This window comes from Hyla sarda, chromosome 5, assembly GCF_029499605.1.
Source record: "Hyla sarda isolate aHylSar1 chromosome 5, aHylSar1.hap1, whole genome shotgun sequence".
Classification (NCBI taxonomy): domain Eukaryota; kingdom Metazoa; phylum Chordata; class Amphibia; order Anura; family Hylidae; genus Hyla; species Hyla sarda.
The window spans coordinates 345,022,371-345,993,326 of record NC_079193.1 but is presented as its reverse complement, the minus strand read 5'-3'; the positions used below and the strand labels follow the sequence as shown (position 1 = coordinate 345,993,326).

The window sequence follows — 970,956 nt, the reverse complement described above, 5'->3', positions numbered from 1 at the left end:
ATATATATATATATATATATTTATAGTCATATGTACAGACAATGCACAGAACACTGTACATGTGACTAGACCAGTGGTCTCCAAACTGTGGCCATCCAGATGGCTGTCCAGGCATGCTGGGTGTTTTGCAACATCTGGAGGGCCACAGTTTGGAGACCACTGGACAAGACCCTTAGGGTCAGTTCACACGTCATTTTTTGCAGCAGAAGTAAATGGGCAGCAAAATAAGGATGTGTTAACTGACCCTAAAAGGAACCTGGGAGTGGGGAGCTGCCAAGTAGAATCTGCTCTTAGGCTATGTTCACACAATGGAATTTCCGTGCGGAATCCCGCACAGAGATTCCGTAGCTTCAGAGTCCCATTGATATCAATGGATTTCTGCTGCACTGTGCTTACATCAGAATTTCCGCAGCAGATGTTCCTGCTGCGGATTTTCCCATTCTGGAGTCCAAAGAAAGAATAGACGTGTGTATTCTTTCTGTGGAGTCTTAGCCCTGGCATGTTCTGCTGTCAGGTGAACGTCTGCACAACATTCGCCCGTGTGAACATAGCCCTAATTTGCCAGACATGATCAGCTGCTACAGGAAATATGCGCAGAAGCTTCTCCAAGCAACAACCCTTTCTCTAAGGCAGTGTTTTCCAAGCAGGGTCCCTCCAGCTGGTGCAAAACTACAACTCCCAGCATGCTGGAAGTTGTAGATTTGCAACAGCTGGAAGCACCATGCTTGAAAAAAACACTGCTCTAAAGCTTGCTGGGCTGGTGAGACTCCTGAGGCCAATCTGTTATGATGGGTAAATATAAGCTGTTGAATGATAAAATCTGCAAATGTTACCTAGACCGATCACGCATCACATGTCACACTCCAGGCTTATCCAGAGCTGCATTAAGGATTCTGCTGGAATATGTCAACACCAGGACTGACAGCTCAGCAGGGGTCCTATAATGTCATGTCCTTGTGCACTACATGAGATACATTAGAAGATGTTCTTTCCTATAGCAGATGAATGTGCCCTCTAAACACTGCATCTCCCACAATGCACCACAGAGGATCATGCTCCTATCAGGCACTAAATCCCAAGGAGGCTGCAGTAAGGCAATCTGAGGGAAACCATACCGAACGCAGATTTGGATGTGACCGGAGGAGGACATACAACATAAAGCAGTATTTTCCATCCAAGGTGCCTCCAGCTGTTGCAAAACTACAACATACCCGGACAGCAACTAATGTAACGTGTCAGCAGAATCCTTAACTCTGAGACACATGAGGGACAGCGAGATTCTAGGCATAGTTTACCCAAAACAGATGGAAGCTGTCCAAAAAGTCACCACCTTTATTTCAGGAAACACCCAATGACCCAGATATATCTATATAATGATGCCTGTAAACAAGTCAATCATTTGCATATTTAATTATATTCCAATATATAAAAAAAAGAATAAATAAATAATTTATATAATTATGTATATCACACACACACAAACTCAGAAACATGAGCAGGTGTCTGTATAAACTATAATATATAAATTATATATAATAAATAAATATATACACACACACACACACACACACACACACACACACATATACATACACACATACGTGTGTGTGTGTGTGTGTGTGTATCTATTATATACACGTTGAACTAATCCGGCGGGCACTAGGACCACTCAGAAATGCACTGTCTCAGACCACAACGCATTTCCTAGTGGAACCCGACAAAGATAAGACAAGTCTATTCTTTCTGCGGACACCGGAATAGGGATTTCTGCGGCAGATGTTTCTGCAGAAATTCTGCCATGTGCACAGTGCAGCAGAATCCCATTGAAATTGTTAGGACTTTGCTACTGTAAAATGTCCGTGCAGAAGATTCATGCTGTGTGAACATACCCTTACACTGACAACCACTGACTTGAATGTTCCCTGTGGTGTTGCTGCAGGGAAATGAAACACTTAGGGTCCCATAGAAGTCTAGGGGCTTTAATTTGTGGCAGAATTCCACAATCAGATATTCCGCTGTATGAATAGACCCTTACTGACAGGTTAATCCCCAAAGATTACAGGGGATGGGACCCTTTCTGATCATTTTATTAACCCCTTCCCTACCCATGACGTACATGTATGTCATGGGTCGGGAAGGGGTTAATAAACCGGGAAATGTCAGCTGCCGGTCATTAGGGGGACCCGACCCGCGGACATGATAGGGGCCCGCGGGTCGGGTCCTCGTAATGACCGGCAGCTGACATCTCCCGGTAATGACTGACATCTGAGATTGCTCAATACAGATCATGGCATTTAAACATTAAATGCCACTATTCCCTGGTGTCTAGTGATCCCACAGCCGTGATGTAATCGTGGGGGGCTATGGGTTTCTAGGGAAGCCCGAGGCCTTACTGTGTCCTCGGCATCTTCCCTGGCTCTGAGATTGCTTAGGGCTCCCTTAGGCAGCCCTTAGCAATCAAGCACAGATTTCATAGATCAATGTAATGCAATAGCATTATATTGACCTGTGTAAGCCATCTGATGATGGCTTATGATAGGCCCCTGGGGTGGCGGCAAAAAGTGTGTAAATGTAAAAAAAAAAAATTCTAATAAAAAATCTACTCCACCTCCATTACCCCCCTTTTTTTTATAAAACACTGTACAAAAAAAAATTTGGCATTGCCACGTGCGTAATTGTCCAAACTATTAAATTATGTTTCTGATCCTGCACGATGAACGGAGTAAATTTTTTTAAAAATTCCAAACGCCAAAATTGCTGATTTTTGGTTACATTGCATCCTCCAAAAAATGTAATAAGAAGTGATCAAAAAGCCAGAACTAAGTGGTACCATTAAAAACTACAGCTCATGGCGCAAAAAAAAATTGAAAACAAACAAACAGCTCCGTAGTGGAAGAATAAAAAAGTTATAGGGTGAGAATTTTTATTTTTTATTTTTTTTTTTAACCATACAACAAAACTAAAATTATTCAAGTCATACTGACCCATACAATTAAGATGGAATGTCAAATTAACCATATTTTTTAAGTTTGTGCAACTCCATATTTTTCTTCAAATTTGCCCTACACATTAAAAAATGTTCAGGCTCTGTAATACATTGTATGATAAAAAAAAAAAAAAAAATTATATCAATGAAAAGTACAACTCGTCGCCACGCAGAAAATAAGCCCTAATACAACTTTGTCAGTAGAAAAAAAAAAAAAAAAGTTATGGGTCTTAGAAGGTAGGGAGGAAAAAAATGTGAGCCAGAAAATAAAATTAGCTGGGTCATGAAAGGGTTAAAAGGGGTTATTCAGGAATAGAAAAACAGGCCTAATTTCTTCCAAAAATGGCACCACCCCTGTCTTTAGGTTGTGTGTTTTATTACAACCTGGCTCCATTCAAGTCAATGGAAATGAGCTGCAATACTACACGAATCTGAGGACAAGAGTGGCACTAATTTTTTTATTTATTTTTTGTAGAAATTTGCTGTTTTTTTCTAATCCTAAACAACCCCTTTAATCCCAATAAGCAGACATTTTCCAAGGTTGGGTAAACCTTATGTATTCCCAATTATTGTACATTATACAAGAGTAATGACATTCATCATGAATTACTACCTTAGAACTTCTTCCGCCTGCCAGGAAGCATCTTCTTCCTCCTCCCATGCATTTGAGTTTTCTTGCCAGGTTTCTAAATCGCCCAATTCTGCCTAGAAATGCATAGGAACGTTAAACAAATCTTTGGATCACACTCGTACAGAGCTCAGGGTTTCAGACTTATCCCCTTAATGATATATGGCTATCATTTTTACGGCAGCCATTTTGGCGGCAACTTATGACGAGCACAAGTTTTGTTTTTTCAAGTGAAAAGCGGCGCTTCACAATATTTAGATTATATTGCTGTATCCAGATGACTGAGCTGCTAGGAAAAACCTCAGACATGAAAACATCAGATCCCAGTAATAGTGGCAACATCCAATGTAACAGAGGGAGGGGGCTCCTTCTCCAGCCTATTAGCACACTGCAACACGATCAAGGGGGACCGATGGATGTTTCCCTCGTCTGCAATGAGCATAAAAGGTGCAAATACAGTGAAGGAGTTTAAAAGGAGATGTCCGGTGTGGACATCTACTTTAAACATGCATTTAAACATGCCTCCCCCATCCCCGGTTGTATAATTACCTGTTGCCGGGGTCGGGTCTGCGCTGCTTCAGGCCTCCGGTGTGCGTCCCCTGCGTCGTTGCTATGCGCTGCGAGACGCAATGACGTCACTCGTCATTGCGCCGCGCCGTGCATAGCAACGACGCAGGGGACGCACACCGGAGGCCTGAAGCAACGCGGACCCAACCCCGGCAACAGGTAATTATACAACCGGGGATGGGGGAGGCAACGGGGCAGCGGCGCCGGCAATGGGTGCCGCTACCCCTTCTCTCCCGCTGGCTATCGGCACCGCTGCCCCATTGCCGGCGCTGCTTCTCTCCCCCTGGCTATCGGCACCGGCAATGGGGCACCGGCACCGATAGTCAGGGGGAGAGAACGGGCAGCGGCGCAGATAGCCAAGTGGAAGAGAAGCGGCAGCAGCAGGGCTCTAGACCCCAGGAAAGGCAGGGGGAGAGAAGCGGGCAGCGACGGCATCTCTCCCCCTGCCTTTCCTGGGGGCTTCTGCGGGGTCAGAAACAGTGTATCGGGGTATATGCATGCACACACACGCACCCTCATTTTACCAAGTATATTTGGGTAAAAAACTTTTTTACCCAAATATCCTTGGTAAAATGAGGGTGCGTGTTATAGGCCGGTGCGTGGTATACCCTGAGTAAAAATGGGTGGACACAGGAAGAGGGGTAAAAAAAAATAAAAATAAAAAACAGACAAACGCTAAATATAAAAATAAATAGTTTTTACAAAAAGTAAAAAATGCAGTGGCAGATTTTCCTAGCATTTTTTTGGGGCCAAAAAAACGTTAGCAAAAAACCTAGGGGAAACCTAGCTTTACACTTTTGTGGTGCCAGCAAAGCTACACAACAGAAAATGTGAGCCAGGCCTCGGACCAGTGTTTCCCAACCAGGATGCCACCAGCTGTTGTAAAACAGTCTTTGGCTGTCCGGGCATGCTGGGAGTTGTAGTTCTGCAACAGCTGGGGGCACACTGGTTGGAAAACACTGCCTCAGACATTGCCAGAAACACTAGGGAATAGTAGTCTGATGTATAACTATGTAATACCAATCTTCTCATCAAATACTCACAGACTGAACAAAAGAAATATCCTGTGTAGCTGCCAGTCTGCTGGAAAATCCTAGGCTCCCATCTGGGACTGTATAATTGATTGGCTCTCTCTTCTTAACAATGATCTGGAAACAAAAGCACAGCAGAGAAAAGATCAAAAACTGCAGCTTTGCGGAAAGCGATGAAAGACAGAACGTAGCAAAAGTGTCCATTATTTCTGCGCACACAGCCGTCCGATACACGTTTACAGTGATCCAAGTCATTACTAAGTATACAGTGCCATCTGCTGGCAAAATAAAGAAACTGCACAATATAGACAGCCCACCTCTACCCTGGAGTTGGCAAAAGATTTCTCTTTTCCTGTGTGTGGTACTGCCACCCAGTTCCACTGAAATTAATAGAGCAGCATTAAACCAGACAGTTTTTTTGGGAAGAAAGCTATGTTTTCCCAAGTCTGGATACCCCCTTAACCCCCTAAGGGTATGTTCACATGGCCAAATTCCAGAGAGGAAAAATTCAGTTCAGAAAGTCTGTTACAGCAGAGTCCCATTATTTTCAATGGGAATCTGCTGCACCGTAAATATGGCAGAATGTTTCCGCCGCGGAAAGTCTGATTCCGCTCAGTTTTTGTCGAAAGAGTGAACACCTCTTTTTGGACACTCTTCCACTCATTCCATCCGAACGGTTCTAGCGTGGGTGGAAAAAGGAGTTTTTTTTGTACTCACAGTAAAATAATTCTTGTAGCCTTCATTGGAGGACACCTTACTGATGGGTATATGCTCTCCACTAGGAGGCGCATCCCCCCTCCATGTAGATGGACTAGGACGCCAAGGTAAGGGACCGTCTTTTGCAGAGACTGAACCTACAGTCCATACAGAGACAAGAAAAAGGTCGACTAGGAAGCCAGCTGGGCCAGAACCATCCCAGAAGGAAGTAGGAAATCAACCCCAAGGAACACAGAACAAGACAGAGGGCTAGGAAAAAGGGCACAAGAGAACCCCATCCAGAGTTGATGGAAATATACCAGGGAGAGCAGTGTACCCCTGAGCAGAATGTGAACACAGGAGGTGGAGACCAGAAAAACACTGGAAAAAAAGACAGAAGCCTGCTTTAGAGAGGTCTGGAGCATAAGAGCGATGAGCTGAACATCTGGAGACCCAAAACCCCTGTCCCAGGGGCCTGCCGCAAGCACCCAGAAGGCGAAATTAGCTCAACTGGTGTAATCCGGATGACCCGAACGCCCCCCATCTCAGGAGTACATAGACCCCGAATGAGGAGACAGAAAGCAATAACAGCCAAAAAAGGAACAGAAGGCCCTGAAAAAGGGGCATCCCGGAACGCCAGAGCGACAGACATGGAAACTGGAGGTTCGCGAGTGACCTGGAAAAACAAACACCTGAAGGGTAAGGAAACCCAACGGCCGCCAAATACTCCAGGTGACAAACCTCCACGTCGAGACAAGAAGAAGTGCGGTACAGAAAGACCGCCCCACAAATTTAATCGCGGAGAAGTCTGGGCAGGATCGCTACCCATTCTCGAGACCTCAACCATCACTAAGGCCCAAAGAACCAGGAGGGTCAACCCAAAAGAGAAGGCCCGCCACAGCAGTGCCCATTCCAAGGTGACTAACCAGAGTTGGACCCCAGAGGTTTGATAAAGACCAGAGCATTCTGAAGCAAAGTCCCATCAGGACAGAAACAGGGAAAAAACAGAAGGGAACCCAGCAGAGGCTCCTAGGTACAGGGCACAGGAAGGTCACTCTAGAAGACTGTGGTGTCCGTGTCGCACAACCGACACTGTCAAGTGTCCAACACAGCAACCAACAGCGTTGAGAGGAACACATTAGGGTGAAACCCTGGACCAGATGGGTGCCAACTGAGCCATCCTAGACGTGTCTAAGGTAACAGAGCAGACACCTGAGCCACCCTGCACAAGAAACCAGGAAAATACCTGAAAGCAGAGGGGGGGCTGAACAGACTGTCACCCTGACAGGCCCCCTGCCAGAACAGGGGGGCTCAACCGTTGCAGGTCTTTAGAACAAGATCACAGGAAGGCCCGAGGCACACCACACCGAACAGAAGGGAGGGTGGGCTCTACACGTGCAGAGGATCTTGGCATACGTAGGGACACAGACAATTACTTCACGATAGTAGTGGGGTACCAAACTGCAGACACGAAGGAAACAGACATCCAAAAGTCCGGCAGACTGACAGACTCCGCACCCAATGGTGTGTCACAACCATGCACCTAGCAGACCAATGTGGCACTCTTAGAAATAGGGGAACAGAGTGCAGCTGTAGCCATAAAAAGCCATGGAACCTGCAGGAGACGCCCAAACCCCAGCGCCTAAAAGGTGCCACACACCAGGACTGCTGTCGCAGATGCAAGAAATGCAGGATGCATGTGGGGCAGGAAACATGCAGACACAGAAGAGGTCCCATGAACACACAAGCACACTTTGTGGAACCTTTACATGGAAGGAGTCACCGGACTGTAGCGGGAGCGGCAGGAATGGGGGAGGTGAAATGGTGGATTAGAAAGCCCTTGGAAAAGGGACAGGCGGCAGAGAAAACCATGCAGACCACTGTCTGGCTTACTGGTATGGGTCCATGTAGACAACAGGGCACTCCAGCAGTCACCTTGCACTAGTAGTGGGGTACCCAAATCCAGCCGTGGATGCGGCAGTTGTGAGATGAGTGACAGGCGACACTACTGTCTGGCCTAATGAGAGCAGGTCAATCCATGGCCACGCAGGGACACTTCCACAGAGACCTCGCATTGGACGTGGGGATCCGGGACAGCAGCCGCGGATGTGGCAGCCTGTGGAGGAGGGAATAATGTATGTACACGTCAAGAACACCTGCGGACATGGCAAACATGTTATTACAACCGGTGGTAGAGGAAAAACAGTCCTGACTGTAACCCCGGTATCTTTCAAGGGATCGTGAAATCCCTGACAATGACCCGCCATAGCGACTCACATGTCTCTGACAGAGTGAGTACCCTGGCGAGAGCAGGTGTGCAAGAGGCATACCTCAATTGACTCAATGCAATGTGTCATATCAGGTCCCGTACAGGGTGATGCAGACAAGAGAGGCCCCCGTACACAGTCCCAGAAAAAAAAAGCTTAGCAAATATTTTTGGTGCACTGTACCCGAAGATCCTGCCATATCGGGTCAATTCATGGGGCGAAGCAAGCTTCGAAATAGACCCCCGTTCTCAAAAACCCATTTAAAATATGGTCCCCAGATAGGGGACGTATCAGAGATTAAATTTATAACAACAGATACTACACTTGATCTTAGCCAAAAGGCAGAGAAGCGATAGATAGTAAAGGTTAAAGGGATACTCATGAGATTTTTATTTTTATTTTTTAAATCAACTGGTGCCAGAAAGTTAAACAGATTTGTAAATTACTTCTACTAAAAAATCTTAATCCTTCCAGTACTTTTTACAGGCTATATACTACAGAGGAAATGCTTTACTTTTGAAATTTCTCTGATGTCATGACCACAGTGCTCTCTGCTGACCTCTGCTGTCCATTTTAGGAACTGTCCTGAGCAGCATATCTTTGCTATGGGGATTTTCTCCTGCTCTGTACAGTTCCTAAAATGGATAGCAGAGGTCAGCAGAGAGCACTGTGGTCATGACATCAGTGAAATCTAAGTAAAGAATTTCCTCTGTAGTATACAGCTCCTAAAAAGTACTGGAAGGATTAAGATTTTTTAATAAAAGTAATTTACAAAACTGTTTAACTTTCTGGCACCAGTTGATTTAAAAAAATTAAATAAAAAAAATCTCGGGAGTATCCCTTTAACCTTTACTATCTATCGCTTCTCTGCCTTTTGGCTAAGATCAAGTGTAGTATCTGTTCTTATAAATTTAATCTCTTAATCTTAATCTCTTAGCTTTTGGCTAAGATACACTTGAGGTTAGCCAAAAGGCAGAGAAGCGATAGATAGTAAAAGTTAAAGGGGTACTCCCGTGGAAATTGTTTTATTTTTTTTTTTAATTAACTGGTGCGAGAAAGTTAAACAGATTTGTAAATTATCCACAATATGTAGAAACATAAATGAATGTCCGGCACAGCACTAGCAAGCAACAGGGTATGTGATGGTGTAGTTGGATCCGTGCGTCAGGAATGCAATGAGATCACTGGAGGTGCATGACGGTGTGCAGGTAAGGAAAGGCACAAATCGCTATACAGTACAATGAAAGCAGTAGAAGAGAACCGCACTCCCCCGTCAATCGTGCACCGATGCTTTATTGCAAAAGAACCATGGACATGAACACAATACAGCAGGATACCGGCAGGAACGCCAGGACACACAAACACGTGTAGTTACAGCTGTTTCACGGGACTCAGCCCGCTTCGTCAGACTCCCTTCGTATGACTAAGCGGGCTGAGTCCCGTGAAACAGCTGTAACTACACGTGTGTGTCCTGGCGTTCCTAACTGTATCCTGCTGTATTGTGTTCATGCCCATGGTTCTTTTGCAATAAAGCATCGGTGCACGATTGATGGGTGAGTGCGGTTCTCTTCTACTGCAGATTTGTAAATTCCTTCTATTAAAAAAAAATCTTAATCCTTCCAGTACTTTTTAGGGGCTATATACTACAGAGGAAATTCTTTACTTTTTAGATTTTACTGATATCATGAGCACAGTGCTCTCTGCTGTCCATTTTAGAAACTGTACAGAGCAGGAGAAAATCCCCATAGCAAAGATATGCTGCTCAGGACAGTTCCTAAAATGGATAGCAGAGGTCAGCAGAGAGCACTGTGGTCATGACATCAGAGAAATTTCAAAAGTAAAGCATTTCCTCTGCAGTATATAGCCCTTAAAAAGTACTTGAAGGATTAAGATTTTTTAGTAGAAGTAATTTACAAATCTGTTTAACTTTCTGGCACCAGTTGATTTAAAAAAAAAAAAAAAATTTTCCACGGGAGTACCCCTTTGACCCGTACAGGACCTAGGACGTATGGATACGCCTTCTGTACCTGGATCTTAAGGACCCGTGGGAATTTCGGTCCCCGCCGGGAGGGGACCGGACTGGGGTGACTGCTGATATCGATCAGCAGGCACCCCGTGCAAATGCCATGGGGGGGGGGGGGGGGGGGGGTCATACGATCACCGCCCATCCCCCACCCCCCCCCTGTCGGCGATCAGCGCAAATCGCAAGTGAATTCACACTTGCGATTTGTGCCGATGGCGGGTCATACGGGTCTATGGTGACCCGGAATATAAGGGGGAATCACGGTTGTCCATGACACCCACGATCCCCCTGAAAGGATAGGAGTGAGGTGGCAGGGGTGCCACCCCTCCTATCCCTGCTATTCGTGACCACCAATAGCAGATCAGGGGCGGAGGGGGGGTTACTTTCGTTTTCCCCGTTCTGCCCGCCCACAATAGGCCGGGAAGAACGGGGAACCGACGGGGAACGAACGCCGAAGATCCACTTACCCGTGGGTGGAGGCTGCAGTGAAAGGTGTGGGCAACAATGTCGTGTGGCAGAAGAGGAAGGCTCCCTGGATCCAACGGAAGCCGGTAAGTTGCCTAGCAGCATCTAGAGGGCTACAGTCTGAGACCACTATAGTGGTCTCTAGACTGAAGCCCTCCAGATGTTGCGAAACTACAACTCCCAGCATGCCCAGACAGCTGTTTGGGCATGCTGGGATTTGCAGTTTTGTAACAGCTGGAGGTCTACAGTTTAGAGACCACTGCACAGTGATCTCTACACTGCCCTCCAGATGTTTCAAAACTACAACTCCTAGCATGCCCACACAGCAGTTTGCTGTCTGTGCATGCTGGGATTTTTAGTTTTGCAACATCTGTAGGTCCACAGTTTGGAGCTCACAGTGCAGTGGTCTCTAACTATGGCCCTCCAGATGTTGCAAAACTGCAAATCCCAGCATGCCGAAACAGCTGTCTCGGCATGCTGGGAGTTTTAGTTGCATACCTCTAGCTGTTGCATAACTACATCTCCCAGCATGCCCTTTGGTGATCAGTACATGCTGGGAGTTGTAGTTTTGCAACAGCTATAGGCACACTGGTTGGAAAATACTGAGTTAGGTAACAGAACCTAACTGAAGGTTTTCCAACCAGTGTGCCTCCAGCTTTTGCAAAACTACAACTCCCAGCATGCACGGTCTGTCAGTACATGCTGGGAGTTGTAGTTTTGAAACAGCTGGAGGTTTGACCCCCATGTGAACGTACAGGGTACATTCACACGGGCAGGTTTACAGTAAGTTTCCTGCTTCAAGTATGAGCTGCGGCAAATTTTTCGCCGCAGCACAAATTTCTAGCGGGAAGCTCACTGTAAACCTGCACCAGAGCGAATGTACCCTAAAAACACTACACAAGACACATAATAAAGGGTTAAACACTACATAAACACCCCCTTACACTGCCCCCCCCCCCCCCCAATAAAAATGAAAAATGTATTGTACAGCAGTGTTTCTAAAATGGAGCCTCCAGCTGTTGCAAAACAACAACTCCCAGCTTTTCCGGAGAGCCACTGACAGTCCGGGCATGCTGGGAGTTTAGGAATCACTGGTGTAGAATACCCCTATGTCCACCCCTATGCAATCCCTAATTTAGTCCTCAAATGCGCATGGCGCTCTCGCACTTCAGAGCCCTGTCGTATTTCAAGGAAACAGTTTAGGGCCACATATGGGGTATCGCCGTACTTGGGAGAAATTGCACTACAAATTTTTGGGGGGGCTTTTTCTCCTTTTACCCCTTATGAAAAGGAAAAGTTGGGGGCTACACCAGCCTGTTAAAAAAAAATATATATATATATTTACACTAACACTGACATACTGGTGTTGCCCCATACTTTTTATTTTCACAAGTGTTAAAAGGAAAAAAGGACCCCCAAAATTTGTAACGCAATTTCTCTTGAGTATGGAAATACCCCATATGTGGGCGTAAAATGCTCTGCGGACGCATAACAAGGCTCAGGAGTGAGAGCGCACTATGTACATTTGAGGCCTAAATTGGCGATTTGCACAGGGGTGGCTGATTTTACAGCGATTCTTACATAAACGCAAAAAAATACCCACATGTGACCCCATTTTGGAAACTACACCCCTCACGGAACGTAACAAGGGGTATAGTGCGCCTTAACACCCCACAGGTGTTTGACAAATTTTCCTTAAAGTTGGAAGGGAAAAATGGAAAAAAAAAATATTTTCTTCACTAAAATGCTGGTGTTACCCTACATTTTTCATTTTCACAAGGAAAAAATAGTTAAAAAGACCCCCAAAATTTGCAACCCCATTTCTTCTGAGTAAAAACATACCCCATATGTGGATGTAAAGTGCTCTATGGGTGCACTACAATGCTCAGAAGAGAAGGAGTGCCATTGGGATTTTGAAGAGAAAATTTGTCCAAAATTGAAGGCCACGTGTGTTTACAAAGCCCCCATAGCGCCAGAACAATGGACCCCCCACATGTGACCCCATTTTGGAAACTACACCCCTCACGTAATGTAATAAGGGGTACAGTGAGAATTTACCCCCCCCCCCCCCCCCAGGTGTCTGACAGATTTTTGGAACAGTGGTCCGTGAAAATGAAAAATTTAATTTTCCATTTGCACAGCCCACTGTTCCAAAGATCTGTCAAACGCCAGTGGGGTGTAAATACTCACTGCACCACTTATTAAATTCTGTGAGGGGTGTAGTTTCCAAAATGGGGTCACATGTCGGGGGGTCCACTGTTCTGGCACCACGGGGGGCTTTGTAAACGCACATGGCCCCCGACTTCTATTCCAACCAAATTCTGTCTTCAAAAGCTCAATGGCGCTCCTCCTCTTCTGAGCATTGTAGTTCGCCAGCAGAGCACTTGACATCCACACATTGGGTATTTCCATACTCGGAAGAAATGTGGTTACAAATTTTGGGGGTCATTTTTTCCTATTACCCTTGTAAAAATAAAAAATTTGGGGGAAAACCAGCATTTTAGTGAAAACATTTTTTCTTCATTTACACATCCAACTTTAGCAAAAAGTCATCAAAACACCTGTGAGGTGTTAAGGCTCACTGCACCCCTTGTTACGTGCCTTGACGGGTGTAGTTTTCAAAATAGTATGCCATGTGTTTTTTTTTTTTTTGCTGTTCTGGCACCATAGGGGCTTCCTAAATGCGACATGCCCGACAAAAACCATTTCAGAAAAACTCACTCTCCAAAATCCCACCGTCGCTCCTTCCCTTCTGAGCCCTCTACTGCACCCACAGAACACTTGACATACACATATGAGGTATTTTCTTACTCGAGAGAAATTGGGTTACACATTTTAGGAAGATTTCTCTCCTTTTATCCCTTGTAAAAATTCAAAAACTGGGTCTACAAGAACATGCGAGTGTAAAAAAAATGAAGATTTTGAATTTTCTCCATTAATTTGCTGCCATTCCTGTGAAACACCTAAAGGGTTAAACCTTTTGAATGTCATTTTGGATACTTTGAGGGGTGAAGTTTTTATAATGGGGTCATTTGTGGGGTATGTCTAATAAGAAGGACCTTCAAAACAGAACTGGTCCCTGAAAAATTTCGATTTTGAAAATTTTGTGAAAAATTGGAAAATTGCTGCTATACTTTGAAGCCCTCTGATTTCTTCCAAAAGTAAAAACATGTCAACTTTATGATGCCAACATAAAGTAGACATATTGTATATGTGAATCAATATATATTTGGAATATTCAATTTTCCTTATAAAGCAGAGAGCTTCAAAGTAAAAAAAAATGCAAAATTTTCAATTTTTTCATAAAATTTGGGAATTTTTCCCCAAGAAACTATGCAAGTATCGACAAAATTTTACCACTAACAAAGTAGAATATGTCACGAAAAAACAAATCTCGGAATCAGAATGAAAGGTAAAAGCATCCCAGAGTTATTAATGCTTAAAGTGAAAGTGGTCAGATGTGCAAAAAATGGCCGGGTCCTACAGTGAAAATTGGCTGGGTCCTTAAGGGGTTAAGGCTGTAATTTTGTCCCCCCAGAGGTCAGAAGGGTGAATGGAAAATAAGGCACAATTTAATTCTAGGCCACAAGAGGGCACCAAACATGACTAAATGTCGAGAGACCAGCAGACTATTTTTATTTTTTTATTTACACACACACACAGTAAGGAAGCGTGGGGAACAAGGCGCCTGGCGCTGAATCTGTCCTTACAATCCTCGAAGGTGGAACGGGCTAGGAAGCCCCCACCATGTCCCTCATGCAGGGACACTAGGACACAATCTGCAGCCTCGGAGCGGCGAAGGTACAGAGCAGCGCGTTTTGAAGCACCTGCCAAAGTGTGGCACAGCTCCGAGGCCAGGGAACAACAGCGGCAAACGGAGCCGCTCCGAGAACTGAGCGCTGCCGACCCCCACAATGAAGGAGGGGTGGAGGTAGACGCAGCTGGAGGCACTCATCATAAGATCTGGGGGTAAGCACCTGCTGACTACAGGAATGATCCGTGGGATGCCCAAACCTGGAGAGGAGGCGCTTCCTTGCCTCCTGGTCCACACGCTCTTAAGGGGAGAAGGGCACAGCCACGTGCATCCATCGCCCCCTGAAAAATGGAGAGTAGGCACATCCCGGTCTCCTGTGGCGTGCTGGCTCGGGAAGAAGAAGAGCGGCCATGTGCCACCAGAGCCCTTGACTCCTGCCAGCTAAGCCCCCAACACGCTGTCAACCCCTGCAGTGGGGAAAACATAGCTGGAGGAAAGGTGAGCTGGAAAAGAACGTCTGTGTATGGAGCCGCTGCAAGAGGCCGGCAGTTGTCCTCCACAGGACATAGTATGTCGACACACCACCCTCCCATGACACCCAGAGGGAGCCCTGCAATAAAGCACAGAGTCCCTTTTTAAAGAGGGGAGGTTACATACTCCCCTGCGGACGCCATCTTCTATACACCCCTCAGGAGTCTTCAACCAGCTTATGGTCACGCTGCATCATACCAGGCTAAGAGAGGGGCGAGCAGGAGCAGTGGGGGACCCGGACCCAGGGTACAACCTCCAGGCGCTGGCATTTGGTGAGACAGGATTAACAGTAAATACTCTATGTCTGTGCCCCTTCATCGCATATGGGGGAACAGGTAGGGGCATGCTCCTGAACAAGCCCTTACTAGAAAATAATAAAGACTCTGGGGAGCTCCCAGACCTGTGTCTTGCCTCCTATTGACACTAGCTAAAACTGATTACCTCACGTCCAGTGGGCGGGTATATCCTGCCAGGGAGGAGCCAACTTTTTCCTAGTGTCAGCGCCTTCTAGTGGCAAGAGCATATACCCATCAGTAAGGTGTCCCCCAATGAAGAGCAACCGAGAAATGCTATTTACCGAATGTCTGCCTGTGTTTTGTCGGCAGACATTCTGCTAATTCTTTGTCATATGAACAGACCAGACAGTATTGCCTGAGCATAGCTTGGGGCTGAGTGACTAGTATTAGCAGTTTCTCCTTTCAGCTCTGGCTGGTAGGCGATTAAACCATAATATAAACTCCTCTGCCTCTTTTCTGTGCAGTTACCCTTCCCCTCTGTCCTGGTGAATTATCCTCAGAATAGGTATTTTTTTTTCTTCTCTCATCATCTACTACAGATGTCAGGATAACTGACCTGTAGTTACTAGCTTTTCTGCTATCCATCTTGAGGATGGGTGCAACTTTGGACATTCTCCAATCAGGAAAAATGATTTTTTTTTTTTTTTTTGGGGGGGGGGGGGGGGGATTTACAGATTGCAGCTCTTTGTAAGTGTGGTATTCTGGGGAACTAAAAAGTTATCTTCTATCATGTGCTAAAATGAAGGGAAAATAAAGAACATACTTGCTTAACCTGCTTTCTTGGGGATCCACCAGTGAAGTCTTCTTGTCCCCATGCTGAATGCTCTGGTGGCTACTTCTGAGATCGGACTTATTCAGCAAGGATGGCCTGCTCAGTTAATATTCACTGCCAGAATAAGGGGCTGGAACACTCACTGGGGGATCCCCGAGGGAGCTGGATATGTAAGTATATGTGGGTTGTTATTTTTTGTCACTGCAGCCCAAGCACAGTTGATCATTTTTACTTTTACACTTCCTTTCTAAAAACCAGCGTACCCTGCCTTAACGTTTCGCTAGACCCCCTAGCTTTGTCAAAAGGACATCAACAGGATGTCCTTTTGACAAAGCTAGGGGGTCTAGCGAAACGTTAAGGCGGGGTACGCAGGTTTTTAGACAGGAAGTGTGGGCAATATAGTCTCAGCAGTAAACTGCATATGCCGATAACTGGATGTGAATAGGCATCAGGAGCTGAGACTTATACAACAGCGCCACCTAGTGGGCTGGAAACAAGTGTCTCACCAAACAACCTGACAATTTTAATACTGTTGTGTTTGTAATAAAAATGAAACATCCAAATCCCTTTTAAATGAAATAATAAAAAGTTATATTTTAGGTGGGTCTTCAGTTTAGGGTATTATTCCCAGGAGGGGCGACCCTCCAATAAGGGGATTGATTTTGAAGTCATTAACCCTGAGACCCACTGGGACACCTTTTGATTTAATGCTGAAGCTTCAGCTGTATTTATACCACCACAAATAATGCAGACTGTACACCCAATAGGAGACAGGAATCTATTTGAGATATGCCAGGCTCTGTACAGTGCTGCAGAATATGTAGGCGCTACATGAATTAATGAATGATGGCTGTTCTGATATATTCGTACATATAGATCATGTCAGTACATCTATCCGCTGCTTTTGCAGTATTCACTATGGTATTTGCCTGTTGCTTCAAACAAGTAAAATGAGTAAATGTGGGTGAGTTATGGAGGTTACCTTGAAGAAACTATTGGACTGTGGTGGAGGCAGCAGGTCACCTCACACCCTACTCCACTGTTTCACAACCAGGGTGCCTCAAGTTGTTGCAAAACTACAACTCCCAGCATGCCCGGACAGCCTTCGGCTGTCCAGGCATACTAGGAGTTGTAGTTTTGCAGCAGCTGGAGGCACCCTGGTTGGGAAACACTGCCCCACTCAATAGATCACACTGTGGTGCATGCACTGACCTTCTGTGTCTTCCTAATGGTCGGCGTCATGTCTTTAAAGAAGTCGAGTTCATCTTGCTCCACAGAATTCCCATTTCCACCTTCAACCTTCACACTCGTGGGGACCTCATCATCCCAAGAACTCCACTCCTCCACCTAGATAACAATCACGAGGATTAGCAAGTGCCGGGTCCATATTTAGAACCAACAAACATACTCCGCAATATTCAAGGTTCTGGTCATACCAAAGAATAGTTTTAAAAGAATTAAAGGGGTTATCCAGGAAAAAAAAAAAAGTTTTATATATCAACTGTCTCCAGAAAGTTAAAGATTTGTAAACTACTTCTATTAAAAAATAATCTTAATTATTTCAGTACTTATGAGCTGCTGAAGTTGAGTTGTTCTTTTCTAAGTGCTCTCTGATGACACCTGTCTTGGGAACTGACCAGAGTAGAAGCAAATCCCCATAGCAAACCTCTTCTACTCTGTGCAGTTCCCAAGACAGACAGATGTGTCAGCAGAGAGCACTTTTGCCAGACAGAAAAGAACAACTCAACTTCAGCGGCTCATAATTATTGGAAGGATTAAGATATTAAGATTTTTTTTTAATAGAAGTAATTTACCAATCTGCTTAACTTTCTGGAGCCAGTTGATTATATAAAGTTTTTTCCTGGAATACCCCTTTAGCACATACCATATTATTCTATGGGGAAGGGATAAAACTTGAGTGGTCCACTATAAGTCAGTGAAGGGGGGGGGGGGAAACTCTTATGGATCCTATAGAACTGCGTGCTTCTAGCTGTTGCAAAACTACAACGCCCAGCATGCTAGGACAACTAAAGGCTATCTGGGCATGCTAGGAGATTTAGTTTTGCATCAGCTGATGGTACACTGGCTGGGAAACCCTGTTCTATAGCAAAAGCAGCCATGACTCCAGGGTAAACAGATCTTCCACTATAGAGTGGATGGTTATAACCTGTTGGGTTACCCAGCTGTTGCAATTGTGATGTAAGAGACTTTATTTTGTATTCTATTAGCATGATGTGCCTGACGTGCCGGTCAGGGTACCATATTCTCCTTATTCTCGGTTTTATTTTGTCTTTTATTCTGTTGCTTATGCACATCACAATAAACTCCGTTAAAAAAAAAAAAAATTGGGAAACGATAAAGTTCTATTTGTGCCATTTGGGTGGTAGAAATAAGCTGGCATTGACAAAAGGTGTATTTTTTGTTTTTAATAAAAAGAATAAATAAAGTTCTGCCCCCTAGTGGTTGTAGCAGTCAGGAAGATTATTTTTAGGAATAAACGGGTCATCGTAGCCCGAATATGTGTTATCAGGAAACAATAGGCATGCATTGTCACTCCTATAACTCGCCGTGGTTAAAAGGTTTGTACAATCATAGGTACAAGAAAAAAATAAACTTTATACAGGAGAAGTGTCAGATCGCTGTGCGTACGACTGCTGGGATTCCCTGCAATGAGACATTAATTCCATGTCTACTGGATAAGAGTTAAAGGGGTACTCCACCCCAAGACATCTTATCCGCTATCCAAAAGGATAGGGGGATAAGATGTCTGATCGCGGGGGTCCTGCTACTGAGGACCCCTGAAATCTCTCCAGCAGCACCCACCTGTCATCACCTGATGATTAACATTGCAGAGGCCGGAGGATCGTGATGTCATGGCCCCGCCCCCTTGTGATATCACGCCCCGCCCCTTCAATGCAAGTCTATGGGAGGAGGAGTGACTGCCGCTACGCCCCCTCACATAGACTTGCATTGAGGGGACGGGGCATGACGTCAGGAGGGGGCGGAAGCGTGATGTCACGATACTCCGGCCCCTGCATAGTTAATCATCAGGCACGGAGCGATCTTCGCTCCGTGCAGCTGACGACAAGTGGATGCTGCAGGAGAGATTGAGGGGGTCCCCAGCGGCGCGACCCCCACGATCCAAAATCTTATTCCCTATTCTTTGGATAGGAAATAAGATGTCTAGGGATGGAGCACCCTTTAAGTGTTAAAACAGGAGTACCCCTTTAAAAGACATGTACATGGGAAATGGTGACTGACCTGCTTAGGAACAGAGGAATAATCTACAGTTGTTGGTAAAGTGATCTGGTCACCGCTTAACTTTCTACCACGTCCGGATCTGTAAAAGGATGAAGGAGGGAAAAAAACAAAGTGGTTATATATGCAGGTAACTAAACATGTTCATCAATTGATAAGTTCTGCCATCAAAAAATACGTATAAAAAAAAAGGACTGCACATCAGTTCATGCTATGTACGTTGTATTCCTGAACCCCACACCCCCAGTGCTCACATGATTTATGTATCTACCTGTACACACCAGTGCATGCTTTCATGACAGTGTAACCAGTTATGTGCCTAACACAGTGCTACCCAACCAGGGTGCCTCCTGCTGTTGCAAAACTACAAGTTCCAGCATGCCCGGACAGCCGTTGGCTGTCCGGGCATGGGACTTGTAGTTTAGCAACAGCTGGAGGCACCCTGGTTGGGAAACACTGGCTGAAAACATTGGCACTCTTATTACCAGGAGAAGCTGCAGGTGGCAGAACATTTCTCTTGTGTCTTCCACTGGAGAAGTTGCTCAGTGCAGATTTACATAAAACAAGAGCGACCATATACATGACCGGGCTGCAAAGCAGGAGCAGCTCTAAACAATGGATCTTTGTTTAAAGGTAAAAAAAAAAAAAAAAAAAAAAAAAAAAATTATGTTTACAAGTAGGACACCGCACAGTTCATATGCCCCATTAGGATATCCGGTCAAAGGAATGTCCTACTGCGACACCCCCTGTAAAGGGTTACTGTCACTATAATAAAAGACATCTAGTCCATCAAATTGTAGGCGACAGACTCCACAGACTTATAATGGAGCCTGTCAAATGCAATGTGACGGACTGAGGAAAGAACCAGGGAGTGAAGCGTGCTACTGAGATCTATGAGGGTGTCAGCACAGAGACACTGACCAATCAAAACTAAGGAAGTTTATTAATCTATAATATAAATTTTAATCTATCAAAAGGTAAAGGTGTCCAAGGTCACAATACTCTGGCCCCTGCATCATTAATCATCAGGCACGGAGCGATCTTCTAACTCCCTTTTGGACCTCTGGTATCCTCTTCAATACCAAGAATAAAAGTGGGACAGCTCCAATTTTCTTGTTCACAAACAGCAAAAATATCTTTTAAAAGGGGTACTCTGGTGGAAAACTTTTTTCTTTTTTTTTTAATCAACTGGTGCCAGAAAGTTAAGCAGATTTATAAATTACTTCTAGTAAAAAAATCTTTACCCTTCCAGTACTTATTAGCGGCTGTATGCTACAGAGGAAATTCTTTTCTCTTTTAAATTTTTTTTTTTTATCTTATCCACAGTGCTCTCTGCTGACACCTGATGCCAGTACCAGGAACTGCCCAGAGCAGGAGAAAGGTGTCAGCAGAGAGTACTGCGGACAAGACAAAAAATTTCAAAAAGAAAAGAATTTCCTCTGTAGCATACAGCCGCTAATAAGTACTTGAAGGATTAAGATTTTTAAATAGGAGTCATTTACAAATCTGTTTAACTTCCCGGCACCAGTTTAAAAAAAAAAAAGAAAAAAAAAAAAAAAAAAAAAGAAGTTTTTCACCGGAGTACCCCTTTAACGACAATGGACGTAAATGTACGTCATGGTGACGTGGTACTTTACGCACCATGACGTACATTTACACGCCGACATGATCGCGAGCACCGGAGCGGTGCTCGCGTCATGCCCGGCAGGTCCCAGCTGCTATCAGCAGACAGGGACCCGCCGTAATGGCGGATGTCCGCGATCGCGCGGATGTCCACCATTAACCCCTCCGATGCCGTGATCAACATAGATTGCGGCATTGCAGTACTTTGCACGGATGATCGGATCGCCCGCAGCGCTGCCGTGGGGATCCAATCATCCAGCATGGCGGCCGGAGGTCCCCTCACCTTGCTCCGGCCATCTCCCAGGTCTTCTGCTCTGGTCTGAGATCGAGCAGAAGATGACCAATAATACTGAGCAGTGCTATGTCCTATACATAGCACTGCACAGTATTAGCAATCAACTGATTGCAATGAATAATCCCCTATGGGGACATAAAAAGTGTAAAAAAAAAAAAAGAAAAGTAAAAAAAAAATGTCAAAGTAAAAAAATGAAAAATCCCCTCCCCCAATAAAAAAGTTAAAAAAAAATAAATCAGTTTTTCCCACTTTACCCCCAAAAAAGCATAAAAAATTAATTAACACACATATTTGGTATCGCCGCGTGCGTAAAAGCAGTGCTGTGGAGTCGGAGAGTCTGAGGAAATTTTGGGTATCTGGAGTCGGAGTCGGCAAACAATGCACCGACTACGACTAAATTTTGATTGGAATTTAAAAAAGCAAGTTTAAATGTCCCAATTCACAAAAAGTTATAATTAATGACTTCTCTACTGTAAGAATAAAGACCAATGAATGCAGTGCCTCACGTAACCACAAAACGAACACGTTAAGTGACCGTGAAGAAGCATGCTTTTCATGTGCTTCCCTATATGGCACACAACGCACAATTAGGAGCGCAATACTTCTACTTTCCATAGTGTTGTGTTCTGCTGTTACAGGGAACCCATGGGTAACCTGGCCTCTTACTGATAAGGGATTAAGGAAATATGTTTTTTGCAGGACTAGAGACACTTGTATAAGTGAAGGGAATGGAGGGTCAATAGTTAAAGACTGAAGCTGTAAACCATTGGAAAAACTGCTGCCATTCAGCTAAGGCTATAAAAACTTGTAAACTCCGATTGATAGCTTAAACTTTAAACATGACTATGGGATTCTACTAGGGAAATCATGTTTTATAATAAATGCCCCTTTCTGGATCCTCCCACTGCCCTATCTTCAGCAGCAGATCAGCAGCTTATGCCCAACTACCTCTCTCTGCTAGAAGAGCTTAGAAGAACTTGGTGGAACAGCTTCTTGGATTCAAATGTAAGTGTTTAGATTTATTTTAAAACCTGCATGCCTGTGTAATGAAGAATTGTGTGTCTTGAAGGGTTCTTTGTCCTGATCAGCTGATGAAAGTGCCGAGTCAGCAGAGCTGCCAGCACAGACACTGATTGGTTGATGGGAGGGTGTGTGCAGTCTCTGTGTGTCTGCTACTATCCAGCCACTTTATTAATAATATTAATTTAAAAAAATTAAAAAAAATGTTTTCATTGTCTTTTGCTTTAACTGTTCAATACAGTAGACTGTTGGCTTCCCAGCCAGTAGTCCTGAGGTAATGACAGGTATGTTGCCTTTCTTTCCTTCAAGGAAGGTCTAAAATACATTCACATATTAATACAGAGGAGTCAGAAGTACAAAAAACTGAGGAGTCGGAACATTTATCTACCGACTTCACAGCCCTGCGTAAAAGTCTGAACCATTAAAATATATTGTTAATCATCCCATACGGTGAAGGGCGTAAACGTAAAAAATAAAAAAATAAAAAGTCCAAAATTGCTGCTTTTGTCACATTTTATTCAAAAAAAAAATAATATTAATAAAAGTAAAAGCTAAACAAGAGTGATACTGATAAAAAACTACAGATCATGGCGCAAAAAATGAGCCCTCATATCGCCCCATATACAGAAAAATTATAGGTAGTTATAGAAAAATTTAAGTTATAGGTAGTCAAAATAGGGCAATTTCAAACATACTAATTTTGTTAAAATGGTTTGAGATTTTTTTTTAAGCGGTGCAATTATAGAAAAGAATATAATCATGCATATCATTTGAATCTTATTGACCCACAGAATAAAGAAAACATGTCATTTTTACCGGAAAGTGTACAGCGTGAAAACAAAACCTGCCAAAATTTGCTAAATTGCGGTTTTCTTTTCAATTTTCCCTCAAATAATATTTGTTTGGTTGCGCTGTACATTTTATAGTAAAAGTAGTAATGTCATTACAAAGTACAATTGGTGACGCAAAAAACAAGCCCTCATATGGGTCTGTGGATGGAAATATAAGAGAGTTATGATTTTTAGAAGGCGAGGAGGGAAAAACGAAAATGCAAAAATAAAATTGGTCTGTTCCTTAAGGGGTTAATGGTCTATTCACAAGTTAAGTATTCTGCACAGATTTCATGCGCATGATTTTCAACTGCAGATTTCTATGTTAACTGAACACAGCTTGAAATCCTGCGCATCAAATCTGCGCAGAATACTATACATGCAAATAGACCCTAAAAGGGGTATTCTAGGGCTGGGCGGTATACAGATTCATACCGAATACCGAAATTTTTGGGCTGCACGATATGAATTTTTCCCATACCGCAATACCGGTTGGGCCCCTCCCCCTTGGGAATGTATTATCAGCGCAGCGCTGCGCTGTCCCCATCGGGGGACTAATTTGTTACCCGCCAGCTCCCCCCCCACCACCACCAAATCATGTTACCCGCCAGCGCTGTTCTGTTCCCCCCCCACCAAATCACGTTACCCGCCAGCGCTGTTCTGCCCCCCCCCCCCCCCAATTAATTATCAGCCCAGCGGGGTACTACTCACATATGTCACCCGCAAGCACTGCCCTCCTCCTCTTTGTTGGGGGCCGCCGGCGATGGAACTCACTGTACGCCAGTGATCTCCAACCTGCGGACCTCCAGATGTTCCAAAACTACAACTCCCAGCATGCCCGCAACAGCTGGTGGTCCACAGGTTTGAGACCACTGCTGTACGCTGTATCCCTATGCCCGGGCTGCAAAAGATAAAGAAAATAAACTTTATCTCGCCTACGTCGGCCACACACTGGGGACGGGAACGTCGGACAGCTGTCAGCCTATCACTGGCCGCAGCGATGTCCCGCCCCGGCCAGTCATAGGCTGAGCCCACTGTCATGTAAGGAGCTCTGGCCAGCTTCTTACCTGACAGTGCGTTTAACCTATCACTGGCCAGGGCGGGACATCGCTCTGGCTGGTGATAGGCTGACGGCTGTCAGACGTTCCCGTCCCCAGCGTGTGGTCGACGTAGGTAAGTTTAAGTTTATTTTCTTTATCTTTTGCAGCCACGGGCATAGGGATACAGCAGTGGTCTCAAACCTGCAGACCTCCAGCTGTTGCAAAACTACAACTCCCAGAATGCCCGGACAGCCGTTGGCTGTCCGGGCATGCTGGGAGTTGTAATTTTGGAAAATCTGGGAGGTCCGCAGGTTGGAGATCACTGGAGTACAGTATAGAGTCCCATCACCGGCGGCCCCCAACAAAGAGGAGGAGGGCAGTGCTTGCGGGTGACATATGTGAGTAGTACCCTGCTGGGCTGATAATTGGGGGGGGGGGGGGTGGGGGGAGCAGAACAGCACTGGCGGGTAACATGATTTGGTGGTGGGGTGGAGCGAAAGAAATACCGTTATATACCGTGGAACATAAAAAGTTACAAAAATACCGTGATACACATATTTGGTCAAACCACCCAGCTCTAGGGTTTTCAATGAAGAAATGTTTTTCTCATGTCAACTGGCTCCAGAAAGTAAATCAGATTTGTAAATTACTTCTATAAAAAAAAAATTAAAAAAAATAAAAAAATTTACTTAATCCTACCAGTACTTATCAGCTGCTGAAGTTGAGTTATTTTCTGTCTGACCACAGTGCTCTCTGCTGACACCTCTGTCCATCTCAGGAACTGTCCAGGGTAGCAGCAAATCCCCATAGCAAACCTCTCTTGCTCTGGACAGTTCCTGAGACAGACATAGGTGTCAGCAGGGAGCACTGTGGTTATACATAAAAGAACTCAACTTCAGCAGCTGATAAGTACTGGTAGGATTAATATATATTTTTTTTTTATAGAAGTAATTTACAAATCTGTAACTTTCTGGAGCCAGCAAAGAAAAAAGAAACTTTTTTCCATGGAATACCCCTTTAAAACAAAAGGCTTTTAGGGGGTTAGCCAGGTAAATAAAATAAAAACACTTTTCTTCCAGAAACAGCACCACACCTGCGCATAGTTCACTTGTGGTATTGCAGCTTGCTGCCACTGAAATGAATGGGGCCGCGTTGAGGACAGATGTGGTGCTGTTTATAGAAGAAAGCCACTATGTTAGAATTATAAATTCTGTCCACAGTATATTAGGAAGTAGATTAAACTCTCTTCAAAACTAATACATAGAAAAGGTCTTTTTTACGTTATACCTGCATATTAATCTCTTGAAGAAGGTGAGAAGGGAAGCAAGGCAAGTGCAAATCTTAAAGAGGCGGAACTGTGTGACAGCCATCCCGAGAGCTCTTCACCTAAAAAAGTCAAACACACACAATGTAAGATTATAGACACAATGGGGGAGACGCATCAAAACCTGTGGAGAGGCAACGTTACCCAGTGTCCCAAGCAACCAATCAGATCGCTTCTTTCATTCTTAACAAGGCCTGTGAAAAAAGAAAGAAGCGATCTGATTGGTTGCTATGGGCAACTGGTCAACTATGCCTCTCCACAGGTCTTGATAAATCTCCCCCAATATCCATACATCTTAGTACAAGGGTCGTCCATAAACAGCAATTCCTAGAAAGGGGACATTAATTTACTTGTGGAAATGCAATATGTTGGGACAGATCTCCTCAGTAGAGGTGGCTGAAGAGGTAATCGCTGCTCGTCCTCAACCAGTCGGGGCCTGAACACTCAAACTCCAACCAAATTGTCCAAAATCACCAATATCGTCCAACCTTCACTTAGGGGGGAGATTTATCAAAACCTGTGCAGAGTAAAACTTGCCCAGTTGCCCATAGCAACCAATCAGATCGCTTCTTTCATTTTTCACAGGCCTTCATAAAAATGAAAGAAGCAAGCTGATTGGTTGCTATGGGCAACTGGGCAAGTTTTCCTCTGCACAGGTTTTGATAAATCTCCCCCTTAATGTTTAAAAAGGGATATTCTGGTGGAAATTTTTCTCAATTTATTTATTTATTTATTTATTTTTTAAATCAACTGGTGCCAGAAAGTTAAGCAGATTAGTAAATTACTTCTATTAAAAAATCTTAATTCATCCAGTACTTAGCTGCTGTATAAGGGTGGGTTCACACTTCGTTTTGTCCCATACGGGAGCGCATACGGCAGGAGGGAGCTAAAAGCTTGCGCTCCCGTATGTAACCGTATGCGCTCCCGTATGCCATTCACTTCAATGAGCCGACCGGAGTGAAACGTTCGGTCCGGTCGGCTCATTTTTGCGCCGTATGCGCTTTTACAACCGGACCTAAAACCGTGGTTGACCACGGTTTTAGGTCCGGTTGTAAAAGCGCATACGGCGCAAAAATGAGCCGACCGGACCGAACGTTTCACTCCGGTCGGCTCATTGAAGTGAATGGCATACGGGAGCGCATACGGTCACATACGGGAGCGCGAGGTTTTAGCTCCCTCCTGCCGTATGCGCTCCCGTATGGGACAAAACGTAGTGTGAACCCAGCCTAATACAGAGGAAGCACTTCTTTTTGAATCTCCTTTCTGCTTGACCACAGTGCTCTTTGCTGACACCTCTGTCCATTTTAGGGACTGTCCAGAGCAGGATAGGTTTGCGATGGGGATTTGCTCCTACTCTGGACAGTTCCCGACATGGACAGAGGTGTCAGCAGAGAGCACTGTGGTCAGACAAAGGAAATTCAAAAAGAAAATAACTTCCTGTGGATCATACAGCAGCTGAAAAGTACTGGAAGGATTAAAACATTTTTTAATAGAAGTAATTTACAAATCTGTTTAACTTTCTGGCACCAGTTGATTTAAAAAAAAAAAAAAAGTTTTCCAGTGGAGTACACCTTTAAAGGAACACTTTGCCGACCAGCACCTAACTCAGGAATTCATCAGACCAGTGTTTCCCAAGAAGGGTGCCTCCAGCTGTTACAAAACTACAACTCCCAGCATGCCCGGACAGCCAACAGCATGCTGGGAGTTGTAGTTTTGCAACAGTTGGAGGCACCCTGCTTGGGAAAAAATGACATATGCAAAGGGCTGACTTCAGAAACTTGGTATTAAAGGGGTACTCCGGCGGAAAACATTTAAATCAACTGGTGCCAGAAAGTTAAACAGATTTGTAAATTACTCCTATCTCTACCCTTCCAGTAGTTTTTAGCAGCTGTATGCTACAGAGCAAATTCTTTTCTTTTTTAATTTCTTTTTTGTCTTGTCCACAGTGCTCTCTGCTGACACCTGATGCCCATATCAAGAACTGTCCAGAGCAGGAGAAAATCCCCAATGCAAACCTATACTGTTCTGGACAGTTCCTGATATGGGCATCAGGTGTCAGCAGAGAGCACTGTGGACAAGACAAAAAAGAAATTCAAAAAGAAAAGAATTTCCTCTATAGTATACAGCTGCTAAAAAGTAATGGAAGGGTAAAGATTTTTTTTAATAGAAGTCATTTACAAGTGTTTTCCACCGGAGTACCCCTTTAAGGAATTGCACAAAATTTCCCACAAGCAATAAGGGTTCTGCAACTGATTGTAATATAATATCTGCTCATCTAGGGGTCAGCAATGTGAAGCATTGTTCATGTCATCCCTCCCCCACACATACACATAGAATAGAGCATTTTGTCCAGTGTGACCTTCCAGGCGCCCTCAGGCCTTCACCAAAGACAGCACCCACAGGACTAACAATACTCATCCTATTCCTTTACCCTATGGTCATGGGGTGTTCGCTCAACCATGTCCTCCTACAGGTAATCAGAACACACTTTTGGTCAAAGATCTATAAAGTGCTTTGTTGTGGGGGTATCCCCTATCCCCACCTGAATGTCCAAATATGATGCACCATTGAGTTTTGCTTATAAATGCAACTTTATCTTGCAAAACATACATTACTTCAGTGATAAGTAGAGCAAACTTACAGTAAATTCGATTCGTCACGAACTTCTCGGCTCAGCAGTTGATGACTTTTCCTGCGTAAATTAGTTCAGCTTTCAGGTGCTCCGGTGGGTTGGAAAAGGTGGATACATTCCTAGGAAAGAGTCTCCTAGGACTGTATCCACCTTTTCCAGCCCACCGGAGCACCGGAAAGCTGAACTAATTTATGCAGGAAAAGTTATCAACTGCCGAGCCGAGAAGTTTGCGACGAATCGAATTTACCATAAGTTCGCTCATCTCTAGTGATAAGATACCAATTCTTGTGAAAAGACAAAAAAAAAAAAAAAAAGCTTATTAATTCATTAGCGGCAATTTTCATAGTTCCAATATGATTGCACAACTGGGTTACCGAAGAGCCAGATAAACTTATTTGCACTTTGCAAATGCAATTATATTCATATTGGGACTATGAAAATTGCACCAATAAGCTATTGAACTTGTTTAAAAGGGTACTCCGGTGAAAAACTTTTTTTTTAATCAACTGGTGTCAGAAAGTTAAACAGATTTGTAAATTACTGCTATTAAAAAAATCTTTATCCTTCCAGTACTTTTTAGCAGCTGTATATTATTGCAGAGAAAGTGCTTTTGTTTTTGGATTTCTTTTTTTTTCTGTCCACAGTGCTCTCTGCTGACACATCTGTCTGTATCAGGAACTGTCCAGAGCAGAATAGGTTTGCTATGGAAATTTGCTCCTGTTCTGGACAGTTCCTGATATGGACAGGTGTCAGCAGAGAGCACTGAACAGAAAAAAAAAAAATAAGAAATCCAAAAAGAAAATTTCTCTTTCTCTGTATTACATAGCAGCTAATAAGTACTGGATGGATAAAGCTGTTTTAATAGCAGTACCGTATTTTTCGTCCTATAGGACGCACCGGCGTATAAGACGCACCCAATTTATAGGTGCAAAATCTAAAAAATAACGATTTTGAACCCAATAGTGGTCTTCAACCTGCGGACCTCCAGATGTTGCAAAACTACAACTCCCAGCATGCCCCGACAGCCGTTGGCTGTCCGGGCATGCTGGGAGTTGTAGTTTTGCAACATCTGGAGGTCCGCAGATTGAAGACCACTGCATAGGAGGTAATACTCACGTGTCCCCACAGCTCTGGACCCGTCACCGCTGCCCTGGATGTCGCTCCATCGCTGTCGCCGTGTCACCATCGCTCCCGAACATCTCTGCTGCCGGCCGGGTATCCTCGCTCTCCGTCGCCGCCATCACGTCGTTACGCACGCCGACACACATACGCGACGACATGATGACGAGGAAGGAGAGCGCCGGCCATACAGGGGATCCCTGTACGGAGAAGACACCGAGGAGGCAGGTAAGGTCCCTCCCGGTGTCCTGTAAGCACTAACCCGGCTATTCAGTCGGGCTGTTCGGGACCGCCGCGGTGAAATCGCGGCGGTCCCGAACAGCCCGACTGAACAGCCAGGTTAGTGTCACCTTCCCTTCAGACGCGGCGGTCAGCTTTGATCGCCGTGTCTGAAGGGTTAATACAGGGCATCACCGCTATTGGTGATGTCCTGTATTAGCCGCGGGTCCCAGCCGTTGATGGCCGCAGGGACCGCCGCGATAGGGGTGTATTCGCCGCGTAAGACGCACCGACTTTTTCCCCCTTAGTTTTGGGGAGGAAAAAGTGCGTCTTATACGGCGAAAAATACGGTAATTTACAAATATGTTTAAATTTATGGTCCCAGTTGATTAAATTAAAAAAAGGGTTTCCACCAGAGTACCCCTTTAAATCTCTTTGCACAAGAATTGGGTGTTTATCACTGATGTGATGTATGTTTTGCATGAAAATACAAAATACAAGATAAACTTGGATTTATAGGCAAAACTCAGTGGTGCCACCTATTATTGTCTATTGTTGCTCCTACAGGTTACCTACCTATGAGCTGCGGCTCCTTTAAGCTTCATTCAAAGGTCTGAGCAGATCGTAGATACCGGCTCACTGCGTCACTGGAAACACAAGAAAACATCATAAATACAAGAAGAAAACGGCCTGGTCTTAGGAGCAAAAATCTTCATTATTTTTTAAATACTTTATTACTTATCAGACCTCACAAGACGTCCAGGTGGGTAAGAATTTAAAAGGATAGGGAATAAGATGTGATTGCGGGGGGTCCGGTCGCTGGTACTAGACCGGAATGCTGGCTTTGGTGATGTCATGCCACGCCCCCTCCATTCATGTCTAATAAATATATTTTTTTATTATTTATTTATAATAATTTTAAAATGAAAAAAAAATTATTATATATATAAAATTTAATTTTTTTTTGGTTCAGAACGCCGGGGTACTGGCCTGGAGACAAACATCTTATCCCATATTCTTAGGATAGATGTCTAGGGACAGAGTACCCCTTTAAGTAAATTGTTGTAAGGTTGTATCTAAGTGGTATAAATCCCTGCATAAAATCTTTTTATACAACCCCACTAAGAGCGAGTTCACACTACAGAATATCAACGCAAAATGTCCTGTGCTAAATTCCACCTTAATTAGACTTCCATTGATTTTTATGGGTTTTCCGTTACTTATGAGGATCCGAACACCGGCAGAAATGAATGTTAATTCTTCTGGTGGAATGTGTAAGGAAAATAACATTAAGTCACTCTGCTAAACCACATGGAAAAATAAACATTTCTGCTCCATTTTCTCATGGCAAAGAAGGGGGATTTCAGTGGGGAGAATTATGCGAAATTCTCGTTTAATGCCGTAATACATGTAAGTGTAAACATACCCCAACTAAGACACCTATCAGAGTCCTGGAAGAACGTGGCGCCTTAATCCATACCTGGTTGTCTTGTTCTCTTCTACTTTGTGAGTTTTACTACTTTTAGATCTGTAATTCTGTATCCAAAACAAAATATCCCCCCCCCAAAGCCACGTTACCAGCTTGTTTCCAAACTGGGGCCACCAGCGATCTTCAGAAGTGGCTGGATGTGCATAAACTCAATTCATTCTCTATAGGAGCTGCTGAAGGCAAAGGTTGTACTCTACTGTATTCAGCAGCTCCACAGAACAGTGTTTATCACCCAGGGTGCCTCCAGCTGTTGCAAAACTAAATTCCCAGCATGCACGGACAGCCAAAGGCCTGTTAGGAGTGGTTTTGCATCTGGAGACACCCTGGGTGGTAAACAATGAAACAGATAATGAATGGGATGGCAGTGCACATATGTAATGCTCCATTCATAAAAGATAAATATATTTATAATTATTATAAATAAAAAATAAAAAAAACACACACAAAATATTATATATATATATATATATATATATGTGTGTTTTATTTTCTTAATTTATAATTATAAATTAATATATATATTTTTTTCAATTTATAATTATTATAAATGAAAAAAATATTATATAACTAAAAATACATTTTCCGGTTTATTTTCAACTTTATTTGCCAAAGGCTGCAATAGGCAAGTATCAAGCAAAAACAGTTATGAACACGCACTTGCCTATTGCAGCCTTTGACAAATTAAGTTCAAAATAAACCCCAAAAAAATTATATATATATATATATATATATATATATATATATTTTTTTTTTTACTACAATTTTTTTAAATAATATTCATTTTAAATATATTTTTATATCTAGATTCTTCTTTAATATGACTAATGCATATTAAAAAAAATATGAACCTATATTTCAAAACAAAAACTATTTCAAAAGATATAAAAAAATATTTTTTAATTTATAAAAAAAAATACTATATATATATATATATATATATATATATATATATATATATATATATCTCTATATCTATCTCTCCCATAGCAACCAGTTAGCTTTTATAATATTTTAAAAGGCCTACAAAAAAAAAATCTGATTGGTTGCTATGGGTAACGGCAGTACTGTTGCACTGCACAGGTTTTGATAAATCCCCCATGTATAGGGCCTAAGGACTGAATGTCACAACCTGCAATCCTCCAGCTGTTGCAAAACTACAACTCTCAGCAAGCCCAAACAGCTAACAGCTGTCCAGGCATGCTGGGAGTTGTAGTGTTGTTACCGCTATAGACACGCTCGTTGGGAAACACTGACCTTAAAGGGGTCAAGTGCTATAAATAAGACTGGAGAAAAGGTTGCCTATAGGAAGCAGATGACAGCACTACAGATCCCAGCATTGCACCTGCAGGACTACAGATCCCAGCACACCAAGATGAATAGTGACTTCAATGCGGCCAGTACTACAGCTTTTCCAGGAACGGATAAACATGACAACCAGCTGTCAGTGTTTCCAAACCAGGGTGCCTCCAGCTGTTGCAAAACTACAACTCCCAGCATGGCCGGACAGCCAAAGGCTGTCCGGCCATGCTGGGAGTTGTAGTTTTGCAACAACTGCAGGCACCCTGGTTGCAGAACACTGTTACATCATGTAAAGCTGTGTTCCCCATGCATGCTGGGAGTTGTAGTTTTTCAAGAGCAGTGGAGCCACATTATTGGGGGGATACTACTGCATAGAATCCCTACAGATGACCTGGACTCCCCATTACAGCACCATCTCCCCCTTACAATAAGAACTCCCCACATTACCCACAATGCACCTGGACTGGACGGACTCCCAGGTCAGCGTGCGCCCGGCCCCGGGTGTGGAGCGCCCATCAGGCTGCAGCATGCGAGGCGAGGTCCCAGCATACACGGGCAAGGAAAGCAAGCACTCCTCTTCCTCCACTCTGCAGAGAGGCTGCCCGGGATGACGGCGACGTAGCACGCGTCCTAAACGTCATCACGCTGCTGCGAGCTGACGTCACGTGATTAAAGGTACGGCAGCGGCGCGCTCTGGGACTTGTAGGAAAGTCGAATGTCTAGAAACTACATTTCCCAGCATTCCCGTGTACCGCCTGTATGTGACGTGTTATTAGGAGCAGTGCAGGATCCCCGGGGGCTGTTTATTGAATTAACCCTTCATGGACACAGACAGTTTTCATTTTTGTGTTTACATTTTTTTCCTCCTCGCTTTCCAAGAGACATAACTCATTTATTTCTCCGTCCACAGACCCATATGAGGGCTTGTTTTTTGCGCGACCAGTTGTACTTTGTGATGACACCTTTAACCCAGCCATTTTACACTTTAGGACCCGGCCATTTTTTGCACTTCTGACCACTGTCACTTTAAACATTAATAACTCTGGGATGCTTTTACTTATCATTCTGATTCCGAGATCGTTTTTCCGTGACATATTCTACTTTAACATAGTGGTAAAATTTTGTGGTAACTTGCATCCTTTCTTGGTGAAAAATCCCAAAATTTGATGAAAATTTTGCATTTTTCTAACATTGAAGCTCTCTGCTTGTAAGGAAAATGGATATTCAAAATTCAATTTTTTTAATTCACATATACAATATGTCTACTTTATGTTTGCATCATAAAATTGACGTGTTTTTACTTTGGGAAGACACCAGAGGGCTTCAAAGTTCAGCAGCAATTTTCGAATTTTTCACAAAATTTTCAAACTCACAATTTTTCAGGGACCAGTTCAGGTTTGAAGTGGATTTGAAGGGTCTTCATCTTAGAAATACCCCACAAATGACCCCATTATAAAAACTACACCCCCCAAAGTATTCAAAATGACATTCAGTCAGTGTTTTAACTCTTTAGGTGTTTCACAGGAATAGCAGCAAAGTGAAGGAGAAAATTCACAATCTTCATTTTTTACACTTGCATGTTCTTGTAGACCCAATTTTTTAATTTTTGCAAGGGGTAAAAGGAGAAAATGTATACTTATGTCTGTAGCCCAATTTCTCTCGAGTAAGCACATACCTCATATGTCTATGTAAAGTGTTCGGCGGGCGCAGTAGAGGGCTCAGAAGCGAAGGAGCGACAAGGGGATTTTGGAGAGTACGTTTTTCTGAAATGGTTTTTTGGGGGCATGTTGCATTTAGGAAGCCCCTATGGTACCAGAACAGCAAAACAAAAAATCACATGCATACCATTTTGGAAACTAGACCCCTTGAGGAATGTAACAAGGAATAAAGTGAGCCTTAATACCCCACAGGTGTTTCACGACTTTTGCATATGTAAAAAATAAAAATAAAAATCACTAAAATGTGTGTTTCCCCCCAAATTTCACATTTTTACTAGGGTTAATAGCAGAAAATACCCCCCAAAATTTGTAACCCCATCTCTTCTGAGTATGGAGGTACCCCATTATTTGACCTGAAGAGCACTACGGGCGAACTACAATGCTCAGAAGAGAAGGAGTCATATTTGGCTTTTTGAGAGCAAATTTTGCTCGGGGGCATGTCGCATTTAGAAAGCCCCTATGGTGCCAGGACAGCAAAATAACCCCCACATAGCATACCATTTTGGAAACTAGACCCCTTGAGGAACGTAACAAGGGGTACAGTGAGCATTTACCCCCCACTGGTGTCTGTCAGATCTTTGGAACAGTGGGCTGTACGAAATTTTTAATTTGCACAGCCCACTGTTCCAAAGATCTGTCAGACACCAGTGGGGTGTAAATTCTCACTGCACCCCTCATTACATTCCGTGAGGGGTGTAGTTTCCGAAATGGGGTCACATGTGTTTTTTTTTTTTTTGCGTTTGTCAAAACCGCTGTAACAATCAGCCACCCCTGTGCAAATCACCTCAAATGTACATGGTGCACTCTCCCTTCTGGGCCTTGTTGTGCGCCCCCAGAGCACTTTGCACCCACATATGGGGTATCTCCGTAGTCGGGAGAAATTGCATTACAAATTTTGGGGGGCTTTTTTCCCTTTTACCTCTTGTCAAAATGAAAAGTATAGGGCAACACCAGCATGTTAGTGTAAAAAAATGTTTTACACCAACATGCTGGTGTAGACCCCAACTTTACCTTTTCATAAGGGGTTAAAGGAGAAAAAGCCCCCCAAAATTTGTTAGGCTTTTTCTCCCAAGTACGGCGATACCCCATATGTGACCCTAAACTGTTGCCTTGAAATATGACAGGGCTCCAAAGTGATAGCGCCATGCGCATTTGAGGCCTGAATTAGGGATTTGCACAGGGGTGGACATAGGGGTATTCTACGCCAGTGATTCCAAAACAGGGTGCCTCCAGCTGTTGCAAAACTCCCAGCATGCTTGGACAGTCAACGGCTGTCCGGCAATACTGGGAGTTGTTGTTTTGCAACAGCTGGAGGCTCCATTTTGGAAACAGTGGCGTACCAGACGTTTTTTATCGGGGAGGGGGGCTGTGTAGGGGTATGTGTATATGTAGTGTTTTTTACTTTTTATTTTGTGTTAGTGTAGTGTAGTGTTTTTAGGGTACAGTCACACGGACGGGGGATTACAGCGAGTTTCCCGCTGCGAGTTTGAGCTGCTGCGCAAAATTTGCTGCATCGCAAACTTGCAGCCTGATACTCACTGTAAGCCCCCTGCCCATGTGAATGCACCCTGTACATTCACAGGGGGGGGACCTCCAGCTGTTGCAAAACTACAACTCCCAGCATGCACAGTCTATCAGTACATGCTGGTAGTTATAGTTTTGCAACAGCTGGAGGCACACGGGTTGGGAAACACTGAGTTAGGAAACAGACAATGTTTCCCAACCAGTGTGCCTCCAGTTGTTGCAAAACCACAACTCCCAAACATTCTCAGGCATGCTGGGAGTAGTAGTTCGGCAACATCTTTAGAGCCAGATGTTGCCGAACTACAACTCCCAGCATGCTTGGAGTTGTAGTTTTGCAACATCTGGAGGACTACAGTTTGCAGACCACTAATACAGTGGTTCCCAATCTGTGCCCTTCCAGATGTTGCAAAACTACAACTCCCAGTATTCCAAAACTGTCCAGGCATGCTGGGAGTTGTAGTTCTGCAACATCTGAAGGGCCAGATGTTACAGAACTACAACTCCCAGCATGCCTGGACAGTAAGGGCATGCTGAGGATGTGTAGTTTTGCAACATCTGGAAGGGCACAGTGGTCCCAAAACTGTGGACCTCCAGATGTTGCAAAACTGCAACTCCCAGCATGCCCAGACGCCAAGGGCTGTCTGGGCATGCTGGGAGTTGTAGTATACAGGGTCCCATTACAGCAATGCATGTCTCTTTACGGCGACGTGCATTGCTGTAAAGGGCCCAACAGCGGCTGAAGAGGAACTCACCTGTCGCCGCCGCCGCCGTCTTCATAGCCGGGATCCGGGTCTTCAGGGACGAGGTAAGTACCGGGGCCGGGCCCCAGCACTCCCCCGTCCCCCGCCGCGTCCTCCGGTCTTCCTCCCGTCCTCTCCGGACTTCCAGGGGCCGGGCAGGGCGGGGGGAAGTAACCTCGGCGTTTGCCCTGGATGCCTGCAGAAGCATTTCAGCAGGCATCCGGTTCCGATCTCTGCCCGTTGCGCGGCAGAGACCGGAAAACGCCAGGACGTACGGGGACGTCCTGGGTCCTTAAAGTTTAAAATTTACGAGGAAACAAATATATATATATATATATATATATATATATATATATATATATATATATTATACAGTGGGAAACAAATTATGCAACTATTAGGGTTTTTTGTTGTTACGCTGTGCACTTTTCGGTAATATTTTCTTTATTCTGTGGTTCAATACGATTAAGGGATTAATTAACAATATATTTTTATAATTTGGACATTTCTGCACGTGGCGATACCACATATGTTTATTTTTATTTTTATTTACACTGCTTTTTTTTATTTTTATGGGAAAAGGGGGGTGATTCAAACTTTTATTAGTGAAGGGGTTAAATGATCTTCATTGATTTTTTTTTCACTTTTTTTTTGCAATGTTAAAGCTCCCATAGGGACCTATAACACTGCACACACTGATTTTTTACATTGAATCAATGGTTTCTCATAGGAAACCATTGATCAATGATTCTGCCGCTTGACTGCTCATGCCTGGATCTCAGGCACTGAGCAGTCATTCGGCAATTGGACACCAGGAGGCAGGTAGGGACCCTCCTCGTGTCTTACAGCTGTTCGGGATGCCACAATTTCACCGCGGCGGTCCTGAACAGCCTCCTGAGCTAACGGCAATGTTTTACTTTCACTTAAGACGCGGCATTCAACTTTGCGGCGTTCAACTGATCGCTGTGCCGCATGCTATTAGCCACGGGTCCCAGCCATTGCAAGGTGCCGGGCCCGACCCGCTATGGCCCCACGTTATAGAACAGGAGCAGACTCAGGACGTACAGGTACGCCCTGAGTCCTTAAGGGGTTAAGGACCAAGGACTTCCTGTACGCCCATGGTAAATTTCGGTCCCTGCCACGCGGGGATAGATATCAGCAGTCACCCCGTGCAAATGCCCAGGGGGGTCCTGAGACCCCCCCCCTCCCCCCATGTCGGCGATCAACGCAAATTTCCGGGGAATTCACACCGGCGATTTGCGGTGATTCTGGATCATACGGGTCTCCGGTGACCCGGAAAATAAGGGGTATTGGGGTTGTTAATTTTTCATTTGCACAGCCCACTGTTCCAAAGATTTTTTTTTACGCTGTACAATTTACAGTAAAAATGGCATGTTTTCTTGCGTCAATAGAATTAAAGGGGTACTCCGGTGGAAAACTTTTTTTTTTAAATGAACTGATGCCAGAAAGTTAAACAGATTTGTATATTTCTTCTATTAAAAAAAAATTATGTTTGAATTTCTTTTTTGTCTTGTCCACAGTGCTCTCTGCTGACACCTCTGTCCGTGTCAGGAACTGTCCAGAGCAGCATAGGTTTGCTATGGGGAGTTTCTCCTGCTCTGGACAGTTCCTGATACAGGCATCAGGTGTCAGCAGAGAGCACTGTGGACAAGACAAAAATAAATTCAAAAAGAAAAGAATTTCCTCTGTAACATACAGCTGCTAAAAAGTACTGGAAGGGTAAAGATTGTTTAATAGAAGTCATTTACAAATCTGTTTAACTTTTTGGCACCAGTTGATTTAAAAAAAAAAATGTTTTCCACCGGAGTACCCCTTTAAAATTATTTCCATGATTATATACTTTGCTATTATTGTACTACTTTTAAAAAATCTCAAACTTTTTTCACCTATTTTGACCACATATAACTTTCTCATTTTTCCGTATACGGGGCTGTATGAGGTCTCTCACACCTTCCTTTTATGCTCTTTAGTGTGCATGAGCTTGTATTGCTGCATCTTGCATCTTTCAAGATGCTATATCCACCCCATCTATCTCTAATATTTCCACTGATTTGCTGTCATGTATAGAGAGTTACTGTCTAAAAGGCTATCGCCTGCCTCCCCAACATTTTGCCAGTGAACTGGCTTTGTCAAGGATTCACCAGGCTAATGGATATTTGACCATATGCTCGTTTATTTAAAGCTTTTTACTATGATGTCACTTCCGGTTCTGTTTTCCGCCGTCGCTGTGAATTCAACCAATCTGTGATTAAGGCGTCATGATTCTCTATGGTCACGTGAGTAAATACTATCACATGACTATCAATCATGTGGTCTCGCACTTGTTCCTGTTTCAGTCATGTGAGCACCTTGTTTTCTCGCGATATGGGTCTTGTGTCTTTACATAGTTACATAGTTAGTACGGTCGAAAAAAGACATATGTCCATCAAGTTCAACCAGGGAATTAAGGGGTAGGGGTGTGGCGCGATATTGGGGAAGGGATGGGATTTTATATTTCTTCATAAGCATTAATGTTATTTTGTTCCATGAATGTATCTAATCCTGTTTTAAAGCTGTTAATTGTTCCTGCTGTGACCAGTTCCTGAGGTAGACCGTTCCATAAATTCACAGTCCTCACGGTAAAGTCTTTATCCTCTTACTAATTGCTTCTGCGCATGTCTTGGGACTTAGACGTCCTGGTCTCTTCTCCTGCACCATGTGCATGCTCCGGGACTTAGACTCATTGCGGAATTTAGGTTATCTGTATTTCCACAATGGGTATTAATCCATAACGTCTTTACCGATGCAATCTGTCAGAATCTTCTTCTAGAGGCCAGAGTTCCTGTTGGTTTTAGTATGCTTCCTATTTATGCTGTTTGTAATTGATTATTATTTGCTACCAGTATCTTGTTTGTTATTCATTAATTATTGCCAGTGTCTTATCTGTTGTTCCATTCCAAGTTCCCTAGGGTCCTTTTATTGTCTAGAATTACTTTATTCTTGTTCTTAGTTCTTCTGTTTCCACGTTTTGACTATTTTTATTATTTTTTATATTTTTAATTGGGATTTATTGTCATGATGTGAAGCTAGACCCCTAGACAAGACAGAAATCATGTGGTGTTTGTCTTCCAGGAGGGTGGGTGCTAGTCTCAGTGAGGGCTTTGCACAGAAACAAGGTGGATCTGATAATGACGTCTTTCTCTCACTCCCTGCATGTAAGTGACAGCTGAAAGAGGGAAACTGCTCTATATAGATAATGAATGATATTTAGACCAATAAACAGGTTGGTGAGAGGGAAAGGATGGGCTATGGTTTTAGCAAACTCTTCCTTTGTACCATTCCATACTATGAACACGTCATCGAGGTATCGATGCAACAACTTGCTATGTCAAGTATAGGGATTTCTAGACATAAAAATAAATTAGCAAGAAAGATATAAAGATAGCAAGAAAAACATTAACATAAGTGCATTATATAGGTGTGTCCATGGCCATTGCGTGTAGCTGCCTCTACTATTGGCCTTTGTAGCGTAAAGTGTTGTTGGTCAAAATGAAACAGAGAGCTTCCATCACAAATCCTACAAAATAGGAGATTTTCTTGAGAAAGAGACAAATTGACCAACGGCCTGTACACCCACATCATGAGGGATACGTGTATACAGTGAAAAGTGTCCTGTCACACTAAATCTTTCATAGCGGAATAAGTGTCCTAATGAACGATGGAATATCAGGAAGTAATGGGGAATACCATCTTATTCCACCTCAGTCACTGATCCAATCCACTCAACCATCAGCCGATGGGGGGTAGATTTTTAGTAATATAGACCAGTTTGCAGGTTTGGGATTTTAAGGAATTTTTGGGATTTGCTGGTTTGGGATTTTGAAGCGTGAAGCATTACAACATGGCTCTTTTCACAGGATAGAGAATAAGTGTCTGATCCAAGGGAGGGGGGACAATCAGCCACCCCACCCAAAAAAAATAAACTCATGCACAGTGCCCTGGCTCTCCTTGTGCATGGTACAGCCCCCCCCCCCCCCCCCCACCAACCTCCATGCATTTCTATGTGAGAGGTGAAAATACAGCGGTCCAGGTTTTAGTTTTATTTATTTTTTGGCACACTCGTCATTTCTAGTACTTCAAAACCATCTGGTTTCCCCCAACATAGTGCTGCATCCATACATGTTGTTACTCTAACTACTGGGTCATGTGATCACCAGCCTGACCCACAGAAAACCACAGTCCCTAATGTGTTGGAGGAAGTGGTTAGTCCTGGGTCAGCTGACTTCCTGTGAACTACTGAATGACATCATCACCTATCAGATCCCCTCTGGCTGATCACAGACACCCCCCTAACCAGCTCTATCTATGTACTGCTGCTGCTATCTCTATGGGGTCAGGAAATATAGTAGTTATACACCTCCTCTGAGGCTGTGTTCACACATTGAGTTATTGCCTTGTTTTTTTTCTGTGTTTTATTTTAAAAATGGTGGAAAAAATGTTGCTATTTTACCTCAATTGTGCTAATCACAGCAAAATACAGTAAAAATGTGTGAACATTGCAGTACAAATTCAGCTGGTGAACACAGCCCAAATCACTATCTCCCAATGGCCATATTCCTCTAAAGAAAATCTTAGAATAAGAAAACGCATTAAAACTGCACATGTGGTCTGACCTCAATACACGTATGACTCAGTTCACCTAGGTGAACATCAGCACCAGCAGCCTAGTAAGATGAGACTTCTCCCTGTCTCTCTGCAGAGAGGATGCATGGAAAATGTATTTAGAAAAATTATTTGAGTTATAGGATAGAATCAGTTCACCATGCCTGCCTCATCAGCTAAAATAGGTAAGATGTCTGGGGGTGGGTATTTGATGTTTTCTCTCACTCCAAGGTGATTGCAAGTGTATGATGAAACTTTATGCTCTTATATTGTACTTTTACTCCATGATTCAGTATATCTGCAGGTATTACAGGGGTCACCCAGAGGATTACACCCACACTGTGCTGCAAAAGTCAGGAAACACTGCCATCTTCTGGTCATTTCTTAGTAGTGCCCTTCCATAGAAAAGCATTAAAGGGGTTATCCAGGAAAAAACTTTATATATATATATATATATATATATATATATATATATATATATACTGGCTCCAGAAAGTTAAACAGATTTGTAAATTACTTCTATTTAAAAATCTTAATCCTTTCAGTACTTATGAGCTTCTGAAGTTAAGGTTTTTCTTTTCTGTCTAAGTGCTCTCTGATGACACGTGTCCCGGGAACCGCCCAGTTTAGAAGCAAATCCCCATAGCAAACTCTTCGAAGCTGGGCGGTTCCCATGACACGTGTCATCAGAGAGCACTTAGACAGAAAAGAACAACCTTAACTTCAGAAGCTCATAAGTACTGAAAGGATCAAGATTTTTTAATAGAAATTATTTACAAATCTGTTTAACTTTCTGGAGCCAGTTGATATAAAAAAAAAGTTTTTTCCTGGATAACCCCTTTAAGAACATTCTTTAAGTATGCTTATTATAACTCTTTTTTGTGTGTGTGTGGGGGGGGGGGGGATATAACAACCTAGCAACAGCAGTGGGTCCTGATTGGGGCTTTTCTGTAGGTGTGGTCCTAATTTAGGGGCGGGGCCTCTCTAAGGTAAAACTCCGCCCACTCATGGCTTTTCCTCAAAATTTTGCAGGCAGCTTCAGATCCAGATGTGCTTCAGGTACAGCAGCAAATGGTTCTTACCACAGATTTACCAAGGATTCTTACCACAAAATTGCACCAAATCTTTCCCCAATCTACTACAAGTAGTTAGTAAGTCAGTAGGAATGTATATTTATTGTCAGTTCTTCATATCCTGGGAGAATTGTATTTCTGGTCGCACACCAGTCTTAGAATTACGGAGAGAGATTTCCTGTGGTTGGAACTTCTCATCCGACTAAGATATTTTATATCCTGGTTATTATTCACCTTTATCCGTGTTATCAGATATATTATGGGGGAGATTTATCAAAACCTGTCCAGAGGAAAAGTTGCTGAGTTGCCCATAGCAACCAATCAGATCGCTTCTTTCCTTTTTCAGAGGCCTTTTTAAAAATTAAAGAAGCAATCTGATTGGTTGCTATGGGCAACTCTCCCCCCACTGTGTATACTGGACGGCTCTTACTGCTGTTCACTGACTGTAGTGTTCAAATGAATATATAGACCAGGATTCTTTCCTTCCCTCAGGGGTGTATGTGTGTATATATATATATATATATATATATATATATATATATATATATATATATATTCAGTATATATACTGTACTTGCTACATCATTATTTCTGCCTCCTTTCCATATAGATGAATGACCTGTGAGGTGACTATAGTAGAGACCCTGCAGCTCTCATGGTTGCTGGTAAGGACCGCATAATATGTGGTAACGATTAAAGGGGTTCTCCGGTGCTTAGAAATCTTATCCTTGATCCAAAGGATAGGGGATAAGATGCCTGGTCGCGGGAGCCCCGCAGCTGGGGACCACCGTGATCATGCACGCGGCACACCATTTGTAATGAGTCCCCGAAGCGTGTTCGCTCCGGGTCTGATTACGGTCGACCGCTAGCTATCACGCCCCCTCCCGTAGGCTTGCATTGAGGGGCGGAGCGTGACGTCACACGGGGGCGGGGGCGTGACGTCACACGCCGCCGGCCCTGCGGTCGACCGTAATCAGACCCGGAGCGAACACGCTCCGGGGACTGATTACAAACGGGGTGCCACGTGCATGATCACGTGGGTCCCCAGCTGCGGGACTCCCACGATCAGGCATCTTATCCCCTATCCTTTGGATAGGGGAGAAGATGTGTAAGCACCGGAGTACCCCTTTAATCATTATAATCAATAAAAATTGATAGCAACAATTTCCATTATCGATTTGTCAGTCATTATGGGGCGTGGCCTAACAACCAATAGTATAGCTACTACCACTACCTCTTTTGGGGGTAACCCCTTGAGGACAAAGCCCATTTTGACCTTAACCCCTTGAGGAGGGGGCCATTTTTCATTTTTGCACTTTTGTTTTTTCCGTCTCCCCTTCTAAAAATCATAACGCTTTAAATTTTCCAACTACAGACCCATTTGAAGGCTTGTTTTTTTGCACCACCAATTTTGCTTTGTAATGACATCAATAATTTCACCACAAAATCTATGGTGAAAAAAATTGGAAATTTTGGGGGCTTATGATTCTACGCAGAACACTTTTTGGTAAAAATTACACTTTTTTTTAAATTCTGTAGGTCCATGTGATTAAAATGATACCCAATTTATATAGGTTTGATTTTGTTTTACTTTTGTAAAAAAATTATAACTTTTTGCATGAGCAATCGATCGCTGATTACACTGATCTTTGCCATGTCAATGCACGGCAATGATCTGTGTATGAGATCGGTATGTGCAGTGAAATAGCCACCAAGGGAGGCTATAACACTGTAAAAAAAAAGTGTAAAAAAAAGTTACTAAAGACCATTAACACATTTTTATTCCCTAATAAAAATAAGTAATCACCCCCCTTTTCCCATTTAAAAAAAAAAAACTGTGTAAATAAAAATAAACGTATGTGGTATTGCCGCATGCGGAAATGTCCGAACTATAAAAATATATCGTTAATTAAACTGCACGGTCCATGGCGTATGCGCCCAAAAAATTCCAAAGTCCAGAATAGCGTATTTTTGGTCACTTTTTACATCATGAAAAAATGAATAACAAGCGATAAAAAAGTCTGATCAATATAAAATGGTACCGATAAAAACTTCAGATCACGGCGCAAAAAATGAGCCCTCATACCGGCCTGTACGCAGAAAAATAAAAAAGTTATAGGGGTTAGAAGATGAGAATTTTAAACATGTAAATTTTCCTGCATGTAGTTATGATTTTTTTTTTAAGTAATACAAAATCAAACCTATATAAGTAGGGGATCATTTTAACCGGATGGACCTACAGAATAAAGAGAAGATGTCATTTTTACTGAAAAATGCACTGCGTAGAAAAATGGCAGTTTTTCTTAAATTTTGTCGCACAATGGCCCTCATTTACTATTGCAAAACCGACTTGTTTTGTCGGGTTGTGCGCTAGATTCTGTCTGCGCCAGAATTTGCGCCAGAAGTGAAAAAACCCCGACTAACTCTCCATTTTGCTAAGAAAACCCACAAAGGGGTGTGGTCACCGGGAACAGGGGCGTGTTCCCAACATTTTCACAAAAAAGCAACATATTTACTAAGGTTTCCACAGAAAATGTGGTGGATTTCAGATGAGGAAAACCGGACAGATCAGAACATGTGTAAAAAAAGCAAAATGTAGGGAAAGTGGAAAATGTAGGGAAACCTTAGTAAATACCGTGGAAAATAAATTGTAGGGAATTAAAACCCACAAAGAAACCTACACAACACTCTTAGTAAATGTAAATAAGGGCCAATGAATTTTTTTTCTGCTTTGCCGTGGATATTTTGGTAAAATGACTAATGTCACTGCAAAGTAGAATTGGTGGCTCCAAAAAATAAGCCATAATATGGTATTTTAGGTGCAAAATTTAAAGTGTTATGATTTTTAGAATGTGATGAGGAAAATATGAAAATGCAAAAACAGAAAAACCCTGTGTCCTTAAGGGGTTAATATGGAAGGGGTTATCCACCCCACTGGACCACCAGGGACTATTTAAAGGTCTCTTTAGACGCTGATCTAAGGTGGTCCCTTTAGATGACAATATAAAGGGTTAACAGCCAGGGGTCGGCCCCAGCTACAGGAATCAGCTACAGGAGGGCCAGCCAGTATAGTCTCGTCCTTAGATGGCAACCAGTTAAGGACCAGAGCATTTTTTGCAAATCTGACCACTGTCATTTTATGCATTAATAACTCTGGGATGCTTTTACTTATTAATTTGATTCCAAGATAGTTTTTTGGTGACATATTCTACTTTATGTTAGTGGTAAATTCTCGTCAATACTTAGCATTTTTCTAACTTTGAAACTTTATGCTTGTAAGGAAAATGGACATGACAAATAAATGATATATTGACTCACATATAAAATATGTCTACATTATGTTTGCATCATAAAGTTGACATGTTTTTACTTTTTGAAGACATCAGAGGGCTTCAAAGTTTAGCAGCAATTTTCCAATTTTTCACAAAAATTTCTATATCTTAATTTTTCAGGGACCAGTCCAGTTTTGTCTTTTTGTTTGAAATCTGCCATAATGTACCCCATTATGAAAACTGCACCCGCAAAGTATTCAAAATGACATTTTGAAAGTTTGTTAACCCTTTAGGTGTTTCACAGGAATTGCTGCATTTCTGAGGAGAAAATTCTAAATATCCATTTTTTTATACTAACTGTAGCCCCATTTTTTTTTCATTTTTACAAGGGGTAAATGGAGAAAAATCCCCCTAAAATTTGTAACCTAATTTCTCTCGAGTAAGGGAATACCTCATTTGTGGACGTAAAGTGCTCTGTTGGTGCACTAGAGGGCTCAGAAGGGAAGGAGTGACAATGAGCTTTTGGAGAGCAATTTTTTCTTAAATGGTTTTTGGTGGTCATGTCGCATTTAGGAAGCCCCCATGGTGCCAGAACAGCAAAAAAAAAAAAAACCAAAAAAAAAAAACACATGGCATACTATTTGGGAAACTTCACCCCTCACGGAATGTAACAAGGGGTACAGTGAGTCTTAACACCTCACAGGTGTTTGATGAATATTTGCTAAAAGTGGGACTTGAAAATGAAAAATTAGATTTTTTTTTCACTAAAATGCTGGTGTTACGCCAAATTTTTCATTTTCATTTTCACAAGGGGTGATAGGAGAAAAAGCCCCCCCCCCAAAGTTTGTAGCACCAAAGTTTGTACCCCATATGTGGATGTAAAGTGTTCTGAGGGCGCACTACTGGGCTCAGAAGAGAAGGAGCATCATTAGGCTTTTGGAGAGAAAAATTTGGTTGGAATGGAAGTTGGGGGCCATGTGCATTTTAAAAGCACCCCATTCTGCCAGAACAGTGGAGCCCCCCACATGTGACCCCATTTCGGAACTACACCCCTCATGGAATGCAATAAGGGGTGGGTGCATTGATTTACACCCCACTGGTGTTTGACAGATCTTTGAAACAGTGGGCTGTGCAAATGAAAAATAAAATTTTTCATTTTCACGGACCACTGTTCAAAAAATCTATCATGCTCGCTGCACCCTAAATGCTCGCTGCACCCTATGTTACATTCCGTGACGGGTGTAGTTTCCAGAATGGGGTCACATGTAGGGGATACACTGTTTTGGCAACATTGGGGCCATGAACGATTTCAGCAGGCATCCCATTCCGTTCACCGCCCGGTTACCGGCGGGGAACAGAACGCAGAGGGCGTACAGGTAATGGGAATGATTCTTTTATTATTATTATCATTATTTTTTATTGTTTTTAATCCAAATCAAGATATTATTTCCCTAACCAGACTACTGGTTGACCCATCAATACCCTCTTTAGGTCATGTTCACACATTTGCACAACCTGGCAGGCGCAAGGACAGCTCTGAAATGCGCCATCTTATAAACTGCAATAGATTTCCGAGTACCTTCCACAAAAGAAATAGACAGGGCTATTCTTTCTGCGGACGCCAGAATCATCTGCCGTGGAAATTCCACCATGTTCACAGTGCAGCAGAATCCCAATGAAATCAAGAGGACTCTGCTGCAGCGGAATGTCCATGCAGAATATTCCTGTGGAATTCCGCACGGATATTCCACCGTGTGAACATACCCTTATGTGGTGTTAGCCAGGAAGGGCACCTTGCATTTATTTTATTTCCAATTGCTAGATAAGAAAACTATTTAGATTATTGCATTTTCCTTTTTATTCATAAAAAGGATTCATAACAAATATAGGGTCATCACTCTCCTTATTCACAGGACAGGATTTTAGGAGCTCCTATACTAGAACATCCCTAAGGTAATATACAAACTTTGCTATGTTCCCTAATGGATAGGGGCTGACTTTTCCTGTTGACTCTCAGAAATGCATATATGGAGCATTGCAATGTTACCAGTTCTCTTTTTATTGGGTCTACAATGTTATCCTGGGAGACTAGACATTTCAAAATGCCGGTTTTTGTTTACATTGTTGGATGTTAAAAATCACGGTTTAATTGGCCTGATATCAGGCTGTGTTCACACACTGTGGCTAGATAGCAGTACAGCAGCTTATTAGTGCATGCGCTTTTTCCGCAACCAAATTTACAAAAATTGCTGTAAAAATGACGCATTTTACCACAATTTGCATAATCTTGGTAAAACACACAATTTTACTGTGATTTCGGTACTTCGCTGCAAGAACGCATGCGGTAATTAGTTATGGTGCTGCTAATTAGCAACAATGTGTAAACACAGCATTAGAGAAGGCTCAGTCAGTGTTATTTTCCTTCATGCTTATTCATTTTACCATTGTATAATATTCAGAACTACATAATTGGTTCTGGAAAAATAGATGGTAACCAGCCTTGGTATAGGAGACAGTATTACAATACACTTGGAGCTGTTCAGAACTGACTAAAGTGCATTTACCAAGTGTTCGACAAAAAACATGTCTGGCATTAAAACAGATAGCAAGGAGTTTATAATTTCCTTTCTCATCTACTATACTATAAGCAGATTTATATCTTCATTGTGTGTCACCACATTGAAGAATATTCGGAAATTTGATGCTATGTAATGTATAAGACTCAAAATATGGTTTTGCTGACAATGCAATGCTGACAAGGAGTTCTCTACAGTTTCTTACCAATAGAGAAACGGATGGGACCAACCAGGACGGGCGCCCACTCTCCAAAAGCCTCATGGTGTGTCACTATGGTATGAACACTCTTGCTTATCGAGCGGTGTATTTTCTCTGTGTCACTTTAAAGTAGTTAAAGTATATTTTTACTGTATTAGTACAAAAGAGCTAATTTTTTACATACCAACTAAGGAGCTTTATTTTGGGGCACTGTGATAGTTTTGTGATGCAGTAAATTTCCCTGCAGTCCCGTGTAAACTTCTTAATATACTGTAATACCATGTGAGTTCTACTGCATCTGATATTCTTACCTCTTATACATGTACCTTTATATGTATGACATGTCATTTGAAATTGAAGAACAATTATAACATAAGTCGTTCTTTTTATGCATAGAAATTAGAAAATTTATTGCTGCAAATTTTCAAAAATGATACAGAATGATTCCACGGCACAATCCTCCAGGGGCCTATCAACATTCCTTAGGAGATTAAAATATATTCTTTATGATTTTGTTTTTTAAAGAGAGAGATTACATGAGAGCACACAGCAAACATTACAAGTATACAGTTAAAGAGTCCAACGTTGACCATAAAATCCAGTCATCAGGAAATGTTCTTATCTGTAGAAAGATGCAAAATAATATTTCAGATATTTGTCTATGGTTGCTACACCACCAGGATGTCTAAGGACCATGTATAACAGGAGGAGCAATGATATAGGTGATCTGGGATGGAGAAAGGGAGGCTGAAGCTTCTATGAGTACTTGCCCTCACACCTCCCCTCCCCCCACCTCCGATGCTACCCTTGAAAGGGGTTGTACAAGAGTACAAAACATGGAAGCAGCATCACACATGTCCAAGGGCTGTGCCTAGTATAGCAGCTAAAAAGAGCTTGCATACACAACAAATGTGTAATATAAAAATATAGATTCACCTTTAACCTGAAAAACGTAAACATTTGCATTAAAGGAAAAATGTCAGCCTGTTCACCCATGCTAAACCCAATAGACTAGGTTATAGTGCGGGTGCACAGAATTCCCAAGGGCTCACTTACTTATTTTTGTCAACTGGCGGCCTAGATATCTTGTCCTGAAGTTCTGGGCTTTCTAATGAGAATACGCGCACTGAATGTCATCAGGACGTAAGAGCTGGGGAAAATATAGCGGCGCATGCGCTCTTCAGACAGAGCACTGTGATCACGTGATGTGGGACTCCACATCACTAGGACGTAGAGTTGAATCCAATTCATATGCATAGTGGAGGGGCGGGTTTACTACGGGAGCGAGAGGTGGCCAGCCAGCGGGGGAGACTCCTTCAGTGCGCATATTCTCATTAGAAATCCCGCAACTTCATAACAAGATATCTCGGCGACCAGTTTAATAAGTAAGTGACCCCTAGTTTGTATCCTGTTCCCAGTGTATTGGGTTTAGTGTGGGTGAAAAGGCTGACAGTTTTTTTTCCTTTAAAAGGTTAATCTAAAAAATTATTTTTATCTTTAAAAGTGCTCAGGGTGGGATTGTGTATTGTGATGAAAGCAGGAAGTGCAGAGCAGCAAAGTGTGGGGCATCAGCAGGTAAGCAGGTACATTTAAAAAATTTTTTTTTTGTTTATCCTACTCTTAACATGATTTAAAGGGGTACTCCACCCCTAGACATGTTATCCCCTTATCCAATCTCTGGGCCGGCACTGCGACGTTCATGATCACGGACATCATGACGCACCCCCTCAAATTAAGTCTAAGGGAAGGGGTGTGACGCATAGTACACAGCCGTCACGCCCCCTCCCATAGACATGAATGGAGGGGGCATGATGTGACACGTCCCAGGCTTCTGTGTTCATGAATAATGCAGCTCTGGCCTGGAGATCGCTGGGGGGGTCCCAGCGGCCGGACCCCTCACGATCAAACATGTTATCCCTGTTTTTCAATTTTTTCACTTTTGTTTTTTCCTCCTTACCTTTAAAAAATAATAACCCTTTCAATTTTGCACCTAAAAATCCATATGATGGCTTATTTTTTGCATCACCAATTCTACTTTGTAATGGCATCAGTCATTTTACCCCAAAATCTACTGCGAAATGGAAAAAAATCATTGTGTGACAATATTGATGAAAAAACGCAATTTTGTAAATTTTGGGTGCTTCCGTTTCTACGCAGTACATTCTTCTGTAAAAATGACACCTTATCTTTATTCTGTAGGTCCATATGATTAAAATGATACCCAACTTATATCGGTTGGATATTGTCGTACTTCTGGAAAAAATCATAACTACATGCAGGAAAATTTATACGTTTAAAATTGTCATCTTCTGACCCCTATAACTTTTAAATTTTTCGGCATATGGGGCGATATGAGGGCTAATTTTTTGCGCTGTGATCCGAAGTTTTTATTGGTACCATTTTTGTATTGATTGGACTTTTTGATCTCTTTTTATTTATTTTTTCATGATTTAAATAGTTACCAAAAATACGCTATTTTGGACTTTGGACTTTTTTTGCGTGTAAGCCATTGACCTTGCGGTTTAATTAACAATATATTTTTATAATTCGGAGATTTCCACAATCGGCAACACCACATAGTTTATTTTTATTTACACTGTTTTTTTTTAACCCCTTAACGACCATGGACGTAAATGTATGTCCTGGTTTGGCGTCCTGTGTATGACCGCGAGCATCGGAACGGTGCTCGCGTCATACATGGCAGGTTCCGGCTGCTAGTAGCAGTCGCCAGTAATGGCCGACATCCGTGATCGTACGGATGTCCGCCATTAACCCCTCAGATGCCGTGATCAATACAGATCACGGCATCTGCGGCAGTGTGGTACTTTGAATGGATGATCGGATCGCCTGCAGCACTGCCGCGGCAATCCGATCATCCAGCATGGTGGCCGGAGGTCCCCTCACCTGGCTCCGGCTGTCTCCCGGGGTCTTCTGCTCTGGTCTGAGATCGAGTGTCCTATACATAGCACTGAAAAGTATTAGCAATGAAAGGATTGCTATAGAAAGCCCCCTATTCGGACATAAAAAGTGTAAAATTAAAGTTGAAAAATGTAAAAATAAAAAGTAAAAAAAAAGTGAAAAATCCCCTCCCCCAATAAAATGAAAATTGTCCGTTTTTCCCATTTTACCCCCAAAAAGCGTAATTTTTTTAATAAACCTATTTGGTATCGCCGCGTGCGTAAATGTCTGTACTTTCAAAATATAATGTTAATGATCCCGTACGGTGAATGGCGTAAACGTAAAAAATTTAAAAAGTCCAAGAATGCAGCTTTTTTTTTTACACATTTTATAAAAAATTAATTTAATAAAAATTATCTAAAAGTTTTATATATGCAAATGTGGTATCGATAAAAAGTACAGATGACGGCGCAAAAAATTAGCCCTCATACCGCTCTATATATGGAAAAATGAAAAAGTTATAGGTGGTCAAAATAGGGTGATTTTAGATTACTGATTTGTTACAAAAAGTTCTAGATTTTTTTAAGCGATACAAAAATATAAAAGTATCTAGCCATGGGTATCATTTTAATCGTATTGACCCACAGAATAAAGAACACATGTCATTTGTACCGTAAAGTGTATAGTGTGAAAACAAAACCCTCCAAAATGCGCAAAATTGTGGTTTTCATTTAAATTTCCACCCTAAAAAATAGTTTTTGGGGTTCGCCATACATTTTATGGTAAAATGAGAGGTTTCATTGCAAAGTACAATTGGTCACGGAAAAAAACAAGTCCTTATATGGGTCTGTAGATGGAAATATAAAGGAGTTATGGATTTTAGAAGGCGAGGAGGGAAAAACGAAAACACTAAAATAAAATTGGCCTGGTCCTTAAAGGGGTACTCCACCCCTAGACTTCTTATCCCCTATCCAAAGGATAGGGGATAAGATGTCAGAATGCCGCGGTCCCGCTGCTGGGGATCCCCGAGATCCCCGCTGCGGCACTGCGCTATCATTACAGCACAGAGCGAGTTTGCTCTGCACGTAATGACGGGCAATACAGGGGCTGGAGCATCGTGACATCACGGCCCCGCCCCTCGTGATGTCACGGCCCGCCCCTTTCAATACAAGTCTATGGGAGGGGGCGTGGCAGTTGTCATGCCCCCTGCCATAGACTTGCATTAAGGGGACGGGCCGTGATGTCACGATGGGGCGAAGCCATGATGTCACGCTGCTCCATCCCCTGTATCGCCCATCATTACGCACAGAGCAAACTCGCTCTGTGCTGTAATGATAGCGCAGTGCCGCAGCGGGGATCCCGGGGATCCCCAGCAGTGGGACCGCGGCGATCTGACATCTTATCCACTATCCTTTCGATAGGGGAAAAGATGTCTAGGGGCGTAGTACCCCTTTAAGGTGAAAATGGGCTTGGTCCTTAAGGGGTTAATGGGAAAAGAGGGGTGATTCAAATTTATGTTAGGGAAGGGGTTTAATGATCTTTATTCACTTTTTCTTCACTTTTTTTTTTTGCAATGTTATAGCTTCCATAGGGGGCTATAACACTGCACTAACTGATCTTTTACATTGATCAATGGTTTCTCATAGGAAACCATTGATCAATGATTGTGCCTCTTGACTGCTCATGCCTGTATCTCAGGCACTGAGCAGTCATTCGGCGATCGGACAACAGGAGGCAAGGTAAGGGACCCTTCTGACCCAGTGTGATCAGTACCACGTGCTATTAGCCACGGGTCCCGGCCGTGGCCCCACGTTATAGAACGGGAGTGGACTCAGGCCATACAGGTACGCCCGCAGTAGTTAAGGGGTTAAATAAAGAAGTAACTTTACGAACAACTCCTTTATCATTGGTTATTAGCGTGCATAATTTCATGTAGAGAATCAGCATAAGTCCCATCAATATCCCTTCAGGACCTTCAAGCAAAGCAATGCTACTGGAGCTTCTTACCTTGAAGCCTTTGGGCCACAAAGTTTCAGTGGGCCCACTGTCTACCCAACCTCTTGAAAAAAGATAGAACATAAAGTTTCCTAGAATGCCATGGACCCCACAAACCCTGTGTACCAGCTGTATAGGTTTGCCTGGTAGTGATTCTAGCTTTGGACCATATTGTGCTTCTGGCTTCTTTTAAAGAGGACCTATGACCAACTCCCCAAAAAATAATACATTTTGTGATTGAGAATTGAGATACTGTTATTAAATAACTTAGGGTGCCCTGATTTTCTTTCTTTTTTCACTTTCTTGATACACTCTTCCTCCCTGAGATATAAGGGTTTGAAATTTGTCTGACAATTTAGGGAATCTGTCAGATGGGTGTGGACTTAATTTTAATATTGGGAGGTGAGGGTGGGAATATACAATTAGGGGTGTGTGGATCTTTTACATTGTAGGGCGTATATGTCTAATACACACCAACGACTGTATAATCCCGCCCATCACCTGATTAAGTTAACATTAAGTTCACACCCATCTGACTTATTCCCTGAATTGTCAGACAAATTATAAACCCTCATATCTTGGGAATGGAAGGGCGCATCCGTAAACTGTGAAAAGGTGTGAGACCAGGACATCGTAAGCTATAAAATGATAGGGATCTCATTTTTTGGGTTGACCAAAGGTCCTCTTTAAGTTGCAAAAAATAACACTTTGTCATTAGATGGATGTTAATTAATATGGTCAATAATACAATTCTCACAATGACTGATGTTTAACTTTAATGGATGTCTGAAAATTGCCCCGTAAAGTTGGGTGACAGGGCATTTTAAATGTTTTGTAGGGGACACATTTGTTGTTACCCACCTATTTTTTCAACTATTAGGCAATATCCTTTCTAAACACAATGTATTTACTGACAGTTATCTTTAGTCTTCCTTTCATACATTAATTATTATTAAGCTGTTTACAAATATAGGCATTAAAGATTAAATCTCACCTCTGTGCCAGTCTTTACCACATATCCATTAATAGATTCACAGTCATCAAGGTGACAAACAAGGTTAACAATGACTGCAATGGACTGTATACGTTGATTGTAGCAATTGAAGTGGTTCCGGGAGTGGTGGTGGATGTAGTGGTGGGAGAGGTGGTGGATGTAGTGGTGGGAGAGGTGGTGGATGTAGTGGTGGGAGAGGTGGTGGATGTAGTGGTGGGAGAGGTGGTGGATGTAGTGGTGGGAGAGGTGGTGGATGTAGTGGTAGGAGTATTGCTGGAAGTTGTAATCGATGTGTCGCTGGGAGCAGTGGTGGATGTGTTGCTGGATGTTGTGGGAGTAGCACTGGGAGAAGTTCCCACTTTGGCATCAAATGACCTTGTCTGTATATTGACATTATTTAGCACAAATTCTAGCTTATATCCATTTCCTGAAATAACAAAACAACATTATTCCTTTTTTTCTTTCAATTTTAGCTATTAATGCCCCACAAAGTAATGCAACATCACATCTTTGCTTCCCCTATTGATAACATTATCTAACACGTCTCAATGGCCTGTCTCTGTAGCACCCATGGGGGTGGGGAGTCTGGTGGGTTTGGCTTTTTATTTAGGCAGTCTGATCTGGGATCTTATTTACATTATTTAGGTGGTCTGATTTACTTATGGGGTTTGGTTTGAGTTTAATTTATTTGAGGGGGTCTAGTATGGAGACTAATTTATAAAAAGGGTCATCACGCCCCCTCCCACAAACATGAAGATAGGTGGTGTGACGTGATGTCATGAGGGGACGTGGCATGATGTCACGTCTCCAGTCCCAGAAACACAGAGGTTTCCGAGACTGGAGCAGCAGCTCCGCATAGAATGCAGGTGCTGCATGGAGATCGCAGGGGGTCCCAGCGGTGGGCCCCCTGCAATCAGACATCTTATCCTCTATCCTTTAGATGGGGGATAAGATGTCTTTGTCCGGAATACCCCTTTAAAGGAGTACTCCGGTAAATAACTATATTTTTCATATCAACTGGCTCCAGAAAGTTAAACAGATTTGTAAATGACTTCTATTACAAAAACTTAATCCTTCCAGTACTTATCAGCTGCTGTATACTACAGAGGAAGATGAGTTGTTCTTTTCTGTCTGTCCACAGTGCTCTCTGCTGACACCTCTGTCCATGTCAGGAACTGTCCAGAGTAGGAGAAAATTCCCATAGTAAATCTCTCCTTCTCCGGCTAGTTCCTGACATAGACAGAGGTGTCAGCAGAGAGCTAAGTTCAGATAAGTACTGGAAAGATAAAGATTTTTTTTAATAGAAGTAATTTACAAATCTGTTCAACTTTCTGGCACCAGTTGATTTGAGAAAATATTTTTTCACTGGAGTACCCCTTTAACATTCTCTGACATGCCTTAAAGAAGTTGTACACAGTAGGGATCGACCGATTATTGGTATGGCCGATATTATCGGCTGATAATCACGATTTTGGGCATTATCAGTATCGGTAATTACCTTGCCGATAATGCCCCGCCTCCCGCACCGCGACCAAGCGCAAAAGCCATTGCAGTGCATTGATTAAAAGCGCCCGCTTTAAATCAATGATCTGCAGTGGTGTCGCGGGGAGATAAATAGCCGATAACTTATACCGGAATATCGGTATAAGTTATAGGCTATCGCCCCTAACCTCCACCGATTATCGGTATCGGCCCTAAAAAAACGATATCGGTCGATCCCTAGTACACAGTAAAAAAAACTCCCCAGAAGTTGCTGTAATCCCCCAGGTTAACTTGTCTTAATGGGATTTAGTCTGTACCTGGCACTTCAAGAACAAGGTCAGTGTAGTTAGCCCAACAGCTGTCAAAGGGAATGGTGACATTTCCTTCCAGTCCATTGCTCACAGTGGTGCCGTTGGAGTATTTCAGGGTTGCTGTTAGTGTCATTGAACTTGCGCTTACAGAGACACAGTTCTCCTAGAAAACAGAGTGACGAAATACAGGCAAATCAGCAAGAAAGAGAACATGCGTCATGCATGTATTCCATATGTGGATAACCAATATTCAACATTATTACTGTCTCTATGCCTGTAGGGAATTGATGCCATCTAAACATACTATTTTCATAACTCCATTATTGACTAATTTGTATTATGGACACATTTTTTTTGAATCTGTATTACTTCTAAAACCCTTGGCCTGACCACAGGTTTGATGGTTGTACTTATATACGGCATCACCAATATGGTTTGATAAATCTACTTTGCTTTAATAGGTTACTAAGAGGTTTTTAATAGGTTGCTTTGTGAAAGAAATAGAGTACTGTATATACTCGAGTATAAGCCGAGTTTTTCAGCACGATTTTTCGTGCTGAAAACACCCCCCCCCGGCTTATACTCGAGTGAACTCTCCGCCCTCAGTGGTCTTCAACCTGCGGACCTCCAGATGTTCCAAAACTACAACTCCCAGCAAGCCCGGACAACCATCGGCTGTCCGGGCATGCTGGGAGTCGCAGTTTTGAAACATCTGGAGGTCCGCAGGTTGAAGACCACTGCAGCCTTCGCCATCATCCAGACCCCCCCCCCTTTAGTTTTGTACTCACCTCCGCTCGGCGGGACCTTAGGGTGAGCTGGTCCGGGCCATCTGTGCTGCAGGACCGTCCAGTGGGGAGGGATAGTCGTTCCGGGCTGTCCATCTTCACCGGGGGGCCTATTCTCCGCGCTTTGTTCGCGGCCCCGGAATAGTGACGTTGTCTTGACGACGACGCACAGGGACGTTCATGAGCAACATCCCTGTGCGTCGTCGTCAAGGCATCGTCTCTATTCCGGGCCCAAAGCGCGGAGAAGAGGCCCCCCCCCCCCTGGTGAAGATGGACAGCCCGGAATGACTATCCCTCCCCACCGGACGGTCCCTGCAGCACAGATGGCCCGGACCAGCTCACCCTAACGTCCTGCCGAGCGGAGGTGAGTACAAAACTAAAGGGGGGGGTCTGGATGATGTCGAAGGCCGCAGTGGTCTTCAACCTGTGGACCTCCAGATGTTTCAAAACTACAACTCCCAGCATGCCAGGACAGCCGATGGCTGTCCGGGCATGCTGGGAGTTGTAGTTTTGGAACATCTGGAGGTCCGCAGGTTGAAGACCACTGTTAAATCAGACATTGACAAGCAGTGATGATGAAGGGGGGGGGGTGGGCTGGTGACAGGTGGTGATGATGAAGGGGGGGTGGGATGATGACAAGGGGATGATGACAGGTGGTGATGATGAAGGGGGGGTGTGGAATGATGACAGGTGGTGATGATGAAGGGGAAGGGATGATGACAGGGGGGATGATGACAGGGGGATGATGACAGGCGGTGATGATGAAGGGGGGAATGATGACGGGGGGGATGATGACAGGGGGATGATGACAGGCGGTGATGAAGGGGGATGTGTGGGATGATGACAGGGTAATGATGACAGGCGGTAATGATGAAGGTGGGGTGTGGGATGATGACAGGGTAATGATGACAGATGATGATGATGAAGGGGGGGGGGTGGGATGATGACAGGGTAATGATGACAGGCGGTGATGATGAAGGGGAATGTGGGATGATGACAGGGGGATGATGACAGGGTAGTGATGAAGGGGGGATGATGACAGGCGGTGATGATGAAGGGGGGATGATGACAGGGTGATGATGATGAGGGTGTTAATGACGGGGGTCTGGATGATGACAGGGGGGATGATGTATTTCCCACCCTAGGCTTACAGTCGAGTCAATAACTTTTCCTGGGTTTTTGGGGTGAAATTAGGGGCCTCGGCTTATATTCAGGTCGGCTTAGAACCGTTTAACCCCACGGCTCCTGACAGTTAAATAATCCTGTTTAATCCTTACCGTATATACTTGAGTATGACAGCTCTCACTCTGTTTTGTTTTGCCTTGGGCTATGCCCAGCTGTCTGGACTGGTCAGCTGATCTTGATGTGAGCACCTGGTCTGGGCCTATTTAAGCTGGCAGTCTACTTCCAATCGCTGCCTGCTATAGAACTCAGTTTGTACTCCTAGCTAGCTTTCTTCTTTTTCTGTAATATCTGGCATTTTTACCCTTTGGCTCCGCTCTCTGACTCTCTGGTATTAGTAATTTTGTACTCTGACAGCTCCTGGCTTTTGACGCGGATAGTGGACTTGGACTTATTGTGTGAGTGTGTTAATTTTGCTTTGTTAGTCTGTCTGTTTCCTACTGTTCCTTGACCTGAGTCTGTATTATTGTATTTTATTATTTTGACTATTATGTCCCTCACTTGTCTAGGGAGGGACTGTCACCGTGGTTACAGACCTGTCACCTAGGGCAGGTACGTAAGTAGGTGGGGATAGGAGAGTGGGCGAGAATAGTCCCTGCCCATACGTGACATTAACAGCCCCATTAACGAAAGGAGGTCTATCTTTCCCCAATATAAGCCTTTAATTTCTTTTATCACAAGGTAGAAAAACATATGTCATTTTAATTGTTGGATTGAAAAACAAGGTGCAATATTCTATTATTTTTGAGGTATTGGAATCTGGCTGCTTAACAACAACAGACTGGAAGCTATTCCCATCCGCAGAGTTATACATGAACAGTTGGAAATGGTTGAAGAGGCTCCAGAATGCTAATTTCTTACATGATTTTGCACTATTATGGGGTAATGTCAACCTTTGCAAAATCAACAAATTATATAGCTTCAACAAATTGAATAATGCGAGTATTAAAAAGTTTCTGATGTGGTTATTTCTGTCAGTATTAAAGACTAATTATGCAGTGATTTAATCTTTCCAATACAGCTTGGTAGGAGTATATACTGTCATCTCATACTATAAGTAAATGAATGAATTCATTATTCTGTAAAAGGTGCTGTAAAGAAAAAAGAATTGTTTTATATATTTATTAAATTGATGGATTATTTTCAAGGTGGTTTGGAATTTAAATGTAGCAGGGTATGGATGAAGGAGCTAGCACAATGGAAAAATATTTTTTGCAAGTATTAAATCTGGGTAAAGAAATATGTTGCAGAATAATTTTTTTAAATTAACAGATAATCTAGGATTGTTATCTACGATATACAACAGAGTTATTTTCTGTGTCCTAGATATGGAGTTGAAGGATCAGGGTTTTTACATATGTGTTGGTCTTCAAACTTATTACAACCTTTTTGAAGGGAGATCTGTAAGAAAATCTAAATAAAGGGTGTGCCATCCCTTATTCTCCAATTATCACTATTCTTAAAGGGGTACTCCACCCCTAGACATCTTATCCCCTATCTCACCTGCAGCACTCCCGTTCCTCAGCTGCATGGAGCGAGGATCGCTCCGTGGCTGATGATGGCCGATACAGGGGACGGAGTATTGTGACATCACGGCTCCGCCCCCTCATGATGTCACGCCCAATCCCCTCAATATAAGCCTATGGGAGGGGGCCTGACAGCCGCCCTGTCCCCTTCCATAGACTTGCATTGAGGGGGCGGGGCCTGACATCACAATATTCCGTGCAGCTGAGGAACGGGGGTGCTGCAGGAGAGATTGTGGGGTCCTTAGCAGCAGGACCCCAGCAATCAGACATCTCCGGGTCCCGTGTCCGCAGGGGGCCCCTGTCACATTCGGGACATCCCTGTGTCCCGAAAAATCTTTTCATGACACAAAGATGTTACCTCTCTGCGGCCCTACGTTAACTTTAAAAATGCAGGGGCCGCCGGGAGGTAGCGCATGCAAGGACGTCACTGATGTCCCGTGCGTGCGCCCATGGTAACAGCAGAGAGGAGCGGAGCAGAGAGGAGGACGTGAGTGCATGGCAAATATCCAGCACGTCATCTTCGGTGGAGGAACACTGAAGTGGGGCAATAAACAGGCATACAGCCTTCAGCCATACACTGTATATGGCTGAAGGCTGTATGTCTGTGGAGGGAACTGTACTGTACCTAATGCGGGGAACTGTACAGCACCTAATGTGGGGGAACTGCACTGCACCTAATGTGGGGGAACTATACTGTACCTAATGTGGGGGAACTATACTGCACCTTATGTGGGGGAACTATACTGCACCTAATGTGCGGAGAACTATACTGCACCTAATGTGGGGAACTGTACTGCACCTAATGTGGGGAACTGTACTGCACCCAATGTGGGGGAACTATACTGCACCTAATGTGGGGGAACTGTATTGCACCTAATGTGGGGGAACTACAACCTAATGTGGGGGAACTATTCTGCCAACCTAATGTGGGGGAACTATACTGCACCTAATGTGGGGGAACTGTCGGGAGGGGGGGGGGGGGGCATCATAATGAAGTGCTCAGTCTTCCAGGCAGCCTTAATCTGGCACCACTCAAGGTATGGCCACTGGGTCCTGGGCCAGGCACGGGGCAAATAATCACTCTGATGCAAGGTTACGGAACAACGGCAGCTTTACTGAGGTAGACAGGTGTTATAGTCTTTACAGCTCAGTTAGGCCCAAGGGGATGACCAGTGACTTAAGTAGACTTGCGACCTCGCTCGGACTTGTAGTGGACTTGGACTATATTATGCATACCCATGCTAACTTTAGCAGACTTGACTGACTGGACTATGACTGACTAGACTTCACCCCTGTGGTTGCTTACCAGGCATTGACATTCAACTGAAGGGGCACTTGGGTATTGAAGCGTGGCTGCATGGTTAGGCCTATGTCTCCCTTAGGACACCAGACACTCTCAGGTCTTGACTGTACTGCTCCTCAGCTTAGAATGAACTCCTCTCTGAACTAGCTCCTCCCAAAAATATAGGGGATCAATTTAGAGGACTCCCATGGGTCACCCACAAGTCACTTGGTCACTGACACCTTCCCTGGTTACATAGGACTTGGTAACAACATTTAAAGGCATATGAACATTGGAAAGACAAATCAATAAATAACATAAGACACTGTTAACCACTTAAGGTACATAGCATGGAGGTGGACCCAGGGGACACTGAAATAGAGTCCGCCAAACAGGACAGAAAGGGTACAGGAAAGCAACTCCATACTGGGCCACCACAATGTCAAGGGGTGGAGTACCCCTTTAATGATGATTATGCTCTCTATGTAGCGTGAAGAATAAGAAGAGTTGTAATCTCTTGAATCTCTTTTTTTCATGCTAGATTATTAAATTTAAGAACATGGACGTCCTCAAACAACTATTACATGTGTATGAATAGCTAAACAGTGACATATTTGAAACATATATATGTCTTACAGTACTTACTTCAGAGTCTACAGCCATTACAGATGGCTGCTGGGAAAGCAAGTCTCCGGGAAGTCCAGCCACAGGTTGTTGGATGACTTTGAGCGCAGATACAGCAGCCAAATAACTTCCAGTAGATGCCTTAGTTCCATTAACAGGCTCAGCTGCCACCTGGGAGATATAACCTTTGTCAGTGTCTTGGGTTAGTTTTGTGGTTTATTGCAAATAATTTTGGAACTGCTTTGTACTCATTTCATCAATTCAGGATGATTAGCCGGTTATGGGTTGCTTCCCTGAGTCCTTCAGGGTTCACTTGTATGTGTGTGTGTACATATAGTAAAGCTGCCATGATTGTATGTGTGTGTGTATATATAGTAAAGCTGCCATGATTGTATAGTTATGTTATCATAATTTACTAATACACATGTAATATGCTTCATACAGTCATTGGCAAAATATTTTTCCTCCAAATAGAAATATTGAATTTCTACAAAACTCTGCATACAGTTGTGTCTCAGGAAGCATGTAAATGACTACAGGGGTGGTCTGATTACACACTGGATCTTACCACAGGAGTTCTTTAAAGTGCCTTAGCCAAAATTCCATAAAAAGGCACTCAGATGCTACTTTGGGTAGTGTACATCATGATGAGAAATTGTTTACTGCTAAACATGCCTATATTTACACAGTTGAAGACATTTTGCCCATTTGACAGACTTTAAAGTGTGGGGGGGGAGGGGGGAGGCATCCGTTTAACAAAATGTCTCTCACTTTAACCAAGCTTTTAGGAGGAGTTGGGAAGGTTTCGGGATTCAATGATGGTTGGGTTTGAGTATGGAGGCCTCTGGGAAGCCATCACATGCAGAAGTTGGTTACCACTAATAGTAATATGAGGGACACTAATAGCTCAGCTATATGTGCAGGAACTCCTTCGGCTACATGTGTAGCCTCTCATGGCTGGCAGAACTTCCAGGAATGTGTCCACCAAATAAACACTTCCTTGGCTGACCGTTAGTGTTGACTGACTATTGCATGCGATGGCTCCCCAGTTCATTTCACCAGCAGTTGAGGCAGTGTGTCCCCAGATATATCGCCAATCAAGCATTTTTGGGTTAGGGAGCCAACTTAGGAAAATTAAGCTTAGAATCTACAGGTCCAGCTGCAACATCTGTAGCATGTGGAACCTGTATGCCTCCATGCCCAACCATATCTCATCTTGTATCAAGGCTACAGGCAGCCCAATAGAGTCCCTTCTTTGGATGTACAGTTTTCTCCAAGAATCTTATTCTTTCACTCTTAGGGTATGCTCACATGAGCGGACCCACAGCGTATTTTACGTTGCGAATCTGCCGCAGAAGGACCACTGCATGGTGGCTTTACATGTGCCTACTCGGAACGGCAATACCCGCTATGAGCAGACACACTGCGATGTGCGAGTCCGCCTAGGTCATGGAGCAGGGGGAGTGGCTGCGATGTGTGTGAGTACACGGCGCATGTACGACGACTCGCACATCGCTTCAGTGTGTCTGCTCTTATCAGCGTAATGACGCTATGAGCAGGCACATGTAAAGCCACCACGCAGCGGTCCTTTAGCGGCGGATCCGCAGCGTAAAATACGCTGTGGGTCAGCTCGTGTGAACGTACCCTTATACTGTAAACACTTACATACATCATAATTACATTTACATATATTAAGTCATTTTTTATTCCAACAACTTCTTCTTGGTGTGCTATTGTTTTTTTTTTTTTTTTTGTAGTCAATTTTTATGTTTAAGAGCAGGAATTATTTGATAATAGAATAGCAGCAGGGAGTAAGTACCTGACTCCAGGCAGGATCACTAGGAGATGGGACTGGATCAGAAACAGACAGTGATGACACCGTGACATTCAACTGAGAGCTGAGGCTTCCATTAATTGCAGAAGATGCCAGGTCTTGGCTTATAGTCTGGAAATCTGTGTATGTCAGTGGATCTAAATGAGAAGACCAGAAAATGTTTTACTGAAAAAGTGTCATAAATTACAGGATAAACTTCAAGAGCAGAAAGAAGTAGAATATAAAATGAGCTTAGATGGATCTCTGATTGTTAATATTGATGTCTTTACTAAGAATAAGCTATCAATATCAGATAGGTGGTGGTCTTACTCCCAGCACCACCACTGATCACATGATTGGATGAAGGCCTAGGACCTAAGTCTACTTACACTCAATCTAGCCACTCCCCCCTGTGGCTTTGTGGGACTGGGCATAATTTGCAGGCCAGACCGATGCACAAAAAGGGTAGATAAAATGGGTGGGGGTTAAAATGTGGGTGTGTCTTTGTGAGATGGGGTCGGGTTTGCAAGCCGGACACCTTCACGAGGAGATGCAGAGAGGAGCTTGTGGAATAAGGTACTGGTAGTCCCATATACTTGCATGGGACTTGAAACAAAAGGGTTAATGTATGTTAGGGTAAATTTAACTATCATATCTTTTTATTTGACATATAAGTAATATGTGTACCAGGTATTATTGAACTATCTATAGCCGTACGGAAGTTATGTGGGAACATACATTTGCCATTGATTTGCATGGGACTTTAAACAAAAACCCTGACCCTCACAAATGGGGGTAATTAAGGGTTAAATTAACTATCCTATATTTAAGTGTGTATAAGTTACATGTGACCAAGTATTATCGAAATATCTCCAGCGGTTTGGAAGTTATGCAGTAACATATATTTCCCATAGACTTGTATGGGACTTTAAACAAAAACCCCGCCCCTGGCAAATGGGGGTGAGTAAAGGTTAAATTATCTATCCTATGTTTGTTGTTGACATATTAGTAACATGTTTGCCAAGTTTCACGTTAATATCTTTAGCCGTTTGGACGTGATCCTGGAACATAAATAGATTTTAAAAAATGGCATTAAACTACAACTTATTCTGAAAAAAATAAAATAAAATAAGCCCTCAGACAGCTCTGTTAATGACAAATAAAAATGTTATGATTCCTAGAATACAAGGTGGAAAAAAAACTGTGAAAAATAATTAAATAATCTAGCCTCTCCTTCTATATTACATATGTTGTCTATATTGCAACCAGCACTGTGGTCAGACAGAAAGGAAAAACTAAACTTCCTCTGTAGTATACAGTAGCTGAAAAGTATGGAAGGATTAAGATTTTTAACCCCTTAAGGACACATGACGTACTGGAATGTCATGTGTCCACTCCCGATCTATAACGCGGGGCCACGGCTAATAGCGCGCGGCATCCCTATTAAAAGTTTGAATCACCCCCCTTTTCCCATTAAAAAACAAAACACAGTGTAAATAAAAATAAACATATATGGTATTGCCGCGTGCGGAAATGTCCGAATTATAAAAATATATTGTTAATTAAACTGCACGGTCAATGGCGTGCGCGCAAAAAAATTCCAAAGTCCAAAATAGTGCATTTTTGGTCATTTTTTATATTATGAAAAAATGAATAAAAAGCGATCAATAAGTTCTATCAATGCAAAAATGGTACCGTTAAAAACTTCAGATCACGGTGCAAAAAATGAGCCCTCATACCGCCCCATAAACGGAAAATAAAAAAGTTATAGGGGTCAGAAGATGACAATTTTAAACGTATACATTTTCCTGCATGAAGTTATGATTTTTTCCAGAAGTACGACAAAATCAAACCTACACAAGTAGGGTATCATTTTAACCGTATGGACCTACAGAATAAATATCAGGTGTCATTTTTACCGAAAAATGTACTACGTAGAAACGGAAGCCCCCAAAAGTTACAAAATGGCGTTTTTTTTTCAATTTTGTCGCACAATGATTTTTTTTCCGTTTCACCGTAGATTTTTGGGCACAATGACTGACGTCATTACAAAGTAGAATTGGTGGCGCAAAAAATAAGCCATAATATGGATTTTTAGGTGCAAAATTGAAAGAGTTATGATTTTTTAAAGGCAGATTTTTTAAAGGCAAGGAGCAAAAAAGGAAAATAGAAAACGGAAAAAACCCCGGTCCTTAAGGGGTTAAATAGAAGTAATTTATAAATTTGTTTATTTTTCTGGCACTAGTTTATTTTAAAAAAAAATTCCCACTGGAGTACCCCTTTTATATTTAGGTGTAGCATTCCTATAAGAAATAATGTAACCCCAGTTCTTAACTTTTGAAGATCTTCAAATCTGGTATGCATTTGTTCACACATAAATGAAAATATAACTCATAAAAGTCACTCAATAGGAGTATTCTTAAGAACATAAGGCATGTCACAGATACATACAACAATTACAAGAGATTATTACAGCATTATTACTGAATGTTCTAAGCATGTGACAGAAAAAAGCGTGTTTCAGGAAGCCTTTATCTTACCTGTTGCATTAGAAGAAGAAGAGTTGGTTTGTTGGACTGGTGGGTCAGAAATCTCTACTGATACAGATATTCCTCCCGTGGCCCTCTTTCTGCGGCTGGAACCCTCCCTAATTATCTTTGTAATACGAATTTTGCTTGCTGGGATCTTCAAGAAAATTGCAAGGTTCTGGACAAGATTTGCACCATAAAACTGATCCTCAGTCATTGCCGGCATCTTGAATGAAATAACAATGAGAGGAGATGTGCGTATTTCAACTGGAGTGGATCCTCTGACCAGGATGTACAGCATGTTATAGTCTTTGTCAAAGTAGTTTTCTCCCACAATCGTTGAGCCGAGCTTCGGCATGTATTGTCCTATCAGAAGAAGTGACAACATTTACAAAATCAGCTAAGTAATGTATTTGTAATAAGAGAGGTTTTAGACATATATGCAACTGGCAATCACAGGGTTAATTTCTTGATTATGAAGAATAAATTTATCGAAATAGCTAGGAAGGTTTATTGTAGCCTGGATGTACTGGACTATGGATTATAGCAGTAGCCAGAGATTAAAGGAGAACTCCAGCAAGAATGAACAGGATAGGTGATCACTGGGGGGGTCCGACCGCTGGGAGCCCCACTATCTCTGAAACAGGACCAGTTTCTCAGTGAGGAGCACGTGCTGCAGATGGCACATGGCTCCATTCATTTCTATGGGAGGGCCAAAAAGACCCGAGTACAGCACAGGACATCATCAGCGCTCCCATAGAAATTAATGGAGCATGTGCTGTCTACCGGTAGATGAAACACTCTCCTCTCTAAAAGATCGCAGCAGTCAGACCCCCCTGCGATCAGTTACTTGTCCTCTATCCTGTGAATAAGGGATGAGTACATTTTTGTTGGCGTTTCCCTTTTAGACTTGTCACTTAGAGAAGACACCTAAGCTTTGTCTCTGCTACTTGAAACAATGGGAAAATGGACATTTCCTAATTCAAACATTCAGACTGGGCTTTGCCTAGCATACATGTGTTTTCAGTAGGGAGAAGAGCAAAATCTGTTGTCAGCAGCTTCCATGAGAACAAAGGCTGCGACATATAAGAAGTTCTCTGATTTCAGTAAAAATTGACGGATGATTAATGACCAAATCTAATCAATCATCCAATCTGTCTATCCATCTCATATCTATCTATGTATCTATTAACAATGCATATAGAGAGTTTTCAGACCACCAGATTCTGCACTCAATAAATCAAAAAGAGAATTAAAACAAAAAAGATTTCTAGAAATGTTAGCAAATTTATTAAAAAAGAAAAACTAAAATTTGGTATGAACATACTGTTAATACTCAGATCCTATGAAATGACAAGTGAACTTTATCTTTTAAGGGCTTATATTTCACTTGATTATCTTTATAATGTTAATTCACCTTGACTGGAGTGACTCAAGGTAAATTCAGTTGACTGGACATAATATGGAAAGACACAGCCCTGTCTATATAAGGTCTCACAACAGACAGTGCATATTAAGACCTGTCTGTAGAGCTTAGAGACAAGATTGTGTGGAGGAGAAGGTCTGGACAACAGTACAGAGCAATTCTGCTGTACTAAAAGTTCCCAAGAGCACAGTGTTCTCCATAAGTTTTAAATGGAAGAAGTATGGAACAAACAGGACTCTTTGTAGGCTTAACCACCCCACCAAACTACATAATGGGGGAGAAATGACTCTGTCAGAGAGATGACCAAGAACCCAATGGTCACCCTGGCTGAGCTCCAAAGATCCTGGATGTAGATGGGAAAAACTTCCACAAGGTCAATCAACACTGCAGCTCTCCCCAATCTGGACTTGGCTAAGCGGCCTCTCCTTGAAAAAAAATAAAATAAAAACAACATAAAAGCTTGCCTAGAGTTTGCAAAAAAGCCCATAAAGAACTCTCGGACTGTGAGAAACAAGTTTCTTTGGCCTGATGAAACCAAGATTTAAGTTTTTGGCCTTAATTCTGAACATCATGTCTGGTGGAAACCAGGCACTGCTCATCACCTGCCCAATACCATCCCGTTTGGACAGGGAGACTGGTCAAGATTGAGGGAAAGCTAAATGGAGCAAAATATCTAATATAAGTGAGTTCACCCCTCATATTTTTGTAAATATTTTATCATATATTTACATGTGACAAAACTGAAGAAATTACCCTCTGTTACAATGTAAAGTAGTGAGTGCACGGCCTGTATAACATATAATGTTGTGTCCACTCAAAATTACATTACACACAGCGATTTATGTTGTCACATGAAAAGATATAAAATATTTACAAAATGTCAGGAGTGGACTCATTTATGTGGGATACTGAACATAGATATTCTTAAAGGGGTTCTCCGGTGCTTACACATCTTATCCCCTATCCAAAGGATAGGGGATAAGATGCTTGATCGCGGGAGTCCCGCAGCTGGGGACACCCGTGATCATGCACGTGGCACCCCGTTTGTAATCAGTCCCCGGGTCTGATTACGGGCGACTACAGGGCCGGCGGCGTGTGACGTCACGCCTCCGCCCCCGTGTGACGTCACGCTCCGCCCCTCAATGCAAGCCTACGGGAGAGGGCGTGATAGCCTCTCCCATAGGCTTGCATTGAGGGGCGGAGCGTGACGTCACGGGGGCGGAGGCGTGACGTCACACGCCACTGGCCCTGTAGTCGCACATAATCAGACCCGGAGCGAACACGCTCCGGGGACTGATTACAAACGGGGTGCCGCATGCATGATCACGGGCGTCTCCAGCTGCGGGACTCCCGCGATCAGGCATCTTGTCCCCTATCCTTTGGATAGGGGATAAGATGTGTAGGCACCAGAGAACCCCTTTAATAAAAAAAACCTTATCCAGACTGCTCTTGTCTTTAGACTGGGCTGAAGGTTCACTTCCATCAAGACAATGACCCCAAGCGTACAGCCAAGACACCACAAGAGTGGCTTGAAGACAACTCTTTGAATGTCCAGCAAGAGCCCTAACTTGAACCCAATGAAACATCTTTAAAGATGCCTAAGAATGGCTTTCATCAATGTTCCCATTACAGCCTGACATAGCTTGAGAGCATCTACAGAAAAAAATGGCCAAAAATCCCCAAATCCAGATGTGCAAACCTTGTGGCTTCATAACCAAGAAGACTGGAGGCTGTAATCACTTCCAACGGTGCCTCAGCTAAGTCCTGAGTAAAAGGTTCTGAATACTGTCACTGCAAGAGTTTAGTTTTTTCTTTTAAACAAATTAGAAAAGATTTCTAACATTCTGTTTTCACTTTGTGATTAAGGGGTATTAAGTGCAGAACTATGGGGGAAAACTTGAATCATCTTTTTATTTTGGCACAAGTCATCAACATAGTCAAAAAATGCATTGACTTACCCTGATAAGTAGGTTCCTGCAAGGTATAGTCTGATCCCTTCCATTGTATGTTTGTTGGACTTACATAGACATTATTAACATAGACATCCAATCGTTGAGGATTTGAATAGTAGATTCCCACGATGACAGACTGCAATAAAAGAAATTATGGGATGCTATGGGACAGAATGAAGCCAAGCCCCCCCCCCCCCCACAAAAAAAATAGAGCAATGAATACTCCCATCATATGCTTTCATGTAGAGGTCCTAGCTTATTTAATTGCTGTTTGCAATGGATTTGTATTATGCACGTGTCTTACAATTTTTTTTTTTCACTAAGACAACTGCCTTCCAAATGCCGTATTTAAACATTTGGAAATAGACGGGGGTCACCTGTTGATTTGAAAAAAAATGTTTCCCTCTGAAATACTCCTTTAATATTATATTTTGTTACAGGAAAAATGTTTGGCTGACCACAATCTGTAGATTTTCTTTTTATGAGACAATTCCTTTAATATGATAAGGGATCATCCAGAAAATACTGTATATTAAAATGTTATGCTGTATTAATCTTCCTTCTGGTTGGTTCAGTATCTTACTTTTGTGTTGTCTGTGTTAAGTAGTTTTAGCCGGAGTTTCTGGGGGCTCGTGCTGGTAAAAAAAGCTTGATATGACTTGTTTGTAGCCACTACAGCGTGAAACAAGGAGACTCTCTTCTGACAGGTGTATCCGGAACACCAGCCATGGTCTTGGGGTCCTTAAGTTAAAAATCAGAAGAGTTTGATGAAACCATCAAAATTAATACAGTGAGGATATATATGAATAGACATAGTTTATCACACATACCGTTGATAAGGTCAAGATAGCCATCCGACAATATAGCCACGGGTGAGAGGCGTCGTGTCTCAGTGTCAGGATCAAGACTCTCAATAACAAGCATCTCATAATTCAGGCCGCTGCATTTGTAGCTCTCCCAGGTCGGCATGTATACACATGTGTTATCCCTGATAACACCTGAAACAAGCAAAAACACATTACTAAAAGGAAGAACAAAATGAGGAGTTAAATGTGAAGATGTACATATTTCAAGTCTATAAATTAGCTAAATGTAGTCAATCAAGACAGTTTATGTAACTATGCTCTTGGGGACTGATTTTCAGAAATCCTTGAATAAGCCTCAAGAATGTCCCTTAAAAACGCCTCAAGAAAGTCCATTGGTACCCAGTTAGTTAAGTAAGAAGTCTTTCTGAGGACATTGCCAGAAAAAGTCTATTAAAGTTCTTCAGAGGTGGTGGTCGTCTTAATTTTAACCCCTTAAGGACCGAGCGTTTTTCTGTTTTTGCACTTTTGTTTTTTTCCTCCTTACCTTTTAAAAATCATAACCCTTTCAATTTTGCACCAAAAAATCCATATGATGAAACCAAATCTATGTTGAAACCAAAAATAATAATAATAATAATAATTGTGTGACAAAATTGAAGAAAAAATAAAATTTTGCTACTTTATGGGGCTTCCGTTTCTATGCAGTAAATTTTTCGGTAAAACTGACACCTTCTCTTTATGCTGTAGGTCCATACGATTAAAATGATACCCTACTGATATAGGTTTGATTTTGTCTTACTTCTGGAAAAAATCATAACTACATGCACGAAAATTAAAACGTTTAAAATTGTCATCTTCTGACCCCTATAACTTTTTTATTTTTTGTGTACTGGGCGGTATGAGGGCTAATTTTTTTGCAATGTGATCTAAAGTTTTTAGCGCTACCAGTTTTGTATTGATCAGACTTTTTGATCACTTTTTATTCATTTTTTCATGATATAAAAAGTGAGCACATTTTTTTGCGCGTACGCCATTGACCGTGCGGTTTAATTAATGATATATTTTTGTAGTTCAGATATTTACGCATGTGGCAATACCACATATGTTTATTTTTATTATGGTTACATATTTTTAGTGATCATTAAGGTTATGTCTGGCGTAGTTAAAGGGGTATTCCAGGCAAAACCTTTTTTTATACATACTTCAGAAGCTAAAAACTATTGGAAGGATTAAGATTTTTTAATAGAAGTAATTTAAAAATCTGTTTAACTTTCCGGAGCCAGTTGATATATAAAAAAAGTTTTGGCCTGGAATACCCCTTTAAGATATTATGTTACTGACTGGAAGCTTTCCCAGATGTGAGCTGAACAAAAGTTGTATGATTGGGGATCAGACATAAATGAACTTTTTGGTATAAGATTCCTTTTGAAGCATGCATTCACTCAATCCATTCTAAAAAAGAACATGCACTTTTCCAGAAAAAGAATAGAACAAAATGTGAAAGGAAAGGTGAGTATATGAGTTCCCCTTGTTAAGTGGCCAAAAACGACCCATGCAGGAGTCAGTTCAATGTGGTAGGTGTTGTATTAGTATGGGCAAATAACAAAAAAAGAAATAATTTCCTAAACAGTTGTATTAAGGGACATCCTTTGTCTCTTTCCCTTCTAAACTAAAGAGCAAAAATTGTAATTAAGAATACAATTGTCATTTGACTTTAGGTAGAGTGAGAATACATTAAACAAATTGAGCAACCAAAGAAAAGGGCAATTTTATTGCAGACAGGAGGCTCGTAGCAAAGTGCTGGGCTCTAAGGGCCATTTGTTTATTGGGCAACACCAATACGGCCATGTCCTCAGAGCGGCGTCGGTCGATCCTGATGAGACTGGATTCCCAGCTAACTCATCTTGCAACGGACGAGCCTGGTCCGTCTGCTGAGGGTCTCCTCTTTGGGGAGTCCTTTATGAAGAATATCAAAAATTTGTTGGACTTTTTTTTGAGTCTAGACAAGGCTCAATCCTCCCTTAAAAAGTCTATGCAAGGGAAGGTTTTTGGCAAGGCCGGGAGAGGAAAGGGTCGCTCCGCCGGCAGGGTTCTTATTATAGACCCTACTCTAGAGGGCCAGTGCACTATGCCTCTAACAGGACCCAGTTCCAGCAAGTGGTGGCCCCTCCGACAACTACCCCTTTCTTCCCAGCACGAGGGAGACCCTGGAGAGCCCGAGGGGGTCCACGTGGATTTCCTTGCTCAAAGGATACAGGTGAGCCCAGTTTGTCCTCAACTAGGGAACATTCCATTGGGGGGCAGGTCACAATATTTTACCCACGCTTGGTCCAAGATTACATCGGACGCGTGGGTGCTGCAAGTGGTCTCAGGCTATCAGATAGATTTTCTGATGGGTTATCAACACCAAGGTCGCCCCCTGAATCCTTGTATGCAGCAATACTCCGTGAATCATGACGAATGGAGGGAACGCATACAGAGTCCCTCGCGGCCAACACTGAAGGAAGGTGTCCGTCGCCAATGCCTCCGGATCCGGACGTCAACTGAAATACTGTGGCAACCGCCGATTGAGCCGGGACGCAAACAAGTCCATCCGAAGAGGACCCCACAATGACTGCAACTCGTTGAAAACGGACGAATGAAGTGTCCAGTCGCTGGAATCCATCAGGTAACGAGAATTACAATCTGCAATCGAATTGGAGATCCCTGGAAGATATTCTGCCTTCAGAATCACATTCTTTTGAAGGCAGAAATGTTCGTCAACAACTCTGACCTCGTGCTCCCCAAGCGGTTGATATATTGCACCGCCGAGATGCTGTCCATGCGAAGCATGATGCAACAGTTTGTCCTGTGATAGGCGAAACTCTTGAGGGCAAATAATTTCGCCAGAAGCTCCAGACAATTGATATGTAACCAAGCCTCCTCCGGGGACCATTTTACTCCCGTGTAGGCAGATCCGCAACGGACTCCCCAGAAAAGCAAGCTGGTGTCTGATTCTATAATCAGATCCGGTTTGGAATTAAAAATGGTCTTCCCATTCCAATCCCGAGCATGACGTGACCACCATTGAAGCTCCTGATTGGCTTCCTGGGACAGCGGAACCTTGTCCGAATACAGCAGTCCCTGCGTCAAATGTCTGGTTTTTCAGACGTTGCAAAGCTCTGTAATGCAACGGGGCAGGAAATATTTATTGAATGGATGCGGCTAGCAATCCCACCACTCGAGCAATCGCTCTCAACGAGACCAACGTTTGCGAAGCAGAGCTCAGATCTCCTTCCGCAAGAGTGACAACTTCTTGATCGGGAGACTCAACGTAGCCGAGCAGGTGTTCACAAGGAACCCCAAAAACTCCATCTCCCTTGATGGCTCCATGACCGACTTCTTCTCGATGGAAGAGACAGGGTCCAACTGAGATGTTGCAACACCAGAGGACAAGAGTGCGCCACGATAAGTATATCTTCTAGATACATGATAAGGCGCATCCCTCGACCCCGTAACGCGGCCATCTTCGGTTTCAGTAACTCGGTGAAACACCAAGGGGCGGAGGAATGGCCAAATGGGAGGCACGTGAACTCCCAATTCTGGCCATTCCAGACAAACTGGAGGACCTGATGACAGGATGGATGCACCAGAACCATGGGGTATGCATCCTTTAGGTCTATCTTGACCAGCCAATCATCTGGAAGAAGAAGGTCTCTGAGCAGATGGATGCCTTCTATCTTGAAGTGGCGATAAACCACAAAGTCGTTGAGATCTCTCAAATTTATGACCGGTCTGTGACCACCGTCTTTCTTCTGTACCAGGAAAAGGTTGCTTACAAACCCTCTTTTCTCCATAGGGAAAAATCGATTATGCGTGGACTCACTGATTGAACAGGGGTCATCAGAAAATCTATCTGATAGCTTGAGACCACTTGCAGCACCCACGCGTCCAATGTATTCTTGGACCAAGCATGGGTAAAATATTGTGACCTGCCCCCCAACGGAATTTTCCCCAGTTGAAGACAAACAGGGCTCACTTGTACCATTTGAGTGAGAAAATCCACATGGACCCCCTCGAGCTCTCCAGGGTCTCCCTCGTGCTGAAAAGAAGGGGTAGTTGTCGGAGGGGCCACCACTTGCTGGAACTGGGTCCTGTCAGAGGCATAGTGCAATGGCCCTCTAGAGTAGGGTCTATAATAAGAACCCCGCCGGCGGAGCAACCCTTTCCTCTCCCGGCCTTGCCAAAAACCTTCCCTTGCATAGACATTTTAAGGGAGGATTGAGCCTTGTCTAGACTCGAAAAGAGTCCAACAAATTTGTTGATATTCTTCATGAAGGACTCCCCAAAGAGGAGACTCTCAGCAGATGGACCAGGCTCGTCCGTCGCAAGATGAGTTAGCTGGGAATCCAGTCTCATCAGGATCGACCGACGCCGCTCTGAGGACACGGCTGTATTGGCGTTGCCCAATAAACAAACGGTCCTTAGAGCCCAGCACTTTGATACTCGCCTCCTGTCTTTATAAAATCTATATTTTCCATCACTATATTAGGAAAATCCTCAATTTTACGCCATATTGTGATTTAAATTGAATGTGTCACCTACATTTTTTTCCTGATTAGAACTAGATAATAAAACATGTTTTGTTTTTCAAATCTGATTTCTGATTGTAATTTTTTTATTTAATTGTTTTGTGAACAATTATGGGGACAGCCATCTTGCCTAAGCCGTTTTTACCATCATTTAGACATATGCTGTACAGCAAGCCCCATGGACCAAAAACAACAAAGGACAAGACCTGTCCCATTTACATGAATTTCAGATAGCACTTAAACCATACCTGTCATAGTGCAAGCGAAAAAATAAATAAATAAATAAAGTGATATGTTACTCAGTACCTAATCCTGATTATGTCCACATCATTATGTGTCTAGGACCTATATATCCCTAACAAATAGCATTTATATGTTGCTCACATGCTTTGTGTTCTTGCCTTATGGAGGGGCCATCTCTCTCCTTCACTGTGAACGACTCATCTGCTCTGAGTCTTGGAGCAGCCTGGCAGTCTGCAAATCACTGCATTCTGTAACCTTTTCTTCTCTGGGCAGTCTGCAAATCACTGCACAGTAGTTTTTATGCATACATTTTATATCTGTTCCTAGTAAAGCTGAATGCAAATCAACATAGCTGTCACTATGTGTGTCATTCAGCTTTTACAGACTCCTGAATGTCTGATAAGCTTCTTTGTAATTCAGGAGTCAGAGAAAGCTTTGGCTGTTCAATCATGCTGGGAGTTGTAGTTTTGCATTGCAACAGGTGGAGCTGCATTGTTTGTAAAGCACTTTGTTAGAGCAGTATTGCCTTTAGCTGTTGCAAAACTATAACTCCCAGCATGCCCACACATACTTTGTAGTTTTGCAAGAGCTGGAGGCACACAGCTGGAGAACACACTGCTCTAAAACAGAGTTTTACAAAGATTTTAGTTTAGGAACAAACTAGGCTGTAGTGGTGCAATGGTGATCTCCTATACTGGATACCAACACACTTTACGGCTGGTATCCATTATGCTGCAAAATACAGAGTAGTCTGTTTGCATAAAGACAGATGACCCCTAGTGGCGTCTATTTTTGATTTTTTAGTAAAATTTAAATTTTTTAAAATAAATGTATATTTAAAAAAGTAATCTTATCAGTAGTGCTACAAATTATAAAAAGTTTTTCATAATGACAGTGCCTCTTTAACATTCTTTGTGACCTTTTCAGAGGTAATTCTACAGGGTGGGATGTTAAGCTCTACTGTAAATGAAGCTAGATCCAGTGTTATCTATATATTGGTGTCACCTTTCACTTTCAAAGTACAAGCCCACTCGCCATGTGAAGGCCACCTAGTCGGAGTGGGTGCCTAACCCAACACCATGCTGACAGGGGGAGCTACCCAGTGGCCAGGCAGCCCCACTGCTGCTCGACCAAGCCCCTGGCTTTGGGCCACCCCACCCCACAGACAAAGCATCGCAGAAACAATGGCCGCCACAGAGAACCACACCAGTGTGAAACCTACCATGTGCTCCCTACCAGAGGGCTGGAAGAATTTTAGACTTATGCAGTCTCCTGCTAATTAAAAATGCCTGGGCCGAATGGGTGGAGTGGAGTGCTGGCCACAGAAGAAGGAAGAGACTACAAATGTACAACACAAATAGAGAAACATAGCCGCACATCGACCATTTGTATTTTAATCTACTTGCTTCTCAGCATAATTAAAAAAGCTAACAGGTTGTCAGTATACATTGTGATCAAAAAATATAAGCCCACTCGCCACGTCAAGGCCACCTAGTCAGTGTGAGTCCCTAACCTAACACTGGCGTAGCACCAGGCGGCGTCCACTGCCTCCGAGACACCATGCCCACAGGGGGAATGACCCAGTGGCCGGGCAGCCCCACTGCTGCCCGACCAAGCCCCTGGCTTTGGACCACACCACCCCACAGACAAAGCATCACAGAAAAAATGACTGCCACAGAGAACCACACTAGTGTGAAACCTACCATGTGCTCCCTTCAATTGTAGTCTGTCCCCTCTTTTATAGCCAGCACTCTGCTCCACCCATTCGGCCCAGGAGTTTTTAATTAACAGGAGACTGCCTATGGGTTTCCTCCTAGCATTCTCCTAGTCCTCTGGCAGGGAGCACTTGATAGGTATTCACATTGATGTGGTTGCACTGCGGCGGTCATTGTTACTGTGATCCTTTGTCTGTGGGGTGGTGTGGCCCGGAGCCAGGGGCTTGGTCGTGCAGCAGTGGGGCTGCCTGGCCACTGGGTAGCTCCCCCTGTCAGCATGGTGTTGCGGTGGTGGTGGCCGCCGCCCGGCACTACGCCAATGTTGGGTTAGGCACCCACTCTAAATAGGTGGCCTTGACGTGGCGAGTGGGCTTGTACTTTTTGATCAAAATGTATACTATCAACCTGTCAAAATAAAAATTGTGGATGTGCGGCTGTGTTTCTTTTAATCTATTTTTGTTTTACACACATATATATATATATATATATATATATATATATATTAGCAAAAACAGCGCCAAAAATTCTTACAAAATATGTTTAACATAAAAACTTGATTTAATCAAGAGGTAATTTTTTTTGTGACACATTCCCTTTAAAAAAACAAATTGATATTTGAGTTATACAATTTGAAGGGACAGCGGAGGATTTCCATACCCAAATACTTTATTTAATGGGTATGCCAATGCAGGGGAAAATGATGTGTCCATATGGGGCAAGCAGGACCTAGCTAGAGGCGTGCCCCCATTTATGTTAATTTAAAAAACCTACCATTTCCTTCAATCTCAGAAAGCAGGGGGCCCCTGGTACGTTGTGGTCTTGTTTAGAATAATAAAGTTTGTCGCCAAGAGCCATGCGCTTAACCTCAGTAGACCCACAATATATGTCTTGAAACCCCTTCTAATCCTGAAGTTATCTCAGCAAAGGGACAGCCCTATCGGGTCCCTTTGCCCATAGTTAGGGCTCGGAGAGTGCGTTAGTCTGGTTGAGCTTTGTGTTTATAGAAGCTGGAGAAAAGCATTGCCAAAGACCCTATCTCAAGGAAGTATTAAAGAAACACTATGTCAAATGCTTTCTCAATGTCAGCTGCTGTGCAGACCCTAAGAGTGGAGTGGCAACCTTTAGTGAAACCAAATTGGGAAGCCAGTAATAGAGAAGGCAAGCAAGTCAAAATTTTATCTGCCAATATCTTTGTTAAGATCATATAGTCCAAATTTAATTGGGATATTGGCCAGTAGGCAGACACACAGTTGTAATGCTTTTTAGGCTTGAGTGGGACCACTGTGTATATAGGAAGCAGGCTCAGCTCCTGATTATTTAAATGCATACTTTCTTTTTATTGTGTTTAATGTATGAACAGTATGCAGTAAGCTCCTAAACTGTCTCTCATAGTGGGTGTAGGCAGTCAGAATTTCACCCTCCAACTCTATGTAATGACATTATATATATATATATATATATATATATCTCCACAAAATGATAGCATATGTGCAAAAATAGACTGAATGTAGTCACTTGAAGACAACATATAGTCCATTAAATTGAGCACGACTCAAGCCTAACTTGAATTTACATAACTTTTTTTTTTGCAGGGAACCAGCCGGGTCTCTAGTGCCTCCCACACTAGACATTATAGATTGAGAGAACAGAGTTCTGATGCTGTTCTTCTATGCTCCAAGAAATGACCCTATTCTCAAAACAAAACAAATCAAATTTAATTGGTGCTCAATGATTGGTAACTAGTTACCGTACATGGGAGTATATGCAACCACCTTTAGTCTTACTGGCCACATCCTCTTCCCTCCCAGACTGGCTTGATTGACACCCAGTGCAGGGACCAAGAGCATGAACTTGTGTTCACACAAATTATTTTTATCAGCAATGGTATAAGATTTCCCTGTGTATTATTCAGCCCAGATATAGGAGGAGGGTATAACTGCTTGTAAAAGGTTAATCTGTAAGAGGACATAGCTGCTGGTAAAGTTTTCATCTGGGTTTCTCACTATGACATGCACAGCAAGCTAAAACCACACCACACAGGGGAAAACTATGACAGTTTACATCTGTTTCTGTTCATATCCTTATTTTCCTCCATAATACCCCAGAATCCTTCTAACCATGCTTCTAACATCAGCTAGCAGAGCAGCCTGATCTACCCTGGGTTTACACTCAGAACAAAAACAGTCTCCATCCCTCACAGTGGCCTCTAAGAAGTCTCTAAGAGTTGTGAAAAATAGTGAGATCTCACTGCTGTCCATGGAGAGATGACTTCAGCTAACGCCAGTCTCCATTTACAGGAGGGCCAGAGCTGTTATCACATAATTGGAGGGAATGGTTAAATTCTCCTAACTATGTATATTAGAGAGGTTTTATATTTTAGTCTCCTATATACAATGGTCCTCTGGACCATTCCTCAATAGCTAATTTTTGGGGTGCCGACACCTGGCATCCCTGTCGATCAGCTATTCTCAGAACTGCAGCACCCAGATGTGCACAGTGTATGGACATGTGTCACGATTCGGCTTACAGGTTGTGGATCCACTGTGTCAGCGAGGGATTGGCGTGGACCGTGCTGGTGGACCGGTTCTAAGAGGCTACTGGTGTTCACCAGAGCCCGCCGCAAAGCGGGATGGTCTTGCTGCGGCAGTAGCAACCAGGGCGTATCCACTAGCAACGGCTCAACCTCGCTGACTGCTGAGAAGGCGTGGGACAGAAGGACTAGGCAGAGGCAAGGTCAGACGTAGCAGAAGGTCGGGGCAGGCAGCAAGGTTCGTAGTCAATATGGATAGCAGGAGATCAGGTAACACTGGCTTGGACAACACTAAACGCTTTCACTGGCACAAGGCAACAAGATCCGGCAAGGGAGTGCAGGGGAAGCGATGTGCTATAGCCAGGGAGCAGGTGGAAGCTAATCAGGCTAATTGGGCCAGGCACCAATCATTGGTGCACTGGCCCTTTAAGTCTCAGAGAGCTGGCGCGCGCGCGCGCCCTAGAGAGCGGAGCCGTGCGCGCCATCACATGACAGCCGGGGACCGGGACGGGTAAGTGACTTGGGATACGATTCCCGAGCGGGCGCGTCCCGCTATGCGAATCGCATCACCGCCGGCAATGTCAGTGCAGCGCTCCCGGTCAGCGGGTCTGACCGGGGCGCTGCAGGGAGAGAGACGCCGTGAGCGCTCCGGGGAGGAGCAGGGACCCGGAGCGCTCGGCGTAACAACATGGAAGCATCGGTTCTGTAACATTGTATTGTGGCCATGCCATGTTACTGCAGCCCAGCTCCTAGTCTCTGCAGTGGGAGCTGAGCTGCAGTCACATGGCACGACTATGACACAATGTATGGAACTGAAGCTTCATTAATCAAATTTTCCTAGAAAACCTCTTTAATTGCTTGGTACAATTACTTGAGGGTACCTACCTTTATATGGTGCCAAATGTGAAACAGGGATTCGACTTCCATTTAACGCAGTCAGCATGACTTTAGGAATCCTGTAGTCTCCAAGACCGTACCTCGTGTCTCCATTCCACTGGTATTCTGACTGTGGGACTACAGCCCCAATGTTCCCAAGGAAAGAACCGTCAAGGTCTTTCAACAGTGTCTTCCTTTTAGCATCGCAGGTCATATCCACACAGTCGGATGGATTGGCCTTCCTGTTGTGACAAGGCAATAAAAAATAATAATAGTGAAAATAATAGTGACATATCTGCTTTAGACATAAACCTTTTATAGTAATTCACACATTTCCGTGTACTGGGTCTGCTAACCTATGGCAACTAAAATTCTGTTGACCACCATTTGAAAGGGTCTACATGTCATAGAGGCATCATGTGGTTGGTATGGGGCTCCGATGACTCTTGGTTTGCGGGCAGCACGAAGTGGAAGAAGCCTGTACATGACTCATTTTATATTTTTGTGAAGATACTTTTTTTCAGCTTGAAAGGGTGTAGATAATTGTCTCAAGAAACACAGAAAGGCAACAGAGGCTGGAAGAAACGCCAAGCCTTTCTGCCCATAGTGGTAAAATCTAGCATAAAAATAGGTGGCTCTTTATGATCTTTGCAATAGGATCTCTTTCCTCCCTGTACACCACTGACCATCTGTGTAACTTAGTATATAGTAGTAAACACAGAAAGGATTATCTCTTGAACATTAGACTGTCATTACATGATAACCAGGGTTGTTTAAGTGCCTCTTAACCAGACAGCAAGAAAATTATGGGGGAGATTTATCAAAACCGGTCCAGAGGAAAAGTAGCTGAGTTGCCCATAGCAACCAATCAGATCGCTTCTTTCATTTTTGAAGAGGCCTCTGAGAAGTGAAAGAAGCAAGCTGATTGGTTGCTAGGGGCAACTCAGCAACTTTTCCTTTGCACAGGTTTTGATAAATCTCCCCCTATAGGTTATAAATGTCAGAACCTATAGGGTTAAAAGGTTCTGACAGGTTCTTTGTTTGTTTTGTTGCCGGGTTATGCATAGCTGTCTGGCTGGTCAGCTGACCGCTTGATGTGAACACCTGTGGGTTGCCTATTTAACCCAGCAGTTGGCTCTCAGTCAGCACCTGTGAAATAGTCTTTTCAGCTTCAATAACTAACTTGTTTCCCTGTATCTCCTGTATACCCGGCATCTTTGACCTCTGGCTTTGGCGAGGTTAGTTGACTCTGGACTATTGTGTGTGTGTGTGTTTAGTTATATTTTGTTAGTCTGCCTGTATTCCCTCTGATCCCGGACTTTTCATTGAAATTTATTGTTTTGACTATTACGCCCCTCACGTATTCAGGAAGGGACTGTCTTTGTGGTTACGGACCTGTTGTTTAGGGCAGGTACGTAAGTAGGCAGGAATAGGGGAGCGGGCGAGATTAGAGTGCACTCCTTCCCTGTCCATAAGTGACAATAAATTATCTGTGTGCAGAGAGGGGTACAAGGAGAGATATTTGGGTATATTTATCACTTTAGTACAAATACTTACGACACATCTGCCCGATGGACAAAGACTGTCTGATTCTCCGAACTGTCCAACACTGTTATTCTGGAGACATGCACTGGATGCTGCAAATCTTCATTTTCTGGGTTAGTTATGAACATTACATTGGATTGTCCAGAACACACAGGTTTGTAACCCACAAATGTTGTATCTTAAAGTGAAGCAATAATTCCAATATTTTATTTCAGTAATACAGATAAACTACAAATCTCTATACAGTATACAATAATAACTTACCTTCTACAGTCATGAGGCCACTGATCGCATTGTAGTTTGTTATTCCTGCATTTGAGTGTCCAGGTGCCAAGTTATGGCCAGAGGCAAATGTGGGCCAGCAAATGCCACTTCTACCACCTTTATAAGGGGGGGAGGGGGGAGGGATTACATTGGGGGGGATAGAAAACATAACTTAGGTGACTAAAGGCATTGAGAAAAATCACAAGCATCTAAATATGATATTGAGTTCATAGAGCATTTGACCTCTTCACAATTGAAGGTTCTCTGTATGGCAATCAGACACATAAACAGGAAAAGCAGAATAAAATTAGAATGTTTTCTGTGGATCAGTTTTAGGGTGCATTCACATCACGTTTTCTTAATACGGTCACCGTATCCGGCAGTGAAATGTCAAAACCGTCCGCTATCGTATCCCTTCCGGCCCACATCTCATTTATTTGAATGAGCTGACCTGAGTCAGATAATAACTCTGATTTGCTCATTTTTGCACTGTATCCGGTTTTGTAGCCGGACTGAAAACCGTTATATGCCACGTTCCAACATATGCCTCATTCCTAAGGACAGACATGGACTGTAGCAGCAAAAATGCAGTTCTAGTGTCATTGCAGTCCAAGGGAACAGTGAGCAAAAAAGTTCAAAAACTGTGTCACTGAGCAGAGGAAAACATTGTGCCTGTTCAGATGAATTTAGATATAAGTTGTATAATGCCAGCAAGTAGCATGAATTGATGAAACTTTCCTGTAGCGACCAGTGCCAGGCCACTGCTGCCAAGGCAATTAAAATAATGGAAGGCATCATATATTTGTAATAACCATATGGGTGTAGTCAGTGTGGAGAAGCAGGGCTTATGGGATAACCTGGCATTAGTCTTATATCAATGGAAAAAAACATACATCAGGCATGTTCTATTTTTACAATTATTTGCTGCTATTTCATCTCATGCAGAAAATAACGGCATCCATCAAATACAGTATTTATACAGAAAAACAGAACACCCAAAGTGCATACAAAACAGTCAGAAAGGCTTTGCTGTAGCTTAGTCTTTCTGTTGTATTATGGACACTTTGGGTGTTTTTGTTCTTCTGTATGACGTCTGTATTTAATGGATGGTGTTATTTACCACATGAGACTCAGTCTTGGTGTATTACTTAACCCCTTAAGGACTCAGGATTTTTCAGTTTTTGCACTTTCGTTTTTTCCTCCTTATCTTTTAAAAATCATAACCCTTTCAATTTTCCACCTAAAAATCCATATTATGGCTTATTTTTTGTGTCGCCAATTCTACTTTGCAGTGACATTAGTCATTTTACCCAAAAATGCACGGTGAAACTGAAAAAAAAAAAAACATTGTGCGACAAAATCAAAGAAAAAACGCCATTTTGTAACTTTTGGGGGCTTCCGTTTCTAGGCAGTGCATATTTCGGTAAAAATTACACCTTATCATTATTCTGTAGGTCCATACGGTTAAAATGATACCCTACTTATATAGGTTTGATTTTGTCACACTTCTGGAAAAAATCATAACTACATGCAGGAAAATGTATACGTTTAAAAATGTCATCTTCTGACCCCTATAACTTTTTTATTTTTCCATGTACAGGGTGGTATGAGGACTCATTTTTTTTGCGCCGTGATCTGAAGTTTTTATCGGTATGATTTTTGTTTTGATCGGACTTTTTGATCACTTTTTATTCATTTTTTAATGGTATAAAAGTGACCAAAAATTTTTTGGCGCGTACGCCATTGACCGTGCGGTTTAATTAATGATATATTTTTATAGTTTGGACATTTACGCACGCGGCGATACCACATATGTTTATTTTTATTTTTTTTACACTGTTTTATTTTTTTTATGGGAAAAGGGGGGTGATTCAAACTTTTATTAGGGAAGGGGTTAAATGACCTTTATTAACACTTTTTTTTTACATTTTTTTTACAGTGTTATAGCTCCCATAGGGACCTATAACACTGCACACACTGATCTCTCATCCTGATCACAGGCGCCTGTGAACACGCCTGTGATCAGTGTTATCGGCGCTTGACTGCTCCTGCCTGGATCTCAGGCACGGAGCAGTCATTCGCCGATCGGACACAGAGGAGGCAGGTAAGGGCCCTCCCGGTGTCCTGTAAGCTGTTCGGGACGCCATGATTTCACTGCGGCGGTCCCGAACAGCCCGACTGAGCAGCCGGGTCACTTTCACTTTCACTTTAGAAGCGGCGGTCAAAGCTTTGAACGCCGCTTCTAAAGGGTTAATCCCGCACATCACCGCGATCGGCGATGTGTGGTATTAGCCACGGGTCCCGGCCGTTGATGAGCGCCGGGACCGACGCGATATGATGCGGGATCGCGGCCCAATCTCGCTTCATATCGTGGGAGCCGGCGCAGGATGTAAATATACGTCCTGCGTCGTTAAAGGGGTACTCCCGAGGAAAAAAATTATTATTTTTTTTTTTAATCAACTGGTGCCAGAAAGTTAAACAGATTTGTAAATTACTTCTGTTAAAAAATCTTAATCCTTCCAGTACTTATTAACTGCTGAATACTACAGAGGAAATTGTTTTCCTTTTGGAACACAGAGCTCTCTACTGACATCTCTGTCCATTTTAGGAACTGTCCAGAGCAGAATATGTTTGCTATGGGGATTCTCTCCTACTCTGGACAGTTCTTAAAGTGGACAGAGATGTCAGCAGAGCTCTGTGTTCCAAAAAGAAAACAATTTCCTCTGTAGTATTCAGCAGCTAATAAGTACAATAAGTACAATACAATACAAATCTGTTTAACTTTCTGGCACCAGTTGATTAAAAAAAAAAAAAAAAAGTTTTCCACGGGAGTACCCCTTGCAGTGCAGTCATCTGCTTGCAAATCATCTGTTTTCTTCAATATGTTAATCCTTATGCCGATAGCATTTCACTGTGTGAATCAAGCATTTATACGGCACTGTTATACTTCAGCCTGTATCCAAGTGGCAATTGAAATCACATTGCTGGCAGCAGTGGCGTAGCTATAGAGGTCGCAGAGGTCACCATGGTGACCAGGCCCCCTTGCTATATTTGCATGATGACTGGCTGTAGCCATTATTTCTAAGGGGTCAGCGCTGCTGCCAGACATTCCCATCCAGCAGCAGCAGGGACCAGATAAGGGCAGGGCAAGGACAGCACGGTGCATAATACCCTAACTGTCCACCCCTGCCTTGCCTTGTTTTTCTTTTCCTAAAAAGTGGCCCTGGCAGCTCTGCTCCCCACAAGGCCCCTTTCTGTGGTGGCACTGAAGGGGGCCGCAGTCTCTCTCAGTCCGGTCCCCCGGCCCCAAGTAAAGTCAGCCGGGGCAGGGACACTGCCGCTTTAAGAGCAGCAGACTCCGCAAGCACACACCTGACGTCACGGTCCCTACCCCAGCTGCGCAGGAGGAGGAAGACATCCCGCCGCCGCCTAGAGCTGCTGCATCCTCCCCGCAAGGTGAGGAGGTGGACAGGAGCTGAAGACAATCATGCAGGGTCAGAGGTGAGAGTGGCTGAGCCAGGGGTGGCGGCTGGAGTGTTTGCTGGCTAGAAAAGGAGGAGGAAGGAAGACGGAGGGGGGGGGGGGGGTTGTAAAAGGAATATGGAGGAGGACAGGGGAGGGGGTTGTAAAAGGAACATAGAGGGGGACAGAGAGAGAGGGGATTTGTAAAAGGAATATGGAGGAGGACAGAGGGAGGGGGGTTAGAAAAGTAACATTGAGCAGGACAGGGGGGTTGTAAAAGGAACATGGAGGGTGAAAGAGGAGGGGGGGTTGTGAAAGGAATATGGAGAAGGAAAAGGGGGGTTGTTAAAGGAATATGGAGGAGGACAGAGGGAGACTGCGTACATTCTGCTGGCGGAATTCTGCTGTGGAAATCCGCTTGCAGCAGAGTTCTATTGTTTTCAATGGGATTCTGTTGCTCTGTGCATACTGTGGAGTCACTGCAGCAGAATTCTGCCGACGGAAATCTGCCCAAAGAATGAACATGTTTATTCTGCCAGATTGCATTGCTGTTTAAGAGACGGTGCACATCCAGTGGTCCTAATGCTGATACTTTGGTGGCGCCTGCTGCAAGTGGACATTCTGCTGACTAAATGTCTGCAGTGCGGACAAGCCCTCATGGGTCTAAAGTAGAGAAAAGATGGGTCTGGGGGGACTTAGAAGGTCATTTTCAGGGTCATGATGTCTGCCGAGGTATATTTAGGGGGCACATTTTGAGGTGGCAGGGTTGTATTTAGGAGGCACAATGTGTGGCAGGGTTATATTTAGGGGGCACAGTGTTTGTTAGGGTTATATTTAGGGGTGCAGTGTGTGGCAGTGTTATAATGATTATTGTTGTCATACAGAGAAAGAGGATCTGCTGACAAAGTGAGGACCCACTAATTTCCTGACATCAGACTTGGCAGAGGAAGATGTAGCAGGAAGAAGTCCTGGCTTCTGGACCAGATGAAGAAGAAAAGGAAAGGAAACAAAGAAGATGTCACCTGTGAGTCAAATCATTGTTTAGTTTGTCTGTTTCCCATCATTGTTGTAGTCACTTACAAGATTTGCTGGGATTATTGGTCAAACTATACCCCAATCTGCGGCTCTCCAGCTGTTACAAAACTACAACTCCCATTAATGTCTGAAGCTCTCCAGGCATGATGGGAGTTGTAGCTTTGCAACAGCTGAAAAGCCACTTGAACCAAGGTGATTTTACATTATGCAGACCATTTTATTTTGTTGGGGGTCCCACTGCTGGGACCCCCACCCAAAAGACATGGGCTGCATAGTCTAATATGCCAGAGCCTATTTTTGGTCCCAGTCCTGCCCTGCTTGCCACATTAAATTAGTGGAGAGGAGGAGAGGCAGGGCACACACGAGCCCCATCCAGGAACCCCTGCCCTTCCTCCTCTAGTGTGTTGTGTGCCGGCTGGTAGCAATGTGCACTCAGTGTTTTGCATCTAATTGTCCGTGCCACCAAAATTAGCATTTTTCTGTATCAAGTGTAAAGCAAGAGTTTCTACGTTATCTTTATACTTCATCAAGTCCTTTTCAGGCATCCATCCTAAGAAATTGGCAATCTTTGGGTAATTTTTTACATTTTACAAAGCAGGAACTGTGTATGTGTTTCATAACAACATGTTTGGTGTACTAATCTATAATTAATTCTGTGAAACTACTAATGCTATCTTGGTCTTACAAGAGCTCTGAATCAAATTGCACCTGAAATGAAATTTGTACAATTTGCCCATCCCTATTGTTCATAAATCACCATTATTCTCCAAGTGTATTGTGACACATAAGCAACTATAAGTTTCCTGATATTCTCTGTTCTCTGAGCAGGCATTACCTGTCAGAGGTCTGGCACTGCGGTGCTGAGCAGTAAGCATGACATTGGGATCAGTTTTTGTCAGGACATCACTGCAGTCAAAGTCTGGACTAGATCCCACCAGCAACGATCTCTAAAAAATCCAAAAGCATAGCAAGTGTATACGGTTACTTCCACTTTATGATACCTTTTTTTGTGTAAATCACGATATAATAATAATAATTTGATTTATATAGCACCAACAGATTCCGCAGCACTTTACAATTTTGGGGTACAAATAAAGACAAGTATCAGACATAATATTACACACTAACTATTCTAACAGGAGGAGTGAGGGCCCTGCTTGCGAGAGGGTACAGACTACGAGGAATGGGGTTGAGATAGAAGGCATAAAGTGCTTTTATTGATACAAGGGTCCGGACATATTTCATAAATAGGAAAGGTTACATACAGGAGAGTGAACCAGTCACAAGCCACTAAACCTAATATAAACTTATCTTTTTTCCTGCACACAGATTTCCGAATCCGTATACAAAAATAAATGTAATTGAGACTATGGTGCCAATTCCCTTCAGAGATCATAGTACAATGCATTAGGAAATTTTTCAGACCCTTTCACTTTTTCACATTTTTTTATGTTGTGTTCTGCTAAACTTACAAAAAAAAAAAAAAAATTCCCCATCATTCTGCCACCTCATAATGAGAATTTGAGAGAATACATTTTTAGAATTTTTTTATTTTTGCATTTTTTCTTTCTTCCTCCACGCCTTCTAATAGCCATAATGCCTAATGACCCATGTGAGGGCTTGTTTTTTTGCTCAACATCACTCATTTTGCCACATAATCTACTTTGGAAAAAAAGATTTTTCGCAATGGGTTTGTTGGATTTTCCTGACGCACACATGTTACAGACACTATGTGCCAAAATAACTTGGAATAACCTGACAAAAACTACTCGGTTGTAGCTTAGTAAATGAAGCCCATTATATTCATTCTGTAGGTCCGATTACAATGATACAATGATCACAATTTATGTACGTTTTGTGTGCGGTTTTTACTACCTTTTTTTACACTTTTTGTATGAACATAAGTATTCCTAAAAGTATGTACATTTTTTGTGTTGTGATCTGTTTTTATTAGTACCATTTTTGTTTTAATAGGACTTTTTGATCACTTAACTTTTCTTCTGGTATATGAAGTGACCAAAAATCAGCAGTTAAAATTTATTTTTTATTTTAACGTTTACACCATTGACTGTGCGGTCCTATTGCGGTAATATTTTAATAGTTTTTGAGATTTTCACATGTCTATGTTTTTTTGTTTACAATTTTTTTTATTTCAACAATGGAAGGGTGGGGGGGGGGGTGATTCAAACTTTTATAAGTGAAGGGGATTTTTCACATTTATTAACATTTTTTTGGACATTTTATTTACCATTTTTTTTAGTCCCTATCGAGGCCTATTACATGCAATATTTTAATTTCAAAAACTGAACAATGATGTGCCATAGCACATCATTGATAAGTGTTATCAGTGCTCCATTACTACAGGCTGCTGAGTCTGCCTGCTCTCTGCTGATTAGACTGAACCGAGGCAACCATGTTTTACCAGAAAGCTAATTTCGGGACTTTTTGATGCCACAATCAACTTTTATTGTGGCGTCTTAATGCTTAACCCCTTAAGCCCTTTTTCACCTTAAGGACTCGGCCGTATTTTGCAATTCTGACCACTGTCACTTTAAACATTAATAACTCTGGAATGCTTTTACTTATCATTCTGATTCCAAGAGTGTTTATTCGTGACATATTCTACTTTAACATAGTGGTAAATTTTTGAGGGAAATTGCATCCTTTCTTGGTGAAAAATCCCCAAATTTGATGAAAAAAATGAAATTTTCAAACTCCCTATTTTTCAGGGACCAGTTCAGTTTTGAAGTGGATTTGAAGGGTCTTCATATTAGAAATACCCCACAAATGACCCCATTATAAAAACTGCCTATGGTGCCAGAACAGCAAAAAAAAAAAAAAAAACACATGGCATACCATTTTGGAAACTAGACCCCTCGGGGAACGTAACAAGGAGTAATTTGAACCTTAATACCACACAGGTGTTTCACGACTTTTGCATATGTAAAAAAAAAAAAAAATTTTACCTAAAATGCTTGGTTTCCCAAAAATATTACATTTTTAAAAAGGGTAATAGCAGAAAATACCCCCCAAAATTTGTAACACAATTTCTCCCGAGTACGGCGATTCCCCATATTTGACCCTAAACTGTTGCCTTGAAGTACGACAGGGCTCCGAAGCGAAAGAGCGCCATGCGCATTTGAGGCCTAAATTAGGGACTTGCATAGGGGTGGACATAGGGGTATTCTACGCCAGTGATTCCCAAACAGGGTGCCTCCAGCTGTTATAAAACTCCCAGCATGCTTGAACAGTCAGTGGCTGTCTGGCAATACTGGTAGTAGTTGTTTTGCAACAGCTGGAGGCTCCGTTTTGGAAACAGTGGCGTACCAGACGTTTTTCATTTTTATTGGGGAGGGGAGGGTGCGGTGTAGAGGTATGTGTATATGTAGTGTTTTTTACTTTTTATTTTATTTTGTGTTAGTGTAGTGTATTTAGCGTACAGTCACACGGGCGGGGGTTCACAGTAGTTTCTCGCTGGCAGTTTGAGCTGCGGCAGAAAATTTGCCGCAGCTCAAACTTGCAGCCGGATACTTACTGCAAACCTCCGCCCATGTGAGTGTACCCTGTAAATTCACATTGGGGGGGGGAGAAACATCCAGCGGTTGCAAAACTACAACTCCCAGCATGTACGGTCTATCAGTGCATGCTGGGAGTTGTAGTTTTGCAACAGCTGGAGACATACTGGTTGTGAAACACCGAGCTTGGTAACAAACTCAGTGAGGGAGATTTATCAAATGATTTAGACTGTTTTTTCCTTTCTAAATTTGTCAGACATAAAGTCGCAGTCTAAATATGTGCGACTTTTCTGCGACTTTTGCTCTAGAGGATTTTTAGAACATGATGGGGGACATTTACTAATCTAGTCTATTCTGGGTATGCTTATAGACCAGCGTATGTGGTAGTCTCCTGTCTATTGTGCTCCTAATTTATCAAAGGTCTCACAGCCCTTGATAAATTCTGTGCTCAGACTTCAGGGTCTACAGCTTAAACTGCATTTAGACCTGCTCCAACATGGTCTGACATTTCAGCGTATTTTGGGCAGATGCGCCTTGTCGCACAAAAGTCGCACATGATAAATTCAGCACAAATGCATTTTCCAATGCATTTCTGTCTAAAATAGACTTGCATGCATCATGTTCTAAAAATATTCTAGAGCAAAAGTTGCAGAAAAGTCGCACATATTTAGACTGCGACTTTCTGTGCTACAAATTTAGACAGGAAAAAACAGTCTAAATCCTTTGATAAATCTCCCCCGATGCATGCTAGTCTATTTTAGACAGAAATGCATTGGAAAATGCATTGGTGCTGAATTTATCAAGTGCGACTTTTGTGCGACAAGTCGCATCTGCCCAGAATACGCTGAAATGTCAGACCATGTTGGAGCAGGTCTAAATGCAGTTTAAGCTGTAGACCCTGAAGTCTGAGCACAGAATTTATTAAGGGCTGTGAGACCTTTGATAAATTAGGAGCACAATAGACAGGAGACTACCACATACGCTGGTCTATAAGCATACCCAGAATAGACTAGATTAGTAAATCTCCCCCAGTGTTTTGCAACCAGTGTGCCTTCAGATGTTGCAAAACTACAACTCCCAGCATGCACTGATAGACCGTACATGCTGGGAGTTGTAGTTATGCAACAGCTGGAGGCATACTACTTTGGCTGGAGATGCTGGGGATTGTAGTTATGCAACAGCTGGAGACACACTGGTTTGCTACTTAACGCAGTGTTTCACAACCAGTGTGCCTTCAGCTGTTGCAAAACTACAACTCTCAGCAGTCACCGACAGCCAACGGGCATGCTGGGAGTTGTAGTTATGCAACCAGCAGATGCACCACTACAACTTCCAGCATGCACTTTAGCTGATTGTGCAAGCTGGGAGTTGTAGTTATGCAACAGCTGAAGGTACACTTTTCCATAGAAAGAATGTGCCTCCAGCTGTTGCATAACTACAGCTCCCAGCATAGACAGAAAAGTATATCCTGCCCGAAAAAACAAGGTCCCAAAGGAGGTCATTTTTTATAACACAAATAAATGGCAGATGTATACTTGTACAGTTACTTACCGAGATCTGGACTGTTTTGTTAGATGTCTGGTGAGTGACTGATGGGGGTGTATATATTATAGTAAATATACCCATTCCATTGTCTGCTAGAAACACATTGGAGATATGCACTGAGGATTTGGTCTGTAAAGGAAAGATGCGTGAGACTTAACAAATGTAGTAAGACATGAAATGGGGAAATGCACCACAGAAGCATCTTCGCACATGTCACAGTAACATGTGAAATCAGGCAGCCATCCTCTGGGCTCCATTATAATTACCCACCAATGGCAACTTCTCACTATGACATAAGATGCCCTCAAAAAACACACAAAAGCTAATATCTTCACACATTACCTGGACGTAGATGCCATAATCCCAGCATTTCCATAGATTGAATCCTTTTATTAGTGTACAGTCGGGGAGCCCGTCTTGATTCATATAGATACCATATAACCCGCCATAGGCTTCATTGTTAAACCACTGCTGACTGGGATTAGTGACATCTGTAAGACAACAGTTTTGCATTATATTTTAGGTTGTACCAGTACGTCTCTTGGTTAGTGAGCTTATATTTCATATTGCCGCCTTTCACTGGCATCAGCACTTGTTCTATGCCACAGACCGAAAGGCCTGTAGCATCTTCCGAGTTTTGTTCTCTGAAGTGGTGGCTAAGATTTGAAATATTTACTGCATTGTTGTTGATGTCCATGAGATGACACCATAACCAGAACTGGTTTGCAAAGAGTTACTGGTATGACCCACCTATTGGACATTACAAATATTACTCGTGGCTCTTTTCCATCGTGGTGTTGTGTTTCACAAGTTTGTGCAACTGTTGCCCCATTTTTGTAAATAGCTTGTGGGATGCTGTATGTGAACATGCTACCAGATCATGTCAATGTCACTGGGCAGCAGTCAGGGGAGATTCTAAACATAAAGTCCACACAGGACCCAACATTGATGTGGTGAATCATTGTGCCAGAGTGCTAGTAAGGGGACCAATAAAAGTGTTCCATGGGAACATGTCAGGAGTTTCCTTCTGCCCAAAGCAAGGGCAGCACGAAGTAGAGATAGGCTCCCTTATTTCAGCAAACTATGATTTACTGTGAAACAATGCCCTGCCGCGCCTGGCTTATAAATCTCTTCCTATTTATGTTCAGCTACAGATTCCCTTTAAATTGAAGAGTTTTCCACCAGTAAGGCCATGTTCATATGGCAAAATGTCAGTGCGAATATGTTCCGCATGAATATTCCGCATGAACATTCCACAGCAGCAAAGTCCCATTGATTTTAAAGGGATTCTGCTGCGGTGTTCACATGGCAGTAATTTTGCACCAGATGTTTCTGGCGTGGAAAATTAGATCCCAGCATCTGCAGAAAGAATAGTTGAGTCTGTCTGTATGTAAGAAGTGGTATGAAAGTCAGTGTGAACCATGCCATAGTGTGTGATGATTCTGAGGAGGTGGAATCATTGTGGGTAGAATTACAAAAGGAGGGAAATACTGAAAAAAATTGTATTTGGTGTAATCTACAGACCCCCTAATATCACTGAAGAGATAGAAGGTCGTCTGTATAAACAAATAGAGAGGGTCGCCCGGGCAGGTAGAGTGGTAATAATGGGAGATTTTAACTATCCAGATATAGATTGGGGTCGGGGTCTGGCTAAAACTACAAAGGGGAGAAAATTCCTAAATTTATTGCAGGATAATTTTATGGGCCAGTTTGTGGAGGACCCAACAAGAAGTGATGCCTTGTTGGATCTGATCATTTCCATCAACGCAGAGCTGGTTGGTAATGTAACTGTGAGGGAAAACCTTGGTAATAGCGACCACAATATAGTAACTTTTGACTTAAAATGTAGAAAACAAAGACAGGCGGGGAAGGCAAAAACATATAACTTTAAAAAGGCAAACTTCCCTGGGCTGAGATCTGCACTACAGGACATAGACTGGGGGGAGGTGTTCTCAAATACTGATACAGAAGGTAAATGGAACATCTTTAAATCAACTCTAAATAACTATACAGCTAAATATATACCAAAGGGGAACAAATATAAACGATTAAAACTAAATCCTACATGGCTGACAAATGAGGTTAAAAGAGCAATAAACAACAAAAAAATAGCCTTCAAAAAATACAAATCTGATGGGTCAGCTGTAACGTTTAAACAGTACAAAGAGCTTAATAAAATCTGTAAAAATGTAATAAAAACAGCAAAAATTATAAATGAGAGACAGGTGGCCAAAGAAAGCAAAACTAATCCTAAATATTTTTTTAGATATATAAATGCAAAAAAAACAAGGACAGAGCATGTAGGACCCCTTAATAATGATAATGGGGAGGTTGTCATGGGCAATCAAGAGAAGGCGGAGCTACTGAATGGGTTCTTTAGTTCTGTATACACTATGGAAAAAGGAGCTGACATTGGCCAGGTAAGTGCTGGTAACACATCATATAATGTACTGAACTGGCTTAATGTAGAGATGGTACAAGGTAAGTTAAGTAAAGTAAATGTAAGCAAATCTCCAGGGCCGGATGGACTACACCCAAGAGTTCTTAGAGAGGTAAGTTCAGTAATATCTGTACCCCTGTTCATGATATTTAGAGATTCTCTGGTGTCTGGTATTGTGCCAAGGGACTGGCGCAAGGCGAATGTGGTGCCAATCTTCAAGAAGGGCTCTAGGTCTTCGCCAGGCAATTATAGACCGGTAAGTTTAACGTGCATTGTGGGTAAATTGTTTGAAGGACTTATAAGGGATTACATACAGGAATACATAGGGGATAATAGTATTATAAGTGATAACCAGCATGGGTTTACTAAGGATAGAAGTTGTCAAACCAATCTAATTTGCTTTTATAAAGAAGTAAGTAGAAGCCTTGACAGAGGAATGGCTGTGGATATAGTGTTTCTGGATTTTGCTAAAGCGTTTGATACTGTCCCTCATAGACGTCTGACAGGTAAGTTAAGGTCTTTGGGTTTGGAAACTTTAGTTTGTAACTGGATTGAACAGCTCATGGATCGTACCCAGAGAGTGGTGGTCAATAATTCGTACTCTGATTGGTCCCCGGTAATTAGTGGTGTACCCCGCTGTTGTTTAATTTATTAATCAATGATATAGAGGATGGTATTAACAGCTCTGTTTCTATCTTTTCAGATGACACCAATCTTTGTAGCACGGTACAGTCTATAGAGGATGTGTATAGGTTACAAGATGACTTGGATAGACTAAGTGTCTGGGCATCCACTTGGCAAATGAGGTTCAATGTGGATAAATGTAAAGTTATGCATCTGGGTACTAATAACCTGCATGCGTCGTATGTCTTAGGGGGGATTAAACTGGCAGAGTCACTGGTAGAGAAGGTAGGAGACGAGAGGGGAGAAAAATGTGCAGGGGGTGCACCCTGAGAGAAATGTATTCACTGATGTGCACCCTCCACCACACCAACAGTGATATACCGACCTTGGAGGGGCCGCACTGGGACCTGTGCAGCCCTAGTGTTGGATGAGCTGCTGCTCTCCCACCGGCATCGAGCTCCTAAATAAGGAGCCGATATGCAATGTGAGGAGAAAGGGTGGAAAAAAGCCGGTACAGTGGAGGCGCTGCTCGAGTGGTGAAATTACTGAGAAACTCAGGCGGTGCAGGATAACGATTTGTATTGAAAGTAATTGGGAACTGGTCTGTCTGACAGACCAGCAGCGGTGCAGACGCCAGACAGGATCATTTTTCAGCTCTCCCACATTGAACATCATAGGAATATGGAAATTGTTAAGTGGACCTGAGGAAGGCATCAGCAGATGCCGAAACGCGTTGTCCCAATTACTTTCAATAAAAATCGTTATCCTGCACCGCCTGAGTTTCTCAGTAATTTCACCACTCGAGCAGCGCCTCCACTGTACCGGCTTTTTTCCACCCTTTCTCCTCACACTGGTAGAGAAGGATCTGGGTGTACTTGTAGATCACAGACTACAGAATAGCATGCAATGTCAGGCTGCTGCTTCCAAAGCCAGCAGGATATTGTCATGTATAAAAAGAGGTATGGACTCAAGGGACAGGGACATAATACTCCCCCTTTATAAAGCATTGTACCAGGCCTCACCTGGAACATGCTGTTCAGTTTTGGTCGCCTGTCCATAAAAGGGACACTGTGGAGCTGGAAAGGGTGCAGAGACGTGCGACTAAACTAATATGGGGCATGGAACATTTTAGCTACGAGGAACGATTAAAGGAGTTACAATTGTTTAGTCTTGAGAAGAGACATTTAAGGGGGGATATGATAAACGTATATTAGTATATTAATGGCCCATACAAAAAAATATGGAGAAAAACTGTTCCAGGTTAAACCCCCACAAAGGACAAGGGGGCACTCCCTCTGTCTGGAGAAGAAAAGGTTTAGTCTAAAGGGGCGACACACCTTCTTTACCATAAGAACTGTGAATTTATGGAACAGTCTACCTCAGGAACTGGTCACAGCAGGAACAATTAATAGCTTTAAAACAGGGTTAGATACATTCATGGAACAAAATAACATTAATGCTTATGCAGAATTATAAAACTACATCACTTCCCCTTATCCCCTTACACCCTTCCCTTAAATTACCTGATTGAACTTGATGGACGTATGTCTTTTTTTCAACCATACTAACTATGTAACTATGTCTATTCTTTCTGCTGAGTATGCAAGGAAATGCATTGCCGTCTATGAGATGGCAATTTTCCGAGAGGTCCTAGTCCGAGAGGTCCGGCATGTCCTTCCTTTGCTCCGCTGTCAGTGGAATTTCTGCACAGAGATTTTCCGTGCAGGCATTTCACCATGTGAGCTTAGCTTTAGGCTTTTTAATTGAATTCCCATTTAAGTAAATGGGATGAGCTGTTATACCAGATACAGCTGCTACAGAGTGCCTGGTAGGAAGAGAAGATGTCACTGCGCTCGCACAAGCAGAGGTCTCAATCAGCTGATCTTTGGGGTCAATTGGTCTGATATTGATTGCCTATCCTAAGGATAGGCCATTAAAAAGAAATGCCTCCAGAAACCTCTTTAATAATCTCTTACCCCCTTTATATGAATCTTGTATTTCAGTATAGATTTTCTTAATTGTGAATTTTGAACCCTCTCTATTCTGTGATATCTTACAAATATAAAAAATGGGGGGGAAAAATGTTTTTGGAAAAATTACACAATATATGATTCGTAGTAGTCCTTTAGTTTCTATATTACTGTATTATTTTATGTCCCTTTTACTCACTTTGGCAAGATTCTCCATTAATACGATATCCAGCTCTTTCAAACCCAGCAACCACATTATTCTGGAGAACAATGTCAGTTCCTTCATTGATCTTAAAACAAAAAAGCACAATTAATTTTCTCTATTAAAGATATTTAGGTGTAGAAATTGTATATAATTATAACCACAGCTATGGTTAGAATTTAGCACGTCACATACAATTGGGACTAGCTATGTGCAGCCACCAAAAGAAGGAGCCAAGAAGACAAAAAGTATCCAGCTATAGGCTCTAGTAGTTGCTGCAGGCAGCCAAAATGTTGTCTTCTTAAATGAGCACCATCATTTTAAACACGTTTCCTTTAATTGATAACTAACCTGGTTCTTAACATATTTGTAAATTGCTTCATGACTTCTTACCTATTAACATCAGGTTGTTTCATTTTTGCACTTTATTTTTTTTTCACCTCACCTTCTAAAAATCATAACCCTTTAAATTTTCCACCTACAGGCCCATATGAGGGCTTGTTTTTTGTGGTACCAATTTTACTTTATAATAACAACAATATTTTCACCACAAAATCTACAGCGAAACCCCAACAAAATATGTGTGGGGCAAAATTGACAAAAAAACTCTTTTACAATTTTTGGGGGCTTCGGATTCTAAGCAGAGCACTTTTTGGTAAAAATGACACCTTATCTTTATTCTGTAGGTCCATACAATTGAAATGATACCCAGCTTATTTAGGTTTTATTTTGTTTTGCTTTTAAAATATTATAACTTTTTGTACAAAAATGTTTAAAAATGTTCTCTTCCGACTCCTATAAGTTTTTTATTTTCCCATCTACGGGGATATGTGAGGGCTAATATTTTGCGCCATGATCTCTAGTTTTTTTTTTCTGTATTTTGGTTTTGATGGGACTTTTTGATTGCTTTTTATAAAAAATTTTAAGAGTATACAAAGCGCCCAAAAATATGCAATTTTGGACTTTGATTGGACTACTATTGACCATGTGGTTTAATTAACATTATACTTTTATAGCATAGCTAAAAAAGGAGAAACAGAGGCACAGTTCAACTAGTAGGAATGATTAGTCCAACACCTGGAAAAATGGTTCCATGTGGCACAGCTCTAGTAAAATAAGGTTGGGTGGTGCTAGTAGTGCACGGATCACTAGGAAACAAGAAAAAATACAGTACTAAAAAGAGGAATGAATCCTGCACTCACCGCATCCACCACTGCAAAGACGGGGGCTTCATGGAGGGGAAAGACGTTGACGGGGGCTCAGAGGCAAGGACCAGTGGTTTCGTGCTCATTAGCACAAAACCACCGGTCGTTGCCTCTGAGCCCCCATCAATGTCTTTCCCCTCAATGAAGCCTCCGTCTTTGCAGTGGTGGACGCGGTGAGTGCGGGATTCATTCGTCTTTTTAGTTCTGTATTATATTTTTATAGTTTGGACATTTACGCATGTGGCGGTACCACATATGTTTATGTTCATTTTAGTTTAAATTTTTTTTTTTTTAAATAGGAAAAGGGGGTTATTAAAAATTTTATTAGGGAAGGGGTTAAATCACATTTATTAACCTTTTTTTTAACACTATTTATAGTCACCATAGGGGACCATTACATGCAATCTTCAGATTGCATACACATTTGCCACAGCATAGCATTGATCAGTGTTATCGGAGCTCAAATGCTCTAGGCTGCTGAGGCTTCCTGGCCTCGAGCCACCGATTGGAGGGCAAGGAGGCAGGTAAGGGCCCTCCCACCATCCCCTCAGCTGATCGGGACACTGCATTTCACTGCAGTGGTCCCGATCAGCTCTGCTGAGTTGTAGGAATGTTTTTATTTGGAATGAGGAATGATTGCAGCATCTAAGGGGTTAATGTCGAATATCACCATGATCTGCAATGGGTCCCCTGGCTGTTGTTGGTTATTGTGTTAACCCCTCATGTTCTTGACGTGTATCCCGACTTTGTACCGTTCTGTTTATTATTTTGACTCTGACGCCCCAGCACATTAGCGCAGTGTATAGACCACTTCAAAGTTGTGATTCACCACTAGGGTGTCTGTGCAAGTAGGCAGGAAAAGTGGCTTTAGGAAAAGTAAGGGCACACTTCTTCCCTGTCCTATGTGATCATGACAATCTGTGAGCAAGTCTTGATGATCCACACTGTTCATCAAAGGTCAGTCAAGGCTTTCTTCTCATCTCTGACCACACATAAAGCTCAGTCCAGCTGGTTTTTGTGTAAATAGCAGTGCCTCCTCCCCACTCTGTTTTCCCTGAGTAATGTACAGGGCTAGAAGCCAAGCCCTGTAAATCCATCAAGGCAGGGAGGAGGTTTACTGCTTTGGCTTGGCACTGCCTCTATGACTTTTTCACTGTGAAAGAAAAGTGTGTCATCACTCTCAACAAAAGTAAAGTTATTTTTATTTAACCATGCCCTAAGTGCTGGTATCTGCCTGCTCCATATCTCGTATTGCGCAGACAGATTCCCTATCATACAACTAGATGATAATAGCTGGAGAAATGCTTTTTTACTTTGTTTAAATCCAATCTAGTAAAGTAAAACACTAACCTCTATTCCCCCATGCCACAGCAGATTGTTTGCTTCCATGCGGCCCTGGTATGTTCCAGGCCAAATGGCAAGAGCAACAAGATTTCCCCTTATGTTTACACGTTCTCCCAACACTCTTATTCCTACAAAATAAGATACAATTTACTTTACAGTCAGCATTAAAAAGACAAAACAGTGGTCTTGAAACAATCATAGCCATAGGAATTCATTAGAGAATGATATAAAATTCTAAAGGTTTATAACCCTTTCTCCATAAGTGCTATTAGTCCCTTCAATGAGCCCACAGTGGCTAGATACATAGGCTCCCTCTCGGACATGCCCCAATACATAGCTGCCATGATATACTACATTTCATCTTGAAACAGCCAATGGAGGAGAAATATATGGTGTGCTTGCTGCAAAATCCAGGAACCCCTAAGGCTGTTCTAGATGCCTCGCATTCTAAGAGATATATCATTTTTTTTTATTTTCAGTCGACATAGCCATAAGGGGTTTGGCTTGTGATTTTTAAAAGCAACTTTTTGAGCTACTTGCACTGTGAAGTATAAAATAACTTTGAGGAATGGTTTGGAGAGTGACGAGCTTGAAACCTTCTGCAATTCTGCCTTTTTTATTTTTATTGGGGGTGGGGGGTTGTAAGGTTATTTATAGTAGTCATGTGAGTGGTTGTTCATCTGTATTTTGCACATGTGCGGCCTCCTCTTATATAGCATTGTGGCTGATCTACATCATAATGGGAATAGGTGTCTAACCTGCCCTTGTATCAGTAATCAGTAAGTGTGGCCTTTTTTGTGTCCTTTTTTAAAATGATTTTTGTCCCATTTTTCTGTGATTTTTTTTTTTCTATAATGTTAGTTTAGGGACTCGCAAGAGACTGAGGACCCTTGACGTGGGTTGCGAGCTTGCATATTTTGGCCCAAATATTAACTAATACCTAATGTGTATTGGCCTAGTACTGCTGGGGAGCCCAGGGTATCAGTGTGTTGTGGGGAGCACATAAAAGATGCTGGGCAGCCTGCCTGATCGAATAGTATGGGCGTCACTAATAGGTTGTAAGCCAGCATGGTGCACTACACGCTATCATGTAACTTGCACCCTATGTATGCCTTATCTGAATGCAACTATAATACTAAGCAACTACTCCCCTCATTAAAATAGATGTGTGAGTGGTTGTTCATCAGTATTTTGCACCCGTGCAACCTCCCCTTATATAGCTTTTTGGCTGATCTGCATCACAATGGGCATATGAGTCTAACCTGCCCTTGTATCAGTAAGTGTGGCCTATTTTTTTGTGATTTTTTAAGTGATTTTTTCCCCCCAATTTTAGGCCATTTACTGTGCAACATAAATGTAATGTTAAAGGAATTTAGTGTCATTCATAATATAGTGTCTGTACCTGTGTGTGACAGCTGTCTTGCAATTCTTATGTGATTTTTGCCCCAATATTTATTTTTAACAGTATACAAAATTACCCAGGTCTTGAGTTTTCCCAGGTTGCAGTGTGTCGAGACATGACCTCACTAGTCAGTTGTGCAAAGGGAGCCTGTCCTGCTTCAATGGGTGAAGCGACTGCTGGGTGGGAGAGAGATCCTTTTGCAACAGCTGTAGGCAGCCTGATTAGAAAACACTGATATTTTGAATGGATGCAGCTCATTTGTGCTGCAATGGGTGGGGTGGCTGATGTGTGAGAGGGAGGAATGTAACTTCACACTTACAAGCACTAGGGGATGTGTAGTTTAAGAGACCCAACTCCATCAGGAAATACCCAGCCTGGCAGGTATGTACTCAAATCACCTGGTGGATAACCCTTTAAAGGTCCTGCATCAGCTTTGATATTAGGTGGTGAGAACTTGTAAAGGACTCTCTTACATAGTCACTGCTTAACAATGGTCATGAAAAAAGGGTGGGAAAGGAAAATTATTCTCCTGGTTGGCATTACCCAGTGTCATAAGGGAGCCCCATTTTGATGCATGCTATGTGGTCCTTTTTTCTTTATGTATACAGTACCGCTATGCATATGGTTTACCTTCTCCTACAGTGAAGTAAATAACATTGTCATCAATGTCGAGTCCATTCGTGTAAAACACACCGATAGCTGGGGAAAATCCATTGTGGAAGGCACATCCTCTAACATAGGATTCGTTTGTTGAAATCTTTAAATGACAAAATATATATTAGCTAGTTACAAGCTCTTAGTATGCTTTCAGATATAGTTTTAGGTAAGTTTGTTACTCCTTTTGGTGGATCAGCATTATTCAGCAGGGGGCGACTGTGAGCACAGCAAAAGGTTAGATAATAAAATAGAAGAAATTAAATATAAGTTCATGATAACTTACTTCTCCAAGATTAAGGAAAGCCAATGAGTACCGTGGGTCTGTGGGATCTCCATAACCTTCCTGCCCAGTGTAGGAAAATTCCACATTTTCAATTCTTGCACTGCCTTAAAAATATCACAATTCAATGCTTAGAAGGGATTGCTTTTAAAGTTGAGGAACCTTATTTGGTATGACATTTAAATCAAATTTTACAAACAAATTTGGATTCATTATAATCTGAACTAATCAAGATTTGTTTTGGATTTGTATCCTCTCTGCTCCTGTACAGTGTGACCTAGAGGTATGCATCAGATGGTCCCCTCAGTACACTTGGCTTGTACTGTACAGGTGCAGGAACTCTTGGTTTGACAGGAGTCCCTGCTCTTGTACTCAAAGTACATGGGCAATCACAGAGCACACATTCCTGGTTTGACCTGGCTTGTCCTGACTCTGTTTGCTTTGTCTGATTTTGTGCTATGCTCCTCTCTAGGTTTCAACTTTTTGGCTTGTTTAACCCCTTTTTGCTGATTTTATACTTAGTCTGCCAGTTTATCACTGACCCAGCCTAGCGGACTATCCTAACGCCCCTTCACTATGTCTATACACAAAGTCCTGGATCAGAGCACCAAAACTGGTATTCTGGTATTTGAATTAAGGCTGTTGTTTATTCAAATTCCCAAAGTAGTGCAAGCAGTAGATCAGCGTAGGGACTGTTGCCCAGTTGAGGCCACCATTTAGGATGGAGCGTACAGATAGGTAAGAACAGTGAGGGGGTGATTATTAGTGTGTACTCTCCCCTACTGCTGGGTGTAATAGATTCGGACCTGAAACAATTCTCAGGAATTTTGCTCATTTCTAGTTGCTTGAGATATGTATGGCCCTACAGTGTTTTGTAGTACAAAAATAGTGGAGGGAAAGTGATGACAACAATAAATCTATAGTTTCCAATGGGGTCAGTTGTGTTTCTTGTGGCATTAGTTGTTCTGCCAGATATCTCCCTGATCTAAATAGAAAAACATGTAATATTACAAAAAAAATTGCATTGATAAAATTTATAATACCTCGATATTCTGCTAAGTCTGTAAATGTGCTGACAAGAACTCGAGCTCCAAATGATTCACTGTACCAACCAGGGTAGTCCTCTCCAACGATCTTAATATTCCTAGTAAGTAAAGCAACATCAGCTGCCAGAGTGTAATTTAGGGTCCTGTCTGGAACTTGATAGGTGTTAGCTGGAATAATAATACAATTAGAAATATCAAAAATATACATAAATAACAAATAATGGCCCATATTCATCAATCAGCCTGAACCCCTAATTTTCAGTTTTTTCCTATAACAACTAATCACAGCTCAACTTTCACTTTACAAGAGCTTTTTAACATATGAAAGCTGAGCTGTGATTGGTTCTTGTGGGAAAAACCTGACAATAAGTATTTCAGGCTGATTGATAAATATGGGCAAATGTGTTTACTTTTTAAATCAATATTTACATTAGATACTACAGTGGTTCCTAAAGTTACAATAATAATTGATTCCAGGACGACCATTGCATGTTGAAACCATTGTATGTTGAGACCATAACTCAATGGAAACCTAGTAATTGATTCCGAAGCCACCAAAATGTCATCCAAAAATAGGAAAATGTGGGGATAAAACAAAAATAAGTATATAGCTAATATAGATAAAGCAAATCCTTATATATAAAAGTAAGAAAGAACTGCTGAAAGCTGCAAATTACTGTCTATATAGAGTACAGGAGCTTCTGTACAGTACACACAGTGTCCTAAAAAAGTAAAATGGAGCCGCCCTTACCTGGCGTCCAATGGAGCAGCTAGCCCTAGCACAGGTAAAGAGTAGTACAGAACATGTAATACCTCCCTGTACTGTAGCGGGCGCTATCAGTCAGGCAGTTAGTGCATATGCTTCAGTAATACAGGGGTTTTACCAATGTCCATTCTGACTGGTCAGTTCTTCCGCCCATTGACACGTTTTGCAGATCTGGACTGTCCGTAGCATTGTATGTTGAGTCTGGTTTTAAGTTACAATGGTCCAGAAAAGACCATTGTATGTTGAAACTATTGTATGTTGAGGCCATTGTAAGTTGAGGGATCACTGTATATATATATATATATTGTCACGATGCCGGCTGGCAGGTGGTGGATCCTCTGTGCCAGAGAGGGATTGGCGTGGACCGTGCTAGAGGATCGGTTCTAAGTCACTACTGGTTTTCACCAGAGCCCGCCGCAAAGCGGGATGGTCTTGCTGCGGCGGTAGTGACCAGGTCGTATCCCCTAGCAACGGCTCAACCTCTCTGGCTGCTGAAGATAGGCGCGGTACAAGGGAGTAGACAGAAGCAAGGTCGGACGTAGCAGAAGGTCGGGGCAGGCAGCAAGGATCGTAGTCAGGGGCAACGGCAGAAGGTCTGGAATCACAGGCAAGGAACACACAAGGAACGCTTTCACTGGCACTAGGGCAACAAGATCCGGCGAGGGAGTGAAGGGGAAGTGAGGTGATATAGGGAAGTGCACAGGTGTAAACACTAATTGGAACCACTGCACCAATCAGCGGTGCAGTGGCCCTTTAAATCGCAAAGACCCGGCGCGCGCGCGCCCTAGGGAGCGGGGCCGCGCGCGCCGGGACAGAACTGACGGGGAGCGAGTCAGGTACGGGAGCCGGGGTGCGCATCGCGAGCGGGCGCTACCCGCATCGCGAATCGCATCCCGGCCGGAGGTGGTAACGCAGCGCCCCGGGTCCGTGGAACCGACCGGGGCGCTGCAGTGAGGGAAGTGTAGCGAGCGCTCCGGGGAGGAGCGGGGACCCGGAGCGCTCGGCGTAACAGTACCCCCCCCCTTGGGTCTCCCCCTCTTCTTGGGGCCTGAGAACCTGAGGATCAGACTTTTGTCCAGGATATTGTCCTCAGGTTCCCAGGACCTCTCTTCTGGACCACAACCCTCCCAATCCACTAAAAAAAAAGTTTTTCCTCTGACTTTTTTAGAAGCCAAGATCTCTTTGACAGAGAAGATGTCCGAGGAGCCGGAAACAGGAGTGGGAGGAACAGATTTAGGAGAAAAACGGTTGAGGATGAGAGGTTTAAGAAGAGAGACGTGAAAGGCATTAGGGATACGAAGAGAAGGAGGAAGAAGAAGTTTGTAAGAGACAGGATTAATTTGACACAAAACTTTAAAAGGACCAAGATAGCGTGGTCCCAACTTATAGCTCGGGACACGGAAACGGACATATTTAGCGGAGAGCCATACCTTGTCTCCAGGGGAAAAAATGGGAGGAGCTCTTCTTTTCTTATCTGCGAATCTCTTCATGCGAGAAGAAGCCTGTAAGAGAGAATTTTGGGTCTCTTTCCATATGGTGGAAAGATCACGAGAAATTTCATCCACAGCGGGCAGACCAGAGGGCAAGGGGGTAGGGAGGGGGGGAAGAGGGTGACGGCCGTACACCACGAAAAACGGAGATTTGGAGGAAGATTCAGAGATTCTGAAATTATACGAGAATTCGGCCCAAGGTAGAAGATCTGCCCAGTCATCCTGGCGGGAGGAAACAAAATGTCGTAAATAGTCACCCAAGATCTGGTTAATTCTCTCTACTTGTCCATTGGATTGAGGATGGTATGCAGAAGAAAAATTTAATTTAATCTTGAGTTGTTTACAGAGAGCCCTCCAGAATTTAGACACAAATTGGACGCCTCTATCCGAGACGATCTGTGTAGGCAACCCGTGAAGACGAAAAATGTGTACAAAAAATTGTTTAGCCAACTGAGGCGCTGAAGGAAGACCAGGAAGAGGGATGAAATGTGCCATTTTGGAGAATCGATCAACGACCACCCAAATAACAGTGTTGCCATGGGATGGGGGTAAGTCAGTAATAAAATCCATACCAATCAGAGACCAAGGTTGTTCGGGGACAGGTAGAGGATGAAGAAAACCAGCGGGCTTCTGGCGAGGAGTCTTATCCCGGGCACAGATAGTGCAGGCTCGCACAAAGTCCACCACATCAGTCTCTAGAGTCGGCCACCAATAGAAGCGAGAGATGAGTTGCACAGATTTCTTAATGCCCGCATGACCTGCGAGATGGGAGGAGTGACCCCATTTGAGGATCCCAAGGCGTTGGCGTGGAGAAACAAAGGTCTTTCCTGGAGGAGTTTGCCTGATGGAGGCTGGAGAAGTGGAAATCAGGCAGTCAGGAGGAATGATGTGTTGAGGAGGGAGTTCAATTTCAGAGGCATCTGAGGAACGAGAGAGAGCATCGGCCCTAATGTTCTTATCAGCAGGCCGAAAGTGAATTTCAAAATTAAATCGGGCAAAGAACAGAGACCACCTGGCCTGACGAGGATTCAGCCGTTGGGCAGACTGGAGGTAGGAGAGGTTCTTGTGATCGGTGTAAATAATAACTGGAAATCTTGATCCCTCCAGCAGATGCCTCCATTCCTCAAGTGCTAATTTAATGGCTAGAAGCTCTCGATCCCCGATGGAGTAGTTCCTCTCCGCCGGAGAGAAGGTCCTGGAAAAAAAACCACAAGTAACAGCATGCCCGGAAGAGTTTTTTTGTAGAAGGACAGCTCCAGCTCCCACTGAGGAGGCATCAACCTCCAATAGGAAGGGTTTAGATGGGTCAGGTCTGGAGAGCACGGGAGCCGAAGAAAAGGCAGACTTGAGTCGTTTAAAGGCGTCTTCCGCTTGAGGAGGCCAAGACTTGGGATCGGCATTTTTTTTTGTTAAAGCCACAATAGGAGCCACAATGGTAGAAAAATGTGGAATAAATTGCCTGTAATAATTGGCGAACCCCAAAAAACGTTGGATGGCACGGAGTCCGGAGGGGCGTGGCCAATCTAAGACGGCAGAGAGTTTATCTGGGTCCATTTGTAGTCCCTGGCCAGAGACCAAGTATCCTAGAAAAGGAAGAGATTGGCATTCAAACAGACATTTCTCTATTTTGGCATAGAGTTGATTATCACGAAGTCTCTGAAGAACCATACGGACATGCTGGCGGTGTTCTTCAAGATTGGCAGAAAAAATCAGGATATCGTCCAGATATACAACAACACAGGAGTATAGGAGATCACGAAAAATTTCATTAACAAAGTCTTGGAAGACGGCAGGGGCGTTGCATAGACCAAAGGGCATGACCAGATACTCAAAGTGTCCATCTCTGGTGTTAAATGCCGTTTTCCATTCATCCCCCTCTCTGATGCGGATGAGATTATAAGCACCTCTTAAGTCCAGTTTGGTAAAAATATGGGCACCTTGGAGACGATCAAAGAGTTCAGAGATGAGGGGTAGGGGGTAGCGGTTCTTAACCGTGATTTTATTAAGACCGCGGTAGTCAATGCAAGGACGTAGAGAGCCATCTTTTTTGGACACAAAGAAAAATCCGGCTCCGGCAGGAGAGGAGGATTTACGGATAAAGCCCTTTTTTAAATTTTCTTGGACGTATTCAGACATGGCAAGAGTCTCTGGGACGGACAGAGGATAGATTCTGCCCCGGGGTGGAGTAGTGCCCGGGAGGAGGTCAATGGGACAATCATAAGGCCTGTGAGGAGGTAGAGTCTCAGCTTGTTTTTTGCAAAAAACGTCCGCAAAGTCCATATAGGCCTTAGGGAGACCGGTTACATGAGGAAGCACAGGGACACGGCAAGGTTTACTGGGAACCGGTTTTAAGCAGTCCTTGGAACAAGAGGGCCCCCAACTCTTGATCTCCCCAGTGGACCAATCCAGGATTGGGGAATGGAGTTGAAGCCAGGGAAGTCCAAGAAGGATTTCAGAAGTGCAATTGGGGAGGACCAACAGTTCAATCCTCTCGTGATGAGATCCGATGCGCATTAGAAGGGGCTCCGTGCGGAAACGTATAGTACAGTCCAATCTTTCATTGTTTACACAATTGATGTAGAGGGGTCTGGCGAGACTGGTCACCGGGATGTTGAACCTGTTGACGAGAGAGGCCAAGATAAAATTTCCTGCAGATCCAGAGTCCAAGAAGGCCACAGCAGAGAAGGAGAAGGCAGAGGCAGACATCCGCACAGGCACAGTAAGACGTGGAGAAGCAGAGTAGACATCAAGGACTGTCTCACCTTTGTGCGGAGTCAGCGGACGTCTTTCCAGGCGGGGAGGACGGATAGGACAATCCTTCAGGAAGTGTTCGGTACTAGCACAGTACAGGCAGAGATTCTCCATGCGGCGTCGTGTCCTCTCTTGGGGTGTCAGGCGAGACCGGTCGACCTGCATAGCCTCCACGGCGGGAGGCACAGGAACAGGTTGCAGGGGACCAGAGGAGAGAGGAGCCGGGGAGAAGAAACGCCTCGTGCGAACAGAGTCCATATCCTGGCGGAGCTCCTGACGCCGTTCGGAAAAACGCATGTCAATGCGAGTGGCAAGATGGATGAGTTCATGTAGGTTAGCAGGGATTTCTCGTGCGGCCAGAACATCTTTAATGTTGCTGGATAGGCCTTTTTTAAAGGTCGCGCAGAGTGCCTCATTATTCCAGGATAATTCTGAAGCAAGGGTACGGAACTGTACGGCATACTCGCCAACGGAAGAATTACCCTGGACCAGGTTCAACAGGGCAGTCTCAGCAGAAGAGGCTCGGGCAGGTTCCTCAAAGACACTTCGAATTTCCGAGAAGAAGGAGTGTACAGAGGCAGTGACGGGGTCATTGCGGTCCCAGAGCGGTGTGGCCCAAGCCAGGGCTTTTCCAGACAGCAGGCTGACTACGAAAGCCACCTTAGACCTTTCAGTGGGGAACTGGTCCGACATCATCTCCAAGTGTAATGAACATTGGGAAAGAAAGCCACGGCAAAACTTAGAGTCCCCATCAAATTTATCCGGCAAGGATAGTCGTATTCCAGAAGCGGCCACTCGCTGCGGAGGAGGTACAGGAGCTGGCGGAGGAGATGATTGCTGGAGCTGTGGTAGTAACTGTTGTAGCATAACAGTCAGTTGAGACAGCTGTTGGCCTTGTTGCGCAATCTGTTGTGACTGCTGGGCGACCACCGTGGTGAGGTCAGCGACAACTGGCAGAGGAACTTCAGCGGGATCCATGGCCGGATCTACTGTCACGATGCCGGCTGGCAGGTGGTGGATCCTCTGTGCCAGAGAGGGATTGGCGTGGACCGTGCTAGAGGATCGGTTCTAAGTCACTACTGGTTTTCACCAGAGCCCGCCGCAAAGCGGGATGGTCTTGCTGCGGCGGTAGTGACCAGGTCGTATCCCCTAGCAACGGCTCAACCTCTCTGGCTGCTGAAGATAGGCGCGGTACAAGGGAGTAGACAGAAGCAAGGTCGGACGTAGCAGAAGGTCGGGGCAGGCAGCAAGGATCGTAGTCAGGGGCAACGGCAGAAGGTCTGGAATCACAGGCAAGGAACACACAAGGAACGCTTTCACTGGCACTAGGGCAACAAGATCCGGCGAGGGAGTGAAGGGGAAGTGAGGTGATATAGGGAAGTGCACAGGTGTAAACACTAATTGGAACCACTGCACCAATCAGCGGTGCAGTGGCCCTTTAAATCGCAAAGACCCGGCGCGCGCGCGCCCTAGGGAGCGGGGCCGCGCGCGCCGGGACAGAACTGACGGGGAGCGAGTCAGGTACGGGAGCCGGGGTGCGCATCGCGAGCGGGCGCTACCCGCATCGCGAATCGCATCCCGGCCGGAGGTGGTAACGCAGCGCCCCGGGTCCGTGGAACCGACCGGGGCGCTGCAGTGAGGGAAGTGTAGCGAGCGCTCCGGGGAGGAGCGGGGACCCGGAGCGCTCGGCGTAACATATATATATATATATATATATATATATATATATATAGGGATGAGCGAATCGAATCTGACAAATCTGAATTTGTTAAAAATTTCAGGAAAAATTCAATTTGCAACGAATGTGCATATCGCAGCGATTCAATCGTGCAAATAGCTTCATTAAACTCCATTTAGTGCGATCCAGGCTCCAGGGCATCTAAAATGGCGGATCCACATGTGAAGACATGGGGCAAGGAATCCTGGGAAGACGGTAGGCAGGATGACCCATAATCACATGCAGCATGCAGCATGCAGCCTATCAGCAGCCAGCCACCCCTGTGATGTCACAGCCCTATATAATCAGCAGCCATCTTGCAACCAGTCACTTCAGCCTTTTATTGCAGAGAGAGAGAGAGAGGGACAGAGAGCAGTGTGTGTTGCACAGAAAAGCATTTTTACAGCAGTGATTAACCTCCCAGTCACATCAGCGTTCTATTGCACAGAGGGACAGAGAGCAGTGTGTTGCACAGAAAAGCTTTTTTACAACAGCGATTCATCTCAAGACCAAATCCAGCCTAGAAGTACTGATAGGGAAGGGAGTTAGAATGAGAGAGAGTGCAATTTTGAGTGTAGTACACAGTGACTGTGTGCTGCAGCACTGGTGTGTACAACAAATAAAAAGCTAATAGTAGCCAGCCAGTTAGGGTGAGCAGAGCACTAAAAGCATATTGTCCTCTATTAAGTGTAACCTGTGCGTACATCTTAGTGGTGTACTATTTTGTTCCTGTTAAAGTCTTAAGGGCCTAGATACTGTGAAAGCACAGGCAAAAGTACACACCTGCTGGTGTTGTAGACAAATACTGTTTTAAGCGTACTGGAGCGCATTGTCCTCCCCACATAATTGCATACCACATGTGTACATCTAAGTGATGTACTATTTTGTTTCTGTTAAACTCTTAAGTGCCTAGATACTGTGAAAGGCCAGCCAAAAGTACACACCTGCTGGTGTTGGAGACAGATACTGTTTTAAGTGTAGTGGAGCATATTGTACTTCCTTCATATACGCACTAAGTGTGTCAGGCAGAGAAGTACCAGGATGTGCACAGAGGAGTGGCAGAGGCCTAAATCTATCAGGCAGACTAGGGGCAATTGGTATTAGGAGCGAGTGGCCTGAGCTCCCAGTATCAGCTAGTGGTCGTGTTTCGACCAGCAATCTATCTGCCATCATCGATTAGTTAACACGGTCAACCACTTCATCACAAGTGACATCTAACACCCCCAGTCAACAGTCGGTGGGTTCCTCAGACACAACACTCAGTTGGCATGGCCCGGGAGCAGTCCCATTCCTCCCATTGCCTTTGTCCTATGCTGTGGGTTCAGCTTCACTATTTCGTAAGGACGATCTACTAGAAAACAGTCAGCAGCTACTGTCCAGCCAAGAAGGGGAGGAGACATCCGCCGCTTCCTCTGTTAGGCGGGCACGTAGTGATGAGGAGAGTGGCGTGGGAGGTGGTGTTGCAAGCATTCAGGCTCCTGAAGCAGACACTTTTGAGGAACCTGAGGAGAACATCAGTGACGTGCAGGCACAGCTCGATGATGATGAAGCCAATCGCACTTGGGAGCCGGGTACAGGAGAGGCTTCATCATCATAATCATCAGGAGAAGAGGGTTGTAGGTTGCCTGTGAGGCAGCAGCTGAGCCAGCAAGGTGGTAGCATGGTTAGCAGTCGGCATGGTGGCAGAAGTGGAAAATCTGGAGCCAAACATGCCTGGGATAGACCACCTGCTTCGGGGCAGCCTATCTTCCCGTGAGGTAGTGGAACAGGGGTTCATGGAGTCAAAGGTAGTAGTAGTCAATCAGTGTTGACTGTTGGTGGGAAAGTCAGCTACTCGGAGGTGTGGCAGTTTTTCATCAAGCGTCCGGAGTATGTTAACCTGGCCACATGCAAGATGTGTCGGCAGAAAATGAAGCATGGCCAGGGTCCCAATGTTAGCACTACGGCCCGGCTTCAACATATGCAGCATCACCATAAAGCGGCCTGGGGGAACCGCTCCCTCTTTCAGCCAGCCAAAGCTCCACCACCTCAGCTGAAGGGTGCTGTGTGTCATACCCATCTTCTGTCGCTCAAGAGGCTCCTGCTCCTCCTACTTCGAGTTAGTCGTTCCGCCAGCAATCCATCGGCGAAGCCATGTCCAAGACATAACAGTATGACGAGTTCTCCTTGCAGTTACTATGGCCCTCACAGCACTAAACACCCGCTCTGATGGCCCACTACTGGCCAGGCAGGACAGCTTTTCCAGGGCAAACTCTGCTAGTTGCGGCCACAAGTCAAGTTTGGCTGCCCAGAAGTCTAGCGGATCTTCAAGGTGTGTTGTCATGGTCATGTCAAGATATGCCACCACCTGCTGGTTCAGGTCCTGCTCCAGGTCTACCTGCTGCTGATGAGTTGTTTCACTGCTCCTGCCACCCCACATCTCCCCAGCAGCCATGGCAGTGGAAGGTGAGCGCAGAGGGCCCCCCGAGTCAGACCCGCGAGAGGACGGACGATGGGCATCGGCCAACTGACTTCGTAGGATGTCTCTGAAGTAGGTCAGTTTGTCCTCCCTTTCAGTGGGTATAAAAAAGCCCCCAATATTGTGCCGGTAGCGAGGGTCCAAAAAGGTGAAGACCCAGAAGTCATCCCGCTGCCGAATGGTGACAATTCGGCGATCACTACACAAGCAAGTGAGCATGCATTTTGCCATTTGTGCAAGTGACTTGGAGGGACTCCCTGCCTACATCTCCACTGCATACTGCCATGGTGTGTCTGGGTCCTCTATCTCACCTTCCTCATAACCCTCTAGCTCCCCTGGCTTCTCCTGCTCCTCCTCTCCTGTCAGATGACTAGAAAAGCTGCCCATCTCATGAAACCTAAACTGTGCTCCACTGTGCCCCTCCCCCTCCTGCTCCAGTTAAGCCCCCATAAGGCCCATGTGATCGCGAGATGTAGTCGCCACGTCTCCAGTGCCCTGACCAGCCATCATTTCCAAAATGTTGTAGTAAATTAAGCAGTGGAATGACGTTCCTCCCGTAATCCTGGCGACTGACTAATAATGAGGCTTCCTCATAGGGCCTGAGCAAACAGCAGGTGTCACGTATGAGCTGCCACTGGCTCACATTGAAGTTACACAGGGGAGTCCCCCTATCCACTTGGATAATCAAGATATCAGTGATGGCTTTTCTCTGTTCGTATAGTTGGTCCAACATATGGAGGGTGGCATTCCAATGCGCGGAAATGTCCCAAATCAGACTATGTTCGGGGATACCGTTCTGACGCTGCAGCTCAAAGAGGGTGTAATTTGCGGTTTACAAGTGGCTGAAGTGCATGCAAAGATTCCTTCCCATTGTTAGGATGTCTTGCAGATGGGGAAAACACTTCAGGAATTGCTTGACAACCAGATTGAACACGTGTGCCATGCAGAGCTCATGGCTCAGGCTTCCTTGTCACAGCGCAGACAAGACGTTCTTACCCTTGTCAGTCACCATGGTTCCCATTTCCAGTTTTCGTGGAGTAAGCCATGATTCAATTTCTTGATGAATGACTTTTAGAAGTTCCTCCTTTGTGTGAGTCCGTTCACCAAGGCAAACCATGTTAAGAACAGTGTGAAACCGCCATGCCCTGCACACATGGTATGCTGGAGGGGTACTGAGACCTGTCCGTGCAGTGGAGGCTGAGGACACGGTGTAGGATGAAGAGGTGGAGTCACACACTATCACAGGACCAAAGGCAAGTGTGTGGAGGTGGAAGCGGTGTGACCTGTCCAAGTTGCTGTTGTATCTGTGCAGAAACCACATTCACCCAGTGGGCTGTAAAGGACGTGTATTGTCCATGACTGTAGTTACAGCTTTACACATCTGCGCTGCCGTGCACTTTGGTACACACCGACAAGCTAAAGGACTGGCCCACCTTCTGTTCCACAAAATTGTGCAGGGCTGGTACTGTCTTCTTAGCAAAGAAATGACGGCTTGGGACTCTCCACCTCGGCTCCGCACAAGCCATCAGTTCTCTGAAAGGTGCAAAGTCCACCACTTGAAAAGGGAGGAACTGCAGCACCAGCAACTTGGACAGGAGCACATTCAGCTTCTGCACCGTTGGATAAGTAGGCGCATACATTTGTCTCTTGGACATGACTTCGCCGATGGATTGCTGGCGGAGTGACTAACTTTAAGTAGGAGGAGCAGGAGCATCTGGAGTGACAGAAGATGGGTATGACACACAGCTCCCTTCGGCTTAGGTGGTGGAGCCTTGGCTGGCTGAAACAGGGAGCGGCGTGCCACTGGGTGATGCAGCAGGCTGGACTAACACATTGGAGCCACGGTTCCCCCAGGCCGCTTTATGGTGATGCTGCATATGTTGACACAGGGCCGTGGTGCCAACATTGGGACCCTGGCCATGCTTCACCTTAAACCGACATATCTCCGGATGCTTGATGAAAAACTGCCACACCGCTGAGTAGCTGATTTTCCCACCAACAGTCCACACTGATTGACTGCTACTGCCGCCAACTCCAGGAAACCTTGTTCCACTACCTCCCGGGAAGGTAGGCTGTCGCGAAGCAGGTGGTCTACGCCAGGCCACGTTTGGCTCCAGACTTTCCACATCTGCCACCATGCTGACTGTTAACCATGCTACCACCTTGCTGGCTCAGCTGCTGCTTCACGGCTGCTGCTTCATGATGATGAAGCCCCTTCTGCACCCGGCTCCCAAGTGCAATCGGCTTCATCATCATCATCATCAAGTTGTCTGCATGTGACTGATGTTCCTCAACAGTGTCTGCTTCAGGAGCCTGAATGCTCGCAACACCACCTCTCGCAACACCACCTCCCATGCCACTCTCCTCATCACTACTTGCCCACCTAGCGGAGGAAGCGGCGGATGTCTCCCCCACTTCTTGGCTGGGCAGTAGCTGCTGACTATCCTCTATTAAATCGTTCTCACTAAATAGTGGAGCTAAACCCACAGCATAAGATACTTTTGTGGGGGAGGGAACAGCATAGAACTAAGGCAATGGGAGGACAGGGACTGCTCCCGGGCCATGCCAACTGAGGGTTGTGTCTGAGGAACCCACCAATTGTTGACTGGGAGTGTCAGATGTCACTTGTGATGAAGTGGATGACTGTGTTAACCAATCGATGACGGCAGATGGGTTGCTGGTCAAGACACGACCGCTAGCTGATACTGGGAGCTCAGGCCTTTCACTGCGACTGCTGATGCCACTCGCCCCTAGTCTGCTGCTACCTCTGCCTGATGAATTTAGGCCTCTGCCACTCCTCTGTGCACATCCTGGCACTTCTCTGCCTGACATACTTAGTGTGAATATGAGGGGAGTACAATACACTCCACTATGCTTAAAACAGTATTTGGCTGGCCTTTCACAGTAACTAGGCCCTAAAGACTTTAAAGGGAACAAAAGGGTACACCACTTAGATGTCCGTACGTGGTATGCACTTATTAGAGGAGTACAATGCGCTCCACTACCCTTAAAACAGTATTTGTGTACAACACCAGCAGGTGTGAGACTTTAAGAGAAACAAAATGGTACACCACTTAAATGTATGTATGTGGTATGCACTTATGAGGGGAGCACAATGCACTCCAGTATGCTTAAAACAGTATTTGTTTACAACACCAGCAGGTGTGAACTTTTGGCTGGCCTTTTACAGTAACTAGTCCCTTGATACTTAAACAGAAACAAAATGGTACACCACTTAGATGTACGCTTAATAGAGGACAATACGCTTTTAGTGCTCTGCTCACCCTAACTGGCTGGCTACTATTAGCTTTTTAGTTGTCCAGTGCTACAGTACACAGTCGCTGTTTGAAACACCCACAATTGCACTCTCTCAATCTCTCTCCCTTCCCTATCAGTGCTTCTAGGCTGGATTTGTGCTTGAGGTGAATCACTGCTGTAATACACCCACAATTGCACTCTCTCAATCTATCTCCCTTCTCTATCAGTGCCTCTAGGCTGGATTTGGGCTTGAGGTGAATTGCTTTTTCTCTCTGCAAAGGAACACTGAAGTGACTGGCTTCAAGATGGCTGCGGATTATATAGGGCTGTGACACAGGGGTGGCTGGCTGCTGATAGGCTGAATGCTGCATGTGATTCAGGGTCATCCCGCCTACCCGCCTTGCCACCTTCAGAGTTCCTTGCTCCATGTCTTAACATGTGGATCTGCCATTTTAGATGCCCTGGAGCCTGGACCACACTGAATGGAGTTTAATGAAGAGATTTGTGCGATATTTGAATTTCATTGCGAAGCAAATTTCTCGGGAAATTCATAACTAATTCGGATTCGTCAGATTCGATTCACTCATCCCTAATCTTAATATGTTTTTATCATTTAATGTTTATTTCATGTCATTTTTTTGTATCAATAAAATATATTTCTTGACCCGTTAACGCATTTGTTTCTTTGCTGTTTCTGATAGTTTAGCGTTGGGTCACCTTTGACCTTTGGGGATTTCTTCTGTATATGATGGTTTAATAAATCTGTCAACTTTTTTTCTAGTACATCAACAAGCTCTTTTAATACCTTTTGGTTGAATCCTATGTAGTCAAAATAGTTTGGTGGCACAGTGGATCTACACCTGTTGGTGCCTCACAAAAACTTATTTTAGCTCTACACTGAAGGTTGGTGCCCCTGATCAGGTGCACATAACACAATACTTTGAATGACTGTACTGTGAAAGCTTTAGTCCCCAGTGAGATGCTGACTAAACTGATTGGTAGTTCCGAGCCTACTGGAACTCAGCTGCAAAGCTCGTCCTTAAAGGGGTGTGGCTTAAGGTTTAAATAGTAAGGTCCTTGTTGAGGATGAAGGTCCTTGTTGGGGAGTTAACCACACTTTTTCATCTGCCTACCACTGTCTTATTTCTGATGTCAGTGCCCAGTTACAGTATTATTAATGATTATAAGGAGTGACCCCCGAAGGAAACCATAGAGTGCTGAACATAGGATGATGATCTAGAGATTTATTCTGATTTGGAATAGAGAAGGTAATATCCTCTTAATGTGAAGCAGCTTGCTTTTGCATCATAGGAGATTTACTGTAGGGACCCCCCATTACACTATAAGTGGATGGTCCAACCAGAATACATTTATATAACGTAACAAATACTGTTTATTATGTCACCTACCAGAGTGGTTGAAGCTGAGGGATACATTTAAAGTGAGGGTCATCTGGTCATCAGAAACATTAGTGATTTTCCTGATTTCCGTCTGCCAGGGATTATAACTGGTTGTAGTGATCAAAATTTCTTCTCCCACCTTGTAAAGGAGATTTGGTGACATTAAAACAATAGTTAGCAGTTACTGTCATTTTCCTACATAAGATTCCTCTACAAAGGGGAATCCCATACAAATGTACCGGTGGGACCCCATACTAAGGGTCTAATTGGAAAAGCTGATTAAAACTTATAATATTCAAAATATTGTTTTATAATTCTGTTTCTTATAAGATTGAACAATATAAATCATATCTGACTTGATATACAACCTTTAAAAGGGTACGATGACCATAGCAACCTGTGGTGTCCCAGTGTTGGAGTCCGTCCTGTCAGGTAAACATTGCTTCAGGTGCCTGCAATAGGCCCTACTGCTCTGGTCATGCTGTGATATTCATTGTAATATTTGTTCTGTTAATTTATATTGTGTTGCACTGTACCTTTTAAGGAATGTTCAGGATATCTGTAAGGAGGCATGATGCAGAGTACCCATGTGACCCTAGTTGCCCAATGGGAGGTCCCCCTAGCTAGGCCACATATAGTGTAGGGGGAGGAGCTATTCAGTCTAGTTTTGTGTAGAGTTAGTAGTTGCTGTGTGCAGAGCTCAATGTGAGCTGCAGTGTGGAAAATTGACAATAGGAGTGTGAGGTGGATCTAAGGGAAGCCTAAAACAAATCTTCAAGCAAGCAACCACGCCATTCTGCAAGTGTTCCCCGCCCAGGAGAATTCCAAAATTCCTAATTGCAAGCATAATACCCAGTGAGGCAACGGGCCAAACAGAGATAATTCATACCCTGGCGGTGTAGCATAATTGGACACTATCAGAACCCTAGTCAGCATGGGAGGTATTAAGTCTAAAGTCCCACTCACAATACTACAAGTCACAGAAAGTCTACAGAGCTCCGTAGAGTGTCACTGCATCTCCTCCACTCTAATCTGCGCTTTAAGGATAGTAACATCTACTCCTGCCTCAGTAAAGACAGTTATCTGTAACCTGGTATTGGTGTATTTCTTATCCTGTCCCTAGCCTAGGAGAAGCTGTCCTATCATTGGATTGTATAGGTTAATGCTGCCCTAGCATCATGATCATTCCCATACATCCCGCACACAGTACCCCCAAATTGGGTGCCACAAACCGGTCTAATCCCAACTATTATATTCAGTAGTTGTGTAACATTTTACACTTGCCTTTGTCTCTGCTTTTCTGCTCCCCAGGGTGGACCAATAATGGTTAAACTCACCTTCCAGTCTACTGGCTGTGAGACTGTGATGAACTGTGATCCCGTTAATGCTGTTTTTGCCAGCTTCGTTCTATAAATAGAGCGAGGAAGTCCATGTAGGTCCAGCTGACCAAACACTCCTACACAGAGAAGACAAGGAAATGGATGCTTACATTTATCCTGCATGTGTTGCCTTTAAACATGTAAAATATTATATATACTGGAAAGTACCTAAAACCTTTGAGCCTGGGATTGGTCCATTTGGCAAAACAAACTCTGGGGTTGAATGATTTCCTCTTAGTACAATCTGTAATTCTCCTTGGAATGGGTCCGCCTCTGTTCCTCCTATCAATCTTCCACCCTTTTCATATTAAACAAACAAGTAAAGTAGAAATCAATCTATTTTCAAAAATAAAAATTTGACCAAGTATTGTGATCCTCACCTGGATATAAATGTATATAGCACTTAGTACAGTTGTTTTGAATGTGGGTACAGACCAGGCTGTAGAATTATCTGTAAGATTTCTCATCTCCAAAGTGCCATAAATAGTAAGTTTATTCAGGGATGGGATTTCTACATCAGCTATAACCCGTTTACCTGGAATAAAACGAGGTTTAGTGATAAAAAAAAATTAAATTCAGCATCAATTCCTTACGATTAACCCACTTTGCACCAGATGTCCCCAGATATCTTTCAACAAGAGATTAGTATTATTTTTAGGTTTATGACTAGATATTCTAAGCTACAATCTTCATAAAGCACTAGAATTCAAGTATCTACTGTGTTATTTCTCAACCAGGGTTTCTCAGCACAGTGCTCTCTGCTGACGTTATTATAATAGTAATAATAATAAGTCTTTATTTATTTATTTATTGTTGTCGTTAGTGGGATTTTAACCCAAGGCCCCAGCACTTTGAATTGAACTTTGATTTGAACCCAAGGCCGCAGCAGTGCTAACCACTAAGCCACCATGCTACCCTTCCCATACATCTGCTATGCACGGTTGTTAAAATGGACAGCAGAGAGCACTGTGCTCGTGATGTCATCAGTGTTCAAAAAGAAAGGAATTTCCTCTGTAGCATTCAGCAGCTAATAAGTACTGGAAGGATTAAGATTTTTTTATAGAAGTAATTTACAAATATGTTTAACTTTCTGCCACCAGTTGATTTAAAAGAAAAAAGGTTTTCACCGGAGTACCCCTTTAAACATTGTTTGTACTTTCCATTTATATAAATGTTCTAATTGCATAAACCAGAATTTTAGATAAGCGATTTACAAAAAAAATCCGTAGTGGAGGCAGTAATTTCATTCTGAAAAGCCCACTTCTTACAGCACTCAGCTATCTCAGACTCAAAGATTTTGAATCAAGCAGCAAGCCCACCCAGTGCCCACTCCATTAAAAACTCCTCCTTATTGTGGTCATGCAGTGAGGAGAAAAAGAGGATGTGGGACCAAAATTTTTATTATTGTGGGTTACCAAGTGATGGGACCTCCAGTTAGCACACACATAGGAGGGAATTTATTAGTCTTCTACACCTGTGTTGTGGAATAAAAAAGTTGCAGATTTTTGCGCAAGCCCTATTTTACACAAAAAGTTGCCTCTTTTTTCAACTTTACGCCATGTTTGCCAAGTAGACAAAGCTTAGCAGAAAGTGGGTGGGGCTTTACTGAAAGCTGAAATCTACACCAGCTCTCCTTTAAAGAAATGTCTACAGTGTCAAGCTGGGATAGCACACCAAGGCAAATTTGTTCAAACAAAGGATTCAAGGCACATAGATCCAATCTTAATAAACAGCTAATCACTACTTATTGCTTAATGGCAATCTGTCAGCTATAGGTCATGCACAGAGCTCAAGTGTCAATGTGACTGTGCTGAGCTACAGAATCACAGAATCCCTACCTCCTCGCTCCCCACTCCTCTCTGCCTTGATTGAAGTAGAGGGCTTATCTTCCAGCATTGACTCGTGAACGTCAATCAGTCAAGACAAGGAGGACTGGAGAAGGGAGGAGTTGTGCATCCTGCGGCTCAGAACAGCCCTTTGACACTTGAGGTCTAAGCATGTTGACAGATTCCTTTCATAGATAACATAAGACAAATAAAAAAAAAAAGCAATAAAGTATACAAATAATGTTAAAAAAAGACACATTCTTACCTGCTGGGATCACAACATTGGATCCTTCTTTTGGGACAGCATAATTGTTTTCTGGTGATGATTCCCAGAAGGAACGATCTGACCATAAACTAGAAAAATAAGATGAATAATATAATTAAGTACACAATATTAGTTTGATCATCAAGGTTATGTTTACAAACTACACATCTTACTTTCTTGAAAGTCTTCTAGTTGACCACAAATGAAAATATAGAAAGGAGTAGGTTCAATAACATAGCAAAATGAGGGCATCCTGGAGCTGGTTCATTGATCTTTTTTTTTATTTAAAGAGGGACCGCCATGGGGATAAAATTTACCCTGTATTTTGCAAACCTATACCTAGGGCTTTTTAACCATATTTCAGGAAAAATAGTCTAATCTTCTAAAAAAATATTTAATAAAGTTTAAATATTGGTTTATTTTTTAAGTATTGGGCCTTCTTTTATTTGTTTAGAAAAAGATTTTTATGGTCTACCTAGTCTGCCCTTATTTTTCATTGTTATTTTTTATAATAAGATAGATATATATTTATCCAAGGCAAGTTCACATTCACATACTGAGAATTTACCAACTGCATATGCTAAACGTTTGGTTAAAGCATTTACACAGTTACAAAAATATTTTCTGACATTGCCCTGACTAACCTTAAATTGGGCCCTCTTTTTTTTTTATGTGAAGCTGCTTAATAAATCCGATCATCCCTCTGTCTGCGTCTTACTCTGAATAAATAGGCCTTTGCTCAGCATTAATGGTGTATTAAGGAAATTAATTAATGTGTATAAATTGGAATCTGCATCAAAAATATGTGGGCCAGATTTTTCAGATGACATAAAAACCAGTGTAAACAGTTTTCTTTATTTATCCAGCTGTTTATTTAGGGAGTAGCAAATAAACATACCATATAGTGCAACTAGGTGTTCCTGTTCCTCCGCCGCCACTTATAAAGAAAGAAAATGATAGTTATTAGCTTTCTTATGTCTGAAATTGGTTATCTTTAAATTATTAAAAACATGATAAGATTATTAGAAATAAAAATTCTTCCAGATGTGCAGAAAATATGTTTAAAGTGTACCTGTCAATAACAAAAGCTTTTTATATAATATAGATTATACTATATGTATATTTGTAATACACATTGATTAAAAATTTGGTATAATATTGGTTGATAAAATGCTGTCCCTGCAGCTATTGCATGTGTATCTTAATGAGAAGTCCAAATACAGAAAGTGAGGGTGGACAATCAGGGCTCTGTTCAGGCTTCTGGCCTGTCAATTATTCTGATGTGTGAGCTGGGAACATGTCATAGAGCCTCACTGCACAAAGCCCTGCTTGTCCTCAGTGTACAGAGCCCTGCTTGTCCTCATTGTACAGAACCCTGTTTGTCCTCAGTGTTCAGAGCCCTGCTTGTCCTCAGTGTACAGAGCCCTGCTTCTCCTCAGTGTACAGAGCCCGGCTTGTTCTCACTGTACAGAGCCCTGCTTGTTCTCACTGTACAGAGCCCTGCTTGTTCTCACTGTACAGAGCCCTGCTTTTTCTCACTGTACAGAGCCCTGCTTGTCCTCAGATTACAGAGCCCTGCTTGTCCTCAGTGTACAGATCACTGCTTGTCCTCACTGTACAGAGCCCTGCTTGTCCTCAGTTTACAGAGCACTGCTTGTCCTCAGTGTACAGAGCCCTGCTTGTCCTCAGTGTACAGAGCACTGCTTGTTCTCAGTGTACAGAACTCCGCTTGCTCTCAGTGTACAGAATCCCACTTGTCCGCAGTGTACATAGCCCTGCTTTTCCTTAGTGTACAGAGCCCTGCTTGTCCTCAGTGTACAGAGCCCTGCTTGTCCTCAGTGTACAGAGCCCTGCTATGTCCTCAGTGTACAGAGCCCTGCTTGTCCTCAGTGTACAGAGCCCTGCTTGTCCTCACTGTACAGAGCCCTGATTGTCCTGTCCGCACTTCCTGTATTTGGTCTCCTCACAGAGACACACAGACAATAGCTGTAGGGACAAAAATATAAAAAAAAATTAACCATATTAAAAATATTTGAAATATACATATAATGATATTATCTTCATGAAATAAAAAGTTTAAACGCTGTCCAGACATTCTGTAAGAATCAATTACAACAAAAAAAGTGCATAATGGTGGGTAGTGAATGTCCACTCCTTATAATTTACCTACGGAGGACATACACAATGACCTTACATAAGAGAAATAATAAACATTGCTCTAGAAGAGTGGCTGGTTACTCTAAACATTTTGTTTAATGACACTTTGCAGGAGCCCATCTCAGAAGCCCATAGTGTTATCAGTAACCCAGGAGAACAAATCAGGATGAAGAAGGGGACGAGATGTTATTTCTGGTAAAGTCTCAAATCTTGACCAACTTTGTTTGCTACTTCCCTCTAATTAAACATAGAAATAATAGAAATATGGAATGACTGCTCCCCCCTACGTTGTTTTTTTTGTATTCTTTTCTATGGTGCTTGTTTATGTCACCATACTAGCAAAAGAAATGTCTGGAGCTTCCTGAACAAAGCTGACTTGTGGACTTCGTTCCTAAACTGCTTCCTTTTTCCCATTTTTACTAATGTGGAAGTCCCATTGATGCCCCAGTCTTGTTTATAATACACACAAATAAGGAGGATGAGGGTCATAATCTCTATAGCAGTCACCTATCTATGAGGTATGTACATCATTGCTCAATCATGTTACTAAATAACTTAATTTTAAAGACTCCCTCAGGATTTGTAAAGCACAACCTCCAGATATTTTCTGACAAATAGAGAATTACAAATGGTGATCTACAAGTTACCTTAGAGTATTGGTGACTGGAGCTTGAGTTACAGGAGGTGCAATACAGCTCTTAAAATAGCATTGGTAGACCTTAAAGTTTACATTGGTGTTTGACATAGCTGTGTCCAGCATCCCAGCCACAGAACGCCTCAGAACTCTGTGTTTTCCAGAGACTAGGAGCAAAAAAATAATGTGAATAAGAATTCTATAAATACATCAATGTTCAATGCTTATAACAACTATTTTTACCAGGACTTGACGTCTTTTTTTTTTTTTTTTAAAGAAACATTCAAGAATTTTTTCTATGCTTATATAGCACAGCATAGGGTAGCATTAGAGAATAATGTAACATTTCTGGTGTATCCCTTTATTGCTCCATCTTGATTTACAAAACCGCAATGTAATGCAGCCTACATCTCCCATGAATCCTCTGGTTTTGGGTGGGAAGTTTCATCTTCTCTCCTGGTCATCTCATTAGGCTGCTAGTGCTGAAGATCACCCAGGTCAACTCATTAGACATAAGTGGATTGGGGACAGTTCACACTATGTGGTTCTTATGCATTTTTTTTTATTACTTAAAGTGAATTTTAGAGAAGCGTTAATTTTATGTAAATTTATTTTATGTAAATTTGTCCTAACAGCAGCACAAGTAGGGTGTTTCTGTCCCTGTGAAGCTGGCAGGATGGTGGAATTTTTAATTCCGCCCAAGTAATTAAAGTTAATTACTCCCCCTATATAAGAACTCCTCCCAAAGGCCATGTTGCTTAAAGGGGTACTCCGCTGCCCTGCTTCTGAAGCTCCGCTCCCCAGCATCCGGAAGTTTGTTGTTCCGAACACTGCGTGTGGGCTTCTGCCCCTCATGACATCACCCCCGCCCCCTCAATGAAAGTTTAGGGGTGGCAGGCGTGACGTCACGAGGGGCGGCCTTGAACACAGAAGCCTGCACGCAGCATTCAGAACAATAAACTTCTGGACACTGGGTAGCGGAGCTTTCGAAGCAGGGCAGCGGAGTACCCCTTTAAATAACAAGAGAAAATTCATAAATAAGGGCAGGATATTTGTGTACTGCTGTTAGGACTAAGGGAAAACAGATTTACATAAAAATGTACGCTTCCCTGTCGTCCTAACCAGCAGCACAAGACTTAGCAGGTAACAAACACAAATAGGGAGGGACTAAGGAAAAGTGGCACTTAGGATGGATTGCCCAAAGGGCAACTCTATCGAACGTTTGGCATTAAGCCTGTAATGATAAATAAATGTATTATGCATGCTTCAGGAGGCAGCAGCGCAGATTTGTTTCAAAGGAACAGCTTTTCTCTCAGCAAAAGAGGTAGCTACTGCCCGGGTAGAATGAGCAGTGACAAAAGAAGGAAGAGTTAACTTCTGGGCTACAAAAGTCTCCCAGATTGCCTCTTTGACCAATCTGCTCAGAGAGGGTTTTGAGGCTTTAAGACCTTTGTTCTTCCCTCAAAAACATACTAGAAAGTTCTCGGAACTTCTGAGTTCTCCAGTTTGTGAGATGTAAATTCTGAGGACTCTTGAAAGGCATGATTTGCGACTTCCTCGGTAAAGGATGGATTAGGACACAAAACTTATAGAGAAATGGCCTGATTGGCCTTGGGAACAAAGGTAGGTAAAAGAGTGTATAAGGCTCAAAAGCCAAAAGAGCCTGAAGCTCGCCAATCCTTTTGGCTGAGGTTATGACCAATAAAAAGATGACTTTAAGGGATAAATACCTAAAGTCGACTTCTTCCAAAGGTTCAAAGGGTAATATATAAACGAGAAAAAACAACAGGAGGTGCGCCCCTAGTGAGGACCGTTTGAAAATGATAAAGGGTTAACGTAAAGATGGGTTCTTACCCATGGGTGTTGCGCTCAGAGCACAACACCTACAGTAGCGTCTATGTGTAGAAAATCAAGGGAAACCGCTGCCACGAGGAACAACCCGGTGTGACGTCCATCAGTCCGATAAGTAGCAATGGAGATAAATACGTGGATAAGTTCCTCTCAAGAAGGCGCTGGTACCCGGGGATGGAGATAAACTTCTTTATTGGCAACGCGTTTCGATCCCGAACCGGGATGTTTGCCTGACGAAGATCCCGGTTCGGGATCGAAACGCGTTGCCAATAAAGAAGTTTATCTCCATCCCCGGGTACCAGCGCCTTCTTGAGAGGAACTTATCCACATATTTATCTCCAAAGGTTCAAAGGGGGGAGAGCACAACCCCTTAAGAACAGTAGATAAGTCCCATTGAGGAATAGGTTTGAGAACAGTAGGCTTAAGTCTTTCAGCTCCTTTCAGGAACCTTCTGATTAGGGGTTCTTGAAACAAAGATCTGCCTAAAGAGGCAGAAAGTGCTGAAACTTGCACTTTTAAAGTGGATGGCCTAAGACCGTTGTCAAGGCCATCCTGAAGGAATTGAAGTAATGCAGAAAGAGGAGGATCTGAGGCTACTACCTCTTTCTTAGCACACCATTGAAGGAAAATTTGATTTATCCTGGAATAAGCTTTGTTGGTTGACTCTGCTCTAGAGTGTGCAATAGTTCTCAAGACATCCGAAGAAAGGCCACTACCTAGTAGGGTCCAGTCAATCTCCAGGCTGTCAGATTGAGATTCCTCAGATCTAGGCAGGAGCCTGTGCTTGGTATCATGGAAAGTGGAGGGAATACGCAGGAAACTGCATAAGGGTTTCCTCTTACCATTCTCTCAGCCCTCTGGCAGTGAGCACATGGTAGGTTTCATACTGGTGTGGTTCTCTGTGGCGGCCGTTGTTTCTGTGATGCTTTGTCTGTTGGGTGGAGTGGCCCAGAGCCAGGTGCTTTGTCGGGCAGTAGTGGGGCTGCCTGGCCACTGAGTTGCTCCCCCCGTGTGGCATGGGGTCTTGGAGGCAGTGGTCACCGCTGGGGGCTACGCCAGTGTTAGGTTAGGGACCCACTCTAACGAGGTGGCCTTGACGTGGCGAGTGGGCTTGTACTTTTTGATCAAACAAAGTTTTTGAAATTATGCTGAGAAGCAAATAGATCAAATTATAAATGGTGGATGTGCGGCTGTCTTTCTATTTTTGTGTTGCACAATACGTAGGCCAGCCTGAACCTCCATGGAATGGACAGAGTGTCTATTGCCACAGGATTGTCCTCTTTGTAAAGAGAGCAAAACCTGCTCACCTTGGTGCTCTAACGAGTTGCCATGAGATCTATCTCTGGCACACCCCACCATAGAGTTATCTTCCTGAAGATGTCTTTATTCAGGGACCATTCTCCTTGGACTGGAAGGCTGCAACTTAGACGGTCTGCAACTATGTTGAGATCTCCCTTGATATGGACTGCTGAAAGGTGGGTTGGTTGGTCTCTGTCCAAGAGAGAATTAATCCACTGTCGTGTTGTCTGACCGAACTCTTATCACTTTCCCTAGAATAAGGGGCACAAAGTGGTAGAGAGCTAGACAAACTGCTCTCAGCTCTTTCAAGTTGGAAGAGAGAAGTCTCTCCTGAGCAGGAGAGTACCCTGAACAGGATTCTCATCTAGATGGGCTCCCCAGCCTAGAAGGGATGTGTCCGTGGTCAAAGTGATCCAACGAGGTTGAATCAAGGACTTCCCATCTGCCAGATTCGACCACCATCTGAGAGATGCACGGACTTCGGCAGACAGAGTGCACTTTTTCTCCAACCCTCTAGGGTTGCGATTCCAGACAGCCAAGACTTGATCTTGAAGCGGTCAGAGATGCCAAAGGGCCCAAGGAACTGCCTCTGCAGATGCTGACATATGACCCAACATCTTCATCAGGGTTCAGATGAATATCCTCCAAGTAACCATCAAAAACTCGGTGGCTCTTATGACCCGATCTCTTCTCTCTGGAGTCAGAGACAAAGTCATCTGAGAGGAGTTGACTACAAAGCCCAGGAACTTCCTGGAGGGGGAAGGGATGATTTCAGACTTGTCCCAATTTATAATCCAGCCCAGATGCTGGAGAAAATCTAGAGCCAGATGAAGATGAGTCTGTAGAACATCTAGAGTAGTGGATTCTAAAAAACTGTTGTCTAGATAAGGAATGATCTCTAGACCTTTTAGTCTGAGAGCAGCAACCACCGGAGCCACAAACTTTGTAAAGGTGTGGGGAGCGGAAGTGATGCCGAAGGGCAAAACAGCAAACTTAAGAGGCTCTAACATACCTTTTATGGTGACAGCAACCCTTAAGAATTTCCTGTGAGCAGGATGAATAGACACATGAAGGTAAGCATCCTTCAAGTCGATGGTGACCATTAGATCTTGAGGGTTCAGGATGATGATAACTGAACGAATGGTTTACATTCTGAACAGTTTTTTCTTTATAAAACGGTTTAAGAAACGGGCGTTAGTGATCATGCGCCAATCTCCTGATGGTTTAGGTACTAGGAAAATTAGGGAGTAAACTCCTGACCCCCTCTGAAGGAGGGGAACCACTTCTAGCGCATGTTTTTCTAAATATTGGAGAACAGAGTTCTCCAGAATGGACTGGTTTGGCTGAGGTAGTAACTTGGTCAAAACAAACTTCCTTGGAGGAGGGGAAATAAAATCTATTTTGTACCCTAACTTGACTACATCTAGAACCCAAGGATCCTGGATTTCTTGCATCCAGGTATTTAGAAATAAACTTAAACGACCTCCTACTGGAGAGGAAGGTAGTGGACAGACTTTCCACCTGAGAACGTAGAAGGGAAGGGGGAGGGAAAACATAGGTGGGAATTAGAGGAGAGTCATAGGTCAGATTTGCGGTCTTTATCGCGACCGCGTCCACCACCATGCTTTCGATTAGATTGGCGCTTCTGAGACCTATAATGGCCTTGGTATCTACCTCCCTTTCCTCTACTTCTTCCGTGAAAAGTCTGCACAGGCAAGCACTTGCCTTTTTTGTCAGCAAAACATTTCATAATGCTGTCTAACTCAGAACCGAAGAGCCGACCAGGCTCAAAAGGAAGCCCGCAAAAGTTGAACTTAGAAGAGCTATCCGCCATCCAGGGACATAACCATAATGGACATCTACTTGCAGAAGCAAGGCCCATACATTTTGCAGCTAGTTTGAGATGCTGTTGGGACGCCTCATAGAGGAAGTCCAAACTAAGAAGAAAAGTCTTGAAGGAGTCCAGAATCTCTTCTCTGGGGACATTCCCTTCAATGTCCAACTGTATGCGGATAACCCGATCCTTTGCAAACTCAGTGACTTCAGAGGATGCTACAGCAACATTAGCAGAGGCAGAAGCTGCCAAATAATTGTGTCTCAGCAAGGAGTCCATCTTCCTTTCCAGGGGATCCTGAAGATTACTGCTGTCATCAGCAGGAACCAAAACCCTCTTTGATAATTTAGTGACCACCATATCGACCTTAGGAGGTGAGAGCCAGGACTCCAATTCATTCTCAGGAAGTGTATACATTAGTTTAAATCTTCTGGTAAAAACAGGAGGTTTATCAGGGTGTTTCCATTCAGAAACCATCAATTTTTTAACAGAGTCATCCACTTTGAAATTCCAGGGCCCTCTAGAAGTGGATGTTGAGGCTTCCCCCTGGTCAACATGCTGATCGCGTGATCGGATGGAACAAAGCAATTGTTGTGTTTTGTCTACATGAAAAAGAGATGGAAGAACTACATCTTCAACGGACTGCTCAGACCGAACATTCACTGACATGACAGAATCCTCGGGCATGGAGGCAGGACTAGAAGAAATTCTAGGTCTTTTAACGGAAAGAGCGCTCTGGACATTAGGTTCAGCCGGATTAGGAGGTGGCCGGCACCCAGGACACCTATTAAATTCATAGGAATCTGGAAGGGGGTGTTCTACACAACAAATAAGTAAGTGTAAAACACAGAAAAACACAATGCGGTCAGAACGCATGCTGAGCTGCACCAGTGTCTACCTAAAGAGAGACTAAATTATTTCTAAGAGTCGGGGAATGTGCTCTCGAATCACTCATAGTGCAAGAAAAAGTGCAAACGTGTTACACTAAAAAAAGTGCACAAAGGATGCGGTCTATTGCAAGTCCTTCTCCGACAGGAGAGAGGCAACCGAACAAACCTTACCCTTTGCTTCTGGACCAAAAGGTACCTGGGAGGTTCCAGGTTCAATGTCTATTTTCGCCCAAGCTACTAAGGGACCACAAATGCTCACAGCATCCCCCTTGGCATTAGCCAAGGTATCTGCCCACAGAGCCAATAGCGGTCGGTATCGTGCCCATGCAGGAGTACCCAGGGTTTTTGCAGGGGGGTGCGGAACCTAATAGCCACACAAACCTCCCCTAGACCGCTAGGAGGGACACCCAGAAGGGCTACCACATCCTAACAATCCTGTGGACACACAACTCTCAAAAAGTGACACAGTGACAGAAAATAAATAAGTGAATGTGTGCAGATATACTCCACCGACATCCGGCCGGAACTATAAAAATTTCTCTGATCCTAGCAAGAAGGCCTGGAGAATCAAAAGGTGAGTGTCCCAAGGTGAAGAGTTCATGGTGCCAGTGCTTCCACTCAGTGAGCCAATACTCCCAGGGAGTACTCCCCGAGGCACTAACGTACCTAGGCTCTAGACCCTCTCAGCCTCATGGCGAGACCAGGAGGGAAACTGGTCACATTGGGGCAACCGTCAAGCTGATTCCTCAGAACCAGCCCCGAAACGTCCTGGTACACCTGTCCCCTCCATGCAGCACCCATCCCTACCTGCTCCACATCGGTGTTGACCGGACAACCGGCATGAAACTGATAAGAACAGACACTATACTTGATCTTAGCCAAAAGGCCAAGAGAGACTAAATGCACCAGCAGCAGGAAAAATACAGAATCTCTATACTCTAGCACCCCAGGCAGCAAGAGACCGGCTGCAGAGAGGGGCTGCTTTAAATAGGGAAGCGGGCGCAAAATCTTAAATAAGGCCTCGCCTCGGAAATGACCTGCTACTGGAGCAACACAGAACAGAAATAACTATCTTTATAAAAATAATCCAGCATAGGTCCTCCCCGTGCAGGGAGGAAAGATCAGAAAACAAATAATAAGAATGATGTACTTCCAGTCCCGCAAAGCTCTGGCGTGCCGAACAAACAAGCGGCAGGAGACCCGAGGAGGGAACACTGACCCTCCACAGAAAACGCGCCAAGAAGACAGCACAAGAGACCATCATACAAGGTGATAACTACAAGAAAAATAAAAAATTTATATATATATATATAATATATATATATATATATATATATTCCGTGCAGGCTCAAAAAAGTAAGAGCCTGCGCCGTCCTGCTGTCCAGCACAGGACAGGAAAAAAGCAACGTGGCCTTTGGGAGAAGGCCTTATATAAGGGGAGTAATTAACATTAATTACTCTTGTGGAATTAAAACTTTCACCATCCTGCCAGCTTCACAGGGGCAGAAACACCCCAGTTGTGCTGCTGGTTAGGATGTCAGGGAAATAGTGATTTGCCCTATAATTACAATTGAGATGTTTTATGGAGATTTGGCATTTTTGGGTTGTGTTCACACATAGAATTTTGACTAAATTTTACATTATAGGCTGTGTTTACACGTGTTGTTTATTGCATGCGGTTTTGCAGCAAATGACCAAAATTGCTGTTAAAATGGTGTGTTTATCGTGATTATTCAAATTATGTAAATCACAGTTAAATGTACCTTTTTACTGTGAATTCGGTCATTCACAGAAAAAAATGCATGCAATCATTAGCTGTGGTACTGCTTATAAACTGCAACTTGTGAAAACATGGCCGGTACAGTGGAACTGCAAATGGCTCATTAAATCAGATATGAATGATCCAACCCGTTTTCTTGGATAACTGCGGTAATTCAAGAGTTAATTGTAAGAACTTGACAGGTTAAACATCCCTGAGAGTGTTTGGTTATCTGGTTGCTGTGGCTACACCTAGCTCTGGACTGGTCAGCTGACCTTGTTAGTTCACCTGTTTGTTGCATACAGTATATAATCCTGCACTCTGCTTTCAAGCCTTGCCTGTGAAAGAGCTCGCTCAAGTAACTAGCGTTTATTATCTGTATTCATGATCTTAACTTTCTAGTTTGGCTTCCTGACTCTTCTCTGTATTTGCAACTTTGCACCTTTGACAACTCCTGGTATTTACTCGGCTAGTGGACATTGACTCATTGGCCCAGATTTTTTAAACTGTGTGAGAGAAAGTGGAGGGATTTTCCCATAGCATCCAATCACAGCTCCGCTTTCACTTAACCAGAGCTCATTAGCTGAGCTGTGATTGGTTGCTGTGGGAAAATCACTCCATTTTTCTCTCACACAGTTTGATAAATCTGGGCCACTGTGTGTGTATTTTAGATATTATTTCTGTTAGTCTATGTGCTCCCTTACTGTATCCTGACCTGTGTCTGTATTGTAGTTTATTTTGTTAACAGTGACTTCCATCATATACCTAGGGAGGGACTGTCACCGTGGTTGTTGATCCGCTCTTTAGGGCAAATAGGCAGGGATGGAGGGAGTGGGTGAGATCAGCACTGCACTGCTTCCCTGCCTATATGTGACACTAAGACATGCCGATGAGCGCTGACCTCCAGAAACATGTGCATTTATTAGACCAAAATGTGTGAACAAAGCCTTTCCTGTTTGCAGTGATTTTCCAAAATCATCAAAAGAATTAAAAATGTTTACCATAATTTGCACAATTGTGGTACACTCACAATTTTTTCCCATGATTTGGGGAAAACCACAGCAAAAACAGAAAAAAACAGCAAGAAAATCAATATACTGTATGAACATAGCCTTAGGGGAGGTGTATAACTGCTATATATCCTGATCCCATAGAGATAGCAGATGGAGCTTGAAGGGGTGAAGAGGGGTCTGGGAGCTAGAAGGAGTCTGACCTCCTGTTGTTACCATTAGATACTGGAAGATTTGGAGAGTCAGGAATGTGAGGATGGAGCAAACCTGAGCTAAAGCCTCTGTCATCTGTGGACCCTATATAAATGGCATAATCCTTGAGGATCTTAGATCATGGCCCTGCATTACACAGACAACTCCTTCATTTAGATGGGTGCTGTGTAGTAATTACTTCTCTCTGTGGCTACAGGGAAATTAAAATCATAGGGTATGTTTACACTACAAAATCTTTGTCTGAAGATATTCCAGTCTAGATTTCATCTGTAATGGGTGCTGATGAAGTCCAGGAACAATATGACTGCATGAACATGCACCGTCACTATTGATGGCAATGCAATCCTTGCAGATTTCTGCCAAAATAATGAACGTGTTTATTCAGCTGAGTCAGGAATTAGAATTTCCAAAATTCCGCAGTGTGCATTATGCAGCAGAATCCCATTGAAATTTTATAGTGTAAACATACCTTGACTGACAGATTTCCCTACAGATCCGCATTGTCGGTAAACCCTTCTAACTAGGAGTGGGTTACCCAAAACAGAGAACCACTTTAAGCGGAGCGTGTATCAAATGAGACCAATTTAACATTAACCCCTAGAGGACACGTGGCATACATGTACGCTGCGGTGCGGACTTAGCCACAGCAACATACATGTAGGCAGCCAGATTCAGCGATAACAGCGTCGCCCAACACGGTGATTCTAACCAGCCGGCTGCTGGCTTCTCAACACTGATGAAGGTATCTGAAGTATTGCAGTGGTGTTAAGACACTCATCGTACCATCCATGGTGCAATCACGGAGGGTCCAATGTGTTAAGATGGCCGGCGGAGCTCCACTCACCTGCTTTGGCTCCTGCAGTCTTCTACTAGCAGACCAGAAAAGTAGATCACAGATAACACTGGTCAGTGCTATGCATATGCATAGGACAGTTAAGTATTTTACCAAACGAAATGTAAAAAATAAATAAATCAACATATTTGGTATACGCACATGCGTAAATAACCAAACCATTAAAATAAAATGTTAATGATCCTATATGGTGAATGGCATAACTGTGTAAAGGAAAAAGTCAAAAAGTTATGCTTTTTGTCACATCACAGAAAAAATTAAATAAAAAGTGATCACAAAGTCACATATATGCAAACATGGTAACAATAAAAACTACAGATCACAGCACAAAAATTATCCCTCATACACCCCCATATACTGAAAAATGAGAACATTATAGGTGGTCAGAATAGAGTGATTTTGCTAAAACAAAGTTTGAGGATTTTTTTTAAGGCAGTACAATAATAGAAAAGCATGTAAATATGGGAATTATTATAATCGTATTGACTCACAGAATAAAGAAAACATGTCATTTTTACTATAAAATGTACAGCGTAAAAAAGAAACTCAAGAAAACCACAATTTTGCAACTTTTAATCAATTTCTAACATGAATATTTTTTTTTTTTTTTATTGTGCCATACATTTGATGGTAAAATTAAAGGTGTCATTACAAAGTGCAACTGTTCGCACAAAAAACAAGCCCTTATATGGGTCTGTGGATGGAAAACTAAAGTAATGCCTCTTAGAAGGTGAGGAGGAAAAAAAACGAAAATGCAAAAATGAAGTGTCCATAAAGCGTTACTGTCATTAGTAAGAAAAAAAAATGCTTAAATCAGTGTAGTAATGTATAGGTGTGGGCTGGATGCAGCTCACTTATTATAATTCTGAGGTTACTGAGATGGACTCCCACACCCCAGGAGTGTATAGACAAAGTGAGAAAACAAAATATATCTCAGTCCTCTAGGTTATATAAGTGAAATTAGTGAAGAAAGATAAGTGTAAAAAAAAACTAAATTATATATATATATATATATATATATATATATATATATAAATAAATATTAAAAATATGTGATATTAAGAACTAGGTATACAGGTAATGGTATTGGAAAATAGTAAGTAATTTGAATAATTTTCTATGCAAATAAGTAACCTAAATGGATACAATATCAATGCATTTATTAAGATATTGGTGAACTAGGCGGTGTAGTCACAGGGCCCTTGTGACAACCAATACATATATTAATTTGTATAAAATACAATCATAAAACAATAAGAATATATAAAATGCTGCTTGTATATATCTTATTTGTTCAGAATAAGCTGGGATCTAGAATATAACCAGCCTCGGAACGGTAACTGCCTTTTGTGTGATACAGCTTGATCAGTACTTTTTAGGGCAACTGGGATTTGTAGTCTCTGTGGGTAAATTCTTTAGGAAATATCCATATATAGCATATACCCACTTAATATAATCATTGGTGGTATAGTAGATAACAAATGTGGGTAGTGACTGTTATTGCCGGTATTTGTAGGGCATGCTGGGATTTATAGTCCCCACAAGTGAGATCATTGATGGTATAGTGGATAACAACCAAAAAATAGCAACAGTTAATGCCCGTTGTGCACCACTGGCAGGCTTCTCTGTTATCTGCAGAACAAATAGACTGATAATCCGAAGGTAGAAAACAAGATAATCAGAAGGTAGAAAACGCCCCCTCTCATAGACTTGCATTGAGGGGGCGGGGCTATGATGTCACGAGCTCCCGACACCGGCTCCAGCGTTCAGAAGAGTTTGTTTCAAATGCTGAGCAGCAGAGTACTCCTTTAATATCACATATTTTTTATTATATATATATATATATATATATATATATAAAGACAAAGAATAAGTCAGCCAGCACTTTAGTTGATACCAAACTATTATATGGACCTGGCCTACAGGTGCACGCTACTAGGCTAGATATACAGCATTTGACCGCCGGCGGAGACAAATTTGCGAGCTAAGTGCCTCACTATTTCATAGTTTCACATTTGCATCTATTACACCATAGCTGTATAGCTCTCCATGTTTTAACTGCATATTCATGTTACACCTATATCTTTGTGCTGGCAGTGTGCTGCTGCATTCTTCTGTTGCTGTATACATATATATATATATATATATATATATATATATTTTTTTTTTTTTTTACACTTATCTTTCTCCACTAATTTCACTTATATAAACCTAGAGGACTGAGATATCTTTTGTTTTCTCACAGTGTAGTAATGTGCCCTAAGACCTGTAGGCATAATAACATGCATGTGTTAATATGTAAAATACCTTTTGATCTATGTATTACTGTGATGAGTCTTTCTAAATTCCTCTGGGAGCCTGGGGGTGTTTCACCTGGGGCATGATGAGCTCCTTCAGCCCTCCCTACTCTCCTCCCCCTCCCTTGTCCCTTGCACAAATATTTTTACATTTGCAAAATTTTCTACCTAAATGCATGCTCTATATAACTCTAATGCAGCCATGTGAAACTACTGTATATGGTGCAAGGAAAAACCTGCATTTTGTGACAAAATTTGATTTTTACATTTTCACAGCTTTGAAACCAAAATGCTTGCTTTTTATAACCCTAAAGCAGCCATGTGGAAACTAAATGGTTTAAATACAAAAGAAATAAGTTCCTAAAATGACCAAAGAGAAACCATTTTGCATATAAACAATAGTTTAGCACCTTGTATTGCTTGTCACTGTGCATGGAAATGCTCCTCTTAAAGACTGCAGGCTTTCTGCATCTTGTCTGTGCTCTGAGGAACATAATGGAGATAACCACACCTCCCTCCCCCTCCCCACAGACTAAAGGACTATAAAGGCTGGATTTTCAGTGTTCGTCTGCAAAAGTAAATAGACAGAGACCCCCTAGTGGCCATTTTTTTTAAACCCTTTTTTCACATCTTTAGCAATCACATTTTTTTTATGAAGTATTTTAGGAAAATGCTATGTTTTTAAGGAAGTATTAAATGGAAAAACATTGTTTCTAATGAAAGTAACGCTTTATGGCCAAAATGGGGTACTTCGGAGAAAATCTAATGTTTTTAATTTAACTGGTGTCAGAAAGTTTAAATTATTTGTAAACTACTTCTATTTAAAAATCTATGGTTATTTGCTCCTGCTTTGGACAGTTCCTCATACAGCCAGAAGTGGCAGTAAAAGAGCACTGTGGTCAGATGGAAAATATCTACACAACTTTCTCTGTAGCTGATAAGTACTGGATGGATTAAGATTTTTAAAAAGAAGTAATTTACAAATCTGTTTAATTTTCTGGCACAAGTTGATTTAAAAACATTTGTTTTCCATTGTAATACCCCTTTATTAAAAAAAAGACAGTACTAATTTTTAGATGCCCTCTGCTCTATAGCCAGACAAATTTAATGAGTAATACTGATTAACAGTACCACGTAAATGCACATACCTAGATAAGTCACTGTAGTTGTGTTAGCAGCAAAGTACCAGTCTCCATTGCTGTTATTGCTCCAGCTCAATGGCTGTTTAGATCCATTGCGAATATCAATTATTTGGAACATGTCAGCCTCCTGAGTAAGCTTATGGGATATCAGCACGTAGTCCTCACTCTATATATAATACAATCACATGACAAGTTATTGAAGATCTTACGTACAAAGGTATCCAACTGCAAAAATATGTTTTCATTGACTCCTTTAATGCTCCTTTACGCCCTCTTAACGTGAATTCAAGTTGCATAAATTGTGCAGGAATTGTGTTGTTTTTTTGTTTTTGTTTTTTTTAGCAAATATCACCATTTATGCACAAAAATAGTACGACTTTAGAGCATTAATGCCCCCCAAAATGTCTTGAATTTACCTTAAATCCATAGAAGGTAGATGAGTAGGTGATGTCTGTGATGAAATCAACATTGCTGAAATACCAGTTGTAGGAATTTGCATTGGGTAACAAGGCCATCCATCCACTTGGGTGTGTCAAACGTTTTGTAAGGTAAGGTACAATGCTGGAGCCTAAAATCAAAATTTACATTATTTTTAGAGACTGCAATAGAAGACAGATTTTATGTAGGGAGGAATTTATCAGTACACTAATGCAGTTTTTTTTGTACATTTGTCGCAAATGTTTGTGCAAACAGAAATTTCTGCAAAAATATTGGTAAATGTATTATTGATTTATTTATTTATTTTTTGCAAAATTTCTTAGGATGAAGTCAAATGTGCTTTGACTTATGCAGTGGTAGCTGACTTATTTAGTTTTGCGCAATTCTGCAAATTTTTGTGTAATTTCACTCTAGTTAGTTCACCCTTTGAAATTTACCTAGATCTAACCTCTTCCTGCTATATGACGTGAATGTATGTATACATAGCTGAAAGGTATTAAAGGGGTACTCCGGTGCTTAGACATCTTATCCCCTATCCAAAGGATAGGGGATAAGATGCCTGATCGCGGGAGTCCCGCCGCTGGGGACCCCCAAAATCATGCACGTGGCACCCCGTTTGTAATCAGTCCCCGGAGCATGTTTGCTCCGGGACTGATTACCGGCGATTACAGGGTGGGCGGCGTGTGACGTCACGCCCCCGCCCCGTGTGATGTCACGCTCCGCCCCTCAATGCAAGCCTACGGGAGGGGGCATGACAGCTATCACGCCCCCTCCCGTAGGCTTGCATTGAGGGGCGAAGCGTGACATCACACGGGGGTGGGGGCGTGACATCACACGCCGCCCGCCCTGTAGTCACCGGTAATCAGTCCCAGAGAGAACACGCTCCGGGGACTGATTACAAACGGGGTGCCGCGTGCAAGATCACGGGGGTCCCTTTGGATAGGGGATAAGATGTCTAAGCACCGGAGTACCCCTTTAAACACTCATTGATGGGTATACCCATAACAGTATGTTCATAGGCTCCAAAGCCGAGCCCATATAATCACAGTAGAGGCCGGCTGTCATAAACCACAGAGCACCCTCCACTACTGTCAGGAGCGGAGTTCTAATCCTGTAGGATTGGAGCAACCGACCGACTATGAAGTTCACTCATCTCCTTGGCACGCTTCACAAATCAGGAGCAGGCGGCTAAGCTATTTAGGTGGCTAAGCTATTTAGCTTTTAATGAAGAATGTGCACCTTTTTGATACATTTGAAGGAAGTGCATATGATGTATGCAAAGACAAATGGTGGGAAAAATTATTTGACTCACACAGACAATGATAAATTCCCCCATATGTGCTATGAAAAATGTTCAATTTACTGCAGAACAAACTAAGCCATAATTTTCATGACAAATATTCAATATTATTGTTAAATTCTTACCTAAGCAATATTATTGTCTAAGTCTGTGTTGCAAATCAGGGTTCACTGGCATATCTATAAAGGGTTCGGGGGTAACAGTCACTCCTGTGCCCTTGTACCTTAAAGGGGTTATCCAGGGATAGAAAAATAGAGCTATTTTTGGAATAACAGCACCACACCATTGCACATGGTATCTGGAAGCCCTCTTACAAAATGTGTATTGGGGCCTAAGAGCTACAAATTAGGCCTCTGTCAGGGTTCGATTGAACTTTGGGGTACCTATAAACATAGTCAGGGGTTACCAAGATAAGAGCAACAGCAAGTCACATCAGCTACAGTAGTAATGGGGTAGCTGTAGGTGTATCAGGGAAACATTTATGTCAGGGATTCCTGCATAATAAAAAATAATGGGAACTACTTGTCTACGCAAAATTTCTTTAAACATTTTTTGACACTTTCATCCCAGCACTTTCCTATTTTATTAAAAGGTGTTATGTGGCTTAGACAGTCCATATCCATAACACCTTTTAGATCAAATGAAGAGGTAAGTTAACTGCTCAGGACCTCCTCTATGAGCCACTATGCAGAACAGCTCTCCCTCTGGGAGTTGGCCATACGCATTAAGTTATCTCTCCTGATGTCCTCATACATATGAATGTAAAATAAAGAGTGTAATTAAAATACACAAATTGTTCTGAAAAAAATAAGCCTTCATTCAGCTCGCTCAATGGAAAAATTGGGAACAATAAACTAAATCAATAACATACCAAAAGAATTAGAAATATTGACATCCTTTCCATAAAGTGTATAAGGAGATGGGTTATTAAAAGCCAATCTGTGGAAACTGATGGAGGAATTACAGATGTATCCAGGGAAGCCAACACTCCAGTCACTGCCTTGGCTGCACTGGGAAGGATCAAGTAGCCCACTTTTTGGTACCACCTTTGCTCCTATGTTTCCTGTATGAAAAACAAATCATTTTTGTTGTTTGCTTTTTATCATAAATTGAACGAAAAAAAAGATAATAACAAAGGTTTGGTAATATGATATGATGGGATGTATAATACATGTACATAATACGTATGAGAGAATGTATAAAAATATAACCAAGGGGGGTAACAATTGGCTGCTATTCAAATGCATTGTATCCAGGTCAAATGGTATTTATCTATTTACCTGTTAGTGTCCCGTCTGTATCAATTAGAACAACTTCATGTTCCCATCTAAATCCTGCCTTGTTGGGGGAGTTGAAGTATTGTATTCCATTAAATTTTGCACTCCAGCCTCCACATCTGTCAGTACACAACCCAGCAATAGATGTAACAGCAATGGCTGCACAGTTTGGTCGGTCGAAATTTATGAACTTTACAGATGAAACAGTGAGTCCTTCATCAAATGGGAGGGTAATGCCTCGAGCAGTGCAGAAGTTAGGGCCAAGTCCTAGTTCATCCAGGTGTCCCACAATTATAGCACTTTTGAGGACAGCTCCATAGGTCTCTCCCCATCCACCAACATAACTTGAAACAACTCTTTTGGTTTCTATGCCAGAGTCCTCATTATTGATCATGAAGAAGTTATGGAACTGGATAGCACCTCCATTTACCCATTCTGCTCCTTTCTGACAATTCCAAGTGGTCAAAGATCTGAAAATAGCCGGGGATGGTGTATAATAATAATAGCAAGATTGACTCTGATCTGTCATGGCCATTGGGAAGTAATTTTGAAAAATCCAAATTCCAAACCATCCCTGAGAATGAACAGTGTTATTGTAGAACTCTCCCAATGGCACTTTGTACTGGCAAATATTAGGGTCATAGGAAGGTCCATCTGGGTTATCATGCATCCTGTACCAAAAGCCAAAGTGTGTTCCACCGGCAGCGGCATTATGCCTTATTGTATTATTTGGATTGGTAACCCAAAACGCTGCTGGGGTAACGTCATCATTGAGCAAGCTGGTACTTTGCCGCACAAATACAGCCAAGTTGTGTTGGAGTATATTTCCATGCTCAATGCCATCTTCAATAAAGAACGCCCCTCCCATGATATCATAGATGACGTTCTTTTCTACAAGCAGGTTGTGAGTGTTGTGAATGGTCACTGCTCTGTTGTAAGTTTGATGAATCCCACAACCTCGTACATAGGATTTATACTGGACGTCACCCATTAAATGCCAATGTATTGGATACCGGCCTAACCTGAAAGCTTGTCCTGCATGGAAAACCTACAAAACAAATATGTGCGATAATGTTTCAGTTATTTGTGCTTTAGTTATGAAATCCTCATTAGTCCTGGATGCTCCAATGCTTTAACTTTAAGGGGTAAAAAATTGGTATGCTAGCAGTTCTAGGTTCATGGTCAAGTACAATAGCTTTACAAGACTCTAGGCAAATCTGCTGCATGCTAGGTACGTGTATTTTAGTAAGATGTGCTGTTTTCTTGCAAAGTCAAAGAGGTAAAATGCAATAAAAAAAAAGTAGGTACATAAAAAAGCTGGGATGAAATGAGCAATATGTGTAGACATAGAAAAGTTGACCTCAGAGAAAAGACCAAACTGGGCCTCTATTATGTTATTGTGTTTTTATCCCTCAGAACAGGATAGCCTGTTTGTTTCCACCTTAACTCCCTTAACTTTCCCAATGTGCAGTGTCTCTTTAGAGAGTCGTCCTGCACAGGTTCCCAGCATTTAATGGCTGGGTACATACTCCATGCTTTTGGATACCATAAGGCTATGTTCATACCTGGATACCTTGTGTGGTAATAAATCTCTGTCCATATCAATGTCTAAATATTTGCATACTGTGTATAATTGACCTTATTAAAGGAAAACTTTTTTTTTAAAATCAACTGGTGCCAGAAAGTTAATCAGATTTGTAAATGACTTCAATAAAAAAATCTTAATCCTTCCAGCACTTATTAGCTGCTGAATACTACAGAGGAAATGGTTTTCTTTTTGGAACACAGAGCTCTCTGCTGACATCATGACCACAGTGCTCTCTGTTGACATCTCTGTTCATTTTAAGAACTGTCCAGAGCATGAGAAAATCCCCATAGCAAACATATGCTGCTCTGGACAGTTCCTAAAATGGACAGAGATGTCAGCAGAGAGCACTGTGGTCATGATGTCAGCAGAGAGCTCTGTGTTCCAAAAAGAAAACCATTTCCTCTATAGTATTCAGCAGCTAATAAGTACTGGAAGGATTAAGTTTTTTAACAGAAGTAATTTACAAATCTGTTTAAAATTTTCTGGCACCAGTTCTCCACGGGAGTATCCCTTTAAAGCCCTTTAAAGAAATGTAGGATAATATGTTAATGTAGGTGGTTCCTAAAGTTAAGGACTTATTTGGCCACTATGTTTAACCGTACACCTACCTCCACATATTCTATTCTTCCAATGGACTGAAGTCTATCTGGTTGTGGAGCATGAAACATTATACATCCCCCAAATTGATCACTTCCTACTTCTTCACCAAATCTTCCCTGGAAACACGTCTGTGTGGCAAATTCACCTAGTGCAACAAGAAAACATGACCATATGTTAAATTAATAACATGATAAATCAGTGCTTATAATAGAAAAGGCTTTTAATGTCTTCAACATGGTAAACTACAATACTTGGAAACCCATCACCTGAAATGGTCTCAGAGAGGAAAGATTAACGATTGTTTCATCTAGATTATCAATCCAAGGCCTGCCAGTCATGTACTGTAGACCATGGATGGAGCTTTACAACTTTATTTAGTAAATTCCATAAATATTCCACTAACAAATGCAAATGTTACTTGTGGTGAAATATACTTCCAAGGAATCTAGGCCAATTAATAAAAAAAATAAAAAAAAGGTTTTGATTCAATGACAAGTGTACCTGTCGGAAAAAGAGGGCTTACCCTACCTGCCATAATAATCACTGCAGTTTTTTTCTGTTTCCAGGTTGGGTGTGGTTTTACAACTTGGTTCCATTCACTTCAATGGAACTGAGCTGCAGAACCATACCCAACCTGGAGACAGACAGGAAGCCGTTTTAGAAAGAAATTACCTCTGTTTTTCTATTCCTGGATAACCCCTTTAACGAGGCAGTTTTCCCTGTTTTACCATGTGTTACTCTGTGCAATGCTGCTCATTCCTTTGCCATCAAGCTTAGAGGAGGGGGTGTTGCATTAACAGGGAGGATGTGCCTTCATACGCTGTGCTGTAAGCCCCACCTCTCTTTCTAGGCTCTTCCTACTGTTTCTATATTTCTATGTATGTTTATCCAGTGTGCTAAAAAATCTGTGCATGTCAGCGTAGAGCTTGTGGCTGACAATATAGGATATAAATTTTATTAAAATGCTATGATTTTTAATGACATTATATCACAAGCATTAATATTTGGCAGAACTAAACACGTTTTGCGTCATGATAGTGCCCATTTAAGTCTATCTAACTACTAGTGTTGAGCTTGAATATTCGTAACGCTAATTTTTATCGCGAATATCGGCACTTTGCGATTTCGCAAACATTTCGAATATAGTGCTATATATTCGTAATGATGAATATTGGTTTTTTATGTGTTTTTTTTCCACATGCAAATTCTTATGCAAATTTTCCATGCAAATTTTCGCGTAGAAAAAAAGTGAATGAACATAGCGAATATGTGAATTTCATGAACATAGGAATATTCGTCAATATATTCGCGAAATATTGTGAATTCGAATATGGCCCCTGCCGCTCATCACTATTAACTACATAAACTACATAAAAGTCTGTTACAGGAAAAAACAACATAGCTGGATGGTCTGTTGCACAATAGACACCAAGGGGTCCCAACGGATCCCATTAACTTTGACCTGCACTATTTTTTCTCTGCTCAACTCCCATCATCTGAACATACCCACTGAACTGATCTCCACTAAATAGGGCTCATCACCAATGTGGACCCAGCTTAACAGAGCAGAAGTTGCTAAAGAATAAGCAGTACAATATTATCCTCAATAACATTTATTTCATAAGCTACAAGGAGATGACCAAATGGGCTTTTTGAATATACACCATAAAGTCACATGGTAAACTGCATCAGATGAATGTCATACATGGAGCGCCTGTATGTTGTAATAGAACAAACTATAACATTACCTGTATCAAATCCATCAGGGCAGGCTGGTATTGTGTCGCTCCATTCCACATTGGTGGACCCTCGGACAAGGATGTTTCTCGTAAGCAGACCTACTTCTGCCCTGGCCTCAAAAACAGTGCCATCTGGTAGAGTGACTGAGATCCCCAAATGTTTGTACAGTAATGGCTCAGTTAGGGTGATATTTGTGCCGTCTGCAGATACAGACTGTATAGTCCGCTTCTCATTCTGACTTTGACTTTGTCTGTCAAAGGATAGTAAAATGAATCCTAGTTAAACTATGTACAGAGAATACTGTAACATTTAAAAAGGTTTATACAATTTGAAAATAACAAGACAGGTAACACAAGATCACTCTATGGACTACGGGTGATTAGAACAGGCCACACCCTCTTCTCTCCTCCCTCTCTATGCAGAGTGATTTCTGTATGTGTTGCAGAGCATGCTCACATCCTATAGTCTGAAGTTAGTATACTGTATAGTTATAATCTCTAAAACAATAAGGAAATATATCCCTGCCTGCCCTGTCTTCTCTCCCTGCCCCTGCACTGTTTGATGAACCTGCCTTCCGTACTATGTTGGCTGGAACATATATATACTCACATACATACACACATCCATTGAGTTAATAAATATAAATATATATATATATATATATATATATATAGTGATGACTCGCTCTTGCAGATAGGTGCGGTTGCAGTATAGAGGCAAGGAATCAGTACTTTTCAAATCAAGGTTCTGTTCACACTTGGCACAGCAAACAGTCTTTAAATGCAGAACAAAGGAAAACATAACAAACGTCCACCTGTATTCCTTAGGTGTTTGTTCACACCTGAGTCCATGCCATGCGGCATCAAGCAAGTCTTTTCCAGGCCTCCAGGCAAATGCAAACGCAGGGAAGAACTCCACATACAGCTCTCTCTGGCAGTTTGAGCTGCAACTAGCAAATCCCCCTCAGCTGGTGAAACAGTCTGCCTTTAAGGCCAACAAAAGAAGGCCTGGATTGTGGGGAATGGCCCCCACCAAGCACTTGACCATTCCCAATATGAGCCATACCTTCCAGCCATACTACGGCCACAGTGTCAGACTGCATCGCAGTACAAACACTGAATGCTTTTTCACCTTCTCACAATATATATAAGTGGGCAGCTGAAATGTCGCTATGCCGCCAGGCTAATAAATCCTACACTTTTTGCATTGGAATCTGGAGTGCCGCAATTTTTTCTTTGCTGTGTATCCTTTGACCCGTTACCTGGGACAACGAATTGCTGGCACCCACCATCATTTTTCCTTTTTTGGGTTGTGCTGCTCCCCATCTACTTTGGCTTTTTTTCTTTGCTATATATATATATATATATATATATATATATATATATATATATACATATTTTTATATATATATATATATATATATATATATATATGACTGTTGTAGGTTCACAGAGTTCACAGCTCAGCTATATTTAGCAATTAGAGAAAAATTATTTATTACACAATAGCAGTGTGCAGCCTAGGGCCAGTGGATGGTGACAGTAGAAGTCGTGGTACTTTTTGTCATGTTTTCTCACAATGGCTGGAGTGGGACCACTCCATTCACAGCAGTGGATTAAAAGAGGTGCACTAGTAATGAAAGCCTCTGTCTCTGTATGGTTGATAAGGTGCACTGACATAAACAGTCACAGGTTAAACACACTAATGTGAACAGTTCTTTTCTTTGATAAATTTGGCTGTAGAAAATCTGCACAGAGTTTTGTAAGAGCATGTAGTAGTGCAATGGTGTATGGTATATGTTCTCTAGCCATAGTGCAGGCAATTGTGTGTAGGGTATATTAAAGGGGTACTCCGGTGAAAACCTTTTTTCTTTTAAATCAACTGGTGGCAGAAAGTTAAACATATTTGTAAATTACTTCTATTAAAAAATCTTAATCCTTCCTGTACATATTAGCTGCTCAATACTACAGAGGAACTTCTTTTCTTTTTGGAATGCTCTCTGATGACCTCACGAGCACATGTCTCTCTGCTGATGTTATTATAATAATAATATAATATAATATATAATAATAACACTTTATTTATTGTTGTCCTTAGTGGGATTTGAACCCAAGTCCCCAGAACTGCAAGGCAGCAGTGCTAACCACTGAGCCACCATGCTGCACTTAGCATACATCTCCTATGCATGGTTGCTAAAATGGACAGAGATGTCAGCAGAGAGCACTGTGCTCGTGATGTCATTAGTGTTCCAAAAAGAAAGGAATTTCCTCTGTAGCATTCAGCAGCTAATAAGTACTGGAAGGATTAAGATTTTTTAATAGAAGTAATTTACAAATATGTTTAACTTTCTGCCATCAGTTGATTTAAAAGAAAAAAGGTTTTCACCAGAGTACCCCTTTAAGAACATAAATTAGGTACCAGAATATTTTACACTGCAAACAACACAATGTAACTCCAAGTCAATCACACTTCCGTTAAATCACACTGTCCACTCAGGAAGCAACACTGATTGTCAATTTCACATGCTGTTGTGCAAATGGAACAGACAACAGGTGGGAATTATAGTCAATTGGCAAGACACCCCCAATAAAGGAGTGGTTCTGCAGGTGGTGACCACAGACCACTTCTCAGTTCCTATGCTTCCTGGCTGATCTTTTGGTCACTTTTGAATGCTGGCGGTGCTTTCACTCTAGTGGTAGCATGAGATGGAGTCTACAACCCACACAAGTGGCTCAGGTAGTGCAGCTCATCCAGGATGGCACATCAATGCGAGCCGTGGCAAGAAGGTTTGCTATGTCTGTCAGCGTAGTGTCCAGAGCATGGAGGCGCTACCAGGAGGCAGGCCAGTACATCAGGAGACGTGGAGGAGGCATAGGAGGGCAGCAACACAGCAGCAGGACCGCTACCTCCGCCTTTGTGCAAGAAGGAGCAGGAAGAGCACTGCCAAGGCCCTGCAAAATGACCTCCAGCAGACTACAAATATGCATGTGTCCTCTTAAACGGTCAGAAACAGACTTCATGAGGGCCCGACATCCACAGGTGGGTGTTGTGCTTACAGCCCAAAACCGTGCAGGACGTTTGCCAAGATTGGCAAATTCGACACTGGTGCCCTGTGCTCTTCACAGATGAAAGCAGGTTCACACTGAGCACATGTGACAGATGTTACAGAGTCTGGAGACGCCGTGGAGAAAGTTCTGCTGCCTGCAACATCCTCCAGCATGACTGGTTTGGCGGTGGGTCAGTAATGGTGTGGGGTGTCATTTCTTTTGGGGGGGGCGCACAGCCCTCCATGTGCTTGCCAGATGTAGCCTGACTGCCATTAGGTACCGAGATGAGATCCTCAGACCCCTTGAAAGACCATATGCTGGTGTAGTTAGCCCTGGTTTCCTACTAATACAAGACAATGCTAGACCTCATATGGCTGGAGTGTGTCAGCAGTTCCTGCAAGAGGAAGGCATTGATGCTATGGACTGGCCCGCCTGTTCCCCAGACCTGAATCTAATTGAGCACATCTGGGACATCATATCTCGCTCCATCCACCAACACCACGTAGCACCACAGACTGTCCAGGAGTTAGCGGATGCTTTAGTCCAGGTCTGGGAGGACATCCCTCAGGAGACGAAAAAAGAAGATACAGAAGCCAGCACTCACCATTCAGGGGTCACTTTATTGCAGGATACGGTGCATCAATAAAACATCAGTGGGAGACCCTCTTCACCCTGCCCGCTGATGTTTTTTTGATGCACATTATCCTGCAATATAGTGACCCCTGAATGGTGAATGCTGACTTCTGTATCTTCTTCTTTTCGTTATTACATGAATGCCTAATAGCACTGTGCACCACCGCTATCAGGGGAGGTACTCTGAAGCAAAGCTACCTATCCAGGTGATACTGAAGTCTGATTACTAGTAGTGGAGGTGCCGGTGCTTGATTTTCTGATACCACATATGGACTTCCTCTTGTTCTCTATACACCTGAGCACCCACTAGAGAAGTCTGTTCATCAATATACACCATGGATATGGATCCCAATACAGCCAACAATGCTTCGGAATCTACACTCCAAGCGGGCAGGGCAGAGGCAGGGATTATTTCCTCTCATGTAACACGATGGAGCCGTTATCAGTTCTTGGCGTGAGAGCGCTAGAGCAAAAAATAATTTCTCTAGCAGATAAAGAGTGTCACCTCTTCTGGACAATCAACTCCCTCCAGGCATATGAGAGCAGTGCCAGAACACCTAGAGGCCTCTGAGTCTACAAATTTCCATCCCAATTCACGGATGATGTTGAATTTATGAACGAATGGCAGCAAGCCCACCAAGAACATGCCACAAAACTAACCAATATAGTGCTCAGAAAAAAATCAAAGATTATAATATCATAACAGCAGATCTATGTCGTACCAAAATAGAATATCGCACCAGAGTGAGTGAAAGTACGGCTACTGCATTTTTCAAAAAGCTTGAAAAGAAAATGACAGTGACTCAAGCTGAAATTAAAGAAAAGAGAAAAATTTGTCTGTGATGAAGCTGACTATGATTCCAATCAAATCTTCACGTGGAACACCAAAAATCCTCCATTGAGAAAAAATCGTAGAGGCCAAATGCATAAAAGATGGACAATTAATGCACGTAGATCATCCTTTGATCGGTGGACAACTGACTCCGACACAACGTAATCCGATGAATCCACACAACATACGATGTCTACCACTACCCCTAACACCTCCGGTCCTGTCCCTTTAAGAGAAAGACCCGGAGAGGTTGAGGAAAGTTAAGAAGGAACCGTGACAATCAAGAGAAAAGGTGTATCATGGAAGGACTAACCACATCATTTGAGTCATCTTCAGAAGTGAATGTTCCCCCTCACAAGATGGACTGCAACAATGTCATTAACATCATGGACATTCCTCTATCTACCGATTGCATTTCTCTCCTGTCTAAAGGGCTCAATTTCGGACTGTGTGAGGATTTTGACTTCACACAGTTTGAAATTGATATGTACAAAGCCACCAGAAAAATGTATTTACATAAAATCTTTAGCAACATAGGAAAATCAATGTCACATGATTTACCAAAAAAAGGTGAAATTCTGGCTATTATAGGCCCGTTAGGTTTTTCTCCAGTTAGTACACTTGATTCTTCAGACAGAGAGTGTCTGGACACATTATGCAGCCTGGCCAAGGTGGAGCCCAGTAATTCTGGCAACAGTGAAATAGAGGCTCTCCCATTTAAAGGTGGCAATCCGTCCAGATACTCTCCTCCAATCCCAGCAGGTTCCCCTCTAGATTTATTTAGTAGGGCTGCCCGTCAAGATGTAAAAGCATTACTATACCATAAACCAAACAGCAATCTAACAGCTGGTGAAGAGAGAGCTCTTAAGTGTTCATCTAGAGCTGACCTCCCAATATCGAGAGCCGACAAGGGCGGCAGTACGGTCATGATGACTGAAAAATATTATCTTGAAGAAACCGAGTGTCTATTAGGAGACAAAGCCACTTACGAACCCCTCTCCTCTAACCCATGTTCTAAAACTATAGCAGCATCACGTACTTTCTTAAGGTCTCAGGTAGAAAAGGGTATCATTTCAAAACACACTGCTGAAAAATTGCTACTAAATGTCCAAAATATGCCAGATGGTATTTTCTACCTAAAGTCCGTAAGTTGCAGAGACAACCCCCTGGTCGCCCAATTGTTGCGGGGATTGGCCCTGCGACCGAGGCATTATCACAATATCTGGAGTGGCTGCTAAAACCATTACTCAAAGAAACCCCTACATACATAAGAGACACCTTTAGACAATTATCATTGGCAGGAAGGATTTCAGTTAGCTTCTATAGATGTGGAGAGCCTGTACACCCGCATCCCTTGTGATGCGGGTGTACAGGCTATACAAGAAATACTCCATGAAACTGAAAAAACACCTGAGTTTATTTATTTTATTGTCAACGCTTTGCTTTTCATGTTGTCACATAACGAGTTCATGAACAGGGTGGTATAGGCAGGTGACCGGGACCGTGATGGGGACCTCGGTCTCCTGTACCTATGCCAACCTGTTCCTGTCCATCTTTAAACATCATTATATCTTTAGTGAAAATAATCCATTCACAAAACAAATTATTTTTGCGCTTTGTGAACGATGTGTTGGTCGTGTGGGACGGTCCTCAATCGACTTTCGATAATTTTGTGCAATATTTAAACAATTGCAATATGGAAAATATGCTGTTCACAAGTGTCTTTGGTGGGAACGAACTCGATTTTCTTGATGTCAAATTAAAAATCGAAAACGATACCCTTGTTACTATGGGTTACCGCAAATCTATAGCGCGTAACTCACTCCTGCATTACAAGAGCTACCACCCAACTCAAATGAGGAACAGTATACCTAATTCTCAATTCCTCCGATTAAAAAGAATAAACAGCAATCCAGATATATACAGAATACAAGCCAATGAACTCAAACAGTGTTTCATTGAACGACAGTATCCATTGTCAGTTATTGAAGAAAGTCTGGAAAGAGTTAATAAAATTAATAGACTTGACTTACTTAAAACAAAATCAAGAGTCAGCTCCATTCAAAAATGTTTTACCTTCTCTTTTAACAATTCTGACTATAATCACGAAGTAGAAAGAGCTATACGTAAAAACTGATATATGCTAGAATCTGATGATGATCTAAAAAGTACAGCATCCCTAAAACCTCTTATCACTAACAAAAAGAATATCACTCTAGGAGACAAATTGAAAAAATCCAAGAATGTTAATAACAACAATAATAATAAAAAAATAAAAATAATTGGCTAACTAAATACTCCCCAAGAGGTAACTATAAATGTGGAAACTGTTCATTCTGTCCCTATAAAAATTGAAAGTAGACAAATTAATCTCTTGTCGTACACCTTTTCTTGTGTATTGTCTAACATGCCCTTGTGGTAAATATTATGTGGGCAAAACCATAAAACCACTCCATGTTCGGATCCGCGAGCATTTTCGCTCGATCCGAACTGGACATGGCACTCCTAGGTTAATATCCCACATAAAAGAATCCCACAACAACGATCCTACCTGTTTAAAATTTGCAGCCTTGAATCGAGTATATCCTCCTATCTCAGGAGGAGACAGAGGTAACATACTTATGCAGAAAGAAGCTCGTTGGATCGCTAAGCTAGATGCCACCGGGAATCTTGGCTTAAATGATAGCAACAAATTGCTCCCATTTGTATTTTAAAAAATAAAATATGGTTTATAATCTTTGTTGAAGTTATTCATGAGCAGAATGACTTACCAATTTTGGAATTCTATGCCTCAAGTTAACGGATTCCATTTGTTTATATGTTTCTATGACAACCACTTTGGCGTGCTCCGCGCACGTAAATACCTGTGCGTGCGTCCATGCCAATGTATCGGCTAGTGGAAGCGCAGGTGACGCGCAAAACTGTGCTGTCACCGAGACCCCGACCCTCTTCACCCTGCCCACTGATGTTTTATTGATGCACTGTATCCTGCAATGAAGTGACCCCTGAGTGCTGGCTTCTGTATCTTTTTCTTTTCGTTTTTACATGAATGCCTAATAGTACTGTGCACCACCGTTATCAGGGGAGGTGCTCTGAAGCAAAGCTACCTATCCAGATGATACTGAAGTCTGATTACTAGTAGTGGAGGTGCCGGTGTTTGATTTTCTTATACCACATATCCCTCAGGAGACCATCCGCCACCTCATCAGGAGCATGCCCAGGTATTGTAGAGAGGTCATACGGGCACGAGGAGGCCACACACACTACTGAGCCTCATTTTAAGCCTGTAGTGTGGTTTTCCACTTTGATTTTGAGTGTGACTCCATATCCAGACCTCCATGGGTTGATAAATTCATTTCCATTGATAATTTTTGTGTGATTTTGTTGTCAGCACATTCATCTATGTAAAGACGAAAGTATTTCATATGACTAGTTCATTCATTCAGATCTAGGACGTGTTATCTTAGTGTTCCCTTTATTTTTTTTAAGCAGTGTATATTTTATAAAATTATAACCTATAATGGCATTTTTCATAATACAGTGTAGTGAGATTCTGGGATATATACCTGCCACCTGTTGATGCGATCACAATTTCATCTCCAGCATTCCAAGTCACACTTTGCTGTAGAATTAGGCTTAAGCTCCCTGACTCTGCTGTCTGAGCAAGTCTGGTCCATGTGACAGGCACAGGAATGCCTAGAAAAGAGAAGAACATATGCTTGTCTCAGAATTCCTAGTACCACAGACCTAACAACTTATTGTGTTCCTGAGTTAGAAACTGCATTATACAGCATTCATTAGTCCGCTGCTATGAAAAAGAGATGAAACATATGTTGAGGGAGACATCTAAGCTGGGCCAATGCAGGGGGAAATTACTGTAAAGTTTTTGGCGTGAAGACCAAATTTTCCAAATTGCAAATCATCAGAGCAATATCTAGGATGACACTCAGCTAGTAAGGAGTGCACAAAGCTATAAAGCCTGTGGAATTATGAATGCAGCTCTTTACTAATATACAGGCTGTAACTATGGATCTTTACAAAATGATAAAAATGTTCATAAAAGTTACTTAATCTATTGTGTAGATGCAGTCGGTATGTAGAACTCATAGCTTTATCTGGTTACTTTAGTTCGTAGACAGATACTTCTAATAATGTTTTTAATCTTTTACAATCATCTGTGTTTGGGGTAGTGTGTCCTATGTCACATTACTTCTACAGTACCTAGTATAATGATATTATCTCCCAGAATGGAGATACTTTGCACCAAGAACTGAATCAGCAGGGAGCTGAAGGTAGATGTGAGCTCAGAGCTGAGACAGCAGAATACTGAATGAAGAGTTGGATCAGAATGGACTACTTTAGCAGTAATCATAAAAGGGATTTTGTATAACCTTTTCTCATGCATGTTATATTTATATTTACCATGAAGATCCAGGATCCCTTGCCTCACTGCTAACGTCTTAGCCCCATACAATGGTAATTCTGGAGAACGCAAATGGCCATGAAGAGTAATTATTGCTTTGTGCTGGAATGGAGCTTCCTCAGTTCCAATCTAAAAGTAGATGAAAAACTATGACATATAGAAATACAGCTGATTAATTCATTTAAATAATCTCGTAAAAGGGGACTCATTAACTAAGAGTGTTGGGTTTTTACTAGTGTGAAATGCTGTTTCAGACTTGTAGGATTCCACCCTATTTACGATGGGGACTCACATTTATGCCCTAACATTTATGCCCAAATTTGGCCCTCGTTTACAGTGTTTGGTTTTTACTAGCGTGAAATGTTGTTTCGGACTTGCAGGATTCCTCTCTATTGACTAGGGGGACTCACAGATTTACAAGGCGAGAACATTTTCCGACCAGCTTTTTTTACATGGAAATTTCCAGCCATTAATTCACAGGATTTTCTGTGAATTCAATAGTAAATTGGTTGGGTTGTGAAACCAAGCCCCCTTTTCAGGCCGACCACACTCCCTTTTCAGGCTGATCACTCCCTCTTTTAGGCTTTTCACAATGCAATGTCGGGTTTGTCAGATTTTTGGGCGCACACTGCTGCATACATGTCACAGACACTAGGTGCCAAAATAACTTGGAAAAACCTGATAAAAACTAGTCAGTTTTAGCTTAGTTAATGTAAGGGCCAATATATTTTATCAGCCATTTGTTTCCATAACAAATCATAGGATTTGAGTACCTGCAGAGTTCCTCCATCTGTAATGAGGATGTTCTCCGACTGCAGCTCTATATCTGCTTCATCAAAAACCAGGGTTCCTCCTGTTCAAAAGAAGAAAGGACTATGTTTATCCCTTCTCTACCATACTTTTTTGACTTTTTTGTATAAATGATCCAAACCTAGTAGTACATAAATAGACCCAGTTGTATACACCTGACTCAAAACTGCTTGTGCTCTCATAATCAAAAACTATATGCCAGAGGCTGTTCACCTTGGAGACCTGCTGCGGATGTGGGTACGGCCCGGCGCAAGATTTACACCATCTCCGCCGGATTTTCAAGGGCCAGCGAGAGCTCACCGGACGCCGCCGGAACCGCAACACTTTCCAAGGCTCGGGCCCCTCTCTCGGGCGAACCCATTCCAGGGCGCCCTGCCATTCACATACCTATGTTACTGGTTCTGCTCAAGCATTCTCTTGGATATTAATGAGATGTTCATGGTGATTATGTGTTAGGTGACTGCAAAAGCAAATTGCTGGCCACTTTGGTGCTGTTCCATCTACAGTGATGTCTCCAACATGACCCCTGCTTGGCAGTGGTGATCATCTAGGGCAGGGGTCTCAAACTCAAATTATCTGGGGGCCACTGGAGGTAGCAGCTGGGTGAGGCTGGGCCAAATGTGCCCCTCACATATAATGCCCCCATAATGCACCCCTCACATATAATGCACCCATCATGCGCCCCTCATCATCCACCAGCAACACCTCCCACCAGCAGTAGCAAGCCCCATTGTCCACCAGCAACACCCCCCCATTCCCCCTACCACCCTGTGGTAATAGCATGAGCTAACGGATGATGGGGGTGCTTCTGCTGGGGGGGGGGGGAGCATTAGGTAGGCAGCAATTTTCCCACATTAGGAAGGTAGCAGTTTCCCCACATTAGGTAGCATTGTTTTTCCCACATTAGGTAGCTGTAGCACAGATTCCCCACATTAGGTAGCGTAGCACAGATTTCCCACATTAGGTAGCCGTAGCACATAATCCCCACATTAGGTAGCCTTAGCACAGTTTCCCCACATTAGGTAGCACAGCACAGTTTCCCGACATTCGGTAGCGCAGCACAGTTCCCCACATTAGGTAGCCTTAGCACAGATTCCCCACATTAGGTAGCCTTAGAACAGATTCCCCACATTAGGTAGCCGTAGCACAGATTCCCCACCTAGGCTGCGCTACTTACATCTGCCTGAGGGGACTTCCTGGCAGGGGTTGTGCGCTATAAGTGACGTCATCGCACACGCTGCGCAAGACGTCGGCATCCCTGCGCGGTCCTTGCAATGATGTCACTCACCACGCGCACCTCCGCAAGGAAGTCCCTGCAGGCAGATGTAAGTAGCAGTTTAATGACGGGGCAAGACTGGTTACCCCGTCATATGTGCACCAGGTCCCATGTAGCAGTGTTTGCAAAAGTATGTGAAGTCTTCCGGCATTTAGCCCTGCTTGCCCGAAGCAGGGCTAAATGCCTGAAGACATCACCTGCCCCGGACTGCATGTCCCGGGCATCGGGCGATTCAAATTCCAGATTCCGGGTGCGGGGTGCAAAGTTTTGTTCCGGGAGTTTGAAACCCCTGATCTAGGGTATTGTCACAAAGAATGTTACTATAGCATGCATAGAGAAGCATCAGGAGCAGCAGATGTTCACCAGACCGGGGACTAGTGTAGAACTGGTAATGTTTTAAAAAAACATAGTCAAATGAGTTTCTAATTTGAATGGTCCCTTTTTGTTACCATAGTCCCTAAACAATAAACTATTACAACAAATTAACCCCGAGAGGTTAAGAAAAAAGACCTCTATATTGCATGTGTCACACTAATAGTAAAACTTTACTTTTATTTAACCAAATAAAAATAAAGTATAAAAGGGGAAACAGACGTATTAAAAGCACAAGCTTTGCTGTCAGTTGTCTCCTTGATAAAGCCACTAAAGTGGCGAAACATGTCGGGGTGTGACAGCACTGTATTTTAATCAGCAATTCCACTTTAGTCTATGTGTACTAACAGCTAATTAATAAGGTCCGGGCTGAACAACTCACGCCTGCGCTGCACAGCAGGTGTGAGGTGTTGAGTGGTGTAACACCCTTGATATATACTGCATTACCAAATACTGATTAAATGTCACATATATAAGTGGCTATATGGAAGGATGATCATGTACCTCCATTCTGGGTACTAATCAGTCCCCCCAGAATTCACAAGAATAACCATCCACTTCTAAACTTGAGAAAGGAGTTTTTTCTTTTGAGCCCGAGTGGGCTAATTCACCAGTAGAGGATGACCGATATAGGACCTAGGCACAATCACATATATCTATGACCACAGTGGAATTGTGCTTTTAATACTTCTGTTTCCTCACTTATACTTTATTTTTATTATTATTTGGTTAAATAAAAGTAAAGTTTTACTATTAGTTTACTACACATGCAATATAGAGGTCTTTTTTCTTAACCCCTCTGGGTTAATTTGTTGTAGTTCTTGATTACCTCTGCATATGCCATTTGGGCCCAAAGTTAGTAGTTGTGGTTAAACAATTAACTAATCACATGTTTTCCTGGGGGCCCCCAGAACTTAATTAGCTCTATCAGGGGACAGTCCGTGTAATGTATGAACATGCCAGGTCCTCCAAAGGAAGTCATTCTTTGTAGTCACTCTCTGTTTTGATTTGAGATCCATTTAAAGAGGTATTCCGGGCAAAAACATATTATCCCCTATCGAAAGGATAAGGGATAAGATGTCTGATCATAGAATGCGGGCTGCTGCATGGAGATCACGGGGGTCCCAGCGGTCAGACATCTTATTATCCTTTTGATAGGGGATAAGATGTTTTTGTCCGGAATTCCCTTTAATGCTGTGTTTGAATAGGGTTCTCCAGGATTAGAAAACCAGAGCTATTTTTGTTTCCAAAAACAGCTCCACACAATCAGATTTTGTGTGGTATTGGCTTCATTCACTTCAATGGAATGGAGCTGTAATACCACATGCAACCTGTGGACAGGGGTGGTGTTGTATTTAAAATAAATCAGCTCTGTTTTAGATAACCCCTAAGGACCAGGCCGTTTTACACCTTAAGGACCAGAGCGCTTTTTGCAAATCTGACCACTGTCACTTTAAACATTAATAACTCTGGAATGCTTTTAGTTATCATTCTGATTCCGAGAATGTTTTTTCATGACATATTCTAATTTAACTTAGTGGTAAAATTTTATGGTAACTTGCTTCCTTTCTTGGTGAAAAATCCCCAAATTTGATGAAAAAAACGAAAATTTTGCATTTTTCTAACTTTGAAGCTCTCTGCTTGTAAGGAAAATGGATATTCAAAATAAAAAAAATTTTGGTTCACATATACAATATGTCTACTTTATGTTTGCATCATAAAATTTAAGAGTTTTTACTTTTGGAAGACACCAGAGGGCTTCAAAGTTCAGCAGCAATTTTGAAATTTTTCACAAAATTTTCAAACTCACTATTTTTCAGGGACCAGATCAGGTTTGAAGTGGATTTGAAGGGTCTTCATATTAGAAATGCCCCACAAATTACCCCATTATAAAAACTCAACCCCCCCCCCCCAAAGTATTCAAAATGACATTCAGTAAGTGTTTTAACCCTTTAGGTGTTTCACAGGAATAGCAGCAAAGTGAAGGAGAAAATTCAAAATCTTCATTTTTTACACTCGCATGTTCTTGTAGACCCAATTTTTGAATTTTTGCAAAAGGTAAAAAGGAGAACATTTTTACTTGTATTTGAAACCCAATTTCTCTCGAGTAAGCACATACCTCATATGTCTATGTAAAGTGTTCGGCGGGCGCAGTAGAGAGCTCAGAAGGGAAGGAGCGACAAATGGTATTTGGGGGGCATGTCACCTTTAGGAAGCCCCTATGGTGCCAGGACAGCAAAAAAAAAAACACATGGCATACCATTTTGGAAACTAGACCCCTCGGGGAACGTAACAAGGGGTAAAGTGAACCTTAATACCCCACAGGTGATTCACGACTTTTGCATATGTAAAAAAAAAAAAATAATTTTACCTAAAATGCTTGGTTTCCCAAAATTTTTACATTTTTTAAAAGGGTAATAGCAGAAAATACCCCCAAAAATTTGAAGTCAAATTTCTCCCGATTCAGAAAACACCCCATATGGGGGTGAAAATTGCTCTGCTGGCGCACTACAGGTCTCAGAAGAGAAGGAGTCACATTTGGCTTTTTGAAAGCAAATTTTGCTCTGGGGGCATGCCGCATTTAGGAAGCCCCTATGGTGCCAGAACAGCAAAAAAAAAAAACACATGGCATACCATTTTGGAAACTAGACCCCTCGGGGAACGTAACAAGGGGTAAAGTGAACCTTAATACCCTACAGGTGTTTCACGACTTTTGCATATGTAAAAAAAATTTTTTTTTTTTTACCTAAAATGCTTGGTTTCCCAAAATGTTTACATTTTTAAAAAGGGTAATAGAAGAAAATATCCCTCTAAATTTGAAGCCCAATTTCTCCTGATTCAGAAAACACCACATATGGGGGTGAAAAGGGCTCTGCTTGCGCTCTACAGGTCTCAGAAGAGAAGGAGTAACACTTGGCTTTTTTAAAGCAAATTTTGCTCTGGGGGCATGCCGCATTTAGGAAGCCCCTATGGTGCCAGAACAGCAAAAAAAAAACAAAAAACACATGGCATACCATTTTGGAAACTAGACCCCTCGGGGAACGTAACAAGGGGTAATGTGAACCTTTATACCCCACAGGTGTTTCACGACTTTTGCATATGTAAAAAACCTAAAATGCTTGTTTTCCCAAATATTTTACATTTTAAAAAAGGGTAATAGCAGAAAATACCCCCCAAAATTTGTAACACAATTTCTCCCGAGTATGGCGATACCCCATATGTGGCCCTAAACTGTTGCCTTGAAATACGACAGGGCTCCAAAGTGAGAGCGCCATGCGCATTTGAGGCCTAAATTAGGGACTTGCATAGGGGTGGACATAGGGGTATTCTACACCAGTGATTCCCAAACAGGGTGCCTCCAGCTGTTGTAAAACTCCCAGCATGCCTAGACAGTCAGTGGCTATCTGGCAATACTGGGAGTAGTTGTTTTGCAACAGCTGGAGGCTCCGTTTTGGAAACAGTGGCGTACCAGACGTTTTTCATTTTTATTGGGGAGGGGGGCTGTGTAGGGGTATGTGTAGTGTTTTTTACTCTTTATTTTATTTTTTGTTAGTGTAGTGTAGTGTTTTTAGGGTACAGTCGCACGGGCGGGGGTTCACAGTAGTTTCTCGCTGGCAGTTTGAGCTGCGGCAGAAAATTTGCCGCAGCTCAAAATTGCAGCCGGATACTTACTGTAAACCTCCGCCCATGTGAGTGTACCCTGTACATTCACATTGGGGGGGAGAAACATCCAGCTGTTGCAAAACTACAACTCCCAGCATGTACGGTCTATCAGTGCATTCTGGGAGTTGTAGTTTTGCAACAGCTGGAGGCACACTGGTTGTGAAACACCGAGTTTGGTAATAAACTCTATGTTTTGCAACCAGTGTGCCTTCAGCTGTTGCAAAAGCTACAACCCCCAGCATGTACGGACAGCGGAAGGGCATGCTTGGTCTTGTAGTTATGCAACATCTGGAGGCATACTACTTTGGCTGGGGATGCTGGGGATTGTAGTTATGCAATAGCTGGAGACACACTGGTTTGCTACTTAACTCAGTGTGCCTTCAGCTGTTGCAAAACTACAACTCTCAGCAGTCACCGACAGCCAACGGGCATGCTGGGAGTTGTAGTTATGCAACCAGCAGATGCACCACTACAACTCCCAGCATGCACTTTAGCTGATTGTGCAAGCTGGGAGTTGTAGTTATACAACAGCTGAAGGTACACTTTTCCATAGAAAGAATGTGCCTCCAGCTGTTGCAAAACTATAAGTCCCAGCATGCCCATAAGGGAATGCTGGGAGTTGTGGTGGTCTGCCTCCTGCTGTTGCATAACTACAGCTCCTAGCATGCCCTTTTTGCATGCTGGGAGCTGTTGCTAAGCAACAGCCGGAGGCTGTCACTCACCTCCTGCTGCTGCTCCAGGACACAGGTCAGTTCCTCGCCGCCACCGCCGCTGCTCCTGGGGCCCTGATCCCAACATTGACGCCGGAGATCGGGGTCTCCAGCTCCCGGGGTCTTCTTCCCGCACCCGCTCACGTCCTCCGGAAGAGGGGCGGAGTGGGTTGCGGGAGTGACACCCGCAGCAGGTGCCCTGATTGGTCGGCCGTTAAACCGTCCAACGAATCAGGGCGATCGTGAGGTGGCACCAGTGCCACCTCACCCCTGCTGGCTATGGCTCTGACAGCCCTGATCAGCCAGCAATTCCGTGTCACCGTGTCACTGGAGACCCGATTGACCCGGAATCACAGCAGATCACTGGACTGAATTGTCCAGCGATCTGCGGCCATCGCCGACATGGGGGGGCATAATGACCCCCCTGGGCAATATGCCGCGATGCCTGCTGAACGATTTCAGCAGGCATCGGGCACCGGCTCCCCTCCGGCTAGCGGCTGGGGGCCGGGAATGGACAGGACGTACTCTTACGTCCTCAGTCCTTAAGGACTCGGAAACGGGGGCATAGGAGTACGTCCATTGTCCTTAATAGTGTCCAATTTACATAGTCATACTTCCAAAAAAAGAAAAATGCTGTTTCAGTTCTAGCCTAGGACCTAAATGCTCAATGAGTATTCTATAATTTTAATGCAGAATATGGAATATTGTCATATTACCTTGAATTAGCAACATCTTCAATACTGGTGTACTAACATCCAGCAATATTGTCTGCCCTGCTGTGATAACCGCCATGGACCCCTCATCTGGTGGAGATTCTCCTCCCCAGGTGTATTTAGAAGACCAGACATCGATGTAGAAAAAGTCTGCATTGTCCTAAAATTATAAAAATAATAATATAGTAATATGGCATATTCTATGCATAGCTCCTTGTTAGCCCTTTGTTTCTTCTATGTAACTCTTAGCTGAACTTTTGGATTTTTACGTACAAAAAGAGGTGCAATTATAACATTTTGGGTTTATTGACCTGGTTTAGAAGGTTAATGCTGGATCATACACCCACTCAGACTGGTTATAACATGTCATCTTTATTCATTATGGCCTAGATTTATCAATCTGTCCAAGACAAAATCTGCCTGATTTTGCTCATAACATAATCACAGGTTGCTGTGGGCAAAATCACTTCAGTTTTTGTCTCAGAAAGATTGATAAATCTGGGCCTATATTTCTAATCTCGTGTCTTACCATTTTAGCAATTCCTTGGCCGTCAATGTGTACTCTGACTTTGGTTCTTTGTGAAGGAGACTGTGCATTGGTTATGCATACAATGCTTGTGCTGTTAGCTGATTGGACATCACATATGGCCTGTGCTACGGTGACAGTGATCGCGGTGATGTTGGTGCTATAAAGAAGAAAAAACAGGGTGAAAAATCATTTACTCCGATGGGGGAAAAAAAAATTTAATCAATTGGTGCCAGAAAGTTAAACAGATTTGTAAACTTCTATTAAAAAATCTTAATCCTTCCAGTACTTCTTAGCGTCTGTATACTACAGAGGAAGTCCTTTTCTTTTTGGATTTCTTTTCTGTCACGAACACATGGTTCTCTGCTGACACATCTGTCCATTTTAGGAACTGTCCAGAGCAGGAGAAAATTTCTGGCACCAGTTGATTTAAAAAAAAGTTTTCTACCGTAGTACCCCTTTAATCCTTCCAGTACTTATCAGTTGCTGTATACTACAGAGTAAGTTGTGTAGATCTTTCCAGTCTGACCACAGTGCTCTCTGCTGACACCTCTGTCCGTGTCAGGAACTGTCCAGAGCAGGAGAGGTTTGCTATAGGGATTTGCTTCTAATCTAGAAAGTTCCTGACATGGACAGAGGTGTCAGCAGGGAGCACTGTGGTCAGACTGGAAAGAACTACACAACTTCCTCTGTAGCATACAGCAGCTGATAAGTACTGGAAGGATTAAGATTTATTAATGGAAGTAATTTACAAATCTGTATAACTTTCTGGAGCCAGTTGATATGAAAACAATTGTTTTCTACTGGAGTACCCAGGTCTTAGACAAGAGCATGGGTATGCCAGATTGTGGGTCCAGGGCAGCAGCTTTGATTTAGTCTCAGCTGTTGATTGCTATGGAGTCTCAAGGTAAGTGCATTACAGCAAGACCATACAAGTTATCATGTAATATGAAATCCATTGTAATTAAACTCCTAAAAAGGGGCCAATCTGTATTAGCTGCACATGTACAAACAGCAAAAATTATAAGTTTAGCTAAAGCAGACAATGCCATTCATTCTGCATTTAATGCTTTTGATCTGAAATGAAAAAAATGGCCTCTATATCTAAGGCAGGTCCCTAAAGGTTAAAGTTATAAACCAGTATTATCATCATACCTAACCAGAAGATTCGGCCCATGGCTCATACCTGAACTGGGATCCAGTGATTGTGAGTCTGGTTCCACCAGCAGTGCCTCCTCTCTTGGGGGTGACGTCATATATAACAGGGGTTAATGCGGAGGAGTATGTAAAGGAGTCATTAATCTGAACCGAGTAATCTCCATTCGCCACCATGACGTTACAGCTTTGGGAAAAGGTATTAGTATCTGATGGAAGACATGATGTAAATGGTTAGGGTAAGCCAAGGTTCATCACACCAATATGCTATGCCATAAATGTCTATTACTTGGAGGTTCCTTTTCTGGGACCTTCACCTATCTGGAAAGAACAGGGGTTCCATGACTCCTATCTGCTAATTCAAATCAGTCACAAAAATTAGTGTGAGGTGTCTTGATGCTGTCTCCATTAAAGGAGATTGTCACGATTCGGCTTCCAGGTAGTGGATCCTCTGTGTCAGCGAGGGAATGGCGTGGACCGTGCTAGTGGACCGGTTCTAAGAGGCTACTGGTGTTCACCAGAGCCCGCCGCAAAGCGGGATGGTCTTGCTGTGGCAGTAGCAACCAGGTCGTATCCACTAGCAACGGCTCAACCTCGCTGACTGCTGAGAAGGCGTGGAACAGAAGGACTAGGCAGAGGCAAGGTCAGACGTAGGTCGGGGGCAGGCGGCAAGGTTCGTAGTCAAGATGAATAGCAAGGGTTCAGGTAACACAGGCTTTGGACACACTAAACGCTTTCACTGGCACAAGGCAACAAGATCCGGCAAGGGAGTGCAGGGGCAGTGAGCAGATATAGTCTGGGAGCAGGTGGGAGCCAATTAAGCTAATTGGGCCAGGCACCAATCATTGGTGCACTGGCCCTTTAAGTCTCAGAGAGGTGGCGCGCGCGCGCCCTAGAGAGCGGAGCCGCGCGCGCCAGCACATGACAGCAGGGGACCGGGACGGGTAAGTTACCTGGGATGCGATTCGCGAGCGGGCGCGTCCCGCTGTGCGAATCGCATCCCCGACGGCCATGACAGTGCAGCGCTCCCGGTCAGCGGGACTGACCGGGGCGCTGCGGGGAGAGAGACGCCGTGAGCGCTCCGGGGAGGAGCGGGGACCCGGAGCGCTAGGCGTAACAGTACCCCCCCCCTTAGGTCTCCCCTTTTCTTTGTCCGGTAACTGCCTCCCCTGGGATGAGGACACCGGGAAAGAATGGAGGGTTTCCTCAACGGCAGGCAGTACAGCAGGAGTGGGAATGGGGAGGGAGGGCAGAGGGCGAAGCCTGGCACGGGGCAGTGTGACACCAGGACGGGGGCCATGAGGAGGCACTGAGGCTTGCCTGACGGGACTGGGAGGGGGGGAGAGGCACTTCCTATGGCAGGCAGAGTCCCAGTTCTTGATCTCCCCGGTGGTCCAATCAAGGGTGGGAGAATGAAGCCGGAGCCATGGCAGACCGAGGAGGACCTCAGAGGTACAGTTGGGAAGGACGAATAACTCAATCCTTTCGTGGTGGGGTCCAATACACATCAGGAGGGGTTCTGTGCGGTAACGCACGGTGCAATCCAATCTGACTCCGTTGACCGCGGAAATGTAGAGCGGCTTGACGAGACGGGTCACCGGGATGCGGAATTTATTCACAAACGACTCCAAAATAAAATTCCCAGAGGCACCAGAGTCCAAGCAGGCCATGGCTGAGAGGGAGGAGTTGGCTGAAGGAGAAATCCGCACGGGCACCGTGAGACGTGGAGAAGCAGACTTAGAACCAAGAGACGCCACACCCACGTGAGCTGGGTGCGTGCGTGCGTGTCCCAGACGTGGAGGACGGATAGGGCAATCCACCAAGAAATGCTCGGTACTGGCACAGTACAGACAGAGATTTTCTTCCCTACGGCGATTCCTCTCTTCCTGGGTCAGGCGAGACCGATCCACTTGCATGGCCTCCTCGGCGGGAGGCCCAGGCGTAGACTGCAAAGGATGCTGTGGGAGAGGTGCCCAGAGATCTAAGTCTTTTTCCTGGCGGAGCTCTTGGTGTCGCTCAGAAAAACGCATGTCAATGCGGGTAGCCAAATGGATGAGTTCTTGGAGGTTGGCAGGAATCTCTCGTGCGGCCAGCACATCCTTGATGCGACTGGATAGGCCTTTTTTAAAGGTCGCGCAGAGAGCCTCGTTATTCCATGATAACTCGGAAGCAAGAGTACGAAATTGGATGGCGTACTCGCCCACTGAAGAATTACCCTGGACCAGGTTCAACAGGGCAGTCTCGGCAGAAGAAGCTCGGGCTGGCTCCTCGAAGACACTCCGGACTTCAGCGAAGAAGGCCTGGACTGTGGCTGTGGCAGGATCATTGCGGTCCCAGAGCGGTGTGGCCCAAGACAAGGCCTTTCCTGAAAGAAGGCTTACTACGAACGCCACCTTAGACCGTTCTGTAGGAAACAAGTCCGACAACATCTCCATATGCAGGGAACACTGAGACAAAAATCCACGGCAGAGTTTAGAGTCCCCATCAAATTTGTCCGGCAGGGACAAGCGGAGGCTAGGAGCGGCCACTCGCTGCGGAGGAGGTGCAGGAGCTGGCGGAGGAGATGGTTGCTGCTGTAGCAGAGGCAGAAGTTGCTGTAACATGGCGGTCAACTGCGACAGCTGCTGTCCTTGTTGGGCAATCTGCTGCGATTGCTGAGCGACCACCGTGGGAAGGTCAGCGAGACTTGGCAGCGGCACCTCAGCGGGATCCATGGCCGGATCTACTGTCACGATTCGGCTTCCAGGTAGTGGATCCTCTGTGTCAGCGAGGGAATGGCGTGGACCGTGCTAGTGGACCGGTTCTAAGAGGCTACTGGTGTTCACCAGAGCCCGCCGCAAAGCGGGATGGTCTTGCTGCGGCAGTAGCAACCAGGTCGTATCCACTAGCAACGGCTCAACCTCGCTGACTGCTGAGAAGGCGTGGAACAGAAGGACTAGGCAGAGGCAAGGTCAGACGTAGCAGAAGGTCGGGGGCAGGCGGCAAGGTTCGTAGTCAAGATGGATAGCAAGGGTTCAGGTAACACAGGCTTTGGACACACTAAACGCTTTCACTGGCACAAGGCAACAAGATCCGGCAAGGGAGTGCAGGGGCAGTGAGCAGATATAGTCTGGGAGCAGGTGGGAGCCAATTAAGCTAATTGGGCCAGGCACCAATCATTGGTGCACTGGCCCTTTAAGTCTCAGAGAGCTGGCGCGCGCACGCCCTAGAGAGCAGAGCCGCGCGCGCCAGCACATGACAGCAGGGGACCGGGACGGGTAAGTGACCTGGGATGCGATTCGCGAGCGGGCGCGTCCCGCTGTGCAAATCGCATCCCCGACGGCCATGACAGTGCAGCGCTCCCGGTCAGCGGGACTGACCGGGGCGCTGCAGGGAGAGAGACGCCGTGAGCGCTCCGGGGAGGAGCGGGGACCCGGAGCGCTAGGCGTAACAGAGATATGTCATACAAAAAAATGGATCCCCTATCTGCAGGAGGGGAGAGCCGGGGTTCAGTAGAGGATCGGGGATACGTTTTTTAATGAGACTTCTACTTTAAAGCTAATAGAAGTTATGAAAAGATATGACCCCCATTTATCAGCAACTTATGGCATATCCTGTGGCAGAAAGTATCTAAATGGGAATACTTCTTTGAGTGACATCAGTTTTCAATTATATAAGAAGGCTGCAGTATATTCAGTGCACTTATATCTTAGCATTGGCCAGAGATTCTCTCAAAAGGATTAATATAAAAGTGCTAGTAAAAGTATTACACACTGCATATTATCCCCTTTTCCCATGGTGTATGCTGCACGGTGTGATGTCCAGGTTGAATACCATCCGCAGGACTGTTGAGCATAGTACATGTAAGTTCTATCCACTTCATACTGCATCTTTTAACCTCTGATGAGTACAGTTAAATTAATTTCTGTATATTTTATTAATAATAACATTAATAACTTTATATTATTATTTATTATGTTACTTTATATTTTAAATTAGATTCACTTCTTCTTAGGTAGTAAATATTAAGAATATATTGATCTCAATATAGCAGCTCCCTTACCATTTCTGGGCACTTCACAATACAGAAAACTTGTATCTGATCTCTGTTGGATCACTTTGCATTCAGAGTTGCACACAAACACCTTGGATTGCTGACTATCAAATCCGGAGCCAGAGATTGTAAGAGTTAATCCTCCACCAAAACTGCCTGCATAGGATCAAGTAGAAATGATGATCATTGAATAAGTAAAGCATTTATTCTAGGACAGTTTGGTAACAATCAAAATGTTTTTTCCCTCAGATGAACTACTACAAATCTACACTGCTCAAAAAAATAAAGGGAACACTAAGATAACACATCCTAGATCTGAATTAATGAATTAATCGTATGAAATACTTTTGTCTTTATATAGTTGAATGTTCTGACAACAAAATCACACACAAATTATCAATGGAAATCAAATTTATCAACCCATATGGAGTCACACTCAAAATCAAAGTGGAAAACCGCACTACAGGCTGATCCAACTTTGATGTAATGTCCTTAAAACAAGTCAAAATGAGGCTCAGTAGTGTGTGTGACCTCCACGTGCCCGTATGACCTCCGTACAATGCCTGGGCATGCTCCTGATGAGGTGGGGGATGGTCTCCTGAGGGATGTCATCCCAGACCTGGACTAAAGCATCCGCCAACTCCTAAACAGTCTTTGGTGCAACGTGGCGTTGGTGGATGGAGCGAGACATGGTGTCCCAGATGTGCTCAATCGGGTTCAGGTCTGGGGAACTGGCGGGCCAGTCCATAGCATCAATGCCTTCCTCTTGCAGGAACTGCTGACACACTCCAGTCACATGAGGTCTAGCATTGTCTTGCATTAGGAGGAACCCAGGGCCAACCGCACCAGCATATGGTCTCACAAGGGGTCTGAGGATCTCATCTCGGTACCTAATGGCAGTCAGGCTACTTCTGACAAGCACATGGAGGGCTGTACGGCTCCCAAAGAAATGCCACCCCACATCATTACTGACCCACTGCCAAACCGGTCATGCTGGAGGATGTTGCAGGCAGCAGAATTTTCTCCATGGCGTCTCCAGACTCTGTCATGTCTGTCACAGGTGCTCAGTGTGAACCTGCTTTAATCTGTGAAGAGCACAGGACTCCAGTGGCGAATTTGCCAATCTTGGTGTTCTCTGGCAAATGCCAAACGTCCTGCACGGTGTTGGGCTGTAAGCACAACCCCCACCTGTGGACGTTGGGCCCTCATACCACCCTCATGGAGTCTGTTTCTGACAGTCTGAGTTGACACATGCACATTTGTAGCCTGCTGGAGGTCATTTTACAGGGCTCTGGCAGTGCTCCTCCTGCTCCTCCTTGTACAAAGGCAGAGGTAGCGGACCTGCTGCTGGGTTGTTGCCCTCCTATGGCCTCCTCCATGTCTCCTGATGTACTGGCCTGTCTCCTGGCAGCGCCTCCATGTTCTGGACGCTATGCTGACAGACACAGCAAACATTGTTTTTTTGAGCAGATATTTAAAGTATTCCCTTTATTGTTTTTTGAGCAGTGTGTGTATATATACATATATACACACATATAGTCACATCCAAAAAGGCTGCACACCTGCGTAAAAGATGCCTGGGTGCCTGCTGTGTCCAGTCCAGCTCAGGACCCCCAGCGATAGAAAAATTCAAAAGACATATATATGTACATATTTGCCATTCAGGAGGCTAGAGAAGCTGAGTAATGTTCCCTGCAGTAGACATCATGGTGGCATAGTGACTGTCACCAGCTTTAGAAAAATAAGACTCACCTTCATTTGGAGACACCCCAGTCATACTAAGTTCATAGGTAAACCTTGCACTGGATCTTGCCAACCCCTTCTCATTTTGCAATGTTACAGGGAATGTGCCGCCCCAGTATTGTCCTGTAGTGCAGTTCAGCTCGCTGTCAGACACTAATGTGACAGAGCAGGTTGCATTGCCAATGGTCACTGTCAATTTAGAGGCATCCAAACCAAAACTAGAACCCGTCAATGTGATTGTAGTTCCTGGTATTCCTGAGGAACAAAATAAAGAACAAGATACATGAAGACGTGTAAATCCAGCATTCCTGGTTATCAGGTGCTCATTTGAGAATAACAGATTATAAGTTTTTTTTTTATTTTTTTTTATAGAATTTGGGTTTAGCTTGCCTTTAAGTAAGTATTTAGGCTCGAACATTGGTTTATTTTTGGACCTTAGGTAAAAAATGTGGTACTGAATCATCTTTTAATAAACCTTGATCATAGTTGAAGCTCCATTTGTATCATACAAATCTACAAATTCCAAAAATATTATACATATAAAGTAGTGTTTAACGATGAAATTCTGTCTGCCAATAGCAACAATAGGGGTAGCATGGGAGACTTTTGTATTTTGTTTTGTTTTAAGTTGTTTGTATAAATATTGTGCACTAAGCTCCTTAATGTTATCTAGAAAAACCTTTGACATGCCAGAAGTCAAAAGTTTTTACTGATCTCTAGACACTGCAAGGACGCCATGCTCTTTACATCCCTGCTGACCTTTACCCAGCTGCACTGGACAGGCTCCAAAGTTTATATTGGAGTCTGTCTAGTGCAGGTGGATGCCATGGAGTAAAGCATGCTAAAGCGTGTTATTCACATAGATATTTAGAGATCAGTTGGGATTTGAACACTTAGCTCCCGAGTGATCAAAACTGAAGGTCCAGTGACCAAAACCGAAGATACAGAAATCTTGTTAAAAGGTGGACGTGTTTTATCCCTCCAGGAAACATGAAATGTCAGAAGACAGAGAAAGATACATTGAAAAATTGTGAAACATCCAATAAAAAGACGGCAAGTTACTTGTTACGCAGGTACCAACACCTTGGCCCACTAGAGGCAATGTGGAGAAAACAGGATTTTTTGATGTTCTAGATTTCCTTTGGCAAAAAGTTTTGCAAACAGTTACATCCATAAACAGTGGGGAAAAAAACACCTGATGCAATATGGAATAAAAAGAAAAAAGCATACCACATTATCTTTACAACTTACAATTGGCTCTAAATTGACCAATCATACTAGAAAGTTCAATGTATGGCTGACATGCAACACAAAAAATCTGTGCAATATTTCAAATTTAAGAATGGATTAGAAAAAAAAAAGTCCTTTCTTTATTATATAATCCCTTAAGCTACATGAACTGCATAAAAAACCTGAACAATTGAACACATCTTAAATCTCCTGTTTTAGCCAACAGTTTTCATATTAAAGCTGGCTCTATTCATACAATTTTAGTTAATATATGGTCAGTATTTTGGTTAGTATTCTTATCCAATACCAGGAGTGGGTCCAAAACAGAAAAAAAGGAGCAAATCTTTCTACATAAAGTTTTTCTCTGTGTCGGTGTCACTCCTGGTTATGGCTAAAAATAATGACCAAATCCTTATAGAAATGCTATGTATGGACATAGCCGTAGGCTAGGGCTACATGATGACTTTTAGTGTGCTACATGTGTTGGAGCCAAGGATCTCATTGTCGCTCTGCCAGCATTACATCAAATGAAAGTGAATATAGCATGTAAATTGCCGTAACCATGATCAACAACCAACAAAAATTCATTCAGGATGGATTTTCAGTCATAGCAGCTTGCAGTTTGCAATGCATTGACATCTCTTTCATTAGCTGCTAAGTAACCTATGTTGCAACCTAGTTGCTGTGTAGCCCAAGCCTTAGACTGATACCAATTAAGGCTGGGTTCATGTAGAGTTAATGTACATTGCAGCTATATTTTGGCATCCCATAAAAAAAAAAAAAAAAAGAAGCAAACATATACTGTGGTGCACCGCATTGGGTCCATTCACTTCATTGGCCTGAATATAGTCAGCTAGTGCCAAAAAGCCGAACTCTTCATGCTCCTACAGGGTTGTTTTTCTGCACACAATTGCACTGTAGACCAAAACATTTAGTACAGCAAAATAACATGCAGTAGGTGGTTATACCCATACAATATTCAAAGTCTGACAATATGCCATTTTGTAAAAAAAAAAAAAAAATCCTACCTCTATTCGGAAGAACTGAAGTTACAGCTGGGGTTTCGGACTCTGAGTAGGAGAAGGTGAGCGATGGGTAAGAAGCAGATGGTACACTGATGATCACGGCAGCAGATTCGGCATTGGTGCTGGAAGGAGTAATGCACCGGATACTATAAGAGGTTACTGCGGTAACCTGACATGGTGCACCACCAACCTGCACAGTGGTGTTGGAAGGATGAAATCCATTTCCTTGTATAAGCAGAAGAGTTCCACCTAACACACTTCCAGAAGGTGTCAAGAGAGTGGCTTCAGCAGGACTATTCACAGTGAAAGCCCCAGTAGCCAAGCCTTTACTTCTCACAATAACTTTGACAATATAGTTTCCGGCAGAAATGGGGTCTATGTTGCACGTTATATCTGTGTCATTGACATCTACTACATCTAATTCTATGTCCCCGACATAAACAGTTACATCATTAGCAATGTCCCCAAAGCGAAGTCCATTGATGTAGAATGTGGTGGAGTTTCGGACTACAGTGGGAGAAACGCTGGATACTTCTGGTGTGAGTGCACTAGAATAGGTGAAGCTGCAGGATTGCAGGCACTGAGTGGTGATTCCCTTCACATTTACCCCAACAGCAACGCTGTGTGAATAACTAGGTTGAGTATCACATATAATATCTGTGTAATTTACAGATACAATGTCACAACCTAACCCAGACACAGTGATGCTGCTATTTATAGTCCCAAAGGCGGACCCGTGTATGGTAAGTCTGGTAGATCCTGTAACTGATCCATTGACTGGTGAGATAAAGTCAATATGGGGTAGCAAAACAAATCGCCTGTCCATCTCATTTCCTAATGTATTGATGGCATTGCCCAGGTTGTTTTCTGTAAGTGACACCAATTCTGCAACTCCAATATCCATTGAGTCCTGAGGATCCACCTTACATGTTATTAAATTCTTGTCAGCAGAAGACACAACGCAAGGATAGGCGCCAACTGAAACCTAAGATAAAAGACACTGTAAGAAAAAGTATATTTGCAAATGGAGAACCTAAAAAAGACTTTCAAGTTAACTGGCTTTAAGAATATCACATTATGTGGAAGATGTATCAAAACTGGTGTCAAAAATGCTGAAAATCTGATTCAATATTTTTTTAGAGGCCCTTTAGAAAATGAAAGGAGCAAAGCAAAAACATGATTGTTTACAATGTAAACTACTCCACTTTACTTTGCACCAGTTCATTTCCCCTCATGTATAAACATTACACACATAGGAGGTATAGGCATATGAAGGTATATTATTGCCCAGATACAACGGGTGCCATATTATGGCTCCATACAGCTTGCAATAAGAATATCATACATTCCTTATATGAATATATTACATGTGATAATGCACTGCAATCTCATGTGCACTTCTTTTTATACATTATTTTTTATTATGACATGTCATGTATCGCAGTCATTCACTGTTATAACATGGTGATACAGCTGACAGATAAGGCTGTATACCTGGTTGGCACAAGTAATGTTACTGAATCCGGTTCCCCTGATGGTTATTGCATCGTGGATTGTTCCAGAGTTTGGTGTAATGCTGGTTATAACTGGAGAATAACATCCTGAGTATCTAAACCATATAGACGTGTTACTGGGAGGCGAGGAGGTGGATTGTGGGCACTCCGGATCAGGTGTGATGCAGTCGCCTGGATGTGTGATGGTAAATAGACCTGTAGAAACAGTGTGACAACAAATGTGTAAGAATAAGTGACGTTCCTGGATAGCAGCTATAGTAAATTAGTATTCAATAACCAGTGGCATACATAGAAGGGGATGAAATCACTTTTCATACCCTGCATGACACCATCACGCTGCTTGCTACCGGAAGTTCTGGTGCTAAATTTCCATTTTCATGACTTGAGTGTTTGCAAACATTGCAGCACCCATTATGATCACAGATCCCTTTGCAGCTTCTCACCGCCTACTGAAACTTAGATGAGAGGCCAATGCTTACCATTTCACCAGGTGTACCACTATCTTTAGCTTCTCACTAATCGGTAAATTGAGGGATATGTAGTTTTTAACCATTCACTGTGGTGTAGCATCAAAATAAAAAATAGTGCACTGGATGACATGTTGGTCTATTAAATAATTCTATATAGTGTTCTGTTGACTTTCCCATCTCTTTATTGGCCATTATTCTGCACTGGGCCCTCGGACATACAGTAGTTTGTGTCACAGGCTATCTAAAAGAAAAAAGAAAAATACCGGGAGCTGTTCTGGATACCCTCAAGATAAGGAATTCCTCAAACATCAAAGTTATGGTTCTTCTTCTTTTTGTCCTTCAACAACACATTACAGGGACTTATATTCCCTTACTCAGGTTACAGACAAGGACAGTTTGAACCTGAGGAAGGGCATATAAGTCCCTGAAACGTGTTGTTAAAGGACAAAACAGAACATTAGAAGAACCATTTCTTATCCTGAGGGTATCCAGCACAGGGACCAGGAATTTTTGCTCTTGGTGATATCCAGTGATCTTCTCCATGCCGACAAGCGAGTGGGATCTGACGTGCGTACCTCTTGAGGCGGCAGCTCCCTCTATTGGACTATACAAGGACCATTTGTTCGTAAAGGCTCTTACAGGTGTTGTGGTCTTATACAACCCTAAAAGTGGAGCATCTTTCGTCTGCTATGAGTAGGCTAACTTCATTATACAGTGTCAACCTATGAGGTGCTTAGTTTATACTAAGTTTGGTCTGGGATCTAAACTTTGTTGTTGCCTGAAATAAAGGAGGTCTAGGACATGACATTTATTTATTGCCTCATCTGGGGTCGGAATATATTAAGGAGCTCTGATATTAATAAGGGGATTTGATCTGGGGCAAATATTGATAAAGGGGTCTAATATTAATGAATATATACAGGGGGATATACAGGGGGATCCAAATGTGGGATCCAAAAATTAATTAAGTAATCTGGTCTAGGGTCTAGTCTGGCATTTAATATTAATATAAAGGTATTGTCTTGGGCAACATATTAATATACAGGATATATTAATATACAGGATTAATATACTTAGCCATACCCTTTATATAGGCCACACACCTCAAAAGGCTGCTCTATTTGTTCACTGTGATTCATTGCTCAAGTTTCACCTTCTGAAGGGCCCTCCAGTTGGGCACCCTCTTTCTAGAGACCCCATAGCAGATGCATGGGCTGCCTTTATTGTACTTACACCTTATTAACAACACACCAGTGATAGCATGTCATTAGGACAAATGTCAGCTCTTACCTATATTAGGCTTAGCTCATAGTTAGTGTTAGGCCAGTATCACACGGCTGTAATACAATCCCATTTTAGAGGCTGTATTTCACCCATAACCCATGGAGATCTGTACATTGGAGAGCTGTAAAATATTTGGTTGTTTTAGCTATAATACAGATGTTTAGACATTTTAAACTGACCTGCAGAAGGAGAGGGGGTCATTTACCTGGGTAGAACAGGGAGGTTTGACATTTTATCACAATCTGGGATTCAAGTATATTTTCCTATCTTTATCTGTGACCAAACAGCCTTTACAAAGCCTGACTACCACATTGGACCAATGGCAATACCCACAGACCCTCAATCGAATGCAGGTCTGAATAAATGTATGCGCCAGGCCTGCAAAAGGAAAACTCTCTCAGTCCACCCCTGACTATGGCACACTTGTCAGATTTACAGTCTAGACCAGATTATTTTGTATTACAATGTCTATATATAGTGTAGTATATTTACTTACCAGAAGCATAGGTGGCCTCCATGCCTCCAATAGACACATTCACTGGGCTGTACTGGTCACTGATGGGGATTACAGTGATCACTCCTTGCATAAGTATTGTCTGTCCATCATCAACATAGCCGCTGCTGAAGTAATAAATACCCGGTAATGTGAACTGATATTGAAAGACACCTGTAAGATATAAAACATGAATGTTATCACTATCATTCTACTACTGTATAAAGCATTGTAATGTTTTCAGGAAAAGCATTGAAAAATATGAAAATGCCCAATCTCCACCTAACCAAGACCTAAAACACACAGCTCCAAGACTTACCACAATATACAACACAGGGGTACAATAAATAAAGAACCCAATAGTCCCAGAAAATCATCTTCTAATTGTCTATTAGATTGTATGTAAGCGACTGAGCAAATGAATTTCTTAGATGACAATCACTAGTGGATATGGGAGGGTGCTCTACGGAGAGCTGAGGGCCATTATAGAGTTTTTGTATGGGGGCTCTTTGGTCTTTGTGGTCGTCCCTGCCCGACAATCAGCTAATATCTGTAAGGAGAGAGTCAATTGGATCATATTTTTCCACTGTGGATTTGGTCGCAACGAATCTGACAGAAGATCCACAAGTGTTACATGTGGATATTGATGCAGATTTACACATGGTGAAATCCACATCAAGTCTGCAGCAAATCAGCATCAAAACACATATAAGCCTCTTTTCATGCAGCATTTTCCTATGACCACTTGTCATAAGAGAAGAGAGAACCTTGTGATGTATGCATTTACTGGATATATACATATCTATTAGAGATGAGCAAATTTACAGTAAATTTGATTTGTCACGAACTTCTCGGCTCGGCAGTTGATAACTTATCCTGCATAAATTAGTTCAGCTTTCAGGTGCTCCGGTGGGCTGGAAAAGGTGGATACAGTCCTAGGAAAGAGTCTCATAGGACTGTATCCACCTTTTCCAGCCCACGGGAGCACCGGAAAGCTGAACTAATTTAAGCAGGATAATTCATCAACTGCCGAGTCGAGAAGTTCGTGACGAATCGAATTTACTGTAAATTCGCTCATCTCTAATATCTATATATATAAAACTCAACGTGTGTGTGTATGTATGTATGTATGTTCCACAATAATGTCCAAACGGCTAAAGATATTAACATGAAACTTGGCACACATGTTACTTATGCGTCAATAACAAACATAGGATAGGGGATTTAACCCTTGCATACCCCCTTTTGCCAGGGTCAGGGTTTTTCTTTAAAGTCCCATACAAGTCTATGGGAAATATATGTTACTGCATAACTTTTCATAGGTTACCATTGGGAAAAAAAATATGCAGTAGGGATGTGAAAAATTGTAGGGAACAAAATGTATATTTTTATAACAATTTTTTTTATTTTTCAATCAGCGAACAATTTATGTAAGCGGGCAGGGACATAAAAATGTAGCTGGCAATATAAAAAATGGATAAAGGGGCCATGTAATAAAAATATGTTGTTTTTTTTATTATTGACTTTGTAACAATTTTTATTAAGTGTATTTTAAGAATTTGAATTATAAAATGCGATTTTATATTAAAGGAGATATGCAGTAAAAAAACAAACTTCTTTACCTGTTCCCGGGCTGCAAAAAGAATAAAAAAACAAAAACTTTAACTCACTTTCCTACGTTCCCCCGATGCGGAGAGATCGGGTCCCGTTCCTCTGGTGCTGCAGGTCTTCTGGCTTCTTTAAGCTTGGAACGTCACAGAGCTAAAGAAGCCAGAAGATCTGCAGCACTGGAGGAATGGGACCCGATATCTCCGCAACAGGGGAACGTAGGAATGTGAGTTAAAGTTAGTTTTTTTTTTCTTTTTGCTGTCATGGCACAGGGAAGACTACATTTTGTTTGTTAATTTGTTTTCCCTTAGTCTCCTCAGCAACACAATATGGGGTGTCTCTGCCCCTGTTAGCTAAATAAATGAAATAAAACAAAAAACAAAAAAGGTACATAGGCACCTCCCCTATTGCCTGTAAATACTCCCCACACACAGAGTACACTGAGTAAATTAACAGTAGGTAAAAAATAAAAGGTAAGTATAAGGAAGGGAAGCTTGTGCTGCTGAGGAGACAAAGGGAAAACAAATTAACAAACACAATTTAGTCTTCCCTGTCATCCCTCAGCAGCAAAATATGGGGATTTAGCAAATATAACCCCTAGGGAGGGCTCTCCTGCCGTGCAGAATTTAACACGGTCTTGGCTAATAGAGTCTCGCTAGACAAAAAAGAATCAACTCTGTAATGCTTTAAAAAAAGTTAAAGGAGTACTGCAGGTTGCAGATTGACAGATATGCTCTAGAGGAAAAGAATTGCGTTCGGCCCAAGAAGTTGAAACGGATCTTGTGGAGTGTGCTCTAGAAAAATCAGGAGCAACAAGTCCTTTAGAGGAGTAGCACAGATTAATGCACTCACAGATCCAAAGAGAATTCATAGGTTTTGAGGTCTTGAGACCCTTCTTCGGTCCATAATGAAGAATTAGAAGATTTTCAATATTCCAAAATGGTTTGGTTCTCTCAAGATAGATTTTTAGACATCTCACCAAATCTAGATTAGACAGCATCTTGTCTTCTACGTCAGATTCCGGAGAGTATTGTGGAAGGGAGATGACCTGGTTAATATATGTAAAGGAAACAACTTTAGGTAAACAAGATGGGAGTAACCTTAAGGGAACCTTTCCAGGCAAAAAAGTGGTATAAGGTTCTGCAGAAGCTAGAGCTTGAAGCTCGTTCACTCTCTTAGCCGTGGTGACTGCTAGTTACAAGACTAATTTGAGAGTGAGGAATTTTAAGTCCACTTCTAGCAAAGGCTCAAAAGGTTGGAGACAAAGCTGATGAAGAACCAACACCTAATCCCGAGAAGAAGGAGGTTTAATAACTCTAGGACGGATTCTGGAAATCCCCTTGATAAATGATCTGACAACCGGCTCCTGAGTAAGGCGCATGTGAAGGACTGCTCACAAAGTTTATAGAGTAAAGAGAAAGACCTTTGTCAAAACCGTCCTGTAGAAATTCCAGGATTTATGGAACAGAAGATGAAAAAGGGTTGATCTTCTTAGCAGAACACCAATTAAGAAAAAATCTTCTTATTCTGGCATAAGTCTTATTGGTCGCCTCACTCAGAAAGAGAAAGCGTTTCCAATAAATGGTCTGAAAACCCTTTGGCTTTCATTAAGGACCTATCAAGCTCCATGCTGTTAAATTGAATGCTTTGAGGTTGTAGCAGAGCTGCATGCCCTGAGACACCAGGTTCTGCTTGGGGGGGAAGTCTCCAAAAAGTTCCCTTGCTCATTAAAATGAGCTGGGAGAACCAGACTCTCTTGGGCCAAAATGGAATGATTGCTATTACAGAGGCCTGGTCCTGTCTGATCATCATCAATACCCTGGGTATCATGTAAGTTGTCGGAAAGATGTATGCTAGGTTGAAGTTCCATGTCACTGTCAGGGCATCCACTAGAATCTTCACCCGGATAAAGGGAACAGAACTTGTCCAGTTTGTGATTGGCTCTTGTGGCCATCAGATCCATCTCTGGAAGACCCCAGAGATCCACAAGTTGAAGAAAAATTTCCTGATTCAGAGCCCATTCTCCCGGAACTGTAAGATCTCTGCTCCTGCAGTCTGCTATGAAATTCTGTGTTCCCTTTATGTGGACAGCAGATAACCTGGGTATCCTAGGTTCTGCCCAACGAAAAATCCTTGCCACTTCCTGAAGAAGTGTATTTGATCTTGTTCCTCCATGTTTGTTTAGGTAATTAACTGATGCCATATTGTTTGATCTCACCTTGACAGCCTTCCCAATGAGAGGAGGGGTGAAATGGAGGAGCACATAGAAGTTTGCTCTTAGTTCTTTGACATTGGAGAAAAGTAGTAGTTCGTCTTGACTCCACCCCCCAGAAACCTTCCTTCATTAAAAAATCCAAGTCCTATTTAGCTTACAGGAGCGGAGACACCCCATACTGTGCTGCTGAGGGACGACAGGGAAAGAAGTTTGTTTTTACTGCATATCTCCTTTAACTACTGTGTTACTTTATTAACTACATGTCCGAAAATATTTCAGTACTACCACTATTTCCAGCATGGGAGTCTGTTCCATGCTGGGAACTGTAGTTCCTGAACTAAAGGACAGATTGCAACGGGTCTCTGTTGCGATCCGGATTTAAAATCCAGAGAAGCGGGTGGCACTCTGCAGCGCTCCGCAATCTCTGCTCTGAACTCACATCACTGATTCACATTTGGCACTAAGAGTTGTGATTGGCCGGCACGATCTGGCCAATCACCGCTCTGTGCGGAAAATATGAATCATTGATGTGAAGTTTTATTTACATCTCTGGCCGACCGGAGTAAAGAGCGGGGATGGGGAGTGCTGCAGCTCCTCCCGCATCTCAGGAATATCAGGAATATAAGTACCGATCACTCATAAGACCTGGGGCGATCTGTCCCTTACTGCAGGTACTACTTCTCCCAACATAAAGCACACTCTGTTCCATGCTAGGAGTAGTAGTAGGAACAAAATAGTGTGCGGACATATAGTTTTAAAAAACATATAACACTGTACACTGATTTTACATTAAATCGATAAAAAGCTTATATATATATATTATTAAATATATATATATTATTAAATACATTAATAGAAGAATACTTTCTAATTTAAAAATCACATGGACCCCATAGCCATTTTTAATATTGTCGGGTGCATTTTTCCATCCCTGCCTGCTCACATAAATGGTTCCCTGTACGAAAAATTGAAAAAGAATTTATTCTAAAAAATATATAAAATTTGTTCGCTACAATTTTTCCATATTGTATCTTTTTTATGGTTTAAAGTTGATCAGTGAAATAAACTTATCCCCTATCCACAGGATAGCGGGGGTCGCGGGGGTCTGACCTCTGAGACCCCCTGCGATCTCCTGTACCGTGCCCCGGCATTGCCGTGCTGTGCATCAGCTAATGCACATGTCGTCAAACACGCCCCCCCATACAGCTCTATGGGAGAGGCAGGGGTGCAAGAACGCTGCATCCCCGCCTCTCCCATAGAGATCCATGGAGGGGGCGTGTCGGCCAGCATGTGGGGTCATACTGTGGCAGAGCCAGGGTCCCCTGCAGGAGATCGCAGGGCATTCCAGCGTTTGGATAGGGGATACGTTTATTTCATTGCAGATTTCCTTAAATGGTAACCTACGAAATTTAATTTAAAAAAAGCCAACACCATCCAATTTTTAGATTTCTAAAATCAAAAAAAGAAAAAGAAATGCTCGCAAAAACGCCAATTTTTCCCCCCGAAAAAATGCCACGTCTCAACATGAGTTTGTTTTTGAAAATAACCCACTGAGCCCAAAATAGCAGAAAAATGCCAAAAGGATTAAAAAAAACGTGAAACTGAAAAACACCAGGTGGATATGGCATTTTGAAGTTCCCTATTGACTTGCAGCTAACGCTGTGTCGCAGAATGGGCATTTTTTCCGGCTTTTTGTCCAGTCATTGCTCTTTCTTCTTTTAACATATTCAGCTCTAGTCTCTATGAAACAGAAGTGGGGCTACACATCGCAAAATCAGGTACATGTAGGTGGTGATTTGGGAAGACTTCCCGCATCTCCACATACAAGTACCTGATAAGTTTAAACTGTCACAGCACTGTGACAGTTTATTGAGTTTGGCTGTGCTGCACAGCCGAGCATCCCTGAAGCTGGCCAGGGACCAATCGCAGCAGTCCCTGGCCGGCGATCGCTGCTATTAGTGATAGCAGTGATAGTGAGGGGTTCTCCTCCTCCAGGAGAAAGGGTCCAAGGAGGCTGCCCGATCCTGAGTTTTCCCTGTAGATGCTGCGGTCACTGTGACCACAGCATCTATTAGGGTTACAGAGGAAGAGAGCTCCCTCTGTTACCGATCGGTGCCCTGCAAAGGGAAAGCGCCAATGGTTGCCATGGCAACCGGAGGCCTGACAATGGCCTCTATTTTCATGACAACAGGAGCAGATCAGCCTTTACCTAAGGTAGATGCTGATCTGCTTGTTCTATTCCTGCCAGTGTAAAACTGACAGACATAGGCATAATTCAATGGAGTACAGATGTGTGCTCCATTGAATTATGTGTATAATAGTAAAAGAAAGTAGTGTCAAAAAATGTGTAAAAATATAAATAAAAATATGTGAAAAAAAGAAAAAAGATGTGAAAAAAGTGTCCAAAAATTTGAAAAAAGGTGAAAAATATAAAAAATAATAAAATGTATTATATATGTGTGTATATATATATATATATATATATATATACACTGTATTTATATATTATACACCCAAAAACAGTCTCCCCAAAAACGTTAATATGTCCCACAAAAAACGAGTCCCCACACAATTGCTTCAGTGAAAAAATAAAAAAGTTATGGCTCACTGAATACGGCGATGTACAAACATGATTTTTTTCTACAAAAATAGTTTTTATGCTATAAATATACTAAAATATAAAAAAGTATATAACTTTGGTATCCCCATAATCGTATCAATCTGCAGAGTAAAGTTAAGATGTCATTTATACTGCATGATGACCTAAAAAAAATAAAAATAGATTTTCTATAAAAATAGATTTTTGCACCCTAAGGCCTCTGAAATTTTATATGATGCCAGCAAAATATCCTGTACTAAAAGGAGGCCACAAAATCCACACAGCACGCCTTCATGTCTGAGACCTGTGTGTAAGTCTGACGAAGCGGGCTGAGTCTCGTGAAACAGCTGTAACTACACGTGTGTGTGCCCTTGGCGTTTCTGCCGGTGTCCTGCTTCTTGCGTTCATGTTCATAGTCTTCACGGAATAAAGTCTTGGTGCACAAGCTTAGGGGTGAGTGTGGTTTTCTTCTACTGTTCTAATTTACAAATCTGTTTAACTTTCTGACACCAGTTGATTTAAAAAAAAAAAAGTTTTCCAATGGAATACTCCTTTAACTTAAAATGGATAACAATGATTTGCCTAATCATATGACATGTCCATTGACACCCACTTTTGCATGAGCTTTCACAGTATTAACCCTCACCCCCGCTCACTATTATAACACTAATAAATGAGGTACTGACCTGAGGGTACACGAGCCCCACTGTTGAAGGAAATTCCATCATAGGTAGAGTTGGCAGGATCTGACACGGAGAACACTCTGTATCCAATACCCGTAATAAAAGGCAGGACTTGCCAGCTCCAAACCACAGTGTCTCCTGTAGATATCACCAGGCTTGATGGAGACCAGGCATAACCAAGGCCACGCACTAAATAAAGAAAAAATTATATATGAAAACTGTATGATAGATATATAATAGTATCATATCAAGCAAGTGAGAGAGGTATGACATTTTCCTTATAAATTTAGCAGTTTCCGCTAACAACCAATTCTGACCGAGGTGGCAACTGCTTTTCTTTTTCTTTTTATTAATAAATATTCCACATGTATATATGATATTTTTCAAGAGCAACAAAGTAAATTTCGTGCAGCAACTGTGAAAACCACACACTTATGGTAGCAGGTTTCACATTTTATAAAAGTCTGCACTAATGATAAATTCCCTCTGAAGACTTTTTGTCCGGAGTTTTTTCATTCTAGGGAATTTATCATTTGTTGTTGTTTTTTTCCTCTCACTTATCCTTTTTAGCTCGCATTCTTCCCTTATGTCAATGCACTAATGATGAGTTTGGCACATTTTTTACTTTACTATTTCAACCTCACCTGTCGACTGGAGTGAGTTTGCAAAAAAAAAATTCTACTTTTTATTTTTTTTTAAGTGTCAGATTATAAATTGATAAACTGACTCCAATATCCAAAACCTGAGAGCAAGATGTCAAAATACAGACACATAGACAGGATTCAATGCTACATCGAGGCATGCATCAAAATGGTATAATATACGCCAGCAAAGCAATGGCAAAAGAAAGACAGACGTGTCTAATATACCAAGCAAGATGCATTTATATATACAGCGTGCTCCATAAATTTGTGGCAGTTTATGTCTCTCCGGTCTAGATGTATTCTTTAGGACAGTAATAAGAAATCCTTCACATTGCAATGGAACTTACTTTGTATTTATGGTTCAACTTATTAGCTGAACTGCTACATGGGAGGGAGCCTATTAAGCGAGGATGCATTTCAATAGCAGGCATAACCCACAAGGGTGGTGCTGTTTCTGCTGGTTCACTAGTGGTGGTGGTCCAAAGTAACTAACAGACCCTTGCCAGATGTATGGTTTATTGGGGAGATTTGTCAAGCTGTCGTATAATAAAATTCCCTTTGTTGCCCTTGGCAACCAATCAGAGCTCAGCTCTCTTTCATTTATCAACCGGCATGCTTTAGCAAAATTTTGTGTGCCGTGTGTGCCTTGCTCAATTGATAAATTTTGCACTCCAACCATTGCATCTGCTAGAATAGAATATTGTACTCACCTGAATCTACACCGTGATTTGTTACCGTATAGACTGTACCAGGTCTTTGGATCACACAGATCAACTCATTGACTGAACTGACAGAGACACCACATGGGAGGGAGCCTAGAATATAATAAACATACAAATATAATACATCTATAAATTGTGAAGCATTCATTTAACCCCAACATAATATTGGAAGCAATGCTGCTAATCTGGTCAGGCTGGCAATCCAAAATTCTGAGGTGACCCTGATGGGAACTGTAATGGGGTGAACCAGCAGCATAACTGTAGAGATTGTAGAGGTAGTAAGTGCAGTTGGGTCCAGATGTCTGAAGGTTCCCAAAGGCCTATCTTCCCCATAAGACAACATACTAGGTTGGGGCCCCATGCTACAGACTTTGCACTGAGGCCTAGGAGCCTCACATTACGCTAACATTATTTGTCACCCAATTTTTTACATGAACAGATATAATAAAATGCATCTGTCGCTTTTGTAACACAAATGTAGAATAAAAATACCTTGGTTCCAGCACTCCACCCATTCTGCCCTGACCCCTTTATTTAGTAGGTGACTGCATGTGCTCCCAACCTGTTCTCCCACATTGTAAGGTGAACTTGGTAATTTATTCACACTTTTGTGGAGCTCTGCTACGGCCATTGCTGCTGTGGCACTGTGTCTTTAGGGTGGCATGGCCCAGAGCCAGGGGCTAGGTCTTGCAGTGGTGGGGCTGCCAAACACAGCGTGTTTTGGTGGTGGTGGCTGTTGCTCAGCAATACGCCATTTTAAGTTAGTACCCTGCTCTGACTGAGACTTGCTATGAAAGAGAGGAGCTGCAAGAGAGTTGGAAATCTGATATATCTGCTGTGTGTCTGCCTCCAGGAGTAGGGGCGGATTGGACACAGGTGTATAAATTGTAGCTTGGGACTCATTCTGAGCTTGCTCTGACTGAGACGTGCTTTGAAAGAGAGGAGCTGCAAGAGAGTTGGAAATCTGAGAGTTTGAAAGCAGGAGTTTGAGATCGCTGTGAGTGTTACTTTGTTTACACTGTAGAGAGTTTAACTCAGAAGGTCTACTGAGAATTCATTTGTAATATTTACTGTCTGTTTTTTGCTGTAAATCTGTTAAATCGATATAACTAGATGGCCTCCATGTTGGAAAATGCAGTCCAATGTAAATCCTGTTCAATGTATGCAATCCTTGAACAACAGTTTGAGGGTGCATATTGTTTTGCGAGATGTGTGCTAATTGTTCGTTTAGAAGCCCAGATCCTGGATCTAGAGGAGCGACTGGCAACAATGAGAAGCAGTGACAACATGGAGAGGAGTTTCCTGCTCACTGAGCAAGTACTCTCTGGGTTAGAGGTGGGGGAGGATAGTGGGACAGAGATGCAGGGCAGTCAGGCAGCTAGCTGGGTTACAGTTAGAAAACGGGTTAGAGGGAAAAGTGTCAGGGATGCTAGTCCTGAACTGGCACACCCCAACAAGTTTGCCCGGTTTGGCAGATGAGGTAGATATCATTTTAGAGCTAGCAGTACTGCAACAAGATACTACTTCTGACCGCCAGGTGGGTGTGTGCTCCAGTAAGGAGGGAGGGAGGAGTGCAGGGCAGGCCAGACAGGTACTGGTAGTGGGGGACTCAAATATTAGGGGGACAGACAGGGCAATCTGTCACAAAGACCGGGATCGTTGAACAGTGTGTTGTCGAGTTCTGCACATTGCGGATCGGGTTGACAGGTTGGCTGGTGGGGCTGGAGAGGAACCAGCAGTCATGGTACATATTGGCACCAATGACAAAGTAAGAGGTTGGTGGAGTGTCCTTAAAAATGATTTAAGGGACTTAGGCCGCAAGCTTAAGGCAAAGACCTCCAAGGTAGTATTTTCTGAAATATTACCTGTACCACGAGCCACACCAGGGAGGCAGCGGGAGATCAGGGAGGTAAACAAGTGGCTCAGAAGCTGGTGTAGGAAGGAGGGATTTGGGTTCATGGAGAACTGGGCCCACTTCGCTGTCGGTTACCGGCTCTACCATAGGGACGGGCTGCACCTCAATGGGGAGAGTGCAGCTGTGCTTGGGGAGAAGATGGCTAGAAGGGTGGAGGAGTGTTTAAACTAGGGACTAGGGAGGATGGAACCTACAACATAGAGGGGGAAGATAGTGTAGATAGAGAGGGTGGACTAAGTAATATATCTGGGGGTGGAGCAGAGAGAGGGGTTAGAATAGTTAATAGGGATAGGCTTCATAGGAAGAAAAAACATATACCATTGAATTGCATGATGACTAATGCCAGAAGTCTGACAGATAAAAGTGATGAACTGGAGTGGTTGATGTCTGAGGAGAATTATGACATAGTGGGTATAGCAGAGACTTGGTTGAACGATAGATGTGACTAGGCGATCAACATACAGGGTTATAGTCTATTCAGGAAGGATCAGACAAAACGGAAAGGGGAAGGAGTTTGTCTGTATGTGCATTTGAGTCTGAAGGCCACACTACGGGAGGATATAGGGCAGGGAAACGATAATATGGAGTCATTATGGGTAGAAATATATGCAGATAAAAATCAAAAAATCCTGATAGGGGTTTGTTATAAGACACCAAACATAATGGAAGAGGCAGAAGATAAATTACTGAGGCAAATAAACAAGACAGCAAATCAAAATGACGTGATAATAATGGGGGACTTTAACTATCCTGATATAAATTGGGAGACTGAGACCTGTGAATCTCATAAAGGAAACAGGCTTCTGACTATAGCTAAAGACAATTATCTGTCCCAAATGGTGCAGGGCCTGACAAGAGGGGACGCCCTACTAGACTTAATATTAACCAACGTACCTGACAGAGTAACTAATGTGCAAGTAGAAAGATACCTAGGAAATAGTGACCATAATATAATACATTATAACTTGTTCTTCAATAAGGGAATCTCTCGAGGGGCCACAAAAACAATGAATTTCAGGAAGGCAAAGTTCGATCAACTCAGAGAAGCCCTTAACAATATATAATGGGATAATGTCCTCAAAAACAAGAATACTAACACTAAATGGGAGACTTAAAAATATCTTACATTTTCACTGCAAGATGTACAATGTACAATACCAAGAAAGATTATCAGAATTAGGGTTATTTAGTTTGGAAAAAAGAAGGCTTAGGGGGAGACCTAATAACTATGTATAAATATATCAGGGGACAGTACAGAGATCTCTCCCATGATCTATTTATACCCAGGACTGTATCTATAACAAGGGGGCATCCTCTACGTTTAGAAGAAAGAAGGTTTCTACACCAGCACAGATGGGGGTTCTTTACTGTAAGAGCAGTGATATTGTGGAATTCTCTGCCTGAGGAAGTGGTAATGGTGATCTCTGTAAAAGAGTTCAAAAGAGGTCTGGATGCATTTTTGGAGAGTAATAACATTACAGGTATGGATTCTAGAGCTATAGGGACAGAACATTGATCCAAGGATTTATTCTGATGCCATATTTGGAGTCGGGAAGGAATTTTTACCTTTAGTATGAGGGTTTTTGCCTTCCTCTGGATCAACTCAGTAGGGACTCATTAGGGATATAGGTTGAACTTGATGGACTTTGGTCTTTTTTCAACCTTATGAACTATGTTACTATGTTACTTGACACAGGCGGCCATCAAAGGGTTAGTGAACCTGTATGCTTTAAGTTCAAAATGTGAACTTACTACCTGTTAGATTTTGTAATTGAGAAGCAATAGATAAATGTACATGTGGATGTACAGCCATATCTTCTTTCTTATACTTGAGTTAACATCAAGACCTCAACTGATCGCTAAAATGATCAGCTGTGCGCTCCTCTCCATGCTCTCCTGTGTGCACGATAGACACTGTCCCATAGACTTACATTGAATGGTGGTTCATGTGGCACAGAGATGGGAGAAAACACATTTAGCAAGTACTTCTCTCATCTCGTTCTAGAGATTCTAGAGAGGCTAACTGCCTCCAGGAATGATAACTTCATAACATACCTATTTGTACTTTATTTTCACTTGGGACAACACTGAACCCAGATCCAGCCAGTGTGACTCTAGAACCTCCATATAGGGATCCATACTGTGGGACAATACTGTTCACTTCCAGAATATATTCAACTGATGCATCATTGCTCATGCTGCAACAAAACAGAGACAGAATCTTCGAGTTATGCTACCTAATTTTACCAAGATTTATTTGCGGCATGTTGCCCAGGGGAAAATAAAAATCATGCATTTTTATGGATAGTTTAAGAGCTGTGTGTATTATTGCTATGTTTAATTAGTTGGCCTTTAGAGAGTCTGATTGGCTATAGAGCTGCACTTTATATCTCTCTATAGTGCATACAATAATAATGAGGTAGTTTTGCATGGACATAGCACTTGTTCACTAATGTGTATTGACGTGCTCTTTTTCTAGGACATTGGGGGATACCTATTAGAGTCTGTGCCAGGTGCAGATTGGCAAAAGGTTGCTCATTTTTGCACATCCCAGTTTGAAGCAAAGGGAGTATGGTCCCATGCAAAGGGGATTTCCCCCAAAACTTGATATCAATCTGTTTAGCTACTTCTGAGCCCTTTTACTATTCTGTATTCTACAAGTGTCCTTCAAGTTGAAATTAAGAATAATTATAATGATCCTCAATAATCATCAAGAGTCCACAACAAATTATTCATGAGAGAGATGAACTTGACAGAGAAACATAAACTACTGTCTTGAACAACTGCCGCATATAACACAAATACCATAACTACCTGGATATTGCAAATCCCCCGTTTCCGACTTTCACAAGGATATTGTACTTCCCAGGAGGAAGTGCAGGCAGAAGACACATTATTTTAGTTGGAGTCCACTCCAAGAGATGACATGGTTTATTCCCAAGAGACACAGCATTGTCCACTGACTCATTCTGGAAGTCAGAGCCTGAAATAGTCAGGGTTATATTACCCAAAACACTACTGGTACTTGGGTTGATTTCAGTGATGGATGGTGCCAAGAAAGTCGTAAAACTGAAGCCATTATGTAAGGTTTTATTGAATCCTTCCGTGAAAACAGTGACATCGACAAAGCCTTCTGCTCCCTGTAAAAAAAAAAAAAAAAATACCATTGGGGAGATTTATCAAAACCTATTAAAAAAAAAGTTGCTGAGTTGCCTATAGCAACCAATCAGATAGCTTATTTCATTTTTTAGAGGCCTTTTTAAAGATGAAAGAAGCGATCTGATTGGTTGCTAAGGGCAACTCAGCAACTTTTCCTCTGGACAGGTTTTGATAAATCTCCATATAATCACTATCAAGCAGACAGCGGGTGTTAAACACCTGTGGGTGGCTCCCTTGTGTCTAGCTAGAGGTTCCGTCCTCCCCACCTGTATATACCAATTCACATGTAAAAAACCACACATTCACAAAGATTGCATTATATGTCCACTTTTATCCAAAACTTATTCACTTCATACAAAAGTATAGAATACAGGACATGGAACCATATATTCACCGGGTGTAAAGATCTTCAAGATACCATTTTAGGCATAGCATCTCTAGAACATATGAATCCCCTCCTGGGGCAGTCTATTCCTGGCAGTCCTGGATCGCCTTCCTTAGGGCCAAGATGAAGCGCTCGAAGGCATGCGAGCAACAGTCGGGCTGTTTCAGGAGTTGCCTCCCCTTCTCAACCTAACTTCCGTCCACCCACCACCAAATTACATACAGACATGATCTTGCAAGATCTTCCTATCTGCAACATTAATATCAAATAAAAACATACTTAAATTAGTATAAATGTATAAAGTACAATGCACTGTCCCAGATAGTATATACGTTCTATAGAAAAACATTAAAATGGCAGTTTTCATTAATGCCATTTGGTGCTAGCGCTCCTTGCCATCGATTCCAATATACCTCTTGTCACGATTCGGCTCACAGGTAGTGGATCCTCTGTGTCAGCGAGGGATTGGCGTGGACCGTGCTGGTGGACCGGTTCTAAGAGGCTACTGGTGTTCACCAGAGCCCGCCGCAAAGCGGGATGGTCTTGCTGCGGCAGTAGCAACCAGGTCGTATCCACTAGCAACGGCTCAACCTCGCTGACTGCTAAGAAGGCGTGGGACAGAAGGACTAGGCAGAGGCAAGGTCAGACGTAGCAGAAGGTCGGGGCAGGCGGCAAGGTTCGTAGTCAAGATGGATAGCAGGAGTTCAGGTAACACAGGCTTTGGACAACACTAAACGCTTTCACTGGCACAAGGCAACAAGATCCGGCAAGGGAGTGCAGGGGAGGTGATCAGATATAGCCAGGGAGCAGGTGGAAGCCAATTAAGCTAATTGGGCCAGGCACCAATCATTGGTGCACTGGCCCTTTAAGTCTCAGAGAGCTGGCGCGCGCGCGCCCTAGAGAGCGGAGCCGCGCGCGCCAGCACATGACAGGAGGGGCCCGGGACGAGTAAGTGACCTGGGATGCGATTCACGAGCGGGCGCGTCCCGCTGTGCGAATCGCATCCCCGACGGCCATGTCAGTGCAGCGCTCCCGGTCAGCGGGACTGACCGGGGCGCTGCAGGGAGAAAGACGCCGTGAGCGCTCCGGGGAGGAGCGGGGACCCGGAGCGCTAGGCGTAACGGTACCCCCCCCTTAGGTCTCCCCCTTTTTTTGTCCGACAACTGCTTTACCTGGGATGAGGACACCGGGAGTGAATGGAGGGTTTCCTCAAAGGCAGGCAGTATAGCAGGAGTGGGAATGGGGAGGGAGGGCAGAGGGTGAAGCTTGGCACGGGGCAGGGTGACACAAGGACGGGGGCCATGAGGAGGCACTGAGGCTTGCCTGACGGGACTGGGAGGGGGGGAGAGGCATCTCTTGTGGCAAGCAGAGTCCCAGTTCTTGATCTCCCCGGTGGTCCAGTCAAGGGTGGGAGAATGAAGCTGGAGCCATGGCAGACCGAGGAGGACCTCAGAGGTGCAGTTGGGGAGGACGAAAAATTCAATCCTTTCATGGTGGGGTCCAGTGCACATCAAGAGGGGTTCTGTGCGGTAACGCACGGTGCAATCCAATCTGACTCCGTTGACCGCGGAAATGTAGAGCGGCTTGACGAGACGGGTCACCAGGATGCGGAATTTATTCACAAAAGAATCCAGAATAAAATTCCCAGAGGCACCAGAGTCCAAGCAGGCCACGGCTGAGAGGGAGGAGTTGGCTGAAGAAGAAATCCGCACGGGCACCGTGAGACGTGGAGAAGCAGACTTTGAACCAAGAGACGCCACACCCACGTGAGCTGGGTGCGTGCGTGCGTTTCCCAGACGTGGAGGACGAATAGGGCAATCCACCAAGAAATGCTCGGTACTGGCACAGTACAGACAAAGATTTTCTTCCCTACGGCGATTCCTCTCTTCCTGGGTCAGGCGAGACCGATCCACTTGCATGGCCTCCTCGGCGGGAGGCCCAGGCGTAGATTGCAGCGGATACTGTGGGAGAGGTGCCCAGAGATCTAAGTCTTTTTCCTGGCGGAGCTCTTGATGTCTCTCAGAAAAACGCATGTCAATGCGGGTGGCCAAATGGATAAGTTCTTGCAGGTTGGCAGGAATCTCTCGTGCGGCCAGCACATCCTTGATGCGACTGGATAGGCCTTTTTTAAAGGTCGCGCAGAGAGCCTCGTTATTCCATGATAATTCGGAAGCAAGAGTACGAAATTGGATGGCGTACTCGCCCACTGAAGAATTACCCTGGACCAGGTTCAGCAGTGCAGTCTCGGCAGAAGAAGCTCGGGCTAGCTCCTCGAAGACACTACGGACCTCAGCGAAGAAGGACTGGACTGTGGCTGTGGCAGCATCATTGCGGTCCCAGAGCGGTGTGGCCCAAGACAAGGCCTTTCCTGAAAGAAGGCTCACTACGAACGCCACCTTAGACCGTTCTGTAGGAAACAAGTCCGACAACATCTCCATATGCAGGGAACACTGAGATAAAAATCCACGGCAGAGTCTAGAGTCCCCATCAAATTTGTCCGGCAGGGACAAGCGGAGGCTAGGAGCGGCCACTCGCTGCGGAGGAGGTGCAGGAGCTGGCGGAGGAGATGGTTGCTGCTGTAGCAGAGGCAGAAGTTGCTGTAACGTGGCGGTCAACTGCGACAGCTGCTGTCCTTGTTGGGCAATTTGCTGCGATTGCTGAGCGACCACCGTGGTAAGGTCAGCGAGACTTGGCAGCGGCACCTCAGCGGGATCCATGGCCGGATCTACTGTCACGATTCGGCTCACAGGTAGTGGATCCTCTGTGTCAGCGAGGGATTGGCGTGGACCGTGCTGGTGGACCGGTTCTAAGAGGCTACTGGTGTTCACCAGAGCCCGCCGCAAAGCGGGATGGTCTTGCTGCGGCAGTAGCAACCAGGTCGTATCCACTAGCAACGGCTCAACCTCGCTGACTGCTGAGAAGGCGTGGGACAGAAGGACTAGGCAGAGGCAAGGTCAAACGTAGCAGAAGGTCGGGGCAGGCGGCAAGGTTCGTAGTCAAGATGAATAGCAGGAGTTCAGGTAACACAGGCTTTGGACAACACTAAACGCTTTCACTGGCACAAGGCAACAAGATCCGGCAAGGGAGTGCAGGGGAGGTGATCAGATATAGCCAGGGAGCAGGTGGAAGCCAATTAAGCTAATTGGGCCAGGCACCAATCATTGGTGCACTGGCCCTTTAAGTCTCAGAGAGCTGGCGCGTGCGCGCCCTAGAGAGCGGAGCCGCGCGCGCCAGCACATGACAGGAGGGGCCCGGGACGGGTAAGTGACCTGGGATGCGATTCGCGAGCGGGCGCGTCCCGCTGTGCGAATCGCATCCCCGACGGCCATGTCAGTGCAGCGCTCCCGGTCAGCGGGACTGACCGGGGCGCTGCAGGGAGAGAGACGCCGTGAGCGCTCCGGGGAGGAGCGGGGACCCGGAGCGCTAGGCGTAACACCTCTCTCTGATATAGTTTCCTTTTAACCTGTTCTTTCCCATTTCCTTGCACTTCTTCCAAGATCATCCACCTCAATTCACATACCTGATGTATTTTTTCTATAAAATGTCTTGCTAGACTTGTTTCCCCATATTTATCACTCTGTTCTTCCCTTTTACCTCCTTCTATCTTCTTTTTAAAGTTCCTAATAGAGCTCTTATGTTCATTTAGTCTAACACGTACGGGTCTCGATGTCTGGCCTATATAGACCATCCCACATTTGAATATATAGATAACCTGTTTGGACTCACAGGTATAGTATCCTCTTGTATTCCTTTTCATACGATGCATTATCGCATCTCCCTTTATTATACCAATTTTGACAAGCCCTACACGGGAATGTACATTTTTTTTCTGGTTTTTAGAAATCTGTGTTTGGATTCCTTTTTTCAGCAATATCTGAACAAACCAAATAGTTCGCTATTAAACCTGGGTCTCTGTTTACATAGGCTACCATACTTTGCTTTTAAAACACTCCTTCTTTATTAATTTAGAGTGACCATCATATGTGGATAAAAAAAGGGAAGCTTCTCTCTTTTTATTTTTTTTCTCTTAACTGTTCTCTAGGTATCTGATCTACTATTTTTCCGACCTCCACCAGTTCAGCCCTCTCATGGCCTCGTTAAACAAACTTATCTAAGATTTTTTCAAAATTTTTAGTGTATTCCTCTTCTATACCGCAGATTCTTTTTTCCCTTATTAATTGTCCCTTGGGGATCCCATTGAACACCTGTGGAGCATGCCCACTTTTCTTATGTAGCATATTATTTCTATCATTCTCTTTAGTATGCAGTGTGGTTTCAAATTTACCTCCCTTAATGCATACTTCAATATCAAGATAATGTATATGACTGGGGCTAGATTCACATGTAAACTCTATAAATGGATGACAACTATTCAGATATTCAAGATATTCCATCAGTTCTATTTGTGTCCCTGTCCAAAGGACGAAGACGTCATCCACATATCTTAGTCACTTTTTTTTTTTACATGGAAACATATTGTGTGTTGGAACATATTTCTCTTCAATCTTATTCATGAAAATGTTAGCTAAACTGGGGGCCACAGGGGTCCCCATTGAAGTCCCCTGTTGCTGTAAATAAAATTCTTCCCCAAAACCAAAATAGTTTTTGTATAATATTAGTTTCAACAGACTCATTAAGAATCCTATTTGTGCATTATCCAAAGATACATCTTTATTCAATTCCTCTCTGATAGCTGACATACCTTCCTATGTAGGAATTTTCATATACAGGCTTTTGGATAATGCACAAATAGGATTCTTGATGAGTCTGTTGGAACTAATATTATACAAAAACTATTTTTGTTTTGGGGAAGAATTTTATTTACAGCAACAGTGGACATTTTCATGAATAAGTTTCTACACACTCATTAAGTTTCACGTAAAAAAGTGGCTAAGATATATGGATGACGTCTTCGTCCTTTGGACGGGGACAAAAAAGAACTGATGGAATATCTTGAATATCTGAATAGTTGTCATCCACTTATAGAGTTCACATGTGAATCTAGCCCCAGTCATATACATTATCTTGATGTTGAAGTATACATAAAGGGAGGTAAATTTGAAACTACACTGTACACTAAAGAGAGTGTTAGAAATAGTCTGTTACATAAGAAAAGCGGGAATGCTCCACAGGTGTTCAAAGGGATCCACAAGGGACAATTAATAAGGGAAAAAAGAATCTGCAGTACAGAAGAGGAATACACTAAAAATAAAGAAAAAATCACAGGTAATTTTCTTCAACGAGGTGATGAGAGGGCGGGACTGGTGTAGGTCGGAAAAATTGTAGATCAGATACCTAGAGAACAGATAAGAGAAAAAAGAAGGATGTAAAAAATAAAAAGAGAGAAGCTTCCCTTTTTTTATCCACATATGACGGTCACTCTAAATTAATAAGGAAGGCTGTAATAAATATTGGAGTGTTTTAAAAGCAGACAAAATGTATGGTAGCCTATTTAAACAGAGACCCAGGTTAATTTGTGAGAAAAATAAATCGATAGCGAACTATTTGGTTCATTCGGATATTGCTGAAAAAAAGGAATCCAAACAGAGATTTCTAAAAACCTGAAAAAAAGGTACATTCCTGTGGCTTGTCAAAATTGCAGTGGTAGAAAGGGAGATGCGGTTACGCATCCTATGAAAAAGAATACGTTTCCAATAAGAGGATACTATACCTGTGAGTCCAAACATGTTATCTATATGTTAAAATGTCCTTGTGGGATGGTCTATATAGGCCAGGCATCAAGACCCATACGTGTTAGACTAAATGAACATTATAGTTCTATTTTGAGCTTAAAAAAAGAAGATAGAAGGAGGTAAAAGTGAAGAACAGAGTGAAAAATATGGGGAAACGAGTCTAGCAAGACATTTTATAGAAAGGACACATCAGGTATGTGAATTGAGGTGGATGATCTTGGAAGAAGTGGAAGGAAATGGGAAAGAACAGGTTAAAAGTAAACTATATCAGAGAGAGGTATATTGGTTAATAAAAGCTGCAAGTTTAATGTTTTTCTATAGAACGTATATACTATCTGGGTCAGTGCATTGTACTTTATAAATTTATACTAATTTAAGTCTGTTTTTATATGCTTTTAATGTTGCAGATAGGAAGATCTCCTGAGATCATGTCTGTATGTAATTAGGTGGTGGGTGCACGGAGGTTAGGTTGAGAAACGTCCCGACTGTTGCTCGCATGCCTTCGAGTGCTTCATCTTGGCCCTAAGGAAGGCGATCCAGGACTGCCAGGAATAGACTGCCCCAGGAGGGGATTCATATGTTCTAAAAGACGCTGTGCCTATAATGGTATCTTGAAGATCTTTACACAGGGTGAATATATGGTTCCATGTCCTGTATTCTATACTTTTGAACAAAGTGAATAATTTTTGGATGAAATTAGACATATAATGCAATCCTTGTGAATGTGTCGTTTTTCTACATGAGAATTTGATAAATCTTCCCCAATGTTCCAATTTTTCTCATTTAAATAGCTCTATCAAGGCCACATTTTAACATTCATATTCCTATTATAATACCTATACCATCATGGTTCTTCTGAACAGAACCTACTGTAGGATTCAATGGTGATTTAAAGAGATTGCAGGAGGCTGGATTTACACTTTAGTTGCAGGTTGTGTCAATAACAATGGACAACATAGAGCAGAATTCTGCACTATTTTGTCCAGTACAATGCTGGACATTGTATCGGAAACCCAAAAGACCCTATTAGTCATTAAGGTTTGCTGGGCACCGTTGTGTCCAGCAAGCAACAAATCTGCTGGTATTGTTTTTTTCATTTTTCTGCTCCAATAATAAATTAAAACAACAACAATAAAAACTGTACAGATCTGAACCTGGCCATCTCAGGGCAACCCCGATCCATATACTATATAAAGGACAAATGGACATCATAGAGGGAGTCCCTTGCTTGGGACCTTTCTCTATAAGCCATTAGGTCCCAAAAAAACTTTAGAAAAATTGTTACTGCAACCCCTATCCCCTCTTCACAACAGTAAGAACCCCCCTTGATCTCCAGAATGAGGCTCTGGTGTTGGAGTCACCACTCTATTCATAACAAAGACTCAGAGCCCCTTTCTGGAGAACATGTTTGGTCCCAGCAGTTAGACCTCTATCATTTGACACATTACCTATCCTCTGGATAGTGGATAACTAATTTTAACTTGGAATATTCCTTTAAATAAGACTTTAGTAAACTGGACAAAGGACATCCAGACCTTTTTTTCATTTATATATTATTTGTAATTAGGGGACAAATTATAACTTAACCCCTTAAGGACGCAGGACGTAAATGTACGTCCTGGTGAGGTGGTACTTAACGCACCAGGACGTACATTTACGTCCTAAGCATAACCGCGGGCATCGGAGCGATGCCCGTGTCATGCGCGGCTGATCCCGGCTGCTGATCGCAGCCAGGGACCCGCCGGCAATGGCTGACGCCCGCGATCTCGCGGGCGTCCGCCATTAACCCCTCAGGTGCCGGGATCAATACAGATCCCGGCATCTGCGGGAGTTCGCGATTAAAATGAACGATCGGATCGCCCGCAGCGCTGCTGCGGGGATCCGATCATTCATAACGCCGCACGGAGGTCCCCTCACCTTCCTCCATGCGGCTCCCGGCGTCTCCTGCTCTGGTCTGTGATCGAGCAGACCAGAGCAGGAGATGACCGATGACACTGATCTGTTCTATGTCCTATACATAGAACAGATCAGTATTAGCAATCATGGTATTGCTATGAATAGTCCCCTATGGGGACTATTCAAGTGTAAAAAAAAATGTAAAAGTAAAAGTAAAAGTAAAAAAAAAGTGAAACATCCCCTCCCCCAATAAAAAAGTAAAACGTCCGTTTTTTCCTATTTTACCCCCAAAAAGCGTAAAAAACATTTTTTATAGACATATTTGGTATCGCCGCGTGCGTAAATGTCCGAACTATTAAAATAAAATGTTAATGATCCCGTACGGTGAACGGCGTGAACGAAAAAAAATTTTAAAAGTCCAAAATTCCTACTTTTTTAATACATTTTATTTAAAAAAAATTATAAAAAATGTATTAAAAGTTTTTTATATGCAAATGTGGTATCAAAAAAAGTACAGATCATGGCGCAAAAAATGAGCCCCCATACCACCGCTTATACGGAAAAATAAAAAAGTTATAGGTCATCAAAATAAAGGGATTATAAACGTACTAATTTGGTTAAAAAGTTTGTGATTTTTTTTAAGCGCAACAATAATATAAAAGTATATAATAATGGGTATCATTTTAATCGTATTGACCCTCAGAATAAAGAACACACGTCATTTTTACCATAAATTGTACGGCGTGAAAACGAAACCTTCCAAAATTAGCAAAATTGCGTTTTTCGTTTTAATTTCCCCACAAAAATAGTGTTTTTTGGTTGCGCCATACATTTTATGATATAATGAGTGATGTCATTACAAAGGACAACTGGTCGCGCAAAAAACAAGCCCTCATACTAGTCTGTGGATGAAAATATAAAAGAGTTATGATTTTTAGAAGGCGAGGAGGAAAAAATGAAAACGTAAAAATTAAATTGTCTGAGTCCTTAAGGCCAAAATGGGCTGAGTCCTTAAGGGGTTAAAGGGCAAAAAAGAACAAAATGTCACCTATAAATAACAACATAAATCCATATCACTGACTTACCGCAGAGGTGAGGCAGTTGATCATACTCAGATTGGCAAAGACCACAGTGCATTTTCTGCCACCAAGTTCTACCATTGAGTTGTTACTAAATCCAGAGCCATAAATTGTTACTAATGTGCCACCTAAAAAGAAATTATGTTTTCAATAATCTGCCATACTTTATAGTAAAATAACTATATACATCTCTCCTCACCACTGTATCTAACATCCATAGTTTTTTATATTTCATTTACAATGAGAAATACATAATTTTTCCACCACCTAGTAGCAGTAACACTTGAATTATGTTTGTGACGTCACAGGTACTCCATGTACCTCTGTATGATACCATATTACAGACATATTCTTTCCAAGAGATGTGACCCCAGAGATTTGGATGATTTTCACTGTAAATAAACACAAGGATGTGTTGATACTGGCATTTAATGCAATGTCTTGCGTGTGGAAAACACACCCTTTTGGGAAACATGCTAATCTCACTTCTTTTATAACTAAAGCTCCCAATATGGCTCCCAATAAGTCAATATGAGCTTCAGGACTGGCCCTCCCAAATGCTGCCTGTGGTTTACAGAGAGCTGCATGAAATCGCTTCACACAGGCACATCTTCTGAATAGAAAAATCCATAACTTGGGGGAATAACTGGTCATTAGGGATAGACTAGCTGGCGCCAGGAGTTCGCAATCTGCCAACCTTAAGAACTCCTCAAAACCAGAGACGTCTAGATGTTAAAAGATCATCTTAAATACCTGAAGAGCTTCCAGAAGATGGTATAATTGAAGAGACAATAGTCTGGTAGGTATAAGTCAAGTTTCCTCCAAGCGATACTGCAAATCCAAGCCCAGCAATGTACACAGAGATCGGGAATGTTCCAGCACTTGCTTTTGGAACCTGACATTGTATCTTATTATCTATATGTAAAACACAAGATGAGCCACACTGAACAAATAAGAGATATGATGTATGATACATGCAAGTTGAATGTCCCCCACAATATCTCAATCAAACATCCCTTTAATAAAAGGAAGGCATCCTGTTGATCAGTGGATTGTTATGGATCAAGCTTTTAAAACATCAGAAACATCAAAAACATCAACAGTAGAGGACAGCCACATACAGTGGCCTCTACAGGACAAATCTAGTATTACATTTTGTCCATACAAATAAGTTGGTGACCATGTAATACAATGCAGGTCTAGATCTACCAGAGCTGCCGCTGCTCTTCTTTAGGAATCCCCAGTTATGATACATGAATGACCTGAGGTAACATATGCGTATGGACCGTATGCCCTGAGGGGATGCTTTAAGGTAATTCCTAGAGTTGATTAAAATTTTACTTTATTCTGTGTCGTTTAACTTACCAGTCATGTCAAGAATGGTGCAAGTGAGGTCTCCAACTGTCACATAGGTTGTGTCATGGCTGCCACTGTTAGAAAATCCAGTTCCATTTATTATCAACAATTCATTTTCTCCACTGATATCTAAAAGACAATAATTGTTATTAACATAGTACTCTGCATGAAATGGAGGCATGGTGTGGCATCAAGAGGGGGCATAGCACAATGTCACATCTCCAGTCCCAGAAATAAAGAGGTTTCCGAGACTGGAGATGCAGCCCCGCATAGAATGTAGGTATTGTCAAAAATCTCAGAGGAGTCAGACACCTTATCCCCTATCCTTTGGATAGTCTTTTGCCGGATAACCTCTTTAACCCCTTAAGGACTCAGGGTTTTTCCGTTTTTGCACATTCGTTTTTTCCTCCTTATCTTTTAAAAATCATAACCCTTTCAATTTTCCACCTAAAAATCCATATTATGGCTTATTTTTTGCGTCGCCAATTCTACTTTGCAGTGACATTAGTCATTTTACCCAAAAATGCACGGCGAAACGGGGAAAAAAATCATTGTGCGACAAAATCGAAAAAAAAACGCCATTTTGTAACTTTTGGGGGCTTCCGTTTCTACGCAGTGCATATTTCGGTAAAAAATTACACCTTATTATTATTCTGTAGGTCCATACGGTTAAAATGATACCCTACTTATATAGGTTTGATTTTGTTGCACTTCTGGAAAAAATCATAACTACATGCAGGAAAATTTATACGTTTAAAAATGTCATCTTCTGACCCCTATAACTTTTTTATTTTTCCACGTACGGGGTGGTATGAGGACTCATTTTTTGCGATGTGATCTGAAGTTTTTATCGCTATGATTTTTGTTTTGATCGGACTTTTTGATCACTTTTTATTCATTTTTTAATGTTATAAAAAGTGACCAAAATACGCTTTTTTGGACTTTGGATTTTTTTTGCGCATACGCCATTGACCGTACGGCTTAATTAATTATATATTTTTATAGTTCGGACATTTACACACGCGGCGATACCACATATGTTTATTTATTAAATTTTTTACACTGTTTTATTTTTTTTATGGGAAAAGGGGGGTGATTCAAACTTTTATTAGGGAAGGGGTTAAATGACCTTTATTAACACTTTTTTTTTACTTTTTTTTTGCAGTGTTATAGGTCCCATAGGGACCTATAACACTGCACACACTGATCTCTCATCCTGATCACAGGCGTGTATTAACACGCCTGTGATCAGCATTATCGGCGCTTGACTGCTCCTGCCTGGATCTCAGACACGGAGCAGTCATTCGTCGATCGGACACTGAGGAGGCAGGTAAGAGCCCTCCCGGTGTCCGATCAGCTGTTCGGGACGCCGCGATTTCACCGCGGCGGTCCCGAACAGCCCGACTGAGCAGCCGGGATACTTTCAGTTTCACTTTAGAAGCGGCGGTCAGCTTTGACTGCCGCTTCTAAAGGGTTAATACCGCACATCGCCGCGATCGGCGATGTGTGGTATTAGCCGCGGGTTCCGGCCGTTGATTAGCGCCGGGACCGACGCGATATGATGCGGGATCACGGCGCGATCCCGCTTCATATCGCGGGAGCCGGCGCAGGACGTAAATATACGTCCTGCGTCGTTAAGGGGTTAAAAGGAAAATATTAGACATGTGCAATTCGGTTCGGCACGAATGTCCAATTTACCGAATGTTACCGTTTTCGGGCATTCGGACCGATTCGAATGCACGAAAACATATTTTGAACATTCCCGAATAGCCACGATAATACGAATAGCAAAATAACGAATGAATTCGTTATTTACCGAATGATGCGGTAAATAACAAATGCATTCATTATCCGTAAACGAACGTAAAGAATTCATTCTAATAACAAAAAAATTATAAAAAAGATTCAGTAGTGATGGGAAAAATTGTATCTAACGAAATGTATCTTTTTATTATGAAATGTTTATTAATTTTTAAACAGGGATCAATTTATGTGAGCGGGTAAAGCAGTAAAAATGCAGCTGACAATAATAAAAATGTATTGTGTGCGTGTTTTTCACATTTTCTTTTTTACATTTTTTAGGTAGTACTACTACTCCCAGCATGGAACACACTGCTCCATGATGGGAGTAGTAGTTACCTGTACTAATTGACAGATCGCCGGGGTCCCTTGCGATCCTCTTGTATAACGTATAGATGCAGCGGCAGTTCTTCTATGGTCCCCTGCACTCACGTATATATACAACTATTCATATTTCCCGCAGAGCTGTGATTGGCCAGATGGTTCCAGCCAATCACAGCTCTCTGTGAGAAATAGGAATATGTGCATATATACGGCCGTGCAGGGGACCATAGGAGAGCGTCCGCCGCATCCATACATTATACAGGAGCATCACAGCGGGTGTCAGGAGTGATACCCGCAGTGATCTTTCCTTAACTACAAGTACTACTACTCCCAACATGGAGTACACTCTGCTCCATGCTGGGAGCTGTAGTACCTGCATTCATAGACAGATTGCAGCGGTTGTCAGAAGTTACACTCGCTGCAATATGTCTATTAATGCAGGTACTACAGCTCGCAGCATGGAGCAGAGTGTGCTCCATGTTGGGAATATTAGTACCTGCAGTAAGGGACAGATCCCAGCGGATGTCACTCCTCCTGACACCCGCTGCGATCGTCCTGATGTGAATGTCGGGATCAGCTGTTCTCAGGGCTACAGAGCCAGAGAACAGCTAATGCTGAGCCGTAGGTTTAAATCATATATCTACTGCCCAGCAAGAACTTACAGTGAGCCTGCAATGTGTATACAGTATACACATTGCTGGCTCACTTAACCCCTTGCTGAGCTGGGCGCTATGCGCAAGCCCAGCAAGGAAAGAGTTAACTTACACTGCTGGACAGTGTAGGTTAACCCTTTGTGCGGTATACACTATATACAGCTATCTATAGATAGCTGTATATAGTGTATACAGAAGACGAAGTCCGCTTACTTCCCTCGAGCAGGTCCGTGTAGCTCCACCCCCTAGTGATGACGTCATTAGGGGGTGGAGCTACAGAAGGGAACAAGGCTAGTTAATCTGAAGCTCTGTTCACTTTGCCTGTTTTGTATAATGTGAACAGACCCTTCTGGCAGTGTCTACCCAGACAGGGAGACTCCAGCTGTTGCTAAACTACAACTCCCAGGGCTTAGCGCTAGCCCCAAAAACAGCTAGCACTAACCCCCAATTATTACCCCGGTACCCACCGCCACAGGGGTGCCAGGAAGAGCCAGTACAAACAGGCCCGGAGCATCAAAAATGGTGCTCCTGGGCCTAGGCGGTAACTGAGAAGTTGTAGTTTAGCAACAGATGGAGTCTCCCTGTCTGGGTAGACACTGTCAGAAGGGTCTGTTCACATTATACAAAACGGACAATGTGAACAGAGCTTCAGATTAACTAGCCTAGTTCCCTTCTGTAGCTCCGCCCCTAATAAAGTCATCACTAGGGGGCGGAGCTACACGGACCTGCCCGATACTCTAGGGAAGTAAGCGTACTTCGTCTTCTGTATACACTATATACAGCTATCTATAGATAGCTGTATATAGTTATACCGCCCAAAGGGTTAACGTACACTGTCCAGCAGTGTAAGTTAACTCTTTCCTTGCTGGGTTGCGCATAGCGCCCAGCTCAGCAAGGGGTTAAGTGAGCCAGCAATGTGTATACTGTATACACATTGCTGGCTCACTGTAAGTTCTTGCTGGGCAGTAGATATACGATGTATACCTACGGCTAAGCGTCAGCTGTTCTCCCGGCTCTGTAGCCCTGAGAACATCTGATCCCGACATTCACATAAGGACGATCGCAGCTGGTGTCAGGAGGAGTGACATCCGCTGGGATCTGTCCCTTACTGCAGGTACTACTACTCCCAACATGGAGTACACTCTGCTCCATGCTGGGAGCTGTAGTACCTGCATAAATAGACATATCGCAGCAAGTGTAACTTCTGACACCCGCTGCGATCTGTCTATTAATGCAGGTACTACAGCTCCCAGCATGGAGCAGAGTGTACTCCATGTTGGGAGTGGTAGTACTTGTAGTAAAGGAAAGATCACTGCAGGTATCACTCCTGACACCCGCTGTGATGCTCCTGTATAATGTATGAATGCAGCGGCCACTCTCCTATGGTCCCCTGCACGGCCGTATATATACACATATTCCTATTTCTCACAGAGAGCTGTGATTGGCTGGAACCATCTGGCCAATCACAGCTCTGCGGGAAATATGAATATGTGTATATATACGTGAGTGCAGGGGACCATAGAAGAGCGGCCGCCGCATCTATACATTATACAAGAGGATCGCAAGGGACCCCGGCGATCTGTCAATTAGTACAGGTAACTACTACTCCCATCATGGTACAATGTGTTCCATGCTGGGAGTAGTAGTACTACCTAAAAAAAAAAAAATTTAGTGAAAAACACGCACACACTACATTTTTTATATTGTCGGCCACATTTTTAGTGCTTTACCCGCTCACATAAATTGATCCCTGTTTAAAAATTAATAAACATTTCATAATAAAAAAGATACATTTCGTTAGATACAATTTTTTCCATCACTACTGTATCTTTTTTATGGTACCCTACGAAATTTTAATGTAAAAGGTATCTCCATAATTTTTTAGGATCGCTAAAGTCCAAAAAAGAATAAAAAGATTTACCGAATATACCCGAATGCCGAATGTATCCGAAAAATCAAAACCGAAAATATTACCAACCCTCAAATGTTGACCACTCTATCCCACTCACCAATCTCTATGCCCAGACACAGACACAGACACAGACATCGCTACTCAGACTATTTGTAATCAAACATACAAGGCACGATCTCCATGCAGACATCTATAAGCGCTACAGACTATTTGCCACACTGAATATATATTGAATGTCTATTTTATTTTATTTCATTGTATGAATATTTTATACATTCACTACCTTGCTTATCGTGGTGAGTACGATGTAAGGGCCCGACAAAGGACACCACAAGCACTATCATTGTAATAATAAATTGTTTTAAATAAATTCACTGGATCTACATCATTGTTTTCATATATTTTATATACATAGAAACATAGAATGTGTTGGCAGATTATTCGGCAGACTAGATGCCCAATAATCTGCTGACACATTCTATGTTTCTATGTATATAAAATATATATGAAAAATCTGAATCCTATCAATAGGCCCAGGCCCTTTCTTATATGAAGGATAGCCTTATGCTTATCCCATGCATGCTTAAACTCCTTCACTGTATTTGCAGCTACCACTTCTGCAGGAAGGCTATTCCATGCATCCACTACTCTCTAAGTAAAGTAATACTTTCTCATATTACTGCAGAAACCTTTGCCCCTCTATTTTAAAACTATGTCCTCTTCTTGTAGTTTTTCTTCTTTTAAATATCTTCTCCTCCTTTACCGTGTTGATTCTCTTTATGTATTTAAAAGTCTATAGACCCATTTAATGGTCATAATCAAGCCCAGACTTGAGGAAAGTGTACCCCCACTTTATAAATTATCATTATGATTATAGCAAAATATTTGATGCCTTTTTACCTGTATTAATAGAATATATGGTTGGAGTTTGTTTTGCATCCCAGGTGTAGTCACAGTTTCCAGAACACTTTGAAGGAATCCCATTTATGTAGACTTCAACCTTTAACGTATAAAGCAAATTATGTTATTAAAGGAGTACTCTGGTGCAGACTACTCCTGCTCCATCCTGCCCGGGCTGCAAAAAAAAATGAAAATAAACCATCACTCACGTTCCTGGGTTCCCGCGGAGCGCCACTACAGCTGATAGGTCCTCCGGTCCATCTTCTTCATACTTCCGTGTGAACAAAGCGTCACATGGCGCTCAGCCTATCGCTGGCCGCTACAATGTTCTGCCTCATCCCATAATAGGCTGAGCGCCATGTGATGCTTCGTTCACACGGAAGTATGAAGAAGATGGACCGGAGGACCGATCAGCTGTAGTGGCGCTCCGCGGGAACCCAGGAACGTGAGTGATGGTTTCTTTTCTTTTTTTTTTTTGCAGCCCGGGCAGGACAGAGCAGGAGTAGTCTGCACCAAAGTGCTTCTTTAAGTTGTCTTATTTATATAGCTGCAATAATTAGTACACCTACACATTAAACCCACAGAAGATTTAAGGCATCCAAGTTATGGCAGCTTTCATTGTTCTTAGAAGACTATGTACACGATTTTTTTGGTGTATAATTTTTGCTTATTCATCCAGAAGTTCGATAGGAAGTTCTGGCTTAGAATCTCCTTTCTAGTTAATTCCAAAGGTGTTAGATGGGGTCAGATTTGGCGCCACCTAGAGGCATGGTAAGCACCGGCCTAGAATGCGCCTAGAGGCCCCGGACACCCCCAGCAAGTGCAATTTTAAACTTTCTGAACGCCTTTAAGACTCTCACAAGTCTTGTGGCTCTGTCCTGTCACATCAGGCAGCGCTTCCTGGGCGTGCAGCATCTGTATGATACGATAAGATAAGGATAAGAGCTGCGAGGAGAGGAGCGCATGATGCGGAGGTGATATGGGGGCAATGTGAGGTGCTTCTTATATGGATGTTAATGTAAGGGGAAACAAAGTGGGCATTATTACTGTATGGAGCAGTAACAAGACGTCACCTATGAGTTTCTACATGTAACTGTAATCACCCATACTTTCTGCAGAGCCCGTGTAGAGCTAGGCCCTCTATGTGTGGATATTAATCTCTGTAGAGTAACTTTTATTCAGTATCAGTATAGTGCAAAAAAGGGGTGCAACCAAGGTCTGGGGGACCAAAAGAGCAGAGCCAAGGTGATGGCAAAATAAAGCATTGCCGAAGGTGGCAAAATTCCTTGCACCGGCACTAGATTAGGTTTAGGTTAGTGCTCTGTACAGCCTGTCAAGTTCATCCACACCAAACTCACCCAACTATGCCTTTATGGATCTTTCTCTGTGCATTGGGGCACAGTTATGCCGGAGTAAAAAAGGGCTGAACCCAAACTTTTCTCACAAAAGCAGAAGCATTCGATTATCTAAAGAGTCTTGGTATGGTGAAGTATTAATGCATTCATCTAGACCGTTAGATGTCATGGTCTTGTCATGGTTGGGTTCACAATGATCATGATGGCTGAATCTTCTACACTAGGATAATAGTGGTAGTAGTCTCCTGAGGCACTGTCTGTGTATATATGTTCCCTGGTTAATGGTTGTTGGGGTATCCTTGATGGTAACGTACTGGGACAAAAAGGTAACTTTGAAGATAACACCTCACCATTTTTACTGATATACCATCTTTATATTTTATAAATTTCAGTGATTTAATTAATAATGTATATTTCCCATACCTGTGGCTTTTTGTTTAGTGTCCTCATAAAATCCCCAAGCAGACGCTGACGAAATAGTCCTCCGTTGGTTACTTTTACTGCATAAATTTCTGCTTGATCTCCAGTTACCTTGGAATTATTTATCTGAATAAGACATAAGGCTTAGACTAAGGTATGGATTTTTTAAAATAATCTTTGTTGTAGCATTATTATTTGTAATCAATGTGTATTTCTGTTATATTTATCAAAAGAGTACTAACTGCAAAAAACTTCCTCCTCACAAACCTCACTCTGGCTGTAGGGAAACTAGCCTCAGCAGGAGCCCTCCCCCACTGCTATATGTGCAATAGGACATAGGGTGCACTAAGGTATAAGAGGCTTAAAGGGGTACTCTGGTGGAAAACATTTTTTTTTTATCAACTGGTGGCAGAAAGTTAAACAGATTTGTAAATCACTTCTATTTAAAAATATTAATCCTTCCAGTACTCATCCGCTCCTTTATACTAGAGAGGGCGTTCATGTATTTTTGAATTTCCTTTCTGCCTGACCGCAGTGCTCTCTGCTGACACCTCTGTCCCTTTTAGGAACTGTCCAGAGCAGGAGAGGTTTGCTATGTGGATTTGTTCCTGCTCTGGACAGTTCCTGACATGGACAGAGGTGTCAGCAGAGAGCACTGTGGTCAGACAGAAAGGAAATTCTAAATGAAAAAAAATTCCTGTGGAGCATACAGCAGCTGAAAAGTACGAGAAGGATTAAGATTTTTAAATAGAAGTAATTTACAAATCTATATAACTTTCTGGCACCAGTTGAATTTAAAAAAATGTTTTGCACTGGAGTACCCCTTTAATTCTCTCAACACAGTCTGTAGATACTACACAATTATCCACTGATCAACACTCACTTACCTTTAAATACACGAATAAGAAGAAAGGAATGAAGCAGCAATCACCCAAAAGATTCTTCCACATATGTATATTTTATTTCTTTCTTTAAATATGATGGGAGACAGTAACTGAATGTAAAATCCTAGCGGGGAGCAAGAGACGCAACTCTCGAGTGCGGGGGCATACCACTGCATGACGATTAGTTTCACGTCATCCAGTGGTACACCCTCGCACTGGAAAGCTGCGTCTGTGGAAGAATCTTTTGGGTGAGTGCAGCTTCATTCTGTTCTTCCTCTTATTGTATTTACCTTTTGGACTGCATACTTTAGTGAATGCTGGCACCACCTTCCACACATAGGAGTAACAGGAGTACACAAATCCAGCTTTAATTGTTTGAATAGGTCTTGTGTGTACCCCAGGTGCAGTGCTTGTTTACTGCTGTCTTCTATACTAGTTAGTGTTGTACTCACTCACCTTTGTCTTCTCTAAATGACTGGTAACAAAGACAATAAGGTTATAGTATTCTGCTTACTTGATATAGTCAAATAATGATAAAAAGTATCAAATCAGGCCTTTGTAACGGAAGGATAGGTTTATTTGAATATGCACAGCACTGAAGATAAAGATCCCTCATCCCCCTAAAATAGATGTAGCAGAGCTGTATTTGTCATTTTACTTACACAGGGTTGCATTGTCATTATGGCTTCATTTTAACAACTGTACAATAGCCGCAATATCCAGACCTCTCATGGTGAAACTGAATTAGAGTTAGTTCACTATTTGGAATTAATAATGTAGCAGGCAAGATTTTAGCTGGAGGGTTCTGGCAAGTATAGTGTGCCCGAGGAGCTAAGTTACAGTGGGGGTAGCAGCAAGCCACTTTGCCTTGGCCAGGTACATACATATTTGGAGAGGCAAACTAAATATTACTGCTATAGCTTATCTATCCAGGCACTGCCATATATGAATAGATATAGCAGTAGTGAAGAAAAAGCCCGGGGTTCCTCTGGCGCTATCCGCAGCAATGACAGGACTTCAGTGAATTGTAATATCCAATACACTTAATTTGCCCAAATCCAGACGCGTTTCGGGACCCAGTCCGTTTTTCAATGATACAAATGGCTTACAAAACATTGGTACAATCTGTGTTATATAGACTACTGAAAAAAATCCTGATTGACAGGATGCCTCGTGTGATCAGCGTTCCTGACTCAGGGAGCACATCCCTATGACGTAAGCAATCCTGTATCCCATTGGATTAAAAAGAACAAAATAGCTAAAGTATAAAATTATTTAAAAAACTTTTTTGTTTGTTATAAAAGGTTGTTAATAAAAGTAAAATAAAATAAATGTGTATTGATAACACTTTTGGTCCTTTTCATTACGGCAATGCTTCCTTTATGTTGTCTCCTATGTTCTCTTTCATACTACAATAGGGTGAGAAGTATATTTAGTTTTCTATTGTCATGTCCGCTCCTACATCAATAAATACTCCTTTCATCAATGTTTCTTTATTTGTTTGTTTTTTACTTTCTTACTCCAATGCATTACCAGTGCGCTTGCGTTTCTGTCTGCTGTTATTCCTATGACAGTTCGTACTGGCCATGCGCAGGTGCACCGGCCATGGGACTCTGACAGTACTTCTTGGTGCTCCTTATTGTCAGCATGATCGTAAGTTTTTCTCTACACATTTTTCTTGTTGATTCTTCTAATATACGAAATCGCAGGCATCTATACTTCTTGGTTGTTCTTCTCGGTATTAACTACTTTTTGTTCACAGAATGTATAAGAGATCGTAGCCCCAGTAAACCCGATGTTTCCCAATTATATTAGGAATTTGGATACAGCATTTTTCTGATGTAAATTTGCTTCCTATTGTTTTTATACTTCGGCTGCGGTTATCTTTATTAACTGGGTAGATTATTCTGTTTCCAGTCGTTAATTAATAAAGATAACCGCAGCCGAAGTATAAAAACAATAGGAAGCAAATTTACATCAGAAAAATGCTGTATCCAAATTCCTAATATAATTGGGAAACATCGGGTTTACTGCGGCTACGATCTCTTATACATTCTGTGAACAAAAAGTAGTTAATACCGAGAAGAACAACCAAGAAGTATAGATGCCTGCGATTTTGTATATTATAAGAATCGACAAGAAAAATGCGTAGAGAAAAACTTATGATCATGCTGACGATAAGGAGCACCAAGAAGTACTGTCAGAGTCCCATGGCCGGTGCGCCTGCGCAAGGCCAGTACGAACTGTCATAGGAATAACAGCAGACAGAAACGCAAGCGCACTGGTAATGTATTGGAGTAAGAAAGTAACAACAAACAAATAAAGAAACATTGATGAAAGGAGTATTTATTGATGTAGGAGCGGACACGACAATAGAAAACTAAATATACTTCTCACCCTATTGTAGTATGAAAGAGAACATAGGAGACAACATAAAGGAAGCATCGCCGTAATGAAAAGGACCAAAAGTGTTATCAATACACATTTATTTTATTTTACTTTTATTAACAACCTTTTATAACAAACAAAAAAGTTTTTTTTAAATAATTTTATACTTTAGCTATTTTGTTCTTTTTAATCCAATGGGATACAGGATTGCTTACGTCATAGGGATGCGCTCCCTGAGTCAGGAACGCCGATCACACGAGGCGTCCTGTCAATCAGGATTAAGACACATACTAGTAGTAGTCTATATAACACAGATTGTACCAATGTTTTGTAAGCCATTTGTATAATTGAAAAAGGGACTGGGTCCCGAAACGCGTCTGATTTTGGCAAATTAAGTGTATTGCATATTACAATTCACTGAAGTCCTGTCATTGCTGTGGATAGCGCCAGAGGAACCGGGTTTTTTCTTCACTACTGCTATATCTTGTTCGCATTGGACCATCCAGGATCCGATTCCGGGAGGCAGCACCGCAAACATCACACAAGACGATTCATAGTGGTTGTGGCTGTGACACAACCCCAAAAGGTGAGCAGAATACCTCACCGCATTTTCCCGATTTTGATCACCAATCTATTGTCTATACGTACTGTCCCATGGGAGGCTCTGCCTGTTTGTTTATCTTGTAGCCATATATGAATAGATGACACACTTGTATACCTAGTACCAAAGGAGAAACAAAACCACTCTAAAGACCGTAAAGTAAAGATAAAAACTTCTGTTAAACTTCATTTTATTAGTTTAACATACAGTACATAAAATTACTGTTACTGTTACTTATACTATATGTACTGCTATTTAATCTGCACACTACCCCTAATATATGGTGTAGTTGTGAGTATATAGGCTGATGGTTTGGTGCAATACCATTTACTATATGAGAGTTTCTCCTGCTTTATGTAGATACGCCGATCCATGATCCTAGCCACTTCTTTATTGTACTTTCATTCATGCACTTGCTCTTTTTTTCGTCTTTTATGCATGTTATACAGGGCTCATTATTTGCTTGTCCGTAAAGTACTATCCCCTTCCCCAGTTCCCACATCTTTTTTCTATGCCCATTACTGTATGTGTAATTTTATGTACTGTATGTTAAACTAATATAATGAAGTGACTTTATCTTTACCTTATGGTCTTTATAGTGGTTTTGTTTCTCCTTTGGTACTTTATTGTTCTATACCACTAGACCTTTTTTGTATATACATGAGTACACATTTAGCTTCTTACTTCTTGGAAAGGTGAAACTTTTATACCTGTAGCAGTGGCTGGTATCCTGCAGCTGTTAAGAACTTTATTTGCCATGTGTATCCTCTGCAGTCTCCATATCTAAAAGGTATGGAAACTTGGCCCAGTTCTGGAATACCCTCTAATGCGTATTTCAGATCAGCGGCTGAGATGTCTATAGGGAGATCTGTAGATCAAGCAAAGAAGGAAATTATTGACTGACAGGTTATAGAAATCATAGTTCAAAAATGTTTTCGTCATTTATCAAAGCCAGCTTTAAGGGTGTGCACCAGATACATTAATTCCCCTCCTGAAGGGTTGTCGTCACAATAAGCCTGGTATTTGAGGCTATTGATCACCACAAATCTTATTGATAATAACTTAACAATATTATAATGACATGGAATTCTACTGCTGCTCCCAGGCTTTCATATTGTAAACCAATGTTAGGCAAGGTATGGTGGTTTGCAATTAGTTAGTATGTGACACAGCTCATAATGGCACCATACAGAATATATTAATTAGGTGTCCATACTCTAAAGCAGGGGTTCTCAACTTGTGGTATGCGTACCCCTAGGGGTACACCACGGGTTGTGCTGGGGTATGATGATGCGCTGATAAATACCGGCCATGCATTGGCCAGTATTTGTCAGCGCAGAGTGGGGAATGGCCGCGGCAGCTTTCTGTAAAGTACCACGGCCGCAGCCCCGGCCACGGCTACTTTACGGGAGCTGTGTAGTTGCCAGGCAGACGTGAGATGTCCCCTGCGGAGGTGCCGCACAGTGCAGGAGGACCTCACGCATCAGTTCAACCGGGAACGGACTCCGAGAACGGGATGCGCTGTTTACCCGAACAGGCCGGGTAATGTTAAAAATAAATAAAACTAAGGGGGAGATTTATCAAAAACTGTGCAGAGGAAAATTGTCCAGTTGCCCATAGCAACCAATCAGATCTCTTTCATTTTTCAGAGGTCTCTTTAAACATAAAAGAAACAAGCTGATTGGTTGCTATGGGCAACTGGGCAAAGTCTTGATAAATCTCTCCCTAAGTGTATGGGAGGGAGGGAGGGATGTTATTGTATGTATTTATGTATGTGTGTATATATATATATATATATATATATATATATATATATATATAAATATAATTTTATGATTTAGTTTGTCCACGGGTACTCTTTGCGTGTAAGTTCCGCACGAGGGTTACCCGCGGACATACTCTCACCATTTGGGGGTACAGTTGCGAAAAAGGTTGAGAACCACTGCTCTAAGGTGATTATTATTAGGCACTGTATGGTATGGTTGTATGTCCACTGCATGACAGTATTCTATATATATAGGAAGGACCACCAAAAGAAGGCACTGCATTGTGCAAAGTTCCATGTAGGGCTGGCTCTATCAGCTTATTACTTAAAGGGGTACCCTGGATAGCAAAAAAATATGAACATTTTGTCATCCTCATGGACAGACCAGAGACGGAGATCATGCCCCTTTTAGAAGTCATACTGACAAGTCATGCCCCCTTTCTAACATCCATCTAAGTCACCCCTTCTATCATAGCTCATCAGTAGTGTTGAGCGTGAATATTCAAAAATGTTACCGCAAATATCGGCAATTCACGATTTCGAGAATATTTCGAATATAGCGCTATATATTCATAATGAGGAATATTCGTTGTTTTTTTTTCTTAACTGTACACATCACAACAATGATGTGCACTGCTTCCAGCTTGTGGTCCAAGACTCCAAAGAATGCTCCAATATTATTTACTGTGTGAGTTGTTGATGCAGATATGCAAATATTCTGGAATATTGACACTTTCAGAGAACACTGACCCCTCCCTTCATTTAGTAGTGTAGGGTATAGTGTTAGTTAGTTAAAGGAACATATCTCCGGACCGAAGTTACGTATTGTAGTCAGTGACCCTTATCGATCTCCTGTTTACCCACACTATAGCCCACTGTATTGTGTTTAGAGTGGGTGAACAGGATGACTGTTTTCCTTTAAAAGGGTGTGCAGGAGGAAAGAGCTGAGAGAAAATGGAGCCATGGGCAGAGGAGAAATGTGCATGGGGAAGCTGTAAATGGTTCCAGAAACAAGACAGGGGGTTATGTAAATATAATCCACAACATGGGAATATGTGTTTTTAGGGTCCCCAGAAAACCTCTGTGACTACAGACCTTATAGAGTACCTGTCACCAAATAAACTGTTCTCAAGTACCTCAGGCTATGTTCTCCAACTACTCCTAGCATCCTAGCACCCCTTCTGCCCTTAAAAACTATTTCAGAGCTTTAAAAAGCTCTGTATCATACCTTTCCCAGCAGGTATGACATCACTGAAGCTTGCTGGGGGACTACTTCCGCCCTCACAACCTTGCAGCACTGAGATAAATAGAAGACCTCAGGCTCTGTGAATGTTTAAGTCCGTGCAGATTTCAGCGAGTGGAGCTTTCACTTTCTGTGCAGCTGTCAATCAAGCTCAGTGCAGTGAGAAGCACTTCCTGAGTCCGGTCTCCTACCAGGCCGGGAAGAGACCGAACTCACTGTATTAATTATGGCAGGGAACAGAACAGAGCCACCTAGTGTCCGTTTTCTATATTACATTTTGAACATTGACTTTATGTTGATAATTTTTAAAGCATGTGAATGGGAAAGTGTCTGCTAATTACACAAGGAACACTATATTAAAAGTTTTATTTGGTGACAGGTACTCTTTTAAGGTGATGTCCTAACAGGACTTTTCATTTATAACATCCCTATGTATCAGAAATAGTGGAACAGGGGATTATTAATTATGGTGCTCAGCCCTAAAGCTGTGAAAAATGCTTTGAAAAATTGGTCTCACTATGGGCAAGTCACACTAGAAGTAAGATGAGATATCACCATACTTTTTATTTGTCTTCTGTAAGCTTGAACACTGAATGTTCCTCCAACTGGAGCTGATGCTGTCTGGGTACGATTTATTTGGATCAGTGCATTTTGTGTTGCAGTAGGTATTGAATAAATTGCTGAGTTTGCATTGTTGAGAATGTTCTATGAAAACAAAACATAAAGATATAAGCAATAGCATTAATGAGAATTGGCACCAGATAGTTACCAGCAGTCAAACCATTCGGGCGAAGGCACGGAATCAGGTTTCCTTTCAGTTGCATTGTGGTTTGGTACTGTATCACGTCACTTTTAGGAAAAGCTACAAGGAAAAGGTGGCACGAGAGAGCTGCTTTGCATATCCTTTCTTTCCCAGTGGAGCATTAATTGCCTTTAAGTGTTCTCACATTGTTATGACGCTCTCCTCAATAAGAAAGCTTACCCCATTGGACCTATACCTACAGGCCTCTCACTAGCCAAGCTTGCACCCTGCTTTATACTGACAAGGAGCAATCACCCCTAAACAGCTGTCTACAGGTTTTCTCCCCCATTCCCAGTAAGTTTTTAAAGGGGTACACCGGTGGAAAACATTTTTTTTTTTTAATTAACTGGTGGCACAATGGTAAACAGATTTGTCAATTGTTCTTTATTTAAAAATCTTTATCCTTCCTGTACTTAACAGCTGCTGTATGCTCCACAGGAAGTTGTATTTCATTCTGGAGTTCTTTTCCGTCTGACCACAGTGTTCTCTACTGACACCTCTGTCCATATCAGGAACTGTCCAGGGCAGGAGAGGTTTGCTATGGGGATTTGTTCCTACTCTGGACAGTTCCTGACACAGACAGAGGTGTCAGCAGAGAGCACTGTGGCCAGAGAGAAAATAAATTAAAAAAGAAAAGAGTTTCCTGTGAAGCATACAGCAACAGATAAGTACTAGAAGGATGAAGATTTTTAAATGGAAGTCATTTACAAATCTGTTTAATTTGGTGGCATCATTTGATAAAAAAAAAAACATTGTTTCCCACTGGAGTACCCCTTTAAAACTCCTGGTTGGAGAGAAACACTGACTTTAAGGGAAAACTACCTGTTGTAATACTCTATTATAAGCTTGAAGAGGATTTCTATCCAGGACTGCTGCTCAGGAACTATTCCATCAGGGACCGTCCGTACACCGAGGAGACAGAAGATTAACACCCCATTCCTTCTTACTCTTTCTTGTGTGTTTTTTCACTCAATAAAGATTTTGCCCTGTGATTCCCCCCCGTATGCCCTTCTTTCCTAACTCCCTTCTTCTTTTACGGTCTTCTATACTTTGTTGTTTCATATTGTACATACTGACCCTCATTTACCTAAGAGTGTTGGGTTTTACTAGTGTGAAATGTACAATAGTAAATAGGTCAGGTTGTGAAACCACGCCCCTTTTACACCCATTTACTGACTGTCCACACCCCTGTCCCAATCGTTCACGCCCCCTTTTCAGCTTTTCACAATGCAATGTCGAGGTTGTCAGATTATCCTGCGCACACTGGCGGCGACATGTCACAGACACTATGCACCAAAATAACTAAGATTAACCCGACAAAATCTGTATTACCTTAGTAAATGAAGGCCACTGTTGTTTAAAAAAAAAATTATGATAATTTGATGTTCGTGAAAACCCTCATACAAAGACATGTGCATAGATGGCAGTATAGAGGCAGACAGAGACCCTGTTGCTCTTGATCACAGAGTCCTAGACACTCTATATGCTCCGGTATGATGCCTACAGAGCTGTAATATGGTAGTGCACACGAGCACAAAAGCTGCATGTAGACAAAGCTGCAATTTACTACAGAACAGCTAAGTGTATATCCTGCAGGGGTATTGATCAATGCAAGCAAAGATGAAAATTGTCACGATTCGGCTTCCAGGTAGTGGATCCTGTGTGTCAGTGAGGGATTGGCGTGGACCGTGCTAGTGGACCGGTTCTAAGAGGCTACTGGTGTTCACCAGAGCCCGCCGCAAAGCAGGATGGTCTTGCTGCGGCAGTAGCAACCAGGTCGTATCCACTAGCAACGGCTCTACCTCGCTGACTGCTGAGAAGGCGTGGGACAGAAGGACTAGGCAGAGGCAAGGTCAGACGTAGCAGAAGGTCGGGGGCAGGCGGCAAGGTTCGTAGTCAAGATGGATAGCAAGGGTTCAGGTAACACAGGCTTTGGAGACACTAAACGCTTTCACTGGCACAAGGCAACAAGATCCGGCAGGGGAGTGCAGGGGCAGTGATCAGATAAAGTCTGGGAGCAGGTGGGAGCCAATTAAGCTAATTGGGCCAGGCACCAATCATTGGTGCACTGGCCCTTTAAGTCTCAGAGAGCTGGCACGCGCGCGCCCTAGAGAGCGGAGCCGCGCGCGCCAGCACATGACAGCAGGGGACCGGGACGGGTAAGTGACCTGGGATGCGATTCGCGAGCGGGCGCGTCCCGCTGTGCGAATCGCATCCCCGACGGCCATGACAGTGCAGCGCTCCCGGTCAGCGGGACCCGGAGAGCGCTGCGGGGAGAGAGACGCCGTGAGCGCTCCGGGGAGGAGCGGGGACCCGGAGCGCTAGGCGTAACAAAAATGCTGCGTTCACCTAAGTAAACCCAGCCCCCTCAAACATCTGATCTTCAGGGGTGCCGGAAGTTGGCCCCTCCAGCCAACTATTAATATTCTCATCTCAAAAAAACCCTTAAAGGGGTACTCCGACCATAATACATCTTATCCCCTATCCAAATGATAAGGGGTGAGATGTCTGGTCGTGGGGGTCCTTCCACTGGGGACCCGTGCAATCTGTCATTGTGCACCCACTGGAGGCTCCAAATGTGTAGTGTGACGACCACGGGGCCAGATTATCGTAATGTCACGACTTTGCCCCCGTGTGATGTCACGCCCCGCCCCCTCGATGCAAGTCTATGGTCGTCACACAGGGGCGGAGTCGTGATGTCACAATACTCCGGCCCTGTGGTCGTCAAACTACACATTTGGAGCCTCCAGCGCTGCATAGAGCTCACAAAGGTGGGTGCGCAATGACAGATTGCGGGAGTCCCCTGCGACCAGACATCTTATGCCCTATCCTTTGGAAAGGGGATAAGATGTATTAGCGCCAGAGAGCCACACTAACGCATCTGCAGCATATATCATGCTGTGGATGCACCAAAGGGAGTCACAGAGGGACTGCAGAGCATGATCCCAGCTACTACTGGGTAACTCTGTACATCCGCTCATAGTGGCACATTTAAGTGGAAAATCCGCCACTATGAGCGGACACACAGAGCTACAGAGCTGCAGCCGGGAGATTGTTCTGCAGTCCCTCTTGTGACTGCAGCGCATCTGCATCATATTTTATGCTGTGACCCTGCCCTCAAGCTATAAATTAGGTTGTAACTAAGAGGTTAAATATTCAACTTCTACACTGAGATAAGATTACTTGATATTACAGACCTGAAGCCTGAGGCTGAATTACTGACAAATTCTGTTAATAACATATTCCATTCTACTCTATGTAAGGTGCAGTGTTGTCATGGAGGCTGTGTGTATCCAAATCACTATATGCGTTAATGTCTACATGTATATACACCAATATAACTACGGTACTCAAGGCAAGTAATAGTGGATATTGTTATATTTAATGATGTAGATGTAAATTCTGCACCTAATAGGAATCAGGTGTGATGTGTTCGTCCTCATATCTTTACATCATTTTACTAAAGAAACAGTGGTAGGGTTTTATATAATATCCCTTATGCTCCTCGCAGCACAAAAACATCATACACATCCCATTACCTACCTCTACAAATGCAGCAGCAAAAAGTGGAAAATTGTACCCACAGTTATATGGGGTTATAGTAATGGTATACTGGCTTTTAGAGGCGACCACTGAATTGCTCACACTGACATCCTGGATGAAGACTCCATTTTCCGACAAAGCAGGTCTCCTCCTATTTACTACAATATATAACAGTGACAGACAATGGTCATACAAGGAAAGAAAAACAATTGTTATATTAATTGTTATAATAACTTGGTTTATAAACAACTATGTAATCAGCAATAGACCACAAAATACATAAAACAACTGCACTGAAAAGCTAAGTGCTATAGATTGAACAATTATTGGTAATGATTAACATTATGGGGGGGGGGGGGTTCCAGATTGTACAATCTATTGAGGGCCACAACAATGAGCTGGTTGGGGAGAGAAGCTAGCAGTTTTGAGTCTCATTACACTACACAGAAAAAAATATTAGGAATTGGTAATATCCTTTTTGACTCAATTGTCTTTTAAATGGGTTGTCTGACGAAAGGTACAACCTGTGTATAGTGTCACAAAAGAATTCTAAAGCAACCTGCTAATATAATGTGATTTGCTCTATCCTTGCTCCCCCTTCCCTCCTGTCTGCTCAGGGCAAGAGCAGTGATGTGAAGGGGAGGGGGAGATCATATTACTGCTCATTAGATGTTTTACTTATTTAGATAAGACAACAGAAAGCCATTCTCAGTCACAGTGGTTTCCTTCAGAACAGGCTCACCACTGTCTTATGTAATGAGTCATAAATCTAATGAGCGAAAAGGGTTTCCCTGTCGAATGCGATGGCTCCCTAGATCCTCACATCAGCAGTTGCGGTACTATGTCACGTCACAGCAAAGGCAGGATTGAAGTGCCACAAGGCCTCCATACTTCCTGTATCTCAAACAGAAACTGGGTTTGTCACTAAAGATATAACGGTTCCAGTCTGTAGTACTACATATTTCTTGTGTGGACCACTGTAAACCAAGGTAGAGGTGGTTTAGAGTAAATGTCAGGCCATAAAATGGACGCTATGACATCACATTTCCTTCTGCTAAGTGCCTGGAAATGGTCCCGGTAGAGACAAGGGGGTGTACTGAAGGTGCCACCTGTGTCTAAATGGTGGTAAAAAAAACTGATAGTTTCTCATGCTTATTGGAGGGTCAAACAATCCCCTCCACCAGTAGTCTGTCCGGGCCATGCAGAGCCTGTTCGTTGTGTATGGGTGACCTCACATAAAAAGTGCTCCCAATACCTCCTAACAGCTTTGTCAAAATGGTCTAGATGTTGGGTAGTAAATTAAAATGACCATTCTGCTTCTATCAGTCCTTTGATGCGTCCATACTCAAAGGCTGTCAACCATGCAAAATGTCTTCAAGTATGTTTTACAGCAATGTTTACCAGTCAACGATCTCTTACAAAGAGGTACACTAACCAAAAGTAGCTTCTGAGAGCCTTCTTACAGGGCAGTTGAGGAAGCACTTTTACTCTCTCATGTCACAAGACCCAGTGTTTAATCAGGCCATACCTGCAATAATTTATATATCTTCCTGATACATAACTGCATGTCGAGTTTTGCAGCAATCCAACCTTTCTATCTGAGTGCCTTTTTTGTCATTGAGTGTACCAATCCATATTTATTTCAACTATTTGCACATCTTAAAACAAGAGTAAAATCTAAATTAACAACATCTACCTATCTCATACCTAGTCATGAAACTGATATACCCATGCTTGCAACTCTACAACTAGAACTTCCCCCTTTGATCTCAGATATCATTAAAAATATGCAGAAATATTCCAAACATTGTAATATCCCCGCCATTAATTAACTTCAGTTGCACATTACTGTTCTATTTGGTTTTTGTTTTCTAAAATAGTTTATTTATAAATAGTTTATTATTATTTTTATCATTATTTATAGAGATGAGCGAATTATTAAAAATTTTAATCGACCGATTCGCCGAATCTTCTAAAAAAATGTGGTTTGGTCCGAATTTATTCACGGCGAATCTCTATTAAAAATGGCTATTTCTGGCCTACAGAGAGCCTAAATAGGGGTGTAGAACACTTTGCCTTGCTGTAACACGCATAGGGTGTGTGGTGGGTTAGTGAAATAATACTGTTATTCAGTATAACATGCAGATTACAGGCATCAATATTAGAATCTCTGTCGCAGAGCATCACAATGACAGAGCCTGGTGGTGGCATCAGTATGAGGAGACCATATAGTGGCTGAATGACACAGCGTGGAGGGGGTGGCAGCATGAGGAGACCATATAGTTGCTGAATGACACAGCGTGGAGGGGGCGGCAGCATGAGGAGACCATATAGTGGCTAAATGACCCAGCCTGGAGGTGGCAACAGCCTGACGAGACCATAGGCCCTCACAATTGAAAATATTAAATATATTTTATAACATTTAAATTGAAGATTTCAAATAGATGAATATAAAAAGTGTTATTTAATGTGCCAACAGCATGAGGAGACCACAAGGCGGTACACTGACACAGCCTGGAGGGGGCGGAAGCATGAGGAGACCATATAGTGGCTGAACGACACAGCCTGGAGGTGGCAACAGCCTGATGAGACTATAGGGCCTCACAATTGAAAATATTAAAGATATTTTATAACATTTAAATTGAAGATTTCAAATAGATGAATATAAAAAGTTTTATTTAATGTGCCAGCAGCATGAGGAGACCACATGGCGGTACAGTGACACAGCCTGGAGGGGGCGGAAGCATGAGGAGACCATATAGCGGCTGAATGACACAGCTTGGCTTTGCCCTGATATTGGATGCCCCTCTATCACATGTTTATGCAGTGATGGGACAAACCCTGTAAGCAATACAATTTCCCTCAGGGTAGATTATAGCAGTCATGATTTCACTTTTACAGTGACTCACCATTGGTATCATCTACAGTTTGTGTCTGCCCGATGTACAGGACGTCTATATACAAATCTTGGCTTGGCATTAGGTTAATATTCAGCACATTGAAATTTCTGCCCGAGTATTTGGTTTTCACAAGTTCCAGCAAATCTATACAGGTATATGTCCAGCTGAAAAATAAGAGATGTTACACTGTATATAGAACAGTACTAAGGATACATCAATATGGTGTTTCATAGTGAATCATGGACGATTGTGATAAGGGAGTCTGTTTCATTCTGCCTCTGATTGCCGTGATCTGCTTTGCTATGCAATGGTCTAGGTGGGGTCCGACTGCTGAGACCCCCACCAATCACTAGAATGAAGGGATAGATGTGCTCGCCTGTGTCCCTTAGTTTCTGCTTGGCTATGGACTGAGTGAAAGTCTCAAAACTTTTTGAACAGAAACTTAGCAATGAGGAAATGTGGAAAAAAAACAATGGAGATGGTGTTGCTAAAGAAAATTGTCCAGGAAATTATTAAATTGTAATGTTTTTTTTTTTTTTTTTTTATAAGAAATTTGCAATCTGAAGAAGGGATTTTATACTACCAAATGCGCTATTGCTTGTATGTCCTCAGGCTGTGTGTGGTATTACAAGTTAGCTCCATTCACTTCAATGGAGCCTTAAATGGGTACTCCGGCGGAAAACCTTTTTTTTGTGAACTGGTGCCAGAAAGTTAAACAGATTTGTAAATTACTTATTTTAAAAAATCTTAATCCTTTCAGTACTTTTTAGCAACTGTTTGCTACAGAGGAAAAATTTTATTTATTTATTTTTTATTTTTTGTGTTGTCCACAGTGCTCTCTGCTGACACCTGATGCCTGTATCAGGAACTGTCCAGAGCAGGAGAAAATCCCCATAGCAAACCTATGCTGCTCTGGACAGTTCCTGACACGGACAGAGGTGTCAGCAGAGAGCACTGTGGACAACACAAAAAAGAAATTCATAAAGTAAAGAATTTTCTCTGTAGCATACAGCTGCTAAAAAGTACTAAAAGGATTAAGATTTTTTAATAGAAGTAATTTACAAATCTGTTTAACTTTCTGGCACCAGTTCATAAAAAAATAAAAGTTTTCCACCTGAGTACCCCTTTAATACCACACACAACTTGAGGACTGTGGTGGTGCTGTTTTTTGAAAAAAATCAGCTCTATTTTTCTAATTCAGGATAATCCCTTTAACCCCTTAAGGACCAGCGCAAATAAACCTGTATGCCCCTGAAAGACCAGGCCTGTTTTTTCAAATCGGGATGTCTGTCTTTATTAGAGAATAACTCTGGTAACGTTTTGCCAATCACGATAATTCTGACATAGTTTTTTTGTCACAAGTTGTCCTTCATGTACATACTAAAAGTAAGCCGATATCATTTGTATTTTTTTTTTTACAATGCAAAAAATCTTGACATTTTTAAAAAAAAAATTGATTTTTTGCTATTTTAACACTAATAGGTTGGATATATTTATACATACTGATCAAATAGTTTATGAAACTTATACTTTTGGATGTCTACTTTATTTTGACAGCATTTTTTTGTTTTTAATTAACATTTTAAATTAATTAGAAACCTAACAATTTAGCTTGAAATGCTATGTAAGGTTTGCAGAAGTTTGAAGGTAGTAGAACATAGGAACACCACCCCCCCAAATGACCCCATTTTAAAAACTAGACCCCTCAAGGTTTGCTAGGGGGTTCAATGAGTATTTTAACACCATAGTTTTTGGGCAGGAATTATTACAATGTCAGTGTTAAAAATTTGAAATTAGCATTTTTTCACAAATGCATCATTTGTGGGGCATATTATTTGTACATCACTTCTGATATTGCAAGAAATGTACCCTATATTTTATTAAGCTGCTCGGCCCGTGTTTGGAAATACCAACCTGCTTAGGCCATATTGGTTCCTTGGCGGCGTGGTAGGACCCAGAAGGAGAGGAGTGCCATTTGGCTTTCAGGGCATCATCATATGAATAGTCCCCATTCATACTGCGTTTCTGCAGTATAGGTGTCTGTTGTCATGTCAAAAAAGGGATGCCAATGTATACTGTAGCAGTCTCATTCAGAAATAAATGGAGCTGCTACAGTATACGTCAGCATCACTCTTTTTGACATGATACCTCTAACACTGTGGAAACGCAGAATGAACGGGACGCAGTGTAGGGTCACATAGAGCGCATCTGCAGCATATTTCACACTGCAGATGCCTCCCAGCAGTCACAAGGGCAAGATCACTGCTATGGCTGGGTAGCTCAGTGTGTCCGCTCATGACTGCCGACAGAAAATCCGCCGCTATTAGTGGACACACAAAGCAACCAAGCCGCAGCATGGAGCTCATTAATGTGACTGTTGGCGGGCATCTGCAGCATGTAATATGCTGCGGATGTGCGCCGTGTTATACCACACATTATACATTTTTAATTATATGTATTTAATTAAATTTTTTTTAATTATTTTTTTTAAACTTTTTTTAACTTTTTTTTTTACACTTTTTTTATTTTTTTACACTTTTTTTTATACTTATTGTTTTTATACACTTTTATTTATTTTATATTTTATTCACTTTTTTAATGCTTTGGAATACTTAGTATTCCAAAGCATTGCAGATATATGCTGCCTGCTAGTTTTACACTAGCAGGCAGCATATCAGGACGTGCCTCTGGCACGTACTGGCAAGCAATATCCAGGGCAGACCTGGGGGTCCTAGTAAAGACCTCCAGCTGCCCAGATAAGCAGCAGCACCCCGCGATCGTTGCGGGGTGCTACAGGAGAGAGACAGAGGGAGCCCCCTCCTTCTGTCAAAACTCCTTACAGCTCGCGGTCGCTTCCGACCGCGGCTGTAAGGGTTAAACTGCCGGGACCAAAGTTTTCTTCGGTCCCGGCAGTGCGGCAGGTTCCTGCCCACCGGGGATTACACACAGCACCCCGCAATCGCGCTGCGGGGTGCTGCAGGGGGGACAGAGGGAGCTCCCTCCCTCTGTCATAACACTTACAGCCCGCGGTCACTTCCGACCGCGGCTGTAAGGGTTAAACTGCGGCAGGGTCCCGGCTGTGTGTTACAGCCGAGTCCCTACCACGATCTCGTGGGTGCACTGGGCAGCACCCACGAGAACCATGGACGAGTATACACGTCCTGGTGCCGGAACGTTCATCCTGCTTGGACGTGTATACACTTCCATGGTCGTTAAGGGGTTAAGGTTCATTTTAAGGGAAGGAGAAAACTGCTTAGAGCACACTTCGGGGGATATTTATCAAAGCATGCACAGGGGATATTGGAGCATAAAAATAAAGACACTATCTGATTTGTTGCTATGAACAACTGGTCAACTTTTACTCTACACAGGTTTTGATAAATATCCCTCTTTTATATCTTCTTTTTATTTTTTATTTTTACTTAAAACAATAAATCATACAAGAAGAAAATCATACCTGTTTCCCTGAGCAAAGTCATAGCTAAAATTATCACTTATGCTTAAGGTGGTCTTTGGTTTTTTGTTGTCTTCATATTGAAAATCCAGATTGATTGCTTTTGAGAGATATCCTTTGTAGGCAAAGCAAAGCTAAAAAGAACACAAAATCAAATATACAAGAGAAAGATCTAGCTGTGCAAAATGATAAATCATCTACTAGCAATAGAGAGAACCCTTTGGTAATCTGACCATTTATGGTTAATTTTCACCTTTTAACATAATGTTATCATGTTGTCAGACCCTTTCATTGAAATTATGGGGTGAAAGAATGGGGGTGAAATAATAAAAGAAGCCATACTCCGCCTCAGCAATTCACTGGCACTTCCATTACTTTATGAGTGCCCAGCTGGTCTATTCTTCCTGGTTTCTCTCAATGTTGATATCTGACCACTGCAGCAAGTCAGTAGCTGCAATAGTGATTGGCTGCGGTAGTCAAATGTCTTTGTTGAGAGGAACAACCCGGGAAGCATTGGAACGGGAGCAATGGGGAATCTGTAGGGTGTGTGACTTTCTCATGATGTGATTTCCCATTCTGAGACATTTAAAAAAAAAAAAACTTCTTAAAGGGGTACTCCAATGGAAAACTTATTTTTTGATCATCTGGTGCCAGAAAGTTAAACAGATTTGTTAATTACTTCTATTAAAAAAAATCTTAATCCTTCCAGTACTTTTTAGGGGCTTTATACTACAGAGGAAATACTTTACTTTTCAGATTTCTCTGATATCATGACCACAGTGCTCTCTGCTGACCTCTGCTGTCCATTTTAGGAACTGTCCAGAGCAGGAGAAAATCCCCATAGCAAACATGTGCTGCTCTGGACAGTTCCTAAAATGGACAGCAGAGGTCAGAAGAGAGAACTGTGGTAATGACATCAGAAAAATCTAAAAAGTAAAGCATTTCTTCTGTGGTTTATAGCCCCTAAAAAGTACTGTAAGGATTAAGATTTTTTTTAATAGCAGTAATTTACAAATCTGTTTAACTTTCTGGCACCAGTTGATTTAAAAAAAAAAAAAAAGTTTTCCACAGGAGTACCCCTTTAAAGAGTTGTCCATTGGTATTAATCAAAAAAGGATACTCTCTTTTACCCACAACTGCCATTCCAATGGTGCCCGTGTCCCTGCTCATTAGCACTTCCTGATCCTCTCTTGACACACCAAATGACTTGACTCAGCCAGTCTTGTGTCATAGCAGTGACCCACTGATTGGCTACAAAGATATTTCTTGCACATCTTCTTGATCCTCATCTAGAGACGGGGATCAGGAAATGGTGAGCAGTGGGGACATGGGAACCATTGAAAGCAATGATGAGAGATTGGGTAGGTAAGTATTGCTTTTTATTATTAGGCAAGTCTAAAAAAAATAAACTGTCTATCACCGCAGGATAAGTTATCAACTGTGGAGGTACAATTCTCAGCACCCCTGCCATTTAGTTGTGGTGCCCCAGTACTGGATGGTGCTGCCCCGTACCTTTCCTGCCCTGTTAGGCAGTGTCCCTCAGTGTCCCCAGGGCCCCCTATAGTTGTTTCCCCATTTGTATATATGGTGTATATTAAAAGATGTGTTATGCCTTTAATAAAATGTACCATGTGATTGTTGCCCAGGAGGTACCAGTGACCAACTGACCCAAAAGGTGACCTATGGGCTCCCTGCTAGTCTCCCCGATATAAGCCCTGGGTGGAGCTAGCTTCTCTCTCTTGCTTCCTGCTGAGGTCCAGTCAAGTCGTGCCTAGATGTGTGTCCAGAGTAGTGGAGACCTCAAGTCAGGTCCTGCAGCCACAAGTCAAGTGCAGGTAAGATAAAGTCACCGTCCTGTCAGTCACAAGTCAGTCAAGTCAAGTCATCTGTCCACCCAGCATGGCCTGCACTAAATTCTCCATCCAACTACAAGGCCCAGCAAGCCGGCGATGTCTCTGTGTCACTGGTCACCTCCTTGGGCCCCAGCTGTACTGCATAGACTGTAACAACTGTCTACCCTCAGTAAAGCTACCATTATCTGTAACTTGGCATCAGTGTCTTCTTTGCCCCTGTGCCTAGCCCAGGATCCAGCGGTATTCCTTCAGGTGGTTAAGGCTGAACCATGCCCTGGTGTCACTAACACAAGGGGTTAATATCATCTTCCCCTAGGGTAACAAAATCTGCCCTGCACCTCACACCACGCCATACCACATAGTCCTTTAAAGAAGCCCCAACGGCTGAATGGGACCATGCCGCAATACTTTGTACAACAACTGCATATAGTATGGTGTTTGCAAGTACACTGAAGAGGCTGCAGCAATCAGAGTTGAATACACCAGTTGATAAATGAGTTGAATGTATAAACACTAGGCAGTAAGCTGCAGGCAGAAACATATTTATTATTTAATTATAGAACTTGTACTTGAAGAGAAAAAAAAAAGAACTGATCGAACTAAATAGGAAAATGCTGGTAACTATTGCTAAACACAATCTCTTAAAAGGGGTACTTTGGGGGAAATCAACGTATTCTCTATCCTCAGGATAGGGAATAAGTATCTGATGGCGGGGGGTCTGACCATTGGGATCCCCTGCGATCTCCTGTACAGGGCCCAGCAACTCGTCCCTCTAGAGACAGTTGGATAAGCAGGCCATCATTTGCTGGCAGGGCCAGACTGGCCTACCGGAATACCAGTAGGCTGATTTCTGGAGCCTAAAATATGTGTCTAGTAGTGTTGAGCACGAATATTCAAAATGCTAATTTTTACAGCGAATATGGGCACTTCGTGATTTAACGAATATTTAGAATATAGCGATATATACATAATGAAGAATATTCGTGTTTTTAATGCAAATCTATGAGAATTTATGCGAATATTTAAGTTAATTTTTATGCGAATATCGGCACTTCCAGACTAGACACTGATCGATCCCTTCTTTTAGGTGAGATATAATCGCGCATGCACACTATGCAAATTTCATTCCAAATTTTCGCATGAAAAAAAAGCGAAGGAACATAGCGAATATGTGAATTCCGCTTACATAGGGCGAATATTCATCCATATATTCGCAAAATATCGCTAATTCGAATATGGACCCTGCCACTCATCACTAGTGTCTGGCAGATTTTGCAGCGACAAGTCTTGGCCAGAAAAAATCTTCATGATGTCCAGGACAGATGGAGAAGAAAAGTAAAAGTGAATGTCTCTGATCAAAGAAGACATCACCTGTGATTTACTTGGAGAAGACGTCACCTTTGATTCTCTGGATGTAACTGTAAGCACTTATATGGTCTGCACTGCCTGTGTAATATTGGTGTCTACCTGTATATGGGCACTACTGTATGTGGTGATCTTGGTCTTTGCATAGTGGATTTAAATCAGTAGCAGTATGGGTGTATTAGTCATTCTGTGGTGGTAGTGGTCATGGTGTGGTGGTATTAATTGTCCCTTACATACTGGCATTATTGATGATATTTGTCTCTGTATACAGGATTTGATCAGTAACAGTATGATGGTAATATGTATGGTGATAAAATTCCTTCTTGTATACTGGTATTATTTGTAATATTGCTCAGTACACAGGATTTGGTCAGTAACAGTATGCTGGTAATATGTATGGTGATAATATTCCTACTTGTACACTGATATTATTGGCAATATTAATCTCAGTATACAGAATTTGGTCAGTAGCAGTATGATAGTAATATGTATGGTGATAATATTCATCCTTATTATACTAGGTGTCTCAACATACAGAATTGCCACAAACAATGTTTCAGCTCCTTCATATAACCTTTTTAAAGCATTGCTACCATTCTAACCCATCCCCCCAAAAATCAGACACTTATCCCCTATCCCTGGAGTACCTCTTTACTATTCTATTATATATAGAGACAGCAAGATTCACCCCAAATATCTGAAATCCACATATTTTGGAGCAAGAAATTCACCCTTAATAATATTTGTTCATACTGGACCAACTAAAATAAATGTGAAATAAACCAGAGAAACACAATCCTACCTGGCTATATATAGACAGTGAGATATAACCATACGTTGATGAAGTTCCTGGCTTCAGTTCATTATAATAATAGAGTGCGTTTGGATTCTTCAAGGAATATCGTCCACAGAATGCTTCAGTCTCACTGGTCACAGTGCCCCTGACAGACTGTTGAGAGAATGAATAGGTATTGGGCGAGAGATGTAAAGACTAGAGCAGGGGTCAATAAGCTCCAAGTGTTTTTTTTTTTTTTTTAAAGAACAGGTTTTGTGTATATGGCAACTATATACACAGTGACTCCATGTCCTGTAGGCTTATATAAATATAATGACACATTTAATCATGACACCGGAATATCCCTTTAATGAACATCCGAAAGAAATGTTTTTGGTCCCCTTGCTACCTTGAGAATGGAATAAAAAGGATCAAAATGTTACCGCAAAATCACCAATATGGCCACAAAAAAATTAATTGCCTATATAAATTTGGTATTGCCAAAACTCTACTGACTTGCAAAGTAAAGTTCACGCATCCCTATGAGAGTATTTCAGCACATTATATAATACACCAAATGGTCCCATTTAAAAATTCAGATAAAAAAAAAAAAAGAAATGTAATTGATGTGGCTCTTGTAAGGTGTGGAAAATTTTTTGAAAGTTGTTGTGGCTAGTATTGCAGATAAAGGGGTTGTCTCATTACATGAAGGGTATCTGCTCCTCAGAACATTTAATATAGTGCATTATGGTAAATACGGGAGTCATCATAGAAAGCAGAACAAAGAAGGGGAAAAATTGGTCATTTACATTGTTATCCCACTTCTTAGTGAAAAAGAGAAATATAAAAAAAAATAGATTTTATCATACCCACTCGGTGAAATCTGTTTCATAATTCCTGAAATACTTGACCGATAAACTTTCCTTCTGTTTAGCTAATGCATCCGCACACTGTGAGCTTAGGATTTCGAGCAAAGCGTTTTTCATCTAGAAGAAATAGATTTTAATAGTTGAGTAACAAGCAAAATGTTTTTTCACATAAGAAAAGTGCTCTATGTCTGTGGCATAAATTGGCATAGCATTAGAGAAGCATGGTGAAGTATACTGTGGCGTAGCTGCAACGAGTCCACTCACCTAATGGACCAAATTGACTAATGACTATGCTTTTTTACACTGAAATATGTTCTTTTTTATAATATCTTCCTATTTTCTAATTGCAATTTTTCATGTTTGTATATTATAATGGGGAAAGGCATCTTACATGATCTGTTTTTAATGGCATTTAGAGATCTGCGTTACAGAGAGAAATCCCCATGGACATAGACACAATAGACTTGAGCTTTCCAATTAATATTAAAGGGAAAGGTTTCTGGGCATGCTCTGTGATCTTTTCAGATGTCATTCCACATGGAGGGGAGGATGAGCTATAGGCATCATATTTTGTGCTCTCTATCTACTGGTGTCACCTTTCATAGTAATACTATAAAAATCACTTTTCAGAAGCTTCATCATCGCACACAAAACAGGAATCCTCATCTTAAAGGGATTTTTACATCACCATTTACTGTATTTTATACTGTATATAATGCAAAAGTAAGCAATTTTGCCTCCTTTTTTTCATCGTGGCTATCCTCTGTTGCAACTTTTTGATTGAAAATACCTTTATTAGCAATCGAATGTCATTACACATACATGTGATGTATTGCAACCCAGTGAAGGTCCATCCTCTGTTGCATCTGTTTATAGCTCACTGCCTAGGATACTGGCCATTGCTCTGCTTTTGAAGCAAATGGCTGGGCTGCTGACGTCCACTGCATAGCAGCAAGGGCCAGGTGGTTAGGACCTCGGGACTGTGTTCCCTTGCCTGGCCATCTTCGGCACGTGAGAGGCGGCTCACAGACATCTCTATGGCTTGTGTACTGTACTTGGAGCCATCTGTGATGCGTTTGTCAAACACAGAAGCTATAGGAGGAGGAGAGCGCACACACAAGAAAGCTCCCTGCATCACTCTAACACTATCTGTAAATGGGCTGTGCAATTTGAATGTTCCGCTCCACTGCCCAGACCAGGAAGTTCAGGAGGGAGCAATGCAGGTAGCTCAAATAACAAAGTGGGATAATTATTTTAATATAAGACCTAGTTGGCCACACTTTTCAGGATCGTTTCACTATATAGATAGTAAAATAGAAAATTAGAAAAAAAACACCCAAAATTCCTAAAACAATATGTTTAACATAAAAAAAAAACTTAAAAGGGTTATCCAGGAATAGTAGAACAGAGCTAATTTCTTTCAAAAACTGTTTCCCATCTGTCTCCAGGTTGGGTGTGGTTCTGCAGATCGGTTCCATCGAAGTGAATGGAGCCAAGTTGTAAAACCACACCCAACCTGGAGACAGACATGGAGCTGCTTTTGAAAGAAATAAGCTCTGTTTTTCTAGTCCTGGATAACCCGTTAATGGGTCCTTTTTTGATGACACATTTCCTTTAAGGCTATGTTCACACTTCATAAAAATGCATCCCTATTTTATTCACAGACTTATTATTTTTTTCATAGCCTTTTCTTTTTTCTTTTTTTTTTTTTGCTGTAATTGGCAAAAAAAAGGGGTGTAAAAGAAAAATCTGGTGAAAAAGCATATATTTTTTTCAGTGTGAACAAACCCTAATTGTGCATACAGATTAGAATATTACAGAAGTCAAATCCCCAAATTAGGCTTTGTGGAAATGAGTGCGGGATAAGACCAGAGCCCTGGTGTTTTGCAATAATGCAAACATGCAATATTCTGCCAAAACATATCAAGATTAGAAACTAGAAATTAGTATCCCTAATGTAGCAGAGCAGTCCCATGTTCAGTCGTCTGATCTAGCGTCACATGGTCCCAAAAAGTCTTGTCTGAGGGCTTATGGGTCTGCAGCATGTAATAAATGGAGGCAACATCAACTTCTAAAAAGTCAAAAAACAACTGCCCACAGGCATAGACCTAAAATATGTACTGTGAATGCTAGAAAAGAACATTACAGAGCCATCATGTCCAAGGTAATCTACTGTAGAGGGGTAAAACCCATTGACTACATCCAATCACATCTGTTTTGTAACTGACCTCTTCAGAAGTTGCGTTTCTTGGCAGAGCTGGGGAATATACATTATCCCAAACTAAGGTGAAGGTCTTCATGTCAGGAACACCTTTAGTTATCTCTTCAATATCCACCGTCAAGTAACTTTCCTCCAAAATTTCATAGGAAAGAAGTTGGAAATCACCTAAGGGTCAATATTATTATTATTGTTGTTGTTATTATTGTTATATAGTATGTATTGCACTAATGATCATATAATAAATAAATAAAACAAAGCAACATATGTAGTATATGATAATTGACTTACAGAAAATAAATGGTGGAGGGGCTCACTGCATGCTAGCTTATTATTGGGTAGAATAAAGGCTAAATAAATCCCTACGCAGGGGTGTGCACACATAGGCTTTAACCCCTTAGGGTGCGTTCACACGCTATTACTAGCAGCTGGTTTCACTACCATTGATTTGAATGGGTCCACAGACAGTCAGCAATAGTGTCAGATTTGCGGACTCTCCGCGGACCCATTTAAAGCAATGGTAGCGTAACTCGCAGAGGGTTTCCAACAGCAGGAAACTCGCTGCTAGCTACTAGCGTGTGAACAAACCCTTAAGGGGGTTTTTCAGTTTTTGTATTTTCGGTTTTTCCTCCTTCCCTTTAAAAATCATAACCCTTTCAATTTTCCACCTAAAAATCCATATTATGGCTTATTTTTTGAGCAACCAATTCTACTTTGCAGTGACATCAGTCATTTTACCCAAAAATCCAAGGGGAAACAGAAAAAAAAATTGTGCGACAAAATTGAAGAAAAACGCCATTTTGTAACTTTTGGGGGCTTCCGTTTCTAAATGTCCTCTTCTGACCCCTATAACTTTTTCATTTTTCCACTTATGGGGATTATGAGGGCTCATTTTTTGCACGGTGATCTGAAGTTTTTACTTTATTTTTGTTTTGATCACTTTGTATAAATTTTTTTATGGTATAAAAAGTGACCAAAAATATTCTATTTTGTACTTTCAAATTTTTTTACGTGTATGCCATTGACCATGTGGTTTAATTAACAATATATTTTTTATAGTTTGGACATTTACGCACGCGGCAATACCACATATGTTTATATTTATTTTTATTTACATAGTTTTTTGGGGGGAAAATGGGGGTGATTCTGACTCTTATTAGGGAAGGAGTTAAATCCCATTTATTAACACTTTTTTTCACTTTTTTTTGTGCAAGGGTATAGGGGGCTATAACATTGCACACACTGATTTCCTACACTGATCACTGCCATGCATTAACCTGGCATTGATCATTGTTATCACCACTCAACTGCTCCTACCTGGATCTCCGGGACGGAGCAGTCATTTGGAGATCAGAGGCAGATAAGGATCCTCCTGGTGTCCTGCAAGCTGTTCGGGATGCCGCAATTTCACCGCGGCGGTCCCGAACAGCCCGACTAAGCTGTCGGGATGCTTTTGGTTTCACTTTGATCGCCGCGTCTGAAGGGTTAATACTGGGCATCACCGCGATTGGTGATGTCCGGTATTAGCCACGGGTCTCGGTCGTTGATGGCCACCGGGACTGACCCAATATGAGGCGGGGTCACTGGAGACGGTGTAGGACGTAAATATACTTCCTGCGTAGCTAAGGAGTTAGAGGGGGCTTGAGCCTCGGGGGACAAAAAGAACATTTGTTTTTCAGAAAGTATTACGCAACTGAAAGAATTTTCATGCAATCTTACCAACTGTAAAACATATTGTCCATTTTTTATTTAAAAAAAACTGCTGGAAAAAGATGAATTACGGCAATAAAAAATCATGCGTGTGTGTACTTATAAATACTTATAGAGGCATTTTACAGCCCAAAGAGGGCATAAGTACATTGAGTCAACATAGCCTAAGGGTGTGTTTATGTGTTCAGGTTTTTAATTATAATTATTGAACACAAAGTCGGGAACAGATTATAAATGAAAGACATGTATAAAGGAAAAATAGAGACTTCTCCCCTTTGGAAATCTGTTCCTGGCTTTGTATTCATTATTTAAAATAAAAAATAAAAAACCCGTTCCTCCAGGGAGCACCTAGATGTAAGCTGAATCACCATAGGCTCCACCATGTATAAAGCTAACCTCTTTGTGAATGACCTTTTATTGACCATTACTGGTCCACTTACATCTCTACCAAATTTGGTTCATCTATTGACAGAATTTTTAAGGTGTTTGGATTGCGAATAAACATGGCCAAATCTGAGACACTGTTCTGCAACACCCCAGATTCAGTCCAATGCTTTATAGCCCTTAAATTTGGATTTAATCTCTCCTCTACCTGGGCATCAAGTTGACTACACATCTTCCTTCGCTTTACAGAGCTAATTATATCTTGCTCTACCTCTCAATTAGGGCAGACCTGTGAGATGGAATCTACCACATTTCTCGTGGATCGACAGAGTGAATTTGATCCAGATGGTGATGCTCCCTTGTTTTCTTTATTTGTTCAGAGCACTCTGTATCCTGGTAGTTAATAAAGAGCTATTATGCATTACCATTAAAGAGTGGGCCGTTTATAGGTGCTGCATTTCCTTAAATATTATTATGCAGCCTACGTGTCGCAACTTGCTATGGTGACAGGTAATGCATCCAGGTGGGTAGGCCTAGAGGCTGAACTTGTATATCTGTAAGACTCACGGCAGTAGGCTATAGCAGGGTAGTAGGGGTAGTAGTGGATCTGCTGGGCCTGTGTGTTAGATGACGTGGGCCGTGCCAGGGAGTGGAGTCTAAGTTGCTGCTGGTTTTCACCAGAGTCCACCAAAGTGGGATGGATTTGCTGCAGCAGGCGGCACCCAGGTCACTACTTCAGGCACGACTCGACCACACAGGCGGCTAAGGAGATTCGAGGCACAGGAGGGATACGGCAACTCGTGGTCTGGATAGCAGAAGGTCAGGGCAGGTGGCACAGGTGCAAAGTCAGGAACGTAGCAGGAAGTCAATAGGCAGGTGTCACAGGATCAAGGTCAGGTCACGGAACAATGGGGTCAGGAACATGGCAAGGCAAGACTGCAAACTCTTTCACTAGGGCACTAAGGCAAACAAAGATCCGTCAGGGGTTAGTGGAAGGTACTGATACTTATAGGATAGGCGCAGGTGTGGATAATAATTACGGGTGCACTGGCCCTTTAAATCTTAGAGCTCCGGAGCGCACGAACCCTAGGAGGCTGGGGCACGCATGCCAGGGCTGAGAGAGGACTGGAGGGACAACAGAGAGCAGAGGTGAGTGACAGGCTGGGATTTGCATGTGGGCGCATCCCGCGATGCAAATCCCAACACCGCCGCCTGAGGAAGAGAGAGGAGGAAATCGCTCATGGCCAGCGTGTCTGGCTGGAGCGCAGAACAGTACAATATCCTTATTTCCTCTCTGCTCTTATGTGGTCTCCCTGCCCGTTAACTTCCCTCTCTCGTACTTTCTTAAGCACGGGTGACTTTATATTCTCTTTCCTTGTAAAGGTTAGCAAGTTCACTTTAATCCGGACTTCTTACTGTGTTTGGATCCCAATGTGTTTGGTGGATAGATAACAAGTTTACCAAGCTACAAGACTTTCTTAGTAGGAAAAAGTTGATGATGCTGGATGCCTTTCGCTTGGGGTGTGCTCTCCCTGGTAAGGAATCCTTTAGAGCCCATAAAGTTTTTTCTTATTGTATGTATGTCCCAAGTGCCCAGAGGTACTAAGGTGTCTACAACTTCTATTTGAGGTATTTGCTGTATACACTCCAGTTGACTCAGGCCTATTTTTTTTTTCTGGTACCATAAATTCACCTCCTAAAGACAAAAATGAATGTATATGTGTATGGAGGCATGGGAGACGTCCATCAATCTCTTATCCATGCTCAGTGAAGAGAATGTTGTACAGTGGTCAGTAAAGGTATTTGGCATATTTCTTTAGTTGAGACATCTATTAGGATTCTGCATAGAGTATATTTGGTTCCAACCCAATTCCTGCCATTTACAATCTAGAATCTCTACTCTGTTTTAGAGGATGCAATCAAGGGGGCACCATGAACCATATTTGGTGGTTTTGCCTAATAGCAGCAACTTTTTGGATGCAAGTCCTCGAGACTAAAAGCAATCACAAATGTTATAGGGATACTCCAGTGGAAAAAAATGTTTCGAAATTACCTGTTACCAGAAAGTTCAACAGATTTATAACTTACTTTTATTTAAAAATCTTAATCCTTCCAGTATTTATCAGCTGCTGTATACTCCAAATGCAGTTGTCTAGTTTTTCCAGTCTGACCACAGTGCTCTCTGCTGACACCTCTGTCCGTGTCCAGAGCAGGATAGGTTTGCTATAGGTATTTGCTCCTGCTCTGGCCAGTTCCTGACATGGACAGAGGTGTCAGCAGAGAGCACTGCTGTGGTCAGACTGAAAACAACTACACCATTTTCTCTATAGTATACAGCAGCTGATAAGTACTGGGACGCTTGAGATTTTTAAATAGAAGTTACATACAAATCTGTTTATTTTCTGGCACTAGTTGATTTGAAAATATTTGTTTTCCACTGGAGTACCCCTTTAAGATTTATAAGACTCCAACGTACTGTTTACTGGATCATAAACCTGTGAAAATGCCTAATCGGACTTTCCGTTTAACCCAATGTGTCTTATTAGCAGCCCATATCCATGTGACGACACAGTTGAAATCTGCTGCTTTTCTCAGATTTTAGTTAAAGTTGTAGACCGTGTAAAAATCCTATGTTGAACGAGAAACTGTCAGCCATCTGTAATGATACAGTGGACCACAATAAAGAGGTTATCCAAGAATAAATACGTTATTTTTATATATATCAACTGGCTCCAGAGGGTTAAACAGATTTGTAAATTACTTCTATTAAAAAATCTTAATTCTTTCAGTACTTATGAGCTGCTGAAGTTGAGTTGTTCTTTTCTGTCTAAGTGCTCTCTGATGACACCTGTCTCGGGAACTGTCCAGAGTAGAAGCAAATCCCCATAGCAAACCTCTTCTACTCTGTGCAGTTCCCGAGACAAGCAGAGATGTCAGCAGAGAGCACTGGTGTCAGATAGAAAAGAACAACTCAACTTCAGCAGCTGATAATTATTGGAAGGATTAATGTTTTTTAATAGATCTGTTTAACTTTCTGGAGCCAGTTGATATAAAAAAAAAAAAGTTTTTTTATGGAATACCCCTTTAATAAGGTTTGGGAGCCTTGGATATCCTTATATTGATTTCTACTACTATTGTTTATGTCCTCCTGACTGAATAATGTGGGAGTCAGCCATTGCCTTGCTTGCACAGTTCCTGAATTAGTGCATTTACTTTCCTTTGCAACATTACATGATGTGCTTTTGTAATATATCCATATTGTTTTCTATGGTTGCTCTATAGTGCTTTACTTTAACATTTTTCTACGATCTTTGACTATTAAAATGGCTAAAATGCTCCGATTCTAATTCTGACTAGTTCTGATACATATCATGTATAGTGTCTCTTGATCAGTGACCTAAATGGGCATCAGATGACGGCACAGATCTGATGGGTAACTGGCTCAAATTAATCCAGAGGTTCACCTATTTTTTTTTTTTCCCATTTTAAAATACTTTATCTTCTATTTGATCACATTTGCCATGTTATAGAATTCCTGCTGTCTTTACTCACCTCTTTGTGAATTGAAGGTCACATTATAGACATTTTCTGTATCCGTAGATGCCTGTTGAACACTGACTGTATCTGGCTTTATAGACCATAAGTTATTTAATGCTGCTTCAATGTCCAGAGCGGTCACATCAGCGGAAAGTAGATCTACCAATGGGAAAAATGGAAAAATACTTACTTTGCAGATCTAAAAAAATGATGAGACAGACAGACAGACAGTAGATAGATAGATAATATAGATAGATAGATAGATAGATAGATATGAAATAGATAGATGTGATATAGATAGATAGATAGATACGGTAGTGTAGGGTCCGTCCCAAAATGAGGTCACCTTACCGTGGTGGGACGGTCCAAGCTATTTGGCCGCCAAATTTGCAAGCTAAGTACCTCACTGTTTCATAATTTCATATTTTCATTTATTGCATTACAGCTGTATAGCTTTTCATGTTTTATCTATGTACTCATGTTTTATCTATATCTTTGTGCTAGCAGTGTGCTGCTGTATTCTCCTGTTGCTGCTAGATAGATAGATAGATAGATAGATAGATAGATAGATAGATAGATAGATAGATAGATACAATTGCCTGGAAAATAATTTGTTGTATATTATCCTTCTTATATAAATTTTACCTGTTCTTTCATTGCCATAGATGAGTCTGTAATATATGGCAGGACATGGAGGAATACAGTCTTTGGTAACAGTGATTTGCTGAACCTCCTGTATTGCTTGTTGGGCTGTGTTCCAGTTCTGCAGAGTTATAACCTTAGAGAAGAACAATGAACTTGAGTTCATTAAAACTGTATCCTATAATGTATATGGAACCAAATCCAGGAGAAGAAAATGTCTATAATACAGGATACTATATAAGCACAAAATACCTGTGTTTCTAGGTTTCTTGCACTCCGTGTCTGTATATTCTGTACTTCATTCACTGCGTCAGCTGTCTGCTGTTCTATGTATGAACTCTTCCGACTGTATAAACCAACATCAGCTGGCAATCCCCAGTATTGTTGAAAATATGCTTCAAAGTAACACCTGGAAATAGGCAGAGAAGTCATTTTCCTAGATCTCCATTGAACAGGTCAATAAATAATTTAGGCTGCATTTTACAGAGTTTGTATTGATATATGTTATAATCCTTTACATATCTTTTACAACTATTTTTTGGTTATGGTTAATTTTTAACCAGATTTTTTGGGCTACACCAAAAGCTAAAGCCCACAAAAAACTACTTTTATTATTATATGCACCCCAAAACATGGCCATATTTAAAGGGCCCAAATACAAGTTAGATAAGTATGTTTAAAATTGTCATCTTCTGACCCCTATAACGTTTTTTATTTTTCCATGTATGGGGCTATATGAGGGCTTATTTTTTGGGCCGTGGTCTGTAGTTTTTATCGCTACCATTTTTGTTTTGATGGAACTTTTTTGATTTCTTTTTATTAATATTTTTAAGGTATATGAAGTGACCAAAAATTCACGATTTTGGACTTTGGTATTTTTTTATGTGTACGCCATCGAACGTGCGGTTTAGCTAACCTTATATTTTAATAGTTCGGGCATTCACGCATGCGGCGGTACCACATGATTTTTTTTATTACATTATTTTATTTAAAAAATAGGAAAAGGGGGGGTGATTTACATTTTTATTAGGGGGGGCTTATTCACATGGATGGAGCAGTAGATCGCCGATCAGACGATGACGAGGCAGGTGAGGACCCTCTCATCGTCCAGTAAGCTGATCAGGACATCGCGATTCTGTCGCGATAGTCCCGATCAGCTCCGCTGAGCTGCCGGGATAGTTTCACTTTCAGTTTAGACGCCGCAATCAACTTTGATCGTGGCATCTAAAGGGTTAATGCCGGGCATCGGCCCGATCGGCGGTGCCCGGCATTAGCCAAGGGTCCTGGCTACCTGTAGCAACCGGGACCCACAGGGTTTAACCAGTTCTCCACTTGTGAGAACGGTTTCAACCCCATTAGCGGGATCAGGGCATACATGTACTGCTTCAGTCCTTAAGAACTCAGGAACGGGGGCATACCCATACGCCCTGCATCCTTGAGGGGTTAATGTCTTCCTTTGTTTTCAATGGAAAAAACTTCTCCACATGTGTTTTTGAAACACGTTTTTGAAACGCACCTTCTGCCACTGTATTTCACTTGATCGTGACAGATTTATTTTCCTAGTAAGGTCTGTCAAGGGAGCTACTATGGTAGCAAAATTTCGTATTAACCTAAGGCAACCTAAGGCAATTCCCCAAAAAAGCTCTCACTTGTTTCTTAGTTAAGGGCTCTGGACAATTTTAGATGGCTTCTACTTTTTTTTGCTTGGGGTTTGATTACACCTCCTCCTATTACATGCCTCCTCAAAACCTAAAGCAAACTTCTTAGGGTTTGCTGATAAAGGGGTACTCCGGTGATTTTTTTTTTTAATCAACCTGTGCCAGAACGTTAAAAAGATTTGTAAATAACTTCTATTTAAAAATCTTAACCCTTCCAGTACTTATCAGCTGCTGTATGCTCCACAGGAAGTTATTTTCTTTTTGAATTTCCTTTCTGTCTGACCACAGTAGTGCTCTCTGCTGACACCACTGTCCATGTCAGGAATTGTCCAGAGTAGGAGAAAATTCCCATAGCAAACCTATCCTGCTCTAGACAGTTCCTGAGACAGACAGTCGTGTCAATAGAGAGCACTGTGGTCAGGCAGATAGGAAATGAATGCTTCCTCTGGCGCATAGAGCAGCTGATAAGTACTGTAAGGATTAAGATTTTTAAATAGAAGTAATTAACAGATCTGTTTAATGTTCTGGCACCAGTAATTAAAAAAAATAATTTCACCAGAGTACCCCTTTAACCTTTCTTCCCTGAGAGAATCTAGTACTGCTTGTAGGTGACTTTCCTAGTCATCAAAGAAAACCGCTGACAATATCATGCTTTATTACTGAGGTACGCTTTAAGCAACTCTGAGAACACTTCAGTATTTCTTAGAACAAACCCTCTTGCTTTTGAGCCTTGCATAGGGTGTCTGATATACTCACTTTTGGAGTATTATTACAAGGGGTGCTTACCACTGACACAGGCTTTTCACCCTTACTAGAGGTGCCCACTAAAGGGGTACTCTGCTACTATACATCTTATCCCCTATCCACAGGATTGAGGATAAGTGTCTAATCGTGGGAGGTCTTCCGGCCGCTGGGACCCCCCGTAATCTCCTAGTCTTGTGTTATTGGCAATTGCTATAGCAGCAGATATGGTAATAATCCCTAGCATAAAGATATTTGTGACACAATTGTAGGAAGCTAAGCCATCTGATTCTATCTCACAGTGGCTCAATACACAATACCACATGGGCATGTGTTCTGTCTCTGTTTCTTGAATCATCATATTATAACTTGCTTGTGGCCACTGTAACTATGGGAGTGGCGTATTACTGTACCTATGGGAGTGGCGTATTACTGTACCTATGGGAGTGGCTTATTACTATATGCATGGGAGTGGCTTATTACTATATGCATGGGAGTGGCTTATTACTATATGCATGGGAGTGGCTTTGTAAACCCTCCCTTTGTTGTTCTCTAGACAAATAAATCACACTCATCCTGAGCTGGGGGAAGGAGTCACTTGTGGGATGAAGACATTTTGTGTGTATTTCTTCAAGTATTGCAAATCTGCTTATCTCAGGGGCGGACATCAGCCCCTAACTATTATTACTTGTGGCCTGACAGCAACAATCCTGTCCTGCATAAGAGTAATATGCTCTATTACACTTTTATAGGGTGTGTGCTCCTGCTCCCAGGTCTTCTTAACAATGTCCAGGATTCACCGTAGATGTCTTCTATGCATCATCTCAAATGGACAAAACCCTGTGTAGGATTGCGGTATTTGACATATTGGATACATTCAATAAGGTAAAAAACAAACCTAATCCTCCTCATCCATGTTAACCACTCTTTTTAACATGTCCTATAATGTCTTATTAAACCTTTTAATGGGCCATTGGTTTTTGGGTGACACACAGATATACACAGATGTTTAATTTTCAAGTCCTTTACATCTCTTCAATGACCTTAGACATAAAAGGAGTTTCCTGATCTGTAAGGTCCCCTGCATGTGGGAGACGTTAAAAAGAGAAGAGGCTTTCCCCCAAAAAAGGCCTCTGTGCCATAATCTAACTCCTCCAGTATATACTGATGTCTCCTTACAGACTATAGGGCCAACCAAATCCATTAACACACTCTCACAAAGGTAACTTCTAAAATGGGCAATGGTATTAAAGTACTCCTGAAGTATGACACAGAAGCAGTTAGTTGACTCTCTGAACATGATTCTCAGTCCCTCTCTGCTCTTCAGTATGAATCCCTGGCCAGTTACTCTGCAGGATACACATTCTTGTCTTTTCACTCCATAGGGATCTACCTAGCACATACTTGTGAGTCAGATCTAAGTCCACTCAGCGAGCAGCTTGTGGCACCCCAAAGCTGTTATTCCATGGACTTTTAATATAACACAATATTAGATTAAAAAAAAACATTGCAATGTACCAGCCTAAAATTACATAGTAAAATGCTGAAGTTGTAAGAAAATATTTTTGTTCTTAGCCAGAAAATGTAATCAAATAATCTGACTTACGGCTTGCCCGCCTGAAGGTAAAAAGTCTTTGACTGTTGAGATGAATACGAGCTATAACTATATGTGCTGTAGCTATAAGCAATCTGCACCTGTTAGAGGAAAATGAGAGAAAACAAGTGACAAGGTGGTCTCTGTTCACAGTGGTGTTATCCATTCTGTCAGTGTTTATAGTGTTTTTGATTTTGAGAAGAATGGTGTGGTCTGCAGAGCTAATTCCACCAGTGAGAAACTGCAGAACCCTACTGAAACCTGATTGACCCCCATTATCAGTCAAAGGGATCCATCAGGATTTGATAAGATCTGTCTTGTAATTGATCTGTCATATTAGCAATTTGTCTATGAATTTGTGGACGTATTTAAAAAAAAAAGTATGCCTGATAAAACACTACATGAACATAGCCTTATCTTAGGCTCTTCAAGGATTATACATCCATTTAAAGAGAAGCTACATCCAGTAGGGGCAGTGTAGAGCAATTTGTTTGTTATTTTTATTTTTTTATTTTTTACCATGGAGCATTCCTTGGTTTTAAGACTCCATTAACCAGTTTAGGGGTCTCCTCAAGACACAGTACCCCTTTGTCCCACATCAAGGGCTTCTCGCCTTATCAGCCAATACCTTGCTCTGTCCTGATGAGGGGCAATAACCCTGAAATAGCTGTGTTCAGGTGGATAAGGCTGGGTTCACATATGTCCGGCGTCTGGCGTAGTTTCCCTACTGCATGCAGCGGAGGGAAACTGATGCTAGAACTGATCCCATTCATTTGAATGGGAGAGTTCACAATCATCCAGCAGGATGGTTGGACACGCTGGACGGCACCGCACAGGGGAACACAGCTTCTACAGAAACAATGGACGTTGGATGCCATATAACTGATAACTACTGATGAACGTTGTCATCAGTTCTAGCATCAGTTCCGTTGAGATCAAGGTTGAGTTCACCTATGACGGATGCTGAACATATGTAAACCCAGCCCAACTATCCTTTTTGGGACAGATTCTGACTTGACATATACAGTAATAACCAATCATGTTTGAAGCCTCTGTAAGGGTTGAACATTGATTTGATGTAGAGGGTGGAGGGCATCAAGTTCTCCCCCTGAGGGACAGCTACTCTGGCCATCAAAAATACCAATTTCCCCATTTAATCTATTATTGGCCTTAAGTTGTCATAAATATTTTGTATAAATGTCAACAACACAAAATCTGTAAAAATTTTGAAGTGTCAACTTTCATATTTTTTTGGCTAAACCTTAGACAAGTAGTTTGGCTTGGTAAACAGTTTTTCCTGCTTCCAGCAGAATCTGACAATTGTGTTATGTATATTTGTGTTTCTATCAGCCAATATATAAATCCAGTAGGTCAAGGACCAGTTTTAGGCGAGGAGGTACACTGGACATTCCCAAGGCCCCCATTTTCTAGAGGGGGTACTGAGAGTAAGAACCCTAGTAGCAAGATAAAACCAAATAGTAGTATTAATCACAGTATGATGGTATTGTTTAGGATTTAACTTGCTCTATTGAGGGGTATTTATATTGCCAAGGACCATTTTCTATATAGACAGCCTTGGGTAAGTCCTTCATTGACTTCCTGGACATATACAGGTGAAAATCGATAAATTTTAATATCATGCAAAAGTTCATTTCTTTCAATGATGCAATATAAAAGGTGAAACTAATACATGAGAGAGACTCATTACATGCAAAGTAAGATCAAGCCATGATTTGTTATAATTATGATTATTATGGCTTACAGCTAATGAAAACCCCAAATCCCCAATATATAATATGATTTGGGGAGCCATGTCATCTGCTGGTGTTGGTTCACTGTGCTTCATTATGTCCAGGGTCAACGCATCTGTCTACCAGGAGATTTTGGAGCACTTTATGCTTCCTTCCACAGATGAGTTGCAGTACTGAAATAAATGACCTTTTGCACGATATTCTAAATTTTCGAGTTTCACCTGTGCAAGCAGATATATTGTCCCCATTACCTTTCCTGAAGGATCACCAGACTCATTGAAGTACAGAGCAGAATTAAATCCTTTTATATAGAAATTGTAATAATCTGTTTCCGAAGGCACAAAGAATCCACTGAATCGAGTGACAAAGATGTTGGTCTCCGAAGGCCAAGATTTGGATGTACCATCATTCCAAGAAAAACCGGCATATCCAGTGGAGTTTTCATTCAATTTTAGTGCATCAGTTAGTGATATGCTGACATTCCATCGCTCTACCTTCAGTCCTCGGCTTCCTAAAAGTAAAGCATAAGAATTAAAGGAGTTGTCTAATTTACATAAAGCATTTTCATATGACCTATTAGGAAATTATAAATTAATAGAGGTGACACTCTGTTAAGGATCTTCATCCTCTGACTAGGATAATAGTTCAAAATGGAGGACCCCTGTAAAGGAAATGTGTCAGCTGTATTTTTTGTCAAGAGTTCCCTTTCTTGGAGCTGATGGTACTTGCAAAACTTATAAAATTGCTTTTTTATTTTAAGCCAAGTATCAATGAGGGGGGCTTGAGCCTGACATGTTTCCCCACTTTTCCTCACCTTCTAGCACTTACTTGATTGATATAAAGAGATCTGTATATAAGTCAAAGAGGGGCTGAAGGATGCTGGCAGCGAGCACACTCTTGCTCTCTCCCCTGCTGCTGGTGGTACCGGTGATCGCATCGTGGGACGTGCCCGCATGTGAATGCTGGGCCGTCATTTACCCCCTATGGCGCACACGCCAACTCTTTCAGATTTGTGCTTGTCTGCTCCTGAATCTTTTTAGTCCCAGATTATTCTTGACCCCCTGCCGGATCATTGTGCCCTTGTGCGTTGGAGAAAGCGTTAACTGAACTGTGTCTTGTCTTACCGTGTACCAGTTTTGCCTGCCTCATTCCCTGATCATGCTTCCTTGCCACCTGCCCTCTGACCTCCTTGCTACGTATTCTGACCTTCTGCCTGTCCCAGACTACAAGTTCATCTCATCCTCTCTGTGCCACGCATCACCTCGGCTACCTTAGTGGACTAGTCGTATCAGGGGTAGCGTCCTGAGAGCCACCTGTCGCAGCAAGTCCATCCCGCTTTGCGGCAGGCTCTGGTGAAAATGAGCGGCTCCATGAACTCCGTTCCCAGGTACGGCTCAAGCCATCATCCCCACAAGGTACAGTGGATCCACATCTCCAGTCGTTACATTGTGTCAGGCTGTGACACTTAAGCAGCTGGACTCCATCTCCTTGACACTTGGCTTTGAAATAAAAAGTTGATTTTATAGGTTTGCAAACCACCATCAGGTCTAGAAAAGGTGCAGTTTGCTTTAATACTCTAAAAGCTATTTGATAGGCCTTGCTAAATGCCCCGATACCAGAGGCCTCTAGGAGGAGCCGGAAACTTATCTACCACATCTTCTTTGCAGCCAAAATTGCTATAGCCACGAGCTGGAAAAACTAATTCGATTCCCCTTCATTTGGTCAGATCCAAACTGAATTGGATTATGGCTAATGGCAAATAGACTAGTATTCTTATGGATAATCAAAAAGCTTTTCACGCTACTTTGCTGCCATGGATGGAGTATCTAGGCAACTCCCCTTAGATGCAACTCCTTACTTCCCTATTTATTACCTCCATACAGAGGTAGGGATTAGAGATGAGCAAAGTTTCCCCCAAAAAAAATTTTTCAGTCCGAATTTATTCGTAGTGAATTGATATTAAAAACAGCAATTTTTGGCATACAGAGAGCCTCAATAGGAACGTAGAACACTTTGCCTTGCTGTAACATGCATATAGTGTGTGCTGGGTTAGTGAAATAATACTGTTATTCAGTATAACATGCAGATCAGAGGCGTCGCTATCAAAATCACTTTCGCAGAGCAGCACAATGACAGAGCCTGGAGGTGGCATCAGTATGAGGAGACCATATAGTGGCTGAATGACACAGCGTGGAGGTAGCAGCAGCATGAGGAGAACATATAGTGGCTGAATGACACAGCCTGGAGTTGGCGGCAGCATGAGGAGAGCATATAGTGTCTGAATTACACAGCGTGGAGGTGGCAGCAGCATGAGGAGAACATATAGTGGCTGAATGACACAGCCTGGATTTGGCGGCAGCATGAGGAGACCACATAGTGGCTGAATGACACAGCCTGAAGTTGATGGCAGCATATAGTGGCTGAATGACACAGCCTGGAGTTTGCAGCAGCATGAGGAGAACATATAGTGGCTGAATGACACAGCCTGCAGGTGGCAGAAGCATGAGGAGACCACATAGTGGCTGAATGACACAGCCTGAATTTGGTGGCAGCATATAGTGGCTGAATGACACAGCCTGGAGGTGGCGGAAGCATGAGGAGACCATATAGTGGCTGAATGACACAGCCTGGAGTTGGCGGCAGCATGAGGAGACCACATAGTGGCTGAATGACACAGCCTGGAGTTGGCGCAGCATATAGTGGCTGAATGACACAGCCTGGAGTTTGCGGCAGCATGAGGTGAACATATAGTGGCTGAATGACACAGCCTGGAGGTGGCAGCAACATGTGGAGAACATATGGTAGCAGTATGAGACAGCTTGGAGCTAGCATCAGCATGAGGAGAACATATGGTGGCAGTATGAGACAGCTTGGAGCTGGCATCAGCATGAGGAGAACATATGGTGGCAGAATGAGACAGCCTGGAGCTGGCATCAGCATGAGGAGAACACATGGTGTCAGAATGAGACAGCCTGGAGGTGGCAGCATCAGGAGTCCTGAAAGTGACCCGGTGACATAGTGGTGCAGTGGGTGGCAATACCAGTACCCGGTGACGAAGTTGAGTGAAAAAAAGAAGAACTTGGCATCAGATGTGTGGCATCAGGCGGGTGGCAGGATCAAAATAGTAGCTGAGGCAGGTAGGCAGAAGAAAATGGTCTCTTTTGTAAAAGTGTTAGTGTGAACAAGTATTGAGGATATGCATTACGTAAAATTTTACTTTTAATAATAAGCTTAGGATAAAATATATGGATCCACATTTTTTTTTAAATCAAACAAAAGGAAAGGTGTGCAAAAAACACCATGTGCCACCTACACCACCAAATATTGATGTGATGCAAAGACCTCGAAAAGGTGGAAGGGAACAACGTATGGTCCAATGTAACCAGTGGGGGTATAAACTTCCCCTGAATGGCCTACTCTCGCATTATTAATTCCCTTCTTAGCAAGTGTTACTTGCCCTAAAAAGGGTGTCCCCTCACATGAACCCCTCCCTATTTCCACCTACAAACACTGCCATTTCCCAAGGTTTTTAGGTGGAAATAGTGATTGGTTCCTGTGTGGGGCTGCCCTTTTTAAGACAAGTAAGTCTTTCCTCAAAAAGGTGGAAGGGAACTACGTATTGTCCATTAAAGCAGGTGGGGGTAAAAACTTCCCCTGTAAGGCCCTACTCTCGCCCTATTAATTCTTTTCTTGGCAAGTGTTACTCACAATAAAAAAGGTGGCCCCACACAGGAAACTCTCTCTATTTCCACCTAAAAACCCTGGGAAATGGCAGTGTTTGTAGGCGGAAATAGAGAGAGGTTCCTGTGTGGGGCCGCCCTTTGTAGGGCAAGTAACACTTGCCAAGAAGGGAATTAATAATGCGAGAGTAGGGCCTTACAGAGGAAGTTTTTACCTCAACCAGTTACAATGGACCATACGTTGTTCCCTTCCACCTTTTATTGGTCTTTGCATCACATCAATACTTGGTGGTGTAGGTTGCACATGGTGTTTTTTGCACACCTTTCCCTTTGTTTGATTTTAAAAAAAAAATGTGTGTCCATATATTTTATACTAAGAATATTATTAAAAGTTAAGTTTTACGTAATGCATATCCTCAATACTTATTTGTGGTCTGATGCTGAGGAATGTCTGTAACATGCACGTGTAAGTAAACATGGCTGGTACTGTGAAACTGGCATCAGATGTGTGGCATCAGGTGGGTGGCAGGATCAGAATAGTAGCTGAGGCAGGTAGGCAGAAGAAACCAGTCTCTTTGACAAAGTATTATTTACAAGGGAGAATTGGGGCTCAGGGTAAAGGATGTATGGACACAACTGACTTGTTAAATTAAATGTTCTTATTTATTAAATTATCAAATGATAAAAAATCTATTTATTTCAATTATAAAACGTGGTAAGTACCGTGACCCACAGGGTAAATAATACTATTTATTTCACCTTGGGTATGGGTGTTACTGTTGGGTAGCCCGGGTTGCTATTGGTTACGGTCTGAACATAGAGCCACTCCAAGTCCTTCTTTCTCTTTGACAAAGTGTTGGTGTGGCACCATTGATAATCTACTCTGATGCATCAGGCATTGGTGGGTGGACATCTTTGCTGATCCATGCCTGATTCATCTTCACAAAGGTCAGTCTCTCCACATTTTTCGTGGACAGACGAGTTCTTCTTGGGGTTACTATGGCCCCCGCCGCACTAAACACCCACTCTGATGGCACACTACAGACCAGGCAGGACAGCTTTTCCAGGGCAAACTCTGCTAGTTGCAGCCACAAATCAAGTTTGACTGCCCAGAAGTCCAGCGGATCTTCAAGGTGTGTTGGCATGGTCATGTCAAGGTATGCTATCACCTGCTGGTTCAGTTCTTGCTCCAGTTCAACCTGCTGCTGATGAGTTGCTTCACTATGTGGGTGAAGAATGGTACTCATCAGCGACTGTAGACTCAGGCTGCTGCTGATGGAGCTGGTACTGCTCCTGCCACCCCACCTCTATCCAGTAGCCATGGCAGTAGAACGTGAGCACAGAGGGCACCCCAAGTCAGACCTGCGAGAGGATGGATGATGACGCAGATAGGCATCGGCCAACTGACTAAGTAGGATGTCTCTGTAGTAGGTCAGTTTGCCCTCCCTCTCAGTGGGTGTAAAAAAGTTCCCAATTTTGTGCTGGTACAGAGGGATAAGGTGGAGACCCAGAAGTCATCCCGCTGTCGAATGGGGACAATTCGGCTGTCACTACGCAAGCAAGGGAGCATGCATCGTGCCATTTGTGCAAGTGACTCGGAGGGACTCCCTGCCTCCATCTCCACTGCATACTGCCACTGTGTGTCTGGGTCCTTTGTCTCGCTTTGGATAATCAAGAAATCGGTGATGGCTTTTCTCTGTTCATATAGTCGGTCCAACTTATGGAAGGTGGAATTCCAACGTGTGGAAACGTTGCAAATCAGACTATGTTGGGGGATCTCGTTCTGACGCTGCAGCTCAAGGAGGGTGTGCTTTGCGGTGTACGAGTGGCTGAAGTACATGCAAAGTTTCCTTCCCATTGTCAGGATGTCTTGCAGAAGGGGGAACACTTCAGGAACCGCTTGACAACCAGATTGAACATGTGTGCCATGCAGGGTGCATGTCTCAGGCTTCCTTGTCGCAGCGCAGACAAGATATTCTTCCCGTTGTCAGTCACCATGGTTACCATTTCCAGTTTTCGTGGAGTAAGCCATGATTGGATTTCTTGATGAATGACTTTTAGCAGTTCCTCCCCTATGTGACTCCGTTCGCCAATGCAAGCCATGTGAAGAACAGCGTGACACTGCCGTGCCCTGCACACATGGTATGCTGGAGGGGCACTGAGACTTGTCCGTGCAGTGGAGGCTGAGGACACGGTGGAGGATGAGGAGGCGGAGTTGCACACGGACCAACGGCCTGAGAGCGTGGAGGCAGAAGTGGCGTGATCTGTCCAAGTTGCTGTTGTGGCTGCGCAGGAACCAACCACAAGAAGAACCCCCTGGGTGGGTTAGGGATCCCACTAATATATATCACACAAACCCGGGGCCTAAGCCCAGAGCACAAATCCCTATAGGGTGAACCCCCAAAAAATAAAATATAACTTTTATTGTATTATCATATAAAATGATGACAAGTGATTAAAACCCCAAATTTCACAGTTCCAGATAAGTAATGAGTTCTGGGATTACCCCAGTAGTTTCCTGTCTTATGGGTCTGCAGTACCCAAACAAATGGAATCTGTTTTCTTCCATTTGTTTGGGTACTGCAGACCCATAAGACAGGAAACTACTGGGGTAATCCCAGAACTCATTACTTATCTGGAACTGTGAAATTTGGGGTTTTAATCACTTGTCATCATTTTATATGATAATACAATAAAAGTTATATTTTATTTTTGGGGGGTTCACCCTATAGGGATTTGTGCTCTGGGCTTAGGCCACGGGTTTGTGTGATATATGCGCAGGAACCACATTCACCCAGTGGGCCATAAAGGACATGTATTGTCCCTGACCGTAGTTAAAGCTCCACACGTAGGCACTGCCATGCACTTTGGTACACACCAATAGGCTCAAGGACTTCTTTTCAACAAAATTGTGCAGGGCTGGTACTGCCTTCTTCATAAAGAAATGACTGCTTGGGACTCTCCAAGCCATCAGTTCTCTTAAAGGTGCAGAGTCCACTACTTGAAAAGGGAGGTACTGCAGCACCAGCAACTTGGACAGGAGCCATTCAGCTTCTGCGCGTTGGATGAGTGGGCGCATACTGTTGTCTCTTGGACATGGCTTCGCCGATGGATTGCTGGCGAAATGACTGACTCGAAGTAGGAGGAGCAGGAGCATCTGAAGCGACAGAAGATGGGTATGACTCACAGCTCTCTTCGGCTGAGGAGATGGAGCCGTGGCTGGCTGAAACAGGGAGCAGCGTGCCACTGGGTGATGTAGCAGGCTGGACCACCACATTGGAGCCATGGTTCTCCCCGTCCGCTTTATGGTGATGATGCATATGTTGACGCAGGGCCGTGGTGCCAACATTGGGACCCTGGCCATGCTTCACCTTCTGCCGACACATCTTGCATGCGGCCAGGTTAACATCCTCCGAATGCTTGATGAAATACTGCCACACCGCCGAGTAACTGATTTTCCCACCAACAGTCCACACTGATTGACTGATACTGCCACCGACTCCAGGAACCCCGTCCCACTACCTCCTGGGAAGGTAGGCTGCCACAAAGCAGGTGGTCTACCCCGGGCACGTTTGGCTCCAGACTTTCCACTTCAGCCACCATGCTGACTGCCAACCATGCTACCACCTTGCTGGCTCAGCTGCTGCCTCACGGTCAACCTGCAACCCTCTTCTCCTGATGATGATAAAGCCCCTTCTGCACCCAGCTCCCAAGTGCGATCGGCATCATCATCATCGAGTTGTGTCTGCACGTCACTAATGTCCTCCTCAGGTTCCTCGAAAGTGTCTGCTTCAGGAGCCTGAACGCTCGCAACACCACCTCCCATGCCACTCTCCTAATCACTACTTGCCCGCCTAGCAGAAGAAGCAGCAGATGTCTCCTCCGCTTCTTGGCTGGGCAGTAGCAGCATAGGACAGAGGCAATGGGAGGACAGGTACTGCTCCCAGGCCATGCCAACTAAGGGTTGTGTCTGAGGAATCCACCGACTGTTGACTGGGGGTGTCAGATGTCACTTGTGATGAAGTGGATGACTGTGTTATCCAATCAATGGGTTGCTGGTCGAGACACGACCGCTAGCTGATACCAGTAGCTCAGGCCTTTCGCTGCAACTCCTGCTGCCACTCGCCACTAGTCTGCTGCGACCTCGGCCTGATGAATGTAAGCCTCTGCCACTCCTCTGTGCATGTCCTGGCACTTCTCTGCCTGACATACTTAGTGCGTATATGAGGGGAGTACAATACACTCCACTACGCTTAAAACAGTATTTGTCTACAACACCAGCAGTTGTGTACTTTTGGCTGGCCTTTCACACTATCTAGGCCCTTAAGACTTTAACAGTAACAAAATGGTACACCACTTAGATATACATATGTGGTATGGACTTATGAGGGGAGGACAATGCGCTCCAATACGCTTAAAACAGTATCACCAGCAGGTGTCTACTTTTGGCTGGCCTTTCACAGAGTTTAGGTCCTTAAGACTTTAACAGGAACAAAATAGTAGGGATTGGGAGGTGAATCGCTGCTGTAAAAATGCTTTTCTGTGCAACACACAGCGCTGTCTGTTCCTTCTCTCTCTGCAATAAAAGGCTGAAGTGACTGGCCGCATGATGGCTGCCAATTATATAGGGCGGTGACATCACAGGGGTGGCTGGCTGCTCATAGGCTGCGTGCTGCATGTGATTCAGGGTCATCCCGCCTACCCGCCTTTCCAGGATTCTTTGCCCCATGTCCTCATATGTGGATCCGCCATTTTAGATGCCCTGGAGCCTGGAACGCACTAAGTGAAGTTAATGAAGCGATTCATGCCATCGATATGCAGCGATATTTGCACTCGTGAATCAAATTTTTCATGAAATTCATAATGAATTTGGATTCATCAGATTAGATTTGTTCATCCCTAGTAGGGAATACCACTAACTCCCCTCTTCCCTCCCCCAAGTCTGTATGTCTAGTCTGTTAGTCTGTTCCCCCCCGTGTCTGTCTTTGTCTTCTTTCCTCCAGGATTCCAGGAGTTTTATTTTGAATGATTCATTTATTATACTTATCGGTTGCTCACCTCTGTTATTTTATACCACTTGATAAACTGGCCTTGCTCAAGTAGCCTACTGGCCACCCTCCCCTGGATCATACTGCCAGCACATACAAAGGTAACCAACGCCTTTTTTCAAGCTGGCTGCTGCTGAACCTTGATCCTCCACTCAAGTTGCCCTCAGTTCCAACTACTCTTAATGCAATTGATCAGTCCAGTACCTGAATGTATGTGTTTTGTTTACTCTGTTGTTTCCAAACTTTAATAAAATCTTTGAAAGAGAAAAGCTATTTGACCGTTTCTGCAGCTCTTGGAAGCAAATGGAGCTACAGATTCTATTTAAATTAACTTTTCCTAGAAGAAACTTTGATAGCTTATTAATGTCTCACCCCATTCCTTTCAGGCTTTCTAGTTCCTCCGGCCTGTTTGCAGTAGCTGGAGGTGGTCAGAAAAGCAGAAAGCAGCCAAAGCAGGGAAGTTAAGCAATTTTGTTTAACTCCTATTGAATTTAATGGACAGTTTTAGTCTCAGGCTGGGTAATAAATCTGGGCCACTGTAACATTTTTATGACCATCCAATATTTCAGAACATCTGACAATTCAGCACCTATCAGTGCTGAACATATGGAATATGACTATGTATACTTTTTAAATTGTATTTACCTGGGAAAAGCGAAGGCAGAACAGGCGGCTTTGGTGGACTCCTACAAGTTATTTTTGCATCTGTTAATCTAAGAATTTGACATTCTTTTCCTGTGACACAAAGAAAATAAACATGAGCATAAGCAATATCCATTCAATGTATGCATGTAGAATAAAAAATAGGGCAATCTGGTACATAATAATAATTAAAACTATTTAATTGAATCAAAACTTTTCCATGTGTCTACATCTCTTATGCAGGCATGTGAGTCTCCATGATTACATACTACAAATAACCCTGTGTAGTCGGATCCTGTAGTCACACTTATTTTGTGGGAGATGGAACCTGGTTGCTTTGAGCAACTGCTCCAATTTTTCTTTCACACGTTTCAATAAATCTTCTCCCTTGAGTGCATAAATTTGGTATAAAGACATATAGGACAGATGGAAATGTTTACTACTACTACAGGATCAGAGTATGTTTGTAGTCTGTTACCATGAAGACACATTGGCCTTCACAGGAGCTGTAGAATAGAAAACAAAACATTTTATCAAGACCAGTTTCAAATAAGCTGCACTTTTCATTTCAGATCCTAAGGAACGATAAAAAATTAGCTGAGAAGGTGGACACATGCTTTCATTTATTTTCTATTCTCCCTTGCACACCAGTTTATGCTTCTCTGTAAAGTTTACGAAAAATCATCTATTACTACCTGGAAACTGACAACAAGCAGGATTGCTGCTGTTTATGGAAGTATTCCAAAAATATCATAATAATCCAGAAATAATAAAGTTACAATAAAGAAACAAAACTCTCTCACCTCCTACAAGGACTTTGGCTGGAGCATTTGTTTTATCAAAATACCGTCCAGATATTGTGATTATTGTACCTCCTTGTATACCTCCAGACGAGGGGAAGATCCCTGTAATCTCTAGAAAAGTAACCACAATAGGCAATATAGTGAATTTAATGTCATCAGATTATCAGAGATGTAAGGACGTGTTCAAATCTTGTTTTTATCATACTTTTGGTTCGCAGGACAGGAATGCCCCCAGTGTTATTTTGGTAGACATTTGGATGGTAAATGTTGGCATACTTTTTTGTCACGGTATTAAGAACCATAGTTCTATATGAAAAAAACATATGGGGGGAATTTATCATAACTGACAACTCTTAATCATAAAAATAATTTACTTATAAAGAGCCAATATAATCCTCAACATTTTACAATTTTGAAGGTACAAAAAAGGACACATATCAGATGTTACAATGTTGCCATGTTTTATAAATAGCGTAGGTTACATAAAAGTGGTTGAAGCAGTCATCAGTCGTTCTCTGAATGCAAAAAGCATAAGGGGACACTGCTGAATAATAGTGGAGGAACATATAAGCAAATGTTATAAGCCTGCTGTAAGACATATGTCTTTAGGGCACATTTAAAACTAAGTTGGGTATAAGTTTGAAGGTTTAGGGCATTGCATTCCAGAGAACTGGTGCAACATAAGTAAAGTCTTGGAGAAGGGAGTGAGAGGTTGGGATTATAGAAGATGTTAGTTTTAGATCATCGGCAGAGCCGAGAGCACGTGCAGGGTGGTAGACAGAGATGAGAGAGGAGATGTAGGGAGGGGAAGCACTGTGGAGAGCTTTGTGGATTTGTGGGAGGATTTTGTATGGTCTCCTGGACTGATTGAGTAACCAGTGTAGGGACTGTAACAGGGGGTGGGGGGGGGTGGGGCATTGGTATGATGACTGGAGAGGAAGATGAGTCTGGCTGCTGCATTTAGGATGGGCTGGAGAGGGGAGAGTTTAGAGAAGTGAAGGGAATTATAGACCTGTTAGTTTAACCTCCATTGTATGTAAATTGTTTGAGGGTTTTCAAAGAGATGCTATTTTGGAGTATTTTGATAAAAATAAATGTATGACTCCATATCAGCATGGCTTTATGAGGGATCGGTCCTGTCAAACTAACCTGATCAGCTTTTATGAGGAGGTGAGCTCCAGACTGGACCAGGGGCAATCGCTGGATGTCATATATCTGGATTTTTCCAAAGCATTTGATACGGTGCCACAAAAGATTGGTACATAAAATGAGAAGAATGGGGCTGGGGGATAATGTGTGTAAGTGGGTAAGTAACTGGCTCAGTTATAGGAAATAGTGTTGAGCGGCATAAGCCATATTCGAATTTGCGATATTTCGCTAATATATGGACGAATATTCGTCATATATTCGCTAAATTTGCATATTCGTAATATTCGCAGTATATTTTCGCATATGCGAAAATTTGCATATGCGAAAATCTGAATATACAAAAATTTGAATATACAAAAATCATAACGACATGCAGGAAAATGTATACGTTAAAAATTTTCATCTTCTGTCCCCTATAACTTTTTTAGTTTTCCGTGTATGGGGCGGTATGAGGGCTCATTTTTTGCACCGTGATCTGAAGCTTTTAGCGGTACCATTTTTGTATTGATCAGACTTTTTGATCGATTTTTATTCATTTTTCATGATACAAAAAGTGACCAAAAATATGCTATTTTGGACTTTACATGTACGCCATTGACCGTATGGTTTAATAAACAATAAATTTTTATAATTCGGACATTTCTGCACGCGGCAATACCACATATGTTCATTTTTATTTACACAGTTTTTTTTTTTTTATGGGAAGAGGGGAGTTATTCAAACTTTTATTAGGGAAGGGGTTAAATTATCTTAACTTTTTTTTTCACTTTTTTTTGCAGTGTTATAGCCCCCTCTAGTGGCTATAATACTGCACTAACTGATCTTTTACATTGATCAATGGTATCTCATTGGATAACATTCAGTGCCGCACGCTATTAGCCACAAGTTCTGCCCACTGTTAGAGGCAGGGCCCGACCTGCTATGATGCGGGGCCACGCCCGGCCACTTGAGTCCTTAAGTGGTTAATGACCTGGGTTAAATAGTAAAGTAGCAATGTTTGCAGATGATACTAAACTCTGTAAAGTGGCCAACACAGTAGAGGACTGTGCACTGTTACAAATGGATCTGGATAGGTTGGAGGTTTGAGCTGGGAAATGGCACATGAGGTTCAACACTGATAAATGTAATGTAAGGTCATGCACATGGGGAGGAAACATCCGGGCTGGGATTTTGTATTAAATGGGAGAACACTTGGGACGACTGACATGGAAAAGGACTGTATAGTCTTAGTTAATAGTAAATTTTGCTGTAATGGCCAGTGTCGGGCATCTGCTGCTAAGGCAAATAAAATCATGGGGTGCATCAATAGGGGCATAGATGCCCACGACAAGGAAATATTTCTACCGCTGTACAAATCACTAGTCAGACCACACATAGAATACTGTGTACAGTACTGGGCACCAGTGTACATAAAGATATAGAGGAGCTGGAGAGGGTTCAAAGACGGGCAAACAGGGTAATACGGGGAATGGGAGGACTACAGTACTCAGAAAGATTATCAAAATTAGGGTTATTTAGTTTAGAAAAAAGAAGGCTTAGGGGCGACCTAATAACTATGTATAAATATATCAGGGGACAGTACAGAGATATCTCCCATGATCTATTTATACCCAGGACTGTATCTATAACAAGGGGGCATCCTCTACGTCTAGAGTAAAGAAGGTTTCTACACCAGCACAGACATGGGTTCTTTACTGTAAGAGCAGTGAGACTATGGAACTCTCTGCCGGAGGAGGTGGTCATGGTGAACTCTGTTCAAAAGGGGTATGGATGCATTTTTGGAGAATAATAACATCGCTGGTTATGTATACTAGATTTATAGGGACAGAACATTGATCCAGGGATTTATTCTGATGCCATATTTGGAGTCGGGAAGGAATTTTTACCTCTTGTATGAGGGTTTTTTGCCTTCCTTTGGATCAACTCAGTAGGGACTCATTAGGGATATAGGTTGAACTTTGTGGACTCTGGTCTTTTTTCACCCTTATGAACTAGATTACTATGTTACTATGAAGGCCGATTAGTAAGGAGTTACAATAATCAAGGTGAAAATGAATCAGTGCAACAACCACAGTTTTAGCTTTTTCAACAATAAAAGCACGGATTCTGACCAAATTGATAAAGGAATTGAATATAGGGAGCGAATGACAGATCAGAGTCTAGCATGACTCCAAGACAGTGCGCTTGCTGCTCAAGAGTTATAGTAGTACCACATGCTGATATGGAAATGTCAGGTTTAGGTAGATTAGTCAATGGAGCTAATACAAGAAGTTCTATTTTTAGAAACATTTTGTTTCAGATAAAGAGAGGACATGAAATTTGAGACAACAGAGAGACAATCACTGGTATTTTGTAGGAGTGCCGGGGTGATATCACAGGAATAGGTATAGAGCTCCACTGATAAGACAAATAAAGCAGCACTAACCACTTCTGATTTCTTCAAGACTTATTTGCTACAGACAGCGTTAAACAAAACAAGCACATACATCTGTTTCACTTTTAGGGCTTCTGTAGTGAATAAAGCTTAAAAAAAACAGTAGTGAGTGCTGCCTTATTTGTCCTATTGGTGGAGTACTTGTAATATGGATTACTTGTAAGTGCTCTTTGAGGGCAAGCACCATCAGAGCAAGAAAGCTACTGTCAGGATTCGGACTGGTATGCAGCGAGGACACTGATGTCAGTGGGGTGATGGCGTGGGCCGTACCAGGGGAACGGAATCTAAGGGGTTACTGGTTTTCACCAGAGCCCGCCGCAAAGCGGGATGGGCTTGCAGCGGCAGGTAACCCCCAGGTCGTTCCACCCGATAGCGACTCACCCCCAGCTGACAGCTGAGACAGGCGCGGTACACAGGGACAAGGCAAGAGCAAGTTCGGACGTAGCAGAAGGTCAGGGCAGGCAGCAAGAGTCGTAGTCAGGGGCAACAGCAGAAGGTCTGGGTACACAGGCTTGGGAAAACACTAAAGGCTTTCACAGAGCACAAGGCAACAAGATCCGGCAAGGACAGGAAGGGGAAGTGGGTTTATATATACATAGCACAGGTGCAGGTACTGATTGGGCCAGGCACCAATTAATGGTGCACTGGCCCTTTAAATTTCAGAGAGCCGGCGCGCGTGCGCCCTAGAGAGCGGGGCCGCACGCCGGGACTGAACAGCCAGGAGACGGGGCAGGTGAGACCAGTGCAGCGCGGATCGCATCCCCGCCGGTGACACCAGTGCAGCGCTCCCGGTCAGCGTGTCTGACCGGGGCGCTGCACAGAGACGAACGCTGCGAGCGCTCCGGGGAGGAGCAGGGACCCGGAGCACTGGGCGTAACAGCTACTTAGTGGCTGCATCCTATAGTCTAAAGGTGAAGAGCACCCATTAATAGTGATGTCGCGAACATAAAATTTTCGGTTCGCGAACGGCGAACGCGAACTCCCGCAAAAGTTTGCGAAGCGGCGAACCAGGCGAACCGCCATTGATTGCAATGGGCAGGCGAATTTTAAAACCCACAGGGACTCTTTATGGCCACAAAAGTGATTTAAAAGTTGTTTCAAGGGGACTAACACCTGGACTGTGGCGTGCCGGAGGGGGATCCATGGCAAAACTCCCATGGAAAATTACATAGTTGATGCAGAGTCTGGTTTTAATCCATAAAGGGCATAAATCACCTAACATTCCTTAATTCTTTGGAATAACGTGCTTTTGCCCCCTTTAGGCAGCACATAGTTAGATCCCCCCTTTAGGCATCACATAGTTAGATCCCCCCTTTAGGCAGCACATAGATTCCCCCATGTTAGGCAGCACATAGTTAGAGCTCCCCTTTAGGCAGCACATAAGATTCCCCCAAATTAGGCAGCACATAGTTAGTTCCCCCCTTTAGGAAGCACATAGATTCCCCCATGTTAGGCAGCACATAGTTAGAGGCCCCCTTTAGGCAGCACATAAGATTCCCCCAAATTAGGCAGCACATAGTTAGATCCCCCCTTTAGGAAGCACATAGATTCCCCCATGTTAGGCAGCACATAGTTAGAGCTCACCTTCAGGCAGCACATAAGATTCCCCGATATTAGGCAGCACATAGTTAGAGCCCCCTTGAGGCAGCACATAAGATTCCCCCATGTTAGGCAGCACATAGTTAGAGCTCCCCTTTAGGCAGCACATAAGATTCCCCCATATTAGGCAGCACATAGTTAGAGCCCCCCTTGAGGCAGCACATAGTGGGATTTGAACCAAAGGCCCCAGTGCTGCAAGACACAAGGACTGATATTTCAGCCCTAAAAAAACTGTAGGAGTTAGTTGCTAGAAGGAACTTAAGTTTTATGCTCGAGTACCCCTTTTAACCAGTGGTTCCCGTCCCAACCAGGGTGCCTCCAGCTGTTGCAAGACACAAGGACTGATATTTGATCCCTAAAAAGGGCTTTTTAAGGTGCTGTCCTTAAAGCAAATGTTAGCCTAGTGCTTTAGTGCTAGACCCTGAATACAACACCTAGCAGCAACCTAGCTATCGCTTTCCCTATACAACAGGAGCAGCTTCACTTTCCCTCCTATCTCTGACCCTGCAGAACGATGAATGAGGTTAAAATGGCCTCCGTGCAGAAGGTAGGAGGGTCTGGAAGGGAGGGACTGCTGCTGATTGGGTGAAATGTGTCTGCTGACTCTGACTCACAGGGTCAAAGTTGACCGCAATGTTAAAGTATAAGGCGCGAATCGAACTTCACATATGTTCGCGACATCTCTACCCATTAATGGTAGTTTTCTCTTGCTATTCTTAGAGGTATAGAGGTGTGTTATCAGTGTAGAGCTAGTTCTGGAAATCAAATCTGCTAACAGTTTGTCAAATATGGGCTGTCCAAAAGAAAAAAAAGAGGAGAGGACCTAGGAATGAGCCCTGGGGAACCATAACAAGAAGGGGGAGAGGAGGAGAAGTAGAGCCAGCAATGAACACAGAAAGAGCAGTTAGATACCTTAAAGGGGTACTCTTGTAACTGGTGGAGAAAGTTAAACAGATTTGTAAATTATTGCTATTAAAAAAATCCTAATCCTTTCAGTACTTATCCACTGCTCTGTGCTACAGAGGAAGTTGAGTAGTTCTTTTCAGTCTGACCACAGTGCTCTCTGCTGAAACCTCTGTCCATTTCAGGAACTGTCCAGAGCAGGATAGGTTTGCAATGGGGATTTCCTCCAACTCTAAACAGTTCCTGACATGGACAGAGGTTTCAGCAGAGAGCACTGTGGTCAGACTGAAAAGAACAACTCAACTTCCTCTGGAGCATACAGCAGCTGATAAGTACTGGAAGGATCAAGATTTTTAAATAGAAGTAATTTATAAATCTGCTTAACTTTCTGGAACCAGTTGATTTAAAAAAAATAGTTTCCACCGGATCGTAGAATAATGAGAAGGGTTGGTGATCTAGAGTGTCAAAGGGTACAGAGATATTCAGAAGAATAAATAAATTCATTACCTGCATACGTCTGGTACATGGCAAGTTTATTCACAGAAGAAACAAAATATGTGGACACGCCTGGTAAACTCCTGAAACAAAGGAAGACCCGATAGTTACAATTTTATTGCAAGACAAGAGATTCCTATTATGATGCATATCTTTCTTTACTAGCTCAAAACAGCAGCAAAAGAGCAAAACAGAAGAAAAACTTTTCAGGTGTTAACAAGTATGCAGTTAGGTACAGATCCTCCAATCAGCATGCAGCAGAGGTGATATAAGGAGTTTATGTCTCCTTATTTGTGTAGCCATATTAGTCCAGTGATGCAGATGGAAATCAAAAAATGTTGCAGTATCTGTAATACCTTTTTTATTCGTTTTAATTGTACTAACAGAATTTTGTAGAGACAAGCTTTCAGGATTCCTCCCTTTATCAATTGATAAAGGGAGGAATCCCGAGAGCTTGTCTCTACAAAATTCTGTTAGTCCAATAAAAAAGGTATTACAATATACTGCAACATTTTTTGATTTGCATATATATGTGTGTGTGTTTGTGTATTTATAGTTTTCTCCCCTATTGTTTCCTCCCTCTATTGGTTTTTCTCCTCACTGCTTGTATTCACATACTTTTTCTATAGTTTTTGTCTCCTTTCTTTTTTCCTTCCATAGCTTTTCCGCGCTCCCTGGTCTTTCTGTCTCTGCTGTATCTTGTCCTCTCGTCAGGTCTGGTGAGACTTCCTCCCTCATGATATGAAAGACCATATTAGGAGTTTAATTGATAAGTCTGTGGCTAAATCGGTTCAATCTGCTGTTCAACTGGCAATGGGTGCCATGCAAGAATCTATTAGTAAATCTGTGGTAATGGCCATTGCTCAGGCTTCTTCCAAAAATGTAAAAAAAAAAAACATCCCTCTACCCTGTCCAACGTGTTCTGGTCGATGGCTAAAGGCCTCAAACAATCGGGAAAATGTTCCCAAAAAAGACACTTTTGCTTAACTGATACCTGTACCCCAAAGAGGGTGGCCATGTCTAATGAGGAGCAGGTCATTATAATTGATACACCTTTTAAAGGCAACTTAACTAAAGGTGTTCATGACGTGCACCACAGACCCTCGAGAAAAAAATTAAACGGGATATTAAAGCTTCAAATAGGCTTAAACCAGATTCATACAACACCTCCTCCAGTCAGGATTCCTCAGAGGAATCCAAAACTCATGCTTTCACAGACTCTGAATATGAGGATGTTTCAGACCTAGAGGAGGATACCCAAATGGTTACCGACAAGTTGGAGACGGTCATCCTTGACAGCAAGAGTAAACTTTTCTTAGATCCTTAACACATTAAGCACCCACTCTCAGAGGAATGGATTCCCCATCCTCAGATCTCAAAATTCTTATGTGCCTGGCTCAGGAAGCCGATGGATAAATTGGCTAGGAACAATCTTAAAGCTGAATACCCTAGACCAACTTTTCCAAACAAGGCATCTCAAACCCCAGAAATAGATCCAATCCTGGTGAAATACCTAAAAAAATCTGGGAAAAATCCCAAAAAGGGCATTGACAGATCATTCAAATTTCAAATACCAATCGATCCAGTTCATCAACCATATCTTCAATTTTTATGGACAAGTAAAAAATGACAGTTCACAAGTCTTCCGTTTGGACTATCCTCAGCTCCATGGCGTTTTACAAAACTGCTAAAACCAGTGGTAGCTACTCTTCGAAGTCGTGGGGTTCGTCTAATAATCTATCTAGATGATATACTCATCATGGCTCAGACTTCCTTCTCTAATTCAGTTCCACACACAATAGACTCTGTCTTTACTTACGGATCTGAGATTCTTGATAAATCTCAAGAAATCCATAATAACCCCTTCAAAAGAGATTGAATTACTGGGTTTTATGATAAACACCCATTTTCCATATTCCCTAAGTCTTCCACCCAGGAAATCGAAATTGATCCGGAAAGATATTTGGATGGTACTAAATAAACAATTATTAGCTCTAAGAACCATTGCATGTATTGTAGATCTTTTATCTGCCTCAATCCCAGCAATCTTCACGGCCCCTCTCCATTACAGGGCCCTTCAACGTCTCAAGGCTCAACATCTGAGAGACTGCCTTGGGGAATTCAGACGAAACAGCCCTAACTCCAGACACCAGAGAAGAACTACTATAGTGGTTTTACCACATTCAAGAATGGAACAGGAAAGTTATCTGCTTCATATGTACACTGCTCAAAAAAATAAAGGGAACACTTAAACAACACAATATTGCTCCAAGCCAATCACATTTATGTAAAATCACACTGTCCACTCCGGAAGCAACACTGGTTGATAATCAATTTCACATGCTGGTGTGCAGATGGAACAGACAACAGGTGGAAATTATAGGCAATTAGCAGGACACCGCCAATAAATGAGTGGTTCTGCAGGTGGTGACCATAGACCACTTCTCAGTTCCTATGCTTCCGGGCTGATGTTTTGGTCACTTTTGAATGCTGGTGGCGCTTTCACTCTAGTGGTAGCATGAGACAGAGTCTACAACCAAGTGGCTCAGGTTGTGCAGCTCATCCAGGATGGCACATCAATGCGAGCTGTGGCAAGAAGATTTGCTGTGTCTGTCAGCGCAGTGTCACGAGCATGGAGGCGCTACCAGGAGACAGGTCAGTACATTAGGAGACGGGGCGGAGGCCGTAGGAGGGCAATAACCCAGTAGCAGGACCACTACTTCCGCCTTTGTGCAAGGAGGAGCAGGAGGACCACTGCCAGAGCCCTGCAAAATGACCTCCAGCAGGCCACAAATGTGCATGTGTCCACTCAAACGGTCAGAAACAGACTCCATGAGGGTGGTATGAGGGTCCGACGTCCACAGGTAGGGGTTGAGCTTACAGCCCAACACCGTGCAGGTTTGGCACTTGCCAGAGAACACCAAGATTGGCAAATTCGCCACTGGTGCCCTGTGCTCTTGATAGATGAAAGCAGGTTCACACTGAGCATATGTGACAGACGTGACAGAGTCTGGAGACGCCGGGGAGAACGTTCTGCTGCCTGCAAAATCCTCCAGCATGACCAGTTCGGCGGTGGGTCAGTAATGATATGGCATTTCTTTTGGGGGCCACACAGCCCTCCATGTGCTTGCCAGTGGTAGCCTGACTGCCATTAGGTGCTGAGATGAGATCCTCAGACCCCTTGTGAGACCATATGCTTGTACGGTTGGCCCTGGGTTCCTCCTAATGCAAGACAATGCTAGACCTCATGTGGCTGGAGTGTGTCAGCAGTTCCTGCAAGAGGAAGGCATTGATGCTATGGACTGGCCCGCCCATTCCCAAGACCTGAATCCGATTGAGCACATCTGGGACATCATGTCTCGCTCCATCCACCAATGCCACGTTGCACCACAGACTGTCCAGGAGTTGGCGGAGGCTTTAGTCCAGGTCTGAGAGGACATCCCTCAGGAGACCATCCGCCACCTTATCAGGAGCATGCCCGGGCATTGAACGGAGGTCATACGGGCACGTGGAGGCCACACACTACTGAGCCTCATTTTGACTTGTTTTAAGGACATTACATCAAAGTTGGATCAGCCTGTCGTGGGGTTTTCCCACTTTGACTTTGAGTGTGACTCCATATCCAGACCTTCATGGGTTGATAAATTTGATATCCATTGATCATTTTTGTGTGATTTTGTTGTCAGCACATTCAACTATGTAAAGACGAAAGTATTTCATATGATTAGTTCATTCATTCAGATCTAGGATGTGTTATCTTTGTGTTCCCTTTATTTTTTTTTGAGCAGTGTATATATATTTTTGCTTTACCCTTATCCAGTTTTATGCTTAAGCTTTAAACTGGAATTGTAATAGGAGTCTCTTGTCTTAAAATAAAATTTTGGATTTTCCTAGCTTTTAGTGACAGAAAATATGGATTCTATTAAAGACAAGAGGCGAGTATTATCCCATTCTAGTACTCAACTCTAAAATTGGCTTTGTCTCCTCTTTTCTCTCTGCAGTCTGAAAGAACTTCTCATTGGAAAGTTCCTCCATACTATTGTTCTACTTACCGTTCTTCCATATTCCAAGTCTGACTTTGCTATCATCTTCAAGTCAACTCACACCAAAGAAAGAGGGCTTTGAAGAGACATACACTCCTTATATCCCCTCTGCTGCACGCTGATTAGAGGATCTGTACCTAAAAAGTTTTTTTTTGGCTTTCTGTTAACTCTTTTGCTGTTGTTTTGAGCTTGTAAAGAAAGATGTGCATTATAATGCTCGCCTCTTGTCTTTAATTAAATCCATATTTTCCATCACTAAAAGCTAGGAAAATCCAAAATTGTATGCAACATTGTTTAGCATAATAAAGATGACTTTCATAAGGACTTCTGGATCCAGTTGTTTAAAATATAAGTACATGGTGAGGCCCAAGATAGAGAAGTTGCACATATTAACCGGGTTTCAGGTCATGCTATGCTCCCCCCCTCCCCCCCCTCTGGCCCTGTACTAGGCATTAAACCTATACTAGTGCTGCCTGACGAATCCCTGGCACACTTATCTGTCCACTTTTACTAGTCTTGCATTTTTCCTTAAGCAATCACATTTCTTATTTGAACTCAGTCTGATACCAGGGGTACTACAAGCCTAGGTGGCTTTGTGAGGCACAAAGTAAAATGGTTTATTCTCCTGCCCAAATTGAAAATGAGAAAGTGAAGATATGCAAGGTCGAACATGCAGATGCACGTGGGCCCAGTAGATATAGGGGGCACTACCTCCTTAAAAGCAGCTTTTAGTGTCTATTAGACTGCATGAAGGGGCTGTCCGAATGAGTGATATTACTGGTGGATTAAAAAAGAAGTATAAGATGGCCCAGTAATGAGATGTTGGAGAGCATGACTATTTTGCTTACTATTTATTCATCCAGACACGTACTTACCTTCCAAAATAACTGTCAAGGATGAAACTGATATTGAGATGTCCTATGGGAAAAGAAGCAATACAATAAATAAGGCACATCCTGTCAAAATATAACTTGATGTTTCCTTTAGCTCCCGAAATAATCCTTATCCTCCGCCACTGTAGTGCCACCAGCAGAACTGCAGCAGCAGGGGATCACATATGGATTCTTTTATATTTGAAAGCACCTGGAGCTTTTAAAAAAAAAAAAAAAAAAACTTTTACCCCCCAAAAATCTCTTTAAGCTGGCCATACACCTTTACATTTTTAAAGCAGTCATTCATGTATTTAGAATAAAGATAGAGGTGGGGCAAATAATCAAAGGATCAGGCAGTTGAAATCCAGTATGCCTGATCCCTTTTCTCCTCCAACATCCCCTGTCGGGGGTAGAGTCAGGAGACCACGTACACATCAGTATATAACAGTTTCTGATAAAATTGTGTGTTTATATTAGGAGCATCACTTTTTCTGGCCATTTTATGACTTGTTTATGTCATTTTTCACCAGTTTTCCCTCTTCAGACTGCATCTCTAATCTTCACTTTTCCCTGAGCTAGTGGGTAAAGACCAACTGCTATGATGTCTCTCATACGCTGCACACCCACAAAAGAGGGATCCTGCCCCATCTATATCACACCTGCAAAAACAGCATGTAGGATAATACTGAACAGTACTGATCAGTGTAAGCTGTGAATCCAGCACTGAGGTGACATATAACACCACAGGTGTCGCCACAAGTATGGACAGACAGCTGTCTTTGATTCTTCAGAGAGGAGGCAGTGATTTCTTTTTTACTGCCCCTGACTTCCCAATCACTGAATACACAGTGTTTAACCACTTGGGGACGCAGGGCACATGGGTACGCCCCTGTTCCCAAGTCCTTAAGGACTCAGGGCGTAAACTGCAGACCACGGCGCAAAAAATTAGCCCTCCTGCATCCCTGTATGCATAAGAATAAAAAAGTTATAGGGGGTCAGAAAATGACAATTTTAAAAATACTAATTTTGGTGCATGTAGTTAAAAAAAAATTTAAGTAGTAAAATAAAATAAAACCTACATAAATTTGGTATCCTTGTAACCAAGCAACAAACAAGCCCTTATATGGGTCTGTAGGTGCAAAATTGAATGCATAATGATTTTTAAAGGGGAGGAGAAAAAATGAAAGTTAAAAAAACGAAAATAGTTTTGAGTCCTTAAGTGTTAATATGCACCATGTATACAGTTCTGGGTGTTGCCATAATGCTTCTCCTGTGGCAGTAATATGATCCAGTGTATCTGCTAAGCTGCTAGGTCCTAACAGACAAAGGAGTATATTTTCTCTATATTTTCCCTGCATTTCTCTAAGGAGTGTATTTCCCGTGTAACTGGAGATAATATTCCAGTCTCAGTTACAACAAAATCAGAAATAAATAAAAAATAAAAATAAATGTACTGTTACAATATATGATATTTCATGATATTATGGAGGGTATGATTTGTAAAATAAAAAAATTAATAAAAAAACAAACCTTAAAAGAATGTAAATAAAATACTGTGCTAAAAATACTGACCAAAATACTAAATAAAATACTGTGTGGTAACCCAACCTAATCGCCCGAACCACTGCTCCACCCCTATATATAGTTTATTTATAAAATTACCAGAACAAAAACAAGAAAAAGTATTTTACCTATACTTTGTGTTTAAAAAAACTGAAAAATACATTTTTTTTAAAAATTACTGTCACGATGCCGGCTGGCAGGTGGTGGATCCTCTGTGCCAGAGAGGGATTGGCGTGGACCGTGCTAGAGGATCGGTTCTAAGTCACTACTGGTTTTCACCAGAGCCCGCCGCAAAGCGGGATGGTCTTGCTGCGGCGGTAGTGACCAGGTCGTATCCCCTAGCAACGGCTCAACCTCTCTGGCTGCTGAAGATAGGCGCGGTACAAGGGAGTAGACAGAAGCAAGGTCGGACGTAGCAGAAGGTCGGGGCAGGCAGCAAGGATCGTAGTCAGGGGCAACGGCAGAAGGTCTGGAATCACAGGCAAGGAACACACAAGGAACGCTTTCACTGGCACTAGGGCAACAAGATCCGGCGAGGGAGTGAAGGGGAAGTGAGGTGATATAGGGAAGTGCACAGGTGTAAACACTAATTGGAACCACTGCACCAATCAGCGGTGCAGTGGCCCTTTAAATCGCAAAGACCCGGCGCGCGCGCGCCCTAGGGAGCGGGGCCGCGCGCGCCGGGACAGAACTGACGGGGAGCGAGTCAGGTACGGGAGCCGGGGTGCGCATCGCGAGCGGGCGCTACCCGCATCGCGAATCGCATCCCGGCCGGAGGTGGTAACGCAGCGCCCCGGGTCCGTGGAACCGACCGGGGCGCTGCAGTGAGGGAAGTGTAGCGAGCGCTCCGGGGAGGAGCGGGGACCCGGAGCGCTCGGCGTAACAGTACCCCCCCCCTTGGGTCTCCCCCTCTTCTTGGGGCCTGAGAACCTGAGGATCAGACTTTTGTCCAGGATATTGTCCTCAGGTTCCCAGGACCTCTCTTCTGGACCACAACCCTCCCAATCCACTAAAAAAAAAGTTTTTCCTCTGACTTTTTTAGAGGCCAAGATTTCTTTGACAGAGAAGATGTCCGAGGAGCCGGAAACAGGAGTGGGAGGAACAGATTTAGGAGAAAAACGGTTGAGGATGAGAGGTTTAAGAAGAGAGACGTGAAAGGCATTAGGGATACGAAGAGAAGGAGGAAGAAGAAGTTTGTAAGAGACAGGATTAATTTGAGACAAAACTTTAAAAGGACCAAGATAGCGTGGTCCCAACTTATAGCTCGGGACACGGAAACGGACATATTTAGCGGAGAGCCATACCTTGTCTCCAGGGGAAAAAATGGGAGGAGCTCTTCTTTTCTTATCTGCGAATCTCTTCATGCGAGAAGAAGCCTGTAAGAGAGAATTTTGGGTCTCTTTCCATATGGTGGAAAGATCACGAGAAATTTCATCCACAGCGGGCAGACCAGAGGGCAAGGGGGTAGGGAGGGGGGGAAGAGGGTGACGGCCGTACACCACGAAAAACGGAGATTTGGAGGAAGATTCAGAGATTCTGAAATTATACGAGAATTCGGCCCAAGGTAGAAGATCTGCCCAGTCATCCTGGCGGGAGGAAACAAAATGTCGTAAATAGTCACCCAAGATCTGGTTAATTCTCTCTACTTGTCCATTGGATTGAGGATGGTATGCAGAAGAAAAATTTAATTTAATCTTGAGTTGTTTACAGAGAGCCCTCCAGAATTTAGACACAAATTGGACGCCTCTATCCGAGACGATCTGTGTAGGCAACCCGTGAAGACGAAAAATGTGTACAAAAAATTGTTTAGCCAACTGAGGCGCTGAAGGAAGACCAGGAAGAGGGATGAAATGTGCCATTTTGGAGAATCGATCAACGACCACCCAAATAACAGTGTTGCCATGGGATGGGGGTAAGTCAGTAATAAAATCCATACCAATCAGAGACCAAGGTTGTTCGGGGACAGGTAGAGGATGAAGAAAACCAGCGGGCTTCTGGCGAGGAGTCTTATCCCGGGCACAGATAGTGCAGGCTCGCACAAAGTCCACCACATCAGTCTCTAGAGTCGGCCACCAATAGAAGCGAGAGATGAGTTGCACAGATTTCTTAATGCCCGCATGACCTGCGAGATGGGAGGAGTGACCCCATTTGAGGATCCCAAGGCGTTGGCGTGGAGAAACAAAGGTCTTTCCTGGAGGAGTTTGTCTGATGGAGGCTGGAGAAGTGGAAATCAGGCAGTCAGGAGGAATGATGTGTTGAGGAGAGAGTTCAATTTCAGAGGCATCTGAGGAACGAGAGAGAGCATCGGCCCTAATGTTCTTATCAGCAGGCCGAAAGTGAATTTCAAAATTAAATCGGGCAAAGAACAGAGACCACCTGGCCTGACGAGGATTCAGCCGTTGGGCAGACTGGAGGTAGGAGAGGTTCTTGTGATCGGTGTAAATAATAACTGGAAATCTTGATCCCTCCAGCAGATGCCTCCATTCCTCAAGTGCTAATTTAATGGCTAGAAGCTCTCGATCCCCGATGGAGTAGTTCCTCTCCGCCGGAGAGAAGGTCCTGGAAAAAAAACCACAAGTAACAGCATGCCCGGAAGAGTTTTTTTGTAGAAGGACAGCTCCAGCTCCCACTGAGGAGGCATCAACCTCCAATAGGAAGGGTTTAGATGGGTCAGGTCTGGAGAGCACGGGAGCCGAAGAAAAGGCAGACTTGAGTCGTTTAAAGGCGTCTTCCGCTTGAGGAGGCCAAGACTTGGGATCGGCATTTTTTTTTGTTAAAGCCACAATAGGAGCCACAATGGTAGAAAAATGTGGAATAAATTGCCTGTAATAATTGGCGAACCCCAAAAAACGTTGGATGGCACGGAGTCCGGAGGGGCGTGGCCAATCTAAGACGGCAGAGAGTTTATCTGGGTCCATTTGTAGTCCCTGGCCAGAGACCAAGTATCCTAGAAAAGGAAGAGATTGGCATTCAAACAGACATTTCTCTATTTTGGCATAGAGTTGATTATCACGAAGTCTCTGAAGAACCATACGGACATGCTGGCGGTGTTCTTCAAGATTGGCAGAAAAAATCAGGATATCGTCCAGATATACAACAACACAGGAGTATAGGAGATCACGAAAAATTTCATTAACAAAGTCTTGGAAGACGGCAGGGGCGTTGCATAGACCAAAGGGCATGACCAGATACTCAAAGTGTCCATCTCTGGTGTTAAATGCCGTTTTCCATTCATCCCCCTCTCTGATGCGGATGAGATTATAAGCACCTCTTAAGTCCAGTTTGGTAAAAATATGGGCACCTTGGAGACGATCAAAGAGTTCAGAGATGAGGGGTAGGGGGTAGCGGTTCTTAACCGTGATTTTATTAAGACCGCGGTAGTCAATGCAAGGACGTAGAGAGCCATCTTTTTTGGACACAAAGAAAAATCCGGCTCCGGCAGGAGAGGAGGATTTACGGATAAAGCCCTTTTTTAAATTTTCTTGGACGTATTCAGACATGGCAAGAGTCTCTGGGACGGACAGAGGATAGATTCTGCCCCGGGGTGGAGTAGTGCCCGGGAGGAGGTCAATGGGACAATCATAAGGCCTGTGAGGAGGTAGAGTCTCAGCTTGTTTTTTGCAAAAAACGTCCGCAAAGTCCATATAGGCCTTAGGGAGACCGGTTACATGAGGAAGCACAGGGACACGGCAAGGTTTACTGGGAACCGGTTTTAAGCAGTCCTTGGAACAAGAGGGCCCCCAACTCTTGATCTCCCCAGTGGACCAATCCAGGATTGGGGAATGGAGTTGAAGCCAGGGAAGTCCAAGAAGGATTTCAGAAGTGCAATTGGGGAGGACCAACAGTTCAATCCTCTCGTGATGAGATCCGATGCGCATTAGAAGGGGCTCCGTGCGGAAACGTATAGTACAGTCCAATCTTTCATTGTTTACACAATTGATGTAGAGGGGTCTGGCGAGACTGGTCACCGGGATGTTGAACCTGTTGACGAGAGAGGCCAAGATAAAATTTCCTGCAGATCCAGAGTCCAAGAAGGCCACAGCAGAGAAGGAGAAGGCAGAGGCAGACATCCGCACAGGCACAGTAAGACGTGGAGAAGCAGAGTAGACATCAAGGACTGTCTCACCTTTGTGCGGAGTCAGCGGACGTCTTTCCAGGCGGGGAGGACGGATAGGACAATCCTTCAGGAAGTGTTCGGTACTAGCACAGTACAGGCAGAGATTCTCCATGCGGCGTCGTGTCCTCTCTTGGGGTGTCAGGCGAGACCGGTCGACCTGCATAGCCTCCACGGCGGGAGGCACAGGAACAGGTTGCAGGGGACCAGAGGAGAGAGGAGCCGGGGAGAAGAAACGCCTCGTGCGAACAGAGTCCATATCCTGGCGGAGCTCCTGACGCCGTTCGGAAAAACGCATGTCAATGCGAGTGGCAAGATGGATGAGTTCATGTAGGTTAGCAGGGATTTCTCGTGCGGCCAGAACATCTTTAATGTTGCTGGATAGGCCTTTTTTAAAGGTCGCGCAGAGTGCCTCATTATTCCAGGATAATTCTGAAGCAAGGGTACGGAACTGTACGGCATACTCGCCAACGGAAGAATTACCCTGGACCAGGTTCAACAGGGCAGTCTCAGCAGAAGAGGCTCGGGCAGGTTCCTCAAAGACACTTCGAATTTCCGAGAAGAAGGAGTGTACAGAGGCAGTGACGGGGTCATTGCGGTCCCAGAGCGGTGTGGCCCAAGCCAGGGCTTTTCCAGACAGCAGGCTGACTACGAAAGCCACCTTAGACCTTTCAGTGGGGAACTGGTCCGACATCATCTCCAAGTGTAATGAACATTGGGAAAGAAAGCCACGGCAAAACTTAGAGTCCCCATCAAATTTATCCGGCAAGGATAGTCGTATTCCAGAAGCGGCCACTCGCTGCGGAGGAGGTACAGGAGCTGGCGGAGGAGATGATTGCTGGAGCTGTGGTAGTAACTGTTGTAGCATAACAGTCAGTTGAGACAGCTGTTGGCCTTGTTGCGCAATCTGTTGTGACTGCTGGGCGACCACCGTGGTGAGGTCAGCGACAACTGGCAGAGGAACTTCAGCGGGATCCATGGCCGGATCTACTGTCACGATGCCGGCTGGCAGGTGGTGGATCCTCTGTGCCAGAGAGGGATTGGCGTGGACCGTGCTAGAGGATCGGTTCTAAGTCACTACTGGTTTTCACCAGAGCCCGCCGCAAAGCGGGATGGTCTTGCTGCGGCGGTAGTGACCAGGTCGTATCCCCTAGCAACGGCTCAACCTCTCTGGCTGCTGAAGATAGGCGCGGTACAAGGGAGTAGACAGAAGCAAGGTCGGACGTAGCAGAAGGTCGGGGCAGGCAGCAAGGATCGTAGTCAGGGGCAACGGCAGAAGGTCTGGAATCACAGGCAAGGAACACACAAGGAACGCTTTCACTGGCACTAGGGCAACAAGATCCGGCGAGGGAGTGAAGGGGAAGTGAGGTGATATAGGGAAGTGCACAGGTGTAAACACTAATTGGAACCACTGCACCAATCAGCGGTGCAGTGGCCCTTTAAATCGCAAAGACCCGGCGCGCGCGCGCCCTAGGGAGCGGGGCCGCGCGCGCCGGGACAGAACTGACGGGGAGCGAGTCAGGTACGGGAGCCGGGGTGCGCATCGCGAGCGGGCGCTACCCGCATCGCGAATCGCATCCCGGCCGGAGGTGGTAACGCAGCGCCCCGGGTCCGTGGAACCGACCGGGGCGCTGCAGTGAGGGAAGTGTAGCGAGCGCTCCGGGGAGGAGCGGGGACCCGGAGCGCTCGGCGTAACAATTACTTTTTTAGTCTAATGGTGCGTTCACACGGAGTAATTCAAGAGGAATTTACTTGAGTAATTCATCTTGAATTCTCCGCTCCAAATTAATGCACATCCCCTCTGCCCATTGACTTTAATGTTTTTTCCGCTGTCCTGTTCACACTGCGGAAATTCTGCTAGCGGATTTCCGACTCTGAAGAGCATGTTCATTCTACAAGCGGAATCCGCTAGCACAAATCAACAGAAGTCAATGGTAAAAAAAAATTCCGCCCGACATTGTTTTCGCGTGGAATTCACGCGCAATTTGTGCGGAGTTCGTGCGGAATTTGCGCAGAAATGGCTGAAAAACCCTTCACTTCTTTCTCCCCCATTTCTGCACGCAATTCCGCATGCAATTCCATGCAAATTATGCGCAAATTGCGCACAAATTGCCCGCGAATTTTGCGCAAAAATAAAATTATTTTTTCCGCCCGTAAATTTTTTGCCGTGAATTACTCTTGATTTATTCCGTGTGAACGCACCCCAATAGTACAAAATTTGTCATCATTTACATATTAAAATTTACAGTAACCAGGAGGATTCACAGGGTAATATTGGGGCCCTGTGTTTTTCGTCAGACCAATGAACATAATGATCCAGTACCGCAAGAAAAAAAAATCAGGCTCTACATTGATCAAATATAAATGTCCAGCTTACCGATATATGTCCCGGTATTGTGGCAGATCATGTGACCATAACTACTGTATTCATAGTCTAGCGCCAACCCATACCTATGAATAGATACAAAAGATTTTTATGTATGCAGCTAGTGTCCTTTAGTGTCTACACAAATAATAAATAGAACATAATAAGTAGAAATAGTAAAGTGTAAATTAGCAAATCACTGAATTATTTCTAGATTTTAAATCAGTACTGTGTTCATACAAGATAGTGTGTTAAACACAACTTACAATTTATCCGAATTAGGTACGAGCAGGTTACATGGCATTCCTCCAGCATAAGCCCTGTGAAATGTAACAGAAAATCATTATAAAAAGAATCAAATATGCATTGTGCATTTTATGGAGTTATTGATCTACATTTGTTTCCTAAGGTTTTCCAAGAACAAATTCATAATAGTGACTAAAGATCTGCTCCTCACTTTCTCCAAGAGCTGCTGTGGTGTGCTATGGTGCCAAAAAGAAAGTATTCACAGATCCTTCTTGTTTTGTTGAGAAAAACCTTATCTGAAAGAATATACCCTTACATTTTCTTCAAAAGTGTCCTTGTCATTGGGGAAAAAAAAAAAACTTTTGACATGTCGTAGGGACAAGTTTTGATTGGTCGTGGCCTTCCACCGAGGAGAATGAGCAGGGATAAGACCGTAGCAGTGCACTATAATCCCCAGCTTTCAGTGATCTTTGTCTTGCCGCTCCATTATGAGTCTATGGGTAACGAGACAAAGTTCTCTGAGAGCCGAGGATTAAAGCACACTGCCACGCTCTTCTCCCTGCTCGGTCTCCTGCACTGAAACCCCAAATAATCAAAACTTGTCCCTATGACATTTCAAAAGTTTTTTTTAAAGTGATAGTGCCCATTTAAATCCTTCTCCTAAACTGGTACCTTTAAATAACACTGGCTGGGTTCACACATATATGGCAATCACATTCTTTGATCATGTGCAACCACTCCAGAGGGCAACTATGCTGCATGGTCCATTATGCTGTGCCCCATTTTAGCCCGGGGACGCTAATGGCATGCCGGATGTAACAGATCTTGTTTATTGCTTCATGTGTTCCCATTCAAAATGACTCCAGATCTCCTGTCCTGAAAAATTGTATTGCCACCAATGTCATTCACCTATTTTGTAAGTCTAATGAAGAATAATTGGAATTGGGAGTTGAAGTTTTGAAACAGCTGGAAAGCAACAAGTAAGAGACTAGAGTTGAGCAAATGTACAATAAGGCTTTGTTCACATAATGGAATTTCTGTGTGGAATCCTGCAATAGAATTCTGCATGGACATTCCACAGCAGCAGAGTCCCATTGATATCAATGGGATTCTGCTGCGCTGTGCAGATATGTCTGCTGCGAAAATCTAGATTATGGAGTCCGGCAGAAAGAATAGGCATGTCTATTCTTTCTGCGTAGTCGGCACTGAAATACATTGCTGTCTATAAGACAAGCAGAACATGCTGGCGCTCTGCTGTTGGGGCAATGATCGCACAGAAATATTTCATCCAGACATTGTCCATGTGAACATAGCCTTAGAGTCACTGAACTCAAATCTAATAATTCAACCATTGATTCATTTAGTCTTGTAAAAGTTGTTCTTCTTTCCCAATGTTCCGGTTCCCTGGAGAGACCTAGAAGGAGACTCTGGGCAGTCTTTTTCCATACTTCTCTGGGAATTGAAACAAATTAATGGTCATTAGATTAATGAAACAAATTAATGGTCATTAGATTAATGAAACAAATTAATGGTCATTAGATTAATGAAACAAATTAATGGTCATTGGTCATTCAGTAGATTTAGGTGTAGTGAATCTTTCTGCAGATTCTCTTAATTCTGTAACAGACAATTGTTATATTTACAATTTGCATTATTATTTTGCATTCTAAATCTTTAATATCCAGGTTGCTCAGAGGTAATATTGCTCAATGCACATTATTGTTGCAAATCTTGTGAAAGCAGTAAAGGATTTACCTGAGGACCCTGGCATTATATCCATTAGAACTTGGCGCAGAATTACTGCCATAGACATCAGTGAGAATCCTGCCTGTGATTGTGATCAGAGAACCTGAAAAATCAAACCATTAATATGCATAGATATTGAGGATCTACTCAATAAGTTGTAAGAAAATTGCATTTTAATTAATGGAATCTTGTCAAAACTGCAGCTTCGTTTACCCTTCATTGATGGGGTTGTCTCTTTTTTTTTTGCACTTTTGTTTTTGTTTTTTCCACGTCTTCTAAAAGCCATAACACTTAAAATACACCTACAGACCCATATAAGAGCTTATTTTTTGCACTACCAATTATACTTTGCAATGACAATCAAAATAGAAAACAAGTGGCACCGCTACCCAAATGACAATATCCACAATAGGTAAGAGGCTTTCAATAAATGTCTCCCGTTATAGTTGAACAAAACCAGGTGGTGCTCACGCAAAGACAATCAGTCCCTGAGGGCTTGAAAAAGCACAAGCTCGGCGCAAAACATTGTCACCCCGCATCTCCAAAGTCTCCCCTGCCTCGTAACATCTGCCACCTGCCAGTGTCATCCCGGAGCATTGTAGGTCACCAAGACTTAGGTCTTCATAATCAAGCTGCAAGTACTTCCCAATGGGTGCTCCATTTTTGTACTCTTTATCGTTATTGCTATTCTTTGTAATGACATCACTCATTTTATCACCAAATCAACATTTTTTTTGAAGCAAAAAAAAGCCATTTTGCAACTTTTGGGGGCTTTTGTTTCTAAATGTTATCTAAATACTGTAGGTCCACAAAATTAACAACTTTATAGAGGTTTTGTGTTATTACGTTTAAAAAATTATAACTTTTTGTACAAAAAATGAGTATGCTTAAAATTGTCCTATTCTGACCCCTATAACTCTTTGATTTTTCCATATAATGGGATGTATGAGGACTCATTTTTTGCATCATCATGTTTTTTTTATCAGTACCATGTTTGTTTTGATAGGACTTTTTGATCGCTTTTTATTCATGTTTTTCTGATATACGAAGTGACCAAAAATCTGCATTTTGGACTTTGGTATTTTTTAAGTGTACGTCATTGACTGTGTCGTTTAATTACCATGACATTTTAACATTTTAGGCATTTACGTATATCTTAATGATTACATTTTTTTACATAATTTTATACAGGTACGCCTGATGTTCTTAAAGTGTTAAAAAACATATTTCAACATAATCTAATTCTAATTATAGGTTGGCATTCCCCATATAGGTGCTTCATTTATTAGCCAGAACTGTGATGAACTGTGTAATGCTTGATTTAAACTGTGGTGGCGCTGCAGAGGATTTGAACATTTTGGGATGAGTTTATTATCCTTGTATGCCAGTTTTCTGCCCAGTGTATTTATCAAATCTTATGCCAGTAATTGGCATACGCATTTATGACATTTAGTCCTTGTTATTACACTTTTTTATGACATTCCAAACATATGCTGATTTATCAAAAACAGGAATGAATCCTAAATGATTAAAATATTCTAATATATAACCATGTGAAAATCAGAAAGACAAAAACATTTTTTTGCCATAGATACCTGGAGGTCCAGACAACGGTGTTATACTGTTAATCTGTGGAGTGGACCACTGTAGTATCTGAAATTAGATGAGATCATATTAACCTTCTTTATCATTTAAAGGGACACTTCACTACTACTAAATGTATCCCCTATTTGTCAACTGGACATCCCTTAAAAGAGTTAAAAGCTAAATAGAATTGAGGGCTAGTGCTCTGCCATTAATGGCATGTATGTAAATAAAATGAAGAAAACCGTAATAACAAACTGTGTTACATACCTGTATCCCACATATCCACACCCACCACCAGTACTGGGAGTAATCACCACAGTGGTTTTTTAACTCCACAGGAACACCATCAACGCTCACTCTCACTGTGTATTGATCTTCTGGCATGGGTCTGAAACACAGATTTTGTTTTCCTTATTTTTAATTCCATGACCTTGCCTATAAATATGGAACAACTGCAAATAAAAAGCCCTTTAGTGAAAATTAAAACATTTACCGTTCTCGTTTCTGTCAGGTATAGTGCAGACATACATATATCTACACAGAAGTAGTGCAGCCCAAGGCTTAGGGCCTGTCACAAGTGATCATAGAGCAGCATGGATGTAAAACATAGAAAATGTCTTTCACATTCTATTGACTAAATTATGTGATGTCTACTGTTCAGCTCAGGTGGATTTTGTCTGTGTGTGTTTTGTATGGTAACTGAAAAAGATTTGTCTTAAATTTAATGCCATATCATATTAGGGTTGGATACAACCCTAGTAAATTTGGCTTAAATCGATCAAGCAGAAGGGGATGACTGCCCTTCCTATTTTATAGATAGTACATTATCAGTATGTCTAAAATGCAGTTTAAAGGTGCTCCAGCATTTTACTTCTTATCCCATATCCGGACAATAAGGGTTAAGCTTCTTATCACAGGGGGTCCCACCGCTAAGACCCCCCGTGATCTTCACACGGTGCACTCGGTTCTCTTCGTACTTGGAGCAAGGTTGACATGCCCCCTTCAGATATTTCTATGGGAGAGCCACATGAGTACAGTGTTTGTGTATCTCCACCACTTACATAGGGGATGCATGGAGGGATGGAGGGAACTTGTCCACCCCCCCCCACTCGTCCATGCGAAGAGCTGCGGCGCTGTGCTGCGGGGCCCCAGCAGTCAGACACTGTGCAATCTGGTGCTTATTCATTATGTTAGGGTATAGTAAGTAAAATGCTGGAGTATCACTTAAAAGGGAAACTGACTTCAGGATCACCTGCACAAACCTTAATAAACAGGTATAGTGTGGGTAGTCTGCTTTTAAATGCTCTATACCGGGTTCTGATCCATTCAGGCAGTCCTGAGATATTTTTCCCATTGCTGGTATGTTAATGTTAGCTCTGTGCAATGGAGGCGGGCTCCCGCGCTTTCAGCAAGCTGTTTCCAGTTCCCTTAGTCAGCTGCCCCCTAACATGGACCACTCTTGCGGTAGCCATCTGGTGTCCCCCTGCAGCTGAAGTCCATCTTCCTCATTCTCAAGGGGAAAGGGTGAAAACCAGGGAAATACTTAACTTCTGTTCCTAAGTTCTGTCCAAAGTCAACACCTGTTGAGGTGTGGAGCGGGTCCACACCTGTTGGGACGTTACCGAATGGATGGGTCTCTATTGGACCTATTACTGCTCAAGCTACTACTCAATTTCTGCTTATCTTGGCTTGGGTGGTGACAATCCATAAGTTTTAAAGACTAATACTACCTTATATGGTAGTGGATATCGGATAAGAAGAATTTGCTGCTGGATGCACACATCATTCTTTCAAGAGCACACAGACTACGAAACTTAAAGGGGTACTCCAGTGGAAAACTTTTTTTTTTTTTAATCATCTGGTGCCAGAAAGTTAAACACATTTGTAAATTACTTCTATTAAAAAATTGTAATCCTTCCAGTACTTACTAGCTTCTGAATACTACAGAGGAAATTATTTTCATTTTGGAACACAGAGCTCTCTGCTGACATCATGACCACAGTGCTCTCTGCTGACATCTCAGAATTTCCTCTGTAGTATTCATCAGCTAATAAGTACTAGAAGGATTAAGATTTTTTAATAGAAGTAATTTACAAATCTGTTTAACTTTCTGGCACCATTTGATTAAAAAAAAAAAAAAAAAAAAGGTTTCCACTGGAGTACCCTTTAAAGGGGTGTTCCACTGGAAAACCTTTTCTTTTAAATCAATTGGTGCCAGAAAGTTAAGATTTGTAAATTACTTCTATTAAAAAATCTTAATTCTTCCAGTACTTATCAGCTGCTCTATACTACAGAGGAAGTTCTTTTCTTTTTGAATTTTTTTCCAGTCTGACCACTTTGCTCTCTGCTGACATCTCTGTCCATGTCAGGAACTGTCCAGAGCAGCATATGTTTGCTATGGGGATTTTCTTATACTCTGGACAGTTCTTAAAAGGAACAGCAAAGGTCAACAGAGAGCACCGTGGTTGTGATGTCAGCAGAGAGTTCTGTGTTCCAAAAAGAAAAGAACTTCCTCTGTAGTATTCAGCAGCTAATAAATACTAGAAGGTTTGCTATGTGGATTTGCTCCTACTCTGGACAGTTCCTAAAATGGACAGAGGTGTCAGCAGATAGCACTGTGGTCAGACAGAAAGGAAATTAAAAAAGAAAATAACTTCCTTTTGAGCATACAGCAGCTGATAAGTACTGGAAGGATTAAGATTTTTAAATAGAAGTAATTTACAAATCTGTTTAACTTTCTGGCACCAATTGATTTAAAAAAAAATGTTTACCAGTGGAGTACACCTTTAACCCCTTAACGACAATTGACGTAAATGTACATCATGGTGCAGCGGTACTTAACGCACCATGAATTACATTTATACTTCGTCATGACCACGAGCACTGGGCATAAGATGACTAGGGGCGGAGTACCCCTTTAAGGTCAAAATTAGCGAGATCCTTAAGGGGTTAATATTTACCCTGGATTTTAAAAGATTACAACCACTATTGAAGATGAACTTTTAAAACTATGGATAAAAGAAGAGTAGAGTCCTTATTATTTGCAATGTGAAAGGTCAAGCTAATACGAATTTATGTGAAATAAAATGTTATCTTGTTTTGATAAAATAAAGACAACTGGAAATAAGTTAATATATTATTTTTATTACGAAGACTGTATCATTGGTTATCATTCATAGGTTTAGATTAGACTGTTAAATAATCGTGCACCTTTTGCTTTATACATTAAAGGGGTTATCCATCATAAGGTGATTTTAGTACGTACCTGGCAGACAGTAATGGACATGATTAGGAAGGATCTGCACTTGTCTTGGGGCTAAATGGCTATGTTGTGAGATTACCATAACTCTGTGGCTAGCTTTTTGTGAGCTGGTATTTCCTGTTTGAGTTTTCTTCTTTGCCTATAAATCGCATAATTCCATTTTCCTCCCTCCCATCAGCCACCCCACCCATTGAACATAAATGAGCTGCATCCATTCAAAAGACCTGTGGTTTCCAATCAGGGTGCCTACAGCTGTTGCATTAGTTGCAGATTGATCTCTCTCCCAAGAAAGCGATCGCTCCACCCATTGAAGCAGACAGCTGACTAGTGAGTTAGGTCTCAGCCACATTGCATCCTGGGAAAAATCTGAGACAACAGTCATTTTGTATGCTGTTAAAAATAAATATTGGGGTGAAAATCACATAAGAATTGTGAGAAAACCGTCACACACACAGGTGCAGACACTATATTGTGAACTACACTAACTTTACTGCACCTGTAGCATAGTAAAATAAAAAAAAATCCTGGAATACCCCTTTAAGTATTTGAATGGAGTTAGGTCTACTGCTCACAGAACTACTTGCATGTATTACAGATCTTTTTTTTATTTATTCCCATATAATGTGCTATACAATGACATGATGTGGCATTATGTAATGCATGGCAATTTTTAGCTAATTTTAATCGTACCAAATACTGCTGGACTAGTAACAAGCTATTGTAGATCCCTAAGTCAAGCCCTCAAGTATTATATTATATTTTATAGAACGTTACCCATATTGTGTTTGTAGGGTAGGATAGATGATTGAAAGGAAAATCTGCAAAGAAGGATTCCTTTTAAAGGGGAACGCCACACAAAATACTACTTGAATTAACCCTTTAAGGACTCCGCGTTTTTCCTTTTTTGCACTTTCGTTTTTTTCCTCCTCACCTTATAAAATTTATAAAACTTTCAGTTTTCCACCAACAGACCTATAAAAGGGCTTGTTTTAGTGGCTACCAATTTTACTTTGTATTGACATCAGTCATTTCACCACAAAACCTATGGCGAAACCATAAAATATAAAAAAAAAAATACGCCATTTTGTAATTTTTAGCGGCTTCCGTTTCTTCTCAGTGCTCTTTTGGTTAAAATTTACACCTTATATTTATTCTGTAGGTCCATACGTGCACCTGGCTGGAGAAGCTCCGTGAGCAACACAGTGGAGGGGTGAGCTGGATACAAAACTTTCCTTTATTCTTAAGTTGGGTGGACTGTGTCTGTATCCCCAAGTAACATTACAAGTGACCATAGTGTCATTAGAAACATTCTTACAGTATTTCTGCTACCAAAGCTACTCAAGAGAATTATGTCCAAATCTCATGCATACAGCCTAAGCACTGTAAACTTCTCTCTATTGTGTGCTGTAAGCAGTTTGTGTTGTGTTAGCACAAAGGATTTTCAGGTGAGAACCATTCCTGTTTTCAAGTTTACCCTTGTCTCTGGATCAAATTCTGTGATCATACCAATCTCGGTATACAACACACCATAGTGTGCCCGGGGGTTAAAGGGGTACGGCTAGGACTACACAAATTTATGATTGTGGACCTGAAGATGGCGCCAGCGAGCGCCGAAACGCGTTGTCCTGTTTTTTACTTCTTGACTTCTTTTTTCAATAAAAGTTAGTCCTGCATAAGTGCTGGCTCATACCGTTTCTTGCAGTAGCACTCTCAAAATACCCCCCCCCATTTTTACTCCTCCTACTTTGCATTCTTGTTCGTCCCCCTCAGGAAGACAGAATGATAAGGGGTGAGAGCAGTAGACTATCGCCATTCCTTCTCACCACCATTGTGTACAATCGACTCAAGGTCAGTACGCCACCTTGGATGTTGGTGGTGGGTATTTTCATTTTCACTTTTCCAAAAAATACCACACAGGGAGCGCCCCGTTGTTTTTTCTCCTCCTTTCCACCCAACAACACATGCATATCTGCTCAAATATGTAGCTGGGCAAGTCTTTCTGGAGAAAATATGCATTTGGCTACCCTAGCTCTTTATCTAAATAACCTGAATAGTTGCCAACCATCTCAGGAATAAGGAGGGAGGGTCTACTGCAGAGGGATGGAGATTATGGGGGATTTGGGACTTTCTCTTTTTGACTTGTTTCTAGGTATTTTAGGTGGTCCCAGGGGTGGCACTTAATGTCCCAGTATTATGCTTGCAACTATGTAACCTAGTCAATGTGTAGCCTATTGGTTGTCTACTGTCCTCAGCCACCGAAGCACATTGTCTGCCAGTGAACCTTCTCTCACCACCTTTACACGTACAACCCCATCAAATGAATTTTATTATTTTTAAAAGTAAAAATACCACTAAATACCACTAAAGAGATCCAGATATCACTTCCATCCTACCGGCAAAGTACCTGGTATAGCAGGTGATCTGTGTGGAGTGACTGGCATCTTTCTCCACATCACAAGGAAATGAACGGGTCGATGAAACAAGCTGGACGCTGTTCCCCCGATTTGTGTTTCCATCTCCATAGTTGAACTGATTGGCTGCTGCAAAGCCTAAAAAGTGAAGGAAGGTAAAAAACAAAAGGTAACTAAAGGAAATGGTACATATATCAATCTACATTTTGATATAATCGTGTCAATGTGGTGAGTGCTTGCACAGCTTGTTTTATAAGATTTTGTAGTATGTGAAAAACCTATCAATGTGCTTTGGGACCTCAAAGTGGGAGTCCACTGTCACTGAAGATTAGGAAAAACTCTTGGCTATTAGGTAGGGCACTTTATATGGATCTGTCAAACCCAGAGAGGAATAAAGCCAAGTGTACTTTCTTTGGCTTTATCGCCCCAATGTGCATGCAGCTGAAGCTGCTGGAGACCAGGCTGGAAGTCTTCTCCATAGAAATAAATGTTAAACAAATGTGAGATTGTAGAAATAGGCAGACTTCATATAGATAACTTTGGGACACTGAACAATAACTACATAAAGACATGCCGTGGTTTAATGTCACAAAACATAGTAAAAGGTTCCCTTTAGTGGTTAGTATGGTTGGTATAGTGTACCCACCTCGACCTTTGATTGTGAGTCTTGTTGCTCCGTTCATACTGCCATAATTTGGCATAACCTGGGAGACTATGACTTGTCCATCTGTTAAAAAAAAAAAGTCAACAATGTGTATACAGATTTAGGGTGTTTAAAGGGGTACTACCGTGGAAAACTTTTCCAGATTTAAACAGATTTGTAAATCACTTATATTAAAAAATCTTAATCCTTCCAGTACTTTTTAGGGCTGTATACTAAAGAGAAATCCAAAAAGAAATGCATTTCCTGTGATGTCCTGACCACAGTGCTCTCTGCTGACCTCTGCTGTCCATTTTAGGAACTGTCCAGAAAAGCATATGTTTGCTATGGGGATTTTCTCCAGTTCCTAAAATGGACAGCAGAGGTCAGCAGAGAGCACTGTGGTCAGAACATCACAGGAAATGGATTTCTTTTTGGATTTCTCTTTAGTATACAGCCCCTAAAAAGTACTGGAAGGATTAAGATTTTTTAATAGAAGTGATTTACAAATCTGTTTAACTTTTTGGCACCAGTTGATTTAAAAAAAAAAAGTTTTCCACGGTAGTACCCCTTTAAATATGGTTTAACTTGTAAATTACTTCTATTAAAAAAGTCTTAATCCTGTCACTACTTATGAGCTGCTGAAGTTGAGTTTTTCTTTTCTGTCCAAGTGCTCTCTGATGACACCTGACTCGGAGACTGTGCACAGTAGAAGCAAATCCCCATAGCAAACCTCTTCTACTCTGTGCAGTTCCCGAGACAAGCAGAGATGTCAGCAGAGAGCACTGTTGCCAGACAGGAAAGAACAACTCAACTTCAGCAGCTGATAATTATTGAAAGGATTAAGATTTTTTAATAGAAGTAATTTACAAATCTGTTTAAACTTTCTGGAGCCAGTTGATATTAAAAAAAAAAAAATTTCCTGAAATACCGCTCTAACTTTTTTTTTTTTCTGAAGATTTTTCAGCATATTAGTTTTTGCCCCAAACGCTGCAGCACAAAATCTAAGGGCGCATTCGCACTACAGAATGTTCACCGGAGAAATTCTGGGCAGACATTTCATACCCATTGATGGCAATGCACATCCGAGCAAATTCTGCCAAAAGACTGAACATGGTAATTGGAGTCAGGAAAGTCAGCAGTGTGTGTGATACAGTTAAATTCCTTTTAAAACAATAGGAGGCTGCTGCAACAGAATTTCCAAAATGAATTTCTTAGTTTGGAAATTCTGTGGTGTGAATGCACTCTTATTGTATGAATTTTGATGTAAATAGTAAATATGTTGCTGATTTTCTGGCAGCAAAATCTGCAAAATGTGTATGTGAATTTTGACTCCCTTGTTAAATAAAGAATTTTTGCTGTAAACTGCAATGTTTCAAACGTAGTGTTGCAGTGGCTATTCCACACCAAATAAGTTCGGATTTGCTGCAATATTTGCTGCTATGGATTTGTGGTTGGATATGCTAATATTTTTTTTTTTGTTTATAAAGCAAAAATCTGCAGAGCCTGAGGATTTATTGCAGATTTTGATATCCCCATTAAAGTCTAAGGGGTAAATCATGAATTAATCTGCAGCAGATACAATGCAACAATTGGCATGCTGTACTTTAAAATTTTGGATCGCAGGTCAGGTCCTGCACCAGATTTATTCTACAGCACTGTGTCTGTAAATGCATAACAATCTGCAGCGTATAACCACTGTATCATTATTGGATATGATTGTATATGCCTTCTGTTTTTCCCCTTTTCCCTTTTTTTCCATTCTGTTTATAGTGTTGCTCACGAATATTCGCAATTCGAATATTCGTCACGAATATCGCATATTCGCGAATTCACGAATATTACGAATTTCGCGATTAAAATTCGCTATTATGAATATTCGTCTTTTTTTCAAACTGTTTTAAAAACTGAGCTCATAGTAGGGATCTCCTTCAACTGATAATGCAATGCTTGTATCATTTCATTAAAGACCCAGGGATGAGACTGTGAGGCGAACGGTTTATGCATGCGAATATTCGCAATACGAATGTTCGCATTGCGAATATTCGCAATACGAATATTCGCAATGTGAATATTCGTGGAAATTCCACCCTACCTATGCCTGTGAGCCAATGAGAGTTCTGCAAGCACAGTTGTCAGAGCTTAGCAACGTCCCTAGCAAACATCCCTCGCATGATGTTATAGCGAGCAGGCGCAGACGAGCGAAATTTCACTATTAATTTCACATTTGCAATAGCGAAATTTTGCAATTCAAAAAAACGTCATGAATATAACGAATATTCGAATTTCACGAATATGGGACGAAAATTCGTCCTCATATTCGCTAAATATCGCGAGTTCGAATATGACATCCGCTGCTTATCACTATTCCTGTACCCCTTCTTTGCTTATTATAATAAAACTTTAAATATAAAAAAAAAATCTGCAGTAAAGAGACCATGTGTGACCGTACCCCTAATCATTAAAGGGGTCATCCACCATAAGGTAATTTTAGAATGCACCTGCCAGACAGTAATGGACATGCTTTGGAAGACATGTTTGTCTTGGGGCTAAATGGCTATGTTGTGAGATTACCATAACTTGTGGCTAGCTTTTTGTAAAATGGCTATTTCCTGTTGGAGTTTGTTCCCTTAAACTACAAGACCAGTGTATTCTGGCCAAGGTGCTGTTGCAAAACTACAATTCACAGCACAATGATCTCTTTCCCATTCCATGGTCGTTCCACCCATTGAAGCAGACAGGCTCCCTCTGATCACCTGACTAATGATGTTATGTCTCAGGCCACACTGCAACCTGGGAAAACCTGAGACAACACTCATTTTGTATGCTGTTAAAAATAAACATTGGGGCAAAAATCATAGAATAATTGTGAGGCCACCATTAAAAACACAGGTACAGACACTAAATTATGAACTACTATAACTTTACAGCCCCTGTTATATAGTCAAATAAAAATAAAAAAATCCTGGAATACTACCCCTTTAATATACTGTGTATTGCATACGATACAATTTTGGATTGTGGTAGTAAACTAAATATCCACAGAAAACTTACGCACACATATGGAGGACATAAAATGTTCATGCAAATGTTGCCCTAGTTAGATATCACCCCAGGACCCTAGTACTGCAAGGCAGCAATGTTAACCACAGGAATGTAATAAAAGTAGGAGGTAAGAAGAAGGGCAGCCAAGTGTGCATGTTTATTTCCTGCAGGAATATTAAAACCAATCAGTCCATCCCATCCCGATTGTCATACTTATGAAATTTCCATTGCATCCTCTGAGAAATTCTCAAAAAGCATGAGTAGCTTTGCACAATGGAGTCATCTCAGCTTTTCAAAAATAGCATCCTAAATCTTATACATTTATATGTATAACATAAATGTATTGGAAGTTTGGTAAAATTACTTACATGTGATAGGAATGGAGACACAGAGAAGGAGAATTACTGCCAGAAACATGGTATCCAGAGTTGGTGCCTGCCACCAGCCGGGGCTGCAGGAAAACGAAAGGATACATGGCCCCATTATTACACTATGCATAGGCTACATAGATATTCAGTAATAACTTCAATATACTGCATTCTATTAGATACACAGTCAATAATGGAAAAAAGATTGCCAGTCATCTTTTGTCTGCGTGTAAAGCTGACATCTACATACAGTATGTGTTCACAGCAACCATCTGCTCTTTTTATGTGGCACACACCTGTCTTACTGACCTGTCAGATAGATGTCACCTAGTCTGTCTCCTCTGGGCCCACTACTCAGGTTTAACTGTACAATTTATTGCACTGAAAAATACTGTCAATGCACTTTTATGCTTTCTTGTGCCCTAAAAATGAACTTGTTTGTGCAGTAGGATGCTGAGCGGATCACATGTCTTCTTCAGCCAATCAGGTCAGATCTAAGGAAATTAAGTTGCAACACTAAACTGTTCCAGAGTGACAGCACCCTTCACAGGGTCCAGCTGACCAGACCTTGTACTGTCCACTTTAAGTTCAGGTAAGTTAAGTTCCAAAAGAATAGCAGGCGTTAGAAAGTCTCGGGCAACTCCGGCCCAAATAGGTCCAGTCTGGCAGTAAGCCCTGATACAGGATTCCTAAGAGGAGAGCAGAGTCTGTGTTTGTCAGCTTCTAAGTCAAGCTACTCAGTCAAGTTCCAAATCCTGATCAGTCTAAAACATAACTATCTTAGCAAGAAAGAAGCTAGTTAGTCAGCAAGGACTACATGTCCCATAGTGCCTAGAAGCAACTCTGATCCCTGAAACATTATCCGGCGGACTTTGCACTAACTGTTGAACTGTTCCTGTATATTTAGCAAGTTCCTGAGTAAAATTGAGTAGTTCCCTGCATCTGTGGTCCCTATTACCCCAGCACTTGGCCCAGGAAGCTACTACCTTTCGAGGGTAGTGGTCAACACAACTCTGGCGTCACAAACTTTATTCCAGTTACAGCACCCCACCAGTATTACATACATGTCACCACTCCAGTTAGTCACCACATTTACACTGCAGTTAATTTTAGTGGTACAGAGGAGCAACCAACCATCAGCTTAAGTGATGCTTTCAGGGCAGGATTAAACTGAGGAAAGAAGAGGATTGATCCAGCTTTCAGGTAAAATCTCCAGCTTTATTGAAGTCTTTTAAAAGCAGAATTCACTCCATGGTGCAGAGAAACAAGGTTCTCTGGATGCGTTTTGAGCGGATCACCGATCTTTATCAGAGACTCCAGGGCTCACACCTCATCTCCCTTAAATAGGGTAAGGGGAAGAGGAGTAGTATATGTATCATATGTTTACAAGTGTGGATTAAAAAGCAATAAAGAGCAACACAACAACTTAAACATGGATCTGTACTCAAACGCATGCAATGTGAACAAGACCATATTTGTATGGGTGAGGCATAATAGCAGAGTTCATATAGGCTGAACCCTCACCGTCATTTTGATCTGTTTACATATGCATTCACAGGAAACACAAAAAGACAAGCTGATAATGTAACAAAATATATACCTGAATGGACAGTAATAAAATAAAACAATGAAACAGCATATAGCAGTCTAGTGTTACATGCGTTACACTAGATATATTTACTCATAGTGTATCAGCAATTCTTGTCTGATGTTAAGACCTGCAGGGGCACATGTGTCTAGCATAAATTGCCAATATGCCTCCCTATTCTGGAGATTTTTATGCAAGTCATCCCCTCTTTTACTTGGACTCACTTGTTCAATAGCATATGTCTTGAAAAAACTTTTTGAACCGTTATGTTTTTCAATAAAATGCAGAGAGGCGTCTGACTTAGAACGAGTGGTGTTTCTGTCTATGTCATAGAGATGCTCCAGGATGCGTGTTTTCATTTTCCTTTTTGTACATCCTATGTATTTTAAATTGCAACTAGTGCACTCTATGACATATACAACGTTTGTGCTGCAGCAATTAAGATACTTCTTAATAGGAAATTCCCTAGTATTTGTGGTATTTTGGAAACTCTTGGTCACATGAACATATTGACATGTCTTGCAAATGTTTTTACCGCAACGATAAAAACCGCTATGATGTAACCAGATACTCGTGGAATGGTTGGCCAGCATGCTGGGAGAAAGTTGGTCTGCTAGTGTAGGGGCTTGTTTCGAAACCATGAAGCATCTACCCACCAGTAACTGTGATAATGTGGGATCTTCTTTCAAAATATGAAGATATTTGTATATAATATTTTTGGCTTTCTTGAAAGAAAGAGAATACGTAAGAGCCAATATTGGTCTTTGTTGAACAGACATGTCATTGTTTTTTTGCCTAGTTGTATTAGATAGTAATGACTTACGGTCTTTATGTGATACTATTTTCTCTGCTCTGTCAATGACCTTGTTTGTGTAACCCCTATTCTTTAGCCTGTTTATTGATCCCTGTTTGTGCTGTTGATATATAACTTCTCTACTACTGTTTCTTTTAAGACTTGTAAGTTCACCTACTGGGATGGCTTTAATTGTGTGGATCAGGTGAATACTAGTGTCTCTCAACAATGTGTTACCAGATGATGGTTTTCTGCATGTGGCAGTCTGAAAAGTAACATAACGGTTCAAAATGTGTCCAAGTAAAAGAGGGGGTGACTTGCATAAAAATCTCCAGAATAGGGAGGCATATTGACAATTAATGCTAGACTCATGTGCCCCTGCAGGTCTTAACATCAGACAAGAATTGCTGATACACTGTGAGTAAATATATCTAGTGTAACACATGTAACATTAGACTGCTATATGCTGTTTTATTGCTTTATTGTATTACTGTCCATTCAGATATATACACTGCTCAAAAAAATGAAGGGAACACTAAGATAACACATCCTAGAACTGAATGAATAAACAAATCAAAATAAATACTTTCGTCTTTACATGTGCTGACAACAAAATCACACAAAAATTGTCAATGGAAATCAAATTTATCAACCCATGGAGGTCTGGAGATGGAGTCACACTCAAAATAAAAGTGGAAAACCACACTACAGGCTGATCCAACTTTATTTAATGTCCTTAAAGGGGTACTCCGCCCCTAGACATCTTATCCCCTATCCAAAGGATAGAGGATAAGATGTTAGATCGCCGCAGTCCCGCTGCTGGGGACCCCGGGGATCGCTGCTGCAGCACCCGGCTATCATTACTGCATAGAGCGAGAACGCTCTGCAGGTAATGACGGGCAATACATGGGCCGGAGCATCGTTACATCACGGCTCCGCCCCTCGTGATGTCACGTCCCGCCCTGTCAATACAAGTCTATGGGAGGGGGCGTGGCGGTCGTCACGCCCCCTGCCATAGACTTGCATTAAGGGGACGGGCCGTGATGTCATGAGGGGCGGAGCCATGACGTCACGCTGCTATGGCCCCTGTATCGCCCGTCATTACGCACAGAGCGAACTCGCTCTGTGCAGTAATGATAGCCGGGTGCCGCAGCGGCGATCCCCGGGGTCCCCAGCAGCGGGACCGCGGCGATCTAACATCTTATTGCCTATCCTTTGGATAGGGGATAAGATGCCAGGGGCGGAGTACCCCTTTAAAGCAAGTCAAAATGAGGCTCAGTAGTGTGAGTGGCCTCCATGTGCCCGTATGACCTCCATACAATGCCTGGGCATGCTCCTGATGAGGTGGTGGATGGTCTCCTGAGGGATGTCCTCCCAGATCTGGACTAAAGCATCTGCCAACTTCTGGACAGTCTGTGGTGCAACGTGGCATTGGTGGATGGAGCGAGACATGATGTCCCAGATGCGCTCAGTCGGATTCAGGTCTGGGGAACGGGCGGGCCAGTCCATAGCATCCTTGCCTTCCTCTTGCAGGAACTGCTGACACACTCCAGCCACATGAGGTTTGGTGCTGTCTTGCATTAGGAGGAACCCAGGGCCAACCGCACCAGCATATGGTCTCACAAGGGGTCTGAGGATCTCATCTCGGTACCTAAGGGCAGTCAGGCTACCTCTGGCAAGCACATGGAGGGCTGTGCGGCCTCCCTCAAAGAAATGCCACCCCTCACCATTACTGACCCACCGCAAAGCCGGTCATGCTGGAGGATGTTGCAGGCAACAGAACGTTCTCCATGGCATCTCCAGACTCTGTCACGTCTGTCACATGTGCTCAGTGCGAACCTGCTTTCATCTGTGAAGAGCACAGGGCGCCAGTGGTGAATTTGCCAATCTTGGCGTTCTCTGGCAAATGGCAAACATCCTGCATGGTGTTTGGCTGTAAGCACAACCCCCACCTGTGGACGTCGGGCCCTCATACCACCCTCATGGAGTCTGTTTCTGATCGTCATTTTGCAGGTCTCTGGCAGTGCTCCTGCTTCTCCTCCTTGCAAAAAGTGGAGATAGCGGTCCTGCTGCTGGGTTGTTGCCCTCCTACGGCCTCCTCCACGTCTCCTGATGTACTGGCCTGTCTCCTGGTAGCGCCTCCATGCTCTGGACACTACGCTGACAGACACAGCAAACCTTCTTGCAGCAGCTCACATTGATTTGCCATCCTGGATGAGCTGCACTACCTGAGCAACTTGTGTGGGTTGTAGACTCTGTCTCATGCTACCACTAGAGTGAAAACACCGCCAGCATTCCAAAGTGACCAAAACATCAGCCAGGAAGCATAGGAACTGAGAAGTGGTCTGTGGTCACCACCTGAAGAACCACTCTTTTATTATAGTACAGAGGAGTCCTATCAGACAGGAGAGAGCACAGATGAGTTCTATCAGACAGGAGAGAGCACAGAGGAGTCCTATCAGACAGGAGAGAGCACAGTAGAGTGCTTTCAGACAGGAGAGAGTACAGAAGAGTACTATGAGACAGGAGAGAGCACAGAAGAGTGCTATCAGACAGCAGAGAGTACAGAGGAGTACTATCAGACAGTCAAGAGCACAGAGGAGTGCTATCAGACAGGAGAGAGCACAGAGAAGTACTATCAGACAGGAGAGAGTACAGAGGAGTACTATCAGACAGGAGAGAGCACAGAGGAGTCCTATCAGACAGGAGAGAGCACAGAGGAGTGCTGTCAGACAGGCAAGAGCACAAAGAAGTGCTATCAGACAGGAGAGAGCACAGAGGAGTGCTATCAGGCAGGAGAGAGCACAGAAGAGTACTATCAGACAGGAGAGAGCACAGAGGAGTCCTATCATACAGGAGAGAGCACAGATGAGTGCTATCAGACAGGAGAGAGCACAGAGGAGTGCTATCAGGCAGGAGAGAGCACAGAGGAGTACTATCAGACAGGAGAGAGCACAGAGGAGTACTATCAGACAGGAGAGAGCACAGAAGAGTACTATCAGACAGGAGAGAGCACAGAAGAGTGCTATCAGACAGGAGAGAGTGCAGAGGAGTACTATCAGACAGGAGAGAGCACAGAGGAGTACTATCAGACAAGAGAGAGCACAGAGGAGTACTATCAGACAGGAGAGAGCACAAAGGAGTGCTATTAGACAGGAGAGAGCACAGAGGAGTGCTATCAGACAGGAGAGAGCACAGAAGAGAGCTATCAGACAGAAGAGAGTACAGAGGAGTCCTATCAGACAGGAGAGTACAGAGGAGTCCTATCAGACAGGAGAGAGCACATAGGAGTCCTATCAGACAGGAGAGAGTACAGAGGAGTTTTATCAGACAGTAGAGAGCACAGAGGAGTCCTATCAGACAGGAGAGAGCACAGAGGAGTGCTATCAGACATGAGAGAGCACAGAGGAGTACTATCAGACAGGAGAGAGCACAGAGGAGTACTATCAGACAGGAGAGAGCACAGAGGAGTACTATCAGACAGGAGAGAGCACAGAGAAGTGCTATCAGACAGGAGAGAGCACAGAGGAGTGCTATAGACAGAAGAGAGCACAGAGGAGCACTATCAGACATGAGAGAGCACAGAGGAGTGCTATCAGACAGGAGAAAGCACAGAGGAGTGCTATAGACAGGAGAGAGCACATAGGAGCACTATCAGACATGAGAGAGCACAGAGGAGTGCTATCAGACAGGAGAGAGCACAGAGCAGTTCTAGCCCACCCTCACTTACTGGACTTTGTCCATGCCAGTACTTCAGCTTGGACAAAGCCATGATTTTATAAGCCATGATTTTATAAGCCATGATTTCTATAAAAAGGAAATAACATTTTCCTATGAAGTATATTAGAAAAGTTAAAGTGCTGCCAAGATGTACAACATATACATTGTTTTTTTTAGAATCTGACAGTGCCCATTTGAGCTTGGTGTTTGTACTATTTTAAGGTTTGCTAGACATTAAAATATGTGTTGAAAGTGCTGAAACTGTGTTTCTACATTGCACACACACACACACACACACATATATTCCTGGTAGAAATCCATGCAAACATGGAGAGGACATACTGTACATACTTCTTGCAGATGGTGTCCTTTGATGGATTCTAAACCAAGACCCAAAGCTGCAGGGAAACATTGCCAACCACTGAGCCACCATGCTGCCCATTTTGTAACACTTGTATTTATAATATTTACATTGTTAAAAAAAAAAAAGCTGCACACAGATTTCTCTAGCCAAAGATGGTTGGGTTTCTGTAAATTCACCTTGTTAGTACAATGCTAATTGAATATATTAACCCAAGGCAGCCAGCAGTGTTCACATCCCGATGTAAAATGTAATGAATTCCCTGGTATGCTGTAAACTACTTTAAAGTATATCTGTAATATCTGTAATTTATAAAAACTTTTGACATGTCACAGATACATCATTAGTACAAGCCAGGAGAAAAGCTTGGTAGTACGATTAACTTTCTGGCTCTCGGTGATCTCCACTTTGTCACCTCATTATAAGGAGATCTCTGGGAGCTGGGGAGTGAAGCACACACTTCTTCTTGCTAGTTCTCCTGATCAATGGGGATTTCAGCACAGACCGATTAACCCCTTAAAGACCCGGGGTTTTTCCGTTTTTGCATTTTCTTTTTTTCCTCCTTACCTTTAAAAAATCATAACTCTTTCAATTTTGCACCTAAAAATCCATATGGCGGCTTATTTTTTTTTGCACCACCAATTCTAATTTGTAATGACATCAGTCATTTTACCCAAAAATCTACGGTGAAATGGAAAAAAAAATCATTGTGAGACAAAATTGAAAAAAAAAATATGCCATTTTGTAATTTTTGGGGGCTTCCGTTTCTACACAGTAAATTTTTCGGTGAAAATGACACCTTCTCTTTATTCTGTAGGTCCATACGATTAAAATGATATCCTACTTATATAGGTTTGATTTTGTTGTACTTATGGAAAAAATCATAACTATATTTAGGAAAATTTCTACGTTTAAAATTGTCATCTTCTGACCCCTATAACTTTTTTATTTTTCCGCATATGGGGCGGTATAAGGGCTAATTTTTTGCGCCGTGATCTGAAGTTTTTAGCGGTATCATTGATAGGACTTATTGATCATCTTTTTATTCACTTTTTCATGATATAAAAAATAACAAAAAATAAGCTATTTTGGACTTTGGAATTTTTTTGCGCGTACGCCATTGACCGTGTGGTTTTATTAATGATATATTTTTTATAATTTGGACATTTACACATGCGAAAATACCACATATGTTTATTTTTATTTACACAGTTTTTTTTTTTATGGGAAAAGGGGGGTGATTCAAACTTATTAGGGAAGGGGTTAAATGATCTTTATTCACTTTCTTTTCCCTTTTTTTTGTTGCAATGTTATAGCTCCCATAGGGGTACTATGCAGTACGCCCCTTCTCGCCTACTTGGCTAACTCGGTGCAGACCCAGCAAAATGTTGCTCCAAAATACACTGCTCAAAAAAATTAAAGGGAACACTAACATAACACATCCTAGATCTGAATGAATGAACTAATTGTATGAAATACTTCCGTCTTTACATAGCTGAATGTACTGACAACAAAATCACACAAAAATTATCAAAGGAAATCAAATTTATCAACCCATGGAGGTCTGGATATGGAGTCACACTCAAAATCAAAGTGGAAAACCACACTACAGGCTGATCCAACTTTGATGTAATGTCTGACACACTTCAGCCACAAGAGGTCTAGCATTGTCTTGCATTAGGAGGAACTCAGGGCTAACCGCACCAACATTTGGTCTCACATGGGGTCTGAGGATCTCATTTCGGTACCTAATGGCAGTCAGGCTACCTCTGGCAAGCACATGGAGGGCTGTGCTTCCCCCCAAAGAAATGCCACCCCACACCATTACTGACCCACTGCCAAACCGGTCATGCTGGAGGATGTTGTAGGCAGCAGAACGTTCTCCACAGCGTCTCCAGACTTTGTCACGTCTGTCAGATGTGCTCATTGTGAGCCTGCTTTCATCTGTGAAGAGCACAGGGCGCCAGTGGCGAATTTGGCAATCGTGGTGTTCTCTGGCAAATGCCAAAGGTCCGGCACAGTGTTGGGCTGTAAGCACAACCCCCACCTGTGGACGTCGGGCCCTCATACCACCCTCAAGGAGTCTGTTTCTGACCATTTGAGTGGACACATGCACATTTGTAGCCGGCTGGAGGTCATTTTGCAGGGCTCTGGCAGTGCTCCTCCTTGCACAAAGGCGGAGGTAATGGTCCTGCTGCTGGTTTGTTGTCCTCCTCCTCCACGTCTCCTGATGTACTGGCCTGTCTCCTGGAAGTGCCTCCATGCTCTGGACACTACGCTGACAGACACAGCAAACCTTCATGCTACAGCTCGCATTGATGTGCCATCCTGGATGAGCTGCACTACCTGAGCCACTTGTGTGAGTTGTAGACTCCGTCTCATGCTACCACTAGAGTGAAAGCACCAACAACATTCAAAAGTGACCAAAACATCAGCCAGGAAGCATAGGAACTGAGAAGTGGTCTGTGGTCACCACCTGCAGAACCACTCTGATATCACAGAAGTGTGATTGACTTGGAGTTACATTGTGTTGTTTAAGTGTTCCCTTTAGTTTTTTTGAGCAGTATATATAAATATATATATATATATATATATATATATATATATATATTTAAGTTGGAATATACACTATTGCTTACATGGTGTTTTGGCTGCATTTTTCAGCATGTAAACACATGTATTATACATTTATTTCACAGCATAATATGGAACCAGAGGAAAATTTATGTGGGGAAAATATTAAATTTAGATTTCAATTTAATTTAAATTTAAAAAGGAATTGGAGTATGTGCAGCTCACAATATAAATTAGTCGAGGCTAAATGGAAAGTATTTTCACCCAAAAAATACCAGTACAAAATAATATATAAGGAAAAAAAGGGGGGTACCAGATGCCTCTAGACTAATACCATAAAATGGTACATGATGATGAAATTACAGAAAAATAAAGTCGGACTGTGCTTCACTTTAACCCCTTAAGGACCGGGGTTTTTTCCGTTTTTGCATTTTCGTTTTTTGCTCTTTGCCTTTAAAAAATCATAACTCTTTCAAATTTGCACCTAAAAATCCATATGATGGCTTATTTTTTGCGCCACCAATGCTACTTTGTAATGACATCAGTCATTTTGCCCAAAAATCTACGGTGAAGCAGGAAAAAAAAATCATTGTGCGACAAAATTGAAAAAAAAAAACGCTGTTTTGTAACTTTTGGGGGCTTCCGTTTCTACGTAGTACATTTTTTGGTAAAAATGACACCTGATATTTATTCTGTAGGTCCATAAAATTAAAATGATACCCTACTTATATAGATTTGATTTTGTCGGACTTCTGGAAAAAATCATAACTACATACAGGAAAATTAATATGTTTAAAATTGTCATTTTCTGACCCCTATAACTTTTTTATTTTTCCATGTATGGGGGGGTATGAGGGCTCATTTTTTGTGCCGTGATCTGAAGTTTTTAACGGTACTATGTTTACATTGATAGGACTTATTGATCGCTTTTTATTTATTTTTAAATGATATAAAAAGTGACCAAAAATGCACTATTTTGGACTTTCGAATTTTTTTGCGCGCACGCCATTGACCGAGCGGTTTAATTAATGATATATTTTTATAATTCGGACATTTCTGCACGCGGTGATACCATATATGTTTATTTTTATTTTTATTTACACTGTGTTTTTTTTTTTTTATTGGAAAAGGGGGGTGATTCAAACTTTTAATAGGGGAGGAGTTAAATGATCTTTATTCACTTTTTTTTTCACTTTTTTTTTTGCAGTGTTATAGGTCCCATAGGGACCTATAACACTGCACACACTGATCTTCTATGTTGATCACTGGTTTCTCATAAGAAACCAGTGATCAATGATTCTGCCGCATGACTGCTCATGCCTGGATCTCAGGCACTGAGCAGTCATTCGGCGATCGGACAGCGAGGAGGCAGGAAGGGGCCCTCCCGCTGTCCTGTCAGCTGTTCGGGATGCCGCGATTAGCCGCGGCTATCCCGAACAGCCCGACTGAGCTAGACGGGAACTTTCACTTTTAGGCGCGCGGCTCAGCTCTGAGCGCGCGGCTAAAGGGTTAATAGCGCGCGGCGCCGCGATCGGCGCTGCACGCTATTAGAGGCGGGTCCCGGCTTCACTATGACGCAGGGCCCGCCGTGATATGACGCGGGGTTACTGTGTAACCCCGCGTTATATCGGAAGAGCAGGACCAAGGACGTACCGGTACGTCCTTGGTCCTTAAGGGGTTAAATGATGTACAAATTTAATATAAAATATTACAAATGAGACATAAAATAAATGATGCAAATCTAATACATAAATGCCTCCTACCACAGGGCCCTTGTGGGGAGGTATGGTATTGAAATACAAAAAATATTTAAAAAAAAAAATTTTAAATGGCATGTACATTGTATTCTACCGCTATCCCAATATTGTGGAAACCGACATAATATACTTTTATAAGGTACACTCCGTTCTCATATGGTTTAGAACAGTTCACAAAGTGGTATAATTACCAACTCCTAAAGGTGATTTTTTGGCTGGACGTCCGAGAGATAGGTGTTGTAGAGGCTGTGTCCAGCACTAGCATGCGCTTACGGTAACACCTATCTCTCGGACGTCCAGCCAAAAAATCACCTTCAGGAGTTGGTAATTATACCACTTTGTGAACTGTTCTAAACCATATGAGAACGGAGTGTACCTTATAAAAGTATATTATGTCGGTTTGCACAATATTGGGATAGCGGTAGAATACAATGTACATGCCATTTTTTAAAACATTTTTTTTAATATTCTTTGTATTTCAATACCATACCTCCCCACAAGGGCCCTGTGGTAGGAGGCGTTTATGTATTAGATTTGCATCATTTATTTTATGTCTCATTTGTAATATTTTATATTAAATTTGTACATCATTTAAAGTGAAGCACAGTCCGACTTTATTTTTCTGTAATTTCATCATCATGTACCATTTTATGGTATTAGTCTAGAGGCATCTGGTACCCCCCTTTTTTTCCTTAATTTAAATTTAGTTCTAAACTCATATTACACTATTACTTTTAAACAGACTGGTTATTACATTTATCACTATTGGTACTTGAAAGATGAGATTCATACACATTGTATTTAGATTATATGGGTATTTGTCTTCTATCAATCTACAGTATCTATCTATCTATCTATCTATCTATCTATCTATCTATCATTATTTCACAATCAACGATATCTATCTATCATTTCTTATCTATCTACAGTATCTATCATTACTTATCTAACTGCAATCATTATAATCCTATGTGATTAATCAGATTTCTTTTATATTTAATTAGTTATTTGTATTTACTTACCTGGCTCTGAACGTATGTCACAAATCAGACTTGGAGGTTTTTGGAGATGCCAGGTTTATGTTTTGCTCTGCTAACAGACTGCTTTACTTTGCCGTGTTCCTATCTCTATTTATATTGTATCTCCCTATGGCAACTGGTTGACACAATGGCCGCTTTACATGAACATCAATGACAGTGACCACTTCATAATACTTTTAGGAATTTATCGTTGTCATCATGTGACTGACATATATATGTTGACATTCTTTTCATAAACTAACAATTAACTGGTAAGTTTTCTCAGTAGACAATGCACAATAAAAAATAACTTCCTTAAAGGGGTTTTCCGGGGGAAAATTTACTGATGATCTATCCTCTGGATACTTTATCAATATCAGATCAGTGGCCTGCCGAAAATCAGCACTTTCACTGATTAAATGTTTACCAGATTAATGTGCCTACAGACACAGAGGACTGAGCCAGAAACATATATTGTGAACTGGCCATCCTTTAGTGTCTGCCTCCTGCTCTCACTGTGTATGCCGGCTCTGTGATGCGGGCAAACTGCTGATCGGCAGGAAGCTGGGTAACAGTAACTCACCAATATGGTATTAATGACCTATCCTGAGGAGAGGTCATTAATACATTTTGCCTGGAAATCCCCTTTAATATTGAAGCGTTGTACCTTGAAGAAGCCAAAATACGTCCATTGCATAACACTGTGCTATTAAAGGAGTTGCCTGGTAAAAAAGAACTTATTTCCTATCCAAGGATAGGAGATAAGTTATAGATTGCGCGGGGTCAGAGCATTGGGCCCCTTGCTATCTCGGCTGGACGGGGGGGCGTGCAATACCCGCACGGAGCACCGGCCGACACGCCCCTCCATATACCCCTTAGACATACATGGAGGGGGTGTGCCAGCCGCGGCTTCCTGCGGGGTACAAACTTCAGCTTCCAGCAAACTGCCGGGGCCCCGTGCAGGAGATCGCAGGGGGTCCCAGCGCTTGGACCCCCCCTGCGATCTATAACTCATCCCCTATCCTTGGATAGGGGGATAAGTTGTTTTTTTAACACAAAACTCCTTTAATAGCACAGTGTTATACAGCACTGCACGGGCATTTAAGAATAAGCAGCCCATTTTTTTGGTGGGGTCCGACTGCTGAGACCCCCACCGATCACCTCAGTTGAAGTGGTTCTCCAGCTGTTGGAAAGCTAAAACTCCTATCATGTCTGGAGAGCCTCAGGCATTATGGGAGTTGTAGTTTTGTAACAGCTGGAGAGCATTGGACACATTGGACACAGTTTTACCCATCATCACTGCAGAACTTCCAAGTGACTACAGCTCTGATGGGACAGTCAGGAGAACCCACAATGATGTCAGTGACCTGAGTGACGTCTTCTGACTTGAGTGATATCTTCTCTGTTATCTTTTCTTCTTCATCTGGTCCAGAGACCAGGTCTTCCTCCCGCCCCATCTTCTCTGCAGAGTCTGACATCCAGACATCATTGGCTCCTCACATTGTCAGCAGATCCTCATCCTCTGCATGAAGAAAGTAATCATTATAACCTTGCCAGAAAGTGTACCCTAAATAAAATACTGCCCCACACTGCACCCTGAATATAATACTGCTAAACACTGTACCCACTAAATATAATCCTGCCACACAATGTACCCTGAATACAGCTATACACTATACCCACTGAATATAATCCTGCCACACACTGTATCCACTGAATATACTACTGCCACACACTGTATCCTGAATATAATACTGCCCCACACTGTACCCTTAATATAATCCTGGCACACACTATACCCACTAAATATAATCCTGCCACTCACTGTACCTTGAATGTAATACTGCTATACACTGTACTCACTAAATATAATCCTGCTACACACTATACCCACTAAATATAATACTGCTATACACTGTACCCACTAAATATAATCCTGCCCCACACTGTACCCTGAATATAATACTGCTATACACTGTACCCACTAAATATAATCCTGTCCCACACTATACCCACTAAATATAATACTGCTCTACATTGTACCCACTAAATATAATCCTGCACCACACTGTACCCTGAATGTAATACTGCTATACACTGTACCCACTAAATATAATCCTGCCCCACACTGTATTCACTGAATATAATCCTGCCACACACTGTACCGAATATAAAACTGCCACACATGCATAAACATCATATATACATATACACCCCCTCTTATCCTCTGTGTCCTCATCACCCCCATAACCCCCGCCAAACCTCTCCTCATCACTACTATAACCCCCCCGCACCTCTCCTCATCACTCCCATAACACCCCCCTACACCTCTCATCACCCCCATAACCCCCCCTGCACCTCTCATCACGCCCCCTGCGCCTCTCATCACCCCGCTAACACGCCCCTATACCTCTCATCACCCCCCCTGCACCTCTCATCACCCCTATAACACCCCCCTACACCTCTCATCACCCCCATAACACCCCCTGCACTTCTCATCACCCCCATAACACCCCCCTGCACCTCTCATCCCCCCATAACAACACCCCCTGCACCTCTCATCAATCCCATAACACCCCCTGTACCCATCTTCAACCCCATTACACATCTGCACCTCTCATCACCCCCATAACACCCCCTGCACCTCTCATCCCCCCATAACACCCCCCTGCACCTCTCATCAATCCCATAACACCCCCTGTACCTCTCATCAACCCCATTACACACCTGCACCTCTCATCACCCCCATAACACCCCCTGCACCTCTCATCAACCCCATAACACGCCCTGTACCTCTCATCACCCCATAACACCCCCTGTACCTCTGATCACCCCCATAACACCCCCTACACCTCTCATCACCCCCATAACCCCCCTGCACCTCTCATCACCCCCATAACACCCCCCTACACCTCTCATCACCCCCATAACCCCCCCTGCACCTCTCATCACCCCCATAACACCCCCTACACCTCTCATCACCCCCATAACACCCCCCTGCACCTCTCATCACCCCCCTACACCTCTCATCACCCCCATAACACCCCCCTGCACCTCTCATCACCCCCATAACACCCCCTACACCTCTCATCACCCCCATAACACCCCTCCTGCACCTCTCATCACCCACCCTGCACTGCACCTCTCATCACCCCCCTCCACCTCTCATCACCCACCCCCCTGCACCTCTCATCACCCCCTGAACCTCTAATCACCCCCCCTGCACCTCTCATGACCACCCCCCTGCACCTCTCATCACACACACATATACACACCCTTGCACCTCTCATCACCTCCACCCCAAGCACCTCTCCCCCTGCACCTCTCATCACCATTGCAAACCCCCCCGCCCCCGCAAGTTCACCTACCCTGCTGGCTGCCGGGGATCGGTGCAGCGGAGGCTGCTGCTGCTCCTGTGCACGGTGCGGATCATCTGGACTGGAGATCGCGCAGGGACAGGTCAGGTGACTGGAGTAGACGTGCGTGCCTTCGCGGGTCACGTCGACTCCCATCAGCCCCTGGCCTGTCCGGCCCTGCCATCACTCTTAAGGGGCTCGCGCCCCTAGAAAGAGCGGGCCATGGTCCTGCGGGCCCCCCGAACTATGAGGCCCGGTCATCGTCCTGGGGGCCCCTAGCGGTCAGTGAGTGACAGTCGCAGTCACTCACTGACAAGCCAAAAGAAGAAAAAAAAAGGTCCAGGGCCGGCCGGGCCCCCTGAATCTCTGGGCCCCATACAGGTGTATGGGTTGTACCCCCTGATGGCGGCCCTGACCTGTCATCAACAAAACCTTTTTATATAATGTAGATAATACCATTATATATATTTGTAAAATAAATTGGTTAAAAAATATGTATATTTTTGTCCATGCAGCTATTGCCTGTGTGTCTCTATGAGGAGTCCAAATACAGGAAGTGAGGATGGAAAAGCAGGGTTCTGTGAACTGAGGACAAGCAGGGCTCTGTGCAGTGAGGCTCTGTGACATGTTATGAGCTCATACATGAGGATGATTGACAAGCCAGGAGCCTGTACAAAGCCCTGCTTGTCCCGCCCTTACTTCCTGTATTTTGATTCTTCACAGAGACACACATGCAATAGCTGCAGAGACAGCATTTTTTTCACCCAAAATATATACATTTTTTTAACCAATGTATATTACACATATACATATAATGTTTTTATCTGAATTACATAAAAAGTTTTTGTTGACGACAGGTACACTTTAACCCCTTAAGGACGCAGGACGTAAATGTACGTCCTGGTGAAGTGGTACTTAACGCACCAGGACTTACATTTACGTCCTAAGCATAACCGCGGGCATCGGAGCGATGCCCGTGTCATGCGCGGCTGATCCCGGCTGCTGATCGCAGCCAGGGACCCGCCGGCAATGGCCGACGCCCGCGATCTCGCGGGCGTCCGCCATTAACCCCTCAGGTGCCGGGATCAATACAGATCCCGGCATCTGCGGCAGTTCGCGATTAAAATGAACGATCGGATCGCTCGCAGCGCTGCTGCGGGGATCCGATCATTCATAACGCCGCACGGAGGTCCCCTCTCCTTCCTCCGTGCGGCTCCCGGCGTCTCCTGCTCTGGTCTGTGATCGAGCAGACCAGAGCAGGAGATGACCGATAATACTGATCTGTTCTATGTCCTATACATAGAACAGATCAGTATTAGCAATCATGGTATTGCTATGAATAGTCCCCTATGGGGACTATTCAAGTGTAAAAAAAAATTTAAAAAAAATGTAAAAGTAAAAGTAAAAAAAAAGTGAAAAATCCCCTCCCCCAATAAAAAAGTAAAACGTCCGTTTTTTCCTATTTTACCCCCAAAAAGCGTAAAAAACATTTTTTATAGACATATTTGGTATAGCCGCGTGCGTAAATGTCCGAACTATTAAAATAAAATGTTAATGATCCCGTACGGTGAACGGCGTGAACGAAAAAAAATTTAAAAAGTCCAAAATTCCTACTTTTTTAATACATTTTATTAAAAAAAAAATTATAAAAAATGTATTAAAAGTTTTTTATATACAAATGTGGTATCAAAAAAAAGTACAGATCATGGCGCAAAAAATGAGCCCCCATCCCGCCGCTTATACGGAAAAATAAAAAAGTTATAGGTCATCAAAATAAAGGGATTATAAACGTACTAATTTGGTTAAAAAGTTTGTGATTTTTTTTAAGCGCAACAATAATATAAAAGTATGTAATAATGGGTATCATTTTAATCGTATTGACCCTCAGAATAAAGAACACATGTCATTTTTACCATAAATTGTACGGCGTGAAAACAAAACCTTCCAAAATTAGCAAAATTGCGTTTTTCGTTTTAATTTCCCCACAAAAATAGTGTTTTTTGGTTGCGCCATACATTTTATGATATAATGAGTGATGTCATTACAAAGGACAACTGGTCGTGCAAAAAACAAGCCCTCATACTAGTCTGTGGATGAAAATATAAAAGAGTTATGATTTTTAGAAGGCGAGGAGGAAAAAATGAAAACGTAAAAATTAAATTGTCTGAGTCCTTAAGGCCAAAATGGGCTGAGTCCTTAAGGGGTTAAGACACATGTTCAGTCATGCCCAATTGTCCTGCTTCTGCTCCATTGCCTGGGATAGGAGGAGGTACCAAGTCTTTAGTTAGTTCTGGCTCTGACCACAGAAAAGTGAGCACATATGCTCTGCAGCTTTTTCACCTCTTGAGGTAGTTTGCACAAGTAAGCCTCAAGTGAGGCACAAGACAAGTTTTCTGCCTAGTGAGTCCTACTACCAGGGTAAAAGAAAGTAGTAGCATTTGGTAGAAACAAATTATGTGGGCCCAATTACAACAAAGAGCTGGGAACCATATTACCTCCTGTTCTGATCCAGCTAGAAACTGAAGGTTCTGAGAAATTCATTTTGGATATGTCAACAGTATCATGTCACATAAAGTAAGTGAAAAAGGATTCTGCACATTCACCATGGACCAACCTTAGTGAAGACCCTTGACAGTCCACCAGATAAATAGGACACAAGCTGCAACACCAAAGCAGAACAAGTACTAGTGCAACTCAAGCAAATAATCGTGTAGGAGAGTAACAAAGAAATCCGGCACAGCTGCTTCTGGTACCCAGGTTGGATTATCAGTTAGTGTAATATGGAAGTAGTAAAATGCTGAATAATAGCAGACTAGCGGTGCTCAGCCATATATTGTGAGGGATGTGACATCATGGCCACGACACTCATGATGTCATGCCACGCCCCCTCAATGCAAGTCTATGGACTTGCATTGAGGGGTGGGGCATCATGAGGGGTGTGGTCATCACTTCACGCCCCCCCCAGCCCACACCCAGCATTCGGAACAAAATTTTTAAGAACCCCTTTAAAGCATACTTAGTGAATTAAAAACTATTTTTGGCATGTTGCTCAGACTTTGTTGATCGCATTCGGTCTAGCTTCTGAGACCTGCAAAGATTGCAAGACATAAAGCTGGGGAAGCGGGCAGAATTGCACACCCCTCACTGGCCAGCCGGCAGATCCAACCTGAATAGCTCCTCACTTCTACTTTCTCCTTTTTGGAGCTGAAACATGATGCCTCAGGAGTCTCAGCATGGGCTGAATACGATGGGTAAAATCTCCAAAACTCTGCACAATGCCATGGATATAGAAAATATCTTTTATAAGTCATACAAAACAGTAACAGGTGTCTTTTATAAAACAGTCTGACAACAATATCTAGCAAGAAGGAAAACATTAAAGAGACATGTATCACGGCATTAATAAATAGTGTGCTACTACAATGTACCCTAAGCTCATATTAGATGGTTCCAACTAAAATCAGTAGACTGTGCTTGATCATACAGGTTAAGGCTGCTTTCACACTATAAAGTTCTTCCGTTTTAAAGAGCCAATATAATGTTCCTTTATGAAAACCCTTAAAAATGGCCGTTAAACAGCCATTACAAAATCCCATACGGCTATTACAAAATCCCATTAAAGTCTATGGGATTTTTACATTATCCGTTTTAACCCATCATAGCCGTTATTAATAACGAATGTTATTTGTGACAGGAAAACAAGCTGTACATGCACTATTTTTCTCCCGTCACAAAATAACGTCTGATATTAATATCGGACTATGACAGGTTAAAACAGATAATGTAAAAATTGCATAGACTTTAATGGGATTTTGTAATGGTCGTATGGGATTTTGTATCGGCTGTTTAATGGCCGTTTTTAAGGTTTCATAATTAAACATTATAATGGCTCTTTAAAACGGAACAACTTCATAGTGTGAAGGCAGCCTAAGTTATAAAACAAAAGTATTCACACAAGCCCTTGGGGAGTATACTGTATATGCATACTATAAATGCCATTGTATTAGAGTCTCAGTTGAATTAAAAGTTACTATGGTAAAAAGAGCTCAAGGGAGAAATTGGCGGACGTGGAGGAATATGCAAATATATGCTGATGGAATCTTGACTGTGAGCCAAAATGGGTCCTGCAAATGATGGTAATAAAAGCAAATGAACAACAGAATTTCAAGACTGAAGTATTGTAATTTCTGTTGAATCTCAATTCTATTTACAGGTTACTGATACAACTATGGGCTGTAATGTAATATCAGTTCTAAAAATATTGCTCATGAATCATTTGGAGGAAGATCGTGATAGGCACCAGTTGTCTTTATGGAGATTTGGTGGGTGCAGGGAGACTTACAAGCAATGTTCCCTAGAAATAAGAATGCAAATTGACTCTTCTATAAAGTCGTCATGTAGTAAAGAGATGGCTCACGGTCTAGATATCAACGAGTTAGATCGAGCTAACTAATAGTACACCTGTATCCAAGGTGAAAAAAATAATTGAATAAAGAAAAGAAAAACTAGTGCTCAAGAAATAAGGGGCAAATAACATAAATTAATACACAAATTTTTTACAAGGTAACAGCATAACTCGTATACAACAGCTGGGCTCTTGCTGGTGGGAAAACTGAGTAGATAAAAATAGCTGATAAAAATAGAAATAGTATAAAATATTATATCAAAATGAACCATAAGGAATTAGATAAAGTAAAAAATGAAGCCTGTGTGCAAATAAATGTAGCTGTGCAAATGTGCATAAACAGCCATTACTGTGAAGACTGTTTAGGCATATTTGCACAGGAACATATATTTGCACACAAGCTTATATGCAATTCATTTTTTACCATTTTTTACCATTTTTTTTTATCTAATTCCTTGTGGTTAATTTTAATATAATGTTTTATGCTATTTCTATTTTTATCAGCTATTTGTATCTACTCAGTTTTCCCACCAGCAAGAGCCCTGCTGGTGTATATGAGTTATGCTGTTATTGAATCTTTTAACACATTTTGGGAGAGATTTATCAAAGGATTTAGACTGTTTTTTCCTGTCTTAATTTGTCGCACAGAAAGTCGCAGTCTAAATATATGCGACTTTTCTGCGACTTTTGCTGTAGAGGATTTTTAGAACATGATGCATGCAAGTCTATTTTAGACGGAAATGCATTGGAAAATGCATTGGTGCTGAATTTATCAAGTGCGACTTTTGTGCGACAAGTCGCATCTGCCCAAAATACGCTGAAATGTCAGACCATGTTGGAGCAGGTCTAAATGCAGTTTAAGCTGTAGACCCTGAAGTCTGAGCACAGGATTTATCAAGGGCTGTGAGGCCTTTGATAAATTAGGAGCACAGTAGACAGGAGACTACCACATACGCTGGTCTATAAGCATACCCAGAATAGACTAGATTAGTAAATGTCCCCTTTGTGGACTAATTTATGTGATTTTCCCCTCATTATTTAGATCTTGAGCACTAGTTTTTCTTTTCTTCTATAAAGTGACTGACAGGTTGCTGGGCTGCTGAGCCACGCTTACATTTTAGATGTCACCTTTCCCAGATCTTAAACATAGATCCCAATACAAAAATACCCACAGGACTTATGTTACAGCAAAATAATAAGAACAATCAGACAAGGTAAATTGCAGACAGAAAAGTCTGTAATTACTCAACAGTAATTCTGTTTTGCGGGCTAAGAGGAACTCTGCCCATAGGGACATAAACCTGGAGAATAAAAGTAAGTGCTCTCCACTCCCGCCTTGGTTAATTTCCAAGATTAGAAGAGCCTTCCTTACTGATTAGCACATACAAATTTAATGCATACATGCATATATTATGTAAGAAGGCTGCCCCCCCCCCCCCCCGACCCTGCATACTAGGATCTCCTCATGTGGTCGTATAGTTGTTTTATGTACACGCTCCTATAATTTGTGCTATGCAGACGGTCATGTAGTTGTTCTGTGCACTCGCTCCTATAGTTTATTCTACACATACAGTTATATAGTTGTTCCGTGCACACGCTCCTATTGTTTATTCTACGCATAAGGTTATATAGTTGTTCAGTGCACACACTCCTATAGTTTATTCTATGCATACAGTTATATAGTTGTTCTGTGCACACGCTCCTATAGTTTATTCTACGCATACAGTTATATAGTTGTTCTGTGCACATGCTCCTATAATTTATCCCACGCACACAATCAAATAGTTGTTCTGTGCACACGTTCCTATAAATTATTCTATGCATAAAGTCATATAGTTAGTCTGTGCACACGCTCCTACAATTTATTTTATGCATATGGTCATATAGTTGTTCCCTGCACACGCTCCTATAATTTATTCCACGCATAGGATCATATAGTTATTCTGTGCACACACTCCTATAATTTATTCTACGCATACGGTCATATAGTTGTTTTATGCACGCTCCTATAATTTGTGCTATGCAGTCGGTCATATAGTTGTTCTGTGCACACGCTCCTATAATTTGTTCTCTGCATGCGGTCATATTCTGTGTATATGCTCTTAATTTATTTTGGGTTTCGACATGGCCCTCCTGCTGATAGGGGGGCGTGTCATGTGTTTATCGCTGCTTGTGCACTTGTAGCATTTGTTTCCACACACATGTGCATGATTTGTTCGGTACATATGTGCATGAAGTTTTTCTGGGCATACGTGCATATAGTTTGTTCTGGGCGTTCGCGCATATAGTTTGTTTGTATTTTCTCACATTCTAGCGTTCTAGGTGTATGCGTTTGTGCTGTGCACACATTCATAGTTCATTTGTGCATACTCACATATAGTTCAGGTCCGGAGTACTTCAGTGCATACTCTCTTATGGTTTATCCTGCACATATGTTCATCCAGTTGGTTTGGTGCAGATGCTCAGTTTGTTAGTCGCCATATAGTTTATGCATATAGTGCATATGCTCATAACTTGTTCTGGGCATTCGGCCATATAGTTTGTTCTCCGCATATAGTTAATTCATGCATGTGTGCATATAGTTTGTTCTGTGTATATGCTCACAGTTGTTCTGGACATACACTCCAGATAGTTCGTCCCTTGCATAAGCGCATGTAATTGGTTCTGTGCATAAGCTCACATAATTATTAGGTGCATATGCTCATATAGTTTGTACATATGAGTAAAGATGAGCGAATCGAAGTTGATGAACCCAAATTCGTTACGAATTTCATGAAAAATTTGATTCGCAACGAATGCGAATATCGCCGCGATTCGATCATGCAAATCGCTTCATTAAACTTCATTTTACAGAGTTTCAGGCTATTGGAGACCTAAAATGGCGCATCTACGTGTGAGTACATGGGGCAGGGGATTATGGGAGGGAGGGAAACAGCGGAGGGAATGAAGGTAGGCGGGATGACCCTGAATCACATGTGAGATGCAGCCTATCAGCATTCATTGACCCCTGTGATGTCAAAGCCCTATATAATCGGCAGCCATCTTTCCTCTCTTCATTTCGTCTATGCACTCAGAGGTAGAGAGAACGGGACTGCGTGTGTCTGACTAGCTTATACCACAGCATTACACTGCAACTGCTGGTCACATCAGCATTGGGGAAAGACAGGAGTGCAGAGTGCTTTGCTGTTAACGCTGAGAAGGATCATTGATATGCTAAACCTCCTATTCACGTTATTGAGCATTGCAGCAGAGAGGGGCAGATAGCTATTAGCTGCCTCATACAGATCAACAAGCTGCCTGAATTTTATCACCCATCTTACCCCCTCATTTTTCAGCGAAATTCAGTATTTTTTTAGCTCCACAAATCATCTGCTGCTCAGAATTGTGTGACAGAGTGCAATTTAGGGTTTAATCCCTGTATTTTTTTTATTGTGGTGCTGCACTGTTGGGTCCTGCTGCTGTTCACAAATACGTTCTTTTTCAGCGGACTGTAGTGCATTTGTCTGCCCTCATACGTGCATAACACGCGCCTACATAAAAGCAGTCTACTATTTTGTATCTGTAACAAGACTAGGTACAGGGAAAGTCCTGACTAAAAGTAATCACCTGCTGGTGTTTTAAAAAAAAATACTTATTTTTTCTGCGTATAGTTGCGCATATTATTTCCCTCATCAGTGCATACCGCATAGGTACATCCAAGTATTGTACCATTTTTTACCTGTTAATCTGTCATTGTGCTACATACTGTCAAAGTCCAAACAATAGTATTCACCGGCTGGTGTTTTACAAAAATACAGAGTTTTTTCTGTGTATAGTTGCGCATATTACTGCCCTCATCAGTGCATACTGCATAGGTACATCCAAGTATTGTACCATTTAGTACCTGTTAAGCTGTCAAAGTACTCCATACTGTCAAAGTCCAAACAATAGTATTCACCAGTTGGTGTTTTACAAAAATACAGAGTTTTTTCTGCATATAGTTGCGCATATTACTGCCCTCATCAGTGCATACCGCATACATACATCCAAGTAGTGTACCATCTTGCACCTGTTAATCTGTAAAGGGCCTACATACTGTAAAAGGACAGCCATAAGTAATCACCTGCTGCTGTTCTAGACAAATACTGCTTAACCCCTTAAGGACCCAGCCATTTTACACCTTAAGACCCAGCCATTTTTTGCACATCTAACCACTGTTACTTTAAACATTAATAACTCTGGGATGCTTTTAGTTATCATTCTGATTCCGAGACTGTTTTTTCGTGACATATTCTACTTTAACATAGTGGTAAAATTTTGTGGTAACTTGCATCCTTTCTTGGTAAAAAATCCCAAAATTTGATGAAAAATTTGAAAATGTTGGATTTTTCTAACTTTGAAGCTCTCTGCTTGTAAGGAAAATGGATATTCCAAATATTTTTTTTTATTCACATATACAATATGTCCACTTTATGTTTGCATCATAAAATTGACGTGTTTTGACTTTTGGAAGACACCAGAGGGCTTCAAAGTTCAGCAGCAATTTTCAAATTTTTCACAAAATTTCCAAACTCACAATTTTTCAGGGACCAGTTCAGGTTTGAAGTGGATTTGAAGGGTCTTCATCTTAGAAATACCCCACAAATGACCCCATTATAAAAAATGCAGCCCCCAAAGTATTCAAAATGACATTCAGTCAGTGTTTTAACCCTTTAGGTGTTTCACAGGAATAGCAGCAAAGTGAAGGAGAAAATTCACAATCTTCATTTTTTACACTCGCATGTTCTTGTAGACCCAATTTTTTAATTTTTACAAGGGGTAAAAGAAGAAAATGTATAATTATATTTGTAGCCCAATTTCTCTCGAGTAAGCACATACCTCATATGTTTATGTAAAGTGTTCGGCGGGCGCAGTAGAGGGCTCAGAAGCGAAGGAGCGACAAGGGGATTTTGAAAAGTAAGTTTTTCTGAAATGGTTTTTGGGGGGCATGTTGCATTTAGGAAGCCCCTATGGTGCCAGAACAGCAAAAAAAATCCACATGGCATACCATTTTGGAAACTAGAACCCTTGAGGAATGTAACAAGGAATAAAGTGAGCCTTAATATCCCACAGGTGTTTCACGACTTTTGCATATGTAAAAAAATTTAATAAAAATGTCACGTAAATGTGTGTTTCCCCCCAAATTTCACATTTTTGCAAGGGTTAATAGCATAAAATACCCCGCAAAATTTGTAACCCCATCTCCTCTGAGTATGGAGGTACCCTGAGTATGGAGGTACCCCCAAGTTGACCTGAAGTGCACTACGGGCGAACTACAATGCTCAGAAGAGAAGGAGTCATATTTGGCTTTTTGAGAGCAAATTTTGCTCGGGGGGCATGTAACATTTAGGAAGCCCCTATGGTGACAGGACAGCAAAATAACCCCCACATGGCATACTATTTTGGAAAATAAACCCCTTGAGGAACGTATCAAGGGGTAAAGGGAGAATTTACCCCCCACTGGTGTCTGTCAGATCTTTGGAACAGTGGGCTGTACAAAATTTTTAATTTGCACAGCCCACTGTTCCAAAGATCTGTCAGACACCAGTGGGGTGTAAATTCTCACTGCACCCCTCATTACATTCCGTGAGGGGTGTAGTTTCCGAAATGGGGTCACATGTGTTTTTTTTTTTTGCTTTTGTCAAAACTGCTGTAACAATCAGCCACCCCTGTGCAAATCACCTCAAATGTACATGGTGCACTCTCCCTTCTGGGCCTTGTTGTGCGCCCCCAGAGCACTTTACGCCCACATATGGGGTATCTACGTAGTCGGGAGAAATTGCATTACAAATTTTGGGGGGCTTTTTTCCCCTTATACCTCTTGTCAAAATGAAAAGTATAGAGCAACACCAGCATGTTAGTGTAATTTTTTTTTATTTTTTTACACTAACATGCTGGGGTAGACCCCAACTTAATCTTTTCATAAGGGGTGAAAGGAGAAAAAGCCCCCCAAAATTTGTTAGGCAATTTCTCTTGAGTACGGTGATACCCCATATGTGGCCCTAAACTGTTGCCTTGAAATACGACGGAGCTCCGAAGTGAGAGCGCCATGCGCATTTGAGACCTGAATTAGGGATTTGCATAGGGGTGGACATAGGGGTATTCTACGCCAGTGATTCCCAAACAGGGTGCCTCCAGCTGTTGCAAAACTCCCAGCATGCTTGGACAGTCAACGGCTGTCCGGCAATACTGGGAGTTGTTGTTTTGCAACCGCTGGAGGCTCCATTATGGAAACAGTGGCGTACCAGACGTTTTTCATTTTTATTGGGGAGGGGAGGGGGGCTGTGTAGGGGTATGTGTATATGTAGTGTTTTTTACTTTTTATTTTATTTTGTGTTCGTGTAGTGTAGTGTTTTTATGGTACAGTCACATGGGCGGGGAATTACAGCGAGTTTCCCACTGCGAGTTTGAGCTGCCGCGCAAAATTTGCTGCATCGCAAACTTGCAGCCTGATACTCACTGTAAGCCCCCTGCCCATGTGAATGTACCCTGTACATTCACAGGGGGGGGGGGGAGAACCTCCAGCTGTTGCAAAACTACAACTCCCAGCATGCACAGTCTATCAGTGCGTGCAGGTAGTTATAGTTTTGCAACAGCTGGAGGCACACGGGTTGGGAAACACTGAGTTAGGAAACAGACAATGTTCCCCAACCAGTGTGCCTCCAGTTGTTGCAAAACCACAACTCCCAAACATTCTCAGGCATGCTGGAAGTAGTAGTTCGGCAACATCTTTAGAGCCAGATGTTGCCGAAATACAACTCCCAGCATGCTTGGAGTTGTAGTTTTGCAACATCTGGAGGACCACAGTTTGCAGACCACTAATACAGTGGTTCCCAATCTGTGCCCTTCCAGATGTTGCAAAACTACAACTCCCAGTATGCCAAAACTGTCAAGGCATGCTGGGAGTTGTAGTTCTGCAACATCTGAAGGGCCAGATGTTACAGAACTACAACTCCCAGCATGCCTGGACAGTAAGGGCATGCTGATGATGTGTAGTTTTGCAACATCTGGAAGGGCACAGTGGTCTCCAAACTGTGGACCTCCAGATGCTGCAAAACTGCAACTCCCAGCATGCCCAGATGCCAAGGGCTGTCTGGGCATGCTGGGACTTGTAGTATACATGGTCCCATTACAGCAATACATGTCGCTTTCTGGCGACGTGCATTGCTGTAAAGGGCCCGACCACGGCTGAAGAGGAACTCACCTGTCGCCGCCGTCTTCATCGCCGGGATCCGGGTCTTCAGGGACGAGGTAAGTACCGGGGCCAGGCCCCAACACTCCCCCGTCCCCCGCTGCGTCATCCGGTCTTCCTCCCGTCCTCTCCGGACTTCCAGGGGCCGGGGAGGGCAGGAGGAAGTAACCACCCCCCCTGCGATTGGTTGGTTAGCTAACCGACGGATGGCAGGGGATAGGAGGAGGTGGCAGGCTGGCAACCTCACTCCTAGCCTCCAGCATGGTCCTGGCTGTCTGTGACAACCAGGATCATACAAAATTACCAGGCGGTCGGGTCCCAGAGACCCGATCAGCCCGGTATCGCCGCAAATCGCAGGGGTGATTTCCCTCGCGATTTGCGGTGATCGCCGACATGGGGGGGCAGACATGGCCCCCCTCGGCGTTTGCCCTGGTTGCCTGCTGAAGCATTTCAGTAGGCATCCGCTTCCGATCTTTGCCCAGGACGCGGCAAAGACCAAAGAAACACCAGGACGTACTAGTACGTCCTGGGTCCTTAAAGCCCAGGGTGCCAGGACGTTCTAGTACGTCCTGGGTCCTTAAGGGGTTAAAGAGTAGTGTAGCGTATTGTAATACCATCATAAACGCACAAAGTATGTCAGGCAGAGAAGTGCCAGGACGTGCACAGAGGAGTTGCAGAGGCCTAAATATTTCAGGCAGAGTTGGCAGCAGACTTGGGATGAGTGGCAGCAGGAGTTGCAGCGAGAGGCCTGAGATCCAGTTATCAGTCAGCGGTCGTGTCTCGACCAGCAACCCATCTGCCATCGTCGATTGGTTAACACGCTCATCCACATCATCACAAGTGACATCTGACACCCCCAGTCAACAGTCGGTGGGTTCCTCAGACACAACCCTCAGTTGGCATGGCCCGGGAGCAGTCCCTGTCCTCCCATTGCCTTTGTCCTATGCTGTTCCCTCTCCTAAAGAAGTATCTTATGCTGTGGGTTCAGCTCCACTATTTACTGAGGACGATCTAATAGAGGACAGTCAGCAGCTACTGGACAGCCAAGTAGGGGAGGAGACATGGGCCGCTTGCTCCGCTAGGCGGCCAAGTAGCGATGCGGAGAGTGACGTGGGAGGGGGTGTTGCAAGGGTTCAGGGTCCTGAAGCAGACACTGTTGGGGAACCTGAGGAGGACATCAGTGACGTGCACACAACTGTTGATGATGATGAAGCCGATCGCAATTGGGAGCCGAGTGCAGAAGGGGCTTCATCATCATCAGGAGAAGAGAGTTGCAGGTTGCCCTTGAGGAAGCAAGGCAGTAGCACGGTTGGCAGTCAGCGTGGTGGCAGAAGTGGAAATTCAGTAGCCAAACGTGCCCGGGTGAGACCACCTGCTTCGCGGCAGCCTGCCTTTCCGGGTGGTAGTGGAACAGGGGTTTCTGGAGACGGCACCAGTAGCAGTCAATTAGTGCGGACTGCGGGTGGGAAAATCAGCTACTCGGCGGTGTGGAAAATTTTCATAAGGCATCCGTAGGAGGTTCATGTAGCCACATGCAAGATCTGTCGGCAGAAGGTGAAGCGTGGCCAGGTCCCAATGTCGGCACCACGGCCCTGCGTCAACACATGCTTTGCCACTATAAAGCGGTCTGGGAGAACGGTGGCTCCGATGTAGTGGTCCAGCCTGCTGCATCATCCAGTGGCCATCCGCTCCCTCCTTCATCCAGCCAAGGCTCCACCACCTCAGCAGAAGGGAGCTGTGTGTCAAACCCTCCTGTCGCTCCTGCTTCTCCCACTTTTAGTCAGCCATTCCGCCAACAATCCATCGGCGAAGCCATGTCCAAGGGACAACAGTATGTGCCCACTCATCCAACGGCACAGAAGTTGAATGTGCTCCTGTCCAAGTTGCTGGTGTTGCAGTCCCTCCCTTTTCAAGTGGTGGACTCTGCACCTTTCAGAGAATTGATGGCTTGTGCCAAGCCGAGGGGGAGAGTCCCAAGCCGTCATTTCTTTGCGAAGAAGGCAGTACCCGCCCTGCATAAGTTTGTACAAGAGAAGGTGGGCCAGTCCTTGAGACTGTCGGTGTGTTCAAAAGTGCACGGCAGCGCCGACGTGTGGAGCTGTAACTATGGGCAGGGACAATACTTGTCTTTTACGGCCCACTGGGTAAATGTGGTTCCTGCACAGCCACAACAGCAACTTGGAAAGGTCACACGCTTCCTCCTCCACGCTCTCGCTCTCAGGCAGTTGGTCCTGTTACAGTGTGCGACGCCGCCTCCTCATTCTCCACCATGTCCTCGGCCTCCACTGCACGTCCAAATCTTGGTGGCTCTTCATTGTACCATGTGTGTAGGGCAGGGCGGTGTCAAGCTGTTCTTCACATGGTTTGCCTTGGCGAACAGAGTCACACAGGGGAGGATCTGCTAAAGTTCATTCGTAAAGAAATCTGAGTATGGCTTACTCCATGAAATCTGGAAATGGGAACCATGGTGGCCAACAACGGGAAGAACATCGTGTCCGCGCTGCGACAAGGAAGTGTGAAACATGCGCCCTGCATGGCATACGTGTTGAATCTGGTTGTCAAGCACTTTCTCAAGTCTACACCCCATTTGCAAAACATCCTGAAAATGGCAAGGAAACTGTGCATGCACTTCAGCCACACGTACACCGCCAAGCACACCTTCCTTGAGCTGCAGCGTCAGAACAATATCCCACAACATAGTCTTATTTGTGACGTTGCAACACGTTGGAATTCCACCCTCCATATGTTGGACAAACTATACAAACAAAAAAAAGCCATCACTGATTTCTTGATGATCAAAGCAGATAGGACTACTCACCTGTGTAACTTCAATGTGAACCAGTGGCAGCTCATACGTGACACCTGCCATCTGCTGAGGCCCTTTGAGGAAGCCACATTATTTGTAAGTCGCCTGGATTACGCCATGAACAACGTAATTTCACTCCTATATTTCCTACAACAAATGATTGAAACCATGGCTGGTCACGGCAATGGAGACGTTACGCCTACATCTCAAGTCTACATGAGCCCTGTGGGGGCTGAACTGGAGGAGGAGGATGATGAGGGGCAGAGCGGAGCACAGTTTAGGTTTCTAGTCATCAGACAGGAGAGGAGGAGCAGGAGCAGCCAGAGGAGCTGGAGGGTTATGAGGAAGGTGAGACAGAGGACCCAGACACACCATGGCAGTATGCAGTGGAGATGGAGGCAGGTAGTCCCTCCGAGACACTGGCGCAAATGGCACAATGCATGCTCAGTTGCTTGCGTAGTGACCCCCGAATTGTCAAAATTTGTCAGTGGGATGACTTCTGGATCTCCACCTTATTAGACCCTCACTACCGTCCCAGAATGGGGGCCTTTTTTACACCCACTGAGAGGGAGGACAAACTTACCTACTACAGAGAGATTCTGCGTAGTCAGTTGGCCACATGGTCCATCCACTTGCAGGTCTGACTCGTGGGGCCCTCTGCGCTCACCTTCCACTGCCATGGCTGCTGGGGAGGGGAGGGGTGGCAGGAGCAGTACCAGCTCAATCAGCAGCAGCCTGAGTCTACAGTGGCTGATGAGTAGCTTTATTCTGCCGCATAGTGAAGCAACTCATCAGCAGCAGGTAGACATGGAGCAGGACCTGAACCAGCAGGTGGTGGCATCTTGACATGGCCATATCAACAACCATTGAAGATCCGCTGGACTTCTGGGCAGCCAAACTTGATTTATGGCCGCAACCAGCAGAGTTTGCCCTGGAAAAGCTGTCCTGCCCGACCAGTAGTATGCCATCAGAGCGGGTGTTTAGTGCGGCCTGGGCCATAGTCACCCCAAGGCGAACTCGTCTGTCCACTAAAAATGTGGAGAGACTGACGTTTGTCAAGATGAATCAGGAATGGATCAGCCAGGATTTCCAGCCACCAATGCCAGATGCCTCAGAGTAGATTGACCATGCTGCTACACCAACATATCAACAATTATGGTTGGGTTATCAATTAAGGTTATGAAACCCTCTTTGGTACTGCAATTGCCTGCTCCAGGCTCATCCTGTGTCTTTCAGGAACTACTTGTCTCCCTGATGCTTCTGGCCTTGGGCCTTTAATTTTTGGATGTTTAGCAGTAGCTAAATATATGCTTAATGCAAATGTCAACATTGATCTTTAAATGTAAGGGGTTATTAAACCCTCTTAGGTACTGCGAATGCCTGCTCCTGACTCATCCTGTGTCTTTCAGGAACTACTTGCCTCCCTGATGCCTCATGCCTTGGGCCTTTAATTTTTGGATGTTTAACAGTAGCTAAATACATGCTTAATGCAAATTTCAACATTGATCTTTAAATGTAATGGGTTATGAAACCCTCTTGGGTACTGCGAATGACTGCTCCTGACTCATTCTGTATCTTTCAGGAACTACTTGCCTCCCTGATGCCTCAGGCCTTGGGCCTTTAATTTTTGGAAGTTTAGCAGTAGCTAAATACATGCTTGATGCAAATTTCAACATTGATCTTTAAATGTAAGGGGTTATGAAACCCTCTTGGGTACTGCGAATGACTGCTCCTGACTCCTTCTGTGTCTTTCAGGAACTACTTGCCTCCCTGATGCCTCGGGCCTTGGGCCTTTAATTTTTGGATGTTTAGCAGTTGCTAAATATATGCTTAATGCAAATTTCAACATTGATATTTAAATGGGAGGGGTTATGAAACCCTCTTGGGTACAGCGAATGCCTGCTCCTTACTCATCCTGTGTCTTTCAGGAACTACTTGCCTCCCTGATGCCTCGGGCCTTGGGCCTTTAATTTTTGGAAGTTTAGCAGTAGCTAAATACATGCTTAATGCAAATTTCAACATTGATCTTTATAAGTAAGGGGTTATGAAACCCTCTTGGGTACTGCGAATGACTGCTCCTCACTCATTCTGTGTCTTTCAGGAACTACTTGCCTCCCTGATGCCTCGGGCCTTGGGCCTTTAATTTTTGGAAGTTTAGCAGTTGCTAAATATATGCTTAATGCAAATTTCAACATTGATATTTAAATGTAAGGGTTATGAAACCCTCTTGGGTACAGTGAATGCCTGCTCCTGACTCATCCTGTGTCTTTCAGGAACTTCTTGCCTCACCGATGCTTCTGGCCTTGGGCCTTTAATTTTTGGAAGTTTAGCAGTAGCTAAATACATGCTTAATGCAAATTTCAACATTGATCTTTATAAGTAAGGGGTTATGAAACCCTCTTGGGTACTGCGAATGACTGCTCCTGACTCATTCTGTTTCTTTCAGGAACTACTTGCCTCCCTGATGCCTCGGGCCTTGGGCCTTTAATTTTTGGATGTTTAGCAGTTGCTAAATATATGCTTAATGCAAATTTCAACATTGATCTTTAAATGTCAGGGGTTATGAAACCCTCTTGGGTACTGCGAATGACTGCTCCTGACTCATTCTGTTTCTTTCAGGAACTACTTGCCTCCCTGATGCCTCGGGCCTTGGGCCTTTAATTTTTGGATGTTTAGCAGTTGCTAAATATATGCTTAATGCAAATTTCAACATTGATCTTTAAATGTCAGGGGTTATGAAACCCTCTTGGGTACAGCGAATGCCTGCTCCTGGCTCATCCTGTGTCTTTCAAGAACTTCTTGCCTCACTGATGTTTCTGGCCTTGGGCCTTTAATTTTTGGAAGTTTAGCAGTAGCTAATACATGCTTAATGCAAATTTCAACAATGATCTTTAAATTCTCGGCGCTCTGCTAGGGCCTTCTCCTACCCCATCGGGGACGATCCGAGGACCTCACTAAACCATCCAATCGGTAGTAGAGACATGCGGTGTGTACAAAGGGCAGGGACTTATGACCCGCACTTAGTTGGGATTCTTCTTTCCTGGCAAATAATTGCAATCCCTGATCCCTATCACGAACAGGGTTCAGGGGGTTACCCGAACCTGTTGGTGAAAGATAGACACATGCTGGTCCGTTCAGTGTAGCGCTCGTGCTGCCTCTGATATCTGAGGGCATAACACACCTGTTATTGCTCGATCTCGCGATTGATCGTGCAATGTAAGGGGTTATGAAAGCCTCTTGGGTACTGCTGATGCCTACTCCTGACTGCTCCTGTGTCTTTCAGGAACTACTTGACCTCATGATGCTTCTGGGCTTGGGCCTTTAATTTTAGTATTTTTGAAATACATACATACATACTTAATTTAAATTTCAACATTTATGGTGCAATGTATGGGGTTATTAAACACTCTTGGGTAGTGTTTTTTTCAAATTTTCTGATAATTATCACATTAATAAGCTTGAATTTTCCAGAATAATAACCATTACACCATTGAACGCTTGCTGTGTGTGATTTTTTTATTAAAATTTTCAAAAAAAATACGGAGAGGGATGAACTCTGCTTCTTTATTTCACAAAACATTATTTTAGAGAAGAATGTCTTTTGGTGGTCCTCCGTCCTGCATTATAGAGTCTTCTGGACTCTTGGATGTATGCTTGTTCTTAAACAAAGGTATAAAAACCATAAATGGCCGGTCAGGGCTATGGAGACGTTGCGCCTACATCTTACGGCCACATGAGCCCAGTGGGTGCTTGTGAGATTAGGTCCTTTGTACCCACACGGCGGGGTCCGGGACACACATTTTGATTAAAATTTCAATTAAAAAAAATCAGACATTTCAATGGTCTCCTCATGTTGTAGCCAACTCCAGGCTGCCTCATTCAGGTAATATATAGAGATCACCCCCTGTCCTAAAATTTCGTCAAAAATTTTCGTCAAAAATGTTTGTCTTTTTTATTAGGGATTGTGAAGCTTTGGTGTGTACTCATGCATCAGCCAACTCCAGGCTGTGTCATTCAGGCAATATATGGTTTACAGATGCCGCTGCTGGGCCTGGGTCTGGGAATTTCATATTTTCTCATAGGTAGCACCCGCTATCCAAAACTCTTCTTCATAAATTTTTACAATTGTTGTGTTTTTTTGGGGGGATTGAGAAGTCCTGCTGTGTACTTGTGTATCAGCCAACTCAAGGCTGTGTTATTCAGGCAATAAATGGTTTACTAATGCCGCTGCGGGGCCTGCGTCTGGGAATTTCAAATTTTCTCATAGGTAGCACCCGCTATCCAAAATCTTTTTCAAAAATTTCTAAAATTGTGGTGTTTTTTGGGGGGATTGTGAAGCCCTGTTGTGTACTCGTGCATCAGCCAACTCAAGGCTGTGTCATTCAGGCAATAAATGGTTTACTGATGCCGCTGCGGGGCCTTGGTCTGGGAATTTCAAATTTTCTCATAGGTAACACCCGCTATCCAAAATCTTTTTCAAAAATTTCTAAAATTGTGTTTTTTTTTGGGGGGGGGGGGGGGATTGTGAAGCCCTGCTGTGTACTCGTGCATCAGCCAACTCCAGGCTGTGTCATTCAGACAATATATGGTTTACTGATGTTGCTGTGGGGGCTTGTTGGATTTGGTCCTTCGTAACCACACGCTGGAGTCCGGGCCACTCAAAGTTTGTTTTAAATTTCAAGTCAAAAAATGATGGCGCTGCTGGGCCTGGGTCTGGGAATTTCAAATTTTCTCATAGGTAGCACCCGCTATCCAAAATCTTTTTCTAAAATTTCTAAAATTGTGGTGTTTTTTTTTTTTTTTTGGGGGGGGGGGGGGATTGTGAAGCCCTGCTGTGTACTCGTGCATCAGCCAACTCCAGGCTGTATCATTCAGGCAATATATGGTTTACTGATGCCGCTGCGGGGCCTGGGTCTGGGATTTACAAATTTTCTCATAGGTAGTACCCGCTATCCAAAATCTTTTTTAAACATTTCTAAAATTGTGGTGTTTTTTTGGGGGGGGATTGTGAAGCCCTGCTGTGTACTCGTGCATCAGCCAACTCCAGGCTGTGTCATTCAGGCAATATATGGTTTACTGATGCCGCTGTGGGGCCTGGGTCTGGGAATTTCCCATTTTCTCATAGGTAGCACACGCTATCCAAAATCTTTAAAAAAAAATGTCTAACATTGTGGTGTTTTTTGGGGGGGATTGTGAAGCCCTGCTATGTACTCGTGTATCAGCCAACTCCAGCCTGTGTCATTCAGGCAATATATGGTTTACTGATGCCGCTGCTGGGCCTGGATCTGGGAAATTCAAATTTTCTCATAGGTAGCACCCGCTATCCAAAATCTTTGGTTTACATTTCTTAATGCATCTTTTAATCTTAGGGATTGTTTAGGCCTAGTGCCTACTCATGCTGCTGGCAACTCCGGGCTGTGCCATTCATCCACTATATGGAAATGAAGAAAAAAATTTTGGACGAGATCGGCGCCTTCTTGGATTGGATCGTGAAGAATAAGGAACAAAAACTAGCCCAGGTGTGTACCAAAAAGGCTGCTTTTATTCGGAGTGCAACTTGAAAGTTTCGAACCCAGGCCGGGTTCTTCGTCAGGCAATTGTATTACAAACATATGTGGCGTCATTTAAATATACAGTGCAGCTGACCGCTACCGGGTCAAGGGGTCACGGTCAGCTGGAGGTGATGACTTAAAATTAGTATACAACAATAAAACTTACATAAAATTACCATAATAATGAAAGTAAAAGTAAAAGAGGCAAAACATAGCTAAAAGTATTCAGGTATGAATAAAAGGTGTAGTGTTGGGAACTACTGTGTTTAATATCGGGTTACCTGTGTGCTGTTGGATCGGGTGGATATCACAAGTGTTACGCCGAGCGCTCCGGGTCCCTGCTCCTCCCTGGAGCGCTCGCGACGTTCTCCTCTCTGCAGCGACCCGGTCAGACCCGCTGACCGGGACCGCTGCACTGACATTCACGATGGGGATGAGATTCGCATAGCGGGACGCGCCCGCTCGCGAATCGCATCCCAAGCCACTTACCCGTCTTGGTCCCCGGCTGTCATGTTCTGGCGCGCGCGGCTCCGGTCTCTAGGGCGCGCGCGCCAGCTCTCTAAGATTTAAAGGGCCAGTGCACCAGTGATTGGTGCCTGGCCCAATCAGTCTAATTAGCTTCCACCTGCTCCCTGTCCATATAACCTCACTTCCCCTTCCCTTTCTTGCCGGATCTTGTTGCCTTGTGCCAGAGAAAGCATTTAGTGTTGTCCAAAGCCTGTGTTTCCAGACCTTCTGCTATTGCTATTGACGACGAACCTTGCCGCCTGCCCCGACCTTCTGCTACGTCTGACCTTGCCTCTGCCTAGTCTTTCTGTCCCACGCCTTCTCAGCAGTCAGCGAGGTTGAGCCGTTGCCGGTGGATACGACCTGGTTGCTACCGCCGCAGCAAGACCATCCCGCTTTGCGGCGGGCTCTGGTGAAAGCCAGTAGCAACCTAGAACCGGTCCACCGACACGGTCCACGCCAATCCCTCGCTGCACAGGGATCCACATCCAGCTAGCCGAATCCTAACAGTAGATCCGGCCATGGATCCCACTGAGGTGCCGCTGCCAAGTCTCGCTGACCTACCAACGGTGGTCGCCCAGCAATTGCAGCAAATTGCACAACAAGGACAGCAGCTGTCGCAGTTGACCGCCATGTTACAGCAACTTCTGCCAACTCCTCCTTCTCAGCCGTGGCCTTCTTGGACTCTGGTTCTTCTGGAAATTTTATTCTGGCCTCTTTGGTGAATAGATTCTGCATCCCGGTGACCCGTCTCGTCAAGCCGCTCTACATTTCTTCGGTCAACGGAGTGAAGTTGGACTGCACTGTGCGTTACCACACAGAGCCCTTGCTTATGAGCATTGGACTGCATCACGAGAAAATTGAATTTTTCGTCCTGCCCAACTGCACCTCTGAAGTCCTCCTCGGTCTGCCATGGCTCCAGCATCATTCTCCCACCCTTGACTGGACCACCGGGGAGATCAAGAATTGGGGTCCTGCTTGCCGCAAGAAATGCCTCATGTCTGCTCCCAGTCCCGTCTGTCGGGCCTCAGTGTCTCCTCCTGTGCCTGGTCTCGCCAAGGCCTATCAGGACTGTGCTGTGCCTCCTCATAGCCCCCGTCCTGGTGACACTCTGGCCTGTGACATGCTTCACCCTCTGCCCCCCCTCCCCATTCCCATTCCTTCTGAACTACCTGCCGCTGGTGTAGCTACCCAGGACTTCTTTTTGTTCCAGAAGGAGGCTCAAGAGGCGTCCCCTATGTTCTCGTCTCTTTTGAAGGGACAAGGAGACAAAAAGACGGGGGAGACCTAAGGGGGGGGGGGGGTACTGTTACGCCGAGCGCTCCGGGTCCCGGCTCCTCCCCGAAGCGCTTGCGGCGTTCTCCTCTCTGCAGCGCCCCAGTCAGACCCGCTGACCGGGAGCGCTGCACTGACATTCACGATGGGGATGCGATTCGCATAGCGGGACGCACCCGCTCGCGAATCGCATCCCAAGCCGCTTACCCGTCCCGGTCCCCGGCTGTCATGTTCTGACGCGCGCGGCTCCGCTCTCTAGGGCGCGCGCCCGCCAGCGATCTAAGATTTAAAGGGCCAGTGCACCAGTGATTGGTGCCTGGCCCAATCAGTCTAATTAGCTTCCACCTGCTCCCTGTCCATATAACCTCACTTCCCCTTCCCTTCCTTGCCGGATCTTGTTGCCTTGTGCCAGAGAAAGCGTTTAGTGTTGTCCAAAGCCTGTGTTTCCAGACCTTCTGCTATTGCTATTGACTACGAACCTTGCCGCCTGCCCCGACCTTCTGCTACATCTGATCTTGCCTCTGCCTAGTCCTTCTGTCCCACGCCTTCTCAGCAGTCAGCGAGGTTGAGCCGTTGCCGGTGGATGCGACCTGGTTGCTACCGCCGCAGCAAGACCATCCAGCTTTGCGGCGGGCTCTGGTGAAAACCAGTAGCAACCTAGAACCGGTCCACCGACATGGTCCACGCCAATCCCTCGCTGACACAGAGGATCCACATCCAGCTAGCCGAATCCTAACAACAAGTTGATCCAGGTGTATATCATTAGCCCGTAGTTTAGCTTAATTAAGGAATACAATAGTGCATGTGTAACTTATCTGAGTCGTATGATTGCACATTAGGAGATGGATCACAAGGTTAAACAGTTCTGCGCATTCCAGATTTACCATACTTCAGCTTCAGTGTTTTGTTCTTTGATATGCATAGTAAATCGGGTACTTTTGAATTATGGTTAACATGAAGATTAGTATTTTCTGGGTGTCCCGAAGATTTTTGGCAGCGCTGGAGACTCATGAATTTGGTCCCGTTCTGGTCTGCAAATATCAATAATGCAGGTGATTCGATTGCCACTGAAGGCGGATAGCATCTCTAGTTACTGTAGGATATTTGGTTATTTCTTTGCTTATAGGTACTTTTGGTAACTATATGATATTTTAAGCAGGATTTTAGAATAGTATACATAATATAATATACTTACATTTTCCTCCAGTAACTGTATGATATTTTAAGCTGGATTTTAGAATAGTGTACTTAATATAATTTACCATGTGTCCCATTGCGTTTCACATTTCCTTTGAAAAGCATCTTAGAACCAGTGTATATTTTTCTTTATACGGGGATGTCGGTCTGTTTTGCTGATGATATGGTGTTTCACTTTCGTTTGGTACCTATATGGCATCTCATGCCCGGTGGGGACCTTCTATTTTTGTAGGGATACTGGTATGGGGTGCAAGTGAGCAGAATTGTAATTGGTCCTTAAGGGTTAGATAATGCCTGAGGAGCGCTGGAGACCCTCAGTTATCATCCCACTTTAGGGATAAAAACCTCTGGGTAGTAGATTTTGGCTGGGATATCATCTCAATGGCAATGGTCAGGTTAGGGAGAGGTAAAATGGGGTTTAGTCAGACTGAGAGGGCCAAAGTCATATTTATAAATTATTATTAATAACTAGGTAATAATGTAAATAATTATGAAATTTAGATAAGATCTGCAGTTAGATAATGGTTTCTACAATCTCATTAAGACCACGTGGGGAAACTGTCTCAAGCTTGTACATCCAATACACCTCACGTTTTTTGAGTAGCTCAAACCGGTTTGTGTATGTTTCTGGAATAGTATCAATGGGAGTTACTCTGATAGGTTCAATTATTAGCGGGGTGAAATATGGAGCAATGTCGGGAGAGGCCATGTAGTTGGAATTTATTCTTTATATTTTGTCTGTGTTTATTGATTTTGCAGTGGAGGGGTTGGATTGTTCTGCCTACATACTGCAGGCCACAACTGCAATCTATGAGATAGATGATGTACGATGACTGACAGGTGAGTCTGTGTTTCAGTTTGGTATTTTTCTTTTGTTGAGTTGGACATGATTTCCTTAATGTTGTGCTTTATTTCTCTGCAGCATTTGCACCTCTTAAAGCCGCATCTGAAGCTCCCAGCAGGTAAGATATCTTTGTTTTTTTTTTCTTCATGCTGGCGGATCTGTCTGGGGGCCAGGAGATTTTTAAGGGTAGAAGCTCTATGGAAAGTGATCCGTGGCTGGTTAGGAATTTTTCCTTTCAGGTGGATATCATTCATTAGGATATGCCAGTTCTTTTTGAGTACTGCCCGGATTTTGCCGGCAGAATCGCTAAAAGTGGTGATGAAGTTTGTCTTCTGCATTTTTATATGTTTTTCCAATCCTTCTTCTTCTGATGGATTTGGCTGAAACCAGACAGTTCTCTTGAGATTTGTTGCAGACTTTTCTGAACGCTTGTTGAATGATGGGTTTAGGGTATTTCTTTTCCTTGAATCGGTTTTCCAGTATTTAGAAAAACATACATTCATTCAAGAAGCTAAAATACTGGAAAACCGATTCAAGGAAAAGAAATACCCTAAACCCATCATTCAACAAGCGTTCAGAAAAGTCTGCAACAAATCTCAAGAGAACTGTCTGGTTTCAGCCAAATCCATCAGCAAAGAAGGATTGGAAAAACATATAGAAATGCAGAAGACAAACTTCATCACCACATTTAGCGATTCTGCCGGCAAAATCCGGGAAGTACTCAAAAAGAACTGGCATATCCTCAGGAATGATATCCACCTGAAAGGAAAAATTCCTAACCAGCCACGGATCACTTTCTGTAGAGCTCCTACCCTTAAAAATCTCCTGGTTCCCAGCCAGATCCACCAGCATAAAGAAAAAAAAAAGATATCTTACCTGCTGGGAGCTTCAGATGCGGCCATAAGAGGTGCAAATGCTGCAGAGAAATAAAGCACAACCTTAAGGAAATCATGTCCAACTCAACGAAAGAAAAATGCCACCTGAAACACAGACTCACCTGTCAGTCATCGTACATCATCTATCTCATAGATTGCAGTTGTAGCCTGCAGTATGTAGGCAGAACAATCCAACCCCTCTACTGCAGAATAAATAAACACAGACAAAATATAAAGAATAAATTCCAACTACATGGCCTCTCCCGACATTGCTCCATATTTCACCCCGCTAATCTTGAACCTATCAGAGTTTATCCCATTGATACTATTCCAGAAACATACACAAATCGGTTTGAGCTACTCAAAAAACGTGAGGTGTATTGGATGTACAAGCTTGAGACAGTTTCCCCACGTGGTCTTAATGAGATTGTAGAAACCATTATCTAACTGCAGATCTTATCTAAATTTCATAATTATTTACATTATTACCTAGTAATTAATAATAATTTATATATATATGACTTTGGCCCTCTCAGTCTGACTAAACCCCATTTTACCTCTCCCTAACCTGACCATTGTCGTTGAGATGATATCCCAGCCAAAATCTACTACCCAGAGGTTTTTTTCCCCAAAGTGGGATGATAACCGAGGGTCTCCAGCGCTCCTCAGGCATTATCTAACCCTTAAGGACCAATTACAATTCTGCTCACTTGCACCCCATACCGGCATCCCTACAAAAATAGAAGGTCCCCACTGGGCATAAGTTGCCATATAGGTACCAAACGAAAGTGAAAAACCATATAATCAGCAAAACAGACCGACATCCCCGTATATAGAAAAATATACACCGGTTCTAAGATGCTTTTCAAAGGAAATGTGAAACGCAATGGGATACATGGTATATTATATTAAGTGCACTATTCTAAAATCCAGCTTAAAATATCATACAGTTACTGGATGAAGATTTAAGTATATTATATTATGTGTACTATTCTAAAATCCAGCTTAAAATATCATATAGTCACCAAAAGTACCTATAAGCAAAGAAATAACCAAATATCCTGCTGTAGCCAGTAACTAGAGATGCTATCCGCCTTCAGTGGCAATCGAGTCACCTGTATTATTGATATTTGCAGACCAGAGCGGGACCAAATTCATGAGTCTCCAGCGCTGCCAAAAATCTTTGGGCCACCCAGAGAATACTAATCTTCATGTTAACCATAATTCAAAAGGACCCGATTTACTATGCATATCAAAGAACAAAACAATGTAGCAGAAGTATGGTAAATCTGGAATGCGCAGAACTGTTTAACTTTGTGATCCATCTCCTTATGTGCAATCATACGACTCAGATAAGTTACACATGCACTATTGTATTCCAAGCAAAAACTTATTTTTATATATCAAAGTTAAACAGATTTGTAAATTACTTCTATTAAAAAATCTTAATCCTTCCAATAGTTATTAGCTTCTGAATTTTTCTGTCTAACTGCTCAATGATGATGTCACATCCCGGGAGCTGTGCATGATGGGAAAATATCCCCATAGGAGCTGCACAGCTCCTGGGACCTGAGTCATCAGAAAGCAGTTAGACAGAAAACAGCAACTCAACTTCAGAAGCTAATAACTATTGGAAGGATTAAGATTTTTTAATAGAAGTAATTTACAAATCTGTTTAACTTTCCGGAGCCAGTTGATATGTATAAAAAAAGTTTTTGCCTGGAATACCCCTTTAACCTTGCGATCCATCTCCTAATGTGCAATCATACGACTCAGATAAGTTACACATGCACTATTGTATTCCTTAATTAAGCTAACCTACGCGCTAATGATACACACCTGGATCCAATTGTGATATCCACCCGATCCAACAGCACACAGGAAACCCAATATCAAACACAGTAGTTCCCAACACTACACCTTTTATTCATACCTGAATACTTTTAGCTATGTTTTGCCTCTTTTACTTTTACTTTCATAATTATGGTAATTTTATGTAAGTTTTATTGTTGTATACTAATTTTAAGTTGTCACTTCCAGCTGACCGTGACCCCTTGACCCGGTAGCGGTCAGCTGCACTGGATATTTAAATGGGCGCCTCATGTGTTTGAAATACAATTGCCTGACGAAGAACCCGGCCCGGGCTCGAAACTTTTAAGTTGCACTCCAAATAAAAGCAGCCTTTTTGGTACACACCTGGGCTAGTTTTTGTTCCTTATTCTCCACGATCCAATCCAAGAATGCGCCGATCTCGTCCAAATTTTTTTCTTCATTATCCATTCACGATTAACCAGACCTGTCAGTCACGGTGAAGGATGCAGTGGCAGCCACTTGTTTACCAGCACCGACAGCACCGCTCGGAGTACAGCCACGTGTGAGCTTACATGCACATCGAGGTATTGTGCCCTCAGCACAACGTGACACGGTAAGATGCATTAACCTGCACTTGCTCATATATTTTCCAATAGTATTTCACTAGGAGCGCGCCTCTCTCTTTTCTTTTCCTTTAGTAAATTCATCCACTATATGCTGCCAACACCTCCACGCTGTGTCATTCAGCCCCTATATGGTCTCCCCATGCTGCCAACATGTCCACACTGTGTCATTCAGCCACTATATGGTGTCTTCATGCTGCCAACACCTCCACGCTGTGCCATTCAGCCACTATATGGTCTCCTCATGCTGCCAACACCTCCACGCTGTGTCATTCAGCCACTATATGGTGTCCTCATGCTGCCAACACCTCCACGCTGTGCCATTCAGCCACTAAATGGTCTCCTCATGCTGCCAACACCTCCACCCTGTCATTCAGTCACTATAAGGTCTCCTCATGCTGCCAACACCTCCACGCTGTGTCATTCAGTCACTATATGGTCTCCTGACACTGATGCCACCACCAGGCTCTGTCATTGTGCTGTTGTGCAGCAGTGATTCTAAAAGTGACGCCAGTAATCTGCATGTTATTCTGAATAACAGTATTATTTCACTAACCCAGCACACTCCATATGCGTTTTAGAACACAGCAAAGTGTTCTATACCCCTATAGAGGCTGTATGTAGGCTAGAAATAGCCTTTTTTAATATAGATTCGCCGCAAAAACATTTGGATAGAAACAAACTTTTTCGGAAAATTCGGCAAATCGGCCGAATCGAATTTTTGAAAAGTTTGCTCATCTCTACTCACTGTAAACCCAACCGTGTGAATGTATTCTAAAAACACCACACTACACTTCATTACACCTACACAAAATAAAAAGTAAAACACTCTGCGGCTCAAGGCTCAGGAGTGAGAGGGCACTATGTAAATTTGAGGTCTAAATTGATGATTTGCACAGAGGTGTCTAATTTTACAGTGGCTCTGACATAAGCGCAAAACAATAAATACCAACATCTGACACCATTTTGGAAACTCCACCCCTCACGGAATGTAACAAGGGGTATAGTGAGCCTTAACACCCCACAGGTAATTGAAGAATTTTCATAAAAGTTGGATGTGAAAATGAAAAAAAAACTATTTTTTTCCCCTTGAATGCTGGTGTTACCCTACATTTTTCATTTTAACAAGGGAGAATAGTAAAAAGGCCCCCTTAAATTTGTAACCCCATTTCTTCTGAGTAAGAACATACCCCATATGTGCATGTAAATTGCTCTGCTGGCGCACTACAATGCTCAGAAGAGGAGTGCCATTGGGATTTTGGAGAGAGAATGTGTCCGAAATTAAAGGCCATGTGTGTTTACAAAGCCCCCATAGTGCCAGAACAGTGGACCCCCCCACATGTGACCCCATTTTGGAAACTACACCCCTCATGTAATGTAATAAGGGGTGCAGTGAGCATTTACACCCCACAGGTGTCTCACAGATTTTTGGAACAGTGGTCCATGAAAATGAAAATTAAATTCTTCATTTGCACAGCCCACTGTTCCAAAGATCTGTCAAACGCCAGTGGGGTGTAAATACTCACTGTACCCCTTATTAAATTCTAGAATCTAGTATAGGAAAAATAGAGCAGAGCTTCCTCTAAGGACAGTATGTCTGTATATTATGCACAGATAAATTAGATGCACACCACGCGGATGTGTACTAACCTGAGGGGGTTGTGTACCAGACACAACCACCATGCAGCGTAGTTCAGTAATTATGACGGAGCTGCCTCCCGGGAGTTCGGCTGGGATCACCCCCTGCCGACTTGTGGACGTCTGTGGAGCTGTAGAAAAGGTCCGGGATCATCGGCGCGTACCGTACAAGGATGACAGGAGCGTATTGCAAAGTTCCTTTATTGCCTAATACACTTAAACGCGTTTCGAGGCTTCTTGCCTCTTTTTCAATAAGACATAGGCTTCATAACATGTATGTTATGTGACAAGCTTTTAAAAGGGAAAAACCCGCAAAATTCTCGGGTTCCTCCTTGCCCACCTGTGAGGTGCACACACTTGTGACGTGGCCTGCATAGTCACCAGGTTACTATTCATTCATGCATTTGTAGTGTAAACATCCTGTGTATGTGGTGTAAACACCACACGTTGGGCGTCTTTTTTAATAAGATTGGTGAATGAAACAAATGTATGTATATTATATAAAATGGCAATCAAATGAATGTATATGCGTATATGAAAGAATTAAAAAGTGGTAGTAAAAAAATGATGCACAAATAAAAAAATATAAATGTATTTTATTAGGAAGGAGCAAGATTAAAAACACTATTCTATTGTGTATTTTGTACATTTAGACAGAGATAGGAGTAGCAGCGCGTTGTAAACACTGTTACTAATGATAAAAGTGTTGTGTCTGTCTTATTAAAAATAGGGTATCGTGAATGGGGGTGTAGTAGTGTTTACGATATTGTGTTCACACCCCCTGTTACACCGAGGCTCTGTATTAGTTTCAGCGACGTATCGGAGTTAGGATATAAGGTGGATATATATCCGACAGATTGTTGCTATATTTTGAAGGGGTTTGTTTGGGTCATGAATGCATGATGTAAGGGAATGTTAATAGCGCCCGGTGTGATATCCATTTAGTCATAGAAAGTGACTGTATGATGTCGGGGTAATACCGGTGTTCTTTCGTTCGGGGGAATATATAGATGACCAGGTTTCTCAAATGGAAATGAGTACCGTATAAGTGTATATATATATATATATATATATATATATATATATATATATATATATATAACTCTCCCTATGCGTATCATACATGTATGTGTATTTTTATTTATTTTTTATATATATATATATGTTTAGGAGAGGGGTTGAGAATAAATTGGGGGGGAGGGTCCTGAATGGTACTGGAGTGGCACTAATAAAGATGTGGGAAAAAAACCTGCAAACTATGTGTAAACATGAATCATGCCTCCAGTACATTTACTAGCAATCAGACAGGTGAGTCTTTTCCTATAAAATCCCACATGGACTGTGGGTCCACTTACATAATTTATCTGATTGAATGCACCTGTCAGTTGCAATATATCGGCCGGACATCCCAACCACTTAGAAGCCGTTTCAATGGGCATAGGTACAATGTTAGCAACAAATTTTTAAAACACAGTATCTCTAGACATGCGATGGAATCACATGGAAGCAATTTTACAGAATTTAAAGTCACCGCATTAGAACAAATCCCAGAGGATACAGAAGATCGTTTTAGAAACTTATGCAAGAGGGAGTCTTACTGGATTTATAGGTTAAATACTCTCCACCCTCTTGGACTTAATGAATGCCTGGAAGGTGTATAGGACGTTCAAAATCTGACAATTTTGACACAGATGCGATGATTAGTGCCACTCCAGTACCATTCAGGACCCCCCCCTCCTTATTCTCAACCCCTCTCCTAAACATATATATATATATATATATATATATATATATATATATATATATATATAAAAATACACATACATGTATGATACGCATAGGGAGAGTTATATATATATATATATATATATATATATATATATATATACACTTATAAGGTACTCACTTCAATTTAAGAAACCTGGTCATCTATATATTCCCCCGAACGAAAGAACACCGGTATTACCCCGACATCATACAGTAATTTTCTATGACTAAATGGATATCACACCGGGCGCTATTAACATTCCCTTACATTATGCATTCATGACCCAAACAAACCCCTTCAAAATATAGCAACAATCTGTCGGATATATATCCACCTTATATCCTAACTCCGATACGTCGCTGAAACTAATCCAGAGCCTCGGTGTAACAGGGGGTGTGAACACAATATCGTGAACACTACTACACCCCCAGTCACGATACCCTATTTTTAATAAGACAGACACAACACTTTTATCATTAGTAACAGTGTTTACAACGCGCTGCTACTCCTATCTCTGTCTAAATGTACAAAATACACAATAGAATAGTGTTTTTAATCTAGCTCCTTCCTAATAATATACATTTATATTTTTTTATTTGTGCATCATTTTTTTACTACCACTTTTTAATTCTTTCATATACGCATATACATTCATTTGATTGCCATTTTATATAATATACATACATTTGTTTCATTCACCGATCTTATTAAAAAAAACGCCCAACGTGTGGTGTTTACACCACATACACAGGATGTTTACACTACAAATGCATGAATGAATAGTAACCTGGTGACTATGCAGGCCACGTCACAAGTGTGTGTACGTCACTGGTGGGCGGGGAGGAACCCGAGTGTCACGATTCGGCTGGCAGAAGGTGGATCCTCTGTGCCAGAGAGGGATAGGCGTGGACCGTGCTAGTGGACCGGTTCTAAGTCACTACTGGTGTTCACCAGAGACCGCCGCAAAGCGGGATGGTCTTGCTGCGGCGGTAGTGACCAGGTCGTATCCACTAGCAACGGCTCAACCTCTCTGACTGCTGAAGATAGGCACGGTACAAGGGAGTAGACAGGAGCAAGGTCGGACGTAGCAGAAGGTCGGGGCAGGCAGCAAGGATCGTAGTCAATATGGCAATAGCAGTAGGTCAAGTACACAGTAAGGACAAACACAGTAAACGCTTTCTCAAGGCTCTAAGGCAACAAGATCCGGCAGGGGAGTGCAGGGGCAGAGATCAGATATAGTCTGGGAGCAGGTGGAAGCCAATTAAGCTAATTGGGCCAGGAGGGGACCCGGAGCGCTAGGCGTAACAGTACCCCCCCCCCCTTAGGTCTTCCCTTCTCTTTGTCCGGTAACTGCCTCCCCTGGGATGAGGACACCGGGAAAGAATGGAGGGATTCCTCAACGGCAGGCAGTACAGCAGGAGTGGGAATGGGGAGGGAGGGCAGAGGGCGAGGCCTGGCACGGGGCAGTGTGACACCAGGACGGGGGCCATGAGGAGGCACCGAGGCTTGCCTGACTGGACTGGGAGGGGGGGAGAGGCACTTCTTATGGCAGGCAGAGTCCATAAAGACCTTAGGGAGACCGGATACAGGAGGAACCACAGGGTCACGGCAGGGAGTACTGGGAACCGGTTTAAGGCAGTCCTTGAAACAAGAGGTACCCCAGCTCTTGATCTCCCCTGTGGACCAATCCAGGGTTGGGGAATGGTGTTGAAGCCAGGGTAGTCCAAGGAGAATTTCGGAAGTGCAATTGGAGAGGACCAAAAACTCAATTTTTTCGTGATGAGGTCCGATGCACATTAGGAGGGGCTCCGCGCGGTAACGCACGGTGCAATCCAACCTGACTCCGTTGACCGCGGAAATGTAGAGTGGCTTGACGAGACGGGTCACCGGGATGCGGAATTTATTCACCAAGGACTCCCGAATAAAATTCCCAGAGGCACCAGAGTCCAGGCAGGCCACGGCTGAGAGGGAGGAGTTGGCTGAAGGAGAAATCCGCACGGGCACCGTGAGACGTGGAGAAGCCGACTTTGAATCAAGAGACGCCACACCCACGAGAGCTGGGTGCGAGCGCGCGTTTCCCAGACGTGGAGGACGGATAGGGCAATCCACCAAGAAATGTTCGGTACTGGCACAGTACAGACAAAGATTTTCTTCCCTACGGCGATTCCTCTCCTCCTGGGTCAGGCGAGACCGATCCACTTGCATGGCCTCCTCGGCGGGAGGCCTAGGCGTAGATTGCAACGGAGACTGTGGGAGAGGTGCCCAGAGATCTAAGTCTTTTTCCTGGCGGAGCTCTTGATGTCTCTCAGAAAAACGCATGTCAATGCGAGTGGCTAGATGAATGAGTTCATGCAGGTTAGCAGGAATTTCTCGTGCGGCCAGAACATCTTTAATGTTGCTGGATAGGCCTTTTTTAAAGGTCGCGCAGAGGGCCTCATTATTCCAGGATAGTTCAGAAGCAAGAGTACGGAATTGTATGGCGTACTCGCCAACGGAAGAATTACCCTGGACCAGGTTCAGCAGGGCAGTCTCAGCAGAAGAGGCTCGGGCAGGTTCCTCAAAGACACTTCGAATTTCCGAGAAGAAGGAGTGTACAGAGGCAGTGACGGGGTCATCGCGGTCCCAGAGCGGTGTGGCCCATGACAGGGCTTTTCCAGACAGAAGGCTGACTACGAAAGCCACCTTAGACCTTTCAGTAGGAAACTGGTCCGACATCATCTCCAAGTGCAGGGAACATTGCGAAAGAAAGCCACGGCAAAACTTAGAGTCCCCATCAAATTTGTCCGGCAGGGACAAGCGGAGGCTAGGAGTGGCCACTCGCTGCGGAAGGGGTGCAGGAGCTGGCGGAGGAGATGGTTGCTGCTGTAGCAGAGGCAGAAGTTGCGACTGAAGTTGCTGCACCATGGTGGACACTTCCGACAGCTGGTGGGTTAGATGGGCGATCTGTCGGGATTGCTGGGCGACCACCGTGGTGAGATCAGAGATAGCTGGCAGGGGAACCTCAGCGGGATCCATGGCCGGATCTACTGTCACGATTCGGCTGGCAGAAGGTGGATCCTCTGTGCCAGAGAGGGATAGGCGTGGACCGTGCTAGTGGACCGGTTCTAAGTCACTACTGGTGTTCACCAGAGCCCGCCGCAAAGCGGGATGGTCTTGCTGCGGCGGTAGTGACCAGGTCGTATCCACTAGCAACGGCTCAACCTCTCTGACTGCTGAAGATAGGCGCGGTACAAGGGAGTAGACAGGAGCAAGGTCGGACGTAGCAGAAGGTCGAGGCAGGCAGCAAGGATCGTAGTCAATATGGCAATAGCAGGAGGTCAAGTACACAGTAAGGACAAACACAGTAAACGCTTTCTCAAGGCTCTAAGGCAACAAGATCCGGCAGGGGAGTGCAGGGGCAGAGATCAGATATAGTCTGGGAGCAGGTGGAAGCCAATTAAGCTAATTGGGCCAGGCACCAATCATTGGTGCACTGGCCCTTTAAGTCTCAGGGAGCTGGCGCGCGCGCGCCCTAGAGAGCGGAGCCGCGCGCGCCAGCACATGACAGCAGGGGACCGGAACGGGTAAGTGACCTGGGATTAGATTCGCGAGCGGGCGCGTCCCGCTGTGCGAATCGCATCCCCGACGGCCATGACAGTGCAGCGCTCCCGGTCAGCGGGACCGACCGGGGCGCTGCGGAGAGAGAGACGCCGTAAGCGCTCCGGGGAGGAGCGGGGACCCGGAGCGCTAGGCGTAACACCGAGAATTTTGCGGGTTTTTCCCTTTTAAAAGCTTGTCACATAGGATACATGTTATGAAGCCTATGTCTTATTGAAAAAGAGGCAAGAAGCCTCGAAACGCATTTAAGTGAATTAGGCAATAAAGGAACTTTGCAATACGCTCCTGTCATCCTTGTACAGTACGCGCCGATGATCCCGGACCTTTTCTACAGCTCCTTATTAAATTCTGTGAGGGGTATAGTTTCCAAAATGGGGTCACATGTGGGGGTCCACTGCTCTGGCACCAAAGGGCTTTGTAAACGCACATGGCCCCCGACTTCTATTCCAACCAAATTCTCTCACCAAACGCTCAATGGCGCTCCTTCTCAACTGAGCATTGTAGTTCGCCCGCAGAACACTTTACGGGGTATTTATGGGTATTTCCATACTCAGAAGAAATGGGGTTACACATTTTGGAAGGCTTTTTCTCCAATTACCCCTTGTGAAAATAAAAAATTTGGGGTAACATCAGCATTTTAGTGAAAAAAATCTAATTTTTCACTTTCCTGTCCAACTTTAGCAGAAATTTGTCAAACACCTGTGGGCTCTTAAGGCTCACTGTACACCTTTTTGCATTCCTTGAGGGGTGTAGTCTCCAAAATAGTATGCCATGTGGGTTTTTTGCTGTTCTGGCACCATATTGGCTTCCTAAATGCGACATGCCCCCAAAAAACCATTTCAGCTCAAGCTTTCTCTTCTGAGCATTGTAGTGCACCAGCAGTGCACTTGACGTCCACACATGGGGTATTTCCATACTCAGAAGAGATGGAGTTACAAATTTTGGGTGGCATTTTCTCCTATAACCCCTTGCAAAAATGTAAAATTGTGGAGAAAACCAGCATTTTAGTGAAAAAAAAAGGTCATTTACACATCCGACTTTAACGAAAAGTCGTCAAACATCTGTGGGGTGTTAAGGCTCACTGGACCCCTTGTTACGTACCTTGAGGGCTGTAGTTTCAAAAATAGTAGGCAATGTGTATTTATTTATTTATTTATTTTTTGCTGTTCTGGCACCATAGGGGCTTCCTAAATGTGACATGCCCCCCAAAAACCATATCAGGAAAACTTACTCTCCTTAATCCCATTGTCGCTCCTTCCCTTCTGAGCCTTGTAGTGCACCCATAGAGCACTTGACATCCACCTATGAGGTATTTCCTTACTCGAGAGAAATTGAGTTACAAATTTTGGGGGGTCTTTTTCTCCTTTTACCCCTTGAAACATTTTGAAAATTGGGTCTACAAGAACATGAGAGTGTAAAAAATAAAGATTTTGAATTTTCTCCCTCACTTTGCTGCTATTCATATGAAACACCTAAAGGGTTAACAAACTATCTGAATGTCATTTTGAATACTTTGGTGGTTGCAGTTTTTATAATAGGGTCATTTATGGGGTATTTCTAATATGAAGACCCCTCAAATCCACTTGAAAACTGAACTGGTCCCAGAAAAATTCTGATTTAGAAAATTTTGTGAAAAATTTGAAAATTGCTGCTGAACTTTGAAGCCCTCTGATGTCTCCCAAAAGTAAAAACATGTCAACTTTATGCTGCAAATATAAAGTAGACATATTGTATATGTGAATCAATATATAATTTATTTGAAATATCCATTTTCCTTATAAGCAGAGAGTTTCAAAGTTAGAAAAATGCAAAATTTTCATGACATTTTGTGATTTTTCACCAAGAAAGGATGCAAGTAATGACGAAAATTTACCACTTTGTTAAAGTAGAATATGTCATAAAAAAAACTTTCTCGGAATCAGAATAATCGGCAAAAGCATCCCAGAGTTATTAATACATAAAGTGATAGTGGTCAGAATTGCAAAAAAGGGCTGCATCCTTAAGGTGAAAAAGGGCTCAGTCCTTAAAGGGGTACTCCGCCCCTAGACATCTTATCCCCTATCCAAAGGGACCCCCGGGATTGCCGCTGCGGCACCCCGCTGTCATTACTGCACAGAGCGAGTTCGCTCTGTGCGTAATGACGGTCAATACAGGGGAAAGAGCAACGTGACGGCATGGCTCAGCCCCTCGTGACATCACGGGCCGCCCCCTTAACCCCTTAAGGACCAAGGACGTACAGGTACGTCCTTGGTCCTGCTCCCGTGATATAACGCGGGGTAACACAGTAACCCCGCATCATATCACGGCGGGCCCGGCGTCATAGTGAAGCCGGGACCCACCGCTAATAGCGCGCAGGGCCGATCGCGGCGCCGCGCGCTATTAACCCTTTAGCCACGCGCTCAGAGCTGAGCCACGCGGCCAAAAGTGAAAGTAAAAATTGCGGCATCCCGAACAGCTTACAGGACAGCGGGAGGGTCCCTAACTGCCTCCTCGCTGTCCGATCGCCGAATGACTGCTCAGTGCCTGAGATCCAGGCATGAGCAGTCAAGCGGCAGAATCATCGATCACTGGTTTCCTATGAGAAACCAGTGATTAATGATAAAGATCAGTGTGTGCAGTGTTATAGGTCCCAATGGGAGTTATAACACTGCAAAAAAAAAGGGGAAAAAAAGTGAATGAATATCATTTAACCCCTCCCCTATTAAAAGTTTGAATCACTCCCCTTTTCCCATAAAAAAAAAAAAAAACACAGTGTAAATAAAAAAAAAAATATATGGTATCACCGTGTGCGGAAATGTCCGAATTATAAAAATATATCATTAATTAAACCGCTCGGTCAATGGCGTACGCGCAAAAAAATTCCAAAGTCCAAAATAGTGCATTTATGGTCACTTTTTATATCATTTAAAAATGAATAAAAAGCAATCAATCAATGCAAAAATGGTACCGTTAAAAACTTCAGATAAGGGCCCAAAAAATTAGCCCTCATACCGCCCCATAAACGGAAAAATAAAAAAGTTATAGGGGTCAGAAGATGACAATTTTAAACGTATTAATTTTCCTGCATGTAGTTATGATTTTTTTCAGAAGTACGACAAAATCAAACCTATATAAGTAGGGTATCATTTTAATCGTATGGACCTAGAGAATAAAGATAAGGTGTCATTTTTACCGAAAAATGTACTACATAGAAACGGAAGTCCCCAAAAGTTACAAAACGGCGTTTTCTTTTCAATTTTGTCGCACAATGATTTTTTTTCCGTTTCACCGTAGATTTTTGGGCAAAATGACTGACGTAATTACAAATTAGAATTGTTGGCGCAAAAAATAAGCCATAATATGGATTTTTAGGTGCAAAATTGAAAGAGTTAGGATTTTTTAAAGGCAAGGAGCAAAAACGAAAATGCAAAAACTGTAAAAACCCCGGTCCTTAAGGGGTTAATACAAGTCTATGGCAGGGGCGTGATGACCGCCACGCCCCCTCCCATAGACTCATATTGAGGGGGCGGGCCGCGACGTCACAAGGGGCGGGGCCATGACGTAATGATGCTCCGGCCCCTGTACTGCCCCTCATTACGTGCAGAGCGAACTCGCTCTGTGCAGTAATGACAGCGGGGTGCCGCAGCAGCAATTCCGGGTGTCCCCAGCAGTGGGACCGCAGTGATCTGACATCTTATCCCCTATCCTTTGGATAGGGGATAAGATGTCTAGGGGGAGTACCCCTTTAAGGGGTTAAACTGAAGATTTTGGGTAGCTAGTGCTTCCATAACAAGCAGACTCAGCAGCATCAGTAAACCATATATTTGTTGAATGACATGGCCTGGAGTTGGCTGAAGCATGAGGAGACCATATAGTGTCTGAATGGCACAGCCTGGAGTTGGCAGCAACATGACGAGACCATTGAAATTTATGATTTCTAAATTTAAATTTAAGCTTTTTAAATTGATATTATGGATTTTGTAAGTGAAATTTCACTACTCTGCCTGACAAACGTATTTGTGTATATGAGGGGAGTACAATATGCTTCACTTTGCTTAAAACAGTATTTGTCTAGAACACTACACTGTACTATTGGCTATCCTTTCACAGTATATAGACCCTTGACAGATTAACTGGTACAAAATAGTACACTACTTAGATGTAGGTATGTGGTATGCACTAATAAGAGCAGAAAAATGTGCTACAGTACACTTAAAAATCCTTATTTCTACCTGTGCCCCAGACTACAAGATTCCTTTATAATCAGAAATTGTCAGAATACCTCCTGACATTCAAAATAATACAATGATACATATGTTCTCTGAAGAAAATGGCAAAGCCTGGACTTGGCGGCAGATGAGGTGACAATAGGGCCTCACAATCTCTAAAAATAAAAGATGAATTTTGAAATTTCAATTGAAGATGTTTGGTACCTAGTGCTATCATAAACTTATATAGGCAATGTCCTAGGCCCAGCAGCATCACTAAACCATGTAGTTGCTGAATGGCTAGGACAGTAGCAGGCAGCAGCATGAGTATATAAGAGGGATTCACAACCCCTAACAAAAAGGTGAATGTTGAAATCTCTATTGAAGATGCATGTTAGCTAGTGCTACCATCCAAAAATGTAAGGCCCAAGCCCAGCAGCATCACTAAACCATGTAGTTGCAGAATGACACAGGCAGGAGCAGTCAGCAGCAGGAATAAACTAGAGGGTTTCATAACCCCCTAAGATTGAATGATCAATGTTGAAATTTCTATTAAGCATATATGTAATCTAGTGCTAACATCCAAAAATTTAAGGCCCAAGCCCAGCAGCATCAGTAAGCCAAGTAGTTCCTGAAACACACAGTCAGGAGCAGGCATCAGCAGTACACAAGAGGGTTTCATAACCCCTTACATTGAAAGATCAATGTTGAAATCTCAATTAAGCATGTATGCAAGCTAATGCTAACAACCAAAAATGTAACCCCTTAAGGACTCAGCGTTATTCCGTTTTTGCATTTTCATTTTTTCCTCATCACCTTCTAAAAATCATAACGCTTATAATTTTGCACATAAAATTCCATATGGTGGCTTATTTTTTGCGCCACCAATTTTACTTTGCAGTGACATTAGTAATTTTACCAAAAAATCCACGGCAAAACGGAAAAAAAATTCATTGTGAGACAAAATTTTAGAAAAAATTTCATTTTGTAACTTTTGGGGGCTTCCGTTTCTACGCGGTGCATTTTTTGGTAAAATTGACACCTTATATTTATTCTAGGTCCATACGGTTAAAATGATCCCCTACTAATATAGGTTTGATTTTGTCGTAACTACATGCAGGAAAAAGTATACGTTTAAAATTGTCATCTTCTGACCCCTATAACTTTTACATTTTTCTGCATACGGGCCGGTATGAAGGCTCATTTTTTGCGCCGTGTTCTGAAGTTTTTACCGGTACCATTTTTGCATTGATCAGACTTTTTGATCGCTTTTCATTCATTTTTTATGATATAAGAAGTGACCAAAAATACGCTATGTTGGAATTTGGATTTTTTTTGCGCGTACGCCATTGACCGTGCAGTTTAATTAACGATATATTTTTATAGTTTGGACATTTACGCACGCGGCGATACCATATATGTTTATTTTTATTTACATTGTTTTTTTATGGGAAAAGTGAAGTGATTCAAACTTTTATTACGGAAGGGGTTAAATGACCTTTGTTAACTTTTTTTTTTTCACTTTTTTTTTTGAAGTGCTATAGCTCCCATAGGGACCTATAACATTGCACACACTGATCTTTTACCCTGATTTCTGCAAAGCCATAGCTTTGCATGGCTTAGCGAGACAGGGGCTCAGTTGCTCAAGCCTGTAGCTCAGGCTTGGAGCAATCAAACGCCGATCGGACGCGACGTAGCAAGGTAAGGGGGTCTCCGCTCGCGTCCTAGCTGATCGGGACATCGCGATTTTATTGCAATGTCATGATCAGCCCAACTGAGCTTCTGGGAAGCATTTAATTTCACTTTCAGGGGTTAATAGTACGCTGCACAACGATCGGTGGAATGCGGGGTCACAGCGTGACCCCGTTTTAAACACCAAGACCGGGTTCAGGGCGTACAGGTACGACCCGAGTCCTTTAGAGTTTAAGGACCAAGCCCAGCAGCATACATAAGCCAAGTAGTTCCTTAAAGACACAGTCAGGCGCAGGCAGCAGCAGTTCTTAGAGGGTTTCATAACCCCTAAGATTGAAAGATCAATGTTGAAATCTCTATTGAAGAGGTATGTTACCTAGTGCTATCATCAAAGAATTTAAGCCGAAGCCCAGCAGCATCCCTAAGCAAAGTAGTTCCTGAAACACACAGCCTGGAGCAGGCATCAGCATGAGTTTAATAGAGGGCTTCACAACCCCTAACATTAAAATGTTAATGTTGAAATCTGTATAGAAGATGTATGTTAGCTAGTGCTAACATCAAAACATTTTAGGCACAGGCCCAGCAGCATCACTAAACCATATAGTTGCTGAAACACACAGCCTGGATCAGGCAGCAGCAGAAGTACACAAGAGGGCTTAATAACCACTAACATTAAAAGGTGAATATTGAAATCTGTATAGAAGATGCATGTTAGCTAGTGCTAACATCAAAAATATTTAGGCATAGGCCCAGCAGCATCAGTAAGCCAAGTAGTTCCTGAAACACACAGCCTGGATCAGGCAGCAGGATGTGTACATAAGAGGGATCCACAACCCCTAAAATTTAAAGATCAATTTTGAAATCTCTATTAAAGAGTAGCTCCCACCATCCTATTTTTTTTCTCTGTCCCTGCCTATTGCCAATCTATCCCTAACCCCCTCCTTGCTTTTAATTTTTATTTTTACTATATTAAAAATGCCTTTTGTCTGCCTGGCAGTGTGCTCACTACCAGGCAGACTTCCCCAGCAGGCACCACATCACTGATGCCTGCTGGGGGGGGGGGGACTTCCGCCCTTAGTTCATCTACACAGGGTGCCTCCAGCTGTTTCACCACTTCAACTCCCAGCTTGCCCTGACATCTATTGGCTGTCAGGACATGCTGGGAATTGTAGTATTGAAACAGCTGGAGGCACCCTGTGTAGATAAACTATTAATTAGTTACATGCGGCGCTAGCCCGTCCCCTCCGTCTCCCTCCCCCCGCGTCATACCCCGTTCCCTCAATCACAACCCCACCCCCACCCCGCATACCCCGTTCCTTCCATCACAACCCACCTCCTGCATACCCCGTTCCCTCATCACACTTACTGCAGAGTCCGGCAGCGGGCGTGCAGGGACAGCGGCAGCGACGAGGCGGCGGCGGCTAAGTGCGGGAGGAGTGGCCTCCCAGCCAGTGGCCGTGGAGCCAATGCGCTCGCTCCCTGCCTGTCTGATTGACAGGCAGGGAGCGAGCGCAGGCTGAATGAAAAAGGACCGATGCCCGACCGCATCAGTCCTTTTTCAGGCGTGACGTCACGCCAGGCTGCAGCCGGTCACTAGGAGGGAGACCCCTAGTGGCCGGTTTTCAAATGTAAATTAAAGCATTTTAATTAAAAAAATAATAATAAAAGTATATTAGAGATATGTTGTAGTACATAAGTACTACAACATATCAAAAAATAAAGTTGGTGACAGTGCCCATTTAAGCATGTATGTTTGCAAGTGCTAACATAAAAGAAATTGTAGGTAATATCCAAGACAGTACCAGCAGCATCAGAAAACAATATATTGGCTGAATGACACAGCCTGGAGGTGGGGAAAGCATGAGGAGCCCATTTAGTGTCTGAATGGTCCAGCCTGGAGGTGACCAAAGCATAAGGAGACCATATAGTGGCTGAGTGGCACAGCCTGGAGTCGGCAGAAGCATAAGGAGACAAAATAATGACTTAATGAAACAGCCTTGAGGTGGCAGCAGCAGCATCAGGAGTCCTGAAAGTGACAGATTGGTGCGTGGGTGGCAATAACAGTACCCGGTGATGAAGGTGGCTGGAATGTTTGTAAATGGGGAGCAGTGCCTTAAATCTTTTTGGCACTCTCCATTTTTGTGAAGTGTTGGTGTAGCACCATGGTCAATCTACTCTGATGTATTTGGCATTGGTCGGTGGAAATCCTGGCTGATCCATGTCTGATTCATCTTCCCAAAGGTCAGTCTCTCCACATTTTTTGTGGACAGACGAGTTCTCCTTGGGGTGACTATGGCCCCCACCTCACTAAAGGCCCACTCTGATGGCACACTACTGGCTGGGCAGTACAGCTTTTCCAGGGCAAACTCTGCTAGTTGCGGCCATAAATCAAGTTTGGCTGCCCAGAAGTCCAGCGGTTCTTCAAGGTTTGTTGGCATGGCCATGCCAAGGTATGCCACCACCTGCAGGTTCAGGTCCTGCACCATGTCTACCTGCGGCTGATAAGTTGCTTCACTATGCGGGTGAAGAAAGGTACCCATCAGCAAATGTAGACTCAGGCTGCTGCTAAGGATGCTGGTACTGCTTCTGCCAGCCCACCCTTCCCCAGAAGCCATGGAAGTGGAAGGTGAGCACAGAGGGCCCCCCGAGTAAGACCTGCGAGTGGATGGACGATGGCGCCGATAGGCATCGGCCAACTGACTACGTAGGATCTCTCTGTAGTAGGTCATTTTGTCCTTCCTCTCAGTGAGTGTAAAAATGGCCCCCATTGTAGCAAGGGTCCAATAAGGTGGAGGGCCAGAAGTCATCCCGCTGCCGAATGTTGACAATTCGGAGGTCCCTACGCAAGCAGCTGAGCATGCATCATGCCATTTGTGCAAGTGACTCGGAGGGACTCCCTGCCTTCATCTCCCCTGTATACTGCCACAGTGTGTCTCGGTCCTCTATCTCGCCTTCCTCATAACCCTTTAGCTCCTCTAGTTGATAATGCTCCTCCTCTCCTGTCAGATGACTAGAAGCACCACCCATCTCATGAAACCTAAACTGTGCTCCACTGTGGACCTCATCCTCCTCCTCCAGTTCAGCCCCCACCAGGCTCATGTGGCCTTGAGATGTAGGGGCAACATCTCCATTGCCCTAACCAGCCATAGTTTCCAACACTTGTTGTAGGAAATGAAGCAGTGAAAAAGCGTTGTTCATCCTGCAATAATTGCTACTTACTAATAATGTGGCTTCTTCACAGGGCCTGAGCAAACGGCAGGAGTCAAGTATGAGCTGCCACTGGTTCCCATTGAAGTTACACAGGAGAGTACCCCTATCTGCTTGGATCATCAAGAAACAGATGATGGCTTTTCTCTGTTCATACAGTTGGTCCAAAATTTGGAGGGTGTAATTCAAACGTTTGGCAAAATCACAAATCAGACTATGTTGTGGGAGACTGTTCTGACGCTGCAGCTCAAGAAGGGTGTGCTTTGCGGTGTACGAGTGGCTGAAGTGCATGCAAACTTTCCTTCCCATTGTTAGGATGTTTTTCAAATGGGGAAAACTTCAGGAACTGCTTCACAAGCAGATTGAACAGGTGTGCAATGCCGGACGCATAACTCAGCCTTCCCAGTCGCAGCGCATGCAAGATGTTCTTCACGTTTTCAGTCACCATGGTTCCCATTTCCACAGCTATGGCCCCCCTATTTACATATATTGTCCTCTTGGAAAACCCACAATTTGAGACATCAACATGACCTTTCCAAACAGTCCTACATTCATACTGCTCGAAAACACCAAAAAACCTTATGACCTGCACCTAAAAATTCTAAATTTTATGGCAAGACAAGACGCTTCGTATTATGCTATTTAACTTCTTTACTGAAACTCAGCAGCCAATAAGTATTGTAAGTATTAACAGAAAAAATACTTTTTTATAATATAACAAAGGGTATGTGAACATGCAACCTAGGGTGCAACCTAGTATGAGGTCCCGTGCCATCAGCCAATCATACTGCATCACAGATAATAAAGGTGACCAACACACAGGTATCTCCCTTCTTCTTTGCTGCTCAGCAGAGTGACTAGATAAGTATAATTTTCTCTCACAGAATTTACTCATTTAATGGTCATTTATTTATTCTCATTAATTAACTATTAATAAATTGTCCTTTCCTCTATTATTCACACCTTTATCCCCTACATTTACCCCTTCTGTATAAAAATTTTTTTATATATACTTTCACTACGGTTCTTTATCCCTTCATTCAGCATATTCTGCTCATTATTCCCGGTTCTATTCGGTTATTCCGGTATCCGTTACCTCTCCGTACCCCTCTTATCCCTCACCTTGTTCCTGTCTCTCTCTTCAGCGCCATAATCGCCATTGTCGCAACCCGCGCGCTCCTATACTTCTCCGGCGCTTGCACAAGTCTCGCGAGACTTGCTGACAGAGAGGTCGTCCTCTGTCTAGCGTCCTCGGGATTTCGTCATTCTCCTCTGAGTGACGGAACCCGAAGGACGCATATTTCTCCTCACAAATCTCCTCTTCACAAAAGTTCATTCATGTATCCTTTTCTTTTAAAAAATAATAATTTACATCATTTCTTAGCTTATACTGCCACCCAGTGGCTGTTTTCGGTATATATTTCTTCATTTATTTCACTTCAGTGAATTCTTTTCATATATCTTTAATTAATTATTTTGTAATTAACTTAATTATTTGTATATAAGTATTATTCCTTAATTTTATTCCTTCAGATACCCTTTTGTGTCCCTATCTACTTATTATTTCAGAATGTCTGAGGAAAATAAAAATGTATCCACTGAAAATGTCCTTTCAGAAAATTTGCAATCTCTGGTGGACGCTTCTATTGCCAAGTCCATTAATACAGCGGTACAATCCGCAGTCTCTGCCCTGCAGGGCTCTATTGATAAATCAGTATCTCTGGCCATAGCCCGCTCTAATTCAACCAATGTGGGTTCTTTACCTCCCCTAACTCCTTCGGACCAATTCTGGTCCCCAGAAGAGTCAGTGTCCCAATTGGCTAAGGGACTTAAGGGGCCAGGTAAGGCAAAGTCCAAGAGACGCCATTCTAATGACGGCCCTTACTCCTCTAAACAAAATAAAAATACCTCAGGAGTACGCCAAGATTCATTACATTCTCAAGCTATAGAATCTACTCATTATTCTAACTCTAGTGGTTCTAAACCACAAGATTTACCCTCAACCCGTGAGGAAGCGCAATCCAGTAAGGTTAAGAAATCAGGCTTCAGGGCCAAACCAAACTCCTTCAGGGTATCCTCCTCCGATGAGTCGGCTGACTCGGACATTGAGGAGATACTATATGTTACGGAGGACAGTGATCCCAATCATGACGACCCTGGCAGCCAGGAAGAAACTAAGTTAACTGAGTCGGGTGACGCATATTTTGACCCAGCATTGATATGTCATTCACGTTCTGGGGAATGGCTTCCAAAAGCAAAGGTAGCCGAATTTATTTCATTGTGGGCCAATAAACCACTTGACAAACCGTCACGTAATAAATTAAAGGCAGAATGTCCCAGACCAACTCTGCCAAATAATGCCTCTCATACCCCGGAATTAGATCCACTCATTGCTAAATTTCTTTTTAAAACGGGTAACAACCCAAAAAAGGGAGTGGATAGAAGTTTCAAGTCCTGTCAGGACAAGTTAATGGACCTATTGGGTCCTCTGACAAAAATTCTAAATTTGGCAGAAGAGGCATCTACTTCTGATACAACGGTGGATCCCGAAACCCTTAAAGGGTGGGCCCAAAGGGCCATATGTATTTTTGGGAATGCTAACGCTTCCCTCTCCAACGAGCGTAAGCGCTCCATCCTATTAAAAATAGATCCCCAACTAACCAATTTGGCCACGGTACAACCACCAAATCCTACCAAAGGCATGCTCTTTGGTGATAATTTTATTAAAGAGCTAAATAAATATGTCGGCCTATTCTCATCCCTGAATAAGGCCCAAGTATCATTGAAAAAAGTTTTTCCCAACGGGTTTTTGGGAAGGCCGGAAGAGGTCGGGCCGCTTTTCCGGCCGTTCCTCCCAAAATCAATATCACAGAGGCTCCTACTCCCATACATCACAATCCTCAGGCCACTCCTCCGCCCCCCCTCCCCCCTTCTTTCCATACAGGGGCAGACCATGGAGGGCCAGAGGTCACAGAGGAATCCCTCGTTCAAGACCTCCCACAGGTAAGCCTACCTCAGTCTTCTTCCCAAAATAATCCGCTGGGGGGAAGACTCCTGTATTTTTCCCACAATTGGACTACGATTACGTCCGACTCCTGGATCCTAAACACGGTCCAGGGCTATCAAATACAATTTGTCCCTCCACCAATACAAACCTACTTACCACATCCGATTCACTTCTCTCAAACAGACAAAACTCTTATAGATCAAGAAATCAGAGAATTATTTGCCAAACAGGCAATTATTCCGGTTCCATTCCAATCACCAGGTTTTATCAGCAATCTTTTTCTGGTGAAAAAGAAAGATGGAGGTCACAGACCTGTGATCAACTTGAAACTCTTGAACAATCTAGTTATCTATCGCCACTTCAAAATGGAGGGCATACATCTACTAAGAGACATCCTATTGCAACAGGATTGGCTTGTAAAAATAGACTTAAAAGAGGCATATCTCACTGTTCCAATTCATCCTTCCTTTCAGATGTTCCTACAATTTCTTTGGGAAAACCAAAAATGGCAGTTTACTTGGCTTCCTTTCGGCCTATCATCAGCTCCTTGGTGCTTTACAAAACTACTGAAACCAGTAGTAGCTTCTCTCAGAAGTCGAGGAGTTCGTCTTATCATCTATCTAGACGACATTCTCCTTATGGCCCAATCAAAAGAGTTACTTTTGCTCCACTTGAACTGGACCCTATCTCTTCTTATTCATCTAGGTTTTCTGATAAACTACAAGAAATCAATCCTAGTCCCTTCTCAGAACCTAGAGTTTTTAGGCTTCATGATCAACACTCAGTTGACCACTCTAAGTCTTCCTTCAAGGAGATTAAAAACCATTTGGAAGGAGATCAAACAAATTCTCCTCAAAGATATAATTTCTTTGCGAACGATTGCTCGGATTGTAGGCCTCTTGTCAGCCTCAATTCAGACCATTTTCCCGGCTCCCCTTCACTACAGGGCTCTTCAACGTTTAAAGATTCGTCATTTAAGGGAAGGTCTCGGTTACTCCGACGAAAATCCCCTATCTCCAGAAGCCAGAGAAGAACTCCTCTGGTGGCTCACTCACATAGAGTCCTGGAATGGAAAAGCAATTTTCCATCCGAATCCGGACATCATTATAGAATCCGATGCGAGTCTTTCCGGATGGGGAGCTCGCTGCGGTTCTCTCTCCACTGGAGGGAAATGGTCCCAGACGGAATCTCAACTACACATAAATTGCCTGGAACTTCTAGCGGGATTTTTTGCTTTGAAGAGTTTTGCAAAAAATTCCTCCCATTGTTGTATCCTCCTTCGTATGGACAACATTTCTGCTGTCCAATACATCAACCACCTGGGAGGTACGAATTCCAAAATTCTTGCAGACTTTGCCAAAGATTTTTGGCATTTCTGTTTGGACAAAAACATCATTCTGAAAGCAGAATACTTACCAGGGATTTCCAATGCAGTAGCGGATTGGTATTCATGCTATCTCCCTGACTCCAGCGATTGGAAACTTCTTATTCCGATCTTTCAATCAATCAATTCTTTATGGGGTCCTCTTCACATAGATCTCTTTGCTTCCCGTTTGAATACCCAGTTACCTCTGTTTTTCAGTTGGCGTCCAGACCCAGAAGCTCTAGGGGTGGACGCCTTCCTGAAATCCTGGCCTCAGAAAACCCTGTATGCTTTTCCTCCATTCAATCTAATTCCACGAGTTCTCTTTCAAACCTCGATCCAGAAAGCCACGCTAGTTCTTGTAACGCCACTCTGGCCAACTCAATCGTGGTTTCCCCAAGTCTTACACCTGCTCATAGACCTTCCCCGTCTCCTTCCTTCCTCTCACAATCTCCTCTTGGATCCTCAAGGGAACTACCACCCTCTGATTTTAGCAGGCCATCTACCTCTGGTGGCTTGGATGATTTCGGGTCGCCAAGATCTGACTTCCAGTTTTCAAAATCAACTCAAGACATCCTTTCAGATGCATGGGCCCCGGGTACCAAGTCAGCTTACGGATCAGCCTGGAGACTTTGGTCTCATTGGTGCGATCAACGACACTTGGATCCCTTACGAACATCTATATCCCATATCTTAAATTTTCTTATCAGAATCATTTGATGCTGGTAAAGCCTACAGAACAATTAATCTCTATCGCTCAGCAATCTCCTCTAAACACCTTCCTATAGATTCCATCCCTGTGGGTAGACACCCTTTAGTTTGCCAACTTCTAAAAGGTATATGTTTTCGTAGGCCTCCTCTTCCTAAATATAATTGTACTTGGAATGTAACAGTTGTGCTTGATATGTTTATTTCCTGGGATGATAATGATAATTTATCATTAAAATTCCTATCCTTTAAACTCACTACCCTTTTATGCCTCATCTACGTCAAAAGGGTTTCTGATGTTAAATCATTAGATATATCTCGCAGACAGTTTACACCTCAAGGTGTTGTTTTTTCGGTATATCGGCGTACTAAAACAAATCTCCATTCTGTTTTTTACCTTTTGTGTTGTACATTGTCTTCATCCTTATGAATCCCGAACTGAATCTCTTCGGAGTCCATCTTCCTCCCAAATATTAATCTCCTTTTGTAAACCTCACGCTCCAGTCTCCTCCCCCACTCTTGCTAGATGGGTTAAACAAACCATGCACCTTGCTGGTATTGACATTTCCAAATTTACAGCTCATTCTACCAGAAGTGCAGTCTCCACCAAACTTTTCCAATCCGGCGCTTCTCTTTCACACTTATTGAAAGCGGCCAATTGGTCCTCTGATTCTACTTTCAAAACCTTTTACTTTAGACCTGAATCTCATGTTTCTATGTTATTATTGGGATAAGATTCATTTTTTATTACTTTTATGTTTATTTCGATTAAGCTTTGAACTAGCATAATATGAAGCGTCTTGTCTTGCCAGAAAATTGGGAATTTTCCTATCCTAAGTGACGGAAAATTGGGATTTTATTAAAGACAAGACGCGAGTATTATCCCTCCCTAAACCCATCCCTATAACATGTCCTATATCTCTAATCTTCCAACAGCTCCACAATAGGATCCAATCACCGTTGGACATCAACTTTGACGTCATCTCATGGGACCTACATTCATTTGACTTCCATTTCTCCCTGCATTATCTTCGTGATCAACTTCCTGTACCTTCCATCACCTTGATGATTGCTGCAAAGAAGAAGGGAGATACCTGTGTGTTGGTCACCTTTATTATCTGTGATGCAGTATGATTGGCTGATGGCACGGGACCTCATACTAGGTTGCAGACTAGGTTGCATGTTCACATAACCTTTGTTATATTATAAAAAAGTCTTTTTTCTGTTAATACTTACAATACTTATTGGCTGCTGAGTTTCAGTAAAGAAGTTAAATAGCATAATACTCGCGTCTTGTCTTTAATAAAATCCCAATTTTCCGTCACTTAGGATAGGAAAATTCCCAATTATAAAGATGGCAGCATAAGAGAAAATTACACATTTAGAACCCAAAAACTCATTCCAGTTTTTCAGTTCAAAATACAGGCCTACCTCCTCCCCTTTAGCCTGCCTGTCCACCTCCAAAAATATAATTTTTACCAATTATACACTCCTCCTTTGCTTTGGAATGAGCAAAGAGTAAAGTTGCCATATGCTGCCATTCTTTCATCTATTCGTTCTCCTACATCTACTTTCCCAAACCATACTAAACTCATAGGGGGAGATTTATCAAAACCTTTCCAGAGTAAAAGCTGCCCAGTTGCCCATAATAACCAATCAGCTCGCTTCTTTCATTTTTAACAAGGCCTCTGCAAAATAAAGGAAGCAATCTGATTGGTTGCTATGGGCAACTGGGCAACTTTTCTTTTGTACAGGTTTTGATAAATCTCCCCCATACTGTTCTCAAGTCGCCAAGTTATCGGATTACCTGGCCCAAAAATTTTGGATTATAAAAGGGTAGCAACATAAGGGAAAATTACATATTTTGAACCCAAAAACCCATGAGTATTTCAGATTCAAAACACAGGCCTCCTCCTCCCCTTCAGCCTTCCTGTCCATCTCCAAAATTGGCTTTTTTTAAAACCAATTTTACACTACTCCTTTGCTTTGAAAAAAGCAAACAGTATAGTTTCCATATGCTGCCATCCTTTCATCTATTCGTCCATCTACACTTATACCATACTACACTCATACTGTTCTCAAGTCGCCAAGTTATCGGACTACCTGGCCCAAAATTTGTGGATTATAAAAGGGTAGAGGCATAAGGGAAAATTACACATTTTGAACCCAAAAACCCATGAGTATTTCAGATTCTAAATGCAGGCCTCCTCCTCCTCTTCAGCCTTCCTGTCCATCTCCAAAATTGGCTTTTTTAACCAATTTTACACTACTTCTTTGCTTTGAAAAGAGAAAACAGTACAGTTTGCGTATGCTGCCATCCTTTCATCCATTCGTCCTTCTACACCTATACCATACTACACTCATACTGTTCTCAAGTCGCCAAGTTATCAGATTACCTGGCCCAAAATTTGATTTGTGGATTATAAAAGGGTAGAGGCATAAGGAAACATTGCACATTTTGAACCCAAAAACCCATGAGGGTTTTCAGGTTCAAAATGTAGGCCTCCTCCTCCCCTCCAGCTTTCCTGTCCATCTCCAAAATTGTCCTTTTTACCAATTTTACACTCCTCTTTTGCTATGAAATAAGCAAATAGTAAGGTGCAAGTATGCTGCCATCCTTTCATATATTTGTCGTCCTTCACCTATTTTCCCAATTCAAACCATCCTACATGCATACATGTCTGATGTGGCTAAATAGTTCTACTAAATTAAGAGAACAATGGAGGTTCAATTGCTAGTAGAGTGTCTCAGATAATGCCCTTATGTAAAGGCACTTCTTAATAAATGGACATGGAAGGCAAAGCTCTATCCTACATAGCATTCAATTTTACAATGACATAAAATGATGACAGAGGGACATAAGCATTTTTAGAAGATAGTGGGTATAAATGGTTTGCCTTTACTTACTCTTGAAAACCAGGCACAGTATGCAAGTGAGGTTTGTGATGCATCTGGTAAAAGCCCAACTATTCAAACCGCTATAACAAAACTGATATGCCCAGTCCATTGTGGAAAAATTGTGCTCCAAGGGCTCAATCATGCACACACTAGACAGAGGCGGGTAAGAAATCTTATACATAAACTATCAAATACAATAATAACTTAATTGCTTGTGCTAAAGTATCTTACAGCTACCCAATTGCCTAAACACGATGAGGGAGATTAATCAAAAAATGTGTCGAGGAAAGGTTGCCCAGTTCCCCATAGCAACCAATCACATCCCTTGTTATATTTTTGACAAGTCCTTTGCAAAATTAAATAAGCTATCTGATTGGTTGCTATGGACAACTAGGCAACTTTTCCTCTCAACAGGTTTTGATAAATCTTCCCTCTTCACTTCTAGAGATTTTCCTTAAAATAGCTTTTCCTGTATAGCTATGCCCCCCTATTTACTTATATTGTCCTCTTGGAAAACCCACAATTTGAGACATCAACATGACCTTTCCAAACAGTCCTACATTCATACTGCTCGAAAATCGGCAGAAAAACTGATGACCTGAACCTAAAATTCTGAATTATAAAGATGGCAGCATAAGAGAAAATTACACATTTAGAACCAAAAAACCCATTCCAGTTTTTCAGCTCAAAATACAGGCCTACCTCCTCCCCTTTAGCCTGCCTGTCCACCTCCAAAAATAGCCCTTTTTTTTTTTACCAATTATACACTCCTCCTTTGCTTTGAAATAAGCAAAGAGTAAAGTTGCCATATGCTGCCATTCTTTCATCTATTCGTTCTTCTACATCTATTTGCCCAAACCATACTAAACTCATAGGGGGAGATTTATCAAAACCTGTCCAGAGAAGGGGGCGGAGCTAGCCACGAGCTGAGGAAGACACACGGATGCAGAGCTCCTGAGGCAAAGCCTCTCTACCAGCTATTTTGTAGTTGAAGGAATCCCCTAAAATTCCCACAAATACTTCTGAGGGGTTCCTGATGACCCCGGGATCCACTACATACCTTGGCCGCCTGTTTGGAACCGGATTTGCCCAGATACGGCCTGTGCAGCTGGACGGCCGGGGACCACCAGCGCCATCTTGCTGCCTGTGCACGGCGAGCCGAGAGGAGGAACCACCATAGTGCTTGCGGCGGGCAGAGTGAAGGCGACACCCGCAGTGAGTACTGACCGGCTCCCCCGGGCTGAGACAGGTCTGCCTGTGGTCCCCCCTTGCCGGGGAGGATTGCGTGACCATACTGCGGGAGTGAGCAGCGGATACCTGTAAAGCGGACGGGTGCGGGAGACCCGCCGCCACCATCTTGCGGTCCTGATCTCCCCCTCTTGAAAGAGTCCTGCAGTGAGTGGGGATCGCCCCGGGCCACCCAAGAATAAGAGACTCGGACTTGCCTTGGTCAGCCGACTGGTGCTGTGCCCGGCGGGTGCTTCTCGGCCCCTGCTTCATATCAGACTTCCCCTTGCTCCTCGCTGGTCTGGCGCAGTGCGGCTCCGGCACGTGTGCATGGTGGGAGTACAGTCCCGGTCTGGCTCTCTGTTGCAGTCGACGGGTGGGAGCTTGCCACGCAGCGCTCCAGGCGTAACAGCAGGAGTCCTGGGCATTGCAGCGGAGCATAAGAGTACCTAGGGCACGGTGCAGGGGCAGATAGGTGCAGTGGCCCCCCCCCCTTTGCTCGCTTCCCTGGGCTGCCCTGTGGCCATTGCTAGCTTGTCTGTCTGTTGCTGTGGGGCTGCTGGGGCACTGCATGGGGTGCTTGTGAAGTGGAGAGATCCGGCTGTGTGGCCAGCATCTGCCTGTGCCCTCTGAGTGTGGCAATTGAAACTGCCCTTCTGTTGTACACCATGCCACCAATATATATCACCTCCAGAGGACGTGACTCCTATACAAAGAGAGACCTCCCATAGTGTCTCCACACAAAGAGGTTGCTGAAGGAGAAGTGCCAAGGACTGCTCCCAATAAAACCTAAATTCTCTCATTCTCCACTCTATCTACACATCCACGGACACTGAGCAAATTCATATACTGTGTTTCACAAGTTGCTTCATTGAGAACTAGTCTTCCTATACAGTAGCCCTCTGCTACCATCTAGTGACCAACCAGTGGTACTACATCTCTCATGCCTTGAGAAGTATAAAGGATCAAGTTGACTCTGCTTCTGTTCAATTGCTAGCCTCCCCACCCCTGGTGTACCAGCAGCCAATAGCTGGTGTAACACACAACTCTCCCCCTCACAAGCCAAGTGGGGACTGATGCCATGAAATAACATGCCTTAATATTTGTACTGTTAAGCTCTCCATACCCAGCTCTCCATACAACAAAAAAGGCAGTATTGACACTTTTATGAAAAGATCCAAATCTTCTGACTCAAGAAAATCTATTGAAATTGCTTCCATGCAGGGAAAATACTCGACGCCTAAGGCACGCAAAGAACCTACTGTGGAGCGCGAAAGCGACTCTGAAGAACTGGTCTTGAATAATTTTTTACCCGTGTCAGGCACATTTATGGACAGACTTCTCAGGAACGCCCTAGAACCAGTCACTAAGAAGATTCAAGATCTAAAATCAGACATTAGACAAATTGGTAGCAGAGTGGAACAGTTGGAAACTGCGCACACACAAGTAGTGGCCTATACAGTAGCCTTTACCTCAGCTATGGGCTCCTGCCAAAACCACTTAAATAAAGTCATTGACTGGCTTGAGGACCAAAACAACCGGAGTAGAAGAAACAATTTGCGAATTAAAGGACTCCCAGAGGTGGTACTACCAGAATCGCTGAATGCCACATTGAAACTTATTTTCATACGCATTTTAGGTGAGGCATACCCCCTAGAGATCCAAATAGAGAGGGCTCACAGATCTCTTCGGCAAAACCCAGAGCTCAAGACCCGCCTCGCGATGTGATATGCCGCTTGTTAAACTCCACGGTGCGCGATGATATTCTACGGAAAGCAAGAACATGCCAAGACCTGAGATTGCCGTCTTCCAAGATCTTGCTAGGATAACTATTTCAAAAAGAGGAACGCTGCGCACACTGACAACATACTTACGCTTAAAGAACATTCTATACAGATGGCTCTTTCCCTTTGGAATTTCCTTCGCTGTGGAGGGCAAGAGGTTCATAATCAGGAATAGGCAGGACTTGACACCGGCCCTGGAGGCCCTGGACCGAACCGACATGGATATTCCAGATTGGTCCGCTGTTACTGACCTTACTGAGCTTCCTACTATAACACCTCCTACTCCGTGGGAGGGTGTTGGATCCCAAAAGTCCCAAAAGAAGAAAAAGAGCCACAAGATGACACCTAAACGTATTGACATGGACTCTGTCTGAATCATCTTTGCTGTTTCCATATCAGACTTCTACATGTCAGGATTGATACATTTCCTTGCCCACGTAGTTAACTTATCTGTGAATGCTAGACATGGACGGGCGCAGTAGCCCAAATGCCCTCAGCGGGCAGGAACTTGATCCAATATATCCCAATTAACCTCTAGTGTGGGTTCTAATACCTATTGTGACCCAGCTATAGATCTTAGTCACTAGTAGAGATGAGCGAATCGAAGTTGACGAACCCGAATTCGTTACGTATTTCATGAAAAATTTGATTCGCAACGAATATGAATATCGCCGCGATTCTATCGCACAAATCGCTTCATTAAACTCCATTTTACAGCGTTCCAGGCTATTGGAGACCTAAGATGGCGGATCCACATGTGAGTACATGGGGCAGGGGATTATGGGAGGGCGGGAAACAGCGGCAGGAATGAACGTAGGCGGGCTGACCCTGAACCACATGTGAGATGCAGCCTATCAGTGTTCACTGACCCCTGTGATGTCACAGCCCCTATATAATTGGCGGCCATCTTGCCTCTCTTCATTTCATCTATGCACTCAGATGGAGAGGATGGGACTGCGTGTGTGTGAATAGCTCATACCACAGCGTTACACTGCAACTGCTAGTCACATCAGCATTAGGGAAAGACAGGAGTGCAGAGTGCTGTGCTGTTACTCTGAGAAGGATCATTGATAGCTAAACCTCCTATTCACGTTATTGAGCATTGCAGAAGAGAGGGACAGATAGCTGTCAGCTGCCTCATACAGATCTCCAAGCTGCCTGAATTTTCTGAAGCATCTTATCACCTAATTTTTCAGCCCAATTGAGTTTTTTTTGCTCCACAAATCTTCTGCTGCTCAGAATTGTGTGACAAAGTGCAATTTAGGGTTTAATCCCTGGATTTCTTTTTTTTGTGGTGCTGCACTGTTGGGTCCTGCTGCTGTTCAGAAATAAGTCATATTAGTGTGGACTTTAGTGCCTTTTTACAATTTTTCACCTGTTACTCTGTCTCTGTGCTAAAGTAAGTGTAATACCACACGTTATACACCTGCCGGTGTATTAAAGAAAAAAAAGTTTTTCCTGCGTACAAATACGCTTTTTCAGTGGCCTTATCATTGCAAAGGGCCTACATACAAACAAATAGCGTACCATATACCACCTTTTTTTCTGTCTCTGTGCTAAATTCAGTGTTATACCACACGTTATACACCTGCCGGTGTATTAAATTAAAAAAAAGGTTTTCCTGCGTACAAATACGCTTAACAGTGGCCTTATCATTGCAAAGGGCCTGAATACAAGCAAATAGCGTACCATATACTACCTTTTTTTCTGTCTCTGTGCTAAATTAAGTGTTATACCACACGTTATACACCTGCCGGTGTATTAAAGAAAAAAAAGGTTTTCCTGCGTACAAATACGCTTTTTCAGTGGCCTTATCATTTCAAAGGGCTTACATACAAGCAAATAGTGTACCATATACTACCTTTTTTTCTGTCTCTGTGCTAAATTCAGTGTTATACCACACGTTATACACCTGCCGTGTATTAAAGAAAAAAAAAAAGTTTTTCCTGTGTACAAATACCCTTAACAGTGCGCTCATCATTGCAAAGGGCATACATAGAACCAAGTAGTGTACTATTTACTACCTGTCATTCTGTCTCTGTGCTAAATTCAGTGCTATTCCATACATTAGTATACACCTGCTGGCAGGGGCGGATCCAGAGTCGAGTCTCGGGAGGGGCACTATTAGAGTATTTTGTGTTGGCGGACAGAAAACAAGATGTTGCTCACGGAACTTGCAATATTATTAAATGTATCATACAGTCCTAACCTTGTTTAAGACTCTTAGGCCATGTTCACATGTCAGAATGGGAAAGTGCTAAAGAGGTTTTTACCATTTAAAACTACAGCTCCCAGTATGACCTAAGCAGTGGTAAGGGGATGCTGGGAGTTGTTGTTTCACCCATCATTACTGCAGAACTTACAAGTGACTCCAGCTCTGATAGGACACAGTAAGGAGAACACAGAATGATATCAGTGACTACAGGTGACGTCTTCTCTATAGTCTTTCCTTATCTAATTCAGATGCTACATACCGCCAGGAATTGTTCCAGCTATATTTTCTCTCAGCAGAACTTGACGCCCAGATGGTTTCTATGTCAGCGGATTCTGATCCTCTATATGAAAACAATAATTATTATAATACTGCCAAACACTGTATTCTTCTAATACAATACAGCCACACACCCTCTAAATATAATTCTGACACACTGTACCTCCTGAATATACAACACACTGTACCCTCTGAATATAATACCGCCACACACCGTACCCTCTGTATATACTACTATCACACACTGCACCCTCTGAATATAATATTATCACACACTGCACTCTCTGAATATAATACTACCACACACTGTGCCCTCTAAATTTAATACTACCACACACTGCACTCTGTGAATATAACTTGCTGTGCAGTGCACCCTCTGAATAAAATACCCAAATGTTTTGTGGCCCATAAAAAACATACCACCCCAGAAATTCCTCATCATATACACTATACTTCTGAAATACAAAACACTCTGTGCCTTCACATATAGTAATAATGCCCCATCTTGTGCCCTTACATATAATAATTATGACCCGTCCTGTTCCCCCCACATAATAATAATGCCCTCTGTCCTGTGCCCCTAACATATATTGCCCCCTGTGCTGTGCCCTTCACATATAATGCCCCCATTCTTTGCCCCTCACATATAATGCCCCCATCATGCGCCCCTCACATATAATGCCCTGTGCTGTGCCCTTCACATTTAATGCCCCTGTTCTTTGCCCCTCATATATAATGCCCCCATCATGCGCCCCTCACATATAATGCCCCCTGTGCTGTGCCCCTCACATATAATGCCCCCTGTGCTGTGCCCCTCACATATAATGCCCCCATCCTGTTCCCTGAGGGGGCATTATATGTGAGGGGCACAGCATAGGGGGCATTTTATGTTTGGGGCACATGACAGTAGCATTATTTGTGAGGGGCACAGCACAGGGCGCATTATATGTGAGGGGCGTTTGACGGGGGCATTATATGTGAAGGGCGCATGATGGGGGCATTATATATGAGGGGTGCATGATGGGGGCATTATATGTGAAGGGTGCATGATGGGGGCATTATATATGAGGGGTGCATTATGGGGCATTATATGTGAGGGGCACAGCACAGGGGGCATTATATGTGTGGGGCAAAGCACGGGGCATTATATGTGTGGAGCACAGCACAGGTGGCATTATATGTGTGGAGCACAGCACAGGGGGCATTATATGAAATAATGCCTCCTGTGCTGTGCCCCTCACATATAATGGCCCCTGTGCTGTGCCCCTCACATATAATGCCCCCTGTGCTGTGCTCCACACATATAATTTATATGTGTGGGGCACAGCACAGGGGGCATTATATGTGAGGGGCACAGCACAGGGGGCATTATTTGTGAGGGGCACAGCACAGGGGGCATTATATGTGAGGGGCACAGCACAGGAGGCATTATTTCATATAATGCCCCCTGTACTGTGTGCCACACATATAATGCCCCCTGTGCTGTGCCCCTCACATATAATGCCCCCTGTGCTGTGCCCCCCACATATAATTTATATGTGTGGGACACAGCACAGGGGGCATTATATGTGAGGGGCATAGCACAGGAGGCATTATTTCATATAATGCCCCCTGTGCTGTGCCCCTCACATATAATGCCCCCTGTGCTATGCCCCTCACATATAATGCCCCCTGTGCTGTGCCCCACACATATAATTTATATGTGTGGGACACAGCACAGGGGGCATTATATGTTAGGGGCACAGCACAGGGGGGCCCCCTGCCATGTGCTCTTCCCATATAATGCCCCCTGTGCTTTGCCCTGTAGCCCCTCACATTAAATATTCCCTTTTCCCAAGTTTTTAAATCCCCCTCCCCCTCCTCCTGTACGATATAGTTCACCCAATCCCCTGGGCCCTGAGCATACTCTTCAGTACTTACAGTATGCGGGCTGCGGGGACAGGATCTCCGGGCATCGGCGCGATGATGTGACGTCATCGCGCCAGCCTCTAGTGGATCGCGTCCTCGCAGCTCACCCACTGTGTAATCACAGCATGTGAAAGTTAGTGAATGGTGGAGCAGGAGCTTACAGCTTCGGCTCCACCATGCAAGGTGGTGGGGCGGGTGCTGCATGCTGCAATCTCGGGGGGGGGGGGGGGGGAGGGGGGGGCAATTTCCCCGTTGTCCCCCCCTGGATCCGCCACTGCCTGCTGGTGTATTTAAAAAAACAAAAAGTGTTTTTTCTGCATAGAAATACGCATACCAGTGCGCTCATCATTGCAAAGGGCATACATACAACAAAGGAGTGTACTATTTAGTAACTGTTATTCTGTCTAGGGCCTATATACTTTGAATGGACAGCCGTAAGTAATCGCCTGCTGCTGTTCTATACCCTCATAAACGCACTAAGTATGTCAGGCAGGGAAGTGCCAGGACGTGCACAGAGAAGGGGCAGAGGCCTACATATGTCAGGCAGAGTTGGCAGCAGACTTGGGGCGAGTGGCAGCAGGAGTCGCAGCAATAGGCCTGAGCTCCCGTTAACACCCAGCCGTCGTGTTGTCGACCCATCTCTCCTCGTCAATTGGTTTGCACACTCATCCCCATCATCACAAGCGACATCTGACAACCCCAGTCAAGAGTCGGTGGGTTCCTCAGACACAACCCTCAGTTGGCATGGCCCGGGAGCAGTCCCTGTAATCCCATTGCCTTTGTCCTATGCTGTTCCCTCTCCCAAAGAAGTATCTCATGCTTTGGGTTCAGCTCCACTCTTTAGTGAGGACGATGTAATAGAGGACAGTCAGCATCTAATGGGCAGCCAAGAATGTGAGGAGACATGCGTCCCTTGCTCCGCAAGGCGGGCAAGTATTGATGCAGAGAGTGACGTGGGAGGCGGTGTTTCAATTGTTCAGGGTCCTGAGGCAGACACTGTTGTGGAACACAAGGAGGACATCAGTGACGTGCACACATCTTTTGATGAGGATGAAGCCGATCGCAATTGGGAGCCAGGTGCGGAAGCCGGGGCTTCATCATCAGGAGAAGAGATTTGCTCTTTGTCTATGAGGCAGCAAGGCGGTAGCACGGTTGGCAATCAGCGTGGTGGTGGCAGTAGTGGAAATTCAGGAGCCAAACGTGCCAGGGGGAGACCACCTGCTTCGCGGCAAACTACCATTCAGGGAGGTAGTGGAACAGGGGTTCCTGGAGACGGTGCCAATAGCAGTGAAATAGTGCGAACTGCGGGTGGGAAAATCAGCTACTCTGCGGTGTGGTTGTTCTTCATAAAGAATCCGGAGGACCTTAGCGTAGTCACATGCAAAATCTGTTGGCAGAAAGTGAAACGTGGCCAGGGTCCCAATCTCGGCACCACGGCCCTGCGTCAACACATGATTCGCCACCATAAAGCGGCCTGGGATATCCGTGGCTCCGAGGTAGTGGTTCAGCCTGCTGCATCACCCAGTGGCCATCCGCTCCCTCCGTCATCCAGCCAAGGCTCCACCACCTCAGCCGAAGGGAGCATTGTGTCAAACCCTCCTTCTTGCGCTCCTGCTTCTTCCGCTCGTAGTCAGCCATTCCGCCAACAATCGATCGGCGAAGCCATGTCCAAGAGACAACAGTATGCGCCCACTCATCCAACGGCGCAGAAGTTGAATGTGCTCCTGTCCAAGTTGCTGGTGTTGCAGTCCCTCCCTTTCCAACTGGTGGACTCTGCAGCTTTCAGGGAATTGATAGCTTGTGCCGAGCCGAGGTGGAGAGTCCCAAGCCCTCATTTCTTTGCGAAGAAGGCAGTACCAGCCCTGCATAAGTTTGTACAATAGAAGGTGGGACAGTCCTTGAGCCTGTCGGTGTGTTCAAAAGGGCACGGCAGCACCGACGTGTGGAGCTGTAACTACGGGCAGGGACAATACATGTCTTTTACGGCCCACTGGGTAAATGTTGTTCCTGCACAGCCACAACAGCAACTGGGACAGGTCACACCGCTTCCTCCTCCACGCTCTCGCTCCCAGGCAGTTGGTCCTTTTACAGTGTGCACCTCCTTCTCCTCCCCCGTGTCCTCGGCCTCCACTGCACGTCCAAATCTCAGTGGCCCTTCATCGTACCACATGTGTAGGGCACAGCGGTGTCAAGCCATCCTTCACATGGTTTGCCTTGGCGAACGGAGTCACACAGGGGAGGAACTGCTGAAGTTCATTATGGAAGAAATCCGAGTATGGCTTACTCCACGAAATCTGGAAATGGGAACCATGGTGACCGACAATGGGAAGAACATTGTGGCCGCGCTGCGACAAGGAAGTGTGAAACATTCGCCCTGCATGGCACACGTGTTGAATCTGGTTGTCAAGAAGTTCATCAAGTCTTCACCCCATTTGCAAGACGTCCTGACAAAGGCAAGGAAACTGTGCATGCACTTCAGCCACTCGTACACCGCCAAGCACACTTTGCTTGAGCTGCAGCGTCAGAATGGTATCCCACAACATAGTCTCATTTGTGACGTTGCCACATGTTGGAATTCCACCCTGCATATGTTGGACAGACTATACGAACAAAGAAAAGCCATCACAGATTTTTTAATGATGCAAGCAGATAGGAGTACTCCCCTGTGTAACTTCAATGTGAATGAATGGCAGCTCATACGTGACACCTGCCGTTTGCTGAGGACCTTTGAGGAAGCCACATTTTTTGTTCGTCGCTCGAATTATGCCATGAACGACGTAATTCCACTCCTACATTTACTCAAAAAAATTATTGAAAACATGGCTGGTCACGGCAATGGAGATGTTGCGCCTACATCAGAAGGCTACATGAGTCCTGTGGGGTATGAACTGGAGGAGGATGATAAGGGGCAGAGCGGAGCACAGTTTACGGTGGATGAGATGGCCGGAGTTTCTGGTCATTGGACAGGAAAGGAGGAGCAGGAGCAGCCAGAGGAGCTGGAGGGTTATCATGAGGGAGGCGAGACAGAGGACCCAGACACATCGTGGCAGTATGCAGTGGAGATGGAGGCAGGTAGTCCCAGCGAGTCACTGTCACAAATGGCACGATGCATGCTGAGTTGCTTGCGTAGTGACCCCCGAATTGTCAAAATTTGTCAGCGAGATGACTTCTGGATCTCCACCTCAATAGATCCTCGCTACCGTCCCAGAATGTGGGCCTTTTTTTACACCCACTGAGAAGGAGGACAAACAGACCTACTTCAGGGAGCTTCTACGTAGTCGGTTGGCCGATGCCTATCGGCCACATGGTCCATCCACTCGCAGGTCTGACTCGGGGGGCCCTCTGCGCTCACCTTCCACTGCCACGGCTGCTGGGGAGGGGAGGGGTGGCAGGAGCAGTACCGGCTCAATCAGCAGCAGCAGCCTGAGTCTACAGTCGCTGATGAGTAGCTTCCTTCAGCTGCATAGTGAAGCTACTCATCAGCAGCAGGTGGACATGGAGCAGGACCTAAACCAGCAGGTGGTGGCTTACTGCGACATGACCCTGCCAACTACCGTCGAAGATCCGCTGGACTTCTGGGCAGCCAAACTCGATTTATGGCCGCAACTAGCGGAGTTTGCCCTGGAAAAGCTGTCCTGCCCGGCCAGTAGTGTGCCAGCAGAGCGGGTGTTTAATGCGGCCGGGGCCATAGTCACCCCAAGGTGAATTCGTCTGTCCGCTAAAAATGTGGAGATAATGACGTTTGTCAAGATGTATCAGGGATGGATCAGACAGGATTTCCAGCCACCAATGACAGATGGGTCTGAGTAGATTGACCATGCTCCTACAACAGAATTTTCTCTATTGTGGTTGGTTATGAAACCCTCTGGGGCAGACCTGGGCATTGTACAGCCCGCTTGACACATATGGCCCTTTGATTGGCTCTGACCGGCCCGCGCTGATTGGGGGACAACTATGCTGCCTAATCTGGGGGACAACTATGCTCCTAATCTGGGGGACCTCTATGCTGCCTAATCTGGGGGACAACTATGCTCCTAATCTGGGGAACATCTATGCTGCCTAATCTGGGGGACATCTATGCTGTCTACTCTGGGGGACAAGTATGCTCCTAATCTGGGGGATATCTATAGTGCCTAATCTGGGGGACAACTATGCTCCTAATCTGGGGGACATCTATGCTGCCTACTCTGGGGGACAAGTATGCTCCTAATCTGGGGGACATCTATGCTGCCTAATCTGGGAGACAACTATGCTCCTAATCTGGTGGACATCTATGCTGCCTAATCTGGGGGACAAGTATGCTCCTAATCTGGGGGACATCTATGCTGCCTACTCTGGGGGAAAAGTAGGCTCCTAATCTGGGGGACATCTATGCTGCCTAATCTGGGGGACAAGTATGCTCCTAATCTGGGGGACATCTATGCTGCCTAATCTGGGGGACAACTATGCTCCTAATATGGGGAAAACTGATGCTTCTGGCCTTGGGCCTATAATTTTTTGAAGTTTAACAGTAGCTAAATACATGCTTAATGCAAATGTCAACATTGATCTTTAAATGTAAGGGGTTATAAAACCCTCTTGGGTACTGCGAATGACTGCTCCAGACTCATTTTGTGTCTTTCACAAACTACTTGCCTTCCTGGTGCCTCAGGCCTTGGGCCTATCATTTTTTGAAGTTTAGCAGTAGCTAAATACATGCTTAATGCAAATGTAAACATTGATCTTTAAATGTAAGGGGTTATGAAAACCTCTTGGGTACTGCAAATGCATGCTCCAGACTCATTCTGTGTCTTTCAGGAACTACTTACCTCCCTGGTGCCTCTGGCCTTGGGCCTTACATTTTTGGATGTTTAGCAGTAGCTAAATACATGCTGCCAGGGCCTTCTCCTACCCCGCCTGGGCCGATCCGAGGACCTCACTAACCAACTCACTTACTAATCCAATCGCTTATAGCGACGGGCGGTGTGTACAAAGGGCAGGGACTTAATCAACGCCAGCTTATGACCCTCACTTACTGGTTATTCCTAGTTTTAAGGTTAAATAATTGCAATCCCAGATCCCTATCACGAACTGGTTTCAGCGTGCAACACGCACCTGTCCTTGAAAGATAGAGACACGCTAATCCGTTCAGTGGAGCGCTAGTGCGGCCCAGGACATCTGAGGCCATAACACACCTGCTATTGCTCGATCTCGCAATTGATCGGGCAAGGTAAGGGGTTATTAAAGCCTCTTGGGTACTGCTGAGGCCTACTCCTGACTGCTCCTGGTGCAATGTATGGAGTAATTAAACACTCTTGGGTAGTGTTATTGTTAAATTTACTGGTAATTTTATCAGTAATAAAATAGAATTTTGCAGAATGCTAACCGTTACACAACGGAACGCTTGTTGCGTGTGATTTTTTAATGAAAAATCTGCCCAAAATACGCTGAAATGTCAGACCATGTTGGAGCAGGTCTAAATGCAGTTTAAGCTGTAGACCCTGAAGTCTGAGCACAGAATTTATCAAGGGCTGTGAGACCTTTGATAAATTAGGAGCACAATAGACAGGAGACTACCACATACACTGGTTTATAAGCATACCCAGAATAGACTAGATTAGTAAATGACCCCCATTGTGTGGTTTATTATTTTTGAGAAGAATGTCTTTTGGTGGTCCACCATCCTGCATTATAGAGTCTTCTGAACTGCTGTATATGCGCTTGTTTTAAAAAAAAAAAAAAAAAAGGTATTTTGTCAGACAATTTCAATAAAATTTTTTATTTTTTTTGGGTGGATTGTGAAGCCCGGGTGTGTACTCGTGCATCAGCCAACTCCAGGCTGTGTCCTTCAGGCAATCTATGGGTTCCTGATGCCGCAGAGGAGGGGCCTGGGTCTGGGAATTAAAAATTCTTGGATTGCGGGTGCTACCAAAAAAGATGGACACACCCTAATCTGTTCAGTGGAGTGCGCCTGCAGCCCCGGACATCTTAGGGCACAACACACCTGTTATTGCTCGATCTCAGGAGAAGGGGGGTTCATCATCGGGAGAAGAGAGTTGCAGGTTGCCCTTGAGTCAGCAAGGCGGTAGCACGGTTGGCAGTCAGCATGGTGTGGCAGTAGTGGAAATTCTGGAGCCAAACGTGCCCGGGGGAGACCACCTGCTTCGCGGCAGCTTACCTTTCCGGGAGTTAGCGGGTTACCAGCACAGTCGATGAAAGATAGAGACACGCTAATCCGTTCAGTGGAGCGCGCCTGCGGCCCTGGAAATCTGAGGGCATAACATACCTGGTATTGCTCGATCTCGCAATTGATCGTGCAAAGGTAGGGGGTTATTAAAGCCTCTTGGGTACTGCTGAGGCCTACTCCTGACTGCTCCTGGTGTAATGTATGGGGTAATTAAACACTCTTGGGAAGTGTTTTTTTTTTATTTACTGATAATTTTATCGGTAATAAAATTGAATTTTCCAGAATGCTAATCATTACACAACGGAACGCTTGTCACGTGTGATTTTTTAATGAAAATAAAAAAAAATTTTTAAAAACGGACAGGGATTAACTCTGCTTCATCATTTTGGTCGAAAAAAGTCCTTTGGTAATCTGATCTTTTAGAGACAGATGCGCTTACACACATATTGAATTAGTTTTTGCAAAAAAAATTCTAACATTGTGTGGTTTATTATTTTTGAGAAGAATGTCTTTGGGTGGTCCACCGTCCTGCATTATAGAGTCTTGTGAACTGTTGGATATGCGCTTGTTCTTACACAAAGGTATTTCTTTAAAAAATTCTAAAATGTTGTTGTTTTTTGGAGGGGATTGTGAAACCCGGGTGTGTACTGGTGCATCAGCCAACTCCAGGCTGTGTCCTTCAGGCAATATATGGGTTCCTGATGCCGCAGAGGTGGGGCCTGGGTCTGGAAATTTCTAACTTTTGGATAGCGGGTGCTACCTATGAGAAATCTTTGTCAAAAATTTCATATATTGTGTTGTTTTTTTTGGGGGGGGGATTGTGAAGCCCTGGTGTGTAGTGTACTAGTGCATCAGCCAACTCCACGCTGTGCCATTCAGCCACTAAATGGTCCGCTCTTGCTGCCAACATGTCCACGCTGTGTCATTCAGCCACTATATGGTGTCCTCATGCTGTCAACACCTCCACGCTGTGCCATTCAGCCACTATATGGTTTCCTCATGCTGCCAACACCTTGACGCTGTGCCATTCAGCCACTATATGGTGTCCTCATGCTGCCAACACCTCCACGCTGTGCCATTCAGCCACTATATGGTGTCCTCATGCTGCCAACACCTCCACGCTATGTCATTCAGTCACAATATGGTCTCCTGACACTGATGCCACCACCAGGCTCTGTCATTGTGCTGCTGTGCGGCAGTGATTCTAAGAGCGATGCCGATAATCTGCATGCTATTCTGAATAACAGTATTATTTCACTACCCCAGCACACTCCATATGCGTTTTAGGACACAGCAAAGTGTTCTATACCCCTAAAGATGCTGTATGTAGGCTAGAAATAGCCTTTTTTAATATCGATTCGGAACAAATTCGGATTGAAACAAACTTTTCAGGAAAATTCGGCGAATCGGCCGAATCGAATTTTTGAAAAGGTCGCTCATCTCTAGTCACTAGCTTGAAGTTCTTTCCTCGAGAAGACAGTCATATGCCATTGTGTTTATAGATGTAATTGATGGGACATGTTGACTTGTGCCCCCCTCCCTGAGACTTGTATGCTGCCTGCTTTCAGGTCATAGGACCGACGTTAGCAAATCATTACTTATAGTGATACTTTTACATAGTAATGTGTTTTTTTTCCTCACTCCAATGCTTATTTCCACATGTAGTTGTGTTTATAGATTTAGGTGCTAGAACATGTTGACGCGTACCCCTCCTAAGACTGTATATTGACTGTTCTCGGGTCATATAGCTGACCTCAGCGAACTGTTACCTCTAGAGATACTTTTTCATAGATATGTGTTTGTTCCTCACTCCATTGCTCACTTCCCTCTCCTCGCTCAACAACATATGTATACATACCTATAAGACTATACACTCGCTCCCACCCTTTTGCAGATTTCTTAATACACCAGGTGGCCTGCCCTTTCTGGGAGACACACCTAGCCCTTTGGGAGACGAACACTCCTCTTCTCTTATTATACCTCTTTGCTAACCTTGCCTCACCCCTCTTCCTCCCTTCTACCATCCCCTTATCTACTCTCACTCACCTTATAACATCTCTTGCTATATCTGACCCCCTCCTTTCTTAGACCAACAGGTTCTATCTCATCCTCCTCCCTCTCTATACCTTCTACCCCCCCCCCCACTCCCACCCCTAGCTGGCAAACTAATAACTACCAGAAACAAACGCCTACAAGACGACCTTGACGGTCCAGATATGCCCCTCTTCACACACACAATGCAATATGTTCTCTTTTCTATGTTCTTTACTGGTTTAAAGTTAACCAAGTTGGCAAATGTTGAACTGAGTCGGACCTCTCTGCTAAACGTTTCCTCCCCGCTCCACCTACAGCTACGACCATACATCCAGATCGCGACCAGGGTAACACACGTAAGAACTCCCCCTCACATAGGATCGCCATGGCCAGACTGAAATTAGTATCTTATAATGTTAAGGGACTCCACTCCCCTAATAAACGCAATCCCCCAATAAACGCAATCACATCTGTCTTTACTTAGGAAGGATAGTGCCTCTATCATATTTTTACAGGAGACACACTTTAAAACGAATAAGATTCCTAAAATGTCTACTAATCATTATAATCTTTGGTTTCACAGCACAAGCCCCTCTTCTGCGTCAAGCGGAGTTTCGATTGCCATACATAAAGATGGTAGGCTCGGCGGTGCAGTATACACATATGCAAACCTGTATGCACCTAACAAGGGACAAATTCAATGGCTGCTTTCTACATTAGACAGTCTTCAGTCATTCGCGGAGGGACCCATAGTCCTGGGAGGAGATCTAAATATTACTCTAGACCCACTAAGTGACTCCTCCAGGCGCCGGTCTATCTTCTCATTCAAGGCACTTAGCCGTCTGAACCACAAACTACACGGGCTGGGCCTGGTGGACTCCTGGAGAACACTCCATCCCAATGAGTCTGACTATATATTTTTCTCTGCACCCCATAGATCACACCAAAGATTAGACTTCATATTTATACACTCTAGCTTGTTACCCTTCTTGAACTCTGCCGTGATTGTGGTCACCACCCTCTCAGATCATTCCCCTATTGAAGCCAACATTACGTTTCCAACACTGCCCATCAGAGATGTGACATGGCGTCTTAATGACACCCTTTTGGACTCTCCTGCTGATGTACTGGGTTTGACCTCCCACCTGAAAGAATACTTTTCTCTCAACACCACGCCTGACACATCTCCTATTTTGGTATGGGAAGAACATAAGGCAGTGATGAGGGGTCACCTTATTGCGCTAGGCAGTCGAGTCAAAAAAGATAGATTGCGGAAGATTGATACCCTACTTGACCAGATAGCTGATTTAGAGAGAATACACAAACAGTCTACAGCACAAAAAGCTTATGACCAGTTGACGTCTCTTAGAGACCAACTCAAAGACCTTCTCAACATAAAGAGTGCCAAATCTCTGATGTACATCAAACATAAAATATATGCTTATGGGGATAAAGGGGGTAAAATGATGACAGCTTTACTTAAAAAACAAAGGGAATGATCATTTATCCATAAAATTAAATCACCAGATTGGAAAACACATACGTCCACGCAAGACATAGCAAAAGCATTCACAGAGTACTATTCTTCCTTCTATAACCTTCCCTCTCCATCGATTTCCCCAATAGTCAGGGCCACCTTAATCACCTTTTACTTGGAGAAACTTGACCTTCCCTCTCTCTCTCCCCTGGAGATAGAGCAACTTACAACCCGTGTAACTCAACAAGAGGTCAAAGATATTGTTTATTCATTCCCTGCTGGTAAAAGCCCGGGACCAGATGGGTATACTATCGTATTATAGAAAATTCACGAATAATCTAATACCCTATTTAACTGACGCATGTAACACCCTTTTGGATGGAGGTCGTTTCTCTAAACAATCGTTAGAGGCCCATGTAACTATACTCCCTAAAGAGGGTAAAGATCCAACGCTATGTGCCAGCTACAGACCAATCTCAATTCTTAATTTAGACATAAAAATTTGGGCTAAATTACTGGCAGTGCGCCTGAGTAAAGTTTTGCCCAACCTAATTCATACAGAACAAACGGGCTTTGTGAAGGGAAGGGAGGGTAGGCATAATTTCCTCAGAGTACTTCACGCCATTCAACACGCAAAGGACCATGATGTTCCTCTACTACTGTTGGGGACTGACACCGAGAAGGCATTCAATAGAGTGGCTTGGGATTTTATGAAAAGCACATTGCATAAATTTAACTTCCCAACCCAACTAATTTACGCAATCTTTTTTCTGTATACCGAAACTTATGCGCGTGTTAAACTCAATGGTATCTTGTCCCCCCGTTTACAATCCACAATGGTACACGACAGGGCTGCCCCCTTTCGCCCACCTTATTTATATTAACAGTAGAGACGCTCTTGCAGTGCCTCCGGCAGGACCCTGGGATTTCTGGCTTAAAAATCGGAACGCATTCGCACCTGACTTCCGCATTTGCGGATGTTGTGCTACTCCTCCTTACGAACCCTAGTGAATCCTTGCCTGGAGTTCTCAGGGCTCTGGGGTTATATAGCGAAGTGTATAACTTTAAGGTCAATTTCTCCAAGTCGGAGATATTGAATATCTCCGTCCCTACAAAATTAATTAATGATTTAAAGGCGATGGCTCCCTTTCTCTGACCCCAAACTTCTATAACGCACCTCGGCATGCAACTACCCCACTCCCTTTCCCTATTATATCATTCTAATTTTGTCCGGCTTCTGCAAAAACTCACCAACATTTTGATTGCGTATGACCTCATGGATCTCTCATGGATGGGACGTAAAAATCTACTCCAAACTACACTTTAACACTTCTTCCGATCCATATACCCAGGCACTTCTTCCAAAAAATGAAACGTCTGTTCTCCATCTTTCTGTGGAAACATGCTAGACCCAGGCTGGCATACTCTCTACTAACTCGCAAAAAACAGTCGGGATGATTGGGTTTACCTGATGCTGAACTGTGCCACAAAGCTATGCACTTAAAAAGGTTGGGTTGAGTTGGTCACTGGCACTGGTACGTTGCGAGACTCTGACATTGAGACTAAGCAGCTGGGTCCAAGAAAGTTAAGCTTACTTTGGGCGCCTGCAAAAGCGGAGATTGCTTCCTTACGCAACCCTTTTTTAAAAGGCACTTTACTAATAAAACATGAATTCTCTACTAGAAACCACACCCCTAAGGTGATAACCCCTGCTGCTCCAGCCTCACTCGTTTCGCAGCTGCTGAATGTCACTACTCAACATGGGAATCCTCTTTGGCATAGGCTAGCTACAGTTACATTAGCCAATTTATTCCATAACACCACCCCGCCTAGTCTAGAACTACTCCAATCCTTGGTACACTCTCACCCCTCTGCCGCCTTCTTTGGTTACGCTGCAAGACAGGTTTGCATAGCTTTCATGAAAGAATACTCCATTGCCGAGATTACTACATGGTTGGACGATCTCGTAGTTTCAGATAAAAGAGGTAAGCTCAAGCTCTCCACATTTGATGGCCTTCTTTTACGAGATACGGCCTCTAACTTCCCACTATACCTATACTCTTGGGAAAAAGAACTGAACATTCAGCTCACTGATGAAATGCGCCGGCATGTGCTTCGCTGCTCCCATGGCTTCACCCGCTGCATTAAGTTGCAAGAAAACCATTTCAAATTATTGACCAGATGGTACAAAACACCTGAGGTCTTACATAGGTTCGGCCTCACAAATTAAAATTTATGTTGGAGGTGCGGGAAGGAGGTGGGGACGCTGACCCACATCTGGTGGACCTGCTCGATTATTCAACCCTTCTGGAGGGAGGTGGAGGATGTTATTAACGTAGTGTGCCAGAACTCTATCCAGTCGTCTATGGCGCTAATCGCCTTGGCCATACCCACTCCTACCTTTAAACCCTCTGCCAAATCCCTGCCCACTCACATGCTAGCGGCAGCAAAATCACTTGTCCCCCATTTGTGGCGTCAGACGATACCCCCCCCCCCCCCCCCCCCAAAAAAATAAAAACCAATGGATTGATAAAATAAACCAAATCTGCAGAATGGAGGAAATATCCAGCTGGCAAACATTGTCCCATGAAAAATTTGAAGTTCTATGGGGCCCCTGGCTCAAATACAAACATTCTGACATAACACTAGTGTTGCTCGCGAATATTCGCAATGCGAATTTTATTCGCGAATATCGCATATTCGCGAATTCGCGAATATTCGCGAATATAGCGCTATATATTTGTAATTACGAATATTCGTTGTTTTTTGTTTCTTTCACAGTACACATCACAATGATCATCCCTCTCTGCTTCCAGCTTGTGTGGTGTAAAGAAGGCTCTAATACTACTGTGTGAGACTGGTGTGTGAATTTTCGCATATGCGAAAATGTACATATGCTAATTTTCGCATATGCAAATTTTCGCTTATGTTAATTTTTGTATATGCTAATTTTCGCCTATGGTAATTTTCGTATACGCGGATTTTCGCATATACGAAAATAAAACGGGAATATTACGAATATGCGAATATTCGCGAATATGTGACGAATATTCGTCCATATATTCGCGAATATTCGCGAATTCGAATATGGCCTATGCCGCTCAACACTACATGACACAACATAATACATGTCTCCCTCCCTAGATAACTGATATAACTTACCTGGTCTTGTGGATGTGGTCCGCATAGGCTGTAGGAAAGGTGTCTACCATACCCTTCTCCCCTTCCATCCCCCCCCCCCTGCAACCCCTTCCTTTCCCTCGGCACCCAAACATTCGTTCTTGAAACATATATGCTCACTAAGTGCAAATATTACCCATCCCTTGCTCCCCCCCCCCTTCCGACCCTATTATGAGCGATCTGTGATTTCGTTATCTAGGCCTGACTCAGATGAAACTTTATATATTTTTTATTCTTTATTTTATGTCTTGTTTTGTGTTATTGTTCATAAACTCTTGCCTTTGTGTATTAGATATCACTGTCGACCTATATTGTGACATATATGATTACACGCACATTTTTTTTCCTTGTTTGATGTCTGTTATATTGCCATTTCTATTTGCTATGTTATATGACAAAATCAATAAGAAACTGATTTGTTAAAAAAAAAAAACTGTCCAGAGGAAAAGCTGCCCAGTTGCCCATAGTAACCAATCAGCTCGCATCTTTCATTTTTAACAAGGCCTCTGCAAAATGAAGGAAGCGATCTGATTGGTTGCTATGGGCAACTGGGAAACTTTTCTTTTGTACAGGTTTTGATAAATCTCCCCCATACTGTTCTCAAGTCGCCAAGTTATCGGACTACCTGGCCCAAAAATTAGGGATTATAAAAGGGTAGCAGCATAAGAAAAAATTACACATTTTGAACCCAAAAACCCATGAGTATTTCAGATTGAAAATGCAGGCCTCCTCCTCCTCTTTAGCCTTCCTGTCCATCTCCAAAATTGGCTTTTTTTAAACAATTTTACACTACTCCTTTGCTTTGAAAAAAGCAAACAGTATAGTTTCCGTATGCTGCCATCCTTTCATCAATTCGTAATTCTGCACCTATACCATACTACACTAATACTGTTCTGAAGTCGCCAAGTTATCGGACTACCTGGCCCAAAAATTATGGATTATAAAAGGGTAGTAGCATATGGAAACATTGCACATCTTGAACCCTAAAACCCATGAGGGCTTTCAGGTTCAAAATGTAGGCCTCCTCCTCCCCTCCAGCCTTCCTGCCTATCTCCAAAATTGTCCTTTTTACCAATTTTACACTCCTCTTTTGCTATGAAATAAGCAAATAGTAAGGTGCAAGTATGCTGCCATCCTTTCATATATTTGTCGTCCTTCACCTATTTTCCCAATTCAAACCATCCTACATGCATACATGTCTGATGTGGCTAAAATGTTCTACTAAATTAAGAGAACAATGGAGGTTCACTTGCCAATAGAGTGTCTCAGATAATGCCATTATGTAAATGCACTTCTTAATAAATGGACATGGAAGGCAAAGCTCTATCCTACATAGCATCCAATTTTACAATGACATAAAAAGACGACAGAGGGACATAAGCATTTTTAGAAGATACGTCAGGGGGAGCTGAAAACTTGCGCTCCCGTATGCCTTCGTATGCGGTCCCGTATGTAATTCATTTCGTGATCGACTATGATTTTAGGTCCGGTGGAAAACCGCATACGGGGAAAAATGAGCCGACCGGAGTTAGCTTTTCACTCCGGTCAGCTCATTGAAATGAATTACATATGGGACCGCATACGAAGTCATACGGGAGCGCAAGTTTTCAGCTCCCCCTGCCGTATGCGATCCCGTATGGGACAAAACGTAGTGTGAACCCAGCCTGATGTAGCTAAATAGTTATACTAAATTAAGAGAACAATGGAGGTTCAATTGCCAGTAGAGTGTCTCAGATAATGCCCTTATGTAAAGGCACTTCTTAATAAAAGGAAATGGAAGGCAAAGCTCTATCCTACATAGCATTCAATTTTACAATGACATAAAAAGACGACAAAGGGACGTAAACATTTTTAGAAGATAGTGGGTATAAATGGTTTGCCTTTATTTACTCTTGAAAACCAGGCACAGTACACATGTAAAGTTTGTGATGCATCTGGTAAAAGCACAACTATTCAAACCGCTATAAAAAAAACTGATATGCCCAGTCCCTTGTGGAAAACTTGTGCTCCAAGGGCTCAATCATGAACACACTAGACAGAGGCGGGTAAGAAATCTTATACATAAACTATCAAATACAATAATAACTTAATTGCTTGTGCTAAAGTATCTTAAAGCTACCCAATTGCCTAAACACTATGAAAGGTAACCCAGTTCCCCATCAAAACCAATCAGATCACTTTTTATTTTTTTGGCAAGTCCTTTGCGAAATGAAATAAGCTATCTGATTGGTTGCTATGGACAACTAGGCAACTTTTCCTCTCAACAGGTTTTGATAAATCTTCCCTCTTCACTTCTAGAGTTTTCCCTTAAAATAGCTTATCCTCTATAGCTATGGTCCCCCTATTTACTTATATTGTCCTCTTGGAAAACCCACAATTTGAGACATAAACATGAACTTTCCAAACAGTCCTACATTCATACTTCTCGAAAATAAGCCAAAAAACCTGATGATCTGAACCTAAAAATTCTGAATTATAAAGATGGCAGTATAAGAGAAAATTTTGAACCCAAAAACCCATTCCAGTTTTTCAGTTCAAAATACAGGCCTACCTCCTCCCCTTTAGCGTGCATGTCCACCTCCAAAAACAGCCTTTTTACCAATTATACACTCCTCCTTTGCTTTGAAATAAGCAAAGAATAAAGTTGCCCTATGCTGCCATTCTTTCATCTATTTGTTCTTCTACATCTATTTTCCCTAACCATACTAAACTCATAGGGGGAGATTTATCAAAACCTGACCAGAGAAAAAGCTGCCCAGTTGCCCATAGTAACCAATCAGCTCGCTTCTTTCATTTTTAACAAGACCTCTGCAAAATGAAGGAAGCGATATGATTGGTTGCTATGGGCAACTGGGCAACTTTTCTTTTGCACAGGTTTTGATAAATCTCCCCCATACTGTTCTCAAGTCGCCAAGTTTTTGGACTACCTGGTTGAAAAATTTTGGATTATAAAAGGGTAGCAGCATAAGGGAAAATTACACATTTTGAACCAGAAAACCCATGAGTATTTCAGATTCAAAATGCAGGCCTCCTCCTCCCCTTCAGCCTTCCTGTCCATCTCCAAAATTGGCTTTTTTTAAACCAATTTTACCCTACTCCTTTGCTTTGAAAAAAGCAAACAGTAAATTTCCATATGCTGCCATCCTTTCATCCATTCGTCATTATTCACCTATACCATACTACACTCATACTGTTCTCAAGTCGCCAAAGTTATCACACTACCTGGCCCAAATATTAGGGATTATAAAAGGGTAGCAGCATAAGGAAACATTACACATTTTGAACCCAAAAACCCATGAGGGTTTTCAGATTAAAAATGTAGGCCTCCTCCTCCCCTCCAGCCTTCCTGTCCATCTCCAAAATTGTCCTTTTTATCAATTTTACACTCCTCTTTTGCTATGAAATAAGCAAATAGTAAAGCGCAAGTATGCTGCCATCCTTTCATATATTTGTTGTCCTTCACTTATTTTCCCAATTCAAACCATCCTACATGCATACATGTCTGATGTGGCTAAATAGTTCAACTAACTTAAGAGAACAATGGAGGTTCAATTGACAGTAGAGTGTCTCAGATAATGCCCTTATGTAAATGCACTTCTTAATAAATGGACATAGAAGGCAAAGCTCTATCCTACATAGCATTCAATTTTACAATGACATAAAAAGACGACAGAGGGACATAAACATTTTTCGAAGATAGTGGGTATAATTGGTTTGCCTTTATTTACTCTTTAAAATCAGGCAAAGTACGCAAGTGAGGTTTGTGATGCATCTGGTAAAAACCCAACTATTCAAACCACTATAACAAAACTGATATGCCCAGTCCCTTGTGGAAAAATTGTGTTCCAAGGGCTCAAACATGCACACACTAGACAGAGGCGGGTAAGAAATCTTATACATAAACTATCAAAGACAGAGGCGGGTAAGAAATTTCATACATACACTATCAAATACAATAATAACTTAATTGTTTGTGCTAAAATACCTTACAGCTACCCATTTGCCTAAACACTATGAGGGAGATTAATCAAAAAATGTGTCGAGGAAAGGTTGCCCAGTTCCCCGTAGCAACCAATCAGATCCCTTCTTATATTTTTGACAAGTCCTTTGCAAAATGAAATAAGCTATCTGATTGGTTGCTATGGACAACTAGGTAACTTTTCCTCTCAACAGGTTTTGATAAATCTTCTCTCTTCACTTCTAGAGTTTTCCCTTAAAATAGCTTTTCCTCTATAGCTAAGGCCCCCCTATTTACTTACATTGTCCTCTTGGAAAACTCACAATTTGAGTCATGAACATGACCTTTCCAAATAGTCCTACATTCATACTGCTCGGGTAGCAGCATAAGGGAAAATTACATATTTTGAACCCAAAAACCCATGAGTATTTCAGATTCAAATTGCAGGCCTCCTCCTCCCCTTCAGCCTTCCTGTCCATCTCCAAAATTGGCTTTTTTTAAACCAATTTTACCCTACTCCTTTGCTTTGAAAAAAGCAAACAGTATAGTTTCCATATGCTGCCATCCTTTCAACCATTCGTCATTATTCACCTATACCATACTACACTCATACTGTTCTCAAGTCGCCAAAGTTATCACACTACCTGGCCCAAATATTAGGGATTATAAAAGGGTAGCAGCTTAAGGAAACATTACACATTTTGAACCCAAAAACCCATGAGGGTTTTCAGATTCAAAATGTAGGCCTCCTCCTCCTCCCCTCCAGCCTTCCTGTCCATCTCCAAAATTGTCCTTTTTACCAATTTTACACTCCTCTTTTGCTATGAAATAAGCAAATAGTAAAGCGCAAGTATGCTGCCATCCTTTCATATATTTGTCGTCCTTCACCTATTTTCCCAATTCAAACCATCCTACATGCATACATGTCTGATGTGGCTAAATAGTTCAACTAACTTAAGAGAACAATGGAGGTTCAATTGACAGTAGAGTGTCTCAGATAATGCCCTTATGTAAATGCACTTCTTAATAAATGGACATGAAAGGCAAAGCTCTATCCTACATAGCATTCAATTTTACAATGACATAAAAAGACGACAGAGGGACATAAACATTTTTCGAAGATAGTGGGTATAATTGGTTTGCCTTTATTTACTCTTTAAAATCAGGCACAGTACGCAAGTGAGGTTTGTGATGCATCTGGTAAAAACTATTCAAACCACTATAACAAAACAGATATGCCCAGTCCCTTGTGGAAAAATTGTGCTTCAAGGGCTCAAACATGCACACACTAGACAGAGGCGGGTAAGAAATCTTATACATAAACTATCAAAGACAGAGGCGGGTAAGAAATCTTATACATACACTATCAAATACAATAATAACTTAATTGCTTGTGCTAAAATACCTTACAGCTACCCATTTGCCTAAACACTATGAGGGAGATTAATTAAAAAATGTGTCGAGGAAAGGTTGCCCAGTTCCCCATAGCAACCAATCAGATCCCTTCTTATATTTTTGACAAGCCCTTTGCAAAATGAAATAAGCTATCTGATTGGTTGCTATGGACAACTATGCAACTTTTCCTCTCAACAGGTTTTGATAAATCTACCCTCTTCACTTCTAGAGTTTTCCCTTAAAATAGCTTTTCCTCTATAGCTAAGGCCCCTCTATTTCCTTACATTGTCCTCTTGGAAAACTCACAATTTGAGTCATGAACATGACCTTTCCAAACAGTCCTACATTCATACTGCTCGAAAATCGCCAAATAACCTGATGACATGAATCTAAAAGTTCTGAATTATAAAGATGGCAGCATAAGAGTAAATTACCCACTTTGATCCCAAAAATCCATTCCAGTTTTTCAGTTCAAAATACAGGCCTACCTCCTCCCCTTTAGCCTGCCTGTCCACCTCCAAAAATTGCCTTTTTACCAATTATATACTCCTCCTTTGCTTTGAAATAAGCAAAGAGTAAAGTTGCCATATGCTGCCATTCTTTCATCTATTCGTTCTTCTACATCTATTTTCCAAAACCATACTAAACTCATAGGGGGAGATTTATCAAAACCTGTCCAGAGGAAAATCTGCCCAGTTGCCCATAGTAACCAATCAGCTCGCTTCTTTCATTTTTAACAAGGCCTCTGCAAAATGAAGGAAGCGATCTGATTGGTTGCTCTGGGCAACTGGGCAACTTTTCTTTTGCACAGGTTTCGATAAATCTCCCCCATACTGTTCTGAAATCGCTAAGTTATCGGACTACATGGCCCAAAAATTTTGGATTATAAAAGGGTAGCAGCATAAGGGAAAATTACACATTTTGAACCCAAAAACCAATGAGTATTTCAGATTCAAAATGCAGGCCTCCTCCTCCCCTTCAGCCTTCCTGTCCATCTCCAAAATTGGCTTTTTTTTTTAAACCAATTTTACACTACTCCTTTGCTTTGAAAAAAAGCAAACAGTATACTTTCCATATGCTGTCATCCTTAAATCCATTCGTCCTTCTACACCTATACCATACTACACTCATACTGTTCTTTAGTCGCCAAGTTATCGGACTACCTGGCCCAAATATTATGGATTATAAAAGGGTAGCAGCATAAGGAAACATTACACATTTTGAACCCAAAAACCCATGAAGGTTTTCAGGTTCAAAATGTAGGCCTCCTCCTCCCCTCCAGCCTTCCTGTCCATCTCCAAAACTGTCCTTTTTACCAATTTTACACTCCTCTTTTGCTATGAAATAAGCAAATAGTAAAGTGCAAGTATGCTGCCATCCTTTCATATATTTGTTGTCCTTCACCTATTTTCCCAATTCAGACCATCCTACATGCATACATGTCTGATGTGGCTAAATAGTTATACTACCTTAAGAGAAAATGGATGTTCAATTGCTAGTAGAGTGTCTCAGATAATGCCCTTATGTAAAGGCACTTCTTAATAAATGGACCTGGAAGGCAAAGCTCTATTGTACATAGCATTCAATTTTACAATGGCATAAAAAGACGACAGAGGGACATAAACATTTTTAGAAGATAATGTGGGTATAAATGGTTTGCCTTTATTTACTCTTGATAACCAGGCACAGTACGGAAGTTAGGTTTGTGATGCATCTGGTAAAAGCCCAACTATTAAAACCGCTATAAAAAAAACTGATATGCCCAGTCCCTTGTGGAAAACTTGTGTTCCAAGGGCTCAATCATGCACACACTAGACAGAGGCGGGTAAGAATTCTTATACATAAACTATCAAATACAATAATAACTTAATTGCTTGTGCTAAAGTATCTTAAAGCTACCCAATTGCCTAAACACTATGAGGGAGATTAATCAAAAAATTTGTCGAGGAAAGGTTACCCAGTTCCCCATCGCAACCAATCAGATCACTTCTTATTTTTTTGACAAGTCCTTTGCAAAATGAAATAAGCTATCTGATTGGTTGCTATGGACAACTAGGCAACTTTTTCTCTCAACAGGTTTTGATAAATCTTCCCTCTTCACTTCTAGAGTTTTCCCTTAAAATAGCTTATACTCTATAGTTATGGCCCCCCTATTTACTTATATTGTCCTCTTGGAAAACCCACAATTTGAGACATCAACATGACCTTTCCAAACAGTCCTACATTCTGCTCGAAAATATGCCAAAAAACCTGATGACCTGAACCTAAAAATTCCCTTTAGCCTGCGTGTCCACCTCCAAAAATAGCCTTTTTACCAATTATACACTCCTCCTTTCCTTTGAACTAAGCAAAGAGTAAAGATGCCCTATGCTGCCATTCTTTCATCTATTTGTTCTTCTACATCTATTTTCACAAACAATACTAAAAACATAGGGGGAGATTTATCAAAACCTGACCAGAGAAAAAGCTGCCCAGTTGCCCATAGTAACCAATCAGCTCGCTTCTTTCATTTTTAACAAGACCTCTGCAAAATGAAGGAAGCGATATGATTGGTTGCTATGGGCAACTGGGCAACTTTTCTTTTGCACAGGTTTTGATAAATCTCCCCCATACTGTTCTCAAGTCGCCAAGTTTTTGGACTACCTGGACAAAAAATTTGGGATTATAAAAGGGTAGCAGCATAAGGGAAAATTACACATTTTGAACCCAAAAACCCATGAGTATTTCAGATTCAAAATGCAGGCCTCCTCCTCCCCTTCAGCCTTCCTGTCCATCTCCAAAATTGGCTTTTTTTAAACCAATTTTACCCTACTCCTTTGCTTTGAAATAAGCAAACAGTATAGTTTCCATATGCTGCCATCCTTTCATCCATTCGTCATTATTCACCTATACCATACTACACTCATACTGTTCTCAAGTCGCCAAAGTTATCACACTACCTGGCCCAAATATTAGGGATTACTTTCCATATGCTGTCATCCTTAAATCCATTCGTCCTTCTACACCTATACCATACTACACTCATACTGTTCTTTAGTCGCCAAGTTATCGGACTACCTGGCCCAAATATTATGGATTATAAAAGGGTAGCAGCATAAGGAAACATTACACATTTTGAACCCAAAAACCCATGAGGGTTTTCAGATTCAAAATGTAGGCCTCCTCCTCCCCTCCAGCCTTCCTGTCCATCTCCAAAATTGTCCTTTTTACCAATTTTACACTCCTCTTTTGCTATGAAATAAGCAAATAGTAAAGTGCAAGTATGCTGCCATCCTTTCATATATTTGTCGTCCTTCACCTATTTTCCCAATTCAAACCATCCTACATGCATACATGTCTGATGTGGCTAAATAGTTCAACTAACTTAAGAGAACAATGGAGGTTCAATTGACAGTAGAGTGTCTCAGATAATGCCCTTATGTAAATGCACTTCTTAATAAATGGACATGGAAGACAAAGCTCTATCCTACATAGCATTCAATTTTACAATGATATAAAAAGACGACAGAGGGACATAAACATTTTTCGAAGATAGTGGGTATAATTGGTTTGCCTTTATTTACTCTTTAAAATCAGGCACAGTACGCAAGTGAGGTTTGTGATGCATCTGGTAAAAACTATTCAAACCACTATAACAAAACAGATATGCCCAGTCCCTTGTGGAAAAATTGTGCTTCAAGGGCTCAAACATGCACACACTAGACAGAGGCGGGTAAGAAATCTTATACATAAACTATCAAAGACAGAGGCGGGTAAGAAATCTTATACATACACTATCAAACACAATAATAACTTAATTGCTTGTGCTAAAATACCTTACAGCTACCCATTTGCCTAAACACTATGAGGGAGATTAATCAAAAAATGTGTCGAGGAAAGGTTGCCCAGTTCCCCATAGCAACCAATCAGATCCCTTCTTATATTTTTGACAAGCCCTTTGCAAAATGAAATAAGCTATCTGATTGGTTGCTATGGACAACTATGCAACTTTTCCTCTCAACAGGTTTTGATAAATCTACCCTCTTCACTTCTAGAGTTTTCCCTTAAAATAGCTTTTCCTCTATAGCTAAGGCCCCTCTATTTCCTTACATTGTCCTCTTGGAAAACTCACAATTTGAGTCATGAACATGACCTTTCCAAACAGTCCTACATTCATACTGCTCGAAAATCGCCAAATAACCTGATGACATGAATCTAAAAGTTCTGAATTATAAAGATGGCAGCATAAGAGTAAATTACCCACTTTGATCCCAAAAATCCATTCCAGTTTTTCAGTTCAAAATACAGGCCTACCTCCTCCCCTTTAGCCTGCCTGTCCACCTCCAAAAATTGCCTTTTTACCAATTATATACTCCTCCTTTGCTTTGAAATAAGCAAAGAGTAAAGTTGCCATATGCTGCCATTCTTTCATTCTATTCGTTCTTCTACATCTATTTTCCAAAACCATACTAAACTCATAGGGGGAGATTTATCAAAACCTGTCCAGAGGAAAATCTGCCCAGTTGCCCATAGTAACCAATCAGCTCGCTTCTTTCATTTTTAACAAGGCCTCTGCAAAATGAAGGAAGCGATCTGATTGGTTGCTCTGGGCAACTGGGCAACTTTTCTTTTGCACAGGTTTCAATAAATCTCCCCCATACTGTTCTCAAATCGCTAAGTTATCGGACTACATGGCCCAAAAATTTTGGATTATAAAAGGGTAGCAGCATAAGGGAAAATTACACATTTTGAACCCAAAAACCAATGAGTATTTCAGATTCAAAATGCAGGCCTCCTCCTCCCCTTCAGCCTTCCTGTCCATCTCCAAAATTGGCTTTTTTTTTAAAACCAATTTTACACTACTCCTTTGCTTTGAAAAAAAGCAAACAGTATACTTTCCATATGCTGCCATCCTTAAATCCATTAGTCCTTCTACACCTATACCATACTACACTCATACTGTTCTTTAGTCGCCAAGTTATCGGACTACCTGGCCCAAATATTATGGATTATAAAAGGGTAGCAGCATAAGGAAACATTACACATTTTGAACCCAAAAACCCATGAAGGTTTTCAGGTTCAAAATGTAGGCCTCCTCCTCCCCTCCAGCCTTCCTGTCCATCTCCAAAACTGTCCTTTTTACCAATTTTACACTCCTCTTTTGCTATGAAATAAGCAAATAGTAAAGTGCAAGTATGCTGCCATCCTTTCATATATTTGTTGTCCTTCACCTATTTTCCCAATTCAGACCATCCTACATGCATACATGTCTGATGTGGCTAAATAGTTATACTAACTTAAGAGAACAATGGAGGTTCAATTGACAGTAGAGTGTCTCAGATAATGCCCTTATGTAAATGCACTTCTTAATAAATGGACATGGAAGGCAAAGCTCTATCCTACATAGCATTCAATTTTACAATGATATAAAAAGACGACAGAGGGACATAAACATTTTTCGAAGATAGTGGGTATAATTGGTTTGCCTTTATTTACTCTTTAAAATCAGGCACAGTACGCAAGTGAGGTTTGTGATGCATCTGGTAAAAACTATTCAAACCACTATAACAAAACAGATATGCCCAGTCCCTTGTGGAAAAATTGTGCTTCAAGGGCTCAAACATGCACACACTAGACAGAGGCGGGTAAGAAATCTTATACATAAACTATCAAAGACAGAGGCGGGTAAGAAATCTTATACATACACTATCAAATACAATAATAACTTAATTGCTTGTGCTAAAATACCTTACAGCTACCCATTTGCCTAAACACTATGAGGGAGATTAATTAAAAAATGTGTCGAGGAAATGTTGCCCAGTTCCCCATAGCAACCAATCAGATCCCTTCTTATATTTTTGACAAGCCCTTTGCAAAATGAAATAAGCTATCTGATTGGTTGCTATGGACAACTATGCAACTTTTCCTCTCAACAGGTTTTGATAAATCTACCCTCTTCACTTCTAGAGTTTTCCCTTAAAATAGCTTTTCCTCTATAGCTAAGGCCCCTCTATTTCCTTACATTGTCCTCTTGGAAAACTCACAATTTGAGTCATGAACATGACCTTTCCAAACAGTCCTACATTCATACTGCTCGAAAATCGCCAAATAACCTGATGACATGAATCTAAAAGTTCTGAATTATAAAGATGGCAGCATAAGAGTAAATTACCCACTTTGATCCCAAAAATCCATTCCAGTTTTTCAGTTCAAAATACAGGCCTACCTCCTCCCCTTTAGCCTGCCTGTCCACCTCCAAAAATTGCCTTTTTACCAATTATATACTCCTCCTTTGCTTTGAAATAAGCAAAGAGTAAAGTTGCCATATGCTGCCATTCTTTCATCTATTCGTTCTTCTACATCTATTTTCCAAAACCATACTAAACTCATAGGGGGAGATTTATCAAAACCTGTCCAGAGGAAAATCTGCCCAGTTGCCCATAGTAACCAATCAGCTCGCTTCTTTCATTTTTAACAAGGCCTCTGCAAAATGAAGGAAGCGATCTGATTGGTTGCTCTGGGCAACTGGGCAACTTTTCTTTTGCACAGGTTTCAATAAATCTCCCCCATACTGTTCTCAAATCGCTAAGTCATCGGACTACATGGCCCAAAAATTTTGGATTATAAAAGGGTAGCAGCATAAGGGAAAATTACACATTTTGAACCCAAAAACCAATGAGTATTTCAGATTCAAAATGCAGGCCTCCTCCTCCCCTTCAGCCTTCCTGTCCATCTCCAAAATTGGCTTTTTTTTAAAACCAATTTTACACTACTCCTTTGCTTTGAAAAAAAGCAAACAGTATACTTTCCATATGCTGCCATCCTTAAATCCATTCGTCCTTCTACACCTATACCATACTACACTCATACTGTTCTTTAGTCGCCAAGTTATCGGACTACCTGGCCCAAATATTATGGATTATAAAAGGGTAGCAGCATAAGGAAACATTACACATTTTGAACCCAAAAACCCATGAAGGTTTTCAGGTTCAAAATGTAGGCCTCCTCCTCCCCTCCAGCCTTCCTGTCCATCTCCAAAACTGTCCTTTTTACCAATTTTACACTCCTCTTTTGCTATGAAATAAGAAAATAGTAAAGTGCAAGTATGCTGCCATCCTTTCATATATTTGTTGTCCTTCACCTATTTTCCCAATTCAGACCATCCTACATGCATACATGTCTGATGTGGCTAAATAGTTATACTACCTTAAGAGAAAATGGATGTTCAATTGCTAGTAGAGTGTCTCAGATAATGCCCTTATGTAAAGGCACTTCTTAATAAATGGACCTGGAAGGCAAAGCTCTATTGTACATAGCATTCAATTTTACAATGGCATAAAAAGACGACAGAGGGACATAAACATTTTTAGAAGATAATGTGGGTATAAATGGTTTGCCTTTATTTACTCTTGATAACCAGGCAGAGTACGGAAGTTAGGTTTGTGATGCATCTGGTAAAAGCCCAACTATTAAAACCGCTATAAAAAAAAAACTGATATGCCCAGTCCCTTGTGGAAAACTTGTGTTCCAAGGGCTCAATCATGCACACACTAGACAGAGGCGGGTAAGAATTCTTATACATAAACTATCAAATACAATAATAACTTAATTGCTTGTGCTAAAGTATCTTAAAGCTACCCAATTGCCTAAACACTATGAGGGAGATTAATCAAAAAATTTGTCGAGGAAAGGTTACCCAGTTTCCCATCGCAACCAATCAGATCACTTCTTATTTTTTTGACAAGTCATTTGCAAAATGAAATAAGCTATCTGATTGGTTGCTATGGACAACTAGGCAACTTTTTCTCTCAACAGGTTTTGATAAATCTTCCCTCTTCACTTCTAGAGTTTTCCCTTAAAATAGCTTATACTCTATAGTTATGGCCCCCCTATTTACTTATATTGTCCTCTTGGAAAACCCACAATTTGAGACATCAACATGACCTTTCCAAACAGTCCTACATTCTGCTCGAAAATATGCCAAAAAACCTGATGACCTGAACCTAAAAATTCTGAATTATAAAGATGGAAGCATAAGAGAAAATTTCACATTTGAACCCAAAAACCCATTCCAGTTTTTCAGTTCAAAATACAGGCCTACCTCCTCCCCTTTAGCCTGCGTGTCCACCTCCAAAAATAGCCTTTTTACCAATTATACACTCCTCCTTTCCTTTGAACTAAGCAAAGAGTAAAGATGCCCTATGCTGCCATTCTTTCATCTATTTGTTCTTCTACATCTATTTTCCCAAACCATACTAAAAACATAGGGGGAGATTTATCAAAACCTGACCAGAGAAAAAGCTGCCCAGTTGCCCATAGTAACCAATCAGCTTGCTTCTTTCATTTTTAACAAGACCTCTGCAAAATGAAGGAAGCGATATGATTGGTTGCTATGGGCAACTGGGCAACTTTTCTTTTGCACAGGTTTTGATAAATCTCCCCCATACTGTTCTCAAGTCGCCAAGTTTTTGGACTACCTGGACAAAAAATTTGGGATTATATAAGGGTAGCAGCATAAGGGAAAATTACACATTTTGAACCCAAAAACCCATGAGTATTTCAGATTCAAAATGCAGGCCTCCTCCTCCCCTTCAGCCTTCCTGTCCATCTCCAAAATTGGCTTTTTTTAAACCAATTTTACCCTACTCCTTTGCTTTGAAATAAGCAAACAGTATAGTTTCCATATGCTGCCATCCTTTCATCCATTCGTCATTATTCACCTATACCATACTACACTCATACTGTTCTCAAGTCGCCAAAGTTATCACACTACCTGGCCCAAATATTAGGGATTATAAAAGAGTAGCAGCATAAGGAAACATTACACATTTTGAACCCAAAAACCCATGAGGGTTTTCAGATTCAAAATGTAGGCCTCCTCCTCCCCTCCAGCCTTCCTGTCCATCTCCAAAATTATCCTTTTTACCAATTTTACACTCCTCTTTTGCTATGAAATAAGCAAATAGTAAAGTGCAAGTATGCTGCCATCCTTTCATATATTTGTCGTCCTTCACCTATTTTCCCAATTCAAACCATCCTACATGCATACATGTCTGATGTGGCTAAATAGTTCAACTAACTTAAGAGAACAATGGAGGTTCAATTGACAGTAGAGTGTCTCAGATAATGCCCTTATGTAAATGCACTTCTTAATAAATGGACATGAAAGGCAAAGCTCTATCCTACATAGCATTCAATTTTACAATGATATAAAAAGACGACAGAGGGACATAAACATTTTTCGAAGATAGTGGGTATAATTGGTTTGCCTTTATTTACTCTTTAAAATCAGGCACAGTACGCAAGTGAGGTTTGTGATCCATCTGGTAAAAACCCAACTATTCAAACCACTATAACAAAACTGATATGCCCAGTCCCTAGTGGATAAATTGTGCTCCAAGGGCTCAAACATGCACACACTATACCGAGGCGGGTAAGAAATCTTATACATAAACTATCAAAGACAAAGGCGGGTAAGAAATCTTATACATACACTATCAAATACAATAATAACTTAATTGCTTGTGCTAAAATACCTTACAGCTACCCATTTGCCTAAACACTATGAGGGAGATTAATCAAAAAATGTGTCTAGGAAAGGTTGCCCAGTTCCCCATAGCAACCAATCAGATCCCTTCTTATATTTTTGACATTTCCTTTGCAAAATGAAATAAGCTATATGATTGGTTGCTATGGACAACTAGGTAACTTTTCCTCTCAACAGGTTTTGATAAATCTACCCTCTTCACTTCTAGAGTTTTCCCTTAAAATAGCTTTTCCTCTATAGCTAAGGCCCCCTATTTACTTACATTGTCCTCTTGGAAAACTCACAATTTGAGTCATGAACATGACCTTTTCAAACAGTCCTACATTCATACTGCTCGGCAATCGCCAAATAACCTGATGACCTGAATCTAAAAGTTCTGAATTATAAAGATGGCAGCATAAGAGTAAATTATCCACTTTGATCCCAAAAATCCATTCCAGTTTTTCAGTTCAAAATACAGGCCTACCTCCTCCCCTTTAGCCTGCCTGTCCACCTCCAAAAATTGTCTTTTTACCAATTATATACTCCTCCTTTGCTTTGAAATAAGCAAAGAGTAAAGTTGCCATATGCTGCCATTCTTTCATCTATTCGTTCTTCTACATCTATTTTCCCAAACCATACTAAACTCATAGGGGGAGATTTATCAAAACCTGACCAGAGAAAAGTCTGCCCAGTTGCCCATAGTAACCAATCAGCTCGCTTCTTTCATTTTTAACAAGGCCTCTGCAAAATGAAGGAAGCGATCTGATTGGTTGCTATGGGCAACTGGGCAACTTTTCTTTTGCACAGGTTTCGATAAATCTCCCCCATACTGTTCTCAAGTCGCTAAGTTATCGGACTACATGGCCCAAAAATTTTGGATTATAAAAGGGTAGCAGCATAAGGGAAAATTACACATTTTGAACCCAAAAACCCATGAGTATTTCAGATTCAAAATGCAGGCCTCCTCCTCCTCCCCTTCAGCCTTCCTGTCCATCTCCAAAATTGGCTTTTTTTTTAAACCAATTTTACACTACTCCTTTGCTTTGAAAAATAGCAAACAGTATAGTTTCCATATGCTGCCATCCTTAAATCCATTCGTCCTTCTACACCTATACCATACTACACTCATACTGTTCTTTAGTCGCCAAGTTATCGGACTACCTGGCCCAAATATTATGGATTATAAAAGGGTAGCAGCATAAGGAAACATTACACATTTTGAACCCAAAAACCCATGAGGGTTTTCAGGTTCAAAATGTAGGCCTCCTCCTCCCCTCCAGCCTTCCTGTCCATCTCCAAACTGTCCTTTTTACCAATTTTACACTCCTCTTTTGCTATGAAATAAGCAAATAGTAAAGTGCAAGTATGCTGCCATCCTTTCATATATTTGTCGTCCTTCACCTATTTTCCCAATTCAAACCATCCTACATGCATACATGTCTGATGTGGCTAAATAGTTATACTACCTTAAGAGAAAATGGTTGTTCAATTGCTAGTAGAGTGTCTCAGATAATGCCCTTATGTAAAGGCACTTCTTAATAAATGAACCTGGAAGGCAAAGCTCTATTGTACATAACATTAAATTTTACAATGGCATAAAAAGACGACAGAGGGACATAAACATTTTTAGAAGATAGTGGGTATAAATGGTTTGCCTTTATTTACTCTTGATAACCAGGCACAGTACGGAAGTTAGGTTTGTGATGCATCTGGTAAAAGCCCAACTATTAAAACCGCTATAAAAAAAAAAAACTGATATGCCCAGTCCCTTGTGGAAAACATGTGCTCCAAGGGCTCAATCATGCACACACTAGACAGAGGCGGGTAAGAAATCTTATACATACACTATCAAATACAATAATAACTTAATTGCTTGTGCTAAAGTATCTTAAAGCTACCCAATTGCCTAAACACTATGAGGGAGATTAATCAAAAAATGTGTCGAGGAAAGGTTACCCAGTTCCCCATCGCAACCAATCAGATCACTTCTTATTTTTTTTGACAAGTCCTTTGCAAAATGAAATAAGCTATCTGATTGGTTGCTATGGACAACTAGGCAACTTTTCCTCTCAACAGGTTTTGATAAATCTTCCCTCTTCATTTCTAGAGTTTTCCCTTAAAATAGCTTATCCTCTATAGCTATGGCCCCCCTATTTACTTATATTGTCCTCTTGGAAAACCCACAATTTGAGACATCAACATGACCTTTCCAAACAGTCCTACATTCTGCTCGAAAATAAGCCAAAAAACCTGATGACCTGAACCTAAAAATTCTGAATTATAAAGATGGAAGCATAAGAGAAAATTTCACATTTGAACCCAAAAACCCATTCCAGTTTTTCAATTCAAAATACAGGCCTACCTCCTCCCCTTTAGCCTGCGTGTCCACCTCCAAAAATAGCCTTTTTACCAATTATACACTCTTCCTTTGCTTTGAAATAAGCAAAAAGTAAAGATGCCCTATGCTGCCATTCTTTCATCTATTTGTTCTTCTACATCTATTTTCCCAAACCATACTAAACACATAGGGGGAGATTTATCAAAACCTGACCAGAGAAAAAGCTGCCCAGCTGCCCATAGTAACCAATCAGCTCGCTTCTTTCATTTTTAACAATACCTCTGCAAAATGAAGGAAGCGATATGATTGGTTGCTATGGGCAACTGGGCAACTTTTCTTTTGCACAGGTTTTGATAAATCTCCCCCATACTGTTCTCAAGTAGCCAAGTTTTTGGACTACCTGGCCGAAAAATTTTGGATTATAAAAGGGTAGCAGCATAAGGGAAAATTACACATTTTGAACCCAAAAACCCATGAGTATTTCAGATTCAAAATGCAGGCCTCCTCCTCCCCTTCAGCCTTCCTGTCCATCTACAAAATTGGCTTTTTTTAAACCAATTTTACCCTACTCCTTTGCAAAAAGCAAACAGTATAGTTTCCGTATGCTGCTATCCTTTTATCCATTCGTCATTATACACCTATACCATACTACACTCATACTGTTCTCAAGTCACCAAAGTTATCACACTACCTGGCCCAAAAATTAGGGATTATAAAAGGGTAGCAGCATAAGGAAACATTACACATTTTGAACCCTAAAACCCATGAGGGTTTTCAGGTTCAAAATGTAGGCCTCCTCCTCCCCTCCAGCCTTCCTGTCCATCTCCAAAATTGTCCTTTTTACCAATTTTACACTCCTCTTTTGCTATGAAATAAGCAAATAGTAAAGTGCAAGTATGCTGCCATCCTTTAATATATTTGTCGTCCTTCACCTATTTTCCCAATTCAAACCATCCTACATGCATACATGTCTGATGTGGCTAAATAGTTCAACTAACTTAAGAGAACAATGGAGGTTCAATTGACAGTAGAGTGTCTCAGATAATGCCCTTATGTAAATGCACTTCTTAATAAATGGACATGGAAGGCAAAGCTCTATCCTACATAGCATTCATTTTTACAATGACATAAAAAGGCGACAGAGGGACATAAACATTTTTCGAAGATAGTGGGTATAATTGGTTTGCCTTTATTTACTCTTTAAAATCAGGCACAGTACGCAAGTGAGGTTTGTGATGCATCTGGTAAAAACCCAACTATTCAAACCACTATAACAAAACTGATATGCCCAGTCCCTTGTGGAAATATTCCGCTCCAAGGGTTCAAACATGCACACACTAGATAGAGGCGGGTAAGAAATCTTATACATAAACTATCAAAGACAGAGGCGGGTAAGAAATCTTATACATACACTATCAAATACAATAATAATTTAATTGTTTGTGCTAAAATACCTTACAGCTACCCATTTGCCTAAACACTATGAGGGAGATTAATCAAAAAATGTGTCGAGGAAAGGTTGCCCAGTTCCCCATAGCAGCCAATCAGATCCCTTCTTATATTTTTGACAAGTCCTTTGCAAAATGAAATAAGCTATCTGATTGGTTGCTATGGACAACTAGGCAACTTTTCCTCTCAACAGGTTTTGATAAATCTTCTCTCTTCACTTCTAGAGTTTTCCCTTAAAATAGCTTTTCCTCTATAGCTAAGGCCCCCCTATTTACTTACATTGTCCTCTTGGAAAACTCACAATTTGAGTCATGAACATGACCTTTCCAAACAGTCCTACATTCATACTGCTCGGGTAGCAGCATAAGGGAAAATTACACATTTTGAACCCAAAAACCCATGAGTATTTCAGATTCAAATTGTAGGCCTCCTCCTCCCCTTCAGCCTTCCTGTCCATCTCCAAAATTGGCTTTTTTTTAAACCAATTTTACCCTACTCCTTTGCAAAAAGCAAACAGTATAGTTTCCATATGCTGCCATCCTTTCATCCATTCGTCATTATACACCTATACCATACTACACTCATACTGTTCTCAAGTCACCAAAGTTATCACACTACCTGGCCCAAAAATTAGGGATTATAAAAGGGTAGCAGCATAAGGAAACATTACACATTTTGAACCCTAAAACCCATGAGGGTTTTCAGGTTCAAAATGTAGGCCTCCTCCTCCCCTCCAGCCTTCCTGTCCATCTCCATAATTGTCCTTTTTACCAATTTTACACTCCTCTTTTACTATGAAATAAGCAAATAGTAAAGTGCAAGTATGATGCCATCCTTTAATATATTTGTCGTCCTTCACCTGTTTTCCCAATTCAAACCATCCTACATGCATACATGTCTGATGTGGCTAAATAGTTCAACTAACTTAAGAGAACAATGGAGGTTCAATTGACAGTAGAGTGTCTCAGATAATGCCCTTATGTAAATGCACTTCTTAATAAATAGACATGTAAGGCAAAGCTCTATCCTACATAGCATTCATTTTTACAATGACATAAAAAGGCGACAGAGGGACATAAACATTTTTCGAAGATAGAGGGTATAATTGGTTTGACTTTATTTACTCTTTAAAATCAGGCACAGTACGCAAGTGAGGTTTGTGATGCATCTGGTAAAAACCCAACTATTCAAACCACTATTACAAAACTGATATGCTCAGTTCCTTGTGGAAAAATTGTGCTCCAAGGGCTCAAACATGCACACACTAGACAGAGGCGGGTAAGAAATCTTATACATAAACTATCAAAGACAGAGGCGGGTAAGAAATCTTATACATACACTATCAAATACAATAATAACTTAATTGCTTGTGCTAAAATACCTTACAGCTACCCATTTGCCTAAACACTATGAGGAAGATTAATCAAAAAATGTGTCGAGGAAAGGTTGCCCAGTTCCCCATAGCAGCCAATCAGATCCCTTCTTATATTTTTGACAAGTCCTTTGCAAAATGAAATAAGCTATCTGATTGGTTGCTATGGACAACTAGGCAACTTTTCCTCTCAACAGGTTTTGATAAATCTTCTCTCTTCACTTCTAGAGTTTTCCCTTAAAATAGCTTATCCTCTATAGCTATGGCCCCCCTATTTACTTATATTATCCTCTTGGAAAACCCATAATTTGAGACATCAACATGACCTTTCCAAACAGTCCTACATTCATACTGCTCGAAAATCGCCACATAACCTGATGACCTGAACCTAAAAATTCTGAATTATAAAGATGACAGCATAAGAGAAAATTACACATTTTGAACACAAAAACCCATTCCAGTTTTTCAGTTCAAAATACAGGCCTACCTCTTCTCCTTTAGCCTGCCTGTCCGCTTCCAAAAATAGCCTTTTTACCAATGATACACTCCTCCTTTGCTTTGAAATAAGCAAAGAGTAAAGTTGCCATATGCTGCCATTCTTTCATCTATTCGTTCTTCTACATCTATTTTCCCAAACCATACTAAACTCATAGGGGGAGATTTATCAAAACCTGTCCAGAGGAAAAGCTGCCCAGTTGCCCATAGTAACCGATCAGCTTGCTTCTTTCATTTTTAACAAGGCCTCTGCAAAATGAAGGAAGCAATCTGATTGGTCGATATGTGCAACTGGGTAACTTTTCTTTTGTACAGGTTTTGATAAATCTCCCCCATACTGTTCTCAAGTCGCCAAGTTATCGGACTACGTGGCCGAACATATTGGGATTAAAAACGGGTAGCACATTATGGGAAAATTACACATTTTGAACCGAAAAACCCATTTGAGTTTTTAAGTTAAAAATAGAGGCCTACCTCCTCCCCTTCAACCTGCCTGTCAATCTCCAAAAATAACCTTTATACAATTTTACGCTCCTCGTTTGTTTGGGAAAAATCAAACAGTAAAGTTGTCATGTACTGCCATCCTTTCATCTATTCGTTCTTCTATATCTATTTTCCCAAACATTACTACACTCAATCTGTACTCAAGTCGCCAAGTTATCAGACTACCTGGCCCAAAAATTTTGGATTATAAAAGGGTAGCAGCAGAAGGGAAAATTACACATTTTGAACCCAAAAACCCATGAAGGTTTTTTGGTTCAAAATGCAGGCCTCCTGCTTACCTTCAGCCTTCCTGTCCATCTCCCAAATCAGCTTTCTTTTTAACCAATTTTACACTCCTCCTTTGCTTTGTAAAAAGCAAACAGTATAGTTTCCATATGCTGCCATCCTTTCATCCATTCGTCCTTCTACACCTATTTTCCCAAACCATACTACACTCATACTGTTCACAAATTGACAAGTTATCGGACTACCTGGCCCAAAAATTTGGGGTTAAAAAAGGGTAACAGCATAAGGGAAAATTACCCATTTTGAGGCAAGAAAAACCCGTGATGGTTTTCATGTTCAAAATGCAGGCCTACTCCAAAATTGGCAATTTTACCAATTTTACACTCCTCCTTTGAAAAAAAAAAGCAAACAATACAGTTTCTATGTGCTGCCATCCTTTCACCCACTCGTCCTTCTACACCTATTTTCCCAAACCATCCTACACTCATATTGTTCTCACATTGCCAAGTTATCAGACTACCTGCAGCATAAGGGAAAATTACACATTTTGCACTTAAAAACCCATGAGGGTTTTTAGGTTCAAAATACAGGCCTATTCCTCCCCTTTAGCCTGCCTGTCCATCTCCATAAATAGCCTTTTTGCGAATTATACACGCCTCCTTAGCTTTGAAAAAAGCAAACCGTAAAGTTACAATATGCTGCCATCCTTTCATATATTTGTTATCCTTCACCTATTTCCCAATTCAAACTATCCCACATGCATACATGTCTGATGTGGCTAAATAGTTAAACCACCTTAAAGAGGTACTCCGGTGCTTACATATCTTATCCCCTATCCAAAGTATAGGGGATAAGATGCCTGATCGGGGGAGTCCCGCAGCTGGGGATGCCTGGGATTATGCACGCGGCACCCCGTTTGTAATCGTGATCGCTCCGGGTCTGATTATGGTCGACCGCAGGGCCGGTGGCGTGTGACCTCACTTCTCCGCCCCATGTGACGTCACGCTCTGCCCCTTAATGCAAGCCTACGGGAAGGGGCGTGACAGCTATCACGCCCCCTCTCATAGGCTTGCATTGAGGGGCGGAGCGTGACGTCACACAGGGGCGGAGGTGTGATGTCACACACCGCCGGCCCTGCGGTCGACTGTAATCAGACCCGGAGCGAACACGCTCCGGGGACCGATTACAAACGGGGTGCCGCATGCATGATCCCAGGCGTCCCCAGCTGCGGGACTCCCCCAATCAGGCATCTTATCCCCTTATCCTTTGGATAGGGGATAAGATGTGTAAGCACCGGCGAACCCCTTTAAGAGAACAATGGATATTAAATTGTCAGTAGAGTGTCCCAGATGATGCCCTTATGTAAAGGCACTTCTTAATAAATAGACATGGAAGGCAAATGTCTTTCTTACATAGCTTTCAATTTTTAAATGACATTAACAGATAACAGAGGGACTAAAACTTCTTTAGAAGTTAGTGGGTATAAATACAAATACAATAATAACTCAATTGCTTGTGCTAAAGAATCTTACAGCTACCCAAATGCCTAAACACTATGAGGGAGATTTTTCAAAACCTGTGCAGAGGAAAGGTTGCCCAGGTCCCCATAGCAACAAATCAGATCCCTTCTTATATTTTTGACAAGGCCTTCGCAAAATGAAAGAAACTATGCCGATCTAGGCAACTTTACCTTTCAACAGGTTTTTATAAATCTCCCCCTATCTCTTCACTTCTAGAGTTTACCCTTAAAATAGTTTATCCTCTATAGCTATGGCCCCCCTGTTTACTTATATTGTCCTCTGGGAAAACCCACAATTTTATCCTCCAACATGTTATTTCCAAACATTCCTACATTCATGCTGCTCTTAAATTGCCAAATAAATTCTAATAATAATTTTTAAAAATTATAAAGATTGCCAAGTCAAAAATTATAGAGATGGCTAAGTCATCGGACTACCTGGCCCAAAAATTATCAATTATAAAAGGATAGAAGCATAGAACAAGGATAGAACCCAATACTTATGTGTGTATCTGTTTTTGTAATTTTTATTGCTAAATAATATAACAACATAAGTTTAAAAAGTGTAGTCAAATTTTCCAGTATGTTATTCGTCAAGAGGCACTGGTTTAACCTCCCCTCCCGATCTATAACGCGGGGCCACCGTGCGCTATTAACCTTTTAGACGCGGCGTTCAATGTTGAACGCCGCGTCTAAAGTAAAAGTAAAACCATGCCGGTTAGCTCAGGGAGCTGTTCGGGATCGCCGTGGCGAAATCGCTGTATCCCGAACAGCTTACAATACAGCCGGAGGATCCCTACCTGCCACCATGCTGTCCTATCGCCGAATGACTGCTCAGTGCCTGAGATCCAGGCATGAGCAGTCAACCGGCAGAATCATCGATCAGTGGTTTCTTATGAGAAACCACTGATCAATGTAAAAGATCACTGTGTGCAGTGTTATAGCTCCCTTTGGGAGCTATAACATTGCAAAAAAAGTGGAAAAAACGTGAATAAAGATCATTTAACACCTTCTCCCCTTTTCCCATTAAAAAAACTGTGTAAATAAAATAAAAATAAACATATGTGGTATCACCGTGTGTGGAAATGTCCGAATTATAAAAATATATCGTTAATTACCGTATTTTTCGCCGTTTAAGACGCACTTTTTCTTCCCCAAAACTGGGGGGGAAAAGTTGGTGCATCTTATACGGCGAATACACCCCTATCACGGCGGTCCCTGCGGCCATCAACGGTCGGGACCCGCGGCTAATACAGGACATCACCGATCGCGGTGATGCCCTGCATTAACCCTTCAGACGCGGCGGTCAAAGATGACCGCTGCGTCTGAAGGGAAAGTGACACTAACCCGGCTGTTCAGTCGGGCTGTTCGGGACTGCCGCGATTTCACCGCGGTGGTCCCGAACAGCCCAACTGAATAGCCGGGTTAGTGCTTACAGGACACCGGGAGGGATCTTACCTGCCTCCTCGGTGTCTTCTCCGTTCAGGGATCTCCTGTATGGCCGGCGCTCTCCTTCCTCGTCATCACGTCGTCGCGTACGTGCGTCGGCGTGCGTAATGACGTGATGGCGGCGACGAAGAGCAAGGATACCCGGCCGGCAGCAGAGATGTTCGGGAGCGATGGTGACACGGCGACAGCGATGGAGCGACATCCAGGGCAGCGGTGACGGGTCCGGAGCGGCGGGGACACGTGAGTATTACCTCCTATGCAGTGGTCTTTAATCTGCGGACCTCCAGATGTTGCAAAACTACAACTCCCAGCATGCCCGGACAGCAAACGGCTGTCCCGGCATGCTGGGAGTTGTAGTTTTGCAATATCTGGAGGTCCGCAGGTTGAAGACCACTATTGGGTTCAAAATCTTTATTTTTTCAGATTTTGCACCTATAAATTGGGTGCGTCTTATACGCCGGTGCTTCCTATAGGGCGAAAAATACGGTAAATCGCACAGTCAATTTCGTATGCGCAAAAAAATTCCAAAGTCCCAAATAGTGCATTTTTGGTCACTTTTTATATCATGAAAAAATGAATAAAAAGTGAGGATCAATAAGTCCTATCAATGCAAAAATGGTATTGTTACTTCAGATCACCGTGCAAAAAATTAGCCCTCATACAGCCACATACGTGGAAAAATAAAAAAGTTATAGGGGTCAGAAGATGGCAATTTTAAACGTATACATTTTCCTGCATGTAGTTATGATTTTTTTCCAGAAGTATGACAAAATCAAACCTACATAAATAGGGTATCATTTTAATCGTATGGACCTACAGAATAAAGAGAAGGTGTAATTTTAACCGAAAAATTTACTGTGTAGAAACGAAAGCCCCCAAAAGTTACAAAATTGTGTTTTTTTTTTATTTTGTCTCATAATGATTTTTTTTTCTGTTTCGCCGTCGATTTTTGGGTAAAATGACTGATGTAATTACAAAGAAGAATTGGCTGTGCAAAAAATAAGCCATCATATGGATTTTTAGATGCAAAATTGAAAGAGTTATGATTTTTTAAAGGTAAGGAGGAAAAAACGAAAATGCAAAAATGGAAAAACCCCGGGTCCTTAAGGGCTTAACCAGTTGAAGACGCAGGGTGTACAGGTAGGCTCCCATTCCCAGAAATAGCCACTAGCCCCACAATGATTAAAGCGGTGGATGCACAGGTAATGGTATGTTCCATTAATTCCAGGAAAAATTGTGTCCATCTTCCCACAAGATTGTCAACGCGACCTAGCCTGGATCGTACAGGCGAACTGTCATAACAGTTATACTATACTGCAGTAAAGTTGTACTGCAGTATAGTATAACAGGTGAAAAGTGTGAAAATAAAATGTTTTTAAATAAATAGTGTAAAAAAATTATATAAATGCCCCTTTTCTAATAAAGCCATGTATTATAAAATAATGAAAAAAAAAACTATACATAATAGGTATTGCCACATTCCTAATGATTTTTACTTTAAAATGATGTTATTTATCCTGCAGAGTAAACACTATAAAAAAAACTACATAAAAACACAAGATATGCTAATTTTGTTCCAAAAACTGGAATAAAAATTATCAAAAGGTAACATGTGTCCCATCAATAATACCAATAAAAAGTATAGCTTTTCCTGCAAAAAATAAGCCCTTACACAATGAGGTTGGATGAAAATAAAAAAGTCATGGCCACACAAACAGGGAAACCACATGATTTAATTAGGTAAAAAGACGTTCACCTACACCACTCTTGATGAATACCCCCCCCCCCCCCCCAGTAAATAGACCCAGAAGGACATGACTCTGTTCATTACGTAAGAAAAGAATTAAAAAACGGGCAGCACTCATCCAAATAGTCACTAATCCCATTTATGTAGTAGAACTCACCTGGTATATATGCAGGGACACAGTCGACACAACACAGTTGAGCCAAGACAATGTATGTAAGCACTCAATTCTCCAATTTCCCCAAATAGCAGGGGAGTGTTATGGTAGATATGGTACGGAAAAAGTATGAAGAAAAAGGGGGAGATGTAGAATGCATTTGACTGATTTCAGACCAAGACCAGGCAACAGTACTTCTCGCCAAGTTCACACAAAAAAGTCCCTTCCAGCAGCTCACACTTTAGCTAGAATTCCACTCTGGATTTTCACACAAGAACGCCCATTTGTCATTTTTATCGGGAAAATCTTGGCGTTTTCCTACCATAGAAGTCTATGGAAATCAAAAACGCCAAGAAAACACCAGGTGGGTTTTAACTTTAGCGTTTTTGCCGTTGGTTTCTATTCTTTTTTGGACTTTATCGATCCAAAAAAGTGATGGAGATACCCTTTTTAATAAAATTTCATAGGGTACCATTAAAAGAATAATAATAAAAAAAAAAAAAACAGTAGTGATGGAAAAATTGTATTTAACTAAATGTATCTTTTTTATAACAAATTTTTTGTTAACTTTTAAACAGGGATCAATTTGTGTGTGAGCATGGCACTAAAAATGTAGCTGACAATAATAAAAATGTAGTGTGTATGTGTGTTTTTCACTTTTAATTATTTTTTTTTAGGTAGTACTGCTACTCCCAGCATGGAACACACTGTTCCATGATGGGAGTAGTAGTACCTGTACTAACGGATAGATCACCCCGGGTCCGTTGTGATCCTTCTGTCTAATTTATAGATGTGGATGGCCGCTCTTCTATGGTCCCCTGCACTGCCATATGTATACACCTATTCATATTTCCAGCAGAGAGCTGTGATTGGCCAGATGGTTCCAGAGAATCACAACTCTCTCGGGGAAATATGAATAGGTGTATATGAGGTGCAGGAGACCATAGAAGAGCGGCCGACCACATCTATACATTATACAGGAGGATCACAGCGGGTGTCAGAAGTGACATCCGCTGTGATCTTTCTTTAACTGAAGGTACTACTACTCCCAACAGGGAGCACACTCTGCTCCATGCTGGGAGCTGTTGTACCTGCATTAATAGACAGATCGCAACAGAAGTTACACTGGTTGGGATCTGTCTATTATTGCAGGTACTACAGCTCCCAGCATGGAGCAGAGTGTGCTCCATATTGGGAATAGTAGTATCTGCAGTTAAGGACAGATCACAGCTGGTGTCATTCCTGAAACCCGATGCAAATGTCCATAATAAAGCAGAAATGCGGAGCGGCTCTATAAAGTGCTCGCATCTCTGCACTATACTCCGGCCAGACAGTGATATGAATAGAACATCTCTCACTCCTATTTCCCTCTAAGAGCGGGGAGGCAACCATCCGACCAATCCCCACACTGGGCAGAAAATAAAATATGAATGAGTAATGTGAATTTCTATTTACATCGCTGGCCGGACGGATTATAGTGCAGAGATGCGAGCGCTGTATAGAGCACCTCTGCTATATTATGGATGATTGCACCGGGTGTCAGGAGTGACACCCGGGGCGATATGTCTATAAGTACAGTTACTACTACTCCCATCATGGAACAGTCTGAAAAAAAAGTGACACACACACTTCATTGAAAATGTATAAAAATTTTGTTATTAAATAAAAATTTTGTTAAATACATTTTTTCCATCTTTTTTTTTTTTTTCGGTATCCAACAAATTTGAAAAAAGCGCTAAAGGGGCCAAAAAAGGCAAATTCCACACAAAGGTAAAAATGTCTGAAAAAAACGCCAGAAAAAACGAAAAGCGCAGGGAAAAACAGTGGCAGTTTTTTTCTGGTGTTTTTTCTGGCATTTTTTCTGGCGTTTTAAAGCCTAAGAAAAAACACAATGCAAAAACCTCTGTGGTATCCTAGCCTTCTGGATTGAAGTTGAATTCCAAAGCAGAACCATGAACAGATTTTAGAGATGAGCGAACTTACAGTAAATTCGATTCGTCACTAACTTCTCGGCTCAGCAGTTGACGACTTTTCCTGCGTAAATTAGTTCAGCCTTCAGGTGCTCCGGTGGGCTGGAAAAGGTGGATACATTCCTAGGAAAGAGTCTCCTAGGACTGTATCCACCTTTTCCAGCCCACCGGAGCACCGGAAAGCTGAACTAATTTATGCAGAAAACTGCAGTCATCAACTGCCGAGCCGAGAAGTTCGTGACGAATCGAATTTACTGTAAGTTCGCTCATCTCTAACAGATTTAATGTCATCTGGATGAATAAATCTTCTATCACACTATTAATCCAAATGTGGACCTGGCCTCTTCTTTTTTCATAATCCGGGTAATTTATTATATTATCCGCCCTATTTTTGGCACCTTTTTCCCTTGTGAATTTTTACTTAGAAATAAGAGGTGAAATGCACCAAAAGTTGTGAAAAGCACATTCATGCATAGGAGGGAAAACTGAAGAGATAAAGAAAAAGGTGGAAATTTGTAAATGAGGGATGTACTACAATGAGGATAGGTTTCCACACAGGTTTTTATCTGGCAGTTTTTGGAAAACTGCCACTGCACTTTTTTAGCCAAAGTCAGAAGTGGATCCATAAGGAAATAAAAGTGTAAGTCCTTCTTTTATATGCCCTATTCTTTTTGAATACATTTCTGGCTTTGGATCCAAAACATCATTGGCAGTTTTCCAAAAACTGCCAGAAAAAAAAACTGTGTGGAAACCTAGCCTAATACTGGTTTACAATAAGGGCAGTCTCAAAAGAGATGATTCAAAAAACTAGGCAGCACTCATTCAGGGGATATATCACTGAAAAATTAAAACCAAGAATTCACCTACCCAGCATACCTAGAGTAGTTTAAAAAAAATATGTAATTTATCCTCCATCATTACAATTAGAGATGAGCGAACTTACAGTAAATTCGATTTGTCACGAACTTCTCGGCTCGGCAGTTGATGACTTATACTGCATAAATTAGTTCAGCTTTCAGGTGCTCCGGTGGGCTGGAAAAGGTGGATACAGTCCAAGGAGACTCTTTCCTAGGAATGTATCCTCCTTTTCCAGCCCACTGGAGCACCTGAAAGCTGAACTAATTTATGCAGGATAAGACATCAACTGCCGAGCCGAGAAGTTCGTGACGAATCAAATTTACTGTAAGTTCGCTCATCTCTGATTACAATATCCACAATAGTACATAGGGGCACAGATTTCTCCCAGATCTAAAGAAGTTTCAACCCAGAAATAAACAATACATAATTTCATTTCATGCAGCTCCCATAGGTGCATGTGTGTGTGTGTGTGTGTGGTGTGTGTGTGTGGTGTGTGTGTGTGGTGTGGTGTGTGTGTGTGTGTGGTGTGGTGTGGTTTGTGTGTGTGTGTGTGGTGTGGTGTGTGTGTGGGGGTGTGTGTGTGTGTGTGTGTGTGTGTGTGTGGTGTGTGTGTGTGTGTGGTGTGTGTGTGTGTGTGTGTGCGGTGTGGTGTGTGTGGTGTGGTGTGTGTGTGTGTGTGTGGTGTGGTGTGTGTGGTGTGTGTGTGTGGTGTGTGTGGTGTGTGTGTGTGTGGGGGGGGGTGTGGGTGTGTGTGTGTGGTGTGTGTGGTGTGTGTGTGTGTGGGGGGGGTATGGGTGTGTGTGTGGTGTGTGTGTGTGTGTGGTGTGTGTGTGTGTGTGTGTGTGTGTGTGTGTGTGTGGTGTGTGTGTGGTGTGTGTGTGGTGTGTGTGTGTGTGTGTGTGTGTGTGTGTGTGGGGTGTGTGGTGTGTGTGTGTGGTGTGTGTGTGGTGTGTGTGTGTGGTGTGTGTGTGGTGTGTGTGTGTGGTGTGTGTGTGTGTGTGTGTGTGTGTGTGAGTGTGTGTGGTGTGTGTGTGTGTGTGTGAGTGTGTGTGGTGTGTGTGTGGTGTGTGTGTGTGTGTGTGTGTGGGGTGTGTGGTGTGTGTGTGTGTGTTGTGGTGTGTGTGTGTGTGTGTGGTGTGTGTGTGTGTGTGTGTGTGTGTGTGAGTGTGTGTGGTGTGTGTGTGTGTGTGTGTGTGAGTGTGTGTGGTGTGTGTGTGTGTGTGTTGTGGTGTGTGTGTGTGTGTGTGGTGTGTGTGTGTGTGTGTGTGGTGTGTGTGTGTGTGTGTGCCTCCATTATACATAAGTTTTCATCTTCTGTCAAGTTCTAAACAATTATCTCGGCCTAAGCACCTGAATTCTATGGTAATGCTTTTATTATAATGTGAAGTAAAATAACTGATATAATGTTAGGCTCTCCTAACATCGAATTTAAGAAAAATGTTATCATCACCGCACGATTAAACCAATATATAGAGGTCAGTTGGAGGGGCCTAGAGACTCAGGAGGAGATTTATCAAAACTGTGCAAAGGAAAAGTTGCCCAGTTGCCCATAGCAACCAATCAGATCTCTTCTTTCATTTTGAAGAGGCGTTGTTAAAAATGAAAGAACCGATCTGATTGGTTGCTATAGGCAACTGGGCACCTTTTCCTCTGGACAGGTTTAAATAAATCTCCCCTCAGTGGGGGAGATTTATCAAAATCTGTGCAGCCTAAGAGTGGTGCAGTTGCCCATAGCAACCAATCAAATAGCGCCTTTCATTTTTCAAAAGGCCTCTAAAAGATAAAAAAAAAAAGGGGGAGATTTATCAAAACCTCTGCAGAGGAAAAGTTGCCCAGTTGCCCATAGCAACCAATCAGATCGCGTCTTTCATTTTTAACATGGCCTCTGCAAAATGAAAGAAGCCATCTGATTGGTTGCTATGGGCAACTGGACAACTTTTCCTTTGCACAGATTTTGAGAAATCTCTCCAAAAATCTCTAAAGGATGAAAGATGATTCTCTTCCTGTACATAGGTTTTGATACATTTCCCCCGTGTCTAGAACAGTGGTCTTCAACCTGCGGACCTCCAGATGTTGCAAAACTACAACTCCCAGCATGCCCGGACAGCCGTTGGCTGTCCGGACATGCTGGGATTTGTAGTTTTGCAACATCTGGCGGTCCGCAGGTTGGAGACCACTGGTCTAGAAGTTCAGCACTGAGGCCATTGAAATGATTGTGTCAGTTACATGAATCTGCTGTTAATAGTGAGAAATGTATAGAAAAACATGGAGTGTCCTACCTGTGCCGTCCATCAGATGAATGTTACTGGATCCTAGGAGTTTGTTAAAAGGAAATAGAAAACAGAGCTATTTGTTTCCGAAAACAGCGCCATACCTGTCCTCATGTTGTATTACAAGTTTTCTCCATTCACTTTTCCAGAACGGAGCAGCGATATCACACACAACATTAGGACAGAGGCGGTGCAGTTTTTAGAAGAAATCAGCTCTGATTTTCTCATCCTGGATTACCCCTTTCAACTTCTCATTGCTGAACGTTTTCCTTATCCTGTCCTAGGTGTTTTGCAGGTATGCTAAGAACCAATCTTCTTGGTTTGTTGGTTGTATTTGGCTGCTCCTGATCATCCTCCTTCTGATCCATGAAATGTCTTGTCTTCTTTGCTGCCTGATTATAAGAAAGGCAAAGATATAGAGGATCCCTTGTGATGTCACATGTGTGATGTCACCAACCGTGTTTCACGGTTCTATAAGCGAGGGAAGAAATGTAAGAAAACACACACAAACATATAATATATATATATATATATATATATATATATATATATATTTCCACTTTGCGTTTATCAGTTTGGCTTTTTTTTTTTTTTTAACCCTTTAGCTTTTTTTTCACTCCTTTTCAGCTCCTTGGCAGCATGTTGAGTCTATGGGGTTTTTCTACCATAGAAGTCTATAGGACATAAAAAAGCCCCCCCCCCCCCCCCCCAAAAAAAACCAAAACGTTGTGGGTTTTAACTTTGGTGTTTTTGCAGGTGGTTTTTATTCTTTTTTGGACTTTAACGATCATTTTTATGCAGCCCCCATAGATCTAAGGCTAAGTTTCTACTTTGTTTTTTGGGGGGAAAACGCCAAGAAAAACGTCAATTCTGCCACATGGTGTTTTTTGGGTCAAAAAACGCTGTGGCCAGATGTTAGCTGTAAATCAATGAGAAATCGCAAAATTATTATTCCACTTGGCAGATTTCACTTTGGCGTTTTTTTTTTTTTTTTTTATCCTTTTGATGTTTTTTCACTCTTTTTTGGCGTTTTTCAGCTCCTTGGCGGTTTTCCAAAATTGCAGCATGGTGAGTTACTGTTTTTTTTTTGTTTTTTTTGTCAAAATCATGGCATTTTTCTCCCATAGAAGTCTATGGGAGTGAAAAAACACCAAGAAAAATGACATGTGGGTCTTAACTTTGGCGTTTTTTAAGGCGTTTTTTATTCCTTTTTGGACTTTAGCAATCCAAAAAAGTGATGGAGATACCTTTTTTAATAAAATTTTGTAGGGTACCATTAAAAAATAAAAAAGATACAGTAGTGAAGGAAAAAATTTACATTTTTTTATAACAACATTTTTATTAATTTTTAAAACAGGGATCAATTTATGTGTACGGGCAGGGACCTAAAAATGTAGGCAACAATAATAAAAATGTAGTGTGCGTGTGTTTTTCACTTTTTTTTCTTAATTTTTTTTACATTTTTTTAGGTAGTACTACTACTCACACTGTTCCATGATGGGAGTAGTAGTTCCTGTACTAATTGACACATCACCCGGGTCCATTGCGATCCTTCTGTATAATTTATACGTGCGGCTGGCAGCTCTTCTATGGACCCCCTGCACTGCTGTCTATATACACCTATTCATATTTCCCGCAGAGAGCTGTGATGGGCCAGATGGTTCCAGCGAATCACAACTCTCTGTGGGAAATATGAATAGGTGTCCGGGCATGCTGGGAGTTGTAGTTTTGCAACATCTGGAGGTCCGCAGGTTGGAGACCACTGGTCTAGAAGTTCAGCACTGAGGCCATTGAAATGATTGTGTCAGTTACATGAATCTGGTGTTAATAGTGAGAAATGTATAGAAAAACATGGAGTGTCCTACCTGTGCCGTCCATCAGATGAATGTTACTGGATCCTAGGAGTTTGTTAAAAGGGAATAGAAAACAGAGCTATTTGTTTCCGAAATCAGCGCCATACCTGTCCTCATGTTATATAACAAGTTTTCTCCATTCACTTTTCAAGAACTGAGCAGCGATATCACACACAACATTAGGACAGAGGTGGTGCAGTTTTTAGAAGAAATCAGCTCTGATTTTCTCATCCTGGATTATCCCTTTCAACTTCTCATTGCTGAACGTTTTCCTTTCCATCACTATTGCTAAGGAAAAGGGGGATTTTTGCATTTTCTAACACTTCTATTCTGCCTGCCTTAGGCTAAGTTTCTACTTGCTTTTTTGTGCACCAAAAAAGCACCAAAATGCCCCCCTCCTTTGGAGGCTTGAAGAAGCGCACCTGTATGCGTGAAACCGCCGGCAGTTGCCTCTAAGCGCCCCACGCCATTCATGTCTTCCTTGCCTGATTGAGCAGCCCGAGATGGGAGCCAATATTTCAGTATCTGGATGGTGAGTGCAGGGCGCCTGTTTTTCTTTGTTGCATTCTTGTATTTACTGGGTTTCCCATTGTCCTAGCATCTCCGCCAGCTGAGTTTATCTGGGTAGTTGCCCGAGTGTCCATACTGTCCATCTCGTGAAGCTGTTTATCCAGGTACCGGTGCCACTATTCTATTACTCTTTTTTGTGATTTTATTCTATTAGGCTAGGATTCCAATGATGTTTTATTTTCCACCAGCAAAAACGCCCGAAAAACTGCCACAGCTTTTCACTTTCACAGCTTTTTTTTTTTTTTAAGAAGATTTTGCTGGTGTGTAGAAACAGTCTTTTTTGTACCCTGGGGCAGTTTTCTCACTGCCTTCAGGGTACAATGGGTCGGATGCTGGGGGCCAGGCCCATAAAGTATAAGGAGGCAAGGAATGATGTACATATACAGTGTGTTTAGCATAACTACATATCTCCACTGGCTGTATAGTAGTACAGGAGGGCATAGGGCACCCATGTATACTATACAGGCGCCCTACCAGGAAAGAGTTAACACATGCTGCTGCTTAGCAGTGCTGGGTTAACTCTTTGTGTGCTATGCTGTATATACAGTTATCTATAGATATATAGTTTTTTTTAAATGTGTTTCGTTTTTTACAATTACATTTTTAGGCTTAGTAGTGGAAGCTGTCTTGTAGACAGAATCCATTACTAACCCAGGCATAGGTGTAGGAACCGGGGGGGATAGGGGGGGACACATCCCCCCCAGAAAATCATGCAGGGGGACAGATCATGGGGGAATCCCCTCAGTTCTGCCCGCAGACTATGCTGTATTATATGGTGAGTCAATTTAACCCAGGGTGGCATCCGTAGCCGGTCACTCAGCCTCTTTGAACTGTGTGAGCAACTACGCACACAATTCAAAGACGACCGTGACCTCTGCCCGACGCAGGCGCTGATGACGGCACTCATCAGTGCCTGCACTGTGGAGAAGAGAGAACGCGGCCCGGCCCTTCTGGAGATCACCGTGTGGGACTAGGTGAGTTTTTTTATTTTTTTTTATTGTGCTCTGGGGTGGGGAAGGGGGATGCACACTCACTACAACATAATATATTAACTATATGCACACTCTCTACAAGCATACAACATTCAGTATATGCACACTCACTACAAGCATACAACACCCACTATATTTTGGGGGGGGGGGGGGTATTTATCCATCTGCCAGCTACCTAATCAAAAAAAGAACACTTTGGGGACCTTAAAACATCACTTTTATTATAAACTATTAAAACTATAGCACCTCTACAACATTCCATAAAACTCTGAATGTGATGACCGCCACCAGCTACCTCTCATACCCGCTTGTTACTGGTCCTGAAATTCGGCTTTTGGTCACAATACACAGTGTTACTTCACACTTAGGCTAGGTTTCCACTTATTTTTTTTTTTACAAAAACGCCAATAAAAACGCCCATTCTGACGCATGGCGTTTTTTTTGTGAAAAAACGCTGCGGCCAGATGTTAGCTGTAACTCAATAGTAAACTGCAAAATGCCAAATCCACTTGGCGTTTTTCAGTTTGGCGTTTTTTAATCCTTTTGGCGTTTTTGGGCTCCTTGGCAGTTTTTAAAAAATACCTCTTGTCGAGACTTTGGCGTTTTTTCGGGAAAATCTTGGCGTTTTTCTGTGTGTGTGTGTATGTTTCACTTTTTTTTTTAAATTTTTTAGGTAGTACTACTACTCCCAGCATGGAACACACTGTTCCATGATAGGAATAGTAGTTACCTGTACTAATTGAAAGATCGCCGGGGTCATTTGCGATCCTCCTGTATAATGTATAGATGCAGCAGCCACTCTTCTATGGTCCCCTTCACCGCCGTATATATACACCGATTCATATTTCCCGCAGAGAGCTGTGATTGCTCAGATGGTTCCAGCCAATCACAACTCTGTGGGAAATAGGAATATGTGTATATATACGGCAGTGCAGGGGACCATCGGCTGCTGCATCTATACATTATACAAGAGGGTTGCAACGGGTGTCAGGAGGAGTGACACTCGCTGCAATCTGTCTATTAATGCCGGTACTACAGCTCCCAGCATGGAGCAGAGTGTGCTCCATGTTGGGGGTATTAGTACCTGCAGTAAGGGACAGATCCCAGGGATGTCACTTCTCCTGGCACCCGCTGCGATCAAAGTGACTGTCGGGATCAGCTGTTCTCAGGGCTACAGAGCCGGGAGATCAGCTGATCCTGAGCAGTAGATATACATCGTATAGTGTTGAGCGGCATAGGCCATATTCGAATTCGCGAATATTCGCGAATATATGGACGAATATTCGTCATATATTCGCGAATATTCGCATATTCGTTATATTCTCGTTTTATTTTCGCATATGCGAATATTCGCGTGTGCGAAAATTAACATATGTGAATATTGGCATATACAAAATTAACACGCGCGTAAATTCGCATATGCGAAAATTAGCATATGCTAATGTTCGCATATGCGCATTTTCGTATATGCGAATTTTCGCACGTCAGTCTCACACAGTAGTATTACAGCCTTCTTTACACCACACAAGCTGGAAGCAGAGAGGGATGATCACTGTGATGTGTACTGTGAAGAAAAAAAAAAAAAAAAAAAAACGAATATTCGTAATTACGAATATATAGCGCTATATTCGCGAAATTCGCGAATTCGCGAATATGCGATATTCGCGAATAATATTCGAATTGCGAATATTCGCGAGCAACACTAACATCGTATATAGTGTTGCTCGCGAATATTCGCAATTCGAATATTATTCGCGAATATCGCATATTCGCGAATTTCGCGAATATAGCGCTATATATTCGTAATTATGAATATTCGTTTTTTTTTTGTTTTTTTTTCTTCACAGTACACATCACAGTGATCACCCCTCTCTGCTTCCAGCTTGTGTGGTGTAAAGAAGGCTCTAATACTACTGTGTGAGACTGGCGCGCGAAAATTCGCATATGCGAAAATTATAGCCTAGGCGGATTTTCGCACATGCGAATTTTCACATATGTTAATTTTCGCATACGCGTATTTTCGCATATGCGAAATTAAAACGAGAATATAACGAATATGCGAATATTCGCGAATATATGACGAATATTCGTCCATATATTCGCGAATATTCGCGAATTCGAATATGGCCTATGCCGCTCAACACTAATCGTATACATACTGCCCAGCAAGAACTTACAGTGACCCTGCAATGTGAATACAGTATACACATTGCTGGCTCACTTAACTCCTTGCTGAGCTGTGTGCTATGCACCAGCCCAGCAAGGAAAGAGTTAACTTACACTACTGGACACTGTAGGTTAACCCTTTGGGCGGTATACACTATATACAGCTATCTATAGATAGCTGTATATAGTGTATACAGAAGATGGGGAAGTCCCCTTACGTCCAGTCCCTGCGGGTCCGCTTAGCTCCGCCCCCTGGTGATGACGCCATTAGGGGCGGAGCTACAAACGAGATCCAGGCTGGCAAGGGTATAAGGCTCTGTTAACATTGTCCGTATTGGATAATGGGAACAGACCCTTCTGCCAGTGTCTACCCAGACAGGGAGACTCCAGCTTTTGCTAAACTACAACTCCCAGCATGCCCAGACAGCCAAAGGCTGTCTAGGCATGCTGGGAGTTGTAGTTTTGCACCAATTGGAGGCTCACTGTTTAGGTAGACATTGCATTATGGGCGCTCTCACCTGCAGAGAGCACAAAAAATGTCCTAACCTATTTTTTTTGTGTTTTTTCCTTTCTTCTCGTTTCAGATCCGTGTATGCAGAGGATTACGACGGATTCGATGGATTACGACGGATGAACAGGATTTTTTTATATTTTAATAAAATGGTTAACGAGGGCTGTGGGGGAGTGTTTTTTAAAATAAAATAATTTTTCCAATGTGTTATGTTTTCTTTTTTATTGAATATTCAGGCTTAGTTATGGAGGCTGTCTAATAGACGGAATCCATGACTAAGTCAGGGCTTAGCGCTAGCCCCAAAAACAGCTGGCGCTAACCCCCAATTATTACCCCGGTAGCCACCGCCACAGGGGTGCCGGGAATAGCCGGTACCAACAGGCCCGGAGTGTCAAAAATGGCGCTCTTGGGCCTAGGCGGTAACAGGCTGGCATTATTTAGGCTGGGGAGGGCCAGTAACAATGGTCCTTGCCCACCCTGGCAACGTCAGGCTGTTGCTGCTTGGTTGGTATCTGGCTGATACTGAAAATAGGGGGAACCCTATGCGTATTTTTTTTTTTCTTATTTATGAAAAAAAAAACGCATAGGGTTCCCTGTATATTCAGTATCAGCACGATACCAACAAAGCAGCAACAGCCTTGCGTTACCAGGGTGGGCGAGGACCATTTTTACTGGCCCTCCCCAGCCTAAATAACGCCAGCCTGTTACCGCCTAGGCCCAGGAGTGCCACTTTTGACGCTCTGGGCCTGTTGGTACCGGCTCTTCCCGGCACCCCTGTGGCGGTGGGTACCAGGGTAATAATTGGGGGTTAGCGCCAGCTGTTTTTGGGGCTAACACTAAACCCCGGCTTAGTCATGGATTCTGTCTATTAGACAGCCTCCATAACTAAGCCTGAATATTCAATTAAAAAAAGACACAACACATTGGAAAATATATTTAATTTTAAAAAACACTCCCCCACAGCCCTCGTTAACCATTTTATTAAAATTAAAAAAATAAAGTTCATCCGTCGTAATCCATCGAATCTGTCGTAATCCTTTGCATACACGGATCTGAAACGAGAAGAAAAAAAAACACAAAAAAAATAGGTTAGGACATTTTTTGCACTCTCAAACTTTTTAAACAGGCGCCAGTTCACGGTCCCTCAGACCGTTGGAGGGTCGGACTATAGATAAAAAAAAAAAAAACTATGAACAAATTCCTATGAACACTTATATATCTTATTAGTGGACTACCCCTTTAAGTATGCAGCACAGTTCCCCCCACATTAGCTAGGCAGCATAGTTCCCCCACATTAGGGTTGGCAGTATAGTTCCCCCACATTAGGTTGTAGTTCCCCCACATTAGGTTGTAGTTCCCCCCACATTAGGTTGGCAGTATAGTTCCCCCACATTAGGTTGTAGTTCCCCCACATTTAGTTGGCAGTATAGTTCCCCCACATTAGGTTGGTGGTATAGTTCCCCCCCACATTAGGTTGGCAGTATAGTTCCCCCACATTAGGTTGGCAGTATAGCTCCCCCCCACATTAGGTTGTAGTTCCCCCACATTAGGGTTGGTAGTATAGTTCCCCCACATTAGGTTGTAGTTCCCCCACATTTAGTTGGCAGTATAGTTCCCCCACATTAGGTTGTAGTTCCCCCACATTAGGTGCTGTATAGTTCCCCCACATTAGTTTGGCAGTATAGTTCCCCCAACATTAGGTTGTAGTTCCCCCACATTAGGTAGGCAGTATGTTTCCCCCCACATTAGTTTGTAGTTCCCCCACATTAGGTTGTAGTTCCCCCACATTAGGTAGGCAATATAGTCCCCCCCCACATTAGGTGTAGTTCCCCCATTTAGTTGGCAGTATAGTTCCCCCACATTAGGTGCAGGATAGTCCCCAACATTGGGTGCAGTATAGTTCCCCATATTAGGTGCAGTATAGTTCCCCACATTAGTTGCAGTATAGTTTCCCCACATTCGGTTGGCAGTATAGTTCCCCCACATCAGGTTGTGGTTCCCCCACATTAGTTGCAGCATAGTTCCCCACATTAGGTGCAGTATAGTTCCCCCACATTAGGTTGGCAGTATAGTTCCCCCATTAGGCTGTAGTTCCCCCACATTTAGTTGCTAGAATAGTTCCCCCACATTAGGTTGTAGTAACACCACATTAGGTACAGTATAGTCCCCCACATTAGGTGCAGTATAGTTCCCCCCACATTAGGTGCAGTATAGTTCCCCCACAGACATACAGCCTCCAGCCATACAGTGTATGGCTGGAGGCTGTATGCCTGTGTACTGCCCCACTTCAGTGCTCCGACCCCCACTCCTCCGGTCTGGCCATAGCAGTAGGTCCTGGGACCGGAGGAGTGGTGGTCGGAGCATCGGAGCTGACGTGCCGCTGGTAACACTTATCAAGCTGGCTAGCGCACGTCTTGATTGCTGCTCCACTCCTCCACGCTACGTTGCTATGGGCGCACGCATGGGACGTCAGTGACGTCCCTGCGTGCGCTACCTCCCGGTGGTCCTTGCATTTTTAAAGTAAACGTGGGGCCGCCAAGAGCGCATCCCTGTGTCCCGAAAACATCTTTCTGGACACAAGGATGTCCTTAGGCATCCGTAGTGGTAGCTGGTTTCAAGTATTTGGGATCCTACATGTTTCATCCACTTAAATTCATCAGGGATCACGTTAATGTTAACCAGTGACGGGCACTGGTGCAATAACGCAGTTTTGGGACATTTGCAATAAAGTAAACAATGAATACATTACCTGGTGCTAATATAGGGACCCAATGTAATAGACAGGACTTTGTGCAATTATCTATGCACTTTGAATAACACTAGAGACTATGGGGGAGATTTATCAAAACCTGTCCAGAGGAAAAGTTGGTAAGTTGCCCCTAGCAACCAATCAGATTGCTTCTTTCATTATTGGTAAGGCCTCTGCAAAATGAAAGAAGCGATCTGATTGGTTGCTATGAGCAACTCAGCAACTTTTCCTCTGGACAGGTTCTGATAAATTTCTCTGTATGCATCTATGATTGTATGAAGTGCACTCCACCAGTTGCTCTATTTGTGAACTAAATATACAAAGGACATTAACTCACATATAATTGGACTGCAAAATAAAAAGCAGTTATATACATTCACAGAAGTAATTGCATATTAGCGTGTCTATGGGAAAATGGTCCAATAGAGTAATTGTGAAGTAACACTGTGTTTTGTGACCAAAAGCCGCATTGCAGGACCAGTAACAAGCCGGTATGAGCGGTAGCTGGCGGCAGCCATCTTATTCAGAGTTTTTATAGAATATTGTAGAGGTGCTATAGTTTTAATAGTTTATAATAAACGTGAAGTTTTAAGGTCCCCAAAGTGTTCTATTTTTGATTATTAAGTACGGTAGACCCATATAAGCAGTGGTGCAGTTGCATCCTTTAGAGTTGATACTGGCTACCTACCTAGCTTCCAACTTACCTGGATATATTTAACCCCTTAAGGACCCGGGCTTTTTCCGTTTTTTCATTTTCAATTTTTCCTCCTTAACTTTAAAAAATCATAACTCTTAAAAATTTTCACCTAAAATTATATATAATGGCTTAATTTTTGCGTCACTAATTCTACTTTGTAATGACATTAGTCATTTTACCCAAAAATCTACCGTGAAACGGGAAAAAAAATCAATGTGCGACAAAATTGATGAAAAAACACTATTTTGTAAGTTTTGGGGGCTTCTATTTTTACGCAGTACATTTTTTGTCAAAAATGATACCTTATCTTTATTCTGTAGGTCCATATGGTTAAAATGATACCCTACTTGTATAGGTTTGAATTTGTATCACTTCCGAAAAAAATCATGAATACATGCAGGAAAATATATACGTTTAAAATGGTCATCTTTTGACCCCTATAACTTTTTTATTTTTCTGTGTTCAGGGCGTTTTGAGGACTCATTTTTTGCGCCGTCATCTGAAGTTTTTAGCGGTACCATTTTTGTTCTGATCAGACTTTTTGATCACTTTTTATTCACTTTTTTGTGGTATAAAAAGTGATCAAAAATGCGCTATTTTGGACTTTTGAATTTTTTTGCACGTACGCCATTGAACGAGCGGTTTAAAAAGCGGTATATTTTTATAAATCGGACATTTCCGCATGCGTCGATACCACATATGTTTATTTTTATTATTATTTACATAATGTTTTTTTTATTTTTGGAAATGCCGGGTGATTCAAACTTTTATTAGGGGAAGGGATAATTGAAAGGGTTAATGATTTTTTTACACTTTTCTTATGCAACATTATAGCTCCTATAGGGGGGGTTATAACATTGCATTAACTGATCTTTTACTCTGATTGATCCATCTCCATAGGAATGGATCAATCAGTGTTTTCGGCGATTGAATGCTCAAGCCTGGATCTCAGGCTTGAAGCATTCATTCGGCGATCGGACAGCAAAGGAGAAGGTAAGAAGACCTCCTCCTGTGCTACAGCTGTTCGGGATGCCGCAATTATACCGCGGCGATCCCGAACAGCTCCCTGAGCTAGCCGGGCACTTTTACTTTCGTTTTTAGCCGCGAGGCTCAGCTTTGAGCGCGCGGCTAAAGGGTTAATAGCGCGCGGCACAGCGATCAGTGCCGCGCGCTATTAGAGGCGGGTCCCGGCTTCACTATGACGCCGGGCCCGCCGCGATATGATGCGGGGTCACCGTGTGACCCCGCGTTATATCGCAGGACCGGGACTCATGACGTATGCATACGTCATGGGTCCTTAAGAGGTTAAAACTACCTGGCTACTTACCTAACTGGCTACCTATCTACCTACCAAGCTACCTGGCTATTTACCTAACTACCTGACTACCTACCTGGGTAGCAACCTAGCTACCTATCTTGATACCTACTTAACTGGTTATTTACCTAGCTACCTACCTACTTGGTTATCTACCTAGCTACCTAACTATCTGACTTTTCCTACATTCTATCTACCTAGCTGTCAACTACCAATCCACCTAGCTACCAACTGACCTAGCTAGCTAAAAACCAACCTACCTATCTTATAGACACTGATTTGAATAGGGACCTTCCATATGATAAAATATACCTTTTCATTAAGTTCTAATTAAATATTTACTTATACTACAAAATAAACAGGCTGTCACCGGTCACCTCTGGTTTACACTCATTTATTATATTGCACTTGAGCATCATCTCTCAGGATATACTGCATATAAAGTGCAAAAATAGTGTATAAAAACACACAAGATATATACACAAATAATTCCAACAGTAGGTATGGTCCAGGTTTACCTTCCATTCTATTCTTGCTATTGGTCAAAGCTGAGTTTTTTTTGTTACATGACATAAATTCCTTTATGTATCAATATGTTGTCATTTATGCCACTGTTAACATATAATTCTGTTTATTCACTGTATCTGACTACATTCATTCTACTGTAACTAGCATTCACATATAGCATTTTTTTTCTCCATGCCACTGTTCACACATATGTACGTTTTTTAGTCCGTGGATATTTTACTGCAAACAAACAAGTACACTCTCCTTAGTCACTATGGTTGGTCCTATGTTCCAGTATTTCAGTTGTTCTTTTATGGTAACTAACATGGTGACTGCTAACAGATCGGACTAACCTCAGTGACTAAGGAGAGTATTATTGTTTGTTTGCAATAGAATATCCACAAACTAAAAAAACGTACATATGTATGCACATTATCCTGGAGAATTAACTGCTACACGTGACTGCTAGTTACCATCCCTAGAATGAATGTAGTCAGATACAGTGAATAAAAAGTTACATGTGAACAGTGGAATAAATGAGAACATATTGATACATAAAGGAATTTATGTCATGTAAAAAAACTCAACTTTGACTGAGAACAGAAGATAAACATGGTCCATACCTCCTGTTGGAATTTTTTGTGTATATATTTTGTTTGTTTTTATACACTGTTTTTGCATGTTATATGGAGTTTATCTTGAGAGACTACAAATACACAAGAGCAATAAGATAAATGTGTGCTAATCCATAGGTGACCTGTGGCGGCCTGTATATTTTGTATTTTATTGGAATGTAATAAAAGGTATATTTTATCGTTTGGAAGGTCCCTATTCAAATCAGTGTCTATATTATTAATGTACTGGGAGACCCACCATTTTAACCTGATAAGTGTTAATACCTACCTACCAAACCTACCTACCTGGTTACCTATTGCCCTGGCTATCTAACTACCAGCTACCTACGTAGCAGGCTAGCAACCTGAATGCCTACCTAGCTATCCATCTACCTAGCAACCTAGCTACCTGGCTATCTACCTTGCTAGCTAACAACCTACCTAGCTAGTTGCCTACCTGGCTACCTAGCTAGCTACCCACCTATGTTGCTAACAACAAACCTTGCCACCTACCTAGCAACCTAACTACCTACCTGTATGGCTATCTACTTAGCTAGCTAACAATCTACCTAGACACCTAACAAGCTATCCACCTACCTACCTATCTATCTAACAACCATTCTAGCTACAAACATACCTAGCTACCGAAAGTAACCTACCCATGTAGCTAGCTACCTACTTACCTGCCTACTTACCTATCTAGCTAGCTAACAACCTACCTACTTTCTGACATATTTATCTACTGTGGGGGGCGTCTATGGTGGGGGATAGGCCTACTTAATGGGGGGGGGGGTCTACTATCCTATTTATGGGAGGGCAGTGCACTGGAAAAATGCAGAGCCTAACATGTTTTTCCTGCAGATGCTAAAGAGACGGTTTTTGACTGGAAGAAGTTGACATGTTGGTCTGATCCAGATGCAGAAGAAAAGGAAAGAGGACATCGCTGATCAGAAATTATGTTACCTGTGAGTCCCTAGATGTAACTATAATCACCTATATGGTATACAGATCCTGTGTACAGTTGGTATCTACCTTTACATGGTCCTGGATGCAATCACTTTTATGGTATACAGGTCCTGCAACAAAGACAAAGACCACAGCACCAATGATTATAAACTGATATGTGCAAAAGAGCAGTTGTTTATTGGTTCCCCAGAAACCTTTTTATTTCCTTTTTTTTAAGGAACCAATAAATGATAGTTCTTTTCCATTTTTGGTGCTGTGGTCTTGGACTTTCTTGCATGTTTGGTATCCGTATTGGCTATCTGGATGACTACGGGGACAATGGATTTGTCTAGTGCTGTCTTCTACTGCTTCTACTGATTCTGTGTACAGCCAGTATCTACTTCTTTATAGTCACTGTACAGGGAGCTAAATGTCTGTATACAGTGGTTTTATTCAGTAACAGTATGATGCGTTAGTCAGTCACTGTGTGATGTAAAGTGTGTTCCTGATGAGGCAGTATTATTTGGTCCTGGTATTGTTTATATTGTGATATTATTGATATTGTTGGTATGTTTACAGTGGTTTTTACTCAGTATGGTGGTATTATCCAGTCTTTGTGTGCTGGTATAATTTGTTCCATGTATACTGATATTGTTAATATGGGTCTCAGTATTCGGGATTTGGTCAGTAATGGTATGGTGGTGATATGTATGGTAATTTTTTATTTTTTTTCCAAAGTATATCTTTATTGACTTTTCATATGTCCAGAGTACCTGGGAATCCACTGTTTATTTTGTGAGATCTGTCTTATCTGTATCTGTATCTGACCTTATATGTTAACATATAAGGTCAGATACAGATACAGATAAGACAGATCTCACAAAATAAACAGTGGATTCCCAGGTACTCTGGACATAGGAAGACAATCAGGCAAGAATTATTGCGGACCATTAGCCTGACTTTCGGCAGTGCAAGACTGTAACAGCTAGTGAATGACAGCTTGATTATAACATATCAAAAAGGAGTCTCGCTGTTTGGTACCTGAGAAATATAAGCGCATGCTGGGCAGAAAACTATAGCACTTAAAGGGTAGCTCCCACCATCCTATTTTTTTTTTTTGCCAGCCTGTTCCCCCCCCCCCCCCCCGCTATGGCACTAGCCCGTTCCCTCCTCCTCCCCCCCCACGCCCCGCATACCCCGCTCCCTCATTACACTTGCAGTTACTGCAGAGTCCGGCAGCGGGCGTGCAGGGACAGCAGCGGCAACGAGGCAGCGGCGATGTGCGGGAGGAGTGGCCTCCAAGCCAGTGGCCGGGGAGCCAATGCACTCGCTCCCGCCTGTCTAATTGACAGGCAGGGAGCGAGTGCAGCCTAACTGAAAAAGGACTGATTGCCACTCCAAAATCAGTCCTTTTTCAGTGGATGGTTTTTAAATGTAAATTAAACCTTTTTAATGAAAAAATAATAATAAAAGTATATTAGAGATATGTTGTAGTACATAAGTACTACAACATATCAAAAAATAAAGTTGGTGACAGCGCCCATTTAAGGGGGAGTGTATAGTTCGAGAGAAGGTATCCAGGCAGGTACCATGGGGATCCACAAGCGGCCTACAAGAGGCTTCCAGAATGGTACTCATGGGGACTGAGGAGAGGTAAGAGTGGGAGAAAAATGATAGAGAAACAAAAATAGGTAGTATGGGCTAGACAGGTAGAAGGGTAGAGAAGGAGAATAGACAGATGGAGAGGTGAGTAGAAATTCATAGCAGGTCCAGAGAAGTCAGACACTTACCACTCGGAGCAGGCAAGACGGGAAACCTCCGGGACATCAATTCAGCAATATCAATGACAGCGTATAGATGTATTTTCCTAGTACAGGGTAATCAACCCGGTCTACAGATATAGGGTATCAAACTCTGCAGAAGACATGAACTCTGACCAGGGCCTCATGATTCCGTAAAATCTGTCTAACTCATTCCTGGAGTCAGCTAAAATCTCCTCCATTCTATATATGTGGGAAACCTCCCGAAGCCAGGACAAAATGGAGGGGGGGGGGGGGGGGGGACTGCGCTTTCCACAATCGTGGGATAACCGCTCTGGCCGCTAGCAAGAGATGTTGGAGTAATTTAGTGGAAGAGCCGGGCATGGAAGTCAGGGGTATAGAGAGGAGGAGTAGCGTAGGAGATTTGGGGATCGTATGTGAGATTAGTCTGGAAATTATATTTAGTGTCTGGGACCAAAAGGAGTCCAGAGCCAGACATTCAAGCCATATATGAGTCATGGTGCCACCCGGGTTCCCACATCGCCAGCAGACATCCGTCACATTTGGGTACATGCGTGCAAGGAGTGAGGGAACTCGGTACCACCTGGTGATTATTTTATAATTAGTTTTGTGTGCTTTGCATGACGTGGAGGATCTGTGACACCGTGAAAATGCCAGTTTCCAGTACTTTTCTGAGATTGTGCACATTAGTTCCTTTTCCCAGGCTGAACAGAAGGCCATGGGCGCTGTCGTGCAGGATTCTAAGAGGAGAGAGTAAATGGAGCTGACTGAGTGGCCCGTCGACCCCGTGGAGGCACAAAGACGTTCAAACGGGGTAAGAGGTCTGTGAATCTGTAGGCGAGTTTTCTGAACATTATAAAAGTGTGTAAGTTGGTAGTATTGAAGTCGGTGTGTCGGTGTCGGCAGGGATGTCTGGAAAAAGTCAGAGATGGGTTTCAAACCCGTCGGAGTGAGTAGATCATACAGCACCGGGGCCTCGTCTCTGCGAAAGGACAGGAATGTGGGTGAATCGAGTGCCGGTGGGAAAACTGGATTATCAAATAAAGGGACGAGTGGGCCTGTGGTGGAGGCAATGGGGATGCGTTTCAAGTAGGCCCTAGAAGCCGAGATCAAGGATGCGGCCACAGGAGGGAGGTCCTGCGAGAGTTTGCGGGAGAACCGGTTACTAGGTAGCAAGAGTAGAGACTTAAGGTCCGTCTTCAAGGCCCTACTCTCCAGCATCATGTATGGGGATTTTATTCCTCCTTGTATACTGGTTTTAATGCTTAAAATTGTCCTCTTCTATAAGACTTTTATTTATTTTTTGCTCCGTGGTCTGTAGTTTTTATCGGATCATTTTTGTTTTGCACTTTTTGATCACTTTTAATAAACTTTTTTTTTCTAGTATATAAAATGAACTGAAATCAGCAATTCTGGACTTAGGTATTTTTTTAAGTTTACACCATTCACCATGCAGTTTCATTATTGTCATATTTTAATAGTTTGGACATTTCCACATTTTGCCTTTTATATGTTTATTTTTGTTTACACTTTTATTAGGGAAGGGACATAATCACTGATGTTCAGCTAGTAAGCGTACTTCATACCCCCAGACTGCTATCGAGTACCGCAGCATACATGTACACCTTGTTTCGTCAAGGTGTTAATGGTGACTACATTAACCCCTCGTCCTGACCTCACACACACAGCCTACCTCCCACAGCCCTGACAAATAAATCCCTATCTCTTGAATTCACTGCTCTCTGAAGGTACCTGTAATGAGGAGCCTGTATTGTCATGCTAAATTAAGTGGTTCCGCCCCTTTTGGTCCCTCCCTTTTAATGGCTCCGCCTTTTGCAAAGCCACACTCAATAACAATGCTATCCCCCCAGATTTGTCAGGGTTCATACGCCCCTGAACTCAGTGCTTAGTGTTAGCCCAAAAAACAGCTAGCGCTGACCTCCAAATATTACCCTGGTGCCCATTGCGCCAGGGGTGCTAAGAAAAGCTGATACCAAAAGGCCCAGAGCATCATATATGGTGCTCCTGGGCCTAGGCGATAACAGGCTGATATATTTTAGGCTGGGCAGGACCAATAATAATGGTCCTCGCCTACCCTGGTAACTTCAGGCTGTTGCTGCTTGGTTGGTATCTGGTTAATATATTTATTTTGGGGAAAAAAAATCTAAATTGCTAAACAATTTCATACATGCGAAGACAAGACCTACATAAAGGACTTGAAGGACTTGGAGGCTTCTTGTTTAGGAACACACTGCATTATGGGTGCTCTTCCCAGGGGAGAGCGCCAAAATGTACTAAACCATTTTCGTGTTTTCCTTTTCTTCTCATTTCATATATGTTATTGCGGAGTACTAAGGCGATGACCAGCATTTATTTTTTTTTACTTTTTTTTACTAAGGGCTGTGGGGAAGTGTTTTTTTAAATGTGTTGTGTTTTTTACAATTACATTGTCAGGGTTAGTAGAGGAAGATGTCTTGTAGATAGAATCCATTACTAACCCAGGGCTTAGTGTTAGCCCCAAAAACAACTAGCCCTGACCTCTAAATATTACCCTTGTACCCATCGCCCCAGGGGTGCCGAGAAGAGCCGGTACCAAAAAGCCCAGAGCATCAAATATGGTGCTCCTGGGCCTAGGCGATAACAGGCTGACATATATTAGGCTGGCCAGGACCAATAATAATGTCCTCGCCCACCCTGGTAACGTCAGGCTGTTGCTGCTTGGTTGGTATCTGGCTAATTTATTTATTTTGAAAAAAAAAATCTAAATTGTTAAACAATTTCATACATGCGAAGACAAGACCTAAATAAAATACATGAAGGAGAAGGGGCAGGGGAGGGATATAAAAGATACCAAAACTAAAGAGTGCATCAAAATTGCCAACGAATAATAAAGGATTTTGGTCCACAGGGAATTAAATAAGTACTATTCTAGTGAATCAGTATGTATACACAGACACTGGGCAAAACAATACATTTGATTGTACCTAGCTTGAACCTCTTACATGGTATTAAAAAACGATCATATACCAATGGTAAATGTATGACAATTTAGTGTAGTTCTATTTGCTGTGTACTTTATTTCCCTCATTTAGAAGGAGATTTATCAAGCTCTGTAGTAGATTTTTTTTGCATAAAAAAGTCGCTTGTACTTGGCACCTGCGACTTTCCTATACATGCTGCGACTTTTTGATTTTTGATTATCCCAACGCACATTTCTGAAATCTGCTCACGTAGTAAATTTTTTTTTGTGCTTTGCAGTGGTCATGTATTTATCAAATGCGAAAGTCGCCTTTTATGAAGAAAAAAAGTTGCATCTCCGTTTAAAAGTGGCATATGTATTCCAGGTCCAACCTGGCTTACAGAAAGTGCATACGTCCGCAGAAAAGGAAATTAACACCCACTTTTAACTAACACTCCCCACTGTGCTACCTAAATATATATATATATATATATATATATATCTATACATATAGATATATATATATATTGCCCCCCCTGCTACCCTACCTACATATATTGCCCCCAGCAGTGCTTATATGTGCCCCCCCCCCCTGCAAGTGCATACATATGTCCCTTGCAGCACTATCTGTAAAGTATGCTATCAGCAGCACATCATGCTGCTGGCCAGGGAAGGCAGCGCAAAGCCGCCCGCTTCCCAGCCAGCAGATGCGCTGCTGATAGTATACTTCACAGATAGTGCTGCAAGGGACATATGTATGCACTCGCTGGGGGGGACACATATAAGCACTGCTGGGGGCAATATCTATAGGGAGGGACATGGGGGACCAACACACGTTTTAGGACTACTACTCCCATCATGGACAGACTCATGGTCCATGGGCCATGATGGGAGTTATAGTTCATGGACTTAGGTGCAGATCGCAGCAGGTCATTATCCAGAGATGTGCTGCGATCAGCATTTATTAACTGTAGAAGACGGCGGTACATGCGGCTCCACTGTGATCCCGGCGGGGAACACTGTATACACTGTCATAATTCATTATCTTCGCCGCCGGAACACGGGAGCTCCAATTGGTGAAAAGCTTTTCACCAATCAGAGCTCCCCTCTCCTGGCGGCAGGGATTAGTGTTACGCCTAGCGCTCCGGGTCCCCGCTCCTCCCCGGAGCGCTCACGGCGTCTCTCTCCCCGCAGCGCCCCGGTCAGTCCCGCTGACCGGGAGCGCTGCACTGTCATGGCCGTCGGGGATGCGATTCGCACAGCGGGACGCGCCCGCTCGCGAATCGCATCCCAGGTCACTTACCCGTCCCGGTCCCCTGCTGTCATGTGCTGGCGCGCGCGGCTCCGCTCTCTAGGGCGCGCGCGCGCGCCAGCTCTCTGAGACTTAAAGGGCCAGTGCACCAATGATTGGTGCCTGGCCCAATTAGCTTAATTGGCTCCCACCTGCTCCCAGACTATATCTGCTCACTGCCCCTGCACTCCCTTGCCGGATCTTGTTGCCTTAGTGCCTAGAGAAAGCGTTTACTGTGTTTGTCCATACTGTGTACTTGACCTCCTGCTATTGCCATATTGACTACGATTCTTGCTGCCTGCCCCGACCTTCTGCTACGTCCGACCTTGCTCTTGTCTACTCCCTTGTACCGCGCCTATCTTCAGCAGTCAGAGAGGTTGAGCCGTTGCTAGTGGATACGACCTGGTTGCTACCGCCGCTGCAAGACCATCCCGCTTTGCGGCGGGCTCTGGTGAAAACCAGTAGCAGCTTAGAACCGGTCCACTAGCACGGTCCACGCCTATCCCTCTCTGGCACAGAGGATCCACCTCCAGCCTGCCGAATCGTGACAGTAGATCCGGCCATGGATCCCGCTGAGGTTCCCCTGCCAGTTGTCTCTGACCTCACTACGCTGGTCGCCCAGCAAGCTCGACAGATCGCCCAACAAGATCACCAGCTGTCGTACTTGACCACCATGACACAGCAACTTCAGTCGCAGCTACAGCAGCTTCAGTCACAGCTATAGCAATTTCAGTCACAGCTACAGCAGCAACAACCATCTCCTCCGCCGGCTCCTGCACCTCTTCCGCAGCGAGTGGCCGCTCCTAGCCTCCGCTTGTCCCTGCCGGACAAATTTGATGGGGACTCTAAGTTTTGCCGTGGCTTTCTTTCGCAATGTTCCCTGCACTTGGAGATGATGTCGGACCAGTTTCCTACTGAAAGGTCTAAGGTGGCTTTCGTAGTCAGCCTTCTGTCTGGGAAAGCTCTGTCATGGGCCACACCGCTCTGGGACCGCAATGATCCCGTCACTGCCTCTGTACACTCCTTCTTCTCGGAAATTCGAAGTGTCTTTGAGGAACCTGCCCGAGCTTCTTCTGCCGAGACTGCCCTGCTGAACCTGGCCCAGGGTAATTCTTCAGTGGGCGAGTACGCCATCCAATTTCGTACTCTTGCTTCCGAATTATCATGGAATAACGAGGCTCTCTGCGCGACTTTTAAAAAAGGCCTATCCAGTCGCATCAAGGATGTGCTGGCCGCACGAGAGATTCCTGCCAACCTGCAAGAACTTATCCATTTGGCCACCCGCATTGACATGCGTTTTTCTGAGAGACATCAAGAGCTCCGCCAGGAAAAAGACTTAGATCTCTGGGCACCTCTCCCACAGTCTCCGTTGCATTCTACGCCTGGGCCTCCCGCCGAGGAGGCCATGCAAGTGGATCGGTCTCGCCTGACCCAGGAAGAGAGGAATCGCCGTAGGGAAGAAAATCTTTGTCTGTACTGTGCCAGTACCGAACATTTCTTGGTGGATTGCCCTATTTGTCCTCCACGTCTGGGAAACGCACGCTCGCACCCAGCTCTCGTGGGTGTGGCGTCTCTTGATTCTAAGTCGGCTTCTCCACGTCTCACGGTGCCCGTGCGGATTTCTCCTTCAGCCAACTCCTCCCTCTCAGCCGTGGCCTGCTTGGACTCTGGTGCCTCTGGGAATTTTATTCTGGAGTCTTTGGTGAATAAATTCCGCATCCCGGTGACCCGTCTCGTCAAGCCGCTCTACATTTCCGCGGTCAACGGAGTCAGGTTGGATTGCACCGTGCGTTACCGCACAGAACCCCTCCTGATGTGTATTGGACCCCACCACGAAAGGATTGAGTTATTCGTCCTTCCCAACTGTACCTCTGAGGTCCTCCTCGGTCTGCCATGGCTCCGGCTTCATTCTCCCACCCTTGATTGGACCACCGGGGAGATCAAGAACTGGGACTCTGCCTGCCAAAGGAAGTGCCTCTCCCCCCCTCCCAGTCCCGTCAGGCAAGCCTCAGTGCCTCCTCATGGCCCCCGTCCTGGTGTCACACTGCCCCGTGCCAGGCTTCGCCCTCTGCCCTCCCTCCCCATTCCCACTCTCCTGCTGTACTGCCTGCCGTTGAGGAAACCCTCCATTCTTTCCCGGTGTCCTCATCCCAGGGGAGGCAGTTACCGGACAAAGAAAAGGGGAGACCTAAGGGGGGGGGGTACTGTTACGCCTAGCGCTCCGGGTCCCCGCTCCTCCCCGGAGCGCTCACGGCGTCTCTCTCCCCGCAGCGCCCCGGTCAGTCCCGCTGACCGGGAGCGCTGCACTGTCATGGCCGTCGGGGATGCGATTCGCACAGCGGGACGCGCCCGCTCGCGAATCGCATCCCAGGTCACTTACCCGTCCCGGTCCCCTGCTGTCATGTGCTGGCGCGCGCGGCTCCGCTCTCTAGGGCGCGCGCGCGCCAGCTCTCTGAGACTTAAAGGGCCAGTGCACCAATGATTGGTGCCTGGCCCAATTAGCTTAATTGGCTCCCACCTGCTCCCAGACTATATCTGCTCACTGCCCCTGCACTCCCTTGCCGGATCTTGTTGCTTTAGTGCCTAGAGAAAGCGTTTACTGTGTTTGTCCATACTGTGTACTTGACCTCCTGCTATTGCCATATTGACTACGATTCTTGCTGCCTGCCCCGACCTTCTGCTACGTCCGACCTTGCTCTTGTCTACTCCCTTGTACCGCGCCTATCTTCAGCAGTCAGAGAGGTTGAGCCGTTGCTAGTGGATACGACCTGGTTGCTACCGCCGCTGCAAGACCATCCCGCTTTGCGGCGGGCTCTGGTGAAAACCAGTAGCAGCTTAGAACCGGTCCACTAGCACGGTCCACGCCTATCCCTCTCTGGCACAGAGGATCCACCTCCAGCCTGCCGAATCGTGACAATTAGGAATTATGACAGTGTATACAGGAGCCGGCGGGCAGCATGGTGTAGCCGCATGTATCGCCGGCTTGTTAAATTAATAAATGCAGATCGCAGTGGGTCTCTGGATAAGAGCTTATGGACTATAATTCCCATCATGGGCATAGTCTGTCCATGATGGGAGTAGTAGTCAGGGCCGGACTGGCCATAGGGCACACTGGGCATTTGCCTGGTGGGCCGGGCCCATGGGCGGACTGACTGGTCGGCTGCCGTCACCTCTTTTTTATTATAATCACTTACTCGGGAAGGGCTTGCCCTAGCTGTCTCCCGATCGGCCACCAGAGGGTACACTAAGTAGCTCCGAAAGGGAGGAGCAGCTATTCAGTCTGTGATACAATCCTGGCTGCTGGTATGAAATTCGCATGTGCGCGGCACATCAATAACCAGCCATTGGGAGAAGAAGCCGGCTAGTGATGTCGGCCGATGCGTCGCTCCCTCTCCTGGCCCGGCGCCTGCAGTAGAGAAGCAGCAGCCGGCATCCCTAATTACTAATGAAGAGACAAAAGGATCTCCCGTGTAGTATATGCAGAGACAAAAGGAGGAAAGGCACACGCGCCCCTAGTGTGATACTGTATTGTATATGGCAGTGACAATAAAAATCACACTTACCAAGTAGCGTTGCGCTCTGGGAACAACACCATGTAGTGTATAAGTCAATGGTAATATGTCAGCAGCCTCGATCCTCCGGACAGGTCCTTGCTCACCGGTCCAATGTCAGCCAGAAAATATAAAAAATGGATCTCCAACAGGCACATTAACAGTGTAGAATAAGGATGGGAATGTTCAAAGTTCTTATCATAACGATTTATTAGGCACAACCAGCAATGCGTTTCCTGCCCGTATTACTAATTAGGTAGTGGTACTTAATTCTATAGGGAAGTGTGTGTGTATCGGGGAGTGTATGTTAGTGCGTATGGGTGTACATAGGGCAGTGTATGTGTGTATATAGGGGGGTGTATATGTGTGTATATATGGAGGTGTGTATGTGTGTGTATAGGGGTGTATATGGGGGTGTATATAGGGCTGTGTATGTGTGTATATAGGACTGTGTGTGTGTATATAGGGCTGTGTGTGTGTAAAAATGGCTGTGTATGTGTGCTCCTGCTGGGAGCTGCATACCTACGGCGAGCAGTTTGTGGAGACAGATGGGAGTGGTGGATGGTTACTGTGCACTAGACTCTGATGGGGGGAGCAGTGACATTTCTCAGGGACCCCCTGGTGTGGACCTGCAGATCATAAAAAGGGCCCCCCTAGTTGGCGATACCCCTGTTGGTATCCTTCCTACGACCACAGATGCGCAGTGTCAAACAAATCTTGCAATCATCTGTCCTGCATGAATTCCAACAATTAAAAACTTTGATACAGGCACTTCCAATCAAACAAGATCTAGATGTTATTGTACAGCACCTGGAAGCCTCTCAACAATTAGCGCTTGCGGAGATACGGGTCGATATTGACCAGTTGGATAATTGCAATGCAGTCAATGCAGCTACTCTGGAGACATTGTCTAACAGAGTGTCCATGTTAGAGGATGCAGTCGCTAATTCTCAGAGATAAGTATAACAGATCACGTTGGCCCTGGATGATCAGGAAAATCAAGGCCAACGCAACACGTACGAGTAAAGGGCCTCCCTGAACTATACCCTAATGACAATTTACTACAGAGGGTTCGGGAGGGGTTTCATAAGGCGACGCATCTTTTGTAATCGTCAGGGTTCACCGAGTCTCCCGACCCACCTCTTCAGGCTGTGAGGGTCCACATGACATTCTATGTCATCTCCATTACTTTGCAGAACGAGAGCAGATCTTACGCTCAACCCGGGACTTGGGAGCTATCATATATGAAGGCTCACAAATTTGTATATTTCTAAATGTCTCTGCTTGTACATTATTTATGCGGAGGCAGTTACGACCACTATTGGCCCATATACGGGAATCTGGGGCCTCATATCGATGGGAATACCCCTTCCATCCAGTGCGTAAAAACTCTGAATCCTTTTTTTTTGAGACGGCATGCGGATCTGCCCAGGTTGTATTCCTTTTTAAGAATTGTGCTAGTTTTCCTTCTAGATTGGCTCTCTGTGGAAGACTCTGACACTGTGCTTCGCCGTTGGGGTAACTAGAGGGAATCTCTTAGGTGTCCTAGTGACTCAGTCCTCCAGCCGCATGCAGGACAGATGGCCTCTGATTTTACTGATCTTACAGTTGCCCTTCCAGAAGAAGCATAGTTATTTTTGTGATAATGGGGGTTGGGAGGGCATAATGTGGGTTGGTTAGGGGCTCCGCAGTAGTAGTGTATCATTTTGACTTACTATGTTTTGGTGATTATCATACCCCCCCTCCCCTTTTTTTTTCTCTCCTCATTGGTACAGGCAGAACTCTGCCTATACACTCATTCACTTTATTTTCCTCGCTTATTACACATTTTTACACATTTATTACACATTATATTACAAAAATATTATCACACATTATTATACAATTATATATTCATCACATATTACTATACATTTTACACGAACATTCACAATTAATCTATATTGGACACTGTTAGGCTTATAGAGTAAGATTGCACCTAAGATTAAATGATCACTTTACATCCACATATTTACTCACTCTTATATGTTTACACCCGTTTTTTTTTTTTTGGGGGGGGGGGGGGTTGTATGCCTTTGTTTAAAGTGTCCACTTTAAAACATAAGTGAACAAGAAGTTTAATATTGTGGAGTGGAACTCCCCCGTCCTTGTTTAATGTGCTTATTTCTAAATGTCAAGTAAACAAGAACCTTTTTTTCTTTTATTGATATCATGTAGGCACTTGGTCTGTAGTTTTCACACAAACTGCTAAGAAATAAAGGTGGAGAGAGGGATATATGTGTATGAATATGTGTATAAATGTATATAGGTGTTGGAGTATATGCTTGCACTATATATATATATATATATAGAGAGAGAGAGAGAGAGAGAGAGAGAGAGAGAGAGAGAGAGAGAGAGAGAGAGAGAGAGAGAGAGAGAGAGAGAGAGAGAGTAGTTAGGAGTAGCCGTATTAGTCCAGTGATGCAAAAAGCAAAATCATCGGTAGTTGCAGTATCTTGTAATACCTTTTTTTATTGGACTAACAAGATTATGTAGAGACAAGCTTTCGGGATTCCTCCCTCCTCCCTTTCCTCCCTTTCAGGATTCCTCCCTCGGGATTGTCCTTTTTCCTCTGTCCAGCATAACCAACATTCTCACCTCTGCTCTCCAGCCCCCCCCCCCCCCCCTCATCCTTATCTGTAGTCTATCGTCCTATAGCTATACAATTTATGGCCCAACTTAATGTCCATTCTCCACATATGTTGTTTTAACCCCTGCATATTTTGTGAGATAGAACAAGTGTTTTCTCCTTGTGAGCTCAGAAATGCTACAGATTTTTGATGCACTGGCTAAGGGAACCAACTTACCAGCTGATTTTACATGCGCTCACGTGGTGGTGTTACCAAAGAGGGAAAGGATACGTCCACATGTGCTGGGTTTCGCCTTATATCCCTGCTTAATGTGGACCTAAAGCTTTTTGCTAAGGTACTGGCGACGAGGTTGGTGGCCCTTATGGGAGATGTGGTTCACCCAGACCAAGCAGGGTTTACGATGGGGAGGGAGACACGGGATAATACCATGAAAGCAATTAATCGGATCCAATTTGGAGCCATACCTACCATGCTACTTTCAAAAGACATGGAAAAGGCATTTGATTGAGTTAATTGGTCTTTTTTGGAAGAGACACTCAGATTTATGGGACTACAGTTGTGTTTTTTAAATTGGGTCATGGCTCTATACTCCTCACCAACAGCATGTGTGAGGGGGAACAGCATACTCTCAGGGGACTTCAATACATAATGACACTAGACAGGGGTGTCCCCTGTCCCCACTGATATTTATTCTCACCAAGAAACCACTCATGTGTAAAATCAGGCAGTCGCCCAATATTGCAGGGATACAGGTAAAGGGCAAGGTTTACAAGGTTGCAGCCTACACTGAGCGAATGAGTGAATCGAATATGAGGAATCCAAATTTGTTACGAATTTTATGAAAAATTTGATTCACAACTAATGCAAATATCGCTGCAATTCTATCGCACAAACCGTTTCATTAAACTCCATTTAGTGCGGACCAGGCTCCAGGGCATGTAAAATGATGGATCCGCATGTGAGGACATGGGGCAAGGAACTCTGAGAAGGCAGGAACAAGGGTAGGCAGGATGACCCTGAATCGCATGCAGGATGCAGACTATCAGCAGCCAGTCACCCCTGTGTCACAGCCCTATATAATCGATAGCCATATTCCGGCTAGTCACTTCATCCTTTCACTGCAGAAACACAGGACTGTCAGCGCTTTGTGTGTTACACAGAAAAGCTGTTTCCAGCAGAGTTTCACCTCCTAGTCACGTCAATGTTCTGGTGGACAGAGAGCAGTGCGTTTTTCACTGAAAATAATTTTTACTGCAGCCATTATCCTCCCGGTCACTTTCTACAGCATTGTATTACAGAGAGGGGGCAGAAAGCTGTGTGTTGCCTCATACATTTGAACAAGCTGGCTCAGCTTGAGAAACCTTAGCAGAGGATGGAGAAACAATTGTTCCACAACAAATGGTCTGTTGGTTGTACTAGTCTGTAGACGGTGTAATACCCGTGCAATTTTGGGTTTAGTACACAGCGACTCTGTGCCTCAGCACTGTTGTGTCCTGCTGGTGTTGTGAAAAAATAAGTTTTTTAAGCGTACTGCAGCGCATTTTTCTGCCCTCATAAGTGCATACCACATACCTACATCTAAGTAGTGTACTATTTTGTACCTGTTCGTCTGTCAAGGTCTTAGATACTGTGAAAGGCCAGGCAAAAGAAATCTCCAGCTTGTGTTTTACTCCAATACGTTTTTTAACCCCTTAAGGACGCAGGGTTTTTCAGTTTTTGCATTTTCGCTTTTTCTTCCTTACCTTTTAAAAATCATAACCTTTTCAATTTTCCACGTAAAAATCCATATTATGGCTTATTTTTTGCGTCACCAATTCTACTTTGCAGTGACATTAGTCATTTTACCCAAAACTCCACGGCATATCGCGGGAGCCGGCGGAGGAGGTAAATATACGTCCTTCGTCATTAAGGGGTTAAGCGTACTGTAGCGCATTTTTCTTCCCTCATCAGTGCATACCACGTACGTATATCTAAGTAGAGTTCTATTTTGTACCTGTTAATCTGTCAAGAGCCTAGATACTGTAAAAAGATGGGCAAAAGTAATCACCAGCTGGTGTTTTACTTCACTACTTCTTTAAGCGCACTGTAGCACATTTTTCTGCCCTCATAAGCGAATAAAAAATATGTTCATCTATATAGGGTACTACTTTGTACCTGTGAATCTGTCAAGGGCCTAGATACGGTTTAAACAACAAAGACTTGATCTCAAATGGCAGGAGGTGCTCAACCCCAAATGCAGTTGTGCATATATACTGGGAGAGCAGATCCTGCCCTTGTGGTCTGTTGCTAAGGGTGATCCCCAGCATAAAAATGCATACAATGGGGGATGCCTGCAGTAGACTAAAAGTGCCACAATGGCTTCCTACACCAGATAAACGGTGTGGATGTGTAACAATTAGAATGCAATACAGGAATTTAGTTGCACTACTGTGGTCGATATATACAATGACATTGGCTATTCCTCAACACTGATGTGAGACATTCGCCAGTATATCCTTAGATGAAGGACACACCAGAGCCCGCACACCAATGCCAAGGTTTCTCAAGTGGCACGGGACCGAACACTAACCTACCTGTGCGTGATAAACAATACCAGGGGCCAGTGGGCAATTACAGCAGCATTCGGCCCGACTTACAGCCTGCTACCAGTAACCTCCAGTGTGGCTAGGCACACATGGGAGGAGGGGGGCAGACTATAAGCCCCACCCAAGTTGGCTAGTATGTTGCCTCACAGGTGGACCTTAATGCTGCCTTAATAGTGATCAAGGCACATTAAATATGGAGTTTATACACCTCCAAGTATAAGATTTAAATAACAACAAATATAAAAGTCTAAGGGGGTCAGATCTGGAGACCTTGGGGGCCATTCAACTGGCCCACGATGAACAATCCACTTTCCAGGAAACTGTTCATCTAGGAATGCTCGGACCTGACACCCATAATGTGGTGGTGCACCATCTTGCTATGGGTGTCAGGTCCGAGCATTCCTAGATGAACAGTTTCCTGGAAAGTGGATTGGTCGTCGTGGGCCAGTTGAATGGCCCCCAAGGTCTCCCGATCTGACCCCCTTAGAATTTTATCTTTAGGGTCATCTGAAGGCAATTGTCTATGCTGTGAAGATACGAGATGTGCAGCACCTGAAACTACGGATACTGGAAGCCTGTGCTAGCATTTCTCCTGCGGTGTTGCTATCAGTGTGTGAAGAGTGGGAGAAGGGGGTTGCATTGACAATCCAACACAATGGGCAGCACATTGAACACATTTTATAAGTGGGCAGAAAGTTGTAAATAACTAATAAAAGAATAAAGTTACAATAAAACCAAGCACATGATTGTTTTTCTTGTGAGATTCCCAATAATGTCCGGCTTCAAAATGGCCACCACGGTCACCACCCATCTTGAAAAGTTTCCCCCCTCACATATACTAATGTGCCACAAACAGGAAGTTAATATCACAAACCATTCCCATTTTATTTAGGTGTATCCATATATATGGCCCACCCTGTAGTTTGGCAACAGCTGGAGGCACACAGGTTGGAAAATACTGAGTTAGGTAAAATTCTGTCAGTTGTAGTTTTGCAAGTTTTTCAAGTTTGAGCTGCGGCAAATTTTCCGCCGCAGTGTAAACTCCTAGCGGAAACTTCCGTAAACCCCCGCCCATGTGAATGTACCCTAAAAACACTACACTACACTAATACATAATAAAGGGTAAAACACTACATATACACTCTCTTACACTGCCCCCCCCCCCCCCCAGTAAAAATTTTAAAACAACTCCCAGCATTTCCGGACAGCCACTGACTGTCCAGGCATGCTGGGAGTTTAGCAACAGCTGGAGGCACCCTGTTTGGGAATCATTGGCATAGAATACCACTATGTCCGCCCCTATGCAATCCATAATTTAGTCCTCAAATGCGCATGGCGCTCTCTCACTTTGGAGCCCTGTTGTAGTTCAAGGAAACAGTTTAGGGCCACATGTGGGGTATTTCTGTACTTGGGAGCAATTGTGTTAAACATTTTGGGGGGCTTTTTCTCCTTTTACCCCTTATAAAAAGGAGAAGTTGGGGTCTACAAAAATACAAATTTTTACACTAACATGCTGGTGTTTTCCCATACTTTTTATTTTCACAAGAGGTAAAAGGAAAAAAAGACCTCCAAAATTTGTAACACAATTTCTCCTGAGTATGGAAATACCCCATATGTGGGTATAAAATGCTCTGCGGACGCACAACAAGGCTCAGGAGTGAGAGCGCACTTGAGACCTAAATTGGTGATTTGCACAAGGGTGGCTGATTTTACAGCGGTTCTGACATAAACGCACAAAAAAAAAATACCCACGTGTGACCCCATTTTATAAACTACACCCCTCACGGTATGTAACAAGGGGTGTAGTGAGCCTTATCACCCCACAGGTGTTTGAGGAATTTTTGTTAAAGTTGGATGGGAAAAAAAATGAAACATTTTAACTAAACTGCTGGTGTTACTTTTCACAAGGAAAAATAGGAAAAAAAGCCCCCAAAATTTGTAACCCAATTTCTTCTGAGTAAGAACATACCCCATATGTGGATGTAAAGTGCTCTGTGGGCTAACTACAATGCTCAGAAGAGAAGGGGTGCCATTGGGATTTTGGAGAGAAAATTTGTCCGGAATTGAAGGCCACGTGTGTTTACAAAGCCCCCATAGTGCAAGAACAGTGGACCCATTTTGAAAAGTACACCCCTCCCGTAATGTAATAAGGGGTACAGTGAGCATTTATGCCCCACAGGTGTCTGACAGACTTTTGGAACAATTGTCCGTGACAATGAAAAAATTATTTAAATTCTGTGAGGGGTGTAGTTTCCAAAATTAGGTCACATATGGGGGCGACCACTGTTCTGGCACCATGTGGGGGAGGGGGGGGGCATGGTAAATGCACAAGGCCCCAGACTTCTATTCCAACCAAATTTTCTCTCCAAAAGCTCAATAGCGCTCCTTCTCTTCTGAGCATTGTAGTTCACCAACAGAGCACTTGACGTCCACACATGGGGTATTTCCATACTCAGAAGAAATGGGGTCACAAATTTTGTGGGGCAATTTCTCCTATTACCTCTTTTAAAAATTAAGCATTTTTGGGGAAAAAAACAGCATTTTTGTGAAAAAAAATGTCATTTACGCATGCGATTTTTACGAAAAGTCGTCTAACACCTGTGGGGTGTTAAGGCTCTCTGGACCCCTTGTTACGTTCCTTGAGGGGTGTAGTTTCCAAAATAGTATGCCATGCATTTATATTTTTTTTGCTGTTCTGGCACCATAGGGGCTTCCTAAATGTGACATGCCCCCCAAAAACCATTTCAGCAAAATTTGCTTTCCAAAAGCCAAATGTTACTCCTTCTCTTATGAGCATTGTAGTGCGCTTGCAGTGCACTTGACCTCCACATATGGGGTATTTCCATTCTCAGGAAAGATGGAGTTACGAATTTTGGCAGCCATTTCTCCTATTACCCCTTATAAAAATGTAAAATTTTGGGGGGGGGGGGGGGGGGAAACAGTATTGTATTTACCAATCCAACTTTAACGAAAAGTCGTCAAACACCTGTGGGGTGTTAAAGCTCACTGGACCCCTTGTTACATGCCTTGAGGGGCGTAGTTTCCAAAATAGTATGCCGTGCTGTTGTTTTTTTGCTTTTCTGGCACCATAGGGGCTTCCTAAATGCGACATGCCCCGGAAAAAACATGTTAGAAAAACTCACTCTCCAAAATCCCATTGTCGTTCCTTCCCTTCTGAGCCCTCTATTGCACTCACAGAGCATTTTATGTACACATACGAGGTATTTCCTTACTCGAGAGAAATTGTGTTACAAATTTTAGGAATATTTCTCTCCTTTTACCCCTTGTAAAAATTCAAAAACTGGGTCTACATGAACAGGCGAGTGCAAGAATGAAGATTTTTGGAATTTTCGCTTTCACTTTGCTGCTATTCCTGTGAAACACCTAAAGGGTTAACACACTTTCTGAATGTCATTTTGAATACTTTAAGGGGTGCAGTTTTCATAATGGGGTCATTTGTGGGGCATTTCTAATATGAAGGCCCTTCAAATCCACTTTAAAACTGAACTGGTCCCTGCAAAATTTCGATTTTGAAAATTTTGTGAAAAATTGGAATATTGCTGCTGAACTTTGAAGCCCTCTGATGTCTTCTAAAAGTAAAAACACATCAGCTTTATGATCCAAACATAAAGTAGACATACTGTATATGTTAATCAATATATTATTTATTTGGAATGTCTATTTTCCTTATAAGCAGAGAGTTTCAAAGTAAAAAAAATTCAAAATTTTCAAATTTTTCATCAAATTTTTGAATTTTTCACCAAGAAATTATTAAAGTATCTACAAAAATGTACCACTAACATAAAGTAGAATATGTCACGAAAAATCAATCTAGGAATCAGAATGAAATGTAAAAGCATCCCAGAGTAATTAATACTTAAAGTGACAGTGGTCAGATGTGCAAAAAATGCTTGGGTCCTTAACCCCTTAAGTACGCAGCCCATTTTCACCTTAAGGACTGAGCCCGTTTTCGCAATTCTGACCACCGTCACTTTACGCACTAATAACTCTAAAACACTTTTACTGAATATTCTGATTCTGAGTTTGTTTTTTCGTGACATATTCTGCTTAATTTTGGTGATAAATTTTCGGCGTTACTTTCATCCTTTTTTGGTGAAAAAATCCCCAAATTTCATGAAAATGTAGAAAATTTAGCATTTTTCTGACTTTGAAGCTCTCTACTTGAAAGGAAAATGGATATTCCAAATAAATGTTATTTTTATTCACAAATTCAATATGTCCACTTTATGTTGGCATCATAAAATGGACATGTTTTTACTTTTTGAAAAAATTAGAGAGCTTCAAATTAGAGCAGCAATTTTAAACATTTCATGAAATTTGCTAAATCTGAAGGTACAGATGTTACAGAACTACAATTCCCAGCATGCCTGGGCAGTCTAGGCATGCTGAGAGTTGTAGTTTGGCAAAATCTGGAGGGCTACCATTTGGGCACCACTGTAACAGTGGTCTCCAAACTGTGACCCTCCAGATGTTGCAAAACTACCACTCCCAGCATGCCTAGACTGCCCAGGCATGCTGGGAGTTGTAGTTTGGCACCCACTAGGAAGGGCAGCAGTAAATATCGCTTACTGCCCCCTTCCTTCCCCCCCCTCCCCGTCATTTCCCTACCTGCGCCGTGATCTCCGCTGATGTCTCTGATGATCGCCGGTCCCCATCGCATCTGGTCCTCAGGTAAAGGCCTCCAACTTCTCCCCCCGTTCTGCCCGACAACCCACTGTCCTGCGCTGCCATTGGTCAGAATCAGTTCTGACCAATGGCAGGGGATAGGAGGAGATCGCAGCACTGACAGCTCCGATCATCCCTATTTTCCGGATGATCGGGTCACCAGAGACCCGATCAGCCCGGAATAGCAGAAAATCGCATGCCTGAATTGACATGCGATTTTCTGTGATCGCCGACATAGGGGGGGGGGGGGTCTCAGGACCCCCCTCGGCGATGTGCTGGGATGCCTCATGAATGATTCCAGCAGGCATCCCGGTCCAGTCCCCAACCGGCTAGCGGCAGGGAACGGAATTCCCACGGGCTTATGTATACGCCCTACGTCCTTAAGGATTCGGGATGCAGGGCGTATGCATACGCCCCACGTCCTTAAGAGGTTAAGGTGAAAATGGGCTTGGTCCTTAAGGAGTTAAAGGGGGATTTTGGTATCAGAAAATGATAAAATGTATTATTTAAATAAAATTATCACCCCAAGAAATACAAATTATTAATATACTGGTGTCAAAAGTTGTTCTGGCTTCAGGATGTTTTTGCTTGACTTACCCCTAATAGGAAGTTGTGTTGTCCTTTCATTATCAGTGTGGTATTGTCTCCAGCTCTCCAGCTCTGCCCTCTCTCCCAAGACATTGCATCATCCTTTTGCTGTGTCAGGTGGTGTCAGGAGGTTTTTCTGAGCTCAAGCTCTGCCCCCTGAGTGATGTATGTCACCACCTCTGACCAGACTCTACAGCTATATCACCATCTCCTTGTCATATACGCATATACCTTTATTGGGACATTTGGGAAGAATGAGGTAGGACTATAGCATGCCATCTTGTGCTGGGCAATAACACTGGCAGAGGGAATGAACAGGGAATGAATTTAATGACTGCAGAGAAATAGTCTGCTGTGTAAGGAAATGTTCTGCAACAGCTCTAGATAGTGAACTGGCAGAACTGCTTTGGAAGGGGAGTAGGCAGACTGGGTGGTGGAGGGGGACTGTGATAAAGAGCTGAGGAAAAGCAATGCATTCTGGGAATTGTAGTACTGAGCAATTGCTCAACCCAGAAAGACAATGATGTGCCATAATTATTCCACCCAATTGATTTGATCCTCCATCTATAAATTCCAATTATTTCCTCATGAACAACCCAGTATAATCTCTGTTTAATACATAAGTCCATTAGTTTCTCATGACTTTTAAAGCGGGATAAGATAGGAGATAAGATGTCTGATCGCGGGAGTCCCGCCGCTGGGGACCCCCGCATTATTGCATGCGGCACCCACCTGTTTTTTCTGTCCCCGTAGTCGCGACTCAGACCCTCCAGCGGTTCCGGTGAAAAAACAGGTGGGTGCCGCATGCAATAATGCGGGAGTCCCCAGCGGCGGGACCCCCGCGATCAGACATCTTATCCCCTATCCTTTGGATAGGGGATAAGATGTCTAGGGTGGGAGTACCCCTTTAAGTGCAATGGTGATTTAGGCCCTGTTTTACATGGCATGATACCCTTTCTTCCACAATCCAGTCCTCCTTCTTGTCACGTTACCCATACAAGGCTTAGGGATTCATGATATGTGTTTGACCTAAGCAGGATTACCAACACTACAACCAAATATAATAGCCTGGCATGGCAACTGCAGTGTCCGAATTGAATCCCTGCAAGGCCTGTTGGTTGGTAGTCGCACTATGTGTGTTTTCTCTGAAGTACAATAGTACTTTTGCACTGCTTTGTAATGTGTTTATGGTATTTTTGTATTTGCAGTGCTGTTGTTGTATTTGAAAGGCTTTCTGAATGTATGAAGTTAACTCATGCACAACACTTAGGCTCTTACATTCTGCTTTGCATATACAATTAGTACTGACTATATTTTAGGCTAGGGGTAAAGTTGAGGTTTGAGATTTGCCTCTCCTTGAGGGAAGATGAGCTGTGTTCTACACTGCCTTTGTCCTTAGTAGGTCTAGCAAGGCCTAAAACCAGGATTGTTTTTGGCTGAAAAGTATTCCATACATCCGGATGGTCTGTTTGAATGCAGGAAAGGAAAAGAGAAAGGGGAAACAGAGATCTTGGGAATAAGATGCACAAGTGCCCCATGGTAGTACAGTGGTCCCTCGAGATACGATGGCCCCAACATACGATACTTTCAACATACATTGCCTCTCAGAGCCAATCGTATGTTAAAGGCAGCATCAACACACGATGCTTCTGCATGTCATGGTCATTGCAAAAACGGCTAACCGGCAGCCGCCAGATAGCAGTTTAACCATTTGCCATCTAAGGAGATGGCAACCAGTGTATGGCGCGGGCTCCTGTCTCGAACCCAGGATAATAGCAGGTGTGCGGCACTCGATGCGGCCGGCTATCAACCCTTTAGATCACCGCTGTCAAAGCTGACAGCAGTGTCTAAAGGGACATGTAAATGGGGAGGTAGCCGGTGTCTGTGGCTTTTTCCCTGATGTCCATGGCTCTTCATTTGATTGAGTCTGGGTGGACCAGGCTCAACCAAATGAGCACAGATCACGCAGATCAATGAGTTCTATGGAACTCCAATGATCTGTATGAGGAATCTAATGATTCCTCCTAAAAGTCTAACTAATAAAGTGTAAAAAAAAAAAAAAAAAGTTCCATATAAAAAGTTTAAATCGCCCCCCTTTTCCCAAATTGCATCTAAAAACATGTAAACAAAAATAAAAATAAACATATGTGGTATCGCCACATACGCAAATGTCAGAAATATAAAAATATAACATTACTTAAACCTCACGGACAATGGCGTATACATAAAAAAATACCAAAGTCTAAAATTGCGTATTTTTGGTAACTTTGTATACCATATAAAATATTTAATTAAAAAAATTATCAAAAGGTTCAATCAAAACAAAAATGGTACCTATAAAAACTACAGACCACGGTGCAAAAAATGAGCCCTCATACATCCCTGTATACAAAAAAAAATTAAAAAGTTATAGGGGTCAGAATATTACATTTTTTTAAACAAACCTTTTAGGGCTTCAGGTAAGGCTAGTGCAGTGTGGCTTTTAATTCTTAAGAGATTACAGATCTGCACCCACATATGGGAATTGTGGAAGCAGGGAGACAAGCAAAAAGCATTTGTACTGAACCAAAGAGATATATATTGATAGGATATGCAGACCAGACACTCCTGCCTCTGAGCTTTACTGAACTTCACATATTAAAATAATGTTATCCTGCTTCAGAAGAGACTAAAGATGACTAGTGTGAAGAACTACCAGTTACAACTACCCCAATATACCCTGCCACTTTATGGGTAACCTATTTCTCCAGTCGAATGTGCTACTGTTGTTGAGAACTATGCCTTCATTGAGTGGAAGAATTAAATGGGTACTCCGTCCCTAGAAATCCTATCTCCTATCGAAAGTATAGGGATAAGATGTCTGATCATGGGGGTTCCGCCGCTGGGGACCCCATCGATCTCCCTGCTGCACCTGGCGTTCGTTTAGAGCATCAGGTGCAGTGCTGGAAGCTTGTGACGTCACAGCCGCGCCCCGCTCATGATGCCACGGTCATGCCCCCTCAATGCAAGTCTATGGGAGGGGGCGTGACAGCCTTAATGCCCCCTCCCATAGACTTGCATTGAGGGGGCACGAGCAGGGCATGACCATGACATTACGAGCCTCCACCCCGGAATCATCACTAATCTGGCACAGAGCAAAGTTCGCTCCGTGCACCGGATGACAGGGGTGCAGCAGCCGAGATCGCGGAGGTCCCCAGCGGTGGGACCCCCGCGATCAGACATCTTATCCCCCATCCTTTGGATAGAGGATAAGATGTCTAGGGATGGAGTACCCCTTTAAGTTCAAGTAAAGCATGTTAAACTGTTCAAAGATCTTCAGTATTTGGCTTAATTCTTCCCTTCGCCATTAAGGGCACCAAAAAACACCATCAGAGACATATTCCAATAGTAAAGTAGGATTTATGTGTTTAGGAGACTCTACAAGGTTATTTTTTTTTAAATGTATTTATTCAAATACAGTGCAAATACAGCTTTTATTTGAATACAGTACTGAGCAAATCTCATCTAAATGCTAAAGAAATGTTTCTGCTTCAAAATTTACTTGTAGTCCAGATTTTAAAAATTTTGAGCATCACAACTTTCTGGGTATCACAACTTTCAATGTAGGAAAATTAAAATCCACTGTGAATCTGCAGCAAAATTCATGGTCACACAATATTTACCACGCCTATTCTTAAGTTTGCAATTTTAAAACTTTTTTCCAAAACAATTCTCCCACTTTTAACTGAGAAAACTAAATCTGTAATAAAATAAACCACAATGTCATAAAACTGCTGCAATGCAAACACATTTCCAGTGATCTGAGTCCTTTCCTAAATCTGCTAGCTTTGTACTGTTTTATACATCCGGAACCCAGATTTCCTAACCTGGGTTATAGTTACTGCATTCAGTAGGTGAAGGGTTGTATCCAATGATTCGCTGCCACATATATTTCTTCTTTCAGTTTTCCTTTTTATGACTCCCCATTTTACCTTATACATGCCTAATTTACTAGTGCAATTATCACGGTAAATCCTACTAATTGATTATTTCTAGAAAAAAAGGACAATTGTAATTCCCTTGCCCTTCTTATGTATAGAAAAGTATTGCTGCAGTTTAAAAAAAAAATTATTTACAGAAAGAAGAAGAAAAATTATGATCTAGTTCTTCATTTGATTTAGCTTTTTAAATAAAGAGATAATTTATAATGATTTCATCACACCACATAGCTAACAATACAATTTTAGAGATAAAGTATCTGAAATGCCACCATTGGCCATAATGTTCAGTCTTCTGGAAATGTTCTTATCTGTAGAAAGAGAAATATAAAGATTAATGGGGGTGACCTGAGATGTAAATGGAACGTAAAGACTCCCTTATGAGACTGCACCCTTCATCCTTCACCCCCACTAAAAAGGAGAATATGAGTGCGTCCTAGCGCTACTCTTGGCCATGGGCATGTCTGTCAGGGCAGTTCTGTGAAATTGAAGGGGTATTCCGGGCAAAAACATTTTATCCCCTATCCAAAGGATAGGGGATTTGATGTCCGATCGCGGGGGGCCCACTGCTTAGACCCCATGTGATCTCCCTGCAGCACCCACTTTCTATGTGGGTGCTGAATCTCCAATTTCGTAAACCTCTGGGTTTCCCCCTCTATTCATGTGACATAGGGTGTTATTGGCTATCTTTTGCTCTGGTCTGCTCGATCTCAGACCAGAGCAGAAGAAGCCAGGAAGGCAGCAGAGGCAGGTGAAAGGACCGCGGGCCGTGGGCGATCGGATCAGCATAAAATGTAGCCGTGCTGCCACAGATGCCGTGATCTGTATTGATCACAGCATCTGAGAGGTTAATGGCAGACATCCACATGATCGCGTATATCTGCCATTACCGGTGGGTCCCTGTCTTGCTATCAGCAGCCGGGACCTGCCGCACAGGACCCGATCATCTCTCCGATGCTTGCTGTCATGTACAGGACGTAAATATACGTCCTGGTGAGCTAAGTACAGCCGCACCAGGATGTACATTTACGTCTCTGTGGTCGTTAAAGGGTTAAAGAGGAAAGTATGGCTTTTAAATCAATATCTTATCTCTGCGTCCCAATCATCAACGGGGTCCCATCACCATCCCTCAGGTTCTTTTTGCGTTTTCTTTTTTTCCGCCTCGCCTTATAAAATCCATAACTCTTCTATATGTCCATCCACAGACCCATATGAGGGCTTGTTTTGCGTGACCAATTGTACTTTGTAATGACACCTCTTATTTTGCCATAAAATTTATGACAAACCCAAAAAATTATTTTTTTAGTGAGGACATTTAACATGTTTCTTTATTCTTTGGGTCAAAATAATTAAAATGATACCCATCTTTACATACTTCTATTATTGTACTGCTTTTAAAAAATATCAAACTTTTTTTTACCAGAATCAGTATGTTTAAAATCACCCTATAATTTTTTAATTTATTTATTTATTTTGAATAAAATGTGACAAAAAAAAGCAGCAATTTTGAATTTTTTTCTTTTAATTTTTTTACGTTTACGCTGTTCACCGTACATGATCATTAACATTATATTTTGATAGTTTGGACATTTATGCACACGGCGATACCAAATATGTGTATTAATCTTTTTAAAGCTTTTTGGGGGTAAAATGGGCAAAAAGGGACGATTTATATTTTTATTGGTGAGGGGATTTTTCACATTCACTTTCCACATTTACTGATCAGTGTTATTTTCTGCTCGATCTACACACTTATGAGACTAGTGTGTGGAGGATAAATTTACATTAATTTACTCATAGACCAACTTAAAGGTGGTTCAACAAAACCCTACTTTCCCACACCACTTAAAATGTTTGTACTTTATTTCAGTATTGTAACTCACACACCCAGTGATTAAAAAAGCAGGTATGCCAATTGTATCTGAGTGTCAGTGATTTACAGAGGACCTCCGCTCATATTATACTAGTTGCACAAACAATAGTATCTGCAGCTTCCCATGGTGTGTATATTATTGCTTAAGGGCTATCCTGCTTATTAAAAACTAACTAGTACAGGTCCCCCTCGACAGTTTCGCCACATCTGTGGCTTTATCAAGAGTCCCGCCATTTTAGATGGTTGGATCCCTGCAGCAGTGCTGCAGGCGATCCAATCATCCATTTAAACACGCGCATTGCCACAAATGCCTTGATCTGAATTGATCACGGCATTTGAGGGGTTAATGGCGGACATAAGCATGATCACTGATGTCTGCCTTTACCGGCATGTCCCCGGCTGCTGATAGCAGCCAGGGCCTGCAGTGCATTACGCGAGCACCACTCTGATGCGCGTAGTCATGTACAGGACATAAATGTATGTCATGGTGCGCGAAGTACCGTCACACCAGGATGTACATTTATGTCCGTGGTAGTTAAGGGGTTAAACATGGCAATGTTAATGATCATTATCAGGGTAGTTATGGGCCTTCAATGTCCCAGTGGGCCTCCTGTGTACCCCAACCTCAGGCTGCTTAATGTAGATAGTATGTTTCCCTGAATGTCAAAGCCCTTCTCTCACCCAGGTCCTGTATACCTGGTATATGGCCAGGTTTGCATGGTGTTGCCTCTAGCCCTAGACCTAAGTCCTTAACCAAAATGTTGACCTATCTTGAAGACTCATACATTTAGGATTATATTGCTGCTTACAAAAATAGACCATAAAGAAGCTTACCTGTGTATCAATCTTTACAACGTCTACATTAATAGATTCAGGGTAAACAATGTGATGATCAGAGTTATAAATGCTTGGAACGGACTGTGTATGGCGATTGCAGCATCTGAGTTATCAGAACTAGAAGTGGTGGTTCTGGAAGTGGTGGTTGTGGTGGTTCTGGAAGTGGCTGTGGTGACTGTTGCAGTTTTGGCATCAAATGATCTTGTCTGTACATTGACATTATTTAGCACAAAATCAAGCTTGTATCCCTTTCCTGCAATAAAGATGGCAAGATATATAATATATAATTTTTTTTCATATAACATTTTGCTATTATTGCTTCAAAAGGTAATATGCAGAGTCCGAAGTCAGAATCCACCCAAACACTTTAAGGCATGTCAGAGAGCTACATCACTTGCTAGGGCACTGAAGCTGGTCTGGTCAGCCAAGATGTCTGTTCATAGAGACCTACTGATAACATTATGTGACATGTCTCAATGAAATTCAGTTTAAATGGTGTCTGGTGTGGTCTGGGTTCCGATTTCCTTAGGTGGTCTGGTCTGAAGTCTGAATTAATTTTGGAGTCTTGCCGGGGGGCAAGCACAGAAAGAGAAAGAGTGTGACAAAAGCGAGTACTGACGACTTCGACATTATGCACCAACATCTCTCCTTCTCAGCTTCTACATCTTCTTAGGGGTAGGAGAATGGACCATGGCTACCCCCAACTGCTAAGTTCGACAGAGCGGGACTGGGAATCTATCAAGCATTATGGCCGCTGAAGCAAACCACTTAACACCCTACCTCAAGTAAAAAGTTTAAGTGAAAATTCACCCATAATAACATTAGACTCCTATGGAAAACAACAACTGACGTGCCTGAAAGGGGATGTCTACTGTGAAAACTCCCTAGAAGCTGCTGTAACCCACATGGATTATTTATCACTTGTGGTGGCAGCAAATGTTCAGTTCACTGTCAGTGCCACTACATGAAAAATGAAGAATTGCACAGTTCCTATTAAAATTAATGCTTGGACGTGTTGGGTCTTTCTGGCTGTAGTGTTATATAACTTATTAAGGAATTATAACAGATTATGTTATATGGTAGATATAGGTAAGTCCAGCTCACCACCATGTCTGCTGTGTCACGGACACGTGTGGACCACACGTCTAGTAGACTGAAGAAAGAAGGTGAAGTCCAGCAGTAAGATGACTAAGGGGGACACGTCTGCTGAAACACGTCACTCTATTGTCTGTTCCCGTTGTTGCTGATGTCTACATGAAGCTTGAATAAAGAATATGTTTTTACTGCATGCCACTGTGCTGGACTTCACCTTCTTTCTTCAGATTCTGTTACATGCATCAGAAGGATTCACAATCCAAATTGTGGTAGGTTACCGAAATGTTACTGTGTGTTATAGACAGCACCACATTACCAAATAGAATCTAATAGAATGTACCTGGCAGCAGGAGAACAATGTCGGTGAAGTTGGCCCAACAGCTATCAAATGCGACGGTCACGTTTCCTTTCAATCCATTGCTGACAGTGCTTCCATTGGAGTATTTCAGGGTTGCTGTCAGTGTCATTGAACTTACACTTACAGAGACACAATTTCCCTGAAAATAAAATTTACATTTATTTCTAAAAATTAGGAAGAAAGAAAATACATCATGCACATTAGAAAAAAACATGTCTGCTTTCTTCCAGAAACAGTGCTAAGATGTTGGACTTGTTGGAGGCCCTGATTTATCTACTCCAAAAATGATGGTACCAGGATGAACGATCAGCTCTTATTACTCTTGGTCGGTGTTATGTTGTCCTTGAACATGTAGTTCAGCTTTTATTTATTATTGAATATGAGAGTCATATGACATTATATTGCCATTGAAATAAGGTCATTTTTTATTGCTGTTTTATGTCATTTTGGGAAATAAGTTAATGCTTGAATGACATTTTTAAACTTTTATTCCTATTGGTGAAGGGACACTTATTCCCTAATATAAGTATAATGCATGGTATACATTTCTTTTACATTGGGAGCCTATGGTAGTATGCCTATGCAGGAAGATATGTTGCAGCCTTTCTTTGAAGGTACATTACTACTGGAAAGATAAAAGTGGCACTATTGTTGTGTAAAACCTAGGCATATACTAAGGGATACAGGATTCTCAGTTATGTCACTGTAGGAGGTCAAGGTCCTGTGCCTGCGAGTCCAGAGGTGCTGGGAACCAGAAAACTCAAAGTCATAATCAAATCCGCTGTACAAAGAAAAACAGTAACCCGCACTCACCGCTAAGCTGCTGTAGGTCGACTCTGCTGTCTCGGCTCTCACGGACTCGCTAAGTTTTGCGCTGATTGTGCTTCATCCGGCCAGCTGAGTCGCCCTACATCAGCTTAGCTGTGAGTGCGGGTTACCGTTTTTTTTTTTTGCACAGCGGATTTCTTTGAAGGTATAAACGTTCCCAGCATAAACCTCTTAATGTGATGTGAACAGAGCCCTATACAGAATTCTGTACCTATTTTTTACTGATTTTTTGCAGCTATGCAGGCCTATTATTAGAACCGATATCACATAATATGCAATAGAGTCCAATGATTCATTATATAAGGGAATTGCTCACAGTGCAGTTCGTTAATAAATTACAGACAGTTCCTTCATTAAAACCAGTTGCTTAATTAAAACCAATTATAACAGACATTTATTAGGTAATTGCTGTATGTGCCTTTTTTTGGAGATTCACCTTTGGTTTGGAAAAGGCAGTCCTGTGTCATCAAAGTGTTAGCAGGGCTTTCCAGTTAATGTCTTATTCCTTAGTCCTGATGATCCATTCTCCAGAATTATAGCAGGAATCTGATTGTTACCATAGACTGATGTGACTATAGATATTAGATAATAGGTAACCAGAGATCTAATGTACAGGGTGGGCCATTTATATGGATACACCTTAATAAAATGGGAATCGTTGGTGATATTAACTTCCTGTTTGTGGCACATTAGTATATGTGAGGGGGAAAACTTTTCAAGATGGGTGGTGACCATGGTGGCCATTTTGAATTCGGCCATTTTGAATCCAACTTTTGCTTTTTCAATAGGAAGAGGGTCATGTGACACATCAACTTATTGGGAATTTCACAAGAAAAACAATTATGTGCTTGGTTTTAACGTAACTTTATTCTTTCATGAGTTATTTACAAGTTTCTGACCACTTATAAAATGTGTTCAATGTGCTGCCCATTGTGTTGGATTGTCAATGCAACCCTCTTCTCCCACTCTTCACACACTGATAGCAACACCGCAGGAGAAATGCTAGCACAGGCTTCCATTATCCGTAGTTTCAGGTGGTGCACATCTCGTATCTTCACAGCATAGACAATTGCCTTCAGATGACCCCAAAGATAAAAGTCTAAGGGGGTCAGATCAGGAGACCTTGGGGACCATTCAACTGGCCCCTGACGACCAATCCACTTTCCAGGAAACTGTTCATCTAGGAATGCTCGGACCTGACACCCATAATGTGGTGGTGCACCATCTTGCTGGAAAAACTCAGGGAATGTGCCAGCTTCAGTGCATAATAGGGAAACACATCATCATGTAGCATTTTGACATATCCATTGGCCTTGAGGTTTCCAGTGATGAAGAATGGCCCCACTATCTTTGTACCCCATATACCACACCATACCATACATTTTTGTGTTCCAACAGTCTTGGAGGGATCTATCCAATGTGGGTTAGTGTCAGACCAATAGCGGTGGTGGGTACCACCACATTATGGGTGTCAGGTCAGAGCATTCCTAGATGAACAGTTTCCTGGAAATAGTGATGTCGCGAACATAAAATTTCCGGTTCGCAAACGTCCGCAAAAGTTTGCGAACTGGGCGAACCGCCATTGACTTCAATGGGCAGGCAAATTTTAAAACCCACAGGGACTCTTTCTGGCCACAATAGTGATTTAAAAGTTGTTTCAAGGGGACTAACACCTGGACTGTGGCGTGCCGGAGTGGGATCCATGGCAAAACTGCCATGGAAAATTACATAGTTGATGCAGAGTCTGGTTTTAATCCATAAAGGGCTTAAATCACCTATTATTCCTAAATGGTTTGGAATAACGTGCTTTAGACCCTTTTAGGCAGCACATAGAGCCCCCCTTTAGGCATCACACAGTTAGATCCCCCCCTTTAGACAGCACATAGATTCCCCCATATTAGGCAGAACATAGTTAGAGCCTCCCTTTAGGCAGCACATAGTAAAATCCCCCCTTTAGGCATAACATAGTTAAATTCTCCCTTTAGGCAGCACATAGATTCCCCCATATTAGGCAGCACATAGTTAGAGCCCCCCCCTTGAGGCAGCACATAGTGGGATTTGAACACAAGGCCCCAGAGCTGCAAGGCAGCAGTGCTAACCTCTGAGCAACCATGCTACCCTTAGCATACATCTAATATCCACGGTTGCAAAAATGGACAGAGATGTCAGCAGAGAGTACCTGAAAAATTAGGCATGTACGCATGCCTGAAAAATTTGGTATTGTTGCAGCCGCTTCTGTAGCAGCGGCCATAAAAATTGCAGCACCATAACAAGTGCAGCAGCAGAGGCCAGAAAAATTAGGCATGTACACATGGATGAAAAATTGGGTATTGTTGCAGCCGCAGCTGTAGCAGCAGCCATAAAAGTTGCAGCACCATAACAAGTGCAGCAGCAGAGGCCAGAAAAATTAGGCATGTACACATGGATGAAAAATTGGGTATTGTCACAGCCGCAGCTGTAGCAGCGGCCATAAAAATTGCAGCACCCTAACAAGTGCAGCAGCAGAGGCCAGAAAAATTAGGCATGTACACCTGGCTGGAAAACTTGGCATTGTTGCAGCCGCTGTAGCAGCGGCCTGAAAAAATTCTGTTTGTTTTGCCAGGCAGAAAGTACCCTAAAACATTGAGTCTTGAACCCTAGTTGGTGGCGGATAAGTCACGCAAGTCATCCGGCATTCAGAGTTCAAATACAGCAGCGTGTGGACCATTTTTAGGCCAAGTCAGCTCATCTGATCAGGCCTTGTTCAGTCAAATGTATCGCCCAGTGTCATTCCCTTCGGGATCCATCCCTCATTCATCTTAAGAAAGGTGAGGTAATCCAGACTTTTTTGACCAAGGCGACTTCTCTTCTCAGTGACAATACCTCCTGCTGCACTAAAGGTCCTTTCTGACAGGACACTTGAAGCGGGACAGGCCAGAAGTTAGAGCGCAAATTAGGATAGCTCAGGCCACAGGTCAAGCCAGCACACCCAGTAGTCAAGGGGTTCATCGCTCCTCAGAGTGTTGATATATGCGGTTAAGGCCAGGTAGTCTGCTACCTGTCGGTCAAGTCGTTCTCTGATGGTGGACCCCGAAGGGCTGTGGCGATGTGTAGGACTTAAAAAGCTCTGCATGTCCTCCATCAACAGCATGTCTGTACAGCTTCGTGGGAGGAGGAGGAGGATTATTTTCACCTCTTCCCCTGTTAGATCCCTGTTGTGCTGTGACATGACTCTTATACGCTGTGTACAGCATACTTCTTAATTTATTTTGGACCTGCTGAATCCTTTCCGCCTTGCTGTAATGCGGTAACATGTCAGGCACTTTATGTTTATACCGGGGGTCTAGTAGCGTGGACACCCAGTACAGATCGTTCTCCTTCATCCTTTTTATACGAGGGTCCTTCAACAGGCGCGACAGCATGAAAGACCCCATTTTTCACAAGGACGGATGCCGAGCTACTCATGTCCCGTTCCTCGTCCTCAGTGATGTCAGGGAAGGTATAATCTTCTTCACCCCAGCCACGTACAACACCACGGGAACCAGATAGGTGACAAGGAACACCCTGGGATGCCTGCTGTGGTTGGTCTTCCTCCTCCTTTTCAAAGCCACATTCCTCCTCTCACTCCTCTTCCTCACAATCCTCTTCCAGCGTTGCCGCAGGTCCAGCAATCGATGCTCATAAGGCTGTTTCTGGTGGTGATGGTGTCCACAACTCTTCACGCTCATCTACTGCCTGATCCAGCACTCTTCGCAGGGCACGCTCCAGGAAGAAAACAAACGGCATGATGTTGCTGATGGTGCCTTCGGTGCGACTGGCCAGGTTTGTCACCTCCTCAAAAGAACGCATGAGCCTACAGGCATTGCACATGAGCTTCCAGTAACGTGGCAAAAAAATTCCCAGCTCCACAGATGATGTCCTAGCACCCCGGTCATACAAATATTCGTTGACGGCTTTTTCTTGTTGGAGCAGGCGGTCGAACATTAGGAGCGTTGAATTCCAACGTGTCGGGCTGTCGCAAATCAAGCGCCTCACTGGCATGTTTTTTCGCCGCTGGATATCTGACAAGTGCCCCATGGCCGTGTAGGAAAGCCTGAAATGGCCACACACCTTCCTGGACTGCTTCAGGACATCCTGTAAGCCTGGGCACAAAGCGTTGTACAATCAGATTACACACATGTGCCATGCACGGCACATGTGTCAACTTGCCCAACCTCAATGCCGCCAACAAATTTGTTCCGTTGTCACAAACCACCTTGCCGATCTCCAGTTGGTGCGGAGTCAGCCACTGGTCCACCTGTGCGTTCAGGGCCGACAGGAGCGCTGGTGCGGTGTGACTCTCCACTTTGAGGCAAGTCAACCCCAAGATGGTGTGACACTGCCGTATCCGGGATGTGGAATAGCACCTGGGGAGCTGGGGGGGTGCCGGCGATGTGGAGCAAGACACAGCAGTGGAAGAGGACTCGGCCGAGGATGTTATGGAAGAGGATGGAGTAGGAGGAGTAGAGGAGGTGGCAGCAGGCCTGCCTGCAAGTCGTGGTGGTGTCACCAACTCCTCTGCAGAGCCACGCATTCCATGCTTGGCAGCCGTCACCAGGTTTACCCAATGAGCAGTGTAGGTGATATACCTGCCCTGACCATGCTTTGCAGACCAGGTATCAGTGGTCAGATGGACCTTTGTCCCTACACTGTGTGCCAGACATGCCATAATTTCCTTTTGCACAATGGAGTAAAGGTTGGGGATTGCCTTTTGTGCAAAAAAATTTCGTCCAGGTACCTTCCACTGCAGTGTCCCAATGGCTACAAATTTTTTAAAGGCCTCAGACTCCACCAGCTTGTATGGTAAAAGCTGGCGGGCTAGCAGTTCCAACAAGCCAGCTGTCAGACGCCGGGCTAGGGGGTGACTTTGAGTCATTGTCTTCTTGCGCTCAAACATCTCCTTGACAGACACCTGACTTTGGGCAGATGAGCAGGAACTGCTCAAGGCGAGAGACGGAGAGGCAGATGGTTGATAGGGGGCAAGGAGGGCAGCAGTGGTTGACCTGTCTGAAGATGCTGAACCAGGAGGAGGATGGCGGCTTTGACTTTGTGTGCTGCTTGTATTGACCTGTTGGTCCCATAGGCGTTTGTGATGTGACATCATGTGCCTTCGCAAAGCAGTTGTGCCTAGGTGGGTGTTGGACTTCCCACGACTCAGTTTCTTCTGGCACAGGTTGCAAATGGCCTTGCTGTTGTCAGAGGCAGACACACAAAAAAATGCCACACTGCTGAGCTCTGCGATGATGGCATTCTGGTGGTGGCAACAGCATGCGTTGATTGGCGTCCCGTCTGGCTGACCCCGGGTGCCGATGCATGCTGTCTGACTGTGCCACTAGCTCCTTGCGACGACCTCCCCCTGCTTCCAATTCGTCTCCTCCTCTCTGTCTCCCCATCTGAACTTTCCCCCTCTTCTTCTCTTCTAGTGGGCACCCACGTGGCATCCACGGACACGTCGTCGTCATCAACACCTTCACCGCTATCTGACACCTCAAGAAAGGAAGCAGTAGCGGGTACAACATCATCATCACACCGTACGTCCATGTATGTAATGCTGCCTGACTGAGACATATCCCTGTTAACTACATCCTCTGGCAATAATGGTTGTGCATCACTAATGTCTTCAAACTGATGTGTAAATAACTCCTCTGACGGATCAAATAAAGCTGCTGTGGTGCTAGTGTTGGTGGTGTTGGCAGGCGGGCAAGTGGTAGCATGAGAGATGCCCGAAGCTAAGCTAGAGGAGGAGCTAATGTGAATTGCACTATGGTGACACAATTTGCGCTGCAGGCAGGAAAAAGGGCAACTGTGACGTGAACTAACATCGACGGCTGATTTTATTTAACAGCCAAAAAAGGTATTTTTTTAAAATTTGTGCAACTGTCGCACCTAATGTGATTTGCACTAGGGTGACACAATTTGCCCTGCAGGCAAGAAAAATGGCAACTGTGACGTGAACTAACAGTGACGGCTGATTTTATTTAACAGCCAAAAAAGGTATTTTTTTTATAATTTGCGCAACTGTCGCACCAAATGTGATTTGCACTAGGGTGACACAATTTGCGCTGCAGGCAGGAAAAATGGCAACTGTGACGTGAACTAACAGTGACGGTAGATTTTATTTAACAGCCAAAAAAGGTATTTTTTTTTTATTTGCGCAACTGTCACACCTAATGTGATTTGCACTAGGGTGACACAATTTGCCCTGCAGGCAAGAAAAATGGCAACTGTGACGTGAACTAACAGTGACGGCTGATTTTATTTAACAGCCAAAAAAGGTATTTTTTTATAATTTGCGCAACTGTCGCACCTAATGTGATTTGCACTAGGGTGACACAATTTGCGCTGCAGGCAGGAAAAATGGCAACTGTGACGTGAACTAACAGTGACGGTTGATTTTATTTAACAGCCAAAAAAGGTATTTTTTTATTTATTTGCGCAACTGTCACACCTAATGTGATTTGCACTAGGGTGACACAATTTGCCCTGCAGGCAAGAAAAATGGCAACTGTGACGTGAACTAACAGTGACGGCTGATTTTATTTAACAGCCAAAAAAGGTATTTTTTTATAATTTGCACAACTGTCGCACCTAATGTGATTTGCACTAGGGTGACACAATTTGCGCTGCAGGCAGGAAAAATGGCAACTGTGACGTGAACTAACAGTGACGGCTGATTTTATTTAACAGCCAAAAAAGGTATTTTTTTTAATTTGCGCAACTGTCACACCTAATGTGATTTGCACTAGGGTGACACAATTTGCCCTGCAGGCAGGGAAAATGGCAACTGTGACATGAACTAACAGTGACAGTTGATTTTATTTAACAGCCAAAAAAGGTATTTTTTTTATAATTTGCGCAACTGTCGCACCTAATGTGAATTGCACTAGAGTGACACAATTTGCCCTGCAGGCAGGAAAAATGGCAACTGTGACGTGAACTAACAGTGACGGGTGATTTTATTTAACAGCCCAATTTTTTTTTTTAAATTTGCACAACTGTCATACCTAATGTGATTTGCACTAGTGTGGCAATGAGCAAAAATACTTGCCAGCAGAGTTCCCCTTTTATGCAGTGGTCCCCAACCAGGGTGCCTCCAGCTGTTGCAAAACACACGGACTGATATATTTCAGCCCTTTGAATACTGTAGTAGTTAGTTGCTTTAAAGAAAAAAAGCTTGCCAGCGGAGTTCCCCTTTTAAGCAGTGGTCCCCAACCAGAGTACCTACAGCTGTTGCAAAACACACAGACTGATATCTTTCAGCCCTTTGAATACTGTAGTAGTTAGTTGCTTGAAGGAACTTAAGTTTGATTCTGGAGTACCCCTTTTAACCAGCGGTTCCCTCCCAACCAGGGTGTCTCCAGCTGTTGCAAGACTAACATACTGATATCTTTCAGCCCTTTTAATACTGTAGTAGATAGTTGCTTGAAGGAACTTAAGTTTGATTCTGGAGTACCCCTTTTAACCAGCGGTTCCCTCCCAACCAGGACTGATATCTTTCAGCCCTATAAAGGGCTTTTTTGGGTGCTGTCCTTAAAGCAGATGTTACACTAGTGCTTTAGGAGTAAACTGGACCCTGAATACACCACCTAGCAGCAACCTAGCTATCACTTTCCCTATACAGCAGGAGCAGCTTCTCTAACCCTCCACTTCCTAAGACTGCAGCATCCTGAATGAGGCTAAAATGGCGTCCGTGCAAGAGGTAGGAGGGTCTGGAAGGGAGGGACTGATTGGCTGTAATGTGTCTGCTGACTCTGACTCACAGGGTCAAAGTTTATTGCAATGTTAAAGTATAGGGGGCGGATCGACTTCACATATGTTCGCCCGGCGATGCGAAGGCGAACATGCGAAATTCGCCGGGAACTGTTCGCCGGCGAACAATTCGCAACATCTCCACCTGGAAAGTGGATTGGTCGTGGTGGGCCTGTTGAATGGCCCCCAAGGTCTCCCGATCTGACCCCCTTAGGCTTTTATCTTTGGGGTCATCTGTAGTGTTGAGCGGCATAGGCCATATTCGAATTCGCGAATATTCGCGAATATATGGACGAATATTCGTCATATATTCGCGACTATTCGCATATTCGTTATATCCCCATTTTATTTTCGCGTATGTGAAAATACGCGCATACGAAAATTAGCATAAGTGGAAATTCGCATATGCGAACATTAGCATATGCTAATTTTCGCATATGCGAATTTTCGCACGTCAGTCTCACACAGTAGTATTACAGCCTTCTTTACACCACACAAGCTGGAAGCAGAGAGGGATGATCACTGTGATGTGTACTGTGAAGAAAAAAAAAAAAAAAAAAAAAAAAAAAAAAGAATATTCGTAATTACGAATATATAGCGCTATATTCACGAAATTCGCGAATTCGCGAATATGCGATATTCGCGAATAATATTCGAATTGCGAATATTCGCGAGCAACACTAGTCATCTGAAGGCAATTGTCTATGCGGTCAAGATAGGAGATGTGCAGCACCTGAAACTACGGATACTGGAAGCCTGTGCTAGCATTTCTCCTGCGGTGTTGCTATCAGTGTGTGAAGAGTGGGAGAAGAGGGTTGCATTGACAATCCAACACAATGGGCAGCACATTGAACACATTTTATAAGTGGTCATAAACTTGAAAATAACTCATGAAAGAATAAAGTTACGTTAAAACCAAGCACATCATTGTTTTCTTGTAAAATTCCCAATAAGTCTGATGTGTCACATGACCCTCTTCCTATTGAAAAAACAAAAGTTGGATTCAAAATGGCTGACTTCAAAATGGCCGCCATGGTCACCACCCATCTTGAAAAGTTTCCCCCCCACCCCTCACATTTACTAATGTGCCACAAACAGGAGGCTAATATCACCAACCATTCCCATTTTATTAAGGTGTATCCATATAAATGGCCCACCTTATATATGTCTCATGACTTCCCCATTATCTGCATATGGTAAGACCAAAGATGGATCACACATGCTGAACTTCAATATACTAGTACTTCATTACTGCAGATGAGTTGCTTCTAGAAGGGTCAGGCAGTGGCTTATTCCTTTCGCCCAGTAAAGTGCACACAAGTTGATATAATGTTTGAGATGGGTAACAGAGCTGTTGGCTGCAATAGCTATCACATGTGTATGGTCAGCTTAACACTGACAGTTCTGATCATATACAGCACTTACGTTGGAATCTACAGCCATTACAGATGGCTGCTGGGAAAGCCTTTCTCCAGGGATTCCAGCCACAGGTTCTTGGATGACTTTAAGTGCAGATACAGTAGCTAAATAGCTTCCAGTAGATTCCTGGGTTCTATTAACTTCCTGAGCTGCCACCTGGAAGACATCAAATCACTTTTGTCATTGTCTCTTGGACTACATTGCAGATGTTATGGTACCCTATTTGTAATACATAAGTAATATTCTTTATAATACCACTTAAGTGGAATGATGTGATAATAGAATAGCAGCAGGGAGTAAGTACCTGACTCCAGGCAGGATCACTAGGAGATGGGACAGGTTGAGAAACAGACAGCGATGACACTGTGACGTTCAACTGAGAGCTGAGGCTTCCATTAATGGCGGCAGATGCCAGGTTTTGGCTAATAGTCTGAAAATCTGTGAATGTCAATCCATCTAAATAAGGAGACCGAAAAAAATCATTACTGGAAAATCGCATTACACTAAAATAAACTTCAGGAACAGAAAATAGTAGAACAAGAGAAGAGCCTGTGTAGATCTCTGTCCCTTTTGATCTAAATGATATGGAATATTTAAAAAACAAAATTAATAATATTTCACCAGGCGGGCGGGGTTCACACATTTGGTAAGTATTTTGATCTGAATTTTCTACAGGAACCTTTTTTCTGGTTTTGGCTAAAATACAGTGGTCCCTCAACATACGATGGTAATTCGTTCCAAATGAACCATCGTTAGTTTAAACCATTGTATGTTGAGAGATCCGTGCAATGTAAAGTATAGGAAAATATACACACCTGTCACCACCGCTCCGGACCATCACCGTGGCCATGTCACCCTCCATCGCTGTCACCACGTCCCCGGGGTGTCCCCGCTGCTCCGGACCGTCTCTGCTGCCTGTGATCGTCGCTCTTCATCACCGTCATCACGTCGCTGCGCACGCTGCTCCTATTGGCGCGGTAACGTAATGGCGACAAAGGAGGACGACGGCGATGCAACGGAGCCCGAAGAGGGCGGTCCGGAACTTCGTGGACAGGTGAGTGACCATCATGGACCACACGGGGCACTTTAAATGGCTATCCGGCGGCAGTTGAAGCAGTCTGCGCTGCCGGATAGCCGTTTATGCGATGGCCCGTTTATGCATACAAAAGCATCGTATGTTGATGCAGCCTTCAACATGCGATGGTCTCTGAGGGGCCATCGTATGTTGAAATTATCATATGTCGGGGCCATTGCAGGTCGGGGATCACTATACTGACCAAAATACTTAGCCTTAAAGGGGTACTCCACTGCCCCAGCATCGGGAACATTTATTTCCGAACACTGGGTGCGGGCTGCGAGGGTCGTGATGTCAAGGCCACGTCCGTGGTGACATCATGTCATGCCCCCTCAATGCAAGTCTATGGGAGGGGGGTGAAGGCCATCAAGCTCCCTCCCTTAGACTTTCATTTAGGGGTGTGGCATGACACTGAGGGGCATGGCCGTGACATCATGACCCCCACAGTGGAGTACCCCTTTAAGTGAGGAAAGCCTAGGAAGCTTTGGGGTTGTATCTACATTAAAGTGTCATTAGAATTAGGCCACAAATATCAGATTAGATTGGAGGAGATCTGACAACCTGTACTGATCAATGAACAAGGCACTGCAATGCTGCAGCTTGTTTATTGGTAACCAGGCACAGATTTAATTTGTATTGGCAGTGCCTGGTAATATACATGGTTTGGTGCCATTCACTTGAATAGGACTGAGTGACATGTACTGTAGTACCAGGCATGGCCACTAATAATGAAGTATGTCACTGTCCCTTCTTTTAACTGATCAATGTAAGGGTGGTTTAGGATCTGCAAGCGGAAATTCATAAGTGGGAATGGGAGTGCGGGATACCATAGAAGTGTATGGGCTTAAATTTGAGGAGGAGATTCTGCAGTGTGAATAGGAGGAAGTGCAGGGGAGAGACACAGACACACACTCTGCAGGCTTGTTGTCTGGGAAAAACTACTAAATTTGCAGGTTTCTGCAACGTCAGTTTTTTTTTTACTGAGAAGCGGAGAAGCAGGATCCTCCGTTTTCTGTGTGTATAAAGTGTATCGGAGCCATGATACCCGCTACTCTGGAGCTGAGTTCAAGGAAAGTTGACACAGAGATGGAGCCTGTAGGAGGGCAATCAAGGGGAAAAATACCATGTAATATTCATATAATAGCCAGAACTATTATTACTCCTCATATACACATGTAGGACAGGTTATACTGAAAAGTTACCTAAAATTACAGTTACACTTTAATTGTTGCAGATCTATAGACTGCCAAAAAAGTGATCCCTAAGATAGGTGACAATATAATAAGTCACTTTATAAAGGTAGGTGAATGTGTTAAGGACATAGAATATGCCCTGCATAAATCCATCAAATACCGTACAATAGATTGCAGAATAATGTTGTATATTTGACAAATGTAGCATGGTAAAGAGTGCTTTGGGATGTTTTATCTCATCCACAATGACAAAAGCCTTTATCTTACCTGTTGCATTAGAAGAAGAAGAGTTGGTTTGTTGGACTGGTGGGTCAGAAATCTCTACTGATACAGATATTCCTCCCGTGGCCCTCTTTCTGCGGCTGGAACCCTCCCTAATTATCTTTGTAATACGAATTTTGCTTGCTGGGATCTTCAAGAAAATTGCAAGGTTCTGGACAAGATTTGCACCATAAAACTGATCCTCAGTCATAGCCGGCATATTGAATGAAATAACAATGAGAGGAGATGTGCGTATTTCAACTGGAGTGGATCCTCTGACCAGGATGTACAGCATGTTATAGTCTTTGTCAAAGTAGTTTTCTCCCATAACCGTTGAGTTGAGCTTCGGCATGTATTGTCCTATCAGAAGAAGTGACAACATTTACAAAATCAGCTAAGTAATGTATTTGTAATAAGAGAGGTTAATAGATGTGTAATTGGCAACAACAGGGTAAATTTTTGCAGTAAGGAGGATAAGCGTATTTAAATAGCCAGGAATGTTTATTGTAGTCCTGGATAAACTGGTCTATAGATTATAGAATTTGGGACTTGAAGAAAACATAGCATAATGTGAAGCAAGTCATGCTATGAAGTGTGACACCATGCTTTACTGCCTAGCCGGCGGCCCAGTCTGGCTCATTCATTCCATTATAGTCAAGTGGACAAGTTTTACAACCCAAATAGCAATGGGTTTGTAAATCCATGTCACACTACACATATGAATTTGTGTAAAATATTTTTTTTTTCTACATCGTTTCCACTGCAGCCGTCTAAAAAGTAAGATCTGTGGGGGTCTCAGCATCCAGACTTCCACCAATCTAAATTTCTGAACTGTCACCAGGACATATTAGAAGTCTGTTAAAATGATCATTTGTGGTCATTGATAAATATCACAAAAATATTTGATCATTCCTATTAAGGTGTAGTGAAGGAAGATACATGAACTTACCCTGATAGGTAGGTGCCTGCACAGTGTAGTCTGATCCCTTCCATTGTATATTTGTAGGACTTACATACTCATTATTAACATAGACATCCAATCTCTGAGGATTTGAGTAATAGATTCCCACGATGACAGACTGCAATAAAAGAAATGTAATTAAGTCAATATTAGATTGCTGGAATGAAGTCAAATAAAAAATAATAGTGCAACGAAAAGCCTTTTGTGTAGGGGTCTGAGTATATGGTATTGGTGTGTGCATGTACTCTGTATGGCAGAACTTCAAGCAAACAAAGGTACAATAACCTAAAGCAGATATGAAATGTAATATGGACATGTAAATGCATATTTAAATGGGTTGGGTTACTAAGACAACAGCATTCCAAATGTATTATTATAACACATGGACTTAAAGAAAGGGGTTCCCTGCTTGTAGCTTCCCCTGCATAACTGATCCTACCTGCAGGGGAAGATACACAGAAAATATAATTTCGGCTTTTCTCTTCATGAGAAAACCACTTTCATTTGTTAAGGGGAATACTTTAAAATGTGATGCGGTGTTAAAGGGGTTATCCAGTAATAGATAAATAAATGTGGTGCAGTTTTTTTAAGAAATCAGCTTTTTTTCTAATGCTGGATAACCTTTTTAATCCCCCTTCTGGTTGGTTCAGTATCTTACTTTTGTGTTTTCTGTGTTAAGCAGTTGCAGCCGGAGTTTCTGGGGGCTTGTGCTGGTAAAGAAAACCTGGTATGACTTGTTTGTAGCCACTACAGCGTGAAACAAGGAGACTCTCTTCTGACATGTGTATCCAGAACACCAGCCATGGTCTTGGGGTCCTAAAATTAATATAAAGAAATATACAGTGAGATCATTAGGGTAAATGATTTTCAGGCCCTTTATTTATTTATTTATTTTTTGCTGTGTTGCGGCGATGATTAGAGATGAGCAAATTTTTTCACAATTCGATTCAGCCGATTCGCTGAATTTTCTCAAAATATTTGTTTCGGTCACAATTTATTTGCAGCGAATCGCTATTTAAAACGTCTATTTCTGGCCTACAGAGAGCCTCAATAGGGGTGTAGAACACTTTGCCTTGCTGTAACATGCATAGGGTGTGTACTGGGGTTGAGAAATAATACTGTTATTCAGTATGACATGCAGATCAGCATTGCCATTAGAATCACTGTCGCAGAGCGGCACAATGACAGAGCCTGGAGGTGGCATAAGTATGAGGAGACTATAGAGTAGCTGAATGACACAGCGTGGAGGTGGCGGCAGCATGAGGAGACCATATAGTGGCTGAATGACACATCGTGGAGGTGGCGGCAGCATGAGGAGACCATATAGTGGCTGAATGACACAGCCTGGAGTTGGCAGCAGCATATAGTGGCTGAATGACACAGCCTGGAGGTGGCGGAAGCATGAGGAGACCATATAGTGGCTGAATGACACAGCCTGAGGGTGGCAGCAGCATGAGGAGAACATATGGTGGCAGTATGAGACAGCCTGGAGGAGGCAGCAGCAGCATGAAGAGTCCTGAATGTGACCCAGTGACAGAGTGGTGCGGTGGGTGGCAATGCCAGTACCCGGTGATGAAGATGGGTGAAAAAAGGAGAACTTGGCATCAGATGTGTGGCATCAGGCGGGTGGCAGGATCAGAATAATATCTGGTAGGCAGAAGAAAACGGTCTCTATTGTAAAACTGTTAGTGTGCACAAGTATTGAGGATATGCGTTACGTAAAACTTAACTTTTAATAATATGCTTAGGATAAAATATATGGACCCCAATTTTTTTTTTAAATCAAACAAAAGGAAAGGTGTGCAAAAACCAAGTATTGATGTGATGCAAAGACCACTAAAAGGTGGAAGGGAACAACATATGGTCCATTAATCTTTGGGGGTAAAAACTTCCCCTGTAAGGCCCTACTTTCGCATTATTAATTCCCTTCTTCTTAGCAAGTGTTACTCGCAAAAAAGGGTGGCCCCACACAGGAACCTCTCCCTATTTCCACCTACAAACACTGCCATTTCCCAGGGTTTTTAGGTGGAAATAGGGATTGGTTCCTCTGTGGGGCCACATTTTTTAAGACAAGTAACACCTTCCTCGAAAAGGTGGAAGGGAACAAAGTACTGTATTGTAGCCATGTCTCCAGTGCCCTGACCAGCCATTGTTTCCAACACCTGTTGTAGTAGATAAAGCAGTGGAATGACGTTGTTCATCCCATAATCCTGGATGGGGGCGGGGGGGTCAAAGTTGAGATTCCTGCTCTGCCCATCCCTGGAAGTCCGGACAGAGCGGGGCAAAGATAGCGGCAGCGGCGGTTACTGGCGGCAGTCAGCGGGGGACGGTGGCAGACGGTCGAGGACCAGCGGCAGCAGAATGCAGGCAGCGGTGGCGAAGATAGAGGCAGCAGTAAAGATCTGGTAAGTGATCTTCACTGCTGCCTTGTAGTTTTACAAATACAACTCCCAGCATGCCCAGATAGCCAAAGGCTGTCTAGGCATGCTGGGAGTTGTAGTTTTACAACATCTGGAGGGGGACAGTTTGGAGACCACTGTATAGTGTAGTGTAGGTCTCCAAACTTTACACTTCAAGATGTTGCAAAACTACAACTCCCGGCATGCCAAGACTGTCCAGGCATGCTGAGGGTTGTAGTTCGGCAACATCTTAAGGGACAGATGCTGTCCGGGCATGCTGGGAGTTGTAGTTTTGCAACAACTGGAGGCACACTGGTCGGGAAACACTGACTGTTTCCTGACCCGTGTGCCTCCAGCTGTTGCACAACTACAACATCCAACATGCACTGACAGACCATGCATGCTGGGAGTTGTAGTTTTGCAACAGCTGGAGGTACACTGGTGCGGAAACACTGCGGTAGTCTGTTACCTAACTCAGTGTGCCTCCAGTTGTTTCATAACTACAACTCCCAGCATTCATGGTCTGTCAGTGCATGCTGGGAGTTGCAGTTTTTCAACAGTTGAAGGTTAACCCCCCCCCCCCCCCCCATGTGGATTTACAGTGTACATTCACAAGGGTGGGGGTTTACAGCGAGTTTCCCGCTTTATGCTTGAGCTGCAGCAAATTTTCCACCACATCTCAAACTCAGAGCAGGAAACTTGCTGTGAACCTCCGACCGTGTGACTGTACCTAAAAATACTACACTACACAAAATAATGGATAAAACACTACATATACACCCGTTCATGCGGCAGTGTTTCCACTGTGTAGAAATAAGAGCTAAGTTTTAAGTCATAGCAAAGGATCTGAGTACTTACGTCCATGCTAAATTTTAGGTTTTCATTTATAATTAGTATGCAAAGATTTCTAAAATCCTGTTTTCTTATTCTCATTATAGGATATTAAGTGCAGAATGATGGGAAAACCTTTTTTTTTTTTTTATTTATTTTTTTTTTTTTTTACTTTAGCACAAGGGCAGAACATAAAATGTGAAAAAAGTCAAAGAAGACTTTCCGTATGCATTGTATATGACTAGACATAATAATAAATCACACATACCATTGATAAGGTCAAGATAGCCATCCGCCAGAACAGCCACGGGTGAGAGGCGTCGTGTCTCAGTGTCAGCATCAAGACTCTCAACAACAAGCATCTCATAGTTCAGGCCGCTGCATTTGTAGCTCTCCCAGGTTGGCATGTATACACATGTGTTATCCCTGATAACCCCTAAGAAAGGCAAACACACATTACTGAAAAATAACAAAGTAACTTATAACAAGGAAGAGGTACATATAGAGATTTGTCTACTTATTCCACATCTTAAAATTTTGCCGGATCAAACAGGACAGTGTTAGGGTGCATGCACACTACGTTTCTTAAGATACGGGACCGTATACGGCTGGGGAGAGGGGGGCGGAGAGTCTGGGGCGGGGCAACTGCACGCTGCCATATGCGGTCCCGCATCTAATGTATTTCAATGAGCGACCGGAGTGAAACGCTGCCTCCGGTCGGCTCCATTTTGGCCCGTATACGGTTTCCCGACCGGACCTAAAAACTTAGTCAACAGCGTTTTTAGGTCCGGTCGGGAAACCGTATATGGGGAAAAACGGAGCCAACCGGAGGCAGCGTTTCACTCCGGTCGCACATTGAAATACATTAGATATGGGACCGCATACGGCAGCATGCGGTTGCCCCTCTCCCGACTCTCCGCCCCCTTCTCCCCAGCCGTATACGGACCCGTATCTTAAGAAACGTAGTGTGCATGCACCCTTACTATTTTCTTGGGGACAGTTCTTAAAACCTTTTTTTCATCCTAGATCCTGCACAATCAGCTGTGAGTTGTATTATTGATAAGAGGAAGCATTCAGCAAGTTTAGGGCAGGAGGGATAATGCTATGGGGTCATTTTAGTAAACAGCCTAGGTGCCTTAGTCTATCGGAAAAAAATATATTAATGCTTACGCATATCAAGACATTTTGGACAATTGTATGCTTCCAACTTTGTGGAGCAGTTTGGATTTGGCAATGTTTCTGTTTCAGCATAACTCTGCCCGGTTCACAAAACAAGGTCAGTAAAGGCATGGTTGGGGGAGGTTGGTGTTGAAGAACTTGCCTGGCTGCACAGAGCCCGACCTTAACATCATCCAATACCTATAAGATTTACTGGAATGGATGCGAGCCAGGAAAAAAAAAACCATAGACAACTCCAAAGTATTGTAGAAGGTCTTTTCCAGAAGGGTAGACATTTTCAACAATTTCAGGGTGTGAATCTTAGTTATGATATAGTAAAAATTGCCCTCGTTCATAACTCATGATTATTTGTAGACTTTTATGGATTGTGAATGGACGAACAAAATGAAAGAAAGGACTGACTATATAACTGGACTAGTTCACAGTTTGTTTGTTTGTTTTTTTGTTTTTTGTTGATTTTTAGTTTAAAACATGTCCTGGTTTTATATTTTAAAATGCTTTAAAGTGTACCTGTCATAAAAATGTAGATAAGAACATTATATGTATATTTGTGATATACTGTACATTGGTTAGAAAATGTGTATATTTTTGTCCCTACAGCTATTGTCTGGGTGTCTCTGTGACAAGACCAAATACAGGAAGAATGAATGTACAAGCAGGGCTCTACACTGAGGACAAGCAGGGCTCTGTACACTGAGGACAAGCAGGGCTCTGTACACTGAGGATAAGCAGGGCTCTGTACACTGAGGACAAGCTGGGCTCTGTACACTGAGGATAAGCAGGGCTCTGTACAATGAGGACAAGCAGGGCTTTGTAAACTGAGGACAAGCAGGGCTCTGCACTGAGGGCAAGCATGTATAACATGTATAGCTTGGAAGAAAGAAGAGACAGAGGGGATATGATAGAGACTTTTAAATATCAATATGGTAAAGGAGGAGAGCATATTTAAGAGAAGAAAAACTACCACAAGAGGACATAGTTTTAAATTAGAGGGGCAAAGGTTTAAAATTAATATCAGGAAATATTACTTTACTGAGAGAGTAGTGGATGCATGGAATAGCCTTCCTGCAGAAGTGGTCGCTGCAAATACAGTGAAGGAGTTTAAACATGCATGGGATAAGCATAAGGCTATCCTTCATATAAGATAGGGCCCGGGACTATTCATAGTATTCAGATTATTGGGCAGACTATATGGGCCAAATGGTTCTTATCTGCCGACACATTCTATGTTTTTATGTTTCTATGTTTCTGTACACTGAGGACAAGCAGGGCTCTGTACACTCAGGACAAGCAGGGCTCTGTACACTCAGGACAAGCAGGGCTCTGTACATTCAGGACAAGCAGGGCTCTGTATACTGAGGACAAGCAGGGCTCTGTCCACTGAGGACAAGCAGGGCTTTGTACACTGAGGACAAGAAGGGCTCTGTGCACTGAGGACAAGCAGGGCTCTGTACACTGAGGACAAGCAGGGCTCTGTACAATGAGGACAAGCAGGGCTCTGTACACTAAGGGCAAGCAAAGCTCTGTGCACTGAGGACAAGCAGGGCTCTGTACACTGAGGACAAGCAGGGCTCTGTACACTGAGGACAAGCAGGGCTCTGTGAACTGAGGACAAGCAGGACTCTGTACACTGAGAACAAGCAGGACTCTGTACACTGAGGACAAGCAGAGTTCTGTGCACTGAGGACTAGCAGGCCTCTGTACACTGAGGACAAGCAGGGCTCTGTACTGAGGACAAGCAGGGCTCTGTACACTGAGGACAAGCAGGGCTCCTGTACACTGAGGACAAGCTGGGCTCTGTACACTGAGGACAAGCAGGGCTCTGTACACTGAGGACAAGCAGGGCTCCTGTACACTGAGGACAAGCTGGGCTCTGTACACTGAGGACAAGCAGGGCTCTGTACACTCAGGACAAGCAGGCCTCTGTACACTGAGGACAAGCAGGGCTATGTGCACTGATGACAAGCAGGGCTATGTGCACTGATGACAAGCAGAGCACTCCCAGCTCACACAGCAGGCTGATTGACAATTCGGAAGCCTACAGAGAGCCCTACTTGTTCTGTCCTCACTTCCTGGATTTGGTCTCCTCATAAAGACACACAGGACATTTTTTAATTAATTTATATTACAAATATACATATAATGGTATTATCTACATTATATAAAAAGTTTAAGTGCTTTAAATGCTCTGTTTCCTGAGTATTAGGACTCTTTACCTTTGTATGGTGCCACCTGTGACACAGGGATTCGACTTCCATTTAAGGCAGTCAGCATGACTTTAGGGATTCTGTAGTCTCCAAGACCGTACCTCGTGTCTCCATTCCACTGGTATTCTGATTGTGGGACTACAGCACCAATGTTACCAAGGAAAGAACCATCACGGTCTTTCAACAGTGTCTTCCTTTTAGCATCGCAGGTCATATCCACGCAGTCCGAGGGGTTGGCTTTGCTGTTGTGACAAGACAAAGAATACGAACAATGTCTCATCTCTACTATACTACTATATGCACAGAGACTTAAATAAGTATTATACACATTTTAGTTTATTCTGCTGGGTAACTGGCATCAACTTAGATTTCCTATCTGGGTGGCCACCATTTGCAAGGACTTGCATATCATAGAGGTAGATCATGTTGTTTCTTTGGGGCTCTTACAGATAGGGAGAAAAGCCTTTGTTGGGGTGGGTTCACACCACGTTTTAGCTATACGGGGACCGGATCCGGCTGGGGGGGAGTAAGAACGTGGCGCTCCCGTATCCCAGCTGGGCTTGGCCTCTTCTCATTTATTTGAATGAGCCGACCGGAGTTATACAGTGATGCCGGTCGGCTCATTTTTGCCCGTATCCGGTTTTCTGACCAGACTGAAAACCATGGTATGCTGCGGTTTTCAGTCTGGTCAGAAAACTGGATACAGGGCAAAAATGAGCCGACTGAAGTCACTGTATGACTCCGGTCGCCGGATTCAAATGAAAGAGGAGGGGCCCGGTTCCGGATCCGTTCCCTGTATAGCTAAAACGTGGTGTGAATGCACCCTTATTGAAAGAAAGAGAAAGAAGGAGAAAGAAAGAAAGAGAAAGAAAGATTCCCCTCTTCCCTATATACGTGATTGAGCACTGCTGTACATGTAGCTTGATATATAGAGACAATAACAGCAATGATTTTCTGCTATACATAGTTACATAGTTAGTACGGTTGAAAAAAGACATATGTCCATCAAGTTCAACCAGGGAATTGAAGGGTAGGGGTGTGCACGATATTGGAGAAGGGATGGGATTTTATATTTCTTCATAAGCATTAATGTTATTTTGTTCCAGAAATGTATCTAATCCTGTTTTAAAGCTGTTTTTCCTGCTGTGACCAGTTCCTGAGGTAGACTGTTCCATAAGTTCACAGTTCTCATGGTAAAGAAGGCGTGTCGCCCCTTGAGACTAAACCTTTTCTTCTCCAGATGGAGGGAGTGCCCCCTCGTCCTTGGGGGGGGGGGGGGGTTAAGCTGGAACAGTTTTTCTCCATATTTTTTGTATGGGCCATTATATACATTTATCATATCCCCCCTTAAACGTCTCTTCTCAAGACTAAGCAATTGTAACTCCTTTAATCGCTCCTCATATCTAAGATGTTCCATGCCCCATATTAGTTTAGTCGCACGTCTCTGCACCCTTTCCAGCTCCGCAGTGTCCCTTTTATGGACTGGTGCCCAAAACTGAACAGCATATTCCAGGTGAGGCCGTACCAATGTTTTATAAAGGGGGAGTATTATGTCCCTGTCCCTCGAGTCCATGCCTCTTTTTATACATGACAATATCCTGCCGGCCTTGGAAGCAGCAGCCTGAAATTGCATGCTATTCTGTAGTCTGTGATCTACAAGTACACCCAGATCCTTACAGTATACAGTACTGTAGACTGCTCTTCCATGATGCACAGGATCACTTACTGGTAGAAAGAAGTTATACCTTATATGTGTGCAGAGAATGAGGCAAGGAGAGATGCTTGGGCATATTTATCACCTTAGTACAAACACTTACGATACATCTGGCCGATGGACAAAGACTGTCTGATTCTCTGAACTGTCCAACACTGTTATTCTGGAGACTTCCACTGGGTGCTGCAAATCTTCATTTTCTGGGTTTGTTATGAACATTACATTGGATTGTCCAGAACACACAGGTTTGTAGCCTACAAATGTTGTATCTTAAAAGGAGACAATAATATTAACATGTCATTGCAGCAATATAAATAGAATACAAATTTGTTAAGAGACCTAAACTATACAGTATACAAGAATAACTTACCTTCCACGGTCATAAGGCCACTGATCGCATTATAGCTCATTATTCCTGCATTCGGGTGACCAGGTGCCAAGTTATGGCTGGAGGCAAAGGTGGGCCAGCAAATGCCACTTCTACCACCTATACAAGAATAAGGGAGGGATACATTTCCTTGTGACTGGAAGCATATAGTAAAAATATATAACTATCCAGATGTGATGCTGAGAAAGGTCACAGAACACCTGACCTTAGAAATAAACATACCCTTAAAGACCATATGACAAGAGGTTTTCAAAAATAATCATCCCCCTAAAGGGAACCTGGCATCACTTTCTTGCTGTCTGAACCATGAGATCTGTTTGTTTGGGTACAGGGAGAGATTCATCAATCAAGGCTCAGTGAGAGAAGCCACCGGGGACCACCCCACTGACCCATGGCTCATGCAGCAGCAAACTGATGACGGCTTCCCTTTAAATTATACATCTGAAATAACTGGATTATTTAAGGACAGCAATATTAAATATAAAATATTCAGATTAAGCCCTTAATAACAACGCCCTTATTATTATATTATTTATATTCATAATGACGGCCTTATTATATTATTTTATATTCATATAGTGCTGACAAATGTAACGCCCCCAACGGGTGTGGACCCGCTGTGCCAATTACTGGTGTGATGTAGGGCCAATCTTGGGAGCAAAGTCTAAGTGTTTTCACCCTTTATCCTGCTTCAGGATGTGGAAGCTGGTCTTAGCTGCAGGGGAACACCAGGTCATTTCCATAAGAGTAGTCCAGGTAAGTGGCAGCTGGCCGAGCAGCCCGGACACCCCGGAGTTAAACTCCAGGATACAGGCAGGTGAGAGTAGGCTGATGCTGGAGATGGGAGATCACAGCAGACGGAGTCAGACACAGCAGATCAGGTCTGGTGATTTAGCTGAGCTGGTGCTGTTAAAACAGCATAGCTGTATAGCTCAGTTGCAGCGAGATGGAACAAGCAGAGAGAGGCGAAGTCAAACAGTTCATAGTCACACCCAGGAGAAGCAGAACAGGAGCCGAGGGGTAAGGTAGAGATGTAGTCAGGACAGAGGCTTAATCAGAAAACTGGTACATAAGAACACAATAGTTGACACCTTCGCTTGCAGTAAACCACAATATTGCTCAGACAAGGAAAGGAGGGTGGAGATCCCTAAAATAGGCATGTATGTCAGGGATTAATGAAGGAGCAGAATCAGAGGTGTGCACGATCCTTAAAGAGACGAACCTCTTGTGGCCTCTACTGGATGCACCAGACACTGTCGCCGCCTGAGACAGAGGGAAGAGTCCTGAACCTGCAGGGAGGAGGAGGAGGAACCGTGCTGGAAGTTTGGCCAAGGTAGGCAGCAGAATGCGTTAACAGACAAAAGGTTGTGAGTCCAGCTTCCCAGTGTGATGTGTTTCTGTTAAAATTCAAACTTTAATTGTCCCAATTAAAACATGGTGCAAAAACATTTTTTCAGGTGTTTTAGGGAAACTGTGGAATAGTAGACATTTAGGAGACTGTGGTATTAGATAATCTTGTTGTTATTGATTAATCACCTCTAACAGTGGCTTAGCTATAGAGGTCGCAAAGGTCGCCATTGCGACCGGGCCCCCCCTGCCACTAGACTATACTATGGCCGCAGGTCAGGCCCCCAGGCACAGCACCAGGTCCCGAGCCTGAAGGGGAGGCTTGTCGCTGCGGCATGGACGCTGCCAGTACCAGGCCCTGCGCTAGCTTCAAACCCCCCGCCGAGGGCCAGAAGGGGAGGCTTGTGGCAGCGGCGCTGCCAGTACCAGGCCCGGCACGGCGCTAGCCTCAACCCCCCCCCCCCTTCTACCACAACCCCTAAGTACAGACCATAATGTTGGCGAGACATACACCCCCCTCCTCCCCTCATCGTATGCAGCGCAGGCACTGCAGACACACTCCTAATGCCTGCAGCAATGGCCTAGGAGTGAGCGCAGAGGAGGTATCGGATCACCAGCAGGTCTCCACGCTGAACTTCATGGCGGCTGCAGGTGAGTGAGGAGGGGTTAATGGAGGAGTGGCGGGTGGCTTAATTTGGGGTCCGGAGGAGCGGCAGGGGTGGGCAGGTGGTCGGGTTGCTGGGGCTTAATTTTGGGTCCGGAGGGGGGGTGGGGGTTGTTAATTTTGGGTCCGGGGGGGGTTAATTTCGGGTCCGGAGGGGGAAGTTATATTTGGGGTCCAGAGGCAGAGTGTGTATGTATGATGTTTTGTGTGTATATACTGTATGTATTTTGTATGTATGATGTGCATATATGTACTGTATGTATGGTGTATGTATGATGTGCATATACTGTATGTATGGTGTATGTATGATGTGCATATATGTACTGTATGTATGGTGTATGTATGATGTGCATATATGTACTGTACGTATGGTGTATATATGATGTACATATATGTACTGTATGTATGGTGTGTGTATGATGTGTGTGTATGTACTGTATGTATGAAATATGTATGGTGTGTGTATGTACTGTATGTATGGTGTATGTATGATGTGTGTGTATGTAATGTGTGCATGGCGTATGTATGATGTGTGTGTATAAGTACTGTATGTATGGTGTATGTATGATGTGTGTGTATTTACTGTATGTGTGGTGTATGTATGAGGAGTGCATGTACTGTATGTATGGTGTATGTATGATATGTGTATATGTACTGTATGTATGGTGCATGTATTATGTGTGTGTATGTACTGTATGTATGGTGTATATATGATGTGTGTATGTACTGTATGTATGGTGTATGTATGATGTGTGTGTATGTACTGTATGTATGGTGTATATGTGATGTGCATAAATGTACTGTTTGTATCGTGTATGTATGATGTGCATACATGTACTGTATGTATGGTGTATGTATGATGCGTGTGTATGTACTGTATGTATGGTGTATGTATGTTGCGTGTGTATGTACTGTATGTATCGTGTATGTATGATGTGCATATATGTACTGTATGTATCTTGCATGTATGATGTGCATATATGTACTGTATGTATGGTGTATGTATGTACGGTGTATGTATGATGTGTGTATGGTGTATGAATGATGTGTGTAAGCAACATGTATGTATGTATGTATGATATGTGGAGATTTGTGTAAGCTAGAAGGATGTATATATGATGTGTGGAGATGTATTATGCGGGGGGATTTGGAGGCGGCGTATGTGTATATGATGTGTCTATGTATGATGTGTGTGTATGTATGCATAATGCATGTGGGGGGAGACTGTGTGTGCATGTATGATGTGTGTATGTATGTACTGTATGTATGATGTATGAATGATGTGTGTGTATGAATGGTGTGTGTATGAATGATAGATGTGTGTAAGCAAGATGTATGGAGATGTGTGTAAGGTAGAAGGATGTATGTATGATGTGTGGAGATGTATTATGCGGGGAGATCTAGAGGCGGCAGGTGTATGCATGATATGTGTTTATGTATAATGTATGTGTGTGTATGATGTGCGTGTATATGTATGTATTATGCATGTGTGTGTGGGAGGGGCGGAGGGGGGGGTGTAGGAGGCGCCGGGAGTGTGTTTGTATGTTGTGTGTATGTTTCATAGATGTGTGTAAGCTAGATGTGTGCATGTATGTGTGTGTATTTGTGATGTGTGTATGTATGATAGATGTGTGTAAGCTAGATGGATGTATCTATGATGTGTGGATGTATGATGTATGCATGAATGATAGGTGTGTGTATGTATGATAGATGGGTGTATGCTGTGTATATGTATCGTACATCTATCATACACGCAAATATCATAACCATACATCTATCATACATACACCAGTCTCATACACATCTATCATACATAAATACATATATTGTTCATTAATGTGGGAGGGACAGGAGGTGATTGGGTATGGGTCAGACTTTGGGGCTCTGGAGAGTTTGGCAGGGGAGCCTAGAGCAGAATTCTGGGGAGGGGGCAGAGGAGAGGAGAGGCCTGGAGAGGACTTAGTGGTCTAGGGAGGGGGGAAGAGGAGCCAGGAGGAGGACAGAGGGGTCTGGAGGAGGACAGGTGTGATTCAGCTAAACTGTGAAGAAACAGTGTGTAACAGTATTATTATTATGGAGGGATTATTATATTTAGAGGGTACCGCGTATAGCATGGTTATTTTTGAGGGTTTATATTCAGAGGTACAGTGTGTGGAAGTATTATATTCAGGGGTACAGTGGGTGGCAGTATTACGTTCATGGGCACTGTGTGGCAGTATTATATTCAAAGGGTATGGTGTGTGGTAGTATTATATTTAGAGAGCACAGTGTGTGATAGTATTATATTCAGAGAGCACAGTGTGTGGCAATATTTTATTCAGGGGGAACAGGAGGTGGCAATTTTATATTCGGGGGTACAGTGGGTGGCAGTATTATATGCAGGAGGTACAGTGTATGGCAGTATTATATTCAGGGGATACAGTGTGTGGCAGTATTATATTCAGGGGGTACAGTGTGTGGCAGTATTATATTCAGGGGGTACAGTGTGTGGCGGTATTATATTCAGGGGGTACAGTGTGTGGCAGTATTATATTCAGGGGGTACAGTGTGGCAGGATTATATTCAGGGGATGCAGTGTGTGGCAGTATTATATTCAGGGGGTACAGTAGATGGCATTATTATATTCAGGAGTACAGTGGATGGTAGTTTTATATTCAAGGGATACAGTGTGTGGCAGTATTATATTCAGGGGGTACAGTATTTAGCAGAATTATAATGATTATTGTCTTCATACAGAGGATGAGGATCTACTGACAAAGTGAGAACCTATGATGTCCGGGTGTCAGACTCTGCAGAGAAGATGGAGCTGGAAGACGTCCTGCCGTCTGGCCAGATGAAGAAGAAAAGGAAAGACAACAGAGAAGACGTCACTCAGGTCTCTGATATAATTGTGTATTCTCCTGACTGTCCCATCAGCTGTAGTCACTTGTTAGTTCTGCAGTGATGATGGGTGATGCTGTACCCTAAACTGCGGCTCTCCATCTGTAGCAAAACTACAACTCCCATAATGCCTAGGCTCTCCAGACATGATGGGAGTTATAGCTTTATAACAGCCTGAGAGTAACTGGAACCAAGGTGATAGGCTGCTTGTTCTTAAATGCCTGGGCCTATGTTTTGTCTGTCTGGCCCTGCCTGTCAGTCACTTATATCGTTGTGTATTCTCCTGACTGTCTCATCAGTGCTGTAGTCACTGATATCTTTGAGCGGCCGAGTAAGGGGTCGCCCGGGATTGGGGAAGCATGTTGTCAGGTGAAAGGGGGGCCCTGGGCAAATTTTTTGCACTGGGGCACTGTGGTTTCTAGCTACGCCCCTGACCTCTAAACTTAGTCCTCCATCTAGTAGCTGGTTTAGTTTATCAGTCACTTGTTTCATGGGGTTAGTGGATAGAGGTTTGTATGTGGAAGTATCACTTAATTGTTCCATAATAAGTTTTTCATACAGTTTTTTTTGTCCAATATTACCACGGACCCCCCTTGTCTGCTTGGTGTATTTCTATATGAGTATTATTGGTTAATTCATGTAGGGCTTTCCCTTTTGTTTTTTGTTTTCTTCTTGATATCCCCTTTTAAAAAATCTTGAATGCGGTACACACTGGCGTCTGCTGACTGCCAGCATTACAACATATTCCACAGTTGGCTACACGACACCAAAGTGTTGCCCAACACTATACACAGATTATAATATGTCATATTAGTTTCTTTAACCATGCGTATATGTGGTGATAAGAAGGAAAACAATGAGGTTGTGCATGAGTCACAATAATGCTGATACTGTAAAGTGACATGCAAACAACTTTAAAGTTTACAGTGGAAGGCTAGCAGACATTTTACTGTATTTAATGGGAAATATTCTCTATTTTCTGTTAAGGGATTACCTGTCAGAGGTCTTCTACTGCGGTGCTGAGCAGTAAGCTTTACATTGGGATCACTGTCTGTCAGAGCATCACTGCAGTCAATGTCTGGACTGGATCCCACCATCACAGATTTCTAGATGTATAAAAAAGAAATACTGTAACCAATGTATAGATAATTGTTAGATAAAGAGCTTGATACACTGTTTCTAGTGTAAAAGGTCATTAACCAAATTTATAAGCATAATGTATACAATACATGTAGGGCAGCGGATAACATACATAAATATGTAGAGACCTTCGAAGGGCATATGACAAGAGGTTTCCAAAAATATTCTGCCCCCTTAAAGGGAACTTATTATCCATTTTATTTTGCCTGATTACAGCCATATTGTGGTTATTTTTCCAGTCTATGGCCCAGTTCACTTTACGCTTTGACATTATGTTTGGAGTGCATGCAAACATGAGCTCCCTTTGACAAGATATATGTCCAAAAATGCCATAAGTTCTGGCGGAATGAACCTGTATTACTATAACGTCACAAGCTCATGGTGATGGCTCCAGCGTTCGGAACAGTTTGTTCCAAACGCTGATCAGCGGAGTACCCCTTTAAGGTTTACCTCTTATTTTACATACTCCTTTGCTTCTCTACCGGAAATCCTGCATCTTAGATTTTCATGAGAAGCTATTAAAAAAGACTTTGCTATGTATCAATAAAGAATACTGCACTTTTTCATATTTTTTTTTTTTTTATTGCACCAGACTATCCACATGATGTAAAAGGAAATTTCACTTATCAGATAAAGCCAGTTTCTGCCATTGCTTTGTACTCCAGTTCTGATGCTCAAGTATTTTCAGAGGTGGACTGGAGTCCTCATAGGCGCTCTGACCAGTCTTATGACTTATGACTTATATCCTGTGTGTTCTGACACCTTTCTACCATAGTGAGCAGTAACTTTTTTTTCCAATTTGGTCTACGGCAGCTCTTCTAAGGGATTGGACTAGACCGCCTATCTTTCACTCCCCACAAGCACCAATGATCCTTCAGAGTTCACGATGCAGCCTTCTCTAACCATCTCAATTTGGCTCAAATAGTCAAAATTGTGTTTTTGGCCATCTGTTATAAATATGCGTTATTTACAATGGACAAAAAAGCATAGAATGCTCAAAAAACGGATCCCAATGTGTGTTTTTGTTTTACAACAGAAGTCAATGCTTATACATTTGCACACTTACCGAGATCTGGACTGTTTTGTCAGATGTCTGGTGAGTGACTGATGGGGGTGTGTATATTATAGTAAATATACCCATTCCATTGTCTGCTAGAAACACATCAGAAATCTGCACTGAGGATACGATCTGCAAAGACAAAGGAGCAAAAGACTTAAGAATCAGTAATAAGACATGAAATGGGAAAATGCACCACAGGAGCATCTTCTCACATGTCACAGTAACACGTGAATCAGACGGCCATCAATTCAGGCTTAAAGGGTACCTCTCATCAAAAAAACTTTTGATATATTATAGATTAATGTATGCAGAATAACTTTACAATTGCATGTTATTAAAAAATATGCTTCTTTCTATTTAATTTTCCACTTTGAAGAAATGACACTAGGGGTCTCCCTACCAGTCCTGGCAGCAAGCATTTCAGACTCATGCTGGAGTCCTAAACACTACGAGCTGCCAGTCTGCTTTGTTCACAAAGGAGAACACTCAGAGCTGCCAGCCTGCTTTGTTCACAGCCTGTTTGGCTGTGAACAAAGCAGGCTGGCAGCTCTGAGTGTTTAGGACTCCAGCATGAGTCAGAAATGCTTGCTGACAGGACTGATCGGGAAAAATACAATAGAAAGAAGCATATTTTTCATTAACATGCTATTGGAAAGTTATTCAACATACATTAATCTAAAGTATATCAAAAGTTTATTTGATGAGAGGTACCCTTTAAAGAGTGTCTGAACCCCTTAGAAATTATTCCTACAGATAGTAAACTAAGACATAGGATGCCCTCAAGGGTAGACCTGTCTACCTATGTCTTCACACATTACCTGGACGTAGATGCCGTAATCCCAGCATTTCCATAATTTGAATCCTCTTATTAGTGTACAGTCGGGGAGCCCGTATTCATTCATAAAGATACCATATAACCCACCATAGGCTTCATTGTTTAACCACCGTTGACTGGGATTAGTGACATCTGTAAGACAATAGTATTGCATGTTATTGCAGGATATAATGTATCACTTTTGCAACCACATAACATATTAGTATGGTTTTTGACTGTAAACCATGCACCACCATAGATACAAGTATTAGGCATATTCACAAAATGCCAGCATGTGGTAAACTGAAATATTTATCGATTGGGTTCACAGAGTGACCTGGACATGTGAAAATTTCATCTATTAGATAAACATTTAACAGGGATAGCCCCTATATTCTCCATTACATAAAATCATGAGTTCTTCTTATATCCCCTTTTGTCGTGTTACTATTGAACAATAAGGTTGATTTATTGAGGTCCACACTGTTGAAGTGGTTGTTCCTTTATAAATCAGGTGGACAGGCAAAAATATCTTAGATTAAATATAACATTTCTAATTAAAAAAAAACAAGGTAAGTTTCTAGATCACAGAGGGTCTGACCTCTGGGACCACCCGCAATCTTCTGCACGGCCCCTCTGCTCATCATATTAAAACCTCTTCCTCCATTTATATTTTGATTCATCTATTCCTGTAAAGATTTTTTCAGTTGTGAACCCGAACCCCTTGCCATTTACAGTATTTTTCGCCGTATAAGACGCACTTTTTCTTCATCAAAACGGGGGGGGGGGGGGGGAAAGTTGGTGCGTCTTATACGGCGAATACTAGAAGAACAGATTATACGGTGAATACACGCCTATCGCAGCGGTCCCTGCAGCCATCAACAGCCGGGACCCGCGGCTAATACAGGACATCACCGATCGCAGTGATGCCCTGTATTAACCCTTCAGACGCGGCGATCAAAGCTGACCGCCGCGTCTGAAGGGAAAGTGACAGTAACCCGGCTGCTCAGTTGGGCTGTTCTGGACCGCCGCAGTGAAATCGCGGCGGTCCCGAACAGCCTACAGGACCTTACCTGCCTCCTCAGTGTCTGGTCCATGCCGGGATCCCCTGCTCGGCCGGCGCTCTCCTTCGACATCATCACGTCATCGCGCACGCCGTCCCGTCATCCAATAGGAGCGGCGTGCATAGCGACGTGATGAAAGCGACAGAGCGCGTGGATCCTGGGGAAGAAGACGTCCGGAGAGTCGGGGACACCACGGGGATGCAGCAACAGCGATGGAGTGACATCCAGGGCAGCAGTAACGAGCGGTGACGGGTCAGGAGCGGCGGGGACACGTGAGTATTACCTCCTATACCAGTGGTCTTCAACCTGCGGACCTCCAGATGTTGCAAAACTACAACTCCCAGCATGCTGGGAGTTGTAGTTTTGCAACATCTGGAGGTCCGCAGGTTGAAGACCACTGTTGGGTTTAGAATCTTTATTTTTTTAGATTTTGCACCTATAAATTGGGTGCGTCTTATATGCCGGTGCGTCCTATAGGGCGAAAAATACGGTATATAACACCTTACCACTTTTAATGCAAATGAATGAAAAAACACTGAATTTGGAAAAATGCCATAACAGATATTCCATGATAGCGATTTAGTTTCTAAGGCACTGTATTATTTCATCATCCACTGAACTATTACTTACTTAGGCAAGATTCTCCATCAATACGATATCCAGCTCTTTCAAACCCAGTAACAATGTTATTCTGCAGGACAATGTCAGTTCCTTCATTGACCTAGGAATAAAATATCACAAATTTAAGCTTCATTATAGGAGGTATTTCATCATAGAAACGGTCAATTGACTGTATCTGGGGCTCAATGCCAATGGTGTTAGAGTTCATTAAAGGGTACCTCTCATCAAATAAACTTTTGATATATTTTAGATTAATGAATGTTGAATAACTTTCCAATAGCATGTTAATGAAAAATATGCTTCTTTTTATTGTATTTTTCCCGATCAGTCCTGTCAGCAAGCATTTCTGGCTCATGCTGGAGTCCTAAACACTCAGAGCTGCCAGCCTGCTTTGTTCACAGCCAAACAGGCTGTGAACAAAGCAGGCTGGCAGCTCTGAGTGTTCTCCTTTGTGAACAAAGCAGACTGGCAGCTCGTAGTGTTTAGGACTCCAGCATGAGTCTGAAATGCTTGCTGCCAGGACTGGTAGGGAGACCCCTAGTGGTCATTTCTTCAAAGTGGAAAATTAAATAGAAAGAAGCATATTTTTTAATAACATGCAATTGTAAAGTTATTCTGCATACATTAATCTATAATATATCAAAAGTTTTTTTGATGAGAGGTACCCTTTAAATTAGCACATATCACCTATGACTGGGATCAGCTTTTTACAGCATACATTGAATTCAATAATACAGTATGCCTATAGAGGTGGCTGCAAACAATGACAATGTTGTAAGGGTTTCTTCTATTATAACAGGATACTTCAAAACCCAATGTGGAGAATGTATTATGGGTCAGTTTAATGTGCTGGTCTAAAGCAAAAACACATTGGAGTAAATGTTCTCTTGAGAGGACTAGATAAACTTGAGAAATTACGTGGACAGTATGGTGGAAAAATATATATAATTTAACAAATTAGCTTTTCCAGTCTCAGACCCCTGAGGGAGACACCAAGATTAGTGGTGATACACGCTGGGGTCTCTTGGGCTACAGCACACTAGGATGCTGATGCAGTATTTTCCTTCTTACGTCATTTAAACATCCCATGGTGCTTTTTTTTGCTTTCAGATTCTTTTTAGCACATCAAATTCTCTGATGTTATCTCTGATACCAATTGCAATTTTATATGGGATGGTTTAAGAGGTTCAGTTGACACATATTGCTTGTACTACTCTATGTCCTCAAACCTTTTTAGCCTTATCAGGGCAACTGGTCTAGCTGGTTGTGATTCTGAATTATTTGAAGTACTTACTGGTTTTGATCGTTTTAATGAATTAAGCACACTTGTGCTGCTCATACATAAATATTTTATATGTGCACACTCTCATAGCGTGTGGTGGAGTTTAGTGGTATTTATGCACTTGTTGCACACATACTGCCCCTTGTGTAATTTTGTCTCCCAGCTCTAACCCAGCTTTCCCAGTCTTAGGTGTAGTCTCAGAATATGTCAGCATTGAGCTGTAACCCGACTTTTCAGCTTTCCAGGTCTAAGCAGCAGTAACTCACTGCCCCTTGGGGGGGACTGTCTTTCATATACAAGAAAGCCCCTCCTCCTAGGTACATTTCACTTAATTTGTAATGTTAGAAGCCCTCTAAGCTTTTTACATTATGTTTAGCCAAACAACTACACGGCAAACATTTAAGCGCCGTATGTAGGTCCCAGGGGTACCAATATATAACCAAAAAACAAAGAGACCCACGATACTAATAATATTTCAAAAAGGTATGACAATCTTTATTAGACAAAATAAGACAAATAATTAAAATGATTAAAAAGGCAGAAGATAACCTTGGGCAGGAGACAACAAGTGCCAGTGAATCTGGTATGGGTAATGTAGGTATTCAGTAAAGAGCATGTACGATATATAACTGACAAAACTGCAGATTCCTAGTATAGTACAATGTAGATATAACATCTAACATACATAAGTAAAAGATAGGGAGCAGCAATACAGTATTATAGACAAAATGAAAACCCCAAAATAGGAAATGAGAAAATACCTAAAAAAGCTACCTGTCATATATCCACAAGCCAGGAACACCAAGCACCAACACCCCAATGCACGTTTCGCGTATGGGCTTCGTCAGGGGGCGTGTCACACACACAACAAGTTATCAAGAAAAGTCACCTGAATGACCGGTACACTTTAAGAAAATGCTCTCTACGGTTATAAAAGTGCACAAACAGACAGAAAGCGAAATCCAAGAGAGGAAGACGTCCCCATGGAGTTAATTATATCATGAAAACAGACCACCACTTTTCACTTTTTATAATAGTCACAAACAGCTTGTTAAAATATAAAAATAATTGATTAAAAGGACCATTTAAGCTCTGGCCAATATAATGATATATACATTAACACAGAATTTTGAACTTAAAGTGTATCTGTCACTACAAAAAATTTTCAGAAATCAAAAGCACAAGCAAATAAATAAAAAACGTATAAGACACTTAGGAAAATTTGTGCATTTTTTTAAATTTTTTTAATTTTATTATTTTATTTATAATTTTTTTTATTATTTATTTTGTGACGGAAGATAGTAACGGGAGAAATAGTGCATATACTATTTCTTCCGTTCATTCTCCCGTCACAAAATAACGTCCGTTATTAATAATGGGCTATAATGGGTTAAAACGAATAATGTAAAAATCCCATAGACTGTAATGGGATTTTCTAACGGCCGTATGGGATTTTGTAACTGCCGTTTAACAGCCGATTTTCAGGGTATAACTGACATTTATAACGGATTAATTTTATAGTGTGTAAGCAGCCTTACAGAAAGTGCTGGAGTCACAGGTTAGACTGCTCAGTTCTGTTTCATATGCTGCTGCAACATCTGTGTGTTTTTATTTTATTTTTTTATTTTTGTATGTAGTGTATAGAAGCCATCATACAGGCTAATCTTCATCCACTCTGGAGTTGAGTTTAGGCAAAGCTAACACTTAGAGATTGGGCCTGCATGCTGGTAACCAAGGGGAAAATGCCATATAACTAAAATAACAGGTATACTTAAAAGTGTCCACTGTCATTTAAAAAAAGTTTTGACTTGTCATAGAAAAGTTTTGACTTGAGAGAGAGACTTTGTCATGAGACCCCCACCAATCATTAGAAGAAGCCAGAAGAAGCATTGAGATGAGCTCTTTTCTCCCTATGACATGTCGAATGGTTTTTTATAACAGGGACACTTTAAAGTGGTGTTCCAAACGCTGGAGCCGATGTCGGGAGCCTGTGATGTCATAGCCCCATCATGATGTCACACCCCGCCCCCTCAATGCCAGTCTTTAGGAGGGGGGTGATGGCTGTCACGGCCCTTCCCTTAGACTTGCATTGAGGGGGTAGGGTTTGACATCACGAAGGGGCGGGGTTATGATGTCACAAACTCCTGGTGCTGGCTCCAACGTTCGGAACAGTTTGTTCCAAACACTGAGCAGCGGAGTACCCCTTTAACCCCTTAAAGACTCAGCCCATTTTGGCCTTAAGGACTTTTTACGTTTTCATTTTTTCCTCCTCGCCTTCTAAAAATCATAACTCTTTTATATTTTCATCCGCAGACTAGTATGAGGGCTTGTTTTTTGCGCGACCAGTTGTCCGTTGTAATGACATAACTCATTATATCATAAAATGTATGGCGCAACCAAAAAACACTATTTTTGTGGGGAAATTAAAACGAAAAACGCAATTTTGCTAATTTTGAAAGGTTTCGTTTTCACGCTGTACAATTTATGGTAAAAATGACGTGTGTTCTTTATTCTAAGGGTCAATACGATTAAAATGATACCCATTATTACATACTTTTATATTATTGTTGCGCTTAAAAAAAATCACAAACTTTTTAACCAAATTAGTATGTTTATAATCCCTTTATTTTGATGACCTCTAACTTTTTAATTTTTCCGTATAAGCGGCGGTATAGGGGCTCATTTTTTGCGCCATGATCTGTACCTTTTTTTGATACCACATTTGCATATAAAAAACTTTTAATTAATTTTTTATAATTTTTTTTAATAAAATGTTTTAAAAAAGTAGGAATTTTAGATTTTTTTTTTCGTTCACGCCGTTCACCGTACGGGATCATTAACATTTTATTTTAATAGTTCGGACATTTACGCATGCGGCGATACCAAATATGTCTATAAAAAAATAATTTACGCTTTTTGGGGGTAAAATAGGAAAAAACGGACGTTTAACTTTTTTATTGGGGGAGGGGATTTTTCACTTTTTTTTTACTTTTACTTTTACATTTTTTAACTTTTTTTTTTACACTTGAATAGTCCCCATAGGACTCGATCACAGACCAGAGCAGGAGACGCCGGGAGCCGGACGGAGGAAGGAGAGGGGACCTCCGTGCGGCGTTCTAAATGATCGGATCCCCGCAGCAGCGCTGCGGGCGATCCGATCATTCATTCAAATCGCGCACTGCCGCAGATGCCGGGATCTGTATTGATCCCGGCACCTGAGGGGTTAATGGCGGACGCCCGTGAGATCGCGGGCGTCGGCCATTGCCGGCGGGTCCCTGGCTGCGATCAGCAGCCGGGATCAGCCGCGCATGACACGGGCATCACTCCGATGCCCGCGGTTATGCACATGACGTAAATGTACGTCCTGGTGCGTTAAGTACCACCTCACCAGGACGTACATTTACGTCCTGCATCCTTAAGAGTTTAAAAAAACATGATAAAAGGTGGAGATCCACTTTAATCTTCTTTCCCAGAACCCAGGTTTAAAGCCCATCCAACAAAATTAAAAACTAACCGTTATTCCACCATGCCACAGCTCATTGTTTACTTCCAAACGGCCTTGGTATGTCCCAGGCCAAACAGCCAGAGCAACCAGATTTCTTCTTATATTTACACGTTCTCCCAGTACTCTGATCCCTACAAAATAAGACCACAATTTACTTTGTACATTTAGTAATTTAGTATTAAAGGGAACTTAGTTATTAGTTTCATGAAGCCTCCGTGGACATCCATGTACATTTGGTTTACCTTCTCCAACAGTGAAGTAAATAACATTGTCATCAATGTCGAGTCCATTCGTGTAAAACACACCGATAGCTGGGGAAAATCCATTGTGGAAGGCACATCCTCTAACATAGGATTCATTTGATGATATCTTTAAATGACAAAATATATATTTTTTATTCACAGGATACAGTTATATTTTTTAAAGAATGTTGTTACGGTATTTCTTTTCCAATAATTCTCTTGAAAAATACAATATAATAAATAATGCTACTTTTTTCTACAGAGAAATTAAAAAAACAAAAACAAACAAGAAGTAATACACAAGTTCATAAAACTTACCTCTCCAAGATTGAGAAAAGCCAATGAGTATCGTGGGTCTATGGGATCTCTGTAACCTTCTTGTCCACTATGGTAAAATTCCACATTTTCAATCCTTGCTCTACCTTTAAAAACATAATAATTCAGTGGTTAGAAAGGGATATTTCATATGTCTAGTCCATCACCATCCCTTCCCTTCACATATACAGGAAGGGAACTGAAGACAAAAATGATCCCATGGTTCCCTATGGGGTCAGTCGTGTTTCTGGTAGCAACAGTTGTGACTCCAAATGTCTCTCTCCATTACCTGGATAGAAAATGCTGTATTATTACAAGTATGGTTTACACTGGTAAAATCTACAATACCTTGATATTCATAAATGTCTGTAAATGTGCTGACAAGAACTCTGGCTCCAAATGATTCACTGTACCAACCAGGGTAGTCCTCACCAATGATCTTAATATTCCTTGTCAGTAAAGCAACATCAGCTGCCAGAGTGTAATTTAGGGTCGTGTTTGGTACTTGATAGGTGTTGGCTGGAAGAAAAATGCAAATAATAACCAGAAAATTTACATAAATACATAGTTAGGAAATATTTCTTTTTATTCGGGATACATAGTTAAATAATTTAGTTAAACAGTTAAAGGGGTACTCCGCTGCTCAGCGTTTGGAACAAAGCAGAGTACCCCTTTAAATAGGTAAACACTTTTAAATAAGAATCAGTACATATTAAGAGGGGAATTTATTACGGCTTGTGCACTAGCTTTTCGACTGGTTTACGCCATGCTCACCTATTTAAAAAAAAGTAGGTGTGGCTTATTAGGAAGGGAACATAGCCTCTCATGGCAATGTACTATAATTTATGCCAGAAAGTGGTGTAAATCATAGCTGAAATCTACATCAGCTTGTGGCTGGTATACATTTCAGTGTGTGATGTTCTCTGATGAGCCAGAAATAATCACAGGCCAGTTCCTTAAAATTAACCCATCTTGCACTAGCGCATTTTCCCTAAACCCTACCTAAAATGTCAGTATTTAATAAACTTCCCCTTATTTCAATCCATTTATTTGCAGCAGCAAGGTTCCTAAGCAGTGGACCATTCCATTGTTTATTTTGTCACTTACCAGAGTGGTTGAAGTTGAGGGACACATTTAGAGTGAGGGTCATCTGGTCAGCAGATACATTCATTATTTTCCTGGTCTCCATCTGCCAGGCATTATAACTGGTTGTAGTGATCAGAATTTCTTCTCCAACCTTGTAAAGAAAATATAGCGACATTTCAGAAAACAAAAGCATCTTTATTTATAACAGTCCAAGCCCCTAAGTCCCCCGATAGTGTGGAAAACTCATAGTTAAGTCTGGTGTCCCTTTATGGAACCCCTTTCTAAGGGTCGTAGTGGAGAAGTTCATTATACTGTGGATTTAAAATCAACTGTATTGAAAATATTTTTTTATTTTGTTGTATAATTGAATCAAATCTGACTCGACATGCAACTTCTGGAGGAGTAAGATGGCCACAGCCACCAATCCAATCCCAGCTATTATATTCAGTAGTTGTGTAACACTTTACATTTACCATTTTCCCTGATTTTCTGCCCCTCAGGATAGATCAAGAATGATCTAACTCACCTTCCAGTCTACTGGCTGTGAGACTGTGATGAACTGTGATCCCGTTAATGCTGTTTTTGCCAGCTTCGTTCTATATACAGAGCGAGGAAGTCCATGTAGATCCAGCTGACCAAACACTCCTACACAGAGAAGACAAGGGGATGAATGCCTACATTTGTAATGCTGTATATTTGTATTTTATTACAACATTAAAGCACAAATATAGAATTAGTTTTTTAAGAAATGAATATTTTATTGACATATATGTAAATAGTATGCAAATATTAACAATTATTTGAATACATCATGTCACCGCACAATGTTGACTTTTGCTGGCCATCATGCATTTTACTGCAGTTTGCGCTCTTCAATTTACACTACAGACTATCCATCAGAATGTATCAATGTGCACATGCAATGTTCACTTTGAAGCAAGAATTGTCTGTAAATACACCAGATGATTAGACACGCCGGACCGACACAGACAGGGAAACACATCTTGTTGCGCTACCCCATCCAGCGATCACAAACAATGGACACTGGATGATATACAAATTATGCATCAGTTGTGGCGAGTTTCGCCCGGTTTCGTCAGAGATTTAGCCTTAATAGGTACAATGCCTATTTATTATCTTTCCTTTACATTTTGCCAGCACACTAGAGCACCATGTGGGAGATTTATCAAAACCTGTCCAGAGAAAAAGTTGCTGAGTTGCCCATAGCAGACAATCAGCTCACTTCTTTCATTTTTGAAAAGGCCCCTGTAAAATGAAAGAAGCGATCCGATTGGTTGCTATGGGCAACTGGGCAACTTTTCCTCTGGACAGGTTTTGATAAATCTCCCCCCCCCCCCCCCCCCCAATGTATTTACATAAATGTCTGCAGTATTGATGTCTATGTAAGCGTTGCCTCATACACAGCACACAAATGAAGCGTTGATTTCTATTGTAGTATTGTCACACAGATGCAGTATCAATTAATCCATTTGCGAATGCGTTGGTGGGCTTCTATACGTATATTTATTCAAGCGCAGTGAGCTTTCCTGGTATGTAATAAGCTATTGCGTATTGTAGAGTATTTGGGGGACCAGAATCACCCGTAATGCCCTCTGGCATTTACATGTGTGATGACTTGATCCTGGGCACATATTTTATGGGCAGGTTTATAATCTGATATATCAAGCTACTGCTGTTATTTCTAATTTATATTCACTATTTATAACATTTTGCGCTATAGTCATCTAATGTATACATATGGAACTAAGATTTATACTATGTGTCACGATTCGGCTTACAGGTTGTGGATCCACTGTGTCAGCGAGGGATTGGCGTGGACCATGCTGGTGGACCGGTTCTAAGAGGCTACTGGTGTTCACCAGAGCCCGCCGCAAAGCGGGATGGTCTTGCTGCGGTAGTAGCAACCAGGTCGTATCCACTAGCAACGGCTCAACCTCGCTGACTGCTGAGAAGGCGTGGGACAGAAGGACTAGGCAGAGGCAAGGTCAGACGTAGCAGAAGGTCGGGGCAGGCGGCAAGGTTCGTAGTCAATATGGAAAGCAGGAGATCTGGTAACACAGGCCTTGGACAACACTAAACACTTTCACTGGCACAAGGCAAGGGAGTGCAGGGGAAGTGAGGTGATATAGCCAGGGAGCAGGTGGAAGCCAATCAGGCTAATTGGGCCAGGCACCAATCATTGGTGCACTGGCCCTTTAAGTCTCAGAGAACTGGCGCGCGCGCGCCCTAGAGAGCGGAGCCGCGCGCGCCAGCACATGACAGCCGGGGACCGGGACGGGTAAGTGACTTGGGATGCGATTCGCGAGCGGGCGCGTCCCGCTATGCGAATCGCATCCCCGCCGGCAATGTCAGTACAGCGCTCTTGGTCAGCGGGTCTGACCGGGGCGCTGCAGGGAGAGAGACGCCGTGAGCGCTCTGGGGAGGAGCAGGGACCCGGAGCGCTCGGCGTAACACTATGGAATTGATAAACCAGTTATATTGATTGTCTGTGCACATTTCAGTTGGGAATTATTATTGATACTTTACATAATTATGAAGTGCAAGAGAATATACGGATGTATCTATTTATTCACCTGGTCCCATTTCATTATTCATGTTTTTAGGTCCTTTTAACTGTTTGTTCGTCTCCTTATGTATTACTTGCAAATTGTGTCAAATGTAGTTTGATACAAAAAAATATTTAAATGTCTACAATCTTATATATCTGAAATTACCTAAAACCTTTGAGCCTTGGTTTGGTCCATTTGGCAAAACAAAATCTGGGGTTAAATGATTTCCTTTAAGTATAATCTGTAATTCTCCTTGGAATGGGTCCGCCTCTGTTCCTCCTATCAATCTCCCACCCTGTTCACATCCAATAAACAAAGAAAGTAAGTATCATTAAGGTTCCCTGATATTTTAAAAAATATAATTTCGATCATTTACTGTGTTCCCTACCTTTATGAAAATGTATACAGCACTGAGCACAGTTGTTTTGAAGGTGGGTGCAGACCGGGCTGTAGAGTTGTCAGTGAGATTTCTAAGTTCCAATGTACCATAAATAGTAAGTTTATACAGAGATGGGATTTCTACATCAGCCATAACCCACATGCCTGGAATGGGACAAGAAAAAAGTTAGTCATAAATAAAAAGAATTCATCATGTATTTCTTACCACTAACTTACATTGCCCCGAACTTAAAAAGGGGCACATTCTTACCTGCTGGGATCACAACATTGGATCCTTCTTTTGGGACAGTATTATTGTTTTCTGGGGATGATTGCCAGAAGGAATTATCAGACCATAAACTGGAAAGACAAAATAAATATTTTAAGCATTATTTCATCAACAAGGTTATTCTTATACTTTCATTTTACTCTCTTGTAAATCATCTACCTGACCACAAAAGCAAGCACAGAGAAGAGAGCATAACCGTAACAAAATCGGACTTATACTTAAAGGGGTACTCCACTGCTCAGCGTTTGGAACAAACTGTTCCGAAGGCTGGAGCCGGCATCGGGAGCTCATGATGTCATAGCCCCGCCCCCTCATTATGTCACACCCCGTCCCCTCTATGCAAATCTATGGGAAGGGGCGTGATGGCTGTCACACCCCCTGCCATAAACTTGCATTGAGGGGCGGAGCTATTACATCACGAGCTCCCGGCACCAGCTCCAGCATTCGGAACAGTTTGTTCGAAATGCTGAGCAATGGTGTACCCCTTTGAGCTGGTTCATTGTTATTGTTTTTATATTAAAAGGAAGGGGGCAGCTATAGGGCTGTTGTGAGACCTTCTTTGGGCCTGCAGTGGCAGTTTTCCAAAAACTGGCAAAAAAAAAAAAAGTGGAAACTTAGCCTACCACAGAGCTACTCCACAAATGCATTCATATGTTTGCAAACATTGATCTGTAGTTTCCATTGTTTTGACCACTTATTCAGTAAAACTAAATGATTTCTGATGTTATACACATCTGCAGAAATATCAACCCTACTGTACACTTTTTCATCATCAACAAATAGGCAAACCGAAACTTCTCTAATGTCACTTTAAACATATTAAAAGAAACAGGACCGAGAACAGACCCTTATGGTCACCACTTGTAACCAGTCTCTGCTCACCATTAGCAATCCTCTGATAGCTAAACATAAGCCAACTGCAAATCCACTGATCAAGAGACTAAGTCCAATTTTCAAAACTTATCTATCAGCTCTTTGGAAAATATATTAAAGGGGTACTCTGGTGGAAAACATTTATTTATTTTTTTAAATCAACTGGTGCCAGAAAGTTAAACAGATTTATAAATTACTTCTATAAAAAAATTGTAATCCTTCCAGCACCAGAGGAAGTTGTGTAGTTCTTTTCTGTCTGACCACAGTGCTCTTTGCTGACACATGTCAGGAACTGTCCAGAGCAGGAACAATTCTTCATAGCAAACCTATCCTGCTCTGGACAGTTCCTGACATGGACAGAGGTGTCAGCAGAGAGCACTGTGGTCAGACAGAAAAAAAGAAGAAATTCCTCTGTATTACACAGCTGCTGATAAGTACTGGAAGGATTAAGATTTTTAAACATAGCAACTTGCCCTCTGGACAGGTTTTGATAAATCTCCCCCTAAGTTTTTGAAAGCCACCTTTTAAACATACTAAAAACAAGTAGCCATTCAAATTATCAGGAACCACTTAGTCTCTAATAATAGTTATTTCCCCATTTCTAATTATTTCCCAGTTTTTCCTCTCTTGTTAATATACCTGAAAAATATTTTTTTACCCCCTCCGTACCAGATTTGGCCTTTTCTTCTTCCTCTGATCCTTGTAGCTGTCGTCAACAAAAAACTTTTTATATAATGGAGATAATACCATTATATGTATATCTTTAATATACATTAGTTTAAAAATGCGGATATTTTTAAGTGAAAAAAATGCTGTCCCTGCAGCTATTGCCGTTGTGTCTCTATGTGAAGTCCAAATACAAAAAGTGAGGGCAGGGCAAGTAGGGCTCTGGGAAGGCTTCTGGCTTGTCAATCATTCTAATGTGTAAGGCGGGAGAGTGTCACAGAGCCTCAATGCACAGAGCCCTGCTTGTTCTCAGTGTACAGAGCCCTGCATTTCCTCAGTGCACAGAGCCCCGTGCTTGTCCTCAGTGTACAGAGCCCTGCTTGTCCTCAGTGTACAGAGCCCTGCTTGTCCTCAGTGTACAGAGCCCTGCTTGTCCTCAGTGTACAGAGCCCTGCTTGTCCTCAGTGTACAGAGCCCTGCTTGTCCTCAGTTTACAGAGCCCTGCCTGTTCTCAGTGTACAGAGCCCTGCTTGTCCTCAGTGTACAGTGCCCTGCTTGTCCTCAGTGTACAGAGCCTTGCTTATCTTCAGTGTACAGAGCCCCTGCTTGTCCTCAGTGCACAGAGTCCTGCTTGTTCTAAGTGTAAAGAGCCCTGCTTGTCCTCAGTGTACAGAGCCCTGCTTGTTCTCAGTGTACAGAGCCCTGCTTGTCCTTAGTATACAAAGCCCTGCTTGTCCTCAGTGTACACAGCCCTGCTTATCCTCAGTGTACAGAGCCCTGCTTGTCCTCAGTGTACAGGGCACTGCTTGTCCTCAGTGTACAGAGCCCTGCTTGTCCTCAGTGTACAGAGCCATGCTTGTCCTCAGTGTACAGAGCCCTGCTTGTCCTCAGTGTACAGAGCCCTGCATTTCCTCAGTGCACAGAGCCCCGTGCTTGTCCTCAGTGTACAAAGCCCTGCTTGTCCTCAGTGTACAGAGCCCTGCTTGTCCTCAGTGTACAGAGCCCTGCTTGTCCTCAGTGTACAGAGCCCTGCTTGTCCTCAGTGTACAGAGCCCTGCTTGTCCTCAGTGTACAGAGCCCTGCTTGTCCTCAGTGTACAGAGCCCTGCTTGTCCTCAGTGTACAGAGCCCTGCCTGTTCTCAGTGTACAGAGTCCTGCTTGTCCTCAGTGTACAGAGCCCTGCTTGTCCTCAGTGTACAGTGCCCTGCTTGTCCTCAGTGTACAGAGCCTTGCTTATCTTCAGTGTACAGAGCCCCTGCTTGTCCTCAGTGCACAGAGTCCTGCTTGTTCTAAGTGTAAAGAGCCCTGCTTGTCCTCAGTGTACAGAGCCCTGCTTGTTCTCAGTGTACAGAGCCCTGCTTGTCCTTAGTATACAAAGCCCTGCTTGTCCTCAGTGTACACAGCCCTGCTTATCCTCAGTGTACAGAGCCCTGCTTGTCCTCAGTGTACAGGGCACTGCTTGTCCTCAGTGTACAGAGCCCCTGCTTGTCCTCAGTGTACAGAGCCATGCTTGTCCTCAGTGTACAGAGCCCTGCTTGTCCTCAGTGTACAGAGCCCTGCTTGTCCTCAGTGTACAGAGCCCCGCTTGTCCTCGGTGTACGGAGCCCTGCTTGTCCTCAGTGCACAGAGCCCTGTTTGTCCACAGTGTACAGAGCCCCACTTGTCCTCAGTGTACAGAGCCATGCTTGTCCACAGTGTACAGAGCCCTGCTTGTCCTCAGTGCACAGAGCCCTGCTTGTCCTCGGTCTACAGAGCCCTGCTTGTCCTCAGTCTACAGAGCCCTGCTTGTCCTCAGTGTACAGAGCCCTAATGTTCCTCATTGTACAGAGCCCTGCTTGTCCTCAGTGTACAGAGCCCTGCTTGTCCTCAGTATATAGAGCCCTGCTTGTCCTCAGTATACAGAGCCCCGCTTGTCCTCAGTGTACAGAACCTTGCTTGTCCTCAGTGTACAGAGCCCTGCTTGTCTTCAGTGTATAGGGCACTGATTGTCCTCAGTGTACAGAGCCCTGCTTGTCCTCAGTGTACAGAGCCCTGCTTGTCCTCAGTGTAGAGAAGCCTGCTTGTCCTCAGTGTACAAAGCCCTATTTGTCCTCAGTGTACAGGGCACTGCTTGTCCTCAGTGTACAGGGCACTGCTTGTCCTCAGTCTACAGAGCCCTGCTTATCCTCAATGCACAGAGCCCTGCTTGTTCTCAATGCACAGAGCCCTGCTTGTTCTCAATGCACAGAGCCCTGCTTGTCCTGCCCTCACTTTCTGTATTTGGACTTCTTATTGAGACAAACATATATAATAGCTGCAGGTACAAAAATATACAAATTTTTTAACCAATGTATATTACAAATATACATAAAATGGTGTTATACACATTTTATAAAAAGTTTTTGTTGACGACAGGTACACTTTATATTCCTTCAGTCTCATTTTATTCACTTCCCTGACAGCTATACATCAGTTTCTTTATGTCTCTTTTATGCAGAGTTATTTTCTTTTTCCTTTTTCTTTTGTTAACACAATGCTTTTTTTCCAAATGGATTTTGACGCTGTAACAATTTAAAGGGTACCTATAATTTTACACAGTTCTGATATGTCATTTTACTAATCATTACTCCTCCACTTTGCTTGGAGTGATCACTATACAGATTCATAAAACGTCTCTGAGATTTTCTAGATATCTGTACACTTCTCTCCAAGAAGAGTCAGCCAGAAATGATGGGTCAACGAGCTCAGTAGACTGATTTGGAACCTTCATTTTTTAGGTTCTCAGCACCAGACACCCTCCTATTAAAACTTCTGACATGTCATAATAACTTATTAAACATGATAAGTGTCCTTTAAATACAAATAACTTGTCTACAGAAATTATCTGATACAATTTGACAAATTGTAAACTATAATTTACCTTTTAGTATTGTTGGCTGGGGCTTGGGTTGCAGGAGGGGGTGGAATACAGTTTGTAAAATAGCATTGGTAGACCACCAGGTTTACATTGGTGTTTGACATGGTTGTGTCCAGCATCCCAGCCACGGAACGTCTCTGAACTTTGCGTTTTCCAGACACTAGGAGAAGAATATTATTGTGAATAATGACAATTCTAAAAAAATATGTCTAGACTAGTAGCATAGATTGGCTGGCTGGTTATTTCTATATTTTGGTTTAGAACAGCTGCAATGAACCATACAATTTCTGTGTTATGAAATACGTCCCCCATCATAGCACTGCACGTCACATTGTATTAGGGCGGACAGAACAGGTAGGTATGCATACAGATATACAGTTGTGTTTATGGTTTGTTTCTATAAAACTAAAAATTGGCTTTGCCAGGGCTTTTTCAGGGCATCTTATCCATTGTAGAGAAAGCAGCTCGACCCTCTAGCCTGTGTTTAAAGAGGTACTCCGGTGTTTAAAGGGGTACTCCGGTGGAAAACTTTTTTTTTTTTTTTTTTTAAATCAACTGGTACCAGAAAGTTAAACCGATCTGTAAATTACTTCTATTAAAAAATCTTAATCCTTCCAGTACTTATTAGCGGATGTATACTACAAAGGAAATACTTTTCTTTTGGATTTCACTTACGTGCGAAACTGCAGGCGTAGCCTCCGAGCGCCACACTTCCATGCGCCATCGCTGAGATCCAGCTCCCGGTGAACCGGACCCCTACATGCTACAGTCTCCGCTGAGCGGTGAGTGCACCTACGTTTTGTCTTTTTGTACCTAATTTACGAATCTGTTTAACTTTCTGGCACCAGTTGATTTTAAAAAAAAAGGTTTTCCACCGGAGTACCCCTTTAACCTCTTGGTTGCTAATGTTGCAGTGCCCATTGAGTAAGGAAATCATGCTTAGGTTTTTATCATCCATTAAGAACGAGAACCAATCTAAGCTGAAGCCCTTTTAATCTATGGTTCACATGGAAATTGCATTGTCTGCTTCTATTATATGTACACCTGTAATTGGGACAATAATTAAAAGGATTTTCCAATGTAAGAGACCAGTGTAGAAAAATTTAACCCAAAACTACTTTCACATTCCCTATTCAGTCCTTCTGAGTTAATAAGGGGAGTGAACTGTTCAAAATCCTTAGAGCAGCTACAAAGAGCATCTCTCACTCACTCATGACTCCGGCAATCCATTGATTTGAATGGACAATATGTAATGCCAGATTCCCCCTGTGGTGGCGCTGCAGGGAAATCAAATTCTTATTGATGGGTTTTGATTACAGCTGATCACTGGGGGTTGCAGCAGGAGGACAATTGATCAGCTTATTGCCAATTAACCCTTCTAACAGTAGAGAACATACTGTATGTATTAGACAAGATCAATACAAAATTAATAGAAAATGCAATCCTAATAATTAGATCTCCAGATCCTTTTACTCCATAGTCATTGGTCAAGAAAAGTAAATGAGTAATATAAATTAATAGTATCACACAATTTTACATACCTAGATATGTTAGTGTAGTTGTGTTATCGCTAAAGTACCAATCTCCATTGCTGTTATTGGCCCAACTCAAATTTGTATTGGATCCATTGCGAATATCAATTATTTTGAACATGTCAGGCTTCTGAGTAAAGTTGTGGGATATCAGCACGTAGTCCTCACTCTAAATATAAGAACATGGTTAGGTATTAGTATATCTCACAGTAAACAAAAGCTATTTAGTTTTCATTGACTGTTTTGCGTACAGTATGTCTAGAATTTACCTTAAATCCATAGAAGGTAGATGCGTAGGAGATGTTTGTGATGAAATCAACATTGCTGAAATACCAGTTGTAGGAATTTGCATTGGGTAACAAGGCCATCCATCCCTTTGGATGTGTCAAGCGTTTTGGAAGGTAAGGTACAACGCTGGAGCCTAGAAGCAAAAGTCACCTTGTTGTTAAAGGAAGTCAAGCTTCATATTTATCAATAGAAAAACTTCGGGGGAGATTTATCAAAACTTGTCCAGAGGAAAAGTTGCTGAATTGCCCATAGCAACCAATCAGATCGCTTCTTTCATTTTTGAAAAGGCCTCTGAAAAATGAAAGAAGCGATCTGATTGGTTGTTATGGGCAATTCAGCAACTTTTCCTCTGGACAGGTTTTGATAAATCTATCCTATTATCTTCCACATACAGTGTGCAAAAATAAACTAAGCTGACATTTTCATGAGATGTATTCCATAATATATCATCAAAGAAATTTAATTGTCATTGTTTCAAAATTAGGGCTCAGAGGTAGCAGTCGCTTGAAATTAACACAGAGCAAAAGTATAATGAATAAATTTGCACTTTTTTTTAGTCCTAGCTACAAAAAAAATATATAAATGTCAACATATAAACAAATAAAATCAATAACATACCAAAGGAATTGGAAATAATGACATCCTTTCCAAGAAGGCTAGAAGGAGATGGGTTATTAAAAGCCAATCTGTGGAAGCTGATGGAGGAATTGCAGATGTATCCAGGGAACCCAGCACTCCAGTCACTTCCTTGGCTGCACTGGGAAGGATCAAGTAGCCCACTTCCTGGTACCACCTTTGCTCCTATTTTTCCTGTATAAAAAAAAAAACATTTATGTTAACTATATAAAAAAAAACTAAGAAAATTGACTTTTTGGCTTTTCTACTATTCAGCTTGACTGTTTGGGTCTATTCACATGGCAGAATTTCCACTTGCGGAATTCCACCTCAAATTAAAGCCCATAGACTTCTTTGGGATTATGCACTCCCATTCACACTTTTGAATTTCTGCTTGCATAGCTCTTTGGCAAATAATGTTGGTTTCATTAAAACATATGGGTTGGGTGTGGTATCACCTTGGTGTGACATAGTGCAACTGAGCCTCCACTAATCTTCAGCACAATGTCCATCAATTCAGAAGAAATGCACACGTACAATAAAATTCATGTTCTCATTTCCATATACTTTACTTTGTGTTCTCATACAAAACTTTAAAACACGGAGACACCATAAACAGAACATATCATATTCACCCAAGTTCTCGTCGCTGTTCAGGGCTGTGGCATTTTAGTCAAAGTCTTTCGCTCCAGCCAGAGCTTTCATGCGTTCTCCCAGCTTTCCTTCCGGACTGACAGCAGGAACGCTCACACAACTGTGAGCAGTACTGGCGACGTTTCAGGATCTCTCCCTTTTTCAAGTAAAGTTTATGGAATTGAGAACATGAATTTCATTGTACGTGTGCATTTCTTCTGAATTGATGAAAGGTTGGTTTCATGCCATGTCGTTAACAAGTATCTAAAGCTGGCCTTAAACATAAGAGAAAATGCTAGCTATATGCATACATTTTCCCATGATTGTTTATGGTGTCGTCCTGACTCTCTCCCATCAGCTGATGTTGGGGAAAGAGGGATCAAACATGTTGGATTTAAACATGCCAGATCCTTTGTTTCTGTGGGAGAGACATTTTTACTAATTATTAACCCCACATTAGTAAAAATAGACATGCTTGACTGAGCCGAGCATGGATGTTTATATTGGAATCATCAAAAATAGCTGTTGGTAGGCTAAGTCTTCAGCCAGCAGTTCTTTTATCCCTATAGCCAACTTAATAATTGGGTCCTACTCAATCGTAATGGTTATGTTTTCAGGTAAAAAAAAAAAAATTGTTGTTATTTTTCTATTTACCTGTTAGTGTCCCGTCTGTATCAATTAGAACAACTTCATGTTCCCATCTAAATCCTGCCTTGTTGGGTGAGTTGAAGTATTGTATTCCATTAAATTTTGCACTCCAGCCTCCACATCTGTCAGTACACAACCCAGCAATAGATGTAACAGCAATGGCTGCACAGTTTGGTCGGTCGAAGTTCATGAACTTTACAGATGAAACAGTGAGTCCTTCATCAAATGGGAGGGTGATGCCTTGAGCAGTGCAGAAGTTAGGGCCAAGTCCTAGTTCATCCAGGTGTCCCACAATTATAGCACTTTTGAGGACAGCTCCATAGGTCTCTCCCCATCCACCAACATAACCTGAAACAACTCTTTTGGTTTCTATGCCTGAGTCCTCATTATTGATCATGGAGAAGTTATGGAACTGGATAGCACCTCCATTGACCCATTCGGCTCCTTTCTGACAATTCCATGTGGTCAAAGATTTAAAAATAGCCGGGGATGGTGTAGAAGCAGAACAAGATTGACTCTGATCTTTCATGGCCATTGGAAAGTAATTTTGAAAAATCCAAATGCCAAACCATCCCTGAGAGTGAACAGTGTTATTGTAGAACTCTCCCAATGGCACTTTGACCTGGCAAATATTAGGGTCATAGGAAGGTCCATCTGGGTTATCATGCATCCTGTACCAAAAACCAAAGTGTGTTCCACCGGCAGCAGCATTATGCCTTATTGTATTATTTGGATTAGTAACCCAAAAAGCTGCTGGGGTAATGTCATCATTGAGCAAGCTGGTACTTTGCCGAACAAATACAGCCAAGTTGTGTTGGAGTATATTTCCATGCTCAATGCCATCTTCAATAAAGAACGCCCCTCCCATGATATCATAGATGACGTTCTTTTCTACAAGCAGGTTGTGAGTGTTGTGAATGGTCACTGCTCTGTTGTAAGTTTGATGAATCCCACAACCTCGTACATAGGATTTATACTGGACGTCACCCATTAAATGCCAATGTATTGGATACCGGCCTAACCTGAAAGCTTGTCCTGCATGGAAAACCTACAAAACAAATATGTACAGTAATGTTTCATAGTTATTTGTGTTTTTATTAATTAACATTATTAGTCAGGATACATCATAAATTTTACTTTAAAGAATCTATATAAATTACTGTATTTAAAAAATGTATGTTGATATAAGTTTTTTTCTCTTCTACTAGCAGTTATCGATAGTGTATTTTTGTGGGAGTGTTTTCTATTAATAAAGTCAAAGGCAACAACATAAAAAGACAGTAATGAGGAATTGGACATTCACTTTAAAAAAAATACAATAAAAATAAAAAAAAGGGTCTTGTTACGCCGAGCGCTCCGGGTCCCCGCTCCTCCCCGGAGCGCTCGCTACACTCTCTCCGCTGCAGCGCTCCGGTCAGATCCACTGACCCGGGGCGCTGCGATTCTGCTTCCAGCCGGGATGCGATTCGCGATGCGGGTAGCGCCCGCTCGCGATGCGCACCCCGGCTCCCGTACCTGACTCGCTCTCCCTCGGTCCTGTCCCGGCGCGCGCGGCCCCGCTCCCTAGGGCGCGCGCGCGCCGGGTCTTTGCGATTTAAAGGGCCACTGCGCCGCTGATTGGCGCAGTGATTCCAATTAGTGTCTTCACCTGTGCACTTCCCTATATCACCTCACTTCCCCTGCACTTCCCTGCCGGATCTTGTTGCCATTGTGCCAGTGAAAGCGTTCCTTGTATGTTCCAAGCCTGTGTTCCAGACCTCCTGCCGTTGCCCCTGACTACGATCCTTGCTGCCTGCCCCGACCTTCTGCTACGTCCGACCTTGCTTCTGTCTACTCCCTTGTACCGCGCCTATCTTCAGCAGCCAGAGAGGTTGAGCCGTTGCTAGTGGATACGACCTGGTCACTACCGCCGCAGCAAGACCATCCCGCTTTGCGGCGGGCTCTGGTGAAAACCAGTAGTGACTTAGAACCGATCCACTAGCACGGTCCACGCCAATCCCTCTCTGGCACAGAGGATCCACTACCCGCCAGCCGGCATCGTGACAGTAGATCCGGCCATGGATCCCGCTGAAGTTCCTCTGCCAGTTGTCGCTGACCTCACCACGGTGGTCGCCCAGCAGTCACAACAGATAGCGCAACAAGGCCAACAGCTGTCTCAACTGACCGTTATGCTACAACAGTTACTACCACAGCTTCAGCAGTCATCTCCTCCGCCTGCTCCTGCACCTCCTCCGCAGCGAGTGGCCGCTCCTGGGCTACGCCTATCCTTGCCGGATAAATTTGATGGGGACTCTAAGTTTTGCCGTGGCTTTCTTTCCCAATGTTCCCTGCATCTGGAGATGATGTCGGACCTGTTTCCCACTGAAAGGTCTAAGGTGGCTTTCGTAGTCAGCCTTCTGTCCGGAAAAGCCCTGTCATGGGCCACACCGCTCTGGGACCGCAATGACCCCGTCACTGCCTCTGTACACTCCTTCTTCTCGGAAATCCGAAGTGTCTTTGAGGAACCTGCCCGAGCCTCTTCTGCTGAGACTGCCCTGTTGAACCTGGTCCAGGGTAATTCTTCCGTTGGCGAGTATGCCGTACAATTCCGTACTCTTGCTTCAGAATTGTCCTGGAATAATGAGGCCCTCTGCGCGACCTTTAAAAAAGGCCTATCCAGCAACATTAAAGATGTTCTGGCCGCACGAGAAATTCCTGCTAATCTACATGAACTTATTCACCTAGCCACTCGCATTGACATGCGTTTTTCCGAAAGGCGTCAGGAGCTCCGCCAAGATATGGACTCTGTTCGCACGAGGCGTTTCTTCTCCTCGGCTCCTCTCTCCTCTGGTCCCCTGCAATCTGTTCCTGTGCCTCCCGCCGTGGAGGCTATGCAGGTCGACCGGTCTCGCCTGACACCTCAAGAGAGGACACGACGCCGCATGGAGAACCTCTGCCTGTACTGTGCTAGTACCGAACACTTCCTGAGGGATTGTCCTATCCGTCCTCCCCGCCTGGAAAGACGTACGCTGACTCCGCACAAAGGTGAGACAGTCCTTGATGTCTACTCTGCTTCTCCACGTCTTACTGTGCCTGTGCGGATGTCTGCCTCTGCCTTCTCCTTCTCTACCGTGGCCTTCTTGGACTCTGGATCTGCAGGAAATTTTATTTTGGCCTCTCTCGTCAACAGGTTCAACATCCCAGTGACCAGTCTCGCCAGACCCCTTTACATCAATTGTGTAAACAATGAAAGATTGGACTGTACCATACGCTTCCGCACGGAGCCCCTTCTAATGAGCATCGGATCTCATCACGAGAGGATTGAACTTTTGGTCCTCCCCAATTGCACCTCGGAAATTCTCCTTGGACTTCCCTGGCTTCAACTTCATTCCCCAACCCTGGATTGGTCCACTGGGGAGATCAAGAGTTGGGGGCCCTCTTGTTCCAAGGACTGTCTAAGACCGGTTCCCAGTAACCCTTGCCGTGACTCTGTGGTTCCCTCAGTAACCGGTCTCCCTAAGGCCTATATGGACTTCGCGGATGTTTTCTGCAAAAAACAAGCTGAGACTCTACCTCCTCACAGGCCTTATGATTGCCCTATCGACCTCCTCCCGGGTACTACTCCACCCCGGGGCAGAATTTATCCTCTCTCTGCCCCAGAGACTCTTGCCATGTCTGAGTATGTCCAGGAAAATTTAAAAAAGGGCTTTATCCGTAAATCCTCCTCTCCTGCCGGAGCTGGATTTTTCTTTGTGTCCAAAAAAGATGGCTCCCTACGTCCTTGCATTGACTACCGCGGTCTTAATAAAATCACGGTTAAGAACCGCTACCCCCTACCCCTCATCTCTGAACTCTTTGATCGCCTCCAAGGTGCCCACATCTTTACTAAATTGGACTTAAGAGGCGCCTATAACCTCATCCGCATCAGAGAGGGGGATGAGTGGAAAACGGCGTTTAACACCAGAGATGGACACTTTGAGTATCTGGTCATGCCCTTTGGCCTGTGCAACGCCCCTGCTGTCTTCCAAGACTTTGTCAATGAAATTTTTCGTGATCTGCTATACTCCTGTGTTGTTGTATATCTGGACGATATCCTAATTTTTTCTGCCAATCTAGAAGAACACCGCCAGCATGTCCGTATGGTTCTTCAGAGACTTCGTGACAATCAACTCTATGCCAAAATTGAGAAATGTCTGTTTGAATGCCAATCTCTTCCTTTTCTAGGATATTTGGTCTCTGGCCAGGGACTACAAATGGATCCAGACAAACTCTCTGCCGTCTTAGATTGGCCACGCCCCTCCGGACTCCGTGCTATCCAACGCTTTTTGGGGTTCGCCAATTATTACAGGCAATTTATTCCACATTTTTCTACCGTTGTGGCTCCTATCGTGGCTTTAACCAAAAAAAATGCCGATCCCAAGTCGTGGCCTCCTCAAGCGGAAGACGCCTTTAAACGACTCAAGTCTGCCTTTTCTTCGGCTCCCGTGCTCTCCAGACCTGACCCTTCCAAACCCTTCCTATTGGAGGTTGATGCCTCCTCAGTGGGAGCTGGAGCTGTTCTTTTACAAAAAAATTCTTCCGGGCATGCTGTCACTTGTGGTTTTTTTTCTAGGACCTTCTCTCCGGCGGAGAGGAACTACTCCATCGGGGATCGAGAGCTTCTAGCCATTAAATTAGCACTTGAGGAATGGAGGCATCTGCTGGAGGGATCAAGATTTCCAGTTATTATTTACACCGACCACAAGAACCTCTCCTACCTCCAGTCTGCCCAACGGCTGAATCCTCGCCAGGCCCGGTGGTCTCTGTTCTTTGCCCGATTTAATTTTGAGATTCACTTTCGTCCTGCCGATAAGAACATTAGGGCCGATGCTCTCTCTCGTTCCTCGGATGCCTCAGAAGTTGAACTCTCTCCGCAACACATCATTCCACCTGACTGCCTGATCTCCACTTCTCCAGCCTCCATCAGGCAAACTCCTCCAGGAAAGACCTTTGTTTCTCCACGCCAACGCCTCGGAATCCTCAAATGGGGTCACTCCTCCCATCTCGCTGGTCATGTGGGCATCAAGAAATCTGTGCAACTCATCTCCCGCTTCTATTGGTGGCCGACTCTGGAGACGGATGTTGTGGACTTTGTGCGAGCCTGCACTATCTGTGCCCGGGATAAGACTCCTCGCCAGAAGCCCGCTGGTTTTCTTCATCCCCTGCCTGTCCCCGAACAGCCTTGGTCTCTGATTGGTATGGATTTTATTACTGATTTACCCCCTTCCCGTGGCAACACTGTTATTTGGGTGGTCGTTGATCGATTCTCCAAAATGGCACATTTCATCCCTCTTCCTGGTCTTCCTTCAGCGCCTCAGTTGGCTAAACAATTTTTTGTACACATTTTTCGTCTTCACGGATTGCCTACGCAGATCGTCTCGGATAGAGGCGTCCAATTCGTGTCTAAATTCTGGAGGGCTCTCTGTAAACAACTCAAGATTAAATTAAATTTTTCTTCTGCATATCATCCCCAGTCCAATGGACAAGTAGAAAGAATTAACCAAGTCTTGGGTGATTATTTGCGACATTTTGTTTCCTCCCGCCAGGATGACTGGGCAGATCTCCTTCCATGGGCCGAATTCTCGTATAACTTCAGAGTCTCTGAATCTTCCTCCAAATCCCCATTTTTCGTGGTGTACGGCCGTCACCCTCTTCCCCCCCTCCCTACCCCCTTGCCCTCTGGTCTGCCCGCTGTGGATGAAATTTCTCGTGACCTTTCCATTATATGGAGAGAGACCCAAAATTCTCTCCTACAGGCTTCATCACGCATGAAGAGGTTCGCGGATAAGAAAAGAAGAGCTCCTCCCGTTTTTTCCCCTGGAGACAAGGTATGGCTCTCCGCTAAATATGTCCGCTTCCGTGTCCCTAGCTACAAGTTGGGACCACGCTATCTTGGTCCTTTCAAAATTTTGTGTCAAATTAATCCTGTCTCTTACAAACTTCTTCTTCCTCCTTCTCTTCGTATCCCTAATGCCTTTCACGTCTCTCTTCTTAAACCACTCATCCTCAACCGTTTTTCTCCCAAATCTGTTCCTCCCACTCCTGTTTCCGGCTCCTCGGACATCTTCTCTGTCAAAGAGATCTTAGCCTCTAAAAAGGTCAGAGGGAAAACTTTTTTTCTAGTGGACTGGGAGGGTTGTGGTCCTGAAGAGAGATCCTGGGAACCTGAGGACAACATCCTAGATAAAAGTCTGCTCCTCAGGTTCTCAGGCCCTAAAAAGAGGGGGAGACCCAAGGGGGGGGGTACTGTTACGCCGAGCGCTCCGGGTCCCCGCTCCTCCCCGGAGCGCTCGCTACACTCTCTCCGCTGCAGCGCTCCGGTCAGATCCACTGACCCGGGGCGCTGCGATTCTGCTTCCAGCCGGGATGCGATTCGCGATGCGGGTAGCGCCCGCTCGCGATGCGCACCCCGGCTCCCGTACCTGACTCGCTCTCCCTCGGTCCTGTCCCGGCGCGCGCGGCCCCGCTCCCTAGGGCGCGCGCGCGCCGGGTCTTTGCGATTTAAAGGGCCACTGCGCCGCTGATTGGCGCAGTGATTCCAATTAGTGTCTTCACCTGTGCACTTCCCTATATCACCTCACTTCCCCTGCACTTCCCTGCCGGATCTTGTTGCCATTGTGCCAGTGAAAGCGTTCCTTGTATGTTCCAAGCCTGTGTTCCAGACCTCCTGCCGTTGCCCCTGACTACGATCCTTGCTGCCTGCCCCGACCTTCTGCTACGTCCGACCTTGCTTCTGTCTACTCCCTTGTACCGCGCCTATCTTCAGCAGCCAGAGAGGTTGAGCCGTTGCTAGTGGATACGACCTGGTCACTACCGCCGCAGCAAGACCATCCCGCTTTGCGGCGGGCTCTGGTGAAAACCAGTAGTGACTTAGAACCGATCCACTAGCACGGTCCACGCCAATCCCTCTCTGGCACAGAGGATCCACTACCCGCCAGCCGGCATCGTGACAGGTCTTGTGTACGGTTTCCTTTTTTCCTTCATTTTCATAGTGATTTTTTTTTCAACCTCTCTGTTAAATGTGAAAAATCCAAGCCTGAAAAGACGAGTGAACAATTTTAAAGCTTTAAAATCTAATCAGCTTTATTGTTTGTTACTTTTTTTTGTCAGTAGCAGACATGGTAGAGATTTATTATGGTGTTGTGTTTTGCCACCCAATGACGCAAGCCGTCATTCAAGCCATCAGGGCGGGGCCACGGCTGGAGCAAAGCGGAGCACCAGGTGCTGGTAACTAACAGTCCCCACCCAGGGGACTACTTGCCGGGTGGCTGGGGGGGGGGGGGGGACTTTATAACTTAATATCTTCACCATCCCTGGGGGCACAAACGCCCCCCAGGGATGGTGAGGATAATGATTTTAGCATAAATAATGCATTGCCAAACATTATTTATGCTAAAATCTGCTGATTGATTCCATTTAAAGAAATATGGACCTTTAGGAAATATTTCAGCTGCAATTCACATTCTAACAGATAGCTGTTTGGGCAAGGAGACACATGGGACCTTTCATATATCTTTCTGTACTTCCAAAACTTAGAAAAATGTTATACTCCTGTGTCATGTGTCAAAAGGCTGGTCCCAAACCCCTGAAGTTACTCCTTAATTGACAACTGGGCTCGGCTTCCATCTGACTGTCAATCAAGTAGGGAAAGAAAAGGAAGGGGGAGTAAGGAGAATTTCCAGTCCTCAGCACTTCAAGGTCTTGGGAATGCCTTATTAACACTTAGTATCAGAGAATGTAAGCATATTTGTATGTTATGGATGCACCGAAAGATATATATAAAAGGTACCTTGTGTCTCTTGCACTAACAGCTATATAACAGTGTCCACAGTTTGGAACACGAATTGCAGCTGGTAAGGTATAGGCCAGTAAACTACTGCTATGCTACTGAGATATGATGAATACAACAGGCTTGGTGTTGTTTTGGACAACATCCACATCAATGTCTGCACATTTACACATAAATTTGTCACTATTAAATCAATGTGGAATAAAGATATTGATGTAGATGCTGATTAGATAATAACTATTACACATACCTCCACATATTCTATTCTTCCAATGGACAGAAGTTTACCAGGTTGTGGGGCATGGAACATTATACATCCCCCAAATTGATCACTTCCTACTTCCTCACCAAATCGTCCCTGGAAACACGTCTGTGTGGCAAATTCACCTAAACCAAGATGACAACATGATATATTGATGGCATGAAAATACTTCATTTAATCAACATCATAAACTGTAATACTTAGAAATTTACACACTAAAATAGTCTTAGAGAACAATCGTTCAAGAGCTTCATAATTGCTTGGATTAGACTATTATCCAAGGGCTGCCAGCCATTTACTGTAAGTCATGGATGAAGCTTTAGAATAGAGATTAGCGAACTTACAGTAATTCGATTTGTCACAAACTTCTCGGCTCGGCAGTTGCTGACTTTAGCCTAACTTTGCTGAATTCAGCTTTAAGGTGCTCCGGTGGGCTGGAAAAGGTGGATACAGTCTTAGGAGACTCTCTCCTAGGACTGTATCCACCTTTTCCAGCCCACCGGAGCACCTGAAAGTTGAACTCATTTATGCAGGCTAAAGTCAGCAACTGCCGAGCCGATACAAAACTTCGTGAAGAATCAAATTACTGGAAGTTTGCTCATCTCTACTTTAGAACTTTAAGTTCCACATGTACACATTGCCCCCACACAAATGCAAATTTTCCACACAAAAGTCAAATTAACTTCTTCCAACTAATTTAGACCCACCACCTATGAACAAAAATGTATATTTAAGTTTAATGTATTAAAATATTAAACTTTATTTTAATAAAGTTCAATTTAATGACACCATTTTCAAGTCTATCTAACTACATACAACAGAATATATGGGGCTTGTTTGAGTCAATTAGTATTTGTAAGGACCCAAAGGGTTAATCTGCACTGAGAGCTTTTGTTTGGTCTTGTTGCTATGGTTAAGCCTGTCTGCTGAGACTGGCCAGCTTACCTTGATCAGAGCACCTGTTCTGGCTCCTAAATAAGCTGTCAGTCTGCTCTCACACCTTGCCTTCTAAAGGGCTCTGTGTACTTCTAGATAGCATTTATATTGTATCTGTGATATCTGGCATTTTGACCCTTTGTCTCCACTCTCTGACTCTTTTCCTGGCTCTGTTTACTGGCTTATCTGTAACCTCTTGGTATCAACTCAGACTGGTGACAGCGACCTATTATTGTCGCAATTCGGCTTACAGGTTGTGGATCCACTGTGTCAGCGAGGGATTGGCGTGGACCGTGCCGGTGGACCGGTTCTAAGAGGCTGCTGGTGTTCACCAGAGCCCGCCGCAAAGCGGGATGGTCTTGCTGCGGCGGTAGCAACCAGGTCGTATCCACTAGCAACGGCTCAACCTCGCTGACTGCTGAGAAGGCGTGGGACAGAAGGACTAGGCAGAGGCAAGGTCAGACGTAGCAGAAGGTCGGGGCAGGCGGCAAGGTTCGTAGTCAATATGGATAGCAGGAGATCAGGTAACACAGGCTTTGGACAACACTAAACGCTTTCACTGGCACAAGGCAACAAGATCCGGCAAGGGGGTGAAGGGGAAGTGAGGTGATATAGCCAGGGAGCAGGTGGAAGCCAATTAGGCTAATTGGGCCAGGCACCAATCATTGGTGCACTGGCCCTTTAAGTCTCAGAGAGCTGGCGCGCGCGCGCCCTAGAGAGCGGAGCTGCGCGCGCCAGCACATGACAGCCGGGGACCGGGACGGGTAAGTGACTTGGGATGCGATTCGCGAGCGGGCGCGTCCCGCTATGCGAATCGCATCCCCGCCGGCAATGTCAGTGCAGCGCTCCCGGTCAGCGGGTCTGACCGGGGCGCTGCAGGGAGAGAGACGCCGTGAGCGCTCCGGGGAGGAGCAGGGACCCGGAGCGCTCGGCGTAACAATTATGTGTATGTTTAGTTATTATTTCTTAGTCTGAGTCATTGCATTCTGTGTCCCGACCTCTGTCTGCATTATAGTTTATTATTTCTAATGGACTGCCCTCACTTATTGTAAGTAGGGACCATCACCGTTGTTACAGACCCGCTACCTAGGGTGGGTACGTAAGTAGGCAGGGATAGGGGGAGTGGGCGAGAATAGTGTGCACTCCTTCCCTGCCCAGATGTGACTGAATTCTCAAAAAAAAATTCTAATTTATACAAAGAGATGACCATCAAATAGGTTAAAGGAGTATACACTTTCACAGAGAAGACCTCATATGATGTATGTTATGCCTGCAGCACTTGTATCGTGAAATTGAACAAACTATAACATTACCAGGATCAAATCCATCAGGACAGGCTGGTATTGTGTCACTCCATTCCACATTGGTGGACCCTCGGATAAGGATGTTTCTTGTAAGCAGACCTACTTCTGCTCTGGCCTCAAAAACAGTGCCATCGGGTAGAGTGACTGAGATCCCCAAATGTTTGTACTGTAATGGCTTGGTTAGGGTGATGGTTTTGCCGTCTGCAGATACAGACTGTATAGTCCGCTTCTCATTTTGACTTTGACTCAGTCTGTCAAAGGATAATAAAATAAATTGCGGTTAAATTATATACAGAGAATGATGTAAAATTTTAAGAGAAATCTATCATAACAAAAGCACATCTGCTGCATAGTGATTTCTCCTTACAGAGCATGCCCACAACACTCTCATTTTCAGTCATTTTCAGACTGAGGTATCTTTTGGCCATGTGGCTGGTGTTAGGTAAATCTCAAAACCTACTGTCTGCACCATTTAATTATAATGTTCCTAAGAGGCAAAAATAGATTATTATACAACAGCAAAGAAGCACAGTATAACTGTCTGTAACTTAAGAAGCTAAAAGAATGATAGGCCATGTAGAATCCATAATGGCGGCCATATTGGCTATCATCTAGATTACAAGAAACAGATCTAAAAAGTAAACAGCAGTTTTTTTTTTGGCATGCCCCTGCGTATTGGTACTTCTTTTTAACACTGACCTCAAAGTAACTCTAATGCAAATTTCTAAACACATTGTAGTTAGTGAGCATGTGGTATATATACCTGTCACCTGTTGATGCAATCACTATTTCATCTCCAGCTTTCCAAGTCACGTTGTGCTGTAGAATTAGGTTGGAGCTCCCTGACTCAGCTGTCTGAGCAAGTCTGGTCCATGTGACAGGCACGGGAATGCCTAGAAAAGACAAAAACATATGCATTACCCAGAATCCTTATCTGAAAACACAAACCTTGAAATACCAGCTAACATATAGAATTATTTTAAAGGAAAACTGTCAGCAAGTTCACCCACACTAAACCCAACACATTGGGTTATAGTGTAGGTGAACAGGATTATGTAACGTGTTCACTTACTTAGTAAAGTTTTGTTTTGCCTGAGTTTACGTCCTCTAAAGTGTTCGCCATCCATGTACAAAATAGTACACCACTTAGATGTAGGCATGTGGTATGCACTTATGAGGACAGAAAAATGCGCTACAGTACGCTTAAAAAAGTGTTTGAGTAAAACACCAGCTCGTGAGTACTTTTGCCTGGCCTTTCACAGTATCTAGGCCCTTGAGAGTTTAACAAGTACAAAATAGTACACCACTTAGATTTACGTATGTTGTATGCACTTATGAGGGGAGAAAAATGCGCTACAGTACGCATAATAAAGTATTTCAGTACAACACCAGCCGGTGAGTACTTTTCCTTGGCCTTTCACAGTTTCTAGAGCAACACACTGCTCTCTGTAATAGAACGCTGTAGTCAGTAACTGGGAGGTAAATCGCTGCAGTAATAATGCCTTTCTGTGAAAGACACACTGCTCTGTCCCTCTGTGCAACAGAACACTGACTTGTCTAGGAGGTTAATCGCTGCTGGAAAAAGCTTTTCTGTGTAACACACAGAGCTGTCTTTCCCTATATATTTCTCTGCAGTGAAAGGATGAAGTGACAGGCTGCAATATGGCTGCCGATTACATAGGGCTGTGACATCACAGGGGTGACTGGCTGCTGATAGGCTGCATCCTGCATGTGATTCAGGGTCATCCCACCTACCCTTGTTCCCTCCTTCCCAGGATTCCTTGCCCTATGTCTTCACATGGGGATCCGCCATTTTAGATGCCCTGGAGCCTGGACCGCACTAAATGGAGTTTAACCCCTTAACAACCAAGGACGTAAATGTATGTCCTGGTTTGGCGGTATTTCGCGCACCAGGACGTACATTTACGTCCTGTGTATGACCGCGAGCATCAGAGCGGTGCTTGCATCATACACGGCAGGTTCCGGCTTTAATCAGCAACTGGGGACCCGCCGGTAATGGCCGACATCCGCGATCGTGCGGATGTCCGCAATTAACCCTTCAAATGCCTTGTTCAGTACAGATCAAGGTATCTGCGGCAATGCTCGGATCGCCTGCAGCGCTGCTGCGGCAAACCGATCATCTGTAATGGTGGATGGAGGTCCCCTCACCTGCCTCCGTCTGTCTCCCATCGTCTCCTGCTCTGGTCTGAGATCGAGCAGACCAGAGCAGAAGATCACCGATAATACTGATCAGTGCTATGTCCTATGCATAGCACTGAACAGTATTAGCAATCAAATGATTGCTATAGATAGTCCCCTATGGGGACATAAAAAGTGTTAAAAAAAAAAGTTGGAAAATGTAAATATAAAAAGTTTTAAAAAGTGAAAAATCCCCTCCCCCAATAAAAATGAAAATTGTCAGTTTTTCCCATTTTACCACCAAAAAGCGTAAAAATTTTTTGTTTATAAACATATTTGGTATTGCCGCATGCATAAATGTCCGAACTATAAAAATTTTATGTTAATGATCCCGTAATGTGAATGGCGTAAATGTAAAAAATAAAAAAAAGTCAAAAAATGCTTCTTTTTGTCACATTTTATTCCCCAAAAAAATAATAAAAAATGAACTAAAAGTTGTATATATGCAAAGGTGGTATGGATAAAAAGTACAGATGACAGCGCAAAAATGAGCCCTCTGTCCTATATACAGAAAAATGAAAAAGTTATAGGTGGTCAAAATAGGGCAATTTTAGATTACTGATTTTGTACAAAAAGTTTTAGATTTTTTTTAAGCGGTACAAAAATATAAAAGTATCTAGCCATGGGTATCATTTTAATTGTATTGACCCACATAATAAAGAACACATGTCATTTTTACCGTAAAGTGTGTAAAGTGTACAGTGTGAAAACGAAACCCTCCAAAATGTGCAAAATTGTGGTTTTCATTTAAATTTCCTCCCTAAAAAAATATTTTTTTTGGATTTGCCGTACATGTTATGGTCAAATTAGAGGGTTCTTTACAAAGTAAAATTGGTGACGCAAAAAACAATCCCTCATATGGGTCTGTAGATGGAAATTTTAAAGAGTTATGGATTTTAGAAGGCGAAAAAACAAAAATGCAAAAATAAAATTGGCCTGGTCCTTAAAAAAAAGTACTCCGGTGGTCAACGTGTTTTTCCGTTTTAGACTTACCCTATTTGTTTTGTTTCATTTCTATTCTTGTTGTTTAGGCTATTCTATTTCCGTTCTTTGTTGTCTTTTTATCCCCCACTTTGTTTTCCTATCTTTGCTTCTATTTCCTGTTTCTTTCTGTGCTGAAAACTACAAATCCCAGCATGCCACATGCCTTGCTGGTTTGGGGCGGCTCCTTTTTTTTTTTTTTGTTTGTTTGTTCCGCCCTTTACCCATCCTACTTTTTTCCCGGGTCGCCCCCTTATACACAGCACACTAATATAATCAGCCTTGGTTGGGATACATTGTCATACACACACAAAAGGGACTATAACTCCCAGCATGTGTCATTCAGGAGTCTTCAGTCTGTGGTATAACACCGTGCTGCCTCTGTAGTCTCCTGGGGGTTGTAGTTCATCACACCTCTGTAGGGCATACACCAGTGTTTCCCAACAAGGGTGCCTCCAGGTGTTGCAAAACTACAACTCCCAGCATGCCCTGACAGCCTTTGGGCATGCTAGGAGTTATGGTTTTGCAACTGCTGGAGGCACACTGATTGGGAAACACTGGTGTAACATGATGTGTATGCTGAATAGGCTAGAACAGTGTTTCCCAACCAGTGTGCCTCCAGCTGTTGCAAATCTACAACTCCCAGCATGCCCAAAGTCTGTCAAGGCATGCTGGGAGTTGTAGTTTTGCAACAGCTGGAGGCACACTGGTTTGTAACCTAGCATACACACACACGCACACACAACAGGGCTACAACTCCCAGCATGTGTCATTCAAGAGTCCCCCCCCCCTCCCCCTTCACATATAGAGATAATTCCCAGTATGAGATTTATTCCCCTGCAGTCCATAAATCCCCAGCCCGTGCACCTTCTCATCCTTCCCTTCAGATAACACTTATCTTCTCTGTGAGGTCCTTCTCCTGTGCAGACCTGCGTCCTTAGAATACAGAGCAGGGGGAGGGGAGGTGAGGGGCTGTGTACTCAGCTGGATGAGATGAGGGGGTGTGGCTTATTTTTCTCAATGCAGACAGAGAGAAAAAAAAAAGCTGTGACATCTTGTCCACAACAGACTCAGAACTGTGGACAACAGTAAAAGAAAACCCTCTGAACTACAGAACTTCCTGCCCAACAAACAGGTAAGAAAAACACACACATGCTGCCAAAACATATAACACATGTATATTGCAAAAAACTAAACTTACAAAGAAGATGCCATATAGTCAAAAAAATCAACCACCGGAGTACCCCTTTAAGGTTAAAATGGGCTTTGTCCGGTTAATGAAGCGATTCGCTGGATTGATTCACAACGAATGTGAATATCGCCGTGATTCTAATTTTTCCTGAAATTCGTAACGAATTTGGATTCGTCAGATTTGATTGGCTCATCTTTAATAGGGATTAAGGAGCATTCAATTTGGAGTTTACACCTCAGAGTATAAGATTTGAAGAACATGAAAAAAACGTGGTCTCAAATGGCAGGAAATGCTCAATCCCAAATGCAGTTGTGCATTTATACTGGGGGAGCAGATCCTGCAATTGTGGTCCATTGCTAAGGGAAATCTCCAGAATAAATATGCATACAATGGGGTATGCCTGCAGCAGACTACAAGTGCCACAATGGCATCCTACACATTCACACTTTTCATCGGGTGTAGGATGCCATTGTGGCACTTGTAGTCTGCTGCAGGCATCCCCCATTGTATGCATTTTATGGGGTATTTCCGTTAGCAATGGATCACAATTGCATTTGGGGTTGAGCATTTCCTGCCATTTGAGACCACGTTTTTTTTCTTGTTGTTCAAATCTTTTACTTGGAGGTGTATAAACTCCAAATTTAATGCGCCTTAATCACTATTATAGGCAGCGTTTTGGTGCCCCTGTGAGGCTGGCAATATATCAGCCACCTTGAGTGGGGCTCATAGCCTTCCTCCCCCTCCCACTGTATGTGTGCTTAGCCACACTGGAGTGAACTGGGAGCAGGCTGTGAGTCAGACCTAACGCCGCTGTAATTGCCCATTGGCCCCTGGTATTGCCCATACGGCACAGGTAGGTTTAGTGTTAGGTCCTTGAGAAACCTTGGCGTTGGTGTCCGGGCTCAGCTATGTCCTTCATATAAGGATATACTGGCTAATGTCTCAATTTTAACATCATTTTGAGGGTTAGTCATATGTTACTGTCTACATCTACCACAGTAGTGCACCTACATTTTATGCATTATTCTATATGTTACACATCTACACTTTTCATTGGGAGTAGGATGCCATTGTGGCACTTATAGTCTGCTGCAGGCAGATGTATGCATTTTATACTGGGTATTGCCCTTAGCAATGGATCACAAGCGCAGGATTTGTTCCCCCAGCATAAATGCACAACTGCATTTGGGGTTGAACATTTCCTGCCATTTGAGACCATGCTTTTTTTCTCGTTGTACCACTCTTCCTTTTCAAACTGCTCCAGGTCTCTCTCATTAGAAGGGCACATTTTCCTAACAGCAATTTTAAGATCTCTCCACAGGTGTTCAATGGATTTTAGCTCTGGACTCATTGCGGCCACTTCAGAACTCTCCAGCGCTTTGTTACCATCCATTTCTGGGTGCTTTTTGACGTATGTTTGGGGTCATTGTCCTGCTGGAAGACGCAAGACCTCGGACTCAAACCCAGCTTTCTGACACTAGGCTGTACAGTGTGACCCAAAATCCGTTGGTAATCCTCAGATTTCATGATGCCTTGTACACATTCAAGGCACCCAGTGCCAGAAGCAGCAAAACAACCCCAAAACATCATTGAACCTCAACCATATTTCATTGTAGGTACTGTGTTCTTTTTTTTTTTTTTTTTTTGTAGGCCTCATTCCGTTTTCGGTAAACAGTAGAATGATGTGCAAAAAGCTCTATCTTGGTCTCCTCTGTCCACAAGACGTTTTCCCAGAAGGATTTTGGCTTACTCAAGTTCATTTTAGCAAATGTAGTCTTGCTTTTTTATGTCTCTGTGTCAGCAGTGGGGTCCTCCTGGGTCTCCTGCCAAAGCGTTTCATTTCATTTTAATGTCAATGGATAGTTTTTCCTGACACTGATGCTCCCTGAGCCTGCAGGACAGCTTTAATATCTTTGGAACTTGTTTGGGGCTGCTTATCCACCATCTGGACTATCCTGCGTTGACACCTTTCATCAATTTTTCTCTTCCATCTACGCCCAGGGAGATTAGCTACAGTTCCATGGGTTGCAAACTACTTGATAATGTTGCGTACTGTGGACAAAGGCAAATCTAGATCTCTGGAGATGGACTTGTAACCTTGAGATTGTATATATTTTTCCACAATTTTGGTTCTCAAGACCTCAGACAGTTCTCTTCTGCTCTTTCTGTTGTCCATGCTTAGTGTGGCACACACAGACATACAATGCAAAGACTAAGTGAACTTCTCTCCTTTTATCTGCTTTCAGGTGTTATTTGCCACTTTTTAGAGTTTGATGTGACATTATGTCCAATTTGCTTATTTTCTCTCCCTTTATTGGTTTAGTTCCAATACACACAAAGGGAAAACATGTGTATAGCAAAACATGTGTTACTGCAATTCTTTTGAAAAATTTCAGGGGTGCCAACATTTACGGCCATGACTGTATATACAGTCTGTATATCACACCATATGTGGAAAGGAACCGGCACTGTGTAAAGGCTCTGGGCTTAGTGGGTGCTCTGCTACTGGAGACAAGACTCAATGTCCCATGAAGAAACAAATCCAAAGAAGAAACGGCACTCCAATGTGGCAAAAAATGGTGTGTTTATTCACCCATCCAGTTACAAGTGCTACGTTTCGGTCTGCACAATGAGACCTTTCTCAAGCCCTTTCTCAAGGCTTGAGAAAGGTCTCATTAGGCAGACCGAAACGTAGCACTTGTAACTGGATGGGTGAATAAACACACCATTTTTTGCCACATTGGAGTGCCGCTTCTTCTTTGGATTTGTACAGTCTGTATATGTCACTCTCCAGCTTAATGCCCCAGCCACACAAGTTAGAGTGCATGCAAGATGGCATCAGCTCACTTAAAGGCCAAAGACCCATTGTCAATCTCCTTCATCCTCCAATGCACTGGCACCATACACTATATGAAGGACTCCTTCTGCTGCGTTCCCTTCCTAAGCAAATAAGGGTCCATGGACCTAAGAGCTGCAAATGTGTATTCCTGATAACATTTTCCAGCTCTTGCCTGTCTAGTTTTCTGACTATGCTCTTCAATTATTTTCTGCCTCAATTAACCAATGAACAAACTCTGCCTGCCCTAATGTCAGCCTGATCAACTTTTTCTTTTCACACTTACTAGCCATTGCTGACTCTAAACATAGTGACTTGGAGTTCCCATACAGTGAAGTCCAAATCCCTGTTCAAGGGTTAAAGGATGGATACCAGTTGAACCCTGAGACCCCACTTAGTTCAGCCCTACACCAAATCTGATTCAACACAGTAGATTCACTATTACTGCCACTTAGAGTTTGTGTTAGTTTGTGTCAGTAACTATGAATCACTACAAAATAAGTTATGTAATGTATATACTCAAGTTACTCAACTTTGTATGTAGATTCATTGACTATGCAGCACTTAGGATGCTGCCGGTCACTAATGCTATTTCTGATCTCTTACAATGCAATCCTCTGTATTGTGTTACTCGCTAGATTACTTTTACTAACATTTCTTAGTATAAGGACATTGCCTGTCAGAATGCAAATACTTTTCACCAACCCTGAAGCAACAGGGAGCTGATTGTAGACGTGAGCTCCCAGCTGAGACAACAGAATACTGAATGCAAAGGGGATGAGAATGGACTAAAGTAGTCGTAATTGTAAAAAGGATTTTATGCATTTTGTATAGCCTATTGTCATACATGTTATTCTATTTATATTTACCATGAAGATCCAGAATGCCTTGCCTCACTGCTAACGTCTTAGCCCCATACAGTGGTAATTCTGGAGAACGCAAATGGCCATGAAGAGTGATTATTGCTTTGTGCTGGAATGGAGCCTCCTCAGTTCCAATCTAAAAGTAGATTTAAAAAAAAAATTGTAATCCAATAATCCCATCTAATTTCTCTTAGCCAATTGTTTCCATAATAAATCTTAGGATTTGAGTACCTGTAGAGTGCCTCCATCTGTAATGAGGATGTTCTCCGACTGCAGCTCTATATCAGCTTCATCAAACACCAGAGTTCCTCCTGTTCAAAAAACAGAAAGGACTATGTAATATCAATGCAATACATCACATTGAAGACTTGGAAAAGGGATAAAGCCACTAGATCTTGTTTCTTTTCTTTGTACAAATGATCCAACCCAGTCGTATAAACTAATGAGACAATAGATGACAGAGAAGGCACTCACCAAAAGGGTCTACTTTATTCAAATTCTGCGGTGCACACAGACGAGGGCAGGTAGAAATGAGAGGGCCTTTTCACTCAGTTGTATAAACTGAATCTTGTTGTACACCCCACTTATATACCTAGAATACTAACCTACTAATGGTATTCCAGCCTTGTACATTTATGACTTCTCTTGCAGATTGATGGGATATTCAAAGTGACAATGTGTTAAGTGACAGCCATAGCCAATTACTGGCCATAATAATGATCATCCATCAATAGTAATGTCATCAACATGGCCTGTGACTGGAAATGGAAATCATCTAGGGATGATATCAGCACACAGGGGTGACCAGAGGTACACAAGACTGACAAGAGAGGTCCAAGGTGGCATATTAGTAAGATTATATAGCTGAATATGGCAGGTCTTCCAAAGCAACGGCCATTCTTTCGTTATTTTCTGTTTTACGTTAGGGTAGTGAATGTGTAAAAATTGGTTTTCTAAACTAGACATCATTTTTTATGTGTTTAAGGTGTATATTTTGTTTCTTTTTCACAGCTTTTACATCCAGAAATAAATAAGCAGAGGGACAGAAAACGCAAAGGAGAGTGGGAAGAAAAAATGAAAACATTTTAATTCTGTTGTAGGCCCTAAATGCTTATTGAATAGTCTATTACAGCAATGCAGTTTATGGGATATTGAGCTATTACCTTGAATCAGCAACATCTTCAATACTGGTGTACTAACATCCAGCAATATTGTCTGCCCTGCTGTGATAACCGCCAAGGACCCCTCATCTGGTGGAGATTCTCCTCCCCAGGTGTATTTAGAAGACCAGACATCGATGTAGAAAAAGTCTGCATTGTCCTTTAAAAAGAAAAATAACAAATTCAAAAATGTAAAAAAAATGGTATTCCTGCCTAGAAAAGTACTAAAATTCAATGCAACACAGGACATGAAATCAGGAATGATTATTTTCATCATGCGTGATCACTCCGCTAAAATAGGAGTGACTATATATGAGCCACTGCTTCCCTACCAGGAAAAAGAACTGGGCACCCCCACTTTCAGGACCTAATTTTAATAGCCTATTAATTGGATAGCGGCTTATTAAAAATATGATATTTCTTGGTACTCCTGGATTTTCACATAGAAAAAGGTGTGCACCAGCCTAGACTTCTTGACGTTTTTTTGGGAAGATTCTTCCTTGATCAAGTATCCCAAAATTGTAACATGTGCTGATACAGATTTGAGTGAAGTAGAATTAAATTCCCAGTCTTTTTCCTTACCATCTTAGCAATTCCTTGGCCGTCAATGTATACCATGACTTTGGTTCTTTGTGAAGGAGACTGTGCATTGGTTATACATACAATGCTTGTGCTGTTAGCTGACTGGACATCACATATGGCCTGTGCTACGGTGACAGTGATCGCTGAGATGTTAGAGCTACAAATGCAAAAGAGAAAATTAAAATTATTTGCTGACATATTAACAATGCAAGTCCTAAAAAAAAAGCATAGTAAATCCAATGTCCAGGGCAGCAGCTTATCATGTGGTCAGTCTCACAGATGTTGACTGCCACCACATTTCCACATGGCCTGTAGGGAAATGTAGAGAAGCAGCCTCTAACACTACTTGTATATATGGCCCATACCTGAACTGGGATCCGGTGATTGTGAGTCTGGTTCCGCCAGCAGTGCCTCCTCTCTTGGGGGCGATGTCATATATAACAGGGGTTAATGCGGAGGAGTATGTAAAGGAGTTACTGATCTGAACATACTCAACTCCATTCATCACAGTGACGTTACAGCTTTTGGAAGTGGTATTAGTATCTGATGGAAGACATGATGTAAATGTTTAGGATAAGCCACAGTGTGTCACATCAAGATGTTATGCCATAAATGTCTAATACTTGAAAATTCCTTCACCCCTTTCCCAAACAGGGATCCATAACTTCCACCACTTACTCAAATCAGCCATCAGTGACCAATTTTACAATTGAAATCAGTAGAGATGTGCCTTATTTTTATTTAGTAAGCCTGTCTGCATTAAAGCTCTAACTATCAATTTAAATAACATCAACTTTTTATTAAATGATAATAACAATTGCAATATATATTTATCCATAGTTGTATTTAAAGTAATAACTGGAAATTTACAGATTTTTTTTTAGCACACTTATGGAAAATTGATGCATATTTTCCTTCTATTAGGTTCTGCCACTTATGGTGTAATGGTGATATAGAAACCATGTGAGTTACTTTACGGGTGACCACCATTTAAAATGAAGGTGGTTCTCTCTGCCACACAGCCCATAGATCTCCTAACCTTGGTGACTACAGTTTGAAGCATATCTGTTAAATGTAATATATTAGATTAAACTGTATAGCTACTTTATTACAGACAAGCATCTAGTATTGCACAGGACCTCTATTGGACTTTAGAATTGCAGCAACTCATTGTGGCTAAAATTATTCTACAGCAATATTAGCCATGCAGGCAGGGCCACTTTCTGCAGTTGGCACACATTAGATGGATGTCCTGACATGTACAGCTCGTTCTACCTAATCCCAGAGATGTTCTTTATGTCTAAAATATGGAGTCTGTGCAGACTAAGAAACCTCACTGTCATGTTTCTAGAATTAAAGAAAACTGGAAAACTTTTTTTTTTTTTTTTTTATCAACTGGTGCCAGAAAGTTAAACAGATTTGTAAATGACTTCTATTTAAAAATCTTAACCCTTTCAGTACCTACCAGCTGCTGTATAATACAGATGAAGTTCTTTTCTTTTTGAATTTCATTTCTGTCTGACTGCAGTGCTCTCTGCTGACACCTTTGACCATTTTAGGAACTGTCCAGACCAGGATATGTTTGCTATGGGGATATGCTCCTACTCTGGACAGTTCCTTAAATGGACCGAGGTGTCAGTAGAGAGCACTGTGGTCAAACAGAAAGGAAATTCAAATGTACTCCGGGGTCATGTATATAATTTCCATACAGAGAATCTTATGTTATTCAATACTGCATAGATAGTAGATACAAATAACAAGCTGATCTTATTATAGCAGCTCTCTCACCATTCCACATGGGCACTTCACAATACAGAAAACCTGTATCTGATCTCTGTTGGATCACTTTGCATTCCGAATTGCACACAAACACCTTGGACTGCTGGTTATCAAATCCGGAGCCAGAGATTGTAAGAGTTAATCCTCCACCAAAACTGCCTGCATAGGATGAAGTAGAAATGATGATCAGTGAAGACGCACTTCAAGTAAAACACTACAGAACTTTTAGAACAACTCAATGACAACCATTACACGTCTCTCAAGGGTTTTTCAATTTTTACCTCAGAGTTCTCAAACCTAAATTTCCAGTCATACATACACAACTACCACATCAAAATTTAATATATACTATAGAAAATACCAGAGTCAAAAATGGCAATAAAATATACCTTTTATTTCATTATTTAAAATATAAAATCAAATCAATACATTTACATGATAAATGAACAAAGAGCTGATGTCTGGTGACTACTGAACCACAATACAAGCAATAAAGTGCACAGGTGCTGTAAACTATATATGTATGTTGATGACTCCAAGCATAGAATATCTCACATTAAAGGGGTACTCCGGTGGAAAACTTTTTTTTTATTTATTTATTTTTTAAATGAACTGATGCTAGAAAGTTAAACAGATTTGTAAATTATGACAAAACAAATTATTGAATTGGCAAGCGCTGTATCAGACACAAATCTATTATGGCTAGGTGGTGGGGACTAACCTGATGCTGCTGTAGGAGGAGGGGAGGATCCTGATGGTATGGAAAAGACTGTGGATGGTGTGAGGAAGTGCTCACCTGGTGATCGAAAAAAATGGGAATGCAATGACTGGATTACATAAAGATATGCATATTAATTTGAATGAACTCTATCTGTAAAACATGGTCTACCTTTAAATGATCGGTCACGCTGGTGCGAGCGATGATGGTTGGAATGGCTGATGTGGTAAGCTGATGGAGTGATATTCCTACGGATTAAACAATCTAGTTATGGTGAAAAGTATGATGGATACTTTCAGCAGAGTCGTTCTTATCAATACCTGTTCATGAGCTGTAACACAGAATCAGTAACACAGCTCATGAACAGGTATTGATAAGAACGACTCTGCTGAAAGTATCCATCATACTTTTCACCATAACTAGATTGTTTAATCCGTAGGAATATCACTCCATCAGCTTACCACATCAGCCATTCCAACCATCATCGCTCGCACCAGCGTGACCGATCATTTAAAGGTAGACCATGTTTTACAGATAGAGTTCATTCAAATTAATATGCATATCTTTATGTAATCCAGTCATTGCATTCCCATTTTTTTCGATCACCAGGTGAGCACTTCCTCACACCATCCACAGTCTTTTCCATACCATCAGGATCCTCCCCTCCTCCTACAGCAGCATCAGGTTAGTCCCCACCACCTAGCCATAATAGATTTGTGTCTGATACAGCGCTTGCCAATTCAATAATTTGTTTTGTCATATCCATTATATATCGGTGTGCATTATCAGGAGAGCACATCTATTGGCCAAGCAGCAGTCCAGCCACTGATCACATCCAAATCCATTCAGCGCTAGTGAATCTTTCTAATCAGATTTGTAAATTACTTCTATTAAAAAAATCTTTACCCTTCCAGTACTTTTTAGCAGCTGGATACTACAGAGGAAATTCTTTTTTTTTTTTTATTTCTTTTTTGTCTTGTCCACAGTGCTCTCTGCTGACACCTCTGTCCGTGTCAGGAACTGTCTAGAGCAGCATAGGTTTGCAATGGAGATTTTCTCCTGCTCTGGACAATTCCTAATATGACATCAGGTGTCAGCAGAGAGCACTGCTTATCCACACCAAATTAGTTTGGTGTGGATAAGCACTTAATTGATTTGTATAATAGAAAAAAGTGTGATGTATTTTTTGTAGTAATTATACATAGAAATATTTGTATTCACTGGCACAGATTTTTTCACAAATATTGTTTCAATGAGTATACAGAGGTGTATTTCACTGTATGACAATTTAGATAGGATTACTTTTTGTATATGAAGAGGTGGAGACATATCTATGTCCTAATTAAACAATATACATATATATATATATATATATATATATATATATATATATATATATATACATATATATATATATACATATATATATATATATATATATATATATATGTATATTGTTTAATTAGGACATAGATATGTATATATAAAACCAGACTCCAAGTATAATATATATATATATATATATATATATATATATATATATATATATATATATATATATATATATTACACACACACACACACACTACCATTATTGTAGAGCCTGGCCCTTTAACAAAATAACTGTGGTGTTTTCTGTTTCCAATCACTTAAATGTATCCCAAAGTGCGCATGCGCTTGACAGAGGTAACTCTACCCTGCGCTGGAAGGCGCCTGTCTGCTGGTGCGCATGTCCGGAAATGTGTTAGAAGTGAGATATTCTATGCTTGGGGTCATCAACATACATATATAGTTTACAGCACCTGGCACCTTCCCTTTGTGAGCACTTTATTGCTTGTATTGTGGTTCAGTAGTCACCAGACATCAGCTCTTTGTTCATTTATCATGTAAATGTATTGATTTGATTTTATATTTTAAATAATGAAATAAAAGGTATATTTTATTGGCATTTTTGACTCTGTTTTTTTTTTATAGTATACAATATCTGTTCTAGAGTAGCCTATATATGTATATAGGAGATGTATTGATGCATAGATACTATGGACATTATGTCTTGAAGGTTGAATATGGATAAATTGCATCTTAATAGAACCTTGGTGTACTTTTTTTTCACATCAATGTTTAGTCATATTTGCCATGAATGAGTCTAGAAACCTGAGTAACATACCTATGGGACATGTAACAGTGGACATAGTGGTTGCCGCCAACTATACCAAAATAAGACATACCTTCATTTGGAGAGACCCCAGTCATACTAAGGTCATAGGTAAACCTTGCGCCGGATTTTGCAAATCCCTTCTCATTTTGCAACGTAACAGGGAATGTGCCGCCCCAGTATTGTCCTACAGTGCAGTTTAGCTGACTGTCAGATGCTGATGTGATGGAGCACGTGGCATTGCCAATGGTCACTGTCAATTTAGAGGCATCCAAACCAAAACTAGAACCCGTCAATGTGATTGTGGTTCCTGGTATTCCTGAGGAACAAAATAAAGTGCAAGATACATGAAGACGTGTAAATCCAGCATTCCTGGTGCTCATCTGAACTTTCTTTGCTTTTTTACTACAGGGCTTTTTAAAAAAAAAAAAACTTTAATGAGAACCTGTCACTATGACAATGCTATCTAATCTATTAGTATCATGTTATAGAGCTGGGAGAGCTGATTAGATTAATGTATCTCTGTGGGGAAATATTCAGTATAATTTGTAATTTATTGATTAAAATTCCTGCTCCTTCTATTCTTAGGAGTTTAGTAGGCAATGATAGGGCCGCCTATTGGACTCCTAATAATAGCAAAGATCAGATATTTTAATCAATTAGTTACAAGTTATACTGATTCCTTTCCCACAAAGATATACATCAATATGCTCAGCTTGTCCTAATCTATAACATGATGCCAATAGATCAGATAGCATTTTAATAGTGACATGCTCCCTTTAATTTATCAATGTGTAGATTTCATTAAAATAGGGCCTGTCCACCTTAAACATAGATTCTTAGTTCCTTTACCGCAACATAAAATGTAAAAGCGTAGGAAAGAGCAACAGTGCAGCAAAAAAAAAGACAAATAACATCCAGGAAAAAGACAGGTAACGGTATGTGCTCCACCAATATGAAGGGCCAGCATATATGTAGGTACATTTACTATGTGTTGCATCTTGGTGCACTGTATATAGATAAATCTTCACCCATTTTGGTTTAGCTGGATCAAGTGACTTCCATTGTGCCCAGAGCACAAATATACACCTATTGAGGTGGTGTATATTTCTTAGGTGTCAGTCCTAAAGTCGCATGTGAGGAGGGTGTGCCCCTCCCTGCCAATGCACCCCGTCCACGTGAATCCCCTTCACTCTATCTTGGCACAAGTGGACATCCCCAAAAGTCGCACAATTCTGTGCAAAGATGCCCATTTGCGACTTTTGGAGGATATATGCCGCTAACGTGGCTTAATAAATGACTCCCATAATTTCTTTGTTCTAGAGGTCCTTTGGCTGAAAACTTTGAGCAGTAAAAAAATAATAATCACCTGATTTAATAGGGAGCAAAAGAAATTAAAAAAATAGAACAGACAAAACAAATTCCTATGAGCTGTTTATTGGCTAATCATATAATGAATGTCCATTATAGTAGACTAGCACCCAAAAGCCACTGATCAAAATGTCAAAGGATAGTCAGCTATTGGGCACATGTTTGTGAAAAATAATGTGCTGTTTAAAAAAAGGCCATAATTCCTAGAAGCTGTAAAAATAATGAGCATGTTCATAATTTGCGTTTGTGGGTATAGAATAATGACCGGAATAACAGTAAAATGGACTATAAAATGGAAAAAAAAATATATGAAATAAAAAGATATGAAATAATCTGCATCAATTTCTACAACTTTGCAAGGCTAGAAGAGCAGTTGTGAACTTGGCCTTGGCAAGTATTGGCATTTTCTTTTGAAGCCCTCACCATACATCACTGAAATATGTAAAAAGCATATGTGGACAAGCAGCGATCTGCTCGATGGGAGCTCATATTTCATATCAGATATAGGTCTATAAATATAATAGGACCCTAAGCCAATATTATCTTGCATCTATTGTCAGATTTAGACTGATAAATTGTCATGACCGGGGGGTCTGGACAGAGAGAGTGAACCCTAAGCTGTCCCTAGAAACACCCTCCCTGCCTACTTGCCCCTCCACCCTACACAGCGGATCAACAACCTGGAGCCTGTCCCTCCCTGCGCTAAAGTGCAATGGGAGTAAAGGTACATAGTCAGGGACAGGTCAGAAGCATAGCAGAAAAACAACCAAACAACCAGATAAACTAGGCAGGATATAAATATGCAAACAGGGCAGGATATAGTGCACTAACATACAGTTCAGAAACTGGAATCACGTAAACACCAGATATTAATAAATGAACAAGACTAGATATGGAATAAGTATACAGCAGAAACCAGGGGATGTAGGGGATGAACAAATGGACTGAATGTAAAACCTGAGAGACCTGGAGCAGTTTGCAAAGGAAGAGTGGACCAACATTCCGACTGGGAGGTGTAAGAAGCTTATTGATGGTTATAGGAAGCGACTGATTTCAGCTATTTTTTCTAATGGGTGTGCAACCAAATATTAAGTTAAGGGTGCCAATAATTTTGTCCAGCCCATTTTTGGAGTTTGGTGTGACATTATGTCCAATTTGCTTTTTGTCCTTCTCTTTTTTGGTTTAGTTCCAATACACACAAAGGGAATAAACATGTGTATAGGAAAACATGTGTTACTGCAATCCTTTTCTGTGAGAAATTCTTCATTATCTCGAAAAATTTCAGGGGTGCCAACATTTATGGCCATGACTGAATAAGGTGCTGCAATGTTAATAAAAAGCCTGTGGTCCCAAGCTTGCTTCATTGATGTATCAGAGATGCCATCGCAGCTACTTCTCTCCTCCTGTATTCAGATTCAATGCGTTTCACGCTGTTAGGTTCATCAGGAATATTGATTACAACAGCAATGGTTTAGCATAAAAAGCTCCTGCTGTAGCGTGTATCGGACATGACACTGATGGCGGCCATGTGTCCTACTGTTGTGTGAGCTGCTCTTATATATCAGAAGCCCAACCCCCTTCTTCACTTACCTGCAATCAATACCCGCTCCTGTCAACTCACGCACATCCGGTATATCACCTGGGCAGCACGTCAGCTGATCTAGAGTGAGGGCGGGTTTGATATGCAGGGTCACGGGATAGTGTAGCCCCCACAAAGAGGAGGGATATGGGACAAATTGTTATTGAAAAGAGAGGCGGAATGGACTTTCTGAATACAATCAGTTAAGCCCCATGGTCAAAATGACTTTATTTCCTACTCATGTTTTTTACTCATATCAATTGCTGGCCACTCAGTTTGCTAAACATACATGAATATGTAGGTACGTCTACAGAGTCAAGGATACATTTACTTTTTCAATGGCAGCCAATAACAGTAATTACACCAGGTCTGTTTAGAATTTACAGTTTGTCCGAAAATATTAGGTATACTGTTATGTAGCGTTTGCTCTGAGATATGTATCATAATGAGCTGAGGGCTTATATAATAACTACCGGCTTTTCCCTGCGAATGTGTGTCATTGAGATTGGAGCGGATAATAATGCCCACATACACACAGATACAGGTGGAAAAGCAGTACCTATCTGTCTACGCTGTAGTAAGACTAAGTTGTCCTTAACATGTGCAGGATATAATTATCACATGTCTCGCGCTGATACGGAGTTCACTCATGACACGCACACAAATAGTTGCTAGACAACATGAATGAAAACAAGGCGTCATGTAGCACGTCTCTCAATCCCGTGACCCTGCATATCATACCCGCCCTCACTCTAGATCAGCTGACGTGCTGCCCAGGTGAGATACCGGACGTGCGTCAGTTGACAGGAGCGGGTATTGACTGCCGGTAAGTGAAGAAGGGGGTTGGGCTTCTGATATATAAGAGCAGCTCACACAACAGTAGGACACATGGCTGCCATCAGTGTCATGTCCAATACACGCTACAGCAGGAGCTTTTTATGCTAAACGATTGCTGTTGCAATCAAGATTCCTGATGAAAATAACAGCGAGAAACGCGTTGAATCTGAATACAGGAGGCGAGAAGTAGCCACGATGGCTTCTCGGATACATCAATGAAGCAATCTCGGGACCACAGATTTTTTATTAACATTGCAGCACCTTATATGCACATTGCACTGATGGAATGCCATAAAACCAGCACTTTTTTGGGGGAAAGATGCAGAACTAACCCTATGTGCAAAAATACTACATATGCAATATAGACTATGTACTGTGCAATCACTGGTATGTGCAATAAGACTTTGGACTGTAACTAATATATATGCTGCTATAGACTACATCCATGAGATCTGGGCCTATATAAGGGAATATCAAAATATTACTTATGAGAGCAGCGTTGTCCTACAAGTCTATATGACAAAGGATATTCACACATGCTGTGAACAGTTGGAGTTTATGTGACTGTATGGATATGAATTACACCTGAGGCTGTATAATTGTGCATATATGGGGATGTTGCAATAGAGGTCTATGTACATGTGAGAAAACCCTATAATTTGGATGTGTAATACCACATATCAGTGCCAAAAATACAAGCAAGACTCACAGTGTGAACACAGACTAAGATAACAAGGTTAAAGCAGAACGGACATACATAATCCTAAAAACCAACAGATGTACTAAAAACCAAGCAGACTAAAATCTATCATAAACAGGCATAATACCCATTGTTAAAACTGAGAGATAAACAGATAGACTAAAACAGTAAGGCTAGGTTCATACTACGGAATCTCTGGGCCAAATTTCTGCTGGAGATTCAGCCGGCGGCACCAAGACCGCACGGACTGCATTGCTGTCCCCATAGACGGCAATACATTTCTGGGTGGATCTTTTGGGAGATCTGCTCAGAAATGCATTGACATCTATGGGGAGGGCAATGCAGTCCGCACGATCCTAGTGCCGCCGGCTTGATCTCCAGCAGAAATTCGGCCTAGAAATTCCACAGTGTGAACTCAGCCTAATAGTCAGAGTAAAAACCAATCACCAGCTCAGAGTTCCAACAGAGCTCTCGTTTTAAAGGCACACCCAAGCTGCAATAGGGTTAGAGCATTAACTCTTCCAACCCTGGGAAGAATTAGCACAGAAACTGCTCAGACATAAAACTAGTGTCTGAACATACCCCAAGACAGAAAAATACAAAAACACAAAAACAGACATTATATAAATAAAGTAAAAAAAGCAGTACATTTACCATAGAGCATGTGATGCGAATATCACCATGACTAGCATCATTCTTAGCTCAGCTTCATCCATGCAATATGTGATGTATAACATTATAAAAAAATGTTTAAAAAATTCCTACCTGTGGTTGGAAGAATTGAAGTTATAACTGGGGTTTCGGCCTCTGAGTAGGAGAAAGTGAGCGATGGGTAAGAAGCAGATGGCACACGTATTATCACGGCAACAGATTTAGCAGTGGTGTTGGGAGGGGTAATGCACCGGATACTATAAGAAGTTACTGCGGTAACCTGACATGGTGCACCACCAACCTGCACAGTGGTGTTAGAAGGATGAAATCCATTTCCTTGTATGAGAAGAAGAGTTCCACCTAACAAACTTCCAGTAGGTGTCAAGAGAGTGGCTTCAGCAGGACTATTCACAGTGAAAGCCCCAGTAGCCAAGCCTTTACTTCTCACAATAACTTTGACGAAATAGTTTCCGGCAGGAATGGGGTCTATGTTGCACGTTATATCTGTGTCATTGATAGCTACTACATCTAATTCTATGTCACTGACATAAACAGTTACATCATTAGCAATATCCCCAAAGCCAAGTCCATTGATGTAGATTGTGGTGGAGTTTCGGACTACAGTCGGGGAAACGCTGGATACTTCTGGTGTGGGTGCACTAGAATAGGTGAAGCTGCAGGATTGTAGACACTGGGCAGAGATTCCCATCACTTTTACCCCAACAGCAACGCTGTGTGAATAACTAGGTTGAGTATCACATATAATATCTGTGTAATTTACAGATACAATGTCACAACCTAACCCAGACACAGTGATGCTGCTATTTATGTTCACAAAGCCGGACCCGTGTATGGTAAGTCTGGTAGATCCTGTAACTGATCCATTGGTTGGTGAGACAGAGTCAATATGGGGTAGCAGGGCGAATCGCCTGTCCATCTCATTCCTTAAGGTGTTAATGGCATTGCCCAGGTTGTTTACTGTAAGTGACACCAATTCTGCAACTCCAATTTCCATTGAGTCCTGAGGATCCACCTTACATGTTATTGAATTTTTATCAGCAGAAGAAACAACGCAAGGATAGGCGCCAACTGAAACCTAAGATAAAAATACACAAGAATTGGTTTTAGCAAATTAAGGTACAACCAAGAAGAGACTGTCGGGTTAACTTGTTTTAGTGAATTTCACATTATGGAAAAGATGTATTAAAAATGGTGCAAAGGTAGAGTGAAGTAGTTGTCCATGCAACTGGGGATTCTAGAGTGTGACAAATTTTATAAATCTAATGCAGCAATGTGGTACATTAGCACTGAAAAGAATATAAGAATGTTCAGGTTGAGCGTCATCATGCCTTGCATTTTTGAAGACTTTTTGCTGCAAATATTAGTGCAAAATGCAAACATCACCTTACATGTAAATAAGAAATTAATATTGTTATTAGCACTTACTCTATTTCTATAAATTATTTATTATGACATGTCATGTATCACAGTCAATACAAGGTATAACATTGTAATAAAGCTGACGGATAAGGCCGTTTACCTGGTTGGCACAAGTAATGTTACTGAATCCGGTTCCCCTAATGGTAATGGCATCATGGATTGTTCCGAAGTTTGGTGTAATGCTGGTAATAACTGGAGAATAACATCCTGAGTATCTAAACCATATAGACGTGTTACTGGGAGGTGAGAAGGTGAATTGTGGGCACTCCGGATCAGGTGTGACACATCCACTTGGTGGTGTGGTGGGAAGCGAAGCTGTAAAAACAATATGACAATAAATTTATAACAATAAATGTTCATATTTGATAATATCTTTAGTAGTTTAGAGTATTGATTAAAAAGAGGTGACATACATACTGTATAAGGAGGGGGGGGGTGGCTACTTTTTCTCTACCAGTAGCTCACTATATTTGCATCTAGCCAATGTTCTTACCTTTACACACAATTTTATTACCCTGGTGATCCAATAATAAGTCAAAAGGATGAAATGTGTTTGGAATAGTGAAGGTGAGGATTTAGGGTAACTGAGGAGATGCCATTTTTCTAGGTAAAGTATTGTGCCAAGTAGCAGTACTAGGGTCTCAGGAAGGAGCATCTTGTCAGTAAAACCACTGCATTCTGCTTTGTTGACAACTATTTAACATGGCGATTGCAGAGCTATTGGAAGAAGTGATGTGATAGAAGCTTTCCAACAGCAACCAAAGAGCCATTGGAAGAATTCAAATGATAGAAGCCTTTCAGTCTGATCCTACCACTAATGGCAGCATTGTCAAGTTTTATAAACCAGATTATTTTGTATTACAATGTTTATATATAGTGTAGTATATTTACTTACCAGAAGCATAGGTGGCCTCCAGTCCCCCAATAGACACATTCACTGGGCTGTACTGGTCACTGATGGGGATTACAGTGATTACTCCTTGCATAAGTATTGTCTGTCCATCATCAAGATAGCCGCTGCTGAAGTAATAAATACCCGGAGATGTGAACTGATATTGGAAGACACCTGTAAGATAGAAAACATGAATGTTATCAATATCATTCTAGTACAAAGTATTCTATTGTCAATCAGGAGCTATGTAAAGCATTGGAAAATACATAAAGTGACTCTAGATTAATGGAACTTTTACATGGGGCAAATTCTGTCCACAAGCAAATCTGCATAAAAATTCCCATGTAACACAAGTGGATTTTGCAGTAGAGTCACTGCAGTCAAATCTGTGGTGGAAAAGTAAGTCTCATGTGGCCTCAGCTTAAAGGAATTGTTGAGCCAGAGTTCATTTAATTACTGTCTCTATTTAAATTGAAAAAAACAAACAAACAAACAAACATTGGGCTACAAATCAGAAGCCCTCAACTCAATACCGATAATAATAATCAGCTTAATCATGTCTAGCCAATGAACAACAACCTTCTGTATGATATTGTTTAAATAAAGTGGGTACTAACCTGAGGGTACACGAACCCCACTGTTAAAGGAAATGCCATCATAGGTAGAGTTGGCAGGATCTGACACGGAGAACACTCTGTATCCAATACCCGTAATAAAAGGAAGGACTTGCCAGCTCCAAACCACAGTGTCTCCAGTAGATATCACCAGGCTTGATGGTGACCACTCATAACCAAGGCCACGCACTAAAAAACAATTAAAAACCCACTAGTTTATCAGTGCAAACTGTATAACAAAAAATAAATATATATCCTTTTAATGTATAAATGTTTAACCATAAAATTTATAAGAAGTATGACGTCTTCTTTACATTTCATAACTTCATAAAATTGTAGTTTGACAAAACACCTTGTGGCGTGAAACAGATGTCGCTCCAGCCTCTGTTCACATCCTTCACTGGATATATAATGAAGGAAAAATGTATCAGCTCACCGCTCCAGCGTGGGTTAATCAGATAGGAGGGAGCAGCATGTATTTCATGTTGGAAGCATGGAAGGAAACGCTAGAGCAGAGTCCCCAGGTGTAGTAGATCCAAGGAAATTAAGCAGATATCCGGCTCCCAGGTAAGGATAAAATCCAAACTTTAATAAAAACTTGTTAAAAGCATACAGGTAAGGAGTGTAGAACAAACAAACCAAAAATAAAAACATCAGCGAAACTCTAACGTGTTTCGACTTGTCAACAAGTCTTAATCATGGCACATTACTGGGATACAAAACCCGATTTATATATAATAGCATCAGACACGTCAGAAATAGTGTTGCTCGCGAATATTCGCAATTCGAATATTATTCGCGAATATCGCATATTCGCGAATTCGCGAATTTCGCGAATATAGCGCTGTATATTCGTAATTACGAATATTCGTTTTTGTTTTTTTTTCTTCACAGTACACATCACAGTGATCACCCCTCTCTGCTTCCAGCTTGTGTGGTGTAAAGAAGGCTGTAATACTACTGTGTGAGACTGGCGTGCGAAAATTCGCATATACTAAAATTCGCATATGCTAATTTTCGCATATGCGAAAAGTCGCATATGTTAATTTTCGCATACGCGTATTTTCCCACATGCGAAAATAAAACGAGAATATGCGAATATTCGCGAATATATGACGAATATTCGTCCATATATTCGCGAATATTCGCGAATTCGAATATGGCCTATGCCGCTCAACACTAGTCAGAAACAAACACCCCATCTGCCTCACATCATGGGCGGAGATACAAAACAGTTCAATGGATGTGCAGGTATACCAAATAATAAACCATGTTGCTAATACATAACAGTAAAGAAGGAAACATTATAACAGATAACACATAGCACGATAAAACCTAAGGCAGACTAGGTTGTTTAGTATATATATATAATATATATATATATATATATATATATATATATATATATATATATATATATATGAAAATCATTCCTATAATTTACGGCAGACGGGAAGCGAGTTTCAAGATTAAATATCCAAAAGGCCTCCCGTCTGAACATTAACTTACTCCAATCCCCTACTCTCCGGGAAGGGCGCACCCTTTCTATCCCGGACACCCTGCATTTTAGAATGGAAGCGGAGTGTGCTTCTCTCAACGTGTTTTGTGAAACCTCTCAGTGATCTAGTAGTGCCTCTGTTAAAGTCGGCTATGTGCATGTGTTCTTGTATTCTCGTTTTAAATTTTCTCGTTGTACCTAAGTGACACTACTTTCTATCTAAACAAAACAGTGATGATAAAAAAAACAGCATATACCCACTTTCTCCACATTGTACTCTAAATAGTTTAATGAAATTCATCATATCTACAAACATTTACCACTGTTAACCACAGATTTTGGATGGTGGCATTAGAATTATTCCTCGGAGAGCTCAATCTCTACAGAATCAATTGTCACCCAGTGAGCTTCACGATGAAAGTAATAAAGACACTTGGTTGACAAGCAAAGGCAATTATAATGTGTGGGACATGTAAATATATGAAGAATTCTCCCACATTTAGCCCTTGCAAAATGGGAAAGCAATATATTATTGAGACACTTATTAATTGTCAGTCTTCATGTGATTTACACTATTGTTTGTGAAGACTGTAACTTACAATACATAGGTTGTACAACCAGAAAATTGAAAATGAGAATACACATGCACATACCAAGCTTTAACAGAGGCACTACTAGATCACTGTCAGGTTTCACGAAACATGTTGAGAGAAGCACACTCCGGTTCAATTCCAAAATGCAGTGTGTCCAGCATAGAAAGGGTGCGCCCTCCACGGAGAGGAGGGGATTGGAGTAAGTTAGTGTTCAGACTGGAGGCGTTTTGGATATTGAATCTTGAAACTTGCTTCCCACCTGGTCTAAATTCTAGGAATGATTTATCCTATTTGTACTAAACAGCCTAGTCTGCCTTGGGTTTTATCGTGCTATGTGTTATCTGTTATAATGTTTCCTTCTTTATTATTATGTATTTGCAACATGGTTTAGTATTTGGTATACTTGTACATCCATTGAACTGTGTTGTATCTCCGCCCATGATGTAACGCAGATGGGGCATTTGTTTCTGACAGGGGTCAGGTTTCTGATGCTATTATATATAAATTAGGTGTTGTATCCCAGTAATGTGCCATGATTACGACTTGTTGAAAAGAAGAAACCCGACGTTTCGTTTTTGTTTGTTTTTTTTATTTGTTTTTTTCTGCACTCCGTACCTGTATGCTTTTAGCAAATTTTCATTAAAGTTTGGATTTTATCCTGACCTAGAAGCCGGATATTTGCCTACTTTCCTTGGATCCACATCCTTCACTCCCTCTGTTTTATGAAGTTATGAAATAAAAGACTTATTTTATATGATGATATGGTGAGTGCCACTGAAACTTTTTTAAATATACTTTATATTATGACTGAGATTTTTCAATTTTACTATCCATTTACAGCTGCAGTCCTGAGGGATATACAGAATTCCTGCGACTCAGTGTACTACATATAGTCTGTGTGTAGCTCTGGCCATAAAGTAGTAGTAGTTGTGCGATATCCCACTGCACATGTTGAGGACCTTGTTGGTTAGGTGTGGTAGTACTTGTGTGCTATGCGCTAATACTTGATTTATACAGTGAGTTATATAACGTCTGTGCATTATTCATATGGTTTAATTGTCTGTACCCAATTTTTGCTGTGACACAGAAGGGCCAATCTCAACATACACACTACACACACAAAACTTAAAGAAAAACTGTCAGACTGTTCATCACCTACACTAAACCTTGTACACTGGGTTATAGTGTGGGTGAAAACTAATAGAGCACCCAATAACGTGTCTGGGGTGTGCCTAAAATATAGCTTTTAATGATACAATTAAAATATACCAAACAAATTGTGTACTTGTGAGCACAAATCACCATTGCCAATTAAATTGGCAAGCGGTTAATGTTGTGTGGTGGATGACTAGGGTCGGCTCTGCTTGGCCCTGCCAGCCCAACCGTGCCTCCTCTACAACAAATACTCCCAACCAAAGAGACCGGTAACGCGTTTCTACCAGTACTTATACTGGTGTCATCAGGGAGGTAACATCATTGGTCAAACAATAAATATATACACATGGATAGTGGGTCACAACTTGATCCAGGTTCCGGGGTTGCTGTTGTAAAAGAAAGGCCGACCCTAATTATTCCTGTAAGCATAGAGGGTTCATATAGTTCACCTGTGAAAAAAATGTGCAAAAAAAGCAGCTCTGTCCCTATAGACCAAGTGTTGCCCAGGACTTCCAATTCGGATCCACTGTTTCCTCGGTTCAGACGGGATCATGCTCAACCTGCTGTGACGCAGGGAGCTGGAGAATCTCCGCTCTACTCGCTTGTTCCAGCGAGGTGCCGGCATCAGTTATAGTGTGGGTGAACAGAAGTCCAGCAAGGGGTCATTTACTTAAATATTTCCAGTAGGTCCTGAGATATGTCCCCCAGAAGATCCTCTGCAAAATTCAGTGAATCGCACAGTGGGGGGTGGGGCTTCGCAGGGGGTGGGGCTTAGTGGCTCCCCTTCACCAGGATGTAGAATGTGGAGTCACAGACAATAAATACGTAAATTGAGCCGTTGAAGCACCACCCCCTATGAAGTCCCGCCCCCACTGCGCAATTCACTGAATTCATTAGTGGATCTTCTGGGGGACATATCTCAGGACCTACATATTTAAGTAAGTGACCCCTCATTGGACTCCTGTTCACCCACACTATAAGCCAGTGTATAATATTTAGTGTGAATGGGCTGACAGTTTTCCTTTAAGAGCTACAGCACGCAGTTTGGGAATTGTGGAACTGGGAGACAAGCATAAAGAATCCCAGCCTCTGAGAATAACCAAAGAAGACATGCTGATCAAACACTCTTGCCTCTGTGCTTACCATATTTGTTAAACTATAGAAGTCTGCTTCAGAGAGACCCCACCAAGGATTATTAAAAGTAACAGGTACTGTGAAACCATCACAGTCACCACACAGGTAACTTTGCTGTTTCCACTGTTATGAGACTGTACCTCCATTACATGGAAGATTGCATTTCTCACAAGAAAATAAATTATTGCACCTGCTCTAGGGTTCAGTCTCCTCACCACTAAACCAGCCCATGGAATGTGGGACCACCTTGTGGAACCCCTCATGCCATAGCTTGGTGCCACACCAAGCCGTTCCACAAAGGTTCCGCCTTCGGTAACACCTGTGCTACCGCCTAGGCTGCTGTAGTAATAATTGTGGTAAATGGTACCAGTAGCATCATCTGTCAGTCAATGTAAAATTAGTGGGTCACACTACTGTGGGCACATGACTGTGCTTGAACATTAATTTTTACCTATGAAAAAAATTGAAAGCAGCTTTGTAAACACTGTGTCAAGTCTTTGTGGTAAGCTTCAGGGGTAGGGGTAGTACAGTCAGGTATTTGCTTTGGTATATCAGGGGTTAATGTTAACCCTATAGTTCGTGATGCCAGGCTGAGGGCTAGTATGCTGAGATGATTCTCTGGCCTATCGCCGCCCTTCCCAGTAATGATAGGTGCATAAGAATAAAGACTGAAGGTCCACAAGGTAGTTGAATTTGAACTTGCATAAACTTTACTTAACGGCTTGCGGTGCATCCACAGAGTAGTAACAGTCTCAATCAAACAGTCTCTATATACTTCAATGACTAACAGATGTTGCGGACCTTGACTTTAGACAATAGTCTCTGAATTCAGGGTATATTGCGAAGATCCTTCTGGATTTAGGGGATAGATAAGGTCCGGTGGTCTTGCAGAGTGTTTAGGGATTGATATACTCGCAATTTGGAATAGAACAGCCATCGACGCAAGGCTAAGGCCTAGACTCACTGATGACAGCAGCGCAGATCCTTTCTCGTCAACAGCCAGGAACCAAGAGAGAGATTAATGGCCGCCGTGCCCTTATATGGGCAAGGGCGGGCTGTTTTGATTGGTCCAGCCATCTGTCACTCACCGTCACAAAGGAAATGAGTGCATTACATCACAAGGGCCTCCAAAGGTCCTCAAGCCGAAATACCATAGAGTTTACCTGATCACGTGACCCGCAGGTCCTGCTACGCTTCTCACAGGTAATTAACTATTTATATACATTTATACAGTTAGACTTCCACAAATAAGGAGCATATGATTAGAGCAATGACTATAGGGGTGAGAGGTGGACTATACAAAAGGACCCCGATGTCCTAAGGACTCTGGCTATGGGGACCTATAAACAGGTCAGGTACCGTATAGGATGCGGTACCGGGACACCACATCTTTTTTTGCATATGGAAACAATGAATTTATGTCGTGGTAATACAATTATTTTATAATGATTCTCTAGGGATGCTATGGAGCCTCAACTTCAGGCTGTTCAAAATGCTTGGTACAAATAATGCCGAAAAGTAGTGTTACTGTATAGTAACTTCATTATGTGTTTAATAAACGTTTTATGCTTTAAAAAGTGTCTAGAAAAAAAGCTGTGTGATAAGAAAATATAAAAAATGGGAAAGATATACTAAAGGCACATACCATTTTTTGTGTAAAATATCAGCATAAAGCATGCCAGTAGAGAGAAGTGTCTAACATATCTAGCATGTTGCAGCAAATGTATCCATCTTATAATATCCATAATCCATCTCACAATATCCATAAGCAATAATCAATACTTCAATGGAACATGCTTTGAATTTAATGTTTTGTATGGCACTAGCAGAATATCATACCCACCTGAATCTACTCCCTGATTTGTTACCGTATAGACTGTTCCAGGTTTTTGGATCACACAGATCAACTCCTTGGCTGAACTGACAGAGACACCACATGGGAGGGAGCCTGGAATATAATAAATATATAAATAATAATACAGCTATAAAATGGGAATTTTTAATTGGAGATCTGCACAACAGTAAAAGTCCTTAAAGGGGTAGTCCAGTGGTGAAAAACTTATCCCCTATCCTAAGGATAGGGGATAAGTTTGAGATCGCGGGGGGTCCGACCGCTGGGGCCCCCTGCGATCTCTCTGTACGGGGCCCCGGCTCTCCGGCCAGATAGCGGGTGTCGACCCCCGCACGAAGCGGCGGCCGACACGCCCCCTCAATACATCTCTATGGCAGAGCCGGAGATTGCCGAAGGCAGCGCTTCGGCTCTGCCATAGAGTTGTATTGAGGGGGCGTGTCGGCCGCCGCTTCGTGCGGAGATCGACACGCCCCCTTCCCGTGGGCTGTCGGGGCTCCGTGTAGGAGATCGCGGGGGGCCCCAGCGGTCGGACCCCCCGCGATCTGCAACTTATCCCCTATCCTTAGGATAGGGGATAAGTTGTTAACCACTGAGTCACCACTGGACTACTCCTTTAAAGGGGTACTCGGCTGCTCAGCCTTTGGAACAAACTGTTCCAAATGCTAAAGCCGGCACCGGGAGCCTGTGACATCATAGCCCTGCCCCCTCAGGACATCACACCCTGCCCCCTCAATGCAAGTCTATGGGAGTGGGCGTGATGGCCGTCACACCCCCTCCCATAGACTTGCATTGAGGGGGTGGGGCATGATGTCATGAGGGGGTGGGGCTATGATGTCACAAGCTCCCGACTCTGGCTCATTTGTTCCAAATGCTGTGCAGTGGAGTACCCCTTTAACCCTGAGTGTAAACTTACAAACAAAAAAGTTAACTTGTAAATCCTCTGAACACACCAATACAAGAAATGCAGAATCCTAACTGCACATGGTAGAGAGAATTTAACAGTCTTTTGCTTTAGTGTATGAGTTTTGGGGCACAATCCTCTTTAGCTGCTTTTGTAGCAGAAGTAATGTGGGAACGTCTCTGCTATAAGAACGTTTAGTGATGCTTTAAGATATTAAGGTAAACTCTACTGAGGAATGTCTTTACAGCTTAGCTCACTGTCTTGAGAATGTAGAAGATCTTTTTACTCATGGTTAGTTGCATTATGATTGCCTATGGCAGGGCACTGACTATGTCTGTAAATCCACTGTGAGTCCAGTGGTTGCAAAATAGTCCTTGTACAGCTTCTATCTCTTCTGGCCTAAAGGTGTACTCCGCCCCTAGACAAAGACTCCAAAGCATAGGGGATAGGATGTGTGATCGCAGGGACATCCCATCACACCCCCTCTCATAGGCTTGCATTGAGGGGGTGGAGCGTGACATCATTATGGGGCGGAGCCGTGACATCACGATATTCCAGCCCCCTGTATCGTGAGTCATCAGCCTTGCTCTGTACAGCTTTGGATAGGGGATAAGATATCTAGGGGCGGAGTACCCCTTTAACACCTTAAGGACTCAGCCCATTTTGGCCTTAAGAACTCAGACAATTAAATTTTTACGTTTTCATTTTTTCCTCCTCGCCTTCTAAAAATCATAACTCTTTTATATTTTCATCCACAGACTAGTATGAGGGCTTGTTTTTTGCGCGACCAGTTTTCTTTTGTAATGATATAACTCATTATATCATAAAATGTATGGCGCAACCAAAAAACACTATTTTTGTGGGGAAATTAAAAAGAAAAATCAATTTTGCTAATTTTGGAAGGTTTCGTTTTCACGCTGTACAATATACGGTAAAAATGACGTGTGTTCTTTATTATGAGGGTAAATACGATTAAAATGATACCCATTGTTACATACTTTTATATTATTGTTGTGCTTAAAAAAAATATCACAAACTTTTTAACCAAATTAGTACGTTTATAATCCCTTTATTTGATGACCTCTAACTTTTTATTTTTCCGTATAAGCGGTGGTATGAGGGCTCATTTTTTGCGCCATGATCTGTACTTTTTTTTGATACCACATTTGCATATAAAAAACTTTTAATACATTTTTTATAATTTTTTTTAAATAAAATGTATTAAAAAAAGTAGCAATTTTGGACTTTTTTTTTTACGTTCACGCCGTTCACCGTACGGGATCATTAACATTTTATTTTAATAGTTCAGACATTTACGCACACGGTGATACCAAATATGTCTATTAAATTAATTTTTTACGCTTTTTGGGGGTAAAATAGGAAAAAACGGACGTTTTACTTTTTATTGGGGGAGGGGATTTTTCACTTTTTTTACTTTTAAATTTTTTTTACATTTTTTTTTTACACTTGAATAGCAGCACTGCGGGCGATCAGATCATTCATTGAAATCGCGTACTGCCGCAGATGCCGGGATCTGTATTGATCCCGGCATCTGAGGGGTTAATGGCGGACGCCCGCGAGATCGCGGGCGTCGGCCATTGCCGGCGGGTCCCTGGCTGCGTTCAGCAGCCGGGATCAGCCGTGCATGACACGGGCATCGCTCCGATGCCCGCGGTTATGCACAGGATGTAAATGTACGTCCTGGTGCGTTAAGTACCACCACACCAGGACGTACATTTACGTCCTGCATCCTTAAGGGGTTAAAGGGGGTACTCCAGTGGAAAACTTTTTTTTTTTTTTTTTTTTTTTATCAACTGGTGCCAGAAAGTTAAACAGATTTGTAAATTACTTCTATTAAAAAATCTTAATCCTTCCAGTACTTATTAACTGCTGAATACTAAAGAGGACATTATTTTCTTTTTGGAACATAGAGCTCTCTGCTGAATCACGAGCACAGTGCTTTCTGCGGACATCTCCTGTCCAGAGTAGGAGAAAATCCCCATAGAAAACATATGCTGCTCTGGACAGTTCCTAAAATGGACAGAAATGTCAGCAGAGAGCACTGTGCTCGTGATGTCAACAGAGAGCTCTGTGTTCCAAAAAGAAAAGAATTTCCTCTGTAGTATTTAGCATCTAATAAGTACTGGAAGGATTAACATTTTTTAATAGAAATAATTTACTGTTGCCATTTTGCGGCGTACAATACATAGTATTGTACAGTCAGGCACTCTGCCACCCTTGCTTGCATCCAGACACACTGTACTTAAAATATTTAAATTACGCAGTTATTGGTTTATTTTTACAGTGACAAAGATAGAATTGCTCCGTGAACGCCGCCTAGTGCGGTCGGGAAATGGCATTAACCTTCACCATAGAGAAACTCTAACAAGACACATGAGACAAACGTAAGTTTCTCTGTATTAATATATAGTGATACAAAGTTGGTACAATTCTGTGACACGGACACAATAACTGGATTGTTCACTTAATAGCATTTTTCTCCAATTTTTGTTTTGCCTAGTGAACGAAATCAATATCAATATATTTATCAGAACTTTCCTATCTCATACAGAAAATAATAAACCAACTGTACTAAGTAAGTGTATTCCCATATGGGTGTTTCTTTTTATGTGCGCCGATACACAAGTTGAATTGTTCCTCTGAGTCTACACTTTTTTTGGGCCCCAGCCAGGACCCATATTGCTGTATCTTGGCTGCCTAAAATGGGAAGCAATTCCTGCGCCAGTGATTACACACTTGTTATTTCTATTAACAAATCTGTTTAACTTTCTGGCACCAGTTGATTTAAAAAAAAAAAAAAAAATTTCTACCGGAGTACCCCTTTAAAGATGTTTCTACTTGGAGTGGGGACAAATATATAGGTTCACATATGTCCGGCATCCGGCATAGGTGAACTTGGCCTAGATCTCGATGCAACTGATGCCACAACTGATGACAAGTTGTCATCAGTTGTTTGGCATCCAGCGTCCATTGTTTCTGGACAGCGGACAGCGGAACACAGCAAGCTGTGCTCCCTTGTCGAGTGCCCTCTGACATCTCCAACCATCTGACGTCAAAATTGGGAGCTGGAAGATTGTGAACTGTCCCATTCAAGTGATTGGGATCAGTTCTAGCATCAGTTTCCCTCTGGTGCACGCCGGAGTGAAACTATGTCGGACGCTTGATATAAGTGAACCCAGCCTTACTTCTCAGCTGGAGACAATTCTTGGGTAATACACCTTCTAAACACAAGAGGTTTTGTGAATCAACATGACCAAACTCAAAGTTGACTTGACTTGGTTAGAAATTTGAAACAATTTGCGCGACCAGTTTTCTTTTGTAATGACATAACTCATTATATCATAAAATGTATGGCGCAACCAAAAAACACTATTTTTGTGGGGAAATTAAAAAGAAAAATCAATTTTGCTAATTTTGGAAGGTTTCGTTTTCACGCTGTAAGCCTTGCTTGTTTACTGCACAACAGTCTTTGCCAGTAGGGATCAACTAGCAGAGCTGCTTTTCTTGCCTAAGCCGGGTATAGAACTAAATGGTTTTGACTGGTTTCAGCCCAATGCTGAGAGGGTTGGACTTGGGACACTACTGCCTTAGAACATTCTAGAAACCTCTAGCAGAAGCCAGCCTGAAGGAATGTCATGTGACCCAATCCTCACACACTTTTATATATTTGCACCAATGGTGGCAGTACAAAAAAATTAACCCTTGCACAACACTTCAGTGTATTCACATGTGAAGTGTAAAAGCAATGTAATACTGTACATTAGACATGTTTAACTTAACAACATCTGAGCAGGAATGTATTGTCCTGATGAGTCCTGATAATGTCCTGATGTGTCCTGATAGTGCAGTGTCTATGACTGCATTACAAATCTTCATACTACAGCAGCTTGTAGAAGGGTACTTGGACACTGTAGTTTAGCACCAACATCATATAAGAAGCAACGCCAACAAACTAGACAGGTTGGTAGTTCAAAAGTCTGAAAAAGCTGGGTGACAATCATAGTGGAAGCTGTAATGGGGCCATCATTATTTGTCACCCAGCTTTCTAAAAAACAGATAAAATTAAAGAACAGCTGGATGCAATTTCTATAAGAAGCAGACACCAGGACAAATGATAACATACCTATTTTTACTTTATTTTCATTTGGGACAACACTGAACCCAGATCCGGTCAGTGTGACTCGAGAACCTCCATACAGGGATCCATACTGTGGAACAATGCTGTTCACTTCCAGAATATATTCAACTGATGTTTCATTGGTCAAGCTGCAAAAAAAACAGAGGCTAGCTACAAAACATCCACCCATCACTTCACTGTATTTACATCAACTGGTGGTGTACAACTTGATGTCCCATTCACACGTAAACTGAATGAGGTTGAGCTAGAATACCAGGCACAGCCCATAGACAAGGCCAGGCACAGCCCTAAGACAAGGCCAGGCACAGCCCATAGACAAGGCCAGGCACAGCCCAAAGACAAGGCCAGGCACAGCCCATCGACAAGGCCAGGAACAGCCCAAAGACAAGGCCAGGCACAGCCCATAGACAAGGCCAGGCACAGCCAAAAGACAAGGCCAGGCACAGCCCATAGACAAGGCCAGGCACAGCCCATAGACAAGGCCAGGCACAGCCCAAAGACAAGACCAGGCACAGCCCAAAGACAAGACCAGGCACAGCCCAAAGACAAGACCAGGCACAGCCCAAAGACAAGACCAGGCACAGCCCAAAGACAAGACCAGGCACAGCCCAAAGACAAGGCCAGGCACAGCCCATAGACAAAGGTGGTGCTCTTTCTGCAGGTTCAGTACTGGTGGGATAGGATGACAATGACCAGTATGTATGAGGATAGCAGTGTGCCTAAAAATAATCCATGGAAAACATACAACAAACTCCACATACATGGGACCTTGGTCAAGAGGAGAGCCATGAGCCTAAGATTAAAGGGAAGTTCTGCTAATGCTCTATAATCAGGGCCCAAGTCCTGCATGAATGGAGTTCCTGCACTTTTTCCACAGCAGGAACAATGTTCCCATCAGCAGGAGCCCTGCAGGACCAGCCTATGAATGGAAATCTTGGGTGAGTTCCCACACTTTTTTCCAAGGACTCGCCCCCTGTCTATAATAGATATATCTGAATGTTCATGTATAGCTCTTATATTTTGTACATGTATTCATGACATTGCTGGTACTTTTTAAGGTGTAAAAATATTTTTCTATTATGAAAGGTCATTGTAAACCAACACTGATACTAAAAGCCCTTAGAGATTTGCATTGACAATACTTCTAGTGAATAGGGGCTCTTTGCTTCCTATATCCGGATGCACATGGTAGATCCATGTGCATAAAGGTTGCACATTGGCATAGAGCATGTACTGTGGAGCAATAGACATCCATTTTACAGCCACATGGTGCTCCATAATGGAGAATATTTCCACAGTATGGTATCTGATGAAGCATACAAGTGTTTGTTTTACTCCTAAACCTACATATGAAATTGAGGGCATGATGCCTAAGAGTATAATCACATGCAGCAGCAGCCTTCATTGTTATGCAGTAAAAAATTATGAAGTTATTGTAAATGGGATTTTGGGTCATGGTGATTTTCTTAATTGAAAGTGGTACTCCAGTGGAAAACTTTTTTGCTTTAAATCAGCTGGCGACAGAAAGTTAAACAAATTTGTAAATTACTTCTATAAAAAAATCTTAATCCTTCCAGTACTTATTGGCTGCTGAATACTACAGAGGAAATTCTTTTCTTTTTGGAACACAGAGCTCTCTGCTGACATCACGAGCACAGTGCTCTCTGCTGACATCTCTGTCCATTTTAAGAACTGTCCAGAGTAGGAGAAAATCCTCATAGCAAACATATGCTGCTCTGGACAGTTCCTAAAATGGACAGAGATGTCAGCAGAGAGCACTGTGCTCGTGATGTCAGCAGAGAGCACTGTCTTCCAAAAAGAAAATAACTTCCTCTGTAGCATTCAGCAGTTAATAAGTACTGGAAGGATTAAGATTTTTTAATGAAAGTAATTTACAAATCTTTTTAACTTTCTGGCACCAGTTGATTTAAAAAAAAAAGTTTTCCACCAGAGTACCCCTTTAAAGGGTTGTCCCATTTGCTGAAGCCCCAGTGATAACTGGAACATTGCAACTGGACCAAGTAATACATAGTAGCGGAAAGCACACGCTTAAGAACTTCACTCCCCAGCTCACAGCAATCTCCATTGGCTCCATAAAATTATACTGGGTCGGTAGGATGGAAATTGCAGCAAGACAGATCAGTGTGCTCATCAAATTTTGTGCAAATATCTGCAACTTTTTAAGCTTGAAGCCAGACGTAATGTCTTTTTAAATTCCCTCCATAGAATAATGTATTGCAAAAATAACAAAAAATACCAAAAACATTATAATTACCTGGATATTGCAAATCCCCAGTTTCCAACTTTCACAAGGACATTGTACTTCCCAGGAGGAAGTGCAGGCAGAAGACACATTATTTTAGTTGGAGTCCACTCCAAGAGCTGACATGGTTTATTCCCAAGAGACACAGCATTGTCCACTGACTCATTCTGGAAGTCAGAGCCTGAAATAGTCAGGGTTATATTACCCAAAACACTACTGGTACTTGGGTTGATTTCTGTGATGGTTGGTGCAGAGGTAGAGGTAAAATTGAAGGCATCATGTAAAGTTTCATTAAATCCATTTGTGAAAACAGTGACATCAGCAAAGCCTTCTGCTCCCTGCAAAAAAAAATAAAAAAATACATATTTCATGTAAGAAAATTTTATTTAAAAAAATATGTGGCTAACATTCATATTTCACTTAGATTACTGTAAAAGAGATTGCCCCACACCCTCAAATATAAAAAACAAACACAAACAGCTAACACAATATTGATACAACACATCCGTAACAGTGACTTACCGCAGAGGTGAGGCAGTTGACCACGCTTAGATTGGCAAAGACCACAACACATTTACTGTCACCAAGTTCTACTGCTGAGCTCTTACTAAATCCAGAGCCATGAATTGTTACTAATGTGCCGCCTAGAAATAAATGATATTTACAAGGATAAATGCAAACAAGCAAGGCAATATGTAAGAGAGTGAAAAAACTAAATGGAGTCATTAACTTCACCAGGGTATCCTAATGCTTTATGGTGGGTTCTCTAATACAGGACTAAAAAGGCATCATGATTGCGGGATACTATGAATTACTCTGAGACACTTTTCAGAGTGATTATAGCTTGAATATACTGCTGGGACCTGAGTAAGTAGACCCGGGGTGGGTCCCGATGGCTGCTCCCTGTCTGGTCATCTTGAGTGATGCGCCTCTCCCTATACACTGCTAGGGAGAGATGCCTAACTTAAGCTGGAATTTTAGGTTTGTAAACTCCCATTCCTGTGTTTTAGTATATTTCTGTAACCATTTCCTTGCTGTGCTGCTGTTGTTGTTTTTTTTTTTCTTATACAGCACCTAGTTAACCCACTGACTCAGTAACCCTTCCTTTCCCCACATGTCATCTAGTATTGTACTGTTTAAATCCCCAGCCCAACACAGTGAAACCTGTTTAGTCCAGAGTACTTTCTGCAGCACTTTGTCATGGAGAGAGAAGTATGTTCTGTGCTGTGATTGGTCAGAGAAGTAAGGGAAAGGAAGTTCATGTATGTGTACTTCTGCCAAACAGCCAAGCTCCAGTCCGATCCCGTGAAATGAAGAAAATGAGAAATAGCTGTATACCATGAAGGGAACTCTAAGAGCACTTACATCACCTTGTCTCAACACTAAGGGGTAATCTAACAACAGCATGCAGGTTTTTAAAAGTTTTTTTTTTTTTTTTTAATGGCAAGTACACTTAAATGATTCCATTTTTTTTAATCCAAAGTTGGCCATATCATGCCACATATATGTCAAGTTTAGAGAAAAATCAATAAAGTGCACATCTGTATATGTGCGGGCACTTTCCATATACAGTGGGGCAAAAAAGTATTTAGTCAGCCACCAGTTGTGCATGTTCTCCCATTTAAAAAGATGAGAGAGGCCTGTAATTTTCATCATAGGTATACCCAAAGGTTTTCTATGGGGTTGAGATCTGGAGACTGGCTAGGCCACTCCGGGACCTTGACATGCTTTTTACGAAGCCACTCCTTCATTGCCCGGGCAGTGTGTTTAGGATCATTGTCATGCTGAAAGACTCAATGCCCTTGCTGATGGAAGGAGGTTTTCACTCAAAATCTCATGATACATGGCCCCATTCTTTCCTTTACTTGGATCAGATGTCCTGGTCCCTTAGCAAAAAAACAGCCCCAAAGCATGATGCTTCTCCCCCCCCCCCCCCCCCATGCATCACAGTAGGTATGGTGTTCTTTGGATGCAACTCAGCTTTCTTTCTCCCCTAAACACGATGAGTTGAGTTTTTACCAAAAAGTTCTACTTTGGTTTCATCTGACCATATGACGTTCTCCCAATACTCTTCAGGATCATCCAAATGCTCTTTAGCAAACTTCAGACAGGCCCAGACATGTACTTGCCTAAGCAGGGGGACACGTCTGGCACTGCATGATTTGAGTCCCTGGCGGCGTAGTGTGTTACTGATGGTAGTCTTTGTTACTTTGGTCCCTGCAGGTCATTCACTAGGTCCCCCTGTGTGGTTCTTGGGTTTTTGCTCACCGTTCTTGTAATCATTTTGACACCCAGGGTGAGTTCTTGCATGGAGCTCCAGATCGAGGGAGATTATCAGTGGTCTTGTTTTATTTCATTTTCTAATAATTGCTCCCACAGTTGATTTCTTTACACCAAGCTACTTGCCTATTGCAGATTCAGTCTTCCCAGCCTGGTGCAGGTCTACAATTTTGTTTCTGGTGTCCTTTGACAGCTCTTTGAAGACCAAAGAGGCCATAGTGGAGTTTGGAGTGTGACAATTTGAGGTTGTGGACAGGTGTCTTTTATAGTGATAACAAGTTCAAACAGGTGTCATTCATACAGGTAATGAGTGGAGGACAGAGGAGACTCTTAAAGAAGAAGTTGCAGGTCTGTGAGAGCCAGAAATCTTGCTAGTTTGTAGGTCACCAAATGCTTATTTTCCACTATAATTTGCAAATAAATTCTTTAAAAATCAGACAATGTGATTTTATGGATTTTTTTTCTCATTGTGTCTCTAATAGTTGAGGTATACCTATGATGAAAATTACAGGCCTCTCATCTTTTTAAGTGGGAGAACTTGCACAATTGGTGACTGACTAAATACTTTTTTGCCCCATTGTAAGTGCTATTGGTGATGCATTATAACTCCGTATAACATGGAGGTGTTGATTTCAATGGCCATAATAACATGAGTACAAACAAAATGGTATTAATGAACCACAATGAACGTAAGATGTATGTGTACTTTCATATAACTACATTTTCAGGGTAAACTTTTATGTGTATGTACATATGAAGGGTAGCATTATTTCCAGCCATTATTTATGTTTTATATGCATTTTTCAACAGCTTTTTTTTTTACCTGGGCTTGTAGGTGTAGACTAACTGCTATGATGTCTAACACTGCAGATAGCTGCTATAATATCTAACTTACACTGCAGATAGCTATGGCTAACATGCCTTTAGAAACATCAGCAGGGTAAGACATTATTAAGCAGCACTGAGTAATGTAAGCTGTAAATTCAGCGCTAAGTGAGATATAACATTACCTAGTTTTCAGCAGTGTCTATGTAGCAGTGTCTCTGTCTGTCTCCAGCCACATGCACACAGTTTTTGTTAATATTGGGGGAACCTGACGTTGGTTCTTCTACATTTGCTTAGCCTATTTTATAGGGCTTTATAAAAGTGATATCTAAAGTACAAAATAAAAAATCTCCTTAACTACCTGCAAGGCTTCCAGACGATGGTATGATTGAAGAGACAATAATATGGTAGGTAAAAGTCAAGTTTCCTCCTTGTGATATTGCGTATCCGAGTCCAGCAATGTATACAGAGATGGGGAATATTCCAGCACTTGCTTTTGGAACCTGACATTGTATCTCATTATCTTCATGTAAAACACACACAGAAATAAGAGCAAAATGAGTCAAAACAAACATGTTGTGCAATAGTCTAAATGCAAGTATCATTAAAGGTATCAACATGAGATCCGTTAATAAAAGGATGCGACCCTGGTGATCAGTTTGATCAGCAGAGACCAGCCACTCATAGTGGCCATTACATGGGTAATGTAGTATTACAAGGTGATTATTCATATAAAAGGGGATCATGTAATACATTGCTAGGCCAAGTCTGCCAGATCTGGACCTGCTGTTATCTAGTGACTCTCCAGGGGGGGCCTGGGTTGGGTGTCAATATATATATATATATATATATATATATATATATATATATATATATATATATGTACACAGTATATGTATACCTCGATATAATACAAGAAAACCTTTGTAGTGTATTGTATATTTTTTACTGTGCAAATGAACTTACCAGTGATGGCAAGAATGGTGCAAGTGAGATTTCCAATTGTCACATAGGTTGTGTCATTGCTGGTATTGCCAGAAAATCCAGTCCCATTTATTTTCAGTAATTCATTTTCTCCACTAACAACTGAGAAAAAGAATTGTTACTTACATAATTTAATGGATGGCTCTTAAAGGAGAGCTCCACTTTTCAACACACAGCTACAGCAGTCCACACTTGGACCTTTTGTAGATATTATACCCAATTTCTGTGTAATTTCTTTGCCATGTCTTTATACTGATTTTGAGTTACATTATGTTTCCCATTATGCAGTAGGAAAGCATTGTGGAAGCTTTGGTAAAAATTGCATAGTTAGGCCATGTTGTTGAGGTGGACATTCACATTAGATAAGTCTTGGCCAAATCCATAGTTTTTTGGTAGGATCAGCCCATAATCCAATGTGTATGGGAATTTCAATCAATTTCAATCAAATGTTTCAAAAATTGTTGATTAATTGGTAGGGGAATCTCCAAAGCCATTTTACCTGTATTGATGGAATAGATAACTGGTGTTTGTTTTGCATCCCAGGTGTAGTCACAGTTTCCAGAACACTTTGAAGGAATCCCATTTATGTAGACTTCAACCTATAATATATTAAACACACATTTGTTAGGCTGGGTTCACACCACGTTTTGTTAAATACGGCTCCCGTATAAGGTTGGGAGGAGGGGGGCGGGGCTTAATCATGGCACCCGCATTCAGCAGTATTCGGGAACCGTATTTAATGTATGTCTATGAGCCGACCGGAGTGAACCGCAGCCTCCGGTCGGCTTAGTTTTCGGCCGTATGCGGTTTTCCGACCGCAGGCAAAAACGTGGTCGACCAAGCCGTATTTAACAAAAAGTGGTGTGATCCCAGCCTTAAAGGGGTATTCCAGGAGAGAAAAATTATTTTTACATCAACTGGCTCCAGAAAGATAAACAGATTTATAAATACTTCTATTAAAAAATCTTAATCCTTCCAGTAGTTATCAGCTGCTGAAGTTGAGTTGTTCTTTTCTGTCTGACAACAATGCTCTCTGTTGATACCTCCGCTTGTCTCAGGAACTGTCCAGAGTAGAAGCGAATCCCCATAGCAAACCTCTAATGCTTCGGACAGTTCTGGAGACAAGCAGAGGTGTCAGCAGAGAGCAATGTTTTCAGAAACAAGAACAACTCAACTTCAGCAGCTGATAACTACTGGAAGGATTAAGATTTTCTAATAGAAGTAAATAGCACATCTGTTTAACTTTCTGGAGGCAGTTGATATATAAAAAAAAGTTTTCCCCTGGAATACCCCTTTAATAGAAATGGGGCAAACACCTCCCCTGTCCTATAAGAAAAAAATAAAATAAAGGACAAGTTTTAGGCTAGACTTCCACTAAGGGTTTTAAGCCAAAAACGCCCCAAAAATGCCCATTCTGCCGCACAGAGTTTTTTCCTTGAAGAAAGGACGCAAACAGATGTTAGCTGAAAGTCAATAGGGAACTGCAAAATGCCATATCCACTTGGCATTTTTCAGTTTGGAGTTTCTTTTTTAATCCTTTTGGCGCTTTTCAGTTATTTTGGGCTCAGAGGTGGTTTTAAAAAAAACTACCTCGAGTTGAGACTATGGCTTTTTTTCACTGGAGTGAATAAAAAATGCAGGTTTTAACATTGGTCTTTTTGCTGGCTCTTTTGTTTTTTACTTTAGCAATCTAAAAAGGAATGGAGTTAGCTTTTTTGATTAAACTTTGTAGGTTACTTTAAAGTGTACCTGTCGCCAAAATAAACTTTTAAAATATTGTTCCTTATGTTATTATAAGACACTTAAAAGTTAAAGTTCTGAACCTTTATATGTTTTTAATGTGATTGAAAAAACAGCCACTAGGTGGCTCTGTTCTGTTCCCAAACAGTTAATTTGATCTCCACCTGGACTTGCAGAAGTCAAAATTCAGGAAGTGCATGCGGGGCATGGCAGGGCACAGCTCTCGCAGGCTTTAGGTACGTCGCCCCTGCTGGGGAACGCTCACTTTCTCCTGCCGGGAGCTCACACAATGTGAGCAAGGGGAAAGGTATGATTCACAGCTTTTTAAAGCTCAGAATTAAATAAATAAATCATGCAGTAGGGATGTCAAAAAATTATAGGGAACAAAAATTAATATTTTTTTAAAACCAAATTTTTTATAAATTTTTATAAATCAGGTACCAATTAATGTGAGCAGACAGGGACATAAAAATGTAGCCACAATATAAAAAATTGATAAAGTAGAATGTAATTGTAAAACTAAGATATATATAATTTTTTAATTTTGTAAAACTTTTTATTTTTAATGTATTTTAATAATGTAATTTAGAAACTGATTTATTTTAACTACTGTTAAACTTTATTAGCTATATTTCCGTCATTATTTATGCAGAACTATTCCTCCCAGCATGGAACAGAGGCTGTTCCATGCTGGGAACTGTAGTACCTGCAGTAAAGGACAGATCACACCAGGTCTCATTCTTGAGACCCGTTGCAATCTGGACCTATAATTCTGAGAAGCGGGTGGCACTCTGCAGCGCTCCGCAATCCCTACTATGAACTCCGGCCGTCCAGTGAAGCGAATAGAGCTTCACATCACTGATTCATATTTGCCGCTGAGAGTGGTGAATGGACAGATGGTGCCGGCCAATCACAACTCTCAGTGCCAAATATAAAGTGTGCCACTTGTGTCTGTTCCATGCTGGGAGTAGTAGTAGTACCTAAATAATGATGGAAAAATAGTTAATAAAGTTTAGCAGTAGTTAAAATAAATCTCAATTTATAAATTATACTATTTAAAATACATTATTAATAAAAAGTTTTACAATATTAATATATATATATACATATATATATATATATATATATATATATATATATATATATATATTAGTTTTCCAATAACATGACCCCTTTATCCATTTTTAATATTGCGGCTACATTTTTATGTCCCTGCCCGCTCACATTAATTGTGTGATACTTTCTCTTTAAGACCTTATTCTCAAGCAACATCTCTTGTCCCATTAGACACCCTATCATGTGGATAAGGCATATACGTCCATAGTGGGAAAACCCCTTTATATACTTTTAAAGGGGTACTCCGGTGGAAAACATTTTTTTTATTTTTTATTAACTGGTGCCAGAAAGTTAAACCGATTTGTAAATTACTTCTATTTAAAAATCATAATCCTTCCAGTACTTATCAGCTGCTATATAATACAGAGGAAGTTCATTTCTTTTAGAATTTATTTTCTGTCTGTCCACGGTGCTCTCTGCTGACACCTCTGTCCATATCAGGAACTGTCCAGAACAGGAACAATTACCTATAGCAATCATCTCATGCTCCAGACAGTTCCTCACATGGACAAAGGTGCCAGCAGAGAGCACTGTGATCAGACAGAAAGGAAATTCAAAAAGAAAAGAACTTCCTCAGTATTATACAGCAGCTGATAAGTACTGGAAGGATTAAGATTTTTTTTTTAATAGAAGTAATTTACAAATCTGTATAACTTTCTGGCACCAGATGATTAAAAATAATGTTTTCCACCAGAGTACCCCTTTAAGCCTTGTTTCCTGGACTCTTGAATGACATATACGGAATGATCTGTCAACTCCTACTGATCTAGACAGATTTGTTGCAAAGAACTGTAGATGGGCGACAACACAAAAGGAAGTAAATTACTAAAAAAAAAATTGCACTATCAATACTACTATTAGAAAATTGCAGAAACATCCACCATAAAGGGATTAAAGTAGTTTTTGCACCATAGAATTGCGTGGCATATCTACAAGATGTAAATAAAAGCTTGATAAGTGGCATCCTAGTCCTACATAAGTAAAGGAATAATGCTCTACTCTTACAGCACCATCGTTATAAGTATTAATGATGTATTAATCCATGTAAATGTTACATACCTGTGGCATTTTGTTTAATGTTCTCACAAGATCTCCAAGCAGGTGTTGACGAAACAATCCTCCGCTGGTTACCTTTACTGTGGACACTGAGGCTTGAATACCAGTTACCTTGGAATCATTTACCTAAGACCCAAGGCCAAGAATTAATAACTTCTTTTTTTTTTGTGTTACCTGAAATCAATATATATTTGTGTATTTTTTAAAGGAAAACAAAATGCTAAAGAATGTCCTTCTCACAAACCTCACTTTGGCAGGAGCCCTCCACAATACTATGTCTCCATTGGGACATAACTAAGCTATAAGAAGCTAATTCCACTCATGCCACAAGTGAATTATCTACATTAAATTAGCTCAACTATTGTTCATCTCTGTGAAAAAGACCACCAAAATTATTAAGAGAATAGTTTACATGAGTATGCTCAGGATACATAACTTCCTAAATATAGATTTAGCAGAACTGTTTTTGTCATTTAACTGTATGAGTCTGCATTTTTGCATTGCCAATATGGCCACATTTTAACATTAGTATAATAGCTGGAACATCTGAACCTTTAATGGTTTAATTGAATTGGAGTAAGGTCACCATACGGCTGTGAAACTGGAGTTACTCTAAGAGACAATGTAGCAGGCAGGATTGTAGCTAAAGAGTTGTAGCTGGGAATGTGCCTGAGGAGCTAATTTTCACTGGGGCCACCAGCAAGCCACTCTGGGACAGCAGAGTAAAGGACAGCCGAGCTATAATTGTTAGGTAGGTTTAGATACAGTCTTAAAGGGGTTATCAGGCCAAAGACATCTTATCCCCTATCCAAAGGCTAGGGGATGAGACGTCTGATCGTGGGGGGGGCCCGCCGCTGGGACCCCCACGATCTCAGTGCAGCACCTGTATTCTATGCAGGGCAGCGTCTCCAGTCTCGGAAAGCTCCTTGTTTCTGGGACTGTGGACGTGACGGGACTGGGGTGTGGTGTTACATCATGTCCCCAATCCCGGAAACAAAGAGCTTTCCGAGACTGGAGATGCAGCCCCGCATAGAATGCAAGTATTGCTCTATGGCCGGATAACCCCTTTAAGTGATAAGACTAATAAGTTGTGCCACATGATGAAAGGTTTTTTCCACCTGCCAGCTCTGCCATATCTTCTAAAATTGAAACAAAAAATAGTAGACTGCTGAATGCTTATGCTATGGCTGTTAGGTCAAGCGGATCTAATAGCCATGAAAGGGTTTGGATGAGCTCCATATCTGAATAGTTGAATGACTTGTATACCTGTAGCAGTGGCTGGTATCCTGCAGCTGTTAAGAACTTTACTTGCCATGTGTATCCTCTGCAGTCTCCATTTCTTGAAAGTACGGAAACTTGGCCTAGTTCTGGAATTCCCTCTAATGCGTATTGTAGATCAGCAGTTGAGCTGTCTACAGCAAGATCTGTAGAACAACCAAAGGAACGTGGTTATTGACTGATTGTCATAAGCGATATTATCATGAAAAGTAACATTGGTTTTACCAGTTATCAAGGCTGGCATTAGGGGTGTGTACATGGTACATTAATTACCCCTCCTGAAGGGGGTGCTACCACTAAGTGCCTGTCCCCTGAGGCTTTTGACCACTACAAATCCTACTATTAATAATATAACACTATTACATGTATTTAACATGTATTTAGGCACTGTATACGAATGTTACACTGCCATATTGTAAACCCCTGTTGGGTAATGAATGGTGGTATTTTAGTATTGTGTGGCAGCATACAACATTATATTCTGAATAACAGAATGAATCACAACACTGACACTTCATCCCCTTTTATTACACTCCTATGTGTCAGAAATTGTGGAACTGTTTTTTTTTGTGATTTTTTTAAACATGACACCAAAGTGGTATATTTATTCAATATATTTATGCCATTAAATTGTAAACAATAGAGTGAATATAGAAAACAGGACAGCACTCACAATCCAACTTAAGCTTTTATTCAAGCGTGTGATGACATCGGGTGTGTGCCCAGCCGGGACAGGCTGTTTCACGCTATCACAGCGCTTCTTCAAGCCGGTGTACACCAGCTTTAAGAAGCCCTGTGATAGCGTGAAACAGTCTGTCCCGGCGTTGCTCTCTGCCTCCACCTGGGCACACACCTGATGTCATCACACGCTTGAATAAAAGCTGAAGTTGAATGGTGAGTGCTGCTCTGTTTTCTATATTCACTCTGCTATTTCATCTTTATAGGCATTGGACCACTGTTTGCCATCTGTTATCTGGATTATACTGTTGCCATCCTCCAGTAGCCATTTCACCCTAGTCATGTTAGTGCCAGACCAACCTGTCTCTGATACATTTTGAAAGGGTAAACAATGTCTTGATAAATATGTCCCTCTAAGTCCAACTAAATAACGAGATGTAACCATACCATTTATCTGTCTTCCATAAGCTTGAATACCGAATGTTCCTCCAATGGGAGGGGATGCCACCTGGGTTCTGTTTATCTGGACTGATACATTTTGTGTTGCAGGGGATATGGAATAGATTGCTGAATTTGAGCTATTGAAAACTTTCTATGAAAAAAGGTAGAATACAGTAAATATCGATAAGGATTAGCATTAGCCACCTGCAGTCAAACCATTTAGACATATCGGTAAATTCATCCTTTCTTGAAGTCAGTAAAGAATGGAAGTATGAAGGCAGGCGGCTTTATGAGAAGAGACATTGTTGGGCCTTTATATGGTGTTGTATTTATGTGTAATATAGCATCAGACGTAACATGGCACAATTCATGCAGGTTACAACAGAAAATTCTTCCGTATGTCTCTGCATAAATCTCTATGGGTGCCATACTACAGAACTGTCCTAATGGTAGCAGGCATGTAGACAGCAACGTATTGAGATAACTGAAAAGGTGTTTCCAGATTACCAATAATAGAATCTGAATAGGCTGGGGCTGTAAATATGCATCTCCCACTTTGGTCGCCATGTTATGCTATATTCAGCTGCAATCACTGCAATGTCTGTCCAGAAGGGTCTTCATCCCAGAGATCACAGTTTCTTACAGAAAACATGAGACCATTATGTTCACTGCAACCTTCAACCCTTGTTTAACAAATCACTACATTTTATTACTCTTAATCTTAAAATATATATATATATATATATATATATATATATATATATATATATATATATATTCCCTAGTACACATAAATAAAAAAAATTAAAGGGGTATTCCAGGAAAAACTTTTTTTTTTTTGTATCAACTGGCTCCAGAAAGTTAAACAGATTTGTAAATTACTTCTATTAAAAAATCTTAATCCTTTCAATAATTATCAGCTGCTGAAGTTGAGTTGTTGTTTTCTGTCTGGCAACAGTGCTCTCTGCTGACATCTCTGCTTGTCTCGGGAACTGCACAGAGTAGAAGAGGTTTGCTATGGGGATTTGCTTCTAAACTGGGCGGTTCCCGAGACACGTGTCATCAGAGAGCACTTAGACAGAAAAGAACAGCTCAACTTCAGCAGCTCATAAATACTGAAAGGATTAAGATTTTTTAATAGATATGCTTATCCCCCCCCCATCTAACCCCCCCTCCCACACCCACCCTGAGCCGAGGAGAGAAAAAAAATACATACATATTTTTTGTTATTCTATGAATGGTCTATGATATTTTTTTGTAAAAATGGAATTGAAAATAAATAAATAAAGATTTTTTTATAGAAGTAATCTGTTTAACTTTCTGGAGCCAGTTGATATCTAATTTGCTTTTATGAAGAGGTGAGTAGAAGCCTTGACAGAGGAATGGCTGTGGATATAGTGTTTCTGGATTTTGCTAAAGCATTTGATACTGTCCCTCATAGACGTCTGACAGGTAAGTTAAGGTCTTTGGGTTTGGAAATTTTAGTTTGTAACTGGATTGAACACTGGCTCATGTATCGTACCCAGAGAGTGGTGGTCAATGATTCGTACTCTGATTGGTCCCCGATAATTAGTGGTGTACCCCAAGGTTCAGTACTGGGCCCGCTGCTGTTTAATTTATTTATCAATGATATAGAGGATGGTATTAACAGCTCTGTTTCTATCTTTGCAGATGACACCAAGCTTTGTAGCACAGTACAGTCTATAGAGGATGTGTATAGGTTACAAGATGACTTGGATAGACTAAGTGTCTGGGCATCCACTTGGCAAAGGAGGTTCAATGTGGATAAATGTAAAGTTATGCATCTGGGTACTAATAACCTGCATGCGTCGTATGTCTTAGGGGGGATTAAACTGGCAGAGTCACTGGTAGAGAAGGATCTGGGTGTACTTGTAGATCCCAGACTACAGAATAGCATGCAATGTCAGGCTGCTGCTTCCAAAGCCGGCATGATATTGTCATGTATCAAAAGAGGCATGGACTCAAGGGACAGGGACATAATACTCCCCCTTTATAAAGCATTGGTACGGCCTCACCTGGAATATGCTGTTCAGTTTTGGGCACCTGTCCATAAAAGGGACACTGCGGAGTTGGAAAGGGTGCAGAGACGCGCGACTAAACTAATATGGGGCATGGAACATCTTAGCTATGAGGAGCGATTAAAGGAGTTACAATTGTTTAGTCTTGAGAAGAGACGTTTAAGGGGGGATATGATAAACGTATATAAGTATATTAATGGCCCATACAAAAAATATGGAGAAAAACTGTTCCAGGTTAAACCCCCCCAAAGGACGAGGGGGCACTCCCTCCGTCTGGAGAAGAAAAAGTTTAGTCTCAAGGGGCAATACGCCTTCTTTACCGTGAGGACTGTGAATTTATGGAACGGTCTACCTCAGGAACTGGTCACAGCAGGAACAATTAACAGCTTTAAAACAGGATTAGATACATTCCTGGAACAAAATTAATGCTTATGAAGAAATATAAAATCCCATCCCTTCCCCAATATCCCGCCACACCCCTACCCCTTAATTCCCTGTTTGAACTTGATGGACATATGTCTTTTTTCGACTGTACTAACTATGTAACTATGTAACTATGTAACTATGATATATATAAAAAAGTTTTCCTGGATAACCCCTTTAAATAGGTATAAGATCACTCAGTAGGCCTCAAATTTTCACCACTGTAGTGTACAACCACTTTTTTCCATTTGTGGTGGGTTAGTAGAACTATATAGTTTTAGACTGGGGACACATCACTATGACAATAAAATACTTAAAGTGTTACTGTCACTGACAGAGATCTGCTGTGATCACGAGTTCTAACCCTGTGAAGTAAGCAGCAGTGCTCTTCACTCTCCAGCCAGCCACTACATCAAGTTCACTGAGCCAAAGAGAGAGGCACCTGCTGCTGTGCATTTCACCCGGCTGTAACTCGTAACCGCAGCTGGTCTCAGGACTGAGACTAGGTGCGATATAAACTTTTTACATCTCTAGACAACATGTCAAAATATTTTAACAGATGCACCTTACTATAGAACCAATGTAGAGTAAATCTATTTCAATACAATCAGATAGAGCTAATAAATGTGAAGCAGATAAATGCATATTCTTTGAAATCAGACCACAGAGATGCATACCAAGGCCATATTGCTTTCTGCCAATCAGTATCCTATTATAGCTATACAGATGTAGCTAGTATTACTGAGGTACATCCAATTTTCAAAATACATTAGCATATTAAGCCAAAAATGTGCACATCAGGAACTTGTGCATATATGAAAATTAAAGATACAATAAATTATTTCTATCCTCCATGTTTGCACGCCCAAATGGATATGTGGGTTATATACACAAAGAGATATGGGGTGAGATTTATCAAAACCTGTGTAGAGGAAGAGTGGTGCAGTTGCCCATAGCAACCAATCAGATTGCTTCATTCATTTTTCACAGGTCTATTTAAAAATGGAAAAAGCAATCTTATTGGTTGCTATGGGCAACTGCACCACTCCTCCTCTACACTTGTTTTGATAAATTTCCCCCATGGTATGTAATACACAGGAAACATTCTCGGACTCCTACAATAGGATCACCCTATCAGTGCATTACAGTGATGTGCATTACATATCAAAAAATGGATACATCAATATTAAATGTTTAGACCAGATACAACAATTTGTGTATAGAAAAAAAAATAGCCCCAACATGTTTCCCCACTTCCCCCTTATATATTGAGGTTCATCAGGGGATAGCCATATAAACATCAGATAAAAAGTGGCCTGGTAGGGAACATGTTCCAGATCTTCTCCAGGCCATGATGATGACACCTCCCACAGATGCTTGTGGTGGTGCCACATGCCAATATGATGCCATGGCTGTGGGAAAGAAATAAAAAGAGATATAGCTCTGTATCCAAACAGAGGTCCTTGCTGTGTTTATAAAGCTGTGTTTATAAAGTTTTTTACTTATGTTCCTCACAGTAAAAAAAAATCTACACATCCCATTACCTACCTCTGAAAATGCAGGCGCAAAAAGTGGAAAATTGTACCCACAGTTATATGGGGTAATAGTAATGGTATACTGGCTTTCAGAGGTGACAACAGATTTGGTCACACTGACATCCTGGATGAAGACTCCATTTTCTGACAAAGCAGGTCTCCTCCTATTCACTACAATATATAACAGTGATAGACAATGGTCATACAAGGAAATAAAAACAATTGTCCCATATGTGACATGGTTATTAAAAACAATGCAAATGTCATTAGACCCAAAAATGCGTAAAACAACTGTTCAGATCTGTTAAGTTCTATTGATCGAACGATTACTAGTAATAATTAACATCAGGGTCATCCAGGCTGTTATGATGGAAGAAAGCAGCCAGGACGTCCACATTATGAAGCATCACACCATTACACTGGGGTCCATAGAAATCAGTATGCCATCTGCAGATGACTAGATCCTCCAGATCACTATTACTCTAGATAAGTAGATAAGAGATCATGGACTATATATATATATATATATATATATATATATATATATATACATACAGTACAAACCAAAAGTTTGGACACACCTTCTCATTCAGAGTTTTCTTTATTTTCATGACTATGGAAAGTGTAGATTCACACTAAAGGCATCAAAACTATGAATTAACACATGTGGAATTATAGACATAACAAAAAAGTGTGAAAATATATCATATTCTAGGTTCTGGCTACCTTGCTTTGATTATTGCTTTGCACACTCTTGGCATTCTCTTGATGAGCTTCAAGAGGTAGTCACCTGAAATGGTCTTCCAACAGTCTTGAAGGAGTTCCCAGAGATGCTTAGCCCTTGTTGGCCCTTTTTGCCTTCACTCTGCGGTCCAGCTCACCCCAAACCATCTCGATTGGGTTCAGGTCCGGTGACTGTGGAGGCCAGGTCATCTGGCACACCACCCCATCACTTTCCTTCTTGGTCAAATAGCCCTTACACAGCCTGGAGGTGTGTTTGGGGTCATTGTCCTGTTGAAAAATAAATGATGGTCCAACCAAACGCAAACCAGATGGAATAACATGCTGCTGCAAGATGCTGTGGTAGACATGCTGGTTCAGTATGCCTTCAATTTTGAATAAATCCCCAACAGTGTCACCATCAAAGCCCCCCCACACCATCACACCTCTTCCTCCACACCAGCACACATGTGAAGTGAAAACCATTTCAGGTGACTACCTCTTGAATATCAACAAGAGAATGCCAAAAGTGTGCAAAGCAGTAATCAAAGCAAAAGGTGGCTACTTTGAAGAACCTAGAATATGACATATTTTCAGTTGTTTCACACTTTTTTGTTATGTATATAATTCCACATGTGTTAATTCATAGTTTTGATGCCTTCAATGTGAATCTACAATTTTCATAGTCATGAAAATAAAGAAAACTCTGAATGAGAAGGTGTGTCCAAACTTTTGGTCTGTACTGTGTGTATATATATATATATATATATATATATATATATATATATATATAATTTTTTTTTTTTTTTTCCTTTAAAAGGAAGTCTGTAATGTTAAACGCTTGATCTGTTGGCAGTATGTTATAGAGCAGGAGGAGATTAGAAGATTGATATATAGATTTTTTGAATATATTTTTTTTAATCATTTGCATTTTATATGTTTATTTCGTTTAATTTGGGTATAGAAGTCCAGTGAGTGGTCCTAATAAGTGACTGACACTTATCTCTGTATGCAAATAGGAAATGCTGTCAACTCCACCAACTGGACTCCTAAGCCTAGAATAAGTGGAGAGTTAAATCAATAAATGGTAAGTTATAGTAACTCTTTCCCCACAAAACTACACATAAATAAATGTTTTTTTGCGTAAAAGTTGGCTACAAAAAATTGACTTTTTTTTCAGAAAACAGGCGGAACCAAAACATGCGAACATGGCCTAAATCTGCTCAGCTCCTCCTGCTCTATAACTTTCTGCCCACAGATCACGCTGCATGTTCCAAGTGACAGATAAAATATATCATCCGCATTTTAATGCATATTTTTGGCTTTGACCTCAACTGGGAAGTCAACACACCACAGACAGACAACTATTTTTCCCATAAGAGGCAATGCAGGATCTGGCTGATTGTAGCAGATCTAGCAGATTTTTTTCTGGGGAAGTTGCTCAATAGTGTTGCTCGCGAATATTCGCAATACGAATTTTATTTGCGAATATCGCATATTCGCGAATTCGCGAATATTCGCGAATATAGCACTATATATTCGTAATTACGAATATTTATTTATTTATTTTATTTTATTTTTTTTTCACAGTACACATAACAGTGATCATCCCTCTCTGCTTCCAGCTTGTGTGGTGTAAAGAAGGCTCTAATACTAGTGTGTGAGACTGGTGTGCGAATTTTCGCATATGCAAAAATTTGCATATGCAAATTTTTGCGTGTGCGGGTTTTTGTATATGCAAATTTTCGCATATGTTAATTTCCGCATGCGCGAATATTTGCATATGCGAAAATAAAACACGAATATTCGCAAATATATGACGAATATTCGTCCATATATTCGCGAATTCGAATATGGCCTATGCCGCTCAACACTATTGCTCAACACCTACAGCAGGAAACATGTATAGTAGTGTTGTATGGCCGCCATTCAGGAGAATTCCTGTTATTGGCTCTTGACTCTGGTCCAGGCCTGGAAACCTGTATATATTGATGGAATGACCCCTGTAAGGATCTAAGCTAAAAAGAAGTAATGATTTGACATTTTGTGTGTACAACGTCCACAGTGACTTACCAATTGGACCATTTGTAGTTAAGATCTGACCAATGTACAGGACGTCCAAATAATACTCTTGGCTTGACATTAGGTTGATGTACAGCACTTTGAAATTTCTGCCCGAGTATTTGGTTTTAACAAGTTGCAGCAAATCTATACAAGTATATGTCCAGCTGAAAAAAGATGAGATGTTCACTATATGTAGAACAGTACTAAGGATACATCAATATACTGTATTTATATTTCAAGCACAATTGCTAAAAGGTATGCTCCCAAATTCTGTTTTTTTTTAAACAGTTATTTTATTTTTATTTTTTTCAAAATTAAAAGTTAAATTTTAACTGGAAAAATCTGTCTTTCTGTTATAATGTTTCTCTATTTATGATCTTATTCCAGCTTTGGCTTCGAAACCTGCATCAAAAAAACTGAAAGGGGGAAGACATTCTGAAAGTAAAGTTGTACTTTGGAGCCACGTCAGACTATCTTAGCATTGTTTCCCTATGTATCATGGCATCACAGGCGTACATGTTCTTATAGGGGTGAGAGCTCCAAATCCCATTTTCCCTTTACACAGTCATAGTGGTAAATGGAAAAATTCTGGCGGCTTACATCCGCCCCTAGGAGCACCCTTTAACAGCTGTTAGGGTGTATACTGTACATGTGAATGTGGGGAAATGCATTTTCCTGGGGCTACTCTACTGTACTAACTGTATTGATCTTACCTGTATAGCTACAGTATTTATGATATATTATTTTTTACCCTTAAAGGGGTACTTTGGTGGAAAACATTTTTTAAATCAACTGGTTCCAAAAATGTAAGTAGATTTGTAAATTACTAAAATAGTGAAGTAGGAATTCAGTTCACCTGTTTCGGCACATGCATGGTCAGCCTCAAAGCTCAAAGTGATTACCATAGGAGAAGGTGGAGCCAGCACTGAGTAAAAACATTCCTTTAATTACCGTATTTGTTGCCATATAAGACACACTTTTTCTTCCCCAAAACTGGGGGGGAAAAGTTGGTGCGTCTTATACGGCGAATACCTGCGGCCATCAACGGCCGGGACCCGCGGCTAATACAGGACATGACCGATCACGGTGATGCCCTGTATTAACCCTTCAGACGCGGCAATCAAAGCTGACCGCCGCATCTGATGCGAAAATAACACTAACCCGGCTGTTCAGTCGGGCTGTTCGGGACCGCCACGGTGAAATCGTCCCGCGTCGTCCCGAACAGCTTACAGGACACCGGGAAGTAACTTACCTGCCTCTTCGGTGTCTGCTCCGGGCCGGGATCCCCTGTATGGCCGGCGCTCTCCTTTGACGTCATCACGTCGTCGCGCACGCCGTCCCGTCATCCAATAGGAGCGGCGTGCGTAGCGACGTGATGACGGAGAGCGTGGATCTCGGGGAAGAAGACGTCCGGAGTGTCGGGAACACCACGGGGACGCTCCGGACCCGTCACCGCTCGTCACCGGGTCCGGAGCGGCAGGGACAAATGAGTACTACCTCCTATCCAGTGGTCTTCAACCTGTGGACCTCCAGATGTTGCAAGACTACAACTCCCAGCATGCCCGGACAGCCGTTGGCTGTCCGGGCATGCTGGGAGTTGTAGTTTTGCAACAACTGGAGGTCCGCAGGTTGAAGATCACTGTTTGGTGCAGAATCTTTTTTTTCTAGATTTTGCATCTTTAAAATAGGGTGCGTCTTATATGCCGGTGCGTCCTATAGGGCGAAAAATACGGTAAGTCATAGTAAAAGTCAATACAAAGGCAGGAAAAATGAGCACTAGGACAAAAGTGCATTAGGTCATAGTGGAAGCACCTCTGAAAGCCGATGTGTTTAAGGCCGATTGGCCTTTAGTCATGGCAGGACTCATAGTCATGCCATGACTAAAGGCCAATCGGCCTGAAACACGTCGGCTTTCAGAGGTGCTTCCACTATGACCTAATGCACTTTTGTCCTAGTGCTCATTTTTCCTGCCTTTGTATTGACTTTTACTATGACTTAATTAAAGGAATGTTTTTACTTAGTGCTGGCTCCACCTTCTCCTATGGTAATCACTTTGAGGGACATTTATCAATGTTTGCTTATGTATTCTTTTTTTTTGTAATTTTTTCCTTACTTTTTTTTTGCTTATGTGTGACTTATTTATCAACTGGTTTCAGCCTGTTGATAATTTTCTTTCACGTAAGCAATTTTTCCTTTTTTACTTTGGTAGTAGCTTTTTCTGCTCCATGTTTGAGCTGGAGTAAATTTAGTAAATTTTTAACCCTGTTGCAACTTCTTTGCGCAGTTGCGACTGTCGCAGTTAATAAATACCTGACTACCCGTAGTCCATTTTTAAATTATTACTACGTAGTTATTTTTGGAAAACTTGCTTTTCTCGCTTTCCAGTCAAAATGTCACACGAAAAATTGCGTAGTCGCAGTTGCGACAATTTTGCGACAATTATAGTAAAGAAAACCTGACTAAACACGTTGATAAATGTCCATATTTGTGATTTGTAAATTACTTCTATTTAAAAATCTTAATCCTTACAATACTTTTCAGCTGCTGTAAACTACAGAAGTTCTTTTCATTTTACATTTCTTTTCTTTCTGACCACAGTGCTCTCTGCTGATACCTCTGTCCATGCCAGGAACTGTCCAGAGCAGGAGCAAATCCCCATAGAAAACCTCTCCTGCTCCAGAAAGATCCTGATATGGACAGAGGGGTCAGCAGAGGGCACTGTGGTCAGACAGAAAATAAATTTAAAAATAAAAGAACCTCCTCTGTAGCATACAGCAGCTGATAAGTACTGGAAGACTTAAGATTTTTAAATAGAAGTAATTTACACATCTGTTTAACTTTACGGCACCAGTTGATCTTAAAAAAATTTTTTGTTTTTCACCGGAGTACCCCTTTAAGGTGGCATATATTGGATTTACTATACTCCATCAAACATGCATGGTGTAACTTTCTGTTTTCGCTATGTCTTAATTAGAGATGAGAGAAATTTTGAAAAGATTCGCCGATTCGCCGAATTTCCTGAAAAAATTTGGTTCAGTCCGAACTTATTTGTGGTGAATTTGTATTAAAAACGGCTATTTCTGGCCTACACGAGCCTCAATAGGGGTGTAGAACACTTTGCCTTGCTGTGACACGCATAGGGTGTGTGCTGGGTTAGTGAAATAATACTTTCCACTTTTGCCACCATGCTGACTGTCAACCATGCTACCACCTTGCTGGCTCCGCTGCTGCCTCAAGGGCAACCTGCAACCCTCTTCTCCTGATAATGAAGAAGCCCCTTCTTCACCCAGCTCTCAAGAGCGATCGGCTTCATCATCATCGAGTTGATGTCTGCACATCACTGATGTCCTCCTCAGGTTCCTCTGCATGTGCTTCAGGACCCTGAACCCTGCTGATAGAGACACAACAGCTAGCTGATACTGGGAGCTCAGGCCTCTCGCTGCAACTCCTGCTGCCACTCACCCCTAGTCTGCTGCAACCTCTGCCTGAAGGATTTAGGCCTCTGCCACTTCTCTCTGCTCATCCTGGCACTTCTCTGCCTGACATAATAAGTGCGCATATGAGGGGAGTACAATACGCTCCAGTATGCTTAAAACAGTATTTGTCTACAACATCAGCCAGTGAGTACTTGTGCCTGGCCTTTCACAGTATCTAGGCCCTAAAGACTTTAACAGGAACAAAATGGTACACCACTTAGATGCACGTATGTGGTATGCACTGTCACGATTCGGCTGGCAGGAGGTGGATCCTCTGTGCCAGAGAGGGATTGGCGTGGACCGTGCTAGTGGACCGGTTCTAAGTTACTACTGGTTTTCACCAGAGCCCGCCGCAAAGCGGGATGGTCTTGCAGCGGCGGTAGTAACCAGGTCGTATCCACTAGCAACGGCTCAACCTCTCTGACTGCTGAAGATAGGCGCGGTACAAGGGAGTAGACAAGAGCAAGGTCGGACATAGCAGAAGGTCGGGGCAGGCAGCAAGGATCGTAGTCAGGGGCAACGGCAGGAGGTCTGGAACACAGGCTAGGAACACACAAGGGAACGCTTTCACTGGCACGATGGCAACAAGATACGGCGAGGGAGTGCAGGGGAAGTGAGGTATACATAGGGAGTGCACAGGTGAACACACTAATTAGACCAACTGCGCCAATCAGCGGCGCAGTGGCCCTTTAAATCGCAGAGACCCGGCGCGCGCGCCCTAGGGAGCGGGGCCGCGCGCGCCGGGACAGGACCGACGGAGAGCGAGTCAGGTACGGGAGCCGGGGTGCGCATCGCGAGCGGGCGCCACCCGCATCGCGAATCGCATCCCGGCTGGGGGCGGTATCGCAGCGCACCCGGTCAGTAGATCTGACCGGGGCTCTGCAGTAGCAAGGATGTTGCGAGTGCTCCGGGGAGGAGCGGGGACCCGGAGCGCTCGGCGTAACAGTACCCCCCCCCTTGGGTCTCCCCCTCTTCTTGGAGCCTGAGAACCTGAGGACCAGACTTTTGTCTAGGATGTTGTCCTCAGGTTCCCAGGATCTCTCTTCAGGTCCACAGCCCTCCCAATCAACCAAAAATAATTTTTTCCCTCTGACCGTCTTGGAGGCCAGTATCTCCTTCACGGAGAAGATGTCAGAAGAACCGGAAACAGGAGTGGGAGAAACAAGTTTGGGAGAGAAACGGTTGATGATGAGTGGTTTAAGGAGAGAGACATGAAAGGCATTGGGAATACGAAGAGAAGGAGGAAGAAGAAGTTTGTAAGAGACAGGATTAATTTGGCACAAGACTTTGAAAGGACCAAGATAGCGTGGTCCCAGTTTGTAACTGGGGACACGAAAGCGGACATATTTAGCGGAGAGCCATACCTTGTCTCCGGGAGCAAAAATGGGGGGAGCTCTTCTTTTCTTATCGGCAAACTTTTTCATGCGAGATGAAGCCTGTAAAAGAGAATTTTGGGTCTCTTTCCATATGGTGGAAAGATCACGAGTCACTTCATCCACAGCGGGCAAACCAGAGGGCAAGAGAATAGGGAGGGGGGGAAGAGGGTGACGGCCGTACACCACGAAAAATGGGGATTTAGCAGAAGATTCAGAGACTCTGAAGTTGTACGAGAATTCGGCCCATGGTAGAAGATCTGCCCAGTCATCCTGGCGGGAGGAAACAAAATGCCGTAAATAGTCACCCAGGACCTGGTTAATTCTTTCTACTTGCCCATTGGATTGAGGATGATAAGCAGAAGAGAAGTTTAATTTAATCTTGAGTTGTTTACAGAGAGCCCTCCAGATTTTTGACACGAATTGGACGCCTCTATCCGAGACGATCTGCGTGGGCCAACCGTTTTGCCAACTGAGGCGCTGAAGGAAGACCAGGAAGAGGAATAAAATGTGCCATCTTGGAAAATCGATCAACGACCACCCAAACAACAGTGTTGCCACGGGATGGGGGTAGGTCTGTAATAAAGTCCATACCAATCAGAGACCAAGGCTGTTCGGGGACAGGCAGAGGATGAAGGAGACCAGCATGCTTCTGGCGAGGAGTCTTATCCCGGGCACAGACAGTACAGGCCCGCACAAAATCAACAACATCCGTCTCCAGAGTCGGCCACCAATAGAAACGAGAGATGAGTTGCAAGGACTTTTTGATGCCCGCATGGCCTGCGAGGTGGGAGGAGTGACCCCATTTGAGAATCCCGAGATGTTGGCGTGGAGAAACGAAGGTCTTCCCTGGAGGAGTTTGCCTGATGGAGGCTGGAGAAGTGGAGATCAGACAGTCAGGAGGAATGATGTGTTGCGGAGAGACCTCTACTTCCGAGGCATCCGAGGAACGAGAGAGAGCATCGGCCCTAATGTTCTTGTCGGCAGGGCGAAAATGAATTTCAAAGTTAAAACGGGCAAAGAACAACGACCACCTGGCCTGGCGAGGATTCAGCCGTTGGGCAGACTGGAGATAGGAGAGATTCTTGTGATCGGTGTAAATGATAACTGGAAATTTTGATCCCTCCAGCAGATGCCTCCATTTCTCAAGTGCCAATTTAATGGCCAGTAGTTCTCGATCCCCGATGGAGTAGTTCCTCTCCGCCGGAGAATTTTTTTGTAGAAGGACCGCTCCAGCTCCCACTGAGGAGGCATCAACCTCCAATAGGAAGGGTTTAGATGGGTCAGGTCTGGAGAGCACGGGAGCAGAAGAAAAGGCAGACTTGAGCCGTTTAAATGCGTCTTCCGCTTGAGGAGACCAGGACTTAGGATTGGCATTCTTCTTGGTTAAAGCCACGATAGGAGCCACAATAGTGGAAAAATGTGAAATAAATTGTCTGTAATAATTGGCGAACCCCAAAAAACGTTGGATAGCACGGAGTCCGGAGGGGCGTGGCTAATCTAAGACGGCAGAGAGTTTATCTGGGTCCATTTGTAGTCCCTGGCCAGAGACCAAGTATCCTAGGAAAGGAAGAGATTGACATTCAAACAGACATTTCTCCATTTTGGCATACAGTTGATTGTCTCGAAGTCTCTGAAGAACCATGCGGACATGCTGGCGATGTTCTTCTAAGTTGGCAGAAAAAATCAGAATATCGTCCAGATACACAACAACACAGGAATATAAGAGATCACGAAAAATTTCATTAACAAAGTCTTGAAAGACAGCAGGGGCGTTGCACAGGCCAAAGGGCATGACCAGATACTCAAAGTGTCCATCTCTGGTGTTAAATGCAGTTTTCCATTCGTCCCCCTCCCTGATGCGGATGAGATTATAAGCACCTCTTAAGTCCAGTTTGGTAAAGATGTGGGCACCTTGAAGGCGATCAAAGAGTTCTGAGATAAGAGGTAGGGGGTAGCGGTTCTTTACCGTGATTTTATTAAGTCCGCGGTAATCAATGCAAGGACGTAGGGAGCCATCTTTTTTGGACACAAAGAAAAATCCAGCTCCGGCAGGAGAGGAGGATTTGCGGATAAACCCCTTTTTTAAATTTTCCTGGATGTATTCAGACATAGCAAGAGTCTCTGGGGCGGACAGAGGATAAATTCTGCCCCGGGGTGGAGTAGTGCCCGGGAGGAGGTCAATAGGATAGTCATAAGGCCTGTGAGGAGGTAAAGTCTCAGCTTGCTTTTTGCAAAATACGTCAGCATAGTCCATATAAGCCTTAGGGAGACCGGTTACAGGGGGAACCACAGGGTCACGGCAGGGAGTACTGGGAACCGGTATAAGACAGTCCTTGAAACAAGAAGTACCCCAGCTCTTGATCTCTCCTGTGGACCAATCAAGGGTTGGGGAATGGCGTTGAAGCCACGGTAGTCCAAGGAGAATTTCGGAAGTGCAATTGGGGAGGACCAAAAACTCAATTTTTTCGTGATGAGGTCCGATGCACATTAGGAGGGGCTCCGTGCGGTAACGCACGGTACAGTCCAATCTTTCATTGTTAACACAATTGATGTAGAGGGGTCTGGCGAGACTGGTCACCGGGATGTTGAACCTGTTAATGAGAGAGGCCAAAATAAAATTTCCTGCAGATCCGGAATCCAAGAAGGCCATAGTAGAGAAGGAGAAGGTAGAGGCAGATATCCGCACAGGCACAGTAAGGCGTGGAGAAGCAGAGTTGACATCAAGAACTGTCTCACTTTTGTGCGGAGTCAGCGTACGTCTTTCCAGGCGGGGAGGAGGGATAGGACAATCCTTCAGGAAGTGTTCGGTACCGGCACAGTACAGGCAAAGATTCTCCATGCGGCGTTTGTTAACAGGAACAAAATGGAGGACAATAAACTTTTTGTTCTCTGCTCACCCTAACTGGCTGGCTACTATTAGTTTTTCAGGTGTTGGACACACCAATGCTGATTCATGGAATCGAATCGCGGCGATATTCACATTCATTACGAATCAAATTTTTCCTGAAATTCGTAACAAATTCGGATTCGTCAATAGTGTGCATTATTTCACAGCCACGCCCTGCAGGGTTCTACTGAATTTGGTTTAGAACCAATGTTTTTTGGCCATTATAATAAAACTGTATTGAGGGAATGAGAAAGCGAGACCAAACGAGCTATCTTTTTTTTCTGTTATTGTTTTTTATTTTTTCATTTTAGCTTTAAAAAAAAAAAAAAACAAAGATGACAAGAAACATACCTGTTCCCCTGAGCAAAGGTATAGCCGAAATTATCGTTTATGCTTGAGACGGTCCCTAGACTTGAGCTGTCTTCATATTGGAAATTTAGAGCAATTGTATTTGAAAGGTATCCTTTATAGGCAAAACAAAGCTGCAAACAACAGAGAAACACGATCACATATATAAGAGAAAGAATTGCCTGTGTACAACGATAAAGGATCTACCAGCAACTTAGACCATTTAGTAAGACCCCATTAACACCATGTTTTTTTCCACGCTGTTGAAAGGTGCAGTTTTTTTCTTCAAAATAGAGAAAAGGTACAACAGGATGAAACATGATGCAACAGGATGAAACAGGATGAAACAGGATGAAACATGATGCAACAGGATGAAACAGGATGAAACAGGATGACAATTAATTCTACATCAATTGTTTCAGAATTAAGGGAGTTTCAATGGTCAGACCCACACTGCTCAGTTTATTACCCCCTATCTTGTGCATAGGGGATAACTTGGAATATCCCTTTAGGGTGTATTCACACATAAATCCTGCACATGTTTGAAGCTGCATATCTGAAGCTGTATACTTAATGCTGCAGATTTACATTGAAATCTGCAGCATAAATTATGCAGCTTCAAATATGCGCAGGATACTGCACGTGTTAAAGGGGTTATCCAGGAAAAACTTTTTTTTTATTTATCAAATGACTTCTATAAAAAAATCTCAATCCTTTCAGTACTTATGAGCTGCTGAGATTGAGTTGTTCTTTTCTGTCTATGTGCTCTCTGATGACACCTGTTTTGGGAACTGTCCAGAGTAGACGCAAATCCCCATAGCAAACCTCTCCTACTCTGTGCAGTTCCCGAGACAAGCAGAGGTGTCAGCAGAGAGCACTGTTGCCAGACAGAAAAGAACAACTCAACTTCGGCAGCTGATAATTATTGGAAGGATTAAGATTTTTAATAGAAGTAATTTACAATTCTGTTTAACTTTCTGGAGCCAGGTAATATAAAAAAAAAGTTTTTTCCTGGAATACCCCTTTAATATACCCTTAGGGTAGGGTCGCATGTGGCGCATCCACAGTGGGTTTCCCACATCTGAGTTCAATGTAAACTGAACACAGCTTTAAAGGAAAACTGTCAGCTTTATCCCCCCTCACTAACCAGTGGTACTGGCTGGTAGTGCGGGGGAGGCTGATCAGTTTGGTCCTTACCATGCCCGGATCCACTGCGCCGTACCACCGTAATCTTCTATTTTCCGAATATGCAAATTAGGTGCTAACTTGCACCGGCCAGGCTAACTGCCACTCTGACGTCAGTGCCGCTGGCCGCATCGCCACCCAGCTCATCAATATTCCTCCCCTCCCTCCGCCTCTCCCTCTTCTCCCCGCTCTGTAATGAAGAGAGAGGGAAGGAATATTGACGAGCTGGGCGGAACTGCGGAGTGCCAGTTAGCCCGGCCGGTGCAAGTTAGCACCTCATTTGCATATTCTGAAAATAGAAGATTACTGCCGAACGGCGGCGGATCCGGGCACGGTAAGGACCGAACTGATCAGCGTCCCCTACACTACCAGCCAATCCCACTGTTTAGTGCGGGGGAGAAAGCTGACAGTTTTCCTTTAAATCTGAAGCTTTAAGTTCTGCACATCAAATATGCGCAGGATACTGTACGGGTTAATAGACCCTAAAGGTGCAAAATATTTGCAGATTTGGAGAACTGGCCATACACATGAGTTATGGTAGATTTTGCTAACTTGAACAATATTTGAAATCCACATATTTTGTGACTGTAAAATTACCCGTTATAATATGTAATTATAGCTGCCCAGACCAATACAAATACCAAATAAACTTGACACACAATCCTACCTTGTTATATATAGTGAGGGAAATATAACCATATTCAGATAGAGTTCCTGGCTTCAGTTCACTATAATCATACAGCACTTGTGGATTCTTCAAGGAATATCGACCACAGAATGCTTCAGTCTCACCAGTCACCGTGCCCCTGTAAGAAGACTGTGACAAAAACAAATTGTCATTGTGAGAGCAAAAACCTGTACTAACCATTTGGATAGGAGGAATGCAATAAGCAGAATGTTGGTTTATCTACACAACCGTGAAGCAGAGTTGGGTTTATTGCAGGTTCAGATAGTCCCAGGAATATCTGACCCATTAGGTCTCTCTTTCACATATGTGGAGACCAGTACTATAAATTAAGCATTATAGTTGAGGGGCCCTGTTAAATATATTATATTGGGGCCCAGCAGTTTTAACCCCAATATAATATAATATAGTTTGGTCCTGCTCTTCTGATATAACTCGGGGTTACACAGTAACCCCGCGTCATATCACGGCGGGCCCAGCGTCATAGTGAAGCCGGGACCCGCCTCTAATAGCGCGCAGCGCCGATCACGGCGCCGCGCTCTATTAACCCTTTAGCCGCACGCTCAGAGCTGAGCCACGTGGCTAAAAGTGAAAGTGAAAGTTCCCGGCTAGCTCAGTCGGGCTGTTCGGGATAGCCGTGGCTAATCGCGGCATCCCGAACAGCTGACAGGACAGCAGGAGGGCCCCTACCTGCCTCCTCGCTGTCCGATCTCCGAATGACTGCTCAGTGCCTGAGATCCAGACATGAGCAGTCATGCGGAAAAAAAAAAGTGAAAAAAAAAAGTGAATAAAGATCATTTAACTCCTCCCCTATTAAAAGTTTGAATCACCCCCCTTTTCCAATAAAAAAAAAAAACACAGTGTAAATAAAAATAAACATATATGGTATCACCGCGTGCGGAAATGTCCGATTTATAAAAATATATAATTAATTAAACCGCTCGGTCAATGGCGTGCGCGCAAAAAAATTCCAAAGTCCAAAATAGTGCATTTTTGGTCACTTTTTATATAATTTAAAAATGAATAAAAAGCGATCAATAAGTCCTATCAAAGCAAAAATGGTATCGTTAAAAACTTCAGATCACGGCGCAAAAAAAGAGCCCTCATACCGCCCCATAAATGGAAAAATAAAAAAGTTATAGGAGTCAGAAGATGACAATTTTAAACGTATTAATTTTCCTGCATGTAGTTATGATTTTTTCCAGAAGTCCGACAAAATCAAACCTATATAAGTAGGGTATCATTTTAATCGTATGGACATACAGAATAAATATCAGGTGTCATTTTTACCTAAAAATGTACTACGTAGAAACGGAAGCCCCCAAAAGTTACAAAAAAGCTTTTTTTTTTTCAATTTTGTCGCACAATGATTTTTTTTCCCGTTTCATCGTAGATTTTTGGGCAAAATGACTGATGTCATTACAAAGTAGAATTGGTGGCACAAAAAATAAGCCATCATATGGATTTTTAGGTGCAAAATTGAAAGAGTTATGATTTTTTAAAGGCAAGGAGCAAAAAACGAAAATGCAAAAACGGAAAAAACCCCGGTCCTTAAGGGGTTAAGTTCTACCTTTAAAGGGGTACTCTGGTAGAAAACTTTTTGTTAAATGAACTGGTGCCAGAAAGTTACACAGAATTGTAAATTACTTCTATTTAAAAATATCAATCCTTTCAGTACTTATTAGCAGCTGTATGCTACAGAGGACATTCTTTTCTTTTTGAATTTATTTTTCGTCTTGTCCACAGTGCTCTCTGCTGACACCTCTGTCCATGTCAGGAACTGTCCAGAGCAGCATAGGTTTGCTATGGGGATTTTCTCCTGCTCTGGACAGTTCCTGATACGGGCATCAGGTGTCAGCAGAGAGCACTGTGGACAAGACGAAAAAGAAATTCAAAAAGAATGTCCTCTATAGCATACAGCTGCTAATAAGTACTGGAAGGGTAAAGATTTTTTAATAGAAGTCATGTTCAAATCTGTTTGACTTTCTGGCACCAAATGATTTTAAAAAATGTTTTCCACCAGAGTACCCCTTTATGTTCCAAGTGCTTTGGTTCCGATCAGAACCTTACTACATGCTGTTTGATGAGTTGTGCCATTCCCTGCGCAACTGTCCCAGGTGATGTTCTACTCCCTGAAAACAATTTGCTAAATTTCTTCACTTTGCACTTTAGATAGAAGCCTGAAAACTCCAATCCCGGGCCTTTTAACCTTATAGATGCCCCAGTCAAAAGAAACTGCAGCATATAAGCAGTCAGATAGAGGAAGCTATGGCTCTTGTAAAGCAGGAATAAAAAGTGAGAAAGTCTGTTTGTCACGGTTAATTGGTTGCTCTACTACCCGGTGGATCTCATACCCAGTGCTCATACCCGGTGGATCTCATACCCGGTGCTCATACCCGGTGGATCTCATACCCGGTGCTCATACCCGGTGGATCTCAGTTGCTATAAGCAACCGGGAACCATGGCTAATGCTGGACATCATTGATCGGGCTCATGTCTGGCATTAACCCTTTAGACGTGGCGATCAAACTTGATCGCCACATCTAAAACCAGAGTATACATTGCCGGTTAGTTCAGTGGTGCTGTTCAGGACCGCCGCGGTGAAATCTTGGCTTCCCAAACAGCTTGTAGGACGCGAGGAGGATCCCTACCGGCCTACTTGCTGTCCAATCGCTGAATGACTGCTCCGTGCCTTAGATCAAGGCAGGAGCAGTCAAGCGGAAGCAGCACTGATCAATGCTATGCTATGGCATAGCAGTGATCAGTGTAAGAGATCAGTGTAATGCATGTTATTGTTCCCCTATGGGGGCTATAACATTGCAAAAAAAAAGTGTAAAAAAATAAAGTTAATAAATGTGATTTAAAAAAAAAAAGGATTTAAAAGTCCGATCAAAACAAAAATGGTACCGATAAAAACTTCAGATCACAGCGCAAAAATTAGCAATCAATACGGATAAATGAAGTAAATAAATGAGTAAAATAAAAAAGTTATAGTGGTCAGAAGAGGACATTTTTCAACATAAATTTTAGTGCATGTAGTTATAATTTTTTTTTAGTAGTAAAATAAAATGAAACCTATATAAATTGGGTATCCTTGCGACCATATGGACCTACAGAATAAATATAAGGTGCAAATTTTACCGAAAACTGCAAAGCGTAGAACAGGGAGCCGTTAAAATTTACAAAATGGCTTTTTTTTTTCAATTTTGCCCCACAAATAATTTTTTTCTGGTTTCGCCGTAGATTTTGTGGTGAAATTATTAATGGTATTACAAAGTAAAATTGGTGGCGCAATGAACAAGCCCTCATATGGATTTTTAGGTGGAAAATTTAAAGTGTTATGCTGGGTTCACACTGCAGAATTTCTGGGCAGAATTTCTGCCGGAGATCGAGCCGGCGGTGCTAGGACCGAGCAGACTGCATTGCTGCCCCCGTAAACTGCAATGTATTTCTGGGTGGATCTTTTGGGAGGTCTGCTCAGAAATGCATTGCCATCAATGGGGACGGCAATGTAGTCCACGCAATCCTAGTGCTGCCGGCTCGATCTCTGGCAGAAATTCTGCCCAGAAATTCCACAGTGTGCACCTAGCCTTATGATTTTTAGGAGGTGAGGAGGAAAAAACAAAAGTGCAAAAATGAAAAAACGCCAAAGAGGGAAGGGGTTAAGGCATAAAAACTTTGTAGAGGGTAACCATTTGAGGATTCCCTATTGCATGTCAGTGCATTACTACATTATATTGGGGAGTTATCAAATAATGCAGAACAAACTGGTGAAGAACTAAAATCTATCATATTTCTTAGGGAAACTAAAGTGCTTTTTATCATACCGAGGTGAAATCTGTTTCATAGTTCCTGAAATACTTGACCGATACACTTTCCTTCTGTTTGGCAACTGCATCCGGACACTGTGCGCTTAGGATTTCAAACACTGCGTTTTGCACCTAGAAGAAAAAAAATGTCATGGGTGACACAGGCAAAAAATGATATGCTCATATTGTTTCCATTTGCCTAAAGCCAACCTTTTTTCTACATTTTATTTTTTTTAAATTGTATTTCATCTTTTTTATTTTTTTAAACATATTTTTTTTTATAAATTGTTTGTAAATCCCAAATCTGAATATATATTTTTTTATGTTTCTATTTTTATATAATATACATACATCGACAGTATTATACAGGCAGTTGTTAGAACATCCCCACAATGGGCCCTGTGCTGTCTGCCTGTAACAGGGTATACGTACAAATCAAAGGGCCCCAAATCATTGTAAAAAATAAAAAATAAAAAAATAAAAAAAAAGGTTAAATGACAAAGAACAGAGGTGTCTCTAAAGTTAGAGCTGGGTTGTGACTATGTATTGCATCTATAGCTCTGCTCTTTGATGTTCATATCCTAAAATTAGGTGGGTGCAGAGGTAGTAGTCTAGCTCCCCAGAAGCTCTGGTACTTGAGGAATAGATGACAAGGGCCCCCTTTGCACCATATTTAGCTATATTTAGATGAATACATAAAAAAAACATGAAACAGAAAAATGCTTCTCAGGTATCTCAGATCTAGTGACAGGTTTTGGCTTCTGAACCAATGGCCAAGGTGGTGTTATGGTGAAATAGAAGTGTACCTGCTTTTACTATATATCTAACGTTATATATCTAATGCTTTTATTATGTATCTAATGCTTTTCTATTGTATCTGAATGATTAAATTGTATTACAGCATGTATAATGGTGTGCACACCCAATTTGCTTGAAACAAAGACATTGCAGATACAGAACTTGTACAGGGCCCACTGTGATTGGCAATACATTTTAAATACCTCATAAGCTACAAGAGGACTCTAACCAATCAGACGATGACTGTGAAAATTTAATAAAAAGAACGGACATTCCTTTCTGGGTATGAGTCTCTCTACCTTTCTTTGAATGTAAGGATTCTCATCCTTGTATATTGATGTATTCGTAATAAACTACCTTATTTTCTCCTACTCTGGACAGTTCTTAAAATGGACAGAGATGTTAGCAGAGAGCACTGTGGTCATGATGTCAGCAGAGAGCTCTGTGTTCCAAACAGAAAATAATTTCCTCTGTAGTATTCAGCAACTAATAAGTACTGGAAGGATTAAGATTTTTTAATAGAAGTAATTTACAAATCTGTTTAACTTTCTGGAACCAGTTGATTAAAAAAAAAATGTTTTCCACCGGAGTACCCCTTTAACCTCTTAAGGACGCAGGACGTAAATGTACGTCCTGGTGAGGTGGTACTTAACACACCAGGACGTACATTTACGTCCTGTGCATAACCGCGGGCATCGGAGCGATGCCCGTGTCATGCGCGGCTGATCCCGGCTGCTGATCGCAGCCAGGGACCCGCCGGCAATGGCCGACGCCCGCGATCTCGCGGGCGTCCGCCATTAACCCCTCAGGTGCCGGGATCAATACAGATCCCGGCATCTGCGGCAGTGCGCGATTTAAATGAACGATCGGATCGCCAGCAGCGCTGCTGCGGGGATCCGATCATTCAGAACGCCGGACGGAGGTCCCCTCTCCTTCCTCCGTCCGGCTCCCGGCGTCTCCTGCTCTGGTCTGTGATCGAGCAGACCAGAGCAGAAGATGACCGATAACACTGATCTGTTCTATGTCCTATACATAGAACAGATCAGTATTAGCAATCATGGTATTGCTATGAATAGTCCCCTATGGGGACTATTCAAGTGTAAAAAAAAATGTAAAAAAATGGCAAAGTAAAAGTAAAAAAAAATCCCCTCCCCCAATAAAAAAGTAAAATGTCCGTTTTTTCCTATTTTACCCCCAAAAAGCGTAAAAAACTTTTTTTATAGACATATTTGGTATCGCTGCGTGCGTAAATGTCCGAACTATTAAAATAAAATGTTAATGATCCCGTACGGTGAATGGCGTGAACGAAAAAAAAAAAAACTCCAAAATTCCTACTTTTTTAATACATTTTATTTTAAAAAAAATTATAAAAAATGTATTAAAAGTTTTTTATATGCAAATGTGGTGTCAAAAAAAAGTACAGATCATGGCTCAAAAAATTAGCCCCCAAACCGCCGCTTATACGGAAAAATAAAAAAGTTAGAGGTCATCAAAATAAAGGGATTATAAACATACTAATTTGGTTAAAAAGTTTGTGATTTTTTTTAAGCGCAACAATAATATAAAAGTATATAATAATGGGTATCATTTTAATTGTATTGACCCTCAGAATAAAGAACACATGTCATTTTTACCATAAATTGTACGGCGTGAAAACGAAACCTTCCAAAATTAGCAAAATTGCGTTTTTCGTTTTAATTTCCCCACAAAAATAGTGTTTTTTGGTTGCACCATACATTTTATGATATAATGAGTGATGTAATTACAAAGGACAACTGGTCGCGCAAAAAACAAGCCCTCATACTAGTCTGTGGATGAAAATATAAAAGAGTTATGATTTTTAGAAGGCGAGGAGGAAAAAATGAAAACGTAAAAATTAAATTGTCTGAGTCCTTAAGGCCAAAATGGGCTGAGTCCTTAAGGGGTTAAAGGGGTACTCTGCTGCTCAGCGCTTGGAACTGTTCTGAACGCTGGAGCTGGCGTCGGGAGCTTGTGACATCATAGCCCCACCCCCTCATGGTGTCACGCCTCGCCCCCTCAATGCAAGTCTATGGGAGGGACAGATGTCACACCCCCTCCCATAGACTTGCAATGAGGGGGCGGGGTGTGAGATCATGAGGGGGCGGGGCTATGACATCACAAGCTCCCGACGCCGGCTCCATCGTTCAGAACAGTGTGTTCCAAACGCAGAGCAGTGGAGTACCCCTTTATTAACTGGATACTTGGGTGTTGACTAATCTTAGGAGAAAAGAATTTCCCAACAGTGGTCAGAAATAACCCTTCTTCCATCAGCACATCCAACATAGAGAAGTGTTTATAAATATAAAATGGGGACAATATTTTCTCTTAATGATACAAAAACCAACTGCGCTCTCCTAAATGGCAGCCTGCAGACAATGACCTTTCTATATAAACTATAATAATATTATGCATGTAGCAAGACTCTGCCGGACATTACAGAGGCATACACATGAATATACTGTAGAGTGAGCACATGGACTGTGTCCAGTCACATAACTGACCTCTACAGAAGACGCGTTTACTGCCAGAGCTGGGGAATATACATTATCCCACACAAAGGTGAAGGTCTTCATGTCAGGAACACCTTTCGTTATCTCTACAATATCCACCGTCATGTTACTTCCCTCCAGAATTTCATAGGAAAGAAGTTGGAAATCACCTAAAATGATAACATATAAAATGATTATATAGTATATACTGGACCGAGAATAATACCATAAAGTTACACATTACACATACAGTCCCTCATATATGGAAACTTAGAGGAGCCCTGGCTTTTTTTTTTACTTTGTCATCAGGGAACAATGAAACTTTGGGTGGGGCGGGGGGGGGGGGGTCTTTGGGCTTAAAGGGGTATTCCAGGATTTTTCTTATTTGACTATGCTACAGGGGCTGTAAAGTATAGTGTAGTTCATAATATAGTGTCTGTACCTGTGTGTGTGACGGTTTTCTCACAATTCTTCTGTGATTTTCACCCCAATATTTATTTTTAACAGCATACAAAATGACTGATGTCTCGGATTTTTCCCAGCTTGCAATGTGGCCTAGACCTGACTCACTAGTCAGCTGATGACAGGGAGCCTGTCTGCTTCAATGGATGGAGGGATCGCTTAGTGGGAGAGAGATCAATCTGCAACTAATGCAACAGCTTTAGGCACCCTGATTGAAAACCACAGGTCTTTTGATTGGATGCAGCTCATTTATGTTTCAATGGGTGGGGTGGCTGATGTGTGGGAGGGAGGAAAATGGAATTATGAGGAGACCATATAGTGGCTGAATGACACAGCCTGGAGTTGGCAGCAGTTCTTACTTGTATTTAGCTTTGCCTTGGTATAGATTTCACCCTGTCTTTACTCACCTCTTTGTGAATTGAAGGTCACATTATAGACATTTTCTGTATCCGTAGATGCCTGTTGAACACTGACTGTATCTGGCTGTATAGACCGAAAATTATTTAATGCTGCTTGTATGTCTAGAGCGGTCGCATCAGCGGAAAGTAGATCTACCAATGAGAAAAAGGGAAAATACTTAATTTGCAGGTCTGAAAATGCAATTAGCAATTAAGATAGGTAGATAGATAGATAGACAGACAGATAGATAGACAGACAGACAGATAGATACACTTCACAGGAGAGCACAACCACCATAATTGTCCAGGTGCCATCTGTTGGAGCCTGGGTTATAGGCCCTCCAATATACAAAGAACCAAAAAATATGCAGTACTCCATTCCTTCACATAAATCAGAACGTGGCTTTATTCATCATGTGATACAAGCAGCTATGTGAGACAGCCGAAACGTAGATAAATACATAGGTAGGAGATAGATAGATAGATAGATATAAGATAGATAGATAGATAGATAGATATGAGAGATAGATAGATAGATATGAGATAGAAAGATAGATATGAGATAGATAGATAGAAAAGCAGGTGGAGCAGCACTCACTAATAGAACTAGGTGCAGTGGGTGCAAGCTGTGGATGGGCCCTGGTCCTCGAGCCCCAATTAGATACAGCAACAAAATAGACGCAGCAGCACTCCAGCGTAGTGAAGAATAGTGACTTTTATTTATCACCAAAATGCAATAGCGACGTTTCAACCACCTCACGTGGCCGTCCTCAAGCCATGAGGACGGCCACGTGAGGTGGTTGAAACGTCGCTATTGCATTTTAGTGATAAATAAAAGTCACTATTCTTCACTACGCTGGAGTGCTGCTGCGTCTATTTGGTTGCTAGATAGATAGATAGATAGATAGATAGATAGATAGATATGTGATAGATAGATAGATAGCTAGATATGAGATAGATAGATAGAAAGATCGATATGAGACAATTAAGCAGAGATAAAGTCAGCATAGACACCAACCGATCCTCATGTGATGCACTGGACTGCCACTACAGATATCCACAAGCATTAAGGAAAATAAATCACAGTAAAACAGTAAGTAGATTTATTAAAAAGAGAGCAAAAAAAGGGAGAGTGGAAAAAAAAAAAAAAAAAAAAATATATATATATATATATATATATATATATATAATTGTTACGCCTAGCGCTCCGGGTCCCCGCTCCTCCCCGGAGCGCTCACGGCGTCCTTCTCCCTGCAGCTCTCCGGTCAGCGCTGACCGGGAGCGCTGCTCTGCCATGGCCGTTGGGGATGCGATTCGCACAGCGGGACGCACCCGCTCGCGAATCGCATCCCAGGTCACTTACCCGTTCCCGTCTCCTGCGGTCATGTGCTGGCGCGCGCGGCTCCGCTCTCTAGGGCGCGCGCGCGCCAGCTCCCTGAGACTTAAAGGGCCAGTGCACCAATGATTGGTGCCTGGCCCAATTAGCTTAATTGGTTCCCACCTGTTCCCTGGCTATATCTAGTCTCCTCCCTTGCACTCCCTTGCCGGATCTTGTTGCCTTAGTGCCAGTGAAAGCGTTCCTTGTGTGTTCAATAGCCTGTGTACCAGTACCTTTGCTATCTCCCCTGACTACGAACCTTGCCGCCTGCCCCCGACCTTCTGCTACGTCCGACCTTGCTACTGCCTACTCCCTTGTACCTCGCCTATCTTCAGTATCTTCAGCAGCCAGAGAGGTGAGCCGTTGCTAGTGGATACGACCTGGTCACTACCGCCGCAGCAAGACCATCCCGCTTTGCGGTGGGCTCTGGTGAAAACCAGTAGTGGCTTAGAACCGGTCCACTAGCACGGTCCACGCCAATCCCTCTCTGGCACAGAGGATCCACTACCTGCCAGCCGGCATCGTGACAGTAGATCCGGCCATGGATCCCGCTGAAGTTCCTCTGCCAGCTGCCGCCGACCTCCCTACATTGGTCGCCCGACAAGAGCACCAGCTGTCGTACTTGACCACCATGACACAGCAACTCCAGTCGCAGCTACAGCAGCTCCAGTCACAGCAACAGCAGCAACAGTCGCAGCTACAGCAAGTTCAGTCTCAGCTACAGCAGCAACAACCATCTCCTCCGCCAGCTCCTGCACCCCTTCCGCAGCGAGTGGCCACTCCTAGCCTCCGCCTGTCTTTGCCGGACAAATTTAATGGGGACTCTAAGTTTTGCCGTGGCTTTCTTTCCCAATGTTCCCTGCATCTGGAGATGATGTCGGACCTGTTTCCCACTGAAAGGTCTAAGGTGGCTTTCGTAGTCAGCCTTCTGTCCGGAAAAGCCCTGTCATGGGCCACACCGCTCTGGGACCGCAATGACCCCGTCACTGCCTCTGTACACTCCTTCTTCTCGGAAATCCGAAGTGTCTTTGAGGAACCTGCCCGAGCCTCTTCTGCTGAGACTGCCCTGTTGAACCTGGTCCAGGGTAATTCTTCCGTTGGCGAGTATGCCGTACAATTCCGTACTCTTGCTTCAGAATTGTCCTGGAATAATGAGGCCCTCTGCGCGACCTTCAAAAAAGGCCTATCCAGCAACATTAAAGATGTTCTGGCCGCACGAGAGACTCCTGCTAACCTGCATGAACTCATTCATCTAGCCACTCGCATTGACATGCGTTTTTCTGAGAGGCATCAAGAGCTCCGCCAGGAAAAAGACTTAGATCTCTGGCCACCTCTCCCACAGTCTCCACTGCAATCTGCGCCTAGGCCTCCCGCCGAGGAGGCCATGCAAGTGGATCGGTCTCGCCTGACCCTGGAAGAGAGGAATCGCCGTAAGGAAGAGAATCTCTGTCTGTACTGTGCCAGTACTGAACATTTTTTGGTGGATTGCCCAATCCGTCCTCCACGTCTGGGAAACCCACGCTCGCACTCAGCTCTCGTGGGTGTGGCGTCTCTTGATGCCAAGTCGGCTTCTCCACGTCTCACGGTACCTGTTCGGATTTCCACTTCAGCCAGCTCTCCCCTCTCAGCCGTGGCCTGCCTGGACTCTGGAGCTTCTGGGAATTTTATTCGGGAGTCCTTTGTGAATAAATTCCGTATTCCGGTGACCCGTCTTGTCAAGCCACTCCACATTTCCGCAGTCAACGGAGCCAGGTTGGACTGTACCATACGTTTCCGCACGGAGCCCCTTCTTATGAGCATCGGATCTCATCACGAGAGGATTGAACTTTTGGTCCTCCCCAATTACACCTCGGAAATTCTCCTTGGACTTCCCTGGCTTCAACTTCATTCCCCAATCCTGGATTGGTCCACTGGGGAGATCAAGAGTTGGGGGTCCTCTTGTGCCAAGAACTGTCTAAAACCGGTTCCCAGTAACCCTTGCCGTAACTCTGTGGTTCCTCCTGTATTCGGTCCCCCTAAGGTCATTAAGGACTCTGCCTGCCACAGGAAATGCCCCTCCCCCCCTCCCAGTTCCATCAGGCAAGCTTCTGTGTCCCCTCATGGCCCTCGTCCTGGTGTCACACTGCCCCGTGCCAGGTCTCGCCCTCTGCCCTCTCTCCCCATTCCTACTCCTGCGGTTCTGCCTGCCGTTGAGGAATCCCTCCATCCTTTCCCGGTGTCCTCATCCCAGGGGAGGCAGTTACCCGATAAAGAGAAGGGGAGACCTAAGGGGGGGGGTACTGTTACGCCTAGCGCTCCGGGTCCCCGCTCCTCCCCGGAGCGCTCACGGCGTCCTTCTCCCTGCAGCTCTCCGGTCAGCGCTGACCGGGAGCGCTGCTCTGCCATGGCCGTTGGGGATGCGATTCGCACAGCGGGACGCACCCGCTCGCGAATCGCATCCCAGGTCACTTACCCGTTCCCGTCTCCTGCGGTCATGTGCTGGCGCGCGCGGCTCCGCTCTCTAGGGCGCGCGCGCGCCAGCTCCCTGAGACTTAAAGGGCCAGTGCACCAATGATTGGTGCCTGGCCCAATTAGCTTAATTGGTTCCCACCTGTTCCCTGGCTATATCTAGTCTCCTCCCTTGCACTCCCTTGCCGGATCTTGTTGCCTTAGTGCCAGTGAAAGCGTTCCTTGTGTGTTCAATAGCCTGTGTACCAGTACCTTTGCTATCTCCCCTGACTACGAACCTTGCCGCCTGCCCCCGACCTTCTGCTACGTCCGACCTTGCTACTGCCTACTCCCTTGTACCTCGCCTATCTTCAGTATCTTCAGCAGCCAGAGAGGTGAGCCGTTGCTAGTGGATACGACCTGGTCACTACCGCCGCAGCAAGACCATCCCGCTTTGCGGCGGGCTCTGGTGAAAACCAGTAGTGGCTTAGAACCGGTCCACTAGCACGGTCCACGCCAATCCCTCTCTGGCACAGAGGATCCACTACCTGCCAGCCGGCATCGTGACAATAATATTTTTTATATTATCTTTATTTGTTGTTTTTTTTTCTCTAATCTTCCTGCTCATATATATGTTTTATAGTGCACCTTTTGTGGTTTACACATATTTATTGTGCTCTCTTTTTAAACTTTAGGTAATGTCACTTTAATTGGGAATGAAGCACTGCTACTGCAATTGTTGGACGAAACTTTACCATGGATGTTTTTTACTATTCTTATTGTTATAATGTTTCCCTTATAGTTCTTCTTGTTCCCTCTTTTTACATATGCAGGTGTACTTTGTTAGATGCATATACGCTTTGGCTGCCTTGGATCGCTCAGTGTATATGCGCAGAGTTGAGGAGCCGCATGTGATAAAGTTTAATGTAAGACACGAGTTATGTATGCTCGTTGGAGTTGCTGTCATTGCTTTCTGCAGGATTCTGTGCTATATCCTATAATGTTATTGTAATGTCCGCTTGTTTTTGTATTTTTTTGCTTAGGTGTGTATTCACACACTAGCTTGTTCTGAGCAGTTTGCTATTCCACTTGGATAGGGAATAGTTAATGCTCTGAGCGAATGAGAACTCGGCTGGAGTTATTTAGCCAGAGTAATCCTGCATTCTGGTGCTGGTTATTTTAGTTAATGCCACCATGTCTGTTTGTGCAATACACTTCCATGTCTGCTTGAGCTTGTACCTTGTATTTATCTTGCTATATTATCTGAGTTTTAGCTATGGTTAAATAGTCTTGTTCATTGTAGCTTTTAGTCTGTGTTACATTTGTCAGTTTTAGGATTATGTTTGTCTGTTCAGATTTGTCGGTGTTCACACTATGTCTGAGTCTTGCTTGTTACCTTTGTCCTGTATGTTCTATTCCTGCTTAGGAGTCTATTCAGACTCATCCGGTTCTAGTCTTGTATCTTGAGAAATATCCTGTCTAGTATCCAGACCAATGTTCCTCTGTGTTGTAGAGTTTGGTGTTCTTGTATCCTTTTTTATGAAGTCCAGTTTGTATGTTCTGTTTCCCATTGTGAACAGTGTCTTATATTTATATTCTGTTTGGTTGATCTATTCTTTGTACTTGTTCCTGTATGGGAATAGTGTTCTATTTTACCCATTCAATTTTAGTGTTTTGGCTCTCAGTTCTTCCGCTATCCCCTTCATCTCCTGGATTCTGCTGTATACTCATATCATGCCTAGTCTTGTTCATTTTTATCATGTCTGCCGTTTATCGTATATCCGGTTTTGTGAACTGTTTGTTAATTCACTATATTCTGCTGAGTTTATATTCTGCCTTGTTAGTATTTGTAATGTCTGGTATATCTAGATGTTTAGTAGTTTTCCGTTTCTGGCCTGTGACCAACCATGTTAACCTATTATTTGTTTTTACGCCACTGCACTTTAGCGCAGGAAGGGCCCGGCTCCCAGTTGTCAACACAACTTTTAGGGTGAGTGGCAAGTAGGCAGGGAGAGATGTTTTAGGGTCAGTTTAGGGCTCACTCTCCCTGTCCTCCTGGTCGGTCTTTGACAGTCATGACATTGTATAATGGTCTATAAAAGCAGACAGCATGCACCTATATAAAAATACACCTGTGTCCTATAGAACCAGCTGTGACTTCAGGAAACTACAAGTCATAGCACGTGCACTCCATGTGCAGATAAGAGAACTACAAGCTGACTCTTCTATCTTTAGAACAATGGGGGTTATTTATCAATAATGGTCTTGGCTAGATCATTTTTGTTGTTTGTCTACTGTAGATGTGTGTATTTATTTATTTATTTATTTTTTTTGCGGTGCTGCTCCAAATTTATCATATTGTCGCAGTGACTGTAATAAATTTTGCACAGATCCACTCCCAGAAATGTTTTTGCCACCGCTTTCAGATCATGTCTACCCTGCTTCTGAGAAGCTTGTTCGTCTGTGTGTTTGGCTTTTTATTTTAGTTTAAATTTTAAATTAAATTTTAAATTCTCTTTTTTTCTCTCCCTCTCTTTCACTCTGGCAGATGATTTTTTATTTTTGTCATACAGACTGGAGTAGTAATCTTTTTTAGACCTGGTCAGGAGGTGGTCTAGAATGACATTTTTTTTTTTTTTTTTTTTGTGTGTCATTGCAGCAAAATCTTAGCAAAAATCTAAAACACGCAGATAATCCGTCATTTAAAAAAAAATGGTCTAGCAATACCGAAAGTCAAAATGACGGATTTAAGAACTTTGGGGGAAAAAAACACAAAAAAAAACCTGCAATTAGTGCAAAAATAACAGAAAATCGCAACGATAGACCAAAAAAAAAAAAAAAAAATAGCAATAGAACACAATGATAAATAACCTCCAATGTTTTTATCCTGTTATAGGATATAGCCTGAAACTGCATAGAATCATGTAGAAAGCAATGACAGCGACTCTTGCAGTTTACTGCCATCAAGCAGTAAAGATTCCCACAAGGGTTCTATTGAAGGAGACTTTATTTAGGGTCCCTGAGCATGCACAGGTTTTCCGTATATACACTGTGGTCTTTTTCAGTTTAGTGAGGGAATGAGTAGAGACCGGATATGTTAAGGGGCAGGATTTAGTAAAGCTGAGAAGTTCTGTCCGGCATACACACACAGCTGACAGGAGCATAGGAAATACGTAAACTAAGGGGGGGGGGGGGGGCTTATTCAATTATATACATGGGGAGGCACTTTGGCCCACATTTATCATTGTAGGTGTAAGTGAAGCATTTTTTACACCTTTTTTTGTGTGCTGGTGATGTGTAGGAGCACCACATTTATTAAACGGTCACAGAGTATTTGATACATTTCGTGCAGGTCGCATTTTCTGAAATTTCTTGTGTGGCGTTGCGACCGGGGTGCGGGGGGTGCGGGCCGCACCGGGTGACACCATCCTGATGGGGTGACACCAGGTACGCCCCCGCTCCTCACTTGCGCTGCCTCTGCAATAGCACCCCTCACCCTTTCCCCCATCCTCACTTTTGCGCTGTCTCACTTGTCTCCGTAGTAGTAGAAGCACCCGTCACCTGCACAGTGAACCGGCCTGCGTCCCCACGTCTTCTGTTGCGCCGGCCCGACGTCACTCCGCAGGGCCGCGCAGGAGGATGTGACGTCACTCGCAGAGCGCCGGAGAGAAGGAGCGCTGCGCTGGATGGGTAAGTGATTGTGTGTCTGTCTCACTCTATCTCTGTTTGTGTGTCTCTGTCTGTGTGTGACTGTGTGTGTGTGACTCTCTCTGTGTGTGTGACTCTCTGTCTGTGTGTGTGTGACTCTCTGTCTGTGTCTGTGTGACTCTCTGTCTTTGTGTGTGTGTGTGTGTCTCTCTGTCTGTGAGTGTGTCTCTGTGTGTATGTGTGTGTGTTTGTGTGTGTCTGTCTGTCGCTATCTCTGTCTGTGTGTGACTGTGTGTGACTGTGTGTGTGTGACTGTGTGTGACTCAGTCTGTGTCTCTCTGTCTGTGAGTGTGTGTATCTCTGACTGTGTGTGTGTGTCTCTCTCTATCTATCTGTGTGTGTCTCTGTTGTGTGTGTGTGTGTTTTTTTTTGTGTGGGGGGAGGGGGTTTGTTTGAACCAGCGATCTAATGTGGGGAGACTTTGACCTATTGTGGGGAACATGCAAGGGAACCTGCGGCCTAATGGGGGGAAACTACTACCAAATGTGGGGAATCTATGCTACCTAATGTGAGGAAACTGCTACCTAATGTTGGAAAACTGCTACCTAATGTGCGAAAGCTGCTACATAATGTGGGAAAACTGCTACCTAATGTGGGGAATCTGTGCTACCTAATGTGTGGAATCTGTGCTACCTAATGTGGGGAAATTACTACCTAATGTGGGGTAACTGGTACCAAATGTGGGGAATCTATGCTACCTAATGTGGGGTAACTGCTACCTACCTAATGTGGGGGAACTGTTACCTACCTTAAGTGGGGGAACTGCTGCCTACCTAATGCTCCCCCCTGGCAGTAGCACTCTCATCATCCACCAGCAAATCCCCCAGCAGCAGCACCTCCATCAGCAGATCCTGATGGTGAATGATGGGGGTGCTCCTGCCAGGAGGACGATCCTGCCGATGGATGATGGGGGTGATACTGCCAGGGGGGATGGCCAATAGCACCCTCATCATCCTCCAGCAACACCCCCCCCAGTACTAGCACCCCCATCATCCACTAGCAACACCACCAGATTTATTTTCAGAGGGTACAGTATGTGGCAGATTTATATTCAGTGTACAGTATGTGTTGGTATTATATTCAGAATGTACAGTGTGTGGTAGTATTATATTCAGTGGGTACGGTGTATGGAAGGTTTATAATCAAAAAGTGTAGTGTATAGTAGTATTATATTTAGAGGATACAGTGTCTGGCAGGTTTATATTAATACTTGTTTTCATATAGAGGATGGGAATGTGCTGACATAGTGAGGAGACGTCTGGGCATCACATTCTACAGACAGAAGTTTTAGCTGGACCAGGCGGTATGTACCATTTGAATTAGATAAGGGAAGACTATAGAGAAGACATCACCTGTAGTCACTGATATCATTGTGTATTCTCCTCACTATAGAGAAGACATCACCTGTAGTCACTGATATCATTGTACATTCTCCTCACTATAGAGAAGACATCACCTGTAATCACTGATATCATTGTGTATTCTCCTCACTATAGCGAAGATATCACCTGTAGTCACTGATATCATTGTGTCTTCTCCTCACTATAGAGAAGACGTAACCTGTAGTCACTGATATCATTGTGTATTCTCCTCACTATAGAGAAGGCGTCACCTGTAGTCACTGATATCATTGTGTATTCTCCTCACTATAGAGAAGACGTAACCTGTAGTCACTGATATCATTGTGTATTCTCCTCACTATAGAGAAAACGTAACCTGTAATCACTGATATCATTATGTATCCTCCTCACTATAGAGGAGACGTCACCTGTAGTCACTGATATCATTGTACATTCTCCTCACTATAGAGAAGACGTAACCTGTAATCACTGATATCATTATGTATCCTCCTCACTATAGAGGAGACATCACCTGTAGTCACTGATATCATTGTGTATTCTCCTCACTATAGAGAAGACGTCACCTGTAGTCACTGATATTATTGTGTATTCTCCTCACTATAGAGAAGACGTCACCTGTAGTCACTGATACCATTGTACATTCTCCTCTCTATGTCCTATCAGAGCTGGAGTCACTTGTCAGTTCTACAGTTATGGTGAGTGAATCTCAACTCCCAGCATAACCTCACTACTGCATAAAGGAGTACTCTACTGGAAAAAAAAAATTTTAATCAACTGGTGCTACAAAGTTAAACAGATTTATAAATTACTTCTACTTAAAAATCTTAATCCTTCCAGTACTTATTAGCTGCTGTATAAGCAATTCACAGGAAGTTCTTTTATTTTTTAATTTATTTTCTGTCTGACCACAGTGCTCTGTGCTGACACCTCTGTCCATGTCAAGAACTGTCCATAGTAGGAGCAAATCCCCATTGCAAACCTCTCCTGCTCTGGACAGTTCCTAACATGGACAGACAGAGCACTGTGGACAGACTGGAAAGAACTACACAACTTCCTGTGGAGAATACAACAGCTTATAAGTACCGTAAGGATTAAGATTTTAAATAGAAGTAATTTAAAAATCTGTTAAACTTTCTGGCACCAGTTGATATAAAAGTAAATGTTTTCCAGTGGAGTACCCCTTTAACTAATTCTGGGAGCTGTATATTTAAATGGTGAAAACTTCTTTAACACTTTCCTATTCTGTGGCAACTGGTATATCTGATTATTATACTGGAATTTCTCACAGTGCGCTACAACAGTGGTGTCTGTCACAACAGGCTAAAAACTTACTGAGGGGGGGGGAGGTGTGGGGGTGACACCATTTTCTACCGCACCGGGTGACACCAACCCTAGCAACGCCACTGACTAAAAAGCTAAGCTAAGTCTGGGCTGGTGTAATTTAGAGACTTTTCAGTGGCTTTGCGCCTTTTTTGCTCCTTTTCACAAAAAGGTGCAGTTGATAAAAACCTTCCATAACATGTCTATTGCCAAAAGCAGTGGATTGCAACTCAAAATCAGCAGAAATGTGTAAACAAAAAGGGGCAAAAAAAGGCGCAAAAAACCCTGCTTGCGAATTTTTTGCCCCTTTTTTAGACACAAAAAACAGTCTAAAGACAATGATAAATGTGGGCCTTTTCATTATTGATATAATCTGTATGAACCAATCATATGTTGGCAGCATTTATATATATATATATATATATATATATATATATATATATAAATTATTATTTATTTTTATTTTTTTATATGCTCATTTGTGATACTATTGATGTGCTTAAAGGGGTAATCCACTGCCCCAGCGTCCAGAACATTTAGTTCAGAACGCTGGGTGAGGGGGTCATGACATCACGGCCACCCCCCTCATGACATCACACCCCCTCAATGCAAGTCTATGGGAGGGGGCGTGACGTACGCCACGCCCCCTCCCATAGACTTGCATTGAGGGGGTGTGGTGTGACGTCACGACCCCCGCAGCCTGTACCCAGCATTCGGAACTAAATGTTCCGGCCCCGGGGGCAGTGGAGTACCCCTTTAACAAAGGCTATCCAGCTGAAATAGTGCACTTTATGGTAGAGTAAAGAAATACTGCAGTTTCTTTAAACCCGACTCCCTGTTTCTGCTGTGATCTATTTTCCTTATTGCTGGGAAATATGAGCTATGTAGATAGATAATTCAATAAATAGACAGACATACAGATAGATGATATAGATAAAGTAAGTTGAAGGTATAGACTATGTGAAACATTTGAGACCCATAATCTTCCAACCCAAAAATGGCCCAGGATTTTGGTTATATCGACTGTACCCTAAATTTTTTTGGTTTTTTTGCAAATGCCAAAAAGTTTTTGTCCTGACCTGTTCCTTCATTGCCATAGATAAGTCTGTAATACATAGCAGGACATGGTACAATACAGTCTTTGGTAACAGTGATTTTCTGAACCTCCTGTATTGCTTGTTGGGTTGTGTTCCAGTTCTGCAGAGTTATAACCTTAGAGAAGAACAATGATGATATATTAGTGGAACCAACATAATAAGTTCAGTAAAACTGAATCCTATAATCTATATGGAACCAAATACAGGAGAGAAAACTTCTATAATACAGGATTTAAAGGGGTATTCCAGGAAAAAACTATTTTTGTTATATCAACTGGCTCCAGAAAGTTAAACAGATTTGTAAATTACTTCTATAAAAAAAATCTTAATCCTTTCAATAATTATCAGCTGCTAAAGTTGAGTTGTTGTTATCTGTCTGGCAACAGTGCTCTCTGCTGACATCTCTGCTTGTCTCGGGAACTGCACAGAGTAGAAGAGGTTTTCTATGGGGATTTGCTTCTACTCTGGACAGTTCCTGAGACAGGTGTCATCAGAGAGCACTTAGACAGAAAAGAACAACTCAATTTCAGCAGCTCATAAGTACTGAAAGGATTAAGATTTTTTAATAGAAGTAATGTACAAATCTGTTTAACTTTCTGGAGCCAGTTGATACATAAAAAATGTTTTTTCCTGGATAACCCCTTTAATACACTACATACCTGTGTTTCTAAGATGTTAGCACTCTGTGACTGTATATTCTGTACTTCATTCACTGCGTCAGGTGTCTGCTGTTCTATGTATGAACTCTTCCGACTGTATAAACCAACATCAAGTGCTGCCACTGACCGCACATTTTGCACATATGCTTCAATGTAACATCTGAAAACAGGCAAGTCATTTTCATAAATCTTCATTAGGCTAGGTTTCTTTTTATTTTATTTTTTTGCAAAAATGCCAATAAAAACGCCCATTATTCCGCATGGAGATGTTAGCTGCAAGTCAATAGGGAACTGCAAAATGCCATATCCACTTGGCGTTTTTTAAGTATGGTGTTTTTTTAATCCTTTCTGCGTTTTTTCAGCTATTTTGGGCTTCTTGGCAGTTTTTCAAAAATGACCTCGTGTTGAGAATTTGGCGTTTTTAAAGGACAACTGCAGCGGAATTACACTTATCCCCTCTCCACAGGAGAGGGGATAAGTGTTTGATCGCGGGGGGGGGGGGGTCCAACCGCTGGGACCCCCCTCGATCTCCCTAACAGGGCGCCGGCATTAGCGCTCATGGTGACGTAGCGTCGACCTAGAGGTCGACGGTGATACCCTGTCTCCTCCCCGTCCCCATACAGTTCTATGGGGGATGCGGGGAGGCACGAATGCTGCCTACCCGACTCTCCAATAGAGATGTATTGAGGAGGCGTGCGGGCCGCAACTTCATGCTGCGACTGGCACGCCCCCTGCACTGGAGAGCCGCGGCCCCGTACAGGAGATCGCCGGGGGCCCCAGCGTTCGGACCCCCGCGATCAAACACATCCCCTATCTTGACGATAGGGGATAAGTGTTTGTACCGCTGCAGATGTCCTTTAACCCCTTAAGGACGCAGGACGTAAATGTACGTCCTGGTGAGGTGGTACTTAACGCACCAGGACGTACATTTACGTCCTAAGCATAACCGCGGGCATCGGAGCGATGCCCGTGTCATGCGCGGCTGATCCCGGCTGCTGATCGCAGCCAGGGACCCGCCGGCAATGGCCGACGCCCGCGATCTCGCGGGCGTCCGCCATTAACCCCTCAGGTGCCGGGATCAATACAGATCCCGGCATCTGCGGGAGTTCGCGATTAAAATGAACGATCGGATCGCCCGCAGCGCTGCTGCGGGGATCCGATCATTCATAACGCCGCACGGAGGTCCCCTCACCTTCCTCCGTGCGGCTCCCGGCGTCTCCTGCTCTGGTCTGTGATCGAGCAGACCAGAGCAGGAGATGACCGATAATACTGATCTGTTCTATGTCCTATACATAGAACAGATCAGTATTAGCAATCATGGTATTGCTATGAATAGTCCCCTATGGGGACTATTCAAGTGTAAAAAAAAATGTAAAAAAATGTAAAAGTAAAAGTAAAAAAAAAGTGAAAAATCCCCTCCCCCAATAAAAAAGTAAAACGTCAGTTTTTTCCTATTTTACCCCCAAAAAGCGTAAAAAACATTTTTTATAGACATATTTGGTATCGCCGCGTGCGTAAATGTCCGAACTATTAAAATAAAATGTTAATGATCCCGTACGGTGAACGGCGTGAACGAAAAAATTTTTAAAAAGTCCAAAATTCCTACTTTTTTAATACATTTTATTAAACAAAAATTATAAAAAATGTATTAAAAGTTTTTTATATACAAATGTGGTATCAAAAAAAAGTACAGATCATGGCGCATAAAATGAGCCCCCATACCGCCGCTTATACTGAAAAATAAAAAAGTTATAGGTCATCAAAATAAAGGGATTATAAACGTACTAATTTGGTTAAAAAGTTTGTGATTTTTTTTAAGCGCAACAATAATATAAAAGTATATAATAATGTGTATCATTTTAATCGTATTGACCCTCAGAATAAAGAACACATGTCATTTTTACCAGAAATTGTACGGCGTGAAAACAAAACCTTCCAAAATTAGCAAAATTGCGTTTTTCGTTTTAATTTCCCCACAAAAATAGTGTTTTTTGGTTGCGCCATACATTTTATGATATAATGAGTGATGTCATTACAAAGGACAACTGGTCACGCAAAAAACAAGCCCTCATACTAGTCTGTGGATGAAAATATAAAAGAGTTATGATTTTTAGAAGGCGAGGAGGAAAAAATGAAAACGTAAAAATTAAATTGTCTGAGTCCTTAAGGCCAAAATGGGCTGAGTCCTTAAGGGGTTAAGGAAAATTTTGACGTTTTCCTCCCATAGACTGAAAGAGTAAAAAAAAGCCAAGAAAATTCCATGTGGGTTTTAACTTTGGCGTTTTTGCAGGCGGTTTTTATTCTTTTTCTTTTTGGACTTTAGCAATCCAAAAAAGGATAGAGATATCTTTTGTAAGGTATCATTTAAAAAAAAAAAAAAAGAAGATACAGTAGGGATTGAAAAAAAATGTTTTTAACAATATTAATATTTTTATAACAACATTTTTATTAATTTTTAAACAGGGACCAATTTATGTGGGCGGGCAGGGAACTAAAAATGTAGCCGACAATAATAAAAATATAGAAAGGGACCATTTAAATATAAAAATAATATATTTTTTAAATTAATTTTGTAAAACTTTTTATTAGTAATGTGTTTTAATAATGTGTTTAATAAAGTGTGTGTTTAATTTTTTTCGCTTTTTTTTTCTTTATTTTGTAAATTTTTTAGGTAGTACTACTACTCCCAGCATGGAACAGACATTATACAGGATGATCGCAGCAGGTGTCAGGAGTGACACCTGCTGTGATCTAGCCTTAGCTGCAGGTTACTACTTGTCCTAGCATGGAGCCCACTCTGCTCCATGCTGGGAGCTGTAGTATCTGCATTAAAGGGGTTATTCAGGAAAAAACTTTTATATATATCAACTGGCTCCAGAAAGTTAAACAGATTTGTAAATCTTACTCCTTTCAGTACTTATGAGCTTCTAAAGTTGAGGTTGTTCTTTTCTGTCTAAGTGCTCTCTGATGACACGTGTCTCGGGAACCGCCCAGTTTAGAAGAGGTTTTGGGGGATTTGCTTCTAAACTGGGTGGTTCCCGAGACAGGTGTAATCAGAGAGCACTTAGAAAGAAAAGAACAACCTTAACTTCAGAAGCTCATAAGTACTGAAAGGATTAAGATTTTTTAATAGAAGTAATTTACAAATCTGTTTAACTTTCTGGAGCCAGTTGATATATATATATATATATATATATATAAAAAAAAAGTTTTTCCGATAACCCCTTTAATAGACAGATCACAACAGGTGTCAGAAGTGACACCCTCTGCGATCTGTCTATTAATGCAGGTACTACAACTCCCAGCATGGAGCAGAAGTACCTGCACTCCTGACATCCGCTGTGATTGTCCTTCGTCCTTCTGAGATGCGGGGTGGCTCTATACAGCGCTCTCATCTCTGCACTATACTCCGCCCAGCCAGTGATGTGAATAGAAATTCAAGGTCCCTGCCTGCCCACATAAATTGGTCCCTGTTTAAAAATTTATTTAAATTTAGTTATAAAAAATAAAAATTTCATCAAAGGAAATCTGTCAGCAGTATCACCCGCACGTTTTTGTCTTTGAGTGGAAATTGCATTTTGGCCCCTTTGGCGTTTTTTTCAAAATTTGTTGGGTATCAAAAAAATAAATGGATGCAGTGGGGATGGAAAAAAATTATTTAAAGAAATCTGTCAGTAGTATCACCCGCACTAAACCTGTTTACACAGGCTTGTAGTGTGGGTGATGCTAATTAAAACGGTACTCACATTGTGTAGATTCGCCCTGCCATTCCACTACAAATTGCATTTTTCTATATATACTAATGAGGGCCTTGGGGCATGAGCGGGGCTCCGATCCGAGCTTCGGACACCCTGATGGCTCATCAATGTTTATAAACCCCCTCCTTACCCCTTTGGCCATGTTATAGTACTGCGCATGCGCCGCTTCCTGTGTCCTCCCAGAAGCGGCGTTCCCCTCAGCTTCACAGCTTCAGACGTCGTTGCAAAGTAAGCGGTCCATGCGCAGTACTATAACACGGCCGATGGAGAGGGAGGGGGTTTATGAATATTGATGAGCCGGGTGCAGCGGCCACCCGGTGAAGATGACGTCAGGGTGCCTGAAGCTCAGATCGGAGCCCCGCTCATGCCCCAAGGCCCTCATTAGTATATATAGAAAAACACAATTTGTGGTGGAACGGCTGAGTGAATCTACACAATGTGAGTACCGTTTTAATCAGCATCACCCGCACTACAAGCCTGTGCAACAGGGTTAGTGCAGGTGATACCACTTACAGATTTCCTTTAAATATATTTTTTTCCATCCCTACTGCATCCTTTTTTTTTCTTTTTTTTTTTTTTTTTTTGATACCCAAATAATTTTGAAAAAAGGTGGCAAAAATTAAATTTTCACTCAAAGACAAAAATGCCCCCAAAAAACACCAAAATGCAGGGAAAGTCAGTGGCAGTTTTTCTAGCGTTTTTTGTAAAAAAAAAAAAAATTCTTATTGAGCTCAATTTCACAGTTTACATAAAGTCAATTTGTAAATACATATGGTTACTTATCTCAAACATCTTGTATTATAGTCCAGAGCTACATTCACAATTCTGCTGGTCATTATTAAATACAGTGGACAGACTGTAAACACATATTACATCTAAAACCACAAAAAACATCTCAAACATCTAAAATCACAAAAAACTGCTCACTAGGAGCACGACACAACCCTGGCGTGGGGCCGTGAACCCCCTCCCCCAGGAAAGTGACCCCATTCAAATGGCAGACTATGATGCCTACCACCAGTAATGGCAACAGTACTGTAAGTATATCTCTATGCTAGAGATGAGCAAAGTTACAGTGATTCGATTCATCACAAACTTCTCGGCTTGGCAGTTGCTGACTTTATCCTGCATAAATTAGTTCAGCTTTCAGGTGCTCCGGTGGGCTGGAGACTCTCTCCTAGGACAGTATCCACCTTTTCCAGCCCACCGGAGCACCTGAAAGCTGAACTCATTTATGCAGGCTAAAGTCAGCAAACGCCAAGTCGTGAAGTTTCTGACGAATCGAATAACAATAAGCTGAATACTATGATAATAGACCAAATATACAATACCACAATCTGTCAATGCAAGAGTAAAAAGAATACTTAGGCAAGGAGAAAAAGTTGAAGGACCAGACTGGTGGAAGCAGTGCAAGATATAATAGTGAACAGGGCCACGCCGAAACCCCATGCGTTCCGTCACCAAGCGACTTCCTCAGGGGTGTCGCCAACTCCAGGGTTGTGTCATGCTCCTAGTGAGCAGTTTTTTGTGATTTTAGATATCTCTTGTAATATGTGTTTGTAATCAGGTGCATTTGTGTATTTAATATGTGCAACAAAATATTTCAGCTGTACTATTAAGTATTGTGGTGTGCACTTATCTCAGTGTTAGCCAACTTTTCAGTGTAATTGGTCATGCTTCTTTCACTGTAAGTAGCACCCATTCATTATTATGTGGTAGAGCCCCCTGTTCTTGTATCAATTTAGCTGCTGTAAGGACTAGACTTCCTAGAATGCAGGACTTATTGCTTAACTATGCAACATAATCATTTAGTCTGACTTACGGCTTGCCGGCCTGGAGGTAAAAAGTCTTGGACTTCTGATTAGAATACCATAGGTAAGAAGTTGTGTAGGAGCTATAAGCTATCTTCACCTGTTATAAGAATATAGAGAAAAATAAGAAAAAAAATGAATTAGTCTCTGTTCACAGTGTGTTTTTCTACTCTATCTAGTGGTTTGGAGTCTGCTGTTAGAAATACCAGAACCCAAAATGCATATGACTGACCTCATCATAAAACAATGGGATTCATAACGATTTCTTTGAGCACTGAACATAAATCTATCATACTAGTCATGGGTCTATTTAAAGGGGTACTCTGCCCCTAGACATTTTATCCCCTATCAAAAGGATAGGGGATAATATGTCTGATCACAGGGGTCCTGCCACTGGGGACCCCCGCGATGTCGGCTGCGGCACCCCAGACATTCAGTGCACGGAGCGAACTTGCCGGATGACTGGTGATGCGGGGCGGAGGCTCGTGATGTCATGGCCATGCCCCCCCCAATGCAAGTCTATGGGAGGGGGCGTGATGGTCGCCACGCCCCCTCCCATAGACTTGCATTGAGGGTGTGCGGCTGTGATGTCACGATCGGGGCTGCACCTGATGCAGTTGGAAGATCGCAGGGGTCCCCAGCGGCAGGACTCCCGTGATCAGACATCTTATCCCCTATCCTTTGGATAGGGGACAAGATGCCTAGGGGCGGAGTACCCCTTATAGTACAGAAGCAGTTAATGGGTTATGCCACCCATAACATTAACCCCCTATCCTCAAGTCAGAGACAAATGTATGATCGCTGAAGAGATCTGATTGCTGGGACCTCCCACAATCTCAAGAATGGGAATCCCAAAGCTCAGTCTAAATGGTAAGGCAGTCAAAAATGTATATCTCTTTGTTATCTATGGGACTGGTGAAGATTGCTAAGCGTTGTACTCTATGTATCAAAATGGCCATTTCCTCTCATAATCCACCATTGTTTACCACAATCTTTTGTGTAAATTTCTGATGGGCAAAAGATAATCCTTTAAAATTTTGATTGATCAATTTAATCTATTTTCAGCTAATCCTTGGACATAACACGTAGTTTGTGGTGATAAACATATTTCCCTGCTTCCTGCAAAATCTGACAATCCTGTAATGTATATCAAAGTTTCTATCCACCAGTTTATAAATTCAGCAGGTTCAGGGTAAGCTTTAGGGGGTTTGCACAACAGTACTTGCCAAGGGTGCCATTTTCTAGAGGGTGCGCTTAGAATGTCAACCCCCAACAGCAAACTAAAAACACTTTGTATTATATAGCATTTTGCAATGGTAATGCACTATTCTGAATTGAACTATTAAGTTATATTTTTCTGGCCAAGGCCCATTTTCTATATAGCCAGCATTGGGTAGGTCCTTCATTCAAGGGTATTTCAGTCAATAACACTGGACATATGCAAGCATATAGATTTATCTGATTACCTTTCCTGTTGGATCACCAGATTCATTGAAGTACAGAGCAGTATTATCATCTCCCTTTATGTAGAAATTGTAATAATCTGTTTCTGGAGGCACAAAGAATCCACTGAGCCGAGCGACAAAGGCATTGGTCTCAGAAGGCCAAGAAATGGATACACCATCATACCAAGAAAAACCGGCATATCCAGTGGAGTTTTCATTCCATTTTAGGGCATCAGTCAGTGCCATACTGACGTTCCACCGCTCTACTTTTAGTCCTCGGCTTCCTAAAAAGTAAAGTACAATAATAATTAAAGTGTTATTGTCATAATAGAAAGATTTTGACATGTCAGGCAGATATGTTAAAAATTTTTAATCAATCAGTGTCTCAAAGCTCACTAGATATAGCCGGGTAAAGTGCACTTCACATGGCTATATCTAGCGATCAGACTCAGCACTGAGACCCTGACCGATTAAGGGTACGTTCACACATACAGGATCATGAGCAGATTTGATGCGCAGGATTTGTAACTGCAGATTAGAAGCTGTGCTTAGTCATTTAGTTTACATTGAAATCTGCAGCATCAAATCTGCGCAGGAACCTGTACGTGTGAATGTACCCTAAAACTTTTAGCTTTAGAAAATAAAACAAAAAGATAGACCCACTCCAAGGTGCCTAGTGGGATATCATTTAGACTCTTGGAAGGTAAAGGTATTGGGAGGTTTAAAGCTCCTAGGTAGTGGCTGCTTACCTGGAGCAAGTGAAAAACTTGCATATCAACCCAAATAGTGGGTTACAAATGGTGGTACTGGTGCTGTGCCCAGGGTCCCAGAAGGAGGAGAACCAGTCCTGATAAATGCAACATGGTGTAGAAGACCGAATGAAGACCCTTGGAGTGGTGCTGCGAGTATCCAGAAGATGAATAAAAAAAAATCGAACCAGAGATGCGGGTAATGCAAAAGCACTCAAGGATTTTATTGGAGATAAAACAATAAAACAGATGATGTGTTTGGGGGGCCACCCCCTTCTTCAGATCAGTATGAAAACATAAGGTACAAGCAAGGTATATATATAGGAACAAATGAACAATGGGCGCTTGTTCACTTGTTCCTATATATACCTTGCTTGTACACTATGTTTTTATACAGATCTGTAGAAGGGGTTGGCACCCCCAAAACGAGTCATCTGTTTTATTGTTTTATCTACAATAAAATCCTCCAGTGTTTTTGCATTACCCGCATCAAAGCAGCATCAAAGCGAGCACAAACCGGTCTGAAAATACTACTAAACAGCAGATGAGTCTTTAAAATGGATTCTGTATTAAATAAATGTTTTTGTAAAGCTACATGTTTTAGGATGTATAACCCAATCAAGCTGTAGAAATGCAATCCATTGTAGGGGATGTGTCACTGCATAACTAACTGTTCTCGAAAGTAAACAGTTGAGAAACAAACTTGCAATTCTGATAAATGTGATTACGGTGATAATATTGACTGTTCTCTGGAAATAGAAGAGGAATAGTATTTACGAATGTATTTTTAATATATATACAGTAACATTATACACTGTATATACCTGGAAAGAGAGAAGGCAGAACAGACGGCTGCGATGGACTCCTACAAGTTATTGTTGTATCTGTTAATCCAAGAATTTGGCATTCCTGTCCTGTAGGTAACACAATGATATGACAATAAAAATGACAATAAATAGCAAACCTAACAATTTATACCAATTCACATTCAACTCTTGTATCTGGAATGACAAAAAAGTAATTAATAAATGGTTTTGAGTTATAAAGGTAGGTTAAAAACTACTATACAGAATTGTGTAGTCAGTTTTCCCCATCATATCTCTATCCTATCTGTCCCCTACACATTGCTTGCATACATTTGGTACATTACAAAAAGCAGGGGGCAGGTAGAAGTTTGTATTACTACATGATAACATTATGGAGAGCTTTTGTAGGCTTTTACCATTGTGACACAATGGTCTTCCAAGGAGCTGTGAATATAAAATAGTAGAAACATTTAACCAAGACATCTTACAAAGCAGGTTCATCTTTCAGATAAATTGGAACAATAAAATATTGGTTGAGAGGGGGAACATATCTATTAACTAATAACCCGACCAAATATGGACCAAATTCTTATCTATTAAATAGACTAATATTACCCTGTCAGGAAGGATTTATCTATGCATAGGTGAACTCAGCCTAAATCTTGACGCAACTGATGACAACGTGCATCAGTTGTCATCAGTTGTATGGCATCCGGCAACCATTGTTTCTGGCACCGGACAGGGGAACGCAGCAAGCTGTGTTTCCCTGTCTGGTGCCCTCCGGCGTGTCCAACCATCCGGCATCAAAATTGGGATGCTGGATGATTGTGAACTGTCCCATTCAAATGAATTGGCTCAGTTCTAGAATCAGTTTCCCTCCGGTGCTCGCCGGAGGTAAACAATGCCAGACAACTGATATTTGTAAACCCAGAGAATAATTAAATGTAAGTAAGAAGTATCAGGCCATACATATGCCCCTAATGAACACTAAACTTCTCGGCAATGGATTATAGGAAAAAACTAATGTCCAATCTCGGACAGAGGCGCCTAGTTAAAACATAGCTTTTACTAGTAATAATTAAAATAGATGATAAACAACAAATAATGGTGCACAAAAGTGGTGGAAACAAAATATACAACCTGTTGTGTAACAGTAAATATAGCCGTGTGTTCACACAGATGGTAAAAACTAACTAAATATGCTCCTAATTGTCATCACAGTAGAGTATTGATGATTTTATAGAGTACACCATACTCCACTGACTGTTAAAGGCAGTGCTCGCTAGTCACAAACAAAGCACTTAGTCCCTATTCCCAACGCGTTTCCATGCGGGCAATCAATGTAAGTTGCTATTCCCCGCACTTCATCAGGGGATATGGAATCTAGCAAAAAGATATTGGAGCAATAACCAAGAAATAATAAAATTAGAGGGAGGGGCCCATCATTATATCAACAAGATATGCAGTCGTATATAGAAACATCAATGGGCAGGTTAGATCGCCCTCATAGAAACTGATCCCCAAGCAAACTCATCTATCCAGCCATCTGATATAATAACCCCATGCTTCTGGGTAAAACAGACAGACTGCTGGATAGGTAGAAGAGACCCAGGGGAACCGGATACGTGTCGGCGAACGAAGCAGTAAGCTGCCCCTGCAGTGGCAGGGGGTCCCGGAACGGTGTCCAGGTTGTAAGCGTGTTAGATGAACACGCCGGCGTGTTCATCTATTTTAATTATTACTAGTAAAAGCTATGTTTTAACAAGGCGCCTCTGTCCGAGATTGGACATTAGTTTTTTCCTATTTGTAAACCCAGCCTAATAAAGCCAGTGATCAGTCAACAACAGAGCAAATGCTTATTTATCAGCTTCGTTACAAACTAAAAAATAATAATCCGTCAGCAGTGGGATGTGCAGCCAAGGGCTGATTGAAGGAAAGGGCCACACAATAGTCAAGCTTTGTAATAGGCTCTTTACACAAGCGCCAATTGAGTACTTCTCAGCCAGTGTAATAGGGCCCTTACTCTATGTTCACATGGGGGAATGTCCGCACAGAAAATCTCTGTGCAGACATATCCCTAGGACCACTCAGAAATGCATCGTTTCATAGAAGATAATGCATTTCCCTGCAGAGTCCGCAGAAAGAAAAGACATGTCTATTTGAATTTCGGCACCAGATTTTTTTGGTGCGGCAATTCTGCTATGTCAACAGCGCAGCAGAATACCATTGAAATCAATTGGACTCTGCCTCTGCAGAATCTCCATGCGGAATTCCGCAAGGAAATTCAATCGTGTGCCTTATTTCTCCGGTTGTGCTACTGTGTAAAGCAGGGCTGCACAACTCCTGGGTTGCAGTCCCGGTGTGCTAGGACAGCATCACAGCGCCTCTGTCTGTGCTATCAGCTGTATCTCCCGTGCAGAGGAAACAGCATATTCATTTTTACAGGTTCTTGTCACAAAGTTATAGGATAAGTGTAACTGAAGCCTGCATTACCCAGTGTCATTGTTAACAAACAGCACCAATCACACAGACTTAAAGGGGTACTCCGCTGCTCAGTGTTTGGAACAAACTGTTCTGAACACTGGAGCTGCCGTCAGGAGCTTTTGACGTCATAGCCCCGCCCCCTCATGACGTCACAAGCTCCTGGCGCCGGCTCCAGCATTCAGAACAGTTTGTTCCAAATGCTGAGCAGCGGATTACCCCTTTAACATGTTACTACAGTAGTTACCACAGTAGTGCACCTAAATTCCTGTATTGTATTGTTCTAATTGTTACACATCCACACCGTCTATCTGGTGTAGGATTCTATTGTGGCACTTGTAGTCCGCTGTAGGCATCCTCCATTGTATGCATTTTTATGCTGGGGATCGCCCCTAGCAACAGACCACAAGGGCAGGATCTGCTCCCCCAGTATAAATGCACAACCACATTTGGGGTTGAGCACCTCCAGCCATTTGAGACCATGTTTTTCTTGTTGTTTAACCCCTTAAGGACACATGACGTACTGGAACGTCATGTGTCCACTCCCGATCTATAACGCGGGGCCACGGCGTGGCCCCGCGTCATAGCGGTTCGGGCCCGGCCTCTAACAACGGCCGGGACCCGTGGCTAATAGCGCGCGGCATTGATCGCTGTGCCGCGCGCTATTAACCCTTTAGACGCGGCGTTCAAAGTTGAACGCCGCGTCTAAAGTGAAACCGAAAGCATGCCGGCTAGCTCAGTCGGCTGTTCGGGATAGCCGCGGTGAAATCGCGGCATCCCGAACAGCTGACAGGACAGCGGGAGGGCCCCTACCTGCCTCCTCGCTGTCCGATCGCCGAATGACTGCTCAGTGCCTGAGATCCAGGCATGAGCAGTCATGCGGCAGAATCATCGATCACTGGTTTCTTATGAGAAACCAGTGATCAATGTAAAAGATCAGTGTGTGCAGTGTTATAGGTCCCTATGGGACCTATAACACTGCAAAAAAAAAGTGCAAAAAAAAAGTGAATAAACATCATTTAACCCCTTCCCTATTAAAAGTTTGAATCACCCCCCTTTTCCCATAAAAGAAAAAACACAGTGTAAATAAAAATAAAAATAAACATAAATGGTATCGCCGCGTGCGGAAATGTCCGAATTATAAAAATATATCGTTAATTAAACCGCACGGTCAATGGCGTGCGCGCAAAAAAATTCCAAAGTCCAAAATAGTGCATTTTTGGTCACTTTTTATATCATGAAAACATGAATAAAAAGCGATCAATAAGTCCTATCAATGCAAAAATGATACCATTAAAAACTTCAGATCACGGCGCAAAAAATGAGCCCTCATACCGCCCCATACACGGAAAAATAAAAAAGTTATAGGGGTCAGAAGATGACAATTTTAAACGTATTAATTTTCCTGCATGTAGTTATGATTTTTTCCAGAAGTCCGACAAAATCAAACCTATATAAGTAGGGTATCATTTTAATCGTATGGACCTATAGAATACATATCAGGTGTCATTTTTACCGAAAAATGTACTACGTAGAAACGGAAGCCCCCAAAAGTTACAAAACAGCGTTTTTTTTTTTATTTTGTCGCACAATGATTTTTTTTCCCGCTTCACCATAGATTTTTGGGCAAAATGACTGACGTCATTACAAAGTAGAATTGGTGGCGCAAAAAATAAGCCATCATATGGATTTTTAGGTGTAAATTTGAAAGAGTTATGATTTTTTAAAGGCAAGGAGCAAAAAACGAAAATGCAAAAACGGAAAAACCTCCGGTCCTTAAGGGGTTAAATGTTATACTTGGAGGTGTGTAAACTCCATATATAATGCACCTTGAACATCTTCCAGGCAGCATTAAGGTAACACCTGTGAGTAGAGATGAGCGAACTTACAGTAAATTCGATTCGTCACAAACTTCTCGGCTCGGCAGTTGATGGCTTTTCCTGCATAAATGAGTTCAGCTTTCAGGTGCTCCGGTGGGCTGGAAAAGGTGGATACAGTCCTAGGAGACTCTTTCCTAGTACTGTATCCACCTTTTCCAGCCCACCGGAGCACCGGAAAGCTGAACAAATTCATGCAGAAAAAGTCAGCAACCGCCAAGCCGAGAAGTTTGTGACAAATCGAATTTACTGTAAGTTCGCTCATCTCTACCTGTGAGGCCATGCACCTATATTAGCCAACTTAGGTGGGGCTTGCAGTCTGTCTCCCTCCTCCCATTGTATGTGTGCTTAGCCACGCTGGAAGGTACCTGGGAGGAGGCTGTGAGTCGGCCTAATACTGCCGTAATTGCCCACTGGCCCCTGTTTTGCTTATCACGCACAGGTAGGTTTAGCGTTAGGTCCCGTGCCATTTGAGAAACCTTTTCATTGGTGTGCGGGCTCTGGTGTGGCCTTCATATAAGGATATACTGGCGAATGTTTCAATTTTAACATCAGTGTTGAGGGATAGCCAATATCATTGAATACATCTACCATAGTAGTGCACCTAAATCCCTGTATTGCATGTTACTATATGACAGTAGTATGTGATAATGACCAATAAATGCTTTCCTCTGCAGAGGTAGAAAGCACTTACATATACATAAAAAATGTTTTATTATTAAAATCCATTATTAATGGTGCACTCTCTGCCCCTCATTGTGCTATCAGAGCCCCCCATTTTTAAAGGGGTTTTCCCAATTTAGACATAAGGCCCAGAACAGTGTGAGAGAAAAACTGGAATGATTTCCCCCCAGCAACCAATCACAGCTTAGCAAACTAGTTAAGGTAAAGTGAAAGCTGAGCTGTGATTGGTTGCTGGGGGAAAATCACACAATTTTTTTCTCTCCTTCTTACCTATCCACAGGTTTGGACAACTGGGGCCCCCCAACCCATCACAAGAAAGGCATTTTGCATCTCCAATTAAATGGCGAGGCCGTCTCTAAGCCTTGTTCTGTGAGGCCCCTTGAGATAGAATAATATGACATTGTGGTCCTCAGACCGAAAAGGTTGCGCACCCTTGCAGGAAATTAAAGGTTAAAATAATGTTAGAAAACTCTCTCACCTCCTACAAGGACTTTGGCTGGAGCGTCTGTTTGATCGAAGTATCTCCCAGATATTGTGATTATTGTACCTCCTTGTATACCTCCAGACGAGGGGAAGATCCCTGTAATCTCTAGAAAAGACCACGACAGGCATTAATATAATGTCATCAGATTGTTAGATGTGGAAGGCTCCTTTAGGCTAAGTTTCCACTTGTTTTTTTTTTCTGGCAGTTTTTGGAATACTACCACTGCAGTTTTTGAGCCAAAGTCAGAAGTGGATCCATAAGGGAGGAGAAGTGTAAATCCTTCCTTTATATGTCCTATTCCGTTTGAATACACTTCTGTCTTTGGCTCAAAAACTGCAGTGGCGGTATTCCAAAAACTGCCAGAAAAAAACCCAAGTGGAAACTTAGCCTAAAGGAAATATGCAGCCACAGCAACTTATCCCCTATCTGCAGGATAAGTGTCTGATCGCGGGGGTCCGACTGCATATGTTTAGCTGGTATATCGTATACAGCAGTGGTCTCCAAACTGTGGACCTCCATATGTTGCAAAACTACAACTCCCAGCATGTCCGGACAGCCAACGGCTGTCCGGGCATGCTGGGAGTTGTCGTTTTGCCGCATCTGGAGGTCCACGGTTTGAAGACCACTGGTATACAGCATATATTTTTTTTTACAGTATTAAAAAACATAGCTGAATATGCTTATAAAGGAGTAACATATACGGGAGATTGATCAAATCTTGTGCAAAAAATCAGTGAAGCAGTTGCCCATGGCAACCAATCAGATTCCAGCTTTCATTTTTAAAGAGACCTCTGAAAAATGAAAGCTAGAATCTGATTGGTTGCCATGGGCAACTGCACCACTGTTCCTCTGCACAAGGTTTGATACATAGCCCCCATAGTGCACATACGTAAGTCCGGGCTGTGTTTTTGGGTGAAAGCAATGGAAGATTTGTTATAACAGCCAATGTGTTACCTGCATACGACTGGTACATGGTGAGTTTATTCACAGAAGACACAAAATTTGTGGACAAGTCTGGTAAACTCCTGGAACAGAATAAGACCTATAGGTTACGATTTGTTGTCACATTATTAGGTATCATGTAGTCAACTTGCATGAAGATAATGGGCCTTAGCTGAAACCGACCATTTTTTGTCTGGTTAGGCTGGGTTCACACCACGTTTTGTACTTACGGTTCCGTATACGGCTGGGGGGAGGGGGGGTGGGGGGTAATCGCGGCGCCCGCACCCAGCCGTATTCGGGAACCGTATTTAATGCATACGGTCTATGAGCCGACCGGAGTGAACCGCAGCCTCCGGTCGGCTGCGTTTTCGGCCGTATGCGGTTTCCCAACCGCAGGCAAAAACGTGAACCCAGCCTTCTTTTGGCGCAGAGTGTCTTAGACATGTCGGCGCCATTCTGTCCCAATGTGCGACAGTGTGCGCCTGGAAAATCCAACAAACCTGACATTGCACTGTGAAAAGCCAAAAAGGGGTGTGGTCTGATGCAAAGGGGGAGTGTCCAGTCCGAAAATGGGCGTGGGTTCACAACCTGACTGATTTACTATTGAATTCACAGAAAATCCTGTGGATAAATGGCTGGAAATATCCACCTAGAAAAAGCTGGTCAGAAAATGTTCCCGACTTTTCCCAATAGTAAATAGAGAGAACTCCTGCAAATCTGAAACAACTTTTCCCACTAGTAAAAACCCGACACTCTTAGTAAATGAGGCCCAATATGTTGCCTGAACCTATAAATACAGAATGTGGAGCAGTTGCCCCTAGCAACCAGTCAGACTATAGCTTTCATTTTTCAAACAGTTTCTGTGGACAACTGCTCCACTTTTCCTTGCCATAAGTTTTGATAAATTCTTATAAGAGAGAAGGCAAACAAAAACTGGTTAAAATTTAACACCTGTAACCCATTAAAGGAGAACTCCGGAATAGGTAAATTATCGTCCATACTGCAGGCAGTAAAAAAATAAACAGGTACATACCTTCCTTCGCTCCCCCGGTTCCTCTGGTAACCGTCTCCAGCCTCCGCCGCGATCCTCTTGCTGGTTGCTGGTGGTCGGCGAGTCATACTGCACTCAGCCAATCACCCGCCGCAGTGCAGTCCCGACTCGGCCGGCGATAGGCTGAGCGGCAGTGTGACGTTTAAACAGATTTGTAAATTACTTCTATTAAAAAATTCTAAAATTATTTTCTTTTTGGAACACAGAGCTCTCTGCTGACATCAAGAGCACAGTGCTCTCTGCTGACATCTCTGTCCATTTTAGGAACTGTCCAGAGCAGCATATGTTTGCTATGGGGATTTTCTCCTACTCTGGACAGTTCTTAAAATGGACAGAGATGTCAGCAGAGAGCACTGTGGTCATGATGTCAGTAGAGAGCACTATGTTCCAAAAAGAAAATAATTTCCTCTGTAATATTCAGCAGCTAATAAGTACTGGAAGGATTAAGTTTTTTTTTTTTTTTTTTTTTTATAGAAGTGATTTACAAATCTCAGTAAAACCAGAGAGAAACACTATCCGGCACTGCTGTGCAAGGAGTGAACAAAAACTGGGTGCAGTGTGAATACAGTCCTAGGGGTGGTGCTCAATCTCACAGAAAATGGCAGAAATCTTCCAAAAATACAAGGTAGAGAAAAAGATGGCACTCACCCACTTCAAAGGACTTGTGAAGGTGACTTTAATCCGAACTAGTCATCCAAAAGTGCATGTGCATAGCAGTTTTCAGCAAACAGGCAGGTGAAGGCAGGCAAAAACGCCGGGAGACCCAGCGTGCAGGTTACAGCTGTCTCGCACCTCCGTGCTTCATGAGACCAACTGGTCCGACCAATGGTCCCATGAAGCACGGAGGTGCGAGACAGCTGTAACCTGCACGCTGGGTCTCCCGGCGTTTTTGCCTGCCTTCACCTGCCTGTTTGCTGAAAACTGCTATGCACATGCACTTTTGGATGACTAGTTCGGATTAAAGTCACCTTCACAAGTCCTTTGAAGTGGGTGAGTGCCATCTTTTTCTCTACCTTGTAATTTACAAATCTGTTTAACTTTCTGACACCAGTTGATTAAAAAAAAAGTTTTCCACTGGAGTACCCCTTTAAGAGGCAGAACTCTTAGTTTTTCCAACGACAAACCCATATGAGGGCTTGTTTTTTGTGCGACCAATGGTACTTTGTAATAACACCTGCCATTACACCATAAAATGTACGGCACAAAAACATTTTTTGAGATGGAAAAAAAAACAACAATGTTATTATTGCTTTTTACCTTACTATTTTTTTGTTATTTCACTTGTACTTACCTTCCATAATTACTGTCCAGGATAAAACTCATATTGAGATGTCCTATGGAAAAATATACAATAAATTAATAACGCAAATCCTGGTTAAAGCAAAACTGACAGCTGGTCCATCCTGGTTAAAGTAAAACTGACAGCCGGTTCACCCGCACTAAACCCAATACATAGGGTTATAGTGCAGTTGAACTGGATAAAAATTAGGTAAAACTTACCCAGATCTGTGGTTTGGTTCCGGAGATAGGCCCGTTATTAGCCAGCATTGCAAATATATTATTCGTCAGCTTTGAGCAATGGAGATGGATCCCGGCATCCCTGCCTCCATGCCAGATCCTACCTCTATTGGGCAAAGTCAGAGATTAACATATTAGCAATGGTGCTAAAAGATAAAGAGGTAGATTTATCAAAACCTGTCAAGAGGAAATGTTGCTGAGTTGCCCAATCAGATGGCGTCTTAAATTTTTTAAAAGGCCTGTGAAAAATTAAAGAAGTGATCTGATTGGTTGCTATGGGCAACTCAGCAACTTTTCCTCTGGACAAGTTTTGATATATCTCCCCCAGAGACTCAGAGCAGTGGTCCACAAACTAGAGACTTGGGAGCCAGGTGGGATTAGTGACCCTCAGTATGTGGCTCCCCCCATAGACTTCATACTGTTCTTTAAAACCATGGTATTAACCAGGTACCATGTGATTTGACTTATTGCTAACATATCCTAGCCAAAAACTGCCAATATAAGCAATATCGCGGCCCTGCCATTTATTTTTGCAGTGGTGAACAAAGCGATCCCGTCTTCATAAATCAAGTCACGCAGAAATCAAACATGAATGTCCAGCTTACCGACATATGTCCCTGTATTTTTGCAGATCATGTGGCCCTGATCACTGTTTGCATTATCTAGCGCCAACCCGTACCTAGAATTGGATACAAAAATAACATGCAACAAATTAGAAGAACTTAGTCTATGACTATAAATACATTGTTTAACCAACATTGTAAACAAACAACCCTTAGAAGTTTATTGTTATTCAAATTAAAAAAAGTGTATAACTATAATACACCACTTGGTGTCAAACTTGTATTGAAAATATGATAGCTAATGATACAGTGTGGAGGTAATACTGCTGTTCTTGCCTGGAGTTGATTCCTATGACTGCTATGCACTAGTCCTCCTCCGGCAACACAGCTAGCAAGTGATGAGGTATTCTCCCTACTTAAACTATCACTAGCGACCCTTGATTTAAGACCAAAACACCAACATTGCCTCCTCGACGTTTCGCCGGCATACTGGCTTTGTCAAGGGCTCAAGGCAATGTCTTACAGGACATTGCATCACACGTGACTTACAGTGTAATAGGATTATCAGAATTAGGTGTGAGTAGGTCACATGGCATTCCTCCAGCATAGGCCCTGTGAAATGAAACATAAAACTTCTTATGAAAACAACCAAAACTACATCAAGCATTTCATAAAGTTATAGATCTCGGTTTATGTAGGATTTCCTTTAGATTAGATTGAAGAGGTGCGCTGGGCACTTCCTACAGCGCACATGAGAAAGTATTCACCCCCTTTGGACTTATCTTCTTTTGTTGCGAAAATACGTCAAAGAACATTCACTGACACTCAAAATAGGTTGAATCCATTTTCTGACTGGTTTTAATAAATATTTCAGAGTTGTTTTGTCACCACCTTATCATTTATCTATGTCAGTGTTTTCCAAACAGCGTGCCTCCAGTTGTTGCAAAACAACAACTCCGATGGCTGTCCAAGCATTCTGGGAATCATAGTTTTGCACCAGCTAGAGGCACGCTGTTTGGAAAACACTGGCTTATGTATTGATGTAATGGATGTGTAGCACATTGTGGAGATATTTTTCAGTTTTTCTCTTGTGGCCATTTTTAAAAATTACAACTCCTAGCAAACCATTGGAGGTTGTCAGATAAGTTTTGCAACAGCAAGTAAGAAACTATTGCTATAGAGTAATATTCACAATAACAGGATCATACTGCAGAATAAATCTGTAATATTCTTTTTTTTCCCCTAAGAAGCACTGCTTAAATGTGTTATTAATTTTGTTAAAAATAAGAGGCCTATAGACTAGGAAGGAGATTTATCATTCTTTTCACACGTATGGCTTTTATTTGACAATTTTTTTGAACTTACATTTGCTTACGTAATCAAATAGTCACACGACCTTGATAAATAAATCACATGTAAGCAAAAACCGGGAAACCCGCTTACAAAAGCATTTTTTTTAAAGCAGAAGAGTTTTCCCTTATGTTAATAGCTGAAGTTCTTTATCTACCTTTTATCACCAGTAGTGTTGCCAGAGAGTGCATGCTCACACAGCTAAATGGCTGATGGGTTGCGGGTGTCCGTGCAGAGGGACAGACCCAGAAACCGACTTGTGTGCGGCACTTCTCCGGGATTAAACAGGCGATTTCGGCAAAGATGCTGTGTAAACTTTTTATTTCAATCTACAGTGGTGACAAGAGCAATATAAGTTACACAGGTAGAGGACAACGCGTTTCTAGAGGGGAATCCTCTCTTCGTCAGGTCCATGTATTTAGTGTAAGTTGCAAGTATTTATACAGTGTGGGGGCTTCAAACTTTTCAAATTTTGGTGGGTAGCTGAGGTCACTGGGGGCTGGATTGTGACATCAGTCCCCGTGACCTCAGTTATAAAGACTGAGGGCTTCAGCAGAGTATATCTATAATATTAGGAAATTTTCCCCATTGAAACCTATTTAGGTCTATGGCAGAGCTGGCTGGCTTTACCTTGAAGTTGAGCAGCTTGGGAGACCAGAGGAATATGGAGTGTATATTTAACTCTGAGTGATAGCAAAGGTCAATAAGTTAACTAGATAATGGTTGAGATGGAAGTAATAAATGTACTTTGTGGTTACATTAGAACATTCAGTTAATTGTGATTGGCAGATGTGGGAAGTTATTCATAGACTTGTGGTAACAGTAGATTAAAGTAATACGGGCAGGTTTAGAAGTGATGGAGTTGTAGTGATTGTATTTGACCAGTAGGGGACATTGTTGTATAAGTTAAATGGTGTGTTTGTGATGGGTATGGGAGGTGGAATGTGTATTGATGTTTTCTGTTTTTGTTCTTGGTACGGGCTATGAGACGGACCATGCCCATGATGGGAGTTATAGTCCATGAGCTTAGGTGCAGATCGCAGCAGGTCATTATCCAGAGACACGCTGCGATCTGCATTTATTAAGTTAACAAGCCAGCGGTACATGCGGCTCCACTGCGCTGCCCGCCGTCTCTGGCATACACTATCATAATTCATAATCCCCACCGCCGGGAGAGGGGAGCTCTGATTGGTGAAAAGGTTTTCACCAATCAGAGCTCCCGTGTTCCAGCTGCGGGGATTATGAATTATGACACCGTATACAGTATTCCCTGCCGGGAGCGCAGTGGAGCCCCATGTACCACCGGCTTTTACAGTTAATAAATGCTGATCGCAGCGTGTCTCTGAATAATGACCTGCTGCGATCTGCACCTAAGCTCATGGACTATAACTCCCATTATGGACAGAGTCTGTCCATGATGGGAGTAGTAGTCTTAAAACATGTGTTGGTCCACCATGTCCCTCGCTGGGCTATCTGTGAATTATACTATCAGCAGCGCATCTGCTGGCCGGGAAGCAGGTGGCATTGCGCTTTCCCCGGCCGGCAGCATGATACGATGGTGAAAGTATACTTTACAGATAGCGCTGCAAGGGACATATGTATGCACTCGCTGGGTGGGACACATATAAGCACTACTGGGGGCAATATATATAGGTAGCGTAGCGGGGAGTGTTAGTTAAAGTGGGTGTTAATTTCCTTTTCCGCGGACATATGCACTTTCTGTAAATCAGGTTGGACCTGGAATACATATGCGACTTTTAAATGGAGATGCAACTTTTTTTCTTCATAAATAGCGACTTTCGCATTTGATAAATACATGACCACCTCAAAGTACAAAAAAAAATTAATAGGTGAGCAGATTTCAGAAATGTGCGTTGGGATAAGCAAAAATCAAAAAGTCGCAGCATGTATAGGAAAGTCGCACATGCGCAAGTATGTTCGACTATTTATGCAAAAAAAATCTACTACAGAGCTTGATAAATCTCCTTCTGCTAAATCTGCTGACACTTCTGTCCATTTTAGGAAATGTCCAGAGCAGGAGAGGTTTGCTATTGGGATTTGCTCCTACATGGGACAGTTCCTAAAATGTAAAATGTTCCTAAAGTGTCAGCAGAGAGCACTGTGGTCAAACAGAAAGGAAATTCAAAAAGAAAAGAACTTTCTGTGTAGCATACAGCAGCCGATAAGTACTGGAAGGATTAATATTTTTTAATAGAAGTCATTTACAAATCTGTTAAACTTCCTGGCACCAGTTGTTTTCCAGTGGAGTACCCCTTTAAGGGACAACTGCAGCCATAACAACAGTATAGGGGACAAGTGTTTGATCGCGGGGGTCCGACCGCTGGGACCGCTGTGGATAGGGTATAAGTTGTTATGGCTGAATATTTCCTTTAACTTGCACGTCTCCTTGCACTGCTGTACTATTAGTAGCGGTTGTGCCAAGAACTGCAGAATAGTCCCATTCAAGTGAATAGGGCGACAAACACTGCATTTCCTTGCACTGCTAGACTAGGGCCTATAGACTAGATAGGCCATCAATATTAGATTGACAAGGGTATGACTCCTGTCCCATCCCCCCAATCATCTGTTTAAACGGGCTTCAAACTTAAAGGACAACTGCAGCCATAACAATGTATCCCCTATCCACAGGATGGTGGATAAGTGTTTGATTGCGGGGGTCTGTGAGAGCGGCTAATGCGTAGTGTCGACCTCACTGAGATCGACGGTATGCCCCCTCCCCAAACAGCTCTATGGGAGAGGTGGGGAGGCACGAATAACTGCCTCCCCGCCTCTCCCATAGAACTATATGGAGGAGACATGTCAGCCGCGGTGTCATGCTGCAGCCGGCACGACTCCTGCATGGGAGTGCCATGGCAGAGCCGGGGCCCCATGCAGGAGATTGCGGGGGGTCCCAGTGGTTGGACTCCCCGGGATCAGATGCTTATCCCCTATTCTGTGGATAAGGGATAAGTTGTTATGGCTGCATATCTCTTTTCACTTGCACTTGTCCATCCGCTGCTGTACTATTGTAGCCGGAACTGCAGCATGGTCCCATTCAAGTGCATAGGGCGACAAACACTTCAGTTCCTTGCACTGCTACTACAAAGAGTACAGCAATGCAAGGAAGAGCGCAGGTAAAACACTGAAGATGTTGCGACCCAAATGCCCTTCAAACAGTTGACCAGTAGGGGGTGATGTGCATCGGAATTCACTGACTGTGAGATAGATCATCAATTTTTACATTGACATTGTTTGTTTTTTAACAACATTTTTGCAAATAGAAAATGACTGACCTGAGAACTCTGACATTTTTTCCATTAGAACTTAAAGCAGTATTACTGCCGTATACATCGGTATAGATTTGGCCTGTGATTGTGATCAAAGATCCTGAAAATGGAAACCAATAACAGGTACAAATAAGATTTAAGTAATGGACATATGTCTTTTTTCGACCGTACTAACTATGTAACTATGTAACTATGGATCCTGTCAAACACAATGTTAACCTGCATGTGATGAGATTAATGTCTGATTTACAAAACCTATTTTCAAATAAAGAGTAGAATCCCCCATTCAAGAGCCTCATTCATTAGACAGTGGGGAAATGTGTAATGCTTGATTTCCCCTGTGGTGGCGCTGCAGAGAAAATAAGAAGGATGGCGCTGCAGATAGAGAGTAAATTAAATAAGATAAGTAAATTTCTGCTGCAGTTTGTCTCCGCATATTTATGAGGCTCTGGTCTCTAATTAATAAATCTGCCTGTACATCGGCTACACAAAGAAATCAATGACAAACATGAGCTGGTAGAGATTTCTGCTTTATTTATGCCATGTCTGGTGGCTCCGTGGCCACACACCCTTGACACTGTTCTCTTGGCGAGGAAGACATAAACCCACCAAAAAGTTGCAAGTTTTTTGCACAATCAAGCGTTGCACAAAATTGTTGGTAACTTTTTGTTTTATGCCAAAACATTTATGTAAATGCTTCATAAATTACACCCTCTGTGCTTGATTTCAGCTAATTTCATCCTGTGATCAGCTTATTTTTGGGGAACCCTACTAACAAAAAAAAGTGGGGGGAAACAAGGTGATCACCTTTCTTCATTTAATATGCCTGCTGCAATCCATCTAGCTTAGTGCAGATCCATGCATTTTCACCAGCGTTACATAATAACATAGTTTTAAAGGTTGAAAAAAAGACAAGAGTCCATTGAGTTCAACCTAAAACCCTACAGTGTTGATCCAGAGAAAGTCAAAAACTACCATTGATACCATTGAGGTTGATGCCAATTGCCTCAATAACAGAGGGAAAATTCCTTCCCGACCCCAATATAGCATTAGAATAAATTCCTGGATCAACGTTCTGTCCCTATAAATCTAGTATACATAACCTGTATTGATATTACTCTCGAGAAAAACATCCAGAGAGTAATAACAGAAATAGCATTAAAGGAGTAGTCCAGTGGTGAAAAACGTATCCCCTATCCTAAGGATAGGGGATAAGTTTCAGATCGCAGGGGGTCCGACCGCTGGGGCCCCGGCTCGCTGGCCAGATAGCGCATGTTGACCACCGCACGAAGCGGTGGCCAACACGCCCCCTCAATACATCGCTATGGCAAAGCTGGAGATTGCCGAAGGCAGCGCTCTGGTTCTGCCATAGAGTTGTATTGAGGGGGAGTGTCAGCCATCGCTTCGTGCAGTGGTCAACACGCCCCCTTCCTGCGGGCTGTTGGGGTCCCATACAGAGAGATCGTGGGGAGCCCCAGCGGTCGGATTCCCCGCGATCTGAAACTTATCCCCTAGCCTTAGGATAGGGGATACATTTTTCACCACTGGATATCTCCTTAAAGTGAGCTGAAGTTAAAGGAAAACTATCAGTCTGATCACCCACTCTAAACCCAAAACATTGGGTTACAGAAGTCCAGAGAGAGCTCACTTACCAAATACTGCCCACTTCTTCCAGAGATATGCGCTGCAGAAGTCCTGCTTCTCAGTTCACGGAATTGCACACAGGAGGCAGGGATGGCTGCCGGCTGGCTGCCCCTGCTTCTGTTCGTCAGCTCGTAATGCTGCCACCGCAATTTGCATATACATTTTTTGCGGCTCCACGTACTAGTTTCATGGAGTTGCCAGTTATGTGATTATGTAATGATTACGGTTACTGACAGAGTGCATGCGCTGACAGATTACATACAGCTCTCATGTCATCAGGATGTGAGAGCTGTATGTAATCTGCCCGGTTCATGTGCTCTACTGACAGAACGCAGCACTCTACTGACAAAGTGCAGCGCTCAAGTGACCAGCATTACAAGCTGACTGACGGAGTCAGGGGAGGCCAGCTGGTGGGGCCCCACCTCTTGTGTGCAATTCCCGGAATTGAGCAGTGGGACTTCGGCAGCCCATATCTCGGGAAGAAGAGGGTAGAATTTAGTAAGTGACTCCTCTGTGACTCAAGTGTTCTGGGTTTAGAGTGGGTGATTAGGCTGACATTTTTCCCTTAATTTACTTTGTAACAAGTGGAAAACCCCTTTAAGGGTGTGTTAACACGTACAGGATCTGCTGCATATTTTTGCTGCTGATTTTGTGCTACTGATTTTGCTACCCATTTAAGTTAATAGGCAGCAAAATCAGCCGTACAAAGTAAGCAGCAAAAATATGCAGCAGATGCGGTACGTGTGACGCACACTATGTCGGAATTCCCAAAGAAATGAACATCTATTAGATTTGGATTATACTGAATACGATTTAAGAAAGTTTTTTTTTCTTCAATATGACAAATAGATTGGCTATGTTGCTTGGGCACAATTGGAAACAAAATTTACCACATGTGACAAATAGTCCCGTATGTCTATTTATTGAGTAGATTCTAAAATGCAAAAACTTGAGCATAAAAAATCTGAATAATCAAATTATTATATTGCCATACATACCCGGAAGTCCAGACAATGGTGTTATACTGCTGATTGTTGGAGTGGCCCACCATACTGTCTGAAAATAGATTACATTGTGTAGAAATATAAACCAAACAAAAAAATATTTGGCATGTTTTAAATATTGCATTCAGAACACAATGATCCTACCATATGATCATGTTCATCTAACAAAAATCACTGTACGTAGTGTAATTCTCTAGTGGCAGCTAAGTACTGTCAGGATTTTCACATGCAGGATTCAGAACTCTACAGTATACACATAGGTCAAACAGCTAGAGAATACAAAACTGGTATTTCCAATGCAGTATAATTATAAATTAAATAGTATATCCCATATAAAGTCTGCTTTGTATATAGATGAATAACATTGTAAAGTATTACTGTATAGTGCAGAGTTCCATTCCCAAATTTGCTGGTTGTAAAAACAGACCCTGGACTGCAAGTAAATTAGTTCCCTTCTTCATCATTTTTAGACAGTCATTGCCAAAATAATAGTGCCAAAATTATACCTCTACACAATACCAAAATAATAAGTCATTCATTGTCCAAACAATGCTGCCTCACAGTGCCTAGATAATACTCCTATATAATACTAAAATAATCCCTCCATACAGTGCTAAATAAATAATGTCAATCTGTGTCTAAATAATACCTCCAGACACTACCAAAATAATACTGTCATACAATGCCCAGGTAATACTGTCACTCAGCATCCAAATAATACCTCTATACACTACTTAAATAATACTATCATACAATGCCCAGTAATCCTGTCACCCAGTGTCCACAAAATACCTCTATACACTAGCAAAATAATGCTGTCATAAAGTTCCCAAAGAACTTCCCAAAGTGCCCAGAATAATATCGCCATACATTACGAAAATAGTACCTTCATACAGTATCCAAATAATACTACCATAGAGTGCCCACATAATATTTGCATTATTTTTTCAGATAACACAGCTGTTTAGTGCCCCAATACATCTCTCTTACAGTGTCCAATTAATACTGCATAGGATGTCTAAATAGTGAAGGGGCTAACTGTAATACCTAGTCCTTGGGGATCCCAAAAAAAAATTCTGGCAGTTGCCCAGTTTACTAGCCTGTAAAACCATTCATGGGTCAGATAGACCCTAACAGCTTAGCTGAGCTCCCATAATTCAGTGGGAGGTTCTCCTGCATTAGACTATTAGGCATGATGTTTGGATTACACTTTCCCTAAATACATATCACTGCAAAAAGACCAGAGCAGATATTGGGGAAAGTAATATGAGGAGTTTTCCATCCAAGCAACCAACCAGGCCTTTGCTTCCATTCTCCAAAGGCTCTCCAAAACCTGAGCGCTAGAATTCAAATTACATTTTGAGCTAGCATGAAATGCTGAAAACTTTCAGTTTGCAGAATTGTGAATGCAGCTCTGGATCACGATACAGGTTGAAACTCTGCATTAGTATTCATACAATGACTGGTATACAATCAAAGGTCAATATACACTTGAAAGAAGGCAGAAAAAAACCCATCTGACAGTCCGTGAAGAATGTTATAGTTGTCTATGAAAACAATAGTTCCAGTCTTTAGTCACATGGAAGCAAGGCTAAGGGTAAGACACTTGAGAACAAGAACAGGTCGTATGGTATTAAATCCTGTACACTGAGTCAGTCTGTACGGCTACGTCTGCAAGGCTTACTGCCTCCAACACGTCTGGATCAGATAAAACATTAGCAGTATATATATAGGACATAGGTCATATAATACAATCAATATAGATCCTGACCTGGCATAGACCACAAGAGCCTTGTAACTTAAACAGTAAAATTCTGATAATGGAAAACTATCCCAACAAATTTATGGTATTTCTACCTCTTCAAGTCACAGTCTAGTATGAAAAACAAGAAAAAACAAACAAACCTGAAATCGCATATACATACCTGGAGCATACACCACCAGGCCTGGTAGTTTCCACTGCAGATGTTTTTGAGATCCACAGGAATGCCGTCAACACTCACTCTCACCATGTAATAACCAGCTGGCATCGGTCTGCAACACAAAATTTGTTTTGTCTCATAGGAAGCTCCCTAGTATAAATAAAAGGACCCCAGCAGGCCTTTTCACCCGCTAGCACCTGGCACCTCGTTTTGGTCTCACTTGACTATCCCCGCATGAGCGTGACCACAGGACCAAGAACATCCAGACCTCACCCTTGACCCTCCACTCTAATGTCAACATGGCAGCCTAGACTTAGCACATAACCCAATGATATGGCCGATTTCAATCAGTTGTTTGGAAGTAAATTAGATTGTGTTGGCATGGACATTGGCAGGCTGGGAAGGAAAGTTTGTCATAACATCTTAGAGTCACAGACAACCCCTTCAACCCCCTTGCCATGGATTGACATCAGACACAATATATACACATATACCCATACCAACCAGTGATCCAGCATGCCCCAACTGATCATGGTCCCCAACACTGTCCTGCCCACCCATAGCTTCAAAGATTAACAAAACCACCTCTTATTGCCATCTAACTTGGTGGGCTTCATAGCAATGGAACAAAAGTCACACCGTTACATTTTTTATTTAGGAAACAAGGGATTTCCTACACTTTACAGCCCCCAAAACTTCTGGATTTGTATAAGGTTGCTAATTTCCCTATGCCTTGCCCCAAACTATACACCTACAATTATATTTTACAGAACTTCACCTACATTTTTGGAGAAATTTGCACAACAGGATGTCTCTTTTAAGGGACACTCCACACAAAAGGTTTATTGAATTGTAGAACAGGGTCCATGTCTCTAATAGGGATGAGGTCATATTTCATAATGTAATAAATTCAGGACTAGTTCAGGGTTGGTGGAGGCCCATGGGGAAATATTATGTGGTTGTCCGTCTCTAGTAGTAGTGTTACACTAAATGTGTAACAACAGGACAAAGTAAACCCTGGGTATTGGGGCTGGCTAAAAGCTAAGTACCTGGTATAGCAGGTGATCTGTGTGGCGTGACTGGCATCTTTCTCCACATCACAAGGGAATGAAAGGGTCGATGAAACAAGCTGGACGCTGTTCCCCAGGTTTGTGTTTCCATCTCCATAGTTGAACTGATTGGCTTCTGCAAAACCTAAAAAAAAGTGCAGAAAAGAATACAAATATTCTGTGCAAAATACTGGGGCCAATTCACTGTCAAAGGCGCCAATATTTTGGGTAATTTTATGGCAACAAAAAAAAAATCCATGCATTTATGCATTAAACAAGCTTTATGTGTTTTAGACGAGGGGTATGGCTTAGCAATAAAGGAGGCGTGGCTCGGTAGAAATGGGGCCTGTTCTGAGTGCAATATTGTATGACAAAATTGGGGCACAATATAGTGCCATATTAGCTAACCAACAGGTGGTGTAAAGTGGAACATTCTCATACTGTCTAGTCTATGTTTACACTGTCTTAGAACGCTGTAAAGATATATTATAAAACTAGAACAGATATTTGAGACAAGGTGTTGAAGGGTGGACATTCACATTCAGGATTATGTCATTCCCTCTCGCTGAGCCATAGCTGCATATAGTGACATGTAAACAAGATAAATTATTCCATGGAAAGCTGTGTCTCTGCTTCATGTGATCATGGAAAACATTAGTTCTTATCATCAGAAAGCCTTCCTTAAAGGGCTGCAATGGGAGGGCTCCGCATGCTTACACACGTTCTCTGTGCTTTAACTATCTGCCAGCTAAGGCTTATCTCTGCTTCCATATTGAGCCTGGAGAGAATTGATACGTATGGAGAAAGTGATACATACTGTATATGCATATTTTCCCATGAACCAAACAGTACATCTTGTCCTATGTGTACTAGGTTTATAAATAACTATATTGGGGTGATGAGTAGACAAGACCCTGCAAAGTAAAGATGCCTCCACCTTTCAATAACCTAGATTAGATTAACTATCATAACTAAATTTTTCATTCGCCTTATCAATACACTCAGTCTGTAGGCTCAGCTTGGGGGTGCCCTTGGACCTCCCCCAACCATGAGAGGGCATGGGCAGATAACAATCAAACCTTGACCTGAAAGCCAGTATTTTTATGCACATGGTAGGGTGTGGTCTGTATGGATTTTTACATTGGAAAATTCCAAGTCATACCATGCATAAAGGCCTACGATGCTCTTAAACTATGATGATGGTGCTACAGACAGCAACCTTGATTGATAGATCTCCATCCATACCTAAACCGACAGTGGGGGCCACAATTAAAGCCAGTGTGGCGAGGAGTAGCTGGGGACCGCCATTATGATTTCCATGCTGCCCAAACCAGGAATCATAACAGATTCCCTTTATACATCCACACCCAAATGTAAAGAATGCCTAATTCCTTCTTTCCATACTCAAACTGGAAATACAATTAAGAATTGGTTGAACACTCAATTCACATGTAATGGCTTCCTTTCCCTAAGACTGAATACATATATAGACATCATGGACATCATGAAATCGTGAATTGCTGGAACTTGTCCATGTGTGTGCTAAGATTTACTTTTCACAAAGACAAAAGCAGGAACTTTTGAAAGGGCATACCTTTAGAAAGAGCACCCTACTAAACTCCAGGTGCCCATCTCTACCATCCTCCCATGTAAGCTATGCCTTAGCCAATCACCAAACATTAAAGGGAAACTATGACATCAGGTAAAAAAAAAATAGAAATGATGCAGAAGCATATACTGTAGCATTGCTAACCTGTCTACCTCACTGTTAAACCCACCAAATATTGGTTTGTCTATGGGTCTTTTTCTAGGTCAGATAATCCCTGTGCTTCCTGGTAGAATAGTTGCTCAGCACTACAATACCCACAATGCATTGGTTTCCATAGACTCTATATTAGAGCCCTCCCACCCAGCTTTCTCCCATCCCACAGCACTCCTACCAGTTCCCCGCCCAGAGCTGCTGCATAACATTGCAGCACACTATACCACAATCAGTGAGTCTGCAGCACCTGCTGTATTCCTTCCCTGTCTGCTCCTTAGTCTGTGCCATTGTTCAGCACAAGGCAACATGCTATAAGTGCACTTAATTTTTGCCTAAATGTCTAAAGAAAGATATATATGTAAACAGTATATGGCAGAGAGATGGTGATGTAGCTACAGGGGCACGTCAGAGGTGATGACATCCTTTAAAGGGTGGGGTTAGAGATAAGAGACAAGATCCAGCCAGCCTCCTGAGACAGAAGATGATGATGTGTCACCTCTGGAGAGAGGCAGGAATTGGGGAGCTGATAAGAAAACATAACACTCACAAATAGAGGACTACATAACTTTCTGTCAGGGGTGAATCACTCAAAAACATGTCGATGCCAATACGTGATAACATTATATAAGTTAAATATATAACATTATATAAGTAAACATATGATAGTTGTATATAAATACAATTTTCTAATACTGAAATACCCCTATAACACCACAATGTTAGATCACCAGCATTATACGGCCATGCAGATTATAGGAAAGAGGCCTAAGGGTACGTTCACACGGGCGGATTTTTTTTCCGGGTTTTCTACTGCATATTTGAAAGTGGGCGGGCTCTCCTCGGCTGTCTACAGCAGATTTTCCATGGTGGAATTTACGCTGCGAAAAATCCGCCGCAAGCCCCATTGAAGTCAGTAGGGACTGCGGCGGATTTTCTGCAGTGTAAATTCCACCAGAAAACCTGCAAAAAAATCTGCTCTTGTGAACGTACCCTAATGGTAAAGTTCTTCTCAACCAAGCAATTGTGGAAAAGGTAACTCAAATTTGACCTCTTTTCCTCTCCTGAAGCCAATAGCAGAGCTCTTTACTACTACTCCATTAGCAGAGGTTTGGTCTTTTCTGTCCATTAACAGTATATGGGTATAGTATGTGGGTAGAATCATAATAATAACATGGAATGAGGGACAAGATTATTTTGTGGGTATTACTAATATTGGTTTTTTAGTGTCTACTTAAAGGAAATCTGTCATCAGAATCACCCGCACTAAACATGTTACACAGGCTTGTATTGCGGGTGATCCTGATTAAAACGCTTCTTACCTGGTTAAAAATGGTTCAGCGGTTCTTCAGATATCTATATCTTTACTTTTCTGTTATTCCCTGGCTTGGGACTCAGTGGGAGGTGTTATCATCTGGGACTCGGCCACACGTCATTCTAGCTGGGCGGAGCAGCCACACGGCTCATGAATATTCATGAACTTATCCTCATAGTCTAACTCCTTTTTCTAGGTCTGGTGGGGAGGGCCGTGAGGATAAGTTCATGAATATTCATGAGCCGGGCGGCAGCTCCGCCCAGCTAGAATGACGTGTGGCCGAGTCCCAGATGATAACACCTCCCACTGAGTCCCAAGCCAGGGAATAACAGAAAACTAAAAATAAAGATATCTGAAGAAGCGCTGAACCATTTTTAACCAGGTAAGAAGTGTGTAACAGGTTTAGTGCAGGTGATTCTGATGACAGATTTCCTTTAAGACTTCATGTCTTTTATTGTGAATGTAATTTCCCAAGCTTGTTTTTTTGTGGGGTTTGTAGCAGATGAGTGGCCTAGAAATGTGCTTTGGGTCCTGATGTAGAAGAGACAGTCCATTATCACAGAGGAATTAGGAATTCCACTTACTTTGTGGCCCTTGGTTATAGGGTCACTTTATTTAGATGTGTAAAACTTTAAGAAAAGACAAGATTACATAAAACACTAGTCAATAGAGTCAAACAACAATCCAGAGAATGGGTCCATGGAGAACAAGTCAGGGAAGGGGTGGGGCGTTGGCGAGCTCTCAGTTTCCAGACCACCATTTTATTAACAGGTCATAAAACTCATAAAACACTGTGATGAAAAAACCCTTAAAAAACGTCCATTGTGGTTAATATGGTTGTATAGTGGACCCACCTTGTCCTTTGATTGTAAGTCTTGTTGCTCCGTTGATGCTGCCATAATATGGCATAATCTGGGAGACTATGGTTTGTCCATCTGTAAAGAAAGTCAATGATACAGAAACTGGTTGAGTGAGTAAAAAATAGGCTTAACTTGTTTTCAATGTTTTCTTTCTACCTGACCTGGAGAAAATTTCATTTTATTTTTAACTTTTTTCTGTAATTGATCTGCCACTTAAAGGGATACTCTGGTGGAAAATATTTTTTTTTAAATCAACTGGTGCCAGAAAGTTAAACAGATTTGTAAATTACTTCTATTAAAAACTCTTTATCCTTCCAGTACTATTTAGCAGCTGTATGCTACAGAGGAAATTCTTTTCTTTTTGGATTTCTCTTCTGTCATGACCACAGTGCTCTCTGCTGACCTCTGCTGTCCATTTTAAGAACTGTCCAAAGCAGAATATGTTTGCTATGGGGATTTTCTCCTGCTCTGGACGGTTCCTAAAATGGAGGTCAGCAGAGGTCAGCAGAGGTCAGCAGAGAGCCCTGTGGTCATGACAGAAGAGAAATCCAGTTGATTTAAAAAAAAAGTTTTCCATGGGAGTACCCCTTTTTGTCTTGTCCATAGTGCTCTCTGCTGACACCTGATGCCCATATCAGGAACTGTCCAGAGCAGGAGAAAATCCTAATAGCAAACCTATGCTACTCTGGACAGTTCCTGACACGGACAGAGGTGTCAGCAGAGAGCACTGTGGACAAGACAAAAAATGAATTCAAAAAGGCAAATAATTTCCTCTATAGCATACAGCTACTAATAAGTGCTTGAAGGATAAATATTTTTTTTTAATAGAAGTAATTTACAAATCAGTTTAACTTTCTGGCACCAGTTCATTTAAAGAAAAAAGTTTTCCACCGGCGTACCCCTTTAAATCTGTCTGTGGTGAAATCTGAAATCTAAAATGTTATAACAAAGAACAGTAGATTTCTATGAAATCCTAAGGCATACGGTGCTTTAACAGGGCAAATGCATTTGACATCAATATTCAGAGAGGATATTGCAAGATTAAAACATTGGTTATAGATACCTGATTGGTGGGGACCCCGACTGATCACGAGAACTGAGGTCCTATCTCCAGTGTGGAGCAGTGGTTGAGCACACGTGCTGTCTCTACTGACGGAGATAGCTGAGAACAGTGCTCTGCTATCATTGACAGTGAATGCTCAACTGCGGAAGCAGTCACATGACGGACTAGGGACCCTCATTCTTTTAGTCAACAGGGGGCCCAGTGGTTGGACCCCCAGCAGTAAGACACTTTTCACCTATCCTGTGGATAGGTGATAAGTTTTAATCTTGGAATATCTCCTTTACATTACCAGTCATCTGAATGTGCTGACCTATGTAAGGGCAATAGTAACACACATACAGGTGGAAATTAAATTTGTAAGGAGGATAGGTGCTGCGCTGTGGGAGGGGCATGAAGACTGTATTAAAAGAAGGAGGTAACAGGAAGGGAAGTTACTTGTACATGTTTTTTTTCAATAGAGACAAGTGATAAGTGGCTGCCAGGCACATCCAATACTGCTTATCTAATGAACGAAGGTTTAAATCCAATCTGATCAATCCTTCTTCGATTGTGGTTTTCAAACATGTGAATTTCATTGCACCCTATTGAGCCTGTTAAAGGAGTACTCCGGCACGCACTTTTTTCCTTTTATCCCGTCCGGGCTGCAAAATAAAAGAAAACACACTTTCTCTTACCTGCCAACGAGCCCCCGGAGCTCCGGTACACTCCGGTACAGGTGTTCGGTCCCCGGGCTATATTCTTCTTACTTCCTGTTAGCCCGTCACGTCACACGGAGCTTCAGCCTATCATCGGCCACAGCGATGTCCCGCCTCGGCCGGTGATAGGCTGAAGCTCGGTGTGACGTGCCGTGCTAACAGGAAGTAAGAAGAATAAAGCCCGGGGACCAAACACCTGTACTGGAGCTTCGGGGGCTCATTGGCAGGTAAGAGAAAGTGTGTTTTCTTTTATTTTGCAGCTCGGACGGGATAAAAGGAAAAAAGTGCGCGCCGGAGTACTCTTTTAAAGGTGTTATACACCATAAGGTGATTTTAGTACGTACCTGCCAGAACTAGGCATTTCCTGTTGCATTTTGTTCTCTAAACTACACATCCCACAGGTCACTTTGCTTCCTCCCACACATGAGCCACCGCACCCATTGAAACATAGTGTTTTCTAAACCAGGGGTCCAAACCATTGAGCTTACAGCTGTTGCAAAGTTGAAGCAGACAGGCTCCCTATGATCACCTGACTAGTGATGTCAGGTCTCGACACACTGCAACCTGGGAAATCCCGAGACATGAGTAATTTTGTATGCTGTTAAAAATAAATATTGGGGCGATAATCACAGAAGAATTGTGAGAAAACCATCACACACAGGTACAGACACTATATTATGAACTACACTAACTTTACAGCCCCTGTAGCATAGTCAAATAAAAAAATTCCCGGAATACCCCTTTAAGCAGGAGCAGCTTTGCACAATGGAGTTATCTATTAAAAACAGTGTCTAAAATCCTATTAATATTTTTATTATAATATGTGAGAAGCAGGAAGGTATTGTGAGGTAACTATAATTACTTACCTGTGGTAGGAACAGAGGCACAGAGAAGAATTACCACCAGAAACATGACGCAAGAGCTAGTGCCCGCCACCAGCCGCGGCTGCAGGAAAAGAAAAGGGAAACATAGCTCCATTAGTACATTATTCATAGCTATATGGATATATAGATATATTTATATATAAATCCAGTAGTAACTTCAATACACTGCATTTTATTACTTAAAAAATTAATATAAAACATTGATATATGTAGGCAGCAAATGTCTAAGAATATGTTCACACTATGGAATCTCCGCCTGATTCTGTCTGCAGTGAGCGCTGCCGGGTGAAACGGGGGTTCAAAGTTTGTATGAAATAACCCCTTGCCGCAGAACGCCAGGTATACCCGGCACTTCGGCACGGGAGGGTTATGAAGCGAGCTCAGGAGCTGAGCGCGCATCATACCCACACGATCCCGGCTGCTATCAGCGTCCAGGACCCATGGCTAATGCCGGACATCGCCGTTCCAGCAGATGTCCGGCATTAACTCTTTAGATGCGGCAATCAAAGTTGAAAGAATTCGGGTTGTTTGGATGCCCGTAGACTTTACCCAGAGCGGCCTCATTACTATAGGATCGTAAAAAGTAGATCTATGTTACCCCAAATTTAACGCGAGGGAAGCCACGGGCAAAAGCTAGTGCACCATATTTTTTTAGGTCAAAAGAGTATCGGTTCTCCATGAGGAGAGCTCCTTATGTACTGTATATGTACACTGTGTACACTGGCACCCAGGGAATGTGACATAAAAATTAGCTGCTTTATATATTAGATTAATTTAGTCATGTTACTATTATAGCACCAACATAACCCGCAGAGCTGTACAAAGATTATTATAACTCACATCATTCTCTGTCCTCTAAATTCTCAAAATCTGAAATCTCAAACACATACAAGCTAAGGCCAGTTTACTTATCAATATACATTAGGAGGCACATAAACACAGGGAGAACATACAAACTCCATGCAGGGGGATTCAAACCCAGGACCCCAGCACTACAAGGTGATAATGCTAAATACTGAGCTAGCATGCTGCCATCACATGACAATTCTTGATATTATATTGAGTAGATATTTGGAATATTTGTATTTAGAATATGTACAATAAAAAAAAAATTTACTGATTTTCAAAATTACTTAGATTTCTGTTTTGGGTAAATTCACACATGGCAGACGTGTTGCTGTAATTTCATGGCTGGCCCTTTCTTTTGAATGGGGCACACATAGGTTGATATACACCCGAGTTCCCCAACCATGGTTCCTCCAGCTGTCGCAAAACTAAATCTCCCAGCATGCTTGGACAGCCAGATCTCCTAGCATGCCCAGACAGCCAGATCTCCTAGCATGCCCGGACAGCCAGATCTCCTAGCATGCCCGGACAGCCAGATCTCCTAGCATGCCCAGACAGCCAGATCTCCTAGCATGCCCAGACAGCCAGATCTCCTAGCATGCCCAGACAGCCTTCGGCTGTCCGCGCATGCTCGGAGATTCGGTTATCCGGGCATGCTGGGAGATGTAGTTTTGCCGTGCGGTTTAATTAATGATATATTTTTTATAATTCGGACATTACCGCACGCGCCAATACCACATAACAATTCAAAAGTCCAAAATAGTGTATTTTTTGTAACTTTTTATATCATGAAAAAATGAATCAGTCCGATCAATACAAAAATGGTACCACTAAAAACTTCAGATCACGGCACAAAAAATAAGCCCCATACCGCCCCATATGCGGAAAAATAAAAAAGTTATAGGGGTCAGAAGATGACAATTTTAAACGTATACATTTTCGTGCATGTAGTTATGATTTTTTTCAGAAGTACGACAAAATCAAACCTATATAAGTAGGGTATAGGGTAGGCATTTTAATAGTATGGAACTACAGAATAAAGCAAATGTGTCATTTTTACCGAAAAATGTACGGCGTAGAAAGCCAAAATGGCGTTTTTTTTTTTTTTTCAATTTTGTCTCACAATGATTTTTTTTTCCATTTTTCTGTAGATTTCTGGGTAAAATGACTGATATCATTACAAAGTAGAATTGGTGGCGCAAAAAATAAGCCATCATATGAATTTTTAGGTGCAAAATTGAAAGAGTTATGATTTTTTAAAGGTAAGGAGGAAAAAATGAAAATGCAAAAACGGAAAAACCCCGGGTCCTTAAGGGGTTAAAAAGAAGTCATTTAAAAATCTGTTTAACTTTCTGGTACTAGTTGATTTAAAAAAATATATAGTTTTCCAGTGGACTGGATACAAATGTAACAAACTCTCAGTTGTGAGAAGTTTTAGGTCTGTATAGGTTTGGAGCCTGTAGATATAAACAACATTTACTGACAGCAAGCAGAGATCTTAAAAGCATTACTGTCATTTAAAAAAACATTTGCCCTGTGACCCGGACATGAGACCCCGACCAATTAAAACTTTGGACATGTCTATGTAACAGGGCAAAAAATTTTTTTATAGATAAAGTGACAGTAACGCTTTAATATTTCCACCTCACATATATTACTGCTATGATTTACACATACAGTGATCCCTCAACCTACAATGGCCTCAAGATACAATAGTTTCAACATACAATGGTCTTTTCTGGACCATTGTAAGTTGAAACCAGACTCAACATACAATACTACGGACAGTCCAGATCTGTGAAACGTGTCAATGGCCGGAAGAAATGACCAATCAGAATGGGCATTTTACTGGTATAACCCCTGTATTACTGAAGCGTATGCACTGACTCATGTCTAGTAGCGCCCCCTACAGTACAGGAAGGTATTACATGTTCGGTACACTTTACCTGTACCAGGGTTAGCTTCTCCTCTGGACACTAGGTAAGGGCGACTCCATGTTACTTTTTTTAGGACACTGCGTGTACTGTATAGGACCCTGAAGAAGCTCCTGTCCTCTACATAGACCAATGTTTCCCAAGCAGGGTGCCCCCAGCTGTTGCAAAACTACAACTCCCAGCATGCCCGGACAGCCGAAGGCTGTCCGGGCATGCTGGGAGTTGTAGTTTTGCAACAGCTGGAGGCTCCATGCTTGGGAAACACTGACACAGACAGTGACTACAGCCCCCAGCAGATCTTTCTTACTTTTATATGTAAGGATTTTCTTTATCTATATTAGTTATCTACTTATTTTTCTTTAATTCTCACTTTTTCCTATTTTTTTGGGATGACATTTTGGTGCCCTTAGAACTAATTACCAGTTAGAGATGAGCGAACTTACAGTAAGTTCGATTTGTCACGAACTTCTCAGCTCGGCAGTTGATGACTTTTCCTGCATAAATTAGTTCAGCTTTCAGGTGCTCCGGTGGGCTGGAAAAGGTGGATACAGTCTTAGGAGACTCTTTCCTAGGACTGTATCCATCTTTTCCAGCCCACCGGAGCACCGGAAAGCTGAACTAATCTATGCAGGAAAAGTCATCAACTGCCGAGCCGAGAAGTTTGTGACGAATCGAAGTTACTGTAAGTTCGCTCATCTCTATTACCAGGTTTCCATAGAGTTCTGGTCTCAACATACAAAGGTTTCAACATACAATGGTCTCAACATACAATGGTCATCCTGGAACCAATTAATATTGTAACTTGAGGGACCGCTGTATAACAAATGACATACGATGAATATTCTTCTATTACAGATGCTCTTCCTCTAGGTGATTTTATTCCTCCTCCTGGTTATGCACGCTCCGCAATAAATAATTCCCATAATCCTTTTACTGTACAATAATGTAAGTTCATTGTTCCTTGATATTCCCAATTCCAGGATTTCAGTTCATTCCTAAGATAACGTTGAGACCAGAAAGCGCTCACTGCGTCAAATAAGGAAAAATGTCCTGCCTGGAATCCAGGGAATATTACATTTTTTCTATATGATCCGTGTCAAGCAAAAAATCCATTTAGATAATCCAGAAGTCTTGCAGAAGAAAGGTTCTTATCCTAATGACGGATACAAAGCTGAAACTGCTGCTTTTATGTAACTCTGTAAGGTTTATCAGTATATTCCCAGAATAGGTGGAACATCTCTCAGTACATTTGCCTTGATGTCGTCTTTAGATTTTCTGAGCACGTCTGCCTCTAGTGGTGGAAAATAAAAACTACAGATTTAAAAAGGATCCCCTGATTATCGTCTATATATATATATATGCAGCTGTTATGTGGTCTCTGTATGTTAGTAATATGTAGATACTGAATAGTGATGTTATTAGATAACTATGTATATATGGAGCTGTTATGTGGTCTCTATATATTAGTATTATAAATAGAGATGAGCGAACTTACAGTAAATTCGATTTGTCCCGAACTTCTCGGCTCGGCAGTTGCTGACTTATCCTGCATAGATTAGTTTGGCTTTCAGGTGCTCTGGAAAAGGTGGATACAGTCCTAGGAGAGAGTCTCCAGCCCACCGGAGCATCTGAAAGCTGAACTTATTTATGCAGACTAAAGTCATCAACTGCCGAGCCGAGAAGTTCGCGACGAATCAAATTTACTGTAAGTTCGCTCATCTCTAATTATAAATGTACATATCGCATAGCACTGTGATTAGATAACTATGTGTGTACCGTATATACTCGAGTATAAGCCGAGTTTTTCAGCACGATTTTTCGTGCTGAAAACACCCCCCTCGGCTTATACTCGAGTGAACTCCCCCACCCGCAGTGGTCTTCAACCTGCGGACTTCCAGAAGTTTCAAAACTACATCTCCCAGCAAGCCCGGGCAGCCATCGGCTGTCCGGGCTTGCTGGGAGTTGTAGTTTTGAAACCTCCGGAGGTCCGCAGGTTGAAGACCACTGCGGCCTTCAACATCATCCAGCCCCCTCTCCCCCCCTTTAGTTCTGAATACTCACCTCCGCTCGGCGCTGGTCCGGTCCTGCAGGACTGTCCGGAGAAGAGGTGGTCCGGAGAGGAGGTGGTCCGGAGAGGAGGTGGTCCGGAGAGGAGGTGGTCCGGTGAGGAGGTGGTCCGGGCTGCTATCTTCACCGGGGAGGCCTCTTCTAAGCGCTTCGGGCCCGGCCTCAGAATAGTCACGTTGCCGTGACAACGACGCAGAGGTGCGTTCATTGCCAACGTACTTCTGCGTCATTGTCAAGGCAACGCCTCTATTCCGGGCCGGAAGCGCAGAGAAGAGGCGCCCCCGGTGAAGATAGCAGCCCGGACCACCTCCTCACCGGACCACCTCCTCACCGGACAGCCCTGCAGGACCGGACCAGCGCCGAGTGGAGGTGAGTACTGTACAGAACTAAAGGGGGGCGAGAGGGGGCTGGATGATGTTGAAGGCCGCAGTGGTCTTCAACCTGCGGACCTCCGGAGGTTTCAAAACTACAACTCCCAGCAAGCCCGGACAGCCGATGGCTGCCCGGGCTTGCTGGGAGTTGTAGTTTTGAAACCTCTGGAGGTCCGCAGGTTGAAGACCACTGAGGGCGAATGATGAGAAGAGGATGATGAAGGGGGGGGTGTGGGGATGATGAAGGGGGGTGGGGATGATGAAGGGGGGATGTGGGATGATTACAAGGGGATGATGAAGGGGGGATGTGTGGGATGATAAGGGGATGATGAAGGGGGGATGTGTGGGATGATGACAAGGGGATGATGAAGGGGGGGATGTGTGGGATGATAAGGGGATGATGAAGGGGGGATGTGTGGGATGATGACAGGCGGGGATGATGATGAGGATGTTAATGACGGGTCTGGATGATGACAGGGGGGGATGAGGTATTTCCCAACCTAGGCTTATACTCGAGTCAATAACTTTTCCTGGGATTTTGGGTTGAAATTAGGGGTCTCGGCTTATACTCGGGTCGGCTTATACTCGAGTATATACGGTATATATATATATATATATATATATATATATATATATATATATATATATATATATATATATATATATATATATATATATATATATGTTTAGAGCTAGTGTCATCTTGATCTCTGATGCCTTAAGATATTTTACTCTCCTGAAGTTGAGATAAATTATCCTAACACATTGCAAAAGCCTAATTGTAACATTACTGCTCAATTACTGGTACCAAGGGCACCACAAAAATTACTATTATTATTATTACTTATTATAATAATAATAATCCATGGGAATAGGTTTTCTATATTTTAGAATCCATACTAATTTCAGTTGTGCAGAATTATTTTTATTTTTTATTAAATGGACTGTTAAAAAAAATTACAATTATATATATATATATATTTCAAAATAGTTTGGACCAAATGGAATTTTCAAAGAAACTAACAGGTCACATTTATTAGATTGGAAAGGTCATGTAATTCCTTTCATCCTTGGTAACCAAACAGACATTGCTATAAACAAAGCACATTCTCCATCCCACCTACAGAGCTGCAGGCAAACAACAGACTTTACTTTCTAATGAGCAAGAAAAGCAACAAGTAGCAGATTCCCTGAAAGTCCCTTATTCCAGCATTTGATGAACTGGAAATGATACGCTGTATCATTAAACACTATAACTGAAAGAGTAGTAGATGCTCAGAACAAACTTCCAGCAGGTGTGGTTGGTAAATCCACAGTAAGTGAATGTAAACCTGCCTTACATATCTATCCTAAGCTAAAGATAAAGGAAATAATATGAGGGAAGACTAGATGGACCCCTTATTTTTTTCCATCTTTCAATAAAAAAAAAAAAAAAATATATATATATATATATATATATATATATATATATATATTTTTTTTTTTTTCTTTTTACAGGAAGCAATAGGAAGCTTGTCCGTTCCTTGACAAATATGTTTGAATAAATTTTTTACCATTTTTTTCTCCTTTTGCCTTTTAAAAGATGTTAAAGGGGGGATCCAGGAATAGAAAAACAGAGCTAATTTATTTCAAAAATGGCTCCCCATCTGTCCTCAGGTTTGGTGTGGTTCTGCAGCTCAATTCGATTGAAGTGAATAGAGACAAGACATAATATCATACACAACCTGGGGACAGATGTGGAGCTGTTTTTCTATTACTGCACAACCACTTTAAAGTCAATTGCAGGTTGTTTAAAGAAAAAAACAGATACCAAATAGTATAATAGTATAATACCAACAGGATGCCCATCCTACAGCATCCTGTTACCATTGACTTGAATTGTACAAAAAAAACCTTATCTGCTAGGATCCTGACAGATCAAAAAAATAACACAGTCTCCATTTGTCTGTACTGACAAAAAATAGTTCAGGACAGAAGCTTCTAACCCCAGAGAGCTTCCTTTACTTTTCCCATTCCTTTTGAATACACTCCTGGCTTCAGCTCAAGAACTGCAGCGGCAGATATAAAAAAAACACCAAATAAAAACAAAAAAAACGGTGCGGAAACCTAGCCTAAATGTGTGAACTGATATTGACACATATGCAGGTAGCAGGGATTTAGCAGAATCACTCAAGAATGGAGATGTAACAGTGGTGCCTTAAAGTGTACCCGTCAGATCCAACAAAAAAACATATTTTTTAATATATCACTCAGTACCTAATCCTGATCTGTAATTTTTATGTGTCTAGCACCTTTATTTATTTTTTTATTACACTTTTAATTTAGCTCACTAGTCTGAATTCCTCTCAAAGGGAGGGGGCGTGGCCTCACTGTGCATGTCTCCGCCCCCTCCCCCAGTATGCTGTCTGCTCACATCTCCCCTAGCATTAGCAAAACTACAACTCCCAGCTTGTCCTCACTGACAGTAGCGGGACACAAGCTGACAGCGGGAGGATTGTTCCTCCAGCTATGAGCCCTGTGCTCACAGCTGTCAATCAAGGAAGTGTGTCCATGACATAGGTGATGATGCATGGACACAGCAGGACTAGTATGTGTCAAAGCAGGCAGGGGGGCAGTTGACTGGCTTGTTCAGTATGAAATACAGAAAATTTTCTAATGAAAGCAATTGCAAAACCTATTGGTTATACATGCTTTACAACATATCAAAAGTTTTTGTATCTGACAGTGCCCATTTAAGCATGAAGAAGTGATCGCAGAACAAATTCCAGATATGCATAAATGAAATCAGTTTTTCTTTCACATGACAACACATTTCGTGAGGGGTTCCTGGCTCCATCAGGTGGTTACACGGTGATGTATACAGGGGGATATATACCCCCACACACAGAATTACATGATATTGAACAATTCTATCTACAGTAATTTCCTACCACTAATGTAGCACAAATCTGTTCCGCAGCATTGTACACAGATTGTCATCACTTAGGAAACGCTTAATAGAAAATCAATCAATGTATCGGCCTTATCAGTTTGTTTTTAGGGAATGAATGGAGAATAAGATAAAGGGAAGCAAACCTGCATGACTACAGCACAGCCCAAAGCAGCAATAACACTAGTAAAGTCATGAGAAATTCCAAACAGATTAAAAACAAAATATTTATAATAATATGAACACATTTTATATGGAATTTGAGCAATTTAATTCTAGAAAAATTCTAAGATTTTAGTAATTACAAACTCTAATTATATTCATGTTATACTGACTGGTTATTACATTTATCATTATCTATCTATCTCATATATATCTATTTATCTATCTTATATCTATCTATCTATTTCATATCTATTTATTTATCTATTTCATATCTATCTATGTCATGTCTATTTATCTATCTCATATCTATCTATCTATTTCATATCTATTTATTTATCTATTTCATATCTATTTATCTATTTCATATCTATTTATCTATTTCATATCTATCTATTTATCTATTTCATATCTATCTATCTCATATCTATCTACCTCATATCTAGCTATCTATCTATCTATCTCATATCTATCTATCCATCTATCTCATATCCATTTATCTATCTCATATCTATCTATGTCTCTATCTATCTGACTGAAAAAAACAGAAAAAGTAGACACCTTAAAAAAGGTGCACAAAAAGTGTTTTTAGTGTGTCTACTTTCTCTAGTTTTATCAGTCTGGTGGTAGACGATTCAAATGATCACAGCTGATATCTATCTTCCTATCCATCAATGTTTCTCTATGTCTTTCTATCATATTTAATTATATTTTTATTTCCAATTATTATTATGTTATTGTGCCCTAAATCCGATTTATTTTCTATGTAACGAGCTGTTTTTATTTTTTCACGACTTACCTGGTTGGGAACCAGAGTTATAGGTTTTTGGAGATGTCAGGTGTGTGTCTTGCTCTGCTGGCAGACGGCTTTACCTTACCACCTTCCTGCCTGTATTTATATAGCATCTCCCCACGGCAACTGGCTGAGACAATGACCGCATCACATCACTTTAGGAATTTGTCATTGTCATAGTGCAACTGACGTCTACTGCTGATAAGCAAGGCACAAAGTTACAATTAACTTCTATTAACTTCTATGTAACAGGTTTTCTCAGAAGATAATGGACACTTAAGGCACAAAATGAGTCCAACAGAAGTGTATGATTTCCCAATAATGCCATTGATATTAGTATGCAACATGATGCGATTATCTATTTCTTATATTTGAGTCTATCAGGCTGTCCAGGGGTATAATAACTAAACTGGACCTGGAAACCTGAGGTGGCTCAGAAAGTTCCCTCTGCCCCATATTAGGAGACATAAATGAAGTGTGATTCCCTGTTAAAGCTTTTACACTGGACCATAAGTTGAGCTATTGACTGTATGGCCTGTAGTGTAGAGGAATATCAAGTATGAGCTCAGAACCTGGCTCTCAGCATGAATACAATGGCCCTCATTTACTTAGAAAATCGGGTTGTAAGTCTATGTTGCTTTCTTACCCGACTGCTTTTTCCCCGGTATTTATTAATATGTCGCATCCTGTTTGTCGCACGTGGGTTTTGTTGGTTTTGGTTTCCAACTCCTCTGAGTTGTCGGGAAAAAATCCACAACAATTGAACAAATTCGGGTTGGAAACCTTTATAAATATGTGGGAAAGCTCAGAAATGTCGGGTTACGCCCCTTTTTCGGGTTTGGGAGAATCTACATCGGGTCCGTTAGGAAAAAATGTCGCATCGTGTCGCAGACTGGCGCACGATGTCTGCGACATGTCGCAGACAAAGATGCGCCAAAAAAACCCGACAAAACAAGTCGGGTTTAGAATAGTAAATGAGGGCCAGTGTGTTAACCATGGCACAAAGCTGTGGCCGACACTCCCCCTCCATGCATCTCTATTGGAGAGCGGGAGATACTCGAACGCCTTCATTATAGTGTGGCGCCGCACGGTATTCTGGGAGTTGTAGTTGTGCAACAGCCAGAGGCACCCTGGTTGGGAAACACTGAGTTAGGGAGAGGTAGCTTTGTCCTTTAGGCTAGGATTACACTTTTTGCAATTTCGGGGGGGGGGGGGGGGGGGGAACTGTCAATGCAGTTTTTGAGCAAAAAACTGTGGATCCATGAAGAATAAGAATTCCTTTATATTTAAATTCTTTGTATTTACCATTTACCGTTCTTTTTAATACACTTCTGGCTTTGGCACAAACATTACAGATGCAGTTTTCCAAAAAAGAAAACTGCCAAGTGGAATCTTACGATAATTTTGGGATACAGCAGCCGGATCTGGCAAGAGAATTTAAAAACCGTCTGCTGCCTTATCCCTGCGGAACCTGAGCCGCACACCATTCATTTCAATTAGCCGGATGGAGTCAGATACTGACTCATTCTTTGACCGTATCAGTTTTTATTGCCGGACTGAAAACTGTGGTCTGCTGCGGTTTCAGTCCGGTAACAAAAACTGATATAGTTCAAAAATTAACCAACCAGAGTTACTACCTGATTGGGTCCGGCTCATCAAAATGTATGGGGTCCACCGGCGATACTGCAGGAGCCTGTTTTTAAATTCTCTCACTGGATCCGGCTGCCGTATCCCAAAATCATGTTGTGGATGCGCCCTTACTGAAAAGAAAATCAATGAAATGTAGCAACATTTCTCATTGACCCTTAACCCCTTAAGGACCAGACCAATTTTATTTTTGCATTTTTGTTTTCTCCTCCTCACCTTCTAAAAATCATAACTCTTTAGTATTTTCATCTACGGACAAGTATGGGGGCTTGTCTTTTGCATGACCAGTTGTTCTTTGTCATGACATCACTCATTTTACCATAAAATGTATGGCACAGCCAAAAAAAAATACTATTTGTGTGGCGAAATTGAAAAGAAAACTGGAATTTAGCAAATTTAGGAAGGTTTCGTTTTCATACTGTAAAATTTATGGTAAAAATGATTTTCTTTATTCTGTGGGTCAATGGGGGAGATTTATCAAAACCTGTGCAAGGGAAAAGTTGACCAGTTGCCCATAGCAACCAATCAGATGGCTTCTTTCATTTTACAGAGGCCATGTTAAAAATGAAAGAAGCGAGCTGATTGGTTGCTATTGGCAACGGGGCAATTTTTCCTCTGCACAGGTTTTGATAAATCTCCCCCAATATGATTATAATGATACCCCTCATAACATACTTTTCTATTATTGTACCGCTTAAAAAAATCTCAAACATTTTAACCAAATTAGTATGTTTAAAATCCCTCTATTTTGACGACCTATAACTTTCAAAATTTTTCATACAAGCGGCGGTATGAGGACTCATTTTTTTGCGCCGTGATCTGTACTTTTTATTGATACCACATTTGCATATATAACATTTTTTATACATTTTTTTATACATTTTTTGGGGGGAATATGATGTGACAAAAAAGCAGCAATTTTAGACTTTTCCTTTTTACGTTTACGTCGTTCATCATACGGGATAATTAACATGATATTTTATTAGTTCAGACACCAGCCAGAGACAGGTGAGGGGACCTCCAGCCACCATTACAGATGATCGGATCCCTGCGGCAGTGCTGCGGGCGATCCGATCATCCATATTAAGTACCGCACTTTCACAGATGCCGTGATCTGTAATGATCGCTGATGTCCTCCAAAATGATACCCATGATTACATTACATACTTTTCTATTATTGTACCGCTTAAAAAAATCTCAAACTTTTTAACCAAATTAGTATGTTTGAAATCCCTCTATTTTGACGACCTATAACTTTTTCATACAAGCGGTGGTATGAGGGCTCATTTTTTGTCCAGTGATCTGTACTTTTTATTGATACCACATTTGCATATATAACATTTTTAATACTTTTTTTTATACAATTTTTGGGGAATATGATGTGACAAAAAAGCAGCAATTTTGGACTTTTTTTTACGTTTACGCTGTTCAACATATGGTATAATTAACATTATATTTTATTAGTTCGGACATTTATGCACACGGTGATATCAAATATGTTTATTAATTTTTTTACGCTTTTTGGGGGTAAAATGGGAAAAATTGACGTTTTACCTTTTTATTGGGGGAGGAGATTTTTTTAATTTTTTTAACTTATTTATTTTATTTTTTAACTTTTTTTTTTTACACTTTAATAGTCCCCATAGGGGACTATTTATAGCAATCACTTGATTGCTAATACTGTTCAGTGCTATGCATAGGGCATAGGGCAGAAGACCCCCAGGAGACGGCCAGAGACAGGTGAGGGGACCTCCGGCTGCCATTACAGATGATCGGATCCCTGCGGCAGTGCTGTGGGCCATCCGATCATCCATATTAAGTACCTCACTGCTACAGATCTGTATTGATTGCTCACGTCCGCCATTACCTGTCGCGCATGACGCAAGCACTGGTCCGGTAAATGTGCGTCATGGTGCATTAAGTACCACCGCACCATGAGGCACATTTATGTCCGATGTCGTTAAGGCTAGGTTTCCACACAGGTTTTTTTCTGTCGTTTTTTGGAAAACTGCCACTGCAGTTTTTGAGCCAAAGCCAGAAGAAATGTAAAGTAAGGATTTATACTTCTCCTTCCAAGTGGATCCACTTCTGTCTTTGGCACAAAAACAGCAGTGGCAGTTTAAAATAAAAAAAATAAAAAACAGAAAAAAACCTGTGTGGAAACCTAGCCTAAAGGGTTAAAGGAGTAGTGTAGTGGATTTTTTTCTTATCTTATTGTGCACGGGCTGAAAAAAAAAAACTTTAAAGGGGTACTCCGCTGCCCTGCTTCCAGAGCTCCGCTCCCCAGCATCTGGAAGTTTATTGAGATGGCCGTCATGCCCCCTTCCAAAAGACTTTCATTGAGGGGGCGGGCGTGATGTAACAAGGGGCAGCCCTGAACACGGAAGCCCGCATACAGCCGTTCGGAACAATAAACTTCCGGACGCTGGGGAACGGAGCTCCGAAAGCAGGGCAGCGGAGTAACCTTTTAACTCACCTTCCGACTCTCCCCCGTTGCACTTCTATAGCTCTTCGGTCGTTTGTTCCGGTCTTCTTCCTGCTTCCATGTGCACGGATCATCACACTGCAGTCAGCGTATCGCCAGCCGCAGTGATATAGCAGCGTAACGGGGGAGCGTTGGAAGGTGAGTTCAAGTTTATTTATTTTTTTGCAGCCCGGACACAATGGGATAAGGAAAAGATCCACTACTCTACTCTTTTAACTAGGCTAACAAGGCCCAGGACTAGCTCAGCACTTTATAAAGGAACACCGGCTGGGAACAAAATTATTATTATTTTTTCTTAAATCTTTAACCCCTTTACTCCTTAACGATGCGGGACATATATTTACATCCTTTGCCGACTTTTGCGATATAACGGCATCAACGGCCAGGACCCGCGGGTAATACCGGACATCACCGATCGTGATGCCCGGTGTTAACCCTTCAGACGCTCCGATCAAAGTTGACCATCGCGTCTGAAGTGAAACTGAAAGCATCCTGGCAGCTCAGGCCAGACAGGAGCAGTCAAGCACCGATAACACTGATCAATGCCATGCTAGAGAGATCAGTGTATGCAATGTTATAGCCCCCTATGGGGGCTATAACATTGCAAAAAAAAAGTGAAAAAAGTGTTAATAAATGTGATTTAACCCGTTCCCTAATAAAAGTCAGAATCACCCCCCCTTTTCCAATTAAAAAATTTAAATAAAAATAAATATAAACATATGTGGTATTGCCGTGTGTGTAAATGTTCAAACTATAAAAATATATATTTAATTAAACTGCATGGTCAATGGTGTACATGTAAAAAAATTCAAAAGTCCAAAATTGTGTATTTTTGGTCACTTGTTATACAATTAAAAAAAATTAATAAAAAAAGCGATCATAAAAGTCGGATCAAAACAAAAATGGTACCGATAAAAACTTCAAATCACAGTGCAAAAAATGATCCCATATATCCCCATATGCGGAAAAATAAAAAATAAGTTATAGGGGTCAGAAGAGGACATTTTTAAACGTATACATTTTCGTGCATGTAGTTATGATTTTTTCCAGAAGTACGACAAAATAAAACCTATATAAGTAGGGTATCATTTTAATCATATGGACCTACAGAATAATGATGAGGTGCCATTTTTACCGAAAAATGCACTGCATAAAAATGTAAGCTCCCAAAAGTTACAAAATGGTGGTTTTTCTTCAATTTTGTCAAACAATGATTTTTATTTCCGTTTCGCGGTGGATTTTCGGGTAAAATGACTGTCACTGCAAAGTAGAATTGGTGGTGTAAAAAATTATGATTTTTATAAGGTATGGAGGAGAAATTGAAAATACAAAAACTGAAAAACGCTGAGTCCTTAAGGTTTTTTTTTTCAGTTTTTGCATATTTGTTTTTTCCTCCTTACCTTTTAAAAATCATAACCCTTTCAATTTTCCACCTTAAAATGCATATGTTGGCTTATGTTTTTCTACTTTATAATGACATCAGTCATTTTCCCGTAAAATCTATGACAAAACCCCAAAAAAATCATTGTGCGACAAAATTTAAAAGAAAAACGCCATTTTGTAACTTTTGGTGGCTTCTGTTTCTATGCAGTGCATTTTTCGGTAAAAATGACACATTCTCTTTATTCTGTAGGTCCATATGATTAAAATGATACCCTACTTATACAGGTTTGATTTTGTCTTACTTCTGGAAAAAATCACGTGAAAACTACATGCACGAAAATGAATACATAAAAAAATGTCCTATTCTGACTCCTATAACTTTTAAATTTTTCCGCATATGGGAATATATGAGGGCAAATTTTTTGTGCCGTGATCTGAAGTTTTTATTGGTACAATTTTTGTTTTGATCGGACTTTATAATCGCTTTTTATTCATTTTTTTATGGTATAAAAAGTGACCAAAAAGACACAATTTTGGACCGTGCGGTTTAAGTAACGATATATTTTCATAGTTCGGACATTTAAGCACACTGGCAATACCACATATGTTTATATTTATTTTTATTTACATAGTGTTTTTTATGGGAAAAGGAGGGTGATTCAGACTTTTATTAGGGAAGGGGTTAAATCACATTTATTAAGACTTTATTTTCACTTTTTTTTTTTTTTTTGCAATGTTATAATACCCACAGGGGACTATAACATTGCACACACTGATTTCCTGCACTGATCACTGCCATGCAATAGCATGGTGTTGATCAGTGTTATCGCAGCTCGACTGCTCCTGTCTGGATCTCAGGCACGGAGCAGTCATTCGGCGATCAGACAGTGAGGAGGCAAGTAGGGATCCTGCTTGCGTCCTGCCAGGAAGGTTTCACTTTCACTTCAGACGCGGCGATCAACTTTGATCGCTGCGTCTGAAGGGTTAATACAGGACATCCCCGGAATCGGTGATGTCCGGTATTAGCTACGGGTCCGGCCGTTGATGGCCACTGGGACCGACCTGATATGACGTGGGAGGCGGCGAAGGACATAAATATACGTCCAGCATCGTTAAGGGGTTAATGGCGGACACAAAATTTAGACAAAGAGGGGGTCTGTGTCCATGTTTGATGAGCAAAGAGGAAAAGATATAGCATACAGACAGAATGTGGGGCCAGAAGAGGAAGGGGTGGGGTTTACAGAGGAAGGGGTGGATATTAAACAGGAATGTCACGATCCGGACTGGTATGCAGGTAGTGGATCCTCTGGTCAGTGAGGCGATGATGCGGGCCGTACCGGGGGACCTGTTCTAAGGAGTTACTGGTTTTCACCGGGATGGGCTTGCTGCGGCGGTAACTCCCAGGTCGTATCCCCCGATAGCGACTTAACCCCACTGACAGCTGAGATAGGCGTGATACAGAAGGATTAGACGGAGGCGAGGTCAGACGTAGCAGAAGGTCAGGGCAGGCGGCAATGGTACGTAGTCAGGGGCAACAGCAGTAGGTCTGGATACACAGGTTATGGAACACATTAAACGCTTTCACAAGGCGCTAGGCAACAAGATCTGGCAGGGACAGGAAGGGGAAGTGAGTTTATATAGTATTCACAGTAATTAGGACCGATTAGGAACAGATTGGGCCAGGCACCAATTAATGGTGCACTGGCCCTTTAAATCTGAGAGACCCGGCGCGCGCGCACCCTAGAGAGCGGAACCGCGTGTGCCGGGGCTGAGACAGAGGACGGGGCAGGTAATCAGAGCAGGATGCGATCCGCAAGCGGACTAGTGCCGCCATGCAGATCGCATCCCCGTCGGCAGAACTGTAGCAGCGCTCCCGGTCAGAGTGAGAGACCGGGGCGCTGCAGGAGACCAGACGCCGCGAGCGCTCCGGGATAGATACGGGACAGATGTGGTCTCCATAAGAAGGGGCAGGCAAATTTAGATTATGGGGGTGCATGAGTTTAGTCAGGCCTAGAGCAGCACAAAACCTAAATACACCACTGCCTCAAGGGGTTATCCGGTCAAATACATCTTATCCTGGCCAAAGACATATTAACCCCTTTAACCTTTCTATCCTCTACAAATATAGCTGTAAAGTATAGTAATTTTTTAACATAAAGGCTAGAGATGAATGAACTTTTCAAAAGTGTGCTCCTACTGGATCACCAAATTTTAGGCACAATGTTCTGTCTAAAACTGCACTTCACCAATAGCCTAAAAATGCGTGTATAACACAAGATAAGTGTCTTAAAAGCTCTATATAACACTTTTATGTCACCTAGATGTGTATCCAAGTATGTTTGAACAATTTTTAGTTCAAAATTAAAGGGGTTAACAAGGAATAAAAAAACAGAGCTAATGTCTTTCAAAAACTGCTCCCCCTTCTGTCTCCAGGTTGAGTGTGGTTCTGCAGCTCAGTTCCATTGAAGTGAATGGAGTGAAGTTGTAACCTGGGAACAGACGTGGACTTGTTTTTGAAAGAAATTAGCTCTGTTTTTTCTATTCCTAGATAACCTCTTTAATGTCAAAGTTGCAGGAACATGTATAGCAATGGATAAATAGATGGCACTTTGTGGTAATCAACAGATTGTTTTAAAAACATACTGCACTGTAGAATTTTGATGCTTTTTAAAATGTAAAAAAAAAATAATCCAAAAATGATCCCTTTTTGGTGCCTTTGTTTAAATGCACACAGAGGTATCAGAAGAAGCAATGAATTTTTCCAAGTGGTCCAAAAATTATCTTTTTTTTTTTTGAAGTAGCAACAGGTTTTGTGCTTGGAAAGTGAATGAGCCCAAAACCTAACAAACTATAAAAAATTATCCCATTTTAGGGAGAAGCAACAAGATTGGCTTCCTAAAAGGTAAACAAAAGGGATACAAAACTCAGGACTAAGTTATAGGGGGATATTTATCAAAGGATTTAGACTGGTTTTTCCTGTCTAAATTTGTCGCACAGAAAGTCGCAGTCTAAATATGTGCAATTTTGTTGCGACTTTTGCTCTAGAGGATTTTTAGAACATGATGCATGCTAGTCTATTTTAGACAGAAATGCATTGGAAAATGCATTGGTGCTGAAATTATCAAAAGCGACTTTTCAGCGACAAGTCGCATCGGCTGAAAGTACGCCGAAATGTCAGGCCATGTTGGAGCAGGTTTAATTACAGTCTAAAGCATAGATCCCGAAGTCTGAGCCGTGCTACTTTTGATCAATTAGACGCACAATAGATCAGCCTAACCCTCTGTAGTTTGGTCTATATTGATGCGGGACATAGACAACTTTGATAAATCTCCCCCATAGTTTTTTACCAATCTACTACAATTCTATTAGGTCATATGTTCAGAATGGCTGTTGTACGGTCTGGGTAAGTTAGGTAAGTTGTAATATTTGTTGACAATGGTATTTCAAAATACCAAAACTGCAGCCACATAATTTAACATTGTGATTGATGGCATTAACCTGGAGGGACAATGGCTCCTGTGAGCTGACCATTATGACTGGCATTCCTTTGTCTAGAACATTGTGCGTCTTGTCTGTTCATTAAGTGTTTGTCAGCTATTTTGTGAACTTTACAATCTACTGTCCAGTTCACATAATAATGACAACCTACATTTACAGTTATGTAGGTCAGGGGCCTTGTCTAGAGTATACTTTCTGTGTACAATTGGTTTCTATCCATTGCTCTAATTTCTGTCACTATTGGGGAGATTTATCGAAACCTGTGCAGAGGAAGAGTGGTCCAGTTGCCCATAGCAACCAATCAGATTGCTTCTTTCATTTTCCACAGGCCTCTTTAGAGGCCTGTGGAAAATGAAAGAAGCAATCTGATTGGTTGCTATGGGCAACTGCACCACTCTTCCTCTGCACAGGTTTTGATAAATCTCCCCCTATGTATTTCTTTGGATTAAAAAGTCAACACTTAACCCCTTAGTGACCGCCCATATGTGTTTTTATGACGGTCACTAAGGGGCCTTTGGCTCTCGGGTGCATTGTGGCCTTCGTTTCTCAGTTTTTTTTATAGGCTTTTAATATAACTTAATAGAAATTTTTTTTTTTTACCATGTATCTATATGTGTGCTGTTTATGTAGTGTCTCTATTTGTGCCAAACTACTTAATTCTTAATAAATATAACAAAATGTATGCATACATACAGTAGTTATAAAATAAAAATAACTTTTACCTCACTCTCCGCCAGACTCCGCTATCAGAAATTCCCGTATCCGGCCGCTGACACTTCACTTCTTGATGCTTTAGATTGTCGTACCTGCATCTGATGTAGCTCACTGTGCTGCTTCGCCAATCACTGACTGAGGCAGGACACTGCTGCGGCGGCAAGTGTAGCTGACCCTATGCCTTTGTGTGATCCTGCTTAGGGTTCCTTCTCCACAATATTAGAAAAAAATTTGAATAATACTGCCCTTTCCTACAAAGAATAGAAAGGAAATAGGGGACGGTTATATGTATGCAATCTTACTTGTAGGGCTACATAGATTGCAGTGTAGCACTGGTCTTAAAAGGATTGTCTGGCTGGATAAAATGAAAATGAGGGGCAGAATGAGAGAAAAATATTATTTTCTTTAAAAAAAAAAATGCAGTATTCATGTTGCTGCCAGTGCTGTCCAGGTGCCCGCTGATCTTCACTTTCTGGTCGCCTGCTCAACTCACGGGAAATTTAGTCAATTAATGGATGCAACATTGGTCTGCCTGAGTGAAGTGTAGCCTACTGGGACCCACCTTTTTTTTGTTTTTGACCTACCTAAAGTCCTAACCCGTGCATGTGCTTTAAAAAAAGAATGAGGAAAAAATGCTTTTATGAAGATCATTAGGGGCCGCACTTTCTTCTTTGTGATTCCATTGAAAGGGATCTTAGGCCTGAATGACCATATTCAGGTTTGACATCCTTTCTTCAACATTGTGGTTTACATCTCATAATGCCCAGCATATTAAGTCCTGGCTGCTTAGTACACCCGGACCATGTATGTATGTCCTGTGTCATCAAGGGGCTATACAATTTCAAGTGGGGCCTTAATGTTTTTCTTTAATATGGGCACCAGATTTATTGATCCAGTGATTTATTTGTATTGCCATTTTGGAACTGGTAAGGCGTTTTTTTTTTTTTTTTATCTTCCTCTGGATCAACACAAGTTGAGCTTATCGGACACTTTCTTTTTTTCAATCTTTTGAACTATGTAACTATGTATAAAGTTCATCTACACCATTAAAAAAACAAAAATGTTTCGTAAATTTATTTTCTAAAACATGTTTGTCTGTCTTTACATTACCTGCAGTCACACCTGCTTAAGAAATGCAGGAGTAACATAGTTAATAAGGTTGAAAAAAGACCAGAGTACATCGAGTTCAACCTACACTGCTAAAAAAAAAAAAAAAAAAAAAGGAAACACTAAGATAACACATTCTAGATCTGAATGAACTAATCATATGAAATACTTTCGTCTTTACATAGTTGAATGCGCTGACAACAAAATCACACAAAAATTATCAATGGAAATCAAATTTATCACCCATGGAGGTCTGGATATGGAGTCGCAGTAAAAATCAAAGTGGAAAACCACACTACGGGCTGATCCAACTTTGATGTAATGTCCTTAAAACAAGTCAAAATGAAGCTTAGTAGTGTGTGTGGCCGCCACGTGCCCGTATGACCTCCCTACAACACCTTGGCATGCATCTGATGAGGTGCAACAGGGTGTTGGTGGATGGAGCGAGACATGATGTCCCAGATGCGCTCAATCCGATTCAGTTCTGGGGAACGGGCAGGCCAGTCCATAGCATCAATGCCTTCCTCTTGCAGGAACTGCTGACACACTCCAGCCACATGAGGTCTAGCATTGTCTTGCATTAGGAGGAACCCAGGGCCAACCGCAATAGCATATGGTCTCACAAGGGGTCTAAGGATTTCATCTCGGTACCTTATGACAGTCAGGCTACCTCTGGCAAGCATATAGAGGGCTGTGCGCCCCCCCCCCCTAAAAGAAATGCCACCCCACACCCTTACTGACCCACCGCCAAACCGGTCATGCTGGAGGATGTTGCAGGCAGCAGAATGTTCTCCATGGCGTCTCCAGACTCTGTCACATCTGTCAGATGTGCTCATTGTAAACCTGCTTTCATCTGTGAAGAGCACAGGGCACCAGTGGTGAATTTGCCCCTCTTGGTGTTCTCTGGCAAATGCCAAATGTCCTGCACGATGTTGGGCTGTAAGCACAACTCCCCCCTGTGCAAGTTGGGCCTCATACCGCCTTCATGGAGTCTGTTTCTGACTGTTTAAGTGGACACATGCACATTTGTGGCCTGCTGGAGGTCATTTCGCAGGACTCTGGCAACGCTCCTCCTGCTCCTCCTTGCACAAAGGCAGAGGTAGCAGTCCTGCTGCTGGGTTGTTGCCCTCCTACAGCCTCCTCCACATCTCCTGATGTACTGTCTTGTTTCCTGGTAGCGCCTCCATGCTCTGGACACTACACTGACAGACACTGCAAACCTTCTTACCACAGCTCACATTGATGTGCCATCCTGGAAGAGCTGCACCACCTGAGCTGCTTGTGTGGGTTGTAGACTCCATCTCATGCTACCACTAGATTTAAGGCACCGCCAGCATTCAAAAGTGACCAAAACATCTGCCTGAAAGCATAGGAACTGAGAAGTGGTCTGTGGTCACCTGCAGAACAACTCCTTTATTGGGGGAGTGTCTTGCTAATTGCCTATAATTTCCACCTGTTGCCTGTTCCATTTGCACAACAGCATGTGAAATTGATTGTCAATCAGTGTTGCTTCCTGAGTGGACAGTGATTTCACAGGAGTGTCATTGACTTGCGTTGTTTAAGTGTTCCCTTTATTTTTTTTGAGCAGTGTATATCCCTAATGAGTCCCTGCTATAGTAAGATAGTTAATAAGGAAGTACAAGTTGGCCATTTAAATACATGGCTAATCATGTAATGCATAGACAGACCTCCATTTCTGGCTCATCTGGAGGGAAGCAAAGTGAAGGCCCAATATACTTTGAGATGGGTTTTTCCATACTTCCAAACAGTCCTGTTTAATGTTATTGTTTTGCAAACAGATCACAAAAGGGACGTGGGGGTTATGAAGATTTTCATTAGAAGAGACATTGTGGGGGAGTTTTTGGACAAAACAGAGACAGGGCTAGAAAAAGTCTCCCAATTTAGGATCCACATATTGGATATTGTTGGCCTTCACATCACCAACATTACAAGGATTACTAGGGGACATTACTTGATTGTACTACATTCATGGTTCAGTAATTTATATTTTGATGATATCTGATGATATTATTTTTTATCTCTGTAATATTTCTTTTTAATACACAAGAATCATAAGAATTTGATGAATGTGTTTCTACATCATTCGCAAGGTTAGTTTATACATCTTTTTACGAACACAACGGACAAAGTCACCTTAGTGTACACAAAACATCTCGTGCTGGTACATGCTGGTAGTTGTTGAAGAAGTCAAAAATAGAATTGTAGTAGGACTGTAATGTTTAGACATGTCATGGTATAAAGAACAGTAACATGGGAACATCCGTAACAATAGATTTTAAGTCAAGGAATCCTGAAGATCTAGTTGCCATAGTTTAATACATAGTTGTAAAAGGTTTGATGGGGGCACAAGCAGAGTAGTTGTGAGGCCAAGCGTAAATGAGTAGGGACGGAAGATTGGGCAAAGAGCTGTTATTGGATAGGCAGAAGTATCTGGAAAGAAGAGTCTACACAATCGTCTAGAAATAAGTCCTTCTAGTGTTATGAGATGGCCAAGTTCTCAAAAGAAGTCATACAGTGGGTGAAAGTATTTATCACGTCACCATTTTTCTCACTATATACAGTTTCTTTGAGACAACAGAACCTGCTAATTCCAGGTCTTTTTGACGTTCTCCACAAGTGTTCTCGGCTCTTGGACAACTCTTCTGATTCTTCTTCTCTCCTCTGTCAGATATACAGCGGTCCCTCAACATACGATGGTAATCCGTTCCAAACGGACCATCGTTTGTTGAAACCATCGTATGTTGAGGGATCCGTGCAATGTAAAGTATGGGACAGTGGTTTACAACCTGCAGACCTCCAGATCTTGCAAAACTACAACACCCTGGGAGTTGTAGTTTTGCAACATCTGGTGGTCCGCAGGTTGTAGACCACTGTTAGAGGACGTTGTACTCACCTGTCCCCGCCGCTCCGGACCGTCACCGCTCATCACCGCTGCCCTGGAAGTCGCCATCCATTGCTGTCGCCGTGTCCCCAAGGTGTCCCCGACGCTCCGGCAAGGCATCTGCTTACCCGGCATCCGCGCTCTCCGTCGCCGCCATCACGTCGCTACGCACGCCGCTCCTATTGGATCACGGGACGGCGTGCGCAGCGTCGTGATGACGACGATGGAGAGCGCTGACGATGCAAGGGATCCCGAAGAGGATGCGCCGGAGCCCCGGGGACAGGTAAGAGACATCACCGGAGCTCATGGGGCACCGTAAACGGCCATCCGGTGGCAGCTGAAGCAGTCTGCGCTGCCGGATAGCCTTTTATGCGACATAAAAAAGCATCGTATGTTGATGCTGCCTTCAACATGCGATGGCCTCTGAGAGGCCATCGCATGTTGAAATTATCGTACGTCGGGGCCATCGTAGGTTGAGGGGTCACTGTATTATGAGGAGCACCTGGTCGAGGCAAATTTATGGTGAAATGATTGTCTTTCCTCTTCCGTATTATGGCCCCAACACTGCTCAGTTGGACATTCAGAAGCTTAGAAATGTGCCTATAATCATTGCCATTTTTATGTTTTACTACAATTAGGTTGTGAAGATTTATTAAATTCTTAAGTTATTTGTTTTGGCTTCTTTGTATGTATGGATTACTTGGATTGTACCAACATCTGGTCAAAATTCAAGTCAACAGAGCCTTTAAAAATATATTTAGTAAGAAAAACAGTGATGTGTTCAATACTTATTTCCCCCACTGTATAGCTATTGATATGGTACTTTAAGTTTATGCTGCTGTCTACTTGTAGCTATATGAGTCCTAAAGTAACTTGAAAACTTCTTATACTTTTTAATTTCCTAATTTTTTTTTCATTTACTACATTTACATGTACAATGGGCTGAGGATCCTTGGAAAGCATGCTGCATCTATTAGTCTGATATTAGGTGGGGTTTATACAAAATTGTTTCTAGGGACAGCAGAAGTCTGGTGCCAGCCACATTGGCTATAATGTGTTTCAAGAAGCCGAGCTTATAATTAGGGATGTATAGACATCATTGTTTACACCGCATTGCTGGACTATGCAATAGTTTTATTACACAGGTTCATTATGCAATATATACAGAATAGTGTGTGGTTTAGGAGGTCATTATGCCTATTTAACATTAATCGAATACTATGTAATTATTGGGTATTTGGACCTGTACTGGATGCATTACTAATAGCTTTTCCTGAATTTTACGGCACATGGAAATTCTGATGCTTTCATAGCCCTGTAATAGTGATGTAAATGGATAATTTCCCCCCTATGGCTTGTCCTAAACATAGGTTCAATATGCTAAAAATTAGGTAATGAAAAATAACCTGAAAATTGAGAACTACTGTTCAATAGACATGTACCAAATGAAAAAAAATCAGGCAAATGAAGTTAAAGGGGTATTCCAGGCCAAAACTTTTTTTAGATATCAACTGGCTCCGGAAAGTTAAACAGATTTGTAAATTACTTCTTTTAAAAAATCTCAATCCTTCCAATAGTTATTAGCTTCTGAAGTTGAGTTGTTGTTTTCTGTCTAACTGCTCTCTGATGACTCACGTCCCGGGAGCTGTGCAGTTCTTATGGGGATATTCTCCCATCATGCACAGCTCCAGGGACTTCAGAAGCTAATAACTATTGGAAGGATTAAGATTTTTTAATAGAAGTAATTTACAAATCTGTTTGACTTTCCGGAGCCAGTTGAGATATATATATATATATATATATATATATATATATATATAAAAGCTTTTGCCTGGAATACCCCTTTAAAGACTAGCATGCTGCACAAGGTAAACTGTTATCCTCTGAAACAGAGCAGCGTGTCGACCTCTGCTGGCTGGAGCTCGAGGAGAGCTGATATTCTAAACAAAAATCTTGAGAACACCAGGGCACCGGGCAGGAGATCGTAGGGGGCCCAGCAGTTGGACCCCCCACGATCATACTTTTATCTCGTGGAGAGGGGATAAGATTTAGAATACAAGAGTTTCCCTTTAACATTTGCAGACTAATTCTGTCTAAAGGGGTCAATTGTCAGATAGAGGCTTAAAAAATAAACATCTTTATTGGTCTTCGTCTGACTGGTGTTGCTCTGTGTACTGGAAAGAAGTACAGAACAGCATAGCCCTTTATTCTTTTCCATTTCTCAAGATCCTTGAAAAAAAAAAAAAAAAAACATCCATGAAAGGGGTTGTCCAACGTAAAAAACTAAGCTTATTTCTGGGCTTGGAGCATTTTATACTCACCTGCCCTGATCCCCCCACCACAAATATCCCACAGCTCCTGGTCCCAGCTGAGCAGTGCTTCCTGCTTTTCTTTTTGCCTGCAGAAAGTGCCCAGTCACTGGCCAAGGTGGGTCACAGCCTCAGAGTGTGGGTGCTTTCTGTATGTCAGTAGGAAAGCAAGAAACAGTCTTCATCTGGGATCTGTTAAGCAACAGATTGATGTAGCAGGGAATGGGGCAGGTGAGGTTTTGTTTTTGTTTTCAGCCCAGCTCCACACTTTTATGTTGGACAAACCCTTTAATCCCTTAAGGACGCTTTCAATTTTGCACCTACAGACCGATATAAGGGCTTGTTTTTTGCGTCACCAATTGTACCGTATTTATCGGGGTATACCACGCACCGGCCTATAACACGCACCCTCATTTTACCAAGGATATTTGGGTAAAAAAAAGTTTTTTACCCAAATATCCATGGTAAAAGGAGGGTGCGTGTGTGCGCGTGTATACCCCCATACACCCCCAGGAAAGGCAGGGGGAGAGAGGCCGTCGCTGCCCGCTTCTCTCCCCCTGCCTTTCCTGGGGTCTAGAGCCCTGCTGCCGGCCCTTCTCTCACCCTGGCTATCGGCGCCACTGCCCGTTCTGTCCCCCTGACAATCGGTGCCGGCGCCCCATTGCCGGCGCTGATAGCCAGGGGGAGAGAAGCGGCGCCGACAGCCAGGGGGAGAGAAGGGGCAGCGGCACCCATTGCCGGCGCCGCTGCCCCGTTGCCTCCCCCCATCCCCGGTGGCATAATTACCTGGGTCGGGTCCGCGCTGCTGCAGGCCTCCGGCGCGCGTCCCCTGCGTCGTTGCTATGCACGGCGCGGCGCACTGACGTCATGCGCCGCACTGACGTCATGCGCCGCGCCGTGCAGCGCATAGCAACGATGCCGGGGACGCACGCCGGAGGCCTGCAGCAGCGCGGACCCGACCCAGGTAATTATGCCACCAGGGATGGGGGGAGGCAACGGGGCAGCGGCACCGGCAATGGGTGCCGCTGCCCTTTCTCTCCCCCTGGCTGTCGGCGCCGCTTCTCTCCCCCTGGCTATCGGTGCCGGATGGGGGACAGAACGGGCAGCGGCACCAAAAACCAGGGGGAGAGAAGGGCCGGCAGCAGCGCTCTAGACCCCAGGAAAGGCAGGGGGAGAGAAGCGGGCAGCGACGGCCTCTCTCCCCCTGCCTTTCCTGGGGGTGTATCGGCGTATAACACGCACATAGACTTTAGGCTAAAAAATTTTGCCTAAAAAGTGCGTGTTATACGCCGATAAATACGGTACTTTGTATTGACATCACTTATTTTATAATATAATCTGCAGTGAAACAAAAAAAAATAATTGGTCAATTATAATTGGTAAGTGAAATAAAAAAAAAAACATTTGTCGATTTTTTGGGCTTCCATTTCTACACAGTGCCCTTTTCTGTAAAAATGACACCTTATCTTTATTCTGTAGGTCTATACGGTTACAGGGATACCCAATTTATGTAGGTTTTATTTTATTTTACTACTTTAACCCCTTAAGGACTCAACCCATTTGTTTTTTCCTCCTCGTCTTCTAAAAATCATAACTCTTGTATAGTTTCGTCCACAGACTAGTATGAGGGCTTGTTTTTTTTTGCGTGACCAGTTGTCCTTTGTAGTGACTTCACTCATTATACCACAAAATGTATGGCACAACCAAAAAAATACTATTTGTGTGGGGAAATTGGTAAGAAAACCGCAATTTTGCTAATTTTGGAAGGTTTTGTTTTCATGCTGTACACTTTACGGTAAAATAGACATGCTTTCTTTATTCTGTGGGTCAATACGATTAAAATGATAGCCATGATTACATACTTTTCAATTATTGTACCGCTTAAGAAAAAATCGCTAAATTTTTAACCAAATTTGTGCATTTAAAATCCCTCTATTTTGCTGACCTATAACTTTTTCAATTTCCCATATAAGCGGTTGTATGAGGGCTCATTTTTTGCGCCGTGATCTGTAATGTTTTTTCATATCACATTTGCATATATAAAACTTAAAAAGTTTTAATGCATTTTTAGCAATTTTTTGGGGGAATAAAATGTTATAAAGACAGCAATTTTTGACTTTTTTTTTTACGTTCACGCCGTTCACTGTACAGGATAATGAACATTATATTTTAATAGTTCAGATATTTACGCATGCGGAGAGACCAAATATGTTTCTTAAAAAACTTTTTGGGAGTAAAATGAGGAAAAACTGACAATTTTCATTTTTATTGGGGGGGAGGGGATTTTTCATATTTTTTTATTTTTTATTTTATTTTTACACTTTAATAGTCCCCATAGGGATTGTCATCTTCTGACCCCTACAACTTTTTATTTTTCCGCATAAGGGACTATATGAGGGCTTATATTTTGTGCAGTGGTGTGTAGTTTTTATCAATACCATTTTTGTTTTGATGGGACTCTTTGATCGCTTTTTTATGATATATTAAGTGACTAAAAATGCATTGACTGTGCGGTTTAGCTAACCTTATATTTTAACAGTTCTGGCATTTACGCACGCGGCGATACCACGTATGATTATGTTTATTTTTTTATATACCGCACCGGCGTATAAGATGCACCAAATTTATAGGTGCAAAATCTAAAAAAATAAAGATTTTGAACCCAATAGTGGTCTTCAACCTGCAGACCTCCAGATGTTGCAAAACTAAAACTCCCAGCATGCCCGGACAGCCAACGGCTGGGAGTTGTAGTTTTGCAACATCTGGAGGTCCGCAGACTGAAGACCACTGCATAGGAGGTAATACTCACGTGTTCCCGCCACTCCGGGAATGGAGAAGACACCGAGGAGGCAGGTAAGGTCCCTCCCGGTGTCCTGTAAGCACTAACCCGGCTATTCAGTCGGGCTGTTCGGGACCGCCGTGGTGAAATCACGGTGGTCCCGAACAGCCCGACTGAACAGCCGGGTTAGTGTCACTTTCCCTTCAGACGCGGCGGTCAGCTTTGATCGGTGATGTCCTGTATTAGCCGCGGGTCCCGGCCATTGATGGCCGCAGGGACCACCGCGATAGGGGTGTATTTGCCGTATAAGACGTACCGACTTTTTTCCCCCCCAGTTTTGGGGTGGAAAAAGTGTGTCTTATACGGCGAAAAATATGGTACATTATTTTATTTAAAAAATGGGAAGTGGGGGGTGATTCATTCTTTTATTAGAGGAGGAGCTTATTCACATTAACTTTTTTTTTTACAATTTTTCTTTTTTAGCCCCCATAGGGGGCTATAACATGCAATCTTTTGATTGCATACACTGTTCAATGCTATGCCATAGCATTAATCAGTGTTATCAGTGCTCTGCTGCTACAGCCTGCATGGCTGGCTGGGAGCAGCAGAGAACCAGTCCTCTCAGCTGATCGGGACATCGCAATTTAATCACGATGGTCCCGATCAGCTACGCTGAGCTGCCAGAAAGGTTTCACTTTCATTTTAGATGCCGCAATCAACTTTTATCGTGACATCTAAAGGGTTAATGCTGGGCATAGGCCCGATCAGCATTAACCCTGGGTCCTGGCTGCTAATAGCAGTCGGGACCCATCGGGTTTGAAGTGTGCTCAGCTCGTGAGCACACTTTAAACACCGGTAACAGAACCAGGGTATGCAGGGACACAAGCGCGTACCTGTATGCCCTGCGTCTTTAACAGGTTAAACAGATATATTTTAGCCTATGGTTGACTTCTTTCCAGTTTACTTAGCAACACCATCCAGTTTGTTTGTTTTCTTTAGCCACCGTCTGACAATGGACCCCTATGGACAGAATTACTGTGAAATGTTAAAGCATACCTATCATGATGTTCAGCGGCAGGATATGTAAAGTGTTACTGTCCTTTAGAACAACTTTTGATGTGTTGCTCAGACATGTCAAAAATTGAGACATAACTCTTGAGACCTTCTGCGATCGCAAGTTACAGCCAAGTGAAGTGTGCGGCATTGCACACCTTAGTCCCCGCCTCAGATCCAACCCTTTTACTGCATACATCTATAGAGTGGAAAGGTTTTATTTTTAGGCCGACTGTGCACTGCCATGCACTTCACCGGCTTATATTTATTGATCGCAGGGGGTCTCAAGACCTGGTGTGATCTCAACTTTAAACATGTCTAGGAAACATGTCAAAAGTTGACAGTGTCAGAGAGACGGAGTGGGATCTTCTTTGCTCCAGGGCTGCAACACCTCTCTCTCTACTTATGTCACTACTGCTTCTCTTCTTGATTGACACACAGGGATCACCTGCCCATGTCACCTCTGTGTAGTCGTCACGCACATGCGTCCCCAATGAAGACAAAGCTGTCACTATATGTGACCTACTCGTGGAGTAAGTCAAAGAAAGAATGTGTCATAGGGGCCCAGAAGCACTAGCATAAAACTTTGTCTTTCAAACCAGAAGCGAAAGCCAGTTTACCTAAGATGGAGACCATAGGTTACTGCAAAGAAATAAGGTGGGACTGTACTAAGGAGTTTGGACAGGCAGACAGGGTTTGGAGCAATAGTTGGATGGGAACGTAATCCTCAACATCGCCTGAAATAAGCAGCTAACTCTGGGAGGCATGGAGGCTGAGTGGGTGACAGGATGGGCAGGTGTGTGTTGAAGCCCGCCTGCGTCCAGACTTTCCTTGGGGGACCAGAAAGCCAGGAAAATTGAGCAAAGATAATGCTGCCGGCACAGAGCACCCTGGATGAACATCCTCACAGCTCCATGCCTTATCCATGCTGCTGGGCAAAAGCCCTTCATCAGGCCTAGCAACAGTGCTGGAACTTATGAGATAAGCTAATCCTCTAGAGTATTCATGTGAGCCCTTGGGGAGTCTAGCACAATGGTGTTTATATAGTCATACAGAAGCCTAGTTACATGGTTACATAGATCTTCAGGTTGAAAAAAGACAAGAATCCATCAAGTTTAAAATAAATCCTTTGATCAACGTTCTATCCCCATAAATCCAGTATCCATAACCTGTAATATTATCCCCTTCCCGCAGAATGTCATATATAAACGCCGGGTTGTGCAGTGCGTTCGCGCATCCCGGCGTTTATAAATGACATGCAGTTAACCCGGCGCTGCACAGCAGCGCAAGGGTTAACAGGCAGAAATCCCGTGCCCAGCGGTGGGAGACAAGTTCTGCTTGACATCCCAGGACCATCTGTAATTGGTCCTGGGATTAGAGCCCTGTGATTGGTCCCTGTGGACCAATCACAGTGTATCAGCGTCTTTGTTACACTAACACCGGCTCCGAAGCTTTCAGTTCGTTCTGAACAGCGATCGGAGCCGGTGTTAGTGTTAGGACAGAAGACAGAAGACAGAAGAGTGTTAAAAAGCTTTTCTAAAAGCAAAAAATTTAAGTGGAAGTAAAAGAACCCCCCCTGTAGTGCCCCTTACCCTGCTGCTGCTGCCGCCGTCTGAAGTCTGCAGCCTGTCCGATCTGACAGGCTGCAGTGAAGATCCTAGTGACTGTCACTGTATATAACAGTGACAGCAAAGAAAAAAAAAAAAACTGAAAATGTAGCCAGCACCTAAACCCAATACACGGGTGCACGCTGCTGTGGAAAGTACAAAACATGTAAAAAAAGAAAATGGCAGCAGCACACTTGGTCAACAAAATGGAGGCTCTTAGCGCACTTTTTGATCAAAACGTGTACATATAACAGTGACAGTCTTGTATAAATCTGTGCCCCAGTAGTGCCCAGCAGTGCCCCCCAGTGCCCATCTGTGCCCATCTGCTGCCTCCTAAGTCTGCAGCCTGTGCGATCTGACAGGCTGCAGTGAAGATCCTAGTGACTGTCACTGAATATAACAGTGACAGTCTAGTGCCCATCAGTGCCCATCAGTGTCCAGTAGTGCCCATCAGTGCCCAGCAGTGCCCAGCAGTCTCCAGTAGTGCCCAGCAGTGCCCCTTCCAATTGCTGTCCTCCCTGTCTGAAGTCTGCAGCCTGTGTGATCTGACAGGCTGCAGTGAAGATTGTAACTTGTAACTGTAACTGAATATAGTTACATTCTACAGTACAGTACAGTAATAAAGTTTCAGTGCCCATCAGTGCCCCTTATCCTGCTGCTGATTCATTCATTCGTTCATTCATTCATTCGTTCATTCATTCATTCATTCATCAGCTGTAATCTGTGAAGAAATTGAAGTCTGTCACTGACCATAACAGTGACAGTGAAGAATAATATAAAATACTGTCAGTTCCCCTGAAGTGACTGTCACCCTTTCATCCCATCACCACCTCGCACACCTCCATACTACCCTGTTACGTTTTTTCCTGGTGCGTCACTGATTAGTGACAGCAGTGACAGTTCGCCGCTGTTTTTTTTTTACTTCTAGTGGCGCTTTTTGTTTCAGTTTTTCCGTTGTTATAAAAAAAGTAAAAAAGTAAAAAAAATATATAAAAATACAAAAAAAATATTGTTCTAGTGTTGTACATCAGAGACACTTCGCCACTTATAGTGTCATCCAATATGTCAAGGCGTCGCATGTACAGCACTGAGGAGGCATATGCCTTCTTGGCATCTTCCTCTGGTTCAGATAGTGGTGAAGAGTTGTTATATTTGCCCTCTTCTTCTTCCTCTTCCACTGATTCTGACGAGGAACCTCCCCGCCACCGCCCTAGGCCAGGTCCTAGTAGCAGTCCTAGTACCAATATTGAGCCAGGTCCTAGTGCCATCTCTGAGTGGGCTCCAGCTTCAAACTTTATACCCAATTTGCCTGAGTTTGTGGCCACTGCAGGCATTCGTGTTGACACCGCGGGGTTGAAAGAAGCTGATTTTTTTCAGCTCTTCTTTTCAGAAGAGCTGATTAATTTGATAGTGGAGGAAACCAACCGGTATGCTGAGCAATTCATTGTGGCCAATCCACAGGCATATCATGCTAGGCCTTATCAATGGACGCCAACCAATGCACTAGAGCTCAAAATTTTTTTTGCCCTTTTGTTTAACATGGGCATAGTTAAAAAGCCCACAATTCGCTCCTATTGGAGTAATGATGTGCTTTACCATACTCCACTGTACCGGTCGGTCATGCAAAGGGCTCGGTTTGAAGCCCTCCTCAAATTTCTACATTATGCTAATAATGAAAATTGTCCACCTCCCAGTGATCCAAATTTTGATCGCATATATAAAATTCAGCCCCTTGTTAATTATTTAAATCAAAAATTTTCTGAAGTTTACACCCCAGAAAAAGAGATTGCAGTGAACGAATCTCTTGTGCACTTCAAAGGAAGGTTGCACTTTAGGCAATACCTGCCTAACAAACGGGCCAGGTATGGGGTAAAACTTTATAAGTTGTGCGAGAGCGCAACCGGCTATACGCACAAATTCAGAGTCTATGAGGGGAAAGACTCTAAAATAGAGCCCCCAGAGTGTCCCCCCGTACTAAAAACAACGGGAAAAATAGTATGGGATCTAGTTCACCCCCTGCTAGATCAAGGGTATAACATCTACCTTGATAATTTTTACACTAGCGTCCCATTACTACAATGCCTGTTTGCCAAGGGGACTGTGGCCTGTGGTACCATCAGGCGAAATCAAAGGGATCTGCCTAAAATTTTTGTACGGCAAAAGTTGAAGAAGGGGGAAAGCAAGGCTGTGTGCAAGGACAACATGATGCTTGTGAAGTACCAGGACAAGTGTGATGTTCTTGTACTAACCACCTTACACCCAGACAGATCCACCCCTGTCCAAGTCCGTGGTACCACAGAGAGTGCCCCTAAACCGGTGTGTATCCAGGACTATAATAAGTTCATGGGAGGGGTGGATCTGTCAGATCACGCAAAACTAAGACCTGGTATAAAAAATTGGCACTGCACCTCTTCCAAATTACCATGTACAATTCATTTGTGGTGTACAAACGTGCAGGAAATACATGCACATACCTGCAATTCCAGGAAAATATTATTAAGGACTTTCTGTTTGGGGATCCGGAAGGGGAGGAAAGCAGAGCCACAGGATCGGAGAACAGAATAGTTCCAGGGCAACATTTTCCTGCGGTAGTTCCCCGTAGAGAATCGGGGAGTAGGCAACAGAAGCGGTGTCGGGTGTGCTCCAAGCGTGGCATTAGAAAATGCACTATATACCACTGTGAGACATGTCCCCACAAACCCGGTCTGTGCATTGAAGACTGTTTTAAAATCTATCACACAACATATGATATCTAATTTTGTCCCCTTTAATTATTTTTAGAATGACTTTGGATAACTCTACCCAATGCACCCTTGGAATGACATGTAAGCAATTCATTTATTTTCCCCTTTTTCTCCACTACACTATTTAAAAAAATCTAATTGGCAAACCCCTAATAAAACTAAAAATTCCCATTATACCCCTAGATGAATACCTTGGCAGGTATAGTTTTATATTTTCAACATTTTGCTAAACCCTTTACAAAAAAAAAATTCCATTAAACCCCTAGATGAATACCTTGACAGGTATAGTTTTATTTTCACTATCTTGCTAAACCCCTAAACAAAACTTTAAAAAATTTCCATTACACCCCTAGATGAATACCTCAGCAGGTTCCCGGGGTTCTGGCTCCATAGGGGCTTCCTAAATCCGACATGCCCCCAAAAAATTCTCTCTCCAAATTTTGCTCCTTCCCTTCTGAGACCTGTAGTTCACCAGCAAAGCATTTTACGTGCTTTTATGGGTTATTTCCTTGCTCAAGGGAAATGGGGCTACAAATTTTGGGGTAATTTTTCAGCTATAACCCCTTGTAAAAATGAAAAATTTGGGGAAAAACAAGCATTTTAGTGATTTTTTTATTTTATTTTTTACATATGCAAAAGTCGTGAAACACCTGTGGGGTATTAAGGTTCACTTTACCACTTGTTACGTTCCCCAAGGGGTCTAGTTTCCAAAATGGTATGCCATGTTTTTTTTTTTGCTGTCCTGGCACCATAGGGTCTTCCTAAATGTGGCATGCCCCCAGAGCACTTCCAAAAAGCCAAAATGTGACTCCTTCTCTTCTGAGACCTGTAGTGCGCCAGCAGAGCACTTTTCACCCCCATATGGGGTGTTTTCTGAATCGGGAGAAATTGGGCTTCAAATTTTGGGGGGTATTTTCTGCTTTAACCCTTTGTAAAAATGTAAAATTTTTGAGAAACCAAGCATTTTAGGTAAAAAATATATTTTTGTTTTTACATATGCAAAAGTCGTGAAACCCCTGTGGGGTATTAAGGTTCACTTTACCCCTTGTTACGTTCCCCAAGGGGTCTAGTTTCCAAAATGGTATGCCATGTGTTTTTTTTTTTTTTTTTGCTGTCCTGGCACCATAGGGGCTTCCTAAATGAGGCATGCCCCCAGAGCAAAATTTGCTTCAAAAAAGCCAAATGTGACTCCTTCTCTTCTGGGACCTGTAGTGCGCCAGCAGAGTACTTTTCACCCCCATATGGGGTGTTTTCTGAATCGGGAGAAATTGGGCTTCAAATTTTGGGGGGTATTTTCTGATTTAACCCTTTGTAAAAATGTCAATTTTTTGGGAAACCAAGCATTTTAGATTTTTTTTTTTTTTACATTTGCAAAAGTTGTGAAACCCCTGTGGGGTATTAAAGCTCACTTAATTCCTTTTTACGTTCCTCAAGGGGTCTAGTTTCCAAAATGGTATGGCATGTGGGCGGTTTTAGCTGTTTTGGCACCATAGGGGCTTCCTAAATGCAACATGCCCCCCAAAAACCATTTCAGAAAAACATACTCTCCAAAATCCCCTTGTCGCTCCTTCGCTTCTGAGCCCTCTACTGCGCCCGCCGAACAATTAACATAGACATATGAGGTATGTGCTTAATCGAGAGAAATTGGGCTACAAACACAAGTAAAAATTTTCTCCTTTTACCCCTTGCAAACATTAAAAAATTGGGTCTACAAGAACATGCGAGTGTAAAAAATGAAGATTTTGAATTTTCTCCTTCACTTTGCTGCTATTCCTGTGAAACACCTAAAGGGTTAACACACTTACAGAATGTCATTTTGAATACTTTGGGGGGTGTAGTTTTTATAATGGGGTCATTTATGGGGTATTTCTAATATGAAGACCCTTCAAATCCACTTCAAACCCCAACTGGTCCCTGAAAAATATTGAGTTTGAAAATTTTGTGAAAATTTGGAAAATTGCTGCTGAACTTTGAAGCCCTCTGGTGTCTTCCAAAAGTAAAAACTCGTCAATTTTATGATGCAATCATAAAGTAGACATATTGTATATGTGAATAAAAAAAAATGTATTTTGAATATCCATTTTCCTTACAAGCAGAGAGCTTCAAAGTTAGAAAAATGCAAAATTTTCAATTTTTTCGTCAAATTTTGGGATTTTTCACCAAGAAAGGATGCAAGTTAACATAAAATTTTACCACTATGTTAAAGTAGAATATGTCACGAAAAAACTATCTCGGAATCAGAATGATCAGTAAAAGCATTCCAGAGTTATTAATGTTTAAAGTGACAGTGGTCAGATTTGCAAAAAACGCTCTGGTCCTTAAGGCCAACATGGGCTTGGTCCTGAAGGGGTTATATTAAAAAAAATAAAAATAAAAAAGGCATCCAGGCCTCCATTGAATGTGTTTATTGAGTCAGACATCACAACAACATGTAGCAGAGAGTTTCATAGTCTCACTGCTCTTAAAGTACAGAATCCCCATCTATGATGATGGTGAAACCTTCCTCTTTTCTTCTAGATGTAGAGGAAGCCTCCTTGTCATGGTTACTGGCCTTGGTATAAAAATATCACTATAAAGATCTCTGTACTGTCCTTTCATATATTTGTACATTGTGATCAGATCGTCTCTAAGACATTTTTTCTCCAAACTAAATAACCCCAAGCTTGATAACCTGTCTTGGTCCTGTAATCCTACCACAACAGAAGTTATCTTTGTCGTCCTCCTCTGCACCCTCTTCAGTTCAGCCATGGCCTTCTTATATACAGGGGCCCAAAATTGGACCCCATACTCCATGTGCAATCTGACTAGTGATTTATTCAGAGGTAAAACTATGTCCCTATCAAAGTCGTGTTTTACCTTGACCCAAGTTCTTTTTTGTGTCACTTTATGTTTTTTGTGACCGTTCAAGGATTGCATACATTGCACAGGATGTACATTGGACAACGTCGTCCATCATGAAGCACATTTTTACTAATGGGGACAGCAAGAACAGCTTAAAACATTGATTTATATACAACACACAGAAGACGACAAGCAGTAAATAATTCCGATTGACTCTAAAGTCTCTGAATCTAAAGTTCCTATATCTTAAAGGGGTACTCCGCCGAGAGCTCATGACGTTATAGCCCTGCCCCCTCATGACGTCACGCCCCGATCCCTCAATGGAAGTCTATGGGAGGGGGCGTGATGGTTGTCACGTCCCTTCCCATAAACTTGCATTGAGGGGGCGTGGCATGATGTCATGAGGGGGTGGGGCTATAACGCTCCCAGAGCCGGCTCCAGCATTCGGAAGAGTTAGTTCAAAATGCTGAGCACCGGAGTCCCACTTTAAGTGCCACGCTTACATTTTTCCCTCTCTCCTGCAGTGAACAATCTGTTTGCAAAAAGGAAAAAACTAATGAATGAAGAGAAGTGTGGTTTACTTTGGAATTTAGATACAATACTGCTACAGTCTGTAATGTGCTGAAAATGTCTGCAATGTAACTCATGAATAATTTTGGTATGTGCAGAATATAGGCAATGGTCCATGGAAAAAAAGTACGCAAATTAGTTCTCCTTCCCAGAAGGAACTGTCTCTTGTGCCACCTATAGGTAACTACCCTGTAAAGCAACGTCTGACCAATCAGGTACTTGATACATGAATAGAGATTATCAGACAGACCACAATCACCCATCTGTATACAGCTGTTCCCACATTCTTGCACCTTGTCAGCACAGAGCATGTGTTCTAGACATATTTTAAAGCTCTTATATGGGTCATACAATGACTTATATAGAGGCTGTGAACAGAGAGAGCTATATGGTATGAATCATTTTGTAAAATAACAAGTTACTGCTTATTGAAAGTAGGGCTAATGTATAATGTAAAGGTATTTACCTGGAAGCACTGATGCACTTCTTGATTTTGAGGCCTGGTTTACACAGCGTAAAAAAAATGAGTACATTTTATTTACGCTCATATTTTCAGCTGTTTTTTTCCCCAAAATATCATAAAAAATTAGAGACTGAATAAAATATGCACTCATTGTTTACAGTATGTGAACCCAGCCTTATAAAGAACTAACAACTTATTGTTTAGACGTTTGTTGGACAAACCCACTGATTTCAGAAGCTCAACTAATATATATGAGGGATTCCTAATTCTCCCCAATGTCAATGTCAAAGGGGTACTCCACTGCTGGGGACCCCCACGTTCTCCCTGCTGCACCCGGCGTTCGTTTAGAGCACCGGATATCACGGCCACACCCCTCTTGTGACGTCATGGATAGGAGATAAGATGTCTAGGGGCAGAGTACCCCTTTAAGAGTGAGGAAAAATGCTGCCCTTCACCTGCCCTACTCTTTTTTTCCACTCTGGGAAATAAGCATTTGTCAGGAACCAGAACAGCTTTCTCCCCCCTCCCCATTCAGAATATGTACATGTGGTGGGGGGTCAGGAGAGATAGCTTTAAGCCCAACAAGCCTTATCCCACCATAATCAGAGTTTGCCTACAGAGTTCATGATCTCACATTTCTAATCTGCTAAAATTGTCAATCTTTAGCCGGCCAAGGGATCCGTCCATCTCTCTACATAAACTTCCAAGCAGAGAAATGGACGGATATTTCAACTGGCCGGGGAGCGGAGCGCAATGACATCTACACGTCTACATGCCTAAATGCATTGAGTTGCTGCCATGTGATTGGCTAATTTTCTAATTGTGTTAACAAGCTATTTAACAGGTGTACCTAATAAAGTGGCCATTATACTCTTTGGAATCATTTTAAAAATGCTTTAAAGACAATTCAACCCCTACACATGAACTTAAAATGATTACATCTGTTATTATCAGGAATAATACCCATTGTCAGTTTTCCAGCTCCATAGAGATAAAAAAAATAAATAAAAAAATCACACCCTACAAAGGTCACATAGAAATCCTTGCAAGCCATGTAAATCACAACAAGTAACGTCAAAGTGACATATATTCACATAGCATTAAGATTTCCAGACGCTGAAAGGAAGGCATGCCAAATATGTGCAGTGATGGGGGACAGTCCTCTGTTATGCTATACTGCGGTTACGCTGGGAAAGGTTTTTGATTTTACTGATTAGAAACCACCCCAATATACACTGCCATTTTATGGGTAACCTCTTACTCCAGTCAAATTTGCTAGAATTGTGATGTGCGCCTCCATTGTTTGGAAGAATTTTTAAATTGTTCCATAATTTTCAGTGTTTGGCTTATTTTTGCACCTCACCATCAAGGGCACCTGGGAACCCCATCAGGCCACAATGGTAGTGTGCCCAAATATCAACTTTAAGAGACGTTTACTAATAGTGAAGTAAGATGTATGTGCTTAGGAGTCTGTGAAAAATTGTGCTTTTTTTTTTCTTTGAATAAACGCTATGAGGTTATTTGTTTTACAATGTATTTATTTGAATTACGTGCAAATACAGGTTTTTGTTTCCCATAAATAACCACAAAATTCCCTAGAACAATCACAAGGGGGTGGGGAAGATTTGTGCAGGCAAAAATCCACAGCGAAATAGAGTAAAGGGCAAATCTCATATACAAGCTGAGGACATTTTCAGCACTGAAATTGGCTTGAAGGCTGGAATTTTAACTCTTCAGTATCTCCATTTCTTTCACAAATTTTTACTGTGGATTTCACAACTTTTTAATGATGAAAGAGTAAAATCTGTGGTGAATCTGCAGCAACATTCCAGTTCCATTACATCCACCATGCATATACTTAAAGGGGTATACCAGCCATAGACATCTTATCCCCTATCCAAAGGACCTCTGTGTTTCTGGGATGTCACAACACGCCCCCTCCATTCATGCCTATGGGAGGGGGCAAGGCCGTCATGCCCCCTCCCATAGACATGAATGGAGGGGGCATGGCATGACGTCATGATGGGGCATGGTGTGATGTCACATCTCCAGTCCCGAAAACATAGAGGTCCTTTGGATAGGGCATAAGATGTCTTTGGCTGGAATACCCCTTTTGTACAATTTTATACATCAGAAGCCCAGATTTCCTCACCGGGGTTATAATTACTGCTTTTAATAGGTGACTATGAATGGCTGTATGGCTATGAAGCTGAAGGTCCTGTAGCCATGATAAGAAAACTTCATACAGTGAAGGAAAAATAGGATTTGACCCTCTGATTCTGTACATTATGTCTGGAATAAAATGCTAATTAATTCATAACTTATTTGAAACGAGTGTCACTGGATATTTTAGTTGTTATTCTGTCTCTCACTGGCCAATAAAATTATAGACTCATCATTTATTTGTCAGTGGGTGAACATATAAAATCAGCAGGAGGTCGAATAATTTTACCGTCTCTGTAGGTCCTTTTATTCAGGTTTCTGTTGCGTTTCCAAGTCTTTCAATGGTTAGAGTAGATTTGCGGTATTCAAAAAGTACAGAAAGCTGAAGCAACTGAGACCAGTACGAATGTGAACAGGTACAGAGTAGAGATGAGCGAATTTTCTAAAAAAATTGATTCGGACGATTCGCTGAAATTTCAGAAAAAATTCAGTTCGGTCCGAATTTTTTCATGGCAAATTGCTATTAAAAACAGCTATTTCTGGCCTACAGAGAGGCTCAATAGAGGTGTAGAACACTTTGCCTTATCCTAACATGCATAGGGAGTGTGCTGTGTTAGTGAATTAATACTGTTATTCAGTATGTTATGCAGATTACAGGCATCGCTATTAGAATCACTGGCGCAGAGCGGCACAATGACAGAGCCTGGAGGTGGCATCAGTATGAGGAGACCATATAGCGGCTGAATGACACAGCGTGGAGTTGCCGGCAGCATGAGGAGACCATATAGTGGCTGGATGACATAGCGTGGAGGTGGCGGAAGCATGAGGACACCAAATAATGGCTGAATGACATAGCGTGGAGGTGTCTGAAGCATGAGGAGACCATATAATTGCCACATAACACAGTGTGGAGGTGTTGGCAGCATGAGGAGACCATATAATGGCTGAATAACACAGTGTGGAGGTGTTGGTAGCATGAGAAGACCATATAGTGGCTGAATGACACAGCGTGGAGGTGTTGGCAGCATGAGGAGGCCATATAGTGGCTGGATTACACAGCCTCTACTTGTTGGCAGCTGAATGACACAGCCTGGAGTTGGCGGCAGCAGGAGGGGACCATATTGTGGCTGAATGACACAGCTTGGAGTTGGCGGGAGCATGTGGAGACCATAGAGCCTCACAATCCCTAAGATTAAAAGATGAATTTTCAAATTTAAATTGAAGATTTATGGTAGCTAGTGGTACCACAAAAAATGTAAGGTATTGTCCCAGGCCCAGCAGAATCAGTAAACCATATAGTGGCTAAAAGACACAGCCTGGAGCTGGTGACAGCATGAGGAGACAATAGGGCTTCATAATCCCTAAAATTAAAAGATGAATTTTCTAATTTAAATTGAAGATTTATGGTAGCTAGTGCTACCATAAACATTTTTAGGTAATGTCCCAGACCCAGCAGAATCAGCAAACCATATAGTAGCTGATGGACACAGCTTGCAGCTGGCGGCAGCATGAGGAGACAATAGGGCTTCACAATTCCTAAGATTAAAAGATTAATTTTCAAATTTTAATTGAAGATTTATGGTAGCTAGTAGTACCATAAATTTTTTTAGGTAATGTCCCAGGCACAGCAGCATCAGTAAACCATATAGTGGCTGAATGGTACATCGTGGAGTTGGCGGAAGATGAGGAGACCATATAGTGGCTAAATGACACCGCCTGGAGTTGGCGGCAGATGAGGAGACCATATAGTGGCTGAATGGCACATCCTGGAGTTCGCAGCATATGAGGAGAACATATAGTGGCTGAAGGGCACAGCCTGAAGTTGGCGGCAGATGAGGAGACCATATAGTGGCTGAATGGCACAGCCCGGAGTTAGCGGCAGCATGAGTAGAACATATAGTGACTGAATGGCACAGCCTGGAGTTGGCGGCAGATAAGGAGACCATATAGTGGCTGAATGGCACAGCCTGGAGTTGGCTGCAGATGAGGAGACCATAAAGTGTCTGAATGGCTCAGCCTGGAATTGGTGGCAGCATAAGTAGAACATACAGTGACTGAATGGCACAGCCTGGAGTTGGCGGCAGATAAGGAGACCATATAGTGGCTGAATGGCACAGCCTGGAGTTGGCTGCAGATGAGGAGACCATATAGTGGCTGAATGGCACAGCCTGGAGGTGGCAGAAGCATGAGGAGACCATAAGGTGGCAGAATGAGACAGCCTGGAGGTTGCAGATACAGCAGCATCAGGAGTCCTGTGCATCAGGAGTGCAGTGACCCGTGACAAAGTGGTGCGGTTGGTGGCAATACCACTACATGGTGACGAAGGTGGGTGAAAAAAGGTCTGATGCGGAGGAATGTTTGTAACTGGGGAGCAGTGCCTTCAATCTATTTGGCACTATGCATATTTGTGAAGTGTTGGTGTGGCACCATGGTCAATCTACTCTGATGCATCAGGCATTGGTGGGTGGAAATCCTGGCTGATCCATGCCTGATTCATCTTCACAAAGGTCAGTCTCTCCACATTTTTCATGGACAGACGAGTTCTCCTTGGGGTGACTATGGCCCCCACTGTACTAAACACCCGCTCTGATGGCACACTATTGGCTTGGCAGGATAGCTTTTCCAGGGCAAACCCTGTTAGATGCGGCCACAATCAAGTTTGGCTGCCCAGAAGTCCAGCGGATCTTCAAGGTGTGTTGGCATGGCCATGTCAAGGTATGCCACCACATGCTGGTTAAGGTCCTGCTCCAGGTCTACCTGCTGCTGATGCGTTGCTTCAGTATGCGGGTGAAGAAAGCTACTCATCAGCGACTGTAGACTCAGGCCGCTGCTAATGGAGCTGATACTGCTCCTGCCACCCCTCCCCAGCAGCCATGGCAGTGGAAGGTGAGCGCAGAGGGCCCCCCGAGTTAGACCTGTGAGAGGATGGACGATGGCATTGGCCAAGTGACTATGTAGGATGTCTCTGTAGCAGGTCAGTTTGTCCTCCTTCTCATTACGTGTAAAAAAAGGACCCGATTTTGTGGCAGTAGGAAGGGTCCAAAAAGGTGGAGAGCCAGAAGTCATCCCGTTGCCAAATGGTGATAATTCGGCGGTCACTGCGCAAGCAAGTGAGCATGCATCGTGCCATTTGTGCATGTTACTCAGAGGGACTCCCTGCCTCCATCTTCGCTGCATACTGCCACAGTGTGTCTGGGTGAACTGTCTCGCATTCCTCATAACCCTCTAGCTCCTCCTCCTCTCCTGTCAGATGACTAGAAAAAACACCATTTTATGAAACCTAAACTGTACTCCACTGTGCCCCTCCCCTTCCTCCTCCTCCAGTTCAGCCCCCACAGGGCTCATGTGGCCGTGAGATGTAGGCGCCACATCTCCAGTGCCCTGACAAACCATCGTTTCCAACACATAGTGTAGGAAATAAAGCAGTGAAATGATGTTGTTTATCCTGTAATCCTGGTGACTTACTAATAATGCGACTTCCTCAAAGGGCCTGAGCAAACGGCAGGTGTCATGTATGAGCTGCCCCTGGTTGACATTGAAGTTACACAAGGGAGTACCCCTATCCGCTTGGATCATCAAGAAATCGGTGATGGCTTTTCTCTGTTTGTATAGTCGGTCCAACATATGGAGGGTGGAATTACAACGTGTGGCAACGTCGCAAATCAAACTATGTTGGTGATGCAACCGTTCTGATGATGCAGCTCAAGGAAGGTGTGCTTTGCGGTGAAGTACATGAAAAGTTTCCTTCCCATTGTTAGGATGCCTTGCAGATGGGGGAAACACTTCAGGAACTGCTTGACAACCAGGTTGAACATGTGTGCATGCAGGGCGCATAGCTCAGCCTTCCTTGTCGCAGTGCAGAGAAGATGTTCTTTTCATTGTCAGTCACCATGGATCCCATTTCCAGTTTTCGTGGAGTAAACCATGCTTCGATTTCTTTATGAATGAATTTTAGCAGTTCCTCCCCTGTGTGACTCCGTTCGCCAAGGCAAACCATGTGAAGAACAGAATGACACCGCCGTGCCCTGCACACATGGTATGCTGAAAGGGCATTGAGACTTGTCTGTGCAGTGGAGGCTGAGGACACGGTGGAGGATGAGGAGGCAGAGTCGCACACTGTCACAGGACCAACGGCCAGTTGGTGTTGGGGCTGTGCAGGAACCACATTCACCCAGTGGGCCGTAAAGGACATATATTGTCCCTGACCATAGTTACAGCTCCACGCGTCGGTGCTGCCATGCATTTTGGTACACACCGACAGGCTCAAGGACTGGCCCACCTTCTGTTCCACAAAATTGTGCAGGGCTGGTACTGCCTTCTTCACAAAGAAATGACGGCTTGGGACTCTCCATCTCGGCACGGCACAAGCCATCAGTTCTCTGAAAGGTGCAGAGTCCACCACTAGAAAAGGGAGGGACTGCAGCTCCAGCAACTTGGACAGGAGCCATTCAGCTTCTGCACCGTTGGATGAGTGAGCGCATACTGTTGTCTCTTGGACTTGGCTTCACCGATAGATTGCTGGCGGAATGATTGACTAAAAGTAGGAGGAGCAGGAGCATCTGGAGCGACAGAAGGAGGGTATGACACACAGCTCCCTTCGGCTGAGGTGGTGGAGCCTTGGCTGGCTGAAAGAGGGAGTGGCGTGACACTGGGCCACGCCTCACCTTCTGCCTACACATCTTGCATGTGGCTATGTTAACTTCCTCCATATGCTTGATGAAAACCTGCCACACCGCCAAGTAGCTGATTTTTCCCACCAGCAGTCAGCACTAATTGACTGCTACTGCTGCCGTCTCCAGGAACCTCCATTCCACTACCTCCTGGGAAGGTAGGCTGCCGCGAAGCAGGTGGTATCCCCTATCCCCAGGCACGTTTGGCTCCAGAATTTCCACTTCTGCCACCATGCTGCCTACCAACTATGCTACTGGCTCAGTTGCTGCCTCACGGGCAACCTGCAACCCTCATCTCCTGATGATGATTAAGCCCCTTCTGCACCTGGCTCTCAATTGCGATTGGCTTCATCATCATCAACAAGTGTCTGCACATGACTGATTTCCTCCTCAGGTTCCTCAACAGCATCTGCTTAAGGATCCTGAACGCTGGAAACACCACCTCCCATATCATTCTCGTCATCACTACTTGCCCGCCTAGCAGAGGAAGCGGTGGATGTCTCCTCCACTTCTTGGCTGACCAGTAGCTGCTTACTGTCCTCTAGTAGAACGTCCTCACTGAATAGTGGAGCTAAACCCACAGCATAAGATACTTCTTTAGAGGAGAGAACAGCATAGGACAGAGGCAATGGGAGGACAGGTAATGCTCCCGGGCAATGCCAACTGAGGGTTGTGCCTGAGGAACCCACCGACTGTTGACTGGGGTTATCAGATGTCACTTGTGATGAAGTGGATGACCGTGTTAACCAATCGATGACGGCAGATGAATTTCTGGTTGAGACTCGACCGCTAGCTGATACCGAGAGATCTGCGACTCCTGCTACCACTCGCCCCTAGTTTGATGTGACCTCTGCCTAATGAACTTAGGCCTCTACCACTCCTCTGTGCATGTCCTGGCACTTCTCTGCCTGACATACTTAGTGCGCATATGAGGGGAGTACACTATGCTTCACTACGCTTAAAACAGTATTTGTCTATAACAGCAGCAGGTATGTACTTTTGGCTGGCCTTTCACAGTATCTAGGCCCTTAACTGATTGACAGGTACAAAATAGTACACTACTTAGATGTAGGTATGTGGTATGCACTTATGAGGACAAAAAAATGCGCTACAGTATGCTTAAAAAAGTATTGGAGTAAAACACCAGCCGGTGATTACTTCTGCCTGGACTTTCACAGTATCTAGGCCCTTGACAGATTAACAGGTACAAAATAGTACACTACTTAGATGTAGGTATGTGGTATGCAATTATGAGGGCACAAAAAATGCATTACAGTACGCTTAAAGAAGTAGTAGAGTAAAACACCAGCCAGTGATTACGTTTGCCTGGACATTCACAGTACCTGGGCCCTTGACAGATTATCAGGTACAAAATAGTACACTACTTAGATGTAGGTATGTAGTATGCTCTTATGAGGGCAGAAAAATTCGCTACACTATGCTTAAAAAAGTATTTGAGTACAACACCAGCCGGTGAGTACTTTTGCCTGGACTTTCACAGTATCTAGGCCATTGACAGATTAACAGCTACAAAATAGTACACTACTTAGATGTGCGTATGTGGTATGCACTGATGAGGGCAGAAAAATGGGCAGTACGCTTAGAAAACATATTTTTGCACAACACCAGGAGGTACACAACAGTGCTGCAGCACACAGTCGCTGTGAACTAAACGCAAAATTGCACTCTCTTAAAGACTATAAGGAATGGACTGCTCTGTATGTATTATAGTGTCTACAGACCAGTATAACCAGCAGACCATTTGTTGTGGAACAAAGACACAGAGTTGCGCTGAATAATTATTCCTCCATCCTCTGCTAAGATTTCTCAAGCTGAGCCAACTTGTTGAAATGTATAGGGCCACACACAGCTCTCTGCCTCTCTCTGTAATACACTGCTGTAGAAAGTGACTGGGAGGTTAATGGCTGTAGTAAAAATAATTTTCAGTGAAAAACGCACTGCTCTCTGTCCACCAGAACGCTGATGTGCATAGGAGGTGAAACACTGCTGGAAAAAGCTTGTCTGTGTAACGCAAAAAGCGCTGACATTCCTATCTTTCTGCAGTGAAAGGATGAAGCGATTGGCCGGAATATGGCTGCCGATTATATAGTGCTGTGACATCACAGGGGTGACTGGCTGCTGATAGGCTGCCTCCCGCATGTGATTCAGGGTCATCCCGTCTGCCCTTGTTCCCAACTTTCCAGAGTTCCTTGCCCCATGTCCTCACATGTGGATCCACCATTTTAGATGCCCTGGAGCTTGGACCGCACTAAATGGAGTTTAATTAAGCGATAGAATCGCGGTGATATTCGCATTCATTGCTCGCATCAGTCTCCTATTCACCCGCACTATAACCCGGTGTATCGGGTTATAGTGCGGAGGAAATGGTGACCGTTTTCCTTTAACAGGAACAAAATCGTACACCACGTAGGTGTACGCACAGTTTACACTCATGAGAGGAGGACTATATGCTCCACTACGCTTAAAACTGTATTAGACTGCAGAAACAAGTGTGTAGCTTTGGCTGGCATTTCACCGTAACTAGGCCCAAATTAGTTTGACAGGGAAAAAAAATATATATATACGTGCACCCCCTATGTACACACAGGTTACACTTACAAGAGGACAACACGCTCCGCTACGCAGCCTGTATTGGGCACTGAAATCAGGTGACTATGGCTTTTTATGCTCACCCTAACTGGCCCCTGTTAGCTTTAGAGTTGTAGTACACACTAGTGCTGCAGCACAGTCGCTGTGTAGTACAGCCCAGTACAGTATTATTATGCACCAATAGCAGGTGACAATGGCTTTTAGTGCTCAGCCTAAGTGGCCCCTATAAGCTTTAGAGTTGCTGTGCACCCCACTGCAGCAGTACAGAGTCACTGTGCAGTACACCCAAAAGTGTACTCTCTCTCTCCCTTTCCTGTCAGTGCTTTTCTGCAGTGATTTGGGCTTTTGGTGAATCGTTGCTGTGAAGCTGTTTTTCTGTGCAACACACATACTGCTCTGTCTGTCTGCAATAAAACGCTGGAATGGCTGGTTACAAGTAGGCTGCCGATTATATAGGGCTGTGACATCACAGGGGTGGCTGGCTGCTGATAGGCTGCATGCTGCATGTGATTCAGGGTCATCCCGCCTTCCCAGAGTTCCTTGCCCCATGTCCTCACATGTGGATCCGCCATTTTAGATGCCCTGGAGCCTGGACAGCACTAATTGGAGTTTAATGAAGTGATCCCTTTCATTGAATCGCGGCGATATTCTGATTTGCTGCGAATCGAATTTTTCCTGAAATTCATAACAAATTCTGATTCAATTAGCTCATCCCTGGTGGGCACCTGCCGCCTGTGGAATGTCCAGCTGAAAACATTCTGCCATGTGAACAGGGCCTTACTGGGGATTCTTGGAAAGCATGCTACATCAATTAGTCTGATATTATGTGGGGTTTAATTATTATATACAATTGTTTCTAGGGACAGCAGAAGTCTGGTGCCAGCAACATTGGCTGTAATGGATCCAACAAGCCAAGCTTATAAATTAGGGATGTATAGACATCATGGTTTACACCGCATTGCTGGACTATAGAACAAGTCTTATTACACAAACACATTATGCAATATATATTCGGAATGATCCCTAGTTAACATCAATCTGTTACTATGTAATTACTGGGTAGTAGGACCTTACTGTATGCATTACTAATAGCTTTTCCTGAAGTTCATGACACATGTAGTCCTTATACCTTCATACCCCTAGTGACATCATTAGCTCCCCCTAATGACTTGTCATACAAGGAATGTATTTATTGGATAATTCGTCTCCAAGCTGAAGAGTATAATAATGAACGTGGACTATTATTACTAGAACAATAAGCTGGCCTCTCTAATAAAAGGCATATTAAAAGGGGTATTCCACTGGAAAACATTTTTTTTTTTAAATCAACTGGTGCCAGAAAGTTAAACAGATTTGTAAATTAGTGTGAATTCAGGTAGAAAAACAGACATGGTGCACATCTACAATCTTGTATAATGATCTGATTGCTTCTCAGCATAATATCAAAAACTAACAGGTTAGTATACATTTTTGATTTGATTGGGGCTGCTCTGCCAGTGGGTTGTTCCCCCCTGTGGGCATTGGCGTCGCGGCGGTGGTGGTCTCCGCCCGGTGCTGCGCCATTTTATGCTAGGGACGTTAGGGACCCACTCTGGATAGGTGGCCTTGACGTGGCGAGTGGGCTTGTACTTTTTGATCAAAAATGTATACTAACAACCTGTTAGTTTTTGATATTATGCTGAGAAGCAATCAGATCATTATACAAGATTGTAGATGTGCACCATGTCTGTTTTTCTACCCGAATTCAGATTTGTAAATTACTTCTATTAAAAAATCTTAATCCTTCCAGTACTTATTAGCTGCTGAATATTACAGAGGAAATTATTTTCTTTTTGGAACACAGAGCTCTCTGCTGACATCATGACCACAGTGCTCTCTGCTGACTTTTTTTTATGGTACATAATGGAAACACCCACAAAACCATCCATTTTGAAGATGCTCTCACTTCAAGCCATCACAATTTGGGTCACGTCAAAGTTGCTCAGATTTAAACTTGGCCACTTTCTTACTTTCAACCCATCATTGACTGTTCATTTCCCATCTTATGGTGTGATCTATCTACTGTACACCAACAGACGCTAGAGATCACTCTAATGCCAGTCATTTAACTGTTTAGATGATGCAATAGCAAATGCAGCATCTAAAAAGTATTTAAAATAAGTCATTGAGGATACAGTGGGACTGGTCAGCACCCTGCAGTGTAATTGCGGGGTGCCGATCGGTTGTCACAGCAGCCTAACGCCTCTGCTAGGCTTAAGTGTGTGCCATGGCTAATTTCCTAATAGAAACTGCCTATGGCAGGCTGCAATAGTAAAGCAATAATTAATTGCTTATAGAGCTATTTAATGCATATTAGATTAGCAATTAGCTAATAAAAGTCCCCTAAACTAAAAAGGGTGAAAAAAAATGTTTAAAAAACACATAAAAAACTATTAAAATAAATTTAGCATGTTCTACTATATGGTGAACTTAAAATATTATTGCCCTCAAAATTTACACAATTACATTTTCTTTCAATTTTGCTTATAAATAATTTTTCAAAAATTCAGAGGGTCAACTATTCAGAAACTCACTACTGTTCTTAAAGGGGTTATCCAGGAAAAAAACTTGCTCCAGAAAGTTAAACAGATTTGTAAATTATTTCTATTTAAAAAAATCTTAATCCTTTCAGTACTTATCAGATGCTGAAGTTGTTGAATTGTTCTTTTCTGTCTAAGTGCTCTCTGATGACATGTGTCTCGGGAACTGCCCAGATTAGAAGCACATCCCCATAGCAAACCTCTTCTGCTCTGTGCAGTTCCCGAGACAAGCAGAGATGTCAGCAGAGAGCACTTTTGCCAGACAGAAAACAACAACTCAACTTCAGCAGCTGATAATTATTGAAAGGATTAAGATTTTTTAATAGAAGTAAATTACAAATCTGTTTAACTTTCTGGAGCCAGTTGATAAAAAAATAAAAATAAAATAAAAAATAAGGTTTTTCCTGGAATACCCCTTTAATGTGAATAGATACGATCACATCTTTTAGGCATATGTGTGTGGTTTGGTGGCGTTTTCTCCGCTGCTGTAGAAAAAGCACCAGAAGGAAACAGATTGTAGAACTGATCCCATTCATTTAAAAGCGACAGTTCACATTCATCTGGAGTCTCAAGTTGTATTCAGGACAATTAAGCACGCTGCATGGGTGCCAAATGGGGGAACGCTTCTTAATGTGTTCCCCGTCCAACATGCATAATTAATGAATTCCGGATCCTAAACAACTGACGCACTTTTGTAATCAGTTGCGGAGAGTTTAGGCTGGGTTCATTGACCTGGCCGCAGGAAATATGTGAACCCAGCCTAAGTCAAGACTTGCCCATGCTAGATGCTAGGATTTTTGGTATTTTGAAGACCAACATTCCATTACAAGGTTTATACATGTATGAAAGGCTCTTAGAACTTTTATATTAACAAAACGTGGAAAAAAAAGGAGCACATTCATTTGGCATGATTTTATTTGGTTAAAACACGCTACAAATTATGTAATAAAAAACAACTTGAAAATGGAGAACGAATTGTGCAATAGACACGTATCAAATAATAAAAAAATATAGGCAAATGAAGTTAAAGACTGGCATGCTGCGCAAGGAAAGCCCTTATCCTCTGTAACAGCTCCTTCTTCACACTGTCAGGCACCAGGGCTGGAAAGAGAAAAACAATAAGTTTACTGCCTTTCATTGCCAAGGACATAGCGAATACATCATGTCTGTCTATGACAGTTACAGCTATAAGGGTTAGAGCAGCGTTTCTCAACCAGGGTGTCTTCAGCTGTTGCTAAACTACCACTCCCAGCATGCCCAGACAGCCAATTTCAGGGGATGGGGGGGGGGGGGGGATGAGGAGGGTGTTGCAAGTGAGAGCAAGACAACAAGTCCCATATGTAACTGTCATCAATTTCCCTGTACAGTGTTAAGTGACTCCAGAGCATCCCCTAACTGATGTATTATTGTATTATTTCTACACATTTTTGCCAGGCACACTGATGATAAATACCCTCCTGTGTTTGTGTCTGGGCTCAGGGCATAATATACTCACCTGCCCCGATTCCCCCCACCACATTTTTTGTTGGACAACCCCTTTAAACAGATACAACTCAGCCCATGGATGACTGATGCCAACATGGCATGACTAACTCCAGAAGTATTTAATTTTTTTTGCTTTGTTTTATAAACAGCACATCCTTCTCTGGGTATGTTTTTTTTTTGGCTTATAGGACTTGAAAATGCTAAAGTATTATAACATTTTTTTTATGCATCTTTAAAAAATTGGGTGATTTTAGCCTATGTATGTATGTTTGGTGCTATGGGATAGGTGGCCATACAGGTAACAATCATTAATTTGACCATTACGGTTATCAAAAGCCCCATGATAAACTAGATAAGCAACGCACTACAACAATGTTGCACTCATTCAGTTTCATTGGTCTAGTACTTAAACTTTATTTCCTGCAAGACAATGGACCCATGTCTTATCCATATAATAGAACAGGCCTATAATGGAGCTCACCTCTGCCTTTTGGAGTAATTTCTGAAACCAGATCGTCGACGGTGACGTGTTCGAGTCCCTTCTCATTTATCACATCTGTAACACAAACAGAAAGAACAGATTGTACAGAAGAGTTTATTATTGCTGTGACTGTGCTGCCTGAAACACAAGTTTACATTAGTATCTTGCACTATTACCTCGCAGTACTAAGGTCCCGGCATTTGCAAAAGTAAATCTGGCCCAACGTGTTCACATTTACAGCGATGAATTTGCGCTCTTATTCACATGGTCCGGGGGGGGGGTTGTTCACAAAGACATGGTGGAAGATTTATTAGCCAGATCAAATTGTCATTGAATTTGCATGGAGCAATCTGCAGATCCTCCAAATTATATTTTTATCATTACAAAAGATTTTTTATTTATAGTAATTGTGGGGGAGATTCATCAAGAGCTGCGCTGAGGAAAAGTTGACCAGTTACCCATAGCAGCCAGATTTTTCAGAGGCCTTTTTAAAGAAAAAAAAAAAAAAAAAAAAGAAGAAAGTTGATTGGTTGCTATGGGCAACTGGTTGACTTTTCCTCTGCACACGTTTTGATGAATCTCCCTCTAAGTATTTACACGAGGAGACAACCATAGGTGATGAGACGAAGTTTCACAGCATGTGAATAGAGTGGCCAAGCATGTCCGCTGCCGCAAAATTCACTCGGGTGGGGTGATCGGTGGGGTCCCAGTGGTAAGACCCCCCATAGTCAGCTAGTTAAACCTCTATCTTGTAGTTTACCCCTTTAAAGGGCACAACCTATTTTGGACTTCATATTCCAGAAACTATAATTCATGAATTATCAATATCAAAGAGTAGGGGGGAAAAAAATAAAATAAAATAAAAAAACTGTCATTCTGGTATTTTTGGAGCCTCTTCCCTTAGTGTAACTACTTACATGCCATGGTTGCAATTGATCACAGTATTTAAAGGGGTTCTCCGGCGCTAAGACATCTTATACCCTATCCAAAGGATAGGGGATAAGATGCCTGATCGCAGGGGTTCCGCCGCTGGGGACCCCCCCCCCCCCCCCCCCCCCCCCGTGATCTTACGGCTTGCATTGAGGGGGTGGAGCATGACATCACATGGGGGCGGAGCCGTGACGTCACAATGCTCCGGCCCCGTGATCGCCAGTATACAGACCTGGAGCGAACACGCTCCGGGGACCAACTGTAACGGGGTACTGTGTGCAAGATCACGGGGGATAAGATGTCTTAGCGCCGGAGTACCCCTTTAAGGGGCTAAACAGCTGAGATTGCAGGCATTACCAATCCTTGCCATTGCAGCAAGTGTGCGTGTGAGCTTTATTACAACCCAAATGATACCCGCTGATGGATCCCAGTGCAGTATATGCAGAATGTTGCACTAACCCTTTGACAGCAGTAAACTACACACACTATAGAGTGATACAAAACAACCCTGAGTGATGGTATATTGGGCTTAGCCATTGTAAAGTGCTAACAGTATACACCTGGGCTCTTGGGGAGTCTAATACAATGGTGTTTTTTGTATTCATTTGAAAACCCGGTTGATATAAAAGTTACAATGGTACCAAGGGCTCAAGGGAAGAACTGGTGAATAAAGAGAAGGGTGCAAAACTATACCAATGGGTTAATTATAGAATTTAGATTGTGAGGAGCGGGATCGGTGATAATTGCTGACAGCGCTGTCCAATATGCTGCTGCTTTATAAAGTCATTAAATAAAATACAGTACAAATATAGAGAAAATAATTTCATGATTGATTGATTCTCACTTCTAAATACATTAGCAATACTGCTATGGGCTTTAAGGTCATGATAACTTTTGCAATATTGTCCTCCCACAGGAATATAAACCAGGCTGCAGCAGAAAACATGCACGCTCAGCCGAAGAGAGCTAGCCTTCAGCCGAATAAGCGCTGGCCCACCTTTCAGTTCATCTAGGTAGGAGTAAATACCTTTGCAGTGAGCCTTCAGCTGGTCTCTCCATCCGCACTCAATGAGTTTTGCTCTCAAAAGGTCTTTAAGGCTTTAAACAGAAGAGAAAAAAAAAATCATAAGATGAAACATGTTCCATATTATTTACTATATGGTTTGTAGTCAACCAATGTCATCTGATCTCACATTTCTATTCTATAGATAGAGAGTCTGTGCGTCTTTTACGGCGAATATACCCCTATCGGGTCAGTCCCTGTGGCCATCCACGGCCGGGACCCGCGGCTAATGCAGGACATCACCGATCGCCGAAAGCTGACCGAAAGCTGACCGCCGCATCTGAAACAAAAGTCGGGCTGTTCGGGACCACCGGGGTGAAATCGCGGCGTCCCCAACAGCTTACAGGACACCGGGAGGGACCTTACCTGCCTCCTTGGTGTCTGCTCCGTGCCGGGATCCCCTGCATGGCGGCGCTCTTCTTCAACGTCATCAAGTCGTCGCGCATGTGATGACGGCGACGGAGAGCGTGGATCCCAGGGAAGAAGATGTCCGGAGCGTTGGGGACACGGCGACAGCGATTGAGCGACATCCAGGGCAGCGGTGACGGGTCCGGAGCGGCGGGGACACGTCAGTATTACATCCTATCCAGTGGTCTTCAACCTGCAGACCTCCAGATGTTACAAAATTACAACTTCCAGCATGCCCGGACAGCCAACGGCTGTCTGGGCATGCTGGGAGATTTAGTTTTGCAACATCTGGAGGTCCGCAGATTGAAGATCACTGTTGGGTGCAGAATCTTTTTTCTCTAGATTTTGCACCTTTAAAATTGGGTGCGTCTTATATGCCGGTGCGTCCTATAGGGCGAAAAATACGGTATCTGGATATATCCTTTAACATTAAAGTTGGTGCTGACCTACTGCTAAGGATTGTTAAAGGGGTATTCTGGCTTCATACACCTTATTCCTTATCCAAAGGATGAAATGTATGATCGCAGGGGTCCTGCTGCTGGGGACCCCTGCGAACTTGGTGCAGCCCCTGGCATTCCTTGTGCAGCCCCCCGACCCCCAGATTCTTGGTGCAGTCCCCGGACCCCTGCGATCATACATCTTATCCCCTGTCCTTTGGATAGAGGATAAGATGTATAAAGCTGGAATACCCCTTTAAAGGGTGTTATTTGGTTCTTTAAAAATGATGGCCTATTCATGAATAGTGATGAGCGGCATTGGCCATATTCAAATTCGCAATATTTTGCGAATATCTAGATGAATATTCATCCTATATTCGCAAATTTAACATATTCGTTATATTCGCATATTCGAGGAAGAAAACAGTGAGGGGGGGTGGGCAACTTTACTATTGGCTGCTAGGGATGTTGCTGATAACCTCTGACAAGTGTATTTGCATCATTCTAATTGCCCACAAGTGAAAAGAAGGAATATGTGCACATGCAAATATAAAAAATAACGAATATTCGTAATTTCGAATAGAAAAAATTGAAATGTGAATATTCGCGCTCAACGCTATTCATGAATACAAGAAACATTCAAAAAGTTTCGGCACTTCTTTTCAAATAGAGTTCAAAACAAATTACATCACTTTTCCTACAGTCACCTTCTTCCTTTGCGATGCAGGTCACATGACACGCTAGAACACAACCAATTACTACTCCTCCCGCCTTCAGTTTCCAAACAAATATAAAAAAGGGGACACTTTTTGAACATCCCTTGTATTATATTGATAGGAGTCCAACCAGAGCAGCCTTGCTAGTCATTTGTTTAGGGGGCCCTGCCGACCCCTTTATTGTTTACTGGGCAGAGTTCCATACTGTCAGTAGTGGCTGAGCTTGGCTTTACAGCTTAGTTCCATTCACTTGCATAGGAAGCATCTGCAGTAAACTGTATTACCGGACAGGGCCGGATTAATGTAGGGGCGGATGGACCTCCAGCTCTAGGCCCCTACGTGAAAATAGGCCCAGAGCCAGCCCTACATAGGCCGCCCCCAGCGCCCATCCTGCACCCCCAAACAAGAAGAGATCTTGCAGGCCGGCCCTTTACAGAACTTACAACCAGGTGACAGTTCATGTGACACGCCGCTGTGCGCAGCGCCACAGCACGTCGTTCCGTACTGCACGGGTCGTACAGACTCCTTCCCTGTAGTAAATTAGAAGGCGGCGGCGGCGGCTGCTGCTGCGCACGTAATTTTAAGTTGTGATTGGGATATCGGGGTGAGTCCAGAAGTGGCGCTTCTGTGACAGAAGATACTGTCGGAAAAGCTCCTAGAGAGTTAACTCAGCATGGGCTCAGCTGTGAACATACCGGCATTCAGGAACATGGAAAAGATAGGTGATTATTTTTCATCTAGCTTTTCCATGCTCCTGAATGACCTATCTGCTTATAGGCATATGTTTATAATTGCTGATTTATTATAAGTTATAATAGATCAGCTATCATAAACATATGCCTATAAGCAGATAGGCCATTCAGGAGCTTGGAAAAGCTAGGTTAAAAAAATGTAACCTAGCTTTTCCATGCTTCTGAATGGCATCTCTGTTTATAATAGCTGATCTATTATTACTAAAAGAATGTATGGTCTCAGCTGTTATCAACAAGCTGCCATTTAAAAGCATGGAAAAGCTAGGTGACAATTTCTCAACTAGCATTTCCAAGCTCCTAAATGGCATATCTGCTTATAAAATATAATTTTATTATAAATATTTATGCCATTCATAAACTTGGAAAACCTAGGTGAAAAATTGTCACCTAGCTTTTCTATGATCCTGAATGGCATTTCTGCTTAAAGACATGTGTTTGTAATAGCTGATCTATTATAACCTATAATCAATCATCAATTATAAACATACAGTATGCCTTTAGGCAGATATACCTCCATGCTTCTAAATGGCACATCTGCTTATAAAAGATCAGCTGTTATTAACAGATATGTCATTCAGGAGCATGGAGAAGCTAGGCAACAATTTCTCACCTAGCTTTTCCAAGCTCCTGAATGGCATATATGCTTATAAAAGATCAGCTATTATAAACGAATAAAAAGATTTAAAAAAATATATGCCATTTAGAAGCATGGAAAAGCTAAGAGGGAAGCTAGGTGTGATTTCCATGCTTCTATGCTCCGCCGCCATATCATGTTTATGGCGGGGCCACAATACGAGACATTTATAAATGGATGTGAACAGTTTTTTCTGGTGTTAACCCATTTATGACCCAGCATTTAATTTTTTTTTTATTGTATTAGAGCATATTTTATTTTTTTGGTGGGACAAGTTGTACTATTTATTGCCACACTATTATTTTGTCATAAAATGTATTACAGAGCCAGAAAAAAAATATGTATGGCAAAATAAAAATAATATGAAACGGCCCAATTTTATGGGGCAATAATTTAATAAAAATTAACAAACATGGATAATTTAGTTTTTTAAGGTAAAAAAAAAAAATATAAAAATAAATTGTTCAATGCCATGTTCTGACCTCTATAACTATTTTTTGCATGTATTTTTTGTGTTTATTTTGGTGTATTTATTGCGCCATGCACTGTAGTTTTTAATTGGGCACTGTCAGATACAAAAACTTTTGATATGTTGTAAAGCAATAGGTTTTGCAATTGCTTTCATTAGAACATTTTCAGTATTTCATGCTGAAAAAGCCAGTCAAACAACTGCCCCCCCCCCCCTGCCTGCTTTGACACATACTAGTCCTGCTGTGTCCATGTGTCATCACCTATGTCATGGACACACTTCCTTGATTGACAGCTGTGAGTGCAGGGCTCAGAGCTGGAGGAAAAATCCTCCCACTGTCATCTTGTGTCCCGCTACTGTCAGTGAGGACAAGCTGGGAGTTGTAGTTTTGCTAATGCTAGGGGAGATGTGAGCAGACAGCATACTGAGGGAGGGGGCGGAGACCTGCACAGTGAGGCCACGCCCCCTCCCTTTGAGAGGAATTCAGACTAGTGAGCTAAATTAAAAGTGTAATAAAAAAAATAAAATAAAGGTGCTAGACACATAAAAATTAGATGTGCATGGTCAGGATTAGGTACTGAGTGATATATTAAAAAAAAAATGTCTTTTGTTGGATCTGACGGGTACATTTGATCATACGCTTGATTATTTTCAGTATTTTTTGGGGACATGGCGTGACCCAAAAATCAGCAAGTTTGGCATTTGGAATGTTTTCGTTTACACTGTTCACCAGGCAGGATCAGAAACATCATAATTTAATAGTTTTGCAGCATGCATGTAAAAATGTGTGTGTGTTGTTTATAGAAAACACATGTTCTTGAACATTGCCAATCATTATCACTGATCAAGAGGCAGACATTTTTACATGCATCTTGAATGGGTATAAAACCCATTTAACAACATTCTGGGAAAGATTTGTTAAAACTTGTGAAGAGGTAGAGTGGTGCAGTTGCCCATAGTAACCAATCAGATTGCTTCTTTCATTTTTTCAAAAGGCAAGAAGCACCACTCTTCCTCTACACAGTCTTGCACTGAACTTACCAATGTGTAAAAATGTCCCTGATAGGGATCATAGCTAGCTAGCAACCTAGCTACCTACCTACATACCTGGCTAGCTACTTACGTAACTACTTACCCAGCAAGATTACAACCTACCTAGCTACCTACCTAGCCAACAACCTAATTAAATACCTACCTAAGTCACACTGTGTATCATGCTGTTTGCACATAATTTAAATAAATGTCATCGCACAACAACCCACAAATAGCCGCAACCCAGCTGTTGTGTCGTGTCAACTTTAGGCCCACCAAAATCTTCAGGATCAGGCCCATGAGGCTTTTAATCCGGCCCTGTTACCAGGTAAAACAAATGAGCTGGTAAACAAAAAGGGAGAAGTCCAGGCCCCTCCAAACAGCTGCCTTTAAGGTTAGGTTCAGACTACAGAATCTCCAGGCAGAAAATTTCCGCCCGGAGATTCCGAGTGCGGCCAACGCTGACTGAATTAGTCGGCGCTAGGACCACGCGGACACTGCAGTCTCCAATAGACTGCAATGTGTTCTGCGAGTATTTCCGCCTGAAGAAAAAGCAACCCCATTTCTCAGGCGGAAATTTCCAAGCGGATTTTCCGTTCACAAATTCCGAAGTGTGAATTTGTGAACGGAAACCCATTCACTACACTATACATTTTAGCAAGCGGAATTTCCGCCTGCAATTTCAAAGAGGAATAGCAGGCGGAATTTCAGTAGTCTGAACCTAGCCTAAGGGGTACTGAGAGTCAGATAACCACTTACCCAACTTTAAGCCATCAATATTAAAGAACAGGACAACCATTTTAAAGTGGTAGTCCACAGGAAGGGGGATATGTGTCTGAATTTACATCACCCGGCCTCTGGAATCCCCCCCATGATCTCCATAGCGGAGCCCGACTTTCCTCACTGCATGAAGCGGTGGGTCAGCACATACTACATGTATGGTCTATGGGAGCACAGGAGATCCCAGAGTACAGCACAGCACTCCAGCGTCTCCTGCACTCCCATAGACAATGCATTGTATCATACCCCTCTCTGGAATCAGACACATTCTCTATTCCAGTGTTTCCCAACCAGGGTGCCTCCAGCTGTTGCAAAACTACAACTCTCAGCATGCCCGGACAGCCAACGGCTGTCCGGGCATGCTGGGAGTTGTAGTTTTGCAACAGCTGGAGGCAACCTGGTTGGGAAACACTGCTCTATTCTAAGGATTATAAAGGCTTCTCATACAGAATCAACACAGAGCTTCCTCCGACAGGTAGGAATCTAGAAGACATTTTCTACTGTGTTATAGATTAGAACCTTTGGCTAATTTTAAAAATAACCTTTTTTAAAAAGGTTAAAGATAGCTAAACTTTTACACATGAACTTAAGTAGACTACACCCGTTATTATAAGGAATAATACCAATTGTCAGTTTTCCAGTTGTTCCACAGAGATAAGAAAAATCAAATATTTTTCACACCCTACAAAAAGGCGACATAAATCCTTTGAAGCCATGTAAATCACAACAAGTAACGTCAAAGTGACATATATTCACATAGCATTAAGATTTCCAGACGCTGAAAGGAAGGCATGCCAAATATGTGCAGTGATGGGGGACAGTCCTCTCTTACGTTATACTATCGGTTACTGCACCTACAAGAACGCTGGGAAAGGTTTTCGATTTTACCGATTAGAAACCATCCCATCAAGCAGAAAAAGGTTTAACGGTCTGATGAGGCCAAGTCTGATGTAAGCAAACACTACACAACCCCCATGGTAAGGTGGCGTCAGGTGAGGTTTCTCTAAGCCCTAAATGGCTTGTGAACGTAGAAGTTCTTTAAAAAAATAAAAAAGTATCATAATATGGAGAGACTTCTGGAAGAAAACCTGCTGCAGTCTGCAAGAGAACTGCAACTCATTTTTCTCCAAGGCAACAACCCAAAGCGTAGCCAAGACTATACAGATATAGCTTACAGGGCTATTTGCATTGGAGGCATTTATGACCTACTAGCAGAGTACCTGGAATTGCACAGTCTTCCTACCTAAACTACAGGCAAAAAAATAATAATAAATCAAGGACAATATATTACAATTTAATTATTTATATTCACAACAATATATTAGTAAAGGTGGTTCAAGACAGAAAATGTACACATGAACAATAACATATATAGTAGGGATTGACCGATTATCGGTTTGGCCGAAGACATATCAGAGATAATATGGGGAATGCTATTGGCCACAAAATGACGCGCACAGGGATGCGCTTACAAACAGAGCACATATAAGGGAGGAGATACGATCACAGAGCCATTAGCCTCCCTCCCATGACTAAGTCAGTGTGAGCTGACGAAACGTCGGGTTGTGGAGGGCTATCGGTGACAGTTTTAACTAGCAGCCAGTAGTGGTCATTTCAGGAGAATTAGATGCACCCACTGGATAAACCATAGAGTACAAAGATTGTATACCTTATGGGTGCATCTTAAAACCAAACTCACACACTTGGCTGTGTTTTTAAACACACATTCACAAGGGATACTTTGTTTTAATAGACACTAATAAAGTATTAAGTTTTAGGGGGGGTTTCTAGTTTAGGGTTAACCCTTGGGGGGCCACCCCTAAAGGTTGTTGATACTACTGGCCGATCTTATCGTCCGATATTCACAATTTTCTAAGTTATCGGCAATTACCTTGCAGATAATGCGGGCGCTTTAAATCAATGAACTGCAGCGGCTTTTGAGGGGCCAGAGACCACCGCCCGATGCTCTTCCCCTGCCTGTCCTGGGGTCCTGAGTCCAACCACCGTCACTGCCCGATTGCCTCCCCCTCCCTATCCTCTGGCCAAAGACCGCCGCCGCTTCCCCATTGCCTCCCCCATCCCCGGTTTTACAATTACCCGTTCCCGGGGTCCGCGCTACTTCTAGCTCCTGCGGCGTCCTGCGCTGTTGCTGTGCGCTGCCCAATGACGACCTCAACGCGACGTCACTGTCAGTGGCCCGGCACACAGTGACAGCTCAGGACGCCGCTGGAACAAGAAGTAGCGCGGACCCCGGGAACAGGTAATTGTAAAACCGGGGATGGAGGAGGCAATGGGGCGGCGGTCTCTGGCCAGAGGATAGGCAGGGGGAGGCAATCGGGCAGCGGCGGTGGTTGGACTCCGGACAGGCAGGGGGAGAGAAGCGGGTGGCGGCGGATGTCTCTGGCCCCGCAAAAGCCGCTGCAGTTCATTGATTTAAAGCGCCCGCTTTAAATTATTGATCTACAGCGGCTTCTGCGGGGCCAGAGACAGTTTATCAGGGTATACACACACACACACACACGCACCCTCATTTTACCAAGGATATTTGGGGGTGGGGTGGGGAATTAAAATGCACGGAATATTGGTATAAGTTATCGGCTATCAGCCTGAAAGTTCACAGGTTATCAGTATCGGCTCTAAAAAAAAATTAGTATTGGTCGATCCCTAATGTATAGTACCAAGAACAACTCAGATGGGGACATCTAGTCTTCTCCCTATCTGGAATGCCTGCCTGCCAGTACTGTAGGTTCCCTGTCTTAGTGACCAGGGCCTACACCGGAACCTCCTAGTAGATCTTTGACTAGGTAGGGGATACAGATACTAGATATGGTATACATGTATAATTAACTGCAGCAAGGAATAACCCCTAATTAGTGGGGTATCAATACAACTGCACAGATTAATCTTCGAGGCTATTCCATGCTGCAGTTAAAGGGGTTCTCCACCATAAGGTGATTTTAGTATGTACCTGGCAGACAGTAATGGACATGCTTAGGAAGGATCTGCGCTTGTCTAGGGGATAAATGCCTATGTGGTGAGATTACCATAACACTGTGGCTAGCTTTTTGTTAACTGGTATTTTTCTGTTTGATTTTTTATTTTTTTACTACAAATCCCATAATTCCATTTTTTGTTTCAATGGGTGGGGTGGCTGATGTGTGGGAGACACATCAGCCACCCCACCCATTGAAACAAAAATGAGCTGCATCCATTCAAATCAGTGTGGTTTTCAATCAGGGTGCCTACAGTTGTTGCATTAGTTGCAGATTGATCTCTCTCCCACCAAGCGATCCCTCCACCCATTGAAGCAGACAGGCTCCCTGTCATCAGCTGACTAGTGAGACAACAGTCATTTTGTATGCGGTTAACCATAAATATTGGAGTGAAACTCACAGAAGAATTGTGAGAAAACCATCACACACAGGTACAGACACTATATTAGGAACTACACTAACTTTACAGCCCCTGTAGTAATACCCCCTTTAATTATACATGTATACCATATCTAATATCTGTATCCCCCTACCTAGTCTAGGATCTACTAGAAGGTTTCGGTGCAGGCCCAGATCACTAGGACAGGGGACCTACAGTACTGACAGGCAGGCAGGCCTTCCAGATATGGGGACATCTAGTCTTATCCCTATATGAGTTGTTCTTGGTACTATACATGTTATGCTAGTGTTCATGTGTACATTATTTGTCTTGAACCACCTTTACTAATATATTGTTGTGAATAAATAAATAATTCAACCACTTTAAGTCTGGAATACCCCTTTAACCTTTCTAATAAGGACTTTCTCGACCTCATATCCCCCCCCCCCCCACTACGTGTATATATATGAATGGAGTAAGGTCTACTATTCACCAACTACTGGTATATTTTTAGATTCACAGGATAGGCCATAAATGTCTGAAAGGTATGGGTACAAGCAATGAGACCTGCACTTATCTTGTAGTCAAGGGCCCCTGTCTGACCTGCACCGGTTTGTGGATGGGAGTCCAAAAAATTGCCAAACAGGATGTTGTGCACAGTTTATTACCTGTATCTCAGGTTCATGTATAAGGAACCAATACACAGTGTATGCAAAATGATGCTGAAAAGTCATAGGCCTGGTGCTGGATCCTTATATTCTTTTTTTTTGTCTATTGAGATATCGCAGGCTGGGAAAGGTCATTAAAAGCAGCTTCAGCAGCACCCAGAGCATGCACAGCGCACAGATGAAGCTCAGGCTGGTACACCCTGGGTTATATCTCACCTTAAGCGATGTCAGTCAGGCCACAGGGTTCTTAGGGACAGACCACAAAGGCTCTTTTAAAGCTGCACCACCTCTATGACTCTTAAGTGGTATTTGCATACACTTTCTTTATTAGGGTAGGGTCACATGTAACGGACCTGCAGCGTAAAATCTGCCGGTGACCCGACCCATAGTGTGCCTCCAGCTGTTTCCAACCCCACCGCGCCCCCTGCAGTGTACTCAGACATCGCAGATCAGACATCACAGAGTGAGTGCACTGCGCATGCGCGCGGCGACTCGCAGGGCCCTGTGTGGCTGCTTGGAGCGGAAGATTGCCACTGCTAGCGGGACAGGGTGGCAACAGCTGTAGGCACACTATGGCTCTGCATGAGATCCTTTACATGTAACCCTACTCTTATACACAGTGATTAAAGGGATATTCCGGGCAAAAATATTTTATCTCATATCCAAAGGTTAGGGGATAAGGTGTCTGATCGCGGGGGACCCCCCGCGATCTCCCTGCAGCACCCGCATTCTGTGCGGGGACTGCGTCTCTAGTTTCGGAAACCTCTGGGTTGCCGGGACTGGGGACGTGATGTCACGCTACGCCTTCTCCATTCAGGTCTATGTCTTCGTAGACATGAATGGAGGGGGCGTGGCGTGACGTCACGTCCCCAGTCCCGGAAACCTGGAGGTTTCCGAAACTGGAGATTCAGCACCCGCATAGAATGCAGGTGCTATAGGGAGATGGCCGGGGGTCTCAGCAGCGGGCCCCGCGATCAGACACCTTATCCCCTAACCTTTGGATAGGGGATAAAATATTTTTGCCCGGAATACCCCTTTAAGGAACAAAGAAGATCGAAAGGCACAGATCAGGAGAACAAGTCAGGAGAAGTGTGCGGGAACTCTGCTTGTTGCTGATCCATTATAAGTCTATAGTGAGACAAAGATTGCTACGGGCCAGGGGGAGCGAACAGCAATGCCGTGCACTTCTCCCAACTCATTCTCCTAATCAGTATGTGTCTCATTAGCTTACCGCTCCCTCTCCCCAGTTTCGATAAGTTTTTGGTTGATCACAGCTCTCATCTGAGCATCTTTATTCATGGTGAAGACCTGGAGGGAAAAAAAGATATATATAGTCACACAAACAAAATTTCATTTAATTATACATTTATGAAAACTTATTAGAAATGAAAAATTGAAAGCTGAAGCTTCACAACTGTGGAAGAACTACATGTAATCTGGAAAAGAGGTCCCAGTTTGGGTTTAATGCATGACCCCTGAGGCATCTGATACAATGTGGGACATCCGGGAAAAACATTGAAGGGGTATCCCGGCCTTGGACATCTTATCCCCTCCCATAGACGTGAAACGTCTCCGTCTCGGAAACAGTGCCCGGCACAGGGTGGGGAGGGATACCCCTTTAAGTCTGGAATACCCCTTTAAACCTTTCTAATAATGACTTTCTCGACCTCATATCCCCACCCCCACATATGGGTGCGCCCCCAGCACCGATGGCAGTGCAGGGCGCTCTCCTATAGCCGGCTTCTGATTCTCTCTCTCACTCCTGCTGACTGCTTGCAGGTTTGGTGGGCACATATAGTTTACAAGACTAGGATACACCGACCACTACTACTCCTTTAGTGATACCCCTTAAAGTCTGGAGTACCCCTTTAGACTATCTAATTTACTTTCATAAGAAAATGTTATTTCCTTTTACAGAAATCATGGCTTATAAATTTGTGGCTTTGTCCAAGCAGAAGCACAGTCATCCAGCCTCTGGGATCCCCCCATGATCTCCATAGCGGAGCCCGACTTCCCTCACTGCATGAAGCAGTGGGTCAGCACATACTACATGTAGAGATGTGCGAACTTACAGTAAATTCGATTCGTCACGAACTTCTCGGCTCGGCAGTTGATGACTTTTCCTGCATAAATTAGTTCAGCTTTCCGGTGGGCTGGAAAAGGTGGATACAGTCCTAGGAGACTCTTTCCTAGGACTGTATCCACCTTTTCCAGCCCACCGGAGCACCTGAAGGCTGAACTAATTTACGCAGGATAAGTCATCAACTGCCGAGCCGAGAAGTTCGTGACGAATCGAATTTACTGTAAGTTCGCTCATCTCTAACTACATGTATGGTCTATGGGAGCACCGGAGATACCAGAGTACAGCACAGCACTCCAGCGTCTCCTGCGCTCCCATAGACAATGCATTGTTTCATACCCCTCTGGAATCAGACACAGTCGCTATTGCAGTGTTTCCCAACCAGGGTGCCTCCAGCTGTTGCAAAACTACAACTCCCAGCATGCCCGGACAGCCGTTGGCTGTCCGGGCATGCTGGGAGTTGTAGTTTTGCAACAGCTGGAGGCACCCTGGTTGGGAAACACTGCAATAGAATACATGAATGGGGGTGTATTTCCTTTAAATGCAGGGTTCACAACACACAGACATATAGATTTCTATACATGCACAACTATATAAAGATATGAGACATAAAAGTCCCCCCGCCCCCCCTGAGAAAACATATTCAGTGTTTTAAAGCATAAAAGAATAACAAAACACACGGCAGCGTGGCGCCCCCAACAGGCCGTGCTACTATTATCACCGCAACACAACTAACGAGAATCCTCACCGGGCCTCACACTCAACACACAGCGGAATCCGTCAAGCGGAAGTCCCCGGGCCGTTGCTCGGCAACCACTTCTAAAGCGGCGTGCTGCGTTCTTACGTCGTTGTGGTCACATGACCAGAAACTACGTTTCAATCCATAGCGCCGCTAGAAACGCCGTGTTACCGCACGTTTAATAGAATTTATCGATACCCGGTTAGTATTTTCTGAACATGGTAACGATTCAAATAGCTCGATAGATAAAAAAAAAAACTAATAGATAAATAAATAAACAAAAACTACATATCCCGTCATGCTCCTGCCGGTGGTGCAGCAGTAAATAATGCGCTTCCGGTTTTGGCAGTAGTGGTCATGAATTAAAGGTTCCGTGTGCTTCAGCGTTGGTTGTAGAAGTGATAGGCATTTGCCCGGGTTATCATGGCAGCGGCCAATTGTTCTCTGAGGGTGAACAGGCTCCTGCTGGACCCAAAGTTTGAGAGCTACAAATTGTCCTTGGACCCCCTCCCGTGTTATGGTGTGGAGCTGGATAATGGTGAGTGTGTACTAGGGATGACACGTGTGTATCTCAGGTTCATGGTCATGTATCAAAGCCATGGGGTTAGTCTGTTACATTGTATGTAACGTGTAGTTTAGATAAACATAGCTGTTTTCTTCCAGAAACAGCGCCACTCTTCTCCTCAGTTTGTGTATGGTATTGCAGCTAAGTTCCATTGACATGAATGGAGCCAAGTTGCAATATCACACACAACCTGAAGACAGGGGGTGGGGCTGTTTTTGGAAGAAAGCAGCTTTGTCTTTCTAATCCTTGATAACTCATTAAATGAACACTCTTATTAAAACTAATTTTTGCTATGGCACTCCTAATGGTAAAAAGATTTCTAATATAGTTTGGTTAACAAAAACTCAGTTTTTTTTCTATGTTTTATTTGTGCTTAAAAAAAAAAAAAGCTCAAGAGCATATTTTCCCCATCTTATACACAGACTTGGGATTGAGGTCCAAACACAGAAAGTGCAGCCTGGAGTGCTGGGGGGGGGGGGGGGGGGGGGGGGGCATATGGCAGTTAAAGGACAACTGCAGTGGCATGACACTTATCCCCTATCCACAGGATAGGGGATAAGTGTTTGATCGCGGGGGGGGGTCCGACCGCTGGGACCCCCCGATCTCCCTAACGGGGCGCCGCCACAAGCGCTCATGGTGAGCGATAAGGCGCGAATGCTGCCTCCCCGCCTCTCCCATAGAGATGTATGGAGGAGGCGTGCCGGCCGCAACGTCATGCTGCGGCTGGCACGCCCCCTGCACGGGAGAGCCGCGGCCCCGTACAGGAGATCGCCGGGGCCCCCAGTGTTCGGAACCCCCGCGATCAAATACTTATCCCCTATCTTGAGGATAGGGGATAAGTGTTTGTAATGCTGCAGATGTCCTTTAAGTGTGAGAGGAGCTATGATTGGATGATGTTGGATACACACCCCTCAGCACTCCAGGCTGCACTTTCTGTGTTTGGGCTTCAGTCCTAAGTCTGTGTATAAGAAGGGTGGAAAAATGTGCTCTTGAGCTTTTTTTAAAGGGGTTCTCCGGTGCTTACACATCTTATCCCCTATCCTTTGGATAGGGGATAAGATGCCTGATCGCGGGAGTCCCGCAGCTTGGGACGCCCGGGATCATGCACGCGGCACCCCATTTGTAATCAGTCCCCGGAGCATGTTTGTTCCGGGTCTGATTACGCTCGACCGCAGGGCCGGCGGCGTGTGACGTCACGACTCCGCCGCCGTGTGACGTCACGCTCTGCCCCTCCATGTAAACCTACGGGAGGGGGCGTGATAGCTATCACGCCCCCTCCCGTAGGCTTGCATTGAGGGGCGGAGCGTGACGTCACACCGGGGCGGAGGCGTGACGTCACACGCCGCCGGCCCTGCGGTCGAGCGTAATCAGACCCGGAAAGAACACGCTCCGGGGACTGATTACAAACGGGGTGCCGCGTGCATGATCCCGGGCGTCCCCAGCAGCGGGACTCCCGCGATCAGGCATCTTATCCCCTATCCTTTGTATAGGGGATAAGATGTGTAAGCACCGGAGAACCCCTTTAAGCACAAATAAAACATAGAAAACTTCTTTTTTTTTTTTTTTTTTTTTTTTTTTAAACAAAGTATATTAGAAATATTTTTTATTTACCATAAGGAGTGCAATAGCAAAAATTAATTTTAATGTGTTACCCTTTTGAATTAAAGTTTTGCGCAAGTCATTTTTGTAGGATTGGGTTGCAGGAAAAGCACAATGGGGCAGCGTTATCAAAACCTGTCCAGAGGAAAAGTTGCCCAGTTGCCCATAGCAACCAATCAGCTTACTTTAATTTTTAGCAAGGCCTCTTCAAAATGAAAGAAGGGATCTGATTGGATGCTATGGGCAACTGGGCAACTTTTCCTTTGCACAGGTTTTGATAAATCTCCCCAATGTGTTTTCTATTTGTAGCATGTGATTTAAAGGAGTACTCTGGGAAATGAAAACTGGGGATAAGTTTCAGATAGGGGGGGGGGGTTCCGACCACTGGGGCCCCCGCGATCTCCCATACACATTCCGTGGCGGCTGACATGCCCCCTCAATACATCTCAATAGGAGAGCCCGAGCGCTGCATTCTGCCATAGAGATGTATTGAGGGGGCATGTTGGCTGCCGCGCCATGTGGTGGTCAGAACGCGCTATTTTGGCTAAGAGTCGGGGACCCTGTATGGGAGATCACAGGGGAAGTTTTCATATCCCGGAGTATTCCTTTAATGGAGAGCATCATATAGCCCTAGATGTGTCGCCAAGTTGTACTGAACCTTAAGACCTAGAGGTGACCGGATGGAGCCTAGTTGATCTGATCACTGGGGACCCCCACCAGTCACAGGATTGGAGGTCCCCTGTACCCCAGGTAAGTGAAATGGTTGTCATTCATACTTGCTACTGCTTCATTTACTCGTGAAGAAAAGGGGCCCCCATTTCTGTGATCAGTGGGGTTCCCAGTGTTCAAAGCCCAACTGATCATATCAGTTTTTCACAACTAGGGTGCCTCCAGCTTTTGCATTATTTACATACACAGACAGATTCACAGACTTCACTTCAATCACTTAGTAGTTCTTATCTTGCTTACATGTCTTTCCCTAACCCTGAGCTCCTACTCACACTGTGAGAATAAGACTGAGGACAGAGGCTCAGATATATATGGGGCAGAGACAGCTGTTACAAGTAATGGAAACACACAGATAAGGTGCTGGCCAGGGCTCCTGCTGTGTACAGAGTGAGGGGGGAGTGATGTCATCAGCCGCACTGTCTGCTGCTTCTAGAGAGCAGAGCTGTGGTCTGTAACCTAGACAATGGAAGGGAAGGTAAAAAGAAAAGCATATGGGGAAGATTTAGCAAAACCTCTCTAGTGGAAAAGTGGTGCAGTTGCCCATGGCAACCAGTCAGATTGCTTCTTACATTTTTAAAACAAGCAATCTAATTGGTTGCTACCACTTGGTCCTCTACACAGGTTTTGACAGATCTTCCCCCATCATATCTTTGAAAAGTAATTATCTCTATTTGCAAAAATGTGTATTTTGATCTGAAAAACAAGGTTAAACAGGATCTTTAAAGGAAAAGTCTCATACTAAAAAACATATCCCCTATCCGTAAGTTTTATATTGCGGGGGTCTAACCGCTGGGGCCCCCTGCGATCTCCTGTACGGAGCCCCGGCTCTCCCCGGGAGAGGCGCATCACATATGTCTCTATGGGGTAGCCGTTTGGCAACCTTCTGCTCCTCCATAGAGATATATAGAGAGGACGTGGCGGCCCCTGCTTTGGGCGGGGGTCGTGACACACCACTCCCGGGCACAGCTGGGGCTCCGTACAGGTTTATGTGAGGACTGTGAGGTGGCGATCCACTGCTGAGGTAGCCGGAGGGCTTACCTCACATCCTGTGCTGGCTGCGGCTCTGACAGGCAGGACCAGGCTTTATCAATCGAGCGCAGAGCACACAGATCAATGTGGTTCTATGGAATCTGTATGGGGACAAAAAAGAGAAAAAGAAAAAAAAAAACACACACACATTAACCCCTTCCTTATTTAAAGTTCAAATCACCCCCCTTTTCCCAAATTCCGTAAAAAAAAAAAAATACAAACATAATAAAAATAAACATATTTAGTATTGCCACATGTGTAAATGTCCAAACTCTAAAAATATATCTGCAAGTCCCAAACAGATAAAAAAGAAATGGAGCACTCACCAGGTCATTCGGGGTCATCAAGCTTCTTTTATTTCATGGAGCTTGGCAGCATACAAACATGTAAACATATATTGTTAATTAAACCACACGGTCAATGGCGTACACGTAAAAAAGTCCAAAATTGGATATTTTTGGTCACTTTGTATACCATAAAGTATATAAATAGTGATCAAAAAGTCTGATCAAAACAATCATGGTACTGATAAAAAAAAAATTCTGATCGCAGAACAAAACATTAGGCCTCATACCACCCCGTAAACAAAAAAAAAAATGTTATAGGGGGTCAGAAGAGGACAATTTGAAACATACTAATTTTGGTGCATGTAGTTATAAATAAAATAAAAAAACTATATCAATTGGGTATCATTGTCACTGTATGGACTAGAGATGACCCTGAACCACATGTGAGATGCAGCCTATCAGTGTTCACTGACCCCTGTGATGTCACAGCCCCTATTTAATCGGCGGCCATCTTGCCTCTCTTCATTTCATCTATGCACTCAGATGGAGAGGACGGGACTGCGTGTGTGTGAATAGCTCATACCACAGCGTTACACTGCAACTGCTAGTCACATCAGCATTAGGGAAAGACAGGAGTGCAGAGTGCTGTGCTGTTACTCTGAGAAGGATCATTGATTGCTAAACCTCCTATTCACGTTATTGAGCATTGCAGCAGAGAGGGGCAGATAGCTGTCAGCTGCCTCATACAGATCTCCAAGCTGCCTGAACTTTATGAACCATCTTATCAACTCATTTTTCAGCCCAATTCAGTATTTTTTTTGCTCCACAAATCATCTGCTGCTCAGAATTGTGTGTAGACTGTATAAAAACCAGTGCACACCATTCCTAACACTCTGTGACAGAGTGCAATTAGGGTTTAATCCCTGTTTTCTTATTTTTGTGGCGCTGCACTGTTGGGTCCTTCTGCTGTTCACAAATAAGTTTTTTGTTTTTTTAGCGGACTGTAGTGCATTTGTCTGCCCTCATATGTGCATAACGCGTGCCTACATGAAAACAGTCTACTATTCTGTATCTGTAACAAGTCTAGATACAGGGAAAGTCCTGGCAAAAGTAATCACCTGCTGGTGTTGTTGCCCATTTTTCTGCCCTCATCAGTGCATACCGCATACGTACTTCAAAGTAGTGTACCATTTTGTACCTGTTAATCTGTCAAGGGCCTACATACTGTGAAAGGACAGCCGTAAGTAATCACCTGCTGCTGTTCTAGAGAAATACGGTTTAAAGAGTAGTGTAGCGTATTGTAATACACTCATAAACGCACTAAGTATGTCAGGCAGAGAAGTGGCAGAGGCCTAAATACTTCAGGCAGAGTTGGCAGCAGACTTGGGGCGAGTGGCAGTAGGAGTCGCAGCGAGAGGCATGAGCTCCTATTATCAGCCAGCGGTCGTGTCTCAACCAGCAACCCATCTGCCATCGTCGATTGGTTAACACGCTCATCCACATCATCACAAGTGACATCTGGCACCTCCAGTCAACAGTCGGTGGGTTCCTCAGACACAACCCTCAGTTGGCATGGCCCGGGAGCAGTCAGTGTCCTCCCATTGCCTTTGGGGGGGGGGGGGGAGGGATGGCCCTCTGCGCTCACCTTTCACTGCTGGGGAGGGGTGGCAGGAGCAGTACCAGCTCAATCAGCAGCAGCCTGAGTCTACAGTCGCTTATGAGTAGTTTTCTTCACCTGCATAGTGAAGCAACTCATCAGCAGCAGGTAGACATGGAGCAGGACCTGAACCAGCAGGTGGTGGCATACCTCGAAATGACCCTGCCAACAACCATTGAAGATCCGGTGGACTTCTGGGCAGCCAAACTTGATTTATGGCCGCAACTAGCAGTTTGCCCTGGAAAAGCTGTCCTGCCCGGCCAGTAGTGTGCCATCAGAGCGGGTGTTTAGTGCGGCCGGTGCCATAGTCACCCCAAGGCGAACTCGTCTGTCCACGAAAAATGTGGGGAGACTGACGTTTATCAAGATGAATCAGGGATGGATCAGCCAGGATTTCCAGCCACCAATGACAGATGGGTCTGAGTAGATTGACCATGCTGCTACACCAACACTTCCCAATTATGGTTATGAAACCCTCTTGGGTTAAAAAATAATAAGGGTTAGGATTTTTAGAAGGTGATGAGGAACAAATGGAAAAACCCATGGTCCTTAAGGGGTTTAATGGGCACTGTCAGATACAAACACTATTTATATTTTGTACATCTTGGCAAAACATTAACCTTTCTATTATACTTCATAAGAAAATTCAATTTCCTCTTTTAGAAATCATGGCTTCTAAAATCATGGCTTTGTCTAAGCTGAAGCACAGGCATGGACAAAGTCCAGTAAGTGAGGGTGGGCTAGCACTGCTCTGTGCTCTCTCCTGTCTGATAGTACTCCTCTGGGCTCTCCTGCCTGATAGTACTCCTCTGGGCTCTCTCCTGCCTGATGGCGCTCCTCTGGGCTCTCTCCTGCCTGATGGCGCTCCTCTGGGCTCTCTCCTGCCTGATGGCGCTCCTCTGGGCTCTCTCCTGCCTGATGGCGCTCCTCTCTATAGGATTGGTCGGGATCTGAACACTAAGACCAATCAAAACTTTTCACGTGTGTCTTGGACATGTCAAAAGTTTATTTATAGCAACACTTAAAAGGGGTATTCCAGGCCAAAACACATACATTGTGTTGTTTAAGTGTTCCCTTTATTTTTTTTGAGCAGTGTATTAGCAGAAACTTTCGCAGTTTACATATCTCCTGTAAACTAAACTGATAAATTCCCAAAATTTCAGTGGTACAGAATTTTTCCTGTTAAAGGGGTATTCCAGGCAAAACCTTTTTTTTTAATATATAAACTGGCTCCGGAAAGTTAAACAGATTTGTAAATTACTTCTATAAAAAAAATCTTAATCCTTCCAATAGTTATTAGCTTCTGAAGTTGAGTTGTTGTTTTCTGTCTAACTGCTCTCTGATGACTCGCGTCCCGGGAGCTGTGCAGTTCCTATGGGGATATTCTCCCATCATGCACAGCTCCCGGGACGTGACATCATCATTGAGCAGTTAGACAGAAAACTTCAAAAGCTATTAACTATTGGAAGGATTGATTTTTTTAATAGAAGTAATTTACAAATCTGTTTAACTTTCTGGAGCCAGTTTATATATTAAAAAAAAAGGTTTTGCCTGGAATACCCCTTTAACAGGAAAACTTCTGGAATTTTGGGAATTTATGTGTTTAGTTTACAGGAGATATGTAAACTGCAAAAGTTTCTGCTAATACACTGCTCAAAAAAATAAAGGGAACACTTAAACAACACAATGTAACTCCAAGTCAATGACACTAATGTGAAATCACACTGTCCACTAAGGAAGAACACTGATTGACAATCAATTTCACATGCTGTTGTGCAAATGGAACAGACAACAGGTGGAAATTATAGGCAATTATCAATAAAGGAGTGGTTCTGCAGGTGGTGACCACAGACCACTTCGCAGTTCCTATGCTTCCTGGCTGATGTTTTGGTCACTTTTGAATGCTGGCAGTGCTTTCACTCTAGTGGTAGCATGAGACGGACTCTACAACCCACACAAGTGGCTCAGGTAGTGCAGCTCATCCAGGATGGCACATCGATGCGAGCTGTGGCAAGAAAGTTTGCTGGGTCTGTCAGCGTAGTGTCCATAGCATGGAGGCGCTACCAGGAGACGTGGAGAAGGCCATAGGAGGGCAACAAACCAGCAGCAGGACCGCTACCTCCGCCTTTGTGCAAAGAGGAGCAGGAGGAGCACTGCCAGAGCCCTGCAAAATGACCTCCAGCAGACTACAGATGTGCATGTGTCCACTCAAACGGTCAGAAACAGACTCCTTGAGGGTGGTATGAGGGCCCGATGTCCACAAGTGGGGGTTGTGCTTAAACACTGTTGAGGACGTTTGGCATTTGCCAGAGAACACCAAGATTGGCAAATTCGCCACAGGCGCCCTGTGCTCTTCACAGATGAAAGCAGGTTCACACTGTGCACGTGGGATTACAGATGTGGAATCTGGGTTGCCTGGCAGGGCTATGAAAAATCCGAGGAAAATTCCGACTTTAGGCTTGGTTGGTGCACGTCTGAAGATGTTACTGAGTCAGTGTAGATTTTAAGGCTTTATTTCTGGTGCAAAACAACATGGCTATAAACCTGACAAAGAGGGGTGTCCCCTTGAAACGCATTGTTTTGCACCAGAGATAAACCTCTTCAGGACATAGGGCGTATGGATACGCCCTGAATCCCGAGTCCTTAAGGACCGAGGGCGTATCCATACGCCCGTGGGAATTCCGGCCCCCACCGCTAGCCGGTTGGGGACCGGAGCCGGATGCCTGCTGAAATCGTTCAGCAGGCATCCCGGCATATCGCCCAGGGGGGTCATTATGCCCCCCCATGTCGGCGATTCAGTCCAGCGATCTGCGGCGATTCCGGGTCAATCGGGTCTCCAGTGACCCGATGACCCGGAATTACTGGCTGTTCGGGGCCGTCTCTGACGGCCCCGAACAGCCAGAGCCTGCAGGGGTGAGGTGGCACTGGTGCCACCTCACGATCGCCCTGATTCGTCGGCCGGATTACCGGCCGACCAATCAGGGCGCCTGCTGCGGGTGTCACTCCCGCACCCGCTCCGTCCCTCTTCCGGAGGACGTGAGCGGGTGCGGGACGTGCACCCCGGGTGCTGGGGACCCCGATCCCCGGCGCCCCTGTTGGGATCGGGGCCCCAGGAGCAGCTGCGGCGGCGAGGGACGACGAGGGACTGACCTGTGCGGCGAGGATCGTTGGAGGTGAGTGACAGCCTCCTGCTGTTGCTTAGCAACAGCTCCCAGCATGCAAAAAGGGCATGCTGGGAGCTGTAGTTATGCAACAGCAGGAGGCAGATCACCACAACTCCCAGCATTCCCTTATGGGCATGCTGGGACTTATGGTTTTGCAACAGCTGGAGGCACATTCTTTCTATGGAAAAGTGTACCTTCAGCTGTTGTCTAACTACAACTCCCAGCTTGCACAAACAGCTAAAGTGCATGCTGGGAGTTGTAGTGGTGCATCTGCTGGTTGCATAACTACAACTCCCAGCATGCCCGTTGGCTGTCGGTGACTGCTGAGAGTTGTAGTTTTGCAACAGCTGAAGGCACACTGGTTGTGAAACTCAGTTTTTTTTTTACCTAACTCAGTGTTTCACGACCGGTGTGCCTCCAGCTGTTGCAAACTACAACTCTCAGCAGTCACCGTACACCATGCACCGTACATGCTGGGAGTTGTAGTTTTGCAACAGCTGGAGGCACACTGGTTGTGAAACACTGAGTTAGGTCACAAACTCAGTGATACATAACCAGTGTGCCTACAGTTGTTGCAAAACTGCAACTCTCAGCAGTCACCGACAGCCAACGGGCATGCTGGGAGTTGTAGTTATGCAACAGCTGGATGTCCCCCCCCAATGTGAACGTACAGGGTACACTCACATGGGCGGAGGATTACAGTAAGTATCTGGCTGCAAATTTGAGCTGCCGCAAACTTTCTGCTGCAGCTCAAATTGCCAGCGAGAAACTACTGTGAACCCCCGCCCGTGTGACTGTACCCTAAAAACACTACACTACACTACACTACACTACACTACCACAAAAAATAAAATAAAAAGTAAAAAACACTACATATACACATACCCCTACACAGCCCCCCTCCCCTCCCCAATAAAAATGAAAAACGTCTGGTACGCCACTGTTTCCAGAACGGAGCCTCCAGCTGTTGCAAAACAACTCCCAGTATTGTCGGACAGCCGTTGACTGTCCAGGCATGCTGGGAGTTTTGCAACAGCTGGAGGCACCCTGTTTGGGAATCACTGGCGTAGAATACCCCTATGTCCACCCCTATGCAATCCCTAATTTAGGCCTCAAATGCGCATGGCGCTCTCACTTTGGAGCCCTGTCGTATTTCAAGGCAACAGTTTAGGGTCACATATGGGGTATCGCCGTACTCAGGAGAAATTGGGTTACAAATTTTGGGGGGTATTTTCTGCTTTTACCCTTTTTAAAAATGTAAAATTTTTGGGAAAACAAGCATTTTAGGTAAAAAAAAAATTTTTTTTTTTACATATGCAAAAGTCGTGAAACACCTGTGGGGTATAAAGGTTCACTTAACCCCTTGTTACGTTCCCCGAGGGGTCTAGTTTCCAAAATGGTATGCCATGTGGGTTTTTTTTTGCTGTCCTGGCACCATAGGGGCTTCCTAAATGCGGCATACCCCCAGAGAAAAATTTGCGTTCAAAAAGCCAAATGTGACTCCTTCTCTTCTGAGACCTGTAGTGCGCCAGCAGAGCACTTTTCACCCCCATATGGGGTGTTTTCTGAATCGGGAGAAATTGGGCTTCAAATTTTTAGGGGTATTTTCTGCTATTACCCTTTTTAAAAATAAAAAATTTTTGGGAAAACAAGCATTTTAGGTAAATTTTTTTTTTTTTTTTTTACATTTGCAAAAGTCGTGAAACACCTGTGGGGTATTAAGGTTCACTTTATCCCATGTTACATTCCCCGAGGGGTCTAGTTTCCAAAATGGTATGCCATGTGTTTTTTTTTTTGCTGTTCTGGCACCATAAGGGCTTCCTAAAGGTAACATGCCCCCCAAAAACCATTTCAGAAAAACGTACTCTCCAAAATCCCCTTGTCGCTCCTTCCCTTCTGAGCCCTCTACTGCGCCCGCCGAACACTTTACATAGACATATGAGGTATGTGCTTACTCGAGAGAAATTGGGCTACAAATACAAGTAAAAATTTTGTTCTTTTACCCCTTGTAAAAATTCAAAAATTGGGTCTACAAGAACATGTGAGTGTAAAAAATGAAGATTGTGAATTTTCTCCTTCACTTTGCTGCTATTCGTGTGAAACACCTAAAGGGTTAAAACGCTGACTGAATGTCATTTTGAATACTTTGGGGGGTGTAGTTTTTATAATGGGGTCATTTATGGGGTATTTCTAATATGAAGACCCTTCAAATCCACTTCAAACCTGAACTGGTCCCTGAAAAATACAGAGTTTGAAAATTTTGTGAAAAATTGGAAAATTGCTGCTGACCGTTGAAGCCCTCTGGTGTCTTCCAAAAGTAAAAACACGTCAATTTTATGATGCAAACATAAAGTAGACATATTGTATATGTGAACCAAAAAAAAATGTATTCGTAATATCAATTTTCCTTACAAGCAGAGAGCTTCAAAGTTAGAAAAATGCTAAATTTTCAAATTTTTCATCAAATTTACGGATTTTTCACCAAGAAAGGATGCAAATATCGACAAAAATTTACCACTATGTTAAAGTAGAATATGTCACGAAAAAACAATCTCTGAATCAGAATAACTAAAAGCATCCCAGAGTTATTAATGTTTAAAGTGACAGTGGTCAGATGTGCAAAAAACGCTCCGGTCCTTAAGGCCAAAATGGGCTCCGTCCTGAAGGGGTTAAAATCTACACTGACTCAGTGTCCTCTTCGGGCATGCGCCAACCAAGCCTGGCTAGCCCTGCCAGGCAACTCATATTCCACATCTGTAATCCTGTTCCAGCCCGCTTGCAAAGCGGGACCAACGGCCAGCTGCCTCCCGACACACATACTCAAAGTGCACCTTATTCCTTCGTACTTCACCATTGGAGCGCCATCTCTGTTATATTTTTCTCCCTGCTCTCTACACTGTGCACATGTGACAGACGTGACAGTCTGGAGACACCATGGAGAATGTTCTGCTGCCTGCAACATCCTCCAGCATGACCGGTGTGCCAGTGGGTCGGTAATGGTGTGGGGTGGCATTTCTTTGGGGGCCGCACAGCCCTCCATGTGCTTGCCAGAGGTAGCCTGACTGCCATTAGGTACCGAGATGAGATCCTCAGACCCCTTGTGAGACCATATGCTGGTGCGGTTGCCCCTGGGTTCCTCCTTATGCAAGACAATGCTAGACCTCATGTGGCTGGAGTGTGTCAGCAGTTCCTGCAAGAGGAAGGCATTGATGCTATGGACTGGTCCGCCCGTTCCTCACACCTGAATCCGATTGAGCACATCTGGGGCATCCTTTCTCACTCCATCCACCAACGCCATGTTGCACCACAGACTGTTCAGAAGTTGGCACCACCTCATCAGGAGCATGTCCAGTCGTGGTAGGGAGGTCATATGGGCATGTGGAGGTCACGCACACTAAAGAGCCTCCTTTTGACTTGTTTTAAGGACATTACATCAAAGTTGGATCAGCCTGTAGTGTGGTTTTCAACTTTGAAACTTTGATTTTGAGTGTGACTCCATATCCAGACCTCCATGGGTTGATAAATTTGATTTCCATTGATAATTTTTGTGTGATATTGTTTTTAGCACATGTAAAGACAAAAGTATTTCATACGATTAGTTCATTCATTCAGGGTAGAGATACTACTGTAATAAATTCCTTATTGCCGCTCCAGTGCCTGTAATTCTGCTATCTTCTGGCAATTGATGAATTCATCTCTTCTGTCCATATTTTGAGTGTCTTGCAGAGCCTCAGCAGTTTTTATATTTGACTACCAGGTGGCAGCAGAGGACCAATATTTTTTATTTATTTTTTTTTAGGTTATGACCAGTAGCAATGAAACTTCAAAGTTTTTTTACTAAAATTAGAAGCTAGATAACCTCTATTTAAATAAAAATAAAATAAATAAAAAATTAAATACCGTTGTTCTCATCAATAATAATAGTAAGGGGCGTGGCTTGGCTGCGGGCGGGATTGACCCATATGAGAATAGCTCCTGCATTAAGTGACCTTTAAAGCGACTTGTGGCCTCAGAAGGGAGGTATTTTCTGTACTACCCGATACTTAGACACCCTGCTACTATGGCATCACGGAGACACGCTAAATTGTCTCACAAACCAAAGAAATTGACGGAGAAATCAAAATGGCGCCGGCCGGTTGCTCCGTGCCACACCTCAAATGGAAGATAGCTTGCTGCTGCATGGAGAACCCCACTCCTTCTCACAGACGGAGCACCTCCCTGCCATCTTTTCCGAGTCGTGGTTCTATCTTATCACCACATGTGACCTACCTGGAGACAGGATCACCGCACAGCCGCGTATCAACTGCCTCACATAGCCTGGCCGCTCCATCACCGATTGCTGACTTTTTAACTGATATACCAGTATCTGAAGTGCCCGTAACAGAAGTGTCACTGAAATAGATGTTACTGCCCATATGCTCCTCTATTAACACCACTATTGCAAGGACCATTAACCCCATCACTTCTGCTATAGCCAAGCTGGAATCTAGAGTTGACCACTCCAAGACGAAAATGGCGTAGTTTGCTTCATCCCACAATGAGCTTATTGACGCCAATTATCAGTTAGAAGAAGAACTTCATAATCAAAGCACCTCTTCCTGATTGCGTCCCAAGGGACATTTTGATAGATAGGGCCAACAGAGTGCCCAGACCTCTGCACCTTTCAGAAGATATACCCAGAGATGTCCTAGTGCGTATTCGTTTTTACCACATGAAAGAGGCACTCCTGTTTAAGGCACGCTCCAAAGAGGATGTTCCTGAACATTACCAAATGATCTCACTATACGCGGACTTGTCTGCCGTTACCTTTGAAATTTTCAGGACCTTGCATCTATTACGGCTTCTTTGCGAGCACAGATGATCCCGTAGAAATGGGGTTATCCAACACGTCTCTTGATCTACAAGCGGAATTATCTCCATGTTGTCCGATCCAGCAAGGAAGGGATAAAACTCCAATCCTGTGGGATCCAAGATGAAAAGTGGCCTGACAAGTAATCCTCTCGTGCTTCCCATGTACGACCTGACCAGCAGGTTGTAGGAGACAAAGGATTTGGGAATTGCTGAGAATATGTGTGGGACTTATGTTCGGTGGAGAAGTCCTATTTGGCATACAAGGGACTAGTTTGGAGATATGTCACCAGTTAATTCAATATCCTGCTTGCATTAGACTTGCATTGAGGGGTGTGGGGAGTGACGTCACACGGGGGCTGAGTCATGACATCACGATACTCTGGCCCCGTGATCGTCACGCTACACATTTGGAGTCTACAGCTCTGCAGAAAGCCCACAAAGGTGGGTGCACAATGACAGATTGCGGGGGTCCCCAGCGTATCGTGACTTCACAACTCTGCCCCCGTGTGACGTCACGCCCCACCCCCCTCAATCCTTTGGATAGGGGATAGGATGTATTGGGGCCAGAGTACCCCTTTAACTCTTACAGACCCTTAGCGCTCCCTGTCTGAGTCCCTTGAACTCATCACTGAGTTCAGCCGTATATCATAAACTGCTCAAAAAAAAATAAAGGGAACACTTTAACCCCTTAAGGACGCAGGACATACTCAAATGGCCCCTTTTCCGAGTCCTTAAGGACTCAGGACGTTTGAGTACATCCTGTCAAATCCCGGCCCCCCGCCGCTAGCCAGAGGGGAGCCGATGCCTGCTGAAATCGTTCAGCAGACATCGCGGCATATCGCCCAGGGGGGTCATGATGACCCCCCCCCCCCATGCCCAGCGATCTGCGGCAGATTCCGGGCCAATCAGGTCTCCGGTGACCCGGAATTACAGGCTGTCCGTACATGCTGGGGGTTGTAGCTTTTGCAACAGCTGGAGGCACACTGGTTGCAAAACACTGAGTTTGTTACCAAACTCAGTGTTTCACAACCAGTGTGCCTCCAGCTGTTGCAAAACTACAACTCCCAGCATGCACTGATAGACCATACATGCTGGGAGTTGTAGTTTTGCAACAGCTGGATGTTTCTCTCCCCCCCCCCCCTCCCCCCCCCAATGTGAATTGACAGGGTACACTCACATGGGCGGAGGTTTACAGTAAGTATACGGCTGCAAGTTTGAGCTGCTGCAAATTTTCTGCCGCAGCTCAAACTGCCAGCGAGAAACTACTGTGAACCCCCGCCCGTGCGACTGTACCCTAAAACACTACACTACACTAACACACAATAAAATAAAAAGTAAAAAAACACTACATATACACATGCCCATACACAGCCCCCCTCCCCAATAAAAATGAAAAACGTCTGCTACGCCACTGTTTCCAAAACGGAGCCTCCAGCTGTTGCAAAACTACTCCCAGAATTACCAGACAGCCACTGACTGTCCAGGCAAGCTGGGAGTTTTACAACAGCTGGAGGCACCCTGTTTGGGAATCACTGGCGTAGAATACCCCTATGTCCACCCCTATGCAATCCCTAATTTAGGCCTCAAATGCGCATGGCGTTCTCACTTTGAAGCCCTGTCGTATTTCAAGGCAACAGTTTAGGGTCACATATGGGGTATCGCCGTACTCGGGAGAAATTGTGTTACAAACTTTGGGGGGTATTTTCTGCTTTTACCCTTTTTAAAAATGTAACATTTTTGGGAAAATAATCATTTTAGGTAAAAAATAATAATTTTTTTTTACATATGCAAAAGTCGTGAAACCCCTGTGGGGTATTAAGGTTCACTTTACCCCTTGTTACGTTCCCCGAGGGGTCTGGTTTCCAAAATAGTATGCCATGTGTTTTTTTTTTTTTTTTTTTGCTGTCCTGGCACCATAGGGGCTTCCTAAATGCGGCATGCCCCCAGAGCAAAATTTGCTTTCAAAAAGCCAAATGTGACTCCTCTTCTGAGACCTGTAGTGCGCCAGCAGAGCACTTTTCACCCCCATATGAGGTGTTTTCTGAATTGGGAGAAATTGGGCTTCAAATTTTGGGGGTTATTTTCTGCTATTATCCTTTTTAAAAATTTAAAACTTTTGGGAAACCAAGCATTTTAGGGAGAAAAATTTTATTTTTTTTTTTACATATGCAAAAGTCGTGAATCACCTGTGGGGTATTAAGGTTCACTTTACCCCTTATGTTCCCCGAGGGGTCTAGTTTCCAAAATGGTATGCCATGTGGGGTTATTTTGCTGTCCTGGCACCATAGGGGCTTCCTAAAGGTGACATGCCCCCCAAAAACCATTTGTCGCTCCTTCCCTTCTGAGCCCTCTACTGCGCCCGCCGAACACTTTAAATAGACATATGAGGTATGTGCTTACTCGAGAAAAATTGGGTTTCAAATACAAGTAAAAATGTTCTCCTTTTTTACCCCTTGCAAAAATTAAAAAAATTGGGTCTACAAGAACATGCGAAAATTAAAATGATTGTGAATTTTCTCCTTCACTTTGCTGCTATTCCTGTGAAACACAAAGGGTTAAAACGCTGACTGTCATTTTGAATACTTTGGGGGGTGCAGTTTTTATAATGGGTAATTTGTGGGGTATTTCTAATATGAAGACCCTTCAAATCCACTTCAAACCTGAACTGGGCCCTGAAAAAAAAAGCGAGTTTCAAAATTTTGTGAAAAATTGGAAAATTGCTGCTGAACTTTGAAGCCCTATGGTGTCTTCCAAAAGTAAAAACACGTCAATTTTATGATGCAAACATAAAGTAGACATATTGGAAATGTGAATAAAAAAATAAATTTGGAATATCCATTTTCCTTAGAAGCGGAGAGCTTCAAAGTTAGAAAAATGCAAAATTTTCTAATTTTTATAAAATTTTGGGATTTTTCACCAAGAAAGGATGCAAGTTACAACAAAATGTTACCACTATGTTAAAGTAGATTATGTCACGAAAAAACTGTCTCTGAATCAGAATAACTAAAAGCATTCCAGAGTTATTAATGTTTAAAGTGACAGTGGTCAGAATTGCAAAAAATGGCCGAGTCCTTAAGGTGAAAAAGGGCTCAGCCCTTAAGGGGTTAAATGGGTATTCTGGTGGAACCCTTTTTTTTTTTTTTTTTTTTTTTTTTTTTTTCTTTTTTCTTCTTCATTATAAATCAACTGGTGCCAGAAAATTAAACAGATTTGTAAATTACTTCTATTAAAAAATCTTAATCCTGCCAGTACTGATTAGCTGCTGAATACTACATACGAAATTATTTTCTTTTTGGAGCACAGTGCTCTCTGCTGACATCATGACCACAGTGCTCTCTGCTGACATCTCTGGACATTTTAGGAACTGTCCAGGGCAGCATATTTTTGCTATGGGGATTTTCTCCTACTCTGGACAGTTCTTAAAATGGACAGAGATGTCAGCAGAGAGCTCTGTGCTCATGATTCAACAGAGAGCTCTGTTCCAAAAAGAAAAGCATTTCCTCTATAGTATTCAGCAACTAATAAGTACTGGAAGGATTCAATTTTTTTTTAATAGAAGTCATTTCCAAATCTGTTGAACTTTCTGGCACCAGTTGATGATGATAAAAAAAAAAAAAAAAAAAAGAGTTCTCCACCGGAGTACCCCTTTAAACAACACAATGTAACTCCAAGTCAATGACACTTCTGTGAAATCACACTGTCCACTCAGGAAGCAACACTGATTGTCAATCGATTTCACATGCTGTTGTGCAAATGGAACAGACAACAGGTGGAAATTATAGGCAATTAGCAAGACACCCCCAATAAAGGAGTGGTTCTGCAGGTGGTGACCACAGACCACTTCTCAGTTCCTATGCTTCCTGGCTGACGTTTTGGTCACTTTTGAATACAGGCGATGCTTTCACTCTAGTGGTAGCATGAGACGGAGTCTACAACCCACACAAGTGGCTCAGGTAGTGCAGCTTATCCAGGATGGCACATCAATGCGAGCTGTGGCATGAAGGTTTGCTGTGTCTATCATCATCGTGTCCAGAGCATGAAGGTGCTACCAGGAGACAGGCCAGTACATCAGGAGACGTGGAGGAGGTTGTAGGAGGGCAACAATTGAACAAAGTAACTGCCAATACCGATAACGTACAAAATCGTGAATATCGTCCGATCATATCGGCCAAACCGATAATCGGTCGATCCCTACTGCACAGCCCTCCATGTGCTTGCCAGAGGTAGCCTGACTGCCATTAGGTACTGAGATGAGATCCTCAGACCCCTAGTGAGACCATATGCTGGTGTGGTTGGCCCTGGGTTCCTCCTAATGCAAGACAATGCTAGACCTCATGTGGCTGGAGTGTGTCAGCAGTTCCTGCAAGAGGAAGGCATTGATGCTATGGACTGGCCCGCCCATTCCCCAGACCTGAATCTGATTGAGCACATCTGGGACATCCTGTCTCGCTCCATCCACCAACGCCACGTTGCACCACAGACTGTCCAGGAGTTGGCAGATGCTTTAGTCCAGGTCTGGGAGGACATACCTCAGGAGACCATCCGCCACCTCATCAGGAGCATGCCCAGGCATTGTAGGGAGGTCATACGGGCACCTGGAGGCCACACACACTACTGAGCCTCATTTTGACTTGTTTTAAGGACATTACATCAAAGTTGGGTCAGCCTGTAGTGTGGTTTTCCACTTTTGAGTGTGACTTCATATCCAGACCTCCATGGGTTGATAAATTTGATTTTCATTGATAATTTTTGTGTGATTTTGTTGTCAGCGCATTCAACTATGTAAAGACAAAAGTATTTCATATGACTAGTTCATTCATTCAGATCTAGGACGTGTTATCTTAGTGTTCCCTTTATTTTTTTGAGCAGTGTATTATACGTTGAACCAGCTTAAATCACAGCTACTACACATCAATATGGACCCTGCTTTAATGGGGAAACTGAACTGCTCCTTCTTACTGGACTGGAGAGACGACCACATCTCTTATCTTGGTTTACGCATAACTAATTCTTATTCATCTCTGTTCGCAAGCAATTACCGACCATTCCTAAAATCCTTCAGGGAAGATCTAGACAGACTAGGCAGATATGAGATACCTTGGGAAGGGAGAATCGCTTGCATGAAAATGTTTATTCTTCCAATGCTTTTGTACTTATACAAAACCCTTTCTATGCGTGTGCCTTTTTTTTTTTTTATTTTATTTTTTTTTCAGCAACTTCAGAAAACATGAGCATCTTTATATTTGGAGACGTACCAATCATAGAGTGGCGCACAATCTTATGACTAGACATAGGACTAATGGTGGACTTGGCCTTCCAGACCTCTATAATTAATATATAGCTACCTTTTAGTAGATCACCTTCGAGGGCTTTGGTCCTCCTCTTTAGGAGCCACTTGGACTCAACTGTCACGGACATGGTGTAATAAGACTGCCTCCCGCCCATTGTTATTCTTTCACTTACTGCACATTTCCTCACCACCTGCTGCCTAACCTGGGAAAGGCTACATACACATAGTGGGACTATTCACAAAACTTAGCCCACAAGCACTCCATTGAAGATACTATCAAGCACAGTGACAGACTTGGACCTGTCTGCATGGGGTCATTGTCTCAGCTATATAAACATGGACATTTGCAAACCTTTGCTGACCTACAGACTAAATATAGTTTACCTAAAAATGACTTTTACAAATTATTGTAGATTTGACCTTGTATAAACTCTTGGAGTACAAGCAAGTGGATATATAGCTCTTCTGCTTATGTTATTCTTAATGGTACAACTAAAGGTTTAAAATGGTACTCCGCTGCTCAGCTTTTAAACCGTTTCTGGAGTCGGCGCCGGGAGCTGGTGACATCATAGCACCGCCTCCTCATGGCGTCACACCCTGCCCCCTCAATGCAAGTCTATGGGAGGGGGCGTGATGGCTGTCATGCCCCTCCCTTAGACTTGCATTGAGGGGGGGGGGGGGGGGGGAGAGAGAGAGAGAGAGAGAGAGAGACTCTCTGACTCCTATCTTTTGGTCTTGCCCAATCCTAAAGATATTTTGGGCTGATATATACAAGGCCTTAATTGCATTGATTTCATCATGTATTCAACTAACGCCACAATTGGCCCTGTTACTGGTAGGAGTTCATGAGTTTATACCCACTCACAGACCCCTTTTTTAAATCTAAAATTCTAGTTATAGCAAAACTAGTAATGGCAAGAAAATGGAAAGACGTGACCCCCGCCTGTAGCATCAGAGGTATTTTCCACCCTGTCTCAATCATACCAATTTGAACAAGCTATAGCCTTCCAAAACGTTACATTCAGCTAACTGGGCCTATAGATGGAGCTCATGGCCAAACTCTTCCTATGCTAAAATGTGCCAAGTTCCTGCATTCAACTCTGTTTTTCTATCTTGAACAAAATGTCTGCAACTACTGCTATACAGATACCTTGTTAATGTTGTTTTGTTTGTTTTCTATGATTGTACCTATATATGTCTACTCTTGGCTCTGATACGAGGTTGACTGTTCTTATCTTGAGGAAAAAAAAGTTTGAAACCAAAAAAAAAAAAAAAAAAAAATAAAAAAATATATATATATATATATAATTACCACATTTATTATTATTAGTCAATAATAAGACCATTATAATTATTATTATTTATCATATTTATTATTAGAGATGAGCGAACTTACAGTAATTCGATTTGTCACAAACTTCTCGGCTCGGCAGTTGATGACTTTATCCTGCATACATTAGTTCAGCTTTCAGGTGCTCCGGTGGGGTCAGACTCTCCTAGGACTGTATCCACTTTTTCCAGCCCACCGGAGCACCTGAAAGCTGAACTAAATTATGTAGGATAAAGTCATCAACTGCCGAGCCGAGAAGTTCGTGACAAATCGAATTACTGTGAGTAATTATTGTTATTAATATAGATAGTTTTGCCCACCACATTGATAAATATTTTCCACGTTCTTTAAAGTTGTTTGTGGTGTTTATTTTTTTTTATCTATTTATTAATTTTTATTTTTTTTGAAAAATTTGTTTTAAGCCAGCAAATTGATCCATGTCATACGATGGTACTATGTTCACGTGGAGGAATTTCCATGTAGAATTCCGCTGTAGAAATTCTGCCTACAAAATTAACTGCACATTGAATTGAATGGGGATTCCGCTGTCCTAGACACACAGCAAAATTTCCGGATTCTGAAAAAACACTGAACATGTCTTAAAATTTTGCAAAATTCCAGGCGGAATCCCTTTACAATTTTTGCAGAATTCTATGTTTTGAGCGCACAGAAATTCTGCTAAAATTCCAGAAACTGCCATCACAGAATTTCTACCATGTTAACCAAGACGTCAATTCTCCTAAGTCGCCACCATGCAATGTTACGTTTTCTTTGCAGTAGTTGCGTGCAGCGCTATATTTCTTCTGTCGAATCTGAGCTGCCGACGGATGCCCTAAATGGAGCCTCTAAAGCGGTGGTCTCCAAACTTTGCTAAATATGGAGGTCCACAGGTTGGAGACCACTGCTCTAAAGTTTGCAGCATTCTATGCGGGTGCTGAATCTCCAGTTTCATAGACATGAATGGAGGGGGCGTGACATCACGTCCCCAGTCCCGGAAAACCGAAGGTTTCCGAAACTGGAGATTCAGGACCCACATAGAATGCGGGTGCTGCAGGGAGATCGTGGGGGGTCTCAGCAGTGGGCCCCCCGCGATCAGACATCTTATCCCCTATCCTTTTGGATAGGTGATAAAATGTTTTTGCCTGGAATACCCCTTTAATAAATTCTGTGATCACTTCACCTCCTCACAGCTGTCAAGTTCTCTGCTTGCTGTCAGGAAATGAAAACAATTTGGGGGAGATTAAAACCAGTGTAGAAGAGTGGGACAGTTGCTCAAAGCAATCAATGAGATCTCTCCTTTCATTTTGCAGCGGCCTTTTTTTTAACTGATACAATGAAGGTAAAAATCGTCAGAACTAGCGAGATTGGATACATTGTAACAAGTCAGGTATCACATGACAGAAGAGGAGGCTGATTTCTGACAGATTTGCAGTTTGCTTCACTGCAGCTTTAAAGGGATTCTCCACTGGCCAGCATTCAGAATTCAATGTTCCGAACGCCCCTCTTAAATGTTCGGCCACACCCCTTGTGACGTCACCGCCACGCCTCCTCAATGCAAGTCTATCCGAGGGGCGTGACGGCCGTCACGCCCCTCCCATAGACTTGCATTGAGGGGGCATGACCGAGATGTGACGAGGGACATGGCCGACCCCCGCAGCGCAAAAACGGTATTCAGAACATTTACTTCTGTACGCTGGACAGTTGAGTACCCCTTTAAACGCGGCTTACCCCGTACATTGGGGCTTCTCTGTGTCCTTTCTACTAACGCGTTTTACACCTGAATGAGAGACGTCACTTTATCAGCTTCAACATGTGGAAAGAGTCGGCACCGTGAATGTAAACGGATGATTTATTTTATTTATTTTTTGCACAATCTGCGCTGATCTTGGCTTGGAATAGGCACTAACTCTGCACATAAATCTGCGGTGAATTTCGCCTTGTGAATGGCGCCTGCTTCGATTGTGCATTCAGTCTATTCGATGACAGCACGCAGAGATCTTTAAAAATGGTGACGGATTGTATCACAAATTTCATTAGATATCGAAGCACAATTTTTGTCAGTTTTTTTATTTTTTTTTTTTATAACCCTTTGATTGCTGACAAATAGTAAACACCTATTTATTTATTTCTTTTACATTGGAGTGTCTAAGTGTACAGACAACCACCAGTCTTCGTTTTACTGCCATTGGCTCCCTATTGCCTTTAGCACTTTGGTTACTATTATTTTAAGTGTGTTTTTTTTTTTTTTGTGCCAAATAAGTTGTTTCCTCTGGAGAGTGACTGATTGTCGCCGAACCCGGCCCGATAATCATCCCAAATTTCTGTACATCCCTCCGCGTGATCTACGTGACCCGGGGCTGATTGGAAGCGTTAGCCGCGGAATCATCTGCTCTCTTCCCAGCTGAATCATTATCCCTGTGCGTCTCCATGGTAACTGACTGCAGCTTTCTGCCGCAACTTATAATATTCGGTCCCAGTTTATAATGTTTTAGTAAAGTTTTCCGGAAATTAGACTATATCAGAGCTGGACGGAAGAGCATTGCGATAGGGCAGTGATCCGCAACCTGTGGCTCTCCAGCTGTTCAAATACTATAAGGACATGTTCACACAGTGTAAAATGTGCAGAAAACACGTGCGGACATTCTTCACATTTTAGGATCGCTAGGATCGCTCGGAAATGTGCATCTCATAGATAACAATGCATTTCCGAGCGAAATTCGTAAAAAGAATATACAAGTCTATTCTTTTTGCAGACTCCAGAATCAGGATTTCTGCGACAGAAATATCGGCTGTGTAAATTCCACCATAAGAACAGTGCAGCAGAATCCCATTAAAATCAATGAAACTCTGCTGCAGTGGAATATTCCACATGGACATTGCTCTGTGTGAACATACCACTGACTTAAAGGGGTACTTCGCTGCTCATCAATCGGAACAAAATGTTCCAAACGCTTAGAACCGAGGCCGGTGGTCGTGACGTCACAGCCCGCCCCCTCAATGCAAGTCTTTGTTCCGAAAACTGAGCAGCGGAGTACCCCTTTAAGCTGTCAAGGCATGATGGGGTTGTAGTTTTACAACAGCTGGTGAGCAGCAACTCTGTCATAACTGTTATGGGGGAGGGGGGGCGCGTGCAGAAATTGGGGCCTGTTCCAGATTTTGTACAGGGGCCCTGGAGCCTCAGGTTACACTTTTCAACTGAACATTTCCCGGTGAGCCTAGAAATGTGCGCAACTGAGCAGTTTAGTTGCGTGTGAACGTACCCTAAAGCTGGTCCTATACATAAGAATGGTGTCACCTGAAAGAACCGCTCTCTCTCCTGTAATCAGATGGCTGAAGCACCAAGCCGGAAATGAAGCGTGCTGCCGAGCACATCTCATAGCTATGTGTGGAGATTAGTAGTGGGCCTCAGCACTGAGACCCTGACTAATCAAAAAAAAAATTTTTATTGTTTTTTAAGTAACACTTTAAATGGGCACTGTTACTTTAAAAAAAAAAAAAAAAAAAAAACTTGACATGTAGAGAAATATCAAACGTTTTGATTAGTTGGGCTCGGAGTGTTCTAAATGGGACCAATAGCTAGAACTAGAGATGAGCGAACTTACAGTAAATTTGATTTGTCACGAACTTCTCGGCTCGGCAGTTGATGACTTTTCCTGCATAAATTAGTTCAGCTTTCAGGTGCTCCGGTGGGCTGGAAAAGGTGGATACAGTCCTAGGAGACTCTTTCCTAGGGCTGTATCCACCTTTTCCAGCCCACCGGAGCACCTGAAAGCTGAACTAATTTATGCAGGATAAGTCATCAACTGCCGAGCCGAGAAGTTCGTGACGAATCGAATTTACTGTAAATTCGCTCATCTCTAGCTAGAACTAGCTGTGAGAAGAGCGCACAAAGAGAAATTAACTTATAATGGAAGTCTATGGAATTGTTTCGATCAGCTGCGCTTTTCTCTCCACTCGTTCTAACAATTGGTCGGGTCTGAACACTCATTCTTTAGGACATGTCAAACGTTTCTTAAAGGGGTACTCCGGTGCTTACACATCTTATCCCCTATCCAAAGGATAGGGGATAAGATGCCTGATCGCGGGAGTCCCGCAGCTGGGGACGCCCGTGATCATACACGCGGCACCCTGTTTGTAATCAGTCCCCGGAGCGTGTTCGCTCCGGGACTGATTACCGGCGACTGCGGAGGTGTGACGTCACACGTCGCCGGCCCTGCGGTCGCCGGTAATCAGTCCGGGAGCGAACACGCTCCGGGGACTGATTACAAACAGGGTGCCGCGTGTATGATTACGGGCGTCCCCAGCTGCGGGACTCCCGCGATCAGGCATCTTATCCCCTATCCTTTGGATAGGGGATAAGATGTGTAAGCACCGGAGTACCCCTTTAAAGCTACATGTACACTTATTTATTTTTTTAATGTATTTATTTTTGTGTTTGTTTTGTTCTACAACCCATTTTTACCATTTCTCCCTGATGTAACCGTATGAAGGCTTGTTTCTTTATGGCACAATTTGTCATGTCACAATATTTGGATAGTTAGTTGATGGAGCTTTGTAAGGACGTGTGTGTGTGTGTGTGTGTGTGTGTGTGTGTGTGTCTGTGTTTTTTATTTTTTATTTTTTTTTATATATATGTATGTATAGATATATATTGGCCAATTATAGTTTTTTGATTGGTATCGTTGGTGTCCCCTTCATGGAGGCAGCCAACCTAGTGTAGGGAGCCTTATAGGCCGGGAAATGCTCCCGGGGGGGAAGGAGAGCTTGTTTTTCAGCGCCATTTATTGGAGGTAGCTTCCTTGTGCGTCAGTGTTCCCCAACCAGGGTGGCTCCAGCTGTTGCAAAACTACAACTCTCAGCATGCCCTGACAGCGGACACACCAGGAGAAGGACCACTTTGCATCCATCTGTGTCATGCATTCCGCATATATCAGAGGCTGTCAAGCGAGTAGCTGAAATTCAGCTGGATTTTAACCCCTTGTTAACATCTTATGTACATTGGGTTGGTTTTTTATGGATAAGGCTCCTGAATTGAACCTGCTCCATACATGGCATGTGCCTGTGTTCACATATATATGGTAAATCAGGAGAGAGAGCTATTGTCAGACTGCTAAAGTGTATGGTTAACTTTAGGGTACGTTCACACTGAAAATTTCTGCCAGGACATATTTTGGGCAGAGATTCTGAGTGCAACAGGTGCTGCTGAAACTGTAAGTGCAGCAACAACCTCCTTCCCCATTGACTGCAAGTCCATGCAGAATTTGTTCGAAAGAATAAACATACTGCAATGCAGATTCCGCATGAATTTTGCAAGCAGAAATGCTCAGTGTGAACTGGCTCTTAGTCTCCTCTCTGAGGGTCATCTTGTTGAGGCAGAGAAGACTGCACAATTTGATCAAAATGTACGAAGAACCTCACATTTATAAGTAGAGTAAATCTAAGAGTAATACAGTATGAAACAGAAGTATTACACAAGGCAAGTAAGGCTGGGTTCACACCACGTTTTTGCAATACAGTTTCCGTATACGTTTTCAATTTGACAACCGTATGGAACTGAATTGAAAACCGTATGCATTGACTCTCCATTGAAAACCGTATGCATTGACTCTCCATTGAAAACCGTATGCATTGACTCTCCATTGAAAACCGTATGCCAAAAGATGCATCTGGTTGTGTCCGTCTTGCATCTTGTACTGTTTTGTCTGTTTTTTTTTTTTTTTTTCTTCCCCGTACTCAAAACTGTAGCTTATCACGGTGTTTGGTCCGGGTAAAAAATCGTATTGAAACTGTTATAACATGGCAGTCAGTGGGAACCATAGAGAACCATATGTGCGTATGGTTCCATCCGGTTTTCACCATACGTTTTTTGACTTTGCTCATGCGCAGTGCACGCTGAATTTTTTTTTGCTTGGAATTTCAATCAAACATGTGAAACTTTATTCATAATTGGAGTGAATAAAGTTGTCCAGTCCTTTTAAATACCTAAGCATATTTATCGATAAAGACCCCTCATTAGATCTACATTCTAATATTTTTCCCTTGCTTCCTTATGTCAGTACTACATTTAAGATATGGGGTTTTCTCCCCTGGCATTAGCGGGCCGTATTAATCTGATTTAAATTGATTATTCTTCCCAAATGCTTATATTGTCTGGAGCATTCTGCTGGCCCTGTTCCTAGGTCCTTTTTTGTTTCTTTCTAGTCCCTGATGTCTCCATTCGTGTGGGGGCTAAGTAGACATAAGGTGGCTCTTTTGATCTTGCAACACCCTAAACAGTGGACGGGGGACGCACTCCCTAACCTCCATATGTATTATTTAGCCAGTCAGCTCCACTACCTACAGTCCTGGTTATTACCTAACCCCTTGCCCAGTTCTTAGCAAACCTTTGGCGGGATTTATGCATACCATGTCACTGCGTCCTCTCTTGGAGGGCTCCACATTGGGAGGCTTGCTTCCCCTTCACAAAATTGCGATACAAGTTTGGTGGGCGGCCAAGAGCATACATGCCTATACTGATGTGCCTGCTGTGATCCCAGGACTCTAGCTTCTGGAGTGGGATGGGCGTTATTTCTTTGTCTGATAAATATTGATGTCCTTTACCCAAATGCAGGATTCTTATAATGTGCATAGGAATGCTTTTTACAATTATTTGGTATTGGGTCATGCTCTTCGGGAGCAGCTCCCGGAGGGAAGCCCTCCGATCTCTGATTACCCCCCTGATAGGGGTTTTGAAGTCTCAAGGTCCTAGAGGTCTGATCTCTGTCTTATATACCCACCTCATCCAGGCAAAAATTACCCACAAGCCTGTACCGACTGAAAAACACTGGAAGGATCATATACCTGGGATGTCAGCTGAACAGTGGGAGGAGGTTCAGGCATCTCTCACCATGATTTCTCCAGTGACTCTTTCCTAGGACTGCGTCCACCTTTTCCAGCCCACCGGAGCACCTGTAAGCTGAACTAATTTATGCAGAATAAGTCATCAACTTCCGAGTCGAGAAGTTCGCTCATCTCTAGTTGTCATGCACCTAGGGCGGATTTCTGGCATCTTATCTGGGACTGTTCCTATGTTGTGCAGTTCTGGATGGAGGTCCTCCAGCTTTTAGATACTTTTGTACATCCTACCCCCATAGAGATCCTCTTCTTTGCTTATTTGGTGTCCTGGATGAGGAGATGTGGCCAAATCATGTTCGTGTGGTTCTCAGGGAGTCTCTATTCATGGCGCATAAAACGGTGGCCCTTCGCTGGATGGACTCTAGACCTCCTACATGCGTTAAATGGAAGAAGTTGGTTAATGTTATTCTCCTGTTCATGCACGTTGTCTACAACAATAGGAAGTGTCTTGATAAATTCTATAAAGTATGGGGAGACTGGTGCTCTTGCGCTCTTTGATACCATGAGTGTGTTCAGTTGCCCTACGTATATGCTCCTATCCTCTGTGTGTCTCCATTTTCTTTCCCCTTTATCCCCTTATTTTACAGGCAGCTTTGACACGAGTGTCCGTTAAGCTCTGTACTCTGTTACTGGTGGGTAAGGTAGGACGGAGATATTTCATGATCCATTCCCAAGACTGGATTGTTATGTTTTATGTTCTCTTTTACTGTTGATGCCTGACTATTTATTTAAAATTTGTGCACACGTTTTGATACAGTTTAGTCCGGTTTTGAGGAATTAGTTTTTCATCAAAAACCTGATATGGGAACTGTATGGCAAAAAACGTGGTCCCAGGGTCATCCCCATAGGAATCTAGCTGTGACGTAGCATATCCCATAAAGACGTTCTCTCCGCTTCACTCCGATACCTGAGATTCTTCTTTGTTCTAGGAGAGTTTCATACACAATTGTTTGTATAAGAGGCGGCAGGTCTGTGATTGTCCATACAATGGTCCTAATCACCAGCAGATACACAGCCGCCCCGTATTCATAGGGAGATGAGCGGCGTGCATTACATTAAGGCGCTTCTCGGTGTTAATTGGTTCAGCTGGCTACTTGGAGGAAGTGTTGTTCAATTTCACCATCTCCAGGATCAGTGAAGTATATAACTATATATTCATAGGCATGAATGTATAATTAAACATTCCTCTCCAGGAGTCAATGCAGAGGGCTTCATTACATTTCCAGGATAGGGGGTGGAAACCGTCTTCTCTCGCGGGGCTTTTATTCCAGGAGGAATGAAGAAAGATTCACGTTACCAAAATTTTTTATCTCTTCGTCTCCATTTCAGAAGTCTTTTCTTATTATGAGAAAGATGGCAGACCTGTGACTTCTCAAAGGTTGTTGGAAAAAAACAGGGATACTTTAACCCCCTAGAGCAGTGTTTCCCAACCAGGGTGCCTCCAGCTGTTGCCAAACTACAACTCCCATCATGCCCGGGCAGCCTTTGGCTCTCCTGGCATGCTGGGAGTTGTAATTTGGCCACAGCTGGAGGCACCCTGGTTGGGAAACGCTGCCCTTGATGACCTATGACGTAAATATACGTCATTGTGCCCAGATGGACGTTTATATTGTGAACATGTATTTCCCCGGTGGAAACCTCTGCCGCGGAAATCCCGATTCTTTACTCTGCCCAAAGAATTGACATGTCAATTCTTTTGGCGGAATCTGTTCAGAAATGCATTGCCATCTATGGAGACGACAAATTTCCAAGAGGTCCTAGCGCTGGCATGTTCTGCTAGTGCTGCTATTTACGTATTTTCCAGGCAGACGTTTCGCAAATATCTCACCATTTGAACATAGCCTAATGGTGGCAGCAATGGCAGCCGGTCAGTAGTGGATTATGTTGTCAATCGCATTACACAAAAAGATTTATTCTCATTGCTTCAAGCTACTGTAAAAAAAAAAAAAAAAAAAAAATGATTTGCCACGAGCCGCACATGATGTGATCAGATGGGATACACGGGAACGTGGTTACTGTGAAAATCTAAAATTTGAAAGTTGGTCTATAAATCTGTTTTCATTGTTGTGTAATCTTTTTTGGGGATGATATAAGGACCAGCGTCGCCATGTAAGCTCGCAACACAATATGACATTTACGAACATCAGAGAGATGAATGCGCTGAAGCCGCGCCAATAAACTTCACGACTGGCAAAGGTGCGGTGGGAAAGCTTTAGCTTTTTGAAATATGACACATGACATTCTGTTTTACCCCTCCTCCACCAACAGCAGTGTTATATAGCAGGTTCAGCTACAGGTCGTAAGGACTACTTTTTAGGCTCTGTTCACACAAGAGAAGGTCCACATGGAAAATTTCCGTGCAGATATTCCCCCAACAGTGGTGCGCCGGCAGAACATGTCAATGCTAGGACCGTTTGGAAATGTCCAATCTTATCTGGAATGCATTTCTGTACAGACTCCGCAGAAGGAATATACATGTGGACACTCTGGAGTCTGGATTTCTGCAGCAGAAACATGCTGCGGAAATTCTGCCTGGTGCTCAAAGCAGCAGAATCACGTTGCTATCAATGGGACTTTGCTGCTGCGGAATCTCAGTGCAGAATTCTAATGAGGAATTCCACTTGAAAATTCCATTGTGTACTTCTGCCATTTGAGGCCATGTTCAAAGTATGTTCTTTGCCTACTTTTTGGTCAGGGAATCTGTGTTTAATATTCCATTTTGTAAACTATCTTTAAAGGGCTTGTCCACTTAGCGTGAACTACAATTCTTAGAATTAAAGGAGTATTCCAGGATTTTTTTTTTTTTTCTGACCATGCTACAGAGGCTGTAAAGTTAGTTTAGTTAATAATTTAGTGTCTGAACGTGTTTAATGGGTGGTCTTGCAATTCCCTGATCTTTAACCCAATGTTTATGATTAATAGCATACAAAATGAGTGTTGTCTAAGGTTTTCCCAGATTGCAGTGTGGTCAAAGACATTACGTCACTAGTCAGGTGTTCAAAGGGAACCTGTCTGCTTCAATGGGTGGAACGACCGCTGGGTGGGAAGGAGATCATTCTGCAGGGAATTCTAGTTTTGCAACAGCCAGAGGCACCCTGGTCAGAAAACACTGTTTGAATGTTTACAGCACAGCATGCAAGGCAGCTCAGGTGTACTTCAATAGATGGTGGCTGATGTGTGGGAGCAAGAAAATTGAACTCACACTTGCAACCAAGGAATCCTGAGACTTGTAGTTGGAGGGAGGGAACTCCAACAGTAGAAGGCCATTTCTAAAATAAAAAGAAAGCAGCGTTATGGTTGACTCACAACATAGCCGTTAAGCTCCAAGACAATTATGGATCCTATCGAAGCATTCCCATTATTGTCTGGCAGGTAAGTACCAAAATAACTCCATTTCTAGAAGCTGTTAATAGGGGCCCAGAATGATCCCTATGCTGGGGAAATGAGCTTTACGGGTCGCTTTTCCCTTTCACCATACTTTGTTAAATCTCTGACACTTTTATAATATACTAATATACTGTAGATCTGTATTTACTGTTGATATTTTTTTTTTTTATCCTCCTGAAATCAATTATTGTCTAACTTTTTGTAAAAGATGCTTAGAAATGTATTGAAGCCATCCCTTTGGCTGCTTTATTGAAGTCTTTGTCATCCTAAAAAAAAAAAAAAAAAAAAAAAACGCTTTTGTGTGGAGTCAGCAGCAGTCAGATAGGCATGGCAAGGAGTTCGCAATGCGCCTGTGTCCACCACCCCTATTTCCTATTTGTCAGCACTGAGACTGCTGTGTGATTGACAGGTCCTCTGCGCATGTGCCCTCCACCTCTTCTTCCATGGCACGCATTGAGATATCTGAGCGAGCGCTCACAGAGGGCGGACCTGTGTGTCAATCACCCAGCAATCCCAACAATGACGTAAAAGAGATAGGGATGGTGGCCCCGGGGCGTTGCCGAGGTACAGTCAGCATCTAAGCATTATGAGATGAAAGAGAAGGTACGTTTACTTTTACTTTGCCTGTGCGGAGAAGGTGTGCCGCTGTGAGAGACATCCGGCCCCTCTGACTGTTTGCCGGAATAACTAGATAGCCTAAATATAAGTTTGCAAACCGCAAGCAAAGTAAGTCAAAGTACCTTCTGTTACATCTTCTTATTCCCTAACTGATGTTGCCTGTGCCTCCATACCTTATACGGAGATGACAATTGCACTTAAATAGCCCAGGATACCCTGATCACACACCTTTTTACAGTTCCTTGATACACCCCTCTATTCCTGACATATGAAGGTTTATAATTTATCTGACAATTCAGGGAAACAGGCGTGAACCTAATTTTAATGATTGGAGTGGCTATGAAGTGATGGGTGGGGTTATACAACCGGGATGGGGGTTGTATTTCACATAATTGCCCCAAAATGTACAATAATCACACCTCCTGACTTTATAATCCTACCTATCACCTGATCACCTCCCATTATTAAAATTAAGGTGACGCCCATCTGACTGATTCCCTGAATTGTCAGGCGAACTATAAACCCTCATATCTGGGGAACAGAATGGAATATCAAGAGACTGTAAAAAGGTGTGTGAAATGTATGTGAACTGGCCACAGGTCCTCTTTAAAGGAGTACCCCCAAGAATCTCCTATCCCAGTATTTCCCAACCAGTGGGCCTACAGCTGTTGCAAAGCTGCAACTCCCAGCATGCCCGGACAGCTGTTGGCTGAGATGGAAATACCCCTTTGAAGGGGTACTTACGTTATGCAAATCTCAACACCTATGCACAGGATAGAGGATCAGTGTTTGATCACAAGAGGTCCGACCAATGGGGCCTCTCTATCTTACCGCCACTTTCAGAGATCTATTAGTCTCTGGAGTGACTGCCTTCTCCGCCAGTGATTGGTTGAGGTGCGACATCACTGTAGACAGTGATTTGGCTGACAGGTCTCTCTCTCCTGAGACCACTCAGTGGGGGCGGAAGCAGTCTTGGGTAAAATACAGGCACCATTCTGGAGATTACAGATAAGAGATTTTGCATATCTTGGATACCCCTTTTAAGAGGTTAAATATGATACTTTTTTTAAAAAAAAAAGTATGATACTATTAATTGTGTAAGATTTGACTAGTTGACTTGAATATAGTTTATTACTTTTTGGGATCCTGGGCAGAAGAAAGGTTAATGAGATGAACTTGTTAAAATTAATGTTCATTCCAATTTGTGTCCCCCCGCTTGAATGGTGAGAAGCGCTCACTTGCTCTGGTATGTAGTATAATCCAGCGCCTCATCTCCTGCTGCCGCAATGGATTGAACAGCAGGAAACTCCTTAATGAAGATAACTTGTAAAGTTTCCAGGCAAGATAGAAAAAATACTATGTAAAAATAAATGTATTAAAAATGTCTATTCTTGTCTTCCAGCTGTCGCAGAAGTGAAGCTCCGGGATGATCAGTACACACTGGACCACATGCGTGCTTATGGCATGTATAATTATCTCCATAGTAATCCGTGGTCCTCCGATAGCGTCTTCTACGTGGATCAGCTTGGAAGAGTCATGAACATCAACGTGACCCTGGTAGGAATGATGAAACTTTCCAATTTCTTTGTGTTATTAGAAGTATGTGTGTTGACTACAGACCACTATCACCAAATAGGACAAATACAGATGTTGCGTGGTCCAAACGCTAGATGAACGCTCAGAGGTGAATTTATCAACAGAAATCACCGACAAACAGACCTCTGATCTCAAAAGATAAGGGCTAAAACGTAACTTTTAATATTCCATAAATATTAAAAATTAGCAAATGCTCATGGTTAACAAAAAAAAAATGCAAAAGGTGATGTAAAAAACACCTCAAACAAAAGTGTACAACACCACATATACCTGGGGCAATAGAAAAAATAGAATAACAAATTTCACAGATGGAGAATGTAAAGGGGAAGATAGGGGATAAAAAGGTCGATATTGATATTATTATTATTATTATTACAGATGTCCCCTATCAATGGGTGGTATATAGGTGATCGTATAACTGTAGTAGGAGGGGTACAGTGCCCTCTAACCTTTGACCACCCTCACCTGGTGTCCCTGCCTTTTGAGGGACCCACCTCCTTAACAGGGTGGCCTCAACCACAGTGCCGTTCCCTCACCTAATCTAGAGTGAGAGAGAAAACAAAAAAACAGATGTAGAAATGGAATAGCATCTAATAGCATATTGGTTCATCAGGGAACATCTTAGCATCAAGAAATCACTATAATTACAACTCATAAAAATATATGTAGAATAACCAATGTGGGCTATGACGAATAGCACAACCTATCAGGTGGTACACTCAGATATCAGTATATCCCAGCAGTCAAGAGACCATAAGTTAACAAATAGAAGCTACTTACACATAGTCATATACTTCACAGTGTATGGTATACCGTCAGCATCTATACCATACCACGTTATTGGTCACCAGATAATATTTAAAACTAACCATAAACAACCAGGTGTGTAATGACATACTCTGGAACAAATAGAAATTATGGTCATATGATGCACAGTGTTTGTGTGTATATATAATGTCAGCATCAATACCATACCATGTTGCTGGTCACCAGATAATATATAAAGATAAACAACCAGGTAGAATGGCACACTCTGGATATACTTATCAGCACAGATAAACATCGCCATAACAACACGTCCTTAAAGGGGTATTCCAGGAAAAAAAACTTTTATATATCAACTGGCTCCAGAAAGTTAAACAGATTTGTAAATTACTTCTATTAAAAAAAAATCTTAATCCTTTCAGTACTTATGAGCTTCTGAAGTTAAGGTTGTTCTTTTCTGCCTAAGTGCTCTCTGATGACACGTGTCTCGGGAAACGCCCAGTTTAGAAGCAAATCCTCATAGCAAACCTCTTCTAAACTGGGCGGTTCCCGAGACACGTGTCATCCGAGAGCACATAGAAAAGAACAACCTTAACTTCAGAAGCTCATAAGTACTGAAAGGCTTAAGATTTTTTAATAGAAGTAATTTACAAATCTGTTTAACTTTCTGGAGCTAGTTAATATAATATATATATATATAATATAATATAATATAATATAATATAATATAATATATTTATAATATATTTATAATATAATATAATATAATATATTTATATATTATATATATTTTATATATTATATATAATTTATATATTATATATATATTTATATATTTATATATATTTATATATTTATATATATTTATATATATTTATATATTTATATATATATTTATATATTTTATATATATTATATATATTTATATATTATATATATTTATATATTATATATATTATATATATAATATAAGTTTTTCCTGGATAATCCCTTTAATGCCCAATAGTAATGCCCAATCATCCCGATGGTGGAGATAATGTGTCGTTTTTACTATTAAGTGCATCGCGTAAAAATCAACCCCCTCCCCCCCCAATAGTTAGCAAAAGTGCAGTTTTCTTTATTATTATTATTATTATTATTATTATTTATTATTATTATTATTATTAATAAAAAAAAAATTGTTTGTTTCATGGTACATCTTATGATGAAAGAGGTCATTATAAAGTACATTAGGTCTTGCAAAAAATAAGCCCTCATATGGGTCTGTAGGTAAAACAAAAATAAGAGTTAGGGATTTTAAAAGGAGAGGAGGAAAAAACATAGACTCAAATAAAAATTGGCCTGGTCCTTAAGGTCAAAATGGGCTTTATCCTTAAGGCGTTAAACATAAAATTAAACCTCGCAAAATGGAGGGGTGCATAATTAAAAAGGAGTGAGGGAACAAACCAAGCTTGCATCCGGTGAAGATAAGCATGAAATATACAGACTTGTCACAGCAGGTTACTAATACAAACCAGTAAAGTACGGTAGCCCAGGAGAGGCTATAAGAAAAAAGTGTAAGCATTACATGAAATGGCGAGCAATAAACAATACTGCTAATAGGAGTAGGCTTAAAGTAAATAAAAAGAAAGCAAAAAAAATACTCAGTCCAGGACCAGCTCATATCAAATTAACTAATGAGAATCAGCCTCTCAACCCACCACATGCTATCGAGATAAAGATGCGAATAGGAGCACTTAAAAAAAAAAAAAAATTACCTGGTTGTAGTGCTGGGCGGTATACCGGTTCATACCAAATACCGGTGTGCTTTTTTCCGTACGATATGAATTTTTCCCTATACCATAATACTGGTCGGGCCACTTCCAAGACCCCCCCCCCCTCGAATGAATGAATTATCAGCAGCAGTGCTGTTCCCACATCGGGTGCTAGAAATGAATGAGTTGTGAGCCGCGGCATTGGAAATGAATGAGTTGTGAGCCGCGGGCGCAGGACTTCTGATCATAGTGTGGAAAAAAATTTACTGTCAAATACCATGGAACCGCTATAAGTTTGAAAAATATCGTGATGCACATTTTTGGTCATACCGCCCAGCACTACCTGGTTGGGTCTCAGAGGTATATGAATATGATTTACACCTAAACCCAAGGGGATTACCCCCCCCCCCCCCCCCCCCTATTTAAAACTTAGAGTATTCGTCATGATCTTGTTAAATTTTATAATCTTGTTAAATGTTATAATCCTTTTATAGTCATTTGTCCCCCATGGTCTAAATGAGGCACTAGCCTTTAACTGCTTAATTTGATTTTTTTTTTGTCTCACAGCACTGATTGTACATCCTCTGTACCTATGATTTACACTGCTCAAGAAAATAAAGGGAACACTAAGATAACCCATACTAGATCTGAATGAATGAACTAATGGTATGAAATACTTTCATCTTTGCATAGTTGAGTGTGGTGACAACAATCAAACAAAAATTATCAATGGAAATCAAATTTATCAACCCATGGAGGTCTGGATATGGAGTCACACTCCACGTGCCCGTATGACCTCCCTACAACGTCTGGGCATGCCCCTGATGAGGTGGTAGATGGTCTGCTGAGGGATGTCCTCCCAGACCTGGACTAAAGCATCCGCAATTCCTGGACAGTCTGTGGTGCAACGTGGCGTTGGTGGATGGAGCGAGACATGATGTCCCAGATGTGCTCAATCGGATTCAGGTCTGGGGAACGGGCGGGCCAGTCCATAGCATCAATGCCTTCCTCCTTGCAGGAACTGCTGATACACTCCAGCCACATGAGGTCTAGCATTGTCTTGCATTAGGAGGATCCCAGGTCCAACCGCACTAGCATATGGTCTCACAAGGGGTCAGAGGATCTCATCTTTGTACCAATGGCAGTCAGGCTACCACTGGCAAGCACATGGAGGGCTGTGCGGCCCCCCAAAGTAATGCCTCCCCACATCATTACTGACCCTCTGTCAAACCAGTCGTGGTGGAGGATGTTGCAGGCAGCAGAATGTTCTCCACGGCGTCTCCAGACTCTGTCAAATATGTCACGTGCTCAGTGTGACCCTGCTTTCATCTGTGAATTGCAAAGGGCTCCAGTGGTGAATTTGCCAATCTTAGTGTTCTCTGGCAAATGGCAAACGTTCTGCACAGTGTTGGGCTGTAAGCACAACCCCCACCTGTGGACATTGGGCCTTCATACCACCCTCATGGAGTCTGTTTTTGACTGTTTGAGTGGACATATGCACATTTGTGGCCTGATGGAGGTCATTTTGCAGGGCTCTGGCAGTGCTCCTCCTGTTCCTCCTTGCCCAAAGGCGGAGGTAGCGGTCCTGCTGCTGGGTTGTTGCCCTCCTACGGCCTCCTCCACGTGCCCTGATGTACTGGCCTGTCTCGTAGTAGTGCCTCCATGCTCTGGACACTACGCTGACAGACACAGCAAACCTTCTTGCCACAGCTCGCATTGATGTGCCATCCTGGATCAGCTGCACTACCTGAGCCACTTGTGTGGGTTGTAGACTCTGTCTCTTGCTACCAATAGGTTCACAACCTGCAGAACCACTCCTTTATTGGGGGTGTCTTGCTAATTGCCTATAATTTCCACCTGTTGTCTGTTCCATTTGCACAACAGCATGTGAAATTGATTGTCACAGTGTTGCTTCCTGAGTGGACAGTGTGATTTCACAGAAGTGTGATTTTTTTTTTTTTTTTTAAACAGTGTATATTGTGTGTAACCCAGTTTAACTTGTGGTCCGACCCTGCATATCTGCACAGAGATGTGCATTCACTGTGTGATATCTATGGTGGATTATATTTTTCATCATAACCGCACCATATTTATCCTTTGTTCATTTTTGGCCCATCAACTTCCCTTGCAGATACTTTGCATGCTGCTAGTTTTAAAGGAAATCTCCACTCCCTCTAATTGTATCCCCAGTGTTTCCTATTGTGCCCATATATCATACTAAGCATGATATCATATACTTACCTGGATATTTACCTATCCTATATTAGCCTAAGAATTAGCTTGGCATTGGATACCCACTTATTTTATTTTATCAATCAATGTGTGGGTATTCAAAGTGTGGTGAAGGGTTATGGTTGTTTTATCAGCTATGATAATGCCTTGCCCACTTTTGAGGTCGGCGGACGGCCGAGTGACGGCATTGTAGGCGGACGGCCGAGTGACGGCATTGTAGGCGGACGGCCGAGTGACGGCATTGTAGGCGGACGGCCGAGTGACGGCATGGTTTACCTGTGGTTGCCTAGGTATCATGCTAGGCAAGGGAGCCCACAGCTACAGAGATGACGCGATACTTCTGGTTTGCTCTTTTGATATACACTTGGTGTGGGATGGTATTGCGATCCAGCTCTGGAGGCGGCATGTATCGTCACTTCCGGGAGCTAAGGCTCGTCTGAGGCGGTAGCAGCGATGTGTTCCAACAGTGTCCTATTATATTCATGGGGGGTAGGGCCTCATACCGCCTGTAAGGAATCGAAGGGTGAACTTTCACTCAGAGCTTTTGTTTGGTCTTGTTGCTTGGTTATGCCTGTCTGCTGAGGCTGGTCAGCTGATTGAGCACCTGTGGCCTAACTATTTAACCTAGCAGTTTTCTCTGTCAGTGCATGTGAAACAGTCTTCTGACCTAAGTAGCTAGCGTGTGTACCCTGTATCTTTTGTATTACCTGGCATCCTTGACTTCTGGCTTCCTATTCGACTTCCCTCTGGTTATAGCGCTTCAGTAGTTCTGTCCTCTCCTGGCTTTGACGCGGTTTGCTGACTCTGACTTTTGTGTGTGTGTTTGGTTTTATTTTTGTTAGTTGCCTGTATCCTACTAGTCCCGGACTTTCACAGTTTCTTTGTATTTTATTGTGTTGACATTTACTCCCCTCACGTATTCAGGAAGGGACTGTCTTAGTGGTTACGGACCTGTTGGTTAGGGCAGGTACATAAGTAGGCAGGGATAGGGGAGAGGGCGAGATCAGAGTGCACTCCTTCCCTGCCCCTACGTGCCACACTGAGATCCATGTGCAGTCAAAAGGATGTACGGGGCAAAACAAAGCTGCTGCCACTCGTAGCTGGTTCTCTGCAATGGGAACACCAAGGGATTGAGCCTCATCTTTTGTTTCATCTCTCCTGATGATCTGTAATAGGAAGAAACGCGTTGAGGATATGTATCTGAGACATCATGTGACTTAAGTATACGTCCTTTCTCTATCTATTGTTTATCTTGCTTAAAGTTATGGGATATATTTATGTGACAATATGATTTATGGTGTATCCCTATGTGCAGCACCTGCCTTCAGTGTATCTCTCAAGGCTTCTATGCATTGTTTCACAGCATCTATCTGCTTTGCTGAATTCATTTGCATTACTACTTAAGCTGGATTTATGTTCTGTTTGCATATATCTTTGGTGCAGCATCTGCTGTCCGTATATACAGTATCTCTAAGCTCTGTGTGTGCATTATTTGTGGTAATGTAGAAAAAAAGAAAAGACCGCGCACGACGCCTCGTGTATTACCCAATGGTACGGTGGCTATACAGTAGTCAGGAGATTAAGTCCTTTTATAGGTGGTTGCTCACCTTGAAGCAAAAAAAAAAAAAATTCTGCATATCACGTCAATGCTGAAGTCTAATGATGTGGCTTGCTGCTCAGCCGGAAGGTCTTCAGGGGTCAGCGGGAGCTGTCCTGTAGTAGTAGTATGCAGAGTATGTGGCAAAAGAAGGACCATCAATTCCAGGTGCTGCTCGGCCAAACATCAGTCACAGAGTTTCTTGTCAAAGATCTATGTATGAATCACTTTTATTGTAATAAAACAAAATAAAATGATGACACGTTTCGAGGGTAACCCCCTCTTCCTCAGATCGCGTCATCCGCTTTATTTAATTACAATAAAAGGGATCCATACATGGATCTTTGACAAGAAACTCTGTGACTCTGATGTTTGGCCGAGCAGCGCCTGGAATTGATGGTCCTTCTGTCTAGGGATCGAACAATATCGTTTTTTTATTTTATTTTATTTTTTTTTAGGCCCGATACCGATAATCTGTGGCCTTTCAGGCCGATAGCTGATAACTTATACCGGAATATCGGTATAAGTTATCGGCTATTTCAACACCCCCCCCCCCCCGACCCCGAAGAAGCCGCTTTAAATCAATGAACTGCAGTGGCTTTTGCTGGGACAGAGACCGCCGCTACCACTTGCTTCTCTCCTCCAGCCTGTCCGGAGGTCCTCCCAACCACCGACGCTGCTGCCCCATTGCCTCCCCGGTTTTATAATTACCTGTTCCCGGGGTCCGGGGCCCGCGATGCTTCTGGCTCCCATCCTGAGCTGTCACTGTGCGCACTGACGCGTTGATGACGTCACTCGTCATTGCACAGCGTAACGCAGGACGCAGCAGGAGCCAGAAGTAGCGCGGGCCCCTGACCTCGGTAATAATAAAACCGGGGATGGGGAAGGCAATGGGGCAGCGGCGGTGTGGGGGCGGTGCGGGATTATCGGCAAGGTAATTGCCGATACCGATAACGTCCAAAATCGTGAATATCGACTGATATCAGCCAAACCGATAATCAGTCGATCCCTACTTCTTTCCCCACATACTCAGCATTTGTGTATTATTACCTTTATTTGCACCATAACGCATACAGTGTTTGTTGTTTGCCTGCATATGTTTGCTTTGCAACACTAACCTATAACGCTAATGTGCAGTACTAACTTGCTTTGCTTTACTACTCTTATATATAGTCCAGTCTGTTGTATGCTTTGCAACACTTATTTGCATTGCTGCATTTATGGTAGTTTAGTACCTGTCTGTATTAATTGCTAACATTATAGGTGGCAACCTGAGGTGACATAACCTCCTATACTTTAGGCCTACAAATTAGGTGCTGCAGTATTAATAGCAGCGTATCCCTATGACATCACTCGTGGGTATTGCATCTTAGTATTCTATCTCTACTGCATTATCTTTAAGTGATGTATCGTTGAGCAGTAATATTTCCCTGGTGGACAGTTTGGGAATAGTTGGGTACCCTAGGTACTATGATTAATAACATCTACTAAATATAGGTGTATCGATACATAGCTGTAGGGATTGGCCCGGCTAGTAAGCTGGCTCATACTATTAGCAAGTGAGTTAGTGTAACCTAGGGTAAGGACAGCTAGTGCAAGGTAGGTTCCGATGTGGGACAGTCCTTATTAAGATGACCATTCCGCCTAAGCTTAGGGCCTAGAGCAGGATTAGACATGGGGAGTGATAGGCTCCCCGGCCTTCCCATTTGTCCCTCCCTGTGTCAATCCCCGAGCCACTGGGGTTAGGGCATGGTGGTACCATCATTACGTATACTTTATTAATCATCGAGTATATACACATTGATCTATTTGTGGCACTGGTTTTATATTGGTTTATTAATACGTACTGTGTTATGTGCTTCATCAGTCGTATTATAGGGATTGCGAGTAGTATGCTCTTTCACTGCGTGTTTTGGTGATTTATTTTGGCTCTTTGAGCATTTTTTTTTTTTTTTTTTAAACCCTTTTGGTTTTATGGGTAATTAATAAAAGCAAAATTTTAGTCTATTATTCTGTGACCAGATTTTGCTGAAAGACCTACTACCTGTTCTGTGAACAAAATTTTATAATCCTCCTAGTTCACCGCCCCCATCATGATAAACCACCCCCTGCCTTTTTTTTTTTTTAATTTTTTGTTGGTTTTCTACCTTGATATTGCTCTGTATTTTCTGCTCAGTCTCAGTCAGATTAACAGACTGGGAAGGGGCGTTCCCCAGCAGGCGTGACATCATCTGAAGCCATACTGGGGAGAACTTCCTCCCTCACTCTGCTGCACACAGCCCAGAGCAGGTCTTTGTTTGAGCTATGATTGGCTAAGGCTGCACACACACCCCTCAGTAGGGAGACGCCTAGTGGCAGCTTTTTTAAACACAAATAAAACATAGAAAAGTTTATTTATTTATTTTTTAAACAAAGTACATAAAAACATTTTTTTTTTATTTAGCATAAGGAGTGCAATAGCAAAAATTAGGGGGAATTTATCAACAGCTTTAGACTTTTTTATTATTATTATTATTTATTTATCATTGCAACTTTATGGGGAAAGTCCCAAAAAAGTCGCAAATCACCACCAGGTCAGACCTGGCTTAAAAAAAATGCCAGTGGAGAGCATTTTTTTTTTAAAAGACACAGCTGCGACTTTTTGTAAAGCTCTGCTCTCCGGCCACCTGCCCGCTAGCTGTTGAAACTACAACTCCCAGCATGCCCTTACTGTGAAGACATGCTGGGATTTGTAGTTGCAACAGCTAGCGGGTGGGTGGTAGATGTGGGTGTGTGGTTAGGGAGCGGCTTAACTTTTAACACCAGGGTGCCTCCAGCTGTTGCTAAACTACAACTCCCATCTTTTTTTTTTTTTTTTCTATTATGGTTCCTCATATATTTTCCTTCTCAGCCATATAACAACCAAGCAGCAACTGCCTGTTACCAGGGTGGGCGAGGACCATTGTTACTGGCCCTTCCCAGCCTAAATAACACCAACCTGTTACCGCTTAGGCCCAGGAGCATGATTTTTGAAGCTTTTGTGCTGTTTTGGTACCGGCTCTTCTCGCCACCCCTGTGGCGGTGGGTGCCGGGGTAATAATTGGGGGTTTGCATTAGCTCAAATTACAGCTAGCGCTAAGCCCGGCTTAGTGATGGACTCCGTCTATAGGACTGTTTCCACTACTAAGCCTGGCAAAGTAAATAAATTAGAAAAAAAAATATTTATTAAAAAAAATAAGCAGGTCAACGATGTAGTCCACCGAATCCGAATAAGTCCTCTGCATGCGATCTGAAATGAGAAGAAAAAGAACATCCATGAAAAATAGGTTAGTACATTTAGTGGAAAAGAATGTGGTAAAAAAAAAAGTAACATATGATAATATATACACATATATATTATCACATGCCCTACACTATGTAATACATTTGGTGCATGTACACATTTCCAACACCACAAAGTAAGGTGTAAAAAAATATATATAAATAAATACAAAACTACAACTCCCAGCATGCCTTGACAGCGAGGACGTGCTCGGAGTGGTAGTTTGTCAGTCTCATTGCGATTTAAAACAACTAAATCATAGTCCTCCCCAACGTTTTACCGAGTAGATCCTCGTCCCTTGACAAAGCCTTAAATTCTCTTCTGAATGAATGGGCAAAATGTGTACAGACACCCCTAAAATTTTGTAGAAAGTCTTCCTAGAGGAGTGAAAGCTATTATACAGTGGGGCAAAAAAGTATTTAGTCAGCCACCAATTGTGAAAGTTCTCTCTCAGATGAGAGGCTTGTAATTTTCATCATAGGTATACCTCAACTATGAGAGACGTAATGAGAAAAAAATCCATAAAATCACAGTCTGATTTTTTTAACCCCTTCATGACCCAGCCCATTTTCACCTTCAGGACCTGGGCATTTTTTGAAAATCTGACCACTGTCACTTTAAACATTAATAACTCTGGAATGCTTTCACTTATCATTCTGATTCCGAGATTGTTTTTTCGTGACATATTCTACCTTGTTATTGGTAAAATTTCACTGATATTTGCATCCTTTCTTGGTAAAAAATCAAAAAATTTCATGAAAATTTTGAAAATTTAGCATTTTTCTAACTTTGAAAGTCTCTGCTTGAAAGGAAAATGGATATTCCAAATAAATTACATATTGATTCACATATACAATATGTCTACTTTATGTTTGCATAAAAAAATTGACAAGTTTTTACTTTTGGAAGACATCAGAGAGCTTCAAAGTTCCGCAGCAATTTTCCAATTTTTCAAAATCGTACTTTTTCAGGGACCAGTTCAGGTTGGAAGTGGATTTTAAGGGTCTTCATCTTAGAAATACCCCATAAATGACCCCATTATAAAAACTGCAACCCCCAAAGTATTTAAAATGACATTCAGTAAGTGTTTTAACCCTTTAGGTGTTTCACAGGAATAGCAGCAAAGTGAAGGAGAAAATTCTAAATCTTCATTTTTTACACTCGCATGTTCTTGTAGACCCAATTTTTGAATTTTTACAAGGGGTAAAAGGAGAGAAATCACCCTAAAATTTGTAACCCAATTTCTCTCGAGTAAGGAAATACCTCATATGCGTATGTAAAAAGTTAGGCGGGCGCAGTAGAGGGCTCAGAAGGGAAGGAGCGACAATGGGATTTTGGAGAGTGAGTTTTTCTGAAAGGGTTTTTGTGGGGCATGTCCCATTTAGGAAGCCCCTATGGTGCCAGAACAGTGGACCCCCCCACATGTGACCCCATTTTGGAAAATACACCCCTCATGGAATTTAATAAGGGGTGCAGTGAGCATTTACACCCCTTTGGCGTTTGACAGATATTTGAAATAGTGGACTGTACAAATGAAAAATGTTGTTTTTCATTTTCACAGACCACTGTTCCAAAAATCTGTCATACGCCAGTGGGGTGTAAATTCTCACTGCACCCCTTATTACATTCCGTGAGGGGTGTAGTTTCCAAAATGGGGTCACATATGGATATTTATTGTTTTGCGTTTGTCAGAACTGCTGTAACAATCAGCCACCCCTGTGCAAATCACCTCAAATGTACATGGCACACTCTCCCTTCTGGGCCTTGTTGTGCGCCCCCAGAGCACTTTGCGCCCACATATGGGGTATCTCCATACAAATTTAGAGGGTCTTTTTTCCCTTTTACCTCTTGTGAAAATGAAAAGTATAGGGCAACACCAGCATGTCAGTGTAAAACAATTTATTTTTTTACACTAACATGCTGGTGTAGACCCCAACTTCACCTTTCATAAGGGGTTAAAGAAGAAAAAGCCCCCCCCAAAATTTGTTATGCAATTTCTCCCGAGTACGGCGATACCCCATATGTGTCCCAAAACTGTTGCCCTGAAATACGACAGGGCTCCAAAGTGAGAGCGCCATGCGCATTTGAGGCCTAAATTAGGGATTTGCATAGGGGTGGACATAGGGGAATTCTATGCCAATGATTCCCAAACAGGGTGCCTCCAGCTGTTGCAAAACTCCCAGCATGTCTGGACAGTCAATGGCTGTCTGGCAATACTGGGAGTTGTTATTTTGCAACAGCTGGAGGCTCCGTTTTGGAAACAGTAGCATACCAGATGTTTTTCATTTTTTGGGGGGAGGGGGGCTGTGTAGGGGTATGTGTATATGTAGTGTTTTTTACTTTTTATTTTAGGTTATTGTTAGTGTAGTGTAGTGTTTTTAAGGTACAGTCACATGGGCAGAGGTTCACAGCAAGTTTGCCGCTGGAAGTTTGAGCTGCAGCGCAAAATTTGCGCCATCTCAAACTTGCAGCACTCACTGTAAACCTCCGCCCATGTGAGTGTACCATGTACATTCACATTGGGGGGAGGGGGAAAACATCCAGCTGTTGCAAATTCCGAGCATGCCCTTTGGCTGTCCGTGCATGCTGGGAGTTGTAGTTGTGCAACAGCTGGAGGCACACTGGTCTGGAAACACTAAGTTAAGTAATAAACTTTCAAGTGTTTTGCAACCAAACTTAGTGTTTCCAAACCAGTGTGCCTCCAGCTGTTGCAAAACTACAACTCCCAGCATGCATGGTCTGTCAGTGCATGCTGGGAGTTATAGTTTTGCAACAATTGCAACAGCTGGAGGCACTGAGGTAGGAAACTGACAATGTTTCCCAACTAGTGTGCCTCCAGTTGTGGCAAAACTACAACTCCCAGCATGCCCAGACTGCCCAGGCATGCTGGAAGTTGTAGTTCGGCAATATCTGAAGGATCAGATGTTGCCAAACTACAACTTCCAGCATGCTTGGGCAGTCTGGGCATGCTGGGAGTTGGTTTTGCAACATCTGGAGGTCCACAGTTTGGAGACCACTGTATAATGGTCTCCAATCTGTGCTTTTACAGATGTTAGAGAACTACAACTTCCAGCATGCCTGGACAGACTGAGCATGCTGAGATTTGTAGTTTTGCAACATCTGGAACAGCACAGATTGGAGACCATTATACAGTGGTCTCCAAACTGTGGACCTCCAGATGTTGCAAAACTGCAACTCCCAGCATGCACAGAAAGCCAAAGGCTGTCTGGGCATGCTGGGAGCTTCAGTTTTGAAACTCCCAGAGGCAGGGGTGAGATCGCTTTACGGCGATCTCACTGCTGCCAATGAAGATGCCGCCCTGCTGCCGGAAACTCACCGCCGGGACGCAGCGCCGCCGGGATCGCCTGGAGGACGTCGCTCGCGCCGGGACCGCTCGGGACATCGCATGGCCGGGTCAGGGACACTTAGCAGAGCGGTGTGTGTCCCGATCTCCGTGATCCGGACTCGCACACCGCGCTGTTATCAGCTAGTCAGATTTGACTAGCTGATAGCAGCGATCGCTGGGGGGGTGGGGGATGAAACCCCCCGTGCTCGCACGGTAAGATGGCTGGCTATCAGTGATAGCCACCATCTTACCGGGCGCTGCGGGATGCCGCGAATAGCGGCAAAAATGTTCATGACGTACCTGTATGTCATGGGTCGGGAACACCTTGCCACTCATGACGTACAGGTATGTCATAGGTCGGGAAGGGGTTAAAGGGGTACTTCGGTGGAAAACTTTTTTTATTTTTTAAATCAACTGATGCCATAAAGTTAAACAGATTTGTAAATTACTTCTATTAAAAAATCTTAATCCTTCTAGTACTTATTAGCTGCTGAATACTACAGAGGAAATTATTTTCTTTTTGAAACACAGAGCTCTCTGCTGACATCATGAGATCAGTGCTCTCTGCTGATATCTCTGTCCATTTTAAGAACTGTCCAGAGTAGAAGAAAATCCCCATAGCAAACACATGCAGCGCTGGACAGTTCTTAAAATGGACAGAGATGTCAGCAGATAGCTCTGTTCCAAAAAGAAAATAATTTCCTAAGAATAATTTTTTTTTTTTATAGAAGTAATTTACTAATCTGTTTAACTTTCTGGCACCAGTTGATTTAAAAAGAAAAAAAAAAGCTTTCCACCGGAGTATCCCTTTAAAGGGGTACTCCGCCCCTAGACATCTTATCCCCTATCGTGATGTTACGACCCGCCCCCGTCAATACAAGTCTATGGGACGGGGCGTGGCGGTCGTCACGCCCCCTGCAATAGACTTATATTAAGGGGACAGGACGTAATGTCATGAGGGGCGGAGCCATGACGTCACGCAGCTCCGGCTCCTGTATCCCCCGTCATTACGCACAGAGCGAACTCTCTCTGTGCAGTAATGATGGCGGGGTGCCGCAGCGGCGATCCCCGGGGTCCCCAGCAGCAGGACCGCGGCGATCTAACATCTTATCCCCTATCCTTTGGATAGGGGATAAGATGCCAGGGGCAGAGTACCCCTTTAAAGAATTTATTTGCAAATTATGGTGGAAAATAAGTATTTGGTCAATAACAAAAGTTCATCTCAATACTTTGTTATATACCCTTTGTTGGCAATGACAGAGGTCAAACATTTTCTGTAAGTCTTCACAAGGTTTTCACACACTGCTGCTGATATTTTGGCCCATTCCTCCATGCAGATCTCCTCTAGAGCAGTGATGTTTTGGGGCTGTTGCTGGACAACATGGACGTTCAACTCCCTCCAAAGGTTTTATATGGGGTTGAGATCTGGAGACTGGCTAAGTCACTCCAGGACCTTGAAATGCTTCTTATGGAGCCACTCCTTCCTTACCTGGGTGCTGTGTTTAGGATCATTGTCATGCTGAAAGACCCAGCCATGTTTCATCTTCAATGCCCTTGCTGATGGAAGAAGGTTTTCACTCAAAACTTCACTATACATGGGCCCCATTAATTCTTTCCTTTACACGGATCAGTCGTCCTAGTCCCTTACCAGAAAACAGCCCCAAATCATGTTGTTTCCACCCCCATGCTTCACAGTAGGTATGGTGTTCTTTGGATGCAACTCTGCATTCTTTATCCTCCAAACATGATGAGTTGAGTTTTTACAAAAAAGTTCTACTTTGGTTTCATCTGACCATATTATGTTCTCCCATTGCTCTTCTTAATCATCCAAATGCTCTCTAGCAAACTTCAGACGGGCCCAGACATGTACTGGTTTAAGCAGGAGGACACATCTGGCACTGCATGATTTGAGTCCCTGGTGGCATAGTGTATTAGTGATGGTAGACTTTGTTACTTTGGTCCCAGCTCTCTGGAGGTCACCGTTCACTGTTCCTGTGATCATTTTGACACCACGGGGTGAGATCTTGAGTGGAGCCCCAGATTCAGGGAGATCAGTGGTCTTGTATGTCTTCCATTTTCTAATAATTGCTCCCACAGTTGATTTCTTCACACCAAGCTGCCTGCCTATTGCAGATTCAGTCTTCCCTACCTGGTAAAGGTCTACAATTTTGTTTCTGTTGTAATACAATACAGGAATTTAGGTGCACTACTGTGGTAGATGTATACAATGACATTGGCTATCCCTCAACACTGATGTTAAAATTTAGACATTCGCCAGTATATCCTTAGATGAAGGACACACCAGAGCCCACACACCAACGCCAAGGTTTCTCAAGTGGCACGCGACCTATCGCTAACCTACCTGTGCGTTATAAGCAAAAACCAGGGGCCAGTGGGCAATTACAGCAGCATTAGGCCGACTTGCAGCCTGCTTCCAGTTACCTCCAGTGTGACTGGGCACACATACAATGGGAGGAGGGAGGCAGACTACAAGCCCCACCTAAGTTGGCTGATATGTGTGCAGGCCTCACAGGTGAACCTTAATGCTTCCTTAATGGTGATCAAGGCGCATTAAATGTGGAGTTTATACACCTCCAAGTTTAGGATTTAAACAACAAAGACGTGGTCTTAAATGGCAGGAGGTGTTCAACCCCAAATGCAGTTGTGCATATATACTGGGGGAGCAGATCCTGCCCTCATGGTCTGTTGCTAAGGGCGATCCCCAGCATAAATATGCATACAATGGAGGATGCCTACAACAGACTAAAAGTGCCACAATGGCATCCTACTCCACATAAACGGTGTGGATGTGTAACAATTAGAATAATACAATACAGGAATTGAGGTGCACTACTGTGGTAGATTGCCCCTGGTTTTTTGCTTATCACGCACAGGTAGGTTAGCGTTAGGTCCCGTGCCACTTGAGAAACCTTGGCGTTGGTGTGCGGGCTCTGGTGTGTCCTTCATCTAAGGATATGCTGGCGAATGTCTCAATTTTAACATCAGTGTTGAGGGATAGCCAATGTCATTGTATACATCTACCACAGTAGTGCACCTAAATTCCTGTATTGTATTTTTCTAATTTTTACACATCCACACCGTTTATCTGGTGTAGGATTCTATTGTGGCACTTGTAGTCTGTTGCAGGCATCCTCCATTGTATGCATTTTTATGCTGGGGATTGCCCCTAGTAACAGACCACAAGGGCAGGATCTGCTCCCCCCAGTATATATGCACAACTGCATTTGGGGTTGAGCACCTCCTGCCATTTGAGACCATGTCTTTGTTGTTGTTGTTCGTTTCTGGTGTCCTTTGACAGCTCTTTGGTCTTGGCCATAGTGGAGTTTGGAGTGTGACTGTTTGAGGTTATGGACAGGTGTCTTTTTTTTTAAATTTTTTTTTTTATACTGATAACAAGTTCAAACAGGAGCCATTCACACAGGTAACGAGTGGAGGACAGAGTAGACTCTTAAAGAAGAAGTTAAAGGGGTACTCCGGTGAAAAACTTTTTTCTTTTAAATCAACTGGTGCCAGAAAGTTAAACAGATTTGTAAATTACTTCTATTAAAAAATCTTAATCCTTCCTGTACTTATTTGCTGCTGAATATTATAGAGGAAATTATTTTCTTTTTGGAATTCTCTCTGATGACATCACGAGCACAGTGCTCTTTGCTGACGTCATAATAATAATAATAATAATAATAATAATAATAATAATAATAATAATAACTCTTTATTTATTGTTGTCCTTAGTGGGATTTGAACCCAAGGCCCCAGCACTGCAAGGCAGCAGTGCTAACCATTGAGCCACCATGCTGCCCTTAGCATACATCTACTGTGCACGGTTGCTAAAATGGACAGAGATGTCAGCAGAGAGCACTGTGCTCGTGATGTCCCAGTGTTCCAAAAAGAAAGGAATTTCCTCTGTAGCATTCAGCAGCTAATAAGTACTGGAAGGATTAAGATTTTTTACAGTAATTTACAAATATGTTTAACTTTCTGGCACCAGTTGATTTAAAAGAAAAAAGGTTTTCACCTTTTAAAGGGGGTTCTCCGGTGCTTAAACATCTTATCCCCTATCCAAGCTATCACGCCCCCTCCCATAGGCTTGCATTGAGGGGCGGAGATTGACGTCACGCGCCGGAGTGACGTCACACGCCGCCCACCCAGTTGTCGCCGGTGATCAGTCCCGGAGCGAACACGCTCCGGGGACTGATTACAAACGGGGTGCCGCATGCATGATCCCGGGGGTCCCCAGCGGCGGGACTCCCTTGGATAGGGGATAAGATGTGTAAGCACCGGAGAACCACTTTAAAGGTCTGTGAGAGCAAGAAATCTTGCATGTTTGTAGGTGACCAAATACTTATTTTCCACCATAATTGGCAAATAAATTCTTAAAAAATCAGACAATGTGATTTTATAGATTTTTTTGGGAAGAACTTGCACAATTGGGGGTTGACTAAATAATTTTTTGCCCCACTGTACCTGCAAAGATGGACTACCTATATGTTACTGTCTATGGATTTAAAATGGGGTGTCCTAAAAGTTCCTATAACAGTATATTATGTAGGTGTCTCAATACTTTTTTCCATATAGTGTGTGTGTGTGTGTGTGTGTGTGTATTGTGCTTTCTTCTTGTCTGTTTTTCTTCCTTCTGTGTTGCAATGCCCATTTAAAGTGTATATCTGAGTAAGAGAACATGTTTGTTTTCTTACAAGTCTAAGGGTCATGAATTACCGATTTATTGAGTGTCAGGCTTCTGAAGTGTCTTAAAAGCCGAGCACTTGATCTACTCATTTCCGATGGGTAATAACCTTTTCCATTTTGTGTTCCTTGTGTGTAATATCACTGGAAGAATTGAGCAGCATTGACTTCTAGTACATCCTTCTACCTTAATACAGGTTCTGATGTTGTCATAGAGATGAAACTTCCACCTACTATTTTTTATGCTTTTTAAATGTAGTAGTGGCTTTGTAGAACATGTCCGGTAAGGAGCCCCGGTGATTGTACACTTGGTGGTCATTATGGGATAATCACTTCTTTACGGTCTCTTCCTCTTACCTTTTATTTCCAGATGTTATCTTAGCCTCCTTACACTACCATTCTGTTTGTTAGTCTCTAATGCACTTCTATTACTGCAAGGGTTCTGATGACGTACTATGCCAATGTTGACCTTGTATCGAGTGGTTGGAATAATAGCGTTTGCTCTGCAGATTTATTTTGGTAGTCAATTCTTAAATTCTTAATTTCTGTGCAGTTGGCACTGAGGATGCAGCCATGCTCCTGGTAAGGAGATCTCATTGTGTGTATAAAAAGTCCTGGCACTCCCTAAATCTTCTATGTTGTTTCTTTTCTTAACATTTTATTGATTTTGAGCCTTTTTCAACTAGTGTATATTGGTTTAACAAGGCACCGAACTGGTCAAAATGCATCCTTTTGTTTAAGTAAAAGGGGTACTCCGGCCCTAATCTTATCCTCTATCCAAAGGATAGGGGATAAAATGTCTGATTGCGGGTGTGCCGCTGCTGGGGACCCCTATAATCTCTCATGCAGCACCCGCCATGTGAGCTGCACGCAGTGCAGGAGGCTCCGAGTCTGAAGCGTCACGGCTCCGCCCCCGTGTGATGTCACGTCTGCCATGCAGCTCACACAGGTGGGTGCTGCATGAGAGATTACGGGGGTCCCCAGCAATCAGACTTCTTATTCCCTATCCTTTTGGATAGGGGATAAGATGTCTTAGGGCTGGAGTACCCCTTTAATGTTTTTCTTAATCTGAATTAATGGCTACGGACACCTGGCAAAACCTAAGCTATCATAGTCTGGTTAGAGTCTGACCATTGGGATCCCGATTAGGGCTGGGCGGTATGACCAAATATGTGTATCACGGTATTTTTCTAACTTACGACGGTTCCGTTGGCTGTCCGGGCATGCTGGGAGTTGTAGTTTTGCAACATCTGGAGGTCTGCAGGTTGGAGACCACTGGCGTACAGTATAGACTTCCAGCGCCCGGCGGCCCCCAACAAAGAGGAGGAGGGCAGTGTTTGCGGGGTGACACGTGAGTAGTACCCCGCTGGGCTGATAATTAATTGGGGGGGGGACAGAACAGCGCTCGTGGGTCACATAGGATTAGTTCCCCGATGTGGGGACAGCGCTGCGCTGGGCTGATAATACATTCCCGAGGGGGAGGGGCCCAACCGGTATTGCGGTATGGGGGAAAAAAAATTCGATATGCGGTATGAACCGGTATACTGCCCAGCCCTAATCCCAATGGCACCTAGATTTTTTCCTTCCCCTCTTGTCTTAGTGCTGTGCAGGAAATGCAACACTGCTTCATTCACTTCAATAGGAGAAGGGGTATCTGTAATTCTAGTCCTTCTTCAGCGTCCCCTCTGATGGTCTGTGCTGGTGCCATTGAACGTCACGCCACAGTTTTCAGCAAAGAATAATGTAGTGGAAGTAAATATATTATCTTAATATCCTGTATCTGAAATGTGTTGAGTTTCTCTTCAATTTTGTGATTGAATATTTAATGCCGTGACCCTCTCCATATGCAGCTTCTTGTGTGCATCTGTGTTCTACACAACAGGAGAGTGTATTATGTAAGTGATCATAATACGTGAGCGTCTCCTGGGCGGTCGTCCATCTGTGCGGTGGACAATGAGGAGCTGCTGACAGCTTGGGCGCAGTTGCCATCGTTTCTTGGCTCCGCTTCAGTTGTGACGTTGCCTTTTTGTTTACTGTGGGATGGCTTGGAAGACGACTTTTCAGAAGCTACATGTGCAAAACTTTTGGTTTTATTCCAGTTAGATGCACCAATGAAAGGGAATCTGTCAGTTGTATTTGCTGTAAGAGATGTAGACACTGTTGGATAGTTCGAGTATAAAACAAAACTGCACCTTTCATGGAGCTGATGGTAGTCACCAAACTTTGCCTTTTTATCTCTCAGCCAAGTGTCCTAGGGATGAAACCTAGCTGCTTAAAGGGGTACTCCGGTGAAAACCTTTTTTCTTTTAAATCAACTGGTGGCAGAAAGTTAAACATATTTGTAAATTACTTCTATTAAAAAATCTTAATCCTTCCAGTACTTATTAGCTGCTGAATGCTACAGATGAAATTCCTTTCTTTTTGGAACACTGATGACATCACAAACACACTGCTAAAATGGACAGAGATGTCAGCAGAGAGCAACCATGCATAGCAGATGTATGCTAAGGGCAGCATGGTGGCTCAGTGGTTAGCACTGCTGCCTTGCACTGCTGGGGACTTGGGTTCAAATTAGGGATCGACCGATATCATTTTTTTAGGGCCGATACCGATAATCAGTCGAGGTTAGGACCGATAGCCGATAACTTATACCGGAATATCGGTATAAGTTATCGGCTATTTATCCCCCCTCGACACCGCTGCAGGTCATTGATTTAAAGCGGGCGCTTTAAATCAATGCACTGCAGTGGCTTTTGCGGGGCCATAGGCCGCCGCCGCCACCACCCGCTTCTCTCCCCTACCTGTCAGGGTGGTCCGGGCCATCCATCCTTCCTTCCTGTTGTGTCCGGCAGCATTCCGGGTGAAGGGTGCACTGGTCCGGGCTGTACTTCTTCTCCGGGGGTCGTCTTCTCCACTCCGGGCAGGCTCCGGCCTAGTACGCTGGATAGACGCCGCTACGCAGTGATGCCTGTGCGCAGCGACGCACCTGACGTCATGGCGTAGCGGTGTCTATGCAGCGTACTAGGCCGGAGCCTGCCCGGAGTGGAGAAGAGGACCCCCGGAGAAGGACAGCCCGTACCGGTTCACCCTCCACCCGGAATGGCGCCGGACATTACAGGAAGGAAGGATTGATGGCCCGGACAACCCCATTACGGGTAAGTTTATCTATTTTTTATTGACTTGGAGGGTGGGGGAGGGGCCCGACCGGTATAGCGGTATGGGCAGAAATCCATACCGGTATACCGCCCAGCACTACGGTAGGGGGTGCGACGCGGTGGGTCGGGGGGGGGGGGGGGGGGGGCGGTCGCGGTGCGGCGGGTCAGGGGGGGGCGGTGGAGGTGCGGGGGGCGGGGCATTATTGGCTTATCGGCAAGATAATTGCTGATACCGATAATGCCCAAAATCGTGATAATATCGGCTATACCGATAATCGGTCGATCCCTAGTTCAAATCCCACTAAGGACAACAATAAATGAAGTGTTATTAGTATTATAATAACGTCAGCAGAGAGAACTATGGTTGTGATGTCATCAGAGAGCATTCCAATAAGAAAAGAATTTCCTCTGTAGTATTCAGCAGCTAATACGTACAGGAAGGATTAAGATTTTTAATAGAAGTAATTTACAAATGTGTTTAACTTTCTGCTACCAGTTGATTTAAAAGAAAAAGTTTTCACCGGAGTACCCCTTTAAGTGCCACAGTGAATCCTTGACTGGCTGGGGCTGGGAGGTGAAGGCATGGCAGGTGTGGTGCTTGAGTATCTTGTCTCCACCTCCTTGACACTTGGCTGAGAAATAAAAAGGTGATTTTATAAGTTTTACAACCACCATTTGCTTAAAGGGGTACTCCGCTGGAAGAAAAAAAATGTTTTAAATCAACTGGCGCCAGAAAGGTAAACAGACTTGTAAATTACTACTATTAAAAAAAATCTTAATCCTTCCAGTACTTATCAGCTGTTGTATACTCCTGAGAAAGTGCTTTTCTTTTTGAATTCCCTTTCTGTCTGACCACAGTGCTCTCTGCTGATACCTCTTTGCATGTCAGGAACTGTCCAGAGTAGGAGCAAATTTCCATAGCAAACCTCTCCTGCTCTGGACAGTTCCTGACATGAACAGAGGTGTCAGCAGAGAGTACTGTTTTTCAGACAGATAATAAATTTAAAAAGAAAAGAACTTCCTGTGGAGCATTCAGCAGCTGATAGGTACTGGAAGGATTAAGACTTTTAATAGAAGTAATTTACAAATTTGTTTAACTTTCTGGCACCAGTTGATTTAAAAAAATTAAAGGCGCACTCCGGTGGAAAACTTTTTTTTTATTTTTTATTTTTAAATCAGCTGGTGCTAGAAAGTTAAACAGATTTGTAAATGACTTCTATTAAAAAATCTTAATCCTTCCAGTACTGGTTTTCTGGTTTACATTCATTCATTAAATTTTTCGGTTATTTTGGCTGCACTTGATACAGAGAGCAGAGACAGAAGAGGAGAACTAGTAACTCTCTTCTTTTGGAAGTAAACTTTGGAAAATGACTTAGGCTGGGTTCACACTACGATTTGTAACTACGGTTCCCGTATATGGCTGGGAGGAGCGGGGCTTAATCGCGGCGCCCGCACTCAGCCGTATAGGGGAACCGTATTTAATGCATGTCTATGAGGTCGGCTCCTTTTTTGGCCTTATGCGGTTTCCCGGCCGCAGGCAAAAACGTGGTCGACCGCGTTTTTGCCTACGGTCGGGAAACCGCATACGGCCGAAAAAGCAGCCGACCGGAGGCTGCGGCTCACTCCGGTCGGCTCATAGACATGCATTAAACAAGGTTCCCCTATACGGCTGAGTGTGGGTGCCGTGATTAAGCCCCGCCCCCTCCTCCCAGCCGTAAACAGGAACCGTAGTTACAAATCGTAGTGTGAACCCAGCCATAGATGGTTGTTGTCCAATGTAAACATTAAAACTAAAAGGGTTGTCCAGGATTAGAAAAAGGATCTGCACCACGTCTGTCCATGGACTGGTCTGGTATTGTAGCTTACACTCCTGTCACTTTTAGGCTAGGTTTCCTCACAGGTTTTTTTTCTGGTGTTTTGTTTGGAATACTGCCACTGCATAAAGCCAAAAGTGTGTCCAGAAGGAAGGCGAAGTATATGGAAGCACTCACCAGGTCTTCTGTGCAAAACGGGCTCTATTCAATCTTGGCACAAAACAACGTGGAGCACGGCCATGCAGAGCAGGGGGCACGGACGCGTCCGTGCCCCCTGCTCTGCATGGCCATGCTCCACGTTGTTTTGTGCAAAGATTGAATAGAGCCGTTTTGCACAGAAGACCTGGTGAGTGCTGCCTCTCTCTCTTGTATCACATGTGATTTGGCGTTTAGTGCTGTATAGGTCCAGCACCCAGGATTGCTTTTAGATGGTGGATAGCTGTACTCAGTGGATTGGTGGTGCAGTGGACTGTTGGTTGCGGTGCCGAGCATACCTGTTTATCTTGTATATGGAAGGCGAAGTATACATCCTTCCTTCATGTATCTTATTCCTTTTGAATACTCTTCTGGCTTTGGCTCAAAAAACAGTATTCCAAAAAAAAAAAGAAAAAAAACCTGGGGGTGAAAACTTAGCCTAATGAAAAAATACTGCAATACCAAACACAGGTTTAAAGGGTACCTCTCATCAAAAAACTTTTGATATATTATAGATTAATGTATGCAGAATAACTTTACAATTGCATGTTAGTAAAAAAAATATGCTTCTTTCTATTTAATTTTCTACTTTGAAGAAATTACCACTAGGGGTCTCCCTACCAGTCCTGGCAGCAAGCATTTCAGACTCATGCTGGAGTCCTAAACACTACGAGCTGCCAGTCTGCTTTGTTCACAAAGGAGAACACTCAGAGCTGCCAGCCTGCTTTGTTCACAGCCTGTTTGGCTGTGAACAAAGCAGGCTGGCAGCTCTGAGTGTGTAGGACTCCAGCATGAGTCAGAAATGCTTGCTGACAGGACTGATCGGGAAAAATACAATAGAAAGAAGCATATTTTTCATTAACATGCTATTGGAAAGTTATTCAACATTCATTAATCTAAAATATATCAAAAGTTTATTTGATGAGAGGTACCCTTTAATATGACCTAGTTTCTGGAGAAAAGTAAACTTTTGGCCCTTATTTACTAAGAGTGGAGTGTAGGTTTCTTTGTGAGTTTTCATTCCCTACAATTTATTTTTCACGGTATTTACTAAGGTGTCCCTACATTTTCCACTTTCCCTACATTTTGCTTTTTTTTTTACACATGCTCTGATCTGTCCGGTTTTCCTCATCTGAAATCCAACACATTTTAAGTGGAAACCTTAGTAAATATGTTGGGTTTTTGTGAAAATGTTGGGAACACGCCCCTTTTTGGAGACCACGCCCCCTTTTCCTGGAGGTCACGCCCATTTTCCGGGTTTTCTTAGCAAAATGGAGAGTTAGTCCGGGTTTTTAAAATTCTGGCGAAAAATCTAGCGCAGACAGAATTTATGGCGCAATGCAACAGAATCTGGCGCAATGTGACAGAATCTGGCGCACAACCCAACAAAACATGTCAGGTTTGCAATAGTAAATGAGGGCCTATATTTTTTAATTTGAATCATAGACAACTTCCATTGAATAAATGAGTAAATCCATAGGGCGACAGCCGGGCAAATTATAAAAAGTTTTCTGAGCACTAGGAGGATTTGAATACAGTGATTCCTGCTAGTACCATCCACCAGTTAACAAGTATTTACTAGGCCTTAACCCCTTAAAGGGGTACTCTGCTGCTCAGCGTTTGGAACAAACTGTTCCGAACACTGGAGCAGACACCGGGAGCTTGTGACCTCATAGCCCCACCCCCTCATGATATCATGCCCCGCCTCCTCAATGCAATTCTATGGGAGGGGGCGTGACAACCCCTCCCATAGACTAGCATTGAGGGGGCGGGGTGTGATTAAAATTAAAAAGTCAAATAATAAAGAAAGTTTGATTGAACTTGCCCTATTCTGTCCCCTGTAACTTTTTTTTTGTCTAGGGGCTGTTCGAGGGCTCGTTTTTTGGGAGTATTCTATAGTGTCATTGGTACCAAAAAACTGCAGTTTTTTGAAAAATTGGGTAAAAAAGGGTATGATTTAGTTTTTTAAAGTGGACGTGTGTGTGTGTGTGTGTGTGTATATGTGTATAATATATAAAATATATAATATAATTTTACAGGTAGGTAGAGACAGCACAGCCAGGTGTAGTCTAGCAGATAGCAGGGTGCAGGCAGGCAGTGACACTGTCCCAATCGCAGACCATGAAAATAAATCCAAGGTTACTGCACAACTGTTTATTTGTTTATCTGTTTATTTGTTTCTCTTACGGAAAATAAAAATTTCTACTTTAAAAAAAAAAAAAAGAAAATAAATCCAAGAACAAATAATCCTGGCAGCACCCCCATAAGGTCGCACTGCTTACGTACTCCCGTGTCCCCCATTTCCACGCTACATCAGCATGTGATGCCTGCGTGGCCAATGGTGTACACGAATCAAGTGCATCATCACTGCGTGAACGTATGTCTGTATATCTGTGTGTCTGTATCATACACACTAATGTGTCGGTAACGTGTAAATATGGATATGAGAGGTGATATGTGAAATAAAGTCAATATATACTTATGTGTTGGAATCAAATGCATAATATAAAAAGATATATATGGCATAATACATGTGATACATCAGCCCTAATAGGACAAATGAGGCCTATGGGAAAATAGACTAAATGTGTTTTTAAATCGTATAATTGGACAAATGTGAACATGTGTCTATGACATTATGGAAGAATCACCCATCAGTCATAAAAAAGTAAAAATGGCCAGGTAAGTATAGAAAGTTGAGAACTCTAAAATGTATAAGGTGTGAAAAAAATATAAAGTGTAAAAAAAAAAAAAAAAATTATATAAAAAATTTAAATGTGTGAAAAAATATTTAAAGAATTGTAAAAAAAAATATTAAAAAAAATATACTCCATATAACATAAGATGTATATTCAAAAATAGAGTACATTTATAAAAATGATGTAACAATTTGGAAGATGCATATGTGTTTAGGAAAAAAAAAAAGCCAGGTAGGTGGTTCAGGTCATTCCCCAGAGTCGCATAATTTATCGTGAATAAACATACTACCTCTGAGTTGACATTTTGATTACACTTCAGAATTTATGAATGAATGGTTTCTTTGACTATATTACTTATTTATTCCTATTTCTTTTCTATTCTAAATATATATATATATATATATATATATATATATATATATATATATAATATGTTATACACACACACACAGTGGGGATCAAAAGTTTGTATTAATGTGCATAAAGAAGCCAAGAAAAGATGGAAAAATCTCCAAAAGGCATCAAATTACAGCTTAGACATTCTTATAATATGTCAACAAAAGTTAGATTTTATTTCCATCATTTGCACTTTCAAAATAACAGAAAACAAAAAAATGGCATCTGCAAACATTGGGGCACCCTGCAGAGTTAATATCTTGTACTGCCCCCTTTGGCAAGTATCACAGCTTTAAACGCTTTTTGTAGCCAGCCAAAAGTCTTTCAATTCTTGTTTGAGGTATCTTTGCCCATTCTTCCTTACAAAAGTCTTCCAGTTCATTGAGGTCTATCCATAGATTTTCAATTATGTTGAGGTCAGGAGATTGGGAAGGCCATGGCAAAACCTTCAGTTTACGCCTCTTAATGTAATCCCCCATGGATTTCGAGGTGTGTTTAGGATCATTATCCATTTGTAGAAGCCATCCTCTCTTTAACTTCAGATTTTTCACAGATGGCATCAAGCTAGCATCCAATATTTGCTGAAATTTTATTGAATCCATTTTTCCTTCTACTCGTGAGATGTTCCCTGTGCCACTGGCTGCAATACAACCCCAAAGCATGATTGATCCACCCCCATGCTTAACAGTTGGACAGAGGTTGTTTTCATTAAATTCTGTTCCCCTTCTTCTCCAAACGTACCTTTGCTCATTCCGGCCAAAAAGTTCTATTTTAACCTCATCGGTCCACAGAACTTGTTCCCAAAATGCATCAGGCTTGTCTATATGCTCATTTGCAAAGTTCAAATGTTGATTTTTGTGGTGAGGACGTAGAAGAGGTTTTCTTCTGATGACTTCCATGAAGACCATATGTGTTCAAGTATCTCTTTATAGTGGAATAGTGTACCACAACTCCAGTGTCTGACAGATCTTTCTGCAGGGATTGTGCAATCAAACGTGGGTTTTGAATAGTTTTTCTCACAATCCTGCGAGCTGTTCTGTCTGATATTTTTCTTGGTCTTCCAGATCTTGCTTTAACTTCCACTGTTCCTGATGACTGCCATTTCTTAATTACATTCCGAACAGAGAATATTGACATCTGAAAATGTTTTGCTATCTTCTTATAGCCTTCTCCAGCTTTGTGAGCGTCAACTATTTTCAGTTTCAGATTTCTAGACAACTGCTTAGAAGAACCCATGGTGCGGATTGTTGGGGCAAGGTCAGATGAGTCTGGGCATTTAAAACCTTTTGAGATTGACATCACCTGGTCTTCCCAGATGATGATTGAGAACAATCCATGACACTGGCAGGTCTCCGCTTTGCAAAGGGGGCAGTGCATGCTATAAATTCTGCAGGGTGCCCAAACTTTTGCAGACACCATTTTTTTTTTTTCTGTTATTTTGAAAGTGTAAATGATGGAAATAAAATCTAACTTTTGTTGACATATTATAAGAATATCTGATCTGTAATTTGATGCCTTTTGGAGATTTTTCCATCTTTCCTTGGCTTCTTTATGCACATTAATACAAATTTCTACCTGGGGTGCCCAAACTTTTGATCCCCACTGAGTATGTATATGTGTGTGTGTGTGTGTGTGTGGATGGATAGATAGATAGATAGATAGATAGATAGATAGATAGATAGATAGATAGATAGATAGATAGATAGATAATAGAAGAACAGCACATCCAATTCCAAAATATCCGTACGGAGGTGCTCGCAGATCCTGGATCCTTGGTTAGAGGACCAAAAATTATTTAAACAGCAAAAAAAATCTTGTCCACAGCACCATTTCCAAAAAAGTGTAGATTTTATTCCATAACAGGTGTCAATACAGCAGTGACGTTTCAGTCAGCTCAACCTGACCTTTCTCAAGCAGGGCTGCACAATATATCGCAAAAGCAGTCGAATCGCGATTTTTGCTTTTTGCGATACGGCACCCCGGGAAAACATGCGATTATCTGCTTGGGCTGGTTCCTGTGGCGGGGGCCGGCCAGAGCAGGTAAAAACTAATTTAAATACTAAAAGTCAGTGTTTCCTCCAGTTGTTGCAAAACTACAACTCTTAGCATGCCCGCACCGGCAAAGGCTGCCTGGGCATGCTGGGAGTAGTAGTTTCACAACAGTTGGAGGCACCCTGCTAGAAAAAACACTGAGCTAAGGGCGCAGGGAGAAAAAAACAAAAACTTCTGCCTACCTAGTCCCGGTCCCTGCAGATTAGTCTCCGTGCGCTCCGGAGTATCCTCTCTTAGTACTTCTGGTAAATTGCAGCACTTCGCTCATTAGATTAGGTTCCCCCACATTAGATTGCCATCTCCCCCACATTAGGTCAGGAGTTCCCCCACATTAATAGGCAGCTCCCCCACAATAGTAGCAGTTCCCCCACAATAGTAAGCAGCTCCCCCCCACATTAGGTCAGCATTTCCCCCACAATATTAGGCAGCTCCCCCCCCACCCCACAGACATACAGCTTCCAGCCACATACAGTGTATGGCTGGAGGCTGTATGTACTGCTGCCTCCACAGTGATCCGGTCACCGCTCCTCCGGCCCGGGGTCACATCTACTGCTATGGACCATAGCAGTAGGTGCCGGGACCGGAGGAGCGGTGACCGGAACACTGAAGAAGATGACGCGCCGCCGGTCACTTACCAGGCCCCGGCCAGCGCGCGTTCTCCTGCGACGATCCTGCGGTCTTCCTGCGTCTCTATGGTTGTACGCACGGGACGGGCATGCTGGGAGATGTAGTTTCACAACAGCTGGAGGCCCTCTGGTTTTTAGTATACAGTATTAGTTTTTATATGCTCTGGCCGGGCCGCCGCCTACAGCCACACACGGGAGCTGGCCCGGGCACATAAAAAGAAGTATTCCTATCCCGGAGAGCGCGCCCCCCCCCAGATGTTGCGGACGGCCCCCCCTGCACCCCCCACGATACGCCTCTGGCACTGGCAGTGTTTGTAACTTGTGCTGTGGGCGGGCAGGGGAGGTGGGTCATTATCTGCAAATTTTTTGTTGTTTCGGCATTTCCCCAAAATAGCTATTTTCGGCCGATATGTATCGGCCGCCGATATATCGGTGCATCCCTACTTAGTAGTACAGTATGACCTTTCCCTTTTCAGCCAATCACTGGCCGCAGTGGCGTCACGTGTCAAGCCAGTGATTGGCTGATGGGGAGAGGTCTTGGGTCTTGTACTGCAGTAATACGTTAGGTTTCCTGGGTTTCGCAGAAGATTTGAAATCCGCCCGGGAAACCCAGTATATTGCTGCAGTACAAGAATGTGACGGGGGGGGGGGGGGGGAGGGGAATGTGACAGAAGGTGGGGGGGGGGGGGGGGGGGGAGAATGTGACAGGGGGGATGTGACAAGGGGAGGGGGGGAATGTGAAATAGGCGGTGGGCGTGAAATGGAGGCGATTGGACATGAAATGGGAGGATTTCACCATTTTTTTTTTTTTATATTATAACATCACATATTGCAATCGCAATATTTAGGCCCAAAATCGCTATTGCACATTTTCCCCATATCGTTTAGCCCTAATAAATATATATATATATATATATATATATATATATATATATATATATATATATATAAAAATATAAATACTGGGGGAGATTTATCAAAATCTGTGGAGAGGAAAAATTGCCCAGTTGCCCATAGCAACCAATCAGATCGCTTCTTTCATTCTTAACAAGGCCTGTGTAAAATGAAAGAAGTGATCTGATTGGTTGCTATGGGCAACTGGTCAACTTTGCCTGTCCACTGGTTTTGATAAATCTCCCCCATAGTGTTTACTTTAAGTATAGGGGACTTTTAGAAGCAAACATTTAAATTGTTCATTATAGGCAAAATCCTGATATTGCATAGTATTGCTCAGTTACGTCAGTGTTCTGCCAGTAGAATCTGCCTGAGGCAAACTCTATAAGCAGATCAGCCCATGGCCAGCACACAACCATTCACGGCTGCCATGTAAACAAAGTGGCATTTAAGAGGTTTTTTGCTGACGTCAGCGTTCTCTCTGATGTGGGTCATTGACTGGGAATACCAGCCGTCACTCCTGGTCTATAAAGTGAGTGCAGCTCATGCGCTCGCTTCATTGCCTTATTGCACAATACACTTTATATGTACAGCACGTTTAGACTAGGGATTAAGTGGTCATCCCCGTTTCAGAAAACTTTGTATAAATCAATAGTACACGTGAATGTAAGACATTTTATGATGACCCCTTGGTAATCTTTTCACTTTAAAAAAAGAAGCTTAATTCCATCCTGTGTTTTTACAGTATGGACTTGCAGTTCATTGAGGTGTCATGTTATATACCGTCCATATAAATGTATGGAGAGAGGAGGGGTGGGAAGGATGTGGAAAGGGAAGTGAGTTTAGAGAGCAGAGGAAGAGGGACTACAAATAGATTACACTACTAGAGCTCATTGTAAGTATTCAATCTCACCCCAGGGCGGGATTCTACAGTGGGCCATTTATATGGATAGACCTTAATAAAATGGGAATGGTTGGTGATATTAACTTCCTGTTTGTGGCACATTAGTATATGTGAGGGGGGGAAACTTTTCAAGATGGGTGGTGACCATGGCGGCCATTTTGAAGTTGGCCATTTTGAATCCATCTTTTTTTTTTTTTTCAATAGGAAGAGGGTCATGTGACACATCAAACTTAATGGGAATTTCACAAGAAAAACAATGAGGTGCTTGGTTTCAATGTAAATTTATTCTTTCATGAGTTATTTACAAGTTTCTGACCACTTATAAAATGTGTTCAATGTACTGCCCATTGTGTTGGATTGTCAATGCAACCCTCTTCTCTATATACTGCTATATACTACTATATACACCGCAGGAGAAATGCTAGCACAGGCTTCCAGTATCCGTATACACTGCTATATACTACTATATACACTGCAGGAGAAATGCTAGCACAGGCTTCCAGTATCCGTATACACTGCTATATACTACTATATACACTGCAGGAGAAATGCTAGCACAGGCTTCCAGTATCCGTATACACTGCTATATACTACTATATACACTGCAGGAGAAATTCTAGCACAGGCTTCCAGTATCCGTATACACTGCTATATACTACTATATACACCGCAGGAGAAATGCTAGCACAGGCTTCCAGTATCCGTATACACTGCTATATACTACTATATACACCGCAGGAGAAATGCTAGCACAAGCTTCCAGTATCCGTATACACTGCTATATACTACTATATACACCGCAGGAGAAATGCTAGCACAGGCTTCCAGTATCCGTATACACTGCTATATACTACTATATACACTGCAGGAGAAATGCTAGCACAGGCTTCCAGTATCCATATACACTGCTATATACTACTATATACACCGCAGGAGAAATGCTAGCACAGGCTTCCTGTATCCGTATACACTGCTATATACTACTATATACACTGCAGGAGAAATGCTAGCACAGGCTTCCAGTATCCGTATACCCTGCTATATACTACTATACACACACCGCAGGAGAAATGCTAGCACAGGCTTCCAGTTTCCATATACACTGCTGTATACTACTATATACACTGCAGGAGAAATGCTAGCACAGGCTTCCAGTATCCGTATACACTGCTATATACTACTATATACACTGCAGGAGAAATGCTAGCACAGGCTTCCAGTATCCATATACACTGCTATATACTACTATATACACTGCAGGAGAAATGCTAGCACAGGCTTCCAGTATCTGTATACACTGCTATATACACCGCAGGAGAAATGCTAGCACAGGCTTTCAGTATCTGTAGTTTCAGGTGCTGCAGAATGGGCAAAACAAAAATTGGAACAGGACCCTCAGTTTACGCAGAAGATCTTGTTCAGTGATGAGGCAAACTTTTATGTGAATGGTGAAGTTAACAAACAAAACCACCGCTATTGGTCTGACACTAACCCACATTGGATAGATCCCTTCAAGACTGTTGAAACACAAAAACTGATGGTATGGTGTGGTATATAGGGTACAAATATAGTGGGGCCATTCTTCATCAATGGAAACCTGAAGGCCACTGGATATGTGAAATTGCTACATGATGATGTGTTTCCCTCTTTATCCACTGAAGCTGCACGTTCCCTGAGTTTTTCCAGCAAGATGGTGACCACCACATTATGGATGTCAGGTCCGAGCATTCCTAGATGAACAGTTTCCTGGAAAGTTGAATGGCCCCCAAGGTCTCCCGATCTGACCCCCTTAGACTTTTATCTTTGGGGTCATCGAAGGCAATTGTCTATGCTGTGAAGATACAAGATGTGCAGCACCTGAAACTACAGATACTGGAAGCCTGTGCTAGCATTTCTCCTGCAGTGTATATAGTAGTATATAGCAGTGTATACGGATACTGGATGCCTGTGCTAGCATTTCTCCTGCAGTGTATATAGTAGTATATAGCAGTGTATATGGATACTGGAAGCCTGTGCTAGCATTTCTCCTGCGGTGTATATAGTAGTATATAGCAGTGTATACGGATACTGGAAGCCTGTGCTAGCATTTCTCCTGCGGTGTATATAGTAGTATATAGCAGTGTATACAGATACTGGAAGCCTGTGCTAGCATTTCTCCTGCGGTGTATATAGTAGTATATAGCAGTGTATATGGATACTGGAAGCCTGTGCTAGCATTTCTCCTGCGGTGTATATAGTAGTATATAGCAGTGTATACGGATACTTGAAGCCTGTGCTAGCATTTCTCCTGCGGTGTTGCTATCGGTGTGTGAAGAGTGGGAGAAGAGGGTTGCATTGACAATCCAACACAATGGGCAGCACATTGAACACATTTTATAAGTGGTCAGAAACTTGTAAATAACTCATGAAAGATTAAAGTTACGTTAAAACCAAGCATGCCATTGTTTTTCTTGTGGAATTCCCAATAATTTGATGTCACATGACCCTCTTCCTATTGAAAAAACTAAAGTTGGATTCAAAATGGCCGACTTCAAAATGGCCGCCATGGTCACCACCCATCTTGAAGTTTCCCCCCTCACATATACTAATGTGCCACAAACAGGAAGTTAATATCACCAACCATTCCCATTTTATTAAGGTCTATCCATATAAATGGCCCACCCTGTAAACTGCACCAGAGCCGTGAGCAGAACAGTCATAACCAAGTGGAATGCCTTTTTGTCATAATCACCATGGCCATTAAAATGTTTATATACAGTATATGTTTCTGTAATTGCCAGGCATAAGTGCCTTTTGCAAGAACAAGTCAGTCATCGCTTGGGCCATTTTCTTTACCATAACAAGCCTATAGCCACACCACTCCTCCTGCATCCCTCTTTCTCTTTTTTCCCCCAACAAATTTGGACTATATTTCCCAATCAGGGATGTTACCAAGCACTGTTGTAATACTGCTGACCTTTTCAGCAAAGTGTATGGTAATACATTTCTCATTTATTTTGAGCAAATATTTCCCTTTTGTCTTTTTTATTATAATAAATAAAAGGCAAATGGTTTAAAATATTCATAACAGACTTCATAAATTTTTATTTCACAATAAACCAAACACGCACAGGGGGAGCATTAATCATTACAATTGTGGTGAAAATGACACAAAAGTCACTTAAAGGGGTATTCTAGGATTTTTATTTTTTATTTGACTATGCTACATGGGCTGTAAAGTTACTGTAGTTCATAATATAGTGTCTTTACCTGTGTGTGACAGTTTTCTCACAACTCTTCTGTGATTTTTAGCCCAATATTTATTTTTAACAGCATACAAAATGACTGTTGTCTCAGATTTTTCCCAGCTTGCAATGCGGCCGAGACCTGACATCACTAGTCAGCTGATGACAGGGAGCCTGTCTGCTTCAATGGGTGGAGAGATCGCTTTGTAGGAGAGGGATCAATCTGCAACTAATGCAACAGCTGTAGGCACCCTGATTGAAAATCACAGGTCTTTTGAATGGATGCAGCTCATTTATGTTTCAATGGGTGGGATGGCTGAAGTGTGGGAGGGAGGAAAATGCAATTATGGGATTTTGTAGTCAAAAAAAGAAAAGTCAAACAGGAAATACTAGTTCATAAAAAGCTAGCCACAGTATTATGGTAATCTCACAACATAGCCATTTAGCCCCAAGACAAGCGCAGATCCTTCCTAAGCATGTCCATTACTGTCTGCCAGGTACATACTAAAATCACCTTATGGTGTACAAGAAAAGTCCTCGTCCAATTATGGGACTTTTGGATTGTTTTTGGCATTCTCACAGAGTGGGTGGAGCTTGTGCCAGAAAGGGCCTGGATTTACTCTGCAGCCTCTTCGGCGAATGAGAAATGCGGCCCATCTACATGTCCCGATGTACCTTCATTGAATGTGCCCCCACTTTCTTCAGACTACTGAAATCGCATGATGTTACACTTCCGGCTGACTTTTTTTGCATATTTTTCACACCATTTTTGAAAACATTTGCTGCCTACACAAAAGGCAAACTTTGCCAAAAAAATTTAGATTTTAATTTCGATGTTTCCCTTTTTCTTAGGCTAAGGGCACATCTGTTTTAGAGATCCGTTAGGGAATCCACTCATGTCCAGCTATTTGAATGGATTCTACGAACAGAGCTGGAGCACAGATGCGAACTTAACTTGGTAAAAACACATTTCATGTTCAGAAAAGTCAATAATGGCGTTTATGTCAGTGCTTTTTGACAGCACAGGAACAATTCCTAGAGAGTTGATAGACTGTGGATTTGTTTTAAAGTGTACCTGTCATATCAAAGAGAAAAAATTATTCTTATATATGTTACTCACTAGGTCATGCAGATGCTTTTTTATATGTCTAGCTTCTGTATTTGGCTCACAAATATCTCTGCTCTGCTGCTCACTCATTCTGACATCCACTGCTCAGGAACGGACTTGTCCAATGCAAGCACTGAGCCTGCCCTCACTCCCCATGCATTTACTTTCTTCCTGAGTCTGTCGTGGTGCTTGGTCTCTTCATCCGATCACTGCAGGCTGCTCTGTAACCCCCTCCTTTCTGTTTTCAGACATAAGTCTGATAAGACAGGAGTGAACAGAGATGTGTGCTAGTCCCACATTCACTTCCTGGATTTTTTCCCAGCCTGTGCTTCATTTGGGACAGGGTTATGTTCTGAATGGTATGGGGACCCCTAGTGGTAATTTTTTTTTAATTTTTTTTTAAAATTTTTTTATAAACAAGGATTTCTCTAAAAAGGAGCAACTTTTTTCTTTTTTTTTTTGTAATGTATGCTTAGAAATGTAAATTTTTGCCAAGTTGTACAACATATGAAAAGTTTTTGATTCGGACTGTGCCCATTTAAAACTGCTCACATATCAGGATAGTAAAGAAAAGGGAAATAGTAGGGAACATTGGGTCATAATGGAACCTTACACATAGTAATTGTGGCAATTGTAGTTGATAAGACCCCGATGGTTAATGTCTGTCTGACGGTTGTGTTATTGATTTGGCAGACCACTCTTGAGACTTTACAAGCTGCAGGAATAAAAAGCCTTGTCTATCATCATTTTGCATTGAGACGTCCATCCGTTTATCTGCAGCTGGTGCAAGCGACTAATGTGCTACATAATGGATCGGAAAGCATTAATGGAGCTTGAAAGCAGTATTAATAGTTAGAGTATACGGTGACCTGGCCCAGCATGTGAAATTTTATAAAGCAGAACATTCCGCTCATCAGAATTTTATGAAATAGCTTTTTTGTGTAGCCCAAAAAATGCAGTCGGCTTAAGGTTTCATAGATGGAACTTAATTGAATTCAGTCAAATCACAGGTTATCATAGTTCATTGAGCGATGACAGACTCGGCCCTTGCATCCACATCGACTGATGTGTTACATGTAAATACTGTACATACATAGGTTCCTTCCCACTACAGAGATGCCATATTCACAGGTATGCCAAACATGATTGATTGAGAATAAGGGCCCTCTGAGGCAGCCCTTGAATATTGGTGAACAAATGATCACACAGCTGACATAGAAGGATGATATGAGATCCTCCTCAGGCAGAGGTTGTTTGGTAACAATGAGGTGGGTGTACAAGACTGAAACCAGGCTTCTAGGACCCTGTGAACGAACAACATCAATCGTGGAATAATCTAAAATAGGAGACCTAGGTGGACACAATTGACTATTGACCACAAAGCGCAATTGAAGATCCTTAGAACTTGTCCCTAGGATACCAGATTCCTCCTGTAACTGAGAAACCCGCATTCTGACTATACACAACAAAGCTCTAAAATGCCGTAAGCTGTCCAGAATTGCGGGTCTAAATCCAGTGCAATATCTGGATTGCACTGTATAGGTAGAGCAGACGTAATATCTGTGTAAGTGCAGCGGTAGCTTGGACCTCCAAACTTGCAACACAAGCTGATGGGAAGTAATGTTTAGAAGTGGACGTAATGACCAGACCTCTAAATAGGGGGTGCTCTGGATTTAGAAGTAGTAGTAAGAAGAAGTTCCAAAATTGTCCAAAGAAGAGAATACCCAGCCATCTCCTTTTAAGCATCGTAAGGTACTCCGATAAAGTTTAACCCCACGCAAAAGAATGTAATAATTCAAAAAAGGGGGTGGACACCGGGGACTACCATAACAACAATTTGTGGTTTATTTTCTCACTAAGGTGATTTATATACACTGCTCAAAAAAATAAAGGGAACACTTAAACAACACAATGTAACTCAAAGTCCGCAAAAATGTCATGTCTTGTATTTTTGCAGAATTCGGCTGCGGAATCCCATTGAAGTCAATGAGGCTTGATTTTCTTCGCACAATACGGAATTTGTGTGAAATAAAATTTTTGCATTAAATAAAGTCCGTTTTACATTGCGAAGGCGGAAGTAATGTGGAAATTCCACAAAAATTATCCGTAAATTCTGCAAATTCTTTAAAGATACAAAATTCCAGCCAAATTAATGCGGATGTTCCACATAGATTTGTGAACATAGCCGAACACTTTAAAAGAAAGAAAAAAGAGTAGCTGCTTCTTGTGCATGTATCACAAACTTCATTACATTTATACATGCGGTGGTTGTTGCAGAGACGCAGTTAAATCCAATATAAATAGAATTTATAAAAAGAAAGAAAAGAACAACAATTGTCCTGAAACTGTCTAAATCCATTTGAAGAATGACAGAAGAGGTTAGAATCCGCCTCCAGTGACTGCCGCTACTGTTCTGTCCCTGGAAATAGAAGTTTCTGGAAGTAATGACTATATAATGTATGAAGGACAAAGGAGGAGAAAAAACAACGGGGCGCTCCCTGTGTAGTATTTCTTAGAAAATGGATGAAGAAGATACCCACCACCAACACCCAAGGTGACTTACTGACCTTGAGTCGATATCCACAGAGGTGTGTGGGGCCTCTGTGGTATGGTGGGGGGTAAGAAGAAATGAAGATGACAACAGTCTGCTGCTCTCACCCCTTGTTTTTCCGTATTCCCGAGGAGACGGACAATGATGCAAATGTGAAGAGTAAAAAATGGGGTTTTGTTGAGAGCGCTCCTGTGTGGTGACGGCGGACAAATGAAACAGAGATCTGAGCCAGCATTTACGCAGGACTAACTTTTATTAGAAAAAGTCAAAAAGGTAAAACAGGACAACGCGTTTCGGCGCTCACTTCCTCAGGTCCACAATAATAGGTGTGTGTAGTCCTGGCGAGGGTTCCTGCAGGCGGTTTCTGGGATTGGAGTCGTCACACCAAGCCCCCTCCATTCATGTCTATGGGAGGGGGCGTGGCCAGCCGCTGCGCCCCCCCCCCCCCCCATGATCAGACATCTTATGTCTATGACCGGAATACCCCTCTAACTTATAGGTCTGCACAGGTGAAATCTGCAAGGGATTACAGTAGCTGACAGATAAATTTAGATTTTACAGATCACACCTATGTGCTATTGTCATTTTCAAAACAAAAATAGTACCAATAAAAACTTCAGATCCCGGCACTAAAAAATGAGCCCTCGTACAGCCCAGTATACAGAAAAATATAAAGAGTATATGGGTCAGAAGATGGCAATTTTAAACAAGCAACATTTTCGTACAAATAGTTATAATTTTTTTAAAAGAAGTAAAACCTATATAAGTAGGGTATAATCTTAATCGTATGGACCTACAGAATAAAGATAAGGTGTCATTTTTACTGAAAAGTGCACGATGTACAGAATCAGAAGCCCACAAAACTTATTTTTCTATTTTTGCCCCAAAGAGTTTTTTTGGTTTTACCGTAGATTTTGTGGTGAAATGATTGATGTCATTACAAAGTACAATTGGTGGCACAAAAAACAAGCCCTCATGTGAGTAGGTGCAAAATTGAAAGCCTTATGATTTTTAGAAGGGGAAGAGGGAAAAAAAACGAAAGTGTAAAAAAAAAAAAAAATAATAATTAAAAAAAAAATTGTAGTCCTTAAGGGGTTAGATTACATTTACTGTATAATGCTATGCCTGTAGCCTAGCATTATATAGTGTGATCAGCGATCCACTGATATAGCTTGGCTTAGCCAGGCTACATGATTGAATCGCGATCAGGAAGCAGGCAGGTAAGGGGGTTTTAGCGCACGGAACCCTCGTGATCACGTCGCCCAGGTTCCGTGAGCCCCTCTGAGATACTGGAGATTTTAGTTTCACTTTAGATGCCGTAATCTGCATTGATCACAGCATCTAAAGGGTTATTGACTGGCAGCGGCGGGATAGCCGCTGCCTGTCATTAACAATGAGCGTCTGGCTACTGGTAGTAGCTGACACCCACTGCTCTGAAACTAGCAACTCCTGTGCTCGCTTCAAAGCTACTTAAAGGAGTACCCCGGTGGAAAATAATTTTATTTTAAATCAACTGCTGCCAGGAAGTTAAACAGATTTGTAAATTACTTCTATTAAAAAAATCTTAATCCTTCCAGTACTTATCAGCTGCCGTATACTACAGAGAAGTTCTTTTTCTTTTTGAATTTCTTTTGTCGGACCACAGTGCTCTCTGCTGACACCTCTGTCCATGTAAGGAACTGCCCAGAGTAGGATCAAATCCCCATAGCAAACCTCTCCTGCTCTGGACAGTTCCTGACATGGACAGAGGTGTCAGCAGAGAGCACTGTGGTCAGACAGAAAGGAAATTCAAAAAGAAAATAACTTTCTCTGTAGTATGCAACACCTGATAAGTACTGGAAGGATAAAGATTTTTTTAATATAAGTCATTTACAGATCTGTTTAACTTTCTGGCACCAGCTTATTTAAAACAAATTGTTTTCCACCTGAGTACCCCTTCAAGGACTTAGGACATACAGGTACGCCCTTAGTCCTTAACAGGTTAAACAGCTTAACATGTTAAAAAAATCAAAAAAGTAATAATAATGGCTAATAATAATAGGGGATGTCTGATCACGGGGGTCCCGCCGTTGGGGATCCCCACAATATAGCATGTGGCACCCACCTGTTTCTTGTCCGAAAGCGCTGGAGGGTCTGGGTCCCGTCCGCGGGAACGGAAGTTTGTGACGTCACAAATCCGCCCCCGTGTGACATCACGCCCTGTCCCCTTTGGATAGGGGATAAGATGTCTAGGGGTGGAGTACCCCTTTAGGGGTGGATTGGAGTGTTTGATAAAAGGTTACAGAGGAGGATGGTGCAATACTAAGAGATAAGGGCATCTACCAGTAGTTTAATTGAGGAATGAGTCAAACTTAAGGAATGATCATATTTGGGAAATGTTTTTCAGGTGAATGTGCAGAGTCGATGGTGACCCAAGGCAGGGGACTTGTGGAGCTGTGTATAGAGTGGAGCCATTGGCTGTTATTGATAAATTGGGTGGGGGAGTTGGAGTGAGATGGGAGAAACATCTGTTTTCTCCATGTTGAGTTTGAGAAAGCGGGAGGAGGAAAAGGAAGATCTAGCTGACAATCTGGGATTTTGCAAAGGGAGACAAGGCTCCCTTGTTTTAATGATCAGTGGGGGTTTCAACAATCAGACCCCTACCAGTCAGATACTTATCACCTGTCCTGTTATAAGCTTAGGTAACCCCTTAAATAGAATCATTTTTGTTTTATCTTTAACGGGGTACTCCTTCAAGCCGTCCCTTGCGCAAAGGAATGTTCCGAGAACAAAGGAAGTTATTAATATAATATCATTTTCAAAGAAAACAGACTTAAAGGGGTACTCCGGTGGAATATTTTTTTTTTTTTTTTAATTAACTGGTGCCAGAAAGTTAAACAGATTTGTAAATGACAAGGAAAAAGAGTGATTGGCACAGAGCCCCAATGAATAGACTGCACGACTGCTGAGCTTCCCGCAAAGCACAGGTATGCACACAGTTCCTTATGAAACAGCTGGTAAAATACTGTCCGTAACGGGTGCTGAACCAATACAGAGAATACAGTCCATGCAAAATATCAGTGAAAGAAGATGGCAGCACTCACCAGTACAGTAAATCAGTATCTTCTTTATTAAATGTGCTAAAGTGAACATCATGTGCGACCGGACACGGACACCAAACATTGCTCAGCAGAATGGGTGACAGTTGTTGCAGGTGCCTTCCAGTACTTTTTAGCGACTGTATGCTACAGAGGAAATTATTTTTCTTTTTTAAATTTTTTTTTTTGTCTTGTCCACAGTGCTCTCTGCTGACACCTCTGTCCGTGTCAGGAACTGTCCAGAGCAGCATATATTTGCAATGGGGATTTTCTCCTGCTCTGGACAGTTCCTGATACGGGCATCAAGTGTCAGCAGAGAGCACTGTGGACAAGACAAAAAAGACATTCAAAAAGAAAAGAATTTCCTCTGGAGCATACAGGTGCTAAAAAGTACTGGAAGGGTAAAGATTTTTCAATAGAAGTAATTTACAAATCTGTTTAATTTTCTGGCACCAGTTAATTTAAAAAAAAGGTTGTTTTTTTTTTCCACCGGAGTACCCCTTTAAAGGTTTAGAACCTGTTCTGATCAGGTTTGGTTGACCCCTGTGCAGGGCTGTGTTCTCACACCACATATTTGTTACTAATTTTCAGCATGATATCTATGTGGAAAGAAAACAATGGGGTTTTACAAATACAATGAAATGTGGCTGTGCTGCATGAAGTAAAACCACTATTTTGTATCTTTTAACTGATTTGTTGTAAATGGTTGGTTGGTTGTTTTTTATTTTTTTGTCTAGAATATTCATTCCCCCCCCTCCAGTGCATTTTGTAATGTATTCCATTTCTTGTTGTATCTCTTTAAGGACACAGCTTTGGGGAAACCAGTAGAAGTCTTCAGATTGCCAAATGATGTGAGCTCCTTTGACGGACGCCTGTGCTCCTCCATGCACTTCACATCGCCCGACTGGGTGTCCCTGTCCGATGGCACCGGAACCTTGTACCTCATTCACCTTTCAAAGAATGATCAGTCTGCCGCAGTTAAATGGGAAGTAAGTAATCCAGCCTGTACTAGGCAAAATACCATAGTAATTGAATTGATAAGAATGAAAAATAGGCAGTTATGTCCATCCCCTAAAGCAGTGTTTTGCAAACAGTATGCCTCCAGCTGTTGTAAAACTACAACTTCTAGCATGCCCGGACAGCCAAAGGCTGTCCGGGCATGCTGGGAGTTGTAGTTTTGCAACAGCTGGTGGAACTGCTTTAAAGGGGTACTCTGCCCCTAGACATCTTATCCTCTATCCAAAGGATAGGGGATAAGATGTCAGATCGCGGGGGTCCCGCTGCTGGAGACCCCTGAGATCTCGGCTGCAGCACCCACCTCAACGGCTTCCAGCAATGCTGGAGGCTTCGGATCCCGACCACGCGAGCGGAAGAGCGTGACGTCACGACTCCGCCCCAGTGTGACGTCACGCCCTGTCCCCTCAATGCAAGTCTATGCCCCCTCCCATAGACTTGCATTGAGGGGACGGGGCGTGATGTCACATGGGGGCAGAGTTGTGACGTCACGCTCTTCCGCTCGCGTGGTCGGGATCCGAAGCCTACAGCGTTGCCGGAAGCCGTTGAGGTGGGTGCTGCAGCCGAGATCTCGGGAGTCCCCAGCAGCGGGACCCCCGCAATCTGACATCTTATCCCCTATCCTTTGGAAAACTGAAAGCCGAAGGCTGTCCGGGCATGTTGGGAGTTGTAGTTTTGTAACAGCTGGAGGCACCCTGGTTGGGAAACACTGCCTTTGGCTGTCCGGGCATGCTGGGAGTTCTGGTTTTGCAACAGCTGGAGGCACCCTGGTTGGGAAACACTGCCTTTGGCTGTCTGGGCATGCTGGGAGTTGTAGTTTTGCAACAGCTGGAAGCACCCTGGTTGGGAAACACTGCTCTACATAGTAGTCCTCAGATTAAAAGATCTTTGCGATGGTCCCCTAACCTGTCTAATTCCAAGTGTTTGTAGACCGGGCAGGAAAAAGATGTGCCAAAAGTTTTTCGCAGTGGCTCATGCTACATAGTGGATCTGGTGGATTTTTGGACACAACTTTGGCATAAGGTCTTGCGTTTCAAGCCAAGCACCTTTCCGCTGAACCATTCCCTCTTTGCCAATTGTTTAATGCACAAACTGAGCCGTATATTTCAAGCACCTTTTGATTCGTAAACTGCCTGTGTTTTCTCACTTCTCATTCATTTATTGTCTTCTATATTTTAGCTGAAATTCAATGAGGAGCTGGGGGATCCATTCATCATTCTTCACAGCATTCTGTACGCCCGGGATGAGGGGCAGCTCATAGATGTTCTGCTATTATCAATTGAAAAAGATGAATTGGATGTTCAAGGCAGCGGATTCCATGTTTCCCTGGAGTGGATATCTGTATTATGTAACCCGAATCATGGTAAATACTTTCCCTTAAGTAAAGCCGATATGTTTTTTTTTCTTTTTTTTTTTTAAAGGGATATTGTCGGGAGAACAAACCCTTGTATATAAAGTATCTGATAAATCAACTGGTGCCAGAAAGTTAAACAGATTTGTAAATTACAAAAAAACGAGAATGTGTGCCGCTCACAACAAAGTAAAACGAGGTTAACGGAGATACCCCGAGAGTAGTATAAAATTGGGTATTGTATAGAAATTCTTCAGTCCTCAGTTTATATGATGTTTGGAAATACCACAAGATTTAATTAGAAAATTATATTTATTGTAAAAAAAAAAAATAAATCCCGGACAATTTGAAACACATGTAAAGGTATTATCATTCACAGACCGCAGGGCCCTATGGCTGTGTATTCTAGGAATAATAGCCCTATATTAAAATTGCGTAGTGATATATAATGAATGTATATGTGAATTGTCCACAATTCCTGTAAATGAATATATATTCACAACAGAATATCTCTCTCTCTCTCTCTCTCTCTCTCTCTCTCTCTCTCTCTCTCTCTCTCTCTCTCTCTCTCTCGTTCTCTCTCTCTCTCGTTCTCTCTCTCTCTCGTTCTCTCTCTCTCTCGTTCTCTCTCTCTCTTTCGTTCTCTCTCTCTCTCTCTCTCGTTCTCTCTCGTTCTCTCTCTCTCTCTCGTTCTCTCTCTCTCTCTCGTTCTCTCTCTCTCTCTCGTTCTCTCTCTCTCTCTCGTTCTCTCTCTCTCTCTCGTTCTCTCTCTCTCTCTCGTTCTCTCTCTCTCTCTCGTTCTCTCTCTCTCTCTCGTTCTCTCTCGTTTTCTCTCGTTCTCTCTCTCGTTTTCTCTCGTTCTCTCTCTCGTTCTCTCGTTCTCTCTCTCGTTCTCTCGTTCTCTCGTTCTCTCGTTCTCTCGTTCTCTCTCTCGTTCTCTCGTTCTCTCTCTCGTTCTCTCTCTCGTTCTCTCTCTCGTTCTCTCGTTCTCTCTCTCGTTCTCTCGTTCTCTCTCTCGTTCTCTCGTTCTCTCTCTCGTTCTCTCGTTCTCTCTCTCGTTCTCTCGTTCTCTCTCTCGTTCTCTCTCTCGTTCTCTCGTTCTCTCTCTCGTTCTCTCGTTCTCTCTCTCGTTCTCTCGTTCTCTCTCTCGTTCTCTCGTTCTCTCCCCCTCTCTCTCTCGTTCTCTCGTTCTCTCCCCCTCTCTCTCTCGTTCTCTCGTTCTCTCCCCCTCTCTCTCTCGTTCTCTCGTTCTCTCCCCCTCTCTCTCTCGTTCTCTCGTTCTCTCTCCCTCTCTCTCTCCCTCTCTCTCTCCCTCTCTCTCCCTCTCTCTCTCCCTCTCTCTCCCTCTCTCTCTCCCTCTCTCTCCCTCTCTTTCCCTCTCCCTCTCTTTGATGACTGTACACATCGGAATAAACCGAATTGGTTGAAACATGTTGGATCATACAAGTGTGGTCATATGAAGTGTGTCTGCTGCTGTGTTATGTTGAAATCATCTACAATCACATCTACATCTAATGGTTATTCTTTCATAAATTGTAATACACCCAATGCGATTTATGTATTTACGTGTCGTGAGTGTGAACTGCAGTATGTCGGATGCACATCGAATGCATTGAAAGTTCGTGTAAGAAAAAATGTATCCGACATACCGTATTTCAGCTCACGACACACCTGAATGGTATCCAAACACTGTGCAGAGAGACATGCCGCTAGACAAAAGCTATTAGATCGTGAGATCTATTGGATCCTCAAATTGGAAAGCCGAGTGCCCGGGGTCTAAATAAGAGGATGGACACAATGCCACATTATTAAAATATATATTATTTATCTATTATCTTTATGTCGTACTTATCCTCTTATCGGATACCTTTCGGAATCTTCCGATATTAATAAAAATTAGTATATGAGAAATACATTTATATGTTTATAAAGAGAAAAAAATGTCAATGCTTTTTTCCAAATCATGCATGCAAAACTTCTTTGACATGTCACGCATTCTGACACTCGGTGTGAACGATTGGGAGGATATTAAAGTTTACAGATACAATGAATATTGAGTTTGCTTATATAGTGTTATCTCCTTTTGTTCACACTGTGTGCTCAGCCTTGGCATGATTACACACATATGTATAAATATATTTTCTAATACCTGTCTGGACTATGCGATAGTGCTTGTGCGTCTCCTGTTTTTTAGTGACACAGTATTTATATTAGATCACATATAATTTCGCAATTTTGATTGAGATCACTTACACTACCGCGTCCCTGAGAACGGAGTACGCACTTGTATAAATATTTAAATGGAATTTTTATATATATATATATATATATATATATATGTGTGTGTGTGTGTGTTTTTTTTTTTTTTTTCCGGTATGTATTTTATAAATGTCTTTCAGGTTGTGATGAATCCTTTAGGTCTCTACAACACAGGGTTAATTTAGTCTAGGATCGGTTTTCGATGAGACCTGGGAGGAGAGTGGGATTATTACACCTTCCCATTAGGAGAGAAATCCCTCCTACACCGCCTATATCAGGATTCATTTTATATTCTGTTCCTTGTATGACTAAGGTTCTCTGATGAACCGAAACGCGTCACTTTGTCTGCTATGTCTATGTACCTGTGGAATCTTATACAATAAAAGCTTTGTTTTATGGGATTTGCGCTGGACATCATTCCTTGCTTATTAAAGGGGTATTCCGGGCAAAAACATTTTATCACCTATCCAAAGGATAGGGGATAAGATGTCTGATCGCGGGGGGCCCGCTGCTGAGACCCCCCCGCGACCTCCCTGCAGCACCCGCATCCTATGCGGGGACTGAATCCCCGGTTTCGGAAACCTCTGGGACTGGTGACGTCACGCCTCACCCCCTCCATTCATGTCTGTGGGAGGGGGCGTGACGGTGGTCACGCCCCCTCCCATAGACATGAATGGAGGGGGCGTGGCGTGAGGTCCCCAGTCCCGGAAATCCGGAGGTTTCCAAAACTGGAGATTCAGCACCCGCAGGGAGATCACAGGGGGTCTCAGCAGCGCCCCCCCCCCCCCCCCCCCCTCCGCGATCAGACATCTTATACCCTATCCTTTGGAAAGGGGATAAAATGTTTTTGCCTGGAATACCCCTTTAATTTTCTACGCGGTGAGTCCACACCAGTCCGTGCACTCTAGGACAGGGAGGTGAGCTGAATTTCTACATAATGCTCATATATATATACACAATCTCCGTAATGCCTGCAAAGGAAAAGATAGTTCTGTGTTTGTTTTTGTATATCTTGTAAAATAAGTCTGCAATGTCCAGTATTCCCGGATCCTGCAAAAAATATGCAATGCTCCTTTTGTGTAGTACCCACTTGTCGGTTTTGTACCTGTCTTAACTTAGTCCAGCTGGCATTCCGGTGAAGAAAGATGTCGGCACCACTCCCGCTGTGTAGTTATCTTTAGTATTTAGCACTTTATGCAAGATATATTAGTATTACTGCTTGTATATATATTTTTTGTTTACAAACCTGTCGTATATTGGTTATCTTATCCCGGGTTTGCCGCCTTTTTCTTGCCGATTCCTTCCTTTTTAATGCTTTTAAGGTGTATCACTTTGTTGCAATAAAATGTATACATTTTTTCTCTAAGTCTCTGTGAGTAGCTCCGTTTGTTTTGGGTAGTCTTCAGGTTTTTGGAGTCTACATATCTACATTAGGCTTTTGTACTTACTTGTGGGGTTTATCCAGTTACAGCAGTGGTCTCAAACTCATATTATCTGGGGGCCACTGGAGGTTGAGGCTCGGTGAGGCTGGGCCACATGCGCCCCTCACATATAATGCCCCCATCACGCGCCCCTCACATATAATGCCTCCATCACGCGCCCCTCACATATAATGCCCCCATCATGTGCCCCTCACATATAATGCCACCATCATGCGCCCCTCACATATAATGCCCCCATCATGTGCCCCTCACATATAATGCCACCATCATGCGCCCCCTAACATATAATGCCCTCATCACGCGCCCCTCACATATAATGCCCCCAGACATTCCCCCAGATAGAGATGACCCGCATCAGGTAGGGCTTCCAACTAGGTTTATAGGCCCCAGATAGATGTGATCTCCATCGCTGATGGGGGTAATATCTATCTGGAGGCCTGTCTACCTACTGGGGAGCCCTACCTGATGACCAGGTAGGGGTTCCAAATAGGTGTACAGGCCCTCAGATAGATATTATCCCCAGCAAATAGGGCTCCTATTTAAACCATTATGCCCCCTAAGAAGATAGGTTAGCCCCTGGTGATAAGCAGATCCTCCCTTATTAGGCAAGTAATTAGGCAAGTTAAGTTTCACAGCTATAATACTTACATCTCCCTGCTGCAGCCTAAAACGAGGCTTCTTTGCGGGAATGCGCGCATTAGGTGATATCATCGCATGCGCGCACGGGACCCTGCGGATGTGATGACGTCACATCACGCGCATCCCTCCAGGAAGGCTTGTTATAGGCTGCAGCAAGGAGATATATGTACAGTGGCAGTGTGTGCCGACGTGTGTGAAGTCTTCTGGTAGAGCTGGGCGGTGTACCGGTTCATACCGAATACCGAAATTTTTGTCCTGCACAATATGAATTTTTCCCCATACCGCAATACGGGTTTGGCCCCTCACCCTCGGGAATGAATGAATTATCAGCCCAGCGCTGCACTGTCCCCACATCGGGGAACAAATCATATGTGACCCGCGAGTGCTGTTCTTCTCCCCCCAATTAATTATCAGCCCAGCGCTGCGCTGTCCCCATGGGGGTAAATACTCAAACATCACCCGCAAGCACTGCCCTCCTCGTCCTCCTGTTTGTTGCAGGCCGCTGTAAATCTATATTGTACGCTATATCCCTATGCCCCGGCTGCAAAAGATAAACAAAATAAACTTTAACTCACCTCCCGTTGGTCCGGTACCGGCCTCACCTGCTTCCTGGGGACGGAAACGTCGGAGATCCCGTCAGCCTATCACCGGCCGCAGCGATGTTCCGCCTCGGCCGGTGATAGGCTGAGCCCACTGTCATGTAAGAAACCGGCTTCTTACATGACAGTGGGCTCAGCCTATCACCGGCCGAGGCGGAACATCGCTGCGGCCGGTGATAGGCTGATGGCTGTCCGACGTTCCCGTCCCCAGGAAGAGTGCAAGGCCGACATAGGAGCGTGTGTTAAAGTTTATTTTGTTTACCTTTTGCAGCCCGGGCATAGGGATACAGCGTACAGTATAGAGTGTCAGCACCGGCGGCCCGCAACAAACAGGAGGACGAGGAGGGCAGCGCTTGCGGGTGATATGTGAGTATTTACCCCTATGGGGACAGCGCAGTGCTGGGCTGATATTTTTTATTTTTTTTGGGGGGGGGGGGGGGGGGGAATGCAGTTATATACCGTGAAACCACCATAAGTTACAAAAATACCGTGATACATATTTGGTCATACTGCCCAGCCTTATCTTCTGGCATTTAGCGCTGCTTGCCTGAAGCTGGGATAAATGCCTGAAGCAATGAAATTTTGCGGCCCGGGAGTTTGAGACCCCTGAGTTACAGTATCAAAGGAGATCTGCAGCCTTGGACACTTATCCCCTAAGTGCCCCCCCCCCCCCCCAATGATCTCCTGTACGGGGCGTCTGCTCTGCCGTGGCTCTCCCGCGCAGGAGGCGTGTCGACGTAGCCGACATGCCCCTTTATTGTGTCTCTATGGGAGAGGAGGAGATACAGCGTTCGTGCCTCCCCGCCTCTCCCATAGAGCTGTATGGAGGGGGCATGTCATCAGTGAGGTCGACGACACATGCATTAGCCGCGCAGAGCCGGGTTCCCGTACGGGAGATCGCGGGGGTCCTAGCGTTCGGACCCCCAACGATCAGACACTTTTCCCATAGACTGCAATACACCTTTTAAGGATTATTTATATTCCCTTTTGAGTATTTTAGGTGACCTATCCTCCCCTTAGTGAGAGTACATATTATTCATGGTTGTCATTCTTAATCAATATCATATTAGTGCAAAATTTATTTTAATTCTTTTTTTTTTTTTTTTTTTTTACAGAATAAATCCATGTTCGTATCATGGTATCTGGTTACTAGAATACAATTTATTTAATTAATTAATTAATTTTATTTATTTATTTACGTACTATTGTATAGAGCAGTGTTTCTCTACTAGTATGCCTTCTGCTTTTGCAAAACTACAACTCCCAGCATGCCCGGACAGCCAACGGCGGTCCGGGCATGCTGGGCGTTGTAGTTTTGCAACAGCTGGAGGCACCCTGATTGGGAAGCAATAGTACATAGGGACAGAGATCATCTTTCTGCTCTGTTTTGATACTGCACTCAGTTTGTTTATATGTTGTAGATGATGTGATTAGCCATTTTTCCGCATTTATCGCCAGTGTTGGTTTACCCCGTCCTCTGGCAAATTAGGACTTTAATTTGTTTTGCTGCTAAAACGTCTTCTTCATCTCTAACTTTCCTGTGACTCAACCATTCCTCATCTCTATTTTCCTCCCACGTAGTCACTAATAATTCAGCGTTGTTACCTGGAGTTATATCTTGCAGCGGTCTCTGCTAGTATTTTTAGATGAAGCAGGAGAAAAAAGACTATAATTTTTAATTTTTTTGATATTTTTTTATTTTCTTTGTTCGTTATGATACTTTTTTGGCTTTTAAAAATAAATATTTATATTCTATGTAGAGATGAGCGAACTTACAGTAAACTCGATTCGTCACGAACTTCTCGGCTCGGCAGTTGATGGCTTTTCCTGCATAAATTAGTTCAGCTTTCCGGTGCTCCGGTGGGCTGAAAAAGGTGGATACAGTCCTAGGAGACTCTTTCCTAGGACTGTATCCACCTTTTCCAGCCCACCGGAGCACCTGAAGGCTGAACTAATTTACGCAGGAAAAGTCATCAACTGCCGAGTTCGTGACGAATCGAATTTACTGTAAGTTCGCTCATCTCTAATTCTATAAGTATATGCTGGTTAAAATACACATACTTTAAGGACTGAAAGGGACTGGCTTAAACATTTTTGGAACAGAATTCTTTTAAAAAATTCACATTTTAGGGTTGGGTTACACACAGATCCTGTATACTACACCACATGGGACACATCCTCTATACTACACCACACAGGAGAGATCCTCTATACTACACCACACAGGAGAGATCCTCTATACTACACCACACAGGAGAGATCCTCTATACTACACCACACAGGAGAGATCCTCTATACTACACCACACAGGAGAGATCCTTTATACTACACCACACAGGACAGATCCTCTAAACTACACCACATGGGACACATCCTCTATACTACACCACACAGGAGAGATCCTCTATACTACACCACATGGGACACATCCTCTATACTGCACCACACAGGAGAGATCCTCTATACTACACCACACAGGAGAGATCCTCTATACTACACCACACAGGAGAGATCCTCTATACTACACCACACAGGAGAGATCCTCTATACTACACCACACAGGAGAGATCCTCTATACTACACCACACAGGAGAGATCCTCTATACTACACCACACAGGAGAGATCCTCTATACTACACCACACAGGAGAGATCCTCTATACTACACCACACAGGACAGATCCTCTATACTGCACCACACAGGAGAGATCCTCTATACTGCACCACACAGGACACATCCTCTATACTACACCACACAGGAGAGATCCTCTATACTACATCACACAGGAGAGACCCTCTATTCTTCACCACACAGGAGAGATCCTCTATACTGCACCACACAGGACACATCCTCTATACTACACCACACAGGAGAGATCCTCTATACTACACCACACAGGACAGATCCTCTATACTGCACCACACAGGAGAGATCCTCTATACTACACCACACAGGACACATCCTCTATACTACACCACACAGGAGAGATCCTCTATACTTCACCACACAGGAGAGATCCTCTATACTACACCACATGGGACACATCCTCTATACTACACCACACAGGAGAGATCCTCTATACTACACCACACAGGAGAGATCCTCTATACTACACCACACAGGAGAGATCCTCTATACTTCACCACACAGGAGAGATCCTCTATACTACACCACACAGGAGAGATCCTCTATTCTTCACCACACAGGAGAGATCCTCTATACTACACCACATGGGACACATCCTCTATACTTCACCACACAGGACACATCCTCTATACTACACCACACAGGACAGATCCTCTATACTACACCACACAGGAGAGATCCTCTATACTACACCACACAGGACAGATCCTCTATACTACACCACACAGGAGAGATCCTCTATACTACACCACACAGGACAGATCCTTCATACTGCACCACACAGGACAGATCATCTATACTACACCACACAGGAGAGATCCTCTATACTACACCACACAGGACAGATCCTCTATACAAAACCACACAGGAGAGATCCTCTATACTACACCACACAGGACAGATCATCTTTACTACACCACACAGGACAGATCCTCTATACTACACCACACAGGACAGATCATCTATACTACACCACACAGGACAGATCATCTATACTACACCACACAGGAGAGATCCTCTATACTACACCACACAGGACACATCCTCTATACTACACCACACAGGAGAGATCCCCTATACTACACCACACAGGACAGATCCTCTATACTACACCACACAGGAGAGATCCCCTATACTACACCACACAGGAGAGATCCCCTATACTACACCACACAGGAGAGATCCTCTATACTACACCACACAGGAGAGATCCTCTATATTGCACCACACAGGACAGATCCTCTATACTGCACCACACAGGAGAGATCCTCTATACTGCACCACACAGGAGAGATCCTCTATACTGCACCACACAGGAGAGATCCTCTATTCTTCACCACACAGGAGAGATCCTCTATACTACACCACACAGGAGAGATCCTCTATACTGCACCACACAGGAGAGATCCTCTATACTGCACCACACAGGAGAGATCCTCTATACTACACCACACAGGAGAGATCCTCTATACTGCACCACACAGGACAGATCCTCTATACTACACCACACAGGACAGATCCTCTATATTACAGGGAAATATGTAATAATGGAAGTCCTATCCTATCTGTTTGTATGCCTCCAGTGCCTTCTCCTATCTGTTCCTTGCTCCAGTAAAGCATTGCTTTCTTCTATACAGAAGGGTACAACTTGAAGGGCAGGAATTGTAAGTCTGCGCATAAGGATGGAGGTCATTAATACAATGGTGTTGCTTCTATGTCAAGTGAGATGTTTATGTAAATGTATTACCACCCGTATAAAACAATATTCCTCCTATGTCTGGTCTCTAAACCTCTTCTGGCTCCTTGGCTCTGAAGTTTATGCTTTTGCCTGCAGCCTTGTTTATTAACCTTTTTAAGCTTTTTATAGTCAGGACATATCTATTTTTTTTTTTAAATTATTTTTGTAAAGTCTTTTAGTTCATATATTTCAAACAATGACTTAAAAACTTCCATTCTTATTACAACATGAGGTTGAGTAGGTTCATGTGGAGGAGGAAGCTCTCAGAATAATCTTTGAACTATGCATTTGGTTCTGTAAAATAGAAAAACAAGTATTGATTTTTTTTTTTTTTTTGCGCTTGAAAGATTTATTTTCTTTGTAAGTAGAAAAATATTCTAAATACTAGGTTGTGTATAACTAACAAAAGTGAATTTAGCTGGCTTTCACTTAAGTGGCTTGCCAAAAAAGAAGGTTCTTGTATTAGGAATGGTTGGAGGTCAAAATTTAGGACCTTTTCTCTTAATAATGGGCTGTGACCCAATGCAGAGCTTTAAACCATAGAACAGTGCTTCTTCCATGTCTTAAAGCAGATATGAACAAGTTTTGGAGACTTTACTGAATGCCATAGTACCTTTTTAAGGGGATATTCTTGTTTAGGAAAATGAATCTCCTATCCAAAGGATCCATACTCCCTGCTATCTCCTGACCAATGCTTCGGCTTTCCATGTGCACAAAGTATGGTCTTCACGCATCTTCCATTCATCTTTATGGGAAGGCCAAAACGCTGTGCTTGTGTATCTCCGGCTCTCCCATAGAGATGCATGGAGGAAGCGTGTCAACCACCGTTTCATGCACAAGGAAAGCTGAAGTGACGTTCAGGAGATAGCGGGAAGTCCCAGCAGTACTCAGCCCCTAGACGTATTATCCCCTATCCAAAGGATAGAGGATAAGATGTCTGATCGCAGGGGTCCCCCCTGCGTTCTCGGCTGAAGCACCCCAGACATCCGGCACACTAAGCGAACTTCGCTCCGTGCCGGATGACTGGCGATGCAGGGCGGAGGCTCGTGACATTGCGGCCACGCCTCGCTCGTGATGTCACGGCCACGCGCCCTCAATGCAAGTCTATGGGAGGGGGCGTGCCGTCCCACTGCTGTGTGCCCAGACTTTCTATTCTTGTCATCTAGGCCACTGGGTAGATTAAGATCACAATGCCCATGAGTTTCAATATTTCTGAGTGAGTTCCATGTCTTCTAGCAACCTCAGTGATAATCATTTATTACTTGTATCAACATATTGAAGCGGTCATAGACTTTTCTAGAAGATTCTCAGGATAAGGACCAAAAAAAATGCAGTGATTTTTGCTATACGTTTCCAAGTTAAATGTTGGATTTTACGATGTGTAGCTTAGATGGAGGTCACTATATAGGCAGACAGTGACATCTGCTACCACCAGAGGTTCCTATTGCAAAAAAAATGGATACCTCTGTAATTCATATACCTTTAAGAGGAAGGCCAAAGGGATACCCTTTTTATCTCTGTTGGAGGAAATGTTAAGGTGGTATTTGATCTTTTTATTGTTTCTAAGAATTTATGCCATGTCATCTGTGGGCACCCAGTAATGGCTACCATTTTAAGCTAGGATGGCCTCTCCGATTAACTCAGTAGAGGCCAAGACCAGACGTCAGAAGGCATTACATAATATGGCCATCCTTTATCTTTTCTGGGGTAGTAGAGAGGGCCCATGTTCACACGGCATTAAATGTGTGGAATGTCCGCTCAGAAAACATGTGCAGACATTCCGCACATTTAAATCATGTGGCTGACGCTAGTACTGCTCGGAAATGTGCCGTCTCATAGACTGCAATGCATTTCTGAGCAGTGTCTGCAAAAAGAATAGACAAGTCTATTCTTTTTTGCATGCATTGAAATCAGGATTTCTTCTGCAGAAACTCCACCATTTGAACAGTGCAGCAGAATCCCATTGAAATCAGTAGGACTCTGCTGCAGCGGAATTCTGCTTGGACATTCCAACATGTAAACCTACCCTAAAGGGTATGATTCTTTCATGAGCATCAATGCAGGGGGGGGGCTCGGCGACCAGCAGGAAGGATGCAGACGGGATTGTGTATTCACCCACACATTCCATTGTTGTGTATGTGGGTACAACAGCGAGAGAACTTCAGAAGAAACCAGCAATTTAGACGGTGCTGGACAGGAACAAGACTTCCGCTGGGATAAAGTAGTTAAAGTAGCATGTCCCTTTATTGACCAACATGCAACGCGTTTCGCTGCACATGCGCAGCGAAACGCATTGCGCATTGCATGTTGGTCAATAAAGAGACACGCTGCTTTATCCCGGTGGAAGTCTTGTTCCTGTCCAGCGCCGTCTAAATTCCTGGTTTCTTCTGAAGTTCTCTTGCTGCTGTACGATAGTGGTTTTGGATATAAATGTTTTTTTTTTCCTCATATATAACCTTTAGTGTTTTAGTTGTCTTCACATGAACTCCAGTTGCATTCAATGTTTAAAGGGGTACTCTGGTAGAAAACTTTTTTTTTTTTTTTTATCAACTGGTGCCAGAAAATTAAACAGTTTGTAAATTACTTCTATTTAAAAATCTTAATCCTTCCGGTACTTAGCTGCTGTATGCTACAGAGGAAGTTCTTTTCTTTTTGAAATTTTTTTTCTTCTGTCTGACCACCGTGCTCTCTGCTGACACCTCTGACCATGTCAGGAACTGTCCAGAGCAGGATAGGTTTGCTATGGAGATTTTCTCCTACTCTGGACAGTTCCTGATACGGATAGAGATGTCAGCAGAGAGCACTGTGGTCAGACAGAAAATAAATTCTAAAAGAAAAAAATCCTTCCTCTGTAGTATACGGCAGCTGTTAGGTACTGAAAGGATTAAGATTTTTAAATAGAAGTAATTTACAAATCTGTTTAACATTCTGGCACCAGTTGATTTAAAAGAAAAAAAATGGAGTACCCCTTTAAGTCTGTTTTCTTCAAAAACAATATTATATTAATAACTTCCATTGTTCTCTTAACATTCTTTACACATTCCGCTGAAGGGACGGCTTGAATGATTTCACAGCAGGAGCTTCTCATGACTATTATGGGGCAAAACACAATTTCCTCCAATCTTTAGACCAAATGGGTTTTGCTCCCCACATAGGTGATATAATTGAGCAATCTGGCTGAAGCTTCTGTGGATGTAATTGGTTGTTCAGTGTTAAATCAATATGCCTATCATAGATATTGCTTTTTTTTTTTGTGTGTGTGTTCACAGATAAATGTGAAATTTCAAAACGTAGGAAGCTTCATGGCAAGTCTGTGCCACATTATGCGGCTATTGAACCAGATGGAAATGGGTTGACTATTATCTCTTACAAACCCTTCAGATTCATTGTGGACGAGGACAATCAACCAGAAGAGGAGAGAATGGAAGAGGAGGAGAAAAAAGGTAATGGTGACACCGCTGTCCCCTGATACAATTTCCTTCTAGTATGAGAGTTTGCATGTAAAATAGGTTTCACTCGCAGAATGGACTTGTTAATGGTGGAAATTATATATTTCTACAGAGTACAATTTATATTGGTTAAAATGCCACCTGATGAAACCTTTTAAACTCAAACACTTTGTGCCTCGCTTATTATTGTTTTTTTAAGAATGTATTCACAGGGGTATTCCAAGATTTTTTTTTTATTTGACCCTGCTACAGGGGCTGTAATACAGAATGACTGTTGTCTCAGATTTTTCCCAGGTTGCAATGCGGCCGAGACCTGACTCACTAGTCAGCTGATGACAGGGAGCCTGTCTGCTTCAATGGGTGGAGCGATCGCTTGGTGGGAGAGAGATCAATCTGCAACTAATGCAACAGCTGTAGGCACCCTGATTGAAAACCACAGGTCTTTTGAATGGATGCAGCTCATTTATGTTTCAATGGGTGGGGTGGCTGATGTGTGGGAGGGAGGAAAATGGAATTATGGGATTTGTAGGCGACAAACTCAAACAGGAAATACCAGTTTACAAAAAGCTAGCCACAGTGTTATGGTAACCTCACAACATAGCCATTCAGCCCCAAGACAAGCGCAGATCCTTCCTAAGCACGTCCATTACTGTCTGCCAGGTACGTACTAAAATCAACTTGTCAGGGCAGCTGGCCACTGGGTCATTCCCTCTGTGGGTTTGGTGGCAGTGGTGGGTGCCCAGCGTTGTGCCAGTGTTAGCTTATGGCCCCACTCTTATCAGGTGGCCTTGACGTGGCGAGTGGGCTGGCACTTTTCTTCCTTGCATTCTCCCAGCCCTCTGGCAGGGAACACATGGTAGGTGTTCACACTGGTGTGATGCTTTGTCTGTGGGATGGTGTGGCCCAGAGCCAGGAGCTTGGCCAGGCAGCAGTGGGGTTGCATGGCCACTGGGTCATTTCCCCAGTGGGCTTGGTGACGCTACTCCAGTGTTATTTTGGGGACCCACTCTTATCAGGTGACCTTGACATGGCAACGTGGGCTTGAATGTTTTGATCAAAAGGTACAATAAAAACATGTTGGTGTTTTTTTTTAATTATGCTTAATTAGATCATTGTACAAGTTGTGGATGTGCGGCCATGTTCTCTTTCTCTATTTGTTGGATAACATTTTTTTTTTTTTTAAATAAAAAGTTTTATGCAATAAAAAGAAAATGGTGCTGAAGTAGTTAATGTGGAGGGTGTTCAATGTGCTCATTCAATTATGCCCCAAAGAATTAAGTATTGAATTAAACTCTGCTACATCTTTAAGTAATAACCAAGCCAGGTTCCCAGGACACATCATTCACGTTGACCCATTTAGCAGTGTCTTGTCCTGTTTGCATAATTTCTCATTAACATGTGACTTCCACACAGACCTGTTACATTGATAGAAAAATTAGTGTAAATGTATTTGGTTTCAAGCAGCGTTCGCAGCGATGCGTGACGGCTCTGTCTCCTGTTCCTCAGTAATTCGGAGCAGTGTGTTTACTCTCGGAGCCCTTGTCGTTCTAGCTCAGTAAACCTCTCTGTTTGTTGCCATCACTTCTCCCCTTTGTTTATCATTTTCCTTACAATCATTGTGTTTCCTGCAGAAATGTATCCAATCTGTCTAATTTGTCCCTGTGGTCAGTGCTTCCTATACACATTAATTCCACATTCAGGACATGTTAGACATATCGCAGGGGAAAGTATCAGTATGGCTCATATCTGCGATGGCACTCGCTTCATTTCTGAAGTCTAATTAAAAGCAAAGAACTGAAGGGGAATCTACAGGTTGTAAAATAAAATCTCTTTATCCTGATATAATGATATAGTTGGGTTTCAAAAACATTAACTTTTTAACTAAGTGGAGGGTCTCATATTACTGCCTGTGCCTACTCAACTTCTGGACTCCAGAGGCGGCCATTGTTTCTTGAAAAATCAGACTTGGATCAGCAATACAAATCATTTCTGTGTGAAGGCAGGTGACCACATAGATCACAGAAGTAAGAGCCTTATTACATGGGTTGATATGTGTGAAGAAGCGACAATCTCATAGATCGGTGTTCGTTTAAAGAGTCTGTTACAGGGCTTGACCATCATGCAAGCAGGATGGGGCGGACATTCCTTGTTGGTGTTGTCTTTTGCTTCCAACATTTTTTGGCCGCTCCTTTGTAGAGTCTGTTTCAGTGACAAACTACTGACCTGGACAGTCCACTGCACAATGGGGACCAATGTGACCCAATGGGTCCTCTTGGCTTTCAGTGGGATCTGTTGGGTTTGTGTCTGGTGTCAGATGTTTCACAGGACTTGAGTGGAGAATATATTGTTACATGTAGTATTTATTCTCCGCTTAATTCTCATGATGTGAACAGACTCGGCCAATGAAGATCCTCTAAATGGAGCTCAACGCTAATGTGAACCCGGCCCTGCATAGATTGTTTAGAAAGGGAAATTGTCACCTGTTCAATGCGGTCTAAACGGTGGGCAGCAATAAAAAAAGGTGCATGGAGCAAGGTCAAGGGACAGTGATTTAACTCTGTGTAATGCTCAGCCTTCACGCCCCCTTCCGAAGACATGAATGTAGGGGATGTGACGTTACGGGGCAGGCCGGAGATCACTTTGGTCCCAGCAACAGCGACCAGACCCCTCACGAACAGACCGCTTATCCCCTAAGTTTTCGATAGGGGATAAGATGTCTAGAGTCGGAGTACCCCTTCAATGTCCAAACCTTGGCAACAAAAGTGCCCTAAGTGAAAATGTCTAAATTGGGCCAAATTAACAAGGCTACTTTCACACAATAACGGATCATGAATTAAGGGATCAAATGACTGATCACAACGTATCATTACAGATGGCCAATGTCCGTCATTTTAACGGACATTCTGTTAAAATAATTAACATTGGCCATCCGTTATGATCCGTTATTATATCCATTATGATCAGTTATTGTCTGCTAATTTTAACCCATTTTGTACTTCCTGGCTAAGAGGCTTTACTGAGCATGCTCAGTAGCAATAATGGATCATAACTGCATAAACAAATAACGGACACTAACGGATGCCATTAGTGGACATCCAGCATCCATAGACTTCAATGTAAAAAATTTACGGGAGAAAAATTAGTGCATGCACCATTATTTCTCCTGTCAAAAAAACAGACTAGAATTATTACTAACAGCAACTGGTGATAATGGATGCTTAAAAGATCCCATTGACATTAAAAGGGTACAATTGTTTTTAAATCAACTGGTGCCAGAAAGGTAAACAGATTTGTAAGTTACTTCTATTAAAAAAATCTTAATCCTTCTAGTACTTAACAGCTGCTGTATAATACAGAGGAAGTTGTGAAGCTCTTTTCTGTCTGACCACAGTGCTCTCTGCTGACACCTCTGTCCATGTCAGGAACTGTCCAGAGCAGGAGAGGTTTGCTATGGGGATTTGCTCCTACTCTGGACAGTTCCAAACATGGACAGAAGTGTCAGCAGAGAGCACTGTGGTCAGACAGAAAAGAACTACTACACTTCCTCTGTAGTATACAGCAGCTGATAAGTACTGGAAGGATGAAGATTTTTTTACTAGAAGTAATTTACAAAACTGTTTAACTCTGAGGCCAGTTGATATGAATTTTTTTTTTCTTCCACCCGAGTACCCCTTTAATGGGAGCTTTTGATGGCCGTTATCAGGAGTTCAGAGCTGGAGAGCATAACGGGGATCATTTCCAGGATGACAACCGCAGTGTGAAAGAGGTCTTAGTGTTACAAGGTGTCAGGTGTAAATGGGGGAGTAGGTGTCTTCAATGTGACGTTATCACTCTGTTATATTGGTCACTGGGAGTTCCACGTGGCACCTCATGGCACCCCTAATCGTAAAGTTTCCTATCTTCACGTGTACTGTTGATTTATGCAAAGTTTGTTGAAAAGACAGTGACCATTCCAGGTATAAGGCATTGATACAAATCTCTTTATGTCGAATCCATATAAAAAGAGCGCTAAGGCTTTAGCTGAGCTATTTATCCTCTACCCCATCACACTGGCATGTTTTTCAGAGCTACCTTACAAATGCAGAACTTGTTCTAACAGCAGCTAATTGTTAACCTCTTCCAGTAGTGATGTCACCGCGGTTCGGTAACTACACCGTTCCTTTCATCGTGAAATTACACCGACAATAATGGTCATCACAGAGACCTATTATTCCTATTCAGTAAATGTAACCTATGGCTTAAAACCTTTGTAGGTAGGAACAAAAAGAACACTTGTGGGCTTTGTCTTTGTTTCTCGTACAAGATATAACTTTTTTTTTTCTGAGTAGATCAACCTTTTGTTGTGCAAACCAAAGGTGTCACTGATCTTTATGTAACTGTGCAGGATGTGCAGATCATTTAGAGGGAGAAGTAGAACCTCACTTTGCATTAGATTTTTTATTAATTTATTATTCTTTTAAAATGTGTCAGTTGGGGTTCCCACACCCCATATTTGCCTACTACTCCCCCTAGTTATATGCAAGGCTTTTTTTTGTGTCTATATTTCTCATTAATCGCCCAGCCCTATTATTTCACTTTCTTGCCCACACACAGTATAATGCCCCCTTATGGCTCCCACACACATTATGTCTCCTTATAGCCTACACACAGTATAATGCCCCTTATGGCTCCCACACACACATTATGTCTCCTTATAGCCTACACACAGTATAATGCCCCTTATGGCTCCCACACACATTATGTCACCTTATAGCCTACACACAGTATTATGATCCCTTATAGCCCACAAATAGTATTATTCCCCCTTAAAACTCCTAAACATAGTATTCTATTCCTATACAGTTCACACACAGTACAGGGTGGGCCATTTATATGGATACACCTTAATAAAATGGGAATGGTTGGTGATATTTACTTCCTGTTTGTGGCACATTAGTATATGTGAGGGGGGAAACTTTTCAAGATGGGTGGTGACCATGGCGGCCATTTTGAAGTTGGCCATTTTGAATCCAACTTTTGTTTTTTCAATAGCAAGAGGGTCATGTGATGCATCAAACTTATTGGGATTTTCACAAGAAAAACAATGATGTGCTTGGTTTTAACGTAACTTTATTCTTTCATGAGTTATTTACAAGTTTCTGACCACTTATAAAATGTGTTCAACGTGCTGCCCATTGTGTTGGATTGTCAATGCAACCCTCTTCTCCCACTCTTCACACACTGATAGCAACACCGCAGGAGAAATGCTAGCACAGGCTTCCAGTATCCATATACACTGCTATATACTACTATATACACCACAAAAGAAATGCTAGCACAGGCTTCCAGTATCCGTATACACTGCTATATACTACTATATACACCGCAGGAGAAATGCTAGCACAGGCTTCCAGTATCCGTATACACTGCTATATACTACTATATACACCGCAGGAGAAATGCTAGCACAGGCTTCCAGTAATCGTAGTTTCAGGTGCTGCACATCTTGTATCTTCACAGCATAGACAATGGCCTTCAGATGACCCGAAAGATAAGTCTAAGGGGGTCAGATCGGGAAACCTTGGGGGCCATTCAACTGGCCCACGACGACCAATCCACTTTCCAGGAAACTGTTCATCTAGGAATGCTCGGACCTGACACCCATAATGTGGTGGTCACCATCTTGCTGGAAAAACTCAGGGAACATGCCAGCTTCAGTGCATAACGAGGGAAACACATCAGCATGTAGCAATTTTGCATATCCAGTGGCCTTGAGGTTTCCATTGATGAAGAATGGCCCCACTATCTTTGTACCCCATATACCACACCATACCATCAACTTATGTGTTCCAACAGTCTTGAAGGGATCTATACAATGTGGGTTAGTGTCAGACCAATAGCGCTGGTTTTGTTTGTTAACTTCACCATTCACATAAAAGTTTGCCTCATCACTGAACAAAATCTTCTGCGTAAACTGAGGGTCCTGTTCCAATTTTTGTTTTGCCCATTCTGCAGCACCTGAAACTATGGATACTGGAAGCCTGTGCTAGCATTTCTCCTGCAGTGTATATAGTAGTATATAGCAGTGTATACGGATACTGGAAGCCTGTGCTAGCATTTCTCCTGCGGTGTTGCTATCAGTGTGTGAAGAGTGGGAGAAGAGGGTTGCATTGACAATCCAACACAATGGGCAGCACATTGAACACATTTTATAAGTGGGCAGAAACATTAACCCCTTAAGGACCAAGGGCGTACAGGTACACCCTTGGTCCTACTCTCCTGATATAACGTGGGGTTACACAATAACCCCGCGTCATATCACGGCGGGCCCGACATCATAGTGAAGCCGGGACCCGCCTCTAATAGCGCCGATCGCGGCGCCGCGCGCTATTAACCCTTTAGCCGCGGGCTCAGAGCTGAGCCGCGCAGCTAAAAGTGAAAGTGAAAGTTGCCGACTAGCTCAGTCGGGCTGTTCGGGATAGCCGCGGCTAATCACGGCATCCCGAACAGCTGACAGGACAGCGGGAGGGCCCCTAACTGCTTCCTCGCTGTCCGATCGCCAAATGACTGCTCAGTGCCTGAGATCCAGGCATGAGCAGTCATGCGGCAGAATCGCTGATCACTGGTTTCTTATGAGAAACCAGTGATCAATGATAAAGATCAGTGTGTGCAGTGTTATAGGTCCCTATGGGATAACAATGATCAGTATAAGAGATCAGTGTGTGCAGTGTTATAGGTCCCTATGGGAGCTATAACACTGCAAAAAAAAAAAGTGAAAAAAAAAAAGTGAATAAAGATCATTTAACTCCTCACCTATTAAAAGTTTTAATCACCCCCCTTTTCCAATAAAAAAAAAACTGTGTAAATAAAAATAAACATATATGGTATCACCGCGTGCGGAAATGTCCGAATTAGATCAATAAGTCCTATCAATGCAAAAATGGTACCGTTAAAAACTTCAGATCATGGCGCAAAAAATGAGCCCTCATACCGCCCCATACACGGAAAAATAAAAAAGTTATAGGGGTCAGAAGATGACAATTTTAAACGTATTAATTTTCCTGCATGTAGTTATGATTTTTTCCAGAAGTCTGACAAAATCAAACCTATATAAGTAGGGTATCATTTTAATCGTATGGACCTACAGAATAAAGATAAGGTGTCATTTTTACTGAAAAATGTACTACGTAGAAACGGAAGCCCCCAAAAGTTACAAAACGGCGGGGTTTTTTTTTCTATTTTGTCGCACAATGATTTTTTTTTTCCGTTTCACCGTAGATTTTTGGGCAAAATGACTGACGTCATTACAAAGTAGAATGGGTGGCGCAAAAAATAAGCCATCATATGAATTTTTAGGTGCAAAATTGAAAGAGTTATGATTTTTTAAAGGCCGCCATGGTCATCACCCCTCTTGAAAATGTTCCCCCTCACATATACAAATGTGCCACAAACAGGAAGTTAATATCACCAACCATTCCCATTTTATTAAGGTCTATCCATATAAATGGCCCACCCTGTATATTTCCTCCTTATGACACCTACTCAGTATAATACCTTTCAGACCCCTACACAGTATAATGCCCCTATAGTGTTCCCACAATAACTATTATGCCCTTTTGTGATTCCCCCCCCCACACACAAACTAATGCCTCTATAATGCCTTATAGATAGTACTATACCGCTTAGTGCCTTCTATACACTATAATACCCACTTGTGTCCCCCACGCAGTATAATGGTTTCTTAAGAATTTGTGCCACAGATATAAAAAATCTATATATTTCTCACCTAGTCTCCTTCCCACAAAACTCTAAAACCCTCTCCCGCTAGACGCAGCAGTCATGATCACTGCAGCCATGCCAACGTCCTCTCGCCTATCCAAGCAGCCTTAATGACTGACTGTTCCTTGTTGACTATTGTGTTCAGTGCGTCCTGAGGATAGTGATGGCATTGAAACTTGACGTGTTCCTCAATTTAAAAATATCAGTTTTGGGTTTCTTTTTTTTCTCATCTCCTGATAAAACACTTGATCAGTTCTCAGTAGTTGATGCCTTTTTAATAGTTAACTGAAACAAATTATGACAAAATGTGAGCTTTTGAGACTACATAGATCTGTTCATGAGATACAGAGAGACAGGTGAGATACAGAGAGACAGGTGAGATACAGAGAGACAGGTGAGATACAGAGAGACAGGTGAGATACAGAGAGACAGGTGAGATACAGAGAGACAGGTGAGATACAGAGAGACAGGTGAGATACAGAGAGACAGGTGAGATACAGAGAGACAGGTGAGATACAGAGAGACAGGTGAGATACAGAGAGACAGGTGAGATACAGAGAGACAGGTGAGATACAGAGAGACAGGTAGTCTGTGAAGCTCACATTTTGTCATCATCCTTTATGGTTTTATGGAACTTTTTGTATCACTTCTATCCACTGGCTAACATGGTATACAGAAGTGTTTATTTCTTTTAACAACATCTTTACTCCTGTACAGCTGCCAGTGGAAGAGGTACAGCAACTTTTGTTTGTGTAATCACACCTTTCAACCAGTCCCAGTCTATTAAAGGTGTACTCCGCCCCTAAACATCTTATCCCCTATCCAAAGGATAGGGGATAAGATGTCTGATCCCTGGGGACCCCCCGCGTTCTCCTTGCAGCACCCAGTGTTAGTATAGAGCATTGAGTGCAGCACCAGAGGCTCGTGATGTCAAGGCCACGCCCCCTCAATGGTAGTTTATGAGAGGGGGCGTAGCTGTTACATCACGAGCCTACGCATCGCCAGTCAACCCGCACTGAGTGAAGTTCGCTCCATACACTGGATGTCTGGGGTGCTGCAGCCAAGATCGCGGGGGTCCCCAGTGGCGGGACCCAGCAATTAGACATCTTATCCCCTATCATTTGTATAGGAGATAAAATGTCTAGGGGCGGAGTACCCCTTTAATGTTATCTCTTTTTTTCTGATCATGAATCCAACCAAATATACAAAAAAAAATAATTAGATGACCCTGCATATTTAAGAGATGACCATAATGGCAAGAGGACAAAATTAAAATAAGTATTTTGGCAGCTGAGCTCATTTATGCAGGATAAAGCCATTAACCGCCGAGTCGAGAAGTTTGTGACGAATCGAATCACTATAACTTCGTTCATCTCTAAAAATTATATCTAAAAATGACAAAATAAAGCCCTATGCATCACAGAAAGAATGTGCAAAAGTAGTTACTGGTTATCAGGACTTTTTCCTTCTATTTTTGTGACTGTTTTTATTATTTTCAAGATTACAATTACTAAACCTGTACATTTCATTCAACTCCTATAAGAAGATGAAATAGGGTAGGGCAGTGGTCTCCAACCTGCGGACCTCCAGATGTTGTAAAACTACAACTCCCAGCATGCCCGGACAGCCAACGGCTGTCCGGGCATGTTGGGAGTTGTAGTTTTGCAACATCTAGAGGTCCGCAAGTTGAAGACCACTGGGGTAGGGAATGCAGAGGCGTGAAGAATTTGGACCTCACGGTCAATGGCGTACGCGCAAAAAAATTTCAAAGTCCAAAATAGTGCATTTTTGGTCATTTTTTATATCATTTAAAAATCAATAAGTCCTATCAATGCAAAAATGGTACCGTTGAAAACTTCAGATCACGGCGCAAAAAAATGAGCCCTCATACCGCCCCATACACAGAAAAATGAAAAAGTTATAGGGGTCAGAAGATGACATTTTTAAACGTATTTATTTTCCTGCATGTAGTTATGATTTTTTCCAGAAGTCCGACAAAATCAAACCTATATAAGTAGGGTACCATTTTAACCGTATGGACCTACAGAATAAAGATAAGGTGTCATTTATACCGAAAAATTTACTATGTAGAAATGGAAGCCCCCATAAGTTACAAAACAGCGTTTTGTTTTTTTCAATTTTGTCGCACAATGATTTTTTTTTTTTCCGTTTCACCGTAGATTTTTGGGCAAATTGACTGACGTCATTACAAAGTAGAATTGGTGGCGCAAAAAATAAGCAATCATATGGATTTTTAGGTGCAAAATTGAAAGAGTTATGATTTTTTAAAGGCAAGGAGCAAAAAACGAAAATGCAAAAACTGAAAAACCCCGGTCCTTAAGGGGTTAAACCAATGCAATGTCAGGGTAGTTGGATTTTCCTCTTGCACCGTGTCTGAGACATGTCTCAGACACTGTGCACCAAAATAACTTTGAGAAACCCGACAAAAACTAGTGGGTTTTAGCTTAGTAAATGAGGGCGGCCTATGTGTGAACACCTTTACCGTAGGTGGGTGATGACACATATTTGAAAAAAAATTATTTATTATTTAATATATATATATATATATATATATATATATATATATATATATATATATATATAATGTATATGTATAATATATTTAAACTTTACAGCAACCATGGTTTATGGCTTTTAGTTTTTTTGTGGTCAAATCTATTATCACGTTTGCTGTTATGTCGACAAGCTCTTTGTACCACTGTGTTAGAACAGCTGCTTCTTGTAGAAAATTGATCAGACACAGCGAGTAAGGTGTCAGTAGAGAAGAGCCATGATGTTACTTCATTAACTTCGAAATCCATGTGATGGTAAATACTGTTGTGTCAAAAAAGACCAAAGTATTGTTGGTGTAATACCAGAAAAATTATATATGCAAGCTTTTGGATCAAAGAGGCCTCTTTTAGTTTACAAATGAATGAAAAAATAGCGAAACACTTACAATATATTCCATTAAGACATCCATACACGTGGGGGATACAGCAAAAGTAGTAAAATTGTGTTGCTAATGGAATGGAAGCAGTCCAGAGATCTGGGGTCGTTTAATATATTTTTGCTGTATTTTTGAGGTTCGAAAGCCTTATCCAGATGACAGAGCCTTGTCCACTGATCCGGTATGATGGCACATGGGGTTCCCACGAGTCTGTGTTGCAGAGACATAGGGGGCATTTACAAAGAGTGGTGTGAATCCTTAACTGTTATAGAGCACAAAAGTTGCGGACTTGCACCAAATTTATCAAACGGCGCACAAAGACTTTGTGTCAAAAGTCGCATATACCCTGACTCAAAAGTCGCACAGAAAAATGTTGGGCAAGGTTGAATTCACTTGAGAAATTATTTCTGGAATCGTGCAACATTTTTGCAACAGTCTGGTTAAGAATCATAGAAAACGTTTCTAAAGCAATTTTCGCACAGACCCATCATAGAGAAAAAAGCAGTTTAAAAAGCTTTCTAAATGTCTTGATAAATCCAATAGACCCCACTTGTCACTTAAGTGAATGGAGTGGAATGCACATGTGCAGCCAGCACTTCTGAACATTTCTAAGCTTGACAATGTCCATGATCCCTGTAGATAATAAATGGAGCGCTGGTTGTATGAACACTGTGTACTACATTCATTTAAGGGTGTACAATAGGGCTGCACGATATGGGGAAAATATGCCATTGCGATTATGGGCTTAAATATTGTGATTTTGATATGCGATGCGATTTAATAAATAAATGGTGAAATCCCCCCATTTCATGTTCAACCTCCTCCATTTTACAACTATCCACCCATTTTATGCCCACTGCCCATTTCACATCTCCTCCGTTTAATTTCTATCTCCCCTTGTCACATTCTCCCCTCATGGTCACATCTTCTCCCGTCACATCTTCCCCCTGCAACATTTCCCCCCCCCTCCCCCTGCCACATTCCCCCCCCTCCCCTTGCCACATCCCCCCCCTCCCCTTGCCACATCCCCCCCCTCCCCTTGCCACATCCCCCCCCCTCCCCTTGCCACATTCCCTCCCTCCCCTTGCCACATTCCCCCCCCTCCCCTTGCCACATTCCCCCCCCTCCCCTTGCCACATTCCCCCCCCTCCCCTTGCCACATTCCCCCCCCTCCCCTTGCCACATTCCCCCCCCTCCCCTTGCCACATTCCCCCCCTCCCCTTGCCACATTCCCCCCTCCCCTTGCCACATTCCCCCCTCCCCTTGCCACATTCCCCCCTCCCCTTGCCACATTCCCCCCTCCCCTTGCCACATTCCCCCCTCCCCTTGCCACATTCCCCCCTCCCCTTGCCACATTCCCCCCTCCCCTTGCCACATTCCCCCCTCCCCTTGCCACATTATCCCCCCCTCCCCTTGCCACATTACCCCCCTCCCCTTGCCACATTACCCCCCCTCCCCTTGCCACATTACCCCCCCTCCCCTTGCCACATTACCCCCCTCCCCTTGCCACATTCCCCCCCCTCCCCTTGCCACATTCCCCCCCCTCCCCTTGCCACATTCCCCCCCCTCCCCTTGCCACATTCCCCCCCCCCCTCCCCTTGCCACATTCCCCCCCCTCCCCTTGCCACATTGCCCCCCCCTCCCCTTGCCACATTGCCCCCCCCTCCCCTTGCCACATCTCTCCCCCCCCCCCATCACAATCTTCCTTCCATGTCACATCCCCCCCTCCCCTTGCCACAGGTCCCCCCCCCCCCCGTCACAATCTTCCTTCCATGTCACATTTCCCCTCCTGTCATAATCTTCCCCCTTTGTCACATTTTGTACTGCAGCAATACAATGGGTTTCCTGGGACAGTTTTCAAATCTCTCAGGAAAACTCTCTCGGGAAACCTAGTGTGTTTACTGCCGAAAAAGACCTTTTTCCAATCACTGGCTTGACACGTGACACCGCTGCGGCCAGTGATTGGCTGAAAAAGGAAAGGTTCTACTAGTTGATTGGTGAAGAGGAGACACCGGACCGCACAGAGGGAAACGGCATCTGCAGGGACCGGGAGTAGGTGAGCAGAAGGTTTTTTTATATTTTTCTCCCTGCATCCTTTTACTTAGCTCTGTGTTTTTCTACCAGGGTGCCTTCAGCTGTTGTGAAACTACAACTACCAACATGCCCGGACAGCCTTTGCCGGTCCGGGCATGCTGAGAGTTGTAGTTTTGCAACAACTGGAGGCACCCTGGTTGGGCAACCCTGACTTTTAGTATTTAAATTGGTCTTTACCTGCTGTGGCCGGCCCCCGCCTGCAGCAGCTAAATATCACACCATGCCCCCTCAATGCAAGTCTATGGGAGGGGGCGTGGCGGCCGCCACGCCCCCTCCCATAGACTTCCATTGAGGGGGCGTGGTGTGACATCACTAGGGGCGTGGTCCTGACATTACGACCCCCACCATCGTTTTCCTAACGAATGCTGAGTGCTGCACAGAGATTGCTGGGGTCCCAGCTGCAGGACCCCCATGATCAGACATCTTATCCCCATCCTATGATGTCTAGGGGCAGAGTACCCCTTTAAAAGCAACCTAAAAACCCATCTCTTTAGAAAAGCCTACAATAACACTGCTGCCGCTGTATTGCCCTATGAACATCTACTTTCCAAACTGCTCACAGATGACCAGCTGTATCTTAACCCATTGTCGTATGTACAGCACCTTGGAACAAAGAACGCTATAAAAATGTATGATAATTATTATAATAAAAATAATTTTTGCCATTGACATATCTTGTGTGTTTTTCTTTTTTTTTGTAGAGCCCCTTTATACCTGGCAGCAGACAGCAGAAGATGTGACCCTCGCCTTCCCCCTTCCCGATGGCATAACCAAAGAGCACATTAAGATCCATTTTTCTCCCGATCACTTCAGTATATCATTGAGGGACCAGGAGCCATTTCTGAAGGGACAGCTTTACTCTGTGATTGATCATGAAAGCAGCACTTGGATTCTGAAAGATGAAAGAAGGTACGTGGTTCTTTTCATAGCTCAAGTTAAAAGGCATCTGAATATTTTTGTAACCTTACTTTACATTATACATTTGGAATCTGATCGGAAACCTGCTCCCCTCCCTTACATTTACTGGTTAAAGTGAATGCTAAGCTTGAGTACAATTCATGCACCCCGTAACAGAAAAACTGGCTCAGCACCTCTTTGTTATTGTGTATCTTTGGAGGGTTAATCTTAAAGGGTTTTTAAAGGGTTAATCCAGAAATAGAAAAACAGAGCTAATTTCTTTAAAAAAAAAAAACAGCTCCCCAGGTTGCGTGTTGTATTACAACATGGCTCAATGTACTTCAACTGAGCTGCAGAACCACACCCAACCTGGAGACAGACAGGGAGTGGTTTTTGAAGGAAATGGCTCTGTTTTTCTATTCCTGGATAAACCCTTTAACATCAAGTTGACACCCTCAGTCATATGAAAAATGTTATGAACCCAGACAATCCTTTTAATGTACAATAAGTACATGTATGTGTTTAATGGGGTAAGCAAGTGTATGATGTTCATATTCGTAAATACAGCATATAAACTGGGGTTGTTTTCATTAAGACAATAAAAAAAAAAGGGTCTAAATTATTTATAAGAACCCATTATACTATGTGGTTCTACCCCCCTCTCCCTCTTCTTTTTCCCTCATTCCTTACTTTACTTCTGCTCCCTATGAGGAAATTTACTCAAGTTCGTCTTCCCATCCTTTGCCTAATTTTACTAGGCGTTATTAACTTAAAGGGGTACTCCGCTGCTAGACATGTTAACCTCTATCCAAAGGTCGCCGCTGCGGCACCCCAGTCATCCGATGCATGGAACGAACTCCGCTCTGTGCCGGATGACTGGCGTTCACAGCTGCCACACCCCCTCCATTCAGGTCTATGGGAAAAGGTGTGACAGGTAAGTACTAGCTGTCACACCCCCATAGACATTAATGGAGGGGACTAAGATTGGGATAAGATGTCTAGCAACGGAGTACCCCTTTAACCTAGACCTCCTAGTGACTTCAACAGAATCTAAACTTACAGATGATGTAGAGTTGTAGCATATTAACTAGATGTGTTAACCCACCAAGTCAGACTGTTAACTGCAACATCTGGTCCTCGCTCCTAGATCGCATTAATATGATTAAGATGATCTACCTTCCAAAGTTTACGTGTGTGTGTGTGTGTGTGTGTGTGTGTATGTAATATATATATATATATAATGCAAGAAGATACAGCAGCACACCCGGTAGTAAAGTGCAAAAATTGGGATTTATTTAACCCATATCAAATGCGCCGTTTCGACGGCATCCCGCCATCTTTTTAAAGCATGGCGGGATGCCGTCGAAACGTCGCATTTGATATGGGTTAAATAAATCCCAATTTTTGCACTCTACTACCGGGTGTGCTGCTGTATCTTCTTGCATCTTGGATTATCTGTGCAGTCTGCGATTGGGACTTCTATCCTCGCTTGCACCCCAAGATTTTTGCCAGAATACGTGGTTGTGCTGCCTGCTCTCTACATTCATATATATATATATATATATATATATATATATATATTCATATACATACACACAATGTATTCAGATAGTCTTTAGATCCTTTCTCTTTTTTATGTTGCTGCCTTGTGCTTAAATAAAAAAAAGAAATGTTTTTCCACAGAATATTTAATGCCACATAATGAGTATGTTAATACAATTTAGAAATATTTACAGATTTGTTAAATGGGAAAAGCTAAAATTTTGCACTTGGGCCTCCGATTTTTTTTGTGCATCTCTGAGATGTTTGTTGCACAATTTGTACAAAGCCTCCAATTTGTCCCAAATCTACACAAGCCTGGACCTGTCATTCAAAACTGTCTGTGGACAATAGTTTTAAAGTCACACACTTAGTGAGGCAAATGGGTTAAAATTGCGCAGAGGAGGCACCAGAGGAGTACTGAAGTAAAAAATGTGTATTATCTCCATATTTATTTATTTTCTAAGTATTTATTTTGCATTTTCAAAAAATAAACATAAAAGCACAAGATAAAAGCATTCTCCAGATAGTCACAAGGCAAGGCCTAGAGATTGCAAACAAGGGACAAGGCAGTTAGTGCAAACATCAGCATGAGAAAGGGTACAAAGTACGGATCTAAAGAGGGTGGCAGAACCACCCACCAGGTAATAGAATAGGCATATACCCCTTAACCCCCTGTAGCAAAACAGGCCCAACAACAACCGACAACCAAACCCATTCGCACACCCTGGCACTTCCACCACCAGGAAACAAATAACTGTGTCGGATCAGACCAACTGGGACAACCGTCCTGGGGAGTCAGTTGAAGCCTCGAGCAACCAAGGCATCCACACCTTGTAAAATTTCTTTGACAAGGTGAGGTACAAAACCTCATACAGGGGCACATATTTATTAATTAAAGGGGTATTCCAGGCAAAACCTTTTTTTTATATAGATCAACTGGCTCCGGAAAGTTAAACAGATTTGTAAATTACTTCTATTAAAAAATCTTAATCCTTCCAATAGTTATTAGCTTCTGAAGTTTTCTGTCTAACTGCTCAATGATGATGTCACGTCCCAGGAGCTGTGCATGATGGGAGAATATCCCCATAGGAACTGCACAGCTCCCGGGACGTGAGTCATCAGAGAGCAGTTAGACAGAGAACAACAACTCAACTTCAGAAGCTAATAACTATTGGAAGGATTACGATTTTTTAATCAAAGTAATTTACAAATCTGTTTAACTTTCCGGAGCCAGTTGATATATAAAAAAAAAGTTTTGGCCTGGAATACGCCTTTAAGCTAGTCTACCTGGACAAAAGGGGGGGGAGGGGTCCTTCCAAGTCATTACAACCACCTTATGTGCACAAAAGAGGAGAAAACGGATTAATAGGCGTATGTGAGTACTGGACAATGGACATCATTGGCAAGCCCCAGAAGGCACACCTGAGGAGTAAGGAGAAATGGTAAACAAAGTTATCTGCCAAAAACTGCACCACCTCCCTCCAGAAAGGGGCAATACTGGGACAGCTCCACCACCTCCACAGAACAACGGAAACAAACATCAGGAGGAGAGACACCAATATGCTTCAGTTTCTCCGGGGTGAAGTAAAGACTCAATATAAATTGGGATTGAATCAGCATGTCTCTAACACTGACTACAGTGGGATAGTACAACTTCTCCACCTCCTTCCATTGGTTGCCAGACAAGTCAGGGATATCCTCCACCTCCCAAAGGCCAACTCAAAGGGACTAGGCCCCAAAATCTGTAGAAGGGCATATGCTTGAGTAAGGGATTTGGAAAGGTCTGTAGTGCCCAGGAGAAGCTCCACCTCAGAAAAGGTAGGTGTGACCATCAAGGAGTCAATATGTGCCAGTACAGCATGTCTTAATTGGAGTACCTGAAGAAGGCACTCCCAGGTATATGATAATGTTTGTGCATGTCGGAAAAGTACATGAAAACATGATCCTCCCCAAACAGATGGACAACCAAATTTGACTCCATGAGTACCCCAGAAGCCGGCCCCCTGTAACTCATGTAGGGGAGGAAGGTGAATATTCCCCCACAGAGGTGCCCTAGGAGAGACAAGCGGTTGTGGAAACCGCCCGGACACCACGGACCAAACCATAGCATCCGTTTTAAGGGACAGGTTATGAGGAATTAGGAGTACCTGTAAAGCGTGATGGTAAGGCCTTCATTAGACCCCACAAGTAACATAACATAGTTCATAAGGTTGAAAAAAAAGACCAGAGTTCATCAAGTGCCCCAGCCAAAGCAGTAGCCGCATTCGAGAGATCCAGGTCGATCCACCATGCTGCATAAACCGGTTGGGAGGCAAGTAAATAGTTATAAATATCAGGGGCGGCAAACCCATCATGTCGTTTAGGTGCCTGGAGGAGAGGCCAACCAAGTCTAGGAGATTTGCCCTGCTGGTAGAAGGATCTCAGAATGCTACATAACTGGATAAAAAATGCTTGAAAGGAAGGAGAGGGGCCAAATGAAAAAGGTACAGGCTAGCACCAGATTTATCACGTTTTGCACCATTTAATAAATGTGTTGCATGTACACCTTTTCAGTACTCCCGATGAACCCCTTTAAAGGGGTATTCGCCACCCACCTGTTTGAGCTGCACGCCAGAGTGTCGTGACGTACATGTTCTTGTTCTGACTCCTTTAGTGCCTTACTCTATTCATTTAAAGTACTATAAATAGCAATTCATTATTTCTGTATATGTCTGATGGTTCTTATATGCAGAACCCACATCTGCTGTTACTTCTACATATTTGCTTTTACTCTAATAATCTCCATTTGCTAAGACAGAACCCGCACGTTGTATAAGGTTTAATACCTGTCATTTCGGAGAATAGAATTTCCTCTGTGGACTGAGCAGGGAGATGGAGTGTTTTATTATGGAAGGTATAGATGCCATATAATTCTATACATTTATCTCTAAGTACTGGATATCTATCCTGTCATATCTGGATCCAGCACTGGTTATATCCAGAAGCTGCACTATATTATTCATACGCCTCCTGGTGAGCTTTCTATTCACTAGAAATAAATGCATTTCCTTATGCTGAATAGTTTCTCTTTAGAAGGGGGCCTGTTCCTACAAAAGGATATAGTAAAAAGGTTTCCCCTACCTTGCATTCCTCATACAATAACAGTGATGTTGTGCTGTCCTTCTGTTATTCCTCCTGGAAATGTATTAAAAAGAGAGTTTGGTGCCACCATTCCTCTTGTAATGGGGCCTATCCCTACCACTATCCAGTTATTGCTGACCATGTCAAACAGTGTATGAACATGGGGGCGCACATTAAAGAGGAATGGTCCATTACAGGGTTCTGAGAAGAGGTGCTCTAGTATGTATGTATTTGTTTGTTTAATTAACTCCTTAAGGACGCAGCCTATTTTGGTCTTAAAGGGGTACTCCACTGGCCAGCATTTTGAACATATAGTTCCGACCTCTGTGTGCGCACTGCGGGGGTCAGACACGCCCCCTCGTGATGTCATGCCACGCCCCGTCAATGCAAGACTTGCATCGAAGCGGTGTGATGTGACATCACGAGGGGGCGTTGCCGACCCCTGCAGCGTGCACACAGCGTTTGGAACTAAATGTTCCGAACGCTGGCCAGTGGTGTACCCCTTTAAGGACACAGACAATTTTATTTTTGCATTTTCGTTTTTCCCTCCTTGCCTTCTAAAAATCAAGCGAAATAAGAGAATAGGAGACAAAAAATGGAGGACAGCGCCTCATGTAATTCCGCGTGGAAAGATAGCCCCAAATGTCCCTGGGGTTGAAAAAGGGAGAAGTTACTCCCGAAACGCGTCTTGCACCCTGCCGTTCCTTTTGTCCTAAGTATTTGTGTCAATAAAATTTGATACTTTTTTACTCCTGGACTCATTGTGAAATTGATCCTAGATGAGCAGCGCCACCGCAAATATTTTTTCTACTTTTATTCATTTCTAAAAATCATAACTCGCTTATATTTTCATCCACAGACACAAGAGGGCTTATTTTTTTTGCACGACAAATTGTCCTTTGTAATTACATCACTCCTTTAACCATAAAATGTATTGCGTAACCCAAAAAATATTTTGTGTGGGGAAGTTAAAAGGAAAACCGCAATTTTACTAATTTTGGAAGGTTTTGTTTTCACGCTGTACATTTTACGGTAAAATTGCATATTTTCTTTATTCTGTGGGTCAATACGATTATAATAATATTAATGGTTACATACATTTCTATTACTGTATTGCTTTAAAAAAAAATCTAACTTTAACAAAATTTGTATGTTTAAATGGGTTATCAAGGAATAGAAAAACAGAGCTAATTTCTTTCAAAAACAGTTCCACATCTGTCCTCAGGTTGTGTGTGGTATTACAACTTGGTAGGATTTTATATTGGAGAATATGTAGTGTGAATAGGCCCTATAAATGTTGAGTTAGTTAAATACAAAAAATATTAGAAAGTTGCAGAACTTGAAGATAACATTTTGCATAAAAACCTTTTTGTCTTTTCTCTGAAATAAAATTCTGTAAATAACAGTCCTGGAGTTGTCACCTTTTAAGAGTATAAGATTTCCTTTCTAAGTTGTTACATATGTTTTTTTGGTAAAGGTAGCAGTCTGCCAATTAGTCTCTTTTACAAAACAATAGGAAGGAGACTAGACTCCTGAATTCTGTCTAGTTCTGCAATAATACAAGGATAGTGGGAGACATCACTCTCCATGACTTATTGTGAAAGTTAATGTTCTGTAAGATCTCTGCCTTCACACTCCACAAAGTTCATGCTGTCAAAATCGAAGTGTTCAACTCTTAAAGTTCTATCGGGAGCTCTAAGACGTGTCTCCTACACCTCTGCATGTGGGAACCACAAGATGTAGCCTTCAATCAAAGAACGCTGCTCCAACTTGTCTTCTTACTTCACTGTGAACCTTCAGTGCTTCTTAAAAATCGTCTTTATATAAGAAGTAAAGGTAGTGAAAGGATGTGACCTCACATCTGGGGAGGCGTCTGGTTCCTAGAACGCTTATTTCAACTAAACTCCTTAACATTAAAATTGCAAGACCAAGAAGGCCAAGACGTAAGTAGCAGATGTGGCTAAGATCTGCAAATAATCAGATTGTCAAGCACCTAGTACCAATCTGTGTTCTGTGGGAGGGCTTCTATGGTACAAAAGAAAGATCAAAAGCAAATTTTCCCCCATAGTCTATTTGACAACACACCTGAGAATGTCTTCTCCTGACTGGGAGAGGAAAAACATGCAGAGAGATTAAACCCCACCCTTCCTTCCTTCAGCAGTGTTTTTCCTGTCATTGTCGAGAAGAGGTAACCAGCGAGATGCTGGGAGATCCTAATGGGGATTCCCTGATGAAGAATTGTAACCTCTAGTATCAGAAATGGACAGTGGTCTTTCCCCTTTCCTCCTTGGGTAGTTGGGGCTGTTGCCCGGAATTCTGATTTTATCTTCTGATTATCTCCCCAGCAAAATTCCCCAACCAGTGGAAGCGTAGACAATGGCCACATGTGGGGTAGAAGCGCCTGGGACCAGATTGGCGCTTCTAGTATTTCTACGGCCCCACATGACGTGCCTGCTTCTTTCTGTCTTGGTTGCTGTCTCATGCTTGGGCAGGAGCAGTGTGCATTCCAAAGCACACTTTCGGTGGCAATGGCACTGACCAAAAGTGACATCTAAAGGCCTGTCTGCAGGAATTATGTACCTTTTGTCACTGGGTAGCGCAGTCCTGGCACAAGATTTAACAGGGAGACAAGGATGCTTCTATTCTTAACCAAAATCTAAGAAATGTGCTATTTGTGGAAACAAGCCTTCTTCTTTTGGAGGTTCTGTGGTCGGACGCTAGGTGATTCTCTGTAAGTTCTCAGGTGTGCTGTTGTGACACGATGGGGAAAACAGTGCATTATAGTCATCAATAATTCCATTTCTAGCAAGTAGATACTGGAATATCTGAAATTCTTTTTCCCTTCTTCTTTCCCAGATTGTTCTTTTTTTTATATCCATTAGGTTTTTAACCCCTGTGGATGTTTTTCTTGTCCCACACAGTAGAAGGCAATCTCAGGTGTACTGTCGTAGAGTCTCTAAAAATTTAATTATTTGTTAGTGTTTTTTCAGCCACATGAAACCTCTATGGCCAGATCAAGTCAGTACAGTATGATTTATGTGATGCTTCCTGTTCATTAACATTTCATTTATTGCCACTTAACTGAACTGAGAGACCTTGGTGAATCACTTGAGCAGATCACTAAGCCAGTAGGCCATGATGTCAGCACTGTTCACTGTTGCATGTCCCAGTGGTTGTAAGTTCAACAACAACGAATTGGATGACAGCAAGAGGTACACAGAGGAAAACCTCTCTATGGAGAGATCATCAGATAAGAAGACTGGCACATAGTGTTCCATTTTGTACTGCAAGTGAAGTTGGATATCACATACCAAGACTAGGGCGTTGAACAATGTCTACACAAACCATCAGAAGGCACTTGCACCACATTGGGCCAAATTTTAAGTTACAGGTGCTTAACTAGAGGTGACCTCATACGACTAATCTCCAAGGCTATCGTGGGACAGAGTAAGACAGCAATGACGGCAGAAATAGAGGCCTATACTCCTAATTCTAGGCATTCAGAGGGAAACCTCACACTGGTCCTACTCCGGGGATTATGGTGTGGGGTGGCACAATGCACAGTAGCCGGACCCCATTAGACTTAATTTCAGGTACACTAAAAGCTTGATGTTAACTTGATTTGGGTATAGAAGCAGAGATACAGACATTTCTCTGACGTTTTCCAGGAGCTTTGGCGTTGTTACTGTGAGGAGTCTGTTCGGCCTAAACATGCTACTATGGCTTGCAGCGTCTTTGGACTTGTCTCCCACTGAGCACATCTGGGATGTCATTCATTGGCAAAGGAAGCTGCCAGCAGCCTATTTTGATGATTTGCGTTCCCAGATGCATTCAGCGTGGCAGAAAATTCATTAGATGACCATTAGGAACAACATTGATAACATGCCAGGATGTGTAAGTGTGTGTATGTCTGCACTTGACACTTATATGCCATAGTAAATAAATCTATAGCAGATAAATCAAGTTGTTATGAATAGTTTGCATCCACTTTTTTATCATTTGCATATCATTAATATGTCTCAATCCTGTAATTTCCATAATTCCATGACTTTTCCTTCTTGGTGTTGAGGAGTGTAATGTTTTTAAATGAAAGCAGTGCTGTTCTTCATCCTGTGTCTCTCCTAGATGCAGGGAAACTTTTAACTCCCAGCATGCCTGCCATAACAGCGCAAATTGTCACAACTCTGTACTCATCACTTGTAGGCCGGTTACACTTAGGCATGTTACAGGCTGACCATGTTTCTGATATCCTGAACTGACCCGAATATGGTTATGACTAGGATGTATCTGCCCCATACACATCCACACTTGTTTCTGGCGAGTGTGCTTATGTTTTCTCTGACAATAGTCTCACTTTAAAACCAAATAATTGGGTCTAACCATTCTTTCCTCCAACATATTCAGCACATGTCCATTCATGGTCATCCAATTCTTCCAGAAAACGTGACAGATCCATCCCCAAAGACAGAGCAATTTCCCCCAAGTCCACCGAGAAGGGGAAAAGAAGAGACCCAAATGCATAACATCCTCTACATAAGCCTCATAAAAATTAAACTTCATCTGTAATGCTATCTAAACAATCAGGTTAAAACTAACTGGTATTCTGTTCTTGATGCTCTGGATGAACACTGCTATAGGTCCTGCAGTGCATGATGTGTTGCACTTATTGTTGTCCTGCAGTATGTGATGTGGTGCACATATTGGTGTCCTGCAGTATGTGATGTGTTGCACTTATTGGTGTCCTGCAGTATGTGATGTGTTGCACTTATTGGTGTCCTGCAGTATGTGATGCGGTGCACTTATTGGTGTCCTGCAGTATGTGATGTGGTGCACTTATTGGTGTCCTGCAGTATCTGATGTGTTGCACTTATTGGTGTCCTGCAGTATGTGATGTGGTGCACTTATTGGTGTCTTGCAGTATGTGATGTGTTGCACTTATTGGTGTCCTGCAGTATATGATGTACTGCACTTATTGGTGTCCTGCAGTATGTGATGTGTTGCACTTATTGGTGTCCTGCAGTATGTGATGTGGTCCATTTATTGGTGTCCTGCAGTGCGCGATGGTGTGCACTTATTGGTGTCCTGCAGTGCGTGATGTGTTGCACTTTTTGGTGTCCTGCAGTATGTGATGTGGTGCACTTATTGGTGTCCTGCAGTGCGTGATGTGTTGCACTTTTTGGTGTCCTGCAGTATGTGATGTGTTGCACTTATTGGTGTCCTGCAGTATGTGATGTGTTGCACTTATTGGTGTCCTGCAGTATGTGATGTGTTGCACTTATTGGTGTCCTGCAATATGTGATGTGGTTCACTTATTGGTGTCCTGCAGTATGTGATGTGGTGCACTTATTGGTGTCCTGCAGTATGTGATGTGGTGCACTTATTGGTGTCCTGCAGTATGTGATGCACTTATTGGTGTCCTGTAGTATGTGATGTGGTGCACTTATTGGTGTCCTGCAGTATGTGATGTGGTGCACTTATTGGTGTTCTGCAGTATGTGATGTGTTGCACTTATTGGTGTCCTGCAGTATGTGATGTGGTGCACTTATTGGTGTCCTGCAGTATGTGATGTGGTGCACTTATTGGTGTCCTGCAGTATGTGATGTGTTGCACTTATTGGTGTCCTGCAGTATGTGATGTGGTGCACTTATTGGTGTCCTGCAGTATGTGATGTGTTGCACTTACTGGTGTCCTGCAGTATGTGATGTGGTGCACTTATTGGTGTTGTGCAGTATGTGATGTGTTGCACTTATTGGTGTCCTGCAGTATTGTATGTGTTGCACTTACTGGTGTCCTGCAGTATGTGATGTGGTGCACTTATTGGTGTCCTGCAGTATGTGATGTGTTGCACTTATTGGTGTCCTGTAGTATGTGATGTGGTGCACTTATTGGTGTCCTGTAGTATGTGATGTGTTGCACTTATTGGTGTCCTGCAGTATTGTATGTGTTGCACTTATTGGTGTCCTGCAGTATGTGATGTGGTCCATTTATTGGTGTCCTGCAGTGCGCGATGGTGTGCACTTATTGGTGTCCTGCAGTGCGTGATGTGTTGCACTTTTTGGTGTCCTGCAGTATGTGATGTGTTGCACTTATTGGTGTCCTGCAGTATGTGATGTGTTGCACTTATTGGTGTCCTGCAGTATGTGATGTGTTGCACTTATTGGTGTCCTGCAATATGTGATGTGGTTCACTTATTGGTGTCCTGCAGTATGTGATGTGTTGCACTTATTGGTGTCCTGCAGTATGTGATGTGGTGCACTTATTGGTGTCCTGCAGTATGTGATGTGTTGCACTTATTGGTGTCCTGCAGTATGTGATGTGGTGCACTTATTGGTGTCCTGCAGTATGTGATGCACTTATTGGTGTCCTGTAGTATGTGATGTGGTGCACTTATTGGTGTCCTGCAGTATGTGATGTGGTGCACTTATTGGTGTCCTGCAGTATGTGATGCGGTGCACTTATTGGTGTCTTGCAGTATGTGATGTGGTGCACTTATTGGTGTCCTGCAGTATGTGATGTGGTGCACTTATTGGTGTCCTGCAGTATGTGATGCACTTATTGGTGTCCTGTAGTATGTGATGTGGTGCACTTATTGGTGTCCTGCAGTATGTGATGTGGTGCACTTATTAGTGTCCTGCAGTATGTGATGTGTTGCACTTATTGGTGTCCTGCAGTATGTGATGTGTTGCACTTATTGGTGTCCTGCAATATGTGATGTGGTTCACTTATTGGTGTCCTGCAGTATGTGATGTGGTGCACTTATTGGTGTCCTGCAGTATGTGATGTGGTGCACTTATTGGTGTCCTGCAGTATGTGATGCACTTATTGGTGTCCTGTAGTATGTGATGTGGTGCACTTATTGGTGCCCTGCAGTATGTGATGTGTTGCACTTATTGGTGTTCTGCAGTATGTGATGTGTTGCACTTATTGGTGTCCTGCAGTATGTGATGTGGTGCACTTATTGGTGTTCTGCAGTGCGCGATGGTGTGCACTTATTGGTGTCCTGCAGTATGTGATGTGGTGCACTTATTGGTGTCCTGCAGTATGTGATGTGTTGCACTTATTGGTGTCCTGCAGTATGTGATGTGGTGCACTTATTGGTGTCCTGCAGTATGTGATGTGGTTCACTTATTGGTGTCCTGCAGTATGTGATGTGGTGCACTTATTGCTGTCCTGCAGTATGTGATGTGGTTCACTTATTGGTGTCCTGCAGTATGTGATGTGGTTCACTTATTGGTGTCCTGCAGTATGTGATGTGGTTCACTTATTGGTGTCCTGCAGTATGTGATGTGGTGCACTTATTGGTGTCCTGCAGTATGTGATGTGTTGCACTTACTGGTGTCCTGCAGTATGTGATGTGGTGCACTTATTGGTGTCCTGCAGTATGTGATGTGGTGCACTTATTGGTGTCCTGCAGTATGTGATGTGGTGCACTTATTGGTGTTGTGCAGTATGTGATGTGTTGCACTTATTGGTGTCCTGCAGTATGTGATGTGTTGCAGTTATTGGTGTCCTGTAGTATGTGATGTGGTGCACTTATTGGTGTCCCGTAGTATGTGATGTGTTGCACTTATTGGTGTCCTGCAGTATTGTATGTGTTGCACTTATTGGTGTCCTGCAGTATGTGATGTGTTGCACTTATTGGTTTTCTGCAGTATGTGATGTGGTGCACTTATTGGTGTCCTGCAGTATGTGATGTGGTGCACTTATTGGTGTCCTGCAGTATGTGATGTGTTGCACTTATTGGTGTCCTGCAGTATGTGATGTGTTGCACTTATTGGTGTCCTGCAGTATGTGATGTGTTGCACTTATTGGTGTCCTGCAGTATGTGATGTGGTGCACTTATTGGTGTCCTGCAGTATGTGATGTGTTGCACTTATTGGTGTCCTGCAGTATGTGATGTGTTGCACTTATTGGTGTTCTGCAGTATGTGATGTGTTGCACTTATTGGTGTTCTGCAGTATTGTATGTGTTGCACTTATTGGTGTTCTGCAGTATGTGATGTGGTGCACCTATTGGTGTCCTGCAGTATGTGATGTGTTGCACTTATTGGTGTCCTGCAGTATTGTATGTGTTGCACTTATTGGTGTCCTGCAGTATGTGATGTGTTGCACTTATTGGTGTCCTGCAGTATTGTATGTGTTGCACTTATTGGTGTCCTGCAGTATGTGATGTGGTGCACTTATTGGTGTTCTGCAGTATGTGATGTGTTGCACTTATTGGTGTCCTGCAGTATGTGATGCGGTGCACTTATTGGTGTCCTGCAGTATGTGATGTGTTGCACTTATTGGTGTTCTGCAGTATGTGATGTGTTGCACTTATTGGTGTCCTGCAGTATGTGATGCGGTGCACTTATTGGTGTCCTGCAGTATGTGATGTGTTGCACTTATTGGTGTCCTGCAGTATGTGATGTGTTGCACTTATTGGTGTCCTGCAGTATGTGATGTGGTGCACTTATTGGTGTCCTGCAGTATGTGATGTGTTGCACTTATTGGTGTCCTCTTGCAGTGCGCGATGGTGTGCACTTATTGGTGTCCTGCAGTATGTGATGTGGTGCACTTATTGGTGTCCTGCAGTATGTGATGTGGTGCACTTATTGGTGTCCTGCAGTATGTGATGTGTTGCACTTATTGGTGTCCTGCAGTGCATGATGTGGTGCACTTATTTGTGTCCTGTAGTATGTGATGTGTTGCACTTATTGGTGTCCTGCAGTATGTGATGTGTTGCACTTATTGGTGTCCTGCAGTATTGTATGCGTTGCACTTATTGGTGTCCTCCTGCAGTGCGCGATGGTGTGTACTTATTGGTTTCCTCCTGACAATATTTGGGTTTGTGGCTGTTTGCAGGTCACCAACTTTCCTTTAGCCACCCTCCAGCCCTTCACAAGTACCCAACTGAATTGTCGTGACCTAGCAGAGGCTTGGGCAGGCCCTAGGCCACACATGGTCTTCCCTAACCTTCAATGAAGAGGGATCAATGTAATTTCTACCTCACATAACTTCTTTTCTTGTGTTGGAGGGTTAGGGAATGTTGTCTCTTCTCCTTTCGGAGATGTCTTGAGATTGATTGCACGGGCCATGATTTGCCTTAATATGTGAAGTCCTTGAACCACATGTCCTCCTGTATAAATAGATGAAAATAAGAATCCTTTTTGCCAATGGCACATCGAGCTCTGTTCACAGCAGACTGCAAAACTGTGAAATCATTCAGAGAAAGTATTTTTCTATCTGTCTGTTTGGTGTTGCATGTTTAATGCACCATGAAGGGGAACACATCTGAAATGACAGGAAAAGAACTGCTTAATGATTCCTTCCAGTGAGGAACACTCCGCCGCTTCCAAGATGAAACGTTTGTTACATCTGGCACATCACCGTCCCGGGGTCCTGATCGGCTTAGAGAAGAGGTTGTACTTTAATTGGGAATTTGGGTATTGACCTCTGCTTTATGATAACTCCCCCTATTCATGCTGACAGTAGTTTGATGTGACACCTTCATGTCTTCCCTTTTATTTTATGGACTCACCTTCTCTACTTGCTGTAATTCCAGCCTTAATCTGGGTGAACGCTCAAGTGCCTTGGTTTGACTGCATTTATTTCTATTTTTATGCAGTAATTTAAAGTGCTTAAGTTTAATTTATTACATTCAATCAAAGGGTCTCCATTCACTCTCCCTTTAAGGTTGGTTAAGGTCTACCTTCTTCTGCGACATCTTCATTTTCTTTCATTACACATCTTTTGTTTATCGCAGCCACTTTTCGATCTATATAGGGAAGCACAACAGCCCATCTTCCTTTTATTCACATTGTTATGAGCCTGTCATTTTTACTTTTCTTTGATGCCATCCAATTCCCTTCTGTAAAACATGGAAAGGTTCAGACACAGTTTATCTATTGATCCTAAGCTTCATATCTTCCATCTCCTGCACTTTAAACTCGACAGCCCCCAATCTGTTGCCAGACAATAAAAGCCAACATACCCTCTTCAATGGACTGCCGATCCATATTGTCATGGTGAGACCTAAACATTGAGATATTGATGTTTTGGGTTTCCAATAAATTTTGTGTTGCAGTTTTGTAACTATGTTGTGATCCCCCAGTGTACATAACATCCCTTTCAATTAAAAATCATAGCGTGCAAAGTATTGACCTAAATTTGTAGGCAAAATCAAATGAACTCAACTGAACTCCACAGGCATTCTTTATGCCAATGCCCTTTATCTTTATAAAAGCGAGCATGTTTTTTAGTGTCCCTCCCTCCCTCCCCCCCCACACTTTCATTTAGTACATGAATAGGCAATGACATTTATTAGACATGCCTAAAGTGGCATTTCCATAAAAAAAATAAAAATAAACCTCCCATTTTGCCAAGCAAGATGTCTATTATACAGTGGGGCAAAAAAGTATTTAGTCAGCCACCAATTGTGCAAGTTCTCCCACTTAAAAGATGAGAGAGGCTTGTCTTTTCATCATAGGTATACCTCAACTATGAGAGACAGAATGAGAAAAAAATCCATAAAATAACATTGTCTGATTTTTAAAGAATTTATTTGAAAATTATGGTGGAAAATAAGTATTTGGTCACCTACAAACAAGCAAGATTTCTGGCTCTCACAGACCTGTAACTTTAATGTCACGACCACGCCCCTCATGACATCATGCCACGCCCCCTCCGTTCATGTCTATGGGAGGGGGGGGGGGGATGACTACTGACAGGCCTCCTCCCATTGACATGAATGAAGGGGACCGTAACTGTGAGGTCACATTCACGGCCGCTCACTCCAAGCGTTTTGAACAAAATGTTCAGAACACTGGGGCATGGGAGTACCCCTTTAAAGGCAAACAGCTTACTGCTTATACAATATACAACTCAATGAATATTGAGTTGAAAAGAGAAATCTACAGAGTGGGCCATTTATATGGATACACCTTAATAAAATGGGAATGGTTGGTGATATGAACTTCCTGTTTGTGGCACATTAGTATATGTGAGGGGGGAAACATTTCAAGATGGGTGGTTACTATGGCGGCCATTTTGAAGTCAGCCATTTTGAATCTAACTTTTGTTTTTTCAATAGGAAGAGGGTCATGTGACACATCAAACTTATTGGGAATTTCACAAGAAAAACAATGATGTGCTTGGTTTTAACGTAACTTTATTCTTTCATGAGTTATTGACAAGTTTCTGACCACTTATAAAATGTGTTCAATGTGCTGCCCATTGTGTTGGATTGTCAATGCAACCCTCTTCTCCCACTCTTCACACACTGATAGCAACACCGCAGGAGAAATGATAGCACAGGCTTCCAGTATCCGTATACACTGCTTTATACTACTATATACACCGCAGGAGAAATGCTAGCACAGGCTTCCAGTATCCGTATACACTGCTTTATACTACTATATACACCGCAGGAGAAATGCTAGCACAGGCTTCCAGTATCCGTATACACTGCTATATACTACTATATACAGTGCAGGAGAAATGCTAGCACAGGCTTCCAGTATCTGTATACACTGCTATATACTACTATATACACCACAGGAGAAATGCTAGCACAGGCTTCCAGTATCCGTAGTTTCAGGTGCAGCACATCTTGTATCTTCACAGCATAGTCAATTGCCTTCAGATGACCCCAAAGATATAAGTCTAAGGGGGTCAGATCAACTGGCCCACGATGACCAATCCACTTTCCAGGAAGCTGTTCATCTAGGAATGCTCGGACCTGACACCCATAATGTGGTGGTCACCATCTTGCTGGAAATACTCAGGGAAGGTGCCAGCTTCAGTGCATAAAGAGGGAAACACATCATCATGGAGCAATTTCACATATCCAGTAGCCTTGAGGTTTCCATTGATGAAGAATGGCCCCACTATCTTTGTACCCCATATACCACACCATGCCATAAATTTTTGTGTTCCAACAGTCTTGGAGGGATCTATCCAATGTGGGTTACTGTCAGACCAATAGCGGTGATTTTGTTTGTTAACTTCACCAAAGTTTGCCTGAACAAAATCTTCTGCGTAAACTGAGGGTCCTGTTCCAATTTTTGTTTTGCCCATTCTGCAGCACCTGAAACTACAGATACTGGAAGCCTGTGCTAGCATTTCTCCTGCGGTGTATATAGTAGTGTATACAGATACTGGAAGCCTGTGCTAGCATTTCTCCTGCGGTGTATATAGCAGTGTATACAGATACTGGAAGCCTGTGCTAGCATTTCTCCTGCAGTGTTGCTATCAGTGTGTGAAGAGTGGTAGAAGAGGGTTGCATTGACAATCCAACACAATGGGCAGCACATTGAACACATTTTATAAGTGGTCAGAAACTTGTAAACAACTCATGAAAGAATAAAGTTACGTTAAAACCAAGCACATCATTGTTTTTCTTGTGAAATTCCCAATAAGTCACATGACCCTCTTCCTATTGAAAAAACAAAAGTTGGATTCAAAATGGCCGACTTGAAAATGGCCGCCATGGTCACCACCCATCTTGAAAAGTTTCCCCCCTCACATATACTAATGTGCCACAAACAGGAAGTTAATATCACCAACCATTCCCATTTTATTAAGGTGCATCCATATAAATGGCCCACCCTGTAATTGAAAGTGGCTGTCTGAAAGTATAGAAAAGTTTTTTTTTCCAGGAATGGCGCCACACTTTTCTATGGACTGCAGTCCCCCCCACACCCCACTGCAATACAGTGGTCCCTCAACATACGATGGTAATTTGTTCCACTGATCCATTGTTTGTCGAATCCATCGTATGTTGAGGGATTCGTGCAATGTAAAAAGTACATTTAATACTCACCTGTCCCCGCCGCTCCGGACCGCGTCCTCACCGCTCCCGATGCTGTCCCGCTGCTCCGGCATCTTCTTCGGGATCCTCCGGCTTCTTCCGCATCTTCTCCGGCGTCCGGGCTTCGCTTTCTGGTGACGTTATTACGTTGCGGCATGCGTAGTGACGTAATAACAATGCCTGAAAGCAAGGCAGAAGATGCAGAAGACTCCGGAGGATCGCGAAGTGGACCCGGAGCAGCAGGGATAGGTAAGTGAACCTGTCCAGGATGATTAAACTGCTATTTGACCCCGCAGCTTAAAGGGTAGCTCCCACCATCCTATTTATTTTTTTTTTTTTTGCTAGACCCCCCCCCCCCCCCCCCCCGTTACGGCACTAGCCCGTTCCCTCCTCCTACATAAGTACTGCAACATATCAAAAAATAAAGTTGGTGACAGTGCCCATTTAAGCATTTTGCGCTGTCGGATAGCAGTTAATGCGATGGCCCCAACATATAAAAGCATCGTATGTCGATGCTGACATCGACATGCGATGGCCTCTGAGAGGCCATCGTTTGTCGTTTTGATCATATGTCGGGGCCATCGCATGTCGGGGGGTTACTGTACCAGTGTTCACGGACAAGGATGTCACTGTTTCTGGGGGGGGGGGGGTGGAATCTTTGGGATAAGTGTGGACTAATTTCCTAAGTATTTTTTTTTTATTGACTCACTTCTATAACTATAGCATACAGTTATACCGCGTTATGTTATGTGTCTGGGTATATATCGAGTGTACATACTGAACACAGTATGAACAGCGCTAAAGACAGACTTTTGCTGTTCTGCTCCTTATAAAATGAGACCTTGCAGCCTACGTAGCACTTAGTTTGTATTGTTTCTTAATTTTCAACATCTCTGTAATGTACCATTTGCTCTTGCAGTATCGAGGTCACATTGGCAAAGAGAGATGTGGGCAGTATGTGGGCAGAAGTGGTTGTTGGCGATAAACAAGGAGAATTTGTTGCAGATCCAGCACAATGTGCAGCAATAGCCGAACAGCTGATGCATCTCACATCCGAGGACTTGGTAGGTACAACCATTACTTTGAGGGTTTTTTTTTTAGGTCTATTCCTAAAACAGCCGTTCTGTGTTGATGATTGAATTTATAGTGAAGCACACATTCTACATACTAAGAGCAATTTACTGTAACAAAAAAGTGGACATTAAATCCACACAATAGTTTGCAGAATTGTTGTTAAAGTAACATATAACCAGACATTTTCCTGCAATCAACACTGCAGAAGAAATGTAGAAAAACATTTGAACTATGCAAATGAATGGCAGAACAACTGTGCTGTAATAGATCAGCTGCATGAGGAGCACCTAAGGTGCCTGACTGATCAGGTTCCACCAAACCTGAGTGACTAAAGAAAACGAGACCACAAGGCAGCGCCTCAGATTTTCATGACAATTGACAATTGATCTGAGAGAGGGAGATTTTGCCCCCATAACCTGTCATTACTGTAATTTTATTGTTTTAAGTGCAACACATACATGCGCAATATCCAAATATTTGGTATTTTCTTTATCGGATTAAGCAGCTCCTGAACAATATGTTGTTTTCTTCCTACTGTCACTGGTTCCACCAAGGTATTCTTCATTCTAACAGGAAATCTAGTGCTGCGTTAAAGGGTACTCCGCTGAAAAGATCTTATCCCCATCCAAAGGATAGGGGATAAGATGTCTAATTGCGGGGGGTCCCCAGCCCCAAATCTCCGGTCCGGCAGCGTTGGCATTCGTAAGGCTGGGTTCACACTACATTTTCTCCCATATGGGAGCGCATACGGCAGGGGGGAGCTGAAACCTCGCGCTCCCGTATGCCTTCGTATGCGCTCCCGTATGTAATTCATTTCAATGAGCCAGCCAGAGTGAAACGTTCGGTCCGGTCGGCTCATTTTTGCGCTGTATGCGCTTTTACAACCGGTCCTAAAACCGTGGTTGACCACAGTTTTAGGTCCGGGGAAAAAGCGCATACAGCGCAAAAATGAGCCGACCGGACCGAACGTTTCACTCCGGCCGGCTCATTGAAATGAATTACATACAGGAGCGCATAGAAAGGCATACGGGAGCGCAAGGTTTCAGCTCCCCCCTGCCGTATGCGCTCCCGTATGGGAGAAAACGTGATGTGAACCCAGCCTAACACGGAAGCTTGGGCTATGTACTAGCCGTCATGCCTTCTCCCATAAACATTAATGGAGGGGCGTGGCGGCCGTGTTTACCAGTCATCGGGCACGAAGCGGAGTTCAATCTGTGCACCGAATGACAGGGGTGCCACAGCGGAGATCGCAGGGGTCCCTAGCAGCGGGACCCCCGCAATTAGACATCTTATCCCCTATTATTTAGGTAGGGGATAAGATGTTTTCAGTGGAGTACTTTAACTTCTGTCTTATAGACATCCTTCTGATCCTTCTACTAGGGACAATACAATTTTCCAGTTCCTGTTTATGGTAAAATCCACTTATGCAACAAATATTCATCTTTTCCAATTAGCATCTTTATCTGAAACTTTTTATTTTAAAGAGGATATCTGATATATAGAAAACGAATGTTCAAATGCCCTGTATATATAATAACATAATTATAAAAAAAGACCACTAGAGGTCCCCATACCAGGCAGAGCATAATCCTGTCCAGCTGCAGTATCATCTTTGTCCCAGCTGAGGCACAGGCTGAGAGAAAGTTCAGGAAGTGAACTTCTGTCCTGTTTATCAGACTCCAGTCTAAAAAACAGAGATGATGGGCTTGCAGAGCAGCCTGCAGTGATTGAAGAGACACAGCACAGCACAACAGACTAAGGGAGGAGGATTAGTCATGCAAAGTTATAACACGCCCCTCGAGAGCACAGGACGAAAAACTAAGTGAACAACAGAAAGAAGGTATTTTGTGAGAGAAATATAGATGCTAGACACAAAAAAATTATATTTACACAATAAGGATTAGGTACTGAGTAATATATAACATATTATTTTGTGGGATATGACAGGTACTCTGTAAAGGAATATTCTCAACCAGATAAGGTATCCCCTTTCTACAGAATAGGGGATAACAAACTGTTCTGTGATGGGCTGACCACTGAGACTTTCCGCCAAGCACGAGAACAGAGGAAACAAATTAATGGAGTGCAACATGCATGCACAGCCAACATTACATTTTAATTTGGGAATTTCCCCTTTAAACTTATAAAATAAAAATATACTTCACTTTGGTAAACGTCAAACTCAGACTACCCAGATTATCCTTTCATTGATAGGGAAGAGAAAACCGCAAGCACTCTTCCTGGTCATAGAGAGAACTCTGATCAGTGCAGAGAGTGTAAAAGTGAGCCTGAAGAGTTGAAAAACGTGGTAGACACACATATATAAAAATAGTGACCCCCTTCTTTACCTTCGACCTCCAGAAACGTATGAATTACCCTTTTTTCTTGCTCTAGACCACCAGGGATTTGGTCACCAACCCCTTCTCTGCCCTTAAACCTTGAAACACTGACCTTAAACCTTTCCCTATATCCAGGCTTTCTGATATTAATCCTTTGCCTAGACTAGGAGGGATGTGTGCATTGACTCACTGCACTAGACCACCAGGGATGTTGGCATGGACATTATAAAACTATTTTTTAATACGCTGTATAAAACTTTTTGCCTTGACACTGTGTGGTATTGCATATCTGGCTGCTGTATACCGGTTTTCAGCTCTGTATGGCAATATATATTTGAAGCTGTCTGCATTGTGCAGCTTAGAGGGAGTAGTGCCCAGTCTCTCACTGTTCTGCTCAGTAGATACAATGGTTTACATTGTTGATTTCAATGGTCTCTGTGTAACTCTTTATTCTCAAGTTTGGAAATTTCCTATTGTTTGGGTGACTCTGTGAGTTAGCGCTGTTATAGATGTACAAGATCATATATTAAGATATCATTGGTTTGAAACAATTACATTTTTTGTTTTATAATCAGAACCCAAATCCAGACACTGAAAAGCCTCCGTGCAATGCTCAGGAACTGGAAGAGTGCGACATGTCTCTGGAAGACAGTACAACTTTGTGTAGATTTGATGGTATCACCATGAAGGCTACTCATGTGGTAAGATAATTTTTTTTTTTTTTTTTTTTTTTTAACAATTATATACAGGACAAGCAGATAAAGAAAAAAAAAGGGGCATGAAGAAATACCACTGCTCCTATACCACTATTGCCATTTGATTTGGCCGTCAGAAGATCGTTAGTGACTTTGGTTAGGGCCGTTTCTGTGGAGTGAAGGGAGCGGAAACCAGACTGTAAGGGGTCAAGGAGAGGGTTCTCGGAGAGATAGCGGATAAGGCGGGAGTAGACCAAGCGTTCCAGGAGTTTGGAGATAAAGGGGAGATTTGAGACTGGTCGATAGTTGGCTGCGCAGGACGGGTCCAGAGTTGTTTTTTTTCAATTGTGGGGTTATGATAGAGTGTTTGAAGGAGGAGGGAAAGACCCCAGAAGAGAGGGAGATGTTAAAGATTTTAGTTAGGTGACAGCTGATAACAGGAGGGAAGAAGCAGTGTCAGAAGGTTGTATCCATGTTTCTGTGAGAGCCAGCAGATTAAGAGAATTAGAGAGAAATAAGTCATGAATCTGGGTGAGCTTATTGCACACAGATCGAGAGTTTAGAAGAGCGCAGTTAAAGTTTGTAGTGGTTCCGCAAGAGGCAGGTAGTGTAGAGCAAATATTAGTGAAAGGTGAGCCAGGGTTAGGAGCAATGTCCCCAGCAGCTAAAAGCAGAAGAAAGAAGAGGGAGAGCAGATGGCTGGGGAAGTGATGGAGCGACTTCTGCGCTGTACCATGGAATGAGGTGACTTTGGGTGGTTTATGATGGTGACCAGTGCATGCGAGCAATTCATAGGTGAGGGAAGGAGGCATGGACAGATATATATAGAGTCCACCGGAGAAATCGGTGGGGGATATAAGAGAAAATGTATCGCAATGATGTAAGTAATAAGTGAGTGCATGTTTGTTTTTTTCTGAAAGAGTGACTTTTGTAGTTATAATGTTGAGTTAGTTCCCTTTTGTTCCCTTCTGGGTCAATTCTGGTATAATTCTTGATGTCACACTTAAGAAGCACTTTAGATGGCAGTTTTAGATGGCATAATTGAATGTCTCCAGACCTAAGGTCTAACAGACCTATAGCCTCTAATATATAGTGCTAGGGTAAGCCAGAAAATTGTCAGAGGAGTGCAATCAGGTGTGAAAAAGGGTGGGGAGCAATACAATTTGGGGAAGAAAGTTAAGAAAAAATAAACAGTTTGGGATCACTCAGGGGAAATAAATTGTGATCAAACAAAATAGAAACACTTGCCAGATAACAGTAATAACTATACATGACAATGCAATAATGGGGGAATGGGAGTACACATTCACAAGACAAGTGACATACCAGGTTGATTATTAAAATACAGCTAAACACATAAGCAGTGGTGAGAATAAATGATGGGGGTAGTTGTTCAAGAGATGAATGATGACATACCAGGTTGATTATTTAAATACAGCTAAACACTATCGTAATAATAATAATAATAGTTGATTATTACCTATTGTAACAGAGTTACTCATAAGGCTAATTACTTTCCTCTACACTCCATTCAAATTACCTTTCCTGTAACCCTAATCGTCTGCTTATGTGCCTTTCCATCACAAGGTTGTGATGTGTAAAAGCCCTCACCTCTGATAGATCCGGCGCATCAGGAGTTTTCCACCTTTTAGCAATGGAAATTCTGGCAACTGTAAGTACATGATATATGATGGTGAGATAACATATCGGTATTCTATCTAAAGTTAGAAAAAGTAATGCCACTTCACGTCCCCACTCCAATGAGAAGGGTAGTAAGGACTCCAAATACTCCTTAACCTTAGACCAAAATGGACGGATCAGTTGCCACCAAATGTGGATCATTGTTCCAACCTCCAACACTGTTTTAGCTAACTTATCAGGCATATAATACTACCTATACAGTAACTTGCGGGAGGACTCAGTGGCTGACACATCTAGAGACCTTCCTATGTATATAAAAAGTAATGCTCCACTGTTACTCTGTACATTTTTTCCCCAAATCCTCCTCCCACTGTACCTGAAATGGATAGCGTAAAGGCTTTTTAGTTCGTACTTATTCCCTGTAAGCTTTAGAGATTCCCTTATTGAAACTTGAATTATTTAATAGAAATTTCTCATACCTTGTTCTGCTTATGCTTTGCGGCCATTTAAGAGACCCCAGAAAGTGGCGTATTCTTAGATATTTATAAAACTCCTTATTCGGGAGTAAATATTTATTACTTATAACCGGAAATGAGAGCAGACCGTTACTATCAATCAATTGCGACAAATGAATTATACCTAAATTAATCCACAGAGTAAGGTCTAAATCCATCACATATTTACTTATTGCGGAGAGGGGAATATCTGATACTCGTAGTGGACATATTCCTTTTGTACAATCTAGTTTACTCCAGATTTTTATAGCTGCTATATGGCAGGGGTACCTAACAGGGGGTAAGTAGTTAGGGTTAAAGCGCAAAATCCATAAAAAATTTTGTAAAGATAAGAAGCCCAGGGCATCAGCTTCCATCTCTACCCAATGTGGAGGCTCCTTCTGCCACCACCATTTCTTCAGCTGGTCTAAAATTGTTGCATAATAATACATGTGGAGGCAGGGAACCCCCATTCACCCCCTCACCGGGTGGCTGGTGTAACAGCTGGGCACTCACTCTTGGGTGTTTATTTTCCATAAAAATTGTGAAATTAATCTTTGCAATTCGTTAATATAACTCACGGGAATATTAATTGGCAGATTACGGAAATAATATAACATTTTTGGCAATAAAACCATTTTTATCACTGCTATCCGACAGTCCCAGGGCACCGGGAGCATAGGAAAACCCGAAATATCTTTGACTATCTGGGATTTTAGAAGAGAGAAATTTACCAGAGCTGTTTTAGAGGGTAATGACGTTAATACAATACCCAGGTATGAGATCTGGTCCTCTGCCCAGGTAAATGGAAAAACCGTAGATATAAAACTCCAAACATCTGTAGGGAGATTAAAGGGCAAGGAGTGTAGATTTCTGGGGGTTCGTTAAACATATAATGACATCGTCGGCGAATAATCCTACACAGTGGTTGTTTGTCCCTACTCTGATTCCGGAAATATCCGGCAACGACCTTATATGTTGTGCAAAGGACTCCATCAATAATACAAAAAGTAAGGGGGAAAGCGGGCACCCTTGTCGTGTACCATTGCTGAGAGTGAATTTCTGTGAGATTGCCCCTGCACTCACCACTCTAGTGGTGGGATTTGAATAAAGTGCCATAATAGCTTGTTCAAGTTTAGATGGAATTTTAAATTTCTGTAGAACTTGACACAAATAATCCCAGTGTACCTTATCGAACGCCTTCTCCGCATCCAATGAAAGGAGCAGAGAAGGCGTTCGATCGGTGCACACTTTAGCAATAAGGTCCAGGAAACGCCTAGTACCATCCACTGTCTGACGGCCTTTAACAAAATCAACTTGGTCTTTAAAGACCAATTCTGATAAAATTTTGTTCAAACGGGGCGCCAGAACCATAGCATAGAATTTTATGTCACTATTTAGTAATGAAATAGGTCTTAAATTTGCTGTATTGTCTATTGGTGGTTAGATATTTCTATGGACACGTATTTCAAAAGATATGTGAGCTTCTGTGTTGTCTTCTTGACAGTATTTTCTGCCTTTTAGCTAAATGTTTCCATTTGGGCACTAGGCCTAAATGTCTGATATCGCACATTCTCAATCAACATTTTCATGGATTTACGCTGCCCTTGTCTAAAAAAAAAAAAAAGGGGGGGGGCTGAGCTTAGTATAAAAGGGGGGTGGGCTTCAAAATCCCAATAGATTTACTATAGTTCACATTAGTTACTAGTGTTAACTGTAGTGGGAATATACTCTAGCTTGAAGCTATACTAGATTTCTACATTCAGCACAAAGACTGCTGTGGCAACGTACGTTTACAAAAGACCAGCGTGTAAAACTTCGCTCTTAGTAAATTCCCTTAATGTGAAAGAGCCATTGTGGGGTAATTTCTGTCTCGCAGTTTCACAAAGTCAAGACCACTTTCAATGAAGCCACACCCACATGTCGAGAGAGGGTAAAAAATTTCTGAAAATAATAAATGTGGTGCAAATCACGTAAGCCAGTTTTTGGCATAAATGATGCCAGTATTGTGGAGCATTTGCAGTTGTCTTGTGTATAAGTTATTTCAAAACTGACCCCTTCACCTGGCCACAGATGAATAAAACAGGTGGAAATTTACATGAAAGAGCATTGTTTTCTTTGTTGCATAAATCTTATACAAAGACTTTTGAATAGTTTTTATTTTCTACCATAGAAAGAAGTGGCCTATAGGCCTATAGGATATTCCATCACTTCCTGATCAGTGTGGGGGGGGGGGGGGGGGGGGTAGTGGTGAATGTTAAGTGGATTTAATTATTTTATATATACAACCTTATGAAGTAGAGTCAGTATAGGAAAATGACTTGTAGACTGAAGCACCTGGGACGCTTTAAAAGGTTAAAGGGGTACCCCCGGCCCCAGCTTTCGGAACATCTGGGGGCACATTAGCATAATTAATTCTGGGGGCACAATGGCATAATTCTGGGGGCACAGCGGCTTCATTAATTCTGAAGGCATAGTGGCGTAATTCTGGGGGGAACAGTGGCGTCCTTAATTCTGGGGACACAATAGCACAATTTAAGTCTGGGGCACAGTGGCATCATTAGTTCTGGGGGCACAGTGTGTGGCAGTAATATACCAGGGGCCCAGTGTGTGGCAGGATTATATTCAGAGGTACAGTGTGTGGGGGTAATATACCAGGGGCCCAGTGTGTGGTAGTATTCAGGGTGTGCAGTGTGTGACAGTAATATATTCAGGGGTACAGTGTGTGGCAGTAATATACCAGGGGCTCAGTGTGTGGCATTATATTCAGAGGGTACAGTGTGTGGCAGTATTGTATACAGGGAACAGTGTGTGGCAGTATTGTATACAGGTTACAGTGTGTGGCAGAATTGTATTCAGAGGGTACAGTGTGTGGCAGTATTGTATTCAGAGGGTACAGTGTGTGGCAGTATTGTATTCAGAGGGTACAGTGTGTGGCAGTATTGTATTCAGAGGGTACAGTGTGTGGCTGTATTGTATTCAGAGGGTACAGTGTGTGGCAGTATTGTATTCAGAGGGTACAGTGTGGCAGTATTCAGTTCATACACTTCAGTCGCTCGTTTGCTCTTTCCTTCATAGCACTGGGTGTGAACCAGGCCTTAGCATTCAGCTTGGACCTTTACCGGATGGCAGACCTTGATAAGCGGACCCTCTCTAAAAATAGTTGAGTACCCCTGCCCTAGATAAAAGAAAACTAGTCTTCTATGAAAGAATGACACTTCAGTCTGTAGCTAGCGGTCTTTTTATTTGCAATCTATTGTCATAAACATACATACAACACAGCGCAGGCTAGGAGGCAGCACACAATAAATGAATAAAATTACCATACATAACATAACAGGACACTACACAACATGTGTGTCCCTAAGCTATACATCATACTAAAGGCTAAACTAACATTCTTGCACACATTGGCCCTGATTTACTATTGTAAACCCAACCTGTTTTGTTGGGTTGTGTGCCAGATTCAGACAGAAATTCTGTCACAGTGCGCCAGAAATTCTGCGCGTGCCAGAATTTGTGCCAAAATTGAAAAAACCCAATCAACTCTTCATTTTTCTGAGAGAACCCAAAAAATGACTAAGCAAACCCGAAAAAGGGGGCGTGACCCGACATTTTCACACAAAAAAAACACATTTACTAAGGTTTCCACAGAAAATGTGGTGGATTTGAGCTGAGGAAAACCCAACAGATCAGAGCATGTGTAAAACAAAAATAAAAAAAAAGGCAAAATGTAGGGAATGTGGAAAATGTAGGGAAACCTTAGTAAATACTTTGGGGGGAAAAAAAGTAGGGAATTGAAACCCACAAAGAAAACTACATTCCTTTTTTGAGCCAGGAGCTTGTGACGTCATAGCCCTGCCACTCGATGCAAGTCTATTGGAGGGGGCGTGACAGCCGTTGTGCCCCCTCCCATAGACTTTCATTGAGGGGGTGGGGCTATGACGTCACCAGCTCCCGGCTCCAGCGTTCGGAACAGTTCGCTGAGCAGTGGAGTACCCCTTTTAAGTAAAAATACTGAGCCTGACACAACTGACATATGTAAACCTAGCCTTATGTACAGGGGCTTCCGGTAACTTTTATGGAACTGATTGTTTTAGTTCTTGCTGACATGGTTGACAGCTCAACCCTACCGGTGACACTACTTGTGGAAGCTCATAATACCTTCAATCCCAGCGTCCAAGCTAACAGACTGCTGGCACTGTGAATGTGTGTGTTGGGAACAGGAACAATGGGCAAGCATACCTACCACAAGTGACCAAAGAAATGACTGGTGACAGGGTAAGGGTGCACAAGACTCGTTGTGTGAGTAGGAAGTTGAGGCTAGCCTGTCTGGTCCAATCTTACAGAAAAGCTACTGTGACACAAATTGTTGGAAAGCGTTCCTTGCTGTGATAGAAAGGTGTCAGAACGTGCAGTCCATTGCAGCTTGCTGTCTTTTTCAGAGTACCCGCGACAACCCCTGCTTAACCGAGAAAGCTCCTACAATGGACATGTGAGCATCAGAATTGGACCATATGGTGCAATAGAAGAGGACAGCTTGGTCTGATAAGTTATGTTCTGTGATATGCTGTGGAAAGCCTGGTGTGTGGCAACAGGATGCACTGTTTGGCTGTAAACCCCTTCATGGCAGCAGTCTTTCCTAATGGTAGAGGCATTTTTAAAGGGGTACTCAGGTGGAAAAAAATGTTTTAAATCAACTGGTGCCAGAAAGTAAAACAGATTTGTAAATTAGCAACAGTGGGGTATAGTCAGCTCACCCGGTCACCGCACGGCAGAAAAGTCCTCCAAGTTTAGAAGAAAGCAGGTAAATGCCAGCGGATAAGAAACTTCACCTTTATTTTCATCATATAAAAAGCATGGACATGGAGAGACTTCAGTACGACAAACGATTAAAATCCTTGGAGTAAGCGCCAAGCATGACGCGTTTCAGGTCGTGACCTTTCATCAGATGCATGGATCTGTTTAACTTTCTGGCTCCAGTTGATTTAAAAAAAAATAATAATGTTTTCTTCTGGATTTTCTAGCAGTTTGTGCTTCTGTAGTTTTTCAGTGGGACTGGATCAGACAGGCTAGTTTATGCTTCCCCTGTCCTTCAATAATTCTGTTGGACCCATAATTTTGTCGCAAGTTGAGATATATACGTACCAAAAGACGCAGCACTCGGAAGGTTCCAAAAAAAAAAAACGTGTTTATTCCTTCATATCAGATCAGCAAGCAATGTTTCTGCTCTCTATGGAGCCATTTTCAAGCTTAAGTGACACACACTCTTAGGAGGTTTAAATGCCCAACATAGTGCTCATTCCACAATATATAATGTATACTGCTGCATATCTCTTTTCTTTCTCTCTCTCTCTCTCTCTCCCCATAAAGCATTTACCAGGTTGCCTCCAGCTGTTGCAAAACTACAACTTCCAGCATGTCACTTAACTCCTTGTGGACTGATTTAATATAATGGTGGCTTTATTCCCACATGGTGCCCTAGCAGCACTGTGCCCACTAAGGCTCATTTTAGATGGGCAGATGATAAGCATCTAGAGCAGTGTCTCCCAAACAGGGTGCCTCCAGTTGTTGCCAAACTCCAACTCCCAGCATACCCCAACAGCCTTTGGCAGGGAGTAGTAGTTTTGCAACAGCTGGTGGCACCCTGGTTGGGAAACACTGTTTTATGGAAAAAAAAGAATAAAAAAAAATAAATAAATAAATATATATATAAAAAAAATATATATATATATATATATATATATATATATATATATATATATATATATATAGATATAGATAGATAGATAGAGAGAGATATATAGCAGCACACCCAGTAGTAAAGTGCAAAAATTGGGATTTATTGACCCATATCAAATGCGACGTTTCGACGGCATCCCGCCAGATGGCGGGATGCCGTCGAAACGTCGCATTTGATATGGGTCAATAAATCCCAATTTTTGCACTTTACTACTGGGTGTGCTGCTATACTTTCTGCATCTTGGATTATTTGAGCCGTCTGCGATTGGGACTGCTATCCTTGCTTGCACCCCAAGATTCCATCAGAATACGTGGTTGTGCTGCCTACCCTCTACACACACATATATATATATATATATATATATATATATTTTATTTTATTTTATTTTTTTTCTCATAGAATGCTGGCATAAAGCATAACATTTTATCTTCTTAGATTTAGTTAAGAATTTTTCCTCCATCCCCCATTTCTGCTAATACCCCTACTCTGCAAGCTATTTTTCTATTCTTGGCTGCATTTTTTATTCAAGGAAAACAATGCAATCTTCACACCTCAGTGCTATTTGTTTCCAGACAAAAAGAGTATAGCTCCTCTCCAATCCTGCACACTGATAATAGGAACAGCGGCCACATCGGACCGCAGCCGAATATTAATGAGGAATATGTCACATTGTGTATGTTAGAGATGGGGCATGAGAGATTCCATTTACTGCTGAGAATTTACAGCTACGGAGCCAGAATTCATCAAGCAATTATGATAATTATTCAAAACACATTTAGCAATTATTTGAGTTCCTGCAATGCGTAAAGATACAGTTTATAAAGCAATGTTCTGCTCTTTTCTTTATTTTTTTTATAGCATTTTATTAGACATTTTCTCTGCAGAATGTCGTGTTCATGTATTAAGAAAGTTTATTTTATAATGCTTTGAGCTGGTCCTAATTTTACCTCAAGCTGAGGAAGGTGCAGGCTTTAACCTAGTACACAATTCACAAAGCATTGTATTATACAGACAATGGGCTGAGATGAGAGGTTGACAGACTAGGCAGCCACCTAGGGTGCCATGTGGTAGGGGGCAATTTATGTATCGGAGGATAAATACAATATCAAATGTGAAAAACTGAGCCAAGAGAAGTTGCAGACTAAACTATGGATGTGTAAAATAGGAGAAAATGGCGACGGTGTCTTATAAATAATGATGCTAGACATTGGTGGTAAGGGAGAACGACAGAGACTGCTGCCATGATAAACTTCATGGTCCAAGATTTGGCATGGGGGCTAAATATTGGAACTCCTTCCTTGAGGACTCAGCAACTAAGGGGCCTACAGAAAACCACAGGTATATATATATTAAAGGAAATCTCTCACCAGTGTCACCTGCACTAACCTGTCGGTACCGCATGTTGAAGGCAGCATCAACATACAATGCTTTTGTATGTCGGGGCCATCGTATAAACGGCTATCCGGCAGTGCTGACTGCTTCAGCTGCCGCTGGATAGCCGTTTACGGTGCCCCGGGGTAGTCTCCTACCTGTCCTCAGGGCTCTGGAGCGTCCTCTTCGGGATCCCCTCCATCGCCGGCACTCTCAATCGTCGTCATCACGTCACCGCACACGCTGTCCCGTTATGCAATAGGAGCGGTGTGCGTAGTGACGTGATGGCGGCGACGTGAAAGCAACAATCCCGGGCAGCAGAGACGTTCCGGAGCGGCGGGGACGTGGCGACAGCGATGGAGGGCGACATCCAGGGCAGCGGTGACGGTCCGGAGCGGCGGGGACAGGAGAATACAGCTTCCTATACCTTTCATTGCACGGATCCCTCAACATACGATGGTTTCAACAAACAGAACGGATTACCATCATATGTTGAGGGACCACTGTACTTAGCTTGTTCCGTGGCGAGGATCTCCGGTAATCTTGTCTGTTAGCTCCGGGCACCCGGCTTGGGGCATGGGCGGAGCTTAGTTACCTCACTGCTCCTGCTCTCTGCTGGGTCCCGTTGCTTGAGAACAGTAGCGGTGACATCACTAAGCTCCGCCCATGCCCAAAGACGGGCCCGGAGCTGAAGCTAACGGACAAGATTACCGGAGATCCCCTTCACAGAACGGGACAAGATAAGTACTGTTGTCTTCAGTGTCACCTGCACTACCTGTCGTAGTTGTTGTTTTGCATCAGCTGGAGGCACCTTGCTTTGGAAACACACTACACTTTATTTTTTCTTATTGTAGGACATACAATATTTTCTATTTTCAATTATTATTTTATTGTTTTATTTTTTTTATGCTACCATTTTTCTTGGGTCTGTCTGTGCAGGTCAGTCAGAGCAGCACAGTAGGGCAGGTCCCCTCACTCAGATACTCCTCCCTGTATAGCAAGTGCTAAACCGAGAGGAGGGGACTCTGGAGAAGAGCATAGATGTGAGGGCGAAAGTCAGCACCCAGCAGGGCTTCAGATGACATGGCCACTGCAAGGAAACACCCCCTTCCTTGCTCATAGAGCTCTGAGGCAGTGAGCAGCGATTCTGGAGCCAGAAAAGGCATTTTTGCATGTTTTTATTTTATTTTTATTTTTTTTAAAGAGCAGGATGCTTCTCAGCATCAGTCAGGGACAGTTAAAGTAGTAAATAAGGGAGAGGTTAGTTAAAGGGGTACTCAGGTGGGAAAAAATTGAAATAAACTGGCTACAGAAATTTAAACAGATTTGTGAATTACTTTAAATTAATCTTTCCAGTACTTATCCATTACTTATCAGCTTCTATGCTACAGAGTTGATCTTCTCTGTCTGACCACAGTGCTCTCTGCTGACACCTCTGTCCATGTTAGGAACTGTTCAGAGCAGGAGAGATTTACTATGGGCAGAGAGCACTGTTGATAGACAGTAGAACAACTCATCTTCTCTGTAGTATACAGCAGTTGATAAGTACTGGAAGGATTAAGATTTTTTAATAGAAGTAATTTACAGATCTGTTTAACTTTCTGGAGCTAGTTGATATGAAAAGAAATGTTTTCTTCATATTGGGGCTCATTCCATACTGGACAGTTGTCAACCGCCATATATATTTCCCTGGAGCTACTCTGTTACACTTCATATGTATCGGGTAGAGATAGGAGAAAAAGCCGGGATCTGTTGGCGCATGCCGTAATAATGTTCAGTATTCAGTGTGGGTATATTCTTCTTTATTGCCAGATTATAGACGCGTTTCGAGGATGCAACCTCTTTCTCAATAAAACATAGGCTTCAAACATCATTTGTCTGTGGGTGGTTTTTAAAGCTAAAAAAAGCCCGCGAGTGAACCGGACCGCCCCGTGTGAATAGCGCCGTTCAGTGACGTGGCCGGCGCGCTTAGAGCGTGTGAACACTGTTTGTAAACAAGATACATGTGACATTTAAAAACACATTTTTTATATACATCAAATAAGGTAGGTATAGACCTTGTTTAAAATAAAATAAATAAAGTAAAATGACCAAGTACGATATGACTTATAAAATCTATACGGAAATAAAGTGAAGCAAACGAGCCTCTGTGTGGAATGACGCGCTAGGGTTTAGAATGCGGCCCCGGGTCGTCTGCTGTCGGCTCTGACATCCAGCGGCATATGTGTTGAGGGTATTATATCTACATCCAGTTACTGACATGATTCATAATGGACATGGTATACATTATTTGTCAAAGCGAATGCGCTTATCTCCTGGGTCTGAGACGCCAACTGTGTAGCTCGGTGCAGCGCGTGCGCACTCGCGACCGGGATGGGACTCTGACAGTTCGTACGGGCAGTGTGCCTGCACATATTGTAGCTGTTGTTACGTGTGGGCTGATGCTATGGGAAGAGTTGCCGATTATTGGAAGGAAGGGAATTGGAAGAATGGTTTCTGGGACAAGAGGACTCCGATGGTGAGACATGGAGGGATAAAAGTCCCAAAAAAGGTGGGTTATGTATATGAGTTAAAGGAATTGAGGGTTCTTATACTCAATTGGGGATAATTTTACATTGTAACGTGGGAAATGGCAACTGTAAGCTTGTATTCCTTTGTAGGCTGTTGTACCGCTAGGGGTAGGATATATTGTTGCTAGGGTTGCTGTGTAGGATGAGTGTGTTAATACAGGAAAAGATGGGGTCCGAAAATGTGTCCGAGTGGCCAAAGGGTGTATCTAAATTGCAAGACGATGGTGCAATGTGTACGAGGGTGGGTATCTCGAGTAATGGGTATTGGTATGATACCAATCGAATAATGGTGGTATGTTATTGGTACATTTAATTGTAGTGTGGTGGCTTTAGAGTCCCACATGTTTATGTGGTGGTGTTTGGACTGAAATTAAGTATTTCAAATGGCATTTGTTTGTATGTGGCCGAAACTGAATGTTACTAGTTCGTGTGAGTGACAGGGTAATACTGTTAGTGTTATTGTTATCAAGTTTTGTCCTGGGATGTACCCGGCAGGAAGTAATAGCATCAGCCCACACGTAACAACAGCTACAATATGTGCAGGCACACTGCCCGTACGAACTGTCAGAGTCCCATCCCGGTCGCGAGTGCGCACGCGCAGCTCCGAGCTACACAGTTGGCGTCTCAGACCCAGGAGATAAGCGCATTCGCTTTGACAAATAACATATACCATGTCCATTATGAATCATGTCAGTAACTGGATGTAGATATAATACCCCCAACACATATGCCGCTGGATGTCAGAGCCGACAGCAGACGACCCGGGGCCGCATTCTAAACACTAGCGCGTCATTCCACACAGAGGCTCGTTTGCTTCACTTTATTTCCGTATAGATTTTATAAGTCATATCGTACTTGGTCATTTTACTTTATTTTATTTTAAACAAGGTCTATACCTACCTTATTTGATGTATATAAAAAATGTGTTTTTAAATGTCACATGTATCTTGTTTACAAACAGTGTTCACACGCTCTTAGTGCGCCGGCCACGTCACTGAACGGCGCTATTCACACGGGGCGGTCCGATTCACTCGCGGGCTTTTTTTAGCTTTAAAAACCACCCACAGACAAATGATGTTAGAAGCCTATGTTTTATTGAGAAAGAGGTTGCATCCTCGAAACGCGTCTAAAATCTGGCAATAAAGAAGAATATACCCACACTGAATACTGAACATTATTACGGCATGCGCCAACAGATCCCGGCTTTTTCTCCTATCTCTACCCGATGTTCCAGATCAAAAAGGGACACCCCGCTCTGATTCCCGGGAGGCAGCTCCGTTAAAACACTGACCAGCTCTTCATGGTGGTTGTGTCTGGCACACAACCCCACAAGGTGAGCGGACACCTATAGTGGAACATATCCACATTTACCTATACCAGATGTTATAAAACACACTACACTCAGAGGAAGCTCTGCTCTCTTCTTTTTCTACATCCAGCTTACGTATACACTTCATATGTACAAACCCCACGCTTGATGCCTTCTGCACTCATGCTTACTTATATTGAGTTACATCATGGGGACTTCATGATTTGTTTCTCTGTTGGAAAAACACCATACCGTTTTCTTTTTGCTTGAATGTCCATACCTCCTGCCATATTGCGTTTTAAATTCCTTGAACACTCCGCTCCTTACCGCCAATGTTGTTGTCAGGTTCATGCGAAAACTACGCTCACGCCCCCAACCCCCCCCCCCCCCCCCCCCCACTGTTGTGTCAGGCAAGGGGTGTGGCCAGGCACGTTATATCTCTCGGTCCTGAGTGGAAGTGACGTCAGACGCCACCACCTCACTGGATCCCACGAGTGAGCCGGTAACCTCCGGCTCCCTGCTCATTGGGCTGCACCTCCCGGTCTCTTTGTGAATTTACAAAACCCTGAGTGGTATAGAACTGTCACTGTACAGCTCTATATTGATTTACTTTGTACAGGTCACATTTGTGAATAGAACTTTTCTTGTTTACTTTCTAGGTGGACTCTAACACGTGGCACCTAAACTAGGATACAGTGACCGTTGGGGAATTTGGGTTTCTTTTCCCACAGGACCGCCTTATTGTGCATTCTATTTCCATACTTGACTTGATTTAATTGTATGGCTTCTGGGGCATTTTATCTGCAGGTCCTACTGGTCAACATTTTATAAGTGGAATTATCTTGAAGCTGCATTTATTTTACCTCCCTGATGACGCCGCCAATACTGGTGGTAGAAACACGGTGGTGGTACTAGTAATATGTTTGCAATGCTATATTATTATTTGTTATGCACGACTAAGGTGGCTGGGTCCTGCCAAGCCTGGTCGATGCTTAAACTGTTTCCTGATTAGTTTAACCGCTATTTAGCTATCACTTTATCAATAGTGTTGTAAATCTGTTGGTTTACGTACAACCACATATTTCCTACTATGTTTCTTGTTATTATGTTGACCTCAATCATTTTGCCAAAAAATCTACGGTGAAACCAAAAAAAAAAAAAAAACTGTAACTTTTGGAGGCTTTCAATTCTACGCAGTGCACTTTTCGGTAAAAATGACATCTTATATTTATTCTGTAGGTCCATACGGTTAAAATGATACCCAACTTTTATATAGGTTTTATTTTGTTTGACTTACTTAGCAAAAAATTATAACTTTTTGTGCGAAAATTAGCCTGTTTAAAATTGTCCTCTTCCGACCCCTATAAATGTATAATTTGTCCGTATACGGGAATGTGTGGGAGCTCATCTTTTGTGCTGTGATTTGTAGTTTTTATTGGTACAGTTTTTGTTGGGATTTTTTGATCGCTTTTTATAAAAAAAAATAATTTGGGGGGGGTATACAAAGTGACCAAAAATACGCAATTTAGGAATTTGGAATTTTTTAAAAATGTATATGCCATTGACCATGCGGTTAAAGTAACATTTCATTTTTATAGTTTGGACATTTACGCACATGGTGATACCACAAATGTTTATTTTTGTTTACTTATTTTTAAATGTGAAGAGGGGTGATTCAATCTTTTTTTGGGAAGGGGTTAAATAACTTTTATTAACTCTTTTTACACAATCTTATTGTCCCCATAGGGGACTATTACATGCAATCTTCAGATTGTACACACTGTTCAATGCTGTGTCATAGCATAGCATTGATCAGTGTTATCGGTGCTATGCTGCTCCAGCCTGCCATGGCTGACTGGAGCATCAGATCATCGATCAGATGGCGAGGAGGCAGGTAAGGTCCTCTTCCGCTGTCCTGACTGCTGAGCAGCCAGGACGTGTTTTTCAACATTTTAGACACTGCGATCAACTTTGTATGCGGTGTCTAAGGGGTTAATGCCAGTGTAGTGAAGAAAACTGTTCACTGTAGAGAAATGTTCCCAAGCAGCTGATGATGAATGCTGAGTCACCAAGGCCACTGTGATTGGCTGAGACGCGCACGCCTGCCCCATACTATTGGTTGTTTGAGAGGGGGGGGGGTGCATACTCGCTCAGCTTCGTATTTGGCACCAGCTCCCTTGACACATTTCACTACACCCCGATCTTCACGCTCTCACAGCAGGATAAAGCTATGAGAGCAGAGAGATCGGGACAGAAGTGGAGAACAGGGATGTTGAAAACTGTGTCCCTGCTGCTGTGGCTCACTCTTGCCGCTGCTGTAAAACTATGAACCTGATCCCCACGGCTTTCATCAGTCTGAGGGATGTAGAAATGTGTGTCCCCGCTGCTGGCTCTCTCCATCCGGATCCCGGCGCCAAGGATGTAGGAATGTGTGTCCTATTGCAGAGGCAGGGAGACCGCTATCCTTCTTCTTCAAATCAGTGTACCCGTGCCTAACTGCTTCCCCGTGACGGTGTCCCCCTGTGCAGAGGCAGGGGAGAATGCTATCACCACTCTCCCCTGCCTCGAGGATGTAGAAAATCTGCGGGGAAACAGTGAAGCACAGGTACACTGATTTGAAGAAGCAGTAATCAGAGGCAGGGAAGAGCGGTGATGGATAGCGGTCTCCCCTGCCTCGGCACCCCAAGACACACATTTCTACATCCTCGCTGCAGGGATCGGGGATTGAGAGAGCCAGCAGCTGGGACACATATTTCTACATCTCCCAGGCTGATGAGAGCCGTGGGGATCGGGTATACAGTTTTACAGCAGCAGTGAGAGCGAGCTACAGCAGTGGGGACACAGTTTTCAACATCCCTGTTCTCCGCTTCTCTTTCCCGATCTCTCTGCTCTAAGAGAGGATACAGTTTGCTATATTCCCCGCTGTGAGAGCACGGAGATCGGGGTGTAGTCAAATGTGTCCAGGGAGCTGTCGCCAAATACTGAGCTGAGTGAGGCTGCATCGGGGCGGGTGTGCGCATCCCATCCAATCACAGTGGCTTTGCTGACTCAGCATTTATTATCAGCTGCTTGGGAACATTTCTCTACAGGGAACCGTTTTCTTCACTACACCAGGCATCACCATGATGAGGGATGTTCAGCATTAGCCACGGGTCCTGATAGCATAATATTACAGATAAACGGCACCCCGTATTTAGAGCACTATAATGCTTATTGTAATGATTGCTTTTGTTGTCATTCAGCAGGTTAGGATGCCCTAACCTAAGGGAAGATTGTTGGGGGGCCTCCCTCTTTTTGTAGAAGGGCTTGTTGTGGACCACATTCTTGTGCACTTTTTATGTGACACACTTGTACTTTTTTTTGCACCTAGTTTACGTAATGTACCTACTTCGGCATCTTGAAAATATGTCTGGGAATACGTTTTTGCAGCACGACCCCTGCTGCTGTGCTGCTGTGCTGCTGTGCTGCTGACAATGATGGAGGTTAAAGATGGAGGATCGAGTGGGCGTTCACTAACAATATTTTGGCTATGTAAGGCATCCTTTTTAAAAGCCCTGATCAAGTCACTAGACAAATGTTTCCCAAACAGCTTGCCTCCAGCTGTTGCAAAACTACAACTCCCAGCACGCCCGGACAGCCTTCGGCTGTCCGGGCATGCTGGGAGTTGTAGTTTTGCAAGAGCTGGAGGCATCCTGTTTGGGAAACGCTGCTCTAGACTCTTATCATCTGCCCATCTCAAATTAGCCTTCAGTTCTGCTAGGGCACCATGTGGGAATAAAGCCACCAGAATGTTCATCAGTCCACAAGGAGTTAATTGACATTGTCAAGAAAATCATCTGGAGATTTAAGAAATGACAGGAGATTAACAATGTGAAGGAGACAAAAGGTTTTACCTGTATTGTGAAAGAAAAATGATATTATTGCAACGGGAGAGGATGATTATTCTTTCAAGTAGGATGACTGCCTATAGTGGGTCGTGTCTGTATTATTTTCTCTTCCCAGCATAACTGTAGACACTGTAGCCAGATAAAGACGTATGCAGAGAGAAGACAAAATGTTCCCTCTTTTCTTTTTTCTTTTTTCTTTATTTTTTCATGCACAATTACAAAGACTTTTCAGGATCATCTGCCCCGTGTGTGTACATTGGGAGCAGCACTTTTTTTTTTTACTATTTCATAATTTTTATATGGTATTTTTCATAAAATTTCTGCTCTGCAAGTTTTACCTATATTTTACAGTCCAACAAGAGCTGGCGTACAGAGCTCCCCCGCTGTAGACATCTATTTCTTGTCTTACAGACACAGGACAAAGCTGAGCTGATTTTTTAAAGATATAGATTTCGGCAGCAGGAGGGGGGAGAAGGGAAATGTTTGATAACAGGAGAAAGGGATCGTTCATGCGGCCATCTGTCCCCGTTAATTCATGCCTGTTCTGCAATCCGTTTGATAAAGGCTGTAAAAGGATCCCATTGATGTCCTTTGCCACCCGTTTTCTTTTTATTCAGTTTTTTTTTTTTTTTTTTTTTTGCCGGACTGTGCATGCAATATTTTTTTTTCTCCGGCAAAAAAAAAAAACGGAACAAAAGTGGTTACAATATATTTAACATTGTTGTCTATGGAAACTGATGAGCCTTTAATGTCATCCGTTTGCATCTGTTTGCATCAGAGTATAGACTGTGTGATACAGTCCTAACCTCAATATTTGAGAAATGGGATTTAGGGGGTCAGTATTTCAGAGGACTTAAAGGTAGGAAGACAATGTAATAGAGCAGCAGGAAATGCTAGCAGAATGCTTGGGTGTATAGGGAGAGGTTATAGCAGTAGAGAGGGAAATGCTCATGGGTGTATAGGGAGAGGTTATAGCAGTAGAGAGGGAAGTGCTCATGGGTGTTTAGGGAGAGGTATTAGCAGTAGAGAGGGAAGTGTTCATGGGTGTATAGGGAGAGGTTATAGCAGTAGAGAGGGAAGTGCTCATGGGTGCATAGGGAGAGGTATTAGCAGTAGAGAGGGAAGTGCTCATGGGTGTTTAGGGAGAGGTTATAGCAGTAGAGAGGGAAGTGCTCATGGGTGTATAGGAAGAGGTTATAGCAGTAGAGAGGGAAGTGCTCATGGGTGTATAGGGAGAGGTATTAGCAGTAGAGAGGAAAGTGCTCATGGGTGTATAGGGACAGGTTATAGCAGTAGAGAGGGAAGTGCTCATGGGTGTATAGGGAGAGGTATTAGCAGTAGAGAGGGAAGTGCTCATGGGTGTATAGGGAGAGGTTATAGCAGTAGAGAGGGAAATGCTCATGGGTGTATAGGGAGAGGTTATAGCAGTAGAGAGGGAAGTGCTCATGGGTGTTTAGGGAGAGGTATTAGCAGTAGAGAGGGAAGTGCTCATGGGTGTATAGGGAGAGGTATTAGCAGTAGAGAGGGAAGTGCTCATGGGTGTATAGGGAGAGGTTATAGCAGTAGAGAGGGAAGTGCTCATGGGTGTATAGGGAGAGGTTAAAGCAGTAGAGAGGAAAGTGTTCATGGGTGTATAGGGAGAGGTATTAGTAGTAGAGAGAGCAGTTCTCATAGGGTGTATAGGGAGAGGTATTAGCAGTAGAAAGAGGGAGGTTTTCATGACGCTGTACAGAGCACTGGTGAGACCTCACATTCGCTGCAGAAAACCTCCGTCTATGATTGCTGTCACGGAAATACACATGAAAAATACCCTAAAGTGTGCCCCTTTTTTATTCTTTTTTTTTTTTTTTTTTTTGTTAAGGTTGAACTGTGAAGTAGGTTTTCCTAACCAAGGTGCCTCCAGCTGTTGCAAAACTACGACTCTCATCATGCCCGGCCAGCGTTTGGCTGTCCGGCCATGTTGGAAGTTGTGGTTTTGCAACAGCTTAAGGCACCCCAGTTGATGACATGGAGGGTGCTGGTTGGTTGAGACTCCAATTGCCCCTTCTTCTTTGTGCGTATTCCCTGCTAGTAGAGGTCTTCTTCACATGTATTTTTCAGCTCTGAAGATATTAGGGGGACTGATTTTGTTGCATAATTGTTTAATAGTTATAATAGTTCACCTAGATTGTTATTCTTTGCCAAACATCAGGAGCCATATCGTAGTCAAATGCAGAGTTTTAACCCTAAAGGTGTACCTGTCATTTCACTGAAAAATAATGCTACTATACAGTTGCAAGAAAAAGTAGGTGAACCCTTTGGAATTATATGGATTTCTGCACAAATTGGTCATAAAATGTGATCTGATCTTCATCTAAGTGACAACAATAGACAATCACAGTCTGCTTAAACTAATAAAACACAAATACTTAAATCTTACCATGTTTTTATTGAACACACCATGTAAACATTCACAGTGCAGGTGGAAAAATTATGTGAACCCTTGGATTTAATAACTGGTTGAACCTCCTTTGGCAGCAATAACTTCAACCAAACGTTTCCTGTAGTTGCAGATCAGACGTGCACAATGGTAAGGAGTAATTTTTGACCATTCCTCTTTACAGAACAGTTTCAGTTCAGCAATATTCTTGGGATGTCTGGTGTGAATCACTTGCTTGAGGTCATTCCACAGCATTTCAATTGAGTTGAGGTTCGGACTCTGACTGGGCCAATCCAGAAGGCGTATTTTCTTCTGTTTAAGCCATTCTGTTGTTGATTTACTTCTATGCTTTGGGTCGTTGTCCTGTTGCAACTTCTGTTGAGCTTCAGCTGGTGGACAGATGGCTTTAAGTTCTACTGCAAAATGTCTTAATAAACTTGGGAATTCATTTTTCCTTCGATGATAGCAATCCGTCCAGGCCCTGACGCAGCAAAGCAGCCCCAAACCATAAAGCCCCCACCACCATACTTCACAGTTGGGAAGAGGTTTTGATGTTGGTGTGCTGTGCCTCTTTTTCTCCACACACAGGCCCAGATTTTTCAAAGAATGTCTACGGTAGAGCTATTTTCCCACGTTTATTTGGGTGATGGGTTTGACTAGCGTGCATCTTATTTATCAAGAAGGTGCAGCAGGTTGATGAATTTTGCACAGCTCTGCTGTGGGTGGGAAAAGCTCTACCACATACACTTTTTCTAGATGCTTGTGAGGGAGGGAAGTAGACACTTTCCCGGGTCCTGAATTTGGCAGGTTAGGTGTTTTTACTTATTTTCACAGAGCTACCTGGACATTTTTACTTGCATTTTAGATGCTACAATCAAATTTGATTGCAGTGTCTAAGGGGTTAAAGCCGGGCATCCCTGTGATCGGTGATGTCTGGCATTAGAGATGGGTGCTGGTGGCAGATAGCTGCCAGGACCACCCAGCTATGATCTGCGTTCAGCTACTGAGCATGTGTCATAGAAGGGGAGTGGGACGCTGTCGTCCACAAGGGGTTAAATGTTGAATTGTGGAAGGTAGAAATTATTCTTACGCCTACTGGTAGGTGGTGTAGCTTTGCACCTAAAAAAGTACCTTTGCGCACAAAATAGTGACTTTTGACAAAATTTGCAAATGATAAATATGTGACCACTGCATGGTCAAAAGGAAACAGTTCTACGGGTAGGAAAAAGAGTAAAACTGTCTATATCAAAAGGCGCATAAAAGTCTCAAAATATGCTGCTTGCGCCTGAACTGCGCCTAAACATAGACAAAAAAAATGCTCCAAAAGCAATGATCACAGTGTTTTGTGTTTTTTCCAAACAACTCAACTTTGGTTTCATCTGTCCACAGAATATTTTGCCAGTACTGCAGTGGCTTCCTCTGTGGTATCCTCCCATGAAATCCATTCTTGTTTAGTGTTTTATGTATCGTAGATTCGCTAACAGGGATGTTAGCATATGCCAGAGACTTTTTTAAGTCTTTAGCAGACTGTAGGATTCTTCTCCCCCTCATTGAGCAGTCTGCGCTGTGCTCTTGCAGTCATCTTTACAGGACGGCCACTCCTAGGGAGAGTAACAGCAATGCTGAACTTTCTCCATTTATAGACAATTTGTCTTACCGTGGACTGATGAGCAGCGTGGCTTTTGGAGATACTTTGATAACTCTTTCCAGCTTTATGCAAGTCAACAAATCTTAATCGTAGGTCTTCTGAGAGCTCTTTTGTGCGAGGCATCACTCACATCAGGCAATGCTTCTTATGAAAAGCAAACCCAGAACTGGTGGGTGTTTTTATAGGGCATTGCAGCTTTAACCAACACCTCCAATCTCATCTCATTGATTGGACTCCAGTTGGATGACACCTCATTCCAATTAGCTCTTGGAGATATCATTAGTGTAGGGGTTCAGATACTTTTTCCACCTGCACTTTGAATGTTTACATGGTGTGTTCAAAAAAACATGGTAAGATTTAATTCTTTGTGTGATATTAGTTTAAAGGGGTATTCCAGGAAAAAACATTTTTTTATATATCAACTGGCTCCGGAAACTTAAACAGATTTGTAAATTACTTCTGTTAAAAAATCTTAATCCTGCCAATAGTTATTAGCTTCTGAAGTTGAGTTGCTGTTTTCTGTCTAACTGCTTTCTGATGACTCACATCCCGGGAGCAGTCCAGCTCCTATGGGGATATTTTCCCATCATGCAAGGGATATTCTCCCATCATGCACAGCTCCCGGGACGTGACATCATCATTGAGCAGTTAAGACAGAAAACGTCAGAAGCTAATAACTATTGGAAGGATTAAGATTTTTTAATAGAAGTAATTTACAAATCTGTTTAACTTTCCGGAGCCAGTTGATATATAAAAAAAAGTTTTTGCCTGGAATACCCCTTTAAGCAGACTGTGATTGCCTATTATTGTGACTTAGATGAAGATCAGATCACATTTTATGACAAATTTGTTCAGGAATCCATATAATTCCAAAGGGTTCACATACTTTCTCTTGCAACTGTATGTAACTCACTAGGTTATGCAGATGCCTTGCATGTCTTTTGTATGTGTCTAGCTTCTATATTTGGCTCACAAATCCCTCTGTTCTGCTGCTCACCCATTCTGACATCCACTGCTCAGGAAGGGGCATGTCCAAGGCAGGCACTGAGCCCGCCCTCACTTATCATACACTCCTTTCCTCCCTGAGTCTTATGTGCTGTGCTGGGTCTCTTCATCTAATCACTGCAGACTGCTCTATAACCCTCTCCTCTCTGTGTTCAGATAGGAGTCTGATAGACAGGACAGGAGTGAGCACAGAGGAGTGCTAGTCCCACCCTCACTTTCTGCATTTTGTCCCAGCCTGTGCTTCATCTGGGACAAAGATGATGCTATAGCCAGACAGGATTATGTTCTGAATGGTATGGGGACCCCTTTTTATAATCCATGATGTCTATAAAAAGATGTAATGTATGAAGTATATTAGAAAGGTTAATGTTTTGACTAGATGTACAGCATACAAAAAGTTTTTGAATCTGTCAGTACCCATTTCAAGATGAAGTTTACTTTTAATATCTCACTCTCCTGATATCGTACTCCCAAAGTCCAGAAATTGGAGATATGAGGAGGTTTGGGATAGTAACATGCAATCTTGGTGCCCAATTGTAAAACTACTACTCCACCATGACCACCTTGAGAAGCAAATAAAGATAAGAACATAAATTGCATTTGCTCTCCACTCCCAGAGATCTACCAATTTGCCATTGAATCCTTCCATGATCCTTGGTGATCACTGCACTGTACCTCATTTTTAAAGAGGTACTCTGCCCCTAGACATCTTATCCCCTATCTAAAGGATAGGGGATAAGATGCCTGTTCGGGGGGGGGGTCCCGCCGCGAGGAACCCCCGTGACCTCTCCTGCAGCACCCCTGTCATCTGGTGCACGGAGTGAGCAGGTGCCAGAAGATCGTGATGTCATGGCCCGCCCCCTCAATGTAAGTCTATGGGAGAGGGCGTGGCAGAAGGACCCAGGGTGTGCCAAAAGAACATTCCTCACACCATAACACCTACCAACCTGAACCATTCACGCTTGACAGGCAGAGTTCATAAATTCATGCCTCTTGTGCCAAATTCTGACCACCTCATTAACATGGAGCAACCGAAATATGATTTTCATCTAACAAAGCCATGTTTGTAAACTGCGCAGTGATCCAGTTTTTGTACTATATTGCCCCTGTCCCCATCGGGGTACTACTCAAGTCACCCGCAAGCACTTCCCTCCTTGTCCTCCTGTTTGTTGTGGGCCGCCGGCGCTGACACTCTATAGCTGTATCCCTATGCTCAGACTGCAAAAGGTAAACAAAAGAAACTTTAACGCATGTTCCTACGTTGGCCTTGCGCTCTTCCTGGGGACGTGAACGTCTGAGAGCCGTCAGCCTATCACCAGACGCAGCCTGTGATAGGCTGAGCCCACTGTCATGTAAGAAGCCTGCTTCTTACATGACAGTGCGCTCAACCGATCACCGGCCGAGACGGAACATCGCTGCGGCCGGTGATAAGCTGACGGCTGTCCGATGTTCCATTCCCAGGAAGCTTGTCCGGACCGACGGGGAAGGTGAGTTAAAGTTTATTTTGTATACCTTTTGCAGCCCAGGCATAGGGATACAGTGTACGGTATAGAGTGTCAGCGCCGGCAGCCCGCAATAAACAAGAGGATGAGGAGGGCAGCGCTTGCGGGTGATATGTGAGTATTTACCCCGATGGGGACAGCGCAGTGCAGGGCTGATAATTAATTGGAGGGGGGGGGGGGGCAGAACAGCGATTGCGGGTCACATATGATTGGTTCCCCGATGTGGGGACAGCACAGCTCTGGGCTGATAATTCATTCATTCCCGAGGGGGAGGGGCCAAACCAGTATTGCGGTATGGGGAAAAATTCATATCGTGCAGGACAAAAATTTTGGTATTCGGTATGAACAGTCATACTGCCCAGCCCTAGCAGAAATACAGAGAGACATGTCCATCTTGTTTAAAGGTAGATATCCACCTTTCTAATTGAGTACTTGTTTTCGATCAGCTGATTTCAATGGGTTTAGCACCAGAAGCTGCCACTTATTAATTTTTTTTTCTGCACCCACTCATGGCAAGGGCTCTGAGAAAGAGGGGTGGAGATCAAAAGCAAACAGTTGTCGAAAAGTTACCCATACGATAACACTAGAAATAATTTAATCTTGCAGAACATTCATGCTCGTGCATAAAGCAACCACTCAACTAAACATTGACTTTAGTACACTGCTATTAAAAGAAGTCTGAGTAGCTTAAAAATCATCCTGTAACAGTGTAGATAGAGCTTGTATATGTAACTTTACACAAATAGTGTTAAGCACTATGACCTGCTGAATTCACTAAAGATAGTTGCAAGAAGAAACAAGTATCACATTATATTTACAGAATCTGTGTGCATAGATAGCAAAGAGAAGTGCAGATGTTTACGTCATACAATGCTACACAGGCTGACCAAGTATTGTTAGACACTTGTGTCGTCCTCCTAGTTCGTCTCCGCTTTGTGTGCACTGTTCTACTATTAGAATATTTATTGTCCTTCCTCGCGAATCAGTAAGAATGTGCCTTTGATGTTCCTCAGACTTGTGCATACCCGAGGAGGAACAATTGCTTCTCTACAGGAAATCTATACTGTATAATTTATACACAGTACGTTTCAGGGACTGCATTAAAGAAATAAAGTCCATTCATCTATAAAAATATCCTCAATGTTTCTACAGTCCCAAGGAGGATGAAAGTCTCTGTTTCAAATTGCATCTACTTTTTTTTGGAAAAGGAAACATAAACTTTCACTGAACCAGTTTTCTATTGGTCAGAAACTATTACTGCTTCATTGAATTCTAAGACCTGACATTACTGATCTGTTAGGTACTGGTGTCTGTTACTACAAATAACATTCAGCACCTGTCAACAGGATCAGGGATTGCTGCAGCCCCCAACAATCACTAGTACAGGCTACATATGGCGTAGTAGTTTTTTTAGTAACTCCAAGAGAGTTGTATGGAACAATAGTGCTTGTGCTTGACCACTGCTCAATGCAAGCTTCTCCTTACTACCTGGAGGTCTCAAGGATGAAGCCCCCAGTTGTGTAATATTTAAGAAATTCTCTGGTCTTCACACTTAAACCCCCAAAAGCAGGTGTGGACTTTGCTGGTAAGTGTGCCATACTCAGAATAGTCATGGGTTGATGATGTTCATAGTAACTTGGTCTGTTACCAAAAATATAGAAAGAAAGGGGAGAGCACACACGGCACACTCCAAACTCTGATTCCTCCTTGGTACATACGTTTATGCAGAACTAGCAGCACGCCCAATAATCCAGCAATAATGACACCTGCGGGGTGCATATACTAAAGTAAAGTATCAATCATGGAAACCACAAAGTATCAATGCAGACACATATCAGGAGTGCTCAGAGGCAACGCCAGCAATTCGCGTCTGTATTAAAGAACCCGGCGCCCAGACTCCGGAATGTCTCGACACCTGCTAGACTGTGAGTGCATATATGTTTCTTAGTGGTTTCCATGGTAGTAACTTGGTCTGTAATGGATTGTCGACAGGAGAGCAGTCAAAATGAGACTGGTCAGAAGATGAGAATATTGCATAGTCCAAAGTGGAACTAAGGGTCGGAGCCAGAAGTAGAACTATAGGGTCTTGGCAGACAACTTGTAGGACAAGGCAAGAGCAAGGTCAGAAATAAACTGATATCAAGATTAGTCAGGAGTCAGATGAGGAATAGCAATACTGGAAATAAGTGGCATGCTAAACCTTAGATTCCCCTTTCCAGTCTTAGCGTCTTTTGGATTTGGTTATCCTAACAACCCGATGCTGTGGTGGATTCCAAGAAACAGCACTGTGGCCTGGTTGGTTCGAAGACCAAAAGCCAGAGCTATGTGATGTCTCTTTGTATGGGGCTTGTATATTTAGTACCATGACTGGAACTGCATCCTGTTATACATTCAGAACTTTTCCTAAAACAAACACAAAAAGCTTGGCATTTCTCCTCTGCTATGCTCTAATCCCAATCCTATTCTGGTCCAGTCTGCTTCAATTACTTGAATGTGGCTGTACAGTATTTTTTGCACAACTGATGGTTGGTTATGGCCCTGGACAAAAAGGCCAAAAGTGCAACAACCCCTTCATTCTAGGCTCCTAGAAACCAGACATCCACCAATCTAGAAGTAGGAATAGCACTTCTAATGTGTCCGTGAGACATGGCAAATAATATTAGTTGGAAGTTGGGACGATGAGTTTGGAATTCCAACAATACCAAGAACAATGGGACTTAATTTTTTCCTGTGCCCATTAGAGATCGACCTGTTATCGGTTTGGCCGATATTCACGATTTTGGACATTATCTGTATCTACGGCAATTACCTTGCCGATATGCTGATAATGCCTCTCCCCGGCCAGAGACCACCGCCGCCACTGCCCCATTGCCTCCCCCATCCCCAGTTTTATAATTACCTGTTCCCGGGGTCCATGCTACTTCTGGCTCCTGCGACGTCCTGCGCTATTGCAGTGAGCTGTGCAGCGCAATGACGAGTGCTGTCCTCAACGCAACGTCACCGTCAGTGCGCACAGTGACATCTCATGACGCCACCGGAGCCAGAATTAACACAGACCCCGGGAACAGGTAATTATAAAAGCAGGCATGGGGAAGCAATGGGGCAGTGGTGGTGGTTGGACTAGGGAGGACCCCAGGACAGGGAGGGTGAGAGAAGCGGGGGCGGCTGCGGTTTCTGGCCCTGCAAAAGCCGCTGCAGTTCATGGATTTAAAGCACCCGCTTTAAATCCTTGATCTGCGGGGGGGGGGGGGGGGGGGGTTGATATAGCCGACAACTTATACCGGAAGATCAGTATAATTTATCGGCTATCGGCCTGAAAGGTCGCAGATTGTCAGTATCGCCCCTAAAAAATAGATGTTGGTCGATCCCTACTCGTTATCTCTGAAAAAGCACTCAAGAACAGTCATCCATATTGTAATATCAATGACAGCAGTGCCTTTTGTTAACTAACTGTATTAAAAAGTCCATGCTAAGGAAATTTGGTAAGAAGTACCAAGGTGGGCCTGCCATGGCCTCTTAATTCAGAACATCAGTGAGGCTTTCAGGATTAGGGCATCCCAAAAGCATGCTATTATTCACATATATAGTAGGTTTGCCTCTGCTCCTATGAAAAGTGGTGCAATATGCTAAATGACTAACGACTTTGCTACATTTATATTTCTAAAACAAGCCAAGGGAAAATACTAAATCTATTGTTACTAGCGCATACACACATATTTACTTAAATGCACATATTTTACATTTCTTCTTTCATTTTAGTTACATGATTCTGTCCACCATAACTACCTTTTGTATCCATTAGATCAGTGTGTCTCATGCCTCAGGATAAGGCTGACTGTCAGACACATCACTCGTGTCTAGTTCTCTTTTCATCACCACTGTCTTTGACAATTAATATTTAATTTGAGAAATGCCATGCCGAATGACACTTAAAAGAAATACGGGCAATGTAATTTATTCAGTAATTCTCAAGTGGACTTTCCCAGATTTGAAAAGCTTGATAATGTAGGATACGGCACTTATGAAGACAGTCCTTCTGGTGCACGCCAAGATCACTCACTGTGATATCGCCTCTGTTATAAGACAATGGCACGCCAGATGCTGTGCTAGATCTGAAACGGGATCAGGAGGGGGCTACTGTCTTTATTGTATGGGATAAGTTAGCAAAAATTTAATTATGTAATTATAAAAGTACAGTGAGCTCTAAAAGTATTGGTAAAAGGAAATATCTGTCTAGCCTTAGAATATGTCTTCATAGTATGATGGAGAGAAGGCCAATCATTCTAGCAGCTCTTTGCTCTGGCCAATAGCTGGAGGACCTTCCTATATGACACCCATATTCACAGCAGACCCATCATAAGCTGACCCATCAACAGCCAGTATCAATCAAATAGGACCCAAAAATTACTGCCAAGAGGCAAGAAAATTGGGCAGAGTTTTCTGCCATTGTAGACTGATGTTCAAAAGGCCTTCCTCTATTTTCTATAACTATGATGTTGATGGCCCTTCAATAGATTTTTGGGGTGTGACTTCCTGCTAAGCAGTTAACTGAATGGACTATGTTGTACTATCGGGCACAAGCACTACAAAATGTACAACACTGTGCCCAGTAAGCAGTTAAGGGGCCCCTTCAGTCAGCTGATTTCTGGGGTGCCAATAGTTGTATCCCCCACTGATCTGAGCGTGATGATACGATGGACCATCATTATCAAAGTCTCGGAAAACCCCATCACAACATTGGGGCGGGGGGCGAGTCATGCAATCTCATATATAATAGAAAAAGGTGATTACTTTAAGTATAAGATGTAATCAAGGTTAAAGGGCAAATGCCATTTAGTCAAATTTTTGACTTGCCTTAGTGGTATCAGAAGTCCGGATGCTCAGACCCCCACGATCACGAAAATAAAAGGACCAAAGCATTCAGCTGAGCTTTGTGCCGCCATGTTTCTGATCAGATGCATGCAGCTCTCCTAAGAAAAAGTGGTGTACAGATTTGTGTACACTTTATAAAGTCTGTACACATGTCACTTGACTATCCAAGACAAGCTAAACAGACAATAGCAGAACAGAGGTTAAGAATGAACAGGCAGAGCCAGAAACTGAAATGTGGTCTTATACAGAGGGGCTCAGTATTGGTAGAGGCCTCAACACCTGGACTCAGACTAATAAAAGCTACATACATGTCAGTATGATGTTTAGTTAAATGATACTTATACTTTAGTAAATATACTTAGGGATTTTCCTGTATGACAAAGTTATCCCCTACCACAGAATATGGAGATAATTAGCCAATCGCAGGGGGTCTGACCACTGGGCACCCCGCTATATAATAAACAGGGACCCCTTTCTCCCAGTAAAGGGGTACTCCACTGCTAAATATCTTATCCCCTATCCAAAGTATGGGGGATAAGATGTCTGATCGCGGGGGTCCCGCTGCTGGGGCCCCCCCGCAATCTTCCGCAGTACCCGGTGTTCTAAACAAATGCTGGGTTCCTGCGACAGTGGTCGTAGCGTCAGTCACGCCCCTCCTGATGTCGCGCCACACCCCTCTATTCATGTCTATGGGAGGGGGTGTGTTTCTGACACTCCCCCTCCCATAGACATGAATAGAGGGATGTGGCGTGACGTCACTGTCACAGCCTCCGACTCCGAGCGTTCTGAACAAAATGTTCAGAACACTGGAACCCTGGAGTACCCCTTTAAATTGAAGAAAATTTCCATTGGAGACTGCGCAGCCCTTCCATTAATTTTCTCAGGGAGCTGCCGGAAACAGCCTAACATTGTACTCAGCTGTTATATAGAGAATTAATGGAGCGGCAGCACTAATGCTTGACCTTTTCTAACTGAATACTGAGGTCCCTGTTCTCCAGATAGTAGGGAGTCCGACCCACTGTGGATAGAGGATAACTATCAGATGAGAAAACCCCTTTTAAGTTTCTGATCCCATTGACAAAGTCTCTATCAATTGTCAAGACAAATTGTATTCATGTTCAGCTCATCATGTATTTGTCTTCCCACAGGTAAATCTTGGAGGAAACCAATTCCTATTTTCACTAGTAGCAACTCCAGAAGTGATGCCATGCTTTTCTCTGAGACATGATGTGGATGCCCTTCTGTGGCAGCCAGTATCCAGCAAAGGGGATCATTTATGGGAACATGCGGCAACATTCAATGCTCTTGGTAAGATACCAGTGATAACCAGTTATTCTGTGTCCAGTGAACCAAGTGTAAGGCCGGCTTTGCTTACCTGTAGAGATGAGCGAACTTACAGTAAATTTGATTTGTCACAAACTTCTCGGCTCGGCAGTTGATGACTTTTCCTGCATAAATTAGTTCAGCTTTCCGGTGCTCCGGTGGGCTGGAAAAGGTGGATACAGTCCTAGGAGACTCTTTCCTAGGAATGTATCCACCTTTTCCAGCCCACTGGAGCACCTGAAGGCTGAACTAATTTATGCAGGTAAAGTCATCAACTGCCGAGCCGAGAAGTTCGTGACGAATCGAATTTACTGTAAGTTCGCTCATCTCTACTTACATGCATAAGAAGGTGGCGGAGGAAAACTTTTAAGGGATGGACGGGGGTATCGTTAGACACCACTACAGCCACTTTATTATGGTGGAGGTTTAAAGGGTACCTGTCATCAAACCATATTTTTGAAACTAACTCAGATTATATTCCCTAACTACTCCTAACACCCCTCCTGCCCTTAAACATTTTTTTTTCTGAACTATAAAAAGCTGTGTATCATACCTTTCTCCTTGCTCACATTGTGTGAGCTCCCGGCAGCAGAAAGTGGCCGTTCCCCACGTCACTGAAGCCTGCAAGAGTTGTGCCCCACCATGCCGGGCACAGACTTCCTGAGTTTGGTCTCCTTCCAGGCCGGGAGGAGTCCAGACTATTTTCAATCACAATTTTTCAATCACATTAAAAACATATAAAGGTTGAGAATTGTAAAACCAAGTAAATAGCAAAGTGTCTTTTATAATTACATAAGGAACAATATATGAAAAGTTTGGTTTCGTGACAGGTACTCTTTAAAATCTGAAACCATTAAGTCGTTAAATATTTTAGCCCTATGCCATCACTTTCACCCTTTAAAGGATTCATCCTTGGATGGTTACTGAATGGTTACTGGTCATCTGGTATAAAGAAACGCTGATAAACCGACATTTCACCTACGGAGGTCCCTTTTAAAGGGCATATGGCAGGGCTCTTGAAGGGGTACTCTGGTGGAAAACACTTATTTTTTTTTTTTTTTTTAATCAACTGGTTCCAGAAAGTAAAACAGATTTGTAAATTACTTCTATTTAAAAATCTTAATCCTTCCAGTACTTATCAGCTGCTGTATACTGCAGAGGAAGTTGTGTAGTTCTTTTCATTCTGACCACAGTGCTCTCTGCTGACACCTCTGTCCATGTTGGGAACTGTCTAGAGTACTATCAAATCCCCATAGCAAACCTCTCCTGCTCTGGACAGTTCCTGATACAGACAGAGGTGTCAGCAGACTGAAATGAACTCCAGAAAAAAATATAACTTCCTGTGGAGCATATAAATACTGGAAGGATTAAGATTTTAAACAGAAGTAATTTACAAATCTGTTTAACTTTGTGGCACCAGTTGATTTAAGAAAAAAAAAAATTAAAATGTTTTCCACCGGAGTATCCCTCTTAACCCGTACAGGACCTAGGGCGTATGGATACGCCTTCTGTACCTGGGTCTTAAGGACCCAGGGCGTACCTGTACGCCCGTGGGAATTTCGGTCCGCGCCGGGCGGGGACCGGGCCGGGGTGACTGCGGATATTGATCAGCAGGCACCACGTGCAAATGCCCAGGGGGGGTCATCAGACCCCCCCATGTCGGCGATCGGCGCAAATCGCAAGTGAATTCACACTTGCGATTTGCGCCGATTCCGGGTCATTCGGGTCTATGGTGACCCGGTGATCCGGAATATAAGGGGGATCGCAGTTGTCTAAGACACCCATGATCCCCCTGTAGCGATAGGAGTGAGGTGGCAGAGGTGCAACCCCTCCTATCTCTGTTATTGGTGGTCTAGACGCGACCACCAATAGCAAATCAGGGGCGGGGGGTTTACTTTCGTTTTCCCCGTTCTGCCCACCCACAATAGGCGGGGCAGGACGGGGAAACGACGGGGACCGAACGCCGAAGAACCACTTACCCGTCGGTGGAAGCTGCGGGACGGGATCGGCAGCGGTGATCGGCGCAGGCGGCGTGTCGTGCAGCAGAAGAGGACGGCTCCCTGGATCCGACGGAAGCCGATAAGTTGCCTAGCAACATCTAGAGGGCTACAGTCTGAGACTGTAGCCCTCCAGATGTTGCAAAACTACAACTCCCAGCATGCCCAGACAGCTGCTGGGCATGGTGGGAGATGCAGTTTTGCAACAGCTGGAGGTCTACAGTTTAGAGACCACTGCACTGTGATCTCTATACAGTAGCACTCTAGATCTTGCAAAACTACAACTCCCAGCATGCCCACATAGCTCTTTGCTGTCTGTGCATGCTGGAATTTATAGTTTTGTAACATCTGGAGGTCCACAGTTTGGAGATCACAGTGCAGTGGTCTCTATCTGTAGCCCTCCAGATGTTGCAAAATTGCAAATCCCAGCATGCCGAAACAGCTGTTTCGGCATGCTGGGAGTTGTAGTTGTGATCCCTCCAGCTGTTGCATAACTAGATCTCCCAGCATGCCCTTCAGCGATCAGTACATGCTGGGAGTTGTAGTTTTGCAACAGCTATAGGCACACTGGTTGGAAAATACTGAGTTAGTTAACAGAACCTAACTGAAGGTTTTCCAACCAGTGTGCCTCCAGCTGTTGCAAAAGTACAACTCCCAGCATGCACGGTCTGTCAGTACATGCTGGGAGTTGTAGTTTTGAAACAGCTGGAGGTTTGCCCCCCCCATGTGAACGTACAGGGTACATTCACACGGGCGGGTTTACAGTAAGTTTCCTGCTTCAAGTATGAGCTGCGGCAAACTTTTCGCCGCAGCGCAAATTTCTAGCGGGAAGCTCACTGTAAACCTGCGCCCGTGTGAATGTACCCTAAAAACACTACACTAACACATAATAAAGGGTAAAACACTACATAAAAAAACCCTTACACTGTCCCCCCAATAAAAATGAAAAATGTATTGTACGGCAGTGTTTCCAAAACGGAGCCTCCAGCTGTTGCAAAACAACAACTCCCAGCATTTCTGGACAGCCACTGACTGTCCAGGCATGCTGGGAGTTTAGCAACAGCTGGAGACACCCTGTTTTGGAATCACTGGCGTAGAATACCCCTATGTCCACCCCTATGCAATCCCTAATTTAGTTCTCAAATGCGCATGGCGCTCTCTCACTTCAGAGCCCTGTCGTATTTCAAGGAAACAGTTTAGGGCCACATATGGGGTATCTCCGTAATCGGGAGAAATTGCGTTACAAATTTTGGGGGGCTTTTTCTCCTTTTACCCCTTATGAAAAGGAAAAGTTGGGGGCTACACCAGCCTGTTAGTGTAAAAAAAATTTAAAATTTGACACTAGGATCGACCGATATCGGTTTTTTAGGGCATATACCGATAATCGGTGCAGGTTAGGGCCGATAGCCGATAACTTATACCGATATTTCGGTATAAGTTATCGGCTATTTAACCCCCTGCGACACCGCTGCAGATCATTGATTTAAAGCGGGCGCTTTTAATCCATGATCTGCAGTGGCTTTTGCGGGGCCATAGGCCGCCGCCACCACCCGCTTCTCTGCCCTACCTGCCAGGGTGCTCCGGGCCATCCATCCATCGTTCCTGTAGTGTCCGGGGGCGTTCCGGGTGGAGGGTGGTCCGGTCCGGGCTGTCCTTCTTCTCCGGCGGGCCTCTTCTCCACTCCGGGCAGGCTCCGGCCTAGTACGCTGCATAGACGTCGCTGCGCAGTGACGCCCGTGCGCAGCGACGCACCTGACGTCACGGCGTAGCGGCGTCTATGCAGCATACTAGGCCGGAGCCTGCCCGGAGTGGAGAAGAGGCCCGCCGGAGAAGAAGGACAGCCCGGACCAGACCGGACCACCCTCCACCCGGAACGCCCCCAGACACTACATGAAGGAAGGATGGTCTGGACCACCCCCATTACGGGTAAGTTTAATTTTTTTATTCACTCGGAGGGTGGGGGAGGGGCCCGACCGGTATAGCGGTATGGGAAAAAATCCATACCGGTATACCGCCTAGCATCACGGTGGGGGGTGCGACGCGGTGCGGTGGGTCGGAGGTGCGGTGCGGCGGGTCGAGGGGGTGGCGGTCGCGGTGCGGGGGGGCGGGGCATTATCGGCTTATCGGCAAGATAATTGCCGATACCGATAATGCCCAAAATCGTGATTATCGGCCGATATCGGCCATACCGATAATCGGAAGATCCCTATTTTACACTAACATGCTGGTGTTGTCCTTTACTTTTTATTTTCACAAGTGTTAAAAGGAAAAAAAGCCCCCCAAAATTTGTAACGCAATTTGTCCTGAGTACGGAAATACCCCATATGTGGGCGTAAAATGCTCTGCGGACGCACAACAAGGCTCAAGAGTGAGAGCGCACTATGTACATTTGAGGCCTACATTGGTGGTTTGCACAGGGGTGGCTGATTTTACAGCGGTTCTGACATAAACCCAAAAAAATAATTACCCACATGTGACCCCATTTTGGAAAGTAACAAGGGGTTTAGTGAGCCTTAACACCCCACAGGTGTTTGACGAATTTTCATTAAAGTTGGATGAAAAAATTACAAAAAAAAAAATTTTCACAAAAATGCTGGTGTTACCCAAAATTTTTCATTTTCACAAGGAAACATAGGAAAAAAGCCCCCCAAAATTTGTAACCCCATTTTTTCTGAGTAAGAAAATACCCCATATGTGGATGTAAAGTGCTCGGCGGGCGAACTACAATGTTCAGAAGAGAAGGAGCACCATTGGGATTTTGAAGATAAAATTTGTCCGGAATTGAAGGCTACGCGTGTTTACAAAGCCCCCATAGAGCCAGAACAATGGACCCCCCCCCCCACATATGACCCCATTTTGGAAACTACACCCCTCACGTAATGTAATAAGGGGTACAGTGAGAATTTACGCCCCACAGGTGTCTGACAGATTTTTGGAACAGTGATCTGTGAAAATGAAAAATGTTATTTTCCATTTGCACAGCCCACTGTTCCAAAGATCTGTCACACGCCAGTGGGGTGTAAATACTCACTGCATCCCTTATTAAATTCTGTGGGTGGTGTAGTTTCCAAAATGGGGTCACGGGGGGGGGGTCCACTGTTCTGGCACCACGGGGGGGCTTTGTAAACGCACATGGCCCCCGACTTCTGTTCCAACCAAATTCTGTCTTCAAAAGCTCAATGGTGCTCCTTCTCTTCTGAGCATTGTAGTGCGCCAGCAGATCACTTGATGTCCACACATTGGGTATTTCCATACTCAGAAGAAATGGGGTTACAAATTTTGGGGGTCATTTTCTCCTATTACCCCTTGTAAAAATATAAAATGTGGCAGAAAGCCAGCAATTTAGTGAAAAAAAATTATTTTTCTCATTTACACATCCGACTTTAGCAAAAAGTCGTCAAACACCTGTGAGGTTTTAAGGCTCCCTGTACCCCTTGATGTGTTCCTTGAGGGGTGTAGTTTCTAAAATAGTATGCCATGTGTTTTTTTATTTTTTTTATTTTTTTGCTGTTCTGGCACCATAGGGGCTTCCTAAATGCGACATGCCCCACAAAAACCATTTCAGAAAAACTCACTCTCCAAAATCCCATTGTCGCTTCTTCCCTTCTGAGCCCTCTACTGCGCCCGCCGTACACTTGACATACACATATGAGGTATTTCCTTACTCGAGAGAAATTGGGCTACACATTTTAGGAAGATTTCTCTCCTTTTACCCCTTGTAAAAATTCAAAAACTGGATCTACAAGAACATGCCAGTGTAAAAAATGAAGATTTTGAATTTTCTCCTTCAATTTGCTGCTATTCCTGTGAAACACCTAAAGGGTTAACAAACCTTTTGAATGTCATTTTGAATACTTTGGGGGGTACAGTTTTTATAATGGGGTCATTTGTTGGGCATTTCTAATATGAAAGCCCTTCAAATCCACTTCAAAACGGAACTGGTCCCTGAAAATGTTTTAATTTGAAAATTTTGTGAAAAATTGGAAAATTGCTGCTGAACTTTGAAGCCCTCTGGTGTCTTCCAAAAGTAAAAACATGTCAACGTTAGACATGTTGTATATGTGAATCAATATATCATTTATTTGGAATATTAATTTTCCTTACAAGCAGAGAGCTTCAAAGTTAAAAAAAATGCAAAATTTTCTATTTTTTCATCAAATTTTTGAATTTTTCACCAAGAAACGATGCAAGTATCGACAAAATGTTACCACTAATGTAAAGTAGAATATGTCACGAAAAAACATTCTCGGAATCAGAATGAAAGGTAAAAGCATCCCAGAGTTATTAATGCTTAAAGTGACAGTGGTCAGATGTGTGAAAATTGGCTGGGTCCTTAAAGGGTTAAGAGAAGTATTTACGCCTGTAACAGCAGTGCTACAGAAACCTAAGTGAATATAGTTCTATGGAAAAAAACACAGCAGAGCTTTCCATAGTGCAATATGTCTGAACACAAATAGAAAGTTGAAATAGTGTTTTCCTTCTCCATATACCTACCACAGAAAGCTAAGTGTATTCACTATTTCTTCCGTTCTTCCTCCCGTCACAAAATAACGTCCGTTATTAATAACGGGCTATGATGGGTTAAAACGGATAATGTAATAATCCCATAGACTATAATGGGACTTTGTAATGGCCGTTTAACGGCCGATTTTAAGGGTTTTCGGAACGCAATATTAAGTCTTTAAAACTGATGAATTTATAGTGTGAAAGGAGCCTAAGATGTGGTTTCTTAGAATCAGTATCTGTGCAGCTGCCTTTATTTTAAAGGGGTACTCTGTTTAACTTTCTGGCATCGATTGATTAAAAAAAAAGTTTTCCACCAGATTTGTGAAATACTTCTATCAAAAAATCTTAATCCTTCCACTACTTATTAGCATTTGTATACTACAGAGGAAATTCTTTCCTTTTTTGGATTTCTCTTCTGTCTGACCACAGTGCTCTCTCCTGACACCTCTGTCCATTTCAGGAACTGTCCAGAGCAGGAGAAAATCCCCATAGCAAACATATCCTGCTCTGTACAGTTCCTAAAATGGACAGTGGTGTCAGCGGAGAGTACTGTGGTCAGACAGAAAAGAAATCCAAAAAGAAAAGAATTTGTAGTATACATATCCTAAGAAGTACTGGAAGGATTAAGATTATTTAATGGAAGTAATTTACAAATCAAAACTTACAAATCAAAACTTGCAAAACTTTCTGGCACCGGTTGATTTAAAAAAAAAATAATAATAATTTCCACTGGAGTACCCCTTTAATAAAGTTTGTAGACACCGCTGTGTATGGGATTGTTGACCAGTCTATTATATCATCTTGTCCTTTAGTGGGTTATTTTGTTACTGCACATTTTGCCATAAACTAGCACATTATCCGATGCCTCTCCTCCATGGAAAGCAGAGTATCTGAAAATGAGAGGAAAGTGTGTAGGATGGTGTGAAAATGAAATTGGTGTTGTGAGGAGCAGTCATATTGGATGGGGTGGACTGCTGCGCTCAGGCTGATAGCTAGAACACATGGATGTCGCGCAGGTACTATCACCCATACTAGAGCTTTCTAATGGCCAGTGAGACCTATAGGAGACAGGGCTGATGGGCTGTCTGTACAAAATAATTATGTTTCTATGGTAACAGAACTTCGGCATACATTGTGAACGGATATAATGTGGTAATATGTAAGATCAGACAGCTGTGTGGATAGAGTAGACAATGGAGCTAGTACATTATAGTCGTACATAGATAGCATAATGGGGGAAACTGGCTTAGAACAAACTTTATAGGGGTTGTATGAGGATAGAAAAAACATGGCAGCTTTCTTCCAGAAACAGCACTTTCTTTTTACCTATGGGATGTGTATGACATTGCAGCTCCACCAACTTTACCCCTTAAGGACTCAGACCATTTTCACCTTAAAGGAGTACTATGGCACTTTTTATTATTAATCCTCTGTGCCCGGGCTGCAAAATGAAACAAAGCAAACTAACTCACCTTCCTACGTTACCTGGTTGCACCGATATCTGTGTCCCGTTCTCCGGTCCTTGTCTTCTTCCACTTCCTGCGGTTCGGTGAGTCACCCTGCTCTCAGCGTATCGCCAGCTTCAGCAATGTCCCACTGCACCCAGTGATACGCTGAGAGCAGGGTGACTCACTGACCTGCAGGAAGCGGAAGAAGACTGGGACCGGAGAATGGGACACCGATATCGGAGCAACGGGGGGACGTAGGAAGGCGAGTTAGTTTGCTTTGTTTCATTTTGCAGCCCGGGCACAGAGGATTAATAATAAAAAGTGCCATAGTACACCTTAAGTACTCAAAACAATCTTCGTTTTTGCACTTTTGTTTTTTCCTCCTCATCTTCTAAAAATCATAACAAATTTTGCACCTACATAGCCATATAAGGGCTTGTTTTTTGTGTCACCAATTGCACTTTGTAATGACGTTACTTATTTTATAAACATAATCTGCGGCAAAAAAATAAAAAAATATTAGTGGCGCAAAATGAAAAGGAAAAACGCCATTTTGCAAATTTTTAGGGCTTCCGTTTCTACGCAGTGCACTTTTCGGGGAAAAAGATGCCTTATGTTTATTCTGTAGGTCCATACGGTTAGAGGGATACCAAATTTATGTAGGTTTTATTTATTTTACTACTTTAAAAAAATTATAACTACATGCACCTATTACTTTTTTTTATTTTTCCACATATGGGGCTATATGAAGGCTTATTTTTTGCGCTGAGGTCTGTAGATTTTATCGGTACCATTTTTGTTTTGATGGGACTTTTTGATCGCTTTTTATTAATATTTTTATGGTATATGAAGTGACCAAAAATTCACAATTTTGGACTTTGGTATTTTTTTTACGTGTACACCATCGACCGTGCGGTTTAGCTAACCTTGTATTTTATTAGTTCGAACATATACGCACGCGGCGGTACCACATATGATTTTTTTTTTTTCTATTAAATTATTTTATTTAAAATAGGAAAAGGGGTGTAATTGAAATTTTTATTAGGGGGGGGGCTTATTCATTTATTCTCATTTTTTTAATGCAATCTTTTGATTGCATAAACTGTTCAATGCTAGCAATGCTGTAGCTAGCATTGATCAGTGTTACCGGCGCTCTGCTGCTCTAGCCTGCTGTGCTGGCATGGAGCAGTAGATCGCCAATCGGACGAGGAGGAGGTGAGGACCCTCCCATCGTTCAGTAAGCTGATCGGGACATCGCGATTCTGTTGCCATAGTCCCGATCAGCTCCGCTGAGCTGCTGGGATAGTTTCACTTTCAGTTTAGATGCCGCTATCAACTTTGATCACGGCGTCTAAAGGGTTAAAGGGGTACTCCGCCCCTAGACATCTTATCCCCTATCCATAGGGGATAAGATGTCAGTACGCCATGGTCCCGCTGCTGGGGAGCCCCGGGATCCCCGCTGCGGCACTGCGCTATCATTACAGCACAGAGCGAGTTCGCTCTGCACGTAATGACGCTCAATACAGGGGCCGGAGCATCGTTACGTCATGGCTCCGCCCCTTTGAATACAAGTCTATGGGAGGGGGCGTGGTGGTCGTCACACCCCCTGCCATAGACTTTCATTAAGGGGACGGGCCGTGATGTCACGAGGGGCGAAGCCATGACTTCACGCGGCTCCGTCCCCTGTATCGCCCGTCATTACGCACAGATCGAACTCGCTCTGTGCAGTAATGATAGCGCGGTGCCGCAGCGGGGATCCCGGGGCTCCCCAGCAGCGGGACCGCGGCGTACTGACATCTTATCCCCTATCCTTTGGATAGGGCATAAGATGTCTAGGGGCGGAGTACCCCTTAAATGCCGGGCATCGGCCCGATCGGCAGTGCCTAGCATTAGCCAGTAGCCCGTAGCAACCTGGACCCATGGGGTTTAATCCGTTCTTCGCTCGTGAGAATGGTTTAAATCCTGTTAGCACGATCAGGTATGGCCTCAGTCCTTAAGGACTCGGGAACAGGGGAGTACCGGTACGCCCTGCATCCATAATGGGTTAAAGGGGTTTCTCCGGTGGAAATCATTTTTTTATTTTTATTTTTTTTCAAATCAACTGGTGCCAGAAAGTTGAAAAGATTTGTAAATTACTTCTATTAAAAAAATATTAATCCTTCTAGTACTTATCAGCTGCTGTATGCCCCAGAGAAAGTTATTTTCTTTTTGAATTTCTTTTCAGTCTGACCATAGTGCTCTCTGCTGACACCTCTGTCCATGTAAGGAACTGTCCAGAGCAGGACAGGTTTGCTATGGGGATTTGCTCCTACTCTGGACAGTTCCTGACGTGGACAGAGGTGTCAGCTGAGAGTACTGTGGTCAGAATGAAAAAAATTTCAAAAAGAAAAGAACTTCCTCTGTAATATACAGTGGGGATCAAAAGTTTGGGTACCCCAGGTAAAAATTTGTATTAATGTGCATAAAGAAGCAAGGAAAGATGGAAAAATCTCCAAAAGGCATCAAATTACAGATTAGACATTCTAATAATATGTCAACAAAAGTTAGATTTTATTTCCATCATTTACACTTTCAAAATAAAAGAAAACAAAAAAATGGTGTCTGCAAAAGTTTGGGCACCCTGCAGAATTTATAGCATGCACTGCCCCCTTTGCAAAGTGGAGACCTGCCAGTGTCATGGATTGTTCTCAACCATCATCTGGGAAGACCAGGTGATGTCGATCTCAAAGGTTTTAAATGCCCAGACTCATCTGTCCTTGCCCCAACAATCAGCACCATGGGTTCTTCTAAGCAGTTGTCAAGAAATCTGAAACTGAAAATAGTTGACGCTCACAAAGTTGGAGAAGGCTATAAGAAGATAGCAAAACGTTTTCAGATGTCAATATCCTCTGTTCGGAATGTAATTAAGAAATGGCAGTCATCAGGAACAGTGGAAGTTAAAGCAAGATCTGGAAGACCAAAAGAAATATCAGACAGAACTGCTCGCAGGATTGTGGGAAAAACAATTTGAAACCCACGTTTGGCTGCACAATCCCTCCAGAAAGATCTGGCAGACACTGGAGTTGTGGTACACTATTCCACTATAAAGAGGTACTTGTACAAATAAGGTCTTCATGGAAGAATCATCAGAAGAAAACCTCTTCTATGTCCTCACCACAAAAATCACCATTTGAACTTTGCAAATGAACATATAGACAAGCCTGATGCATTTTGGAAACAAGTTCTGTGGACCGATGAGGTTAAAATTGAACTTTTTCGCCGGAATGAGCAAAGGTACGTTTGGAGAAGGGGAACAGAATTTAATGAAAAGAACCTCTGTCCAACTGTTAAGCATGGGGGTGGATCAATCATGCTTTGGGGTTGTATTGCAGCCAGTGGCACAGGGAACATCTCACGAGTAGAAGGAAAAATGTATTCAATAAAATTTCAGCAAATTTTGTATGCTAACTTGATGCCATCTGTGAAAAAGCTGAAGTTAAAGAGAGGATGGCTTCTACAAATGGATAATGATCCTAAACAGGCCTCGAAATCCACGGGGGATTACATCAAGAGGCGTAAACTGAAGGTTTTGCCATGGCCTTCACAATCTCCTGACCTCAACATAATTGAAAATCTATGGATAGACCTTAAAAGAGCAGTGTGTGACAGACAGCCCAGAAATCTCAAAGAACTGGAAGACTTTTGTAAGGAAGAATGGGCAAAGATACCTCAAACAAGAATTGAAAGACTCTTGGCTGGCTACAAAAAGTGTTTACAAGCTTTGATACTTGCCAAAGGGCGCAGTACAAGATATTAACTCTGCAGGGTGCCTAAACTTTTGCAGACGCCATTTTTTTTTTCTGTTATTTTGAAAGTGTAAATGATGGAAATAAAATCTAACTTTTGTTGACATATTATAACAATGTCTAATCTGTAATGTAATGCCTTTTGGAGATTTTTCCATCTTTCCTTGGCTTCTTTATGCACATTAATACAAATTTTTACCTGGGGTGCCCAAACTTTTGATCCCCACTGTACAGCAGCTAATAAGTACTGGAAGGATTAAAATTTACTTTCTGGCACCAGTTGATTTAAAAAAAAATTATTTTGTACCGGAGTCCATTGATCGACCAATATCATAAAAGAAGGCTTCAGTTGGCAATATATTTCCTTACAGTGACCACTGCAGGAGAAATGTAGTATTGCATCTTAGCCATTGAAAGAAAATACTGCATAAGAGTACGTTCACACATACAGGATCCTGCGCAGATTTGATGCGCAGGATTTGTAACTGCCGATTAGAAGCTGTACTCAGTCATTTTGTTTACATTGAAATCTGCAGCAGAAAATCATGTGCATCAAATCAGCGAACGTGTGAATGTACCCTAATAGAACAAATCCTAGCAGCTCCCCCCAGTCTCTGATGTGAATTCTGAGTGCAGACGCCGTGCCCACGCCCCCTTGTGATGTCATGTTACGCCCTCTCAATGCAAGTCTATGGGAGGGGGCGTGGCCACGCCCCCTCCCATAGACTTGTATTGAGAGGGCGTGGTATGATGTCACAACCCCCGCCGCCCGCACCCAGCGTTCTAAAGGAACGCTGAGTGTTGCACAGAGATCCGTTGGATAGGGGATAAGTAGTCTAGGGGCAGAGTACCCCTTTAACCCCTGAAGGACTCAGGGTTTTTCCGTTTTTGCACTTTCGTTTTTCCCTCCTCACCTTTTAAAAATCATAACCCTCTCAATTTTCCACCTAAAAATCCATATTATGGCTTATTTTTTGCATCACCAATTCTACTTTCCAGTGACATTAGTCATTTTACCCAAAAATTCACAGCGAAACAGAAAATAAATCGGACAAAATCGAAGAAAAAACGCCATTTTCTAACTTTTGGGGGCTTCCGTTTCTACGCAGTGCATATTTCGGTAAAAATGACACCTTATCATTATTCTGTAGGTCCATACGGTTAAAATGATCCGCTACTTATATAGGTTTGATTTTGTCGCACTTCTGGAAAAAATCATAACTACATGCAGGAAAATTTATACGTTTAAAAATGTCATATTCTGACCCCTATAACTTTTTTATTTTTCCACGTACAGGGCGGTATGAGGACTCATTTTTTGCGCCGTGATCTGAAGTTTTTAACGGTACGATTTTTGTTTTGATCGGACTTTTTGATCACTTTTTATTGATTTTTTAATGGTATAAAAAGTGACCAAAATACGCTTTTTTGGACTTTGGAATTTTTTTGCGCATACACCATTGACCGTGCGGTTTAATTAATTATATATTTTTGTCGTTCGGACATTTACGCACGCGGTGATACCACATATGTTTTTTGTTTTTTTTTATTTACACTGTTTTATTTTTTTTTATGGGAAAAGGGGGATGATTCAAACTTTTATTAGGGAAGGGGTTAAATGACCTTTATTAACACTTTTTGTTTACTTTTTTTTTTGCAGTGTTATAGGTCCCATAGGGACCTATAACACTGCACACACTGATCTCCTATGCTGATCACTGGCGTGTATTAACACGCCTGTGATCAGTGTTATCGGCGCTTGACTGCTCCTGCCCGGATCTCAGGCGCGCAGCAGTCATTCGGACACCGAGGAGGCAGGTAAGGGTCCTCCTGGTGTCCTGTAAGCTGTTCGGGACGCTGCGATTTCACCGCGGTGGTCCCGAACAGCACGACTGACTAGCCGGGATACTTTCACTTTCGCTTTAGAAGCGGCGGTCAGCTTTGACCGCCGCTTCTAAAGGGTTAATACCACACATTGCCGCAATCGGCGATGTGTGGTATTAGCCGTGGGTCCCGGCCGTTGGTGAGCGCCGGGACCGACGTGATGTGATGCGGGGTCGCGCTGCGACCCCGCTACATATATCAGGAGGCGGCGCAGGACGTAAATATACATCCTGCGTCGTTAAGGGGTTAAGTGACAAAGACAGCCCTGCACCGTGTATAGAACACACAGCCCATGCTTGTTTTGTGTCTCAGGCTTAAAGCGTATGCGTAAGATCCAACAAAAAACTTTTTTTTTATATATCACTCAGTACCTAATCCTGACCATGTACATCTAATTTTTATGTGTCTAGCACCTTTATTTATTTTTTTTATTACACTTTTAATTTAACTCACTAGTCTGAATTCCTCTCAAAGGGAGGGGGCGTGGTCTCACTGTGCAGGTCTCCGCCCCCTCCCTCAGTATGCTGTCTGCTACAACTCCCAGCTTGTCCTCACTGACAGTAGCCGGACACAAGCTGACAGGGGGAGGATTTTTCCTCTAGCTATGAGCCCTGCACTCACAACTGTCAATCAAGGAAGTGTGTCCAGGAGATAGGTGATGACGCATGGACACAGCAGGACTAGTATGTGTCCAAGCAGGCAGGGGGGGCAGTTGTTTGGCTGGCTTTTTCTGTATGAAATACTGAAAATCTTCTAATGAAAGCAATTGCAAAACCTATTGGTTATACATGCTTTAGAACATGTGAAAAGTTTTTGTATCTGAACGTGCCCATTTAACATTTGTGTCACTTTCCAGGATATGTCCAAGCATCAAAGCAAGACAAGAAGTTCTTCACCTGTGCCCCAAACTTCTCCTACGCTGCACTGTGCGAGTGCGTCCGTCGGATATTCATCTACCGCCAGCCGACCCCGGTGTCCACAGTCCTGTACAACAGGAAAGAAGGCAGACATGTAGGACAGGTTGCTAAGCAGCAGGTAGCGAGTCTAGAGAGCAGAGAACCTATCTTAGGTTTTCAAGCTTCCAATGAGCGACTATTTGTTCTGACCATAAAGAAATTATTTGTAATACGGGTAAACACTGAAGGCTAATGAGCCGTCCCCGCACAGCTTTCATTTCCGCTCGCCGCCGCTCACAATACTTTACATCAGCTTTTGAAGTCTGTATCTTGAAGGCTGCAGCATTTTATAAATGGTTTCATAATCTTCTTATTCACCAATAAAATATTAAAAGCCTACGTATCACTTCATGTTCTAAATTGACTGGAAATACAATGAATAATACACAGACAAACCTTATTTCCTCTAGTGAATACTTTTTTTTTTTTATATGATCTTGTTAGTTTATATTATTCCTTCATTTCCAGGAGGAGCAAGAGAGGGGATAGCACAATTGAGTTCTATGAAACACTTATCCAGCAGCTTAATTGTTTCAAGGGAAATGGGACTATTTACTAAAGCAGACAGCTGAGCTCACAGGTTAGGTTTGTATCTTGTTTGCTGTAAAATTCTTGAATTGTTAAAAAAAAAAAAAAAAAAGCCTTCAGTGATGCTGTCATCTATCATTGGGTAAAACTCTTCAAAGATGGTTGAGAGTCGGTCAGAGATGCCTGAAAATGTTCACTGGTTTCTTCATCTTGACATAGCGTCTTCACACGTTGTTCTGTCCATTCCTGATTTAAAGAGTGTTAAGCATTTCTGGGATATTACTCCTCCCGTATTATTATTGTAACATAGTGAGGACACAGGACGGGCATACTGTACTTGGATTAATCACATTAAAACAGTAAATGTGCAATGGCTAAATCCTGGCTCTAGCACGGCTTTATTGCTGGACAACAGAGGAACCTTCATCGTCATAGCCCTGCCCCCTCAATGCACACCCCCTCCCATAGACTTGCATTGAGGGGGCGGGGTGTGATGGGATGATGGGGCGGGGCTATGACGTCACAAGCTCCCGACAACAGCTCTAAGCTTTCGGAACATTTTGTTCCAAACTCTGAGCAGTGGAGTACCCCTTTAAAGAGCATTGAAACAAGACTAGGGATTAACAGCCAAACCAAAATCTCCTCCAAAAGTCACAGGACACATCTCTGGGCAGCTGTTTTGGAGTTCTTGCCCCTTGTCCATACAGACCCGGTTGCTTTGTGAAAGGACATTTTCTTAAGGGGATGGTCAAGCTGATTTAGAGAGTCCTGTAAACTAGGCAATGTTATCTGTCAAAAATCAAACAAAACCTCAAAGCCTTGTAAAAGGGGTCTCAACCATCACCCTGCTCCAAACGATCAAGGGACAAGAACTCTGAGGCTATGTTCAGATTGGGTATTGTCCGCATGTAAAATCTCTGTGCGGGCGTTCCCCTGACAGCAGAGCGCCGACAGAACATACCGGTGCTAGGACTGCTCAGAAGTGTGCTGTCTCATAGATGGCAATGCATTCCATGTGAACAGCGTAGTAGAATATTATTGAAATCAATGGGAATCTGCTGCTGCGGAATCTCCATGCGGAATTCACCTTGCAAATTCCATCGTGTGACCATAACCTGATATAGTTAAATGCAGACCAGGGTGTCAACATTTTGGAGAAGATTGGTTAGTTGGGGTATGGAGAATTAATTGTTTTGATTATCCAACTACTCATCAGTAATTTGAGCTCAGTGACTGAGAATTGTTCTGATGAAAGATGTCTTCCTAAAGATATGGGTTCATATGGTCATTTAATGTGTCTCTCTAGCCTTCTCCATTCAAGAATTGTGGTATTATGATCATTGGTCTTGGGACATCCGCAGACCACGACACCACTGACTTGTTGAACTCTAACTTGTTGATACTGGACATTTATATGGTTCTAAAAGCAAAGATGAAACAGGGGACACAATAGTGAAGCAGAAGCATAAAAGCCGCTCACCCTGTCGTGTTATGTACCCACATACACAACAATGGTCATACGTGTAAGTGTGAAAGGGTCGTCTACTCCCCTCCGGCTAGGTGCTGTGTACAGGTAATGGTAGCTTCATGGCGCAGGAACGACTTGAGGTGCAGCCAGGTTGGAAGGTAAAAACTTTATTCCCAAGATGCAACACGTTTCACTGCACTTGCGCAGCTTCATCAGGCATGACAAACATATTGACCTCTTTCACTGCCGGAATGCAGCGTGGGGAAATAAGTAGCTAATAAACAAACATATATATTGCAAACAGACAATTAGCAGCTTTAAATACTTTACAAAATTCATAAAATATACAAATATATAATACATAATATAGATGTCAAATGCAGTAAATGAAAATATATAAAGGAATATATTCAAAAAAGTATGAAAAAAAGAAAATTGCTCATTATAAATACCAGCGAATAATCACGTATTGTGAAGCACAATGTGAACATTCTCTATAATCTAATTCGTGCTTTGCGGTGCCAAGGTTGCCAGTTTGAATATCCAGAACAATTCACTGTTTATAAGCCGTTGCTATCGGTTTGGAATTTCCTCAGGTATGGTTTCCAATATAATCAATTTCAAATATGTAATGTAATTTTTGTGAATTAGTGAAAAATGTCTCGTGACACTATGTAACAAATAATTATTTTTAATGTTGGACCTGTGCTTACACATTTGTGAATGCACACAGTGCGTCCAACATATTGCAGATGGCAGCTACAGGACAACAGATAAACTGCAAATTGAGTGTCACAGTTGACTAAATGAGAAATAGAGAATGTGTTTTATTTGTTTGGTATGATGTAAAAACACCTACAAAATTGCCAATCATATTACAGTACAAACAGCGTTTTTTATTAAAAGGGGAGCAGCCCTTTCCCATGGGCACTAAAGGTAAATCTCTATTCTACTCAACTCATTGTTTTTAACCTGTCGGGCTTGTGGAATGGCACACGGCACGGATTTGGGCAGTTAATTTACAAAATCCATTCTAATAACTTTGGACTTGTTTTTTACCTATGAAATGAAAAAGACGTTACGTTTCTGGGTATTAAAATCTTTACTGATTCTGATAGGACCCTTCTGAGTACCATTTATTGTAAAGACTTCCACCAACGGTCTCCTTAGGTGGGAGAGCTGCCATCCTGGTCCCCGCAAGCGGGGGATCCCAAAAGGGCAGTTCCTCTGCCTCAGGAGAAATTGTTCTCGCCTGGAGGATTTCAGGCGGGAGGCCAAAGTAATGACACTATTATTTCAGGATAGAGGTTATCCCCAGTACATCCTCTCCCAGGCCTACAATGAGGCCTCCGATAGATCCCTGACTGAACTCCTTACCCCTAAACGTCCAACATCTGAGGCAGACAAACCCAAATTGGCTAGAATAGTTGGCACATTTGACAAACAGGATGGCCCTGTACGCTGAATAATCACCCAGCATTGGGATTACTTGAATATGGACCCCGATCTTCAAGATATCAGTAATCATCCGTTAATTACATATAGACTTGGTAAGAGTCTTGGTGACTTATTGGTACGCAGCCACTTGCGCTCAATAGACTACCAACCAAAGATGGTTGGGCCGCTTGGCTCCCACTAAGGGATGCTTTCTGTGTGGCCACTGTCACACCTGCCAATACGTCACACCTCTGTTCCCCATCAGTCACGTCCCCTGGTTATCAGACAATTCATTAATTGTTCTACCATGGCTGTTATATACATAGCCCTGTGTTCGTGTCCACTCATCTATGTAGGAAAAACTATCCGACCACTTAAGAGAAGGATCCTGGAACATATTGGTGACATCCGTAATCATAGAGATACATCTGTAGCAATACACATGAAAACAGTACATGGAGGGGACCTGTCAAAGATAAAATTTATAGGGATAGATAGGATTCATCAGTCTGAATGCAGGGGGGATTTGGAAAGACTGCTCCTGCAAAAGGAGTGCTGGTGGCTATACCAACTTAATTCTGTTCACCCACAAGGTCTAAATGAGCAATTACATTTGGCATGTTTTCTTTGATCATACTGTATGGCCTTGGCAGTTGGGTGATTCATCTAGGCAGTTAGGGATGGCTGTAGTCAGCCAGCAGGAGGTACATATCACCCATTTATATAGGGCATGGTAGAGCCTACTAGGATGTTCCAGTGCGCGACCGCCCTTTTTAGGGTGACCCGCCCTCCTAGGTTATAGGAATCTATAACAGGGATATACAGGACAAGTATAGGCTCCATAGCGCCCTGCTATACCCCTGCCACTTTTTAACTAGTCCCTCCCCCTTATACTGCCATGGTCATGGCCATAGCATCCTGTTTGTCAGCTCTTTGGTAGATATCCCCATCCTGCCTCTCTGCCCGGGACCTTTCGGTATCCTCTATCCTTTACCGCCATCTACCACCAACTACATAGCATTAGTTACATCTATGCCATTAAGCTGTGTGGCATTATTCACTCTAATGGTTTATAATTGGAACTGTTTGTGATGCAATATGTGTTATATATCTTTGCAGTTATTTGTGATTCAATAAGTATAACATAGTTACCTTACTGTTTATGCTGCCTGTTATTCAGGATGTCTTTAAAACACTTCCCTTTCTTTTTACATTGATGTCCAATGGGCATATGCTTCCGCCATTCTATTGTTTACCGTTGTATCTGGGCTATCGTCTCTCACTGACGGGGATTACCCAGCGCTGAGCATATCACACCCTCCCGCAGCGTCACTGGAGAGGCGCGGCTCTGCACTCTTAAGCCCCGCTCACGTGACCGGTAGTGATGACAGAGGCCATTATCTCGCTTCATTCAGCGACAACTCCGGCTCCCTGCACGCAGCAGGTTGTTCCTTGGGGCTCCGGAAACCAACGGAACCGTGAGTAGCATAGCTGTGACTCTACAGCACAATGATTTTTCTTGCAGGTCCAATTACTCAATGGGTCCCCCTTTTCTTTTTACAGGTGGATCTTCAGGACCTGGCATTTATATTTTGGGACTAGACCAGAAAATTCTGCAATTGTTTTTCTCCTTTTCCCTTATAGGGTTTTTATGTATTATTTAGCTCTAAACTGAGCATAATGCACATTAGGTTGCAGTCTGTCTAGGATACCATTTTGCCTTACAGGTCCCACTGTATATCGATAAATTGGCTATGCTGTTACCAGTTTATTAATTTAAGGTCTATTGTTTAATATCTGATACCTCCCTGATGACGCCACCCCTTACAGGGTGGTAGAAACACGTCGGCAGTTTTGTTTTATAAATCTGGATGTGCAAACTACCTATACATCTGTTGCACTCCAGTATACTTGATATCTTCAGACTGACCAACATTGGTCACTCTGAGCTTCAAACTATTGCTTTAATAACACATAGACCAAGTTTTGTTACGCTTGTCACCTTAGTACATCACTAATTCTATATTTTTTTTTATCTGATATATTAAAGGTTACGTTTTATGGCACATCCCGAACACAAGTTCTTACATTTATAATTTTTAACCTGTTGGGGGCTAAGAGGTTCTGCCAATTTTTTGATTGTCTGAATGTTACTCCCCAGGTACTCGGTATGATTTTCTTAAGTACTGGGTCACTATGAATAATGTGCCAATTACGTTTGAGGATCGTTTTAATTTCTTTTGCTTCACAGTTGTAATTTCTTAAGAAATTATATTTAAACTTAGTTTTGTTTTTTCATTTTTTTTTACCTTTTATTCCCACTATTTTTTATTTTTAGGGTTAACGATCAATTTGTGTCATATTTTTCACTTTTTGATGATAGGCTTTAGTCAAAAAGCCATCAGGATATCCTTTAGCAGAAAAGCGTCCCCTAAGGAGGGCAGCTTGAGAAGAAAAATCTGAGTCTAGTGTACAGTTTTTTCGTATTCATAAATACTGACCATAGGAAAGCCCCCTAACCTAGTTAGTGTAATGTGCATTGCCATAGTCAAGAAAACTATTTACGTTTATATTATTTATATGGTTTTCAAATGTGATTTATATGGTTCAGCAAGAAATGGAACTTGTTATGCAAGATGACCTTCTGCCATATTTCCTAGGCTTATGCGAGGCATTGTTTGCAATGATACTTGGTCATCAGAGACACTGTTGTTGATCTCTGACCATTGAACTGCAGTTGAAGCAAGATATGGCACACACGGTAGTTATTGTGGAAATTTGACTCTCTTGCCCTCTATTGTACTTTCAGATCAGTTTGTCCACTGTGATACATTGTTTCTGAAATGCCAAATGTGCCACACAATGCTTGCCTCTCCGATCAACCATACATGGCCTGCTGTTGTGAGGTCTCTTCATGGTTCACCCAGTCTTGGTACACTCCTGATAATAGAGTTCAGGAACAGTCAATAAGTACAACTGTTTCAGAAATTCTGGCACCATGGCTCTGGGCCCCAACAATTTGCAAATTTTAACTCCTGCTGTGCTGAGTTATTATCTAAGAGCCGATCATGATGCAGCCAACGGGTGTTATTGCGTTATAGGTCACAAGATATTAGGTACCAGATGTTCCTAATGCAGTGATCATTCTGAAGCACAAAAATCAATAGGATAAAAAAAATGTAACACTTACAAAAAATAAACTATAAATGTAAATAAGTCATAAAAATATGGAATAATATACACTAATTTAGTAATTTCATTAGAATTTCCAGTCTTGACAGAAATGATCCATCCTCCTTCACTGACTTGCGTTGAATCTTGCATTATTGCGTTGAATGAAATAGGCATTGATAATGTCGTCCTTCATCACCCCTGGTCCTGGCCTCTTCTTAATTTACTTGTTGTAATGAATGGAAGGCTTCGGCGGTGGCAGGCACTGTAATGAGAGGGCAGCGTAATTGGCATCGTGCTTATGACTGTTATTACCAGATCACTCGTGAGTACAACGATTAAAGTTTTTTGTTTTTGTTTTTTTCTTTGAATTATTTTCACTTATTTTACTTTCTGCTCTTAAACTTCTCTCCAGGAGTCCATTCATCTCTAAATACTATGCCCCGAACAAGAGAAATAACACCAGCCGGTGCCTACACAGAAGGGGAAGTGCTTAGAGCTTGAACACTAAAAGAAAAAGACTGTTGTTCGTTTTCTTAGAAAAATGTATAACATTTTACATTTGGAGAGTAGGCATAGTATAGAAACACAGCTTTAATGTCATGGCTTTATCACTTATGCTCAGAATTTGGGGTATGGTTACAGAAGCTATAAATAAATTTGTGCTTCTTTATTGAATTTGTGGGGCAGGACAAGGAATTTATTATTATGGGAAACCTATACTAAATGCAGTGATTGCTATGGGGCCAGTGGTAAGAGTGGGGTCTGTGCTTTTTATCACAAAGACGTACATTGATCAGCAATAACATTAAAGGCAATGTGTCATGTTAAAAATGCTGTCCAATCCATGTTAGAGCAGAAGGAGCTGAGCAGATGATATATACAATACAGTACAATGTGCAGGTATCATGTTATAGAGCAGGAGGAGCTGAGCAGATGGTATAAATATAATAAATATATATATATATATATATATATATATATATACATACATACAGTACAATCTGCAGGTATCATGTTATACAACAGGAGGAGCTGAGCAGATGATATATACAATACAGTACAATCTGCAGTTAACATGTTATAGAGCAGGAGGAGCTGAGCAGATGATATATACAATACAGTATAATCTGCAGGTATCATGTTATAGAGCAGGAGGAGCTGAGCAGATGATATATATACAATACAGTACAATCTGCAGGTATCATGTTATACAACAGGAGGAGCTGAGCAGATGATATGTACAATACAGTACAATCTGCAGGTATCATGTTATACAACAGGAGGAGCTGAGCAGATGATATATACAATACAGTACAATCTGCAGACATCATGTTATAAAGCAGGAGGAGCTAAGCAAATGATATATACAATACAGTATAATCTGCAGGTATCATGTTATAGAGCAGAAGGAGCTGAGCAGATGATATGTACAATACAGTACAATCTGCAGGTATCATGTTATGCAACAGGAGGAGCTGAGCAGATGATATATACAATACAGTACAATCTGCAGGTAACATGTTATAGAGCAGGAGGAGCTGAGCAGATGATATATACAATACAGTACAATCTGCAGACATCATGTTATAAAGCAGGAGGAGCTAAGCAGATGATATATACAATACAGTATAATCTGCAGGTATCATGTTATAGAGCAGGAGGAGCTGAGGAGATGATGTATATACAATACAGTACAATCTGCAGGTATGTTAGAGCAGGAGGAGCTGAGCAGATGATATGTTTTAAGGCCTGCGCAGCTGGCCTGTATTTGTGGGAGGAGCCGGCTGCCTTTAAGAACTCACGGCCGCCTCACGTCTGGCCGCCGTGGGTTCTTCGGTCAAGGGTTTGTCACGTGATGTCAGCAGGAGGTGGCGTCACGTTCACGCTGGTTAGCTGACTGCACGGGTCAGCTGACTGGAAGGTCGCTCCAGCCGGCATGGTGGTGGTGGTAAGTGGCCGTGGCTGACCGGGGGTAACGCTGGCTGTTCCCGGGCTCCGGAGGTAAGCCGGAGTTCAGGGAAACCCTTGGTCAGCCCGGCCCCTGGTTATTGTATTACATACCGGCATTCGGCCTCCTGCACATGCATATCATTACCGCACTATGTGAATGGCCTCCTGCGCATGTATATGATTACCGCTCTATGTGAACAGTCTCCTGCACATGCATATCATTACCGCACTATGTGATAGGCTTCTTGCACATGCATATCATTACCACACTATATGAACAGTCTCCTGCATATTTTAACATTTCCGCACCACGTGAACAGTCTCCTGCACATGTATAACATTACCGCTCTATGTGAACAGCCTCCTGCACATATATATCATTATCGCATTATGTGATCAGCCTCCCATGAAGTTCTGTGCTGCTGGGAGGATCTATATGTGTCTCCGGCACACTGAGACTTGCACACTTTTACACTCAATCGGACTCGCCGCTCCGCCCCACCCTGTGGGCTCATGCTTCACCCCCACAGCTGCCAATCTGGTCAGTCTAAGGCACGCTACGTCAACAGCTGCGCTCACCTCCAACCTTTGTCTCTTAAACTAACTTCCTCACAGTTTTCTTTTCATTTATTTTATATTTATACTTCTGTGTTTCCGGGCGGTGTGCCTCCAGCTGTTGTGGAGCTACGATTCTCACTTATACTGCGGTCGATTAAACTGCAGGGGTGGACAGAGGCATGCTCTTAGCAGTGCTACTGTCTTCCTTCATCCTTCCCCCCTTCCTCTGCAGTTACTTGCATTTTCTCGGTGCGTTGCAAGTTGTCAGCAGTCAGGTATAATCATCTAAGTTAGAACTCCATTTCAGGAGGGGGTTTCATCCTTAATAACAGGAAGGCGTATTGTTTAGCTTTGGTGCCTGTCGGGTTACAAGAAAATTAAGTTTTCATGCATTTCGCTATCTTAAAAAAAAAAAAAAATTTTTTTGTATATGCTCATATAGTCATGTCATGCACATATTCTTTATACATAGACAGGTCACGTGGTTGTGCCGGGCACACATATAGTTGTCAGTGTTCACACTCTTATAACTTAATTTACATAACATGTGGTCCGCATATGTAGTTGGTCAGTATATACTCATATAATTTGTTTGCTCTTTCGGTCATATTCCTGTTCCGGGTACATGCGCTCATAGTTGTCGTACACACATTCGTAACATTTATACCATACACACACTTATAGGAATCATGCCATAGGATTCATGCTGTACACATCCTGGTAGGGTTCATGCCGTACACACGCTTGTAGGATTTAGGCTGTACATACGTTTGTATGGTTCGTGCCGCATACACGCTCGTAGAATTTATGCCCTACACATGTTTTTAGGATCTATGCTGTACATACGCTGGTTGGATTCGTGCCGTACACACGCTGGAAGGATTTATGCTGTACACACGTTTGTAGGATTTATGACCTACACACGCTGGTAGGATTTATGCCGTGCACACGTTTTTGGGATTTGTGCTGTACATAGGCTGGTTGGGTTTGTGCCGTGAACACGCTGGCAGCATTTATGCTCTACGCACATCTGTGGGATTTATGCTGTACACACACTATAGATTCTCATTATTCATATGCTTGTAGGTTTTATACCATACACATGCTCATAGGATTCATGCGGTACTAGTAGGACATCCGCTTGTAGGGGCATTGTATACACACTCGTAGAGTCATACTGTATATACGCTTGTAGGGTTTTTACTGTACACAAGCTTGTAGAAATTAAACGGTACACTCACTTGTAGGATTTATAACCATACACTCGCTTGTAGGACTTATATTGTACTCACGCCCGTGCACGTTGGTAGGATTCATGCTGGTAACATTTATACGCCACACACGCTTATAGGATTCATTCGTTTCTCTACACGCTTGTAGTTTTATACCATACACACGCTTTAGGGTCATACTGTACACCCCCTTGTAAGGTTTATACTGCACACACGCTTGTAGGATTCATACAGTACACACTTGTAGAGTTTTATGCCGTTTACTCGCTTATAGGTTTCATACTGTACACTCGCTTGTAGGATTATATTGTACATTCGCCCTTAGGATTCATACTGTACACTTGCTTGTAGGATTCATACTGCACTCACGCTTGTGCATGTTTGTAGGGTGCATGCTTGTAGCATTTACTCTATACACACGCTTGTACATGCTTGTAGCATTATGCTGTGTACATACTTGTAAGATTCATGCTGTACACACCTGTATGATTTTTTCTGCCGTACACACTGGTAGGATATGCTGTACACACGCTTGTTGGATTCTTACTTTACACACGTTAGGATTATGCAGTACATTCGCCTGTAGCATTTATACGGTACACTCGCTCGCATAATTTACACTGTATGCTCGCTTGTAGGTTATATTTCTTTGTACACGCCCTTGTTGGCTTTATACGGTACACATTCTTGTAAGTTCATGCGGTACATGCCATTGTAGCATCCATACCGTACACTTGCTCGTAGGTTTACGTTGTATACACGCTTGTACACGCTTGCAGGGTTCATACTACACACGCTCTTGTAGGAGTCATGTTGTTCACACTCATAGGAATCATGCTATGTACACGCTCATACGAGTTACGCTGTACGCACTTTCATAGTATTACATGGTCCTCACGCTCGTAGGATTACTACTGAACATGCACTCATAGGGATTGTGCTGCACACACGCTCGCAGGACTTGTATCACGCATGTTTGTAGAGTTATATTACATGGGTGCACGCGGGAATCATGCTGCGCGTGCACTCGTGGCATGTGTTCTGTACATGCGCTTGCGCTATTTGTGAAGTTTGCATGCCCGCAGCGTTTGTGCAGCGCACATGCTCATACAGCACATGGGGTGTGGCCCCGTACGCAGGTATGTGGTCGTAATAGTTACTACTTGCCGGCATATTCTCTGCCATCGGTTGTGGTTAGCTACAGGTGCGTTCGCTGGTGGTGTATACGCGTATATGGTTGGCCCAAGTATAGGTTCATCAAGTTGGTGGTACAGCCATGCATAGCGGTTCACGACAGTTTCACACGTAATCGTTCTGCACGCATCTTTATATAGGCAGGGAGATACATGGCAGTTGTCGTTGCTGACACGTCTTCAGAACGACAATTACACGACGCACAGGCGGTGTTTACCCATTAAACCGTTCACGCTGCAGACGGGGTACGTTGCATTATCATTGTTACTGACATGCCTTCAGAACGACATTGACATTACGCACAGGTGGTGTTTACCTGTTAAGCCTGCCACGTTGCTGAAAGGGTACATTGCATTGTTGTTGTTACTGACACGCCTTCAGCACAACAATAATATGACACATAGGTGGTGTATACCCATTATGCCTGCCTCGTCTGCAGGGGGATACATTGCAGTTGTTGTTACTGACACGTCTCCAGAGCAACGACATCATGACACATAGGTGGCGTATACCTGTTATGCCTGCCACGCCTGCAGGAGGGGTACATTGCATAATTGTTGTTACTGACACGCCTTCAGAACAGCAATAACACCACACATAGGTGATGTATACCCATGATACCTGCCACGTCAGCAGGGGGATACATTGCATATTTGTTGTTGTTGCTGACACTACTTCAGAGCAACAACATCACGACACATAGGTGGTGTATACCCATCATGCCTGCCACGCCTGCAGGGGGGTACGTCGCACGGTTGTTACTGACACGCCTTCAGAGCAACAGCGTTATCACACATGCGAGGTGATATACTCATTATTCCTGACACATATAATTAAAAAAAGATTAAAAAAAGTATAAATAGGTGTGTGTGTATATATATATATATATAAGTAGAGAGAGTGCCTCAAATTAGCACTTTCTAGTTATTGTACAGTGGGGTAGACACCGCATGAATAAATTCAGGTGTTGCTTCATATGTCAGTATTTCATGTAGTTGTATAGTGGTACTAGGCACATGTGTGGATTAGTTGTTCTGTGCATCTGGTCATATAGGTTGTTCAGTATATACGCTCACCCATGCAGTTCGTTCCAGCCACACGTTCATAGTTTGTTCGGTACATACGCTCAAAGTTTATAGATACACTCATGTAGTTGATCTAGACCAGTCACGTCTACAGGTCAGTCTGGTTACAACTTGAAAAGACTTAACGCAGCGATAATGTCTTTGTATACATTGTATTCTTTCAGCAATCGGGTTATGCTACAGGGATAGCATGATGTTTCCATTGTTAATTGCCACGTCTTCAGGTATGTCATGGTCACGACCTGTTTTGTTCAGGGCGACGGTCATTCGGTTAGTTACAGATTAGTTGAGTCTTTCACGTTTCGGCCTATCACGTCTATAGGTCAGTTCTGTTGCGACCTGACACGTCTTCAGGTCGGCGGTAACGTCATCGCGTGTCCATATGTTTACTTAGCATCGGGGATATAGCTTGGTTCGGTGTGATTGGTTTAGTTTGTCTTGGCTTAGATTGACGATGATAGTAGTCACATGTTGGGTGAGTCTCATTATCATGTTGCTGCACTAGGGGTCGCATTGCCGACACAGGTTTAGTTGGTGATTACGTAGTCTTTGTGTATACACATGTTAGCACTCGGAGTTGTACATTCGGGCATAGGGTTATTCTCAGTCGAGGATTTTCACGCCCACAGCTCACGGCGTACTTCCAACACGTAGCCGAGAATACTTATGTGATATTCATTGATATTTAGTGGATGTCTCACATGCCATTTCATTCTACTTGCATTCATCGGGTTTTGCCATTCTTCTTTGCATCCAGCATCGTACTATCGAAATATATCTGTCAGGTGTCCAGCATAACATCACGTGGTTCCTCTGACAGGGCACCATTGTTTGCATTCCATTCCACGCCATCAAATCTACCTTGAAGAGCGCATGATAAGGGAGGTTGCGAACCCTCTAGCAGCCGTCAGCTCTAGCAGCTGACCTAGTTAGTTGGTTGGCTGGTGCTTAGGTAGTTCCCCATCGGGACCATCAGGACGGCTCATCATTAGAGGACGTGCTGGCTTTCAGTTGTCGTCATATCCTAAGGTTAGGAGAATCACATGCAGAGGCATGGCCGTAGTTGCAATGGCTTGTAGGGATTAAATAATTACATGTTGAGAAGGGACGGCTATGCTTTCGAGACGTTGGTTTGTAAATGTACTTTCATGCAATTATAGGGTTTTGCCCTCTTTTCCCCCAGGCATATTCTATACGCAGCAGTTATGGCACACCTCAGACTGCTTAGTTAGTTAGGGGTTGGTATTCAGCAGTAGTAGGGTAGGTAGGTACAGTTCTCGGGCAGAGGCGACGACCACAAATACAATACAGTACAATCTGCAGGTAACATGTTATAGAGCAGGAGGAGCTGAGTTATACCTGCAGATTGTCCTGTATTGTATATATCATCTGCTCAGCTCCTCCTGCTCTATAACATTATACCTGCTAATTGTCCTGTATTGTATATATCATCTGCTCAGCTCCTCCTGCTCTATAACATGTTACCTGCAGATTGTACTGTATTGTATATATCATCTGCTCAGCTCCTCCTGCTCTATAACATAATACCTGCAGATTGTACTGTATTGTATATATCATCTGCTCTGCTCCTCCTGCTCTATAACATGTTACCTGCAGATTGTACTGTATTGTATATATCATCTGCTCAGCTCCTTCTGCTCTATAACACGATACCTGCAGATTGTACTGTATTGTATATATCTGCTCAGCTCCTCCTGCTCTATAACAATACAATCTGCAGACATCATGTTATAGAGCAGGAGGAGCTGAACAGATGATATATACAATACAGGACAATCTGCAGGTATCATGTTAGAGCTGGAGGAGTTGAGCAGATGATATATACAATACAATCTGCAGACATCATGTTATAGAGCAGGAGGAGCTGAGCAGATATACCGTATTTATCGGCGTATAACACGCACCTTTTAGGCTAAATTTTTTAGCCTAAAGTCTATGTGCGTGTTATACACCGATACCGCCCCAGGAAAGGCAGGGGGAGAGAGGCCGTCGCTGCCCGCTTCTCTCCCCTTGCCTTCCCTGGGGTCTAAAGCCCTGCTGCCGGCCCTTCTCACCCCCTGCTGTAGGCCTCCGGCGTGCGTCCCCTTCGTCGTTGCTATGCGCTGCACGGCGCGGCGCATGACGTCAGTGCGCCGCGCCGTGCATAGCAACGACGCAGGGGACGCACGCCGGAGGCCTGGAGCAGCGCGGACCCGACCCAGGTAATTATGCCACCGGGGATGGGGGGAGGCAACGGGGCAGCGGCGCCGGCAATGGGTGCCGCTGCCGCTTCTCTCCCCCTGGCTATCGGCGCCGGCAATGGGGCGCCGGTACCGATAGTCAGGGGGACAGAATGGGCAGCGGCGCTGATAACCAGGGGGTGAGAAGGGCCGGCAGCAGGGCTCTAGATCCCAGGAAAGGCAGGGGGAGAGAAGCAGGCAGCGACTGCCTCTCTCCCCCTGCCTTTCCTGGGGATGTATCGGGGTATACACGCGCACACACGCACCCTCATTTTACCATGGATATTTGGGTAAAAAACTTTTTTTACCCAAATATCCTTGGTAAAATGAGGGTGCGTGTTATAGGCCGGTGCGTGGTATACCCCGATAAATACGGTATACAATACAGTACAATCTGCAGGTATCATAGTATAGAGCAGGAGGAGCTGAGCAGATGATACATACAATACAGTTAGAGATGAGCGAACTTACAGTAAATTTGATTCGTCACGAACTTCTCAGCTCGGCGGTTGCTGACTTTTCCTGCATAAATTAGTTCAGCTTTCCGGTGCTCCGGTGGGCTGGAAAAGGTGGATACAGTCCTAAGAAAGAGTCTCATAGGACTGTATCCACCTTTTCCAGCCCACGGGAGCACCTGAAAGCTTTACTAATGTATGCAGGAAAAGTCAGCAACCGCCGAGTTGAGAAGTTCGTGACGAATCGAATTTACTGTAAGTTCGCTCATATCTAAATACAGTACAATCTGCAGGTATTATGTTATAGAGCAGGAGGAGCTGAGCAGATGATATATACAATACAGTATAATCTGCAGGTAACATGTTATAGAGCAGGAGGAGCTGAGCAGATGATATATACATACAGTACAATCTACAGGTAGTATGTTATAGAGCAGGAGGAGCTGAGGAGATGTCCGGGTATACTGGTAGCATTAGTTTTGGCAACTACAGCCGAATACTATGATAAAATCATCCTAAAACATTGATTGAATAATTGAATGCTGTGCAGAATCCGATTTGCCGTCTTTTTAAATAAATCCGCTACCATGTAATAAATGGTTCAGTATGCCGGGGGGGGGGATGTTCATTGTTTGTAGCGGCTCTCTGTTCCCAAGTACTTTCTTTTGTTCTACAAAATTTCTTCTAATACCATTTGTGGATGTTCCTTATTTTGCTGTGTAAATACCTAATGGGTGGAAATGTTCTCTGCTAGACAATTAATCTGGAGGATCTTGTCCTGTTCCATTCCGTGACACATTACACATCACCTTTCTTCTTGTCTCCCTTAAAATCAGCGTCTCGTTGCTCTCCTTACTACATGGAGTTTTTTCTTCACCACGGTGGGAACGTTTTATGTTCCTATTCATACGTGAGAGCGGATCAGATTGGTTACGGATGTTTATGGATGTTCTGTTATTCCCTCTATGTACTTTCGGCAATGTCAGTACATGGCACAGCTCAGTCATATACAGGGCCGGACTGGAACCAAAAATAGGACCGGGCATTTTAAAATAAGCAGCCCACATCGGTCATGGCCGTGTGAAGGGGGAGCCAAAAAGGGGATTATATACAGGACCATATAGAGGTATATACCAGCTGTACACAGGGTATATACCATATAAGTGATTATATACAGGACCATATAGAGATATTTACCAGCTGTACACAGGGTATATACCATATAAGTGATTATCTTACCCCAGATAAGGTCCTGCACAGCTACGCGTCGGCCGGCCGCCGTGTAATGATGCTCGCTCGCGTCCGGGCATGCTTGGAGTTGTAGTTTTGCAACAGCTGAACGCACACTGCTTGGAAAACCCTGTTGTAGTTCAAATCCGAGAATGTAAATTAAAGCTAGTAAATTACATGATATAGCCTTATGCCTATCCCTATCTTATATGAAGGACAGCCTTATGCCTATCCCTATCATATATGAAAGATATCCTTATGCCTATCCCTATCTTATATGAAGGATAGCCTTATGCCTATCCCTATCTTATATGAAAGATAGTCTTATACCTATCCTTATCTTATATGAAGGATAGCCTTTTGCCTATCCCTATATTAAATGAAGGATTGCCTTATGTATATCCATATCTTATATTAAGGATAGCCTTATGCCTATCCCTATCTTATATGAAGGATAGCCTTATGTATATCCATATCTTATATTAAGGATAGCCTTATGCCTATCCCTATCTTATATGAAGGATTGCCTTATGTATATCCATATCTTATATTAAGGATAGCCTTATGCCTATCCTTATCTTATATTAAGGAAAGCCTTATGCCTATCCCTATCTTATTTGAAAGATAGTCCTATGCCTATCCCTATCTTATATGAAGGATAGCCTTATGCCTATCCCCATCTTATATGAAGGATAGCCTTATGTCTAACCATATCTTATATGAAGGATAGCCTTATGTCTATCCATATCTTATATGAAGGATAGCCTTATGCTTATCCCCATCTTATATGAAGGATAGCCTTATGTCTATCCATATCTTATATGAAGGATAGCCTTATACCTATCTTATATGAAGGATAGCCTTATACCTATCTTATATGAAGGATAGCCTTATACCTATCTTATATGAAGGATAGCCTTATACCTATCTTATATGAAGGATAGCCTTATACCTATCTTATATGAAGGATAGCCTTATACCTATCTTATATGAAGGATAGCCTTATGCCTATCCCATGCATGCTTAAACTTCTTCACTGTACTTGCAGCGACCACTTCTGCAGGAAGGCTATTCCATGCATCCACTACTCTCTCACTTCAGTCCACTTCCTGATATTACTTTTCAACTTTCGCCCATCTAATATAAACTGTGGGGGAGATTTATCAAAACCCTTCCAGAGAAATGTTGCTGAGTTGCCCATGGCAACCAATCAGATCACTTTTATTTTTGAAAATGCCTGTGAAAAATGAAAGAAACGATCTGATTGGTTGCTAAGGGCAACTGCACAGTGGTGCAGTTGCCCTTAGCAACCAATCAGATCGTTTCTTTCATTTTTCACAGGCATTTTCAACTTTTGATTAAGCTCCCCCTATGTCCTCTTGTGGTAGTTTTTCTTTTTTTTAAATATACTCTTTCTTTGCGTCTACTCTAAGGCTATGTTCAGATTAAGAAAATGCCGCTTGCAGCAGCCTCCCATTGCTTTCAATCAGGGGCTGCTGCCCAGTTCACACAGCGGTATTTTCATGACAAAACCTACGCCACAAATCCATGTTCTGCCGAAAGAATGAACATGTTCATGTTCAAATCGGTGAGCAAAGTCCCATTAATCCATTGATTTCCGACACTTCATTTTGATTTAAAATTCTGCACAAGAGAAGCGCTGTTGTGAATTACGAGGATGTTCATGTATTTGGTTTTGTTCATTAAATGTAGCTGCCAAATAGAAACGATGGGGATAATTTACGAACTGCCTCGATTGTAACAGTGCTCTTATGTCACTAAAAACCACCTTAAAGGGGTACTCCGGTGGAAACCTTTTTTCTTTTAAATCAACTGGTGGCAGAAAGTTAAACATATTTGTAAATCGCTTCTATTAAAAAATCTTAATCCTTCCTGTACTTATTAGCTGCTGAATACTACAGAGGAAATTCTTTTCTTTTTGGAATGCTCTCTGATGACATCACGACCACAGTTCTCTCTGCTGATGTTATTATAATAATAATAACGCTTTTATTGTTGTCCTTAGTGGGATTTGAACCCAAGTCCCCAGCAATGCAAGGCAGCAGTGCTAACCACTGAGCCACCATGCTGCCCTTAGCATACATCTGCTATGCATGGTTGCTAAAATGGACAGATATGTCAGCAGAGAGCACTGTGTTCATGATGTCATCAGTGTTCTAAAAAGAAAGGAATTTCCTCTGTAGCATTCAGCAGCTAATAAGTACTGGAAGGATTAAGATTTTTTAATAGAAGTAATTTACAAATATGTTTAACTTTCTGCCACCAGTTGATTTAAAAGAAAAAAGGTTTTCACCGGAGTACCCCTTTAAAGGGGTTTATCCAGTGTTTTCTATAAAATAATATGGTGCTGGAATGGGGGAGAAATTAGAAAACGAACATATACCTACACAATGAAAGCACAGACCGATTAGGCGAGGAGACACATGGTACATTTCATATATCTGTCTGTGCTTTCATAATGTACAAAAATTAAGAGTCTATGAGTCGTTCCCAAGTCCCTACAGTGCTGAGGGCTGGCATGCCTCCTTGCTTCTGTTCCTATCTCGGTCCCTGATTGATTGACAGTCAACTGGAAGTCAAGCCCTGTTTTCAAATCCTTTTCCTGGCCCTTGCAACAAACAAGGCTTGGCATGGGAGTGGAAGGTGTGACGTTTGGAAACAGGGCTCGGCTTTCAGCCGCCAGTTTGTCCTGCAAAGACATGGATGGGAGGGGGAGCAAGGAGGTGTGCCAGTCCTTAGCACTTCAGGGGCTTGGGAACGCCTCTTTGACTATTTGCATTTTTAATAATATGGTACCTTTCACAGACCGATATATATAAGGTACAATATTTCTTTCTACCTTAACAGATTATATGGGCACTGTCAGAATCAAAAACTTTTTATATGTTGTACATTTTGGCAAAACATTAAAGGGGTACTCCGGTGGAAAACTAACTTTTTGGCACCTGTTGATTAAAAAAAAAACAAAAAAAAAAAACAGATTTGTAAATTAGAGAATAGAAAAGATCACTAGCGCTGGATGGGTCTGGTTTGATGTGTGATTGTACGGCTGCTTTACTATAAATGTGCTCCCCTATGGATGCACACTGTGTAGAAAGTAATATGCTGAAAAATAATTGTATAGTAAGCGCTGTATTATACACACAAGTTACAAACTGACCTGTAGATAGTACGGTTGCTGATAAAAATCGGTGGTTGCGGTGTAAGTGTAATGATCCCACAGCAATGCTGTTACAGCGCGATCGCTGTGTATTGCAGTGAAGGAGGTAACGCTCTGCAGATACGTGGGCTCCCTGAAGTGGTTCTTACTGAATTGACTCCCGGATGTAGCGGATTACTTGATGTTGTTTCTCAGAGTGTTACTTCATGAAGGGTCCGGTCTCTAGGAAGGAGCGTGGATTGCAGTGGGAGCGCGCCCCAGCCGGTGGCGCCTCAACCTGATCGTAGCGTGCGTGCAAGTTGGTAAAGGTTCCGACTGAGTGTGTTGTGAGTGACGTCACTATGGTATCCTGAGCAGTCCACAAGGCTATCGACGTACGTTTCGGAAGTCTCTGCTTCCTTCGTCTGGATCCATCTGGTCCCCTTACACTACAACTCCCAGCATGCCCAGACAGCCCTGGGCTGGGAGTTGCAGTTTTACAACATCTGGAGGTCCACAGTTTGGAGACCACTGTGCCCTTCCAGATGTTGCAAAACTACACATCCTCAGCATGCCCTTACTGTACAGGAATGCTGGGAGTTGTAGTTCTGTAACATCTGGCCCTTCAGATGTTGCAGAACTACAACTCCCAGCATGCCTGGACAGTTTTTGCATACTGGGAGTTGTAGTTTTGCAACATCTGGAAGGGCACAGATTGGGAACCACTGTATTAGTGGTCTGCAAACTGTAGTCATCCAGATGTTGCAAAATTACAACTCCAAGCATGCTGGCAGTTGTAGTTCGGCAACATCTGGCTCTAAAGATGTTGCCGAACTACTACTTACAGCATGCCTGGGAACGTTTGGGAGTTGTGGTTTTGCAACAACTGGAGGCACACTGGTTGGGAAACATTCTCTGTTTCTTAACTCAGTGTTTCCCAACCCGTGTACCTCCAGCTGTTGCAAAACTATAACTACCAGCATGCACTGATAGACTGTGCATGCTGGGAGTTGTAGTTTTGCAACAGCTGGAGGTCCCCCCCCCCTGTGAATGTACAGTATGCGATGCAGCAAATTTTGCACGGCAGCTCAAACTCGCAGTGGGAAACTCGCTGTAATCCCCTGCCCGTGTGACTGTACCCTAAAAACACTACACTACACTAACACAAAATAAAATAAAAGTAAAAAACACTACATATACACATACCCCTACACAGCCCCCCTCCCCTCCCAATAAAAATGAAAAACGTCTGGTACGCCACTGTTTCCAAAATGGAGTCTCCAGCTGTTGCAAAACAACAACTCCCAGTAGTGCCGGACAACCGTTGACTGTCCAAACATGCTGGGAGTTTTGCAACAGCTGGAGGCACCCTGTTTGGGAATCACTGGTGTAGAATGCCCCTATGTCCACCCCTATGCAAATCCCTAATTCAGGCCTCAAATGCGCATGGCGCTCTCACTTTGGAGCCCTGTCGTATTTCAAGGCAACAGCTTAGGGTCACATATGGGGTATCGCCGTACTCGGGAGAAATTGCCTAACAAATTTTGGGGGGCTTTTTCTCCTTTAACCCCTTATGAAAAGGTGAAGTTGGGGTCTACACAAGCATGTTAGTGTAAAAAAAAAAATTTTTTACACTAACATGCTGGTGTTGCCCTAGACTTTTCATTTTGACAAGAGATAAAAGGGAAAAAAGCCCCCCCAAAATTTGTAATGCAATTTCTCCCGACTACGGAGATACCCCATATGTGGGTGCAAAGTGCTCTGGGGGCGCACAAGGCCCAGAAGGGAGAGTGCTTCATGTACATTTGAGGTGATTTGCACAGGGGTGGCTGATTGTTACAGCGGTTTTGACAAACGCAAAAAAATAAAAACCCACATGTTACCCCATTTTGGAAACTACACCCCTCTTGGAATGTAATGAGGGGTGCAGTGAGAATTTACACCCCACTGGTGTCTGACAGATCTTTGGAACAGTGGGCTGTGCAAATTAAACATTTTGTACAGCCCACTGTTCCAAAGATCTCACAGACACCAGTGGGGGGTAAATGCTCCCTGTACCCCTTGTTACGTTCCTCAAGGGGTCTAGTTTCCAAAATGGTATGCCATGTGGGTATTTTTTGCTGTCCTGGCACCATAGGGGCTTCCTAAATGCGACATGCCCCAGAGCAAAATTTGCTCTCAAAAAAATAAATATGACTCCTTCTCTTCTGAGCATTGTAGTTCGCCCGTAGTCCACTTCAGGTCAATTTATGGGGTACCTCCATACTCAGAAGAGATGGGGTTACACATTTATCTATTAACCCGTGCAAAAATGTGAAATTTGGGGGGAAACACACATTATTGTGAATTTTTTTTTTAAATGTTTTTACGTATGCAAAAGTCGTGAAACACCTGTGGGGTATTAAGGCTCACTTTATTCCTTGGAAAAAAACGCAATGTGTGGGATGTACTCAATCTGTCGGGTGGCCGAGAACTACTTGTCAGGGTATAATCTCCTTGTTACCCAGAAACAATGAAATAAATAGTAGAGAAGAAAGTGACTGGTTCTCAAGGTCTTATGTGGAAAGGATGGTTGGGTATGTATAATTGTGGATAGTATAGATGTATCAATGCAATATTGTATAAATAAATGTGAAGGTAGTGTATATGTTAGATGTTGAATATTTGGATACAAATGTGTATATATTCAGATAGTATGTTTAGTGGAGTAATGGGAATAAATGGAATACTAATGATGTGATATTGATGTATATGTACTGGAATTCTGTAGTAGTGTATTAATGTAGTTGTGACAGTGGTGTAGAGTGGGACAGAGGAGTAAGAGGAGAGGAAAGATAAGGGAGGGTAAAATAACAAAAAAAAGGGAGGAAACTTGGATAGATTTATGAATAATGCAATTTATTAATAATTAATAAGAGGAAAAAATGCTGAGCCCTAGCATTTATACTTTCCCATATATACATACAGTAAAAACATGGATAATAGTAATAATCAGCAGAATTAATAATGCAATAGACTTTGAGCACTAATTATGTAGTCCTTGATCAGATAAAATAAGAAGTCTGTGTTGATAAAAATGGTGCTGGTAATGTGACTTTGTATTCACCGTAATTGTTTAAGCGGCAATGCTGTAAAATATGAGATAATATTGTAATCCTTTGTATGAGCGGTGCTGTGACAGCAGGAGCCGGGTTGCAGTGTGGATATAGAGTAACAGTTCAGAGTAGGTTGCAACTATGTTGTGGCCGTGATGTGTAATACTTCCATGTATCAGCCATACTGATCCTCCACAGTGTGGAAACCGGCAGCAGGAGAGGGACACAGTGCTGCGACCGTATCCCTAGATGTATCACATTCATACATCTATACTATCCACAATTATACATACACAACCATCCTTTCCACATAAGACCTTGAGAACCAGTCACTTTCTTCTCACTTTATTCCTTGTTATATTCATCAAGGGGTGTAGTTTCCAAAATGGTATGTCATGTAGTTTTTTTTTGCTGTTCTGGCACCATAGGGGCTTCCTAAATGCAACATGCCCCCCAAAAACCATTTCAGAAAAATGTACTCTCCAAAATCCCCTTGTCGCTCCTTTGCTTCTGAGCCCTCTACTGCGCCCGCCGAAAACTTTACATAGACATATGAGGTATGTGCTTACTCGAGAGAAATTGGGCTACAAATATAAGTATACATTTTCTCCTTTTACCCCTTGTAAAAATTCAAAAATTGGGTCTACAAGAACATGCAAGTGTAAAAAATGAAGATTGTGAATTTTCTCCTTCACTTTGCTGCTATTCCTGTGAAACACCTAAAGGGTTAAAACACTGACTGAAAGTCATTTTGAATACTTTGGGGGGGGGGGGGGGTGCAGTTTTTATAATGGGGTCATTTGTGGGGTATTTCTAATATGAAGACCCTTCAAATCCACTTCAAACCTGAACTGGTCCCTGAAAAATTGTGAGTTTTGGAAATTTTGTGAAAAATTGGAAAATTGCTACTGAACTTTGAAGCCCTCTGATGTCTTCCAAAAGTAAAAACACGTCAATTTTTTGATGCAGACATAAAGTAGGCATATTGTATATGTGAATAAAAAAAATAATTAGTTGGAATATCCATTTTCCTCACAAGCAGAGAGCTTCAAAGTTCGCATAATGCAAAATTTTCAAATTTTTCATAACATTTTGGGATTTTTCACCAAGAAAGGATGCAAGTATCGGCAAAATTTTACCACTATGTTAAAGTAGAATATGTCACGAAAACAGTCTCGGAATCAGAATGATAAGTAAAAGCATCATACTCAGTCATGGCTAAGGGTCCTAAGGGTCCCCATGCTATCCAGAATATATTCCTGTCTGGCTGCAGCATAATCTTTGTCTCATCTGAAGTTCAATGATCAAGGAGGACTTCGGAAATGCACAGGATCACTCGGCGCTGAATGGAACAGAGAGATCAGGACAACGGAACCTTCAGGTGAGTAACTTTAAAGGGGTTCTCCGGTGAAAACCTTTTTTCTTTTAAATCAACTGGTGGCAGAAAGTTAAACATATTTGTAAATTACTTCCATTAAAAAATCTTAATCCTTCCAGTACTTATTAGCTGCTGAATGCTACAGAAGAAATTCCTTTCTTTTTGGAACACTGATGACATCACGAGCACAGTGTTCTCTGCTGACATCTCTGTCCATTTAAGCAACCATGCATAGCAAATGTATGCTAAGGGCAGCATGGTGGCTCAGTGGTTAGCACTGCTGCCTTGCAGTGCTGGGGACTTGGGTTCATATCCCACTAAGGACAACAATAAATAAAGTATTATTATTATAATAATGTCAGCAGAGAGAACTGTGCTCGTGATGTCATCAGAGAGCATTCCAAAAAGAAAAGAATTTCCTCTGTAGTATTCAGCAGCTAATAAGTACAGGAAGGATTAAGATTTTTTAATAGAAGTAATTTACAAATATGTTTAACTTTCTGCCACGAGTGGATTTAAAAGAAAAAAGGTTTTCACCGGAGTACCCCTTTAATGGACCAGCATACAACACGTTTCGATGCTGGTCCATTAAAGTCCCCCACCCCCCTCCCGCGAGTCCTGCACATGAGAGTGCCTTCTCCCTTTTTCTCTTCTCAGCTGAAGTACAGTAAGTAAGGGTGGGATTAGCACTACTCTGTGCTCCCTCCTGTCTTGACTGTAAGACTACTGTCTGAAAATAGAGAGGAGGGGGTTTAAAGAGCAACATGAAGTGATTGGATGAAGAGACCTAGCACAGCACAGCAGACTCAGGAAGGAATTGAATGCATGGTTAGTCAGGGTGTGCTCAGTGCTTGCCTCAGACCCGCCCCTTCCTAAGCAGTGGATGTCAGAATGAGTGAGCAGCACAAGAGAGGGATTTTTGGAGCCAAATAAAGAAGCTAGATACATAAAAAACATGTAAAGAATCTGCATCACCTAGAAGTATTAAAGGGGTATTGTGGGCAAAAATATTTTATCCCCTATCCAAAGGATAGGGTATAAGATGTGTGATTGCGGGGGCCCGCCGCTGGACCCAGCGGTGGGCCCCCCGCGATCACACATCTTATACACTATCCATTGGATAGGGGATAAAAAAATTAAAAATTTTGCCTGGAATACCCCTTTAACATGTAGAAGCATAATTTTTTTCTGTGATATGACAGGCATGCAGTTTGTCAATTTCAAAAAACCTGACACCTTGACGGACCCCATTATGGTCACTGGGTTTTATCAGTGTCTGCTTTGATCTATCAAAATGTGGATCCATCACAATTTCATGATTTCCACTAGAAATAAAACTTATGACTCTAGTGTGAATAAAAAGCAAAAATTGGTCAGCACATCCTACACGACTATTATATATATATATATCAAGTATACAGGTGCACGCTGCTGCTGAACTACAAGTACAAACAATAGAATTACAGCAGCACACTGCTAGAGCTAAGATATATGTAAACTAAAACACTTTCCATTGTAATACTGCTTTTATGTTACACGTGGGGGAAGTGGCTGCCTCCCTCTTGGTTCGTGCACTTCACCCATTTCACTAGGTGTTTTTAAGTAGGGAATAGCTGGATCTTACATGCAGAAATAGTAGGCTTAGTGCTAGCCCAAGAGAGGCAAATCTATAGTGTAGGGTCCGTCCCAAAGAGGTCACCTTAGTGTGGTGGGATGGTACACACGATTTCGCCAAATGGTAAGCTAAGAACCTAAATTTTTCTCTATAGCAGTATAACAATGAAAAAAGTGTTATGTTACACATATATCTTTGCGCTAGCAGTGTGCTGCTGTAATTATTTTGTTTGTTCTAGTGTGAATAATGCCTAATAGAATAACAATATTATAAATGGCATTGATAGGTGGGGAAGCTTTAGGTTATACCTCCGTAGTACATACAAGGTATAAACCTTGCATGTACAGTGACCCCCCCCCCCCCCCCGACCTACGATGGCCCCAACATACGATAATTTCAACATGTGATGGCCTCTCGGAGGAAATCGCATGTTGAAGGAAGCATCAACATACGATGCTTTGTATGTCGGGTCCATCGCATAAACGGCTATCCGGCAGCTCGGACTGTTTCAGTTACCACCGGATAGCCGTTTACAGTGCCGTGTAAGCTCCGGTGATGGTTACTTGCCTGTCCGCGGCGCTCCAGAACGTCATCTTCGGGATCCCCTGCATTGCCATCGCTCTCCATCGTCGTCATCACGTTGCCGCGCACACCGTCCCGTCATCCAATAGGAGCGGCGTGCGTAGTGATGTAATGGCGGCCATGAAGAACGACGATCCCAGGCAACAGCGACCTTCCAGAGCAGCGGTTACGCGGCGACAGCGATGGATGGCGACATCCAGGGCAGCGGTGACGTCGGGGACAGGTAAGTATACCTTCCTATATTTAACATTGCACGGATCCCTCAACATACAATGGTTTCAACAAACAATGGTTCATTTGTAACGGATTACCATCGTATGTTGAGGGACCACTGTACTACGGATCACAAGTGTCTTTATTGCTTAACTAAAATAAAATAAGTTCTTCTCCTGAAAACTGGGTCAGCAGGATAAAGTAGAGTGATGAGAGATGTATGTATGTGCACTAGATGACAAGTTAATGTATCCACCGCTCATACAGAACACTTCCAATATAATTATAGCTGACATCCAGATGCATCGGCCTAAAGGAAGAAATTCAGCAAATCGTTTGGATTTTAATGTGTGTGGGGGGTGTCAGGAGGAGGACTACATTTTTGGAACACAACAGAACATAAGTGTCATGCACATTCCATGTATTCTATGTAGCGTGTTGGCATTGTGCCCTCTGCCTATATAAAAAATGACACTAAACAAATGTGAATACATACACTAAAGTATTAAACCTATACAGACAGAGTACGACACAGCTTTATGGCCCTATAAGTTTTAACTTTTCTGATCTTCATCCCTATCAGGGAATTATAAGAGGATAGAGGAGACCTTTGTACAGAACACATCGATCAGTATTAGGAAGTGCAGTTCTATGAAGCTTAGAGCAAATTTTGGTCCTGCCCCCACCCAGGGGACTCTTAGAAAAGTTATAGCTAGAGAAAATTTAAGGGGGTATTCCAGCCAAATACATCTTATCCCCTATCCAAAGGATAGAAATAAGATGTCTGATCGCAGAGGGTTGACATAGGTAGTCTCATCCCTCAAAATAATTTCATTTAGTTTCCTGTATAGTCCAGCATTGAGCAGCACCACGGATCCCCCCTTATCCGCATTTCTGATTATCAAATCGGGATTATCCCGTAGCGCTGTCAAAGCTTTTCGTTCAGCTTCAGATATGTTAGAGTGTGGGTCAGTTTTTTTCAATTTATGGGTCAATTGCACTAGGTCCCTTTCTACCAATTCCTGGTATCTATCTAGCGCACCCAGTCTGGATGCAACCAGATAGAAACCAGGATTGGACACCTTAAAACTAAGACCTCCTTCACAAACAGGCTTAGACTAAATTTCAAGTGCATGCAACCAAATTGTATTACATTGATCAGAGAAATCTAAACCTATTTCATGCTGTTGAGGCAAATTCATAGATATGTTACGATTAGGAACTTGTATTGGTGATGCCGGCAGTTCATTGTTTTTCTCACATAGAGCAAAATGTCTTTTAAGCGTAACCTTGTGAGCCCAACGATTAATGTCCAGTATTGTATGAAAGAGTCTGAAATCGCATGATGGGACATAGTTCAGACCTCGACTTAAAACCGCAATTTGTGTGTCGGTGACAATACAACTAGACAAATTAATAACAGACAGGCTTACTTGCGAGGTGGTAGGGATCGCAGCGGATATCTTGTGCTTTCGTCCCGCTCTCCTGATGCGTCCTTTGGGGCTCCCGGGTTTTTTATCCCCGCTATCAGGTTACCCGCGGTTTCCTCTGTGTCCGATATGGCGTCTCGGGATGTATCCACCTCAGAGAAGCTTACTTGCCTTCGCCGCTTCACATTCCTGCGCTTTCGATTGCGATTTTTATTTTTACTTTTATCGCTGCGGCTTTCGGCATTAAAGCGCAAGATCGAGCGTGGGGTGGAAGGGGTTACCGGGTTTCTGGGATTGGTCCAGGAAAGAACAGAGTCCTCTTTGTAATCTGTCAAGCCCCTTTTAAATTTTTCTTTTTTTAGTATCCATAATAGTATTTTCCAAGGTCTTGATCTTTTCATTAATTTTTTCATTCATTTTTTCATAATCCTCAGAGTCCCGGTATGGCTCCAAACTTGTCTGGAGTTGTTGTATCTCGGCTTGAAGACTGTTTAATTCCATTTCTTCCTCCTCCACTATATATCCAATTATTTTTTTTGGAACAGTCCAGCAAGGCCAGATCCCATTTATTCTGGAAAGCGGAGAAAACTCTGGTAGGTCTTTTCTTCAAGCGGAGTCCACGAGGCACCATGTTTTTGTCCAGATAGGTGGAGAGTGCCTTGTAGTCCCACCATAGCTTCATTTCTTTGATTTTAACATTTTCCAGGCTCCTCATCATATCGATAAAGTCCTGGGAGGCAGGGGTGGCAGCACTTATATGTTCAGTGCCAAAGACCGCACTCGCTTTTGCGGCACGATCCAAATCCTCTTCGGGTAATGTGTTGCTAACACCCACTTCAGCCTCCACATGTCTTGTCTCCATTTTGGAAAAGGAGATCCCACTTGAGCTCTGTACTGCTGCTCGTTGGTAGAGGGAGCACGTCCAACGCTGTGCAAATGCTTAAAGAATCAGAGCGACAGCTCACCCCCTCCTCCCTGCACCTGTGCACGGGCCTGATCAGCAGCGTTCCTGACCGTATGTGTGCACAAAGAAAGAAAACGGTCCAGCACTGGTTTGCAGGTAAAAACAGCTTCTTCTTTTATTGGGTCAGTTCCGACAAGACAAATAAGCCGACGCATTTCGGACCTACACTCTTAGTCATGGCATACACACTCAGTAAAAAAGAGATACATATATATAAAACATTATGGTCACATGACCATTCATCAATTAGATATAGGAAAACCTGGAAAACATGGCATGGATCCCAGAAAGCATCTGTATAATGCAAATACATAGACAAAAAAGGGAAGCAAAGGAATCATAATTTCAAAAGATAAATAAAGTAGTACTAAATGCCTATAATGGAGACCAAAAGTAATAATAATAATAATAATATCACTAATAAAATTCATACCCTCATCTTACACACACTAGCATGGTCTGCACGAGCTTTATGGCTCTTCTATAGAAAAAAGTATAGAACATTATTCTGTTTTTCAAACAAATGTTCCAGCCCGTGCAGAGACATGGAAATGCTACACTTATTTAGGGCAGGTTGAAAGGGGGGATTTTTTTTTATATATACATAAGTACTACAACATATAAAAATAAAAGTTGGTGACAGTGCCCATTTAATGGTGACAATCCAGCAAAAACTGTTTGGGAGCATTATAAATATGTATAACAAACATCTAAACCAGTATTTCTCAACCAGGGAGCCTCTAGCTGTTGCAAAACTACAACTCCCAGCATGCCCGGACAGCCTTTGGCTGTCTGGCCATGCTGGGAGCTGTAGTTTTGCAACAGCTGGAGGCACCGTGTTTGGGAAACACTGATCTAAAAACACACAGGGGGTATTTCTCAAAGGATTTATGTGTCAAAGTTTGGCACATTCTCTCCACTGTCATTTTGTAAACTTGCTAAGATTTTGACCATCCTGTGTATGATTTTTGCAGTGGTCGGTAATTTATCATTTGCGCCGATTGTATTTTGGCGCAAATTTGCCTGTTTTTTACGTATGTTTGGTGCAAATCACCGCCAACAATATTCTGACATAGATAACACACATACCAAAGGTAGAATATGGTATGCGTCAAAGTTACATAGTTACATAGTTAGTATGGCTGAAAAAAGACATACGTCCATCAAGTCCAACCAGGGAATTGAAGGGAAGGATGTAAGGGGATAAGGGAAAGGGATGTAGTTTTATAATTCTGCATAAGCATTAATGTTATTTTGTTCCAGGAATGTATCTAACCCTGTTTTAAAGCTGTTAATTGTTCCTGCTGTGACCAGTTCCTGAGTTAGGCTGGGTCCACACTACGTTTTGTCCCATACGGGAGCGCATACGGTAGGGGGGAGCTAAAAGCTCGCGCTCCCGTATGTTACCGTATGCGCTCCCGTATGTTACCGTATGCGCTCCCGTATGTCATTCATTTCAATGAGCCGGCCGGAGTGAAACGTTCGGTCCGGTCAGCTCATTTTTGCGCCGTATGCGCTTTTACAACCGGACCTAAAACCGTGGTTGACCACAGTTTTAGGTCCGGTTGTAAAAGCGCATACGGCGCAAAAATGAGCCGACCGGACCGAACGTTTCACTCCGGTCGGCTCATTGAAATGAATGACATACGGGAGCGCATACGGTAACATACGGGAGCGCGAGCTTTTAGCTCCCCCCTGCCGTATGCGCTCCCGTATGGGACAAAACGTAGTGTGGATCCAGCCTTAGACCGTTCCATAAATTCACAGTCCTCACGGTAAAGAAGGCGTGTCGCCCCTTTAGACTAAACCTTTTCTTCTCCAGACGGAGGGAGTGCCCCCTCGTCCTTTGGGGGGGTTTAACCTGGAACAGTTTTTCTCCATATTTTTTGTATGGGCCATTTATAGACTTATATACGTTTATCATATCCCCCCTTAAACGTCTCTTCTCAAGACTAAACAATTGTAACTCCTTTAATCGCTCCTCATAACTAAGATGTTCCATGCCCCATATTAGTTTAGTCGCGCATCTCTGCACCCTTTCCAGCTCCGCAGTGTCCCTTTTATGAACAGGCGACCAAAACTGAACAGCATATTCCAGGTAAGGCCGTACCAATGATTTATAAAGGGGGAGTATTATGTCCCTGTCCCTTGAGTCCATGCCTCTTTTGATACATGACAATATCCTGCTGGCTTTGGAAGCAGCAGCCTGACATTGCATGCTATTTTGTAGTCTGGGATCTACAAGTACACCCAGATCCTTCTCTACCAGTGACTCTGCCAGTTTAATCCCCCCTAAGACATACGACGTATGCAGGTTATTAGTACCCAGATGCATAACTTTACATTTATCCACATTGAACCTCATTTGCCAAGTGGATGCCCAGACACTTAGTCTATCCAAGTCATCTTGTAACCTATACACATCCTCTATAGACTGTACTGTGCTACAAAGCTTGGTGTCATCTGCAAAGATAGAAACAGAGCTGTTAATACCATCCTCTATATCATTGATAAATAAAATAAACAGCAGCGGGCCCAGTACTGAACCTTGGGGTACACCACTAATAACCGGGGACCAATCAGAGTACGAATCATTTACCACCACTCTCTGGGTACGATCCATGAGCCAGTGTTCAATCCAGTTACAAACTAAAATTTCCAAACCCAAAGACCTTAACTTACCTGTCAGAAGTCTATGAGGGACAGTATCAAACGCTTTAGCAAAATCCAGAAACACTATATCCACAGCCATTCCTCTGTCAAGGCTTCTACTCACCTCTTCATAAAAGCAAATTAGATTGGTTTGACAACTTCTATCCTTAGTAAAGTTACTACTTTTTCTGAGAGGTGTGAGCGCCTGTGCCACAACTGATTAGGATGGGGCTCCCACCTCCTGATAGGGCGAGACAGCTTGTCATATATGGGGGAGATTTATCAATAACTGTGCAGAGGAAAAGCTGACCAGTTGCCCATAGCAACCAATCAGATCGCTTCTTTCATTTTTAAAGAGACCTGTGAAAAATGAAAGAAGCAATCTGATTGGTTGCTATGGGCAACTGGGCAACGTTTCCTCTGCACAGGTTTTGAAAAATGTCCCCCGCAGTGGTGAACAGTCCTATAAAGTGCAGGGCCATTGTCAGGAGGACCGGAGGCAGCATTGGAGCCTGGAGAGGTATACAGTACAGACCAAAAGTTTGGACACCTTCTCATTCAAAGTTTTCTTTATTTTCATGACTATGAAAATTGTAGATTCACACTGAAGGCATCAAAACTATGAATTAACACATGTGGAATTATAGACATAACAAAAAAGTGTGAAACAACTGAAAATATGTCATATTCTAGGTTCTTCAAAATAGCCACCTTTTGCTTTGCATACTCATTCTCTTGATGAACTTCAAGAGGTAGTCACCTGAAATGGTCTTCCAACAGTCTTGAAGGAGTTCCCAGAGATGCTTAGCACTTGTTGGCCCTTTTGCCTTCACTCTGCAGTCCAGCTCAGTATGCCTTCAATTTTGAATAAGTCCCCAACATAGTCACCAGCAAAGCACCCCCCACACCATCACACCTCCTCCTCCACACCAGCACACCTATGAAGTGAAAACCTTTTCAGGTGACTACTAGTGTTGAGCGGCATAGGCTATATTCGAATTCGCGAATATATGGACAAATATTCGTCATATATTCGCTAAATTCGCATATGCGTAATATTCTCGTTTTATTTTTGCATATGCGAAAATTCTTGTATGCGAAAATTAGCATAATATTTTTTGCATATGCGAAAATTAACATATGCAAAAATTAGCATATACAAAAATTAGCATAAACAATAAATTTGCATATGCGAAAATTCGCACGCCAGTCTCACACAGTAGTATTAGAGCCTTCTTTACACCACACAAGCTGGAAGCAGAGAGGGATGATCACTGGGATGTGTACTGTGAAAAAAAAAACATAAAAAATGAATATTCGTAATTACGAATATATAGTGCTATATTCGCGAATATTCGCGAATATGCGATATTCGCGAATAAAATTCGCATTGCGAATATTCGCGAGCAACACTCGTGACTACCTCTTGAAGCTCATCAAGAGTGTGCAAAGCAGTAATCAAAGCAAAAGGCAGCTACTTTGAAGAACCTAGAATATGACATATTTTCAGTTGTTTCACACTTTTTTGTTATGTCTATAATTCCACATGTGTTAATTCATAGTTTTGATGCCTTCAGTGTGAATCTACAATTTTCATAGTCATGAAAATAAAGAAAACTTTGAATGAGAAGATGTGTCCAAACTTTTGGTCTGTACTGTATGTGTTACACAAGCCTTATGAAAAGCATCATTGTGAGGCTGAAACGTCGCACCTTTGCACCTGATGGGTGAATAAATACAGCCTAAATGATCTTTGGAGTGCCGCTTCTTCACTTGTTTACTGGATGTATCCTGGTTTGGGGTCAAGACCTGCGAGGCAGAGCACCCGCTGCTGAGCTATAAGCTCTTGGTTTCATACAGTGCCGATTTCTCCACACCTTTGGCCTTTTTTAGACTGGTACATACAATACTAATCAGGTGCAGTCTACAAATAGTGTCTCTAGCTGTGGAGGACTGAGCACATTTGACGCATTATATGGACAGTCCATTAAAGGGGTACTCTACCCCTAGACATCTTATCCCCTAGCGGTGGGACCCCGCGATCTCCCTGCTGCACCCGGCGTTCGTTTGGAGCGTCGGGTGCAGTGCCAGAGGCTCGTGACATCACAGTCACGCCCAGCTTGTGATGTCACGGCCATGCCCCCTAGATGCAAGTCTATGGGAGGGGTCGTGACAGCTGTCAGGCCCCCTCCCATAGACTTGCATTGAGGGGGCATGGCTATGATGTCATGAGAGGATGGGACTGTGACGTCATGAGATTCCACCCCGCATCACCAGTGATCCAGCACAGAGCAAAGTTTGCTCTGTGCACCGGATGTCTGGGGTGCTGGAGCTGAGATCATGGGGGTCCCCAACGGCGGGACCCCCGTGATCAAACATCTTATCCGCTATCCTTTGGATAGGGGATATGATGTCTAGGGGCGGAGTACCCCTTTAATTTTAAAGCATCAGGGTCCATTCACACTGAGGAAAGTCAGCAAGGAATCTCCTCACTCAATTTCCTCGGTGGATCTGCAATCTGTATTGAGCAGTAATGAGACAGAATTGGTGCTTATGTCGGCAGACCTAAATGCTGTTCCAATGACAAGCGTGACTTTCCTGAAGGAATACAGTGGAAGATTGTTTAATTTTCCGCCGGAATCAATTCCTCGTCAGAAGTTCTGCTGCTGATCTTCCGGTGTGTGAACTGAGCAGCGGTACTCCCATTAAAATCAACAGGAGGCTGCTGCAAGTGGAATTTCCTTGTGGTATCTCCATAGTGGGAACTGACCGTTAGGGCTCATTCATATGGCAGAATTTCTCTGATGCTGCAGCCTCCAATTGTTTGCAGAGGGATTCTGCTGCACCATGCACATTACAGAATTTATTTTCCTTTTTTAAGTTTTCTAAATCACTGTCAGTATCATTGTAATCCTACTGACCCACAGAATAAAGATAGCACGTCAGATTTACCATATTGTGAACTCCGAAAAAGGATTGCCCCACAAAATTGCGCAAGTCTATATATTTTTTTAAATTTTGCCTTACATATACACATATTTTTTTTGGTCTCTGTATTACTTTATATGATTAAAATAAAGTACGCCAATGAGAAGTACAACTTGTCCCACAAAAAATAAGCCCAAATATAACTTTATCAGTGGAAAAATAGAATGTGAGGAGGAAAAATTTGTGAGCCAAAAGAAAGAAAAAAAAATTTGCTGGGTCCTGAAGGGGACCCCCGTGACATCACTATGCTCTGTCACCATGATTGCCAGTAATTTGACCTGGAGCGAACATGCGGGGGTCCCCAGCGGCGGGGTGCAGCGTGGAAGATCACGGGGGTCCCCAGCGGCGGGACCCCCGCAATCAGAGATCTTGTCCCCTATCCTTTGGATAGGGGATAAGATGTCTTAGCGCCAGAGTACCCCTTTAAAGTGAATATACACAGTGTACACTATCAGTCTGCTGAACGTGCTGGGAGTTGTGGTTTTTGTAACAGCAGGAGGCACACTGGTTGGGAAACGCTGCAATAGCCAGAGTGAGTCAGCCAGAGAGGAGCAGCTTTTTTTTTTAACAAATATGTATGGGAGCTTTATAGATGCTGGACGTAGTATAAGTTCCTCTTATGACTTGTTACTTAAAGGGGTACTCCGGCTCTGAGACATCTTATTCCCTAACCTTTGGATAGGGGATAAGATGTCTCACCGCGGGGTTCCTGCCGCTAGGGACCACCGCAAACTTGTATCTGCCACCCACCTGTTGAGCTGCACGCCGCAGTGCCAGCTCACAAACAGCCGGTTTGGCGACCACGGGGCCGGAGTATTGTGATATCACAACTCCGCCCCCGTGTGACGTCACCCCCCGCTATGCAAGTCTATGGGAGGGGGCGTGACGGCAGTCACACCCCCTCCTATAAACTTGCATAGCGGGGGCAGGGGGTGACGTCACACGGGGGCGGAGTGGTGACGTCACAATACTCATTCTCATTGGCGTACTTTATTTTAAATGGGCACTGTCATGAAATAAAAAAATTGATATGTTGTAGTACTTAAGTACTACAACATATCTCTAATATAGTTTAATTAAAAAAAGTGATTTTAAACCAGTTTAAAATCACTTTTAAATTCGGCCACTAGGGGTCGCCCTCCTAGTGGCCAAATGCGTTCGGCAGTGACGTCACTACAGAATTTCGTCTCATTTGAGCCTGGCAAATGAGTCGAAATTCCAGTCACTGCGGTGCTCGCTCCCGCCTGTCAATCAAACAGGCAAGAGCGAGCACAGTGAAATCCAGGGCTGCGCATTGGCTCCCTGGACTCTCACACTGGCCGCCTCCCTGCTGCATATTCTCCCTGCAGCAGGGAGGAACATGGCTCTTACCTCTGCTTACAGCCCCGGCTCCAGTGGGGATACGCCGCCTCCTCACTGCTCCTTGCAGCTGTGTCCTGTCATTACCGGGGGGAGCGCGTTATATGGAGCAACAAGTGTATGCCCGGCTTCCTGTCATGCTCCTACACTCTGGTAACTCTCTCTATGGTTCTGGAGGACTTTCAATTCTCCAGAAACATAGAGACAGTTTCCAGAGTGTACGGGCATGACAGGAAGCCGGGCATACACTTGTTGCTTGCTACGGACCCCCGCTCATGGTCCGGCACAGGTGAGGGGGATGGGGAGGGGGGGGGGGCGCGATATTGGTCGGGGGCTGGGTGTCTAACAACACAGGGTGCCTCCAGTTGTTTCCCCACTACAACTCCCAGCATGCCCTGACAGCAAATAGATGTCAGGGCATGCTGGGAGTTGTAGTGGGGAAACAGCTGGAGGCACCCTGTCAGGAGAACTAAGGGCGGAAGTCGGCCCCCAGCAAGCATCAGTGACGTGGTGCCTGCTGGGGAAGTCTGCCTGGTAGTGAGCACACTACCAGGCAGACAAAATGCCATTTTTAAGATAATAAAAATAAAAAATAAAGGCAGGGAGGGGGTTAGGGATAGATGGGCAATAGGCAGGGACAGAAAAAAAAAAAAAGAGGATGATGGGAGCTACCCTTTAATCATATAATGAAGTACAGAGCCTGAAAAAATGTATATGTATATGTAAGGCAAAATTGAGAAAAAAAAATATAGACTTGCGCAATTTTGTGGGGCAATCCTTTTTTCGGAGTTCACAATATGGTAAATCTGACATGCTATCTTTATTCTATGGGTCAGTAGGATTACAATGATACTAAACTTAGCCGATTTAGAAAACTTAAAAAAAGGAAAAGAAATTCTGTAATGTGCATGGTGCAGCAGAATCCCTCTGCAAACAATTGGAGGCTGCAGCACTGAGTTTCTGAGCAGAGAAATTCTGCCATACGAATGAGCCCTAAGGGTCAGTTCCCACTATGGAGATTCCACACGGAAATTCCACTTGCAGCAGCCTCCTGTTGATTTCAATATGAGTACCGCTGCTCAGTTCACACACCAGAAGTTCAGCAGTACCTCTTTAATATTTTTATGCTCAACTTTGTGTAAAAAAAAACTAAACAAAAAAATAATCCAACAACAAAATCAGTGTTGATTTACGTAATGTGGCTGTGAAGGTCACTGCCATTATCAGTGCTGCTCATTATGTTCTGCTCTCATGACTATTTTAGCGTAAGTCGGGTTTTTACCAGACATTACACCGATCATATAAATCAGTTGTGTTTCAAATTGGTTAAATTACTAATCAGAAATCACTGAAGAAAGATGCAAATAGAAATCTTCAGATATGGTGAGAGCGGCGAGTACGGTGCGGACTCGCTATTAATTAACCTTTTATATAGCAGCAATATTGCGACCTCTGATTACTTAAAAATTCATGTCCCATAGTTAATAATGAGACTGAAAATGAAGCTGTTTATTTAATAAACTGTTTTAGTTTAGTTTTTTGCTTTTTAACTCGAAAAAGGGAAAAAAACGAAAAAAAAAATAAATAACTTTGGGTTTAGATTTAAGTTTCCCCATTGTCCTTTGAAACAAACTAATAAAGTTTACTAATATATACAAACCATGTACAGATGCACTATTTTCTATTCACCAGTGCTGGTCAGGGGTATAAGCTACAAAGATAGCATTCTTATCCCGGACCTTGAGCCTGAAGGGGGGCAAAAAACTCTGTTTTTATATTACAGTTTTTGTGTTTCCCAGTGGAGGTACAGGTGTATACATTGGGGACTCTGTACAGCTCTGTACTTTGTGAAGTGGTTGTGCTGAGCTGTAGTAACACAGCATGGCCTCTACACAATGTAGGGAGCTGTCTGCTTTTGGTTTTACTCAATTTAAATGTATTTCATTGCGATTTTAGTAAATAGGTCCACATGTCTGTAATTCAATATCAGTAAAGATACAACTGTTTCTGTAAAGGCCTCAAGGTTTGTTAGAGAACATTACTGAACAAACAGCAACATGAAGACCAAGGAGCTCACCAAACAGGTCAGCTGTGGAGAAGAACAAAGCAGTGTTAGGATATAAAAAAAAAATAGCAAATGGACAGAAAAAATCATGTAGCTCACTTAGCAACAAAATATACCTGAGGTTACCGGTGTTGCCGACACCCAAATGGACCAGAAATGAGTACAAAAATAATATGTATAAAAATAATATATATACACAGTCATGGCCATAAATGTTGACACTGAAATTTTTCATGAAAATGAAGTATTTCTCACAGAAAATGATGTATTATTATACACATGTTTATTCACTTTGTGCCTTTGTGTGTATTGGAACTAAACCAAAAAAGGGAGTAAAAAAAGCAAATCGGACATAATGTCACACCAAATGGGTAGCGTAACTCGCAGCGGGATTCCCGCAGCGGAAAACCAGCTGCTAGTAATAACGTGTGAACACACCCTTAAAGGGGATATCCAAGAATAGAAAAACAGGGTGTGGTTTGCAGCTCAGTTCCTTTGAAGTGAAAGCAGCTAAGTTGTAATACCACACACAACCTGGAAACAGATGGGGAGCAGTTTTTGAAGGAAATTGGCTCTGTTTTTCCATTCCTGGATAACCCCTTTAATTCCTTATTCACATATCCTGAAATGTACATTCTAATATTTTTTTTCACAATAATGAATACAGTATAGAACAGCCTGCTCTGTCATTCCCAAATCACAACCACATGGCTCATCCCATGGATATGCTGGAATCATCTGAGACCCCCTAAAGTGGATTTGATACCATGGTATCACTCTCATAGACAATAAACGCTCCGTAGGGGGTCAAGACTGTTCAGACAAAAACTAAAGAGGACCTGTGACCAACCCAAGAAATATAATATGGCATTATCATTAAGTAGCGTAGGGCGCCGTGATCACACAACATGTCACAGTTTCCTGATATGCCCTCCCTTTCCTGAGATATGAGGGTTTATAGTTTTTCTGACAAATCAGGAAATCAGTCAGATGGTCCTGAACTTATTTTAATGATAGGAATGATCAGGTGATGGATAGAGCTATATAGTCAGGGGGTGTGTAATAGGTATACACACACCTTAATGTTAAATATTCAAACCCCCTAAATATATAATCCATCCCCACCATATAGCTTTATTAAAATGAATGGAGATCTCTGGCAACAACAAAAAAAAACTTCCTAAATACACAGGATAGGGGATAAGTAGCTGACTGCTGCCCACCCCTACAATCACCAAGGTGAGACCGGGTGCCCAGTGAGGAGCATGTGCTGCAACCGGCATGCGCTCCATTCATTCCTATGGAAGCACCAAAAAGACCTGAGTACAGCTCTCAGGCATCATTGGCACTCCCATAGGAATGAATGGAGCATGTGCTGTCTGCCAGTAAACGATACTTGGATCCCGTCCCCGGGGTGGGGGGGGGGGGGGGGGGTTAGTTGCCCAGCGGTCAGCCCTCCTGTGATCAGCTACTTATCCCCTATCCTGTTGAAAGGGGATATTTTTTTTTCCACCGGAGTACTCCATTAAAGGGGTATTCCAGGCAAAAACTGGAAGCTAATAACTATTGAAAGGATTAAGATTTTTTTAATAGAAGTAATTTACAAATCTGTTTAACTTTCCGGAGCCAGTTGATATATAATTTTTTTTTTCCCCTCGAATACCCCTTTAAATGGGCACTGTCACCAACTTTATTTTTTGATATGTTGTAGTACTTATGTATTACAACATATCTCTAATATACTTTTATTATTATTTTTTTCATTAAAAAGGTTTAATTTACATTTAAAAACCGGCCACTGTAAAAGGACTGATTTTGGAGTGGCAATCAGTCCTTTTTCAGTTAGGCTGCACTCGCTCCCTGCCTGTCAATCAGACAGGCGGGAGCGAGCGCATTGGCTCCCCGGCCACTGGCTGGGAGGCCACTCCTCCCGCACATCACCGCCACCGCCTCGTTGCCACCGCTGTCCCTGCACGCCCGCTGCCGGACTCTGCAGTAACTGCAAGTGTAATGAGGGAACGGGGTATGCGGGGCGGGGCGGGGCGGGGGGGGGGGGGGAGGAGGGAACGGGCTAGTGCCGTAGCGGGGGGGGGGGGGGTGTTGTGAACGGGCTAGCAAAAAAAAAAAATAGGATGGTGGGAGCTACCCTTTAAGTTCACTCCCAACTGATGGATTTCCTGACTTTTCAGACAAATTATAAACCCTTATTTCTCGGGAACGGAAGGGCTCATCAAGAAAAGATAAAATGGTCTGTGATCAGGGTACCAAAAGCTATTCAAAGAGGTACTCCACTGGTAAAACATTTTCTTTTAAATCAACTGGTGACACAAAGTTAAACAGATTTATAAATGACCTCTATAAAAACAAATAAAAAATATCTTAACCCTTACAGTTCTTATCAGCTGCTGTATACTACACAGGAAGTTCTTTTCTTTTTAAATTTCCTTTCTGACTGACTACAAGTGCTTTCTGCTGACACCCCTGTACATGTCAGGAACTGTCCAGACCAAGAGAGGTTCCCTATGGGGATTTGCTCCTACTCTGGACAGTTCCTAATATTGACAGTGTGACAGCCCCGATCATTCTGAGGGATAGGAGCGAGGTTGCAGTGCTGCAACCTCCTCCTATCCCCTGTCATTAGTCAGCACTGAGTGCTGACCAATGGCAGTTGAAGACAGGGGTTGCCATGGAAACCCCCCGCTCTTCCCACCCCTGGATGCCAGGCAGAACGGGGGGAGAATATGGCGGCCGGAACCTGAGAAGAAGATGCCGTGGGGACCGCCGATCGTTGGTGACATCAGCGGAGATCAGCGGCACAGGTAGGGAGGCAACGGCATGGAGCCACAGGCTGTCTGGGGATGCTGGGAGCTGTAGTTTTGCAACATCTGGAGGGTCACAGTTTGGAGACCACTATTACAGTGGTGCCCAAACGGTAGCCCTCCAGATGTTACAAAACTACAACTCTCAGCATGCCTAGACTGCCCAGGCATGCTGGGAGTTGTAGTTCTGTAACATCTGTCCCTTCAGATTTAGCAATTTTCATGAAAATTTTGAAAATTGCTGCTCTACTTTGAAGCCCTCTCATTTTTTCAAAAAGTAAAAATATGTCCATTTTATGATGCGAACATAAAGTAGACATATTGTATTTGTGAATCAATAGAAAATTTTCATGAAATTTGGGGAATTTTCACCAAGAAAGGATGCAAGTAACGACGAAAAAGACGAAAATTTACCACTAAAATAAAGTAGAATATGTCACAAAAAACAATCTCAGAATCAGAATAATCGGTAAAAGCATCCCAGAGTTATTAATTCGTAAAGTATCGGTGGTCAGAATTGCAAAAAATGTCTCTGTCCTTAAGGTGAAAATGAGCTGTGTCCTTAAGGGGTTAAATAAGAGGGTAAGGGCCCATGGAAGCAAAAATCCTGGTATGTGGCCAAAGTATTTTATAACTGAGCAGATATCCTCTTCTGCATTTCCCATAAACAGTGACAAACTCATCTGCAAACACTGTTATTTTTATTTCTACATTGCAAATTTCACGATTTTTGCCAGACCTATTGCTTGAGGCTTATAACTACACGAAACAATAATGATGACACCAGACGTCCTTGTCTAGTGCCTCATACAGTCTAAACTGTTCTGACACCGAGTTTGGCGTACAGATCTGTGCATTCTATACATAGCACCTTGGATGAAATCATTGGCTTTACACATTTTTTTTTTCTGGTGGTAAAAAGTTGCACATTTTTACGCTATGAAGAAAACAACTCATTAAAGAAAACAACATGATGTAGTGTGGCATGGTTAGTAGAGATGAGCGAATCGAATCTGACGCATCCGAATTCGTAACAAAGTTTGGAAAAATTTGATTTGTAACGAATGCCAATGTCGCTGTGATTCTATCACGCAAATCGTTTCATTAAACTCCATTTAGTGCGGTCCAGGCTCCAGGGCATCTAAAATAGTAGATTCCCATGTGAGGACATGGGGCAAGGAATCCTGGGAAGGCGGGAACAAGGGTAGGCAGTATGACCCTGAATCACATGCAGGATGCAGCCTATAAGCAGCCAGTCACCCCTGTGATGTCACAGCCCTATATAATTGGCAGCCATTCATTTCATCCTAACACTGCAGAGAGATAGATAGGGACAGACAGCAGTGTGTGTGTTAGACAGAAAAGCTTTTTCCAACAGCGATTTCCCTCCTAGTCAAGTCAGTGTTCTGTTGGACAGAGAGCAGTTTTTTGTCACAGAAAAGCATTCTTACTGCAGCAATCCACCTCCCAGTCACTGTCTACAGCATCTGAGAGCAGTGATTCAGCTCAAGAACAGCAGTGATTCAGTTCATGCACAAATCCTGCCTAGAAGCACTGATAGGGAAGGGAGTGAGATTGAGAAAGTACAATTTTGGATGTAGTACACAGCAACTGTGTGCTGCAGCACTGGTTAAAACTTTTTTAAGCATACTGTAGCACATTTTTCTGCCCTCATAAGTCCATAAAACATAAGTACATCTAAGTGTTGTACGGCTGGTGTTGTAGACAAAAACTTTTTTAAGCGTACTGTAGCGCATTTTTCTGCACTCATAAGTTCGGATCACATATGTACATCTAAGTGTTGTACCATTTAGTTCCTGATAAAGTATTAAGGGCCAAGTTACTGTAAAAGGCCAGCCAAAAGTACACACCTGCTGCTGTTCTAGACAAATACCGTTTTAAGCATATTGAAGAGTATTGTACTCCCCTCATATTCACACTAAGTATGTCAACCAGAGAAGTACCAGGACATGCACAGAGGAGTGGCAGAGGCCTAAATTCATCAAGTGCAGGCAAAGGTCGCAGCAGACTAGGGACGAATGGCAGCAGGAGTCGCAGCAAAAGGCCTGATCTCCCGGTATCAGCTAGCGGTTGTGTCTCGACCAGCAACCCATCTGCCGTCATCAATTGGTTAACACGGTCATCCACTTCATCACAAGTGACATCTGATACCCCCAGTCAACAGTCGGAGGGTTCCTCAGACACAACCCTTAGTTGGCATGGCCCGGGAGCAGTCCCTGTCCTCCCATTGCCTCTGTCCTATGCTGTTCCCTCCCTTACAGAAGTATCTTATGCAGTGGGTTCAGCTCCACTATTCACTGAGGATGATCTAATAGAGGACAGTCAGCAGCTGCTGCCCAGCCAAGACGTGGAGGAGACATCTGCCGTTTCCCCCGCTAGGTGGGCAAATAGTGATGAGGAGAGTGACGTGGGAGCCACCTCCAGGCTGTGTCATTCAGCCACTATATGGTCTCCTCTTGCTGCTGCAAACTCCAGGCTGTGTCGTTCAGGCACTATATGTTCTCCTCATGCTGCCGCCAACTCCAGGCTGTGCCATTCAGCTACTATATGGTCTCCTCATGCTTCTACAACCTCCAGGCTCTGTCATTCAGCCACTATACGGTCTCCTCATGCTTCTGCCACCTCCTGGCTGTGTCATTCGGCCACTATATGGTCTCTCTTGCTGCCACAAACTCCAGGCTGTGTCATTCAGCTACTATATGTTCTCCTCATGCTGCCTCCAACTCCAGGCTGTGCCAGTCAGCCACTACATGATCTCCTCATGCTGCTGCCACCTCCATGCTGTGTGATTCAGCCACTATATGTTCTACTCATGCTGCCGCCACCTCCACGCTGTGTCATTTAGCCACTATATGTTCTACTCATGCTGCTGCCAACTCCAGGCTGTGTTATTCAGCCACTATATGGTCTCCTCTTGCCGCCGCCAATTCCAGGCTGTGTCATTCTGCCAGATTATGTTCTCCTCATGCTGCTGCCAACTCCAGGCTATGCCATTCAGCCTCTATATGTTCTCCTCATGCTTCCACAACCTCCAGACTGTGTCCTTCAGCCTTTACATGGTCTCCTCATGCTTCTACCACCTCCACACTGTGTAATTTAGCGACTATGTGTTTTACTTATGCTGCCGCCAACTCCAGGCTGTGTCATTCAGCCACTATATGTTCTCCTCATGCTACCATAAACTCCAGGCTGTGTCATTCAGCCACTATATGGTCTCCTCATGCTTCCGCCACCTCCAGGCTGTGTCATTCAGCCACTATATGGTTTACTCATGCTGCTGGGCCTGGGACATTACCTAAACATTTTTTATGGTAGCACTAGCTACCATACATCTTCAATTTAAATTTGAAAATTACTTTTAATCTTAGGGATTGTGAAGCCCTATTGTCTCCACATGCTGCCATCAGCTCCAAGCTCTGTCATTCAGCCACTATATGGTGGTCTCTTGCTGCCGCAAGTTTCAGGCTGTGTCATTCTGCTAGATTATGGTCTCCTCATGCTGCTGCCACCTCTGGGCTCTGTCATTGTGCCACCATGGGACTCCTTGTTAGATTGGGTTTTGTGGTCATACAGTATTAGTTCAAAATAAACACCAGGACATTGGGAGTTCAATATAAATGTTAAATTTAAAAACATTTATGTCATCTTTTCAAGACTGAGGCCCTATGGTCGTCGATGTCATATTACCTGTGGAATTATCACAAGAATCCAATGAAACAGCTTGGAGCGATAACAATGAACCATAACTGAAGAAATGAAACATTCTCACTTTCACAGTCAGGGGGGCGCTGAGGGGCAGGGGCTGGAACAGGTGGTATCTCGCCTGGTGGAGGACCACTAGCTCGATGCCCACCAGAATGGGTACTCAGAAAAATTCTAATAAATTTAAATTAAATTAAATAAAAATTACATTAAAAATCTGCCACATCCAGATGCTCTGTGTCAGTGATTCAAATAGCGATGCCGGTAATTTGCATGTGTGTGTTAGGAAAAAGCAAAGTGTTCTACACCCCTATTGAGCCTCTCTGTAGGCCAGAAATAGCCGTTTTTAATAGTGATTTGCGGCAAATAAATTCGGACCAAAACAATTTTTTTCTGAAAATTCTATGCCGAATCGAATTTTTCAGAAATTCCCTCATCTCTAATGGTTAGGATTTTGCAGTGTTCAGGGATTTTTGCGCAAGCACTCAAACTTTTGCACGCCCTCACACCAACCCAGACCACACTTAGAAACCTATCTATATCTAAGCTACTGTGGTGTCCCGGTACCGTATTGTATACGCTACCTTTATAGTGGTCCCCATAGTCAGAGTACCTAGGTTGTTGGGGTCCCTCTTCTGTAGTTTCCCCTTGTCACCCCTCAGTTAGTCCATGACTGTATGGAAGTTCTTATCAATATAAATATATAAATATGTAAATATTTTATTGCCTACCTGTTCAAGCGTAGCAGGACCTGCGGGTCACGTGATTAGGTTAGAACTCTATGATTTTGCTACAGGACCTTTGGAGGTTCCCGTGACATGTTCACCCACAATGCACTGTAATGGTGAGTGACAGTTGTTACGGACCAATCCAAAACGGCCAGCCCCTGCCCATATAAGGGACCTGTGCCATCTTGATCTTCCTCTTCTCTCTTGGGTTGCTGACTCTGGAAGAGGTAGGACCTCCGCAGCTTACAAGACGATTTACTAGGCCAAAGCCTTGTGGCTTAGGCCTCTAACATAGCGGATAGACTAAGCAATTCCCCGCTACTCACCGCAAGATCATTGGACCTAAACGCATCCCTAAATCCAGCGGATCTCTGCTTTACAATCCTTAAGAAGCCAAATTGAGCTTATCTGATCCCAACCAACTGTCAATCGCTGCTCAAGCTATATGCATAGAGACTCTGTTATCTGGACTGTTACTATTGCTACATGCACAGAAATTCTTCAGTAAAAGTTCCTGCAAGCTTTCAGTTAACAGTGGTTGTGGACAATACTTTATTTCTGCATCACCTATTGCTCTTGGGAAGGGTGACAATAGGCCTATCAAGAATACAGCATTTAACCCCCATCCTGGCGTCACGAGTGACAAGGGTTAACAGCGCCCTTAACTATCCCGAACAGCAAAACCCTAAGTACCCTACACCCCCACAAGGCTTGATCCCAATTCCGCCACCACAAGCCTATTTGGCGTCGCACGAACAGGATTCGGGTGTGTGCCTACTGCTGTTGACACTAGTGAAAGTGTACTCCCCCCCCAGAAAGTAACAGACTTTATTCATGTGTCGCAGACCGCATTACAGTGTACAAGAGCGGTGCGTGTGGTGCAAGTTGCAAGGGGGCCACGCGAAAAGTAAGGGGGGAGGCGAAAATTTATGTGCAACAAGAATGTGTAAACTGCGAAATGAATTCTTGCTACGATCCTCTGGTCCAGTCGGCATGGGAGGAGTTAACCTGCGCGTGAAGAAGTCCCATGCTGCGCCATGACCCTGGGCGTGGCAATCAAGTTGCTGTGTCGCAACTGAAAGGGGACTTGGAGACACAGGAGTTGTTTCTGGGAGGACTGGAAGTCGGGGCTGCACCGACGACGTCCTTCCTGCCGGCCGCCATTTTGGGGAAGCCCACTATAAAAGACACCATACACAGCGACCTCTTCAGTCTGCACAGAGAGCCGGAGAGTACAGACATGGCAGAGAGCAGTGTTCCACGTGGTGAAGAAAGCAAAATGGCGCCAGAACCGCGGAAAATTGTGGCAGTGGCAGCCCGACTTTTCCAAGAACTTGCTGACCATCTGCAGCGGTTGTCATTAGATGAAGAGGGGGCCTGCAATCTCCCCCCCCCCCGCCTGATGATGACGACGATTGGCCAGAGACACCTCCAGCGGAGAGCGCAGGGACACCTGGAGGTGCATCGCCGGTGAGATTGTCCCCTCACCACAGAACTTGGGGCTCATGGGCCGAAATCCCATCGGAGGAGTCTGCAGTGAGTACACCGCCAGAAGCGGCCTTTTCTTCCTCCTCCTACAGCCCTGAAGCTAAGATACCCCTATCTACTTTGCCAAGTGCATGACCGTGCTCACCAGATTTGCCCCAGTGGATCTTTGGGGACGAGCCGGGACTCATCGAGTATATACACGCAGTTCTACCACCTATACCCGGGGAGCCACTCCCACCAATTCCAGCCACACAAAGGGAAAGGGCCCGTCTAGAAACCGAGCTGGCTGAGCTGATGGATAAACTCAAGGCCTGACACAGAGAACTGTACGCCCCTAAGCATGTGCATTTTCCTCCTGAGGAAAGAATTCGCTACCAGGAGAATACTAAAGAAATGGAAGCATTACTCATCCGCAAATGGGACCATCCCCAAGAAGGGGAGGAGCCTCTAGTACGACGAAGAGCAACTGTGGTCAAGTTCGACAAGGTCAGAGGTTATGGGACACTCCTAGATTGCCATACAGGGTAAACCATCCTCGTGAACCGGCGAGAAGTACAGAGGCCATATCTTCACAAAAAGTTCTACTCCCTGGAGGTGGGTGAAATTGTGGAGTACACCCCCGTCCAGAGCCTGCGTGGAGAATGGGTTGCGGCGGTCACAAGACCAACAGCCCCAACACAGCTTCCCTTCAAATACTTTCCGTCTACAGATTGGGAATCGGATCCCTTCAACCTGAGGCCGAAATGGTCTGCTCCTGATGCCTCCACCAACGTACTAAAGGAGGAGGAGCCTCTACAGCATCAGTCATCTTGTGTGTACTGTAAAGTGCCAAGTCCTGCTCAAGATCAAAAAAGTAAGCCTAAATTGTGGGCACCAAAGACCGTACCTAGACCCTCTCAGAGCAATGAGAGTTTGTCTGTTCCAGAGGTACCAACGCACCGTACCTAGGCCCTCTCGGAGCAATGAGAGTTTGCCTCCTGCACAGGTACCAACGTATGTACCAAGGCTCTCTTCCGACGTGGAGAGTTTGCTTGCTTCCAGGGTACCGACGAAACTGTTTTGCCACACTCCTGATATGGAGATGGTGCTAAAACCCTATGCACCAACTGTGATCACGGCCAGTAAGCCTCTGGTCACCTTTAATCCTACTGTTGCCCATTCTACTCTCACCAATGTGGTGTGGGAGAGTTACATTAACTCCTTGCCTGCTCCAAATCTTGGGAGGTATAGAGGATCTACAAGAGGCACAAGAAGATTCCGGAGAAATGTATTTTGAAGGACTATAAAGTAATGTTTATTGCTTTTCTATGCTAACCACTTTTGTTTTTCAGTAACCAAGTTCAAGACATGTGCCTAGCAGGACTGTGCTAAGATTGTTCCAGTTTCAAGTTCAGCAACATAACCATCAAGCTTTGTGCCTGATCATCAGGTCAAGAAACTCCTAGCCAGTAGGAGATTCGTAAGTTTTTGTGCCCGGTTGATTTGGGACAACCGTGAAATATAGACTCCTAGTGTAGGTGGACTGCAGATCCTTACATGTCCATTTCATGTACATAACCCTATATTTATAGGACTCTCTTGCTAAAATTTGCACTTATCAGGTGTATGCGCCTGAACCTTGTTGGAGTGTTAATACATGTGTAGGCTTGTATAATAAAAATGTATATGGTTCCTGTACACAGAAAAATTGCTTCGTGTCTGTGTACATAAATAGTAAGTAAAGGTTGTACACAGAAAATTGTTCTCTATATGCACGTGTACACCAAAAACAAAAATGTAAATAATTCATGTACACATGTACATACAAAGGTATAAAAATGCTAAAAGGTGTTTTTAGTAGTTGTTAAATAGGTGACTCTCTTGACTCCTCTGAGAGTGACATTGTTTCTAGTTGCCAATCGCTAGCACCTTTCATCAAACTAGGCTGCCCTTAGGATAGCAAGTAAGTAGTAATTGCATACATAGTACTTAAACTACTCACTTAAATGTACTATCTCAATCTTTTCAGTACATGCACAAAAACTAAAATATATCTCACATTCAAGAAACACTTAAGAATTGTAGCCTATTGATACCCAATTCCTGCCACTGTTAGGTACACTCATATTTCTTTTCTCAGTATTAAGTGTGCGAGATGCTCTACCTGGCCAGTAGGTGCTCTTGCAAGACGTATTTCTAAAGGTAACCTAGGTAGGTTATACTGTCGTGTTCTAGGGGTAAGTAGCGTGTAGCCTATAGACCCTAGTAGCCATCCTTATTGGTAGAGAGCCTCGGGCAAGCCAATATACCCTTCTGTGTACTAATAGGTGACTTATCATGGCAAAAAGAAAATGTGGTGAGATTTCAAAATGTTTAGACAGCTTGAGACTAAAGGTTATAGAGAGCTGTATATAAATGTCTAGTTAGCCTCATAAATGTTATAGAGAGCTATAATAAATGTCTAAGGAGCTAGAAACTAAAGGTTCGATAGCTTCATCACTGTCTAGATAGCTTCAAAATGTCTAGATAGATTACTATTGTCTAGTTAAGATACTAGTAGGAGGATCCAGAGAATGTGAATGTGTTTAATGTTTACTTAGGTTTTGTCAGGATGTATAGAAAATTATATATATATATATATATATATATATATATATATAATCCAGTTCTAGTGCTAGTTCCTCTGCCTTAGGGGAAAGGCGTCGGGGTCGACTTATTTTAAGTAAGGGGGTTTGTGGTGTCCCGGTACCGTATTGTATACGCTACCTTTATAGAGGTCCCCATAGTCAGAGTCCCTAGGACGTTGGGGTCCCTCTTCTGTAGTTTCCCCTTGTCACCCCTCAGTTAGTCCATGGCTGTATGGAAGTTCTTATCAATATAAATATAAGTATATAAACATGTATATATTTAATTGCCTACCTGTTAAAAGCATAGCAGGACCTGCGGGTCACGTGATTAGATTAGAACTCTATGGTTTTGCTACAGGACCTTTGGAGGTTCCCATGACGTGTTCACCCACAATGCACTGTAACGGTGAGTGACAGTTGTTACGGACCAATCCAAAACAGCCAGCCCCTGCCCATATAAGGGACCTGCGCCATCTTGATCGTCCTCTTTTCTCTTGGGTTGCTGACTCTGGAAGAGTCTAGGCCTCTAGCATGGCGGATAGACTAAGCAATTCCCCCGCTACTCACCGCAAGATCACTTGACCTAAACGCACCCATAAATCCAGCGGATCTCTGCTTTGCAATCCTTAAGAAGCCAAATTGAGCTTATCTGATCCCAACCAACTGTCAATCCCTGCTCAAGCTATATGCATAGAGACTCCGTTATCTGGACTGTTACTATTGCTACATGCACAGAAATTCTTCAGTAAAAGCTCCTGCAAGTTTTCAGTTAACAGTGTTTGTGGACAATCTTTTATTTCTGCATCACCTATTGCTCTTGGGAAGGGTGGCAATAGGCCTATCAAGAATACAGCATTTAACCCCTCACTCTGGCGTCACGAGTGACAAGGGTTAACAGCGCCCTTAACTATCCCAAACAGCAACACCCTAACTACCCTACACCCCCACAAGGCTTGATCCCAATTCCGCCACCACACTACTTTGTAATTTATGAAGGGCGTGCACCTCTTTGATAAATGTGGGGTAGTACACGTGACATATGCCCAGGCTAACGGGGTAGTAAGGACTTGATTTGCACAGACATTGATAAATTCCTCTCCTTAGAATCTATCAGTTATCCCTTTCCTCCTCAATACCAGGTTAAAGGAGAACTCCAGAATATAAAAATTGTCCCCCATACTGCCAGCAGTAAAAAACTAAACATGTACATACCTTCCTTCGCTCCCCCGGGGCCTCCATTAACCGGCTCCGGTCTCCGCCGCGATCCTCTTCCTTGTTGCTGGTGGTTGGCGAGTCATACTGCGCTCAGCCAATCACCGGCCGCAGCGAAGTCCTGAGTCACGACTTCACAGCGGCCGGTGATTGGCTGAGCGCAGTATGACTCGCCGACCACCGGCAACCAGGAAGAGGATCGAGGCGGAGACCGGAACCGGTTACCGGAGGCCCCGGGGGAGCGAAGGAAGGTGTGTACATCTTTATTTTTTTTCTGCCGGCAGTATGGGGGATAATTTTTATATTCTGGAGTTCTCTTTTAATCCAGAGCTAGGACACATGATCCTGGCTCTGTTATTTTATGACCTTGCTCTGGCCCAATACTGACCATTGTTAACTTACATACATTCTTAACACCATATCCTCCCTGGCAATCCTTTATTTTGTTTTTGTGTTAGGTTCGGCATGTAACTCCCCAACCCGGTAGATAAGATCTTGTGTTAAAAATGTTATTTCCCATTTTAAAGCTGTTATTGATCTCTATAGGGAGCTTGTCCGTTACATGAGTATTGATGAGTCAAATGATTTGCCACAAATTAGATTAGGTTTTATTTTTCCTTAAAAATTCTGATTCTTGGACCTCCCATCCATCCTTAAAGACATCACTAATGGCAGCCATTTCCATTAGGCAAACTATTTTTCAGCAGGTTTGCCATCAGCCGTACGAACTCCTGTTACCCACTATATACAGTACAGACCAAAAGTTTGGACACACATTCTCATTCAAAGAGTTTTCCTTATTTTCATGACTATGAAAATTGTATACTCACACTGAAGGCATCAAAACTATGAATTAACACATGTGGAATTATAGACATAACAAAAAAGTGTGAAACAACTGAAAATATGTCATATTCTAGGTTCTTCAAAGTAGCTGCCTTTTGCTTTGATTGCTGCTTTGCACATTCTTGGCATTCTTTTGATGAGCTTAAAGAGGTAGTCACCTAAAATGGTCTTCCAACAGTTTTGAAGGAGTTCCCAGAGATGCTTAGCACTTGTTGGCCCTTTTGCTTCTTGGGTTCAGGTTTGGTGACTGTGGAGGCCAGGTCATCTGGCGCAGCACCCCATCACTCTCCTTCTTTGTCAAATAGCCCTTACACAGCCTGGAGGTGTGTTTGGGTCATTGTCCGGTTGAAAAATAAATGATGGTCCAACCAAACGCAAACCAGATAGAATAGTATGCCGCTACAAGATGCTGTGGTAGCCATGCTAGTTCAGTATGTGTTCAATTTTGAATAAATCCCCAACAATGTCACCAGCAAAGCACCCCCACACCATCACTCCTCCTCCTCCACGCTTCACGGTGGGAACCAGGCATGTAGAGTCCATCCGTTCACCTTTTCTGCGTCGAACAAAGACACGATGGTTGGAACCAAAGCATCAGACCAAAGCACCTATTTCCACTGGTCTAATGTCCATTTCTTGTGTTCTTTAGCCCAAACAAGTCTCCTCTGCTTGTTGCCTGTACTTAGCAGTGGTTTCCTAGCAGATATTCTACCATGAAGGCCTGATTCACACAGTCTCCTCTTAACAGTTGTTCTAGAGATGTGTCTGCTGCTAGAACTCTGTGTGGCATTGACCTGGTCTCTAATCTGAGCTGCTGTTAACCTGCGATTTCTGAGGCTGGTGACTCGGATGAACTTATCCTGAGCAGCAGAGGTGACTCTTGGTCTTCCTTTCCTGGGGCAGTCCGCATGTGAGCCAATTTCTTTGTAGGTCTTGATGGTTTTTGTGACTGCACTTGGGGACACTTTCCACCTAGAATATGACATATTTTCAGTTGTTTCACACTTTTTTGTTATGTCTATAATTCCACATGTGTTAATTCATAGTTTTGATGCCTTCAGTGTGAATCTACAATTTTCATAGTCATGAAAATAAAGAAAACTCTTTGAATGAGAAGGTGTGTCCAAACTTTTCGTCTGTGCTGTACATCAAGAATATACACTTAGTGAAGAAACCGCAAGACAACCCTATTTAGTGCAACTTAAAGGGGTAATCTACAGAGAATAGCTGTGCATATAGTGTGAATAGCATCCAAACTATACATTGTTATTTCAGGTGAAAAAGGATTGCATTAAAAAGTATATACTCTACTGCAGCCATATCCACACAAGTTATTCGTACACTGAGACAACTAGTCTATAAATACATAAGGTAGGAATTACAACGTGTTATTGTTATACCTGTACAGTTGCAAATAGGTGCCTCTACAACTATAGAAATAGTACATTTTTTTTTTTACCATAAAGACCTACACAGCACTGATTACTTTATTTATTTTTACAGTGTGTAGATATTAGTATGGGACACAGGGTTCCATACTATACAAAAAGCTGCAGTAGGGAAAACGTTACAAATATCCACAGTATCCTTTCTTTATGCAAGTGTTTTTTTTTTTTTCGAAAATTCACATTCGTTTGAATCAAAACTTTTTGTGATACTTTTCTGGATTTGTTTTGGCCCTGCTCCTGTACATTCAGAAGCCCTAAATAAGCCAATATGCTGTATGCATCACAACTTCCTCTCCACTATATTCATTACCCAGCCACATAGTGTACTATACAGGAGCAGGGACTCCTGCCTTTGAGTCCTTCCCTGCTTCTGTGGTGTCCCGGCACCGGATTGCATCAGTGAGTTAGGCCCAAGCCTTGCGGTGACGGCTGATCTTGACAAAACCGTGAGTGTAATCAATCCCTAAGCACTCTGCAAGATCACCGGACCTTATCTAACCCCTAAATCCGGACGGATCTTCGCAACAACTGTCAGTCACTGAAGTGTATGGAGAATGTATTAATGAGACTGTTACTGTTCATTGGATGTACCGCAAGTCTTTAAGTAAAGTTTATCCAAGTTCAACTGCCTTGTGGACCTTCAGTCATTTTATGCATGCACCTATCGTTACTGGGAAGGTCGGCGATAGCCCGGAGAATTACCTCAGCATACTAGCCCTCAGCCTGGCGTCACAAACTATAGGGTTAACCCCTGATATACTGAAGCTAAACCCTGACTACACTACCCCTACCCCTGAGTCCAACCACAAAGCCTTTTTGGCCTCGCACGAACAGGATTCGGGTGTGTGCCTACTACAGTCGCCACTAGTCTTTACTCCCCTCCCCCCCAGAAAACAAACGTTTATTCATGTACTGTGACTTATACTGCGGAGTAAGGGGTTGCGCGCACGGTGCTGTGTGGAGGAAGTGCGCATGTAAAGTAAGGGGGGAGGCGAACAGCATAGTGGAGTTACAAGCTGTGAGAGGAAGAACTGAAGTTAGCATGGGGCCTTACTCCGCACGTGATCCAGAGACCCCACCCACCGAAGCCCTCGGTGCCGCGGCAACCATTTTGTTGGAGTCTAGTGCCCGAAACCAACAAAGAGAGATAGTTCAGCATGGGAAAAGGAGCAGAGTGCGACATCGGGTTGGAAGCTGTAAGGAGCCGGAACAGTACGGGACTCTGAGACACCAGATTGCCGAATTGAAATCCTATATAGAGTCACTCCAGCTGCCGATCAAAGCACTCAAATTTCAATTAAAAGCTATTGAGTTTCAAGTCACCGCTCTCAAATTTGAAATCTACGCTCTCAAGTTCCAGATTAGAGAACAACTGCGTATCTCCTCGGGGCCTAGGAATTCAAGATTTATTTAAAGGGCCAGCATACCAAATACAAAGATGTCAGAACCTGCAGCGCCACAGTCCCCATCTGAGCAGCAAGGGGGTGATGCTCCAGTGACCCCACCAATGGGGTCTCCACCCCAAGTCAGAAGGGTGTTGCCGCCTTCATCAACACTTTCTACATCACAAAGACGTGCTCTAACTGTGATTCCAGCAAGACCTCAATCACAGACGGAGCAGGACCCAGCAAGTCCACCTCCAGTCTCTCCCTATGTGTTGGGAGCCCCTGTTGCTGCACTTGTCTTCTTGGGGAATCCTGTGCTTCCCACCTACAATGGTGACCCTTTTACATTGAGAGACTTTAAAGAAAAGTTCTACAGCCTCTTTGGATTTTATGCATTACCCCCTCATCAACAGATACAGCTGCTTCTGGGACAGCTCCAAGGACCCGCCTTGGAGGAACTTCGTACCTGGCTGGCGACTGATAAAGCCACAGTGGGACAGATTTTTGAAGAACTTTCTCAAGTGTTTAAATCTCATTCTCCCTCGGAGGTACGCCTCAGACTAAATGAACGGCGTCAGAAGCCAGGTGAGACTCTCCGAGCATATGCAGTAGCTTTATAGAGCGCATTAGAGGCGGTACAGAAGTTGGACGGCATCACGCCCCTGATCAGGGCAATCGAGTACTGATGGACCGTTTTATAGAAGGGGCACTGAACAAATGGGACAAGGCCCAACTTAGGATGCTGGCTGTGCAAAATCCCGACATGGCTTTCCCAGCTTTTAAGAGACTAGCGGTGATAGAAAGTGATAGAATCAGGACCTCAGAAAGAGGAGGCTAGTGTTCCCGCTACAGAATCTCCGGGGCCCTCGCCCCAGCCGCCTGTCCCTTCTCACTCTGCCCCGCCAACACCTTCTTGGACAGCTGACCTACAAGACATTAAACAGGATATTGAGCAGTTAGCCAAGGCCTTTAAAGAAACGGCGGTAATGCCAAACCCTTCTAGATTTGCAACCCCGCCACCTAAGAAACCTGACCCCTGCCCTGCTGGTCCACCTAATACCCCTCCTGCGAGACCACCTGGAAGTCAGAGACCTGTCTGTAGTTATTGTAATAAGAATGGACACTGGAAGGGCCAATGTTGGGCTTTAAACGGGCGTCCCCTGGGGTTGAGTACCGCACCCCAGGAGTAGTGGCTGAAGGTCCAGAATCAACCAGCAACAAGAAAGGACTGTCTATGTATGTAGCTTCTTGTCCTTATGTACAGGTGATAGTTGAAGGTATCTGATTACAAGTTCTGATAGATACGGGGTCTCAGGTGTCCACTATTCCGCAGGGGGTTTTCTATAAGTATTGAGGCCAAGAAAGGTTGTGTGAACCTCAGGAAGCGGAATTTAGAGTAATTGCAGGGAACGGGAAACCAGTACCCAGGCATGGCTACATGGAGCCCACGGTGCAGGTGGGAAAGCATGTGTTGGAAAGGCAGGGTGTGATTGTCACCAATGTTAGGGATGAAGGGGCAGCTGATTTCATCTTAGGCATGAATATTATGAGGCACTGTTTTGATGATATTGTCTGTGCACTGCATGCACCTCTCCCTCACTTGTCACTTCCAGGCCGGCGAGCTGCCCAACACCCCCTCAAAATCCTCCAAGAAGAACAGAAGTTCGTGAATCATCAAGGAGAAATCTGTCGAGTAAGGATTCAAGATATACGAGCCGTTAGTCTACAGCCACTAACGGAGACAGTTATTCGGTGTTGTGCCCGACCCGGGGGGAAAAATCAAGATTATTAAGCTCTCTTGGAACCTATCCTACTGGAAGATTGCCCCTTGGTGCGAGCCACTAGAAGCCTGGTAACAGTACGTAATGGGAAAGTTCCGGTGAGACTTATTAATCTCTCTCAAGTTGCCGTCCGACTACCCAAGTATACCCCGGTGGCTACCTTGCACCATTTATATGTCAGAAATGTGGTCTCGAAGTCACAAGTGGCTCAACGAGGACCGTGACCTGAATCCTACGGAGCCTTGGTGGAGCCAACTATAAATAGGAGGCGAAGATACCCCCAAGGAAAAGGTGGAAGGAGTCATCCAGGTAGCTAAGAAATATCAAGAAGCTTTCAGCAAGCTCCCCACAGACTTTGGCAGGACCACCATGATCAAACATAGGGTTCTCACTGGGGACAGTCCACCCATTAAGGAGAGACATCGCCCTGTGGCTCCTGGGATGTATCAGACCATAAAGAAGATGCTCGTGGAGGTGAAAGAGGCTGATGTCATCCATGAAAGCCAGAGTCCTTGGGCTGCACCTTTGGTCCTGGTGAAGAAAAAGATGGGACTATCCGCCTTTGCTTAGATTACCGGAAGTTGAACGGCATAACTCATAAGGATTCCTATCCTCTTCCCCGTATTGAAGAATCCTTGACTGCATTGGGGTCTGCCGCCTACTTTTCCACACTGGATTTGACGAGCGGTTACTGGCAGGTGCCAATGTTGGAAGAGGATAGAGAGAAGACCGCATTTGTGACCCCTATGGGACTCTTCCAGTTTAAAAGTATGCCCTTTGGACTGTGCAATGCACCGGACACTTTTCAACACTTAATGGAAATATGCTTGGGGCAGAGTGTTCTGTTGTATTTAGATGACGTTATCGTCTATTCCCGGACATATCAGGAACACCTGGACCACCTGTTTTTATCCAACATGGACTCAAGGTTAAACCTTACAAATGTCACTTGCTAAAGCCACAAGTCCACTATCTGGGACATGTCGTCAGTGCTCAAGGAGTCCAGCCTGATCTGGACAAAGTGAGTGCTGTGAAAGAGTTGCCTACACCCAGGACGGTGCGAGACGTCCGAAGTTTCCTGGGATTTGCAGGTTATTACCGACGCTTCATCCCCCATTTTGCTCAAATTGCTGGGCCCTTAACCGAGTTACTGAGAGGGACTGCCCGGGAGAATTATAATGGGAGGCTACCCATACAGTGGGCGGAAGAACAAGAAGATGCCTTTCGAGCCCTGAAGTACCTCCTCACGGAACCCCCATTTTGGCGTATCCTGACTACAGCCTGCCATTCCGTTTATATACAGATGCTAGCTTCGAAGGTCTGGGGGCAGCCTTATCTCAGGTGCAATATGGCAAAGAGAGGGTGATTTCCTATGCCAGCCGACATCTCCTAGGTGTGGAAAAGAATGACGCCAACTATAGCTCCTTCAAACTGGAGCTCCTGGCCCTGGTCTGGGCCATTACTGAGAAGTTTAAGGACTATCTGGCTGCTACTTCCTTCACGGTCTACACTGATAACAACCCCTTGGCCCATTTGAACACTGCTAAGTTGGGAGCTCATGAACAGCGCTGGGCCTCTCGGTTGGCTAACTATGATTTCAACATTAAGTACCGCAGCGGAAAAACCAATGTTAATGTGGATGTACTTTCTCGCATGGCCCCGGGAGAAGCACCTCCTGCTGAAGATGTGTGGGAAGATGTGGAAATGCCTCCCTTCTACCCAAGGTTCGTGAGCCACAGTGCTCTAACTGCCCAGGTGGGTGACGGACCTGAATCTCCCAAAGTCCCTGAAGATTTGTCTACATGGAAGACACTTCAGAATGAAAGCCGGGTTATCGGGGACCTCTTAGACTATTGCCTCCACAAGAAAGTGCCCACTCGGGTGCACAAGACACAAGGAGACTTTGAATTGAAGCGGCTGTGGCGGCAGAGGAATCGCCTGTTCCTGCACAAGGGGTTGGTCTACCGAAATTCCCTGGACCCAGTCTCCGGAGACCGCATACACCAGATTGTGGTTCCCAGAAGAGATGCAGCCATGGTCCTGAATGCCTATCATGATCAATCCGGACACTTCGGGGTTCATAAGACAGAGGCCACCGTCAGAAGGAGATTTTACTGGATTGGGATGCGAGGAGACATCGAGAAATGGTGTGCCGAATGCTCCGTGTGCAACGTGTGATACTATTCTGACTGTTACGCCGAGCGCTCCGGGTCCCCGTTCCTCCCCGGAGCGCTCGCCTCATCTTCGTTGTTGCAGCGCCCCGGTCAGATCCACTGACCGGGTGCGCTGCGGTCCCGCCTTCAGCCGGGGTGCGATTCGCGATGCGGGTAGCGCCCGCTCGCGATGCGCACCCCGGTCCCCGTACCTGACTCGCTCTCCCTCGGTCCTGTCCCGGCGCGCGCGGCCCCGCTCCCTAGGGCGCGCGCGCGCCGGGTCTCTGCGATTTAAAGGGCCAGTGCACCAATGATGGTGCCTGGCCCAATCTTCCCAATTAGCTTAATTGGCTCCCTCCTGTGCACTTCCCTATATCTAGTCACTTCCCCTGCACTCCCTTGCCGGATCTTGTTGCCTTAGTGCCTAGTGAAAGCGTTCCCTAGTCTGTTCCTAGTCCGTGTTCCTGACCTCCTGCCGTTGCCCCTGACTACGATCCTTGCCGCCTGCCCCCGACCTTCTGCTACGTCCGACCTTGCTTCTGCCTACTCCATTGTACCGCGCCTATCTTCAGCATCTTCAGCAGCCAGAGAGGTAAGCCGTTGCTAGTGGATACGACCTGGTCACTACCGCCGCAGCAAGACCATCCCGCTTTGCGGCGGGCTCTGGTGAAAACCTGTAGTGGCTTAGAACCGGTCCACTAGCGCGGTCCTCTCCATCCCTCTCTGGCACAGAGGATCCACTACCTGCCAGCCGGCATCGTGACAGTAGATCCGGCCATGGATCCCGCTGAAGTTCCTCTGTCAGTTGTCGCTGACCTCACCACGGTGGCCGCCCAGCAAGCCCGACTGATCGCCCTTCTAACCCGTCAGCTGTCGGAAATGTCCACCATTTCGCACCAACTTCAGTCGCAACTTCTCCAGCAATCTTCTCCTCCGCCAGCTCCTGCACCTCCTCCGCAGCGAGTGGCCACTCCTAGCCTCTGCCTGTCCTTGCCGGACAAATTTAATGGGGACTCTAAGTATTGCCGTGGCTTTCTTTCGCAATGTTCCCAGCACTTGGAGATGATGTCGGACCAGTTTCCTACTGAAAGGTCTAAGGTGGCTTTCGTAGTCAGCCTTCTGTCTGGAAAAGCCCTGTCATGGGCCGCACCGCTCTGGGACCGCAATGACCCCGTCACTGCCTCTGTACACTCCTTCTTCTCGGAAATTCGAAGTGTCTTTGAGGAACCTGCCCGAGCTTCTTCAGCCGAGATTGCCCTGCTGAACCTGGCCCAGGGTGTTTCTTCCGTTGGCGAGTACGCCATTCAGTTCCGTACTCTTGCTTACGAGTTGTCTTGGAATAGTGAGGTTCTCTGCGCGACCTTTAAAAAAGGCCTATCCAGCAACATTAAAGATGTTCTGGCCGCACGAGAGACTCCTGCTGACCTACATGAACTCATTCACCTTGCCACTCGCATTGACATGCGTTCTTCCGGATGGCGTCTGGAGCTCCGCCTGGATATGGACTTTGTTCGCACGAAGCGTTTTTTCTCTCAGGCTCCTCTCCCCTCTGGTCCTCTGCAATCTGTTCCTGTGCTTCCCGCCGCGGAGGCTATGCAAGTTGACCGGTCTTGCTTGACACCTCAAGAGAGGACACTACGCCGCATGGAGAATCTTTGCCTGTACTATGCCGGTACCGAACTCTTCCTGAAGGATTGTCCTATCCGTCCTCCCCGCCTGGAAAGACGTACGCTGACTCCGCACAAAGGTGACACAGTTCTTGATGTCAACTCTGCTTCTCCACGCCTTACTGTGCCTGTGCGGATATCTGCCTCTACCTTCTCCTTCTCTACTATGCTCTTCTTGGATTCCGGATCTGCAGGAAAATTTTTTTTGGCCTCTCTCATCAACAGGTTCTACGTTCCTGTGACCAGTCTCGCCAGACCCCTCTACATCTATTGTTTTTACAATAAAAGATTGGACTGTCTCGTACGTTTCCACACAGAACCCCTCCTAATTTGCATCGGACCTCATCACGAAAAAATTGAGTTTTTCTTTCTCAGGTTCTTTGGCCCCAAGAAGAGGGGGAGACCCAAGGGGGGGGGTACTGTTACGCCGAGCGCTCCGGGTCCCCGTTCCTCCCCGGAGCGCTCGCCTCATCTTCGTTGTTGCAGCGCCCCGGTCAGATCCACTGACCGGGTGCGCTGCGGTCCCGCCTTCAGCCGGGGTGCGATTCGCGATGCGGGTAGCGCCCGCTCGCGATGCGCACCCCGGTCCCCGTACCTGACTCGCTCTCCCTCGGTCCTGTCCCGGCGCGCGCGGCCCCGCTCCCTAGGGCGCGCGCGCGCCGGGTCTCTGCGATTTAAAGGGCCAGTGCACCAATGATGGTGCCTGGCCCAATCTTCCCAATTAGCTTAATTGGCTCCCTCCTGTGCACTTCCCTATATCTAGTCACTTCCCCTGCACTCCCTTGCCGGATCTTGTTGCCTTAGTGCCTAGTGAAAGCGTTCCCTAGTCTGTTCCTAGTCCGTGTTCCTGACCTCCTGCCGTTGCCCCTGACTACGATCCTTGCCGCCTGCCCCCGACCTTCTGCTACGTCCGACCTTGCTTCTGCCTACTCCATTGTACCGCGCCTATCTTCAGCATCTTCAGCAGCCAGAGAGGTAAGCCGTTGCTAGTGGATACGACCTGGTCACTACCGCCGCAGCAAGACCATCCCGCTTTGCGGCGGGCTCTGGTGAAAACCTGTAGTGGCTTAGAACCGGTCCACTAGCGCGGTCCTCTCCATCCCTCTCTGGCACAGAGGATCCACTACCTGCCAGCCGGCATCGTGACACTGACAAGTCTGTGTGAGTGTCTGATTTAGCATAGCTAGAATCATGATGAATTGTATAAAGAATAGTAATGGCTCTTGTTCTCTATGAAATTGTATAAAAATAAGGGTTACTTAAGTTCAGAATAACGAGTTTCATATCTTATCTGCACATGAGGAGGATGGATGGTCATTGGTTTAACAGTACTGTTCACATGCCACCCCTTCTGGTAAACAACTACTGGGCATGCGTGATATGTCACACTTATATAACATGTTGTGTAAAAAAGCGCATAACCGTAAGCGCGCACAAACAAGACTTAACCCTAACTAGTAGCACATGTGATCAACGCGTCCAATTATTGAGCATATACAGGACTGCGCAAGGCGTGGTAAATCATGGACAAAAACTCTGGAAACTCCCCGAATCAATGGGATTTTCAGCCACAGCGGTGTTACGCCGAGCGCTCCGGGTCCCTGCTCCTCCCCGAAGCGCTCGCGGTGTTTCTCTCCCTGCAGCGCCCCGGTCAGACTCGCTGACCGGGAGCGCTGCACTGACATTGCTGGCGGGGATGCGATTCGCATAGCGGGGCGCGCCCGCTCGCGAATCGCATCCCAAGTCACTCACCTGTCCCGGTCCCCGGCTGTCATGCTCTGGCGCGCGCGGCTCCGCTCTCTAGGGCGCGCGCGTGCCAGCTCTCTGAGATTTAAAGGTCCAGTGCACCAATGATTGGTGCCTGGCCCAATCACCCTAATTAGTTTCCACCTGCTCCCTGGCTATATTACCTCACTTCCCCTGCACTTCCTTGCCGGATCTTGTTGCCTTAGTGCCTAGAGAAAGCTACTCTGTGTTTACCTCTACTGTGTTCCTGACCTTCTGCTATTACCATTGACTACGAACCTTGCCGCCTGCCCCGACCTTCTGCTACGTCTGACCTTGCTCTTGTCTACTCCCTTGTACCGCGCTTATCTCAGCAGTCAGAGAGGTTGAGCCGTTGCCGGTGGATACGACCTGGTTGCTACCGCCGCTGCAAGACCATCCCGCTTTGCGGCGGGCTCTGGTGAATACCAGTAGCAACTTAGAACCGGTCCACCGACACTGTCCACGCCAATCCCTCTCTGGCACAGAGGATCCACCTCCAGCCAGCCGAATCGTGACAAGCGGACGCGTTGTGTGATGCAGACATAGACGGGTACCTCCTACGATCGATGATGAGTCCCCCGATCAATGAGTGATGATACAAGATCCAGTAAATGTATTGATTCTTACTTCCATGATTCATTGTTTATATTTCATTATGTTTAGATTTTAGCAAATAGGTAAATAAAATATGTCTTATGCTTAGAAGTGTGCCTGTTTTGTATAACAATGAGCGTTTTGAGGAGCTTCAAACTAGTTAGCAAGACATTAAATTGGCGTAGTCGGCAGTTTTCTGATATGTGATCATTACTTTTGAACGGGGATAATTTTTTCTAGGAAAGTACTGCAATTATAATATTTTAAAAGGCAGGTATACTGATAGCGAGGTATCCCCTGTGGTAGTTTCGCAAATTGGCAGTTTTCGATCATGTTTAAGGAAAAAAAGACAAATTAAAATCTGAAAAGAAAGTGGATGTTCCCTGCTGGACCGAGGCTCCATATAATATGAATTGGCCACTCATGGGTTAGCTGAATCATGGGAAGGTAAGCTTAAGGATTGTGAACCCCTTAATGTTGTTAAAGTACTTGAGGGGATCCCTGCAGAGGCAGGTGATGTAGTTACCCTAGGTAGATGTAGCTGGGTGTTGTTATTGTGAACCCCTTAATGTTGTTAAAGTACTTGAGGGGATCCCTGCAGAGGCAGGTGATGTAGTTACCCTAGCTAGGTGTAGCTGGGTGTTGTTGTGTGAACCCCTTAATGTTGTTAAAGCACTTGAGGGGATCCCTGCAGAGGCAGGTGATGTAGTTACCCTAGCTAGGTGTAGCTGGGTGTTGTTGTCCGCATATCGCGGAATATATCAGACCTTACAGAAAGTTATCAGCGATCGTCTCATGGCAGAGCAATTACTGCTAGAGTTTGAAGGACGCCGTCTGATATTATAGTGTAACAGTAGATTGTTTTGATTTGTGAAGGGAAAAGCATGTGAAGCAGTGTGAGAAATGTAGGATGAGCAGAGCTGGAACTGCTGGAATAAATGAAGTGAAGATGAGTGTTCAGTGCAATGTAATGCAATGATGTGGTAAATCGCTTGGAAAGCTCTGTGTATGTAGTCATATGAGGGCATTTATAGGAACACAGGGTTGATACACAAAAAAAAAAGGAATGAAATGTATTAGGAAATGCAAGAGAGCTGTGTACATTTTTTATTTTTTTACACCCTTGGTGAGAATGTGGGCCCTCTGTGTTGTGCGTTAAGTATTTGTAAATGTCGGTATTGTTACATGTTACATGTTTCTTGTATGTCTCTTGATGTAAAGTAACACAGTTTGATACTAGACGTTCAAGGGTGACTGACCAGAACTGGGGAAAGACAAGGAGCCAGACTCAAAGAGGCGGTGACTGGTGACATAGAGGTTTGGGAGGAGTAAGGTGGGGTTTACAGGCAGCATGACGGCCTCTTCTTACTGAAAAAACTAACAGGTACAGATGGGTATGGACAGTGTAGAGATAATCTCACAGACACATTACAAATAATCAATAATAGACCCCTAACAGAGTCCACCACTCCTTTAATGAGGATGGTAACACCTAATTTACAGGTAGGAGTAGTCAAAATTGACACAATTGTTTATTGGAAAACACACTCAGATGCAGTAGCACCGTTCAGAGGCATGCCTGCCTCAGCTGGTTTAGATCTACACTCTTTAGAGGTGATTGTAATTAATCCCAATCAGGTACATATCTTAAATACGGGAATAGGGTGTAGGATACCTGATCAGCATTATGGGCAAATTGCTTCCAGATCAAGTCTTGCCCAGAAGGGAGCTGTGGTTATTGGAGGGGTGATTGATTCAGATTACCAAGGAGAGTTAAAGATAATCATGATAAATTTAGGCCCAAATGATATAATCATTGGTAAAGGGGAACATATGGCCCAATTGATTCTAATACCCATCTACCTCGTTGAATTAAAAGAGGAATCCCCACCTACCGAATTAACAGTCAGGGGGGGATAAAGGGTTTGGTTCCACTAACACTCTAAATGTAGGGGCCAAAATATGGATACAGAATGTTCAAGGACCACCTTCTCCTGCTGAAGTGATAGTAGTAGGGAAGGATAGAACTCTGCTGGTAATGAGACCAGGGCAGGAAAATAGGGAATATATCCCACAGGAAAAATGTTACTTACGAGAATAAGTCACTCTATTTTGGGTTTATTCACAAATCAGAAATGTAATTATCCTTGGAATCCTTGGTATCGTGTTGTTGGTCGCTTCTGGAAGTGAAGGAACCACGCCTGGAATTCGGGTTACCAACACAGGAAATTTGACGACACAATGGGGATGGAAAAAGGCCAACATCAAGCGGAGTCAAGATCCAATTTGATTTGGCAACTCCTAATGTTCTTACCTGTGCCAATGGTTCGGACATTACAGGCTGACCCGCTTGGGGTCAATTCCTGATCTTTGCAAATATAAACACTGCACGATTAGACTCGGGACATATCAAAAGACTCCCTTCTACTTGTGAGAGGGTCGGGCAACAAGCACAAAAAACTATTATTCATGCCCATGTGATGTTCCCTTCGACTAAAAACTGTCCTATGAGTCGAGTGAAAAGGGCATGGTATGATACGTTGTTGGGGGATATGGAACTATCACAGGGACGTTAAATGGCTTTGATATTGAAACTTTAGCAAATAGATTGCACAGTGCTGGTAGTAAGATTAATGATGCCCTGACTTTGCAGGCCCGGTGGATGCCCACAATTTGGACACCATTGAGAATGCAGGTCAGAGAAGATGAAATAATGCTCAATTTAGTTAATGCTTCAAATAATTTTAATTTAGGGTTTGATAAGAAGTAACTAAATTTATCAATTGGACTATCTGTTCGTTGCAAACCATTTACCAGCAACAGCAAAAGTCGACATTCCAGACGATGTTGATGACTGGGAATGAACAAGTGTGGAGGACCGTTTACAATGTGTCAATTCCATCTACGAATTGGTCATACAGTTTGTTCTGGAATGATAGTCATGTATAATGTCGCTAAATCAAGTATTATGTGTAAATTTGTGGTATTGCCTTTACTAGTGGGACCACCCAATCAGCAGCATTTTTGGGTCCCGCAGTTTAAAGGTCAATATGTGGATGAACAAAATAAGACTCATGACCTAACATTTTGTGATTCTACTCTAGAAGGAAAAATATGTAAGTTGCAGTCTTCTGTCTATGAACCTTGTTTATTACAGAACACTATAAATCAATGTGAGTGGGTCGTTATGCCCATAGATGGATGGATGGTAGAAATTGAACCACAGGTGGTCTGTATTTCAACAAACATACCCGCTGTTCAAAAAATGAAGGTGCCTTACTCTGGATGCTTACACAACGTATCGGTATTAATTTGTGTCCGCAAATGTAAATTGGAGTCCAGAATACTTAAATGTACCAATTTGGGATTTCAATTGAACTCAACCGCACAAATTGCTCGATGATTCTAATGAAGTGAAAAAATTGATTACACAATTGAATAGGAGTGTGAATATGCACATGCTCAGTACTACTGTGGTGGCAGGAAAATTGGTAAAGGTGGGTTCTGCTATAGCAGATGCCACCTCCCATCATTGGTGGGATGTGTTTATGGGATGGTCGCCTTCCGCGACTCAAGCCCTGAACTTCTTTATCCATTCTCTTCTAGTGGTGATGTGCATAGTGGTAATTTTATCTGTATGGAATTGTTATATGGCCTACAGAATATGCTGTAAAAAGCAAAAGGTTGTTATGGTTTCATATGTGAACAAGAGTCATTAAGGACCGATTGTGATACGATTCTGACAAGTCTGTGTGAGTGTCTAATTTAGCATAGCTAGAATCATGATGAATTGTATAAAGAATAGTAATGGCTCTTGTTCTCTATGAAATTGTATAAAAATAAGGGTTACTTAAGTTCAGAATAACGAGTTCCATATCTTATCTGCACATGAGGAGGATGGATGGTGATTGGTTTAACAGTACTGTTCACACGCCACCCCTTCTGGTAAACAACTACTGGGCATGCGTGATATGTCACACTTATATAACATGTTGTGTAAAAAAGCGCATAACCGTAAGCGCGCACAAACAAGACTTAACCCTAACTAGTAGCACATGTGATCAACGCGTCCAATTATTGAGCATATACGGGACTGCGCAAGGCGTGGTAAATCAGGGACAAAAACTCTGGAAACTCCCCGAATCAATGGGATTTCCAGCCACAGCGGACGCGTTGTGTGACACAGACATAGAAGGGTACCTCCTACGATCGATGATGAGTCCCCCGATCACGGAGTGATGATACAATATCCGGTAAATGTATTGATTCTTACTTCCATATTTCATGTTTAGATTTTAGCAAATAGGTAAATAAAATATGTCTTATGCTTAGAAGTGTGCCTGTTTTGTATAACAGTGAGCGTTTTGAGGAGCTTCAAACTAGTTAGCAAGACACAACGTTATCAAAAATTCCTGAAGGGACGCAAGAGCCCCCTTACATCCCATCTGTACGGAGAGGCCGAACCAGATTGCTGCCTTGGATCATGTGAAGCTGGCCCCCACTCGATCTGGCTATTGTCATGCTCTAACCATGGTGGATCATTATTCCAAGTGGGTGGTCGTGGTTCCTGTTAAGGATCTTACCGCCAAGACTGTTGCTCAGCTCTTCTATCGTCATTGGATCCAACCTCTGGGGTGTGCCGAATCGGTCCTCACGGATCGGGGAACCGCCTTTGAAGCCCAGTTGTTCCAAGAACTTTGCCGGCTGCACGACTGCAAGAAGCTCCGGACAATGGCCTACCATCCCCAAAGGAATGGGCTCTGCGAGAGGATCAGTCAAGTGTTCATCCAAATGCTCAGAGCTGCCTCTGTCTCAAAGCACGAAGAGTGGCCTTAGCTGTTGCCTGAACTCGTAGAAATTTACAAAAACACTGTCCACTGCTCTACGGGGCATACGCCTTTTTTCTTAATGATGGGCCGAGACGGCCAATTGCCAAAGGATTGGACCTTCGGGCTGCAGGCACCTTTCAACAATTCCCCTCAGGTTTCCCAAGGTTGGGTGTCAGAGCATCAACGAAGAATTGAGGAAGCCAAAGATATTGTTGAGAAGAAAATGGGTGAAGTTCATGAGCGCCAGCAGAAAGATTATAATCAACATGCTTCAGCTCAGCCCTTACAGCTTGGAGATAAGGTGTGGCTCCGAAAATTCCCTAGAACCCATAAATTGGACTCATTGTGGGAAAAGGAACCATACACCATTACTGCAGTCCCTTACCCCGAAACGGACGTATTAGAGATACAGAAAGATGGTTTCGAGCCATAGGTGGTCCACAGGAATAGGATAAATGTGTGCCTGAAAGTAGATATGCTTGGCCCATCTCCTTCTACTCCTCCTGCTACTTCTACTCCACCTCCAACAAGGCCAGTGAGAAAATACGTGCCGGGAGAAGGTATTCATCTCACTATGGACGTTCCTTTGTTCCCATCTCAGCAGCCTACCATGTATTGGGGTATACCGTTTCCAGCTCCATCCAGCCAGCCGCCACTGGTTGCTCCACCCAGACAGTTGCCAGTAGCCATTCCACCTAGCCAGTTGCCAATAGCTGTTGCTCCCTGTCAACCGCCATTGGTTGCTACACCAGGCATCAGTCCTGCTGGTCTTGATGCCCCTACTCCACCTGTCTTCAGAGAACCCCCCAGTCCAACCGAAGATATTGCTTCTGTTTCCAGCCCTACAGCTGGTCCCTCAGGGACTGAAGTTCTTGCAGAATCCCCAAGTGAAGGAACTTCTGATGACTCGAAGGTGGTGTTGCGGCGGTCTCAAAGGACTACACAGGGTAAAGTACCCGTAAGGTACCAGGATTCCCATTTAGTACCTGCACACATAGTACTTTTGATAACCCACTTCAATGCTCTGCCTATAAATTTTCAGTACTCTAGATTGCTCACTTAAATGTGCTACCTCAAGTTTCTCTAGTACATACACCAAAATAAATATCTCACTTAAGAAAAAACTTTAGGGATTGTAGCCTATTGAAATTCAATTCCTGACACTGTTAGGTACACTTCTTCTTCTCTTTCTTTGCGTTTGTGAGATGCTCTACCTGGCCAGTAGGTGTTCTTGCGAGCTAACAAATAAAACACATAATTCTTAAAGTAACCTAAGGTAGGTAGGTTATGTGAAGTGCTCTAGGGGTAAGTAGCGTGTAGCCGATAGACCCTAGCAACCAATCTTACTGTGACCTAGCTTCTTGCTAGCCAGTATACCTTATGTGTACTAACAGGAAACTCATTGTTGGCGAATCAAATGTGTGAGATAATAAAATTGTTTAGTCAGCTTGAAGCTAAAGGTATAGAGAGCTGTGCTAATGTTTAGTTAGCCTCATAAGGATGTGTAGAGAGCTAATAAAATGCCTCAGGAGCTAGAAACTACATGTTAGCTAGCTGCCTAATTGTCTAGTAAGCTTTAAAATGTATAGTAAGCTTAGTAAAAATGTTTTAGAAGCTAAAAACTAAAGGTCTAGATAGCTTCATAACTGCTTAGATAGCTTCATAAATTTCTTAGAAGCCTTCTTAGATGTCTAGTAGGATTACTAATCTACAAAATGTTTAAAATGCCTAGAAAATGTCTAGTGGGTTTGAAAGTACCTAATGTGTATAGAAGTTTGTCAGGATATAGATTCTGTCTAGTTAGAGATCCTGCTTAAGTCTGTCCTAGTCCCTCTGCCTTAGGGGACAGGCGTCGGGGTCGACTTATTTTAAGTAAGGGGGTTTGTGGTGTCCTGGCACCAGATTGCATCCGTTGCCTTGTGGTGAGGTCCCCAAAAGTCAGAGTCCCTAGGTGTAGGTGGGGTCCTCATCCTAAGTTAGTCCCTTGTCACCCCTTTTGTAATTAAAATTATTTAAATATAATGTATATATTTATATAGTAAGTGTACTTACCTAGTTAGCATCACAGGACCTGCGGGTCACGTGATGCGTTCCAAAGACTCTATGGTTTGTAGTTCAAGGACCTTTGGAGGAAGTCAGGTGTTTACCCATCAGGCTATGTAACAGTGAGTGACAGCTGACTTGGACCAATCCAAAACCTGCCCATATAAGGGAGCGGTGGCCATTACTCGCTCCTCTTTCCTCGTGGGCTGTTGACAGGGAAGGATCTGCCCTGCTGTCATCAGTGAGTTAGGCCCGAGCCTTGCGGCGACGGCTGATCTTTACAAAACCGTGAGTGTAATCAATCCCTAAGCACTCTGCAAGATCACCGGACCTTATCTAACCCCTAAATCCGGACGGATCCTCGCAAATAACCCTCAATTCTGAGACTTATATCAAAAGTCAAGGTCCGCAACAACTGTCAGTCACTGAAGTGTATGGAGACTGTATTAATGAGACTGTTACTGTTCATTGGATGTACCGCAGGTCTTTAAGTAAAGTTTATCCAAGTTCAAGTTCAACTGCCTTGTGGACCTTCAGTCATTTTATGCATGCACCTATCGTTACTGGGAAGGGTGGTGATAGGCCGGAGAATTACCTCAGCATACTTGCCCTCAGCCTGGCGTCACGAACAATAGGGTTAACCTTAACCCCTGATATACTGAAGCAAAGCCCTGACTACACTATCCCTACCCCTGAGGCCTACCACACTCCTATACAGGTACATACAAAACTTTACATGGGCAATTACAGGGTAAACATGACCCGGCTGAATCCAGATCAGGATCCCAATCTATAATAAATCTGATAGATTTGCCAAATAAGAGATCTGCCCATTTCTACTATGGAGCAAGTATTCTACTATCTCCTCTCCATTCTCATGTTTTGTGCAATTTTTTATAGTATTCTGCCAAGATCTTCTCTAATTTGGTTGGAATGGATATTTTATTACAACTATTTGGCAGGTCACCTAATATCCTTCCAGACCTGTTTCCAAATCTGAAGCTTTTTTGTCCTTCTTTATTCTAATGACAAATCTCCCAGCTCATCTGTCCTGGTAGCCGGCATCCTGCTCCTCAATACTGTTCTCCCGTTATTTCTTGTTACTTCCTCCATTGCTCACAGCTTCTTAAAGGTCTGGCATGAACCAATGTATCCTCAGTTCATCCAATGCCCAGGTGCCCTTGCTTACCTGATTAAAAAAGTTGAACCTTAAAAAACTAAATACACAAAACTTTGGACATGTCTATGGGACCAATAAAAACTTTTGCTATGTCTCGTAACATAGCAAACGTTTTTTTTTTTCCTTCAATGACTGTGCCCATTTAAGATGGTCAAACACATTGGATCAATTTCAGCCCAACCCACCAATTTTAGGGGACTGGCTGACTATCTAATGTGTATGGTATCCCCTATGGTAGATGTTAAATAAGAATAGACTGTTGAATTTCCATATGCTTGATCCTTTTAACCTCAGGGTAGATAAACATTTTGTTACCTGCTAAGATTTAGTTTGCTGCCCTAGCAGTGTATCCAAATACCCTATCCAGGGCACAGTGGCTTGTTGGTGCCCCCTTCTAGCCCCAAGGGGGCTAGAAGACATTTGATTTATTGCTTGTAATATCCTACAGATGAGTACAAGCACATGCTGTCACAGACTTCTTTTTCTTGTAAGTAACTTGTTCTTTTTTCGAGTGCTACATAAGTATGGCTCCTTCACTTTGAGGACGCTATGTTCTCCACTCCTAGGTCCTGTTAATGCATTAACAGATGTGAAGAACTGGTGGAACAATGGAAACAGAAATGTAACATATAAAAAAGATTCCATCACAAACATCCTGACCAGGGCACCAGGATATGGAGAACTCTTACCGATTACCATATATCTCCACAGATATCCATCTTCTTGGTGCACCTTGTCAAAACTAAAGCTCCACATCGAAAACATCATTAGACTTTATATTAGGGGATTACATTAGAAAAATTTCCCTGATAAACTTACAGTATTTTTTAAGGCACTCGGAACTTGTGATCCTATTGAAAGCAACTTTCCTACCAGTCGGCTCCTGCCACTGAGGAAAGAATTTGTTCTCGTGTAATGGATGTTATCATGATGTGAAATACCTCAGGCTCAGTCAAGGTACGTGACCTTCTACACATCTACTGTAAATGGGAATGGTAATGATAAGTTATTTATCAATGTAAGGAGGTTTGTGATTACTGCTCCTTTAAGATAAAGGAAGTTATTTATCTATGTCTTTCTACATAGTTTTCGAATTGGGCACCATTTTTAGCTGGGGCAGATATGGCATACCGGTGTATGTGCAGGTAATAACATATCTACCCTTTCCACCACAAACCTACTGTATTCTGTCTTTCCAGTGAAATTTAACCTATAACTTGCTTAGCTGCCCCCTTGGATGCCCATGACTAGAACTATCCTTGGAAGGCTTGGTCATATGGAATGGCCCTTTCCAGCCATGCCTAAGAATCACCTCTATTAACTAGTGCATATATTTACTGTACTGAAGGACCTGGGAAAACCCTGTATTCTGTGATTGTCCATTCATTTGAGTGAGTGCATTTTAAAGGGGGTTCTGATACTTTTCTATCCTCAAGATAGCCATAAGTATCTGTTTGGTAGGTGTCTGACAACTAGCACATCGATAAGCTGTTGGCCATAACTACAGTGTCTGCAAATATAAAAAAAAAAGCCTGAAGCAGACCGCTCTGTTTATTCACTTCAATGGGAACCCAACATGGCAACTGCACAATGTAGGGAGTAGAGATGAGCGAATCGAAGCTGACAAACCCGAATTCCTAATAGTCTGTGACAGAGTGCAATTTTGTGTTTAGTACACAGCTTTTTTTGGCTGCAGCACTGTTGTGTACTGCTGGTGTTTTACAAAAATATGTTTTTTTTAAAGGTACTGTAGCATTTTTCTGCCCTCATAAGTGCATACTGCATACGTACATCTAAGTAGTGTACTATTTTGTACCTGTTAATCTGTCAAGGGCCTACATACTGTGAAAGGACAGACAAAAGTAATTACCGGCTGGTGTTTTACAAAAATACTGAGTTTTTAGGCGTACTGTAGCGCATTTTTCTGCCCTCATAAGTGCATACCGCATACGTACATCTAAGTAGTGTACAAATTTACACCTGTTAATCTGTCAACAGCCTAGATACTGTGAAAGTCCAGGCAAAAGTACTCACTGGCTGGTGGTGTATGCAGATACTTTTTAAGTGTACTGTAGTGCATTTTTCTGCCCTCATAAGTGCATACCACATACCTACATCTAAGTAGTGTACTATTTTGTACTTGCTGATCTGTCAAGGGCCTAGATACTGTGAAAGGACAGCCAATAGTACACACCTTCTGCTGTTCTAGACAAATACTGTTTTAAGCCTAGTGAAGCATATTGTACTCCCCTCATATACGCAATAAGTATGTCAGGCAGAGTAGTGCCAGGACGTGCACAGAGGAGTGGCAGAGGCCTAAATTCATCAGGTGCAGGCAGAGGTCGCAGCAGATTAGGGATGTGTGGCAACCGGAGTTGCAGTGAGAGGTCTGAGCTCCCGGTGTCAGCTAGCAGTCGTGTCGCGACCAGCAACCCATCAGCCGTGAATGATCGGTTCACTCAGTCATCCACTTCATCCCAAGTGAGGTTCACTCTGTCATCCACTTCTTCATCCCAAGGGACATTCGACACCCCCAGTCAACAGTTGGGGGGTTCCTCAGAGTTGGCATGGCCCTCATGCTGCTGTTGCCACCTCCAGGATCTGTCATTGCGATGCTCTATGGTCTCCTCATGCTAATGCTACCACCTCCAGGCTCTGTCATTGTGCCACCATATCGTCTCCTCATACTGATGCTGCCACCTCCAGGCTCTCTAATTGTGCTGCTCTATGGTCTCCTCATGCTGATGCTACCACCTCCAAACTCTTTTATTGTGCTGCCATGGATTCTGCAAAACATCAGAACTCATGATGCCACCTACAGTCTGTGCCATTCAGCCACTATATGGTATCCTCATGCTTCTGCCACCTCCAGGCTTTGCCATTCAGCCCCTATATGGTCTCCTCATGCTTCAGCCACCTCCAGGCTGTGGCATTCTGCCACTATATGGTCTCCTCATGCTTCAGCCACCTCCAGGCTGTGCCATTCAGACACAATATGGTCTCCCTATGCTGCCACAAACTCCACGCAGTTAGTCAGCCACTATATGGTCTCCTCATACTGATGCCACCTCCAGGCTCTGTCATTGTGCTGCCATGTGACATATGACTCCTTGTTAGATTTGGTCCTTTGTACCCGCACACCAGGGCCCAGGACACTAAAACTTGGGAATTAAAAGTTCAGTTTCAAAATCCTCAATTTCAATATCTTACATTTCTAATTCAAATTCTTAAATTTCAATGGTCTCCTCATGCTTTTGCCAACTCCAGGCTGTGCCATTCAGACACTATATAGTCTCCTCATACTTCAGCCACCTCAAGCCTGTGTCATTCAGCCACTATATAGTCTCCATATACTGTGCATTGAAGGAAACATGTGGGTATCCTTGAGTTACTCTCTCAGCATTATTGCCATGTTGATACCAGACCAGTAATAAAAGGAATATTGCCAAGGGCTAGCAGAAACATGGAACTGTGGATACTGACCACTGGCTGTTGGAATTGACTGACTATCCCAGGTGGTAGATTTACCATTTTGAAGTTCCTCGGTTCCAGTAGGCTTTAAGTCGTTCATTCTTTGTTGTGGTTCTTCAGTTGCAGAATTAAGTTTTATCATGTTTTCCTGTTCCTCCAATGAGCTAATGTCACTGGAACACACAATACTCATATTGTCATCTAATGAAGGATCCTTTTCTTCAGAGAACGTATGTATCATTTTATTATTTTGAATGTCAGGTGGCATTCTGACAATTTCTGATTATAAAGGAATTTTGGAATCTGGGACACAGGTAAAAATAAAGTATTTTTAACCCCTTAAGGACGCAGCCCATTTGGGCCTTAAAGGGGTATTCCGCCCCTAGACATTTTATCCCCTATCCAAAGGATAGGGGATAAGATGTCAGATCGCCGCGGTCCCGCTGCTGGGGACCCCCGGGATCCCTGCTGCAGCACCGCGCTATCATTACAGCACAGAGCGAGTTCACTCTGTGCGTAATGACGGGCGATACAGGGGACGTAGCCGCGTGACGTCATGGCGCCGCCCCTCGTGACATCACGGCCCGTCCCCTTAATGCAAGTCTATGGGAGGGGGCGTGACGATCGCCACGCCCCCTCCCATAGACTTGTATTGAAAGGGGCGGGCCGTGACATCATGAGGGGCGGAGCCGTGACGTAACGATGCTCCGGCCCCTGTACCGCCCATCATTACATGCAGAGCGAACTCGCTCTGTGCTGTAATGATGGCAGAGTGCCGCAGCGGGGATCCCATGGGTCCCCAGCAGCGGGACCGCGGCGATCTGACATCTTATCCCCTATCCTTTGGATAGGGGATAAAATGTCTAGGGGCGGAATACCCCTTTAAGGACGCAGAAAATTTTATTTTTACGTTTTCATTTTTTCCTCCTCGCCTTCAAAAAATCAGAACTCTTTTATATTTTCATCCACAGACTAGTATGAGGGCTTGTTTTTTGCGCAACCAGTTGTCCGTTGTAATGCCATTATTCACTTTACCATAAAATGTATGGCACAACCAAAATAATACTATTTGTGTGGGGAAATTAAAAAGAAAACTGCAATTTTTCTAATTTTGGAAGGTTTAGTTTTCACGCCGTACAATTTATGGTAAAAATGACATGTGTTCTTTATTCTTTGGGTCAATACGATTAAAATGATACCTGTGATAACATACTCTTCTATTACTTTTGTGCTTAAAAAAAATCGCAAACTTTTTAACCAAATTAGTACGTTTAAGATCCCCCTATTTTGAAGACCTATAACTTTTTCATTTTTCCGTATAAGCGGCGGTATGAGGGCTAATTTTTTGCGCCGTGATCTTAAATGTATTTTTTATTGATACCTTATTTGCTTATATAAAACTTTTAATACATTTTTTATCAAAAATTTTTGCAATAAAATGTTATAAAAAAGCAGCTATTTTGGACTTTTTTTTTTACGTTCACGCCGTTCACCATACGGTATCATTAACATTTTATTTTAATATTTCAGATATTTACGCACGCGGCAATATCAAATATGTATATAAAATATTTCTTTAACACTTTTTGGGGGTGAAATAGGGAAAATGGGGCAATTTACGTTTTTTATTGGGGGAGGGAGTTTTTACTTTTTTTTTTACTTCATTTTTTTACTTTTATTTTTACACTTTAATAGTCCCCATAGGAGAATATTTAAAGCAATCATTCGATTGCTAATCCTGTTCAGTGCTATCGGTCATCTTCTGCTCTGGTCTGCGGGAAGGCAGATGAGGGGACCTCCAGCTGCTGTCCTGAATGATCTGATCACCGCGGCAGCGCCGTGGGTAATCCGATCATCCAATTAAGTGACCGCAATGCTGCAGATGCCGTGATCGGTATTGATCACGGCATCTGAGGGGTTAATGGCTGATATCCGCGGGATCGCGGATGTCCGCCATTACCGGCGGGTTCCTGGCTGCAATCAACAGCCGGGACCTGCTGCGCATGATCCGGGCATCGCTCCGATGCCCGCGGTTATGCTTAGGACGTAAATGTACATCCTGGTGCGTTAAGCACCGCATCACCAGGACGTACATTTACGTCCTTTGTCGTTAAGGGGTTAAGCATACTGTAGCACATTTTTCTGCCCTCATAAGTGCATGCCACATACCTACATTTAAGTAGTGTACTATTTTGTACCTGTTAATCTGTCAAGGGTCTATATACTGTGAAAGGACAGCCAATAGTACACACATGCTGCTATTCTACAAATACTGTCTTAAGCGAAGTGAAGTGTATTGTACTCCCCTCATATACACAATAAGTATGTCAGGAAGAGTAGTCAAATTTAAATTTCAAAATCCTTCATTTAAAAATCTTAAATTTAAATTAAAAAATCATAAATTTCAATGGTCTCCTCATGCTGCTGCGAACTCTAGGCTGTGTCATTCAGACACTATATGGTCTCCTCATGCTTCAGCCAACTCCAGGCTGTGTCATTCAGGCAATATTTGGTTTACTGGTGCTGGTGGGCCTGGGTCTGGGAATAAAAATGTTGTTATGGTAGCCCTAGCTACCCAAAATCTTCAGGTTCAATTTCGGAATTCATCTTTTAATCTTAGGGATTGTGAAGCCCTAGTGTCTACCCATGCTGCTGCCAACTCCTGGCTGGGCCATTCAGACACTATATGGTCTCCTCATGCTGCCAACACCTCCACGTTGTGTCATTCAGCCACATCCAAGCTGTGTCATTCAGCCACTAAATGGTCTCCTCATGCTGCCAACACCTCCACGCTATGTCATTCAGCCACTATATGGTCTCCTCATGCTGCCAACACCTGCTTGCTGTGTCATTCAGCCACTATATGGTCTCCTCATACTGATGCCACCTCCAGGCTCTGTCATTGTGCCGCTCTGCGGCAGTTATTCTAAAAGCGATACCTGTGATCTGCATGTCATACTGAATAACAGTATTAACAGCACACTCCATATGTGTGTTAGAACACAGCAGAGTGTTCTACACCCCCTATTGCGGCTCTCTGTAGGCCAGAGACCAAATTTTTTCGAAAAATTCAGCGAATCGGACAAATCAAATTTTTCAAAAGTTCGCTCATCTCTAGTAGGGAGCTGTCTGCTTTCGGCTCCGATCACTGTGTATGGGGGTGTCATGGCTCTACGACGCAGCTTTTTAGCTGAGAAGCTGGATGTTGGGTCCCAACATATCTGATATTAAAGGCCTTTCCTGAGGGAGTTCTGGAAAATCTCTTTAATACTACATTTCATTTGTAGTGGTAATATTGCTATAGAGGAGGTTGTTTAGTTGGAACTCTTCGACTTCTCCTAGCTGGGCACTATATAGTACAGCTTGTTCTTTACCATTAAAGTTTATACATTTTAAAATGGAGTAAGTAACTCAATTTTTTGTAACGATATGTGTAATATAGTAGGAAAGAAAGGGCATACAATTTACACTTGTTAAAAAACTCCTGTGGATAGGGAATAAATGTTTGATCATGGGTTCTCACACCTCTGGAACCCTCACAATCTGTAAAATGGAGCCCTGATTCTACCTGTTAAATGGAGGGGTTAGTCGGCACATGCTCCATTTATTGACTCTGGTAGTGCATTGACCCATAAACAATGATTGGAGCACATGCCACCAGATGAAATTGAGGGACCACGGGTGTAGCGGTGTGAGTGGTGGGATCAGATGGTATTAACCCTGGGGGCTGGATGGTATTAACCCCTAGTGTTCGTGACACCAGTGGGGTTTTCGGGTCCGGAACACCACACGCCCGGATTCTCCGCTATCCCAATTGCTAGAAGTGAAATGAGAGTCCACAACCAATTATGGTCAAATGAAGGCTTTACTGAATAGAAGGTGTAATTATCTTCACAGCTAAGGCAAGAATTCACAGAGAGGTGGCCAGGACCCAGAGGACCTCGCAGCTTGCTGGACCAATAAACTTGTAGTTAACTTGACTTGAAATTAGACTTGACTTGACTATGTGCAGGACTTGACTAGTTTCAGTGACAGCAGACATAGACTTGAGACTTACTGGAATGACTGTAGCTTTTGGGGTCTTCCAGATGCTGATTACTTGCACTGAGATCTCTGGTGGTTGCCGTGCTCAGTAGCAGATGGAATCTCAGAAGAGAAGAGAGTGAATTGTAATGGCTGCCCCTTTATATAATGGGGGGCTGGACAAAAGCCCATTGGTCAAGCCGTGGCTCATAGGTTAAGCTGGTGCTCTCTGGGAGAATATGTGACAACAAATCATGTGACTGTATAACATGACATGTGACACAGGTCCTTGAGACCTCCCACAGGTCCTTTATACTACCTATACATAAGGATCCTGTCTAGGCATTAAAGTGACATACACACCTTTATAAAACCAATAGGGGGAGACCTTGCAGGGGAGCCCCCAGGTCACTGAGGGACTCAATCTGACAGGGCCTAAGGGTAGTACATGACCATGTCCTGTACTGGGACATCACATGCCCATCCACCACTCCATTCAGCAGGTGGAATTGAGGCTCCATTCTAGAGATTGTTCTGAGTTGGCGCTTAATTTTTTAAGGCTGTGATACTCCTGAAAAGTGCACTACTGTGCTTTAATTTGCATTGCATTGTGAACACAGATGTTTTATTAAGTTAAAAGAGTGGAAAGTAAAGGAGGAATAGTTTTCATTGTAGTTGTCTACATTTTATATTGCACCTGTCCTTATCTCTACACATGTTGAGAATAGATGGTTTGGTTAAGGGCCTGTGGCCCTTACTGACAAGAGTTAAGTGCAAGCTTAGTCTATTTGGGTCCCCATTAAGTATTTTGCCAGAATTCAGTCTTTGTATAGGGAACTCATACGGAAAGGTAAGTCCGCTAGGATACGACTTGAAACATTGCATAGGTGTAAAGAGGCAGGTGGTTTGTCAGTACCTAACCCTTGGTTGTATTTATTAGCAGCGCAGGTCCAGCAATTAAAGGGGTTGGCTATACATGCTACTATGGGGCGGGCAGGTCACTTAATGTCCAAGCGATTTGGAGAAGTGACTCCTATTTATCAGTTGGAAATCGCTGCGCGGACGAGAGCCCCAGACATGGCACCCACATTCCTCTTAATTCATAAAGTGTGTGTAAAGTTTAAGGCTCTTTTCCAGTATATATAAAGAACGCAGTGTATGTACAGGCTATGCGTCTTAGCCAAATACAAAGGATCACCTCAGCATCAAGAATCAAATAATAATTAGAACCAACTAATAAGTGTTCCAACCAGGTGTGCTTAATACATAACTTTTACTATATTTCTTATTTAAAATCCACCAGTAATAAGAAAGTGCCTGTGTATTCCAGAGTACACAGACACTTTCTTATTACTGGTGGATTTTAAATAAGAAATATAGTAAAAGTTATGTATTAAGCACACCTGGTTGGAACACTTATTAGTTGGTTCTAATTATTATTTGATTCTTTTCCAGTATACTAGTTTTGTTACCTACTCCCCTCTCTGGAATAACCCTAATTTACCTGAGCTCCATGCAGTTTCTGACTCCTCTCTTTGGTCTCAGCGGGGACTTCTTTATCTGTCTAAGCTGTATGAAGTGATGATTTTGAAGTCCTTTGCCCAGTTCCAAGAGGAATTCTTCTTACCCCACTCCTTTTTCTATAGATATCTTCAACTGCGTCATGCCCTTGATGCACAGTCCAGGGTCTGTGACTTGTCTATTTGCCTGGCTACAGTGGTCAATGAGTTGTTTACCAGTAATTCTACTAAGGGAGTGATCTTTATACTTTCTAGTAAACTGCTTATCTTAGGGAATATCCGCTAACTATTAAGGAAAAATGGGAAACAGATGTTAGTCCTATCTCAGATGAGCAATGAGCTCAGGTTGTGACTATGACCCTACGACTTGCGGTGTCTGAGGCTTACCAAATTTCCAAATTATTTTTGCTTCATAGAGTATACCGGACCCCTGCCTTTCTTTATAGAATTGGTATCCGGCCAGATTCCTGTTCTGCTAGATGCTCCCTTTCTGATGCTCCTTCCTACAGAGCACCCCAATGGAGGCATTTCTTAGGGGAGTGGGTGGTTGTTCCTGGAAGGTCGTAGTGGGTCTTGTTGATATGATATTTCTTCTGACACCTTGAAAGGTACTTAGGGATCTGGTTTGATGTCTGTGTTTGTCTTTGTCTAATGTGGTTTTTTTTGTTTCTTTTTGTTTTCTTGTGATTTATGTTTATGGTGGCTTGCTGCTGCGATTTGAAAGGTGCTTTTAGTGTCATTTCTTGATATACTGTATAGATATGCGGAATGATACCATCTTACACCACATGATCTGTATTTTTCTGATTGTTGTACTAGCCCAGTTGGGTAGTAGGGGTGTTGTGGGACTGTGTTTTGTGGGAGGGAGCGTGGGCGGTTTGGGGTGTTTTTTGTTTTCTTTCTGTAGCTTATTATGAAAATCCAATACAAATTTCTTATTAAAACATAGACATACCACATATTGGAAGAAGATGAACCTTGGTGGAGGAACTGCTTTATTTCAAATACTGTTGTATTACGTAGTAAAATGTATGTACCCACCTTATAGAATAGTTTCAGTGAGGTAAGAATGAAATAGCATTTGTATGTACACAAAACATTTCCTTATTGTGTTGGAACAAATAGTATATAGCAGCACAATAGGGGAGGTCAAAGCCATAACCGCCTGTATGCATAATACAATGACCCTTACATTTTTAGCAATTATTTCAGAGATTATGTTATCACAGCTCTTCCCTCTCTCTCTTGAGATGATGCATCATCCCCTGCTGTCTAAATAGATTTTTTGTAGTTTTAGAACTGGGACAGGAACGTATATGGCCCCATACTAAGACCCATGAAAAGAATAGAATAGTACCTACTGTGCAGACACGATTTCCTTTTTTTTTTTTTTTTTTTTTTTTTTTTTTTTTTAACATTGCAGCATTCAGAGGTTTCGTCATAGTTTTTTCCATTCCTAGAAGGACAAGAAAAAATAAAATAACCATATTTAGTACAAGGGGTCGCATTGCCCACCTGTAGTTTTTACTTATCTGTGTAATTTGCAGTCACCATTTCTTCAGATTTTTTTCTACTCTAGACACTAGGCTATAATCATCTCATTGTTGCGTCCCATGATATGTTATGGTTAGATTCTTCTATACCTTTCAGGAAATTTCCTATCATCTCCACCTCCATCTCCAATGTAAGACTAGTTTTTTTTTATTTTATTTTTTATATAAATCAACATATTATAGTGTTATTTTCAGACCGGTGTCACACTGTGAAAATCTAATAGAAAAATCTTGGATATGTGTATAGAATTTCAGATGTCTTATTCTCACAGTGCACCTTAGTATGGTTCTGCTAATTATCTTTATGTTTATTTCTATATTTGTAAAAATAATATTTTTATTCTTTTCAAAATAAACAAGTAACACATTTTCATGGAGAGTACAAGACGGAAACTGGAAAAAATGGGGATTTACTGTTATTTCCTATTTTGGTCCTCTGGAGCCATTCTCTCCTCACTTTTTCTAGCGATCACTTGGGGGTCAGTACACTTTAGGAAAACTACAACCCCCAGCATACCAGGGAAGCCATTTTTTTTGTTTTGCCATACATTTTATGGTTAAATGAATGGTCTCACTACAAAGAAGAGTTGGTCCCACAAAAATTGGCTATGTAGATGGAAAAAGGAAAGTGTTGTGGCTTCTAGAAGGCAAGAAAAAAAAATAAAAACCCAAAAATTTTAATGTATTGCATCCTCGAGGGGTTAAGGGCAGAGAACAAAAGGCACAGATGTGGTATAGTGGAAATGTAGTGGTCTGGATATCGAAGGATTTCATGTGAATTCATCCCTATGTGTGCACAGTGCACCAATTAGCCATAAGATTAAAGGGGTAGTCCATGGAACTGAACTTATTAGAAACTTTTTCCATATCCACATGATAGGAGATAAGTGTCTGACCATGGGGGTCTGACCTTTGGAACCTCCAGGATCTCCTGTACTGAGCCACATTTACTTTCCAGCCCTCGGTGCATTCCAGCCCCCACCCTCCTGAAAGATTGAAAATGACTGCCCGTTCAGTAAAAAAACGGCTTTTGGGTGACATCGTAGAGTGTGTAAGCAGGGTCCAGTACAGAAGATCACTGGGGTCTCAGCGGTCAGACCCCCTGTGAGCAGATACGTGTCCCCTATCCAGTCCATAGGGGATAAGTGTCTGATAAGTTCAGTTTCCCAGACTACCCCTTTAAAACTACTTACATATGGAATGAATAACATTGCTTATAATGTAAAATAGCATCTACTAAGTAGTGATATATATTAGGGAACAAATGAACAATTGGCTCTTGAAATTAACCGTGAAGAAGCAAAAATTATCAAGTGTAAGGATTCAGATTTTAACAGAAGACAAATTGTGATGGAAAGACAACTGGGTCAGAGCATCTCCCACTCTTGTGAGTACCTGGTATGTAGTGGTAAGTACCTACCAAACCTTGTTCAAGGAAGGTCAACTGGGGAACTTGCGACAAGTTTATGGGAAACCAAGCCTCCCCTGATTCTAGAGAAGGAGTACTGTCTGATCAATGGAGGCCACACCTCACAGGAATTATAGGATCTGCTGTAAAGGTCTTGGTGGAAATTACACAGGAAACCTACAGAGCTCTTGTGGAGTCTAGCCCTCGATGGGTCAGGCCTGTTTGGTGGCTCAAGAGGGCCCAGATATTGTTAGACACATGGATTAAATGGGCAGCACAGTTGCTCAGTGATTAGCACTGTTGTCTGGGGTCCTGGATTCAAATCCCAACAAATACAACATCTGCAAAGAGTTGGTATGTTCTTTCTGTGTTTGTGTGGGTTTCCTTCAGGTACTCCGGTTTCCTCCCACACTTCAAAATGTACTGAGACAGGGACCAATTTGAGTGTACAGTGATGCGGAATCAGTGTGAACTATATAAATAGAGTTATTATTATTGAGGAACATAGTTTGTAAGATTGAAAAAAAGACAAGAGTCCTTCAAGTTCAATCTAAAACCCCACTGGGGGGCAAAAAAAAAAACATGAGGCTGATGTCAATTGCCCCATGACAGAGGGAAACATCCTTCCCGACTAAAATATGTCATCAGAATAAATCCCTGGATCAACGTTCTATGCTCACGAATCTAATATCCATAACATGTATCATAAATCTAGTATCCATAGTGTTATATGTTTTCAGAAAAACATCCTGGCCCTCATTGAACTTGTTTATTGAGTCACACATCACAACATCATGTGGCAAAGAGTTCCATAGTCTCACTGCTGTTACAGTAAAGAATCTCTGTCTGTGATGATGGTGAAACCTTATTTCCTCTAGATGTAGAGAATGTCCACTTGTCATGGTTATTGGCCTAGGTATAAAAAGATCACTAGAAAGATCTCTGTACTGTCCATTCATATATTTGTACATTGTGATCAAATCGCCCCCTAAGACGTCTTTTCTCTAAGCTAAATCACCTCAAGCTTGATAACCTGTCTTTGTCCTGTAATCCTCCTATGTTACAATTATCTTGGTGTATTTGGTATCACTATTAATGTGAGAATTATTGCCTTATTATTACTATTTATTGAACAAACCCACCTTAAAGAGAACAGTAAAAATCAAGATTGGATTTTTTTTTCTGTTTTTGACCATTTTTATTTTTAAAGACCTACAACATTTATTTATATCAGCTCCATTAATTTTTTTTTTTATAATAAAAAACTATGTCTTTGGGTAACCTAAAAGAAATAATAATAATAATAGAAAAAATACTTTAAGGCAGCATTCCAAAAGGTGAAATTTTTCGCATCGATGAAAGGGTTACAATATTCCTTCAGAACCTCTTCGGAGCTATAACAAATTGATTTTCCCAAATTTCAACTAGTTTAGAATATAGAACATTTGATTAATCCTCAGCATAAGAACATCTTAAAATAGTTCTGTAAATGAACATTCAGTCCAAGGTAATTATTTCCCAAAAACTATTCCGTCAAAATAATTTAGAGCGATGCTCTGGGTAACAGAACAGAATTACTTTTTAAGTAATTTTATTGTTCTGAAGAGTTGTTAAGTTTCTTCACTTTTTAAATGAAGTATTTCTTATTTCCTAATGAATAAGTGAAACCCACATCCTTTGTCTTTCATGGCAATCGATTTCCTTGTGGATTTGCAGCAAATGTTGTGCAGCCTGGTGAATAAGTGAAATAAAATGGGCATAGAAAGTGCAAAGGCCACAGCACCAGTCTGGAGTCTCCGGTTAGTGCAAATAGAGTTGAAGTTTATTTGTTACAAGAAGTGACGTTTCGGCTCCATGTGAGCCTTTATCAAACATACAATTCAAACAAAACAGTGTTCTATATATATGTCTCAAACAACATTCATTGGTCAATACACATTTGTGAGTGATTAACAAATCACACCCACCCTCTCTCATTGGTTCAGAGTGCCCCAAGTCAAATCATTATAGCAACCACTAGAGTATACAACAGCAGTATATCCTTAAAATAGATGATGCAAAGTGCGGTAAAGTTCTTATCTAAAAATAAAACATAAAAACAACAATACATTAGAAAGTATCCAAAAATTACTTGATATTAAAAACAAGCAGGACATATGCAACACCTAAAAAAGAAGAAAGCAGAAGAGAAAAAAGATAGAAAAAAAAAACTAGAGAAAAAAAATAATGGAAAATGTAATAAGTGAGAAAAGGAAAAAAAGAGAAGAAGAAAAGAAAAAAAGAAGAAAGACAAGAAAAATGGCAAAAAAGGGAGAGGAAAAAGTTGAAAAAAGGGGAGAAATAAAGAAAAAAATTAAAAAGAGAAAAGAAAAAAGGAGAAAAAAAGGGGAAAACGAAAAATAAAAGAATGCAAAAGTAGAAAGAAAGCAGAGAAAAAGAGAAGAGAAAAAGAGAAAAGAGAAAAGAAAGAAAAAGGACACAAGAAAAAAAGAAGAAAATATATAAATTAAGAGAAAAAAGAAAGAAAAGTAGAATGAAAAAATGGAAGAAAAAAAGATCTTAAGGGTGGTACATGGTCAATGATGCGAAAGCAAATTTGGCTCACATTGTGACCCATTTCAACAAAATGCTTAGGTAATGGTAGATCAAATTTACCAGTACGTATGGGTGACTTATGTCCATTCAACCTCACACGGCACTCATTTGTGGTCTACCCCACATAATAGAGACCACATGGCCTTTGAATAAGATAAATCACAAATGTTGAATGTATATTCAACATGTATTTTAATCGGTTTGCCAGTATGGGGATGATTGAAACTGTCTCCCTTTATGATGCTATAACAATGACTGCATCCTAAACAGGGGACATTGCCTGACTTTGCAGTAGCCAACAGAGTTTTAAAGCTCTCTATGTCTGATTTAGATTAATTGATCCCTCAAGTTTTTGCCTTTTTTTAGTAAGCCATCATAGGGGGCTCTGTTAAACCCACTGTTCGACTAACTAAACACCAACGACATCTAATGATCTTAGCTATCTCCTGGCAGTGTCCACTGTATGTTGATACAAATGGTATCTGGTTTGTGCTTTTCTTGGGGCAGTGTTGTAGGAGGGTAGTTCTATCAAACTCGCTTAATCTCTTTTTGTGATGTTCCAACAAGGTGGTTGGATAACCCCTATGTTCAAACTTTTGTACCATGTCCTGTAACCTTGTCTCAAGTTTTTCGGGATCAGATACTATCCGTTTCACGCGTAGCATTTGACACCAGGGCAGTGACCTCACAGTTGTTCTTGGAAGAAAACTATTTTAAGTTAATATTCTATTGCGATCAGAGTAAAGGCCAAAGATCAACTAAGAGTCCTGTACCCCTACTTTAGTGTCCAGGAACTGAATGGATTCCCCCGAAACCACCATATTGAATTGTAGTTCTGGAATAACCCCATTCAATTCTGACAAACTCCTGCAATTGTATATGGTCACCATCCCCAATCATGAAAGTATCATTAATGTACCGGAACCAAGTCCGGATATGATGAAACCCTCCTGATGGGTAAATGTAGGTATTCTCAAAATCCGACATATAGAGGTTGGCATCTGTTTGCACCACGTTGGAGCCCATGGCCGTTCCCCTGTTCTGGACATAGAAATCATCCCCAAACAAAAAATAATTCTGTCTGAGGATGAGTTCAGAACAAGGGAATGGGCACCCAGGGAAACATCAGAGGTATTTAGAAATGTTGACACAGCCACTAGACACTTAGCATATTCAATAGAGGTATATAAATTAACTAAATCAAACGATATAAGCAATGAACCTGGGGAACACAAGATATCCTGAACTTTATTAACAAAATCCACTGTATCTTGTATATATGATTTCGCTGAGGTGGCACAGACTCTTAAAATCTTGTCCAGATAAATAGCAACCGGAGAGAATACAGAGTCCCTCCCTCTGTTGGCTACTGCAAAATCAGGCAATTTCCCCTGTTTAGGATACAGTCACTGTAATAGCATCATAAAAGGAGACAGTTTTAATTATCCCCATACCGGCAAACCGATTAAAACACATGGGAGATTTACGTGCCGTTCAATATTTGTGATTTTTCTTATTCAAAGTCCATGTGGCCTCTATTATGTGGGGGAGACCACAAATGAGTGCCGTGTGAGGTTGAATGGACATAAGTTATCCATACGTACCGGTAAAATTGATCTACCATTACCTAAGCATTTTGTTGAAATAGGTCATAATGTGAGCCAAATTCACTTTTGTATCATTGACCATGTACCGCCCTTAAGATCGGGGGAGGGGGGATCAAGAGAGAATTTTGAAACAAAAAGAATTAAAGTGGATCCACAGATTAGACATGTTATACCCCAAGGGCCTTAATGTGGATTTTAGCTTTAAACCATTTATGTAATTGAGGTTCTGTGAAATTTTTCTTTCTTTCTTTTCTTTTTTCTTCCATTTTTTCTTTCTACTTTTTTTTCCTTTCTTTTTATTTACTCTTAATTTCTATATTTTTTTTTTCTTCTTTTTTTCTTGCATCCTTTTTCTTTCTTTTTTCTTTTTTTCTTTCTTTCTCTTTTTCTCTTCTCTTTTTTCTCTGCTTTCTTGCTACTTTTGTATTCTTTTATTTTCATTTTTCAACGTTCTTTTTTCTCTCTTTTTCCCCTTTTTTTTCTCCCTTTTTTTCCTTCTTTTTTCTCTTTTTCTTTTTCTTTCCCCTTTTTCCTACTTTTTCCTCTCTTTTTTTCCCCTTTTTCTTGTCTTTCTTCTTTTTTCTCTTCTTTATTTTCTTTTTTTTCTTTTCTCGTTTTCTTTTTTTTATTATAATTTTTATTTTTCGCCAATTTTTTCCTATCTTTTTCTCTTCTTTATTGTTCTTTGTTAGGTGTTGCATACGTCCTGCTTGTTTTTAATATCAAGTAATTTTTGGATACTTTCTAATGTATTGTTGTTTTTATGTTTTATTTTTAGATAAGAACTGTACCGCACTTTGCACCATCTATGATTATACACCACATGGAGCATATGCCAAGAATCCTTGCTTCTTTTACAGTCATCTCTATTTTTCTCTATAGAATATAAAATTGTTATGGTGAATCATATGTAATAAAGATAAAAACTAAATTACAGTATATATTTTTTGTTTAGAATAATTAATTTATAATTTTTCTTTGTGCATGTATAAGGGATGCTGAGAGCTCATTTCTATCTATCTATTAACTCAGTCCGTAAATTTAGTTGTGGAACGTGAGTTTAGCATTGTAGAACCTTTTGATGGGTCTGATGCTTACTAGACAGGGACTCTGGATATATCTCTGTTATGTTCCGACTCTCTTTGATAAGCGTAGCAGTACGATTGCGCATTCTTTGGCGCGCATGCACACATTTTTCACGCATGTGAGTTAAGCATATGAGTATAGTATGGGCACTGGCATGATGTAATATGCCCTGATGGGACCGGGGCAGAAGTGATGCTTGGCGCCTGTGCGCATGAATTGTTTACAAGCCAGCCGAGCAGCATTCCCTTACATGCATAATAAGTAAGTAGATCTGAAGATCATACAGGTATGAATGGAGATGACTGTTGCACAACAGGTTTCCTGGTACATATAACTTTGTATATTTGTTTTTATATTATTCCCAGATTTTTAAGGATATTCTGCTGTTGTACACTCTAGTGGTTACTATGACGATTTGTCTTGGGGCACTCTGAACCAATGAGAGAGGGTTAATCACTTACAAATGTGCATTGACCAATGAATGTTATTTGAGACATATATATATATATATATATATATATATATATATATATATATATAGAAGGTGGTGAGACAGCACCGGAGGTACGACCTCTGTGCCCGTGGTTGCCCAGTCAGCCAGCCCAGGATATTTGTAGCAAATGTCCAAAATCACAGCACAAGACAGGTCACGGATCTTTAAAGCAACTGGGTAGATGTTATTATCCCCACAACAAGTGCAACATTTCGGTAGTAATATGCTTGATAAAGGCTATCACTGCCGAAACGTTGCACTTGTTGTGGGGATAATAAAGACTACTCAGTTGCTTAGAAGATCCGTGACCTGTCTTGTGCTGTGATTTTGGACATTTGCTATATATGTATATATATATATATATATATTTATTTATTTATATATATATATATATATATATATATATATATATTTAACACTGTTTCATTTGTATTGTATGCTTGATTAAGGCTCACGTGGAGCTGAAATGTCGCTTCTTGTAACCAATAAACTTCTGCTCTATTTGCACTAACTGGAGCCTCCAGACTGGTGCTGTGGCCTTTGCACTTTCTATGGTTGTTTGCTGGATTGACAGTCCAGGTGACCTAAGGCACATTGAATGGGTCCTGTGCTGTTCTCCATCTTGCAACGGGACACAGCAGGTGGTGGATCCTCTGGGCCTGTGTGGATGATGACATGAGCCGTGCCAGGGAGTGGAGTCTAAGGTGCCGCTGGTTTTCACCAGAGCCCGCCGCAAAGTGGGATGGTCTTGCTGCGGCAGGTGCAGCCAGGTCGCTAGCCCTGGCACGACTCGTCCACACAGGTAGCTGGGAGGAGGCGTGGCAAAGAAGGAGACTGCCAGGATGTGGCAAAATGGCAGTAGGTCAGGGCAGGTAACACAGGGGCAGGGAAGGAAATGGTAGCAAAGAACAGGTACACGGTAACAGGGACACAGGACATTCCCTATTGCAACAGGTAACCAAAGATCCAGCAGGGAAACAAGGGAGGAGCTGATATTTAAGGACAGGAGACAGGTGTAGATACTTGATTAATTGAGCACTAGCCCTCTAAATGAAAGAGCTCCAGCGCGTGCGCGCTCTAGAAAGTGGGGGCACGCGCGCAGGTGCTGTGAGAACACGGAGAGGCAGAAGATGAGGGAGGTGAGTGACGGGCTGGGATTCGCATGTGAATCCCAGCCTCACCCACAGCGGGGACATCAGCAGAGATCGCTCACGGCCGGCGTGTCAAGCCAGAGCGCAGGTGTTACTGTGGAATTCAGAGAGTTCCCCACTACATGAGTTTCTGGAATGGGCAAAGGCTGTAAGGAACTTGCATGGTTCTGTCATGGAGTCTTCCATCATCTAAGGTGACCAACTGGCAAGGAAGAATGTCCACAATTCAAGATTTTACATCTGAGTTTAACAGGAACAGAAGATATCACAGGGGGAACAAGACAGTGATCTTGGCAATATTGTCCCCAACAAGTGATTTCAACGGATTTCTAGTCAAGTTGTGGAGAATGACGTTGAAGCCAAGGAAGACCAAGAAGAAGCTCCGAAGTACAATGTGGTAGCACATAGAACTAAATTTTTTCCTTATGCAAATTTCCTACTTCCATGACGAAGGGTTCCGTGCGAAATTGCACCTTACAGTTCAGATTTTGTCCATTAACAGAAGAGATGTAGAAGGGCTTTGCAAGACGGGACACTGGAAGATGGTGTTTATGGACCTGGGAGGCACCAATGAAGTTACCAGCGGAACCGGAGTCCAAAAGAGCAGAAGCGATGAAAGACGTCTTGGCAGAGGAAAATACTTGAAACGGAGTGGTCAAGCTAGGAGAGGTAATATTAACATCTAGGGAAGCCACTCCTACTTGTCCAAATTGAGAGCATTCTTTCGGACTTGGAGGATGTATAGAACAGTCTTTGAGAAAGTGCTCCGGACTGGCACAATGTAGGCACAAATTCTCATTGTTTCAACGGGATTTTTCCTGCTGCGTTAAGTGAAAACGGTCCATTTCCTTAGCCTCTTCGGCAAGAGGCAAAAAAGAGAATAGGGCTGGATATTGGAACACGGGGGCCAGATGAGGTAAACGCCATGTTCAGGCAGGTTCTTTTTCCAAAGGAAGTTCCTCCTGACTCTCGGCAAATCGCACATCAATTCAAGTGGCTAAATGGATAAGTTTGCTTAGGTTAGCCAGAGAGTCTAGAGAGCATCCTTTATTCGAGAGGAAGGTCTTTTTATAAAGGTAGCACACAAGGCCTCATTGTTCCAAGAAAATTCAGAGGCAAGAGTGCGTAACTGAACCTCATAGTCGCCAACGGAGGAGTTCTCTTGGCAGAGGTTCAGTAGAGTTGTCTTGGCAGAGGAGGCTCGCGCGGGTTCTTCAAATGCATTGCGGAATTCTGCAAGGAAGTCTGAAAGGTTCAAGGAGACCAGATCCCAGAGAGGAGTAGTCCAGGCCAAAGCTTTTCCAGACAGTAGACTTAACACAAACGCCACTTTAGCATGCTCCGTCAGGAACAGATCCACCATGAGTTCAAGATAGATAGAACACTGTGTCACAAAGCCTCTACACAGCTTGGGATCTCTGTCATACTTTGAAGGCAAGGACAAACAAAGTTTGGTCCTGGATGAAGCTGCAGACACAGGAGGAGGCTCAGGAACAGGTGGCTGCTGCTGTTGTTGCTGCTGAGCAGTAAGAAGCTGTTGCACCATGGCTGAAAGTTGATTCAGTTGTTGCGCCTGATGGGATAACTGCTGCGACTGCTGAGCCACGACAGTGGAAAGATCTGAGACATCTGGCAAAGGCACCCCAGCGGGATCCATGGCCGGATCTTACTGGAACGGGACACGGCAGGTGATGGATCCCCTGGGCCTGTGTTGGTGATGACGTGAGCCATGCCAGGGACCGGAGTCTAAGGTGCAGTCTAAGCAGGATGGTCTTGCTGCGGCAAGTGGCACCCAGGTCGCTACCCCTAACACAACTCATCCACACAGGTAGCTGGGAAGTGGCGTGGCACAGAAGGAGACTGACAGGATGTGGCAAGATGGCAGTAGGTCAAGGTAGGTAACACAGGTGCAGGGGAGGAAAGGTAGCAAAGAACAGGTACACAGTAACAGGGACACTGGACTTTCACTATGGCAAAAGGTAGCCAAAGATCCGGCAAGGAAATGAGGAAAGAGCTGATATTTAAGGACAGGAGACAGGTGTAGACACTTGATTAATTGAGCACTGGCCCTTTAAGTGAAAGAGGTCCGGCGTGCACGCCCTAGGAGGTGGGCGCATGCGCGCCGGGTCTGCGAGGGCACGGAGAGACGGAAGATGGGGGAGGTGAGCGGCGGGCATGTCCCGCGATGCGAATCCCAGCCCCGTCGGCAGCGGGGACATAAGCAGAGAGTGCTCACGGCCAGCGTGCCCGGCTGGAACACAAGTGTTACACATCTACTTCTTGAAATAAAATGGGGGTATCTGTGACCAACTCCCCGACATACAAGCTGGAAATCTTTGGCAAAAATCTAAAAATATATCTCAAATTTCTTCCAAGGATTTGCAACACAAATCAGCAGTCGCGACTTTTAGCTAATAACTGATGTCGCCGATTAGGTTGATTGCCTGCATTAAATCTAAACAGATTTGTTAAATTACTTCTATTTAAAAATCTTAATCCTTCCATACTTATCAATTGCTGTATACTCCATACTTATCAATTGTGTAGTTCTTTCCAGTCTGACCACAGTGCTCTCTGCTGCCACCTCTGTCCGTGACAGGAACTGCCCGGAGCAGGAGAGGTTTGCTATAGGGATTTGCTCCTACTCTGGACAGTTCCTGACATGGACAGAGGTGTCAGCAGGGAGCATTGTGGTCAGAATGGATAGAAGTACATAACTTCCTCTGGACAATACAGCAGCTGAAAAGTACTGGAAGGATTAAGAGTTTTAAATAGAAGTAATTTACAAATCTGTTTAACTTTCTGGTACCAGTTGATTTGAAAACATTTTGTTTTCCACCAGAGTACCCCTCTAACCCTTTAGACGCTGCAATCAAAGTTGATTGTGGCATCTAAATGTGGGAAATTCTGTTGCTGGCTAGTTCTGACGAAATTGTGTGGTCCTGATTAGTTGAGAGGATGGGTGGAGGGCCCTTTCCTTCCTCCATCCCATCCAATCGGAGTTTCCATTAGTGCAGGAAGCCATGACAGCCTGCACTAACGGAGAGCCGAACACACTAATCAGTGCTGTGCTACTGCAATTGCAAGATTGCATGTAATAGTTCCATATGGGGACTAACAAATTGCATATTTATACCATAAATAATTATTAAAAAGGGATTGAAAAGTCTAAACAAAACAAAAATGAAACAGATAAAAACTACAGATCACAGTGCAAAAATTAGCCCTCATATGGCCCTGTAAGTGCAACAATAAAGTTATAGGGGACAGAAGAGGGCAATTTTAATTTTATTTAAGCACAAAAGATTATAATAAAAAAAATAGTAAAATAAAACACAACCTATGTAAATGTTGTATTTTTGTAATCATATTGACCTACAGAATAGAGACAACTAGTCATTTTTACTGAAAAGTGCATTGCGTAGAGAAGGAAGCCCCCAAAAGTTACAAAATTGCGTTTTATTCAACTTTGCCCCACAAATATTTTTTTTGTTTCACTATAGATATGGTGGTAAAATGATTGATGTTACACAGTACAATTGGTGGTGCAAAGTACAAGCCCTCATAAGGGTCTGTAGGTGGAAAAAGGAAAGTGATACCACTATTTGAAGGCAAGGAGGAAAAAAGTAAAGTTCAAAAATGAAAAAAATCCTGTGTTTTTAAGGGGTTAAAATGACTCTGAATAATCACCAATAAAGTTCAGCTGTTCTAGTAGGATTTTACAGACATTCGCTTTGTTGCATCTCATAGTAAAACCATGGTTCACAGACAACTTCCAAAGCATCAGAGGAATCTCATTGTTGAAAGATATCAGTCAGGAGAAGGGTACAAAATGATTTGGAAAGCCTCAGATGTACCATGAAACATAGTGAAGTAGAGAAAATATGCCATAACAGGGACATTACCAATAACTGGACATCCTTCTAAAATTCCAAAAAAGTTGAGAAGAAAACTTGTCAGGGAGGCTTCCAAGAGGTATACTGCAACATTAAAGGAACTGCAGACATTTCTGGAAAGTACTGATTTGCAAGGAAGAGTGGGCAAATATTGCAATGTCAGGATGTACCATGATAATAGACACCTACCTACCCATAAAGACAAAAGACTGATTTCTGTAATAACATTATACGGTGCTTCAACAAAGTATTAGTATAAGGGTGTGCACACTTATGCAACCAGGTTATATATATATATATATATATATATATATATATATATATGTATATTTTCTTTTCCCCCTTAAGGATTTCAGTTTGTTTTGCAACTGAAGTGTTCTGTTTTAGGTCTCATTACAGGTGGAAAAAGCTCTGAGGTGATTTATATTTGTCTCATTCTAAAACTTGTCTCATTTGTCTCATTTGTCTCATTCTAAAAGAACCTGAAATTTGAAAGGGTGTGTAGACTATGACATATTAAAGGAACATTTATATTTTCTTATTCTCCACCTTTTAACCATTTCAACACAGCCCCATTTGATAAAAGTTTTTCCTATTCAATCTTAAATAAATTGTGTCTATGGCTGTGCCTGGTATCACAGTTTGTTCCCATTCAAGGGAGTGGGCAGAGCTGTAATATTAATATTAAACAACCCCGTTCATTCCATACCAAACCACATGCTATGAATTACCTAGAATTGATTTCGTGCTGAACTAGTATGTGCAAAACGTGCAGGAATGTGCGCTATGCAGACAGATGTTCTTCCATGCCATGACGTACCAGGTATATAAAAGTAAATAATGATTGAAGCTGTTTTGTATTCCAAACATAGATGTGTTCTACTGTATATCCATGACTACTTGTTTAATGTGTGTGTACGTGTAGACATGTGTAACATTCAGGGGTGTATACAGGGTTCAGAAAGACGTTCTCATTGTGTGATTCTTCGTAGCTGGGGTAAAGGTATTCTCCTGTCATAGTCACACCTCTTTAAAAATGTCCCATGCCTAGAAGTACAGAAAAACATATCGCCTATCTGCAGGGCTCCGACCTCTGTGGCCCCACACGATCTCCTGCATGGAGCCCCGGCTCTCCCCAGAGCTTCGCGACACAACCCGCCAGAAGCTGGGGGCGCCACGCTCCCTCCATATATCTCTATAGGAGAGTCGTTTGGCTATCTTCAGCACTCCCATAGAGATATATGGAGGGGGCTCTGGGGGAGATCGCCGGGGCTCGGTACCGGATATTGCTGGGGGCCTACACTGGTCGGACCCCCCTGTGATCTAAAACATATCCCCTATCCTGTGGGTAGTGGATAATGTTTCTGTACTTCAAGGCATGGGATTTCTTTAAATTAAAATCTTACAGTACTTACAAAACTAACTTGGTACAGAGCTCACGATTAGCACAATTAAAGGAAGTGCAGTAGTCCCTCAAGTTACAATATTAATTGGTTCCAGGACAGCCATTGTATGTTGAAACCATTGTATGTTGAGACCATTACTCTATGGAAATCTGGTAATTGGTTCTGAAGCCACCAAAATGTCATCCAAAAATAGGAAAAAGTGATGATTAAAGAACAATAAGTAGAAAACTAATACAGATAAAGTAAGTCCTTACATATAAAAGTAAGAAAGATCTGCTGGGAGCTGTAAATCACTGTCTATGTCATTGTTTCCCAACCAGGGTGCCTCCAGCTATTGCAAAACTACAACTCCCAGCATGCCCGGACAGCCGTTGGCTGTCCGGGCATGCTGGGAGTTGTAGTTTTGCAACAGCTGGAGGCACCCTGGTTGAGAAACAATGGTTTATGTAGAGGACAGGAGCTTCTTCAGGGTCCTATACAGTACACCCAGTGTCCCAAATGGAGCCGCCCTTACTTGGTGTCCAAAGGAGCAGCTAACCCTGGCACATGTAAGGAGTAGTACAGAAATTGTAGTTCCTCCCTGTACCAAGGGGGCGCTACCAGACACCAGTCAGTGCATGCACTTCAGTAATAGAGGTGATTTACCAGTAAAATGCCAATTCTGATTGGTCAGTTCCTCCAGTTGTGACATGTTTCGCATATCTGGACTGTATATACATTGTATGTTGAGTCTGGTTTCAAGTTACGATGGTCCAGAAAATACCATGGTATGTTGAAACTTATTGTATGTTGAGGCCATTGTAAGTTGAGGGATCACTGTATATGAGATTGTTCAAGTTTGTAAAGTGACAGTTGCTGATGGATTTGGGGCTTTCATCATCCCCCCCCCCCCCCCCCCCAATAGAACAATCGTATGTGAGTGAAAAAAGGTGTTGTAAAATAAAACAACACCTATATATTGTGAGACATGACAGGTATTCTTTTATAAATCAGGTAATTGAATTTAATTCCGTAGAAAGATGTATTATGTAACCTCTGCTGTGTGGAACTCATAGCTTGTATCATGTGAGTTAATGTTTCAAAAATATAAATGGTACCACCCATCATATTGCTTCAGATCTGATTGAATCCAATACTGAGCAGATGCGGTCAGAAGCAAAATAAACATTTAAATCTAGTGAATTACAACTAAACCTGGGACCACAATAACAATATATTCACAATTTCCCCAAGGCAGTTTAGCCCGGAGCACAAAAGTCTTATATATAAGTTTAACTCCCCTAAAACTACATTTGTAATGTATATGAAGGTAAAATAAACCTAATGATTAGAGACTGTTAAAATTCGCAACACTGCAACCTATCTCTCCTTAATATTGCCAAACATGTTATGTATGAAAAGTCATTGTGAATATACCGTCAATGGATTCATACTCTTTCCTATGTATACTGCTATAGGAAGGAGGGCCCTGTAAGCTGGCGGGGTAGGACTCTGTAAACTCCTAGAGGGGGTGTGGATGCTATATAAACTGCTGGTGGGGGGGGGGGGTCTACAAGCTGTGAGGGAGGGGGTGTTCAGGCTATGGGGACAGAGGGGCTCTATAAGCTGCTGTGGAGAGGGGGCTCTATGCTGTGAAGGGCTCTATAGGCTGCTGTAGGAAGAGGGGCATTATAGGCTACTGTAGGGGGTGAGATTCTATAAGTTTCTGTGGAAGAGGGGGCTCTATAAGCGATCTGATTGGTTGCTATGGGCAACTCAGCAACTTTTCCTCTAGACAAGTTTGGATAAATGTCCCCCAGTGTATTTGCTGACGTCTGTGAACCCAGCCATGCGGTCCTGCACCTTAAGGTATGGAGTGTAGTAGTGAGGATCTGTTGGACCCGGACTACATGACTGCTTTACCCCATAGCATAGTGTGCTGTCCAGTGCCTCACCTTTCTCAGCTTCCCCTTCCAGCTTCAAGTTCCCTGCAGAGAAGGGACGGCTTAGTGGGAAGGTGCGGGCAGCACATACCACATGGCGGCGTTAGAGTCTATTCACACGGGAGAATTTTGGCTTGCAGAATTCTGCCTCAAATATGAACCCATAGACTTCTATGGGATTCTGCACTCCGATTCACACTTCTGAATTTCTGCTTGTGGAATCCCATAAAAGTCTATAGACTTTAATATGAGGTGGAATTCCGCTAGTGGAATTCCGCAACCAGAAATTCTGCCATGTGACTAGACCCTTAGGCTAGGTTCACACTGTGGAATCTCCAGGCAGAAAATTTCCGCCCGGAGATTCCGAGTTCAGTCGGCACTAGGACCGCGCGGACATTGCAGTCTTCAATAGACTGCAATGTGTTCCACGAGTATTTATGCCTGAAGAATGATCAACGCCATTCTTCAGGCAGAAATTATCAAGCAGATTTTCTGTTCACAAATTCCGCTTCACAAATTCCGAAGTGTGAATTTGTGAACGGAAACCCATTCACTATACAGTACATTTTAGTAAGCAGAATTTCTGCCTGCAATTTCAAAGCAGAATTGCAGGAGGAATTTCCGTAGTGTGAACCCAGCCATAGTGTCCTATATCATACTTCCTCCACCTGTCTGTCAACTCCACTCCAGAACCACAGAGGAGTAAGGTAAACAATGCTGAACACTGTTATGGTAGGGTCACACATGCTGTATTTTGCTGCATATTTGCTGCATATTTGCTGCTGGCTTTAGTGGGTAGAAAAATATGCAGCAAAATATGCCAGAAGGGTGGAGGAGTGTTTAACCCCTTAAGGACCGGGGTTTTTTCCGTTTTTGCATTTTTGTTTTTTGCTCCTTGCCTTTAAAAAATCATAACTCTTTCAATTTTGCACCTAAAAATCCATATGATGGCTTATTTTTTGCGCCACCAATTCTACTTTGTAATGACGTCAGTCATTTTGCCCAAAAATCTACGGTGAAACAGAAAAAAAAATCATTGTGCGACAAAATTGAAAAAAAAACGCAGTTTTGTAACTTTTGGGGGCTTTCGTTTCTACGTAGCACATTTTTCGGTAAAAATGACACCTTACCTTTATTCTGTAGGTCCATACGATTAAAATAATACCCTACTTATATAGGTTTGATTTTGTCGGACTTCTGGAAAAAATCATAACTACATGCAGGAAAATTAATACGTTTAAAATTGTCATCTTCTGACCCCTATAACTTTTTTATTTTCCGTGTATGGGGCGATATGAGGGCTCATTTTTTGCGCCGTGATCTGAAGTTTTTAACAGTGCTATTTTTGCATTGATAGGACTTATTGATCGCTTTTTATTCATTTTTAAATGATATAAAAAGTGACCAAAAATGCACTATTTTGGACTTTGGAATTTTTTTGCGCGCACGCCATTGAGCGAGCGGTTTAATTAATTATATATTTTTATAATTCGGACATTTCTGCACGCGTTGATACCATATATGTTTATTTTTATTTTTATTTACACTGTGTTTTTTTTTTTTTATTGGAAAAGGGGGGTGATTCAAACTTTTAATAGGGGAGGAGTTAAATGATCTTTATTCACTTTTTTTTCACTTTTTTTTTTCAGTGTTATAGGTCCAATAGGGACCTATAACACTGCACACACTGATCATTGTTATCCCATAGGGACCTATAACACTGCACACACTGATCTTCATCATTTCTCATAAGAAACCAGAGATCAACGATTCTGCCGCATGACTGCTCATGCCTGGATCTCAGGCACTGAGCAGTCATTCGGCGATTGGACAGCGAGGAAGCAGGTAGGGGCCCTCCCGCTGTCCTGTCAGCTGTTCGGCATGCCGCGATTAGCCGCGGCTATCCCGAACAGCCCGACTGAGCTAGCCGGCCAATTTCGGTTTTGCTTTTAGCCGCGCGGCTCAGCTCTGAGCACCCGGCTAAAGGGTTAATAGCGCGCGGTGCCGCGATCGGCGCTGCGCGCTATTAGAGGCGGGTCCCGGCTTCACTATGACGCCGGGCCCGTCGTGATATGATGCGGGGTTACTGTGTAACCCCGTGTTATATCAGGAGAGCAGGACCAAGGGCGTACCTGTACGCCCTTGGTCCTTAAGGGGTTAAACTAGGGACTGGGGGGGCATACAACATAGAGGGGGAATATAATGTCGATAGAGAGGGGGGACTTATTAATATACTTGGGGGTGAAATGGAGGGAGGGGTTAGAATAGTTAATAGGGATAGGCTTCATGGGGAAAAAAAAACATACACCATTGAATTGCATGTTGACTAATGCCAGAAGTCTGAGCAATAAAACTGACAAACTGGAGTGGTTGATGTCTGAGAAGAATTATGACATAGTGGGTATAACAGAGACTTGGTTGGATGATAGATGTGACTGGGCGGTGAACATACAGAGTTATAGTCTATTCAGGAAGGATCGGAGAAAATAGAAAGGGGGAGGAGTTTGTCTTTATGTAAAGTCCAGTCTGAAGGCCGCACTGCAGGAGGATATATAGGAAGGAAATGATAATGTGGAGTCATTATGGGTAGAAATATATGGAGATAAAAATAATAAAAAAAAATCTAATAGGGGTTTGCTATAAGCCACCAAACATAATGGAAGAGGCAGAAGATCAATTACTGAGGCAAGTAAACAAGGCAGCAAATCAGAATGAGGTGATAATAATGGGGGACTTTAACTATCCTGATATAAACTGGGAGACTGAGACCTGTGAATATCATAAAGGAAACAGGATTCTGACTATAGCTAAAGACAATTATCTGTCCCAAATGGTGCAGGGCCCTACCAGAGGGGGCGCCCTACTAGACTTAATATTAACCAACGTACCTGACAGAGTAACTAATGTGCAAGTAGAAGGACACCTAGGAAATAGTGATCATAATATAATACATTATAACTTGTTCTTCAATAAGGGAATCTCTCGAGGGGCCACAAAAACTATGAACTTTAGGAAGGCAAAGTTTGATCAACTCAGAGAAGCCCCTAACAACATAAAATGGAATAATGTCCTCAAAAACAAGAATACTGACACTAAATGGAGACTTTTAAAAATATCTTAAATTCTCACTGTAAGATGTATCTACCTTATGTGAATAAAAGGGTCAGGAATAGAAGAAAACCAATGAGGATTAATAAAAATGTTAAAAGGGCAATAAATGACAAAAATAAAGCATTTAAACTACTAAAACAGGACAGAAGCGAAGACGCATTAAAAAGCTATAGAGAAAAATGTAAAATATGTAAATTACAGATAAAAGCTGCAAAAGTAGAGACAGAAAGACTCATTTCCAAAGAGAGTAAAACTAACAACAAAATATACTTTAACTATATAAATAGCAGAAAGGTAAAAAATGAAAGTGTAGGCCCTTTAAATAAAAAAGGGCTAAATATAAAAGCTAATATATTAAACAAATTCTTCTCCACTGTATTCACAGAGGAAAATGAAATGCCAGGTGAAATACAGCGAGATAAGATAAACTCCCCAGTACAGGTCACCTGTCTAACCCAGGAAGAAGTACAGTGCCGCCTACAAAAAATCAAAATAGACAAATCACCAAGTCCATATGGCATTCACCCTGTGTTCTAAAGGAATTAAGTAATGTAATAGACAGACCCCTATTTTTAATATTCAGGGACTCTGTAGTGACAGGGACTGTTCCCCAGGACTGGCACATAGCAAATGTGGTGCCAATTTTTAAAAAGGGGTCAAAAGGTGACCCCGGGAATTATAGGTCTGTTAGTTTAACCTCAGTTGTATGTAAACTGTTTAAGGGTTTTCCAAAGCATTTGATACGGTGCCATGTAAAAGATTGGTGCATAAAATGAGAAGGATGGGGCTGGGGGAGAATGTGTATAAGTGGGTAAGTAACGGGCTCAGCGATAGGAAACAGAGGGTGGTTATTAATGGTACTTATTCTAACTGGGTGACTGTTACTAGTGGGGTACCACAGGGGTCAGTATTGAGTCCTGTTCTATTTAATATATTTCTTAATTACCTTGTAGAGGGGTTGAATAGTAAAGTAGCAATATTTGCAGATTATACTAAACTCTGTAAAGTGGTTAACACAATAGAGGACAGTGCACTGTTACAAATGGATCTGGATAGGTTGGAGGCTTGAGCTGGGAAGTGGCAGATGAGGTTCAACACTGATAAATGTAAGGTAATGCACATGGGGAGGAAAAATCTGGGCTGGGATTATGTATCAAAAGGGAGAACACTGGGCTAGCAGTAGTGACCAGTGATTTAGCAGTAGTGACCAGTGTCAGGCACAAGGCACATAAAATCATAGGGGCATCAATAGAGGCATAGATGCCCAGGACAAGGAAATAATTCTACCACTGTACAAATCACCAGTCAGTCCACACATAGAATACTGTGTACAGTACTGGGCACCAGTGTACAAGAAAGATGTAGTGGAGCTGGAGAGGGTTCAAAGACGGGCAACCAGAGTAATACAGGGAATGGGAGGACTACAGTACCCAGAAAGATTATCAGAATTAGTGTTATTTAGTTTAGAAAAAAGAAGGCTTAGGGGGCGACCTAATAACTATGTATAAATATATCAGGGGACCGTACAGAGATCTTTCATATGATCTATTCATACCCAGGACGGTATCTATAACAAGGGGGCATCCTCTACTCTTGAGGAAAGAAGGTTTTTACACCAGCACAGATGGGGGTTCTTTACTGTAAGAGCAGTGAGACTGTGGAATTTTCTCCTGGAGGAGGTGGTCATGGTGAACACAGTAAGAGAGTTCAAAAGGGGTCTGGATGCATTTTTGGAGAATAATAACATTACAGGTTATGTATACTAGATTTATAGGGACAGAACGTTGATCCAGGGATTTATTCTGATTATCATATTTGGAGTCGGGAAGGAATTTTTACCCCTAGTTTAAGGATTTTTTGCCTTCCTCTGGATCAATTCAGTAGGGACTCATTAGGGATATAGGTTGAACTTGATGGACTCTGATCTTTTTCAACCTTATGAACTATGTTACTGTGTTTAAGTGGTTGTGGAGAATATACTGTAGATAGAGGTAGGGGCTAGGTAACAGTTCCTTTACAGCTACATTAGTGGATGGTGTGACATCATTGGGGATGACTTTCTGCCTTGTGATGTCACCTGGTGCGGTCTGCACCCCCTATCAACACCAATGTAACAGTTTTCGGTGGAAATAATAGCCATGCCAGCTACATATTGTCTTATCATAATGTAAAGAATATAGCAGAAGCTTGCACACCTCTGAGTGCCCCTGCAATATCCTGAAATGCCCCCTGTTGTCTGAAGAACAGAACACGAGTGACGGTGAGTGCAAGCTTCTGCTATACTCTTTACATTATGATGTTCATATATGTCGTCTCTATGCAGCTTCGCACATCCAGCAGTGTCTGAACATAGCACCGGCCATTGATGCTTACTAGAGCCTATTAGGATTGCACACACGGACTGTTGGATTCGCATAGTGCTCTTTGCTATCCTACTTTCATTGAGTTATTACATACTGTCTTATGAAAATTATTTTACACTGGAAAAAAATGAAAAATGTCAGGATCTACTAAGTTGAGCCAAAACTTGTAAATAAAATCTAAAACTGTAAATAAAAAATAATTCTAAACAGAGGGAATAATAACCTGTAAAACATCTCATCCTTTTTCGATTCTCTTTCTGGAGACACATACTTTATATTTGGCAGCAATCACTTTATATTCCCCGCTGTGTAAATGTATTACATTGACTTTATACCACAGGAATTGTGAATTGTTTTTGTCACCTTTCAGACCGTATTTCATGAATTAGTGGAATTAATTACTGTTCTAATAACGTTATAGATTAAAATAATAAAACTAACTCCTAAGCTAAGAGTCAATTAGAAAAAGAGTTTGTAATCTGGATAAGAATAATTGCCTGGAATAAGATGCCAAACAACAGAGAGACAAAACCTGCGGAAAAGCTCATTTATTTGCAGTTGAGTGAAACTTCTGGGGTAATAACTTGGCTTCCCGCAGAGTCTTATTCTATAAATGGAATTGATAACTTTTTGCTTGCTTTTATTAAAGCTATGTGCAACTTCTAAATGCTCAAGATAAATCTGATGGCGAAACCTATAGCTTCCAGGTCCTCTCTCCCTGTAATAATGGAATCATCTATTGAGACACTAGACACTAGGACCTGGGTGAGATTGCCTCTGCACCCTCCATAGCAACGTTTCTAACATTAAAGGAGTTGTCCAGTTTAGGAAAATGTATCCCCTATCCACCGGATAGTGGATAAGTGTATGATCGTGGGAGGTCCAACCACTGGGACCCCCTGCGATCTTCTGCCCGTTTATCTCCAGCTTTTATTAAAGGGGTACTCCAGTGCTTACACATCTTATCCCCTATCCAAAGGATAGGGGATAAGATGCCTGATCGCGGGAGTCCCGCAGCTGTGGACACCCGTGATCAGGCACGCGGCACCCTGTTTGTAATCAGCAACCGGAGCGTGTTCGCTCCGGGTCTGATTACGATCGACCGCAGGGCCGGCGGCGTGTGACGTCACGCCTCCGCCCCCGTGTGACGTCATGCTCTGCCCCTCAATGCAAGCCTACGGGAGGGGGCGTGATAGCTCCGGGGGCTGATTACAAACGGGGTACCGCGTGCATGATCACGGGCGTCCACAGCTGCGGGACAGGGGATATGGCATTTGTGAACATACACTTTACATTTCCATCCTTTATGTTATTGGGGTTAATGGGATTCAAGGGTGTAAGTTTTATTTTCCTATGAAGCCTATTCCTATTAACTATTCTAACCCCTCCCTCTGCTCCACCCCCAGGTACATTTATAATTCCCACCTCTCTATCTACACTATCTTCCCCCTCTTTGCTGTAGGTTCCCTCCCCCCAAGTCCCTAGTTTAAACACTCCTCCACCCTTCTAGCCATCTTCTCCCCAAGCAAAGCTGCACCCTCCCCATTGAGGTGCAGCCCGTCCCTACGGTAGAGCCGGTAACCGACAGCGAAGTCAGCCCAGTTCTCCATGAACCCAAACCCTTCCTTCCTACACCAGCTTCTGAGCCACTTGTTTACCTCCCTGATCTCCCGCTGCCTCTCTGGTGTGGCTCGTGGTACTGGTAGTATTTCAGAAAATACTACCTTGGAGGTCCTTGCCTTAAGCTTGCGGCCTAAGTCCCTGAAATCATTTTTAAGGACACTCCACCTACCTCTTACTTTGTCATTGGTGCCAATATGTACCATGATTGCTGGATCCTCTCCAGCCCCGCCCAGCAACCTGTCAACCCGATCCGCGATGTGCCGAACTCGTGCGCCAGGCAGACAACACACTGTTCGGCGATCCCGGTTTTTGTGACAGATTGCCCTGTCTGTCCCCCTAATAATTGAGTCCCCCACCACTAGTACCTGTCTGGCCTGGCCTGTACTCCTCCCTCCCTCCTTACTGGAGAAGACACCCCCCCTGGCGGTCAGAGGCGGTATCCTGCTGCAGTTCTGCTAGCTCTGTAATGGCATCCCCCTCATCTGCCAAGCGGGCAAACTTGTTGGGGTGTGCCAGTTCAGGACTAGCCTCCCTGACACTTTTTCCCCTACCCCTCTTTCTAACTGTAACCCAGCTAACTGCCTGACTGTCCTGCAACTCCGTCCCACTGTCCTCCCCCACCTCTATTCCCGAGAGTGCCTACTCAGTGAGCACGAGACTCCTCTCCATGTTGTTAATGCTTCTCATTGTTGCCAGTCGCCCCTCTAGATGCAGGATCTGGGCTTCCAAACGGACAACTAGCATACATCTCGCACAACAATATGCACCCTCAAACTGTTGTTCAAGGATTGCATACATTGAACAGGATGTACATTGGACTGCATTTTCCAACATGGAGGCCATCTAGTTATGGGGATTTCACAAATGTATAGGAAGAAACAGACAGTCAAAATTACACTTAAAATTTTTTGTAGACCTTGTGGGTTCAGAAATTAACACTCACAGCGATCTCAACCTCCTGCTTTCAAACTCCTGTTTTTGTAACTCCTCTTTCACGCCCCCTCTTACACAACAACACTCAGAAGAGCAAGCTCTCAATAAGAGTCCCAAGCTAAGATTTATACACCTGTGCCCAATCTACTCCTCCTCCCCCTAGAGGTGGAACAGAGAAAAAAAAATGAAAAAAGGGTGTTTAAACTCTAACAGTTATCCCACTATGTGCAAGAGAGAAAAAAATATGAATGTGGACTATAGGCAGTCGCACCCACTCCACAGATTCACTCCGCACAACAGATAATCACAGTTTTTGTAACTCCTCTTTCTCGCCCCCTCTTACACAGCAACACTCAGAAGAGCATGTACTAGTCTAGAGCAGATTCAAATTAATGAGTCTCTTCCAACACCTCAAATAGTGCAGAAGCAGTTTAGCTGAGGACTCCCACGTAGTATTTTCATAGTGAACTTCTAAGACCCATCTTATGGACTTACATGCTATTCTCTACCTCTAAGAAGTAGTGATATATCCTTCAGCCACCGAATGTAGTGATTGTCTATTCAGATGGAAAACTTCAATGGCAGTAGAAGTAAGAAAGAATCGCACTCACCACAACAGCAACCCCGAGGCAAACGTTCTTTATTCCAAGAAGTAGATGAAACAGCAAAATATAGGAAAAAGACAGGTCCTAGGAGCAGGGATCTGTTTGCCTCGGGGTTGCTGTTGTGGTGAGTGCGATTCTTTCTTACTTCTACTGCCATTGAAGTTTTCCACTGTGTGTTCACTAGCACATGCCGTGCTGAAGCCGCACCACCTATCACCCCACCTTTAGCAGCAGGTGTTCCACTGACAGATTTCCTTTTGCCATTTCATATGCTCAGCGGTGCCTGGCAGCAATCTTTTTCCTTACATATGTGTCTATTCAGATGTGATCAGCATCACAAGAGCTTCTTTGCTTCTTTTCCCCCCTGGTACCTGCATGGATCTCTAGCTCAGACCAGTCTTGTGGCTGTCATGTTATGTTTCGGTACAGAACTGCATCCTGTCATAGGAAACTGCAGCTTAATCCCTAGGGGACACAGGTTGTACATGAATGCTCTGAGAGGCATCCGGGCTATGAAGTGAGCGCAGGAGCCGATAATGGCTGAGTTTAGGAATCATGCTGATGCCTGTCATTAACCCTTCAAATGCCATGATCAATACTGATCGCTGCATCTAAAGCATTAGGCAGAATTGTGAGACTCATTGGACCACCCGTAGCGCATCGGGGGGGGGTCCGATGAGTCAAGATAACAGGTAAGCATGTTACTATGGGATTTATTCATATTGACCCACAGAATAAAGATATGTCAGTTTCACCGTAAAGTGCACCGAGTAAAACAAAACACTCACATCAGTTACAAAATTGGGAGGCTCTTTTAAATTTCCCACCTCAAATAATATTTTTTTGGTAAGGTAAATTATGTCATTAAAAAGTACAATTGGTAACGGAAAAAAGCCCTCATATGGCTTTGTGAATGAAAAAAAAAAAAAAAAAAAGACAAAATCTCCTGTGTCCTTAAAGGGGTACTCCTCTGCCAAAACATCTTGGATAAGATATCTGATCGTGGGGTCCGGCTGCAGGGACCCCCCATGATCTCCGGCGCCGCACCCCAGTGCATGAAGAGAAATCTGCTCCGTGCCAGATGATTGGTGACCACAGCAGTCACGTCCCCTCCGTTCATGTCTATGGGAAGAGGTGTGACGGCTATTTACTAGCCATCACACCCCCTCCCATAGAAATTAATGGAGGGAGCGTGGCGTGACATCACGAACACATAAGCTCCAAGCTTACGTGTTCAGATCCAGCAGCCAGACCCCTCCTGGATAAAATGCTTAGGGGCAGAGTACCCCTTTAAGGGGTTATCCAGGTGTGGTGCTGTTTTTAGAATAAATTAGCTCTATTATTCTATTCCTGGCTTACTCCTTTAAGGGGTTGACCTTGAGAGGATCCCCTTAGTGGAGGATTTACCTCTGAACCAAGGTTAGAGGAGAGATTTGTCTTCTTTATTTCCACCACATGCAACTTCCTGCACTATGCCTAGGAAGGAGTACCTCCTCATATGCACCATACTGTGAAGCAAGCCAAGGTCAAAATCTAGGAGTAGAACTAGAAGAATCAGGATAATTGAGTAAAGGGACAAAACAAGTAGCAAGGACAAAACTATATCAAAGTGATGATCAAACTAAAATACAAACAGTGACTGAAGACACCACCAACAACATGGCCCCTGAACCCACCTGGCGCCTCTAGGTTTGGATCTAGACAGAGTGTACATGAGCGAATTCATGGACTGGCTGCATTCACTGTGCGGGTACTCTGTATGCTGTATGCATCACTCGCTCACCACATTCGTGGGCTTAGGCACTCCGCACCCGGCCCAGTAAATGTGTGACTCATAGGTGAGTGGAAATGCATACCTGAATTGCCACATATTACCGTACATTCACTCCTCTGGGTGTTCTGCACTCTACCCAGTGAATATTTGTAGAGTAGCCATACACACAGTACTGTATGCTTCCCCACTCACAATATAGGAACAGGGATTCCACCTTTTGACAGGAGTCCTTGTTTCTGTGCATACTTTGCACACATGCCCTACAAATAGAGAAGCATGCTACCAATCAAGGTGGAGGCACTACATTTGCATATCAGTCCTTAGCATCGTCCAAACAGAGGATCTTGCTTGAAATAGTCTGCCTGACCTGATGTTATTTGCATGTACATGTCCCTTTGGCAAACTGAGAACCACTGAGCCACCGCTAAGTGCTACTGGAAAAGAAAAATCAGGGGCACAGAAACCCGATGGCGTAGATGGTCGTAATCACTGGCAGAGCCATGGTGCTGGAACAAGGAACAGTGAATATCAGAAAACTCCCCTCTCTGTGTTATCAGGGTCATAGGAAAGTTGACAAAGTCTGGAACTTGAGATGTGCTGTAACATCAGTAGGATGCAGTTGTGAGTAGCACTTTACTTTTGTAGGTTATTTTTGGCTATATTTCTGCAGTACTTTTAGATGCCTGTCGGGCCTTCGTGAACTCCTCCATTCTTGATAACTGAAGTGTTAAATATTGTCCCCAGCTGAAGATCTTTCTAAATCCTCAGTAAGCTGCCACATCGTGTTGCATGTTATTGGTGCTTGCTATTGAATGATACTCTCAACAATGTTATTATGCTTATCCCAAGGAAATATAATAGATGCCATGAGGGACTCAATCTAGATTCGGAACAGAGACCTTCGGCAGTAAGTGTCTTGTCATTATGTGTCTATGTCATTCATTATGTCTAAGAATACGCTGAAGAGTGCAGTAGCGCAATGTTCTCTTTTACATTGTTTGTATGAGAGAAATTGATCTAGTCTGTCGTTGCTATGAAGGATATAGCTTCTGTTTGTCCCTGAAAGTACATGACAATAAAGAGAGTAAATAACCAAAACAAGAAGCAGAAAAACATGTAAAGCCAAACAGAAGCATGCGAAGACAGTAAAATATCCTAATTGTTAACATCTTCTCACCATATGCTTCATCTGTGTGCCTAGATAGCCTGAGGAAGGGGTTTATGGATCTTTTACACCCCCAAAATGCATCGCTAGCATATTTGCTTATGTTTTTATTGTATTATACACTAAATAAATGGCCCACCCTGGAAAGGCTAATTGGGTCTTTCTCTATTGTGGAAGTCCCGGTTTTATACCTATGGCAGTCGGTGAAACAGCTGTTTGACCAGTTGAGAGGATTGTGATTAGTGTTGCTTGCGAATATTCGCGAACACAGCACTATATATTCGTAATTACGAATATTTGTTTATTTATTTTATTTATTTTTTCCACAGTACTCATCACAGTGATCACCCCTCTCTGCTTCCAGCTTGTGTGGTATAAAGAAGGCTCTAATACTACTGTGAGAGACTGCCGGGCGAATTTTCGTATATGTAAAAATTTGCATATGCAAATTTTCGCGTATGCGAATTTTCGCTTATGCTAATTTTTGTATATGCTACTTTTTACATATACAAATTTTCACATATGCGAAAATAAAACGCGATTATTACAAATATGCGAATTTAGCGAATATATGACGAGTATTCGTCCATATATTCGCGAAATATCGCAAATTCGAATATGGCCTATGCCGCTCAACACTATTTGTGATATGTGATTGAGGAGGGGGGAAGCTGATGGTTTTCACATCCCCCCACTGTAAAATACGTCACATGGGTGCATGACCTATCATCTAAGAGTGGATATTGATGTAGAACCCTTATTTATTTATTTTTTCTTCTCTCTATGGCTTATATCAGGGGTGTCACTAGGTTAAAACATTCGGGGCCGTGACCAGAACTTGTGAGGGCGGAGCTAAAGGCCATGTTGAGCAGCTGGGAAAAAAGAGGGAGTTTGGGGGGTCACTGCTCTGCTGGTTGAGTCATACAGCAGTGTTTCCTAACCAGGTTGCCTCCAGCTGTTGCAAAACTACAACTCCCAGCATGCCTGGATAGCCTTTTTGCTGGGAGTTGTAGTTTTGCAACAGCTGGGGGCACCCTCGTTGGGAAATTCTGATACACAGTATATACACTATAATGGAAACCCATGTATAGTATAAGTAATGTAATCTGGAGTATACCTGATGTTACTATATTAATTATAGGATGTAATTCGAGATCAGGAGTAATTTGGTATACTCCAGAGCTGTACTCACTATTCTGCTGGTGAAGTCACTGTGTACATACATTACATTACTTATCCTGTACTGATCCTGAGTTATATCCTGTATTATACTCCAGAGCTATACTCACTATTCTGCTGGTTAAGTCACTGTGTACATACATTACATTACTTATCTTGTACTGATCCTGATTATATCCTGTATTATACTCCAGAGCTGTACTCACTATTCTGCTGGTGAGATCACTGTGTACGCACATTACATTACTTATCCTGTACTGATCCTGATTATAACCTGTATTATACTCCAGAGCTCTACTCACTATTCTGCTGGTGAGGTCACTGTGTACATACATTACATTACTTATCCTGTACTGATCCTGGGTTATATCCTGCATTATACTCCAGAGCTGTACTCACTATTCTGCTGGTGAAGTCACTGTGTACATACATTACATTACTTATCCTGTACTGATCCTAAGTTATATCCTGTATTATACTCCAGAGCTATACTCACTATTCTGCTGGTGAAGTCACTGTGTACATACATTACATTACTTATCCTGCACTGATCCTAAGTTATATCCTGTATTATACCCCAGAGCTGTACTCACTATTCTGCTGGTGAGGTCACTGTGTACATACATTACATTACTTATCCTGTACTGATCCTAAGTTATATCCTGTATTATACTCCAGAGCTATACTCACTATTCTGCTGGTGAAGTCGCTGTGTACATACATAACATTACTTATCCTGTACTGATCCTAAGTTATATCCTGTATTATACCCCAGAGCTGTGCTCACTATTCTGCTGGTGAGGTCACTGTGTACATACATTACATTACTTATCCTGTACTGATCCTGAGTTATATCCTGTATTATACTCCAGTGCTGTACTCACTATTCTGCTGGTGAGGTCACTGTGTACATACATTACATTACTTATCCTGTACTGATCCTGAGTTATATCCTGTATTATACTCCAGAGCTGTACTCACTATTTTGCTGGTGAGATCACTGTGTACGTACATTACATTACTTATCCTGTACTGATCCTGATTATATCTTGTATTATACTCCAGAGCTGTACTCACTATTCTGCTGGTGAGGTCACTGTGTACATACATTACATTACTTATCCTGTACTGATCCTGGGTTATATCCTGCATTATACTCCAGAGCTGTACTCACTATTCTGCTGGGGAAGTCACTGTGTACATACATTACATTACTTATCCTGTACTGATCCTAAGTTATATCCTGTATTATACTCCAGAGCTGTACTCACTATTCTGCTGGTGAGATCACTGTGTACGTACATTACATTACTTATCCTTTACTGATCCTGATTATATCCTGTATTATACTCCAGAGCTGTACTCACTATTCTGCTGGTGAGATCACTGTGTACGTACATTACATTACTTATCCTTTACTGATCCTGATTATATCCTGTATTATACTCCAGAGCTGTACTCACTATTCTGCTGGTGAGATCACTGTGTACGTACATTACATTACTTATCCTGTACTGATCCTGATTATATCCTGTATTATACTCCTGAGCTGTACTCACTATTCTGCTGGTGAGGTCACTGTGTACATACATTACATTACTTATCCTGTACTGATCCTGATTATATCCTGTATTATACTCCTGAGCTGTACTCACTATTCTGCTGGTGAGGTCACTGTGTACATACATTACATTACTTATCCTGTACTGATCCTGGGTTATATCCTGCATTATACTCCAGAGCTGTACTCACTATTCTGCTGGTGGGGTCACTGGGGGAGATTTATCAAAACCAGTGCAAAAGGAAAGTGGCCCAGTTGCCCATAGCAACCAATCAGATTGCTTCTTTCATTTTGCAGAGGCCTTGTTAAAAATGAAAGAAGCAAGCTGATTGGTTACTATGGGCAACTCAGCAACTTTTCCTCTGGACAGGTTTTGATAAATCTCCCCCACTGTGTACATACATTACATTACTTATCCTGTACTGATCCTGGGTTATATCCTGCATTATACTCCAGAGCTGTACTCACTATTCTGCTGGTGGGGTCCTGTACATATATTACATTATCCCTGGGCTTCATGTGTCCAGTCCTGGTGCAGGCGTGTGGCTTGCTAGCATCCACAACAACAGCGCTGCAAATGGAGAAACTGCAAAGACTAAAGTGAATGTTAGATCTCATATCAAAGCTTGATTTGGATTTTAGGGCTGGTTCACATCACGTTTTCTCCCATACAGGAGCGCATACGGCAGGAGGGAGCTAAAAGCTCGCGCTCCCGTATGCTTTTCTATGCCCTCCCATATGTAATTCATTTCAATGAGCCGGCTGGAGTGAAACGTTCGGTCCGGTCGGCTAATTTTTGCGCTGTATGCGCTTTTTCCCCGGACCTAAAACTGTGGTCAACCACGGTTTTAGGTCCGGTTGTAAAAGCGCATACGTCGCAAAAATGAGCCGACCGGACCGAACGTTTCACTCCAGCCGGCTCATTGAAATTAATTACATACGGGAGCGCATACGAAGGCATACGGGAGCGCGAGGTTTTAGCTCCCCCTTCCGTGTGCGCTCCTGTATGGGAGAAAACGTGATGTGAACCAGCCCTTAGACTGCTCAGTACTGTCCATCTACAGCAACTCCCCACTCTTCCCCCTCCTTTTATCCCTCCCCTCTCCATAGATTTGTATGGACTTGAGATGTTTTTCCACAGGGAATAGTGGGGGGATGGGGCAGGAGAAAAAGCCTGATATAGAAAGGAAGTTGCATTTTCTCTGATAAGATACACTACAAAGTTTGGTGTGGTTCTTAATCAAGTCTGATCTGTCCAATATTTGCATTCCAATATTTAATAAAACGTAATCAATGTCCTCCTACCATGAGCTCCCACTTCTGATGTGAATTGTAGCATGTGTCAAAGTCAGGATCATTCTGAAATCTCATCCATGTGACAATAACATTGGTTTAATTAGGAGTAAAGATAATTGATGCGCTCAGCAACAACAAAGGACGACAAACAATACAGTTTTCTGCAAATGTTTTCTGCTTAACTTGGTTCTGAGGGAAGCATTTTAAATAATCTGACAGCGGGACGATCGGCTGTTGTGATAAGGTGTGAATGCGTAAATAACGCAATAAAGAAATCATTAAAATCTTTTATTCTAAAATGAGGACTAATTAGGGGATGATACAATGTGTGATTCCTTAAGTGGATTTCAAACAATTGTTGACTTATATCTTATGATATTCTGTACACAATATGTGTCAGTAGATGTTGTATTCCAGTAGAAACAGCTGCCCCAGCCACCTGATCAGCCATGATTGTTACGCCGGCGTTCTCCTCTCTGCAGCGCCCCTGTCAGACCCGCTGACCGGGAGCGTTGCACTGACACTGCCGGCGGGGATGCGATTGGCATAGCGGGACGCGCCCGCTCGCGAATCGCATCCCAAGCTACTTACCTGTCCCGGTCCCCGGCTGTCACGTTCTGGCGCGCGGCTCCGCTCTCTAGGGCGCGCGCGCGCAAGCTCTCTAAAATTTAAATGGCAAGTGCACCACTGATTGGTGCCTGGCCCAATCACTGTAATTAACTCCCACCTGCTCCACGCCTTTATTACCTCACTTCCCCTTCCCTGCATTGCCGGATCTTGTTGCCTTGTGTATGTCCCAAGCCTGTGTTCCAGACCTTCTGCTGTTGCCCCTAACTACGACCCTTGCTGCCTGCCCTGACCTTCTGCTACGTCCGACCTTGCTCTTGCCTTGTCCTTCTGTACCGCGCCTGTCTCAGCAGTCAGAGAGGTTGAGCCGTTACCGGTGGATACGACCTGGTTGTTACCGCCGCAGCAAGACCATCCCGCTTTGCGGCCGGCTCTGGTGAATACCAGTAGCAACTTAGAACCGGTCCACCGGTACGGTCCACGCCAATCCCTCTCTGACACAGAGTATCCACCTCCAACCTGCCGAATCCTGACAATGATCAGCTAAAGATTGACACAGTGCTGCTCATGGCCAATTCCGGTGGTAGTTGTCAAGGATCTGAAGAAAAATTAGGTGGGGAGGAAGGTTTTCTACTAAAATTAAGGTAATAGACCATGGATAGAAACCCAAGCATCTGCTGTTGCTGGAAAGCTCTGTTTTTGTAACAAATGTGTCTACCTCTGCATCTGGCAGCAGCTCCAACCCCTACTATGTTCAGCTGGGGCATTGCTTGTTGCTGTGAAGATACCTGGGCCAATCAGGAGGTGTGGTCAAGGAGCCAATGGTATCCTTGGAATGCTTGCTTTATTGCATTGCCTGTGATAGACATTTTGTTCTGGCACAAGCTCCTTATAGCTGCATTTGTTATACTGTCTTATTGTACGCCTGACCTTTTGGCTTGTTCCCTGATGACTTCTTTGCTTAGTGGTTTAGTACTGTGTTACCTCTTGGTTGTGACTTGATCTGCCTGGACTTCCTCTTTCTGTTTGTTTCTCTGGTTGTTGTTCACCTGTCTTTGCTCCCTGGTCTGTTTCTTGGTTAACCTTTTGTGTCCTGACTTTCTCCTTGTCCTACATACTGAAAAAAATGTTTGTGCTTACTACGCCCTGCACTTGTACAGTGTATCAGAATAGGGACCATCACTCAGTTTGGTGTTTGCCACATAGGTCGAATCGTCAAATAGGCAGGGAAAGGGGCTGTGGGTGAGCTCAGGGCTGCAATTCTCCTCTTTAAAAATCAGACAACATATATAAAAAGGGATTATCCAACATAAGATGACTTTACTAATAACTTGTCGGCAAGTAATTGAAATGTTTACCAAGGATCTATGATAATGTTGGTGGTAAATGTCCATGCCCTGTGTCCCCCATCATGCTGCTGGCTTGTTTGGGTAAACTGGCTATTTTCTGTTTATGTTCCCTGTTCCTGTCTTTGTTCACATTATTATACATGAAAAAAATCTGTACACAAATATTATAAATGTTTAAGATTCATTTACCTATTACCGTATATACTCGAGTATAAGCCGATTACCGTATATACTCGAGTATAAGCCGATTACCGTATATATTCAAGTATAAGCCGATTTTTCATGCTGAAAACACCCCCCTCGGCTTATTCTCGAGTGAACTCTCCACCCTCAGTGGTCTTCAACCTGCGGAACTCCAGATGTTTCAAAACTACAACTCCCGGCATGCCGGGAGTTGTAGTTTTGAAACATCTGGAGGTCCGCAGGTTGAAGACCACTGCGGCCTTCGTCATCATCCAGACCCTCCCCACCCCCTTTAGTTTTGTACTCACCTCCGCTCGGCGGGACGTTAGGTGGAGCTGGTCTGGGCCATATGTGCTGCAGGGACCGTCTGGTTGGGTGGGATAGTCATTCCGGGCTGTCCATCTTCACCGGGGGGGCCTCGTCTCCGCGCTTTGGGCCCGGAATAGTGACGTTGCCTTTACGACGACGCACAGGGACGTTGCGCATGAACGTCCCTGTCCGTCGTCGTCAAGGCAACGTCACTATTCCGTGCCTGAAGCGTGGAGAAGAGCCCCCCCCCCCCGGTGAAGATGGACAGCCCGGAATGACTATCCCTCCCCACCAGACGGTCCCTGCAGCACATATGGCCTGGACCAGCTCACCCTAACGTCCCGCCGAGCGGAGGTGAGTACAAAACTAAAGGGGGTGGGGGGGGGGGTGGTCTTGGTGATGACGAAGGCCGCAGTGGTCTTCAACCTGCGGACCTCCAGATGTTTCAAAACTACAACTACCAGGCGGTGATGAAGAAGGGGGGATGATGAAGGGGGGGATGATGACAGGGTGATGATGATGAGGGTGTTAATGACGGGGGTCTGGATGATGACAGTATTTCCCACCCGAGGCTTATAGTCGAGTCAATAACTTTTCCTGGGTTTTTGGGGTGAAATTAGAGGCCTCAGCTTATATTCGGGTCGGCTTATACTCGAGTATATACGGTGCAAACTCCAAAACAGGTCGGAAAGTTCAACTGAATTTGTAAATTTCTCCCATGGATGTCTCTACGCAAAAAGAACAGTTACTGCTCTGTTCCACCTGTACATTAGAAAGCCTGTATATAGTGATGCAGTTTTATAATTGTGTTGTACCATACCATTCACAATACACCGGAAAATGTGTGTGAACAAAGACCGAGCCGTAATGATCATAGCGAAAAAACATAATTGAGTTTCTGCTGAAATAAAATCTCTTGCATAATTATTTTAATAGCAATGTGCATTTAAAAGTCACTTTGAACACATTTACTCCTGGAAAAAAAATAAAGAAAATCAGAGACTTTTCAGATGATGTCAAATCTAACCCCAGGAAACATTAACAAACTAGGTCATAATGTGTTATGTTTCAGATTTGCTATCTGTATCCAGTATGTAGCAAGTCACTGTAATGAAAGTCAACTTACAGCCTGTATTGGGGTCTGTCAAAGCATTGTCACATTCTGTACATACATGGCAATTGGTTTCATATCGATCTCGCCCTGTATGTTTGTTCATAATGATAGGAAGCGCTGAGAACACAATTTCTCTGCAGACAGCTGTAGATGTGTATTAGAGGGGGAGCAGCAAAAACTTATGCCCCATATTTATTAAAAATGGGAAATCTGACACCTGACTGCAGCAGAACGCTGCAATGACTTATGCCGAATTTCATAAAAGATAGAGAAGATTCTACAATCTTTGTATTAGGGTACGTTATGGGCAACATCGGAAATATGTTTTCTAATTCTAGTTTTTAATGAATTGATGGTGCAACCTACATAGTGCACTTTACATAATGTGCAGGAAAACAGGTAAATAACATGTGATGTGTTACAGTTTATGTATTGCTGCACTTTATAACTTTTTCCTGTACAATACAGTGATCCCCCCGACCTACGATGGCCCCGACATACGATCATTTCAACATACGATGGCCTCTCAGAGGCCATCGCATGTTAAAGGCAGCATCAACATACGATGCTTTTGTATGTCGGGGCCATCGCATAAACGGCTATCCGGCAGCGCAGACTGCTCCAACTGCTGCCGGATAGCCATTTACGGTGCCCCATGTGCTCCAATGATGGTCTCCTACCTGTCCTTGGGGCTCCGGAGCGTCCTCTTCGGGATCCCCTCCATCGCTGGCGCTCTCCATTGACGTCATCACGTCGCGCGCACGCCGTCCCGTCATCCAATAGGAGCCGCGTGCTTAACGACGTGATGGCGGCGACGGAGAGCGAGGATGCCGGGGAAGCAGCAGAGGCCTTACCGGAGCGTCGGGGACACCCCGGGGACGCGGCAACAGCGATGGAGGGCGACATCCAGGGCAGCGGTGACGAGCGGTGAGGGTCCGGAGAGGCGGGGACAAGTGAGTACAACTTCCTATACCAGTGGTCTTCAACCTGCGGACCTGCAGATGTTGCAAAACTACAACTCCCAGCATGCCCGGACAGCCGTTGGCTGTCCGGGCATGCTGGGTGTTGTAGTTTTGCAACATCTGGAGGTCCGCAGGTTGTAGACCACTGTCCTATACTTTACATTGCACGGATCCCTCAACATACGATGGTTTCAACAAACGATGGTCCATTTGGAACAGATAACCATTGTATGTTGAGGGACTACTGTATGAAGTAAAATCAGCACTTAGTTGCAAGCCATGTTTTTGTTGCAGATGTTGTACTACAAAACAAAGTGGGTGACAATTTTTGTCCAATGGTAGGGGCCTTTTTAGATACACATTTATAACCGGCATCCAATACGGAAACAAATAAAGGATCACCTGTAATGATAGGCATGTACTTATGGATCAGGTTACAAAGGTTTTAAAATCCTGACTGTATTGGGTTACAAAAATGATAATTAAATCAGATCTGTGCGGTCTTTTTTAAAGGGGTATTCCAGGAAAAAACTTTTTTTATATATATATCAACTGGCTCCAGAAAGTTAAACAGATTTGTAAATGACTTCTATTAAAAAATCTTAATCCTTTTCAGTACTTATGAGCTTCTGAGGTTAAGGTTGTTCTTTTCTGTCTAAATCCTCTCTGATGACACCTGTCTCGGGAAACGCCCAGTTTAGAAGAGGTTTGCTATGGGGATTTGGTTCTAAACTGGGCGTTTCCCGAGACAGGTGTCATCAGAGAGGACTTAGACAGAAAAG

At 42.9% G+C, this 970,956-nt stretch overlaps 6 protein-coding genes, 1 long non-coding RNA gene, 1 other non-coding gene and 2 pseudogenes across 15 annotated transcripts in view; 4 read left to right on the top strand and 6 right to left on the bottom strand.

Moving 5' to 3' along the window:
- EBAG9 (estrogen receptor binding site associated antigen 9) overlaps positions 1-32,796 on the bottom strand; it is a 43,564-nt gene extending 10,768 nt beyond the window's left edge. The window contains exons 1-7 of one of the 2 annotated variants that reach the window (XM_056522604.1): positions 32,623-32,796; positions 29,953-30,023; positions 25,370-25,468; positions 19,278-19,356; positions 17,229-17,363; positions 5,225-5,329; positions 3,600-3,691 (exon numbers count right to left, since the gene is read on the bottom strand). In XM_056522604.1, coding sequence (XP_056378579.1) covers positions 3,600-3,691; positions 5,225-5,329; positions 17,229-17,363; positions 19,278-19,356; positions 25,370-25,452 — 494 coding nt within the window. In that variant the 5' untranslated portion in view covers positions 25,453-25,468; positions 29,953-30,023; positions 32,623-32,796. Of the gene's footprint in view, positions 1-3,599; positions 3,692-5,224; positions 5,330-17,228; positions 17,364-19,277; positions 19,357-25,369; positions 25,469-25,756; positions 25,911-29,952; positions 30,024-32,622 lie in introns of those variants that run through there. The other variant, XM_056522606.1, reaches the window with a different exon arrangement.
- LOC130275205 (U2 spliceosomal RNA) lies at positions 8,343-8,529 on the bottom strand. Its single transcript, XR_008844700.1, has one exon. It is a non-coding gene; the product is annotated as a U2 spliceosomal RNA (small nuclear RNA).
- LOC130275223 (U2 spliceosomal RNA) lies at positions 9,034-9,145 on the top strand (annotated as a pseudogene).
- Positions 32,797-41,845: 9,049 nt separating the features above from the next.
- LOC130274358 (uncharacterized) lies at positions 41,846-237,634 on the top strand. 2 transcript variants are annotated; one of them, XR_008844337.1, is made up of 3 exons: positions 41,846-41,959; positions 121,583-121,665; positions 237,550-237,634. It is a non-coding gene; the product is annotated as an uncharacterized LOC130274358 (long non-coding RNA). The 2 variants fall into 2 exon arrangements; XR_008844338.1 differs by lacking the exon at positions 237,550-237,634 and adding an exon at positions 167,117-167,231.
- LOC130274357 (fibrocystin-L-like) lies at positions 48,323-401,129 on the bottom strand. The gene is made up of 80 exons (XM_056522609.1): positions 400,984-401,129; positions 354,982-355,062; positions 283,158-283,240; positions 279,751-279,831; positions 279,098-279,242; positions 273,699-273,819; positions 273,440-273,497; positions 271,854-271,947; positions 270,119-270,172; positions 269,865-269,938; positions 261,814-261,856; positions 256,908-256,978; positions 250,316-250,426; positions 249,516-249,605; positions 240,394-240,653; positions 238,404-238,492; positions 234,651-234,807; positions 234,402-234,534; positions 233,772-233,915; positions 228,136-228,293; positions 225,908-226,024; positions 225,066-225,212; positions 221,049-221,179; positions 217,601-217,755; positions 214,692-214,849; positions 210,907-211,051; positions 208,049-208,206; positions 203,469-203,591; positions 201,691-201,790; positions 196,111-196,230; positions 195,499-195,660; positions 194,752-194,873; positions 185,348-185,673; positions 184,589-184,731; positions 180,607-180,711; positions 179,256-179,441; positions 172,151-172,321; positions 169,881-170,095; positions 168,390-169,371; positions 166,141-166,386; positions 164,398-164,544; positions 160,387-160,564; positions 159,204-159,360; positions 158,678-158,834; positions 151,904-151,983; positions 151,130-151,259; positions 150,274-150,403; positions 142,204-142,445; positions 140,464-140,600; positions 138,271-139,315; positions 137,862-138,053; positions 135,669-135,820; positions 135,259-135,418; positions 122,118-122,271; positions 120,212-120,250; positions 119,314-119,402; positions 117,603-117,757; positions 117,391-117,520; positions 117,181-117,299; positions 115,853-115,982; positions 102,001-102,171; positions 100,961-101,064; positions 100,651-100,777; positions 98,625-98,746; positions 96,067-96,157; positions 91,176-91,324; positions 90,840-90,962; positions 86,609-86,720; positions 81,277-81,393; positions 81,025-81,190; positions 79,477-79,709; positions 69,557-69,724; positions 69,310-69,467; positions 68,733-68,862; positions 65,361-65,714; positions 62,827-62,978; positions 61,029-61,178; positions 55,615-55,771; positions 53,816-54,242; positions 48,323-48,550 (listed from the first exon to the last, which is right to left on the bottom strand). The coding sequence occupies exons 3-79, from the start codon at positions 283,204-283,206 to the stop codon at positions 53,830-53,832; spliced, it is 12,864 nt and encodes a 4,287-aa protein (XP_056378584.1). The 5' UTR covers positions 283,207-283,240; positions 354,982-355,062; positions 400,984-401,129; the 3' UTR covers positions 48,323-48,550; positions 53,816-53,829.
- On the bottom strand, positions 128,675-128,876 carry LOC130274719 (U2 spliceosomal RNA; annotated as a pseudogene).
- A 36,300-nt stretch (positions 401,130-437,429) lies between the features above and the next one.
- On the bottom strand, positions 437,430-629,355 carry LOC130274353 (fibrocystin-L-like). Of its 4 annotated transcripts, none has more exons than XM_056522599.1 (78): positions 629,320-629,355; positions 620,194-620,272; positions 617,564-617,644; positions 613,636-613,780; positions 612,590-612,698; positions 610,659-610,716; positions 608,023-608,116; positions 603,929-603,991; positions 603,422-603,495; positions 602,590-602,632; positions 600,260-600,330; positions 599,300-599,410; positions 593,798-593,887; positions 592,246-592,508; positions 590,791-590,879; positions 585,211-585,370; positions 584,534-584,666; positions 573,270-573,413; positions 572,413-572,570; positions 569,111-569,224; positions 565,266-565,415; positions 563,417-563,547; positions 555,336-555,490; positions 552,556-552,713; positions 548,552-548,696; positions 547,415-547,572; positions 546,152-546,274; positions 542,736-542,835; positions 542,219-542,338; positions 541,614-541,775; positions 538,670-538,791; positions 538,160-538,485; positions 535,870-536,012; positions 530,816-530,920; positions 524,596-524,781; positions 523,982-524,152; positions 523,187-523,401; positions 521,761-522,742; positions 516,582-516,827; positions 513,645-513,794; positions 512,222-512,399; positions 511,857-512,013; positions 511,278-511,434; positions 510,346-510,425; positions 510,121-510,250; positions 502,807-502,936; positions 502,053-502,294; positions 499,792-499,928; positions 491,741-492,782; positions 490,457-490,648; positions 489,820-489,971; positions 489,560-489,719; positions 488,022-488,178; positions 483,566-483,654; positions 483,305-483,459; positions 483,082-483,211; positions 480,873-480,991; positions 480,368-480,497; positions 479,609-479,779; positions 479,264-479,367; positions 478,946-479,072; positions 478,713-478,834; positions 473,926-474,016; positions 472,236-472,384; positions 471,424-471,546; positions 470,212-470,323; positions 464,309-464,425; positions 464,042-464,207; positions 462,234-462,466; positions 459,107-459,274; positions 456,267-456,424; positions 455,597-455,726; positions 454,654-455,007; positions 452,423-452,574; positions 452,125-452,274; positions 442,087-442,243; positions 440,649-440,904; positions 437,430-438,252 (listed from the first exon to the last, which is right to left on the bottom strand). In XM_056522599.1, the coding sequence occupies exons 2-77, from the start codon at positions 620,237-620,239 to the stop codon at positions 440,672-440,674; spliced, it is 12,648 nt and encodes a 4,215-aa protein (XP_056378574.1). In that variant the 5' UTR covers positions 620,240-620,272; positions 629,320-629,355; the 3' UTR covers positions 437,430-438,252; positions 440,649-440,671. The 4 variants fall into 4 exon arrangements, with proteins under 4 accessions (XP_056378574.1, XP_056378573.1, XP_056378575.1 ...); XM_056522598.1 differs by lacking the exon at positions 629,320-629,355 and adding an exon at positions 623,825-624,129; XM_056522600.1 differs by lacking the exon at positions 629,320-629,355 and adding an exon at positions 623,761-623,768.
- Positions 629,356-651,859: 22,504 nt separating this feature from the next.
- Positions 651,860-658,866, top strand: LOC130274590 (piggyBac transposable element-derived protein 4-like). Its single transcript, XM_056523024.1, has 2 exons — positions 651,860-653,183; positions 658,754-658,866. Exons 1-2 carry the CDS (start codon positions 651,860-651,862, stop codon positions 658,864-658,866), a joined length of 1,437 nt encoding a protein of 478 aa, XP_056378999.1.
- An 11,463-nt stretch (positions 658,867-670,329) lies between these two features.
- ENY2 (ENY2 transcription and export complex 2 subunit) lies at positions 670,330-685,574 on the bottom strand. Of its 2 annotated transcripts, none has more exons than XM_056522607.1 (5): positions 685,493-685,574; positions 683,896-683,972; positions 673,361-673,431; positions 671,404-671,478; positions 670,330-670,538 (listed from the first exon to the last, which is right to left on the bottom strand). In XM_056522607.1, exons 2-5 carry the CDS (start codon positions 683,961-683,963, stop codon positions 670,462-670,464), a joined length of 291 nt encoding a protein of 96 aa, XP_056378582.1. In that variant the 5' UTR covers positions 683,964-683,972; positions 685,493-685,574; the 3' UTR covers positions 670,330-670,461. The 2 variants fall into 2 exon arrangements, with proteins under 2 accessions (XP_056378582.1, XP_056378583.1); XM_056522608.1 differs by lacking the exon at positions 685,493-685,574 and adding an exon at positions 685,425-685,476.
- Positions 685,575-685,607: 33 nt separating this feature from the next.
- Positions 685,608-853,971, top strand: NUDCD1 (NudC domain containing 1). Of its 2 annotated transcripts, none has more exons than XM_056522603.1 (10): positions 685,608-685,684; positions 718,286-718,440; positions 759,677-759,862; positions 761,067-761,250; positions 773,831-774,004; positions 787,514-787,721; positions 806,080-806,224; positions 809,149-809,274; positions 838,878-839,037; positions 853,529-853,971. In XM_056522603.1, exons 2-10 carry the CDS (start codon positions 718,333-718,335, stop codon positions 853,819-853,821), a joined length of 1,584 nt encoding a protein of 527 aa, XP_056378578.1. In that variant the 5' UTR covers positions 685,608-685,684; positions 718,286-718,332; the 3' UTR covers positions 853,822-853,971. The 2 variants fall into 2 exon arrangements, with proteins under 2 accessions (XP_056378578.1, XP_056378577.1); XM_056522602.1 differs by lacking the exon at positions 685,608-685,684 and adding an exon at positions 685,720-686,021.
- The last annotated feature ends 116,985 nt before the right edge of the window (positions 853,972-970,956 follow it).

What these genes read in the sequence shown, in the direction of transcription:
- LOC130274357 (XM_056522609.1), bottom strand. Translation starts at nt 283,206, where the DNA reads ATGTTTCTGGCAGTAATTCTCCTTCTCTGTGTCTCCATTCCTATCACA. An exon ending in CAGATGGAGGAACTCTGCAG is followed by an intron (nt 151,260 to 151,903) that starts GTACTCAAATCC and finishes ATCTACTTTTAG; the next exon opens with ATTGGAACTGAGGAAGCTCC. An exon ending in TACAGACGGGACACTAACAG is followed by an intron (nt 138,054 to 138,270) that starts GTAAATAGATAA and finishes TTTTTCATACAG; the next exon opens with GAAACATAGGAGCAAAGGTG.
- LOC130274353 (XM_056522599.1), bottom strand. Translation starts at nt 620,239, where the DNA reads ATGTTTCTGGTGGTAATTCTTCTCTGTGCCTCTGTTCCTACCACAG. An exon ending in TAAACGCGTCTTCTGTAGAG is followed by an intron (nt 569,225 to 572,412) that starts GTCAGTTATGTG and finishes TTTTTCTTCTAG; the next exon opens with GTGCAAAACGCAGTGTTTGA. An exon ending in GATACCAGCCACTGCTACAG is followed by an intron (nt 546,275 to 547,414) that starts GTATACAAGTCA and finishes CTTGGGTCTTAG; the next exon opens with GTAAATGATTCCAAGGTAAC.
- LOC130274590 (XM_056523024.1), top strand. Translation starts at nt 651,860, where the DNA reads ATGTCAAGGCGTCGCATGTACAGCACTGAGGAGGCATATGCCTTCTTG. An exon ending in TCACGCAAAACTAAGACCTG is followed by an intron (nt 653,184 to 658,753) that starts GTATAAAAAATT and finishes CATAATTTTCAG; the next exon opens with TGTTTGGCTTATTTTTGCAC.
- ENY2 (XM_056522607.1), bottom strand. Translation starts at nt 683,963, where the DNA reads ATGAATAAAGATGCTCAGATGAGAGCTGTGATCAACCAAAAACTTATC. An exon ending in GAAACTGGGGAGAGGGAGCG is followed by an intron (nt 673,432 to 683,895) that starts GTAAGCTAATGA and finishes TTCTGTTTAAAG; the next exon opens with CCTTAAAGACCTTTTGAGAG. An exon ending in AATTACTCCAAAAGGCAGAG is followed by an intron (nt 670,539 to 671,403) that starts GTGAGCTCCATT and finishes TTCTCTTTCCAG; the next exon opens with CCCTGGTGCCTGACAGTGTG.
- NUDCD1 (XM_056522602.1), top strand. Translation starts at nt 685,907, where the DNA reads ATGGCAGCGGCCAATTGTTCTCTGAGGGTGAACAGGCTCCTGCTGGAC. An exon ending in ATTATGTAACCCGAATCATG is followed by an intron (nt 761,251 to 773,830) that starts GTAAATACTTTC and finishes GTGTGTTCACAG; the next exon opens with ATAAATGTGAAATTTCAAAA. An exon ending in GGCAACATTCAATGCTCTTG is followed by an intron (nt 839,038 to 853,528) that starts GTAAGATACCAG and finishes GTCACTTTCCAG; the next exon opens with GATATGTCCAAGCATCAAAG.